Source organism: Anthonomus grandis, chromosome 8, assembly GCF_022605725.1.
Source record: "Anthonomus grandis grandis chromosome 8, icAntGran1.3, whole genome shotgun sequence".
NCBI classification, from domain to species: Eukaryota; Metazoa; Arthropoda; class Insecta; order Coleoptera; family Curculionidae; genus Anthonomus; species Anthonomus grandis.
In genome coordinates, this window is record NC_065553.1 from 8,396,277 (window position 1) to 9,549,709 (window position 1,153,433).

General features: G+C 29.1%; 53 protein-coding genes, 7 long non-coding RNA genes and 1 other non-coding gene across 99 annotated transcripts; 28 read left to right on the forward strand and 33 right to left on the reverse strand.

The window, feature by feature from the left end:
* Positions 1-558: 558 nt before the first annotated feature.
* On the reverse strand, positions 559-5,846 carry LOC126739607 (protein KTI12 homolog). Its single transcript, XM_050445363.1, has 2 exons — positions 5,304-5,846; positions 559-988 (listed from the first exon to the last, which is right to left on the reverse strand). Exons 1-2 carry the CDS (start codon positions 5,723-5,725, stop codon positions 577-579), a joined length of 834 nt encoding a protein of 277 aa, XP_050301320.1. The 5' UTR covers positions 5,726-5,846; the 3' UTR covers positions 559-576.
* Positions 5,847-13,285: 7,439 nt separating this feature from the next.
* Positions 13,286-25,673, forward strand: LOC126739236 (uncharacterized). 2 transcript variants are annotated; one of them, XM_050444812.1, is made up of 5 exons: positions 13,286-13,473; positions 16,324-16,542; positions 16,782-16,859; positions 17,486-17,615; positions 25,326-25,673. In XM_050444812.1, the coding sequence occupies exons 1-5, from the start codon at positions 13,416-13,418 to the stop codon at positions 25,477-25,479; spliced, it is 639 nt and encodes a 212-aa protein (XP_050300769.1). In that variant the 5' UTR covers positions 13,286-13,415; the 3' UTR covers positions 25,480-25,673. The 2 variants fall into 2 exon arrangements, with proteins under 2 accessions (XP_050300769.1, XP_050300770.1); XM_050444813.1 differs by lacking the exon at positions 16,782-16,859 and having other exon boundaries at positions 13,287-13,473.
* A 12,303-nt stretch (positions 25,674-37,976) lies between these two features.
* On the reverse strand, positions 37,977-61,780 carry LOC126739237 (uncharacterized). The gene is made up of 3 exons (XR_007661578.1): positions 61,631-61,780; positions 45,679-45,885; positions 37,977-38,106 (listed from the first exon to the last, which is right to left on the reverse strand). It is a non-coding gene; the product is annotated as an uncharacterized LOC126739237 (long non-coding RNA).
* LOC126739238 (uncharacterized) lies at positions 52,402-52,701 on the forward strand. Its single transcript, XR_007661579.1, has 3 exons — positions 52,402-52,445; positions 52,510-52,582; positions 52,639-52,701. It is a non-coding gene; the product is annotated as an uncharacterized LOC126739238 (long non-coding RNA).
* Positions 60,631-80,838, forward strand: LOC126739235 (uncharacterized). Of its 2 annotated transcripts, XM_050444810.1 has the most exons (13): positions 60,631-61,593; positions 61,653-61,835; positions 66,661-66,862; positions 67,024-67,119; positions 68,538-68,916; positions 68,976-69,248; positions 69,301-69,633; positions 69,719-69,872; positions 71,709-71,912; positions 71,983-72,198; positions 72,258-72,452; positions 72,517-72,720; positions 79,845-80,838. In XM_050444810.1, the coding sequence occupies exons 1-13, from the start codon at positions 61,228-61,230 to the stop codon at positions 80,406-80,408; spliced, it is 3,369 nt and encodes a 1,122-aa protein (XP_050300767.1). In that variant the 5' UTR covers positions 60,631-61,227; the 3' UTR covers positions 80,409-80,838. The 2 variants fall into 2 exon arrangements, with proteins under 2 accessions (XP_050300767.1, XP_050300768.1); XM_050444811.1 differs by lacking the exon at positions 67,024-67,119 and having other exon boundaries at positions 60,637-61,593.
* A 7,664-nt stretch (positions 80,839-88,502) lies between these two features.
* On the reverse strand, positions 88,503-93,289 carry LOC126739252 (ubiquitin-conjugating enzyme E2 J1-like). The gene is made up of 7 exons (XM_050444834.1): positions 93,124-93,289; positions 92,820-93,025; positions 89,433-89,562; positions 89,189-89,373; positions 89,031-89,132; positions 88,805-88,971; positions 88,503-88,743 (listed from the first exon to the last, which is right to left on the reverse strand). Exons 1-7 carry the CDS (start codon positions 93,158-93,160, stop codon positions 88,662-88,664), a joined length of 909 nt encoding a protein of 302 aa, XP_050300791.1. The 5' UTR covers positions 93,161-93,289; the 3' UTR covers positions 88,503-88,661.
* A 221-nt stretch (positions 93,290-93,510) lies between these two features.
* On the forward strand, positions 93,511-119,398 carry LOC126739250 (ubiquitin conjugation factor E4 A). Its single transcript, XM_050444833.1, has 15 exons — positions 93,511-93,639; positions 93,724-93,912; positions 98,143-98,841; positions 98,902-99,084; positions 99,136-99,300; positions 99,361-99,576; positions 99,629-99,735; positions 103,412-103,609; positions 103,664-103,949; positions 104,005-104,150; positions 109,928-110,077; positions 110,138-110,381; positions 110,440-110,611; positions 118,608-118,803; positions 118,865-119,398. The coding sequence occupies exons 1-15, from the start codon at positions 93,526-93,528 to the stop codon at positions 119,004-119,006; spliced, it is 3,207 nt and encodes a 1,068-aa protein (XP_050300790.1). The 5' UTR covers positions 93,511-93,525; the 3' UTR covers positions 119,007-119,398.
* A 13,236-nt stretch (positions 119,399-132,634) lies between these two features.
* Positions 132,635-254,445, forward strand: LOC126739150 (uncharacterized). Its single transcript, XM_050444691.1, has 6 exons — positions 132,635-132,889; positions 151,252-151,623; positions 200,173-200,301; positions 215,841-215,999; positions 248,661-248,865; positions 251,390-254,445. Exons 2-6 carry the CDS (start codon positions 151,316-151,318, stop codon positions 251,576-251,578), a joined length of 990 nt encoding a protein of 329 aa, XP_050300648.1. The 5' UTR covers positions 132,635-132,889; positions 151,252-151,315; the 3' UTR covers positions 251,579-254,445.
* Positions 230,592-232,810, reverse strand: LOC126739149 (uncharacterized). Its single transcript, XM_050444690.1, has 2 exons — positions 232,516-232,810; positions 230,592-232,465 (listed from the first exon to the last, which is right to left on the reverse strand). Exons 1-2 carry the CDS (start codon positions 232,749-232,751, stop codon positions 230,647-230,649), a joined length of 2,055 nt encoding a protein of 684 aa, XP_050300647.1. The 5' UTR covers positions 232,752-232,810; the 3' UTR covers positions 230,592-230,646.
* A 6,639-nt stretch (positions 254,446-261,084) lies between the features above and the next one.
* Positions 261,085-263,834, reverse strand: LOC126739800 (uncharacterized). Its single transcript, XM_050445618.1, has 2 exons — positions 263,670-263,834; positions 261,085-263,145 (listed from the first exon to the last, which is right to left on the reverse strand). The coding sequence occupies exons 1-2, from the start codon at positions 263,676-263,678 to the stop codon at positions 261,202-261,204; spliced, it is 1,953 nt and encodes a 650-aa protein (XP_050301575.1). The 5' UTR covers positions 263,679-263,834; the 3' UTR covers positions 261,085-261,201.
* A 3,545-nt stretch (positions 263,835-267,379) lies between these two features.
* On the forward strand, positions 267,380-275,803 carry LOC126739798 (pupal cuticle protein 20-like). Its single transcript, XM_050445614.1, has 4 exons — positions 267,380-267,469; positions 273,246-273,384; positions 273,443-273,671; positions 275,192-275,803. The coding sequence occupies exons 1-4, from the start codon at positions 267,458-267,460 to the stop codon at positions 275,724-275,726; spliced, it is 915 nt and encodes a 304-aa protein (XP_050301571.1). The 5' UTR covers positions 267,380-267,457; the 3' UTR covers positions 275,727-275,803.
* Positions 275,804-282,094: 6,291 nt separating this feature from the next.
* LOC126739325 (pupal cuticle protein 20-like) lies at positions 282,095-285,521 on the reverse strand. Its single transcript, XM_050444958.1, has 5 exons — positions 285,360-285,521; positions 283,104-283,224; positions 282,825-283,048; positions 282,340-282,559; positions 282,095-282,278 (listed from the first exon to the last, which is right to left on the reverse strand). The coding sequence occupies exons 1-5, from the start codon at positions 285,366-285,368 to the stop codon at positions 282,181-282,183; spliced, it is 672 nt and encodes a 223-aa protein (XP_050300915.1). The 5' UTR covers positions 285,369-285,521; the 3' UTR covers positions 282,095-282,180.
* A 7,393-nt stretch (positions 285,522-292,914) lies between these two features.
* On the reverse strand, positions 292,915-293,786 carry LOC126739625 (endocuticle structural glycoprotein SgAbd-2-like). Its single transcript, XM_050445380.1, has 3 exons — positions 293,730-293,786; positions 293,455-293,663; positions 292,915-293,401 (listed from the first exon to the last, which is right to left on the reverse strand). The coding sequence occupies exons 1-3, from the start codon at positions 293,736-293,738 to the stop codon at positions 293,014-293,016; spliced, it is 606 nt and encodes a 201-aa protein (XP_050301337.1). The 5' UTR covers positions 293,739-293,786; the 3' UTR covers positions 292,915-293,013.
* A 2,171-nt stretch (positions 293,787-295,957) lies between these two features.
* LOC126739578 (pupal cuticle protein 36a-like) lies at positions 295,958-297,375 on the forward strand. Its single transcript, XM_050445331.1, has 4 exons — positions 295,958-296,052; positions 296,114-296,799; positions 296,853-297,091; positions 297,147-297,375. Exons 1-4 carry the CDS (start codon positions 296,047-296,049, stop codon positions 297,305-297,307), a joined length of 1,092 nt encoding a protein of 363 aa, XP_050301288.1. The 5' UTR covers positions 295,958-296,046; the 3' UTR covers positions 297,308-297,375.
* A 3,555-nt stretch (positions 297,376-300,930) lies between these two features.
* On the reverse strand, positions 300,931-302,328 carry LOC126739579 (pupal cuticle protein 20-like). The gene is made up of 4 exons (XM_050445332.1): positions 302,215-302,328; positions 301,538-302,160; positions 301,238-301,476; positions 300,931-301,182 (listed from the first exon to the last, which is right to left on the reverse strand). The coding sequence occupies exons 1-4, from the start codon at positions 302,218-302,220 to the stop codon at positions 301,004-301,006; spliced, it is 1,047 nt and encodes a 348-aa protein (XP_050301289.1). The 5' UTR covers positions 302,221-302,328; the 3' UTR covers positions 300,931-301,003.
* A 2,588-nt stretch (positions 302,329-304,916) lies between these two features.
* On the forward strand, positions 304,917-307,262 carry LOC126739583 (pupal cuticle protein 20-like). The gene is made up of 3 exons (XM_050445335.1): positions 304,917-305,006; positions 306,454-306,746; positions 306,800-307,262. The coding sequence occupies exons 1-3, from the start codon at positions 305,001-305,003 to the stop codon at positions 307,164-307,166; spliced, it is 666 nt and encodes a 221-aa protein (XP_050301292.1). The 5' UTR covers positions 304,917-305,000; the 3' UTR covers positions 307,167-307,262.
* A 3,002-nt stretch (positions 307,263-310,264) lies between these two features.
* Positions 310,265-312,098, forward strand: LOC126739582 (pupal cuticle protein 20-like). Its single transcript, XM_050445334.1, has 3 exons — positions 310,265-310,374; positions 311,289-311,581; positions 311,635-312,098. Exons 1-3 carry the CDS (start codon positions 310,369-310,371, stop codon positions 311,999-312,001), a joined length of 666 nt encoding a protein of 221 aa, XP_050301291.1. The 5' UTR covers positions 310,265-310,368; the 3' UTR covers positions 312,002-312,098.
* A 1,978-nt stretch (positions 312,099-314,076) lies between these two features.
* LOC126739581 (pupal cuticle protein 20-like) lies at positions 314,077-315,101 on the reverse strand. Its single transcript, XM_050445333.1, has 4 exons — positions 315,026-315,101; positions 314,709-314,965; positions 314,413-314,651; positions 314,077-314,354 (listed from the first exon to the last, which is right to left on the reverse strand). The coding sequence occupies exons 1-4, from the start codon at positions 315,029-315,031 to the stop codon at positions 314,164-314,166; spliced, it is 693 nt and encodes a 230-aa protein (XP_050301290.1). The 5' UTR covers positions 315,032-315,101; the 3' UTR covers positions 314,077-314,163.
* Positions 315,102-320,093: 4,992 nt separating this feature from the next.
* On the reverse strand, positions 320,094-321,160 carry LOC126739493 (pupal cuticle protein 20-like). The gene is made up of 4 exons (XM_050445195.1): positions 321,087-321,160; positions 320,748-321,019; positions 320,449-320,687; positions 320,094-320,396 (listed from the first exon to the last, which is right to left on the reverse strand). Exons 1-4 carry the CDS (start codon positions 321,090-321,092, stop codon positions 320,176-320,178), a joined length of 738 nt encoding a protein of 245 aa, XP_050301152.1. The 5' UTR covers positions 321,093-321,160; the 3' UTR covers positions 320,094-320,175.
* Positions 321,161-324,685: 3,525 nt separating this feature from the next.
* Positions 324,686-334,186, reverse strand: LOC126739710 (pupal cuticle protein 36a-like). The gene is made up of 6 exons (XM_050445505.1): positions 334,043-334,186; positions 331,038-331,389; positions 326,364-326,525; positions 326,149-326,310; positions 325,845-326,009; positions 324,686-325,647 (listed from the first exon to the last, which is right to left on the reverse strand). Exons 1-6 carry the CDS (start codon positions 334,049-334,051, stop codon positions 325,487-325,489), a joined length of 1,011 nt encoding a protein of 336 aa, XP_050301462.1. The 5' UTR covers positions 334,052-334,186; the 3' UTR covers positions 324,686-325,486.
* A 10,167-nt stretch (positions 334,187-344,353) lies between these two features.
* LOC126739704 (pupal cuticle protein 20-like) lies at positions 344,354-345,786 on the reverse strand. Its single transcript, XM_050445498.1, has 3 exons — positions 345,635-345,786; positions 345,196-345,394; positions 344,354-344,760 (listed from the first exon to the last, which is right to left on the reverse strand). Exons 1-3 carry the CDS (start codon positions 345,647-345,649, stop codon positions 344,498-344,500), a joined length of 477 nt encoding a protein of 158 aa, XP_050301455.1. The 5' UTR covers positions 345,650-345,786; the 3' UTR covers positions 344,354-344,497.
* A 19,631-nt stretch (positions 345,787-365,417) lies between these two features.
* LOC126739703 (pupal cuticle protein 20-like) lies at positions 365,418-367,179 on the reverse strand. Its single transcript, XM_050445497.1, has 4 exons — positions 367,076-367,179; positions 366,801-366,952; positions 366,111-366,350; positions 365,418-365,739 (listed from the first exon to the last, which is right to left on the reverse strand). The coding sequence occupies exons 1-4, from the start codon at positions 367,082-367,084 to the stop codon at positions 365,649-365,651; spliced, it is 492 nt and encodes a 163-aa protein (XP_050301454.1). The 5' UTR covers positions 367,085-367,179; the 3' UTR covers positions 365,418-365,648.
* Positions 367,180-371,019: 3,840 nt separating this feature from the next.
* On the reverse strand, positions 371,020-372,515 carry LOC126739702 (pupal cuticle protein 20-like). The gene is made up of 4 exons (XM_050445496.1): positions 372,356-372,515; positions 372,059-372,213; positions 371,673-371,912; positions 371,020-371,282 (listed from the first exon to the last, which is right to left on the reverse strand). Exons 1-4 carry the CDS (start codon positions 372,362-372,364, stop codon positions 371,192-371,194), a joined length of 495 nt encoding a protein of 164 aa, XP_050301453.1. The 5' UTR covers positions 372,365-372,515; the 3' UTR covers positions 371,020-371,191.
* Positions 372,516-378,201: 5,686 nt separating this feature from the next.
* Positions 378,202-411,034, reverse strand: LOC126739300 (uncharacterized). Of its 4 annotated transcripts, none has more exons than XM_050444924.1 (45): positions 410,730-411,034; positions 407,050-407,302; positions 406,928-406,999; positions 406,804-406,875; positions 406,470-406,701; positions 406,214-406,418; positions 405,984-406,145; positions 405,785-405,919; positions 405,089-405,720; positions 403,296-403,528; positions 402,974-403,245; positions 402,100-402,216; positions 401,906-402,049; positions 401,568-401,690; positions 401,184-401,519; positions 400,989-401,101; positions 400,770-400,937; positions 400,357-400,702; positions 400,122-400,295; positions 399,899-400,057; positions 399,790-399,846; positions 399,632-399,696; positions 399,397-399,573; positions 399,154-399,337; positions 396,165-396,289; positions 395,837-396,017; positions 393,038-395,688; positions 392,519-392,968; positions 392,180-392,468; positions 391,820-392,122; positions 391,550-391,750; positions 391,347-391,493; positions 389,392-389,439; positions 389,194-389,327; positions 388,925-389,108; positions 388,709-388,837; positions 386,683-386,844; positions 386,459-386,620; positions 384,695-384,766; positions 384,543-384,611; positions 384,405-384,482; positions 384,096-384,314; positions 383,905-384,033; positions 382,960-383,853; positions 378,202-379,483 (listed from the first exon to the last, which is right to left on the reverse strand). In XM_050444924.1, the coding sequence occupies exons 1-45, from the start codon at positions 410,887-410,889 to the stop codon at positions 378,336-378,338; spliced, it is 12,366 nt and encodes a 4,121-aa protein (XP_050300881.1). In that variant the 5' UTR covers positions 410,890-411,034; the 3' UTR covers positions 378,202-378,335. The 4 variants fall into 4 exon arrangements, with proteins under 4 accessions (XP_050300881.1, XP_050300880.1, XP_050300883.1 ...); XM_050444923.1 differs by having other exon boundaries at positions 383,905-384,048; positions 405,984-406,142; positions 410,730-411,033; XM_050444926.1 differs by having other exon boundaries at positions 383,905-384,048; positions 401,586-401,690; positions 410,730-411,033.
* Positions 411,035-448,671: 37,637 nt separating this feature from the next.
* On the reverse strand, positions 448,672-694,749 carry LOC126740012 (glutamate receptor ionotropic, kainate 2). Of its 3 annotated transcripts, XM_050445866.1 has the most exons (21): positions 694,610-694,749; positions 677,327-677,762; positions 522,563-522,724; positions 506,774-506,860; positions 505,592-505,756; positions 502,251-502,426; positions 495,425-495,478; positions 494,460-494,624; positions 494,235-494,390; positions 484,941-485,144; positions 473,209-473,412; positions 471,213-471,317; positions 464,547-464,804; positions 461,666-461,957; positions 461,439-461,608; positions 458,148-458,345; positions 457,916-458,096; positions 457,647-457,856; positions 452,389-452,536; positions 452,209-452,314; positions 448,672-448,808 (listed from the first exon to the last, which is right to left on the reverse strand). In XM_050445866.1, exons 2-21 carry the CDS (start codon positions 677,397-677,399, stop codon positions 448,743-448,745), a joined length of 3,180 nt encoding a protein of 1,059 aa, XP_050301823.1. In that variant the 5' UTR covers positions 677,400-677,762; positions 694,610-694,749; the 3' UTR covers positions 448,672-448,742. The 3 variants fall into 3 exon arrangements, 2 of the variants coding, with proteins under 2 accessions (XP_050301823.1, XP_050301824.1); XM_050445867.1 differs by lacking the exons at positions 461,439-461,608; positions 461,666-461,957; XR_007661767.1 differs by lacking the exons at positions 448,672-448,808; positions 452,209-452,314; positions 452,389-452,536; positions 457,647-457,856 and having other exon boundaries at positions 457,948-458,096; positions 458,148-458,275; positions 458,328-458,345.
* On the forward strand, positions 644,066-791,402 carry LOC126740013 (glutamate receptor ionotropic, kainate 2-like). 17 transcript variants are annotated; one of them, XM_050445873.1, is made up of 19 exons: positions 730,877-731,073; positions 742,328-742,495; positions 750,922-751,083; positions 759,652-759,903; positions 759,958-760,133; positions 761,890-762,108; positions 766,737-766,889; positions 772,860-773,063; positions 773,237-773,470; positions 778,965-779,168; positions 781,582-781,686; positions 785,109-785,369; positions 789,006-789,203; positions 789,493-789,673; positions 790,248-790,374; positions 790,606-790,789; positions 790,843-790,969; positions 791,043-791,161; positions 791,222-791,402. In XM_050445873.1, the coding sequence occupies exons 2-19, from the start codon at positions 742,399-742,401 to the stop codon at positions 791,324-791,326; spliced, it is 3,108 nt and encodes a 1,035-aa protein (XP_050301830.1). In that variant the 5' UTR covers positions 730,877-731,073; positions 742,328-742,398; the 3' UTR covers positions 791,327-791,402. The 17 variants fall into 17 exon arrangements, with proteins under 17 accessions (XP_050301826.1, XP_050301832.1, XP_050301825.1 ...); XM_050445874.1 differs by having other exon boundaries at positions 773,267-773,470; XM_050445885.1 differs by lacking the exon at positions 785,109-785,369 and adding an exon at positions 785,546-785,803 and having other exon boundaries at positions 730,878-731,073; positions 773,267-773,470.
* Positions 791,403-795,552: 4,150 nt separating this feature from the next.
* LOC126740015 (heparan-alpha-glucosaminide N-acetyltransferase-like) lies at positions 795,553-800,324 on the forward strand. 3 transcript variants are annotated; one of them, XM_050445886.1, is made up of 11 exons: positions 795,553-795,806; positions 795,921-796,099; positions 796,153-796,378; positions 796,435-796,588; positions 796,638-796,842; positions 799,065-799,238; positions 799,287-799,396; positions 799,451-799,617; positions 799,677-799,863; positions 799,916-800,055; positions 800,113-800,324. In XM_050445886.1, the coding sequence occupies exons 2-11, from the start codon at positions 795,929-795,931 to the stop codon at positions 800,283-800,285; spliced, it is 1,707 nt and encodes a 568-aa protein (XP_050301843.1). In that variant the 5' UTR covers positions 795,553-795,806; positions 795,921-795,928; the 3' UTR covers positions 800,286-800,324. The 3 variants fall into 3 exon arrangements, with proteins under 3 accessions (XP_050301843.1, XP_050301844.1, XP_050301845.1); XM_050445887.1 differs by having other exon boundaries at positions 795,553-795,797; XM_050445888.1 differs by having other exon boundaries at positions 795,602-795,623.
* Positions 800,325-802,263: 1,939 nt separating this feature from the next.
* On the forward strand, positions 802,264-807,515 carry LOC126740018 (phytanoyl-CoA dioxygenase domain-containing protein 1 homolog). The gene is made up of 5 exons (XM_050445891.1): positions 802,264-802,551; positions 804,194-804,337; positions 804,474-804,738; positions 804,800-805,045; positions 807,238-807,515. Exons 1-5 carry the CDS (start codon positions 802,531-802,533, stop codon positions 807,414-807,416), a joined length of 855 nt encoding a protein of 284 aa, XP_050301848.1. The 5' UTR covers positions 802,264-802,530; the 3' UTR covers positions 807,417-807,515.
* Positions 807,516-807,569: 54 nt separating this feature from the next.
* LOC126740016 (translocating chain-associated membrane protein 1) lies at positions 807,570-813,936 on the reverse strand. 2 transcript variants are annotated; one of them, XM_050445890.1, is made up of 7 exons: positions 813,640-813,936; positions 813,167-813,337; positions 810,778-810,886; positions 810,425-810,644; positions 810,262-810,371; positions 809,898-810,201; positions 807,570-808,153 (listed from the first exon to the last, which is right to left on the reverse strand). In XM_050445890.1, coding segments are annotated over exons 1-7 (1,044 nt in total). In that variant the 5' UTR covers positions 813,769-813,936; the 3' UTR covers positions 807,570-808,152. The 2 variants fall into 2 exon arrangements, with proteins under 2 accessions (XP_050301847.1, XP_050301846.1); XM_050445889.1 differs by having other exon boundaries at positions 809,905-810,201; positions 813,640-813,935.
* Positions 813,937-816,311: 2,375 nt separating this feature from the next.
* On the reverse strand, positions 816,312-827,022 carry LOC126739759 (uncharacterized). The gene is made up of 12 exons (XM_050445559.1): positions 826,667-827,022; positions 824,980-825,239; positions 824,734-824,923; positions 824,493-824,676; positions 824,287-824,432; positions 823,986-824,222; positions 823,733-823,916; positions 823,536-823,667; positions 822,905-823,106; positions 822,569-822,820; positions 819,471-819,953; positions 816,312-816,923 (listed from the first exon to the last, which is right to left on the reverse strand). The coding sequence occupies exons 1-12, from the start codon at positions 826,925-826,927 to the stop codon at positions 816,581-816,583; spliced, it is 2,874 nt and encodes a 957-aa protein (XP_050301516.1). The 5' UTR covers positions 826,928-827,022; the 3' UTR covers positions 816,312-816,580.
* Positions 827,023-829,105: 2,083 nt separating this feature from the next.
* On the forward strand, positions 829,106-830,208 carry LOC126739298 (TP53-regulated inhibitor of apoptosis 1-like). Its single transcript, XM_050444920.1, has 2 exons — positions 829,106-829,331; positions 830,006-830,208. The coding sequence occupies exons 1-2, from the start codon at positions 829,185-829,187 to the stop codon at positions 830,096-830,098; spliced, it is 240 nt and encodes a 79-aa protein (XP_050300877.1). The 5' UTR covers positions 829,106-829,184; the 3' UTR covers positions 830,099-830,208.
* Positions 830,209-830,539: 331 nt separating this feature from the next.
* On the reverse strand, positions 830,540-833,570 carry LOC126739297 (UPF0046 protein T07D4.2). The gene is made up of 4 exons (XM_050444919.1): positions 833,021-833,570; positions 832,685-832,955; positions 830,886-831,112; positions 830,540-830,831 (listed from the first exon to the last, which is right to left on the reverse strand). Exons 1-4 carry the CDS (start codon positions 833,295-833,297, stop codon positions 830,707-830,709), a joined length of 900 nt encoding a protein of 299 aa, XP_050300876.1. The 5' UTR covers positions 833,298-833,570; the 3' UTR covers positions 830,540-830,706.
* Positions 833,571-834,548: 978 nt separating this feature from the next.
* LOC126739559 (cytochrome c oxidase assembly protein COX18, mitochondrial) lies at positions 834,549-840,351 on the reverse strand. Of its 3 annotated transcripts, none has more exons than XM_050445308.1 (6): positions 840,233-840,323; positions 839,856-840,013; positions 839,634-839,800; positions 835,131-835,403; positions 834,816-834,932; positions 834,549-834,750 (listed from the first exon to the last, which is right to left on the reverse strand). In XM_050445308.1, the coding sequence occupies exons 2-6, from the start codon at positions 839,911-839,913 to the stop codon at positions 834,583-834,585; spliced, it is 783 nt and encodes a 260-aa protein (XP_050301265.1). In that variant the 5' UTR covers positions 839,914-840,013; positions 840,233-840,323; the 3' UTR covers positions 834,549-834,582. The 3 variants fall into 3 exon arrangements, with proteins under 3 accessions (XP_050301265.1, XP_050301264.1, XP_050301263.1); XM_050445307.1 differs by having other exon boundaries at positions 839,634-839,805; XM_050445306.1 differs by having other exon boundaries at positions 839,634-839,805; positions 839,856-840,351.
* Positions 840,352-840,631: 280 nt separating this feature from the next.
* Positions 840,632-849,093, forward strand: LOC126739557 (protein germ cell-less). Of its 2 annotated transcripts, none has more exons than XM_050445305.1 (8): positions 840,632-840,952; positions 841,084-841,222; positions 843,636-843,856; positions 843,918-844,069; positions 844,154-844,445; positions 844,502-844,703; positions 844,758-844,976; positions 848,153-849,093. In XM_050445305.1, the coding sequence occupies exons 2-8, from the start codon at positions 841,089-841,091 to the stop codon at positions 848,397-848,399; spliced, it is 1,467 nt and encodes a 488-aa protein (XP_050301262.1). In that variant the 5' UTR covers positions 840,632-840,952; positions 841,084-841,088; the 3' UTR covers positions 848,400-849,093. The 2 variants fall into 2 exon arrangements, with proteins under 2 accessions (XP_050301262.1, XP_050301261.1); XM_050445304.1 differs by having other exon boundaries at positions 844,154-844,451; positions 848,153-849,090.
* Positions 849,094-851,051: 1,958 nt separating this feature from the next.
* Positions 851,052-852,580, forward strand: LOC126739715 (uncharacterized). The gene is made up of 2 exons (XR_007661688.1): positions 851,052-852,273; positions 852,333-852,580. It is a non-coding gene; the product is annotated as an uncharacterized LOC126739715 (long non-coding RNA).
* Positions 852,581-853,644: 1,064 nt separating this feature from the next.
* On the forward strand, positions 853,645-857,475 carry LOC126739351 (zinc finger CCCH domain-containing protein 15 homolog). Its single transcript, XM_050444996.1, has 6 exons — positions 853,645-853,859; positions 854,993-855,191; positions 855,248-855,492; positions 855,553-855,762; positions 856,579-856,854; positions 856,908-857,475. The coding sequence occupies exons 1-6, from the start codon at positions 853,788-853,790 to the stop codon at positions 857,079-857,081; spliced, it is 1,176 nt and encodes a 391-aa protein (XP_050300953.1). The 5' UTR covers positions 853,645-853,787; the 3' UTR covers positions 857,082-857,475.
* LOC126739353 (nicotinamide riboside kinase 1) lies at positions 857,412-863,969 on the reverse strand. The gene has a single exon (XM_050444997.1). It carries the CDS (start codon positions 863,776-863,778, stop codon positions 863,152-863,154), a length of 627 nt encoding a protein of 208 aa, XP_050300954.1. The 5' UTR covers positions 863,779-863,969; the 3' UTR covers positions 857,412-863,151.
* Positions 863,970-870,103: 6,134 nt separating this feature from the next.
* Positions 870,104-882,686, forward strand: LOC126739382 (protein Aster-B-like). The gene is made up of 4 exons (XM_050445038.1): positions 870,104-871,057; positions 873,106-873,392; positions 873,446-873,710; positions 876,209-882,686. The coding sequence occupies exons 1-4, from the start codon at positions 870,314-870,316 to the stop codon at positions 876,983-876,985; spliced, it is 2,073 nt and encodes a 690-aa protein (XP_050300995.1). The 5' UTR covers positions 870,104-870,313; the 3' UTR covers positions 876,986-882,686.
* On the forward strand, positions 880,541-880,678 carry LOC126740027 (U4 spliceosomal RNA). The gene has a single exon (XR_007661770.1). It is a non-coding gene; the product is annotated as a U4 spliceosomal RNA (small nuclear RNA).
* Positions 882,687-885,164: 2,478 nt separating the features above from the next.
* LOC126739847 (heparanase-like) lies at positions 885,165-887,437 on the reverse strand. Its single transcript, XM_050445663.1, has 10 exons — positions 887,273-887,437; positions 887,053-887,212; positions 886,858-886,997; positions 886,632-886,805; positions 886,352-886,577; positions 886,167-886,300; positions 885,802-885,980; positions 885,591-885,735; positions 885,420-885,537; positions 885,165-885,357 (listed from the first exon to the last, which is right to left on the reverse strand). Exons 1-10 carry the CDS (start codon positions 887,298-887,300, stop codon positions 885,198-885,200), a joined length of 1,464 nt encoding a protein of 487 aa, XP_050301620.1. The 5' UTR covers positions 887,301-887,437; the 3' UTR covers positions 885,165-885,197.
* A 785-nt stretch (positions 887,438-888,222) lies between these two features.
* Positions 888,223-898,779, reverse strand: LOC126739204 (uncharacterized). 2 transcript variants are annotated; one of them, XM_050444779.1, is made up of 17 exons: positions 898,361-898,779; positions 894,621-894,752; positions 894,179-894,374; positions 893,991-894,123; positions 893,657-893,933; positions 893,398-893,590; positions 893,170-893,344; positions 892,985-893,117; positions 892,700-892,928; positions 892,353-892,645; positions 892,099-892,301; positions 891,950-892,042; positions 891,626-891,893; positions 889,797-889,919; positions 889,589-889,744; positions 889,461-889,531; positions 888,223-889,127 (listed from the first exon to the last, which is right to left on the reverse strand). In XM_050444779.1, the coding sequence occupies exons 2-17, from the start codon at positions 894,720-894,722 to the stop codon at positions 889,112-889,114; spliced, it is 2,661 nt and encodes an 886-aa protein (XP_050300736.1). In that variant the 5' UTR covers positions 894,723-894,752; positions 898,361-898,779; the 3' UTR covers positions 888,223-889,111. The 2 variants fall into 2 exon arrangements, with proteins under 2 accessions (XP_050300736.1, XP_050300735.1); XM_050444778.1 differs by lacking the exon at positions 898,361-898,779 and adding an exon at positions 896,675-896,872.
* Positions 898,780-898,932: 153 nt separating this feature from the next.
* On the reverse strand, positions 898,933-903,389 carry LOC126739207 (zinc carboxypeptidase-like). The gene is made up of 7 exons (XM_050444782.1): positions 903,223-903,389; positions 901,863-902,242; positions 901,627-901,796; positions 901,388-901,529; positions 900,907-901,197; positions 900,761-900,845; positions 898,933-899,261 (listed from the first exon to the last, which is right to left on the reverse strand). Exons 2-7 carry the CDS (start codon positions 902,238-902,240, stop codon positions 899,065-899,067), a joined length of 1,263 nt encoding a protein of 420 aa, XP_050300739.1. The 5' UTR covers positions 902,241-902,242; positions 903,223-903,389; the 3' UTR covers positions 898,933-899,064.
* Positions 903,390-904,416: 1,027 nt separating this feature from the next.
* LOC126739206 (zinc carboxypeptidase-like) lies at positions 904,417-916,219 on the reverse strand. Its single transcript, XM_050444781.1, has 7 exons — positions 916,052-916,219; positions 907,978-908,357; positions 907,745-907,914; positions 907,512-907,653; positions 905,855-906,145; positions 905,712-905,796; positions 904,417-904,729 (listed from the first exon to the last, which is right to left on the reverse strand). Exons 2-7 carry the CDS (start codon positions 908,353-908,355, stop codon positions 904,521-904,523), a joined length of 1,275 nt encoding a protein of 424 aa, XP_050300738.1. The 5' UTR covers positions 908,356-908,357; positions 916,052-916,219; the 3' UTR covers positions 904,417-904,520.
* Positions 910,132-911,419, forward strand: LOC126739208 (alpha-ketoglutarate-dependent dioxygenase alkB homolog 4). The gene is made up of 2 exons (XM_050444783.1): positions 910,132-910,189; positions 910,253-911,419. The coding sequence occupies exon 2, from the start codon at positions 910,268-910,270 to the stop codon at positions 911,192-911,194; it is 927 nt and encodes a 308-aa protein (XP_050300740.1). The 5' UTR covers positions 910,132-910,189; positions 910,253-910,267; the 3' UTR covers positions 911,195-911,419.
* On the reverse strand, positions 912,696-914,297 carry LOC126739205 (NADH dehydrogenase [ubiquinone] flavoprotein 1, mitochondrial-like). The gene has a single exon (XM_050444780.1). It carries the CDS (start codon positions 914,188-914,190, stop codon positions 912,763-912,765), a length of 1,428 nt encoding a protein of 475 aa, XP_050300737.1. The 5' UTR covers positions 914,191-914,297; the 3' UTR covers positions 912,696-912,762.
* A 5,142-nt stretch (positions 916,220-921,361) lies between the features above and the next one.
* Positions 921,362-930,479, forward strand: LOC126739379 (alanine aminotransferase 1). Its single transcript, XM_050445035.1, has 7 exons — positions 921,362-922,081; positions 926,677-926,986; positions 927,075-927,265; positions 927,320-927,526; positions 927,586-927,693; positions 927,750-927,926; positions 929,747-930,479. The coding sequence occupies exons 1-7, from the start codon at positions 921,839-921,841 to the stop codon at positions 930,074-930,076; spliced, it is 1,566 nt and encodes a 521-aa protein (XP_050300992.1). The 5' UTR covers positions 921,362-921,838; the 3' UTR covers positions 930,077-930,479.
* Positions 930,480-936,222: 5,743 nt separating this feature from the next.
* Positions 936,223-941,610, reverse strand: LOC126739212 (protein angel). 2 transcript variants are annotated; one of them, XM_050444789.1, is made up of 9 exons: positions 941,387-941,610; positions 940,987-941,204; positions 939,167-939,403; positions 938,607-938,664; positions 938,294-938,553; positions 938,021-938,235; positions 937,678-937,947; positions 936,644-936,901; positions 936,223-936,590 (listed from the first exon to the last, which is right to left on the reverse strand). In XM_050444789.1, the coding sequence occupies exons 1-9, from the start codon at positions 941,417-941,419 to the stop codon at positions 936,382-936,384; spliced, it is 1,758 nt and encodes a 585-aa protein (XP_050300746.1). In that variant the 5' UTR covers positions 941,420-941,610; the 3' UTR covers positions 936,223-936,381. The 2 variants fall into 2 exon arrangements, with proteins under 2 accessions (XP_050300746.1, XP_050300747.1); XM_050444790.1 differs by having other exon boundaries at positions 941,500-941,599.
* A 1,938-nt stretch (positions 941,611-943,548) lies between these two features.
* On the reverse strand, positions 943,549-944,505 carry LOC126739216 (phosphomevalonate kinase). The gene has a single exon (XM_050444795.1). The coding sequence runs from the start codon at positions 944,229-944,231 to the stop codon at positions 943,659-943,661; it is 573 nt and encodes a 190-aa protein (XP_050300752.1). The 5' UTR covers positions 944,232-944,505; the 3' UTR covers positions 943,549-943,658.
* A 2,815-nt stretch (positions 944,506-947,320) lies between these two features.
* Positions 947,321-961,396, forward strand: LOC126739211 (probable RNA helicase armi). Its single transcript, XM_050444788.1, has 13 exons — positions 947,321-947,768; positions 947,828-948,186; positions 949,088-949,665; positions 949,718-949,880; positions 949,970-950,141; positions 950,199-950,354; positions 951,853-952,342; positions 955,437-955,660; positions 955,736-955,900; positions 957,337-957,776; positions 957,907-958,049; positions 958,106-958,211; positions 960,990-961,396. Exons 1-13 carry the CDS (start codon positions 947,447-947,449, stop codon positions 961,305-961,307), a joined length of 3,636 nt encoding a protein of 1,211 aa, XP_050300745.1. The 5' UTR covers positions 947,321-947,446; the 3' UTR covers positions 961,308-961,396.
* Positions 961,397-963,536: 2,140 nt separating this feature from the next.
* LOC126739215 (aquaporin-11) lies at positions 963,537-968,093 on the forward strand. The gene is made up of 5 exons (XM_050444794.1): positions 963,537-963,738; positions 963,795-963,985; positions 964,302-964,494; positions 967,387-967,607; positions 967,657-968,093. Exons 1-5 carry the CDS (start codon positions 963,662-963,664, stop codon positions 967,848-967,850), a joined length of 876 nt encoding a protein of 291 aa, XP_050300751.1. The 5' UTR covers positions 963,537-963,661; the 3' UTR covers positions 967,851-968,093.
* Positions 968,094-971,971: 3,878 nt separating this feature from the next.
* On the reverse strand, positions 971,972-974,746 carry LOC126739213 (leucine-rich repeat-containing protein 34-like). 2 transcript variants are annotated; one of them, XM_050444792.1, is made up of 7 exons: positions 974,605-974,746; positions 974,295-974,545; positions 973,894-974,185; positions 973,728-973,839; positions 972,616-972,758; positions 972,197-972,555; positions 971,972-972,001 (listed from the first exon to the last, which is right to left on the reverse strand). In XM_050444792.1, exons 1-7 carry the CDS (start codon positions 974,711-974,713, stop codon positions 971,987-971,989), a joined length of 1,281 nt encoding a protein of 426 aa, XP_050300749.1. In that variant the 5' UTR covers positions 974,714-974,746; the 3' UTR covers positions 971,972-971,986. The 2 variants fall into 2 exon arrangements, with proteins under 2 accessions (XP_050300749.1, XP_050300748.1); XM_050444791.1 differs by lacking the exon at positions 971,972-972,001 and having other exon boundaries at positions 972,092-972,555.
* Positions 974,699-977,902, reverse strand: LOC126739214 (EARP-interacting protein homolog). The gene is made up of 2 exons (XM_050444793.1): positions 977,001-977,902; positions 974,699-975,527 (listed from the first exon to the last, which is right to left on the reverse strand). The coding sequence occupies exons 1-2, from the start codon at positions 977,509-977,511 to the stop codon at positions 974,932-974,934; spliced, it is 1,107 nt and encodes a 368-aa protein (XP_050300750.1). The 5' UTR covers positions 977,512-977,902; the 3' UTR covers positions 974,699-974,931.
* A 2,517-nt stretch (positions 977,903-980,419) lies between these two features.
* Positions 980,420-982,914, forward strand: LOC126739307 (E3 ubiquitin-protein ligase RNF34). The gene is made up of 2 exons (XM_050444934.1): positions 980,420-981,270; positions 982,383-982,914. Exons 1-2 carry the CDS (start codon positions 980,532-980,534, stop codon positions 982,613-982,615), a joined length of 972 nt encoding a protein of 323 aa, XP_050300891.1. The 5' UTR covers positions 980,420-980,531; the 3' UTR covers positions 982,616-982,914.
* A 3,379-nt stretch (positions 982,915-986,293) lies between these two features.
* Positions 986,294-1,070,347, reverse strand: LOC126739719 (cyclic nucleotide-gated cation channel subunit A). Of its 2 annotated transcripts, XM_050445513.1 has the most exons (13): positions 1,070,103-1,070,347; positions 1,049,376-1,049,530; positions 1,046,835-1,047,024; positions 1,024,813-1,025,049; positions 1,014,382-1,014,544; positions 1,009,242-1,009,577; positions 1,007,170-1,007,370; positions 1,000,792-1,000,918; positions 996,182-996,368; positions 995,956-996,099; positions 995,746-995,877; positions 987,028-987,254; positions 986,294-986,970 (listed from the first exon to the last, which is right to left on the reverse strand). In XM_050445513.1, exons 2-13 carry the CDS (start codon positions 1,049,501-1,049,503, stop codon positions 986,835-986,837), a joined length of 2,208 nt encoding a protein of 735 aa, XP_050301470.1. In that variant the 5' UTR covers positions 1,049,504-1,049,530; positions 1,070,103-1,070,347; the 3' UTR covers positions 986,294-986,834. The 2 variants fall into 2 exon arrangements, with proteins under 2 accessions (XP_050301470.1, XP_050301471.1); XM_050445514.1 differs by lacking the exons at positions 1,046,835-1,047,024; positions 1,049,376-1,049,530; positions 1,070,103-1,070,347 and adding an exon at positions 1,030,434-1,030,586.
* Positions 993,754-1,007,368, forward strand: LOC126739721 (uncharacterized). The gene is made up of 3 exons (XR_007661692.1): positions 993,754-993,813; positions 995,713-995,879; positions 1,007,245-1,007,368. It is a non-coding gene; the product is annotated as an uncharacterized LOC126739721 (long non-coding RNA).
* On the forward strand, positions 1,061,512-1,062,072 carry LOC126739720 (uncharacterized). The gene is made up of 2 exons (XR_007661691.1): positions 1,061,512-1,061,603; positions 1,061,660-1,062,072. It is a non-coding gene; the product is annotated as an uncharacterized LOC126739720 (long non-coding RNA).
* Positions 1,070,348-1,073,189: 2,842 nt separating the features above from the next.
* On the reverse strand, positions 1,073,190-1,075,099 carry LOC126739322 (uncharacterized). The gene is made up of 4 exons (XM_050444950.1): positions 1,074,850-1,075,099; positions 1,074,204-1,074,375; positions 1,073,912-1,074,151; positions 1,073,190-1,073,447 (listed from the first exon to the last, which is right to left on the reverse strand). The coding sequence occupies exons 1-4, from the start codon at positions 1,075,042-1,075,044 to the stop codon at positions 1,073,209-1,073,211; spliced, it is 846 nt and encodes a 281-aa protein (XP_050300907.1). The 5' UTR covers positions 1,075,045-1,075,099; the 3' UTR covers positions 1,073,190-1,073,208.
* Positions 1,075,091-1,100,465, forward strand: LOC126739323 (cell death-inducing p53-target protein 1-like). 6 transcript variants are annotated; one of them, XM_050444952.1, is made up of 6 exons: positions 1,075,355-1,075,410; positions 1,076,671-1,076,763; positions 1,076,946-1,077,034; positions 1,096,304-1,096,501; positions 1,097,697-1,097,841; positions 1,100,008-1,100,465. In XM_050444952.1, the coding sequence occupies exons 3-6, from the start codon at positions 1,076,953-1,076,955 to the stop codon at positions 1,100,108-1,100,110; spliced, it is 528 nt and encodes a 175-aa protein (XP_050300909.1). In that variant the 5' UTR covers positions 1,075,355-1,075,410; positions 1,076,671-1,076,763; positions 1,076,946-1,076,952; the 3' UTR covers positions 1,100,111-1,100,465. The 6 variants fall into 6 exon arrangements, with proteins under 6 accessions (XP_050300910.1, XP_050300908.1, XP_050300909.1 ...); XM_050444953.1 differs by lacking the exons at positions 1,096,304-1,096,501; positions 1,097,697-1,097,841; positions 1,100,008-1,100,465 and adding exons at positions 1,077,150-1,077,273; positions 1,077,320-1,077,499 and having other exon boundaries at positions 1,075,091-1,075,410; XM_050444951.1 differs by lacking the exons at positions 1,096,304-1,096,501; positions 1,097,697-1,097,841; positions 1,100,008-1,100,465 and adding exons at positions 1,077,150-1,077,273; positions 1,077,330-1,077,499 and having other exon boundaries at positions 1,075,091-1,075,410.
* Positions 1,100,466-1,103,885: 3,420 nt separating this feature from the next.
* Positions 1,103,886-1,105,126, reverse strand: LOC126739860 (lipopolysaccharide-induced tumor necrosis factor-alpha factor homolog). The gene is made up of 3 exons (XM_050445676.1): positions 1,104,888-1,105,126; positions 1,104,175-1,104,313; positions 1,103,886-1,104,116 (listed from the first exon to the last, which is right to left on the reverse strand). The coding sequence occupies exons 1-3, from the start codon at positions 1,105,036-1,105,038 to the stop codon at positions 1,104,008-1,104,010; spliced, it is 399 nt and encodes a 132-aa protein (XP_050301633.1). The 5' UTR covers positions 1,105,039-1,105,126; the 3' UTR covers positions 1,103,886-1,104,007.
* Positions 1,105,127-1,108,253: 3,127 nt separating this feature from the next.
* LOC126739738 (uncharacterized) lies at positions 1,108,254-1,109,819 on the forward strand. Its single transcript, XR_007661697.1, has 3 exons — positions 1,108,254-1,108,376; positions 1,108,453-1,109,010; positions 1,109,088-1,109,819. It is a non-coding gene; the product is annotated as an uncharacterized LOC126739738 (long non-coding RNA).
* A 12,453-nt stretch (positions 1,109,820-1,122,272) lies between these two features.
* Positions 1,122,273-1,123,261, forward strand: LOC126739877 (uncharacterized). Its single transcript, XR_007661720.1, has 4 exons — positions 1,122,273-1,122,397; positions 1,122,543-1,122,704; positions 1,122,763-1,122,849; positions 1,123,104-1,123,261. It is a non-coding gene; the product is annotated as an uncharacterized LOC126739877 (long non-coding RNA).
* Positions 1,123,262-1,153,433: the final 30,172 nt, after the last annotated feature.

A 1,153,433-nucleotide genomic window follows, 5' to 3' on the forward strand; every position in this document is an offset into this window, starting at 1 on the left:
AACATGTCTGGGACCATCTAGGATGGCAAATTCAGCAACATCCAGCACTAATAAGAACACTAGATGATCTTCAAAATGTTCTTTTTGACTTCTGGGCAAACGTGCCGCAAGAATACCTCCAGAACCTGTTTAGAAGCCTTCGGAGACGAATGGAAGCTGTAATTAGAGCCAGGGGCGGTAACACACGCTATTAGAAATTCATTGGCTTAAATAAAGTTCTTCTACGTTCTTATCTTGTATGATTTTTTTCATTTTTGTATGTTTTGGTAAATCAAAATGTTTGTCCTCTGTAGATTGAACTAATTTAAAATAAATGTTTCAAAAGTCGTATTTTTGGTGATTTAATTATCAATATCAATAAAACTTTAAAAAACAGGCAAAAAATTTAAAAAATAATAAGTGATGCGATAATTTTTGTGGGGTGTGTATTAGAAGGAAATGTGTATCAACTATGGTTAAACTATATGGTATAATTTATGATTTTACTCTTTCAGACAAATCTTTGGTGTGGCGAAACAAGCAGTTCCATATCCAATAAGTTGATCAATAAACACATCATTATTTTTATTTGATATATTATTGTTTAAGACTAGTATTTAAATACTGTACAAATAAGTCAGGTATCTTTTCTACATCAGGAGTATGCATCTTAGAATAAGTGATATACTGCCTTCTCAACAACATTATTTGTGGAATGGTAACTTCTGAGATGTCTATGTGAATTTCTTTACCTCCTGGAGTTATTATTGGACCCTCCTTCCCGCTCTTTTTAGCATTGATAAGCTCATCTGTTATACCTTTTGTAATTCGATCTAAATCGTATAAAAAGTTGGTGGAACTAAGTGGAGGGTTTTGTGTAGATTGGTTTGGTTTAGGAGCTTTCTTTTTAAACAGACTTGAGTATATTGCTGAAGTGTCTAGAGTAGCTTCTGGATAGGTTGTGAACAAAGGACTATCCCATCTACTGTTGCAATGAGGATCTTCATACCTAGAAAAAATTAATTTATTTATTTCACTGGTTATACCATTTATACAAAATGAAATTTATAAAACTTAGCATTCCTAATACTATCAGGCTATAAACTTAATAAGCATGGCTTTGTTTCTCGTCGATCATGTACTACAAACCTAGCATTCTTCTCTCAGTTTGTGTGTGAAGCACTTAATGATAGAGTTACCTACACAGACTTTCAAAAGGCTTTTGACCAGATTGACCACTTCATCCTAAATAAGCTTGAACGCCAGTTTGGATTCTCCGATCGCTTGATAAAGCTCCTTAACTCCTATTTAGTTGACCACTCTCAGTTTGTAGTGGTCCAAGGCTTTAGATCCGCTTGTTTTTCATCTACTTCTGGAGTTCCTCAGGGCTCTAACTTGGGCCCCCTTCTCTTTAACGATTTCGCTAATGACTTGATCTCCCTCAATTGCTCTCTGTTAGCATATGCTTTTCCATAGGATTGACTCTATAGCAGATTGCGGTCAACTGCAAGAGAACATCAATACTGTACACCATTGGTGCACTTTGAATAGGCTTAACCTTAATGTTTCCAAGTGTAACGTGGCCAGGTACTTTCGAATCAAAAGTCCAGTTGTCTTTAATTACTCAGTTAATGGAGAGTCTCTGGCAAGGTTTTAAGGATCTTGGAGTCACCTTTGACCAAAAATTTTCTTTTATCCCTCACATCGAAGATACTGTGTCTAGTGTTACTCGCATGCTGGGCTTTATTAATAGAAATTGCAAACTTTTTTCGAACACTGCCACTGCCAAAACTCTCTACTATGCATTTGTTAGAACCAGGCTGGACTACAGCTCCATTTGGTCTCCCATTTACAACCAGCACATTCACCTATTAGAATCAGTCCAACGGCGATACCTTAAATGTTTGGCATTTAAGGATGATGGAGTCTATCCTCCAAGGGGTTTTGACCATAACCTGCTGCTCTCTAGATATACTGAACGGTCAATTGCGAAAAGGAGAGAAATGCATTCGGTGAAATTCTTGTTTAACTTACTTAACCATAAAATTGACTGCCCATCCCTTTGGCAAAGAATTTGCTTTCATATACCACGCCCAGGATCTGGACAGTGTCCAGCTTTTAACTGGGACACAGCCAGGTCCAACATTCTGTACCAGAGTCCTATTCACTTTATGTGTCAAAACACTATTGCTGATTCTTGTGACATTCACCATGACAATCTGGCACTTATTTTGAGTTGCCTACGTATGGTCAGTGGGGGAGGCTAGGTTATTTAGTTCATAGTTTTTTAGTTTGAACACATTTATTTACTCTTTTTTTTTCTGCTTTTTTTATTTAAATTAGTTCTTGATTCTTATCCTAATTTAGTGTTGATTTTTCATTATTTACTTTTTGTCAAACTCACTACTTTTTTTTATTATATAGCAATTCTTTTATAGTTTAGTTGCATGGATCTAATACAATTTATGCATTCGTACTTTATATATTTAATTGATTTTCCTGTAACTAGGTATATGTAACCTGTTGGAAATAAAGCCAATATTATTATTACTTATTAGGTATTCAAAAATAACCATTATAATAAAGAATTATATCAATTTGCGACTGTTTTACTAAAAGGTTCTTATAGTAAGATTTCTAAATTGCTTTATATGTTTTATTGGCATTTACTATACAAGCAACATCTGAGACAGAGGGTTGGGCAAACCATATTCTTAAGAGTGAGTAAAAACATGAAACAGATTAGTACTGCTGATTTAATGATCATTTATAAAAAAATTTGAATAAAATTAAATTCTTATGATTGATTTGATTGTGTACTTTAAGTAGGTCAGTTTTCAACAATAGACAAATGATATTACAAAATAACAACTTCAAATTTCAATTTTATTGTTTAATTGGTATAATCCAAAGTTGCTCTATTGGTTCAAGGGTTAATAACAAGTCCTATACTTTGTCTTTAAAGTTCCTATAAATGTATTTTCCTTTTTTTATTTATAAAGTTATTGTAGAAAAGTAAACATGCATAAAAAGGTAATTTATCAGCATTAAAGGTAATGTATGTATAGAATATTATAGTTGAGAGCCCTTGTGTTGAGATATTCATGTTGAGGAAAGTAATCCTGGATTTTATTTTTATATATTTATCTATTTATTCTGCTTTAAAGTAAAAAATAATTTGTAATTACACTAAAAGAGTGTTTATTACCAGCCTAACATCTGGCAACTAGAAATTCCTTTCAAAAGCCAATTTCATTTTGTTACAACAATATTACACTCTCCTTATATTTTGTTTATTAGGGAACAATCAGTTTTATCTAAGTCTTTGAATTAATATGATTTATAACATAATATATTAGATATCTAAGTTCCATAAACTCAAAAAATGGAAAACCAAGATCACTAGATCAGTTACAAAAGACAATTTCAATAATAAAGATTAAAAGTTTGCAAGATGAACTTATACTTTCAATATGTTTATAGACACATAAAATTTAGGACTTTTAGAGTATAATTTATTACTCAATTATTTAATCAGTTCCTATATAATGCTCACTCCCATCAGTAAATCCCTTTAGGTGTTTATATTTTATTTATTCATTAATGCATCCATACATGGTTGCATTTAATAATGTGTAATTTTATTTGATAATAGTGTAGGTCATGATATAATATAAAAATGAAAAGCTTAAAATAATAAAATCTAAAAAATTACAATTTTATTAATATCAGCCAGTTCTTAGAAGATTGACAGTACTAGCATTATTTAATAAGCAATTTTTATAAACAAGCTAATTTTTCTTTTCTATTTTTAAAAAGTTCTGCTGGCAGGTGGATAGGTTCTACAGTTCTGTTTTATGTATGTGAAATTAGGTCTATCAGAAATAAGCAAGTTTTCATGTATAGTCTTGTGCTCATGATCACACTAACTGCTCAAAGTGAGTGAAAACAAATTAAATCATATAAATATATGTCTTCATTTAAGTAGGGCCTATATTTACCACAGATTGGTTTTTATAAGAAAACCCAAGGTATAGTTCACCCAAAGATATAGGATTGACCTCTACTACCATAAATCAATTAAGCCCCATTGTGCAAGGTCCAACCATTTTGAAGAGGTGGTAAAAGGAACAGGGTCCGATGGAAATGATTCTAAATGAAACTTACTAATTAAAGAAAAAATAGTATTTTATTAGAAAAGGTTAATAAGTACACATAAGTAATATGTAGGTACTTACAGATGAATGGTAGGTATAATACTTACAGTCCTAACTTAACAAGTTTTAATTCGAACGAAACTTGAGTATAAATATATAGAGAAATTTACATTTTTTGGCATTACTTGTACCTACTTAATAATTTGCAATGCAGGTAAATATTAAATTTGTAATCCAGCTCTGACCACAAATCTGATCATTTTGGGTCTTTTTATGACCCAACAGATAATTAGGGTTTTATTGCAGTCAAAAGATCAAGGGTATATCTTTGAGTGAAGGATACCAATCTACTATTTACCCTTATTAACAAAATTACAACTTAAGGGAGCTTAAATATATTTATTAATATTAAGGGTTTTTCCTCTAAAAATGGTATTACCTGGTAATATAAATGTTCACTAAACTATCATTTCAATTAGAAAAGGTAGACATTTTATTGCTATTTAGTTATTGGGTATGTAATTCCTACCTGTATATGATTAAAATAAATGCATATTAATTGAAGGGAATAAGAAATTGAAATTTAAAGATATTTTAAAGATTTTATACTCAATTATTAATTAAGGACTAAAATTTAAAAAAATAGAACATAATAAATATTTGAAAAAGTTAAAAAATTTTAAGGAGTTTTATACTGATGGTAATTTAAGATTTTATGTTTTGAGTTGTGCCCAGTTTAGTGTACTTAAGTTTGAATTTAATTTTCCTTCATTTTGTAACACATCCATTTGATCAAATTAAGTAATTTAAACATATAAAAGGGATAATCCAAGACGGTAAAACTTGGTCTGTGGTTTACTGAACTTGTTTTGAGTCCTATGGTTGGAACCTTTGGTGTGACACTCAAATCACAAAAAAGTTTTACCATTAATCAAAATGCTTTATTTTATTCTCAAGAGGAAGTTTCACTAATGGAGGTTCTAATGTTAAGGAGAGACATAATGTATTAAGAATAAAATAAAGAGTTTTGGTATTTCAAGGTTTCATAATATAATAAGCAATAAAGTCTTAGTATACTGTTAGTAATTAAAACTTGTCTGTGTTTTTAATGGTTTTATTAAAAATTTATTGCTCTGATTTTGAAATCCTCATGAAAGGCTTACCTACCTCATTGTGAGAGCATCAAACATCTCTCGAGTATATTTCTCCTCATTTTCTCTATTTTCATTAAATTGCCAAGCTTGTTCTCTATTAATTTCGGTATGCACAGTACACTGAGTACACCTGTTAGACTTAGTACCACAAAACAGCTCATATCTGTAACCTTTAATGTAATTAAGGGCATCGAAAATAACAACATTGTTTGCAGTTATTAGTTTCAGCATCTCACTCTTCAAAAGGCCTCTAATATGTTTTTCTTTATTAGCGTCAGCGTAAAAGGCATTTTTTTCAAAACCAGCTTTTATTATTTGATCATATTCGCTAATAATGTGGACCTCTTTGCCTTGTTCTTCGAAGAATTTCTTAAGTTCCTGAGAGCGTGTCGTCTTGCCACTGCATGGTATACCAGTCATTACTATTAGGGGCATTATTGTTAATAAATTATTTTGTTTAAATCACTATTAATTCTTTATTTTAGACTATTTGAAAATTTATTAGGCAAGAAAAAATAAACAAAAAGAAAGTAAGGTTAGGTTTTTTACGGATGGCTGACAGTGACAAAGAATGACAATACTAGTGCGGGGACATATCGGGAGACCACATGACAATTCGCCGTGATCAAATCACTTGACTTAATAGTACGGTAGCAAAGGTAAATTTAATTGCTGTGGTTCAAGAAGATTTAAAAAATTGTAACTTTTTAACTATTTGTATTTTAGCGTGAAATTTGTATGATTTACAATATATTCCTTAGCTTATAGAACACAGATTGTTGAAGGAATTTACTAATAAGTCCAACCAATATTTGAATTTTTCGAATCTTGAAGAAACGTTCCTGGAATATTTAATTCAAAATGCTCAATGGAATATGTATATTCTCTATATATAGAATGTGCTCAATACAAATTTTATACCATATTTAGAAACTAGTAATACCTGGGTCGAATAAACTAAAAAAGAGCACATTGTCATTATGGGATTGAGCATACTATATCTGTATCTGCAGAACAGACAGTAACGACATTAAGTAAATTTTCCAGGATTATTGTAAATTCTCATAAAAGGCCTATCTAACTTATTGTATGGGCATTAAACTTCCATCCAGGATATACTAATTACTTTATTTTCTAATATAATTTATTTCATTGGAAAAATGATTTACTGTCCCCGATTTATCGTTTTTGATTTAATGTACATTTAAAGATGCTTGTAAATCAATTAATATTTCGCCATTAGACTAATATATAGGTTTTACTAATTGCTGGGAAAATATTGAGGTTCCTGTTTATCATAAGCAAATTAATTAAGTATATTAAAACAGTTTCTTCGCTTCAATTCATGCTGATTAGTGAATTATACTTTGGTCGCTTCTAGTCCGAGGCGTGCGGTTGGTTTTCTGAGAATCTGGGTTAAGAATATACTGATCTGAAGCTAATATTTATAATATTATAAGTGGGATAATAGAAGGGGGTATCCCACTTTCATTATTATTCCACTTTTATTATGATATTTCGTTATTAATCCAGGTGTAGGCCACATTAATAATGACTGGGGAGAATCTTTCTTTAGAGGCTGATACATTGAACTTATGTAACACACATTTAGTTATTAGCAGAAAGCAGAAGTAAGGGTAGAACCAATTTACGTTGCTTGCCAATACTTGTATTTGCCTATTATTTTGTAAAATTTAATTTTTTAAGCAGAGAGTTTTAATTAATAATTAATTAGCAAATTCGTTATTAACTCAGTATCCCAGGGTTCCCATTTGGATCCGATCCTTTTTCTTATTTATATCAATGATTTACGTATTTGTAGCCCATTACTTGTTCACTATTTGGAGAGGGCATAAACTTGGTTTGCCAGGGAAAGTTTAAGCTTGATTTGAATACTGCAATTTTATTAGGTACTCAGCAGGCCTTAAACTGGATTTCTGCAAAAAAACTTTAAACAATATTAAATATTTAAAACTTTAAAAATATTCTACTATTGATAGTGTTTCTGTTTTGGAAGTAAATATTGATTCTGGATAAAGCTGGAGCCCGCATATTGATGCTCTCTCTTAAAATCTCTCTTTTGTAATATTTGCTTTTACACTAGGACCTTTGAAAGAGACTTTGAATGTAGCAGCGTTGAAGGTGACTTATTTTGCGCTGTTTTACTCGAAATTGCTGTATGGTACCATTCTTTGGGATGGTGCTTTGAGCGTATTGAAATATGCATAAAAAGAATTACCACATACTTGGGGCCACTAGAGTCATGTCGCAACATCTTTCCCGTCTTGACAATAATGGCATTATCTTCAGCATTCATTTTTAATACAGTGATAGAGATTCATGCAAATCGTTTCTATTACACAACTAGTTCATGGTCTGGAATTTCCACTCGCGGATCTAACAACTTAAGAATTCCACATTATAGGTTACCTAAAAGCATTAAAAATAGCTTAAATATGGATATCTATAATAAATTGCCTTATGAGATAGGACTCTGAAAGTCCCAAATCATCAAAAGTACCATTAAGCGCATTTTAATTCATTTTATTCAAGAGTTTTTGAGACATAGTTTTTGATAAGCGTGTCGACATATTTATTGCATTACCTGTTTGAATATTGTTTGTCTTATAATATTTTATATTTGTTTAAGATAAATTTTTTTTTGTTATCTGTTTTTTTTTTCGGCTGTAACTACTTTGTAACCTGTAGTCAAATAAATAAACCTAAACCTAAACCTTAGTTTTTTTTTACGTAAAAGACCGTGTGTACCCTGATGCTTGACCTGCAGGAATTACAACGGCTTCGGAAGCTTTTCAAAGCTTAATTTCAGGAATATTAGATAAGGTTGCAGCAAACGTAATTCACAGAGCCAAAGAGTGTATTAGACAAGAATGTGGTCATTTCGAACAATACGATACGATACAATTGCGACAATAACAACAGTTTTATAATAGATAAAAATACACCTTATATTTTTTCTTCGCTTTATTTAGTCTTAAATTATTCAATAAATTGTATTGACGACATGTTTTGTCCTGTTTGTTTATCGCTTGTGTGAACCTGCGTTATGCTAGATAAATGTTAATAGCATGTATTATTTTTTATTTTAAATTTAATTTAAAAAAATATGTAGTATTAAAATATTGTCAAAAAAATTTTAATTTGCATATGTTAATATATAAGAAATAGAAACCACAAAAAAAACTTTATATAGAATGTTCAATACAATTTAATAATAATTTTGATTGCTTAATGGGTAATTCCACTTATTGTTAAGCCCGCATGGTGCCTAAGATTTAGTTTCTTTGAAGAAATCATTTACAAGGTATTAATAAGAAATGCTGTCTAATTCATTAGGTAACAAAGTGTACCTTTTTTTGTTTATTAATAACAATGGATTTACACGGATATGCTTGGAACATTTATTTATTAATAAAACTTTATTAAATCAATAGTTAGTTTTCAGTAAAATATTAATTATTTTATCTAGTATTATATTTTAGTTCAAAAAGGCTATTTTAAAAATAATCAATTAAAGCATTTTTTACAAAAGCCTCACATGTCATAAACTTCGGTTTAATTTAAGATATCGAGTATTTTATGGATCATTTGCTCAAAACATGAACGCAGGTTCTATTCCTGAAGCTGACTTAGACTCTATAGGACGATAATAAATAGCAGTTGAACGCAAAGCGTCTAATATACTTTAACTGTGGTATACCACAACTTTTCTAATAATAAATGAGTAAAATAAGTAATTCGCAAAATGACATTGCGGATAATGTGCTACAAATGTTTGGGATTTGTTAAAAGTACATATGCTTTATCAGGCATACCAGATACGAGTCAATGCTCTATCTTACATGTAGGTATACTGAGGGTTTCACGAGATTCTCGAAATTCGAGATTTCTCGTCTCGTCTTGATTTCGAGACGAGATCGAGACGAGACCGAGGTTGTTTTTTCGAGATGAGATCGAGAAAATCACTTCGAGATTTTTCGAGATCGAGAAATTTTTTCGAGATTTCGAAAGACTGTAGATGCTGCAATAACTCAACAGCCTTTAAAAGGTTAGAAGAATGAAAATGAAAAACTATATTGGGAAATAAATTTAATTCATTTTAAACATAAGAAAATTAACAAAGCAAAAGAAACATTAATACAAACAACAAAAGTAAAAACTCAAATAATTTTATATTTGTAAAGGAAAAACACTTCTAAACTAAAACATAAATTCTAAACATTTAAAAATGAACAAAACATAAAATAAAGATTAATAGAAATGCAAAAAGTATAGATAACAAAATTATTGCTTATGCACTCATAAATATATCTTTTTTGCATATCCAAGAATTTAAACATAGTAAAAACTGAGCCGATTCTCCAGTCAATTGGCTTCGTTCTTTTCTAATTGTCAGTGTTGCCCTTGAGAACAGTCTTTCTGCAGGAACTGAAGTGGCTTGTATACTTAAAAAATCACGAGCCATTTTCGATAAATTTGGATAAATGGCTTCGTTCTTTCTCCACCACTCTAAAATATCTTGATTGTCTTCAGCTCTCTTAGATAAACAATAATCATCAATTTCTTTTCTCCAGTTCTCTCTGTCGCCATTGCATTTTTTCAAACAAACTTTGCAAATTAAGTTCATCAGTATTGTCATCAATATCATCAGTGAAAGGTTGAGATGGTAAAGGAATATCAATATTAGACCTAACGTAATACATTTCTTTATACAAGTTTTCGAATTTAGTTATGGCTTCTTGTTCTAAGTTTTTTCCCCAGTTCGTAAAGTTAAATGTCTCAGTCTTATGTCGTGGATCCAATATTAATGCAACACAATATATCCAATTGGTTTTTGAATAGTGTTTGACGATTTTATCCCTTGCTGCTTGAAGAGCTTCTATAACTTTTTCCTCGGTTGTATTCCTGTTTTGACAATTATCCAGCCAAAAAACCCAGGTTTCCAATTTATCTAGAAGCATATTAATTCCTAAGACAACCAGGTAATGTGCAGTATTTTTCGCCTTGAAATGGATCAATAATGTTTTAAAAACTTTTAAATTGCCATACAAAGCGCGCTGCTGCGCCGTAAAAGACACAACGATAATTAAGAAAAGAGGCCCCGCTCAGTTCGAAAATCGCGTGAAAAACAGGGCATTTTGCGGACCTTCAAAGTCGGCTAATATGTAAAAATTTTTAAATGTAGAAACCATTTTGGATACATCAAGGATTACTCTTTATATTGGTTGTTTTAATTTTTTGAAATAAAAAAAAAATAATGAAAATATTACCTCCTAAAGATGATGAAAATTTGCCTTTTTTTATTGCCCTGTAGATGCCATTATGGGGTGTTTTTAAAAAAAATAAAACAACCGACATCATCATTTGTTCCTTTTCTTTAAGACCCATAAAAAACATGCTATTCTCTATAATTTAGTAGATCTTGTGTCCAAAAAAAAAAGAAGTTGTATCAATATGAGTATTTGGAAAGGTACGCACATAAATGTTTATTTCTGCACTAAACCAAAACGATCAGGGCAAAATACATTATTATAAATGAAAACCTAACCTCTTTATAAAAAATATTCAATTATCAAGCATGCTTGCTTGATAATTGATTATTTTTTAATCAATATCAAGCATAATCAATTAAAAGCGTTTTATTGTTTAATAGATTTAAGTGTTCTGTGACTAAAATGAATTTTTTTACCGCGCCTATTAAAATAATAATACCTACATTATATAATAAATACCTACATTAATAAAATAATAATTATCAAAGTCATGTCATGTTAATCAATGAAGAACAAGTAGCGCAGTGCGCAGTCTGTGTATTTAACCAACTAAATTTTAATTTTAAACAATTTTAAATCCATGGATAAAATATTATTATTAAAAAATAAACGATTCGAGACTCTCGAAATTTCGAGTATCTCGAATCGAGATCGAGAAAAACATCGAGACGAGAGTTTGTTAAAATCTCGTCTCGATGATCGAGACGAGAAATCACCTTTCATCGAGACGAGATTTCTCGTCTCGATGAAAACCTAGGTATACTCATTTAAGTAGTTTTAGTTTAGTTTAGTTAAAAACTTCCCAATTATGCTCTGAGTGCTTGTTTTGATTTTCTCTAACACAATTTAATGAGCATCTAGAGCAGTTAAGAAGAAAGGCATTTTGTAGTTTAAAAAATCCTTTTTGCACATAAACAATTTTTAAACATTGATTCGCTTCCTTTCAGTCTTTCACTATATTTTTCTATACTATACCTGCCTTAATATGCTTCATAAGAATATTATACAGATCATGCAGAATACTTGTACTTTTATTAGATTTTTAAATGAAAAAAACTCGATCATATACATCTCTCAAAAAATTATTGGCTTGAAATGTTTTCTTATAAAAAATAGAGCGAAATGTCATCTATGCAATTTCACATATAAATTTTTAGCTAATCCTAATCGCAATTTTAATATTTTGCGCAATATCTTTCAATCTCGTCGTTCCATACACTTTGTGAACATGTGACAAAGTATTCCATGCCTCGTTTCCAAGTTCTTAAGCTATAATGATATAATCTTACTCAACACACTTTTGGATGAATTTCGATTGCATAACCTTAATAAAATTAAATTTAAACACAAATCACACTTTTTTGACATACAAACCAAAATTTTTTATCCATTTTAAATTACCGTTTTATCGTTTACTATCCTTGTCTTGATAAAATAACCCAGCAGAAACTGCAACGAGTACAAAATGCGTGTTTTCTATTTGTGTGTAATTTAAAAAAATTTGATCATGTATCCATATATATTTATCGATTGCAGTGGCTAAAAATGTCATTTCTTTTTATGTTTCATTTTCTTACATTTATGTAACGGCTCTATAAAAACCAAAAGCCAAAATATCTGTTAGAGAAATTAATTCCAAGAAATGCGATTCATGATAGAGATATGAGACATAAGACTCTGCCACACCATAGCACAGCTCTTTTCTCACGTAGTTATACTTACATTGCCGTAACAATTTATAATCGATTTAGACCTAATTTTTTAATTCCAATATCTCGCTTTAAAAATGATTATAAAACTTTGTTCTTGGAGGAAAAATGCACAATTGCTAAATTGCACAATTAGTTTTTTGTTCTCTGCGGATTTACAAATGTCTTTCAAATTTCTCTCAATTTGTTATTTGATTAATTTTTATATTACCATTACTGCTTGTTTGTCAAAACATTTGTAATTATTATTATTAGGCTTAAGAGATAAAAGTAGCTTTAGCTAATCTTCGCCTTTTTTGGGTAAATGTAATGTAATGTACATTTGATACCAAAAAACTAAGTACCCATAGGCATGTGATCTGTGAAGTTATTTTAAAGTCAATATGTTTTACTATTGCTGCATGCTGCTCCAATAATAATTTTTTCTTAATCTCTCGCTTTTCTCATCTACTTTTTTTAAGGGTAATCACTAGACAAACAACTAGATTTTTTGCGATTGTGTGATTGTGACTAAGATAATTTTATCGCTATTTTTTACGTTTGTTGCAGGATTTCATTAATGATCGATCTTTTTTCTTTCGTCTTTTTTTTGGTTTGTCCCTTGTCTTACTTTCGCGACTACAACTAAAATCGTTCTAAAATGTTTTTTCTCTGATTCAGTAATACTCAATATAAACGACCACCATCACTTTTTTGAGAATAGAACTAGTGAATTTGTCATTTCACAATACTACCTTGCTTTATATATTTATTTATTTAAAAATATCAAATTAGATACAATATAATTGAAGAGCTGTTAATACAAGTAAATTTATATGTATATAACCCTGTACATTCAACATTCTACTTTTCCTGTATATCCTAATAAAAAAATCAACAATAACCCGGTATTTCCGTCTTAAATTCTATAACAATATGTAAACTTTAAATAATTCGTTTATAAATTGGTGAAAGAAGAGGGGGTCGCTCTTCGATTTCAAACCAGGTAAAACTTAGTCGCGTCTAGCTCATCACTTTATTTCAAGAACGGATTCATAAAGCAATTTGCAAACCGGTTATAACAATAATTCTGTTACTTGATAATTAACAACATTGTTTAGTTATCCATCATCTGCAGTCACGATGATTTTAGGAAAATTGTTTGTGTTTACTGTGGTTTTAGGTGTTAGCATAGCCTATGGTAAGTTATATTGGTAAAATGCAAGTATTAAATCATGTGAAATATTTCTGTATTGATGTTTATTTTTTTGTGTTTCTAAGTTTCTGTTCTTATTCTATATTTTTTTATGTAAATAACCATAGACAATTGTTATTTGTATGCAAAATATTGCGTAAAGAAAAAAATATGTTTCTCATTATAACTCATGTAAAATTAGGAAGATAGCTTTAACCACATCATCAACTGAATTATTTTCTTGATATTTGTAACAATGCTTGATTTATTTAACAAAACTAAAATAATAATTTAACAATTTTCTATCTTAAGGTCCTAGATCTATTGTATGATTGTGAATCATAAATCAGATAACATTTATTGTATAAGCCCTTATGCACAAATACGTAACCAAAAAATTTTTTTATATATTAGTATAAATTCAGATTTTTATACAATTATCTTTGTTTACCATTTAAATAATAATCCGGGAAAAACCTATGATATCATCAAAATTTAATAATGTTTAAATCCGCATCAGCTAATTTGAACCACAAAAACGCAGACGTTTACATTATGTTTAATTAGTTATGATTTTAACTAATTACGAGATCTCTAGTGAATAAGCTTTAATTGTTTTTGCTGAAAACTGTGGTAGGGTATCGTCAGGATATCCAAACTTTGATTGATGGGTGATTCTATATTTAAAAATAATTTTTTTTTAATGTCATATTTTAATTTTTTTGAGTCCTACCCAGTGGATAAGAGCTTGCTTGATATAATATATAGTTCGTAACATAATAAGACGCTACTTTTTCATTAATAAAAGGACTTTAATAATTAAAAAAAACGACTAAATTCAAGAAGGTATATTCCACTAAAAATTTCATAGGGTTTACCAAAAGGACCTTAAAAAACACCCTTTTATTTTAAACATTTTATATGTACACTTTCGCGAATCCAATAATTACAAAGAATCCTTTATAAATCCTCAAACCTGAAATGTATAATATAATCCATAACCAATAAACCGGTTATTATAAAAAGACATAATATTGAAAGTGCTAAGTGCCGTTATTATTCTGAGATTTTGTTTCTATTGACGTTATATTTTCTGAATATAAGAGCTCTCAGTAAATATACATACATGCCAAATTATGCAAAATATAGTTCCCGCCATCGATAATCTATTTTGCAGTTTCTTTCATTATCAAAAAAGATGCTGCGCTTTTCAGCAACACCTTTGACAAGTAAACTGCAAAATAGGTTATTGGTAGAGACAACTATATCTCGATATCAAACAAAAAAAAAACATTTTATAAAAGACAAATAAGTTGGATAAACAAGAAGTTAAGTTATACATGTCGAGACCGTAGGTGTCCATCAGAAAATAATTTCTTAACAGTAGTCTTAGTAACTGTTTATTTTTTTTTGAATGAATTTCTATAAAATATGAGCTTGGCCCACAGTAAAATGTTTTATATACAGGGTGTCTCAGAAAAGAGTGTCAAGGAGTGGCGCAGACGTACAGCATCCCTCGGGAATCCGAATCACCCCCTGTATATGATCCTTTTTTTAATGAAAAATGCCTTTAAATTTATTGGACTTTTTTCCCTCTTGTTTTTTAAAGCAATTTATTTTTATTTTTGAGCGCATGATTTTGATTGGTAGATTTAGTCGTTTTCATGTTAGTTAGGCCCAAGTTTTAACTAAATATTTAAATAAAAAATCAGGCATTATTTACCATGATTATAGAAAATTAGCTAAGAAGGTGAAAATACTGAAAAATCACAACAAAATCATAACTCCTAAACAAAACAAAAAAGATACGGTGTGATTCGGAATCCCCGAAGAGTGCTCTACCTCTGCGCCATCCCTTGACACTCTTTTCTTGGACACCCTGTATAATTCAGAAGGTGTCGGAGATAAAAAAGAAGAAGTATTTCTGTATATTAGTGAATTTGTTGAAAAATTTTTCATGATACGATTTTTTTACTTTTTTGATTAACTTTGTTCTTTCGTTTTATTATAAAGATATTGAGATAGAGATATGTAAATGAGAATTCGAGTTTTCCACCTTTTTCTATATCATCGTTTCATTCTCTTAATAGTGTCTGGATCGCCTGGAAATAGTATTTTTCTTCTTTAATTGGTCAAAATATACCCGAAAAACATCACTTTATTTCCATACTCTTCTAATTAAATTTTTAGACTGAGATGATATTATATAAATGAGAATTCGACTGCAAAATAAACTGCAGGTACCAAAAATGAAACAAAGTATTCATCAACGATGTTTTGGTCATATGGCCCAAAAGCTTTCAATTTACTTCATTGTGTTCTACAAGACAATATAAAAAAAATTAACATTATTTTCCATAAATTAATTAACAATCACAATTAATTTACCTTTGAAAGAATAAATGACATTTTTGAAGCTAAGACATAAATTACCAAACTGGAACATGAACAACCGAATTCTACCTTATAAATTGCCAAGCTATGACTTTAATGATAATTACCAAACAGTGACAACAGAAAATATTTTATTACCGCACTCATCTTATTTAGCTTTAAGGTTTCTATGTCTATTCAGTTTTTCTCTTAATTTAAGAAATTTGTATTTTTGGCTTAATAAACGCATATTCTGATTATTATTATCATTAGGTATAAAAAGTTCTTAGCTAAATCTCCGATCTATTTTTAAGCTACTACTTATCAAATATTTCATGAATAAAGGAGGTTTTTTCTTAGTCTTATTTCAAGATTTAATTTTTTCCTGAATAATTTCTTAATTTTCATATTTTAGATGGTCACTTATATACAAACATATTAACATACTAATAAAAAAATCATCAATTTTTTTCTTGATTTCAGCTAGCCCAGCTGACTATATCCCAAAATCCTTCTACCTTATTGACCAAGAAGGTCATCAGTCAGCCCCTGTTTCTGTACGAAATAGAAGGGACCTAATGGACAATCTCTCCAGAGTAAGAAGAGGGGGCGGCTATGCCTCTTCGGGGGCCAGTAGTCATGCTAGTGCTAGTGCCAGTAGCGGCTCCTTTGCCGGCACTGGTAGTGGAGGAAATTTCGGAGGTAAAGCACGTATCTTTATGCTTACAGTTTCAAAGTAAAAACATATCCTGTAAGATTGACGTTAGTTTTTCTTCTATTAATATTTAAAGCTTGTTACTTAAGCCTAAGACATTAAATTTGGACTGAATTTGAATAATTTATGTTTTATCTTAAACAGGGTTACTTTAAATCGAATTTACCTGATTAGTAAGCAAATATTATTAGCTTGAATAAAACTATTTTCAAAATTATTTTTATAGAGTATTTTCCTCAAGTGTTCCCAGATCCAGCAGTATTTTTTGGCGAACTACAAAATTTGGTAAACAACATCCCTAAAGGTGAGCTATAGAAAACTACAGTTTAAGATACACCACATAGAAACACTTAGTAGTGAATAGTTTTACTATCTTTCTAATGACACACTAAAATAGATAGCACCGTTTTTAATGAAACAAACCACACTTAGTAGATTTTCGCACCTTTATTTGAAACTCTCTTATTACACAATAGAAATAAAATAAAAGCTGATATTCTTTAAATGTATATTTAATTTTATTCTAGGGTAACCATATTTCTCTGAAGCAAAAGAAAATTGTTGCTAGACAAACATCAAATTTACTATAATAAAGGAATTTGAAACTCCTGTCACAAAACAATTCATAATAAAACAAGATTCTTCTTCTAGGAATATTAGAGAAATATACATTTCTTGAAAATATCTTCTTAGGAATATTCCCAAGATATATCCGAGCAAAGTCGTGCTTTCAGAAGAGACTTTCCTGTATCATCTTACCGAAATATTTGAAGAGCATCTCCAATAATAACCCCTTCAGTGTAGATTTTAATATAATTTACATATCTTATATACCCTTGGTAAAAACATGTCTATTAACCGGGAAATGCTAAACGTATTAAATTTGTACCGCAATACAAAAAACTAAACTATATTATTTTGTTGCAACAGGAGCGGGTGGATCTGGATCGGCCTTTGCTAGTTCCAGTTCTAGCTCTAACTCAGGCCTTGGAGGTGCTGGCACTGGTGCTGGTCAAAGCTATGGAGGATTAGGCTCAGGACAAGATGCTGGATACCATGGGTAATTTTTTTTAAATTTGATTTTATTTTTATTGCATACAATGTAATTATTATTTACATCTTTTAATACCTTATATATGACTCAACAAAAACACATTTTACATCGAATATTTTTTTTATTAACACAAAGTAACGAATATAGAAATATTAAAGGCATTTAAGTACGGTCCTGTGGCGATAACCAATATAATATGGAAGAAGTCATGGAACGGCGCGCGCATTTCTATATCGGGTGCAACGAATGATAATTTTGAAGAATTGTATAAAGCGGAACAGGACTGTAGTGGACATTTTTCTTTTGTATAATTCTTCGCAAAATTTTCGTTTTATCATTTTGTATTTCTTTCTTACAAATGTCTCTAAAATTTATTCTAATTTTGATTAGCCCACTTATAAGGAACAGGACATGACAAAGAAAAACTTAACTTGTATAACTGTTCTTGAACCAATATTGTTCCTGCTATATGTCGATGATATCTCTCAAATTCCAATTAAAGGCAAATTTATTATCTTTGCGGATGACACAACATTACTGTGGCATGACACTGACACCAAGAGGTTAAAGAAAATTCTTGATGAAGATTTAATTCTTGTAAAGTCATGGTGTGAATCTAATAGATTAACTTTTAATATTTCTAAAACTAATATTTTAACTTTTAAATGTAACCTTGGAACTGTCCCTTTGCAAAATGAAACAATAAATCCTTCTGAAACATGCAAATTTTTGGGTCTGACGAGTGATAAGCAATTAAAATTTGAAAATCATATCTCCTCTTTAATAGGGAAGTTATCATCCAACTGTTATGCTATTAGAGTAATAACACATTCTCTGGGACTTGATGTGGCTAAAATTGCCTACCATGCTCTTACTGAGTCTCATCTGAGATATGGTATTGTGTTTTGGTGTGTGGTCTCAGTAATTGTTCAGCTCTCTATTTATTTTGCTAAAAAGAGCCATACGCTACATTTGTGTAGCTCCCTTTTGTAGCCCCTGTAGGCCATTATTTTTAAAACACTCTGTCCTGACATTGCCATGCCTTTTTATTTTAGAGACTGTTTGTCTTATCCACAAAAAATATCGCCATCAGCTTGGCCTCCCCTCCTCGGGTTACAATCTCCGAACAACCTTCTCTTTGCCTCTGCCTATCCCAAAAAGTAAGCAGATTAAGTCCTCTATTGTGTACGGGGGCAGAAGGCTTTTTAACTATCTACCCCTTTATATAAGGCTAATAAATTGTGAAAAACGTTTTAGGAAAAATATAAAGAAACTTTTACTTGCTAAAGCATTTTATTCTCTAGACGAGTTTTTAAATACAATTTTTTGACAGTGAAGAGTTTTGCGTAGCGTGATGTGACTTCTTACTACCTTTTCTTTGGGTGTTATGTTTTATATTCTATGTATGTAAGAATTGTTAAAATTTTTATATTTTCTGCTGTTAAAATTTATGTCAACTATCTCTAAGGTTTTATAGAATGCTTTGTTAACAACATATTATGTTACGTAACAATAAAGCTATTTTTGACTTTGACTTATTAGGTCAAGTAACTAGATCTGTCGAATAATATATTCTTTAGCTTTTTTTGTGAAACTTATGTTGTTACTTTACCTATTTTTAGACATTCAGTACATTTAAACTTTAAAGAAATATAATCAATAATTAATAATTCCTTAGTTATGCGTTCATGCGTTTTGATTGCTGAGAAAAATAGTTTATTTGCTTTTTACGTAGACCTTACCACGAAAATGTAGTTTTTCTTTCAAAACTGTTAAAGTATAATAAATAATGTTCGTACGTATTTTTTAATATTTTTCTTAACTGCCTGTACAGGATGACCTACATAAAACTAAAAATTCTCTCATACATTTTACTTCCGTAAATTATCTAAGAATCCAGACTGGGTGAAGCAAGAAAGTAAGAGAAGACCAAAGCTATTCGATAGCACTTCTCTCTTCTGTTTGAATGTGTATCCAATAAAATATCTGAAATTCCATTGCACGGTGATGTGTAGCTGAAATTTAAAAGGCAAAGAGCTATTTTAAAGAAATATCGCAATATATTTTCCAACCTATTGAAAAACATAAGGATGTACGACACCGCGGCTTAGGGGTTGAAGTAATGGAGTTTAATGTAATCCCACTCTACTTTTTTATTTCTTTTAGTCGTTAAATGGAGTTTTTTTTTTAAATTCTTTGGTCCAGGCAGTTGATATTCCATATTTACTTCAAAAAGTCGTGGCCTCAACTGCTTGGAAGAATAATTTTTTTTCAGAATTGTATCTGGAAAAATAATTCTCAGTCGGTTTACGTAATTATTCATTATTTCCAGGCAGTTGAATCATGTTAAATACCTTCCAGAATAAAATAAGAAGTTTTTGTAGTTTGTATGGGGAAATATTTTTATTTTCTTCTCTTTGTATGAAGTTTTTTGCCAAATTATTTCGTCCAGGCAGTTGATGTCTCATATTTACTTCAAAAAGTGACCTCAATTGCCTGGAAGAATCTTGTTTTTTTCTAGAACTGTACAATTACCTGAAAAAATAATTCTCAGTGAGTTTATGTAATTATTCATTGCTTCCAGGCAGTTGAGTCATGTTAAATACCTTACAGGACATTTCTCGTGCCCTGTAAGAAAGAAGGGAGCTTTATATAGAGTTTTTTCCAAATTAGTTCATCCAGGCAGTTAAGATCCATTCATAAGATTAGAAAGAAAATATGTTAATAGCTTGTATTAACTATAGGAAGGCATTTAATACTATATCCCCTTTGACATTATAAATGTTTGTTCTCAAACTATAAACAAATGGCAAACAAGAATAAAACTACAATTGACAAAATGAAATCGAGACATTTTTCAAGGTTTTCTCCTCTTCTCTTCCGTATGAACCTAATATTACTTAGTCAAGAGCTGAATTTGACCTCATTTGGTGGATCACCCTGCATATTTGAGATTGTGATTTATTAAGAGATACATTTATTAAAAGGTAGAGATTTTTTTAAATCCTCGGACATATCGGCCATATTTTCATATCTAAGGTAAATAATATACAGTAACACAATAAATATATAATTTTCTGTATATTTTTGCATTTTCGGACTCAAAATTCTGAACATGTTTTACGTATAATCTCTAATTAATTGTTCACTTAATAATAATGTTTAAATAATAATTATTAAAACATAAATTCATAAATTACATTCCACATTGACATAGCCCCTAAAGAAGTTAGTCCAATGGATTAAGGTCGGGTGATCTAGGTGACCACTCTATTGAATCACGGTTGCTATCCATCGACTTGGAAAAACATTATCTAGACAGTTTCTCACAATCGCAGCATAACGGGTAGACGCCTCATCCTGTCGATACCATAACGCTTGTTTTGGCATATTTGAGGTATTTTCAGCGTTTTTCCCATTCGTTAAGTGAGAATTAAAACAATCGAAAATAGTCAACTAATGTATTTACACTCTTACACCACGAAACATGATCGCTTAATAACTACTCGAAATATTTATTATCACTGTATCTATTTATAACGATTTATGTCTGATTTAAAACTCGCGCCAATATTCCGAACTTTACTTTACTGAACTGACAACTGACTTCCATCGGCGATGCTGCTCTTTATATACTCGGCAGAACGCTGTTCCGGAAAATTCTCGCCAACCTAGTGTTATAAATATTTCCATTAACAATACAGTTGAAACTTTTAAATAATTCATACTTCTATGTCAAGTATCACAAACAGAGGTGTTGTAGTTAATTGAAGTGACTTGTTATAAGTGGTTGTAACTTGTTTGAAATGCTGTTAATGGATGCTACTTCCAGCATTTAATAAAATAAATTGCAAGAATGTGGAATGTTACTTGGAATCAATTTATGTTGCATTCAAGTATTATCATCATTGCTATAATTATATTTATTTTATATATTGGCTATACAATAATATGAGAAAATATAAAAAATAATGGAGCTGACGTATCGACGTCATCATATTAGATTAGAAAAGTACATATTTATATCTATTGTTAAGGATTAATTTTATGACCATGAGTCATTAAATATCTTGAACATATTTAAAATATATATAATTATTAATAGAAATTCTATAAAGATGAAGAAGTATAGGTAGATTATATTTATTCTGGCAAATGTAAACAGCTTTTTTAAAGCAAACAATACAAGAAAATTACGTATTACACGGTATGATGTTGTTGACCTTCCAACGCAGAGAGATGAGCAATGCGGTAATGGTTTAGGCAAAATATGATTATTACATACAATAAAATTAAATAAACAAGGTTTTTTATTATTAGAGTGAAAAATCATGTTACTAAGCTACATTTTAGATCCACAGCACCAACTTTTTTCGAAACACCTTTTTATATAGGTGTAACTTTTTTAGCGTATGTTTCCTCATTAATCTGGGAAAAAATATTTATTTCCTTTTTATTTCCATCACACTATTGCAAAACTAATTTTAACATGTTTGAAAAAGTGTCACACGACGACCAACACGATAGAGTAAGATATGTTTTCTAGCAGTCCTACAAAAGGATAAATGTATTTAATTTTAAAAGTAGCAAGATATCTCAAGGCAGAAAATATTAAATATATATATTTTTTCACTATTAAATATATATTATATATATATGTTCACATTATTTTCTTATACATTCTTTAATTGCCTCTATATATTATGAAATAATTAAATATTTAAATAAAGATTCAAAACATATACATAATAACACATTTGTAAATAATATTAAGAGAACAATGGTGCAGAAAATTATAGTAAATGAATTGGCGTTTTGCGACCCACTAGACCCGTTTAAAATAACTTGTTTTTAAAGTATGTGCTTTTCTAATTTATTTTAAATACATTTTAAGGAGGGACTTCCCCATGTTTTAAAAAGAATTCTTAAATAGCAATTAGGTTAATTATCAAATAGGATATAATTGCTAATAGTTTTGCTGTATATACAGGATGCTATTAAAATAAGTGATCAAACAAAGACGATTGTGTTTAAATATGGCAGTGCTATTTGTAATATAACGAGGCGAATTTAGTTTAGATTAGTATTTTTCCCGTTCGTTGGGTGTAAATTAAAACAATCAAAAGTAGTCAAATAATTTATTTACACACTACGAAAACATGATCACTGACGACTACTAAAGATATTTATTTTCACAGTATTTATGTGCTGTAATTATTTACATCTCGCGAGAATATTTCGAACTTTATTCCACCAAACTATTGGCGATGCGGCTCCTTATATACTCGGCAGGACGCTGTTCCGGAAGATTCTCGTTTACCCTTCAAGATGTCGTGCGGTGTACCGCTTGTGTCATTCCGAAGTGACGGAGAATCAGCTGGTTTCTCGGTGTGTTACAATATCGTTACAATATAATAGTTAAGTCAATGGGAAGCTTCTATATTTTTTTCTAATATTTTTAGTAAATAAATTTTTCGTACTTAATTTGACAAAAATATCAGTTTTACATCATTGCAGTTAGAATTAATTAAATCAAGAACAATATAGTTCTTTAGTAGAAAAAATAAAAGACAACCAATAAAAATAAATGCCAATCATCGTACTTTAAATAGTTTCAATGTCCAATTAAAAATGAACTAAATGACTAACTAAAAGTTTTAAAATGACTAAATCTTTTTTATTTTAACTTATTTTTTGATTAATGTTCCGAAAAAACAGGTGCAATGCCCTAGACAACTATCTCGTTGAAAGATTATTACCTTCCTCGTTTCAAGAGTCCAGTTCCACTAAATGATCGCGGATCTTATTTTGCAGGAACTTTGCAGAATTTTGTTTTTTCCAGTGCGTATTTACGTCCTTAGGAGCCCATTTATAGAGGCTGTGCAGGTTTAGCAATACCCTCTTTCAAAAATTTGGACTCATTTCTCCACACAATAATTAATAACATGGGTTCGACGTTTATGTTTAACAAAAAGCAACAACTTGTAACAGATCAACTGGATTCTTCTTTCCAGGCCTTTTTTGGTGGAATACTTCAATCTTTGTGCATAGTCGCCAACACTTTTCACCTAGAAAGGTCAAAGTTCTAGCTACTTTTTTAACGCTTGCCATAGTATCTACTGTAAAAACTTCCATTTGTCCGTAAATTTCTAAATCATGACCAGTGTTGACACCTTTAGGTCTAAATCTGAGAATTGGTCAGATACCGGAATGAATGATAACTTAAACTAAAGGGCACTAACTGGGCGTATTTTTAAAAAGGCTAAAACAAATAATCAAAGCAATTTTATTTCAAGTCTCGAACGAAGTATTTTATTTCAACACTACAATTATTTTTTACATTTCAACGTCTATAATTTTTCTCCCAGTTAAAACAGATGCTTGGAATTCAGATTTTTTAATTTAATAAACATTAGACAAGACAAAATAAAATCTTAGATATCAATTGTAACTTGCGCTGTATTACCGATTAAGTATGCCAAGTTTAGCATAAAATTTGTTGCGGTTTATCTTATTTTCACAGGGCCTTGTTCTTAGAAAAAAATAGTCAAATGTGTGGAGAATCTGCTTCATGATAGTCGTAAGGGCCTCTTTTAGGAATATTTTTGACAAGTATAATTTTCTTATAATGCCATATTTGTACATCCAGTTTATTGAATTTGTTACTAACAAAGATTGATATTTTATAAAAAAAATTGTAATTATTACACAAATTACAGTTGAAAAACCCAATGAGATTCTGTTATCTTACTTTAGGCTGACGGTAGGCCAATATTCTTCTAAATTTATGAGAACTAAGTACATAAGCCAAATTAGAATAATATTGTCAAATGTCGTTTGCTTGCAACACCTCTGATGCAATGATGCCAAATGCTTATGTAGAAATGGCAAAAAAACACTTTATAATATCATTTGCTACTTAATTTGACAGGCACAAAACGATTCTACTGTGCCCCTTTAATAAAATATTCTAAGATATTCTATAAAAAAATCAATATTTAAGGTTAAATAAATAGAGATAACGTATATTAGAGAAAAAGGTAACAACATCGCAACGCCGCTCTTTCGTATTATTGATTCCACCGACATTAGGGATCTTTACCAGTGGCGTCGTCAAAAAATATTTACATGATAAATATTTATTAATGGTAGATAATACTTTAAATTATAAGCAGTAGCGTAAGTTTCGTCTCCTTAAATTAACTTCTTTGCAAATGGCAGGACTTTATTCATTTTCTAACTTAAATAACATTTACTTCACATAAAATAGACACTGATTAATGAATTACAATAATTTGACAAAACGCACTCTTGCTTGGCAAACTGATAAAAGAGAATACCTACCCTACTATTTTTTTTTGCTTTTTTTTGGCACCCCTGTCCCCTTTCCTTGGCCCTGAGCATATGTTGAACTCAAACAAAGTTGTTGTTTACGAATTGTAGTTTTTCAATGTTATAAGCTAAATGTCAAGAATCCTAAGAAATTAAAAAAATGAAACTAAGAAACTTTGAATAAAGAAGAAGAACTTTGTTGAATATAAGTTGCCTGGATAGGTTCTTGTCTTTTACATGTCACTATAGTTTAGTTAATAATTTTGTACTAGCTAAAATAACTAGCTTCTAAGTTTGTGCATTTACTTTGTCCACCACTATACTAAGGCGAATCAATAATCGAAGTATTTAAAATATTTCATTAATTTTTTTTTTTGATTTTAGACCTGTATTATTCTCGAGAATGGGAGAAGCTGAAGGTACCGGCGTGCACGTATCGGGACAAGCTGCAGGACCCAACGCAGCATTCGCCTCAAGCAGTTCCAGTATTGACGACAAGGGCAAAATTAAATACTCTGTACAATCCGGAAAATACTAATATGTCTAAATTTATACTGTCTTATATCGACAATAATCATAATTTTATTTTTAGACTGACAATGATCAAAATTTATTAGTTAAGGTTTTTTTTATATGGTTACTTACAGGTCGTTTAATTATTTATGCGATTTTTTAAATATATATATGTAATATGGAATTTATTGTTTAAGAAAATATATAAAGTCTAACAAACTTTAAGTTTTTTTTTTTAAATTTTAAGTGATTAACAAAGGATATATTATCATGCATCAAAATTTACACTGTAGCATTTTTCCCGTTTGTTGAATGTGAATTAGAAGTTGAAAGAACTCGTCCATTATCTCAAAGAGACCTACGTAACTAGAGAAAAAATGAAAACTCTAAGTCTCAGTCTCAAAATGTCTTTTTATTTGTATTAATCAGGTAACATGTTTCGCTAATAAAGCATCATCAGACCTTATAGCTAGATGACCTGCTAAGTACTAAAGAAGAATAGAAAATAGTCAACTAAGTTATTGACACACCTACACTACAAAACGCGATCACTTGCAACTACTAGAAATATTTATTATTACTGTATATATTTACGTATTATTTTTTAATTTAAATTATTATAAGTGTTTCTGTCTGATTTAAATCTCGCGCTAATACTCCGAACTTTATATCACTGCATTGACAACTGACAACTATCGGCGATGTGGCTCCTTATATACTCGGCAGAACGCTGTTCCGGAAGATTCCCTAACCTTTGGGACGTCGTGCGGTGTACCACTTGTGTTATTCCAAAATGACGGAGAATCAGCTGGTTTCTCGGTGTTTACAATATCGTTATAATACAAATTGTCACGTATAATAAATGTAGACAAAAATTTTAAAAAAAGAATAGGATAAATTTCAAAAATAAGTGAAAATATTAACTTTTTTTTAGAAAATATATATAGATGTCTACATACTTACCTTCTAAGTAATTTTAACGAATTAAAAAAAAATTAAAAAAAATTGACATATGCTTGATTCTAGTGAGGCCTTTGATACCTTGGATCACAACCTCTTCAAAAACAAAGGTAAGGACACAAAGTCACGGTCTCATCCAATCTATATAATTTCTTAAAAAAGCTTAAAAGCTACACGTGTTTCGCTCCTGTCGGAGCATCATCAGGCCTAGACCTACACAGATCACATTACAACTAACAACAAACCCTAACTAACTGGTTTCTAAGGTCTAGGCCTGATGATGCTCCGACAGGAGCGAAACACGTGTAGCTTTTAAGCTTTTTTAAGAAATTATATAGATTGGATGAGACCGTGACTTTGTGTCCTTACCTTTGTTTTTGTTTTCGTTTGGTCTCCTAGAGAAAAATGGATGATACGTTTCTATCACAACCTCTTGCTGTCCAAGTTGCATTATATTTATTTATTTTATTTATTTGCATTGTATTGGCTTTTTCTTAAATTCCATTAAGTTCTTTCAAAATTAGTTAGATAACCGATGTTACTGCGTAGTTATTAAAAATAACACAATAAAATAGAATTTCACCAGAAGTACCCCAAGGCTCAATACTGTTACCACTTCTTTTTTCAATATATATGTCGCTCATCTGAAAAAATCTCTAATTTCTCAGACATTATGCAATATGCTAATGACTCACAACATTATTTATCTCTATTTTTAAATAACGTTCAACAATCGGAACATACACAAGAACGTAGTTTAAAAATTAATGTCTCAAAATGTCAAGTCTTAACGTTTCACTCAAATCATCAAATAAATGAAGTTATAAAAAGAAATATAAATATTAAGATTGAAGACGAGCGAGAAACTCGTTTTCAATGAAGTAAAAAACTTGGCAATTTTAATTTTCAGAAAAATATCAAATATGTATTATAGCAATTTTTTAATATTACACTTTTAATAATAAGAAGTTGTTCGAATTTATAACTTTTAATAGAAAAATATTCTACAGTTTAAATTGAAATTTTGAAGTCTACTTTCAATAAAAATATTCTGGAAATAAAATACAAATTAAGTATGTAATGGTGAATATAAAGACGGAGAAGCTAAAACAGGACACACCCATATTCAGAGCATTTTTATACAATCAACATGCACTAGATGGCAGTGCTGCTATTTCCTTCTAAAAATGGAATACAAGTCAGAACCCCTACTGCTCGTTTATTCTGTATTACCCTCTCACCTACTGAATGGTTGGGATTCTTACACAATTTAATTTATATAGCTCAGGCGATATTTAAGAAACCTGTATTAGGATATCAGAGATATACTCAACAATACCCAGATTTCCAGTAAAATAAAAATGATATGTAACGTTTTATATAGTTATTAACTTAGTGGGTAGCAGATCAAAGAAAATATCAGATTTTGTTTACATATATCACCATAAAAACATGCAAAATTGGCGCCCAACACGTTTTGGCTGTGGTGTTTATTTTGAGGCACCAATCAGTAACTGGGAGAGCCGGAGAAAGTTGTTATTACACTTGACCTTAAGTTAAAAGATGAAGGTCATTATATAAACTGAAACATTTCTTCGAATGAAAACCTGAAATGTTCACCATGGAAATGGGAAATGGGGAAATTTTCCTTCCAATATGACTTTGGTTTGAGTTTCAAACTTATGATGTAAGAATTAATGAATTGCAATTTAACTTGATCAAAAAAAACCAATCAGAACACGATAAATACATGTTAAATCACTCATAGATTTTTTCTAAACTTTAACTAATAAAATACAATTTTAGTTTTAACAGAAAAGTATACGATTATTACTATGGTCACTATAATAATAACAATAATGGCACAGAGGTAATAACGCTTAAATAGGTTATAGATGCTGCTGACGTGGCATTTAATATCACATGTAATGTTGTTGCGTAATCGTATAGCTGTTATTATAGGCTAGTATTATTCATTAACAAAGTACAACATTTTCATATGGTTTACAATAAGATATTCATGGGAGCCGATAAAAGAAAACATAAGATTTCGTGTATATCTACTCCATAAAAACATGTAAAATTGGCGCCCAACACGTATTAGTTTTAGTTGTGGTATTTATTTTGAGGCACCAATCTATTAACTGAGAGTGCCGGAGAAAGTTCTTATTAGACTTGACCTTAAGTTTAAATATGAAGAGTAAACTAAAACATTTCTTCGAATGAAAACCTGAAATGTTTGCCCCGGAAATAGGAAAACCTGAAAATTTTTCTTCCAATATGACTTTGGTTTGAGTTTCAAACTTGTGATGTAAGAATTAATTAATTGTATACTATTTACCAAATCATTCGAATCAAAAAAAAAACGAAACTAATGCTTTGATTTGCTTTTTTTATATTATGTTAAAAATTAATATAATATAATCAATATTAATACACCAAGTCTCTAGAATAAATGCTTCGACGTTTGTCATAACCCGCTTTCAGTTTCAGCTGTCTCGTTCAAGTTCATTGGATAACGTTATGATTTTGGATGAACTGGTTTTAACTACCTATATAAGTGCTTTTTAATATGTAATTGAGACATGATCTGCTACTCTGAATAACTATTAAAATAGCGCCAATTTTATATTTTTTGTTTCTCTCCCTTTGGTGCTCCTGATTGATTATATGGTTATTGTGATTATTATTATAGTGTTAATAGCTCCATCGAAATCTTGGTTATTTTCTTAACAATAATACCTTTACCTACAAATCATTGTCATGTATTTTGCTAAAAGAACGAAACGCTTCAAAATCCAACCTTTCCATCATAACCCACTTGACCCACCTACTTTACCAGCCGGTAAAAGCAAAAAAAAAACCTGCTCCTTTAATAACAGTCATTCTCCGAACTCCCTCTTTTTATTTCCCCAAGTCAGCGGCGAAAGGTCGGCTGTAGGAGCGGTTGGTAAAAACTTCCACTTGGGTCTTTTATCTTGGGTGCTTTTATCTGCTTTCTGTTCTCGGTCCCTTCTCTTTACGCTCGTATTCGCTACGAAGAAGGTCCTATTTTAAGAACGCGTTACTACGGGCCTTGGTGCTTCGCTTGGATGTAATTCTATCCTGACTGCTAGGGGCGTTTCAGGGTATCATATCGACTTTCGTGAAACGTTGGACGGGAATGGTAACAAACTAGTCGTATTAGGGGTTTCAGCTTGATAGAACATTGCTGAAGCAACTTCGAATTGATGCAGTTTTACAAGAAGAAGGTTGACAATCGATTACTGATAAATTATTCAAACCTTAACCATGAAATAAATATTATAAAGCACACTGTATTAGAATAAACTGCTATAAATTACAAAAGACAATGAAGTAAATGAAGAGACAACATAAAAGTCTTCTATCTAAGGGTCTTATAATTCTACATCTGTTTTCTTGACTCCATAATGGCATGAGGTTTAGAAGCAGGTATAAATAATGATATTTTTCCAATGAGTCATGTAACAACCAAAGTTATTTCAAAAGAGCATAATATTATATATAGGGAAGCAGCATTCTTAATTTATTTCAAATTGGTAGTAGGACGCATATGAGGCGCGCAGCAGTATACCGTAATGCAAACCTTCTGGCTGACCTCGTTCTCAACGTCATCTTTATTAGGATATAACAGCCAATTTTTAATTTGGCTTTATTATTGTTTAGGTTTTTAGTTATTCATCCTTAATTAATAAATAAAGTATTTCGGCTTAATTTTGGACTATTGTCAACTTCTGGTGTTCATGCTACTATTATTTTATATCAATAAAATCGAATGATAAAGCTAATCAAGCATAATTTATAATAATATATTGCTTTTAAAAATTTTCGATACATTGTAAGGGTATCTCAATAAAATGTTAATATACAAAGAATTTCAAATTAAGCCTGTACTGGCGATGTCGATACACACATTATGTTCTAAAAGTTATAATATTACTCTTATATCATACATTGGTATGCGTGGTCAAAGTATTATTGAATGTAAAAATGTGACAATAGGAAAGCTATTGACCACTATTACGAAATATATGTATTCAGACATATAGCTTTTTGTAAGGGAATAGCTTCATTTTGTAATCAGTACGAGAATAATTATTCTCTGCCTTGGTATGGTTTGAGTACTTGTGACGCCATCTAAAAGGTATGCTTCAAAACATAAATTAAGGTCAGAAGATCTGAAAATGTAAACTATTTAAACAGAAATCAATTGAATTGAAATTAAAGAAGAGATATTTTTTTAATAACTTAAAAACTATGTTTGATTATTCTTCGGTTTAGTATATTAAATTAATAATATGTTAAACTAAAAATAATACGAAAAAATGCAAGCAAAAAAACTGTTACCTAATTTAACCATACTAGGCTTCTCTGGCTCAGAGTTTAGGCCGGATAATAAAAGAAAAGAGAAAGGTTATTAACGCGATCATACCAATATCTTGAGTCGGATCTCATGCTGTTTTTATAAAAAATACCGGGTTGGGGTTTATTGATGTCATCTTACAAGTACATCATAACACAAAATTTGCGTAATTTGATGATTAACTTAAGCAGGTGCAGGTTGCTGAGACGCTATTATTATTATCATTATTATTTTTATTATTATATTTCTTCCTTTCTAGCGCACACTGATTTTCTTTTCTAGTTCCTCGGCAAATTAATGAGTACGTAGGTTTTTTTTTGCTAGGTATTTGATTCAATATTGTTTATTTTTTAGTTTTATAGGAATTTCATCAGCAGCACCAATACTTATTGAGACTACAGTTACTCGCTCTGCTTTCCACATTCTCTTAATCTCTTCGACCAAGGATAAGTACTTATTAATTTTTTTAGCAAACGTTTTATTTGTATCCTAAAGGGACGGTTATATCTATAATAAGACTTGTTTTTTTACTTTTAGATTCAAGACGATGTCAGGGATATTCTTTGTGATTGGTTTATCTGTAATTATCCTTCGGTTCCAATAAATATAGCAATAATGACTTCATTGGACTGGTTCGTAAGAGCTGTATGGCTCTTTTATTTTAGATGCAAGGTATTTTTTCGGATAATGCTTGATTGTAACGTTATTATACCTTTCTTTAAGATCTGTAAGTTCTTTGTGCGTTTTGGTATTTAGAAAAGGATTAAACTGTCTTTCAAATAAGTGTAGCTTGGAATATCCTGCCGATATTTAGATTTAGCTTGTCGGTCTAGTTTTATTGATAAAATATCTTATCAGATTGTCTATCTATACTGCATAATCATTCTATAAATCAGCTAAAGTATTTCACAGACATCCTTGTTTCTCGGTAGACGGAACCTTTCAATAGAACTCTGAGGATGATGGCAGCGGTGTTTTCGAAACCGTTTTCTTATTTGTCTATCTAAGTCTTCTAATTCCATTTGAGTGGAGATTGATTTGTAGTGGTCCATGTAAAAACACCAAAGGTGATAACCTGGAAGCAATATACGCAGTGATGGCTATTATTTTTATTATTATTATAATTATTATTGTTATTATTAATATAACACTATCGGTTTCCGCTCATAGCTCGATATGTCAGGATATAAACACGTTTTCATGCCTGTATTACTTACGCTGTGTTGCTCTATTGTAAGCTATTTGTATGCTTTTTGTACAGGCAAAACAATAATGTTTTCAATGCGTCCATTGGAATTTTAGGTCTTTTTTTAGGTTTCTTTTATTAATTTTGGACAAACGAGGTGCGATAAGAATAATGAAACATATGCATGGATGATATTAAATCCATGCATATGTTTCATTATTCTTATCGCACCTCGTTTGTCCAACCTGTACCCAAGACGCGTGTTATTAAGTAAAGTAGAGAAATGGGTTTAGGTTTAGTTTTTTTTTTGTTCTTTTTGGTAACACTAAAATTTATTATTATTAATATTTTCAATATAATTACTAGTATTATTAGTACCCAATAATTTATTATTACGATAACGCGATTTTTTGAATTTACCTATTTTATTAGACTAATTGTATTTTTCGCAGGTAATATTTTTTATTTATTTTACATTATTTTATTTACACCCCTCTATAGAACAAATTCTAATTATTGAGGGGGTCAAAAAAAGTCTTTTTATCCAGAAAATTCGTATTTATTGGCTACCAGTTTCGTGACTTCCACATGACACATCATCAGGCCAAAGACTAAAGTAAAAAGAAGACATTACAACTTTAAAATATAATAGAAAATACAATGTTTTTCTGGCGATACAAATTATGTTAGGTACTTACAATTATAAAACGAGTTTTTGAATTTTTTTTGACCCCTTCTTGTGCCCTAAAGAACTTCCAGAATATGGACAGGATTCTCCTTAATATCTAATTATTGAGTTGAACAAAAAAAATAAGTATTAATATTGTGAATATTCTTTTATATTTATATTTACGGTCTAATTTTTTCAATAGTAAATGCAATATATTGTCTTTAAAATCTAATTTTGATTCATCTATTTATATCACATGTAAGCTAGTTTTTTTTCTCCATAAAATTATGTTTTCCTGTACTGTTTAAATAAATTTAGATAACAGAGTTCACTCCTTAGAAGAGCTCATAGAGTAAATTTAATATTTGTATTAATAAAATTAATTATTTAGTAAAGTAAGTAGAACCCGAGAACAAACTATAGAAGTAAAAATAGAGAAAGTAATTGCAGAGTATCTCTGATATTTTTAAAGATTTGCAATGTCACTTTTTCATAAAACTAATAAATCTGCAAACAATTAAGTTAAAATTCATTAGCGAGTTTGAAAAAAAAATTAGACGTCGTTTAGGAGGTATGACCCTAACTTACACCCACAAGAGTTAGTGTAACACTAAGAACCTGACGTTTCCACACATACCCTAAAATAAAAACAACGGAATATTTATCTCAAAATTATATTAGTTGAACATGAAAATTAAGAAACTGTTTTTGCTAATAGTATATATTTCTTAACCTACTTTATAACCAACAAACCTGCAGACGCAACATTTTTAATTCCTATGAAACACAATTATTTTTTCTTTGAAAATATGCTAGGGGCCAAAAAAATTCTCTACATTATAAGAAAGAAAAGTATGGATTACCCAATATTGTTGCTTGAGCTCTTTATTTAGCCTAGAGAACTTCTGGTCAACTAAAAGGATAGCTTACTATTACCTATTTAGGCATGCCAAATACCTTTTTTGAACAAGCTTAGTGAATTTTGATAAATAGGAATTAATTCAGAAAACATAAATACAAGATGAAATCAAGATGTTAATGTAGGTTCTTTGTTTGTCGTTGTGTAATATTGCATAATTTGTACCATGCGCATTGCATTAACAAGTTTATTTGCTTAATGTAATATGAAGTAAGAAATATATTTTAAAAATAACGAATATATGTGATTGACTTTCGGTTTTTAGAGTAATGAAATCTTAGCCTTCAATCAAACCAAGTATCAATTTGGAAAGGATAAATAATACTTAGGCTAACCCGTTCTTTACCACGCATTAGTAAAAAGGCTTCGATGAAAGAATAAACATGATTCTAGATAAAATACTAAAATAGATAACAGTCTACTAAGCCCCGGTATTAAATGTACTTCAGAGCATTTCCCCTAGTTAGAAACCGGGTATTAAGGGTAGGAAATTGATCACAAAAGGGAGTAGCCAGGCGAGTCCCCAACGGGCTTTTACCCTTGTTATGTTCAGCAGTAGCAGCAGCAGCAGCAGCAGCAGAAACCCCTAACCGAGCGAACAACCCCTGTGCTAGAGAGAGGGTGGAGGCGTCCTTCGAAACCCCAGTTGAAAATCGATAGAGGCTCTCTCCCGTTCTAGGGAGAGAACTTGGCGTGATTCCCATCGTCCTGATAAAATTTCTTTGTTGGAACTGCGGAAATATCCTGGATGTCAAACTTGCAAAAGGTTTTGAGAAATAAACGCTGGTTTCGGAAATGTTCCTTTTTAGGAAGGAAGCCTAAATAATTCAACCTTTTGCTATAAGCCGTATATGTAGTTGGCTTTTGAAATTAGTAATTGCTTTGAGTAAGAAATTCGTCTTTTATTAGAGCTCTCAAAGTTCAATGCTATAAATAATTGATGAGAACATACAATGAAAATATATCCCCTTTCAATTCTAGCAACCGAGATTATAGTATGTACAAAGGTTTTATTAACCTTAGATAGATAATGCATATCGCACGTTGCTTTGATGATTATTGTGATGGTATTTTTATTAATTTACTCAGATAAACGCTATTTTGGTAATATTAGACGGAATAAAAATTTTGTAATAAAACAGGCCAAATTGACACATTTTTGATTTTTTATTAAAAATTACATAGGCATACAAAAAAAATACTAAAAAATTTCTGAAGAATTTTGTATTCAAGTATAACTATAAATACATTAATCTTTTAAGTTCAAAAATAAAACGATGATTATACTTAAAACTTTTGGTTGCCCTTTGTGGACACGAGTTTCTCAATATGTTAATTAGGTTTAATTAGGGCACCTGCTTGTCTAATTCGATCTTGTTCTGATAAAATTATATTAAATTTAAATAAACAGTGTTATTTAAATAAATATTGCATGTATATATTCTGCAAAAATATTGTTCTTCATCAAAACAAACCCTTACCCCCCCACCCACCCCAATCATTAACCCAATAAAAAAATTCTTTTGAAAAATCACTGTTTTTCATCCATAATATCCAATCTAATAACACTGTTTTTGTATTAAATCTTTATTAATATACATATATATAATTATATCAAATTTAAATAAACAAGCTGTGTTATTAGATTGGATATTAACGTCAAAAACAGCTGTTATTCATGAGTATTATTTTGGAAAACCACAATTTTTGGAAACAATTTCTTACTAGTAAGTTGTGTGGGGTGGGTGGGGGGGTAAGGGTAGTGTTAATGAAAAACCATTTTTTTTTCAGCAAATAATTACCTGGGAGAAAAATGCTGTTTAAGAAAATTATAGGTGATAAAAAAATCTATAGTTTTTATATCAATACTTTTCTTACATTATCTTCAGGTTTTCGAGTAAAACGTGAAAACACCCTATTTTATTTCTCAAAAGCAACGCTATGTATCGCTATGAAAGTTTCTGTAGTTGCGCCATTTTTCTCGCAAATAAGTATAAATTTAGATTTTTAAGTTAATTCAATAAGTGTTGAAAAAATTTCAGTTTTTTGATTCTTTTGTTGTTTGCTTTGAGTTTTTTGGTACGGTTTATGAAAAATGGATTTTTTGCAGAAACTAATTGCGTGAGTGAAAAATGCTTTATAAAAAAAATTATGGGTGATAAAAAAACTAGTTATTTGTATCTATATTTTTCTCACAAAACTTAGTAATAACCAAAATCGAACCTAAGTTGTTTTTGGTTTTATAGGCAATTTATAATTCGGACTGTGTCTAATGATGGTATTGTTAATTTTATTATTCAGATAAGAAGTAATGAATAGTAAATAAATGAATTTATTGTCTTTTTTAATAACAGGAAAAATTTGTTTTTTCAATTTAGTTATCTAGGATATATTGATTAAAGTAATAGTTTTGAAAGTTAGGAGGAGATATAGGAATTACTTAAAATACGATGAATGTAACGTTTGAAATTATTTGAAAAATTTTAATTATTTGGTAGTTTATATATAGTTAAATCTGAAAATTTGAAATTATTATTAGCATCTATTTCTAGTGTAACAGAAATTCTAGGATGAATTTGGTTTAATTTATGAGTGGCCTCCCAATATGTCACAATTAAAGAAGTAGTTACAATAGTCAACGCATCTATACCAATCTGGCTATTGGTAAAATTTATTATTGAAAAGGAAAAAATCTCGAGAAAAGCAATGCTTAAGTAATGTTACTAAGAAAATAAGATTATTGCTAGTAATTTTGTTCTTCAAGATGTTTTTATTAATATTTACACTTTCAGATTTAGGCACTCTTGAAAATAGATTAGTTACATGATAAGAAATCCACAGATAATTATTAGGCAATTGCAAGTTTGTTAGTTTACTTACAAGATCTGTAGAATTTTTTACAGCAAATTTAGGACAAAAAGCTACTAAATTAGTAATTAATTTAAGGATAAAAAGGAAATTAGAGTATTGGTAAAACTAACCACTGGTCTTATAGGAATGTTTATTTTATGTAAGGTTTATTTTATCTCGGGTAAACCGTAAAGAGGTGGTACAATCCCACCTCTTTATATGAGGGTTGCTGTATATGAGGATATACGGACTAGAGTGTTTTTCTAGAAATTGGTCACTGTTTTATAAGACTGGAAGTTTTTATGACAAAGTTGTTAAAACGACTGGAGCTTAATAGTGTAATATCATTTTCTGTCAAAAAAGTTTCAACTTTTAACATATCAAGCGCTTTTTCCATAATCACTAAGCAGTTTCCCTTATCTGCTTTAGAGATAACTAGATTATGATTTTTTATGTTGTTATTAATAGATTTTAGAACCTTGTTTGAAGAGTCTAGGTAAGACGTTGATTTTTTTAAATTCAATTTAAATTTATTTATTATACTAACCAAGTCGTTACGAAAGGACGTTTCTAAATTGATGTTATTAGAAATCTGCTCAATAACTACATATATATATCAAGTTCAACTGAAAATTGAAGTTTATCACTCTCGGAAATTTCTTTGTTAAAACAATATTTTATGCCGAGTTTGAGAAAGTCGATCAGTTTAGTTTTATCAAAATTAACGTTAGATAAGTTTTTAATCAGTTTCGTGTTTGTGATATTAATATGTAATATCTTTCTCTAATGTAATATATTTAATATTGCGTAGGTTTGTTGGGTGATTTAATCACAGAGATGAAACAAAATAATTTCAAGTACATAAAAAACATTATTAAAATAAATGTTCTTTACGTATCCAAAAATTAAAAAAACAAAAAAAAAAACAAAAACCGCGACACAATTAAAATTACATTCAAGTACAATCCGTTAATTTTTTTTATTTTTTTAACGGATTGTAGCTGAATGTAATTTTTATTTTGTCGTGGTTTTTGTTTTGTTGGAAAAAACATTATCCATTTCAGTGCCTTGAGGATGACTTAATATGAGTCGAAACGTCGACATTTAAGTAAACAGGTTTCTGTTTTATTTCTGACCCCACCCAACAACCCTCCGCAATATACAAGTTTTTAACCCTATCATAAAGAACAGATGCAGAGAATTGGTAAGTATTCTGTTCTTATAGGTCAAATACATCGTAATTTTCGTTTACAATTTATGAAGTCAAGTCTAGCATAATTCATTTGCAAACTTCAGATTTAATTAACTTAAGTTCTAGAGAGGATATATTTTTAATAGGGACATTTTTTGAAGTACTGACCTGGCAAAAACTGAAGTGACTTATTCTTTATTGTAGTTGTTGAAAAACCAAATATCTACACCTATGGTTGCTGTTTGGATAGAGAGCCCTCCTGTATATACTTAGCAGCCTGGACCGCCATACTGCGGTTAGTTAAGAAAAGGAAGTGGCTGTATTGCTCGCAGGATAGTACGAAATAATCAAACCAGATATATTCGGAGCAAAGTGTTTATTATTATCATAAGTTATTATATATATAAATAATTTTTTTTAAAACTGTGGGAAGAATTATAAGTTTCGCCGACGACACAGTTGTTGTCTACACAGGAGAGACCTCGCAAGCCCTAAAACAAACAGCCGAAAATGATTTTCAATTAATAGCAAATTGATTTAAGAAAAGCAAACTAACATTAAATGGGCAAAAAAACAAAATGTATTAGTTTTACTTCTTACACCAGAAATCGTCCCCTAATAGGTGCTTTAGAAATTAGTCAATCGTTGTCAATTCCTGCATCACCGTCCATAAAATATTTGGGTATTATTGTAGACCAACATCTTAAATAGGATTTACAATTAAAGCAGTTGACCAATAAAATTAGAGGTTTCGTTTCAACTTTTAAATATTTAAAACAATACCTGAGTATCAAGAACCTTACCATAATATACTATTCGCTGGTTCAATCTCATTTGACATATGGATTGATCGGGTGGGGTGGTGTCCTCATTCAAAAATGGATACTAAAAATTATATTTGAAAAAAATCGACTATTTCCAACCAATTTACTTTATAAGGAAACAAAAATAATGGACATGAGGAAACTTTACTGTTTCAATTTAAGTATGAATATATCTAGGAAAAAAATCACAGACATACTCCACAAGAAATAGGCTTAATCAAAATGCGCGTGTTGGTAGGAATAAAAAAAGTATCGGTCAGCGTCATTTCAAATATTTAGCACTGAAACTTGATAATATTATACCAAGACCCATGCAGGAAAAAATGTCTACAGCAACGTTTAAAGTTTATGTCAGGCTTCAGGTTTAGCTTGTTCTTATTATTTTTGTAATAACAGAGCGATAACTTTTATTAAACGTTTGATAATTCCAATATTCTTTTGTTGATTCCTATGTGCTACTGTGAGTATTTGAATTTAAATAATGTTGTCTTTTCTTATTGTATGTGTTGTGCAAGATGTGGTTGTCCTTATTTTTAATGTTGTTTTAAAACCGGCAATAAGAATAATTGAATATGGACAGATACAAATAAATTATGAGTGATGTATTGAAATACCATTGATGGGATAATTTCTCGGACTTGACAAGAAAAACCCGATATTGACCTTTAAACCCGAATTGGACTATATATATATATATATATATATATATATATATATATATATCCCTAAAGAAAAAGTACCAACAAGCTTCTAAATAGAGCAGCTTCGGTACTAATCGTTTATTTTTTCCTTGTACTTGTACGTAACGTAGAATAAGTATTTTGTATTTAAATCTTGGAAATAAACGTATTATTATTATTATAGTAGAGCGTTTTCGGCGTATGATCATTGCTAACTGAAGTGAGTTGAATGTGATTAGGCAATGAAGTGCTTGAATAATGCTTCGAATAATTTTTTTGGTAGTATAAATAGTTTTTGAGATATTTCAACTTCCAGCCCTCTAGTGCCACCGACATCGGTATTTTTACATAAATTTCTTAATACCTTATAGTGTTTTTAATTAAATGATTCTAGGACAATCAAACAATAAATATTTTGAAACTTAGGTTGTTAACAACAAATAATCTGAAGCGAAATCATTTGCCTACATCCAACATCGCCACGACAAGACGCCCTTGAAAAAAATCTTTTTAAACAAATTTAATCTCTAGAACCCACCATCACGTCATACTGCAGATGACAGGATTCTTTGAACGTAAAAGCATCGAGCATCACCCCGTCTCATTTCATTACATCCATCTATTATACCACGCCTGTCTTCTTCTATCTTTTATATTGTATTCATTCTCCTTATCCGGTTGCTCACAGAGAAATCCCAAGCGCTCGTCGCGTTTAGACTGTACCGAAAGGATATTGCGATCGATAAGCGGATCACAGTCTATCGTCGCACCGTGCCTGGCGGTCATAAGACCCTCACATGTCTGAAACACTTGGGGAGTACATCCAAAGCAGTCGGCCAACTGATGATTGTACCCGAACGTGCTTGGTAAGCGTTCTAACGAGCTGTGCGGCTGTGGCGATATTTAGAAACCACTCGGTCCTTCCTTGGAGATATATCTTTAAATTGCAGCTGTTTTCGCTGACGATGCTTCAAAATGCGAGGCCGCGTTATAGGAATCTTTGTTGGGTTTATCTGTTTTCGTTGAATGCAACCGCATGATGGCATCGTTATATTTCGCAGTTAAATAAGAATGTGAATCCATCAGATAGATTTCAGCAAATTAGTCATACTGAATTTTGACTAATAATAATAAAATATTTGTCAGAGCCTAAATTCTTAAGGGCGTATTATATTATTTCCAGTTATTTCTATTTGATTTTAATAAATGTACAACATCTTGTCAGGATGTATTACAATAATAAACTTTTAAGCAGTAGCACGATAAATGTACTTACATTAACTTGTGGTGTATGTTTTAATTGTGTAAGAAGACAGAATGAGAGATCTATTGCTTACGTCAGGATTTGAGATCATTAATATGAGATGATACGATACTACATACCTAAAAAGTAATTGTAAGCAAATATTTTACCCCAGTTATTGTGAATGTTCACTAAAGATAAAAGAGGCCATTTCAGGTTTATAGCAGCTGTACATAATACCATAAAACTAACAACAAGACTAACATCCTTCAAATTATAGACATCAGTAGAACTTGTTAAACAGTTGTTCACCAATCCAGGTAGAACAAAACTTGTCCAGCATTAGAAATCATGTGCTCGCAAACACTCCACAAACCAACACACTGATGTAATGACTGAGTTGCACTAGTGTCACGCACCTACTTACACTAGCTAGCGTTGTTTTACATACCAAGGTATCAGGTCACTACACTTAGTACGGAAGGATGCGCATTTAAATATTACTTTCTTTATACTGATAATGATTAAAATAATAACAAAAACATAAAATAAAGGTAAAATATTGCTCAGTGAAAACTCTCACCTTTGTAATTGATGGGTATAAATAGTTCAATAAAGGCCCTAACCACTACACTAGGAAAAAGTTCCGAGAGAACAAGTGGGCACTGCTGCGCGACTGTTTTCGAGTAAAATTACCGTCGAACTGAATTCTAAAAAGGATCATATTAAAAATATCCCTTACAAGAATCCTGGTAAATATCTGTCATCGCCTATGCGTTTGATATTCTACAGAGACCAACATTCCCACACATTATAACTTTCTCCGAAGTGACCTTTTTACCTACATAAGTGCTATTCCTGTTTATTTTGTCATCTCCGAAGAACCTCTTAAGACATAAAACTTAATGATTCTAACAGACAGCCCCCAACTTTACATGTCCACTCTTAACATTCTCAGCGTTTTTGAATCATTTTTGATGGTTGACAAAAATCAAATAAAATATAATAATTAAAATAAATTTACGTCTTATATATTTGAATATAATTTTACTATAGGTGCCTTCACTCAACTACTACTACTCAACCGCTCACTTCAATTATTATAATTTAGCATCTAGTGAATAATAATTTTAAGATATCGTGTGGGCCATGTTAATATATGGACCCAAATTGCTCCGAAAGTAAGCGAGATACAGAAAAATGTTTAAAACCTAAAAAGTTATTCAGGACAGAGGAGGACATGGATATGTGGAGGTCATTTTAACTTTGAGGTCGTCTTGCATAATTAATTCAAGGTCAGAATAATTTGTAGGGAGGTCGAAAAGAGCGAGAAATTTTAACCTCGAAAACGTCAAATCAAGGTTAAATTACAAAAAAGTGCTTTAAAGCTGTTTATTAATGTTTCTGATTGGATGAAACATTTAAAAAATACATTTAGCAAATAGTCAAGCAAAATTGTTTAAAAGCCATTTTGACCTTGAGGTCAATTATCAAGGCCATTTTCAGGTTCGAGTGATTTCATTCATTCGGAAACAACGACGTGGACGTAGTAAGTTCTATTTCTTTTAGGGTGCTTGATTAACATCAGTCCAATGTTATGATGTTACGATAACAAAGTTTGAAATATCATTATAAACGTAAAATGTCCCGCTCTTTTTGAATCCCCTTCACAAAATAGGGGTTTCTCAAGGTCAACATGACCTCCACAGATACATGTTCCCCTCTGTTATAAATAACTTCGGTGTCAAACATTTTTCTGCACCTCACTTACTTTTTGAGCAATTTGGGTGCATATATTAAAAACATTGAACCTTAAACACCCCCCATGGTTATGGTTTATGTACGTGCTCTTCACCTAGATAAGCCTATGCCTTGATACTGTTAGATGGTCATTTATAATTGAGCTAGCCATTTCCAGAAGTGGTTTTGTCGTCTTCTAGTCAATGTATCCGTCGCCTTTATCCACATGGTCAACTATACCCCAAATATAGGAAAAATGTTTATGTCTTTTTTAAAATTTGCTTTGATTTCTATTAGAACAAATTGATTTTTATAGACATATGCAAACAAGATAGGCTGAACTATAAATTTGAATTCGAATAATATACTGGAAATAAGTAATTATCTTTTTGCAGATTCAAGTTTTACCACCTATATTTTACAGCTGATTACCATGTAATGAAAAAATTAATTTTTTAACGTTATTTATGCGAAAAATACTCCATTTTTTCAGTATTATCGTAATAAATAGAGTATATTCTTTTAAAGAATATACAAGTAATGCGAAAAATATTAGTTTATTAAATATTCAATTTTTTTTTAAATTTCGGACATTTAGTTAAAATATAGCAACCTATTAACATTATAATAACTATATAAACTTGCATCTAAACTTAAATATAAATAAGTAAAACTTATTATAATTTTGTTTCAAATTCCACTACAAACCAGTATTATTTGAATTGAGATAATTAAATAATTGTTAATGAAAAGCAAATAGAGTAAAACCTATTTTCACCAGTTTATGCTTGCAGTCATAAGTGAAATAGGAATGTCATAAAAATCTACGAAAGTTGTGATTAAATGAAAATTATTAATCCCAAGAATCACTGATAGTCATAATGAAAAAAGCTCTGTTGAATCATAGTGACTTGTAAGTCATTCTCATGGATTTTAAATTAGTCTCTTTAAATCTTTAATTCGTTCTAAATATTGGTATGTATTTCCAAGTGATTCTAGTAATGGTTTATCACTTGATGAAATATAAAAAAAGGTGAATAAAATAAGTTTTTTATTTTGAGTTGAAAGGTTTTCTTTGGATTATAATTTATATATATAATATATGAAATAGTAGTATAGAACAAAAAGTATCGACCTCCCAAGTTTGTCAATCTTTTGTGGCAACTGTTCACCATACGATCCATGAATTTACCGAACCTAAGAATGATCCGGCATATTCATCATATCCTGGTGGAGCAAAGAGAACTCAAGAGTTTTAGTACTTGAGGGAGGGAGGCCGTAATCGCTCTGTATAAAGGGGCTTGGTGCCTAAAGATCTCCCTGATATTGAATCTTCTTTTGTTCTTTTAAGAGGTTATGTTTCAATCGTTTAGCAGTTACGGAAGTTTATTCGTTAAACTTCCTTCTTAGTCGAGTTTAATTTAAAGTGGATTTATTCGCTAAATTCAGATAAAAATAGTCTGAGGGAGAGATGTCTATAAGGGGGTTAAATTAAAAATTCAAGTTTTAAAAGAGCATATTTATGAAAATTTAAATATTACTTTATAGGGATATAGAGATATAATCTTATGCCAAAATTTCCAGTGAATTTATTCGCTAAATTCCCATTAAAACACTCTAAGGGGGTTAAATTAAAAATGCAAGTTTCAAAAGAGCAAATATGGAGATTCAATAAATAATTAATTAAGTATCAGTTGTTGTTGATTCTATGAATACATATCCAGTCGTCCAAAATTGTGCTAATAACCTATTTTATTCATTAAATATTTTTATACATATTGACACTTACTTTTTAATCTGTTTTAGTTTTTTTATTAGCTTTTAAGTTCGTATGTAATTGAGTTGATTTACTATTGGTAATGCATGTAACCAAAGGGCTTTATACCCCTGAAATATTGACAAAGCACGTAGCCAGTGCACCTTTTTCTTGAAAATTTGACTAAGTATGTACACAATGCGCCTACACCCCTTCAAATATTGACTAAGCCCGTAATCAGTGTGCTTTAACCCTGAAAACTTGACCAGAGAAATGGGTTTTCGTAGGTCGGGGCATGGCCAACTCCAACCCCACACTACCCTGGACGTTTGACAGGAATCACCCCTATCAAACGTCCAGGGTGTCTGTTTGCAAATTTCCTAAACTTAAAAAAAACTTGATGGGACAAAAAAAGATATAACAAATTAAGTTTTACTCTACTACAGGGCACCAACTCTTGAAAAAATAAAGAAATTTTACTATACAGATGTTAAACACTATTGTGAATAAAAGAATTTAATCATATAAAAGAATAATTAAAAATTTTATTCTAATTGCCTTATAATGAATATTGTTTTCTTATATGTATTTTTCTTTTATTTTCATACTTATACCATATCATGCCTAGTGCAAATTAACTCAATCATAATTCACTCTCACTAAATAAAAGAAAAATATTAATATGCTGACACTTAAAAAGGAATGCACTCGCAAATATTCCTGCAATATGAAAGTTTAGATTTTTTCTAAATAAATTAATATGACTATCTAAAGACAATATAATTAAGGTGTTCTTAATAGGACGTTACTGTGGTATGTTAAATCAAATTTGACTGCAACATGCTAAATAAAACAGATTATATTTTTATTTATTACAAGAACAAATTTCCGTATTAATATTAATACGGAACTAATTATTTTCGTTTTACTTCTTTATTACCTATTTATTCAGATTCTGATCAGCATCTAATCAGTATTTTTTTAATTTCCAAATTCCGAAATTGTGGAGAAAATGTAATAAATTTTTTTTGTTAATACAAGTTTCACTATTCCATACCACTTTTATAAGAAACATTCTTTCAAGGTTATATAGATCTTGGTAGAAAAATAATTTAAAAAACTCAGAAACTGTATTCTTAAGTAACTTTTAGTTCTTTTTTTACATGTCTGTCAAAAATGAAATCTTCTGGCATGGAACTTAAATTGATCAACGTTAATTGAGATGACCTGATTTATCTGTGTTCCATTCATTACACTCACAATGCAGTTACATTAATTTAACAATATAATTAGTAAAAAAATTAGTTGAACAGCGTAAAAACTCCAGTTGACTAATTCCAGATTGCAGTATTTAATTGATATAGAATAATTTTACCATTAGGTCCATGATACCTAATTTGCAAACATTTAAAACGCTTGATAATATTTTGACTTGGGTTGTAATTTTGTTCTTTTCGATCATATTTAAATACAATTTTAGCTTTAATCTGATTTTATTTAATGTTTATCAGCATACAAAGTAACCATTGTTCTAAATTGACTGAAGACCTAAAATAGTACCTAAAAATGTATCTACTTAGTAGTATGCAAATTCTACTAAACAATATTTTATTTTGAGTATAAAATTATGAGCCAAATTCCTCAGTGTTATTGCACGATTTCACAAATAACCTTATTTACATTGCTACCTGCTATTCCAAGTTAGAATACAAGATCCAAATAACTACGCTATACCTATAACGGTATGATTTACAGCAAGGCTTAGCCTCGTCTTTACACATTTGTATCAATCAATATTCTACACTGTAAAAGTTCCCTACCTGATTCGGTCACCGTCATTGACATGAAAACTTCGTCGAAGTGGTTTGCCACAGCGAACCACGTTCTGGTAGATAAGCATATCGTTCGTAATCGAGGTCAAAAGAAAATTCCCAAGTAAGTAAGTGTGTGCACTTTGTTCGTGCCAACAAGCTAACGATTGGTGCTGTTGTTGTTGCCAGAGATATTGTTCGTTGTATTAATGCCGGCTAAAAATAGAACATGAGAGATAGTAGTTGGTTTGCTGTTTTCAATTGCTTTCGGCTTGATGATGATACAATCTAATGTAAAATTACTCTTACTGCTGCTGCGTTAAGGTTATCGTTATTGCGAGATAATATCCACGCAAGCAATAGAGTTTTGTGTATTTAAATTGATGATTTAAATAGATATAGTCAATTGATTATTCATGCTAATTTAGGGCTTCTTCATATATATGCCATATCATAAAGATTAATAACCATTAATAAGCCGACTTTCAATAAATCAAGAGTTTAAACCGAGGCAAAAATAAACTTAGCTTTAATTTAAACCTCCAATTCCTGTAGATCAAAATATCTATAAAGGTAACAAATTTATCAATAAAAGAGCTCAAAGTCAAAAACGTCTAGGACATATGACTTTTTTGCTTGATTTCATTGAAGGATTACATTCCCGAATTTTTGGGTAATATTAAATACAACACCCCTTATATAGTGATATTAAAGTTACTTCCTATTATTTAATGAAGACTATTAATTTTATATACTGCTCGTAAGCACATTTTTTGCAATGAATGGGATTCTATAAACTGTACTTTATAAGCAGAATAGGCAAACAAAGCAAAATTTACATATTTACAGAGGATCTTTAATGCAACTAATTAACTGTATGTATCTTAAGAAAAAAGCCTAATTATCATTGCTGGAAAAAGAAGGCTAATCTATCACTGAAAACAACGGTCAGTTGCATTAGAAATAAGCATTTGTCCTTTTGGTCTAATAAAACGTAATCAAACGTAAAACCTAAGAAAACGTATTTTGATTAACACTTAACCCAATTGAGAGGATTAAAAACTTGTATACTTCAGTATCATCATCGTAAATATATTCAAACGATGATGACTGGCAATTTAATATAAATGATTTTATCTGATATTATTTATGTTCCAAACGATTTAGTAGGATTCCAAGATTATATGGTTTTACCAGATAATTTTCCATTCCTCAAATCAATGAATTTTTAAAGATTATTATTATGAAGATTTTTATTTCTTAAAACTATTATGGTCCTTTACAAAATACTTTCAAACATTTTACTTATGTTTAATTTAATTTATTGTCAGTTAGAAGCTTCCTCAAGCCTGTCGAGTCTTCAAAGCATTTCGAAAGAATTCCATGGAATGTTAAATTTAACTGTCCTAGGAGCAGTTGGATAAAAAAAAACTTCTATTTTATTCCAGATATTTAATTTTAGAGCTCCAAATAACAAGAGGAAAAGCAGTGCATGGAAGAAAAAATCCAATTGCCTGGACGAAAACTGAAATTTTCTTTCGTGTCTGAATACGTGATTTTTCACTTTATTATGGACATTGAAAGTAATTTTTGTCTTCCAGGAGTTCATTGAAGGAAAAATCTAATAAAGCTTCAAATAACAATATATAAAAAGTCCCTGATTTTGAACATTAAATGTTTTATAGGCAATAAATATCACCATGTACAAGTTTAAAGATGCACATTGCACCACAGACTTTGCTTACTATAAGATTGAGTTCAGGATATAGGTCTGACATGGGGAAAAATCTCGAGTGTTTGGCGATTTTTTCGAACATATCCCTTCTCAGTTTTTTATTATCCTAAGTAATAATTTAAAATTGTGTTCTTCTATTGTAGATTATCCAATCACGTACGAAAACAATAATTTTATTTCGATTCTTATGAGACGAGTCCATGATATAGGTCTGAAAAGGGAAAAATTCCGAGCTTTTCGCGACTTTTTCGGACATATCCCTTTCTAAGTTCTTTACTATCCCAAGTAATAATTTAAAATTGTGTTTTTCTATTATAGATTATCCAATTACGTACGAAAACAATCATTTTATTTAAAATGTTTGCTTATTAAGAGACTGAGTCAGTAATATAAGTCAAAAAAGGGGAAAAAAATCTCGAGCTTTTGGTCACTTTTTCGGACATGTCCTTTTCTCAGTTTTTTATTATTCTAAGTAATAATTTAAAATTGTGTTTTTCTATTATAGATTATCCAATTTCGTACTAAAACAATCATTTTATTTCGATCCTTTGCTTATTAAAAAACGGAGTCAATGATATAGGTCTGAAAAGGGGAAAAAGCTCGAGTTTTTCGCTACTTTTTTCGGACATATCTTTTTCCCAGTTCCTTACTATCCCAAGTAATAATTTCAAATTGTGTTTTCTATTATAGATTATCAAATTACCTACGAAAACAATCATTTTATTTCGATTCTTGGCTTATTAAGAAACTGAGTCAATAATATAGGTCTAAAAAGGGGAAAAATCTCGAGCTTTTGGCCATTTTTTCGGCCATATCTCTTCCTCGGTTCTTTACTATCCCAAGTAATAATTTAAAATTGTGTTTTTCTATTATAGATTATCCAATTTCGTACGAAAATAATCATTTCATTTCCATTGTTTGCTTATTAAGAGACTAAGTCAATGATATAGGTCTCAAAAGGGGAAAATCTCGATCTGAGGAGCAAGGTGGCTATAGATGTGGTCCGTTGTTGGCTAATCGTTGATCGTAAAACATATTTTGCAGCTGATTATTGACTCACTGGCCATTATGTGAAGATTTTCCAACATGTTGATAGAATATATTTCTATTATATATAGTTAATTGTAAAATTTGTACGATGTTAGGATACTACTCACCTAGAAATTATTAACTAACTTGTTCTGTAACTAGAAGAATTCAAAACTGTCTTCAATTACTATTTAAATCGTCTTCATACAATTCTAAGGCTGTCTTTTCTTATGACGCAATAAACATTAAATATCCAGGAATCTTGAAAATGTAGTTCTCTAAATCGGTGCACATTAGTGCCGCTCCAATAATGGGAATTTCGTCGATTAAAAATCACATTTTTCGTACACTTTGCTTCATCAATCCACATAATATTATCAAAAAGTAAAATTAACTCTCAGAACTCTACTTTTTGTGGGAATAGCTGTTTACAATATCAGTATCTTGAGGATGCTGAATGATGAAAAAGGCATTTAGATGCAATTTGTGTTCACGTAAAATTCTTATCATTAGTGACTGTTGTTCTAGGCTTTAAGGGGCTAAGATATAAGTCTTTTCGTTATTAAAGGTATGCCTACATGTTACATATGCTTACGGGTAGGAATACTTAAACGAAAAACACTGAAAGACAAAGTTTAGTCCACAGTTCTTTAAAATTTGGTTCTTAATTTTTCAGTTTCGATTGTGATTAAAGTCCCTCAAATAATAACATATTTATTGCTCAACTGCCTAGATATAAGATTAATTTCATTTGAACTTCATTAATAAATAAATTAATTAGTCCAGGCAGTTGAGGTACAATTTTAATTAATTTGCCTGAAATGTTAATAAGTCTATGGCTTAACTGCCTGGAATAATAAAATAATCTCTTAGATTAGATCATATTATTTCTAGTGCTTCTAGTGATTATGCTTAAGCTTTAAATATGCGATAATTTACTGTAAACCAAAGGGCAGTTTTGGGAACATTATTATCAAGAATTTTATTACTATGTCATAGAAGTGCGTAACTGCTGCATCGATATCTAAGACATCTAAGAAATCCCAATTTATCTTAAAGAAGTCCTCATATTGTAATCTTTTCAAATTGTAAAAAACATTATTAAACTTAAAATTTTTGCAACATTTTTAATTGGGTCTTCCTTAATTAAAAAGTCATTACATCTTTCAACTGTACAGTTTTCACGTGCAGATGATTGAAATAATCAATAATGCGTTCTCGTAGTTGCTCTTCAGTATTAATCGGCACTGAGTAAACAAAAGTTTTCAAGTGGTCCCAGAAGTAAAAATCCAGTGGATTAAGATCTAGAAGTAAAAATCCAGTGGATATTCAGTGCCTCTCAAAAACTTGGTTCAACTATATTCCATATCGCTTGCGGAAAATGAGCTGGTGCACCATCATCATGCATAAAATACATGATCTGCCTCTGTGTTATGGGAACTTCCTCTAAAAGTGCTGGCAGATTATGTATTATAAAATTAAAAAAACTTTGACCATCATCCAAACAGAATGGCGACTTACGGCCATCTTGCGGTGACTTGACATTAGGAAAATTTCACAGTAGTGATGTTAGTGACAGTTTTTACGTTGACTTTTTTTATTATTAGTTTTGGGAAAGCGTGGGCCCGAAAAAGCTTGTTGAAATTAAGGGCTTTCTATTTACCGTAATTTCTATTGACAAGTCCTAGTTTTTGTGGAAGTAGGACATTAAAAGGCATAGAATTCGAAATGGCGTACGTTTTCTACACATAGGGTTCTAGAAAAAACTAGGACAAAACTATCTTGTAAATATTGTTTAAGAATATCTGTTATTAATTGTTTTAGGACTTATAGAACTAAATGTTTTTTCACATTTCCTATAAACCCCATGTTAAAGAAATCATGGATGGAGGTATGCCAGATTCGTTCATTAAAGGATTGCAATAACTTTAAAGTTTGTTCCAACCATTTTAGTATCTCAAATTATAATAACCCTGATATTCCCTCTGAATCAAGACTTAAGTTTTGATGCAATTCCATAATCTCCGCTAAGACATCAGGTTCTGTTAGAACACCGTTATTCTTCATTTTTCCTGAAACCAAGAAAATCATTTCCAGATAACCAATTTGTTGGTAATAAAATTCAAGTTGCAAGTTCAGAGATTATAGACACTAGTGGTTACTTTTGAAAAATAAAAAAGCACATATTGCTTCCTAAAAGTCTCTTTATAATGATGAAAGATTCCAGTTTATAGAAGACAATATTGATGAAGCTACTAAGAATTCAATTGCTAAATTAAAATCGTCCACCTTCTGGTCACGAAAGACAAATCCTTTGCCCCCCCCAATTCCTAAATGCACTCCATGGCTTTACAAGTATTTAACTTTCTCCAAGCACTCTTCAAGCTATACTCTCCAATATACACCTTTAATTTCAGGTAAGGTCTATGAGTGAACTAGATCATTGTTGTACCTTGATGTTTGATAAAATATCTCTAAGTTCTGGACTTCTTTATGAAAATCCTGTTAAAGAATTTCAGGGTTTGAAGCCTTAGGTTTTCTGGATGAAAACTCCAATGAAGCAAATCATGCACTTGTATTCATGATTTCAGGCCTTAATAAAACCTTTAAAATGCCAGTGTCTAATTTTTTCAGACAACTTATAGTTAAGACAGAGGTTTTAAGAAACCCAATAATTAACTGCATTAAATACTTGCAGTTGATTGGGATAAAGGTCTGTATAACTATTTGTGATCAAGGTAGTACTAATATAGCCAGAAAGCAAGCCAACTAATGTCACTTTGTTGTCAATGGCCAATCTATTACTTTAAAATATAATGTTGTTAAACAACTAGTTGAACAATACATATTCCTATGTATGGTGTCTTTTACAGTTTTTATATTTCTTTTATGCAGACTCTATGTCAGTTATATAAATACTATAGTTTATTTATAGTGTTAAGATATATTGCAGTATATTTTGTTTTTAGAAAGTTTTAGGTTTTATATTATATTTTATATTATTAAACTACATTTCGCTTAATATTTTTTCTATGTTTAACTCAAGAGGAACAAGTTTAAATATGATACTATTAGCTTTCCAAATGCAGTTACTATCATATTGACATGTTTGTAGGATATTATAATTGCACACTTAAATGGGTTCCTCATACTCTTTACGTTCTATTTAAAACCTTACTATTTTCAAACATTTTTATTATTGAACTTATTTACTGTTATTTATTTATTGAAGTCTTTGGGATACAAACAGAACTTGTCCACCACTATTATTGTGTCATTACAGTTCGTATTGTATTATAAATTAAAAGTGTTAATTATATATTGTATTAGAATATATTTATTTTTCAGATGATTAAATAATATATTTTTGTTTACATAAAATCATACAGTTGTGTGTCTTTTATTTTTATACCTGTAATTTAAATAAATATTATTACTGATGAAATATTCTTTTTTGCATATGACGTATTTGTGTCAATATTATCGTACTACTACATTTTTTGAAGTAAAAAAGTGTTAATGGTACAAAGGGTTTTTAATAGCTTTGGTTCCAAAAGTTAAATTTACAATTAAATTCTATACATATTTGCCAAATTTAGGAAACTACATCAAATTGCACAATCAACCGGTGTTCTCCTTGGTGAAAATGTATTTTTTAACTTAAAAAAGTTAAAAAAGGAAATGTGTTGGTAAGAACATGTATCAATGACAAACTGTTTTAATCGAATGTGGAGTACACGTAGATTATGGCATTTAGTAATTTTCTCAAGTTACCGCGCTTAAGTGAATTCAAATTTAGCGCTGGATTTAGCGACGCCTTCTTTAAAATCTGATTGGTTAGATGGGTTCCCAATAGTTATGGCTTACAAATATCAAAATTAGTTCGAGTTATTGCACCTTCGTAGAGGGCCAAAATTTCTCCGCGTTAACAAGACAACTCGCATTTCTCCATATTTGTGTTCTGTGCAAATAAGTACGCATTTAAGAGGGAATTTTGGTATTAACTCCTGAAGTAAGTGCCTCTGGAAGAAAGTGGCTTAAATGATAGTTATCAATTAATTCTGTTTACATTTAAGTTAATTGCTGCAAAGCCCAACCAGGAGAAGCCAAGAAGTCTGTCGGACAGGGATAATGCCGATAATGGACTTGGTATTTTGATAATTAATTGTAATGCAAATGTAATTAAGCATGTTGCTAAAACCCAGGTTCCAAAATCGCCTAGTATTCGAATTGAAGACGACAATGACAAGATTAATTAAACCAATTCCAATTGTCATCATTGTCATCATCACTTTCGGCAATTGATGTTCCCCTCGGATGGACGCCATAACCGTCCGATTAGGCATCACGTAGGCTGCCGGAACAAAAGATACGCCCTTGTTCCATGTACCGAGCAACGTCATAGTTAGAAGAGCATAAAACGAATAAAACAAGGACAGAGAACCCCAGGCAGGCATCAGGTTCGATCTGCCGCTAACGCTCTCCACAGGCAAGAGAGTGTTTTACTCGTATTCTCCGTTTCATGTTTTTCGTGTTACATAAATCAGCGGAATTTCAGGCTGTTGGCGTCCGCTGTTGCTTGGCTGGCTTGCCTGCTGCATGACGACAACGTGCGGGTAGAGAGAGGTAAATTCTACTTTCCATGGAAGGTCGAAGCCCACTTGTTCATTTATATACTCCGGTTCAGCGGCGCAGGCTATTTTTTTATGGATTGAAACTGGTATTGAAGGTTTTTATTACCTATTAAATTTGAATGCGACTGTAGAACCGCTTTTGGAAGACTAAAACTGAGACCTGTTTGGAATTACACCTCTTGGTTCAACAACTATTTCCAGGAATATCTTTATTATAGAATAAATATATTCCTTTGTGGGAGATTATCTAATTCAAATGATGGTTCAACGAACAAAAACCAACGAAGTGGCAATGAAAGAAACTGAATTAGCATCAAGATAAACGGTCTTATCAGTTACTATTTGATTTTCCATACATCTATTTGATAATTTCGATATAATAAAATTAATGATTTTAGTTTTAGTATAATTAATTAGTTAAGTTTAATTAATGATTCTGTTCCCAAAGCTGATTTATGAAGAAAGAAATAAATATTCCAAGATTTATATTGTGGTCTACAAATTAATTTGCTAAATTTGGAGACCTGTAATTGGGTAAATTAAACTCCTCTAATGACCTAGATAGATATTGATCTAAATTCGTTGGCTCAAAGCCAACAACGTGTACTCAGTTCAAAGCTAGATTCAGTTCAGCTATTTCTGACATTAATTAATTTTCAAAAATTTATAAGATTTGGAATGTCAGTCATTCGAAACTTAATGGTGTTCAATTAAACTATATATGCTCCAAATTGCAATTAATTGTTTGTTTTTTTTTCGGAAAACTTTAGTATAGAATCAACCAGGTTTCTTGAGCTTTAAACAACTGATTTGCTAGCCAAGAACTATTTTAGGGATTTGCAACTGGCTTCTTAGTTAATTTCCAGTAGGTACATTATGTCTGCTAGACAGCACTCATCCTCCAATGGATATCCCGTATCTGTCCAAACTATTTCCAAATGTCCATTGATTAAAAATGGGCATCCTATGGATAATAATTAAGAGCCTTCAGAATAACTTTATCCAATAGAATTCCAGTGACGTTCCGAAAGACGCTTTTATTAAAAAGCTAAAGTTATAATTATGTTACTTGAATCCAGTGGATAGATTTTCTTGAGAAGCCATATCACCAAACACTCTGCTCGAAAAATTTGCCTTAAATTTACAGGAAATTTCATCCCTATAAACCAACAATTCTCGAGGAACTCAATGAGGAGGATGCAGATAGAAGAATTGAATTTTGTGAACAATTTATGGAATTAATGCAGAATAATAATCTTATTACAGAAAACATTCTCTTTTCCGATGAGTCGACATTTATGCTAAACGGAGAAGTAAATCGTCAAAATTGCCGTTATTGGGCACAAGAACACTCAACATCCAGAAAAAGTAAATGTTTGCTCAGGAATTCTAGGTGAGCAAGTTATAGGTCCAATTTTTTTCGAAGAAAATTTAAATGGAGCAATGTACTTACAGTTTTTACAAGAAGAACTAATTCGGTTCCAAATCTAGCTGTTCTATTCCCTGATACAATAGAAGCTGATATGCCAAATAGAAACATCTGATTTCAGCAAGATGATGCGCCTCCCCATTTTGCAAGACCTGTTCGAAACTATCTGGGTACTATTTTTCCAGGCAGATAGATTGGCAGGAGAGGACCTATTGAATCCAACCAAGATCGTCCGATTTGACTCCGCTGGTTTTTTTCCTATGGGGATATTTGAAATCCAAAGTTTATGTGACCAAGCCGGCAAATATTGAGGAGTTGAAAACTAGAATAAGGCAAGAGTGTCGAAACATTTCTCCAGAATGCATAAGAACGTTTAAAATGAACTTGTAGTACGTTTAGGGCATTGCCGAATAATAAATGGTTTACATTTTGATAACTTATTAAAAAAAAAAAAATAAAAGAATCCCCTTTAAGTTTATGAGGTGTCACTTTTATTTTTATAGATACATAAGATCTAGTAGAATGATAAAACTCTCTGGTCGAAAAAATTTGCCTTAATTTACAGGACGTATGATAGATTTATGATTTTCTTAATCCCATGGTTTAAGACAAAAAGAGAATCCGTTGAACAAATAAAAATTGGGCTGATATTCTTAAAAGTCCATAACGCGTTATTGACCGTCTTTATTAGCGAGAATTGGCCAATCGGCGATCATCATCATTACATCGACGAGTCGAGTAGAGCTGTTTGTGACGTGACTCTGTCGGCTTCATAGTTTCATTTAGATTTTAGAATGTTTATGATTATACGTTATTATCAGATGCCGAGTATGAAGTATTCTTGAAATGTGTCAATGTGAATAGCTATATGATCCTATATTAATTAGTTTGTAAAGAATGAAATGTTAACATTACATAGGAACCAGGAAGGAAACCATTTACAAAAAGTTAACCCACTATTTTAAACTTTAAATATGGAAAATTTAATAGAAACCTTTTCGCTGCTATCTTCGGCCACTTCCATTGATTCTACATAATCCGTATCAACTTTAGGTAAGCTAGTTGTAGGAATTTTTGCTTCCATTGCAATTTTTTTTTGCGTCTGTAATAAGTTGCAGAATATTTAAACTCTTTATATCTCATCATTTTTTAAAGCAAAACGAAAATAATAAATCCTAATAATTCCAAGCAGAAAATGTAACTAAGTACTAAGTAGGTTATGTTGAATTGAATATTTTTTCTTCCTTTTATTCTCTCTACCTTTGTTTTTCATCTTCTTCCTAAAACTCTTAACATGTCAAAAAGCTCCCTCCACAGCGAAAAAGGCTTAACACAGACGATCAGGTAATGTAATACCCATTCGCTAACGATGAGGTAACGTTGTTCTTACTGGGTTTTTAATTCGAAAAATTCTACACGTCCGCACGTCATTGTTTTAAGTGTAAATTACTACTGCTATCATCTATAGTAAAAAAATACGTTGTTAAAGTAGCAGTTTTACAACAGTTGTGATACAGGTGCAGTACGTCGAAGTTTGGTCGAAAATAAACGTCGTTGCAAAACCAACTAAATTTTCCACTGAAAACAACATTGCAACTAGTGAAAATACGAGTAATCTCAACTTAGGTAACTGCAAATTGTTACTTGCGTATGTTCTTCCTTTGAGCCAATTTTTATATGACGTATTTTCAGATCGGTGGGTTAGGAGAAGAGATCCAATGAAATGGCCAGCGAGATCACCAGATCTAACACCTTTCCACTTTTTTCTCTCAGGTCACTTAAAAACTGTTGTGTTCAAAACGCAACCAGCTTCACTGGATGATCTTCGGCAACGGATTACAGAATGAGCATCTACTCCAAGAGAAGTGTTTCAAAATGTGAGAAATTATTTTGAAAATAGAATATACTTTTGTTTAATAAAATAACACTTTCAAAAAACATAGTTTATTTTATTTAACTATGACCCTGTATAAAATTTAGGAAAAATTTTTCCAAAAGACCTTTAATTTAAAGTTCCATAATCGCATCAAGCAAGGTGCATCGGGTGCAAGGGATGAGTCATCTAATATCTATCCTATAACCAAAATACGGTGGTTATACTTTCCCCTACCTGTATAACATTTGTACTGAACTACGCTTTTCTAACTTTTTTAGTTTCCGAGATATTCGCATTGAAAGTTTTCAAATGGATACCCTTTAAATTTCTTTACATTTACAAATTGAGCGTCTAGTTTCAAAACCCGACAACTCCATTCTTGATTAATTTTCGGTTTTTAAGATTCATGAATTTACTGTCTTTGTCCTCTAGTACAATCTAGTACAATATGTAAATAAATAAATAAATTAGGTCTTTATTTTATACTCGGCGAAGGGCAGCAAATGCTGTTAACCGAGTACACATAAAATTACAATATTATTATAAAATTATAATAACTACTTTTAAAAAAGCAAATAAAACATGCAGAAAATATTTAACTAACTTAATATACAAAAAAAACAAACAAAAATTTAGACTTAAAAAAAGAAAAAAAAAACCTACCTAGCGCATGACCGACTTTACTTAACAATACAATTACTTAAAAAAAAATAAATGATATTCTACAATAATAGCAATATAAATAAAATAAAAGTAGAAGAACTTTCCAAAAACAAATAAATTGATGAAATAAAATTAAAATTATTCCTAAGTTAAACAGAGACATTAAGTATTTACTCTATTCTATTATTGACTTTCAACCAATACTGTTTTTAATCTATTTTTGAAGCTTTGACAAGACTTATTAACATAGTCACTAATATTATTATTTATTAGCTTTGATGCACAGAAAGAAAATGACCTTTGAAAAATTGCAGTGCTGTGACGAGGTATATCAAATTTTAAAACCGTGCGTGTTGTTCGGTTATATCTAGAGATTCCTGTTTTAAGTTTATTACGTAACTAGGCTGGATAATTGTTTTTTAAAAGTTTAAACAAGAAACAACAATAATGAAGTTTTTCTCTATTTTGCACATTGGGCCAGTTTAATTCTTTCAGCTTACAAGTTACGTGATCCCGTCTTCTTAACCCATAAACAAAGCGAATGCAAGAATTTTGTATTTTTTGCAGTTTGTACCTACTGGAAACATCAAGACATAGTCCATATTATACAAAATTAGAATAATTACAATGCGATAAGACGAGAGCTTCACAAAGTTGCCTCCTTAGAGTATAACACTTACGAGAGCCTTACTTTTGTACAAGTTTCTCAGAGACATATATGCTCTTTGAACTACTTTAGATACCTGCGTTTTAAATTTTGAATGTGTGTCAAAAACAATACCTACCAAGTTTTTATGTTCTTTTAAATTCGAAATGTTTTCACCATCTATCATGAGATCACAGTTCATACGACACCATGATGCTAAGGGGCCGATATAGATGACAGCCGATTTTTTAGGATTTAATTTTAAACCATTTTGTTTTGAATAATTATGTACTGCATCCAAGCACCGACCCAATGATTTCATGGATTCAAAAACATTATCTTTGGTAAACTGTATATAAATTTGTGTATCGTCACAGTATTGAGCAATACGACAGTTTCGAATTTTATTTTTTAGGCCATTTATATAAAGTATAAAAAGTAAAGGGCCTAGAATGGATCCTTGGGGAACACCTCTTGTTAAATCGGTTGGCGCAGAGAATGAGTTACCCACCCTTGTTATCTGTGATCTATTCGCCAGGTAATTACTGAAAAAACGCACAGCTTTCGGTAAGAAACCATAAGAAAAGAGCTTCGCCAAAAGCAAATTATGGTGAAGAGTGTCGAAGGCCTTGCTGAAATCTAACAAAACTAAAGCTGTTCTCTCGCCCTTATCGTAAGCGTCAATAATATCGTCCAAGACCCCAAGAAGAGCTGAGGCAGTACTAAAACCACGACGAAATCCTGACTGCGATTCCGAGAGCAAATTATTTTTATCAATGTATTCAATCACCTGCTTCTATATAATCTTCTCAAAAATCTTGGACAATACAAATGTATACAGGGTGTTTCTTAACCTATACGCATAAACTTGGGGAAATTATTGCTGACGGCAAATAATGACTAATAGTGAAAAAAAAATTAGTAAAATAGTTTTAGTTACGAAGATAAACGACTTATTAATTAAAATTAAAAAAAAAAACGTAAATTCTCCAAAATAAAAATTATTTAACTATTATAGTAACTGTTCGAAGTTATTTCCATGACTTTCAATACATAATTGAGCACGCCGAATCCAAGAGTTGCAGACAGCAGCTAACCCAGGTTGTAGTCGAATTTCCTCGGCGGCAGCAAATATCCGATTTCTTAATTCTTGTTCATTGTCAACTTCGGTTACATACACCAGAGATTTTAGGTGGCCCCAAAAATAAAAGTCAAGCGGATTAAGGTCGGGTGATCGAGGAGGCCATCCAATTGGACCACCTCGGCCTATCCATCGTTCGGGGCACATTCGATCCAAATGCCGTCGCACTGGTCGCGCAAAATGTGGTGGAGCACCATCGTGAAGAAACCACAAATTCTGCCTAATGTGAAGAGGGACTTCTTCAAGGAGTACCGGCAAATTTTGTCGCAAGAATTGTAAATAAAGAGCACCAGTTAGACGATTATCCAAAATGAAAGGGCCAATAAGTATTCCGTTTACAATTCCAGCTCACACATTTACTGAAAATCGTTGTTGAAAGTTTGTTCGCCGAGTGGCATGCGGATTTTCAACTGGCCAAAAATGCGTTTTGCGAAAATTGTGAATACCAGCATTGAAGCTTTGAAAATTGCTTCATCCGTAGCTAAAATGTTCCTGGTAAAGTTTGGGTTTAACTACTGCTGATGTAACAAACACTCGCAAAAGTTTACTCGAGGCGCTAGATCCCTTGGAAGTAAAGCTTGTACCCTTTGGACGTGAAATGGATACAGTAATTCATGCCTTAAAATTCGCCAAACTGTGACTGGTAATAATCCAAATTGCGTTGCAATTGTGCTAGTGCTTATATCAGGATGCTCTTCGATGATATCTAAAATCAAATTCTCCAGATTTAAAATGCGCTTAGGTCTAATGGCTCCACCATGTTGCTCTGGCCTCGGCCGCACATTTCCAGTTTCTCTACCCCGCTGAACCACACGCAAAAAAGCTTCACGCGACGGATGATACCTATGAGGAAACCTTTGTGCATAAAGATTAGCTGCAGCCACACTGTTTTGTCTTGATTCCCCGTATGCCAGTAACATGTCCATTAGTTCCTCATTTGAAAAATTATGCGGCATAATTTTAATAAAAAACGAAATACGACCACAACTGTATCAACTGATAGCAAAGTAGGTACTACTAAACATAATAAACATCATCCGGACTTGTTTACTTCTTAATTTTAAAACAAAATTCCACCTGATAAAGTTATTACATTTTTGTGAAAAAAAAAGAATCATCTCAGAAACTAAAAATATTTTACTTAAATTTTTTTTCACTATTAGTCATTATTTATCATTAGCAATAATTTTCCAAGTTCATGCGTATAGGTTAAGAAACACCCTGTATGTATAGTCAAAGCCCTCCAAATACGATCTAAAATTGTAACATCCTGACATTTGCATCATCCGATGGACATCCATTGGATTTTTTGAAGAAATTAATGGACTTCCGTTGGACCTTTATATTTCCAAAAAGAGGAAACCTTTGGAGATCCAAAGGACACATTTGCATTGTCCGGGTTTCTTATTTGCTTATATGCTTCCCAGTCCGCGAGTATGATATTAGGCAGCTCATCAACGGGGGGTGCTTGGTACTTCTAAAATGAGGAACAGGTACCCCCAGGTGCCCTCTCAGAGCGATCAATCGAGCGCCATCAGCACAATAATCTTCAATTTAAATAAACCAAAGTCCAAAGCACCTTGATCCATCCTTAATTATTCTAAATAAGTACATCCAGGATGACGGAAACAAAAGGGAACGGCCGATAATGTATGTGGCGCGTCATTTGGCAAACGAACAGAACAACAAACGACGTCGCCATCGCCAGCCGACCCAAGAGAGAATCAAGTAGGCGCTTATCAAAAAAGGTCACCCGCCTCGATCCGATCCGATCCTCACTTGTTTTCAATTCTAGCTAGCAACGTCATGGCGTGCTACGAATGCCGATCGATAGCTCAGTGAGCTTCGCAGACCAAAGCGATTTATTCGGTCGTTTCTATGTAGTCACAGTTCGGTCGCAGTTCGCCCTCCTACCGTCAGCAGCTTCGAGAGCTCAGACCTCCTTTCCAACAACGTTGTTTGCTCGTATTCATGCGCATGGAACACCGTGTATTGATCAATCTTCTCAGTTCAACTCAGTTGTAGGCTTCCAGTTTGGGTGATGGTACTACTACTCCGCGGACCATAGACACTTTTTTAAGACTCGCCAGTTTTATGGTTTCGATTGATCTAAAATTCAATACGTTTGTAGTGTTTTGTTTATTACTCGCGTTGATCGTCGGTTTTGATCAGTTTTACCTGAATTAAAACGGTTTAAATAGTTTTACGAAGGCGCCTTGCTCTGTCGGGCGGAATCGGGGCCACGGCGGCGAACGGATACACAAAACAAAGATGGCGGACTGGATCGGTCTGTGAGAAGTTCTCTGACGTATAGGTGCCGGTTAAATACGATTTTTACGATTGGTTTGACTTTGAAAATTCCTAATTCGTATTAAACTGACCTCGGATAAGTGCGGGATTAACATATGATGGATGAAACGGTCGATACTAGCCCGGTTTCGGAGAAAACCGGTGAAAACGACATGCTAATTAACGGGGTTGAGCGGGAAATGGAAGAAAATTATAATGAACATGAAGGGGAGGAAAATCCTGAGGAAAGTCATGCTGAACATGAGGAGAATCATGTTGATCAGGATGAAAATAATGGAGTCGAAAGTGACCCAGAGGGGGAAGATATGGAGGAGATGGAAATTACCACGGATTTGCCGGATATTGAAGTGGAGGCTTGCCGGCTGTGCGACGATGTCAGTGAAAAGATGTTTAATATTTTTGAGGACAATCCTGAAGGGTATCAGCTTATTGGGCTTATTAAGGAAAACTTGCCTATAGTGGTTAGTCATTATTTAAATTAAATTAGTCCTGATTTACCTGTTTAATCACCATTTTTTAGTTATACAAGACTGATCCTCTGTCCAAACAAGTATGTGAAAAATGTGTTCTTAACCTGCAAATTATCAGCAGTTTAAAGAAACGGAGCCGGCAAACTCAGGAAAAATATGTAGATAAACTAAAATCTGAATGTGACACTAATGACAAAAACGTTCTGCTTTTCCTTGGATGCACAGGAAGTAAGGTGAGTATCTTTTGTTTTTTTTTTGACAAATTTTATTGCAAAGTAATCATTGGTTTCTTAAAAGACAGATGATATGTTGTAAATCTTTTTTTGTTTATTTATATATTCATTGTTTTTTTTTTTTGGTGATGGAATTTAAAGACTTACTTAAAGAATAAAAAAAATATTTTTAAGGCTTATTGGTTAGGTATTAATAATAATAATAGTTTCCCAATTTCAGTTACATAATTTTTGTAGATATAAAAAAAGAAAAGAGTATAAATAGATAATAAAATATTTTGAACTATTGTACTATGATAAAGGCATTTGACAAAGTGACTTATGGAATATTCTGAAAGGTGTTCAAAAAAAGGCAATATCTTTATAGTGGTTATTGGCTAATCTACACAGTCTAGTTTATTTATTTATTAATGGTATCCACCAATTTTACAAAAAAAAAAAATACAAAACATACTAATATTAATACCTACAACTTAAGCTAGATAATAGTAAGACATAAATCAATGTTACAAATCAATTTAAAGAAACCTGTTAAAGTCACTAATTAATTCGAGAGAACTCCTAAAACTGCTAAAAGAAACATGCAAGTCAACACTATACCTATCGAAAGAACATTGCATTCTAGTTATAGGATTGTGCTGTCCATAAGAACTACTATCAAAATCTACATAGAAGAGTTTTTTCAGTCTAGTCAATTTTTGCACCCGAAAATTCAGCCTATTTGAAAGACAATCACAATCAGTCATGCCAGATGTTAATTAAAAAGTAAAAAAACAAGTCTAAATTATTAGATACTCCTTAACTCAAGTGGGTCCAAAGAGAGAACTGACATGACCGACTTGTAATCAGTATGACCATTAGCTAATGGAACCTTAAGTTTAAAAGAATAATTTCTTAAGATTAAGGTAAAATGAAAATCCTTCAGTCTGCCTATAGCTTAAAATTCCCTACATGTTTCAGACACAGTGGTGTCCATCATCAGGGGGTAAAAGGTTTAAAATTGGTAACAGGCACATGCCTCAGGGTTTGATTACATATCAAAAACCCTCTATTTAATACTATTGTTTTCAATTTTTAAGAAAATTAAATTTTTAAGAATGTCGGGAATTTTAAGCTAACTAAATGTTTAATAAATAAGCGGAGGAAGACTGAAGGATTTTCATTTTACCTTGACCTATGACTACATTGCAAGTATGGACTATTTCTTCACAATTTCTTAAGTTAAGAATTTATTTTGGGCTTTTCTATATTTTCAATATGCAATTCATAAAATGGAGACCATACGGAACTAGCATACTACAAACTAGAACAGACTAACAAATAGTACAGAACTTTATAGACAGAGCTATAAATCCTAGATTTCTATACACTTTCTAACTTTTCAGCATGAAACACAAATGTCAACTTAGAATCGAAAATTACTCCGAGATCCCTAACTTCCGCTACCCTTTTTAAAATAGTGAAACCTATACTATAATCACCACTATTGATTATTTCTGCAGTGATTTGGACGGTGTTACCTGTTCAGTGCACTCAGTGGGTATATCGGATCACGAGGGGGTGTATGTCCAATTCCCTGGTGACTTTAAAAACAAATTGGCCGCCGCACGGAGAGTATTTAGTGGGAACAATTTGAATTTCTTTTCTGAATCCATTTCGTCTGTTAACTGGAATACAATTCAGGCGGCTCCACAACCATTTTCTTCCTTTTATTATGCATTACGTGATAAAATAAATATCTGCTTTCCCTTGGTTAGACTTAAATCCAAGAGACGAAAACCGTGGATCACCGCGGGACTAAAAACATCTGCCTAAAATTTCGCAATCTATTGACAATCAATTCATCAGGTCTTATTTTCAGGATTATCGGAAAATTTATAGGCGTCTGATAAAAGTCAGAAAGGAACTGTATTACAATGAGCGCTTAGACTCGTCCGGTAACAAACAGAAGGAAAGCTGGTTAATCATTAACGAATGTAGGCAGTCTTCTCGTCGGCGGTTGGTTGAATCGGACTTGGGGCCCGATGATTTCAATGATTATTTTTCTAATATTGCTGAGAAGTTACTGGAAGCAGTTCCCAGTGACGGCGATCCATTGCAGTATCTTAATCGGAATGCTATCAACGAATCATTGTTTTTCCACCCTGTAGATGCCACCGACGTCCTTGAAACAATTAAGTGTTTGAAGAATCATAGGTCTTCGGGTTCCGATGGTATCTCTTCACGTCTGCTGTCACTTCTGCGCTGCGAGCGCTTTAGGTGCTTTGGTTTGGGCAATCAATCAGTCATTTCTTCAGGGCGAGTTCCCATCCTGTTTAAAGGAAGCTATGATTATCCCTCTTCATAAAAGTGGTAGCTTGGACTGACCCTCTAACTTCAGATTCTTGGAGAGTGTGTGTCTATCTATGAACTCCAGGGAGCAGCGGTGTTCTGTGATCTGTCCAAGGCCTTCGATTGTGTGGATCGTGGAATACTGCTGTCAAATCTTGATTTTTACGGATTTAGGGGAGTGGCTTTGGGGTGGTTGAAGTCATACCTGTCTGGTCGCACCCAGAGGGTGGTTGCATCTGGATTTTCGTCAGGGATAGCACACCTTAAATGTGGTGTACCTCAAGGGTTAATGTTAGGTCCTATTTTATTTTTATTATACGTTAATGACTTGAGCTCTCTATCACTGCATGGACTAGTGGTTCAGTTTGGTGTTGATACTACAATTCTGTGGCATAACAAAGATCAAAAAGTTGTCAGATCTCTCATAGTAGGGGACCTTCACAAAATTAAAGAGTGGTGTATCTGCATCAGCTTGTAAGTACGTAAGTCCAGCATCCTGCACCAGTCATAATACTCGTCAAGTAAACAACTTATCTCTTCCAATCCCCACCGCCTCACTTATGAGAAACTCTCTTATATTTATTAGTCGTAAAATATTTAATCATGTTCCTTTTTCGATTAGGACTGTTACAGACCCTAAAAAGTTTAGGAGAGGACTAAAGAAATTAATGTTACCAAAAGCTTACTACAGCATTAAAGAGTATTTTAATGACTCATTTTAATATTTAAAATTAATTATATATCTGTTGATCAAATTTTTTTTTATTATTCTTGTTTTATGTTGGTTCTTGCCTTTTCTTTTCTTCTTTTTTGGTTTTTTCTTTGATTATATAAAATATGCTTCTATGTACAATCAAAATCGATTCTGTATTCTGTTTTTTATCCTGTATCCTGTATAACCAAATAAATACTAGTATTATAAATTCTAGGATTAGGAAGCTTTTAGCACAAGCTTGTAAACTTATAAAAAGCAAATAAAGTATATTTTGACTTGACTTTGAAACAATGTAAGATTGCGAATTCTTCCAAAAGTTATTGAATAACACTTCGAAACATTCAAATCTAAACCATTAAGGTTGCATCATTCATAGAGATTATGCAAGCCATCCTGTAACAATTGACATTGAACATTAGAATCATAGACAAAAACAATTTTAAAATGATCAGCAAATAAAAAAAAATTCACAATTTCTTACAAATAATGCTATATCAGTAACAAAGATTGTAAAAAGCAGCGGACCCACATGTCACCCCTGAGGAATGCCAGATGGCACAGAAAAGCTGCTTGATAAGAAGTTATTAAGCCCTGTACATTGCCATCAATCCAGTAGATAGTCTCTTAGCCAACAAATAACATTTGATCCAAAACTCAAAGCTTGGAGCTTTGCCAGTAGAACTGCATGATTAACTCTGTCGAACGCCTTTGAAAAATCCGTATAAACAGCGTCAACTTGTGAACCCTTACCAAAAGCATTAAACAATAATCTTCATAACATGTTAAGTTAGTAACAGTGGAACGAAAAAAATAAAAAAGGAAATAGTTCATTGACTATTCATACTATAATTTGTTCTGTTATATTTAACCGAGAACAATTTTGGATCACAAGTAAGCCTTTGAGAGACATTAAGAGTGATGATATCTAACAATTTTGAACAATTCAATACATTAACAATTTTATATAAAATGGACAAAATCAAGTATTACACTATGATCTATCAAAAAATTTAGATTTAAGAGATTTCTCATATACCTAATTGTATTCAATGTCTTCTATAGATATGCCAAGTTTAAAAGCAAAAAGTCTGAATTTTCTTTGAATATTGTGGTGATCAAACTGGACTAGCATATTCTAATATAGATCACACATAGGAGCAATAATTAAAGGGCTCTAAAACATTGAATGTCATTAAAATCCTTTAAAGTTCTTTTAATAAAACCCAATAGCCTCATAGCTTTACTCTTAATATAATTTCTATGGTACCTAATCAAGTTTAAGACCACTATCAAAATACATACCCAGATTTTTAATTTCAATAATTTAATTTTTTTTGTTTATACTTTAATTTCTCTATCCAAGATATTATTAATGCAATAGTAAAAAAAAAAAAATTATATTTCTTTTTCGAAACTGTCAAAATTTTGCATTTTTCTACATTTAAGCTCAATCTATTCAGAAATTATATCTAAATCATGTGATCAAATTCATTAACATAAGTTTTAAATCATCTGCATAGAGAAGACTTTTACAGTATTCAATTTTTTTTCTCAGTTCATCAATAAATAAATCAAACATTAAAGTAGCTAGATGACCCCTCTGTGGAACACCAGAGTCGATCGAAATTTCTTTTGAAAAGGTGTTTTTTATCTTTAGAATTTGTGTTCTGTTGCTGAGTACTGAATGACAGCAATATTGAAAAAAAAAATCGAAAGATGTTGATTTCAACTCTTGGAAAGACAGTTTTCTCTATCATATTGAAATTTAAATGTTTGCAGCTAGTGGACAATGGAGATGATGAAGAGGAAGAGGAAGAAGAACTTAAAGACCAAGCTACTTCCACTGAAGACTTGACAATCTTATGTGCAAACTGTAAAACTTCAATACTGGATGCCAGTACTGTTAATGGAGAACTGGAACTTTCTAGTAATTTACATGAAATAATCAAAGATTCACTTAGGAGAAATAGAGTTATAACAGGTAAGAAAAATATTAAAAGATACCTATAAATATGCAAAAAGTTTGATTTGTCAGTTTTTATATTATGTTGACATTAAGCTATAAATTGTTTAGACGACTTCTAACATGTGCATTACTACTTTCCTCTAAAATTTTGAGTCCACACTAACTATTGGTTTCAGGTGAAAATGAAAAAGTTTTAAGGCAAAGAAAGGTTCAACCTTTATATAATGATGATTCATTATGTAGCAGTCTGACAGATACCCCTGCTCCAGGAGGTAACTCATGCTTTAATAGTCCAAGCTTGTTGTATTAATTACTTATTTAGTAATATTATATTTTTTATTTTGGAATGCTTTTACTCCTATGATTTGTAGAAAAGCTCTATAATTCTTTATTCACGAATTAAATGAAAATGCCAAACGTTATTTGTTTTCATATTTTGTATTCCATTTTGATGTTAACCGGTTTGCATGTATGTGATACTTTTTCCATATTTAGGCATGATAGGCATATTCTTAGAAGTTTTGATAGAAATGCCAAACATAAACCTAAAATTATTGGGAATATTTAAATATAAAATAAGCCAGAAACCTCAAATAAATACATACTAATATTCTTTTTTTTTCTTAGACAAACTTGGAATTATATTCACCAACTATTAGAGTGGAAATTCTGAAAATAGTTAAAGAATATTACATTATACAAAAGCCATAAAATAATTGATATTCTTTCTCACTTTTTAATCGCTCCTTCAACTGACACATATAAAATCAATTTATGTGTTACTTGAAGCATTTTTTTTTAAACTGCGCTATATAGTGTGTAACATATGCAATGACTTTAGTTTGCAGAGGTGATTCCTTGTAATTTTTTAAGTCAAAAAGTTCATATAAACGTATATCGAAAGATGCTTCATTTTCGAGATACAGGGTGTTACATTTTATTAATATGTGAACAACGGTTTTTTAATGTTTAATTGCTTAGTTTAATACAAATATCAAACGCAGAAAAAATGGTGGCGTACACACAAAACAAATAAATTTTAATCAGCTAACCATTTGCTACGCTATTGCAATTATTATTTAAAATTTAAACACCAAAAGTGGCATCCTATTAATTAGTTTATTGAAAGTTTTTTCAGTTTTTAAATGGTTATTTTGAAGCATTTTAGTTTTTTTATGGAGGTCAGAAACGTGCTGAAATATGAATGAAATTATATAAAAACAAAGAACAAGACACGCAAAAAGATCTTGATTCAAAATAATCATTTTATTACTCTCAAAGAGACCATCGTGTATCGTTATATTGACTAGTAGTAGTTGGTGCAAACGTATTTTATTTTAATTTTTTTATTTAGGTTTTTGTATTTCGATAGGTCTGATGATGCCCTAATGCGGCGAAACGCGTAACCTTTAATAGACGCTGATTTATGAGACTTGGACTTTGAGTTTACTTTTTTCCCTCCTTTGGTCAAAAAGATCTTGGGCTAAATGTGAGAATGCCTAGAGATGACTTATAAAAATAATTAATAAACTGTAAAAATTTCAACAAATTCGGTAAACGCGTTTTTTAGAAATTAATAAAAAATCAAAAATTACAAGGAATCATCTCTTAAAATAAAAGTCATCACTTATGTTACACCCTGTATAATTATGTTAGTCGAATCGTAATAACGATCGTATTCTTTTAACAGTTGACGATCTTTCTCCATCCGAAGGCGGCCCAAGCGATATAGAGTCTGAAGATAGCGAAGAGCGTCCAGCAAAACGTAGAAAAATCGACGAATCTTCCCGAGAAATTCAAGACGAAATTAACAGGGCTCTAGCAAAGAAAAATGACATGAACGGAGTAACTGACGAAGATAGTCTCGATAAAGAAGACGAAAGTTCAGAGAAAAACGATAGCGAGGAAGAATCTAAAAGGGAAGAGTACGAAAGAGCTAAGAAAGAACAAGAGGAGCAGTTAAAAAGGGAAAAGGAGGAACAAGAGACAAAAGACAAAGAAGAGATGGAGAGGATCGAACAGATTAAAGTTATTTGTGAGGAAATATTCAAAGAAGAACCTGACTTTACGTAAGTTGTCTGCTAACTTATTGTCATTTTATAAAATCTATTTTAAATTATTGTTACAGATTTGAACCTTTAACACTTCTTGAAGCAGCTCTAAATACCATAAACGCCCAAAATGTTCCAGATTTTCAACCCCAGCATTTTAAAACACAATCTACCGTATGCTTCTGTAAAATGTGCGGGGAGGAGTTTAAAAATGCTAAGCTATTGGCACTTCACGAACCCACACACATGGATGTGGACATGGAAGAAAAAATTGATAACCCTCAACAATGGCCCAAAAATCATCAGTTTGCTAAAATTAGAAATAAGTGGTTGACTCGATTTGATGAAACGTAAGTTCAAAATACTTTTTACAACATTTTTTCTCATTATAAACTATTACAGCTTCGATGAGTATGATGATATTGACGTTGAAGACAAGGAGGATGAACTGTTGGTAGAAGATACTGAAAAAACTATGGCAATGTCCAAAAAAGACGAAGTAGTACTCGTTGATATGAAACCAATGGTGAACGGTGTATACCTGGGAGATTATACCAAAGAAGAGCGCAAGGCGTTCTATCAATGTATGAGAATTGGCGGACAAACGAAAAGATTTTGTCCACTTTGTAGATATTGCTTTAAGGACAACTGGGCCATCGAAAGTCACTATTTTTCATTTGCTTGCTACTATACTTGCAGACATTGTGGTATGAGGTTTAATAAGCAAAGACACAGGTAAATTATGTGGTTTTAAAAAATATTTACTTAATTATAGAATCTGTATTGTTCTCTAATAATTAAATTTAATATTTTTTTCTAGATTTGATGATCATACCAAAGAGCATAAGAAAAAGAAGGATCCTATTTCCGATAAGATATATACCGCTAGTAAAGTGAATAATACATTGCCAAAAGTGATACAGCCTGATAAAGTGAAGAAGGTTGTACCTGGAGATCCGGAAAAACCAAGAGAGGTAATTACTTATTTACACTTCACTTTATTATGCCGATTTAAGTTATGAAGATTAAGAAATATTAAAAATTATTAAAAAAAACCATACAATAATAGTTAATCTCCTATGGATAATTGATATTTTAAATTCATCAATGAATCTGCAAAGACAATAAACGAGAAAAATAAAAAAAATTAGATAATAATTATGATTAAAAATAAATACAAGAAAAAGTTTGGCCAACGTATAAAAAGATATTCCCCGTTATCTGGCAAATCTAATGATACCTATTAATGACTTTTTAAGTTTTCTTTAAAATTCATGTGAATTGCCAGTGAGTTAGCCTAGCACTATTCAGTGCGTTTTTTTGTTTGTTTTAAATACTATAATTATGTTTGTACTATTGTGTTATTATATTGTATATTATGAAATAACACTAATTTGATTATCTCTTTAATAAGAGCAAAGTAATTTTCTCGTTTTTGGCAGTACAATTATTAAATACTGATCTATTTCATTTAATAAATAATAACTCCTTTTTAGTAATTTTGTACTAAATTTAAGTACAAATGTATTTTTGTATAAAACACTTTTTTATATTATGATGTTTTGGGTACTATGCATAATAAAAGCTAATATTATTGCTATTAAGAAAAAATCTTAATAGTAATTATTTTTTATTGAGTTTCTAAATCTCATAACAATTAATTCATTATTTACAAAAAAAAAAACATGAGTAAACAAGAAGTCATAAAAACAAAATTTTATATATGTAAAACAAATAACTTGTTAATGGGAGACATATCTTAAAAATATTGCTATACATAAAGCTTAATTATGGCTGAAATACAGGTTAATGATATCAATCTGACTTCATTGGATTTTCTTTTCACATTATAGAAGCGGACAAGATAAAATGCTTTTATCTCGAAATTTGATCACTATTAGGGGGCGTAATTAAAGGGTCAATAATTTAATTTTGATTTTCTGCGGAAAATGTCAGCTTAAGAGACCCGTGCATTTTCAAAGAGTGCGTGTTTTTTTAAGTAACAGCCAGATCACTGGATTGGAAGGGGTAGTTTGTTGGCCACCTAGATCTCCAGATCTAACTGTGTTAGACTATTATTTATGAGGACGAATTAAGGACATTGTGTACAAAACAACAAGATAAGATATGACCGAGTGTATTCAAAATGCTCTAAATTCCTTTCCTCAAGTAGAAATTGAGACAGCTGTTAATTACCTATAACTTTGCTATTTAAGTTTTGTACATACGTACTAGTAGTTTTGCCGGAAATTGAGATTAACTGATTTTTACCCTTAAAAACTCGCCCCCTTTCACTTTCCGACCTCGAATCGAGCGTAATTTACTTTTTCTTTTATTATTATTATTATATTCCCTTGTCTAATAAGTTTCATTCTACTATATTTTTTTTTTAATTTTTACGTTTTTTAAAGGCGTCATCACTTGTCTATACCCATATTAAGCGTCAACAATTTTTATTTCGGTAATAACTCAAAAAGTAAAAAAGATAGCCGACTGCGGTTTTTAGGATTTGCCTAGTAAATTTAATCTACTTTTCTTTATTGCATATATTAAATTTACAAATAATATAATTAAAACAATATTTAACAGTACTTACATCTCGCTTTTAAACAAACTCAAATTAATCAAAATCGGATAACTCTTTAATTCAAATGCTTCTAATTAAGTTAGTTAGTTAAAAAATAGTTTTAAAGTAGTTCGTAAAAAAAATACCAATGATGTTAGGTTGACAGCTTCAGGCTTAGTGAATAACCCTGTACATAAAAACTTATCCAAAAACCACCAAACAACTTTTTTTCAACTAATTTCAGATCAGGTTAGAGGATTATATGTCACCACCAATAATAACCAAAGGTGGTTTTGACCAAAGGGGTACGAGATATAGTAATAGTCCCGGACAATTCCCACCAAATTACCAAACCGTCAAGGTCAAAGAAGAACCCAAAGATCCCAACAATACATCTGTAAATAACAAATCTCAAAATCAGGCCTATTTCTGTCGAAAATGTTATAAGGTAAGTAACAGTTTAACCTGTAAGCTTTGGAATTTAATATATGCAAACACTTAACAAAACCGCGTTTTAGGTCTTTTTTAAACTTGACGAATTCAATGCGCACAGTCGCAATTGCGACTACAGCAGTTTCGCTCCTATGCAAAGAACCAACTCGCCTAACTCTTTACCAAAAATGGGGCCCATAAAAGTAAAACAAGAACAAGGAGTTGAAAGAGGTATGAACGGTAGCGTAAGTACTGGCGGACGACCTGTTAGAAATTGTGCAAAGGATATCGGGCCATATAAGGTAAACAAATATTCTTTTATAAAGATTTCAGATAATAAATTTCTTATTCTTACTTGTAGGACGAAGTTTATATACCAAAACAAATCCTCAACGACACTATACCTGGACCACCTCAAAGTTTCATCTGCCACATCTGTGGAACACCTTTCCCGACAATTTATTCTAGAAATAGCCATATGCGAATTCATAAAGGAGAACAAGCCGGAGCATCTCCCAGTAATAATGGACATAGTCCACAAATGATGGCGCAACAAGTAAGAACTCATAACTTTTCTAAAAGCTGAAAATGTATCTAATAATAAAAAATATTTCTTATAGAATATCTTAAGACAGCGTCTACAGCAACAGCAACAGAACCAGCAAAATTATACTGCGCAAAGGGTGCAAGGTCAGGGAATCAGTCAGCAACAAAGGCAGATGCTGATTCAGAGAAAGATACAACAGCAGAGGGCGTTGCAACAGCAACGACAACAGCAGCAGGAACAACAGAACAATTATCAACAACAGTTTGAGGAAATACGGGTAAGAAGAATCTTATATATAACGAGTTTCTCAGTAGAGATGAGATTTATTTATAAACTCGAAGAAATAGTCCATTTTTTCTCAAAAAGAGGGACGGCTTATATTAAAAACTTTTAAATAATATCCCATTAACTCACAGGTCTTAAATATATTTACTTATTTATTAATCACAGTATCAACAGCCAAGCTGCTTACATACGAACATGATACGAACCTAAAATAAATAAACAGAATACTAAGCTAATAGGGAAAAAACAACTAAAAACTTAAGTAAAATGTACCAACTAAGTCATATCGGGTATCTACATAACACACATATTAAAATAATAAGGTAGCAATGATTATAATTTCGAAATTAAGAGTATTAAGATTAAAACAAAAAATAGAAGAGGAAAAAAAATGTAAGAAAAACAGGAAGTTAGTTATGTTAATTTAAGTTTATTCTTGATGAGTTTCTTAATTTGATTGAGGATAAAAATGATATAAATTAAAATAATAACAGAGATTATATATTGGTGAGTTTTTGCAAAGCTTTATACGTGGGTACGTTAAATAAAATATTCTGGAATTACGAGAATTTAATTTGTTAATGGCAAGGGGAGTTGAGAAAGAATGTCAGGACGATCACTCATATATTAAATATAAGGTCAGAGATTACATGTGTTTCGTCTCTACCAGGTAACATCAGATCTCTTCTAAGGAAAAAACAGAAATAATAATCTTTATTAACACTTATTAATAACTAACTAAGGTATGAAGTCAGTTATTAATTCGTAATTTGAATGTAAGTGTTAGTAAAGCTTATTATTTCTGTTTCTTTGGAGTTTAATTTATTCACTATTAGATTAATTTATGTTGGGTGTTCGCGAAATAGTGCACAATGCTGACCAACAAATTTCTGGGCGAAAAATACATTGACGTAGACCAAATTGCCTATACCAAAGTTGCTTCGTTTGGCCGCAAGAGGCTGTCAAAGTTTTAAAATTAAAATATTTTTTTTCTTTTTAAGTAGCGTTTAAATAGGGAAAGTAGTGTTAGATGGTACCTTTTTACTTTAAATGATGAAAAAAAAAATCTAAGTAGGTTTTTCAGGCATGCCTCTAGTAACGACATGTAGAATACAGAAACGGCAACAAATTTTTTTCTGTACTTTATTACAATTTTGAAAAAGTTCTATTTTTCAGGGAATCGGAAATTGGAAATCGCATTAAGAATTAATTATTTCTGCAGATTATTATATTATGTTATAACGATTTTGAGCTTATAACGAACCTTGAATGTCCCAGTTACACAATCACACGTACCAATTTTGGCATGATTATGATATTTTCATTTTAATAGGATCGATTGCCAATTTTATTTGTGGAATGGACAATAATTACCATTTCACGCATTTAAATATTACCTTGTTACTATTTTAGTGTCCCTTTTCCGCTTTTATCTTCTTCTGTGGATTTCTCATTGTTTTTTCGAAAATAACTGCAGTTAAAATAATTAAGAAACTTCAACACATTTTGCAATCAGAAGCTCATTAAATTATGGTTTTATATAAAAAATTTTATTTGTAGTTTGTTAAAATGGTAATTTTTTTCGCAAAGTCCTATATATGCACGACATAAACATAATACTTCACAATAATTTTGACAACCATTAAAAAACGACCTGTTAAGAAAAGAAATCAAGTTCTTACCCGACATAATAGGCTTCCATTTTACCCGAAGTGTACTTTTTTCATTTTGCAACGAACTATTTGTAGATTATACCGATATTTACAATTTATACCGATTTGGTTGTCAAAAGTGCCTTTTTCGTATTTCTACCGCATCTCACCTTATAGTAACATGCTGGATCTCCAGGAAAAATAGTTTTTTGGGCGTGTCTGGACCAATTTCAGACGAGAGGTAACATTTCATAGCGATCCTCCATGATTTCTGGATCTCTGAGTGGCATATACCGATTTAAGGGTCAAAAATGCCTTTTTTGACTTTCTACCGCATCTCATCTTTCAGAAACATTCTGGATCTGTTGGAAAAATTATTTTTCGGACGTGACTAGACCAACTACAGACGGGAGACACCATTTCATAGCGATCGTCCGTGATTTCTGGATCTCTGAATGACATTTATACCGATTTTGGGGTCGAAAGTCCCTTTTTTGACTTTCTACCGCATCTCACCTTCCAGTAACATTCTGGATCTTCTGGAAAAATTATTTTTTGGACGTGACTAAACCAAATACAGACGGGAGACATTTCACAGTGGTCGTTTATGATTTCTGGATCTCTGAGTGACATTTATACTGATTCAGGGGTCAAAAGTGCCTTTTTCGAATTTCTACCGCATCTCACCTTTAAGTAACATTCTGGATCTTGCGGAAAAATTATTTTTTGAACGTAACTAGACCAACTACAAACGGGATACATCATTTCATGGTGATCTTTTATAATTTCTGGATCTCCTGAGTGACATTTATACCATCTTGGGGTTATTTTTTGGAGTCTTTTTTTGTCTCGTCTGTCCTCTCGCCTTGCGCTCGTCCGTTGTCGCACTGCCGCTGCCTGTCTTAAAATCTTAGGTTAATTAATTGTATATCTTACTTGGCATTCCTATATAAAAACGTTATTTTTATTTTTGTAAAATTGTTTTTGTAAATTGTAAAGGGCTTTTTCATCCCTTCTTTGCTTGTGCTTACTAGGGAAAACGGTTTTATAATCGAGAGAATAGTCCTATTTGTCAATGTATTTTTTTCCTTATAATTTTTATTGACCTATAAAACTGTAAATTTTGACAAATAAACCATTTTGATTTGATTTGAATTTGGAGGTCAAAAGTGCCTTTTTTGACTTTCTACCACATCTCACCTTATAGAACGTTCTTATTTATATTGTAACGAAATTCGGGAACACACTTTTATTGTCAACGTCAAAAACACTTAACCTTAACTCGCCTTGACTGTCGTTTAATTCTTTCCAAGGTAAAAACTGACTAAACAATTAAAACTGAATGAATTTTCACGAAGCGCGTCCTTTTTAAAACCCGATGGAACAGTTTCGAAATATTTAGAATTATCTTCATTGTTTTTGCTCAAAGAGACCAATAATTTTAGGAGAATACTGACAGTCAAAGCAAGCCTAAATAGCCTAAATTGGGGCCAAAATGAGGCTCTCGAACAAGATAAACTACTTAAAAACTAAACACTATAGAAAAAAATAATAAACCAAACGTAAGTAGAACCCTAAAGAAACCCTACGAATCAACTTTAACTACAGAATACTAATAAAATTGTACAAACACCAGGAGAATAATTAACGTATTTACATTTTTATAATAATATGTTGCCATTTTTGTTTGTCATTGTATAAATTGACAACATGTCACCCGAGGTTGTGGATCCGTGGGTAAAAATTTTGCACGTTTTGAATATTATATGGATGAAGTAATTGCTCCCGGAGAATATTTTTTTATGGTAGTTTTGGAAACCCCCAATTGGAATCATGTCTCTTTCATCATTAAGGATCATTCTTCGAGTTTGATGGTTTGGAACCCTGCGGTCTGGAGATTTATTGCGATATATTCTGACACTCTTACGCGTTCAGACCTATAAATTTATTTATACTTTTAATATTAATAAAAATTAAGCCTATATTTACGAATCGTCAAAATATTAATAGAGTCCAATAAAGAAGTTATTAACCCTTTTTGAAAAACTAAATTCCACTGTATATAAGAACCTGTGGTTTGTCGATCGAACCATCGGCAGCAGTTATCGATCGACAAACGTAATGTTTTATTTAAAATAGATCAAAAACTTAGGCATAGGGCAATATATATTAAATATGTCTAGAATAATTTATATTGTAAAAATATATTCCATTACAAAGACGTTGCCATATTTTAAAACTTCCCAAAATGCTACTTTTCGAAAAATCATTTGTGGCATTTTGTCAGAGAACACCCTATGTATTAGGGTATATTATGATAAATGAAAATTATAATTTTATTTGAAATAAAAGTAAAACAACTATATTAAGAGAAAAATATTAAAATTCTTTATTTTTTGCAACAGTTTAATATCATATGCATTTTGTTAAGACTTATTTTAATACAAAAATATTTGAAAAATAATAAAAAAAATGAAAATTAGTACCTACAGATGAAAAAGCTATTTTTTGGTATTTCTATCTGCAGCGGTGCTAGATAGGAGTTTTTTTTATCTAGCGTCCATGGTAGCCATGTCCTCGATGGTATCCTCCATGATAACCCCCATATCCTCCATGATATCCACCATAGCCTCCTCTATATCCTCCGTATCCACCATGCCATCCGTAGCCACCTCCACGTCCATGCCAAGCAGTTGGTTCAGCTTCAGGTGCCGCAAACACATATGGCAAAATAGCCTTTAAAGCAATAATGAAGCACAACAAGATTTTCATTTTAAAATTTTAAATGCATTAAATTGTTGTTTTTAAGATGATGTTTGAGCTTATGGTTGCTAAACGGTGGTACTTATACCCCGGTTTTGCATTTTTTACTGTCACAATCGGGATTTTTTGTGGTAAAATCTCTAATTTATTCGATATAAAGTCGAGATTGGATTAGGTTTAATTAGTAATAATTGTATAAATAAAATACATTTATGGATTTTCCTTTGCGGTTTCTTCGGCATCATAACAACTTATAGGAGAAAATATCTGTCATGTAAATAAAAAAAAAATATTGTTAAGAATTTAATAACTATAAGTACTTAATAATTTAAATTTTCTCGCGTTTTAATAAATAACAAACATAAACTTAATTATTTTTTATGAAGATTCAACAACAAATAATATTATGTTTCATTTTAAAAATTACAACATGGAATGATAAATGATAATATATGAATTATGTATCTCAATACCAGACAAATTAAATTTTAAGGTGGCTTCAGCTTCATATTAATTTCGTATCTCTTTTCTATTAAATAGTTTAAAAATTAATAAACAGAAGTGCTGAAGAATTTCTGAATATTAAAAATAGATATTCCTGAAAGATTGGTTGGTTAAATATCATATACCCAGTATGTGCCACAATAAATTGTGGAGATCGACTTCTCAAAAAGTAGGTTGTGGAAAATATCGAAACCTTTTCAAAATGTATTTAGTAATTAATGCTACTTAACAGCAAATTGTTTGTAATTCTTAATAAATTACTTTGTGTATTAAATTTTTATAGTCTACACAAAATTTTATATTACGTTTCAAAAATTTGTAGCGCAATAAAACCTTTTTAGATATGCAAAAAGACTATAGGGTGATCTACCAAAATAATTTAGACCGGTTTCGTTATTTGGCATTCGTTTCTTTCTATTCATCTGGTGCATATACACAGTATCACCTTGTTTTGGGTCAATTTATGACTTTTGCCTATTGTTATCCACTGATCAATCTTTTCAAAATATATTCGGTAATTAATTACGGTATTATAACTTATATACTATATAGATAAATGCCAGCAAGTTCTTTTTAATTCTAAATAAATTACCTTGTGTATTAAATTTTTATAGTCTACACAAAAATCTATACTACCTTTCAAAAATGTAGAGAGCAATAAAACCTCTTTAGATCAGTAAAAAGACTATAGGGTGATCTACCAAAATAATTTCTACCAGTTTCGTTGTTTGGCATTCATTTCATTGTAATATTCTTTCCATTCATGTAGTGCATATAGTATCACATCGTTTCGGATCAATTTATGAGTTTTGCCTATTGTTATCCACTGATAAATAGTGAAAATGGCTTGCAGGTGGGGTATTTTTTTTAAATAAACGACATTTTATTAAAAAACAAAAAAAAAATATCTACATGAAATATTGACTAAATATCTACACGCCATTCTGTTGATGTAATGCACGTTGCTTATGAAAATATTTAAAAGATGTGTGGGTCAGCGTTATTGCAGTCAGTAGATTGCCAGGGAATATTAAAAGTAAAAATAGCAATATAAAACATAAATCATAATTGGGTCTTATTAAAATGTAAATATTTTTTTTTAATGAATGGCTTTCTTTTTAATGGAGTGAAAGAGCAAATATTAACTTATTTAAAATATAATAATATTATATTTATAAAATCTCAGTAGTTAATTGGGTTTTAGAAGGATCAGTAATTTTAATAGAGATCATAAAGTTTTCCTCTGCCTAAGACCACAAAATTCTGCAAGACTTGTCTACATATTTCTGATATTCATTAAAGATTTATGTGTAATGTCCTATAAGTCTAACCGGATAGATTTATTTTTTCATATTATTTTTCATTAAGTTCTGTTATTAGGTCAGAAATTACCCTTTAAATATTTTGCGCGTTTGATTTAGTTTGCGTTTTATAATAAAGAATTAATGACTTAATAAGTATTAAACAAGGCTACATAGGCAACTTTACCTAACCTAGAAACTGTACTTATGATCTAAAAAAATTGAGAACGAAAAGAAAGGAAAAAAAAATATATTTAAAAGCCGACCAGTTAACCTATATAAATATATAACATAATCATAAAATTAAAAAAAATAGAAAGTAACACTACCAGTTAGTTGTACATTTAATTCAGTGTTAAAATAAAATTCTCTAAATTTTTCACGAAATCCACTTTCTGTCAAGAGCTTTATACTTGCAGAAATCTTGTTGTAAACAATGACAGCATTGTACGAAAAACTATACCTGAAATATGTTAAATAATACCAAGGAATGCTTGATGAATGAGTCAAAAATCTTACGTTGACATTACGTACTTTATCTCTACGTACTAATTTGTTAAGCAAAGAGAGGGTAGATGAAGATGTAAAATTAATTCTAAGGAAACAAACGTTAAACTGAAAATTTTCTATACAATATTAACACAACTCGCTAATTTTATATGATACTCTATTATATTTTCTAAGGTTAAATCTAAATCTGCAACGGGTATTTTGGAATTTTTGCAACCTATAAGCCGTAAACTTATGAGGCAAGAATAGGCAATACTAAAGGCTCACAAATATTTTTCTGTGCTTAAAATTTCTTATGCTTTTATTTTGAATAAATTAAACTTTTAATTTTTTTAATAGCAAAATTACATTCAACTTTTATTTTTAAAATCTGAATTCAATTTCAGGTTAAAGAGGAACCAGTGGACAGCTTCGAACCAATGGTAGAAATCCACGAAGGACACGAAAGTTCTCCTTCTCCACCGCCACCTCAAACACAGGTACCGCGAAATATCGGGGGCGGTGCGGTTTCTTTAACACCCATCGTCAAAAAACCGGCCCTAAATCCAAACATTCAAAAGTTAATAGCAAACAACCCCAATATCAGTTTGGCCCCCTCGAGAAAATCCACCCCTCCAGCACAGCGAAATGGCGAAAGAAATCTTATTAAAAACCAAGGAGGATACCAAGGCCCTTACGCACCCAGTACGCAGAATCAAGGCCAAAGTAGAGAGATGAATGTGACGCCACAAATGAGATATATTACGGTGTCTCCCAATTTGATGCCTAGCGATGATAATAAATCCTATAAATGTTCGAGTTGTTGGGAAGCGTTTTCGAATAAGTCTCATTTGTATTTCCATAAGAAGAATCAATGTGAAGGATCGAGGTTCCCATGCCCGTTTTGTAAGAAGAGGTTCGGAACGGAAGCCGCGTATAGTTCACATATTTTTTATTCACATCCAGAATAAACTGGTTAATAACAAAATCTATTAAGTGTAAAGATGTTTGTTGTATATATATTAAAAGATCAATTCTTTATTCTTAGATATGCGATTTTTGATGCAGTTTAATGTTTTGTTTTATTTTTTTTGATTTTACAAAAAGACTGAAAAATGTTCTTTATTTATTCAAACAAGAACAAACTCATATGTGTGACAGTACGGCATAAGTTAAGTTAAATTATTTATTAATTATCCAATAATATATAAATGTTTGCCTCAAGCCAAAAACCTGTTGTATTTTTCTAACGTTCTTGCGTAGCTTTGTAGGTTTATACATATATTTTTTAATTTCCTGTATATATTTATAAACTAGTTATATTATTATGACTTTCTCTAGTATATTATAAAGAATTAGATATTAATATTTCAATTAAATAAAATCAGGAAAACAATTCAACTTTAGCTGTTTTATTTCATTAACGTTAAAAACCACTATTCCGTATTCGCGCTTATTACAGCTTTGAATCGCAATAGGTACAGAATTAATTGTTTTAAATAAAGAACTTCATGATTTATTGAACATATATTAGATAATTATTGTTGTCATAAGATCTGTGTTGATGTTAAGTATAATAGGTTCATCGTTTCACCGATGTATCACTTACATTTTCTTTAAGTTGCTTGGGTATTTCTCGCATAATTATTAAATGTAATAAATATCAATTGACAATAAAATTATATTATTCTACTGGCAGTTCCAGCATATTTTAACTATCAGTTTTAATAACTAAGTTTTAACTAACAATAAGTAATGAACTATTTGTTTTAAATTTAGTTTAAGATTAAATTTCTCGTAAAAAAAAGAGAGTGGTTACAAGAAGTTATTGAAAGTTTATCCCCGAAAAAAGAACTCATTTTAAGTAGAAAACAATCAATGAATATTGAATAGATTAAGTATATTAAAGCTGGAAGAATTAAAAAAAAAATGTCTTAAATGTTTATATTTTCCGCTTTTCGTAGGAAATACGGCTTATTTTTTTACATTTCTGTTCGCGTATCTGCTAAGTCGTCTTTTTTTCAGTACGAGGTTAGTAAGCATCTGACTTTGATGGGGTACCTGATACCCGTATTACTTGCAATCAAAATATTACGCGAAAGTTCAGGCATTTCTAAAATGTTTTTCTGATGCAGGCTTTACATACAACAATCTACAAACCACATAGACTCTTAATCTCAAATTTATTATGCAATACACATTAAATGTCTATTATGATGTGTATTGCATAATGAAAATTAAAACTTAAAAATAAACTTGATAAAAATTAATTCTTTAAATAAAAGGCTCAAACAGACCTTAGATTGTGAAATGGAATTGGCACAATCAACAATTTTCTCTCGCAACTCCTCTAAATTTGTTCGCGTACTGAATTCGTGATTGCAAATGGTCTCCTTACATAACCCCAAAAATAAAAGTCACTTGGGGACAAATCTGGAGATATAGCAGGCCATTTAATATCGCCAGTCCTCCTAATAAGTCGGTTAGAAAAAGTATTAAAAATTATTTTTAATTTTTGAGTCCAAAAATAGGCTCTAAAAATGAAAGATCGCAGATAATATAAGAGCTACGATCTTGCAGATGGTCTCGTTGGATTCAGAAGAACGAAACTAAGTCAAAACCCTTGGGATTTCTCAATAAATAAAATAAAAAATACAAGTAAGTTATATTTCTTTTATTATATTTAAATAGGATGCATTAATTAGTTGAATTTTATAAATACAAAATCTTCTCCATAATCCATATGAAAATGATGCGTTTTTTTGAAACCAAAAAGTTGGATCACAAGTAGAAAGTCACCGTCCGTAAATAACTTGCTATAGTCAATAAAACATCAAAATAAATTGTTATATACAAAATAACAAAAAATACTATAGATTTTCTTCTTTAAAAATACTTCTTTTTCTTGAAAAATACTTTAGAACATTTTATAATACTTACTAAAAATTAATTGGCTATTACTTACAATATTAAATTTCTTTTTTCTCTTAAAATATATTCTGTTTTTTCATTCTTAGTGGGACATCCGGATGTCCTTGTATATTTTAATGTACTTATCTTGACATTGTAAAATGACTTGTGTCAGGTTATGACACGAGTTCGATCTTCGGGTTAGTAGTCATTTATATCAAATATTATATGACTGCTAACCTAAGTTATTTATTTGTTATTAACCCAAATACACAGTGCTGGTAACATTAATTTTTATGTTAAATTCTAAGAAGATAAACATTTCACTATAATAGTTTTTAAATACTTTTTGCCTGGTAAAAAATGTTGAAAATTAAATAACTCTGTAAGCAATGAAATTTTGCATATTACCACCTCAAATAGTTTGATTTAATAAAACACCTATCTACTTTTGATTTAATATGAAAATTTTACCGTATATCATGTATAAAATAAATGGAATATAAATAATAATAATGGTTTAATATAAATGGAAATGGTATAAGTTACAGCCATACAGTAATGGTTTCTTTTTTCTATCCATGTATAGCGTCTCATCAAATCTTCCTCCAGTTATAATCGAAGGCATATTCAAAGAGTTATTGCAAATATTTCTACAGTGACGGTGTTAATTAACCAGGCTTTACCTTCTGAAGCTCTGAGTCTTCATCAAGATATATACCCGATAATGAACAGCAGGCTGTACCTAATGAGCGTTCCTTACAGCATAGCCAACAAGATCCTGCTATTAACCAGACATTGCCAAAAAATAAATTTAGTTTCATTAATGCTGAACCTAACACATTTAGGCAAACCATATTTTGTCCTTGTACCACTACAAATTTTTGTTCGTTATTCTTAAGGTTCCTCAGTGCTGAACACACACTTGGCAAAAACAGACAACAGTGAGAATTCTTTGAAACTTCATGGGCTATAGAAACAAATTTGATATTTAAACTTAACGGCCCAAATTTAAAAGAAAAAGCTAAAGAAATAGCCATGAAAGAGAGACTAACGTAAGTCTGTTAATCAGTGATGTGAAGAAAGGCATTGCGATGGTAAAGTTTGTTCATCTTCAGGACTATAAAAGAGACTACACTTTTGTGCTTTCCCCAACAATAGCCTCTTTTGTAAAATTTGAGTAATTTAAATTATAAACAAATTTAAATAACGAGAGAATATAACAAAACCTTATTTTCTAATTAAAAAAAATAATTTTTTATAATATTTTATTTATATTTTATTTTTATAATAATTTTTTTTAGTATCAAGATGTTCATCTAATTATATTGAATGAATAATACTTCGTAAATCTAGCAATGTTATTCTTATAGTAACTAAATTCTAAAACTTTTAATTTAAAGATTTTTCAGTACTTTTCCGTAGCCAATAAAAAAAACCCAAAATTAAAAAAAAAGTAATAATTTTACCAATATAACGGATACTAGAAACTGATTCTTGTTTCGTTTAAAATAAAGAAATTACATGTTTCTCGTTATACACATGTGCTGGCATATTCATCTTTAAGATATAACATGCTTGTTATGTTTAACGAAGTTGCTTATTTTAACAAGTCTTACGTTTTTGAGACCTTTTCCAAATACAACAGACTCGTCCATTTATTAACATTGAAAGACAGTATAATAGTAAGTTGAAAGACATAACGTAAATATGATCTAACTAGCATGAATATGTGCCAAGTTTTACGACGTTACAATGTAATAAGAAAACAAAGTTTAACCGTTTTTTCCGATCTGTTTTTTTGCATAGTGGGCCGGTACTGCCTTCATCACACTTTATTTCGTGTTATTAAAAACATGTAAGGAAACATTAATAACTATAAAAGAAACACATTTTAACAGCTATAAACATAATTTATATATTATTGTATGGGCAAAAAAATAAATCTAATTAAAGTGATGTCCACACTAGGGACCACCTCGAATCGAACCAAAAATAGTAAACTAAAGCACGGCGCCCACTGAATCGGCATCGACCGTCTCGGCACGGTCGGTACAATCGGCCGGATTTGCTTCACACGTGCATATTTAAATGGGGCCGCGCCACGAACTTATAAATATATATAATATATATTTAATATTATATAAATAATATATATACTTATAAATATATATTTATAAGTTCTTGGGCCGCGCGCATTGAATCGGTTCGGTACGTTCGGTTTTCTCCGGTGACGATCTCATATTGTGAAGAGGGCAACTTTTGCCGATTGCACTGAAAGCCTGCGACTATTTTAGCATCAATTCGCATAGAGTGAGGAACTGTTTCAAAGAATTTTAAAAACCATTGATTTGATAAATATGTCAAACGAAATTTTAATCAAAGCTGTTCGCAGTTTTAGAATATTGTATGATAAACAAAACACATATTATCATGATAATTTAAGGAAAGAAAACGCTTGGGAGGAGGCATCCAAATTTACTGGATGTTCTGGTAAGTGTCATTTATTATATCTTAAATCGGTGTTTTCGTTTTGTTCTGTTTATTAAGTTGGCATCATCAGGAGATTTTAAAACTCAGTTTTATTTATCTGAGGATGTCAACTTGGTCGGCGAAATGTGCGAGTGTGAAAGTTCTCGTTTTGGTGTTAAGCGGTGTACAACTCTTGCTTTGACTATAATTTATGTTTTTACAAAAATACACAAAAAAGACAGCTTATTATATAGTTTCAAATGCACGTTGGAATGTTATGTTATAATTTATTTTATTTGACTCTATACAGGGTGTCTCACAACAAATGCCCGCTATATATATCTCGTAGTAAGTAGAGTTCAGAAATTTTTAAAATTTTACAGTATACCAACGTTGAGGCGTAATTCAGCTAAAATAATTTTGAGATGGCGCAAAAACCAGTTCTCTTAATGATACAACCTTTCTCTTTAAAATAATCTTCTTTAAATTATTTTCTAAATAATGGGATATAAAAAAATTAGGAAGGAGGAGGCATGACACTGTACAAAATCACCCTGAACATATTTTTGTAATTTTTACAAAACTATAAGGTAAAACTTGGTTTTAGATTTGGGTTAAATGTTGGTAACAATTAAGTGAAAATATCACTTTGTACCATTATGTCTTTTATATATATATGTATATGTTTCCCAAGTTTCAGAATTTCCAAAATTTCATAGAATTTGGACGCAGACATTCTAAAATATTTGAAAAACATTGCTTCGTCCTCCAGCAAATCATAAAATAGATGATGATATTCTTCGAAATCTCTTCTTTTCAAAAGAATATCATGCACCCAAAATCTCCTACGCTTTTCTACGGCTTCTAATTCAGCACAGGCTACTGCAATCATAACATCCTCTTCAGAATCTGAATAACTGCTAATTTTTTTTTATAAAACGCTTAAACGGGAGCTTAATTACAAAACTTCTATATGCTCGAATAGTCTAACCACTTTTAAACGTCGTCGTGTCTTCGTTCTGCCGATTGTATGAGCGCTAGTTACCGACTGAACGGACCAAACGTGCCGAACCGACCGATCCGATCCGATTTAGTGGGCGCCCTCCTTAATAAATTTAATTAGATATTTTGCGCTTATTTTTAGCATACAACTAACGAAAGTTAAAAGACCTTTAAATGGCCGATTATTAAATTAATTAACTTTTAACAGAAAAATTTAAAAGAAAAAATAATTTGAGGTTGAAACTTTTAGTTAGGACACACTGGAAACAAATCCAATTATCATAATCAAATACTGAAAGTATATTTAGTAAATAAAACAAAATTATATGTGGGTCTTAATAAAGCATCAATATAATCACATAAAATCTAATAAATTAAGTGAGACAATACAAGCAATAAATTTGCCGAATGGTTATTTAAATAATAAAATTTTGAAAAAAAATAACCAAAATTCTATCTTTAAATAAAATTATTGGTTTGTATTGCCATATTATTAATTTTTGTCTTGTTTTATAACTACATTTTTGGTCAACAGGAACTCAAGATAAACATTCATAAATTAACAACGAAATTACTCTAATATTGCCTAAAAATCTAACCTCACTAAGAACAACTAAATATAACAAAATATTCCTAGAAAAGATTTTACGAAATTAAGCTTTATTACAGTATACTGTTACTATATCCATGTATATAGTCCAACATTTGAAAATCGGCTCTGAGGATCACTTCTACATAAAGAGGAAGCAATTATCTAGGACATTTTAATCGAATTTTATGCATAACATTTTTGTATAATCATTATTTATTGGGTTTGCTCTGTGACAAAGAAAACTACAATTTTTTAGCATCGCATGAACATCTGATACAAAGTGTAAGCATAAACAAAAATTGCAGACATATCAATATAATGGTACAGTATTATCTATAAAATCAGAAGAACATGACACTGAGACTTGGCTAAATGAAAATATTTAGAGCTGTAAACTATTTGATACCCAGGACTATGGGTATTCAGAAGTGATAGAAACTATGCCCTTAATTGCGAACGAGGTGGTAGTGTCCTTATAGCTGTTTTTCTCACTACTCATCCAAAGCTTTACAGAGTAATACAAGTGCATTTAAGGATCTCTGGGTATATTGCTCTAATCAGGGTAATAATTTGCTGACTGGCTTTGTCAACTTTCCACCTCAATCTAATCTTGAAGTCTACCATGCCTTTTCTGAAACTGCAGAGTACGGAAAAATAATCAGAATGCAAGTACAATTATTTTTGGATGCTTCAACTTGGGTAACATACCATGGGAATTTGATGAAGGTGTAATATTTAAGAGATTTAATTCTGCAGATGATGAGGTGCTTTTGAACGCTATACTTTACTTAGAAACAACTCAGGTGGTCTCAGTTAAGAATCACACTTTTAGATCTGGACTTTAATGGTAGATATATCTGACAACATTACCTGCTACTTAAGTGCAAGCCTGATTTTTATCATCCAGCTTTGAAAATGCAGCTTATCAAAGTAGATGCTTATTAAAGTAGAACCATATATCTATTTGAGCATGCAAATTACCAACGAATTAAGAACTATTTTGCTTCAGTCAATTGGGACAAACATATTTATTAGGATAATGTGGTAAAGGATGAGTTTTATAGGAAATAAATTTCAACAACAATCAAGAATAGAACTAGTGTGGACCTAAAAAAGAAGATCCAATAATTACTATGTAGTTGGTATAGAGATGAAGTAGGTTTGTGCGGGATTCTCTTTATCAGAAACATATAATAAATGATGGCAAAAAATATGAAGTAGTTGTGGTAATATGTTAATATTACGCGTTTGAAACACCTGAATGTTACTTAAGAAGGTCTAAACCTTCAGCAAAAATCGTAAAGTCGTAGAACTAAAGGCAAACTGAATTTGAATGAGCACCTGTAGGCAGAACCCAAATAGCTATGTAAAGAACAGACTAAGAAAAGAAACCAAAAACATGTTTTGCTTACTCAGTTATTACTTAAATACGTCCAATAGCTCATCAAGCAGGTTTAAGCGACTGCTAGAGTCTGGAATTACCACTAGGTGATAGCTTCAATGTGGCCAAGATTTTCTTCAAGCTTATACAGAATTAAGAATATTTAAAGATTTTGAGAACTCTGATATTTGTTAAATCATTTTTTTTATCACCCTTCTCTCTGGGTCATAATTATGAAACAAAATTATCGGACTGCATTCCTTTGACTTACTGGTGATAAAGTGTCTGACACAGGAATTGGGTAATAAAAGGCTGAAATGTATTACTTAAACAAATCATGAACTATGTTTTAAGATGTTTATGCATTCTAATAAATTATACATTTCTCCCTTTTTCCTTCTGTATGAGTTCACAGAACTCTTCCTGTGAGTGCTTGTATTATTTATTTTCTTGCAAATTTTAGACATATTATTTTATGCCATAAAACAAAATTTGGGAAATTAAATTTGTATATGTTTAGACTCTTTTCTATTAGATAGAAAGCTACCAGCTTTTGTCATATCAAAAATGTAATATTAAACTTTTGAGAGATTAAGAAATATTATCGTAAATGGCTAAACTAACTTTAATGTAGAAATGCCCTCTGTACGTTACCTCAAATATCTCCCATATTAACAGTTCTTCGAATCAAATTTCAAAACTGAAAAACCAGTTTCATTCAAATATAATAATAAATCATATATAACAAACATATAAATGATATATTAACAAAGTACAAAAAGGTACTTTGGTTGTAGATCATTACTTATATATGCATGTATGTTGTATAAAGTTGTAATAGTACAAAAATTGTAGGGGTCGATAAAACTACATAAAAAACATCCTTCGCAAAATCAAAACAACTATTATGAATACTAGAAAGATTATTACACAGGTCCAGAATCTATCCCTAAAAATAAGATTGAATTGCTGCCAAAATTAACCGGGAAATATATTCAATTAGGTCTTACCGTTTGCTCCTCTGTATACTAGCCCTTAAAATTTCATCGGTAATAGTGTTTTGCATCTCAGTTACCTCAGAAGTATTTTGAAGATTTCTTTGTCTTAAACTGTCCTGTACATTTTGCTCTTCTTTATGCGCTTCGTTTTCATTAGGAAATATAGGCACTGCTCTTGGCTGAAAGATAAATGCATGAAAGAGTTTAATAATTAAATTTTAAAAAAAGTATGGGTTACAGTTTTTTTAAGACAAGTTGCTTCTGTTTTGTTTTCCTCAGAAGCATCAGTAAGATTTGATTCTTGCAGTGCCTCATTCCTTTCTGTTTGATCTTCTTCAGCCTAATAAGTTAAGTTGTTTCAATAAATAAAATAACTAAAAAGCAAAATAATTGAACCTTCAGTGCGACATTTTCCAAAATACTGCTCTCTTCTTTAGTTAAGATTGGACTAGCTGAGGTTCCCGGTTCTAACAGTTTATCTACTATTGTACCACATATTGAACATGACCAGTTTTTTGATTTTTTAGCTAAAGCTTGTCTCTCTTCTTTTGTATAATCCAATGCACCTATTGTGGCTGTAGCTATAAAAGACTCGGTTATCAAAATGCAATGTGCATTTCAATTATTATTTAATACTAACACTTTGTGGGCATAAACGCTATAAGGGCTAGGAGTGCAGTCCTGATGGACCAAGATGGCTGCCATGATTCTGGATGATATCCAGATATGGATAAACATATCTTTTTGTTGGTTTCAAACCTTCCATTAGGCTAAAAATATATTGGTTAATATATTAATATTTATTAATATTGTTCCAAAGGTTTATGTTTTTAAAATCTGGAGACCCTTATACAGGGTTATTCAGAACTATGGGATCAAACATCTAGGGGTTATTCAGTGCAACAGTAGAATCCATTTGAGTATAGGAACCCATGTCCGGAAATGTGTCACTACGCCACTACGGCCCTAAGACGCATTTAAATTTAGAAAAAATATTAATTACCTAAATAGGATCTGATGCATTTATTTTTACCTTTTGTATATGATACCATCACAACAATTGTTCAAAATGTCTTCCTCCAACCTCAATACACCGATTTAAACGCCGCACATGATTTCGGCGGACTACATTAAAAATTTGATCCTCGTTTCGAATGATTTCAAATGCTGCTGTTATTCGTCCAATTAAGTCTAGCTCTGATTCTACTGGAGTTTCGTAGACTAAAGACTTTACATGTCCCCACAAGAAAAAATCGAGCGACGTTAAATCGGGTGACCTAGGAGGCCAAGAAACTGCTCCACCTCTGGCAGTTCAACGGTGTCCAAACCGCTGAGCCAAATATTCGCGTACTTGTACAGCAAAGTGAGCCGGCGCTCCATCATGCTGAAACCACATTTGCTGCGATGAACCGCCAATAAACTTTTTGTATCCAGGATGCTGTCGTTCGGGATAACGTTCATGATACAATCGCGATGCTGCTTGTGCATTGCAGTTTGTTGCTCCGTATGCCAAATGCATATCCGCCAATTCTTGATTGGTAAAGTTTTCCATTAGCAATAAATGTTTAAAAATTGTAAGCTATAAAATGTTTAAACATGACATTGATAAGCGTTGATTTTAAACAATTGTTGTTATGGTATCATGTACAAAAGGTAAAAATAAATGCAGCAGATCCTATTTAGGTAATTAATGTTTTTTATAAATTTTAACGCGTCTTAGGGCCGTAGTGGCGTAGTGACGCATTTCCGGACATGGGTTCCTATACTCAAATGGATTCTTCTGTTGCACTGAATAACCCCCAGAAGTTTGATCCCATAGTTCTGAAACACCCTGTATATGCAAGTAGGTACAATTTTAAAAATGCTCTGTGTAGCTAACAAAAGAGATGAAATAAGCTTTATCGTGTAAAAACAAAATGTAGATTACATAAAAATTATAGAATTGCCATTGGCAATATTAAAGCTAAGGTCCACAATTAAAATACAAAAATATATCAATCTATTTAGACTTAACAGCAATACAATTTATTAGAAAGAGAACAATAGGTCTAAAAATTGTAAAAAAAATATTCCTCAGTACTGTAATAAGCATTTCCAATAGATAAGTTGTAAAATAAAGTCTTTCGAATTAACTTTGAGAGATTGTTAAAGCCATCCAATAAGATCTTTTTACATTTATATGAGATGGAATTTTGGGTTAAAGAAAATATGGGTAAAAGCATATTTAGATTGAGAGAAGAACAAGTATTATTTACATTTACTGTGTGAATTACTGAAGAAAACTTCTGAAGCATTAAACCAGTAGTTTTAGGTATAAACAAGAATTAATATTGCGAAATTTGAACTACAAAATTAGAAAATTCTGATTCAGTAGTGGCATCAGCAAAAGATGTGCACTGGCCATGTTTGACTAACAAGGGTAATTCATTTATGTAAATGGGAAATAAGAGAGAAGCAAGAACAGAACCCTTAAACCCTTGCTCTTAACTAAGTTAGGAGAAATTGTCAAATAAAAATAATGTACCATTTATATACTCCAAGTATATTCAATATTTCTTCAATATATTTTTTGACAATGTCTCAAAAATATGATTCAGAAGATGAAGTTGTACTTGGAATTTGATGTAGATATTTCTAGTGGATACTGAAGAAATTCATCACAAATTTAACTCCACCTAACCTGAATATTTAACTAACTAAATTATAGATTGTTGATAAAAAAAATATAAATTAATAAAAATAATTCCTAAAACATGACCTAAAATATGAAAAATATTTTTCTACTGAAAAAATTATTCAACAATATAATTTTAGTACTAGGTACTATATCTACTACTATTAACTACTGTATCTACCATGGGCTGATGGTTGATGATTTCTCACCATATATTAGGAATTATCCTACCTTTAAAATATTTTTAGCACTGTTAACATCGAAAACCTCAAAAACCAAACCGTCAAAAACCCTCTGTGTACACTCCATCACAATAGCATATAAATTTTCTTTGCATATTTTTATTTGGTATGGTTCTGGTAACGGGGAACCAGATCTGACACATATTCAAATATATATCTTATATCAGAGCCACATAAAAGATTGAAACTATATATATCACTGCAATTCTAAGGGTTACACATTATAAAACATTCTGTAGTGATATTTAACACTATCTGTTGTATGTTATGCAGAAGGTAGGATTCAACTCATTATGTTAACAGTATTTAGGAAACAGGTTTAAAAAATATTTGCAAGAGCTTACTATAGTATAGATGGTTACTTCTCATCTTTTTGATTATTATTTGTATAAATGCACATGTATTATATGCCCTTTTTGTGTAGATATTTTTCTTACAGTATGTAAAATGTTATGTGCTGTTGTTGGTTTGATACCTCCTTTACAGAATTTTATTTATACTATAAGGTAAATAAAAGTTTGTCTAGTTAATTTACATATTTAATTTTTTTGTGCTTTTGTAAGGTTTCTTTTTCAATTAATATAAACTTACTGAATTTTATATAGTGTATATTATAGTCCTAGGACCATTTTACTTATTCTGTTTAATATCTTTGTCAATAAGAAAACTTTGACTTTGACATGCCAATTTTATACAACATTAATTTAAATAAAATTTATATTATTCTGATGAATTTAAAATGACATACCTATTTTCTGCAGTATTATGTCACTATTTAAACAAATATCAATTATAAATATCTTTACCTACCATAATAATTCTATATATCAAAATAGAAAAATTGAGCATATGTTCTAAATCAATATTTAGTTAAACAATGTGATGATACCCAACAAATAGGTAACCAACATTAATTTGGTCATAAACACAATCATAGTGAAAATTATTCATAACCACAAAAATAATCTATTGGCCTTCAAGAAAATTTTAATATACTTATGCAGTGAGATTGTATGCTTTCATTATGTCTTGTAATATAGTTATGACTATGACAATAATTATGACCATTTTAATGTAATTTCCTATGCCCTAATTGTGATGTTATGCTTACTGTGAGTAGTATAATATTTGGAGGTTGCATAGGATACTGCGGAGGTAATAGAATTCTTCCATGATAGTAGCCTCCATCAAATTCAGTATCTGGTGGTCCTCGAACAGTAAAATGCCATTCAAACAAGTTGTCATCAAGTGGTGCTGCATAGTATTCCTCAGTGGGTGAGGCCAGTTCCATTGCCTCTCTCATTAAACGTTTCACACCTATGTTAAGTACATAATAAGTGGCAGCTTGAGGCATTTTTTTGATTGTTTTTAAATTCAATGGTTCAAAATTTAGTTTAGTTTTATAAAAAACTTACCAGGACTTCTGAGGTTATACTGAGTTTCAAGGGGCATTTTCAAGACTGATTTACTAGCAGATGAAAGAGTTTAGATTGTTTCTAAGTAGGTGGAAAATTAATTTTTACAGACACAACACTGACCGATTTAAATTGTTTGACAGTCAGCTGATAACTAAAGACACGTCAGTTTTTTCATATGACGTGAAGTTGGCCTCCAATTGTTATTGTTGGTTTTAACAATATTTAGCGTTGTCAAGTCATCCCTGTCTTTATACTAAACAATTTTATTAACATTTAAAAGGGAAACTGAAAACTAAAGAAAAATTATAAAAAAATTATGAAGGAATATAGATTTATAAATCTAAATATTTTAAAATAATGAAAAATCCATATTAGCCAAAATTAGAGTCAGTAACATTCATGGCCCATGAAACCAGAAATATGTTTCATCATTCATTCATTCACTCCTGTCTTAAGTCCATGCTTCCGAAACAGCTGATTTTGACAGGTAAACAGAACAAGATCAATAAAAAGGTTTGTTAAAACGTCATGAAAACATGAATAATTTTTCGGGATTATTTAAACGTTTCTAGTTCAAATATTTACTTGCTGTTGTAGTCTAAAGATCAAGATATCGCTAAAATGGATCGCAATTTACCACGACGAATGTCGAGTGCAAACCCTTTCGCTTCATTATTTAGGGGTACCAGCCAAGATCATTCTGACCCTCCTGAACCCACCCTGAATGATCAACTTGAGAAAATTTTTAGTTTTACCCTTAACGAAAAAGCAACATTAACCAAGGAGGTATGTATTTATATTTTTTCTTAATAATAGGGAAATGATTACTAAGATTTATTTATTTATTTACTTACGGAATCCATTTACAAAAGTGTTACATAGCATACCCATACAAACATATATATTCAGATACAAAACTATCTATAAATCAATGAAAGGTGTAGATGAGTTAATTAATTAAAGCCCCTATGAAATAATATTCTTTAACTGCCCCTTAAAAGATGTAATCCTAGAGTCAAAAAAGTTTATCTGTCTTCGAGCCATTCATGTAATTGGCTCATTAATGCCATAATTGGTGTGGTCGAATGGGACTGAAAATATTTCTGATTGTCTATTCAATCTGGAAGGCACCCTAAGTTTAAAAAGAGACAATAACTCAGGACAATCTATAGTAGCATTTAAAACATTATGCATAAAACATAAGTCGAGTAATGTTCTTCGTGACTCTAACGTGGGTAAGTTCAGGTTATCCCTGACCCACTGATAGTAATACTCCTGTCTCCTGTAACCACATCTAAAAGCCACCACCCTTAAAAATTTATTTTGCGTTTTTTCAATCTGCTCAATGTAGCAGTTATATGACGGGGACCACGCAATTGAGCCATACTCCAAGAGAGGCCTAACAAGAGAGCAATAAAGTAATCTAAAAGTAAACAAAGACAAATCAGTTGTAGACCTTTGGATAAAACCCAGCATTTTCATTGCCCTACCAGTCACCTGATTGATGTGACTTTTAAAAGACAACCTGGAGTCAATAAATATTTCTAAGTCAGAAACCTCTGTTTTGACACCAATTGCTACATTACTTATTTTATAATATTATTATATTTTATTTTATAAAGAAAAGCAATAGGGTTTCTTTGCTTAGAAAAAGTAATCTTATGGCACTTATTGATATTACGGGACATTCTATTCAAGTGGCACAAATCAAAGAACAAATTGAGGTCTTTTTGCAGGAGCACAGCATCAGAAAGGGATGTGATAAGCCTAAATAGCTTCACATCATCAGCAAACATTAGCACATGACAATTTTGAAGTTTCCAAACTAAATCAATCAAAAAGAGGCAAAACAAAACAGGGCCCGTATGAGAGCCCTGTGGCACCCCAGATGGCATCAAAATTTCAGAGGAACATGTACCTCCAAGATTAACAATCTGGGTTCTACCTCTGATGAATCCCGAGATCCACTGAAGAAGAGGCCCCACAATACCTAAAGCCCTAAGCTTCTGCAAGAGTACCCCATGGTTAACCCGATCAAAAGCCTTGGAAAAATCTGTATATATTGAGTCAACCTGAAGGCCTTTTATAAATCTAAATTGCTCAGGATTAAATAAAGATTTAAAACTCCAGGCAATCGTATGACTGACCTGGCAACTCAGATTGGTTACACACAGCCCGATAATTGGAAATTTCATTTCTACTACTAGATTTAAAGATGGGTTTTAGAAAACTTTTCTTCCAGAGAGTGGGATAAGAACCAGTACCTAGAGATTTGTTAAAAATGAACAGTATTGGTTTCATAAGAACACAAACACATTTCTTTAGGAAGAATGCCGGAATCCCATCTGGTCCAGCGCGGAGCTTATTCTTAGAGGAAGTAATAACCTCATAAACATCCTGCATTGACAGAGTTGAATTGCTCAAACAAATTGATTTATCAAAATCAAAAGATGGTATGTCATTGACTTGCTCATCCGAATAGACGGATGAAAAGTATTCTGCAAACATATCCGCAGTATCCGAGATATTCATACTAATCCTGTTATTGTATGTCATTCTGAAGGGAAGACTAAAACCAGTTCTTTTATTTTGAATATATGACCAGAAGTACCTTGGATTGCCAGCGAGATTCATTTCCACCTTATTAATGTATTGTTGATAGCACAACTCTCTTAAGTACTCACATTGTTGTCTCAACAATACAAATTCATCATAATCCTGCTGTTGACCACTAATTTTAAACTTTTTGTGAATTCAGATTAAAATTGAACAACTTTCATGTCATCAGGTTTTCAACCAAGAAGAAATATTAAATCATCCATGTCTATTCATTCTCAAAACTGCTTGCTTACTTGATCTATAAGATATTGATTATATCTTGATTTATATAAGTACCAATCGAAATTTACAATTCACAATCCCCGGTATCGAAGCGGGAAACAACAGCCTACCTCAATCTAAACAAAAAAGTCAATATTTTAGGACTGTATTAATATATATAATCATCTTCTGATCCTGATTAAAAACTCCCTATCCCTAAGAATGTTCAAAAGACAGTTGAGAAGGTTGTTGATTGCAAAGGCCTACTATTCTCTCAGGGAATTTTTTGGGGATTCCCTGTGATTTGGGATTGTGAATACGGTGCAGTGCAGCTTTTTAAATTTGTGGTTTGTAACTATGCACCTTTTAGAACTTTATTGTGATATGTCTAATATTAACATATTTTAATCTATTTACATGGTTTACTTTTCTGTGTTTTAGGCTTATTTTAATTAGTAAATTAGAGTAAATTAACTGTATTGTGTTTTTTGTTTAAGTGAAATTTAAAAAAAAAATAATTATAAACTGTATTTTATGCTTTGTTTATGACATTTTATGTATGTTAAAACAATAAAGCCATATTTGATTTGATTTAAAATTATTATCAGATGCAAAAAAGATTCAAACCTTTTAAAAAGATAATATTATTTTAAAATAAACAATAATTAGAAACTAACCTTATGGTAAAACTATTTAGATGCTAAAAAAACTTTCTTAACTTTCCTGTTATCCTATTTTTTAAAAAATAAAATAAAAATTGTATTACAAAAATAACATTTAACATATAATATTTTATTAAACAGTATTACATTGCATTTGCCCAGTATTACAAAATAGAATAAATACATCCATGTTAACCTAACCTAGTATCAAGAATTTATTGAGACCTTGCCCTGATGCAAGAACAAATCAATCAATCACCCTATAGCAAAAATGTAACAAGGTGTAGATATAAAATTTTAAATTTATAAAATTCACAGACTGTTATGAAGTTATCAGAAGTCTACAACTAACATTGACAAAGACAAGTGGGCCAGTGTCCCCTGGATAAATTATCTATAAAATATCAAATCTAATGTTTCTTCCAAAGTTGGAACTTCCAGTGAAGAAGTGAAGACCACAGATATACTGATTAGTCACCAGGTATACAACTTGCCACCCTAGAAAAAACATGTTAAAGGCACATTTAGTTCTTTGTGTTGAATTATAAAAAGAAAACAGACATGAATGCCAATCATACCTGTTTTCTTTCATGGGGACAATGACTGCAAGGGACTGAAATTTTTCAAGAGACAAAAAAGCTTCAAAATTAGATCAGCTAATATTGGAGATGAAATTTAAGTCATTTATAAAAGGTGGAACAAAATGAGGCCATAATTTTCAAATTTTTGGGGCAATAATCCAATTTAATGTCTATGTCAAAGTACGTCAATTTATGTAGTTATCCTTCACCCCAAATTTGATAATGTAAGGGTCTTGTGGACTTAAGAGTATCTATGGATCACTATACCACTTCTGTTAATAATCTTACACCTTATTTTGAAGAAATGACAATATTCTGTTGTTAACATTTTAAAGTTAGCAGTTTGAAAACCCTTAATATTAACTGTTAATATAACTTACACTTACCCTATTATAGTTCTCTATAATTAATCTAAGTGACTATCAACTAATCAAATTTAAAATAAAATAAAATTATGAGTCAGTTTTACCACTAACCAAAACTCTTTATTTTTAATCTGGACATGTGTTTCGCTAACGATGTTAGCATTTTCGGGAGAAGATTAAAACTAAACTAAAACAACTTACAGATCTCCTTATATACTAATGATGCTACTAATAGAGCCTATTAGTTACATAATATTAGTTACCTATTAGTTACATATATTACAAAAATAAAGATTTTTGGTTAGTGGTAAAACTGTCTCATAATTTGAGCATCACACCAAAGGTTCCAACCATAGGACTACCAAATTTAAAATAGCTTTAGTAGATATAAATTCTAATTTTATATCTACTCGCAATCAATAGGTTGGCAAATGCCGTCTCTGTTATTCTATAAAGGTATTTGTGAAACTGAAAATGCAGACTATAGTAAATAGTCTGCATTTTCAGTAAATAGTTTATAATGAATTAAGTCAATAAAGGTTGCTATTCGAAGGTTTTATTAATATTCATACTTTTTAAAAATTTTAGATTCTCTTTCTTGAAGAAACTCACAAAGAACTTGACACAACTATACTAAATATAGACAATTTAGATCAAGCATTATATGATCGTTTGTTCATGTGTCAAAATGATAATGAAGTCTTAAAAAAGAATAAGCGACTGGCCTTTAGAAATCCACATGCTATAGAAGTTCAACCCATCAAATACTTATATAAGAGTTATGTGCTGTTGCATGCCAATATCCACCTTAAAGCTGAGCACAGGCTGTTGTTAAAAGACAAAATCATTCAGAGTGTGGCAACTTCTATTTTCCAACCGGATATTTTTCCTGATCAAGATTTGGAGCAACAAATGATTGACTTGTTAAAAGAGGGTGGGGCACAACATGATACTTTCTTTGTTGAGGTTGCTAGAAGAATGTTAGATGAAGAAAACAATGATGATATAGTTTTAACATCATTTATTGATCAGATGAACAGAAAAGTAACAGCCGAGTTGCGCAAAAGCTCGTTAGTTAACATCGACTACTCCCTATTTAATTACTTTAATGTCTTCACTGCCAATGATTATTTAGCTGAGATATTTATGGATTGCTGTGTCCCATTTGAACTGCACAAGGGCTCAGAATATGCTAATACACCTATAGGTGCTTTATTTGACTTATCTGTTCTACCTAAAGATGTTAAAACACAACCTTATGAGCATTTCACAAGTCCTATGGATCAGGTGAGCTTAAGTTCACATTTTATAAAAAATATTAGATTTTATTAATTTTTTTCACATTAGGCTGGCAACCAAAGGGTAGAGGGTCTACTTTGGCAAAGCTTAGACAAACTGAATGAGCATGTTCATCAATTTTTGCTCACTTTACTAAAGCGCAATACTATCGTTAAAAATAAAGTGCTTACTTGGGTTGGCGGTTGCCTCAAGTATAATCTAGAGAGAGGAAAACTTTGGAATATGCATCAAGTAAGTTTAAATTCAAAATTGCTTTTTTAAATAAATATTGATTGATTTTAGCAATCACCACAAGCGACTTTCCCAAATGAAAGCAACAGTCCGGTTTCTGACGGGTTTATGCTTAACTTTTGCAGTATAATGTTAAGGTTATGTCGACCGTTTTGCTCTAACTTTAAAGATAATAAGATTTTAAAGGTCGATCCGACCTACCCAGCTGTGCCCACAGTAAGTGCCCAATTATAGCGAAAACGTTCTTTTAAAATTAATAATTTAATATTATTGTAGGTCAATGATGCATTGGCAGCAGCTTCGAAAGGCATCCACATGTACGGTCTTTCTTCGGAGACTTGTTTCATTCCTGTAGAGTCAATTGATGGTCTGGAAGAGACCCGGAAAACAGCAGAAAAATATAATTTTATCACCGAAAGTTTCTTTATGGCTCATAAATCGATCGATTTATCTTATAGGGTTGCCGTGGATCAGATGTTGAATTTAAATCATGTAAGTACACACAAGATTAACAAGAAGTTTTCTTTTATTAGCCAATTTGCAGGAAATTGGAAGGCTAGAGAAAGCGTATAAAGATGCCATGCAACAAGTCGGGTCCAATTCTGAGGTTGTTACTGCTCTTAATAAGAGACTTATGGCAGAATATACTAAGTAAGTTTTTGTAAGTTAGCTAGTTTTTTGTTTTTGGAACCTAATAAAAATAAAAATAAAATTGAAGGACAATTTAAAAGATTTTTTTTGCAATTTAGTTGAATATTAGGAAGCATCATAGTTTGGATAAAATTTGCAAGTAATATTCTGTTTATTTATTTTTTCGAAAAATATTCATGCAGTGCGAGTCGCTAACTTGGAATAAATTCACTAAATCAAAGGTGTTCTTTTTTCGGAAATATGATCGGACACGTCGATTAGTATTCTAAATTGCCTTTATTTTAATGTCAAAAAAAAAAATACATAGAGTGACTCAAATGTCAAGGCAACCCTATTTTTTTATTGACTATTATTAAAGGAGTTAACAAGTAACACATGCTTGTCAAATTTCAATTTTTTACTCCTTGTCTTTTAAAAGAGTTTTAACAAAACATTATTTAATTCGAAAAAATTAATTCAATTCAATCAACTTTTTGTACTAAGTGATCAATATGTTGTCCATTTATTACCTGATAATACCCTAGAAGGGATTGAACATTGCTTTGAACGTTTTTAATTACTTCACCGGAAACTAGCCTACACTCCTGTCTTATTCGTTCTTTCAGATCGTCAATATTTGCTGGTTTGGTCCTAAAAAGTTTGCTCTTCAAGTAACCCCCGTAAGAAAAAATCCAAAGGTGTTGAATCCGGAGATCTGGGTGGCGATCTATTCTAGTGTATTCGCTCATAAAAAGAAAAACAGAAAAACAACATTATATGTTACAAGCCTAGCTCAATTACTTTTTTTTAATATGTAATAACTAGTCTCCGTCCTATTTTATTAACCGGGACTTGTAACATTTTTACATTATTTTTCTGTTTTTTTTTCATTAGAGAATACACAAGAAAAATTGATGGCCACCCAGATCTCCGGATTTAACACCTTTGGACTTTTTCTTATGAGGTGGACTAGTTATCACATATTAAAAAAAAGTCTCCGTCCTATTTTATTAACTTTCATTTTTTACCCTGGACTTGTAACATGTAATGTGTATATAATGTGTAATATGTAAATGTGTTGTTTTTCTATTTTTCTTTTTATTAGTGAATACATAAGAAGATCTGATAATGCCTATTACAGGCAAAACATATGTCAACTCCTTTGGCCTTTTATTCAATATATTTGAGACCTGTGACTTGAAGTTTAATTTATTTGAGATATTCTTTAACTAATAAAATTTTAGGCAACAAAATTTAAAATAATTTAGTTGGAATAATATAACATTTCATTATTGTAAACAATAGGACTGTAACTAATTTAATCAATATTTTAATTAAAAATCATGTATACAATTTAAACTGTACTAGCTTGTGATTTTAATATTAAACTTCGTAGACTCGCCAACTCATTTCCAATATATTCTTTGGAATAAAAAAATACAATATATCGCCAATATTGGGTAAGACAGTTATAGTCATAGGGCTTATCGTAAAGTAATTTATTTATTAAAATTACATACAAAAAAACGCTTTTTCTACATAAAATCTTTGCACATACAAGTATATTAAAAATCCTTATTTCCTTAATTTATTTTATAATTAATATTGTATGAATAAAATTTCCAACAGAGTAAGAAAACTTATACCTAATTGGCCAAATATAGTAATTGTTAATACTGCGAATATACCGCTAACATTAGATAGAACATGAATATACAGGATGTCCCAAAAGTCAACGATAAACCGAAAAAGGGCAATAGACCAGGTGCTCACGGATTCAAAAAAAAATACTAAGAAAAATCTATCTTGAGTACTTTTAAAACTATAGGCATTCATAGAAAAACCGAAAAAAATTGACACCCCTGTTCATCTTTTTAGTACTGTGGCTACAAATTTTTGAATCTTATAACAATTTTTATTTTAATGTAACCCTGAATAACCCGCGATAAATTACAAAACTAAATTCAAACACAACTGTTCACATTTTTAAGAAATTATCAGATTTTTGCGCAACTTGTGTTGAAAATTGTGTCTTTTGACCATTATTTCCCAAATTTACTTAACTGTTCTGGGAAAAGAAAATTACCTCACTGTTTGGCAAGTGATTTCAAAAGTTGGCGTATCTAATCTAGATTTCAAAATGGTAAGATACTTGCTAGATTATTTTTTCAATAGGTGTGTATTTTTATTTTTTTTAGTACATAGTCAAGTACGCCACTGCTCTAAGCTAAGTTAATTTTATAGTCAAAATAAATAATGGAACAAAATCAAAGTAAATGAAACAAAACTTTATTAGAGTTACAACAAATTTTTTAAATTTGCCTACTTTACGGGAACAATAATTAACATAAAGTGAGAAATTAAAATTAAGAAAAAGTGTGCACTAATCCAATTTAAAACGTCGTATCAGGAGGCAGACAATTTGTTACGACATTTGTTGCGACTTAAATAATCTTTTATTTAATTTATTTTAACTGTAAAATTAACTTAGCTTAGAGTAGCGTAGTACATTTGTCTATGTACTAAAAAAAAATAAAAAAACACACCTATTGAAGCCACAATCTAGCAAGTATCTTACTATTTTGAAATCTAGATTAGATACGCCAACTTTTGAAATCACTTGCCAAGCAGTCAAGTAATTTTCTTTTCCAGGACAGTTATTTAAATTTGGGAAATGTTGGTCAAAAGACTGATAATTTCTTAAAAATGTGAACAGTTGTGTTTGAATTGAGTTTTGTAATTTATCGAAAAGTTATTTAGGGTTACATTAAAAAAAAAAAAATTGTTAAGAAATTCGAAAATTTGTAGCCACAGTACTAAAAAGATCCACAGAGGGTGTCAATTTTTTTCGGTTTTTCTATGAATGCCTATAATTTTAAAAGTACTCAAGATAGATTTTTTTTAGTATTTTTTTTTGAATCCCTGAGTATCTGGTCTATTCCCTTTATCGGCTTATCGTTGACTGTTGGGACACCCTGTATATATATTTTTATTGGCGAGATATGCCCAATATTCGGAGAATAAATATGCTCATATTGTTTGCTGCTATTTTAAACATTAAAATATATACCCATATCTACACAGAAAATATGCAATTAAAAATGTTCTTTGTCGGTTTATATTGCTTTTTTTAAGTTTAAAGATTGTTCGAGGTATATATTATGAATGTGACTAAGCGCATAGATATCCTGAAATAAAACGAAACGTTATCAAGTTTAAAAATATGCCTCATTAAGCTAAAATCTTTTTAAATAAAAAAAAACTATACAATTAAAATTGGCATTTCAAAAGTCATTAATAAAATATAATATATACATATATATAAAAAAAATTATACAAAAAAGAGTTTTGGCCAAAATACTTATAGCTAAGAAATTCTTAAAGTTAGAAATTATATAAATCTGTGGTATTATTAAGGGAAGTTACTTATCGGGTTTGCAATTTGTAATACTATTCTGCAGAATTCTTAAAAAATTTCTTTTGAGTGAAAAAATCTAAGTGTTATTATTAATGAAACTACATACAACTCGGTAGATTTTGTATACAAAAATATCTGCGATCTGTATTTGTATACTCAATAATGACATATTTAATACCTGGGATTGAAATTATCCATATCAGTAAAATCGACCGATATTTTCCTTTTTTTCTACTGACTTATCCTATTAATATAGCTAATAATTGCTTGAATTTACAGATTCTTTTCCTTAAAGTGCGTCTTGTCAGAACCAAATCTATTAAAGGACATGTTTGACTTTATGTCGGCCACATGTTATTGGTTATGTCAGCTGGTTATGAAAACCGAATTTCCAGAAAACGAAACCGCCACTTTCGCTCCACTGGAAGAAAGACCTATTGTATTTCCTTTGCCTACAAAAATTCCATTTACACTCAAGTAAGCCAATTTTAAAAAAAATGGGGCATCCTACTTATATTATTTCATTTATAGGTGCATTCCAGAATTTCTCGTTGAAAATATAGTATCTTATTTAGTATTTCTACGACGTTACTCCCTAAGAACTTTCGAAGAAGTGGGCTACGAGAAAATGGAACCCGTTTTAACATTTCTACTCGTTTTCATGGGCTCAAAGGACCATATGAAGAACCCTCATATAAGGGCGAGATTGGCGGAAGGGTTGGAGTCGTTGTTGCCACATCACAAAGATGAAATGATGCCGGATTGCGGAGGATATCAGAGGCAATTGATTTTTACCCACCATCCTCATAAGCTGGAAGTAAGATTAGTATTAAAAGAATAGTAACATAAAATAAAATGTTTAAACGTTTTAGATTGTGAAAATGCTTATGAACGTGTTTGTCGGCATTGAAATGACCGGGCAAAGTGTGGAATTTGAACAAAAGTTTAAATATAGGAGACCTATGTATGCGGTTTTTGATTACCTTTGGGAATTGCCTGATCATACCGAATGTTTTAAGTAAGTACTCGTTTTTTAAAAACATGTGATAACATTTTTTTTTTTGGGAAACTTGAAAGGAAGAAATAAGAAATTCTAAACACTACTATGCTGTTTTTTAGAGTATTTCAGAAGCAAGTCAAAGTCAGCATTTTTTATTAAACTATAATGACAAAACTTTAGTTCACTACTTTTTCTAGTTATTAATTTAATATATTTTATTATTAATTTAAATGGAAAATATTCTCGCTTATTACACTATATACTAAGATTAAAAAATATAGACAAAGGGCAAATAAAGTATTCTAAAATAAAGTAATTGGGGATTATTCACCCATAAATTCCTGTTTCCTGCATAATTTTTTATTTTACAAATTTTTTTAATGCGGTTTTCACTAATGAAATGTACATATTTTTTTCAAGAGTTGATAGGTGCTAGTTTTTTTTAATTTCTAAAATTTTGATTTTTTATTAAAAAACCAAAAAGATAAATAAAAAAATCTTTCCATACGTCTCTAGATACATCGATTTTAGAAACATTATATTAAAAAACCATTTCAAAAAAATTAATAATAAACCTTTGAGAATGGAAATACAAAATTCAGCCATTTTTCTTAGAATTTCTTGAACCGCCGATAAGTTTAGTATCATTTGGCAACAACACGCCGGGCTAGCGCGAATCACACCAAGAAACGCGCGACGCTTGTTCGGTCCGATCTGTGCAAACGGCGGTATCGGCTACTGGTCAACAGCAATTCAATATTAAGTTTTTTATGTTTATTTTTAAAAGAATAAAAAGGAAAAAGAAAAGACGGAAAGTCAAAAGTCTTATTCTAAACGAAAAAGTAGGAAGCCAAAGAAAGATCAGTTTAGGCCTAGAACGGCTGCAAATATAGAGTGCAAATAAGAATGCCACATTGCTTTTACTAATTATATATAAATGAAAATAAATGATTCAGTTTGGAAAGAAAAAATGATGAAAAATTAAAGATTTTTTATTTTAAATGTCTACTGCTGGAAATTATAAATCCTAGGCGTAATAGAGGCATGAAAATTCGAAACCCATCTAGAACTTGAGATATAAATGACAATTTTTGTATTACATTTGCTTGGTTTTTCTATTTTCATTAGAATATACCACTTCGTTATATTATAATTTTCATTTTTGTATACACACAACCAAACTTATATGGAATCACCCAGTAATTTCGCAAAATGGAATTTATTTAAAAAAATAGTCATTGAGGATTAAAGGGCACTTTTTCAAAACCAAGTTTATTAAAAAAAAAAATAAAACTGATTACAATTTTCACAATAATAGAACAAAAAACAAAAAGTGTAGCTTTCTATAAAAATGATTTTTCTGAATATAACAATTTAACAAGAAAGTTAATTTAAAATTAAATGTTAATAATCAGTATTGCCACCTCTAGCATCGATGCAAGCACGAATTCGACGAGGCATGCTATTTATCAAATTGTCAATGTCTTCTTGGGGAACATTTGTCCATTCCTCTAAAACCGCTTAAATAAGTTGCTCAGTGTTACCAGGAGCATTCTGGCGAGCTCTAATCTTTCTTTTTATCTTATCCCATAAGTGCTCTATAGGATTAAGATCCGGTGAGCAAGAAGGCCACTCTAAAACGGCAATACCTTCCGTTTCTAAGAAACATTTTGCAACTCTGCTGGTATGTGGAGGGGCATTATCTTGCATAAATAAAAAAAAATTGCCAAAACCACCTCGCCAGAGCCTAACTACAGGTTGCAATACCAAATCTACATACCTTTGACCTGTTAGGGTTTGTCGAATTGGAATTAAAGGAGTTCTTTCACCAATCATAATTCCACCCCAAAACATTACAGTACCTCCTTTGTATTTCGGGATAGGTTTGGCAGCACGAAGTCTAGCTTGTCTCCCTCTACCTCTTAAAATGCGAATTCGCCGGTCATCGGATCGTAGTCCTATTCTGGTTTCATCCGAACATAAGACATTTTTCCAATTTTCAATATCCCAATTTTCATGCTCCAAACACCAATTTAAACGGTCAATTTTATGTTGCCTTGAAAGTTCTGGAACCCTTAACTGTCTTCTGCTAAATAATTCCCGAGCGCGAAGTCTTCTTCTAATAGTTTCGACAGAAACACTCACACCCGTAGCTTGTAAAAGTTGCCTTTGAAGCTCTGGATGAGATGTTGTGGGATTTCTTCTTGCTATTTGAGCTAAAAAGCGATCCTACCCTTCAGTAGTTGCTCTTTCACGACTTCTCCTTGGTCTGTTTTTTAAGGTTCCCAATTCCAGAAATCTTGAATATGTTTTTGAAACAACACCTTGTGTAACCCCCACCGTTCTAGCTATCTGCCTTTGTGACATGCCTTGTTCTGCCAGAGCAATAATTCTTCACCTCTGAACTTCCGATAGTCCAATGTATGGCATTCTTGTTTAGTTTTCAAAAATAAATAAATTATAAATTTGATGCGACTTGCAAGTGAAACAGTAAAATCGACACTGCTAGGTAAAACATTATTATTTATTATTAATCTGCCTGTCCTTGAGAGTAAATACTTGTACTTTTTTATTGCTTGCAACAAAAAATATCTTACTAAAATATTTCATATTAATACAAGGTGATTCCATATAAGTTTGGTTGTGTGTACTTACTTACATAACTGTTTAATATTGTCTTATATTTTATACAGCTTGTTCTAAAACATGTATGCACCTACGTCATTACAAATTACAAATACACACAACATCCATAAACGCAGAAAAAAAGTAATCTAATGTAACGAATTAAAAATTATTATTATTATCTACGTCGTGTGGTGGAGAATATAAGTGATTTTGCATCCCATCATTCTAAAAAACATGACTCTGAGACATGTTAGTTTGTTTATTATTTTCTGTCTACACATCAATTTTCAAGTTATAACATGTTGAATTTGAAAGTGAGACACATTTTTTTAAAAATTAATTGAACTTCGGGGTTTATTTTATGCCCCTTTGATAAAGCTCACGCGTGTGTCTATAATTTATTTTTTGTATTCTGATTGCTAAGGACTGTTTAAGAAGACATATTTAAAGGTGATTAACATTAAAAAAAATTATTAAATTTAACAAAAATAGTTTTTTTTACGATATACTACTGATTCTATTTCTCTTTGACAAGAGCTGTATATACAGGGTGGCTAAACGAAAACGAAACGGCGGCCATGTCGGGCTCGTAAAGATTTTAAAAAGAAAACGCTCGGACACGTCAATTTAGATTACTAGGAGGAAACATTTTCAGAGAATAATTCCACCCCCATCCATCCCTTAGTGGTGGAACTAACCTCAAAAATTTTAAATGGAATAGTGGGTTGAGTTATATATATCTTGTTTAAAAGGTCTTTCGATTTTCTTTACGGCTACACCTAATTTAAAGGATTTTACTTTAGCGGTTCTCAAACTATTGACTATTTTAATATTTAATATAATTTTTTGGAAAACCTATATTAAATGTTGGGTGTTTGGAAAAACTGTATTAAATCGCAATTCTTTATCGAACTATTAATTTATAGCAATCATACATAAACACTAGTCCAACAAATACTGAAAATGCCCATCGTTATAAGCTCCATGCAATAATACAGATTTACATCGACATTTAGGAGGGAAAAAATAAGAATGTCAAAATACAAATAAATAGTAAGCAATACTGTCACTTAGAGGCCGGTTCGACATAATCAGAGTGAAATCGGATCATTGATTTTTAGTTTATCGTGTTAAACAAAGTAATAGTCAAAATGGTGTATACCCTACAAGAAATAATAGAAATAGTGGAATTATTTTTTGCTAACAATCAAAATACATTTCGAACAGCGGAACTATTCAATGAACGTAAAAAAACAGGAACGTACAAAAAAAAGTATGTTATAGAATTAATTAAAAAATTCAGGGAAACAGGGTCGGTGGTCAATAAAAAAAGGAATGTTGAGAAACCTGTAAGGAATGAAGCTGTAAAGGTTGCGATTTTAGGACATGTTAATATAAATCCTACACTAAGCACTCGACAGTTAGCTTCTGTATCTAGGATCAATCGGGGAAGTATACAAGGGATTCTAAATACACATGATTTCTACCCCTATAAAATAAAGAAATAAATGAAGACGATGAGGATCGGCGCTTGGATTTCTATGAAATAACTAGTGAAAGAGCATTAAATAATCCCAATTATTTGTTTAACGTTTATTTCTCAGATGAATCTTTGTTTTTCTTAAACGGCGCTGTAAACCGTCATAATTGCCGTTATAGGTCGGACCACAATCCACACATTTCTCACAAAGCACATACTCAACATCCCGAAAAATTAAATTTTTGATGTGGTTAAAAATTAAACCTCACACGAACACGAACATGATTGAAAATGACAATAACAATTAATACGTTGAAGACGAGTTGATGTTTCAGCAGGATGGTGCGCTCCCTCAATAGGTAATAGCTGTCCGCAATTATTTGATGAGAACTATCCTGATCGCTGGATTGGACGGAGAGGCTCTGTTGAATGGACCGCGCGGATGCCTGATCTTTTACCTCTGAATTTTTTTCTGTGGGGTCACCTAAAGAGTAAAATCTATGCTATCCAACCAGCTTCAATAGAGGAATTGGGCGAAAGGATAACTCCTGATATGCTACGAAATGTGCGACGTTGATTTGAACAAAATCTGTATTATTGCATAACGGTGGCCATTTTCAGCATTTGTTGGACTGGTGTTTATGTATGATTGTTATAAATTAATTGTTTGACAAAGAATTGCGATTATTTTCGAAAAAACTTTATTAAATGTTAAACAGTCAATAGTTTGAGAACCGCTAAAGTAAAGTCCTTTAAACTAGGTATAGCCGTAAAGAGAATCAAAAGACCTTTTAAACAAGGTATAACTCGACCCACTATTTCATTTAAAATTTTTGAGGTTAGTTCCACCCTGGCTAAGGAAAAACTGTTTTAGGTACATATACTTGAAAGTGAGACAAAATGATAAACATTTTTATATTTTATTCCTTCTCTCCCTAAATATGTGATCTAATACCCTCCTATATAAAAGCATTTTTTATGAATAAATTAAATCCGTCAATTTGAATAGTGAATAAACTGTATTATTAGAAGAACATGAGGATATTTTGATATTATGCGTTGTTGCCAAAGGCTCACCTTCCTGATAAAGCGCGTTAAATCCATTTCGGGCAAAGTCACGTGCTGATGATCGCTCTTAATACCTCTTGTTTAATTCGTCCACAGAATCTGTTATTAATAGTGTGTTTTTTTTGTGTTGAAGTTCCATTTACTCTCCTGTCTATTCAATAATACCTAAAGTTATTTTTTAACTGATTTTAGTTTAAAGGTGGACTGGAATAAAGGTCACTAAATATGGAAAATTCATTAAACGCCAAAGTTTTAATAAAGTTTTCACGTAAAGCCAATAAAAACAGATCCAATATATTTTTAAAAAATTATTTGGTAGAAATTTAAGATTATTAACTTAGTCCCAGTACTCAATTTTAAGTATCAAGAACAAGGGTACCATTATTTTTAGAATATCATTTTCTATTTCCATTTATACAAATATAGCGGGTACATCTTAAATTAGAAAACTAATCCAACTTCTCGTTAAACCGGAAGTGAGAGGAAAAAATTAATTGTGTCAAAAATGCGTAGTTTTAAATTAGAAAAACTAGAAGTTTTACAAGTATTAAATATAACTTTGTTTGTTTTATAGAATGCTTTTTACAAAACCTATTTCACATTACTGTTATGATTTTAGGACGTTAGCGGTTGAAGCTGAAGCTAACATGGAAGCAGTTCATCCACCGCTATTTCTCAGATTCGTAAATCTCTTGATAAACGATGCCATATTCCTTTTAGACGAGTCTCTAACCAATATGGCTAAATTAAAGGAAATGCAAACCGCCTAGTAGGTTTTTCTACTGTCGCTTTTTTGATAAATATTTCTAATAATGATCTTGAATTGTAGCGATAGTGGCGAATGGGACAAATTAGGATTTCAAGAACGGGCACAAAACATTAGCTATCTGCACCATATAGGACTGATGGCTAGATTCGACAATATTTTAGGTAGAGATACTATTTCTACTTTAGAGAAGCTTACCTCAAAAATTACTTCGGTTTTTACACATCCTACCATGGTTGATAGGGTGGCCTCGATGCTGAACTACTTTTTGCTTAATCTGGTTGGACCTAATAGAAAAAATTTTAAGGTGGAAAATGATGAAAGATTGTTTAAAAAAATATATATAACATATTTCGGTATTTTAGGCAAAAAATTTAGAAGAGTATGCATTTGATCCCAAGGGCACAGTACTCCAAATAATTAAAATATATATTAACCTTAAGGAAAATGATGAGTTTTGCCTCGCGATTTCTCAGGACGGTCGATCATATAGTCCCGAACTGTTCCAGTTGGCTGAAGATGTTCTTATTAAAGTTGGTAAGAAATATTAATTTTTAAGGTATTTTCTAAAATTTGAATCATTTAATTCATTTACAAAATATGTCAATACAAAACAATGTGAAAAGCAACTTCGAATTATAATTACATTAACTTAAGAAATATGATTTTTTAAGAAACTTCTTCAATTGGTAATTCTTTGAGGCTTACCTAAGTGGAGAAAAACAAAGAGTAATTTTTTTTTAAATATATGAGGTGCTAGCTATTAAAAAAAGATACTGAAGGCTTCCTAGATTGGCCAGGGTTGGATAAATAGATACGAGTAGTTAATTTACTTTATTACATAAGACACAAATCTCGTGTATAAGCTTTTTATAAACTTAACGATTAAGGGCCGGTATTATAAAACTATTTTGACAGATAGCTTAAAGTTAACTTGTGGAATAACGTCACATGTCACAGTTGACTTGACAAAATGTAGACGTTAACTTTATCGGGTGGATGCAGTATCAGTTAAAGTTGACTTTACAAAAAATCCTGCTAATAATTTTGAATATAACCTAACCGTGAAAAAGCTTGTATTCCTCGATATATAGATGGCGGTAAAAAAACGAATATATCTCCTGGAGACTACCGAACTGTCAAGCATCTGATATGTCATATAAAATGACACCATTTTTTATAGTTTTTAACTTGTAGAGGCTAAAAATTCATCTTTTGACAGTAGCACATGACGCTAATAATGTCTTAAAGACAAAGAAGAAAAAATGGGACGTTTATAAAACTGACATTTTATAACTAAGAGTAACTTAATGGTTGAAGTTAACTTTTGAAAAATATTTACAGTACCGGCCCTAAGTATTGAAACTTTATGATCACTACACATACAAAAGAATATACATATATGTTGGTAGTTACAAATAAAAAACAAAAATAAAATAGTTAACATACTTGAGATAACATAAAACACAACACTAGAAAACTATTACTGAAAAAAAAATCATTAAAAAACTCATCAAGGCTATAATATGCTTTAGGCAAAATTAGATTTTTTAAGTGCCTCTTAAATATTTTCAAGCTTGCTATATTTCTGATGAAAAGAGGGACATAGTTATAAATCTAGCGGTTTATATAAATAAGCGAGTTTTTAGTGGGAGATGATGTTGGTATAGCCAAAGGTAAATCATGAAATTGATGAGTAGCATTGATGAGTGCCGCTGTCTCCAATATAAATAGTGAGTGAATCGTTAAAACAAAGAGTGGTCTGCAGGAACGAACAGAACAAAGATATCTCACAAGCTTTTTTCTGAATCACAAAGATGATATTCAATATTCCTTTTATACACAAACCCCAAAAGTCGATGTCTGAGATGCGACTTAATCAGTGCAAAATACACTGAGCAACCACCTTTCCGAGTGGCTATACCTCCACTTTAGCTGCAAAACATCCCAAGAATAGTTTGGAAGCAAGAGATGATGTGGTCTTCAGAATTTAGATTTCCTCAATAATCGAATAATAAGAAATCCAAAACAAGAGTTTTTTCCACATTCAATATCAGACGATTAGACGCACACCACTCTCGAATCAGACAAAGATTCTCACTAATAACAGATCTAGGGTAATTTTTATTTTTGTGGTGCCCAAGAAGCATAGTATCATCCACAAATTGAACAATTAGACTCAGAAGTTATAAAGAGCTCAAGTCATTTACATACAACAAGAATAATAAAATAGACCTCAGTGCCGAACCTTATGGCACACCACAGTTAAGATGAATGAACTCCGGGTTAGAAACAACAACCCTCTGTTTACGATCTGACAAGGAAGATTGCAGCCATTCCAAAGCGAAACTCTGGAAACTACACTTTCTAAGCTTATTCAGCAATATTCCACGCTCTACACACTCAAAAGCTTTGGATAGATCGCGGAATATTACCGCCGCCGCCTCCCTATCACTCAGGTTGATAGGGATGCCCCCACATACATAAGGGTTAATCGTAGCGAAATTTTTGTAGTATACCTTTTTTAAGCAAAACTGTTTACGTAATACATAATTGAATCGTGAATTTCGAAAAGGACTCAACTCGGATTTTGATCAAATTTAACTTTTCCGCAAATTTTTCAGGTTCAATAGTAGGCCAACATTTTATGAAGGAAAAGGGCTCATTTCTGATTTTGTTCTTACAAATACGAACTCGTGAAACTTAAAACAACATTTCGAAAAGGACCCATCACATCAGCGAGTTGGGTCCTTTTCGTAATGCATTGCGACGCGTTTAGTAAATGAAGCGAACCAAAAAGGGGATTTCTTATTGTTATAAGACGTGAATTTTATTGGAGTATACTGTATAGGCATCGTAAAGTTTGCTTGTTTCAGTCGCTTTACGACAGTTGCTTGGTGTACGTCAAGTTTGTCATTTGAATTAGTAAACAATCACATATTTTGGGTACTGTTTTGTTCAACGTTACTAGTTTTTTTCTAAACAATGAGTGAGTCTAGTAATTCGGACGAGGCAGATACAGGAGTAGAGAAAAAGAAGCGAGGAGTAAGAAATAGTGAAATATATAAAAATGTAATTATCAAAAAAGCCAAAGTTAAGGGACTTGCACACACACCACGTGGGTAAAAATATTCCTTGTAGGAAATCTGGGCCTAGTTGTAGGTAAGTGTATACCTATGTTCTATTACATAATTAAAAAATAATAGATGTGGATAGAGGTAGATAAATAATGTTATTTATTTAGTAGGTAGATATTATATTCAATATATAATATATACAAAAATGGTTTTGTGAAAAAATAGTTTTATCTTTGTAGGTGCATTCAAAAATGTTTCGGTCTTTCCGATGATGCTAAAAAAGCAATATTGAATCGCATAAATGGTTTTAATACCAAAGATGAACAGGACATAATATATTCAAGGATTGATGGAGGCGTTCCCTGTGAAAGATACTTCTAAACGTCAAGAAGATAAAATTAGTAAGCCAAAGAGTTACTCTTATAAGTATTTTATCGAAGCAGATGGAAATAAAAAAGAAGTATGTAAAGTAGCCTTTCTAAACTTGCATGGTGTTACCGACAAGAGAATAAAGAGAATTCGACTACTAAAAATTGCAAATAAAAGCCCCCACGATATGCGAGGAAAATCTGCCGGGTCTAGAAGCAATGTAATGCCCGCAGAAACATGTGCTTTAATTCACAACTTTATCGAGTCAATTCCTGTTAAAGAAATTCACTATTCAAATAACATTCTAAAAAAATACTTATCATCTGTTTTAAATGTGACAATATTGCATGAGAGATTTTCGGCAAAATATCCTGAAAGCAAAGTAAATTATCAGTTTTTTAGAAATTATTTCAATGTAAATTTTGATTTGGCATTTGGTAGGCCACAAATTGATGTGTGCTCAAAATGTGAAGAAATTAGCGTTAAGCTGAAGAATCGCCATTTAAACGATAATGCCAAGAGGGTCGCCAGTGCGGAGCTAATCATACATAAGCGTCGGGCATCGAAGTTTTTTAATAAAGCCAAAGCTATTACAGAAAAATGTAGCGAGAACGGCAGTACCATTTTCGGACTGTCTTTCGATTATACGCAGAATCTATCAACGCCAGTACTTCCAGTCCAAGAAGTGTTCTATTACCGCCAACTTTGGGTATACGAATTCTGCGTACATAATATGAAAACGGGGAAGGCAACTTTGTATTCCTATCACGAGGGCCAAGCGTTGAAGGGACCAAACGAAGTAGATTCGTTTTTAAATGACTTTATATGTAAAAATGTTCCTAAATATATTACAGAATTACATTTATTCTGCGACGGATGTCCTGGGCAAAATAAAAATAATACCATAATAAAATATCTTATCGCTTTGTCACTTACTCGAAATTTAAAAGTTTTTCTTTATTTTCCCCAAAGAGGTCATTCCTTTAATGACTGTGAGAGAGATTTTGCAACCATAAGGCGTAAGATTAGAAGAGAAGATCGTTTATTTACTCACGAGCAGTATACGAATTTAATACTCAGTAGCACTAAAACAGACAATATTTGTGTAAAAACGATAACTTATACCGATATCATTGATTTCAAGGCATGGTGCAAAGTACACTTTAAAGCAAAACCGTTATCAGAAAGATGCTATGGAAAAAAAGTTGCTAAAGAAAACAAAGTATCTTTTCATGTTTCAACTTTTTATGAATTTGACTTTAATCCAGAAAAAACTGGAGAAGTTTTATGCCGCCCCTTCATTGACAGCGAAGTTAATACTGAAACTTTTAGCCTTTTAAAAACTAAAGGTATTTGTACTAATCTTCCTACCGTTGAAGACTTTCCATGCTACTCCTCAAAACTGCCAATAAATAACTTAAAAATGACTGACTTGAAAAAATTGAAGCAGTATATACCTGCAGATTATGAAGACTTTTACGATAGTATTTTGAGCTGGCCGACTACTGACAGAGAAGCAGGAGCTGACGTTGAACAAGACTTTTAGCAAAGTTACTATTTATTTGTTATTATTTTCCAAATAAATTAACAAAAAAAAATGTTGATCTTTAAGGATTTTTTTTAGTTTTTTGTATCTTTCTTTAAAAAATAAAGTTGAAGTTTCTTTATTAATGTTCTTGTGATTATATAACCTCTCAAGTGGTGCTTAAATTTCGAAAACGGCTCATCTCGGAGAATTCTAAAGTCCATTTTCTCCATGTATACTTAATTGAAAAGAAAAAAATTTGGCAAGGTTAAGATGTCAAACAAAGGTTGTGAATATTAGGAAAATTCATATTTTCGTAGTTCAAATCTGTCAGAAACAATTCAGTTTTTAGCTTTTCCTGGAAAATTACGTTTTTGCGAGATAAGCCCTTTTCGAAATTCACGATTCAATTTAAATAAAAAATAAAATTATGTCAAGCCTGAAAAAGTTACGTAGTTTAAAAAAAAAATCAAAATGTTGCTGGTGGCGCTTTCTATGCGGCAATTTAAAAAAAAGGTTAATTTTAAGATTTGCCATATAAAAGGAAAACCATATTCCAAATTTTGTTAAAAACGAACAATAAGTGTTAAATTTATCGCCAAAATTAAAAAAAAAATACAATAAGTTTATCACCCTGTATCTTGGTTAAACTAGGAAAATTTCACTTAACTAATTTTTTTTCAAAAGGAATCTGCTGTTGAATTATTTACCATTATTTATGGAACACCTTGTATAAATTATCATTAAATATTTGAAAGACCAATTATCCAGTTAGAAATTACTTTATTATGCTCAATTATTGCAAACAGGAATAAAACTGATTTATTTGGAACCTTTCATTACATTTAATTTTGTGTTCATTTCAGTTATTGAGCATATAATATATTATTTTCTAAATTTAATATTTATTTAAACAGTGACGTAAAAAACAATAGATTTTACTTAACAATTTTATATTCAAATTAGCTATTTCAATTCCAAAGCCTAGTTTTAAATCGAAACTATAAAGAAATAATGTCTTTCATCTCTTCAATAATGACTGAAACCTATATTTTTTTAATTGAGGGGGTCAGAATCCAAGGGGTTCAAGTAACAAATTAAGAGTTTTGAGAATGTTTGATTTAAAGTTTTAGGTCATTAAAAAATATTCGGTGATATTTTATATTTCTGTTTTTATTAAATATTATAATTTTAATGTTTCAAAATGCATTTCATAAATTCTAGACATCATTTTTTGGTTTATGTAAGGCTTTTTTGCGAGTTAAAACTCATAGGCCAGTCATTTAAACCCCTTTGCCTTAAAAATAAAATACATAACAATTTACCAAAATAAAGAAATGTTTATTCTAATGGAGAAATTAACATGAACTCAATATAAAGAAAAACATATTAATCATCATCAGATTCAAAATTTCTGTAAGTGTCTGTATCCTCTTCTGGGGTAACATTAATTTGTTGTTGTTAAAGCCTTGAGGTTTTTCCTTTACATAACAGATCCTTGTAAAATTTATGATGGACAGGCGGAACAAAAGGTAGTAGCTATAAGAGATTCTGATACTTGGCCAGTTTGATTTTTGGTGGGGTAACATGCAAATTTGGCAATGCTACAGTGGTTGGCTGATTCCTTGGGCGTCCAGTAGTATTTTTTTGTTTTAGGTCCATTATATTAAATGCGATTTCTTGGTTGCAGACTTCTTTATAAAACATCTTGTAAGGTTCGGCTTTTTCAAAATGCAACCATTGCATCTTACTAAGGCCAACAATGTTTGGTTTCATGTCGCTATCCATTGGAGATATTGACTTAAAGTCCTGAGGCTGCATTTTAACCACAATAGATTTGCGACTAACGCCTCCCACAAAATGGATCATCAGGAGTAAATATGTTTGTAAGCTTCCTTTTTGATTTTTCTATAAGGGCAAAATCCTGGTCGCACTCCATGCATTTTTTTGCAGGTCAAAACATATGGCACGACGAGTTTGGGGGGATTCTTTAGCTAAGGTAGTGGCCTGATTCTTCAAAGATTTAACAGAAGACACTTTCCTTAAATGAATCTTTTCTTCAGAAACTGGATCTAGGGCATTCATTTTGATTTTTAAATATCGCAGGTTGAGCAAGTGTCGGTGTAAGGCCGGTGAAAACTAAGGTTAAACTGAGTGTTAAAAATATCCCGGTATTTGCTGATTTTTACAGGATCTGTTCGTCGTTGTGAACAAAAGTCTTTATACAAACTGTACATTTTTGAAATATTTAATTCTGGAGATAGATATTTACGGTTTGGGTTATCCTTTCTTGTATGCTGCGTATATTGCTCTTTCACTAAATTGATAGTGTCCTCGCTTAGTTTATTTCCAGGAGTATGACGACCTCTTTGATCTGTATGGGCGATTCCTGTTTTCTTTATGTACTGACATCGTTATAGAACCTCTTCTGAGAAATATCCAACGTATACAAAAAAAAACTGCTTACAAACGCAATAATTTTTCAACGTTATGATTGTGCTGACGTTTTTTTGAAAAACTGCAAGTCGATTGGGTCGTTTTTACTTCTTCGGTAAAATGTTCATTACATTTGTATCTATCTACAAATGTGATTGTACGGTTTAACTGATTTTGCTTCATGAACTTCACCCCGCCGTCCAACGTACCTTTGGCCAGAGTTACGCTTTAGTTTTGCTTCCGATTGCTTCCACTGTGCTATTTTTCGTGTTCGTTTCTTGGATGTACTTGCTTGAGATTCTCTTTCTGCTATGCTAGGCTCTGAATCTGAAGAAGACTGTGAACTATTTTCATTTGGGACGTAGTCCATATCAACATCGGAATTATCACTAAACGGATCTAAAATTTAAAAAAAAAATAACGTCAAGGAAAACCTATTTCAATTAATTATATAGCACTTTGAGAACTTACCATTTTGGTCTTCATCAGAAGTAACCATTTTGACTTAAAAAAACTTCAAAATAACTTAAAAACTGTAAAAACTTGCAAAACTTAACCTCTTCCACGTCGCGCGTAATCTACTAAATGACTGATGCGGCAAAGGGGTGGCAAAGGGGATCAAGCGCATTTAGTTCCCTATGCCAATTAACAATACGGGCGACTGAATCTGCTGATTTTCTCAACAGTTCATAGAGAGCAGCACTAGTATTGAAACGCACTTAGTTCTTTTTGCCATGATATAAAATAATGTTTCACCATTAAGTTTTTACACTTAGATCGATTTTTGAAAAAATGTCACTTGGACCCCTTGGCTTCTGACCCCCTCAATTAAAATTTAATGTGTTAAACAATAAATATTACGCTTTAGATTAAAAAAAAAATAAACCAAGGGCATCATGAGACGACGGCTTTTAAAAAATACATTTTTAAAAAACAGCAATGTTAAGATTGATCTATCCGTAATGTGCACATCTAGGAGATAGGTTTTCTACATCTGGACTTCGCCTCTTTTCACAATAGTACATTTATGTTTAGGATAGAATTATTTGTAAATCTAACTTAAATTATGAAAATAAAAGCTTTTCTTACAATTTGTTCTTAATCATTAATAGAATTTCTTTCTCAGGTGGTGGTCCTCTTCTGGGTGAAATAAAAGACATCGCCGAAAAAGTAGCGAGAAAGGCCGAAGAGCACAAAGCAAACGAGGAAGCGATGGCAGAGGCACCGGAACACTTTTTAGATCCGATTATGTCAACTTTAATGACGGACCCTGTACAGTTACCTAGTTCCAAACAAATTGTGGATAGAACTACTATAGCGAGGTAAACTTTTTGAAAGCCTTAATTTAATTAGTTTTCTTATTTTTTGCTTTTTAATTTTTAGACATCTGTTAAGCGACCAGTCAGATCCTTTTAATAGGTCACCTTTGTCGATGGATCAAGTTATTCCGCAGACAGAATTAAAAGCCGAAATAGAAAAATGGGTTCAGGAGAGAAAGAGGAGAGTGATGACCGAAACGCAATAAATTTTTTTAATATTTTTTTTATTAATACAATATTTTGTCTGTGTTTGTGATAGATGTGGTGATGTGTCGTTTCATTGTTGACACTGTTTAGGGTATTTTAAGAAAAATTATTTGAGTTTTACGGGATAGCACTAAAAGTTATATTCTCCGTAAAGAATGCCACTTTTTAAAACTAAATTAATTAAATCGTTATTTTGAATTAGAGCACTTGGTAAAAACATAATCGTAGATCGTGTTTTTTTTGTACATTTCACTCTTCCATCTATATATATATATTAATAATAGTTCAAACGACTGTGTTTCGGTGCGTTGTTAAATCTATTTTATCATTTGTTATTTATTTTTAAATGATATCGTCAGATATTAAAAATATATAACTTAATATTATAAAATTTTGGTATTTTTATTTCAACCTAGTCTAAGTGTCGGGATATTCAGTATTGGGCAAAATTAAATATACTTTTCTAAAACCAATATTAACACAAAATTATAGTGATAATCAAAAAACTCCTTAAAGGGACAAAAATTGTTTTTTACTGATCTATAACGAAACATGTTGCTTAAATGTGTGCATAACTTTAATGTAAATGATTTTTTAAGGCATTAATTCCGTTTATGCTTATAGTGGTAATTTTTTGATAATAGAACTTAAAGGTAAAAATTCTTAAGCCAAAAAGAAATGCAATTGATGAATCTGTGAGCCCCATATACCGTAATAGTTGATTTATTAATAAAAATTTCGTTAATAAAAAAATGTTCCTTAATTTTTGGATCTATAATAAATAATATGTTAAGAAATTAATTAAACGGATGCATCAGTATAATGAATATGATACTCAAGTTCCTTTTAAATCCAATATATTAATTTTTTTAAATTTTGCAAACTTATGTTGTAAAATTTAATAAAAGAATTAAATATATGCCGGGGTTCTCGTTTTATATGATTTATACACTTATCCTAAGAAGAAATAGAAATACACTGCTTCAATAGAATAAAAAAAAGATCCTAAAACTAACAAACTTAAATAAAAAATTAAATTTTTTATAATCTATCATAAAACTAGATGATGTGTGGGCACAAGATTTGATTATTCTTAATTTTATTAATAAACTTTTTTTTGATGGTTTACTTCTAACAATTATGCAATCAACCAATGCTTTATTGTCAAGAAATTGTTACAATTTGTAGACAAAGCTGTAAAACAAAAAAGACACAAAAATACAAACAAAACACAATTAAAGAAAAGAAAAACAAAACAAAATCAAAAAAAGAAAAAAATAAGTAAGAATAGAATATCTACAATATATACAGATTAATACAATTTAAAAATTGTAAGTAGTCAAAAATATCATTATAAAATGTAAAATTTAATGTATACAATGTTAAAAAACATCATTAAAAAATCTCTCTATGTAAAAAATGTTTAAAAAAGTAAAAAATTATAAAAAATCCTAAAATAGCTACACAAAGCAGTATACCTAAACATGTACAGATAGTAAAAATACATAATCAGCTAGTGCGAAATTTCAAATCAATGATTACAAAAAAATCGTTAACTGTGTAAAAAGCTCGCTTTATCGTTAATATTTAGATTAGCAATGTCATTGATGAAAATAAGAAACAAAATAGGGCCAAGTACGGAACTTTGAGGCACTCCACTTTGTATTGGCTTGCAAGAAGACATAGTCGAATTCTCACAGCTTGACTTCTGTTATTGAGATACGACTTAAACTACTCAAAAGGCGCTCCTCTGAACCCGTAATATTGCAACTTTTTTAATAAGATGTCATGATTAACACAATCAAAGGCTTTAGAAAAATCACAGAAAATTGTTGCTGTAGGGTGTTGGTTGTTTAAGCTAGAGTATACATTATTAAAAAGAGAAAACATAGCATCATTTGTGCATTTGTTATTTAAAAATCCAAATTGATGGGAAGTAAGTATTTTATATTTTAGCAAAAATTATAGCAGTCTTTTTTTAATCAATCTTTTTCAATAATTTTTGAAAGTGTGGGAAGAAGAGCGATAGGGCGATAGTTGGAAGACAGATCTTTGTCTGCTCCTTTATGTAGTGGAATTATTATCGCCATCTTAAGGCAGAAAAACACCTTTTTGAAAAGACTGATAAATTAGAGTGATAAGATGACATAATGTACATTCGGGTATATTTGAAAACATTTTGAGAGTAAGTCCATCAATTCCAGAAGAGCCTTTGTTTTTTATTTCCCTAATTGAACTGCAAAGCTCTGGTAACACTACGGGCGTAAAGAAAAAACTGTGGAAATTCTCATTTGCAGTGGTAAGATATGAAAGTGAATCATGGGAAGGAGTTATGGTACTCATTAAATTATTTGCCACATTTACAAAATAATCATTAAGGTTCTCAGATGAAGTGGAGATAGTATTCGACAAAGAAGGCTTATTTCTCAAAGCATTAACAATCGACCATGTTTCCTTAGCCACATTTTTAGATGTAGCCAGTCTCCTATTATAGTAAATATCCTGGGCGGCTTTTAAAGTTCTCTGATAAATCTTTTTGTAAAGTCTTATGTATTCATGAAAAAACGCGCTGTCTGAAAATTTCTTAAGATGAGATAATAAGCGCATGTTCTTAGCAGATGTACGCAAGCCTTGAGTAGACCAGGGGTTATGTTGCTTTTTTTAAGAGATCTCAAAGGAAAGGATTTGTCAGAAAGACTAGATAGCGTTTTTACAAATCTAGAGAATTCTGAATCAACGTCGTCAGAGAGAATATTCCAGTCAGTTGATTGACAAAGGTGCCTAAAATATAAACAATTTTTATCCGAGAAAATACGGCCTAATTTGCGTGGAACATTTTTACTTTTAGATTCTCTGCATTAAAGTTACTTTGCAATGAGGTTGATTTAGAACAGCATTGGTATAATTATTCAGTATCCCTTAGTTCCTTTTATTTAAAGCTTCAACTGTTAAGGATTCTTTATCAATAATTAATTTGAAATTAAGAACTAGAGGTAAGTCATGGATTACTAATTTTCATTCAAGACCTATGATAACCTTACATTAAAAAATGGTGCAGTCGGCCACAAATAAGCAGAGAGAAATTTGGAGGATTGTTGATGATTTAATATGCTTCAATTCCAAGCAAACGAGTGTCAGTGAATATTTGAGATCATCTTTAACAATTAATAAAATAGGTGGTAGATCCTTTTTATTTTTTTCAATTAAAATAAAGTTTATTTTTGTATCCACATTCATTAAATGTTAAATTACATTTAATGAATAAAATTACTTTAACTTCAAGGTATCACTCGACTCCCATTCAAAAAAATTGAGATAGAGGCACTGCACTCAGAAAAATTTGATAGGTTGATTCAAACAAAAAATATTATTAAGTAACAAAACCACTTTTTTTTGTAAAAAAAACTACTATATTGTTTATTTTAACTAAAGGGTAATAGTTAATGTAATCATAAAAAAATTATTACCATACAAAATTAATTTATCTAATAATTTAGATAATTTTAACTTAAGTTTTGTTGCCTAACAACCTTTTTGTTATTAAAAAAGTTATTTTAACTATTTCTTTATTTGTTTTCCCACCGTTTAGTAAAATTTTGTTAATTCAAGCAAAAAAATTTTTAATTTATTTTTAACTATTATTTTATAATATATTTAACCCACATTCTTTGTTAAACTATTAATATATAGAAAAAAACACTATTTTTTGTTAAATCAGCCCACTAATTTATTTGGATAAACCAAATTATTGTTTGCAATAATATTTAATAAGTTAATTTTACTTATTAGGAATAGTTATTTTAAAAATAAGAAATTGCCAACTGTCTAATAAAATTTACTTAAGAAATACTATAATTTAACAATAGTTGGGTTACATAACCATGCTTTTTTTGTTAATTGAAACTAAAAAAATGTTCAATTTTAATTTTACCTATTCCGATGTGGTAAATTGAACCCAGTTTATTTGTAAAGCAACTAGTATTTAGTAAAGCAACAATTTTTTTTGTTAAATCAACCTACTACTTTGTTTGGATCATCCACAATGTTGTTTCAAATAACTATATTCATTGATTGATTTTACTACTTATTCCAGGTAAATTTACAACGTTTTTCGGTATTCCTGGAAATATAAGTAGCACACGATACATATTCTTTGCTTGCAGCCCGTTTCATTCTTTTCCACAATACGGCTCGCGTTGCACGTTGATAAAATTGCGCGCCAAATAATAGGAATAGGAACTAATTTTCTTCATTTTGTATTATACACTCAGTGTTTCGTGAGTTATTTTTTATATTTTATGAGCATGAGTAAACAATTGGTGTAGTAAAGATGGATGATAATTTTTCAGTAAGATATACAAATCAGTTTGTAAATTCTCTACTCAATTCAACTAAAGATAAGGGAGACGAAGGTGGTCTCAATTTATCCAGCCTGTCTAATCCTCTTGAAATTGGTTTAAACTATTCTGGGCTGACTTATCAAGCTGAGTCTGAATCAGAAATCGAGGAAACTTTAACATTAAAACGCCTTCTGCAAAGTTGGGGCTTTGAAAATTTATCCGAAATTTAAAAATGTAAGTAATTTTTCCATTATTACCAATTTCATTTTTTAAGTATATCCACTTATTCCTTGTGCAATACTTATGGATCCACATTAACCTCCACACAAAAAAATATACCTATATTAAAATCATTACATTTGCTGCCCAACAAACAAGTGTTTTGTTAATTTTCCAGTAACTAGGTTAATACATTTTCTACTTTTGTATTCGTATATTGTTATAGTTTCTTGCTATGAATTAATGAATATTTTACATTTAAATTTTGCGATAGATTATTCAATAAAATCAGCTTAAGTGATGAGCCAGAATTGGAGTATAAATCTAAGCATATCACTAAATCTACTTTAAAAGAAATGCCCTATTATGAAAGAATATAAAATTTGGATTTATTTAACGATGCAATTGTAAGCTCAGAATCGTTGATTTTTCTTAGGGAAGTAAAATATAAAAATACGCAATTATTTATATTTATATAATAAAATAATTATATAAATATAAATAATTTGTGTTCAGCATAAAATTAGTAAAATCGACAATCACTTTCAATCTTATAAAGTATTAAATAAAACCAACAATTTTTTTATATTTTTAACACAGCTTCATGAATTTCACTACGCTCCTATTCACGTATATAAATCACCAAATGGTTTTGAATATATAAGACCAAAATATTATTAAAAGCTTATAACTGATAATTGGTTATAAAAATAATGTAACAGATATAAAACAAAATTGGTATAATCATCAAAGGTGTAAAAGCAAAAAAAAATTAGATTTATTATTTTTTTAAAGTGCCTTTAAGTATATTTTAAATAAAGATAATTTTAAAAATATTTTTAAAGTTGACCAAATAATTTTAAGTTATTTATGGATTAATTTTAAGACATTTTGGATAAATACATTTTGGATAAAAATCTCGTGTTTTATTTAACCCAACCAAAATAATTAATATCTGACTAAAATTGCCGCTAAAAATTATTATTAATTTTATACTCGTTAATGGTCATGCTTAAAACAAATGTTATGAGAACTAATTTCTTCATATTAAAGGATTAATCCCTTTCGTTTTGATTTTTTTTGTTAAACTTGAATGAAAGTCAAAATTGAAGTTTAACCGGGGTGTTTCAGTGTATACATTATACATTTTCACGGCCGATGAAAAGACTGACCTTTAAACAGGTATTTGAAATCCCACAGTAAAGCATTAATAATGAAAAATTATACAAATGCTATTAATAAAGCCAAACCAAAAAATTTAAATAAATATTTAAAAAAAATATCGCTATACCACCTAATTGTATAACAACTAAAAAAAAGTACGGCAACTAAAAATAAATAGTCATTCAACTAAAAAAAATTGGTAGAAAACGAACATATTGATATCGGACAAATATTTTGTTTATACAAACAAAATAATAGTAATGTAACAAAAAAATTGTTAAAGTATGAAAAGAGATGTCAATCTTAATCTATCAATTCATCATTATTATTCAATTAGTCAATCTTATTCTAAATTGTTGCTGCAACAAAAATTTTGTTAAACGACTATTATTTAGTTAATTCGCTAAGACCACGTTAAAATCAACGAAAAAAATTGTAGCAAAACAAAATCAATTTAACCATTAAAATGTGGTTAATATAACTATGAAGGTAGTTTGACGCATTTTCATATGCTCTTTTTGGTTGATTTTACGTATGCTTTTTGTTGAGTGTGGAAGGTAAAGGAATGACGTCAGAGAAACGCATTTTCTAAATGTCCCCCGCAATATTAATTTTGACGTGACTTTCAGGATGGACTGTTTTGTTTTGGACACCCTGTATAGATGAGATATATACAAGATTTGGAATATATAAGTTATATATAAGTATTGAAGTCCTGTGCAGTTGAAGTATAAGAGTCATGGGCTTGAAGTTTATGACTTTGATGTTTTTTTAAATAAACCATGGCATAATATATAATAATGTTGAAATTAGGTAACTTGAAAAACACCTGATATCGGAAACATAAGAATTTACTGAAAAACACTTAAAAATATAAAAAGTCTACTAATAGAAACATGAAATAGCTTTAAATACCAGGAATAAAATTTAAAAATCGCTAACCTAAATAATATCACGCGCCTTATGTTCATACTTTTTGATAAATATGTAAATTAGCATGTAGATTTTGCATACATTTTAAACTTGCATATATTTTTAAATAATTTAATGAAAACGGTGTAAAAATAATGGTCAAAAAGGTCTGGTAGTATTATTATGCCCTTACTGAATAAACATTAACAAAAATCTGTCATATCGATTACAAAGTCAGTCAAATTGCAATTGGACAATTGCAAAATTATAAATTGGACTCTATATTAAAATAAGCTGGACTTATATCAACAGCTGAGATTAATGAGCAACTCAATATATTAACGTGTGCTATATGAGAATTCAAAATCGTCGTCTGGTCTCATAAGCTTCGTGTTCAATTAAATAAAAAGTCTTTGAAAAAATCCTATTATTCTGTTTTGATATATATAGTAAGAGAGGGAAAATAAACATTAAGTCTTAAAAAGTTAATAGTGTTATTCCTTCAGAAGCATAAAAAATGTTATCCATTATTTAAGTTCAATGAAAAGACTACAACTTTATGTCTATTTAATAAATGAAAATAAGCATAATAAATCCAAAGAACATAGCTACTTATTTTTTACATATATCCACTAAGCTTTCCGTTCTACTATAGTAAGAAAACTATATATTGGACCATGCTCTAACAATGAACGAATAAATCGACAAAGCTTACGAAATATTTCTATTTACTGAGGAAATCTATGAACGGTTATTAGAGAAACTCCAGCATCTTGTAAGACAAAATTATGTGCTAAATTGTTCAAAATAATCTGGTTTTAAATGTTAATTATTGATTTTTTTAAATAAGACAAGAAATACACACATCTAGTGAAAGGACCACCCGTATTTCAAATGTTGGGTACTAAATCTAATAAATATATTGAGAAAAGGAAGGACGTACTAGTTCACACTATTAAAATAATTGAATTAGATAACTATAACTCAATTCTCCAACCTGTTTTTCGTGTAGTACAAATCAGGAAATTGTTGACCCTGTCAGAGACTTTTGAAAAGCCAAATATACAGGATTTGCATTTCCCCCTTTACACTTTTATCAATTAATACTATATAGAAGATCTTTTTTTTTGAAAAAGAAAAAATCCATGGTGTTTCTTATTTAAGAAGCATTTATTCTAGGCTGATGTATTTTCACTGACACTAACCGAAATATATTAAACAGCGTTAGTAAGTGGGATAACCAAAGTATACTTAGTATATTGGCATTTTCTCTCTTTTTAGAAAAAAAATTCACAAGAACACTCTTCGGCTAGAAGAGAAGTTATGTAGCAAAAAACAAATGGCACTAAGAGGGATATAGTTACAGCTACTCTTCCATATTCGGTTCAACTTGCAGTGGAGTAAGTCGTTCTCCACTGGTTTATTATTCTTTAAATAATTGTCCTATTAGTTTACTATATGGATATGTCCATCCTCAGGGATTAATAATAATAATACTATTTTTTAAGATGATGAGTACAGCTTTTGTAAAAAAAGACGGAAGACACTTTAGCATAACCTAGTTTTTACTTAAGTATTCTTCAACTCAACTCTTATAACTAGCCTAACTAGCAATATTCCATTATAATAAATAATATTAAAATCAAAACAAATATTGTAAATTAATAAAACAAACTAATACGTATTACTAGACCTAGCAAAAATATGTTATGTTAAGAAAGGCAAAAAATTACTTGAAAAACTTATGATTATAAAATTTCGTGAATTAATTATGAGCATTAATTTATAAGAAGGCAAAATGATAAAGATTTTAGTACCCAAACTTACGATACTTTTTTGTAGGTTTCATCATTGAAAATTTCTTAATTATTGAAATTGTTATTGTTAAGTAGCAAAGTTTTGTTCCTTTTATAATTATGTCTATGATATGATAAATGAACTTATAAAAATTGATAATGTCTTTAGTTATCTAGGTAACAAAATTAATAATTTAAATAACGCTTGGCAACAACGCTTATGTAACCATCAAAAATCAGCATCATGCGAACGGGGCAAACCTTTCGGCAAGTCCGCACGCAACGCACGCGCCCCAACCGGCGCAAGGTGCATTTTTGGGGTGAAATAATTTATCATCCCCGTCGGAAAATAATGGTACGAATAAAGGAAGTTCTGATTTCCACCCTCGGTCTACAGTATTTATGAACCACGACGTTTAACTATTTAAATGCCTGCTATATGTGAGGGTTGGGGTCGGGGATGGTCGTATAAGTAGGGCAGATGTGTCACATTGGAATAAAGTTATAAGGATTTTCGGCAATAAAGGTGTTTGGTTTGGTCGTTTCTATATTAAAATGTCTATTTTTTCTAAGGTTATTTACATTATACACATTATAGCCTAATGGTTTATTTGTCGATATCTTTATAGGGATTTTTATTTTTATTATTATGTGTTTTGTATAATTTCTTACTTGTCGGTAATATTGCAGATCTGAGTTTGATTTTTGTTTTTGAAATTTTTTAAGCGCACGGGCTCTTAATGTCATGAAAAGTTTAATATTGTTGGTAATCCATGAGTAGAGTGGCTTATTTTTCTTTTTTTAGTTTTAACGGGACAGGAATATAATTGTCTTAGAGCATAGTTATGTTTTTATTGCAAAAATAGATTTTATCGTCTACACTTCTTAAATAATAAATAGGTTTCCATAAAATGGCTAATATATATATTATATAGATATTGTCTTTGAAAATGGAATTGATTGCAGTTTTTTGGTTATTAATTGTTTACTAAATATTATCTAGTCAGTAAGACTACCATTCTCGTTGGTTCAAAATTAAATCTATTACTATACAAATTTACTTTAAAAAAATTGGAATTAAAATCACTCCTGTATTATATATTCATAATATATAATCAAAGTTTGAAGCATGTTTTCTAAATCATTCAAAAGCGTTGGTATGCTTTTTGATGGAGGGCAATCAATTGAAACATAACGTTTTCTAATAAAATATTATTTATTGTTTATTTAGTTTTATTTAGGATCATTTTCAAGCCGACCCTTTTCCCTTATCACCTCTTAAAAACCTTGAACCTTGGAGTCAACGTGAACTATACTATCAAATATCACTACAGATTTTTTGGCAGATTCCGTATACCTAGTTTAGGGATCGACTATGGATATTATAACTCTGAACAACTTTTAGGTGCAAACAGAATCACTTGGGTCTTGGTACTATTAAGTTTAAGATTATGCTTAAATTGCTATACTCAAAAATACTTCGCAGATCCGCATTGATATTTGCCTCAACTTTGTTACAGAAATGTGAGTCAAAATTGAACAAAAGTTAAATGTCATCAGTATAGGAGTGTACTTGTGAAAATGAAGTAACTAAATTAAATAATTATTAATTAATCAAATATATACAGGGTCCTGCAAAAGTGCATCGGGTTTCCATAAAGGCTTAAAAAAAAGGTTAACATTTTCTAACTTCTTAAATTTTTGTTGAGACGTTAAAGCGCATGTCTGGTAAATATTTTGAAATATACAGGGTGCTTCAAAAAAAGTGTGGCGATGTAAGCGGCATCTTTTTAAATGGAGTTCCATTCTTTTTATTTAATTTTTGGGACTACCTTAGGCAATTATGCGCATGCGCAGTTGACTGCAATATTTTTTTTATAAAAAAGATTAAAAAATCACTACATCATTTAATTTCATCTTGACATCAGAAACGTTAATTTAGTGTCAATGTTAGGTTAAATTCGAATTTTAGATGAATGGAGGATTACTTTATGGTACTTAAATGGTTTCTTTCTGCCATCTACAGGGTGTTCGTAGTTATCATTCAAACTTTACGAATTTCAAAGCTTCATTTATCGCTTTTTTCAAATAGAACACCCTGTGTATTTTTTATGCATTTAATGAAGAATTAATAAATGAACATTTTTTATTATGTAAACCTATTAGCTATCTTTAGTCGTAATGGGAAATATTAATATATTATCTGTAGATATAAAGTTTTTAAATAAGAACTAAGAAATCTGCATTCTAAACAAAACAGATGTTTTAATAGTATTTTTTGTTAGCAAGCAAAATATTTAAACTGTTTTTTTAAATAAATTTGTTACATTTTCGATGACAATACCATTTTTGTGTTTTATATGATTTTATAAGTTATTTGAATTTGCGTAACTTTGTTTCTAAAGAAAGTCTTTTAAAATATTTCTAAACGAAAATTGCATGTAAAATGCATTTTAGCAAGGACGTACTTGTTGACATGACATTTGTGTTGAGTGAATGTAATAAGAATTGCCTTGTAGACAGTCGAATCATTATCCTGATAGAAGATGCCCAGATGAAAAATCTTTTAGAAAGTTATTAGCGAGGTTCCTGGAGACAGGGAATGTTTGTTACCCAAAGATAGAAAGAATGAGGCCCGTTTATATTCAGGAGCAAGAGCTAAATGTGTCATTAATGGTAACCGAAGATCCTCACTTAAGTCAAGCAAATATCGGCAGAGCACTTGGAATAAGTGAAAGATAAGTGCAACGAATTTAAAAAAAGAACCATTATCATCCATGAACAACAAGCACTTTTTGATAAGGATATACAAAACCGAATTGAATTTTGTATTTGGAGCAGAAATAAATTATAAAACGACCCCATGTTTTTTAACTATGTCCTATTTACAGATGAGGCAACATTTCATAAAAATAGAACAGTTAATAGACATAACTTTCACTAATATTCATCTGAAAACCCCCGTTTCATGCGGCACCAGCTACCAGCATAGATGGTCATTAAATGTGTGGGGTGGAATTACTGGAAGTACTGTTATCGGTTCCTATCTTTTAAAGGTCATCTTAATGGAGAAATGTACCCTTAATTCTTACGAAATGAACTGCCTATTACTTGCGAATGTTACATTAATTACTCGAAAAAGTCAATTTGAATATGACCTGTGAAGGAAAATGGATTGGAAGGAATGGACCTATTAATTGGCCAGCCAGATCGCCTGACTTAACAAACTTAGATTTTTTTTCATAGGGTTTTATAAAAAAAGTTGTTTGTAGAAATCTACCTACAACGGCAGTAGGAGACGCGTTTGCTCAAGTAACTCGACAAATGTTACATGAAGTAGAAAGAAGTTTTCAGGAACGTATTAATTTATGTTTTGAAACAAACGCAGAGCTTATAATAATAAAATGATTAATATTTTTAAATATGCTTTTTTATTTATTAGAGTAAATATTTTTAAAATGACTAAAGATGAATATGTTTCTAAAATATATTTACATAATAAGAAAAATGTTCATTTATTAATTCTTCATTAAATGCAGGGCGTTTCATTTAAAAAAAATCGCGAAATAAAGCTTTAGAATTGAATGTCAAGATGCAATTAAATGATTTAATGATTTTCTAATTTTGATAAGATGGAGGTCCTATAATAATAATAATAATAATAATAATAATATCCTTTATTTGCGAACAAAATCGTATACAGGACGACAAAGCAACGTCATACAAAGGAGGATCTAGCTCCCATAGGGTACATTAATTTTTCTTATCTAGAATTCATAGAGGAAATATACTTATATAAACAAAATAACAAAATTTAAAATAAATATTCTAAATATCTAACACAAGTTAAAATTATTATTCAAAAGTAAAATTATAAAAACATTTAATCTGCAACCAGTGGTAAACAGCTTTTTTAAATTAAACTGTAGATTCAATGCTTCTAATATCAGCAGGTAGCATTCTATAAGCCCTGATGGCCATATAATCAGAACCTCTTTCATAGTAAGCTGAATTATGCAATGGAATGCGGAGATCGCTTCTATGTCGTGTAATCATAGTCACATCCTCAGCGTACATTGCCCTATTCTCAACAAACAACAGGAAGTTCTGTAGGTCATGCCCAATAAACAACGAATGATACGCTTTTGCATTCTAAATATATCTAGAGCTCCTCTTGCAGATCCCCAGAAACAGATACCATATTGTAAGATCGACTGTACCTGTCCGAAATAAAATAGGCAAAGAGATACCTCAGACACTACATCCCTTAATCTTCTAATCAATCCGCACAAGCTAGCTAATCTGGCATAAAGGTTTTTAATATGTTTCTTCCAATTTAAATTGGGGTCAATGTGTATTCCTAAGAATTTAATACTATTGGCTACAGGGATTGACTGCCCACCAGACTACACAAGTAGAGATTCTGAGACAATATTGGCCTTCGAAAAATTAATCAACCCCGTTTTACCAGAGTTCAAAGACAACTTACTGTCCAGACACCAGGTCCTTACGCGCTCCACTGCGGATGAGCAGCCCCGTGAAAGATCTGCCACTGTCTTTCTGGCAACTATGACTGATGTGTCGTCGGCGAATTGAAAAATCATATCAGAAGGGAACAGCTCAGGCAAGCCATTGACATATAATAGGAAGAGCACAGATCCCAAGATTGACCCCTGAAGCACGCCTCTTCCTATAATTTGGGGGCGGGAAAACATTGGTGAGCCGGAATGTGTCACACAAACTATTTGTTCTCTTTGCTCTAGATATGAACTGAGTAATTTAGATGCTGCGCACCCCTGATGCCATACCGTTCCAGGATGTCCAGCAGTAAAGAATGGTTAACCGTGTCAAACGCCTTAGACAAATCGAAATACAGTCCAGCTACACTGGCTGAGGCACTCCTGAGGCACTCCTGAGGATACAACCTCCACACCAGACTCCTCAAAGCAGGTTCTTGCAAGTTGACGTCTGTCCATCAAAAACGTTAAAAAAAAGATGAACTATATGGACTTTAATGAGCTACTTTGCTTATAGTTCAGGTGGTAAGTATAGAAGGACTAAAAGCACATGGCGCCAGGCGCCACTCTAGGCAGTAATATTCCAAAACCTGGCAACTAAGCCAGGAATGAGGCATGAGGGGCTTCCTCATTTTACCGGCTCGGAAGCACCGGCAAAACTGAACGCGCATCGCGTTTACTGCCGGCAACGTAGTATGTTTTGTCGCCGATCCGATTTTGTTTCTCAGTCGACATAGTTCCCGGCCGACTACGATAATCGACCCGCTGTGTTGTCGTGTGCCGTGTTATCATTTGTTTTGCTAGAGAAATACGTCGTGTGTCTTTTGTTTTTACCGCCCCGGCCGGCTGGATTTTCCTATTTTTTTAAAATTTTTTTTGTATCCTTGGTGGCAGCTTTTTTTGGATTGGTAGGCAAGGAATCTTCTTAATCCAGGTAGGCTTGGCCGATCCTTTTAGGAAATTAGGTTTTTAGTTTCACTACTTCCAATTATCCTGATGAAGGACATCAAATTACCGAACATTACATTCTTTATATAAATAGCTTTTAGTAGAAATCTAGAAATACAAATTCATATTCTGAATAATTATAACAATTTAACTAAGCGAGATAAGTTAGTTGAAACTGAGTTACTTTAGATGAATGGCGGATTGTAAATTTTTATGCAATGCGATTCTATAAGTTTTGCTTAAAAAAATAAGTTTGTGAAAATTGCCAATAAGAATTACGGGATGCACAATGCACCAAACAACACAAAAAACTTGCTAATGGAATTTAAGAAAATATGAGTTACAGTTTAGCTGTATCCCATACTAAAAAAAGTTATATCAGAAATGTATCAAAATCCTCTTATTAAATAAATAAACATTCCTTAAATAAGTTAATATAAAGAGAATCTTCTTAGGCAACCTACGGTAAGATAAAAAAAAAACAATTAAAGCGTTTTCCTATTACTGCTTATTATTTATTATAATTTTAACATGTGCATAAATAAATGCAGCAAATAAACATAATTACATAAAGAGAATTCATAACATAATATATGTTTAGGCTTGCGAACATTTCCTATAGAATTTATAACATGCATAATTTAAATGGATATCACATGCAATTTTATAAATAAGAGGTTGTTTCACCTCTACCAATTAAACGAATTAATTAACCTTTACAGTGTCGTCCAGTTTTAAAAGCGAAAACTTAAATGGCAGATAGAAAACTCGAAAATAATATCAATTTGTAATGTAAACTATATTCGAAAAATGCCTCCTTACAAAGATAAATAAAATATTTATATTTTCAAAACTACTTTAGATATTTCAATGAAATTTGGCATATTTGGTTACATAATATAGATACATCTTCTTACGCAAAAATTATTATTTTACTTCCACCAGTGGCGTGCGTACGAAACCAACTTCGCGCAATTTTATTGAAAAAAGTCGTGTGTCACAACAAAAAGTGGCTAAAATTTTTTTTTTGTTTAATATGTTATTTGTTAAAAAAGCTAAATTCATTTGGCAATTGGACCTACGTTTTTTTTTCAAATTTTTGAGTAGGCATTTTTTCATGACATGATTTTATTATGACAGTTTCTTGAATGTTTGGTTATTTATTTTCAATATAATTATTAATAACATTACGATTAAAGTTATCTGTATTTAAGTGTTAATCTAAATTATGTTGTTTTCTAACAACGAATACGCAGATATTCATTGTTGCTACGGATTTTATGATAAAAATTAGAGAATGGCTAAATACAAATTATCTCCAATGATGAATTGACTGACTGGAAAGAAATGACTTAAATATTGAACTTATAACCAGTGGCATGGCCACCCAGGTCACCGGATCTTAATCCGCTGGACTATTACGTAAAGGGGTGTACTATTAAACATAAAGTTTACGCAAATCTTATATTTAGAAAAGAAGATTCAATTCTAAATATGCATTGAAGTGGGTGGACTACATTTTAAGCAATTTTTGTAATTTTACGTTTAATTTTTTTTTCATTTTGTTACCGTTGTTGAAAGCCACTTGTTTTAATAATTTTTTTATTTTCGTATTAGTTTCTTTTGAGTCAGTATATTTTTTTTGTGGCACAAGGGAAGTCAAACAAAAAAAACCTAAAGAAAATTTTCTATTGTAACCTTAATTCAAAAATATTCGACAAAACCTGTAAACACTGATCTAAGATTCAAGTGTCCAAAGCTAAGCACATGTTTTTCTATTTGCTTAAATACCATTTTGTATAAAGTATTAGTTTCCCTCTACTTAAATTGAATATTGTCTACTCTCTGATTAATGACCTCTAATAAATTTAACCTACATGGACTTACCTTTAAGTTGCCGCTTTTGAAACTGGCTCACCCTATATGACATCCAAATTCGTATTCTAACCATAATAATTTAACTAAGGGAGATACGTTAATTGAAACATAGTTTTTAATAAAGGGCGGATTGTTAATTTTTTTTCCAATGTAATAATCTATAAGCTTTTGATATCTGTTAATAAATTAAGAATGTTACAAAAAAAATAATAATTATAAAAACTGATAATAGAAACTACAATATGCATAATTCCTATAAGTATGATATGCAATTTAATAACTCTATGATGGTATTCATGAAAATATTTAAAGAAATACAATTATTTATATCAGAAATTTATCATAATTCTGGTATTAGATAAATAAAACTTGTATATAAATTTTACAAGATGCATAATTTAAATGGGTATCATATGCAATTTTATAAACAGGATGTTGTTTGACCTACACCAATTAAATGAACTAATTAGTCTATATTTGTAAGACCTATAAAGAATATATAAAAATCTCATTCATCAGTCATCTTAATTTAGCATTAATAAGTGTAGGCGATAAATATAGCCGTAAATTAAACTATTATTTTTATTTATAATTTTTATTGAAAATTTTTGGTTAAATAAGTTCTTCCAAATAAAAATGCAGTTAGATTGATGACGACAATCTTATATAACTGTTGAATATTTATCACGTATTAAGGATTTCAATGTGTCATTGGATTCCTAACTACTCTACGACGCTCATATAGAAAACATTGCTCAAAAAGTTTATATTTCAAATTACGATGCAGAGAGTTTCAGTAATTAAATATCATTAATATTGTTATACAATGAAATTGTTAAACCAACTATCGAATGGTTGGTTGTTGTTTTGAATCCGATGTATCACAAATTGACCAAATTGAACAGGTACAACGCAAGCTTGTAAATATACAAAATTCCGGTTAAGAAAAATTTAAAAAGAAGTAAAAGTCCTTTTGAAATTATAATATTCCAGATTAGAGACTAACTTCGATTTCTAAATTTATACAATATAATTTGTTAAATTGTTTTAAAGGTCCCAATTTTATCACGTTTTGTTTTATTTTCTCACTCTCTCTTTAGCTTAATTATTTATATTAAGTTTAATATATTCAAACAGTACATGATTCTAGTAAATAGAAACTTTGCTTATAAGGTTCGTAAATTTGCACTTTGAAGAGATTGCACTTTGCTATCTGTTTTTAATTGTTTGCGTATTCAGTTATTAGTTCTGCATTTAAATTATTTTAATACCCTGCGGTGCTTTTTTGATTATACTTATTTAATATTATTTATGTTAAGTAGATAGTTTAGGCAAATATTTCTAATCATGAATTCATTTTCTAATCTTGTTTTATTATTTTATCTAAATATAAAAAAATTAAAAGCTGTAGGTCTTGCAAACAATAAAAATGTTAAATGAAGAAGGCCTTATTGTTATAGAAGCCTAATTTGAATAAAGCAGTAATTACAGATATTTTATCTATATATTAAAAAGACGGTTTTCATAACTCTATTATAATATAAATAAGTTTTTTGCTTCTGTTATAAAACACCAGTAATTTTGCAATCTTATTAAAATATACCTAATAGGATTTACAAAAGCCGGATATCAATTTTCCCCTAGGTTTTGATAAAAATTAAATCTGTATTACTGTCACTGTTTATAAAGGGCAATTATTTCCTCTATATATTTGTTAAATGAAGCCGTCTAGAACAAACGAAGTTCGTAATAATGATTATATTACCTGTTTTATTAATGGATTTGTAAAGGAAAATTCTTATTATTGAGTTCATCCTTATGGCTATTTTAGTGTTATGGAAGGGCACAGGTGTAGACAGGATAAAAGTAATCTTAACAAGTATGTCATTAAAACTCGCATAAAAGACATATAAAGGATATGATCCAAATCAAGCATGTAATTTTTCTTCGAAAACATTAGCTGTACTTAATGCGTTTTAATTAGTGTGGAGTAGATTTTTTTTAATTGTTATTATAAGTAATTATTAGTTTTTATAGTTAGCATACCTCAGTTTGTCAACTTCGCTTAGCTTTCATTATGAGAAAATGGATGTTCATTAATTTTATTTAATAAGATCAAGACATTAATTAGTATTAAACGACAAACTAAAAAATGGTAGTTTGTTGACATTGAAAAAAAAACAAGAAATTTAATTATTAAATAAATAAAAAAATATTTTTATGCAAAATTAATAGTTTTTAATTTCATAGGTAACAAAAAAGTAATTCCTCCTAATGATGTTTTTGTACTTGAGTTTGTCGTAATGATAACACTTCTACATTTAAAATTAAAAAAAAATTAAACAATTGGTAGGGTAAAGACATCCCTCTGAAGGTGATTGCAAGGCCATAAATGGCATATCATTAAGATTATATTATTTCGTGAAAGCATTTTCCTTAAAATAAATAGATATAATTTAAATTGGTTAAGTAATGGAATTTAAATAAGTAAATTTCCTTTACTCTTCATTTTACGCTTAACAAAACAAAATACTGCAAAAGATGATCTTACCAGGATATCCTTAGAATATACGTGCCAACTATAATTCGAATGCACTAATGTTCTTTTTATTTCAATAAAAATCAAATGTTCTTCATAGGATGTGCATAAACCAAATAAACTACATAACCCAAAAACTAATAAGCATTTGTTAAAGTAAATTCTCGAACGTAGCAGGCAATAAATCTCATTTGTCAAGATCGAACCCGTTTCCTATTGCAGTATTTTTGGTGCTCGTAAAAGCGTGTAAAATGAAGTTTGTATTTCTAGGATGTAAACAATTAAAAGTCGCCTTAAACTGTGACGAGGAGTTATTAAAGGCCTCTGTCATTTTCCAACGAACAGTTATTACTAGAGATGATTTTTCGTGAATATAATTTAATACCATCATCATAATTTAGTACCATTCATCTATCTTGACAACAGAGTTTTAGGAAATAACTTAATTACAAACATGTCAATTATATCTTTAGAAAGTATTTGTGGCGCAAAAAAGGTAAAAATATAATTAGACAATATATGTATATATCCTACATTGGCATATGTCCATAATAGCAGTTCAAGATATAGAAATAGAATGGTTTAAAGATTATATATTATCAATTGTAATACTAATACTAATTATATTATTGAATTTCATAGCAATCTTGTCTATTTGATGAATTTATGCGATGAAGTTCTTTCTTTGACGTACCAATTGTTACAAAAAAATAGAATTACATTCAGATTTAGCATTTTAGGTAGATTCATAATAATAATAACCTCAAAATATTCCTTTGAAATCCTGAAGCTACTTAAGTTGCCAGAGCACAAGTTTTTAATAAACCACAAATCATTTAATGTTTTCTGATTTTATAAATACCGATTAAAAAATAAAAAATAAAAATAGACAAACATCTTCAAAACAAACAAAAAATTATTAACATTCTTACTATTAAAACTTAAAAAAAAAATAAAAAAATGGAATGGCAATACCGCCAGAAAAAGCTGATGTCATTTTGCGAAATGTCATCTTGTCAAACGGCTTTGTGTTTACGATTGGAATTTGTATAATTCTGTGTTTTTTCTTTAGTTTTTGATTAAAAAAGAAAAAAGATCCCATTTGAGTGTTTTTGTGGACTGTTTCGATGGTAAAAATTTTCTTTTTGTGACGTAAGTAAATACCGATACTGTCACATCAAGGAAGAACTATTATCATAAACGTAGAATAGGGGATCATAGAAATAAACCTACATAAAAACCAAGAAATGTATAATAATTATAAAATATTTAATTTCCATAAAAATGCGTTTTATTAGGCAGGTACCTTTACTCAAATGAAGTACGTTAAAAAAACACATAAAGAGTTGATAGACGGTAATATTGCTTATAATTTAAAACAAATGATTAATAAATATTTATCATATAAATATTTTTTGTCACTGGTAGATTCCTTGTGTCGGTGGAATTATCAACGCGATTGAGCGGCGTTGCGATGTTGTTGTCTTTTTCTTTACATACCTGATCTGCATTCATTTAACTTTAAATGATGACTTCTTTATAGAGTATCTTATGATATTTTATTAAAAAAAAATGTTCATACTTTATTAAACAGGAACAGTAGTACTGTTTTGTGCCTATTAATGAGGGTGACAAATTTTAATAATATTATACAGAATTTTTTTACCATTTCTACACAAGCATTTGTCCTCATTGCATCAGAGATGTTGCAAGCGAACAAACTGCCCATAGTTCACGGCTAATTCTAGCCTGTCAATATTCTAACATTATGTCATGAAAATAAAAATTTACAATGAATTAAGTGGTATGTCATTTTAGACTGGGTTTTCCTATTTATGCTCAGAACAATTTCAAAAATATGAAATTCCGTTATAGAGTAAGCCTGCAAAAATTGCAGACATCCGGATTAAAGCAAACGCTCTCAAAAAAGTTTTTCTCCCCTGCTTTTATTGAACCAAAGTGTATTAAACTGGAGTGCAAACAGGCTGTCAGACATGTCAAGAACATAAGACGATTCGTCAACATTTTCTTTCGATACGAGTATAGCTCTTTTGTAAATAAAACAGTTTGTGCTTAACTAAATAATCGTGGTAGGTTTAAATCCAATTTAATCTAATATTTTGATTTTTTTTAAATTAACGCCTATTTTCAGTTCTCATCTAAAAATAATTACTAACATGCATACTTTTTAAGTGCAAATTAATCATTTAACGCAGCATGGAGGTAAAATTAAAATCAAATTTTATCCGCAATCTATACACCACCTCACGTACACTAATTAATTGTATAAACAACATTTTTAATCATGTTGTAATTAGAGTTTTTTTATGACGGCCAGTTCGGTATTTATTTGGGTACCCACCTAATCCGATTCAGCCTTGAGTGACTATTTTGTTACGCGGTATTTTATGGGAGGAACCCAAATTTTCATTTTTGCTATTGTGAATGATTAGGTAGGTGTTAATAATCTAATGTAAAGAGAAATATATCAAACTTAGTATAAAGAGATTTCCCGTTAAGTATAAATTTTTTTTTTAATATCTAGCAATAGTAAATAAAGATATCAAAGAGATCACAGACGGTACATGTAAAGTGCAACTAGAGAACATATTCAGTAGTTAAAATTGATTTGAGTAAAATTTATGATATGTAAAGATACAGTTTGTGTTTTCATCAATCATAAAAATTATATAAAAGCAGTTGATTTTAGTACTTATTATTTTTTTAAGCTAATATTTAAATACATACTACGTGCAATTTTCGAATGGTTTTCAATTCGATTCTATGAATAATAAATAAAATTTTAAGAAAACTAAAAGAACACGCTTTTATTATTAATTGAACTAAAAAGTAGAAAATCATTTTTAATTACCAAGAGTTTCTATTACGCTTTTTACTTTGATTTGAATTATTCTGTTAATAACTTTAATTTTATTATGATTTTTATTTGAGGTAATTAATTATGATTGATTGATAAAAACTCTTTAAAATTAAAAATTATTTTCCACTTTTTAGTTCGATTAGCAATAAAAGCGTGTTTTTTCAGTTTTTTTTAACTATTATTTATTCTCTTGTTGAAAGCATCTCATAGTACCTGGATACTTTCAGGGGCGGCAGCATATTCAAACTTTTCATACTCTTATTATTAAAATCGATAAGACGAATGTTAACTGAAAAAGTATATTAATTTGATAAATAGAAAATACAATGAATTTAACGTACAATTAAGCGAAATTCTGCTAGCCGTCTGTGCAACTATAAACAGAGACATTTAAATGTCATTGATCACATATTGTTTTTGAACGTTAACCAAACTTGTGTGTCAGTTTAAATAAAAAATAATTTATTAATCCTGGCAGTCCCAATAAGGACAATGGGAAGCTGTTATCAAATTTTTGCATTGTCATCGGTCCTTAATACATGTGCAAGATTTCAAGGTGATCAGACTTTTAGAAACTAGTGAAAATTAAGCTCAAAGGTTCTGTTACATACATACATAAATACAACCCGAGCTAATAAAAGCGTGTTAATAATAAAAATGCTTGTGTTTTTCAGTTCGCAAAACGATTTGAATCTAAATGTAACAATATTGAATTCTAGTGTTGGAGATCGAGTCTGAACTGGATTTTCTTTATATCATGGAAACACGTTGGATTTGAACTTGTGGAAATTGGCTATATGTTTTCGTATATAAGGTCAAAAGTGTCAATTGTCATACATAAGATAGTCAAACTACTATACCCGAGCAATGTAAATTTTTAGTAGTAGAGTGTTTTCAAGCCCCATAGGTCATCTCATCAGTACCAACATTGTCAATGTTTCTTCGAACAAGATTCCAATGACATGAACAACCATACCTAAAATTGTGATGTAAACTTAAACTAACATTAGAAACACCTGCATGAAATTGTCCATGTTCACTTGTCAACTTCACTTGTTCAAAGACTGTAATTTTGTTTGCAGTAATTGACTTGTAATTTTGTAAGCAGTTGACGTCTTTTTAAAAGTTGTCCACTTTCTTAAAGAAACTTAAGAAGTATAAATAGATAATAAAATTCAAGGAAAAGTCACAAACAGAGAGTCTTATTCAGATTTGATAATGCGTTTGATTCAAAAAAATACGCAACATTTAAAGACTTTGACCACATTTCCTTACAAGTGACTCTAAGTTCTTTAAATAACTAAATAATAATTAGCCATACTAGGATGTCTATGTTTTGGAAAAATGGCAAGCAGTTTTATCTTAGAATAGCCAATACCTTTGTTCTTTACACGCTATATATATATGCTCTATTTGTCTTAATGTTATCCACTATGGTTGATCTATGTGCGACCGATATAACAGGGTGACAATTTGAAAACGAACAGCATTTAATATTGCTTCAACCAATGATTATAAAGTATGAAAATTAGGCGAAACACGTCAATTTACATGTCAAGGGAAACAATTTTTGAGGCATCAATTTGTTTTTTTGCCAATTTTTTGAAAACAAGATTTGCGTTTTGCTTATGCCTTCTATCAAATAATAAGAAGATATTTGTTCTTTATTCCGTACGACTTCTAGTGTTCATTATTTATTTCATGTACTTCTAGAGTCTGTGACAGTTAATTTGATAAATAATTTCAATAGTTTTCAATTATTGGTTTACACTATTGCTGAACGCGTAGAAATGATTTTCATTCAGGGAGCTCAAAATTGATGCTTTGCAAGTACCACGGTCATATTTAACGGAAGGCATCGTGAAAGAAATATTGAACACAAGTACATTCGTTAGTAGCTAAATTTGAAGAAAAAGGATCTGTTGGCAATAAGAGAAAAAATGAGCCAAGTCTGCTCAATGAGGTTCTTGGTGAAACTGCTATTCCTACTACGTTGCAGATCAAATTGGACTGTCGCGTGAGTCAGTGAGAAAAGTATTGAAGCTTCACGAATTTCATCCATGCAAACATGATGACCCAGACCGACTCATTGAGTTTTGCGAAATTATTACGGAAAAGATTATTACTCAGCCCACCTTAATAAAGAATATCTGCTTTGGTGACGAATGCACCTTTTACTTAAATGGGAAAAAATCTACAAACAAACCTGTCGTTATTGAAGCGACTTCAATCCTCACATTATTAGAGAGGGACATACGCACGCAAAACCCTCAAGAATTAAATGTTTGGGCAGGTATATTAGGCAATAGTATCATCGGTCCTCTCTTCATCAATGTAACTCTAAATGGTGAAATTTATGCAGAAATGTTTGGCAGAACTACAAAACCTCTTATAGTTTATGAGGTGGAAAATCACAGAGACGCCAATGGAAATCTTGCTCTAGATGAACATTTTCCAACAGGACGGAGCAGCTCTGCATTATGTACGCTCAGTAAGTCAGTAAGAGAGTGGTTGGATAATCATTACACAGAGCAGTGGATTGGTAGGAGAGAACGCATAGAATAGCCACCTAGGTCACTAGATCTGACACCGCTGGATCTTTTCTTATGGGTCACTTAAAATCCGTTATATTTAAACCAGATTTAATTTAACAATTACAACATAGAATTATACAGGAGTATAGAAATCCTTCACCTGAAACTCTTCCGAGAATAGTTTGAACAATTCATAAAGTAGTAAAGGTAATGTTTCCAGTATTTCATTAATATTATCATAATTTTTCATGGACTTGGATTTTTTAAATGTACATACTATTATTGGTAGAGCCAATATTAAATGATGTTCGTTTTCAGATTGTCACCCGGTATATATATTTACAATTGTATTTGATAAAATCAAAGTGTCAACGTTTTTTACCTACAAGAACGCATCCATACCCAAGTCACATTTTTAAGACAAGAAATGGGTATTTATGTTACAGGGGAAATATTCTTCATTAGGTTTTTTTGTTTTTGAGACAACATACTTAACAAATAGTAAGGAAACTTCTATCATATTAAAAATCTTATTAATAAAGCTACTAGCAAAAAAATATTTTATATTAAAATATATATCCATATACAATTTCCTTTATAAAAAATATTCTTAGCTTTATTAAGTAAAATTGACAGATTTGTAAGGTTTTATGAAACTTCTGTCAATTTTAGCAAAAGCATCATGAAATTTTTAGCAAAGTCTTTGTCTATATTATTATGTCAAAATAATAAATGAAAATATTAAACTTGATGCAGACCACCTAGATAGGCCAATAAATTAAATCGGGCTATAGTAAGTCCCTAGGGTTTGCACGTTAAAAAACCCTAAAAATTAAAAAAAATTAATTTACTTGTGTCACATATAAACTCTTTAGAAACAGACTCTTCTCTGGGTGTAAGCGCCAAAGTAATAAAATAAATTCATACATGTATTTTTAAGCCTTTAGTGCATGTAATTAATTTTACTTTTAATACTTCAAAAATCCCTGTATTCTATTGTTATTCTAAATAGAAAAACAATAAAAATAGTTTATAATTCCTTTGTAGAGACTATTTTAAGGTATTATTTATCAATTTGGGGTGGTCTTCACGAAACTGCATTGCAGATTTTAAAGGTATGCCAAATCAGAATCTTAAAGATGATACAAAAATAGTCAGTATCCTATAATTAATCTTTATTCTGAATAAATTGGTTTAAACCTAAGGGAAAGAACTCGTCCATTATCTCAAAGAGACTTACGTAACTAGAGAAAAAAATGAAAACTCCAAGTCTCAGTCTCAAAATGTCTATTTAATTATTCAGGTGACATGTTTCGCTAATGAAGCATCATCAGACCTATAATAAACAGAAAAACACACGTAACTACAATAAAACCTTACACTAAAACAAAATCAAATATTAAAAAAAAAATATTAAAAATTAGATAAAATTACCTTATAGCTAGCTATAAGGTAATTTTATCTAATAGCTATTATAGCTAGCTATAAGGTAATTTTATCTAATTTTTAATATTTGATTTTGTTTTAGTGTAAGGTTTTATTGTAGTTACGTGTGTTTTTCTGTTTATTATAGGTCTGATGATGCTTCATTAGCGAAACATGTCACCTGAATAATTAAATAGACATTTTGAGACTGAGACTTGGAGTTTTCATTTTTTTCTCTTAAACCTAAGGGGATTATTTTAAGTACAAGTCTTTATTTAAAAAATAAATCATATTTACACTGAGCTTGATCATCAATTTAATACTCGTTCTAACAAAAATAATGAATTACAATTACATTTTTTCAACAAATGTCATTTGCAAAGAAATATATTAATTTTACTGTAAACATTTTTTTAAAATTTTACCGCAAAATCTAAAAACAAAAGTTGAGAGAAATCATAACCAAAAAAATTAAATAACGAACTAGTTTTTGCAAACTAGTTTAAACAGTTTATTACACGAAACTATAATAGTTTTAAAAAGTTACTGATAAAGTAATTTAAAGTAGATTTGTTAGTTATTTTTGATTATCAGTTTACGTAGTTGCTATTTATCACAAAATTATAATCCCCTGATAGTCAAATCTCTTGTTTTGCATTTTTGTTTAAATTTTTAATTAGAAGAATTTAATTTTTTTTTCGTTTTTTGGCCTTGTGCTTGGCACATTTAGCCATGTGTGCCAATATAGGATCTCATTCATAATAGAACAGGTTGCTAATATAGTATTTAAATAATTATACTATTGGGTAGTATGACATTGTATCTAATAAAGAGAGTATTTATAGAAGAATAATATATTTATTTATTCACAAAACAAAAAACCTTTTTTTTGTCTCTGTTTCAATGTATGGTTAAAATTCAAAAAGTAACATGCAAGCAGAAGCTACTAAAAAAAATTAAAAAAATTTGAGCACATGCCTAATTTGTGATTTAGTAAAATTTTTTGTCACATTAATTATTATTTAAATTTTATATAACTTTTATGTTGTGTTTACAAATTGGATTATGTATTTGTAAAAAATTCCATAATATATTATATTGTATTGTAAATGTGACGTATAGAAAATAATTTTTTCTGTATTTTTCAACTAGTTGGGAGATATTGTTTATTGATATTCAAAAAAAAGTGAAATCTTAAATGAAAATATATTTTGTTATAAAATTGAGCAAACTCCGTAAATACTACAATTTGTCATTCATTTTCCGAAATTCTATCTATAAAACTTCTATCTTATCTGATATTTCCATTGCCCATCTTTTGTTTATGTCTGCCTAATTTATGATCAAACCGCTAATTATTCGTATTTTAATCTTGGAACGCAGCCATTGTACTGTTGCTCTGTTAAAATCAAAAAGCTAACGTTTTTGCCTTAAGATTTCTGATATAAAGACACTGTTATGCTCCGGTGTATTTTTGGGTGCTTTAATAAGAACAAAGTCATTCTGATATTTTGTTTAAGATAAATCAGGCATCGTAACAAAGAGTGTTTTTCGTTCTTTTTGTTACAGATTTATGGAAACAACGGTAAATTTGATGCAATTTTAGATTACAGTGAACGAATTCCAAGGTGTGCGTAATAAAGCCATATATTATAGGTACTTTAATCGGTCAAAGAGATAAATTGAAAATGATTTTTATGATTATTGCGCAATGGATGCAAAAAAAAATTAAATGAGAAAATTAAAACATAAGGGCGAGGCCACAGACCGGTATATAACGATGCCATCAGACACATTCGGTATTCACCATTCAATCCAAACAACAAAAGGTTAAAATGACATTCAGCAATCCACTTCAATGCTTTTCCCTTTGGCTTTTATGATGGCACGCCCTTAAACGCAATTTAAATCGTTTTGTGTTAGTTTTGTTTCGTTTACCTAAATTGAAACCGAACGATTGAATAGATCCGCACCTTTTTGATGTTACGTTTTTAACTAATCTGAAATATTGACGAATAAACAACTAAAGAACTGTAATATAGCGGATATTAGCTAGTTCGTTGTAATAATCCTTTATTTTTTAAAGAAGTAAATGGTAATATATGATATGCAAATTCAGCTTCAAAATTTAAAAAAACATAGTAGATTGAGATAGATTTCTAAATACTGTACTATCGTTCTTGAAATATAAATGTCTAACAAAATAAGCAAAAACTTACCGGTTATTCGACTCAAAGTTAAAAACTTATTGTCAAATCAGATGATTATGATTAAAATCATATGTTTGTTTTGTTCATTAATTTTTTTTGAGAATACTACATTGCACTTAGTCAGGATAGGGCAAAATTATCTTATCCTCCAAAATATTCAATTTATTCAAATTGAAATTGAAACACTCATATTTTAACAATATACACAATTTACATTGCAACAATTATCCCTTCTATATTAAAAATATTTGTCAGTGCAATAAAAAGAACGGCTATTAAATTACCAATTTCTGGTATAAACTTTATTAGCCATAAAATCAGGACCTTTCTCAAATGGTAAAATGTATGGAAATACATTTCGACTCATATCGCAATACTATTTGAGCTGATTGAATTATTTAAATTATTAAAATTTTTATAGACAAATCTACAAATACTGTAGCAATTCAAATGGCTATAAGATAAGATAGCAAAAGTAAAATGTAAAATTTTTAATTTGTGCAATTATGGTGCACAGTATTTCAAATACGTACCTCCACAAATTGATCTTATAACCCTCTTTTGTAGGGAAAACGCACAATGAGTGGTAAGATTATGTGCATAATAAACTGACATTATACGGTAATGGCTAGAATGTCCGTTTATATGATTCCTCTTGCTCAATTCAGTTAGTTTTCATGACCAACTGATATAAAGATAGAAATTTAGTACTTTTTGGTACTTGATATATAGGTTTATTTTGTAAATAAACAATTGAGTATCGGTTGGTATTGGAGCTGTTTTGAGAATGAAAAAACAAAGTTTTTCATTATTGGATTATTTACTATAGTTTTGCATCATTGCATCATTTTCTTAGTAGTGTCTGGATCGCCTGGAGATGTTTTTTTTCTTAATTTATCAGAATATACTCGAAAAACATCATTTTATTTCCATATCTTTCTAATTTTGAAACTGAGATAGGGATATGTAAATGAGAATTTGACTTTTCCACCTTTTTCTAAATCATTGCATCATTATCTTAATAGTGTAGCTAATAAAAAAAATATAGGAGAAAAGTATAATATATAACATGTTATTTATTAAAAGCCTCATCTAGAGGACCTTAACCTTGTTTAAGAGATATTCATAAATTTTCATATCATCATCATTTATAGTTTCAGCATTTAAACTCGAAAATAATTATAATATAAATTGTTTTATCCTTATGTAATAGTTAGGAACAGTGAGGATTAATGTAGAATGTACCTATATTTTTCTAAATCATTTATTTCTAAGAACGCTACAATTTCGTGTTTTCATCGCTCGTTCCTAACGCCTTAACATCATTCCTTCAACTCCTGCCTTCAATTTGTCTTGTAAGTTACGAACAGTAATCAAAAGGGGGATTGAAAAAGTGTTATGGCAACCAGAGGGATCGGTCTTTTCTTTTTGTGTAGCTTTATTCTTTTTGACGCTTTCAACATGATGTCTAAATTAGATTTTGTGCTAAATTTAGTCTAATAAAGAGGGCTCTTTATTGAATCATTTGACTTAAAAGTAGTTGTATCTAAACACTAAAATTTTATAATTTTTTTAGTGACAAACAAAAGTTAAATTGTTTAAAAGAGCTTTTTGAAAACAAAACTTTGAAGACTTTATTGGCAATTGGCTCAATTACTATTTACATCATCTAGATAAATCCAGTTTAAATACACATTCGTGTCTATTATATAATGAAACACTTCCTGAATTTGAACTAAACCCTTTCAGAATAATTAGTCTGACCTTTTTCCTGCTAATGCGTTATCGATTTCATGTCTTTCTTTAAAAATAGGTCAACTTTAATATACCAGAAATAAATCATGTGATATCTTGTGAACGTGTGAAGGAAGTCTCTGTTTATTTTACTAAAACGGCAAGTGTGAACATTATAATATAAATACAATTATTTATTAATGAAAATACATTTATATAACAAATAGATAATTTCTTGTAAATGTATTTTAAATTGTTTGTGTCTAAGAGATATTAAGGGTTACGGATGTCTTAAAAGTTGTATGTCATTAATTAACAAAGATATTTTTAGAAATAAATATGATTAATTTCTAGGATTAACGCATTGATCTGTGGCCTGACAATTTTAATTCTGTTTTATTAATTAAATTATCCACAACCTCTAAAATATAATAAAATATTTGGCAAAAACCTTTCTCTTTGAAATTTAAACTTATCCTCTGAACAATGTCAGTTTTAAGCCTGATTATTGGTTTTAAACATTCACATTTAGATCTAGAATTACTTTAAAAGATAAAATTTGCACTTAAATGTCTTTGAGAATTTTGGTTTTTACATGTCATTGATATACGAGTGATGATTTGATTGATTCAGTACTTTTGTGTGCTGCCCTAGCAATACTGTAATAATCCAATAATATTAAAGCACTGTCAAAAGTAGAACAACAAAAATACGAATCATAAATAAGTAATTAATAATTCCGTGACCAATTTTTTTTCAGTCTCTGCATCATGAAAATAAACTTTCAAAGGCTGTACTGGCAACACTGTAAAGCTCCATACGTCAAAGTCACTGTCAATATAATTAAAATGTCAATGTCAGATTGAAAGATCTAAGACACAAATAATATAGGACCGTAAGTAATTAGTATTTATTAGTGTGGTTTAAATAAAAAATTGCCGTGCCCAGTTTTTCAATTTGCGTACTTTTGGAGCATAACAGAAAATTTTTAAGGGTTGCACTGGTGACACTGTAATTAACCAAACGTCAAAGCCACTGTCAAATCACACAAGTTGAAATGTGAACGTCAAACTTGGAGAACAAAAACACGAATAAAATAAAACAGTAATTAATTAATATTTATTAGTGTCTTTTAAATTAATAATTGCTGTGCCTCATTTTCTTTTTATACATCAGTCTTTGCAGTTTTGCAACGTGAAAAAAAACTTTCAACGGCTGCTTTGGCAACACTGTAAAGCTCCAAACGCCAATGTCACTGTCAAAATAATTAGAATGTCAATGTCGGATCTAAAACACAAATAATATATATTTATAAGTGTGGTTTAAATAAATAATTGCCGTGCCTATTTTCTTCCTTTATTAATTAGTTCTTGTAATTTTGTAACATGAAACTTTTAAGGGTTGTACTGGCAACAGTGTAGCATCATCCAAACGTCAATGCCCCTGTCAAAACAGTTAAAATGTGGACGTCAAACTTGGAGACCTAAAACACGAATAAAATAAAACAGTAATTAATTAATATTTATTAGTATCTTTTAAATTAATAATTGCTGTGCCCCTTTTCTTTTTACACATGAGTCTTCACAGCTTTGCAACATGAAAAAAACTTTCAAAGGCTTCACTGGCAACACTGTAAAGCTTTAAACGTCAAAATAATTAAAACGTCAATGTTAAATTGAAGGATCTAAACCACAAATAATAGAAGACTAAATAATTAAATTTATTAGTGTGGTATAAATAAACAGTTACTGTGCCCAGTTTTTTCCTTTAGTCATGAATTTTCGTAATTTTGAAACATAACAGGAAACTTTTAAAGGTTGCACTGACAACACTGTAATTATCAACTGTATTGTTAATTAGGTTTTTTTTAAGGTTTTAAGAATATATTTTTTTCATAGAAAAATTTGGCCACTCGAATCATGTAGGCGCTGAATACTTTTTCAACGTTTTGTACTAGTTACATCTTATGTAACTGATAAATAAATATTTGAATTTGGTTTTTGTAGTAACTTATATTTAAAGTTATTTAATAGTCTTGCTCAATTCTTTATTATTTTGGAAATTTTGTTGTAGTATATATAAATTATATAAATAATTAATTATAAATAATTTTAACATTTATTTTGCATATTCAATGTGTGTTTAGTAAAGTGGATAAAACAAAACCAGTTAATTAACGGTAAATAATTCTTAATTTGTCTGATTGCAAGAACTGTATTTCTTTTATTGAATCACTTAAGAAAAAGGTGTTGACCTTTACCATTAATGACCTTTATTTAAAAAATTGTGAATGCAAATTTTAATATTATCCTATTACACATTATTTATTAAAGTGTCTCAAAATGTATGTAATATAAAATAAATTTTTAAATATCTTAAAATTAAAAAGTTCTTGAAAAGACTGTCTCTATTAAAACCGCTGAATCGTGAGCGAAAACTAGAGAATGTGAGAAAAGTGAAGCGCACTCGTAATTCATTAACATTTAATAAGCCATTAGGCGACATGCTTATGGTCCCATACAATGGCTTTAACCTAATTAGCTGTCCTGCCCAACTTTCGTAAACATTTTAAAGTTAATTTTCTAACCAATCTGTATTATTATGGCCCATAATTAATATTATTTATTATCTTTCTGCACAACACTTAAGAAGGATTTAATGTTTCTATAAAAGTTATTTTTTTTGTCTTTCTTTTCTTCAAAATGTCAATTCTAAGACGAATTTTTTTGCTTCAAAAATATAACCACAATGAAGGAAAGTAGTACTAAATGGCCACGCTATATATACGTATATAAAGAATTTATAGTAATGTAAAATAAAATAAAGAAACAAATGATGTTAGAGAATGAAGACAGACCATCGAGGGTACGAATCCTACACAAGATTGTTTTATAGCTTTGCAAGTTTGTAGACACCCTACTTTGTCGCATCTGTTTCGGTTAGGCAGCTCATGTGAGTGCATAGTGTAGTGATTTGGGGTTAAACTATAAAAAACTGTCTGCATGAGTTGATGCTAGAAGACCACTGAGTCATTTGGATTAATAGTTAGGTTATTTTAATGTGTCCACTATGTCCAAAGTGATCAACTCACTTATTCTCATTGATATCTACCCACTAAAACTTAATAGTATTTGTTTTACATTTCAGAACACCGTCTTAAAAATGCCCGAACTTTTAAACCCCTAAACCATCGATTTCCGCATTGACCACGATGCTCTCCTATATGCTGCCGGTGGAGGAGAAACCTCCACCGGGTCCCAAAGGTCACCTGCAACTCACACTCGCGCACCAAAGCCAGAACGGACACACCAGCAGTGGTAATCCCTCTAATCAGATACTTACTAATGGAAAGTCGCGGCCACCTTTAAATACTCCAATAAGTAAGGAGAGTAGCGTGAGTAGTTTTGTAAGTGACACCACGGCTACAGCGAGTCATAGCTCCATGACACCTACTAGTACGAGTACGGATCGGGGGAAGCCAAAATTCAGTATGAATGGAAAGCACCAATCGTTAAAAAGGTAAGTGGATTTGTGTGTTAAAGTATTAAGGAGAAAATGATTATAAGATGGTGACTTTTTAAGTGCGTCTGTTGTAATAAAATCTGGTTAAAATATTTAATTTCATGTTGCTACGTTATCAATTTATGTGAACTGTACAGAGGGAACTATTTTTATTGAAGCAATGTGCAGGGTAAATTAACGAGTGCGCCGAGTAGTTTATTACCCTGAATATACCCTGTAATAACTGGATATTTTTTATTTAGTGGTGTATTTATTTAATTATAATGGTGCTATTAAAAACCAGAGTGCTACAAAGGTAGATTTTTTTTAATGGAACACCCTTTATTTAAAGACATTTTTAATTTTACATGTAATTCTGCGTTTTCTGAGAATAATAGGGTAGCTCATGGTAGGTGGTTCAGCATGTTTTGAATGTAAATGTTATTAAACAAAAAAATAGTTTTTTTCCCTGAAAACAAAAGTATGCGAAGTATGGATTTATTAAAATTTTCACATCCTAAATTTTTTTGTGAATGCTTAACATGCAACAAACAAATGAGATCAGAGATTAGGTTTTTTTTTAAAATGTAGGACTATCACCACCTTTATAATGTTAAATTTTAAAGGGTAAATATTGGTTCTAGGCTTTATATTAGATATTATAAGCACAGTTAATGGCAAATAAGAATACCTGATTTCTGTCTTATTTAAATATATACATGGTTCGTTTTTTGTTGTGTCAAAGGTACAAAATTTATCTTGTATTAACTAAAACAACGTATATTTTTCTGCTATTATATCCTTTACCTCAACATGCTTTTGGAATATTCTAATTTGCATTGCTTTTTTATTTTTTTTTTAAAGGTTGCCTCAGCATACACTCTATAAAACCATATAAAACTTTTGAAAAGTATTATGTCACTTATGAAGTTTTTTATTGCTAAGTTTATTTTTTACTTTTCTTATTATTTTCAACATGTTTGAATGAATTGAAGAATATTGTTGGGATAAACGGAATAAATGGAACTAATATTATTACAATAACTGTTATATAAATCGATTGAACAAGTGCGTTGATTAATCCTAAATAATAATTTTATTAATACAACCTGGATTATTTCACTTTTGATCTAAATTGTAAATTTAAGGTAAATAAACGCAAATTAAGATCAATTTCGAAAATCGTTGGAAATAAGGAGGAGGTAAATTTTATAAAGGGAAATGCTAAAACTTAAATTAATCTTAATTTATCTCTGAATCTGTTAGTTTCTGGCATATTAAAAATATAATAAAAGAAGCGAATTGAAATTATATAGAAGCCTAGAACATTGAAATAATGGAATCAGTAAACGAAAATTTTGTTTGATTTCAACATGTGCTCAGGGGTAATGGGGTGCTTTGTTTACAAAAATATTTGTCGATTCTTCGTCGTCACACGTTTTTAAAAGAGGACACTTTCAGCTACATATTAGCATCTATCATAATGTTAATTTAATTTATTTGCCACAGATTTTGGATTAATTTAAAAAATAGAATTATATATAACCTATTCTAAGAGCAAAGATACATCTTTAAGTCAAGAAAAATTATTAATATTTTTATTCCTAAAACCGCTTTAAAAAAAAAATTGGAATGGCAACATCACAAGCAAAATCTCAGTGATAGGTGAAATGTCATCTTGCCAAACTGTCTTAACATTATATCTATAGACTATGGGATTATCGAAATAAACCTACATAAAAATTTGAATGTGCAGTGTGTGTTAAATACAAGAACCTTCATATTTTTTTATTCAAATATTTTTTTGAAAATTGGTTATGTTATGGCTGATTTTTTGTTTTTTGTGGTCCTGGCAGAAAAATGTAAAAATACCTTTGCTCTAATAAATTACGTTAAAAAAACCTATTAAGATTTCATAAACAGTAATATTGTTTATTTTTAATGTATAATTTATTATGAATAAATATTTATTATGTAAAATGTTTTTAACGACGCCACTGATAAAGATTCCTTGTGTCAATAGCATGACCAATGCGATCGAGCGGATTTGCGATATTGTTCCCTTTTCTTTAATATACGTTCTCTACATTCATTCAACTTTGAATATTGACTCCTTTATAGAGTTTATCTTATTATATTATTATAACAGTATTATTATTTTATGCCTGTCATAATAAGTAACAAATTTTTATGATATTATAAAGTTTTCTTTTGGAATTTGTCCACAAGCATTTGGCATCATTGCATCAGAGACGTTGCCAGCAAACAAACTGCTCATGGTTTCACGGCAATGCTAATTCTAGCCTAACAATTAAGTATTTTATTATTATTTAATATTCCAGGACCATGTTACGTAATAAAAAAAAATTCATGGTAATAAAGGACTTCATGTAAGAATTCCTGTGATCATTAGATGATGTCATTCGCATATTCCTTAATGATTCTATTTAATACTAGATCCTATTATGTATTGTTAGATTCACTTAATATGCAATACAATATACACTGTAAGTTAATCCTAAAGGCCTACTACATCTATTTATGATTTTACGATTCCTTGCTCTATTAACTCGCTTTAAAAAAAATCTTAAATAGTCAACCCAAAAACTCAACGACCGCAAAGACACACAATATGTTAATTATCGGCTTTTTAATGGCTCGCGTCCGCGTCGCGACAAAATCGCCATTTATTGTTTTCCATGGCTTGACCGAGTTTGCATGCCCCATAAATAACGCTCAGTCCCATAAAATACCCCATAAAACTAAACGCTATCCACGACAAGATCGTGTCTAATGGCTATAACTCCATGCATGTCACCATGGTGGTCCATAGAGTCGAAGGTGAATTGTGTGGGTTGTAGGGTTACAAAAAATAAGAATAAGTAGAGTTGGATATGCTCGAAGTTTCTTTGGTGCTTGGTTACAAAATGTATACATGCCTTACAAACATTGTTTTAAAATCCAGATACGCTAGGTTGTTTCATATGATCCTGTAGACAAACAAGAAGAAAGGATTACGGGTTTTGTCTCAGCTTTTATTCTTTAAACACATTTAAACTAACTTTTTGATCTTCTTCACAACATTTAGAATAATCCTAATATTATTTCAAATAATTGCTTGATACTATAGTTACATTCTTTTATAAAAAACTGTTGATGAATGTTTCTTAATGCTTATAGTATTATCTATTATTTGCTGCAGCTTTCCAACCACACAATCTTTTTGATATGCCAATTATCTTGATCTAATTAGCCAAAATGGGAATATTCATCTCAATATCACTCACACCCAGGAAACATACCCTATTAACATTTTTAAATGTATAGCATGGAGTTTCCCCATCATTTTTCGCATGTGTTATTTATTAAAACATCTTTAAAAATGTATTTTTTAATTTGTTTTTGGTTTTCCGTAAATTTCTATTATTTTGTCAAAGAAAGCAATTTTAAAACATCAGTACATAAATCAGGGGAAAATAAATAATACTATTGATTATAAATAACAACTATAGAGGTATCAATAGGCAATCTGCCATTTAAATATTTTTTAAAAGCCATAAATACCACGTCATTTCATAATAATAATACAATAAACAAAATTGAATACCACATTGGTAGCATCTATCTTGATTTATTAAAGGCATTTGATAACATAAATCACATATGCTCCATTTGTAGTTAACGAAGTTTACAAGCAGGAAAAAGTTGTGGATTGTAGTAGTGATCAGCAAAACGATCTGTTGCAGCAATTCCTTAAGTGCCTAATAGGAGACTTTGTTGTCTTCCAATTTATTGTTGAAATCAAGAGAAGTTGAGATTTTGGATCTCCTAAGACCTATATCCTGAACGCAGTTTAAAAATAAGCGAAGAATTATTATAAAATAAGTGTTTTTATACTTAATTGGATAAACTACAATAGAAAAATAGAATTTTAATTTCATACCTTGGATATTAAAAAACTGAGACAGGGATATGTCAGATAAACCGGCCAAAAAGTGGATATTTTGACTCTATTAAGACCTATATCCTGGACGCAGTTAAAAAATAAGCAAAGAATTAGTGCAAAATGATTGTTTTCATAGTCAATTGGATAAACTATATTAGAAAAACACAATTTTAAATTCACACCGAGGAAATTAATGAGCTGAGACAGGGATATATCCGATAAACCGGCCAAAAAGTCGAGATTTTGGCTCTCCTAAGACCTATATCCTGGACACAGTTTACCAATAAGCAAAGAATTATTACAAAATAAGTGGTTTAATAATCAACTGGATAAACTGTAATAGAAAAACAAAATTTTAAATTGATACCGAGGATATTAAAGAACTGACACAAGCATATGTCTGAAAAACTGGCCGAAGTCGAGATTTTGGCTCTCCTAAGACCTAGATCCTCGAGACAGTTCAAAATTAAGCGAAGAATTATGATTAAATGAGTGTTTTCATAAAAGAGTTGTTAAATATGACGTTGGCCCTTCATGACTTCTACCTCATTTTACTTGAAGCGACTTTAATATTTTTTAAAGTCTCGCATAATAATTTAAGGCCTGTTAGATTCCTTGTACGAAACTGTTTAATATACAACGACACTGTTAAAATACAACATCAATTTTCCAACTTGTTACAGCCTGTATACCTATTAAAATCATATTACACAATATAGAACCGTTTATGAAGATGTTTACTATTCATAACTCAAATTTATTGCCATTTGGCTGACCCAAAACAAAATTAAATTTCCAGACATAATACCCATAATAACAAAACCGCCCAACCCATGTGTTAACTCTATTTATAACTACGAAACAATTGCCTCACCATTTGCCATTATAAAAACAGAAATTAATGCGTTAGCGTTAAAGATTACATCCCAAAATTGACACCTACGTGTGCAGCAAGCGATTTTATTAAATGCCGCAACCACTCAAGATTCATTAACATTGGTCAAGAGAATGAGTCAACAGTCCTTCAACCATCAGGTTCACATAATAATCGTTACGTAACTGAATACGAAGTCCACTTTCCCAAGACAAGACTCATTTTACCATACTAGAATACAACCTGTCTGCTTGCCGTCGAGGTTGCCATATCGTATATCTTGTGATTTTTTAATGTTTATTTATAAGAAATAAATACATCGATTTAAAAATATTGATTAATTAGTACCTTTTTCTGATTTCAAATACAGAGTAAACTTATCAAAAATCCATAGTATACAAAGAACTACTCATCTTTTTTTAGATCAGAGACTTTTCACATACACTGAGACCGGAAATTTTATTTTAGTTAACCTGGTTTCTTTTAAAAAAGATGAAAATTGAAGGAGAAATTATTTGTTTGCTTATATATGGTTTTTTGAAAATTACCAATGCCTTCAGTAAACACATAAAAAAAATACATATTCCATCTATACCAGCATTGACTCAAATAAAAGCTGCTGTAAATATAAAATTTGTTTTTGTTCTTCTGGTCCTGATGATGAGGTTAAGCAAAGTTGATCTTATTTTACCATTATTATTTTTCAGGTATGTTACCAAAGGGTTCTTTTACACATCATCCCCTCTTTCTTATTTAGTAGACAATTCCTTTGAATTTATTACCAAGTCGCTGGATTAAAGGACTAGGAATCAATACTTACTTGACAGTAGAAGATTGATGAAAACCTAAATTCTAAGTAAAATAGTGTAAAATTGGTAATAAAAACCTCACTGTCATTCCTAATACTCAAACAAAAGAAAAAAAAATAGAGTGTCTTAATGGGAACGCCGTATCTCAAATGCCAAAAATTCCCTTACAAATACTGGAATTTAAATTTTCAAATAAACTTACTTAAGTTCTGTTATATATCATTAACATATATACAACTGTGTTGGAATGACTTAATGCAATGAAGAATGGATTGATGGGTTGAACGTCTTGCTAAAACTATAAGCTTAGCTAAATTATCTTCTCTAATTTAGATATTTACCACATTACCGTATTCATCAACCAGTACCACCCACTCATAATTCATTGAGGAATCCATGATTCTTGAGTAGAACTCATAGGTTTCATTGCGTATATACCTACTGCAATTGAGTTTCTTGATATAGCCACCGAGGTTAAAGTCTAATTTATCGTTAAATAAAGTTCTCTTCGTAAATTCAATATCTTCTTGCTGCCTTGTCTTTATTCTTTTTACCTTTTATGTCAATTAAATCTTGTAGAGTTGAAAATTAAGGTAAAATAGGTTGTAAACTGCTACTCAGAATAGAAACCCGTTGAGGATGATAATGACTCGAGGTTCCTAGATTTTCGGTCACACTTTCGCGTAAGCATTACTAGTATGAGGGCACTTAAGTACTTTTACAATCTTACCTTTTCTATTTTCCTCAAGTTTTATTGGTAAACTTTGCAATATTGTCTCATTTAAAATATTATCATAACCATTATACGAACTGTTTTTGCATACCATACCTTATTGTTGGAATGTATCTTGAGAAGAGTAACACGTTATTTAAGAGTGGTGACTGATAAAATCGGAATGTTCACGGTGAAGCAATTATATTCAGCACTTGATCCAAAATAGGAACGTGGAGAAATTTTTAATTTGGAGTTTCGATTGGAAATTCCTTTATATTAGGTTATTAACAAAGATGCTCTTTTTTATCCTTTTATACTTCTTTTTGTATTTTCTATAAATCTAGTATAAAATACTACGTTTATACAGGTGTCCCATAAATAATTTTACAGCAGATCGCCTAAAAAAATGAGTTTAAGATAAATTTCCTAGCTCGAAAGTCAAAGACAATAAAGATGCAGAGTAATAAACTGAATGTAATTTTTTTTAGACTTATAAAAAATTTAAAATTTTTGTTTTTAAAAAAAAATTAAATATGTTTTTTTATATGGCAAACCTTAAAATTAACCTTTTTTTAAATAAGGTCATATAGAGCGCCCCCAGATACTTTTAACTTCGGTAACTTTATTAAACTTGGCAAAATTTAATTTTTTCCTAATTTAATTATGTTTTTACTTAAAATATGCATGGTGCAAACATTTTGGCTTAAAAAAGCTATACTCTTAAAAGTTTCGCCACGATTTCGAAACGAACGCATTTCGAGATAGTTACATATAAAGTTTCCAATAAACTCCAAAAAAAAATTAAGAAACAATTTAAATGGCTTTAAATTAACTAATTTTCACGCAAGATATTGCTTATCCGCACTACACTGCCACTGTACGTACATTATTAAATGCAATCATTCCCAATCAGTGGATTGGATGGAGAGGACCCATCGAACGGCCTGCTAGGTCACCTGATCTAACACCAATACCTCAAGTCGACGGTTAATAGGCCAAATAATCTAGACGACTTGAAAGAAAGGATTTAATTAGCAGAGAAGTTCGTGCCGCAACTCGGGAAATCATTGAAAATTGAAAATGTGCAACGAGAGTTTATTTATCGCCTTCGATATTGTCAAGCCGTGAATGGCAACCATTTTGAACATTTACTTAAGTTTTTGTTCTCATTTTATTTGTTGAATTATGAATAGTTTTTTCCAAAAACTGTTGACTTTAGCTATAGGACATGATGCATGAGACATACGTAGAAGTCCTCACGAAATTCAAAAATTAAATAAAACAAAGGTGCCTTTCTTTGAAAAAATGAAGTTGATGGTAGAAATTTATTTTTGAGCAGCCCTGTACATAGACACTTTACGTACAAAAAAGCGCAACTTGAAATAAAAGTTGAGGGATCCGTTTTTTGCAAAAAACCCATCGTTTAATTTTAAATGAATTTAAACGCCCTGTATATAGAATATCAGATAATATTTTTCATCAGTTTTTATCCCTTTTTACATAGTGTGCATTTTTGTTATCTTCCGATAAAAGGAGAGTGCCAAGTTAACATCTTGTTCAAGTCTTATTCTTAGTATCATTGCTTTGATGATTTCCGAGCGCATATAGGAATTAAAACTTTAATATTCGTAGATTTAAAAAAAAATTAATTCGGTACATCAATTGAAATGTAACGAAAGGTCTTCACTTCCTCTTACAGACTTTAAATTAAAAAACAAAGAAAACACTAGCCTTCACCTCGGAACAACGTAACAGAAGTCTTACGGTCACAAACCGATGTTGCATAAAGTGCCATATATATTTTTTTGCTTTTTATGGTTTCTGTGGTAGCGCAGGTTTCCTCTCTATAGAACCGACAAAAAGAGAAATACTACACATTTCATGGTTGTTAACATGTTCGGTGTGGTTACGGTACTTGGCTGCTACAGTTTTGTCCGTAAACTTGACAAATTGACAGTAAGAAGTACAATACTTAAAGAAGAACAGATTTTAGTTTTCTGCAAATAGCTTAGACCATCCATATATTATAAGTGGATAATTTTTCATCCTTTATTCATATTACTTAAAAAGGCACTAAGTAACATACAAAACAAGGTAGCACTACTACTTTTATAAGTGAAACCTAGGGTAGTAGAAAGTCTTTAGATAGTCGTTATAACAGATTTAAATTATTTTTTTTATTTACTTTTCTTATTGTAAGTTAGTACTTACAGCCTACAGATCCTTTAAAGCAGCATTTTGTCGTCAACTTCTTATTTAGCAAAAAGTAAACAAACTAATTACTGGTAAAATATTGACTTATTTTTTTGCTTAATTAAAAATGACGATGTAACCTTTTCTCACCTTGAATCCCATATAAAGAAAATTACGTCTTAATTTTAAATAAAAACAAAACTAAATTTAAATTTGTTAAAATATTAAACTAGTAAACGATGTAGTGCAACGGTGTGACCTTGCCAGGCCGATCTAACAGTTTAATTCGCTTAATGAACCTCTACGAACCATATTATTTTTTTATTGTTTAATACACCGGGAAATATTATAATGTTTTACAATACGTAATATGGTTTTATTGATAATTATCAATATTCCGGCTTGTGGTTAATTACCCAATCTAACCTATCTATACACAATGTTACTCTTAAATTTAAATTAACTACAATAATTTATATTAAAATGAGTATGAAATTATCCCATTGAATATAAATCTAAAAAAGAACTAAGACTATCATTTTCTTAAGAGGAGTTGATGGCAACTTGTTTCTAAATTAATTATTTTACTTTTTCCTCAAAAAAAAACAACCAATGGACACTGCACAAAATATTTGCACTTGGAGTATAATTGATTAAAACAACCCAAAATAAATTAAGTTTAGCACTTATGCACCCAATATATTTTTTCTAAATATATACCTTTATACCTACGATACCTTTTTTTTCTTGTACTACCTAATTTATCAGATTTACCACATATTCTGGGACGCCATGCATGTATATAAGTTGTAACATATGTATTTTTATAAACCTCCGATTAAACACTTATCAAGCATGTAATTTTAATTTTAAACAGAAAATAAATCAATATAAACAATTTAAGTTATAACATTCATAAACAGGAAATTGCGCCTTCGTAAAATATAATTTCGTATATTAATAAATCAAATTAACTATCGCCAGATTTTAATAACGTTAATAAAATTTAATACAACAAACAAGTCGTGTTATCAAACGGCTTAATAAATTTAAGTGCAACTTTCTCATTCATTCCGCCACACACCTTGTTTAGTAAACATTACATGACCTCTGTCAACAATGTTATAGTTAGATATTAAAACCCTATTGCACTTTTGTTAAATAATTTGGGTCATATGCAAGTTGTATTGTGACAAAAGAGCAATGATTTTGTTTATATATGAACAGTACATGTGGGGTATAGTTATTAATTTAAGCTGTAAAAAAACATAATTTATTATTCACTTTATATTGGAGTAATACTAGATCAGTTATTTAACCAAATTAATAAAAAAAATTGTTTTTTTAGATTTTATTAAAATAATTTAACAACATGATTCGCTTGTAATATTAAGGTATTAAATTTTATTGTTAACGTTAATAGAAAGTGTCCAATTTACACGTGTAAGTTGTTATGTGATAAGAGTAATAAGTTATACATTTTTATGTAAAGAATAGTAATTGATTTTATATATATAGTAATTAAAAAAGCTACGAAAAAAAATCATAATTTAATAGTTTTTAAGATGGAAATTCAATAAAAAATCATTTATAGAAATTTAACATTTTCCCAAGCATTGCGGGACATACTTATTTCAAAAATACTATGCACAAAGGTCCATTGAATAAAATATTATAAACAATTGTTTATGCATATTATTTAAAACATGTTTAGGAAAAAACATAAACAAAACAGGTTGGATTACCGGTTGGTTAATCTATATTTTAGTTTTAAGAAAAAGATTATTTTTAATTATTTTTTGAAAATCAGAGTTTAGTCAAAAGTCGTTTCAAACCATCATTTGGCGGAAAAGGTAAAAGTTGCAATAAAAATATTTAAATTATTTCATCTTAAGTCATAAGAACACGTACTGTTGAAACCAAAGATTTACGATATTGTAGCGTTTTTTCAGTGCGTTAGTTATGAATTAAAACAATCTTAGGTAGTGTAAATATCATTTATTTACACACTTACACTACGAAAACTACTCAAGACTCCGAGACATAGTTATTTTTACTCTATTTATTTACAAATATTTAAATACCGGGCCAATATTTCCAAGTTTACTTTACTGAACTCACAACTGACTTCCATCGGCGATGCGGCTTCCATATACTCGGTAGTCGGGAGAACGCTGTTCTGGAAGATTTTCGCCAGCCTTCGAGTTGTCGTGCGGTGTACCACTTATGTCATTTCGGAATGACGGATAATCAGCTAGTTTCTCGATGTTGACAATATCGTTACAATATTCATCTTCTCGCTGCTGACTAGTTATGTCTCTAAACAAAAAGGTTTTTGGTTTGGTGTCGGCAACAGTCACCTTTTGAGGATACAATTTAGTTTCAACAATGTGTCTTACATTTTCCATTTCTATACATTCACAACATGAAGATTTTCCTGACTAATAAGAATTATATTTATTGAAGAAGAATTTACATCTTGTTTTCTTACTTATTTGAAGAAGAAATGGTGCTGTCGATTTTTAAATTTGAATTCCTGTGATATTGGAAGTCTGTAGGAGTATAATTGAAAAAAAAATCAAATTTATTTTTAGAAATAAAAAGACGGTAGTATGATATATCTAGAGGTCTTCTTGGAGGAAAAATATATATGAAAAAAAGTGCAAGTTCAATTTTTTAAATAAAATCAAGAATTTGATAATCAATTTTTAGGAATTAAAATATTTAATAACAAGAGCGCTGCACTTATCGACTAAATCATGGATAATGATATAATTGGATCGGATGTTGCAGGCACAACAGTTCTAAAAATCATTAAGAGCACAAACATGGATTAACTATTATTAAAAAATATAATTGAAAGTATTCCATTTTTTCTTTAAGAGACTTACTTTTTATAAAGAACTACAAGCTTGATCATACGATTAAAGATTAATTGGTAACGCATGTTTTGCCCCTCAAAACATCATTAGACCTGACCAACAGTTTACATAATTTACTTTCTTAAAGACCTAGATATTGAGTATCCGTAATCTATCGGTAGTGTGCACGTCATTTTAGAAACTGTTTATTAGGTCTGATGATGCCTTCAGGGGTGAAACACGTGTTAGCAATTAATCAATAATCGTAATATAGCTCAGAGACTTTGACTAAACTTGACACTACTTTATAAAAAATGTACGCTAGTGAACTATAAGGTTTGTAATTATAACTTAAGAAAATCTCTTGCAGAGATAATTTTGAGAAATGGTTTTTATAATCAATTATATTATACATACATTTGTTTTGTAATATTTTATATTAGCAAATAAAGCTTTTGGTTCGTCATCAAAAAAATCTTGTCATTTAAATACTGTTGTGAATGTATAATTTTTATTATATTAAGAATCGTATAATCAAAATTATTCTTAAAATGCTTAAATCATATAGTTTTATTAAAAATATTACCACTCAATTTCTTATTGGTGTAATACATAACTAAATGACTTTATTCGTTTAAATAAATGAACAATAACTTTTAAGAACTCATTTCCGTTAATAATCAAACAATTAGCTTGGAAAACCGATTCATTCATAATATTATGAATTAAGTAGTTAATCCATCAGCAAGTGTAATTTAGTAGCAGCATAATTAGGACCATAACAATATTATTTTTATGAAAATAAGAAAGGTATTAATGGCTATTATTCTCCTCAGCATTCTGTATAAAAATTACCGTAAATTATTAAATTCTGCAACTAAATTAGTCCAATATCCAGCAAATGCTAACAATAAAACGGTTAATAATTTATTCATAAAAATGATAACCTCCTCCATTTTATTTTCGCCATCTCCAAATTTAATTCTGACTCAGACCCTAATTAAAACGATCGAGATGAAACCTAATATTGACTAAAGCAGTAATCCTCGGCCTCCAATTAGGCCAAATCCAAACAATAATAAACTGATTGGATGCTTGCAATAATATTGAGTGCTCTTTAAAATAAAATGCGTCTGTATCTAATTTATTTTTCCAGAATGGAAGATGTATTTTATTTTTGGCTCTTAGCACTTTGACCCTGCACTTAACCTTTTGCAAATCAAACACTCGGGTGTTGATGTTTTGTTTCTGTTGGCGCGACTGCCAGAATTCGAACCAACGAGGTGTAAATTAAAGATTTTTTGCCTTATATAAATGAACATATGTTTAGCATGCAACGATCATGCATCTTTTATAATTTTTTTCCACATTATCTTGTGAAGAAACCTATTTTTTGCTTCAAGCAGTTTAAATTGTTCTAATAACCACTTTAACTTTTCTTTTTCTTACATTACTTAAGTCCCTATTTTACTACATCGTTGGCTCCTGGAATTCTACAGTATGTTAAGATTGGCATCTATTGATGGATGGCTTATAATAAGACAACCGAATGCGATTTATAATACTGATGTTGACTGATACTTATAGAGTTGGATGAAAGATTGCACTAATGAAAATAATCTTTGCGATGCGCAATTATGGTTGACTCCGTTGCATCGAAAATTGCGGTCCGGTCAAACTAAATGGTCGTAAATATACTTAGAAATTGCGTGGTAATGGATTTATTATTAATAAGTGTATGGTAGAGCGGAACGGGTCAAGGTATAAATCTACGATAAAAAAAGCATTTTCTAATTGCTTCGATTTACTTTTGTAATAAAAATATTTAGTTCCAAAAGAGGAGTGTTGTTTTCTTATTTTACATTACTCTCTTTTTTAATTTTCTATAAGTTTTGAAGTCATAAATGAAATAATATACAGAAAACTAATATGACCTACAATCTATGATCAATATTTCCGACACATTTAACAGTACTATACAAGAGACTAAATGATATCTGAGAAACTATAAAAGAACATATACTTTATTATAAAAAACATGTAAGTATAGCTTATAGGAAAACCTATTAAACATACAACTAAATGCATGATTTAATTTCATATTATTTAATATCGTATACAGGTTGGGGAATCAATCATTACGCATAGAGAGGTACTTAATTAAGCGCATGCGTGCATTTCACGATCTCTGCTACTCGCTTGCAACAACATTGTTTTTCAGTACGATTTAAGTAATCGTTTGACTTTGATGGGTAATAAGTCATTTAAGAAGGTTATTTTTCTTGCGTAGTTTCCGCTGGTGGTTTAATGAATTATCGTATTAAATGGTCAAAATATTTTTCTATTTTTATATGTTTTTTTTTTAATTTCTATCTTACCGTACTTTTAACTTTTTTTCGTTTTCAAATTTTTACTCAATTTTTTCTAATTTTCTTCAAACATGACACCAAGATCTGTTATTGATTTATATCTGGTAAATTGAGTAAGTAACTAAAAATGGTAACAGAAGACCTTTTTTCCATAAAACCCTGTTGGTCAATGAAATAAACGACTTAACATGAGAATAAATTTGATTATAGAGACATATTTCAAAAAGCTTGCATAAGATTAATATTGTTCTATAATAATGTAAAATAAATAATGTTAAATTAAAAAGAAAGTATAAAGATAAAACAAGGGGTTTTGAAGAGAAAACTGGGAATCTGCTCGATACCAGTTGTCAGTTTATGTTTTTTAGATGCAAAAATTATATAATTTTGATTAATCTCTGGGACATATGAGTTTTATTTGTCAATAATTAATTTTCATAGTTTGAGAAGTTGGTTGGGCTCATAAAGACATTTTCAAAAAAACTGGAAAAGCCTTTATCGTCTTGGAAGGGAGAAACCTTCAAATCTTCGTCCCCTATTATGACTAGCAGTTACGAAAAACCTCTTTTTTTCTGTATAAACCACCAGAATTCAAATTTTTCCTGCGTTTTGTATTTATGTATAATTAATCGAAAATAGTCAACTAATTTATTTACACTCTTCACTATGAAAACACGACCTCTCACGGCTACTAGAGATATTTATTTTTACTGTATTTATTTATAACTATTTAAATTTCGCGCCAATAATCCGACCTTTACTTCACTGAACTGACAACTATCGGCGATGCGGCACCTTATATACTCGGCAAAACGCTTTTCCGGAAGATTCCCGCTTAACCTTCGAGATGTCGTGCGGTGTGCCACTTGTTACAATATATTGCAGCCGCTCAGTGTGTAGAATTTGCTGGAGAAAAGTCTAATACTAATTATAAAATATTATTTTGCAAATATGATAATGAACGAAAATATATCGTATAATTAAAATGTCTATTATTATAAGTAGAACAAATATTAATATTAGTGTATCAAATAGTGTCCTTTTACATCTGTGGGCCAAGCATTAAGTTAAAAAGGTATAGATGTATATCGGGGTGAGCACAATAAGCCTTTAGGCTGAGATGTATTCGGGACATAATGGACGAATCCCCGGAGGAAAAAAAAAGAGAAATACAATATATTACATAAAAAAGACAGCAATGAAAAATAATACTTCGCCAACTACCTACTTACGACTTGTTATTGTGAATGAATATATATATTTCGCACCTAAAACCTTCGTTGACCGGCAGTGTATATATAGTGAGCATTGTTTTATAAGAGTTCTTTACGCTTTTATTTACGATTATTTTTAACCCTTTCTCTATTATTTTTTATGAGATACATTTAAAGGTATCTTAAATGTTAGCACGCAATATACTTTTTTAAAAATCTCTTTTTATTAGCTCACTCTTTCACTATTTTAGAATAATTGATTAATCAATTAGTATATAGAAATAGAAGAAGAAAAATAAATAACGATTTTTAACGGTATGCATATAAAGAGTAGTTTAAAATCAACCCAATATTTTGATCCATACCCTACCAGACATACTACATTTAAAATGTGCTTTAAAAAAAATCATTTGAAATTAATTTCAAACTCAAAAACTAAATTAGAAAATTATGTTAAATATAACTTCCACATATTTAGTTAAAAAAATTAAGTAATATTAAAAATACTAATAATAAAAAATATAAAAATTACACACCCAATTTGAACGTTGCGATAAAGACTACTAATTGAATACAATGTAACTATATATTTCATATGAATTAAATTGATAATCAATAGCCCTAAAAGTGTCTATCATACTTATGTATATATAAAAATAATGACATGATGTATGCTGTTATATTAAATTTAAATTAAATTAAAATCTATCACACTTCACTACGTACTCTACTTATCAATGTCACAACCTGTTTCCTTACCTATCAATTCCGTTTCATGATTGCAAAAATAATTTTCTAATTGAAACGAGGAATCCTCCACGTTATCCGTCAATTAAATAGTCGTTTATTATGACAATCACGCCTTTTATTTCTCAAAAAAATCACGACGTGATAATGACGAGTTTACCTCTACTGTAATTTTAATGTTTGCTTCGGTAATTTTATCTGAACAGAATTTACGGTGATTATTTTAGGACAGGTTCTCTTATGCAAGGATGACCAATAATTTGCAATAGTTTCGTCGAGATAGCGATCAGGAAATTATTAATATTTATAGAAATATGCTATCAGGAGAAATTGGTTTATTTGTATCCGTAATATGTTTATAAAGCGTATGTTTAGTTTACCCGTTATATAGAGTGTGGGAAGTGTAACTGGTATAAATTCTATATAGGAACGAAGGCTTTAAAAGTATTAAATATTACAATCAATGTTATTTTGTGTTTTCTTTTATCCTATGTATTTCTACTTTTTTTTAACTTTTATGCTAGAAAAACATCACTTTGTTCTAATACTCTTCTAATTTCCAAACTGAGATAAATATATATAAATGAGAATCCAGCTTTCCACCCTCTTCCTATATCATAATAGTGTTTGGATGGCCTGGAAATTGTGTTTTCCTAGCTTAGTTTATCTAACTATACTAGAAAAACAGCACTGTATTCCAATACTTTTCTAATTCCTAAATTGAGATAAAGATATAAATGAGAATCCAGCTTATCACCCATTTCTTAAATCATCGTTTCATTTATTAAATAATGTTTGGATCGCCTGGAAATAGTGTTTTTCTAGCTACTTTGCCAAATTATACTAGAAAAACATCACTTTGTTTCACTGCTCTTCTAATTCCTAAATTGAGATAAAGATATATAAATGAGAGTCCAGCTTTCCACCCATTTTCTATATGGTCGCTTCATTTCACAATGAATAGTTTACTTATAATAGATTTGGTGATTTCATCTGGATCCTAAGGTTACCGGATTGAACTTCTCCTAACTTCTTTTTAAAAAGATTTCTAAAAAATAGGGTTTAAGCGAATATGGCAAACTAGAATAACTAACAGTATTACGGAATCTATTTAATACAAAAAAAGATGAAAAAATATATTATATGTCTTTTCATTTTATATATATTTACAAATATTCAAGGGGCAAAACAGTCTGCTATATATTGGCCACCCTATATTAAGCATCTGAAAAGTTATTTCCCTAATTACTAAACATGCCGTTTTCCAGTTAGTAATAGTCGTATCACTTAATAAAACCATCCTGTATATTTTAAAATAGACCAATATTTCTTTTTTAAAATATGCACGTTTGAAGCATGCCTAGAATATAATTATACAACTTCCTTTAAATATATATATATCAATTAATTTAAAATTGATACCTAATCTCATGGAAATATTATTTGCAATTTCACGCATAAAATAACCCGATTTATCTATTATATTTTCCATCTCTATCTACAAATATAACCCGACTTCATATTTTAACTTTAATTAAAACTACTAGACCTTATTTAATAAGGCCTCAGCAAACACGTAATCATTAAAATTTATGACCTCTAAACCTTGTCGACCGGACTTAAATATGTTCCTAAAATACAATTACTGGGTGGTGTTATTAATCCTAAATCATCCAGGAAGTCACATCGGCTTGAACGTAGAAGAACAGAATTGTACTAAGGATTTTTTGACTTATACAGGGTGTCCCGAAATTACATCGCAATATTTTACCAGCCGTATTTTTGTCTAAAAATAAGACAAAAAGTCCATATACAGTATGGTTCAAAAGTGCATCGTTTTTAAGTTACAGGGTGTTTTATGAATCATGTTAAAGATAGTTTTTTGTTAATATATCCGGAACGCCTAGTTGTAATCTTTTGAAACTTTCAACATTTACTACTGGTTTTATTAAAAACTGATATTGCAACCATTTTTGCCAAAATGTATACAGGGTCGTGTAAAATAAGTGGTCGGTAAAGTTTAAATTGTTAAAACTTTTTTTCTAGCAACTCCGTGATAATTTTGGTATTAGAATTGAAAAGAACAAACATTTTTACATAAAAAAGGTGCTCTTGTCTAATTTCGATAGGAGCTTCCGTTTCCGAAAAAATCAATTATTAATAAATCATGAATTGGTATTTCAAAAAGTAACTACAAATAACATCTGGTAAAATAATAGTTGGCTGTGTTTGTTGACAATTAGTTTATTTGTTAAATTTTGTTTAAAGTTTTGTTGACATTGCACATTTTTTAAAATTGCTTTGGCAAAGTAAATTAGGTCTTTTTTGTGATTTTTGAGCCACACATATCCCTCGCTCTATAATAAGTAATTAAAAAAATTACTTATTGTTACGATAGTAATTTAATTTTTATTAGATTGGAAGAAGGCTAAGATCCCAAGGGTTACATCCGTTTTATTACCAGCGGGTCCAAGATTTAGAGCCAGACGATTTTCCGTTAAGGATCCAATTTTGTCAATGGGTAATTAATAATCCAAACTTAATTCCTTCCATTTTATGGACGGACGAAGCCACTTTCACACGAAATGGTTCATTTAACATGCATAATATGCATTTTTGGGCAGATCAAAATCCAAGAGCCATAAGGCGTAGTAATTTTCAAAGAAGGTTTTCGGTAAATTTGTGGGCGGGATTAATCGGGGACCAACTTATTGGCCCGATAGAATTACCCGATCGGCTAACTTCGGAGAATTATCTTCATATGCTGGAAAATAATCTTGTGGAGCTTCTGGAAGAAGTTCCTCTTATCTTACGCCAAAACATGATTTTTTCAACAAGACGGGAGCGCTGCTCATTTTGGTCGCAATGTGCGTGAGTGGATGAATAGCCATTTTCCTGAACGTTGGATTGGTCGAGGTGGTCCTATAAATTGGCCTCCTCGATCTCCAGATCTAACTTCGTTAGATTATTATTTATGGGGATATTTAAATGAGTTGGTATATGCCGTGGAGATAAATACCCGTGAACAACTGATGCAAAGGATTAATTGGGCTGTTAATGAAATAAAGAGAAATCCATTTTTTGTTTTAAGGGCTACTCGCGCAATAACGCGTAGGGTAAGATTGTGTCTTTAGCAAAATGGAAACCACTTTGAACATTTGTTGTAATTTGTGCTTTTTTGTTTGGCGTTTTTATGTTTTTTTTTACGTAATATTTTTTTACTTATTCCATTACATTAAAAAAAAACAATTGAACTCGAAAAACAATTTTTGATCTTAAATAAAGTGTTTGTGATAGTCTTTGGTCATGTTTATCCCCAACGGATTTTTAAGATGCTTTTTAATTTTATTAACTGTTACCAAAATAACTTACGCGTTCTCTTTGCAAAACATTTACATCTAATTTTTTCGAAAACGGAAGCTCCTATCGAAATTAGACAAGAGCACCTTTTTTATGTAAAAATGTTTGTTCTTTTCAATCCTAATACCAAAATTATCACGGAGTTGCTAGAAAAAAAGTTTTAACAATTTAAACTTTACCGACCACTTATTTTACACGACCCTGTATACATTTTGGCAAAAATGGTTGCAATATCAGTTTTTAATAAAACCAGTAGTAAATGTTGAAAATTTCAAAAGATTACAACTAGGCGTTCCGGATATATTAACAAACAACCATCTTTAACATGATTCATAAAACACCCTGTAACTTAAAAACGATGCACTTTTGAACCATACTGTATATGGACTTTTTGTCTTATTTTTAGACAAAGATGCGGCTGGTAAAATATTGCGATGTAATTTCGGGACACCCTGTATATATTGGGCATCAGAACTTTTAATATACGCTTTTGTATTCATATATGTTTATGTGGTGAGTAAAAAGTAAAAAAAATTTTCTCCTTTACAACTGTTTTGTCTCTTATAATCAATTATTAAACATACTGAAAATTCTAGTTCATATCTGTCTTAAATACTTAAATGTTCTTCATTATATTGTTATCTTGGTTTACTCTTTTTTTATTTTAGAGTTTTTGTTTAGTAGTTAATTATTACTTAAAGTCTAGGGCCTTATAGCTAAAATTGTTACAGAATTGCAAGCATAAATTAATCTAACAGCAGCATAACCATAAAAACATCAATATTTAATCATTTCATTAAACTTAGGCCTTTTAATTATTAATTACACAAACTAAAAATAAATAAAATAATGAAAGGATGTGCACATAAGACCTATTCCAAAAAATGATGCAAAATGCTTTTTGTACGCAAAAAAAATAAATATTACAAAAAAAATCAGAATCAGAAATTGAATTCATACACAGCTAAATAATCTGTTTTAAATGCTATTCATAGATCTAAAACTAATATTAATCCAGTTGATTTAATAAAGTGACTTCAAAAAGTTTTATAAATTATACCCTTCAATCTCATTTTCATCATGCTTATAAAATATTAAAAATAAAATTGGTTGATCAAATTCTTGAGTTACAATAGGCCAAATTAATTGTTATCTTGGAACCTATTTCAGTTTTTAAATATTAAATCAATGGTAGTGAAGCGGAACTAGTCAAAATATTTGAAAATCCCGCCTAATATAGCGTAGGTTTACTTAGCGCGGCATCTAGTAATAAACGATGTAAGCCATTACTTTATTTCAGACCGATAGATCGCTCTAGGTGCGACAAAGTACTGCTGACATATACACTAACAGTCCAGAGAGTCCATTCTATTTACGTCAATATCTATGATATCCACAGATCTCAATTCTATGTCATTTTAATTCCACATCGGCATATAATAAAGCGACTGGCTTATTTATTTTTCCAGGATCGTACTGAAAGTCGTTTTTGTTTTTTTATCTCCAAATCGTTAAGATCTGAAAGTATAGTTAATTTTAACACGTAAATCATCAGATCAGCATTTTGTTGCAAAATAAAATTCCGCCTTTATACATGAAAGGAGCTTCTAAAAATTAGCGTACACCAGAACAATCAAGATTTTAAAAAATATATTAAACAAAAAGAAATCTACACAAAGACTAAACAATCCAACTTTTGCTGCTTTATTTTAATATTTTATATATTTTTAAATAAAATATAATTTTTTTTATGTAATCTTATAATAAATTATTAGTTTTTTAAAAGTTTAACTACTGAAATTAGCTGAAAAACTGGATTTCTTTCATAAATAACGTGGTACCAAAAAAATTAAGACCGTTTAAATATTTTATGAAACCAGTGTCGTCTCAAGACTTTTTTTCTTAAATATATTGATAGTTATGCCTTTATAAGTAAAGTTATTTATGCTTAGGCAACTGATTTTTAATAAATGTTTAACTTCTTGAATCTCACTAACTTGCAGTAGTTAGCTTACGGTTACTTATTAAAGTTATCCAAAAAATCACAACTGAATTTTCCCTAATTTATTGATCCTGTAATAGTGGCGTAGTACCTAACAAAGTTCTCATATTTTAAGACGCACTTATAAGGAAGTAATTTCCTTCGCGGCATTTTTGGCCATATAGAAAATAATTCAATTAACAAACCTTCAGTTAATCCGAATAGGAATTAACATTGGTATATGCGATCTATTCAGATAAGCAGAAGCGGATTTGTTTTCCAACTAACGCGGTAAATTAAATTTATTTGAAGTGAAACAGATCCGATATAGGATAGGCAAAACGAGAACCGAAAATATATTACTCTCTAACTGTAAATAATTGCTCTAAAGCACGCGAGTATGATTACAGAAAATTTGTAGGAGATTTTTAGGCTCGACCGATTCACGCAAAAGTAGTTTTTTTTTAATACATGACTTAATTGAAGAAGAATTTGTGTATGGTGGAACATGGATAAGACCATCAAAATAATTGAAATTACAATTACAATTATAGAAATTACATTACATTATATTAAAGGATTCAATACACTTCAAAGACTTCGGAATCTCAATTAAAAAATAACTAAATAATCTTAGGATAATGCTTATGAAAAATAAATTAGGTATATATTAGGTTTATGAATAAATAGGAAAAAAACAGAATTTACTGTAATTTACAGATCATAAATAGTCACAAATACTGCTTTCTCAGCTTGTAGATATTACTTTGAACTCTTCACTTCCATTTTCAGATTTTCAGTTATTGTTTGCTGACCAGGAGCTAAGCTTTTTAAAATGATCTGAAAATCATCCTATAATAAAAAAGTTGCTTCACATCCACCACACTACTTATTAATATATCGTATACTATGTCCGATACTTATTTTTGTATTACTTTTAAACAATGAAGTGTGAATTTAACACTCCACCTCATTCAGTGATCTCATAAATTAGGTTCGTTGGAACTATTAAAAATATTGTGTTTTAAATAGTATAGAAACAGTCCATACTTGCAGTGGATTTGAAGATTAAGGTAAAATGAAAATCCCGCAGTGTCTCCCTCCGATTAGTTATTAAACACTCAACTTTTTAAAAATTATCGAAAAAAAAAATAAAAATTGAACGTTTAATAAATAAGTAAAGGGAGACTGCAGGATTTTCATTTTACCTTACATTATGTTTTTATTTAGTTCATTCATAGACAAGAAATCTTTAAAGAATTTAAATTTAGATAAAATATACCTCATTTATTAAATAATGTATTTGATCTACTTTAGAGAACCAACGAAGATTATTGTGTTTAATTATTTCCAGATATTTTATTATCTACTAGTGTATTGGATTTCTCAGAGAAAGATGTACAAGATACTTTTACATTTTATTTTATTATATATTTTTTTTAAGATTATATATGATAATAAAGAACCTTTGGTCGACACGTGTTTCACTAATGATCCTAGCATCTTCAGAAGAACATTAAAATTTAATTTTAACTCAAATTAAAGTAAGTTTCAATCTTCTCCCGAAAATGCTAACATCGTTAGCGAAACACGTGTCGAGAGTAAAATAAAAACTTTTGGTTAGTGGTAAAGCTGTTTGGTAATTTATGATCTTTTGGTTATACTAAAATGATAGCATCATCTGCAAATGCAACATTTTTAATAAGCTATTAATGCACAAAATAGAAAAAAATAATCCCTGGACAATTCCTTGATATGGAGCTTGCATTACAGGAATTCTTTGCCGAAAAAATCAGAAATATTTGTTTAGTTGCATAAATAATCAAAAAAAAAACAAATCCAAGCTTTCCACATTTTTTCTTTAATTGCCAACGTTTCGGCTTATATTAGGCCTTGTTTAGGGCAAACAGAAACATCAAAGCTCTTCATTTAAATGTAGTAAATAGAACATAGTGGTTTCATATGATTGTAATTGGTTTATTTGTTGTTGAGGAATATGTACCTGCTGGTGCGTAAGTAACAGTGTACTTAATAATAATTAATAATACACAGAATTATTTGGTTAATTCATTTTTAACCTTACAAGGTACTATATAACATCTAAAATGAATCAGCTGCATTGGCTAATTTTTTTAATATTGTTATATTTTATGGGTTTCCTAAAACTAATTAGCCAATTTATTAATTTAATACTAATATTAATATTTTATTGCCACGACATCATATTGCCACTATATCATAATTTAAAATTTTTAAACACACTACCAAATCATAGTTCTCGCTACCAGTAGTATCAATTATTAATTTTAATATCATATATTGATTTTATATTTGTAAATATATATTTTTGCAACTTGTTTGGATATATATTCACCAACTTCTTTAAGCAGGATCAAAGGTATCATAAGTTTGTATGATACTGATATCTTCAAATATATTCATACTTTTGTCACAGTTGATTTTTGTACTGAATGTATATATAGGCAATAATTTGTGGTTAAGTAATGCTACTTATGCCGGAAATATACAGTGCTTTCATTTCAAAACGATCCACCCTTAATAATCGCTAATAAATAAATCGCTAACTAGACATTTTCCCTAACTATTTGCTTACACATTTACCGATTTAATTTTTTTTGGTACCGTTGAATAGAGAATTTTATGCTCCTTACTATGATGTATCACACGATGGGGGTTCCCATTTGACATATTAAAGTGAGGTTAGCTGGAGGTGAGGAGGTGATTGACAGAACTTCAGTAAATGCATAATTAAACGTCCCCCTGTATATCTAATTTGACGTGTTCCTGAACTGTATTCGATAGATCATTCTGTAATCTATGCCTATAGCAACCCTTTTCAATTATTTTAGTGTAAAAATTTGAACTCAAGTTCAATTGCAAAGGCTATATTTACGAGTGGTTTAAATAAAAACCAAATTACACAGCAGTTAAAAAAATATACAGCCTCTAAAATTTCCCGAATATCTAACCGCTAAACCTACATATGAGGCTATGAGTGCAATATCGGACTAACCCACAAAAATTCAAAATCGACTTTATTGTAGAACAATGTTCTACGACTTTATTGTAGAACAATGTTCTACAATAAAGTCGATTTTGAATTTTTGTGGGTTAGTCCGATATTGCACTCATAGCCTCATATATACTTAGATTCCTCTTAAAGGTTATCGAGTTAAAACTTGGAACTGAGGAACTTGGCTGTTGGAAGCTACTAAAACGTTGGTGTGCTGGTGGAAGAACTCTTGTACTTACGTACAGAAATGTTCTTATGTTGGTCTTCTTTTATTCATGTTCCATTTGGCGAACTCTGATAATCATAGCGTAGGTCGGTTCTTTTCCTTATTAAATTAATAATACTCGAATTAAAGAAGTTGCTAGTAAAATTGTAGGCTTTACACTAGGATATGCAGGTCTGCACCTGTTATCTTTGAAAACGCGTTACAAATACTATATACTGCAGTGCTTTGGCCTATGCATAGTTTTCGCCTTGAAAAGGGTTCAATATACAAAATAATAAATATACAAGTGTAATCATTTTGGTTAAACAATCTTTTTTAAATATTCATACATTGAGAATTTGGAGCATATGGACTGATCCTTGTTCTGGTAATAAAATTTAAAAAGTACATATAAATAATACTAACTAAAAAAATATTAACACTATTTATATAGATAATTAGTTTGAGTTCCTCCCTGAGTATTACGAAATTTCTGCAGGAGCCACCGGGTCTCTATTTATAGAAGGAATTTCAAATAGAGCAAAACGCCAGGTTGTTTAAAATATGCCTACATGTGTAATGGGAAAAAGGAAATAAGCAGAAAATAAATTTACACGGGTAATAATATATTCTGATAGCTTTTAAAAAGACAAAATTCAGTCAGTATATCATTTTTGAGAGAGTGATAGAAAATGGTTAATAAGTGTCTTTTTTTTTAATATTTTTTTTTTAGGTCTGTGAAATCCAAACTCTTTGTCGATTTTGCAATTACTTGCTGTTCTAAATGCTTTAAAACTAATTAAATAACTATTTTTGTATATATCTTAAAACAAAATGTAAATAAAACGTAATAGAACATATCAGTTTTTAGTTTTAACCTCTCAAGAGTAAAAAAAAATAAGCCAACTTTTGACGTTAAGTTAAATGAATGTATTGGTTCTCGTGGTAATATTATTAAATGAATAATATTGTTTTTATACATTGTCTATGGATAAATTCTGATATTTGTGAGCAAACGTCCAGAAGAACCTCATTGCCTCATATAATTAATTACTATACCCAACTATAAATTCAAAAAACACACTTAAATAAACATTTAAAACGAAAAAATCTTTTGCATTAAAAATGTACTTTTCTGTAGAATTTCTATTTAGAAATTTAATATTTTCATTAGATAAATAAAGTTTATGACATAAAAAACATCGTACCTTATTTTTTACCTACTACTACTACATCTAGCTGTTTTAGCTCGAAGGAGTAGTGAATTGTGATTTTGTGACGGTTTATTCAAGAATTACTAATAAAAAATCTTTTGTTTTAAGTAATGTATATGTTACCCCTTTGAAATATCACCCCGGATTTTTGAAACACTGTGTATAGTATAAGCGTATAGTAACTAAAAGATCTCAAATTCTCAGTTTGGGGAAAAAATTAACCCAAATTAGAATCAAACATATTTTACGCGGATGACGCCCACACAAATATATTGTTTTTCCTTGGAAAAAGTTTGCGTCTTTATGATTTACCAAACTGGTGCAAAATAGGGTTACAAACAGACCCCTATTTTTTTAATATAATACGATGCCAACTTGCACTAAGGCTGTTTATTAAGTAATTAGAATTTCGTTAGTATATGCCTCAATGACCTTTATTGAAACTCTCATATGTCTGAAGTCGAGGACAGTTAAAAATTTAAAAAAATTAACTTTTAAGGGATATTTCTGATTCTGTTAAATTAACACTTTTTTTGGTTAAATTTTGACCGTTTTTTAAATTTTATTATATCTATTTTATGATGAACTAACAGCACTGGAGCAATTGTAGAATTGCTGAGTTGAGCTGTTGAGCAATTGCTTCTATTAATTACATTAACAGACATCTGTATTATTTTTTAAAAGTGAGGTGACCACTTTGTTAACCATTTTTTGGATTTTAATAGCAAGTTAAATAAAAATAAAATAATTAAAAAGTATATAAATAATTATGAATCGTGAAGATAACTACTTTATAGGATAATCTTGAAATTTTATTTTTTTATTAACCTTTTTCTAACAGCCTGAATTTTTTAGTACTTTTAAATCTAAAATTTGTAAATATAGTTTATTTTAAAATATACAGGGTATATAAACCAAGCACTTTTAAATACATATAATTTTCAGTTGAAGTATATATATTTGTTTTCCTTTAAAGGGTGCATGTCTATATTAAATAGTCTGGTGTCATTTGACCTGATATTTTTTGTGAGCTTCAATTTAACTTCATTATAGTTAGAAGAATATTTTAATCTGTAAACATTTAGAAGCATAATACGGATATTTTTTAATAGATAAAAATTTGATTTACCAAAGAAATAAAACGACATATGATAAATGGTCTCTTAAAGGCTCTGAAAACAGTTCAATATAGCCTATAATCGGGAATCTTGATATTTAAAGTCTAGAACCCAGCTACAAACTAAAAGATGTAAATATAATAATATATTGGAGTAAACTAATTCTGTGTCATTTTCGTCAAGTCAGTCAAGACAGTTAAAATTGGTAAAAAAAATTACGTTTCAAAAGTAATGTTTAAAATAGGGATCTACGATTTTGGTTAATTAATGAAATTATAAGAATGTGACAAATTTCTAAGCTCATTAGTCTATTAAAACCTTTATTTTCGACAATTTTCGCTACCATAAACAAAACATTAATACGTCAACGTGTCGTCCAAAAACCAACAAATTACTGCATTTGAACTCCAAAGCCTCATTTTCACAAAATAATATTTCCATAGCAGAGTTTGGAATTTTGGAGCAATTCCAAAGGCTCATTTTTTCATTATCCGCTAGCTTGACGCCACCGCAACGCATATACATTCGTAATATTTTTGGATATTGTGCATACATTATTTCATTTACTAAAAATCTATTCCTTTATCCATAAAAGAATTTTTGTTTTGCTTAATTAAATTGTGACAAAATTTACTGCTTATGAATAAAATATGAATATTTTATGGGTTTCTTAGAACAATTTAATCTTAACCAGTGTATTATCCTCCTCCACGCGATGCAGCAACTAACTATTATTTCTCCTTTCTAATGCTAAAACAGTTAGAGTTCGCCATATTAAATATCACTTAAGTAGATGGTTATATGCCATGTATCGTGCTAAGGCCATTTTTTTACTGCCCACATGACTAAATTTAGTTCAGTAAATATTACGAAGTCGAAACCTACATATATAGAAAATTAGTTGTGACTAAACTTTTATGCATAAACAATAATGCTGAGGAAGCGTATTTCAAAATAAGGAGTCAAACAAAAAATCTTTTTGATTTTTTTTTATTAAAAAGAGCATCTTCATAACTTCTTCATATTTTCTTTTATGGCAATACATGGGATGAAGAAAAGCAAATGGCAAAGACATATGTACAGAACATAAACTATAATAATTTTTTCCAATTAACGGATCTGAAGAGACCGATATTATTTAGGACTCATAATTGATTATTATCTAAAGTAGGTATATCATATTGTGATAAAAATAAAAAAGCTATTTTTTGTGAAATTTTAAATAATAAATGAAATACTAATATACAAAGATGAAGTAGGGTCGCTTAATTCCCTTGGCCATCTAGGTACCTCATTCTGATTGAAGAAAAAGAAACAAACACTCATGAATTCGTAGTTTATGTATGACGGTGCTCCATCTCATTTTAGTTTATTAGCTACTAAAGAGCATAAAAATAGAGTTTATCCAGATAGATCCAGGATAGGCCGATCAAAAAGTGTATAGTGGCCGGCTAGATCACCAAATCCTTCCTATGGATTTTTTCTTCTGGGATGATTTAAAACGACGCGTTTACGGTACGGTAAGTCAGTGGAAACTAAAAGTGATCTTCGACAAAGAGTTTTCCACCATAGTCAGGAATTTCCAAGATATTTCGGTCAGTTGTTGTATACAGGATAACACAATAAAGTTATGATAGGTTATTTACCGAAATAGTGCTCTAAGTGGCGCCCTCTAGAATTTTGGCCTAAAAAGGAAACAGAGCATTGTTTCTCATACTAGAAAATCTTCCTATACCGAAGTTTATGTCAAAATGTTAAATGCTTCTTAAGCATTAAGGAAAAATATAAAATAAAATTGAAACTTTGACACACCTATCTCGCAAACTATCAAATTTTGGACTAAAGTATATTTGGTTTATTTAACATATTTTGGTCTATAGTATTTTTAGCTTCGAGATTTCTCAACCTTTCGCAGACACCCTGTATAAGGATGAAATAATGAATGTTCAATAACTTATTTGTTTATATTTTGTCAAGAGAAGACAAATATATTCATATGTTTTTGTTATATTTAAAAATTTACTCCAGTACTTTTAAGAACAGATATATTAATTTGAGCATATTAATATTAATCTTGGTAAATAATTAAGCACAAATTGTAGTACAGCAAGCACAAAATTATTTACTAATAATTAAATGAAATGCAAATATTTACACCCGCATTTGTAATACTGCTTAGTTTCCTGTTGATTTATAATCAAGTTACATAACAAGTGTAATTGCACATCAATATTATGAAACCACTTAATTTAAATAAAGTTAAATTTATGAAAACTGCCTGCGATCGGCCCAATTATTTTATTACTTGTGTATATACTACTAAATTTTGTGGTCTGCTACTTCTGCATTTTTGAAATAGTTTGGTTCGAAAAGTAAACTAGCATTTCTAAAAGTTGGGAAATTCTAAACAAATAATTTCAAGAATCTACTAGCTTTTAAAATCCAGACACGTTCATTAGTTTAAGAAGCCTAGCGTAACAAAGACTAATTAAGTTAAAAATAACCTTATTAAGTGCTTTTATATAGACGCTTAATTTAACCGAGAACCAAAAAATAAAATTTTATGTAGCTTTCGGTCCTATCCACAACAAGAAACACAGGATACATAAACATTTTTTTAACCCACTTTTTAACTACCTGTACGGCATTACAGTCGTATGTCCAGTTAGTCAGCTCATTAGCAATTATTTCACCATAGTGCATAATGCACTTCCTCGAACAATTATTTCCCAATTTTTTAATTATGCAGATCATGTCATTGTAGGCACTTCATTAAAATAAATAGGCTGCTTGTACACGGAGAGCGGAACTATGAAGAACGGTACTTTGCGTATGGTACTTCTCATAATTATTAAAACATGAGGCCACTTCTTAAAATTACCTACTTGCTCAAGTGAATATTACAGTATAAAAAATATAGTGAATCATTAAACTTTCTTTACTATTAAAGCGTTTGTTATAAAAGACCCTAATAATAATTAAATAGAGTATTTATTCAACACCTATTAATATGTAGCGGAATAAGCGACTACGAATGATAAAATTACGCAGGAAAGACTCATTAAATCGAACAAAAATAGCTGGAAGGTCAAGCATGCAAGTTAGGTCAGTGCAGCACCCCTATAACTTCGAGGGGTGGCAAGAGGGTGCAGCAAATTTTGACGTAGGTGCAATATCGATTTTGGGCTAGCAGCTGGGGTAAAACTATCTCGCTGCTGAGACAAGCAGTCTGCTTTATTTTCTCACGGAATTGCAGCGATGTAAAAATATTTTTGAAGTTGTTTAGTTTTTGATGATAAGGATCTAGAAAATGTTAAGAACTTGTATATTTAATTGAATCGGTTAAATCAAAAACAGGATAAGTCTAAATTTGCAGGAAAGCAATAAAAAGTCATCGGTTTTAAAACTATTTTAGATAGAATTTTTGCTTGTGTAGGAAAGTTGTAGCCGTTGTTACGTTGAAATAAGATATATACTACTCAACCATATCCAAGTAGCCGATGAGATGCGCAGACCAAAGAGTCAGTATGTCACAGGGATAGAAAACGATAAACCTAATACAAACTTCTAAATTCCCATGTTTTGACAGAGTTTACACTTGACATATTTTAGCTGTGAAATTTACGAATTTGCCTAACTGTTATTAATATTTTAAAATAAATATATTAACTGTTATAGGAAATAAAATAAATTATTGAAGCCAATTATTTTTTTATTGCTCGGAATTAAATTTTTAATATAAAACATTCATAGTATACAGAGATGATGATCTATTTGTCATTTTAATGCTATATTGAAATAAACCATATATTTTATGATTTTATTCCTTTTTAAAAATTTTAAATTTTTCTTGATGTCAGAGAAAAACGATTTAAATATTAATATGAAAATATTTTTTTTATCAGTGCAACAAGATTTGCAAATGCTAACTCTACATACTAGTCACGACTTACTTGCATGGAGGTCGAACAGTGTTTGCCTTAACTCGCTTGCCTTTTTTTGTCAAATATGATCGACCCCTAAGCAAAATACTAGTAATTGTATAACGACGTAATGTGGTCAAAATATCAAACGTAAATTTAAAAAAATTCCGATGCATATTAAGTGAGTTGAATAACAGTATAAGTACGGACTTGTACATATTTGGAATGATACATTTTGGACTTATACTGTTTTATATCTCACCGATTCAATTACTTTTCTTTTTAATAGGATTAGATTATAAACAGCAATTCTTTTATAGGAACTAAGATTTTCTTAATTTCTTTTGAATATTTACTATTGCAAATTTATTAGGTAAATAAAAAAACAGGATTTTTGACTATTTTTTTAGATTATTTTAGATTTTTTTTTAAATCCAATTTTAAAAATATTTACAGAAATCGGAAAAATACAGTTAATTTTAAAGTACATTAAGTTTAAATAAGCATGTCAAAAAATAAACCGTTATTGTGCAACTTAATTTTTGAAGTTGAAAGGGTAGTTTATTTTTATAGTGAAGTTGCGGAATCTAGTAACTGCTTAGTGTAACATATTTATTAAGATAAACATTAAAAAATCTGTACCTAACATGATATAAACATATAAAGGGTGACAATTTAAAAACCTAAAATGGTCACATATTAGGAACGAAAAACTGAATAAAAAACACTGAAAACAGCTTATATAAAACGAAGGAGGAACAAAAACAACCATATTATCCCATCCTTGTCTGTAATCCCTTGCACAGAGCGAGATACACCACTAAAATCTTAAATACAGAGGTGTTTTACATCACTTTGGAAAATACTTTCTAATGATGCCATAGAAAACCACATTTTAGTAAATTCTTCTCTATTTATTACGCAAAACAATAAATAAAAACTCTATTTTGACATTTTTATTATTATTTTCATAAATGTTAAAAATGATTTTTGTTATTGCAATAATAAAATCTACTTTCAAATTTTTGAAGTACATCTACAAATGTTTCTATGGAAAAAGCAAAGCATTACTGAAAAAGAAGTCAAGAGGTGTTAGATCCGGAGATCTAGGTGGATAGGGCCTCTTCTTTTCATTCACTGGATAATTATAATCCAACTATTACCTTAAGGTAACTACGTAAAGAGAAGATGCTCCATCTTATTGAAAATATAGTAGGCGTTCTTCTAAAGATAAATTTTCATGTATGTTTCTCTGATTTTCTATTAATGGTTTCGTAGATCTCTGTAGCATTTCCATTAAATAAATCTGAGTACGAAAGAGGCCTTTGAATATCTGCAATAGAGAATTCACAAACACATTCTGAATATTTGATTTATTCACTGGTTATTTACGAAATAAATTATATGTTGAACAAAAAAATAGCTATAATTTTTGCTATAATTGGAAATGCATTGAAAGTCTTTAATTTGATTATTTTGATTTGCTTTAATGCAATGAAAAAAAATTTGTACGAGCAAAATATATACAGACAAATATACATGTGAGTTATTGATATAATTAATTAAACTTAAGGTAAAGGTTAGCAGCAATGAAGGTAAATCTCATTCAAATATAATTAAAGTGCATATTCAATTAAGTTATGCATTAAAAGTGATAAAATAGCGTTTCATTCACCTTTGCAATTTAATATTATTACGCGAGCAAACTTAATAATAACATTTTTATCATATAAATCTTGACACTCGAGCGTTGAGCTACAAAATTCCTGAAACAAAAGAAACTGCTATGAAGACAGGCCGACCTAATCGTAGCTACAAGCGACGAAAAGCCAACCATTTCACTCCCACTTAATATTTTATAGTAACTGTAAAGTGTTGGTACCCTCCGGGCTTAAGTAAGATATAATTGATGGTTATTAAAACAAAATAAATATGATCAGAGATAATCATTTTTCCGCTTGCACCCACTAATATAACAGACCGAACCGTTCGTTGCCATCGCTATGCGAGCGGGAAAGGGGTTTTTGCACTTGCTGCTGATTTGTTAATTATGCTTAGCAATTGAAAGGACTTTATTTTTTATGATAGTATAGAAATGTTGAAGGTATACATATTTTCTAGAGGCAATTTACTGCATATTACCTGTCAGCCTATATTGGTCGATCTGTAACAAGGTCGTGTTGCAAAAAAGCTATTTATTAAATTTCAACGCCAAGGCTTAATCCTTACAAAAAGAGAAAATTTATTAAACAGTGAAAAAAGACGATTTGAAATTAACTTAAAAGGATAAAGTTCATTTTTATCAAACCACATGAATGGAATCACCAGCTCTAATGAGATGTACTTAAATATATGAAAAAATTTCGTAGTGGATCTGGCGCCATTTAGTAAAAATATGAAGTATGCTCTAGAGATCGCGGTCCTTGAAGCTAATTCTGCCTTAAAAGAGTAAAACTATTAGGTTTCAAATTTTTAAGACAAATCAGTAATATGTTGTAATTTAAGAAATTGGCTTTATTACTGATATGTTATAAAATCTAATATGATGTAAGTAATAAATAGATTAGAAATAAATTAATACAAATTTAATTAATACATTTAATCCTATGACCTGGGAAACTTGATTTTAATGACTCAGAAAATTAATTGGTAGTAGTACAATTCATTAAGAGTAGCAGAGATAAAAGTGTAAGAAAATGTGGTGCAACATGACCTTTGGAAAAAACAAGTTGGTCAATTGCAAAAATTGAATTGCAGTTACAAGGTATATTAATTTTAAATTTCTTAAAAAAATACTTAGAGTGGAAAAGGATCATGATTATTAGGTTAGAGTTAAAGTTTGAATTTTTAAAAATTCATTATTTTGACAACTTTTTTCTGCTATTTTTTTTAAGAAAAAATAGAATAATGAGGATCTGTTTAAAATCCAATATTCTTTATCTAAGACGAGAGCAATAAAATGAAGAAATTAGTATGAATGAAGTGACTTAAATTATAAAAGAAAATAATTATTTTAAAATGAATAATACAATAGTAGAGAAATGGAACAATTATTAACTTGAACCCTTTTTTTTCAATTTAGTAATTAATTTAAGTCTTTATAAGAAGTATCATGGATTAAACAGAAATATACCTTCAGTCTCACGAAAAGATCGTTATTTCTAATTTATTGATATTAAGTATATAGGCGTTTTAAAACCTGAAGACGCTCTAAGCTTAGCAAAACACATGTCATTCTATTAAAATTATAAGACTGCCACTTTGTGCCCGTGTGATTAGTATATATTAGAAGAGTGTTGTCGATATGATAGTCTTTCACTACGACTCACTGGTCTATAACAACTCACATCTACTTAAATTTTTTTCATTAAATCCATTCTCATGAGGAGTTTTATTAGTTCATTCTAATTAATTATCAATGCACAGTCTGCACTTAGAATTGTCTATCTTTCTAATTTTTTATTTTTTTGCTTTGTACAATTTATAACCTAGAAATTATTGTTTGTTTATGTACTGTGAAGCGTGTGGATGGCTTCTAAAGGTTTTTTATTGTTTTATGTAAGATTTTAGTTTTGTTTAAGTAATATTTTTATTTTAGGCCTGATGATGCTCTAACTAGAGCGAAACACGTGTTGCCCGTTTATTACATGTTGTGAGATCGTGACTTTGTGTTTTTCTTTGTTTTCGTCAATCTCCAATATATTGAATATAAGGTCAAATGATTACACGTGTTTTGCCTGTACCAGGAATCAGCTTTTCATTTGTATTCACTAATAAGTAGAAAAATTGACAAACATTATGATAGAAAAATACTACATGCAGTATAAGTCCTGGGTAAAGATTAACAGTTAGAAAAATAAGACGGAGACTAGTTACCACATAATAAAATAATTTAAATATTATATTGTAGCATTGCTATTCATTTTACTAGTAAATATCTGATGATGCCTAGTACAAGCGAAACACGTGTAATCCTTTGACCTTATATTTTATATACTTGAAACCTGTGACTATTCCTTAGAGAACTCAATTTGTTTTCTTTTTTTAAAACACTGATTAATAGAATAATTCATCTTAGTTCCAAGTATCATGAAATGATATTTAACATATTATTCATGTAATAAATATACCAATTTGACATAATTATGGGAGAAGCATAAAAAATAAAATACAACAGGAATGAAAAAAATATTTCCTTCTCAAACCTCAGAATCGACTGTCATGAACGATAGTAATGCTACGAAATTGAATTAATTATGACTAACAGATAAAAAACTTAAACTTTTTTAAATAACAGAGTATGTACACTCTGTATGTATGTATGTAATGGTATAAAATTATAAACCTATGCACGTGATCACGTGGCCACCGTATCAAAAATCCAAAAAGTAAACTAGACTAACCCACGGATCGAAAGTTCTCACAAAGCTCTGGTTGGAGTGTCTGGTCACGTTTTCAGACACGGGGTCAGAAGAAAAACGTCGCATATACATGCGAGTCGTGTTATACCATTTTCAGACGTAAAAAAAATGATGAACGATAATACCTTTTGCTTATTGAAACTACAGATAGCCTTTAATAAACAAATAGTAATTAGATTAGAAATAATGAAAATAGAAAGTTCAATTAACTCTTAGGCTTAATGTAGTAGGTAGATTTTGCCTTTGATTAAACGTTTATAAGGAATCGTTCGCTTAATGGCACTTTGGGGGTAGAGTTATGGTTACAGCTTTGATAAGGAGGAACCTAGTTATTAATTTATTTTTTATCATTCGATGACCTATTTTATGACATGGTTTATTTCTAAACATTTTCAGATTTCTTTGGCGTCCATAATCTGTAAATTCTCTATCTAAAAATTATCTGGTTGCAACTTCTACCACATTATCTCAACAGTGCAACATTAAACTAGTCTATGTCGCCAAACAACTGAACTTCTTTTGGTCTAAATGGCTTCAAATTGCCTTTAACAACTTAAAACTATCCACATAAAGTTGATAATAAAACCTGGTTACTTACTCTATTGTGATTCCTAATAGAACATCTATACATGGTTGAATTTACGACCAGTCATCTTAAGGGTAGATTCATTCTTTCTTTCCACAGGCAGTTGAGTTATTAAAGCTCAACTTCTCTATATTTTGCTTTCTCTCTTCAAAGCCTATTGGAAGGTCGGGTGGAGGACTGAACGGTCCGTACATAAACGCGGGTGTCTTAAAATATTTAAATCTTTATCTGCCATGACGTTGATAAAACAACCAAGTAGGCTTAGTGGAATTTTTTGACAGTCTATTTTCCTTACTTATGCCTACTTGCAGGCAGTTAAGTTAGCGCATAGTTCTTCTTACTCTTCCACTTCTCCTTCTCTTTCTGTGGTAACTTCAACTGCCTAGAAGAAATCATTATCAGCATTGTGAATCAGTAGACTCGGAAAAGTTCCTTAAAATATTCCTCTGCTAATTGGACTTCTGTAAATCTAAAAGCCATTTATGTTATATACCTTTCTTAGCTGATTGCAGGTAATAAAGCTTATAATTAGTGGTTATTTGTAGTCCATAGTACCTTTGGTGGATCTCCTCTACTAAACTGTTCTAATTTTATTTTTGTTTCCGTTACAATGACGATATTTATTTACAAACACCTATTTTATAATTATTCTTTCCTTATTTTTAAACTTTATTTAGGATATATTCTTCTATAGCAGTTTATCCAATTACGTATGAAAACACTCATCTTATACTCTTGCTTATTTTTAAATTGTGTATCATTTCAAAATTGTGTTTTCCTATTGTAATTTGTTTAATTACGTATAAAAAAAACTCATTTTATAATAACTCTTTGCTTATTTTTAAATTGCCTCCAGGATATAGGTCTCCGGAGAGGCAAATCTCGACTATTTGGCCGGTTTTTCGGACATATCCATGTCTCAGTTGCTTAATATCCTCCGTATCATTTCAAAATTGTGTTTTTCTATTATAATTTATTTAATTACGTATGAAAACACTCATTTTATAATAATTCTTTGCTTATTTTTAAACTGCGTCTAGGATATAGGTCTTAAGACAGCGAAAATCTTGACTTTTTGCCGATTTTTCGGACATATCCGTGTCTCAGTACTTTAATATCCTCTGTATCATTTTAAAATTGTTTTTTTCTATTGCAGTTTATCCAGTTGCGTATGAAAACACTTATTTCATAATAATTCTTTTCTTATTTTTAAAATGCGTTCAGGATATAGGTCTTAGAACAGCCGAAATTTCGATTGCTTTTCCGGTTTTTGGGACATATCTGTGTCTCAGTTCTTTAATATCCTCTGTATCATTTTAAAATTGTGTTTTTATTGCAGTTTGTTCAATTACCTATGAAAACACTCATTTTATAATAACTCTTTGCGTATTTTTATACTGCGTCCACGATATAGGTCTTAGGAGAGCCAAAATCTCGACTTTTAGATTATTAGACTACGACTTTTAGGAGTACCACAAAGGCCAAATTGTCAAATTACTGATAAAAACAGAAACATCATCAGTTGTTAATAAGAACATAGAAAACTTGTTGAGCATACAACAAACGAGAACTTTATGAATTAAATTTGTAAAAATGGCGATTTCAATTAACATTTTTTTGTTGCAAAGTTATTTTAATTATAATTATGATATATGAATACCTATGCCTTTCCATTGCGAAATTAAACAAAAATAGGTAATATGAGTAATAATGTGACGTTGCAATTATTTCCTTTTAAGAACCAAACGTTTTCTTTCTTGAATAAGACTAAGTTTATCAATATCTGGTGAGTCAATCAAAATAATAAATACTTTTATCAATTGGCTCTCCCTCATGCCACCTTTAATACAATATCCTGTATAGACTTATTCACGCATATTTACTTTTAAAAAACTTTATTAATTTATCATTATATTTTTTTAACGAACTAACTCCTTAATTCAATTGTTCTATAACTTCTGAGGTCAACGTTCTCTTCATTCCTTCCCTGCAATAGAAAATAATCGCAGAAGAAACAAAAGAAGCTTCGACATTTAATAACAATAATCTTCCGCAAAAACAACTAAAAAAGTAAGGCCTCCTTTCAGTACAGCTAGGCAAATCAGTTATTTTCTAATAATAGTCGCTTAACTTTTTCCTTTACTTGACAATGAACAAGCTAAGTGCATTGATTCGGAAGCAACCGAGTGGAAAATTTTACACAACATTTAGCAAAATCAAGAGTCTGTCGGTGAGATCCTGTCAGATTTGGTTCCCATGACTTTTTTTGTTCTAATTACCATGGGACGGTTGTAGGCGACGTAAACCAGTTTAGTTCTTACGCATTTTTTCTTTGGCCAAATACAGACAAATTTTAACCGGTAATTGACACCAATAAAAAATAACCCCATCGATGATCTTTCAAGTATATAAATGCTATTTGGTTCAATTAAGTTGCCGAGAAATTAGATAACTCAGTTAATAGACGTTTAATTCAATTTAAAAAGCGATTTATCTTTTACCGTACATGTAAGAAGACAGTTGATGGGATATCGGGACATAAATGACAGAACAAATTTGTAATAGAAATGCTCGCAGTACTTGAGGATCCGTTATTTCTATTTCTGTACTTGAAATTGTTCTTGTTTAAGGCCGTTTAATGGAGCGATGTTATTGGAATTGGCATCATATTCGTTTTCTTTGAACTTACTGGTTCAAATAGTTAATTAATTTGAAATTTATGGTTATGCATCAAGTGTATTTTATCTTAAGTTCAACCATTTATTAACAAACTGTAAACTAAGTGATATTTTATTTATTAATTTTTAAGGAAACGAAGTAAATCCGCTTATTTGTTGTGCATTACATGGGTTTTTATCATAAGATCATAATTAAGTGGAATCAAACTAAAGGAACAAAATGAAAATTACACTTTTTTTTGCTTTACCAAGTGTTTCCAGATATATTGGTAATATTCGTGAATTTCCTCAAAAAGTCTTGGATTTTTGCGTATTGTGCATATTTTTCTTAAATATTTCCTCATTATTTTTAAATATACAATCAATCAAAGAAACATTATCAAAAATTCCTGTTTACTTAACTTTTATATAAATCATAAAAAATACTCCAATTACCTCGAATAAGGACATTTCAATTTTTTTAAATAATTGAGTATTTTCTTGGATATTTTTTTATAGAAAATTTGTTAAGAATAATAATAACAATGTAATATAAATAGGCTCAAGAAAAAAATCCAAGAAAACCCTAGAGAATATCCTGCTTAAAAAATACCCTGAGAAAAATCTGTTTTTTGAAATCGGGTTTATTAGGGAAAATTAGGGTTTCCTTAAAAATTTAAAATATTTCTTCGTTACTTTTGAAATAGAAAATTTAATAAGAATATTTAAATAATGTTTTTTTTAGGAAGCTAAGAAAATCCAAGAATTTCCAGACATTAAACTCTTAGACAAAAATCTCAAATTTCCATGAATGGTGTCTATAATTTGATTATAAAATAGAAAGAAAAATAAATTATTATACTTTTCCAAAATTATAATAAATACGCTATCCTAAAATATAATTATAATGCAAAAAAAAGCATTTTATTGATAAAAATTTATTATTAAACGTCCAATAATGTGAAAGGTACACATAAACTTGTTTTCCTTTACCAGTTTCATAATAATAAAATATTTATTTGGGCAGTGATTCTTAAGGTTTTGTTGACAAAAATATATAATGTGCTTTCACTATAGAAATACTATTTATCTTTTCTAAAAGAAAAGTACATTTTATGAAAACCTGTGTAACAGAAAAATTAGATCAAGTTAATACATAATTAACGGTATTCTAAAGTCGACGAATGTATCTTTCTAAAATTCTCCAGTAAGCATACTTTCAGAGAGAATAATTATTCCCATATTTTGTCTATATTGGTGATAATTAGATCAATTTTTACATAATTTTTCATCAAATGCTACTATGTAAGAAACGTATAGATACAAGAATTATAGATGTTTTATCACAATTTTTTATACATATTTATATATTTTATAAAAATTTTCATAAGTATCTTTCTCTAAGATAATTATTTTTTGCAAAAAGACAGTTTTTCATTAACCTTACCCTTAGCCCCCCACCCACCCCGCACCACTTACCAGTAAGAAATTGTTTTCAAGAATCATTGTTTTACAAAATAATACGTATGAATAAAAGTTGGTTTATTTTTGGTTGGTTGGTTGTGCCAGTTTGTTTAAATGTCGAAATGTTTTCCGTTTTTTAAACAGAATGGTATATGATATACATATATTCTTCAGTTTATTAAATATGCCTTGACCATATACGGTTAATAAATCTACCAAAACCGAAAATTTACTAAAAAATCGTTGAATAAATATATATATTTAATGATAATAATATATGATATGCTGCTTGGAATGAACTACTCAAAAACTAGACAATATAGGTAAAAATAATAAACTAAACGTAAGTGGATTAATTAAATAAACTTAATTAATCAACAATATAATACCTAACCTATGACATTGGGCACCCAAAATGCGTCTTCAATGCATTTCCTCGAAATCACCCTTTTTTTTAAAAATTACACAATTTTTATATACATAAATATTAACAAAATAAAAATTAACATATTGCAGGTTTTTGAAAATTGGCTCACGATTTCTATAGGTATAGTTGGGCTATTAAATTGAAAACGTTTATTAAATCATGTACTAAAAATAGCATAACCTTGCAGCTAATGTAAACCATAACAAATTACGTTTTTTATCCTATATTGGTTTAATATGCATTTCTTCTTTTATGAATATAAAGTGTCCAATAAAAGGATAATTTATTGATATATAATCAAATATTTATTATGTCTGAATTCAGGTCAAGATTTTATAATGTATGTTAAATAGTTACCGCCTCCATTAAAATAAATTTACTTTTGTATTATTTTAAAAAATTGCTTATTATTTAAATTAAAACAAATACTAAAATGGAAAGAGCAGAAGGAAATATTAAAACATAATTAAAGCCTGATTTACAATAATAGGCGACTATCAAAAGTAAGATATCAGTAGCTTCTGGAACTGGTAGATTTATTATTGCCGATTAAGTAAATAATTTATGTTTGAAATAGAGTGGTATTGTGAACTTAACGTTATTTTTTATGAAACTGTGACTACGAGATTTTAAATGTTATTCTTATCTAAAAAAATTATTAGGGACTATTATTAATTATTTTAAGAACGTATACATTATTAAAAGTAGTTTCTTTAATAATACCTCTTTTTTGATTTTAGGGAAGGTAATATATATGTAAATGACGTCGAAAATAAAAAAATATATATTCATTGCTGTAATTTTTAATAATATCGTGAAAATGTTATAATTAATGTATATTTCTGGTGCTATTAATAATGTAAGTGACAGTGCAACAGTGTTATGGAGAGTGATAATTCTTTTTAGATAGTTAGGATTCAATAAATGCCTTTTATTTTAACACATATTTATAATATACTTTTAAGGCAAAAATAAAAATTACTTAGTTTGTATGAATTTTGAAAGACGCTGAAATAGGTGTCTTACTAAATTATTTAGAGAATATTTTAATAATACAATAATTTTTTGAGTTATAGATATTTGGTCATATATTTAGAAAAAAAAAAAAATTTTTCTAAAAATATTTTCTTGCTCAAAATCTTGTACGAATTTTGGAAAACGCTTAAATACGTGTCCAACCAAATTATTCAGAGGATATGTGTACAAATTTTCAAAATTATATCCCATCAATTTGAGTTATGGACATTTTGTCGAATTAAAAAAAAAACAATTTTTTCCAAAATATTTTTTTTCAAATTTTTGTTTGAATTTTGAAAACGTTAACATCCGTGTCTAATCAAATTATTCAGAAGATATGTGTACACATTTTCAAAATTATCTCTGATTAATTTTTTGAGTTATGGACATTTTGTCAAACTTTTAGAAAAAAAAATAAATTTTTTACAAAAATATTGTTTTTCTCAATATCCTGTACGAATTTTCAAAAATCCTAAAATAGGCATCCAACCAAATTGTCCATTAAATATGTGTACGAATTTTCAAAATTATATTTGATTAATTTTTGGAGTTATGGACATTTTGTTAAATTTTTAGAAAAAAAAATCAATTTTTTCCAAAAATATTGTTTTATTCAATATCTTGTACGAATTTTTAAAAATCCTAAAATAGGTATCCAACCAAATTGTCCTTTGAATACGTGTACTAATTTTCAAAATTATATCTGATTAATTTTTCGAATTATGGATATTTTGTCGAATTTTTAGAAAAAAAAAGCAATTTTTTCCAAAAGATTTTTTTTTTTTTAAATCCTGTTTGAGTTTTTAAAAATTCTGAAATAGATATCCAACCAAATTGTCCATTGAATATGTCTACGAATTTTTAAAATTATATCTGATTAATTTTTTGAGTAATGGACATTTTGTCGAATTTTTACAATAAAAAACAATTTTTTCCAAAAAGATCTTTTTGTAGAATTCTTGTACGAATTTTTAAAAACGCTGAAATAGGTGTACAGCCAAATTATCCAGAGGATATGTGTACAAATTTTACAAAGTAATATCTCATAAATTTTTTGGGTTTTGGACATTTTGTCAAATCTTTATAAAAAAATAACCATTTTTTCCAAAAATATTTTTTTTCTCAAACCCTTGTACGAATTTTAAAAAACGCTGAAAATTGTGTCCAGCGAAATTATCCAGAGAATATGTGGACAAATTTTCAAAATTGTACCTGATACATTTTTTAAGTTATGGACATTTGGTCAAATTTTTAAAAAAAATATTTTTTTGTGCAAATTTTTGTTTGAATTTTAAAAAACGCTAAAATAGGTGTCCTACCAAATTAGCCACAGAATATGTGTACACATTTTCAAAATTATATCTGAATAATTTTTTGAGTTATCGACATTGTGTCAAATATTAAGAAAAAAACATTTTTTTTTTCAACAAATAATATGTTATTATCTATGAAATGTGCCTATGAAACAACACATTTCAAAAAACTAGAAATCATGCAAAAGTTGTATTTTACGATAATGTTTAATCAAAAATTCACTTACCCTAGACATAAATATTATATAAAGAAAATAAGTTGATGGATATTCCTCAGATATTTTGTTTGAAAGTGCTAACAATGCAGCGTAAAAAAGAATGAATTGTTGTACATGTTTAAATTTAGTTACAATTTTAACAACACATTAGTATGAGCTTAATCAAGTTTTTATTTAAACTTATCATGATCTTAAAAATGTATTATACTGAAAATAAATATCCTTAGACGATTTCTTCTTATTTATTTCTCCTTAAAATTGAACTTTAGCAATAGGAATCTTGAACGTAGAATATCTAAAATAAACAATTTAAATTGAACTACATTTATTTTATTTTAACAGTTTCTGTAGCTAATAAAAAAAAATTAATTAGTGTAGCCTTGCGATGGTTTGCATCGAATAAATTTAATTTTAATTTATTATAATGCAGTCATGTTTAACATAACGATATTACGTTCTGGATAATTAATTCATAATCGACAATTTCTTTAAGATTAACTTTTATTGACTGCTGCTGCTTTCACTTCTAATTTTTTTTAATACTCGGGATGTCAATTTAAATAATAAATGCGATAATAATAATAGCAATCCTGAAAAATTTAATAATTTGATCAAAATTTTAAACAAAATCACTTTACCAAAACACTTCATTTATTGTGAAAAATTAGCATCATAAAGCTTTATTTTAATAAAATATTTTGGTAAAGTAAAACATGTTTAATTAGTACTTCTTACATGTCAAATAGCTATACAAAATCTTTAATAAGGTTTCACGATATCGTAAACTAAAAGCAACGATACTTCTCTAATATTGTACCTGCAGCCATATATCAATCAGAGCACATTTTATGACGCCATTATCGAGATGCAATAGGAAGAGGAAAAAGATCAACAATCGGCGGGATGCATCCTTTCCACAAAGAACCATAAACGAAGAAATAAAATTCTTTTTCTGGAACTCATTTAGCCAAGTCTAGAAATAATAAACAAGATGTATTGAAAGGACTGTGGTTTCTTTTTTTTGAGGAAGAACGTTGTAAAGCTGTCGATACTTAGAGAGAATATGTGTTACTTTTGATTTAATGAGAGAACAATTATAGTTGTTACAAAGTAATTAATAACGCTGTGAAAGAAAATATTTTAGTAACTATGTATTTTCAATAACAAAATAAACTTGCGATCTTAAGATGTTTTTTTAATAGCTAATTAAAACAGAATACAAAATGAACGAAAAGCGTGAAAACTCAATTTTCCGAACGATTTTGTGTAAAAATTACTTTCCAAAAATAGATATGTAAATGTCAGCAATGTCATTTAAGAGAGGCACAGAAATACGAAATAATCTTGTGTAGGTGTTTCAATCAATATAAAATATAACCAGCAGCACAATACAAAAGTACAATATTTTTACCTTAGATAGAATGTAAAGAAAGGATTTTATTTGAATTTAAGCAGTTTAAGGCAATCGGGATATAGCCCCTTTGAAATGAAATTTGAATTTTCTTACATTGTTAAAATCAATGCAAGTATGTATTATTTTTTTTATATGGCCCACTCATCAGTAACTTTTTAAATTCAGTTTGATAAATAATTTTTAATTTTTTTGAGGAAGAAACATTATCCGGATAATCAGTATTTGAGATGATTTATGAATAAACCAAAAATTTACTATACTTTTGTTATTACACGTTGATAATTAAGGTTGAAAAAATTTTAAAATTACTAAAAGCTGCTACTAAGCTTGGAGTTAAGTGACGGTTTTAATATGATGGTGCAACCAGATATACTATAAAATGATTGATAGCTTCTAAAATTTTTGCGTTAGATATATGGAGGACTTATTTCTATTCTTATTTCAAGAAGAAACCAATAATACTTCCTCTTTTTCCCCAGAGTCTATTCGAAAAAACGATTTTTTTCTCAACAATCCAAACAATAAAAATATCCATTTAGTGAATAAAATGTGATATATTTCTATCAAAACTTCTTTAGCGAAGTCTTGATGATACGCCCGTAGTTGGTAATTTAAACTTTTCTGATGGTGTGTTTCCAAATATTGTGGCAAATAATTTTTTCTAAATACTTTGAATTAAACCAATGTCAAATGAAGTAAATCAATACCATAAATGCGGTATGATCAAAGAAATAATGTAATAGAAACATAGGGATTAATGGAAAGGCCATTGCTGGAAGCTGTTACTTTCGCCCTGTTACATACAACCTGTTATAAGCCTTGTTCCATAAAAATTCATGTTTTTAAATTTACCTCATTCTGCCTTTACCACCTTCAGGCAATTAACAATTCATTCGAGGAAGGAAGTTTCCTATCAGTATAAAAAAAAGCCTCTGCTATTCCTTTTTTCAAAAGAAGAGACAATGAAATCCCATTTCATTAGAGGCCCATTTCTCTTTTACCATCACTTATTAAAGATCGACTACATTTTTTTAAGGGCCATAATATGTTTGTGCTTCGCTGTTTTGCTTTCTAACATATAAAAGTACTAGTGACACTATTTTTCGGGTACTTGAGGAGCTGTATCTTAACATTGATGAGCGAGATTGTACTTCTGCGGTATTTTATGATATATCTAAAGCCTTTGATTATGATATTTTACTAAGAAACTTGGCTGTGAGACGTGTATGGCTTTAGAGGAAAATCTCTACCATGGGTTCATTTATATAGGCTTACAAACTATCCTGATGAATTTCCATGTGATAATGACTTAAATGTCAACAGTATATGCTTCAGAAATTTGTCTATGACTAGACATTAGAGCTTTGATGATAGAGAACTCGTTAATTTCTGTGAAAGGGTTATGCCTCTAACACTACCTTAGTAAGGTTAATCAGATCAATCATTTTTTAAAGGGTAGTTTTAGGAAGTGTATCTAGTTAAATTTATATAAAATCACACAGAAACCGTTTTTTGCTTCTCCAGATCTCTTAAATCCTTTGTGTTGTTCTTATTTTGAATAAGAAAACTATTTTTAAGGAATCTGGTAACAGCTTTCGAATTTCCACATCTGGTGCAGAAAAAATAAAGGAATTTTGTTGTTTTATGTTTGTATGAAAATATTTCATGGTCAATAGAACTATCTCAAAAGAGAAGATTAATTATCAGTCTTTTTATAAAACTATATATAAGGCTAATTAGTAATGTTCTTGATCTACTAAGGATTTCAAACTAAATTTAAGATTAAAATATTTCTTAATCTATTAAATCACTGCAATAAAAAAATGAATAACTTTTAAGCGAATAAAAAGTGTTAATAGATTTCACTCTTAAACCACTAAATTAAAAGCCTTAGGATTATTTTAGTGTTTTTTAGCGGAACGAACGTAATTACTTCTGACGTCTGTTCCCGGTTTGCTGTATTAAATTTTTTAAGGTATCCTATTTATTGAACTTCACGTTACCGTCTTTCAGTTATTGTGTCAAGTGCTTTTGTACAAAATTATTAAATTTCGCGAAAAACCTTTTTAGAAATTAAAATAAAAATAGGAGATATTATTCATATAATTATTAAGCATATAGTATTATAATAATTATGTTTTGAACTATAAATGTTAATTTTTAACCAAAATCAGTTGCACTTTTTTTTATTATGGTTTCGAAATAAGGCCATTGAAAGTATGCTTTAAATTTGTAGAGATTTTTTAATTATATATAAAGTACAAATGTTTATTTTAACTGAATGTTTATTCAAAGTTAAAGTTAATAAAATTTATTTATTCAAAGTTAATAATATTTGCTTACTATAATGGGAAACTTTATATTTAAAATCTAACCCAGAAATTAAATCCAGTATTAATGATTTGATAAATAAAACTAAAAGCGTTAATCATATTATTTTAAGGTAGTATGTTATCACTACTATGTTATTGCGAAAAAATTGTCCATATTAAAATTTTTTTTTCTTTAGTGGCTTCATTATCTATAATAACATTTTTTATATTCAGGGTATTTTCTTAATATTGCGACAAAATTCAAAAGTGTTTTTCTTAGATAAAATAATTCAAAAAATTTTCTATAAGTGTATGTCCTAAACATTATTATTTTGCATTACAGGGAAGTAAAGTTAAAAGAAAAAACTTTTCAATAAATTTGATACATATAAACATGTATAGATGTATTTGAGGCATGGATTCGATGTTTTACTGAAAAAATGAAAAAATGCTAAAAATAAAGTTATAAAAATAATTGATTAAGATAATCAGATTTAGGCGTTATAGCTATATATATTAATGGTTTAAACTTTTTAATGCAAAAATAATTACCTAATTTAAAAATATTTTTTATTGCAAAAAAAACGAGCGGCGTACTTTTTTAAAAAAAATATCCAGTTCGAAGTCTGTATGCACGCCAGTGCCGAATATAAAATTTAATTTGTACATAGGAAAAACTATATCCTGTAATGCTAGCTGAGGTTACTTCACAATCTTATCATGAATTATAAGCCATAAACCCTAATTAATAAAATTAAAGTGCTAAAAACCATTTATGTACTTTCTCCATAGAAGGCCTATTTTTGTAACTATTAGGTTAGCGGAAATGCGCTGCACCCTTCGTCATTCAGTTTCGATTTTTGAAGGCTTAAACACGTGAGTAAATGACAGCTTTCACGTATTCATGATTTAATATCTAATAAAATTAATGCACGTATTATGTGATATGGTGCCACCTGGGCAACTTAATTAATTAGGGAGTTTTTACGTGTCTGTTTATGTCGTAAACGTTATTGGCTACTACTGCTTAAATTAATTTTCTTATCATAGTCTTGAATTTTGCTGTGAGTTAAGTATTGATTGATTTCTTTCTTAAGAAGCCAAAATGTATTTCCTTTATTTAAAACATTTTAATTACTTAAATATAAATAAATTTGACTCCCTTACAAAGTAGACGTCGTGGAAAGAAAACTCTGCGTAATTTAAAATTACATTCAAAGCCCGTTGTTGTCATTACCATAATTTCCTTTTTCGCATGGCCAACCAAAAACTGTACTAAATATAATCTTTAAAGAAGGATTAGTGTCACGTAATCAATTTCCTGATTAATTTAAATTACTGTCGTTCTTTCGGCAAACAATCAAGAGCTGCCATAAGTCATAATAATTACTTGTTAGTAATAAAAAAGGTAGTAATTCCTAAATAAGAAACTAAAAAACTAGTAGTTATCATTTATAACTTTTAGGTTTATTCTTTGTGCTTTATTTATTGTATATATTTTTTTGCAATAATTTTTTTTCTGTTATTATTTTGTAAGGTTCTTATATTAGGCCCTAGTTATGATTTTTGCATATTTTCATTACCACTGGAAGAAAACCATATAAATATAAGCGCTTTAATAATTTATAGCTCTAAAGAAGATGGAACATCTGTAGTTAAAATAGTGCTATGGTTGGAAACTTTGGTGTGTTACTCAAATCACAAAACTGTTTTACTATTAGGCAAAACTCTTTAGTTTCTGAAACATAGATATAAGCAGATTGTCTAAGAAACGTTATTGCAAAGTAACCTGTAATTGTGTGACCCTATTCACAGATAATATTTATAGTTAAATACTTAGTTAGAGGCTAGGGTTTGAGTTAAATATTTTTTTTAAGTTTTTAGTAGAAATCCTTTTTTTTTTCACGTTTTGTTAATTAAAAATGTGCACTTATAACAAGAATCAACAATAATATATATGCTTCATTACTTTTAAGGTTCTATCAGCTTTAATGTTTATCTTTGTAACCGTTTTAATATTTATTTTAAATTACAATACATCTAGCAGCACTTATAGTCATGCTTTTCTTTATATGAATTAAAAAAAATATAAATCGTTGTTTTTGGTCGATTTAGTCGATGATGTTTGTTGATATAGTATGTAAAAATTATTGATGATAGTTTCTCCTATTACAGGGTATCGTTTGGTAGCTCAAAAGGCTCAATGGTGGAAACCCTAATATTCGAAAGCCCCCTGCAGGAAGAACCCGAACCAAGTCCTATTCCGGAAAATGGAATCTCACTTACAAACGGCTGTGATAAAGAGTAAGTCTTGTTAAGATTTATAAAAAATAGGAAATTTATTAAAAAAATAATTTACAGTATTATATTACTTATTTTCAAATTCTTCACTATTTTAAAAAGACAAAAAAGGGATATATACATGAAATTTCTAGGCATAACTTAAATGGGTATGATGCCATTTTCCCTAAAATGCTTGTTATTTTGTTTAAAGAGAGTCAAATTTGACGGTTTTTGGGCTAAAGTGTAGAAAAAAACAATTATTCCTAATCATCATGTTATACTATTACCCCAATTATCATCGCCCTTATATCTTTTTTATAAAACTTTAAAAAAATAGAACTGTAGATATATTATTGCATTGTCTAATATATTGTGCATCAATTGTTTTATATGAAATATATATCGTGTCCTGCAAAATAAATAATATATAATTGTTGCTAAATTTCAAGTTGAATTTGTTGAAATTTTCAAATTTCAACATCAAATCAAAGTGCAATAACGTAAACAAGTATTCATTAACTACAGCATCACGAAATGATATGATGCACTACGGATATACTTATTCGTACATGTTCAATTTAAAAATAAATACAATATTGACAATCCTCCATATTTTAAAAAACTAAAAAATTATGTTATATTTAATTAAAGGCGTCAAATTGGCCGTGAATAAAACAGATGTTAGTTTTAAGTCTTGCCTCTTCTCATAAAATGTCATTAAGAAATTTCTATATTTGTAAGATTAATTAACTCAATTTAAAGATCAAATTAAAAAAATATATTTATTTTTCCATCTATTAAAGGTTTCTTAAATATTTTTATCTAAACATGAAAATAAATTTTAAACTTTATAAAGCTGAGAAAACAAAAAATAGTAGAAGAGGTAAAAAGAATACATGGCGTCGATAACAACAAATGCTTACCATAAAAAAATTAAATGGCAAAATATGACAGTGAAGTTATTGAGATCGTAATGTTAATGCAATATAGATTAAGATTTATAGATCTGAGAATTCACCTTAAAACTAAGTATTATGCAATATAGTCATGAAGGGTAACACAAGCAAAAAGCATTATATCAATTTCGTATGAAAAATACAATTGTAAATTAATTCAGGAAGAAATAGAGAAATTTAATATAGAAGAATTAAGAGAAAGCAAACGGATGCAATATTTTTTCATATAATAAAGACTTGATAGGCTGTTATAATAATAATCGTAAAAAATATAATATAAAATGGTGCAATTAATATTTAGAAGTAAGATGAAAATAAAACCTTGTGTAAGAAATATCAGAGAAATAAAAGATGAAGAAGTAGAAAATCATTTTTATGTATCTCTAGTTATGATAACCGATCTTGGATCTATTTTTCTAATCGGATACTTATAAGATTAGGGTTAAATGTAAACAACAATCTGAATAAATTTCTTTAAAGACGATTGTGGGATAAACATTTTGCAAATTGATGGTAATAAATACATATTATCTTAGGTAAAAATATCAGTACAAAAAATTACGACATGGTACAACGTAAGTCCAAGAGAATTAAGCATCTTATTATTTAAAAATGAAGATTAATATTATATAATATCAAAATACTTTTATTATAAATTTCCACTTTAATATTGTGAAAATTCTTGTCATTTACAGATAAAGATCATTTATTCATTAGAATCCTTAACATTCTGCAATTCTAATCAGACCATTGATTTTGTAGACAGGTGATTTTTCCTTTTATTAGTCATCTCTTTATCAGATCATATTTTTTTGACTTTCTTACTTTAAATTGTCTTTGTATCTGCGTTTATTTGCTTGGACTAGTAAGTATTTATAAATTTATAGCAAAAATAGGATACCAAATTAATTTAACTCGATATGTTTGGTACAAGAATTTAAAGAATATGAATATTTAAAGAATAGAAAACTACCATATAAAGAGTGATCAGTAGGACGAATTTAAAAACATACTATCCTTAATTTGGTGTCCTCAAGTTCTTTAGAGCTACCGTATTGTGGGTATTTGGACAAATTTCTACAGAAAGTGTCTTGTTTTGTTTGACAAGTAAGAAATTAGCCAATTATTGGGATTTTATCTCCTAAGCTAACATTTTTCTATTACTCCCATATTCTCTTAGTAAATTATACTTTTTTTCCAAATCTAATATATTACCCCTAGTACATAATTTTGGAACAAACTCAATACCTAATAAGTCCTTCATTCGCTTTTAATTTATTACGTTCTGATTAGTCGAAATTACTTAATTCCGACTATTCAGCATATAAACGATAAAAGAACATAGCGATAACTGCCGCCCATTCTGAACCTCATTATCCTTATCAATACTATATTTTTAAATTTGTTCTCCAATCAATTTTGGACCGTCTTACCACCTCGCAGCTCCATCTATGATAAACTACTGCGAACCGTAATTTGGCGCCAAAATATCGAAGCCTGCACTAATGCAGAGCTCTACTTTTTCCACGTTGGACGCCACAAGCGGTTACCTTGGAAACTAAAATTACAATCGCGTCTAGAGGCGTGGCTTCTCTATATACAGCAACATGGTTGCCATGATCTAAAGAGCTGAAGGCCGGCAGAATTTCAACGTAGTAGTGTATATGATTTGACTTTTTTTGGTGTGTAAAATTCTAAGGTGTTGAGTATAACCAAATATGCTCAAAACAGGGTTCATTTGAAGGGCTTTTCTTTTGTTAGAGGTGTTTTGTTCGGTTTATTGGTGAGGTAAATATTGTCCGAGGTGACTTTTAGTGATATCTTTTAGTGGAACAGGGTTAGCTGACTGTTGGGCGCCAAAAGGGTGAGTTTTGGATAAAGATCCTTTCTATTGAATCAATAGTTTTGAGGTGATACATTTTTATAGACTGCTAATATGGTATCATTTAGAGTTTTTATTTTTATATGAATAAATATACAAATTTTACAACTTATTTAATTCTTTCATATTATATTAAGGTGACTCACAATAACACACATTAGCTCTAAATTTAATTTACATGTTTAATTCATGTTAGTAGTTCTTATATTCTACCCACGTTAATTAAGACTGTTTAAGCCTCCTCCTGTTTGATTATGTCATGGTTAAACAGATAAGGCAACATGTTATGCGAAAAAGATAATAACATTTTGTTGTTATGTTAAGTGGTATATTTAGTAGACTTGCCATGTATTGAAAATATTAAAATTTATCGTGAATTCGGTATCAATATTGTTATTATTAAATAAATAAATTATTTCTCAATAATAATATTTGAAATGAATATATTCCCTTGTATAAAATATTATACTAATTTACTGATTTACTCATATAAAAACATGAAATATGGTCTAGTGTAATATCATAATTTGGATTCATATCAGCATTTTTATTAAAATCATACCTAATAAAATATTTGGTTTCTCTTAAAAGTTAAAAAAGAGTATTCTATAAAAAATTTTGACAGAATAGATTTAAAGGATTTACTATAAATAATTATAGATAGAATTTCAGAATATAAAATTAAATATTCTAGAAAACCTTCAGTTTGTATTTTTATTTACATTTTCTTATGTAATAATAAAAATTGATAGTTTAATAATTATATCAATATTTAGATTTATTTCTATGTAAAATTAAATGTTAAATTATCAGATAATAATTAATAATTAATAAAAACTACTTATGAATATCACTGTTACATTATAAAATTTAAAATAAAAATATAAATTAAAAAAATAAAAACAAAGTCTTAGATACAAAAAAGTATGATGACTTTTTTGTATGACGATGACTTACTATTACTATGCCTATTTTTGATATCTTATTAAATTCTTAGTTAACTTGGGTTTGTTTGGTTGAATAAATGTTATATTACACTGTATTTTATTTTATTTTGTATTAGTTTCTTCATTAATGATTTTTTCAAATTAGAGATGAACTAAACGAGTTAAATCAAAACAATTCAAGAAATAATACAAAAACTTTAAAAATATTAAACTATAAAAAAAGTTAAATCTAGTTTCGCGTAATATGTAGTGTCAACTTAACAATTTTATAAGACATATGATATAAATATTTTATTTATTAATAATAATGATATCTGAAAGTAGGGTATTCACTTACAAAATGACCTTCTCTCATAAAAAAATGCTCGCCACATAGCAGGCATTTAATTTTGTTTATTGCATTTTTCTAATTGTTATTTTTCAAAATTATTGATATATTTAAAAAGTATACAAAGATTTGCAAAAAAGAACCAGGACCATATAGTATAAGGCCAGTATTTCTCAAAAACAACGTTTTTGCATTAAGTAACTCTTTATGGATTTTGTTTACTATAAATGTATAAAAAAGCAATGGTTAAAGATACGGTAACTGTGGGTCTATATGTAAATTCAGAGCTATTTAAGTCAGTGAACAGTTTTAAAGAATTTTTGAATAAAATAAAATATTATTAATGAAGATCAACAAGAATTTTATGTAAATCACTCACTTTCAAACAATAGCAGTTTAACGTAGCTATCATGATTATATTGGAGGCAGATTATGCTATGGATTTCGTGTATGTTTAAAGATTTCCCCAAGGCATTTGACAGGATATATCACAGATATTTGTTGTTATTTTAAAGGCTTCGGGTTTTATGATTGAATGTTGGAGTGAGTAGACCATATCTGCTTGATTGAACTTAAACTCTAAAGATTAATTATGTATTTTAAATTATGCATGTCGCCTCAGAAGTTCCACGGCGTGAACATCTCGTAACATGCATACATCAATGATCTATTAGTCTGTTTAAAACATTATATATTTAACTGTATGCAAATGACGTAAATAGTTTTATGTCCACTAGGACAGCGAACTGTATTAACTGGTTTTGGGATGACTTAATCCAGGAGTGTATTATTACTAAAATATAAAGCCAAAAATTATAGGTACACCTAATTTTAAAAATTAAATAATTTCAATACTACACTCTATTTTAAATAGGTGGAGAGTAATAAAATATAAATTTCCGAAATGTTTTGGTCATCCATGGGCGAAGGTAAACCTAGTACCTAGTCAATGAATAAAACGAGAGAAAAAGGTAAGATTCAAATGCAATAAAAAAGGATGCATATACTTAGAGACCTAAAATCACAAGTGTTAATTCGGACCTACTTAATATTTTGGAATGCAGGTAAATATTCAATTGGACTAAATACAGGTATAAATATATCCCTATATTTAAATTTTTTGCCATTGTTCATACCTACTTAAAATTTTGCAATGCATGATAATTTTGGGTGTTTTTATGACTGATCCAAGAGATAATTAGAATAAAAAGGGTTTTATTATGGTCAAAAGATCAACAGTATTTCTTTAAGCGGCATATATAGGTAGGTGCGATTTTAAAGGTAACACAGATTAGCATATAATTTAATATATTAATTTGACAGGTTATGTAAACTTCCCTGTGCCTCTTCTAAGTAATCTGAAACCTGCACCTCATGAAAAGAATTATTTCCGAAAAGCCAACTATAGGAGTGGCTTACATTACTGGAGGATGACCCTAAACCACTTTTGCATAATCAGATTTTATTACTCTCTACTTATTTTAAATAGACTATAAGCCGCTAATAATAAAGGTACCAATTCGTTGAGAGATCTGATCTTATTAAAGATTTGGAAATTTAGGTTTTTTAAAAAAAATTCGATCTACAAACATTTTGTTTACTCAAAGAAATTAATTGTGGATGCAAAAAAAACAACAAATTTTGATGCAGAGTGTTAAAAAAGCAAAAAGAAATATTTTTACTTTAATTTAAATGTTACAGCATCGATTAGTGTATTATAATTAAAGTATCTTATTGTATAAGAATATAATTTTCTGTTTTAAATCGAAATAAATTCTCAAGCCGTTACCACTCTACTGCCTGAAAAATGTAGTTTTGATTTAATTCAAACACAATACCCAAAAAACAGGTTTTATAAAAGGTGTTTTACATAAACGAATAAAGTACGCTTTTCCTCGATTTCGAACTTGAAACTTCTTGAATAATAAAAATGTATGTATTTCTACAGATTTATGTTTATTTGGCTTACATAATCCTTTTTTTTTTAAATTTTGTTTACGGTAATTTGATTTTTGAAGCCATCTTCTCTGATGAAGAAATGAATGATGAACACACTGAAATTATTTAAGGTCGTTTTAAAGAAATGTTTAAGATGTATCTATTTAATCTGAGTATCGGTTGTCCAGTCACTTTTGATTAGATCACTATCCCTTTGACGTCACTTGTTCTCAAAAGCATCTTTTTTGCTTTTCAAAAGAATAAACTTTTTTTAATTTAAAAATTTTACATTTCATTGTATAAAAACAAGGAAGTACATTAAGGAATTGAATGTATATTAAAATATATTTAAATGTTTATGTGCAATTTATAAATATTTTTGTAATTATTTAAAAAATTTGAATTTAAAGGTGTCCATGAAAATTAAGGGATAAATTGATTAAATAAGACCAAACTGTATTCTAAACTGCACTATCTTGAGATGTAAAAAAAGTTTTGGCTCCTTTGTTCTATTTTTATAGTGGTATTGAATGAATTACTGCAAAATTATGTAAAATCGACCTACAAACAAGATTCATTTATCAATACTCATTTGGCAAGCGATTTACTTTCAAACAGGTCCCACCTACAAACCGGCGTATTTTTAGCGATCTTCTTCAAAGTTTTTGTTTTGGTATCAACAGGCAACCAACGTTCGGATAAAGCATACGACGGCTTGCCAACTCTAAAAATAACACTGAAATGGATTTCTATTTAGATTTTCTAATAATAATATTCGCATTGGTGTTTCTTCTATTCAGTTTCGCGATGGTTTTATTCGTTAGACTGATTTTTGAAATATTTTTAATAAATAATAGTAAAATTTAAAACTGACCAAGAAAAATAAAAATTAAAGATTATGTGTTGCGGCTATAAAATTTTGCCGTTTTTAAATTTTATTTAGAATAGGATTTGATTAAAGAGAATAAAGATTTTCATTACAGGTCAGTTGCTTTATAATTTTTTTCAATATCAAGCTTCTAGATAGAGAAAAATAAATCAAAACTTAAAAATAATATTGACTTCGAATGTCTTTTTTTGAAAAAATTAAATTTTGAAATTTGTAAAAATTACATTTCGACTAAATAACTAATAATTCTAATTAAAATTTTTTTCCAAATCATTTAAATCAAGATTTAGGTTGTATGCGGTATTCCTATTTCTTTCAAGAAATTCAAGATAACTAATCAATGTATTTTAGGTAGGAGAATTTAAAAATCGTAATAAAAAAACAATTGCATAAAGAAAAAAAATTGTTAAATTTTAAGGACTTTATTGAAGAAAAATATATTATTATCCTGCCTGTAAGTAAAAATTTAAACGGTTATTTCTTATTTCGTTCAAAGAGCGATTTTTTCAAAAACTTTTTAGGCAAACCTACCTTTTATTTTTTTTTAGTAATTGTTTTTTATTTATTTATCAAAAAATACCTACAATATTTTTTGTTTTCATCGTCTAGCTAATGTCAGTTTTTCTTCTTTTTTCGATAATCTATAAGAGAAATAAATGCCACAACTTCCTTGCAAAAGCAAAAATTTAATCGTCTTCTTTTTTGGACACTTAAGTATTTTTTTCAGGAAATTTACTTAAGTTTTTACTCATTCCATATAATTACACATTTATAAACTTCTTAGTCTTGTAGAAAGTAGAATTAATTTGTATCAGGATATTAGGCTGTCTATTTAATGTGTTCTTTAGTTTCACTATGAAAAGTATAACTAATAATGCATAAATATAATTTGAATATGTCTAAAAATATCATATAATATAAAGTGATTGCAAGTAACAATAAAATAAAACAAGCCTTTTTTGTTAAATGCAACTTATATTTTTTTTGGAAGCGAAAATTTTTTTTTAATTTAACTTGAGCAATCAAAGAATAAAATAAAAATACTACAATTACTTATTTCCAATAAAATTCCAATAGAATATTCAAAAAGGATATACACAAGAATTATTTAAAATTATAATTCATTTATATTTATTTTGAGAAACAAAAGTTCTTATGCGTCCATATACCTTTATTTTATAAAATTATATTATAGTATTCTAACTAATTTTATTGCATAAAAAATATATACATGGCTATGTATATTTGATAGTGCTAAAACTGCAGATCTGAGAATTGTAAAGCGCGTTATGCTTTTACTGTTAGTGCTAACAAGCAGGGTATCAATACAAAACTAATTTTGTCCCCTTTCAAATATTGCGCCACTACACTCGAATTAAGGGGTGAGAGTTAACTTCTGCTAATAGGAAAGTGAGAAGAGTGGTATTGCCAATTGATTCTCTATTAAAACTAAAATTATTGTAATACTTTCCATAAAAAAAGTAATTGTTTATAGTGTCGACTATTCTATTAGATTTTCGACTAACTGTATAATTTGTGTGTGTATATTTAAGGGTATATTAAAATTGATTGCTTTTATTATCACTAAGAACCATCTAAGGATCGTTGATGTCCTTAAAATTGTGAACAGAAACCAAATAAGAATAAATAAATTTTGATGATAGTAAAGGCCCAGATAATACAGGACATGCCAGAAACATACCATTTAAATTCCATATATGACACAATGTTTTGGGTTTATCGTACATTCTAGCGATGACTTTTATAAAACATGGTATGATTCTCATACGATGTTCTAGAAATATTTTACTAATTCATTTTTGTACGCGTGTAAAAATTTTAGCTGTCATAAAATAAAAAATCAACATGTTTAACATTAAAGGTTTTTAAGGTACATTTGAAAAAATACAGGGAAAATTCGCGAGCCTCAACAATAATTACATATCTATTTTACGTATATAATATGCAACAAGTAGATAATTTTAAATATCCAGTTTCTGACTAAGTGTCACCAAAAAATTATGTAAACATGTAATATATTACCACTTCATCACATTATTTCAGTAACTTCTCTGCAGATCTTTTGCCAAACTATCCGAAAATTATCGAAATTATATAATTATATTAGCCGCCATAGAAATGTTACATTGGCAGCACTAGGCTGCAGTGACGCTATATGAACGGGTCGCAGGTGGTATTTTTTGACGTTTTCACCGGACTAATGGCCGCTTTTAGGTTTTTGTTAGTGTGGCGCAGTGTTGCCAACCGTACTATTATAATAGTATATGTATTATTATTAAACAAAAATGCATAATAATACGCAAAACATATTATTATTTGTACATGCGTAAAAAACTTTAAAATATACAATTTCTTTTGTTGTTCGTTGTTAGTTATTTCTAAATAATTAACAGCGAATGAATAATCATGCAGACCTTAATATACAGCCTTAAGCTTCATTCTGACTAGGCCGAATTTTGCGTATTTTTGACAGAGTGAAATCCAGATTTAAAAATATTCGCGGCGGGAAATTTCAACTTTTCTGCGATGTTGATGTTTATCATGGGAAATATCATAATCTAGATTTATTATTTGTTGATGTTTTGTGTTGTGTTACAACAGTTACTGTTAGCCGTTTGCACTTATAAAAAGATAAGTTAGGAATGAATGCTCATCTTTACTTTAATTATTTTTTACGGAGATATTATCAGGTAATTTTTTAAATTCATATATTTCGTAAAAACCGTAAACCTGCGACCTCCTGGAGTCTCATCCTCAGTCTGCTATACCTGAAACTGTTGGCACAGGGAGCTAGTCTTTCTTACAAATAAATAGTTAAGCATAACAGTTAAAATATTTGAATAAAAAACAACCGTTTATTGTTTTCTATTTAAAGGATAAAATAAACAAATCATAACATAACGAGGAAAAAACTAACAATTAACGACAACTGACAGAAGAAATTTGCAAAATAATTTAAATCGTTTTAACTTTTTTGCGTAGACGAATTTCGCTTTTATGTGCAAAATAAAAATCGCCTGTCAAAAAACCGCGAAATTCGCCCTACTCAGAATGAAGCTTTAGTGCTCATAACTATGTCGCTCTCGTTCTATTCTTATGCGATAAACAAAGACCAATATAAGCTTAGCGACTTAGTCGAATCATTCCATGATGTTTTAGTTTAGTGATACTGAAGAGAAGAGAGAAGAAAGTAAATAAAATAATGACATATCCAGTGTTTCCTTTTCCCGCTTAATTTGACGGAGACGATTTTAAATTTAAATAGATTTTTATATATTATAATCTTAATATATCAGTATGCATATGTAAATATGTAGGCGATTACAAGTCTTTTATTTTACCAAATACTTTTTGTTATTATATGATATAGGTAAGTAGTGAGGGTATATTCCGTTTGTATCTTTGATTACGGTAAATACATTTTTTTTGACACCGGTAAAACAAATTTTATTTTTGATGTTATTGGGTAAAAGCGTGTTATTTCTATTGTCACACATTCAATGTTTCTGACATGTTCCCAGCATGTTTCTGTGTTATTAGGGGGGGTATTGTGCGGTTAAATTATTAACGAAAAAATTCTTGAATATAAAATCTAGAAAAATTAAGAAAAAACAGAATATGCCTTAAAAAATACGATTTTTTAACCCCATGATTAAACAAACTATGCGCTACTACCGCTACTTGTCAAATGAATAGATTTCCAAGTACCCACGTAATAGAGATATTCTCCTTTCTTGTGTTTAATGTTCCTACCCTTTTAAAGACTATAAAACGACCTGTTATTTATAGCCTCTAATAACCATTAAATTGCAAAATTATCGTCCAGTTTCACCACAACTAAATCAAGATAGAGACTACTTATTACGACCGCGTAACTATATACATCTTTCGCATAATGACTACCTACATTTTCCGCGTGAATTAAGACGTTTTTGCGCCGTGACAAACTTTTTTTTAACCGGCAGAACAATCCGACGACCACGAGAAATTTGTTTCTAACATTTTTATGACCATTTTCAGTGTATTTTACTTAGTTGTTATTGTGAGTTACAACAAAAAGCATCCGACCGGTTTCGCGTATTTTAACAACAGCAATTGTCGGTGTTAGTACTTTCTAAATTTAAAATGTACTCGGGTGTCACTTCTTGGTATTGAATAATTGTTGTGTAAGCGGTGATTAACGATGTATAAAGGGATTTGATCACTTTAAGGGTATTAACTATGATAATAATTTTCTTAATTATGATAAATATCAATTCAATGGAATAATTTAAAAAGAATCTTGTGAATCTAGTGCGTAATTATTACTGTATAATAGTTAGACACATTATCTTTAATATCCTCATGATTTTTAAATATCCCACTATTTAATACTCTACACAAATGTATTCTTTATCTTAAAATATTTATGGCGTTATTTAGAAAAAATTTTTATGTTTTGGCTTACAATATATAAATACCTAAACAATTTCAAACTTACTGTATGAAATATTATTTGAAATGGAAATCTTAAAAATTTACAACTCTTGCCTTAACTTGCATCCTGTATAAGTATATTTCAATATTCCTCTTTTTTAATTGTGATTTTTACGTTATACAGTGCTTTCATTTCAAAACGATCCACCGTTAATTAAATTTCTTAAAAAAAAAAAAAAATAAAAAAACAGCAACCATGTAACAGGCTCTCATTTCATTTGGGTTTTAAATTTTTTTTTTCAATTCTTGATATGTATATAAGCCATGATTCTGCTTCATTTACTTTAAAAAATATTTTCTTTAACTTCTGGTTTAACTGGAACAAATTTTTCTTTTCAGTGACATTTTACAAGTTGACATTTATTTGACAAGTGACAGTTAAAAGTGATTTAATGTAAATCATCTAGATTGCTATGGACACCGCGTTAGCAATTTTTTTAGAAGTGTGCATATAAACATTTTTGACATGCATCTATTTACTACTTTTTGTTTTTGTTAATAAACACTAACTGTCTTTACTTGAATGCTTTTTTTTGCAATTAGCGACTTTTATTTCTTTAGATATTTTAAAAACTAGAATAGAAACTAAAACACTTTAAAACTATTTAATAAAATGTTTTAATATATTTCAAATTTGAAATACTTAATATATAACAATTTAATAAATTGTTCTAAAATTTGACCTAATGCAGCTCTTACACGTTTCTATGAGTCGTCTTTATCAGTTGGAGTCGTTTAAAAGACTTTTTCATTAACGTGTGCCTAAATAAAAAAATTTAGAGTTGTAAGATCGGTTGATCTGGCTGAACATCTGATTGGACCATTTGTACCAAACCAATTTTCTCCAAATTGTTCCCTTAAATAATTCGAGACTATCCTGGTGTTATGTGGCGGTGGAATATTATGGAATCCAAATTTAAGAGAAGTCCATCAAGAAAATTCTTAATTTTATTTTTCATTCAATCCAGCCTCAAATATAATAGGGCTAATTATTATTCTTTCAAGTACACTCAACAACACTAATCCAAACCGTCCTTAACAACCACTTTTTCTCATAATTCTAAGATTTTCTTTTGACCAATGTCGTGTTTCGATTAAATAATGTCAGGTTTGTAAATCTTGATTAGTCAGAAAGAAGACTATCAAAATAGAAATTATCATTTTTTAATAAAATGATCAAGAAACCAATTATAATAACTTAACCGTCTTTCATGAGCTGTCTCATGGTTCACTCCAATTTCACCTTGTATTTGTTTTAGCGAAATTGTTGGATGAATTTAAATAGGTGCCAAGACATTCACTTTGAAATTTTGCTTCACAGTTCAAATTTTGCCGCCATGTCGAAAAGGCTCTAAACCAACATAACTCCACATAATTTATTAGGCAACCTACCATACGAGATTCCTTAAGCTCGATTCATACGCTTGCGTAGTCAGAAACGCAAATTGCAGGTAATGCTTCTGTTGGGTGGTTTAGACGTTTTTGACAGTATTAAAAAAAAACAATTAAGAGCATTATCCGCAATTTATGTTTCCCAATTCCCAATCTTATAAACTGGCATTTGAAAATAAAATAAGAATTATTGCCCTATTTTTTAGGTGATAATTTTAAATTATTTTATATTTTTAATGTTATAACTTAGTACAACTAAATGCATTTTATGTAAATTAATTTGAATTATGGCTTTTATACAAATAAAAAATAAAAAACATAAAAATCCAAAATCCAAAGAAATGAGAGTCTGTCACATAAATCTACCATTTACATTATCCAGTTTTAGAAATTTTAATTTTCAGAGTTCGATTTTCAACAAATAACTAACAATTTTCAAGAACTAACAAGTGAGAAAAAAGAAATTGTCAAACTTAAGAACAAAGATGGTAATATCACGTTAATTTATATGCTAAAAGTTCAGAGGCATATATGTAGAGAAGGGTTCAAAATCGGAGCTCCGACGATCGTCTGGAGATCTATTTGGATGTAATTAACATTGCTTTGAAAAAGATAAAGAATAATAGAGCTCCAGGAGATGACGGTGTCCTCTTAGAAGTAATAAAAATAGGAGGACCAGTACGGATATACGACGGTACTGATTTATGCCTGTGAAATTAGAATATCTCAACAAGGTGGAACAATGCAATTACTATACTTTTGCACGAGAGGAAAGGTATAAAGGACCTGAAAATATATAGACCAGTTAGTTTTCTTAACCATCTGTACACAATAATTATAATAAGTAGATTGGAGAGAAATCTGGATTTCTATCAGGACTAAAGAAAGCTGATTTCCGCTCAAAGTATAGTAGAAACGATCAGCTGTAAAGCTTAAAAACCTTGATAGAAAAGATCCTAAAACTGCCACATAGCGTTGATATTTGTTCGACCTTTAAAAGGCTTTCGATACAGTAGAACTAGCGATAATATTAAGAGCATTACAAGACTGTATTAGAATGGGTAGAGCAGATTGCTAGAATGGAGGACAGGCGATAGGTCAAAAAGCTGGAATTGGAAAGAAGTTGAAAAAAAGTTGGAATGAAGATCAAGAGGTGATAAACGTAGTCTAGGCAGACTTTCTATTGAATTAGCGGATTATCTGAAAAAGATAGCGACAACATGGATTGCAACAGCCAAGAACAGAGAGAACTGGAGACGTTTGGAGAAGAAAGGGGCTGCATAATGAGGGTGATAATTTAAAAATTGCTACATCTAAGAATTCTATAATAAAATAAATAATCGCTGAAAGCAATTTCTATATTACAAAAGAGGAAACAAAAATATGTAGCTTAATTGTTTCCAATTACCTCTACATCCCCAACCTCTGCAACTTTACATGGAAACCTCCTCTCTGTGATAAGCCTGGTTGAATATTTCTTTTTAATTAAAATACTTGCCTTTAATATTGAATACCATAGAGACCCTACGTCTTTGTTGCATTAATAGCATCGTAATAAATATCGACAAATATTCACAAAAGAAATCATTACATTATCGAACCCAGTTTTTTTTATCGAATTTTAATAAAACCCACATATAATTTTTTTGTGCGTTCTTAAAATTACAGTAGAGTAGACACACATTTAGAAGTTTTTACTTGAACAATGTAAATAAATTATAGTGGTGGCTGCTTTTTTTCTAATAATCATTAAATAATAATTAGTCAGTCTGAGTATAAGCTTTTTTCGATGTTATATTTTATATATTTAGAAGCTAAATTGTCTTTCTGATCATGATGTTATTTCACTAACGTATAAAATACTCTTTTAAGCAAATGACAAATCTTTAACAAATATCCAGCCTATCAAATAATAAAAAATATTAAAGATATAAACTTTTTAAATAATTTAATCAACAATGATGACTAATTCAGTTCCTTTCAGACAACGTAATAGAACGGAGCTTTAGAAGCTTTAAATCTGATATCACTTTAAATGTTAATCATTAATAGGCACTGTTCCATTTTGCATATTAATTCTTTGATTTCTATTAAGGTAACTCACCGATGAAAGTCTATATCTGTGATTATTATTTTATAATGGTTTCTCCAGGTCCGTACAATTAAGAATGTTTAAAATGAACTCGGTGTCAGCGTTTTTGGCCTAATTCATATCACATAACATATACATCTATTAATTCATAGAAATATAGTTCCTACAAAAGTTCGACAATTTATTTCATTTTGTCAAAAAAGTGGTCAATTCTTATGACAATGATTTTTTTTTATAATATACCGATATGATCCGATTGCAAACGATTCATATTGTACATGCAACCTTCGAATTTTATTGTTTAAAAATGTTTTATACATAATGTATGTCTACACTCGCGGATTTACAGCAAATTATTAAATAAACGAGCAGAAAATCCACGAGAAACAAGTGCCGGTTTTGTTTGTTGAAAATGATGTAAGTAGAAAAATATTTACTTTGCCGCGTGGGACTTTTCAAACTTTTTAACATGTATATAATACATACCATATTAAAAATATAAAATTTCTTAACATCAATTAAAAAAGAACACTTTGTGTAAATAAAGTCTTATAACTTGCAACAGATGTTAACGATTATTTACCATTTCCCTTTTTTGAAATTAATTTGAAATAATGATTAATTCTTCTCTTATTTCAGAGACGAACGAGAGAAAGTACGAGTGACCTTTTTCCAACAATCGAAACCTCAAGAGGTCGACCTACCGGATGATCCGCCATTTTGTGACAGCGAGTTCATCATGTCGTCTCCGGTTATGAAAAACGATTCCAACCATGTCATTTACAATAGAACTGAAAGGTAAGCAATATTAAGTTATAACATATAACATATTGTTATAACATATTGTGTGTGACTATGATGGGTTTTTATGAGCGAAAAAAGCTATTTTTTAAGCTATGAATATTTTGATTCAAAGCTGATTCACTTATACAACGCGATAAGAAATACCTTTATTGATTCTAATAATGCAGGTCTTAGTTTAATGAAGTAATATTTGCTAGGTGGAATCGCCTATTTATTGATTCTTACTGTGATACAGTAGGTTTGAATCTTTATATTTTCTTCATAAATGAACGCAAATCAGTCAAAGATAAGACTAAAATTTCACAAATATTCTCCATTGTTATGTTTCTCAAACAGTAAATGTTTTCGCAGTTAAACCTAGTATTGGTAGAACAAATGAAGGAAGAAAAGTAAAAGTAAATTATATTCTTTGTTTAAATAGTAATAAATTAAACTCCAAGTAGGCTTAAGGCTGAGGTGTATTCGGGCATAATGACACAGAAGGTTACTCAACTAAGTTTTTTAAAAATAAAAAAAGATAATTTAATCTAGTATGTAAAGGAGCTTAAATTACTAGGTGCTTTCCATCCATAGCACCGAGTAATTTTGGAGGATCGATTTTCTGTGAAACTCTTTTTATATATTTGAGACCTGTGACTTGTAGTTCAATTTATTACTATCAACACCGTGAAACTAGATGAATCTCCGTCATTTTGGAATGACGAGTGGCACACTGTAGGACGTTTAGAACGTTGGCGAGAATTGTCCGAAACAACGTTCAGCCGAGTATATAAGGAACCGCATCGCCAAGAATAGTCAGTTCGGTAAAGTTCGAAATATTGGCGCGAGATTTAAATAGTAAATAAATACAGTAAAATTAAATATCTTTAGTAGTCGTGTTTTCGTAGTGAAGTGTGTAAATAATTTATAGTCGACTATTTTCGATTGTTTTAAATTACACCTAACGAGAAAAAACGCTACACTATTTAACTTAGGTCTCTATTGGTCTCTTTGGGTTTATTTGGTATTAATATTATTAAGTTTTTATATTTCCAGTAGCCTAAACTAGAAACATTAAATATTAGATTCTTGACGACCAGGATATTTTTGATTTATTTAGTCAATCCTCAACGCATTATTTAGGGTTATAAAATATTATTTTGGGTATATTTTAATTTTTTTAAAAACGTAAAATTTTTATTCTTTTAAAATTCAGGTCAAGTGGAACAGAATTTACTGGATATACATTTTTGTAATTTAGTGATCTTTGCTTTTGTACAACTTTATTGAGAGATGTATTATTGGGACAAAACGTTTCATCATGGCTACAAGAGCCTCTCAAGCAAAACTAAGGTGGAGGCTAATATTCTTATGCCTTTAAATAGAAAGTTGATGTACTCGTAAAATTTATATTGGATTAAGTAATATTTTTATAACATCATATTAGTCTACCGAAGAATTCTGTTTGTTTTTGGATTAAAATGACATACATTTTTTGTACAAATCATTTATTAAATATTATATATATCAAAATTATTGATATTTTCGTGGCATCGTGAGTCATTTTGTATGTGCCATTCAGAACTCACTATAGCACCTTTGCCTTTACGAGGTGAAGCAATTAAAATTTAATAAAACAAAATATATGATATATTTATAAATTGATGAATATGATATATTATATAAATATATGATACACTGTATATAAGCTGCCATAAATAAACTAACACATATTACATACATTTTTCTTTCTCTATTTTAACGCGAGGAGACTACAATTTGGAGTCCTAAAGATGAGTTAAATATAATTCAAAACGTTCGTAAGAAATAAATAGTTTCATTTAGTACCTGACCTGACCTGATTTACAAAACATGAAATTTTGGTCATTAACTCACACGAATAACAATAAAGACAATTTGAAAATCCTTAAATAGGATAACATTTTAGCCCAATTTTAAGTTAGAAATACGTATTACAGGTATAACTATGTAAATGTGAATGGCAACATTTGTTTTTTAAATTGAGAACATCAACTATTTCTACCAAACTTATAGCTCTTAACTAAAAAAATAATCAAATATTTTAAGGAGATTTGTAAAGAAATTTAATCAGAGAAATTTATTTTTATAAAAAAGTCTTTTATATAAAAAATAGGTCTTAAGAGAATATAAAAAAGACAAGTTGATTTACATAGGGTCTATAGATTGTAAAAAAGGAATTAGTCATAAATTAAGTGTTAGAGATACCCTGTATATGCAATAAAAAAAAAGAGAAAAGAAACGTATCCTGTTACCACATACCTCTTTAATAAACAACGAAATTTCTGATTAAATAAAATATATAATTTCCTTTAAAAGTCGCGTTTAAAATATCTTATGTTATGAACACTATGTATATAAATAAAAAAATAAATAAAAGTCACTCATTGCTTGTATTTAAATAGTTATAACATATTAGTAAAGAGAATCAAATTTTATCCTATTTTATCCTTAAGTAATATTAGAAATTAATCTTTAACGACATACACGTTGCTCGCCGATGTTTAAAATTAAAGCAGTTGAGAGGCTAATGTCATTTAAGACCGTCTGGTATTCGCATCCGCCATTTTTTAGGCGGCATGTCGTACTCAACATTCTTAAGTAGCCTTTTTAATTTTATTATGTTAGCGCATCGACCTCGGGTATTACATAAGACGATTAATTACATAATATAGGAGTGTCGCATTATAAACTTGTAGTATACAAGCTTTGACCTTGGAGATATCCAAACTTTTTTTTTTTGAAAAAAGTAAATTTTAATAAATGCTTTTATATAAATAAGTAATTTTTATTTTTAAAGTTTTTCGCTTAAATATAATAAATATTTTTATTGAATGTGCCATTTTCGCACGAATATCCTTATGAATATAAAATTCGGTGATCAGACTATAAATACTAAAAAGGCTCAAACGAAATGACCCTTTTAGGGTACTTTTTATTAGATTAAAAAGAGATTCCCGGTTACATTAAAATTCGGAAAACGAATTTCTGGAGGGTGCAATTTCAATTTCTCAGCAATTTGGACCCGACCGAAACTCTATTTTATGTCTGGATGAATTTGAAATTTCAAAAATAGATAACTTACGTACCCAATAAAAAACAAACTGTTTTAATAAAAGCTTAGTACAAAAAACCAATATGAATAAAATAGATCTCTTTTGAAAAAGTTTTAATTTCAAGTCGTCAGTTTTCTTTACTTCATTTTATCTCTTTTTATCCGGATATTTAATATGCATGAGTAAACAGATGAGAAAAGAATCTTGTACTAGTTTTATTCCGGCGAGGATGAAAGAGCATTTAGATTGGGCTTTAATATTAATAGTGGGTTGTAAGACGGAATAGTAGGTCACTATATTGTTTTTTCATAGATGCTAGGTCAGTAACACTTAGGTAGATATTAAGAAAGATTTCTTAAAATTTTTTTACATTTTAATTCAAATATTCGAATTTTTCATAAATTAAAAACTCAGTTCTAGTAATAAGTTCTGAAAGCAATAGGTTCAGTAAATATTTAATTAAAAAACTTCTCATGAATGAGAGTTCTTAGGGAATTTTGGATTGCTGGATTTTGGATGGACGTCTTCAATATGATCTAAGTTAATTTATAGTGTAAGTTTTCTGAGCCTGGAACTGAATACTATTTCAGATAGTACATATTAAATAATCGTGTAAATCATTATAATTTATGCTAAGAAGATTTGCAAATTTACAAAGTGTATTTTGGTTGTGTGGTACATATCGAAAAAAGATAAAAAAAGTTTCTTTATTAATTTTTGAAGATTCCTTCAATCATAATTATCTCAGATTTGTGAAATGTCTCTTTAGCATATTTTGACCACAAACAGTCTATTTTGTGGATCGTTTTTGTTTTAGTATTATAGAATTAAAAAAGTGAGAGTGTATGTTTCAGTAAACTTTTGAATAAAAAAGAACAATAGTTTTTTTTCGTTATTAATATCATAAAGAACTATGAAGTAAATTTTGAGGTCAGGTAATGTTCAAAAAATTATTAAATGAAGCGCTCTACGAGTATAGAATTTTGAATACCACACATTTTACAAACTTGTGTGATAAACTTTTTTATGACTACTAATTTAGTTATGTTTCAAATTTTTCCAATTTATCCTTGTTTAGATACTTTCACTCTTATTTTAAAGCAAGACTCTTAGATGGCTCCACGGGTACTCATTCCAAAACAAAATTCCGAAATAAGTGCGAAATTGCATATTCTTAAACTGATTTTAAAATGAAGCTTTCTAGAATGTATATCGGAATGCATATATTTTACGATAGTCATATAAAAATTACATATGTTTAGATTGAAGCCAGGTATAAATAACTTTTGTTTATATTTTTTTTGTGTTCTTTACAGAAATTCATCAAGAACTAAAAAAAAATATTTAGATGACTCTTATGAAAAGACAAGTGCAATCAATTTTTTTATAAGAGTGATACAAAACAAACGTTAAACATTTGTCTTTTTTAACGTTTAAATAAAAAAAGACTCGTTTTTTTGCACTGGCACTTTTTATTTATGTTGAGTTATTTTCGAAATATATTCTGTACTTTTTCATCTAATCTAAAGAATAACTCTTAAGCTTAATTTCGGAGTAATTAGACGAGATTCTAGTTAGCAGGAAGCCTTATATCGAAATTTCAATCCGGTAAAGGTCAACTGCCACGTATTTTGTTCTTATTTGCATTTCAAACTTTTAATGATTACTTATTATTATTGATATTACAGTTTTACAAACTTTTTCCTGTCGACTTTATTATAAAATAATTCTCATATTTTGGCTCTATAATTTAAAATAAAATCTATTATTATTCTATCTACTTCATAAACTTAATCTAATTAGTCTTTTGTGATTAATCCCTGTTTAGTTGATATTAAAAGATAGTTTAGGAATGAAAAAAACAAAAACTAGAATCATATTTTCTTTGGAAATTGCTCATAAGCGTTTTTGGTCGGATCGTTTTAATTATTACTTACGGTGTTAATTACAAGGATGCATAATTTTAGTTGCTATTACTATGTGAGAATGATTAAATTATACATTGTAATATCGACACCTAATTTTGGTATTTTTTTAATAAGCTTGTTTCAAAATATGACCAATTTATGTAAAATAATTTTATTTGATTCATACAATCTGCTTATTTTTATAGCTTTGTAAAATACATTAGTTTGAGATAAATTTTACCTCTTTTATTAGCTTTTTTTAGATTTTTCTCTAGAAAAAATATTTGTTAATATTTTTAGTTTTAATATTTTAATATTAAACGGTTTTTCTCATCTAATGTGTTAATTTTTTTTGAATTTTACTTCACAAATCTCCCTTTTTATAAAATAGAACTATAATATGAATTTAAAAACCTACTGTTTATATAGAAATGTTTGTAATATTATCTTTAACACTCCCTGATAAACCCATTTTAAATGTGTCATAATGGATCAAAAAAGGTTTTTATCATGACACTACATCATTTCAACGATAAAACGAGCGTTTGGCTGACCTTTTCGTGTAAAATTGGTAGGAAATAGCGACCTGCACCGGCAAATAACTAAAAACTAGGTTAATTTCCTGATGTATTGTTACCTTAGCCAGTTTTGTTATGTATAAAAGCTTTTGCATACGTTAAAAAAATATCTTATACATTTTTGCAAGTTACCGTAATAAACTTAAAAATTATTATAATTTTTGTGTAGGTTGTTTTGGAGTTTAAACGACAGTTCTCTTATTAGAATTTGAAATAGTTTTGAAAAATAGAGCAATAATTTTATTTTTAAATGCACATGTACACCGAATATTTAAATTAGGTCAAATAGGAAGGCATTTTAAAAATATATATTGAGAATAAATAATATTAATGTCACAACAAATTTGCATGGTAGCACATTTTACTCATATAAATACTTCACATAATACATAACTGCACATATGTTTGAGAAAAACTCCTTGGAAAAAATAAAACCGCAATTACCGCTTTAATACTTTCTTTAATAATAAGAAGTACCTATGCATTTTAAAGCATTCTACTGCCATGCATTTTTCCCATTTTTTTGTCGAGTTTTCGCTCTTTATTAACAATTTTTTTCCTCAACAAGGAAACAAGCTATTAAAAGTCAAAAAATAAATAATTTTAATTTTATGTCAGTGTTTCGGAATTAGAAAAAATAAAGTCCACAAAACCGACGATTTCCTTTCTGGTCCAAAAAAAATTAATTGCTTGCTGAATACATTCTTAAAAATTCCTTATAACATCTAATTTGTCCACTAAAACCGTAAAAAGAAGCATTTTACAGTTCTTAATAAAAAACTTTTTGCTTTAAACATAATCCTGTATCGTGAAACCGAAGTCTTTTTGAACCTAGGCTCAAAGAAACATTCTTCTTATTTTACTGAATATAAACCACAAATAAAAACCCTGCATAAACAAATTTACATAAAAAATTACTTAATACGATAAAAATAGAAATAAATAATCTCTTTTAATTGCCACTGACCTGATTACATTCGACAATCTGTGTCAATACGCGTAGGTATAAAAACCGTTATTAATACAGCATTCTTCTAATAAGTTAATTCTATTGTAATAAAATTAAATTTAAAATACTTGACCCCTACGATTAACATGACCCCGAAAGTCAAGTGATTTAACCGTCTTTAATTGGAATTGATAAATATTTTATAATGGAAATTCCGTAATAGGTATCGTAATTATTTTGTTTGGTTAGAAGAAAAATATAAATAGTGACAGAAAATAAAATATTATTATGAATATTTTTTTCCTGGAGTAAAATTTTGTAATTCAAGTACATTGTAAATTAATTGTTAAAAATACAAAAATTAATTTAGTAAATTATATTTTCCTATTATATCTTTAGCCTTTTGTTACCAAGCATCTTCTTCTTTTTCCTCACGAAGGTTGGCAATCCATATTCGCATTCATATATCCAAACATTATTCTGGATATAACAGCTCTAAAAATCTCAATCGAAGTATACCCGAATCATCAACCAGGATTTCCGATGTTTTCAACAAATCTTCTTTCCTGAATTTTTCCTTCAATTATTAGCCTCAGAAATTCGTATTTTTTGCTTTTTAATGATATGGTCTATGTTTTTCTTTGTTTCATAACTGGGAGAAGAGTTATTTTTTTGTTCTTGTAATACCTCTCCGATTCTTACTGCGGCGATATACATACATCTCAAATGACTCGACTTCACAACCGTAGAGTAACACACTGAAGATGTAGCACCTGACCATATGAATTCTGAGGTCCAAGCTTAAATCAAGATATCCAAACGTTATTTTGTTTTATATCTATAGTCTATTTCAAATACGCAGAGAGTACTTAAACTTTATTAAGTAAGCAAAACGGGTGCAAGGTAATCACTTAAAACTGTTCAATGTTTTTATTGAGTGTAAGTGGGGTAATAAAGGGATATTTATTGTCTTTTCTAAAATGCAAATCCCCTTTGTATCCTTTCTACCATATTACTGTAAACCTGTGCTAAGGTCCTCAAACAACAAAACAACAGATGCGTACCAAACCAACGCATTATAAAGACAAATAATAGATTTTATGTTTTTTATATATTTGATGTTTCTTATTAAAATACCCAAAGTTTGTAACCTTTATTACGATAATTTCATAATGCTGATTATACTTTAATTTTGACTACAATTGGACCTCAGGATCTCTAAATTCATTCTAACAAGCATTTCATTATTGATCCAATAATCAAATATAAAGCCATTTATTTTACGTGTAAAAGTAATTGTTAGACACCTATTTATATTTAGGACTATTTTATTCTTCTTATACCATTAAGCAACAGTATTTAAATCTAATTGTAAAAGATGATAGTCTTCAGACTTGAAATATATCTAAAAATTTTGAAATCATTGGAAGAAAGGAGACTTTTAAAATATTAATTGCAGCTAGGGAATTATTTGGAAAGATGACAAATAATAGAGGCCCCAGATTACTATCCTTTAGAAGACCAAATATTGAGACAAATATTTTTGAGATACTACTCCTAACCTTGACATACTGATTCCATTAACTTACAAGCATTTAGAGAAAAACCAAACTCGCCTAATTTATCGATAGGAATCCCATGATCCACCTTATCAAAAGCTTTTGTATAGTTTATCAAAATAACATCAAGATGCTGTTTATCATCAATGGCCTTTTTTAGAGTGCATAGATCGGTGATTATTGAAAGATCACGTAAAAACCCACGTTGTTCTTTAGCTATATTGTTGTGAATGCCATTAAAGTATATTTTCAAATCTTTTAGCAACTAAGTTAAGTACATTTATTGGTCTATAGTTTTTAGTGAGTTTTTATTATCTGATTTAAAGATGCAAGTTTTTTAATTGATCAGGAAATATGTTCTTTTTGATAGAAAAATGAAAAATTGTCACTAAATAAGAGGGAATATTATTACTACCAGTTGATTTCTTAGGTTTGAGTTTATTAATGCTAGCTTTAACCTGTTCTTCTGTATTAATAAAAGAATGAAAATGATCATGTGATTTGTGTAATTTAAAAAAGGAGACATTTGAAAAGTAGAATTGAGATGCTGAGTAGAGGCCTCAGGTATATCCTTAGGAGTGCTGACTTTTTTATTATTATAGGATAGCTGCTTGCAAATATTCCTTAAGCTGTTGGAATCAGTATGTACTAACATTATTTCGTGATATAACTTAAACTAGCAGTCTGCTATTTAACTAGAGTCCTCAGGTTTTTAAATTTTTTAGTTCCATCTGCGAGTAAAAACTATAACTTTTGAGACTAAGTCTTTGGTTTCTTTTTCGCCTGTTTAAAATTATTTTGGGGTCTCTTTAAGCAAAATGGACGAATTCTTTTCGACATCTACATTACCTTTTTGAGCAGTTTAAGAAGATAGTCTTTAGGCTTAAAGTTTTTGAAGTTTATTAAAGGAGAAAATTGGAAATTGAGGTAAGCGACTATTGTTATGAAACTTATCATATAATAAATTAATACATTTTATAACATCATAGACAAGTTCTACCAGCTCCATCCGACCAGCTCTCCTGTAATAATCAAATCTTACATATGCAGACCCGGAAAAAAATCACAACCTTTTGTATTTTGTACTGACAAGCAAGTGCTTGTACATTTATTTAGTTAATACACCTGCATTGGTTACTCAAAGATCTAGGTTTCTTTGCATCAGATTTGAGAGGTTAAAGACCTCAAGCAAAAGCAAGTATTCGACGTAAAATCGACATTTTACGTCGAATAAAAGTAAATATGCGACATATTGTAGTTTTCTTTGGGTTACTATAGAGTATGTAGACTGCCAATTTGATTTTATTCCACGTGAACTGAAACTTGGGGTATGCAATATATAATTGTCTTTTCTAAGGGAATAATTTTGAAATTTTTAATCTGGATCCCCCCCAAAAATATTTTCTAGATCCGTCCCTACTCCTGGAGGACACCAAACTCCGAAATTTACACTTTATTACTATCCACCTATTTGAAATAGAGTATAGTTACGTAGTTTTGCTATAGCTTAAGCTGCAATGTATCTTATGCAACATTTCCGAGATATCCATAGTAATATTCAAATTTGAGCATGTCATAAATTATTCTTAAGATAAAAGTGCAAGAATTTTATGAAATATATCTATAGTTTGCTTAAACAATAACGGTTAGTACATAGAACTATCTATGCTTGCACCACAGCTGAGCAGCTGAGTGCGCTTCCGCCTCCCCCACTACACCATACTTCCGCCCCCGTGAAGTTGGCTCCATTTCCACAATTTTCCGTGATGGCGGATCGATGGCCCAGTATTGTCTGTGGTTAGGAAAAGTGCGGGACTGTCGAGTTTTCTTCCTCTATGGGTTTTCCCACCAGTTTTCTTTGTTGCATTTCTAATTTCAATTATGTTTCATATTGTTTTTCCCGGGAATAAGCTTTGTGTAGTGAAAATGTTTTGGTTGTAGCTTGTTTTAAAATGAAAATATTACCTATAGACTGTATGTATATACTGATAATTTTTGAATAATTAAGATGCAACTGATGCAGATTCATTTATCTTTGAAAATTTTTTAAAATTAATTAAAAAAAAATAATTTTTCTATATATATCGAGTAATTAAACGTCCTTTTAATTAGAGCACAAGAATTTTTCTCGAAAAGCTCACACTACTGAAATACATCAGACCAGTGAAAAAAATTAAAAATAGGAAGTGACGCAATGAAACGCGCCATATGACCTCACTATAATATGTTGGCTATTTTGATGTTAGCATAGAATTTTTTACAGTTAAAATATATGTGGGTTTTTTAAAATTTTGTTAATTATAAATTCTATGGTGTTATAACTTATAAAGTTATTGATCTTCTATAACTGTTGTCTCCATGTTGTCCAGCTGGACGTCAATTATATAGACATTGGTTTATTATGTGAGGTAGATCTATTGCCTTTTCTCTTCGGGTTTATTACCCAACTTCGCTTTATTGAGGAAAAAATAAAGTTGTTAGAACTTTAGCGATTGGGCTAAATAGGCCAATAGGGTCTTAAAATGTTTAATTGGGTTTTACAAAGAAAATATACAAAATAAGGTTCTTTTGTTAAAATTTTACGATGTTCTTTTAACTAACGTTTTATCAAGATGTCAGCACTTCGAGTTTAAGAGAAAGTAATATTATCTTTTTAGATTACATAGTATTCTAGGGTATTTATATTTTATATTATTTAAGCATTATTGGGATCTAATAGTGGTTAAATAATTCTATTACTAAAATTATTAAAAAAGTGCTTACGTGACTATGTCTTGGAAATTGGTTTTAATTTTAATGTGTGCACCTATATTTAAGCAGAAACATCGCCATGTTGACATATTTTATATTTACACAATTTTTATTTATTATGTTATTTTGTACTAGAAAGTTTATGGGAATAGTTTTTAGAGTGTTAAGTTAAAATCTATAAGGCACATACTAATTACCACGATAATTTTTTATAGTTTGAATATACAAAATACTATAAATAAAAAAATCTCTTTGTTCATAAAGAGATTCAATAAAACTTCAGATAACTGGTAATTATTGCTTAGAAAATATTTTATTTAATTTTTCCAACCATAATAATTAAGCCATAATAAAATAAAAATTAAAACCTATTTTAATACTTTTCAAAAAAAAATATAATTCATAACAGGCTGCTCTGTTGAGTGCCTTGTATAGCAATTAAAATGAATAATAATAAAGCTAATAATATCAAGAATCACTTAATATTCATGGAATATACCAGCTATAGCTTTTAAAAAAATGTTTTTTAATATTTTTAGAATATCCTATAACTATTTTATATGCCAGTTGACTATTCCAGAGATATGAATAAATAGTTAGGTATATTGCAAGGTTTAAGTCTTTTAACCTCCGTAATAACTTTGTATTTTTAATGCAAAAGTGGTTTTTAAATTTTTGATACGATTGAAAATATCGAACGATTTTAAATTCTATAGAAGGTATTAATTAAATATGTTCAATAAATTTGACAGGCGAATTGGTAAGTAATTTTAAGATAAAAAGTTCAAATAAAATTACGTGTTTGCAACGGTTTTCTTACGTGTTTAACCTTAATAACAAAAATGTTTTTTCTTGAATCTCTTAAATATCCTTTATCAAATTTTGTTGTAATTTATATTGCAAGTGTTGATTTAGTTCTAGTTTAATTTTTTTTAAGTGGCATCCTTACTGGTACCTGAACGACTATTTTTAACTAGAAAAATGCATGTCACTATTTTTTATGGATTTTTAAAATTATTTTTATATAAACCCCTTAAAAGTACAACTCTTTGTCTCTTGATTTTTTTTTATCTTGCTTAGTTTCAGATAGCACTAGACCATATAAGAAGCATGAAAAAATGTGTCTTTGGGAAATTATTAACTTTTTTAACTTTTTCTATTAACAATTATGTAACAGCAGTTTAAAACTAACAGTTTTTTACTTAAATCAATAAAAGTAAATAAGTAAAAAACTTAGTAGATAATAATCAATAGTTGAAGATACTTGAAAAATAGTTACAGCATTTAGTACACAACTTGACAGTTTTTGTCAACCTGCTCTTATTGACAGTTATTTCTATTGGTATTTGTTGTTTACCTTGTTAATCTATTGTTAGTTTTTGGTGCTTATTTTTCGAGTTGTTTTTTTGGCCATTAAGGATATGAAATAAGGTGCATCTAATTTTTTTTTCTAGAAAACTAAGGAAGATACCAAAAAAACTGAAAAGAGAAAAATCTGTACTTTTAATTTTATTCAAAGAGAGTAAAAAATCCAGAAAAGTCAGTAGAGTGTAATTTTTTAGTCAAATATATTGGTTTAGCTATCGCTCAGCACACAACTGAACTTAAAAAATTTAATTAATTTAGGACGAAATCAACATCCTACTAGTATAAATTACAAAAAATTGTAATTAAATAATATTTAAAATGTTTAATTGGATAAATACCATGTGTCTCGTGAACGAAGCCATTGCGGATGCAACACTTTGTATAAATATCTAATATATGTTTGCGATTTAAATAACCAGACATACGCAATATAAAATATTATTAGAAGACATTCTATAGAATATATAATATCCTCAAAATCCATATTATATAAAAAATTATATATAGCTGTCAGATTTATGCTAATTCAATATTCTTAGTATTATATTGCGATGTATTAATGCCCTCTGAAGTCATAACTTGTAAATAAAAAAATAATATAATTTTGTATAATAACGATTACTAAAAAACAAATAAGATAAATAAAATAAGATGTATTTATACAAAGCTAAAATTTATTTGTAAAAATTAAAAAATTAAATAAAATAACTAAGTTTAAAAGTAATGATTTTATTGAATAAAGTATTTTTTAAAAAAGTCTTAAAATTTAATTTATTTTAAGGAAATATAAGTATAGAATAATTTTTTCTTATTTAAATATATTTTTTTATCTTAATTTTTCAAAAATGTTAAATTTATTTTGTGTGATTTTTGCCGATATGAGTGACCATTATTAAATGACTTATAATATTTTCTAGTAAGCAAATTATAAGTTCTTAGATAAAAGTACGCAAGACAAGAAGTTCTTATATAATTAGTAAACAAAGGTCAATAAGTTTTTCTCGCAATTTGTATTATCATTATTTTGTGGGTATTTTAATTTTTAATATTAATGAATTATATTCCTAATTTATTATTAACTTTTTGATTTACTCACTTTTAAAAGATTTTTTTTGGAGAATCTTAAATTTGAGTAAATGTCGAAGATTACATTGTTTTTGTCTCTAATAGATCTTAACAATTATTGTAGGTTAAAGTATCCATAAACAGGCTTTCAAACCAGTGATGCTTATTACCTTGTAAACTAGATAGTTTATAAAATATAAAAATCTTCCACGTAATTAGTGTAAAATATTCATATTTTTTGTAATTAACGTATAATTAAACATTATGCATACCTATTTTAATAAGACCGCTATAGACGATCAAGAAGTCTTAGGGCAGTTTTATTTGAAAAATTAGTACCAACCGACTGTACTATATTAAGTTTATTTCATCCAAATATCGACCAAACCTAGAACCCGCCAACTGCATTCCAGTATTTTTACAAAATTGATAAGCAGTAATTTTAGCCCAAACACACCTTTGTTTCACTAAGTTTCATTGCTATTTAAAATTGATTCCGACACGCGAGGTATATAGATAGCACCAATAAACTACTAACCTGGATTTTTTAAAGGGAAATTCGTTTAAAAAGAAAAGTTTAGTAAGTTGAATAAATAAAAATAACAACTAAAGCAAATCAAAATGATACTTCCAACACCAAGATCACCTCAATCATCAAATCAATCATTGAAGTACAAAAATCTCATCCACTATTCTCCAAGAGACCAACATACAAAATTGACGAAAACAAAGAAAAACACAAATTTACGGTCTCACAACATATAATCACAGGCTACACGTATTTTGCTCTAGTTAGAGCATCATCAGGCCTTTAAAAGCCATCTACACACTTCACAGTACATAAATAGATAATTTAAATAGTTTATTTATGTACTGTGAAGTGTGGATGGCTTTTAAAGGCCTGATGATGCTCTCTCTAACTAGAGCGAGACACGTGTAGCCTGTGATTATATATTGTGAGACCGTGACTTTGTGTTTTTCTTTGTTTTCGTCAATCATTGAAGTGTTACGTGCTGTATCTACATTTTATTCATATATTTGCCATGAGTTAAATTGGTCTGTAATCATGCTTTTATAATACGTTTAATTTTTTGCGCTTGTTTAAACTTTTCTATGATATGCATAACCCAAAAAGGCTACATTAATTCTAACCAACATCTTAAATGTCAATGACCGCGCTCTCTAAATATATTGATTTACTTAAGTTTTTAGGTATTGTTGTTTTACAATGCACCCATTAATTGCATATCTTCATCTATATCCGTTATATATTTTTACAGCATTTTCCTTTCCACTCTCCTTCCAATCTCTTATGTATCTTGAAAACAAGACCTATATATCAAATCGTTTATTATTCAATATACATTAATAAAAAAATACTGCAAAAAGTTTAGTGCAATATAGAAAACGATTCTTCCGGAATGATCCTGGGCTGACAAGACTTCCAGCTAGAAATAAAAACTTCATCTGGATTCCTGGCAATTTTCACAACATCGGGAAACTCTGGCAAAGCAAAAATGTACCCGGGAAACCAAGGTGGAGGATTAGTCCCTCTAAGTTGCACTCTGGACATGTACTGAACCGGATCTGCATCCACAAAGTATTCAATTCCGTGCGCCAATTCTGTTTCTACGTTTCCAGATTTTTCCAAGTCAGAAATATTTGCTGGGCCCAGAACAGCAACTGGTTCTGCACCAACTATGTTAACCAATGGTTCTATATCTTCATTTCCCCAAGGCATTTCTTCGTCCGCGATTGGTTTAAATGGCCTGGATTTTATTTCCTTCTTAGGAGATTTGGCTTCTGCATCCATTACAGTTGCGAAAATATCCACAGGTGGCCAATCTTTAGCATCTGTGACGTTTTTGTAGATGTTTGTTAAGTCTGTCAGGTCAGGAGTCATTGATTCCTTATGGATTTCTTTGGTTAAAACTTGAGGAACCATTACATCTTGAAGAGGTCCGGGCCCCACAGAACTAAGAATAACTGATTGTTCTGTTAATTTTTCTTCAAATAAAGTGTGAAATACTTGGTCGGGAGGACATGCGGGAGTAACACCACTTTCAACGGTATGCATTATATTTGCCAATGTTTCAGGCGGACTCTCGGCAATAGGTTCATCTGCAGTAGCTGGTGGATTTACTACTGACTCTTCAATAAGTATCATGGATTCTGTATTTAGTCTTAATTTTTGCAATCTCTTTTTAACCGATACTCTGTCTTCTTGAAGGGATAAATCTGGAGGCACCATTTTCAAAGTATTTTCCACATCTTCTATTTCCTCTTCTACTAATCGGGCTAGTTCATTAGGATCGATATCTATTTTTGGAGTTATTGTTTCATGTCGGACATCCTTTGCTGAAGTTTTATATGAAGGAGTCAAAGAAATAGTTTCCTTAACTGTAACAATATCTTTTCCTTCCGATGGTAGATTATAATCGGGATCTAATTGTTGCTCACTTATCGTTATTCTAGTTACTTTTCCTTCATCATCTGTGTCAGACACAACTAAATTTTTTATAATTTTTTCCGAATATTCATCTCTTTCAACTATTTTTTCTGTATAAGTTTCTTGGATGACAGGCTCCTTCCCTGCAGGAGTATCAATCATTCTCGGTTGACAGATATGTTGAACATTATGGGCCTTTGCATAAACTTGATCTTCTGGATCCAGCATCGACCTATTTAAAAGTTCTTGTCCTGCCTCATCTTCAGCTTGAGCAAGTAAAGGACTTGATAGATTAAATAGCTCAGCTGCCATTTCTTCATTCATCCGTTCATCAAGTTCATTATTTCCTGATAAATTCGCGTCCATGCCGCCCTGTCCACCATAGATGCTAAAGTTTCCGGCAAAAGTGTCACCCATTTTTGTTCCAGCCAAAGCTTTCACGTCCTTATTACCTGATGCAGGACAAGGCTTTACTCCAGAAAATTTAATCGATTTAGGAACTCGCGCTTCCATTTGTCCTCGAAGGGCTTGAGGGCTAGAATAGGTCATATCGCGACCTCCTCTGGATTGTGGACCATATGGGGCAGGAACGACATATTGCCCAGGTTGCATTGGTGTGGGCGCTTTGGCTACTGAAGCTGATGTTCGTTTGGCTCCTAAAGGTTTTGCTTTGGCTTGGACTGTTTGTGGTGCATCCAGTCGTGCCCTACCAGGGGTCGGAATACCTCTTGGTATTCCAGGAGTTGGTGCACCTCGAGTACTAAAAAGTTAATAATAAAATTATGTTACAAAAAGGAGCAAAGAACTTGCCTTGATGGCGGCGGTATTCCACTAGTTCCGGGTATTCTGGTAGACCTGGAGGCAGCACCAGCGACTGAAGGGCAAGGATTGCATCCCGAACCTCCTTGACCTCCAGCTGGCTCGACTGCGTTAAATTTGGTGTTGGTAATGATCCTAGTTCCGCCTGTAGCTGTTCTGGTACTCACAGTAGAAGTATTCTTATTTGGGCCTGGCCTGGCGAAGCCTGGACGAGGAATTTGAGACATATTTACAGACAATTTTTAAAATTTTACGTCATAAAAATAATTTAATATGCCAAATTGATTTTTAAAGCAAATAATTACAATTAAGAGTACGTTCATAAGTGTTTGATTGCGTTCATATTGATTTGTTTCCTCACTGGCTCTTTCTATGATTTTTATATAGACACTGAGCTAATAGAAAATATATAATGTTTCTCTACCTTCAAATCTGTTTTTATTTTAATATGCGTTACAATTTTTAGACTTTATTTAACTCTATTTTTTAACTTTCTACTATTTCTTTTCTAGTCTTACCCAAAGAAAAATATTTTAAAAAAAGTGATAAATGTTTTATATCTTTCTGGTTTAGGTTATGTTTTCACCGTATTTTTATTTGCATTATTGATGAAAAATAATAAAAAATATAGTATTTATATGTGCTTGTTTAGTGTTTATTTAGGAAAATTTTGCTAGTAATTAGCCTTAAATAAAACTTTTATTATCTGATAATACACATGTATATATCAACTAATATTATTTAAAATCAGTCATATCGAGTGATCGTGTCGTGTCGTAATATTCGAATCCCAATGATGTACTAAGATTCTAAAATCACGATTCGACACGATTACTCGATATGACTGATTCTAAATAAAATTTTCAATCGTGTCTGCCTAGTTTTTAACGATTTGTTGACACGCTCTGGTATATCGTATCCGTAATCATAATGTATATGTCGTATGCATAATGTGTCAGCATCCCTTTTTAAACGTATTTGTTTCATCGATTGCTTATTAATAGCCATACCAGGTTTTCATTTGTTTATCAAGAACCTTTCACTTTCACAAGACCCTATTTTCCATAAGCTCGTGTCAAGAATAGAGGCAGAAGAAGTAGAGTTACCATTAAATTGTCAGTTTTAGTATGTCAAGATTTTATGCCACAGGTGGTTTCCAAAGAAGCATTCGACAAGATTTTAATTTTGGAATAAGCAAAACTACTGCAAGTCGTTGAATTCATAAAGTTACTTAAATTATTGAAAATCACCTTGCTGACCGATTCCTTAAATTTCTAAATACAAGAGATGATATAACAACCTAATAAATTGATATTTATGGAGAGATTGCCACATTAAAACCAAAAGTGGATAAACACAACACTTTTTTGTGATTTTCCATGAATTCAATTATTATTCCCCTATGGGTAGTGGTGGTTTTCAACGAATAAAACGAGTTTAGCCCACGATTGAAATTTAGAATTACCCTTCTCGTTACGACAGAGTCGCGATCGAATTCGAAGTCGTGATCGTATCGAGATCGAGTCGTGATTTTAGAATCCCAGTGATCGCTTGAAACAACGTCAATAAACAAAAATTATTTAGTTCGTGACAGGTTACACGTCAAACGTCAACTTCATTACGGTTATTTAATAAATTTTTTGTTGGCAACACTGAAAATGTTCAGAGTGACCAACATCAAAAGGGACACAACCACTACAAAAATGGCGGCCACCAGGCAGCGGGCATTCTTGGGTATGGTGACCATATGCATTAGCAGTCCAGGTATATTTATTAAGTTCGTGATCTTGCCATGCGCATCATTTTGCAAACAGAGAGTGAATCGGTGCACACAAATTGATTATCAATTTAGGCTCGAACACTCTCCTCAAAACAAAAAATAACTAGGTATATATAGGTATTTAATCAGGTTTAATTAGCTTTAGTTATTGGGCAAAATATTGTTTATTGTACTTATTAGTTATAGTAATAACTAAGAACTTTTGAGGTATTATTGTATTGTAATTTCTAACTTATATGTAATATATTTGATTTCAGCCAGTCGGATGGAATTATACCGCTTTTATAAATCAGGTTAAAAAGCTTAACAAAAATCATTCAGGCAGACTCCTTGCATCAGCTTTAAAACCTCCGTGTAGACTTTGTCTTGCCCTACGGCTTTTCTATTTTTAGCTGAAGATATTGCATGCTGTACTGTTCTGTTGTTATATCTATACCTCCGTCAGAGAATTCTTCAGGGTGTTCAGATCGGTTATTGTTAAAAAGTCTTTCTATGTAGTTACACCATTCCTTAAAATTCCCATCCACCATTTCATCAAAGTTTGCCATTGATATCAGGTATGATTTTGTCCTGATCGTCTACGATTGCTGCTTGTCTTTTGTTAAATAATCCTGCTGATTCGTTTATGTAAATTAAAGGTATTGTGTTCAGAATCTAGATTTTCTATTTCTTGACATTGTTGTGCTAGCGATTCTTGTTTTAACAGTTTAATTTTATTCTTTATTTCTCTATAAAATTGTACTGAGCGCTGCTTTTTTTAACTTAGTCTTTAATCCATCAAATTCAAAATTTCATTGGTTATCCAAACTTTCTTTTTGTCTCTTGGTCTATCGTTACACAAAAGTGTTGTACTTTTAACAATATCGTTTTTCACCTTTGTCCAGACTCTTTCCACATTTTGCTCGGTAGAGTTATGTACGTTTTTAAGCCTTTTGTTTAATTCGACTTTGACTTTAGATGCTCCTAATTTTTTAAAATTTTTTCTCTATTTAATTTTGGCTACGACTGGATTATGATCTGAGTTTACGTCTGCACTAGAGTAAGTTTTTGCCAACTTAGAGGTATTTCTGTAATATTTACACTGGACTGATTTTCAATTACCCCATGATGTCATACAATTAACTTACCCGGCTTTGGTTTTTGAACGCATCTTAGTACCTTAAGTCCTTTATCATAGATCAAGAACACATCCTATTTTCTAATTTGCCTTATAAGGTGAATGTTTAGGCGAATATCAAAATAACATTTTTGTATCTGCATTTTGATACATATTGGGTTTAAAATTAGTTGAAAGTAAATAAAATCCTAATAATACGTTTTTAAATCACAAACACTCTCTCTATATCCATGGCCCTATCCCATAATAACATTTAGCATTAGTTTATTCGATTTACACCCATTATTAATTTTAGTTAGACATGACTGGACTTTTCGTTGTAAGTTTACCAAATCCGGATCAGAAATAACCGCTGTTGTGTCATCACAAAAAATGAAGATCTTCGCACTTTTAAATTCTGCTAAGTCATTTATAAAAACTGTAAAAATAAGCGGTCCAAGTACACTACCCTGCGGTGTACCCAGGTTTATCACAAAATCTGCAGATTGTTCATTTCCTATTTTTACATTAAACTGCCTATCGGTCAAAAAAGACCGAAACATTGAATTAATAGTCCCTCTAATCCCCACTCTCTCCGACTTCTCACTAACAAATGTTAGGTCCACTGAATCAAAGGCTCGCGAGATATCAAATAGCAATTCAACTATATGTTCATTTCTCTCAATGCAATCAAAAATGTGCTGTGTTAGTTCTACTCCAGCACTCTCTGTGGATAAGCCTCTGCAAAAGCCGTATTGATTAAAGCAAAAAACGCTATTTACATTAAGAAAATCAGTCGTTCTATCATGAATCACTTTTAAAAAAAAAATTGAGAATACACTGAGGAGATAAATAGGTCTATAATTTTGTATGTTGCTTTGTTCACCCTTTTTAAAGATTGGAACGACCACTGATCTTTTAACTGGTTGGAAAACAAGCCCTTTTCTACCGAGATATTGATAATTATAGACGGTATTATTGAAAGTTCATCAACACATGCTTTAACAAATGACACACTGGAACGTTGTCAGGCCCAGTGGACTTTTTGTTGGGTAGAGATTATATAATATTTGCGATTTCTAGAGCAGTAGTAGGCATAAAAAACATTGAGTTAGGGACATACTTCCTATAAGTACATGTGGCAGATTGATGAGCATCAAAATAAACCTGTAGTTCCTTTCCGTATCCTTTACATCTACAGAAAGATATTTACCAAATTCATCTGTAATCTCTTTATTATTTGTTAATGTTTTTTCCGATATTTTTATCTTATTTATTATACTATTTCTACTTTGTTTATTATTAAGCTTGTTAATAAGCTCCTAGCTTTAGTTTAATTTATAGCATCATTAATTTATTCCCCTCTATTTTTTCTCTCCTTATATTATGTCGAATTTTTGGTTTAAGTTTGTTGTATTTTGCATGAACGCTGATATTACTCGTTTTTTTTTCGTTTATTATAATTATAAATGCAATAATTGTTTTTCCGTTTATTAAAAGACGCAGTGCCTATACCACTGAACCATCTATTATACTAATTGGCAAAATTCTCCCACGCACAAAATATTGTAAAAGTAAACACACAAGAATCGCAAATGAATTGTTCATTCATCAGTATGATCTAATGAGATACACCCTGTACAAATCTTTTTTTGGATACACTCGACGCGAAATGCGCGGATAGCGATCGCGGTTGCTGAACATCATCATCATCGGAGGAGATCAGTGTTGGTGTTAGTCATCGAAATGAAAGTAAGAATAACCGTACTACATACCGGTGGTAGACGTAATTTTTTAATCGAAAGCATACGGTATTACAGTTGATGGTGTGCCGCTAATAAGTGGTTCTTTCGAATAATTCTGACGTTGGGTTGGTGCGTTTTTTTATTGTTATGTAAAAGAGTGATTGATAATGTTATATTTAAAACAAATAGTGGTTTGGAGTGATGCGCTAGAAATATTCGCGTGTGTTTATTAGGCTAATAAGGTCACGACATAATGTAAAATAATAGAGCCTATATTTAGGTTAAATGGAATTATTCGTGCCTGTTAGGCGTGCTGCGATTAATTTTTTTTTGAGTGCTTATTTTAGTTACTAAAAAGTGAAATAAAAGTTTCAGCCATATATTAAAATTTAATATCAGTAATATAAAAAAAAATTATATCTTGTATGATAATTTTTTATTTTCTTCATTTTGCTTAAGTTTTTCATAGAATTATAGAATTTATAATGCTGTTAAAAAACTGTAGTACATTTTCTAACATATCTTTAAAAAAGGCTAAATTAATAAACTTAAAATAATTTTACACAGAAAATTTAAATTTATAGGATGTGTTTATCTCATGATTTGTCGCGTCATTACTTGATATTTATAAACTTTGGATTTTTCAGTCTAAAAAAAAACTATCTACTGACCTCAAATATAGCGCAAAACTCTCTTCTATAACCTAACATCAACTCATACAGGGTAGTTGGAAACTCGATCCAGAGCTTTAACCAGATAATACACATTTGTCTAGAAAACTATAGTTTAAAATATAGTTTGACTAAGTGAAATATTTATTTATTATTCGTTTATGATAGGTCTCCCTTATCTTTTTAATTTTTTTAAATTTAAAACGTTGCTGCCTACAGTAACTATCGGCAAAATCTGTCAGTAAAAAAGTTCAAATATATCCTCTTTATTCTAGAGGTTTTTAATTAAATTTATTGTATTATTGAAAACTCAATAAAAGGAATGATGGAAGATACTATAAGTGATAAAAATACTATAGAATTAGTACAGTAGTTTAGTTTCCATTGAAATTCGTGGTTCATATTCTAGAAAAAATAGGAAACGTGCCCTTTTTAATGAAATTTTCATCGGTAAATTTAATGATTTAGAATGACATCTAACAACTTTTAACGTTCAAGTATCTTTTTTCATTTTACAATTTTTTACAATTCCCATGAATAAATCTAAAGCAGTTAATATTAGTTACATACAAAATTTGGTCTTATACCGCAAAAAATAAAAAAAGGATTTTTACTAGTGCATAAAAAATAACAAAGTATTAAATTGTAAGCAATATTATAAATTAATCATATACCCAAATTTCTTTTTTGCTTACAACTATACAACTTCCAAATTTCTTTTATTTTTTTTAGTCTAGTAAATTTGAAGTAGGGAAATTTTCCATATAAATTAGATCTTTACCGATTACGCCTGATATACTGATAAGAAAATTCTTAGAGCAGAATATGCAGGGTGACAATTTAAAAACCTGAAATTGCCATATATTAAAAACGAAATACTAAATGAAAAACGCTGAAAACAGTTTCTATAAAACGAAAGGGGTATAATAGCAAGCATATTAACTCTCCCTTATCTGCAACCCCTTGGACAGGGTGAGATACACCTAAAATTTTAAATAGGGAGGGGGTAGAGTACGTCATCTTGATGCTCTTGAAAAATGCTTTCCAATGATACTATAAAAGCGATATTTTAGAAATTTTCCTCTCTGTTTATCAAGGAAAACAATAAATGAAAACACAATTTTTAATATTATTCACATGTTCAAAATAATGCCTATCGTTATAGTGGTATGTCTCTGAAGAATTATAAACATGTCAAGCCCGTAGATATTTTGTATTGTTAACTTGCAATTCGCATTTTATTATCATAAAATTTACTTTAAGTAGTACTAGTTAGTTCAAGTTACTTTATACTAAAATTATTATTTTAAGAACAGTGAACTCGTTCAGTTTAAATAAGAAACAGCATTTTTTATCTTTAACAATGGGTATAGCATAGCTGAACTTGTAGACGTTATTTTCATTTATGATTCCCAGGATAAATGTTCCTTAAGGACAGCAAAATAAGTTTAGAGTCGTAAACTAATGGCTAAATTTAAAGGAACTGGTTTGTCGTAAACGCGTAACAGCGTAAAGTGTTTGCAATAAATTCCACTTTATCAACTCATCAAGCATCTGTAGCAACTGAATATTTTCGCGAATCAATAATAAATTTGCTTAAATTTTATAAGTTTTATCCCTATCAACTGCAAATACTGCCAGAATTTGGTGACCACGTTCCGGATAGAAGAATCCAGTTTTGTGAAATAATAACAGAGAGATTTACGGTAAAACCTCGACTAGTTAAAAATATTTTCTTCTCAGACTCATTACTGGAGTGACCAGAATCCACACGTACTAGTACCCCCAGAAAAATTAATGCTTGAGCTGGTATATTAGAAGATACTATTATCGGTCCAATATTTATACTAGGAAATTTAAATGGCCTCTACAAAGGTCTATATATATATATATATATATATATATATATATATATACAGGGTGTCTCACGACGAATAGACGCGATCGATATTTCGGAAACTAATTTTTCAAAAATTTTGAAAATTTGGCAACATGGCACAGTCGATGGGGGCTACACAACTAAAATATTTTGACAGTTGTGACGTTTCCGGTTATACCGGAAGTAGGTGTCAACTTCGTTATTTTAAATGGAACATCCTGTATATTTTTACTTTTTTGGCTTTTACGTGAAATTCTAAGTATATTTTGTGTATAATGTCCTATACCTAAGTGTAACCGTTTTTGACATATTTTTAATTTCATGTGAAAAACTATGTTTATAAGCCCTAACATAATTATCGATTACTCCCTTTTAGTAGCCTTTATTTATTCGTTAGTTTTGGTTTTATTTTAGAGGAAGGACCACTTTAAAAGACTATTTTAAAATTTGGCTAAAAAAAAGATACAGGGTGGTCAAAAACCTGCATTAAAAATTAAAATGAAAAAATCATTAAAAGTCAATTTTTTTAAATGGAAACCCCCTATTTTTATAATTTTTTCATAAAGATAATTAAAAATAAGGTTAACTTTGTATAAGGTTATCTAGTCCAAAAATCGATAGTTTCCGAAATATTGGCAGTTTAAATTTGGCCTAATATTAAAAGCCGTATAATAACACGGCTCAAGGATTGTTAATTAGTTGGGCATGACGGTTGTCATAGTAACCGCTAGAAGCGGCAGTAAGACAATAGATTATAGGCATTAAATTTATAAGTTACTTGCTATTTAAGTTTTCTTCGTAAAAGTGTAATTTAATTAAAAAGTGTACATTTCTGTTATAATCCATTATCTTACTGCCGCTTCTAGCGGTTACTATGACAACCGTCATGCCCAACTAATCAACAATCCTTGAGCCGTGTTATTATACGGCTTTTAATATTAGGCCAAATTTAAACTGCCAATATTTCGGAAACTATCGATTTTTGGACTAGATAACCTTATACAAAGTTAACCTTATTTTTAATTATCTTTATGAAAAAATTATAAAAATAGGGGGTTTCCATTTAAAAAAATTGACTTTTAATGATTTTTTCATTTTAATTTTTAATGCTAGTTTTTGACCACCCTGTATCTTTTTTTTAGCCAAATTTTAAAATAGTCTTTTAAAGTGGTCCTTCCTCTAAAATAAAACCAAAACTAACCAATAAATAAAGGCTACTAAAAGGGAGTAATCGGTAATTATGTTAGGGCTTATAAACATAGTTTTTCACATGAAATTAAAAATATGTCAAAAACGGTTACACTTAGGTATAGGACATTATACACAAAATATACTTAGAATTTCACGTAAAAGCCAAAAAAGTAAAAATATACAGGGTGTTCCATTTAAAATAACGAAGTTGACACCTACTTCCGGTATAACCGGAAACGTCACAACTGTCAAAATATTTTAGTTGTGTAGCCCCCCTCGACAGTGCCATGTTGCCAAATTTTCAAAATTTTTGAAAAATTAGTTTCCGAAATATCGATCGCGTCTATTCGTCGTGAGACACCCTGTATATATATATATATATATATATTATCCCAACCAGCGATTTAGATAATTGGAAAAAAAGTCCTATCGAATGGCCACCTAGATCCCCAGACTTAACACCTGTTGACTCTTTTTCATGTGGTCACCTAAAATCTGTGGTTTTGCTTGTTTTTGTTCCCTCTTCGTTTTATATAAACAGTTTTCAGCCTTTTTTTATTTGGTTTTTCATTCCTAACATATGGCTATTTCAAGTTCTTAAATCGTTAACCTGTATAGGGTCATTATTTAATGATGTTGAGTATGATTGCTACTTTCTGGATTTTTAAAAAATTTAATGATACTAAGTTTACTTTAAGTTGATGATGATCTATTTTATACGCATTAGTTCTTAAGGAAATCTTTTACACACATACTCTGTATAGGCCCTGGAGGGTGCGTAAAGGAAGTTTATTTTTAATATACTCACTTCATTGCATGCTGGTAGAGAAAAAAACGCTTTTATAATATATTAAAAGGAAAAAAAATTAAAGGATACAAGCCAAATTCACCATAATGACAATAATAAAATAAATGTTCCAATAAATCTTACTTTCGTGTACCTCATTATTACATTGATAAATGCATGGTCTCAAGAGTATTATAGTAAACCCGTTTAGGTTTCATCAGTCGTAACGAATTATCGAGCCAAATCGATTTTATTTGAAATTAATATCCTCTCTTAACAATTTTTTATTCGCATGCTCATCTTTATTTTTAATATTTAATTTATTAGTTTTAAAATATTACATGTTTTAAATTCGAATTGATAATCCCATCAATGTTTCATTTCACTTTTTAGAGCATAGACGTATATAGGACTTTTCTGAATAAGATCGTGTAAGATGAGATTTTTTCCCTCGATAAAAAGTCAAAATAGTACAAAATAATATTTACTAACCTAAAATGTACAAGGATTTTAAAGATAATTTTTAACTGTAAATAACAGTGGCGTACATAATATTAAAAAAGAAAACATCCAGTACACATCCTATACAGACTTGTTGAAAGATTAAAAAAATAATTACTATTGATGCTTAAAGGGCGCGTTTTTTAAAAAAATATTAAGGTTATAACGAAAAACAATTTTTTCTTTAAACTTTTAACACATTGTAGCTCAAAAGTAAAGTTAAAATCATCGAGGAAATTTACTCCCTTAGAGATAAGCATCTTATTCTGAAATACCCTGTATATCTAAATATTAACTTTATAGTCTGTGTATTTTTTCGCTTATACGTATAAAAAATATTTTATGCAACATTAAAGGTTAACAAGGTTTTTTTTGTCAACTTTTTAAAACATCCTTCAATAACTTAGTTTCAACATATGATTACTCTGTAATTGTACACTTAAGTTCGATGAACTCCATTATGCAAACTTATACAACCCATTACATCTGCAGGACACATTTACTGCTACATATTTTAAAAGACTTAACTAAAATATATATCATCATGAGCTTTTTACCATCAAAAATTCTACATTCACCACAAGTCAATTATTTGGAACGATTTCTCACAAGCCCCTATTTGAAAAAAAAGCTCCTACGCTAAATTAAAGATCTAGGTGACTTTTACTAACTTGAAAGCAACATAATTTCTAAAAATAATATCACTGGCGACCTATTATTATATTGTGTGCTTCAATTATTTTTATGACATTGCAGAGTTTAATTACATCATGCCTAATAGTGTTCGGAACGGAAAGATATGGATACGGGAAAAACAAATGCTAACAAATTTGTTTACATTACGTTATACTGTACATAATACCATTATTTGCAGCCTCTTGATATGCATAATGTAGCCACTCATTTACATATATGTTACATCTTCACGTGCGATATTACGCAGTGGGAATCTGATGGATATTTTATTTGTATTGTTTAGCCTTCTTTTTAAATAATTATCACTAAATCTACATTTTTATTGCATGTATTCATATTATAGTTTTTAGTTACTTTTTATAGTATAAATTCTAGGTTAGTCTTACTCGCCTTCATATACTTTCTAATATGAAAATATTTTATTACTAACTGTTGGTCTGCCATTTGGTTTTCGTGAGTTCATGTTATGATCTTTTGATGACAAAGGGTTTATAAATCTTTCAAATATTCATTGTTTTATTACATTTTTGTATGAATTATTAAAAAGTATAGTTAAAATCAAGAAATTACATTTATCTGGATGTTATATTTTAATTTAAAACTATACAAACATAAGTATTACATGCAAAAATAATTAATTAAATTAATAGAAAAATTAGTAAATTTATAGGTTTTGTTCCACTTTTGTTCTGAGTTGAAAATTATGTTATTCTGTATTTCTGGACTTTTGAGGTAAACTTATTTATTTTATTTTAATTTTAAATAATAATATTATTCCTAATAATCAATCAGTGTATAGAAATTAAGCCGCATTTTTGAGAATGCCATTGTTTTTACTACTTGTAAAAATGAAGCAATGTTATGAAGAAGTGTTTTTAGAAATACGCCATTTCTTAAATCTTGCTTTAGCCTTTTTATCAAAGTATAATTAAAATAATACAAATAGGCGATATAAAAAGAATTATATATATAAGGGAAAGAAAAAACAATGCAATATAAGAATCAAATTCAAATAAAAAGAAAAAACATCGAAAGCCAATAAATCCAATATTTTTTACCGAATTTATAGTGACTTACTTATTTGTTCTGAAAGTTCCATCAACCATGTATGTCAATAAATATATTCACAATATGATATGCCTATCTAGACAATTAAGAATTCTATTCACAAAAATTTTCATAGTAGAATATAATTAGAGTATGATCGTAATCTCGAGTCAAATATTAAGCCAAGATTCGTGGCTAAAGACGTACATACAGAAAGTCAAGAATTTTGAACGCAATGTTTTTTAAGCAATGTTAAAATTTTTTGAATATTTAATCAGTAAAAAGTATAATTTTTTAACATTCAGTGTCAGACTATAAGTATGTGAAAAATAATGTATTATATATAAATTTCAATTTATATTTAAGTTTGCTTGCCTGGGTTAAAAACTGTACCAAAATTGAATATCATCAGGATACTCATGTATCGAACATGAATAACGTAAGCTTACAGAACAAATTAAAAATAAATCTTATAAAGAATAAAGATCCTAGTATCGAACCCTGTACTACACCAGTAAAAATACGAGAACCAATTGATCATGTTGTTTAGAAACGACACTGATTTCATTGAAAAAAAAAACCCTAATTGGATTATCACTAAATGCAGTATATTTTAATTTAGAAGGAATTAGATTATGATTCACAGTATCAAAAGCCTTAGTCCACAAATGCTAATGCTGCAAGTTTCTTTGCACCAATTGTTCGGCTGATATTATTAATTAATTTTAATAAAACTGCTATGATACCGCGAGACTCACTAAAGCCCAACTGATGATCAGAAAATATATGATTTTTTGTAAGGAACATCAAAATCTATTTATATATTGTCTAATAAATTAAACATCACAAGTTATAAACTAATGGACCGAAGATTTCGAGAGTTCCGAGTAGGTTGTGAAATCAAATATCCACTATATGACAAATGTGTGATAATACATAAGGCATAGAGTGCCCTATCATTCGAACTGATAATGTGATAACCTGCAGCATTTGATTTAATTAATAAAAAGCATTCGTGCACGTCACTTATAGTGGCTAACTGAAACTTAAATTTGCTTAAATTGAAACACTGCACGTTTCTATACATTTCAGCAGTACGTGACGGTTTTTTTTTTAAATTTTAGGAAGAATCCAATGGGTTTGATATTTTAAAGTATTAATGAATCTACTGCAGATATCATATTGAAGAGAATTTTTTCTAATTTGTTAATTGTAGCGGTGAGAAACGATAGTGCATATTTGGCTTTAAAAGCCAAATCGTATTTTTTTGCTAAAATACTCATTTTAATGCCATCAACAAGCCCACAAATAAAATTACCCACAATTTGCATAATTTAATTTAATGATTATTAAGCATCGATCTTTTACGCTTGTTATCATTATATATAAATCGCTAGTAAATGCACTGGGATTATACTATAATAAATAACAACAATTACCGGCGGATTTCTGTCGCAAACAAAGTTGCATAACTGAACAAATAAACCAATTTTGTGAAATTCGCTATACCATTGACATTGAACTTTAATTAAGCAAATAGAAGAAAAACTTGATATATATGCAGGTTTTTTGCCATAAAATTAGAATCTATTAAGAATAAATGCAAAATTGACCATTAATTAATGTCCATTTATCATAACCGGTTATTTTTATTAGACTTAGAACGTCACCTTAGATTTTTATTTACACAAACAATTGGATTTTCAATGACTAACCACATAACAACGTAGCTTTTACAGTAATTTAACTATAATCTAGTGAAAGCACGAAAGAAAATAGTAATCGCAATTAAAAGTAATGTTTCCGCAACAAGAAAGAATAAATCATAATCGAATTAAGAAGTAATATTAGAAAAGTGAAATTAGTTGAACCCATCGACTGTGTTATTATGACTGTATAGTAAGTGACTATAAACGGACTGTGATATCGAGAGTGAATTTTAAAAATGGCTGCTACGGAAGTTAGTACCAACAATCCCTCGCATGGCGGAGTCTTATATTATGTTGTTAAAGTGCCTAAAGAAGATGACAGGTAAACTATTATAAGGATAATGTTATTCGGAATATTCTGTGTTAATTTAAGACTATAATACAGTCAATCTGCCTGAAATTTGGAAAAATCCATTGCGGTCTTTTGGTCAATCGTTAATTATCTATGAAACAAGTCTAAAAATGAAAATGTGTATTTCTCCTTTTTGTTATTTTTTACTATTTTTATAATTTTTTTTTGTAATTTTTTGTAAAGAAGCGAAGATTAAGACCTTAAAAACTAAATTCCATTCTTTTTAAATAAATTTACTAAATTAAAAAAATACTAAAAACATATTGATTGGTGATTCTGGCATCACATTACTTTGATCGGAAATATTTTTTTCCAAGGAGTAACGAGAAACAACGGCCGCCTAGATTTCTTAATTTTTAATTGACTGTAGTATTTGCTAAATTCGTGATTTTAAGGCTACCGAAAAAAAAGTGGTAGATCAATAGGTTACATACAAATTAAGTTTTAACTTCTATTTAGAAAAACACCCTCTTTTTTAATGATCACTAAAATAGACCTATAAATTTAAAAAAAAAACACCATATTTAAATTCAAAATGTGTAAGGTCCCTTTACTTGTATGAGCCTTTTACTCATATATATTTTAAAATGATTAATACGCTACATTTTTCATGTTCTCATTACTATTATCCATAAGTGTCATTACGTTAAAAGTTAAATAAATACTATATTTGTCTTTATTATCATTAACTAGCTCTAAAAGAGAAATATAGTTAAGAAGTATTTTTATATTTATAAAAAAAGGTTTATATAACTTAAATAAATCCGCGCATACGTATTAAATGTTTTTATGGACTGCAAACTAGTAAAGATATTACTAGTTTGATTAAAAACTTCGATTGAAAAAAAAATATATTACAGTTTTTAAAATTCCTAAGGCCAGATTAAAATTAATAAAGAAATTGTTAAGATAATAATGACCAGTTAACTTAGGACCCACTTTAAAATTGCAATATAAATTAGACTTGATTTAATTTTTTGCATAATATTTCAACTTAAACCCTAGTTTTCTATAAGCTTCTCTGAGAAAAAAATATGAAGAATTCGTTTATAGAATCTAAAATAAAATATATAAATTCGCCTGAAGTTAAGAATTTTTTTTTAGGAAACCTCAATCATAAAACTTGATTTGTGCAGGCTTAAAAAATGATATTTCAAGACGGGAAACAGTTTTAATGTAATCTTATTATACATAAAACATAAGTCAAAAAAAACCCGGAGGATACAGTACACTTATATGTCATTTATGTCAAAATTAACGCTGTGCCTTTCACATTCACGCGATTAAATCAAAGTCTTTTGAGATTCATATTGAATATATTTAACGGTTGTGCGAAGTCGCAACATTCATGAAGTTGATATTTTAAAATCAATTAAAAAATCTGTGCAATAGCATGTATCAGTGAAATAGGCCTATAATTGGAGAAGTCATTAAAATAATTTTTCTTGCTATAGCTTATATTTCATAGAGACAAGGAGACCATGAAAGCTTTGCTGAAAAGATTTATCATTTATTCTCGTGAAATTATATTTTTTTTAAATCAGTATCTGCGTACAGGGTCAATTAATTTAAATGGGAAGTTTCTTAAATCTTTATTAATATATAAAACTTATTATACCATTTTTTATGATTATATTTGTTTTTGCTTATAGGTTTTTTTAGAATTTAGTTAGAAAATTTGGTTGAAAATATATTTTTGGATAGTATTGTGGCAAAATGGGTCATATAAGCATTTTATATTTTGCAAAAAATTAATACATTTTCCTATAGTGTATTTTTGGATCTTCGATTTTTCATTCAACATTATTAAAATAAGGAGAAGGAAGGAACTAAAGGAATTAAATTACATAAAAATTAAATATTCAGTGATTGGTCTTTAAACAGGAAAAACACACTCATAAATTATTTTGTGAATGACTTTGTCAATTTTAATTTTAAAATAAATGGAAGATTTATTTTGCTAACCAAGTTACAAGTGTTTAGATTAACAACGGAATTTTTAAAACCTAATTACCAATAGTTTTAAAAACTAATTTTTCTACAGTAAGCTCTGAGATTAAGACACTAATAACCCATTAGGCTAATTAATTATAAATCTTTGGTTTTTAACATAATTATCAAAGAAGCCTAATCTTTTCGCTCGGTTGCAAGAATCTGACCCAAATTCAAACGGACCTGAACGACTATTTTTAAACCGTTTTTATTTCCAGACATTACCGAAACATTTTTCAGATTCCCTCGCTTTTCACATCTCTCAGATTTTCGTTACTTCCAGACAAACATATAGCATATGGTTTAATTATTTTGGTTAATGGTGTTTGTTCTATTTTTAAAACAGCGACAGTGTTTATAAGGAACCTTAATTCAGCGTGAGAATATTCGAAAGTAAGAAAATTATAGTAGCAAAGCTTACTGAATTAATAAATCATAAAGTTTTAATTCTTCTATGAAGGCCAAACGCTAATAAAACCAAAAGCATATACCTAATGTAATTCTTAAAAATAGCTTTTCTTGTCTCAGTACATCGAATCTATGCCACTTATTACTGTGTTGCAAAAATCAATATCTGTTATAATCAAGCCAGTGTGAAATTAGGTTACGCAAACAATAAAGGATAGGGGTACATAATCACTTAATATGTCAAATAATTAAGATATTAAACATTTATATTCTGATTTTCAGTACAGAAAGTGGCTGGGACAACCCTTTCCGACCTGGTGGCGATCTTTCACGAGAAGCCGACCAAATTGTAGAATTAATCAAAGGCGGTAAACCAATTACCCCCACTCCTGGTAGTGAAGCGCCGCCGCTGCCCTCTGGTGACGACTCGCTGGATCAAAACCATACGAGTCTTGGAGATTCAGTCGATGCTGTCAGTCCAAAAAAGGTACAGTAAGAATTATATAAATTAAGTTCTTTTTTGAGCGTTTTGGCTCAAGATATGCAAGATTCTCTTTTACTCGACCAAGAATTTTATTACTCTCACTAAACTCTTAATTCTATTGGTGGAACAGCATTAATCTGAAAAACAGTCGATGCTCTTTCATCGTATCCATGCTTTGTTCATTTTAACAGGAGTGAAAGGAGTGCTATAACTGTTTTTGCTAACACTGTTGTTAATAAACTTTTAGATCCAGCAGTATATATATTTAATTACAACGCATTTTTTTAAAATGTCCACACTATATGTAATATGTAATAATTTTGGGATACGTAGAAGCTGATCATATTGAGTGCTGTAATAAGAAATAAATTGGTAAGTTAAAAACATTGCTATCAGTAACAAAAAATCCATAGAAGAAACATTGCTAGTTACAATTGCAACAAATAGTCGGATAATGCTGGAAAAATATAATAAACTTGATCACAGCAGAATTTTTACTTTATTTTACAGTAACAGCTATAAGGAGACGAGAGCAAAATTGTAATCATTATTGTGATTTTCATAAATTCCCATAAATTATTATAAAAGTCTAGATTTACAATTTCAAGAACTTATAATTAATTAGTTATAAAGTAGCTCTATCATGTATTCCTTGAAGCATTTATGACCTGATCTTCTCGGACGGTATGTTTTTTAATGTTGTGATATTATAGTTGTGGAGGTATGTCTATTGAAAGACATATGGCTTGCCATCCATATTAATTGGAATACTTGATGTTATCTCTTTGCAGTATAATTGTACATAATTTTGTATTGTTTTAAGTTATCTTTTCAAAAGCACTTATTTTGTCTATAAATTTGACCAAATAATTTATAGCATTAATCAATATACTCACATATCAGCACTCTTATTAATTGAGCAAATATATAATTTGATGATCGTGTTTAGAGATTAATGCTGATAAATGAATATTATATTTTGCAGTAAAACAGTCGATATTTGTGATGTTTCTGTACTCCTTCGATTTTATTAGAAGATCAGATTCTAAATGATAATAATGACTGAAGACTATAAACTACAACTTATTAGCGAAAAGGGGATTTTAATAGATAAATTCATCATCTGCCTAGTTATGTTCACAGAATTGGTTACAAGATAATGTATCTATATCGTCCACCTATGAAATATCGGTCATATGTAATTTTTTTAAAATACCTATTATATTAAGATCCTAATTGTCACAAATTAATCTTAACAGTCAGTGAAAAGGCGAATCAATTTTTGTGCTCTCGAAAAAGTGGTGTCAGACAAATTGCATGGTGATTAATATTTTGGCGTAGAAAAACTAGTTACAGAGAAGCCGGATGAATGTTGAATACCTTTTTTTAATTAAAATCAGCATACTCTACATTAATATAATCTAAGATATTTTAATTAGCTTAATTTATTTATTTATATATTTATTGACTTTACAACTAATTTACAATTTACTAAAAACCATGCAAAAATGTTTGCCTCATTACTATTGCAAGTTTATATTTAGTTATTGTAACGCCTAGGTGTGAAATATACACCTGCGTGCGTTAGTTATCACTTATGATTATTAATATGAAATAAATCATTAAATTTAATAACACTTTTGATTTTAAGGTTGGTAGAATATTAGGTATAAGTAAATAAATGTTCTGAGGAGTAAAGTTTTGGCTTATTGTACATAGTTTTTTAAAATATACGTATGTACTATATATTTAATTTACACAATGCAATATTGTATAAGCCTCCCTATACCAAAAAGCCATATCTCAAATTTGACTCAGATAATGATCTATAAATGATAATAAGTTTTTTCAATCTAAAAATTTTCTGATTGTATAAATTAGCGAATTAACTATTTAAGTCTATTTGCTAGATATTCGGTATATACAATATGCCATTTAAGATTTTGATCAATAAATATTCCATGATAGTTAGTCTGTCAAACTTTTATTTAATAGTTATTTTTAATTTAAAAATATAAATAATCCGGTCTGTTTACCCCAGTTGCAAGCTTAATTTATAAATTTTTAATTAGTTTTTTATTTTATTCAGGCTTTGTTTTATTTAATTCCAACTCGAACCAATAGAAATTAATATTAATTTATACCTAAACCTAATTAATCATAACTAAATAATGATTACGAACTATGCGAACGTAGATGAAACAATGATAATTCTTATACTTAACATGAGATATTGTGTTAAAATATGGGATGCTCTGGTATCCTATTTTAAACTTTAAAAACATTATTTTATTCCACTATAACATTACGATAATAAATAGAATACCACCTTTGTGTATTATAAATGTCCTATATTAAAAATATATTGCCAACCAATGCAAAAGTAATCGGCTACAATAATTTAACTGAATAATTGTAAATTATATGATAAATAAATTTATTTTTAATAATATAGCATTTCTAATTACAATTTAAGTAACAATTTTGTTTTTGTTATAAAAACGCTAATTGTAATAATACTTTTCAGACAACATCGGCACTAAATGCCACGACCTCCAACAACCAGAGTAAAACTAACGGCACCACCGAAAAAACTCCCACTCCAGGACAAGTAGACGTGCAACGTAGTACGATAAAAGCCGAAGGAGATGGCGCGCAAGTCGAGCATGTGACCCTTAAGAAGAAAAAAGGGTGTCAATGTTGCGTGTTGTCCTAAAGTAGATATCAGCTAGAAGGAAACGCCGTGATAGACATTCTCTAATGTGTTGAATGCGCAGGCGTCATTTAAAAGGTGTTTTGAAAATGTGTGGGCTTGTAAAAATCAAAATTAATCAAGTTAGGTACATTTCAAATCAAAGTAAAATTAAGTGAACAATCTATATCGTAATACTACAGCTTTGCTAAATATGAACTTTTTATGGCTTGACTTCTTTTTATTAAAATCTCACCAAGGCTACGCATTTTCAAATTTCTGCACCTAATTTTTTATCCAGTGAAAATCAATTAGAGACTCGTCGAGGCCGAGTTAAAGAAAATTTGAAATTATTCTTAATTTCGGAAATGGTGGATATAATGTGCTAATATGTGATTATTTTTATAGTAGAATATATATTTAAATAGTGGTGTATTTCATATTATGTTATTTGTTATGTCTCGTTTTCCATTTGTAAAATAATAATTTACATTTGGAATGCACGACTATTATTTTGTTTATTTATATCACTGTTTTACAATTTTGACATGATTTCTTACAAAATATCATTATTTTGATCAAGACCTGAAGACGGTTCTTATAAATACGCGAAAATACTCAATATATTAAATTATATTCTCAAAAAACAAATAGAATTTGTAAAAAACTAGAAACAAATAAATATTTTTGAATCTTATGTTTGACAGCAAAATAGTGTACATACCAAGTACAAAAAAGGAGATAATATAAAAAAATACATGTTTATATATAATGATAATTTATTGTAACTTAATTTAAATTGGAGTTTCGATATTTACATAAAAAAAATATACTTTTTTGGTGTTTAGAAAAATTAGAATGTTAGTTTTTGAAAAATATGTGTAAGTACACTATTAAATAAAATGTATTTTTATGTATATGTGCCCAATGCTTGATACTTTTAAATTAATATTGACAATAAAAGTTAGCGTGATCCTTAGCAATGGTCATGGAAATTGGAATTTTTTATTAATAAACGTAGGAATTTAGTAGCAGCAATATCTGAATTACCCATATAGTTTTATGCAACTTTAGTATTTTACAATTTTATTGGAAACAAATGGGTCTACGTGTTAAATAATTAAAGCTATTTTTCTTGTATGTAAAATTAAGTACTTAATTCTGACAAGATAAATTTCTATTCACATATTTCGATTAAAATAATTCAAGCTTAACATCGAAAATATGTAGTAGAGGTTATTTAAATATATTGACAAGTAATCAGAAAATGCTGTAAATTTAATGCTATTCCTTACTTGATGTAAGTCATTGGGATAATGAAATATTAGATCTAATAAATTAAGTTAAAGAAAGTAAGAAATGGTTGAAATTATTAATATGCTACAAGCACTGGAAGATCAAGGGTTGCTCTAATTACTTCTTATTTAAAAAGATTTAATTCAGTAATTTGAGGTATTGGCACTTTTGTATAATCTGTGTTCTTACAGATTTGTTCATTAGATCTACCCTACTCTATAAAAGACTAAAAGACACTATTTTATAAATGCATTCGGATAGTATTTACTAATTTTTCAAGATAATTCTTCACTTATGTTCCTTAGTAATGGGATGTGAGATGGACTTTTCAGTCTAAACATTTTTTGAAATTTGTACCAGCAATAGCAGTCTCAGCATTTTTTAGCTAATCTATTGAATTCAAAGGGTAAAATTTACGTTCCTACTACTTAATTATGATCTTCAGTCATTCATAATATTTATCAAATGTTGATGCTATTTCCATTGATTAACGAATTAGCATTAAATAATAAATTTTTGTCAATCTTAACTTTAATAATAACTATTGGAAAGAACATTGTATCTCTTATATGATCTTAATATGATTCCCTATTCAGTTTTAATCTGCTTTTTAAGATGTTTTTCTCTCTTTTATTATTACTTTTTGATCATTTTGCTATTGATATATCATATTGTTGTATTAATTTTCTTAGTATCAAAGATTGGGACATCTTGTACAGTACAACTAATTTCTCAATATTTATTTTTGACTTTCCAAAATATTAAAAAATTACTTTTAAATTTCAAATTGCATTTACAAAATACTATATTAAATTGCCTCTCTAAAAAAAAAGTATGCATATAAATATACATTATGTTTTATATACGGTATTTATTTTTAGTTGTGTAAGTTATTTAAAAAAACGGCGACTTTTGAGATCTTGATTAGTATATTGAGTTTAATATTTAGTCAATGTGGGCAACTAGTCAAAATAAATAGGCTAATATTTTTCGTAACGATTGGCTAAATATTCATGTAATATTTAGAACAATAAAAAAATCTCGTTTTTCCTATTTATTTGCTTATATATTATATTATATAAAAAAAATGGGGCAGAACATCTTTAAAGCATTTCTCAAAAACAAAAATTTGGACGTGATTTTTAATATTTTGGAAGGCTTCTTTATACGATTATTTATTATTATTATTTTTTATTTACAAAAGTAGAAATAATGTAATGTTTTTAAAATCCAATCGAAGTATTTTAGAAAATAGAGCAAGATTTCTTTTTTATCTTGAGGTAGCTAAAGCGCAGCTTAGGAGCTTTTATATTGATCTATTTTTTCATTATTATTTTAAATACCTTATAAAGAGTTTATTTACAATTATAAAACTAGCGGCATAGTTTCAACCTTTTTCTTTTTGTTACAGTTTTTAATTTTATATAAATGAAACTACTAAGGAAGAATATATATTATTTTGCGGAACAAAATAATTTGTCTTTTTTTGTATAAGTTATTAGTTCTTATGTATTATATTGTAATATAAAGATATAAATTTAATTTGTATACCAAACGCTATTATAATAACGCATTAAAATTACTTGTGAAGTACAGTTTTATGTAGTTTTTTTGGCATTATAATTTCGTCTTACATACTACATATTTATTGATAATAATCGCATAATTTTTTTAAAAATTTTTGAAGGCTTTGTGATATAATTATAAAAAGTACTATACATAATACTAAAATAGTTCAAAAAAGAATAAATGTCCATCTACTTGCAAAAAGTAGTAGAGGAAAGTAGCCTTAAATGGCATAGCATGTAAAATGACATATTGCTTTTTATTTCGGAACTAATGGCTACATTTCAGTTTTAGAGAGTTTCAGAGAGTGCTGGTAAAAATCACATACTATGTCATTTTATCTACCGGCTTAAAATTAAATAAAATTTTTAATTTTATTATTTTTGTTATTTGTTTTTAGCTACATAATGGTAAGAAAATGAATAGAACATAACGAGATAATCATGGGATGAAGTTACACAGTTACACACCATTACATAAAAAGAGATTTTTATTGACATAAACTTAATAAAAACCTCCTGATATATGTAAATTGTGTCAATTTTAAGCTTTTTATTCCCTGATCATGGACACCGCTGTATACGAAACATGTTGAGAATTCTAAACCAGAATTATGTAAATAATGCAAGTGGAAGAAGACTCTGGGATTTTCATTTTACCTTCTTTTAATACGTTATAATACTGGAAAAAGAAAAAAAAATATGCCCATAGGATTTATAATATGGATGAGAGTGGCTAATCAACAGTGCAGATGCCTACAAACATTTTTGCTAAAACAGGAAGAAAGCAAGTTGGATCGCTGACCAGTGCTGATAGAGGACAAGTCACTGCAAGCATTAACATTTGAAGAAAAATTGAATAATCCTCCTATGTTTTGCTGGCCAGTGTACACACCATATGTAGCAATTAAATATTTGTTTCTATGGTCCCCTAAACGCATTTTATAATTAAAAATATGCATTATTATTAAAAAACCATCCGGGACGAGCAATTACTCAAAATCAAATTCAAGAATAAAAAATACTGCAAAAGGATTTTTAAACAACGACAACGACATCATACAATCCAAATTTTTTTCTACATGAGTTTTTTGAGCCAGAAGTGCAGAAGAAGAAGGATCTACTTAATCAGAACAAAGTAATATTATAGAAGTGTCCGTGCAGCAAAACCAATACGAAAGGTGTACTAAAAAAAAAAGAGTCTGAAGGTGATTAGAAAAAGAAACACAAAAGAGCAAATCTTTGAAAAAAAGAATCACTCTTCAGGAAATTTTTTCAGTGCCCAAAGCAAGTAAAAATAAAAAAATAAAGATAGGGCGAACTATAAGCGGAGTTTTAGCAACGACTCCTAATATAAAAAATCTGAAGGAAAAGGAGGAATGTTCGTCAATTTAAAAAGAACATTATTGAGCAAAAGTTTACAAAGAGAAGAGAGTGAAAAAGAAGAAGATTCGTTTTCAGCAGAAAATGAGAAGGATGGCGTGGCTTGCCTCTGTTGCAACGACTTGTTCTAAAATTCTCGGTCCAGGGAGCCTTGGGTTAACTGCATTAAATGTAATAGACGTATTGCAAATGTGCTGGTTCAAACAGTTATTTATTTGTGATATTTGCTAATACTAAGTTCTTATTTTATTAATATTATTAGTTATATTTTTATTGTGCTTCGAAATTATCAGTTTTTTAAGCATACGTTATTTTATACCCCATGGCTATGTCATTTTACATTATATTTGTTTGGAAAATGACATATGAGGTTTTAAAAAAATATTTTATCAACCGCTTTTTATAGAGATTAAATGTTTTTGTTTTAAAATACTAATAAAGATTAACTCAAAGAAGATAAAGCTTTTTTTTATTTAATATTTAAGATATTGACTGCAAAAACAAGGTAAGTAAATAAAAAGTATGTCATTATAGGATACCTTGCCCTACATGTACCATTTGCCAAAAGGAGTAAACTAAGTCAGCTTAGAATGCTCCTACTTAAAGGCAAAACTATCGCTTGTGTTAAAAGCTAATATCATGGATCACTAAACAAAATAAAGCTAAATTGAAACTCTTATTTTGCAAAATACTGTAGGGAAAATTTTATTAAGAAAAGAAGAAATACTGCTAAAGGATATATCCGGATCTGGATACTTAACCTTTAATTCATCCATCTATTGGACCTCTACAGAATTGGCTTCCGTAGGCTTATTGAGCGCCTCTATTGAGATAGGAAAGTTTGATCAGCAACGTTACTGATTAATTGTTCTGCTGCCAGGGTAATTTTATGTAATGTAGAGGAACACTTTACATAGTATCTAATACCTGCAATATGTTTAAGTGCAGGTCTCTGTATACTGGTTGTTTTGAAACATTTATGTATATATTAATAACACCTGCCACTTGATTAGTACCAACGCGTTTATTTTGTAGGATTTGTTGAAGGCAAAGTTTGACGAAGCCTAATTTACTGAAGCATCGTGTAAAGGATGCAAATCTGTTGCTTCATGTTTTTTCCAGTTGAGTGCAGCCCAATCTCTGTAGAATCTAACAGAGGTTTTAGTCAATTATTGTGTGCACGATAACCTCCTCGTTATTTATATTGTTCCTTAATATACTTGTAACTATCCAAGGACGACAGATACATCACTACTTATAAAACTGTGATTGATATATAATCGTCGAAATCATCCAATTTGTATCTTGAAGAAAATTTATCGATGATCAAGATCAAGATGGCAGGGGCGATTTAAATGAGTGATTTAGATTTTTGAAGTTGCTTTCTTAGTTCAAAAAATAACAAAAAGTTAAAGCGATGGTTTGTTCAAACATTTACTGTTTCTATTTGAATAAATTTTTATTAAAGTATAATTAAATCTTGGTCGGTAAAACACTTTTTACTAGATTTGTCGTTTTACTGTATCAAAGTAGAACATAAAAACTACTACTTTGTCTAGTTCCTTCACTTTTTTACAGCTCTTTAAGTATTTTCACCATTTTATTAAGATATTTAATTGACAACTTTTTAAACAAAAAAAAGTGAACTTTTCTTTGTACAAAGCTATTTAGTTTAGATGCTAGACCAGTAGTGAAACGAAATACAATGAGTGCAGTGAAAACTTTACATTTTTAACAAGGCAAAAGAATAGGTTGATTAGGACGTAAAGATGGTACCAGCCGATTTGTGTTTCTGCATTTTGGCTACTTCAGGTCAGGGCAAACAGGAAACCAAAGGAAAAAGGGCAAAAAAAATAAAAAATCTGGATCTCCCATAAGACTCCTTTCCTTTTCAATTTAAATAGAGCTCACCATAATTTCTTATTAGATAATAATACTACCGGAAGGCATGAAAAACTATATAACTTCTCTGGTCAAGATCATACAAAATAAATTACCTTACTATACAGGGTGTCCACTTTCAAATGGTTGAAAATGCTACAGTATGTACAGGAACCATAAAAATGTAGTTTGAGATAAGACATCGATGGTCGGAAGTGCCCGGTTTCTAAAATACAGAGTGTGGATTTTTTTCAAAAAAGACGTTCTTTTCCCTCGGTATTAAAAACACTTTAAGCGATTTAAATTAATTTTTTAGGTTTTAAATGATAGGTGATGAAGCAACTTTTTGAGGAATTGCAGGTAATTTGGTTTGTCCAGGGACGGACTTGCAGCACATGTATGTTAAATTTTTTATAAAAAGGGTACGGCAGTGTTTTTTTGAAAAAAAAAATTATCTGAATATTTCGTTTATTAAAAAAAAAAAAAAAAAAAACACGGCTCTTGCCTTTTTGTGCTCCAACGTCCCGTTTTAGTGCAAAAAAATAAAATCTCTACCAGGGTTCTTTATTTTGTTATTTTCATTTTATTAGTTTTTTTATTTTCTGAAAATTTTCTTCCTTCTTTTAGCCAGTTTTTCATGGTAATCTCTATAAAATAAATAATAATAATAATACAATACTTAATTGTAAATAATATCAAGGCGATAACATGAACAAGAGAAAAATGAGTGACAGTAATAAAACAAAAATCCCTTTTATTATTATCACTAATTTAATAGTAATTAAATTAATTAATTAATTTAATTACTATTACTAATTTTTTGTACGAAAACTGTGCGTCAAAACGCAAAAAGGCAACAAATGTGTTTAATAAAAATAAACTAAATTTTTGTTCAAAAAACCAGTGTCGTAGTTTTTTTTTTTAAATTAACATATATATGCTGCAAGTCCGTCCCTGGATAGGTGAAATCACTTGCAATAGCTCAAAAAGTTGCCTGATCACCTATCATTGAAGATCTAAAAATGTCATTGTATTTTAAATATAGAGGAAAAAAATTTTTTTTTGGAAAATTTCAACACTCTGTTTTTTGTAAACGTTTTTTGTTATGGCGCCTGTATATACTCTAGCATTTTTGACAATTTGAATGGAAACACCCTGTATAATAAATAAAAACACCTACAACTGTTTAAGTAGTACACTTACGACACGTCAAAATCATAATTAATTTTTTCTCACCAAAAATCAAAAAAAACTTTTCAGCGCAAAACAATTAGCGTTTCTTCACCGCATAATAATATGCTTGTTACATTATAAAAAACTTTGGCATCGCATCATTCTCATAATGTAAGCAATTTTTCTTCGAGGTTTTTATTATGTAATACGTGATGTGTTCTAGATACGTAAATTTAAACTAGATATCTCGCAAAGGTAAAACTATATGACTTTAGGGCTCCAACTTAGTGGGTTGTAAATTATTTATTATTTATTCATATCATAACAAAAAAACCGATTACCTAACCAGGTTGCATCTTTCAAATAACCAATTAGCGCTTTTAGGTTTACCTAAAATAGACTGAAGTTTGCGTTTTAAATAATAATATAGCGATCTACGATTGATTGATGTATAAGGTCAGACTGCTGATGCTGTTTGGAGATAATGATGAGTTTACCAGGCTTAGTAGAGCGAGAATGGTAGTCATGAATCTGTTGGTCAATTTTAATGCATTGTTCCTTGCTCACGATTAGCGGCACTTTTGGCTTATGTAAGTTGAATTGGCTAAGACGATGATATAGCACGAAATAACTAAAAAGAGGTGATGACTTTTTTATTATAAAAATCACTGAACTTTCTTGAAGCAAAGAAATGTTGAAAATTTCACTTTTTTTTTGCTGAAACCTATAAATCATCATTTATACCATTAATTCTCGTGTGCAATCTAATCAAAAAGTATTAGAAAATAGTTTGAAGGTTACCTAAAAGGAAAAAGTATATTATTTATAAAGAGGAGGTTTTAAAATTACGATAAATTGTACTACGTTTATCTCTATATTTTATAATCATAATCATAATAAAACAATAATAATAAACCTAATAAACTACTACTAAGGCAGCACAACTGCTAGCACGTAGCTCTTTAAATTAAATGTAAACATTTTTAAATTAAAATTGTTTACATAAATATCATGAAAAATTTTATATATCTAGAAACATACAAGAAAAATATTACTTATATTAAAGTAATTGAACAAACAAAGAATTATAATAATTTTACTCTTTTATAGAAATAGTAAAGATTATCTGCAATACAATTTTTTTTTCTTTAGCACAAGTTAATAGCAAATTTTTTATGAAAAGCAACTCTTAGGATAACTAAAATCAAGCGATTACATATTGATCTTACAAAGTTGTTTAAATTTTGATTTTTAATTAGTAATTGTGTGCTTATTTCGTATGGTAAGGTGTTGTACACTTTTGTGAAACTCTCTTTTTTTTTTGGATGACTTTTTTGTGATGATTTTGGGGTGTTTACATACGTATAGTAGTATTTTATAAACATATAATTGGCGCAACGTCATCAATGAAAAATGTCGATACAATTGATCTGTTGGATAGGGTGGGTCCTTGTTCAAAATTATCTTAATACAGCTATGATATATAACTGCAATCTCAGGCGATTATTCCATACTGCATTATAGATTTTTTATATTTTTATATCATTATATTTCTTTAATATTTATAGTTTTATTTTCTCACAAAATGAAGGTCAATAAATGATATAAGCAGGTACTTATGGTGACTTAGTAAATTAAAAGCAATGTGTAAAGATATATCAAGTGTCTTCAAAGTGATGTTTAAATGATCTAATATTAAATTCATCTACTCTCAATAAAATCTATGGACATCCGTGAATGCTTCATATATTTTTCTACTTGCTACCATATTGTCCTTTTAAACCTCCTTTGTCTAGTTTAATAATACTCAATATGACTATTATCCATTTCTTTGTCTCTTAAGCTGGTCTAGGATGCATATGTATCTTTAGTACAATTTTCTTTTTATCTCTCTTGCATTTTTTTCTTAGAAATAAAGCTGTTATGTTATGGATAAATTAAAAATAGAAAGATTAAGGTAAATAAGAAAGTAAAAAAAAATCAGAGAGCAGAAAATTAAAGACGGATTTCAAGAAAAAGATAAAAAAAACCTTAGATACCAACATCAATATTTGAAAAAAGGAATGACAAACCCTTATGATATAAAGAATCTACTTAAACCAGTGTCATAACATCTAATATCTTCATCCTTGTTGCTTCACTACTTCAGCCAAATTTCCAAAATGTTCTTTATGTTTGTTCTTAAAAATAATATAATTTACTCCCATTTTACCAGAATATTAAAACAAGATATTGAAAAAAAACATTTATTACAAGAAAGCATTACATTATAGGCTTTTCGGCAGTTACATTAATAATATACACCTATATAAATCAATTACAAATTATTACATATCCTGAAAAATAATTTTAGTATAAGTATCCACCATTTGCATCTTGTGCTTGAACACCGGGAGTATTTACTGGATTTACATGTCCTGCAGAAAATCCGGGACCGAATTCACCCGTTCCCTTGCCAGCTTGATTATAAGAATTTGGCTGACTGTTTCCAGTATTTCCAAAGGTTGAAGATCCACCAGTGTGGCCTAACGGTGCAGTGGAAGATCCAGCTGAAAAGCCTCCATTGTAGTTTAAGCTAGAAGCACCTGACGATGCAGATGATGCTCCTTGACCACCATTGCAGGGACTAGAAGAATCAGGTCCGCAATTGAAGGAAGACCCACTACAAGATCCTGAGGTACCACATCCAATAGAACCTGAACCGCTATAGCTATATCTAGTAGCACCTTGATTAGTAGCAGGTTGAATTTTAGAAGTTTGACCTACACTTCCATAGGACGCGGATGGTGTGCTATGTTGATATTTTGTTTGAGATGGTCCCTGGTTATATGATTGAGATGAAAAACCTGTGCCTTGAATTACAGGACTGCTTGAAGTGGCTTGGTTAGCATTGGATCCGGAAGAACTTTGACCAAAGCTAGGCTGGTATGTTGGTGAAGAAGATTTTCCAAATGCTCCTTGGCTAGCTGAAACAACAGAACCAGGGGTGAAACCAAAGGTTGGACCCTGACCACTAGCTTGATGAGGTTTCGACACTCCTGAAGCTCCATATGAAACAGAGGGAGAACTATACTGGTAACCCGATTGACTGGCTATGGTTGAACTTACAGGTTGAGAAGGTCGAGAGGTTTGGAAAGCTGAAGAACCCGAATATTGATTTTTTTGTGTCACTGAAGAGTGGCTTGAAGGAGATACCTGGCTGGAACTAAATTCATTTGATTCTTGTGGATTATCTTGAGGAACTTGCGATTGAATACCGGAATTATATGAACCACTTGGCTGTTGATTCTGACCAGCAAATGTAGAAGAAGCATATTGAGACGATGGTTGAGAAGAAGCGGTGAAAGTTCCAGAAGTCGATGTGCCGTAATTTAAGGCAGTTGAACTTCCAGATGGGTATTTAGAACTGGCAAAACCTGAACTTTGAAAAGATGAAGATGTAAACGATTTTTGATTTCCGGTTGGTTGTTGAGGAGCCAAATATTGGTTGGAACTTCCACGATATTGACCATTTCCACTGTAAGATCCAGCGTTATCTTCTTCTTCAGGATGAGCATTGTTATACTCAATGCTTTTTAAGATCGCATCAGGTACAGGAGGAGGAGTGGGAATATTGTCTCCTTGTGGATGATAGCCTGTTTCGTCTGCAGTATAGCTGACACCGATCTTTTCACCTTCGGGGGAGGTGTAAGAGAAGGATCCCTGTACTACTTCACCATTAGCTTGAGGTTGGCCTTGTTCCTGAGCTTGAATACCATTAGCAGTTTCATATTCAGTTTTGTAGCTCCCGTCGCCATTATTTTGAGTATCTAACTTAATAATTGGAATCTGATTTTGAGATGCCGATTGATACTTATATTGTGAGCTAGATGAAGGTTGTTGTGGAGCACCGTATGCACTAAAAGGCTGATTAGATCCAAAATTGCTTGAAGAAGGGCCGTTTTGTGCAAAGTTTGAAACGCTTGAAATGCTTCCGCTTGCTACAGGAGAACTTGGAGCTGAGCTAGCAAAGGGTTTTGAGGGACCACCAAAGGACTTAGAGGCAGCAGTTGAAGGTGATGGGTTTTGAATTCCCGAAGATCCGCTACAAGAGCTGCCTGAAGAAGATCCACATCCTCCAGTAGAGCTGTATCCGGTTACAATTTGATTTATTGTAGGTTGAATATTAGAGTTGGGAGCAGATAAGCCTTGGTCCTCCCTTGGAATGTTTGGTCGATTATCTGGAGGCAGATAACGTAAGTTATCGAGTTTGGCTGACTGGACACAGCCTATAAGAGCCACTGCGAGAATTAACTGTAAAAAAAATTGAGGATTACATCTACTTAAATACGAATGATACTGTTAATAAGTTAATAGTATGCAATGAAGCGTATTTTCTCGAGGAAGATATGTATGAGTAACTGGTATAAAAAAATTGAATTCTGGGAACTGGAACTGTTTTGTTTCTTGCATCATCTCTATTTAATAAACCGTTATGAAAAATAAATTTCAATTAATTGGAGGATGTTTATGTAAAACCTTATATATCATGGAAAAGGAATTTTTTAACTTGTATTCTAAGCTTTTTTGAGAAACATATATATTAGTCAAAATTTGTGAATAAATACATTTATAGAAAAGTTTTTGTAATTATACTAATAGTTATGCTATTAAAAACAGTTATCATTGCATCATAAGAGTTTTTTTAAAATCCTTAAAAGATTTGAATTTTTTGAGGCTCCTTTTGAATTTATGAATTCAGACAGAACTTATGAATTAACCTTTCAGACATGTTAAATGATATAGACAATAGTAGTAAATATTATAAAAATACTTACGCCCTTCATGCTGCTTCAGGCTTGTGTGAATTACTTAACTACTTCTTATCTGCTGGTAAACTATATTTCGATTATGGTAAACAAATCAATTTATACAAAATAAAACCAATATCCCTACCAGGATCCCCAATAAATATACATACGACAAAAGTCATCTTTTTTAATAAAATAGACACTAATTGGTCCTGGTCTTGAAGTGTTAATGAATAACTTCTAAACGCATTAAAAAAAATGCAAAAAAATCGTGACTATCCTATAACCTTTTATTGTCGGCATCAGAAGATCCGTGCTATATGGGTTTTTTGTTAGTGGCTGATGATCTCAAATATCTTTTGTGCATATTTTTAGAATCGATCTTGAGATATTGTATCTATTGTATATGTGCGTAATTACAGGATTGGAGTTAACTGTTGGTTTAATTAACCTCACCCTTATTTTTGGCATAATTTTACCTATAATACATGATTCCTGAGTATTATGATAAAAACGTTGCTGAAAATTACCGTCAATACATTTTGGTACTGTTTTTTTATTATTATTATTATTATTAAATATTTTTTTCGGTTTTTATTTATATTAATGAAAAGATTCGTTTACGAGTTTCAATAATTTTAGCTAACATTTATTTAGTTAAAGACTAGAAAATGTTTCGAATAATAGAATGATTTTACGTACGAAAAAATGAAAAATAGCGAAAAACAGGAAAACAAAAATTTAAAAAAATATATTAGGTCAATAACACAAATTTTTAGTGAAAATATGTTATTAACAAATAATGTTACCGTAATAAATAACCCTGTTCCTAAGAAATAAAACTAAAAACATAGACAATTTCAAATCGCAGTATACTTTTAAAGAAACTACTAGTAAATTGGTAATAGTCTATATCTTAAGTTTGTTAAATATAAACTGGTAATCTCTTTCCGATCGAAACCATGTCTGTATACTTCTTTTTACTTCTTATTAGATAGACGTGTTTTTATATAGTTCCTAAATTTAAAAATAAATATTCGAAATCTAGTTTATAAAACCATAAAAAATATTTTGACTAAAAATTACTTTCATATAATAATGAACAAAATGAAAACAATACCGTTAAATCCAAATAAATCTATGGATTTATGTCAAAGCTAAACGCATCTGTTTTAATCGAGTACTAAATATTTTGGTATATAGTGTTTTCAGTTTAAAACGAATCACCCTTAATAGCTTTCCTAAAAAATGCACACAGTAGAAATTTAAATTTTGTATTTATAATAAATCTCCATCAACCATCTCCTGCACATCACTGTAAGCAAAATAAAATTATTTATTCAACTGTATCAATAGAAATTAAATTAGTTGATACACAGTATAAATATTAAGAAAAAATGTGTGGTGTTAATGGACATTTTATCAACCATAAACTTTACTATGTCAAATATTATTTCATGCTTATAATGATTTGTCTCAGGATGGGGATTCCATTCGGCATATCGAGTTAAGGTTATTTTAACGTAAAAAGGTGATTGATAGCATTTATTTTTATTTTTGCAAGAAACTGCTAATGCCTTATTAGATTTAAAAAAAAAGCACTTTCCTATTCGTCGTACAATACATCGTATTTTCTCTGTACCAACAGTTTGAAACAACTCAGACTTATTCACAAAATAGATCAAAAGAATTACGTTACGTTTCAAAATACAAAATCCCTTAAGATACTGGTTTACAATTTTTTTTCCAAATATAAAAATAATACAATAACTTACCATATAATTAAATCATCACAACTCAATATCGTTTACGCGTGTTTCTAAAATGTGATAAATTAGACCACTAAATTTTGTTTACTTAACTTAAATTCTTTGATAGTTATTATTACATATTACATTATTGCTGGATTTCTGGCTAAATGATCTTAGTGGGTGTCAATCAGTGGTACTAAATCAGGCGAACACTTTTTCACCTTTCAGGGATTTTGTAACAAGCTCAACTTTCATACTAGTGACCTTAAACTCTGACTCTTTTACTGAATTTTATGATATGATACAAATAAATTAAACATGGATATTGACAATTGTCAATTATTATTTTTTACATTAAAAATGACAAATTTATTATGTAACTATACAATTTCTGTACAATTACTCTCTTCACTCTTAAGACTACTGTGATTGTCCATGTCAGATATGGATATATCATAATCAATCTCTGAGTTTATCTTCAGGCTAATATAACATAAAAATACCGAGAATTTTTTTAATACATAGATCCAAACTAAAGTATGTCTTTGTCGTTTAATTACAAGGAAATCCTAGAGGGTTACAGAAGGGTTGTTAAAGTATTTGGCTAAAAAATCATGCCATAACCTAACTCCTTGATAAAAGCTTGTAATGCTTGCATATTAATATATTCATCTTCTTCTTAAATAAAACTCTTTTTACCAATTTATTTTCATCTATTATCAAACTTTTGTTGAGATAAGTATAAATTCGTATTTTATGTTATTTTTCAATGTGTATAATAATACCAATCCTTTTAAATTTACAAAATCTAAGTTCGCCCCTGTTTAAATTAAAATCTTCTCAAAATAAACTGACAGATTATAAGCCAAAAAAAACCGTGAAGAGTAAAATAATTAACACCATACTAGGTAGTATATCGGAAAAAAACAAACAATATTGATTGAATGAAGCTCTTTAATTAGGTATTCAATCGTAATTGTTGGTTCCGCTTAAGTAAATAATGTATATAAAACCATGAAAAAGTTTTTGCCGCTTATATATATGAACACAGCACCTATATACCAGTATAATATACGAGATAAGCGTTGCTTTCTTACTTTATCACAAATTGTATTTTAGAACAGAAAAGAAATAACTTTTATTAGAACTTTTGAAAAATAAATTAGTTATTGAGTTTCCATGTACCACAATTATGAAACTGTGTCGTTATATTTTAAGCCAGCTATTCAAAAAAAATTAATTAAAGTTCAGAAGACAACAGCTCAATAGCTATGATTGGTGCTAAAAAGACAGGTACAGTGATATGACGGGTATTTATTATCATGCTGAAATATCAAGTCTTGACCATTATGAGAAACAAAGTAGGAATCACATCTATAGTGATTTGCTATTATTATAATGAAAGATTATTATTATGAACAATCAGAATTATCTTAAGCCGATCCTCAACTTTATATCCGAGATGCTTAGAAAGTTATATTAAGTATTTATTCTATTTCTGGCACTACAAGACCCTACACAAGTCTTTGGACAGGGACTCATAATTTCAGGTCTGCAGGTTATGATTAAAAAATATAAACATATACGAATCATACATACATCTTTTATTACTTATCATTATGTAATAACATACTTAGTTAAAATAAGTATAAAAAATTTAATAGTATGACCAAAAAATGATTTGCCTCTTTAATGTACACTAATTGGGTATATCCATTTAAATTAACGAGAAGACCTTCAATAAAAGATGGCATCCCAACAGACTATTAAACATCAAGCTCCATAATAAGATAACGCAATCAGATAAATGAACGTCTTATTTTCACTATATCGATCTTCATCTCATATGCCTAAAAAGATCAAGTTCATTTAAAAATCGTGAAATAAAAAAAAATTAGCTTGCAATTAGGTGTACTTCATCTGAATTGGTTCACATGGGTGGGAGAGATCCTCCATTTCTTCTTCGGTATATAAAGAATAGCCTAATTTTACTAAGCATCAGTTTTCGTTCCCACGAGTTGAACTAGAATTGGAGTAATTGTGACTTTAATTATTTTTATTGTGATGTATTGCAAAGTGAGTGTATATTTTATTATTTTAATTAAGTCATAAATTTATGCAATAAGGACTGTTTTGATGTGATGTGATTTTTTTTTGATGGATTTTGAGAAAAACCTATTTTAGAATTATTATTTTTATCTTAAAGGCTGCTCATAAATTTTGTTGGAACATTATTAAACGTTTTTTTCAAGAATAAATCGGAATTTTTAATTAATTAAATTACAAGTCAACGTTGCTTTATAGCAAGATTTTTAGATATGTTAATTTTAACCAAACAAGGTTTTTTATATTCCTGAATTTAGATTCTTTTTTAGAATCTTAAAAAAGATTAAAGAAATAATATTAAATTTAAAAATTTAGCATTCTAGAATTTGCTTTTGGTTTTCAATTCGAATAAAGAACGAACTTGCAAGATAATCAAAAAAGAAAATAATAATAGAGGGATTTAAGTAAAGAAAAATAATTCAAAAGAAAAGGTTAGAAAAAGGCCTAAAATTTAAATTTTACTTAGAGGTATTTTAATAATGATATTTTTTTCATCTGACATTGCATAATAATTTTTCTAGTGATATTAGATAAATTAAGTCAAAGAGAACCAAGTTAAAAAAAATGCTTCAACTGAAATAAGTTTTATTTTATAAAATATGTAATTATTAAACTTGAATAATTTTTTAGTAAAAACTGAGTATTGCATTTTCTTCCATATTTTGCCTTGTATATATTGTAATAATCTAATTAGAATGATTCTTATAATGCTATTGCAGTTTAAGACAAGTATGTATAGGGGTATAACAGATATTTATATACGATACTTCAAACTATTTTAATTTTAGCTTATTTATTAAAATCATATCCTGAGAATATTTAATAAAAAATTTCCAGATATTCAACTGATTCTCTTTTCAGAATATTTTAAAAATTGAGCTTAGTAAGATATTTGAACTATCAGATATATTTAAATTCTGTGAGAAGTCTGATTGATTTATAAATTAATTAGGAATTTATTTTTAAAAGTTTATTTAATTTATTTAATGCCTTCAGTTTGATATAATTAAATATGTATATTTTGCTTATACCTTTTAAAACTTTTATAATTAGACTTGAAAATTAACTCCAAGGGTGTACTTACAAGCAGAGAAGAGTCCTTTTGCGTAAAAAGTAATTTATAGTGAATTTATTGCGATTTAATTTTAGTTAATTTATTAAATTATTTAGTTCTTATCTATTTTTGTATTTTGCGTCTTTGTTTTTAAAAAAAATATTGCTTATTTGCAGACTAAGTTTCTGTTTTGTCTTTAAAATTGTGTTAATTTATTGTAGGTAAACTTTTCTTTATAAAATACGATGACACATTTGCTTGACCTTCTTAAATCTAAGAGAACGTAAAAATAGTCCCAGATTATTAATTTAAAATATAAGCTTTTGTTAAGAAAAATATAGAATAATTATATCGCAATATAGTTTACTAAATTACAATTTTTATCCTCGTCTTTAATTACTGTTATTTGACAACACTTCTAAAAATATTAGTTTGCTTTATTTTTCTTACTTTATTCAAATAATACTATTTTTAGTAGCTGAAGTAATTTAATTTTTTTAATAATTGGTGATATTGCAAAAAAATTACAAATCGGTTTAATGAAGAAATATACAATTCCTTTTTTCCAGGTTAACTAATTAAATATATTTAAAGAAGAATAAATCGTAACTTAAGATAATTTTGCATAGTAACGAGCTGATAAATAAATTGATTTTGTATCTACAAAAGTATTAACGACAGTTTTATAGGTATAAAACATTAAGAGAGCTATGTCGCTTAAGAAAAACCCTTCATTTTAATTTAAAAGTAGAACCAATGATTTTTAGAAATAATTAAGGGATATTTTATTCGTGACATCTTTATGAATATTTTAAGCTCGCGGATGCCCGTATTACAATAACATTGGATTTTTGATCTTGAAGGTAAACAAATATTTATTATCCAGTTAAATATATTTTTTCCATTTTTAGGCTCTGTTTCAATTTTATGCTTTAAATTAGCTGTAAAAACTGTATTATTAATTTGTTTAAACGTATTTTTTCCAAAATTTTTGTCACTAGTAGAACTATGTCGAAGCAATTAAGGATTTACATATTCTACCAGAAAAACAATTGTTTTAACTATTTTTAGTAGCAAAATATCGTACGTTTGAACTATTAATAAAGGTAGGTATATCGTATACTTATACCGTATTTATTTATTAAAAGTATTTATATTACATATGTTATTTAAACATTCAATTAAGAATGATTTTAGTTTATTCAGATAAAGTTCTGCACCATATCATTAAATCAGTATCCTGGCTATATTTACTGTTATTATATTTTTTTATACCTAAAAGTCACTAATTTTTTAAGCCTTTTTTTAAAAACGTTAAAATTGTTCTGTCATTTTGTAACCTTGAGGTTGCATTTTTTTGTATAATTTATACAGGGTGTCCGGAAAAAGGAGGCCAATTCGCCGGCCACATATAGGGTAGACCAAAATAATGCGACTTTCGTTATGTAATTTTCTAAATGGGCGCTCGGTATTCAATATACAGGGCGCCAAAGTGATAAATATAGAATCGTTTTTTTTAAATAAGTCGAGTGTTTCATAAGATATTAAATTAAAATTTGGTATGAGGGGGTTTTTTTGGAACAAGAAATTGAAATCCGTCCACGGCTTTGTTATACCTTGCAGAGGGCGCCACCTGCGGTATATTGCATTGTTGGCGTTATGCCAATTAAAAAATGGCATAACGAAAGTCGCATTATTTTGGTCTACCCTATATGTGACCGGCGGATTGGCCTCCTTTTTCCGGACACCCTGTATAGAGTTATCGCAGTAATTAAGGTTTTAATTGTAAGGTTTTATTTAATTGTATCCAAATTAAAATTCTAATTATTTACCTATTCTATCTTTTTCCTCTGCTTATGCTTTAAGTGAATCAAATAAAAAATTAAAAATGGGTATGTTATTTAAATTAAGCAAAAAATCATAATTAAAAAAAACTACTGGTTTTAACTAAACTCTAAAAAATGGTTTTTTAATATATTTACACACATATATTAACTGCGTTTAAATGCTCCCTTAAAAAATTCTTTTTATTTTTAATTGTGTTAACTACTTAAAAAAAAAAACTAGATTTAAACTCCTTAAATTAATTTAGCCATTCTAGAGAATATTTAGGCTTTTTAAATATTTAAAAAACAAAACTATTGGAAGTCAACTAAAACACATTTTTACATATAACATAAAAAATTAAAGTAAACTAGGGCGTGACTTTGCACGACCTAACCTTTTAACATGGCAAAAAAATAATTAAGTCGGATCTACTACTACTTTAGGGTAACCTTATCTAACTAAAAATGGCACATATATAATTACAACCCGATGAAATTAATACCACTATAATTCTTAAGAACATTATCATGATCAAATACCTACATTACACTAACTTAATCGACTCAAAAAAATTCGATAAAATCTTTTGCCATATTACATAAGAAGTATGTACACACTTCAACAATTTCACTAATAAATACGTCAATTAGAGAAAATCACGACTTCTCAAAGATGTTGTTTAATCGAAGATGTAAATACTCAACACGAAAATCTGATCAAGAGATAGCTTTATGAAAAATGTTACGTAAAATAGGCCTAGTTAGATCTTGGTTCAAGATATTTCCAACAATTTACAATTCAAACATAACTCTAAGGAAAATGCAATTTAAGTGTGATCATAAAAACAGAAAGTTATATGCGGTGATTATTACCTCAGTTCAATTTCATATGCCACTCGAAAGACTAATGAGCAAATAATAAAATGTAGAACGGTTGTCGAAAGATGTGGCAGATGAATTCATCATCTTAAAATATGAGTTACTAAATCAGTTCAGTTGTTAGCGTGGGAACTTTGCAACGTCTTGTTATGTAACGAGGTAAGTTACATACTTGCAAAAAATATATGGAAGAATAATTATTAGCAAAACGAACACGTTTGGATGTAAGATGTGTTAAATTGCTTCCTTAATGCATTTTATTGGTCTTCTAATTTTTTTAATTATATACATTTTTAAATATTGGTATAACATATTTGTAAGACGAATAAACTGAGTATGGAAAATTATTTATTTTTCTTATGAGTTTGAATAAGCCTTGAATAAGCCTTGAATTTATACAGGGAATTCTATTTGCTATATATGACTATTACTATTTCCGAAACTATAGGAGATACCAGAGCGGTTAAATTAGAAAAAAATTGGCAATTTTAATGCTTGTTCTAAATCCTTTTATAGCGTTGTAAAATGTTTAATAGTGCGTGAATTACAGGGTGATTTGTAAAAAACTCTAAATTTTATTTTAATGATTATTTCCAAAACTACTGGTTTTAGAAACTTACTTTTAATTTCAAAATTTTCTAATTTTTTGTGCTGAATAAAACTTCACCTTATTTTTTTATGACGTTTGGTATTTCAGAGACGGCTATCAACTTTTTTTTGATAATACGGACCTGCATTTTTCATAACTTACTTTGAAACAAATTTTTGTTCCCTTTAAAATGATGTATCCTATTCAGATATTTCCCAACGTATTAATAAGAATTTTCACTTTTTTTAATTGATTAAAAGCTTAATGTCTTTCAGATGATATTCCTCTTGATGCAATAAAAAACTTTGGGTATTTTTACATAACGGTGCACCTGCACATCGAAATCGGCATTCTATAAGGTTTCTGAACAATTTTAAACCACATCTTTGGATTGGTACTAACGGTTCTATAAATTGGCCCGCAAGAATACCTGATATAACATGGATTTTTCCATATAGGGTTTTATTAAGGACTAGGTTTTTTAACCTACGCCTCAAACAATATAGTTTTTTAATAACAATTTATTTCATAATTTTGTACTTGTATTTTGTTCTGGATTTATTATTGTTTATGATGATACTGTTTATTAAAATTAAATTTATTATAAGTTAGTCAGATAATTGTTGTAATATTTATTTTTTTAAATATCTCCTTTTAATATTGATATTTAATATTTAGTAGCAATAATGTTATTTAGCAGATGATTAGTAAATAAATAAATTGATGACAGCTAAGCAAATTGTACACTCTCTAAAAGTCATTTTGCGTCTAAAATGGAATTATTATTAATAATTCCACTTTTATATTATTTTAGCGCTTAGAAATATTTTTAAATAATAACCAAAAAGATGCAATTTTTACTGTATTAATAAGTAATTAATTTATAATTTTTAAAAAATCAGACCCGCATTAAGGAAAGATTCTTGATTATTGTTATTAATACGTCAAAACGTTGGGACAGGTATAAATGAGATATATTACTTTAAAAGGAATAAGAAATGCAGGTACGCATTTAAAAAAAAGAAATTGATAGCCGTTGCCAAAATACCAAACTTCAAAAAAAGAATTTTAGAAGTTTTGTAGAGCTCAAAAATTATAAAATTTTGAAATTAAAAGTAAGTTTCTAAAACCAAATATTTTTTATTAATCACCCTGTAATTCACGAACTAATAAACATTTTGCAACGCTGTAAGAGAATTTAGAATATGCATCAAGATTGGCAACTTTTTTCTAATTTAACTGCCCTCATATCTCCTATAGTTTTCGAAATAGCAATATTCAAACATGGCAAATAGGATACCCTGTGTATTAAGTGTTTTATTACTTCATACTTAAAATGTGTACATATCTAACTTTAAATGTATTCTTAATTATTAATGACAGTTTAATTATTATTAGGCTATCGTAGCGCTAGCCCTCTTTGGCTACGTATCAGCAGCCAAATTAGATCATTTGCAATATCTGCCTCCACAAGGAAATTCCATACAGGGATCCAATCAACCACAACCTTTTGCCCCTCCTAAGGTCAGCCAAGGAGGTAAGTCAAGTTAATTTATTTAAAAAATAAATCACTAAAACAAATACTTATCCCCAAGGATCTTCTTATCCTTCTCAAGGTTCATCGCAAGGACCACAAGGTTATTCCGGACCCCAGCAGCAATACGACGGACAGCCATCGAATCAATATGGTGCTCCTTCTAGCGGACCTTCTTCTCAAGGATCTCAACAGTTTGGAGGTCAGCAAGGCCCTCAACAGAGGTCGCCTTTAAATGATGTTCCGATTTTAAGGTTGGATACAGAAAATCCTGGAGATGGTACCTACAGGTATAAACTTAAATTTTTTTTCAACGATACATACATAACCAAACATAAGTCCAAGAAAAATTTTATTGTCAAACTTAGGAGGCCTTGTTTCGAAGATACGGGGCGAAAAATAAATTTTGAAAATAACAATTATTTATTATCAAAAGTTACGTGTCATGTTTCTTAATATACAAGAACTGTTTAAAACGCCTACCCGCTGCTCAGATGCAAGGATCCAATCTTCTACTCATCGACATCCGAACTGTTTCAAAAACATCAAGATCGTTTCTGATTGCGTTAAATCCAGCAATTATCCGATTTCACAAATCTTCTACATTTTCCACTCGAGTAGTATAAGCTAATGACTTTAGGTGTACCCATAGGAAAAAATCCAGGGGGTTAAAGTCCGGAGATCAAGCAGGCCGTACGTGAGGTCCACCTCGACCAATCTATAATACTGTTTAAGACTGTCGAGCTACAATGCCTAAATGCGCTGGTGCACTATTGTGCATAATTCACATTGCTTAGATCCTTATACCCAGTGGTCCATCCTACAGAAACTGAGGTAGCGTTTGTTCAAAAAAATTGCGGTATATCTGGCCGATAAGTCTTCCTGGCAGAAATACCGATCCAATTAGGAAGTCACCCACTGAGAACTGATGTTGAAAGCGATTTTCAAGTACCTCATGTGGATTTTATTTTTTTTTTCCAAACATGGTTATTGTGATAATTCCTGATTGCATTCCTGATTGCAAAGTTAGTGGTTAAGGGATTTGAACAAATGCGTACAAAATCCATTGTCAGCATGCAATACGTGGAAGAAAATCTGCAGAAAGAAGTGCCTGAACGCGTTGTATGCACTTAAAGTACCTCACTCATTACAGCACTTAAAGAATATGCAATTTTTTGATTAGATGTACCTGTAACTTCTTCTACCATGGCCAGCACATTTTCTTCTAGTTCTACCGTTCTGACTGTCATTGGCCTTCCTGGTCCTCTACTTCGCTTCAATGCTTATGTTTCACGAAGTCGTTAACGTATACTTTGGAAGGTTTTTCTATTAGCCAGATTACGATTAGGAAATCGTTCACAATACAACCGACTAGCTTATAATAAATTGTCGTTAGCAAGTCAATAAGTGCAGGTCAGCCATCTCGGCGTTTGTATTCATGATATACGACTTCACTAATAAGACTTTAAGTATTAAACACAGAAAATACACGTCTACATTTTTCCAAAATTTTGACACTGATTGACAAACTCAAGTTTTTTCGGCTACGTTATGCGGAATGTTTTGAAAACCAACAGAATTATTACATTTTTTATTACTTGATAGATCTAGTGTAGTATGCTATACTTTTATTTTGGCTACGTTAATAGTTTTAAAACTATCAAAATTGGATGGTTGAAATCCTTTTTCGCTTCGTATCTTCAAAACAAAGCGACTCATTTAAAATCATAAAGGAACAAAATATCTTCAGAATGGTCCAAGGAATACCCTGTATACTAATAACACAAATTATTAAATATTTTTTTTCTAGATATGCATACGAAACTGGGAATGAAATCCAAGCCGAAGAACAAGGAAGTGCCCAATCCGGCTGGAATAAAGCTCAAGGATCCTATCGTTTTGTCTCTCCCGAAGGTCAAAATTTCGAAATCACTTACACCGCTGATGAAAACGGTTATGTACCACAAGGCGCCCATCTCCCAACTCCTCCACCAATCCCAGAAGAAATCCTAAAATCTTTGGAATTAATCAGACAGGCCGAAGCATCTGGAAATATTATTGAAGGCGCTTATAAGCCTGAAGGTGATGATGGACAATACCACGAAGGTCACGATGAAGGACAATACAATCCTCAAAATCCCAATGGAGGATACCAGCAACAAGGAGGTTATCAACAAAATCAGGGAGGATATCAGCAGCCGAGTGGATTTCAACCACAACAGAGTAGCACAGGTTATCAACAAGGAGGAGTGCAAATAGCTAAGAATGTCCCACAAGGCTTCTCAAACCAAGGACAAAATGGAGGACAGCAATCGTTGGCTTCTAATGGAGGTTATAAATATTAAGATATAGGATCTAGGTTATAAGTAAAACATGTAAATATTTTTGTAGATAAAAAAAATAAAAATATTTTTTTATTATATATTGTAATTGCATGAGCCTTTTCTCATTCATATTAAGTGCCTTGTTAATCTCCTTTCTTTCCAGTTTTTTAACCTAACAATTATTGTTGCAGTTCAGTTGTTTTAGTGAGTGATTCTTTTATGAAATTTTAACTTATATCGAGTATTGCGATTTATTATAATACACAAAGTATGGGTTCGAGGGGAAAACGACTTTGTGCTCTGGCCTTTCATGAGGTGCAAACAGGTTAGCATTTTTTTGGTAAATAGGGCACAAGAAGTACCTTATGTAATAATTAGTTAAAGTTATTTTATTACCTATTTCTATGAATATATTATAAAAAAAACTGTTTCTAGCAAATCAATCCATCCAAAATAGTACATACGAACTTTTCTAAAAGTGGCAATAGTTTACTGCAAGATAATTTTCAAGAAACAGAAAATTTAGAAGAGCATAGCAAGGTCAACTTTGTTGCAAGTATTAACCTGTTTCTAATTACTAGTTTTGTTTTATTAGTGTTAAACCATATTAAATGTTAATAATTTAAAATTACGCAAAATAATTTAATTTTAGTAGATAGAGAACTTCTATCAATAGGCAAACTTATTTAGCAGCATTAGCGAATGAACTTATTATTATAAAGATGGAAAATGTTCAGTCTGAAGTTTTATCTGGTAAGTATAATACTTTTTACTGGAAAATTTACCGAGGAAGAGTGTTACACATTAACATATAAAGTTTTGGCTTGAATGGAGTAAGTTGAAGAACTCCAAAGGGCCTTTCCAGAGAATTTTGAATACCGAATTATCTGGAAAGGCTAATGGATGACATATTTTGAAGATATGTTTAGTGGTAGTCTTATGGTTTATACTATCTAAGGCAGTCATTCAGTTTTCCTTGAATTATTATAAACTTTTACTAAAATTTATCGAGGAGTTACATTATTTGAGTCTTGGTTTTAATAATCTAAGTTAGTGAACTCCAAATAGGCTTTCTAGTAAATTTTAAATACCTAAATATTTTAAAAGGATAAGGATGGCATATTTTAAAGATAGCCTTAATTGTAGGTCTATAGGGTAAGGTATTCAGACATTGCATTGGAAAATATTAGTGATTATTTATTAAGTAAGTTAAACGCAAGTTTAGTTTTGTTGAAATTGTTTTTATTTTTAATGCTTAATAGCCTGACTGGTAGGATATAGTCTATATTCTTAGTAGCTATATTAATTTAATATGCAATTATTTTAAAAGGTATATATTTTTTAAGCAGTGGAACAGTGTACCGAAAGCTTACGAGATGAAAACGATTAGGACAATTAAACTATGCAACTTTACAATATTTTGCAATAGAGCACAAAGTATCGGCTTTAGGAAACAGGATTCCAACAATAGAAGTAAATAATTAAATTTATCAGTATTCAATTTATATTAACAAAATTGGAAAATATGTATTTTTTTTAAAGAAAGATATTTTCTTGAGAGTCTTTTATTTAATTGATGTCCTTTATGATAACTAAAAATTAAATAAAAAAATTTTTAGTAATAGTAAGAATCACATAAAAACTAAAAAAAGAGTCTCAGAGCAATACTGAGATAATAATAATTATTTATATCCTACAGATTAAACATCTTAAGCAGTTTTATCAATGTTTACATAAAACTTAATAACTTTGGTGTAAAAATTGGGGTGTGATCAAGTCAGGAATTTGACAAAATATTTTGTATGCCCTGTAAAATGGTTTAATATATATATATGCATTAAAACCGAGACATATTATTTGTTCAAAATCTTCTTAAAAATAAAAATTGTTAATGAACCATTTTAACAATTTTGTTGTTTTTTGACATATTTCTATTCATTTTGAATTTTTTTTTAATTTTATTTTATATGAAAAATTTATGCTTATGTGAAAAAAAATAGAATTATCATTTTACTGCGATGGTCAATGACATTTCGATCTCTAATTAGTCATCTTGCTGAAACATGAAAAGAATCGTTTACTTTTAAGGTTTAAGATCTTTTATCATTTTATTTTTCAATTCTTACCTAACACTTTTTAAGTGTTTTCTAATATTGTTATATTTGTGTACTTTTATATTTTTGGTATAATATATAATACTCAATACTTTTATCATGACAAAATTTTTAAATTACTACCGTATTTTTGTTTTTATGTAGATACTTCTTTATAATTCCTAATAATAAGTTTTACATACATTTTGATTTTATTCAGCTTCTCTTATTGCAATGATGCCAGCAAGATCATAATAATTATATAGTAATTAGCATATCCTATTTAAAGAAGATTATATAATATATTTTATAATACTCTCGTAATATATTTAAAATATTTTAACTGTTTATCTTATAATATTTTCCAAGAATTTGATTTGCGAATTTATGATATTATTTGATATCTTTGTGGCACTACTTTATATTTCAGGAATTTTAATATTTATTACGTAAAAAAAAATTTGATTAATTTTTGATAAAAATAAATAAATTAATATATGGCAACTCAATATAGACTTAAAATGCTCAACTGACCTCCATACTGTTTAATGTAGTTCTAACCGAATTTAATATTGAGAAATACACCCTGCAACTATTTTGATAATTAATTTCAGAGCTGTTTTAAATGTGGATAGCATTGTATTATTATGTGTTATTTGTATTCTTAATTTAACTGAATTGGCACAATTATGCAAACATTTATCGGTCATTTATAAATAAATACCTATATAAAATTAATTAAACCAATTAACCTTCTGAATTTTTTTCGATCAATTTTAAAAAAAAGCGCATGTAGCTTCGCAATACTCACCTACCGCATAAGGTATTTGCAGATTCGGCATGATATGGCCAAAGTTATGTAAAACGGTTCTCTTGTTTTCTGCAGATCAGATAATAAATCTTCGGTCTTTGGGTCATTTCAATGAAAAATATCCACCTTTGTTCCTTTGTCCGTCTATAGGAAATTGAATGATGCAAGAGAAGAGTTATGAACACAATTTTTTTTTGGAGTTATTACTTTGCGATAAGGTTTTGCAAGACTTGCATCTCCATCGTGTGGAATTTTTTTGTTTTTGTAGCTAGTAGGAAGAAAGTGGAAAGAAGTTTCAAAATATGTAAATTATACTACTAATACCATTGATAAAACTTATTAATATTAAAATATCAATAATAAGAGATAAAGTTCTGATTAGTAACTCAGTATTAGTAAGTCACATTAGACCTGATCTTATTTTAATCAATATAGTTGGTATAAAAACAGTTTTTATTGATATTCGGAACAAAAACTTAAGAGTGAAATATAATGAAAAGATCATTAAATATACGAATCTGGAATATCAACATAACAAAACTGTCTAATTTTCTATTAAAAATATCATAATCAATCGTTAAAAATTATATATTTCTAGTGTTATGTGAATATGTTTATTAAACCATTAATAATAAAATATTTACAGTTTAAATTTCTTTAAGATGGGATCATTATATTCAAATTAAATATCTCGCGTTCTTAATAAAATAAAATAAATAATTTCGTAGTTCATAATAAAAATATTATTTAAACTAATTATGCTAAATTTCATTAGGAATTGTTTAACAAAACAGTTGTAGTCTCACCTTAGTTTGAATAGGGTGAAACTATTGTACACATTCAGAAATTGCATTGTTTTTCTTAATTTTCCTTAGTGTTTAAAGCTTGTTTTGGAAGCTATATTGCTTATTTTTACTAGTCTGTTTATTGAAATATGGTGTGTTTATACTCTCATTTTGCTATGTACTTCTACTTCTTTTATCTGGAAAGCCTTAAAAATCGTGTGTTAAAGTTGTTTTGAAGATTACCGATGGTTGCCGATATCTAATCTTATCTGACAACCGACTCCTTGGTCTTTACGTCTGTTGGGCCATTATAGATGTCGCTGATACATTGTCTTCGCATTTTTCCCGTGTACTAGGAGCGAGTATTTTTAATATGATTTTGTCCATATATATTTTCTGTATCGATTGATATTGGTATTTCATGCAAGTCCAATGATCAGAGTTAATCCTTATATTAAATTTCACTAATCATATTATATAATAAAGAAATGTGTATGCTGTATTTTACGGATTATTATTCACAGATTAAAATACAAAAAAAGTCTAATTAAAAGAATGTATGAAAACAACAAAAATGTATAAAAATAAACAAATTAAAATAACAATACAAGCAAAAAAAAATTAAAAAATAAGAAGTAAAACAGGCAACTTACAAACAAATCATTTGAAAATCCTCAAATGCAAAATATAAAGCTTAAACTGATAAATAGTAGTGAAAATTATTAAAGGACTAAATTATTTACAAGGGTATGTACTTAGAGCCTTCACGTTTGAAAAAACTTAATATTATAGTTGCGAACCAATTAAGTTATGCTTTTTGCTTCTAGTTTAATTTAAAAGCCATCGTTTTAACAGCGTCGTAAATCGATTTATAGAGATGAATTGCACATTAAACAATGTCGTGGAATTACAAAGATAAACAATAAATTTAAACTTAAAATGCCCAAACAGTGAAATTTCGGTTTTCTTTTATATGTGGTTGCAAATATGCAATTGAACTACTTCTCTATCCTTTTCATATATACATACATTTTAAAAGTTGGAAAGCAATAAAATCCGTCTGGAAGCCAAAAGAACTACCATATTGCGGAAAGTGAAACGAAATTAAATGGCTTATCGAATAAATATAAATAAAATAATATGAATAAATAAAAATTAAAAAAAAATCAAGATACATGTATTTATGGGAACTAATGAAAAACTTACGGACACTGATAGAGCACTATTGAACACTCAGTTGTGTTTCAATAGTGCCTCATCGATAGCATTAAGTAATTATTGGTACAGCATCAGTTAAATATGTACTGTTAGTACTATTAGAAGTAACTGTTCTTCAATGGTGTGCACTATTCATTCAACTATGTGCACTACTCAGCCTATTACTGTTAATAACTACGCTAAATCACATTAAATATGCATGATAAATCTTCTATTCTAAAATATTTTATAGTTATTTAGAACTTATCTTTAACGTAAGACATTTTCTTTAAATCTACATATTATGATTATATCTCCGTCATATTATGAATAACAGATTTTATATTTCATATATTCGGAAATTAGGAAAAAGTCACTAAATAAAATAAATAACTTTTTCCATTTAAATTTTTCTTAAATATTTGTGTAGAAATATATATTTACGATTACGTGATATGTAGAAATTAATTCCTACGGTATAGTAAGGTAATAGTTAAATTACATTAGTCTTTTTCTTAAGAATTAAGGAGTGTAGTAATGCAAACAATTTTTAGAGTGATAAAAAATCATTGGATGAAATCGACAATTTTCGTCCCAATAACTTTTCAGATATTTTTCCAAGGGTGATGTCTATCTACGTTTTTTATAGCTGCGATATAAACTCCCACAGATTCAATAACGGTTGTCAGTGTAACTACGCTATTGTTTGTTACAGATTTTCTATTTAAAAAACTAATTTTTGCAATGCTGTTTTGATTTGTTTGATTTGTCTATCTTGCAGTAACATGTGAACGAAGTTTACTAAAATAAGCCCATGTTTGAACTATGTTTTAGGCAATACGTCATTTAAGGAAACTGCAGAATAATACAGAAGGAAATGTCTCTACATGGCTGTAACGAAAATATTTTTTAATTATGCTCCTGTAATTTATTTCCCAAAAACCAAGGCTCTTCACAATACTTGGGTTCGAATAACGCCCAAATAATACTTTTTACTACTTCCAAAAGTACAGCAGGCATGTATTCTAATATGAATGATGATATAATAATAAAACCCAACAAAATGTGGAGAATAAGTCACCTATTCTCTTCTAAAGTAAGTACCTTTCACTTTATTAGTAGGACTTATTTATGCTGCCCTCTCGTACCTCAATAAACTACAGTGTATTTTGAATCGCAAATTTGTAACAGATCATTTTATATAAGTTTTCAGCTACACTTCGCAACTAAATACTTGTAATACAATATGCATTTGATTAATAAAACCAGTATTTGATACGAATGTTACATTATTTTCATTGATTTACTATTGGGAACTGACACTATTGACAAAAATATTCATAACAAAAATTAATAGTGCTCTATCAGTTTCAATTCCTCAAGGCATCAAGGCATCGTTTCGTATGGATAAATCTGAAAAGCACACCAATATATTGAATGTTAGATGCAAATTTAAAGCTTTGCTCACAGTGACACTTCATATTTTAATAAATAATTAAGAAGTTGAAAAACAAGACCTTTTTTTAATATCACATTTTATTATCACTTAGATCTAAAATATATATACAGAGTCTATTATTTTAAACAATCTAGTATTTGTATCCGGCATTACCAGCGGCATTGGGTGGAATGTATTGGTTACTTTGAGCAGCACCTCCTTGGTATTGATTCTTCTGTTGGATTCCACCTGTAGCAAATATCATAAAATTAAAGTACATTCTAAAAAGTTTTTGGGAACAGTTGTTTACCTTGGTAGTTTCCTTCGTTTTGGTACTCAGGTTTGTACTGTCCATCATCTACGATTCCCCTGGCTTCATCAGCCAAGTTTTGTTCGATGGCTTTAGCGATTTCCGCAGGTACTGGTGGAGCGGTGGGAATGTGAGATCCTTGAGCTTGGAAACCTCCTTCACCGGCACTGTAGTTGATCTGGATCTGTTCACCTTCGGGAGAGGTGTAGGAGTAAGATCCCTTAAAAAAACCACAAAATGTAAGAATAAACTAAGATTTCATTCTAAGTAAAGTAATCAGATTGGACAACATCTTTTGGTTAAACTTTTGATAATTCCTAATTAAGTCTTATTTTATTATTAAACATTATGATTAATCGAGGTCCTTAAATAAGTCGAGATAACCAATGGGAAATTATAACAGGAAATTACAAACGAAATAACAATTTAAAATTCTTTTAAAATGCATATCAAAAACTGTAAGCAACATATTTAATAAAAATTACCTGCGATTGAGTGCCAGCTCCTTCTTGAGCATTTCCTTGCTGTGTTGCCTGAATACCATTACCGGTTTCAAAAGCATACTGGAAGTTACCATCACCCTCGTTCTGTTGGTCCAACCTCAAAATTGGAATGTCAGCATTGGGTCCTCTTTCAAAACTCTTGCCACCGGCAGACTGGTACTGGTTTGCTCCTGAGTAGCCACCAGCAGGTCCAGCAGCAGCAGACCCTAGTAGAAGAGATGAATTAGTAGATATAATATTAATGTTGGGGCATGTTCTTACCTTGATATTGTCCTCCTGCATTTTGTCCTCCTTGGTTGTACTTTTGGTTAGGTGGAAGATATTGGGTGCTATCTAACCTGCCGCAGGCGACGAAGCCAAAAAGAGCTGCTACGAGTACAAACTAAAGAATATAAATACACGTTACTAATTGCCACTATTATTTTATTCTCAAGCTGTGTGTCTTTACGCAACCATCGTGTCTCGAGAAAAGATGATATTGGTAATTGCAGTTATATGAATATAATGCCTGACTATTAAAAGGATTTATTTACCTAAGATGCATCGTAATTAATATATTATTATTTAATAAGAATTCGTAACAGTTACAGGGAAAAGGAGAGTTTTTGTTGTTAGAAAGTTGGTTTGGGATTAGTTTGTGTGGGCTTAAGATATTAGTTTTAATGTATTTATGTATTTTGATTTATTGGGGTTTTAAGTTTATAAAAAATTGAATGAGTTTTTTGAGAGATCGTAATATATGAACTGAATTTTTCATTTTTTTAAGACGGATCTACTAAGAATAACTAAACCATCTTACAACTTTTGTATTTTTTTCGGTTTTCAATATTTTTGTATTTTTCATAATCTGCAGATTTCAGTAAATAAATAAATAATTTTTAATTATTAAAGAAAGTACCGATAAATATAAATACAAATTAGCATTGGAAAGATAACAAGGAACATTTAAAAAATTAACAATAAAATATAAGACTCAAAACTTGTTTGAAATTATATTATCAATTAATATTTTTTTTGTTTTAATTTAAATATGCAAAGTGTTCATAAAAGGCGTGGCAGTAGAAATTTATTTTTTTTTTAAAGGGAAGACTTTAAATATTATTTAATTTCTAAATTCGTCGTACATTTTTAAAAAATTTGTGCATGTTATGCATGTCACACACGCAGTTTTTGAATTAGAGACAGTTGAAAATTGTTTTTTTTTGCATTTTTAATAGGCTAAAGAGATATAATACTTGTCGCAGAATAAAATGATTTTTATATCTCTATCATAGCTTTTTAGGATGTGTTTAATAAAACAAAAAAATGCTACTGTCACTTGTACTTTTTTCTTTTAAAATGTTAAATAAATTTGACGGTAGGTTTTAAAAATGTTTGTCATAAGGTAGACCTTAAAAAGCTAAGATAAGAATATGAAAATCATTTTATCCTATAATGAATACTTATGGATCTATATCCTCCCAAAGTTGAGAAAAGTCGATTTTCTATCTCTAATTTAAAAACTACTTAATAGAAGTATAACACGTAATACATCAACTTGTTTAAATTTTAACGCAGAACCAAAATCGGCTACGTCTTTTGTAAACACCCTGTATATGTAAAAAATGGTTTTTTTTTTGCTTCAAAAATACAGACTCAATGGAGGAAGGGAGTACCTAATGGATACACTGTATAAAATAAAATGCCTAACTTTATCTCTAAGGTTAAATAGAGAAAAATTATATAATTAATTAAAAAATTTATAATAAAAATATTGTAAAGTATCAAATAGAGAGCAGTTGCAGCCTTACTTTGTAAAGTAAGTAGATACAGTTTTGTGTATTTAAGAAAAAAGGTTTAAATATTTAATATTTTATTTGTAGTAAACAAAGTAAAATTATTCTGTCAAATTAAAAAATTTGAAACAAAATAAAAAACGATAGAAATAGGTTAAAAAGTTTTGAAATAGGAGGCGTAAAAAATCCTTAATAAAATATTATTCCTGATAGAGGAATAATAGTTTATTTCTTATTCATTTTATGCATATGAAAAGACGCATTGATCATTATAAAAGGTCCAAATAAAATTTGCAGAAACAGTTTTTAATAAACTCTACACTGTAGTATTTGAAATGAACAAAAAAAGTCGTATAAATGGAACCAGTAAAAATCTATAATTTCCAATTTCCTCTTAAGTTGTGTTATGTTAATGACATTTTTTAAATTTTAACTCGAACTAAAGATACCAGCATGCAAATAGTAAACATATAAATACAATAATTCAATGAAAAAATTTTGTATCAAAATTCTTTAATTTTTAATAGATTTTAATTCTTGATTTGATCTTTTATCTTCCATAAATCATGTTTAAGAATTGAGTTTATTAGGTCTAAATCCCAAGTCCCAAGCTTAAATAACTATGATTAAAAAATAATTTAAATTAATAAATAATTGAAAAATTAAAATTAATATTTTATTATGGTAGTATTAGGTATATCATATTAATAAAAAAAAAATAAAAAAGTTTACTAGTGCTTACTTGATTCATCTTGTTACCAATATAAAACCACTGCACTGTGTGATGATACAAAATTTTGGCAATTGATTTTTATACTAAAAACACCCGCCCCCCTTACTAATAATTTCTTGCAACAGAACTGAAGATACAGCACATAACACCGATTTGCTGCTTCTTCTTCTTCTTCGTCTTCTCGCTCCCACATCTGCTCCAGATAGCATCTTTTCTTAGCGAAGCGCCATCGTATGGGAAAGAGAAAGGTATAGTCGGGGTGAGGTTATTTTATGTTGATTGCGTGCAATAACCAAATGGTCTCCTGCGGTTTTGTTTCTTATTGTACCGCTTATGGGCGATCCGATTTTCGTTTAATATCATTACGTTTATTATAAGTCAGTTTAGATCTACGGGGTCTCGTCAATATTTCTATTATCGTCATTAATTTTTATTGTTATTCCGATAGTACCTAAATTTTGTATTAGCAGTAAATATCACGTCTTGTTAAAACCTTTTACTAAGCCTTAAAACAATTAAAAAGTACCATGCGAATATTTTTAGTTTGCAAAAGAATCAGTATTGCATAATTTTTTGTATCTTTTTTATATACATTGTTCGGTTATATTAGATTTCACCATTATGACCAGTGTAATCAATTAAGACTTTAGAACATCGAATGCCTAGAATAACCCTAGCTACAAATCATAGGCGAGATGTTTGAGTTCACCAATTTTCCAATTTTTTATACAATACATATTTTTCTTAATCCACTGAATATTTTTTTAATCTGTTGTATTTTATAATATGGAAAAAATCTACTATTTAAAATTTTCTTTTATTTGCTTACTAATAATAATGCTTTGAAATTAATCAACAAACTTTTCGGACCAAAAAAAGATTCTTAACAAGAAAGAGAAAATAGATCTCAACAAACTAAAGTTTTTTTGTGAAAATTAATTAAAAAAGTCGAGGTAAGAGGGTTAAAGAAATGAAACATAATCTAAAGAATTCCTTATAGTCAATTAGTTTAAGCCATACTTTAATTAGTTTTTTGCTCTACTAGTTAGATCTTTAGTATAAAGTCACTTGTATGTATTATTAGTTTTTGTTAGTGATTTTGGAAAGAGTCTTGGTTACTGATAAAACTGTTGCGTGATTTAATGTAAATATGTATGATGATGTATGAAATATGTAAGATTTAAACTAATATTCTGATTCCTATCAAAAAGCTGTTAAAATAGCTAAATAGGGTTTAATATTTGTTATAAAAATATTAAGGAACTAAGATTTTTTTAATTGTAATAAAACTCGATTTATATACTTTGACTTATATACACATTTTGTATCTATTTATACCAATAATTTGTATGATTTCGGTAAGTCAGGAAAGTTGTTCATATGTATAGGAAAACGAAACGCGAAATTGTAAATTAATAAATAATATACAAATGAAAATGTCAAGCAAATGCATAAATATTTTAAAAATTAAGTTTTAAATAAGATAAATATAATTTTACTTTATTATTTTACTTAATTTTACATATTTTTTCTAAGCTAATAAATTCTCCTGCACCTTAAAATAATTAAAAAAAGAATCATTAAAATTTTCATAAATATTTTCAACTATTTTTAAAATCCTGGAACGATAATAAAAAATCATCTTATGCTTAAAAATCATAAAAAAAAATTATTTAATTTAACGTAGTTTCGGATGAAAATAACTAAAATGTTTAAAAATTGCTTCAAATTCCTAGGAACATCATTATATTTTCCATGTAAATTAAAATTCTTAAATTAAATTGCTGTAAATTTACATGCCTGAAGGTGCCTAACATTTCCTAATAATTTCAAATGCCAGGAATTATCTACAAATTAACTGGAATTTTATTATTTTTCATCATAATTTTTATCGTTATTAATTGTTTTAGTTAAATTTTGATGACTTAATTTTTTGACCACAAAATATAAATTGACAGCAAATACTTTTAATTTTACGTAAATTATAAACTGTAAATTTATACTATAAAAATATATATAAATATTATAAATATATAAATATTATAAATATATGGCATATAATGCATAAATAAATAAATTACCAAATCTTTAGGAACTCGTTTGACGCGTAGCATACATTTATTATCAGTATTTTTAGTTTTGTTACAGTTTAAATTATACAATAATATTTTATAAATCTTTATTTTTTTGACTTAAATTATAACATTTTTTTTAAATGCTAAATTAGTAATTATAAGGTTTATTATCGTAATATTATTTTTAAATAAATGTCATTAATAGTAGTCAATAGCTTAAACTTAATTCTTTCTGAATTATTTAATCACTAATTAAAAGAATTTGTTAGCCTATATATTAAGCCAATAACAAGCATGACATTACTTGTTATTGGTATACTATTCTGTTGGCATAATATATTTTGTATTAAATTAATACAAATCTTCCACTATAACTTATTGAATAATGACTTTAAGAACGGTTCTATAAATCGTTTGAATACAGAGTTATTTAGTACCAATTTTATAAATTTGTATACAATTAAATGAAAAGAACAAGTTAGGATAATATATTAAAAAATACGGATACACCTTTTGACATTTCGTCATATTATGACTGTAAAAAGGTGACCATTATATACAGATGGATCAAGAATCAGAATTTTCAATAAACTTTATGGGTAGACCTTCAACACACCCAAATATGATAAAGTTATTGCACTAACAATATGAGTAATTAATGAAAATAATACAATAATTAGATACATACAAATCTCTATTTACATAATATGTCGTTTATATGACAAACTAAAAATTTTTAATTTAAAATTTAATTTTTTTTTATGGTTTAATAGCAAAATGGAAAATATTGGTAAACTGGATAAAGCTGGTAACTGGATAAAACTGAAAAATAATTTACAGTTTTTAAAAATATAAATTTAGGGATGCTTTACATAAGAAGTAGCACTGCATGTGTCTTTTCATATATAATATGTAATAATATGGAAAAAAACAGTGATTTTTGTCCTGGCAAATAGAAATGTTGGAGTACAGCATTACATACATAACTTTTTCTAAATTTTCATCAATGGATTCGTTACAGAATTTGAATCTCATTATTTTTTCAATTTTACAAAGACAAGTATTGCTTGTGGATTATATAAGTGCAAAGTTTACTATGCATCAGTGACCCAATACAAAAAAAATAGTAAAACTTGATTTTCTCGAATTTTGCTTAAATGGAGCCACTTTTATGCTTTATACGGTGGACTAGCAGCAAGAGGATTAGGATTATTATATATAGGGATCGTGACAACCAGTCAAGTAAATACTTAAACTGCATTTTGTTTGAGTGTAAACATAATTTTGACGTAGTGACGTGCTTCTTGAATAATAAAATAAGGTTCATGTTTTCTAAAATATTTAAAATTGTGCAAAAGGAAAATAGAACTGAGCAGTATATTTAATTTAAAAAGAATATCTCTCAACCATAATTTATTTTAACTTTAAAAATAAAGTTAGCCTAAACTATTTAAAATAACTTGAAACAAATAAAAATCAACTTATGAAATAAAAGATGATAGTGCTTTAGCTCTTCTCTGCTGTTGTATTTTGATTCAACATTTGTTGTGAGAAAATTTAGATAAAATTATTACATCTATTCTAACCAAGATTTACTTAACTACTATAAAAAAAAATGTAACAATGTTTTTAAGCTCCTATTTCATCATCATCACCTCTTAAATTACCATTAATAAGATCCCATGAATCAGATTTGTAATTATTTTACAAACCGCATAAATCAAACGAGCCTAGCCTATTTTAATTAGCATCAAACATTTCATATCTTGACCTTTACAGATCGTACATATTAAAATATAAACCGTTTTTTATGGATGGTTCTCATATAATAAATGACCGATATAAATTACTTAATTTTATTGCAGGATTCTGCTTTACACCTACTCGCTCGCGTAATCTGCCTTACGTCTTATTATTAAATAAACTAGTCAAGTTAATGTCGAATACTTGCGTGCATGTTTTACTTTCTCATAGTTGTACCTACTCTTTTGCGATTTTAGATCAGAATATACCAGGAACGATCTAAAATATTTAATAATAATTAAATAGTTTTAAGTTATTCGTTATTACGTGCAAAAAATAAAATCAAATACTTTATTTTTAAAAATACTGCTTAAATTATACATGGAAAATATAGTATAGCGATTTTTATTAAAAGTTTTTTATTCTAAGTAACGACTAGGCTTAACATAACTAATTCATTCGTGTATGTAGGAAATATTAATTTTAGTTTCATGATTATTTTTTTTTCTCTCTATTAATCGTGATATTTGGAACATCTCTAGATACCACTTTCCATTTATGATATATGGGTGATTTAGATAGATGGGTACATATTTTTTCATGTTGTAGTGAATTTTATAAAACTCATTGATTTATGGTAAGGCTAGTTAAATAAAACCCTTAAGTAGTTAACTTCTAATAATAATAATATTTTTTATCATATCCTTACGTTTTTCCTTTACTAAAATTTAACCTAAATTCAAATGTCGAAATCTTAATTTATCCTATTATTAATTAAAAAAGTCTAAGCTGAAGTCTGCTTAGAGTCATCTGGTTTACATCATAGTTGCTAATTGTTAATATTATGATCATGCATATACAATGACAAATTTATATTTCTATTTATTCATTGCAAACTCTTGACGATAAAGTGGCATAAACGTATCAAATGTGTTTACGTAAATTATCAATTCTGTTATTTTACCACATCTTCTGATTAGGTCAAAATATGATGCAGCATATCTGAAGATTAACAAAAAGATACAGTCATACAAGCTTTCTCATAATTTTATGCAAATACAAATACCAATGGCACGTTCATGTAACGTACTTTGAACAAACGCGATTATATCAGATTATTGACAGCCAATCCCCTAAATTATTTCAGTACCATCCGAAAAGAAAGAAGAACCACCTTGGAGATCGCCCAAGGATGATCATACGATCTGATTTGGATGTAATAATATCTTCTTTATTGTTTGGCATTTAACAGGTACTACTTTTTAAAATGAAGGTCTCTTTAAGCGAACTGGGCTATTTTTTTCAGATAATTAATATCTAAGTATAAATTTTATTAGTATGTTAGTTGGATGTAAATTAATGGGTGGCACATCAATTAAGGCTTTATTGCTATAATTAAATAAATATTAAATTATGCTATGTACGTTGTATATTTTACTTTATATGATCGTTCTTAGATTAGGTGATTAAAAAAATAATTAAATAATTAGAGAAAATATTAAACTAATTAACTTGCAATTATTAAAGAGACCTTTTTTGAGTTGTTTAAAATTTATCTTAGAAATTAAAGCTTTTACCACAGTTTAAATATGTTAAATTAATAAACTTTATCGTGATGCGACATCTCTCAGGAGATTTTTAAGAAAGATATTTTTTCTGATTAAAAAAAAATAGGTGATTTGGTTATTAACATGTATACTGTATCCATTTTGGTTATGCATTATAAGCGTAAAATACATATTTAGCCTTAAAAGAGGGAAAAGAAGAAGGTAGTTCTGGTAAAGAGATTGTTGGTTATTTGAATAACTTGAATTCAAATGAACTTTATCTAAAATTACTTTTTGCTTAATAAAACCTTTGACAACACCCTAATTACTAAACGTAAACAAAAATTATGTAACGTTTTTATTTCAAAACCATATTAAGGAGAATTCCTGCAGTTGGTGAAGACCCATTGTAGCATTCGCTTTGGTCGTCGTTGGTCATTTACCTTTTCAACATGGCCATACCATTTTAGCCTTTTGCCCCCTTTAGTCAATGTATATACCCATACGCCTCTGATTTCAGTGTTTCTTATTCTTTATTTGTTGGTTAGTTGGTAGCATCTACGCCAACAGACTCATTTCCATTGCTTTTATTTTGGGGGTGTCTTTTTTACTTATTATCCAAAGCTTTAAACCATATATAGCAATACTTTCCTAGATACTTTTGTATATTTTAATTTTTGTATTTCGAGTGATGTGGTTATTCTAGAGTAAGCTAGTTAGTTGATGTTTTCCTGAATAACCTTGTCCAATTTTAATTGCGATTTCCTTTGTTTTCCGACATCATTTGTATAGCTTATACTGAGATTATATAGATTTATAGCCGTCAATATTTTCGATTTGTGTGTTAATACCTTTCTTTACTTCCCATCAATACATACTCTGTTTCTAATGCTTTGATATTTGCTAAGTTCTACTTGGTGTATTCTTTGTCTATTATTTTTCTTTGTAACTCTTCGTAGTCGATATTATCCTGATCTTCTAGCACTGGCCAAAACTTAGCTAATGGGACTCTATTATAAGATTATATGCTAGTTTTAAGAACCCTGTCATATCAATGTTCATTATGCTTTGAAAAAATAGAGTATATGTGACCAATTATGTAATAGTAAGCAAACATATTCATGATTTAATCGCCAGTACTTATTAAATAGTACAATTTTAGTCTGAACTTAAAATATATAATCTTAAACAAATATTCTTTTTTCTTACAAACTTACTAAAGTTCAAAATATAAAAATGCAAACTTTATATGTTTTAGAAAATTTTTGTTATATAAAAAATTTGTTATGTTAAAAAACGTAACTTATTGAAAAATGTTATTTACTAAAAAACTTACGTATTAATTCTTACATACAATCTTTAATAAAATGACATCTCACATCTTACCCTTATCAAAATTGTCAACACTAAGGTTGAGTCACGTTTGTTTTCCAACTTACTTTGGTTCTGCCTATTCAACTACATCTTCATAATAAAAATTATAAAGAAATATGTTAAAGTGTACTTATAAATTTCTTTTAAATTTTAAATTTTTTAATTTTAAGACAAAAATTTCTTACGGACATTTTAATTATATCAATAAAAAAACCTGAACTATTTTGAGAATTTAAGGTAAAGGTATAAAAGCAAACATTTCAATTTTGGAAAATTGAAATGTCCACAACATTGAATTATTTTTCATTTCACCAAAGTATTTCACTTACTCTTTTAAAAAAGGTTTAAATCTTTGAGGGAATTTTAAAAGATTTCGCTAATAAATGTTGAATATTTTATAAACTAAAATTAGATTTTTAGAAAGAAATTTTTAAATTTTGCAGAGTTTAATTATAGATTTTTGTGTTAAATTTAGTCGAATCCAATTTAAAATTTCTCGATTTTTATATTTTTGTCTAAGAATTTGATTTACTAAATTATAATATTTATTTAAGTTTCAAGAGGTTTTTACATTCTGATTATAAAAAAGTGCTCCGCATCCATTTTGTTTATGCATAATAAGCATGAAATAAGAATGTCTTAAGAATCATATCTATGTTTGAGATGACAATTTATAAATATAAGTTAAAGGTATTTTTATTAGTCGTTAAAAATAGGAGTTGCAAGATTTTTGTCTGTTCTGTTTTCTTCTATGCTTTTTTTATTAATATTTAGGATATTTTTAGTTCAATGCATTTTAAAACAATATAAATGAAAGCTATTAAATATGTTTAAAACTTTATTCAGATATATCAATATATTTATATTTAATTAACTAAATCATATACAATATTAGAAAATATATAAACATCTGTTATCATAGTCTTAGTATCTATATCCCTCATTACCATTCTGAATCTTGGCGCTTACAATACTGACGCTATCAACACTTTGTTGTTGATGTCCACCTGTTTCATCTCTATACTGTGACTCTTCCAAGCCTTCACCATGATACTGTCCATCATCAAAAATACCTCTAGCTTCAGCAGCGGCGTTTTCTTCTAAAGCCCTCAAGATAGCTTCAGGAACTGGTGGTGGGGTAGGAATATGAGATCCCTCAGCAACAAAGCCATTTTGATCAGCTGTGTAGGTAACCGAGACGTGTTCACCGTTTGGAAGGATAAAAGAATAGGAACCATGAGCTTTGGTACCATCTCCTCTAACATCACCCTGCTCTTGTGCAGTAATCGTGTTAGCGGATTCGTAATTGTAGCTGTAAAAGAATATATGTACATTTTTTAAATTGTTGGTTTAAAATTTAAATACCTATAAGTTCCTTCTCCTTCATTATCATTGGCAAACTTTAAAATAGGAATAAACTTGGTGGGTCCTGACGAAGGGCTGCTTTGAGCTGAAAAATCAGCTTGTTTAGCTGCAAAAATTCCTGCGGGTTGATTTGCACTTAACGGGGGCAGGTAGGAATTAGTAATTGGATTGCTTAACGCCAAAGAGGTTAAAGCTGAGAATAGTATTACCTAAAAGTAACAGGTATACAAAAAAGGTAATTTCTCCAACGTAATGAATAAACATGCTTATCTTACCCCAAACATCTTTGTACGTATTCCTCGCTTTGCTGGTGTTTCTATTGTTAGTAATACGATTACTATCAAATGATTGATATTTGTTGAACTACTCATCTTCTTTTTATACTGTTCCCATCCTAGCATATAATGGGGCAAGACGACAAACAAAAATACAATTTTTTGGGTTGGATCTTCCCATACATAAACAAGGTCAATATAAATGAACTTGATCTTCTTCATACCTTATTCTATTTGCATAGATTTTATTGTGACTTAAAAGTTTATCGTGATTTAAGATTTAGCGTTGTAATATGCTTTAAAAATTATTAGGAATAATGAACATATACTAGACGAATACAAGAAGCACTATTTAGCATTTTTTTAGCTTAAACTATTTTCTTATAAGATTAGTAAATGTATTTCAAGTTAAATATCAGTCTTTTAAAATAACATATAATAATTGATTTATGTACCATAACGCGTATGTTTTTGTCCCAAATTGTGCTCTATATTATCACACCTTTACTGCGGCAATGGATTTTTTTTAAATAAGAAGGCGAAATAGGTACACGAAATATGTTTTATTGTACAAAAAATATATTAAAACCTTTTAGAGTTTATGTTATTATTACAACCCCTTGAGATACGGTTTTTATAATCGAGATACATTCCTAGTTGCTAACTTCACTTACATATATTTTTATTGTAATTTTTGATTTTGTCAAATAAACGTTTTGGATTTGAATTCTATTTATTTACAAAACACTAAAAGGTGGCAATATAAACAATACAAAAGCAGAAAAAAAAATCCAAGAAAAACAAATATTAGTATTGAATCTATCACCAATTAAATGTGTTACCGAAAATAATATAAGACTAGACAATTTAAAAAAAAAATTAATATAGTTCATAAATATCATAAACAATAAAATACATCTAAGCTATAATATGTTGTTTAATATTTTCTTTTAACTAGTCTACTAAGCTGCTTATCATTACTCATATTCTTATATTCTAAAATAAAGTAAATATAAATTTTAGTGTCCTCATAAATTAATAAATGTTGGGGATGCATAGACCTGAGTTATTAGAATTTAATTTTGTTATATGTATGCATTTGTGTGAGATTCATTAATCCCTTTGTACTTCTTACGAACCAACTCTAAAGTCAATTAAATAAAAATACAAGTCAATGATTAAAATAAGTGGAAAATAACTTACAGCAGTCTTAAAAACCTGCGCCACATAAATATTGTGTAGTCCGCTTCTGGAATACAAAAATAGAGAACAGATTTTTAGATTATTTGGACGTGACTCAACTATTGCAAAAAAATGTTTTGCTAAATCTCTCTCTAGTTCATTATAAACCAAATTGAACTAAATTTCTAGTACGGCTTCTATCTAATCCTAAACTGATTTTTATTTACTAATTATGTTTTTCTAAAAAAAATACATCCGAATTTTAAATTTTTTTTTCAGCAATTTCTGAGTATTAGAAACATTGAGATGAGTCATAAACATGTTTACAAAAATCGTGCATAAGCTTTTAGGACAATATACCCTTATGAAATGAGATATAGATAATTTCACAGAGTTCTGCAATAAATACCATCAATACTTGCAGAATTTTTAATTCTTCTCAAAATACATTAAACCTATAAATACATAGACAAAAAGGAGTCCCGTATGGACATGCATAATATTACAACTTATATTTTATTCCAATTGTATAATAATAGTTATTAACAATATTTAATTTCATATCAGCTTAACCATACCTTTTATTACAGGTTCGCCTCAAATCGGAATAAACTAAACCTTGTTGTTCTAATAACTTATCGGTATTTAGATTTATATTTACCTTTATTCTGCATGATTTTTTCTTTTATATTTTTTTTTAACACTTTGATATTAAATTCATTATCATGATCGAAGGATTCCTTTATTAGTTGCCATTTAATTTTATTGCAATTTCTTTTAAATTTAGTAAATTCGACTTTAGTATATGTCATTCCCTTTTATATAAAATTCAATAAAACCAAATTACTTCAATAAAAACGAGCATCTTCGGTAGTTTGCGACATCAAAAACCAGCATATTAAGGCAATAAGGAAGTTCAAGGTCTCCGAAATTATTGCATCTGATGCATCATACTGTCCTTGCACATTTATGTATTTTTCTTAAATTAACCACTAACTTTACCTTTTATATGGTGTCATCTGGTCATTTCTTTATGTAAGAGGATGGCACTATAAAGTATAAAAGCCGTAGGATTTTAAGCAGATAGTATCACAAGCATTTTAAATCGTAGACATTACACTTCAAAAGCAATAATATGAGGGTAAGCATATATATTTATATTTATTAGTAACACTGATAATTGATTAACTATTTTTTTCTAGTTCTTGATCTTAGCTTCGATTCTAACTATTGTAAGCTGTGCAAGCCTAGATAATATTGCTTATTTACCACCCAATCAGAAATCTGCAAATTCTTTATCTAATCAATATCTACCTGCATCTAATCAATTATCAATTGGAGCGTTTGGCAACTCGCTTCATGGACGCTTAGAAAGTACTAGTGGTACATTTAGTCTTAATCAAAATGGAAAAGGGTTTTCTTCTAATGGTGCTATTGGAGGCTTTCCCAGTAAAAGTTTTGGAGCCTCTGAAGGATCATTAAACCTTAATAAAAATGGAGCATTTGGTAATACCAATAGTGGATTCAGACACTCTAGTGGTTCAGTTAATTTTAACCAACCAATCCAAGCCGGTTTTAGACAAAGTTCTAATCAGCAAGGATTATCGACATCATATGGTGGTTATTCTGGAGCTGGTAATGCCTTGGGTTCAAGTCAAACCGATTTTAAGAAGAATGCAAACCAAGTTATTAGTGGATTATCTTCTGGAGCTACATCTTTTAAAAACCAAGCTAGTTCTGGATATTCCGGTTACTCTTCTTCTTCTTCTTCTGCAAACTCTTTTGGAGGGAACTCATTAGCCGCAGGTCAAATAAGTTTAAAGAATAGTGAAAAATCTATTCCCATTCTAAAATTAGCTGCTGATAATAATGGAGACGGAACATACAAGTAATATTTCTAAAAAGAAAATTATTTAATATATAAACAACATTTACTATTAGGTACAACTATGAAACCGCAAACAGCATTTCAGCCGAGGAACAAGGGGATGCAAGGAATGGTGGTACCAGAGCTCAAGGCTCTTTTGGCTACTCTGCTCCTGATGGTCAACAAATTTCTATTTCATACACTGCTGACGAGAATGGATTTCTTCCTCAAGGATCTCATATTCCCACCCCACCTCCAATTCCTGAGGCAATCTTAAAATCCATTGAGGAAAATGCTGCAGCTGCAGCTCAGGGTATAGTAATAATATTCAAAGTCTTAGCTGTTTGTCTGAATAAAATTTTTTGTAGGAAATTATAATGAAGGTGCTTACAGAGGAGAAGGTTTAAATACAAGAGCCTATAACTCTGCTGGTACTTCAAGTTCTTCAAATTTTCAAGGATCTTTTGGTTCCAATACCAATGGTAACCTTCAAACTAATGCTGCCTATAATGGAGGATATAAATACTAACAGTATTATTTTTGTACATTAATTTTGTATATGTGAAACAGATTTTCTAAATAAATGCATTAAAAATACTTTTTTTTTTAAATGTAACCTTAGTTTACCCTTTTCACGAACCATTTCATTAAGTACGTGTCCAAACTACAGATTAAATATATATAAGTTAGATCTGTATCCAAACTTAATGGTAATTAGACAGTCCAATTATTATAAAGTATGTTCAAGTACAAGGAATATATTCATTGTATAGCTAATTTTGGATATCCAAAATGTCAATATCATGATGTTTAGTGTTTGGATTTTATTAATTTTTTTTTATTTGCTTGAAAAGCCTTTTGAGTATCCTAGAAATCAATGATTATAATATTTTAGACACTAGAAATTTAGATAGTTAGTTGGAAATAAGATACAAATTATTTTATTTCTTCCAGGCACTCGAGTGCGAAAAATGTCAATATCTTGAATTCTAGTGTATGGATTTCAATAATTTTCTCAGTGCTTGCTTGAAAAGCCCTTGGAGTATCCTATAAATCAATAATTATAATATTTTAGCTACTAGAAATCAAGATATTCAATTGCCAATAAGACACCAATTATTTTATTATTTCCAGGAACTTCACTGAGAAAAATATCAGTATCTTAATTTCTAGTATAAAGGTTTTAACAATTCTCTCAGTAGTTTTTTGAATAGCCCTGGGGTATCTTAAAAATTAATAATTAGAACATTTTAGTCACTAAAAATCAACCTATTCAATTGCCAATAAGAGACAACTTATTTTATTTTTTCCACGAACTTCACTGAGCAAAATATCAATATCTTAATTTCTAGTATATGGATTTAAACTATCCTTTTAGTAGTTGCTTAAAGAGCCTTGAAGATATTTAATTGCTAATAAGAGATAACTTATTTTATTTTTTCCAGGAACTTCACTGAGAAAAATCTCAATATCCTAATTTCTAGTATATGGATTTTAACAATTCTTTCAGTAGTTGCTTAAAGAGCTCTGGAGTAACTTAAAAATTATTAATTGCAACATTTTAACTATCAGAAATTAAGGTATTCAGTTAAAAATAAGAGTAAAATAATTTTATGTCTTTTATGCACTCCAGTCAGAAAAATGTCAATATCTCGATTTCTGTATATAGGACGTTTATTAAACAAATGTAAAATACAATTTTAATTCAATATTAATCTCTATATTAATACATATTTTACCATAAATTTACCGTAATAACCGTTCATAAGTATTGTCGAAAAAGCAAAAATCATTTTGCTTTTTGTGTGACACTTTCTTACACTTTATCACTTCAATATAAGTCTTTGGGTATATAATTTAATATTTGTTTTCTTTTTGGTTCACAAAACTGTTTAAATCCTCTCGCGATAGTACCCTCAGTAACCAGTCTGACACTTTTCTTTTAAAACTAATAAAACTTTCACAACATTTAATATCATCAGGGATTTTATTATATAGTCTTGGAGTTAGGTATAGCCAGCTTCTCTGTCCGCACATTATTGGCATTTTGGAATAATAACTTTATTTGAAGACCTTAAATTATAGTTTGTTTCGTTAGAAACTAAACTTTCTTGAGGTTTCTTAAACGATCTTAAGAGCATTCTATAACAGAAAAGCTGTAAATTCAAAAAAAAATAATAATAATTCTGGTGTGAATATTTTAATATTTTTTTTAGTAGTTGCTTAAAGAGCCTTGGAGTATCCTATAAATTAATAATTACAACATTTTAGTCACTAAAAATAAACTATATTCAATTGCCAATAAGAGACAAATTATTTTATTTTCTCCAGGAACTTCATTAAGAAAAATATCAGTATCTTAATGTCTAGTATAAGGATTTTCACAATTCTCTCAGCAGTTGCTTGAATAGCCCTGGAGTATTTTAAAAATTTAAAAATTAATAATTACGACATTTTACTTACTAAAAATTAAGTTATTCAGTTGCCAATAAGACTAAAATAATTTTATGTTTTTTATGCACTCCAGTCAAAAAAATGTCAATATCTCGATTTCTGGTGTGTGGATTTCAATATTTTTTTTAGTAGTTGCTTGAAGAATCTTGGAGTATCCTATAAATTAATAACTATAACATTTTAGTCACTAAAAATCAACCTATTTAATTACCAATAAGAGACAACTTATTTTATTTTTTCCAGGAACTTCACTGAGAAAAATATCAATATCTTAAATTCTAGTATATGGATTTTAACAATTCATCAGTAGTTGCTTAAAAAGCTCTGGAGTAACTTAAAAGTTAATAATTGTAATATTTTAGCTATTACAAATTAAGATATTCAGTTGACAATAAGAGTAAAATAATTTTATTTCCAGATTTTCTAGTAAGAGAAATATCAATATCTTAATTTCTAGTGTATGGTTTTCAATATTTTTTTCAGAGGATGCTTGAATAGCCCTTGGTGTATCCTACAAATTAATAATTATAACATTTTAGCCACTAGAAAAAAAGATATTTCAATTACCAATAAGAGGCAAATAATTTGCAAAGATGGTAAAATGGACATATATTAAAATATGCGACAAATCACTAACATAGATTGATAGTTTCACCACTGATCCTTGGGGTACACCTATACTAGATATCATTTCATTGGAGCTTGTAAGTAATGATATAGGTGTTACTTTTAAGTGGAAATACATATATGGAAATTAGCGTAAAAAATTTAATTCATTTAAAAAAAAAATTAATACAATCCTGTTAAATAAAGAAAATAATTTTTTATTAAAATATATCTTTCACAAATGAGGCCTCTAACATAAGACAATGGATTCTTCTTACTTTACTAGATACTTCTTTGAATAGTACATATAGACACATAAATATATCTAAGTATATCTGAACTAGAAACTTCGTAAACATTTTTTTTTGGATTAATTACAATTAAATTATTTCAACAATAAATAATTTAACATAAAAAATATACTTTTTTTGTACTGTTTTTTTTGTATAGAGATAAGCATGCATTTTACCAAAAACTTATTATATTAAACTAGTAAATAAATAGTATGCAAACTTATACTTTTCGTTTTCATCTCATTTGAAAACTAGAGCCATACATAAACAAATAAGTTTATGTTATTTTTTTTGTTTATTTTTCATAATTAACAAGTTGTTTTTACATAATGACATTTTCAAGTGCAAGGTTGTTATGTCTTGTATTAGTTATCAAGTCTTTACTAGTTAAAAATAATGAACCGCATAATACTTATGGATATCTAATGGTTTTCTTATAGGAATTCTCTTTTTACGCTTTTTATCTGATTTGTAGTTAAGTTATTTCATTTTTTGTATTGTAATTTTAGCTATTCATTTTGTGGCTGTTGAAGATGCTGCTTCTATAAATTGTTCTTTTGTTTTAATCACTTATATTACTTATAAGATATTTTGGTCTGGTGTTTGAGTTTATTAACTGTAGAATAATCGTATAATCTAACTTTTGATGGTATTTTAAGATCCACCTCAATAATTTTCTAGAATTTTGTTATTAAGACATTCTATTAAAAAGTATCGGTAAGAATTCAGCCTTAACCTAAGGTATAATATATATATTGAATGGATGAATGCAGGGTGGCAAATAAGTAAAATAAACGAATGCTTTTTAGTACCTTTATTAAGGAAATCTGCTTCAAAATCTTACAAAATTAATTATCACAATAATAATACTGTTAGTATTTATATCCTCCATTAATACCAGCATTAGCCTGGAGGTTGTTAATAGCACTGGAATCAAAAGATCCTTGGAAACTTTGAGAACTTGAAGTAGCATGAAAACCACTTCCAGCATTAGCATTATAAGATGCTTCATTTAATCCTTCTCCTCTATAGGCACCTTCGTTATAATTTCCTATAAAATTGATTATTTAGACCATCAGTTAGGAATCGAAATACTATTACTATACCCTTGGCGGCAGCTGCAGCATTTGCCTCAATGGATTTTAAGATTGCTTGAGGAATTGGAGGTGGAGTGGGGATATGTGATCCTTGAGGAAGAAATCCATTCTCGTCAGCAGTGTATGAAATAGAAATATGTTGACCGTCAGGAGCAGAGTAGCCAAAAGAGCCTTGAGCTCTGGTACCACCATTCCTTGCATCCCCTTGTTCTTCGGCTGAAATGCTGTTTGCAGTTTCATAGCTGTACCTAATAATAGTAATAAATATTGTTTAAATTTTATAAAATTTTAATTAAAAAAAAATATTACTTGTATGTACCGTCGCCATTATTATCATTAGCCAGTTTAAGAATAGGAATAAGGCTTTCACTACTTTTTAAACTTGTTTGACCTGAGGCTCCTGCATATCCTCCAAAAGAACTTCCTGAAGAAGCAGAAGACGAATATCCGGAGTATCCTGAACTACCTTGATTTTTAAAAGATGCTCCTATAGATGCTTCGCCAATAATTTGGTTTGAATTCTTTTTAAAATCGGTTTGACTTGAACCCAAACCATTACCAGCTCCAGAATAACCACCATATGAGGTTGATAGTCCTTGTGGGTTAAGAGTTGCTTGTCCTCTTTGGTTAGAATTAAATGATCCACCATAACTTTTATAACTACTATCGTAACTACCAAAGGATCCTCCAGATGCTCCAAAACTTCCAAATGCTGCGTTAGAAGCGAAGCCTCCTCTATTTTGGTTAAGACTAAGAGTATTTGTAGAACTTCCAGGAGAAGAGCTTCCAAATACTCCACTTGATAGGTGATTCGATGCAGGTAGATACTGATTAGACAAAGGATTCGGAGATGTTTGATTGGGTGGTAAATAAGCAAGATTATCTAGGCTTGCACAGTTAACAATAGTTAGAATAAAACCTAAGATAAGGAACTAAAAATAAAAATACTAAATAAGTTTTCATACTTAATATGAATATAAACTTACCTTCATAATGTTGCTTTACAGGTATATTGTTTAAAACGTAAAAGGCATGTGATACCATCTGCTTGTAATGATACGGCTTTTATATGTTACAGTGCCCTCTTACATAAAGGAAAGATGACACCAAAGAAATGTAAAGTTAATGCGAATTTAAGGAAAAAAACATGAATGTGCAAGGACAGTATGATGCACCAGATGTAATTTAATTTCGGAGACGATCTTGAACTTACTGATTACCTTAATGTCCTGGTTTTTGATATCGCAATTGCCGAAGATGCTCGTTTTTATTGTAGTAATTTAGTTTTATCGAGGTTCGAAGCTTTTTAAATATTAGTGGTTTAATATTGGTGAACTTTGATAAAAGGTAATATAAAATATCTTATAGGATTATCTTTAAAATTAACATTTCTGGAGTTACACATCTTGCTTATTTGATTATATTAAAATTGATATTGTTTGTTCTCGAATATATACGAGCACAGGTTAATAACTTTAATTATTAATTTTTCGTTAATTCTCGTAAGGTGTATAATAATAATAATAATAATAATAATAATAATAATCGTTTTTTATTGAAATAAAAGAAATTTAGATATATAGCTACTGCAATGCAATAGCTACTACTTAAAAAAAAATATTTTTAACATAAATTACAATTAAGAGGAAAATAAAGCAATAAATAAATTAAATTTAAAAAAAAATATATCAAAAGTCAATAAATTTTAAGTTATAAAACCAGCATTTTTCACCAAATCTTTGCTCTACAGCTTATGTGACTTCTCCGCCCTAATAGTTCCATCAACCATGCATGTCAATTATTATATTATATTCAACTAAACAGTTAAGAATTTTATTCACTTACTGTGAAAAAAAAAAGAAGAAAATATATCATGAGAAAAAAACAATGTTTCAGATTACCCAGGTTCCACACAGGTTAAATATTTTGCATATAATCAATTTATTTTAAAGAATTGAGTCAATTTAATTGATAATGCATTTGAAATTCACATTTTTGATTATCACTATACAAAAATTCCTTTAAAATCGTCAATTAGAAAGTCTTTGGATTAAGTATGGGTAATTACTTATCACCTTTTTGCTCCGATATCATTATGAGTTAACTTTAAAAAGTATGCATTAATCAGTTACCTTTTTTTCAAACGGTACGTTGATGACATTATTACTGACTAATTTGATGTTTCTTAAACCCATTTAATAGTTTTAAATCAAAACTGCAATTTACAATTAAAACAGCCTAACTAAATCCCTTTCCTTGACATTTTAGTTTAAGTAAATACGTATTTAATAATTATTCCTTATGTTATTATTTCGGTGTAGACTCTATTAATATGCGTGAATTGTATATCCATCGATCTACAATTAAATGTGAGTATTTGCAAATATTCCTATATTTCATAACGTGATGTCTTCTATTAAAAACGAAAAACCAGTCTTCTTTTCTACATGTGCCTTGTATTTCAATGTCTGTCATATGTCATACGTGACCGCCTTGCCAATTGCTATAGTTCAACCACGTTGCCGCGAATTATGGGAAACGTGGTTGGAGATTCCACTAGATCAATAATGCAACCCGTATTTCTCCAAGTTAAATCATTTGGATTTTATAACCTGATAAATTTTAAAAAAATTCAATTTTCAATTGTTGATATTTCAAAAACAGTTCAAGATTGCTATAGGATGTTATACATGAAATGTATTTAGAATTTAATATATAGAATCCAAAAATGTATTAATCAATGTGGTGTTCTATTTAAAATATTAAAGTTGACAGCTACCTAGTCTTCTTGACGTACCCATTTTTTTTGCAGAAATCTGAGAACATGCAAAAAAATAAAAGAGCATTGTGCAAGCGTTTTTCAATCAATTAACTCGTTAACCTGTAAAAGGTATTTTTACACACGTTTGGACACACTGTATGTAAATTTAAGTAGTTTATTTTATGTCTAAAGTGTTAACAGGAATGCGCTATGTAGTTAATGTAAGTCATGCATAATATTTTTATATTAATTACGTTAAGTATTGTGATCTATTTTCATCTTTTTTTAGTGCTGGAAATAGTCTTTATTTGCCCATGTACTCTTTTGCATTATGTGAATATAAAAATATTAATTTTTGAAAATAGTTAATAAAAATATGATTATTTACTAAATAAAAACGCCTATTAATTCTTAAGAGTAAATGCTCCAAACGCATTCAATTAAATATTCCAGTTACTAATCATTTGTGATCTAAGATTAATAATGAATTATTAAGATTAATAATATGAACTATTTAGAGCACATTTATAGCAAAAATAATTATCTATATAAATCAAGCGCCAAGTATCTCCAAAATTCCGCAATAAGCAATTCACTTAGCCCCAGCCAGATTAATAGCAACCAATAAATCAATACCACCGATACACAAGGACGTTGTCATTTCATCAAATTTTAATTTACGGAAAACAATACCATCCTTCAGGATATGCGTGCACGAAAATATATGTGTTTATTCACGTAGACAGAACAATGGTAGAAACAAAATTAATAAGATCAAGATCATTTTGCTGCAACCTTGATTGTTTTTTTGGTGGATCCTCAACGGTTATTTCGATATCTGACATTTTTGGAGATCTTCCTTATTTCTTGAGCAGGTGGGGTGATATGAGTAAAAGTATAAATCTTGCTCTGACGCAATGTGACTCCATCAAATCCTAACAAGTGCTCTTGTTTGAATTATCTACTTGGTTATCTAGTTGCTGGGTTTTGATATTATTTATCGAACTTAAAATGAAGGTAAAAACAGGTTTTGTTAAAGTATTTAGTTATTGTAGTAAAAATTCTAGAGGATTAATTATTACATTTAACTTCATTCACTTTTAGAAAAAATTTTACATGATTAAAAAAAAAATATATCACAATCAATTAAAGATCTAGTTGTCAAAATATCAATGAGCATAAAAAAACTGTTCAGAATTTTTAAAATAATTGTTAATTCCTTTAAAAGTTTGCATTTGCAGGGTCTTATTATATTGCCTCAAACTTTGATAATAAATAAAGCTATTTCATAAACAGTAAATTAAGCTATATTAAATACTATGAAACCCGCTTTTAAATAATTAGATGCATGATTTTTCAAATTAGGTAGCAGAGTTTGACTTAAATATACCTTCTTATATTTGATTTAATTTTTGTTAGGACTTAAATCTCAAGTAATTTTTAAATTTGATCAATGCCTTATTTTGTTAATAGAATAAAAGTTACAAATTTTGAATTTATATAATATAAAAGAAAATAATAAGAGTTGATATTATTAGATTCTAGCTGAAAATCGAATAACTATTTAAAACCTTTTGAAAATTACTAAAAGAGTAAGAAAAATTAATAAAATTGTCACTCAACATTTTTTTAAATATATTTCATTAAATGCCACTCTGCTGAGTTTTTTATATTATTTTTATTTAATTGCTTTAAGTATTATTTTATTTTCTAAAAAAAATATATAATAAAATAAAAAATTGAAAAATATATATAAGATAGAAAATATGTGTACATATGCGTATATATATTATAATTTAATAAAATTATTTTGTTTTGCAATAAGAAATTTCATTTATGTTTACTAATATTTATCGTATTTTCACTATTATTAAACTGTTTTATTTAGGAATTTAAATTTTTCACTAATTTCAAATTTTCCTAATTTATTTTTAATACAGAAATTCTAATTATTCAGCTAAAAAGATCATTATAAATAATCCGATATGGCACAATAAAAGAATATTAGGTCTTTGAAGTAAAACATACATATACATATATCAAAGTATATTGTTTTATAAGAATTTTCATATTTAAATAAATATTATTTCTGATGCTTAATATTTTAGATATATTAATATAATTTATAAAATATATACAGATATAGAACGAAATATTTTTCCAAAAAAAGAAATATATGATTGAATTCTTTTATTTGTTTGAAAATATTTACTTCTTTGTAATATTTAAAAAATATTCAACAATATTAGAAAAATTAGAAAATTACAGTTAATTTTAAATTTATAGACCTCAAGGTATATTTAGATTTCAGGTGTAAATTTCAATCATAATTTTGTTTGCTTAAAAATTCATTTATTTATCTAATATTTAAGGTACATATACTAAACTAACACATATACCTAATATTTTAATGTATATAAAATATTAATAGCATTTATTAAAATTAAATTAACTTCTGTCCTAGGTTTTCATCCTAGCTTCCCTCGTAAGCATCGCAGCATGCACACGTCTGGATCATTTGACCTACCTTCCACCCAACCAGCGATCGTCCAATACAAACGCTCCAACTAACACATACCTCCCTCCCTTCCAAAAAACTTCCTTCGCAAGTCAGTCTAGCTTTGGTAGTCATGCTAACGCTGGATCTAGCCAATCTGGTTCTAACTTCCAGTCTGGAGCTGCAAACTTTAGATCTAGCACTAACCAGATCCCAATTTTAAAGCTGGCTGCCGATAATAATGGAGATGGCACTTACAGGTAACAAGAATTATTCAAAAAATCAAGTCAAGTACTTACTTAGACTTTTCTAGATATCAGTACGAGACTGGTAATAGTATATCAGCTGAAGAACGAGGAGAAGCCAGAGGACAAGGCACTAGAGCTCAAGGTTCCTACTCTTACACCTCTCCTGAAGGTGAAGTGGTCTCAATTTCATACACTGCTGATGAAAATGGATATCATCCACAAGGATCTCATATTCCCACTCCACCACCAATTCCAGAAGCCATCTTAAAATCTCTGCAAGAAAATGCTGCTGCTGAAGCTAGAGGTGTATTCAATGAAGGATCTTATCATGGAGAAGGTTTGAACGAAGGACAATATCATGAAGGTAACAGTGTTAACTTTGCCAGACAGACTTCTGGAGGATATGCTGCTAATGGTGGATACAAATATTAGAAGCTTATGTTTAAGGATATGATTTTGAAATAATAGTAATTTTTGTACAGAGTCTAGTGGAATCACCAATGCCATAAATAAAGGACATACATTTTATTTTTGAGTTTTACTTAATTTTAATGATACTAACTATTTTCAGTATAAATAAATGCGATAAATGAAAAACTGCCATAAATTAATACAAGAAGTTTTAAAAATTGGAAATTTTTGGAAAAATAAAAGCAATATTTATCTAATAGACCCTGAATAAATAACTATATATCTAATTTTAATAAAACCTATCTATGGATTCGGTATTTGAAAACTATTATATATAAGACTTTTTTGCAGTGGTGCATAATTATAGAGAACATAAAATCGCCAATGACTTTATTTAACAAAACAAATGAACCTTCATTTGTTACGTAAGTTTTTATTTTTTGTCATATTTAAATTTTTCTGTTAACGGGATACTCAAATCAAAAGCTTTTTATGTGCTTAAAAAGAAAAAACTGTTACAAAGTGAAAAAAGTAATATAAAATGATACTTAGATAAATATAAGGAATATTCTACGATTATCAGGATTGATACACCAAATTATCATCAAGATAAATCGGTGCGAGATAACCGATGTACAACGGCGAAGAAACTAGCCGTCGATAAAAAAATTGCAATAAATTATCTTATCCAATGATTAGATAATGTCCAATAAATGTAAACACATGAGCTAGAAGCTGTTATAAATCTTCCACTAAAAAAAAGTTTACAGATTGATAACTTCTTGTTCCTTCATGTGAAGAGGAGGCAACGTGTGACATTGGATTTTCAAATTTAAACCTATCAAATACTCTTGATTCGTTTAAATTGGTTTAATTCTTGGGTTGTTTGATCTTAGCAGTTAAAATATTGAGTTTTTTATAGAACAAACTAGGGGTTTATACAAAAATTACTACTAGGTCATAAATTGAACACAATTCGAAATGTATAATGAAAGAAACTAGCGGTGCCTGATAAAAAAACTAGTAGGTTATCTTCGTAGTTAAAATGAAAACAGCTTATCATAAAATAACCTAGGGGTTTCTAAAAAAATTACTAGTGGGTTAAATTGAAAACAGTTCATCATGAAAAAAAACTAGTGGTTTTTAAAAACATGACTAGTAGGTCATCATATCGTGGATCTAATTCAAAGTGTATATAGAAATAAACTAGTGGCTTAAGCTAGTATATAACTAGACGTTTTTCGTATATTCAATATACAAGGTGTTCATTTGAAAACTTCCCACCACAGATTTATCGAAAACCACTGTTTAAAAAAAAACGCCGAAATACGTTAAAAGGTTTGTCAAGGGGGACAACTTTTTAACCTAAAATAACTTCACCCCCTTTCACCTAATGCCCCCCAGGGTCATCCCCTTACAAATTTTAAATGGCAAGGGGTATCAAGTGATAGCTTGTTTAAAAGGTCTTTCAAAGTCTTTTATTTTGACGATTTTTTTAAATCGGTCGATTCGTTTTCAAGAAAAATAGAAAAATCATTGCTCATCTTAATTTGTTCAGATAGAAAACAAAAACATGAAAATATCAGTTTTTATTTCAATAAGTGTTCAAAATGTTGCCCGTTTTTGGCCAAACAATGATATAGGCGATGTTCAAATTCCTGACGGACATTTTCAAAAACCTGTTGTGGGATATCATGGCAGCTGTCGATGATGCGTTGATGAATTCATCCAAACTTTCGAGTTGGGGAGTAAACAAAATAGATTTCAAATGACCCCATAGAAAAGAAAAGTCTAACGGCGTTATATCAGGAGATCTAGCAGGCCATTCTATAGGCCCCCTTCGCCCTATCCATTTATCTGAAAACTCGTCGTCTAGCCATTGCCGAACGGGAAGAACATAAAGGTTTTCGATAAATCCGCTGTGGGAAGTTTTCAAATGAACACCCTGGATAGGTAACTGTGTATCACCTACAGTTACCTAAACCTAACGCAAAAACTTGTTGGTAATTGTTCATTAAAATTTCTTCTGAAATAGAATATTCACGAGGTCTATAACTTCTTGCAAAGATAACGTACATCGGTCTTTATTAGGTCCCATTTTCTCATTAAAATTGCAATGACAAGGTGGGTTGGAATATTTGTAAACCAGAAAATAATATCCAATGATACTTTGGTAGTAATTAAAAATCTTGCAGTTGACGACTTTAAAATTATCCATAACTTTGCACAAAGCACCGTTTATAAAATATGTACAGAATAATATAATAATATTCTTAAACAATATTACTAATCTACTTACACAACTTGCTTAATAATAAATTAATATATAATTTATACCATTTAAGTACCTATACTACAAGTCGATGGTTTTTTGGTCCTGACCCTGATCACCGAACATAAACTAGAAATCACATCTTGAACATCTTGAAGAAACATCTTGTTCTTTATACTGTGCCCTGATAAACCAACTTTATTTGTTGTGTCCTAACAGCATGCTGAGAATTCCGATGCAGATTCTTTTTAACTTATTATACAGAAATATTAATTTTCTCAATTTTATACGTCATACCATTGACAAACAATTGAAGTATCATCTGCAAATTGTATTGTATTGTAGTAATTGTATATGTGACGGGGGAAGAAAATTACTTACAGTAGCCAAAAAATTACTTTAATTTTAAAATTAAATATAAAATTAATACCTAAAAAGCGCTGAAAATAATGATCTATTTTAATCAAACGTAAGTTATTAATATAATTCCGCAATTAACAACCTACCAAGCCCCAGACAAATTAGCATCAATCGATAAATCAATAAAACGGATACATCACCATGCATTAACAACTCCCATCAAATTTTAATTTACCAATAAATTATCATTCAGGATATTAAATGCGTACTACAAGAAAATTATTGTCAATTATTACATGTCATCTGCGTATACAGAACAATGGCAAAAACAAAATGAATAAGATCAAGATCATTTTGCAGTAACCTTGATTGCTTTTTGGTGGATCCTTTTCAACGATTATTTCGATATCTGACATTTTTTTAAGATCATCCTGGTTTCTTGAGCAGGTGGGGTGAAAGATGAATAAAAGTATAAAACTCGCACTGACGCAATGTGATGCCATCAAATCTGAACAAGTGCTCTTGTTATAAATACCTTAGTTGTTTATCTAGTTCTTCGGTTCTGATCTGATATTGTTTATTCTAATTAAAATGAAGGTAAAAATGGTTTATTTAAAGACTTAATAATTAGGCGGCTCTTAAAATAGGCGTTGTTTCGTACTATTTTTGTTTATGAAATGTTTTATATTTTCTTTACTTAATTTTAATAATTTTTGAGCAAATGATAAAAAAAATTTAACCAGCTTTTTAAAATACATTTATTGAAAACCGTAATATGTTCTATTTATATACTTTACATAAATGATTCCAATCTTTCCATCTTTAACATTTTTAGCATATAGCTAAAATTTTTATTGTAAAAAATAATATTTCTAATGTTAATTATATTTGTTTATCTTATTTCATTTTTCTAAGGAAACGTATAAGATCAGAACACAAGAAATTTTATTAAGCACTTTATCAGAAAATATACTTTTTTAAAATAAAATTTTCTACTCATATAATATTTTTAAGGTTTAAATTATGAAACTTTGTGGTCCGCTTTTTTCAATAAACCTTTGATCTTTGTAACAGGATTTGAAATATATTTATCAAAAAAAAAGAATTATTAATATTTTTTTAAATTTTAAATTATATTTTATTTTTAATAATAAATAATTTTTATGCATTAATATAAATGAGAAAATAATTACGGACACATTTTTCTACGGGATTGTCAAACTTTATAAACCCTGGGAAGTGTAAAGTGAGTGCTTTATGCACGAAAATTATTAAATTATTTTATTTGTTAAGCAATTCTTATTTCTTTATTATATTTTTAAAAAAAGTCATTCATAGTTGATTCTACATTAATAAACTTTCAGCTAGTTTTATGCTTTAGATCTAAATCGCATAATTACAATTTTTTTTTCAAAAAACTAATTTATTTTTATTGTAAGGCCTACTTCATATTTTGATCTATAAGACCTATAAGGGAATAATAATATTTATTCTTTTAATTTTTTTCCTAGGTGTTCATCCTAGCTTCCCTCATAAGCATTGCAGCATGCGCACGTCTGGATCACCTGACCTACCTTCCTCCCAACCAGCGATCGTCCAATACAAACGCTCCAACTAACACGTACCTCCCCCCCTTCCAAAGAACCTCTTTCACAAGCCAGTCTAACTTCGGAAGTCATTCTAATTCTGGATTTAGCCAGTCTGGTTCTAACTTCCAGTCTGGAGCTACCAACTCTAGATCTAGCGCTAACCAGATCCCAATTTTAAAGTTGGCTGCCGATAATAATGGAGATGGCACTTACAGGTAACAAGAATTATTAAAAAAATTAATTCAAATACTCATTTAAACTCTTTTAGATATCAATACGAGACTGGAAATAGTATATCAGCTGAAGAACAGGGAGAAGCCAGAGGACAAGGCACCAAGGCTCACGGTTCTTACTCCTACACCTCTCCTGAGGGTGAAGTGGTCTCAATTTCATACACTGCTGACGAAAACGGATATAATCCACAAGGATCTCATATTCCTACTCCACCACCAATTCCAGAAGCCATCTTAAAATCTCTGCAAGAAAATGCCGCTGCTGAAGCTAGAGGTGTATTAAATGAAGGATCTTATCGTGGAGAGGGTTTGAACGAAGGACAATATCATGAAGGTAACAGTGGTAACTTTGCCAGACAGACTTCTGGAGGATATGCTGCTAATGGTGGATACAAATATTAGAGGCACATGTTTTAAGGATATGATTTTTTGAATAATAGGATTTTTGTACAGAGTCTAATACAATAAGCAATGGCAAAAATAAAGGCCGTAAAATGAATTTTGGAGTTTGATTTTATTTTATTAATAACCACACATTTAACACATATTGAAAATTTAAAGTTTTAAAGCTTGTAAGATTACAAATGAAAATGCAGAAAAATTAGGCAGAAAAAGTCTAAGATTATAGCTATTTTCCAGGCGTTATTGTCAATTTATTAAATGATAACAAAAGTATTTTGGTTTAATATTAGATTTCACAAAAGCAATTAATTCCGTCACATTACTTCATGCGTTGGAATGATGAGGTCTGAAAGAGTAATAATAAGTCCACTTTTGTGAATTCTATATACAAACCCATGTTCATCTATGTTAAACTATGATATTGTCTCTATTTTTTTTGGATATTTAAATAAATATTAATTTAGAAATTACTCTATATGCTTTGGTAAATATGTGAAAAAGTCTATTTTCTTCTTCTTTTCACTAAATGAACTTGAAAAAGTATTCTCTAAATTAATGAAATATAAAATAACGACTTAATATCGGACAACATAGGTAACAAAATTCGCAACTTTTTATAAATATGTTTCAGTGACTAATTAAATCATACACTCATCACATGCATATTTTTTAAGAAATACCCAAATTTCAGATTTATTCAATAATACAGCGCACTTTACAATTGGTATCTAAGTTTCAAAGTTTATTTTGTGTTGTATAGTGATTACTCAATTAAGTACCACAAATTACAAGCATTTATATTAACTGGGAGAACAAGCAGAGATATTAAAATGCGAAATAAAGTACTGATGCTTAAATAAAATTTAATAAAATTGATTTGTCATATGGCTAAACTTTACATCCAATTTTCTATTGTTATTAACTAGTTCAAGTAATTTTAAGTTGTTCCTACAAAGTGACTAGTACTTAGAACATGTTCAGCCACACTTCACTTTTCAACTCTTCCATATTTCACATGAGCTATGTGTTCTTTATATCTGACATTAATTGATCTTCTGGTTTGTCCGGTGTACTTTCTATTACAATCATTGTAATTAATATCATATATCCCAGATTTTTCATTGGTCTTTTTGAATATTTAGCAACATTCAAAAAACAACAAAAACATTCTAACAGGGATTAAGGTCCAATCCCTTATAGTAAATTATATAGTTTAGTTATTGTTTTCTTTCCGCTCTGTTAGTTACATCATTAATATGTAAGGAGATTTGTGAGTAGTTTTAGTTCGGTTCATTAACTTGGTGTGAGGCCTTCTGCACCGTGGCTATGTGACTTCAAGGTTTTCTAGTCTGGAGACTGCTGTACCTGTACTATTTGAATGTGGTTCAATTCATTGACCACTATCTCTACCACACCTTGGTGGTATTACTTCATGCTGTACCAGTTTACCGTAAAGCAACTCATTGACCATGAGTCTGGCAAGTTCTACGTCACAGTAGATGGAATACAGTGAAATTTTAGTTTTTTTGGAAATATGCAAAACTTTCATCAAAAAATCTGAAAATGGATTTTAAGCTGCATATGTTTGGTTTGACTTATTCGAAATTAAATCACCAATCATCCCTTAAAAAGATTGCAACTACCTTCCGGACACCCTGTATAGTAAAATTGTGTTTTAATTCATTATAATTTATGTTACGACACAAATTTATCTTTTTTGGAATGATTACTTTAATATTGATATGGAATTTACCTAATGCAAAAGGTATTTAAAAACATTAAACAAATAGATTAAAAGAAATATCTTAAACAAAATTCTTACTATGATATTCCCGTATAAATAGAATATATATAAAAGCAAACATATAGGTATAAAAGCAACGTTTTTTTAATTAATAATCTTAGAAAAACTTTATTTTTCTGATGTTTCTTTTTTTCGTTGATAGATCTACTAAATACAATTTTTTAAGACTAATTTATTTTAAATTTTGGATTCTTAGTGTTAGATTCTCCGTTTATTAAATATAAATTAATATTCTCCTTACCTAATTTACTAAAAAAAGAGACAAAACGAGTTCATGATAAAAAATATTAAGCTTTTATTTGACAAAACGCTCTACAAATTCAATTTTACAAATTTATAATACAAAATCCACATAAATTTAGTATCGATATCCTCCATTAATAGCAGAATTTCCATTAATGGCACTTGTTCCAAAAGTGCGGGAAGAGGAAGACGCACCAGAACCAGTATCCAAACCCTCACCCCGGTATTGTCCTTCGTTAAGACCTTCTCCATGATACTGAGATTCCTCCAAACCTTCTCCATGGTAAAAACCATCATCAAGTATACCTACAAATGGAGTGTTAAGTTTATGCATGTATCTTATTAAGTGATAAGTGCTTCTGACCATTGGCTTCAGCAGCTGCACTTTCTTGAAGACCTTTTAGAATAGCTTCGGGAATTGCAGGTGGAGTCGGAATATGAGCACCTTGGGCTACAAAACCATTTTCATCAGCAGTATATGAAATTGAAACTTGTTGACCATCAACTCCAGTGTAACCAAAAGAACCTCGGGCCTTAGTTCCATCTCCTCTAGCATCACCTTGCTCTTCGGCAGAGATCTTGTTCTCTGTTTCGTAGTTTAATCTAAGATTTTTATTTTATAATAGTCGGTTTGAACTAAATTAATTTTAAAGATCTTACTTGTAGGTACCGTCTCCGTTATTATCAGAAGCAAGTTTTAAAATTGGAATTTGCTTAAAAGTTTCTGCACTAGCTCCAGTGGACGAGGAATGACCGGAAAAACTACCTGCAGCAAAACCTCCACTGGAATAACTATTAAGTCCAGCGGTGTTACGTTGATTAACAGAGAATTGAGATCCTTGATTAGGAGGAAGATAGGATAAATTATCTAGGCGCGCACAAGAAGCTACGCTTAGAAAGAATGCGACAATGTACACCTAGGACATTTTTAAAATTAATAGGCAATTACAAGTATATACTTAAAAAGTTGATCTTACCCTCATATTATTAGCTGTTATTTAATTTCTTTTCTTGGCAAACGCTAAATGTCTTCTGATATAAACTCGACTACATACAGTCCTTTTATATGCTAAAATGGTTGTCTGCAATAAAAAGATGACACCCAAAAAAAATAAAAATATCCGAACTTGCTCGCAATTATTGCTAAAAATCAAGGATAGTGGGTGCATCTCATGCGTGTTAATTCCAATAATGGTCTTAAACCTTTCTGTTACAGTTTATAGCAGTTTTTTTATTGTTTAACGAGCTTATGTATGCCGATTTAAATGGCAAGCATTTTTATTAATTGTAGCAAAGTGATTCGATCATAACTCTTCAGATCATTTTCAGTGTGAATGTCACTTAAAAATAAAAAACACAACAGAAATAAAATATCTCGGAATAGTTATTGACTCAAATCTGAATTGGTAGGCGCATATAGAATATGTGCCAGCGAAAATCAGATAATAAATATTAATATTTATATATTATTAATAATAATTACTCATTTATAAATTCTACCAACTAAGGCAGTTTCAGGCAAATTTTCCAAGTCATACATTTAACACTAAAGCAAACTGTAAAAAAGAAGCAGTAACTCAAAATATAAACCTTGGAAAATGTCAAAAAAGTATTTTTTATATAGTGCCAAAAAAATACAACATGCTTCCATTTGATATAAAAAATAAAAACTTTAATAAAATAAAACGCAAAATTAATACATAATTACTCGTAAATAATATAGTTTGGTTTACTAAATGACTTTGTTCGTGCTTATTTGCCACTCTATTTTCTGGTATAACTTATTCCTTTCATCATTTACGTATTTAAGTATTTAGTATAATATTATATTTACCATTACTTATAATTAGTTCTTTTTCTGTATTTCAATTAACCATGTGCACATACAGATTGTAATTCATGGTGCACTCAATAAGATTTTTATCATATTCAAATTCAAATTTAATATACAGGGTGTTTGGCGGAGGATTAACCAAACTTGGTGGACATATAGATAGGCTCAGATAGAAGATATTTTCTTAATAAACTTGTGTTCTAAAAGTCTCGGGTTTTTTTATATCATTGATTTTGTGTTATTTTCAGGATTTTCAAAAAATATGCCTTTTGACATTTTTACATTTTTTCAGCATATTTTTCACGTTTTGTTTATATTTGTATTTAGTCTGTAATGTATCCTGAATCTAAAAAAATCAATATCAAGTACAAATAATACCGAAATAATTCGTTTTGAGCTCAAAAAGTTAATACAAGTAGCAAAAAAAGTTATGAAAGGTAACTTTAACTTGACGCAAAAAAAACCAATATTGAACTATGTTTCTATTTAAAAACTTAAATTAAAAATAATACTTTAAACTAGAAAAATAGTTAAAACAATTGGTAAAAGTTTTTTTGTATTTTTCTTAACTGGTAAATGTTTCTATAACTTTTCATCTGGAAATTAAAAACTTTTTGGTTAATTTGGTGAAAGTGAAACTAGAAGTCACACATCCGAAAGACCTAATACATTTAAAAGTAATAATTTCTTTTCATGTATATTTTGTAAGTGAATAAATCCTAAATTTTATATTTAAACAAAATATAGGAATAATGTTCTGATGTGTGTTGAGTTGTAAAGAGTTTAAATGTGTTTTTATTATACTTTTTTATTTTCCAAGTTTGCTGTTTAGAAATTCTTAAATTACATCAACAACCAAAAGCACTTAAAATAAACCTTTGGAAATGACTTTAATTGTACTTAAAGAATATCTCTAATTTCATTGTTATTTGTGCAATTATTTGAAAATTTTTAGTGCTTTTTTTAGAATTTTTTTTTTATTACAAACTCAAAAACTAACCTAATATATCAAGAATTACAAGGATTACAAGAAGTCTTTTTGTAGAGATTTAGTACCGAGTTTCTAGCATAGTACTTTTATTGTACATGTACAAGGGTTATAACAAATTTCAGATTATAACTTTGAGGCAATCTTAATAACTGTTACCGTTATATATATTAGACAAGATTCGCAATATGAATTTGAAATCGTAGGAATGAACAAAAATAAATTTCTAAGTATAAAATAAAAATTAACATTCTTGCAACTTATTGCTCACCTTTCACTCTTATTAAAAACTTTATAGAGGCATTAGACACATTATTTTCTAGTTACAGTAAAGCCTTGCAAAGATATGACATTTGTGTATGGACTGCTGATATTAATATTAATGTTAAAATACTTTGAGTCAACATAGCATGCCGATAGTAATTCTTGTATTAATCACATCTTTGTAAAATACCTTTAAATAAATTTAAATCATTTATTGTGAAACAAAAAATTACCGACTATTTTCCACTTATACTCTAAGGTTGCAGCAGATTCTCATTTAAATATGCAAGAACAATTCAAAAAATATAAAAAAATTTACAAGGAATCTTCTTGAAAATAAAAGTTGGAATGTTGTGGAATGCTGGGCCCGTAATCTTGATATAGCAACTGAAAATTTTGCCTCATAACTTATTCCTCTAAAACCAATGATCGGAAAAAAGTCAATAAAAAACCATGAAACACTACATACATCGGGTCTTTCCATGTCAGTCTTTTACAATGTATTAACAAAAAACACGAAATTTATAAAAATATGCTAAAATATCACCAAATCTCTAATTTGGCAACAGAAATCAAAAAGTATCGTAATAATTTAATTGAAGTTCTTGGTCAAGCCTGCACTTTGGAAAAATGTCAAACAAGTCTTAAATCGAACCGAAAAGGTCCAAACGATCATTAAAATTAAGATTGTTATCAATTAAAAAGATCTAACAAAATTAAGCCTTATCAGGATGTGATAACTATAACAAAAAATTATACAGTCTATTTTTGGAGACAACTAGTGTAATAGAAATTATTAAAATATTAAATCTTAAGCCCTAAAATGGAAAACATTTTAAGCATCTTATTAAATAAAAAAGCACCTTATAAAACAGAGTTTATTTTATTTAAATTATTTAACTTAAATCAATTACACGAGCCTTTTATACACAAAGATCGTTGTTACTAAATTAAGAGGAGATGTTACCAAAACAAATTAAAAAAACCAAACTGGTTTACAATATTGCTAAAAATCAAGGATAGCACATCTCTCGTGTACCATACATAGTTATTTTGAAGATAATCTTAAAATTCTCTTTTACTTATTGCAGGTTCTTGTTTACTTTTTATTATTGTAAGTTCATGTAAGCAAATATAAAAGACAATCCTTTCTATTATAATTTGCGAAGTCTTGAAACAATGGTCGGAAATAAAAACAATTTTTGGTAATATATCAATTATATAAAGAAGGGGCATGTCAAATATTCAACCTCTTAAAATTCTTTGTTTCACTTGCAGGACTAGATTCATTAATTGATAGAGAAAATATAAATAATGTGTTTAATCGTCGTTTTCTCAGATATGCTGATAGTAGCTAAATTGCTAGCATATTTATAGCCGTACAATCGATTCAATATTGGAAATAGTGAATTTGTTTGCTTTTTAGTTCAGTTTTGAGATTGGGTGAATTCACTATTATAACTTATTATATTGACTTGGAATAAAAATTGGCCGTATTATTTTTTTACCAATTATTTAAAAGGAGATAACATGAGAAGCTATCATGCTGTCTTTATACAACTTTTTTATATATCTTTTATAATATTTATTTAGTTTTTAATTCATAATTTACAACTCATAAATGTTAACACAGTCAATTCTGTGGTATCAATTTTTTATATGCACAAATAATCTATGTATTAATAGAATTTAAAGTGCCTTAAAAATTATGAGTAATCACTATAGTATATAAACTAATTCTGATGTTATGAATAATGGTCAAATAATAATATAACTTTGTATTAAATTAAAACATACTAGTCCAAGAGTAGTGAATGCATAAACCCGTTATCAGATTCCGAATGATCATTTCCAGTAATCATATAAAGTTCAAGGAAACGTATACGTTAAATGAGATAAACTCTATTTTTAATAAAGTGCTATTTTATTTATTTAGATGTTCAAAATGCTTTTTATTTTGGACAAAATAAAAATAATAATATTTTTTTTAACTCATTTCTAACATTCTGACAGGAACCTGAACGAAGATTTATTACACTTTTAACAAGATAGAGCGCCACTAAGTTTTTCGTATGGGGCAATTTTTACATGATGCGTTTCCAGATCAGTGGACTGGGAGAAGAGGTCGAATGAAATGGCCGGCGAGATCACCAGATCTTACACCCCTCGACTTTTTTCTCTGAGGTTATTTAAAAACTGTTGTGTTTAAAATGCAACCAGTTCCACACTTCATAAAAACAGAGGTGATTTTATTTAACTTAAACCTTTGTTTGACTCTGTATAAAATTTAGGAAAAATTCTTGTGCAGGTGAATACTACACTAAAAGACCTTTGAATTAAGGTATCCCACAAGGGATGACCCCATTTAAAATTTTGGAATTGAGATGCATTGGGCCTAAGGGGTGACTCAAAATATGGTGATTGTAGTTATCTCTACCTGTATAATGTTTGTACCAAATTGCACTTTTTCAACTTATTTAAATTCAAAGATATTTACATTTCTAATATGACACTCTATATATATATATATATATATATATATATATATATATATATATATATATATATATATATATATATATATATATATATATATTGGGCAAAAAAATTAACCTTGAGTTGAATTTAAATATCGTCATGGTATTTAGCATATTTACTTGTCATTTCACTTCATTTTCCCAAATTTCCTAATCTCATCTTAAACATTTCAAAAATCTACGATACAGGGAAAAATATTGAATATATAAACCATGACAAAGATTTTAGTTAAAGCTTCTGTTGGCCATTTTTGTTTAAATCCTCTATATATATTTTTTTGACAGTCTGATACTAAATAAATTTCATGTCAAAATAGAAACGCATTTTGGCACAATGCCTAATTAAGTTTTTCCTTAACTCTATACTCAACTCATCAAATGCTTCAAATAAAAAATTATTTTACCGATTAAAATAAAACGAATTTTTGGCCTTTTGTTGGCAATATGCCGTACAATTTTTATTTTTCACAAAAATATGTGTCTAACAAAACATACTTCATAAATTTAATATCGATATCCTCCATTGTTAGCAGCTTTACCAGCAAATGCATTGGATCCAGATGAACTAAAAGAAGAGGAATCGAAGCTGGAACCAGAAGCACTTCCAGATTTGTAAGAGGCAGCATCCAAACCTTCACCTCTATATTGTCCTTCGCTAAGACCTTCTCCATGGAACTGGGATTCGGCTAATCCTTCTCCATGATAAGAACCGTCATCGAATATCCCTGGAAATTATATAATGTTGATAATATTACTTATTTAATTTATAAAACATACCTCTTGCTTCTGCAGCAGCACTTTCTTCAAGACCTTTTAAAATAGCTTCAGGAATTGCTGGTGGAGTTGGAATATGAGCACCTTGAGGTACAAAACCGTTTTCATCAGCAGTATATGAAATTGAAACTTGTTGACCGTCAGCGTCAGAGTAACTAAAAGAACCACGAGCCTTAGTACCATCTCCTCTAGCATCTCCTTGCTCTTCTGCTGAGATTCTATTTTCAGTTTCGTAGTTAAAACTACAAATTGGAACATTAGAATTTTTATTAGTAAGTACTTTACTGTGTTATAAATATTACTTATAAGAACCATCTCCATTATTATCAGAAGCGAATTTTAGAATAGGAATTTGTTTAGAAGTTGCTGCATGAGATTGACTTTGAGTAGCTCCAAAGGAAGAAGAATGACCAGAGAAACCTCCTGCAGCAAAACTTCCACTGGAATGGCTGTCAAAGCCAGCGGTGTTACGCTGGTTGATAGATAATTGAGATCCTTGGGTAGGAGGAAGATAGGATAGATTATCTAAGCGTGCACAAGAAGCTACACTTAAAAGTGATGCTAAAATGTAAACCTATAAAATACAAAACATGTTTTTTAATCATATTTGATCAATTTAAAGTTTTTTTATTAATTCTTACCCTCATGATGATTATTATAAAAATTGCTGCTGCTCCTTACAAGTGCTGGATGTGCTCTGATACCAAATTAATTAAAACATCCTTTTATATGCTGAGATCGTTGTTACCGAAAAAGGAAGAGATGACACCCAAAAAAATTAAAAGAACCAAACTGGTTCATAATATTGTGAAAAATCAAGGATAGTGGGTGCATCTCTTGCGTAGCATGCGTAGTTAATTCGCAGATCATCTTGAACTTTTCTCTTTTACTTATTACAATTTAGTTTTTTTTGTTTAAGAGGTTCATCCTTTCTATTGTTAATCGCTAAGTGATATTTTTTTTAATCATTAAATATTTGTCATAAGTTTGTCGTAAATATTCAATGATTAGTACTGAGCCTATAAATATTTTTAGATACAATATTTTCTGTTTTTTTTTGATACAATACAATACTTTCTGAAAAGTATTGTAACTACCGTTATTGTATATTTTAATAATGCTAGAATATATACAGGGTGTCATTGAAATGGTGTAAAAAAATTCGGGGGGTAATAGTACTCCTAAAAATTGTAAAAAAAGTTCCTATAACTATAGGGCGGAAAATGCATATTAAGGGAGTTAGGGGCACTGAAAGGGTAAATTTAAAAAACGATTTTTTGAAATTGTAGGCTTAAAAAACGAGATAAAATTTCGAAAAAAAATCCTCTGCCATAAATTTTGACTCAAAATCAAATGGTGATACTGAAAAATAATTTGGAAAATCGGAAAGGGTAGTTTTTGCAAGGGTAGGGGGTTAATTCGTGAATAACTTTTTTTAGGTTATTTTTTTCGCAACGTGGGTTCATTTTTTAAAAACTACATACTTTTTTCTACAAAAAAGGTACTCTTGTTGCACATCGCCCAGAACGATGGTTTTCGAGAAAATTGAAGGCAAAAAGTTTGCTCTGATGGGTTGCTAACTGGTTAAACAACATAAACCTATGAAAGTTATGGGGTTTCAAAAGTAAACACGTAGTTATTAAATAATTAATTGAAAAATCTAAATTTTATGATTTTTAAAACATCTTATTGCTTTAAAAAACGAAATAAACCAATTAGCAAAATTCCTTATTAAAATAATGCATTTCTTAATTCATTCATAGTAAATGTTCAAAGTGACCACCATTCATTTCAATGCAGACATCTGCTCTTCTTCTCCATGATCTGCGTACCCTGTGGAATATCCCTGGGGTTGTACGAATTTGATTGGAACAGTCGATAATGCGTTGACGTAGTTGCTCTTCAGTATTAATCGGCACTGAGTAAACCAAAGAAAAATTTTTTTAAAGCAATACGATGTTTTAAAAATCATGAAATTTAGATTTTTCAATTAATTATTTAATAACTACTTGTTTACTTTTGAAACCCCAAAACTTTCATAAGTTTATGTTGTTTAACCAGTTAGCAGCCTATCAGAGCAAACTTTTTGCCTTCAATTTTCTCGAAAACCATCGTTCTGGGCGATGTCCAACAAGAGTACCTTTTTTGTAGGAAAAAGTATGTAGTTTTTAAAAAATGAACCCACGTTGCGAAGAAAATAACCTAAAAAAAGTTACTCACGAATTAACCCTCTACCCTTGCAAAAACTACCCTTTCCGATTTTCCAAATTATTTTTCAGTATCACCATTTGATTTTGGGTCAAAATTTATGGCAGAGGATTTTTTTTCGAAATTTTATCTCGTTTTTTAAGCCTACAATTTCAAAAAACCGTTTTTAAATTTACCCTTTCAGTGCCCCTAACTCCCTTAATATGCATTTTCCACTCTATAGTTATAGGAACTTTTTTTAAAATTTTTAGGAGTACTATCACCCCCCGAATTTTTTTACACCATTTCAATGACACCCTGTATATTGTAAGTATAACTTCTTTTAAGGAATGTATAAGTAAACAGTCATATTACTAAAGAATTATGTATATTTTTGAGTATATTATAAATAAAACTATTTTTGTAATTTTCTTAAAAATGTATCAACACATTGACAAAATTATAATAATCGGATCATATGTTACTATATTTAATATACTTAATCTCTTTTAGTTTAGAACATGATCTAAGTAAATAGTAGTTCTAATGTCATAAATATTGAAAAAAAATCAAAGTAGGCAATATCTAGAATAATCAAGACGACAGAAACTTAAAGCAAATTTAAAATAAAACATAAATAAAATTTATATAAGGCTCAGAATTCAGTTGCTATTAGTTATTTGTAAATGTGATTAATATCTAATTTATTTTACCGATAAATTTACTGTTGTCAAGCTAAAAATATATTAAAACCAAATTTTTCTTTTTGCTTATGCTTATAAAATAGTATTTAAATTTAATTAATAGAGAGGTGCTTAAACCCAATAAAATATATAACTTTTTATAATCGTTAACAAGATGTTCCTTTATATTTAAGATAATGTTAATTTCTAAATAAGGCTCGAGAATTTATTTATTACTATGGATTATTTATGCGACTATTAAAAAAATTATTTTGTTTCGATATTTTATCACTCTATTAATAATAATTTTTGCAATTATTTCAAATAATATCCAAAATATAAAAAATAGCATAATAATAAGTATCTAATAAAAAATTAAAATTATGTTTTAAGCAATACAGAATAAAATATATCTACATTAAAATGTTTTAATTATAAGATATTGTCACAAGAATATCTTTCTCTAGTTATAAAATTATTACTATAAATGTGTGAATAATATTACTGGCAATCATCATGGCTTCATATGAGACCAAATTTGTGTTCTTGGTAATAATACTAATATTGCATGTTCTAATAACGAGCGATCTCTTCAAGAATTATAGAGCTAATTATTGGAATATAATAATTTTTACTATTTCTGATCACGCAATCTAGGAATTTGAAAATTGTTGTTACACTGACCCATCATACACAAATCTTTAATTTTTTAACATCTAGTTTTTTCTCAGATATATAGTTTATGTTAGTTATCATGAATTTTATTAACATCATTAATCAAAACTTTTGAAGGACTTTCACTTGTAGCTTTTTTGCGTATTCACAAAATTGGCCAAGCATAAAGTCCCTAAAATAATTTAAAATAATCTGCTTACAACAGAAATATTGTCTCAATGATACTACGGTACTCTAATAAATCTATTATATGAATAATAAATAATAAATAGTCTAATTTATTTATTAAATACCTAATTAGTTTATTTACTTCATGAGCGTATACAACATCAACATAATCATTCTTACCCATTGACTATTGTTAGGTAAATGTGGATATTAGAACATTAGAAATAGTCATATTGGATCACTCTTGTCTTATCTTCAACATTTTAATTTTTCCTACTTTTAAATATGGGAACCTCAACCAATTTTTTTAACCATTAAGAAACCTAGAAATTACAGCCTTCTCATGCAAAAGTATTACTATTTAATTATACTCACCTACATCTAAACGTTGATAAGATGTAGGGTCGTAGAATTTTAAATATATTTCATGTTTGCGAATTTTAGGCCATATAACCATTTTTTTTAATTGTAATTTAAACAGAAATTGTAGATAGCTATGTTTATAATGATAAGAGACCTCTAAAAATCCCTTAATTATATTATTTTTCTTTTTTGAAGTTATCATAAAAACACAAATATAATTTTTAAACTTTATCCTAAATACAAGTAAGCATAGTTATATCGTAAATTTTTTGCATAAATTTTGTTTCCATGTATTAATAATTAGCGGACACCGTATATGTGATTGAATTTCATTAGAACCGTCTGATTTCTTTGGTTTTCACTTTTTTACTCTTTCAGAAACATCAGTTATGCTTGTACTTGAAATCATTATACTATACAGTTTTGTTATCTATGTGAACAAAATAAGTTATTTAGAAATACATATTAAGTTACAAAAAAACGTTCATATATCTGTACAGTCAAGGCATATTAATGAAAAAAAACTATTTCATTATTGAAAAATAGCTTTAAGCTTTATTGTCACATAAAATAAAAAAATATCATACACACGTTTACCAACTATATACAAAGATAAGAAAGAACACAGCTTAGGTACATTTATAAAGTAATAATACTATTGGTACAGTAGCGGATTTGTGCAATAAACGGCACATATGGTAACTTATATTTATGGCAAATTAATACTAATATTTTTTTGTTGCTAATATTAAATACTACTGGCGAGTTCCGTAATATTATCTTGAGAAAAACTGATATGTAATTATTAATAACAAAAGTTTAAAAAAATCATAGTAAAATAGAAAATTGATAGTAAGTGCAAAAAATTATAAACAAATAGTAGTGAAAGTGCAATATAACATATCAGACTTCCTCAAATAATTTGCAAAATATTTCAATCAAACTGTTTTCCTTATTCGCATTATTTAATATTTATATCCGTCACCTCCAGCTGATTGTCCGGATCCGATACCTCCGATACCTCCCTGGGGTCTAAATCCTCCAGTACCTCCAGGTCTGTAGGCATTGGTACCTGGTGTACCATAGGAAGTTGAGGGTGCGCCACCCCCGAAGCCAGTTCCTCTACCTAAAGTTAAAAAAAATGAAAAATAGTTAAGATAATATAAGCTAAGTGAGCAACATTTTTGGTAAGTAATTAAATTGAACAAAATTTCAGATAATTCAAGGATAACTAAAAAAGTGAAGAAGGACTACAAATCGATCAACATGTTAATTATGGCACAAAATTTGTATTGTATAGTGAATTCTTAAAATAGTAATTACCTCCTACACCTCCTCTGTACCCTCCAGTACCTCCGGTATAACCTCCAGTACCTCCGGTATAGCCTCCAGTTCCGCCACTGTATCCACCTTCTCCGCCGCTGTATCCTCTAGCGCCTCCTCTACCTTCTTCCGGTCCTGGTCTGTAGGCACCATCATCTACGACTCCTAAGGGAATAATATTATTTAACCAAATTAATTTAAAATCTGCAAATTCTTATAAACTTATTAAATTTAAGTTCATTTAAAGAAAAAATTCAATATGAATTTATATGAAAATTGTTTATTTTTCTTAAATGTGGCATACCTCTAGCTTCGTCAGCCAAATTTTGTTCAATAGATCTCAAGATTTCTGGTGGAATTGGTGGTGGGGTAGGGATATGGGCACCTTGTGGATTAAATCCATTTTGATCGGCAGTATATTGAAGATTGATCTGTTGACCATCAGGGGCAGTGTAGGAGAATGAACCTTAAATTGAATTGTTTTAGCATGTATTTTTTGAAGTCATTTAACTGTCATACCTTGGGCTTGAGTACCATCTCCCCTGGCATCTCCTTGTTCTTGAGCGTTAATTCCATTTCCTGTTTCGTACAAATATTGATAGGTACCATCTCCATTATTAACATTCTCGTAGCGTATGATAGGGATTTCGGAACCAGCGCCTGGTCTACCACCACCACCACCTAAATTACATTGAACGTAAACAAATATTGCAAAATATAGAATAATAGCATAGTATAGATAGATATTCTTGTTTTACAATATTTTTTTTTGATTTTCTTAACTAAATTAAAATCCTAGGTAATGAGCATTTATGTTACCATACATTGTTTTATAGTAAATCTGTGGTATTGGTATAGACTTTGATAACAAAATAACATCAAATTATTTTTAACTATATAGAATGCGAAAGGATAATACATTAGTTAGACTTCCAAAAAGATCATTCTCTTTTTTCCTTTTATAAAACAGGATGCTACTATAAGCAATCGAAGAAATACTAATAGTTACTTTGATTACATTTGCCAGTCCTAAAAGAAGTATTCTAATAACAACATTCTTAAACGAATCAGTATTGTGTACCTAATCAGAAATGAGCTATTTAAAATATCAAAACATAAAATTAGGAAATGATCATATCAAAGATATTTTAGTGCAAAATTTGTAAATATGAAATTGGCAAGCAAAATAGATAACTGATGAGAAGTCTAAAATAAGTAAAGAAATATTGTCTAGTTTTCTAGGAAAAATTACTTAGGAAAAAAATCACTTTAAGGATAGTCATATTAGAGGAGAAGACTTGTTGCAAAAATATTCAAAACATTTATTTTATTACCTCTTATATCAGGCTACTATATATACCTAAACAATATTTATGAAGTGCAAGATAAGGCATATACATAAAAAGCAAATATTCAATTTTGAATTCTAGTGCTACTTCTGATAATTACGTGTAACTCTTATAATGATTATACAATTTTAATCCTGCATATGTAAGTGTTAATAAGTGCCTATCTAATAAATCTAATACATGTAAGAGAGACACCGTGAGATTACTATGGATCGCACATTGATATGATATTATGAATTCTAAGAAAGACTCACAATAAAATGTACCGTATCTTTCTATCATCTTTTTTCTCATTGTTGTTTTTTTTGCTTTTTTTTAATTTATGAAAAGACCTTATATGCAGGATAAATCCTAACAGATAAATTACGTTATTATTATTATTATTATTATTATTATTATTATTATTATTATTATTATTATTATTATTATTATTATTATTATTGCTTTGATAGGGTATAGATAAGAAATATCTTAACTGATCATGAGTGTCTTTTAAAATGTGTGTATTATATATTTTGTTCTAGCTATAGATATCACTTTTCCGATATTTTTCTAACGGAATTATTCAAATTCAAAATAATTTATTTGTCAAAATCAAAATTAAAATTTTACATTAAATATTGCTATTCTTAAACCGCTAGCAGATGTCTATACATGAATTAGCCGACTGTGACAAAATATATTTAGATTTATGTTATACCTCATTTACCAAATATCTATTCTTCATTTTAAAATCCCGATAAATGACATATTATATTCTATTATATCTAAAATTTCTGAAAAGGATATATACGTGTTGAATTATAATTATAATGTTCTCTGAATTTTTAAAGATATTATCTAAGACAGCACAACATTTTGAAGTTTGTCTAGTAACCCTCTCTGAGCTAGCTTTATTTATTTTATATCTTCCATTCAGTAGTAATTTGAAATATTATGGCAGATCTGACGTGTAAATAATAAAGAGAAGTGGACTAAGAATGGAACCCTGTGGAACTCTATGAAAAATCAATAAACAATCTGATTGCAATCCATCCACTTTCACAACCTGCTTCCTAAATCAAAGAGATTAAGAAAATCACCTACAGATACAAGCAGAGAACTCAAAATAATGCACCTTAACCAACAGCATCCCATGATTGATATGATTAAATGCCTGGTTGTAGTCTAGCAATACAAAATAAAAGATAAGTGAGGCATGTCCTTCGAGATGAACTGTAGGCAATATGTGCCTAGGTGCAACAAAGTCATTGATCATATCTGATACCAACAACTCGAGCATTTTCCCAAGGATTGGTATAATGCTTATGTTTTCTTTTGAGTTATTTCTAGTTTTATTAAATTTATGTAGAATAAGTTGGGCGCCACTAAACCGTATGAAAGAATTTACTTCATAAGTGATTTACAAATAGTTTGAATATTTATTCCTAGTAATCAATCTCTTATTTATTAAAACGTGTGGTATATTTTCCTAACTTATGTAAAAATATTTTGAATATGTGAATCCCATCTAAGGTGACGATCAAAGTAGACCTCAGGGATAAATTGCTATTTTTGATTCACTTTGATTCACGTGACATTGACAAATTCCATTCATGTATAAATTGAAAATATATTGAAAATCACAAAAAGCTTGATTTATCTATGTTTAATTTTAATGAGTTTACTTGCATCTTACTCATTTTTAACAAATATCATGACTCCGGTTTTCCATACACATTTTCCCAAAATTTGCCCTTAAATAATAGAACCGTATCAGCAGTGTAACTGACAATATTATTAGTGCCTACTTCTTCTATAAACGTATTAATATAGATCGTAAATAGTTGAAGACCAAACTATTTACTTTTAATTCTTTTATCCAAGCCACTTCTAAAATCATCAATCATTTCCAGCTATTCTCTTTCATCTTACACATGTATTTAATTGCTGCATGGAGATTGGTTATTTGCCAGATATTTGGAATTATTTGTCCGGTACCAAAAACTGGAAATCCTGTAAAAGTGACGGATTTGCGCCCAGTCAGTCTATTACCTGTTCTGTCCAAAGTACTGGAGAAGATGATTTACCAACAGGCTAGTAAATTTCTTGAAACAAGTTGCTTTATATCATATTCACCAGTCACCAGTCAGATTTTCGGAGTAATTATAGCACATCATCTGCTTTACTAAATGTAACCGATAATATAATCATAGCTCTTGACAAAAATTTTGACTATCCTTTCGGTTTCATTGAATCATTCTAAGGCCTTTGATCTTATATATCATGACCCATTTTATGTCAAGCTTCATTGTTTACGGGTTTACTCTGTAGCTAACATTTTTTTCGAGACTTATATCAAAAACAGAATTTAAACAATGCGTATCAATGATAAGAAGTTGTCTTATTCAGCTTCCATAATATCGGGTGCTCCCATGGATCTATTCTAGAATCAGTTTTATTAATTCTATACACCTTTGATATTTTTGAGACTCCTAGATCTTCCCACATTTAGTCTTGCGCTGATGGCACTCACTTACTTCATTATTTTAATCTTACTGAACCAGTAACTGCACTCTATTTATTGAATTCTGATCTAGCAGACATTTTGCATTATGCAAAAGATCTTATTGTTTTGCTCGAAGCGACAAAGAGCCACCTTAGAGCAGAACACTTACTTCAATATGGCTAGTCAGGAGCTGCATTTCTTAAAATATACACGGAATTTAGTTATTTAAGTTGATGCAAATCTCAAAGTTTAATTTTTTCTGCTCTATATCTATAGGTCTATTCTATATCTTAAAATAAGAAAAAAAATTACAGAATCCTTGGTCTTATAATCTTATAATTACGTCAACATAGTTTTTATCCATGTTTAGATACGGTATCGAAAAATAGGCTACAATATGTACAAAATGTATGCTATCGTTTTATTTTTAACTTGGGAAAGTATGATCAATGATTAACGTATCGGATGCTACAAATTTGCATTTTTATTGAAGCTAATTAAAATCTCTGAATCCGTTTATTTAAAAGAATACCTGGTCTTCCGTAGAACAATACATGATCGTGATGTGAAACATCGAAATTTGCTACCATGCACTATTTCAGAGTGTTTCATTTATATATAGCGGTTGGTACCTATAATTTTTTCTCAGATGACTAAAATATAAAAATTTTTTTCTAAATAGGCAAATATAAATAATATTTATGTATTCTTTAGTTTTTTTTAATATGTATGGATTGTATACTCATATATTTAAGTTTATTGACTTATTGTTAATATATAAATAATTGAACTGATTGTAGTAAATATAGAACTAGTTTATGTTTTTCTTAGACGTATTTTGGGATAACTTTTGCACATCTGTAGCAGGCTACAGTTAAGTGTATGAGTAACTTTTAAGTTAAAGTTCACCACAGGTATGGTGTCCATATGTCCATCAACAAAGACGTATATAATTATTATTATTATTATTTAAGTGATCGCCCCTTGAGGACCAATGAATTATACTAAATTTAATATGGTATTAACAAAGTTAAAAATTACAGATATATTATTTTAACGATGGGATTATCATTGACATTAGCAAAAACTACTGCAAATATCAAAAAATTACATATTGTTAATCAGATATCGATTTGCTTGTGTACGAATATGACATAACAGTTCAGACATTTTCGAGTGTAATATTAAGGCAAAGCTCACCTTTAAAGTAATTTATTAAAAGTTCAGAAGAAATGTGAAAACTATTATTTAAACCATCGTTAAAAATCAATTTTTATATGTTACTGAATTCTATAGGTTATAATGTAATTATGAATCTTACATCGATGATTATGATGAAAAAAAATCTTATTTTACCTGCTCCAAATCCACCACCTCCGCTGTATCCTCCGGCACCACCTCCGAATCCAGGGGCACCTCCACCAAAACCTCCGGCGGGTCTACCTCCAGCAAAACCTGGAGCTCCCGCTCCTCCACCAAATCCTGGAGCACCTCCACCGAAACCGGGAGCACCTGCTCCACCACTGTATCCTGGGGCTCCTCCTCCAAATCCGGGTGCTCCTCCTCCAAAACCAGGTGCACCTCCAGTGCCAAATCCTCCAGCTCCTGGCCTAATGCCTCCAGCTGGTCGTTGAGATGGTGGAAGGTACTGAATATTGTCGAGACGTGCGCAAGCGCAGAGGCCGACGACGGCCAAGGAGATTAAAAACTAGAAATGAGTAAATTATTACCTTATATAAGAAAGAAAAGTTTATATAATAAGTTTGGCGCCTAAAATAAATTTAGTAAAGTGACACGTGTTTCGCCGTCTTACACGGACATCCTCAGATCTAAGTAGAAATATAGTTTTAACCCAATAAACTTGTAAAAACAAGGATAGCCTATTAGAAACATCTAAATTCAAGTCAAATTAAATCAAATATTTTATTTGTCACAAAAAATTATATAAAACCGAAAAATTAAGAATTAAAGAAAAATAGTTACTAATTAATGATAAAGTAGGATCCTTTCGCTATAACAAAACCTAAAGCAGTAGATATACTTAAAAGTAAGACTAATGTGAAAGACGCCTGAAAATCAATATAATACTGACCTATATCCAAGAGAGATATTTTAGATAAAGATTATATTTAAAATATAGACTTCAGATACCAAAGTTAAACAAAAGAAACATTGTTATCTCTTTCTGAAAAAAAAATTGTATTTTAAAGGCATTATTAATATTTTTTGGAATGTATGATTGATTTTGAATGTAGGGTAACTTAAGTTTTGATGCTATATTCCAAAATGCTTTGCCTTTACTCAGGCCACAGATATAACTAGCTAACCCAAAAAAAATTGTGTTAGCTAGTTATATCTGTGCTCAGGCTTATTAAACTTTTCAAAAGGCGAAAATACAAATAGTTATATAGAAAATAAAGCAGGTTGGCATGCGCCTATATAAATATATGGTAGACAATTGTTTAGTTATAAAATTATAAGGAATTAGCTAAATAATGATTATTATTGTAATAAAATAAGATGTCATTTTAAAAATGTATTTCAAATCAAATTAAATCAAATTATTTTATTTGCCCAATATATACATATACAAATTATACACAATCAATTTTACAACTATATACTATATAACCCGAAGACAAAACGGACTACAGCGCGACCATAGTGGCCGATAACACAAAATACACAAATCCTGTGCATTTGTGCGCGGTAACCCTTTTTATCAAATTAATTATTTTTATAATATGATTTTTAGTTTTTTTTACTTATTATTATTTTGTAAATACTGTTTATTGTATTTTCACTTTTTTCTAATATATTCTTAAAAATGGTTTTAGCAGATTTTTTACATTTTTCAAAAACTTTAAATGTTTAGAAATCTTAAAACACTTTAAATATTTTACCTAAAATATCTATACTATTAAAACTCAATACAAAAAATCTCCTAGCCAATATAAAAGACTTTATATTTTAATATAAAAGAACTGTTTTTTATTTATTTATAAAATGTTTATTTTAAAAAAGATTTGAATTCCACTTCATAAGCATATATTTATAATATGCGTTTTTTGAACCTACAATCTTTAATCTCGAAGTATATTTATTTTTATTAAACATTAGAGAATAAAAAAAATATATGATTTCTTTAGGTTTACTTTGAAAACTTAAACTTAAAAAATGAATCACCACTTTTAAGAGATATTAATTAAAAATAAAATATTTACGATGTACACTTTTCTTAAAATCAGTAAGTTAAAAAATTCTACCTTTGTAGTTTAAATTATTTAAAAATATATTTTTGCTTAATTTTTTTTAAAATATATATCCATCAAATAGACTTTGTAATAAAATTTTTTTAGTAAATTTATTACAATTATTCTAATAAATATAAGCATAGATGAAGTTATGAGTTGATTAGAATACCAAGATATTTAACAAAACCTATAGGCAAATTCTTATATAGAAAAGAAGTAAAAATTATTGAAATAAGTTAAAGCTTTTCACTCAGCATTAATCTAATACTTTTAAAAAGTTAAAACATAAAAGGCTAAGCTATATTTCTTTATTTACAAATAGTACAGAAATGGTAAAATGCCTATTAATTATTTACTTAAATAACTTAAGACTAATAATTACATTTTAAAATATAAATAATATTTTTTTTAATTTATTTTAAAATATAGATAATAAAGTTTATTATCTTGCACTTTTTTATTTTAAAAAATAAGTGTTATTAGTTAAATTTATAAAGGATCAGATTTTTAAGTAAAAAAAAAAATATGTTTATTGTACAAAAAGTTTCTTGGTCCACAACGTCTAAAGCTCAATTAAAGTCCTCAAGTCACATTTTTCAATACATGGAAAACTAATAAAGAATAAAAGTGGAAAAGTATGAAACTTAGTGCTTAAACCTTTAATTCAGTGTTTTTTTTAAGTTTTTTATGTATGCAAATATGTGATTACAAAAAATTCACAAATCTAGGTAATCTTTTTTAGGTTAAAATGTCAATGGCCCAATACTTAAAGACCAAATAAGAAAACCAAGCATTTTAAATAATATTATATAAGTTTAATTTTTTAAATTAAAAATTTACATAATTTACTTTTTGCCAAAATATTTGCAATATTTGAAAAAACATTATAAAAAACAAAACAACTTATATAAAAATTAAATGGTAGTTAAATTAATTATATAGGGTAGTATTATGTTCCTTAAACTCCAATGGTACACTTGACCTTGACATCACCTGCACTAAAGATACATAAAATTTCTCAAAACTTGTACTAAAATATCTATTCACTAATATTTTAAAACACTACAATTTATTTTCAAAAATATTATTTCTCAAATAAAAACTTACTTGTCTCATATTTTTTTTTGCTAAAGTGCACTGAAGATGCACAAGCTGAGAGCACGATGATGCATCTTCAGCAAACTATTGTCTATATATATTATGGCAAGATGGCCGCCCCCACTTTAGGTGATGAATCTTCATCTATTCTGGTGATCTAGCTTAAAAGCACTTATTCGCAATCATATTTGCCCCGGGCGATTTATGATGTACGAAGGATAATATTATGTGCACTAATTATTTTTAGTTAGACCTCATTATGCCTCTCCAATTTTTCGTCATCTCGACTGTTTATGGTATGTAACCCATTGGCAGAAGATACCATACGTGACCTGGCTTGTCCTTTGATAAGTTAAGTGCTTTTTTGATGGACTAGTTGATTGTGAATTTGTGCGTTTTTATAGGATTATTTAAATTATTAATTATGGGATTAATATATTTGTTTATTTTTTTTTATTTTAAATAAAAATATGTCATATTTGCATATATACAGGTAGTCAGGACAAAGGGTAATTTATACTAAAAATAACCAAATATATTACATTTTATTTATTTACCCTTTAACGACAGTACTTATTTGTTGTGAAAATTATTAAAAAATAAGCATCCTTAAGAATAATCAAATATTTTGACGAATGTTTTTGCAAAAAATAATAGGATAATGTTGATAAGCATGTATTCTCTAAATCCTTTGGTGCTTAAACGAATAGTTTTTTTTTTTTAATTTGTATCTATAATTGACATTTTATGATTTTTAAATATCTGCTTTGTTATGAAATAATATTTATTTATTGAGCAATTTTATTTATTTTTAAATCCAGTGCATTCTTTTCTTTAAAAAAGGACAATATTTTTATGTTATATCACTAATTAAAAAATTAGTGAATTTTTAATAAATTATAAAATTTAAGTAGTATATTTCTATTTTCTAATAATAAATAAATTATTATATTACGTTTAGATTAAAAAAAAATAAATATCGTAAAATATGAAATTTAATGAACTCAAACATGATATTTTATTTAAAAAAACATTATCTATTTTATTTATAAAATATCTTTAAAAGAATAAAAGTGAAGTTAATAATTTATAGTTAATAATTTTTTTTTCTCTAAAAAAACCTTGGTCATTAATCAAAAACTATTTCTTAAAATTTGCTGATTAAGTGCCATTAAATTTAAAATAAAGACTAGTTTGTTCGATTTTAAAAATATTTCGAGTTATGCATAGAAACAGATTAAAAAGAAAAATTACATTACAGGGTTTTATAATTTGGAGCAATATGTCTTAACATTTTTAACAAAATAGAAATAAAGCAGTTACTTTACACTATTAAGATTAAAAACTAGGAATAAAACTATCCTTCAAAGATATGCTAACTTATTAGAAATTTACGAAGTATAAAATTTTTTGATTTATGTTGGGTTATATCATAAAAGAAATTTAATTTATTTTAGTCTATTGTTATATAGCTAATACGCAAATATTTGTATGAGCAATTTATTGTTATTATATATTTTTAAGAAAAAGTATTTTTTATACTTATAAGATAATTACGATTCACAGAAAACAGAAAATTTTATGTTTAAAAGAAAAATTTACAATTTTTTTATTTGGATAGTATTTTATTTAAATATATCGTTAAATATTTATTTGTAAACTTTTATTAAAATGTTTAATAATAATTCTATAAAATTGTTAAAACTAAATGCTGATTTAAGCACAAATTCTTTTTTTACGACTTTTTTAGTAGTTTTAAATTTTAAGTAAACATAACAATAGCAAATTTTAAAAGTAAATATGACACCTTCTTGTTCTTAAAATAATACCTATGATACTTTGATAAATTATTATTTTTTGTGAAAAACATTTTTTTATGCTATATTAAATAAAATATGATTATTTTATGTCAATTTTCAGCTCATAAACAGAATTTTAAAAAATTAGATGATAAAATTATGTTTAGCCTAATTATCAGAAGCACATCATAAAATCAATAACCCTAATATTGAAAGTAGATAAGATATTTTATAAAAAAAATAATTTAATTTTTTATTTATCTATGAATTATCATTAAAAAATAAAAAGTAAAGTTAAAGTTATATTAATTTTCTTTGTGAAAAAACTTTGTCCTAATAAAAAAAATGTTTTTTTAAAAATCATCTTTAACTTAAAACTAAACCTATTTTATTCGATCCTAAGAATATGTAGTTATACATGATGACAGATTTAAAAAAATTATATTGCAATTTCATAATTTAAAGCATTTTTTCAAAATATTTGACTGAAAAAATCTCTATATCCTAATTAATTAATTATTGTCTTTTTATTAATACAGAAATAACGCGGTTCCTTTAGAATGTTTACAAAATATGATTTAATTTATTATTCGAAGCCACGATAATTTTTAGAATGTCAAAATATGAAATTAAAAATCAAAAGCTATTTTGTTCTATGTTTATTAATATATTATTAAAATTTCGTATATCTATGTTATGCATTATATTTGTGTATGTGGGAACATAAAATAAAAAAATAAAATTAATTCTATAAAATCATTAAATACTAATTTTAATTCATGCACAAATTTCTTTTTTACAACAAGTTTTAGTAGTAATCATGCTACTTTAAATTGTTGTTTTTTGTAAATAAAATTTTTTTTATGCTTTTGCTAAGTTATTTGGATATAGGGTAAAGGTAAAACTTAAGTTATTAAATATTAATGTTGCCGACGGTTCAGCCTATATTAGGCCATCCTCAGGACGATAAAAATAAAAACCGAATGTCTATAAATATAACATATACAAACATAAAAATTCAGTGAACCATGAACAAAAAAAGTGTTTTTGGTTTTTAAATAGAAGTGGAACTTAATGTGTTGGATGGTTCAATATAGGCTGAAACATAGGCAATATTAAAAATTAAAAACTTAAGTTTCATTAGAATCTTACCTAAAGAAAAGGAACAGTTTTTATACCAGTTAAATTAAAATAGTAAATGTGCTATAAACAATTAAAAAAATGTTTTCTCATAAATAAGATACTTTACTAGAAATTGACAAATAGAGATATACTTATTTACTTATCTTTTTTTGCTTTTTTTGTAATAATTGAAAAGGTATTAAGTTTTACTATTAGTAAAAAAACTAAATCTACAAAATAATTAAAAAGTTAAAAAAAAGAAGAAATTTTGTTCTAGAAACAAAGCCAATATTTGGCCTTTAGTGAGAACATCTTTAGGGCTATTTCTGCTTAAAAATATAGTTTATGTAAAGTAGATAAAAAAAGCATATAAAGCCACTCATTACATCTATGCTTTTAAGAGATTTAAAATAAATAAACCATTTAAATATACATAGAGGCGACTTGTGTTGAAATCGATTGAATTCTGTACCAAAATTAAGGCCGACACATCGACATTTTGAAACAAAATCAGTTTTATTACAGATTCTAAACCTACACTACTGATTAAAACTACTAGGATGTTAGAAATACCCTAATATTTATAATCAAATTAGGGTAAATTTAAAAATAAAAATAGGATGTAAAATGTAGAGAAATAAATAATTTCCAGAGTTAGAGATATTCTTAGAAATAATTTTAATTTGAAAAACACTAAATGTTTTTTCCATTTGAAAATATTTAATACAAATACCTTATGAACTTTTCCTCTTGCAATTTTATTAAAAATTGGGTTGTAAAATTGGTATCTCAAGAAATGCCTTTACTATATTTATTAAAAAAAAATCAATTGTGTTACTATTTCCCATGTGAAAAATAAATAAATGTATAAAAACGGCAATTGCTTACACTGAAATACATATTTGTAATATGTATTTTTAAAATATCAAAAAACTCTTCAGTACAATTCTAAAAGTTACCTTAATACAAAGTTGCTTTAAAATGCATCAAAATAATAATTTTAAGATCAATTAATCCAAAAGTGCTCAGAATATTATCTCGAAATTTAGTACGATGACGTAGTTTTATGGGGCAAAAAACTCATGCCTTAATTATAAATATTATCAGTCCATAAACGTATAATCTGAGTTTTTTTAAATAATTTCTGCTTTTAGATTTTGATGTCTATGAAATAGGAAAAAGGGGTTTAAGTACAAATTTTAGATCAGTTAACTTATTTGCTGCAAAAACAATCCTCTTTATAAGACTGGAATTTTCTATTTCTCCAAAAAATTTGGATTATAATAATAATTGGGTATGGCTTTAAAATAAATCATTAATTCATGAATATATATCAAAATAATTATATCCAGCATTTTTAAGAAAACAAATATTTATGTGGTAAAGAAATTAAAACACACTATTTGCAGAACTCCAGAGTTGATCACCATAATGAATACATTTTTCGCGTTAAATATGTTGCTATAAGAAATAATCCAGTGGATGTAAATTTAGAGAACATGATGTCCAATGTAGATTTTTAGCACCCAAAGTAAGCAACTTTGTACTAAGGTAAGTCTACTGAAATTGGCTAACTTTTATCTAGATTTTGGCTAGTTTCATTGGCTAAGATTATGTGGTAAGTTTTCGTAAAGACCTTTTAAGAACACCCGGTACATAAATAAAGTTAAATATCAACGGAGATTAAATTATGCAATTACACGTTTTTCCTATGTTGCTTTTTGTACGTATGCTATGTTTCATTAGTTTTCTTAATTGAAAAATTATAAATTTCTGTGCAATAGTGTATCTCTCTTGTATGCTCATATATAAAAACCAAAGAGAAAAAATCATGGTATCCACATAGATTTTATGCATCCTAATTCTGCAACCACTACAAAAGTTATTAGCAAAAAAAATTGAAAAATTGTTCTTTGATAAAGAATTCGTTTTTTTTTATTAAATCAATTAATTAAAAAGAGACTTCAAAATTGGAAAAAATTATCCATAAAAGGAAATATCGTTAAATACAATAATATGCGTAGATAGATATATTCATTTCATTTTTAAAATTCAAAAAAAAATTATAAGCATAACCAATCATCTTAAGCCAATAATAAAAGTGTATATAAACGTAATAAAAGTAAATAATTTTTAAATAACTTAATTACTTTTAGTGTGTGCATATGATAAAAGTGGTTACAAATAATAAGTTTCTAATAATTTTACTTATCAATAAGACTGTATATATAAATTCATGCTCAGCAGAAAAGTAAAAATACATTCTTATACATAAAATAATATTTTGGTTACAAATTTGTTATTTCCATTTACAGTTTTAAAATTAAATTAAATTCTAACTTGACATTGCCGCATAGTAACTAAAGATAATATCTAGGTCATTGCAAATTTGCATTACTGCACCTGGACAAAAGATAATTAATAAATTGATTGATCAATAATCATCCGTCTACATTATACTATTTCAGACAATACCTGATCTCCTGGGACACATAAAAATTGACGCAAAGCAATAAAAGAGACGATAATTGATAACTTGACCTTTAAATTGTACCAACTATTTATTATTTTTGTCTTTCGTTTTATGAGGTCTAAAAATGTGCTCCTAAAGTACAAAGAATATTTAATGTAATTTAGCATCCTGCATTATCTTTTGTATTAATATAATTATTAATGCGTTAAAAAAAATTACGGAAACACTCAATAATAAAAAGACTAAGAATTCAATTATACGCAAAAGAATCTAATCTAAGACAAAAAATATTAATAATTCCAAATATTGTATGAAAGGCATGACATGTAAAATACAAGCAATTAATGTTTTTTTTTGCAAAAATAATCATTATAATAAAAACAGGTATGATATAGCAAATCTAATAAGAATTAAGGGATTACATAAACATTAGGCGAGTGGGCATAAATAGTATTTTAATTATTTATTTCTTCAATCACATCACTAAAACTAATCATTAATTATTATGATCCATCATAATTATTTTGTCTAGTTTTGTCAATATTTTGATCGATATTAATTGTTATTAAGCTTGTTATGAGTTAAACCGTACACTGATTAACAATTAGCTTAAAACTCAATAAAACTTTAATATTTAAGCAATTAAGATTAAAACAAAACTATTTTGTAATGTATAAGAATCTACATAGAAAATATATAGTTTTATGATGTTTTTTTCAAAAGATTCACACTGTGCAGAGTAATATTGTTATTAGCAGCAATATGCGAATTGATTCTATCAACAGATGCATTTGATTTGTTAAAAATGCATTTGAGGAAATTACTAATATCGCTAATATAACTTTGGCGTGGTTTTGACTAATTGGTTTTTCTAAAATTTAACTTATTCATGCCTTTTTTCTAGCTACTTGCTCTTGAAACAAATAATCTTTTGAAAGAAATCTATTCTAGAATAAGTCCACTTAAATTAAAAAAAACTCTAAAAAGCCAAAATCAAAGTTGGTAGTACTAAAAAGAATTTTTTTTTTATACTAACTTTATAATTTTATTAAATGGCAACTGTAAAAAATTTAATACCCACTCGATTTTTTCACTTGCTTAAAATATACCAACAAATTTAGCAATCAAGCGCATCACTTCATTAAGTGATACAATCTCATAATCTATAAAATCTGACCTATAGAAGCGGCTCAGATTTTTGCAGGCCAAGTAAAAAAGTTAAATGCACTTTTGCAATTTTGATGTAAATGTAATAATATTGTAGCATCATCATCGAAACTGAAAGTATCGTAAGCCTTTTATGTATGAAAGGCTTGCGCAAACACCTAAAGTGTGCTTATTAAAAAACTGATAATTCTTATGTATGAGTGCATTTCGCACACTTCGCGTCGTGTGTGAGCGATTTGCCGATTTTACGGTTCTTATTAAGGCTGGACTATCTGAAATATTAAAAAAAATTATATTCTATTGGGAAAATACTTATAAACCATTATACAAAACTTAATATAATTAAAAATATAAGCTATTCTGAAAATTAGAGGAAGTATTTAACAAAAGCTGTTGTAAACATATTTTCAAACATCTAAGAGTATCCACCCTTAAAAAAATAAATAATAGTGTGATAGAAACATAAAATATCTCCAAGCGTATTAATTTATTTGTTTTAATCAATTCTCTAATTGGGCAACCTGTCTAAACAATATTATTATAAAGTTTATTACAATATTAAATTAAAATATAGGAACCCAAGTATATATCTACCTATATATAGATACTGCCTGGGGATGGTGATATGCAAGAATTAATACTTTTAGAAGTTTTGAGCAATGGCAATTAAGTTAGTTATATTGTGATTGTGCTTATATAATATTTCATTATTTTTTTATAAATAATTTGATGCTACCTCGAAAACAATTTATAATTAAATATTTAATACTATATGACAGGCATCATCCTACGCGTATACTATGTTCAGAAAAACCATATCCTGTTATTTAATGAGTGTAAAAGATTAATTAAGGTGCCTTGAAAACAATAAAAGTTTCATAAAGTAGTATTTTCATGTCTGATGATATAGAATTGGCATAGAATAAATAAGAAACAGCTAATGGTAAAGGTATAAATTGATTTATAGACTTTTTTAAAATAAATATTTTCGATAAATGAACAAAGTTTAAAAGTAAGAGTTAATTGTTTGAGGTTTTAGTTTTATCAGTAAAGTTCTCTAATCTTTACGATAATTTTACACAGCGTGTCTACTTAAGTAGGCAACATATGGGAAACTCTTCTATTATTAGTCTCTAGGAAAAAAAAGTTACTCTTTATATGCACCTAAAATGCAATAATCAAATATTAAATTTGATCAGTCGTATACGAGATCTGTCAAAAAATGTCAATTTTGCTCAAGCGTAAGATACCTTTTCTTTTGACAATGTCGAAAATTGTTTTAAAACGAAGTTGTTTAGAACTAAAAACTACATTTAAATAATATGCATTTATATGGTAGCGAATGATATTGTAAAACCAATGTGTTATATTAATAATATAATAAGTTCTCAAGTAGAATTTTTCCTAACGTATTTAAAAAGACAATTGCTAACCCAGTTCAAAAACAAAGTTACGCAAAACAAGGTAAGTTACTTACAAGTTACTTGGATCATAAGGTTCAGAGGGTAAGAGTGAATGGAGTACTTGGTGATAGGCGTGTGTTATCTGTAGGTGTTACCCAGGGTACAATTTTAGGAGTTATCCTGTTTCAATTGCACATTAACGCAATGTTGGAAATTCCCATTGAAAAAGATTTATCAGTTGCATTTGTAGATGGTGGTGGTTTATCGTTGATGTCAGTACTTGGGAAAATACAAAATTAAGGGCACAGGAAGCTCTAAAGAAAATTTCAAATTGGCTTAGCTTAAACTATCTTACCCTAAATAAGGGCAAAACTAAATTTATGACTTTTTCTATTAATGTTACGTGTCAACCTGAAATTGATAGCCTGTATATTCACTCTTATGCAGATACTAAGAACTGCAATAGAAATTGTAATACAGCTATAGAAATAAATTCGAGTATTAAGTATCATTTAAAATGGGATATTTATATCGATATATTAGTAAACAAGATTCATAAATTGCTTTATAAATTTCATCAAGTAAGAACTTTTTTAAGTAAGAACACTTTAATACAAGTTTATCGCTCTTTAATCAAGTCACGATATAGTTTGCCTATCATTATTATATAAAATGATTATGTTATGATTGTTAACAACAGGTTGTCAATGATAGATGGAATTTGAAATATTGCTCTCAACAATCAAACATCCTAAAAAGTCCTTTTTTTATTTATTTATCCTTATTTATTTATTTATTTATCTATTATAAAAAAAAGGGCTTTTGACATAGACTCAAATACTGGTATGTGTAACTTATACCCATGCTAAATTTTTTATCTCATGATGGACTCGTCACGTGTCCGAAACATGTCGAGAATTATAAAACAGAATGATGTTTACTAAACAAATAGAGGGAAACTGTAGGATTTTCATTGTACTTTAGTCTACTACTTACTGCAAGTATGAACTCTTTCTTCACTTTTTGAAAATATTTTTCTAAGCGTTACTTCTTCAAATGGAATACGTGTGTCACTTATAGCTGGGCCAGTTTTTATACACCTTTACTGACAAAAAAAATTAATTTTTATTAAAATTCCAAAAATAAAGACCATGTATACCATAAGTGTAAATAAATTTTAATCACAGCTCATTTATAAACAGTTGTTAAGAAAAAAAATATTATTTTTACAGATAGTATAAGTCGGGATTCAATTCAACAATTTTAATTTCATTATTCTATAATTTATACACAATTATATACAAATTTTTTTTAAAATATTCTAATATATTTTACATAAAAAATTAAAGCAAAATAAACAAAAACAATAAAAGTAAGATTATCAAATTTCTCTAGAAAATTAAATAGTCAAATTTTTAGCCGCTATCGGTAACGACAAATTATGAATTAAGTTATATTTCGTAAGAGTCGAGGGTATTTTTGAAGAAATTGCAGTTGAGGGCATTCTTTTGACCAATTTTCCTATTAGGCAATTTTCAGGGCTTTAAGAAGCTGATCTAACATCATACAGGTCAAATAATTTACTTCGTATACTGTAGATATACTTTAAATCATAAGTTAAGTTTGGTTACTTTGTAAGGTGTACTTACAAAGTAAGTACTTTGAAGACTCTTAAATCAGGTATGTCTCATTCTTAAAATATTCCTAGCTTAGAATTATTTAGTACATTTTAGTACGTTTTAGCTGTTTATTTTATAAGATGGAGCTTGAAAGCCTTAAGAGTTCTTTATGGTCAACGTGTTATTACTAGGATATTAGATCAAATGCTATTATAAGCACATATTATATGACATATTGAATATATTAGATAGATAGGACCTTTTAATAAAACTAATATGGTACTTTCTTCTTAAAATTATCAAAGAATTTAAAGCCCAGATTATAAAGTTCTTAGTAACAAATTAATTATATAGTTTAAGAAAATTTGGTCCAAGTTTGTAGATTAGTATTAACTAAACGTATTTCGATGTCAATTTATAGGTATTTTTTGTTTTAAGTTAATGAATTTTTATTTAATAATGCATAACTAAAATGGACACGATTCCTTTTTATTTATAATAAACCATTTATCTCATGCTATCGATTTTCTTTTATTGGCTTTATTTAAAGTTTGTTTTTCATCAATTTTCTCCTTAGTGACGAATTTGTAAAACAACAAGTCAAATTGTAAATCTTGGTTCTGACTACATACACTTACAATTTTTCACTTCAAAGTAAGAAATTTGATAATATTAGGACTCGCATATGACCAAAAGTCTTGAAATATAACACATTTTGAAATTTAATGAAAACGAAGCGTTTTTAAAATATTTTATTTAGTTGAAATTGTTATATCAGAGTACATATAAATATCTATATAATAGAAACATAATCCTTAATACACCCATATTATATCTACAACATTAAAGGCCACAAAGTCATCAAAATATATCACATAACCTTAAACCCTGTATTGTACCGGTAAAGCAGGTGCAGGCAAATGAGCTTGCGTTTCGCGATATTGACCATCATCAATAATTCCTCTAGCTTCGTCAGCCAGGTTTTGTTCCACAGCACGTTTGATGAGTTCTGGCATTGGTGGAGCTACTGGCATATGGGAACCATGTGGGTGAAAGCCAGTAGCATCAGCCACATAGGACATAGAGACTTGTTGACCATCTGGAGCTACATATGCGTAAGAACCTTTTGCTTTTTGACCATCTCCTATAATATTTTGAAAATTTAATGTTGTCAACCAAGTTATCAAGCAAAGTGTTCTGTAATGTAATACGAAACAATTAAACCAGATATTTTAAGACCCAAATATTTATTAATAGTTTAGCAAGGCGCTTTAGGCGTATGAAACATCAGTGCCAATTGTCAGTTATGCACAAGAGTTTCATATAGTGGGAAAATTTTATCACAAATTAAAACAACTTATAAGAATTGACTAAATAGAGACGTTAGAACACTTTAGGTTTCTGTTTAAATTGTGTTATCCTTTATTAATGTAAGAACATAAAGTTACTTTGTAAAATTGTATTAAAAAACATTGTACATAAATATATTCCTTATGATTAACTTTTTAAGGAAGTAAAACGTCAAGGTTACTATATTTCTATGATTAATATTTCTTACTTCCTTGAAAAATTTGCTTACCAGATTCCTGCTGAGCAATCTTGTTTCCAGTTTCGTAAGCAAATTGGTAAGCGCCATCTCCATTATTTTTATTTTCCATATGCAATATAGGGATTTGACTAATCGGGTTTGGTTGGTAGTACTCTGAGTTAGCAAAACCTCTTTCGTACCTTTCAGGAAATGCATAAGCGAAGACGATACAAATAGATACAGCCAAAAACTAAAATAATACTTCATATATTAATTATATGCATAATTTAATAGGGCATAGTTCTACCTATTTAATCAAAACAAGAGTATGACATAAATCTAGGTACTAAATAAATGTTCTTGTACATTTATAATAGACAATTGCTGATCAGCCTAATTTTAAGTTTAGAAGTCAAGTAAGTACATAATTTATCTTTAAAATTTAGTATTATCTTGAATTAAATCATTTAACCAAAAAGCCGTTACTTACTTGTATAAAAGCCATTTTTTGATTCAAAATTATTTTGCAATTACCGTACCTAAACAATAAGAAATTGAAACTGATTGTTGGCTTGATCGTTGACGCCTATTATTGCCTTTTATATTAAAGTCCCTCCCTGTTACCCCTCTCGTGCTTAGGAATAGGTAATTTAAAAAAAATCAAATTTCAATAATTGTGTCACCACGAATTCTTTGGATACCGGGTGTATCCTTTGTGAATCTCATTAGAGGATGACAATAAATAAATTTCAACCACGCATTACAAGAACAATAACATTGTTATTATAAGAGCATACAAAATATTTTAATAGGATTAATACTAATTAATTAAAGGCTTACACAAAAATTATTAGGACAATAATTAAAACAGACCATTAGGCAAAGAAACAAACCAAAATGTCACAAGACGTAAATCATCGTTCAAACATAGGTAACAAAGATATATTTTCTGCTCTTGTAACTTTCATGTGAACATAAATCTGCGACAATTTAGGCTTGAGCAACCGTTTTAGCATAAGAAATCCTCGAGTACCAATTATTATGCATCAGTGAGTCGATGATCCGTAAAAATGTTGTGCATCTTTTAATTTGCCGTATTGTGGTTAGTTCGAGCGTGCAAAGATCAGGTTATTTATTAGTTTCTTGAGGTCAGATACGCTGAAGATATTTTGTTAAATATTTTATAATGATTGAACTACAAGTTTTTAAATTATATCAATTAAAAGGAATGTTGTTTCCTACAAGGACGAGAAATTTGATCTTTACAAGCATGAATCATAAAGAATAAAAAATAATATAAAATAAATTTCTTTAACACTTATTGACTTAAAAAATAATATTTCAACATAAAGGCTATATGAGAAGAGTATTAATACAAAAACTAGAGATTTTTTATCACCTATAACTTTCTTAAAAAGATTTTTAAAAAGAATTTCATCTAATATTTGAGGTGTAGTAAGCGAGTTTAAAAACTAGATATGTAAATCCGTTGTCAATTTTTTTTAATGCCGAAATCTTCTTCCTTGTAACTCTGTAAACAGAATAGTATATTATGTACGTATATTTTACAGTTTAATATATATACCTTAACCATAAACTGTTTATCAATATACCAAAAATTTACTAAAAAAACTTTAAATAAATATACATTTACCGATTATAACATATGATGTGGTGCTTGGGTAGGTATTTAATGTTTTAAACAAAATATAAGTATATAATAAATGTTATTTTGAAATATTAAATATATTTTGGTTTTCGCAACCGTTACCAATTTACGTATATTTTTATGAATTTGAAATAATCATCTCCTTGTATTTTTACCTGCTTAAGATTAAATGCTAATTTTTCTATTACATTGTATTTTATATCCTATTTAAATACCTATTGTACTATGACATTTTTTTATATTTACACTTAGTCTACTTACTGAGAAACTTAATAAGATAACAAAAATTGTTTCTTTTTTATATGTATATAGTTAGATTATTATGTTAAAAAAAAATTATTATCTAAAACAAATATATAATTTTAAGGAATAAGAACAATTAATAAACTATTTCTGCATACACATCTAAACTAATAAAACAAAACCACTTGATTACTTACTGCATAATTCTATTCTTTCATAATTTCAACAAAAAGTGTGTCATATAAATACCAATATTAATTCCAGTGAGCATAATATTCATTAAATAAGTAAATTAATACATAGACGAAGGGACTACAAGGAGAAAAAGTAATCTTTTGCTGAAGATGTCCTTCCTCAAAAAATATCTTTCATTTATTTATTGACCTAAAAAACGTTTAAACAAGCTCAATAAACCACAACATACTTTCCCATAAATCGTGCCTTTACTTATAAACCAAAATCCAGTTTTGAATTTACACAATTTGCGAGCCATATTTCAAATCTTTACTGACATTTAATGTACTGACTTTTAACCTCTTGAATTAATTAAATTATACTTAGTTGTTCTTACACATCTTTGCCAACATATAAATCATATTTAGGTAACTTTTTAATCAAACAGTTAAATGTATTTGAATTTTTTGATTGATTGTTAATTACGCACCTAGTCATTGAATTAAAATAACAAAATTTAGCTTACCTTGCCATGACTGTAAAATTTTAAAAATTAGTGCTAATTGAATCATTACTTTTAAGGATACCTGTTCTTGGCTAATTCCGTCACGAAGCATTTTTGGTGATCTGCTTATTAGACAGGATGTTATGAAAAGATTAGCCCATCATACAACCGTCAATGCAAAATTTTTTTCTCCTAAACGTGTTACTCCCCAGGCAACTTAATTTAAAATGATGTAACCAAAAATTAAAGAAAGAATAAAAACGCTTAACCTACAATTAATAAAATAAGTTCTATGAGCTTTAAAAGCAAATAACTGGTTTAATTGACAAGTTAGACGTTAATTATTAGGTTCGGCGCATGTTTTGTGATTCAGTAGTGATCTACAGTCGTGTGAGAAAATTATGGTTTATGCAAATATAATGTAAATACATAATTTATCGTGATTGTCTTAAAATATGAACAAGATAATTTATATTAAATACATTTTTTCCTTTGTAATTTTGGATTAATTGATTCAATTATCTTTTGAAAAATCAATTTAAGTTTTTTTTTTATTTTTATTCAATATAATAATATCAATATCCATTTTAATAATTTTTAAATATAAGAACACTATTGTCAAATGAACTGAAACTCTTTGTCTTATAAATATTATTATGTATAACTTAATAGCATATGCTAACAAAAAATAGATATATAAAGGGTCACTTCTTAAAGTAATAATATATGTGATTCATTAATAGGAATTTAATGTGATAATTAATATTGACTACCTAATTTGTTATAGAAAACTTGTTTATTTATTAAAAAGTAATAAACAAAAATAATACTCTATTAAGCTATTTGAATTAATACAAAATATAACTATTTTATAATCTTAATAAATATTATTAACTAAGGCTACGGAAGTAGAAAACTAGAAAAATTGGAAGTGGTACTCGTCAACACGTATTTCTGCTTATTGGGTTCTTCAAGGCTAGATTACGAAACTTGAACAACCAATTTGTGCATTCAGATCTAATACCTCTCGGGAAAATAAAACGTGTACTAAGTAAGCTACCTATGTCATGCAAGATTTACCTAGTTACTCATTATGATTTTAAAAAAGAAAGTTAATGAAGTAAGTTAAATGACAAAGAGACATATCCTTAGGGATAAGTTTAGTAAGAAGTGAAAGTTGCACATGGCGATACGTGTTTCTATTAATAGAAATTTTTACAGCTTATGAATAAAAACAAGTCACTATTACTAAAGGCTGTTTTGAGTACATCAAAGATCAAATTTTTCATTTAATCTGCTTGATTTATTTTAAAAACCCCTTGGTCTTTTATATTTTTCATAACTTTACAATTTCCTAGATTATTTATAAATAATCAATAATAACATTATTATTTTAAGTGATTTTTTGTGACCGCAATTAGTATTTTGTTTTTTTGTGTTGTTGGATTTCGGTCCAATACGAATAGTATGCTCCTAAATGTTCAACATTTATATTTTGTCAATGTTTCGATCCCTATGACATGATCTTCATTTTGCATCATTTCTACATCCTAAATTAATTCTGTATCATTTTTTTACTCATTATTTACTAAGTAGTATAAAAGCCAACAAACCTTTTTACTACAATTAAAAGTCAAAGTCAAATATTCTACAAAATGATTGATACAGGTGCATTAGCAATCGTAATATATAAGCTAATATATATTATCAGTCAACATCTTTTTGTCTAATGGATTACTGCAATATTACATATTTATGAATATATATTATTTATAAAAAAAATTAATTATCTAATCCTCTTCTCACCCTTCTCATTTTACGTTTCTATTAATATTCTCTTTCAATTTTAAATCATAGCAAATTGCGTAAAAGTGATGTAACATCTCCTTACCGAAGTCCGGTAATTCGTGGGAGAAACAACTGTAAACATGAACTAGATTTGATCGTGATAGTGGCCCGCCTGACCTTTAGGCCATATTAAGGTTAGTTACGCTATAGGCTTTTGGGTGAACTTTAATAAACTGATCAAGAGCAAGAATAATTGTAATGTAGCTTTTGAGAAAGCAGGCATACATACTATGTTTGGATACATAGAAAAATGTGATTAAATATATAATTAGGGTAGGTAGTACGTTTTTTTTTTTAAATTAAATTTTTACATTTACTTTCTCTAGCGTATTTCATTCTTTAAACCATTTTATAGTTGTGTTTTTCCTACATAATTTGATTCACTATATTTATTTACGACAACTTATATTATATAATTTAATATGATAATATTAACATATCCGAAAATAGAATCAGAAAGAATGTCTTAAATCACCTTTAGAGAAGCATGTTCTTTCAAAGTACAAATGTGCAAGGATCAAAAGGTTCATCTTTTTGGTAGATTGGTTCAGAATTTAAATTATGCTACGGTTTTTACGTTTGCGGATAGTATTAATTTGATCAGAGAGTTGAATCCTTCAATACCTTTCCAATTTAGGAGGATCTTGCTTTATCCTTCGAATGGTTTGAGTTAAACAAACATTGATTATATATTTCACTTTCTAAACATCTTTAGTCGTTGGCCTATGCCTAACGTCCACTTCCTTCTATTGTTTTAATGTTCCTCTCTCGGGTTTCTGATACTCATAGTTTTCTTTATGTCTTCTATCCAAGTTTTCTTCCTTGTTTTCTTCTATCCCTTGGGCATGTCCGTGCCATGTCAGCTGTCTTTGCTCTATGTTTCTCATTATCAAACCATCTATTTCCATTTTTTGTCATAGGTCATCGTTTCAGATTCTATCTCTCCTTTATATACCCAGTGATCTCACAAAAATATTAATTTTAGGCCCTTTAAATTTCTTTGATTTTGTTCCATGTTAATGAGTTGTTGTTTCATATATGTTTTTTTTACGTTGCTTCCCAATTTCGTTACTATATAGCGCACCATCCTATAATTCTTCTGGCTTGTGCTGTAGATATTGTAAATAAGGCTTAACAAACTGTATATATTGTGAATTAACCTTAACAAACTTGACAGCGTAGACAGTATAAACAAGGCAATTTAGAGACCTCAGAGAACCGCAGTCGATCTGTAAAAATAGATAAATTATACATTTGTTAATGGCCGACGTTTCTGTTTGCATCACGCATGCCCAGAATAAATAAATTATATAATGTTTTTTTAAAAAGCTTGCTACATGTGATGTTCTGATCAATAAATGCTAGAGCAAAAAAAAATCATTTGGAGTAACAATCAATCACCTACTAGAAAAAGGGCACGAGTGTAATTGTGTTCTTTCTCAATTGATTAATGCATTTTTTTAGAATAAGTCTATATTTTTATTGACTATTAAATTAATAATTGGCTAATAATGTATTGCAAATAAAATAGTGTTCTATTGTAGTAAAAAATCCAACGTATTATATTAATTTGTATAAAGTCAAATCCATCAAAAACATATTCTCAGGCTGATTTCGTCAGCATCTCACATAGACAAAAACTTGATTAAATAACGGTTTATTCTCGTCCAAATTACATAAGTCATTCATAACTCACTAGTCATAAAACATCAAAGATGATGCACACGAACCGCGAAATATATCTTTGCAAAATATTTCATACGATAATTTTTCTTTGGCACAAAAGGTGATGGTAAAAGTGCGACACCGACCTTAAGTCATTAAACACCGCCATCAGTTGATATTTAATTACGTCAAATTTGAATGCGCATTGTTTTCTGTGACAAAAATTCCGCGTTGCGCCCCCTTTGTTGTTTTGTGTCCCAGTTTATTGGTGTTAAACGCTTTAAAAAGGTCAACGAAAATATCTTCAAGTAGGTGTTTATGGAGAAGATTTGTTTTTATATCAAGTGCTCTCTGTTAATAAAATCATAGATTGTAATTAAACTGGTTTAATGTAGGTAAATTCAGATTAAAAGATCAAGGTGCGCACATTTGACTATTAAATTTGATTATTAACTATTTTATTTATTTTATCGTTTAATTCATAAAAAAAATATAAATGTTATCTTGTTTATTTATTGTGAGGTAAAATTTATGGAAAAGTCTTGGAACATTGAAAAGTTAAAATTTGTATTGCCATGAAAATTGGGTAGTTTGTTTGCTTTATAAATAACTGCAATGATGCTTTTGTAGAAATGGCATAAAAACACTTTATATTATAAAAATTTGTCAGTTATTTTGACACACCCAAAACAATTCCTCTTTAAAAAAATATGGAGCATTTTTTAAATAAAATTTGACAAGAAATTTTTTAACGAAGTCAATGTTCAAAGTTAAATGAATGTAGATAACGTATATAAGAGAAAGAGGCAACAACATGGCAATAGCGCTCGATCGCATTGTTCATTCCACTGACACAAGGAATCTTTTCCAGTGACGTCGTCAAAAAATACTTTTAAATAATAAATCATGTTTTAAATCTACACAATATTACCGTTTATTAACTCTTTATGCTCTTTTTCAACGTACTTTATTAGACTAAAGGTACTTACATAATAAACTGTTAAGTTTTTTGTATTTTTTATTTTTAAATATTTGTATTTTTTGTTTTGTCTTTGTGTATATTTTGTTTGTATGATTTATTTAAATAATAGCTTTGTCGACAAATTTTAAATTTTATGATAATAAAGCATTGATTAAAAGGCATTTTTAAGGAAATAAAATATTTTAAAATTATTCTTAAGAGAGATTTTTTTCTGAAAGATCATTATTCTTTAGATCTCTTAATAATTCATGTTTTAAGATACACATTTTTAGCACGCCATTTTTCTGCCAAGGCAACAAAACAACATAAAATCAGTCCTGTTAGTAAAACCATGGGTTCAGTCCAAGCAAGTCCGGCAAGCTTTTTATTCTTTATAGCATTTATTATTAATATATAAGATTATTATTTTCTTAGTTAAAGAAATTGATGTTATTATTTGACTACTTTTATTTAGAGCTAAGATATTTAAATTAAAAGAATAAAAAACCAAAAAAATATAAAGTAAATAAAAAGGTATGAAACTAACTAATTAAAAATGCAAACCTTTAATACAATAATTTCCTAATTTTATTTGATATCTAAAATTTTTTAGTGATTATGATAAAATATAGTAAAATTTAAATAATATGAAAGAAGAAACAAGCGACAGATAAAAATTTTACCCTCTGAGAAATGTAAAAAAAGAATATTTTATTCCTCGAGTAAATTATTGTAATTTTAAAGTTATTAGACTTAGAGTTATTAGTTTAAACTTTATATTTCTCTTAGTACGTACATAAGTCTATTTTCTTCTTCTTTTTAGTAATTAAAGTAGGTGCATTTCAATATCAGAATATTATTTCTAAATTTTATATTTTGTGACGAAAATTGCTAAGAAAAATAAAAAAAGTATGTTTGTTTAATAAAGATCTTTAAATCTGATTAAAAAAGTTGGGAGAGATAACTCTTCTAATAGTATATATTATCCATGATTTAAGATTTAAACATTTTGGTTTATGGCAGTTAATATAATAAAATATACAAAAGCACCAAATATTCATGTTGTGTGTTAAAATACAAAATCATCTAAGTGTGTATTACGTTTTTCTAAGATGTGGCCAACCAAGGTCCCTATTCTTCAACATACCTTTATTATATATAAATCTAGTAAAATCCATAAGAATCTAATAAACTAGATAAATTTAAGTTAGTTCTGTAAAACTAGCTTAAGTTGTATCTTTAACCTAAGGCCTTTTTGAATTTTGAATTTTAATTAATAGTTACGATTTTTTTTATAGAATAATTGTTTTTTACAAAGTAAAATAGAACTACTAAGAAAAACATGCTTAGAAAAAGTCTGTGTAAGCAAAATGTTAATATTTTTATTCATCTATCTTGATGATACTATATTGTGATGACACTATCTTGGTTTTAAAGATAATATAGCATTGATAATAAATATCATCTTACTACCAGTTAACTTTTTTTAACAAACAACCCATCAGCTGTAAGGAATTTAACTGTAATTGATTGCTTTTTGTAAGAATAAAAATTACACACGACTAATAAAAATAATAAACTTAAGGCGGTTATTTGCTTCTATTCATATGTTGGTCAATAAATATGTCTAACTATTAAAGCTCCTTTAATAAAATCCAATTATTAGTTTGCTTTTGTATGTGGTTTTCTAGAGAAATCATATACAAATTTTAGGAACATTACCAAATTTCTTTATATCATTAAAATGTCATATAATATACATAAAATATTATATTGTAAATGATAATATATGACAGCTAGCGTTGCGATAATGGTAATACTACAATTAGATATTTTTAAATTGTTATACAGAACTGTCCTGCACCTTTAGTCAATATTATACAAATAATAGAAGAAAAAAACTTTTTTTTATCATTGAATTATTTCAAAATAAAACCAAGTCTTGACCATAAAAACAAGTGCAACTAAATGAAGGCGAGTTCGGTAATTAAACTTAGTCCAAATTCAAGTGCGGATGACCTACCGATTGGAATTTATCTATTTGTGATGAGAAAATTATATTTTTAGTTGCGAAACACTTTGCTGGTTTACGGTCGAGATATTTGTAATGTCTATAAATTTCAAGAAGTCGTTTAAACTGCTTTGGCATTACGTCGGGTTAAGTATCATCTTTGAAAATGAAATAATGCGTAGATATGGTTGCAACATCTCAGTAGTTATAGTTTAATATTATTACCCCATTTTTTAACGCAATACATAATTACTTTTAAAGGTAATTAAGAAATACTGAGATTCGAAGTTGGTTATTACCAATTTTAAAAGTTCATTATTTTATTTTGGTGACGGGCTGGCAGATTTGTGATGGACAATAATACGACATATCTTTTAAGTAATTTCAGTGAAGTATGTTATTATTATAATGCACCTTGTATACACAATAAATAAAAATATCTAGATTATTTGGTCGTATTCCTATTTGTGTGCACACATCAATTTTTACCATTTACCCTTTTGATTTTTAAATAAGTGGTTTTCTTTTAATTTTTAGATTCTCATCAGTAGTTTAGTTCAGATCAATTACTAACTGTGAGTAATCTGCAACTTAATATCAGAATATAATATACTACTACGTGATATAATATCATTGCAATCCAATTTTTTTCCCTTAATAATCTATTTATTTTCCTTCTGATTTTCAATTGCTAGTGCTGGATCTCTTTTTATTCAGTGGGATTCTCATAAAACTCTCACTGGCATTAATTTTTAAAATAACCATTCAGCTGTTGCAACAGATTCAGGAATTGAGGGATATTTAAAATTGTAACAAGCCATTAAAATCTTAGTAAACTTACTGTAGGAACTAACATTATTAATGAAATTATATTCCATTAAGTCTTTATTTGTAGCTAAATTTCCAAAAATTCAGTAACATGAACTGATGACTCTCAGTCCTTGTAGTGTAACGGCAGCACAAGTTCCATTTTTTAAACACGGAACTTGAGAACCTTGTAACAGCTAGAAACTTACAAAATCAGCTGACAAAAACTAATCAGAAACAAATTATTGATGAGACAAGTAAAAACAGAGTTTTGGTCGACGAAATGTTATATGTTGGAGAGTAACAAACTTCGGTACTTGTATTGACCTTCAGGTATTATCATTATATTGTCATATATTATTCAATGTTATCCTATTATTCCTTTAGCCTTATTTCTTGATAACGATTTTATATTAATACATGATAATGCTTGACCATATGCAACGCACCTACTAAAGATGGTCTTGCAAGAAATGATTTATAATTAAATGGATAGCTAGGATGCCAGACTTTTTCAGCCAGGATTTGCTTTTTTTAAGAATATGTTTAGAATCTAAGTTTAAGTGTGAAAATACAGGCTGTCCAGTTTAAAATAATGTATTGGGTATATTGAAAACTGATACTCGAGAGTCGAGGAATTTATGAAGAGTTGCACAATCAAGTGTCTATAAAATAATCGTCTACTTCTTTCAACTCGCAATGGTTATATGAGCGCCATATTAAATGTTTGCAATTTCAAATCCCCTTTTAGAAATCCTCTTTAACCATGTATAATATATTTATATTAGATTAAGATTAATAATTAAAATTAACAAATCTAACATTTGGTAGTAGTAGGTTTTGTAAAGCACAATACACGTCGTGTCATTACTGCTTATTTGCAAGTCCTTTCTGCTAACAACTCTCTTTCTGTTAAACCTCGTGTAAAAAAAAACAAGTGTTGTTATGTCAGGGAATATCGTAGGCCATTTTACTGGTGCCTATCTACTTGTTGTTGGAAAATTGCTTATTTTAAAATCCTCTGAAAAAACGTTTATTATGTAGCAAAGCGGCGTCTTGTTGATAATACAAGTTTGCAGAGCAGCTACTCAAAGTTCCATAAGTACTTCCGCTGCGTTAATTTCAAATATTTCTCGTTATTTTTGTGAATAAACCACTGGAAAAATGCCATTCTTCTAATTGAATCGCCAGTCTGGAGTCTAGGTGCCTTAACCATTTTATTTTCGTCTGAAAGTTTATTTTTTTTCTTAGTTAAACTCCTGTAAGCTACAAGGTTGTCTTTCAGATGCCTTAACTCTATCAAGTGATCGACTTTCTGGATTTTTATTTTAATACATTCCTTCAGCTTCATTTTTACAACAGATAATAAAATACACACTTAACACTGACAATAAATTCTACTTTTATAGTTATTCAGGTAATTCAAACAGACAGCAAATATATATATAGGGAAATTGAAGGGAATTGAAGGCCTACTCTCATGAAATCTTAATTTTGTTAGTTTTAATTATTTATCTAGGCTGAATATAAATATGTCTGAAGAGCATTTCTAAAAGGTTATTTTATATCATATTTTTAGCTTACTCTCTCCTAATATTATAAGCTGGTTATTGAAGGTAAGCACAATAATTGAGGGGTTCCATTCCAAAACTTATCCTGTGCACATTAAATAAAATTTCACAAAGGCAAGAATTGTTTTATAAGAGCAATAATATGAATGCAAGCAATAGAATTACTATAATAATTATGGTAGTAATTTATGCATTTACCTAAATCCTTCTAATTTCATTTTGATAAAATTTAATAAAATAAAATGGATAATACATGTTTTGGCAGGACTGCATGGATAAGATAAGTTATGAGATGAAAAAATATAGCATTTCAAGCTTTTCAGCATTTCGAAAAAAATACATGTCAAATATACCTATAAAGGGAACCTGATATATCTCCCTCGATTTATAAAAAACCCAATTGCATTTGCATTTTTTTAACAGCCAATGCCTTGTTAATTTAATCTACCCCTTTTTGATTAACTTGCTTTCCGCATTTAAATTGACTTCGATCCTCCTCTCTACAGTGATCTACTATAGTTTTCCAGAAAGTGGAAAATGGAAAACTTATTTTGTTTTGATCTTGCTCTTGATGAAATCCAGATTTCATGATTTTTAAAATTATAGGGGCGATGAATGAGGCAAGTTTTGAAATCATACTTGATCTCCTATGCTTTTATTATAGGCCTAAACGAGTTTTGGCGTGTTTTAGTTCGTTTAATATTAACACATTTTATAAAAAAGACGAGTTTTCGAATGAAACTATTAAAATAGGCTGGAACATTTAAAATGTTGATCTATTACAGAATCTTGAAAGTATTATGGACAATAAAAAAAACCAACGAGGAAATTTTAAGGACGATAGTAAGAGAACGTGAACTGAAATGAAAAACGATAAAACGCAAAAAAATAGCGCACCTGGGATTTGCTAAAACTAATATTAGAAAGAAAAATTAAGGGAAAAAGAGTTTTAGGCAGAAAGAGGATGTCATGGGTCTGAAATAACAAAAATTGGACAGAAATATTAATCACAGAATAACTATTTCACATCACCAGAGGAAAAATGGTCAGAAGAGATCACAAATATGTATAAATGGATCTTATCGGAAAAAAAGTTTGCAAATACTTATCTACAGCTACATCATTTATATTTTTAAGTACTTTTGGTGAATAAGTCTACCATATAGCAAGCACGTTATTATTTTATGAGTTGTAATTTAAAATAAATCACTACATACGTATAAATGTCAACGTTTGTAGGATATTTGAGCATCACGCCTTAACCAGAGCACTAAATAACACAAAAAGGTGCATATTTCTGTTTTTTTGTCCAGAGAATACTATACTAGAGTACTATAGTAGTAAGGATTTTGCAGTAATAATAGAAAAATAAAAATAAATAAACCAAAGAATATAGAACAAAAGACAACATTTAATCCTAGATGACCTGGAACATTATTGATAAATTTATGGATATGGAGTCGAAACTGTTGATTGGTTCACTCTGAACTCTCTTCAAGGCAAATAAATTTTTCGCCTTTTATTAATGAGGTTAGCTGCCCACCATATTATAAAGAAGTCAACATAGTAATCCCTATATAAAGAATCATTAGATGAAAATTAATACACAGAAATAAAATTAAAAGAAATACAAGTATTGAACTTAACAATAATTAATATATAAAGCTATGTTCTTAAAATATCATGTAATCCTTGAATTGCCTAAAAATTACCTTTTTACTAATTTTTGTAATTTAAATTAATAAAATTGTTATTAGTTTGTAGTGTTAATTAATCTTTTCTCATAGCGATGTTCGTAATTTTCTCAGAAAAATCAAAAATTCTTGAACAATTTAGCAAATTCTGACATTCTATGCTTATCTATAAAAAAATTTAAAAACAAGACAAAAAAAGAAAAATGTTTAATGATATTAGTCATGAACAAATTTATCATTAAACTCCATTTTATCTAGCAATCCTAAATTCACTAATAAATATAAATAGGTATAAATTTTTATTTTAGTATATTTAAATAAACATGGAAAACCCATAAAAGCAAATTTAATTAGCACTTAAAATAAATATCAAGTACTCTATAAAAATTTCCTCATAGTCGACAACAAATTCCAGTCCACTAATAATGGTTAAAAAATCATTATGGGAGCACACCCATCTGACATTTTAATGGCTTATCTTCGTAGACGCCTCTAGTTGGTCTATTATTTTAGATATTGTAATATTCTACTCAACCCACGACCATGGGCAAGTTTTATGTGATTTTCATGAAGACCAGGACCCTGGGTGATCGTATAATTTTATTAGAATATCATTTAAATTGCGTTAATAACGTTATAAAAATAATTGGTTTTTAAAATGTATCACAATGTTACAAGAAGATCATACATATACATTAATGTATAAATTAAAAATAAATTTATGTGAGCTTTTCTTTAAAAAAATTCCAAGAAAAAGATATTTTTTAAATTACATAAAATAATAATTGCATTAAATAAGTTCGAGTTTCATCACTTTATATAACAGATACAAAATAAATAACCTTTTTTATGATGAGTTTCGTTTATTAACATTTACGAAAACGGACAAAAGCTGAAAAGTTACTGAAAGCATCTTAAAACGTTACCAATAACGATTATTATCGTCCGTGTCCATAAATAACCATATTTATAGATGGTATCTTTAGACAGAATGAACCTTAAAAGGAAAATTCGCTTACTTTAAATACATTTGCAATTCAAGGTTCACGGCCATCTCGGTACCGATAGTGAAAGTAATTATAATAAATAATTACAATGCGTTTTTGATCAAAGTAGGTTCTGGGTAGGTTTACTTTGGACAAAAATTAAACTGCAACTTAAAAAGTTAAGCGGTCACAGGTAAAGGTTAGCCTAATTAGTAATAATAAAATTACTTTATAGGTATTTATGGTAAAACTAAAACTAAGCATTAGAAATTTACTGTAAGTGACCTTTACTAACTTGATACCTCTTGTATATACAGGAGTGTGGTAGACTTTTTACTACCTATTTAATGTATAGAAAACTTGTGTCCTTTTTTGGAGTTAAATCTATTTATCTTAGTATTACATCCGACGTTTCACCGTTACTCAAGTATCGCATCTAGGTCTGCTTGAATTTACGAATATTAATAATTTATTGAGTAAATACTTAAAAATGTTACTACTTTAAACACAACTTTTTTTAATAAAAAAATATAAAAAGTACCATGTTAAAAAGATCAAACTTCTTTAAGTGTATCTTTGCAATTATTGTTCATAAAGCACATCTTTGATGTAATGTGTATATTATGACCAAGCAAATCTCAACCACTTACAGGCATGTGAAACTGACCCATTCCGAAGTACCTTAATAATTGCAATTCTGATGGTATGTTGTGAAAGAGCCTTCAGGAAGTATCTTTTAGAACTAGGGTTTTGCAAGCTTTTTATTAAAGAGAAATAAAGATGGATTTAACAATGAAGGCTGATTAGTTTCTATGGTGCAACTAATCTTATTTTAATTAACGTATAATAATTGTCTTTGAAATATTATTTGTCTTGTGGATTATGTCGGTATTACACATGAATATGAAATAATATTTATTTATTTGAAATATACTTCTTGCATATTTAATTCTGCATCTTATATTAAGATACATTTGCATATTGTTAAAGTTAATAAAATTATACAAATACTACTTCATGAGAGTTTAAGTGCAATTGGGTTTTTGAAGTATTATTATATTTTAACTAGAACTTTGTAATGATTAATGATCAGTTAGATCAGGTAATTGAAGGAATCTCCAGTCTCCCTAAATTCTTATAACGCAAAAGCTTCAGCTTATATTGGATCATTGTCAATATGCTATAATTTTAAATATTAGAGCACAATCATATACATATTTATACAGTATAAATTCAGTTAAAGATACAGGAATAAATGTAAAAAATATTAATAAAACGGCAAAATAATCAGAAAAAAATTAAAATACCATAATTGTCCTTAATACCTTACGCGTTTTACGTGTTTTATTAAATATAACACACGTACATTGTTCAATTTAAGCAGAATAAGCGGAATTTTATTTATGCATTTAATAAAGTTCTGTCAACCAACTCGTCACATGCCGCCAATTATACTTTTAATTGTCAAATGACAAACACAAGAAAAATAAAATTGCTGGATAGAAAGGGAATAGCAAAAAAAATGTATGGTATAGTAAGCTTTTTTTTATCAGCCTCAAACTTTGACAAATCACTTTTTAAATAATCAATAATTTCTGATAGAGTCTTACAAACTTTGCTTGTTAAATACCCCCCTAAAGCAAAAAGTCTAATGGAGTTAAGTCTGGTGACTGTGCGGGCCATTCAATGGCACCATTATTTTCATTTAGTACCATAATACCATTCTGATTCACTTAAATTTCTGAAGATTCTTTCTCGATGACTCCATTACCATACACCCCTATCCACATACGGTAATTTTTTTTGGGATATTGAGTAAGTCCTTCTGTGAAAACTATTATTGCCTCATTTTTTTATATATTAATTACTTCTACTTGCAATACTTCTACTTTAAATGATCAATATTTTATTATAGAGTTTTAAAAACTTAGAGACTAAATACCTCCCAAAGCAAAAAACCTAATGGAGTTAAATCTGGTGACTGCGCGGGCTACTCAATCACACCACGACCGTTAATTCACATCCCTGGAAAGCATTCATTGAGCAATTCTCGAACTGCCACAGCATAGTGCAGATTATTTTTATTTAGGACCATAATATCAACTCTGATTCATTTTTCTGGCCTTTCGTTCATATTTTTGGGATATTGAGTCCCTTTATGAAAAAAATTATTTGAACTCAATGAGCTCTTATAACCACACATTTTTACTTGTAAATTGCATTTACTTACATTAATTTTCTTGGTGAAGTAACGTGAAAAATTTTATGCCATTAAAAATGATATGCTAAAACATACACTTGTAAAAAGTTGAATGCTGCTCACTCTAATTTTAAATCGGAAAGAAATATAGAGACATTTATTGAAATGCAGAAAAATAATTGGAATTTTAATGGAAAGAAGATGGAATAAAAACAATACTATCAGGACCTACAGCACACAAGTAAAATCAAATCAATGCTTGGGTATTTTCATAAAATGTCTGGTTAAAACAAAATAAAACTTCTGAGGTAGAGTGATTTTAGATGTTTTTATTCTTCTAAAATGTCTAATGTGTCAACTACTTTGTACATTGTATATTACATAATACGGCAAAATTACATTTGATATTCTTTAACCCATACATTTTCAGAACTACATATTTTCATGTAGTTATTATTATTATCTTGTAGAATTCTATTTGAAATAAATCTAGCGATAAATTTAATTATAATCTGTCATTTGTTTATTTATTGCAAAGATGCATTATAATAAATTAACGGGATTGTGCTATGACTAAATAGATATTATTAAAAAAATTATTTATATTAAAGCCTATTTCATAAATGTTTATATAACTATAAATAGAACAAACCATTTCGCATGATCTTTAAAAGCGTGAGGTCCATCTTCACTTTATTTCGACACAATTTTATGCAATTATGCTAAAATATCAATTGTATGCCGTTTAATTGTAATTTTGTAGTTCTGACGTTTAATGCATGAAGAAGCCATTTACTTAGTTCGTTATAATTTTTTCAATCGGTTTTTATTCCGTAGATCATACAATAATGTTAAACGATATACTTAAATAGTAAAAATAATTTTAAACTCGATTTCCTTCATATTTTCATTTTTGTTTACTTCCCCATAGAAATTGTCTAACTTAAGGGAATCCGAAAATAGTTTGTGCATGTACCTTCTGTAACATAATTAGCATTTAAAATACTCATTAGCGCATGTTCCAAATGACTCATTTAGTTTATTTTTACCAGTTTACTGGACCTTATTAAATTAAATTCACTCCTAATTAAGACCCTCTCTCATGCTGTTTAAGGTGCTTCAATCAAAAAAATGTTTGTTTAAAGTCTAATAGGTAATATTTTATGAAAAGAGAGTATATTTTAATTATGTGATATAATGACAGACTAAAAATAGGCAGTGCAGAGGCAGTGATCCTATATGTGAGTAATTCATTTACAGGACATTGTCAAATCTATTAGAAGTAAATTTTCTTTAAACGTTTGTTATTTTTTTTCCTAGTTATTCATAGCAGGAGGATAATATGGAGCTAGTCATTTGACGAATTTTAACAAAGGACCTGAAATTTTGCTTTAAAAATATCATTTTACAAATATTGGTGTATTTAGTTTTTTTACCTCCCTGAATGACTATTTGTTTAATATAATGCAAAATACTACTACAGTCAATACCCTTCTATCAAACTCAAATTTAATTAACAAATCCGTCGTATAAAATAAAATTAAGATTCTTTGATGACTCGCAAATGTCAGTTTTGACATTAAATTTAAGATGGCTCAAAAACATGTAGGTTTTCTTATTGTACTAATATTTGAGTGTTAAATAAACGAAGCTTATATATACTTCTCGTATAACTAAAAGTACTAAAACTACCAAAATATTTTAATTGTGTGTGAATGAACCTGGTATGTTTTTTGCACTGACCTCTACAGATATGTTTTGATACACGAAAAAAATTAATGTAGACAAAAATGCACGATATCCACTGATATTAATAGTAAAAAATTAAGATCATTGTAGTAAAAGATTACTAAAAGACTTATATTTCTATATTGAAGAGCCCTTGCATGTAATTCCCATTTAAAGTTATTAATTCATTTGCTTAATGTTTGAATTTAAATTTTTATTTAACAATACTCTTTCAAGATAACAAAAATACTTTTGTTGTTGAATAGTTTTTTTACAAACTGTTAATATTAAGATTTTTAAAATAACTCTTATCTTACTATAGCCTACTGGCACCAAATAATTACACCTTATGCTGACGTAATAGTTTGTAATTGCAAAGATTTCCTGCTCATCGCATTGATGGGTATTTTATATTTCTGGGTGAGTGAGTAAATTTACATCGTGCTTAATTTTTCTTTATATTAAATCTGGTATATGTATTTAAGAAGAAAATTTTATATTAAAAATGTAAAAAATAGAAAAAAAATAATTTTCCTTATATAGTCTGTTGATTTTTGAACTTTTTAATATGTGTTTTCTAAAGAAATTAATATTTTGAAAAGTCTAAAATATTTAAAATAAAAAAACTAATTTAATCGCAGTTTTTACAGGCATACTAATTATGCAGCATATAGATTTTTATAATTTCCATGTGTTATGATATATTTTAAAAAGAGAATTAAAGCTTAACATTTGTTTTAAAGAAACACTATTTGAAAGAAAAAGTATATGTCAACATCAGCAGCAATAAATTTATTTAAGAAAGGAAATACTATACCTAATAGCAAAATCACAATAGTAATATTTAAACTTCAATAAGTAGAGAAAAATTAATTTGTAAAAAGTTAGATCTCTTATTGAAATAAGATATCACTATATACTGGCTTAGTATTATTTTGTGCATAAAGCAGTTTTTTCTTATATATTTAGTAAAATCAATATCTGGTGCATTTTTCATTTATTAATATTAATTAAATTAAAAGTACGACCGTTTTTAAAATTTATGTTGTGTCGAAAACAAGACTGCATTTTAATAAATATAAAGGAATCTAAAGTTATTTTAAGCCTTTAATATAGAGAGAGAGGTGAGGTAAAACAATTAACGACCCTCTACATTACATCAAATTGTAAAAATTCTATCCAAAAATCAACCTTTGTCTCTTCTACTTTTGATCTAAAGTAAATTATCGCATGAATTAATTTTTTAAAGACGTTTCATCTAGTGAAATTCAATTTTCAAGTAAATGTAACAACTCTTCTTACTGTAGTATATTTTAGTGTTGGCTTAAGGTCTAGTAAACTATTTATTAGTAAGCTTTGTTATTTTCACAAAAGTAATAAAATAAATATTCAAAAACAACAGTCTTGCAAACACATTTAATTAAATTTATGATTGCATGTTTCGCTTGAGAAGCGTATCACCAGACCTACATATAGTTCTTATTATATCAGAAAGCATAAATTTGTAGCAGAAGAACATTTTACTTTATATATAAATGAATATTTCAAATTGGTAAATGTTGTTTGTAACTGTAGCTAGCCATGGCGATTTGAATTAATGAGTATATTAACTTATCTTGACTAAGGACGGACTTGGACTTGGACAAACAATGAATGTGGCAACGTGGTTGGACCATAACATGTGGCAACGCGGTCACGTGTGACATATGACAGACATTGAAAAGAGCGTGCATATGTAAAGATAAAAATACATCATATTTTTGCTCTGTACTTAAATGTTAATTTTATATAGGAATGTTTGAAAAGAATCGAGTTTAATTTAGAGCGGAGGATACACAGTTTATACTTATAATAATATAGCCCACACCAAAGCCAGCTTTAAATATGTAGTACATTTTCTTATTAAGTCAAGCTAATTAGAAAAAAATAAATAAATTTAAATCAATTAAGAAAGCTACTGGAAACAAAATAGGACTATTTAGCTTGAATTTTAATCTATTTATCTAACAAAATTCTCTATTGGGTAAGAAACTATTAATGCAGTAATGTGCTACAGAATTTCATGTATTTAGACAAAGATTTAAAAATTAAAGAAGAGAACGACAATGGTTCTTCAAACTTCGCTTGCCTTTGCCATTAAGAGGGAAAATGCAACACTACGTCCAACTGTAGTTAAGAGTAGAAGTGTTTTTTTTTTATAAAAATATATCATATTCTTGTATAATATATTTGACTATAAAATTGTTCTAGCTCAATAAATAAGAAACTTTACTCACAATAAAATATCTATTATGAAATTTTTAATACATTGCAGGAACACGTTAAAATAATTAAAGGATAAACATAAAGTAAATCACAAATCTATACAAATATAATAAATGTAACTAGAAATATATATTTCACTATATGTCTTTTATTGTACCAATATGTTTATTTAGATTGTTAGTATCTGTAGCCTTGAGAGCTACCATCATCTTGACCAAACCTGTATTGGCCCTCTTCATTTGGGTGAGCTCTATTATATTCGATTGACCTAAAAAAAGAATCAATTAAAAAGCGTCACTTCCATTCTGTATTAAGTACATTCAATGTAAATTCTTGATTCCTAAAGTCTTTTCCTCTAACTTGAGGTTATGTTAAAATAAACCTAGTATTTCAAAATTAATAAATACCTATTTTAATATAAATAAGAACTAACTTGTTAGGGCTGAACTACAGCACAAAAATGCTAAATTACAGATTACTGGAAGTTTTGAAAAAATTTATTGATATCTAGTTATAGTGAAACTTGATGATATACAAGCAGCAATACCATATGTGCAAGCTTTGGGTGCCTGCTGCTTATATATAAACTTAGCGTTTTTATTGCGAGACAATTTTGGTAATATATAGTAAGTTTCCTACCTGAGAATCTCTTCTGGAATTGGTGGAGGTGTAGGCAAATGACTTCCCACAGGTCTAAAACCATTTTCGTCAGCAGTGTACTGTAGACTGATCTTCTGGCCATCTGGTGCAGTATAGGAAAACTGCCCCTGAGCTTTCGTTCCATCACCACGAGCATCACCACTTTCGTCAGCATTTATTCCATTGCCAGTCTCATAGAGCCAGTTGTAAGTTCCATCTCCGTTATTATTGTTTACATATCTTGCAAAAAAATATATTTTAAGGATTTCCATTAAAGATATACGGCTTCAATCCCAAGTAGACTTTGCTTATTTATGAGTTACTTATTATATTGGGTATTACGTCACTTATAGCAAAAATCAATTTAGAAATTTTTATCTCACACGCTCAACAATTATTGAAAAGAAGAAGAAAATAGACTTATTCACGTATTTAAAAGAAATATGAACTTAAATCTGTAACGATACCGTTCGATATACTTAATTTAATTTAAGTTCAATAAGTTTTAAAAATATTAGAAAAATATTTCAAAATAGAATTCATAATTAACTCATTATGAATTCGTCACAACAATACAGATTTTATTTGCTTATTTATGTTAAAAACTTATTTAAAAAAAAATTATTTTGTTCTAATTTACATATCTCCTTCTATCTATCCCTTATTGATTAAATTTTTGATAAGATTTACCTTAGAATTGGTATATTTGCACCTCCACCTCCTGCAAATCCGCTACCACCTCTAGCAGGAAAAGCAGGAGATCCACCCCCGGTGCCTGGTAATCTTGGGGGAAGATACCCCACATCAGCCAAGGCTACTCCAAGGAGGGCGGATAATACTATCTGAAAAAAAAATCATTTAAGCGTCAGCTTAAGAATTTATATAATAAAAGCAATAAATATAAGAACTAAGTCTAAACGAATAAATTAAGAAAAAGACTTAATTTTTTATTATAATGCACTTACAAATATCATCTTTGGCTTCTAAGGCTACTCTGATTCTACAACAGCGATTCGTCAAATATTTATATCGTTCGATCAATTAAAACACTCTTGCACTTTAATGCATCTTCTTTGCATTTCATTATTTTTGTCCCCACCGTGATATTACGATATTATTGAAATGGATCATCCCAAGTGAAGAATGCGATTCTCCTATAGTCGTGTCGAATGCTGACTAATTCGAAGCAGATGTTCGAAGGATAGGCCGTAAGATTCAGAATTTGTTTTAGTATAAGTATATTGAAGTAATTAAGGTTAATAAATATGTTATAATATAATTATAATATTAAGTTTTTTAACTAAATAGAGTATAATAAAGTTTAAAATTAAAATGGCTGAATTAATGAATGACCTTCAAAAGGTTGACCTTGTCAGAGGTTTATGAATAGACATAGTGATCAATTTAAACAAAGTACACTAGTAACGATATAAAGTACTTTTGCTATTTGAAATTTGAATGCTTAACTAGAACTAAAAAATATAAATAACAATTGCATGTCCAATTTTTAAATTTACTTATATTGTTAAATTTACCAGCTTTTAAAACTAATTTTACTCAAAAATTACTCAAAATAATAAGCGAAAAACTTTTGTTGAAAAGTGTGATAAAATGGTGCAAATTTTTTATTAACGTAAAAATCAAGCCCTTAACAAATCGTTTTTTATTCTAATTTATACGGAATAAACGATTCTAATAAATAACAAGAGTTTACGTAAATGGACTGGAAAAAACAAGTAAAAATTGACAAAAATAAAATCCCTATACCTATGCAGGTAACATTTCATTAGATAGTAAGGGAGAGGGATATTTTTATGATGAGGAGACGTAACTGCGACGAATAAGTATGCATTATGTGACATAAGAAAAAAAAATTATTACAAAAAAGTCTTTTATTAAAAAATTAAATTCAGAAAAATTGCTCAAAAAGGCCACCATTGTTCTGATGGAAAACTATTGCCCTGAACTTGCTGAGTAACTCTCATAATCATTTTTTGATCATTCTTAATCTCCTCAGCTGTAGCCATAATCCTTTGTAGAAGGTTTTTGGTTTCTGGAACACCCTAGTAAACTTTCTGTTTCATAGTTCCTTAAAAAAAGGAATCCAGAGGAGTTAAATCCCGAGAATGAGGGTAGTCAGGCGATTGTATCACTACGTCCAATCGATGGCACATAATTAGTATCATGATTACCTTATCTCTCCCTATTGTAAAAATACTCCTCTGCCTTATTATCTACTGAAATGTTACCTGTATAGGTTTAGGGATTTTATTTTTGTCAAATTTTACCCATTCTTGCAAGGCCAGATACGTAAACTATAATTATAACTAAAAAAATTGCACAAAATTTTACCACGCTTTTCATTAAAATTAAAGTTTTTTTGTTTCTTACTTTAAGTAAATTTCTTAGTAAAATTGGTTTTAGGTGCTGGTAGTATTAATGACCTTTAAAATAAGACCACTTTTATGCCTTTCATAGGCATGCTTATGAAAGGCATAAAAGTGACAGAAAGATGAGTTTTAGTAAACTCATAAACATTTGGGAAATAATATTTTGATATAGCTCTTATTCAGAGGGGTGAAGAGTGCGACTTTAATATGTTTTTTTGTCAATAAAATTGGACATAAAATACGTGGTTAAGGTATCAAAAATCGAACTCTTAACACACTGTATAGAATTAGTCCCAAAAAACTAGCAGAATTAATTTTTGGTTTCAGATACAAGTAAAAAAGCTGTCCTTATGTATATTGTTTGTTTGTATGTAGGTTATTTTTGGAAGAAAGCCAGTTAAGGGTTTGGAGGGAGTAGTGTAGAGGTGAAACTTTCCTCTTAAATTGTTTATAGCTACAGATTGGTAAAATAGTTACTTTAGGTCCACGATATTGGATTCTTTATCTAGTGCGTTCGAAGGAATAAAAACGTTTTTACCCAATATTATCCTCAATAACAATTTTGCACAATTTCTAGTGGCCTGATGTGCTTTTAAAGTATGAAAACTTTAAACTTATCTATACATAATAAAACCCTGTTCTTAACATGTTCAACATAAATATTCCATTTTCGGTGTGAATCAAGTACAGCTACTAGATATTTAATTTTTGTAGTGAAGTTATTGTTAATTTTATTTATCAGAAAGAATAACGCTAAGTGCTTACAAGTTTATCATTAATTTTAAAAAAAGTCAGTATGAAAAATTATTTGATAAAAAAATAGGTTGCTTTGCCTTAAAGAAGACTACTGATAAGGCAGAAACACAGGTCGAAAGGATCGATAACGTCGAAAGTGTCTTTTTTTATATCGAACATAGATTACATACATTATGTACTGACTCCTATAAGGAAGTGCCTCTTATAAAAAAAAATATTTTCATAATTTTTTTTTAGGTTGCAAAATAACGTTATTATTGACAAATTTATAAAGAAAAAAATGCATTTATATAAAAATCACATCTATCATCTATAAATATTTTTTGATTATTTTTAAGATTTATACATATAAATTATTTCCGATAGTAGGTTTTACATATTCTTGGGAAAACATATATTAATCAATGCCGACTGTTCAGTTTAAATATCAATTTGACTATGTATGAAAACTTTTTTAAACAAGCTTCTAAAAATTATTCTATTACATATTAAAAACTAAAAAAAAGGAATTTCAATAAAGGCAGTAATTAGTTTGAATTTTTAAGGTATTTTCTTATCTAGATGATTTATTAGCTTTTATCTATTTCAGTTTTTTTGCCAAAATTAATTAAAAATGTACATAACATGGAATAAAAATATTAGCATATGAATTTCTGTATACATTAAAACAATTACCTATAGGTTATTACGAGGAGCTTTAATTTCTGAATTTTTAGCCCTTTCTTTGAAAATTTTCAAAATGCCAATAATCATATTTAAAAACCATATTAATTAAAACGTTTACAATTTAGCTACTATTTTTGCTGTTTTTATAATATAATGTCCTAAGTCCTGGAGTAGGAATAATAAGAAATTTCTTATCTGTTTATATGCGTTTTTTTTATAAAAAAAAAATATCTCGCATAACAATTATTCTTTTGAAAAAAGCTCTTAGCTTTTTCTACTCTGATATTTTTGTATTTTGTATTATTATTCTTTGCAATAACTGAGAATAAATACAAACTCAGTTTTTGAATATTCATTTTTTCAATTTGTCTTTAATGGTTTAAATGTTTGCCGCGTAAGCAATTTTTACAGTATTACGGGATATATTAAAATAAACACTACGTCAGAAATTATTAACTTTGTTTGATAGTATTGTAGATGTTGATTTATTGTATCGGTAAGTACAATGGATCTTAGGGACAATAACTTTTTTTAAATTCTTCCTTTAATTTCTTTTAAATTGTAAATTTGAACTAGCCTACTTTTTCTTTGTATAAATATGTATTTTCTTTTTTTTTTGTATAAAACATTTAATTTTTATATTTTACTTTTCTTGAACTACTATTTATTTTCCTCATCAAATTATTTTATTTTAAAGTAAATTTATCAGCGCACTTATTAATATGAAGACTAAGCTTTTTATATTCTTGGCGTTAAAGTTAAAACAAATAAATACGTATATTTTTAAGGAACGGCACTATAAGATAATGCCTACGAGTTGAATTTTTATTCTTATGCAGTTTTTGTTCAATGCCTTTCACAAAATATTTTACTAGTTTTTTATGTCTTGGCAATTTTTTAGAACTTATTACAAAAAAATCAAAAATTAAAATAATTTTCGATTGAGAAAATATTTAAATGAAGCAAAATATTTAAAAATTATATTTAATATTTATTAAAACCTATTAATTACTATTATTCTTTAAACTTGCATTTTCTTTATTTTAATTTGAGATAATATAACGTTCTTCTCGGTCAATATCAATAAAAGACATCACTCACAATAAAATATTTATTATGAAAAAAAATCTCGATACCTTACAGGTACACATTGCAATAATTATAAAATAAACATAAAATTATTAACAAATACAATAAATTTAACCAAATATGTATTTCACTAGATGTCTTTTCTTGTACTAATATGTCCAATCTAGCTTGTATAGATCTTTAATATCTGTAGCCTCCGAAGCCACCATCATCTTGACCAGGTCTGTATTGGCCATCTTCATTAGGGTGGGCTCTATTGTATTCGATCGACCTAAAAGCATAACAAATAATTACATAGAAAAATAATACATTTTTGTTTTATTTAGATGTTTTCAGAACTAATAATTTGCTAGCATATCTTGTATAAACCCTTTCTTTTATTAGTATTTGAAGAGGCCTTTTTACTATGATTTAGAAATATTATTTAGAAAAACATAATTTTTGTTATTCATTAGAAAAGAAGTTGTGGAGGTATTTAAAAATAATGTAAAATACCTTTTGTTAGGCATTTATTGCAAATAGAAATTAACTCTTTATTACATTTTTCCGCAAAATCTTATTGTGCTTATCTGTACTAGTAAAGATTTTTTATAGATGAAGATGCTTTATAAAAACATATATGCTAGGGAATAGTTATAGTAATACAAAATAAGTTTGCTACCTGAGAATAGCTTCTGGAATTGGTGGTGGTGTAGGCAAATGACTTCCCACAGGCCTAAAACCATTTTCATCAGCAGTATACTGAAGACTGATCCTTTGGCCATCTGGAGCAGTATAGGAAAACTGTCCTCGAGCTTTTGTTCCATCACCACGAGCATCACCACTTTCGTCAGCATTTATTCCATTACCAGTTTCATAGAGCCAGTTATAAGTTCCATCTCCATTGTTATTATTTACGTATCTTGTTAAAAAATAAACATATTTTATTTAACTATAAGAGTTACGTCTTTAAGGAGTTCCCTTTCTAACACTTCTAATCTATGCCCCCCGTTCTCTATGTTTTTATTTTATATAATTTTTATTAATTTAATACGCAGTTAGAATTACCTTAGAATTGGTATATTTGCTCCTCCACCATAGCCTACTCCAAATCCGCTACCTCCAGCAGGAAAAGCAGAATATCCACCTCCGGTTCCTGGTAATCTTGGGGGAAGGTACCCCACATCAGCCAAGGCTACTCCAAGGAGGGCGGATAATACGATCTAAAGTTAAAGATGTCACTTTAAAATCAACTTAAGGATTTCTAAATATTCTCAAGACTATATCTTTTTAATAATAATTATAATAATTTAAATTCAACGAATCACACTGAATCTGTTATAGTAGAGCTTATGAAGTACTTACAAATTTCATCTTTGGCTTCTAAGGCTACTCTGATTCCACAACAGCAAACCGTCAATTATTTATATTGATCGGTCAATTAAAACACCCTTGCACTTTAATGCATCTTCTTTGCATTTCATTATTTTTGCCCCCTCCGTGGTATTACGATATTATTGAAATGGATCATCCCAAGTGAAGAATGCGATCCTCCTATAGTCGTGTCTATTGCTAACTAATTCAGGGCAGATCTACGAGGGCTAGTCCGTAAGTTAAAAAACTTGCGTGGGTATATAATATGTATATTACAATAATATAAGCTATTAATTATTTATGTAAGAGTAATAATAATAATAGTAAGTTAACCTAGAAATGTAATTATTGCCATACGAATTAATTTGCAGTTATTAAATTTAAATTTTTATCAGAAGAATGGGATTGGGTTGCATTATGGAAGAGTAAAAAATATTTTTTTTTAAGAATTAATTAAATTGAAATAGGTGAACTCTTCTTATTTATTTACAATGCACTTGTAAGTGGATCAACCTATAATAGAGTACAGTAGACAATTTTATGCTGTTTAGAACGATGTAATACATGACTGAGGTTCCCTTTTGATATATCGTCATCGTCATATGAAAACTGGGTAAGTCCACTTTTTTCAGAAATCGAAATATGAGCGCCATCTTTATAAGCACTTAAATATGTATAATTTGGTGTCAATGATTTGAGCTTACGTTGAAAGGTGAAGCCACAATACTCACAAATGAAATGTACACAAGTCCACCGGTTTCCACGTTAACAAGAATATAATATTGCCTAAGTTCGCGCTTTCCATGTTTATATCAATTATTTATGATTTTTAAGCACACACATTTTGCCTACTCTTGATAGAGCTAATAAACCTCATATAATTCTTTATAGAATTATCTGTAATTTATTTATTTATTTAATTATTTAATCACAGTATTAAGAGCCAAAAGCTATTTACAGATACCAACCTAAATACCAATTCATATAAAGTATACTTAGTTAATAGGAGAAAAAATAACTAAACACTAAAATAAAATGTACCAACTAAGTCATATTCATTCACATAACACACTTATTAAAATAAAAAGGTAATAATGATTAGAATTGCATATTTAAGAGTATTTAAAATTAATACTAAAACAAAAAAAACGTAAGATAAACAGGATGTTACGTCAATTTAAATTCATTCATGATGAGTGTCCTAAATTGGTTGAGGCTAGTCGAGTCAATATCTATATATGAAGTATATACATTAAAATAATAGCTAAAATAGAGTTTATATATGGGTGAGTTTTTGTAAAGGTTTGTACGTGGATATGCTAAGTAAAATATTCTGGAATTACGCGAATTTAATCTGTCAATGGTAAAGGAGAGATGACGAAGAATGTCAGGACAATCAATATTGTTTTTCAATATTTTATAAGTAGTTAACAAGAATATCTTAATTCTCCTCTTACTCAAAGAGAGCCTGTCAAACACCGTCAATAAGTGTTCATTGTCGCAACCTCTAAGGGGAAAACACCAAATTTTCTGTAATACATACACTTCAGAAAAAATATAATGAATTTACATCCATAGACATCATTTTCAAAAAATATATCTGATTTAGGTCCCTTATAGATTTAGTTTAATAAGAAGGCATTTAGAAATTTTCTTTACAGAATACCAACTTTCTAAATTACAAGAAATAAACAGTTTAATATATGGCCATAGCTAAGCATTTCAGGCAAAAACTAAAAACATGATAGGAAACTAGTCTAATCGAAATATCAACATATTCACGTATAAATATAGCCATAGATAATATGGAACTGTTGTATCCTTAGCAGTCCAAAGTCGAGTGAGTAATGTTGGTATGGGTTCATAAATTCGGCAGATATGAAAACTAAACTTCTAAGGCGTAAATCTAATTATTAGTTAGTCACGCTCTTGAAAGACATAACTATTAAATTCTAAAATCAATAATAAATCAAGAGCATTGGAAATTGATTAATAAACTGTATACTGTACACCGAGGAAATATTTATCTATATTATAAATATGCCATGATGCGATATAATTACTACTTAATCAGAATCAATTTATCAGTTATAACATCAGAATCTATGTTAGAACTAAACCAATAAATTTGTCAATCAATGCTCATCAGAAACAATAAACGATACATAGTGTTTATTAGTTAGGTCGTCTTAAATCTAGTTTTATAACTATTCTAATAATTTTCCAAAGCACATTAGTTATATTAAATTAAATATATATATGGACCTACCATAAACTACAATTTTATTTTTTTTTTTTGCTTAAAGCTGCTACATAGATCAGCATAGTTTTAAATAAATCTATCTAGATCTACATAGTTTTAAATAGACCCCTGTAAGTTAGGAACATTTGGCTTAAGGTAGCTCAAGGTTAGTTAAAGATGAGCCCCAGTACCATTTTGCCGTTATTGCAAATCAATAGGTAATCTCTTTTAATTACTTATCATTGGGCGAGTTTTGTAATTTGCATGACGACGCACAATTAGCTGGTAGGTGGTAAGGCATTAGAATCCAATATATTATGTCGATATTACTTTATAAAACCAAATGGGTTCTATATTATCCTTAGAAATTGTTCAGTTATACTAATATTTAGTCTTATATTAGTTTTTATAATGTACGACCTTTTTATTGCTGTAAGACAATATAATTAAAATTATAAACCTTACAGTATTTAAATGGAAGTAACGGAAAGTCGCAAAAAAATTAGACGCTCATCAAGGTTTTATTTTACACGAAAATGGGCTCTTCAGTTAATAGATACACGAAAAAATGATCGATTGGTATTTTAAAATTTATTACAGGATTTATAATTTGTTAATAAACTTAAAAGATTTATTTAGACATGATTTAATAGTATAATTACATCAACATGGTTTAGGGGACAAGGAAAAAAAATCGTTTTATTTGAAAACACATTTTTAAATAAAACGGCTTAAATTTACTTAAATTTATTCGTTAAAATTAAATTTCATTAAACTTTTTAGTTACGTGTGATATTCCTTTGAAAAATTTAAATTAATTAAAATTTTTAATTAAAATTTAATAAAACTAAAGGTCATCAAGTCAAAAGAGTTTAATAGGATTTACTTAAATGTTATTTCTCCGTTCAGTCCTTCATTCGCTTCATAGAATTTATTGGTCTTATATTGAAATTTCCCATGAATCTTAGTGTCATTTTTATTTAGACCAAAATAGAAAAATTAATGGTCAAACTATTTGACCATTAATTCTTCGTTCAGTCCTCCATTCGCTGCATATAATTTATGCATTTTATATTGAAATTCCCCATGTATTTTAATGTCAATTAATCCAAAATAAATTAATTACCATTTCCAGGCTTGACGAAGATAGTAAGTAAAAAAAGGTTCGTCTTCAGATAGTACGAAACGCCAATATATTGGCAAAAGAGTGAATGGGCATGCATCCTTTTTATTCTTGAATTAAAGTTTGAGTCACGTCCTGATTTAAAAGAATAAAAATGGATCAAACATCTGACAACGCGTCTCCCTTGCAAACCATTCGAAGGTACCAAGGTACAACTTTGATTATTTAGGATAGAGTTTCAAACTAATCTGCTTTTCATTGAAGGGTTTTTAATATTGAACGAATATCAAAAATAAATTCTGGAACCGATTGTTTGAGAATACGCTGCAAAAATCAGTAAAAATTCTGACCTTCTGCTTAACAATGCATGTCCATATATGTTGCAAGACCTTTAGAAACTTTATAGTGCAGCACAACATTCAGCTATTGCCATGGCCTGCGCTATTCTCCAACATAAATCCTATCGAGTACCTTTAGGATATATTGAAAATGTGTATATCCAGGTATAGTATTTCAAACAAGGAAAGAGTTGCTGAACAGTATGCAAGAGCAAGGGCCATACATTGAGCAAAATGACATTGACAATTAAATTAGAAACATGGCAAACACACTCTTAATAAGGCCATTTTTTTAAAACTTTCTATCGAAAGTATTCTTCAGTTTTTAAATATCATACTTTTTTAAATCGTCATACCTTAATAATCCCCCGATATTTTGTTCAGGAATTTTATTCAGCAATTTTTTCAAAATAAATTCAGCTGTGTCTATATTTATTATTTTTCAAAAATTTCCATTTAACTGTCCTTTAATACATTTTGACGAAATATATAAAATAGATTACTATGATTATAATTTTATACCAAAGCCTCTAATCATCCTCTACATACTTAGACATGTGCACATCAGGGATTAAAATATTTAAATTACAGACGACAGGGCCTTGAACTATATATTAAAGAAAACAAGGCGATGGTTTACAGTAATGATCGTCTACTAATTGAAATGTTATCATTGTAAATGTCAGAAACAATTTTTAGTTTTAAGATGAAATATATTAATTATGTACGTTGAACTATTAAATAAGTCGTGGTTGGTAAACATAAAAGTAGCGCATAGCTTGGCTAGGGTGAGGTAAGGTGAGGCTAATAGTAATATTTTATTTTGTTACAGTCATCTTCAAGTGTTATTTTATCTAAAATATATTATATTTCATACATTTTTTACTCTACTGCTGAGGAAATAAGTAGGGATCTACCGTTTAAGATTTATTTAGGTTCTATTCATATTTATACAAGTTTTAGAAAATTAATTTTATTAGTAAAAATTACGAAATATATTTTTGACTGCTGACCAGTTTAAAAAAAAAAGGAAATTTTTTTAAAAAAGGGTAAAGCTAAGATGAAAAATGATCTGTTATTAAAAGTTTGAAGTTAAAAAACAATAATTAATTGATATATAATTAATTGGCATTTGATTGACATAAGAAGAATAACACAACAACAAAACCAAAGGCTACGTTATAAAGTTTAAGATAACAAGGAAATAATAGCAAATACAAAATCAAAGTAAGAAGAAGCAACTAAAGATAATCTGAACGAACATAAGAAAATAATAGCAAATACAAAATCAAAGTAAGAAGAAGCAACTAAAGATAATCTGAACGAACATAAAAATACACATATATTATGGATAAGATACTGGGACAAAAATTAAAATAAACTTGGAGCACTTTCTATTTTTTATAGATTTATCTTATTTAAAGTCTTTGAACAGCACTGAAAACAAATAAAACTAAATAAAAAATATAATAGAATACAAACAAAGAAAACAAAAAAAAACAACGGGACACGTAAGTATCGAATATGAATGTCTACCCACAGCGGATTCTCCGCCATTCTAGAATGACACAAATGGTACATCGCACGACATCTCGAAATTTCAAATCATGTATAATAAACAAAATAACAAATTTACAATTAGAAGATAGAAAAAGCAAAAAATAAAAAGATTCAGACCAATAGGAAGAATATTCAAGACCTATTTAAAAGTAAAATTATTCTGAGGAAAAAAAGACCGGCGCAAAGTACTAAAGCAGAGAATAATCAAAAATTAGGAGCTAATAAAAAATTTCTAAAAAAAAACGGCAATAAAAAATAAATTTATCAAAATAAAAACATTTTCGAATGAATCTTTAAAGGCACCCAAATAATTTAGTCATTTTAAATTTAAGAGTTTTCCTAGAAATGTTTCTCAACTTTATACTGCACCTCATTTCTTTTGAATTAACCATTCTTCAAACATTTCATTTGCATACTCTATATTAGCGTAATTTATTAGAAATTAATTCATTGTAACTAACAATATATTTCACTGAAAATATTTGCACCTCTAATAACGTGTGCGGTAAATTGATTATAATACCCGAGCATATAATTATTAATCTGTTGCAAAAGTGCAATATTAAACACCAAAGCATTTTAGGTTTTTTATTTTTTAGAATAAATTATTTAAGTTTTTTTTACATTTTTTTATTTACAGATTACAACAGTACAGTCATGTCAAATGTAGCAGGTACAAAATATTGGTTCTTAAATTTAGTCGCATATCTAGCTTTTGATTTCATATATGGCAATAGCAGGAGGCTCTATTCTACCACATTTAGTTACAGCATAAATAGTTATTTGTATACTCTTTGACAAGTCTAAAGAGTGGATCATGGCGCTAGTTCGTGTACCACTCATAACCTTTGATGCTACTGAGCCATTTACAAAAATATCATAACCTTGTACATCTTGGTTTTTAGGTACATTCCATTTAACTATTAAGCTATCTTCTGTGATCCTTCTTATATCGATAACTTCAAAACCAACCAGGTCAATCATTTGACAATCTTTTTCTTCCCTCTGCACAATTTGGGGATGTAAACATTCACAGTCATCTACAGCAACAGTCTTTTTTTCTTTTCTATCCTTTTTCTTATGTTTATGTGTTCTTACTTCGACACCTTTTGAAGCAACTTGTCTTAAGTCTTCAGCACATGTACATTCATCTTTTTTATGTGTGGGAGCATAAAGAACAGCTAACTTTTCATGCTCTAATTTGTCTAAAGATCGTACATCTTCAGCCTGATCATAATCCAGAGCCTGTGGAATTCTGACAGACATATCTAAAACCCTATCAAACACTTCCGGAGTACCCCTTTGAGCCAGTTCTGTTGTCATTGCCTCGATCATCTTATCTTTAGCTTTACATTTCGATTGTAAATTATTTAAAGCCATTTTTAAACCTGACATGGTCTGACCAAACGCAGACGCCTGCTTGACAAATGGACGTGCACTACTTTGACGCATATCTTTCCCCATACTCTGACCCACATTATGCGTACTGTGATATTCTGCTTCACTACATGCGCATCTGATTTTTTCCAGTGTCTTTTTAATTTCTTCAATTTGTTCCTTACACTCACAGCTTTCCTTATTGGCTTTCTGAAGACTCTGGACCAACGTAGCATTATCCATACGTTTAACAGACTGAGGTTTACCTACAGCTTTACCTGAAGCCTGCTGACCAATTCTTGGCATTCCTTCTGACTGAGTTACATTAGGAGGATACATATCACGTATGTTAGGTTTCGGTAGGATTAAGGTGTCGGCACTTTGCTCGACTTGTGCTCTTTGACTTCTGGAGGGTGTGCTGCTTGGTGGTTTACTAAATTTGCCTTGTGATACGTCAAGATTTGTATTGTGTATTTCGCCTGAAAGTAATAAAAGAACATAGGTTAATTATATATTAATAAAAAATATTGGCTATTGAGAAGTTTAAAATGTGGTGGTGCTTATATGTATGTAACATATTCGCATAATATGGCTTTTTACAATAATCCAGTAAAAATAATGTTCCGCAAATATTCTTAATGGATATTCAGACATTTAACGTTTATTTGCTGGCCATACAAATAAAGTTCTGGAAAGAGGTATTACGCGGTAACATGTAAAGTTGGGCAAGATCTACTTGTTGTTCCAGCTAAGTATGCTCTGGCACATTGTATGAGTAAAGATTTGAACAAAGTCTAGAGGGATAGTTAAGGTTTTTCGCAGAAAGTTCGGAAAAATTTCAGAGTTGCATCAGCCTAACCTCAGATTTGGGCAAGCAGTCGTGATAATAGATGAAGACACTGGTCAAAAAATTTCTCACTTAGTTACCAGGAAGTTGTTACGTCTGACGTATTGGACGTTTGGGATGTTTCGTATTTTCTAAATGTGGAGTTGCTCGTCTAGCAATTCCCAAGTTGGCGTGCGAACAATTTAACTTAAATATTACAATCCTAATCTAATTAGAATTATGTGATGTAGCAATGGAAAATCATAGAGATAAACAAATGAAATTGTAATTTGTTTATTTTTGACAGTTGACCCTTTTAATTAGTTGTGCATTATTCTGATGTAAATAAATTATTTTAGCTCACTTTCGTTGTTGTATTTTTGGGAGGTGTTTTTATTGGTAAAATGACTTACACTAGTGCCAAGGTTTATGATATGCTCATCGTATATTTTTAGTTTTTTAAGAATGGTCCTATTGCAGTACATGAATATGCTGCAAATTATCCTAAGCGAAGGCGTTATAGCTGAAAAATGTTTTCACAACTAGCAATTTGCTAGCGTTTAAGCACATCGCGAGATATAGATCCCGTTCATGTTCCAATTAGAAGGGGTCTGGTACGAAACCATGAAATAATGTTATAAACGTTCTTGCATGCTTTGAAGCTGTACGGTATTTAGGCAACAGAGAAATTTCTCTACATCTAGGAATTATTCATCTTTCAGTGTTTCGAATTTTGAAACAATTTAAATTTTATCTATATTATGTATCCTTGCATCAAGCTCTTTCAAAAAATAATTAAGGCAAATGACTCGACACTAATAAATTTGCCAGACATTCAACATTACACCCGAGAGCCTGGAAGAATAGAGCTATTTTTTTTATAATTTCTGAAAGACGTAAAGGTGACCTCGGAAGCCTGGAAAATTTAAAAAAAAATTCCCATACCTGGAAAAACCAAAGAATATACGTCACATATAAAAAAAAAACCTTCTCAAAAGTCTGAAAGAATTTTTTTTTTCTAATTTCTAACGTAAGAATTAGGGTAAGAACCTGAAAGATTTCTTTTTTATGACTGCTGGAAGATATAGGAAATAATGTTAAGAGTCTGGAGAAATAAAAAAACTTGCTGTAAAAACCTCTATAAAATCAAAAAAAAAATTCCAATACCTGGAAAGAATAGAAAATTACGTCATGGAATTCGCGCTAAAAGACTGCAAAACGAGAAAAACAATTCCAATTTTTTGGAAACCATAAAAAATACGGAAGAATTGGAAAAATGTCTTTAAACACTTGGAATAAAAGTGAAATGTGAAAAACGTGAAAAACGAAAAAAAAAACATCAATGGCGTTAAGAAATGGCTCTCGAGAGCCTGAAGGAATTATAATTTTTTTTTCTAATATCTGAGATAGCATTTATATACTTAAAAATGTCAAGAATCTGGAAAAAAACGGAAAGAAATTAAATTCCTGGAGGGTGTAAAGAAGTTAGAAAAAAATTTTTTTCGATTTTTGGAAGACGTAAGAATTATGACAAAAGTCCAAAAACAAAAAAAAATATTTTCAATTCTCGGTAAACGTAAAACATTATATTAAATACTTTCTCTCTTGGGTCCAAAATAGATCACATTTTAAATTGAAATTAAATTGAAAAAAAAAAAAAATTAATTTTAAAATTTTATTTTAAAATTAAATTGAAAAAAAAAAATCTTTTCTAAATTTAGAAAATTTAACAAACAAATTGCAGACCAGTTCGGACGTTTCACTATTACGACGCTCCGTCATACACTTCCATCCTTGTTTCGCACATAACAAAGAGAGACGGCGAGGTAGCCTATAGAAAGTTGACGCGTGCCAACTGTTCCCGAATTAAGGTCATTGATAATTTATGATACTGTTTAAGAGAATTTTGAAAAAGCTGCCTAAAATTGTTGTGATAAAAAAAATGGCATTTATGGTAAAGGATCTGTACTTATTTTATATATATAAATATGTATAACATCGATAAAAAAACCAATTTTATAGCATAAAATAACGTTTAAATATAGTTAATTTTTCGTTAATATTTTCGCGGATAAAGTGGTGTTGCTGTGACTACCATTAATCGCCTTTCGACACCTGTAGGCAAAAATAAAATACTTAAAAGTACGTAAGAATTCTAATTTTATTATAGAATTAACATTAAAATAATAATTGAAGATAAGGATCATCCTATCACATAAAACTGCAACAACTGTTAGCGTTTGTAGAGAAAACATTGAGAACTGAATTTTGCAAAATGGTGGATACTTTAAAAAGTTTTTGTTCATGTTCTTTAATTAAAAACCATTAGCCTTAAAACATGCTTTAAATTTTTTAGTATTATGATATTTAAATTAAATTATTTTTTATTAAAAAACTTTCAGAATTTTTCGATTTTTATTTTTACGTCATTAGGTTAAGTCCTATGGCTAGATAATTATGAAGTGAAGTGCCAAATAAATAAAAGAAAATTAATAAAGATGCATTTGCAACTTTCTCTTAGTACATTTAATCTACTTTGCGATTCTACTATCAAAAATTGACGGTGCCATTTAAATTCTTGTAAAACAATCAAAGTAACAGTTTTTAATTCAAATGATGCCTCCTACCAACTTTAATAAAAATTTTCGCGTACTACTGGATAAAATGTTTAAAAGTGTAAGTTAAATTGAACAAAATCGTATGTCTTTTCAGAATTATAGCTATTTCAGCATTAACGCTTTCACTACCCTCCCCTACTTTTTGATGGTCGAAACATCAGATTCTTTGACTAAAATTATAAAAAATATCCCAAAGATTCTAATTATATTAAAAAAAGTTACCTTGAGCTCACATTTATCGGATAAAATTAGAATTGAATTATTGATCTTCCAATTACACCCCCTAATGGTCAAATTTCGAACCTAAACGTAATTGCCAACATTTTCTTTTACTCACGTTTATAATGTCAAAAAAATTTCTAATGAGGTCAGATTAACGGTTTCTGAGATATAGCCCTAATCCACGATAAGTGAAACACTGTATTAGAAGGTTCTACACCCCCGAATTATTGCAGCTTTAGATCAAAGAAAATAGATTATCGTTGATGACAAACTAGATGTAAATACTCACCCTCCCCACAGGTGCAAGTTGGACAGATACAATGCAATTGTCCCTCAATATGCACAGATGCGTCTTTTCCTGCTGTCGGCTGTAACTTGCTACCAGGTAGTACTGAGCTTGGAGGTGCCGTAAGAGATTTAGCAGCCGCCTCTTCATTAAACTTGCACGGCGAGCAAACGCATTTCTCGCATTCACAGTTAAATCCATGAACTCCTGTTCCTTTACCATGCTGAGATGCACCTGGAGCAATGCTTGGTCCTTGTCCATGTTGCGAGGCACCTGGACCTGATGCTTCTTTAAATTTGCATGGTGAGCAGACGCATTTCTCACATTCACAATTAAATCCATGAACTCCTGTTTCTCCACCATGCTGAGATGCACCTGGAGCAATGCTTGGTCCTTGTCCATGTTGCGAGGCAGCTGGACCTATGGTTTCTTTAAATTTGCATGGTGAGCAGACGCATTTTTCACATTCACAATTAAATCCCTGAACTCCTGTTCCTCCACCATGCTGAGATGCACCTGGAGCAACGCCGACTCCTTGTCCATGTTGCGAAGTACTTGGAGGTATTGCATTGTTGTCAAATTTGCAGGGAGAACAAAAACATCTTTGACAGGTGCAACCTGGCGGATGTTGTACTGGACCCATAAATCTGCATGGATTGCAGTCACATCTTTGGCATGTACACTTATCTGCGTGTTGACTGGGTGCTCCAAGATCGCCCGGAGTTTGGTTATGTTTTTCTTCAATACAAGTACAAGCTTGACAGGTGCAGTTTTTGGGGTGGGTGCTTATGCTTTTCTGTATTTGAGACTGTTGTGCACTCACGTCTTTACCAAATGTAACGTCTTTAATGCCTATTCCAACGGAAGGTTGAGCGGCAACATCGCGTTGTGGGGGTGCTAATAAAAACACATCAATACTCTAATTTATAAATAATTCAAATATTATACCATCTTTGTTGCAGAAAGTGCAACTACATCTCTTGCATATGCATTCGATTCTTACAGGAATTTCAAACGGTGGGGGAACATAGTCGTCAGGTAATCCCGGATGATCTGGAGGACAAGATCCTGATTCCTCTGGTTTTAGGTTACCTAAATGGTTAATTATATATTTTTAAAATTTTTAAAACAAGCTTTACCTTTGTGGGAAGAACAGATCACGCAATCACATTTTTCTTTACAGTTACAGTCTATTCTTTGAGGAGGTTCAAAAGGTGGAGGATCCATAAGAGCGGCATCACCTCCTGGTTTACCATCAGGTTTTCCAACTTGGTCGGAAGGTGAACAAGTGCAAACTTTACATATACATAGTGGGGAATGTGTCTCTTGATCTTGAGCGGCCGGTTCTGCTAAATTAACTTTAAAAAAATATTATGCTATAATTGGTTATTAATTACATATTATAAATTTATAGTATTTGAAATAAGGCAAGTTGAAATTTATTATACCCGGAGGCTTTGAAGGTCCGCATGCACAAACTTGACATATGCAAATGGGTGTACCTGCTGGACCGGATGCTTTACTCTCTACAAAAAAAAGTTTATAAGTAATTTCCTGTTATAATTAATTTGTCATACCAGCTTTACCATCTTCGGCTTTTCTGCTACACACATCACAACCACAGACCTCACATTTGCATCCAACTGGGTGATCTTCTGTAAGAATTTTACACATATGCATAGAATCAAAAATTTAAAAAAAAATGTTTTTTAAAGAGCGTTGTTTATTTTAATCTCACCGGGTTTATCTGCATGTGCGTCACAGTCTTCACAGTGGCAAGTACTACAATGACATCCAGGTAGATGAGCTCCTATAAGAAGGTTATCTGTTTTGAACATTAGTTTTTCAACAAAAAAAAAATTAATTAGTAAAAATTAAGAAGGTTTTTGTCTTTTGTCTACTATACAAACTTTTGGTTTCATATAGTTCCAGATATATTTTGTCTAAATGTTCTGTTTATTAAACGCTATTTAATTTTAATAAAACAGGAACATTAAACTAAAAAGGGAGCACTAGAATATAAGTAGTATAGTAAGAAGAAAATAGATAACAATGTCATCTTTATACAAATATCGTAATAAAAAATGCATAACTTAAAAGGATATAGTTTAGCCTTATTCATTATTATAATACAAACTATTTTCGATGTAAAATATTTGTTTTTTTAGTAAGTGATTGTATCCATTTTGAATTTATGCCCAAAATTTAGTAATCTAGAATTACGTGAATGAAAATTTTCCGAAAATTTGGATACTAAGGTCACAGACCTCCATGAAAAAATCGATTTAACAATCTAACCTTTGGTATTTTAAATAATGCAACTTTGAGTTCAACTATTGGTTCAAACTTTGATTACCATAGAGAGCCCTTTATATTATAAAAAAAATTTCAGTTACTTAATTCCGAATATTTTTGCTTTATAATCTACAAACAACCATTGCACACTTATGAAATAAAAATAAAATGTCTTTTGACCCTTCGTTTAGGTGCCTAATATCAGTCACTGGCCTGCGAGATCATCCGATGTGGCACTTTTATTTGTGGAAAAAAGAAAACAAAAAAGCTATAGATACAAGAAAAGCTTAATTAAGGAAATGATGCGATGATATAGAAGATAAAGAAGAAGGTGGAGAGCTCAAATTTTTATTAAATTTTCATATTCCTCTCTCAGTCAGAAAGGTAGAAGAGAATGGGAATAAAGTGATGTTTTTTGGGAATAATCTGACAAATTAAGGGAGAAAAACACTATTTCCAAGCGATTCAGAAAATGATGCGGTGATATAAAAAAAGGTTGAAAGTAGAATCCATATATTATTAAAATCAACCGAAGAAGTTGCTATATAAATGCACTTTTTTTAATTTGCGTAATATTAAATAAAAAACTTTTAATATATTGGAGTTATATGATATTTTTTCAATATATGACCATAATGAAGTAAACTCTATAATTTTTTTGAGTTTACATTAACTCTAAAAAGTCTAAAGGAAGTTGATGGTACACTTAATACCATCAATTGGCCGTGTGGTAAAAAGTTTATACGATTGCAAACATTATTTATAATAATTAAAATTTGACAACTGAAGCAGATTTTATTAGAAGATCTAAATACAAAAGAATTATTCAAAAGAAATATTAGAATTGATTATTAATAAAGTTACTACTATTGTTTTAAAGAGATTGCTAATTCACGTATAAAATTAAATCAACCAGTTTTTTACCACAGATCTTATTTTCCCATTTATTCCTAATTTTTCTGATAAAGTTAAAAGAAAAGGTCAATAATTTAATTTAAGAACTATTTTTAAATCATAAAACCTTAGGATATCTAATTAACAAAAATAAACCTTTTAATGAAAATGAATTGAGCTAAAAATGTAAACAAAAACATAAAATTGAAAACGTGATTATTTTTAGTATAGGAACTAGTACCTTTTCCATATAACTCTAACTTAAATAACATTAACTACTAATCGCCATGCATATTAAACGAAATTTAATTACCATCAGGTTTATCACCAGATGCGGGTTTGTCCCCAGATCCGGGTTTCGTACTACATATGTCACATCGGCAAATAGCACAAGTGCATCCAGCTTCGTGGTTTCCAGGTGCTAACTCCGAAGTTTCTTTTGGTTCCGAAGGTTTAGTTACGCCTGCTGAAGCTCCTACATATGTAAAGATGATAATGTATTAAATAAGCAATTTCGACTATAAATGCATTTAGTACCTTTACAGTCAATACATATACAATTATCACAAGTACAATTTGCTCCTTTTAATATTGAACTTGGCTTAGCCGAATCTCCAGATGGTGGTATAACTTTAATTTCTTTCTCGCTTTGCTTCATGACGCAGTCGACGCAAAGACATTCTGGCACGCATAAACAAACTGAAAAATAATAAAGACTAAAGTAAATATAGATTGAGGAAATATATTTTGTGGTAATCGAGTTGTTAATGATTATTTAGTATTTTATCTTAGAAAATTGAAAATTGCTTGCCACATGTCTGATGCAATTATGCCAAATGCTTGTGTAGAAATTGAAAAAAAGCACTATATAATATCATAAAAGTTTATCATTTAAGTCGATGAAATCAGGGATACCATGATGCTTAGTTTAGGAATAAATGTATTTCCAAAAAATAACAAAATAAATCACGCTTTCTTGAACATTGCATATATATTTACAGGGTTATCAAGTTCACAAAAATTATAATAATTTAGTATTGAATTTTTAAGTATGTATTGCTTGTGGGCTTTCTTTTTCAGCAAGATATTAGATTTAAGCTCACTGCTATACAGCACTGGAAAATTATAGCTCCTATTTTTTATAAAAATTTTTGGTACATAGAGTTTTGTACAATTTGATAAAAAACACAGCATTATTAATATCACTTACAAGGATATCATCCCACCTAACATGAAATAATCTTCTATAGAATCAAAATCTGCAATTTTAAAATTATAAATACACTGGTCATATTCTAATTGTTTAAATTTCATATTTGCATTAAAACTTAGCTCGAAGGAAGGATGATAAAAAGCACATGGAATAAAACTATTCTAATAATTATATAGTCAGGATACAATCACCTACGAAAAAACCAAATAAATATTTTACCTCGAAAATGGTTTTTATTATAAATAATGGAAGCAAGCTAAACAATATCCTTTTAAGTTATGCATTTTTTATTACCATATTTAAGTAAAGGCAACATTTTTATGGACTTTCTTCTTACTATACTTATATTCTAGCGGTCTTTTTTTAGTTTAATGTACCCTTCTTATTTAAATTTAATAGCATTCAATAAATAGAACATTTAGATAAAATATATCAACCTATACATACATATATAGCTTTTTACTAACATAATTCTTAATGCTAATAAGACAAAAACCTGATTAGCATTAAAATGTTTATTTATCTGTCGAAAGTTTAAATAAATAAATATCATACGGTATTCTATTTGCCGGAAGTTCCATCCTTATCTAATCCCAAGGAATTATCTTTTCATCATTTTCTTTTTCTGTCATTTCTAAAAAACCATTTATTTTCAAAGGTGTCCGATCTCCATCAAATCTTTTTGGTTCTAAATAACCATCTGGGAATCAGTCATAATTTTCCAGGTTTAATTTTAAATAGCATGTTTTAATAGCTTGTAATTAAATTATTCATTTTAAAACTGGTATCTATTAAAATCGTACGGAAGAGTAATTACTACTATCAACTTATCTGAATGAACGCGCTCTCCAAGTAATAGAACCAGAAAAAAGTTAGAAACTGAGGTGTCGCATATTGTGTATATTATACAATTTTAATTGGAGTTTGTTTTGCTTAATAGGATAATTTTTAATAATTTTAATTTATTATAACTATGACAATTTTTTTAAGGGTTGCATTATCAAATTATGTTCGAAAACTTATTTCATTGAATAACGTAGCATTTTCATCTGATTGACATATCAGTGAAGGGTAATTTTTTTTTTAGATCCTCCTTTATTATTTGTTATAATCTGTACGTATAACTTAAAAAGCTGATACATGCAAGAACTCCATTAGGAGAAAATACAGCCTGGTAAACGCAGAAATTACTCTAACACACAGTGTATGCGAACATAGATGAAATAATGATATTATTCGCACTTAACATGAGATTGTGTGCTAAAATATGAGATGCTCTGTAAGTCAAAGTTTGTGACTCAGGGAAAGAGGAATTGGTGTTAAAATAAAAAAATAAAAAGGTGTGCTTACCCTTACTTTCTCGGGGATTAATACATTCGACTTCTGATGGACAGATACATTTTGAGCACACACAACGAACAGGGTGCGTAGATACATCTTTTGTTGAAGGCTTTTCTGTAGGCTTACCATCACCAACACCTAAAATAAGATGTACGTGATTTTGTGACGTTATGTGACATTATATTAAATGATATGGATGGGACAAGTAAATCAACAAAATTATACCTGGTGATGCACCAGGAGTAGTCTGCATACTTCGATCTTGAAGAATTTCATCATAGCATCGACACTCATCACAATCGCAGTCCGCCGGGTGTTCGTCTTTTGGTGGTAAATCAGAAGGCTCTGGATTTGTGCCTGTATCTACCACGCAAATGCATTCTGGACAATCACATTCCTCTGGATGTTCCTACAATAGATTCAATCAATCAATGTAAGTTTTTTGTTATAAACGCGTTTATGTATTATAGAAGAGGTTCACTATAAGTTCTTACTTTTGGGACTTCGTCTGAACACTCACAAGGAGTGCAGGTGCAAGGCTCATCTTCACCTTTATTTGGATCTGCACAAGGCTGACATTGGCACGGGCTGCAGTCACATGAAGGTATATTGGCCAAAGGTGATTTTCCTAAAGAAAAAAGCTCAATAAGTTAAATTAAGTCTTCAACAATTTGACTTAAAAAGATATTTACCCGCTTGGCTTTCAGTTGGGGGTACTCCGGTACCTGAAGGCGGTTGTTCTAATAAAACATAAAAAAATAAGCGTATTTTAAATGTAAAGCAAAAGATCAATAAAAATAATTCATAAACATGAAGCGTCATCATATCAAAAGCAATAATCTCCACCTTTTATAAGTATTGAGTTTTGGGCAGAAATAATTATTGCTAAAGCTCAGTCGGACTTAAAAGCTTTTTATGAAAATATTTATTCTACTCACAGTAAGTTAAAATAAGATGCCTTAATACTGAAGTAAACACAAGTGTTATAAAAATATAAAAAAAAACGCTCAAAAATAAAACGCACTCACAGAAGCAATTCCATACAAAACATTTTATTAGCAGCTTTGAACGTACTTTGATTCCTGTGTGTCAGAAGAAGTTTCTGAATTCTTTAAATATTGAGAATTAGCATGCTATTGAACATTTTATACAAACTGATACTGCATCTGAGCAAAATAAAGGTGATGAAAAAAAAATTCAAACAAACGCTTGACTGTAATACATTTTTTAAAAACACTAAAATGTGACGGCTCACACTACCGTCGGTCTTTCTCTATGCGGTAGTACCTAAGCTCTTATTTAAATAATATTAAACTAATTAAATTGCATAATTACCAGGTGCCCCTGAGGTCACCCTATTACCGACGCATACATGTTTTACGTGCATACAATAATTAAGTTTATAAATTAAGATTGAAACAGATGTAAATAAAAAGTTGAAGCTTATGGCTGACAAGTTCAGAATAGCGATGACCTTATTACCTTTTGCTTTGATGATGAAAAAAATTCGCCCTTTGCAAAATTGTTACTACAGCTGTCAGTTATACTATTATAATTTTACAATCACACAGAAAAATTTAAAAGACACATTTTTAAAAAAATAATACGTTTTAATACGTATGGACCAAAGATGTCAAAAAAGGCTTAAACAAGATCATCTTGGCCCTGTACCACAGATTACAAAATACTGATTTTCATAATAAAAAAGTATTCCAAAAGTACACCAGGTTTTCGGCAATATCGAGAACAAGTTCAGAACCTTTGAAAATATTGTAAATCCAGATCAGTATCAAGACATTATATCTAAACATAGAACTATCATAGAGTTTGGTAGTGACTTCGTAGATTTTAAGGCATAAACTGTTTTAAAGTCTGCAAATTTTTTACACTTTAAGATAACAGACATTAGGCAAACATCAGGACGCAAAATATTTTTTATACGAAAAAGCACAAGAAGAAATTAGTAACAGGAGAACCTATGTATAGGCATAACATGGGTTTATTTAAATTAATAGCAAAAAAGAACGGACTTTTGGAAAGTTTTCAACCAGCCGTAATACGAAGAAGTAAAAGTCAAAAAGAAAAAGACTATTGATGTCAAAAAGTTATCACTAAAGCACTTTGGAAAACAGTGGGACCTGAATTTTGAATCAGTTTATTTCAAGACATGTTTTGAACGGAATACTCAGAAGACAATGAATCCGATCTGTGTGGATCATTTGAAAACTTTCCCGAATTCGTCATTTGAACTTTAATTTTAATTAATAATATTCCTAATTAATTAATATTGATGTTCAACAAATAGAAAAGTCATAAATATCCTCAGTATTTAGAATACTGTATTCCGTAGCAAAATCAGTAATCTCCGTAATATTTCACAACAAAACTAATAATATTCAAATGTTTATGTTAAAGCCAACAATATCTAATTTTTATTATCAAATTAAGGTGATATTATTGATCCTAAGATGTTTTCAGAATATATTTATACTAAAAAGCACATTTACTAACAAACTTATATTTTTAAAAAATACGCTTTTGTATCGCATTTTTTACCGATTACTCGACTTATGGGAGCTTATTGCTTATGTTATGACACACCTCACATAGTCATAAATAAAGTAAAAACGATTACTATGACACTTACCTGCTGATTTAAATGCACATTTACAATCAATACAAAGGCACTCCTCATCGTTCGGTGGACCTCCTGCTCCTGGTGCCGATGATTTCGGTGTTTCTGGACTGGATTCCGTCGGTGGAGGCTTGGTTTCTGAAGGAGGTACCTTAACTCCTAAAACCATACATACCTAGTAGCTGAATATATTACTTGATTTTAATAAAGCTTACCCGGCATATTGTCTCGTCCAGGGCACTCACATTCTTCGCATTCGCACTTCTCTTCTGAAGAATCATTCACTTCAGTAGGAAGAGATTCGTTAGGAGGTGCTTCGATAGGAGTTTCTGCTGTAGTGGGCGTTGCATGTTCTGTACCATCATCCGTCGGTGGGGCAGGTTCAGAAGGGCCTTCGTGTGGGTATTTTCGATAGGCTGAGAGCATAAATTGTTTAAAAAGGTAAATTATATAAAATTAAAGAAAATATTTTATTGACGTTATACCATCAATAGCTGGACAAGTGCAATCTCCGCACTCACAATCTGGAGGATGATCTGCAGTACTAGGTTTATGTTGTTCACTTGGAGGTTGTATGTCGCCACTAGGAGGCTGCTCTTGATGTGATGGGGACTTTTCAGCTTCTGCTGTAACTTCTTTAGGTTCGCCTTTAAGGTTTTTTAGGCAACATCCACAGCATGAGCACTCAACACAGGTACATGCTTCACCTCCTCCTCCTCCTCCAGCACCAGCAACTGACTCTGATGTGGGAGGAAGTTTTCCTGCTATATCTTTTTGTTTTCCTAGGACTATTGAAATATTTTTAAAATTAAATATAATTTTAATAATGTGCTTGTGTAATATACCTCCATCACCCTTAATCAAATCTGACCGTGGACAAGAACAAACGTCACATGTACATGGGACATCATCCCCTTTTTGCTTGTCTCCAGGTGTCACGGTAACAGATGGCTCCGGTTTGTTAATTTGTTCGCTGGGCTTGACTGTAACAGGAGGCACTATTTTATTATTACCAGGTTTTCTTTTAGTGTCATCTGGACACTCAGAGCATATACAATCTGTACATTCGCAAGGCGGTAATCCATTATGGGATTGTGGAAGTGCAGATGGTTCAGGCTGAGTTAATTGCCGGGCCTAAAATTTAAGATAAATTAAGTTATCAACCATTTTTTATAAAAAGTTACTTGAGAAGGTCCGCTATTAACCCTGCTTGCACTCAGTCTTGATGTCGGTATTGGTATTCTAGATCGTTGCTCAAGATACCGCCTGGCTGCCTTGGCATTGGTACAAGTATCACACTTTACTTTTACTTGAAAAACTTGCTTAGAATCATAAACCACAGGATACTCCTTTGTTCTTGCAAGTGCTTTAACCTTGGGCATGCAAAGGCAATCAACACATTCACAAGACGATGGGTGGTTTGCTAGTTTCTTGCCACGACGGTCATTTTCATCCATTGTGGGGGGTGATTCGGTTTGAAGCATTCTGGACTCGCCTTGTGGTCGCGTGGACACTTCTCTCCTGGGTGGTAAAGACTGCTCCATATCATTAGAGAGACAGGCGTTGCATCTGCAATTTGTTGCATGCCCTGTTGGTGGCATGCTATAAGACATTTGGATTGGCGGCACCACCATCTACAAAATACGATATACGAAATAGGGACGCGAATACTCAAACTATTTTTAAAATTCCAAAAGTCTTACCATAGGTGAAATCATCATCATATTTCCCGGGGAGGGACAATCGCAAGAGCGTACAGGCCTACCCATTCCTGCCCTTATATCGCGATTACGATGCGGCGAGCATACGTTACACATACAAGAATCTTGACAGCTACATTTGGCACTTTTTAAACAGTCCCATACTTTTCTACGCTTTTTTCTGCTAGACTTCGGTCTCTTCGTAGAATCGACTGGTGGCCTTTCTTTATCAGAGAGCTCAGACACAATAGAGGGAACTTCGCCAGGAGGATTTTTTTCTTTTTGTTTCTTTTCTGATTTGAGTCTACCATCGGATGAAGATGAGGTAGTATTGGATTCGGTCCTAGCCGGAACTAGTTCTTTAACTTCCTTATGCTTTGTTTTAGAACTTTGCAATGAAATAGATCTACAGCTTGTCCTACAGCATGTAGAATCGTCGCGTGAAGAAGGCCTTTGTTGTAAAGAAATACTGCGTGATTTTGATGCTTGAGAAGCAGCAGAAGCATCACCAATAACACCAATGTCTTTTTTACTTATTGAAGGAGTTTGTGTATAATTAATAGTAGCAGCTGATCTACATGAACTTTTACATATACTTTTACAAGAAGCTTGTTTATCAACAGATGGTTTAGTTGATGTTGGTATACTATCAGTCGCAGTGGTACGACAACACACCTTACAACATATAGACACATCTCTTGAAGAAGGTTCTGGTGTAATAAACTTTAAACCTGACGATTTAGACTCGGATTGTTCAAGCGGTGTTGATTTAACTTGACTGGTGCTAGGTTTTGGTGATGTTTTTGAGGGTTTTCGGCTACATGGAGCTTTGCAAATTTTAATTTCTTTAGATGATACTCGGGGAGTAGAATATGTCGACTCTGCAGCAACTTGTACTATACTACATGGAGCCTTGCACGGAGGTTTCTTTTTAGGTTCAACTTCCTCGGAAAGACGTTGATGTTGATCAACACGTTCAAGCACTTCGTCTAAGATATAACCCATATCTTCCAAAAGCTGCATTTGTTCCTCCAAAGATTTGCCAATAAGGCTTGGATGTTTTTTTAGAATCTCTGGGTTCACAGCTATACTGGGCCTATTACCTAGAGATTTAAGATACTCTTGTTGCTCTTTTGAGGTTTTTCCAATTAATTCTGGATACTTTTCTAACAAATCTTCGCCCACTGGAATATGTATTAGGGATTGGTCCAATGCCAATGCTGTAGAAACCTCCGGCACATCAAACCCTAGACTTTTTAGTATTTCTCTTTGTTCTTCTGCTGTTTTTCCTTCTAATTCAGGATGACTCATTAAGAAATCTTTGCTTATAATGCCACCCATTATTAGGTTGTTAACAAAATCTTTAGATTGTTCTTTAATGGACTGGACAGCAGATTCGCGATCTTGAAGTAGTTGTGGCTGTTCTTTTGAATCTGTAAAATCGTAACCTAATTCTTTAAGTTTTAGTTGCTGTTCTTCGCGACTTAAACCTACTAATTCTGGGTGTTTTTGTAACAAACTACTATCAACTGCTACTATTCTAGAAGGTACTAATTCTTGTACTAACTGATCAGATTCTGCTTTCGATGGTTTATAACCCAAGCTCTTGAGTATTGCTTGTTGTTCGGAAAGACGCTTACCAAGCAGCTCTGGATGCTTTTGCAGTATGTCATCATTGATTTGAATTTCAGACATTTTTTCTAGGCTTGGGGTATATGCTTTATATCCAAGACTTCTAAGTAATGCCTGTTGCTGAGAATGTGTTTTTCCAACAAGTTCTGGATGCTTTCGTAGCATATCTTCATTAACTTCTATTATCTGCGGTGATTCTTCAATTAAATCCTTCTGTACCGCTTCGGTGCTTCCTTTTTGTGCCTTATAACCAAGGCTTCTAAGCAATGCTTGTTGTTGGGAAGGAGACTTGCCGACAAGCTCTGGATGCTTTTCTAGTATATCTTCATTAATTTCTATTATTTGATCTGATTCTTTCATCGATTCTTTTTGTATAGCTTCGGTGCTTATTTTTGGTGCTTTATACCCAAGGCTCCTAAGCAATGCTTGTTGCTGTGAAGGAGTTTTGCCGACAAGCTCTGGATGCTTTTCTAGTATATCTTCATCGATTTCTATTATTTCACTTATTCCTTCAATTAATTCCTTTCCTACTGCTTCGGTACTTGCTTTTTGCGTTTTATAGCCAAGACTCTGAAGCAATTCCTGTTGCTCAGATGGGGTCTTACCAATAAGTTCAGGATGTTCTAGTAGCATATCATCAGTGACGGCAATTAACTGGGGTTCTCCAACTGACTCTAAGCCTATTTGGTCTGCCTCGGTTGGTTTACTTTCATAAACAATTTCTTGCTGAACTTGCTCGGATATTTCAACCGCCAAGTCAGATGGCTTCTCTACTTCTTTTGTATCTAAACCGCTAAGTTTTTTATCTAGATCTTTAGAGAGTAACTGAGCGATTTCAGAATGCAGTTTAGCATCTTCTCCACTGGCTTTTGATTTAACCTCTTCAAGTAGCACTTGCTCTTCTTCCGCTAACTCAGGTTGCTCTGCTTCAAAAGCTTCTTTTGTTTCTATTTCATATTCTTCTCCTTCTTTTTCTGCAGTTGCAGTTGCTGGAATAGTTGTTACGTCATCTGTAGTATCTCCTAGAAATTAAAAAAGTACACTTAGAAGTAGCAATATAAAGCGCTATATAGGTCATTGGTGACGATTAAAAAATGAAAGACTAAAAGCCCAAGAAGGTTCGAAACAGATTATTTTTAATACCTTAGAAAGCAAATATATATCACTAACCTTGTTTCTTAATGCTAGATGTCTGAGCTAATGCGTGTTCAGTATTGTCGCTTATGGTCACAAACTCTGAATCTGTATCGGTCCTAGTTCCTTCAATATGATCATCTTGGACAATCCTGCCCATTGCTTCGTCAGTTTCTGTGATGGTTTCTTTATCGCCGGATGTTGACACACCGATGGTCTAAAACAAACAAAGTATCTTAGCTAATTATCATAGAATGCCACTCAGCGATTTCTCTAAATATTCCGGTAATAATATATTGCAATAGCAATAAGCTTTTTACTAACAAAACATATTGTGTTGGTAGTTTTCATAATAAATACGTACTTTACACTCGCAACATTGACATGACTGATCTGTTTGATTTTTTGACTGACAGGAGCGGTCACAAATTGTCCTTGCACCTGTGGGAACCGACTCAGGTTTGCCGGTCTCTCCTGAATAAGCATCACCTGAAGATCATATTTATTAATTATTTAGGAAAATAGCTTAAGAATATCGAGGGTTAAAACGCAGGACTTCGTAACTACTAACACTTTTGACGAAATTCGTTTTATTATAAACTTTTTCCCTAAAATAGATGGTGTCATCTGTTGATCAAGTTATAGGTTAATCAGTTTTCAATTTAATACGTGATAAACATAACCTCGTATTTGTCAGTTGGCTGCATATCGACCGTTAATATTGTAGCTCGTGAAAGTGCGTTGTGTTTCTCGCTGATAAGATGTTTAAAATAACTTTAGCTATAAAAGAGTTGTTCTTTATATTATTAGATATTTTTCTAAAATAGATTATACGATACATATAAAATTCTTTGCTCAAAAAATCATTTTTTTTTAGGTGAGACTTACGAGCTCTTGCATTCTTTAAAGTTCAATTCGCCTTACCGCTTATAAGAAACTGTATTTTTTTATAAATAAACAACTTCAAATACTAAGTATATTGGTTTCTTTGTAGAGCATTTCTGTAGAGTATAAATGATCTTTATAGAACATTATTCTAATAATTGTATTTTGACACGTTTTAAGACAAGAAACGGCACCATCTTAAGAGCCTTCTCACACCACAATATAATATCGCAACACAGATAACCAATTTATATTAACTCTATTACTCCTATACATAAGAGTGGCAAAAGTAGTAAGTAGACAAAACACATGTGGAAAACTAAAGGGGTATTTCTAAGTTGTCTATCTTTGGTAAAATTGTTGGGTCCGGTAAAGTTAAAGGGTCGTCTAAAAACCAATTTTTTTTTGTAAATTTTTACATAGAATGTTGAGTGTGTTCAAAATATTGATAAAAAAGTGAGGATGATTGGAAAAAATACAAAACTTTGGACATCATGAAGATTTTTCTACATACGTTAAATACGTAATTATTGCCGGCTTGCACAAGGTTTTTTAGCTCTTGATTTTGCTATAATTAAAAAATATATATATTGGGGCAATTTTGGAATTTTTTGGGGGCAAAAATTGTAAATTTATAGGATTCTTTATCGCTTTGTACCCCTATAATTACATATTTTGTGATTATACACACAAAAAATAACGAGGCTGCCTCGTGTATGTGCCTATAATTCCCATTTCCTAACTATTATCCCATACCTAAATAGGGCTCAAACCTACCACCTAACCCTCTATTTAGCGCCAATCCAAGGTTCAAATCGCTTTTTGCAATCCCAACCCGCAATCCTGATTTGCGTGTGGAAATTTGTGTTTACGACCTAAAGAAATGATTTAAATCCTTCTAAGTTACAGAATTTGATTACTTAAAGCTTTAAATTTAAATTAATAGCTTGATTGATTATTATATATGGCTAGGCTAGTCGCAAATAGAGTGTAGTTAAGCCGGATGTAATTGTGAACTATACGTAAGTAGAAAATCCTTTATAATTTTTCAAATTTTGCATTTTTTTACTTCATCCTCACTTTTTTATCAATAACTGTGTACAATGTACAAACTCAACATTCTATGAACATTTTTTCAAAAAATAAATCGGTTTTTAGACGTCCAACTTTACCGGACCCAAATTGTTTACCAGAGAACATATCCGACTTTTAGCAATATTTTTTCTACAGCCTAATATGGATTTATTCCTGGTCGCTCTACTGTTACCAACCCTCTAGCATATGAACAGGTCTTGTTAAGGGCCTTGGAGAGACGATATCAGGTAGATGCAGTATATACGGACTTCTCCAGGGCTTTTGACAGGGTTATCATCTGTTTTTGGGTAAACTTGAAGGCTTGGGAGTTCATGCACCTCTTCTTTAATAGATGGATTGATAGCTTTTTGTCAAATCGTACTCCAAGAAAATGAAGATTTGGGAATTTGAGTCGTATAGCATATAATTTGCATTTGGAGTGCCCCAGGGCTCCAGAGGTTTAATTTGTCGCCTTTTCTGTTTAATTTGTTTTGTAAATGACATATTGTAAGCCAGTTACTTTTATTTACCGATGACTTAAAGATTTTCAAAGAGGACTGTGCAGCTTTGCAGAAGGATCTGGATAGTTTTGCTATAGTGATAGTGTGATGCGAATTATATGCAACTTAATCTTGCTAAATGTTCTACAATCAGCTTTTCAAAAACTAATCCTATGTATGATTACATATTAAATAACACAACAATTGGACCATACAAAAGACCTTGGTTTTGACCAAAGTCTTCGTCTTGACCTGCACTTTAATCACATATCTGGCTGTGCTATGAAGCTTATTGGTTTTGTTAAACGCATACTTGCGTATTTTAATAATATACCATGCCTTAAATGTGTTCATACTTCCATTGTATGATCAGTGTTCTATACTAAGGGTCTTTGGTCTGGTCTCCAACCTATGAGGTCTATAAAGGCAAAATTGAAAAAGTTTCAAAATATTTTTTACATTTTGTTGCCTTAAAGGTTGATTCTTCATTGAACTTGATAAATGACAAAACATGCATTTATTAACGTTAACAACTAGACGTATCTATTTAGATCTCGTTCTGTTCTATACAATTGTAAATTCTTTAACTAATACGCCATTTTTGGATTCTCTGTACCTCAGAGAGTGCTTCGCGTTCGCGGTCTTTTTTATGAGTCACATTTCAGAACAAATTATAAAATTAATTTTCTATTAGCCAAAATGTGTAGGGAAGTGAATTTACTGCTAGAGCGTCTTGGCGTTTGCTTGATTCATGTTTTTATTCTAAATATCTTTGACTAATCTGTGACTCTGTGATTGCTCAATTTTTTTTTAAATTGTCAGTATTTTTTTATAGAAATGGTTGTATCTTATGATCCTTAATAAACTATTATTATTATTATTAAAACATCTTACCTGTAAGTTCAGATGAAATCTCCTTTTTAGTTGATTCCTTATCTACAGCTGATATTTCTCCCTCTTCGCCAGTATCACCAGGTACCTGTAAAACTTCTGTAATCTCACCTTCAACTTTAGTACCCTCAGCTATTTGGATCGTGGGTATTGTTGATTCGTCTATTGCAGCTAATTCAGAAGCATCCTAAATTAAAAAAAAAAAATAATAAAAACAGGCACACGATCAAATTAGTAATTTTTTACCGGTTGAGCAGCTTGATCTCCTTGATCCATACCTAAATCAGAAATCACCTGATCTGGGGTAAATACTTCACCACTTGGAAGCTGACCTATGGTAGAAGTTATGCCTTCAAGCTCTGAAAGTGGCATTTTGGCCTCTGATTCTTTTCCGGAGCTCTGCATATCACCGTCAATAGGAGCCTTATAAAAACAAACTATTAAAAATCGTAACTGATGGTAAAAAGTCACCCTTTCTTACATCATTAGTAAGTTCCTCATCCTTGGAACTTATTTTGAATTCACTGGAGACGCTTACTTCAGGTCCTAAAAAAAGGATTAGGAACAATTAAAACAAAAAATAATCAAACAATAAATCAAACGTAATGAGAATAAATAAAAGACGAAAAAAGTATTAACCTGCTTTGGACTGTTGTTTTTCTGCAATTGCAGTAATAGGCACAGCTTGAGATGATCCTATAAGACGGACATGAAATTAGATTAAAAAAGTGTGTGTTTAGTGTATTACCTTGAGGTCGAGCACCTGCCTCAGAGGACGCATTAAAGCCAGATGTCAGATCCGGGGATCCAATAGCCTGTGCTTTAATCCCGGATGAACTCGACGCTATATTACTAGTCAGAGCCGAAGTTTCTGAATACGGCGTGTCCATGTCTGGCACAGAGGGACCTGTAATTACTTAGTATATATATATCTGGACAAATTTATTTAAAATTGTTTATTCGTTGATTACCTGACATAATACTGGAAGCGACACCTATTGGATGCATTTTTGTTGGCTTATTGGTATACCTTTCCAAAGCATCGGCTAAAGGTTGTTCTCTTTCTTCTGCCATTTGAGGATGGTCTTCTGCCATTTGAGTCTCAACTTCAATATTGCCATCTTTTGTGTACGTCATTGTTGTTGCTAAAAATAGAAACTGAAGCATGGTATCATATAAATATGTATACTTCAGGATAATGTTTACCAATTAATCCTGCTGGTCCTTCAGTAATTACTTCTAAAGTACCAGAGGAAGTTATTGTTGTTGTAATATGAAGATCTTTAGGTATATCTCCCAAAATCTCATAAGCTTTATTCTGCACATCATAGGGAAATTCTGGCCCCCACCTTTTTTCTTCAAAAGGTATCTCTCTTGGTACAATATTCCGTTGGTCTGGAAGACTTTTTGCAAATTGAACGTGATCATCGTCTTTAGGAAGTTCCGACATATCTTTCTTAGAACTCTCCACTCCTGATTGGGTAGCTTCAATTCTGCTAGTGAAATCGTTAGGTGTAGTATCAACACGGGGTGTAGAAGTCGTATTTGGAATCTAAAAATAAAATATATTTTTGTTATAATTATAAAAATAATTTTTTTTTGTAAGTAATGATATTTACTACACTCATTTTGGAGTCCTTGCATATCTCTGCACGTAGACAAGATTCACATGAACAATCTCCTGATAAATCTTTTGCATCTTTCCAAGGACATTGACGGCTTAAAAGATTTGCTGGCTTTGATAATTTTGGAGTAGCATTAACAAATTCTCTCTCTGCTATTGCCTTCTATAATTATTAGTAAGTAAACTTTAAATACATTATTTGCAAGAAACTTACACTTTGCACCATTTGAGGCTTTGGTTCGCTTTGACAAGAAGTAAGTGAGTACTTCTCTTCAAAAGAGCTAGTAGGTATTTGACCCTCAGTAAGACTTCCTGTTGTAGGTTCATCTAAGTAATATAAATATGTTAATTAAATCTGGTCTTCTATATGTGATTAAACGTATTAGTGTATATATTTTAGTAGGCTTACCTGTACTTTTCGGCTGGTCCTCATGCAATTCAAGTTTCAAAAATGTTTCATCTTTTACTTCCTTGGGTTCTGTAAAGTATTCAATATCCAAGGTTGGTATTTGTTCAGGCCCTTCTTTTAATTCTAGTGACATTTTTTGATACAAGTCTTTTTCTTCGGCTGGTAATTTTTTGCATTCTTCTTTTTTTTCGCCTTTAAGTTCTTCATATCCCTTTTTTTCTTCTATTGGTTCTTGTTTAGATTCCTTTCTCTCTTCAACTACTATTTCTGCAGATTTTTTTTTGTCTACTGATGTTTCTTCATATCCATCTTCATCTTCTACTAATTTTTCAGAAGCTACAAATTATTTATTAGGAATTCACTTTAACTACGATTACTCTTTACGTTTAGCATCTCCCTTGCCTAATGCTTTGTCATCTTTAACAGGTTCTATCATTCCCGAGCAAGGAGCATAACACTCTTGGTTCAATCTTGATGGAACTTGTATTGGAGGCCCTTGAGATTTTCCTAAATATTACATATATAGGGTGTAAATAAATAGATGCGAAAAAATTCGGGGGCTGATTTTTGGGTAAATTTTAAGAAAAATACTTTATATGGACGTATGTCCTAAAAGTCCTAACTTTTGAAATACCGGGTGGTAATCATACCCTGAATATTTTCGCATCTATTTACTTACACCCTGTAAATTGCTTCTAAGTAAAAAATGCAAAAATTTTTACCTTTTTGGCAGGGTTGTCCTATATCTGAGCATGGTAGCACCTTATCTTTTACAGGGGTTTCTTCCTTAATTGTATCTTCTCTTGTACCTGTTCCCTTATTATTAGCACATGGATGGCCTATGTTAGCACAAGGAATCTCCATATCTAGAGCAGAAGAGCGTTTTACACAGTTTTCAAACCGAATAATATTATACCTTTTGCACTATAGTAACTTGACTGTACTCCTCCAACATTAAACTTACTGCTTACGTCTTTCGTAACACCTTTATCAGGAGACAAGAGGGTCTTTACATCTTTTCGGCCTTCTCCCTCTGTAAATAAAATTTCTATGTATATATAATATAATATACTTATTATATATATGTATGAAACATAAATACATAAATCTAGTTTTTGTATCAAATAAAAGCAGGATTTAAAACTGACAAACATCATTAATGCCACTCTCCTCTTTAAGCGTAGAAGACGCAACAGTAACTCTGTTGGAAAACCTTGCCTGGTTCAACCTAGAAGTTACCTTCACTCAGTTTTAACTGAGTTCCCAATACCGTAACAAAAATCATCAAAGCCAAAGGCCAACTCTACATCATTTACTTTTTCTCCAACTCTGATATCTAACTTTTTCAAAAAACAGTACAAAGTACAGGATCCACCAGACCTTTGTTGTCAATTGTTGTTGACCTGTTGTTGTCTTTTCTTATGCCTTCCTTAGCTGGACCAATATCCTATCCACCCATTTACAATTTTCTCAAGATATAATCGAAAAGTTCTCTGGTAGTCATAGTTATCCTCTGAGACCTACACCCTTTCAAGACTTTATAGGATTATCCAGAGACACGGGATAAATACCTAGCCAGAGCCCTTAACCATGTAAATCGGCTCATGCGAAGAAGTCAACATCTTCCAACACCCCTTATTAGCTCCTCGGGGACTTCCTCTGCAATTGTAGAATAGCAAGAAAGTGTAGAATCATAGCTAGGTCAGGAGATATAAGATATAACTTTATTAATTATAATCGGCATAAATAAATTCACTTTGAAGGTAGTAGTCTATAAAATGGTAATTTACCCCCTTCTCGAGGTCCGCAACACGTACAGCAATCTTCAGATAAATCTCTACTGGGTAGTTCTGATGGTGGCCTGGACTGGCAACAATTACATCCGCCAGCATTTGTGGTGGAGCTCTTGACTTTTCTTTTTCTGACCATATCGGTAAGTTCCTTAATACACCTTGCCGCCCCGGCTAACTCTGCCGGAAGTTTGGAACATTCATCGCAAGGAGCCAACTCCTTAATTGTTTTACTTAGTTTTCTTGCAATTACATCGAGATTTGACTCACATCTTAAATTAAAACCATTATAAAGAACAAAAATAAAAATATTAGTTATTACCTGAACTCCTCAGATATGGCGTTATTATTAAATTTACGGTTGGTTAGGCGCTTAATGGTTTCTGCTTCATCCACTTTTTGTTTTATTAGGTCGTCTTCTAGCTTCTGACACAGGCAGTCAAGTTGATTCATATCATTTTTTAGTCTTTGGTTCATTTCATTTAGCTCAGTTATATTCGTGCAAGCGCAACAGAGTTGAAGTTTTAGTTGGTTCATCTCTTTTTCATATGTCGTCTAAAAAAATTAACTTAATATACAAGAAATATATGGTATTATGGAACATGGAACCAACCCACAAAGCAAAAATTTATTTGATGAATACATTTTCAATATAAAAACTCGGCATTTGATTGTACCTTCTTTCTGATATTACTTTATGACTTTTTAAGAATCTAAAACCATGATTTCTGAAACCAAAATAAAGATCCATACGGATTGGATCATTATAGTTAATATAATGTCAATCTAATGCCAGTATTTTTTGAGATTATGTCCCATGGACGATACAATAAGACCTAATAACGATTATTTTGATTTGGAAAATATGGATGATATTTTTTGCGTTAATAATATTGATTCAGTATTTTGTACAAGGAGAGCAAACGTTCAACGTTAGAATATATTATGGTATACCTGATTCTCTTTCAGTAAAAGATTTTAATACTAGTTTGAAGTAGCTCAACCTAGAAGTAAAACTACTGCTTGCTCTTAGTAATACTGAAGAAACTGAGGCACAATATAACACTGAGTCTCAAAAAAGATATATATCTTACAAAATATAATAATCAATGAACAAAATATAGAAATAAATGCACTGGAAAATAATGTTTGTAATGTTACTTGTTCTACTTCATTTACCAAATTCTTAATAGAGGAACCTGATTACTTTAAAGGAACGCAAGAATATGAACAACTTAACAGTTTTAATAGCAGTATTGGCAATAGTTCACATCCCATATGACAAATGATGATATTCAGTCAAAGAATAACTCTAAATATAAACCTGAGAGTAAACTGGAAAGTAATAGTGATTGTTATATCGAAAATATTAACACCACCGGGTTGAGCCCCTTGATATTATATGTAGCCGTGAGGGGTGACCTGGTAAAGGCAGGAAACGGAAGGTTAAAACACAAAAACTGTAACAAATCTTAGATAACTTTTAGAGCGGAAAAAGTCGCTGCTAAAGAATATACTAATTTTTATAATTATCTCCAAAACGCATAAATACAGCTTTAGTAAAACTGGCGTTCAATCTCTCTTCCAGACAAAAGAGGAAAACATGAGATTTACCAAAAACTTGACAATTTTGTCTATTTAATACAAATTAAAAAATGACCAAGTACCCTTCCCACTATTTTAGGGAATCTACCATAAAGGAAAGGGAATATTTATCTTCAGATGCAAATTTGAAGAAGATATACGAACTATTTAAATGAAAAGATCCCACCGTTACAGTTTCTTTAACACAATATAAAAAAAAATTATTATGAGTTTTACCTTCATTTTAAGCCTCTCAAAAAGGGTACATGTAATGTGTCATGAAAAAAATAGAAAATTAAAGAATAAAAGTAACGAAGATAAATATTTTGGATTCAAAACAGCAACTTGAAGAGCATCAATATGTTTAAAAAAAAAATAAAAATATTTTGTTATTACTAACAAAAAACAAAAAAAATAATCAAATTATAGTAGTAGCGGAACCACACATAATTTAAGGCCTATAAATGTCATTTCTATATCATTGAGGGTTGGTTCCATGTTGCATAACATTGATCATTAATCAATACTAACTTTATTAATCATCATATTGTTTGAGGCATCTTGTAACTCGTTTTGCAAACACTCGCACTTTTGCTTTTCCACTTGCAACTTCATTTTCATAGGTCCCTCAACTTTTTCTATACAATGCTTGAGCTCCAACTTCATATCCTCCAGTTCATTTTTTAATATTTGATTCTCTAAACGTAACTCCTTACTAATTTTATTAATTTCTGAACCAACGTCTCCTCCATTTTTGCTTTGACAACAGCAACAGGAAGGATTAGCGGTTTTTGTCATTAAGGATTCAACATTTTTCGAAGCCTCTTGATACTGTTTCTCTCTTCTCTGAAGCTCACTGATTTGACGCTTCATTTGCTTTTCTCTTGTAGCTAACTCAGCTATGTTTTTCATTTCCGTTATATCATTAGAAGTAAGTGAAAACTGACTTAAGTCGCATATATTCTTAGGACCTTGGGGAGTATTGCAGTCACAGGGAACGTTTGAGGCACTAATGGCTCTGTTTTGGATACTTGCTTTGTTTTGTACAGCTGCATCTCCGAAATCTTTCTTGTTGAGAAGTGGAGAGCCGACTAATGCGCACTGATTTTGAGCGGACCGATTATCTGGTTCGTTCTTTTGATTAGTCAAGGCTGATTTACAAACTAGAATGAGATAAAGTTTATAAATGGAATATATTAGTTATAGGAACCAAAAAATTAAACTGACTTTGACTTTGAGTACTTGGACAAGTTGGGATGTTACAGCAGAGGACTCCAACGTTATATCCTGGTTTGGGTATTTCGATATTAACACTTTTGTTTTGAGTCTCGCTGGCAACTTGTACGCCTGCACTAGAAAGAGCTAGAAATACGTTTGTAAATGCAAGCATTACCTTAACGATGTTCGTAATCTTATAGTAAATTACCATTAAACCTCAAAGGACAATTTGTATTTCTACAGCAAGTACATGCTTTGCTTGCAGTATCCTTTGTTGGTTCATAAGAGGATAATTGCTTGTTGGAAACTGGGGCTTTTACTTGAATTCCTGCATTTCCTAATGGACACTCGCACTTAGCATCAGGAGCTGCTATTATTAAAGAGAGTTTTATGAGAATTTAATAGTAGAAAAATTATTATATTTTATAGGTGCTTTACTTGAGTCGAACTTGAATTTAACTGCATTATCAGTACCAGCATCTTTCATTTCTGGTGATTCTCCCAAAGTATTGAGAGATTCACAGGCACAATCTTCACATGAGCATTCCTCAGATACCAATTCTGAGGAAAACGTCATTTTTCCTGAAGATTTAGGTTTGGTTTTGGTTATCGAGGTGGCAGCATCAACCTCTGTTCCTGTTCGCTAAAATGTGTTCTTATTTGTTAATGAATCTATATTTTCACTTTTCATTACCTTTCCTGTAGTAGAAGTAGTTGCATTTAAAGATGTTTGCTGTTGAGCAAATCTGGAATCAATAAGATTACAAGAACAAGATATTTCTTGTAAAGTACTTGGTTCACTTAAATCACAACTGCAATTACTAGTGTGGGAAGATTTATTTGTCAAAGAGATATCATAATCAACTACTTTTTCCTGTAGTGAGTGGTCGTGTTCTCTTGTAGGTACTTCATTGGACGTAGTACCACTAAAAAGAAAATCATGGTATCATTACTAGTAGAAGCATTTCTTAATTATCTAAATTATGATTTTGGTAAAGAATTTTAATTATAATGTCAGGAATTCTTACTCTATATTTTGGGTTGAAGTCAATGTGGTTGAGCATGTACATTTTCCAAATACCCCGTCTTTAGTATTTTCCCTAAAAAGTGTTTTTCTTAAATAAATTTTATTAATAACTTAAAACTGCTTACTCGGTATTATAAGGAGAAGTTGACGTACTAGAGCATGTACATTTTCTAAAAGCATTATCTTTCATGCTTGTCCTAAAAAGCGTTTTTCTTAAAAAAATTTTAATACCTTAAAGACTACTTACTCAGTAGTTGGTGGTGAAGTCGGTGTACTAGGACATGTACATTTTAAAGATAACATGTTCTTAGCATTTTCCATCATTTTTTGAAAAAAACTGCACTGTTGTGTAACTTGTTTTTGATTTTTGATAACATCGGTGTTAATAGTGGGCTTTTGTAAATCACGCACTGGAGTTTCTGGAAATACCTTGGGAATTCCGGTGTCACAGGGACATGTTTCTCTAGCGTCATTAGGAAGGTCTAGTGTGTTTTTATTGCCTAAAATTTATTAATTTCATTAAGATATTTCTAAAACTTTTATAATCAGTCAATATTAGAATTAAAGAAGTATTATGCAATGGCCAAGTTGTTATACACTTCTAAGAAGTTCTCTTAGAACATTGGAGAGCAAAAGAACACTTTATAATATCATAAAAAATTATCACTTATTTTGAGAGGCACAGAACAATATTACTTATCCTCCTATTTTAAATAAAATACTTTATAAAGAAGTCAATTTTCAAAGTTAAAGGAATGCAGATAACGTATACTAAAGAAAAAGGTAACAACATCGCAACGCCGCTTGATTGCATTGTTGATTCCACCGACATCAGGAATCTTTACCAGTGGCGTCATCAAAAAATATTTCCATGATAAATATTTATTAAAGAAGAACATTTAAAAACATATACCAAGAAAAAAAAATATTCAAGTAAATAATAAGTAAACTAATATATTTTACATAAATATATCGTTAAATAAGGTGAAAGTAATTGAAGTAGCAAATTAATATTTAACTCGAAAGTCGAAGAATCCTAAGCCTCAATACGTCTTTACAAATAAAATTAAAATAGGTTTATTGCCAAAGATAAAATCGAACGATACTAGTAAGTATAAAAACTGTTTTAAAGCTATTCGAGTGCTAACAAAATACTTTGAAACATTTTTAGATTATTTCAATTTATATAATAAATATGTTTAATGTAAATTAACTCACTAATGTAAAATAAAGATGAAGAGTTTCATTTTAATTCTGATTCCGCCTTTTTACCAAACTGTCAAGTTAGTTACAACAGTTTCCGTTGGCAATGGAGAGGACGCTAGCTGATATTTATCGAAAGTATATATTATATATTTCGATTGTACCAGATTTGTGCGCAATATTTTGACTTTGATAGTTAAAAAGACTTTTTAACCACAGTGCTTTAGGAAATGTAGTTAGATTTGCCAATTACAAATAATTTCGATATCTATCTTAGCGAAGTGCATATCTCTTGAGACAAGATTGGAATGTTATTTGGTAGAGAAAAGACCTCCTCCAAATGGACCAAAGAGCTCTTTTTTGGATAGTGAATGTGGAGTTAGAATTTATAATAGAAAACTAAATAACTTCAGAATACTTATAAGCGACTTGTGGCTTAATCAAAGAACAAAATGCAGTTCTCAAATCTGGAATTTCTAACTAGATTGGGAGTGATCACAAAGCATAATAGCTAAAGCATAATTTTATGAGAAAACCAGCACCTAATTAAATGTTATTCTATCTGTACTTTTTATTTCTATATATATAGATTGCAGTAAAATGATGAACTTTAGTATTTTCTAATTCTTTCACGCATTAAAGTGTAGTTTTCTCTCTTTAAGGAGAAATTTAATTTCTACTTACTGTTATTTTAGTAAGTAAAAAAAGGCATATAAAATAAAATAGGCATTTAAAAATAAATAATATAAGATATATAATATAATGATGCAAAAAAAGGTGAAAATTGATGAGAGATTGACAAAAGAAAGTTATTAGTTATTATTTGTGCAGCCTGCAGCAACAGTCAAGCATATTAAGTTTAAATAACTTTGCAGAATATGGTTTGAGTTTAAATTTAAATTTATTAAGGTTTTGCAACTGAAATTCATCTAGAGGTGAATTGAGTAACTTTATTGTGTATTAAGCAAAGGATCCAGTATAAAAATATAAAATATTGTATAAAAATCAGGCATAGAATACTTTGTCTTATGTCTCATGTTTTCTGAATATATGGAACGACGTGTTTTAAAGATATTGCGCAAGATATTAAAATTGCGATTATGATTAGCTAAATCTTTATGAATGAAATTGTATAAATGATATTTCCATATAAGGCCATTTCAAATCAATATTATTATGAAACATACAGAGTGTTCCCTAAAGACGTGCTAACATTTAAGGGGGTAATTCCTGAACCCATTTTAAGAAAAAAAGTTTTTATCAACATATGTTTTAAACGTCTTAACTTTAGAGATACAGGGTGTCAAAGTTTAAAAAAAAAATCAATTTTTTAATAATAACTTAAACAATAATGTAGATATTTTTATGAAATTTGGTACATCTATTCCATGCATTAAGACACATTTTTTGATGTGCAAAAAGAAATATTTTGTCTGCCTGTAGCGTCTCTACAGGTCTTCAATAGAATATTTTTAATGAAAAAATACGCCACTGCTTTTTCTTAAAATAAAAATTATTTAAAAAAAAACAGTCACTTTTTAGCAAATTTGATTTACTGGTTTTTTTTTGTGCGACGCATGGTATTAGCTTAAAAAAATAAAAACAATTTTACTAACTAAATTGTTTTTTTTTCATTCACCGATGAAATATCGCGGTTATCGATATATCGCCGAACACTAATAGATTATTCATTTTTATTTTTTTTTTAACAGTGATTTGGCTGCAAAATATTGTCTCCTAATAGACTGTCTTATGTTTAAATTGGGAGATTACAGCTTGGGCACCACCAATTATCCTGACGATTATTATAAAAGAAAGTGAAATAATAACGTGTTATTATTTTTTTAAGCAAAAACCATACGTCGGACAAAAAAAAAACCAAGAGATCAAATTTGCTAAAAAATGATTGGGGATCTTAAAAATAATTTTTATTTTAGGAAAAAGCAGTAGCGTAGTTTTTTTCACTCAAAATATTGAATAGAAGACCTGTAGGGACAATACATGTACTAAAATTCATAAAAATGTCTACAATATTGTTTAAGTTATTATTAAAACATGTTTTTTTTTGAAAACTTTAACACCCTGTATCTCAAAAGTTAAGACGTTTAAAACACATGTTCATAAAAACTTTTTTTCTTATTATGGGAAGAAATCACACCCTTAAATGTTGACAGGTCTTTAAAGAACACCCTGTATGATCATGTTTTTATAAGTCAAAAATTAAATGAGCACAGGCATTCTGCATGACCTGTACTATATTTCTATGAACCACATCAAGGCAAGGATAGTATACAAAATTACAGTAGTTTAAGAATGAAAGAACAAAGGAATCTGTTAATATTTTTCTAAGTCTTTATTCTCGCTAAATCGTAGTTGTGAATCAATAAAAACACCCAGATTGCCAGCGAATTCGATAAATTTCAGCTTAGTATTATATATGTAAATGTTCATGTTTGATTTTTTTGGCCAATAATTTCGATATTTTTGAAATTTAAATTGTCTTTATGAGATAAGTCGCATACTAGCATGAGGTTCATCATTTACAGAATTTGGTTTAAAAGATATATACAGTTAAGTGTCATCAGCATCAGCCATGACTTGGCATTTATTTAGAGGACTTTAGAAGTTTAAATTATAAGAAGTAATCGCCCCAATATCGACCACTGTAGTACACCGGATGAAATATCGAGTTTTTTAAAAAATTTACATAAATTCTGTATTTACCAATAAATGATTCCATTTTCATGATCTTTCGCTCCAGTTCCCTTTGCTGAGCCTGTAGCTTAGCCGTCCGATCTACATATTTTTGCTTCAGCTTTTCCAGGTACTCCGTAGGATCCGTCGGATCCACGGAGTCGCATAAACATGAAGTCGCAGATTCCATCTTTTATATTTCAGTGGTTTTCCATTTTATTCCATACCTCATATTTTATCTTCATGTTTCAGTCTCGCCCTGTGGTGCAGATTAACGTCGAATTTTGGACAAAAATAATTTTTGATAAATTTCTACACCTAATTAGTAGAGAGTTGACGTAGAAAACTGTCAGTTTAACATCAGGTGAAATTTAGGTAAAATAAAAAATGCCCTAAATATTTCATTTAATAAATTTAAACCTCTATAAACTAGTCTAATGTGTTTACTTTAAACATTTGTTAAGCCTTTGTCTTCCGTTTTAATTACTCAGTAAAATTATTAAAAGATTTCAAAATATACAATAATATCTTTTAATTAACACCAGAACAATCTAGGATATTTCTGATAAGGTTAGTGTTTTATGTCAAATAACTATTATTTGTTTTATAATATATTTTTTTATTAATGTTTTTAATACTTAAAATGAAATCAAAATATAAATTTACATAATGGTTAAATCGCTGCCAAAAGTGATATTTCATGCTACCAAGATTCTTATTACTTCGCTAAGAAAGTCTATTCGTCAAGAAATCGATTTAAGTAAGGAGCTTGCCAGACTAAGATATCAAGACCAAATTAAGAAAAATGATAATAATCAATCTGGAAATAATATGTCTTTGGATGAAGCTCAAAAAATTTTAAATATTACTACTTTAGGTAAGTTCTATATTATAATCAGAGGATAATACATTTTTTTTACTAAAAATTTCAGATCCAGATGTTATCCAAAAGCAATATAATTATTTATTTAATGCGAATAAAAATTATAAATATCTTCAGTCAAAGATTTATAGAGCGAGGGAGGCAATAGACTATAACCTGAAAAATAATAATGAAAATGGCGTTATTGCAGAAAATAATATTTTCAAAAGATCTTTAAAAAAGCAAGGAAATTATTTATTTTTTACGTATGTTCTTGCAAATGATTTTAAAAATTGAAAAATAAAAAAATATAAGTATTTTTAAAATCCAGCATTAATACTGTGTTTTCTTTTGTAAATAATTCGCAAAATATTTAGACGATTGTTTACGAAGTATAGGTAAAATTAAGAAATTAGATAAAATTGTAAAAACTCACTACTTTATTATTTACAAAATATAGTTCAAAATAAGTTAATTTTTAAATTATAGAAATTTGCATAAAGATTTTAGAGCTTGAAGTTAAATACCTTATCCATTTCCTGTATTGGATAAGACAACTACCCAACACCCTTTAAAAAAAAACCCAAATTGTATACTTTTAATTTAGTAATATTTTAGGTTAAGTTAATTAAAATAGTTTATTTCTTATTGATAAAAAAAAATCACCTAATTATTCTATATTTAGCTTAAAAATCATACCTAATATCTGATTTAAAATATTACAATTTTGCTTTATTTCAGATCTTACTATATTTCTGACTAATACTTTTTATTAATTTCTTTATGAATAAAAGACGTTTGTTTTATATTTTTATAATTATTAAATTAAAAATAAAATAAAATGTTAGTTAATGACAAATAACACTGAAATTTTATTCTGATGAATTTGTGAAACATTTTTAAGGAATAACTTTAAAATTCTTTAAAATATAGCGGTCAGTTTAGCTATAAGTGCTAAGTTAGGGATAATTATTATTATTATTGTTCTTCTTAATAATATGTAATTACGCCAAGAATACGAAAATATACAGAGCGTTTTATTTAGGCCGATAATCAACCATATTTTAGATAATATAAAGTGTAAAAATGTATGCACAGAAAATGTATGATTAAGTATTTGACCAACAAAAACCTAATTAGAAATTAGCCAATAGTGACTTACTATATTTCCCCCAAAACTCAAGTATAAGTTTTAGCAATATCTTTAAAAATCTTAATAATAAAAATGTATGTAATTTCTGTTAATAGTTTAATATTTAATAAGAGTGGAAGACTCCGATTTTGATAATATATGTATTGATTGTCATTAACAGATTAGTACTAAAATTCGCCGTTTCTATTGGTGCATTATAGTTCTTAATAATAATAGTATTTGAGAAGGCAATTAGTAATAATATCAGCTTCCTTCAATTTCACTCCAAGAATGTAGTGCATGTTATGCAATATTTTTGCATTATGTCATATATTTGTAACTATTTTTTTTAAGATGGCGTTGATATCGCATAAAAAATGATAACCAAAATATGTTTTGAACATATTATTTTTCAAAATTTTATGTTTTTTTTATAAATACACGTATTAAAGTACACTGTCTTAATGTCTTTTAAAAAATATATAAAATTTATAACATTATTTTATTAACGAGACTGCTTTGAATGGGTTACAAGGATAATTACTTTTTATTCCTATGTAGTTTCAGCACTACTATTTTTGAATAGATATTTTATATTCTGTATTTTTTATTACTGCTTCTTTCTCAATATTAAATAATATACTTTGGTACTAAAGGTTTCCTGTTTTAATTCCTGAAAAAAATCAATAGGGCTTAATTAATTTTTTTTTGAATTTTCATAAATATTTCTAAAAAGCGTGCTTGAACAAGTGCTGCCATCTAAATAAAGCTAAAAAGTCAGAACATCTTGCATGCTGTTCGATTGTCTTGTAATAATAGGCAAAGTATAACAACGATCTGTAAAGTGAACGCTTTTCGATTAGGCATGTATGGTCGATACCAGCATTTATCAGTCAGAAATCATGATTTCTTAGTTCCCTATTTAAGACAAAGATGTCGTACTATTTTTTGAATGGACATGCTTAAATAAGAAATTTTAAGAAAGTTGCTTTAAAATAAAACATCTATATTATTATTGTAAAGCTATTCAGGAAGGAATAAAATGAAATAAAAAATATGTAGTTAAGTTTTTTTTACTTAAAATATTATTTTAGTGCTAATACTACAGTCACACATTTTAAAGATTTACTTAAAATTGATTAATAAATTAATTTTAAAACGCTCTTGACAGTTTAAATAAACTTTTTCTGACTTGGTTAAATATTTACCAAACTGTTAGACCAATAAAGTGTTATCTAGAATTTCCAGGGATGTATCTATTAAACAAGGAGTTTGTTTTTTGTAGATCTTGTTTCTCTGCGTCTTAAAAAATTATTTTTTCTGGACAAAACTTGTGTAATTTAAGCTAATCTTTGCTCTCCGAATATTAAACTTTTTTACTCTATAAATACATTTCTATCGATAAATGTAGAAATATAATAAAGAGAGGTTCCCGTTAAACCAGTGGTGATAAAGAAACTAATGAATAAATGAAAAAAAATCGCAGTAATTTTCATAACAGGCACAAATATCATTTGCTTTAATCAAAAAGCAATAATGTTATAGAGTCGATTAAAAAAAGGGGAAAAAATTACCTATTTTCCAATCAACGACTAAAGAGTGGTATTAAAGGCTACAGTATATAGAAATTTAAAGTCGATTCCTGGAATAAAAAATATTATAGCATTTGTTATTTCTTTTTTTTTTCGATGCAATTGATCACAATATTTAGATAGGATAATATTTGAATATTATGAGTTCTGAAAATATACACTATATACACCTTATATTAATTAAATAAAAAATTGTCGAAAATTACTCGCTTTAAGGATGTTCATTAGATACATTTTTGATGAAATACTTTTACTGTAGAAAGACTTTCTCTAAATATATTTTTTTGATTATAATTGCTCCTTACTTATTTTGTAAGTAGTTTTTTAATAATTTAAACACTTTAATTTTATTGCCCCTGGTATAAAATTAAATTACACTTTTAAGCTAATTAAATTTAGTTTTTAGGCTGCATGAGTTAAAATTAATATTTAATAGGTAGCTGTATTGCTTGTTCAATAAAGAAATGGGTCAGCCATCAACTATAATATTATATTTTCAGGTGAGAATTCCTTCAAATTCTGACAACTCTGGCTAGTAAAAGATATAACGGTTGATTATATTTCATATCTTTTATTTTTTTATATCACGTTTCTAATTTAAAATTTTGGCCAGGTTTCAAGCAATAGCCTTAATCTACAAGACAATTTAATATAAATATTATCATAAACCTGTGCAATTATCATCTACTTCATGAAGTTTATTTCTTGTATTTATATTTATAAAAAAAATTTCATAAAATATTTTATATAAGAAATAACCGGTTGTTTAAGTTTACTTCGTTATGCAAATATATTATAAAATATCAGACCGAAGATAAAAATTCAGCACTGACACTGCATTAAAGAAAATTATTTCAACTAAAAGATTTTAATCCAATTTTCCTCATTCCACTAAGTTAAAAGAAAATACATATTTTATGAAATAATTAGTAATTTTATCACATTTAACAAGTTAATTAAAAAAAAGAGCATTTTAATATTTTCATTTTGCATTTTAATGCCGCAAGCTAAATTAATATAAACATAAAATATTTTTTATAAAAAGATTTATTTGACCATGAATATCGTACGATTTAAAAATGTGCTATCTTTTAAAAATAAATAAAGGGAATAAAATTCATTAATTAAATAAAAATTAAAAATAAATTATTTAAGTTTTTATTTAATCTTACTCTTATACTTCTTGTATTAAACTATAGAAGAAAACTTTTCAGTTTGCTTCACTTGCATCCTTCTCTACTGAAGATTATCTGGAGAAAGTCGCCTTTAGTGATCTTCAGAATTTTGTGAGATAGGGATATATAAATGAGAACTCGACTTTTCCACCTTTTTCTATAATATCACATCAAAAATAGGCCCTAAAAATGCGATATCTCGGCAAATATAAGAGCTAGAAATTTGTGAATAATCTCGTTGGATTCAGAAAGACCAAGATTTGATTTTTTTCGAAATCGAACTAACTACCTATATCAACGGCTTGCTTCCATCACCTACATCACGAAAATACCGGGTTATAACGAGCTTTGAGCAGAACTAAGGAAATTAGTGCACTTTCACTCAAATTCGGAAAAAGTAATTTTTTTGAACTCATTTTTGAGCCCAAAAATGCGCTCTAACAATGCAATATCTCGTTTAATATAAATGCGACGACTTGGTGGATAGTCTCGTTGGATTCAGATGAAACTAAGACAAAACTGAATTTTTCAAATAGTGTCTATAGAAGCCGAGATATCGATCTTCAAACTTTGTGATTTTTCATTTTTTCTGTATCGAATTTGATCCCTAAAAATTTATTTTTTCTAAATCAAAGTAACTTTACCAACGGGTTGCTCCCATCACGTACATCACGAAAACAGCGGTTTATAAAGGGATTCGAGCAGAACTAAGAGAATAAGAGCACTTTAAAAATTCGGCAAAAAGCCATTTTTGGACCTCATTTTTGAGCCTAAAACTAGGTCCTAAAATGCGTTGTCTCAGCATCAATATGAGAGCTACGACTTTGCGAATGATTTCGTTGCTAGGTCATTTGGTAATGTCTAAAAATCTGGATTGTTTTAAGTAAAACTTGTATCGTCTACAAACAGACATACTTTAGTACAGAAATCGATTAGTACAATCCAGCAAATAGGGTCTAATGCTAAACATTGAGGCACTCTACATTCTATCTGTTTTGACGATCAGCATTAATTTATACTTGAATAAATTAAAAAATCTACTTGCCTCTTTAAACCAGAAAAAAACTTTTGGTACAACACCATCAAAATATTTTTAAAACCTTATATATAGTCTCCTGTTACTCATCCGCAAGATAAAACTTTTCAACAAAAAAAAACATGATTATTTGAATCGATTTATTTGGTATTCCGCCCTTAACTGCGTTCAAACTGCCCACGTATCGAGAACTTTGTCCGCCTATAAATGTCCTGAACTATCGAAGTAAAAATGCTGCTACATTTTCCAGCCCATTTAACAATATGTAGGTCGGGACTCTACACCGCACGTTTCAAACGAAATTCAGAGGTTCATATTTATTCCGAGCGCACATTTCTCATATAATCAGGGCCAAATAGCTTTGGTAAAAAGGACTTACATGAAAGGCCCCTGACAAAAAGTTCTAGATAAGATATATAATATAATTTTTAATATACATAGTAAGGAGAAGCTGCATTTTCATTTCAGGTCAGACAAGGAAATAAGGATGAACTTAGGAACTCTAAAGAGTCTGCCTTAAATTGTTTATCATTTGGAGAATTAAATTTTAAGAATTATATATTTTATTAATGGCAAATAAATATCTTGACATTTTAGTCTACCTGCGCCTAAAGCCTATTTATGGCAACCCCATTTTCTGCCTTTTGCATATTGTTACAGTTTTGAATATATTTGTCAAAGTAATCAGTATCAAAATTATATAATAGTAATATTACAACTCAAATCCTTTCACCATTTGAATTTATTCAATAATCAAAAGGCCAAAATAGAACTAAAAAACCAACAATATACAGGCAGATTGAGAATGAGAATTTTCAATATTATTTATACTCAAACAAACTTTTATTTAATACCGTAGGTATACAGGGTAAAGTAGAACCAATGAATATAATTTGTACTTTAACAAAAATAATAACTACCCCTACAACTTAATATTATGTTACCAAATTTTGTTTAATTTATTTACTATAAATATTTAAACATTCAACAATAATTTAGATAAATTAAGCAGACAGGGTTAAGAAACGGAGAAAAATGGTACATATGAGAAATATGATATATCTTTTAAAATTATATGAATAAATAATATAACAGCTAAATATTATTAAAATAAAATGAAAAGCAGACACCTATAAAAAAAATGTATGAATTTACCAAGAAGTAGAAATCACATGCAGATAAACAGATAGATCGTGGAGACGAAGTTTTCAACAATAATAACTTTATCTACCAACATACTAGGTTAATTATATTATAATTAATAATATTTAATAGCGATAATAAACGAACTACTTCAAAACAAAGGTAAAAACATAAGTCACGGTCTCATCAAATCTATATAATTTTTTAAATGCTACACGTGTTTCGCTCCTATCGGAGCATCATCAGGCCTAAAAAATACATTAAGATATTTTTCACAAAAACAACGCCTATAAAACTCATTACCTAGACCTACACAGGTCACATTACAACTAACAACAAAAGAAAAGCTAGGTTAAGTTAACAATTCCCACCATAGATAAAAATATTTGCTTAAAAAAATAAAAAACTACTTCAGATAATATTATAAACTTAATTATTAAGTCATAATCATTTACCCTAAGAATACACCTAAGATTTAATAGTTTTAAAATACCCATAATAAATGGCCGCAAACCAAGACGATTTTCTCACAGAAATGTAAATCAGATTTACATATCTGCAAACGTAATTCAGTCGTGGCATAAATCAAGCTTTTCTACTCATGATGACTCTTATTCATACCCGGGCAAGATATATGCTGAAGACTTTTCTTAAGAACGCCGTTCCGTTATACAAGACTCGTACAAATTTATAGTTGCCACCCCTATTTATTTACGTTAATATTTTAAAATTTATTTCTACTAGACGGATTTACTTTTGGAAAATTTTTACGTTTATAATATATACACTTTGTTAACCATTACCAGCTTTACTCTTGAAAGTATTAATTTTCGGTATATTGGAAAGATTTAAATGATATACAGGGTGTTTTAAATTCGACCCTCAACATGGAGATCTCGGAATCTATAAGAGATACCAAAATGGTCAAATTGGGTGTAAAAATTAAAAATTCCAAAGATATCCTAAAAATTACAAAATTTTTGAAAAATCGTGGAAATTTGATTTTTTTTTGAGCTTATTTCTTATGCGACTATGCAATCAATTTTTTTGTCATCCAGGAGCTTCAAATGTTTATAATTTTTCCAGGCATTTTGAGTAATTTTTTTAGATTCTCCAAGCATTTGAGGTCATTTCTATTTTATTTTACAAAATTACGTTAAATGCCTGGAAAACAGAAAATCCGCAAATATTCTAAAAAATATTAAGAAAAATTTTGAAATCCCTGAAAGGCGTAAAATTTTTTATCAAATGTCTGAAATAAAATAGAAAATTTATCCAGTTTTCCGGAAAATTTAGAGAGACCGTTATGTCTTTAAATGTCTGGAATTCATAACAAATCACTCCAAGCCTCTGTATAATAAAAAAACTGATTCTAAAAGCCTGGGATGAAACAGAACTTTATTTTGAATACCTAAAATAATTGAAAAATTACTCCATTAACTTGAAAAACTTTAATAAAATTCACAAACATGCGTATTTCCCAAATTGGAAAAAATCTTAGAAACGCAATAGCTGCCCTAAAAACTTAAAATTAAATAAAAACAGTATATTGTAATATTACATATTGCAAATACCTGCAAGAGGTGGAAAAATTGCCTCAAAATTCTGGAATAAAACAAAATTTTATTTAAAATGCCTAGAATAATATAAAAATACTTAAAAAGTGTGGAAAATGTTCAATTCAAAAATGTTAAAATTTAAAGTCGAAATCCAAAACCTAATTTAAAATATTAATATTAAAAGAAAAAAATATTTTAAATACTTTGAAGACCTGAAAATTGATTCCAAAGTCGTACAATAAAACTAGATTTTATTTAAAACTAATTTAAAAATTTAGAAATTAAAAATTGATAACAAAAACTTATCCTAAATTATTAAAATTAAAAGAAAAGTCATTTGAAGTCCTAAAATAAAACTGCCTTTTATTCAAATTTTATTCAAATGCCTGAAATATCATAAACATATTCAAAAAATCACGAAAATGTTAAAAAATTCTGAAATTAAAATTTAAAAACAAAAAAATATTTTAGTAGAATTAAAATTTAAATTATTAACAATACTTGGAAGAGGTGAAAAATGACTTTAAGGTCTAGGAACAAAATTATATTGTACTCCAAATGCCTGAAATACTGTAAGCATGTTTGAAAGATCTGGAGAATGTCAAACATATTTTTTTATAGAAAAATGTAACAGATACCTATCCTAGCTCTACTCAAAAAATATTTAAATATCATTTTAAGAATCTATTGTTTTCTCTCGGTTAAAATAAAACGAAAAATTATTTGAAATATTTGCAAGACATTGAAAATGATTCTAAACATTAGGAATAAGACAAAATTTTATTCCAAATGCCTGGAATAATATAAAAATATTAATCCATAAAAAAATTTACAGTACTGTTTGGTCCTTGTCAACAACAAAATGTAAATAAATAAAATTAAAAATAATAAAATTAAAAAAAAAAACAATAATAACAAATAGAGGGTTTTTTGACATGGAATCAAACCCTGGGGCGTAAATTCAATACCAATTTTAAAACTTTTATCCACTGATGATGGACACCACTATGTCCGAAATATGTAGGGAATTTTAAATAACCAAATGTTTAATAATTAAGTGGAGGAAGACCACAGGATTTTCGTTTTACCTTAAATATACAAATATTGAAAACGTATTATATTTATGACAGTTTATATATTGTCTTGTTGGTTTACTACAGCCAACTGCGGCAAATTTAGTTTTTTCCAAAAATTCGGGTTTTAACAAAAAATAAATATAATATATAATACATCCTTAAAAAAGTAACTTTGCATAGATTTCAAAAAATAAAAATGTAATATAGCGCCCGTAAGAAAAAACAGCGAGTTGATGATGGTTGGCAAAAGACGAAACGTCGTTGTAAAAATCTAATAACACCATCATGTTGCACGAAAAAAGTGGCAATACAAAACTGTAAATTATTTTAAAATTGGATAAGAATCAAGCTAAGAAAAAAAAGTTGATTATCTAAATTCTCGGATTTTTTCAAATATATTTGGAACCATTTGGAATTTTTTAATTTTTTTAAACATCATATTGTTATGCTCAAAAATTTTCAACTTTGCCGCAATTTAATCCTTTTCGTATTTTTTATAGATTCCAAGATCTCCATGTTAAGGGTCGAATTTAAAACAAATTGTATAATTACATATTGATATATGTATATTATATTGTTTGGATCAGTTCCACCTTTATATTTTTAAACTTTAGGGTTCAAAATAATTGAATTGTTCGGTTTCGCATCTTTTTTAAAGAACTATGTACTAATTCTTCCCTTGATTCAAATTCCATTGAAATACACTAAATAGTTACTTTTTAAACTAGGACGTATCATTCAGGAAATATAAAGTAAAGTAATGAGCATTTTTTACTCACAAAATTTGATATAAGAATATTTTTTTTATCTCAAAATCTTTTTTGGAAAAACAGTTTTGCCAATCAAAAGCTACTAAATTGATTTTCGAAGGCACAGTATAACACTAAGATTTTAATTTATTAGCAGACATTTATGAACATAATTAAGGCGCCACTAAGAATATTCTATTATTTTTTTTTACAGTATTATAGAGAAGTTGCTGAAGATCGTTTGATTGATAATTGTCTAAGGAATTTTTGACCCATAATTTGCTAATGGTACGTGGATTCTCTTTTAACCAAATGTGGCAGTTTGTTTTTTGCTTGTGACACTTATTTTAGTACTATTAAACACTTCTTTGCTTTAAATCAACTAAATATACGAAATAACTTTAAATTATTTGTTAAGTAAAAGCTACAAGTTTAAAGGAGAATAAACATCCTATACAACAATAAATCCACCAATACCGGAATATTTAAAACTCCTAATACAAAAAATCGATAATTGCTGAAAAATAAACGATTTAATCGGTTGGCGATTTATTGTATCGTAAGCGACTAGCAAACCAAAGGCCAGATCGTCAGTGATAAAATTGCTAGCAATTAACTCGCACAGTACGATAAAAAACATTCTCGGCCAATTAATTGTTAGGGTTGTAAAATTTGTTTTATTCAAACACTACAGAAATATATTTAAAAAGTGGAATAATTATAAAGTACAGGAATAAAAAGAAATAAAATTAAATTAAAAAAAAAACAATGTAAAAATTATGCACAAATGTGGCACAAATGTGGCAATTTAATCATAAATAAATGTTTTTATTAGCTGTTGTATTAAAATATATATTACAGAAGAAAAGTAATGGCTTAGATATTCCAGCGTTTTTTAAAAGTCCTAAAATTAACTAAAAATAAAATGGCTTCGGTAACTTGTTTCCGTTAGTTGATATCTTGTTTGTCCATCTCTTTAGAGTTGGCTTACTAAAATGAAAAAAAAAATAAGCAAATGTCCTTATTTTCTTAGATATTTTTTCAACTATTAAAAACCACTTATTTTATATTCTGCAGATTAATTAGAGCGTTTAATTCAAGAATTTATTAGAAAAGTTTCCGTGCTCGACAGTTGTAACAGATGCCCTAAAACTTTCACAAGAAAAGAATGAAGCAATAAAATATTTAATCTCATTTTGGAAAATAAGGCGGCTCATCCCTTTAATGTTCCAGAACGTGTTCCCTTGGATAAATTTGCATAGGATGCGGTATCGGTCGATGGCTCCGTATATTATTAAATTATGTAAATTCGCTGTAAAGTAAGCAACGCATCTTATTCGCCCGATTTAAATTTTTATTGTCTGAGTTATTGATCTTTTTTTTTTTGTAAAAAACTACGCGCCTTTATCAAAATAAAAATCATAAATAATAAATATATCGTATTTAAATTTTATGTTAATTTATATTCCTATTTCTCTATAAGCTTTTGTAAAATATTATTTTTTTTCATAAAAAAAGGTATATAATTTTTTCTTAAATAATTTATTAACTTGATTTTATTATTCATCTTATTTACATATTTTAACCAAAAAGTTTAGACAAAATTTACGCGAATTTTTAGTGTTATCACACTTTAGTTATAGTGACTTTAACTGTGTTTAGATATGAATAAAAAAAATTAAATTCAGAAAGTACAGAATTATTGTGCTAGGCTCATTTTTGATCTTATAAAAATGATAAAGAAGTCTGAAATTCAAATAGTTCCTTTCACATGCGAGCTAAAAGTCATCCTTATTGGTTATAATATTATAAAAGACGACATATTGGTAAAGTATGTGTTGAGCATAGGCTATCAAAATGAAGCTATTTCCCTTAATTTTTTTAAAGAAAAATATTAATAAAAATGTAATTAAGTATATTATTATAATCTGGTAAATACTTGGCTTATTTAAATCAGTAAACGCCACAAATATAATGTTTGTCAAGCTAGTGTCCGGTCGATATCCAGCGATCGAAATCCAGAACGCACCATATGTCGTTTGCTAGCAACCTATTTATAGTCCGCGCTTGATGTTATGTAATATTAACAATAAATAACTAAGTCGATTTATGGTGATTACAAACCTTAAATAGCTAAGGTTTTTTTGAGAAAATTAATTAAAAAGTTAAATGTTAAAGACATGAAAGAGGCTTCCAAAGGATTTAGATAACTTTTTCTATAGTATGTAATAAATATCGAAACGGACTTGAGATGGTTGCAAACCTCTACAAACGAAAGTTTTTGATTCAAAACTTTTGAGTTGTTAGATGCTAAAAAATACTTTTCCTTTTAGTTAGTTGAGTTATGATATATAGTTATTGAGTTATAGCTATTTATATTTTTAACATCTAGTAATTCAATAATTTTTTAATAAAAAACTCTCGTTTATAAAGGTTTGCAATTATATCAAAACGGTATTATAGAACAAAATCGTTTGGGAGTTAGAGCCATTTTTATTTCTTTAATATTTGTTTTTCTAATTAATTTATACAAAAAAACCATAATTTGTATCGATTTAGTTATTCATTGTTAATAATTGAACAAAAAATTATTAAAATTTCTTGGATACTAAATACATTATTTCGATTAAATAACAGCGGTTGCGGATTAATGATAGGTCTAAAATAGTAATTAGGTGGCGTTCAAACGATATGCTGCGTTCTTGACTTAATAGCTGGATATCAATCGGACGCTAGCACCTTTTCATTAGTTTTTTTGTTAAGAATATGTTTTTATTTTGAAAAAATTTTTGATTAGTCTCAACGTATATATTATTATAACAACTAAAAAAAAAATTAAAGAGTAAAGTTTTTCGTTGTTTTTAAAACACAACACATTAAAAAAATACTTAGTGGGTCATTTATTGTCTGAGAGCTGGTTAAGGTTATATTATTTATATTTTATCAAAAAATAATTGAGACAAAGATTTTGTTTTATTTTTTTTAATATAATTTAAATTTATTATAGTACTTTTTGATAAATGAGTATAAATAGCTACGGTAGCTAGACTTCGCCCCTATAAAAATGAATGCCAATTGCCTGTTTATACTTATGTATCAACACACTTATTATCTCTATTAATTTATGCGGTATTCATAAGTAATAAAAGACGTTTCTTTAAAATTTTAGGCTGCAAATATTAAGAAAATGAACACTCATGCAGTGTTTTAAGTGAAAAATTACAACATTTTTTTTTATACTTCAGGAGTGTTAAATTAATAAATAGAAAGAGAGTTAAATAAAAATGTGCTTTAAATATATTTTTTTCTAAACCTTATAAGAGCCAGCTTTATTATGTTCTTGCCACAATATTTTGAAAAGAGGTTGTTAGTGATAAGAGATATGCAAATTTTAAGATCAGTTTTTAAGTTATTTCTGTACTAAATTTTGACTTTTATAATATATTTCCAAGTTCATATTTTCTTACAACAATAAGGTAGTTAAAAGGAAAATAGTCAATAAATGCTTATGCCAATTCACTAATATATTGGATGGATATCATACGATTCTCTAGACAAATTGTAATATATGAAACCACTTTTAATTTAAGGTTATTGACATTACAAATTAACCCTTAACAACAGACGTCCGATTATATAAACGTTATAACAAACCTCCGGTATTTTTTACCAATTATATTATTATTATATAAATGAATGTGTATAAATGATATAAAAAAACATGATTATTTTTTAATAAAAAAAACTTAAGGTATAATAATTCTAGATAAAAAATACAGTAATCATTTCTGGCTTTCCAGTATGAATATCATTGTTTTCTTTTAATGATGCATTGACGAAGCAAGCAGTACAGCTTTGTTTTTCTTTTTGGTATATATGACAATAAAGTCATGTCTCTTATAAATCCATAAAGAGATAGGTCAATTAGTTTTTGTCTTATTTTCATAATTTTTGCATTAGTTGAATGAAGAATAACAACGATCTTATATTCAGGTATGTTTAGGTACTGCAGGATCTTTTTAATATTTGAACAGATTCCTGTCATATAAATAGCTGGTGCTTTTAACGTCATCGTAGGCTTATCATCGGCATTATTTTAAATTTCTTCCGATAGTGCAAAATCGTCCTCTAAATCTCTTCTGCCTATTTTTTCAAAGTTTCTTCGAAATCTTTGTTTTTAAATTTTACCCTCTTTAAAGGACCAGGAAGGTCCAATCCTGTTTTTACTTACGTAAACACCTTTAATCAACACCGTTGGTAATTTTTGTCGATTGTGATGATATTGATAAAACATCAAGATTTCACAAAAGACAGTTGACACTTTGGCACAGAAAACTCCCATTCCCAAGGGTGATTTTTTGTGACTAAGCGCCAAGAAGGTGCATGGACGTATGAAATTAGTACCGCCTACTGGTAAAAAATACCGGACAACTATAGTAGTTAAGGGCTAAAACGCCAAATTTTAAACCAACCAATTTTCTCAGTGTGGAAAGACAAAAATAATTTATGCCAATTAACTGCAAACCGAAACTCCTTTAAATCTGCTAATAAGGTAAAAAGTAAAGAGTAATTTTTCGATGACCTAATTCGAGAAAAATACTTTCATCCAGAAAATCGGTAAAAATATATTCTATTACCTATAAGTGGGTAATCCGCGTCACCCGGTATAATAAACACTTAATTCGCTTACATCCAGACGAACCATTAAAGCGGAGAGCGAAGGCCGTCTCCAGTCACATTCCAGGAATATTTTCAGCGTCACAGAAAGCCATTTGCACTTTAGCGATCCGAGCGTAAAATTTCTGGATCCAAAGGCCATACCGGTGAACAAGGGAGCTTGGGATGCGATTTCGCAGTTAATAAATTTGACAGAACCTTCTGGCAAAAATTACTTAATGAGAATCGGAGAAATGGACTATGGGGGGAAAAAAAGGAATGAATTCTGGTCTAGTGGGTATTGGCAATTGATTGATGAGGCTCTTTTTCTGTGATCGCGAATTACGTAGTGTCTGGTTTCAATTGATGTATTTATTATCACAGATATGTTATTTATGGAATATTTTATAAAAATATTTCAAAATATTGGGCCTTTTTAAGAAAGATAGTAAAATAAATTTTAATTAAACTGAGCGTAAATCAGCGCAGAAAGCTTCTGCTTGGGCGTTGAAATTTTCAAATTTTTCCTACAAAATTCCATATCTCGCTCTTCCTGGCTGGACATGGCGAGCATTAAATTATTTTTTTACGTTTTTACGGCTTATCCCGAATTTTGGCCGGGAAAATATCCTTTAAATTAAGCGGTGACGTGAGGGACGACGATGATCATCTTTTTTCCCCTTTTTTTTCAGAACTTTTGGGGGACGGCTAAAATGAATTACGTTGATAAGATTCTGCCCGACGGTCGGGATTTATTTCTGGTTCGAAAAAATTGTGTGCAGGGTAGTGAACGTATAGCTACATCCAGAAAAATGCTTTAACAGTATTTTCCGATTGGATTTGTTCTTTATGACAACTAAATTTCTAATTAGACCAACATACTTAACTAGATTAAGATAGCGAAAATGATCTAAATAAAAATACAATATTGTCAAACCATGATTCAAATATTGCAACAATCGAATACGTTTATTCCATTTACTGTTAACAACATTATTCTATTGGGGTAATAAAATATAAACGATTAACTCTTAACTGGTAATCCAATATTTAATTAGTTCGTCAGTTCGTCAGACTCCCAGCTCAAAAAAGCTGATTAAAAAAACTTGTAATATAATGTTATATTTTAACAAAACACTAATGCTAATTTGCATGTATTATTTATTCAAAAAAAAATGATTTATAAAGGTTGAAATACGTACATACAAAAAATGTATTTTTTTTTGTATTTAATATGAATTCTATAACAAAATAAGCTTTAGTTAATTCAAAATAACACTTTGTAAATTTAAAACAATATATATTTGATATATTAAGTATAAAAAAACATAAATTTTACAAAAAATCTGCAAATAAACAACGGTAAAAATAATTTATTCTCGTTCTTTCTTAGTACAATTTACACACAATTCTTGGGAACATTCCAAGCAAACTGGTTTCTAACAATAAGTACATAAATATGAAGTCTTTTCTTAATTTTCATGGATATACTATGCATATTTTCGCATTTTGAGTTTTTCTTCATGTTCAACAAATATTTCTGCGGGTAGATTAAGAATGCTGCCTATTAATTCTTTAATTTGCTTTTGTAGCGTAAGGATTTTGATGTAAACGTAAAAAAATGAATTCATCTGCTAAATGTTTAATAAATTAAAATCGGAATAATTGGAGATATAAAAGTAAAATTTTAAAATTTTTCGGAAAAAAAGTAATTTCTTAAATTTTTTCTCTTTACTCTATAAATTTTTTGGAAAACGCTGAAACACATATCCAGTCAAATTATTTCAGAAATATGGGCATTATTTTAAAAATAAATTTTTTGGCTAATTTTTGAATTATGGAAAATTTGTAAAATTATTAGAAAAAAATTACTTTCCTCGAAAAAACTTCATTAGTTTATCTAGTTTTCAAAAAAATTATTTATGAAATATGTGTATTATTCTTCAAAATTTTATTTTGGGTAATTTTTGAGTTATGAGCCTTTTTGTTAAGTTTTCAGAATAAAATATTACTTTCCAAAATTTTTTTTTATTACTGTATATATTTTTGGAAAATCTCTAAAATAGGAATCCAGTCAAATTATTCCAGAAATATGTGCACCAATTTTCAAAATTTAATTTTTGCTACTTTTTAAATTATGTCCATTTTGTAAAATCTTTAGAAAAATACATTAATTTCCTCAATTTTTTTTTCTCATTACTCTATATATTTTTTGTAAAACAGGTATTTGGTCAAATTTTTTCAGGTGTTTCAATATGTGTATCAATTTTCAAAATTTTATTTTCAGTTATTCTATAAGTTATAGAATTTTTGTAAAATTTATAGGAATTAAAAATTACCTTCCAGAGAAATAATTTTTTTTAATATCCTGTAAATTTTTTAAAAAATGCTGATATAGGTGTAAAAATAAAATCATGCCAGAAATACATATAAAAATTTTTAAAATTAAATTCTGACTAGATTTTGCGTTATGAGCATTTTGTTCAATTTAAAAAAAAAATTACGTTCTTCCAAAATCGTTTTTTCTGACATCTACATATTCCGAAATTAAATCAGGTGTCTATTTAAACCATTTAAAGATATATGTATATGTATATACAAACTTCTAAAATTTAATTTCTTATAATTCTTTTTTAAAATAATAAGTTTTTTTTATATTTTTTCCAAAAAAAGAATTACTCATAAGAAAACGGTTCATTCTAAAAAGTGCGCTAAAGATAATATTGACTAGTAAGCAACTAACAAACAAAAACGTAACACTTCAGAAGTTTTATTTTACGTTTTTAAAAGTATAAAAATATGATGATGATGACCTATAAAATCCATGATCTATAAAGTGGCCCTTATATGAGATTTTTGCTAATTTTTTCTCATATGGCTCTAAAACCGCTAAGATAAAGGTTTTTTAAAAAAAAAATCAAATGGCTTTAATAGTCTAAAAAATATGCAAAAATACCTTCAGTTGTTTGAAAAAAGCCTAAAAATTGTCTTGGAAATATGTATATAAAATGACTCCCTAGCACTTTAACTATCTATATCTATTTTTCTATCTAATAGTCTTTGCCTTGATCTGGAATTTAAGCCTAATTAACGAGATTTGGTTGTTCATGATTCTAAGATGAACTACTCGTTGTTGAGCTTTTTGCTGTTCCAATTTGCTTATATACCTGTTTATTGTCCTTTGTGAAACTAAATTTAAGAAAAGTGACGATTTTGATAATTCACATCTCGTTACTTGTTGTAATTTAATTGACGTATATGTGACACGTATACTTCACAATTTTAAACAAAACGATCTTACTGCAAAGTTTGACTTAGCTATGTTCGATGTCAAATTTATTTATTTGGAATTTCTTTAACAATAAATAATGGATTATAAGTGACTTACTTGGTACCCACTATACTCTATAGATGCGAACTACCAACTAAATAAAGGTGTAAATAGATCTATAAAACCTTATTAATATTTTTATGTTCTCAGACCAAATACCGTCCCGATGAGTGTATTAATTAAAATATATCCAAATAATATATATTGAACTTTAGTGGCTATTAATGGCATGAGTTCAGGAAAAAGAGAAAAATAAGAGAGAGCGGAAGAGAGAGATAACCCAAATGACTTACTCAGATGGATAATGATGTCGACCTTAAAAAAAAAGTAGCTAACGCTAAATCTATCGAACTAAACTACTATTTTGGAAGTAAATAAATTTTTTTAAACATTTTTGGGGTATTTCTATTCATAATAAAATGGTAATTAATACTATTACAAACTTTGGTAAATATAACTGCTAATTTTAAAATAAAAGTACGAAAGAATAACTATATAATATGATAATGTCTCGTTTAATGGAAATAGATCAATTCACGAGTGGCATTGTACGAAGATAGAAATTATTATATTGGACACTAAATATAATTTACGAAATAAAATCAAGGATAAGTCTAACATTATTTATTAATTTTCGATGTTTGTTTAATTAAATTCTGAACTTTAAAAACTCTAAAAGTATAATTAATTAATACCGTCCTTTCATTCTTAAAAATTATGTCAGTGACATCTATATTATCTCCCTGTTTAACTCATAGATGATTCTATACATTTACAATAGGCTGATTACCATTATGCTTGGATGTGTTTAGCTATGTTTAGATAATTAGCCGTAACAATAACGCAAATTACTCCAAATAACCACATACCATCATTATACATAAAGCATTATCCATATTATTATTATCTAATTAAACACCGCAATTTGACATTATTCTTAATAAAAAGTAGTTCTCTTTTTTAAAAATAAAAATAAGTAGACCGTATTTTTCTTTACAGAGTTAAACTGGATTTCATTTGGAGTACATTAATTACATTAAAGAGCTTTGTTTTCGGTTTCGAGACCTCGCTAGCTAAAATGGTGTTTTTTTTTTGGTAAAAATGTAAAGGTTTTGGGGAGAATTTATTTTGTTTCCACTTATTTGGGACTTTCGAAATTCCATTTAATGCTTTAAATTAAATAAAGCTACTAAGAAAACAGGAACAGAAATTAGAGTTTTATTTTAAATTTCATTTAATTCCTAATTATTTCAAATGTAAATTACATTTTCTTATAGGACAGTTTTAAATTTAAAGAAGACTAATTATTAATAAATGCTAAATACTACTGAATTTTAGGAGAGTTTTAAGCTCTGGAAAAGTAGATGATACATTGGTTACTTAGTTATATGGAAATTAACTTCATTTATCCAAAGATCCAGTTACCATTTAAATAGAGAAATTAAATCAAGAAATCAACTACATTAAATTTTTTTGATGTTTTTTTTGGAGGTTTGGTACTTCTTTCTTTAGAGTTTTCTTTTCAGCAATTCAAGTATTTGTATCAGAATTATTAAGATATTTTATTTACAATTTATAATACTGCGACGAATTTTTAAAGCTATATCAACAAAAAGACTGAAAAGCAGAAAATACCGTATAACCAGTATATATACTTTATAATTTTATTTGGTTTTACGTCTCTAGATTTAAGCTCAGAATGGACCGAAATAGAAGTTAATAGGTTGTTACAAAAATAAAATCGTTGATGATATTTTTTGAAGTTCTAATATCTACAAAAGTATTTACAAATTTAAAATCAACAATTCTACTGCCTTATATTCATCTACCATTTTAGTGATTAGTATTTGAGCCTTAATACGACCCGAACCACTGAATATATTCTGTATATATTCCAGTCAAAAATTTATAATAAATATCACAGTGAATTAGATTTTCTTAAATGAGTTTTATTGGGATCTTCTACCTTTCAATTATCAACACCGTGATTCTGAGCTGGTGGAGCTCTATCTATAAACTTCTTATTTAAAAAAGTGTACAAGGGCCTTATTTTGCAAATGTAGCATTAGGAGTATAATTTGCATTATCGTAGTAATGTAGTTTTTATATTGAGTAAAAACCCTAACGCTGAGCATTTTTCAAAAACTATTAAAAATCAGTTACAGATATCTCAGGTATCTCAGGTATCTTTATTAACATTATTCGATATTCTGGCTGCAGTTCGAGTGCATCTGCACATAGTAATAGTACGCAATACAAGTTTTATTATACATAGAATAATTATAAAATAATATGTTGAAATTACAAAAAAAAACTAACTAAAATACGTTTAAGAAACCCTACATGCAGATTATGAAATCCTTAGGGTTAATTTTTTTTTTGATAATTTTATGCCAATTATCAAGAGTATGTAATAAAGTAGTACGTTTCGCTTTTAAACAGAAATCTTTTATTTATCTCATTAAAAAGACATCACTAATTTTTAAGGTTTTTTTCTTAGAACATTGAAAAGCTAGAATTAGCATTGCCGTGAAACTATGGGCAATTTGTTTGCTTGCAACATCTCTGATGCAAAGATGCCAATTGCTTATGTGGAAATAGCAAAAAAAAACACTTTATAATAACATAAAAATTTGTTACTTATTTTGACTGTTTAAATAAATATTAAGTATTTTTTTGATAAAATATGATAAAATATTCTATAAGAAATCAATATTTAAAGTTACATGAATGCAGATAACGCATATTAGAGAAAAAGGCAACAACATCGCAACGCCGCTCGATCGCATTGTTGATTCCACCAACATAAAGAATCTTTACCAGTGAAGTCGTCAAAAAATACATGATACATGATAAATATTTATTAATATTAGAATATGCTAAATATAAATAATATTACTGTTTATAAACTCTTCATGCTTTTTTTTAAGGAACTTCATCAGACTTAAGGTACCTATCTAATAAAAAGCATTTTTATAAAAATTAAATATTTATGTTTTTATTTAAATGTATTTCTATAAACCCTATTCTACGTTTATGACGACGGTTCTCCTTTGATATAAGGTTATGACAGTATCGTTATTTATTTAAACATAAATGGCACAAATTTTTAACATCGTAGCAGTTCACAAAAACACCCAAAAAAGAGGATATCAGTTTTAACTTGCGGTGTTGCAATTCTAAATTTTTAAAAGCGGTTTTCGGAATAAGAATGTTAATATTTTTTTGTTTTGAAGATGTTATAAGATATATCTGTTCCTTTTTATTCCAAAATCTAACACCAATAAGTTAAATTAACATTATTAGATGTAAGTAAAAGCTGTACTGTTGTGGCGAATTCATAATAAAATTTCATAATATTATTGGATATTACGTCACTTAAAACTAGAAAATACTATCTCACACACTCACAAATTTAAGTTCAATAGACTTTAAATACAATAATTTACTTTAAGTAAGTATAATAAATTTATTTATATACCCAGGAACTGAGATTTAATCTATTAATCTCTAAACTCGTTTCTTTTTTTCAATATCCGACCTAATTTTGTTATTGAAATTGAAAACGATGAGAAAACCTACTTATTTAATTAAAATACTTAATTTGAACCAACGGTTCGGTAGTTATATTTACTACCGGTATCAAGGTAAATAAATTTAAATTAAAAATATCAAATAAATATATTTAACTTTTCACTCTTTCGTCTATATTCCCTTTAAAATTCTTTTTTAACTCGACAATAGTTAAAATACTTTTTTATAATTTGACGCTTAATTAATAGTTTGATAAACTGTCTACTTCCTTTAAAATTAAAGAAGTGTGATCCTTATATAATTTAATGATAGGAGATATATGAATATAATATATTTTAAATTATTAAGTAATTTTGAGAATGGCCTGTTCTAGAAGTTCTTAAATTTTAAGTTTTTTTTAACTCATGTGTTCTTCTTCTTTTCAGTTTGTGAGCGTATGGAATGTAAGTTTTTTTTAAGTTGTTTTTTACTATAAGTGACGTAATACCCAATAAAATAAGTAACTCATTATTACATGTGGTAATATAGAGCTGAATATTTCCTGTTTTAAAAATGTGTGTAAACTTTATAATAGAGAATCGGTTAACACGTTTGTAAACAAAACACTCCTCTTGCTTTTAAGCACATGTAAAACTCTAACAAAGTTGTTGTTTACTAATTCTAGTCTCTCAATGTTCCAAGGGTTTTCTCGAATATCTTATGATTTTTAAGAGTTAATTCAAATTTTTATAAATTCAGAAATAATTTAAAGCTACAAAGCATTTTGGTAAATAAAATAAAATAAATTAAGGCTTGCTTACATATAATTTCTCCAAACTACATACATCCTCTGAAAACTTTATTCTCAATCCCTCATATACCAAAGACCCAAAGCCTTGGAGAACTTTTTTCTCGATCTATTTACTATGCACTCGGCATAGTTTCTCGCGGCATAGCGTCGCGGCTTCCAAGTCTAGGATAAATGGTCTATGCAAATCAGTGCGAGACTCTCATATTTTAGGAACTTTTTTCACTTTGGCAACTCGGAACTTCTAATCGCTTGTTTTACGAAAAGAACGGAGAGGGATCCCCTATTGATTTTGATCAGCGCGCGTTTAATTGAATTTTATGGTACGTGGTTAGTTAAGAGATATTGTTTGGATAAGATTCAAGTTGATTGAATGAAAGCTCAAAAATATCAAGTTACATAAAACTGTATTAGGCTGGTTATGTAAAATTAGATAGCAGAATTTTAAATACTGCACTGGTATCTATATACCCAAAAAATTAAGCTTTTTATTAATTAAATACAACTATCTCAGAAATTCGAAAACGCATTTATAGTAATCCTATTTGTTCTACATCTCTATTTACGTGGCTACGATTTATGTTAATAGTGTAATGTCTAAAAGAGGTGAGATAATGTAAAAATTACTGAATTACTTAAACATTAGTTCTTTCAAGAGGAGGAGCTGATCTCCAAACATATTCCTCTTTTGAGAGAATTTTTTTGTAATAGGAGCTACAGCAGTTTATAATTTTTAAAGTATAATAATTATTAATAAATATATTCATTGTTTTTTCAAAAATAAAATGTTGCAAAGAACAACAGTACATATACAAATAATTTAAAGAAGAATAGAAAGCCGTATTCTTGCAGACGTCGAGACCCTGCTTAGGTCATGTATTCATGTTTTCTGTTTTAAAACCATAATAATTATAATGTCTTAATCTAGGTAGTTCTTATAAACATGTGTTTACTACATAGGTATCTAAAAGAAACATCAGATTGTACAAAAAAACGAATATAAAGAAAAAAATAAATAATATATAAAGGTGAGATAATGAATGAGACATAAAATAAATAAAATTGTTCTTGATTCAAGAGCAGTCTTTCTATTCCAAGATTCCTTTTAGCCGCAGGGTTCATATTTCTCTTTCTAATTATGTTTTTGGTTGCATATGAACCTTAGAGCGCAGTATACTATTTTTAGTCTTTCTGTTACAGCTTAACGAAAATATAGATCAGAATTCATTATCTAGGTCAGAGATCTGGAGGATTTATTATAGTAATTTTTTTTAAAGGATTACATGCCACCGATTTCTGATGTTCGCTATCGAAAATTGTACCAGATAATTTTGCAGAGTTAATTTTTTTGATATGACCCTCAAAAAGTTCAACAAAATTTGATTACACAGATTTAGTTAAATTAGTTTTTGCTAGAATGTCTTCTAGAGAATATAAACAATAAATTTGTATATTATCTGCATATAAATAATACTGGTAAAAGTTGAGGTAATAATTAAGAAAATATTCCCCCATAAATAGAAGAGGTCCTAGGATACTTACTACATTAAGTACCCTCAGACGTCTATACGATTGGTCTACTGTAGAAGTCACTCCTCAAGGTATTGTAAAATGCTTACCTTCACCTATGATCGGTAACTTTATCTTTATTTCGGAGCTAACTCACCGGTCTGTAGGACTAAAGGTTTAATAGATTAGAATTGGGTTCAAAGTCTTCTTGGCATACCATACTTCTTAATATAAGCCTGATACCTTTACTTATTCGAACACTTAATAATTTTCTCTTTTGCAATATTGATAAAAATGTGAAACGTACAATAATTTTAACTAATTGTAGAAATTTTTTGATCTGTAATGACTTCCATTTTTTTCTTCAGTTTTAAAGTCCTAGGATCCCTTGGGACTTTAGGAAAATTGGTAAGAAAGCTGATTGTAGTGACTGTAAGGGGTGAAAAATATATTTTGTATAAGTATTGCGAAGAACATATATTTCAATAATATTTACTTTTTGATAAAGTTATAACCTCATCTTACTATCGCTGCAGGAATATTCATTACTTAACTTGTTTAGGAGCTAGTATCTGTAACGCCATCTAAAAATGATACCTTTAAATATAAATAAACGTCACTGAATTGAAAAAGGTAAATTTATGTATGGCTCGCATTTACATTTGATATCATTTGGTATCAGTCATATTTTAAAGTATGAAATAAGGTATTTGCAGCTGAAACATAAATAATTCAAATACATATAAAATAATTTATCTACAATATCTATATTAATAAATATGATACAAAATAATTATAATACAAATTTATGCTACTGAATACGCTCTGGAAATAGTTATGGTTGGGAGTAAGGATGTTATTAGGTTTCTATTTCCTGAACTATATCTCAAACAAATCAATCTTTTCAGTAGGGTTACTTAGGGGATTTTGGCAAATGAAATATCGATGACGTATTTTAGTCAACCCTCATCATTGTTACAAAAATAGTAAAATGGTTTGATTGAGACACAAAAAAACTCAAATTATGAAAAAGTTGCATATGTAATGATATTTTAAAAATGATGAATTATATACATTGGATATATATTGGTGGATCTGATAATAACCGCTCTTTCGGTCAACATGGTTAGCATAACATTAGGTCAAAGATTCTATCCATTCAAACTAAAACCTTTAACCTATAACATTATTTTTAAAACCGAAATTGTACCTAGTCAGTATAAAACCTCCATCATTTGTCCTATGCATAAGTCAGCCTTTAAATCACTAATGGAAAATAATAGACCAAAGCTTACTGAATATTAAATAGAAAATATTTAAAAAATGGTTCAAGGAATGACCTGTACTTGTGCCAATGACTTGTACTTGTGTCCAAGTTTTTTTTGACATATTTAAAGCATTTGACACCATGCCTTACAGTAAGCTTTTCAAAATCTTCAAGCACAATGGTATAGAGACAAACTACTAAACTGGTTTAAAAATTATTTTACTAAATCATCTAAATAAACAAAAGTTAATAAAGTACTTAGTCAAGTAAAGATGGTCAATATGGGTGTACCGCAGAGTACGGTTCTGGGGCCAGTTCTGTTCAAGGTCTATGTGAACTTACTCTTCAGCCTGGAAATGGAGGGAGATATTGTATCTTTTGCAGATGACCTTGATTGAATTTTTACTGCAGATACCTGAGATGCGCAAAATTACTGGATTTCTTAAAGTTATCGTTATCACAAAAACTAAATATGTGGCCTATTCAATTAACAACAATAACAGGCCCAAATATGAAAAAATTGAAACTGACACATTGGATAAACCAATAAAAATAGTTACAAGCAAAAAATATCTAAACATTATAATATTTAAGACGGGACTTGCATGTTCAATACTCGACAAAGAAAATGCAAGGTCTATTAAATAAATTCTACCTGCTAAGAGAAATTTTGTCAAGAAAGCTTCTTACTGTTCAATAGAACCCTAGTAGAGCCTCTATTAGGTACGGAATTTAGTACTTTTAAAAGGTTAACTAGTATGAGAGAATTTCAATTTTTTATTTTAATTACTTTTATTATTTTTTTATTGGATATATCTGCGCTTGAATGTTGATTCTTTAGTGTTATACAAGTAGAAAGAAAAAACAAAGAGGTATACTTATTTATATAATATTTCAAAATTCTATAAATGTATATTATATATTCCTTCCGATTTTTGTATGTGATGTTATATTATGTAGATAATAGTAGTAGAGTGTAGGCACACATAGGAATTTGTATATTTGGCTGCTTTTAAAATCAAGATTAATGTACATAATCTATAAGTCTGTTTGAAAATAAATAAACGAATTTAAAAAAATATATCTTAATAACTTATGAAATTTGATATTTATTTTTTTTTTAATTAGGATTTTCATTTTCATTTTTTATTGCATTATGTTGCTTTAATTAATCTTTACAGTTCTTATTCAGTAATTTCTGACTATAAGTCAATATAACACCTTTGCAGAAAAGCCGGATATAGAAAATAATTTAATGCAAAACTCCGGAGTGGTAGTTGCATTTATTCAGCACAATAGAGCGATAGGGAGAACTGTAACGCGGACTCTCAAATCCTTCGTTTTAGATTAAACTTAAATAATTGCACCCTAAAGTGAAAACTCCGATTCTGTGTGTATCTATTTCGTAATTGATAGTCCGGAAGGCCGGGTTTTACAGTTGAAAATGAAATTTATTTTGTTAGTTAGCGGATTATCTTGTTTTTGAAAAACGATCGGGAACGCGACGGCCCTTTTGTTGTAATTTAAGGGCCAATGATTATCCTATTTGTGGCTTAAGTAGTGCTGAATTAAAGTAGAATTTGAAATGAAAAAAGAGCGTATATTTAGTGAGAATGAAATAGAAAAAATCCAACATAGAGAATAAGTCGTATAAATTAAAAAATATATTGATAATTTATCAAAAATAGTTATTTTTAATTATCAAAAATAATACATTTTTTGAATTGTTAATATTTTTTTGCATTATATTTGCAGTACAGGTATATTTTTTAAATATGTTATATTATACATACACTTTTTTACACAGCAATTTATAACTTTAGCTTATAACTTTGTTTTATAATCGCGACGTATATTCTTATTAAGTCTATACAGCTTCTTAACCAAGTTTTTCGTCCTTCTTATTTAGAAAGTAGAAGCCTACTAATATATAAGAGTTTTTTACCATTCACGTCAAACTAGTTATTATTCAAGCGGCGAACTTTCTGAAAGTTGTAAGACAAATGATCAATGTTAGAGAGATCATATTTCAGAAACTTTTTTAGTAAAATAATCTCCCAGGCTTTTTTATCGATTGGCCTTAAATTATGGCGCTGGTTTATCTGCAAACGCTTATTTTCTTATTAGTTTAAAGGATCGCATTAAATAAATAGGCCAAAGATTTCAATAAGCGCATAAAATATCTAAAAAGCATGAAACTGCATTGGACTTTTTTTAAATTAATTAGAATTATTTTTTTTATCTTTAGTAGTGGAATTTTGGCAACAATCATATCGGTTTTTCCATTTTATTCAAAAATACTAAAAAGTTGAGAAGTCGGATGCAATAATGAAATGTGTGATTTTTATAGTTAGTACTTAAAAAAAAAGAAAAAACCTTTTACCTCTAAACATTCGAATTAATTATTATACAAACTCACATATAGAAATTAAACCAGTACTTTCAAATTATCTATAGAGTACACCACTTTCTTATTACTATTTCTAATTATATAGAAGTAATAAAATTTAATCTTATGAGGATCCCCTATATCTCGTTAACTATACCAAAAAACTTTTTATTTAGTTTCCATTTTTATTTCAAATAAAACTTCTTGGTTTATTTTATAACTTCGCCTCAATTATATACCTATATATTTTTGATATCTCTACCATAGCAGTTTCTTAAACATTTTCGACTAACACCCTTTTTGAATATGCGTTTAAATCATGTAGTTTTGTTACTGTATTTTAATAATTTGATCTGTACATTTTTAAATAGGGTTATTACTTTTTTATTTTTATTCATAATTTTGTTAGTAATAAATTTATCTTTGAAAGACACAACACGCAACAACTTTTTTGATCGAGATTTTATTATATAACTTCCTAAGAATGATAAATTCTGATTTCGAATATTTTATTATGATTCAAATTGATCATAAAATAGGCAAAAAGGACCCGACATTTCGAGATGCAATACCAATACAAGAAAGATTTGTGCTTACGTTCTAAATCTCTTTGTTAATTCAATTTTAAATATAAAAATCACCATGTTTATAAATTCAGGATTTGTATAAATTTTAATTCATCCTCACTCATGTTTTCTGCGCCTGCGCCTGATTGAGTATCAATATTTATTTGAATTAATACAGTAGCGGATTTATTTGTAACGGACGACATGGTAGATGACCCAGGTCTATTGTATGATTGAGTGCATGTTGTAACTTGTGGTAGTAGAGTAGATGCAGGTGTTTCGGATGCCGGAAGAGTGGATAAATCAGGTTTATTTGATAGTATTTTTTATTTGATATTTTGCATAGGCAGATATTGCCTTGCTTTATGATTGATTTGCCTTTGGCTAAGATTTCACAAGATTTCGGCTTCATATTCATCGTACAAATCAAGTCATATCGTTATTTTAAGTTACTTGATAGTTGTTCCATTTTTTTTCCTTTAAAAATAAAAGCATTTTGAAAAAAGTCTTCTTTGTTTTATACATACGGATCCCATGCGTTGGGTTTTTTATTTACGGTTTTAAAATCTATGAAGGTAGGATCTAACAATACTTATCTTATAAGGATAAAGATAGATAACTTGCTTTGATCTTTACCGACACACAATGGGTAACATAAAATACGCTATACAGTAACAAAATTATTAACATTGTGTCATATAATTTATTTTTTTATTGAATTTCAAGTTACGTATATACGTAAACATAACTTGCTAATCTTGACAGGTAAAGAAATCTGTTCAAACCTGCCTGTTAAACAGTAGATGGCAGGATAGTTGTGATAGATAAAAAAAAGATATTTTTACTCATAATCAATTATATCTAAGGCTGACTATGCTAAAGGATTCATTCGAAAAACCCCAGCTGAGGATCTTTAGACATTATCGAGCTATCTGCTCCTGGAAGTTATTACTCAAGGCCATAAAGACTGCTTATACAGATACTAAGTTATAAATTGATTAGAATGGCCACTCAGAAATCTGATTGCAGGTCTGCGCTCTAATATATTCTTCTTCTGTAGGGGCTTGGATATACGGCCTCTGCGATATTAGGCAGGAAAGAATAACATCACTTAAAGAGTTGACTGGCTAAGGGACCAAAGCTCTATAATTAATAAGTAGACTATCGTAGTCTTTTGTAAAATGTCTTCGAAAAGATTAAAAAGATATGGCTGCAAGTTACAACTGATCTTTTACAGCTTAGACAATTATCCGCAAACCAAAGCTTGATTATCTTTTTTTTACGTTTTTTACGGACGGATCATTTATGCAATCACCGACATATGGCTCACTGCATCTTCGTTTAATTTTCAATTAAAAATATATACTTTCCAATATAGTTCCCTATAGCTCTAATAAAATTGGGCGAATTAATAATATTTTCGATTTTTTAATACGGTCAGCTTAAGATTATAGGGATTAATTGACCTGTTAAAACTTGCTCACCTTATATTTCTATAGAAAGATTAAATTCGAAAAGAGCAATTAAGACGTTTAGTTTTATAGATAAAATAAAAATCGATTTTTAAAATATGTTGATGATATATTTAAATTTGAAATAAATTTAAATAAATCTGTACAATAGAATATAACTAAGTTAATAACAAATACATAATACTATTAAATAAAATAGTACATATGAAAATGGTAATATTATTTAAAACATTAAATTGCCTACAACAGTACTGAATTTAAGTACGTAAATAATTCAAATTATTATTACACCACTAAGTGCCCAAACAATATTTAAAATGCTAATATTAAGGGAACATAGTTTGTAATATTATAGAATACAATTAAATTATGCTATTGTATTGTGTTTATTTATTTTAATTTAATTCTGAAAGCACATCCAATCCTATTGTATGCAATAACGTTCGTTTAAGTAGCAGTAAATAAATGTTTAATTATTATAAAATATTTGACTAAACATAAAAACAATTTATTACAATATATGGTAACATTTACTAAATTGACCTAAAATTCTTGCTAATAAGTAGGTTAGCTAAGTAAAAAATCTAATTTTATTAAAAAATATATAAATAACATAACAAGTAAAAATTAATCATAAAAATTCTTAATGTTAACATTAGCTACACATTTTGATTTTGGTTTACCCAATATTACGTATAAACAATTACAAATTTTATATTTGGCTTTAAATATATTTACAATTTTTACAGTACAACAAATAATTCACTAACCCATTTAAATACTTATATCGGGTGTCAATTTGAAAACTTTCCACCCTTACTATCCTTGCAGTTAAAAAAAATGTGTTTGTAAGGGGGACACTATAACTAAATATCTTTAGACTTCTCATTTCAACCCTCTAGGAGGGGCAGATATCACCCTTAAAATTTTAAATGAGAATAGAGGCCAAGTGGTACATTGTTTTGAAGGGTGTTCAATTCTCTTTCTAGTGGTATTTTACTTTGTTGCTTTTTGTCTAGAGGTTTTCTAATAATCGCGTCTCAAAAAATTAAGTTTGCCTGCATTTAGATTTTGTTTTTAGGTGAGTGTTTATATAAACACTATATCATAGGGTCTGAAAATACCTTGTTTTCAAGCAAACTTAGTAAATAAATTAAAAAAAAAGTAGCTAAAACAGGAACATATTTGGTAATTGGCTTTTGCTTGTTGCAAATTATTACTAGATGCAAGATAGTTTATTCTCTTTGAGAAGGGACTGAATTAACTTTCATTTATAGAGAGGTTGGAAAGTGCACACATTGGGTAGTTGATAAATTATGTTTAGTAGGTACTTTTTAATCATTTAATTTAATCCATAAAATTAAATAGGATGTTTTTTATATGAAAGTAATTTTTTTATAATTTAAAAAAAATGGAAACACTCGGCCTAAATTTGTGTTATTGCATGGTTAAATTATTAGTAATTATTAAATATTTCCTCTTTATTTCATGGATTTTCTTATTTAAATTAAAAAAGTACTGCCGTGTCATCCTTTGGATTCTATTAAATATTTTTACTGATAAAATGTGACCTTGATTGTGATTTTTTTCAAATTTCATTTTTAAAATCGCAATTCTTTTTTAGTCAAGATGACGTCTTAACTGTTGCGATGAAACAATAATAAAAAATTATCTGGTAAGATTTTGGGTTTTGGGATCAGTCAAATAAAAATCCAGTTTAACTTAAAATGACCGACGTTTCGTAAAATATATTTGCTTCCTCAGGGCGATTTTAAAATTTCTAATCTAGTTGAAAAAATAAATATAAACATAGACGAAAAAAACATTGAGGTATGACTGACAATACGTGAATATTTCGTACGAATTAAAATGTTTTTTTTAAGAATAAAACCCATTACATGCCTATATTATTACATGCCTTTGACTTCTTTAAGAGCGTGTTTGATACCCTGAAGGATCAGGATCGTAATATTTTTGACAAATAATATGCCTAATACTGCAACTTATCTGACAAATTTTAATTACAGCTGTCCATTTCTCAACAGTAGAAAAAAAGTCCATGCCCATAAGGTTACAAGAAGCCATGGTTTAAATTTGAAGAAAAAAAAAAGCAAATGGTACATAAAGTACAACTATACCCTAATAACATCCACAAAGTCTAGGCCTTGCTATATATCGATTTTCTTTTAAGACTAAGATTTTGTGCATGGCTGTTGCACGAAAATATCTAAAATTCCTTGGTTACAGCCCATATTTGCGACACCAAGGTATGTTCGCTTGTAATAGTGTAAATAGTTTTCTTAACGTACCAATTTGCCTTTCTGGAAAACCTCTTTAAAATATGTTTTTTTTTAATATAGCGGGTATTGGTAATAAACCTCTAATTAGACTGTTTATGTTCTCAATTTAAATGCATCTAGTCATCAGTATTGATAAATCCTTAGGCGTGCTTTGCCAATGCATTTTACTTAGAGGTTTATAGTCGAAAGTCAAAGTATTAAGTACTTGACTTAATTAGTTACCAGAATTACATCGAGCTTTTATGGTACAGGTTTTATAGTCAAAGAATATTAATTTTGTTTTAGTTATTTGATACACTTTAAAATATTACTTACACTGTTAAATTTTTTTGCTGAATATCGACTTTTTGTATACCGGCGCCTAAAGTTAAATATTATTATAAAAAAGTTGTAAAACATCAAAGGAATCATTAGAATAATAGAAGTTCTGGAGGGCAATTTAATGATTTATATGTATATATCCAAAATACCATTGAAATAACATATTTATACATAGTTAAAATTTAATACTTATTTTGCAAGAATTAGCTTTACAATTTTACAAGAAAAAACAATAAATTAATTTTCAAGAAAATAGTAAAAAAAGAATTGAACTGTCCATGCTTAAAAAGATTGTTTCGGATATCACGCCCGGAAAACAAAAACCCAAAAACTAAATCCCGAAAAAATTTACGACTTTAAATTTAAAAGGCGTCCACATTTTTGGCAAAGTATTTCGGACGTAAATCATTTTGAAAATCCCGGGCAAAATAAGTGTCACTCGGGTTTCTTTGCCAAGACTTACCAGAAAACCGAGCTATGTTAGTAGCGGCATTAGATTTTGGAGCCTAGTCAATATTTGTTAAGTGGTCTAGTGGACTAATCGCTGATTTATGCTAGCTTTCAAATGAGAGTTTAAGCACCCATAAAATAAAAATAATGGGTTTTAAAATTAGTGCATTTGAAGTTCAAGTCTCATTCATTTCATTCTCTTCTATAAATGTTTAAGTTTTTTATATAGTAGTAATTTCATACACAATAACATTCTAAATCAGTTTTCATGTCAAAATTATACTGTTACCTACTATTTTTATTTTAGTTTAAGTTAAGATGCCAGAAAAAAAACGATAAACTAAAAGTTCTAATCTAAATCAATGTTCTGAAAGTTCCTTAACATTTTTTATTATTTTTAGCTTTCTTGGCAAGAGCATTTTCATCGACACTTTGTTAAATTTTACTATTGAATTATATTCGAGGATACTTTGCCAAAATTGAAGGAGCGGATGTAATTTAAATCTGACGGTTTTATTTAGCTTCAGTTTTTATGGTTTGACGAAACTAGTTTGTCTTATTAATTACCACAAACACGTTTTTTGAAAATATTAAAGACAATATTTAAAAAATATCTTTTTTAGGAAATAATCATAAGTCTAGACAAAAACACATTTTTTATCACACCACATCAATATTAGTAAACACATGGGACAATTGCGTATTATGACACATGACAGATATTCCGAAAAATTATTATTTACATGTAGGGTTATTTCTATCTATAAATAAGTTTACAACATAAGGGGTATTTCTAAAACTGTTTTTGAATATAAAGTTACATTCAGCGTGTAAATGTGATAATGCTCAAGATAACATACGCGTTGTTATTAGTATATTACAGCGAGTTAAAAAAAAGAAATAATGAAAATGTCTTGCGAGATTAACGCGTCTTTTATATGGATATTTCAACGCTTTACTTGTTAGACTACAGCTGTCATACTTGTTGGTGCTTATTCTTAAATTTAAATTAAATTGTACAAGTCTGAATTTCGTAAATTAATTATTTTATCGCAGGCGGATAATGTGATTTTGATCATTTTGAAATGTCTAAGATGGATTAGGTTTGTAATTCTTTATAATATAGCAAAATTTTCTTATATATTTAAAAAAGAAGTTAAGTAGGAAAAAAATTATAACGTAAAGCATTTAATAAACTTTTATCGTGTTTCAATTGTTTAATTGTTGATACTTAGGAAAATATTTATTTGACATTAACATTATTTTAAAAGAGTGAAAATTACTTTTAGGGGCTCTTTGCGACAATTATTTTAATTTCTTTAAATTGCTGAATAATGCCATAATGTATATTGTATATTTGTTATCGCAATAAAAAAAGCTTCAAATCAACATCTCACAGGTGAAGTACAGGAAAGTTAAGTCAGCTTACACGTGTTTTGCCCAAGTGGCTATCATTAGATCTGTTAAAATATAACAACCTCAGCAATTATATTTCAAATTTGAATACCGCTTTTTTTAGGTTTTAATAGATGTGACAGTTCTTTGATTTAAAAATAGGTTAAATTTATTGGTAAATCCAAATTACTTGCGAGTTACACGCAGATATGGTTCTTTATTGTTACTATTAAAACGTAGGTCGCTTTTGGAATTAGGAAATCCAAATTTATAACCGAAGGGCAATTGTGCCCTTTTAAGTTATGCACAAAAGAAAATCGTAAGCGCAAATTATATTTTTTTATACATGTGAATGCTTATTTATGTTTTTTTCAGTACATTTTTTTTTTATAAAATAACATTTACTCAATATTTTATTGGAAAAGAAATATTTACTTTCAAAGCAAATGACATTTATGCTAAATTTTATTAGACTGTTAATATCATACCAGGTAGAAGGTGAAGTAGCAAATAAAATTTTTTCTTGAAAAGATTTTACCTCATTTATAATATTTATAAGTTCATTTAGGACATCAATTTCTTTTATATTTTTCTCCCAATACTTAAAATGATATGATTTCGCTTTTAGTAAAAAAACCTAAAGCGTTCATAATAGCAGAAATCCAAGATAAAATAGATTTCAGCATTTATTTCAATACTGCCACATATTCGAGCTAGAAACAGTGGTTTGTATATATATAATGGAAGAAGTTACTCCAACCATATTAAGCGACTACGGTATACACGCCTGCGTGATGCAAAATGTACCAATGCAGTAGCACTTAATTACACACTGAAATCATTCCAGATACTGAAAAGTGCCTGGAAGTGTCTGAACAGTGCATAGTTATTGACCCTGTTAAGATTAAATTTTATTATTCTCTCCTTCTTTTTCACCTTAGTGCATCTTTGAGATTGCTATATTACAAGATAATGTAATTGAGACTACTAAGCAATAATGGGTATTTCTTCCTCTGACCATTTATAACGGCTTGACAACGATCCCTTAAACTGATAATTAGGGTCCTTATTTGAATCTGGTCTATCTCACCGCAATTTTCAACCATTCTCAAATAAAGGCCGCTCAAGTTGTTTTGCGGGTTTTGTCAACTGTCGCAGTCGTCTCCCCATGATATCTCACATGTGCTCTATTGGATTCATCTCCGGGCTTCTGACTGGCCCATCTATGGTAGCGATTTAGACTTCTTCAAGGTACTCATTAGATCTCCTGTACCACCCTTGTCACATGTGGTCGCACATAATTCTGCATTAGCAGGAAATTTTCTGCAACATATAGGGCGAATGGGACCACATGATGTTCTAAAATGTCTGTAATGTACCTTTGTTCAGTAAACCGTCCTCTAGCTACAAATACTAATTATGTGTGGCCCTTTTTATTAATCCCGCCCAACGTCATTACCGACCCGCCACCAAAATTAACCGTTCCCATTCATTCTCCTGCCCTTCTGTACCCTCTATGACGTCTATCGTCAGAAAAAAGTCAGTATCTGGATTCGCCGCTAAACATAGCCTGTATTCAATCTTCATTATCACAACTTGTTCACGAGGCAAATGTAGTCTTCGTCTCCTATGTTTTCTGGTAAGTAATGGATCAGTAGCTGCTCTAGCAGGCGTTATATTGATCTCCATAAGTCTTCTGCGGTTTGTATTTTGACTTATTCTGAAATTTTAGGCTCTAGGAACTCATTTTCTAAAGGAGTGTTTATCACAAACCGTTGCCGCAAGGCACCAAGATGGTTGACTAGTTGACATTAAATCTTTGAGTAAGCTGAATTTGGGTATACCCTTCTTCGTGAAGAGTAAAAACTCTAACACAATCAGCTTCTGACAAATTGCGGTTTTCTCGTTGCGACGGATTCGGTTTCCATATGTTTGGATAAGTAAAGCTAAAATCACGCCGAATATCAAAACTCTACGGAAGTAAAACGTATTGAATTCTGGATAGAGAAATATCAACATAGACACTTCTTATCTTTGTTCGTTCTTTTTGCCTCTAAAGAGGTACCTGTGAATTTGTTTACAATTCATCGAAAATTCAACCGTCAATAGTTCAGTTTAAGCAGTACATGTTCTATGACTTAAAAATATTTGAAATAAAACAATTTATAAGATTATGCATTAATTTTGGAGCGCAGTGTATTCTGTGCATACTGTATCATTACCAGTTAGCTAAAATTAAAAAAATCATATTTAAGATCAACTATAAGTTAAGAGAAGAAACTGTCAAATTTGGCAATCTTTTTTACAAAAAACGAGAGTTTTTTTCCCGCCACTACAATGGTATTACTCTGAACTAAGCGATATTTACCAAAATTAAAAAAAAAATTTAGCTATCCTGTGTAATTCTATTAGTTCAATAATACTTACGTTGTGTCAACAAAACTTTTGAATTTTTAATTATAAATAGGAAAATTACACTCCTAATCGTAATATAAAAAGCGGCAAAAGTAGGTAGTCCTTAACACCAATAACCGGTGCCCTGACAGTGTTTTTTCTAAGATTTTAATTTCTAATGAATCTAGCTTTAAAACAAAATGTGCGTTTTAATTTTGTTAAAACTTGTTTTGCTAGAATGAAAAGTTCATACTTACAATCTGAATATTTCCGATTATTTAACTACATAGACAATTATGCTCTAAAAAAGAAATACGAGTATGAGTTATAGTAGAGAATGTAGAATTGTAAACAAACTGATATTGAGTTTATAACCAAACTCAAAGTATTACAAATAAAGCATTTAAGGCGAAACAAGTAACCAAACTAATAGAGTTCGATTCCTTTGGTTGGCTTTCCTCCGTGTTACATGTTATTAAAGTCTTTAAGAAAAAGAGATCAATAGTAGAGGATTATCATATTTACACATTGTATAAGCACATCTATTTTGCTATATTATAGATTTAATTCAAAATAATTAAACAAATATTTTTTGAAAAATTACACTAGCTTGTGTTAAATAAATCGTAAAACATAAAGAACAGTGAAGAATATTTCTTAAATAAATAAATATACCTGACATTGCAAAAATTATTAAAACGAACACCTGAATCTTAAAAAACCTTAAATTTTATACATTGAACATTTTGTTTACAACATTCATTAATCTATCACAAAATTTTTACAATTATTATAGTTTTAGAACTTAAACAAACAAATCAAACCTGGATACCTACTAATTTATTATTTTTGCCTTTTTTTTTCAAATGCAATTTTAAAATTTCCCCAAATGATGACCTTAATCTACATATTATCACAATGTAGTCGTACGATTAACAACCGCGTCGGGCAAGTTCGAACTTCCACTACTAACAACATCGGGATTATTCCCATTACTTCCGCTTATAATATCATCGAATTTCCACAGTATTTTATCGGGCACGTCCGTCCCTGATACTAAAATCCTACCGCCTGCATCACGTGTCACCACCACGTCACATTGTTGCACGTAATCGGATTGGCGATAAGTGTCGTCAGTCGGATCGGAGCGATAGTTAACGCCGCCTACAGATACGAACCGACGAATCGACGCGCACTTCATCGTATCGATACTAACGTCAGGTCTGGACTGGCTCGTGTGATAATTTAACGTTGCAGATTTTTGGGAGGTGGAGGGACCTCCACAACAGTCTCGTATCGAATTAGGTGCGCAGGCGAAAGTTGAGTATCCGCCCGAGGCGAGTCGTCGCTAAGTGTCTACATCGTAGGTCACAGGAGATTTTTTCAGGTCCATCATGGGAAGAATTACGCCTTCCTGTAATATAAAATAATATTTTGTTATTAATTTAAATTGTTTTTCTTTATTTGAAAAAAACAAAGTTTATAAGATCACACCTGAAAATATTGTTGATTTAAATGATCGAATTGCTCGGGAAAGCTTTGCTTACTTGTTTTTGCATTTGTTTTGCAATAAGTTATTTAAAACAGTTTAAGTCCGGAAATTGATCCTATATCTGTTATATACCGGCATACCTGTTTCGTTTTTTTTACTAATGAGGTACGTCCTTACCGAGCCCACGCCATCTTCTCGACTTGGTGTGTACGTGGCAACCGATTGTGTCGATCGACAAAATTAATCAAAGTAGTAAACATCAAAGAGGAGTCGATCGAATTTACGTGTTAACATTTGACAAACTGAAATTGTAGTACTCAGAGACGTCTTATCCTGTTGACATAGTAACTCGTCGCTGTATGTTTTGGTTGGATCAATGGAATAGGAACAAGATAAAGTCACAGCTTTTAATGGAGCATATAAACTAAAAAGAAATCTATGGGACTCTAAAACTAAAAACCATAAGAACAGAAACTTGAGGCACGATGCCCTTTTCGAAATTGCTAAAGAATTTAACGCTGAGAAGCAAGTGGTAGAGCAAAAAATTAGAAATCTGGCTCTGGAACGGGGAATATGTATGAAAGTATAAAATTCTTACAAGACCGAAATAGGCCCAGATGGATGTTGGATTCAGAGGTACGTACATATACCTCGGAACTAGCTATGTTTTTAGGTTTGAAAACGAATTTTTGTACATAAGCGAGACATATTGGTAATCTAAGCCGAAGGCATCATCCTCGTTAGACATGTTGATACTGACTGTTCGATAAAAATTCTATTAAATCTGGTGTGGACAGATGCATCTTTTATCAATCAATACTGACTCACATAGATTCTCTTGATTGACAGTGTCGACTCGGTGGGGACGTAGCTTAATATTATACAAGGTGTCTACTATAAAAACCGCCAAATTTTAAGAAGTGATTAAACAAGTCATTTGCAACAAAAAAGTCGTATAACATTTTTTCGAAAAGTTGTTAGTTCTTCTGGTATTTAAATTTTTTTTGATTTTATCAAATTTCTTTGTTTTTTTTTTCATATAGTCATAACTTAGATGACTTGGTATAAAGTTGACCAATCTACAAACTGGAAATAACTATACATATACGAAAAAAATACGGAAAAATATGTCGTTTTTTCAAATAAATCCTCCTAAGTTTTATGGGTCTATGATTTTGGATACAACAAAAGTTATACATGAAAACCACATTTTTGAAATTTTATTATGGTGTTACAACATAATTCGTATATTTAGAATATGTTTAGTGTTTTAAGGTATTCATTACAACTCTTATAGCAGCGGCTGTATTCAGTCTAAATAAACGAAATATTTATTGTAGTTAGTCTACGGTATCAGCTTTACCTTTCGATAAAGTCTGAAATTTTTATTTACAGAATCACTTATATAAATTTACCAATTTACTTGAATAAAATGCGCAACATTTTTATATTTTTTAAATAGAATATCCTAATTTATTTCTTTTATGAAATGTGTTAACTCGCTTTTTTGGAAATATATTACTTTCTTTAAAAAATGATGCGAGTAAAAGCGCATAACTGTGTATTTGTTAAAATTCTATTAGGATTCCATAGAAAAATTTGTTTGCATTGTTGTTAGATTATCGGCAAAAATACATTTTTAGATATTTCGCATTAAAGTTGAAATATATAATATAAGGGTTACATATGAAAAACATAACAGCTATAAATGAAGTAAATAAAATGAGAGAAACTGGTTGGTATTAATGAAGTTTCATTACATGAATGCTTCGAAGTGACCATGTTCATCCTTTCCATATTCAGCTATTTTAGGAATTATAGCCGCAAGTTTATAAAACACAACTTACTTTTTATCAATGGACACAAAATATGGTGTATTAACTATGTATGAATTTATACTAACAAACATGAATTAAAACATTAAACTTTAGTTAAAAATAAAATTGTAACTACACTACAAACAATTTTTAAAATTACCCCCTAAGTCATGTGCGCAAGCATCAATTCTTTTTAAAAATGAATCCATCCATGTCCCTCAAAAAAACGCGGTCCAATGACATATATCCCAATAATCCCTGCTTAACCACTAATAGACCAACTATTTTTCCGCATAAAAAAGGACTAGTGATAGCATAATAATGATAATTGGGCCTGTTAACGCTTCCATTATTAGGAAAAGTTGCTCATCAACGTATCATTTAAAAATCCAGATTGATGCATCATATTTCGTCCATTAATAAAAAGCAAGTCATCTTTCATAATCTTGCTACTGCAATTCATGCAATATCTAAATATGGTAAAGATAAAAATATTCACTGCGAAGCATTCGTGTAATGGAACTTACACTAACTAATATCGGTAATTCTCTAACTAGTTGTCTAGTACTTTTTTAGGGGCACACAACACTTTCTATCCTTTCAAATATTTCTTGTCCTATTTTTTTTACTAATTAAGAGGTCAAAAGTTATATCATAACCGTTATTATATTTTTTTAAGTACTGAAAAAAAAGTTATAGAATTTTAAATTAAATAAACTTTAAAATGCTTTTAGCATACCTAGGAAGTAATATGTGGTACCAATATTAAAAAAAAAGATATATAATTTAAATAAAAATAATATCCTTTAAAGGAAAACCATTTTATTTTTATCAAAGCTTAAATATTAAGGCTAATATGTCTTTTAGACAATCTGCATATATAATGTAAACATTATAGGTTTACATTCATTTCCTTAAAAAAAAATTCGTACGAGTACACATAACATTTGTCAATAAAATCCCAAAAATGACTGTGTTATCAAGTTTCAATACACTCAAGAAAATCACGTTTTAAATATTTAAAGCCACCCCCGCCTTACGTACTGATTTTTAAATCCCAGGCAACCCTTCTTATATTAAATTATTTACAAAAGAGTCAGGGACATAGACAGAAGCAATAAAAAACTCAGGAAGCCTGAAGAGACTAAATAAATTATTCTAAGCTCCATAAATTTAAACTGAAGCCCGACGGGTGGGGATTTTCATATTTCCCTTATGATAGGATTTAAATCAAATGCGCTTATAAGTGGGTATTGCAGAAAAATGTATTACGCTCGCTGCATTTTTATTGTTTCTGTTACCCTACAAATCTAATATATTCATATATAAGTTTTCTCGAGTTTTTAATTAAATTTTTCATGCAAAAAGATTAATTAATTTAATAATTTATTTATTTTATTATTATTTATTTATTATTAATTTAATAATTTATTAAATAATTTAATAAATAATTAACCAGAATAAAGAAATTCCTCTTTTTAAGAAAAAAAATATATTTAGCTTACCCCATTGAGGTGCGGTAAATCTAAAGCTGCTGGTACATAGGTTGTAGCGGGACTACACCTTGTGCAACTTCTTCTTAAAGCAGGTCTTTGCCTTGAACCGTGACACCTATAATAAAAAATTATACAAAATAATTTTTTCATATATTTAGATAAATAGGATAATTTAAAAATGGTAACTACCTCATAGCAAATCGTAGCTCTTCGGCCATTTCAGAACATAATGATTGCCTGTCGGTCTGAGCATTTTTCTTGCTATTCCAGCAAAACTCGAGTATAGCTACTAGAATGGCTAGGGCTAGGCCGCAGAGCAGAACCACAAAAACACCACCTAATAAATCAAAAATAAAATTAAATAAAACAAATATCAAAAAAATATTTGCATATACTCGTTAATTTATCGGAGCCATTATATTTCAAATTTCAAATGGGTAACATTAATATTCTCTGCAAAACAGTGAATTGCATTTTATGAAGTACATAAAGTTGCATTTTAATAAAATATAATTTAGTCAATTTAAGTTCCATGTTGTATATTTACAATTTTATTTGGCATTTTTATTAAAATCCTTAACAAACATACAATTTTTTTTAGGATATTAAGTGAAAATATGGTTTTTATAAAATAGTATGTCCTCATAATAATTTCTATTTAAGCATATTAAGACATTAGCTACAAAATATTGACTATTGATGTAAGAAAATTTAGGGCGCAAAGTAAATCATTATTTCTGTATTTAATTTGCTTTTTTATAAATTAACATAAAGAGGCAAATTTGTTAAGAAAATATTTAGAAAAATAGTGTAGTTAATTAAATTATATTTAAGTACCTTACACCACGTCATAAATAATAATAAGAAGAAAGGAATAAAAGCTTTATCAAAAATAACTAATAATGTTTAATCTACGAACTTCCTAACTAGTTTGATTTCACAAATGTATTATACATGACTAAAATTCGTTAAAAAAATACATAACTTAATTGTCTATGATTAGTATTAGATTTTTTACTCACAGACTCGTAAAGAATGATGTTCGTAATGGAATAATATAGTTCGTAATAATAAAATAATGTAGTATTCCCTTTTAAAAGTTTCATTCAAAACTAATAAACTGTTTGTTTTTGAAGATGGTAGACAATGGTACAGTGAAAACATCTTGTGAAACTTGCATTGTCTTATTTATTTAATGTAACACGACGTTTCGGTTGGTAAGTATCTCCAACCGTTATCAAGTGTAAACTACATTCAGTTTTATCTATATGAATGGTATAAATAAGACAGAGTTGTATAGCAAGAAGTAAGGTCAAGGTTCATCAGCATATAAATTAAAAAAAAACTTAGAGCATAATACATAAGTTTAAATTGTTAGGGAAATTTTAACTTCATTACAATAAGCAAACATTTATCAATTATCATCATCAAACTAGGGACAATTAAAATAAAAATATATTCATATCTAAAGTAAACCGAACTCTAGGCCAGCAAACAGTATTCTCTTTCGGTTCAAAATTTTATAACCCGATGCCAAATTAAATAAAGCAAATTAAATCCATAAAAAAAGGTAATGCCTTAGTTGCTCAATATGTTAAAACCTAAATTTTAAGCTACAAATTCTTCTTTTTAATCATTTCATTTAACACAGGGTACTTTTATTTGTGTTCTTTTAATTACTATGATCGTAAGATAACAACTTAACCTATTGTGATAACTTCGTTTAAGCATAGATGAAAACATTGCGATATTATCTAATAACTAGATGTTACACACACACACAAATACCCTTATATCTGGGTGTCATTTACCGTATTACCATTATTCTGTAATGTTATTTTGCCTTAACTAATTTGAATTTGAGTCACAGTTTTATCATTTGATTTTGTTCTTTTACAAATGTATCTTTATGCCTGACTAAAATTCATTATAAATGCATAACTTAAATGTATATGATCAGTATTAGATCCTTTACTCATAGGACCATTTAAGACATAGTTTTCTTTTAAAATTTGTAATTTACTTAGGTTAATAGGTGTCACTTAATGTATTACCATTATTTATGTAATGTTATTTTGCCTAGAAAATATATTTTATTTTGGAGTGCTCTTCTCTGCTCAAAACTTTTTAAAACATAAAAAGAAACACAAAGTCTAAACAGTTTTAAAATTGGTAAAACATGCAAAAGTTTATAGCACTAGTACGAAGCCCCAAGTGATTTAAGGATCCCACACTACCGTAACCGGTGACAAACTTTCAATAAAGTTAGACTTTTTAAACGATTTCGCTACGGGCCATAATTTTAAAATTCACCAAAGTATTGAAAAGTTAGGAAAACATTGCTGTCAAGAGGCCATTCGATGTAACGCGGATTCAACAGGTAACAAACCTCTAAGAGTTATATTTTATTTTTAAGGCTGAATTTCGGAACACTTTTTATAGGTTTTCGAGTATATGAATTGGCTGCATTTTTTAAGAAAATATAATTTTGCAATTTTTCTTTAGAAAAAAGTGGTATTAAAAAAACTTTTTCAGTATTTTGGTAAAAAATATTCGTTACATCCCTTTCAGCAATCGAATTGCAACGTCCCGCAAAAGTTTAGTCACGTAGAAGATAACTCACTTGGACACAATCGAATTCCACGCTCAATATTGTTTGATTCTGTTTTCAACTTTTAGTGGTGAAGTAGAATATTATTAAGTGTTCTATCTGGCAAACAATGAGAATACTATTTATTTAATTATCAAATAATGCATATGGTGAAAAAAATTGTTTATTAATTTATTTTGGAAACGCAGTAGATTATATAAGTTATATAAGAATTTATTATAATTTTGTGTAATTGAAATAAGCGTGTGTAAAATGCAACTTATAAGCCTATATTCAAAATTTTAAACACTTATTACCGAGGAAAGTTCAAAGTCAGTAAGTATTTATGATATAGCCAACTGACTAAGAAAATATCTAAAAAGCAAGTTATTAGTCTTAAATATTCCGGAGTCAACATTAGAACCTGTTGGACGTAGTAAAAGCATACACATTGCAACGGAAAAAGAAATAAGTACATAAGAGGAATACGCAACCAGAGATATCGTAAGATTAGACAGATAGATACAGAGGTTGCAGATACCATGTTGACAAGAAGGGTAAAAAAATCCAAAAAGTTTAACTCCCATTAAAGACTAAAAAAATAGATAAATGAAGAAGAAAAAAATTATAATGTTAAAAATGCTAAAAAATGTTAAATCATTTAGTATTACTTACATAATAAAATTTTTTCTTTAATTCTAGATACATTATTGTAAGCAAACTTGTGAAGATGTATATTTTATGTAATATGAACTACTTAAGAACTAGACACAAGTGTTGAAAATATTAAACTTAACGTAAGCAGAACTCTAAATAAATCGTACAAATCAACTTAAACTACAAAATACGAATAAAATAGTAGAAAGAATAGAAGAATAATTAACGTATTTACATTTTCATAATACTATAAAAAATCTTTTTGACATTGATTGTTAATTTTAGCTCCCAGTCAAGCAATAAGTTTTTTATATAATCTGATACCACTCAGTTTTACTATATTTAGTATATTAAAATTTTAGTTGATTAAATGATTAATCTCTGATTTTCTTTTCATATTATGTAATTTCATTTTAGAACTAATGATGAATATCTCCTATATTCTGAACACGTCGGATATTGTCTGGCAATCCAATCTGCGGCTATGGGACGTCCGTAAGGGGGATATACTTGTAAATAATGCACATAATGTAAAAAAATACATATAAAATACCCAGTAGTATGTGGTTTTTTATATAGTGATGCTCATAGATACTAAAGATAAAAACTTACAAGAATACTAAACGAAACAGAATTCCTCGCTACTAAATACTTTATAATTCAGCCTCCAAAAATTAACACTCCATTCACATTTAACGATTTGCATCTAATGAGTATTTTATCTGCAATTACTAAGATTTTTGAGCAAATACTTTACAATCAAATATATGAATAGTATTCACTGAACCCTATAAAATCCCTATCACACAAAACAGTTTTAGAAAAAATCTTAATAGTTCTGTCGCATTGTCTAATATTACAGATGACCTAATTAGAGTTTGAAATAAGAATATGAGTATTATTCTGGTATTATCAGATTTTTTTAGGAGTTCGATACCATCAATCATAATTTGTAGATACTTAGATCAAATAAATATTACTTGTAAGATTATTAACATATGTCGTCAGCAAAATGCATGCATTTGCTGACGACATTCAAATTTACTTTATTTTAGATTTTCCAATGAGGTTACATTTCGGCGTTTTTATAATAAAAATTATTAAAGATCCATCTTCCTCCTGGCATCCTTCAAGAAGGACTGATCTTTCGTAGACATATTCATAACTCAAATTTTAGATGTTTTAACGGTTCCACACTATCGGATTGCTATTTTAAAGATTAATTTATTAATTAGATTTTACCAATTTTTCTATTTTATGCATATCATTGCAGGAATGTACTTTTAAAAATATGGTCTTTTGCCACATTTCAGACGAATCGTAAATGACTTTCGGAATTAGAATATTCCAAATATCTGCATAGGCAAAAGTAGTCATTTTCAATGTCCTTCTCGATCACCCGATTTTAATCCTGTCGACTTTATAATCCTTTGGAAACATCTTAAGTTTGTAGTTTATAGCATAGATTTTGTTGAGTATGAAGTAGCTTTTTAACAGAGTAAAGAATATTTGTATCGAATTGTGAAGTAACCCATAGGTTTTAGGAAAGTTAATAAACAAACTATTTTGAGAGCCAAGATTTGCTTAGAGTAAATATGGCTAAAAACATTATTAAAAAAATATTTAACAAAGTAAAGCGTTAATAGTTGATCCACATAACCTTAATCCTAAATATATTTTTTTAGATGATTTTAATAATATACCATTATTGAAATAATTTTTCATACATTTTTTACCAAGAAATTTAAAATTATTATCCGAAAACAAGCTATAAATGTACATACATATATGACATATAAACGCATACATCCCCCTTAATTTAAAGTCGGTATTTTCATTTTAGTAAAATTCTCGGAATGCGGATCTCACTGGCTTATTTTACGCCCCAATATTTTTAAACTTATTAACTCAATTTTAAATATTTATATGAAAAACTTTCTGCGAAAAAATAAATCATATATTTTTAAGTAGTTTATTTCATTCCTATTTCTCTAATTAAAAAAGTTGAAAATTCAATCAAGCAGGGTAAGTTATCAGATAACATTTCACTCAAAATATATTACTATTTCCATTTAAAATATGGAAATAACTACAATAATTTCAAATTAACTTGTCTGATTTTTCGTAGTTAAAATTATTATTTAAAAGTAAATTAAGGATGTTTAAAAAAAATTGCAAATTATGACTTTAATTAATTTACCTATATTTTCTACTCCTAATGCATTAGCTTTAGATTCTTTACTTTTATCGTCCCTCGTACAAACATCCCCAGTATTCTTCCACCATTTATCATATAAAATTTGAATAACTCCCTTTTCCTGTAACTCTAAAATAGCCAATGAGATTTTATCCCTCCAGGGGCTCCCTTTTGGAGTAGCTATGCCGTAACCTTTTGAATCCAGAAGACCACCTAAAATAAATTAAGATATTTAAATAACGAACTTTTTAAGTGGCAAATAAAAATTATACCAATTTGTGTGAGGTTACAATCTCTTTGCACGGCATAGTCTAACATTGTGGATTCCATTAGGAAGGCATAATTTCCCTGTAAAACTCTGGCTATTCCATCCTCGTATGATTTTACGAAAACCGGTGGCCTCCGATTTTCCATGAAACGCCACATTTTTTGATAAATGCCTATTTTTGAATCCTATAAAAATAAATAAAAAAATATTTAAGTAATTAACTTTTTTTTACGTACTCTGAAAAACGTCATGGTGCTTCCACCTTCCAATGTTCCATAAGATATTTCAGTCTGATCAGCCAAATCTTGAGCATTTTCGATAGGAGTTATCATCCTTTCTACTGTTAAAAATGCTGCCAAATTGGCTGTATATGAAGATATAATTATTAACGTAAAAAACCACCATATACCACCTACAATTCTCGTTGAAGTAGCCTAAAAAAGACGCTAATTTATATGAGTAATGATTATTTTGTATATATTTATTCATTTGCAAAATAAGCAGTTTTTGCTAATAGTGCTAGCTACATACAAAAAAACCGATTTTTACAAACAATGTATGTCTACACTAGCGAAAAATTAATGATGTTGCGCTCGGTTGTTCATTATAAAACCGAGATAGCAATGCTATATCATTTTAAAGCAAATTTTAAACAAAACGTTGGTAATTTCTCTGGCGTAATTGCTTTATACTCAGCGATATTGCTTTGTGTTATTACTTTCAGGTATAAATACATTTGCTAAATAACATTTAATTAGGAAAAGGAGAAACAGTTCTTGTTTCATGTTCATTTTGATCCAAATGTTTATTTGCTTTAATTAAGCGATAATATTAAAGTAATTATTATAAGTTTATTCGCACTAAATTATAAAGAAAAGATATAATAAAAATTTAAATAAAATAAAGTTGTCTACTCATTATAAAGAACGAGAATATTGAAAAAGGCAAGAAAAAAAGATGCTGTATGCTATTTACTTGCTAGTTCAATTATTTTTTATTTTAAGACTTGACTTTTTTAATATTGTTTCTATTTGCTTTCAGGTTATTTAATAATTTATTACACTGTATCTGATTACTTTTAGCATTATGCACAGTAAAACTTTTTATACTTTCCTACCTCCATTAAATTTTTTGTTTCACCTTGTATAAAACAACAAACGAGTATAGAAAGAATAAAATCTTAAGCAAAAAAACAAATATGTATTTTATAAAGTTTAAGTTATACAATGAGCTAAAATATTAAGGGTAATAAGTTAACATAATAATTTTCTGATATACAATATTGCCTATTTAAAAGGTTTAATTAAAATTCCAAACAAAATATTTATTAGAAGTTAATATACAAAGCAAGCAAAATTTATTTAAATTGTACAAATTTATATTAGATTTTGAGTTTATATGAAAAAAAACTAACTATAAAAAAAAGAATTAAATTAAAAATTAATGTATTGATCCCTGATACCCTATATTGATTGTTTATAGGCTAAAAGATATTTTATTTTATTTACATATTTTTAAATTTAAAGGTATGCTGTTAGCTTAAGTTACTTTTTCACATAGTCCTTGTTTATTCCATGTCTATTATATTTTTCGTCCAGATATAAATATTAATGTTTTGTTTTTAGTATATATAAATAGTTTTGGAATCCGAGTTAGGTAAAGTTCCTTGTTATGGAAATAAAAAAATGATAAATTAGTTTAACTAAATATAAATGAATATTAATTATTAATGATATAACAAATAACCAGGGGTACTAGAAATTTTAGATAACCATGACTATCTAAAATTTCTAAATATTACCGTCCAATGCTTCAAAGCTATATGAGATAAATGTAAAAACCTAAAAAAAATCAATTTCTATCAGTTACAAGAATAACATAAGTAATAGTAATATAATATGTTAAAGAAATTTACTGAATGTTTAAAAAAATATTTTGAAACCTACATGGAAAATGTGAAATTTTATAATGTAAATTTTTCCAAATGTTAAAAGGCGACATGTAATAATATTTTAAGAAAACGTGGATCGCATCCATTTTGGTTATGCATTAAAGAAAAATATTTAAAAAAGTGTTGGAACGGCCCTTGGAGTATCGCAGAAATTAATAACTACATCATTTTAGCCACTAAAAATTAAGATATTCAGTTGCCATTAAGAGACAGATTATTTTATTTTTTCCAGGCACTCCAGTGAGAAAAATATTAATATCTAAATTTTTAGTTTATAAATTTTAGTAATTTTGCAAAACGAGCCATTGTGGTATCCCAAAAATCAATATTTATCAAATTTAGCCCCTAGAAATCAAAATATTCAATTGCTATTAACAGACGAATTATTTCATTTCTTCCAGGCGCAGTAGTGAGAAAAATATCAATATTTTCATCTTTAGTGTATAAATTTTGATAATTGATCATAAATGCTAGAAAGAGCATTGGAGTATCTCAGAAATCAATAACTATATCATTTTAGCTACTAGAAATCAAGTTATTCAGTTGCCAATAGGAATCGAATTATTTTATTTAGGTTTTAAGTAAAAATGTTTATGTAATTTTGAGTATATATGAATAAGAACTAATTATAAAAAAGAATAAAATTAAAAGATAATTCACTCAAATATAATTGATCCCTGGTTTAGATATTGATGGTTTGTAGAATAAAAGATATTTTATCATTTAAATTAACTCATCTAAGTATTTTTAATTTTAAAGTCATACAGTCAGCTTAAGTTAATTTTTCCTATAGCCTTTCATTATTCTATATCTATGTTATTTTTCTTTCAAAGTTAGAAACATTAAGACATATTATATTTTAACTAAAGTGAAAAGGTGTAATTCAATAACTCCCAATATTACTTTATAACTTTCAAGGTAAAAATTAAATTTTCATTTGTTTAAATCACAACTGAGCAATTTCACTCCTTACTTAATTTTAAATAACCACATCATGTTATCTTTATATCTAAATTATTAATGATATAATAATCATTAGCTAAACTTTAATTACTATTTACAAAAATATGAATAAAGGTATTTGTATTCCTAATTTTCATTTAAGTGTTAATAAAGCCAAATAATATTAAAAATAGACAGCGTAGAGCCCGAAATGATAATCGTAATCATATAACTTAATTTCCTAATTATTATGCATATGTTATATTTCCTAATTAAATATTACTATTATTAAATAATTTAAAATTTTCTCCATATATCCTCCATAATGCTTTATCTACATATTTTTACTATTATGAATACATCTTAATTAATGGAAAATTATTTTCAATAACTCAACTGCATTTAATTAATTTCAGTTAAACAGCCCATAATCCACAGCACTTCCGAGCGGTAGTTGTAATTAAAGATCGTGACATCTGCTTTTGCTTACGAATTAATTTATTATGCTTTATGGACCATGTTTTGTGTAAAATCTTTAATAGCATAATACTAAGGTACAAGTCTGTTTGCTAGATGTTTCTCTAGCTCCATTTATCTACAATTTTTTTATTTCTAGCATGATCTACTTGTCTACCTTGGGATTTAAATCAGAACCTTGCTGCATTAGACTTCCAATAGCAAACCAAAAACTATTTCCTATAGTAAATCCATTTTCCAATACGTCAAGTGTAGATATTTCCTCATGGTAGTGGTCATCGGGAAGGAACGTCCTGGTTTCTTGATACTTTAAATCCAAATCATCCTCTTGAATATAAAAGTTGTATTCAAAGTAATTTTAGACATATTTAGTACAGTAACAACCTGTTTCAGTTTCATCTTCATCTCTGTCACTACCTATTCCGGAAGATAAATCACTACCGCTAGCAGTTAGCATAAGTGTATGTTCACAATGTTCTTTTTGATGTAAATCTTTATATTTTTTTAGTAGACAGTCATCGCATAATTCCATTTCTTTCCATTCCATTGGTGAAAAACGGGCTACTATCCATATAGTTAAGGATACAAGAATATACGCTGCTACCATGAAAATCCATATTTCGATTGCCAAGGGAGTTAGAAATGAAAAGAGATTTGATGGGACTCTTTTGTAAACCTTGGAATAAAAAATAGGTTTTGTTATTTAACTGAAGTGAACATACGAAATAAAATCCAAGATGTAAACAAACACAATTTGATAAACTTAAAATAAGTATTATCAGTTGCTAAATTAATAGGTTCGTGGTGGTAGGTAAATGAAGTATTTTGATGATTTGGTAGTATGTTTTGTTTAGAGCTATTTAACTTGTCATATTAAATAAATTCTATTACTAATAATTACTACTAAAAAAGGAAAAAATAAGTATTCACTCACATTAAAATTACTTCTTTGATAGAAATTTATTATTAAATCTAAGATCATTTTAAAGCAAATATTAAAAACGCCCTTAAAGACAATATCCTAAGCCGCTACTTCTAAAAAATCCTTAACTTTCTATATCAATCATTTATAGCTGAGTCTCTTGATTTGGATTAAACTAATACCCGTGTCCATTTAAGTTATGCTATTATTATTATATTTTTTAATAGTTCTACCGACTAATTCTTAGTATGTAACTATTGTATTAAACCTAACTAAACTTTCTACACAAAAGCTCATAGACAATTAGAATAGGACTCAGTGGTAGAGAAAAGGGTATTGCCTAAACTTTAAACTAAGATTTGTATCCTCTTAGACGATATGGAAAAACATAATATTGTAAAAGTCGAATAAAATAGAAAGAAGACGTAAGATATCAAATATAAAAAATCAAAAGAAAAAAAGACAATGATAAAATAATAATAATTAAAAATATAAAATAAAAATGCGGTGAGAGTTATATATAATTAACAATAATTATATTTGCCTTATTTTGCGTATTTTATCAAGATATTATATAAAGGTGATCCCAGTTGACGGCGGTTATTTACCATATCAGAAAAGTGAAACGTAAGGGGGTATAAGGTGTATTATAATCTGTACAAATTAAATAGTAAGCATGAATAGTAGCTGTAAAAATAGTATGTATTTAATTAAGGTGCATATATACTAATACTAGGGATGGTAGATGTTCTCCAAAAAAAGACACTTAATGGACATCTTTCATTGAGACAACATTGTTTTCTTTCAAGCTTTGCAAGGAATTAGGGTAATTTATTATTGTCATCCTAAAGAAGGCTTATTATAAGTCAAAACTATAAAAGGAAAAAAATAAACAAAGAAATGAAAAATTTTAAGGCTCAGAGCTTTATTTGGATCAATATGCAATTAAACTTGAAAACGAAAAACAATTGAGTAGGTCACTAAAAAAACGTATTAAATTAAATAGTAATTTGCTTGAAGGGTCATTAATATGCCCAATCTTCCTATGTTTATTCAATGAATATAGTTCATAACTCTCACAGATTAAGGACGATGGCGTTTTAAAATCGCAAATATCTGTTAAGTGGTAATAATTATACTGCACTATCCTAGTTTGTACCCTTTTAAGGAGATATTTATAGCATTCATAGTGAGAAGGTACAAATATTATTTATATATTCCAGGCTATTCTTTACGAATCCTAAATAGAGTTGTTTTATACAATGTATAAGCTTTAAATCTTTGGAATTTCGCACAATATATCCATAAATCCTACATGCTCTATACACAACATCTTCTATAGACTCCTAGATAATCCATGCAAAATATTATTTTGCTTAGTATACATGTAACTGATTAAAGTTCGATTCCTTATATACATAAATACTGTGCATTTGTTGCTATTAAAATAATGCTCATTATACAGAGACCATTAAAAAATATTAGTTATCTGAATTTATAATGTTGTTATTGCATAACATTATGTTATTTGTACTGACATTGGAATAAAAATGTAAAAGTTTTAAATGATTTTGCTTAAAATTTTGTCAAGTTGTATTTCTTTTAGGTAAATATTAAAAGAAACGAAATTCTAAGCCAAGACTTCAAAAAATCCTTAATTTTCGATCTCTATCGGCATTAAAGTCTTTTAATTTGGAATAAACTAATAACCGTGTTTATTTAAGTTATGCTTTTTTTAGTTAATTAATTGGAGTAAAAATTACAAAAATTATTAGGAAAAATAGAATTTACCTCTACCCTTAGTTTATTTTAAATTTTCCACTCACCCTAATATTTTTACAAGACTAAATTGGAATTAAATTATACTATATTAGGCGTTATTTAATAGCATTTATTATGTTTTTAATTTAAGAATCTCTCATGTGTCGCCAGTACCACCGGAATTAAAAAATATTAGGATATAGTAGTAAAGTTATTTAATAGTAAACATTTAAAACTATTAACTATAAAACACTAACGAATTGAAGTTATTATGGAATAAAGGATAATTTATTTCTATTTAAATAATAAAATGATCCTATTAAGTATCCAAAAATATTTCACAGAAGAAATAGCTTAAAAGATGAAATCGTAAGATATCAAAAGTAATTGGGTCTATAACTTATAAGTAAATTAACAACAAAATTTTAGCTATTTGCAAACTTTTATTAGTTAACTTTCTTGTTATACCAACGTTTTGTCTTTAGTAAACCTACTAAATTAACATGCATCTAACTCTGTTTACCCATTTGCATCATGCACTTTATATGGAAATTTCTATATAAAATTGGGTCGAAAGCAAACCTTTGGATTTAATCCAGAGCCCTGTCTCAAAAACGTGCCAGTGATAAACCAAAAACTGTTCGACACCGAAAACTGGTTTTCCACTATATCGGAGTCCTGGTGACATGGGTGCGGGTTATTCCATTCGTACGGTGAAAATCGTGCCATTACGAACAGGGTAAAAGAAACTAACAGATACGCGGCTAATACGTAAATCCAGATTTCTACTGCCAGGGGGTTCATGAAACTGAATAATCGGGTAGGTTGGCTTGTGGGAACCTGAAAAATAGGTCCAAAAAAAATATTGTTATAAAATATAAAAATAAATTAAGTGATTTTAACACCAACTTTTATTTTATGCAGAAACTAAAGCCCATAAAAGATCGCTAATTGAAATTTATAAAAAAATTCATGCGCCTCTAACATACCTTAAACTCTCCTTATTTCATTACAAAGTGGAAATTAATCCGCAACAAGGAAATATCTTATTTTAATTAGAACACCTTAATATTTTCATTAATTTTATTACTAATATTATATAAGATAACTTCATTTTTTAGAAAGAAAACATCTGGTTAATAAGCGCCTTAATTTCCTTTTTATATTTTAAAGGCATATTTATTTAATTTTTTAGTACTAGCATTAAAGACTATCATAATAGTCTATTAAATACTATCAAAGTAGACTATAATAATAAAGAGATAAAGCTAAGTCGTTATATATTCACTATTGAGCTGAAAAAAGGCGCTAGATTAAGGTTTAATATTTAATATAAATAAAACGATAATAAATGCATCTGTATCAAAAAAATGGTATCGTAGGGTTTTGTTTTAATAACTATTTATGACCTATAAACCTTAAAAATTTAAAACACGTTTGCTACATCAATACAGTTAAAATCATCGAAAATATACGTATACAAACATATACCGACATACAAACCTGATTTTAAATTTAAGCTAGAAATTTATTAGTACACATATAATTTTATTAAAAAGATTTTCCTTTTCTGATGAAGACATACCAATAGCATCTTATGTTAGCATTTATTACCTTTAAATCTTAAGTGAAATGGAAATCCGCATTAGTCGTTGCAAATTTAAATAATTGGAAAATTGTGTAAAGGTTTTTTGTGGTTTTAAATAAATGGTTCGGTTTTAGAAAGAAATAAAATCATTTACGTTAAAATTTTGTTTTGGTTTAATAACATTTTATCAGGAAAATAAAATAAATTATTATTTATAAGGATTAAACCTTTTTGAAAACAATTGTTGGGGTACGAAGACATGTAATGGAACTATTTGATTTCTACTTAAAAAACACCATTCAGATAGTTGTAACGATTTTTTTAATTAAAGAATAAGTTTTTTTCATTACACTTATTAATATACCCAAAAGTACTTTCAGAGATACTTCTAATGGTAGCCAGAAGTTTTATTTTTAATTTAAATAAATAACTTTGGAATTCAAGTTCTTGTTAAGTAAATATACCGAATAAAAAAAATATTTTGAAACTAACCTAAGAAATTTTAAATGTTATAATGTCAATCTTTCCAACTATTTATTTATTTGAAAAGCGATATGCGAGAATATTTTAAGCATAACTGCATCATGTCCATTTTGATTATGCATTAAATGAAAATAATTGAATGAATGTGTATGAATTTTAGTAATTTTATCAAAAAGAGCTATTGGAGTATCGCAGAAATTAATATCACAATACATTAGTCACTAGAAATTAAGAGATTCAGTTGCGATTAAAAGATAAATTATTTTATTTCTTCCAGGCACTCTAACGAGAAAAATATCAGTAATATTCAATAATATTTAAAGATGAAAGTTGGAATTTTGTTGATGTTTGTAAGGAACACAACAATTTTAAGAAATTATTAATCCAGGACCTCGAAAGCTCAAAACTGACTACTACGCAAACAATAGCCTCAAAATATTGTGAGTGGTCAAACTCGAAGGACATTTAATAATCAACTTTAAAAAAATTATGCACAAATCTATTTGCTTTATAAGAATAATGTATCTGTGTTGATTTTCATATCTATAAAGTAGGTACAATTGTTAATTTTTTAGGTTCTAGTATCACTTTTATGACTGCTGAATGATCAGTAAGAAAATAGTAAAAAAAAAAATTTCTAGCATTAGGAGTTTTTAGTGTAGTGTAGTATTATATAATAGGTTAAAGAACTTTAAAAATTAATAATAGAAATGATGCCATAGCTTACTATTTCTTTGGAAAATTATAAAGGAAATAATTACTTAATGTAAGTATGTATGGTTATTACCACTAGCTGTAATTAGGTTAATTTATTATGATAGTGTAAGCAAGTTAGCTATCGAGAAAAAGGTTATTATACTTTACTTTAATTTATTATAATTTGAGTGATTAAATGTGTTTCATTTGAATATATTTCAATGTAAACCTAATTATTAAACATCACAAAAACTAAGAATATTCAAATAGGATATATATACCTTATTAAATTATTTATCTATAGATAGGTTTAACTCGTGAGAATCTCTATTCTTAGTATAATTGTTATTATATAGATTTGACATTTTACAATTTATTATGTTTTATTAGAAAAAAAAAACATACATATTTCATATTAGGCTTATCTTAGTATTTCTTTCACAAAAAAATTTAAGCCTCGTGATTTATAAAATATAACCTAAAGTCTTTCAATTAACGAGATCCATAACGTCGTTTAACCTGTTCATAACTTATCTAAAATACAACGCGAATTAATCCGCAACAGGGGAATATTTAATTTAAACCAAAAAAGCAATAAATTCAACGACATTGCGACGCGCTCCACTCGCAACAATCTAATAACCCTTGCCCGTTATTATTTGGCGAGGTTATAATAAATATCATCCCGCAGGGATAAACGAGAATTAAAAACTTAGCACCTTTAATATTTAGTAGTTAAAAATTCTTTTAATTTTAAGGTCATTTATTATTCTATATTTACAAAAAAAAACATAGAGTTATAACGAAAGAGGTGCCACCAAGGATTTACGAACATACCAGCGATGAAAATTGCCTGGTGTGACTTGGCAGCCATTCATTTCCGACGTATATCCGGTCAGAAATACAGAGCCCGCAAATTAACGAAGCAGGTATCGCAATAAATAACTTTGGGAAAAATTGAAACCCGTTCTATGGGGAGCTGTGTTTTTTTTTAATTTGCCTCTTTTCTCCCACGGGAACAATATTTACCATAAAGCTAAACTATAATGTTAACTACTAGACTATTTGTTACCTCTCTTAATTTGTTGATTTATTTTTTTTTTAATTTAGTTTGTAAGTTAGATTTTAAAAAGTTTATATATCAGTGTATGGTTATCCCTTTTTTGTATTATTACGATGGATTACAGCCCATTCTTTGAGTTTAACTTATAGTAAATTAAGTGAAAATAAGAGACGCAATTAGAGGCCTGAGTTATATACCTCTTTGTAAAGTTAATATTATTGTTCCAGCATATTGTTATCTTTGGCTTAGGTTAGTATTTGTTTCATATTATAACTTTTATTTATATATAAGGCAGTTGGCTTTTAAAAAAAAGTAACGTATTGTACTCATAGACAAAGGCTTTTGTTCTATTAATGTAAGTGCATATTTGTATTAAAATTATTATTTCTTCAATGTCGATTGATGAACTAAGTAATTCTTTGAATAAACTGAATATTGAACCTTCAGCTTGCTCAAATTTACTTTAAATGGAGAAGTGTTAAAATTAAGTTCTATTTTGATTTATTAATAAGAATAGAAAATTTAAAACTAGATAAGATAGAATAAAAGAAATTTTCAGTTATGTTAAAGAAATTATGATTAATTATAAAACATCTAAATTTAGAAAAAAATTATTTGTTTTAATTCTAGGATGGCACAATTCGGCTAGAATATTTAAATAACGTACCATTATTTGATGGAAAGCCATCTGAGCTTAATAGATATCTCGCTGTTTGCAAATCTATCATCAATATTTTTTACGATGCAAATAAGATTCAAAACTTTTAAATTTTAAATAGTCTGATAGATAAACTATTGAGAAGTGCCTCTCAGCAACTTTAACTGCCTGTAAGTGTCTTTTAGCTACTCATTAATTTATTTCAGGCACTTGATGTTAATCTGAGGATTTATTCGATGAATTTGAACCACGATGACTGCATGTAAGAGTCATCTAAGTACTCATAAACTTATTACAGATACTTGAAAGTAATTTGAAGGTCTATTCCAGGCATTTAAGTCACTTTGACTGGCTACAATATTTCTAATTATTACAGACACTCAAAGATAATCTGAGAGCCCATTTAAGGAATCTAAGTTACTTTGACTGCCTGTAAGTGTATTCTACATACTTATAAACTTATTTCAGCTATTCCAGTAATCTGAGGTTCTCTTCGCTTAATTTGAATCACTTCAAGTACCTGTCAAAGTGAAAAATGCTAAGTTTATATTAATAATGATATTGAAAATTAAACAAACGTTTTTGAAAGAAGAAGATATTCAAATTTTAAAATCCAGTCAGATAAAAGTCAAATTTTTAGAGGTGAATTAGTAGTGTTTATGTCACACAGTGACACAAGAAGTCCAGAGTCAAACCTAACCCAGACAAGATAATCGTAGTCAAAAAATTACCTATTCCTAAAACCACGAAATCGAAATCGATTTTTAATTTGTGAGCTTATAGCTGCAATCAAAATGAAGAACACATGAATTTGAGTCCAAAATATTCAAAATCAGACTTGACTAGTCTGTCAGACTAGACTAGACTCAGACCTAAGTGCAATGGTATTCGCACCATCTTCTACAACTTATAGATAAGTCCCTAATATTTACGTTTAAATATAGGCATATAAGAAAAGAGCGATCCTGTACACTTATAAATCGCCACCTGATTCGTTATCCATAATTACCCATTCAGACTATGAATCACCAATTATATTTCCAGATGATGCACCTACTTCACACTGACCAAGTCTAAAATTTTTTTTAAAAGTCTTTACCTCTTAGTCCAATTCTAAAAATCATTGTTTTGTTGAACGACGAATATGATAAATGCCTTGGAAAAAGGCGAGATTTATATAAAAGCAATTCTTTTTGAATAAAACATTATTATATTTTTTTGAGCGAGAAAATGTGTTTCCAGATAAAAAAGTGCGGTATTTCCATATTTTGTAAAGAGACACAAAAGTGAATGCAAACACCATAGTGGTTTTTTTAAGGGTTTACCTAAAGAATTTTTCTTTATTTGTTGAAAGTTTGGAAAATAATATTGAAAAATCTGTTAAGAATTTAGTAATTTCTAAAGCATACAAGGTTAGGTTCAAAATATTTAGGTTCATTTAATCTTTATTAAATGACATTTTTTATTTTCCTTTTAAACGAAATTTAATTTAAATTTGCTTGAAAGTTATATATTATAAATGTTTTACTAATTAATATGTGAATCTAAAATTCAAATAGTCTTATTTTACAAAATTAATTATACCTTAATATATAAATCTATCAACCTAGAAATGACTATAAAATATATCCTTGAATAGAAGTAAACCAATTGTTTAGGATATCTAGGATCCTGTATTTTATTTCCTTTTTCATAGTTAAATTTGTAATATATTTTTTACTAAAATATCAAAATGACGCAAAGTAATTATATATCTACGTTTACATAAACCTAAGGTTTAGTAAAGCAAGTAAATGAGCAAAAAGATAAAAACTGTGTTAGCCTTAATATAGTAATTAAGAGCTAGAACAGAATCTGGACTGAAAATTTCGAAAAAGATAAAAATTAATCGATTTCGAAAGGAATCACTGGGAAACACTAAGTTCTTTAGATGTAGTTGATAGATGTTCTATACTTAGCAAAAGGATATTATAGTATTTTAGGACAAAGTAGAGTATATCATTAACAAATCTGTAAATATGATATTTTTGAAGAAAGGAAGTTCTTGTCTCTTTATTGGACACTGGCCTGATCACATGTTGTAGAAGTATCATGTAGTATTTATTTTGGCTTCGTAAAGAGTATTAAATAATTGTACATTAATGTTAATTTAATATTGCAAGGGTATTTTGCTAAAGTTAATTTAGAATAAATTCTAAAACTCAATATCTTCTAAAAGTTTATTATTTTTTTTTACTGCATCGATCCATTACATGTGAAATAGATAAATGTGTAAAACCTATGGTTAAGTTATTTTTTTCTGAAAATTGAGTCAAATTAACTAAATTCGGATATTTGGTTTAATTAAAAAGTTAATTTAAATATTTATTCATGAACAGATGCACTGTGATTTGAAATAAATGCATGTGATATGCCAATAATAAATAAAGCCTAAACAATATTATTTAAAAATAAAAGTTTCACAAATTTTATCTCACATAAGTCAATAGACTATACTACTAATTCAGGTAAATACATTACATGGTTAAATCATTCGATAGTTTGAGTTAAAAAACTTTTTTTAGTACAGTATAAAAGTCTTAATATATTAGATTAAATTAAAAAAGAAAAATTAAGCTTAATATTATTAAATAATATAGTTTGAAAAAACTGCCAACTTACCTAGTTGAAAATGTATAGTATATTATTTAGATGCAGTTCACAATAATAATATTACTAAATAATTAATTATAAAATAAAAATTTATTAGTCACTGCTTACCTTAAATAATATTCCAATTCCTAGATTCATAAATGGCTTAGTAAAATCAATGACACTTTCCCTAGCGTAGTTTATTGTCATCGATGCAACCGCTAGGTCAGCTCTCTAAAATTTTAATTTTAAATTAAATACCAAACAACTTAAAAATCTTTCTTGGAAATATTTTAATATTCAACTTTAAATGCCGCTTTAAATGGTTGACATTTTAAGATTAATTTGTGCATAGTTGAGTTGAAAAGCGGTGCTAATATAAAGTTAATAAAAATACTAAAAATAATTAATTACAATCTTTAAATACCTTTTTTGTTTTGTTGGATTTTACGTCTCTATTTACATAAATGTTAATTTAGAAAAGAATGTTTTATATGCTTGATTATTAAAAACAATAAAAATAGATTTATTGACGTATTTGAGGGAAATATAGACTTAAAGCGTTGATTGAGAATATGGGAGAGTATGAGAATATACCTATTATTCAAACAACGCTTAAAGTTTTTAACGATTTCTTAAGGCCCAATATTTCGTAAATACAATAACTCACTTAAGGCATTATAGATTTTTTTAGATATCCAGGGTAAGATTTTATCTTTCGACCTCTAAGCTGATTTTGTCTATTGAGTATCCTATCTTACTTTTTTTTACTGAAAGAAAGAAAAAGTAGTTTATTGAATAACAGATCCTTTAACCAACGGTTTGGATAAAATATATTATTAGTATCAAGGTAAAAAAAAATTGAATAAAATATCTAATAATAAAAATAAAACTTATCTTTTTTGTATTTCTTTAATTTTTCCAAATAAAGTCAATCGAACACTAAAAGTTAAAGAAATAAACTTATTACAAACCTAAAATTATATGTTATTTTTAATTTAATTCTTTAATTTTTAAAACAACTTTTTAAAGTCGAGAGCAATATAAGGAAGCTAAAAGATATTTATCTAAGGATGATGTAATACCAAACAATACAGATAACTAACTCAAAATATTATTTCATTAAAGTAGAGAAAATTAAATTATTAGGAATTTTTAATTTGTTTTTTTAATTAAATTACTTAAAGTATATAGATCATTTTATTAAATTCTGTAAAAATTATAAGTATAACAGATTAAGATATTTTATATCTTTTTTGTCTCTTTCAATTTCATACTAGAATTTATATATTTAATGCATAACATAATTAAGTACGAAGCCTAAATACCCAGAACAAAATATAAATAATTAAAACGGCATTATATAGATATACATAATGATCAAGGAAACAGTTTTATATAGTCAGAATGTAAGAATAGTATAAAAACACATATATATTTTTTAATGAAACAACTGAAAGGAAGTTACTTGTAGTAAATTTTAAAAATTTAGAGTTTTTCATTATTTTGCCTTAAATAAAATGAAAAAATATTAAAAATTAAATTAATTTAAATGAAAAAAAATGTTTTTATCTAATTATTTTGTATAATCAAGCGATTCCGTTAGACTATTTAGATATATATGAACATTAAAATATAATTTTAAATAATGCATAACATAATTGGGCATGAAGCCTTAATAACCAGATTATAAAATATAAATAAGCATTGTGTCAGAATTAGGCGTTTTAAATTATTTGTTTCAGTGGATTGTTTTTTTCTAATTATTATTATACCATTAAGCTTTTAAGTAGATTATTAAAATCTGATTTGATTTCTTTCACATGGATTCATCTACAAAACGTAGATATTATATGATTCTATACTCGCAAACCATAATCGCTTAAAACCCTTTTAACGCTGACATTCACAAAAAAACAAAACTAACAGTTTTCACGATCATAAAAATATAAATTTAGAACCTTACATAATTAATTAATTACTACAGATAAGACTATCATCAACCCTTAAGAAATATAAAAAAAGTTTATAAATGTACTCAACAATGCCTGAAAAATTCAAGTGCTGAATATAGATGTTTAAATATGATGATGGTCTAACAGTATTAGGAAGCATATCAGGATACCTTTTCCATTAGTTCCCTAACAATTCCATTCCACTGCTTAGTATCTGGATTATAAACACCATACATATTATCAGGCACTAATCGAATGCTATATTGAAAACCAACTTGCCCTGCGATCCATTTTAATAGGTCTATACAAAAACCTTCATAACGTGCATTACCAGTTAAGTTCTGATCTTCTTTTAACATAACGTATGGTTTTTCCTAAAACAAAATTCTTTATTACAGATATGACAATTTATTTAAAGGTAATAAATATTACGCGGACATAAATTTGCATTTAAATTCTAATACAATATGGTTTGACACCCAATTTTCCAAACAATTTTATTAATAAATGATGTAAATTTTATGCAATAACGCATTGGATTTCTTGTAATTGTGGTGCATTATCGTGTGTCAGTAGCAATAAACAGAGTCAATAATAATAATATTTATTGTGCTGCAACGGAAATAGATATTATTGAAAATTGTTTTGAAATTATTCATTTGTAGTGCTTATACATTATTTTGAACAAACGCTGTTTTAATATTAAATTAATTTTTTACAGCATCACCTAGTTTTAAATGTTTGAACATTTTAAAACTAGTAATAATTATAGTAGACTATTTTAACTGAAAATATATATTATATAGCAAGTTTGCAACGCTGATTGTATTTAAAAGTATAAAATTAAAACAAAAGGTAATTTGGTAGGTTTGATTTGTTCAGTATTAGTTTAAAGTGGTTTTAGAGCTATGATGGTAATTTTTAAAGTAGATTCTTCTGTTTTTTGTTTTGGAAATACAGGGTCTACAGTTAAGAAATATAATTTTTAAAGTCAATAATAGACATTGCATCGTCGCACTTATATATACATTTATTTCCTTATATACAAAAAAATCTTATAAAAGAAGTGCAATTAATGAAAAATTATATCGGTAATTAAACAGTAAGAATTGAAAATTGCCAAATCACAAGTTTATATTGCTGACGAAACATCAAAGCGTTTTTTATTATTTAAAATAATTGTACTTTTTATTATAGTTCTTCTAGTATTTTCTATTTAATAAAATATATGAATTTACTTGATATGAATTTTTACCCAGTTAATGTGGAAAATATTTAAACATGTGGATCAAAACACCCAGTTTATTTTTTATACAACGTGGTATTTTTTACAAATTGCAATCGTTTAATTTCATATTTCTATAAAAATGCCCTCAGGATTTTTCGTAAGAAAAAATATTTAATTAAAGAAAAAACAATTTTTCTTTTTTAAATTATGGATTTTGATGTACTTATGCAATTATGTCTATTTTTTTTTAAAGGCATACAACATATACATATATTTTTTGGGTCAATTACAAAGAAAATACATAGCCATGTAATAAATAATACACCTTTCAATCACGATTTAATTCTTTCTACCCAAATTACATCAAATAATTTCTGTTAGTTGTAATAATCTAAATTTAATGGAAGTAAACTAATCACCTGCGTACTTATAATATTACATTGATAAAGTCAAGACCCTGGATTCAAGTAGTACATTCAGACTTAAAATAAATTTTAATTTGTTCATATCAAAACACTAAAATATACCCTGTAATAGCGCATAGTAATAGTTAAAACTGCACTTCTACCAAGAGCAAAATTATTTTTCGTATGCAAAAAGCGATGAAGGCAGATATCGATATTTATTTAATATTGCTATAGATACTTCAACTGCCAGAAACTTAAAATTATGCTTTAGTGAGTTTTAAGGATTAAGTAAAATTAATTTTTTTTTAAATCTCTTTTCTCTTTATTTTCAACGTTTCTGTTCACCTTGAAAAAATCCTAATATAAGTCGAAACGTTGGCAGTAAAGAAAAAAAAAATGATTTAAATGGCTTGGACTTTACTTGACTTCAAATGTTTTCTGTAATCCATGGTTTTGTTATTTTTAAGTTAACATTTATTGTTTTAGTCCTTGTAGATTTTATTGCAAAGTATTTAATTTTATTGATAACTTTTAAAGCCGCAAATTTAGGATTAGTATTAAAATAACTGTCAGTCCAGGATTTATTTTTAACCAGATTAACAAACACATTTGCCTAAAAACACTCATTTTTTACAAGTTACAATTTTTTGTTTAGTTGTTTTCAAATAAATTAAAGTTGAATAGAGATCCGATCGTTAACCAGCTATCTTGAATTTCTTCAAACATGTAAAGTATTAAATTAAAAGTAAAAAAAAATTTAATCTAAAATGTCAATCATATCAATGTTAAATCAAGCACGAAGCTTTTTCATTATACATGTTCTTATCGATATTTGCCGCAGTTTTCAATTAGGGTGTAATACAAGAGCACCTCAAAATTGCTGAATCATTAGATTCAGTTTGTAAATTGTAATTAAAACTCATCGCGAAGCTGACACGAAGGAATTTCTTTTCGTAAATTAACAAGGTTTTAGATTTCAATTTTAATTTAAAATTTTTACAAATTTAGCAAGGTTTGTATAAAAACCTAACGACGTGAATAATTAAGATTTTTGTAAAAACGTGATTAGACATGCCTTTATAGTAATATAAGTTAAACATAAAATTTATATCTAGCATTTTTTTATTTAAAGCATGGAAACCGCCAGCTCGTAACAAAATAAGTATGTCAGACAAGAATTTTCTCCGCAAAACAAATTGACACTGGCGTGAAAACCAATTTCGAACCGATTTCCTCCCGTTTAAAATAAGATATTTGCAAGTAGATTTTCATTTCCTTTGTGCAGTTCCCATTTTAGAGATGTTCCTTTTTAACTTTCATATATAAGAAATTTTATTTTTACATACTTTTATGTACCTAATTGGCAAAATGAATATATATGAATATGAATTTAAAAAAGAAGACAAAAAAGATTCTCAACACTTTTTTTTAAATAAAATTTAAAATATTTTAAAAGTATTTTTCTATTATTAGTATATTAAATATTAATAAATGTTGGATAACACGCTCCTTGAGAGGGATTTTAACTAGGTGTTAGACAAGCAGTCCATATTTGTTGATGAATGTTATTTTTAGCTTTAGTTATTGTTGAATTAACTCTTTAGTTTAAATGAAAATATGATCTTTTTATTAAGGAATATTCTTATCATTAACAAAACAAAAGTGAAAACTTGAAGTCAGGATCTCATTAAACATATTTATATATATAAATTATATAGTGATGCCACGAAACTTGTTTTTTAAAAAAACTTTATTCAAATAGAAAACGACTAATCTAGTATAGAGTTCATTCAGAACTGACAAAACAATTAATATAAAAAGGTTAAATCTGGTAAAATGCTGAAATGTTAAATATAAAATAATGAAATGGTAATATAATATGATTACTATTTAGATTTATAAAGAATATGATATATAACTCCTCCCCTCTTAGAATGAAGCATCTTCTGGAAGGTTTACTCTCTGACATCTTGGTTGGAGAGGAACATCTTGAAAGGAAGGATCTTCGTCCTTGGTTTTGTACCAGTTTCTGTACACCTTTCTTTTCTTTATGAGGAAAAGCAATACTGCCACTAGTAGGCCTATATACAGGGTGATTGTCCATTGGGATGTAATATTTGCCTAAATATGAGGTTTCTTACACTAGGATTATTGGATTAAGCATTGGCGTATCCAGATGCAAGTTTTCTAGTTGAATGTGAAGCTTCGGGAGATTTTCTGGTTTGAACTCTAAGTTCGGGGCGTCGAGGACTAGAGGGCTACCGTAGCTTTTGCAAAATCCCTTCTTAATTAGAAAGACTCCTTTAAGATTCTTCACGGTCGTTTGAGTTTTGCATTGAACTTCGAGGTTTTCAGGTTCGAGGAAAACTGCCAAAAATTGGATTAATTCTGATATCATTTCTATATGATTCTCTGGGATCTGAAGTTTATGAAAACGACATGATTATGTTGTTTGTTCAACTAAAATATTGATTTCACAAGGTACATTAGACGTGGATTGCAACGTTTTTGGACAATGGTGCGGTCTACCTTCGACACATTTATCATTCAGAGGTCTAATCTCTTCATCATTTTCGAATTTCAGAAGATATATAATTTTTGGACTTATTATTAGGAAATCTGAATTATGTTAAGTTGGAATAGGAAGTAAATAATAGAGTTTAAAATCATTTGTGTGTTCAAATGGAAGTGATAAAAACTATATTATATTGTTAAGATTAATTTGATAAGAAACTTATATGGTATTTTTAAAGTTTAGTATATTTTCGGGTTTCACATCGAAAAGGGGTAGATTTTGATAATGTTTCTCAATTTTTTGTAATTCTAAAAATAGTTCTTTAGGTTTAATTATGCTGGGATGCATTATGCCAAGTTTGCAAAAGGTTACTGAGTTCGATATCTTGTAAGGTATTTAATATGGAGTTATATAAGATTATAAGTTGATTGAATATATCTTTGGCAAATAAAATATCTCTAAAATTACTATTTTCTTTAATTATTTGATTAAGTTGCAATATTCTTGATTTTAAAAGATTTTCATTGTGCAATATGCTTTGAAATATATTATTAAAGTTTTCTATTATTTGCTTATTGATTGAGTATTGCATTTTAATTGCATTTTAATTAATTGCGGCTTCGCCTTTTATTTCAGATATTATACTAGACATCAGATATTCATTTTGAAAATTATTTATATTTATTGCATTGTATAACATATTCACGAGTTTTTCTGAAATACTTAAAAATCTAGGAAGAAGTTCGGTTTCGACGTGAAACTCGGGAACCATAATTAAATATTCCTGTTTTAAAAAAGTAACATTGTAAGCTAAAGCTCCTTGGTTAATACCTTCGTTGGGCATGTTTAAATCAATTTCTTTAGTTAATTTAAAATAATCTCTTAAATTCTTACGATGTCTCTTCGATTTAGATTTTAAAGGAGATCTTGAGCGATACAAGTTTTTAAATCTTAAAGAAATTTGTAAGCCTCAATTAAAATTCTCTGTATTTGAAAATGATGAACTTTCATATGAGCTATCACTATCAAGATTAGATTCTCTAAATGACATATGTACTTACAGCAGAACCAGTATTTTGTCCATGTGCCGTGTCCTCCAATATCCCTTTGAAGTCTTTGACTTTGGAAACCCTGAACTGGTTGCTGTCACGACGCTAATGTGCTTCAGCGGTGCTGTACTGTTCCTGGATCTTCTCGTTGAGCTACTCAGTTCATTCAACTGGTTAGAAGCATGAAACGACTTAAAGTCTTTAAATCCGCACTTCCGAAATTAAGGTTCACCTCTCAATAAACCGTTAAAACGAACCATATTTTATTCCTAAATACGTTAGAGATTCCTAAAAACCGACTGCGCCAATTATATAGTGATGCCACGAAACTTATCTTTTAAAAAAACTTTATTTAAATAGAAAACGACTAATGTACAGAGTTAATTCAGAACTGACTTTTTAAAACAATTATTATAAAAAGGTTAAATCGGGTAAAATGCTGAAATGTTAAATATAAAATAATGATGTGGTAATATAATATGATTACTATTTAGATTTATAAAGAATATGATATATAAATAACTTATATATAATTTTTTTTTATGAGAATTTGACTTTTTTCTTGATTTCTGGAGAAAGATGAATATGTTTTTATTTTTATCATGAAGTTGATTTTTTATTCTTGATTGACCTTTTTTATTATTTTCGTTTTCTGTTGATTGGAGAAATACCTTTTTATTAAAGGACTAATTGGATTTTACTTATTTTATGACTGCACATTTTTCTTTAGTTATTAATAATCGTGTTGTGTTTTCGAATTACCGAAAATAAGAATAGAGTCTACAATTTATTTACAAACTTCCAAAGGGATGATTATATTGCATTTGCTTATTAAAAATTATTGAGGCTAAACCATAACGTCTCTTAATAAGGAATTATATAGTTGCTATGCATTTTAATCAGTGGGGGTCACATAGTACCAATAAAAGTAAATAATATCAAACATGATAATATTTATGAAGTTGAAAGTGACCTGCATATCTTAAAGTCTACATGAAATCATTTTTGACATGTCTAGTTTAGTGGGTCATCATTTTTCTTCTGGGAGTAAATCATCAATAAATTGTCTCTAGTATACACTCTAGCATGACCTATTTTTTTGTTATTAGTATATAATAATTAAGCTATAAGGGAAGCATTGTTGTCTCAGATTAATAAAATGTAGGACTTGGACGTTACTTTTAATATTCAACCTTATTTTAGACTTATATCTAAGCAATCATAAAAAGAGCTTCGGAGATGTAAGTTTTTATTGTTAGAAGTTGTAAAAGTTTTATGAATATACAATGTGTTACAACACTTTATGTGACTTATATAATGATTGACATTTTAGAGCATAATTTTGTGGAACTTCTATTATCACATACACGAAAGTTTATAAAAATGAAAAAGTATTAAACGTACATATACATTATAAAAAGAGAGGTAAAAATAATATATTCATTATTTCTAGACATTTTCACTAACTATTTGCTTACACATTTACCGATTTCATTTTTTTTGGTACCGTGAATAGAGAATTTTACTCTCCTTACTATGATGTATCACACGACGGGGGTTCCCATTTGACATATTAAAGTGAGGTTAGCTAGAGGTAAGGAGGTGATTGACAGAACTTCAGTAAATGCATAATTAAACGTCCCCCTGTATAAATTTGACGTGTTTTTTTTTTTTTTTTTTTTTTTTAAGAAAGTTATTAAGGGTGGATCGTTTTGAAATGAAAGCACTGTACATATAATTTTTTACTTCATATATATGCAAAATTATACAAAAATCTTTATAAGGATCAGAGCATATTTAAAAAGCATGGAACCTATTTAAAGTTCAATAGCTATGGTAATTCAAAATAAAGAGGCAAAATTGAGCCTCTTAAACCTTTAGCCTTATACGTTCTCTCTAACGCAAATTGCATCTGGAAACTACTTTATCGCTTAATTTTAAATATCCTATAAAAACAAACTTTAGAGTATCTTCTACGCTCTTAACTTTTCCACAAAGTAAATAAGAACAGGGTATTTTCTAACTTTTGAGAGAGCGCTCGAAAAATTTTGGAGCTTCACTTTGGGACGTAAATAGCGCGGGAACTTTTAATATTGGACGGTTATTAAATGAAATGTGACTTTTTAAGATTTTTTTAGCATTATGCTTGTTTTTTGGTATAAAATTATACAAGTAGGCCATGTATACGAAAAAATTCTTGCCATAAAGCCTTATAAATGAAAATATATTTTTTTGTTTTAAATTATCCCACTTTTTTATACTAAAATTTATTATACGAAACTTGTTTCTTACTTTTATATAATGCTTACAAATTGCATTCTTCTTCTTTTTGTTTGGGAAAATCACTATAAAATCAATTTTTTAAATTTATATCCCTAATTTGGTTCTTTAAATTTGAGTTTGAACTGGTGGATCTCTGGCTATTATTTAATAAGACAAATTATTATTAGGACTGTAAAACTTTTGGTTATATATTTTACTTAGTAAAAGAAAAATACCCTGTAGAGAGACACTAGAACACTTTTCTTTTAACTATTCTTGTCTCATTTTCGCTACTATTTAGACTCTACTAGATTCCTAGATTCCTTGTTCCAGTCAACCTCATTGTGGACTGGCATTTCTTTGTGCACAATGCACATGTTACTTCTAATTGACTATTTATTGACTATCAAGAGTTGTTGTCGTAACAAGGTTTTCTTACAATATAAATTTCTGTATCAGATATGAAAATTCCAACTCTATATGTATGTTTATTCTCCGTCGGCTAGACACCACTATTAAGAGGTACTAAAATATTCTATATTTTAGCACGCGATAAGTTCAATAGGATAATTTTCATTACTTTCTTGTTAAGTCTGCAAAGACGATGCGCTTAAATTTCAATTTATTTGATATCTATTGACTATTTCAGCTAATATTTAGCTTAACTTAGATTAATTTGGTGTAGTAGTCTCTATAACTGGTTTTATAACCGAAATATATTAATCAATTTCTTAAAACTGAAAACAGATAGAATGTCCTTATAAATGTCTAAGAATAATCTGTTTACAATAAATTAAGAAAAACCCTATCTCGTCATATGTTATCTTCTTTTAAGCATAAATGCTCCTGGTGCAACCATTGGCGTTAGTATATATTTTAACTTGTTCGCTGTGTATTTTTTCTGTGTTTTATTCTAGAAAATATAGTTCAATATATACATTTATTTATTTGTTTTGTGTAAAAATGCGTAGGCGATAGAAAAAAAAACTTCATGGCCAGTTACTTAGACTAACTAAAAATTGAGTAATAATTCAATCTGCAAAGAAGCTAAAAATAATTTGGAATATTGACATCTTGTTGATGAAAAACACAAACATGCATATTGCAACTCAACTCAAGAAAGCTTATGTGTAAGAAAATAAAAGACAACAAATATTTTTGTAATGAAATGAATTTGATTTTTCGGTAAATTTTATTCGTAAAAATATTTTTTGCATGCCAATACTACAAAAAAAGGACACCTTAATAATAAATTGTGTTGAAATACTCGGTTTCAAACAATGATAGTTAATTTTAACATAGAGTGTTACGGTAACTAGATTACATGTATAACAAAGAATATAGAATATTGGCGCAGTCAGTAGGATTATATCCGTTGAATAGTAATCGTTTGTGTATACAAGCCAAAATTAATAAACTTCATAAATAAACACTAGTCATTTTTAAATATTTAAAATTACCCATAACATAATATAATATAATTATAGAAAATTATCCAAACCTTACAGTTGCGCCCTATTTCTAGACGTTCGTACCTAGGTAAGAGTTTCATAACTTTCTTAATCTTTCATATTCTCTAAAGATATGTCACAAGAGTTACCTAAACCTCTTGGGGTAATAATTGTGTGACATATTTAGTAGAGTAAGTTAAAGAATTATTGTATGTGGTAGTTTTCATTGTAATAGGACAAATTATTTTAAAAAGTATAATAATCCAATAAATGCTTGTCATAAATTTAACTATTCTAATATAATTAAAGATCCAACAAGATCCAACTACCTTAACCTCATCGATTATTGATTATAAATATCTATATTTTTGCCATTGTAGTAAGCGACTATAAATGGATTTATGTTGATTTGAATGTAAGGTGAATAGAAAAATGTAATTCATATTATTGTCGAAAATTTAATATCGAGTCAATAAGTTAATTTAGAATCGCAATGAGCAGGCAAAATTGGTCTCTTATTGGAGATAATAATAACACAGTCTCACAGTCAAACTAGTTGAAATCTATATACTTTATTAATAAGGAATTCTGCTGTTTCTTTAATATATTTAGGCATTACTTTGGTTTAAAAAAAAAGTTAAATATTTAAATATATTGCGTAAGTTCGGGGTGCTTAAACTTTAGTAGCATTCTTTTGAAATATTGTTTTAAATACTTAAAATAAATATAAATCATATTAAAAACTAAACCAAAAGCATGCACGCTGATGATTTAATTTAAAAACCACGTTAATTAAAACCCAAATTATCCAGGTTTCAAATTTTCCACTTTGAATTACGTTTAATGGACATGCAAAAAATTGCCTGCAATAGTATTGCAAGTGACAAATTTGTGGCATTGCATCGGTTGACGTGTCACCAAAAAAATACAAAAAATCATCGTTTTTTAATCCGGTACAAAGCCCCAATTAAAAAAATTGTAATAGTTTTTAGCCAGCTGGAAAACTGAAATATGCAAAGCACTAAATGTATTTTGCATACCTACTTTTAACTCGCGGTTCATGTTTTTAAATATGCAATAGCGTAACGGTTATTACCCATTGAAAATTTAAAAACAAATAAAAAAATGTTGACAAGCCGTAAGGTATTTTACCTTTAAAGCTATTTAGATATTTAAATTTTTATTTTAAATGTGTTTTTGTTTTTATTTATTAAGTAGTAAAAAATTTTAAAGCATGAATTTTTAAGGGGTGCTTTTACGTTTTGTCAAATGCTGCGTTAAAAATAGGCCTTAAAATAAAGATCTTACGAATAATATGCCATACAGACTATTTATCGTACTTAAATATTTTATTTGTTATTTTTAACAAACATAAGAGACAATTTTAAAATATTTTTCTTGGATTTAAAAATTTATTAATCGCAAATTTTTAGGTAGTGCTTTTTTGTTTTGTTTAATGTTGCTTTAAATATATATGTAAAAATAAAGAGCCAACGAATTATATGTCATACAGAGTATTTTTATTTCTAAAATATTTTACAAAACAGGTAATACTTAAAGTGATATTTAGGTTTCAACTCTTAACAAGGTACTGCCAAAACTAAATTAATTTCGTTTTTTTTTGTCTTAGAATCATACATGCTGTATTCTTTTTTTACTCAAAGTACCCGCATTATTTAAATTTTTTCAGAATTTTTTTTCAATTTATTGGCAAAAATTAATTTTATACGAGAATCTAATGAAATGTTTTTGAAAGTTAAAAAGAGTAATAAAAATCATGCTAAACTTCATTAAAAAAAATTAAATAGCATTTGCGAGGTCATTTCCTCAAAAAAGTGTACATTAATTTTGAAAGTCTTTTAATACAAAGGATTATAGTTCAAGTTGCTGTGACTATGAAAACAGTTTATATGAAAATGTTTTGTCAATAAATGATTCTCGTTAATTTATGTAGCAAAAATAATTTTATATATTATTATGAGCAATTTTTTTTTTTTGGTTGTTGTTTTTATAAAATTCACCCCAAAAAGCTCGTATCACAAAGTATTTTATTAATAGGGTGAATTACAAAATTAGATACAAAAAAACATAATATAAAATTAAAGATAATAGGTGTAAAGTTTTTACTTTCCGAAAATTAAATTTACTAAAAATGAATAATCCATAGCTATAAAAGATGAAAGAAAAAAACGTTTTAATTTTCAACAAGACTCGTACTTATGAAAAGTGTCTATTAAGCTTTGGTTTTCAAATTAAATATCGCTATGAGTTTTTTGCAAACTCTCAAAGTTTCTATCTAACTACAAGTTGCTAAATCTAAAGCACGAATTAGTGCCTAAGCGCTGGATTTATGCATCAAAGTTTAAATAAAATGTCAATAAAAGCAGTTAAGACTCTGTTTGCAATAAAATTATTAGATAAGCAAATTATCCAAAATTAATGTCATCATCACAAAAGAGCCTAAGCAACTTACCTCATATTGCAAATGTACTTTGTTAAAATAAATATTTTATTATATTAATGATTTTGTGACAAATCCTATAGTATAAAAAAGTTTTAGACAAATTTATATAAAAATTGAACAATTAGAGAGTATTTCAAAGTGAAGAAGTTTTTTCGAAGATCTGAAAAGTAAGAGAAGCGTATTTAATAAATTATAGCCAACTGTACTTATTTTACTAATTTTGTTTACACACCATATTTAATTAATAGAAGAACTTTAAATAGCGGTTTGATTTTAACTGAAAACAAAACAATTTTTCAATATAAAATTGCATATTTAGTTTATACTAAATGAACTTTAATGCACGTCACTTGGGATGTAATTTAGTTGCCAACCGTATGAAATTTTGATTTTTTTTGGTAGTATTTATGTAAATATTATATTTATTTTAATCTTGAATTTCTTAATTTGCAAATGAAAATTGTTGTTTTATCTAATAATTGTTTAACGTAAATATGTATTCAGTATGTATAACAATAAAACTTACCTCTCGTGTCATAACTATTAATGTAATATTAGGAGCATTTTGATCATAAAAAGCATTTGGATCTGTAATATTTATTCCATCGGCCATGCTCCAGGTTCCAACTTTCTTAATATCCTCTTTCTTTAGTTTTAAAAGATCTACTTTAAAATTTGATCTTTTACCCTCTTGGAATTCCAAGTTGCCGGTCAATCCATGCAGTTTTGACTAGAAAGAAGGTGTAAGTTAGAAAATTAAAAATAAAGTTTAAAAAACACAACTGAAAAAAGAATTATCAAACCTAAAGCTGGAATAAAAATTTTAGCATTTCTTAAATTTTTAACTATAATAATAAGACATTATAACTGAGACAGTATTTCAAATCTCTATAATGAATCATAGCAATACACAATTAATAACTACTAAAGACAATTGATATAATTATATAGTTTTGGGTTTATTAATAAATATAAACTAATATCAAATTTTAAGAGAACAAAACGATATATTTCAACAATATTTACTCCAGATTAATTGAAATATTCTGTATAATTTAAAAGCCATTAATGCCAACGTAGATTTTTTAGCTTCATTTTTTTATCATGCGCTGTTAAAAAATATCAAGAGTAAAAAAACGGTAAGTACCTTGGATAACTTTTTACATCCGTCTTATGGTATGCTTCATAATAAGGCTCTAAATAGATTAAGGCACAGAAAATCCATGGATCATTGACTGCACTATAAAAATTATATAACAGCAGCAATAGAAGCTGAAAAAACAGCCAAAAGAAAAGTGGAATTTATTTTAAAAAATTTGAGTTTCTAAGCTTAATTAGGCTTTTCTAACTTTTAATAACCCTTTAGATATTTTGTAAATAAAATAAAATTTTTGACAAATATTTCGTATTAACGAAACGACATATGAGAAAAAAAATAGCGTCAATTGCCCAAAAATTTCGTGCCTGACTGCATGCTGTTGTGTAACGAGGTTTGATGCGAATGGCACTTCAAACAGTTTTTCTCGATGAAGTGTTACTACTCCACTCAACTTTTTAAAATCACGTTTTCACATTTTCAGGCATGACATGTCGGATGAATTACTCTACGCCATATCAGTGTTTAAAAGAAACAACGTGGAAAATATTAAATGCAATAAAGTTAATTTTTTTTCCTTTGAGTTTTGTGGTAATCTTAGTTGTTTTGCAATATTTTTGTCTAAAACTATATTTGTTCTTTAACAGTTATTGCTGCTTAAAGATTTTGTCATTTTGTATAGCTAAATAAGTCATTCAACTTTTTTTTTAAAATAGTAATTTTTATACAATTACGTTTTTATAGTGATGTCAATATAACAATAGTACGGTAATAAGTTTTTTCTAATTAAGAAGCGAATAATAGTTTAGAACATTTAAAGGTCTTTTAATATTCTAAGGTTACTCATAAAACACAAGAATACGAATTTATTTCTAAAAGCCAAATATACCTCAAACTAGTAGTACTATAGATATAACGAGTATTATCAGAATATATTCTGATTACAAAAAAATTAAATAACTGGCTAAAGCAATATAATTGTTGTTTATGTTGGAAATAAATAACAACTAACATGAGTTATTAAAAGATTTGTAATCTAAGATATAACAAATCCAAGGGTTTTAAGTTAACGTGCTGTATTCGATTACTTAAGTAGGAAGTCAAAGTATCAAGTCAAGGAATCAATAATATCTTGAGCAACTAACTAACCTTAGAATATTAAAGGTCTTTTAATATTCTAAAGTTACTCGTAAAACACAAGAATACGAATTTATTTCTAAAAGCCAAATATACCTCAAACTAGTAGTACTATAGATATAACGAGTATTATCAGAATATATTCTGATTACAAAAAAATTAAATAATTGGCTAAAGCAATATAATTGTTGTTTATGTTGGAAATAAATAACAACTAACATGAGTTATTAAAAGATTTGTAATCTAAGATATAACAAATCCAAGGGTTTTAAGTTAACGTGCTGTATTCGATTACTTAAGTAGGAAGTCAAAGTATCAAGTCAAGGAATCAATAATATCGTTAGAAAACTCGACAAACTGAAAAACTGACTTTAAAATTTTATGACTCAATCAAAAACCTTCGAGTAATCCAACAAGACCAATGTCGTAATTCTACTGTTATCACGCGCTCTTAATATATCATCAATTATATTAGACATTGCAGAGGCACAACTATAATTTTTTCTAAACCCTGATTGTTTGAATGATGAAATGAATATTTGCTTATTGCTTACTTTATTATTATGCACAAATTTAATCTATGCTATTAAATTCATTTTTCTAAGTAAGTTAGATAACTAAAAAATATTATATTGCTTTTTTTTTAAATATATAAATTTTTTTAAATTTATTGGTGACCTTTTAACTTTTAATTTTTAACAATATATAAACATAAATATTTTGTAGTAGTGTAACTAATTGAAGATAGCAATACAAACATATGTTAAATGCGACTCAAAATGCATTTAACAGAATCCGTTAGCAAAAAAACCTTTTTTCAAAAATGTATTACTTTGTTGGCTGTGAAGCCTTGACAAATCGTTTTAAAAGCGGCGGCCCTCTGGCAAATGAACTCGAGGGATTTCTGTATGGAAATAAAGTCTTTTCCAGGCCCACGTGTAGACTTTGAAGATGTTTTATTGGCTACGCCCTGGATAATTTATGGTGTTTCGTCGAAGTCCGTTGGGTATATTTGAATATATTTTTTTAAATAAAGCAAGTTTCTGTGAAGAAAAATTATGCTGTTATTTTTTTTTAAATTGTGGTTTGCTTCAAATAGTAACAAATTCATTTAATAAGCTTGACTATATAACAGCAGATCTCAGTGGCAGCGTTTTAGTTTTTGATTATGCAGACTACTGAATTTACATAAAAAGGCAATTTGAGAAATGTTGCATTTTGAGACTCGCCTTATATCTTCGTTATTCTTCAACTTGTCGAAGAGGTAAACTATAATTATTATAGATTTTTTTCCATACAATGTAGTTATGTAGATAATTTTCGTGGCATATTTACGATTTTCGAGTTATAAACCAAACTTCTGTTTTTTAAATGGAACACCCTGTACATATATTCATAGGCAAAAAATCAATAATAATATGCACTTTCTTTTAATAAATACGCAATTTAATTGCAATTTTCTAAAATTCGATGCATAAATTAATAGTACGTCATAAATAATAATAATTAATAATAAATAGATAGTATATACTACTAAGGAAGAATTCCATGCCTTGAAAAAAAAAGTTTTTTATAAAGTTTTGTAGTGTAAAGTAACAATATAACAAACATAAGAAAATAACTTTATTAAAAAAGAAAAAACAAATTTTTAAAGCTCAAAATAGCGACCATTTTCTCTAATGCAAAATTGGCACGTCTTTAAAATTTATTGAATAGCATTTAAAAGAATCATTAGTCTCATTCTCAGATTTTGAAAGGCTAAATGAATTGCCTCTGACTATATAAATAAAATTAGAATTCAGAAATTTGGAGATCGTACAGACTAACAGACATGTCCGTTGGTACCTATCCATCTTTCAGGTAAGTTATCCTCAAGAAAAGCCCTTAATTGCCTAGAGTTTTGTCTTGCTATAGGTAAACAGTATTATTGGGCTAATGGAATAATTTCGAGCAGTGCTGGAACAACTTCTTCAAGGATTCATATAGTTGCACTATATGAAATTAGTATGGATGATACTTATATTTCTTCAAGATTCTCTGAGCCTCAGTTTTTGACAATTCAATTTCCTTCTCAATTTTTCTACATGATGACAAAGGTTTTTTTTCTTAGTATCTTTTTTGTATGTTTTAGGATGTAGCAAAGAATCAGTGCTAAACTAAATTTACTTTTAAATGAGCAAATGTCTACAAAAACGATGTTCTTCTCATAAGCATCAGATTATAATGATACTAAAAATCTTTCCAGTCATAATAGCTCACTTACCTTTGGAAATATAATCCCGATGCTTTTTTAGAATATTTTGCGTAAGTTTCATACTAATAATATAAAGTAAAAATTAACTAACAAGTTTAAAAAAATTTCCACATAAGATATTTTTATAGAAACTCTATTTAATTCTTTATGACGCTCCTATAAAAAATGAAAACTTATTTATCGTTGCCTATTCATACTGTGTAAATAGATAATATAATTTCATGTATCCTTTTAAATAATGCATTAACTTAATTAAACCTTTAAAACTCTGATTTCGATCCTTTGTTTGTGGTTGCCGATTGTTCTCTGATTTGGTGTAAGCTCAATTTATTTATTAGAAAGCCCAAACCATTTTCTGTATCCTATAAAGATTTCAAAAACTTTGACACTGATACATTCTACCAAAGTTTCTAAGTACTCTATCTTACAATATTATTTATCTACTTTCCATTGATAAAAGTTAAACATTATTATCCTTCTTCTTATAGTTCCTATCCGTTTCAGATATTATTTGAAGAATTCATTAATTATCAATTTAATAAAAATATCAAAAGAAAAAAAATTAAGTGGTTCTGGAAAATAGTTTTAATTCTTGTCATAAACATTAGCCATCCTATACTTTTTGCATTCGCATTACAATCCTTACCATGTTTTCTCAAATTCTCTTTATATTAAATAATTTTTAGAATTCAATATTCTGGATTTTATTGCATATGTATTTCAAAGAATTCATAACGCTTTATTCTCCAGAGTTTTTTTATATGATATAGTAAAATTTTCTCTCTATCAATTATCCTTAATTGTAGCCAGCTGCTCGTTATATTGTTGTATGAATATTACAAAATATGAGTTCTCCAATATATGTATGTTTTGACAAAGGAATAGCTTTATAGCTATATAACTTTTCGTAATCAGCGAATCAGTATGTGAATATTCATTTTAACGAATATATTATTACTGTTGCGCTTCCCATTCATTAAATAAAATATTTTATTTAATGAAAGTATATTACAATGAAATAGTATCGTAGTCATCCAAAATTCTTATTTATATTTATTATTCTCACTAACCAGATATTTGGCAAACAAAAACTAAACTTTATAATAAGTTCTTCTTAATTACTTTAACTTTATAATAAAATATGTAACGTTCTAGTAATTTTGCCTCTAATTACTTTTCACTAAAATAAATTAGGCTTAATAGGCACCCTAACAAGTGGTGCTAAAGATTGTCTATCAGCTAATGCTGCTTAATCATCAAACTATACGAAAATGTATGGAAAAGGGAGCACATGATAATTTTATATAGCTTAGTAAAGTATTTAGCTCTGAGCCGTCTGTAAGTATTATATTTAACCTATTTAATTAAAAACCTCGTTTGAAAATTATTATTATAAATTGATAATTTAGACCCTTTTGAATAATGAGAATACTGCTAACTTTGACAACTTATTACTGCCTAATTAAACCTCGATAATTCGATGTGCGCTTCTCCAAATTTATTTACTTGAACTACTTGATATTGAAATTTATTATTATTTGTCATCATTTTTAATATTGCACAATAAAAAAATCTATATGTTTTACATCCAATTATACAAACTCGGATGCATACATAATTAAAAACGAATTAACTAATAAAGTAGAAAAATTTTAAAATGTTGTTAGTTGATGTTGAAATGATAAATTATTTCATACATTTATGAATATTTCAATATTTTACTATATTTTTTTATAGCTTGAATTACATATTTTTACCGACTACTACATTGATTTTTCATTTCGCCAATTTGTTAGGCTGCTATTTATTTGACCAGCTTTTTGCCTCGTCTAAACATTAATTTAAAAAAAAAGGTCAGCACGAAAAGTCAAATAAAAAAAGTACTAAGCAAATGATACTAAGAATATATCTTATTTAAAAATAATGAGTATTTTATTATTTTTAATAAGAGTAGGAATTTTCTAGTGTGTTATTTACATTATATTATTTTATTGTTTAGTGCTTGATTCACCTTTGTGCCTAATTAAATAAACGTTTTATTTATTTTAAGAGATTTAATTCCCCTTTTTTATTTTTCTACTCAGAAAAATTAGATTCTTGAAAGTTTCTTAGAAAACAGCAAAACACGACCCTTAACACGGCGCAATATCATTGAATAGGGTTATAACAATTTAATTTAATAACCGAACTTTACTCGTGTAATTGCATTAGGAGCTTTTGCTGAGCAGTTGGTAGGGAAAATAGTATTTAAGAAACCTTTTATAGTTCAGTTTTAGGAATATTTGGTAGGAAAGCTATTTAAAATTTAAATAAAATTAACATAGTTAAGTTAAATAAATATTATAAGATGTTTCCAGATATGCAATTCAAACAAAAAAAGGTAAATTATCGTTTATCTACTAATTATTACCATTTTTAATTAAACTTTTTCTAAAATATCACTGTGTCTTATTTTATATTAGGCTCATAAGAAATTAAAATCTTTCGTTAAAAAATGCTGATTAATAATAAAATTTTGAAGGATCGTAGACTTGAGTAAATTATTGTTCAATACATTTATCTTAGAAACTCAAATCACTACTTAAATTTATTATTTTTCACGTTAATATTGATCAATTTTCAACAGTTGACAACACAGTCAGTTATATTCGTTCATCCATTGTTTGTAATATGATCAAACGTAGACGTTTTTTATTGGAACTTAAGAACAGACTTTTATGTCAGGAAGATCCTTTTTTATTACCAAAATTGGATAACAAAACCTATATTTGCACTGACTAAATAAAATTTCAGGAAATGTTTTTTTTTTGTTTGTCTCTCGTTATCTCCTCACACTGATCCTGGCTTGTACTACCTACATCGACAAAAAATTCTGGTTGATGTTTTAATTTCTCTTAAAGACAACTTTAAACTATTTTAATGCAACATTTTCTGGACAAAGCTGTATGTCCGCTTTTCCTATTTTATTGTAAAGTTATCACTGGTAGCGAACTTGCCGACCTTGCTTCAGAGTTTTTAAATTAGAACAGCTGCAACCATAGTCCTAAGAATAAATGATTGGAAAACTCTAAATGTAAAGTGCTTTTACTACTGTTAACAGTTTCTGTTTAGTCATAGTTTTTGTCTTATTTAAATAGCATTTTTATAATATAAATAAAGCATATAATTCGGCATGTATCACTCGCTTGCTATATTAAATGTTGTAGGAGGAAACATCCTATTTAAACATTGTTGGCAACTATCTCTATAGAAAATAAATGTGTCCATGAACCGAGTAGATTAAGTTTGGATTTATGCAATATACTAATTTTAGTCGTACTTCATTTTGAACGAGCAAATATTTGTAAGGACTTATTTGAGGAGGCCTTTCGCAGCTTAGCAAAAACTTATGCATGTTCTTCAAATATTCTTTAGATCATTTTAACGATATCACTAAGTTAAACTAGGCATATTTTTTAATCATTCTACGTCACACAGTTTCCATAAGCCTTTCAAAGGTAGCTGGCGCATTAGGGAATTCACTCTTCACATCCAGTATTAAAAATCGCTGTGGACCTAATAGCGTGTTTAGGGTATCTTCAGCTCAAAAAAGGGAGTAGCCGTCTTTTCTAGTAGGACTATTCAGTTATCACACAAAATCTTGTAAATCTATACTTTTTTTTACTAATAGAACTGGAGATGTCCAAGGGCTCAAATATGATTCTACAGCTCCTTGTGTTCCCATTTCTTGGAGCATTAAAGAAACGTTTCCTGATTTAGCTACCGGAATGCTATGAGGTGCTTATTCATTATCATTTTTAAGCATTATCTCTAGTGTTTGTCACAGCAAATCAGTAATTAACTTGGTTTTCTTTAATATAAGACCCAAAGCTTACATTCTCGTCAACAGTTATATTGGCAAAAGATTCTTCAGACTACCAGTTTTTGTAAACAGGAGGTAAAGGGTATTTTACATATCATAGTTTCATTTTCTAGATAGTATTTGGATCGCCTGTAAATAGTGTTTTTTTCTCGTAATGTGTCTAAAGAAACGAGAAAAGCATCATTTTATTACCATCATTTTCTAATTTTTAAATTGAAATAGGGATATATAAATAATAAAGCGATTTTTCACCTATTATACATATCATCGTTTCATTTTCAAGATAGTGTATAGGTCGTCTGCAAATAGTGTTTTTCTCTCCTAATATATCTAACTAAACCCAAAAAACATCTTAATTTTTCAACCTATTTTATGTACCATTTTTATCCAGATTATATTAATTATTTACCAAGCTTAAGTAGACTCAACTGTAAATAATTGGAGTGTAATATGATATTTAAATGCTAAAAATTATTTTTTTTAAAAATACCTTTAAAACGTTTTAATTAAATTCAAGTTTTAATAATTAAACAGCTTTATATAACAATTATAGAAAATACTTCTACTGACAAGATTAAAATTAATTTTGTATTTCATGGCCTAAACATAAAAGTATAATTTAATAATTTGGCTAGTATTGTAAAGGTTAATCATTCTGTTGTACAATAAAGCATAATCGTTGAGGCCTAATAATTTAATTTACTTCCCAAAGCTATAAGCAAACTTTTTCATGAAATGGAATAAAAATTCATATCCTAGTTGATACATGTTTTTGCTTAGAAATATAAATTAGTAGGATTGCTTTTGTATATATTACTAAGGCAACTATATTTCTGATTTCCTTTAAATACCTACATTTACTAAGTAAGATGGATACGTTATTTACGTCTTTTACATTATACATACACTTGTTTAGTTACAGTTACTTGAACACATTCGAGGATGATCATTAAATCAGTTAAATTAGGGTAAAATCGCATAAAATGATGCTTAATAAAATTCCGTTTGAAACTTTTAAAAAATACAAAATTATTTTCAGAGCTATCCGAAGGAAAAAATAAAAATTCTATAAAACTTTTTTTATTTTTTCTAACTTTTTTTTTATTCATAAAGCAAAATTAATAAATTCTCATTTTTCGTGCAAAAATTTGCCTTTTATTATGGTAATCCAAGATTGATGATCCCATGTTTCGTTTTTCAGGAATCATCGTACATTTTTTTTCCTTATGAATGTAATTGATTATGAATATACTAGATATAAGTCGGTCTCTTATTCACTGTTCTAACGAGATATATTATCATACTTGCATATCAAACAAATATTTCAAGTATTTTCTAGAAGACCTTCGTGAAAAAGTCTTATATATTTAGCTCTACGACTTCAAATAACGACAAAAAAAAATTAAAATATTTTTAAAATTTTCGGCTAGTGGGTTTTTTTATTAATATAAGATGAGAACATAAAACTTACCACAGAATCTAAATAATTATAAAGGGAAAGCCCATCATCCCAAGGTTTCTCAATATCGCAAGACAAATTTGTTGGCCTTATAGAGTGCCCTGAGTCTAGGGTAGCTAAACCTTTTGCAAACACGTAAACACTGTCGTACATTAACGCTGGTTCGGCCTAGAAAAGATTAGAGAATTTTTTTGTGCTTTACATTAAATTCCAAATTAAAATTTAATATAAATTTACCTGTATAATTCCTGTTCCATTTAAAATAGCATGTCCTATAGGCTGAAACTTTTGCATAGCAGCTAATATCTCTTTCACTTTAGGGTGATCTACATCCACCAATCGGAATGCAGTAATGTTAACAGAATTGTACTTAAAGTCTTCAAGATCAAATGTCTCTAAATCCTAAATAATAAAGAAACTTACTTTTTCTCTATTAACTGAACATATCAAATCCCCCAAGAAATAAAGTTTTCAAGTTGCTTCAACCGTTGCAACTCAAACAATTTAAGTAGAAACATATCAAGAGAAAACTTCGTATAGTTGGACATAAAATATTACAACATATTTTCCCAAGAGAATAGTGTCAAGTAGGTAATCTTGTTTCCATCATACTGTCGTTAAAAAGTTTAGTGGGAATAAAGCGGGCTGGGATTAATCAAAAACAGATAAATTTTAAATATGGCAAAGTTTGAAACTGATTTGTGCCTTGCATGGTTGGGATACATGTTTTATGAGATGTATGACCTCTAGCTTTAATTAAAATTCCAAATAAAGTTTTACGTTGTAAAATATTAAACGCCAAATTTTAAAATGCTTATGCAGTTATTTTAAAATTTAAATTTAATACAGGAGGAAGCAAAATTAAAATTTTCAGGTGAATATTAGCAAAATTCTTTTTTAGAAGTGTTAAGTTTCATTTATGGTTAATTATATGAAGATTATAAAATAGAAATTAAATGGTAAGTAAAGCCTTATTATTTAAAAAAAACTGTATAATATACCGTGTTCGCAGTTTTTATGTAAAATTAAATAATCAAGGAAGATTTTATTTCAAATATGCATGAAATTTTTCAGGGTATTTAGTGTTTTCTTCTAAAAACATTTTCTAAAAAAGGCTATTTTTTCTTAAAAAAGTTTACAATATAAAAACTTTTATCAATTAAACTCATATATAATTAGCTATATATAAAATATATACTTACAAATGTTGTGAACATGTAGTGATATCGGTAGTCATTCATTTGTAGCTGCAAAATCTGAAAATAAAACAAATTTTATTGTTATTTATATTTTGATTTAATGAAGGCATATTAATTTATTTATTATATTACTGATTTGTTATACTGGATATAACAGAATGAAACGATGACGATATTGCTGCTAAATAATTTCAATAACAATATGATATATTATTAATACATACGAGGAAAGAAGAATTATTAATAATAGAGGTATTAAGTTAAACCCAGATTAATAATAAAAACCTTTGTATAGGACATTATACATAAAATGTGTATTAGATCTATTGAACTAACCTTAGTAGCGGTATACAACTGTTATCACAATTATCCCTAAGAATTTTTTTATATATTTTTTTTACATGTCATATTTATTTATTTTATATATCCACATAAATTCGACATTTTTAAATTATGCAGCTAGATGACTAAACATCTGCATGTGCTCTTAATAGTTTTTACCAAAAAAAATATATATATGTTAACCATTCTAAAAAAAAAAGAATCACAATAACAAAATATACAAAGGAATACATATCATCTTACCCCTAGCCCTAATTCACTTACCCAAAAATCCAGCCTAGAGAAAGAGTTTTTGAATTAACTGGGTGTTTGCTTACGCAATTTGAAGTACCGAGTATTCAGTTTTTCTCTTTTAAATATGTTAATAATATGTCTTTAAGGTACTGTTTAATGATCTTGGCATAATTATTTATTACGGTTTAATTAATTATGTAATAGGGCAATTGCTGACAGAAGCTTTGTCTCCTGATTTAAAAATGGACGAAACAACTAAGGTTAGGTTATAATTACTTAGGTTAATAATGTGAACCAGGAGACGAGTTAATTAATAACGAATCTAGATGTAAAATTATTAATACCAGGAGAACTATCATTTTTAAGACTATTTGTTTAAGTACTTTGTTTTCATTACCAGGATTTAAAAATAATGAATCTACCAATTGAATAAAATCCCTTAATATCATATTTTAGGTAGGCCTAATTTTTCTAAACACGTATTCTATGTTAATAAAATATTTACTGCAATAATTTGCTACTTTTCTGGGGTCATTAAAAGGGTTTCTGATCTTTTTTAAAATTAGTAGAGAATTTGTTTGCTTTTGATCAGTAGTTGCTAATTTTATTTTTTTAAATCTGTTTCAGATTGCTGCTAGAATTTTCAATTTTATTTTTATAATAGATTTATGTTTAGCTTTACTTATAATGTTTAGCTTTACTGATCAGTTTATTTAAGAAATTTCTATATGTTTTGTATATTTCAAATTCAACTGCATTACAATTTTGCAAAAGCTGTTGTTTCATTTTGTCTTTTTTTATATTTACTCTTATACCATTTATTATCCAAGGTTTTCGTTTGTGGAATTCTTTTGCATAAATAGATTTAGTGTAGGTGGCCTGATCATAATAGTAGCTTTTAAGAGTCTAATAAGCATTACCAGTGACTTTTCGCACCTCTGTTTCAATCAGGAGAAAACACCAATCTTACAAATTATCCTTATTCAACCTAGTTGCAGTTTTTTTTTGAATTGGCGTTAATTACATTTCATAATATTCTGTTAAATTTGCCTGTAGCACATACGATTTGATTTGTAAAGCATTAGTTTTTTTCTTATTTACAAAAATATGGTCAAGACACGTATTGGTATCCAATGCTATCCTTGTGGGTTGACTTATATAAGATAGATAACCGAAATCACCAAAAAGGAATAAATACAAATTTTTCAAATTATCTTCTATACTTAATAGATTAATATTGATATCTCACAAAAAGATATATAAATCAAAGTTTGTACCCTGCGATAAAAACTCTTAAAAAAAAAGTTGTTTGTCTCTATTAGGAGGTCTCTACTTGCACTACGTAATTAATTTAACAATAACCACGTCATTGTTGACTAGCTGAATTATTGTCTGCAAGCTTAAGAAATTGCCATGTTGCTAAATTTTCAATATTTTCCTATGTAGTTTCCGAAGAATCACCCTATATTATTTAACTTATTGATGCTCTCAATTCACTTAAGCTTACCTATCGGAATTTCCCTTGGTAACGCATATTATACCTGTTGTCTTGTCAATTTATCTTTACTCAATAATCTCCTAGTACAATATTCTATTCCCCCTAAAGGGTCTTGCTCTCCAGCTATATTTTAGTCAGTTCCTTGGACGCTAATAGGATTTTCGACAATTCATGTTGTAGCTATATTAAACTATATGCTATCTCGCCTCGCCATATTGAAACGATCTAGGAAAACGTGGCATATAGAACTTCTATATTATTTTTATAAAATATGGCCGTGTCTTGCTTAAACATATTAAAATTTTACTAATAAATACCATAATCTGAGACATTTAAGATCTACTTTAACATTTAATTACCTATTATTACCCATGCAAATTACTAACTAAACTGTGTTCCATTGTTATTCTGACAGTTGTGAAACTTTCAAGTGGTGTTACTTAATTTACTGCAAGTCTAACTTGGTAACATCAGTTTCAGGCTGAACTCTTCAGAGGTTCGGGTTAGCCAAAGGCTAAAGTGAATGTTAAATAAGATTTTCGACTAGCTGTGCTAAATAATAATGAGGTTTGTTTTGCCTGAAGTTTTATAGCTAATTGGGAATTTAGGTGAGGTGTTTAAGCTAACGAAGGTTAAAAGGAACAAAATGTTTTAATTATATGAATTTTTAATTATTTAATTATGAATATTTAATTATTAAAAACTGATAAATATATTTTTGCTTTAGTAGTTCCACAAGTCAATTACAATAATTTATGAGTAATGATATTAGGTATATAAATAACAGCAATATTCTCTTTTTAGGACAGCACTATTTTGAAGATACAAATACGACTACAAGATACAAATCGACTTTGCTCAAATTTTTAAACTAAATGCTGTAAATAAAATATCAGTCAAATAAAAGTTATTTCAGGTGTATGAAATATTTTTGAAGTAGCTTACAATTATTTACATTTTTTTCAGTCGTCTTCGTATGATTGTTTTATTTGAGATTAGATTAGGTTAGGATAAAGTTTAATTGATAAATCCGGTGAAGCTATAAAAACTAGTATGTTTAAAATGGACATTTAATTTATGTGAAGCTTTTTTGAACAAATTTGCTTACTACTTATTAGTGTTTTAGAAATTTTCAAGTAAATGTTAGTAAGATATTATGATTTTATACGATATAACTAAAGCTATTAAGAAAATTCAGTTGCGTTTAAAATTTTTTTATAGGATTTTCGTTTAGTGATGTTCTATATGCATTATTATAGGCTTGTATTATTATCTTATATACTCATATCAAACGGTTCGATATTCACGGTAAGTAAGAATTTAAATAATCAAATTAAACAAGTATTCGAAAATGGTACAATGTGTTTATTTGTTTGTTTTTTTTTCTCTAAAAAATAGTTTTATTTTAAACGATAAATAATTTTTACTTAATTTATGCATAACATAATTGGACTTGAAAAAGTCAACCTAGAATACTCAAGTTTTCTTTAAGTTACTTAATCCGTTAGGCTAATGCTTAGAGTTTATGACAAGAAAATCAAATTAACCAAAAATTCAACATCTGATAAGTAATAAAAACATGTTATTTAATATAATCCTTCAATAACATTAATTCACTTATACGTTAATTCTATTAAAACGCCTATCAATATTAAAGCGGACAATGCTTAAATTAGATTAAACTGGGCTTCATTTTAATTCTATTATAAAGCGTTACGATTATGTGTAGAAATCAACTTACTATCCTTTTTAAATACAACTAATTCAATTAGCAACTTTATGTAACAGTAGGAACTAAATTATAAAAGTTTTTTTTTTATAAAAAATATACATTATTCTTGTATAGCTTTGTTAATTCTATTAGTATTATTTATTATATTCTATAGTATATTAATATATGTAACAAAAGTTTTATTTTCTTAACTCAGTTTTTATTTAACAAAAAATTTACCCAAATTCTTAATGGATATAAAAGCACTATTCAACTAAAGAATGTTTTAAAACATTAATTCACTTATACGTTAATTCTATTAAAATGCCTATCAATATTAAAGCGGACAATGCTTAAATTAGATTAAACTGGGCTTTATTTTAATTCTATTATAAAGCGTTACGATTATGTGTAGAAATCAACTTACTATCCTTTTTAAATACAACTAATTGAATTAGCAACTTTATGTAACAGTAGGAACTAAATTATAAAAGTTTTTTTTTATAAAAAATATACATTATTCTTGTATATCTTTGTTAATTCTATTAGTATTATTTATTATATTCTATAGTATATTAATATATGTAACAAAAGTTTTATTTTCTTAACTCAGTTTTTATTTAACAAAAAATTTACCCAAATTCTTAATGGATATAAGAGCACTATTCAACTAAAGAATGTTTTAAAACATTCTAAAGTTCAAGGTATTCTAAATTGCTAGGCATTCTAAATTTATTAAAGAAAATTGAAGCCTAATGAAGTTTTTATTTTATTTGGTAAAGTAGTGATGAAGTTTATCCATGATATCATATGTTGATGTATTAGTATGAACAAAAAATCAGTGAATTATGTAAGTATTGCGATAGTTAGAAAATCCAAATCTTTTAGCAAAAATTTAAAATCATTCCTATAATGTACACCCTTGCAACAACGCAAATTGCCCTTCTCTATAGGAAAACTTGTTTAGTTATTTCTGCATAATGTTCCGATAGTTTAATACATATTCACTTATATCATAGCTTGATACATATACATATGTATATATTATTATTTTGTACTCTGATACGTTTAAAAAAGCCCATTTAAATTCGTGATTGTGAGCAGAGTTAAAAAACTAAACATTAAAAATTAACTTATTAATTAGCCTTTAAAATGAAATTTTGTTCCTTCGTAAATAATGTCATTAGACAGTCAGGTTATATTGTAATATTGTTTATATATAGGATATTACTTAATAGGTTTAAGAAGGTATTTCTGGATGGATTTTAAGATGAAAAGTTTATATAAACGTGGATTATAAAATGCTAATTTTTCAAGATAGAGTGTATTAAAATCTTATTTTATGTTTAGGTCTTAATAGTTTTTTTAAGACGGTTTGAGATATTGAACTAAATTTTGGCATAGTATATTATAATATAAAAATACAACAATTAGATGTTCGCCTACTTTTTTTTCAGCCAGAAATATTTCTCATAAATGTAGGTAAAAAAGCTCTTACGCAACATATTTCAACTCTCTACATTTTAATTATTAACATAATAAACGGTCTACCTATGTGTTTTATATTTTACCTGTATTTTACTTGTGTAAATACTATATATATTTATATTAATAAACTAAATAAAATTTATATTTCAGACCGGTTTTTCTAAAATATATAATAATAAAGTAAGACTTTATTTATTTAAGTATATATACATTAGTAATATATTTCAAAACATAAATCTTATGAGCTATTACAATATTAAATTTTAACATATATTTTAATATAAATACCGAAGATAGTGCTATTACCTTGAAGTTTAGAGTACTTTAATTAACATGTATAAAAATTTAAATAGATTTTTCGGTATCCAATTATAACTAAAGTCAATTATAGAGAGTAATTATGATATATGTATAAATATATTGCATTTAAATGTAACTAAATAGATTTCAATTTTTTAATTTTCCCATCAATTGCTAAATTTAAATTATTTTTAAAAAATTGCAAATTAAATGCAAATAAAGTTACGTGGCAGACATGTATATTGTACGATATATGTATGTCAAAGTTTTAGGGTAAAAGCTGGGACCTCTAATAGTTAAGTGGCCCTATTTAAATTTCTTCTGTCTAAAAATTGGAAAATGTTATCTTTTTGTTATTATATCTTTTCCTAACTAACAGTTCAATGTTAAATATTTTTTATAGCTGTAATATGCCTATATAATCAACATAAAATTTTAGTTAAGCAGGAATTTATTTTAGTTTAAGATTACAACTATTTAAAAGTGTGTAGCTTTAGGTTCTCATTATATTTGTATTTTATTATATTTTCTTCTTTAATCGGATAAAAATAATACAGTATTTAAAATTTTCGCCTATTGCTAGTTTAAACGAATTTAGAAACGAATAAAAAATAAAGAAAACTATAAAACTTGGCACAAGAAGAAAAATAAATAACTATGTAACAGTTCATAAGTCATGCGTATTATCAAAGAATAATATATGGATATGGATTCGGTAACATAGAAAAGCATATTAAAATTGAGGAAGAAAAAACTAATTCAGGAATGGTTATTCACAAAGAAGAACAAGAAGAAAGCAAAATGGTAATGTGTAGAGAAAATTGAAAAAAAGAGAGATAGGGGAGCTAAGCGAAAGAAAAAATCAGGTATTAAAAACACTATAAAAATAATGACAAGAAGTGACAACCGTGTTTGTTATGCACAGAAGTAGAAAGAGATTAGCTGCATCTGACAATACAACGAATGGTAAAAGACGATTAAACTGAAAATTTTGATAGAAGCCCAGCAGTAAGTTCTTATTCTGACTCAATGATAAAATTATCCTTAAACTTTACTACCGTAAAATGTAATTAAACTTATAGAATTTAAATGTTTACTATTTTATGAATCTTTTCTTATGATTGTTGGTTTGCCATTGTTTTATTACGCCTGACAAAACCAAAATCTTTACCACAGCACAACTACAGAAAATGAAAAATTCTGCTGTGAAGAAAAACAACTAATGCTTACTTAATGATTTGTATTTAAATACTTACCGCTCTAAAAAATTTTTGAATATTTTTCGGATTCGTATCCACGATTAGCTTGAAAATTTCCTTTTGCCTAACCTCACGTAACACCTGCCTGTAACTGGAGGGACTTGCTTGTCTTATATACATCTCCGTCTTTACTATTCCTGGTGCCTTTACCAGTTCTTGAAGTTTAAAAAGGCCTGCAACAAACAGTTAAAATAAAGTTATATGAATAAAGAGCTTAACCTCTTATGAAAAAATATGTAAAAAAAAAACCGGTGCATCCTCGACATGAGAATGTCATATTTCCTGACCTTTGATTTTTGAACCTTGAATTTTTCGTGGCTATATAACATTGTTGGCAATTTTTATTTAGACCGTAAAATATGTCGCTTCATATAAATAGTATTAAGTTAATAAATATTTTAACAAATTTGTTTAAAACGATTGAAATTCTGTAGGGCTTAAATGCTTAGCATGCATGCTTAGAATATATCGACTGATCACTCAAAGGCTGCGCTTGGTAAATATGGACCTTTAATGTTCCCTCACCCTTAACGCTGTTTAACAAGGCGAGGGTATTTGGAACTTTCTGTATTGATGACGTGAAGGGCAAACAAATTGCGAAACTTTCGCATAACATGGGAATGTTTAATTAACGTATTATTAGTTATGGAGCTAAATGTATCTTTTATAAAGAATAATTTAGCTCAGTCAGCCTTTGGTTTTTATTAGTTGTTTATAATGTATAAGGAAAGGAAAAAAAATGTATATATCAATTTCTTACTATTTTTTAGAAAGATAAATGTAATTTTTTAGTAATATAAAAAATACGATTAAGAAAACTTATTTGTGAGTAACTTGCTGCAAAATAAAATTTTAAAATAATTCGTACCGAATTTTTCTACCAAAAATTGATTTTTTTCTAAATCAAACTAACTATACCAGCGGCTTGCTCCCAATACCTACATCACAAGAATACTGGGTTATAATGGGATTCGAATGGAACTAAAGGATTGAGAGCACTTTTAAAATTAAATTTTGACTTTTATGATAATTTTACCTGCTTTTGCAGTTAATAAAAGCATAAATATTTTTATATCTTCTTATTTTTATATATTTTAGAACTATTATTCGATAAGTTTTAAAATATCACCGATGTAAACAAGACAGTTTAAAAAATTTCCATCCATATTGAAAAACAAATGTTACGAAAAAAAATATTTTTTTAAATTCATTCCTTTCATAAACATCCATTTTAAAATCATTTTAACATTCAACCCGGATTTCGATAATTATAAAAACCATCACAAAGAACGTTTATTATTTCTGGCAATAGAGCCCCTAAATACTCTTCCAGCTGTTTCGTTTTTTATCTGCCAATTTCCGAACAAAAAACGGTCATATCTACACGGGACCACACTTCCGAAATTCCACATTTCTGAACACTAAAAATGAAATTTTAGTATGGTCGACGAATTTTGCACGGATTCCCCAAAAACAAGATTCATTCCACAGTCGATTAGCCCCCATGTATTTTGCCATTTTGCATGATAAATTATCCGGTACAAATTAGGTCTACCCACGGTGGCTCTGATTTTTCGATTTATTATTTGGTTGCGATTTTATCATCTCTGAGCCAGTGGGTAACCGGGTTTTTAGGCTTATGTAAAAAGTTAATATGATTTCATTTTGTTGAAAAAAAAACAATATATAAGGTCTAAAAGGGGCAAACGAGTAGACCTTAATATTGGAAACAAATTACATTTGATTTATTGTCTTTAATTATACCTTAAAATGATTTTAAAAACTCATGATGATTGGTTTTAGAGCCCAAGTGCATGATGTTTTGACTGAGTGGCTACCAAGGTCACCGGATTTAATCCTATTAGATTTTTTCTTATGGGCCTATTTGAAGTTTATATAAGTAGAGCAAATGCTGTTAAAGATTTAAAACAGAAAACTCGATAAAAAATTAAACTAATTGATCTGCAATTGATTGAAAATGTGAAATTTGAAGGTATTTAACTATGTAAGAAAGTTGTTTATTTCAATATTCTGATAAGTAGGCTTAATACAACATATTTACAAAATATGTATACATATTTTCAAAATATATTGGTATGTAAACGACTGATGAGTTCTAACGCTATTTTAATTTGGATATGCTAGTAAGCCTTGGAAACTCATATCTATTAAAATGTAATACCTCACTCTTCACTGCATATTTAAAATGTTAAGGTTCTTACATATAAGGTTCTTACATATACATACAATTTGTCTTATACTTTGATATTGTACATTTTATCCAAAATGTGTTTTTAGTCTTAGCGTTGAATTTACAATAAAGCTTATAAGTTTACATTCTCATTTATATTAAACTTTTGTTTCTTTAACTATATGATACAACTATATTTATATTTCATTGTGGAGTACTATAGCTGTGCTCTATGTGGGTAATGCGCTGCTTCCCAGTAAATTGCATATTTATAGAGTATATCATTTTATATGTTAAAATTAAATTAAACTAATTATCTCGTTAGCAATAAGTCAAAAGCCGCATTTCAACTGTCTGAAATGCTCAGCCAACCGTGTGTCTATCGCTGATGTAATATCAATTACAATTAATATCATCGTATATGCATTAAACAGCAATTTACAACTTTAAATTATCTATTACTATCTGCATTATATTACACAGCATTGTAATGCACTCTATAACTATTTACACTTTACCATTTCGACGTTCAATTGACGATAATCGATGCCTAAGCCACAAAACTAAAGCACAATCCTGTTATCGAAATTATATTATAAAATCATGTATAATTTGAATGGGTGTCATACAGAAGCTAATCAAAATTTTAATGTTAAACCTTTTTAATCATCCTATTAATTATTATCATTGTGATTTATAAGTGTTATTACGAAGTAACTAACCAGTATACTGAGTGTCTAGGAACTCTATCGACAAACGTTACAGGATGATTTTCCACCAAAAAAACTCCTTACTTTCAAATCTCAATTGTGTTAAAAATTAAAAAAATTAAGATTTTTTGGTAAATAACTTTACTACCAATGTAGTTATTTTTTTTTAATTTGCAGATGTGTCTTAAGCATTAGGGGACTATATTATATGACAAATTGCTAAATCGATTTGACACCACCGTCTAAAATGTTGAACTTAAGTTTTATGGTTTTATTTTAATGTTTTTTGCTGATTTCTGACACTGATTTACAAGATAATTACTAATTAAAAATAACGAAAAATAAACAAATGATATTGCCATAAAAATTATGCTCTAAACTTATCTTCTATTTTTTTAGTTTATAAAAGAAATATTTACTTAAATTGTTATTCTTACCATAATCCTCTTCATAGATAATAGCTACTTTGGTCCAATTAAGAAAGGCCATAAGATCCTTAAATGCTTTATTCATATTTTCCTGGCTAGGATGCAGATTAATGCTCAGCTGTTTTGATACTGGCTCAAAATCTACCCTTGCTTCTATATGGGGAACATCTAATGCTAAAAAAAATAACAAACCTTAATTTCGTATTATTAAAGAACCCTTTGTTGATATAAAGTCATAATAAAACCAGGAGTTAGGCAAAAAATCACCAATTTAAATTGTAAAAAAGAATAATGAACTAAATTAGCTTTAGAGTAAATTAAATAAAAACAACATCCTTGTAAATTATTTAATCACAATTTTAATCATTTGGATTGTTTTATCGTATTAGTTAGTGTGAACCAAATTCTCTACAGTAACATTAAACTTTAGGAAATTGCCGTTAATTTTCCTATTTTAAATAGGATACCCCGTTAATTTTTATAAATTTCAATTAAAACTCAATAATTAAATGCACGTTTCTAATCGTATAGTTATTGTGTGTAAATGTATGAAAATATAACTAATTTTATATTACTAATAAAGTTACTATGTCAAACTAAACTAAGGAAATCACCACTTTTAATGTAAAGTTTTGTTTTCAAGCATATGCTTTTTAAAAAAATAATAAATAATTTAATCAGATATTTTCAAACATTTATCATAAACTAAGGAATTGCAATTGCTGTTATTTTCATTTAATTTTATTGAAAATGTAAATATAAAGGATAATATCCAATTCTGGAATAAAACAAAATTCACTATGTCAAAATAAACTGAAAAAAGAAACATCGAATACATCCAAGCTATCTTTGTTTATTGAGCGCCAAAAAGCACCTGAAAAGGAAGCATTAATACATTTATTAGAATTGATCTTGGTTATGATGGTTTTGACGTATGCTCTATATGCAAAAAAAAATACTTTTGTTATTTTACACATCTTAGTTGCATTTTCTATACGGCAAGATATTATTACCTAAAGCATTGATGTTTATGCAGGATATTTATCAAGGCATAACTTGTTCATTAAAATTGGAACAGTTAAACAGAACAAAAAATAACAGTTTTTGTTTTTTTTTATTCCTATACTTATACTATGGTTAAAATAAAATAGGTTTTGTAATATTTTAAAAATACTACGTTCTAATTATTACCTTCACAAATACTTTGAATGTGAGCTCCTAATATTGGATCTGATGGACCAAAGATGGCCTGCACCCCAAACTCCATTTGTCTACATGCTAAAAGGAAATTTAAAACATTAAAATTAACATAATAAAAAAATTATACTTTTATATTAATTATTTCTCTTCAAAAACATAAAGTTTGATTTAAAAATAATAAATACTAAAAATATTTTAATGTTTCTCGTTATGTTTTCGAAAGCATTCGAGCAGTAAAATTATTCTTACTTTAAGTTCAGCGTATTAGGTTCATTAAAGGACATTTAAAAATATTAACTTTAAGTAATATGTATTGGCATAAGGGGCTTTTTTATATATTTTGCCTTTGTTGTAAGACCCGATTATAAACATTTAGGGAAAAATCATGATAGGAGGGAATATTCCACTAAAAAAAAATATGTGTTTAATATTTGGTGGCATCATTACAATGCCTACATAGGTAATTTTTTTATGAATCTATTTGCTCTAAACCAGTATAACGTAGGACGAACGATGGAAAGAATTTTAAAGCATATATTTTAAATATTTATTAAAAATATATACTCATGTAACAACGTTACCATATACTTAAAATATAATTATAGCATAAAATATATTTCCTTTCGCACTTTTTTTATTCTATAGAAAATATTTACCAAATTTATTATTTGTTCAAATATATTAATGTGTACCCTGAAATATTTAAATGAAAAATTATGCAGACCTATAGCTTTAACCCATTTATGGCCAGTGATGCGTATACGCAACACTGCACTAATGATTTATTTACAAAAAAATAGTGCTTTTTTCGCCTGAAATATGGGCTGGTACCAATGACGCAAGGTTGAACAAAAGTGACAGAATTAAATTTGAACCATTTTTTTCATTTGCTTTCTTGTACGAATTTTTTAAAAAGCCGGATTTTTTCTTATATATGGCCGCACATTTTTAAAAATCATATACTCCTATTTAATGTTTTTATTTTCAAAGTTTTGTATTTTTTAACACTAATTACATTCCAAACTACACCATAAAATTGACCTATTGAACCAGGGTTTTTCTAATTAGGTCATAAATTATGCTGTTGCGTTCTCGCATCACCGGCCGAATAACTGAAATTGCCTGTCAGAAGTGTGTCTAAACAAGTCTAGCAATTAGTACCCATTATCATGTAGAACCTCTTATTTCTGCTAAAAGATATAATAGAAAATCGAAAAAAGAAGTGTCAATCCCACAACCAGCTGTAATTTCAAGATATAATAAATACATGGGAGGAGTAGATTTGCATGATAATGGCGTGGCTAATTATAGAATCGGTATGATGGGTAAGAAATGGTGGTGGCCACTATTTAAAAATACAATAGGCAGTACTCTTGTCAATTCCTGGAAACTCTACAACACGATGAATCACAATAAAATGTCACAACTGAATTTTAAATCATTCATCGCCGTACACTTATTAAAAACAAAGAACTTTGTCGCTAGACCACTTCCATTAGAACCACCCAGTGAAGTGAGGGTTGATCACTCTGGACATGTAATCAGTAGGACTGACTCCCGAAGAAGATGTCGTGTATGTAGAAGTGAAACAATTTATATTTGTGAGCGTTGCACTATTTATTTACACGCTGACTGTTTTCGGCAATATCACTTAACACTATAGGCCATTGATGCGTTTACGTAACACCACTTATTTTAGAAAGAAGCAGATTTATTTCTTTTTTGATTTCACATATGTGTTTCTGTAATGTGTTTTCATAATTAAAATATATAATTTAAAAATTTTAAGTTTTATTTCTATCCTTGGCCGTAAATCGGTTAACACAGATACCACAATTAGTAAACGCCAATATGCATATGAACCTCTGCAATAAATCACTTTCTTAATGACCTAAATAGACTTTTGTCAATGTTATGATAACACACATAGAGAAATAGCATTAGATTGTGACTTTGACAATGTTCCGATTACATCACTTTTCAATATTTAAATGAAAATTCCATGCACCCTCTGCAATCGGATTGAGGCCAGCATAAGACAACGCACAGTCACTTCAACCTTGCAAAAGATACAGTAATAGCATAAGTTGACAAGACCGATTACAAAAAGAGGTTTTACCTCCATTATACTGGTGAGTTTTCGTAGAAGATCTACTTATAAATATAATAGTATAAAATATATGAGAGACAGAATACAAGATTTTCCAAATATAATTGAAACTTGGGACGAAGATGAAAGGTTGTCGGTATACTTGCTTAAGACTCCAATAATTCTTTTTATAAAGAAACGAGTCTTGGAAGGACTAAAGGAAGCAAAATTAAATGATATATAAATACTATTTTTGAAAAAGGTTTAATATGTAGGAGTCATTTTTATTCAAACAATGACCTGGATGCCACGTAAATTAAAGCTTAAAAGAATAAAATTTTATTTTTTAAACTATGATATGTAAATATAGAAACATATAACTAAGAAAATCAGTAACTAGTAAACATTGATTTTGGGTTACTATTGAAAAAATTCCTTAAATTAGCAAATTGTATATTGAATAACCAAATACACAATTCAAATAGGATTTTCCATAATTTTTTTAAAACCGTTCTTTATTCGAATAATCGTAAAACTCATTAGTCTGTTTCTTCGCGCCTGGCCTCCCCCCTATCTCGAAAGGCGAAATAAAGAATTAAATATTAATTAAATTCCTAAAATGCTCCGTGAAAAAATTCTAAAGCGATCCTTTTATTTGAAATTATTTTACGGCTTTCTAAAAGGGCGAGAGTGCAACAATTTGAATTTCTCTCTCTTAAAGTCCGATTCGAAGCGAGTCTGGGATATAATAAGCTTTTGCATTTATTCAAAATTAAGATATTTCACGAAAACACATTAGCTTCTTTTGAAATATTTATTTTTGCATAAAAGTTAAATATGTCTAAGGTTCAAAGACTTGTGTCCTGAGTCATTATTATTCTAACCGGCTCGGAATTAATTATTAAATGTAATCCTGAAACTGGCAAGTTAACTTAATCTGAATAAAAGTTAAAATGACCAGCATCATTGTTTTACCACATTATATATGCGAATGTTTTAAACAGATATAACTGGGCTTATTGCGAGTATTTTTGATAAATAAATGGTTTTAAATTAGCTTTCTGTGTGAATTATAAAATTATTTTATTAAAAAACCAAGCTTTGTCTAATCTTATATAATTTAAAAATGCTAAAATGGTAACTTTAAAATTAAAAAATTATAAACAAAACATTTTATATAAAAACAGATTTTATTTAAATGTTAAAAAAGCTATGGGATTATCTAATTTTAACCTGGTAAAATACATTACAAAAATAAGTAGTAATATTTATACAATTGGGCTTAGACATATTGTAAAAACACCAGTCAGAATAGTCTTTAGAAACCAAACAATGATCTATTGTATAGTGATTGGTAATAAACAACTTTAATTTAAACTTCTTAATGACTTTTAAAACGAGTGCTATTTTCAATTTGTAAATTAGTTTAAAATAACAACCAAATTTAATTGATTATTTAATATTTTAGAAAGATCCTATCTAAGCTGAGAAAATAATATACTTATGAGTACAAATTATTCAAAAACAAAACTATTTAGGTAAGAAGAGTATTGTGATGATATGTTATGAAAGTAATAAGTTTATAAAGTTTTTGTCATCTGTTACTCTTTTTGATGCTAAATTTTTGAAGGATGGTCGAGCCTTTATAGAGTTTGATATGCCGGTAGCAATTTAACATTTATACAACATTTGGTTATGTTTTTATAGAAAAATGTTATGCTAAAATAGCTTTTTTTTATTTTCCAATGAAATAAACACGTTGTCACTTAATAAGTCTATAAAACACTTTTGGAAGGAATTCCAAAGTCAAAATTTTATTTATCCGATAAAATACGATGTGAAAATATATTTTAAAACACACATTTAAGTAAATGATCAATATATAGTTCAATTACTATTTATTTATTTATAAACGGGCAAAGCACAATTACATTTCAATTGAACTTTTAATTCACAACAATAACACATAATTTAAATTATTAAGTAATAATTAATAATTATTAGGTAATAATCAATAATTTCAAACCAGAGCTTACTTTGCTTACTAAAATTTGATCCATGAATTTGTTATAAGTTTCTAAAATATCAATATCATGATGTTAATTTGCTATTCTGATTAGTCTAGTCAGGAAATTATTAAAACGGTAGTTAGGGAAAATCATATAAGGCTTATCCAAAAATGAAAAATCCTAGTCAAATTGATCCAAAAACATTATAAGGATTCAAGCTTATAGTATACATTTTTTATATTTTGGACCTATCCATCCTCTTCTAATTTTCAGACTGAGATATTTGTATATAAATGGGAATTCAATAATTTTTCCTCCATTTTTTATTATCATGGTTTATTTTACTGATAGTATCTGGATTGTCTGAAAATAGTGTTTTTTAAGTTAAGTTGGTCTAATTATACCAGATAAATATCACTTTATTTCCATCCTTCTTTAATTTTTAGACTGAGATAGGGATATATAAAAGAGAATTTAATTTTTTTATGTATTTTTTATATCATAGTTTCATTTTATTGATGATGTCTGGATCACCTGGAAATTTCGATGATATCCTGTTTAAACTTTATTAAGTATTTATTTTTAAATAAGAAGTCACATTCTGATATACCAAATTTCATTCAATATATTCGTATAACTCTTTGAACTTTTTTATAATCCTTTATTGTTTCTAAAAGACTTATTAAAAATATAGACACACAAGAATTTGCAAAATCGTTTACAAAATATTTTAGACTAATTATATAGCTCCTTAAGTTGTGTGTGAAACCACAGCTAATAGCACACCTATAGTTAATTTGCCCGGCTTCTGTTACACTAGGTGCAACTTCCTAGTTTGTGGACGAATCGATAAACACATACACTGGAAAACTTGTTGACGATAAAGCCAATGTCCAACATATTGCCCAACATGCTTTCTAGTGAGTGGCCTAGACATATATCGAGTGGAACGCCTCACATTCTTCTCCTTAAGTACTAAAAAAGTGCACATAGTAGTCATAAATATAATATTTTATTTTAGTAGCTTTAGATTTTAAAGTTAAAATAAGACAAAATCGCATAACTTGCAAATGCACATAAAAATTTTATTGAAATAATATAAAGCAGACTTCAGCTTAAAGCGCTATTTTCATGGCATTTTCCGTTTTACGAGGGGAAATAAAAGGGTTTACTGACACAACACTAAATTGATGAGTTTATATACGTTTGATTAGCAATATCACATTAGACAGAGTAGCTTTTTGAAAATATATAGTAAGAAATTGGAAGTCTTTACAAGAATGCCTATGTGGTATTCTTTTCACGGTCTTACAATGCAAACTGTAACTTATATTAAATCCTAACTTACGAATATTCAGCATCTAATAATTCTGAGCTCCGTCTGTAATTGTTATGTACAATTTAAATTAGTACGAAACTACTCAACTTAAGAATTTTGTTTAAAAGAACATAAAAAAATGTTAGAGCCAAAGTCTATATATCTCAAATTGAAATTTATAGATTTTATTAGAGCTTTTCACCTGAGACATTAGATGATCTATGAGCACGCTGCACGTGTTATTAAATTTCATGCCAAGAGACACTGTGGATGCTCGAGACTTTACAACCGAATTTTAAAGAAAAGTTTTATATATTTTATATATAATTGTTTTTCTTTTTTGTGTCAAAAATTGTACCCTTAAGATTACGCATCATAAAAATTACATTAAAAAAACAGCTTTATATTTAGCCAATTCGCGCAAGAAAGTATAAACTGAATTGAGTAAATAAATGTGGGCGTTGATAAGCGAAGCTATTCAACAGCTGCGCTTTTATTTAGGAAAAATGTTTGATTTGACACCAAGATATGTGAGAAAAAAGGAAGCGTCGAAAGTATAATGCATAAAATTTGAATAAATTGAGATTAAAATTGATAGGACCCAATGCGCTTTTATTTATTTAATAGTAGGGTTCATGTTACTTTCTGACAGTTTTGTATGTGTTTATACATATGTGTTTATACTTAATAAATATCATAATAAAAAAATAATATTAATTTGAAGTTTTGAAGCTGTGATGTTTACGTAGATTAATGCAAATGTACATATACATGTATTTAAGAGAAAACAAAATACTTGCAATAAAACAAAATAAAAAGGAATATTAACTTCGGAACAACAATGTTTGAAAAGTTAAAAATAAGATAATGCAAATTAAAAAAAATATATATTTTGATAACGTTTTATAAAATCTAGTAATAAATTAATAGAAAAGTACAGAAATGTAATGTTTTAATTTTACGAGCTAATTTAGTAAAATTCAAGGTAAAATAATTTTGAGCTCTATCGATCTAAAATAATTGAGTATAGTAGGTACATTAACCCACAACTTTCTTTAACATTTCTGGTATATTTTCGAAAAATACTTGACCTGCTAAATTTTTAGTTTGGTTTTTTTTTGTGCAATTTTTTACCCTATATGATTTACTTACCTTATAAGCTCAGAATATTTTACAGAATTAAATAAATGACGAATAAGACTTGGATCAGCTCTTCTTTTGAATAAATAAGAGGCGAATCTTTAAAGTTTCTGGTTCTAAGGATAGCGCTACTTAAAAAGGATAAATGGAGGTGGCCAGGGAATTTTTTACAAAAATGTTGTTGACTCGAGGCACATTTCAATAAACTGTGACCATAGACATTATACAAAGTGATAATGGGTTAATTACTATAATTACAGGCATTACAAAACATATTACAAATCATAGTGGCAAGATCGTTTAGGGAGTTCAGTTGTTAGATATTTAAGAAATGACCTAGATCACTCTTATAAGGTTATCGAAGTTTTATTTAATTAGAAGTGCTATTTTGTGGGTAGATTGGTACGTTGCTGAAGAAAACTATTTTTATATATATTATATTTAATTAATCTTAAGGGCTCTACAATAAATAATCAAAAATGATTTTCTGTATTTTTTGTTTTATTATTTTAATAATACCACCATAATTAAATGCACCCAAATCATTTACTCCATTACTATCTAAATTACGTAAGATATATCTGCACATTCTGTGTTTAGTTTTAAGGTCTAATCTTTTTGTCTACATAATTTTGATTGCTGCCATTTTTTATGCATAGTTTACATGTAGAACATTAAAGTTTACATGTAAAATCCCATTACTGCAATAAAACAGTGTCCGGTTCTATTCGGTACGAATAGGACGAAAATATCTTTTTTCTGTTTATCCAATCAATTGCTTAAAAGAATTGGTTATAGATTATTAATTCAGAAGAGGCCTTTAAATTGGTTACTTGGATTACTTGATTTAAAAACCTATATTTTATATGATAGTATATTAAGGATAATACCATTATCTACTGTTGAATAAATTAGGTCAGTATACTTTCCCAGTTGCGTAATATTTGGTTATGTATTTGGCCGAGTATAAAGGGTTTAAATTGAAATATTTCATTGCTATCTTAGGTGTACCACAGAGTTCGGGTACTCATTAATGACTAAATTTCATCATAAATTGGTCTTTGTTGATGACCTAATAATTACTAAAAATTGCCTAATTTTTCTGGAGGTTTGTTGTGCTGACCATAGACTAGGAATAAATTCTGCTACCTATAGTAGAGCTAGTCATTGCAAAACAAAGATTACCTCCTTACCTACAATTGTTTCATTGACAATACCATATTAAGTAAGCTTAATTGAATTACTGATCTTGGTATACTGACTTTCCACCTTAGCATCATACCAAAATAAAAAATTGCTTTATTGAGATTGATTACGACTTACCCAATGTAATATTATTTATTGTAAAAAATGCGTCCCAAAAAATTTAAAGTGACAGAAGCGAGTTATTTTAAAAAGTATACAGAGTGGCGAAGAAAACTTTAATATTGTATACATTGAAGAAATTTAACATACAACCTGACAAAAATTGCAGAAATATTGCAAACCAGCCCCAAAATAAGAATTTTACACATGCATTGCAGATGTAATAAATAAACAAAAACCATTTGTTATAAATAATATAAATTCCTACTGTATAATATATAATTAAAAAAAAAACTCATTTAGAGAGATTTTGAAAATGTTCAGTTGATTGAAACCTATGCTACATAACCTCTACCTAATCTTATTAATCTAACATTATAAAAATTGTCATTTAAGTTACAGTATTAGTGTTAAATTGGAGCCTCCCAGCTAGTTTTTTACTGTTTACTACGCTGTGATGGCCTTAGGAATTTAAAGCTAAATTGTTTTATTTTAGGCATAATAGGTTAGAGATAATATTAATAAGATTATTTAAAAGAAATAATAGAAGCGTAAAATTGCAGTTTGATGATCTGTCATATATTTTTTAGATTTTTTGAAAAAATAGAGATCCAACTTTTAAAAAATCATATCAAAATCGTGTATTTTTTCTTTCGATCCTTTTCTCATAATGATGTCAAGGATGCTGCCTGGTCAGCCTAGGTCAGCCTCGTCTTTTTTGCAAGATATAAATGACCCTTTCTGTCCTTTGAATATAAAATTTATATTATACTTTATAAGTAGTTTTTGAGTACATTTATAAAAGCTCAAAATGTTATTCATAAAAAAAGATCGAAAGGTATGAAAATTTAGTTTTGGCACGACGTATATATTATATATGCGTTCCGATGTATTTTTTGATAAATAAATAAATTAATTTGTATCTGTGGCGCCATTTAGACATGTTTCAAAACTTGAATTAATATAATTAAATTTAAAAAAACTACCTAAAAGAAATAACATTAAAAATGCATTTTCTTTACTTTTCCAGACATTAAATTAATAAAGCAAAATAATATATAGGTTGGGGCATCGATTATTATGCATAGAAAGGTGCGCACACGTGCTCAACTCTCTGCCACTAGCCTTCGACGATGTTGTAAGTACGACTTTAATAGAGGTAATTGAATAACTTGCTATAAAATTTTGTATATACATCAGTGTATGAGCAATTCACATGGAAACGTAATGGAAAAACAGAAAATAAAATCGTAAAATGGCCTTATCAAGATAACCACAAAACTAAAAGTTTATTTAGGGACAAATCTAAAGATCTAAAAGGGCAGTTAATATCGCCGGTATATAGATAATAATGGAAAAGAAAATTCATCTAAAAATAGAATACATCGTAAACAATTTTAATTTGCTTTTCCCATCATGGTTTTAGAAATTCCATTCTTCGCCACTGGTCTTCAGGAAATATTTTATTGGTTTTAAAATATTTGAAATAATTGTATCTATATATTTTCTGCAAATACTGGTCACAGTTTTAGGTTCCATATTCATTCTATAACAGTTGATCGTATTGAGTCCACTCCTACGGCACTACAGATCATTTCTTATAAACGTTCTTGCTCCTGGGCTTTTTCGATAGAAGATTCTTTCACTTTATTGGATCATTTATGACAATCTTGCAGAAAAGAGTGTGTCTTTCGCAAAGTATTGATCTATTTCTAAATGTTATTGAAAACAATGCCGATATTATTATTGTTTTTCTGTAATAAAAACAAAATGTGTTAGAGATTAATTTGGTCAAAAAAAAATTATATGAAAGCAACGTAATATAGAAATGACAGATCTTGTTTCTCACAAAACACACCGCATTACGGCAATTTCAGACACAAATAAAAGGAGCTTGATATTAAATGCCTGCACGTTGGTCGCAAAATACGTGCAAGAGGGCGCAATATATTTGCTTCTGATATAAGCAGCTCAAACAAGCCTGGCCTGCGAAAATTTTCAATTAAATTTTAAATTTTCCTGTTAGAAAGGTTCCTCCTGTGTCGCCTCGTTTTTACCGGCGCATGGTAGGAAATTTTGCCGCTTGTATTTATTTTAATTAAAAAACAATTTAATTTTATGCTACAATGGTCAAGTTATGCAAACTTATTTAAAACAATTCTGTTATTTAATCAGACACGGTTTGGTTTAGTTAAGCGTAATTTAATATTTTATTAAAACTGAACGCGTTTAAATGAATATTGAATCTATTTAATATTAAATTCTTTTATGTAAAATAAATATTGGTAGTTTAATATTTAACATATTACTTTGATGGACATTAAGCTACATTTTCTAACTGTCTGTTATTTTGCTATAAAAAATATTTCTATCATATAGGAAATCGATTGTATCCAGGCTTAACCAACACATATGTGATGTTACACTAAATACAGTATTTCTAAAATTTCTGTTAGTCAACTTCAGTGATAATAAGGGTTCTTTCAACAGGCGAAATACTAAAAAGTAAGAATTATTCAGACAAGTTGTAAACATTTATTTTTAGTGCTCTCTTCGGGCGTATTTGAGCGTTGGTATTTTTGGAAAAATGTAGAGATAATATAAAAACTGCATTTCTACGAAAAGAAGCAAATGAATATAATAAAACGAACACAAGATGCGATAGCAAAGCATTTTGAGCTAGAGGATGAAGTTGAGTAAATTATGAAATATTTTTGTTTTCATTTAAAGTTTTTGAGGATAAGTTTAGAGTTATAGATACAGAAGAATTAACCAGTTTAAAAATAATTTAATAAGCCATACTACCTAGGCACTTCCTCATTGGACGTATTTTCCAGAATTGCATTTTTTTCCGAAAATCAGCACATGCTCGTAAAGTCTAGGGTTTCTAAAGTCACCCATAAATTTAAAAAATACGGAAATTTACAAGATGGTCGTAAATATGTAGACATAGATCAACATAGTCAAGAATTCACAGAACTCCAATATTTTATTAATTTAATATTTTTAACGATTAAATATAAACTTTTATTCATATTAAAATTATAATTAATTTTATTTAAAAAATATATTTATATGTCAGTTTATTTATAATAGTTTTATTTAACTCAGTCCGCATTCAAGAACTTATAATTTGACACTTAATTTATCTTAACCCCTCATTGTTTCCAGATGTTAACAATTGTATTTCCTATAGTTGGCATCTTTATTTCCATATTAAAATAAGCTACATAAAAGTCTAAATTATACTCTATTTAAATAACAAGTATTGCTTAGGGACTTTGACTGTAAAGCTCCAAACGCAGGTTTTAAAATACTAAGATAGAAGCATTAATTAAAGGATCAATCAACAGCCAATACTTAAAAATAGATAAAAATTAAAAAGAGATTTGATAGAAAAGCCTCAAAGCTTAATAGCAATAGACTAATTCCCAGTAGCAGGAACTACTTTAAAGTCTAGAGGATCTAAGGCATCATTGGAGCAAAAAACAAAAAAACCTGGAAGAATAATAGAATTATTTTAAACTTGTATCAAAATATTTCAACCTTCTTAGTAAAAGTTTGTTTAAGCAACAAGCAATATTTAGAAGGATTCTAAACAATCACCTTATTGAAAGAATAGAAATTAAAATCGATAGAGTTAAAGCAGAATTAGTTGACAATGATTTGTTATAAAAACATTAGAAATTTACTGGTTTCAGTTGCCAAAAATAACAATGTATAATTTAAATATTAGGGTCATATCATGTTGCTATCCATAACTTAAAATATTAGGTTATGGTCTGGGGATGTTTTAGGGTAGTGAGATAAATTAAATACTATTAATAGCTAGTCTTGTAAGCAAAGATTTCTTATAAATACTTCGAATTAGTAAGTAAAATCTAAAAGGAGAAAAAGAAATACTAAAGAAAAATAACTTAAGTATTCAGAGTTCTACATATGTTTATTGTATATGAACTTATACAGGCATTATTTAAGATTATTGCTAATGAATAAAATAATTTACTAAGTTAATTTTGGGCTTAACAACGTTAAAAGCAAAAAAATATATGATATAATAATTATTATTAGTTTTAGCACTTTAAAATACAAAACTGTAAGATCATTCATTTATACTATAAATTTAAATAATTAAATTATTATTATTTAATGTATACTTGCAAGTACTAGATGAATTTTAATATAGAATTTTTATATAACAAATTATATAAAAAAATGCAAGTAAAATGCTCATTTTAAAATCATTCTTTTTATATATCAGAGCAATGCTTATATTTTGAGCCGGCCTTAATGGAAAGTTTCAATTAATTCACAGTTTGGTAAAAAAAAGTTATACCCTAAGTACTATAATTATAGCTAGCTTTTATTTACTTCCTTCTTCGGATACTTACTGTTTCTCTTTAATATTAAAGGTAATAGAAAGGAGCACATCAATTGATTATTTGCTTTTATGCATGATGCCTTAATTTTTTTTTTGATTTCTTTGTAAACTTATTTTTAAGAAACCTAATACTTGAAACACATATCAGCAAGTATTAATGTTAAATTTTATTTATAACAAGTAAATATGTTACTTTAACCTGAGTCACTACACTGTATGTGCTATAAGTATTTATAAGCTATTAGTTTACGTTTGCTATAATTGTTTGACTGCGTATTAGTTTGAGTTACAAATAATATAACTGGGCCTACTCTTAAAATAATTGTAAAATTAAACTTGCAAAAATACATAATGATTTATATACCAATATAACACATTCAAGGAAAAAAAGCCAATATCTATAATTTAAAAACGATTTTGTATTCTGGGTTCGACTACATCATTCATGAGATATATTCTTTTACGGTCTAAGTTGGATAACAAAGTTATGAAAGTCTTTACAGTCAATAAAAAGGTTTCTTTCCCTTTTCTACTCTAAAAAACCATTGCTTTTAAGGGACGTCCTATTATTCACGAGATCGTCTTGATTCAACTCGAGGTCACATGTTATTTACCGAGATGAGGATTGATGACTTGTAAAAAAATATGGCTAGAGGAAACGCACAAGTATATTATAAAATTTTTCGTGTTTATTTATTATAGACGTTTTTTTATATTTCGTAAAAAGGTTTATGTATTTTAAAAGTTCACCCTAGCACACAAAAAAGTCCAGAAATGTACAAGCCATTTCACCCAAATAACATTTTTGCATTTACATTCGTGACCACTTTGCATCCTGGTTCAATAATGGCTTTTTAAAATATTGGATTTTTAGGTTCGAACAAACTTTTAAAAATATAGTTTCGAGTGCTTTTAAACAAATTGAACGCTTTTTATTCGCAATGTTCCGCTAAAATGGAAAGGTCTAAAGAGAGTTGTATTGTATTGTGAGAAAGGCATCTTCTTTAAAAGTTTTTCTCTATAAGAAAATACAAATCAATAATAATAAGCATCACTATATAAAATGATAGAAATATATTTTAAAATTACTTTTTACTTTTCTTGGACTTCTTTTATATTATTGCGTATTGTACTTTTTTAAAAGTTATTAAAAAATTCTTTTTAATATAATTATCGTATGTGCATTATCCAAGTTTAAAAAAAGATGTTACGCGACGTTTCAGTTTATAAGTATTTTCAATGACTTTTAAGCTTAAAGTTAAAATTTTTATCAGGTTATTGCAGGTTTATATTATATATGTATACTTTATAGATATTTATTAATAGGTATGTTGAAGTCAGTGTAAAAAATATAGTCAGGCAATTACCTAAAAAGAGTTTATGAGCGTCGAAAGATAAATGAAATACTAATCTTTTATTTAACTGTACCATATGATTTTTATCTATTACTTTCAGGACCATTTTGAAATAGCAAGATTTTTTATGGTACTTGAATCTAAAACGAATTATCAAGTTTACATCTCTTTTTTTTATTTATTTGTTTTTTTTCTATTACTATCTAAACCATTTCATTAAATAAATCTATTTTTAATTTTATTTAGAGAAAAATAATAAGTTATTCTTTTTTAAGATCCTTTATAATTTATGAATTTCATATAATTCTTACTTCCCTATTAGTAATTAAAAAAATACCCTTTTAATTAGATTTAGTCGAAGCAAAAATATACACAGCCTTTTAGTAAAGAAGCAAATTGAAAAGTTTTGGAGTTTTCTTGACGATATTGCTTGACTAAGTTATAAAACACGTTCTACGTATATGCATATAATTTAAGTAAGAATTCTCATATTAAAATTTATTTTTTTTACTAACCTATTCTATAATCCAATATGTTGTATCATTAGTATTAAAAATTTTAAATTAATTATATCTACTAAAATTATTGTAAATAATTAAAAAAAAATTGTATGTATTTATTACCTATTTAGTTCTGCTGTTATATTTCGGTAAATACAAAATATAAACTTTTTTTAATTATTGTGAAACGTAAAAAATTATAGGATTAATTTAACTTTAAAAATCTTTAAAAATAAACCTTCTTCTTTATACAGTGCATAACTTTATGCTGATATTGCAAGAGGTTAATTTATGCGTGATCTTAGAGGAAGAAGTTTATTTCATAAAAAAAATAATAATAATATTAAACTTGACAAAGTTCAGCATAGCTGTTTGGCTTAACCATGTATTCAATTCAAAAAACTACAATGATAATAAAAATGGTGCACCCAACTTATTAACTGAACACAGTTAAACTTAAACACCCTACATGTATAAATAGTATTTAACAAGTTCTCAACAATGTTGTCAGCCTACAAACATAATTTTTATAAGAATGTAAGTTTAAACTATGAATATTCCCGCATAAGCATATTTTTACATATTTTTTTAAATGTCTGTAAAGGCACGTTATCAAATCTGCTAAACAAATTTGGACCTAAATAGGACAATGTGCGATGGAACAAAGCGGTCTGGTGTTAAAAAATTTGAAACTATTAGAAATATAATAATATATTATATTATATACATTTAAGAATATATAGAAATATAATTCATAACTTTTGGTTTGCTCCTAAAAACACTTAAATTCAGCACACAGTAAACTTAATATTAACTTGTTCAAGCAACTTATTATTTGACAAAACTATAACACCAAGAAGGCTGATTTTATCTGATATATAACTAGTGGGTTCTTTAACAATTTGGTATAAATTCAGTGGCTTCAAGGAATCATCAAACATGTTAGTTTAACTTAAATCATCCATATAGTTAGATATATTTCATCACTAATAGGGATAGCATTAGAAGAGTATTTAGAAAACCTTTTTCTATTAATTATTTGTCAGTGTTTAAGCCAATTTTAATAAAATTTGGAATTTAGATACATACAATTACATAATTAACGATTAAGGAGCTAAATTTGAAATAAGATGGCAATTGCCAATAAGAAGCAAATTTTTCCAACGGTTTTGAGATATAGGTTTAAATCATTTTAATAAATCTAATTTTTTGTAATCCTAATATCCTCATTTTTCGGATAAGCTATATTATATATTTATGCGAGGACATTTTTTATTTTTTTAAGACAACACTTACAAAAGAACGGATAAAATTCTTTAAATAAATACTTTGCATGATAAACTGTTTGAGAAACATTTCCAAGAATGTATAATCACAATCATATAATTCTATTTTTATCAAAATAACATACTTGATCTTTAAGTCTATCAATCATCTAAGAACTAAACAAAACTTAAGTAAGTTTCAAAGAAATTTCCTCATTTGGCTCGGATTTTGTGCCTCGTCTTTTTCACTATTCAGGTCATTCCTCTTAATTTTGTTTGCCGCCCCCTGACAAAAATAACATCAATCATCCCCAGTATTTTTTCAGTGAGATATTACGCTTTTATACATGTATACGTGTATAAAGCCTATTTTATTTTTATAATAAAAATGTTCTTAAATTTCTAATATTAAAATTACCTTTTTTCGAAGTTCTAAAGCTGTCATCTCTGGGCACGTACTGGATGTCATAAACCAACGTGGTATTTGGAAGCATTTCTCTCTCCTTGTTTATTTTATATACCGCATATTTAAATGCTAGTTCCACGCTGCTATTTTTCTGATCCTCAGTAAAAATTGCGCCTGAAAATAAAAAAACAACTAATTTATGTTTTATTCCTTAATCGTTTGCATTTTAATTAGATACTTTATAACCTTTTAGCTAAAAGCGTCTCTTGGCTTATTAAAACTGTTTTGGAACTGAAGCTTTTATTAATTGCTTTGCTCAGTTTTATCTTAAAAACGACTTAACAAAGTTGAGTTGAATTGGTGTTCTCGTCGAGAATTCTTTACTGGAAATGTCAATTTTCTTACAGATAATAGTTATTAAAGCTCTGCCATTGTGCTAGACGATTCAAATTTTTAGTATTTCAGCATATTCTCTAGAAATTTGAATGGATTTAAGAGTCAATAAAACTCCTCGCTAATTTAAATCCTTTTAAACTTACTAAAAAATAAATAAGTTATGAGTACTGCTTCTTATTTCGAAAACTCTTTGTTTTTGCTACACTTTGCAGAAAAATTTTTTATAAGATTTTGTTTTTCGCTTATGAAAAATTGAATTTAGCAAATACTATTGCTATCAAATATAACTGTCTTATTTTAATAATAAATTATTCTTGAAGTTCCAGTCTCAATACTAATTCTTGTATATTAAGCTCTTGAGAAGCAAATAAGACTTTTTAAACCCATCCATTACGCTTTGGGGTTCAATATTCACGCCGCGCAATAATTGCCTAAATCAGACCTTTGGTAAATAAATAACTAATATAAAACTGGGCATAAATTCAAAATGAAATTCCGAAACGTAAGTTGAACTTTTAAAAGTTATCAACCATATAACGCGAATGCCTTTTAAGTAGGGAAAAGCTCGAAATAAAATGAGTCGATCTTTTGCTTAAATCGAGCCATATATTTAACCCCAATTTTATATAATGGTCCGACGACTCTCTCTTTAATTTCAAAAAGGCCTCTGGGTCTGGTAATGAATATTTTGGGATTCTGACAATTAGATGTTATGGCGCATAATACCAAAGAGTTCTAAAGGACCAGTATTTAAATAGAGAAAAAAATTATACATGGGCTTTGCTTCGGGCTTTTTATGTGCATAACTTAAATGAACTCGATGGTATATTTTATTATTTTTTTCTTTATTTTATTATCCGCTAACAGAAAAGAATTGAATATAACAATTTTCCAACGTATCGTCATAATATTGTTAGAGAATTTTATTATCTGACTTAATGAGAAGGGATCTAAGTCTATAAACTGTCTTTTGTAAAAAAAAATTAAAAAATTAATATTAAAGTTTATTTTACATTTTACATTATTTAAAAAAGTAAGAATTTTGCTAAACGTTACCAATAAAATTGTAAAATTTAAATAATTATTATTTATTAGTTCCTTATAAATAATAACGTGATCTGGATAGGAAGGGATCAATCGCACTTCTCCTGAAGATGCCAACGTATAAACAATTTGAATAAGAAATATTGGTGTAAAATTATTTATGCTTGAATAAATTTTCTGTATTTTTCTGCAATTTTTAAATAGTTTATTTTAATTTTAAATTACTAACCTTAGTTGAAATAACTATCTAATTAGGTAAATGATTGTTATTGTTGATTGGGATGCTTTTTTGGCGATGTGTTTTGTTTTTACTCTATTATGTATAATTATAATTTTTCAATTTGTTGGAAACTAATGGTTTATTTGCCTCTTTAATGATTTTTGAGATTTGGGACTTAAAATAAACTTTGTCTACTTCTTCAAAACTATGTAAATGTGTAAGTATAAAGATAATAAAAGGAGAAGGTTAACAAAGGTACTGTTTCTGCCAAATAAATAAATAAATAATTGTTTAATCAAAAGTTTAAATATTCAATATATTTGTTCCACATTTATACAATTCTTAATTGCTTTGAATTCAGAATGAATGTGTTTTTGTGTTTAACAATTTATTTATTAATATAACAATAGAAGAAAAAAGTATTGTTCTATTTCTAGCAATACTTATTATGATTAAAAATTAGTAAAAAACTACAAAGTGACTTATTTAGTAAAAATAATGTTATGCTAAGTATTTAACTTAGTTTCTTAATAAACAAAACAAGAATTATCAAGAAAAAATATAAAAATAGAAAAAATAATAATAAAAATGAAAGTATTGTTTTTTGTGCATCTAATTTAAATGAATATAAATAAATTTCAGAAATACTTTTTAAACTAGATCTAAGATGTAAAAAAGTACCTAACTATATGTTACATAAAATAATGGACTTTTATAAAATGCAGAATACCCTTTGTCATTAATTTTTTTACTAAATATATACATATATTATTAAATTAGACATTAAACGACGATTTTTTATTAACCAAATAAAAAACCAATAACAGATATTTATTTTAAATCCTTATCAATCGGAAACAAAATTGTTTTTCATTATTTGCTTATATCTTAGAATACCTAAAATCCAATTTATATTTAAATTGATTTAAAGAGAAAATAACAAAAGATTTCAACGTTAACAATAGGTATACAATCTCAAAGTTACCCTTTAATAATTTCTAATATTAAATTCTGAATAAGAATTTAATTTTTTGTTTGTATTTTAATAAATAAGAGTTTATTTTAGTTTGACCTACATTGCAAAAGAAAAAAGTATATATCTTTCACAAAATTATATGTGGCTTTAAAATTTTTAGGATATCATACTATTTAAATATTCTTATATGATTAACTAAAATGTTTTTTATATTTTTACCTTACTCAACAAATATAGGGACCTTTTTATTAATAAAACTAAAATATTAAAAAGAAAATGTTTGTTTGAAATTTATATTATAAGCTAAGGATTAAAATAAAAAATACGCTAATTCTGTTGCTGTCTGAGATGCTTTTATAAAATGGGCCTCGAGCTTCGTCGCTTATGCTAAAATAATGGATTGCTATGTTCCCTTATTTTTCTCTTATTTTTTTAAGACAAAGTTAAGAGTTGGGAGATTTTGTTTTTATGGTAGAGCATTATTGGTAGCTTAAAATAGTACAAACAGTTACAATAGTACATCATTGTTAGGCTGTAGCTTGAAAATTAGTCTATAGGGCCTTTGAATAAAAGTCTGGATTACAAATTTCATACCACACATTATATCTCTGGGGACTTTTGTGGAAAACTCCGGTTATACTTAAGATATTAACGAAGATAATCTAAACAAGCCTTTTGAATTTCCAACGAAAAAATCTGGGACAACAAACTTATTTCTTTATGTAAAATTTTGCAGTCATGGATACAATAATCCCAGAAACTAATTCTATTTGGTATATGGCTTATATTATATGTATAGATCGGCATTTATGGTGGGACGTACATACAGCGGAGCATACGAATAAAATACGTTATCTTATTTTTAAATTTAAATATCACTTAATACGGAATCCGAGTCTGAGGAACTACCAGGGACTGCTGTATCTTTTAAAGTTTTAAAGAGGTAAATCCTAAAAATGGTTAATTCAAAAAATAGATTATAGTTAATAGATTAAGTTATAACAGATTCCAACATACTTGGCTTGAAGCAGTTATATCATTTTAACTTTAAAATTAATGTTAAAAAAATTATTGAGTTCGAGCATCCATTTTACCATATATTCGATTAAAGAAAGGCTATGCATTTTACCGAAAATGGAAATATCTGCGGGTCAGAGAAATTTCGAAAAATATGCTCCAAAGATTTATAATATACCAACTAAAGCAATAAAACATGATTTACACTTAAAGTCTTTTAAAATAAATTGGCTCCGATAGACATAAATTTCATAACGTGTTAAAAAAATAATTAGTAAGCAAATAGGCAATAAAGGAAAAAATAACAATGTAAAAAAGAAAATCTGATTTGCGTTTACTCTGACGTGCGATTTACTCTCGATTTGCGTCTATTACATTTCATAAATGAAGAAAGATAAAAATTTTATACAGATTACACTGAAAATAGCTTCCAATTGGAAATATTATACTTTATACTTCAGTATGTAACCTTATAGTTCATGTATTAAAATCATCAAATGTAAATAGTATTCTGCTACTTCTGTATTATAAAAATTATTTTTTTTAGAGTTTAACTTTGCTTTTAAATATTTGATATCTAATGTTTATTTGTTGTATAATAAATTGTGAACTTGTATACCTGATATGAATTTTGCATATTTTAGTTGCATGAGATACTATCTGTATAATTTATGCACTAAATTAAAAAAACATAATACACTTTCAGAAAATATGAAAAAATTGGTCATTAAAATGAGTAAATCAAATAAATTATTTAATTAAATTATATGTAAAATCAAACCTTTTAAATAGCTTTTATATATTTCATCGGACTTTTACGTATAATTATAATAATTACCAAACTGCATAATATATAATTGCCAATGTACCAATTTGTTTAATTAGTTTGGCTGGAGATTCGTAAAATTTAACATTTATCACTAATTTATATAAATCATGTAGCAGGTTAAAATAATAAATATTTAAACAGGTGTTAAAACTGTGTATTAATTTTAAATTAGAATAAAACAGTTATTTGCCTGTTGATTTCCAGTTGGGTACAAGAAAGCGAGTGCTGCTGTTATTAGTATTTTTCTTTTTTTTATTATTAAATTATTCCTTACTTAAGAATGACTCCACAAAATTAAAATAAAATGATTCGCTAATGGCTAAAACGAATGTAAAAAAGCCTTTTGCTAAAGACCATATTAAGAAAATATGGGCGAATGTAAAAGTAGCCCGATATAGCATCCATTAGAGTTTACTGCAGCTATTTGGGTTTTATGTTATGACGTTTGATATCAAGAATCTTAAAATTCGCCATAAAATGCTGTTTTAGATGCATCTGTGTAACTTAAAATGCTCTCAGTTAAAGAAATTTGCATAGGAACGTTTTTCGAGCAATAAAGCTATTTAAGTATAAACAGACAAACTTATAATTATTAAAGAGGAACTTAACATAGAAATAAGCATTTTTATATATATTTATTAATTAAAACATAAAATTAAGTGTGTATAATATAGTTTATGAATTCTACAGCTATACATTAGAAACAGATACAAAAAAAGCAAAAAATCTACTAATTTGCAAATATAATAACTTCAAATCTTTGCTTAAATCCGGCTACTGACGTGCCTTGAGAATTTGCGTAAATATTAAAATTTAATAGTTTAAGAGTTATGAAAAATGACCGTCAAAATATAGCAGTTCCGTGTTTTGAAGTATTGAAGGTTTAACTATTGTTTATGACATTATTATGTAGTGCAATAACCCAGAAAATATGCAAATTATATCAAAAATTATACAGATTATATAATAGACACAAAATTCAAAATCGTCTACGAGCGAAATTTTAAAGGCAGCCATAAAATATTAAAAAAATATATTTGACTTTTTTTTTAAATTTTACCTAAAATATATATAATTTTAAGGCCTACGTTATAGCTAAATAATGTAAAATTTAAAAAAAAAAATACTATTTTTTAGAGTTAATTTTATTAAGTACTCAATGATGTAACGCTACTGCACCTGTTGGAATTTATGTATGCATGATTTGACTTATTGAATATAAAGGGAATATATACATTTTATAGAAATTCCCTATATTAGACATATAGTTGGCTCATAAGGGAATAATTTGTGTCTCTAGTATATATACATTTTAGCAGAGGTATTACTACCAATCTTAAACGTTAATTAGATAGCACTATTGTAATTATGTACATAGGCTTGATAAATTGAATTAGTTAACAAGAATTTACAATACAAGGCTTGGAAATAATTTTACTAAATAAATCATAATTGAAACAAATGGTTTGTTTGATTTAATGCAATAAGCAATTAACACTTGAAGAGAATCTCCTATTCTAGGTCGAACTTTCGTATCCCATAAATAATTTATTTAATCCAATCGGTCTTTCGGATTAGGACCGGTGTATGATCCAGTAATTTCTATTTAAGCTTTTAATTGATAACGAATTAGTTTGTGAGGTTATTGTTTAAAAATTATTTGATATAAATAGGTGGAAATTTGTTTAAAACAATATTGTTTTTAAAAGTGTTTTGTTTTTAAACTCTATTATTTTTAAAACAAAGGATATGTAAAAATAGTTTGCAAAAATCAAATAAAATACTTATAAATACAAGAAAAAAATTATTATTTATTAAAGACAAAAAAATAATGTTTAAATCAAAATGGATTATTAATTATTTAAAAACGAGTAAATTTAAATTATGCAATATGATACAATTTATGAAGGAGGGTAAGTTAGACTAAAAACATAATTATAATGGTTAAATTATTCATTTATTTTCAAATTAATTGAAAAAATATTTTATTAAAGAAATTTGCTAATATAGCTAAATTTAAGCACAACCTATTTCAACGCTTGTTTTTAGGATATAAAAGTTAAATTATTAGTAGTTTGATTTTCTGTGTTTAAAAAATAAACTAACTGTTAAATGATATCATGACAATCGTCATCATGATTATAATTGATTAAGTTCTGATAATTAAAGATAAAAACATTGTTTGTTAAAATGCAGAAAGCAACAATTTTACATGGAATTGGTTATACAGATAACATAGACATAAATGTAAGTTTTTTGCTTATTCAATAAAAAAATTTCAATTTGCCGCCCCTATCCCAAGGGACAATAAATAGGATTGAAAATCAGTTTTTCTAGCTTGGACATGTTAGGCAGAAAAAGGGAACTGTCATTATAACTAGTGATGAAAGAAAATTGGATATTATGCTTCAGTTAAAAGTAAACTCATCTTATCCATTCTATTCATAGAACGAATAAAATATTCGATGTTACTTATTCATTAATTTATATGATTAACAACTTCTTTTTGAATTATATTATTAGAAATTATTGCAGGATGCGTTAAATATTTTCAAATATCATTTAATGGGTATATGATTCTTTCCTTAGCTGTTTCGAAAACAATGGCAAAGCAGGGTATATGAAACGCATGCCTTATTCTGCCTTAATTCCGTTGATAAATATTGTAAAGTGTTGCCAAGGCAAAGTAATGTATGAGCACATACATTCTTTTGCCTTAATACGACAAAAAAAAATTAATTTAATTTACAATATTTTGTAATGTAAGAGCTTATACATTATTTGGTACAAATTCCAAAAAAATGTCCAGTAGATTCTTTTGCCTTGGGACAGTACCAAAAAAGTGCATATACATTAATTTGACAGAGCGATTGTCTCCCTTATTTTTAAGGCTATAAAAATTCTAAAAATTATCACTTATGTAGGAAAAAAATCCGATTCCAAATTATCAAAAAACTCATTTTCGCATATTTTGCGATTATATCCTTTTGCCTTGGCACGGCAGAGCTATTAAAATTATTTAAAATATTTATTAGCTATTAAAATTATTAAAATTATTTTATTTAAATAAAATTCTATTTATACATTTCTTTATATATTAGCTCATCTTCAATAAAATGCGCGTCTCCTTTAGTAAAAAAACCTTAATCTTGTCCCACTATTTTTATGATGTCTTATCCCATAGGGTAAAACTTTTTAAAGATTAAACTAGGTTGTAAAAGTTTATAAGCACGCATATAATGGGTAGGTCGGAGCCACATAAAAGATATAAAGCACTTCAGATAATTCCCTATTTTGAAAATTGATGTGCAGACCAATATCATAAAAATATCCTAAAGTATTAATCTATTTCTACTTTATAGCTTGTAATATTCCTTCAAGCGATCTCTTTGGTGTAGTCTAAGAACGATTACGTCAGTAAAGAATATTGCTTTTTTTTTGTTATTATTATTTAATAAAAAGAGCAACACACTAAAATAGTAATTAAAAATATATGCTAATTGCGACTAGTTACTTACGTGTTATAGCAAAGGTTAATAAACATTTGAACCTCTGAAAAATTTTAAATATTTATTTTAAGAGAAAACTAGTAGTCACAGCAGTCTTATAAGAGTGTAAGTGAAAAACTGAAAGTTTAAGAATTTCAAAATTATGCGCAATATTTTAAACAAGTCTTTTTTATGATAACTTTTTATAAAAAGAAGTCTAAATATGTGAAGTGCTTTTAAGGAGAGAATAAAATTTAATGCCTTTATGTTTTTATAAGAACTAGGAAGCTACTTAACGACTAATAACCAGTCAAATCAATAAATAAAATAAAACGCTCTTCGTATCCAATTAAGTTATGTCTTATAAGCGTTTTAGTTTATTCAGAAAATCTCTGTTAGCCTAAACATATTCAATCATTAGATGTACATAAATTTAAGAACAAAAATTATTATTTAATAGTGCGGGATAACAGTCGTCATTAAATAATGATTTATTTAAAACTATTTTGTTTTATGTGGCAAATTTTTAAGTTTTATATTATAGTTCATATAAAATTAAAAGAAAATGATTTCCTAGCTAACTATAACTTGTTAATATTACTAAATTTATCAATAATAGATAATTTTGCGCTATCTACAGTTGAAATTATTCAAGTAACAAAAACAAAAATATAGGTTGAATACCACCAGGGTTTTTTTAATTCATAAAGTTACCTCACGCTTTCTCTACATTTCCTATCATTCAATCAGTGACATTGCCATTTTTCTTATGTATTTTAGATCAATTGATCAAACAACTCTCAATATGTTTATTTGATAAATTTTTAAAAATGTGAATAAATTAATAAATAGACATGAACCTTAGTATTTATTCATGAATATTTATCATGTTATTTTTTTTAGTGTCGTAGCAATAGTATACCGTAAAGTTGATGATGGATAGTGCCTGCGTAATAACCAATAAAATAATTATATATTAATGATGTATTGGCCGGATAGGCATGACATGAATAATTGCCCACATAATGCTGCACCAGTGGCCTGGCCACCTAAGTCACCGTATCTTAACCCTTCAGACAGCGCTAATTTTATATCAAGAAGAAAAGATTTGTGTCAGGTTTACACAACATTCACTAATACATAATTAAATTAATACATAAGTATAAGCTTAATTCACAATTTCTAACTTTGGCTATGTGTTAAGAAAACCAGCATTAATTGTGAGAAACATTCCAAATTTCATTTAAATAATTAAGGTTGTTTAAAAAAGTTATTAATTTATAAATTCTAATTAAAACTGATATTATTTCATGATTTTCTGTCTGCCTCTAAAAAGTCTGTCTGTCTCTGTAGCTCGACCATCATTAACCATAATGTTTTGACTTAGTTGTATTTAATATCACGTTAACAGTACTAATTACTGTAAGCATTGCTCTAAACGCGTTAAGTTATTAGTACCTTAAACTTAATTAAAAATATTATTACAATATATTATAACAATACTACAGTCCATTCACATCTAGTAAGCAAGAACAAACCTGTATTGCTTTAAATAAAGATTTACGCGTAATAACATTTCTAGTAAATCAATAACTGCAGCTAAAAAATCTTATATATTTCTTCATAACGGCCTCTTATATACAATAGTTTATGAATACTATTATGTACATTTCTTTCGGGAGAATACGCAGCAATAAAATACTGATCGCCGACGAATAACAATGTATAAAGGCCCTAAGTTAAAATATTAGAAAATGCAACAAGCAATCGGAGGGTGCATCGGCATTTCAAACCGCGCAACTGCTGTCTCTATCACCCCATAATTTTCCTATAACGGCTATGTTATGGTCGTTTGTAGTCCAACAGGGACAAATCGACAATCCTCAATGGCCAATCGAACAGACTTTGTGACAAACCACTGACAGGGGATCTCCACAGAGTTAGGAGAGAAATTGCCACGGTAGACATGAACGTATATTTCACAGATTAGCCCTAAACTTTCGGGCTTGCCTCGGATTAATGTTTGGGGGTTTTCGTGCCAATAAAAGGATTAAATAAGTTGGCTGATTAAAAACTCAATTAAAATTGATAGAAGAGGGTAGATATTTTTCTTTTTAAATATTAAATTAAAGAATTTTTGGGAGCAATAATCAGTTTCAAAATATATAAATTTTGGATAAAATTTATATATTTGAATTAAATAGACATAAAATAAACATTCTGCAAAAATAATATTCTTTTTTTTTTTTGTAAAGTTGTTCCAGATTGTGTTTAGACAAATCAAAAAGTGTGAAATCAACTTTTGACTCTACTTAGCTTTTATTAAAATTTTTCATTAATTTTTAATATTTTTTTTTTAACTAAAGATTTAAATTTAAAAAAAATTAGCCTAGATTTGATTAGCCTAATTTAACATCTTCCTAAGATATAGGCACAAAGTGCAATAATTAGACCTATTGCAACTCTTATATTGCGCGGAAAAAATTCAACAAGACACCTCTAAGATTATTGTGGGTTTTTTATGAAATTAATGAAATTTGCGTGACTCATATATTTATGAAAATCAGAAAGGGAATAAGAAAAATTGTGTATAAAACGTGTATAAGGTCCAATTAAGTTATGTGCTAATGCGCAATTTTCCAAAATGAATTTTGGGTTTTATAGATTTCATTTTAAAAGTAAATACCTAATTTAATATATCACAAATGCTCAGTTATTATATTTTGTAGAAATCAAGCTAATATTCAGTAAGTATTTTTTATATAGGTTTTTATCAAATTTAAAAATATGGCAACAACTATGTCTCATTTTTTAGACAAATAGTTCTTGTTTAATTTATTTTCTTTATATATAGCTAATAATAAATAAAATAAGCACATTACTAACATAAGATACAGACTCCTTAGAGATTTTTTATAAACGGCTTTATTAATATTTAACGTTTTAACAAAATTTATTTTTTGTACATAAGCCAATAATTTCTACCGTAATTATAAATTAATTGAAGTTTGATATATTGTACCTTTCACGAGTAATAATAATAATACCTTCCATGACAAAATAAATTTGTACATTTAATAAATTAATTAGATCTGACACAGGACTCAACAATTTGTTATTGCCGTAAAAATAATTTTAAATTTTGGTATACAGAATGCTGATTAAAATTTTATAAAATTAATGCAGCTCTTCATTTACCCACGGAGCTTTATTTTATAATACTCTTGCATATGAAATATTACTTGTATTTTTTATTTTTAAAAAAATAATTTAATTGAAGTTTTTTAAAAGAATACTAAACAATATAATATGACTTTAAAAGCAACTTAATTATAAGATACTACTTTAAAAATAACAGAGATTACAATAAAGTGCACAATTTTACTTTTTAGTCTTTAACTATTGAACAAAGAGATGGTTGGAAGGTTTATCAATTCAAAATATTAATATAATAACAAATCAAATAACAAAAATAGTAATAAACTAACCATTGGAAAAATATATTCTGCTATGGTGAATAATTTTTTTTTTGAAATAATTATATCAACGAGAAAAAATTTATCAGTATCAGTAATTAGTTTAAAAAAATGTAACACTAAATAAATAAAAATATTAAAAATATTATATAAATAAAATCAATCGTTTTTTTAGCTAGTACCTGCAAGTATATTTCACCTTATCTATATTTATTAAACTGATTTACTAATATCCAGTTGCTATGAGCTAACTTTATCTAGCTAAATGAACTTGAGGCATACTATGCTCAAGTTTACCCTTTAAATAATTTCAAACTACGTTTATCCGTAAATATAAATATGAATGTACCCTTTAGCTCTTTACCCATGTAGCATGTTTGTTAGCAATTCTCTGTATGATAAGGATTTTACTCTAATAACGTATTTCATAACGATCTTTAATTTTAATAAGCTCTACTATAGTTTATTAGACTGGTTTTAAATAATACAAATATTATAAAAATCGATTCCTATGCAAACATGGAATGAAATTTCCAAAGGTCATTTGTTAGATTGTTTTAAGCAAACAAGTTTGGTTAAAAGATTAGAGTAGTATATCAGGTAATAAGAAGCTTATCCGGCTCTAACTAGATTGAAATTGTAAAAAACAGTGGTGATTTAGTCTGCACGTTATCCATATTATTGAAATAAGTATATGCAAATTATATTTTTATCTAGTTTTTATTTATTTTTTATTAAGGATTATAGAAGATGCACGGATAATATACCAGGATATAATATATCGTAAAAGAGTATAGTTTTTAGCATTTTTTTAGTAGCATGATTGAATTTTAGCTCATCTGACTATTTTTGCTTATCAGACATATTTTAATGGATTAGATATGCAAAATCACACAATTTGTCCGCTCACAGTCCTGATATGAATCCCCTAAATTTTTGTCGATATGGTTATCTAAAGAATCTAGTATCCAACTATACTCTTATACTTTGAAATAGTTGCTTTTTAACTTTAGTCTTCAATTCAATATAGCTAATTTTTTGATAATTATTTTTCTCAGAAATGAAGCTGCACATAAAATAACTATTTCAAATATTCAAAAATAGTTATTAAATATTCTAATAGTTTGTTTATAATTTTTAACTTTGTTTATGATTGCTTTTTACCATGATTTTTAATTTGTAGCGCCCTGGTTCAGGCCGAAACGTAGGCATTAAAGGCAAAAAAGGAAGTTTTAAACAGCTCGGATTTTATTGACCTCATATCCAACTTAACCCATAAAAGTTAAAAAACACAATTAAAGACTAAAACACCATAATAAATTATATTATTATTTAAATTATATAACTAAACAGAAGTAATATAATTATTTTTTAGAGAGTAATAATTATTTTTCATAATGAAAAAACACACGAAGCATAAATTCGTTAAAAATAAACAAACAAGCAAATGAACGTAAATTATTTTCGCATAGAGATCTGTTAATGTATGCAGGACAACAAAATAAACGATTGTAAATGGAAATTATGTTTGTTTAGAATTTCTTTTCCATTATCAATTTGTTATGCTATTGCAAACTAGTTGGTAATTTGTGTTCCTTTCTGGGAGCATATTATAGTAAAATTATATTTTGTTACTATTTTGTTAGAGTATTATAAGATATACATATTAATTTATATTAGAACTTGTGGCATCAGTTGTTTTTAAAATCTTCTAAATACATATTTTTTTCATTTAAATATAAAAAAAACCTAAAAGTTCGTTTTCAAGTTCTTGGTTTAATACTAACATTGTCATCAGAATCACAATTTTTATTTATTAAATAAAAGAATATATAATGTATACTGACAAATCTTAGATATTTTTATTATTTAAATATTTCTTTTGATTGAGGTTAAATCATTTTCTTGTTTTTACTAAGGAAGTATTTTGAAATGCAAATATTCTTTTAGCTGTACGTTTGCTAATATTTTAATTTCAAATAATATAATAATTTATTTTTTAATATAAAAGTTTGTGCAGAATGGTTTTTCTTAGAGAAACTTAATTACTAAATTATTTAGGAAGCGGATAAATGCTCACTCAAAATTTCATTTAAAGTTTATTTCAATCTACTTTTTTTTGCTTATTATTCTACAATTCATGTAGTTATGCTCTTAGAATATTTTTCACATCTCATGTCATAATCATGTAAATTTATGAAGCAAAAGCTAGAATTTAATGCTATTTTTTATATTTAATTATAGAAGCTTGATTACTAAATTGTCCCTCTAAGCTGCTTTAGATCATCTAAGTGTATTATAATTTTAATAGTGCCTTACTAATATCATAAATATGTAAGCTGAAAGTGTTATTTCGCTAGCTGTACTACTATATATGACAAAAACAAAATTACATTAAGAAATTGTTATTTTTTTAGACAGGGAGTTGCTGGGGTATAGCTTAAAGTTCTATTATCGACTGCTAGCCGCCACTTATAGTGAAAAATATATATACAAATATACCAATTTTGTAAAAAATTAAACCATTTTTAGTGGATTTAATGGATGTGTAGATCTCTTTCTAAATATTTCTAATTTACTAGAACTAAAGCAAGAATAAAAGCACAAAATGTTAATATAAATCTTATAACTGTTTATATTTAATGCTTAATTCATCATATATGCGAAGTTTAAAGATCAATTCTAAGTATTACCCGAGCACATTTTACGATAACGCTTTGTTTTGCTTTGATTGGTGATGCGCAAATAAATGCTAAGCAATCCTTGAAGCGAAGAGATTTGCTCGTTAGTCAAATGACTGACATTCATTATCTATGCTCTGGGCTTAACTAATTTTCAAATAATCGATGAAAATCATACATAGTATACACAATCCTATTATCATCAAACGTCATCCATTAGTGTTGTGCAGCACATCAAGTAGACTATAAAGTCACATATAATTTTAGGCTTAACGGAATCGGATTATGTGATTCAAATAACGGGTTTTTAATTGAGTAAGTACCTATAAAATTCAATATTGCAAACTCCGTCAGGTTTAATAAGCCTAAAAAACTTGTTAATTCCAACCACCAATATAGCGGGGCTAATGTGTAAATAACGACCTTAAGTTATGCAGTCCTCATCATTAGTTTGCAAGTGTGCGTACAGTTTGGGGTTAATTAATTTTGAACAATCTGGTAACGGCACGGTCCTGCTGCCCTTCGGATTATTATTATTGTAGCGCTTTTGCGGTCACTTGCACAAGGTTCTTATCAAACAGCTACATTTGAAATTCCTAGTTTTGGAATTGTCCTGGTTAGTTTGTTTTTAAGCTGATGAATGAAATGTACATTTAGTTTCAGAAACAGTATATTCATATATAGTCTATTTTCTATTATAATGAAATAGACAACCAGAAAATCGAACGTGGCAAAATGAATATTAGCTTTTTTTGGTGAATAAAGTATTTAATGTGTTTAATTTATTTTTGTTTTTTTCTTTTTTATTTTAATAATTTAATTTCGGAACTGATGAAACTTTATTACAAGATAATAACTTTTGTTGGTGTAATTGATATAGCGTAATATTTATACATATAATCGGTAGTTTCTAGATTAACATTCATACTTCTTGCTTTATTGCAATTTATTTATAATAGTTATTTTCTTATCTCAATTTTATTTTTAAAGGATACATTGCTTTATAAAATTATTATAATTTTTTACAACAAAAATTTTATTGCAGAAGTAAATTTTAAAAGTGTAATGAATAAAATCTTAAAAAAGTACTTTTTTAAAAGGAATTTGTTCTCCACAAAAAGGTCAGCTAGATTTTGTAAAGTGAAAATTTTGTAAATAAAGGCTTGTTTTGCTTTATAGTTACATAGTGACATAAATTTGTAGCAGAATTATGTTTTTTATAAAAAATTAAATAAATGGCTTTATTGTTGTCTTTTTTTAATATAGAACATATATTACTTCTTAATATATTGGTAAATTGTGATGACGATCTCTGCTCTCACTATTTAGACAAACAGCACTCGTTTTCTTTATATTAAATATATACAAACATGCAATTTTTTAAATAAAACTGCTTTTTTTTCACAAGCTCATATTAAGTAATAAAGCGATAATAGTTTTGTGATAATATTACTGGACTAGACTTTTGTTAGATCAGACTATAGTTAGCTTAATCCTAATCCAAGGTTAATTATCTATCCTCACAGTGCAAATAATAAATTTTTATTCTTGAATCCACTGGAAACAACTTGTTTCGGTTTATTTTTAATAGGGCTCTCATGTGCTTAAGATTCTCAATATTAGGTTAGATCTTAAAAGTTTTGTAAAAGATGTATTCTTTTAATTAATTGACACAGGTTAAAGTATTTAAAATATGAACTGTAGTTTTCCACTTTTATAAGGTCTGCAAGTATATTTCATATCAGCCTTTAAACATACAAATTTATTGCTATTCTTGCAATATACATATTTTTAATCCTTCGAATTTTTAAAAAAATTTTAAAATCTTCTTTTAAGGAAATTGCTTGTTTATTTGTGAGAAATTTTAAGGTTCCAATTTGATCAAATCCGTTGGTGATATTTACTATAGCTCCTAATATATTTTTAGGATCAATTGGCCCCCCATTTACTTTAGAAACTTCTACTGTATAAGTATCGATGTTACCAAGTGGCTTTAATCTTTTTTTAAATGAGAGAAAAGATTTGTGTATCGTGCATATTTTTTTTTATATTTTTAAACATATACATGATATACATATCTCCTTTTGCAGTTTATTGAATTAACGTTTACAGAGTCACTCTTGCAAGTTTTTTTATTTTTTATTGCTGTATTCCAACATTTTTCGTATAACTTGTTTTTTATCCATTGTTCGCCATAACTTTGATGTCCCACCAGTATAAAATACGAGGGATTTATTGTAGTCAGACTCAAAAACAATAGTGGAATAGGCTCATTTTAACAACGAACGTAACAAGATAATACGCCTGGAATTATTAACCTTATTGTGAGGTTATTCATTTTTACATTACGAGATTTTACAATACGCCTAGTTCTGTTGAATATCTCTGGATATACTATGTTCCTGAATGATAATTTCCAAATGAAAAAACTTCCGTACATTAACTCAACATAATGCAAATTGATCCAAAACATTTTGCTTAAAATAAAAATTGTGGATAATTATTAATCAGAGAATTAGAATTTGAGAGTTTTATTTTCATTATCTTCTTCAAAAAACTATTTATGTGGTAATATCGTAACGGAGCAATCAGAAAATCATGAAAATGAGGCTGCCAAGCGATGTTTGTTTACCTTTTAAGAGTATTTTTTTTAGGATTTAATTTATTTTTTTATACTTTAAGGTGACTTCGCCGTAAAGTTTATTTTTTAATCTATAATAGAAGCTACTCTATGTAACTGTAAAATCGTAAAACCTGTTGTAGCGGCCCGACCTCTACCTTTAACTTACTTTATTCTATTAGCTTATTCTATTATTGGGTGCCTCAAATATATTGTGTAGATATCCTTTTAATTTTTTTTAAATAAAAACTTGCTATTAAGGCATTATGATTCATTTTAATAATAAGGTAGTTAGATATTAGATTTATATGAAAAATTCCAGTATCCTTAAAAATCTGTTACTTACCCTAATTTGTCTCACATATAAGACTATAACAGAATATACTACTGCAAATGTAGATAGAAGTAAAAACATTTTTTTTGGCATTTATTATATTTATTACGTTAAAAACTGAGATAACCATCTCTTAAATTCAGATGACCTGACAGAAAGCAAGGGATTTTAAAAAAATAACCCTACTTTTATCCTAGGTTAATAAATATGAATCGAATCTTTAAAACTGATTATATTTTTTAATCAATTTTTCTACCGCGGTAATAAATTTAATTTTACAAAATTTACATGTATTAAAATAAACATGATAAATAAAGTTATATTTTACAATAATAAACCTTTGTTAAGGGTTAATGTGATAAAAAAAAAGATAACCTCTTACGGCTGAAACTCAATTTTCTTTACGTACTTAAAACCTTTGATTTTTCTTGTTAGCCTTACTGCGTACCCTTTGCCCTATTAAGGGAATTCAGAACTTTGTCGTTAACTTCGATGGTATCTTTTTTATTCAAGGTTTATGTTCAACAACGTATTTTTGAAATTACCCGCTGTTGGTTGATTTTTTTAATAATACATCGTTCAATAAAACGAAAAAATAAAAAGTAACTAAGTATATTAAAAATAGATTTACTGAATCAATTATGAAAATTTAATTTTTTTTTCCAACTAATTGTCCTTTCGTGGTTCAATCGTGAAGCTCCAGACATCTTCAATAGGAAATTTAAGATAAACTTATGTGACGCTAAAAATTAATAACATACTTTTCTGTTCACAATGGACAGCTGTTACGATATACGAAAATACAATATAGAAAATAAGATAAAAAAGCTTTTAACAAAGGGTTTTCTTGGAAAAGGAATGCGTCACGTTTTCTATACCAATCAGTTGACAATCCGGATTCTTTTTATATTACGTATTGTATTTTAGAGGTAAAATTTTCAATATTAATAAGATGTTTTACGAAACCTTTAATAAAATTTAGTAACATAAGTTTACTGTATAACATTAAAATATTTAAATGCATGCTTAGTATGCATATATGCCTTAGTTTGTTATCAGCTATAGCCGACAGACTTGCTAGCAATAGGAAAAAACTTTAATTTAACTTAACTTTAATAATTTAACTAATTTAACTTAACTTTAGTTTTTTTAACTCTTCGATACTACCAGATTTCGAGAAATTCGATACACTTGCAATATTAGGTTTTTATGAATAATTAACTGCGGTTTATCTAAATCAATTTTTTAAGTCTAATATTTGTGCTTATTGATAGAGCTTTATCTATTTTCATATTTATTTTTACCATGGTTCAATTTCCAAAAGATTACTATATAATACGCTGCTTTGTTTATATCTATTGTTTCAGTAAGATTTTAATTTATAACAAATTGTCTTTCAATTAATTTTACCGTTTTATTTCATCGCCTTTTTTTTCAAATATTTTTACTAGAGACTGCAACTAAAGACAATAATTAATCTCAATAACTTCGCGCCTTTTTCGACCTACAAATTGCAACAAAATCCGTAACAAAACCAAAATTAAAAAAAAAACCGATCGGCGAACGATGTTCAATTAGTTCGCAAGGCACACCCTTTCTGTGTTACCATTTATTACCCTTTTAAGTATCTGTCGGTGAAGGACCAAAAAAAAGTAAAACAGAAAGCGGGAACTCGACAAAAAATTTGCAAAGAATCCCAAGATAAATGGTGATTTAGTTTCGATACTTTTGGGAAATTTCCGCAATAATTTAGCTAAAGAAAGTGTCACTTTTTGTTTGTATATGTGTGGATTTTGTGTTGGATAATATAAAAAAATTTTATCGTTTATTGTTCCGATAGCTAGATTAGTAAAAAAGAGTTTTATATAGAGATATAAAAAAATAAGTCAAGTACCGTATTATAAATATACCCCATTTGTAATTTCAAATACACTTAAAAAATTTTAGGAGTTCGGGCATTAAATTTGAATTTATAATTTAACTTTTATTAAAAGTTATATACCTAAATTAAATCTTATTTAGTTAAATGGTTTTGAAAAACTTTGTTTCATCTAATTTTTAATATCTGCTTGACAAAAAAGTAGGTTATCAGGATAAAAAATTATTCGTAATAAGAAAAGATAACAAATTGGTTTCATAACTTTTCCGACAAAAGTTGAATTTAATTTTTTAATATAAAGTTAAAAATTGCCGACCCCTCTAATTTGCCGGGTCCGATTAGCCCGTTGAAAAATTAAATTAATTTGAAGACTCACTTTGAATTCTGAACGCGAAGACAAAATTTATGATTAAAATTAGTTCGGGAGAAAATTTTCTAAGTACGATTTAATATAATTTTCTTTTACAGCATATAAATGACTATTATTGTTTGAAAGTTCTGAAATTTCAAAGAAACTACAAAAGAAACTTTTAGCCTAATAGAGAAATCTATCACTGCTCACGTATTGAATGGTAAATTTTACTTTTCTATTTAACTTTGCGCTAGTATATATTTTTGCAACTTTTGCGAGTTCTGTTCTAAAAGTTTTTCGATTGTGTGGGTAAGTAAAAGGTAGGTAATACCTAGTAGTTTGAAACTTTTAAAATGCAAAGTTTTTTTTATAATATATTATGGATGTGTCATTATGGATTGTCCCATATTAATATCTCTTTTATATTATTGTAAGAGCTACTTCACACATGCTTATAAATACATACACGAGTCTTGTGGATTGGTTATATAATTGCGTTCTAAGAATTCTGATTTGTGGTAGTACATATTTTTCATTAACTCAAACGCTGTATTTAAAAGACAAATATTTTTTTTTATTTTAAATTTACTACAAAACCTGTAAAGAGTAAAAATAATATTTAAAATTGAAAAATTATTATAAAATCTGTTTCGAGAGGTTCCACAACAAAAACCTCTCTGATATGCCTACCACTATTCTATTTTGCGGTTTATTTGAAGATAAATGAAACCGCAAAATAGACTGTTGCTGGAGAAAACTATAATAAATATCAGGATATATGATAATATATTGATCAGTGTTAATACGGTGCACCAGATTAAAATAGTGCATAACTAAAATGGATATGACTTTAAAAGCAGTTCTTATAATTTGATGCTGCTCCAAGTTTATGGGAGTTTCTTATCTGAAAATGAAGTAACTATTAGAGAAACCACTAGTATATATTATACAAAATAACTATGTAGTTTGCTATTTAAACTATATAATTAGTTAATTTGGTTTTCTTTAATTTATTTCCTTGTAAAACGGTAGGGTTTATCGGAACTTAGTAGAGGAGTAGACATAAAACAATATTTACTTAGTGCGAACTTGATTTATGAGTCCGTTATTGAAGGGAGGGTTACATATACACGATATAGTAATAATGCTTCGTTTTTGGCATGCAACTCAATGAATGGGGTTCATAACATGAAGAGTGATACAATTTACAAATAGTACACAATGTTGCGCTACCTATTACAACTTTCCCAGCGAAATGATCCAAGTAATAAAATTATGTTAGTCGTGTCAGTCATTTTCTATTTAATTTATAGTGTAAGAATTCCATTTAACATGTTGGATCGAAACCATTTTTTGTGATAAAATTTTATGGAAAAAACGTAATAAAAAAGTAAAAAGTGAAGCACGAGTTAGTCGCGAGGAAAATTGTATCGTAAGTTAAAGTAGAAAATAAATTCCTACAAAGCACCAACATTTATATATTAGGGAAAACTTGTAGTACTAAAATCAGGTGGTACTATCGCTAGTATGAAGGTTGATAGTATCAAGATATCCTGACTTCTCATCCAACTGTCAAAGCATTAAGTGCGTCTAAACAAAGCAATATCCTTCAACAATGCTAGTTTTTTAATAATCACGATATTTGCAAATAGTTGATCTTACTAGTTTTATAATGAAGTACACATTTACTATATCGAGGTTGCAAGGACTGTACTGACCTTATTTTTTCTCCTTACTATTTTTTACTTCCGTTCTTTATTTCTCTTAATATCTTTTTCGTTATTTAGAATATTGAGGTGGTATGATTAATATAAGATAGACTTAAATCATTTTGTTTTGCTACATTATAACTATGTTAAATAACAGAATCTAACTTCTTATTTTAATCAAAATATGCTACTATTAGTTTTATTATTTCATAAGAAATTTATTATAGAAAAAAGAAAAAGGGCGGTAATTTGCTTTTTATATGAAATATGATTTTTGTACTAAAGTCGTATTGCCTTGCCGCTCCTTATACGAAACATAAACATCAAGTAATCTTAAACTCATCGTTAGTTGTTTAAAATTGTATAGGGTGAACATCTTATTAAAGGCCTATATCTTTTCTTTACATATCCTAAACAAGAGCAAAAGCTTGTTATTAATTTATTTACAAATAATACTTTGATTAAAGAGTACAATGCAAAATTCATATAATAATATATAGTATATTGTTAAAAATAATAAAGTTGGTATCCATTTACAGCAAACAAAATATTCTACATAACATGCAAAATTATAATGTAATAAAACTTCTATTGAGGCTAAAAGACTTGGCACTTAAGTTTATTTAAAGAAACACTCTATCTGAGAACGTCTCCTAATTAATTAAAATTATAATAAAAATAATGAAGCTCTGTTAAACGAGTTAGAACGAGTTATAAAAAATTAATATAATAAAGCTGAAAAAGGTCTTTAAAGAAACTGGAGAATTAATAATGGGGAATTGAACGGCAACGATACTATCAAATAAAACAAACTATCATAGACGAAAATAACTTATTTCAGTCTAATAAAGGTAATCTGTCAAATATTTTTAATGATTTATTTTAAAATTGTACGGAATACAATGTCAAGTAAATTAACATATAGTAAAAATAATAGCTTATGTCGCTTAAATTGTCTTACTTTGTTTCTATCGTTCATACTTGAATGTGAAGGTATTAAACATATTTAAGGGAAATGATTTATGCAATTGTTTATGTAGTATAACAATTTAAAATTTAGAATGACTGTACTAAGCAAAGAAAAAAAATCGCTGAAAACAATTTCTATATTAGCAAAAGTAATGAAATAATCTCAACAGTTGCAAAGGTGCAGAAAAATAAAAAGTGATGCCGAATAATTTGATTTTTTGTTACTAAATTTTCTTTTTAATTTAATATATTATTTTATTAATCCAGCTTAATTGTTTTGAATTTTAAGGTTTAAGTTGGATGTAAGGTCAAATAAGTTTTTAAGATACTTATGGCAAAATTCTAAACCTTTTCGTGATTACTTCTTTCATGTAGGTTTTCGATAATTGAAAAATTTAATAAATTAAGGAATTAACATATACATTTTTAGATATATTTCTCTAAATAAATTTGCGCTATCCCGATTAGTAACGAAACTTTCATTTAAAGTAGTTACATGTAAATCTTAGAACATGGAAAGGCTAGAAGAAGCATATATGGAACTATCTACATATAACTATATAAACACTTTATATAATCATAAAAATTAGTCCCTTAATTTCAGAGACACAAAAGAATAGTACTATTCCTACTCAATGAAATGTCAAAAAAAAAATTAAATAAACTATTATAAAATGCTCTTTAATGAAGTCAATATTTAACTATGATTTGAATATTGTTATTTAGGCTGATATCTAAGATCCCCTATTCTATGTTTATGAAGACGGTTCCCCCATGATGTGATGTTATGAAAAAATCGCTATTTGCTTGTGAAAGATGACATTTCGCCTATGCTTGCAGTGTTGCCATCTCACATTTTTCAGAAGCGTTAAAAATAGGAATGTTAATAATTTCTTGTTAACTATTTTTATGTTTTCGTTAATATATATTGTTTATGTTAATATATAGCTGGAAATTTTCTCTTTGGAAATATGTGTAAACTTGACAACAGAAAATTGGTCAACACGATTATAAACAAAAGACTCCCTTGTCCCCGGGCACATGTTAAACTCAAACAAAGTTATTACTTACTGATTCTAGTTTTTCAATGTTCTAAGATGGAAATAAATTATATAAAGGCAAAGTTAATAAAATATATAATTTATTAAAAACAAAACAAGGACTAGCCTTAATAATATATACAGTATTTCTAAAGATTCTCTTAAACCCCAGTAGTGCTATTTGAATACCATCCCTTTATTCAAGTGATTAGGCGGCTCAAAATTAACTGATTGCACATTAGCACAGGAACCAATTAAGCTAAATTAAGGGTCACAGCTACATTCAGTAGTCGATTTATCTCCCTCTTCAATTCAATATTCGACCATAGCCAAAATTAACGATGAATTGCAAACAGTCTTGTGAAGCTTAAAATCTTAAGCAGTATAAAACGCTTACTTAATCAGATATAATTGGTTATGCTTACAAAAACAAATTCAGGAACAATATATATTGTTCAATAAAAACTTTTTAAAGAATAATGCATCTTCCCGCAGACTTTGCAATAAAATTTGTCGGTAAGATAAATGTAAAAACTGGTAAAGTCGTTTAGTAGATACAAGCAATCTCTGACGAAAACGTACGAAAAATATAGTGCCCAGTTTTCGATCCATATTGCCCCCGGAGCTAGATAAAAATGAAATATGGACCATACGAAATGCAAGACTAAGATAAATGCCTTTTATACGTGAATCAGTAAAAACGACCTGTGTCTCCTTTACTAGGTGCGCTTCACTACTTAGTTATTTGTCAAACGATGACACTTAATTACTAAAATTTAAGATTAATTTTTAAATATATTTCCAATACGTATTTATATTTATTTTTATTATATAGGGTATTGCAAATAAATGTACAGAATAAACTATTTATATAATCATAGTTTTTGCGCAAAAATGTATATATTTCATCAAATTTAATAATATAAAATATAGAATTTAACAATAAAAAAAAAACAAAATTTTCTGATAATAATTTTATTTTAATTTCGAGTATAAGGACTTACTGCTTTTTTGATAAACTGGAAACGTCTTTATTATTTCAAATTATTATTCCATGTATACTTTCCTATTATTATCATTATTTATATATTTTAAGCTCAGAAAATCTACGAAAGTATTTTTGTTATAAATATCTAAAAATAAAGTCATATGATAGTAAACTTTATTATACCGAGTATTTTTAGAGAGCAAACCCAAACAACACATCATATATTACTATCGTTAAATATATATTTATTCAACGATTTTTAAATAAATTAAGTAAATTTTAAATATTTTGGTCTAAGAAATTAGCAGTCTACGGTTTTTTTTTCATTATGCATGAAATAATGAAAATCCTGTATAAGTTTCTTGTACGTGAAGAATTTTCTCAGGGATAATTTTGTCAAAGTGAGAATTTTGACATTGAATAAAAAGTGTTTTTTAGACTTTTTTATCTTTCTGGTCTTTGGGGATTATTTAGGTACTTTGCCCTGAAGAAGCCGTTAAGCAGAAACACATGTCGGTAAGTACCATCCTTCTTTTTTCTACATTTGTGAATGTTTTAAACCTTTATAAGTCCAGAATTCATACTAAGTAAAATTGCTCAGAAATCCCTGACATCCTTCTATAATTCTTAATTAGGTCCGTAATTAGTATTAGGAATTATCTTACAACCTACTTAAATTTCCCTCATAACATATTAAATTACCTTCAGTTGTTATTGCGTAAATCTCAAGCAGGTAATTCGTAATACAATAAAAGCAATTTAGTTTAAAATCAAGCATTAGAGCTGTTCTTGTTACAAACTGTTATGTTTAAGTGCTGCAATAGGAGAACTAAAACAAAGATAAATTGCAAAAGAATATGGAAGCTCACTTTAAAGTAGGGAGTGAATAATTTACCACAATGTATACATATTCGTTGAGCTTTTATACCGTAAAAGGCAGCCGTTTATTGTGGCTTGTGTCGTAAAATGTTTGTGTAGATATTTTGTATCACAGTATGTTAAAATATAGCAAAATAAAGTAGGATTTTCTTGTGTCTTATATATTAATAATGCTGGATTACTGAAAAATCTATGGGAAAAATAAAAGAATTCTAAAAGTTTATAAATATGTTTATTGACTGTTATATACAATAATTTTTTATGTTTACGTGTAGTTTTGTATTGTTGGGTATTTGATTAAGGTTACTGATTGTATATGGAAGAGTTTTACTGAATGATCTAGGTTAAGTTGATGAAGCTTGTAATTAGTTACTATTAATTGGGATGAAAAAAAATACATCTAAAAAAAATTCAGGAAAAGCAAAATAAAAAAAAGCTTAAATTACAGCAGGTAGGTAAAGAAGAAAGATATAGGGTTAAACTTAAAGACTACGCATACGCAAATGACTTTCTTATTGAAAGTATTAGGCCATAAAGTATAAAAAAAAAACATTAGTTATGAAAGTAACTAAGGGAAATTGCTAATCACTTATGCTCGTCAATAATAAATTTTGATGTCAGAAACTCACTTTTTTTAATTTTTAACCGTTATTGTTTATTACACTTTGATTACGCGTTGACTGTTTTTTCAAGATAAACAAATTGAATCCTTTAAAAATCTCAAAGGTATTTCAAAGACCCATCAATGAATCATTTTTTTAGTCGAGAAAAAGCAATAATTTCAAAAAACCACTTATAGTCAAATCAAAGAAATACATACATCTGCAATTCTCAATCTTCAGAAATTTAGAAAAAAATAACCGAAATAATCTAAATTGGGAATCCTTTTTATAGGTAAAACTAAAGTTAAATTACCACAATTAAGGTCTTCACAATTGTAAAACAATTTTTATAATTAGGGAGGTGATTGACAGAATTTTGTCATATATAAAATTAAACATCCTGCTCTATATCTAGATTGATGTGCTTTTTTAAGAAGTTATTAAGGGTGGTTTGGTTTGACATGAAGGTACTATATAATTCTCTGAAAGCTCTCAAGCTAATATAAATGTAATTAGGCAGCATTTGACATTTTAATTAAAAAATTAACAAGTAGGCAATAAAGATTATTTTTTAACAGACGGTAAACATACTTTAACAGGAGCCTTAACATCGTCAGAACAGGAATACGATTTAATTAAAGGATCACTCTCATTGCTCTATTTCAGTTTTATTGTAGACTGTAGAGCACTAAGTTAGAAAGTGTTCTTCTAAAAATATTCAAATTAGAAAATTATGTGATCAACGAATTTCAATAATCAATGAAACTAAATATAAGATCGAGCAAATTAAACCAAATCAATGTAATTGTTTGCCGAAGAAAATTCGTTTAAATTATATAAAAAAGTGATAATTGCGGCATTATCAGAATTGGAAAGAAAGTGTTGTAGCTTTAAGACTTTAAATAACACTAATTTTATTTTAAATGAAATGCCAACGTTTCGGCCTTTATTGAGGACATCTTCAGGGATTGAAGTAACACGTTTACAATGAAATTAACAAATAAGTTAAAACATTAATTAAAAAATACTGTGAATGGGGCAGCTTTATTTTCTTACGTTTACAATAATTTGTACAGTATAGGGTGTTGTTAAGATGCACAAATCCGTTTCTCTTTAAAAAATCAGGTCTGTCCAGTGATAAAATAAGCAAACATTATAAAGTGTTGCGCTTTACATTTACGTTATTAAATTTAAAAAAAATTACAATTTAGGGGACAAAACAAAACAACTCGTAAATACACTTGACACCGATTGCTCGAGCAACCCATTTTATTATATTATTATTAGTAAATATATAAATATTCAACCATTTTAAGTAAATCTTTGGTTTTGGTATATTTATCAACCCTATATGGTCAAAGTATATTTGACCATATATTTGACCATATATTCAAATAAACTTTTGAATATACGTATATCATTTACTTTTCTGTTTATTAATGTAAGAATATTTTGGCATTTAAAAAAATTGACACGGGATTGACATATTTAGTTTTTAAACTCGATTATTACACCTTAAATGTTTGATAAAATTCTTCTAAAAAATCACTGTTTTTCGTCCATAATATTCAACCTAACAGCACTGTTTTTGTATTAAATATTTAATATACATATATATAATTATATAAAATTTAAATAAACAAAATGTGGTATTAGATTGGATATTAATAACAAAACTGTTCTATTTCATATCTAATTCATTCATAACTAATTCATGCGTATTAATTTATAAACCAATGATTTTTGAAAATAATTTCTAACTGGTAAGTTTTGTGGGGTGGGTGGGGGGGGGGTAAGGGTACGATTAATGAAAAACGTTTTTTTTTTCAGAAAATAGTTACCTGAGAGAAAAATTCTTTTTACAAAAATTATAGGTTAGAATATACGTATATAATATACGATTCTGTTTACAAATCGGAGAAAATTTCGGCATTTAAAAAAATTAACAATTTTTTTTTAATTGGTCAAATTTATTAAATTGAATTTTTTTAATTGGTTATGTTTTTTTAAATTGGTCAGATTTTATAGGTTTGTAAGTTGTGGAGTCTTTTGACATTTTTTCCATTTCAGCGATATATTCATCCCTAAACATGACAACCATATAGAGTTGCGCTTTTCTGATCTCATGGCTATGTATAGAAATAAATGTCTCTTTTTTCTTCGATTAGGTAGGAAGCGAGCTTTACTTTGATAGAACATTTATTAAATTTGCATTGTGCGTTTAATTTGCATTAATTTTTCTGTGTTGGTTAAATTACGAAAAAAATAGACTTTGTCATTAAAATGGCTGTTAAAATCATTCACGATGATAGTATTTAACCATTAACTGTACATCAATAATGTTTAATTTTTTTTTTATTAATCTTAGTAGAAATTTTACAAATACGTCTTCAATGTTCACCTTAGACAAAGGGTAAGAAATTTTAAAAAGTAAATGGTATAAGATTACTAAAAAATTAACGTATTTTACGTATAAATTTAATAACGTAAAAATATACCGGTAATTTCATTTAAAAACTCTGTGATATTGCGTATATAATTTTGGTAAGTTCGAATTATTTTAACAAATACTCTGTGATATAAAATTACATAATATTAATACCAGTCTTTATAAAGTATTTTACACTACTTATTATAATTTTTAAAACAAACCTACACTGCATGCTAAATTTTTATATATTATATCAAAGTAAAGCTCTCTTTATACCTAACCATTTTGTGAAATAATATACACGACGTTCCACTTAAAACAAAATACATATTTTATTACACGTGTTTTGTGATTGTTACTGTATATATAAAATGATTTTTGTTTCGTAGATCTTTAAAATCCCTACAATTTTGCTGCAAATTTTTTTGCTCTATATCGTATAGATTAAGCGCAATCTTTATCGTACACCTTGATGATGCACCCTGAATTTCATTTGTAAAAAAGTCAGGATTAAAACTAAGTTAGATCCTTTCATTGTATTGTAACGAGCACAACACTCTTTTTTTTTTTAGAAAAAAAAAAGAAAAATAAGCACGTCGAGTTAAACTATTGTCTGCGGACGGTAAACGAACCGTTTTATGAGTTGCCGCAAAAAGTTTGAAAAAGTTGGAAACTGGAGCAGTTTTGTAAGATAATGCCCAAATGGCCTGCCCGTCTCCCTTTTACGAATATTAAATGGATCGCCAGGAAAGTTTCGCAGTTAAACTATAGACCAAACGATTACTTTCATTTCATGTTTTTTACGTATTTACAATTGTAGTAACTTTTTGTTAATAAGCTCATTTAGTCATAATTTTATCATTTAGATTTTTGACAAAATAAATAAAAAATTATGGTCACTTTATTCAATTTTCGCATACCGTTTACCGTTTTTTACTGTTTCTCCTAGGTAAGAGTATGTGAAGGAAAAGATTATAAAAACGAAATAGTTACTTGTCTATATACAAATAATGTAATAATATAAATAATATAATTGACCCGATGGTACAAAATACCAACGATGTAGGTATGAAAGTGAGATAACGAAGTTTATTCAGAATATAACCGGAGGATGACAAACTTTTGCACTAAAGAAATATAAAGAAGGTAATCTCGTTGCAAAGATCAAAAGCTCTTATCAGCAACCAATGTACTATATTATAACTAAAAGCCGGAGCCAGTTCTTAAAATAAGCAACACAAATTGTATTAGGAGCGCACTGTACTTCAGCCCAACGAGTAAGTAGTATTAGACCTGACCAAATACTAATCGATAAAATTTTTAGGAAGACAGCCCTTATTAATGTAGCTATGTCTAATATTAACAACCTAAGAGCGAAACAATAAAAAGTTTGTTAAGTACAGGAATCTAACACCAGATACAAAGACAATGGGAAATCAGAGAAGTGCGGACAGTTCCAATTATTGTGTTAACAACAAAAGTGATACCAAAGAGTCTGATCGAAAACTTAAAACTGCTTAACCTTAAGGAACGCATCTATAAGCTAATGCAGAACTCGAAGCTATTATCCACATCTCAAATCGTCAGAAAGTTAATTTGACACGCAGGTAAGAGTCCGATAACGATTGTTCTTTGCCATGAAATCTATAATAAAAATAATAAATGTGATAAAATTTTACATAGCTGGCTTATAGAAACACTGTATGTACCGAGTATCACCAATTGTAATGGACTTCAAAGCAAACACAATTAACATAAATAGAAAACGGACTTAAACCTAGACACCAAAACATCGAGCATAACAATTAAAGACGTTCACATGAAGAATTATATTCACGCCTTGCTCTCATGATCACACTGTAGTACATCATACGCTGGAACGGCGCACGAACCGGTATCAAAGCCAAAATCGATAACCCCCCGCTAATAACCCACACACTACGCCGGCAACCCTCAGTTTTTATTTTCGTGCGCTTGAATACGGTCGTATCGTCCGGTTCCCGGTTCTATTTGTTCGTAATAAGTGAAAATGCCTAATCGACGCCATCGTCATAATTCTTCATCATTTTCAGGCAGTGAGTCCCCCGACAGCTTTCGTAAGAAACGCAGAATTAGAAGATTAAAAAGGAAAATACATGAACTGGAAAAGGAAAATATATCTCCGATCGTCATAAAACACAGTAAACGTCGTGGCCGCCGCTCACCCTCGAGTTCGACCCCTTCTTCTACCTGCTCGAGGCAAGGAAATTCTAAAAATAGAAAGGATCGAGGACGAGGTCGGTTTCGTGACTGGGTGTCTTTATCACAATCTTGCTTCGATTCCGAAGCGGAAAAATCCAGCTTGCCCAACGAATTGGTGAAGGAATCGGTAAAGAAATTTCGACGCTTGAAAAAAGTGATATCTGACACTTCATCAGAGGATGAACGTAAATCTTGAATAAGGGAGGCACTTCTTATATCCCTAGCAATTTTGAATAAAATTGACTAGAAGATCATGAATATGATACTGCACAATCATGACCATCTGACACTTCATCAGAGGATGAACGTAAATGGCTACTCTTTAATAAGGAACGCATTTCTTATATCCCTAGCAATTTTGATTAAAATTGACTAGAAGATCATGAATATGATACTGCACAATCATGACCATCTGACACTTCATCAGAGGATGAACGTAAATGGGTACTCTTGAATAAGGGAGGCATTTTTTATATCCCTAGCAATTTTGATTAAAATTGACTAGAGGACCATGAATATGATACTGCACAATCATGACCATGATTACTGTTAAAATTCTGTATTATTTACCTTATTTTGGTTTTTCAGATTCTCCTGCAAGCAGACGTAGCACAGCAATGGGAGCTTTTGTTAAGAAAAGGTCTTAATGAAGTTGACCTGAAAATTCCTTGGAACTGTACTGCTGCCATTCCTCCTAAATTAAACCCGGAAGTTAAAGCAGCTGTGAATGACACGGCGTTAAAACGTGACCTTAGTTTGGAAAAGGTTCAATCCCAGATGGGATTTGGCTTAGCTGCTCATTCCAAGGCTATTGCTTCTCTCATGTCAGTGGAAGGTAAATGAATCTAGAGGCCATAGAGGCAATTTGTGATGGGGCTAAACTTTTAGCTGATATTCACCATGACCAGTCTGTTTCTAGGCAGAATGTAATCTGTACATCTTTAGACAAATATTTGAAATCAGTTATTGAAGATGTTGACCTAGATGGATGGTTGTTTGGTGCTAATATAAATGACCGAACTCGAAACAGATTGAAAAATCCGGACAGGAATTAAAGGCGAAGTCATCTTCATTTAAAAGGCATATTAGAATGGATACAAAAAACTTGACGCAGCCTCGCAGAAGGCACACAACTCTGGGAGGATATTATCAGACCCCTCGGAGCAACCACAAAGGAAAGATGTCTTATTGTTCGAATAAAAGCTGGTCTGCTTCAGATAGACAACATATTCGACTAGAATTATTTAGGCTGCTAAAAATCGGAGTTGTTAGAAAGCGTAAGCCTTGTAAAGACCAGTTTCTATACAGAATTTTTCTAAACTCTCAACACAATGGTAAAAAACGTTTAATTTTAAGTTTAAAAAATTTAAATAGCTTTGTGATGACTCAGCATTTTAAAATGGAAAATCACAGATGTGTGCCAAAATTTTTGTATTCCAATTCATATATGGCATCTATAGATTTAAAAGACGCATATCATCTCATAAAGGAAGCGAAATGCCATAGAAAGTATTTAAGGTTTAAATTTGAAAATCATAATTATGAGTATACATGTTTACCTTTATAGTCTTTAGGTCTTTATAGTGCCCCTATGGCTTTTACAAAGCTGTTAAAACCCGTAGTCCGTTTATTAAGATCAAAAAATCTACTATCAGTAGTCTATTTATATGATTTTTTATTAATTGGTGATTCATACGATGACTGTTTATATAATGTTAAAACGTCTCGACAAGTATTGGAAAAATTGGGGTTTATAGTCAATATCGAAAAGTCTAGTTTTACACCTAGTAAATCATGTAGATTTTGGATTTTGTATATAATACCTCTAAAATGACCATTGAACTTCCTTTAGATAAACGCCAAGAATTATAGCCTAGATATTAAAAGTTGTTCTATTTAATACTTTTCTAGATTTGTAGACAAAATAGTTGCAGCCTCTCCAGCACTTAAATATGGGAAAATGTACTACACAAATATTGAGCGTGTAAAGTATTTAGCCTTAGAAAGATCCGAAGAGTCATATAAAAGTATGATGCAAATTCCTAAGTTCCTTCTAAATGACCTGATGTGGTGGAACTCTCATGTTCTTTCTGCTAGCAACTCTATTAAACCTGTCCAAAATTATGTAATGGAAATATATTCAGATGCTTCTCAAAAAGGGTGGGGGGCATATTGTGAAGGTAAAAGATCCAATGGCCAGTGGAGTACTGTGGAGAAACATTGGCATATTAACAGTTTAGAACTGTTAGCAGCCTTCTACAGCTTGAATTGTTTTGCGCGTGAAGTGAAAAATAGCAATATTTTATTACATATTGATAATAAAATAGCTTTATCATGTGTTAATCGTATAAGGAGCATTAGATTTCCAAGGCTTAATGAAGTTGCACAAAAAATTTGAATGTGGTGTGAACAATCGAATAATTTTGTAGTAGCAATCTATATACAATCAAAACCTAATAAAGAGGCAGATTCTGAATCAAGAAAAGATAATACGGACATAGAATATGAACTATCTTCACCAGCCTTTAATCTAATTTGTAAAAACTTAGGAATTCCGTCTCTTGATCTTTTCGCTAGTGGACTTAATGCAAAATATAATTCATTTATCTCTTGGCATTGGGATCCCGATGCTTTAACATATGACGCGTTTACCCTTTCTTGGGACAATCAGTCTGGTTGTTATGCGTTTCCTCCATTTGCGTTAGTTCCGAAAGTATTAGAAAAATTAATATGTGGTAGGGCGACAGCTATCATAGTCGTACCTTTTTGGCCGACTCAACCTTGGTTTCCGCTTTTCACTAAGTTGATTAAAGGGAAACCACTATACCTTAATCCTGATAAGCACTTATTAATTTCTATTGATAGGAAATCGCACCCCCTATGGAAGAAGCTTTTCCTGGTGGGAGCCATATTATCGGGTGCGCCCTTAGAAGGAGAGGATTGACAAAGGAAACCATACAGATTATGATGCCATCAATCTCCCGAGCAACCATGGCACAGTATAGCAGTAGTTTGAAGCTTTGGTGAAAATTCTGCTTTACTAATAACACCAGTGTATATTCTAACTGTACAAAACTTATCTTAAGGTTCTTATCTGAAATGTTCCAAGAAGGAGCATTACACGGCTCTCTAAATTGTGCCAGGTTCGCTTTATCCTTAATTATATCATCAGAAATAGGCTCAGACCCTGAGATTAAGAGGTTCTTTAAGGGTGTTAAAAATTTGAGACCAGGCAAACCAAGATATAACTGGACTTGGAATCCATCTGTTGTGCTAACGTACTTAAGAAGCCTCTATCCAAACAAAAGTTTAACTCGACAGAACCTCACATTTAAACTTTCTACCTTATTAGCCCTAATTACTGCCCATCGGGTGCAAACATTTCCTTGACTGAACTGGAAAATATTTATAGAAATCAATCAGGTTTTCAAATTTTAATTAAAGACCGAATTAAAACTAGCGGTAGGAATAAGTTACAACCAGTTTTACGTATTTCATATTATTTAAAAGATTTAAATATATGCGCCGCTACCACCTTGGATGATTATTTAGAAAAAACTTCTGTTCTGAGAGGGAATGTGTCAAAACTATTTATAACCTTCAAAAGATCGTACAGAGCGGCCAAAAGTCAGTCTATTAGTCGTTGGATTAAGGTCACTCTTACAAAAAGCGGAACTAACACCGAAATATTGTCGGCACATAGTACTAGACATTCTGCTATGTCGCTAGCGAAAAGTAAAGGGTTGAGTTTAGACTTAATTAAAAATACTGCAGGTTGAACTTCGAAATCAAATTCTTTTGCTAACTTTTACAACTTAACTGTTGTAAATAAAGAGGATTTTTTTCCCTTCAGTCCTAGAAAGCAATGATCGCTAGGCTGCTTGTATCCTAGTATATTTACATACTTAGTTCGATTTTGTATAATAATTACTTAGGATTTGATTCCTAAGTAAAATAGTATAATATTTATATACTGTTATTATAGGTTAGAGACCCTTGTCTTTTTTTCCTAATTTATAAGCTATTTACTTATATTTTGTTAATCTGGTTTGATTTTTTTTCAGAGGAAGTAATATAATATGTTTTCAACTCTTGTGTATAGAACTATTTATCCCTATGGCAGTGTAAGTATATAGATAATAAAAAAGAGAGATCTCAAATCGCTCTAAACATCTACAGTGTGATCATGAGAGCAAGGCGTGAATATAATTATAAGATTAAACGAACTTACCTAAGTGAAGTTCAATCTTAATTATGTTCACGCCTTGCTTGAGTGATCACATCCCGCCTCACCCAAATTATATTACGCTCGTGATATCCTCGCAACCCTTGTGATGACCGATTTGAGATAAAACCTCAAATAAAAACTGAGGGTTGCCGGCGTAGTGTGTGGGTTATTAGCGGGGGGTTATCGATTTTGGCTTTGATACCGGTTCGTGCGCCGTTCCAGCGTATGATGTACTACAGTGTGATCACTCAAGCAAGGCGTGAACATAATTAAGATTGAACTTCACTTAGGTAAGTTCGTTTAATCTTATAATTATAGATACCAGGGAGAATCTCTCCATTAATGTTTTTATGGCCCTATTCTCTCTGGGTATTATTCTTAACAAGTCTGGCATTGATTATACTCGCGAAAATAATGATGAAAAAATCAGTCACCTATGGAGTTTTTGCTGGGTAAGTGCGCGAAAGAAACGTTTAAAAAAAAGAAAACATAGAACTAAAAAACAATATTTTAAAAAAAACATTAGAATATCATAGAACCAACCAATACCTGCGCATTGAACAACATGATGGAAGCCAACAGAAAAATATGGTCACAAGATTAGAACGAGTACTACTTATTAAAAGTAAACTTAGAGTATGAAAATCTGAGCTAAAAGCAAAGAACAAATTTCTCGCCGCAATATCATTGGCAGTACGTATACTGCTGTAGTAACGTTTGTATATATTGTTAATTTTGCATATTTCGGCTATTTTGATATGTTTGTATGTTTTATACTCATATTAATATTTTATTATTAATTTTTAATTTAATTATTATTTATTGTATGTAAGTATGTTTTAATCATAATACTTTTTGCAAGAAAGCTGTGAATCTTATATGTAGCATAAATTAGCGGACATTTGTATTTATTTAATTTAAGTCTAAAAAAAATTTTGGAAAGAAATATGAGGAAAAACATTCACTAAAATTGGAAAAATAAGCAAATTTAAAGACCGTAAACAAGTTTATCAGTAAATCGTTATCGTATTTTCCTGCGAAAAAGTAACGTGCAATAAATATTTGCACATATAACATATTATAGAAAAATTATACATCAATTTGTTGTTTTAGAAATATATTTAAAAATATTACCTGACGTTACAGCTTTACAACTTAGAAGTAGAGAGTAATAATGGTATACATAATAAAATTTTAATAAAATGCATAAATATGAAAAATTAAATTAAACATTTAATTTAGATAATTTAATTATTTTCGAATTAACTATAGAAAATACAGTAAATGCAATTTAGAAATATAAGCCATCCGGAGATATAAGCCATTTAAGCTGATGGGTTTAGATATCGAACAAGGGATAATATAGTAGCTCACTGTGATTACTTTGTTATATGCGTATGATACAAAATTATATTATGGCTGCAATAGTATTTTATAATGAGTTACTTATTTTTAATTGAATTCGTCACATCAATACAGATTTCACTTAGTATTTTGTAGGTGCAATAATAACAACCTGCTTTTTAATGTTGCCAATTGTAATGTTGTTTTTTATTCTCTAAAGAAAAACGTAAAATACTATAGAAAACGAGGGTATGTTGAGAGCAATGGAACTCCGAGATTTAGAGGTGACGCTTGATAGTACTATTTTTTTTATGTGAGATCAACGTTGGAGCACATTTCTAGAACGTGGTCATCATACTATAATAATCAGGTAAATAAACAAGAAAATATTCGGCTTATATTTTTAAAGTTTCTTTCGTAGAAACGTGACAGAGTATATCTAAAAATTGGTTTTCTATTCCAGCGTCTTTTAGAAAGCTTTTTTTGTAGTCTTGAAAATCTGCTGATTTGTAATTTTTATTCAAAATTTTAATAATAAAATTGAATAACCCAATTAGTTGCGATATTTTAATCTTTACGTGCCCCAAATTTTATCCGGAGATTCTGGAACTTTTTACCCAGAACGAATATTTAGAAATTATTCTCTCTAATGTGTAGATCCAGGATTTTTTATTCTATTTAGGACCAATACGATCTATTTAACTGCAGTTTATCTAAAATTAAACGAGTGCACTTTTCCTAAATAGTAACCCTAACATTTATTAATTTTTTCTTATTTAACTGTTATTATTGATAATGTATTATTTTGTTTATCTTAAGAATATAGTTGGTGTAGTGCTTTTTTTTTTCTCCCACTTAATAATTTTAATATTTCTGTGAAGTGGTATAAATTAAATAAAATAAATAAAAAAGATTATTATACACTAATTTAAAACTAATATAACCAATGATTAACACATTCTTTTTTCCTATTTTAAAACTTTTGTTTGCAAGAGAGCATACGCATACGCAAATAATATTTTTTCAGTAGCATGCAGTAACATGATAATTTTTGAAATATTTTATCTTTATTCACTAGATCCTTCATTTTATAGATTAATTTGTCAATTATATAGCTTGAGGATCAGAGAAATGAGTAATTTGAGTATCATCAGCGTAAAGGTTTTTCAGAGCTGGTTGCTATGTTTAGTAAATCAAATGTGCGTAAATTAGATATATGAAATAATGAAAACACTTAAAACTTTTTAGTTCCCTTTTTATGAAGGTCTAAAATCTAAAGCCCATTAGACTGATATTAAGAAAAACTTATATATTATGCTTCCTTATAAAAAAAACAAGTTACTTGATTTAGTTTATTATTATTTTTATACGTTTACCAAACTATACATACTGTTCCCTTTTAAAAACTTATCGCTAACTTACTTGCAAAAGATATCATTTAAAAATCCCCTGAAACTTAATAATAATTACCTTTGGGAAATGTCTAAGTTAACTATTAAACTTTGCGAAGTTTTTCATTTTACCCAAGGGAGCTTCTTAACTTGCTAATAAAGTGACATGGTTTTTAACTGCTAAAGTTAGAGTGTAAAGTGTGTTAGATAGTCTTATTAAAAAAGTTATGAATTTTTAGTTAACGGTAAGATGTGTTTCCGAAGAGCAACATTGTGTTTATGTGTGTTTAAAGGGTTTATCTGAAGTTCTTTAAATAATTAAAAAACCTTTGAAAATAAGTCTTATTTAATAAAAAATCTATTTTTTCATTAAATTAAGGATACTAGTGTTTTTGGCTATTGTGGAATATTTCTTCACTATAAAAATAAGAAATTTTGGATAGGACATTTTACTAATTTTGATTGCCACATTTCTATTCTGGTAATTACAAAATTAAATAAACTATTAAATGGTAATTTTTTTATTATATTTTTCATATTACCTTTGATGTAAATGGACTGCCAACTATATAAATATTCTGGCGACCATGTTACTTTATCAATTTAAAATTCATACTTATTATACTTTTATGTTTACCAAGTTTAATTTATTTATTTGCCTATTTCGACTTTAATAAATTTTATGCTTGTTCAAGTTTTAAACTCTTGTAATCGAAAATTACTCTTTTCGTAAAATGTTTAACGTAAATAATTATGTATTTAATAAGTCGCTATTAACACTATTTTTTTAATTTGTAGTATATTTTGACGACTTCCATAGAAGTTTATTGGGTACGGACTACACTTTACTTAACATTAAATTGTTTGGAAGTTTTAATTTGGTTTTTCGAGAATGCACTAGTTGACAACTGTTTTTATCGAGAATGAAAGCATGCTGCAAAATTTTTCAACAAATTTAATATTTCTTAAAATCCATTAAAATATCTATATTTGAAGTTCCCACAAATAAAATGAGGCCATAAGATACTTCTACAATCAAATATGCAAAATATTTAAAGCCATAGAAAATCAAATTTAAATTAGTAATAAGTTAATTAATTAACTAACTTTAAACAAGTTAAGGGAAAATTGAGGCAAACGAATGCCAAACGAGATAAAAGCATAAATTGTCTTGTGAATTTTCAAACTTATTTTCATTAAAACTGTTTTATTATAGTTAGTCACTATTATACCTTGGCGTGATGCCTTAGAAAGTTCTCGTAACAAGAAATATTATAATTTTAACCGCTATAAAGTTTGAGTAAAACTCGAGTAAGCTTGCTTTTAAACTTAAGATGTTAATTAGGATAATTTAAATTTAAAAGGTAAATATTCAAATATATTTTCCAAAAGCCAAATAATTATTATAAATAAATTTTAATTTTTTTACAGGTTATATAACCTGGTAAGTAAAGTATAGTTTGGTTAAAACCTAATAATTTATATATAATATAAGAATATCTTGTTATACAAATATAAGCTTATGTATGCATTATATTTTTGAATAGTTTTGTTTTAAATTTGATTATTAATTTTACATTACACATTATAATTGGCCCCGTCCTAGATTTTCACAACAACAACATTTTTACATTGTAAATCTGTGATATAAATAAATAAATAAATAAATCAATTGGGATTACATTTTTATATGTTATAAATTAAATTGGTAACTAAGTTTAAATATAACGGTAAAAAATACATACATATTAAAGAATTGAGGTTTGACGGGGATTTTTCTATATCTTCTATGCAAATGTATCTCTACATCATCAGAGGTTTTTTCTATAAAGATAATTTATTGCGGTTACTATAATGTTTTTCTAAACTACATGGTGATTTCCTATTATTTTCTGACGCCTGATTCTTTAGACTTGCTTTATACCCAAGCACTTTAAACTTCTCGAGCTTATTTCCACTCAATTCTATTTTTATACATAATAGTGGTCCTAGTTTTCATATATAAATAGGATTTTATAATAAAATGTGCGCTAATATCTACCTTAAATTTATCTTGATCAGTTGCTCTAAGTAGTAAAAATGGCATATAAAGAACATGTCTAATTTTGTTCTCTTGTTTTAAGTTCAAGTTATCTCAGTAAGTACCGCTTGCCAAATATCTACTCCAAATTTTTCTTTCTTACTGGTTTTAAAAAACAGAACAAGTTAGTTGAATATTAAATCTGTTCAGTTCAAGATAATTAACTAACTAAAAAGGGTCAAGGGATCTCATTTTAAAAAAATTATTAAAATCTTAATGATCTGAAAGGGCGTTCTTATGCTCACCTAAAATAAAAATCCAACTACTTCTTATTATAAATGACTACAATATTTAATGCTACTTAGTGGTAAGTTTCTTATGTCCGAAATTTTACCAGTTTATATAAATCGAACGAATCAATGATCCAAAAAGTTAATTATGAAAGGAAAAATTTCCTTATTAGTTGTTGATAGTGCATAAAGTCAAATGCCTTTAATATTCAGTGTAGAAGGTTTCTTTTTACTTTTCAGTTTAAGAATTAAGGAATTAGGTGTCAAATTAAATACCGTAAACCAGATTCCAATTAACAAAGAATATTTTTTAAAAACAAATATTATTAAAATACTATTATTTTTTTCACATTCTTTATCTCGCAAACAAAACCTTAATCTATGAATTTTTTTCTGATACTTGCTATTTGCTTTTATTTCACATACTATAATTATTGTATACAGAAATACATTAATCCGCTGCTTCAGACTATGCTTTACTAATCACTATGGCCAAGTACTAGAGCATACTCAAGCCAATAATTCAAAAGGCATGTATGCTAACAAATGGTTTACAAGACGCATAATTATAGTTATTTGCATAAACATGAGATGTGTTGCCTACGAATGGAACCAACCATAGGGTTATAAATGCAAGTTTAATATTTATGCTAGGAGACTCCTTTAAACAATGTTACTTGGCCTAATCAAATGTAAAAAATTATAAAAAAACGCAATTTATATCCAATTAAGTTATGCAGCTAAAAAATATTTAGAAAAATCAATAGCTTCTTAAAATCCCTCTATAAATGTTAATTAAAAAAATTAATTATTGACTATATTAAAATGCTTTAATGAACATTCGAATTAAACTGCTATTATTTAAATGACTAAAACTGGTAAAGCGTCATTAATAATGCTATTTGTAAAACCGGGACACAAAACACACTCGTTATAAAACCCTGTCGGAGGCGCAAATGAGCAAAAGGCCAAAAATATACTCACTTTAACATATTTATACCCTTTATGTTTTTGTCGACAACAAAAGCAGGCTACATATTTATTTAAAAATTCTCCCCATGGGCATGTCGGCTAATAAATTTCGGAAAAGTCCTCATTTACTGTAATTAATTTGTAGCCGTTCTGCGAGTACCGAGAATAATGAGCGTTTTTAAATAAACCCCGCATAAATTTTAGACGTGCGAGCCGCGTTGACGCGATGAAAAGAGCGACGCCGGTACAAATTGGGGATTATTTGTTTCTGTCGGAGAGTTTTCCTAATTCGTTTTAATTTTTATTTTTGCTAACACTAATCTACCAGACAAATCTCTAGTTAGGTTTGTAAATTTTTTTTTTAAGTAAATAAGCTGCTTGTTTACTAATTCAATTGACATTGTAGGTAAAAGGTTTTTTGTTAAAAATCTACTTTATTTTCTTCAAGTAATAATCTAATAAAGGAGAAAGAGGGAAAGGTGACATTAACATACAGTTCAATACTGGATGTTATGAGGCAGCTCTTTTCTTAGTCTTAAAAAAACTTATTCCTGACATGTACAAATACTAGTTGCAGCTGTTTCGCTGATATGCATCTAAGTTAATCAATGCAAGGATTTTGTTCAGTTATTGGCAGTTTTAATGAAAATTAAAAAGTACATTATTTTATGGATGGTATAAAGATCGAAACGTTGTTTGTTTGAAATCTTACGAGAAGCGGTAGTTTTTATGAAAACCGATGAGGAAAGCGAATTGTCAAAAATGTATTAAATAAATCCCTCTTTTTTTTAAATAAATATCGTACAGAAGTCGTTAATTTTCTATATTATATCTCCACAATTTTCTGAAATTAAGTTAGGCCTAGAATCTGCTATATAACGCACACTAAAATCCATTAATATATGAGTATTTCGGCAAAAATTGACAAATGCTGCGGATTTATTATTTTGTTTCAAAACTAAACAAATCTCATAATATTCAAGCAATAGCAATTATTGATTCGTTTAAAGCACAACCCAACAAGTCCAATATAAATTAAACTATTTTTTAAAATAAATTATTTATAAGAAACAAAAATGACCCAATTTACGATCATATTTAATTTTTTTTACGATTTTTAGGTAGTTTAACGTAATTCTAGCAATCCAATATCATTTTGTTTTGATATGCAATAGGTGCAGCTCTTACCAACGACTACAATAAATAAATCCTTTTATTTTCAAATTAGCTATTACACCTTTTGCTGTGAGACAAATTCTGCTCAGTCGGTATTTGATACCTGGACTAAAGATTAAGCAGAAAGGCGCTGCATAAAATTAGATTCTGCTATTCTTGAATATACTACAGGTCTTGAGGTAAGCCTTGATAGTGACACGCTTGCTATGGTGGCCAAAATAGGAACTCGCATATAGTTCTTACTTCATTATTTTGGTTACTTACTGAAACTACAAAAATTTATATCTGCAATTCAAACAAACATTCACATTTCAGTAGATGGAGTTCGCAGGCTTAGGATCAAGAAATCAAAAAGTTCCTTTTTTAAAAAGGTGCCGACGTTTCGACGTTTATTTACGTCTTTTTCAAGGCTTTTTACTGTGAAGAAGCTTTTTTGTTAATATGGCAACAGAACAATAAATGTAGATGGGCACATATATGATTATACTTTGAACAAATATAACATAAATCACACATAAAAGACAATAATTTTTCTTTTTTTTTCATCACATATGTGCCCATCTACATATATTGTTTTGTTGCTATTACTATATATACGAGTACAATCGACAAAAAAGCGTCTTCACAGTAAACAGCCTTGAAAAAGACGTAAAGAAATGTCAAAACCGGCAACTTATCAAAAAAGTAAGTTTTTGATTTCTTGGTTCTAGACCTGCAAACTTCATTTACGCTTTATAGAATTATTAGAATTATTAGAATTTCGCAATCGAAAAAAAATTTTTCAATTGCCTGAAATGCCTTTCTACAAAAAATGAATCTTAGAACTCTACTTTGTATACATTTTGAAAAAAATTGGGAGGAAGATCTGAACTTATGAATCTTGAACTGATTGGTACAAATCTATAAAAAAAGTAATTTTTTTATTCCCTCGTGAATTTAAGTTTTTCAACAAGATGGGGCACTGCCTGACTTTAGTAGAATTGTAGAATTGTGAATCTATCTTCGATCTACATCAAAGAATATTTGATGCATGTCGCAATATAGATGTTGCCACTTTCCAAGTGTTCGTGAAAAGTTCTCCAATATATTATTCTGCGATCTTAAAGTTAATTGTGCACATTTTCAACACCTTTTGAAGTGAAATAGTTACATTTTTGTGTTTCCTAAAGTTTCACTATTTTAAATGGAAATAAAAGTGCGAAAAACAAAATTTTCTGCCATTTTGCTATGAGTTGAAATAATTACTTAATATTTTAAAATCATAAAGCATTCAGTGGGAGCTAACAATGTATTGTATGACCCCATTTTCAATTTTATTCTTTTTTAAATGACGTGCCACCGCCATAACAAAATTACATTAATTAAAATATTTAAAAATATTAGATCAAACTCTTCTAAAAATCAAGAAGTTGTGATCGCGGTACAACCAAGTTAAGTGCACTTGACTCTTAAGTAGATTTAACTTGGTTTTTCTGCTTGTTTTCCTCTTGAATCAATATAAAATTGTTAAATAATTAGGAAAATATAAGTATAAAAATTATTATTTTTCAAGTGCTACTTTCTTATAATTAACACTAAAAATAAACTGTCGTTTTATCTCTATTTTGCATCTATAATATCTAATTTATAGTTAAATGTAATTGCCAGCGTAGCAACCAATAAATTTATGTATAGATAAGCCTTATCAGTTAATTTATCTGGGTTATTGATTGACATAAAGCCTCCACACCAATTAATAAGTCCTTTATATTAAATTTTATGAGCCAGATATAGAGCTCAGAAACTTTCTACCATAAACTGTCTATTTTGGTTACACACAGCATTGAGTACCGTTAATATTGCGGATAACGCGATAAATATAATAAGCGTTGTGTGCATTTTAGTGCTGAACTTGACCGCAGAACAATTTGATAATAAAAGTATTATTTTGGCTTGTTACACCGGCCTTTCTGCGAGGGAGAGAGAGAGACCCTTATATCAAAAAGCTTTATTTAAGTAGGTACGATTCATAGTGATTAAGATTATGCTTTAATTTAATTATTGACACAATTAGTGCTGAGTAATAAAAGTGAAATAGTTAAAATCAAACATTTCAACGTTGTTAGTTTAAAATCTTACAAACAGCAATAGTTTTTATGCAAACCGATGAGGAAAACGAATTCTTCAATAAATTAGTAAATAAATCCTTTTTATTTAAATATTTCTCGTACAGAAGACGTTAATTTATGTTAGTTTTAGCTAAAATAAACTGTTTTCTATTTAGCTGATTTAAAAACAAAATCATTTGCTTTTTACTAGAAAATATTCAAGCAGAATAGGTCAAGAGTTTGTTGGCAGGTACTTGATGTAAGTGGACCGCATATTGGATTTGTTCTTATAGGAAAACAATCGACTTTTCCCTGGATATTCTAGTGGTAAAGTTTGCCATACAGTCTTGTTATGGTGTCACACTTTGATATTGAATTTTTATTTGATTTTACTGAAATATATTTGAATTATTTCTAAGAAAATTTAAAAAATTACCCGATGGATGCTGGGGTGGATACTATTGCTCAAGATATTAACAAAGTGCTCTCACTATTATTATTGCATAATAAATTATTTACTTACGAACCCGTTAATTACAAATACATAAAATAAAAACCACTTTAAAGGAAACTTTATGTTTCTTATATATTTATTTACTATAACATATCTCTTTTCTTAAAAAAAAAATAAGGGTAAATATCATCGCTAGTAATATTGGAATTAATATATCATTATGGTCCTTTTTTTTTAAATTGTATAAATGCGAGGACTTTTTTGTGCTTTTTGCAGATTGTATTTGACTTTATATGAAGGATAATCTTATAGATATTTATTTAAAAAATAGCAATTCCATTATAAAAAATGTTTTAGAATATAATATACAGATTTTATAAAATTAACTATACTTGAAAAATAAAAATTCAATTTCAAAAAATTCGTTAAATATCAAACACGTTTTGCAATAATAAAATACATATCCACCAATAGCATAGAAATTGCCACGTCATCTAATCACTTGAATTATTTATATATAGTAATTTTTTATATATATATGTAATATATATATATATATATGTATATATATATATATATAGTGTATATATATATATATATATATATATATATATATATATATATATATATATTCTTTACTTATATATATATATACTTTACTTTATTTAGTCCCAACAAATAGGTTATTTAAAAATATTTAGTAATTATTATGATTCTATGAACAAAAAAAAAGTATTATATTATATATATATAAATTTGAATTTTACAATGCAGCTTTTTAGTGCTAGTTTTAAAATTATCTTAAATTTTTAGTCTTTTCTGAAATATTAAAGGTAATACCGCTCGGCTAGCATAGATACTCTCTTAATAGCTTATCCGAAATTATTGTATAGAAATTAACATATTTATTAACATCAACATACCAGCATTATTATAATAACATTTTAGTATTATTATTGTAAACCTGATCATTCATAATTTATTAATGTTTTATATATTCAACATCGTAAATTTTATAATTCGTGATTTTTTTAAATTTATAATATTTAAAGAGTTTTTGATAATAGAATTATTAAGTTTTAGGTCAATTCTATAGTATACCTTATCTTACTTACGGTCATTTAAAATGCTCTTATCTTATAATTACATAGGAGAACACCAAGTGGTATACAATCAAGCTGAATATTCTCAAAATCGCTTGCCAAACTATTAACTGGCTTTGTATACGCTACTAAAATTAAACAAAAGCTCTTATCTTCCCTTTAGCTATACAAGTTTAGCGTAAATTGTACAATAGATAACTTCTGTATATTTGGTTGGCATACATTATTAAATAAGCAGTAAAATAAATTACATTTTAATACTTGAAAACAAAAAAGAAAGATTTTAAGAATCAAAACATAAAACAAAATTAACTATAAAAATAATTACAGCTATATAATATACTTACACTACTTTCCGACTAACAAGCTCTAAGTAGAAAAAGCACTCTAAATAATAAGAAGTATTGTTGCTGCCGCAAGCTTAAAAGATACCCTTGCATGTTGTAAAAAATTACTACTTTTATTGTAGCTGTAAACAACTAGTCTACTTAACGTAGTTTAATGCCATTGGTACTTATTATTATAATTTATTTGCACATATATTTTTAATAAAATAAGAAATAAGTTACTTTTTAATCAGCTCATTTCGGATTGAGAATAAAGTTTATTATGATGATATATAAAAAAATTAACTAGTTTTACACAACATATATTTTAAAATGTAAAATAATAAATAAGTTTTTACGAGTAGCTGATTCAACCGATGATTTATTATGTCTTTTAAAATGTTTTCAGTCAATAGTCTAAAATAACTTGCCTGAACGCAGATCACATTATTACCTTCCTATCTTTTAAGAAAATACTCTTTAAGGGCTGTTGTCTCTAAACAATTAGGGCTTGAAGTAAACTCTCTACTAAATAAAAGGTTTATACTAAATGTTGTTAACAATTTGGATAAAGGTTTTAAATTTGGTATAGTTGGCAAACATGCTTCTGGTCAACGAAGGAAATTATTTTGTGATTCGTCGTTTTTCTTTATTTTACCGGGTTTTACTAACCATAGAGGAGTATATCTCTTTGGCTCATAGGTTTGTCATTATCTATAATAGACAAATCACAATAGCATTTACAAACACGTTGTTAAATAGAGAGATCAGGTTAATTAGCGAGTTACACTCCTTACAAGTTAATACCTTTACGTGTCATATAGGAGCAAATAAATCAGACCGATTTGATATACAAATTTTATTTATCCACTGAAATCGCATCGCTTAATAGTGTCGTCTAGTAGTTTTACTTTGATCTTAATTTTTATCAAAAAATGGATTTAAACTAAAAAGGAGCTACAATTTATGCTATAAGTTTCAATAGTTCATTAAGAGACAATTGTGTATTTCTATAAAAAGTCGAATGGTTCTTTCAGTAGAACTTTAACAGAATAATTTATAATTTAGGCAGTTGTCGAATATAATCGAACTTCATTAGGAAAAGATCTTCTTTGACCTCGTGCATTTCTACATCTTTAAACTCTTAGATCTGGGAAATAGGTAATTTTTATAAGTTTTTTTTTGCTGTCGGATGGGTTTTTACTTTAATTGTTAACTCAATATTTCAATAAGTAAATCTTCTTAAAAGTCCAAAAATTGTCCTCAAAAAATGCAATTTTTTACATGGAAGCTATAACAGCTATTAAAAGCTGCGTGTAAAACACCGAGCTTTGAGGTATTTAAATAAATCTTAAAATATATACGTTTGTTGCAACAAATAAGCAAAATAAATTTTATCCCGTAGAAGTTTGTATAGAAACTTTACGGACTGGGGTGTTCTCAGAGTTAAAGAAACTTCAATTGCCACATTGGAAAAACAATTTCTCAATATAAAACCCAATGATCTAGGTGCATTTTTCACCATCTATCAAATACTATTAAGTACCATTTATATAATAGTCAAAGAGAATTGGGTTTTTTTAGCAGACCATAAGAAAAACGTTACACTTAAGGGTGGTTCATTTGGAAATGAAAGCATAATATGTATTGCACGCTCTACATAGTGTGAGAAAATTTATTGATGTTTAGGTCCTAGAACTTTTGTGGGTGTCTGGCTGATATGCGAGGCAAATGAAAATTAAGCGGTTCAGGTAAATCAATCAAGGTATTTACCAATGTATATAAAAACGTAAATCAGCAAATTTATACCTTTTCTCTAAGGTAAGAAATGGTAATCTTTTAAACAGTTGCGTGTGTTGAAAGCCAATTTCCGGTTACACTCACTCCCACTTCAACCATAGAAATTTGAAAAATGTTCTTTGGAGATTTTCAATATCATTAATATGGTTTGGCTATCGGGTGTTAAAGATCTACTGGTGTTCATAAAGAATATCTTCGCCAACAAAAAAAAAAAATTTATTTGGTTAATGGTGGAACTACACTTATATTACTGTAGGAGCAAGAGAGAGTCGTGGGCGCACACATTTTCTCTCTTCGTCTTATAGCCATGAAATATAAATATATATTAGTCAGTCGTTCATTTGCGAGTTTGCTAGCGTTACGCGAACGGTGATTTCGTTTTTGAACAATTTTATAAATTAATTTATGTTGTTCAATATATTAACCATTTTACGTGTGAAGTGAATAAAATTATTAATTCATTTTTAAGTTCATATTTTGTGAACTTTCGGGTAAATAATAAGAAATTATGGCAGGAAGTGATACAGACTCTAATGAATATAAAGGTGTTTCTCCAAGACCATCAACTAAGAAGCAGTTACGTATATAAATTTGGCATAAATATACATACGAACGTAGCTAAAGTAGTTTTACTTCAGTCCTGTGTGCAATAATTTCTTTTGTTGTAAATCTACTTTTCACAAAGGTATAGTTATCTAGTTATTGGTCCAACAATTGCTTTTGGCCTAATTGTCTTAAGTCCAAAGACTAGACTAAAGAAAATCAGACAACAGTGTTCCCTGTTGCTCGGTGATGTATTGACGTAACAAATTATGGTTTTGTGAACTCTATGTAAGCTTCTAAAAATTATTAAGTTCAGAAAAAAAAGTTGAATTACATATTACCAATTTAAATGATATTGAATACAGCTTAATATAAAGAGTATTCATTTATGTTAAGATCGCGTCCTTTAAAAGTCAGTTTGAAAAGCGGGTGGTAGTACGACTTATGATTTAGTCTACGTGGCACGTGCAATTTACAGATTAGTGCGAGACGGGCGGGAAATGCTCATACCGCAGGTTTTGTAGGGTAAACTATAATTAAACTCATGTTTAAAAGCTTTTGTGGTATTATTGAAGAAGTGCAAAGAGACAAATCCCTAATAGTTTTGAGTTTTCAACAAAAACAGCCTAAAATTTCGTAAAGCACGACCACCAACGCTTTCCTTCGTCAGAATAAATTATTGGACTCGTATTCCAGCAAGGAAATAAAAACTGGTACAGTGTTCCATCTCTCGGGTAACCGACCGAAAATTTTTGTGTATTCCCGGGACGTCAAATGAATTTGTGGCGACACTCGGGCTAGCGTCAGCCCCAAATTCCAGTAACCGTCCCTGCACACACCAAATTCGGGCCACACAGAAAATTATCGACGGAGTTTAGCAACCGCTTTATATTGTAATATACGGATCCATCGATGTTTTGTCTACTATTTAATACCAACTTAATTAAATTAAAATGCATAAGCATTTATATATTTTTTCATTATTTCGAAATTATTAAAGTTAGTCATGTATAAACCTTAAATTAAAATAAAAAGACTTTGTCTCTCCTTACATTGTCAACTTAATCCTAATTCTAACTTTCCAGATATAAAATATCTTAAAGTGTATTAATATTTATTTTGCTGCTCATGCATAATTATCATTTTAGATACATTATTATTTTCAAACCTAGATATATTAAGGGCTGATCAAGCTAGTATCTTGAAATTTTAAAATGGAAAATATGTAAAAAATATTCTTGTTTGAATACGTAGAGATTCCATATTTGAATGTTTTGGAAAACTAATCATTTGCAAACCTATGTTTGCATAATAAGCTGTTAGTATTTTCTCAAGCAAAATAACCCACAGCAGTTGGCCGAACCCCATTAATTTTTGCAGTCCCAGTGATTTATTTTTAATGATTGAACCCTAAATAATATTTACACAATTTAGTTTTGCACTTTCACGTATCAAAAGATATTTTATGTGAAAATAGAAATTCAATTATTTTTACAAAGAAAAGCTTGAATAGACGTTCATGTAAGATCGAAACACTTCCGGAGTGCTGACCTCTTTAGCTATCCTTTGTGCGCAAACTTACAGGAAGATTTACACAACTCAAACTGGGGGATTTAAAAAAGGGATTTCTAGCACTTTCAATATTTGAAAATTGACATTGGTTTACTTAGTTTTATGCAAATTGATCTTGAACAGAATCTCTTACGGATTTAGTTACATAGCTAGAGACTAGAAAAAGGAACTTTGGAAATATAACAATATAGTTGATATAACACTCGGTAGCAACCTGAAAAACACCTGATTTAATTACAAGTTTTATTTTAACTGCTTGTGTTCGATCACTAAGAAAGCCACAAATCACTCCAATAAATCACTACAAATTTTTAATATCACAAGTTTGGAGAGTCAAAATCAACCTTGTCAAAGACTTTGGAGATATCGGTAAATTGAATCAAACTGCCACCTATTCTTTAAAGCCTGTCCATAAGACAAAAGGTTGATAACGGTGGATCGACCTCTCTGGTCTTGCTTCTAAAGGGAAGCAACCAATTCGCTTCTTTTGCTATATTATAAATCAAATTTTGCTTTGTGTATTTCAAAACCCCTACTTAGTCTATAAAAGAAGCATTGGTACCGATCGACTAGTAGGCATCACTATCACCTACTTAGACAGCTGCAAAAGTAAGACAAGCTTGGGTTGTGGCATACACTCCAGGTGGCTTCTTTCCTCTTTCAATAGAGGCACACAATGGGCTAACTGAGACTTAAGTGCATGTTATAAGTATAACAAATTGAACATGGGATAAATATAGAAAGATATATATACACATAGAAATATACATTAGATAAATTGAACATAGAACAATAGATTTGACTACTCATTAGTAATGTCAGCATATAAATATATGTTAAATCACTCATGTCTAAGTTTTTATGGATGTACTAGCCGGCAGATTTCTCCGTAAGTGGATTGCAAAATACCCATGACTGACATACCCATTAACCTGTATTAGATATCTATTAGGATGCGTTAAAGCAAGCAAGACAATGCTTCACCGACTGTTGTCTGGTAGGTTAATGTGTCGGCTATATTTACGTTGTATATAGATCAGACTATGATTATCAAAGTAATTAGTAAATTAAATGCTATAGTTTTTGTTTTAGTTTGCTTGTGGCTTAGATCACAAGTAAATACAGTAATTTCCGTCAAAAACCAAGACTTTAGTTGGCTTTTAGGCCAAGGTAATCTATTTAATAACATTGATTGAAGAGTCTGATTAAAGAGTGTACTGTTCCGTAGTGTAGTATTATGGATTTATTACATTTAGATACCTATACATTTAATTTTGTAGATTTTTGTAAGTATAATAAACGCGTATAGATAATTTCTTGCTGTATTATTCTTTTTACTAAACGAAAAAATAAACCAAAACCTGGCAAGCATTTTTAGGCTATCAGAAACTTATCCTTTAAAAATAAACTTAAATAAATCTAACTTAATCGAAAAAAAGTATAATACTAATTATATGTTATTATATTATTCGACGGCTTTTATATGGTTACCATTTTTTTTTTCATAAAAAATATTAAATTGCTAATTTGCGACTAGTTAACCTAAAAATTAATTTAGTACTTGCAATGCTGTTCATGGACCTTGACTTAATTTGTTTGAAGGAGAGATTAAAATAACTGAAGATTTTTATTTACGTTACACCTATGGAATATAGATATTCCATATACAAAAACAAATGTCACTCTTCCTGCAGAAATCAAAAGACAATTAATTCAATTCATAAATCGCTTATAAAGTTATTCATAAATAATTATTTAGGTAAACAATAAATGCAGTGTAAAAAATATATTACTATATATTTTTTTATTCGTTTCTCTTTTCCTTTCGTTTTTTTGATACAGGAATAATGAAAGTATATTTAAATAAGTTTTATATAAGCTTCTGCTAATACTACATTTTATGATTATAATGTCCTTAATATAGAAACATCAACATTATTATTCTGAAACCGAATAATCAAGACAAGAATACAAGTTTAACAAGCTAGAAAAACGACTTACGAAGTTACAAAAGGCGTCGCTTAATGAAAGAAAAGTTATGCAAATTTATTTAAATGGCCCACAGCGAGATCCGACTCGCTTTTCTTAAGAACTTTAGGAAAAGAACAGCAACTTTGGTTACAGTAAGCCAGGTCAAATAGCATTTAAATCTTAAAGTCGTTTTATTTCTAATTTAAGGAATTTTTTAAGTTAAGCCTTTTTTTGGGAACCTCATGCAGAACCGAAATAAATTGCTGATTTTGATTTTCTTTTCTAGCATTATTTATTTTATTGCTTTACCATAACATAAAAATCATTCTGAATGGCATCGGGTTATTTCGACTTTAACTACTTTTTTTGACTAGCTTTGTTCCGCAGTTTCTCGATTATTTGCGGCTTCTTCTATAAATTGGAAACTAAATGCTGGGGAGGAAAACTCATTCCTGCACAGGATTTATTGAGTCAATTTTTAACGCCGACACGGAAACTGGGTTACAGATAAGGATAAAAGAATCCTGATAGTCTGGACACAAGGAGAGGGTTTACTCAAAAATAATTAGTGCGTTTTCATATTGCTTTAGTGGCGAAGTTTAATTAAAGGTTTGTAGAATAAAATCAGTTAAATAGGATTTTGATAAAAATTGAGTTTAGATTTCCTTACATCATAGTATGGATTATACGACGGTAAACCTTTTTATAAAGTTAGCTTTGCTAATATTAATAATACAATGTCAGATGCTGGCCACAAATAGAAATTTAGATTAATTAAGAAATTTTCTAGAAATAAGATAATGCATACATTTTCTAAATATAAATTAAAATTTATAAATATAGTTTGACACCTGTGCAATTTAGTCACAGCAATATATGGATTTGATTTAGATCAAAAGTAGATTCACTTTGTAATAATTGATGTTTCTTTATACCTTCTTCTTTCTGAGCATAGATCCTGGAGTTTTTATGTAAGTTTCTTTAGGTTTAAGATTCGATTAGTCTTTGATCAATTTTTTAGTTAAAGTTTAACTAAGTACTGAATTCGAGTTAAAGAGAAGATTAAGGTAAAGTATATTATATATATTTTTAGAAAGAACATGACAATATAGGTAGTATTAATTATTTCAGATTTCCATGTCAATGGTAAGTATTTTTTGGGTACTTTTATTTTTATTAAGTTTTTTTTAGGGTTTTAGTATACAAGCGGTACCACCTGCATATTTTCAATTTTTGACAGCTATTTAATTTCTCGACCTAGCGGTCAGTATTTATTTATTTATTTCTTATTTATTTATTTAGTCTTTCTAATGGAGTTTATAGTATATATATAAACATTATTATTCTTAATATGAATTTAAAAAATTAATAAACACTATATTGGGAAATAACCCAACAACACCCTTTTCTGTCATCAAGATGTATTTATTTTTTAATTGGTCTATGTTCATAATTTTAAGAACATCATCGATTTCGAGAAATTTCCCATAGGTCAGAAAATAATCAATTTGAAGTGGTTACTTTTAAACGTTTCAAACTTTTAAAGAAAATAAACATAACCCATAAATTGCCATATATCTGTTAGACTTTTAGGTCTTAAGCCTGTTTTCACATCCCTTGTTGATGAAAGATGCACTTATTGAACATCTTTACACCCACTAAGTAAAACAACCTGGTAAAAAGGTCGCACGGTCAAAAGTCACATAGTCGATCTCAGTTGGTGTAGAAGTCAGGTTGGGTGACTGTCGTCGAAATGTAGTGTATGAGTCGAGTCACGAGTCGTAGTCGCGATCAAAGTGAGAAGTTGCTTACGAGTTACCCGTCAAAGTGAGAAGTTGCTTACGAGTCACCCGTATTCCCTTTAAATTTTAATATGAGCTTTTCTTTCCAGACTCTTGATGGCCAAATACTGGTCCAAGAGTTGCAGTGTACAGTCGAGTTGAGGCACTGTCATCGAGAAGTAGTGTGTGAGTCGAGTCGCGAGTCGTAGTCGCGATCGGAGTGAGAAGTTGCTCACGGAATATTTCCCTATTATCTCTATTACCCCTAATACCCAAGACGGGTTTTTCTCTTTTCTATCTCTCTCTCTCTCTCTCTCTTTCTCTCTTTACATTTTTAGTGACCTAGGAAGGTGCGTAAGCACCCTTATACTTTAAACCCAGTTAAAACTACTTGTATTACTGTCGTTAGTTATGAGTTCAGTCGTCGTGTGTTGATACAATAGGTTAAAGTAATTAACCCATTATAATTAGAGTATAAGCACCATTATTAGTACTTAGTAAGAAGTAAGTGTAAACAAGGGAAAACTACTTTAATGAATAACTGTTCCATTTTCCTGTCTTCGGATCTAATAAATAAGCATATTTTGTTTTGGTAAAGTTTTGTTTCATTTATTAAGTTAATTGGTTCAGCGCCATATAACCTGTGGTCCTTCGATAAACATACAAAATAAACAAGTACAGTCCACTAGTACTCTCCAGCAGCACAATTAAACAATTGTGTCCCCCCTCTATTTAGGAAAGAAGCCAAGCAGCAGTTCCCCCCGAATACACTACTTTTTTATTAAATTATCATCAGCATATTTATCTCATTACGATTATATCTGATTTTTGGTTTAAAAAGTTCCTTTAAAGTTGAAAAACACGTTGTACACCGTAGAGACAACGTTTTGTATATCAAGTAATAATATGTACGCTTTGGACATATTAGACTATTTTTAGAGCTGCTTTGTCAAAGAGTACACAGTTAAACACACCACGTAAAGAAAGTAGGGTAAAATTCATTTATTTTGTATGGAACCAAAAGTGCAATAAAAGTGCTTATCATTACATTTTTACATTTACTCTAATTTTCCAATAATCGATTAATGCAGCATTCACTGTTCTGTGTTAATATAATTTTGTTTATGGCCGCATATTCTCGTATTTGCATGAATGATCAAATGAGTGTCGAATACGGTCTTATTAGCAGGATCATTATTTTTCGTTGATAACTTTCTGCAAGGTGAAAACTATAGCTAACGGAGAGAAAGATTATAATTATAGCCATATAAAACTGAGATGAAAAAATTTAATAGTCTTATAGTTTGGCGGTAGATATAGTTTCAATAAATTTAGTTTTTTTGAACAAGAAACAGAATGATAGTGCAAAAAGGTTGGCACACTCTAGCTTTCATAGCCACTACTGAACCAGGCATAATACCTTGAAATCTGATACAAAGAAATAAATACAGGTAAATGATCTTAAATAAAAAATAGATCTTATAAAATATAATTATGTTTGCACTAAGTAAACATCAAAAGCGCCATTAATTTGTAAATTGGCATATATTTTCTAAATTAATTCCTAAAGTTTTAACCTGGTAAGTCGATCAGACTTACTGGCAGTCTCTTAATAAACTTAGCGGCATTATGAGAAAAGTATCTTTGAAATATGACACTCCGGTGAAGAAACCTTAATCTATTATAAGGCCTGAACTGTGTATACTACTTCGAAAAATTACTTATGCTTTAAGAGAAGCAGGGACTGCGTCTTTAATTATTCTAATTAAGAAAGCAGTAAAATAAAACTGTTTACGCATATCCATCATAAGCCAACCAATACAGCGTTAAAAAAGGAAACCTGATTAAACATTTTAATATTATATTATATAAATCGCATATCGTATAATTGGATTGAATTGAATTGTCAAATTATAAGGCAGGGGGGTGAACCTACAAAATTTTGTTATAATATCTATTTTCTAGCATTGTTTCTAAAGATTATGTTGTAATTTAAAAATAATTAAATGTATCTTATACCCATCATAAAATAGAGCCTTGGGGAATACTAGAAGGAACACTAAGTTAAACAGAAAATCTGTTAATATCGAATGTCATCTGTCAGATACATGCATAATTTATATAAAGAATTTATTTTAAAGCCATAGAACTTAACCTTTATTAAGAATAAATTCTGGTTTATGCTATTGAATGCCTTGGAGAAATCCAATAATACCGATTTTATGAAGAGATTTTAGAATCTTCAGGTATAATACTTATATTTAGATATAATTTGATATTACTAATGCGATAGAAACTTTGGACACTTTTTCCATTCATTAGGAAAGTAGCTAGCTGCAATACAGTAATTTATGTTGTGCGATAAATATATTTAGTGTTAGTATTAAAAGCAACATTTGAGATTTGTACCATGTATGTCATTTAAAATTTATTATTTTATAATACTTATATTATCAAAGCTATACAAAAATAATTCTTACTTACTCGTACGATAAATGTAGTATGGGTTAAAATGGGAACCATGTAAACTCTTTAAACAACCAACTCTCCCTCAACCACCTAATAATTTGCTTATGTCTGAAAAGTTCTTGAAACCATGGTTGATCTTATAAATAAAGTTTTAATTTTTATGTACCATTTATATTAAATAAATGAACAATAGCAATAGCCATTTAAATTTGCTTTATTTCTAACAGTTTAAGTTAAAAAAAAGATACAATATAAAACCTAGCTAAACAAAACCATTTATGGTTTAGCTTTTGACCTAATTGATCCAGAAATCACCTGCATTTTAACCAACTTGGCTGGTTTCAGAACCTCGTCAGCTTTATTCAGTAGTTCCGCGGCCTTTTTAACAGTTTGTGCAGCGGTAAGTTTCAAAGTGGTATCTCGAATTAATGGCAATTTTGGTAAAATAGTTTTATTATTATCCGAAATAGACAATTTTTTTTGACGAAATACATTTTGACACGTATTTTCTGATTTTAAGCAGCTTTTAACTTCGCAAACTTTTTCTTGTATAGGAAATACATTTATAATCTTCGAATCTTTTGATGACTTAGTAACTGGTTTTTTGATAATTTTTGGGTCTTTTGAAACAGGTTTTGTTTTAGATATAATTTTTTTTTGTTCACTTGAAGCAGGTATTTTCTCTACCGTCTTTTTAGGTGAAACTGTGCTAGGCTTGGCCGTCGTTTTGGAAGGTAAAAAGTCTTTTTTTTGACTCCGAGCTGAATGATTTAATTCCATTTGGGTTGTAAGAGGTCTTCTTGAGTTAACATCCTTTTCCTGTTTCTTATTTTGACGATTTACAATATTCTTTAATACATAATCTTTTTGCAAATCTGTCGCAGGTCTTTTACTTTCTTTTTTTGTAAGGTTATTGGCATTCCGTTTTTTTTGGTCACTTTCCCTAGACTTGAGATTTTTAGACATTTTTGGTTTATGAATTTGAGGGACAACCTTGGATCTTAATTCAGATAAATTAGCATCCAAATTTTCTAGTTTTTTAAGCAACTTAGAATAAGAGTTTTTATGACTTGCAGTCGTATTTTTTATATTGTCATCAAAATATAAGATTTTGTCCATTTGATCAAAGACAATCTTAGACAACATTTGTTCTATCATTTTATCGTTTGCATTTTTTTTATGCAATCTTGACATTTCTTCTTGTTCTTGCAATTCTCCTGCAATAATCTCTTTGTTTTGATTTAAATCTGCTTCACTATAAACATCTTTACTACCACTGTAAGTTCCTGATTTTTCATTCAACACTATTTGATCTTTATTTTTATTGTCTTGTGCTTCATCTTTATTACTAATATTAACTTCAGAAGACAGCTCTGGTAGAAAAGGCTTTTCTTTACTAACGTCACACTCTAAAACTAAATTATCTTTACCAACGAACTCAGAACTATCAAATAAATCAGTTTTTAACATAGCGCAGTCTCCATCTGGGCAATGATTAAACTTTTCCTGGAAATTATCTGAATCCAAACTTTGTTCTGAATCATCATAATCCTCAAAATAACACTCATTATTCGCATCTAAAGGATGTTCAGTGGGTGGTCCACTGCTTTGAACAGAACTTAAATAGTCTGAAGTTACATTGTGGAAACCATTGATCGAATTAGTATCGGCGTCACCAAAGTCTCTGGTACTCATAAGGGTTATAGTGGTGGCTTCATTATTAGGTTCACCATACATTTCGTTTGAAAGAGGATACTGTAACATGGGAGCTGTTGGGGTTATTTGAACTGGTGAACAAGTAGGTTGAATGAGTAAATCTGATTTTTGATCTAATACTTTGCTTGAAGTATCCATCATATTTGATGATTGTTTGCTTACATTTTCTTTAATCTGTGACTGATTAGGAAAACAACATTTGCTACTTCTAAGAGTACATGCAAGTTGTGTGGACGCTGTTACAAATCCAACTATTGAGTTGATCATTTCTGACCATCCTGGATAATCAGCTTGGGCAATAGTGTCAAAAGGTGGTGGAGGATTGGAAGACATTTTACTGTAATTTTGAAATCTTTGAATGATGTTTTAAGATGAGCTTATATGGCTGGTTTTCTACCAGAACTTAAAATTTTGACAAACAAATGATTGACATTGTGAATTAACATTTAATGGACAGATTAGGTTAAAAAAATATTATTATTCGTATACGGTATCACCCATAAATTTCAAAATAAAAAAACGTGTTCGAAAAAACTTAAAAAAGAAAAAAGTAATGAAAATGTATTTTGAACTTAGGTTCATAAGAATTGTTAAGTGAATGTAAGTAGACTGACTATCTGTAGGATACATTTTAAAAATAATTTTAATACTGCCATAAAATGTTTTTTTTAGGTAGAGTTTAAAGGCAAAATATTATCTAGCTGTACTAAGAATAATAAAGCTTAAAAGACGTAGAAGCATATTTTATATTATTCTTCAGAGTTATATATGTTTCTTCTTTTATCTTAAGATGTAATGATATTTTCTGCAAGTCTTTGTGCTTTATTTTTACTGTTTTTAAGAAGAACTATTTTACAGGCTTATATACTAGAGGTGTGTGATGTCCAGTCATGTGTGAGGCACATTAGATCTTACAGTATCCTGAGCAAAGTAGGGGTTTCCAGATGTTGGTAATAATGACCCTGAACTGACTGAAGTTTAACGTGATGTAAGTTTTAAAGAAATCTTTTTATTCCAGAATCTTCTTCATTTGATTTAATCGAGATTTGAGATGGGAATAGAGCATAATCGATTTCCTCTATTCCGTATCCTTCTCCTCTTTTTCCGTTTTTGTATGTATTTAAAAAATGTGTGTACATACAATTAATAAAATAAATTAAAGTAGTACCAAATTAGTTTCATTCATCTTTTAGTCAAAAGATCATGCATTGTCGTTCCTGGAATTCAATATAACTGCAAAACAAGAAACAGGAATTACCAGATATTTGCAATTCTGATGTAAAATTAATTTGCAAAAGAAAAGATAATGCAGGAATATAGTGAAAATGGGACGTCAACCATTTTTCTTACATTTGACTTGCAGCAGCTACACCAGTAATTTACTAGCCAAAGATAACATAGATAAACACAATATTGCAGCTGATGAAAAATTATAATAAAAGAAAATAGAAATAATAGAAAGCATGCATATCTTAAGTAGATTTATTTAAATTTACTGAAGTTTATGCATTTGGTGTTTCTACTTATAAACGAATAACGTTTAGATTCAAAAGGTATCACAATACATTCATTCATTCACATTTTATTCAGTTATTCTCAAGAAGGTATTTTTTTAGGCATTTAGTAATGCTAACTGCTCCTTAGTGGTTACCTGTAATTTAATTACATTAGTTTGCAAAAAGTACACCTCAACGTAATATGTAAATAAATGGGTTAAATATTGTACAGTCTGTAGAGAGTTGGCTTTATCTAGGTTTAATACGTTAAAAGCGCATCAATTAAAATAATCCATATAAATTATAATGCATAACTTAAATTACTACGATTCCATATTTTCTAAACTTTCTGCTGTTTTTAAATTATCTGTTGCTACATCTAAACTACTGATTTATACGATTGTAGGGAGAATGACTGACGTTTTGACTAGTACGTAAATCATCTTCAGGAAAACATTCCTGAACAATTATTCCAGACATTACTTCATTAAGAAAGTTTACTAGAAAGATATTCTTAAACTATAAAGAATAGCTGAACGATTCTCAGTTAAAAATAAAATACAGAGTTTTTCTCAAGATTATAAGTTTTTTTGTAAATGGAGAGATATGTGATTAAGATGTAATATGTGATTAAATTACTGACCACAGAGTTGATATCATTATTATAGAAAAAAAATTACACAGAATGTAGAGTTAACCATTAAATATCTCTTGGATGTTCCGTCTTTTATCTTTAAAGGATATAATGATGTTTTTTTAATAGCTTTTGTGCTATATTTTAACTTTCTTTCTCTAACAACACCTATTATGCATACTTAAAAGAGCATTAATTACATCTATTTTCATATCTAATTTTAAAACTAAAGACTAATTTTTGAACTTTCATTGGCTTTATTTTAACTTTATCTTGACGTTTTGGTTGGAGTTGCAGCACTAACAGCAGCCATAGTAGTAAGTTGTTAGTCAAAAACATTAATAAAGAACTCTTTCTACGACTTTATGCAGACATCGGAATTTGAAAAGCTAATTTAAGGCTAATGCAAAGTTTACGGTAATATGAGAAATTTAAATAGAAAGAAATAAAAGCAATAAAAATATTGAAATTAAAAAGAAAATATTAATTCAGCAAAAGACTGGTTAAAATTAAGCCTGCCTGTTAAATTTACAAAAGTCTTGATAACTAATTTTTTACATTCAGGATGTAGTAGAAAATTCTCTGATAAATAGCGCGATCTTGTATACAAGTACGTAATCGGTTTATCGGATATAAGTGAACTATAGAGTCTTAAATAATTTAAGTTCAACAAAGATATTTTTGATGCCTTAAAAATAGTTGAGACTAGCAAAATATCAGAAAACAACATAAAAACAGAAACACAATGAAGTGTCAAAGTTAGCTTTACAAGTTTTAAAAATCCCTTGTTTTTCAATCCAATTATCTCCGAAATTCTTTGAATTCAGTAAAATGTATGAGCACTTGTATAAATCAAACAATTTTATATTTTGGTATTACAATTCAAATTAGAGGTTGTTATTGGAAATGATAATAACTGCTGTTATTTACAATAATATTTATTATTATTTGGAAAATTAATTATTTCATTGGATATTACCATAGCTGCAGAATTTGAGAAAAGTCTGAAGTGTTTTTGTTTGTATATTATTTTTATGATATTCTCTCAAAATGTATATATTGATAATAATAATAATACGTTTATTGAAAAAATCCTACATTTACTGCCACTATTATTAAATAATGAGCACTGCTTAATCCTATTGCAATGACAAAAAAATCTAAATATTAGAACCATTAATCCCGGTAATAAATCAGTTCAGAAATAAAATTTACTGCGAAAAAAACGGGAAAATGGGAATGTCGCGTTCCCCAATTTTTCAAATAAGTCTAACAAATTGAGGGTTATTCGTCATTGTGGTAATTAACTAAAGCGAATCAGTTTTTGTCTCTTTCATCGTTAACCATAAAAACTCAAATTTTTTAGTAGTCATTATTATAACCGTTGGTTTTCTGTTGGCTTATAAGCTTTGTAAATAGACTTTAATAACAAAAAATCTGTATGTTTGTTATGTTTCAAATTTTCCAAATTATCTATTTTAGCACAATGTACTTTAATTCAGATGTGAAAATCCAGAAAGGAAAAAATGCCAATCAATTTCTGTGACCTCGTAAACGTGGTCCAACACAAACCATGCGGTTTGATTAGCCTACATTAATGTTATTCTTGTAGTAGTAAAAATCCTCTAATTTGTCTTCACTTAAACCCAATCAATCTAAACTAAGTAACGAATTAAGTAATAAATAGCATCGAAAATTAGAAATAGTTATTCTTTAAGCTTTTCCGGATTTCCAGGTAGTTGAAAATATCAGTTTCCATTAACATGAATTAAAAAGCTGCAAGGCTTTAGAAAGTAATGTTATATGTAACTAGAATTTCAGGTAAATTATAATATTGGATACTTTATTCTCAAAAGCTTCAATAAAATTAAATTCGCCATGCTGTTATGAACTAATAGTTTTAATTTTGGAGACAAACTAGAATAATTTGTACTGAAAAAAATATTAATTAATTAAATCTATTTTACTTTTTATATTAAAAATATACTTATTTTAAATTTTGTTTTAAGCTACAAGAAAAAGGTTAATAAATAAATGCTTCTACCAAGTCATAGCTTTAAGCTCTTTGTATATTAAATTGTAAATATTTTGTTAGGTATAATGTCACTATTTTCTTTTATGCTCAGCTCCTATAATCGAGTATAATCTATAATCCTGAGTAAATAATAAAATACCTTAGGTAAATTATTATGTTTAGGAATTATCGGATTTATTATGATGTAATACGCAACAAAATAAGTAACTAATTATGAATTTGTCACAACAATATAGATTTTAAATAGATGTGAAACAAGTATATATAGAATAATCGTAAAATGTCAGAACTATATGAGTCAAAGAAGTTTATATTACAAGATGACAGGTATTAAAAGCAACACGGCCTAAGACAATACAAGACGTTGAAAAATTCAACACGTTTTGGTGATACCGTTGGGTTTCGGAGTTTTCCTGTCGCTCAGTTTACGACCTTTATGAAGTTAAAATCCCTATAGCGCACGGTAAACTTTTGTTCACTGAAAAGTTTACTAAAAGTTTTACGCCTCCGCTACTTTCGAATCTTAACGATAAAATATACATGCCTCCTAATATAAAATTATATTAGGTAGTGCTTTTTTAACGCTCTAAATTTTTAAGGAAGTTAGTGTACAGCCCTATTCCTATATATTAGAAATAAATATTTATAGAACTTTTACAGTACTTAGGTTTTTAGGTATAAAAATCATAATACTAATTTTATAATTATTAATATTAAAATAATTATTAACTACAATAATTTTATTTACCTTTTTTGCAAATACATGTAGTAAGATAAGAAAAATTTACACGGCATAAATCTTCCTTTTTCCAATTCGACCCTCCACAATATGATCGCTAATGGAAAAACCAAGTATAGGAAGTAGGAGAGGCAGTATAGATAAGTTGGTCGAGGATATTACGTTAAGCAACAACGTAAACATGTAAACAACATTGAAAATTCAAATAAAAAATTTATTTTATGGACCTGTACTAAGTATTAAAAATATTACATACTTTAAATATAAAATAATAATAACTAATTATAAAAACATTTTAATAAAGGAAATACCATCTTGTTGGCTCCTCTCAAAGCAATAATTCTTCTGTTTCTGTCTGCCTGGTAGTTTTAAACCCTGAAACTATCAAAAAGCCTGATGTTACTCTTCATTGTTGCTATAAAAGGTATTTTATTTGTTGCTTCTCTTGCATCCCTAGCACCATCAACGCAAATGATTGTTTTATGCTAGTGTCTGCTAATTCTTTAATTCTTAGCTGAAAAAATATTTAATTTTTTCAGCTAAATATTATCCTTTTCTAATTAATTCTGACTAACAGTAACAAGCAAAGTAAGATTTTTTTTTATTTTGCTAACATTTTTTGAAGTGGTTTGGTAAGCATAATCTTTTTCTTTGTTAATAATTTTTTAGTAAACATATCTTTTTTTCTAAAAGGCAATTTTCGATTTTCGCGATACATTGCTCGCGTTACCAACTTTTATCTCTAAATCAAATTAACTTAAGTCAAACTCAGTTACATCTGGTCTTAATTAGATCTCTGGTCACCCAATTATTTTTTTTAATTTCCTGTGATTTAATTGAGCAAGAAATAATTTTCTAATAGAGGTTTGTTACCGTTAAATATAATTTTATCTAAACAAAGGGTAAGGGTTTCTTAAGTGACGCAATAATTTGCAAATATTTTTCGGTATTATGATGCGGTGTCATAAATATAAGCGAATCACTAGGCGGAGGTTTGAAAATAATTACCGCCTAAAAAAATCGGCTATTATCACACCAAATATGAATAAAAGAAGACCATGTGAATAAAAAATATTGCCGTTTACGTTTTTTATACGTTTTCATATTTAGTGAGAGTAAAAGCGCTTAAATTCACGCTTTCGTTCCAAAAAAAAATATGCGTGAAAAATTTTGATTTTGCAGATTATCGATAAAGTGCTAAAAAAAAGCTTACAAAAAATATTACAAATCCCTTAGATATACAAAAAAAAATTTAAACGTATATTGAAAGAAGTCTTTTATTTCTTTACATCTTTAAAAATAAACCTTCTTATTTTTATATTGTATGTACAATTTTACTTTTTCGTTTTGGCTTCTTTGGGTAGGGCCAGGGTAATGCATAGAATAATCTTACAGTTAACTATAACTTATTGTTTTATCATTTAACTTTCCATGCTATATTTCTTTAAAACTATTTTGACCATGGTTAAAATTGTATCAGACAAGTAGATATTGTTAATATCACTTAGTGTAGGACACCCCAGATCCAGAATATACCTCAGAGTTAGAATACACGTCAGTATTCCATTACCACATTATTATCTTCTCCGTGTGATCATCAACCGAACAAGTTTTTACAATCCACGATCAATTATTGACAACAATTTATATTACACAGTACCAGTAAGATTATTAGATATGCCCCAACAACCTTAATTATTTAACCAAGGAGACGAAAATGCACCAAGTTTTTTCACACTTTGAAATAATTGTTATAATTATTATGTAAAAGCATAGCTTAATTTTATAAATAAATTAGTTTACTTACCAAAGGGTGACAGTTACATTTGTTGAATATTCCATGAAGAATGTATTCCATAAAAAAACTCATAGAATTTTTGTGATTTTCCCTTTAGCTCTTTGAAAAGCCTTACATACTTCCCGTCCTAGTCTCCTTTTAAGTATATCTCTCTAACCCAATACTTTTTTATAAAGGGTGTCCCAATAAGAGCGCACGTTTTAATTGATAAATAAAAGTCGTAATTTATTTTAAACCGAGTGTTATTTATATTTTAATGTAAAGCTAATACACTGCGATTAAACGTGAAAAATAATATCTGGCAAATGGCCGCCTCGACTTTCGTGACAGGCTCTTATTAGTTTTGAGAAGTTTTCAATTACATTTTCACATATTGGCGGCCCAATTTCGCTAATAATACGTCTAATTTCGTTTTTTACCTGTGGAATTGTTGTTGGGTTATTAGCGTATACGAGGGATTTTAAAAAACCCCAAAGAAAAAAGTCACAAGGCGTTAAATCGCATGATCTTGCGGGCCAGTTCTGGTCCCCATTCCGTGAAATGACACGACCGGGAAATTTTTTTTGCAACAATTGAATTGCTTCACGTGTAGTGTGACATGTCGCACCATCCTGTTGGTACCACATACCGCCCGTATCCATACCATCCAATTGAGGCCATAAAAACTCAGTGAGCATATAACGATAGCGTTCGCTGTTTACGGTAACTGCATTTTCAGCCTCGTCCTCTAAGAAGTACGGTCCAATTACTCCACCTGTCCAAAGTCCGCACCAAACAGTGACTCTTAATGGATGCATTTTCTTCTCGTGAAAGACTCTAGGATTTTCTTCGCCCCAAATTCGGCAATTTTGTTCAATATTAACAAGGCCATTAAGGTGAAAGTGTGCCTCATCGGTAAACAATTTTTTTTTCGAAAAATCGACATAATCGGCATCCATTTGTTGTTTTTGCAATACCTAAGAAAAAAATGTACGGCGCGTCGCATGGTCCACTGGCTTTAATTCTTGGGTCAATTGAATCTTATAGGCGTGTAAATAAAGATCTTTTGTTAGAATTCGGTGGGTAGTGCTCTTCGAAATGTGCATCTGCTGTGCACGATGACGGAAAGATGTTCCCGGATTATCGCCAACACTTTCACGCACTGCGGCAATATTTTCAACAGAACGGCTAGTACGGTGACGCACTGGTGTTTTTACATCCACGACCAACCATTTGTTTAAATTTATCAATTAGTCTTTGGATGGTCGTGTGATTTGGTGCATCATGTCTTTCTAATCTTTCCCAAATGCTGGCCATCTGATTCTAATAATAATAAAATGATGTTTAAAGTTACGTGGACCTTATCCAAAACCGTTAACCGATTATTTTACAATACCTTTTATAGTCAATCATTATTTTGTTATGAGTAATTAACCTTTAATGTAGTTCAATGTAATTAATATTTTAGTATCTATTGATCATGGCCGAATACATGAAAATATCTATACTGTACTTTAAATAGGTAGAGAGTAATAAGATGTGAGTTTCACAATTTTCGCATTTTGTCGTAAGGATTAAGCCATTAAGGCAGTGACTCCAGAAAACTGGCGAAAGGAGCATGTCATTAAAGAGGGGGAGAAAACGTGGGATCTGGACAAGCTGATCGATCAATGGGTTGCTCAAATCAGGTGCTTATCCGATGGACAACAATAGAAAAATCTCATAAGCCGACCCAAAATGAAGCAACCAACCCATGCTCTCTGTAAAAGTAGTACTTCTGCCCTCCGTAAAAAGAATTAATTTCCCAATACAACCTATGGAAGTGGTCTACATTATTGAAGTCAGGCTGTATCCCTTTTACATACTTAATAAAGTTTTAAAAATCTCTACCTAATTGAAATAGACTATAGTTTAGTCATATGTTATAAAAATCATTAACGATTACATCATATTTAAAGTTTTTATTGGCAATATCCTAAATAAGCTGGTTAAAAAATATTCATTAAGAAGTTTATTCTTTTATTGGCTCAAAACTCCTCTATAAAATATCACGAATTTTTCACGTAAAATCGAGTAAAGCCGTGATGCCGTCAGCATTTCGGCGCAACAACTCATCACACTTGATGTATTAAATTGATAACAAATTCATATTAGCGACGTTAGTGAAATCAGCGTAACACAGTGGGAATATAAACAGCATTTAGGGCCCAAGCACCGGGACAATTTATGGCCAACTAGGACCATAACCGAAGTAAATCAAGAGGTCCGGGTGATAACGTCGATGATACGGGTTATACTGATACGGGTGTATGTGGAGGCTCAGCACTGAGTCAGATGTGAGATGTGTAGCAGTTATCTTGGCTTAAAAGTGTTAGTTATGTTAATTAATTTTTTACTGTTTTAATGGATTTTGATCATGAAATATATAATACATTTACATTAGATAATAAGGGTTAAGAAGATGAATAACAACGAATAGTATTATGGTAAGCGCGTACCAATTTAGAACTCGTGTCTCAGATATACTTAAGTCGAAATAATTGATATTTAATGATTCGAAAAATTTTCAGAGCATTGGAAGTAACTGAACACAATAGAGCCTTTAATTTGGCGTAATAGAGCTTGGCAGCATATATTGAATATAAAGTATATATTACATTTCTTTAATTCCCTTCTAAAACATGCCTACAAATTATCGCCTAAACCAGAAAATCTATATGCTTTTCCATTATCTTATCATCAGCATTTTGATACTTATAGGTGCTGGATTCTTTATAGTGGTACCTTTTTAATTAACGAATTCATTTTTTTATAAGAATATTTTTTGTGTAAGTATAATTATTTGTAGGCTTTAAATTGATATTAAACAGTTTGGTATTTAATGAATATTGATTTCATAGAACTTACTTCCTTTCAAAAAACATATATATAGTAATTCCGGTTGTAGTTTTTTTTAAGTCATTAAATTTATTCTTAGAGTGAATTCCGAGCAAATATGATGGTATTAGTTATATTTCATCCTACATTCATATGTTTGCATCAGATCTAAAACTTATTTTTCTAGTCGAAATATTATCACAGTTTCTTATATAAATACTATTTAATGATTTTAAACCTATTAGAATTTAGTATATTAAATGTTGAAATTAATCCATGATTAAGTGTATTATCGTTCGGAACTGTAAGAAAAAATGCACGCTATGTGTGATATAATTTAGTTGCCAATTGCATGAATTTTGGCAACGGCCAATAGAGACTATATAAATTTAATTTTCTACCTCTCAATTCTATTGGTAACAAGTGTTTTCAAATAATTTTGTAATTAATTTAAAATTACTATCAGTCTAAATAAATAAAATAAAATCCAAATAAAAGCTTCTTATTTACCAAGCTCCTAAATAGGATAAGCGAAGCAATGGTCGTAGTAATATATACTATCCAAAAATAATACTTACTGTTGACCCGCTCAATACCTTTTCCATTTAAATAAGTTATACTTAAATATCAAAATAGACCCAATTCTCCTTATATTTTTATAAACACATATTTTGTATATCTAAGTAAACTAATCCCAAACCGAAAAGTTTTGACAATCAATAAACATAAACACAAATAAACAAAGGGGTCAAAATTGGATGCAAACACAATTTAGGATAATAAGAAGGGAAAACAAAGGATCAACAGGGTACTACAATAAATATGGATATTCAAATAAAGCAAAATCACCAGGCACATATAACGGCAAAAGTCGAACAAAACGGACCCGAGAAGCTTTTACTTCCAAATAGGGATCGTGCTAATAGGGTAGTTCTTGGAGAAAGGCATTTTTTATAGAAGTAGGGGTTTTTCATATAAAATAGTATTTTAACAAATTTTCTAAAACTCTTTCGATCTTACTAAAACCTATAAAATCAAATTAGCAGTGTCAAATATCTTATTAATTTATGCTAAATAATACATGTTTGTGTGAAAATTTACTAATAATAAAAAATATGTCTGTTTAAGTCCATTTATATTAGTAAGAACTCATAAATTATTATAATAAGAAATAACTATAAAAATAATAAGAAAATATTTTCAAAAAGCTCATTCAAAGTTAATTTGTTTAGAGTCTGACAGAATCTGGCAGTTGTTGAGGTAATTCTTACAATATAATATTATCTGAACCTCCAAAATCACTTAACTTATATAAATATAGCTGAGCTAGATATTTATCAGCATAAGAGCCTGAAATTTCACTAGGATTTTCTTAAGAACGGAAGGCGTTAAGTGCACATACGTTAGACAAATAAAACGACTCTTCTTAATAACATCTACTGGCTTTTTAAATATCAAAATAGGTTACTATATCAGTTGTTTATACGAGCGGTTATTTATTAGCTTTAAGAAAAAAGTACATACTAGAAGACAGAAATATGTGAAAACTTTAAAAAATAATGTAGTTTTTCGCATCTTAATAATTTTTTCTTACAAGACTTAATTAAGACTTAATTAGATCAATGATTGGTAAGGCCTGAAAATAATCTATGATTTTATGAAACTTTAAGAAGGTTAAATTGAAATATATAATACTTCCTGCAATTTTCGTGTTAAAAGCACATAATTTCGAGAATAGACCTTTTAAAATTTTACAATAGCAAATAAAAGAAATTGTGCCAGACCTCGCCTTTGTGTAAATCCAGAAGAATCCGGTGTGATGTGACAATTTGGCGCCCCTTTGTTTCCTCGTTTTACCGGCAACGCCGCTTAGATGGATTTATAGGCCAGATTTTCGGATTTTTTCTCGCTTACATCCAAATTTGCACAATCCCCCAAAATTCTGTTTAGGATAATGTCCGTGATTTGCTTAACAAATTCTTTCTTTTATATTGTAACATTTTTGTGAATGAATTCGAGTTTAAGCAAAATTAATTTGTTTGGTTTTAGTGTAATTAAAAAACATTTTAATTAAGTTTACTCGATATTTATACGGTATAAAATCATTGAAAATTAAAAAATGATTTTAGAGGTAAACGAAAGCACCTAATTCAAAAAAAAAATTAAAATACAAATAATCGTAGTAACCAAGATGTCAGACCGTAAACCATTACCAAATATTTGAATTCAAAGAAGTAACTGTAGTAAGCTGTAGACTGTATAATTGTAGAAATAACAGTAATTTTTTGAAACACTGACAATGGTTTTTAATTTTTTTTATAAAATTCGGGGCATTTTTTAAAAAATAATTATATCTTTCTAAATCTCTTTATCCAAAAATATATTTCAAAGAGTTTATATAAATGTTTAATCCATCCCATTTCGGCCTAAAACTTATTATTAGCTTCACAAAGTAATTTGTGAAGCATTCTGTACGTAATGTGTATATTTAAATGAAGTCTAATTTAAACGCAAACCGAGTACCAGGATTGCAAAACTAACTGCAACCTATAGGGTAATGTCATTAATAAATAAAGATCTCTTGATTATACAAGTTTCAAAGCTAAAATGCAAACAGTTTTGGGATTTGGCACAAATTCAGTTCTTGCGTTTATTTTATGTTATTTACCAGTTAATTTATTTATAACTTCGTGTTTGTTCACGTGAAAACCAGGATAATCGTTATTAAGTTAATTGAGATTCTTAATATTTCTATTATGTTTATTAATTATTTATGCAGATAGATTATTCATTTATGAATAGAATTTCAATTTAACCTTTTTAGTTAGTAGATATTTTTGAACAAACATATATTTTGAGGCAAACTTACCTTGTTCAAAAAAATCATGCATAGTTCACGAAGACGAAGGTTATGATTGTTTAAGTTATAGCAAAACACAAAATTCGCAGTATTACACAAAATTTGATTAAATGGTAACATGCTTTGTATTAAAGGATCTATGGATATTTGAAAAGAAAAACCTTACTGAACAGTAACACAACGAAAATTTATTACTTTTAAAATTTGTAAATAAAAATATATATTTAAATTTAAACCAACGGTATTATTAGTGACATCTATAAATAAATACATAAACAGTGCAGAAAGCTTAACGAAACTACATGATACTAACACTATACCTTACACGATAGGCAGTATCTATCAAATCAAACTAAATAATTTATTTGCTACAAAAAAGAATATATTACAAAAAAATTAAAAAATGGTTATTCATTAATGATAAACTAGGATTCTGTCACGTTTATAAAACCAATATCAGTAGACTTACTTTAATGCAAGTCTATCGTCAAAGATTCTTTTAATTTAAAATAATACTAACTTATACTAAAAATCTTTAATTTATCCAAGAGGAACCCTTTAAAATAAATTAAAAGACAACAACACAAAGCCTCGGTCTCAAAATATTTATATTGTTAGTCAAAGTGTTTGTCAAACACGTATTTCGCTCCTAAGAGCATCATTAGACACGACCGACTGGGTCAATAATACACACATACTGAACGGTTAGAAGGTTCTGGACTGAACCGATAAAAAAAACGCAAAAGCCAATAAATAGGAAAAGAAGAGAGAACTATAATAAATACGAACCCAAAGAAAGAAAGGAACGAGATAAATGTACAAATTCCTAATTGAGGTTATATATATTCATTATATAGCTATTGTACAAGATACAATCATGTGTTATGATAATCGCATTTGTCACTTAAGTAACATAATTTTAATATATTTCTTAAATTTAAAATTTTTTTAATTTTGGACATTTTGTATATATAGGCGTTATGTAAAGAGATATGGAAAAATAAAAGACATTTTCTTATGGCCACTTTTTAAGATCTAAAAAATAACATTGCGAGATTTTTCGTACGACGTTTCGTTTTGAAGAAAACATCATCAACTTAATTTTTTTGTATGGCGCGTAAAAAACGTACACCCTGTATAAAATAGCATATTTTTTTACCATTACAACGATATATGACACAATATGTTTCTACAATATTTAAATTGTAAAAAATTATTTTTTATTAAATTCCCATGGTTTTGATGTAGTAGGCGGTGAAATGATGACGCTGAGTATGGTGTAGTAGGCTGCTATTACTCATATTCTGAAATACTAAATAAAAATCACGTTAAGTTGTACGTTAAACTTTATTACACCGTCACGTAGCTAGGTCACGTGATTATTTTAAAGAATTAAACATATTAGTAAATTAAAAAACTACCTACTAGAAACCCAAAAATACTAATTTAAATCATAGTTACCATTATTCTCCAAAGACAGATAACACCTTTTAACAGTCGAGTTGAAAACACTTCTTATCATATCAGGTGTAATGTTCTCAAATGCTTCAAGAACTATTTATATTATTTCCATAATATAATGATAATCTTTAAATAACGCCATAAAAAAATAAAAACGAAATCGGTAAATTTCGGTTTTTCTCAAATATCTCCGGAACTACTCAAATTTTAAAACTTTCTAAACAACGTATTGTTAGGCTCTAAAATGCGCAACTTTTCTCTAATTTAATCAACCTTGTATCTCCTATAGGTGCCGAGATCCTCATGACAGACATCCTTATCTTGGACACACTGTATAAGTATTATCGTTTTCTCGTCCATACTGCGACACAAGTAGTTTGGTTATTCTTGGGAATCGGTCTGTTTAAATTTATAAATAAAAATATTATATTTCATTATCCTTATATTAAACCTCTATATTTCGCTGCTAAGTTATGACATTTTTGTCTTTGCTAACCACTAATTTTAATCGACCCTGTATACATTTTAAGATTAAATGTTATAAACTCAGTTAGTTACAATAACAGTAGTATACGATAAAAATTTCGAAAAATAGAGACCAGGCGTTTCGAAAATATTAACAAAAAACCATCTTCAATAGGAATTATGAAACACTAAGACAAATATGCAGCTGGTAAAATATTGCGATGAAATTTCGGGACACCCTGTATATGATTATGTACCATATTATTGGCAAAGCCTAATACATAATTTTAAAAATCAGTTTATTTTTAACAATAGCATGGCTAAAATACTAAAATTAAATATAAACCTTTAGTCATTTTTACTTAATTTTCTTTAATACTATTATTTATTATCTTATTTGAAGTTGGCAAAATTCGCTATCATCTAGGATGCTTCAAGAAATAATCTTGTAGCTTTACGAGAACTTACGGGGCTTAACTAAAGTAAAAGGTAAAGCTTTTTTAATATCTTTAATTCTTTTGCTTAAGATCTTTTGCAACTATTCTTTTATTAAAAAAAGTGCATAATACATTGACTAACTACAATATTTTTTTTATTTATTCTGGTTTGGTCTAGTGAAAAAAGTATTTAAACTTATTTCAGGTATTTTTTTATTAACAAAAGCAACTAATATTTTGTTATTTAGTAAGATATATAATTAACAATACAATATTTTTGATACTTCATGGTGTTTCAATAAAATCCCGCCTTTCAGTCTGTAAGCCGGCCACAAAGTCAGCATAACTATCCTCTTCCTGCTTTTCCGTTTCATCTAAACTACTAGAGAGATTTTGCCAAATTCTATTTCTCGGTATATCCCAGTCGGCATTTCTTGGAGCAGTAGTTAAATTCAATTCTTCAGCATCATAAACACTTATATTACTAGGAGCTTCTGCTAGTGCTGATATTTCTGCAGCTTTTGCATCAGACGAGTCTGCTTCATCTTCACATTGACAACCGCCAGAGTAATCAAAGGGAGGTGTTTCATCTGAAACATTTAAAAATGGAAAACTTTCATCGGCAATTTGGGATTGGTACAAATCGGGCTCGACATCATCAAGGCCTTCATAACTTTCATCTCCACCCTCTATATAATCATTAAGAGACATGGCACTAGCTTCATTCCAGACATCTCCTTCGCCAACATCATCCATCACGCTCTCAGCCAAATCATCTCTACCAGGCAATGGTCTATCTATAGTATATGTTTGGTTGGGATTAGGTATAGTAAAGGTTTGATTTTCAATTTGCGGTCTGCCACGCTGGCCCTTTATAGAACTAAATTTTTGTTGCCATTCACCAGGCATAGGGCTCGAGTTACCACCTCTGTAAGGAGATGCTGGTGCCGGAGCAGGAGAACGGGCAACACGTTGAGGTCGAGGATTCTGGAATTTGGATCTCCATTCATCACCTGGTGGATATCCTCCTATCGGAGCGCGACCTGGGATCGTGTATGTGGCATTTAAGGCACCTCCTGGTGAGCATCCGCCTGGGCAAGCCATAATATTTTGGTAAATTCACAATAATTTTGAGAAAATCAAATCAAAAAATATTTTTTTAGTTTTTTTCACTTATAATTTTGACAACCCGTAGTGACGTTTAAATGATTTTGATTAAAATGTATGAATTGACATGTAAATGAGTATGGAGTGCTGGTATTTAAAACCAAAAAAAGAAGGTATACACTATACAGTAAATAACAAATAAATAATAACATAAGTTTTTTAAATGCTGGGTAGAATTAAGTTAAAGCAATAATCAAAACAAATTATACTTTACTCAAAAGTTAATTCTACAAAAAGTACAATAAATTCATTCAACAAAACTACAGGTAGGGATTAAAGGCAAAAAGAGAACACGGTTTTTTACAAGCATAATTTATTAAAATCATTTAATATTTAGTCTTAAAGATTGTTCTAAGTACTTGTATAATTATTGGCAAAATGTATATGCTTAATATTTAAATTAAATATTTTATTATTATAACTCTAAATAAATATGGAAACTAAATAATATTTCTCTACTCTGCCCTTACAATTCTAAACTAAGAGTCAGTTTAGTCCTTTAAAAGTATCGTCACCTACAAAAAAGGGTAGTTATGATATGTCATTTCTACAACCTGGCTAAACTGTTTCCGCCAAATAATTATATATTTCAAAAACACGTTATGTTAGGAATAAAAAAAATTACATTTTAATTGAAAACAAAACTCGAGTCGTGGCAAAATTATTTGTTGAAAATTTCAACCTTTTATGTTAAATAAATAAATTTCAAAGACCAGTCAAAGGACATTTTTCCTACCATATTTAAGAAAATAACATCATAAGCTTAAATGATTCATTTGATTATACAAAACAATGTCTTCACTTGCAACTGCATCAGTCATTCAGTATTATCATCACTCCATCATTAGTATTCCTTTTTATAAGGTACATACATCTATGCCATGAGATTTTTCTTAATATGAAGGTCAAAAAAGTTAACAATGTTAACCGCAGTAATTTTTGAGATACAAGTGGGCCATCCCATTAGAATTTTTTGTTTAATTTGCCATAGACCTACTTTTTCAGATCATTCTGTAATCCAATCTTTCTGGAAATGTTTTTCAAATTTCTCTGAGTTGTTCCATAAATACTTTACAAGACAGTTTAAGGTTCAAGAAGACGCCTTTTCAGGAGTTCTGCATTTTCTTAATATAAGTTTCTTTCTCAAGTTAATCCAAATAGGGAGTATCATTACGATCTCTTAATAATTCTGTATTCCAATCTTTCTGAAAATGCTTCTTGAATTTCTCTGAGTTGTTCCATAAATACTTTACGAGTCAGTTTCAGATTCAAGAAGACGTCCTTTTAGGAGTTCTTTGTTCCTTAATATTAGTTTTCTCCCCAGTGGAATCAAATAGTGAGTATCATTACCATCCCATAAAAATATTTTGTTCAATTCATTATAGAACTGTTTTTCCAGATCAAATCGCATTTCAGATTATCTGGAAATGATCTTTAAGTTGCCTTGATTTATTATATGTATATACGTAGAGATTTAAGTGTTAATGGATTGTGACAAGGGTTATATTTAAAGATATATTTATTCGTTAATGATGTAATATAGCCAAGGTTGTTTTAATTTTAACAGATTAGGCGATGCCTTTAATTGCTTTTTAAATTAACATTAAAGCTTTAAAAATATATCGAAAAATTGAACTCGCAAAAGTTAATTATTGTTCTAAATAATATTTTCTAGTATAAAAAAAGTTATTTTATGATTAAAATGATAAATATTAGTCTTTTTATTTAGATCGATAACTTTTTTCATAATAAATCAATAATTAAATACATAATTTTGATAAAACTGTTTTTTTTTTCATTTGCTATTAAAGCATTTTTCCTTCCAAATATTAAGCTAATTTTTTCTTGCAAATCATAAAAGTTGTAATTTAATGAGGTTATTTTTTAATTATTTTGCTTAAATTTGGGTTGCTTATCTGAGAAGTATATTCTTAGTGGTACAAGGTCAAAGAAATTTACAAATTTTAGTTGCGTAGTTTGCACGTGGCAGCGAGGGAGCCACATAAGTAGTATCAACTCTTCTGTATTGTTGTGTTTATTGATTTTTACTATTTTTATTATTTAATTGCAAAACGGAGATTTTTTATGAACAAAACCATACTTATAATAATTTTGAGGACAAAAAAGAGAAATATGCACATTTACGCGTTATTTAGTTCTGTAAGTTAGGCGTAATGCTCGAACACCCTACCGGCATTTGCAGCAGTTTTTTTAAAAATTTATATAGTTTTTCGACTTTTTTGTAGTTTTACACTTTTTGCTTCATTTAGATATAACGCTTTATAAAATGTATATAAATTACGTCAGATATTAATATTTTGATTTAATTTCAATATTTAATTAAAAACAATCACTCAAACCTTATAATCAAATAGATCCGTCCAACCTATTTCTCCAGCTTAGATTTGATTGCAACCAATGCATACATATCAGCAGTTAGGTTGCATTTAATGTGACACCACTACAGATTGGAAACACGAGTAGGAAAGTGTACTGACCAACGTATCCGATGCTGCACATACGTGGCTCTAAATTATTAAATGCAAATACCAAGCTCTATACGAATGAAGAGCATGAGCTCGAGTATTTGCTTTCCAAATTACAGGATTTCATGAATAGAGAAAAGTGTATAATGCTCTCGCACGGTACGAAATTGAGGGATTTAAGTGGCTATCGGTTGACAGGAAGTATAAATGGTAATCTGTTGAAGTGAGTCCGATTGTTCTCTAATACTACATTCCTTTATTAGAGATGATGTAGAGGTAAAAACTAAGCAATTTATAAAACAGAATAAGAGTAGAAATTAGCAAGAGCAGTGCTTATATGAAAACCAGTTAAAAAACTATATGCATTTGCGAAATAAAGGCTTGGCCACTTGATGCTAATTAATTGGAACTACGGCATTTATGGCATTTACTTGGATTTAACATTCTAAAGTTTATTTTATTTTGTTATACAAGTTACTGGAAAAATATCTTATTAAAGAATTCTTATATATTTTATAATTTACCAACTTCTATAGTTAAATTCAGAAACAAGAAAATTATCAAAAGTTATACGAAACTATAAGCAATTTTGTTTCTGAACAGATGCGTAGAATATTTCTACTTCATAGTATTTTCTAGAGTTGGGTTGGTATTTGGTTAGAACAACGGACAAGGTATCTTTGTTTTTAATGTGGGTCAATTAAGTTAAAAAATCAACACACGCATTTCTGATCAGATTTAGTTTAATAAATATAAAACCACTGCCATAAAGATCATCTTGTTCAATTGACATTTGCAACAAGCATTGTGAGCACAACTTTCTACCAAAGCGTAGAATTAAACTTATTCACACCTCATTACAGCATCTACAAAGGTCTTATAACTCTTGTATATTTCATCGAAGTTGCTTTTAGTCGATATTATCCATATTTTAATTATCTGTTATTGTTCTTGTTCTGTTTCAGTGATGTTAAGGTAAGCTTAAAAGATTTGCAACTTTTTATATCCCAAGCAACATACGATAGTTAAATAAACGTTAATTTTTGGTTTATACCAGGTGTATTTTTTTGGCTGAACTTCAACCATAAATATCGGATAAAAAGCCGGAGTGATATACGTTGTAAAATTTAATATTAGGCTTATGTTATTTACGGTTTAAAAACAAGTTTTAGTAATAATATACCATTATTATTTTATAAAAGTTAAACGTTTAAGTATGGAATATTGTATACTATTTAGAGATGTTTACAAAATGCATTTAATAAGATCAGCTTCTAAACAAATATAGTAACTATCAATAAAATGTTAAATTTTAGTTATAGAAAACCGTTATATATTTTTTTTAAATACATTCGTAAATATTTTTTAATAAAAAAAAGTATACCACTGCATTTTTCTAAAATAATTTTTTTTTTGAGCAAATTTGTGTTCTTAAGTTTTTTTTAATTCGTATACCTTATTTGGTATAATTATTGTGTTTCATACTAATGCATTTCCTACTTTTTCTTAATTTCCCTATGTATGATATTCCATTATTAGACTATAAGATATACACGTGTATGAAAAAGTATATCGTATGCTACACAACTCAAATATTATAAAATATTTAAGGTATAGTAATCGAGTTTAAAAACTAGATATGTAAATCCCGTGTCAATTTTTTTCAGTGCCGATATCTTCCTCCTTTTATAAATAGAAGAGTATATGATATAAATTCATTCAGTTTAATAAATATACGTTGACCATATACAGATAAATATATAAAAACAAAAATTTACTATGTGTTACTTGGGATCTTTTACTACCAATTTTGTATCAATCAAATAAATCAATGAAACAAAAACAAAATACTTATTTCAGCAATTATTGAAAGTTTAGCTCAAGATTTTTAGAGCCTATTTTATAAAATAAGATAATTGGCTATTAACAAATCAAGCGGTAAAAAAGACAGTAATCATCTATCAAAATATCGGCACAATTAAAGTCTAGTTGAATTGAGGTTTGCTCGAAAAGAACGTATGAGTTTCACTAACATTTTAAAAATTAACTTTACATTTTGTAATCTTTCTAGCAAAGATTTACACCTTTAGCTCCTCAAATTTACACAGTGCAACGAGAATAGCATAAATAGAGGTAAACTTTCACACTTTCATGTTTAAGCTGAAAGTTAAGCCCCCTTTAAAATGAAAAGTACATACTCGACACTGAAAACTCGCGAAAGGCCGACAAACGATTTTGAAAACTGCTAGTTCAAGAGAAAATGGAAACCGGGATATTATAATATATGCAGTTGCAAACTCGCCAAAAGCTAAATAAAATGCAAAATGGTGGAGATGACTTTAAATATTTAAATGAAACATATTATGTGAAATAGGGAGAGAGCGGCGCAGACTTTTATTTTATAATATAAACTATGGTGCGAATAATATGTGGTGTAAAATATGTATTTAATTCTTTAATAAAAATTAAATTAAAATAGATTGTTTTTTTCACTAATACTAGTTTAGGCATATTTTTTGTTTAAACCTAAGGTAACTTTTAAGTGAGAATTTACATAAAGAGTATGATAACATTTTTCTTGCAGTGCATGTGAAGATATATAAGTAGATTTTGAAATAAAAATATATTTACTTTTCTGCTTGAAGTATCTATGCACCTTTCTATAAATAATAATATTATGACTTTTAATGAACTTGAATATATTCTAACAAAGAAATGTGCAAATTTAAATAAGGTTTTGCAAACGCATTTTGGTTATGCATAGAGCAATATGAAGGGTGAGGTCACCTGCAACTAAATCGATATTTATTAATCGTAAACGTTCTCTAGTCATATTTTCACGACAAATTCCTAATTTTATTTTAGTAATTTGTTGTTAAACTTGTGATTTAAAATATGAAAATAGGCTTGCTTAGATATTATGTAGAAGGCAAATTAAAAAATAATTTAAGTTTTTTCTTTTTTTTTTAACGATATACAAGAAACCGTACCAATTTCATTTCATAAAATGTAATGGTGAAATAAATAAGTCAATAGGATCAAACTTCCTTTTTACATGATAAGTTAATACATGGTAATCTTATAAATAATATAAAAAAATAGCAAGTGAAAGAATAACAAAATTATTAGGCTTTAAAATGGTAATTTATTACACGTAAATAACAGACTGATAGAACATGTTATATATAATCAGTTTACGAAAGTTTTAAGCCATATTATAATATTTCGTCTGTTTAAGCATTTTCAAATATAATTTAAAAGCAAAATTTAAAAAAAGCATTATTAAATTTTTGCATTTAGTATACAACAATTATTCTCAGTTTTAAAATAATTCAACAAATTTAGGTTTTAAATCAAATAAGTCGCCAGAAAATTATTTAAATCATTATCAGCGTACTCCCCAATCATCAAAGCCAAGCTAACTTTTGACGTCATGGCAATTAGGCGCACGTAGAAATTTAAATTTTAAATTATGGTTTATATATACAACCTGAGGTAGAGCGTGATAAATTTAGGTTTATTTAATTTATTATGTAAAGTTAAAAAACGTACATTTATAATTTTATTGAAAGATAAATACTATTTCTTCGGTTAGTTTTTAATTTAATTTTTTTCTTTTAAAACAGTAGTAAATTTGACTGTCGAAACATTGATTTAAGCAACATTTTTTTTTCTTATTTTTTAATTTAATAAAATAAAATATTGAAATAAAATTAACTCAGAAGTTGTAAGGTAAAAACCTTAGCTGCAATTGTTTGCCTTACTTAGCAGGAAATGATTGTATTTAAGAATCATCAGCAATTTTTTTAAATAAATGTTTCTTACAAAAAACATTAGAAAGCAGTTTTATTATTGAGTACGATCCATATATTAGTCTACGAATTAGTGTTAGCATATGTATAAATAACCATATTTAAACATTATAATGATTTTAAAAAAAACTCAGGTCTTTTACCTGAATGTTTTTCCAAACTAGTGTTTAAGTAGATTCCAGAATAACATTTATTAGGAAAATATTTATGATATATCAGTAGCTGAAATGAAAATTGTCTTGTTTAACAATATCTTACTAGACATATATATAACCTCTTTAAAATTGTATTAAAATAAACTTATAATGGAGTAAGTAATTAAAAAAGGTTGTTAAAATTGTCTGTTGATAAAATATAAATATAAACTTGCTTTCTATTTAAAATTTTAAATTTTTCTAAAACATGTGTTAACTATTCATACTTTTCATATAAATAGTTAAAATATTATATAATTTTGGTGCCAGGTAATAAAAACTTCGTTTCGCACTTATTTTAGCAGGTCTCGGAACGAGAGTTTGTGCCACGTTATTTCGCTTTTCTCTAGTATTTTCAGCTTTATTTTTATTTTTAGAAAAATGTAATTTTTTTATAACTGGAAAACAAAAGAGATACTTAACATCAAAGGGTTTACATTCTTCAAAGAGTTGGTCAGTGGAATAGAGTAATAGTATAATTTTTATCATACATTATTGTTTCTGCCTATTCTTACCCCTCCCCATACGCCAATACCAGGTAAAAAATAAAACACAAGAAAAAATTTTCCGAACCTTTTTGAATTTCCCAGACACCCAACGTATCTTTCCTATGACACAAAAAATTTAAACATTCCAATGCAACTGCGAATTAAGATACACGCCCAGATATCTAATTTTATCAACCCCTTGTATTTGAACACCCCTACACATGACATGTTAAGTGTAAGCTCTTCAAATTTAGGGAGGTTCAAAGCTAAAGATGTAAAGGGCAAATAATTAATTTTGGTGCTGTTCATCGTTATTACCTTTTCTTGAAAAAATGATAAATTATTTGCAGTTTCCCCTCACATTTGCGCTTTAAGTATCAAGCATACCAAGTTTTATCTTTAAAGAAAATTGTCATATCATCAGCAAAACTAATAATGTTTCCATCAATATCGAGATCAAACAAATCGTTTATATTGAACAGCCGAGGTTCTAGCACTATTCCTTGAGGGACTTTACAGCTCATAATTCTTTGGTAGCTTTTAGTGTTTTTTACTTGAACTTGAAGCCGATCTTGGCCCGCACGATGGCCAGACTTTAACCCATTAAGTTTTTCTACATAAGGATACATGAAATCAATTATTACCGAAAACACAATAAATACAAGAAAGAAATTAACGTAAATATTAACTGCTGCTCATGAGTCATTTGGATATGAGCAATTATTTTTTTAATTTCGACCATTTTTCAGTAAAAGAATTTTAAAATGTATTGAGACAAATGGAGGTCATGTCGAAGATTTACTGGCAAATATTTATTACTTTTAATTCATCTTTTGGATCTTATCATTTATTTAATGTAAAATAAAGCAATTTAAATAGTTCACGAATGCCATTTTTTTTGAGTGCATTGAAATCTTTAAATTTAAATATCTCGAAAAGGGTGAATCGTAGCAAAATTTTTGACGTATGCCTTTTTTAAGTAACACTATTTGCGCAATGCATATTTTAGGTAACAAATTAAATTTTACTAAAATTTAAAAGTTACGGAATTTAAAAAAAAATTAAATGTTGCTGGTGGCACCCTCTGTGACCTTATTTAAAACAAGGTTAATTTTAAGATTTGTCATATAAAAAACATACTTTAAATTTTATTAAAAATAAAGAATAAATGCTCAATTTATGGCCAAAATTCAAAAACATTTAACTTAAACACATTTTTGTAAACGAATCTGCTGCTAAATTATTAGGCATTATTTTTTAAATACCCCGTACATCTTATACATTATATTGTAAAACTTAAAATATAATATAATTAAGATTAAACTTTCACAAACATTTTAAAGAAAAAATAATATATCTACTCCAGTACACTTGAATTAAATCGCACTCAAATGCCGGGTCTTAATGTCGTAAAACAGGTTTCAATGTCTCCAACAAACGAAAGAGAGATTTTCAATTCTCACTTCTTTAGCCCAACGAAATTAACGACCAAAAACGGTTGCTACTCGTACGAGTAATGCTGACCTAACTGTATTTGATATGTGGCCATTTTCGGGTTATTTCTAAAAGGGTTTCAACTGATTTTGTGGGCTGGACATGGCTCGAAAGTTTATTTTACTGTCTGTAAGTCCCAATGCGGGCTTTAAACCGCATTTCAAGGGTCAATAGTAAATTTAAAAAGTTGTTTTTTTTTTTAATTTAATCGCTGAAGAATAAAATTTAGAGTAGCGATATTTTTACTGATTCATAAATACCACAAATTTGCACGTTGGATTTCACGTTTTTCCCTTCTACTTCATTCGCATACATTCGTTTTCAGGATGAATATCGCTGTCGTTATGCGAGCTTATCTTCAGCCACTTCTCTTTCGTTAACAGTCTATTCTGATTACATATAGAATCGGAAATATCGTCTAGCAAATCATCCCTTTTGGGACAGGGCCGTAAGAAGGGTCTTGGAAGATTTTCGAGATAAAAAATATATTTATGACCGCGTAGATTTTTTAACATATTATTTTGAGGTAAATAGTGCTTTTGATAAGTTTATTGTTATAAAAATATCTGTTATGGAGAAAATAATATGCACATTTTGTTATGAAATAGTAGGTAAAGAAAATGTGTACGACACTTTTAAGAAGAGGCTGGTGATAAGTTTATTTTTTAAAGTTTTTAGTTATTCAATAGACCTTGTTTTAGCACCACTTGTTTTAGCAATAATGGATAAGATAATCTCGATGAATATCAAAACTGCAATAAACCTATAAACCTGAAATAAAATCTAACAAGGAAACACAGACAAGGGAAATTTATGAACACAATATTATATTTTGAGCTAAAATTGTAATATGTTCAACTGTTATGATAAAATTAATAACGTACTTAAATAAAATAAGTTAACAATAACATAAATAATAACTCTTACTTTAATACAATATTAAATTTTAATGCGACGTTTCGCTGGTTTAATTTCAGCTCTCTCGGGCTCTGAAATAAAGAGATGGATTTTTATAACAAAATAGGAAGAAATGCCTTTCCTTAGAATAAAAAAGAATTAACAGCTTAGCTTAAGACAACGCATTAAAGAATTAGAAACTTACTAATAAAAACCTACAGTTCATAAACAAAAAACAAAACAAAAAAACATTTACTTTACACTAACTTATTCAAGTTAGAAAATCAGTAAAGTATCTCTATTAACACTGATTGTTAAGGTAAATAATTAGTTTCTTTTTTTAACTATTTTTTGTTCGTTCAAATCTTCCAAAATTTATTAAAGAAGGAACTAATGAAATGAACTAGCTGATTTTTGTTTCGTTTTTTGTTTATGAACTCTAAGTTTTTATTAGTAATTTTCTAATTCTTTTCCCCGCGTTGTTTTTTAGTATTTATGTTTAAGCAAAGGCTGTTAATTCTTGCCTATTTAAAGGAAAGGGATTTCTTCCTATTTTATTACATAAATCCTTGTCTTTATTTCAGTGCCTGAGGAAGCTGGAATTAAACCGGCAAAACCTCGCACTAAACTAATAGTGTTTTATTCCTACTCCTAAGTTCCGACGAATCCTGCCATTTGCAAAGAAGTTAATTTAAGGAGAAGAAACTTACAATAATTAAATTTTAAAGTTTTGATGTAAAAGCACTTTAAGACTCATGGATTTACCAATCAACCAAAAGTCTCCTATCATTAACCTAACTTTCGAAGTTATGACAAGGGGCTTTACGTTATCTTAGGATTAGCCTATCTTTAAAAACTTAAAACAAGAAAATAACCTAGTTTTAAGAGAAATTTAAGTGAATCTATTTTAAAACAAAGGTCAATAATCAAACGAATTATTTTAAAAATAAATTATGCTATATTTTAAATCTTGTATCTGTTTCAATAATAAACTCTCACATTGAGCCTAAAAAGCCGAGTGAGTACTTTCGAAATAGACCTATTTTACCCAGTTTATAGATGCGTCTGCATGGTGCAGCATATAGTACGCACTGTCACTTTTTTGTGCTGTCAAAATTACGCACGAATGTGTTGTAAATGGAATAGTATTTTTTAGCCCTGACTAAAAATTGTCCTATTTTTACTCTTTTGGTCAGGGTTAAGTTCATTTGCCAAATAATTTATAGGCATTTTCCCAGAGAAGATGCGTGAAAACAGGCACTCGGTGTTATATTACATGCACTAGTTTTCAAGGAAAAAGGTAAACGCGGTAAGGAAATAACTAGTTCAAACTCAATTATGAGAGAACTGCACACAACAAATAGTGTAATAGTAGTATTTAAAAATGAGGGTGATAAACGTTTTTATAATGGTAATATTGAGTTTCTATAATAAACTACAGTAAAGCTTCCAAACGACAGATCTATAGTTTACAAATTGTTCAGTATATCTCAAAATTCTGAAGGACTGAGATAAATGACCAGGATGGATCTGCCTAATAAATGGAAGAAGTCTATGTAAATGACGTAGTAGTAGTTATCAAACAAAGAAAAAATACAGCTACTTCAGTACACTTGAATTAAATCGCTTTCAAATTCCAGATCTTAATGTGGTAAAACAGGATTCAATGTCTCCAATAAATGAAAGACACATTTTTAATTCTCAGGTTTTTAGTCCAACGAAATTAACGGTTAAAAGTAATGCTGACCTAACTGTTTTTGATTTGCGGTTATCTCCAAAAGAGTTTTTACTGATTTTGTGGGCTGGACATGGCCCCAAAGTTTATTTTACTGTTTGTAAGTCTCAATGCGGGCTTTAGACCAAATTTAAAAGGTCAGTAGTAAACTCAAAAAGTTCTTTTTTTATTTAATCACAATTAAGAGTAGTAATATTTCTACTAATTTCGAATTTCACGATTTTCTTTTCTACTCAATTAGCATACATTCATTTTTAGAATAATATCGCTGTTGTTAGACGAGCTTGTCTTCAGCTACTTTTCTCTCGTTAAGAGTCTATTTTGATGAAATCTAAAATCAAAAAATATAATCTAGGAAATCATCCTTTTTGGAACAGGACCGTAAGATGGTTTTTGTAAAATTTTCGGGAAAAAAAATTATTTATGGAAGCATTTTATTTACTTAGATTTTCTAATATAATATTTTTAGATATATATTACGTTTAATATATTTAATTTAATAAATTAACACCTGTAATAATGAAAAATTGTCTTTTAAAATAGTAGTACTTTTGAAAACAATTTTTAGAGGAGGTTTGTGGGAAGTTGGCTTATTTAAAAAGCCTTTCTTTATTAATTTATACATTCAATTATTATATTTAACCTATATGGTATATTGTTACATTATTACGTACTTAATCTGAAAAATGTTTATTTTTTAAAATAACGGTAAAAAAGACTTTTGGTAATAAGCATATTAATATATTCTCTATTAATTAATAATTTTTACATTTTACTAGTAACTACTGTTTATTTATAACTTATATATTAAAAAACAATTATATAATTATTATGTTTACACGAGAGACAAAAAATATGTACCGTAAAATATTCCCACTATTTTTATTACTTCATCTAATTCATCGCTAATCAGCCTAATTATCCAATTTTGAACTCTAAAGGTAATTCGTTGAAAACTACTTTAGTTATTATTAGTTATAAAAGTAATTTTTAGCTTATTCCAGAAATGTGTTATTTAAATTATTGCACTAATCATATAAAATAAAATAGTATATTTAAAAGTTTTCTGTAAATAGTAAAATAAAAAAGTCCGTAAAACGACTGAAAAGGGGCGTAGTTTTATTATCTAAAGTAAAACAAATGTAATAATATGATTCGGCGTTCAGGATGTTCTTAAAATTCTAATATTACAAAAATTATAATAATTATAATAGTATTAATGATCTTTGATACATAATAATTAATCAATATATCAAAGGTCATATTTAGCACAACAAGATAGAACAGCAGAGGCAGCTAGATGCCTCTTCTTCTTCCTAACCTATTTAACTATAAAAATATGGTGTAAAAAAACAAGTCCCTCAAAAAATCCAAAACTAGCTTTGTCTTTCTACTATACTAAACTTCTATTTTATTTACATATGAAACTAAATTCATAAATTTATTATAAATCGCAAAGTTAATTAATTAGAATGTAAAGCTTATAAAAAATCATTACCTAAACAAGCCACTGGTGAACAATAGCCATGTATGAACAGATTGACCTGATATAAAAATACTATTTCTCTTGATATGTACATTGTAGTTAATTTTTCATAAGAGTCCACTTTAAGTAATATTTAATCTTGTTGGAAGTTTGCTTAAAGAGCAAAGATCGGTTAATATTTGCAAGTTGAAAGATTTTGAGAGAAGCTCTACTTAAGCTTTTTACAGTCTGAAAAAATATAGCATGCGTTTTACATTAATTTATTTTACAATAAAAGAATCAAAGTTTGATCAAATCAAATCAAAATGGTATGACAAATTACCTTATTATACATTTTCTAATCTCTAACAAGTTTACAGCGGCAAATTTGATTAAAAGTATGGATAAGAAAAATCAACAATCATTTAATGGTCCCACAGTTTCTTCCCGACAATTTAAATGAAAAATCTTACGAGATTTTTTTAAGGGAATATTTGTTTGAGCTTCTTAAAGATGTTCCTCTAGCAATAAGACAGAATATGCAATTTCAGCCATTTCATGACGGGAGTCTTACAGATTTCAGAATTACAATAAGTGGTTAGATACTCAATTTCCTGATCGATAGATTGGAAGAGGTGAACAAATTTCTTGGTCAGCAAAAAGTCCAGACTTCTAGTGTATGGTTTGGCGCCTATGCTAAATGTTGAAGACCTAAGAAATTGCATAATAAATGATGCAAACGTTATATAAGGTTAACTTAACTTAATAACTGACTAGCAGTGTTGTAAAAACCCACTTAAGGAATAGAACGCGACTTTGTATAAGAAGTAAATATTCTTATATCAAACACCATGTATAAATTGTAATTCCTAAATGCAAATAGACCATAACTAACCAAATTATTAAAACTGTAAAAAATAAAACGTTTATATTTAACCAAACCAATATCTGTTTTTCGGCCTAAAATAAATATATCAAGCTTTCCTTGAAACTTAATTCTATATTGTTAGTTTTTCTTAATCTTAATTAAGAATCAAAGTTTGATCAAATCAAATTTAAAAAATTTGATTTTAAAATTATTATTTTAAAAATTTACCGGATTTCTTCAGTAGTTCATTTTCCAGAAATTGGATAAATAATACGTTAAAATTTTCCTGCAAAATATTTTTTTTTCTTACATATAGTTTTATATGTATGCAATACACAGTATATAAGTTGGATAACCAAATATAAATGTGATAAATTCACCTTTTATATGTTTTAGCCTATTAAAAATCTTAGTTAGGCCCTGGAATGCATTAAAGATGACGATAACAAGATCCATTCCATTTACTCCGATCCAAGCATAAGTATATAAAATAGGGAGAGAAATGCTGTTTGTGTCAGTGTCAGTGCTGCTTGCTCCTTAGTGAGAGAATTTTAAAGAAAATATAAGTTTTTCTGGTAGAAGTAAGCTAATGGACTTGCGACAAATGTATATTTATATACAAGTATACTATTTCGAATAAAGCTAAATTTAGCTTCAGTATTTTAAAATCTTATAGAACATCTTTTGCTAATTTAATATTAGAATTCTAGATATCGTTAATAAATTATATTTTTTGTAAGTTATATCTTGAGTATAACCACAAATAATAAATAAAAACTCCCCATGCTCATAAAATAGTAAGCTTATATTTTAAGGTTTCGAAAACATGAAATGAGGCGAAACATCTAAAAATTGCTCACGACTTTCATGCTTTTATCCACGATAACCGCGCTGGAACAGTCTACTGAAAATTGCACTTAACTTTTATTTATATCTCCTTTAACTCACATTCTTCCCGTTTGGTCCGGCACAAATTTAATTTGTGCAGTTATTACGGAGTCGCCGTTCGAAATCTAGGACTGATTTTAAACAAGAGAATGGACCCTGACAAATAAAGAAGTATGTTACATAAAATACATGTTTTTGTCTTAAGAATATAAACTTTATTCTTGTAAACATTGAAGTCATTTAACTGAAACTGAATTGGATTTGTTTGTAACTAGAAAGTTAAAAAAATCATCTATATTTTTAAAATCTAGTTAATTAATTGAGCATTCATTTTTATTGATTATTTAACATCTTAGATTTAAGAAAATATAAAAAACTAATTAGACTCTCTTATTTGCACACTATATAACTGTATTTTTATTAAGTGATATAAAGTGGTGATTAAGATTCATTTATGTTATGCCTTGAAACTTAACGGAAATGTTTTTTTCTAAATATGTAGGATATAGGATTTCGAAGCCCAGTTAATGGTAGGTAGTGCAAAACAAATAAATACAGTATTTGTTAAAAATTTTTAATAGTTCCATAATGTTTTATGTCATTATGTTACACAATATACATATTTTTGTTTTAAAAATTTTAACTTAGTTCTTGTAAAAACAGAAGTTAAAACTAAATTGAATTTATTTGTAACTAGAAATTTTAAATTTATCACTTTTATTTTTTATGAAATTAAGCATTAATTTTTATTGGACATTGCTCACCTTAGAGTTTTAAACAAAAATATAAAGAAAAACTATTACCACTTTCTCATTTACAAGCTTTATTACTGTATTTTTATTTAATAATATAAAGTGGTGATTTATATCCATTTATATTATGCCTCAAAAGTCAACGTAAATGTTTTTTTAAATATTTATCTTTATTATCTGTGTTTCATAAAATATGAGTTTTTGTAGAGAATAATAGATTGCTTTTTCTCCTATATTTTCCTTTTAACTAACCAAAACACATATCAGCTGTAGGGTCGCAGGATTCTAATATGAATATCTTTTTTAAATAAAAATAATTTTGAAATGTTTTTTAAACTAATTTTTAATAACTTTGTAACATATTGCGTAAATAAGGTTTCGTTCTCCTTTTAACAACTTATTGATAATTTGCCTAAGTAGCCGTATGTACACATATATGACAATGAATTTAAATAAAAGAAACACGCTCATTATTCAAGAAAATGTAGCCTTATTTGAGTAAAATTATTCAAATATAAAACCATTTAAAATATAATTATTAGTTTTGAAATTCCTGCATTTATCCATAAATCATTTTTAAATTTATGCCTTTCTTTCCCTTTTAATTTAGAAGAGAAATATATTTCTAAGAGATTTATTTTAGATTCATTTTTCAGGTTGCTTTGTACGTTTAAATTATCGATGTGCGGCGTCCCTACATTTTTGCATTTTTTTAACTGTCGCGGTTATTCACACTTGAATTATTCTTTATAAAAAAAAATTCTGAAACGCTAATGATAATAAAAATAGTTGACTTAAGATCCCTCTGACAGAAATGGTGAGGAAAATCACAGTAAGTTACACCAATACTAACAATGTTATCAAAGTAAGTAATAGCTGCAAAGTAAGAACAATAGCTGCAAAGTTGATATTTGTTATGTGGCTAAATAACTTAGAATATTACAGGACAGACATAACACCTTCTAATATTATGTTATATTATTTATCTTTTAAGTAGTCGCCTATATGACAAAGAGACATTGTTTAAATCTAGGGATTTTATGTCTCCATGTAGACATAGAACAACTGGTTCTGTAATTAGAGACAGAACACATAACTCGTGAAATTGCTGCTTGTAATATCACCAAAGTTAACTTTCCTAATATAATGAGTACATTTCTAAATATTTTATTATGTAGCCTATGTAGAATAATATTCTGAGCAAATCAGGGACTTCTTAAAATGCTGTCCGTTTTATTATTCATATAAATTTGAGAAAGTCTTGTAGATCAGACTTAATTCCTATATTTCTATTTGTAGAAACTCTTTTTCTTGTTTTTAAATGAGGCCAGAAAAATATTTGACCATTTACTAAGCAGCCAGTCTGAAAATACTGAATTTATTGAAGCCACTTACACAAGTCTTTACTACTGATTAACGCTTATTATAAAATGGAATGATTGTACTGGGACATAATTTCAAATTTGACTCTAATTCTTTGGTGATATCGCTGTAAAATTATTTTAAACATTTTAAGTTTTTATATTTAAACCATTACTTTATTTATTTTTCCTAAGTTTAATATTAAATGTTGTTTGTTCACTTGTACCAATCTTGCGTTGTCAATAAAATTTTTAATTTTTATTTTTTGCATTATTAAATTTAAAGAGTTGAAAAAGTATTTTGATATTCCGTTTCTTAAGCATTTGTATACTTCGTTTATTCAGCCATATCTAACATATCGCACCCTCGTTTGGAAAGGAAATTTAATAACGCATAATAGACCGCAAGAAATCATGCAAAAGTGGATATTAAAAATAATTTAAGGGTAAAATCTAATATTAAGGCAGTTCATACATTTAATACCATAGCCCATACACATGCAACTTTTTTTATACATTTATGTTCGCAAACTGCTCTATAAACTGGAATTCCCCCAATACACATAAACCCGATGTAAATCTACCGTAACTGTCTTCGGAAGCTGATGTAAGATCGAATAGCGACCTGACGACGGGAAGCAGCAGTTGGATCCACGGATTTGCATTGATTCCGCATGATTTTGTTGAGGTTGCTCCCGAATATTCCCGAACGCAGGTAACCCAAATACGCTTAAATGGATTTGGTACGGTTAAAATAAGAGCTGGAAATTCAATTGGTTGGAACTCAAAGAGCACATTTGCATATATCGGATAGTCATATTTTGATAGGAACAGGTATGGTGAAAATAGTGCAGTATGCTATTTTTAAATTTGAATATTGAAGTTTTGTTTTTATATTTAATTTATAATTAAATATTACATGGAAAAAGCAGTTATTTTCCTGTTTAGTCTCTAGTAGCTTCAGTTCTGAAGGAAAAATAAAACATTTACCCTTTGGAAACATAGGATACCATTATTCACCTTCCATACTAACCTTCTTATTTAAAATATTATTCACTGTAGCTAGGTTGTATCTCATAACAGAGTAAATGCTTAATTTTTTTCCTTAATCGAAGGTAATAAAGCTGATTACACAAATTATTTGTTCGCTCCTGTTGCTGATCAAGTAGTTTGTTTTTTTTGCCTTTTGACGGACAAAATACCTGATAAACCAATAGTTTTGCTAAAAATATTAATGTTTCTAATGTTAATGGAATAAATTAATTTTTTTTTGATTGCGAGTGAATTAAATTTAAATTAAAATTCTTCTATGAATACATATTTGCGGATAATAATTTTGCATTTCCCGGTAACTCAGCAATCAACAAATTTCTGCGTAAATTGATGTTATGCAATATAAAACATTACACAGCTTTGCTCTATTTTATAAATTATTATTTTTGAGCTATAAATTTTAAAATAAACAGCGTAGTGGATCATTGAAAGTTAAAAAAAATAAGAACCCTGTGGTGTCCTGTATTCCCATTTAAAACGTAAACTATAACATCGATCGTGAGCTTAAGAGATAATGCAACTGATGTATATTGTAAATATCATTTAAAATAGATTTTTTTTTAAATTAAATTTATTTATATTAATTATAGTTGATAGATTTATTATTATATTTGCCTCATTTTTTATCATTTGAATTTAGTATAAAAATTCTTATGAACAATTTTTTAAATTTGAACTCTGTTCTAACAGTTTCACAATCTGTATTATTATTATTATTTATATAACCTGAGCTCTTTACCTTTCTTTCGCAAATTCAACAGTAACAAAATACAAATATATTAATCTTTTATAAGCCCTTTGGGAGACAAATCGGGGATTTCCTCCATAAAATCAGATTGAAATTGATGCACAAGTCGTTACGATGAATGTGCAGCTCGGATTACTCGGGATTTTACATCCTTTTTATCCCGAAATCGTCCACAGTTTCTCATATGCGGGTCTCAAACTGTGAATTCATTTTAAATTTGAGAATTGTTCTTATGTTAGTTTTTGGCCGTTTTCGCGTTATGGATTTACGGTGAGAGTGGTTTTATTTTAAATTAATATTATTTTTTGATGTTTTAGTTTTTAGCCTTTACAAAATATTCGCCAATAAAAACTTTGTCGACGAACTCGCGGTGTCACAAAAGTCGTAAAAAGTTAACAGGCCAGAAAAGCGACTTTAGGTAGGAACGATGCTACTGAATGGTTATGCAAATATATATAAATACATTTCCAGTTGCAACTTGAGAATCGCTATTTACGTCAACTATTAAGCCAGGTTAATGTTACGCTTTTAGCCTACTTTAAATATGAAAAGAAGCAGAATATATTTTACAGTACTTCTCATCTCGCTATATTTCACTTCTTATAAAGGGTAGTTTTAGTTCAAATTTAGCACCAACTAAAAATTCTTGATACTTGGTTTTTATTTTTACTTATTTACTTAGCCACAGTGGCTCAGAACCCTGTTAAAAATAACCAATAATTTGTTTATGTATTTGTTGTAGTATGTTTAATGTAGAGATATGTTTATTCATAATTGTTTTATGTATAATAGTTTAGCTAAGCAATTTTGGGTTTTTTGTACTAAAATGTTAAGTTAAAAGATAGACTTATTTAAGAGATAAGAGAAACAAGTTGTTTTATTAAAATATAATTAATGGTTGACAGAAGTTTGTCAAATATAAAATTAAACGTCCCCCTGTACCTTAATAATTTCTTAAAAAAAAAACACGTCAAGTTTTTACAAAATTTTCAAAACTTGACGTGTTTTTTTTTTTAAAGAAATTATTAAGGATGTTTTGTTTTGAAATAAAAGCACTGTATATTATATCCGAATGGTCATTTTAACTTTTGTGCATATGTGCTGCATTCGATAAGTTAGGTGTTCTGACTCGGTGTTGTTTAGTATTTATTAGTGCCCATGTCTTGCGTTTGCTGCGTTAGGTTATACTTTTATACACGCCTCTACAAATCGTAGAAATACAATTCAAATTATTTGCATTTTTTTATTGTTAGAGAAAAACTTTTCTGGTCCATATATCCAAGGGTAAATATAACGTTTCTGTTTTCGATCAGGGGCCTATAAATAAAACTCAAAGCCGTCGATGCCCACTAAAATCACAGAAAAGATCCGCAAATATGAATGATACTTTTACTTTCGAGGTCACTTTCATTGGAAATAAACTACTGCTTGGAAAGGTAATGAATATGACTGGAAAACCCCAGGAAGAACACTATAAATATAATCGAAAATGTCTTTAAAAAAAGTCCAGACCCTACACCTACTAGGCGACATATAATGGATGAGAACATAACAAGGTCATCACGGCTGCTCCTTTCTGAGGCAATCTTAAAACAAATTAAATTTTGCACTAAATCTGAAGTTCAATGAATTAATAAACAAAACTGGACTCTTCCGTTGAAAGGACCCAAAGCATTTATTGCGTTGTTATACATTCGCGGATCATACAAATGTAGGGGTATGGACTATAATGTCTTTTGGTTCAAAGACTGGGGATCTTTTGGAAATACGATGATCCGTAATAGAATTCGAATTATTATGCGATATTTGCGATTTGTCAAAAAATTTCCAGATACAAACGCCTAAAATCTAACAAATTTCCAATACCTTTTGTGTGGGACAAATTTATTAACAGCATCTTATATTGTAAGCCCAGTGATTTTGTTACAGTTGATGAGCAGCTTTTTCCAACAAAAGTGCACTGCCAATTTGCGCAATAGGTATATGGCCAATAACCCGGATTAAATTTGGTATAAATTCTGGATGCTTAATCAAAATATATGTGTAACGCATTCCATATATGCATGGGAAATGTGATGACCATCTTCCAATAGATGAGAGTCTCTTGGAGAATGTTGTATGGTCTAATGATACTTTTTCTTTGTAGAGGTGGGAATAATTTTGTTACATGTGCCAAATTGTCGAATCTAAAGGCTACTAATACAATTGTTATGGGAACATTGGATAAAGAGATTCCCGTGGAAGCAAAATATCGAAGAACACTACTTGATGATTGAAAATTATTACAATATGAAAACTGCACTTTGACAGTCAAGGTAAATACGAAAATAATGTATTTATTTTAAGCACTATGCATTCCAACATTGACATATGCTTCACTGAAAAGAAATAATCAGTAAGTGTAGACATTTATAATATTACCAAACATGGTATTGATTGTTGTTCTTGATTTAATGGCTGGATTTTATACAAAAAAACCATAAGGAGGAAACTTAGAAGTCATACATATTTGAGAAAAGTTTTCGAAGAACGCAATATTGTAAAAAGAAAAAGTTCACAAGGATTGTAGAGGAACATGCTGGAAGCTACTCTAAAGATAGGAACAATTCTCAAAAATTTTTTAAAATGCACAGACAAGATTATTGATAAATTCAAATTTATTCCAAGTTCACTTGCTGGAAATATACTTAAAAAACTTGCAAATTTGTAACATATTCTAATTCCTAACACTGTCAAAATATTTAGCTTATAATGTACATGTACACGATGTATATTTAGATGTAATAATAATACTTACAATTAAGAGAAACTTACAATTAAAATCTTTATTTAAAAAAAAGGCAATAACAAGTGAAAGCTTGCAATCTCATGTACTTGTTTTGAAACAAAGGCGAAAATGAATATTCTAACATTTATTATATTTTTGACGATTTGCTTTGATGGAAACATTGTAAATAAAATATCTTTTTCACGTAGAATCTAAAACTTTACCAATATTTATTATTTTATTTAAAATAACGAAGTTGACATCTACTACTAGTATAACCGCAAAAACTGTCGAAATATTTTAATTCTGTGCATTTCTATAGTGAGTGCATCGACATCAGTTTGGTAACAAGTATCTCCAAACCTATTAACATACTTATTTATTTGCTTTCAAGTATATTATCTTTATTCTCTATTGAGAAATAAACTTAAAAAATATTGTCGTAAATCGATAAATCAATTACCGATAGTTATTCGGACGGTAAACCCGTCCAATCGTTTGTCCAGCGACGCGATGTCTGCTACAAGAATCGACAGGCTGATCTCATCGCCGAAATGAATTCACTTTTACATTTCCGGTGTAACGAGATCAGTCTGGACGCCTCTTGGATTAATCGCTGAGAAAATGCGTTATTAAATAATCAAGATGTATAATATTTATGTAATGTATATATTGCAAGATGGGGATTTTCTTCTAAAGGGATATTCTAGGGATGAAATAAAGCTTATCCAAAATAAACCACAGAATTTGTACCACGAAAGTATCTTAGCAGCGTGTGTAATTTAATTGAAATAATGAATATCTAATGAACACTAACCATACAATCTAAAATAAAAACAGTAATAGAAACTAAGAAACCTTGCAATTTTAATATTAATGAATACTTTCTGACACAATCAATTATTATAAAGGGGCGCTCGAAATTTTGACCCAATTGTAAGTCAAATTTCTCCATAGCAATGAGAACAGCAAGCAATTAGGTGCGATTGAACTATATCGATACACCCCTTAGCGAGGTGTTAACAGTTTAACCGGTAATTAAAAGTGACGATTTTAGCGTTGAAGTGTTGGCAAATGAAATGGTCTTTTTATGAATAATCAATATTATATTGGTAAAATATATTTTTTGTTTGTTTAAACGTATTGTTATATTTTGGTGTTTTTAATAAATTACAAATATTCAATTATACACATCTTGTTTTTAATACAAAAAGAGTAAGAAAAAGCCTTCACAGGATCAAAAAGTAATTAAACTTATCTTCCTTCAGTCAAGGTTATTGGTTGTCCTTGTGAGTGTTAAAATACCTAATTTCGTGAAAATCCAATTAAGTTATGCACAAAATTCTAGATAATTATACTCTATTTCAGAAGTGTATAGAGCAATAAACTGGGGAATTCCGTTCTGTTTGGCTACATTTCGTGGTAGTTCATAGGCGCAGGTACTTATAATATTTATGAATTTAATTTTCACGGATTAAATGCCTTTATTTTGAAAGAGATTAAATACTAAATAAATACTTTTAATCCTTTTGTATAGGTACCTATCTTTTAACGCTTTGTAACATGCAAAAATGGGGTCAGGTAATATATACAGACTATAAATACTTTTAAATCATATTTTAAACGTTAGTAGTCACTGCTACGCTGTAGTGTAATCACAATATTATTATCCCAATATTTAAAAAATGGAGGTATTCAGTCCAACGAAAAGATGTACTAAAAATTCTCCACTATCGCTGAGTGAAAAAGTTAATATTTTAAATGTACATGATTGCATAAAACACGATTACCTTAGTTTTACTGTGCAAGAAATTGTTGAAAAATGTTCTCGAATGAGTGGAATTGGAAAGTCCACCATTTTCAAATTGTTGCGGGAAAGAAAAGTAGCAGGTCAAGTGGAATCTCCCAAGCAAAAGCCAGGACGACCTACAAAAGTCCTTGATGAAAATGCTAAATGTATAATTCGAAGAAAAGTTCACTCTTTTCATTTTAAAAAGGAAATACCCACCCTAGACAAAATTTTAATGGAGCTTGGCCGAGATGACAGTATTCCGTTGATAAGTAGAAAACTTTTATGGAAAACTTTAAAAAATATGGATTTTGCCTGGGAAAAGCATAACCGCAAAGCACTTTTACTGGAGAGCGACGAAATTGTTTGTTGGAGACGACAATACTTGAGAAGTATCAAGCAGTACCGCAGGGAGCAAAAGAAAGTTTTTTATCTTGATGAGACGTGGATTAACGAAGGTTATATAGTCCAAAAATGTGGCAAGACAAAAATATAACCAGTGCTCGCCAAGCTTTCATAGAAGGCCTGTCTACGGGTATTAAAGTACCTTCGGGAAGAGGAAAAAGACTTATAATCACACATATTGGAAGCGAAGAGGGATTTTTAAAAGAAGGTCTGCTAACCTTTGAGTCGACTCGCACAGGAGATTACCATGAAGACATGAACTCAGACGTTTTCGAGGACTATTTTGGTGAAATGATAAAATTTCTTCCGGCTAATTCGGTGGTGGTTATGGATAACGCAAGCTATCATTCACGGCGAATAGAGAAGACGTCAAATTCAAGTTGGAGAAAGCAAGAAATTATCGATTGGCTGACTGCAAAAGGTATTGCGTTTCAAGCAAATTTGATAAAAAAAGAACTGCTGGCAATAGCAAACTTACACAAAACTCGTTTCATGAAATACGCCGTGGAAGATATAGCCGAAAAATATAATATAACTGTACTGCGCTTACCGCCATATCATTGCGAACTAAATCCTATAGAACTGATATGGGCGCAGGTAAAAGGATTTGTAACAAGACAAAACACGACTTTTAAAATGAAAGATGTTAAGCTACTGTCTGATCAAGCCATTACGGAAGCGACAGATTTGAGAAGAGAATTGGCGAAAAGCAGTCCAGCATGTAATTAAGCAAGAGGACAAAATGTGGGATCTTGACAACCTCATCGATCAGACAGTCGATCCTTTAATTATAATGTCAAGAGGTGATGACAGTTCGTCAGATGACGAAGAAGACTACAATCTATTATAATTTAAAATTGTTATACACTGTTCAAAAAGTGCCAGATCCAAAAGTGACATTTTCAACTGTTTTACTCTACATATTATGTTCAATAAATTTGTGAAAAAAATATATTATTCCATTTAAACAAAAGTAACTTTCTAAAATAAAATAGCATTTAAGTACATTAATTATAAGGTAAAAAACAAGTCCCAGTTGCACGCCTTTGGCGAACCGTTTTCAATGTTTATCAGTGGGTAACAATGGGCAAAACTCATAAATTGACCCAAAACCGGGTGGCACTACCTGCAATCAACGAAAAGAAAGAATTTTACATTGAAACTAATACCCAACTAAGGTAGTGGTATAAAATATTGGTGGATCACCAGGTACCACTTTTGCATACCTAATGAGGTTTTATTGCTCTACACACTTCTGAAATAGAGTTAATTAGACATTAGCACGCAGAAAGTTAATAAGTCTCTCTTTTACCAATTAAAAATGCATCATTAAACTGATTAGCATATTTTTTCAAATTTTGTCACAGTTTTAAATACCTTCCTTATATTTAACACAGAAATTTAAAAATAGAAATTATTATTATATAATGTAGGTTTTTTGTCTGTATACCGTAATAACCAGAGAAACAATAAGATTTAAGTTAATGTGTTTTTTTAATTAATTAAAGTATATAAAACACTCCAAAATATTAGATTAAGTTGCTACTAAAAAAAAACTAATATGTTTTTTCAATTTTTCTTTTGAAGTAAGATTCTTTGTTTTTCCTATTGCTAATACGGTTCTGCAAACATCCGTAAAGTAATTTCTATAAAAAGAAATACCCCGACTAGCTTTGAAATGACATGAACAAAGAATTTTACCCGATTTTATTTTTCCTCGTTACCTTTATTTTTACAGGATTAAGCCCTTTTGTGACGAGTTTACATAAAAGAATTTTGTTGGCCCAAATAAGATAAAGAGTAAGGTCTTCCTCGAACCTTAATTAAATTTGGATTTAGGTAAAATGTCCCATAAAATATTAATTATATAAAATAACAAATGAAATGAACAAGAAATCTTCTTGTACAAAATTTATAATAAAAAAGTGATATAAAATGATTTCAAAAACTTTTTAAAACATAGTGACCCGAGGAAAATAGTCTTATTTGTGGGAGATTTAAGCAATAAACCAATAAAAAAGCAAGAAGGGGAAGTAGCGAGAGAATAACAGAATTTTCCCATTTCCCGTAACATATTATTATCTTGGACTTTTATTACTTTATTCATACTCTTATATCTTTGACAAATTGTTATTTATAAAGCAATACTTCGTAATTAAAAATCGACATATTATAAGAAAACGTCAGAATAATTTAAAACTTGCAGTAAGCTCTTTTGAACTTCCAAAAACAAAGAATCCTTAACGAAGCCTTTAAATTTAATGAAGCTCAAACAAGTGCCTGAATTTTTTCGGAATGCCTTCGTTTCTTTTTAATGGCTTCAATAAAAATACGTAATGAAAAGTCTATAAAATTTCGCAATAAAAAGTTAATTTAGTTTTTGCTCGCAAATTAGTGTGAATAATATAGTGTATAATTGTTGTGAATTATATAGTAAGATTCAGTTTAAATTAACCATTATATAAAGTTTCTATGCTCATAAAAAAATCATAAAAGAAGATATATTTAGAAAAATTCATTTTAGAAATCGGCATATATTGAATCTCAAAATCGGCAAAATTTGATCCAATAGCGCTATGAATTATAAAGAATAGAAAAGATAATTTTAAACTTACAAATATTATTTTAAAAAATAGATCTCACTTACTTTTAACAAAATGAAACTTACTCTTTTAAATAATGTCTTATTAAGTCAGACAATGTTTAAACCTTTGGGAGGATTTAAAGGCAGAAATAAAATCAGTATATCAAGATATTTAAGAAAAAGATATTCGAAATTCATTTATGTTATTCATATCGTTTTCGAATTCCTTTTTATTGAGGAGGCTATAAATATTATTATTTACCTCTAAATTTATTTTCCATTGTTACATAAAAATTAACATGTTGTAGCATTAAAAAAAAAATTTCATTTTCAAAAAAGCGTAAATATTTGCTCCTAGATATTTTAACATGAACCAATTTAGTTATAACAAGATCACAAAAATAACTAAGCATGTTGTCCTTCTGTCAAAGTTGTTGATTGGTTTGTAATTTTCCTTGTAAATGTTAACGCCGTGAGAACCCAATTAAGTTATGCACAAAATTCTAGATCATTAGTTAGACACAAGCACATAGAAAGTTAATTAATCTTTATTTTACCAACAATTTATTATGATACTAATTAGCATGTTTTTTTCAAATTTGGTCACTGTTTTAAATATACTCTTTATATTTAAAATATAAATTTTTATTGTTTGAAGTGGGTTTTTTGTCTGTATTCCGTAATAGCCAAAGGAACAATATTGTTTAAGGTAATTTATGTGCCTAATTAACTAAATTGTAAAAAACATCGTTAACATAAAATAACAATCATAAATCTTTGTCTGACAAAGGTTAATTAGATCTAATCTCTTGGAGTGTATAAAACAACATGTTTCGAATTTCTTTTTATTGAGGAGGCTATAAATAATGTTCATTACCCATAAATATGTCTTTCATTATTTTACGAAAATTAACATATAACATATAGTGGTAATAAGACATTTAATTACATTTTCAAAAAGGCGTAAATATTTGCACTTACATATTTTAACATGAACCTATTTAGTTATAACTATATTGCAGTGTACCATTATTGGGGCATAAAATATGCATTTCTATTCTATAAATAGATGTATGACCATGATTTAAATTTCAGGACCCCTTTTAAATAAACATCTATGCAAAGCATTCTGAATATAAAGGTAAATTTTATAAATATTTTTAATATATACACACTTTTAATATAGAAATGTTGATCGTGTTTAAATATTCTCGATTATTCTACCAAATGCTAAAATTGGTCCTGGATATTATTTCATATTTGCTTTTTGAATAATTATTCGTACTAAAAAATACTTACTGCCATCATAATCCATGTAGTTTCCTAGAAATGCTTAACTAAAATCAAAAAATAAAATAATAATATAGACGGTAATAAATTTATTAGTAAAAAATATGCACCTAAGTAACAATAGAATATTTTTCATATTATGTTTTTTTTTTACTTCTTAATAAATTGCGAACGATTTCTAATTTTTGTTCACAATTTTATTAAATTCTCATTTTTCACGGTGCTATTCTTCTTTTGCCTCCCACGGCAAACATAATAAAGAAAAAGTACCGATAAATCAAATGAAAAGTTATAAAAGCGTCGAAAGGATGTGGCATAAGGTGAACTTACAAGAATATGATGATAAATCTCAAGTGTACACCGAGAAGTGCTTTGAACTCCAATTTAGTTTTCGCGATATAATAGTATTTATTTATTTCACTCTCATATAAGGTGAATTTCTTTTATATTTTACTCACTCATTATAAAAGATCAAAAATATAATATAAATAGTTTTGACATACTTTTAGTTAGAGCTAAATTATCAGTTACAGTAATTTTTTTCTGTTATAACCTAAAAATATAAAACTTTTGTGTGTAATCAAGAACTAGAGGTATCATAAAATATATTATTATCATCTAAAACTCTTCAACTGTCTACTTAAAACTTTCTGAGTTTCTTAGCACATCTTACACATATATTAGGGTTACGAGATCCTAAATTGAATTTGTCGTACAAAAATAAAATTAAATGAAAGCTTTAAAAAAGTTCTTTTATGAAATTTTTATTCGACTTTTGGTGCCAGTTACTGCACTATTGGCGCTAAAGTAGTAAATTCAAAATTTATTAATAGAAATTTTAAAGGGCACATCGCAAAGGTTGATTTAATAAAAAGACGATACCCAAATAGTTTCCTAACAATTTCTTCTTTCAATACAACATTCCGAGCTATTCAGGCTGATTTATTGGATATGTGGTCACTCCTAAATACCAACAATTAATTTATAGTATGCATTCTACTTAACCTAAACGTATTTTTTAGGTAAAAAGACAAGTTGTATGAATGTCATCAAATGTGTCGCACGACTTTAATTTATAAAGGAATACAATACAAAAGCTTTAAGTTATAATTAATTAAATATAAGATATTTTAAATGATATCTACTTATTTAAGACGATTGAAGATTAATTATACATAAATTCTAAAATTGTTTAATTATGCAATTATTATTATATTATATTTGTTAATGTAAATGAATGTTTAGGTGCTACTTGATGAGGTTATTAGGGATGCAGAAAAATTTAATTGTGTTTTATATTATATATAGAAAAGTTAATTGTTAGTGTACTAAAATTTGTACAAAACTACACTGAAAAAGTGTGATTGTTTATATTATATATTGTTTTGGCAGAAAAACTTTTTTTAAATATCTTCTGATATTGCTAACAATTGTTTTTTAAACTATTATAACGTTATAAATGTAATATTACTTATATGTTTATTGTTACTTAGTGATCTAGGTTAAAATAAGAAATAAAAGTCTTAAATATGAATTGTCACTATATTGAAGAAAACATAATAAATCTTAAATTCTTGTATGTTCCAATATTTTTATTGCAAAAAATTGCGATCATATCTCTGATATGCAATTAAGCAAAAACTGCCACTCTTTAAAATTACGGTTTAACTAAACAAACACTTTCTTATCCTAAACCTTGTTCGCTACTCATTTATTAAAGTATTGAATTATCCATATTCTAAATACGTTTTATAATGGATTTCTAACGGGCAAGTGTAAACAGGTGTTTTATTAGAGGGACATAAAGGCATTTTATTACCTCGTTAGCGGTCGCTCTAAGCCAGAAAACTCGTTTAGCGAAAATTATTTTTTAAATTCTGATAGCCTTTTTCGAAGCTTTAACTTTGCTTTATTCGTCCATTGCTGCAAAAATGGGATATTGGGGCTTCGTTTATGAATTATTAGTTTCGATCCCTAAAGAGATATTTTTTTAAAATGCCATAAAATTATTTTTAAAGTCCTCAAGGAATGAATTATATAAATGTTTTCATGCAGAAGAAAACAGATTAAATACATTATAATTATTATTCATTCATTATATAATTTTTAATGTCATTAATTTGTGCGTTTTTTGGACGAAAAAATAAGGCATTTTCTGGACCTAATTCATTATCTGCTGACTTTATTTATGCAAAAAACAAACCACTTAAATGTTGGTTCGAAAACGCATTATTTTCAAGATAGAGACTGTTGAATTTCCTATGAGAAAACCTTTTCCATTAAGATCTTTCCCATGTTATTTGCACTAGATATAAATTATGAAGTCCAGTGGCGGCTCTGAACAGAGTTTAGTTGACATAATTTATTAAAAAATTTACGCCACTGGCATTAATCTATTTTGTTTTTAAATTATTTATTATCTTGCTTTATTTTGCAAACAAAAAAAAAAGTTTCGCAGATTTTTGGATACCCCATTAATGTGGTTAAGCTATTTTTTTATAGCCCTCATAATTAGTCATTGACGAATATATACCATTATTAAAGGAAAATAAATGAAGAAAATTAAATATATAATTAGAAAATTTCAAACATCAGTAATAAATATATGAGACGATGCAAGTTAAATAAAAAGATACCGCTAGCAATATTCCTTCTACAGCTTAAATAAGCTATAACCAAAATACTCTTTATTTATAAAGTAATTTCTTAAATTCAGGTAACTTCTACTAGCACTTATATACGAGGTGAAAAAAACATTTAAATACAAAGTTGAACAGCGATGAGATTAATTCAAAACCTAATAAATCTTTAATGGAACATCCTGTATACTAACACAATTTATAGTTCTTACCTCATAACGCTTGCTACGATTTAACTAAAAAAACAGAATCTAAAAAACAGATCTGCTCCAATGTCGTCACTGATTAAAATATATTAGTTTAAAAGATTTATTTTTCTATTTATAAGATGGGTTTCGAATAATATTGTAATGCGGGACAATAATATTGTTTGAGTACAACACTCTTAATATATAACAAGTCAAAATATATAAGAGTTAAGATAAAAGATACAAAGAGTTAATAAAAATGGCAAAAAAATGTTGCTCGAATAAAATGGTCGTATCTTAAAAATATTGAGTAACTCATAAAGTTGTGGTATTACGTAAAATATAACTAAAGAATAAGTAGAACATGCTGAAGGTTAATTAAAATATTTTTTAGAATATAAAAACACAATTAAACATTCTAAGAGTTTTTTTAACAAAAGATCAAAAGGGTTTTACTCTTGTTTTACTGTAAAATAAAGATTTTTTAAATTTATTAATTTATGGCAAATATGATACGCTAAATATATACATATATGATCTTCTTTCAAGAGGTAAAAAACGTTTCCTAAAAACCCAATTTTTAACAGATCAGAACATTTCACGAACATGTACTCTATGTTAATATTTATCCGGCCTAATGGCTTCTTTACCTTACATGCATGCATCTCGTGATTATTAAAGATTTGTTGAATAGAGGAATAAATTATATGTTAGTTCTTTTTAAAGTTCTAATAGACTATTAAGTTGTAATAAAAGTTTGATATAAAGAAAGATATAAAAATAAGCTTTGATATTATTTATTAAAAATTGCAGGCTTTGTTTTTGGTAACTGTTACTTTGATATCAGTTTTAAAAAATAATTTATATAATTCTGTCCTTGACTGATTATCTATTTAGAAACAGTCAGTATCTATGATAAATAATTCCAATTTTTAAAGCCATATGCTTTTTTTCCGAAAACTAAGTATTTAGGTATAGAAACGTTATATTATTTAAATGAGATTTTGATGGTCTCCACATTATTTGAAAATATACAGGCAATTGGGTATGCATCGGAAAAATAAATAGGAATTGCAATGTGATATCTCTGATCTCTACACATCATTCCATCTCTAGCAATTAACTTTGTTACTTAATTTTCAAGAAAATCTAACTTTTTAATTTCCATTCATTTTTTATAGACGTCTGATCTACCATACGCCGTAATATACTTTGTATAAAACTAATATTTTCCTTAGTATATGAATATTTATCCAATAAGTCTCGAATTATCTTTTATTTAAGCGAAATTTAACAACTAAAACATATTCCCATTCATTATTATGATATTTAGACGGTAGTGTGCCAAGTTATTGTTATTGGATTGAAATGTACTATTTCATTAACTCACTGGCTATTCACTCAATATGAGCTATTCAGCTTTATACACTGAAGTCTTTTGAATAACTCTACGTATCTTTAACTATCCGAGGTTTCAATTAATTTGCACTACACAGCATAAGCGTAGATTCTATAAAGTTAAATATTAATAATCAACCTTATGTTCAAAAAGTCAGTATTGTTTAGTTCACTGAAAGTTTAAAATATAACAGGGTGGCAAAGGTAATAATATTGATATTTTATGACTAAGAACGCCTGTTATATATGTTGAGTATATTATTATTCTTTTTTATATATAAACAAGTATTTATTCTTAAAATTGTTCAATTTATTTCAACGGTATTACAATACGGTTCAAAAAGAAAAAAAAACATAATTATTGCCAGGAAAAATGACAATTATTTAAAAAAAAATTTATAAATTTTTTTTTCTATCTGTAATTCTCCCATTTCCTTAAAGTGAAAAAAATACTTATTATAAAATATAGAACAAACCCTGTATAATAATCTTAAGACTCTTGATATATACTATAACCAATATGCCTAAAAATACTAGATATCTGATTTAGTTCTTTTCGAATTCGAACTACGAAGTAGTTCACTATGTCAAAAGCCTTCGACAATCTAAGAAAAATTAAAGCATAAGGATTCCTTAAATCTAAATAGGTTTTCTGTTTTGCTAGATAATATATATCTTACATTGCTAGTAAGGCCACTTTCGTAAAATTTACTCTAGTTATTAAACTTACATGTTACTTCATATTAACACTTGCTGATGTAAACCATAATGATACTAATTAATAGAACAATTAACAATGTTTAACATTAAAATTTTGGTTAGTTTCTATATCGTACCCACTTAAATTATGCATAATTATACAATATAATTTCAATAACAGAATTGTGTTTTAGTTTTGTGGTTTAGGCATCAATTATAGTCAATCGAACGGCTAAATAGCAGAGTGCTAATAATGATAAAGGGCATTACATTGCTGTGTAATATAATGCAGATAGTAATAGATAATTTAAAGTTGTAGATTGCTGTTTAATACATATACGATGATATTAATCGTAATTGATATTACATCAGCGATACACACACGGTTGGCTGAGCATTTTAGACAGTTGAAATGCGGCTTGTGACTTATTGCTAACGAGATAATTAGTTTAATTAAATTTTAACCTATAAAATCTCTAAAATTATAAACTCTATACATATGCTTTATACTGGAGCCGCAAAGCTCTTTCTATAATAGAATGCAAATATAGTTGTATCATATATTAAAAAAAAAACAAAAGTTTATTATTAATTCTTATGTAAATTTATAACTTCGAATATAAATTTAACTCTAAAGTATTAGACAAATTCTACAAAGAATCATAAAATTTTAAATAGGCAGTGGGGTATTTAGTTATTTTAATACATTCGAGTTTCCAGTGCTCACTAAAACATCCAAAATTAATTAGTGTTAGAACTTAGACTTAATTAGTGTTAGTTTCCCTTAAGTTTGTGATGATTTCTCTATTTACAAGGAAACTAAATACTGAGTTCTTGGTCAAACGATGTGTCAAAGCAAAGTTTCGAGGAATCGGTCTAGAAGTCATTGTTAGTGTAAATTAAACAACCAGAAAATACTTTAAGCCGTTTTACTAATTAAAATTGAATATAACATTCAGCTTTAAATAATACTTCTCAAAGAATAGATGCGTCATATGCCATTAGATTATGTTATCGCACAAAATAAAAGTAATTTACGTAAAAAATAGTTGAAGGTAATTAATTTTAATTTTTTTTAAAGTTTGTTTATAGTCCTAGAAAGTGCGCTTTTAATTAAATGGTTTGTTGTATTTGGTAAAGTATATAACTCTTTAGATTGGATATGTCCTGAAACACTAAAAGATGTTTTAAATTTTAAGTTATTTGACTAATTTTGCATATCCATAATTCTCCGGATATTTTAAAAATTAAGAAAATAAAACAATTTTTTAATAGTGGATCTTAGGTAGATATAGGCAATTACAGACCAATTTCTTTTAACTAAGACTTGGTCATTTCTTGTAAAAACAAAATTTAATTTCAGAAAGAATACACTGACATCGCAATAACGCCTATAATTAAGATACTATGAAGAAAAAATCTTGAACTAAGGTCATTCATATAAATAAAACGAAAATAAGAGTGATTCTAAAGATTGACTCCTGAAGAACACATTTCTGGACATGCAAATAATAAGCTTTTAATACAAGATAAACTCTTTGGATCCTCCTACTTATTAGACAATTTCGAATAATTGAACCGCATTGTCACACTAAAATATTTAAGCTTGTTGCAAAGAATAGTTCTATCTAAAATGTCGAATGCTTTATTATAATCTAAGAGTATCAATACTGTTGGACGACTTTTATCCATAGCTCTAAAAATGTCATCATGTATAAACAAAAAAGCAGTTAAACCTAAGCAAACTGATTGTGATTTTATTTGACTAGATAAAATTCTTTAAAGACACTTGAAAGACTTCTCACTAGTCGGTAATGGCAAGACTTAGTTGGATTATTAACCCTAGAAATAGGCATTTTGTCAGCCAATTTCCAAAAGGGTTAGGGAATTTGCATTAAAGGTTTTTTTTTCCGATCTTACCGCTGTGGTAACTATATTTTTTAAATCCCGCTGTTTCTTTAAGGTAGATTTCGTTTTAAATTTTTTTAACTTTAATAAAGCTTTTTGAAGTAACTTCCTAACCATAATGGTTAACCAGGGGATAGGAGCTTAAGTCAACCATAATATATTCTACGACTCCTTATTATTTCAAAAACGTTATTATGAAAACATTAAAACATCCTACAAATCTCATAATACGTCTCTCATCAAATCTCATCCTACAAATTTCATAAGATGCCAGTCAATAGCAGCCAAGACCCTTTGGTCTTTGTGTACAGATTTTAGAAAACTAAAATTTTAATAATATCTATATGTTTGATATGAGATTCTTTAGCCTTAAAAAATTCTAGTTCAATTACCACCAAGCAATGATCTGATGTATAAGACATATCCATAACGTGTATATTTAAACAAATAGTAGAATCAAATGTAATGATAACTTCAATTAAACTAGTAGATGTTTATGTGAGCTTAGTAGGTTCCTTAACTAGTTAATAAATAATAAAGGTTATATTTTTTTATAAATAAATAGTATACAATATTAATTAAAGTACCGATGAGTATCGCCACGACTCTCTAGGTACTTCTTATATTAGAAATTTTTTTACTTAAAAATTCTTTTTAAAGAAGTTTTGCTGCTGATAAGGTAGGTTTTTAAGTTTTGCTGTGAAGGTAAAAATGGGTCGGAATGAGAATAAAATATTATATCTTAGTGGATTAAAACAAACAAACTTACCTTAATAAATCCGAGATCTAGTTGGTCTGAAACAATTCTAAATTGCCTACTTTTACGTAATTTGTTTAAGGTTTAGTCGAGGCATACTTAATTCAGAAGTAATATTTCTAATTTTTTTTTACTTCTATTTCATAATATGAAGCATGCTAAATGGGATGTATTTATTTGATATTGAAACCTATTTTATTTAAAATATTCATGAATTCATGTTATGTTGTACGTTAATGAATTAAGCTTACATTACATATTTTTATGTACTTTCGTAATGTCAATACCAGAGTACTCCAACAACCAAAGTGCCATTAAATCTAGAAACTCTATACTGCTTACTTCATTAACTAATTAACCAAGGTTAAAAGGTGAATAAAAAAATGTCCGTCCTTTAATAATTATTAATTGAAGCTACGCTCCCTAGCTGACGCGGAAAGCATACCGGAAAGAGTCGTTTCACTTTCATACTCCCTGCACAACATCCCGGAACATTTATTCTTGTGATGATGAATCCCGCGCAAACCCACTAAAGGATTTCGGAACTTTATTATATATTTATGATATTTCCGCCATATTGTGCTTAATGTTAATGTGCAGCAGTTTACCACAATATGGCGTTATATTGAGTTCATTTTGGGTTTATAGGAGGGACGGATTATCTGGTATTTGAGATTTGCTTTTATTGTATTTTTTATTAGGTTATATATCTATAAATATATAAAAAAATCGTAAAACAAGGACAAAACATTAAAAACTTCAAACCTTAAAAACTTTAAAAGGCTACATTCATTTTTAACGTTAATTAAATCGAAATTATTTAGTAGGATTAACCTGTTTATTAAAAATTTAAAAGAAAAGAATACAAATTTATTTTAACATAATCATTTTTTATTGCTTTATTCCTCTAACTAGTCGAATAAATTTCGTAAGGTAAAAATATATAGAATATCTGAGAAACCAAAAAAATCAAAAATCGCTGAAAGATGTTTCTATATTCGGGAGTTTAACAGAATAAAACATCTGCATATACATATAAATGATTAAATTAACGATAGAGGTTCGATGTGAAAGTTTTGTTGATTTTTAGATCTTTTCATTTTTTGTTAATGACCTGCAAATAGTTTTGGATTTTTATTATCTTTTATATCAAATTTAAATAGAGAAAGTCTAATATATCTTTCAGCTAAACCCACATGAAAATCATCTTCTTCACCAAACTTAAATGCATTATGACCTTCTCGTTGAAAACTTTAAATTTTATCTTTTCAAATAATATCATGGACCACGTTGTTTAACTATTTAATGTGCATAGTTGCATCAATTTATTAAAATATTGCTGGCATAATTTAGCTTTGTATCATTGTCATGAAAATCTCTAAACCGAGTGAAGAAATGTAAGGTATCAACATGATGAGAAGAAATTTTATACTTACAATTTAAGCATTGAAACTAGAAGTGTGAACATTGATATTAAATAGTCTGCAACACAAGTGCGATCGATGTTTTTAAATAGTTTCAAAAAGGTTTTTCTTTAATAATTCTTGGTTAAAAGAACACATTATATGTGTTTTTTATCGTTCTTAGTAGATTTACACTAAAGTCAAAGTTCATTTCGTTTTATGACAATTCTAAACATGTAAATCAATGAGTTGGTCTAAAAATCTTATTAAGGTTGTTTATAGGATTAATTATAGGGCATTAAGTGATTTACAGAAAAGATCACATGCTATGTTGGTTAAAAATTCATTAAAACTATCTGCTGTTGAATTTGAACGAATGTTATTTGTGGTAACTAAATTTCTATTTTAATTTTTTATATACCACATTGTTTTTGTTAGATTAATTGCAGATTTAATTGCTTTGTCATTTGTTGCTGCTTTGTCATCTTTTATTGCCTTTCTATACTTGTTTTTAAATACTTTATAGTCTATGTAGTTTACAGATTTATGAGACTTCTTATTGAGTGTACTTAATAAGCACAAATCTTCGCTCATTTGTTTTAAATCATTGTTAAAATAAGCAATACTACTGATGTGATCAGAGCGAATGAGTGGTTTTTCAGGAAAAGCTTCTAAATATGCCCATTCGAATATTTTAATAGATACAGCGAATTTTTCATGTATATCATGAGTGTGGTTTAATACATTTTCAAATGATATGGACTCTATCAAGTTATAAAACGCAAACTTGCGCTTTTGAGTGGAAGGTCTATGAAATATTTTTTCAATTTTATAATTTAGTTTTTGCAGCAAATTCTTAGAATTAATCAGCTCTATATTATGATCACAGAACTCAGGTTCTAGGATGTTTACAAAAAAGTCTTCAAATGGAAAAATTAGCGAAAACCTATTAGGTAGACGTTAAGCCTTATCGCTACACAGATATCGGTATGCATTGAAGTTCTCAACCATGATTAAGTTTTTATTACTCCCCCATTTGGAAAAAATCTTGTTGAATCTAGTTGAAATATTTTTCCCATACGACCAACATTTTGCAATTTCGACCTGCTCAAATTCAATTCCGCATCTTAAGCATTTTTTATATTTTTTAATAAATGAGATCATATATCATACAAATATAAAGCCAAAATAGTTTGGATTAGTTTATACATTAGTGTTATATTATACATAGAAGATTCTCTTAACAATAATTGAATTAAATATTTTCCCGCTCAGATTGTAATATACGAGTATATATTACTATTTACATGTCAATTGTTGGTTTAATATTATGTATTAGCTACATACAGTTGATCTCGAAAAGAATGATTGATGTAATAAGTTAGACCCAGTGGACTTTAAAAAGCCTATATAGGTGCAAAAAATGTGATTGATGAAAGACCTTATAAATATAAGTAAAATCGAAAATAATAAAAAAATACACTGCTTATTACATAATAAGGCAAACTGTACATCATTTACCTATTATCCTACATATTTTATCTCCTATTTAAGCTTTACATTGTTAAATTAGATGATAAAGACACCCTAACAAGAACTTTTTGGCACGTTAAATGCTACTTTAAAATGCGTCTAAAATGCATGTAACTTTTAATCGTATTTTTTTAATTGCTTCGTCTGCAAAACTAAAAACTAAAACTCCACGTCGAGCTGAACTGTATTAAGAAAAGAGTTGGCTCCATTTAGACTCGACTTTAATATTTTAGTGCTGCTTTTTAACGAACACCCTCGTTCAGAAGAGGTCAACAACGTGGAAGGAAGGATAAGGTAATTTAAGCGAAAGCGGATTGGCAAAAAATAAATGATAATGACAAGATAACTGTGCGTTATTTTTACAAAATCAATAATCAATTAAGCTGAATTTATGCTAAATTAAAAATTTGTTCAATGGACTTTTAATTAAATGTAAACACTAATTAGTTAGCATTTTATATAAAACAAACGAACTATCTTCCCTCAGTTCACTGTGCCCTGCTGGTTACTTTAAAATTAAGTTTTACCCAGTTTGATAACAATTGGTTAAGCTACTGTTTGTATTTAAACATTTTGCTATAAATAAAGTACACGCCAAAAGTACTTGCTTATACTAAAGATAAAATAATAAAGGAAGCCACCCCAACAACGATCCCTTTTAAAATTAAATTAAGTAAAAACGAAGCCACACACATTCAGTAATAACTCAAAAGAAAGACGCGCTCAAAATATACACCTCGTGCCATTATAATCAAGGAAACTACGAAACAGGTCAGAAAAGTTTCAAGGTGTTAAAACAATACATTACTTCGAGTAAATTATTTCGTTGTCATAACAGCGTGAAAATGAGTGGGAACGAATTTGTCAACTGGGTTTATGCTTGATAAATTTGGGAATGGGATATTAATTTGTGAAGCTTCAGTTATTCTCCTACAAAGATGTTTATGTACGTGACTTATAAACAGTTATAGTCTTAATACTTAAATCCAGAAATGGTTTTAAACTTGTATTTCTAAATTACCCTAACTGAGATACTCGATTTTGTTTTAAAAATTATAAATTATGGAAGTACAAGATTAAAGGACAAGATGTAAGAGCATTATGGGTAAGAAAATGTCTATGTGTTTACATGTCGTTTGCGTTCTGTATATTTACATGCGTTGCTTTTTAAAGAACCTTCGTTATTTTAATTACTTTCACTGCATAATATAATATTCACCTTCTTGAAAAGAAGAAAGGTATCTATAGGATTGGAAAAAATATTTTTCATGTATTTTAGCTAATATTTTGTGACTTGTTGGAGACCTCTATTTTTCCTCATCCTTATATGTACCCTTCCCTCTTCTACCCCTTTCCAAATATCATATAACATGTATAATAAAAATACTACGAAGTAAGAAAATACTGTAATACTATAATATAGTAATCGTAGTGTTAAAACTTGTGCCTCATCAAACATAATTTGAGAGGATTATCTAGGGTAATTCTTGAAAGTACTTTAAAGAATTAAATACTAGAAGAGATTTGTCTTGTATTTTAAATATCCATTATTTTCTTATATGTATCGCCCCATATTGGCAGACTATGTTGAATTATATGCTAATCTCATGTAATATATATTATTTGTTGGAAAGTATTAAAAGTTGGAATACTGTTGGTAATTTAATACATTTTATCGATATATTCACGAAGTTTCGCATTTGTACTTCAAATACTAAAATCAAATACTATGCGGAAATGTCTAATATATTTCACTCCACTGATGGAATCATAGATAGACGTAATTTATTAATTAACTTTAAGTAGATTTGTGTTTAAAATATGCAATATTATCTTAACTATATTAAACTATAGACTCAACTCATGTAATATAGAGCATTCATCAGTTAGCATATTGCTTTTAATTTGATATGTATTATAGATAAGTTTACGAAGTCTCGCATTTCTGCTTTCTATGTGTTTATCGAATTTGATATTTTGTTTAAATACAATGCCAAAATATCTAAGATGTTCCACTCTACTAATTATATAGTATAAATACTTTAAGTACTTTTGTAATATTACTGATTTATAGATACCTAACTGAAGCTATTAATTCATGAAGGTATTAACTAACTTTTTTTGAAGACGGTTTTAACTGTTCTTCTATCACTTAATAATGACTTTAAATTATAGATGTCGCTACATACCTTAAAAAGAGAAATTTAAAATAAGTCAAGACAAGTTTTGTCTAAAGTATTTTGAGTAAGAAGGTACAACTGTCGATAGTCGTGTAAGAAGGGGTCGACTGCTGAGTTAGCGCCTTCTTCCTGTATAATCTATTATACTATCTATATGTGAATTTTTATATTTATTATGATCAGCAAAAACACTAAGTCCTTCTTTTACCTTCTTAATAGAATATTATCACTGAATTAAACTAAACTGACTAATAAGACACATCAATCTTAAAATAGAAAAGCATATGTAAATATTGTTTGAATTTTAAATTTTAGTTAATATTCTTAGTTAGTTAGTGTAGTAGTAAATTTTAGTAGAAAAAACCAAGAACTAGCTTGATTATTAAGCTATCATTAGGTGCTGCGAAAATAGGTTAGGCATACGATGAGCATCCATTTTTAGATTCTTGTTCAGACTACATCTTAGAATGTGATTTAACCTCAGATTTTACGGATGAAGAAATATATACCTGATGAAGAAAATAACAGATTGGTGATAAGCTTTTACACAATAAAAACTTTTGTTATGATGCGTGATAATAAAGCTAAGAAAATATAGGTGCGCCTGTGGTTGTAGATGAAGTCAATCCACGACAAGTAAGTAAAAGAAATCAATAAAATATTAAGCTAAACCACAAAATTAAAAAATAAACATAATTATGCTAAAGGGATCAAAAGAAGAAGCCTATATTGACTATAAAAACAAAACGTGTTCCACAAAAACCATCAGCAGTTGGAATACCACTTTGTAAAGAAAAATGTAGGCTAAGCTGCTACAACAACTTTGCTGTTGTCGTAATACTTTATTTAATAAGTACTCTTCAATGCCTACCTCTGATGGAAAAAGCATTTACCTCTTTGATTGTCTCAAGCCAATTGATGTTAAGCAATGAGGCTCTATCTTTATATGGAAAATCAACAGAAGTATACAAAAGCGCAATTTTAATTATATTTAATATCATATGAAAAAAATTAGCGGTAATCCGTAACCAAATTGCTGAGGGGCAAGTTAGTACAAGTAAAATTAAAATAAGTGTCTATCCGACTTACAAGAATCAAACAGCCATCGAGCAGCTTAACATAGTTGGTCAACATATTAAATCATTCCCTTCAGAAATACCACGTTATTATCGCCTGTATTTATTGTTGATGTATACATTTCTTAGATCTGTCATATTTCTACAGCTAGTAATGTGTAAACGTGCCTTTAACCTTCTGTCAATAATGTCAATATCAGACTTGTCATTCATAGATGTTCTTGTTTTGGGGTTAGAATCTTAAATGTGATCTACCATGTTTTTTGATACCAGCACACGCGTAGGTATAAGTTGTGTATTAAAATAAAATAATCCTCTAAAATCGAAGTGTATAGTGTAGTGTATTCGTGATAAATACTCTTTGATCTACGTAACTGTAGGCTTATCGCCTATGTAATCAATAAAAAAAAATTGTAAACTCTACAAGACCCAGTGTTCTGAGCAAGACTTGAAAACTTTCGAAATATATAGCAATTTATAAGGAATCTTTTAACATAATTATCAAGACAGTTATATACTACGAAGGCTATTTATAGCTCTATATCTTCTTGTGTTCATTATTTTTCAGAGCTTTTCACATTTTCCATTTCCAAACAATGCGTCAGATTGTTGCCATCGTGGGCTATCAAGTTAATAGAACAATAAATTTTAGCTCGACATCGTCTGCTAATTTTAATATTTTCATGAAAATAATGCATTTATATTTCATTGATCAAAAATTGCTTAATATTATCAAATATATAATAGAAAAATAAATTAGGTCTAAGTCTGAAATCATTTTAGAGTCAAATTTATTCTACTCTTAATAATATATATTTATAATTTTTATGATGAAGTCAAAATAGCTTTAATGATTTTATGTAAGTTTCAGTTTAATTTTTTTAAATACATGTTTATAATGTTAATATAAAACATGCTTTTCAGTTCAAGAATATTGCGTTTACCTAGGATTTTAAATAAAATGGTGGCATATCAAATATGTTAACTAGAAAAAGGGCAATTAAGTAATAAAATCGTTCACTAAGTCAAAAATCCATTTTCTTTTGTTAAACTTTATTACAAACGATGAATATGTTATGGATAAAGATAACAATGCATAGCCTTTAGTGTTAATTAAAACTATCGGTAACAGTCTATTTCAAAGCATTGTAGAGCTTTGTGTTCATTTACTTTTCGCTTCAGGAACTGAAAAATGATTGCAACGCAAAAATTAAAAAGGGGAATGCTAGAATCGATTTCAAAAATTAGAATGGGTGTTTTGTTTTTGTTTGTTTATGTAGCTTTAGGTATTTTAAAGGTAGTGGTTTTTACTTTTCTTTGTTGGCTAGTAATGCACTGGAGTATACCTTTTACGTTATTTTAACAACAATAGCACGCTTCCTTTATGTTTATTGACTTAGTGTTAAAATGCTATATATATGATAGTTGTTGAGGTATTTTAAAGGCCTTATTACAAAAACTTCTCTTTAAAAGATCTGGAATAATATCGTTCAGGAGACTTTCAAGCAAGTTTATTAGAAATATTCAGTGATTATTTAGAAGGACTAGGTAATCAATGATTAGATTTGTTAAGAGACAGTTTTATTTCCTTTCCTGTGTTATTTTTTAAAATATTTTTTTGTATTTTAATTGGTACTAGGATGTGTCGAGTTTGTAAAACTTTATATAGATATATTTCCTATGTAGCTTAAAGTTATTTTGTACTTATTGTTAATGAAAAAATTGTTTATTTCATAACGCTAATATAAATCCAAAAACGCGAAGTGTATTTTTAATGTTGCAATTAAATTTAGGGACGTATATCTTGGCTGAAATCTACGAAAAATTGTATTTCTTTTTCTAAATTTATTACGTCTATAATTTTTGTTAAGAGGCTATCGCACCAGATATGTAATACAGAAAATTAGGAATTTACAAATATTTTATTTATTACAAGAAAAAACAGCAAATTTAAATTGTGTTTCGGAAAAGGGCTCTGGATGCACAGAAACTGCATTCCAATGTCCAGAGTAATATATACAGTTATCAAATTTAATTTTTTTCTGACAACTTTACACACTCTACTTTAGAAATCTCAAACGTTTGGAAAATCTATTGATAGGAGCTTTCTTGTTTGATTTAATCCAAGAAATACGTACTCTCTAATAAATTGAAAAAAACCAAGAACGTGAAACTGGTTTAAATTAACCTGTTCCTTCTAACTAAGTAATAAAATTATCTTACTAAATACACCATTGCCTACTATTCTTAAAATTACCTAAAACAAAAAATCCTAATTTTTAGTGGAAGGAAACGCTCGGTAGCAATTTAGAGAAAATCGTGCCCTGCATAGGAAGTAAAGCTATTTCACTTTGTTAAAAATTATATACGACGAGGAAAATAGCAAGCATCGCTAAGACTTAAATTGGCTTAGTCTTATGATTATCAGTCCCTTTGTGGGACGCTGTAGTGGAACTACATGAATATTAAATACTAAAATTACTGGATCTTAAAATTTTGATCTAGGCTTGCGCTTAGTTACCTCAAAAGTAAGTTTGTCCATAGCCACTTTTTAAGAGATACATATATATCGCGTATAAAATCTTGATACTAATTAATTTCAGATGATATTTCTAAGATGATTAAGTTTTACCAACAATATGAAACGAACCTTAGAACATTGAATACACTAGAATAAACATTGGCTGCTTTGGATTGAGCGCAACATCTATACAGGGGACAGAGGGGATATTTTGTTGATAAACATGCTTGGGATTCAATGTCGCCAGTGATTACACAACTTTAACAAAAGAAAATAAAGTGATATAGTAAATTATTACAATTTGCAAAAACTGAATTGCATTCTTTATTATAAAGCAACAGAAAGAGTAAAATTCGTTTAATAATCAAAATTATTTTGTACTGTATTTACACGAAACAACTCCCTTTTTGCTGAAAAATAATAAAGAAATCTGAAGTGGGTCACATAATATATTGGAAAAAAGGAAATTCAAATATTTCCTTTTACTAAAATAAATGAAGGAAAAAAAGCTTAAGTTTGGTATATAATACTCAATAGATACTTTCACAAATATGTCGTCTTTTATAATATTAGAACCTAGAAAGATCACACCATTGATACCTAATGGTGTGATCTTTCTAGGTTCTAATATTATAAAAGACGGCATATTTGTGAAAGTATCTATTGAGTATTACTTACCAAACTTAAGCCTTTTTTCCTTCATTTATTTTAGGGAAATATTAATAAAAATGTTTAATAAGTAATTTTAATTAAGTGTATTATTATAATCTAGCAAATTTATTGCTTATTAGAACCTGAAATGCCGCAAAAATTAAGGTAGTGTCTGATCGATATCCAGCAATCAAATAGAGAATGCAGCATAAGTCGTTTGCCAGCAACATATTTATAGTCCTCGCCCATTATTATTTAATCTATATAATGCCCGTTAATCCTGGAATTCCCAAGAAGTTTTAATAATTTTTTGTCTAGATATTAACAATGAATAAATAAATTGGTTTATAGTGGAAATAAACCTCGACAAACTAAGGTTTTTTTGTGAAAATGTTGTTTTGTTTTGAATTATGGTTTTTTCTGTAATGTATAATAAATATCTAAACGGATTTGAAATAGTTGCAAACCCCTACAAATGATAGTTTTTTGATAAAATCTTATTGAGTTAGATGTTATAAAAGTTTATAATTGCCAAAGGATATGGATAAAACTTTTCCTTATAGCCGTTTAAATAACAGCGGGCGCAGACTATAAAAAAGTTTCTGGCAAACGACATACGCTGCGTTGTAGATTGTTGATTGCTGGATATCGATCGGACGCTAGCTTCACACTTGAAAAAATATTTAACAAAAAAATAAAGTGGCAACATTGGATACTTGCATTGTAAACATAAAGGTATTCTACGTTGCCAAGTTATTTTTTTTTTCATCAAATTTTTAGTTAGGAATCTTTTTTTTGATCTGAAAAACATATTGATTACTCTCAAAATATATATTATTAGTCAGCAAATGAGTGAAACATTTAAAGAGTACACCTTTTTTTTAAAATAGAACACATTAAAAATTAAGAAAAATATTTAATAAATGAAAAATTGAAAAGTCGATTTGACATTATTATCTGAGAAATGGTAAACTCAAACAACCTCGCCTATTGCAGCTAAGCTCATTCTAGGCATTCAATATTCTAAGAAGAGAAAATTTTTCTTTAAGATGCTGTATCTTAGAACAACAGTTCCAAAGAACATGATTTAAATTTTTAGCTGTTAAAACGAAGTTCATGCTATTTTGAACAAGGAGAGTAGATATTCACTTTTTAATAACACTAGTATCTCACCACAAGATTTTGAGTTTTATAGATATGGGTTTTTGGATTTACAATTTAAAAGCTGGCTAGTAACCGACCAATAATATAATTCCTTACAGGCCAACTATAATCCTAATACAACCACAACTTATTATACTTCCCGGAAAACATCATCCATTTATTAAATTTAACGTTTGTGGGATTTATTTATTTTTTCCGATTAAGAGGGGTAAAACAGAAGTCAGTAGTAGCTCTTGGCATTTCATAATAATTGGATCACGTCTCTCGTTCTTATTGTTTATTCTTAATAAAATCGGTTGACTCTCGATCTCCGTTATTTTTCGTAAATATTTAAGTATTAATATAATTTGTGAATATTTTAATTGGAAAAGTATTTTATTGGTCCTTCGTTGAGAAAAAATAAGATTTAATTGAGATGTTTCATCTTCCCTTAATCTAAAAATAATCACCAATTGCTTCTTTAAGTCATATCTCATTATCGTTACTAAATTTTATTTTTTTTAATGATACCTAAGTAATTGTTTTTTGAATAAAACTAACGGAATATCGATATTCTAATTTGAATTTTTAAAAAATCTGTTTTGTATTGGCTTCATTAATAAGTGAAATTGAAATGACAAGGAAAACTCTTGTTTTGCAGTTTGTCACAAATTCTATCGACGACTTTGCGATCTGGCTTCACTACTTTTAGGTTGTTATCTTAACAAAAAGTGCAAAAAGTTAAACTAGGTGTTTATATTTTAGTATATTAATATTTTAAAAAATCCTAAAAGGAGGTTATAGCTTCAACTTTTTGTATCATTTACTTACGTAGTTGTCATTAAATAATATAATATATTTACCGCCTAATATAAGAATCGATAATGTGTTAAATGAGATAATAAAAATTACCCTGGAGCTTAGGGAGTGTATGACACGTCATTTATCTATAGGGTTTATCTTTGATTACTACTGAAGTTATGAGCATAATATTAAACTTATTGAACTCTTTCTTTAGCTTATAGCATTATTTCCAAGATTTAGTTTTCTATTTTATAAAATTTTTCTTTTTCTTTTTCTTTGAGTGCCATGTAAATTCCATGAAAGTTTCACGATCTTCTAATTGTACTTTTCGAAGGGCTTCTTTATTTCACAATCTCAGCATTCTTCTTAGACACCACATCTCGAATGCTTCCACTGTACTTGTGGTACTTAAAAACGAAAGTTGAAATACTTTCGACACTTTTTCAAACATGAAAAATCTGAACTCAATTAATAATATAAGGTCTAATCTCAAAAAGAGGATCCGCGTGTCAGAGAGATAAAGAATTTGCGACAATGGTATGGTAAGACTGTCAGGTATTTTTAAAAAAGCCATTCACAAAGTACAGATAGCGCTAGTGATTGCTAATATTCGTAAAGGACAAGGTATTTAAAGAAAAAGAAGTTGGCATTCTCAAAGAATCATTTTCTTGAATTAGGTTCGCTGTCTAGTATTTATTTTTTTTTGAAAATTGAAGGTTGTGTTCTTCTGAAAAGTGGTGTAGGTTTTCACTTTTTTGTTTAATGTAAAAGGGGTTACAGTTGGAAAGAGAGTTCTTATCCGTTTGTGGTATATTTACATATTGCTCTTTCATGATTTCCTTTACAAAATAAAATAACTGTAATTAGCTTACATTCTGCTTAGTTTGATTCCCATTTAGGTAATATAGCTTGTTCTGCATATAATTTTTGCTAAGATCTGTTTCGAATTAAATAACAAGTTAACTTAGTTCGCTGCCAAAAACTCTTTTAAGCAGAAACACGGTTCCCTGTGCTCGTGCCAAATTGATTCTTGTATCTTCTTCTTCTTCTTTTTCTCTCTCGTGGATCGCTCTGTTTAAACCCGCCACGCTGACACCCGTTACAAAGGATAAAGGAATTAGTCAGCGTGTCTGAAAATCATTTTGCCGCAATTTAAGTTTTCTTCGGGATTTAAACTGCAGAAAATGGAGCGGACGGAAATCTTTTTATTTTTACATGCAAACTTTTCAAGGAGTTAAAAAGAAAGCGAACTGAATCCAAATGTCTTTAGCAAGGGACTTAAAATAATTCTTTCAAAAAAGATAGTCTATTTAACAATTTTGTATTATACATTATAATGAGATGAGTACCACTAGTATAGTACGTATATCTGGCATCCAAAAAAAACTAAAATTTAGACTTTATTTTATTTTTATTAATTATTTGACTAGGCTGTGAATCGTACAAAAAATGTATGAAATGAAAAATAAAGATATACAAACTTCCTCTAACTTACGCTTTAAGAGTGAAGCTGTCCAACCAAGGTTGGAGAAACCCAAAGTCATCAAAATATTTTTTTCTATTTATAGCTTAGGTAATTTTTTTTAATTTCAATTGAATGTACAGCATTAGTCTATGCCAGTTTTAACCTTATTCGAATACAATGCACTTTTTCTGTTACTATATTAATTTTTTTGATATTAGAAAGCTGTTTTCCTCAGACTATCATCAAGATGTTTCATTGCAAAATAATATTATTAATTAGTAACTTACAAGTGTATAAAATCTTATATTCTAGGAATTTTTAGCTTTTTCAATTTTAGGACATTTCTTTATTTCATTAATATAAAGTAGCGCCCTATCGAATACTGTTCAGTTCAAAAAATAGGTAGGAGACACTAACTCAAGTTATAGTTGTAAATTTAGTCATGCATTATATGATTATCCCTTCTTGAAGTTCATTTCAAGTCTGAAGTGTTAATTAAATTATTTAATAATAAATTATTTAAAAATATAAATTATAATACTTAAAATTTTTTCATTCCTATGCTTCTTCTATGAAATTCGATAATAAGAAATCGATTAGCACGATACAGTATTTTTGACACTTAGCAGCTTCTAATTGCTAGAAGAGGCGGCGTTACCGACACTAAAACAGCTGATATTGATATTGTCGTAATTGACAGCTATACCTGTAAACGTCGTCAGTATTTTGTTATAACTTTTCCATGATTCACCACTTTATATTTATCCCCATTTTCAAAGGTTTTCTAGTTTTCTAAGGAACTCATTGTTTAAAAATTCAAACTGTAATATATTCAGTCTAGTATTACATTTTTCTTGCTAGTAACTTAATTAGTCCAAATGTAGTAGTCGGTTTTCCATGAAAAACTTGAGAGCATCAGGAAAAATCTACAGGTAAGTATACCTTAAATTTTTATTTAATTTATTATTATTTTATATTAATTTTTACTTGTAATGGTGAAAAACACACTTCAAGAGGCAAATGTGTTATTTTTTATTGTTTTTATTTATATTTTTCAATGTCGACAACCCAAAACATAATATCTAAATGTTTTGGGTTGACATGGAAAATGATTGCTAAATAGAAATATAACGTTTATAAAAATCTATGTTCGCAAATTTTATGTTTGAAATTTTAGGCCAACATTTGCTTGTACACGTAATGCCATCTGGTATACATGTGATTACCTTCACTTCTTATTTTCCTTTCTCTGTGATCTATACCGAGCAGTACACATCTTTACTTCGAACGTTCATTTTTTCTCTAACCTATGTTTCCAAAATTTTTTATCTTAACCAAGTTGTCGCATTATAAATTTACATTTAAATTGTTGTCCGTTGGACCTATACTCTTACCATTGCTGCCTCATGTTCTATATTTTTTAATACCTTTTCCGTCATCAGATTTTGATCCACCAGGTATCACATAAATCCATAAATATGACTGTTGAAGAGACTGTTTTCTAATTATCTAATTTTAAGGAAGCTTATTGTACGCTTGTTTTTTATTTTGCAATTCTTAACTCATAATTCAGCTGTTAAATATATAGTAAATAACTCATCCTCCATTGATTTTTGATTCACGTTTTTAGCTAAAGTTTCTACATTTAAAGATATAATCTATTCTAATTTGATCTAAAGTAGTAAATTAATTTCCAATATTTGATCTCTAATATGCTTGTACAGCGATTTTTCTAAGAGATCTGGTTCTAAATGCGTTCACTTGCAAATCACTATTTAGTTAGAGCCTCTAGTGTGTACTGCTTAATTTTTAATAATGTTTATATATTTGTTTGGTTTCTGACAAGAACGACAATTTTCAAAACCATAGATATTTGCAATATATAATATCCAACTTTCCTGCTTAACAAGCTACTTAATAAATTGCATCCAAATCATAATATTATCGTAAAACAAGTTTAGTCCTTAGACTGTACGAACTTAAACATAAAACAGCAACGGCTCCGGAAGCACTAAAAGCACCATAAAGTACCAGCAAATTTAATTCAACTAATTTTAAACTGCTCCCAGTATCTCAGTTAGTTTAATGTGTTTTATACGACTGCCGAAAAACACATGAGGTATATGGGATTGCTTGAAAATAACAGGGCGTGACATCAGAATCTAGTGGGTTCGTTGCAATCTCTTTTATAACTGCTATAAGCTATACAGCTTAATAATTAAATAAAAGGGAGATAGAGTTTAAAGCTACGTATATTCTAGGGACTGAATAAATGTATATAGTGTCCCGATCAGGTACTGCAAAACTTCGAGAGTAGGAAAAAACAAAACAAACATTTTTGTTTATTAGCAATATGTATATATTTAAATATTTCCCATATTAAATATTATTGTTTTATTTAGTTGCCGCCAGCACGATCGGCTAGTATTTTTTCTTGCATTTTTTTGTTTATTTTTTAAGAGTAAAAACACTTTTGTCATCAATATTCCGAATTCGCTATTATTGTAAAATAATTTGTAATTTTAGTTTATTTGAATGATTGAGTTATTTAGGATTGAGTCGATTCCAGGAAATAGCTTGCTTATATGAAGAGAGACATTTAATCTGTCCATTTATTGCTGCCTTCATATTAACATTCATATTTTGTATAATGACATTTTTCTGTTATTATGAGGACTGCTTTTCTTAGAGAACATTAGTTGTTATTTCTACGTTGAAGATTTTCCAAAGGGTTCACTGTAAATATATAATCCATTCTTTGTATTGAAGCAAATGGTAAATATTTTTAACAAATATTATAAATCATAATTAATTTGCCAATATGCAGTTATTTAAATAATGCGCTAAATAATAAATACCAAATAGCTTTTTTGCTCTACAGCCTAAACCAGTCATTTGTGGTCATATATATTTGATATAGAATTCCAATGGTGAGCTGTTTTGTATTGTAATTCAATTCAATTAACGTTTTTCATTTCACCATGGACTATGTAAAAAATTATATTGATATTAATTTAAAATTAGAATTCATATTTGTTTGATTTAATTGGTGCAAAATGCTTTCATTTGATAATCGAAAATAACGATCGAAAATGTTATTTTAATATTGTATCGAAACATGCTTATTCCTGGAAAATAATTTTAAGGCAGGAACACACTTATTATCAACGTCAGATTAACCTAACTCAGGTGAACTATATGCCTTTAATTGTTCCTTAGATGAAAAACAAAACTAACTAAAATGTTACGAAGCTTAGTTCCTTTTAAAGGTCATAGATTAACCTAAATAGTCATTAATACAATAAAATAAACCAAATAGCCTAAATTAGGATCCAAATGGGGCTTTCAATCAAGATAAACTAATAAAAAATACACCCTAAATACGTACGCAGCCTAAATAAACTTAACTAATCAACCTAAGCTACAAACTAGGAGCTATCTATTAAAGCTGTTTGTATACTTTTGTATAAATAACATGATAACTTAAGTGCTAAAAGAAAGCTGTTGCAGCTTATTAAAAGTCTGAAATTTTTTGTATTCCTTGTATATCACACTGCTACCCTTTAGCACTGATTTTTTGTACTTAATAAGTTATAACTCCTTTTATATATAAACCCGCTGTAACTAATTAAAATCTAGTCCAGTTTTTCAGTCAAAGTTCTCCACATTCGTTTTAAGTGCAAGCAGAAAATATTTTTTTCCTATTTCATCGATTATTATCAAGATATTTTATGGAACATGTTTAGAAAAGAGCTATTTATTTACTAATTTCACTTTCAAACTTAAAGCTATAAAAGCAATACATTAAGTATTATGTCATTTGACGGTATGAACATTCTACATTCTAGAACATTTTTATGAATTAATTAAACGATTTCATTAATGAGCTTCCAGGTGAAGAATAACAGAAAATGTTGGCATTTTTGCATATAAATTAACATTGGGCTACTTATTCACTTAATAAAAAAACCACTACAATTGGACCAGTGCCCTAATTGCTTTGACGACTACGTTTCATATATAAAGTACCTATTTAATTAACCAAGTGATCCAAAAGATCTAAGCTAGAAGTGATAAATGTAATGCGTAATGTTATTATTTTAATTTATTTCGAAATGAGCACTTGTAGTGACATCTATGACAGTGATACTTTAAATCATAAATTAAGATATGTGTAACCAAAATAATTTAGAAATCTAAAATGATCCTCTCGCCTAAAGGATCAGGTAAGCATCTAAATTATATGTCAAGGACAAAAAGCAGTGAAAACAGTATTAAATTTTCAATTGTTTTTGTAAGACGTCCTAGTTAAAGATTATCTACAAGAATTAGGAAACCATAATATTCAGTGAGGCTTAAGATAATAACCCTTTAAGTTGGTAATTTCAGTTTCCTTTGATGAGTATAGGAACCTTTATCTACTTCGAATAATAGTAATTTTTTTTTTAATTTAATATATTTACATTTGACTTGTATACATATTTAATGCAGTATAAACAAAAACGCAAAATATTATAATGTCACAGTATGTAAAACATATGTTACAAAGTTATCGGATCCCGATCATATTGTGAAAAACGAAACACATAATAACAATGAAAATATTATAAAAGGATTTTTAGCAAATAATATTCCTATAAGAAAATAATTGGCACCAAGGACTAAACGTAATAAAGACTGTAATTTATTTTTAATTTTTTTTTTGATTTAGCATATTTATTTGTCTTTATGTATAATTTGCCCTATAAGAATTAATAAAAATAGGTATATATTTAATATCATGTTTTAAATGTATTTATTTATTGGTTAATATAGCATATATTTATTTATGTTGTATTTATTTTTTTAGTTTTAGACAACTACATATTTTTTTCGGGCAGATTGATTTTAAAAAATTCTGGTATTATAATTATGGACTTTATTATTTTTCAACATATAGTGACTATTAAAAATAATATTGTTTAAAATAGTGCTATATTTTATTTAGGCTTTTTAATTTTTTTTTAATTTAGTAAATCACACATTTTGTATTTTTTTCAGTTGCTGTTTATGCATTTAATAAGAAGATAAATATTTGTGTTATCCTAATATTAAACTAGATAAATTTGATTCAATAAAACTGTTATATCGCATATGTTTAGCGCTTCAATTTAATTCATGTTACACATTATTTATATGTTTATTTAGTTTAATATCTAGGTTTATGTTCCGCTTTCTTATTTCAGTACATATCATTTGTACTGTTTTTTTAGTATTTTTATTTAGTTTTTATAGCACAATCACTCAACGTATTCAACAGCTAAGGTCATCAATTTTCAAGCTGTTTCTACATTTTCAGCAGAATATAAAACCAACACAGTGTTGTCAGTACAGTTTTTCTTGGAGTAGCTTAAGGTTCACGGTATCGAAGGCTTTTTGCAAATCAAGATACACCTTTACATTAAACTAATGTTTGTCTAGGTATATATTAAATAATAAACTATTTTAATAAGTTCAAATTTTAAATATATTCGTTAAAAGACTTTTTATTAGTTTTAATGGAAGTTATTAATTTATGATATAAATATTATCAAATATTCTAGAATTTATAAATGACTCTAACTCTTTATGCCTTCAGTACATTGATAATGCGACTAACATAGTTTGTAACAAACCATAACAGTAAATTCTCATAAACTTGGTGTCATAGTATCTTAATATTTATTGCATTCTATTTTCTTTGTTGTCATTAGCATTTTTGTAGTACCATCTAGTGAACCAGTAAGCAAAAATTAAAAAACCAATTTCTTTATGTATTATTAGAGAAGACACTACGAAGCACTGAAATCCAGAGAGAATCGTAGAAAAATGTCTATAATATTCCTACATTTTATTGAAAATTAAACCAATGTCAAAATCAAAGTCTTTTGTTATACGTATGAAAGACGTATTGAATACTACTGGCAATAACCAAGCTTATACATATTTTATTTAGCTTTGATGAGTGACATTCACTATTCTACACATATTCAGACCTAATCAGTACATGTCAATGCCGCAAATTTGCTCGAATTACTTCCGGACGCGTAGTCCTACGGGCTGATACGTATAATACTTGCGATATTCCCCGTTCAAAATATGTAAACCTGCCACGCAGAACCGAGCTTTAAGCTGGAGACCCCCAATTCGGTAGAGTAAAAATCGTTCGATTACGTATTCTAGGCACGATCTAACGAAAATTGTTACAGAGCGTTCTCATAAAAATTCAGATTTTTAACTTTAAGTAACAAATTTGCCCCTCGAGAACACTATTTTGATTTGATACAGGTAGTATTTTGCCTGGTTCGTTCGTTCGTATTTTATATATTATGGAACAATTTTTGAAGACATTTTTATGCAACTTTTATAATTCGTGCATGCCAACCTTATGAAATCCTCTGTTTGTCTCAGGCTGTTTTGATTTCGCTTCCAATTAAACAAAGTTTAATTACAGCTATGGGCAAGACACTTATATTAAAACAAGTATGTTGAACATAGTACAGAAACGTGATACAAACAGTAGGATTTATACCGTTTAGACTAGTAATATAAGTCGTAGTTAGTTATTTTATTACAGTAGTTATATTTAAAACCATTATTACTCGCTCTATTTCAGTATTATCACTAATTAGGTCAGAGCATTTTCTAGAGTAGCCACAATACATAAAAAGGAGGTGAGAAGGTGCTAAACATTTCCCTGTATATCTATACTTTTTGTTTTTTTAAATATTTTAAAGGGTTGTTTATTTTAAAATGAACATACTGTATAATAAAAATTCCAAGCATTTACTTACACAGACGCTTAATTGGATAAAAAGGTCTTAAATTTTCTTGACTGGATTCAAGAAAGATTTCTTGAGGGATTGACTAATTTATTGAAAAATTTTTAAGTGACGCAAAGAGCGTTTAAAAATTATAACTAACTTAAAAATATAATGAAATGTAAATATAATAAATATAAAAATAAAACTAACCCAAGCATAAAAATTAGAAGCCAGAGTCAAAGAAATTAGTAAAATGGTAAAGTTTATAGAAAACTAAGAAAGAAACAATAGAAAGCAAATGTGAAAATCATTTCCGCTACAATTATTTAAAAACCTCAGTATTTACACTTTTGACCCAAGAAAACGTGACAGATTTTACAACAGAAGAAAAGCTAGAGAGACAAGGTAAAAATATTTCATCCAACTAGAATTTGGCTCAAAAACAGATAATGATTTAAAATATTTCTATAATCAAACAATAAAAAACTTTTAAAATCATTAGTTTGGTGTAATTAAATTAAAAACATAAATGTTAGAAATGTTAATAATTTGTAAATTAAATTCATAATGATTGTGCTAATCAAAGTTAATTGGTGTCCATGACGAACATGGTTTTTATATTATAATTCTTCCTAAAGTTACTAGAGGGTTAACTTCGCCCTATAATAAAACAGGTATATTCGCGCCTTTTGTGCATATTTTTCAGACTTTGACTAGCTACCCTTATATTTTACTAGTTCTTTTTTAGCAAAATAAATAATAATTTTTTAGCTAGTTAATTAGAAATAAAATTTTAAGCATGCAGCTTTTTATTAAGGTCGATATACATTTTCACAGTACCCATTTTAATTGAGTTAGATAGGATTCATTACATAATAGTTTTTTATTATTTTTAAAATAAATTGTAATAAATTCGTACCTATATGTTACAGTTCTCGCTATCAATTATTCAAAATTCCCTACACGACTATCCAAAACTCATTAATTTTGCACTTTTTGAAACTCAATTTTTTATGCTGTAATTTTGCGGAATTTAATTTTCAATGGTTCTTTTACAGTCATTAATTAAATACCAAAAGCTGTGGCAAAAATTTATTTGATATCCCGATTTTTGATGTCGAATTAATTGCACACCATGGGATTTTAGTTAAGGGTTCGTCGCTTTTAATTTACGCCAAGCTTAATCGAAAATAAATTTGACTGAGAAATTGAGACGGTTTAAATCCGATAACCGACATTGGTACGACAGTAATTTCCATTCAATCGTCTCTTGAAAAAGGACATTTAGAATTGGCTATTTTTATTTTCTTTATGACATAAGGTTTTTGAAATTAAAGAAAAATAGTAAATAAGCAATTATTTATATAGCGTTGTACAAGTAAATAGTATCTAACCCCACACCACCATTTATGAAATATTTAATAATATGACCTATAGCTATCAAAATATAATGGTGCTCATCAAAGTTCATGCTGTTGAAATTAGCCTCTATATCAATAATTTTCGATGTGCTTTCACAAGCTAATATTTATGTTTCAAAATATAAGCTATTAAAGTGGGTTATTATTAAATATTTGACTTTCTGTGATTATTGATAAATTAACATAAAATACTGGGACATTAAGAGCTATTTACAGATTTACCAGTAGTCATAATTTTTTATATTTTGGCATCATTTTTTTAATATTAACTGGATTGCCTGTAAATAGAGTTTTTCTCTTTTAATTTGTGAGGTTATACCCGAAAAAAAACACTTTATTCCCATACTTTTCTAATTTTCCGACTGAAGTAGGGATAAATAAATGAGAATTCGAATTTTCCACCTTTTTCTATATCATCGCGCCACTTTCTTAATAGTATCTGGTTTGCCTGGAAATAATGTTTTTCTTTTTTAATTTCTCAGATAATACCCAATTAATATTACTTTTTTGCCATACTTTTCTAATTCTTATCATTTTCGAGTAGTTTTTAATGCAACTTTTCTTAACAGATGGATTCGATGATTGAGTGGCCGCCAAGTTAACCTGATATAACTCCATTAGATTTTTTCTTATAAGGCTCTTTAAAGTCCAAAGTTTATGTAAATATTGAAAGTAAAAAATTCTATAAGAAATTAGAGTAATTGATTTACAAGCGGTTGAAAAAAATGGATTAAAGTAAATGAACAACCAATAGAACATCAGTTGCAATAAATATTGTATAAATTTTTATTATTTAATGTATGGTTTAATAATCTATAGTATCAAGTTTGACCAACCACTGACTTTAGGCTTATGGTATGCCTTACAAAAATTATTTAGAGTATATCGTAGAATTGTAAAATATCATGATATATCATTTAAACAAATTAATGTTTACGGCGTAGTTTCTACTTGAGGTATCCTATATAGAAAAATTTTATTGCAAAAAACCCGCAAGTGACAACGAAACTCGAATGTACTGTATAATATTTGCCACCTATAAAAAGAAATCAGTTTTCCTGAAAATTTTAAATATTCAATACCAATAGTTCAATGATTAAGACTCCTTATTTAATTAACTCGTTCCATTAATCCGTTCAAATTTAGAAGCGACTTAATTTAGTCGACCCGCAGTTAATTACAAAATTTTATTACATCTCTGAAATAAGGTAAGGTCTGATTGGATTTTTTTGAAGTCTTTTTAATTTCAAGGTTTTTTATCTGTAATTTTTTTCAAAAGAAAAATAAATTTTCGTTTTGAGAAATGTATAAACAATTCAGGATCTTTAATATAATCCTGGAGGAGTGCACCAGGAAATTTACCTCGATACAGGAATATTTTCTTATATATTTTGACACGGATACTATACTTACGATGATAACATTTTCCGATGTTGCTAAAATATTAACGCGACATACACGGAATATCATCCTTCGGAATTGAGATGGATGTTCCCAGATCCTCCCGTAACTGATATCGCTGTAGTAGATGAAAAATATTTTTTAAAACTGCTTTTTGATTTTTACTCTTAAGTTTTAAAGACCATCTCTATTGGAAATCGTTTTTTATTAGAAGATTTGATTAAACTAAATTTGGTTTATAGGTTTTACTTTTATATATTTTCAATTAGTTGATTGTATTGACATAATAATAAATAAATAATATAACTATATATGTAGATATTAATAGAAGGAAAAGGCTCACGCTATAAGGATTTAAAGGCGACAAGTCGTTAGGAGGATCGTACTTCCCATTCTGCCATAAATTGTGGATTTTTTACTATTAATTTTTTTTTTGTTTAAACTTTTAAATTTGTTACCTAACAACAGGACATTTTCAAAATTTTAATTAGAGTACTTTTACTGTATAAACTGGTTTGCAATTTTCACCAGTTTCATCTTCCCTTTGTTTTATCTTTGAAAGCGTTTTGAATAAATCTTAGAATGAGATATTTTGATATTGTTCATGTTACTGTTACACCTTTGATATATTTTTTGCAAAATCTTAGTCTTTTTACAAGGGTCGACATATGGTTAGTAGTACGTTTTTAAATCGATACCCAATTCTAATAAATTTTCAAATTTCTAAAAAATGGGTCAAAATTTCTAACCCTCGAATGACTCGGTTCCCGTTTTACTAAAAACATCGTTCCAATTCCGCTTGCGTCTTGTATTACGGCGTCGATTTGTTGGGCATTAAATTTTCCGTTTTCAACGGCAAAACAAGAAATCAAGAACAAAACACGAAGTTGGTCTGGTTTATTGGAATTGTTTCGTGTAAGCCATTGTCAGAAAAACGCTGTTCGACGTCAAGTAATGCAGAGTACAGTTTATGCGCTATTTGGAAGTTTTCTGAAATGGTTTATTACCAAACTTCAGTTGAGCTGAATAAGCAACTGTATGTAAGGTGGCCATATCTATAGGGTATTATTATAAAAAATGTATATAAAGGAACTCATATGCTGTTTATCAGAGTTAATATAATTTTTGAATTCAATAACATACTTATACTAAATATACTTATCATAATGAATAAATATACTTTTATTCCATTCCTAATTTACTAAGCAAAAATATACAGGGTGTCCGGAAAAAGGAGGCCAATCCTTTCGTTATGCCATGCATGTGTTAAAAATTCCAAAACTTTTTTGTACCTCTATATAATAAAGTTCTAGTAAATAATTCTAATTATCCAATCTTTTCTTGTAAAAAAAGTATTCTTAGTAAATGCCGGCCTGAGAATCCGTTTATTAAATAAAAAAAAAGTTAACAAAATAAACCTAAATAATTTTTTCTAAATTAATGCTAAATTACTTATTATAATAAAAATCATAGAATAATCACCCTAAATTATTTGTTCGACGTGACCTCCATTCATTTGTGTACACATACAAGCCGCCTTTATTAATGAAAATCTAAGGCTTAGAAAAATATTAGGTTTCAACTTGAAATACTCTCCAGCTACAATGATTCTTTCCCTTAAATGATCCTTGTTTAAAATCGGAACCATATACACAAAGTCTTTCATACATCCCGAGACTGAAAAATCCAAAGGTCGGGCAAACGGGGTGGCTACGGAACAAGAGCATCTCGACCCATACCAATCCAACGATTAGAAAATACTTGCTGTAAATAGTTCCTAACATTTATACCAAAATGAGCCGGAGCCTTAAATTTAGAGGCAAATCATCAAGCAAATCGGGCAGTATCAAATTGTAGAATATGTTAATCACCAGCCAAATTACCTGATAAAATGGCAGGTCCTAAAATAAAGTTATCCAGAACGCCTGCCCACTTGATGACGTGTCTCGACTATGGCTCTACGATTCTCTTCAGCCCATAGTCTCGGTTTTCTCAATTCTCACTTGTTCAGTCAAAATCCTAGTACTAATGTTTGGTGATTCTTCACCAATTCTTAAAATTTCTTCGTCTTGCCCTGATTCGTCTATCGCTGAAACTTCTAGTCTCCTTTAGGCAGTTAATCAAATTTTAAAAATATTTTCTTTTGGGATGAAATCGGTTTCGAAACGTCCGGGTATAGCGTCTAGCGGCTAAACTAGCATTGAAATTACATTTTCCTAGTTGAGAATTGACAGGACCATTTACAATAATATTTAAAACTTGCCAAACATCAAAAACATATCCGCCATTTCGGAAAAGGATACATTTCTTGGTCTATGAGCCATTATAGTTTTATAAGTCGTAAGAAAACACACCAAATACAAATATGTAATTAAAAAATGTAGATTTATTTTAGGAGTAATTGAGAAGCTTGTAAAGAGCGTCAGCCGAGTTTTAGTTTGTTACTTTGACAGTTCGTAAAGACTTACTGGATCCCGAGGTCAGCTAATTTGTTTAGTATCTAGATTTTAAAATTAAGATATCTAATAAACGGATTCTCAGGCCCAAATTTACTAAGAATACTTTTTTTACAAGAAAAGATTGGATAATTAGAATTTTTTACTTGAACTTTATTATACAAGGGTACAAAAAAGTTTTGGTATTTTTAACACATGCATACTGCAGATGGCGCCCTCTGCAAAATATAGCAAATCCGTGAACGGATTTCAATTTGTCGGTCTAAAAAATCCCCTCATACCAAATTTTAATTTGATATCTTATCACTCGACTTATTTAAAAAAAACGATTCCATATTTCTCAATTTGACGCTCTGTATATTGAATACCGAGCGCCCAATTAAAAAATGACATAATGAAAGTCACATTATTTTGGTCCACTCTACATGTGGCCTAATTAATTATCCTACCTACTCTTTTGCGAGCCATAATTTATTTGTTGATTTAAACATCAATATACTTGATAAACATCAATTTATTTCCATACTCGTTTAACTTTGAGACTAAGATAGGGATATATAAATTAGAATTCGACCTTTCTATATATCCACCTTTTTCTATATCATGGCGTCATTCGCTTAATAGTGTCTGGTTCGCCTATAGAATACATACATATAAAATACAAAATACTGGACTGGAAACGAACTAATCTCTTTTTTTAGAGATAACATAAAAACCTCCTGTACAAAAAAATCATATTAGGGACGTAGGTCTATATTGACTTCTGGTAAATTAATAACACAAAATTACGATTTTTTTTAGGGCATCATCTAAAAGATTCAACTTATGCGTAAAAATAAGAGTCTAACTCCTTAAACATAAGTAACTAGGAATTTTAAAAAATTAAAATTAATGTGTGAAATATGTCAACAATTATACAACTAAAAGTGTTCTCTCGGTTGTTACAGGTCAAATCGATATACATTATATCGTAAGCTAATAGGGTTCTATATATTCATTTAACAACATTTACGACGTACAAACATTTCATCAACTCAAAATCAATTCTGCTAAACTACAAACCACCGACCGAACATGTCAATCAGATCGAAATACGTCAGCTGTAAAAATTGCATCTATTTATAACGCGTTTACTCGATTCAACGACTATTACGGTGATTAGAGTAAATGTAACAAAAGCCAAAACTGAAATTTTAGCAAAATTTAATTTGTTTTAGTAAATACGAATGAATTATGTATGTCATATATTAATTGCTTTCGAGGTGGCTTGCGAAACATTTTGAAACTTCCTTAAAATATTTAATTTATGCTTGCAGTTTACCTGTATAACTATTAAAGTAACTATCTACTTTTAGGTATTTCATGTACAACTTTTTAGTTTTAAATCAACCTTGAACTTAATTTTAGATGCTATATTAGTAACTATATTAAGTAATTAAGTAATATGCAGTTTTTGTAATATTTGGTAATTAAAATGGTGAAATATAAATTGTGAATTTTCATACAAAATGAGCCCCTAAAGTTTGTCGCTTTTATTTACTAATAAACTACCATTTCTTTTTGACGTCGACTATTTAACTGTTAATGACTGCGACACAGGGCAAATATTATACATTTAATTTGCCCTACTTTTACCCTTCTAGTATACAATGCTACAAAAATAAAAAATAAATTCAATTTGCTACTAAAATACTTTTTATATATGAAACAATTAACTAATCCATCGATTTTATTTTGGTACTGCATATATATTTAGAAAAAAAATAAAATACGAGCATATATCGTAATACGATCTAACAAATCTATGTTTTTATAGGTACATACATTAAAAAAAATGGAGATAATATTACAATATAATATTATTATATGTTTTTAATATGTAAATTTCTTTTATTTCATTGAAATAGCAAGCGGGACATGCTACTTAGTACTAATATAGTATTAAAAAGTTATCGAATTAATTTAAATTGTTAAATAAGTGTTATATATTCTTGAAAATGTTACTTAAATAATCTTTCAATTTTCAGGATGTTTCATTAAAAATACAGATTTTAATGTACATTTTTTTAAAGATTTACTACGTATTATTTTATTTTGAAACTAGTTTTTACGCATATTATTTATTGAAACCATATCATGGAATGAAAAGTAGTACAATACTAAAAACTTAAAGAAAAGTATGAAGACACTCCATACACTGTTAAAAGCTTCATTTCTCACTTTTAATTTTGGACATGGTTAAAATTTTTTTTAAAAATTAGTTATTTATAAAAAGCTTAATTATAAAGGCAAAAATAGATTCGATCTATTAAATCCCACCTGATAAAGCATACTGGCATTTCTTGTAAATTAGATCCTGGCTTAGTCATCTCCAGACTTCAGAATGTTTAATATTTAGATATAAAAGAAACTGAGACTCATTATAAAAATTATATTAATTTATCAAATGGCCTCTGGTATTATTGATTCTTCTTCAAATAACACTCTTACTCTAAAATTTGCATATCTAAAATTTCCCTCCCTCTCTAGCCATCCTTTGTGTATTAAAACTAAAATCAAATTTTAGGAAGTTTTTAAAAGTTATTTATATACATCCATTTAATGTAATGTTAAAGAAATGAAAGACAGAAATTCTAAAAAGTTAACCAAAACTTAACAAAGAAAAAACTATTTAAAATGACCCAATGAATTTTCGAAGTTTTATTGTTCTATTTTTTTCTTGCTTTTTTAAAAGGGTGAACAGACAACTGGGCTCCACTGCCCTAGATAGTAAATCTAGAAGAAATATACATCAGAGCTCGAATAAGAGGGTTAAGCCGCTGTGGAATAAAATATAGCCAAAACTAGGAGGATTATGTTTCTTACAATAACATCGTATTTGGCATAGAAAATGCTGCAAGAAGAACTTTAAAATATTTTTTTAAATAAATGTTCTGTTAAAGGGTAATATACTATTATAAGTTAGCGCTACTATATTTTTAAAGATAATTAACGACAATTAAGACTCTTTGCCTATGTTTAAACGTAAGGGAGCATCCAGCTTTTTTTGGCTAAATTAATTTCCTTAGGTTTTGGATGAATACATACAAAGTAAATTTGAGCAAAATAAAGAGAAAACCGAAACCTTTTTTATCTAAATATCTTTGCAAGGATTTATCAAAATCCCGGAGCTTCAAATAATATTTGGGCTCCTTAATTGGAAAGTTTCGCAAAGGTAATCATCGTCCAGCTTTTCGCGAAATTTTCAGTTTGTCTTACGGATTTTAATATAGAAACCTTAATATTCTGAAAGCAATGGATTACAGAATAATAATGTTGAACCAAAAATTTTTTTATAATGTATTTGCAGAAATTTATAATACCCATTATATTTATTATACCTTTATTACATAATATATATATTAAAAATATAGAGGAATTATATATAAGTTAGGTTTTAGGCATTAATATTTAGAAAGATTGAGAATTATACGAAAGAGTAGGTCGGTCTTTTTAATTGGATTTTGAACTATTATCTCGAAAGTTAGCTCCAAAATGTTATAGGGTATATAGAAAAAACTGTTTTAAAAATGATAAACGTTGTTTATCTTATCCTATTTTCAGTCTGATTCAAAATCAAAATTTAGTTTAATAAAATAAATATACTTTAATTATTATTCAATTGTAATTATGATGTAGTATTGAGTTATATAATTATTAATAAAATTGAATTATAAAAATTACAATTTTTAGTAACCGAGGTAGGAATAAAGGAAAGTTTTATAAAAAGTTAGTGTTACACTATATTCCTAGATATGAATTACGAGCAAAAGAAAGCAAAATGAAAATGTCCAATTTGTATTAAATTTTTCGAATAATTATGAGGCATATCGAGTTTGACAGGACAAGTAGCTTGGGATTTAGATGTATGTCACAAAACAGTTTTAAAAATTTTTAAGTCAGCAGGAGAAGAGTAGCAGGGAAGAGTCATGGATTAATTTAAATTTATTCCAGTTAGTCTTTACCCTGTACAAATTTAGTTCTTTTCACTTATATGTAACTTTACTTGTCAATTAATGAAATCAACATAAATTTAAAACCCGCCGTATCGCAAATAGCTCTAGGAAACGTCTTAGTTGGTGATAACTATTTTGAGCGTGGCGAAATATTGAATTGCTAAGTTAATTGGGTACGTTTAGCCTAATAATTCTCCTTTGCTCAGCTGATAACAAACAAATACCTGTATGCTCTAAAATTTAATAAAAAGAACGTCAGACATCCAAAATCAAAATGCATATTGGTTTAACAGTTTAATCCTGTATCTAGTAGGCGCAATTTTTTATAAAAACATGAGACCATAAGGTTTGTGGTAACAATTTTGATTCAAATTTATTTAACGCTATTAAGTAAATTTAACTTAGTCATTACTAAGATGGTATCGAAGCTTTGTGCAGAAAAGAGTTGATACGCAGTCATTTAAAAAAATTTATAGGTTCTAAATTAGTAACATGCTTTGGAAAATAATGCTTATATTTATAACTCATATATATTTATCTTGCTATTTTCATCAAGTTATTTCAATAAATAAAGTATTTTTTTTTATAATTAGGTAATTCATTCTTTATATTTATGTTTTCTTAAATTTAATTAAATAAGTCAAGTTATTATATCCTTTTAAATATTTCAACAATTTAATAAAATTAAACTTTATAGATCAAATAAAAGAACACATGTTACTATTGAATATAACAAAAGAACTGAATACTAAACTCCTCAAATTCAGAACTGTATAATTTCCTTATATGAGGAAGTAAAATATAATAATGGAAGTAAAAGTCCAGTTACTAAAAGTCAAACATTACCCAGATTAAATATAATGACTAGCCTGTGTATCCTTCTCCCATACCACTACACTTAGTGATTCTGATAGGAACAACATTTGAATATATGCAGATGCAGTGCTAATTGAGTTTGATATGGTAAAAAAACTGTAGCTAGGGATAAGTAATGATGAAACAATATAAATTATGTTGAATTGCCTAATTTCCAAGTACTTGCCTATACGAGTTAAACTTCTTATCTAATAGTACAGTGGAGAATCGAATTGCTTAATATCAAGAAAAACGAAAGAAATAAAAAAAATAATTCCAGTAAAGGAGGAAACCAAAGAAGCGCCTACGCTAACAAGGGGATAGTAATAACATTGGAGAGCTAGGCACTAGGCAGCCCTAAAAGCATTTAGGACCCCTAAAGTACTAATTAAGCTGGTATGGGCTGGAATCTCTAGAATTTAAAAAGGTGCGAATAATATTTACTACACCTGCTGCTGTCGAGATTGTGGATGTTAATAAAAAGAAATTAAAATGTTTGGCTTATGTATTTAAAAGTAAAAAATATTTATTCCGTTTATTTATTAGCATTTTTTAACAGAAAGATCTTTTGAGGTTAATTTGTCCTTTAACAAAAGAGAAAATATAGTTTTATTTAATTATTTATAAAGATCTCCAAAAACTGTTAAATTTCATATCAAAATTCTGTCCTGTTAATATTAATAATTATTATAGTATTTATTTTCATCACTCAATTAAATATATACATAATCAACATAAGAGTGAAAATTTGTTTACGGAAATAAAGGGAAGACCCAGGCCTATACGGACATATTCTGTTTTAAATGGAGACATGACTCAAATAATTAATAAACTCAATTATATTATAAAGAATGATCCTTTAAAGTATGTATTACAATATTATTAAACATAAAAATTATGAATAGTAAAATATTACATGTAGTATCTGCATCCATTTCGTACGGTCTGCTGTTCATTGGTACGACGTTAGTTAGCGTCTGATTTTAATAGGCTTTGCATACATCAGCGTACAAACCACATAGAATAGTAGTTTTCTTGATAAAAACTAGTGCTGGTTTTTCTGTTCCGTAATTTTCATAAGTTGTCTCAAAATTTTGATAATCCTCCGGCGTTAAATCTCGGCACACAAAAAATTTTATTCTTTAGGCGCTCTTTGGAGTTTTTTGAGATTATCTGATTTAAGAGTAAAACATACACATTCGATTCATAAACTTATTTAATACGTCTGCTGTTATCAATGCGTAGAGTCTTCTAGTCAGTTTCCCTTGTCTGCAATTTTTTAGACTTCCTTCAATACTTTAATGCTGGATTACCTTATCCTTATCTTTATTCTTTACCTTACCCTCTCTGAATCTAAATTTTTCATCATGTTTACTTTTATCTTCCCGAGAATCCTGTTTTGCTCATTCATTCCTCATTCATCACCTTTCATATTTTCTTTATCAGGGATGAGAATATTTTCAAATATACTTTTTATTTACTGAAATCCTCATTTACTGACTTAGGTGAGGGTGATTAAAGTTTTTTATTATATCCTTACATAACATCTCACAATTTAATAATACACTTTACAAATGCAGTTTTCTTATGACTACTTATAATCCCATAAGACTTTATATCTCCTAAAACTCTAATAGTGCCTTAAAATAACAACTAATCTCTTAATAAAGTAAATATTATTTTTTAATTGAAAACACTACGTAAGTCCCTTATTTTTCCGTAAAGAAACAAAGAAGATTACACCCCCTGGCAAGATTATCTATTATTCAGAGCGCAGCATGTAATTCAGTTAAAGGTACATTAAACGTAAACGAGTTTTTAATTCATATTTCTTTTAAAAGTGAAAAACAGTACAGGTTGTTTTAGTCCATTATTATAACAGGGTTTCCATTTTTTTATGCTTATTCTATGACATCGTTGGAAAATGCTTTTATTAGGGTAAAATGCAAATTAATAAAATAATATATTTATTATTAGTAGAAACCTATGTGATTGTAGAAATGATTAAATATTGTCTTATTTTGTAAATGTAAAGCTTAATTGTTAAATTTAAATGTAATTCAGCCACACACTCCTTTCTGGAAACACTAATACTCTTTTATGTCAGGAGCACACTTTTTATTAACAACGTCAAAACTTTAACCTGAATCACGTTCGTCATCAACTGTCGTTTTATTGTTTCTTTAACTGTTAAACTTATTTACATGTTCATGACAGTATTATATTACAACTTCATAAATAATTATTTAGATAAAAGCCTTTAAGGATAAAAACTTCTATTTTTTGTCTAGTTATTCTTTTGTTGAAAAACTTGAGAAAGCAATTAAACTCCGACAGATATTCTTGCAAAAGTTTCTAACCCGCTAATTGGAGTTTTCGACAGCGGAATTATTCAGAGATCCCCCTGGATCTCGTTTCAAAACTCTACTCGTATAGAGTTATAGATTTCTTAATAAGATAGTTTATTTAGATTATTTAATAAGGTAATTATTAGGAAAAGATGATCATTTTAAAAAAATGCAAGAGTTTTATATTATTAATTTTTCTAGGTTATACTTATTTCAATAATAATTAATATGATTTTATGTTATGTTAGAAATTATTTGTATGTATTATCTCATATAGAATATTTATCTATAAATCCAAATTAGGAGTTTCATTTTGTTGAGTTGAATTTAACTCTGCTTAATCCAAATGAAAGATAAAAGCCAACTCTGTCTGGAAGAAGAAAACTCTGTAAGTCTTGCAAACCTAACTTAAAAGTTTCAGTTATCGTAATCTGGCAGTCTAATAATAGTAATTAGTATAATTGTAGATATTGTAATTGCATAAAAGCATTATTCTTTAGGTTTCTTTTGAAATGAAGGTAGCTAAGTACCTTCAATTCTTAGGTTAGTGAACCTAGATATGTTTCCTTTATTTTTACTCAAAAAGTGTTTCCATCCCGTCGAGTGGTCATAATAAAAATATTTTGTTTATTAGCAGAGGCTGTAATGGTCCCTAAAAAAGTTAACCGGAAGAGGGACTTCTGCTAATTGTGAAAGCACTAAAACTCTGACAGAAGAAATAAAAATCATAATACTTCTAGTAAAAGTAATATTTTTTTTGCAAAAGAGTTGCATGCAATTTTTTAAGTATTATTACCTAAGTTATTATAGGTTAACAAGACGACATTTATTTTATACATACATTTTATAGTTGACAAAATTCTGTCCACCACCTCCTCACCTCTAGCTAACCTCGCTTTATATTAATTTTTCTTCTTCACAAAGATTGCAAATTCCTTTACTTTCATCACAGGATAAGTACAGTTTTTGTTTTGCCCTATTTTCTTTATTAAACACTGATTTTATTATACAGTTGATAACGTTAAAGATACTGATTCTGACTCATTTGGAATATTATTTGCAATAGCCTATAATATCGCTTTACTGAATTGTGTGTTTGATAATCTGGCCGTTTGACTGATAACTAGGCGTTTGATCAAACGCCTAGTCTGGCTACAACATATATATAAATAAAATACTATTAGCTCATATAAAAATGTTATAGCGACAGCGATATTGATACTTAAACGGTCTAGTAAACTGTCACCGATTTTATCGGCAATAAGCTTTCTTAACAATCTAAAATGGCACGTCGACATGCTCTACCAATAGCTTTCTGGACGATTTAACTTTTCTCTTACGACACATTTAACGGGTCATTTAGTAAAAGCTCCTACATATTTCTCATTTTAAACCTATATATTTAAAATAAATGCAAGAATGTTAGTTTTATATTCCAAATAAAAAATAAATAAATTAATATGCCTAATATAATTTACCTTTTTTAATTACCTATTTTAAAATATATACAGGGTGTTTCATTAGAACCAGGTCTATTTTAAACGTTAATATAAATTAGATAGATTGTTAATAGGGGAATGGAAATACAGGATGGTTTAGCAAAAATTTAATTTGCTTATTTTGTTTAACTGTTCGTTCTTTATTAAAATTATGAACAACCTGTTTTTTCTTATATTTGATATATTTACTTACAAAAAAACGTAAAACTACCAAATCCTAGCCAGGCTTTGATATTTTGTATTTTAAAATATATTTTGAAGGTTATTGATATTTGATATTTTGAAAATTTTCAGTATGAAATAATTCCCTAAAAACTCACCCTGTATATTTAAAATTTTATTATAATATTATGTAATGACTTAAGTAGTTAATTTTCTAATCAACAATGTAATGATTATTTTTGCATTTTATTAACCAGAATCTTAGGTATCAGTTGTCAGTTGCCAATATTTCTGAAAAACTCAGGATCACTCTTTTTAAAAGTAGGACATTAGATTACATTACATTTTATTATTTGACATTATTTATTAATAAGTTAACATGAAACTTTTAACATTTTTCATAATGTGAATTAGTTTATATTTAAGTATTTTAAAATTATGAAAAGTGTATGAGTTTTGTAATAGTAGTACTTGTACTGCAAGAGTAACATATGAAATAAACAAACTTTGAAATGTTTTTTACATACTTGAAAAAAACACGGTACATATTTCGCAGTAAAATTAAAAAGAACATCACAAAAACACGTCACTTAGATGTTGAAGTAAATATCATGGTCAATAATCTAGGCGTTGTCACTAAAAGAGTGAAAAATACCTTAAAAATGCCCCATTTTACGGTTACAGAAACATAGATTTTATTCATCATGTAACATCCAATAAATGTAAACGTTAGAAGCTATTGACAGAATTCGGGCTTGGAGATGGGTCATTCAAAATATATGTCAGAATGGAAGAACAGAAGTAGAGCCAAGATCAAAAAAACTATGCCAAGTTTGATCAAATGTCAAGACTTTAGTCACTGTTTTCTTTGACTACTATGGCGTGAAGTTTTCACACAGAGATCTATAAAAAATAATACCATGTTGCCCAATACGAAACAAAATGTCTGGAATTGTAAAAACACATTCATGGCTTTTGCATCTTCTCACTTATAAAATAGGTCTCGTGCAACTTTTTCTCAAAATTGATGAAAGTTGATGGAAGTACGGAGAGTTACAATGGTTAAGGAGATAAAAATTATATCACTGGAACAGGTCAAGGCTATATGAAAAAGTGCTTATTAAAACGATTGTGAGGATTGAAAAGAACGTTAGCATAAGTATATTATATCTGAAGTGTATGACTTTAAAGGGGACAACGTAAATACTGATCAATAAATAAATATTTTTTCATAAAAATACTAAATCTCCTCACCTTTTGAACACACCTCGTAAAGTAAGATAAGTAAAATTATTAGATGTTATGTAGAGCTAATACTGCGAGATGTAGAACTCCAGCTCTTTTAATAATTCAGGTATGAAAAAACCATGAATAACCAATGTCTAAACTACATATTAAATTACCATGCGGTTAACATTTAGGAATTTCTGGTGGGATTCATCTTACTGCAATTCTGCATATTCTATTTATTAAAATTAAACAGCCAAGGCAAAAATAGTAGTAGAAAATGGATTTTTACTAGAGGGTTCACTAAGCCATTTAAACTATGTAAAAACTATATGCTTTTTCTCAACACATTCCACTCTTTATCTTTCAAGGCCGCTGGGAACAAAATAATACTCTATACAAATGACATATTTTCTGAATGCATAATAAATACATACTTGTATTTTATATTTCTGATATTATTTGTTCCTGTATGGGTAAAACCCATAACATTTAACTTTCAAAAATGTTATTTGCTATCGTTTGCTAAATTAACTCGTATTACTTTATTAATAGGCCAAAATAAAGGATGAAACATGTTACCAAACTGATAGAGATTACAAGCATTCATCAGACTGATGGAAAAAAATTGCGTCGAACAAATTATGTCAAAGTGGCGGTATATATAATCGAAAATGCCAATCAAGTCATTTTGTATTTAAAAATAGATAACGAAACAATCAGCTAAAATGTTTAGTTTTTTTCCATTAATTCCACCGTATCCGGTTTAAAGCCATATGGAATTGAAGTATATACAGGAATTTAATACGTGGAATTATATATAAATATATGTATTAATGTGAAATACATAATTAAAAATAATATAATTATTAAAGCATTTTAATTAAATTCTAAAATAGTACCTAAAAGAATTCGCTTATTCTCTGGATTCGATCAAGGATATTATTTATTCGTTGATAGGATTAGCCCTTAAAAATAGTCAGAGTAACAGCATTGTAACACAAGAATCACTGTAACAGCACTAAAATTGAACATCCAAAAAATTCACAACCCTGAGATTTCAAGTGCTACAATTCGGATAGGATTTTTAGCTGCTCGTTACTATTTCAATTTTGTAAAACTAATAAGTTACCGAGTGCGTAAGAATTCATTAAAATATTTATATATTTTTTTAAACAAGTCAAATTAAAAATAATTTTGGGGCAAATTGATTTTGTTTTTTTGTTATTTCTTATATGTACTTGCAAAAAAAAAACAGTTTTACGTGTCTCCGACTAGTTTCCCCGTTCATCTGCATTTCTCTGCATGCCGGTCCCCCTTCTCGCTTTCTCGCATCAGCGCTGCCTCCCTATCTAAGCTGGTATCACCATTCCCCATTGAGGGTATATAACTTCATGAGTGTGCATGTCTTTTTTTTTATTAATATTTTTCTTAGTGGTTTTTCTTGATTTTTTTAATGTTTTTACATTTCTGTTCAAATATAGGTTATTTTAATGTTGACTCATAAATATTTAAAATGTTTTACAACTGGAATGTAAATAATTGTTTAAGGTGTTTAAAAGGGTTGTCTCTCTTGTACTATAGTTTACTGATGGTGCAGGCAAACGGTTGTTTTAATCGAGAGACACTCCTATTTGTCATAATAAAATAAGTGAACACAAAAATGTTACTTGATTATAAAACTGACAAATAAAATCTTTTTGTATTTGTATTTGTATTTGTTATGACAGGATTCCAGCAAAACAAATGAAATAAGAGCGCTTTAAAAATTCAAAGAAAGTAATTTTTCGACGCCATTTTTGAGCTTAAAAATTGGCCTTAAAAATGCGAGATCTTCGCCTATATAAGAGCTACGAGTTTGCAGAGTTCTGATAAACTCAGAAGGACAAAAATAAGTCAAAACCGTTGGAATTTTCCCAATAGTGCAAATAGAAACCGAGATATCGACCTCCAAAGTTTAAAATTTTTCATTTTTCGGGTATACCCTCCGTATCAATTTTTTTTGATTGATTGATATTTTTCGAATTCGACATAACTGTACCAGCGGCTTATATCCACTACCTACAATACGAAAACACCGGATTATAACGGGATACGAGCAAAAATATGGGAATGAGAGCACTTTAAAAATTTGGAAAAAGTCATTTTTTATTTCGTTTTTTAGCCTAAAAATGGGCCCTTAAAATGCGAGATCTCCGCTAATATGAAAGTTATGAATTTGCAGATAGACTTGTTGGATTCAGAAGGACCAAACTATGTTAAGATCGATAGAATTTTCTAATAGTGCAAATAGGAACCGAGATATCGACCTCGAAAGTTTGGGATTTTTCATTTTTCGAGTATACCACTCCGTATCGAATTTTTTCACCAAAAGTTGTTTTTATTCAAATTCGAACTAACTATACCAGCGGCTTATTCCCACCACCTACATCCGGAAAACACAGAGTTATAATGGGATTCGAGAGCACTTTGAAAATTCTACAAAATGTTTCAATATTGGTATTATATATCGTGACTTAAACTGTAATTCTTGCACAACAAGAAATAGCATACTTTTCCAAAAAGCATTTTGAGGACTTATATGTTAGAGACATTTTATTTCAGATTTGTTATCTTTTATGATTATAGAGGCATAAGAATCATGTAAGCCCATATTGCTGCTACTACTTTTAAACGTTTTATTTGTACCTTCCATCTAATTTCGTAACAGTCTCAGTTTCTTTTTTTCCACTCGTTACCAACATTTATTGAATTTACAGAGTGTACGACAATCCATTACACGAACGGCTGGCCAAGCCACTTAAACATCTCATTTCCTGTCAAATTGTCCGTTGCAAACTGACTTTATTGGCGTTGCAAAGACGGCCGACGCTCCAGTACGATCCTGCTTGAACAAACGACTAAATGACTGGGCATCGTACAATGTGCGTCGTAACTGACGGCAGCAGTAATTATAATCTTTCTCTAGCTAGCGGAATTTCTCAAGAGATTTGAAAAATACGCTTTATTATTGTACTAGACGCCTGCAATTCTTGGATTTTGATAGGTTTATAGCAAAGGCGCTATTTTAAAATTAATTAAAGTGTAAAAGTAAAATGAAAAATAATCTAGTTGTTGAACGTATCGATTTGAAAACTTCTTTTTAAACAGGAAGTCAGTCAGGGGAGTTTGAGTTAACTGATGCACTGAACATTAAGACAGGGCTATCGTGTTTTCATATGTATCGCTAGGGAAATATGCTGGAACAATAAAAAAGCATCTCTGCATATATTTTAAAACATGGTTGAATAGGCAGCTCTATTTTATAAACATATAATTTACTAATATTATCTTTCAATTATTAAATTGAAAGGGATAATATTATCATAATTATAATAATATATCGTATAATTATTTAATTTTACTAAAATAATTGTTTTAACCATTTTAATAAAATATATACTGCCTGAAAATATAACATGCTTTTTTTAGACAGAGAATAAAATTATATTACTTACATAAAATAACTTGGTTTTACTACGTTCAATTGTATTGTAGTAGAAAATTCAATTTATTTGACATGAAAACAAAATGTTTGTTTTTTGTTTTTGTGTCAGGAATTACTCTTTGGATTTCCTAACATTTGAAACATTTTACTGTTAGACCGGAAGGACTAGGAGTGGATTACGACTAATATTTAATAAGTATTGAGTATGTCGGATTTGGAATAAAGCCTTATGGGACCTTTTTCTCTATTTGATTTAGCAGATAAAATAATTCTGTTAGTAAATCCCAAGGCATTTTTTTGAGTTTTGTCTCTTTCATTCGATAAAAAGTAAATTGTTTTTTCTCTTTTTCGAGGCAATTATTTCAAATTGGTTTGATAAAGAAGGCTTTAGGTTCCGTTTTATACTTTATTAATAGGCCAAAATAAAGGATGAAACATGTTACCAAACTGATAGAGATTACAAGCATTCATCAGACTGATGGAAAAATATTGCGTCGGACAAATTATGTCAAAGTGGCGGTATATATAATCGAAAATGCCAATCAAGCCATTTTGTATTTAAAAATAGATAACGAAACAATCAGCTAAAATGTTTAGTTTTTTTCCATTAATTCCACCGTATCCGGTTTAAAGCCATATGGAATTTAAGTATATACAGGAACTTAATACGTGGAATTATATCTGAATATATGTATTAATGTGAAATACATAATTAAAAATATTATAATTATTAAAGCATTTAAATTAAATTCTAAAATAGCACCTGAAGGAATTCGCTTATTCTCTGGATTCATTTATTCATTGTTCAAGGATATTATTTACGCATTGATAGGATTCAAGCCTTTCAATCGCCTCGGTTACCGAGCGATGCCGAATATTCGTATCGAAAAAGGAAAGTCATTACAGCTCTTTGTCTATTAAACTATATATTATTTGAAACAGGCCGACTAACTTGTATGAAAAGTTAAAATGTAAAAAAGTATATTTAATAATTAGCTCTTAAAAATTGTCACTGTAACAGCACTAAAATCGAACATCCAAAAAATTCACAACCCTGAGATTTCAAGTGCTACATTTCAATTTTGTAAAACTAATAAATTACCGAGTGCATAAGAATTCATAAAAATATGTATATTTTTTTAAGCAAGTCAAATTAAAAATACTTTTGGGTCAAATTGATTTTGTTTTTTTTCTTATATGTACTTGCAAAAAAAAATTAGTGGTTTTACTTGATTTTTTTTTATGTTTTTGCATTCCTATTCAAATATAGGTTATTTTAATTTTAACTTATAAATATTTAAAATGTATTACAACTGGAATGTAAATAGTTGTTTAAGGTCTTTAAAAGGGTTGTCTCACTTGTACTACAAGGCAAACGATTGTTTTAATCGAGAGACACTCCTATTTGTCATAATAAAATAAGTGAACACAAAAATGTTACTTGATTATAAAACTGACAAATAAAATCTTTTTGTATTTGTATTTGTTATGACAGGATTTCAGCAAAACAAATGAAATAAGAGCATTTTAAAAATTCAAAGAAAGTAATTTTTCGACGCCATTTTTGAGCTTAAAAATTGGCCTTAAAAATGAGATCTTCGCGCATATATATATAAGAGCTACGAGTTTGCAGAGTTCTGATAAACTCAGAAGGACAAAAATAAGTCAAAACCGTTGGAATTTTCCCAATAGCGCAAATAGAAACCGAGATATCGACCTCCAAAGCTTAAAATTTTTCATTTTTCGGGTATACCCTCCGTATCAATTTTTTTTACCAAAAATTTATTTTTTTCGAATTCGACATAACTGTACCAGCGGCTTATATCAACACCCACTCAAAGACAGTAGAGGTGTTTGTAGAGGTGTTATTGCTTATATTCACCACCTACAATACGAAAACACTGGATTATAACGGGATACGAGCAAAACTATGGGAACGAGAGCATTTTAAAAATTTGTAAAAAGTCATTTTTTATTTCGTTTTTTAACCTAAAAATGGTCCCTTAAAATGTGAGATCTCCGCTAATATGAAAGTTATGAATTTTCAGATAGTCTTGTTGGATTCAGAAGGACCAAACTAAGTTAAGATTGATAGAATTTTTCTAATAGTGCAAATAGGAACCGAGATATCGACCTCGAAAGTTTGGGATTTTTCATTTTTCGAGTATACCCCTCCGTATCGAATTTTTTCACCAAAAGTTGTTTTTATTCAAATTCGAACTAACTATACCAGCGGCTTATTCCCACCACCTACATCCGGAAAACACAGCGTTATAATGGGATTCGAGAGCACTTTGAAAATTCTACAAAATGTTTCAATATTGGTATTATATATCGTGACTTAAACTGTAATTCTTGCACAACAAGAAATAGCATACTTTTCCAAAAAGCATTTTGAGGACTTATATGTTAGAGACATTTTATTTCAGATTTGTTATCTTTTATGAATATAGAGGCATAAGAATCATGTTAGCCCATATTGCTGCTACTACTTTTAAACGTTTTATTTGTACCTTCCATCTAATTTCGTAACACTCTCAGTTTCTTTTTTCCACTCGTTACCGACATTTATTGAATTTACAGAGTGTACGACAATCCATTACACGAACGGCTGGCCAAGCCACTTAAACATCTCATTTCCTGTCAAATTGTCCGTTGCAAACTGACTTTATTGGCGTTGCAAAGACGGCCGACGCTCCAGTACGATCCTGCTTGAACAAACGACTAAATGACTGGGCATCATACAATGTACGTCGTAACTGACGGCAGCAGTAATTATAATCTTTCTCTAGCTAGCGGAATTTCTCAAGAGATTTGAAAAATACGCTTTATTATTGTACTAGACGCCTGCAATTCTTGGATTTTGATAGGTTTATAGCAAAGGCGCTATTTTAAAATTAATTAAAGTGTAAAAGTAAAATGAAAAATAATCTAGTTGTTGAACGTATCGATTTGAAAACTTCTTTTTAAACAGGAAGTCAGTCAGGGGAGTTTGAGTTAACTGATGCACTGAACATTAAGACAGGGCTATCGTGTTTTCATATGTATCGCTAGGGAAATATGCTGGAACAATAAAAAAGCATCTCTGCATATATTTTAAAACATGGTTGAATAGGCAGCTCTATTTTATAAACATATAATTTACTAATATTATCCCCTTTCAATTATTAAATTGAAAGGGATAATATTATCATAATTATAATAATATATCGTATAATTATTTAATTTTACTAAAATAATTGTTTTAACCATTTTAATAAAATATATACTGCCTGAAAATATAACATGCTTTTTTTAGACAGAGAATAAAATTATATTACTTACATAAAATAACTTGGTTTTACTACGTTCAATTGTATTGTAGTAGAAAATTCAATTTATTTGACATGAAAACAAAATGTTTGTTTTTTGTTTTTGTGTCAGGAATTACTCTTTGGATTTCCTAACATTTGAAACATTTTACTGTTAGACCGGAGGGACTAGGAGTGGATTACGACTAATATTTAATAAGTATTGAGTATGTCGGATTTGGAATAAAGCCTTATGGGACCTTTTTCTCTATTTGATTTAGCAGATAAAATAATTCTGTTAGTAAATCCCAAGGCATTTTTTTGAGTTTTGTCTCTTTCATTCGATAAAAAGTAAATTGTTTTTTCTCTTTTTCGAGGCAATTATTTCAAATTGGTTTGATAAAGAAGGCTTTAGGTTCCGTTTTATACGCTTACCAGAAAGAATGTTTTTTTTTTGTTATATCTTATAATTAAAAGATTCTAATCGACCTCGAACATAAGCTTGACCACTAAATTATAAACTAAAAAAATAAACGAAATAATTACATATAAAATGATATATTTCATTTCTCAATCAAATCTATAAAATAAATAATAAAATTTCGAACACTTTTGGCATCATTCGTAAATTGAATTTACCTTTTCTATTTTCTTTTGTCTTCTATCAATTATAAACATAAACAACTCTTAATTAGCTTAAAATTACTTAATATTTATCCTCAAATACCCAACAACCTAAAACGTTTACCCCAACAATTTTAAGAGCACATATTTGGGAAACAGGTAATCTTAACCAACGCTAAAGACTAACGAGGAGAATTTTGCACGTCACTGAATATCTCGTTAGGAGGATGTTAAGGATGATTTTTTTTGTTTTTAGATGAAAATAAAATTGAATTTGTTACGTGTTGGAAGATTGTGATTTTATTTTGTCTAGCAATTTTGTTTTTGGTTCGTGAACTAAAATCAAGTAAGTTCAACTAGTATGTTTTATAATTTTCCTTAATTATTTTAGATATCTGGGAAATACATAATTGTATAATGTAAGATGGAATTTTAGGATGAAAATAAGTTGTTGTGAAAAATAAGTTGTGTAAAATAAGTTGTGAAAAATAAATGGCATTTTTCTAGTATTTTATTCCTAATCTTATTTTTTGTATTCCTGTTTTTATTTTTAGAGATAAAATGTTGCTGTTATTAGAATAATTACTTTTGATTTTTATTTCGATACTATTTGCATGAACAATAGTATGTAAGGCATCTGAAGAAAAACCAACTAGTGGAAAACTCAAAGAAACTGTACCATTGTAAATAAAAAAGGGAAGATTTATGGACAAAGCAATGGAAAATTAATTATTCGGACAGTTTGCAATAATTTCTACTTTATCTTCTATCTTTATTGCCGTTATGAAAAACAGTGGGGGTCATACACTCCATTAACAAAGACTTTGTTCCATATTTGTCCCCTAGGCCATATTCATATGTTTATTATTTCTCAGGAACACTTTTAAATTGGTCTTATAACAAATAAGAAAGTATTAAGTTCTAAGATAGCTGATTGGTTTCTGAAGTAATTTTTAATGAACTACATAGGAATGTTTCAAAAATATTTAGTACAAAGCTCCTTTTCATTAAGTAAAGAAATAAAAATAAAAGAGTAGTAAGAAAAATATAAATATATTTCTAAATTTTTATTTTCATAGAAAAAAAATTATCACTTTAGTTTTTATTGCAGAAATTAAAATTAGCTTAATTTTGATATCGAGAATATTCATTGTCACCCATATTTCAAATCGAGTATCTGTGGCGCTATCTAAAAGCCATCCCTTAAAACATGAATTAAGGTATCTGAGCTAAGAAGGTAAATAATCTAATAAATAAGAATTAAAAACAAAATTCACAGTCGTACAAAAAATATAGTCTATTGCATATTCTAAATCTAAAATTCTACACACTCGCAAAGCCGTTTCTTCAACCTTACTACTCGTGCAATGATTATACTATAGCATATATTTACTCCGGTTTGTAGAACATCGCCTAAAAGTAAAAAATATTTGAATATACAATTTATCTAAAATTAAGTATTATGTTTTATCATCTCCACCTGTAGCGAAGACTCAGACAGTTTTACTAGAGTCTTCGCTGGATCTGACCTTTTTCAACAGACCTTCTAAGTGTATTCGACATGTACTCTATTGGTTTATAGCGGTTTAATCAATTTCATTTATATACGTCTTGCAAGAACATGCATTGATATGAAAATATTATCCACAAATGGGGTTCAAGAGTCTGCCATACTATTACTGAGGTAATTATATAGCTAAGTAATTATAAAGCATTTAAAGTACTTTGTTAAAGCATATGGGTATATAAACCTCCTTTTTTATTCCTCTACAAACTATAAGACCTTCTTTAGCAAAGAAGCTAACTGCCGGGTAAATAAATCTTGATTCAACAGTAGTACTTTAGTAGTTTAGTTATTAGCGGTCCAGTTGATGTGCTCTTCAGCAAACGCTAGTCTTGCGTTACTATCTCGCATCATTAGTCGTGGACTAGTTATTGCTTTTCTCGATTATATTTTCTCTAAAGATGTTCTAGAATATTCCTAGATCTGTAGAATATCTAAGATTTTTTAAGTTATTAATATTTCGGTAGATTTTTTTTATAAGATCTTGTTGACAGAATACAAAAAAAGGAATAAATATTAAATATTAAAATTAATTTTTTTGCTTGCTGTTGAAAATTTTGCCAGGGGGGTGGTAATTACTGATTTCCAATCTATCTCATTTTTTTTTGTAAACATAACTTAATCTAAAAGCAAATATTATATTTTCTGCCAATAACTTTATCACCGCGAATGTCAACCAACCTTCTATTACTTTACAACGACGTTACCGTAACTTTTAAGCACACTTCCTTAGTGGGCAATTGTAGGGCTCCAGTAATAGCTTTCCACCCGATTAAATGTTACCCCAGTGACAATTTTTTAAAACTAATTTACTGAATCGTTCTCTCTGTGAATTAGTTTTAAAAGGGCCAATCTCAACCCTGCTCTTTAACGGCATGACATTGTAAGACTTAGACACCGTAGTTAATACACATTTTCATATACATGTTATAAACCGAACATGGTTTCGCTCTAATTGACAGCAGCTGTAATTAAAATTTATTATACTAGAATTTCATGCCGACGCTGCACCTAAAGGTATTAATACGTAAGCTAGCGACAAATTATAATTTTCATTCGACAGAAAATTATAATTATGAATGTGTAATATTGAAAAGACGTTCAGTTAAACATATTTTTTTTATTAAATGTAGCTTTTTGCTAAATAAACACAATATTTAAATCGTAATTTGTTTTCCACACATTTTATAAAATGCTTATAACTCAAAATCCCAATAACTCAGACAAATAAAAATTCGTATACGGATTCTTTAATTCATTTAATTAAACCTCTATTTGGCTATTTTTCAAAATACGGACAATTTGAGAAAAAATTTAAAAAATATATTTTTTTATGAAAAATGTTACAAAATAAGAAGACAGTATAAAAGTTATTAAAGAATATTATTAAAACATTTTCTTTATCAGAACTTATAAAGTATATAACAAGAATATATAAAATACTTTAATTAGTCTGGGAAACTTAGTTTATAGAATAAAACTTACGTGAGATTTAAAAATGCTAGATATCAACATATTTATAGCAATAAATTTGTTCATTTTAATATATTACTTTATAGAAAAATATCAAAGCATGCTCCTTCATAGATCTATAACTACAAAACTTTTTATATTATTTTTAATATTTTTACAGTCAGTTGCAAAAATAATAGATAATAAATAACAACTTGACACATTCATTCTGCATACAATAACAATGTTCCTACAACTTTAATCCTATTATAAACTTTATACGCTTTCTGATTGTAAGCAACTTCTTTAACGTTTTTTGATTCAATTTTTTTTCCTGTAAACATTGATCTCAAGACTTTGAATCCCCTTTAAGTGCGCTCTTGCCGTAGAAACTCACTTTATAAACCTAATTTCGTTTTCCTTTGGGCCAATTTTCTTAAGGCGCACTTTTTGGTAATTCCATTGAAGGGATGTTATCTGGTTATTATTTCTGTTGGTTTATCTAAGTCTTGATCAAAAATACATTTTTACCGGTATTTATGTTAATTCGGGTGTTTTTTTCTCTCGGAAATACTTGAAGCAGATTGAGTTTTCTGTAGAATGACTCAATCATTTCAAACTACGCAAGGGGAAATGTTTTTAAATAGGTATCGATGGAAAGAATAATTCTCTTTTATAGTCTTAAGAAAGTTAATAGGATTTTAAAGGACAAGGTTATGTAAAAGTACTGAGTCTACTAGAAGAAAAAAAATAACGTAGCCATTTAAGTTATGCTTAATTACCAAGAAAGATTTCTAGACTGTTTTTTACTAATCATTTTATCAACTATAATATCTTTAAATTCTAATTAGTTATAGTAATTTAGGTATTTAGATTAAGGAAACTTTCTAAACAAGTTACAAAACCCTAAACCGCTTTCGGGTAGTGCCAGTATAACATAATTAAAACTAACAGAAACCGTTTGCAGAGCTATTTTCTTTTGCGTATAACTCCGTGCTTGCTTCGGGCCAGGTTTTAATTGGTGGCGTTGTTCTAAAAAGTTTTCAGCGATGTCAAGCCTAACAACTTGCCCTGGATAATCACCGCAACAATAATAACACAACGTTTACAAAAACGGCTGCATTGAAAAACTTTTCTTTTTGACTTTTTAGCTTAAATTTTTTCCTTTATAGCTTTGTAGAACATTTAGAAAATTAATCAGTTAATTCAAGATTTTAGAGGTGAATTATTTGACATAATATTGAAAGTATTATGATTACCAGCATGCCCACTTATGCAACACATTTTTTTAAATATAGAAAACATTTACCATTAATAAATATTACGACTAATGCAGACATTACCGAGAAAAAATAAATATATCAAATTTTTTCTTAAAGCATCAAGACATACAGGAACTGAAAAACTTACCTATTCTAATAACGGGAGGTAAACCTCCTGAAACTGCAGCAACCCAGACACTGATTAACACAAGAAGTACCATTGTATCAGTTCACTATTTTACCAACGTAGCAAGTTGTCTAAACATGTCTACAACATACACACACACTTCAACATCTTGACCTATTCAAACTTGTATGGTTCTACCACAAACTTAGATAATGTATAACATTCGGGTAAATCTGACCCATTCAATATTGACTCAGGACAGCGATACGGAGTCCCTTATACTGCTTCGGGAATGAACCAGTATTGTTTGCTTAACACCGGTGTGTTAAGTCCGGAGTTTGCATTAAAATGGATATACACCCCAGTTCTTGAATGCAGATTTGGATTAAATTAATTTGAATTTAATTTAAAGGACGTGCACCTTGCTCCGTGGTTCGGTTGGTGTCATTTCGAGATCCTACAACAAGAAATAAAATTATAAATTAAAATCACTGTTATTATATATTTCTGTATTATTGTTCATTTAATTTTTTTTTATTTCAAGTAAATCTAATTAAAATTGACAAAAAATGAAGAATGATGTATTTTAAGTAATTATTAAATAGCAAAATTAAATTCTTTTTACTTATGGAATAAGGGTAATTAGATAATTATGGCAATTTAAGTAATAAATTAGCTAGTTACTTCTAAATTTAAGTAATTTTTTATTACAAGTATATACAGTGTGTTAATTAGGTATGGACAATAAATTTTACAGACGGGTCTTTGTAATTTTAAGATAAAAGTTTAAATTTTCTTTTCCGTGAATATCTTCAAATTTAAATTGGATTATTTTATATTGATAATATTTACGATGAATAATATAAGTGTCCTTTAATTATGAACGAAACCGTTAGTGTGTACCCGTAAACACACGGCACATATGAGGCAACCCTCGTACAGTGCCAAAGATATAAATAAGAGAAAAACTCTATAAGTATATCTAAGAACTAAAACAATAATATCTTAAATATCCTTTATCCAATTTTTTTGTAATTTGGCAGTGTAATTTATACTAGGAAGTTTAAAAAAAATTATACAGTACCCCGAGCGATTCCTAAAGCAATATTTTTTACTAGAAAAATACACGCCACTGACTTATATGGATTTTTTACTTTCTTAGTAGTGTAAGTAAATTTATCAAAACAACAGCTTTTTTGAGGAATTTAGTCGTTTCTTAATTTAGTAATTTGAAGAAATTTTTCATTTCTTCCAGGCACATATAAGACAGATTTCCCATTTATTTTGAGTAGTTGAGACAATTTCTCATTTCTTCAAGGCCTTTAAAAAAAATTATTTGTGTTTCCAGACAGTTATCAAATATCCGTTTATGAACGGAAAGTTGAAAAACTTCCTAATTTTTTTAAACACTTGAGAAAAAATTTTCTCCAGGCACTTACTTAAGGAAATTTATAATTTTTTCTAGGTGCTTGAGAAAATATATTATTTCTTAGGTAGATGAAGATACTGATGAAGAAAATTGTTGTTTATTCAAAGTAGTCAAAGAAATCTTATTCCTCCTATTCTAGTTTTATTCTTTTTAGACCCTTAAAAAATGTTCAGATTTTCTCTAGCCACTATTGAGAATATTTCTCATTTCTTTTAGGCATTTTTGGCATTTTAGCATTTCATTTCTTCCAGGCACATATAAGACAGATTTCCCGTTTTTTCCAAGTAGTTCAAGGCATTTAAAAAAAAAACAATATTATTTTCCAGGCAATTGAGGACATTTTCCGTTTTTTTAGGTACTTAGGAACTATTCCCAGTAGTTTAACAAATTTCTCATTTCTTTAGGCACTTAAGAAAAAAAATTAATTTCTTCCAGGCGCTTTCAATTTCTTTTTTGAAATTTTTAATTTTTTCCAGGCATTTGAGAAATTTTTTTACATCCAACCAAGAAGAAAATTCTTGGTAACTCAAGAAATCTTTTATTTTTTCATTAAAAAAAAACGTGATTTTTTTGCCACTTGAAAAAAATTTTAATTGAAGATTTTTTTCATTGCCTTAAGGCAGTTATGCTAATTCCTTATTTTTTTCACGCACTTAAGATAACTTATCACTTTTTTAGAAATTTAAAGTCTATATTATTACCATAAAATATAAAGTAAAAGATTTTAAATGTATAGGATTTTTTTTAACATACAACAAACGATGCATGGTATAAACGTCCTACATTTGCCAGTAGGTAGTAAGGTTGTAAAAAAAAACATTTTTTTAATATAAAATTTAATTATTAAAAAAAAAATACGTCGCTCATTTAAAAATTTAAAAATTCAAAACAATTTTGAAGAATTAAAACATGCAATATATATTTGAATTATTTTTATATATCTGATCTTTTTTCGCTTGATGCACGTTATTTGCATAAAAAAATAAAAGCTTGGAGATCAAGTATTACCATATTTATTTCTGTTTATAATGGAACTGGAAATTTACAATTTCGAAATAAAAAATATTCATAAAATAATGCAGTTAATAATGTGATAAAGTATAATCACTTTTCATGAATTATTAATTCAAGTAGCTACTAATGAGTAAATAGCAGTATCCACCTTCAGCAGTAATACATTCATAAGAACATTATTATTTACGTTCCAATTTCTAGAAATATCCCAGAAGTATGAAATTTATAAAAAAAATCAATTTCACGATATACTTCAAAATTTTTGTTCCTTCGGGACATAATATAGGAACTCATTTTACTAAATTTCTTGCAAGAAATAAGCCTCTCAATATTAGAAAACCACCTTGCATATTATACTAAAACCTGACCAAAATTATTTCTTGAAACATACAGTAACCCCTTATCACAAAAAATAATAATAATTAATATTAAGGAGACTCCTTTCAGTTAAATCCACTTATAATAATCCTTTAGAAATTCACTGAAATAATATCCTTATTCGCACAGCGTGGCTTCAAGCTAATGATCTATAATTTTTTTTCTACGTTATTCTCTCTTCGTTTTCCATTTCTTAAATGGAATTATAAGCGACCCAATTCGTAACCCAAAGGAAAAACAAAAAACTCAGATACCGAGAGAAATTCTAATTTGCATATTCAAGCCCTGGAATTGATGTTTTATTCCGTTATTTAAGTACTCCAAACAATGACTTCTCAAGCAGCTCTAAAAAGGAGATTTATTAAAAGTTTATTTTCATCTAGAGTCAATTGGTAATGAAATTGAGAAAATCATATTATAGATTTAGTGGAGGAGTTTTGATAACTCAGTTTTTAATTGCTTGATTCGGTTAAGCTATTGGGCTACTTAATTTATTGAATAATGCAAACTAAATTGCATGAGCTATAAAAGCCGCATAAAATTTTGAAAAGTTTGATATTTTAGTATTTAAAATTTTTCCTTAAAAAACAGCACATTTTCCATATTTGCTCTTCAATATATTACTTAATACTTGGCGTGTACAAAACTTTGACGTATGTTTTTACATAAAGTACACCTATGATCAACTTTTTTAAAGACGTACTTATAGTGACTTCTAGCATGTCTAATATACATATTCAAACTAAGTATAATATACATATAGAAAAATATACACTTCATATAGATTTACAGTAATAGCTTTTTGGGAAATGCATCAATAAGCGATATAGAAGTCATAAATAGGAAAATGTTGAAAATTTGGAAAAAGAGGAGGGACAGGTTTCGGTTATACTGAAAGTACATGTCAACTTCGTTAATTAAAATAGAACATCCTATATAAAATATATTTTAAGATTCTGCTTGAACATGCGTATTATATGTCTTAAACTTATGTCAAATAATTTTTTACATATTCTGAATCTTGTAGATCAATTAAGTTATTATGTAAATAATAGGAAACACAAATTTAATAATGAAACCCCACGTATAGAGAAAAAGGTATGATCTGATATTATGAAAATTATTTTTTAAAGAAATCGTATCAATTTAATATGAAATGAAGCTGCTGAACATGATACAAATTAGTGCCGAAACGTTGACGTTATAGCAATAAAGCGTATTTTTACATTTTAGAAATTAGTCATTAGTACACCAATTATTAATTTTTATAATTAAGTTTTGTCATAACATAAAGTTATTTCTATTTTTATATTATTTTATTTTAACATAAAATTAGACAATATATAATTCTTCTTTCATGTTTCTAAAAATAAGACCCTTAAGCATCGATTTCCGTATAGGAAACTTAATACTAATAAAAATTTTTCTCATTTCAAAGCAATTATTTAAGGACATTGTTTTTTGCGCGCACCCTTATGATGTTGACGCGCTATATCTTTAGTCACTTGTATTGTAATTCTACCTTTGACACAGAAATTGCTGCTTTTTAATAAAAACAGAAAGGGCGTGTTAAAGAGTCTTGAGCAAGAGGCATGTGAAAATCACAATCATCAGGCCGTGAAATTCGATTCATTTTGACAGAAATCTGATAAAAATTGCGTTAAAAGCTATTATCTGATATCAGCAACCAAAAGAGAGAGACTTTTTTTCTCAATTACTGAAATACGGTTAGTTTTAACACTGTTATCGATTTTCTAATAACTATTTAATATTAAATAGTGATAATTTATTACAGAAATAGATTTATTGTTTATTTCATTGTCTCTAGAAATTATATTTTATTTTTAATATTTTTTCCAATTTCCATGACTACTTTTTCATTTTTTTTCAAGAAAGCGTTGAAACAAGTGTACAATTACATTATTAGAAGAAGCTGTGGTCCAAATTTCACAACTCTAACTTGCTTGGTTTTAGAGATATGAACATTTTATCTCTACAAATTGTATTTTTTTTTATTTTTTACTTCCTTAAACAATTTTTCAATTTTAATTTTTTTTAAATACAGTGGAATAGGTATCCAATAATTTTAATAAAAGAGACTGTATTCTAAATAAAACATCTCTAACTTTCAATATTCCAAAAATTTTGGTTTTAAGCATTTGTCAAAATGTTGATTTTATAACCCGATTCGAAAATTGGCTTTAGAAACTGTGGCCTGAAGAAAGATGATATGGTATGGAACCTATGATACTAAGCCCCCTCAGTTAGAGAAAAACTATAGTTGGTTATATCAGCCTTTTTTACAAGATCAGTATTAAAAAATACTATGAATAATAGTTTGAGAAAGGACAGTGTAGAAAAAAAAAACAAAAAAGTTTATCATTTTAGTAGTATTTTCACTTACACGCGAGGGAATACTTTAGTTATTCTTTTGATCCTGTACAAATGGCAAGAACTTTCTAGAATCCAATAAATTAATATTAGTCATTATTATTGGTGAAATTGTGATAACATTGGCTTCGACAGTTACTAAGTTCTTTCAAGAGTAAGATATTGCGGTTGTAGAGTGGCCAGCCAACTCTTGATGACCTTGATCCTGATGAATACCTGTAAGATCATTAAATTAAGAATACAGAATGACCAACTCTACAAAATTTTTATATTAATAATTTTTTTGTTACTATTCTGTTAATTTTCAAAATAAATAATTATTTAAAAGTACTTCATTTTGACTGGTTTAATTTAATTATTATTGAAGTAAGATTGATTGGATTTAAACGACAGGTAAGTATAATTTTCCACACCTGACACATTAGTGAATTTGTCAAACGCAACATACAAGCAATATGCAATCGGTGAAATATACTCGTAACGGTATTAATCGAGTAAAATAATTTGCAAATGCATACGACGTTCTGAAGACCGCACATATTAAAGTTTCACCATAGAATTTAAATTGTCAGAATTGCTTTAGTACGTGCGCAAAATGTAATATTTTAGAAGTTCAAAATAATAATTTCCCTCCGAGAAGGTAAAATTTAGTTAAATGGTCCGCGGGCTTATAAAATATTATATCGGTTAAATTTAAATGGCTATTCTGGAATTTTTGGCGTAAAAGAGAAAAATGATACGAGATTGTTTCGCTGAAATTACATGGTTTATATATTATAGTTTTTGACTTTTTAAATTATGGTACAATATAATTAACTTTCGAAAGATTAAAAAAATGCATTAAATAACATATTTTGTGTCCTTGATTCGTAAATAAAATATTTTTAACTTTGTAGAATTGTACAATAAATTGTAAATAAATTAATTAATAAATAAATACGATAATTGTGAATAAATTGTATCAAATCGGACCTAAAATAAAACTGGTTTTGTTTCAGAAGAAACAATGTTTCAGCTTTTATTTAGACCATATTCAGGTCTACAAATAAAACATTAATTTATTATAAATAAATTAAATAAGAAACAAAACTTTTAAACTTTATATAAAATGTTTCTATGTCACAGGATTATGTCCTTGTTTCTCTAGGCGTAGTACTTGTTTACTAATATATAGAAAATCCAGCTAGCACAAATTTTTTTTAAGCAAAATAATTTTTCTTCTTTGCTTGTTAATGAAAATCTTACCAATTTTAATAAAAATACACATACTCTTTCTTCTTTTTCCATAGAACATGATCTAGTAAAATTACTTATACAAACATTTTTACTAATAAGAATGGTAATATTTCATTCGCATAATCCTATCTATATAATTTCCTTTTTAATAGATATATACAAAACTAGGAATAAAATATAAGAATATTGAATAATTTTCTATTAAATAATTTATTGATTTGGTTCATCAAAATTTAGTTATTAATATTTATACATATAATAATAATAATTAAAAGTAATGACAATGCAATAACATTCAAATATGTATTTAATAAAGCGCAACCTAACAATATCACTGAATAATAAACTTTGAATTTACAATTATGTAAAATAAGCCATTATTTTTAAATATTTAAAATAATAATAGTTATTTCTATTTATAAATAATAAATATTATTGCACCATAATCATTTAAATTATGCATAACCTAAAATTGAAATAAACTATAATTACACACATAATTTATTAAAGTTGATTTTTTATAGAGTATAAATATATAGCTTTAATATAATTTAGGAATACTCATCTTCTCTTTCAGACTTTGGAGTATTCTAACCTTTTTTTGTTATAGTATAATGGTCCCAAAACTAATCTCGTAATAGAAAATACATGGAATTCTTACCATACTTTCTATCTTATATTTTTTGTATATTTTTCTTTTCATAAACATATTCTGAAATATTTCTTTACCTAAAATAAAGAATGAGTAAAGGCTCTAGTATGATCCTGGACTGAAATCTATTTTTATTATAACAGCTACCTTGTTTAATTTTTATTCATTTATTTCTCCTAATTATAAAGGAAATCCTAAAAATTAATAAGCAATTTACTTGTTGAGATTAAAATTACCATATTTTTGATATTTAATAATATTCTGGCTTGCTTCGTGCTGTTGCATACTGAATTTACAAACGTAGCATAAAAATGTAATAATTGTTGCCAGAATTTCATCAATTTATTACATTATTACCAGAAAAATATAAGACCATCTACACCTATCTATTTTATTCCATTATATATACTACATATTCTTATTTAGTAATTATAGATTTATTAATATTTAATATAAAGGACTTCTTTATTCTTTATATAATCAAGTTTCCTTATATTAAAAATCAGTCATCTTAGTTTATTTAAATAAACAATTATTTTATTACATAAAAATAGTAAAGGCAAACAAAATATAGGCAATCAAAATATTTTTTTAAACACCAATTTGTAAAATAACCTTTTTATTTAATAAATTCTCTTTATATATATATATCATAAGCATTAATTTTGAGACATCAAAATCAGTTATTTATAATTTGTCCTGATGAAAAAATAACTTTTATAAATACTGTTGTACCAAGCACTTACATTATGCGTTATTTAAGACGTAATTATAAGCTAATTATAATTATTGACAACTGTAGAGGCATCTTCTTAAGTATTTTGGTTTAGCATAATTTAAGTAAAAAATCCTGTTTATTTAGTCAAAATTTTATATAAGGCCTTAATTGAACATATCTTATAAATCAATTAATTTTTTTCCTAGTAGATATTTCAGAATGACCGTCATGACACATGTTATAATATTATATGCGCAAATGCCAGGGAAATAAATCAAAAAACAAGTTGTTAGGAAAAGATGAGGCATGAAAATGCAACAAAAAAAAACATTATTCAGTTGTGAAGTTTTTGGCTAGAGTAATCGACTCTTTTTAAGTGTTAACCAGGTTTTCTTTTATACATAATAATCAAACGTATTATTATTGTTATAGAATAAAGGGAGCTATTACTAATGCGATTGAAAAACTGCACAACATTAGTATAAATATTGTCTAACCCCGTTTAAAAGTTCGATAATCCCACAAAAAATTAAACCATCACGGTCTCGTGTTGTTTCATCTTCTTGCTTTTAATTTAAACATTTACACTTGCTGCGTGTACTCTGTTGATCGGAAAAAATCAAATTAGTTTGTTTTTATTGCCAATCCCTTTTTTTGTCATTTTGCATTCTCCCTGCTTTATAGTGGAAACTTCGACGAACTGTGCAAATGTTATTTTAAGCGAATACGTTTTAATCGTTTAGTTTTCGTGCATTTCGTCAAACAATTAAATTATAGTAAGCAGTGTAGAAAATAGTGTTAAAATTATTTATTTACTGCAGAAGAATTGAATAAAAAAACTGTGTCTTGTATATAATTTTTGCTTGGATCCTATTGGAGTAAACATATTATTCTGTGACCCGATTTAAAAGATCAATAATCTAACAAAAAAATAATCAGCTTCTGGCTTTGTGTAATTTTTTGTGCTTGTAGTTTAACCATTTACATACGTAAGCTTTGCTTATAGTAAAAAGCTGAATTAATTAATAACTTTTTATTTCCGACTGCTTTTTTATCATTATGTATACTTTTTGCTTTATTGTGAAAATATTGGTTTACTGTGCAAGTATTGTTTTAAGCAGAAGTTATAATCAATAACTAAGCAATAATAAAACAATATTTAAAATGTATTAGATAATTTCTACAGATAAATTTATCCGAATGATAGTAACTAAAGTAAAGCGTATCCAGTATATAATTAGATAAATAGATAAATATTAATTTACAATAGTTATTTAGTACGGTTTATTTTCTTTCCATAATCAAAAATTAAACATAACTACACATAAGTAATAAAAATAAACTACTAAATGGCTAATTATGTCTTAACAGAAAACCAGATAGAGCTTTAAGGTTTTGGAGGATATAACCTTTAGACAAAACTTGCTCTAAAAAACCCAAACTAAAAATGGTTCCTATTAAAAGCAACTATTCTTCTTTCTGTTTTCTTTACCTGTAAGATAACTCAAACGACCTTTCTTTTTCAGTTTACTATCCACACTATTTGTTCATTTTCGACTACATACATCCACTGTCCGCCTCTTAAAAGTGGTTTATTTACAAAGATTTGATTAAAACAAAATGGCCTTGCTTAATTTGGTGAAGCAAGAGAATGAAGCAACTTTAGAGCTTCTAGAAAATAGCTTGCTACAAAATAAAATACTTAAAGCGTAAATTCTTTAGGGGGGCTTTGAACATTAACGAGGTTTAGCTTGGCGGCTTTTAGAGTGTCATGGAATTTTACTGCACAAAACAGGATGTATAGCTTTTTTCTGCAATGTAAGTTTAAAGTGTTTTTTTAAGATCATTAAAATACATTTTATCATTTTGGTTTCGAATTTTTAATTTAATGGCTCCTTCGTTAATGAAACAAATATGCATAACTTAAATGGATATGGTACTTATGATTATAAAAAAGAACTTCGCTGTGTATTACTTGTATTTAGTTAAGGCGGTTAAAGTTTTCAGAAAAAAAGCTTTATATTATTTGTATAGTTCCTTTATCCTCAATAATTTAAGGACTATATTATACAGGGTGTTATAGAATAAGATGCTGATCCTTAAAGAAGTAAATCCTTAGATAATATTAAGAAGAAAATTTTAAATAAAGCTATGTCCTAAATTCCTTAACTTTTGCAAAGCTTGTTCAATCATATTTACAAAATCGATGCATGGGAGTACTATCGCTACTGACAAAGAGCTGTATGAAAAAAAAGGTTTTACGAGGATTTAACTTTAGGTCATAGTTTAATATTATATACACTCATGAGCTTTATTACATTATAATTAAATACACAATACTTTAAACCGCTGGCACATCAACAATATTTAATGAGGAAAATCATTAAAATGATCTTGTCTTATGTACAGGGATTATGAGTCCAACAGCCTAAGTTAATTGGAATTTAAAAAAGCATACAAGGACAGAAAATTGGAAGAAATTCTTTTTAACCAAAAAAGACTGTTATATCTAAACTAAGTTTCGAAGCGATCATGTTTATTTTTAATAACAAGAATCTAGTTGAGGAAGCTTTAAAGGAAAGTGTAAAGAAAACCTTATTTCAGGGTATTATAATTTTAGTTACATTTTAAAATGTGATTGATCGATCCGTAAGTTGCTATAAAATTTGTCAATAGATTTTCATTAAATTTTCACACAAACACAAACAAAACTTGACAAAATCAATTTCAGTTACTTAATATTTAGGATATTCTATTCCATAATTTTTTTTAAATCTATGATTAAATTTTTAGAAACAATATTAAGTTTAAAATTTTATAAGATTAACAAAAATTAATATTTTTATTAATTTTAAAATAAATTTGTATGGAGTTTTTAAAAATAAAATAAATTTTTATTAGTATAAAAATAATTCAAATAAGACATCAAAATAACAATTTAAAAAAAATATAAAAAAAACAGAAAAAGATTGAAGGACTTTTTTAATGTGAAAATCCTATTTAACTTTTCAGCCTACAGATCAAATACTTCGTAACTTTGTTACTTTCAATTTCATGATTGGCATGGTTTTTTAAATTTTTTGTTTGCTTATATCATTTTTTGTTAAAATGGTGTTTTTAAAATTTCATAACGATAAAACATATATATAAATAAAAATAATAATCAGTAAATAATAATGACTTATTTTGCTTCTCTTATTTGAAATTGCTGTAAGATGTCACACGTATCTAAGAAAAGCCTATATCTGGAATACCTTGCTAATCAAGACTGATAAAGAATAAACATTTTTAAAGTACTAATAAGTGCATTTTATCTGGTAACTTATTTTATTCAACTAAGGATTATCCTTATATGTTCTAATAATTTATTATTAATTTTCTTTTGTTTCTTGTTTTTTTTCTTACTTCTTGCTACTTACTTGCCACAAATAGGATGCAGTAAAAAACGTTAGTTTTTAGGCAGATAGTCAAATAAAGTTTAAAAAACTATGTACAAAAAAAACGTTCTTTAATCTGAAATTAATATATAATTCGAAATCTTTATTAAACCTAAATATTAAAAAGATAATATGTAGTTCCCTTGTCCTATCAGTCTTTGACTACGCGGATGTTGTTTATGATCGTTTCTTTACAGGAACTCTCTAGCTTAACCTATCCAGAAAATACAAAATGGTTGTCTTAGGTTTATTTATAGGCGTTTACTAACAATTTTGAAGACACCAATTTTTGTTGGAAGAAATTAAAAAATAGTAACCTAAAAAAAACCTAACCTATACATATACTATAAAAATATTACCCTATTTAGTTTCTCTCTACTTCAACAGCAATATCGTAATTTATTAGTAATTAGTAGAAACATGATAAAACGAGCAGATTTTAGTAAAGATATGTGGTGGTGTATTTTATTTAACATAGCAAACACCACACGCTGCTTTATAAGACTGAATTATACAGAGATAAAAGAGATCAAATCAGAATGTTTGATTTGATGTGCCTCGTTCTAGCTTGGCTCTCATGTTCCACTTTTCATACAGATCGATTTATATTTTTTTTATGCTTTTGTATACGAAGGTAGCAAAAGAGGAAAAGATTTTTTCTAGTGATTAAAATGGTGAAACCAGAAAAAATTATACATCGCGTTTTCGATAAAATATGAAAAATGTACTTTTGCTAAATAGAATCCCTTACATGTTTTCATAAAAATCAAGAGAAAATAATTTTCTTAATAAAAAAGTTTATTTACTCTTATAGCCTAAACTTAAAAATCACAAAGTTATAGCGATGTCAATAATTCTGCCAAATTTAGATGAGTTGGCTTTAAACTTTTTGAGATCAAAACAAATAAATTATTGTTTAAATAATAAAATGATAGTAGCCATAGATTTAATAAAATAAATAAATACTGACAGTTACACGTTAGAAAAGTTTGTGATTTTTGTAAAAGGTAAATAAGTGAAATGACTTTCATGCATATTGAAAATTGTGATATGTTACAAGGTTACCTTCCTTGTATGCTAAAAAAAAAGTGACAAAGCACTTAAAGAGTACCGTCAGCGACTCCAAACTTGTAACTTCCCAAACTCTACAGAAAATTAAGAAATAACGAGAACGTTTTTAAAAGGACTATAAAAAGGAATTAATTTGTAGTAAGCGAGGATGTTGAATATTCTATTTTGGCATATTTTAAAGCCCATATTGAAAACTAGAGATTTAGCAAGAGCTTACTCTCAAAATCATTTAATATAAACGATTGGTGCGGCTTAAGAGGAAGCCAAATTATAGGACCTCTCCATCAATTAAATTATAACGATTATTGGATTGCGACATGTGGCCCGATTTATTGGCCACCTAGATCACCAGACCTAATTTTTGAGACTACATAAAAAATTAAGTGAACAAAAAAAATAGATGAAAGATGAAGATGAATCTAAAAACCTACAAGACGCGTGATTAACTGTGCTCAGAAATGTATTGACGAAGATGGCGATGTTTGTGCTCATTTATTCTAAACTAAGTAGGTTTACTTGATGTTATTTTTATATTTCAAAGCAACTTGCATAAATTTGGTAAAATGATTAATATTGATATAACTTTGTTACTTTTAGGTTTAGGCTATTAGTGTAAATAAAATTTTTTATTAAAAAAAATATTTTTTTTTTGATTTATGTAAAAATATACATAGAATTTCATCTAAATAAAGTAAAATCTTGTGTGAATATCTTGTAATTAAAGAAAAAAATTTATATTTTCTCGAAAATGCAATGTCCAATTTTTTGTCTGTTTTCACCACTTTAATCAGCAAAAAAAATTTACTAATTTGCTAGTTTACCCAGCCCTGCATCTTAAATATTAACAAAGATACCAATAGTATCAACTTAATCAGAGGCACCCTGTATATGTAACTATATTTTTTCTAGGGATATTTTGTTTTTGAAATTTCAGATTATTGCGGTTACTTAATATAAATAATTTACTTTAATGAATCAATACCACATTAAATTTTCAATTTCTCATTCAAATCTTAAATCAAAAAAGTGCTTTATATTCTCTATTATTTTGTTTTATTCTGTGGCCGATTTGGCAGGTTCATCAGGTTAATTGAAAAACATTACCGAGCCTTATAAAAATCATTTTCTTCTCTAGCTTATGCCCATTAATCATTAGAATCCCAGACAGCACACATCCTCCACTTGAACTCAAACAAAGTCGAAATGTCCATGGATTTATAATGGACAACCTATGAATAGTGATTACGAACAATCCAATGTAACTTCAAAATAACTTTGTACTATGGAATTCCATTGACTTTCCACAAGATATAGATAGTTAGATATTAGAGTTATTTATCTCATATAGACTTTAGAGCGTTTATGATTATATTTTATTGTCGATGTCGCATCTGAATTATTGTCCAACTGTGCCAGTATAAATAGCTAGAATTCTGTATTAATTAGTTTGTATATGCATATTCTTTTCACATATCCGGAATTTTATGGTAGAATCGAAATAATAGAATCTTTTTATTAGACTCTTTAAGTAAGTACAATATATTTCTTCGTATATGTACTTGTTTTTTATCACCAAAGTGATTTTAATAATAAAAATGCCAATATAAAAGCAATCACTTTTTATGCTTATACCGGCAAAGCATTCACGGATACTACATATTTCTGAATCAAAGCACTTATAATGTACATATATTATACAAAATCCATATTGTAAATGCTTGGAAACATAATGTAATTTTCTTTTTTGTAGGTAAAGACTTGAAAACCTCATAGAATAATATATTAACAATTTAGTTCATATATTATTGTATTTAGTAACTAAAACAAAAGTTAAACTGAAGAATTGAAGCAAGGACTATCAAAAAAATATATTGCAGCTTACCAAAGTTTTTTATATCAGTGAAGATTTAGAAGATCCAGCAAATTTCAATAAACCAGTAAATATAAGGAATATTGTTGGGTAAACTTTTCTATAAAAAGATGTTTATAGTCTGATTATTTTTTTCAGTTCGAAACTTAGGAACAAGCAAAATTTAGCCTAAAGCTTTATGCCTTTTGTACAAGAGTTGCAAAATTAATTAGCTTAAATAAATAAACTTTAAAGTAAAGCTGGTTGGAGCAAAACAATTATGGAGTTCACAAGTTTTGTGGAAGTCACTTTTCTAAATTTAAGTTGTTGATTATTAGAGCTTCTAAAAACTTCAAACTTATGGATAAGAAGAGCTGCTGGGAGAAAAACATTTATTTACATAACAAATTTTTAGGTACAGATCCTTTTATTAAATATCTTGTAATTTAAGCTTTACTTAAAAAAAATTAAAATTTTAAAACATAATTTAATTAAAGAAACCTTTATTCATGTTACAAGTGGTATTTTGTAATTATTTTCTGTTCACATTTCGTTAATTATGTATGAATAAATATCAAGTATATATTATAACTAAAGATAATAGATCTTGTATTCTCAGATATTTATTAAAGTTACAAAAATCATGTTTGTCATATCTTCTTTTGTATTAAACAGTTAAAGCAATAATTGCAATGTTAAAATAAATACTTTATTAACGCCTGAATAATGTATTTTATTTCAAAAAAGTCTTTAAGATTTTACTGTTGAGAATAAGATGTCTTTAAGAGTTTTTAAAAGTATATCTGTGCTATGTGAGGTACCTCCTTTCATTTTTTGTCTTATAATTATTTGAATATTCAAAATAAATTTGCCGAATATTCTGCATTATGTAAATAAAACAAAGTTTGCCTTATCCAATGGATGATTTCATCCAGAAGGTCGTTCGACCTTCTATTTTATATATCCCTTTGCATTGACAAATTATTCGTCCGGTGGAAACTTTATTTAGTGATTCTATGGCCGACTATTTTGTGACATTTGTATCATCCTATGGGACATCCATTAGATTTTTTAAGAAATTAATGAATCTCTATTGGATCTTTATACTTTTAAAAAAAGTGACATATTTGTGCTACCTGGGATGTGCTAGTCTGGTGGTTCCTATTTTTTACTTCCGTACTTGTACTTTAAGATGAATATTTTTTTAATTGATGAATTATTTTTTTACAATATTTTAATAGTTGAATTTTTTTGTTAAAATAATATTAAAAGAGCAACTCTCAAATTACTGTAACGAAACCTTGATAATTATTTAAAATCAGTCTGGTTTTCGTGAGTGTTACTTATGAGTCTGTTGTCGTTAATATATGTGATAATTTTCTCAGAGCCATTAATAATAATAAATATGTTTTAGCAATATTCTTAGATTTTAAGTGAGCATTCGAAACGATAGACAGAGAAATTCTGCTATATAAATTAAACCAATTGGGAATTAGAGGTGATGGGTTGAACTGGTTTGAATCTTATTTGCGTAATAGAGTCCAACGTGTGAAGTATGGGAATAATCTTAGCATTATCTCAAGTTCTTAATGTTGTATTTGGTGTTTCCCAGGGAACAGTTTTGGGTCGATTATCATTATTATTATATATAAATGATATGGTAAAAGTTTTACAAAAGTGAGTTAAAACTGTGTTATTTGCAGATGACATAATGATTTATATTATAGGGAACAACATTGATCAGATAGTAACTAATATAAATAGTGATTTAGCCAACATTTTCAGCTAACTTTGTATAAACAAATTTTGTTTCAATACAAGTAAATCTAAATTTTGCCTTTTTACAAAAAAATCGAAAAATAATCAAATAAATATTGACAATGTGAACATCAGTGTCGGTGGGGAGAGTATTTTTTATGAAACAGAAATAAAGTATTTGAGTACAATTTTGGATTAAGTTTTATCGCACATGGAGATTACGTTTTGAGAAAATTTTCCAAGAAAGTTGGGTTTACTAATAGAGTTAAAAAAAACTTATCGATGCATACAAAGCTCCTGCTATATAATGCCATTGCTGTTCCCCATTTGCAGTTTTGCTCCACATTATTGTTCAACCTACCTAAATACAAGGTGAAACAGTTTGAGGTAATTCAAAACAGAGCAATGACTAATCCCAAAATGCAATCGATACACTCCTATTATTGTTATGTCAAGTGTGCTAGGTGTGATGTCTGTCAGGCAAAGGATTGTGTTTAGTGTGTATGTATTTATTTTTAAATTAAAATAACTTCTACTACCCACATATATCTGTGATAAAATAAGAGTGTTCGGAGACGTCCACCATCACTGCACCAGAAATAATATAGACTTTGTCCTTTTGATTGAATTTAATAAGTTGTCAACTTAAATCAAAATCTGTGATAATTTAAACCAGTTTAGGAGGCTATTGAGAAAATTTATCAGTGTGTGAATGTCTCACTTTATTTTTATACATGTTAACATTTTATTCTTAGTTTTAGTTGTTTCATTTTATTTATACATTTTTAAACAGTAATTCTAACTCATACTTGTTTTATTTTGATAATTTATTTAAGACTCATATTTATTTATACTTTTTCTATAAGTTTTATTGGTACATACTTTCGTTTTACCTTTATTGATGTAATTGTAGTTTGTATGTATATTTATTTTATTTTTGTTTTAATTTTTTTTTGGCTATTTTATTTTAGGCTTAAATTTTATTTATAAATTTTCTGTATGTGAGACTTTTAGTGTTTTTATATATGTATGCCATTTTGTACAAGTACACATTTTTTTTTCAATTTATTTGCATTTTTTTTCTTTTATTGATTTAAATTTTTAAGTTATTTTTTTTAAGTATGTATTATACTATCTATATTATGTATTACCTATTTAGCTCAAACTAAATAAATGCATTATTATTATTATTATTATTAAAGATGAATTGAAGAAAATTAAATGAAAATTTCATTAAAAAATTGCATATCTAGTTGAATACCCATATTTAATAAATCTGAAATAAAATTAAAAGAATATTTTAAAATATACCTTATAAGGTAAATTGAGTAAAAAGAAATTTTAATATTAAAATTATAAAAAAAAGAACACCTTTGACTTAACACAAAGAGCTAAAATCTTAATCCAGTTATTTGGAAACTGACCAACCACTTCAACATCCCTTCACAAAACTTTCAAATGGGCATTACGCGCGAACCTCCCGTTCCGTTTCCGCAATTCGTTTGACGGCGTCCGGCGTAAAATGCGTCGCGACGCCAGCGAGTTGACTGACTGGGGGCTTTTGCAAAAGGACCGTCGTCGGCGGCGTCTACCGACGGCGGCGCCGGCATCCAGGCCATCCCGACGTACCGCCGGGATAGACGCCTCACACATTTTTCAGAGACAGATGTGTGACGAGGGCACTGGGCCACTGATTGATATGTTCACCCTGATACGTACTTGTTTTTGCACGTACGGGTTTTTTTTTTTTTGGTTTGATATGGGTATGGTATGGACACTATTAAAAGGTATAAGAAAACTGTGTTTTTTAAGAGTTGATTTAGTATGAATCCTCATATTCATAGATTTTAATAATAATCTTAGGAGCTGATAACATATTGGATCTTCCTTTTGAAATTTTCTTTGATGCTCGGATTATTGTCGGGTAAAGGACAAACAGTAAGGAGATAGAAAGAAGAAGAGTAAGGACAAAGTAAAGTATACCTAAGCGAAAGTATTTAGTATATTTTTAAAATAAATTATCATTTGTTATATTTTGAATTCACTTCCTATGCTTAGTATTTATAATATATCATCCGGCATGATAGCAGTTGGTGGAAAGTAATATCTTTAATAAAAGGCGAAAGATTTATTTGCTTTGAAGAGGGTCCAGGATGAACAACATAGATACCATAGAACAAATACTAATAGAAAGATATCCATTTTCTCCAAGACACCAAACAAAAAACCGAACAAAGGTAAAAACTCTAAGTCACAGTCTCATTAAATATACATTGCTTTAATTTTAAAACAAACCACCCTTAATAACTTCTTAAAAAAAAACTTTAATCTAAATCTACGAGGCGGCGTTTAATTTTATATTTGACTAAGCTCTGTCAATCACTTTCCTCCAACACACCTTTAGCTAACCTTACTTTGATATGTATATCAAATGCGAACCTCCATTGTGTGACACATCATTGTAAGCAGCTTTAAAATGTCCATTTAACACAAAAAAATTAAATCGGTTGACGTACAAGCGAATAGTGAGCTAAATTGTCTGGTAATAATGAATATTTTATCAACGTCATACTTTGGTATATCAAATGGTTTTACGATAGTAGTGTGATACATCACTTTAAAGGTCATACAATCTACCACCCAACGGTTTATAAAAACTGTTATAAAGTATGATGAAAAAATGTTAAAAGTTTATAGACTTCTATAAACTTTTAACATGTTAAAAGTTATAGACTTCTATAAACTTTTAACATGGGTGTAGGAGTGTGCTCCGTTATTCGCGGGACAATAATAAAGGCTGTTTTAAAATTTCTCACGATAAGTGTCTGTTTGCCAATACCTCTAGATTCGCGGGTAATTCGATCCTTTAAATCATTAATATTTTCAGATAGAGTTTTAGAAACCTTGCTTTTTAAATACCCCCAAAAAAAAAAATCTAGAGGTGTTAAGTCTGGCGACCGTGCGGGCCTTTCAACTGCACCACGCCTGCCAATCCACATTCCTGGAAACCATTCATTAGGTATATGGAACAGTTTATTCATGTTTATTACCATACATTTTTACTGGTAAGTCGCTTCAACTTTCATCACTTTTTTGAAAAGTAAGCTAAAAAATTATTAGCCTTTTAAAATAATGTATGACACTATGAGACAACCATTTGATCTACCAAAGTTTAAGTTAGTAAAATATCTTTTATGACGACACATTTTTGCTTATTATTCGCTTAGACGTCAACCGATTTTGTTTTTTTTTTGTTAGATAGAAGATTGTATGCATTTTAAAATCATGTATTACAAGCTGACCATTGGGGTACCATTTGAAATACAAAAATTTAAGGTAGATAAAATATCCACTATCCCAAGACATTTTTGGTCACTATTCGCTGGAACGTCGGTTTCTGTTTAACGCTAATTTAAACGCTATACGTGTTTCGCTCCTATTTACTTTACGTACTTTGGCCTACCTTTACCTACACCTACACGGATTACATCAAAACTAATAACAAATCAAAAGCTAGGTTAGGTCAACAATATCCACCGTACATAAAAATGAACATATATAAAATAAAAACGTAACAAGTGACATAAGATTCACAGACGCGCGTTTAACACGTAGAACACCAAGTCATACAACAAAAGCAGGAAAATAATCTTAACCAAAGTATATATATTTCAACTGAAATATATAGACTTTTGAATTGTTGAAATATAAATATAATGTTGAAATATATAGACTTTATCCTAACTATCTAACTATATCAATAAGAGTATACGAGTTTAATATTTTCACAATAAAAATTAAATAAAAAGGACTTAAAAATTAAATCAGAGAGGTTGTTATAAATGAGGTGAGGTCCATATGTGAAAAACGTCGTTAACACACACAAAGACGGGACTTTCTCTAACAAGTCCAGTGTATTGCCTTTTAAGCATTCATGTAAAAGAGCAACACCGTGGGTTAAAGAAAAACAATGTAAAGAAGCTAATAAATCATTGGCAAACGTTGACTTGATTTCGATCAGTGAATATCCCTATACTTGTCCATGATATTCTTTGATTCTGGTAAAAATTGTAGTGAAAATTAAGTGATCTATAATGCACTCCTAATTTTGAAAAGAAATCAGCATTATCTATTACCCTAGTTGCCTTTTAAATTGTTCGTTGTTTTGAAAGCAGTTGTGAGATTTATAGACTTAAAAAACTTTTCAAGCTAAAAAGAAATATTTTTAGAAAAGTTTATGTATTTTTCTTATTAAGATGAATTAAGCTATAGGTAAGTTTCTATTTATTATAAAATGTAAAGGTGATTAATTATATTAAGTGGAAAACCATTATTAAAAGACGACATTATATGTTCAATTATGGTTAGTTATTACAGCAAGAAAAGCTTCTATCCTGGAAAGGAGAAAATTAAAAAAGCCATAAAAAAAGGAATTATAAAAGGAAAATTTGTAGGAATTTGGAAAGTTCGAGGAGTATTGGATGACTTTGCCTATAGTGGTGATAGATCTTAAATTTAAGTTTGTTGATATTATATGAAATAATCACATAAAGAAAAGAAAACCTCTCATCTTTTTCTTGTTTATAGAATATCATTCACATATCTCCTATATACCGTGAGAAAAGCAGCAAACCTACTATTGACAATCTTTTTTACCGAATCCTTCATTTCAATCTCACTCAAGAGAAGAGAGGCAAGACTTTATTGCTAGTCCACTAACTTATCTAAAAAAGCTGTTGTTAAAAACAAAAAAATGCTAATCATTCAGACTTTGTAGCGTTGTGACTTTCTACTTTATCAATTATCGAATACTTGGAAAGAAAAATTATTTGTTTTATAGGGATTAGTTAAAAACCTTTCTTATTCCCGGCCCTGTTAATTCCCTTTAAGGGTCTTATGAAAGGCGATTCATGCAGTCAGACTACCGAAAATGATGGAGCTGCTTAGACCGGAATGTATAAATAATAAGCCATTGTTGTCGAAGTTGGTTTAATATGGAAATTTTAGTTACTAAGTTTAGTGCTCTTGGTTGCTCAACATTTCTATTTGGGCTATATGAACGCTCAAAATAAGGGTATATCTAAAAGTGTATAAAGTTAAAAATAACATAAAAAATATTTCTATTATAATAAGGTATGTAAGATAAATTATCTGTGGTTAATATTGTAGTTTTGATCCGGATTAAATAGATTAATTTAGACAACGTAGATGGCACAATTCATTTCACGATCGCCTGATAATACGTCTTCACATAAGGATCTCCCCCTTAAGATTTATTGTTATAAATCGTGAGTATTAGGCATTGTAATGCTTTGGTAAATGGGCTACTTAAGTGGATTCAATATATTCGGCGTTGTAGACTTAATAGATAAGGTTTAGTTTCAGTGGCATGCATTGTCTTAGATAATATACCTTCTCTAAGGAGACCTGACAGTATTACCCACTATTAATTAGGTTCATCGATTAAGATTTTATTTATGAAATATTTTTAGATATTTAAAATTTGAAATGTATTCAAGGTTTGCTTATTTTAACAAAATATAACTTATGTTACGAATAGTTCTGTAAACAAACTGCAATTTCAATTTAACCTATTTCAGCATCCATTTTATTTACATAGTCTACTCAAATATTTCGTTTGATACGTGCCCGTTTTATTAGATTCAACATTCTTGTTTAGAGTCAGAATCCGTTCTTTGAATAAAACGAATACGATTTCAGTTCTTTTGTGCATTAGATACCGGATATTTTATTTGATAAGATATATACTAACTGTCATATTACTATGAGCGGACATATTTTTATTTAACTGAGTTTATTATGGAGAGAAAATAGGAAGAAAATAAAGAAGGCTTCAAGATTCATATATCTGAAGCGTTTTAAAATTTCACCTGCAATAGACCTTATTTAATTAGTAAATTTCACGAAAAGTAGTCATTGTTTACTAAATTCATGCTCGATGTATTAAAATTTAAAAAAATTTAATTAACTGTTCTTCAAGCTTTATCTATATTTATATTGATGTTTGAAGCTACATCTAATAAATTATTTTTATTAGATTCCGATTTTTGAATTAGCCTTCTTAAGACTTAAATTATCTTAATTTTTTCTTTTGTGATTTTTTCTACAGAATTTACGGGTTAAACAAAAAATCTTTAATATTGATTATTTGAGTCAACTTTATTATGATATAGTTTATATCATACTTACAATTATAATTGATGTAAATCTGCGACATGCTAGTGATTCACCCTTAAACCTTATTAAGGGAAGGATACGCAGCTTCAATTTTTAAGAATTTCTGCTACACTCTTTCAATGTTATTTATATTGGATACAAAATTAGAGATGCATCCTAAGGTTTGATCTTAATTAGGAATTTGATTACAATGACTAATAGTAATCAAGTAATTGATCCATTAATATAACATTGAAGTCTCAAATAGAACTTAAAACTTTGCATTTGGTTCACACCTGGCTCATTTAATATGCACCAGTTTTGTATAGTAGTGAAACTCAAGTCGAAATACACTTCCAAATAATTATTTTTATCTGACAAAGCAATATAAATATTAAGTATAATCAAATTCCAAACTATAAATATACAGTTTATAAACTTTTAAAATTTTCATAAAATAAAATAAAACTAAAATACTTACTTACAGCAAAACAACTTGCAATCTTCTTTGATCAACAATATATTCTTTTAACTAAATAATAATAGCATTTGAAATATCTGTTTTTAAGATTACTTTTTACTATAAGTTTTCCTAAGATAAAGATTTATTGTTTCATTTTTATTTTAATGATAACAAAAGTCTGTTTGAGCATTATAGACTTCTTTTACCTTAATGAAAATCTCCATTGTATATTAAAGCTTGTTAAACTATTGATCTAAAAGAGAAAAAGTACAGTACCCGAGGCAGAAACCCGTGAATTTTCCCAAACTACCTAATTATGCTCAGAGCGTTTGAGTTCTTTTTATATTGACAATCAGTTAATTAACCAAACTATTAAATATATTAAGAATAAAAACAAAATATTTTAATTGGACTCAAAAATATCATTAAAGAATAGCTATTCAACTCGGTCAAAAATAAGTTAAATCAAATCCTTAGAATTTTAGAATAAAGTGTCACATTGCTTGTCAAAAACCTTTAATATATCCGAATATCCCTCTATACATTTGTATATAGCAGGGATATATAGTAAAACATCAGTCAATAAAACTATAATTACAAGTCGAAGTCCAGGTTCTCCATTCTTAGAAGGACACAAAATTAATATTTAATAAGAACAAAAACAGAAAAAAATAAATATATCTTTACTGAGTTCTAGAACTGTCAAACCTCTTAGAAATGTATCTTCAATTTGTGGGTTAAAGAAATAGTTAAAAATGCAAAAAAAAATCTGCTTATTTAATTATAATTTCATTTTAACAGTAGATTTTGTTGGCAAATCCTATTAACTCGAATGGAATTATTATATTTTATATTATATAATTTTAGATATACGATTTTTGATTTTTGAATCGTATTAATATTCTAAGCAATTTTTTTTGAGTTAATTCCATTTAATTCGTGCATATTCTAAAATTCCCTTTATTCAGACAAAGCACATAGTTACATTAAGTTGATTTACTGATTAATCGAAAGTCTTACAGACATAATTTCTTCTAAAGGACTATTTAATTATACAAGCCTATAATTTTTTAGGTATTTAGATAAAAAAAAGTGGTAAATGTCCTTAAATTATTTCGTCGTATCTTAAAAATTTAAACGTCTTAGTATTACTAATTATTTATATTTTATCAATAGCATTTATGAACGATTTTTACTAACTATTCTTTGTTCTTACTAAGGAAATCTGAAAAAACAATCGTTCAAAAATTATTCCTAAATATGCTAAAAGATATGCAGAGAAGATTATACATTATAAAATTAAATATCCAGTATTTAATGCACATAAAATTTTTTTACCATAGTCAAATGTCAATTAATTAACAGCATATATGTAGTATAAGTAAGGTGGAAGAAAAATCATATTTAAACTTTTTTTTAACCTTACTTTGCTTTAGTGATAGTATTCAATAAAAACCTATTATTATTAATATATACACTAGATATACCCTTAAATAAAAAAAATAATATTTTTAAAGTCGATTATTATTGTTATATATTATACATAAAAAATTGTATGTAACATTTTGCTGCTTTTAATCTTATTAAAAACTTAACGAGTAGCCTATATAACACCAATACAATCTTAAATTACTTAAGATGGCTTTACGCTCACCACTTTAGGCACTTAATTATCTTTCAAAACATTTTATAAAGGCGATTTATGGAGGAAAATATTCGAGACACTCAGGTCCCTTATATTGAAGCAGCTGAATGTATAAATAATCAGTCCTGGTCGCAATTTATAAATAATTCCACCCAATGAGTAGCTAAGCCTGAAAATCCTTAATTTCGTGCTTTAGGCTTGGCATAAAAATTAATGCCGAGCTTATGTAACTTTTTATAATACATAACTCTTATCTTATAATACATAACTTATAAATTTAATTACCGTTGCATAAACATATTGGATAATTTACAAGTTTGATAAATTTCAACTAGAAAAAAAATTAAACTTCGTAAGTGCTGGCTGTAACATATGATCACGAAATTTATTAATTATTAATTGTGATACAAATGAACGTATAATAGAATTTTCAAAAAGCCGGTTTGCTTGGAGACTTAATGATAAAAGGATGGGTTAGTCTGAGGGTATTAGCTTTTGATATAAGCATAATTTTGGATTGTTATTTTCGTTAGCTTAGGACTAATTCAAAATGGCAATGCAAATTTAAAAAATAGCTAATTGTGAATTTTATAGAAAGTGGTATTACATTTTTTGATATCTGAACTTTTTACTATTAATATTGTCGTAGTCATAAAAACTCTGAAATAATACATACAATTTTCAGCTGAAAATAATGACTTATTTTGGTCAATGCCTCAAACATAATAAATTGACCGTAGTTTGTAAGTAGTTAATTTGTCATTCTTAAAAGCAAATCTGATATTCACCAAATACCTCAACAGAACCTGGGTTCATCTTTATAATTGCTGCCAATTACCAGTTATATGCAGAATATACCAAGAAGGTAACATAAGCCATTTCACACTTGATAGTCATACTTAGAATTAAGAGACTTTCATTATTCAATGATTAATCGACTCACCTGAAGGAAGAGTAATCGTAATTTTCCAAAATTGTCCAAAGATATAATTATTATGAATTTTTCAGTAAACCTACTCATTAGCATGAACTATAATTATAAGAAACACTCGGAAAACTCGTGAACGGATGCTAAACCATATGTAATTTCTTTGGAGGGCCTAAAAAATTGTCTATGTTCCGAGATATGAAGGGAAGGTTGGATAATTATATTGTCGCACATGCTTGGAAAATAACGATTTATCTATATTCAAGTATTATTTAGTCAAATAATAATTAAATTTATGTGCCCTTATCCATAATATAATTACTGAGTAAATGTTTAAACTGAAAGGCAGTATTTTCAATTTAGCAATTTTTTGTTAATACAGGTACATATAATATAATTACTGAGTAAATGTTTAAACTGAAAGGCAGTATTTTCAATTTAGCAATTATTTTTTGTTAATACAGGTACATTTACATTAATATTTTGATGTAGAAGATTCGTCGTCTTAATCGGTGTATAGAATGTGTAGTAGATATTCCTCAGGACTTACATGCCACTACTTTTTCTTAAAATAATAATTGTATGCAAGGGCCTCATTCAACTTACGTGCCCTTCCTTCAATTTAATATGATATTATATTACTGTTTTTACCCTAAGTAACCTCCGAGCTTGAGATACAGCGTATTGCTATTTCCCTCTTTCTAAATTTAGTAGTATTTTAATTTTAGAAGTATTTCTCCTAAATATCTTGGATTATAATAAGAATAAAGAAATACCTTTATTGTAGGGTTAGGTATTAATTAACTAACCAAATTATTTTATGTTTTTTTTCTTTTCAAATGATCTGTAGCTATGATACCGAAAAACTTCTTACTTTAATCTTCTTATCAGTATCAATAAGCGGCTAGAATTAAATTCATTCATATCTCAGAGTCTCAGTGATGATTATTAACTCTAACTATAATATACTACTTATTACAAACAGAACGCCCACATAATAGGCCTATTGTACGAACCCAGTCTAGTAATATAACGAAAATTAACATAAACTTATCGTATAAATAATGATGCTTTGTTGATGCTTGTTCTCATGAAACTTTCCATATAGAGGGTGACCCATCGAAAAGGTTGCATCCCTATTCATTATTTTCCTGATGTTTTGGGAAAAAACGCTTAGACACGTCATCAAACTCCATATAATATAGGGTGATATAATATAGATTAAATTTTAGATTTTTAAATAGAAGTTTAAATTTATTTCTACATTCTTCAAGTTTTTAGTAACTTTTGTATAATAATGCTTATACCCATATTCAATCCTGGTGAAGCTATTTGATTTAATAAAAATATTCTAGAAATGTGATAATAAGGGTTTATATCCTAAAAATAATAATCAATATTTTCCCCATAGTAACATAACTTTACTTTAAATGAAACAACTTAACGTTTAATAAAAAATTGGAAACAATTTAAAGTTTACACGTACGTTAAAGAAAAATTTGATTTGCCATAAAGTGACAATATCGTAATAAGTGCTAAAAGTGGTATATATTGCCTCCATGTGTCTTCGCACTAAAAAATTGTTATTCAAATATCCCCAAAGAAAGTCATCTAAAAGACTTAAGTCTTTTAGATGACTTAATCCACTGATTCGATAAATGGGTCGTCTATCACCTATCATGCTAGAGCTATATAGTGCTGATGCATCATCTCGTTGATTATAAATGTAGTTTTCATTATAATTAACGTCTCTTTACTTTCTATTCTTTCGCTAAATCGTGGCTTTTGTTATATTTTCTAACATGTTTATATTCCAGAAATAACGATAAGCATAAGATCCTACAAGATGTTTTCCGAAAATGGCTGCCCACACGTTTGTTTTTTAGATAATGCGAGTGTGCCTCTTGAAACAAATGCGGATTCGAGTCATTCCAAAACCGGCAATTATGTCTGTTTACAGCACCATCTAAATAGAATGTAGACTAATCTGAGAAATAAATATTATATAACAGATTTACGTGGTTAATTATCGTTAGGATATTACTTCGCAAAACTGCAACATTCACACAAAAAGCTCATGAACACATTTTGTCTAGAACAGGCGAAATTTATTGTCTTACAAAATTCTTTGTACTGTTGAGCTTGTAAATCTTGAAGAAATAGCCAGTATACAAGTGCTTTGGGTGTTGTCAAGTGACACGTATTCCAAAACTATTATGGTTCCAGCTTAATTTCTAACTGGTTGATTTTCCTCCAGGCCAATATTAGATACAGATCCAGTTTCTTCAAGTTTTCTTACCAACTTAGCAATATACTTATCGCTATTATTTTTTTCTAAAGTGTTACAGTTCTTTTTCTAATTTCTAAAGTTATTTTCGGATCACCTGATATTTTACGTTTATAGAAAAAAACGTCCCCCTAAAAATCAAATTTGACGCGTCCGAGCGTTTTTTCTGAAAATATACCATGGTGTCACAAATAGGAGTGTAACCATTCTGTTGTACCACCCTGTATATAATAACTACCACTTAGTAACATCTTGACAAAAAAAAGAATATAAGTAGGTGTAAAAACGATCTGCTGGGACCTCTAAAAAATTAACTCAATTCGTACGAATATATGGCTGCCGCCGCAGCCATTAAATGATGTGTCGCAGCTGTTTCATGACTGTTCTCGGGACGAAGTTTTTTTTATTGCCTTCGTTCATCCATTTTGTCAATTTGACCCCAGAGACGTCAGTCCTAACAAACCAACGGGCTGTTTTAAAAAGCCGTTTCTTCTTTTAGAAACAAACTAATCGTCAGAAATACTTTTTTTAGAGACTTAATTACCTACTTTACTTCGCTTAATACCTTTGTGGTTTTGGTAGTAACCCCAAATAAATTAAAATACTCACGTTATAATCACATGAAATAATTATATATACATATGATTAATATATAACAAAGACAAAAGTCAACACTAATTAAATTATAAGTTTACCTTAGAATATAAAAAATATCGTAAATATATTTAAAAAGAAAGCTATGATTTTATCGATTTTCCTGCTTGGCGATTAGATCTTGCATATTTAAATTCTCTACTATCTTTTAAGTTTGGACTATAACTTATGGGAAATTATGTACCCTGTAGATTTGGCAATACAACAAATGAGGAACGATCAAGCCAAAACAACTTTTAACAAATGATCCATGAGTTTATCATGGATTCCTACATCATTTCACCAGATCAATGCAATGGTGTACTCAGATTTAAGCAAAACCCGCTAAATCCCTTTTAAAATCGACCTCAAAATTAAGAAAATAAAGCAAAACTAGATAAATCCACAAAATTAAATTGGGATTTATGTTTTTCTTTTTGTAGTATTAAGAAAATAAAGAATAAACGTGTAACCATAATAATAATTAGGTTTTTAATTTACTTCTTTATGAAGGAATGTAATTTAAAAGAAATATATTTTTCAACTCTTTTTTGATTTACTATTAATTGCTTAAACAATTTCATTAATGGTCTGAGGTTTGCCGCTTTTATTTAAAAAAATGCTTAACATTTTTTCAAAGAATGTTTGAAGACATATGAATATTTGCTTCGTTTTTTATTTGTAATCATTGCTATAAGCCTGATAAGCCTTGAAAACACTCAAAATTGATTGCTTAAACATAAAATCAAGAGAACAGTTGCAAAATCTATATCAGGTACATCCAAATCGAGACTTCAATTTTCCGTTATAAAGCAGATTTAAATTTGCGTTTGTTCTACATATTGAATTAAAATTTTATTTTTATAAGATTATTTATTCATGTGCCTTAGTTATTTTTGTAATAGTCGTAAACGTTCTAAAAAAAGTTTTCAATTATTAATAAAATAACAAGAGAATTAAGTCCCAATTTGCTACAAAAATAATCTACAAATGTAATGAGACGCAAGATTTACACTTAACCATGCAAGGCCCTCGAAACCAAATTTCTCAATTAAGTTAGGACCGCAAAGTCTGGATAACCATGTTCCGACATTATAATCTATTTATACGGTGCGCCGGACGGCCCGTTTTCGGAATCTTAATTTTGGTCAGCCTTCGGTTTTCTGTCCAGTTATAAAATATTTCATAATTCCTTTTTAATATTTACCCTTAAAGTTGTACACTTATTAATAAAGTTTTTTAGTTTATTTACGGAACCCTTAGTGTTTAGAGAAGATCCATGGACTTCCTAGAACAACGCATCCACTTAACTATTCTCAGATGAGTCAAGAATTGCAATATTAAATATATGATGCAATACTCGTTAATTACATACAAGAAGTGTCATGGTTTGGGGAAGAATAAGCATTAGTGCTGGCCTCCATATCTGTCAATGATACGTAGTATTTTAAAACATTTTTCCTTATTACTATGTAGAATAACCCAAATTAAACATAGAGATAATGAAAACGTGCGACATATTGTTGAATCGCTTGGCGTATATGGGAATCAATGAAACATTAACGATCTTTATAAAACATAACGCTTCGTCTATAAATTTCTGATGCATGTTAATACATAGGTATTTAAAGACCTATTAAAAATTTGCCAGGCTGCTGTAGTACGCATAATAAAGCCGTTGACTATTCAAGTATCTTACGACTACTACAAGTAGAAACTTTTTGTATTTTAAGTTAATACTAATTAAAATGTTACTTACAAAAAATACAGGTAATAATGGTGTGCCTATAAATTATTATGAGCATTAACGGGTCCACATTTACTGGGTAGAACGTGATCTATGATTTGGTGGTTTGTTACTCGCTTAGTTATGTCCTCATTAATTCGATTTATTACTTAAATTACAAAATTATCGCAATTTAAGTAAAACGAAAATGTTTATTTAATATATTTATAAACTTGTATCCAATTATCATAACTTTGTAAGATACTTGCAAAGTAGGTAAATTATAATATAAGGAACATAAGGCAATATTGTTTTGGTAATTTATTAATTACTAAGTACGTAGATCGAAATATTCTTTAGGACTATAATTCATTTTGTAATTAATTTAAGCACACAGTAAATATTTAACTATTCTTGCATATATTTTCTGTTAATTTATTCGCGTTTATTCTAATGTCTTAGCTGTTTTATTCATTGAATATATTTCAACTAAATTGTACATTATGATGAATTGGAAGCAAGCAGTTTTGTAGTTTGCAATCGTTTGCTAAACGTTTTACTTAAACCAGCTTTTTATTTTTTCGATAAAAATTATACTCAGCTATCGGAATATAAAGTTTTATTAATTATAATTCCGAAGAAGTTTCTATTTTAGTCAGAACACTCGTGCAATGCCGCTTTTAGGTGGTTAAATATTGCCTTTAGGAGCAATTGTAATAATTTGTTACAAAAGACCCAAGTTTATTAACTATACTATTATTTACACAAAAAACGTCTACGGGATCACAATGGGCTGCATGTGTACTTGCTTTATCTTCAAGGTAGGTGCAAAAGCTCCCTAAGCATGACATAATAATAATCACTACTTATAGGTTCCTAAAAATGCGTACCTATAATTTTTATTTTGAGATATACATAACGATTTGTATATTCTCTTATGATATGTAAAATATCATAAAATACGCCGATTTATTAGTTGTAACCTATTTATGATTTTACTATCTATTTTATTCTATCCATTTAGGTATTTAAATAAAATAAAATAAAAATAATTATAATACAGAAAATTGTCATCCAATTTTTTAATTTTAAATTTATTATTAAGAATATATTTAATATATTTAATTTGTATTTTATGCGCTTGATGAGTGGAAAATTTTGTGTGATTCTACAAAAACATTGGAGATAGATAAGACTACATCGTATACTATTTTTTTTGTCTATGTATAAACTTAAATAGCTATTGAAGAATTAACTATTTTTTTTACAACTGGTTATAAAATATATAATTAGTGAGGTTAAGATACTCATATTTAATAGGCTTGATCTTTTAGAGACTAAGAATCTAAAATAATTAAATGAGAGAAAATCCTTACGTCAGACTATGGCAAGGAGCTGTTATAAATCTTTTGTTTTTATGGATAACGCCCAACCTTACCATATCAGAGCTGTAAATGAGTATCTGGAATCGGAAGGCATCGTTTGGATTGGCCAGCACTATCGCCAGACATGAATCTCAGAACATGCTTAAGACATACTTTCCAGGGCAATGGCAGCTTATAATTATAAGTAAAGTTCAAAACATCGATCGAAAATAAATTTAAATATATTTATGTTTAAATTTTTAAGGTCCTCTAATCAGAAATTCGATTTTTTTAAAAAAATCTGTGTATTAATATAGTATTTGTTGTGATTAATCTGATATGTGTGTGTAAGGTGTAATATGGCATGTGGTGTCATCACAACTCAGAATTTTTGAATTCTGTAAGTCGTAACGTATTTTGGAACATTTTTATAATAACTGACCAGAAACTTAAAAAGTATTGTTAGTAAGACTCCACTATATAATTAGACTTAACAAAAATTTGACTTTACCATCGCATTTATCTCAAAGACTTTTTATTTTATTGATTTTTGAATATAATTGACTTGAGATTAAAATAAAATTGAAGTATTGCATTAAATGTTTCGTTTTAAGTAAAGCATTATTAGACCTAAATTGTGTATTACAACTATAAGTAAAAAATTACTCAATTACTATTTTTATATACAATTACTCTCTTTTAGTTGTATTATACAGTTTAAATCTGATGATGCTTTGTTCAAAGCGTAACATAACCTACACATTTAAATTTTTTCCTTTTTATTATAACTTTCTGACAACAAGATTTCGTGTTTTATTTTTATTTTAATAAGGTCTCTATGGAGTTAAACGAAGGACTCTTGCTTTGAACTAAGTAAACAAATCATCAATATTCCTATTAAAACGTACGTATTAGAATTTTGTGTATATAGAGTTTGGTAATTGACTTTAATTTAAATTAAGTAGTTCAGTTAATTTGTTGTATTGTATAGTGTGTTTTCTTTGCAGTCTATCAGAATATATAATTGTTGCTTCTGACCAGTTGCGGCACTCCTTTTTTTATGACGCAGAATTATTGATTTCAGATTTCTTCTCTCTTTCATAAGTATCAATATTTTACTTTTCGGTTTTTCCTTTTTTTAGGTATCAGTTATTACACCTTAATAAACTGATATTAATATGTCTTTCATTTGACAAAATTTTCAGTTGCCTACGTTAGAACCGACGTCAAATAATTTAGGGTGAAATTTTAGTGTATATGCGATTCGTACTTAATCAAGCTTGTTTCGGAATTCTATACAAAATCAATATAGACAGCGACTCAAAATATAAAATTAGATAGTTAAAACAAACACTGCGTACTAATTTTAATAGTATTAAACAGCAACAAGTAATCGTAAAAATCTCTTTTGCATTTAAAACTCGAAAACAGACTTAGCTATCGGTGTCCTAAACTTTTAAAAACAAATATTTCTTCTCTTAGCAGATGATTTATATAGACAATTTAAACTTGTTATATGTCCAAAGCTGAAGGCATATAATTTAAAGTTTTCTGCTATGATTCGGTAATTAAAAATGACACGGCGGCTTCATAAAGTCGCTTTTATTAAACATTCGTAACAAATGCATCTAAATTGAAACATACAATTCCGACAGAAATATTCATCTAAAATTAAATGGTAAGCTCTTGTTTCTTGCGTAAGGGATTTATTTTCCGTTTCCCGCAATATTTGGGGAAATGATTGGAAATAAAATAAACACGATGTTTACGTTTGCAGACTCAGTTCTCTACCGGTTTGATCTATTTTCATGCTTTAGGATTTTAAAATTGCGGAGGGTCAAATTACACTCCTTTAGAAACTTTCAAATTAGTTTTTTTTTACGGAAAGCGATCAGTATTTTTTTATAAGTTCTACAAAAAGACTTTGGTTTAAATTGAAATATTTTTATTAAAATGCTCCTTTGTGGTAGCAATACTATTACCTTTTAAGTATTTGATAGAGCGAACGTTTAAGGTTTTAAAATGAGAGCTTGGAAATCATTTTCGATATTAAGTAAGCAATATGTACAAGCTTATTATTATATCTGATTTATATCAAATATATATTAAATTTAATTCTTTTTATATTTATCTTTATAATTATTTTAACAAATATTCTTTGATTTATGCATTTACACTATTTTTTTGTTAGTTATCAATTTTTAAAATGTTATTCTTTGTCTAATTATTATGATTTTTATAGCGTTTTTCTTTATTAAAAAGCAATTTTTACTTTTCAATGCTTACTTTGCATATACATATATGTTTATACGTATTATAGTAGTGTAATCAAGTCTACAGTATCAAGTAGTGTAATATTCTTCGAATTAAATCATTTGTTCAGTTTACATTGAAAGCATAAGCTATTAATATAAATAAAGAATGCTATTTTTAGATTATATTATACCATCGACCATTTTTCATAAGGTTTTTTTAAAAAATGAAATAAAAATACCTACAAACATTCATTATAAACTATATATTAGAAGATCCTCCCATGACTATCTGACTTCAGATTTAATATGATTTAAACATTGCGATTGGTGTTCAAGAAATAACATCTATCTTAATTCTGATAAGTCTAAAGTAATTACATTTTCTTTTTCTCCCTACTAAGGACGATCTGTTAAAGAGTTGGGTATAATTTTATGTAAAACCCACAAGCTTAGAAAATGAATAGTTTACGTATTAAGAATCCTAAATAATTACAATTAAATATTTACCATTATCATCTATTACAAATTGCTGACGAAATAGATAGAAAGGAGAGTAGCAACGTGTTTCAATAATTTTCTAAACTTCCCCATATAATGCCATATAAACCCGGTCAATAGACATTTTTGCACCTTATAAAATATTTTTGAGCCAAGTTCTTCACTGTAATAATTTATGATATAAGGTTACTAAAACAGAATTTTTATTTAATATAAGCCATGTTATTTATGTATTTGGTTCAGTAATTTACATCTATTTTTTATTAGGCGCTTTAATGTATTATTTATATTTTTGTTAATTTTTTGGTTTATTTATTTTAAAGCAAAATGCAAATTTTATTTATTATGTAAACGCCAATTGAGGTCTGCTCGTTAAAAGATAAAGTAAATAATTAATTAAAACTTTATATGCTTTTTTGATGATGGAGCCTTATCGAGATATACTTGCAGTGCTTGCATTTTAAAACGAACACATTAATTAAAAAAACAAAACACAATAAAAACACAATAAATTAGATACACACTAGTTATTCCATTAAATGCCTTCCAGCTTTGGCGTACCTTAAGCATCTTTCATGAATAAACAAATATTAACACTGAAAAATTCTAAAAAGTATAAAACTAATTTTACATAATTATTACATAATTATATGTTATACAAGACTAGAAAATACGCATATTAAATTTATATTAAAGTATCTTCATTATTTTAACAAAACACTTATTTTAACGTAAAAAACATTTATCATATCTGAGAACGTATTGTCTCACCAATTTTGCATTTGTAATAAACGCGACTAAATTGAAGCCAACATTCCTATACAGAAATATTCATTTCACACTAAATTCTAGGCGTTTGTTGCGAATTATATTTTTAATAATTTAATTAAATTTCTGTCGTTAGAAAAAATTATAAGAACTAAAAAATCATTCACGACTACTAGAAATTCTATTACGTATAATTTTACGCGTAATTTTGTCTTTATATTGTCCAATGACCAAGATCTTTTTTCCATTTTTATTTGTTGGAGTCTGAAATCAATTTGATGATACATTAGTGATATTCTACTTCCTTTGGTGATATTCTGCAATGCTGCCTTACCCTACTCTCTTCAGTATATGGCAGTCGCTTTAATTTGATACCTACGATTTTTTTACTTAGCACCCAGGAAGTTTGCAATTCATAAAGTGGATTTTCCTTGATTTTTTCTGATCTGCCTTAGTCTTAAGCATTGGCGTTTAAGAAGTCCTTTTTCGTTTTACTTATTTATAGTAGCAGAATGGCTTTTCAGGTCTTTTGACCAAAAACTACTTCAGCTTCTTAAAGCGGTCTTTAAAGTCAATCACTGTTTTCTAGTTTTTTAAAGAACGGCCCTATTCATGGGTCGATACTTGAATAGGGCCGTTCTTGGGCCTGATCATACATAAACATCACAGCTATGTAGTGTAAAAGTCTGATGATAATGAATTAACTCATCGAAATGCGTAACTCATGACAATCAATTGTAGAAAAAAGTCTTCTCGCCTCTCCTAACCACTATATTATAGCGACCCTCCTTTAAGAATGGATTCTACTTCTTTCCAGGTATTTCATATATGGATTCATTTTTGGGCCTTTTTATCTAGATAGATAGACACTTTCCCATTCCATGTAATTTTCATCACCGATATTGTCAAAATCTTCTCTAAATTCTTGGTTTGAGCCCCATTGAACACACTTGATCTACTTCTGACATCATCAGTCATAGTGCTTAATACTAGCTTACCATATTGCCCAGCCACCACTGAAGATAAGGTGAGTCCCATGTCTAATTATCAGGCCACACACATGATGTTCTCAATTTAATACTAATTTAGGTATTAGGCACGTAATACTATTTTAGATAATAATACTAATTTAGATATTAGACACTAATTTAGGTATTGGTAAATTAGGCACATCTATTTACTGGTTTTATTTAGTTGTTTATGCAACTTGTTGCTATAAATTTTTAGTGGGAACTGAATATATTCGAGGTATATTATAAATTGATTATATTTATTTAAGCATAAACCACCGTTTTTCATCATTTCAACTTTTAGAACTTGATTTAATTCTAGTAAACTTGTTAAAAAATTTCACATACTAGTAGTTATTGTTCCTTTCTTTATTTAGCCATTGACACATTGAAGTTTAAACTTTAATAATTAGAGATTAGATTATGACATTTTCCCTTGTCAATATACTAAAGCTGAGTTCACAGATTATTTTTTTATATATACAGGGTGTTCATTTGAAAACTTCCCACCACCGATTTATCGAAAACCACTGTTTAAAAAAAAACGCCGAAATATGTTAAAAGGTTTGTCAAAGGGGACAACTTTCTAACCTAAAATTACTTCACCCTCTGCCCCCCAGGGTCATCCCCTTAAAAATTTTAAAAGGCAAGGGGTATCGAGTAATAGCTTGTTTAAAAGGTCTTTCGAAGTCTTTTATTTTGCCGTTTGATTTTTTTTAAATCGGTCGATTCGTTTTCGAGAAAATTAGAAAAAATGTTTGTTTACCTTTATTTGTTCAGATAGAAAACAAAAACATAAAAATATCAGTTATCTCAATAAGTGTTTAAAATATTGCCCGTTTTTGGCCAAACAATGATATAGGCGATGTTCAAATTCCTGACGGACATTTTCAGTAAAATCAATAAAATAAAATAAATTTCAGAAGTAAAATCTTATCAAAAATTGACTTTTCTAATATAAATATTTAATATGTAAGAATATAATAAAACTACTTAATGATCCATAAAAACAAAATATCTCAAAATACCCATCCTAAACAAATGGCACCTTTCTCAAAGCTTTTTCCAGCAATAAAAACACTTATCGCCCCTCTTAAATGATTTTACCTGCAATAAAGTTCATAAATTCAGTAAAGATCTCACACAATAATCAATCATCGCCGATGTTCTGTATTCTGAAACATCTGTCTTTAATTAAGTCCTGACGCGGTAGTTAAGGTAATAAATTGAAACCTGTCCGTTGTCCCTTATCGACCTTTTTCTCTTTTCCAGTTCTTGCCGCCGGGCACTAATTTATAATGAATAATTTATCTGTAATTTTAAAGGTAAATAAACGAAAGTTTGAAGGAATGTAAGGGGTTTTCAGGACATAAATTAGTAGTGCCACGTAAGCAATTTAAAATTTATTTATAATTATATAAAATAAGTAAGTTTTAACCTACCTAAGTAAAAAAATACAGAGGTTTTGAGCAATCTAGTTGGTCATGAGTTTGGTATAAATTGTTTAACTGAGATGCTTACCTTGTGGGTGCCATCCAGTTTTGTTGAAGTATATTTAGATTCATCAGAACCTTATAACTGTCAAAAGTTGACTGTGAATAAAGGGTCAAAAGAAATATAACACTTAGTTAAATACAAAATTAGCTTCCATCAGTTTTAATAGTAAGTAGTCATTTACTTTAAATATTTACACATAACTGTTATAAAAATAAACAATCAGCAATATACTTATTAAAAAAGCAAATAGTTTTATTATTCCACTACGTATCTATGTAGGGTAGAGAACCTTAGGGATTCTAAAATAAGCACGTGGAACCAAATGAAAAAAATTAAAAGGTGTTATCTCAATATCTTAGGAAGGCTAAGCATTAGTTAGTGTATATGGTAGACAGAATGTCTTAAAGACTAGAAGAAACTAAACGCGTAACCTCAAAATATGGCTGACTTTCGGCTTTTAAGGAAGATGTTTCACTCATCAGAGTGCTCCCAAAAAAGAACCAAGATGGTCGGTAGTTGAATCTGCTAGGTTACAATTTCAGGAGATAATCCCACTACCAAAAGACTTTATTTCCAAGTAAAAAGTACATGTTAAGAAGACCACCGGCAATAAAGCTGGGTCACTATAAATTGAGAAAACACTTACGTTTACCCTTTTAATGCAAAAAGGAAGATAGATCGTTTACGGTCTGGAATTATGACCTAGTGTCAACGGTCAATTCGATCTAGAGCCAGCTCGTGACAAGAGTGGTAACCTATTTCTAAAACCGCTTCAGCTTTGTTGTGCTATATGCTGGCAACTAGTAATACAGTAAGCCTATCGAAAGATGTGTAGATTTGTGTTATTCGGATATAATTTGCTTTATTTATTTTATACTAAAATATTAAATAGATGTTAAGAATCTAAAGCTTATTTAAACTCATAAAAGTAAACCCGCTACAATATTCTACCACACAATAGTTGTTGCTTAAGTTTTTAACATAAGTACCTTAGTAATTTTAATAAATCATTCTTTTGGCAAGCCCACCACTAAAACACAATACCTAAAATTATAATAGGAGGCAATATAACCGGAAACGTAGAGTGTAAGTGACCCAGTGATGTCACGTCAGCCGGAAACGGAACAACGTCACTATTGCGAGAGCCTAGCAGGAGGAAAATGTGTGGCAGGAATACGCGACAGCCTCCCGTAAATTAAACTCGAAATGTGTGCTACAAATGTGTACCGCGACTGTCGCAGGATGTGGCCATTTTTTGAGAAGCATGTTCGCTGGTTTTAGTGGTTTCGTACAATGTGTTCGGATGCAACAAATTTTATTTTATGAACAACCGCAAATGAGATCTCACATTGTAGATTTTATATTCGTCAGCGTTAAGAATAAAATATTAAAAATATGTTGCGAGTTGCATTATGATACTCATTTTTCATCTTACGCTTACAGTTATACATGAATTAAGTTCCAAGAGTTTAATGTAATTTCTAAAAATATATTGAAATCATTCATACTAGTAATGTTAAAATCATTAGTTATTGTTTAAAAAAAAATGGTATTTATGAGATTTAATATAGACGTGGCAAATATTTAAGATAAAATACTTTTGGATTAATCCTCTGGAGATTGCTACTTGTAGTTACAAAATCCATGGCCAAATGGCTGAAGCATACTTGTAACATTTTCATATTTTTGGCTCAAGTTTAATTCATTAATGGCTATCTTTTCAAAGCATTAAATATGTTGGCTATAGAAGGAGAAAGAGGAAAACTCGTTAAAATATACATCGTGCTCAAGATTAACAGGGCCAGCATAGGCATCTCCGTAATCATGAGAGATCAAAAATTGGTTAAATAAAAAGAATTTAGCAGCTTTAGGTGCTAAATAACATTCCGCTATAAAATCTAAAAAAATTTAAGTAGTTATTATGGAGATTCGAAAAAAAATATTTTCTGCTGAGTTTATTACATACTTATTAAAAATATACCTATAAATTTATGGGATTAATTTTAATTAGAATAATATGCAATTTAAAAAATCAACACGTCTATAGACGGAGCTCCAATCTCAGGTTTTTGGAATTTTTATATGTTCATAACTTTCTAAATTAATAGATTACATTTTTCTCTTTATGATATTCTATGCAACTGCTGATGTTAGTTGATCTTAAATGAACTGATTTTTTACTCTTCCTTTATATATTATATTACATGTTCACAAGGGAAAAAATTAGTAAAAAGAGGTGAATTTTATAATTATTGTATTTTAATATAGTCTTTTAAGTAGAAAACTTAGAAATTTAAAGAATCATATCGTATTGTTTTGATGTGCACTTAAGTGAAAAATAATGTCTATTTATTCTTCAAAGGGAAGCAGAAAATGAGTTTTTAGATACATGATCATATTGAGCAAATCCTTAAAAATAATAATTTAATAACAAATTTTATGGAGAATCTTGACGAAGTAGAGGTTTTTTTGATATAAGGTATTTTCATCTTTAATCGGTTCTCTTCAGCAGTAAACTCAATACAACATATACAATTATATAAATAAAATATACCTATTATGATTGTTTTCATTATTATCATTTTAATCGTACGTTAATATGACGTTACGCTCTCTTAACTTTCGATATAGGTGCAATTTTCTCTTTATTTGCAGGTAATTTGTCACAAATTCAATTTTCTCTAACAGACACGGTTTAACTTTAGAAAATTAACCGCATTCGGAGACCTGAATAATGCCAAATGCCCAAAGTTTAATCCTTCTATTGGAGTGCAGAATTCATAAGTGGTTTAATTAAACAGAATAAGGTATTCATTTCGTTATTTACCACAACCGTCCAAAGCTTTCGTGAGTCTTACCTTTACCATCTGTTCAGTAATCCTGAGTTATAACTTCCACATATTTTAGATTTTCTTATTAATCTACATATTATTAATAATAAAATTGTTGCATACGTTAATATGGCATTAGACTCCTTTGAGAATTTGCAGGTAATTATCTGCTTTGTAATTAAATCATAATCCGATTAAATCCTGTGTGATGTAGATATATCTTATAATTCAATAAACTAAAATAATTTGTATTAGATGTATATAGTACAAGCGATGCACATGTATTATTTGTATATTTTATATTATTTCTTCATGTAGAAACGTATCATGCATTTTTTCTCTAAGAGACCAAACGAAAACAAAACAAAGGTAAAAACAGAAAGTCACGGTCTCAAATCCATATAATTTTTTAAAAGCTACACGGGTTTCGCTCCTATCAAGTTGTAATGTGATCACACAGTAATGTGATCTGTGTAGGTTTAGGCCTGATGATGCTCCGATAGGAGCGAAACACGTGTAGCTTAAAAAAAAAATTATATGGATTTGATGAGACCGTGACTTTGTGTTTTTACCTTTGTTTTGATTTCTTCATGTGTTGGCTTCATGTTAAAAAACTTCAGAAATAGTGGGAGTCATAGAAAAATATTTATATAATAGCTTGACGTTTTTGTTGCAGTTTCTTAATATAACGCAATTTATTTCATAATGTTCTATTAAATAGTTCTCAAGTTATGGGATTTCACTATTTTGTTGAAAAATTGGTGAATACGGCACGTCTGTGAGATAATTCCATTGCATAAGTTACCTGAGGCATCTGACGTATGGTACGAGATCTTATGTTTGAAAACAGCAATATTAGTATGCGATCTTGGTTCTAAAATATAAATCGGATGCATAGCTGTAAATTGTCCGAATAAGATAAAAAAAAGGATTCTGTTTTAAGTAGATATTTTTACCTAGAATTCAACAATGAACTTTAAAAATCAGAGACGTCATTTATGAGTTCTAACACTAGCTTAGTCTTTTTGTACACAAAGTGCCTGGTATTTCACTCAAAATTAATATTTGGCCATGAAAATTTTAAATAAAAACCGTTTAGGGCAGTGAAGTATTTTTTTTAAATTAGATTTTTTCACTTATTTTTTAAAAAAAAACCTTCAGGCATTATGTTTTTAAAACTCATAATTGCAAATATAATAAATATAAAAAAGCTAAACAGTTTAGAGTTTAATTTTTTTTTCTTCACATATGCACATAGTGGTAATCCTGAATTTAAAATTGGTAGTGGTTATCCAGAATTTAAAACTGCAATCGGCTTATGTATGTTAAAAAAAATTTTAACTCACTAATTGTGGCAGTTTTAAGTTCCTGCTGACTATTAGCAGGATTCTAAATTTATTTATACAATATTATTAAAAATATCTTAATAATTATTGTATATAATTTATATATTATTATTATATATATATATTTATATTGTATTATATATAATATTATTAAAATTATCCTAAATATTAAACTTATGAATAATTAAAATGTTAAATGTAATGTACAGCGGCACTTAAATGTATGTAAAAATGGTGATGTAAAATGTTTGTAAACTTCCATGATAGTTTAAAACGATCTGATATTGACATATTTGCCAACTCGAATAAAATTCTGCAATACTATATTTTATGGATCCGTTTATTTTGCAAAACTTCTTTCAAATTGTAGTAGAGAATTTGAAGAGGATAATAAATCATATACTAATAAAGCAAATTTGTAATATAATTTATTTATACTGAGATTCGTTGAATATATTTTTTTTAAATATACATCTTTAAATATCAATTTCTAACCATATATTAACTATTTAGTTATTACCCTATCTAATTATTTTACTTTATGTAAAAGTGTTCGATTAGAATGCAGATCTAGAGCAGTATAATTACAGATTTTTTTTATACTTTCATCAATTTTTTATACCTTTAATACAGCACACTCGACTTTTACGTATAAAAATATTACTATTTACAATTTTATTTTCAGGATATCAATTTTACAAAATGTATCTCGATAGCTTCTACTTTGTACAACCCTTGAATCTCCGTTAAACGTTTAAATTGTAATATCCAGAAAATGTTCGGCAAAAATTTCTGGAGCTTGGACGAAAGCTTTGTCTCAAGATATTTTATGAAAGAGAGACTTTCTTTTGCTAAAATACTCTAGTGTAGTTTTTAAGGACATTTTATCCTATAATACAGGAATGTTGCGTCAGAATTTTACAATTTTTATTAATAGGCAAAGAACTGTAATGTGGAATTTTTCTTTTTCTTCTAATATATTGAATGTAATATAGGAGTCTAATATTTACATTATCTGCACACTTTACGCTTCTTAAATCAACGCGATAATTTATGTGAAAATTGCAATTGGAAATTGCCAACTTGAAGCAAATTATGCTTATATCATAATATGTAACCGTTTATTTTGCACAATGTCTTCTAATTAGTTAGTCTCTGATTAAGGTTTATATTTCCATAGTGTAGTTGTTTTTATTTTCCTCTAAAACTGGCACGAAACATACACAACTTGGATATTTGCTGCTGTTAGTTATCTCTTATAATTTTTTTCTTTTTGTTTTTCTTTCATGTTTTTATCCTAAAGATGCTAATAAACAGAAACGCGTATCGATAAGTACCGCCCTAACTATTTTTGATTGCCTACTTACTATGTTTACTAGAGAACCAACCTTTTTGTCATTTAACTAAGCGTAATTACTAATTAGCGATAGAGAGAAATAAAACAAACACGTTTGATTGTGCAATATAGTTTTAAATTACTTTGAGTTATCGCAGACTTGGTGGTTGCTTCCTAATTTTTAGACTTTACAGTTTCAAAGCATCATTACTGAATAATGTTGTGCTATATTTCTATGACTTGATTTTGAAATTGCTTAACTTACTAATTTTATTAAGATACTCTTCTGTATTATGAAGCACTTTTCTATTAAGCATTTAAACTCTGATTTTTAATAAAAATTCAGAAAAATTGTTAAAACTTTTAGGAGTTTTGTAAAAGTATATTAAGAGATGAAGAGTATTATGATTAGAAAAGAGTCCAAAAGAGTAACGTCATAATTATGAATGAAGGCCATGAAGAAGTCTTGGACCAATTAAGCTAGAAAACTTCATTGATTTTCATTCTAGAACAGACTGTTATTAAGCAAAAAAAGATTAATTTATATTCCTACCTATAGTAGATCAAGAGTTATGAACGAAAGCTCTCAGTTTGACGCTTGGAACTCTTGGTGGTGTGCAGCAAACTTTGGGTTAATGAATCTCATTAACTATTCATCTGGCCAAAATGATTTAATAGGTTTTTACTAGACATTAACGAAAATAATAAAGAGTTTAAATGGCAACAATGCTCGCGTTCACTAAATTTACATACTCTTCACACACACCGCTCATAAAAGAAAATATTTAGTTATTAATTATTACCTTTATTAGTGTCAGATTTTTTATCTCTATTCATGTGTCCATTTACAGAAAATATTCAGCTAAAATAGTCGAAAAGAGCTTAACCTTTTCTATTTATCCTAATAAAATCAGATGACGAAAAAAAGGCGTGGCTACTAAATTCATAAAACCTTTTTATACTTAATCCAACATAAATAATCGCTGCGCCTACTAACGTCTTTATATCAATACTTTTCTATAATAATAAAGAAGAGACTTATTATCCCTTTATATAAAAAAATATTAACATGAGTTTCAATGTTATATAAAATCTATCTCAATAGCTTCTGCTTCGTATATCCCTTATGTGAACCTGTGTTAAGCGTTTAAGCTCCAGAAAATATTCAGAAAAATTGTTGAAGCTTGGACAAAAGGCTTTGTAAGAAACTTTGCGTCACAAAGAATTGCTTTGGCTAAAATTGTATAGCGTACTTCTTTAAAAAATGATAATCCTTATTGCATAAGATAAAGGTAATTACGGAACTTTAACTTCATGGAATTTAACTATTTGGAAATATTCAGTAAGTAAACATAGATATAAGGATTATAAGCTATACATACTTTTTTACTAAATTCCCATGACAATTAATCGCGTTGAAACATATATAAATAAGATATTTTACTTTTATACTACGGATTTATTCTAGAATTATTCTCTTTAACAACACAATAATTATTTAATGCTGTCATATTTGTATAGTCTTTGGCAATTGAATAGTTCAAATCGATAATTAAAATGTTATTAAAGAAATCAGTTTTGTGATCATAATGAAGGCTCCGCATTACACTAGTTGTGGGTTTTCGAGCAATTCCTTTAATTTTTTTAATTATTGATCTTTTTTTTATTTATATAAATTACTATATATATTTTTGAGTTTTAATCAATCTGCTATTAGGTTGGTTTCTAGGTGAAACATATTTTATTAACTTCTGATCTAATCTTAGGTCGGTCCGTTTCTTGAGCTTTAAGTGAAAAGAGGTCTCCAGCTACTGTCGCTAATTTCGGCTACTATTTACATCCTTCAAAATGAATAAAACTCAATTTACATTTACATTCTCTGCATTTAAAGTCCCTTAAAAGCACAACAACGCTTAGAATTCAAGTGGAACTTAGTAATTCAAATGCTTTATCACGTATTGCTCTAAAACCAACTGAATAACACACACGATAGTAGAAAATGCTCGATAACGCTATTGAAGGTTTCCAATTCGAAAAAAGCTATGCTTTTGTAACGGTTTATTTCATGCAATTTTTCTGTTAAATTATCCATAAATATAAAGTAATTCCTATCGTAATTTATTAATACTAAGAATAATGTTTATCATATAAATAAGTTAATAATCCATTCTTGCAATTTTTGTTTCTTTTAAATTTCTACCTATGTCGAAAATATTTAAATCAATCACATTTTTCTTGTGAAATAATAAAATATTCAATAAATTGCTTAAAGACACATTTCCACTCCTAAAAATAGACAAGCGACTAAATAAATTTAACGTGTAAAATAAAACAAAGCCATCAGTGGAAGGAATCCAACTTTAAATGGATTATTATGCAAATATATCTATAAAACTTGTTGGCAGACTTTGTGGACCCTACCTAATTATTTGCCTTTCTTTGAAAGCATTCGGCTAAGACGCAGATTGTAAGTCTTCGTCCATAGTCGTACTGTAAAGTCATTATTAGGTTGAGATTTCTCATTATATTTGTATTCTAAATTATAAGCTTTATTATAGAGTAGCTTGTAACAGTGATCCATCAAAGGAATTCTGGAGTTATCTTTAACAAATTCTGGCCGTTTTTAGTCACATAATAATTATTCCAATACACAAAAATGTAAATTTGACGGCAGCCTTCATCTCTTTGGCAGTGTCGTTTTATTAATATTACAAAATCATTTGGTCCCATTATTTCCATTATTTCGATTGAGATTCCTGAAGTGCCTCCATTACAGACAATTTATTCTACAGATGGTTAGTTAAATACCAAATTTTGTTTTTGAAAAAGACATGAAAAAATCTGTTCTATTTTTTTCAAATAAATATTACAAATTATATTTTCATAATAATTAGTAAATTTGATTTATCTTGTTTAAATCATTTGCTCTCTCTGCTAAAATAAAGTGGTGGGAAAAGGTTAAGTATCAGTTGAGCTAGGTCTGGTTTAAAAGAGCTTAGGTAGCACCTAATGTCAGCTGTATTTATATGATTATTAAGGTTTAAGGAATTTATAAGGAGTAAGGAATAAGGTATAAGATATAGTAAATAGCGCTCTTTCAAATAAGACATAGCTCGTTAGACTTCAGCGTTTAAATGAAATCTGATCTAACTAAAAAAGCATTTTAGTTGACTTTTCTTATAGTCAATTACAGCATACAACTAATGAAATCTATTATTTGTTTTTACCTTAGGACCATAACAAATTTACTTATAAATTTATTTTCTGTAAAATATTTACTCATCTATTATTTGCATTCCTCTGAATATTTAAAAGTGTCCTTTAAAGCATAACAACTTCTCACTTTGTACGAAAACTGTAATTTAAAGTCCTTGTCACGTATTGCTCTAAAACCGACCGAATAAATCAACATCAGCTGGTTTAAAACGCTCGGTGATATTGAAGTTTGCCAACTCAAACTAAACTGCGCTTATATTTATTGTCTTAGGTATTCATTTATTTTGCACAATTCCTTTTAAATTGCATGATTAAGTTTGAAAGAGATGATAAATGATATGGGAATAAAGCAAATTTGTATTGTGATTTATCGATATTAGGATTTAATGAAAACCATTGCTATAAATAGGCCATACTACTTAGTTTGCCGATTATCAATCATAACAGTCTAATAGAGTACTAGAAATATCTTTGTTAGTATAGAGCGACTCAGTTTAGCGAGAATTGGATTTCATAAAATATAATTGAATCTATACAGGGTGGCCCAAGTAGAAAACCTAAAGAAACCACAATTTTTTTTAATGTTTAGTTTTCCCAAGAAATTTGTATTAACCTTTATTGAATAAAGTGTATACCTACTTTTTATGAAGATATTGGGTTAAATACTGATAATGGATTTAAAAAATAATAATCATAGATACCAGCAAGAACGTTTAGCATCAGTCAGTGTTATCGTATGTAGTTTTGATAAATATTTAATAATAATTTATTAAATTCAAGAAAGGGTAGAAATAACAAAAGTGATTATTAAAATAGGAGCATTGAAAGAGCTACTGCCCGGTTTTTTAATATGTTACATCAAGCCAATAATAAAAACGATAAGTATGTGGCTATGGTGATAAGAGAACCTAAAGAAACTAGATCTTTGTCTTATACTCACCATAATTGCCATCTGAGTTTTGGGACACGTATACTTGGCAACGCCCAAAGCATTGAACAGACTCTTTAGTTTTGAAGTTTTGTAAACTAATGTCGCAATATATAATCAACAATGCATATTTATTTTTTAATATTTATTGCTAGGATCAGTGTACGTTCTATTTACATGGTGCTGTAAATAGACATAACTGTCAATATTGGAGTGATTCGATTTCACATTTCTTTTGAGAGGTACACTCGCAATATCCCGAAAAAGTAAATATGTGGCATTTATTTCTGGAAACTAGATGGGCGAGACGTATTTGGATATGTTAGCAAATACAATAGAGCCACGAGCTACCAAAATAATATAAAAATTACGAAAATTTATATTAAGATGGTGCACCATTACACTATGTGCCACAGTACGACAGTTTTTGGACACCCATTTCATAAATCGGTGTATTGGCAGACAAGGCTCTATTGAGTGGCCGTCGAGATCTCCTGATTTAGGTCCCTTAGATTACTTTTTTTGGGAACATTTGAAAAGTGAAGTTTTAAATACGAATCTAGATTCCATTTTAGATATTTGGTACAGAATTAAGGCAGAATGTAGACAAAAATAACTCAAGACATCCTTGAAAATATAAAAAATTGATTCGAACAAGATTTTTACTATTACTTAAATTAAAGAGTCACCACTTTCAGCACTTATTACCACATTGACTCAACTCTTTATAGTAAATTAATGTCTAAAGTAAATATTTAATGTATGTGTAAACTTCTAAGTTTTTTTTTCGTTTTTTTAATATTCAGAGAGTTGCTTAATTTTAGAGTAGTCTTTTTAATAAAGGAACTATATTGATTATTATTTTTATATTTTCAACATATAATCCTATATTATCTTTTTTCTAGAATTTTATTATAAAATAAAATAGCTCCTAAATGATTGAGGATATGTATAGGCATTATTATACAAAAGGGTTAAAAGACTTCCAAAAATCAAAAAAGGCGGTTTCTATTTAAAACTCTGAAGTGTAAGATAATATCTTATTTTTGGATAACTCTGTAATATATGGCTTTAGATTTCTCAGATGTTGCAATAATAAAACAAAGATAGAAACGTTCCTAGCTTTACCCTTATAGCCTAATTCATTTTTATTTACACAATAATTCCTGCCAATATTACCATAACTTACTAATTAGATTTATGGCTTTATTTTTTTTTTAATAATCTTATCTTATAAATGTTAATTCTGAAAGTTACTTTTTTGTTTTTAATTATTTTGATAATGAGCCATATAACTTGGCTATAAATAACTGTGCGATACTATAAGAATATACTTCATCTACAAGTTACCAAAATCAACAACTAATTACCATAAAGCAACATACAAATATTATTTTAGTTAATTTTGAGATGAAATCACTATTTACAAAAATTGCAAATTTCGGATACGCCCAGAATCCTTCTAAATATTTGTTAGTATGAAGATCTATTTTTAGATCTATTATGATGAATGTAGAAATGCCTTTTGTGCCGCTTATTTGCACTTCAATTTTCCATTGAAGTGCAAATATTCCATCATTCCATCTATGATGATTGAATCATTGAAATATAAATGAATGATAATTAACTAATTATTCACATTTTAATTTCAGTTATTTTACAATGCCAGGCATTTGAGCTATAAATACTTTAATTAAAATGGTCTTTTAACTGTGTGAAATAATTAAATATTAAGTGATTAATGACGTTTAAATGAAAATTCTAAGTAATTGACTAAAATATTTTTTTGAACTTTCAGGCATTGCAATTATTAATAATTGGCCCTTAATTATTTTAGAATTTTTTATTCTAAAATGTCAACTTCATGTTCAACTTGTGCTTCAACTGTCTGAATGAATTATTAAATATTTTAATAATAATTATATGCAATTGAGTTGTAGATTTTTTTAGAAATATCTTTAATTAAAATTGTGTCTCAACTGCTTGGAATAGTTAATTAATTTTTTAATGGCGTTTACATGAAAATTCAGAATAGTCTGAAATAGTAAAAAATTTATAGTTTGACTGCCTGGAATTGCAAAATAGTTTTACCTTCAACGTTAGCTATAAGTTAATTAATTAAATATTCCAGGTAGTCATTACATGATTTTAATTAAAAGTATCTGAAATTTACAAAATATCTATAATGTAACTTTCTGGAACTGCAAAATAATGTTACTTAATAAACGTTAACCATAAATTAACAATTTAGTTAGCTGTAATATTAAGTTTTCTAGTCAGTTGAAATTAGTTAAAAAAAATACAATAATGCTTGAGTTGAATGTCCTCTTTGTCTGGAAATTCATATATTGCTCAATAGTTATTATATATATAGAAAAATTGTCATAAATGTTCTTAACTGACAAAAAAGGAGCCTTAGAATTGTAGCATAATTAAAGTGCTTGAAACGATAAGAAATCTACAGCTGGACTGCCCTAATGCACAATTTTAATTAATGTGTCTAAAACTTTTTTTTAACTTTTTTTTATTTCAAGTGCTTAAAATAGGGAAATCATGCCTTGACTACCTAGATATAAATTCTTTTATTCATCTTTTCGTAGCCAATATCTTTATGGAAGACTTTGAGAAGAAAACCATTGATCAGTGTCACAAAGCAAAAAATCCTAAAGAAGTTGATTCTTTTAGGTCTGAGTTGTATTTACCCTAATATTCTAATAACAAAAACTAGAGTGATTCAAATCAATTGTCTATCATACTTGTTAGTAATAACAAATGCATACCTTGAGCTGGACCGCTGAGTGGACAGAAAAATATACTCTTATACAGCGGATATATTAACGTATTATAGCAACAGCAGTAAAAAATGTCAAGTTGTTAACTCATTTGTGAACATAAAATTTAAAAAGAATAAACTTTTGATAATTTTCAATTTATTGTACTATTCACATTTACTTAGATATGGTATAGTTTTGGCACTAAAATTTGTAAAATAAAATTAAACCATTGTATGACTTTATTAGAATAGTTGCAGGGTATTAGGTTTATATATTTTATTAACATTATTTGTTTTTCTATAAAAAAGTACAAAAAAGTACTGGATACACCACTAAAAATTATGAAAATTATATCTCCTTAGTTTAAAATGATGAGGATTTCAAACTCTTTTTTTCTAAATAATTTTACTGTATTTAGAAACTTTTTCGTACGCATTCCTATAAACATTTTATGTATTTTGATGAGCGTAATTTTAGTGAGGCTTTATTCAGTTTAATTTTAAAATAATCTACATCCCAATTGAATTACAAATGTATTGCAAATATTACTATTAATTCTTGCACTGAATTTTACTAAAATAAAATAAAACTTTTAGGATCCGTGTAAAACTAACTTAAACTAAACTAAACAAGATTTATATCTTATAATACCCTGAAACAAGCCATTTCCTAAACGACTAATTAAACTTTCAAATCGTTAAGAAACTTTTACCTGATTATATTCTATGACAAGTTTTTCGCAACTTAATATTCTTAAATACAAAGTTATACTTATTTTAATTTTTAATTAAAATACTCGACTAAATAAAGATAATTTTTATAGGCATTAAAGTGACATAGTAAATTAAAACACAAATCAATAATATTATAATTTTTAAATGCTTAATTAAGGTGAAAATTTCCCATCATTAGATCCCAATAGGAACTTCAAATTTAAAATTAAAATAATGAGTTTTAATTATCCCTAGGGTAACAGATGTTCTATCCTAAAATTTATCAAAATGTATAAGGGATACATTTTGATAGCAAATTTTCTAATATTCAACGAAACATTTTCTAAGGGTTTTGTTAGGGGCACGAAACTTGTACTTTAAACTAATTTTGCCTGAAAATCTATAGTAAAATACAGGACAAAGGCAGCTCTAATATCATACTAAGGCTGTAAAGTTCACTTATTATCATATTAAATAGGGGATGAAAGAGCAAATTTAATATACATATTTTAGGGGATATATTATATTCAAAATCTAATTTAGCTGTTTACGTTCTAAACTGGTTCATTTTTTTTCAACATTTTTTTTGTTTTAAATTTATATTCAAACATTTCCCTTTTATTTGCATCTAAATTATTTTTATATAGTAACTATATAACACTTGATGGTAAAATAAAATGCTTAAAAGGTCTCCTTGCTTGGAAAAAAATCTTTAAAATATACTCTTGCGACATCTGTTGCTAAATAATGTAAGTTTCAGGTTAATATTGCTTGTATTGACTAAAGGAGAAATCAATTTAGAGCGGGTCTGTAATCGTTTTTGTAGGGCTATCGTCTAGAGATCTGGTTGTAGGTATTTAGAAGTCCCCCTTTGATGTACATTCTCTTCTTCGTGCCACGAGTAGAAATAGGTTAGTCTTATTAAGTTCGTGAAGAGTAAAACCAAGAAGAAATAATGTTATAAAACGTTATCTTTAGACAATTTTTTATGCATTTTAATTTTTTTATAATATGTCTCTTTTTATACATACTCAGAATTTTTTTCACATTTTCTGAATTTATCGAGTATATGTACAAAATTATGAGCTGTTTGTTTTTAATGCAGATTTTTTTTCTTATGGTTCCTAATGTATTTAAAATGATGAACGTAATATTTTGTCTCATGTAGTAATATATGTACTTTTTAAAATGATCCGCACGTTAACTGCTAATTTGCATACTATTAAATTAATAGTTTATCTTCAAAGTGATGGTTATATTTCAGAATTATATATTTTAATTATTAATAGGAATTCTAGAAATTCTAAACATTAATATCTTTGAAAAATTTTAGCTTTTATTGCTTATACTATGTAAATATATAAAATTACTGTAAATAAAATATTGAATAGGTGCGATGAATACCAGTCACAGGAGTAATTCCGGTCGACATTAAAAAAACTATTTTTAAACACTAGGATTTGAACTCAGAAGTTGTAATAAACAAAAATGTTGAAATATTTTGTTGGTTAAAATTATACAGGTTCGAAAATCGTACTCACATTGAATCGTAATCTCTAAATATTTATTATGCTGTGTCTTACATATTTAAAGTTAAAGTGTTACTTTAATAAAAATGAAATTAAAACTCTGATAAAAGTAAAAAAAATTAAATACTATACAAAAATAAATATAAAAATCAATAAAAATAAACTAAACAAATTAATTCATTAAATAAAAACTCAAACCTCTATCTTTGGCTAAACGATAAGTTATCATAAAAACCATTTCGTACTTTCAAATGGGTTTTTGGTGAAATTTCTCTTAATTTCTGGCCTTCTAAATTCGTGTTTATAGATAGGTTCTTAAGATAACTCTGAAAATAAAAGTCAATAAGGGACAAATCTGGAGATCTAGTTGGCCATTTAATATAGCCATTCCCACTAATTCAATTATTTGCCACTGGTCTTCGGGTTGTATCTCCTGAGTTTGGGTATATTTGAAACACTTATACCAATCTTTTTTTCAAAAACTGGTAATAGTTTTATAATGCATACCAAATCCCTTTTCAAACCTCAATTCCCCAACCTGTATAGGTAAGCAAATAATTTATAAAACTAAATTTCGTCAGCAAAGTATATCTAAAAAGTAGATGTTCGCACCTAAAAGTTGTTCAGAGTTTTTAAAGGAATACCGTGTATTTAATATCCATGGTCAAGCCCTAGACTATATGGAATCTGCCCAAAAACCTGAGAGTAATATTTGATAGTAACCATAGCAAGACATATCCAACACTTAAAGTTCTGTATGTGAATAAGCATATCTCAAACTAAAAGAAAAAATGTATGTGAAGCCTATGTTATCTCTTTTTTATTTTATTGTCTTGTTTAATTTATACCACAGGTTGCAAATGATTCTACAAAATGTTAACTGAAAAATAGTATAATTAAAGGAATATATCCCGATTCGTAAGTCTAAAGAGCAAGCTACTACAAAACTAAATGTTTCGGCATTATTGACAGCTCTTATACGACTTACACAGAATGTCGTCTGTCACTATATAAGAAACGAGTGAAAATTAAAATTGCGACATTGTCATGTTTGATCAGTCATCGACTTTGAGTTTTACGTTAATGAGTTATAACATCCAGTATAAGGAAATCGAATTGGCTCAAAGTTAGTAATGTATTTTAATATTTAATATTAGTGTTTATTTTCTAATTATTAAAATATGTCTCGGAGAATATATAAAATTAAAATAAATTTTTAAAGCTGATATATGGGTGATTCTTAAAAAAAATAACCTTTTTTGAAATGCCTCGATATCTGACCTTAATCTTTATACGAAGCTTCACTTATAATGCTGTAAAATGTTATAATAAGGTTGTGAATATTTTCTCAAAAGAGGCGAATATAGAAAACTTTAAAAAAATGGCAAAATCCAACCTATTGTCCATCCAGTGGAGCTGAATGTTAAATGCAATTTTTTTGTATCTTTACTCTAAAGAAAATAATTAAGCTATCGTTGATTATATTCATAGTTTTTTTTTGGTATGTAGTTATGGTTAAGTTGAATAGCTAGTAAAGCTAGACTTCACCATTTAGGCGCTTACTTTGCCTTTTTGTATTTATGAATATTATTTCTACATATTATTGGAATTTCTTAATAAGAACTTTATTTATTTATTAGAAAATTTAATGTTAAAATATGACATAACATAAAAACTGATTCGACTAGAGAAAACCACGTGTTCCAGTTTCGCAAAAGTATAGAGCGCATGCGCATAAGATGGCGCCATGGCAATTTGAAACTGATGCGAAATTGTTGGCGGAAAACTTTTCAGTTTGGACTCGAACGCGACCTTAACGCTTCGCTGCCGGAAAATCAAGAAAATTCGAAAAATTATATGCCGAACCGCGCGACCTGCTGGCGACGACTGACTACGCATTTTACTTGGGAAGTAAGTTTTTTACCCTACAGTAGATAGAAGTTCCTCAATGTATTTTTATATGGCAACATTTTTTATCATCTTAATCACCTTGTTTGTTTTCTAGTATTATTTTATATTAATATTTATTTTTTTATAACTTTATTATTCAAGTATTTATTTATGAGACAAATATAATAAAATTAATATAGAAAGAGCTCCTAAATAGAAGCGTAGGGTTTTTTCTTGAATTGCCATTAAACTAATTATTCAATTGTAATTTATTTGATTCTTTAAACAAATTGTTAAAGTAATAATGTATAACAAAATGTATGTTTCCAAATGCTAATAGCTATGATACTATTATGCTTTATTGACTATTTATATAAGTGAACCAACTTATAGGTCTTCTGGATATAGATTTATTTTCCAGTGCAGTGAATAGAATACAAATCTATTGTGCTGACCCTAATTTGTAGTTATTTGAAAAATAATAATTAATTGAGTCCAATAAACATCCGAGAGCTAGTCAGGATCGATTATAATATCCATTGATGACAATTTTATTTATTCTTAAATATTTGTTATCAAAAATAGGCCTTACAGGATGAGTTAATAAAATTACATAGGAATGAAAAGATATTTTTTTTAATAGTTCAAAAACATTATTTGCATTTTGCAACAAATATGAAAATTCAAAGTGTTTTGGATTAAGCGTGAATGTAAGTGTGAGTCTGTCTTTTTTTTCTAAAAAAAAATCATCGGACCGGTTTATTAATATTTTAAATTTTGCTTTTTTTTGTTAAAAACAAAGATACACAGTGTGTCCGAAAAATAAGATATAACGTCATCATCGATTTTTTTTAAATAGTAACCCAAATTTTTTATTCCATATTTTTAAAACGAGCTCTTTTCTGATAAATTAATGTTGATGCTGAACGGAGAAGCAAATCAACAAATTTGCATACTCAACATCCAGAGAAAATAAATGTTGGGCAGGAATTGTAGGCCCAATTTTCTTTGAGCAAAATCTAAATAGAACAAGATATTTACAGTTTTTATAAGAGGAACTAATTCCAAATCCAGCTGCTCTGTGTCCGGATCAAATAAAAGCTTATATGGCAAAGAGGAATATCTTGTTACAACAAGATGGTGCCTCCTCATTGGCACGTCCTCTTCGAAACTATCTTGATACTATATTTCCAGGCAGGTGGATGGATAGAAGAGGATCTTTTGAATGATCATCAAGATCTCCTGATCTAACTCCTTTAAATTTTTTTCTATGGGAATATTTGAAATCCAAAGTTTATGTGTTCAAGCCTGCATATATAGAGGAGTTGAAAACCAGAATAAGGCAAGGTAGATTAATTTCTCCAGAAGTTATAAATAACATTCAAAACGTATTTCAAGTACATTTAGGACATTACCAAATAGTAAAGGGGCTACATTTTCAACACATATAAAAGGAAAAAATGTTGAGTAAATTTTTGGTTTTTCTCAAAAACAAGGTATTTTAATTATTTTGGTACTTGTAAGTCATAAAAAAAAATTTCAGTTTTGTATAATCATCGCTAACAACATAATATGTATTTTAATTTTCGGACACATCTTATTTTTAGGACACATTGTATAACTTTTAACAAAAAAGTTTTTTTAAAAGCGACTTTAATTTTTTTTTGTAAAATTAAATACTTTACGTTTTAATATTTTTTTAAATGCGTTCAAAATATTATATTTTCTAAATTATATGGCGGGTCATAAAAAATTGACTTAATGAGGAATGGTATTTGTCATTTGTTCTTGTAAATATACCTCACAAAATAAAAACCCGCGTTTTCTACTACTTTTTATTTGTGCATATTTCTACTTAGCCATGTTTTTTTCACAAGTGTTTTCAGGAAGCAATTTAATTTTAATTTTAAATATGAAAATACAGCATAAGTGTTAAAATGGCATTTTTTGTTTCACAAACATAATTTAGCATTGTGTCAATTTGCATATATCTATTGCATCTTAAAATAAGTCATTGCTCTATTCTACATGAATTGTAACCTGTCAGTTTTGTAGTTTGGAATGCTAAACAAAGGTGCTGAGCAAAAATTTAGAACTTATATAATAATACTATTATATATAAGCAATATTATAAATTATTTTTTCATAATTCTTGCAATAAAATTATTTTTTCTAAAAACTTCAAGGGTTATAAAAATATGAATAAAAACTGAGGTTTAACCACAAATAATACCTAAATATTTAATATTTTATTTGTAGTGAGTACTTCCAATATTTAAAAATACATATATCCATTAAATCATATTACAACACTTATCCTATTCTTACTTACTTACTTACTTCTTACTACCAAGAATACATAATTTTGATTTAGCGGCATTAATACTAAAATTTTTATTGCATACATATATATATTTTCTATTTAAATCAACGTTTAGGTCTTGTTCCATTCTACCCCAATCTTTTCCCACATCATACATCATTTTATCATTCGTTTTACCCTTTTTTGCTACTTTAGTAATACATATTATATATGTACAATAAAAAAAGCAAAGAACCCAACATAATTCTTAAAGGGACATTGTGGTTGACAAGTTTAGCAGCTGATAAAGTGTTTTAATATTTTATAATTTGCCTTTTTTTTATATAAATATGACTTGATTCACTTTACAACTGTAACCCCAATACCTTTGGTATTTTTTTATTAAATGATTCTATTTATTCTCTCGATAGCTCTACTAAGGCCAAAAATGTAGCCAAAATAAAATTATCCTTTTTACGATTTTTTTTAACGATTTTCCTATCGTCACTAATGTTTGCATTAACAGATTTACATAATATTTGTTATTATAACGGTGACTTTTTCAATTAATTCAAGTAGGTTTTCATAAATTGGGCCTCAGGAAGAATAAAAGTACCTAATTATCTAATGCTAAAATGGCAGAATTAGGAGTTGCCTACCTAAATATTATTAAATCAGAAAATTGAAGCAAATGCAAGAAAATTGTACGAAAATTAGGTACTGATATACCAGCAAAAGGTTTAAGCTCTTTTATAAAAAAATCAAAGCTTCGTAGTTAAGATATATTTTTCCCAATTATTTTACCGAATTTCTACAATCATTTTTTTTATGTAATTCATTTATTCTCTTTAAGAATGTAGTTTGTTTTTCAAAAGATGCAATTAAAAACGTTTCATTTATATGCGAAATTAATTAAATCTTTTATAAGGCACCTGTTTCTAAGAGACCTAAATCACCTCTGGGATACACAAACTAAAATCCTAATGCATGATTGTGTCTGGGCTATATTTAACAGAGTTAGTTATATTTAATCCTGTAAAGTGAAAATATTAGTTTTAAAATGTAATTATTTATAAAAAAATTAAGACAAAAATTAGGCTAATTGATTTATTTTATTTTACCGTGTCTTCCTTATTTACCTTAATGATCTGAAACGAAAAGTTAATTAAACGAGTTCATTTACTTTCCATTAGCTTTAATGTTACTCGCTTTTCAAATCAGTCGGAATATTAAGTTAAAACGGTAACCTTTGGGTCCAAAGTATAATTGAGTTTCAACTTACTTCATTTTACTAATAATCATTTAGAACCCTTGCTCTCATCACCAGAAGGAAACTTCTGGCATCCAAGTTCTAAAGAAATAACTGAGGACTGAACTTAATTTTTAAATTAATATTATAATTTGTTCCATGACTAGTTTAAAACTTATTTTGTTAAACGAGGTGTTTATATGTTTTTTTACCACAATTAAGCCAGAACTCATAGGGCAAGGAGACCTTTTTAAGAACTTGTTAGTATAAGCTAGGAATTATAAGCCCTACTTACATACTTAAGTGTTTCATTCGGCTTACAAATGAGGAAAAAGTTGTTAGTCGGGTAATTACAAACATTGTAGCACTAGGTCATAATTCTTGTTCGTAAATAGGTCTAGCAGCATTAAACTACCGGTCACAACTCAATAAACCTAATTTATAGAGCATTAATTGTCCGTTTGATACAATTTATTCTTGTATATGTCCTCTTATCAATGAAAAGGCGCAAAAGTTACTACGAACATAAATAAGGTCGAAAAGAGAGTTGAAATCTATATTTATTCTTTGCAGCTTCATTTGTTGAGATTTATTGACACTAATAAAAAAAACAAAACAACATTTTCGAAACGGTAAGGTTGTTTTCTGAGATTTTTGAAATATAATACCGTAAATCCGTCTTGTTCCTGTGACAGATAATTGATTGATATTGTGGAGAATTGACTACCGTATATTCTTTAAGAGATTTATGAAGTCTGATATTTATTATGAATTATATGAATCTTGTAAATAGTTAAGTGAGAATAAATGCATAAAGAAGCACAATGAAGAATTTATGGGATTGTATAAAGAGTTGGTTAGAACCGTGATATCTATTGCTTCGTTTTATTTTTAGTAAGTCGATTTATTGTAAGCTTTTATAACTTGCTTAGATTCCAATTTTTATCAGTATACTTTAACGTAATTAGGAAAAGGATTCTCCACTTAAAAAGGATGTTAAAGGTAGTAATTAAATATTTAAAAAATAATAAGATTAAACTAGAGTAGTATGTTTTAAAAAACTAGCTTTCATTGTCCTTATTTATCAACATTTTTGACTTATGCTTATGATTTTTGACTATGCTGCTAATATGTTAATTGCAAAAGATATATTTGAAAATTGGACCTAATCATAATAAATTAACTGTAAACAGCAAGGAGAATTTATTTATTAAAAATGACGTTATTCGTTTAAGCTACCTCGCAAAATTTATTATACCACATATTTTAGGGCAAATAATGAAAATGCTTGTTTACTTTCTTGGACACATTTTTCCTGGATATGAAACCCATTTCGCATAAAGAAAATTATGCCTTGTCGGTCTAAGGTATACGGCAGCCAAAACACATGTGGATGTAACCCACATTGTTTCATGCCAAGAATTTTACGCTCTTGAATTATACAGAATTGAATGGTCGCCTCACATTTTATTTGACTGAATTGTTTAATTTAAAATTTGTTATAAATATCACTACATAAATTATTGTTGCTAAACTGTTTAGTTTAAAAGATATAAAGAAATTTAATATAAAAATAAGACTATGCCAAGGCTATTTGTCATATAAGACTGTTTTTTTTTTGATATTGTTTTTTAATTGAATTTTACGATTTTTTCATTTTTTTTTAATGTGCTTTAAAATTAGTTAAACAATATTATTATTTAATATCCTGATAGTGAACAAAAAATTAACATCGGAACTAATAGGATATATCTGCAGGTTAATTTGAAATAATTTTTATTTTCGCTTTCTTGATCGGTCTGCATGTAAAAAATAAAATACTAAAGTTTATATCATTTTATCAAATATAATAAAGATTTATAGATTCCAATATTATTTTGAAAAAATACGCATTAATCACCTGATTACATATAGTACACTGGATTTGGTATGCGTCTAGAGAACTGAACCTTTGTATGTGCATAAACAAAATAACAAGTTGGTAAATACATTATCAAATTACTATTCGCTATACTTATAAGCCAATCAATAAATAAAAACTAGAACAATATATCAAATTTTTTATAGTTACTTAAGATGAACAGTTTACATCTATTCAAAATATTGTAAGTTTGTTATGTTCTTTGTATGTGGTAAAATATTATACATTTTTGGGCAAAAATAAATTATTCTTTTGTATTATTTATGTATTTATTTATATTTTTAATTATTTTTGCATATATATAACTTCTAAGATACAGTCATGACCTATTAGAGGCTTTACTAGAACCTTATATAATGTAGAATAGGAAACATCATGTATATAAATTCCATTAAATTGAGGACTACCTACTAGTAGCAGTAAGAGAAAAGGAAGGAAAAGAGAAAAGATTATATAATTTATTTAGAAATAATTTAAAAGTTAAGCTATCTGAAACTAGCTTTTACTAATATTGTCATGATTGATAGTTCCCGATCTCACTTTAGCGCATGTGTCTCCAAAAAGTGACTAAAAAAAATTATATTTGTAATGCTTAATACAACTGATTTTTAATAAATCTATTTAAAAATTTCTTTACAATCTTAATTTCCAAAACGTGTTTTTTTGAAACTTTGGTCAGATTCAGTCACGTTTTAACCTTAAAATTTAAAGCTCCATAAAAGACCAATAATCAATTCGTTATAGAGGGCGGATGATTTTAATTATGAATCAGTTACTTTTAAAACATAGAAGCTAAAGGCTTCTACTTTTCGATACTTTAGATCTCTAAAAAAAGGACAATTTTTAGTAAAGGAAATTTTTATATATATTTTATAACATAAAAAAATCATTAAAATCTTTACAATAAGCGTCTATATAACCTACCAAATTTCAATAATGGATTATTAAACACAAAATTTAAATCCATTTTCTTCCTTTTAAGTAATTTATAATAATTACCAGAAATATTAACCAGCCCGACTGATTTGGCTTTTTACAACCTAAAAGAAAATTTCCTAGAGCCATTTGTCAAAATTCATAAAAGCCTTTGTGTTGGTATTTAAGCGAATATTTTAGATAGCAGTTAAGGAAGGGGTTTCTTTTCTCAAAGAATTTTTGGTAATTAAAATTGCTATTAAACGAGCGAAACATAAAAAAGTACCTTAATCATTTTTAATGAATGAATATTACAACCTTTAGTGTAAATAGATTTGTTAATAATAACAATAAAATTAATAAAAAATTAGTATATTCACGATTGACGATTGAAAACTGGTGGCATATAGAAGTAGTAAATATATTATATTATATTATATGTGTTGTCTAAATGGCGACTTTAATAACTTCTTGAACAAAACTAACGTTTTTGTAAATATATTTATTCTCTCTCTATTTAATTTTTTCCAAATTAAGTGATGACTGTGTTTTTTGCATCATGTGGTAAACGGGTCCTTGATCAGAGGGACCTTAATCTCTAATAATCAATGGTGTAAGATATCCCATATACAAGAACTTATTTTCTTTACTGCTGACTGTTGTTTATATTGCTTCTATCTGACATTTATTTCTTGAATACTAAACTTGATTTTTTTGCACAGTTTCGAATATTTTTGTTCCTTTTTTAACAAAATATATTGTTAAATAAACACTAAGAAAATTGACCAGATACCATTTTGAAAATTTGTAGATATTTTTTGGACGATTTCGTTGCACACCTATTTCAGAGTTTTTTTAAACTCTTATAAGATTATGAAAAATAAAATATTTTTTGAAAATATTAATTTTTTTTCTAATTAAACAACACAGTATTTATCTTAAAAAATTAACCAGATACCATTTTGAAAATGTGTACCCTGGATAATTTGGTTGGGTACTTATTTCAGCGTTTTTCCAAATTTATGCAAGATTTTGAGAAAAAAAATATTTTTGAAAATATAGGTTTCTTTTCTACCTTCATAACACAATGTTCACAAATCAAAAAATTGACCAGACGTTTTTTTGAAAATTTGTATATATATTCCACAGACAATTTGATTGGACACTTATTTTAGTGTTTTTTCAAATTCGTACAAGAATTTGAGTAAAAAAAATATTTTTTGAAAATAATGATTTTTCTTTTTTAATTAAACGACACAATATTCATAAATTGCCCAGACGCAACTTTGAAAATTCATACACCTATTTCCTAAATAATTTGGTTCGGTTGGGTTGGGTTGGGTCAGCGTTTTTCAAAATTTGTACAAGATTTTAAGAAATAAAATATTTTTTGGAAATATTGATTTTTTTTTCTAATTAATTATACGACACAATGTTCGTAACTCAAAAAATTGACCCAAATTTGTACACATATTATCTGGATAATTTTCTTATTTATTAACTTTTCATGTTACTTACGTTATTTGTTAACCATTACCATATGTATTTCGTAAATTTAATTAAAGTGGTATTTTTGCGGCTAAATATTCTATGTCATGTTTATAACCTCGCTGCCTTTATTAAAGGTTTAGAGTAATGTATAAGGTAATTAATATGCTGAAAGAGAACTACATAAATGGGTCATAATTAAAGTGTAAAATGGGTAATAACACTAGATTTATTTAAGACATTCACTGCGACTATTAAAAGTTTTGGTTTTAATTTTAATGTTAAAGCTGCATTTAATTAAATTTATAAGTTAAATAATTAAATATATACATACTTAGAATCGTATCCAAAATGCAAATGTGTTAAAAAATTAAAACTGCACATTAAAAGAGACTTAAGCTATGCAATTTAAAATTATGTACATGGGGATATTGGAAACTGGTAAAGATATAGGGTAGACAATCTATCATCTACTTCTTTATACCCGGAATAGCAATGGATAGAGGGAAAGAAAGAAAAAAGTGCGTTTTATATATTCCTTAATATCCTTTGTTTATTATAAAGGATACAATATGGAAATTTTTAGAATGAGGGTAAGAAATGAACGAGAATTGATCAAAATAAAATAAAAAATAATGTAGGTCTACTATGTTAAATAAAACCGAAGTTAAATTTTTTATTTCTTATGTGCGCCATATTGAATTTTTGAATTGTCAAATTTATATTTCTCTTCACTTTTTCCATAGGGATATTTGGTGTCTATGCTACTTACCTAGATAACTGTCAAAGTAAAATTTATTGTCAGTTTTAAGGTTTTAAAGTGAGTTTCAACATGAATATTTTCATTTAAAATAGTCGGCCCAGATTATTTTTTACTTTATTGTCAAATTCACCCTCATTTCTTACACCCACCCTGAAAATTTCGTTATTTTATCTTTTATAATAAACAAGATTTAAAGGATTTTATAAAACGTACTTTTTTTTCTCTATTTATCTGGCAATGACAGATTATTTATCGGCACTTGAATATACAATTTTTTTCTTATTTGGTTCATCCTATATCTTTAATCGTTTCCATTATCCATGTGTACATAATTTTAAACAAACCCTCTATAATTCTTTTAAAAAACGTTCATTTTTTTTTGATTATTGAACACATCTTTATAAAAAATGCTTTTATTGTATATTTTTTGTATCTTACTGCAAAATATATAAGATATACTTTTTTAGTAATATATCACGGAATATGAAAACACATTGAAAGAGCACTTAACCTTAATCGAATTCAATTCAACTGATACAAGCCTATAGAACGCATTTTTATTTAAATATAAGACATGATGAATTTTAGTCGATATAGAATTAATAAAAAGACATGCTGTCTATTAGCACGTAATTTATTACTGTTTGTTATGGCTGCTACTCTGTGTAATTTTTAACACTTGACTTTTTATGAATTTAAATGTCAGATTTGCTTTTTAAATACCAGTACTGTAAAAGTATAAACCTTGGACAGTGTGTAAAATGAGTAATTTACACATGATAGTAGGAAAAAATATGTAGCTATCACGATGAACTAACTATATACATATATTTATCTCATTTTAAAAAGATATTACAAATTATCAAAATAAAAATAATATTATAAAAACTTATCTTTATTTGTAATCTTTAGTATGATAAAATTTCTCAAAAAAATGTCATTTAAGAAAAATTACTTGGCAATTTTTCAATTCGATTCTATGTATTCGCTATTCATTCAGTATTATGTAAATATTAATAAAGCCAATAATTTTAATGATATGCAAACACCACTTTTTACATACTTAAAATAAAAATTAAAAAAATAACAAGACACATATAATAACAATCATAATTACAATATTTAACTTACCATTCCATGTATTCGTTCTATATATCTTGACATATCCTGCTTTTCAAATATTTATCTTGAGTTTAGATTATTTATCGATGAGGAATGGCAGTAAGATTCGCTGTTCAAATACTATAGAATACAAAATTATTATAAATTATCTAAAAACTGAATTGTGTCTCACTTTGTAAAAAAATGTAAAGGTACTACTAGTACTGTTCGATTAAGAGTAATAGACCCGAATAATACAAGACCTACACGGGTCATTAAGGGACATGTGATCAGTTTAAGTGCTGGCAAATATTTAAAACTAAACTAAATCATATATTTCCTACTAATGCTACCATTTATTTAACACATGTCACGCTAATAAGCTTAAAAAATATTAATAATACATTCATTATGGAATACCCTGTTCCCAAAACTTACATAGAACAGAAATGTTTAACAAATAAGTCGGTACACGTCCTCCTTTAACATAAATCTAAAGTTAATGTCCCGTTACGAAACTTACATAATGGACGTGTCCAATTTGTCAGGTACAGTTTAACACTTAAATTGATAGAGAGTGATTGCACAAAAAACAACAATGATTGATTATCGCATACTTTGGATAAAGAACATTGTTTTAATGCGTAATATTAACGAGTACAGTTATACCTTTTAATATGACAGTCAGCTGGAATATTATGCCTCATTTAAGTGGCTTCAATAATACTTTAATCAGCATTTAATATAATTTAGAATATGTAAATTAAATGTTGCCTACCAAATATTTCTTCTTTACCTGTGCCCTAGGAACTTCTCTTTAAATTAGTCAATTTCCCTTGAAATATCGATTTACTCTAAACTTAGTTAAGCAATTTGATATCGCAATTAACAGGAAATTACCTTTGCGGCTGGATTAGAAACCCAAAATATATTTATTCTAGTTATTAATAAGAGTTACGAGTTTTATTTGGTGTTTACTGGTGATTAAAGTATAAATTAAAGGGTGATTTAATTTTTCACTTAATTTGAAGTATCTAAAAGTTTTTGTAAAAATTAACGTCCATAGTTTTTATCAGGTATAAGCACGATTTTAGGCTCCTAACGTTTTTGTTTTATTTTATGATAAATTTTTGTAAATCGCTAAAAAAACACTATAAAAGATTAATATGTTGCCTTTAAATGTATAGAAAGTTCAATCTGCTATGATCTCTAATATTACGATATTCTGTAACAAAATAAATAAGCCTAACTGATACTAAGTGTAGTAGTATTAGTATGTACTTAAATATATAAAAAACACTAATACTTTAATATAGGATATTATACACAAGAATTTTTAGAGTGTATACTAGAATCCAGAAATGCCTTAATATATTAGTGCCTCCACCTTGAAAATATTCTAGCCGACTTACTTTACCTAGAGTTTCACCCTGCATAAGTTGTATACAATCACAAATAAGTTAATTGGAACTAGCGTTGCAGTACATATAATCGTTAAAAATTATGACATCTTATAATATATTAATTTTTTTTCAGACATAATTCAACTTGTAACTATGCTTTTTAAAAGTCAAAGGAAAGAGAGCAGAGATCTATCATCATGAAACATGACCTTGAAAACTCTTCTTGGCAGTCGTTTCTTTTGTCTAACTCTACTTATGTTTCCCAGTACCATATTTGGATTGCCATCTGTAGTACGAATAGGTAAGTTCTTCATTCTGATTTTATATTATCAAAATTTGGCGCTAAATTTAGGTAAAATAAGCATTTAATTAAAATCTAGATTCATAATTATTCTTGTATTGAAATTATCATAAATTGGATGTTTGGTTTATTTTTAATGTTTTTCTTAGCGACTATTATAATAATGATCTGAAAATATTTTCTTTTTTAAGTTTAGTTTTTTGGCACGAAAATATACAGGAACAATTGAATAAATGAAATTTAAAAAATCGGTATTATGTAAAGTGGATAATTTATTATAATAATTAACAAAAAAGTTTAAAAAATATGTTTTATTGCTTAATAACACCAAATTTTTTTCTTTATATTTTTACATAACCTATTATTCGAACAGTTAATCCGGCATTCAAAAAGGTCTTTGAGGAAAGCTTAAAAACGAAAACGTGTATCCAGCCCCTTTGCCGATTCTGGATTAGATTTTCTGGGTGAACCGTAACATGGTACAGAAAAATTTATAAAACAAAAAATGGAGATAATTCAATTCTTTAAAATTCTCTTTGCGGGAGTGAAACTGTACATCTAATGAAAACAAAATTACAAAGCACCAAATTATTTATTTTTTTTTGTAACTTTGGCTTTAATGTTTTATGCCTCATGGTTTAGCCAGTAAATTAAATTCAAAGTTCGTTAAAAAACGGCAAAAGGTAGAGAACTACTGTTTTTTAACATTTACTTATAGACCACGGACAAAAAGCAAAACCTCCATGTTCTTTTCGAATTTTAAATCCAGATTAATTATATTATGTAAGGTATCTATATATCCCAAAAGGTCTTTAAAAAATCTTACTACTTGTTCCTTATTAAAATAGTCCGACTTAGAGCAACTTATCTTACTCCGAAATTGCTCCGATTTTAGCGGATTTAATAAAAAAATTTAAAATGTTCCTCATTTCCACGAATACAAATATTTACACGCCTAAGATTAATATTTTATACATTTTAAAAGTAGTCGCATTTTACATCCACTTAAAAAAATATTATTTCAAGTATTGTTTAGTAATTTTCATAGCTTCATAAATCACACTATTAATAAAGTTTAACAACATTAAAATTTTATTTCTTTTTCCATTGGCTGTACAATGTACCAATAAAGAATATACCGCTATGTTACTAACAGTTCACAGTTATTGTTCACTCTTGCAGTAATAAAAATTAAGTGTAGTTTCAACCTAAAAATAACAAAAGTTATTTATTATACTTTAGACTGCAAATAGATCAACATTTCAGATGTTGGGATTGTTAAAATTTGTTAAAACTACTTCGAACAAATTAAGCCGCAATATTTACAAATTTAAACAACTCAAAGGCTTTCTTAGTATTATTGACTGTACAGGCATCAATATCTTCAATTTGCTACCACCGAAAGTTAAAAACATAAATCATTTTAATATCTTTAAGTATAAAGTTAGGGAATATATAGCGGATAAAATAGTAGCATTGAAAAACGTGTGAAATAATTAACGCAGTTATAGAGTGAGAAAGAAGAAAAACTAATGTTTAGGAACGGCTTTGCTTTTATTTTTCGTTAGTTGCCGGTGATGTGTCATTTATTTGGATATCAAGCTCCTAAGAGCTTTTGTGCTTTAGTTCTATGGAAGAATTTCTAAATTGGGAATTTTTGAATTTAATAATAAAAGTTAAGAGTTATTATATTGTATTGTAAGGTTGGGTTATTATCAAGTCATGTCGGGAGTGTATAAGGGTGTACTCTGAAAGATTTGCAAATAGGTGTGTTTTAAGACATTTACCGTTTGCTGTCTTCAGGAACTGATCACTTAACTCCCAATACCACGAAATTATGGAATTATAGAACGTATTGAAGAGATTTCGGGACTAAGCACCGGGCGAATAGGTATGAAAATGAGAGTATCCAAAAATGTCGTTAATAAAGTGAACAGAGAATAGTTGTTATATCCGTACCTTAAAACGCCAATTCAAGATCTCTTAACCAAAGATAATTTGTAATTTCATTCATGTACGAAGAGAAAGAAACTTAAACCAATTTGTTTTTTTACCAATGAAGCTTGTTTTACGAAGAGAGGTACATAATTTTTATATGAACACGTATATGCTCAAGAGAATTCACATGAAGTAAGAAGATACCACTTTCAATACAAATATAATATTAATGTATAATTAGCAATTTCAATATTGGTCTTGAAATTCATCTATTCAAGATTAATGGGTGAAATTTATCAACATCATCTACAAAACACTTTACCCAATTTATTGGAAGATTTATTTCTTTAACTTTGCAGATGATTTATACATGATGGTGCACCATTACATTTTTAATAAATGTCAAAAATTATTTGAATAGTCGAACTAAATAAGTGGATAGGTCAAGGTGATGATGCCCCTGTAAATTGGCTCTCACGTTCTCCAGAATTAATTTCTAGCAAGAGGAGCTATGGCAACGCATTCAAGATGCAACAAATAATCTTCGAGCTAACACAGAAGTTACGCAGAGAGTTAATTTTAATTTTCTTAGACCTGTAAGTCTAGAAATTTTTATAAAATCCATATTGTTTGAAAAATTAATTTCGTGATCAAATAAAACAACTACATTTTTTATTTAAGATATTTGAATATATCTTTGTGACATCAAATATCTACAAATCAAATTGTCGCTAAGTTAGGCTAAATTAGGCGGGTTTTAATATAAGAGCCTTCTTTATTTAATTTTGATGAGGAAATTGTTTATTTCTAGCAAAAAAGTCCGAAACTATCCTGAGAAAAAAATTACGGACATTTAAAACCATTAGAAGTGCAGTGTAAATCGCCTTTCGATGGCCACATTAAAAGTCGACTTTTAAGTTTACCGTCCTGTCGGAATTGGAGCACTTTTGGACTAAGGTCAGTTGCTTTTATAAAGATATTTGGGGGTACCCTGTATATAGATCAACTGTATTAGGCATATTTCTTACCAAGGTTTAACAGAAAAAAAGTCAGGTCTATTTGGAGCATAATTTTTATATATATAAGGCCTCAGTGCTAATTTTCAAGTGCACAGAATTGAGATTTTTATAATCGAAACCCTTGTAACAGCGATATACATGGTAATTTAGAAGAAAATCTATTACAGGTTCAACATAATGGGGCATCCTTGTTATGTTATTCTAGTTAGGTGCTAGTTAGAAAACAATTATCCCATTGCGTGGACTAAGAGGTAAGGTCCTGTTGAAGGTCCTTTCGTCTCTATATTTCTTTTTCTAGAGCGTCTTAAAATCTGCATTTAAGCCGCCACCTGACTAAGCAACTAATGAATTTTTAAGAATGTCGAGCTATTTTCAGAGGAACATTTGTAAATGACTGCTGTACATTGAAAAAATAGACTAATATAATATTGGTTTCAATATAATGGCAATTATTTCCAATATTTCTAAAATTAACAATTAAAACTACATTCTTATTTTAAGTAAATAAGCTAAACCATTTTTAAGAGCTTTCAGAGAATGGCTTATAAGCAGAGGGTTGTTAGTAGAGATAATAAAGTTGAAGTGGCTGTGCATAAACTCTTATTAATAATTTAGTTTATATTTTAAATAAACATCGGTTAATTTATTTCATTATTGGTTATATTACTCTACGAGTATTTAAACAATAAAATCAATATTATTTTTGCTCTTAATGGGCCCTAGTGTTTTTGTACGCATTCTTATAAAAACACGTTTTTCTCCTTAATACTGTTCTCATACCACATTAAACCCAAGAACTTTTGCCACTGTCACATGCCGGGAATTTTCACAACCGGGAACATTCTCCAAAAAAGAAAATATTGGGTGCCCCTACTTTTAGTAGTAGTGCTTTCCAATTCGCAAGTAAAGCTCGTAAAGAGCGGATAAAGTTTGCGAGGTAAATAGAGATTTTGGGAACGACACCGAAGTTTTAGATAGTTTTACGATAATACTGTATAAAGTTTATGTAAAATTAGTTTTAGGTCGGCATGTTGTCTGACCTTTTTTTGACCAAGAGAGAATTGGTCGCATTACAATTATATAAGTCAACAATGGGAAATTTATTTAGATTTTAATCAGAAAAACTTACTTGAAATGAGGGATTAAAGTTGCAAATTATTGTACGCTCGAGAAGTTTTATACAACGAAGTTATGAATTTAAAAGTACTTTTCTAATTAGTTATTTTAGCGTGAGATTCGCCTTTGAAATTTTAAGTGGCATTTCTCATTAACCCTTCTTGTTATTTTTTAGTTAACCAGAATTATTTTTCACGCATTTATAATTTGAATTTAAATAAAGGCTACCTTAGAGTATTCTATAATTAGTCTATTAAACAACTAATATATGGTGAGTACTCGTATTTTAGTATTTCTAGTTATAGTTTTTTATTTTATATATGGTATAAGGATGACTTATGGATTTAAATATTTCACACGAGATTGCAAGATACATGCACACAGTATTTTATGTTTACTTAAAATTTAAATAAAGTATATGAAGCATATTAAAGTTTTAAGATCAAAGTAAGGTACTAATAATTTGTAATATAGAATCGAGGAAGATTCGTGCTAGTTTTTTTCTTTCGAAGTACTCGCTGATTGATTGGCTTTTTTGCAATTTGGTACTATGTAGATAAGTGTGTATCGAAGCAATATAAGTTATGCGTAATTTTACAAGCAACATGTTTAATAATAATATATATTTTTTTTATATAATATTTAGTATTTATAAAATAGTATTTATCTTGTTATTTCACAGCTTACAGAATACAACCTAGGCGTAAAACTTACAAAATATATACAGTGTGTCCGAGGATGATCAAATTTATACGTAAAAATTACAAAAAATTTTGGGGTTAAAATTTAACCGTTTAGCATCCTGCTCTGCTTGATTAAAAAATAAAATTTAGTATATTTTTATTTTTTTTTTAAATCAAGCATGCCTTGATACGAGCATTTTTTAAATTTTATTAGTAGGCAAAGTAGTATTTCTAGGTAAGATCTAAAAAAAGTTTATAAGAAAAAGTTATTTAGAATGCAAAATTATGCCCGAATATCGAGTTTCATAATCATAGGCCTACTTTGATTTTACGTAAAAGGCATGCTTGATTTAAAATAAAAATGTGAAAATATAAAAAAAATAAAAATATGCTAAATTTTATTTTTTGATCAAGCAGGGCTGGATGCTAAACGGTTAAATTTCAAATACAATTTTTTAATCATTTTTACGTATAAATTCGCTCATCCTGGGACACACTGTATATTTATTTAAAAAACTTTTTTCTTAATTTAAGAGATTAGTTCTATAGTTAAGACAATACAAAAAATTAAAAGTGTCTTATAATAGAAGCTACATTTTATAATAATAGAGTTTCAATAAATTATAATTAATTGCTTTATAGTAATTTATGTGGTATAACATTTTTGGTATAAATGGAAAATATATTAACATTTTAAATTAGTTCTGTTACATTAAGTTTTATTAACTAAATAATTAGTCAATATTCTACAATTTTTTTAAAAATTAACTTTTGAATTATAAAAGAAAGTTGCTTACTTAATTTTTTTAAATGGTTCATCAAATTTGATCGTTGGTTAGAACCATTTTTGAGACAGTATATAGGTGACTGCATATATACCTGTATTTTAAAAAAACGATTAGATAATTTTCTATCTCTAATAGTAATCTTCTGATATTATAATTTACACCTAAAAGTATCTTCCTATTCACACAAACTGCAACTTTTAAGATATATATTTAATGAAACTAAACGAGAACAATAAAATGATGTACAAAATTGTTAATAGGGAATCTAAACATAATAAAAATAAATTACATTTTAGATATAAAAATATCTAAAATGTAATATAATTTTTATATATATCGGAAAAATAATGTCAAGTTATATGTAGTACAAGTAACAGTGTTTTTCGCGCTAATATGTTTTTAAGGTCAAAACCACAATATGAAATTAAAAAATTGTTCTAGTTACCAGATCACTAGAAAATATTAAAAGAGGAGAAATCATATACCCATTTTTTGTAAACAGTTTTTAAATTATCAATATATCTTTAAAAATCCAAAATATTATTGGCCAATTAAAAAGGAGAAAGATAAACTTATATACTAATTTTTATATTAAAGAATTAGATTCTTTTAAAACTCCTTTACAAATGCTTTTTATGTAGCAAAGCTATTTAATAAGACACCATATATCAGAGGTCTAGAAAAGACTGTATATTTTATTCAGATTTACATCAAGGTGTATTTTATCCCAAAAAAAAAAATATATATATATACATATTTTTGTTGAATCCCAAAGACAGCTTAATAAAGGTTGCAGTATGGACACCTAGACATCAGATTCGTATTCTGAGTTTATTTTAAATTTTCATGCAACAAAACTTATCAACCAAGGCGCCAACCTTTTTTAGAATATAAAGTAAAGTTAACCAATTAAGTTATGCATAATTTTACAAGCAAAATGTGTATTTGCAACTGGGAACAGATATTTATTAGTTTAATATTTTTTGGTTCTTAAATTATTTCTTAAATTAATTTAATAATAAAATTGGTTCTTAAATTAATTAATATGCATTTATGCTCTAAGGTATGTAGAAAAGAAATATATGATTTTTAAAAAAGGTTTTTTTCTATACTGCTTTTTAGTTTGATGTCTTTGATAACTTTTTCTGTCAAAGGAATAGTCTAGAAAGCGGAGTAGTTACCTCTAGGCGTTTTAATCTCCGGCTTAAAAGATAGTTGTTGTAAAAACCTCAAGCTTTACTGTATATTTAGCCTCACGTATAATGTAACCATGTCGCAAAATGTAAAGCCTTACATGGATACATTTTTAAGGAAACAACTTATTTCTTATATATTAGTATAAAGTTTTTTAAACTTACCCCAAGACGAGTCAGATATTTATCAAATAAATTTGCTTTCCAAACATTTCTAAACTGTTTAGCTTAAATCAAAAATACACCATAATTAATTTTTTCTTTAAAACTTAGAGACTGAAACTTCCAAAAAACTTTTTTTCATTCTACATTAATAAATTCATAAATACAGTAAATAGTTCTAATTTAAAATATAAAATAAAGCATTATTTTTAAAAGGAAATAAATTTCTTCTCTGTTAAATAATACAGGGAATTAATTAACTTTAAATCATAAACTTCGTAACGTAAGGTTTCATAATATAATACAAATTACGTTACTATACATACTTAATTAATGTTGTTTTTCGAAATAACTTTAACAGACCTGAATTAGTGTCCCATGCGAATAATAAATTGTTAAATAGATCGCTAGTAAAATTAAATTTTCCCCAGGGGAAAAGCAAAGAGTTTGAAATACCAACAAGTAGCAGATTCCAGATCCTAAGACAACATTTTGGCGGTCGTAATCTCTCTCCCTTAATTATTAATTTTATGCAAATAGGAACGGATTCGTCGCCTTCTTTAATATTCATGAGGTTTGTATCTTTATTGCAGCACAAGATTCAATTTTATTTGAAAATAGCCAGGTTGGGAATTGTCGTTTTCATTTGATTTGGGCTTTTTCAACCTCTTCCTTTAGTTCATTATCTAAATTTGTTTCGTTTTGTGAATACTAAGCTTATATGCTTTCTATGTTAAAACAGAATTTTATTTTTTGTCTATTTACGTAGAATCACGTAAAAGTAAGCAATTCTGGTATCATTTAAGAGGATAGATGGAAAATATTTATTTTTTTTTACCAAATTCATTTAATTATTAATATTATCTTTCGAGATCATTTTTAAGTAACTTATTTTAATTTTTAACATCACAGGAGTCTTACTTTGGAGTCTCTCATATTTTTTACAATTATATTTCTTTAACGTTACAAATAACACAAGTTTAACATTTGAAATATAAATATAACATTACAAATGCACGATATCCTGCTTAAAACAAATTTTCGCAAGACACAATTGAACTGTTATATCGCATCAAAATTAGCATTCATGTTTTTAAATTTTATAAACAGCTTAACACACAACTAATATAAAAATAAATAAATATTTTTAAGGACATACTAATACTACCCTAATATTGCATATGACTACAACCATTTCTGACCCTAAATGTTTCTGATTTTTGCTTGTATGGTTTCATTAATTTTAAAAATAATACAATACTAAAACAAGTGAAATAAATGTTTATTATAGTGCCTTGAAGCATGGATAAACCTATTTTAAAAACTCAGCAAAGCGTAAATAGCTTTGCTATTTTCGAAAAACATTTACCAAGATGCTTGGATTTCTTATATTTTCTTTAAGGATAAAAACAATATGTTTTCTCCATAAAATATATTTTTATTATACACATTTTGAAAGGCATAAAGTTCTTACCTTGTTGAATGGTTCCCTAGTTTATCGTAAAGTCTGTTCCTTTTTTATTTCAGGAGCGATATTTACAGAAAATCAAAAAGGAAGTGCCGCAGAAATAGCATTCCGATATGCCGTATACAAAATCAACAGGGACAAGACCTTACTACCTCACACCTCCCTTCTCTATGATATACAGTACGTTCCGGCTGATGATAGTTTTCATGCAAGTAAAAAAGGTAAAAAATAGTACTAGCTTTATAACATTATATAATTTAATAACATTGTCCAAACATCTTCTGTATTTACTGAATTTATATTTAGAATAAACTTAAATAAATTAGGCCGTTAGAGATTAATTAAGGGTGCTTAAAGAGGATTTTACAAAACAAAAGCGAAATTAGAAAACATACATTAAATATATCATTTCAACAACTGTGGGATAAGAATGTTATACTATACTTTAATGCTAGAAGTGCAATGCTTTAATCACTTCTATATTTCTGATATTTTATTAGTCATCAATTATATAAAAACGTGTCTAAGATACTATAAAGTTTAATCTTTATACTACTAAAATACAATTACAGAAACATAGTATTATAATATTTTTTATAATATTGTCACTTCTGATTTAGGTTGCAAAAAGTACTTCCAACTGGTTTTGAGCCATTAAGATACGAAAAGTAACACTGTAATAATAATATCTCCTAAAATATCAGGACACACATTATTTTTTAAGGGTACTGTATACCCGCCTTTTTAAACTAATAAGGATTTTTCTCAGATTAACAACGAAAATATTTTCTATAAACTTTTCGGATAAATTTTGTCAAAAAAATTCCTATAAATGTCGCTCAATAAATTTTTGAACTACATTTATGGCAAAAGATGTAATAATTTTTAACTCGAATTTTAGTTCTCTGCATTATTTCAAGAGATATAATTCAAATATAAAATGAAATGTATAATTTGATTTTTGCCTATGAAGATCTCCTACCTAATGAATAATGCTTTGCATAACATATACTAAATATAAGGACCATATACAATCTCGGTTAACTCGCTTGTCTATAAATAATTGTAACTTGCTTGATTGATGACTTGCTGTTTCATATGTTAAGGATTTTTTTTTCTTTTTATGGAATCATTTTTTTCAGAAGAATTTCATACAAGGTGACCCATTTAAAACAGTCTAGCAAGATATGTGGCTTATATGTGACATATTAAAAAATTCTCGGACTCGTATAGGTTTGTTTTTGGGAGGTCATATTTACATGTACATTTATCACTTGAAAAGGGAGTTATATTGTGATGCATAAAATAATTGATGTGGATAGTTCCTTATTTCTATGGTTTTATTATATTTTTTTCGATTCCATAAAAAATACTATTGCTAAGAATGTGGAAATTATTAAATTGTATTATTAAGCCATATAAATAATTTAAATAAAAGGGACGCGGATGGACATATACATCATAAATGCATCCGAAAATTAGTGGCTAAATTTCGGTAAACTGGTTCAGTCAAAAATAGAAACGGAATATTGAAAATATGATGAGAAGTCAGTTAGTAGAAATAGCTGTTCTGGATTATGATTACATTAAGCAGCAAAAAACTTTCTGATGTAAGAATTTCGCAGATCACTCTACAAAAATTTCTTAAACATAAATGGCACCTATATCCAGTTCGACTTCTTCAAGATTTAAATGATGATATTGACCACTATTTATTATTTTATGAATTAATATCTGAAATATTTCTAAATAATCCCGATTACCTTTTTAATGGTTGCTTCTCACGCGAATGCTTTTATTTTCTGAATGGCATTGTTAATAGGCATAGTTGTCATACAGACAGATTAGGAGAAGAAGTGCTATCAAATGACCCACGAGATTACTCGATTTGTCTTTCTTTGATTTCTTTTTATGAGGACAATCGAGAGTTTGTATTACCCAGCCTTAAACCCTTATTATAAACCCACCTCACTATTGAATGTTATCAAATTGCCGCTGATATTCTTTATAATATCCGAAAACACTGTGAACTGTTGCTGCAAGTATGGAGGTGAACGGGAATTATAAGTATTAACTTAACTTCTAATAAACAAAATGTAATCATCTTACCGAAAATTTAGTGTCCTTTCAACACAAAAATAAACGAGTTTAAGGTTTTTTTCAATTTTCAAATTTAAAGTCGTTAACCTTGCTGAGCTTTTCGATGAGCTTCCCAATATTTCTACTATGACATTTTAAACTCATGAAAATTTAATTTAAAATTTTGCAAGGCTTTGTCCACTCATTGCCACTGGCTATAAATAATATAAATACCCTATTTTTTGATGCTTGTATGCATTTATAATATTTTTAACGTATTAACTTTTTATCTGTTTTAATGATGACTGCGTTATTAATGTCCCGAAGATCCAATTTATAGATAAGTATATTATTTTTTATGCTTATATTAATTTTTTGTCACAAAGAAAATATTTAAATTAATACATCAACTTCGCCATTTATGAAATTCGAAACAAGTTACGATATAAAATCTTTTTACAAGACTTGAATTGCTTTTATTCAAATATCGACATTTAGATCCTAATGCTTTCCGATTGCGTATAACCGAATCCAAATAGAAGTCACGTTCAATTCTAGAGAAGTTATGCCTTCGGGAACATAGGTGAATAATCTTTTCGTAATATCTTGCGAGAATATATAACCAAAAGCAGATGTTCTTATTTAATTTTCCTAAAGAAATTACTAGTAGTTTATTTAGAGAATCATATTATACAACCATTACACAAACTCAATATTGGTTATTTTAATTACTAGAATACTATATAGGTAGGTCCAGTTTCGAGAGCGGAACATGTTTTTTAACAACGAATACGCAGATATTCATTTTTAATATATTAGTTATTCATAATATCCATATTTGCACACACCAGTATTCTCCAGAAATTCAGCCAAGATCATATGAATTTTCCATAAATGTTTGATTGGGTGTGGCTGATGTAATGTTTGCCCTCTACATATCCTGCTCTCAAAGCTACAATCAGGACTATTTGTAACGTTTTTTAATAATTATCTGCAGGATTACCTAGAGGATTCACCCTAATCAATCTAAAGCATGAGAATTAGATACAACTGAATGGCGCTCTACCTCATTTTCGAGTAGCTGTAAGCGTAAGTAAGCTGTAATACAATAATCCTTAATGATAGGAATGGCACAAATATTGACGTAGAGAATCACCTGCTCTTAATCCGCTACACTTTTAACATACTTTCTAAATCACTATTAATAGCTTGTACAAAAACAATGATATTAAATAAAAAATGTTAAAAAATAAATTGTTTTGGTGATTTTGGAGCCTTTTATGTTCCTGTTAGTTGTTTGTTCCCTTTAGAGTCGAGAATTTAATTATCTGAGTTTTTGTATTATACATTTTTCTGTACTGATGATTTAGCCCGAAATTCTAATTCAAACTTGGCAAAAAGGGAATGATATGCATTTTCGTTTTTAAGTTTTCCTCTAGACAACTCTGACACAAAACAATGATTGCATTAATTTTTCAAACTACTATAAATTATAAAGTACTAGGTGTTTAAATTTAAATATGTGAACAGATACAAACATCGAGTTTTAAAAAAATCATACGAAAAAAGATTCTAAAATGTTCAGTCGCGAGAAATCAATATTAAAACCGATCAGACCAAAAAACATGCCTATGAATAAGTTAAGCTTTTTGGCCAATAATAATGCATTCATATATAAAGTCATTTATTATAATAAATAGAAAGCTTATGCATCAAAAATATTATAAAAGCATATTTTATAAACACCGAAAAATATGGTACAGATTCGTTGTTATACGGTTGGAAAATGTGCAATATTTTAAATTAATTTTTGATGAGCATGAAATGCCGTGTTCAATAAAATGCTTTTAAATTGCGTTACTTGCGTCTAATAATAATATATAAGTAATGCATTTAAAAATAAAAATTATTTCAAAAAAATTATATGTTATAAATGATATAGAATTTTAACTTATAAAAATAATATCTGGTATTATGAAGATGACATATTCACTTTAAAAAAACTTTTAATAATAAATTAAAAAACGTAATTTTGTTGAGGTAATAATCTTATATAAGAAAAATAATATATTTTTTTATATATAATAAATAGACATTTTTTAGCATAATTCTATTCTACGTATAGACTTTTTTCCCATTTTTTACATACCTCTTAAATCTCTGATCTTTTACTTTCTTTTGAATGAATTTCCAATATCTAAACATCTTGTTAAGCTTTAGGCTGACCACTATTTGGTATTATAGTCACCGTGTTAGGTCATTTGTCTCAATGTTAAGATAAATCCTATTTTAAACGATGAGTAGTAGTAGTATATTTAAGAGCCGGGTTGCTTTATGTTATTTTATGATTTATAACATCGTCACATAAAAATAAAATTACAACTCAAAAATCCAAAACAATCGAAATTAGTAAGACTTATTTAATTAACTAAATTAAACTAAATTAGTAAACCTTGTTATAATAATATTTATACACAAAGAATAACTTAATTACACTATTTGTCGTAAATATTTTATGGGTAATATGTAGCACTAGAAGTATTTTTAAAAGTATTTAGAACAAAATTACATTTTTAAAAATAATCTGATTATAGAAATGAAATTACATTCAAATTATATTATAGAAAATATACTTCTTTGTTTGTAAAAGAAAACATATTAAAAAATGATATGCCTATCATATCCATTTTTATTATGCATAACATAAAATAATACTTTATAAAACTTATTGTCTAGAAAAACTTATAGAAGATAATAGATTTCTTAATAATATTTAATATATTTATTGAATGTTTATGAAAGCCAAGAATAAAATATTTCTTTTTGTAAAACAAGCCTTTAATTAGTTAAAAAACTTCTAAAACAGATACATGCACTGGCTAAATTTAGATCTTATTTTTTCAAAAACTAATAACAATAGATGCAAACAAATCTTATAATAGACATAATGAGAGTAGGCCTTAATAGTATAAAAACATGGTATTACTTTAATCTGTTGATATTAAACAATGGATAAAACCTAATTTATTTCAATAAATGTAATTTTGTTGGCTATACTGTTCTCTTATATTACCGTACTTATCAATAAACTCTAAGTGTGAGCTTAAATCAAAATTATTAAAAGTTGACTCTGTTAATATTTGTATAAATACCATAACTTAATTAAGTTATCCCAATAACTTAAAAACATCGTAAAAATGTATAAAACTCTTAAAACTCTTTTTTACTCTATAAAGAAAGAAAATTTAATAACAAAATATTTATTTTTTCATTATTTTCTATAAACAAATAAATGAAAATCCTAGTTTATTTTTTGATAAAATTCATAATACATATATAATAATAAATTTTTCAGCCTCTGTAATAAAAAATCATAGTTAACTATAGGCAGTTTTTTCTAAGCTCGTCACGTCTTTTTCGTATCTGTTTTATTTACCACTTTTAAAGTTACCACACCATAGATTATAAATCTCTTTTTTTTTTCGAATAAATCTGTAGCTAGATGTCATGTTAAGCTTTAGGCTCAACATTATACCGCTATTCGGTATTATAGCCACGTCGTTGGGTCATTTGTAACCTGTCACTCTACGTAATCAAATTTTCAAGCTATATTAAATGTTAAGCAGCTAGGAATTCTCTAATCCAAAAATATTTTGTTATTTTACGGAATACTAATGTTTTATAACAACAAACATAAAAGTAAAATAACAACTCAAAAATCCATTAGCGTAGATGTTTCACGGACGAAATTTCCAGTCCCAGTTAGGCCGAGTTAATTTTCCCCTCGGTTGCTATTTCGCGACGATGAAACCTAACTACATTTTAATGGGTTTAATTAACTGCTTATCAATGAAGATGCCGCCTATGGAAATATCCGATATATTAATTATTTTTTAAGAGAAAATTACTGACGAGGAAAGTGATTAGACATTTTTCGGTTTATCGACGGGCGTCATAGATCATTATACGCTTTATTGCGATAAGGGATAGTCCGACAAAAGATAATTGCTTTTTTTCTGTTTGATGAACGGTTGATCTACCAAAGGAGTCATTACGGAGAGTTGATAAATTTGAGCCTTACTTGCTTTTTTTTAATACAATATGTTGCCGTGAAATTTATTTTATTAAATATTTTTCTTTAGTTACTGGTTTTTTAACTTTAGTGAAAGCAGTATTTGGATTAGTAGGATAATTTTAAAAGATTTATTAAAATAATAAAAATCAATTTAAATTTCATTAATTATTTTAAAATCAAGCAATTAATAGAAATAAAATCAGAATAAATAATATTAATTAAATGTTAATCAACAAATTTGTAGGTATGTCGAGGATTTTAATAAGATTTGTAAAAGAAACAACTAATTGTTAAAGGTGATAGTATTATCCATGGATTATAATAGAAACGTCATATAAAGTAAAGAAAAATGTTTTTTTTCTTTTTAATCCTTTAAAGGGTGCCTCTCAAAAGACAGAGATATACGTGTATTTATGCTCTAACTTTCGACATGTATTTTAGTTATAGGATATTTAGGTACAATTCTTTTTATTCTTTTATGCTTTGAGATTTATCCTTCTAATTTTTAAAAATATGTGATATTTCGACTTGCTTATTTTAACCCATAGAATCAAAAATGCTTAACAGTTAACATTCCTCAGACATTTCAATCTCTATAAACACTTGGTAATAATTTACTTATAATTTAAAATGAAAGAATCCTATGATTAAATGGTAAGAGAAACTTTATTGGACATCAAATATAGTAAAATGTTATGTAGTTAATTTCAGGTATAGTACATTGGATCCTTTATTCCTGTAAAATATTCTTATGAAATTGAGATCTATCTAGAACTTTTTAACGCAATAGGATTGGCTATACAACAACATAGAAGATATTATTCATATTTTTATAAGAGTAATTAAAGTTGAAGTTAATTTGATAAATGATTTGATGATGAAGAAGAGTTTAAGCTATTAGAGAATTCACTTAACTAGTTATTAACAAATTAGCTTTCTAATCCTATTTTATCTAGTACATTTGAATAACCACAATAGAAATAGAAAAACTAACTTCTTTCTTTATATATGGTATATTTTTTTTATTTTATGTTCCATGCGTTCAGTGTTTTGTTTGTTTCAATCATTATTGGAAAATGATCCGTAATTTCGTAATTTATTATATAAAAAAAGATTATTATTAAAAAGTAATCCAAACAGCTTATTATTAAAAACTGTGTGAATCCAATGTAACATAATTTATTACATTTAGAGTACCATTATTTAAAAATGTTGATATTTATATCTGCGACTAAAATTTCAATATCATAAGAGTTATGTTTATAGTAACATTTTTATGTTCTAGAGCATTAAAATGTGCATTATTTAAGTAAAATCAAGTTTATAATATATTAGTTTTTTGCATTTAAGTCTGTCCTTATAAAGGCAATCTCATTTCTAGTAATGTTTCCATTGCCATTATAATTGGTAAGTAAATCCCTGAATTGAGAATTTAGCAAAGGAGTCAAGTTGAAAGCATTCACTTAAAACTAGGATATAACAGAATTTGATTTTACCAGTTTATTTATTTCTTCCAGGCAATTGAGAAGAAAAATTGAGGTAGATACACACATACACAGAGGACTGTGTCTAAAGACATAAAGCCTGTTTGGTTTTTCTATTTCCCTATTTCCCCCTAGAAATTGGTTAAAAATTGGTTTAAATATTAACATATGTTAGATATTAATGCATAACTTAAATGGATATGATGCTCAAATTTTATAGTGAAGTATATTAAGAATATTCTTATTACTAGTTTAGGATATTTAAATGGATTTAAATTTTCTTCAAATCATAAAACTTAAATTTTCCTAATCTAAATATTTAAATAGACAAAATTTTTTATGGTGATTTATGAAGCAAATAATGATAATAAAAAAGATACAATCTTTAAATAAGTAGATAAAAATTTCAAATTATAAGAAATTAATTTTTAATAAGAAAGAAATTTAAAAACTTTTGAAGTATCCAAAGCTTATTATTTTTTTAATATGCCAATATTTGAAATCTCCGAAATGCCAATTAAAGCAGGGTAAAAATTTATATATTAAAGACTAAATATTATAATAAAGATAAGGAAATACAACATAAAATTTATATTTTTAGATCCTTTATGTGCTTTTCTTGTCATCATTGCCTTATCCCGAGGATACCAATAAGAAAAAACCCGTTTAATATTTGAATTGTTTTCGAACAAGATTTTTTTTTCTATTAAAAGCATATTATTTTCTATTATAAATACATATTGCTTATAAATAATTATTGCTTGCTACCTAAAAGTCTTCTTTTTACAAGGACGGGATCTTTAAGTCTATATTTGAAGAATATCTTATCTAATTATTGAAAAAAATAGAATAAAATAATTCCTTTTATTCCAGACTGCAGGTATATGTAACACCTATCTAAATGCAGTGGTAATTTAATATTAACTTATACAAAATAGAAGAAAATTATTTTAGACGCTTAAACAATTGGCATGTCATCACAAATGTCAATTAAATCAAAAAGTCATTAGAATGAAAATTCACGCATCGTATCCTTTTTTGTTATGCGAATTTTCACCTATAATCAGATATTGATTTTAGGTGAAAATAAAATGAAATTTTTTTTGCTTTGAATTGATTTGCTACTGCACTAATAAAATATTTTCTTTTAGCTTGTGGCCAGGTTAAAAATGGTGTTTACGCAGTATTCGGACCATCAGACCCACTTTTAGGAGCTCATATTCACTCTATATGCGACGCTTTAGACATTCCCCACTTAGAAGCTAGGATCGACATTGACAGCGACCTCAAAGAGTTCTCGATTAATTTATACCCAGCTCAAAATTTGCTCAACACAGCTTTCGAAGACATCATGGGGTTTCTTAATTGGACTAAAGTCGCTATTATTTATGAGGAGGATTATGGTATTAAACTAAACATATTTCATATAATATTTATTATTTTAATACGGTTTCTAGGCTTAATAAAGCTGCGCGAACTTGTTAGGGCGCCGCATAATAAGAATTTAGAAATTCATCTGAGACAAGCCGATCCTGAATCGTACAGAACCGTGTTAAAAGAAATTAAAACGAAGGAGATAAATAATATTGTTATTGATACAAAGCCAAGTAATATGCAGTTGTTTCTTAAAGGGGTGAGTAGGTTTTTACTTAATTTTCATTTAGAAATTATATCGGGTTTGCACAACAAAATAACAAAGTTTATAGCAATTCACTTACATTTTTCTATAAAAGGTGTTTGGGAGCATTATCTCCATTGACTTATTGCAAGTTTGGGTTTATCAAATCCAATTTCGATGGATTAATATTAAATGAAATACTCCTTCTTTCTGTCGTATTTGACATGTTTTACTCAGTTTAATATTTTGAACTGGGGTATCGATTTTAAAAAATTTCCATTAAAAGAAATCGAGAGGATTCAAATCTAGAGACTTTAGAAGCTAAGCTATTGATATATTGGTTTTGATATAGCCTGTGTTTCACTATCATAAGTTGACCACTAAGAATACTTCTTCTAGAAGGATTGGAATTCCTTTCCTGTAAACGCTTGATCTGGCAATGCAAATAGCCCAATTAAATGTTCATCAGTAATATATTGTGATCGTGAGTCTGTTTTTATAACCAAATGTGTGTACTTGCTTGTACATTGCTAAAGCTACAAAAAATATCATTATCCGTGATAAATATATCTGCTGAAAAACGAACATTTCAAGCATTTTGCTTTAATACTCATTTACCACTTAATCTTCAATTTAAGAGATAATCTGTATGTTGCAATGTCTATACTTTTTATATGCATCCATCTCATTCGCTCCATTTCCGGGGGGGGCAAATCTCCATTACGTGCACGTAAAACAATTTAAAGTAAATGTTTCGTAATACCTATTCTGAAATCGGTGAGCATGTTAACGAGAAACCGCTCATGAGTTTTCCCTGTTCCGTACATTAAAACAATGTCCATTAGTTTCTCATTAATATACAAATGTTTTCCATTTTTATTCATAAATAACTAAAAACCTAAAACTCGCAGAGCACTTTTTAATTTACAAAAATTATCCATTTAGCCTATATACAATAAAAATTAACTTATACTGACTTACAATTACATTAGCAACAATTTCATTTTTTGTCATTTCTATTATTATTTTTAACTAAATCGACTTATTTTGTAACAATTCATAAATTCGTTAGCATTAAAGTTTGCCGATCAAGTTATGAAATACTCCTATTAAATTACCTTAAAATATGTAAGATATATTAGAACAAAGATTCTTTCTATTTTTTAAAAAACTTTTACGAATATAAGGTAAAAAGAGTACCGAGATATAAGTCATCTTTTAATATTCGAATATCTTTTACCCACTTCCCTTTTGTATGGCTTTTCACGGTTTCCATCTATTCCCTGCATTTAGAATATGCAAGACTAATAAGGGCTTACAAGAACCCTATATGTCACACAATAGGCGTATCTTCAGAAAACACTTTTTGCACCTCTGATCCGCTTATAAGGGAATATTCAATAATAAGGCGGCTTGTGGAGCTCAAGTGAATCGAGGGTTATAATCCAGGCATAATTCAAAAAGATTACACTATTCAATAATTTAGAAGCTATTTAAAATAATAGGGGATTAATTTTTTTTATATTTATTAGCAATACTAATTACGTTTTTTGATTAAATTAAAATTTTTAAACATGTTAAATACTTACTTTAAAAAATAAATAAATATTTAAAGCAATTAATAGTACAAAAGTCAATTAAAGTGTAATGAAATATAATAAATATATCGTCTGTAAATGTAATATTATTATTATTATAGAATAGGGAACAGGTAATTTTTTTCAAGCATATATTTTATTTACGATTCATAAATTTGGTTTAATTATTTCAGATCCTTCAACTTCAGATGAATGACTACAAGTACCACTATATATTCACTACTTTCGATATAGAGACTTTTGACTTAGAAGACTTTAAGTACAACTTCGTTAACATGACGGCTTTTAGGATTGTCGATATTGATCAACTTTATGTTAGAGAAGTTTTAAGAGATATGGCCAAGTTTCAAGCTAATCAAGAATTGGCTCCCATAAATGGAAGCTATATTCAGGTATGATAATAAATAAGAAATATATTAAAATTATTATCAATAACAATATAGAAGTTGGAAAAATAGAAAAGGCTCAAGCGTCATTATTAGTCTTAATTGGTTAATTAGATACTATTAGACGTCTTGGTCTTCCGTTACATTGTATTTAATAGTTTCTTATAATTGACTAGGGTTGACTAAGGTGTTACATATTACGCTAGAAGAACCTTTGAATTACTCGAGGTTGGGCATGAATTAGCGTCCTGTGTAATAATTTTGTTAATTGAAAGGAAATTAATTTTTTCTTGTGGATTATTGATTCAGGTTGAAACTTTTTTAGCCTATCAATAAAAAGGTAGCAAAAGCCTTATTCTTCCATACTGTTATCCTAATATAGAAGAATATTTGAAAAAGGCTTATACTGACCAATTTTATAATGAAGAATATCACAGGTTTTTACCAAATGTTAATTTTTAGATAATCCAAGTTATCCAGCTTATATTAAAAAACACAAGTATAAACATCATAAATATAAAATTAAAGAGACAGATAAAAACGTCACCACTATCTTGACAGTTTCATGCAGGTAAATCTTATAGCAAAAAATAACTAGTATACTGATATTGGTTAGATCTATGATTAAAAAACTCGAATTCAGCAAAAGTGACAAACCACTGGAACTATTCCAAATCGTATCTGGTTCGCCATTGTTCTTGTTCGAACAAAAATCCGGTAATTTATTAACATAAATTTTCCTTGTGCTTTAGAAATAACTTTTATTTAATAAAATAAAAGTTTTTTTTTCAAGAACTTGAAATTATTACTTTCGCGTCCCTTAACGAGTTTTCAATGGAGAAAAATAATTAGAGTGAGACGAAAGTATGATTTTCTGTAATAATTCAGCCATTACGAAAAACTTTCCAGACTGATAGTAAAACTTTAAAGTTTTCAAATTGTAAGAAAGTTCGGGTCATATAGAGAGACGAACGAGGAACGAACTTGTTTATTTTTCCGCAAACTTTCGTATATTATGCCGAGTCACCAAGCTATCATTTTTCTATTTTGCACGAAGGTGCATTTAAAAAATTGTTAAATATACTTAGATGAGTTAATATATTTTTACTATCATAAATCAAATTCTATGCATTAACATTTAAAGTTTAAATAATTAAACATCATTTTGAACATAAGAGGCATTTAACTAAAGCATCTTTCTTAACTAAATACCTTCATTGTAAATATCATCATTTTTATGAATTTGACTTAGATATTGAAGTTGGTGGGAACGAAATATTTGTTTTAACTTGATTAAAACAAAGCTATAAACATTACCTATTTATTGTCTTAAAAGAGTTAAATAACTTGTTAAAAAAATTATAATAATATTTAAGTATTTTATTGTTCCAAGAGAAGAGTAAAATTACAAATTTAAAAAAATACAAAATATTTGGGAACAAAAGGCTTTGTTTTCAGCTTCCTTTCAGAAAGAGGGTCTGGTAAAGCCCGTTTAATATAACAAATATTTAAGCCTGTTTATATAATATTCATGATACATTAGTAATATAGAAGTCACCTTAATATAGGTTAATTTCAAAAACCAATTTGGATAAATAAAATAATGTAACTTATATCTAAAGAAACCAATATTTATTTGTGCTGAAAAAGTTGTTTTCTAATCTTGCTTCTAAAAGTTGGCAAAGAGATATTAAATCAGAAAATTTCCCACTTATTAATTTTAGTTGCTATACTGCTATACTATACTGTGCTTACTCCGGTTCTTCAAATTACAATGTACATCAGTACGGTAAACTTTATTTCTAGTGAGATATATGGAATATTGGTTCTTAATACTTAACACTATAACGATATTGTAAAAACCTGCTGATTCTCCGTCATTCCGAAATAACGCAAGTGGTACGCCGCACGACATCTCGAGGGTTAAGCGTGAATCTTTCGGAACAGTGGTGTGCCGAGTATATAAGAAGCCGCATCGCCGATAAGTAGTAAGTAAAGTAAATTTCCAAATATTGGCGCGAAATTTAAATAATTGTAATAGAAAACTAACCTAACCTAAACCCGCAGCTCCGTTTTCGTGGTGGGAACCTAATCTTCAGTAAAAGGTAAAAGATTTAGACGCTTTGAAGAGAGTGTAGACCAATCTGCAGAATCCACTCCAAATACATGGATTTGTCAGTAATATAAAGTTGATATGGTGGCTATATGTTTTCCACTTTACCGATTTCTTGCATAATTCGCACGTGGCAGCAAAGGCGCCACGTGAGCAGAATCAGCTGTTTTGTATAATTGAAGAGTCAGTTGCTCTTGCAAAATAGTAACCAAGTTTTCAAATAAAATCATGCCTATAACATTCCAAGGGCAAAAACGAATGCAAACTGCGCCCATTTTCACGCAATTCTGTATTGCGTATGGTTCTTAAGGTATAATGAACGTAGCCACAAGACATTTACATTTATTTATATAGATAAATACGAAGTCTGAACTCACTTTTAGAAATATACTTATATCTCTTAAGCTGATTAAACTAATTTCTAAATTGGCAAAATTTATTTTTATTTCTCTGGGCAATAAACTGACTTTACTCTCGGCGTCAAAATATTTACAAGACAAACAACTCCGCTCAGTTTTTGCCGTTTTGGTAAATTGGCAACGGCTAGCGATATTCGACCAACCGTCCTAGTACAGAAAAAGCGAGAAGCAAAAAAGGCACGTCAAGGTATTTTTCTGGGTCCATCAGATAGATCGCTTAAGAGTGCATACTTGGAAAAAGGAAATAATTGGATCACGGCCAAATTAAATGGGATTTTCCCTTCGGTTCAGTTGCGATATTTAAATTAATTAAGTTTATGTGAATAAATACTTATTAGCTAGGTTGCTTTTAATTCGCTACCGGTTATTGAATTATAAATTAAGTTTAAATAAATAATATAAGAAAGATGTTGTTTTTTAATAACTTGATATTCCAATTAGATCAAGCACATTTTACAATTGCGTTCTAATGAAGACAAAAATAGAAAGAAAATTTAATTGTCTGCAATTATTCAGTTAATTTTTATACTCAGTTATTATAGGCAATTAAAATCGCACAAATTAGAAAAATTGTGAAGATAAGTTGTGCTTTGGGACAATGTATCCAACTTAGAATAAGAATATACAATTATAATTCACACAAGTACAATTTTAATCAAAATTAATTAAGCAATATGTATATTGTAGTGATATTGTAAACACCGAGAAGCCATCTGATTCTCCGTTATTCTGAAATGATACAAGTGGTACAACGCACGACATCTCGAAGGTAATGCGGGAATCTGTAATGTCTCTCAGGGTATCAGTCGACAGTGAAAAAAATATATATGAATTCAAAGACCGGTGGTTGTACAATACATTTTAACATGTTATGTTTGTTTGACTGCATCAAGATCGGAATTTATATTGTTTATGGTTAGGTATTCAGACCCTAAAAAGGTATAACACAGCTGTATATGATCTGTGTATTTAAGGTATTGAAACAAGCATGATCAATACTAAGAAAAAATAACCAAAAAATAACAAAAGGTTCCTTAAAATTTAAATTCTAATTCACATATAACAAAGTTTCAAAAGGTTTTTAAGTGGTGAAAATATAATACCGAATTCGGTGTTAGATTGACACAAACTATTTAGCCTCTGGATAATATTTGTGCATTCTATTACAATAACTATAAAAAACACTAAGAACAAATCCAATTCAGGACTATTACTATTAATTCAGGACTGTTTTTTTTACTTTTAATAATAACATGTTATTAGTTTACTTAGTAACAATACTTTTGAAATAGTCAGATTGAAGACTTGATGACAAAATGATGAACCAATATTGATCTTACAAAAGCAGGATTTGGTCTCATTATCAGAGATTTGGTATGCTAATATTAAATCACGTGTAAAGTATAATATTGCTCTTTGGGAATTTGGAACTCGGGACGTATTTTCCTCCATATTTATGTTTTAAAAGAGATTCATTAGAGATCTAAGTTATGCTAAAAGTAGATCGTATAAAGTAGATAATATCCTAGAAACCTTTGCATTTATTGATAAGAATCGTTATAATATCAATAACATTAATAACTTAAGGGTAAACCCCATAATAATATTTTTATTAGTAATTTAACCCCAATTTAATATTTTTTAAAGTAACAGCTGTTGTTTTGCAATTTTTAAAATAAAAACCATTTTTACTATTAACGCGGATAGTGTAACTTAGTAACCTTTAACTATTAATTAAAAAAATTAAAAACTTTCAATTGTATAAATATACGTATATATAGTTCAACCACTCAACTATTTTCATTAAATCTCTAGATCCATTATAACGCTGATATATTAACAAATAATTCATCGGTTTTTCCTCCCAACCTTGGCATTATCCCCGATTATCCTCATAAACCTTTCAACTAAAAGTTTCCTAAATACGAAATACGGATCAGGAAAGCAGCCGTGTTTTTCTTTTCGTAAATCAGATAAGTTTTAGCTTGTCCCTGGATAGAGAAGTTAATAAATAACTTAAGTAACTTAAATAGTTAATTAAAATGGAAATTTTTTGTGCTTCTTAAAACTAAAAGATTTTATTAAAAGTCTCTATTTTTTAGGCGGAGGCAGCTTTAATTTATGATTCTGTATTCGTGTTTGCTATTGGACTTCAAACTTTAGAGCAGAGCCATAGCATTAAGCTATCAAATGTGTCTTGTGATAAAGAGCAACCTTGGGATGGTGGGCTAAGTTTAATTAATTATATTAATACGGTAAGTAGTATTTTAGTTCAAAAATCATTAATTACACTTCTATTAACACGTCTAACGAGAACCGTTATAACATTTTTACATTTTTGGAATTTTGGAAGCATAAAAAGTGTATCCAACTAAAATTTGAAAAATTAGGGACACAGCAAATGTATATTTCTTTTTATTCCAAAACATTTACATTTAAATGCTAAGTTGCGAAGATTGATTAGAAAAAAATAAGGTATATGCGGGGTATTGTTAGTCTTAGGACTAATATTTAATTTTGAGGCGAATAAATATCTGAATAGTTTCATAATACTAATAATAGCATAATACTAAGAATTTCAGGTATTAATATTAGAGCTTTTTCCATGAAACAATGTAGCCATTTCTTATTTTGGCTATGCTATTTCTAATTATTGTTAAAAGACTATTAAGCTACCTGTCACGTAGTAGTTTTTATTGATTTATTAAATAAAATATTACCTAATTCAATTAAATTTAATTCTTTTTTTTTTTGTAAATCAGGCTGCGTCTAAAAACTATATTTTAGATGTCCCTAAAGAATAAATCATTTTATAACACGCTTTTATTAGCTCTGGTTGTATCTATGTATGTATGTAATGGAATTTTTTAGCTTAATTTTCACTGGTTTTTAAAAGTCTGATCAACTTAAGACTGCACACGTATCAAGGACCGATGACAGTGCAATAATTTGGTACCAGTTTCCCATTATCCTTATTAGCAGAATTAATAAATTCTTTTTTATTTATACTAACACACAAGTGGTTAATGTTCAAAAACAACAGTATGTGATCAATGACATTTAAATGGATCTGTCTACAGTTTCACGGACGACCAGCAATTTTTGCTTAATTGTGCGTTAGATTCATTGTATTTTCTATTTATCAAATTAGTATACTTTTTAGTTAACATTTATTTTATCGACTTTAATAATAAGAGTATGAAAAGTTTGAACATGCTGTTGCCGCTAAAAGTATCCAGGTAATATGAGATGCTTTCAAGAACATAATAAATAATATTTAAAAAAAACTAAAAAACACGCTTTTATTGCTAATCGAACTAAAAAGTAGAAAATAATTTTTAATTACAAAGAATTTTTATTACAGTAGTAGAAAGTCGGACAATCAATCATAATTAATACTATATTACCTCAAATAAAAATCATAATAAAATTGAAGTTATTAATAGAAGAATTTAAATATGACAATTATTGTATTGGCAACTACCTATGAGATAAAAATTATGAAAATGAAGTAAATCGCACCCCACGCTTTTTACTTTGATTTGAATTATTCTATTAATAACTTACATTTTATTATGATTTTTATTTTTGGTAATTAATTATGATTGATTGTCCGACTTTTTACTACTGTAATAAAAACTCTTTGTAATTAAAAATTATTTTCTACTTTTTAGTTCGATTAGCAATAAAAGCATGTTCTTTTAGTTTTTTTAAACTAATATTTATTTTCGAATCCATTGACTAGGATAATTATTTTCTAACTGCTGCGTAACTAAAACTACATAATGAGAAGATGTTAAAAACGTAATAAATCTTCTGATTTTCTTGTTCATAAATTATTGAAACTTCGATAGCATACATAATACATATTATCGCTATTTAAATTTCCTTTCACATATAACAGACCAATAATTGCATCTGCCAAAATATCAGTTCAAATTGTAACTTTTTTTATTTGCGTATGTCCTTCCCGAAATTCTTATACTTTCTCTTAACTCCAGTAACGATTTATTTATTTACGCACTTAATTAAATAGAAAGGCTACTCTATTACTAAAGGTAATATTTTTGATGAGTCAAGGTTCTGCAATAATTCTAGATCTCAACAATTTCACCAAATTAAATGTCTCTATCGGAGTCGTTAGCACGAAGTTCTTGAATAATTTGTATGTAATTCAAGTATTACAGATTTAGGTATTGATACCTATTTCTTGAAATTTAACATTTGTTGGCCAATATACGCAGGATTTAAATTTTTTCTTCACAGGCCTTTGGATATTTGGCCCCAAGTATTTGAGCTGTTCTTAACAAACAGTAATTTTCTTTACCATACATAAAAATAATCACCATTGTTGCAGATAAATGCTATTTCTCGTGGAAATAGTTTCGAAATAAAACTCAAATGTAACAATTCTAATAACAGTAATGTTTCGGCTCCTAAAGTTAACATTAGAATACAAAAACACAAGTTCAAACATTTTTTTTGTGATCCTTAGATGTAGCCATTGTAAGACGAAAGTTTAATATACAATATCTCGATTCACACCAATGGATAAAGAAAGCTTGAATGATTACAAATTTTATTTGTGTTGTCCGGCTGTTTTTAATAAAATAAAAACTTAAATGTTAAAGCATTATGAAATAAAATAGAAAAGGTGCTGAAACATTCTAGCCGGAAAAATCATTTTATAAACAATTTTTTTTAAATATTTTCAACTTATTAATTATTATTTCATTAGTGTAACGAGCGCCAGTGTTTCGTTACATTGAAATCAACAGGTGCTGCAAAAGGTAATTTTTTTAATGGCATTTTTTCCAAAAAGCCATTTACCACTCACCTCACAACTTCTATATTTTTAATAGTGATTTTACTAACATCGAGATTTAAATCAGCCCATAATAGTTATTTCTATGGTTAAAAATAAGATCCCAAAAAGTAGTAGATTAAACTAAAAAGTACTTTAACTTCGGCATAGCTAAAAGTGCCGCTATCTTGAAAATATTGTTAGTATATTGTTAAATTTTCAGATTTCTCCAGAATCTATCGATGCGCTTCCTTGAGAGTCACCCTAAAATTACCAGAACATAAGTGGAAAGCTGTGAAACTTTGAACTTTATTACATTAGCATAACATATATGCAGAAGTTTTTATGATAAAATTCCTATAATCCAATTACAATTTATTTGAGCATCCAAAATTCAAAGTGTTCAAATCTTATACTAATAACTAATCTCAACTAACTCAAACAGGGATATTAATAGAGTCCATTAAAACTTTTTTATTGATAGAAAAAATAAAGGAAATATAGATGGACAAAAAATATTGTTCCATAGAGGCTCAAACTTACTTAACAGAAAAGTTTTAATTAGGTTTCAACTCGAATTGGAGCTGTCATTAAATTAACGAAATCGGATTATCTATATTTCTAACATTATTAGGGGATTATAATTTCATTAAAATAGATTTCAAGGGTTGTCTTCCATATCCAGGATATTATTAATAACCTCTATATAAGGCAAGTATTACTGAAATAATTCTGAATGATGTTATGAAATGAATGGCATATCAATTTTTTTCAAATAGCTGGTTGTTGCCATATTACATAATCACATGCTATGAAAATAAAATATATCATAAAATACTAAAAGATATGAAAATAATTTTAATAATGTTGAAAGTACGAATATTTTGGAATAATCATTAAAATCATCGCCAAGGACTAAGGAGTCATAATAGATCTAAATAGTTTAGGAGCAGAAAAAAAATTAATAGCATACATAATATTTTTCTAAAAATATCCATATAAATTACCAAGATGTAGATTTGAAAACTTCTCATCTTAAAAAGAGGTCACAATATTTGAACCTTAAACTTCATGTTCAACATCATTAACGGAACAACTCACGTGTCTGTCGATATTTTAAGTGCCCTCAAAACTAAGTAGGGTGCAAGTACACGTAACTATAATAATAGTTGTCCATTTACTGCCGTCCTAGGATTATGGTTATCTTTGTGAGCAGCCAAATGCGCTCGTGAGAATCTTGTTAGTGATTACAGCGTCTCCCATTTTCATTTGTTACGTGAGTTCAGGTGTTGGAAGTAAAATTATGTAGCTGAAATTATGGAGTGCTTAGTTGGATAATAATCCTTCTTGGATTAGGATTTATGAGTTTGATATCTTTTGGAGTAAAAGCAGAACATAATTACAATTAAAATGATTTAAAAAGTAACATTTTGTTTGTTCATAGTTGTATGTCAACATTTATATGTAAACTATCTATAATTGAAATATAAATTGTTATTTTTTTATGCTGCTTGTCTAGTTTGATTTGAACAAAAAAAATCAAAAGGTTTTATTTTAAATTCTTTATTTACATATTGGATAGACTAATCCCTGTACCCATTTTCATTATGAAGATAAAAATACAATTTTTTACTACGGATTAGAAATAAATTGATACGATTTATTATTTATTTACCTTTTTTCAGGGAACAATACATTTGTGAAAATGTCTTGATTAAAATACTATTTAACATATTGAATTATTCGATTAATTAATATTAACAGTCAATGTTTATTAATGTTTGAAAAAACTAATTACTCGACTAATCAAAGGATATTTTTTCGATGAGGTTTTCCTAAAGTGCTATCATATAGTTAAAATACAGTGTTTTTTGCTGAGAAAGGTAAATTTTCTATAATTTTTAGAATTATGCTCCGACTTCGATTTGGTTGAATAGCGCGGCGAATTTTATGAGGGCAGTAATTCATTATATCGCTGTAGCCTGTAGCATCTAAGGGGCTAATCGGATTTTATTCAGGTTAGGCTTAATTATAAACAAACAGAAATTTCCATAATAGGCAAATTCGCAACAGTACTTAATTTGCAATATTTATCTTTTTGTCCACATTTTAATTTTTTTTAAAAGAATATCTATTTCTGTACAGCTATTGGGTAACATACTAATACATATACATTCAGATAAAGTTTTTGATAACAGAATATGAATTAAGGTATCTGGAGTTGAAAATGTAAACTACTCAAACGTCGATAGTCGTGCAAAAGTTATGGTCTATAACATATACCAAATTTTACGATGTTTGTGTAAAATTTTACTTAGTTCATACTTGTTATAGAATAATAGTTAGGAGAAGGTGCTGAAAATAAATCTGAAGAATTTGAAAACTTTATTTTTATAAAATTAATCTATGTAGTGTGCGAACCCAAGCTCAGAATAGGCGCCACGTGAGGATTTTAAGATATTTGTTTTTTATGCTACTTCTTGTCAATTTTTCTTCCTTTCACAGTTAAATACATATTGACATTTACCAGCATTTAAGGATGAGCAAAATCTTACTAATAAGCGAAATATTTATTTATTTATTTACATTTCATAGATGGAAGGGATTTAGAATTAAATAATGAGCTTTATATTGTTTCTGAAAAGCTTGGAAAATTCAACTTCAGTTAAAGATCTCTTATCCTAGCGGCTTTTATAAGGGTGAGGATTTTACCTTTTTAAAATATAAGTGTTCAATTTAGTATAGCTATTAAATAACTTTTCTGATTTTACTAAGCCTAATTTAAGAAAGGCAAAAGTGCTGAATTGTCTCTTTATTCAGCATTTTTGCCTTTCTTACCCAATGAAGACCAATTTAATAAAAGCGTGCTTTGAAATTTGATTAATTAACTATAACTTAATAATAAAAATTTGTGTAAAAAATTGCATTTAAAAACAGGAGCTAAAAACATTTTCTGTGCTCTGTATAGGCAATTAAAAAATCCATTTTTGGAGTAGATATCCTTAATTATCCTAAAATCTTCGCACAACAAAATCTTCGCTAAACAGTTCTAGATTATAATCTAGGAAAAATTTAAAAAAAATTGATTTAGAGTGAAAAAAAATCGAATATAATAAATAAGTAACAATTAGCAGTAACATAACTTTACAAGTATTTAAAATAATGTAGACACGGCTACTTTATTTTTTTATGTATGACATTCTTATACCATATATACCGTAGTTTTTTATAACCACTTTAATAACATATTTGTTTCGTTCTACGATAGCTACAGTTATTTAACCTTCCTTATCACTTTTAAAGTCTGATATTTAATTTATATTTACAGTCATACAAAATAATTACTTTGCAGTTGTATAAAATAATTGCTTTGATTCAATTTTGTCTGGGTTTTAATGTCTTTTTTTCTTATATTTTATAGGTAGATGTGAAAGGGCTTAGTGGACCAATAGAGTTCAAAGAAGGCAAAAGAATTCGTTTTAAACTAGATCTTTTGAAACTAAAACAACACGCCTTAGTGAAAGTGGGCGAATGGCATCCAGGGATGGGTGTAAATATTACAGACAGAAACGCCTTTTTTGATCATGGATCGATGAATGTTACATTGGTTGTTACAACAATATTAGTGAGTTAACAGTTTTTAATATCAGCATTAATATAATCTAATTTTAATTGGTAAATAATAGTTAAATAACGATATCTCCGAAATAAATATTTCGAACGGAATTTTACATTTATGCACAATTTTAAATTCTATTCAGCAAAATTTGTTAATGATATGTATATAAATAAATATAGCATGTTTTGCATGCGCTATCCGATAACCAGGAAACACCTTATGTGATGATGCATGGCAGCAAAAACTATACAGGCAACACAAGATTTTATGGATTTTGCATAGATATACTAGAACGCGTATCTCAAGAAGTTGGTTTTGACTATTTGCTGGACTTAGTGCCTGATAGGAAGTATGGGGCATGCGATCCAGAAACTGGACTTTGGAATGGCATGGTTAGGGAACTAATGATGCATGTATGTATAAAAATAATGGTATAAGTAGTTTTAGGGTAAATGCTTTCTTTAACGGATAATGTAGACGTCTTCTATTGCGCAACATAAGGTTGGATGTGTTACTACTGCGTGCATTGTAGTCGCATAGTAGTAATAATTTTGTGAGAATTATAGTAGACTTTATTTTAAAACATACGTATCTTTTTATTTTATTACTTATAAAAGTTATTTAAATGATTTTTCCTAAAAGTGGATCAGTTTTAGTAGATTATATTTTATTTTATTCAAAAACACGTCTTAAACCGAGTGTTTGGAACTGCTAAGATGATTGCATTTTCTTGCTTATTAAAACTAAAACTTAGTAAAGAACTCTAAACTTAATTATTTAAACCTTCTTTAAGCTTCTTGACGCTTAAAATATAATTTTATTATTTTACTTATGGCATGTATGCTGAAAAGACTCGCTCTTAAGTCTACTTAGGGTAATAAATTAAAAATAGCTTATTCTCTTGTCTGGGCTACTGCTTTTTAATCCCGTAGTCCCTTTCCTGCACCTTTGCAAATCCATTAAAGTGTAAAACACCCAAGCTTATAGAGACATTTTATCTTCTTTAAAATCTTTTACTTTAAAATAAAAAAAAATATATATATAGTACGTTTTAATTGTTTAGTGATTTAAGCCAAAAAGAAGCGAAGTAGTTAGTCATATTCATGTGCACAAATTGCAAAAACATGAATTTGAAAGTTATCTGAAATTTTAGAAACAATGTGTGTTAAATCAGGATGTGTTTTAAATACGGCAATATATTGTTAATATTTTTTATTGAAAATGTTAGCATTTATTTTAATTAAAGGATTAACAGAAACTAAACATTTTTTAATGTACTTATAGTAGGTGTGGGATTTGGCGTCCTGCGCACCACCCACCAATATTTCTGTCCTTTTTTTGATTCACCATGGTAGAGGGTGTTTTGGCATAATCGTTCATGCTGACAGGGTGGCTTCATGGATTTTGGAGAAGGTCTAAACCGCCAACGGAAAAACTACAAATTTCAACGTATAATATTGTGTGTTATAACTGTGTTAACTGAGACTACCAGGTAAAAACTGTTACACATTACAATCTAGAGATGTACTATACAGTAGAAACTTAGACCAGCCACTTGGAGGAGTGGCAGTCCTCAATAATAAAAAAAGACAACTACAGCAGAAGTACTGTACTTGTACAGCGGAACACCTCGTGGAAGAATTCTTCGAAAACATTACAACTGCTAAAAGAGCAGAAAAAGCGGAGCCCGTAATGCATAATTAGGTACAAAAATAGACAACATTGAAGACTTAAACGTAAAATAAAAAATGCAATTGATTTAATCACATCAAATAATAAAATCATATTTACAGCCATCTCAGTCTTAAATTGAGTAAATTCCAGTAGTCACCACACTACTTAATTTAAATGCAATTCATCTTGAAAAACTTATTCAAAGGAAACTCTTTCCAATAGCGGATGCAATCAGAACAAAAATAGAGATATACCAACAGAAACTAAAACACAAAATTACTCCAATGAACGCCCAAAGTCTAAAGATAGACCATCTATCTGAGAAGATCACAAATGATATACAATCAGCACTACAAAAACTTGCTACCTGAATAAAACCAAAGAAAGAAAATAATAATCTGTTGAATATAGACACGTTACCAGACCATAAAACGAGAAATCAGAAAAGACAGTAGAAATCTCAATACAAGAATAATAAATAATATAATTGAAAATAATAAAAATATGAACGTACGAAGAAGAATACTATCAAGAGAACAAACAAAATGAAAAACTGAACACAAACATCATCAAAAATTATAAATATACTGAGCTGCATGAGTCAAAAATGCAAAACTAAATATATCCGAAATAAAAATATAAAATGTCAACATGACATGCACCTATGAAAAATGGTCGTTGCCTAGTAGAAGACCGACTAACAGCAGAAATATACGCACAAATAGACTTTCTAACAAATTAGACTGTTACCAACTGGTGGAACAAGCAAGATTTAAAAAGGGCTTTAGTACTATCGACCACTTACAGATCTTACGAATATTGATCGAAAAATGTGAAAAATACAACATACATTACATTACAGCTGAGCAATTCGTACACATTCGTACAAAAATGCTTTCTATTTAATATAAGCGAAGTAATATCGACAAGAAAAATAATACAAGAAAGAGTTGTAAGACAACGTAATACCACCTCTTTCAAACTTTTTACATTAGCACTAGAAAACGAATTTAAAACGCTGAATTGGAAAAAAGTGAATAAATATAGGTGGCATATAGCTTAACTATCCGCACTTTGCAGATGGCATAGTCATAATAAGTGGAAGCGAAATTGAACTCGAACAAATGCTGACCATTTGTTTACGATTTTGTGTTCTGAAATTTCAAAAAGTACATACTTTCAAAAATAAGATACTTTCTCCGTAATAGATTGGTTTTATCTCTTTTGGACTATAGTGATGCTGTTTATGGCGGATCCTTGATAGTAGAATTGCCAAAATCAATTAAAAAATTACAAAGCGCTCTTTTATGTTTTTTATTAGACAATAGATGATTTTGCCTCGGACTTTTGACGTTAATTTTTATTAATACAAAAAAAAAACTCAGGTATACCACCATATTTGTCTGAATTATTTTCTCATAATCAGCATACTCCTTTCTAGTACTTTTGAATTTCAATTCTGTCAATAGCTTGTAAATTTTATACTTTCTTTTAAAAAATCCCAAGTTTATATAGTTATCTAATTAAAATAGGAGGAGAAATATGTTAATCAGTAATGTATATGTATATTGTATATAGATGTTTTTCTAACTATATTATTATGTGTATTTAATTACCCATAAAGCAACAATATTAACTGGAAATAATTAAAACTCCATTAGTACCATTAGTTTTTATAAACCATTGATTTTTATGTTCTAAAACTTTTCAATTACATGCTTCCAAGGATTTCCAGTTACTCCCTGTCGGGTTCTTAAAGAAAGTGGACCGCATGAACATAAAAATCCACAGTAAAAGAGCTGAAAATCGTGTGTTCAATAGACTTAGAACAAGGGTCAGAAATATCGATTGAAGCAAGGGAGTTGTTTATATAAAAACATTAGTAAATTAAATTGCTTGTTTTTTTTTCAGATTCATGTATTGTTTAAAAAGGTTTTAACAAATTGGTTGGAGTTGATTATATTTTAAATGATTATATCCACGTATTATTACCGCCGGTATAGTAATAAGTTGAGTTCCTTTGTTAAGCAACTTTTCCAAAGAATATCCGAAAGAGCATGAGCTATCTCAAAACTTCTTCTATTCGTCAAATTCTTATTCAGTAATAATTTTTTATGTTTATACTCTATTTCACAATTCTTTAGTTTCTACATAACATTATTCTGCTTACAGTTCTCAGAAAATTTAGTAAATTGGTTAGATGAGGCCATTTCTGGTTCCATTAAAGAATAAATATTTTATTGTCTTTTTGTCTAATTGTAAACAACTGAGAAGATACGGAGGAGTGGAACTTTTGAAAATATATTCGTTTCAGTGTAGAATCGTCAAATCAATATGGTATAATATGTCGTCATCGTAAATTGACAAAAATAAAAATATGTTCAATTACCTTTTTCAATTAGCTTACAAAGGATTTAACGTCGATATTTCAATTAAAACTAACGGTCAGTGTTCATATATCGCTTACCCTCAGCAAATTTTGCTACAAAGCTATGAACTTTATTCCCTACAACATAGTTGAAAAATTACGTATTTTAGGTTTCTGTAAAAGATGTTTCATAATATTATGGATTGCCCCAATATATTGGAACAGGTTTCATTTGACAGTCATAAACAAATTTTAATACCACTCTGAGGACCAATGTTTGTAAAAATTCATCTTTACTAAGAATTTGTAATCGAAATCAACATCAAAAGAAATTTGATACATTTACTGCAAACTGTCGCAAATTAATATATCATGAGGTATTTTTTTTATTCAACTAGGTTTATGCATCAGCTGTCATTTTTCAATAACTCTTTGTCATTTTTATATACTCATGCTCTGTTATATTTTTTAGCACTTGTTGACTCCTTTGGTTATTGGTTTTGTATTGTGATTTGAGTTTAAATAAATAAATATTATATAAAGAAACTTTCGTCAGAAGTAAAAAGTATTGGGATTCTTCCTATAATTAAGGGCCATAAAATTCCTATCCCTATAAACTGCTTTAATTAATTTTATTAAAATTGGACAATATTTTTTTAAGAATTTATTTGGACAGTGCATGGAGGCAAAAGTTAGTAAAAAGATATTCAATTGTGGAACTTTAACACCATTTTTAAGAAAACAAAAGTGTCTCGTACTATCTTGCATAAAACATCTATTTAAATAAATTTTATTTATTTGCTTAGACTATATACCAAAATATAATAATAAAAAGTATGTACCTTAGCATAGAAATCTACAAAATACAGTAAAAGAAGTTAATGTAAAAAATGGGACATTTCCTTTTTCCGGTCTCGCATTGTGCCGAAGTACGCTCAATAGACCAATTGGCTATTGGCGCCTGCTAAGAGCTTTTTCTTTGAAATGTCGCCTGTTTGGAAGATGAAAAAATTGCAACCAATAGGGCATTTGAGTCTTATAATTTTTCGTTACAGAGTTCTATTTTACCAGTGGAAAAAGGTTAGCATATAGATTTCCTCTGAAGAACCTTTGTGAAATAGTTATCAAAGTAATACTAGTTTAAATTAAAAGTAATACTAGTTTTCCAGCCGATCAAACTACTATTAAGAGAATGAAATGATGATCTAGAAAACTGAAATGTGACTAGATGTGGAAAAATCGAATTCTCATTTATACATATATCCTTATCTTAATCTGAAAATAAGAGGAAAGTGGGAATTAAATGATATTTTTCGGGTATAATTCGACACATTACGAGAGAAAAACGCCATTTTGAAATAATGACATGGAAAATAGGTGAAAAAATCAAATTCTAATTTATATATCCTTAACTCAATTTGAAAATATGAAGAAAGTGAAAATGAAATGATATTTTTCGGATATAATTAGATACATTACAGGAAAAAACACCATTTCTAGCCGATCCAAATACTTTTTATAGAAAACGAGACGATTATATAGAAAATTGGTGAAAAAATCGAACTCTCATTTATATATCCTTATCTCAATTTGAAAATAAGAGGAAATTGGGAATTAAATGATGTTTTTCGGATATAATTAGACACATTACAGGACAAAAACACTATTTCTAGACGATCTTATCATATTCAAAATCCCTTGTATATCTAAATTACCTTTTTGAGAAAGTTATTAATGGTAATTTGGTTTGAAACGAAAGCACTCAAATCTCCTACTGTTCCACCCTATTTTCAATCAATTATAAAGGCTTATGAATATTTTACACCTAAGTATTCGCTAGTTTACACAAAGCTTAACCCTTGTAGGAGCAACCTTATGTAATGCTTAAAAGCTCACCGTCCCCAATTCCTCATGACCGCTACGAAGGTTTCTGCATAGATCTTCTTAAGGAGCTAGCGATTATGGTAGGCTTTGAATATAGAATTGAATTGGTTCCGGATGGAAAGTATGGAGCCATCGATCTCGAAACTGGCGAGTGGAACGGGATTGTGAGACAGCTAATGGAAAAGGTAAGATGGCTGTTGACACATTTATAATTTTTGTTTACTTTCTATTCTTTTAATAATTTATTAAAATTTCACGCGAAAATTTATTATAAATCTCCTCGGGCGGGCACAGCATGCATGAACAAAAAGTGACTTGTGTCTGAGAGTAATATAAGACTGACACTTAGTTATGTATAATTCTATAAATAATATAGGGATTTCTCAATATAGTACAGTCGTAAAGTGGTGGTGAAGGCTCAATTGTATTGAGTAGCATAGTGCAATGGAGCAAGTCAATCTTTACTTTTAATCCAGTAATTAAATTTCTAATTCGGGTGTTACGTACATTTACATGTTCATAAAAGTTGTGTTTGTTTTTATTTTTAGGTATAATTTAAGTTTATGAGACCTAACTTTTTTAGTGGAAAAAATATTTTGCCAATTTATTAAGTGCAAATTCATATTTATTTTGCTTTGGAAATATGACGGGCTCACTCAATATTCTAATTAGCGAAAACGTGATAAAAACCGACACCAATTTTATCCAGATTCACGCTGATGCATTAATTAAAGAAAAAAATTATTAAACTCCATTAACCTAATTTGGTGCGTAATTTGGATATAATGTATTTTTCAGTTACGTTGATACCAAATTGACTATGTAACAAGGAATTATATTTTAATATAAAATCAATACTTTTTTATTGCCAAAATATCTGAACTTGAAGAAGCTATATTTTTTCCCTCATTTTATAAGGCATCATAAAATTGTTTGCATCTAGTTGGTTTATAACATCGAGATAAAATAAATTATTTTTATTATCTTTATTAAATCTTTTTATTGAAATAAATTATTTTTAGTATATCTCTGTAGATTTTAGAGAAAGCTGAGAGGTACTTTAAAGATATTTTTTCCATTCGTAAGATGTAAGTTAAAACAATCGAAAATAGTCAACTCATTTATTTACACACTTCACTACGAAAACACGATCGCTCATGACTAGTTAACTGTTTAAATTTCGCGCCAATTTTCCGAACGTTACTTTAGTGAACTGACAACTGACAAGTGACTTCCATCGACGATGCGGCTCCTTATATACTCGGCAAAACGCTGTTCAGGATGATTTTCAACATTCGAGACGTCAATCAAGAATCATCAAGTTCGAGACTCTAAACCCGTAAATGTACAACGTCGGTTAGGCAAGGCGCGTCGATTAGGTCTTATAGTAGCGAGTTATTATTGTACTGAGCTAAAGTGTACTGTGGAAAGTCAGTCTCTAAAACCCTTTGTTTTATCCCTAATCTAAATTTATATCACAATAATAAATAACAGCAGGATTAGTTAGGATTCAATTGTTTCAGTTTCGTTGTTCAGTTGCCTCAAGCAAATCGATGGCGTAGACTTCTTTTTAGTTTAGGAGTTCTCAATTTCAAGGCACGGTAGTCTGCTTCTCTCACGATGCATCCGGCTTCATCCGGCCTGGTTACTTGCGTGAATATGTCCTGCTAGCCTAACCAGTAGACTGTAGAATGGCTTGGAGAGGTACCGTAGAATAGTCTGCTAAATCTCCTGATCCCTACATCTTTAAGTTTTTTTCATGTGGTGTTCTAAAAGCCAAAGTCTTTCCCACAAAGCCTGACTCCCTTGAAGATCTTCGAAATAGAATTGTTAACGAATATCAGTTAAAAACACCCGAAATGTTCGCTAATGTGCGCAAACGTTTTGAACACCAATTGTTTTTGTATAGAGGTCAACGGAGATCATTTTCATCATTTAATAAAATCGGTGATAGATACTTTTAATTTTTTTTCTTTTAGAAATATGTTTATTTTTTTATACACTTTTATTCATATCTCTTGAGAACGAAATGATAGAAAAAAATAAAAATAGGGGTATGTAGAGAATAAAATTATATTTAATCCAAGTTATCACTCGACCCCTATCCCTATTTAAAAAAATTGAGATGAGGACTTTGGAGGGTTAGAGAATGACGTCAGAGACACGCAATTTCTGTCAATAAATGTCCCCCTCAATATATATAAAATTGACGTGTTCGGTCGTTTTTGGCTAAACAATTTATTTTTTAAGATTTTCAGGGTGGGCTGTTTTGTCTCGGATATAGCTGTATATAGCTATGGTATGCAACTTGTTCTTCATCCAAATCTAGAATTATTGGATAATTATTGGATAATATTCTAACGTAATCGCCTGTTCAAAATCTTTCATCCTCGCCTCATATTTTTCGATTTTTCAATAAATGAACTCCAGAACAAGCTTTTCTTAACAATTTTTCCATCAAATATTTACAGATGAATTATCTAAATGAAAACCGCTCTCATAAATAATGAATTATAGTCGGCAGCCGATGGCATTTTCTTTTTTTGCAATCTTCTTTTCGCTTCTCTATTGATTATCCCTTTTATTTTATTTTCACAGAAAGCCGACTTAGCCGTCGGATCGATGACAATAAACTATGCCAGGGAAAGTGTCATAGATTTCACCAAGCCCTTCATGAATTTGGGAATCAGCATTTTATTTAAGGTAAGTTACACTAAATTCATTTTGTTTTTGATTCCGTTTTAAATATACTCGCATACTGAGCAACAAACTACGACCCTTATAATAGCGGAACGTAGATTAAGGACCTCTCTACCTAGTTTATTTTGTGAAATATGAGAGGTTCATTTGGGAAACCGCACAATGTTTTTCTTCTCAGACGACATGTCATCAACTTATGTAAATTTATTCTCTTGATAGCTGGTGCTCCATTATCCATTTAAATGTTCGCTTTGGACAAGAGTAATATTCGCTTAGCGGGGCAATTTGCTAAGAAAATTAATTGAGGTAATACGTGTTGTAATAAAGGATGTTTTTATAAATTTAAAAAACTATTTAAGAATGTGTTATAAACCAGGTCAAATAAACGACATTATTTTATTGTTCGTGAAGGTATTTTATGAGCGCTTATTAAATATAAAATTGTTTGTACGAAATGAGTTAGCTACGAAGGAATTAGGATTAGCAATTTGGTTAGTACCATATAAGTTACACATTACATATTAGTATATACCATTACGCCTTTTTACCATATCTATTTAACTTCAGGCAGGCTCATATGATAGATATGTTAACTTGCGTAAAGCATGGGCATACGCACATTCAGCAACGTACTCTCTCTACTCTATCAAATCTTAAAGATATGTCAATAATTAGATCCAAAATTTTGCTACTATTTGAATAGGAAATAGCAATATTATTTAGTTTTATTCAAATAGACTTCAATGGTTGAATGAGTTGATTGGGAGACAGTAGCCTACAGTCTTTTAGGGTCAAAAAGATTGCTACAACTATACTGTATATCCACAATTTAAAATTTCCTGCTTAAATCTTAGTACAGCAAAAACAAAACTTCAGCCTAGAAGACACTGGCGTTCTCTATCAACTAGTATGCTCTGCTGGTATATCGGACCGCACAAAGATGCATCAGCTCTATCTAGTAGAGTGGCCTATTAGAATCTTGCCACTTCTCTATGCCTGTCATGTGGATCACAAGTCCTTATTAGGAAAAAAGGACATTCCTATAAGGAATCCAATATCCAGTTCTTCTCGAATTTTTATTTGCTCGATACAGGGACACCAAAGTCTCGTATTTAAGATGTTTGACTATAGATAAATAAGTCGAGAGAGATGACGGACTGATCCCAGGTGCTACCAAAAGCACTAATGCAAACGCAAAGTAGGCAGATGGTTCCCTAATTATAATATCTGTGTGATCGTACCAGGAGAGTTTGGAATCTAGTCTGTACTGTAATTCAGACATATTTCAGTTGCATGCCTCCTAAAGATACAACGGCTTGTATGTCGAAGTTACTCAAAGAACACAAAAGTAGACTTCAATGTTTCGACATTGGAATACATCTAGCAAAAAGTAGAAGTTTGGTCTCATTAATCTCGCAAATTGTGTTTCTTCGAAAATTACAATATATAAACTAAATCAGAATTTTGAAACATTATTTAGCAATTTTCAAAACTTGTAGATGGAATAAGTAACCAAGTCGTGCGTTATCGACATATAAGGAAAGGTTGGCAAGTTCTGCCATATTTGGGAAACCAAAGGAATAAAAAACTAGAAAAAGAAGAGCTGCGTGCATTTTGGAAAAAGGTTTCTAGTAATATTCATTTGATACGGTTTTCAATTAAACTTGTTAAATGTTTGCTTTGCTCTCTTATTCTTTAAATGTTTCTTTCATTAGTTTATCTGAATACAGTATGCTTGGAGATCTTCTCTTCTCAATTCTACATACTTGTTTCACTATCACTTTTCTATATGGCATCATTTGTATGTGGTTGATAGACAAAATGATAGTTTACTTCAACAAATCGAAAACTTCTTAGAACCAACTAAACTCTTATTTATTAAATATTGTTAAAGTAAAATTGAAAAATTATCCGCGTAAAATCTTCTGTCTTTCGTTTTTTTTCTTCAGCTCAAATTAACATTTGAAACAAAGCGTGTCGTTCTAAGAGTTATAGACAACTAAAGGCTTCATTTATCTGAACTAGCAAGTGAAATTACAATTCTACAAAAAAATTCAATAATTTAATTATATATACAAGCATTGTTTTAATTTTTCCTGTACTCAAAGATATTCGCTGGTTAAATATGAGCTGATGTAATATGTAGAAGAAAACTCTTCTTAACCTATATGAATTAATTTTAATACTCTATAAATATTTAATAAAAGGAGCGAGAAAAGCTTCTTTTCCCTCTTCAGCCTTTCGGTGGAATACTGATAACTAGAAGCTTTAGGTGAGCAGGGCTTTAGAACTTTAAAATCCTAAGTAGATTCCATTATTTTTATTGAGGTCATTGGTAGTTTTAATTAGTCGGTATAACCAAAAATAATCTGATGTCTCATGTCATAATATAATCTTTTGCATTTGTCAATGCTTTTTCCTGAGTTTTCTCTAAAAAAACTGCAAAATTTAGTTATTCTGATTTAAGCTTTGAACATTTAAACTTTTAATTTGAAAAGAGCTAGAAAAACAAAAGTAAATTATTTTAAAAAATACATGAATTTTTAGTTTTTTAAGCGGAAAAACCCGTGTAAATAAAAATATCTAATCGAACAAATCTTCGGTAATTATAATAATATAACAAATATAAAGGTCTAAACTTCTGAAGCCTTCAAAAAATCTTTAAAAAATAATTCCATCTAAATAGCATGAAGAAGAGGTTTGTTAATTTTTATTATTAAAGAGTTTTAGGGAACATTTTAGAGACTATTATATTTAAAGGAGTTAACCTTGTATATCTTCACTCAATATAATGTTATAGTCGGTACCACAAATACTAGTCAGAATAAAAAATAAACAAAAATTATACTTAGAATGTAGATGAATAAAACGAACGATATCGTTTAAGGAAAAAGATAAAAAATATCCAAGCTGCAACTTAAAACTACAAGAGTAATAGAACTCTCTAAAGAATAAATTTATAAGCTAAACTACTTGTCTGCAATTATGGATACACTTATAATTTTAAATATTTGCCTTTTTAAAATATGACTTAATTTGAGAATTATAAGTTTAATTTTTTTCTTTCTAAACTTTTTATTCCAAAAAATATGAAAAAGCTTTTTTCGTTTTTTATTTCTATTGATCTTTACTTTCTTATAGAGTGAGACTTAGTAAATCTCGGTTGTTTCACATTTCTGCAGGATTTGGTTCAGAGAATTAATAATTATACTTTTTAATAATTAAATCTTTATTACCAAATTTTATACTCATTAGAGTTGTTGCATCGAGCAAGTCGTAGCAACCAACAAGAATAGTAAGCATCGATTATTATCAACCAATCGAAATTCAGCTTTTCTTTGGATTATAATTTGCCTAATTTGTAAACTATGAAATGCAAATTTCGTTTTTAAAACCATACTTCTATAACAGTTTCTTACAAACAGGTACCTACAGACAAAGAATCCGCCTTCTTCACGTTCCTAGATCCCCTGGGAGTCCAAATATGGTTTTCAACCTTGGGGGCATTTTTTATGTCAGGATTCATGATATATTTTTTAGCCATGTTTACGCCTTGCGAATGGGTGAATCCTCACCCATGGAAAAAGAAAATAAATCCGGAACTAGTTAACCGGATGAACATGTCCAACGCTTTCTGGTTTGTTACCGGAACTTTATTGAGGCAAGAAAGTGGAGTATCTCCGCAGGTAGTTAAAGTTATAATAAGGAACAATAAAACGAGTAGGACAGTATATCATATAACTTGAATATTACTTTAGAGTCAATAGAACTGGATATGGTTGGTATGGTTAAAATCTCCCCACTTAAAAGGCTTGAAAACCGAAATATCATAAGTAATTTTAAGCTCTAATATTTGTTTAAGGTACCGTCCAGTCCGCAAACGCGCCTATTCTCCTTCATGAACCCTCTCGCCCCAGATATCTGGATGTACGTATTGTCAGCCTACATACTGGTATCCATAACCATGTTTGTGGTTGCCAGATTTTCACCATATGAGTGGCAGAGTCCTCATCCATGTGACCTTGAAAATGAACAATTGAAAAACCAGTTTTCATTGGCTAATTCTTTCTGGTTTACCATCGGCACTCTTATGCAGCAAGGCTCGGATCTGAATCCAAAGGTATATTTTTTTGGGTTTTATAGTGCAGGTTCTTTAAACAAATATTATAAAACTAATAAATTTTTCTATATGTAAAGATACATATTTTTGAGGTTCTATTAATGAATAATTAATATTGCTTTAGTGGCCTAAATACTTGAATAACGTAAATTATGATTTTAACTAGGCAGATGAATAAATATTTGACATACTAGTGTAAGACTAATAATTTCATAACAACCAAACCTCCATGTTTATATCTAACATATTTTTGAATATTTTATTTTTAGAGAACCTGCATCTTTTAAAGCACCTGTATTTTATTTTTGTTTGCTTTTTAGTATTTAGCTTAAACAACTTTCTACTTACCATATTATAGACCTTAGCACCTTTCATTCTTCTACTATTTGGAGTGCTTTTTATTAGCTGCTTTTTTCACACTATCGCAGTTTAATTATAAATATATATAGGTGCTTTAATTAAGCCTAAAAATATACTGAAGGTTGCTAAGGCCCTATTGTATATTTTAAGTTTTAAGTTATTTTTTAAATAAATTAATTTATCTGATTTGAATTTGTATAATAACTTATTTATGAGATCCTTATTTTTGTTTTAAATAAATCTAGCTAAACTACGAAAAAAAAATAATACGCATAATCTTTATGCAAAAATGATTTCACCTATATTATCTGAAACTTGAGACCGTAATAAGTCATGAAATTAAATATAGTAATTTATTAATTAGAAAAGATTGTTCATGTTCTACTCAGGTCAGTAATTTCATTTTCAAGTTCTAAAATTACGATTGAGGCTTAATAAATGTCACTGTCTCCCATGAACGACTATTGTTTAAATCTTCAATTTGTCATACTGGCTTTTAATTCAGTTTTAAATATATAGTTTAAAATTGCTTAATATCAATATGAAGAAATTGTGCGATTCTCGATAAAGGTAGTAATAAGTCTTTTATAAAGTATATACTTCATCTTTTAAATTATCTATATAGTGATACATTCTATGCTTTTAATAAGCAATATTTTTCTCTATAAAAGTCTTTACAGCCTCGTTTGATGTTGCGTACTTCAAAATGAATACTAGCTAAATGAGGAGCAAATGCAATCAACGCGTATTATATATTCCTTTTTCTGTTGAATATGAAACAAATTTTCTATTTTTAAAGCTCTCTTTAGATAAAAGGATTATGGATTTAGTATTTTAATAGTAATATGAACTTTCATATTTAAATTAAACGTATTTAGTAATAAAATACTAAATACTAATGATTTTTTAATAGTTGCTTTTTAAATAATTATAAATAGCTTAACTTTTCTACCTCTCTTATAAGAGTTGGGTCTCTTAATTACTTGAATTTAGAACTAAATCATTATTTAAATTCCAGGTTCTTATTATTTCCATTCTTTCAATTTTTATTTCTAAAAGCATTGCTTAGTACCTCACAGAATTCGAAATTCGAATTGACAGGAATAATATTTGTTTTTTTCTCATTCATTGAAAAACTTTGCCTCAGTAATTAAAATCAAAACAAAGAAAATAATTATTGATATAACCAGTGTGAAAATCGTAAAAATTACGAATTTTTATTAAAATTTTTACCATAAGTTTTTTGAAAAATTTAAAATTTTACTATATATTTGGCCGAAAATGGCATCATCAGAGGTAGTAAAAAGTAGAGAAAAACTGATACACCAGCAAAAAACTTCATTGGAACAAAGATTGTTTAAGTAAAATATCAAAATCTATAAAATTACTAAAACAATGAAAACACCAACGGAATTCTAACATCAATAGTTTTAAATCTCTATGAAATCTAGAAATGTTAGTAATAAAATTAAGTCTGAACTTAAAACCCTTGGCAACAGATAACTAATTGTGTTTAATTCAGAACAAGCGTTCTTATTCAAATCAGTTATTCAATAAAGAATTTTCCATAATTAACAAAACAGCTATTAATAATTCATTACCCTTAAAAATAATTAATAAAATATATTCTAAATGTGTTTATAACTATAAATATTGCTATAATTTAATTAACATTAGTTCTGACACTGTTGGTAGACCTTTCAGATGTTTTAAATATTTTGATAACACTTCAGCTCCATTCACATTTTTTTCTTCACACAATTTAAGGGATGTAAATACTTTAAAAAGTCATCTAGTCAAAATTAATGCTCAGTCCTTATAAAGGCAAAAAACTTGATTGGTTGAAAATCCTAAAAATAAGCAGAAAGGCCAGACGTTAGATGAATGGTCGGTCTATTTGTTATCGTCATCTTATTTTCTTTGGTTCTGGGTAACTCTTAATAAAGTTTCAGTAATGTATCACTCCCTTTAATGCAATGTTATATGACCTTGGAATACTTTGTGGTATAGTTAAGTAGATGATGAAGTTCTCATACCTGTGACACGTTTTTCTTCGTTTAAAATTATTATTTATTCACTATTTTTTACCGTATTTATTAACAACTATTTGTTTGATTCAAATCTCGCGCCAATATTCCGAACTTTACTTTTTTGAACTGACAACTGAACTATCAACTGCCTCCCAGCGTCGTCGCGGCTCCTTATAGGTATATTCGACTGACCATAATTCCGGAAGATTCTCTTATCTTCGAGACGTCGTAGGGTGTGCCACTTGTCATACTGAAATGATGGACAATCAGCTGGTTTCCCAGCGTTTCCAATATATACATGTAATCGAAAGAAACATGCCTATAATGTCATGAGTGCCTTTGACAGTAATAATTTCTCGCAAATTTCTTTTTCCGACGTTTTAATAGTTGAGTTGGATTGGATTGGGATGGGTTAAATTGGAATTACACACGTTTTAAGCCTTTTTCCATAAATTCAATAATTAAAGACGATTTCCAGAAAAGTGCTAAAGACCTTTACCAATTAAAAAAATACAGAAAATCAGTAGAATGTATTTTTTTTCTCTGTCAGGACGTTGAAATTGAGATAAATAAAATGCCATTAATTAACTTTTTTTAGTTAAACAAAAATGTTATTATATTAATTTTTTCTGGGTAAAATTTAAAACATCCCGTATGTATAGATTTGGAACAATAAAACGTTTGCAGATTATAGTATGAATCTATTTACAATCAAACCAACCATATCCTAGTAATCTAAAATACATGTGTGATATATAGAACATAATTTTAACAAAAAACATAAAAATACAGTTATATAATTTTTTCTTAAGGCAACATCAACCAGAATAGTAGGAGGCATTTGGTGGTTTTTTACCCTTATAATTATATCGTCGTATACAGCCAACTTGGCTGCATTTTTAACAGTAGAAAGAATGATTACACCAATAGAAAATGCAGAGGATCTTGCCAGTCAAACGGAAATTCCTTATGGAACATTAGAGAGTGGAAGCACCATGACCTTTTTTAGGGTAAGAATTAATTTGGATTAACTTGTTTATATTATATTTATGTCTATGTTTTCTTTTTATGACGAAATAAATTTTTGGGATATAATAAAAGACGCTTGAGATATACAATGAAAAATATTTTATTTCTAGCTAAAATGATCATCTTGCTCGACAAGATTATGTATGTTTTAGTATCTCTTTTTATGACGTTTTTAGTGTCGCGCAACGTTGCTGAATTATTTATCACATTCTACCTAAATTGTATGTTTTTATGTGTTTAGATCCAATTGGATAAATGAATATATTCTAGGATTCCATGATAGAGACTTATAAGAAAATGTGGCGCTTTATGGAAAACAAGAAACCATCAGTATTTGTACCGACTTACGAAGAAGGTATTAAGAAAGTACTGGAAGGAAATTACGCTTTCCTTATGGAGTCTACCATGTTAGACTATATTGTCCAGAGGGACTGTAATTTGACTCAAATTGGTATGTTTTTATGTTAAAAGAGTTTAAATCATTTAGTTTAAGATGACACTTATACAATAAACTTTCTAATCCCTTAAAAAGATTAGGACAATCCTTAAATGTTCTTCTTCTAAAGACAATCCAAGAAAGGAAAATGAAATAGTAAATAAAACACGTTAAACTCTTTATGTCCTTTAATAACTTCACTTTAAATTAAAGCAATATCAGATAAAAAAAAACATTCAATTTTTTATATTATCTGCCTCATGTTGAAGATCTCAATTTTTGCTTGGAAAAAAATACATTTACAAGAACCTTATTCTTATAAAGGTTTCTTTCTCCAATTTATTGTTGGTGAATTGTGATAAACTATTGTATCCAGAGTATAAAAGACCAAGGTAATTTCAAGAAAGAAAAGAGGAAATTTCAATATTCTCAAAGAACGTTAAAGTTAAGATAAAGAACTTAATAGAATTCGAGGCTAATAAAGTTTTCAAAGCCGAATAACTTACTCAGTTTCTTTTCATCATAATTAACATTGACTCCTAATCTAATTTATTTGGTCTTGTTTACTTTAGACCGAATTAAATTTTAGGTGGATTACTCGACTCAAAAGGATACGGCATCGCAACCCCAATGGGTAGTCCTTGGAGAGATAAGATATCTTTGGCTATATTGGAATTGCAAGAAAAAGGAGAGATTCAAATGTTATATGATAAATGGTAACAGAAAATACAAACTACGTAATTAATTACCTATTTTTGTTGGGTATTACTTTACACTAGAAAATATAAATTTAGAAAATCGATTTTGCAATAATTGAGCATATGAGATAGTATTTTTTAAATTAATATTTATTTACCTCATACTGTACGAGATACCTTACTAATTACGAATTTGTGACAACAATATAAGTTTTACACCAATTGAGTAATTTATATACTATTTTTTAGGTGGAAAAATACAGGAGAGACATGCACAAGAAACGACAAATCAAAGGAATCCAAAGCAAATAGCTTAGGAGTAGATAATATAGGCGGCGTCTTCGTCGTGTTACTATGTGGTTTAGCGTTTGCTGTTATTATTGCCATAATTGAATTTTGCTATAATTCCAAGAAAAATGCTATCGCTGAAAAGGTAACAATTAAATCGTACTGTTGGGACTAGTTTTTGAATGTTTAACTCTTCAGAGATCTCCCAGTGCCCCTCATCAATCGATATGTTCGGAGATGGGAGGAGAATTATGTTTTGCAATAAGATGTCGTGGCTCGAGGCAAAGACCAGCATTAAGAAGACAATGCTCTAAATGTATTTCAGGTAGATTTACACTACTGATATAACCTTTAAAAGCAACTGTTTACTATAATAATTTAATTAATTTTATTTTCAGGCATTACGTATGTGTCTTCTCCTTTAGACATTCCTCCACATCCTCCACAGCCACCGGCAAGGGCGGCCCCTGGTTCGAACGGTTTTAGCCCCAGAGTCTGTCCGTCTCATATACAGTTTGTACGTTATACAAAGAAAATTCCAATAAAGCCCTTGATAAACCTATTTATTTGGTTACAGAAGGAAGACCTCCCTCCATTTCAAATTGAAAAGCAAAAAGCACCTGCCAATCAAGGAAGTAACCGGAATATTTCGCAAATACACCGTAGCGATTTTTCGAACTAATTACTGTTTTCTGGCATAAAAGCGCACAGAGAAAAGAAATCGTTTATTAAAATAAAAAAAACTGTATTGTCCTATGGCTGAATAGTTTTATGTTTACCACAATCTTTAGCTATAAGAGTACAGGGACAATCAGCGTAAATGTTTATTGTTCTGAAACAAATTACTTTTATACGCATTACTTTTTACTCTTTATTGTAGAGTTCAACCTTATAAATTTTAGCTAAATATAAAAGTTAGTGCCAAAATATTAGGAGTATACCTTATAAGCACCTTGTTGTACAGTTAGTCAAAGTGAAACTCAATTTTTAGATTAGTTGTTTCCAGAAGCTAATTTACCATAGCAACCCGATTATACTATAACAAAAAATGGCCAAAATGTTTCAGATGATGAACTGAAGCTGGGTGTAACATCAAGTATAGTTAGTTGAATAATTAAGCAGAAAATTGTAGGTTATACCTTCGTATATTTTATTCATTTATTCAATTTTCAAGTTAGAATTTTCCCTTTAGGAATAATACGCGAGCACACATTGCCTTATTGAAAATTACCTAAACAAGACATACTAAGTTTGACTAAAAAATACATAATAAAGTATGCATTACTTATTTATTGAGACAGTAATTATGTTACTAAGGACTACACTTGGAAACAGAAATTACTAAGAAAAGAAAGACTTATCCAAATATGTTGATCCAAATATATCAGAGCTACTCTTACTGCTCTAACTCAAACTAAGTATAAAAATAATGGAGGGAAAAAGGAACATTTTTTCTATACGAGGATGTAGATCAAGTTTTTGTTCATACTCGAAGTCAGATACAATTTACATAAAAAATGGGTGCCACGCCCATTTAAATTATGCATAATTTAGTATCCAAATATTTTTATTTTGGCATTTCGGACCTTAAAGGATGATATTGTAAGAATTGAAAAAAATTAAGTGGTGGTATATACTATACTAAAATAAAATAAAATCTAAACTAGCGAAATTATCTGTATTATATTATTAAATTATTTATATTTATCTGTTATAAATTGTTTATAATTATCTGTATTATATTATATAATTAAAAATAATGTTATCTGGAGAACCCTTCAGGTCAAGGCCGTCTTTGATTGCGGTATATAAAGAAAATAGTGAAAGAATGAATACCTACTGGAAAAATAATTATATAAATTAAATATAAATTGAAAACAATATCTAAAAACCATCAGTAAACAACTGCTAAGTAGGGAATTCAGCCCTACTTCTAACTTAAAATTTCAGGTTTGTCAAAAGCCTTTAAATCCCTCTTTTTCCTGACGTAATCCTTAGTAAATTTAAACTGATCAGAAGGGTGCCTCAGTTTAAGTCCTAATCTAGAAATTTTTAATTTTTTTCCCATGAATTTTTATGTAAAATACCAAAAATTAGCACAGATTTTCACATAAAACTATTCTAAGCGTAATCGAGTCTTTGTAATTTAACGCTTATCCTAGCAATCTATGATATTGAGTTGTGTTTAAACAATAACTGTTTTAAAAATGTTTATTATTGAGTGCTTTCGATGTTATTTTTAGCTGCAGCTAAACGTTTTTTTTATTAAATTATAAACACTAAATATTTTATTTTTTTCTCTCTTAGTCAATAGGTTTTCTTTTAAATTTTTTAAAATGCATTACTTTTACTTTATCTTTTAATAGCACCGATTTATTTTGTTGGTTTTATTATTTAGTAGTTCAGTTATATTTACGAATATTAACTTTTACATATATCGTAAAAAATATATGTATACATACATACCAGTTAACAGTTTTATTTTGACTGACTGTATATGTATTATAGATTCACAAATCTTTTATAGATATGCATGAAATACTAATTGTTTAAATTATATTAGATCTACATAAATAATGTAGAATATAAGGTAATTGTAGGTAACAATAATATCCCTTACTTTTACTTATTTTGTAAATATGTTCACTTTTATCCCTTTTAATAATTAAACTAGGTCTACGAAAATCGTTTATAAAAAAATAAGTTCGAATAAGAATTGATCAAGATCTCGTGAAAATATTGTTGTTTTATTTTCTCGAATAACCCAGTAATATTTAAGGTAATGAAATTTAAATTGCAGATCGACTTGGCGACCCTGTCACAATTTCACCGAAAAAAACGTGTTATTGCACAGTGTAAATTGACATACACCACACTGGTTTTTTGTAAATAAATAAGATACGAGTATTCGATATATTAGTAATCGATGCAGGAAAGAGGTCTCAAAATTGAAAAAATTTATTTCCCCTACGATATTACAAAGTTATAATTGTTTAAAAGGTTTTTTTGCTAGATAGGAACGATCTAATATTATTGTTATATATTTTTTATTTTTTTTGCAGCTTTTGGTTTACAAACTTCACACAAATTTTAATTACTTTCACATTCAAATTCGTTATTAGATATTTTAAAATCGTGATAATTTCCAGCGATCTTCTTATAAATTGCTATAAAAAAATAAAAACTGTTTGTCTATCGTTTTTCAAAACGCCTAAAGTAATGCTAAAATATTTTTTTAAATTCCATTAAGGTCAAGTTTGTACTGAACTAGTGATACAGAGAATAAGATAAATAAGCACAAAAGAACAACAAATATTTTCCTTGTCTGAAAGTAGTTCTGACTGAAGTATCTATTTGACTATTACAAAGTCTAAATAGACGCACCAGAAATAAAATAAAAGTGTATTGATTTTCTAAGCAACTACTAACTTGATCTTCTTTTAGGGCAGACATTATCGATAAACCATATTTTGATAAACCATTTAAGCTTAGAAATAGCACTCAACAGTTTAAAAACAACAGTAAAAAAGCACACAATAGTCTTGATTTTACTAAAAAATTAAAGAAAATTGTGATGTTTGGGTGTATTTTGTGGAGTAAGCTCAAATGATTTCAAAAGTTACTTTATAATTAAAAGACCATAGGTATTATAACAGTAGTGACCCTTATATCATAAACAGAATTATAGTTTGAAAGTCTGATCTCCCACGAACTTCTGATTTTTTTCAACATACTTTAAAACAACAAAACTTTTACTTGTGTGGTAATATAGCTCAAATAATATGATAGGGTAATAAATAAAACCGCAATTTTTGGAGTGCTACAGGGTGCCCAAGATAAGAATCCTATGCATGGGTATTTCGGTATCTGTTGGAGATACAGCTTAAGTAAAATTGGAAAAAAATTTCTAAGCATGCAGATATAGCTCAGATTAAACTAAGAAAAAGTTGCATTAAAAGTACTACATAATGGTTTTTAAATTTAAAAAAATGGACATATGACAACAAAAGAATGGCATCGGATACATTTTTATTTCGAGGCCTATTAAAAAACTAATGTTGATGGCAATTTTTTGCGAACGAAACATCAGATATATGTATAATTTACCACCGTAGTACACGATGGTATTTTTAAATTAGTTAAATTGTCTTATAGTCTTAAAAGTCAATGAATTAGTTTGTTATTGTCAAAATTTCAAAAAAACAAAAGAGCTATTGGTCAAAAACATATTAAATAGATCGCACCGAAACTCTTTATTATTTAACCTAAAACCCTAGAAGATAATAGGAAACATAAGTATTTTCAAAAAGATCAATATTCCATAACTTTAACTTCAATATCAGAGTTATCAAGTTTTAAATAAAATTTTAGGCTTATTTATTGTATTAGTGTTACTATTAAATAGTCAAAAAAATGTCAATAAGGAAACAAAAGACTTTCAAATGTGACTACAATATTGAAAAGTGTCCTATTCCCAAATGTAACTGTTTTACCGAATGTGACTTTTACTACCGTAAGGTGACTTTATACTCAAATATGACTCTTATATTTTTTTGGACTTCAATCAAGAATTTCGGAAACAAGTAGAAAATTAGTGCAGCTTATATTACCCACTTAATTGCCCTTTTATGTTGATGTAGTTTCTAGATATCTTTATATTGGCAAATAAACGTATATGTATTTATTAGCTTAAATGAATTTTAAACTTCGAAACAAACGTTTCGTTTCGTTTCGTTTAAACTTAAAACGATTCACTGTATCTTTCAAAACCAACATTCAAAATCGTCATTCTTATATGTAAGGTTTTGCATAAGTAATTAAATCGGCACTGTATTACTCAACAATCTCGCCATACCAAATAATATATACCTACAGTTCTTGTTGGTATGATGGGTTCATAAAATGTAAACCAGTCTTTAGTTTGGCATGCGTACTCAGAGACACCTGATCGCGCTTTTCGCGGTTTTTAACTTTATAGTGTATGTACGTTGTCAGTATTTAAATATCGTATGTGAAGTATCTCCTTTCTGTTTTCTCCTAGTGGTATTACTGCAACCACTCTCGAGTACCCGGAATTACGTGACTCTTATCAGACAAAACAAATTATTTTTATATTGTCTCTTGAGATAAATGTTTCGTGTTTATATTGTTTGGTAATGTCAGTAAGATTATTATTTTAAATTAAAAAATACCTTTATGAAGTTTATGAATGTTTTTATCCTCTCTAAATCATTTCATAAAAGTTTGTGGTTTTCATTCTCTTTTAAATATTGTAGACGTAAAAATGAACTTTATAGACGACTATACAGGGGACAGGTATGTCGAGTTTAAGGGACAAACTTTTGATATGGATAAACTAAAAATGGACCAGCATTACTTCACAGTTAGTACTGAAAACCCGGATATTGATATTTCAAAGGTTTATTTGTATACTTTAAATAAAGAATGTGTGGAAGTAAGTTTAAGAGATTATTAATTTTATAAATGTTTTAAATGATTTTCTTGTAGTGTCCATACCTATTTATCGATAAGTCAGAAAATAACATCTCGGACACAAACAAATTATTTCGTTTAGCCACAGTTTATAAAGAATATTTTCCACAAGATGAAGTCAGCAACGTTATTTGTGATTTAAATCCCAAATTTGGGCAGTTTGGAGTTTACAGTATCAAAGTGAATGATTATAATGCATGTAGTATCGAAGTTCTTAAAGAACCTGTCAATATTTATACACGTAAGTAATCACGACCAAAATTTATTATAATGTGTAAGAGTTTTGTTATAATCCAGCTATTTTCACTGTCTTTCTCATACATTTGCTCGTTTTTGGTGGCATCTATGCACTCGTTTTGCTATGGGAAAAATGGAAAGGAACAGAAGAAAATGATGATGGAGCAAACAAGTCTAAGAAAGAAAGAGTAATGTCCATAGATGCTTTTAGAGGGTAAGTACAGGATATTAAATATGACGAAATTATTATTTGTTATTTTTAGGATAAGTATAGTAATTATGATCTTTGCCAATTTTGGAAACGGAGGCTACGAATTCATACATCACGCGATTTGGAATGGATTGCATGTAGCAGATTTAGTGTTTCCATGGTTTATGTGGATAATGGGAGCGTGTATTCCCATAACTTTACTTTCCAGTTTTAAGAAGGGTATTAACAATAAAGATCTGATGTTAAATGTATTTAAGGTGAGTTTTTATTTCGAGTTTGTAACATTAATTTGATTGGAAAGAGTAAGTTATAAGGAGAACTATCCACTAGATATTCGACAAGTGAATAATGAGCTTCTTTAAGATAATTCAATGATTGGATTAGAAAATAAGCCATCAATATCAAATTATTTAAAGCGTATTCAATCCTACATTGTCGTTCTGCATTTTTTATTTAAGACTTACTTATGCCTTTGACTAGTAGAGATTCTGTTATCCAGACTATCAAGCTATTTATCTTTTGAGCCTTTCCACGTTTTTCGCTCGACGTTTCCATTTGAATGTCTTTAACCCTTTCCTTTTTTCAGAACATTTTTTAATTGAGCATAACTTACTATTTACAGGGAATTTCGACTTAAGACTACTCGAAGATAGTAGTTTATAGATCAACTTGCTTACTTCTCATACTTACATTATAAATTTTTATCATCTCAATATAAACGCTGGTCGTTATTGCCATCACAATCGCTGTTCGCTCAGTGACGAAAGATGAGTAAGTCATAGATCAAAAAACATAGATCCTGAGCAAGAACTAATAAAATATTGCAAGAAATAATAACTGACCGTGACATGAACTAATGAGGTGGGAAAAAAAATCCCGTTAGATAATAACATAATTGAACAAAATCGCAAAAAGACAGTCGTATCAATAATGCTCAAGAAATGCAATCGCAGAATATGAAATGCTGTGTATAACTTGTGACCAGAGTCTTCCAAGACATGCCATATCTGACAAAAGTAATTTGTGTGTGGAGCACCTCGAAGGAAATAATTGCCTGAATCTTCGGAATAATTGTAGAACGGTGAATTTTGAATAGTACTAGAGAATTAGTCTGCCAGAATAATCGTTCTTTATCATAAGAATGCAAGTTCTCACACATCAGCTCAAAAAAACATTAAGAAGAAAATGCGGGGCCCATGTTTTTCGCTTTAAGGGCCAATCGGAAACAGTTTTAAATGCATCAAAAACCATATTTTGAAAAACACCATATAAATACGAAAAACGTCTTGTCATGTCAGTATTAGGCTCGAAATATAAATAGCATCCTTCGCGCATCATCCGTTTTTCCCAACGGTAAAAAAAAATTATAAACACAAGGTAAACACAGAATTTCATTTTAGACATCTAGTATAATAAAAAAAATTTACATGTGTTTCGTGCTTTGGATGCCTTAATGATAGGCCTAATGAAGCATCGTTAATTTATGTATTCTTTTTTTTACTTTTAGGCCTGATGATGCTCTGTTAGGGGTAAAACATGTTTAGCTTTAATAATTTTATTATATAGGTTTGATATCCTTGTTTTTATTAACATCAAATCTTAATAATCCGATATTTTAATACAGTTATGAGAACCATCAATCAATTATGATCTAGTTTATTATAGGTTGTTATACACATCTATACACCATGGGGCTTCCATGATTACTAATTTGCATTTAAGTTACTGGTCTAGCGAAATCTCTGATATCCGCTATTTACTAATGGTGGGTCCAGTTTATATAATATTATGTGTCATATATAAAACCTGATACAATTTTAGAATTAAAGTAAAAGTAATGAACCTGCGCTTAAATACAATGCAGATTCATCTCAGTTCTGTTTAAATAACATTAGATTTTAGACCATTTCTGTAATATGGGTTTTGAGCCCCCACTATTATTGGATGATCGAATTATCTAGCAAAATTTTGCGATGGCTTAAGGAAAATTGATCATGTATCTAAATGCTACATTAATTCGGTCTCCATACACGCACTTATTACTGTAGGAAGTTTGTCGTAGTACAAAAACTTTCTTTTCCTTCTTCCTATTTGAGAAATCTTTAAAAAATAACGAATCTAAATATTTTGATAGTGTACTTAAGTAATGTTGGTGGGTCAGCAGCTTAAGGAGGCATTTTAAAACTATTCTTATTTCGTAAAAGCATGTTTTCCTTTATTGGTTTTATGTTATTTTTAAATTATCATTGCTTCATAATGATCTTCTTCTGGCTTACCTCTTTTTTCTTCCGCACTAATATAGTATTCTGAAAATCTCATATTTACTAGTTCTCCTTTCTAATCTCCTTTTTCTATTCAAATAATTTATTTTAATTTATTATTTAAATAGACATACTAGAAGAAACCTGATCATTCTATAAATTAAATCTGATACGATTTTGCTACACAATATTTGTTGAATAAACATTTTTCTTTTTAGAGATCGGTTAAGCTATTCTTTCTAGGTATATTCTTAAATTCAGGAAGCGACTTATACTACATAAGAATATTTGGAGTTCTCCAACGCTTTGGACTTTGCTACTTTATCGTTACCACCATTTGCATCTTTACAATGAACAGAGACTTTAGTTTGAGATACGCCGATTCTATTTTGGTAAGTAATGAAAACTTTTGAGACGCCTTAATAATTTAATTAATTTAGAGGTATTTGGAAGACATCTTCAAAGTTTGGAAAGCTTGGCTGGTGTGCCTGGTAATCTTAGCCATACATACAATACTCATATTTACTGTAGCAGCACCTGGATGTCCTATGTAAGATTATGATTTTAAATTGCGGCACATTATTTATTCAGTACTTATTTAAAGGGGCTACATGGGTCCAGGAGGTTTACATAAAAATAGATCTTATGAAAGCTGCATAGGTGGCGCAACTGGTTATATAGACAGACTCATACTTGGTAATCATGTTTACCAGAGACCGACAATCTATAATGTTTATGAGGCTAAACCATTTGATCCTGAAGGATTAGTTGGTAAAAATCTACTCCTCTATGAGTCACAACATACTACTGAAAAATATCACTTGTTTTAGGGTGCTTAACAACAATTTTTCACGTAATGTTGGGTGTCCAAGCAGGTGTAACCTTATTGGTATTTAAAAAACACTATCAAAGAATAATCAGGTGGCTTATATGGTCAGTAGTTTTGGGAGTTATAGGTGGATTACTTTGCGGTTTTTCTAAAGAAAATGGAATTATACCTGTCAATAAAAATTTATGGTAAGGCCAACTTACGATTTGGGATTCCAAATGAAAAACCTCTTATTTACAGGTCTCTTTCCTTTGTATGTGTTACAAGCTGTTTCGCATTTTTCTTATTATCAGTCTGTTACTTTCTAATCGACGTTCAAAAATGGTGGTCTGGAAAACCTTTAACTTTTGCCGGAATGAATGCCATAATTCTTTATATTGGTAGATATATTATGAATAATGTCAAAAGTAAAGTTGATTGGGATGATTAATTTTTAGGGCATGAAATGACAGATAATCATTTTCCGGTCAGATGGTACTTTTCTCAAGACCTTGAGGATGACGGAAGAAGAATTCATTTCCTGGCGTTGCTGTCTGATACGTGGGCAGCTGATTTTTGGGTCATTGTTAGCTATTATTTGTATAAAATTCAATATTTTTTTACTGTGTAACACTTTTTAAATTATTTTTAAATAAATTAAAGATAGTAAGTAACTCTTTACTCTCTAAAAATCATGCATGGAAGCATGGGATATTTACATCCTTTCTGTTCCCAATTGATAAAATAGACTCGCCAAGTAATATTTATTAAAAAATAAAAGTCTAAAATGAATTCCAAATAAAATCCATAGCAAGTATTTGGAAACTTTAATGTAAATCTTAATTTTATCCTGAAGATTCTGGTATTGTCAGTAAAAAACGTTTTGAATTTAAATAAGGTGTTTTAGTGAACTGGTAAGACTATTTTGGAGATAATATATTTTGCAGATTTTTGCTTATGAAAAAGCAAGGAAAGGAAACTGAATTATGTACACAATTTCTAAAATCTATTTACCAAATCATCAAATAAAACAAGATTTACTTATTTTCCATAGGTTCAAAGTTTTTGCGCATTTAAAGTTATTCTATTATTAACTTTAATTATTTAAATCTGACTCATTCGAACACCTGAGTTTGGCACCTGTTTCAGATATGCCAATGTTTGAAAATATCTCAAAATAGCTAAGCCATTCATAAGGCATAATTCCTAATTATAGTGTCGAGTCGTATAATAAACATCCGCACGATTCACAAAATTTTATAAATACATTGTTACCCACGTAAGAAATAACAGAGGAGATTAAAAAGTTGTCATAAGAATTTACAAAATGCCAGAAATTTTTTATTTATCTAAAGCTTTTAACAAAATAGGTATATTAACCTTTAAACAGCCTTTTAAATCATGGATGAGATTAATGCTTTATTGCTTTTTAAGACAAGTTCCAATCATTAGTTCCAGTCTACAAACCTTTAAATAAAAGTCGATATCAATATTTTAACGCATCCAAATCAAAAAAAGTCTTTCTTACTGAAACGATGAATCTTTAAATAAATACATTCTTGTTTAATAATAATTTTTTAAAACAACAAAATGTATGATCTCTTTAAAATTTTTATCGATTTCCTGTGAAAGGAATGGTTTCATTTTGTAGTCAGTGAGTACCTGTAACGCCATCTAAAAGTCATGCTTTTGAAATATGAATAAAAATATCTGAAGCCAAAAAGGTAAATCATGCAAACTAAAATTAATTAAAGTACCAACCAATTAATAGTGCTACCAACATAAATCTGGTATCTTTCAGTTTCAAACCAATAATTAAAAGACAACTATGTAATTTTTAAATTCTTGGTTACTATGTCATTTCTATGGCGGTTAATTTAAATATATAATTTTGAGATAGTTTTGCAAAATATAATATATTTATCTGTAGAGACTTAAACAAAATTTTGCGTTGAAGTAGAAGTATATTATATTTTTATTTATTATTCTTAAACGACTATTAGTCAGAAGCTGGATATTTTAAATTATTTATTTGCTGTATATTACATAGGTACATATTAGATATACAATTATTGTTTACACTCGCGGATTTTTCCTGTTTTTTTTTAAATTTACCTTAACAGCATTTGATGGAAACATTTTGATTTTTTATATTATAACAGCTAAAACTTTAACACCCGTGCAAAAATGAATTATTAGTAAAATGTTTCTAGAACATCGTATGAGAATCATACCTGCAATGTTTTACAAAAATCATCGCTATAATGTACGATAAATGTCCGAAAAATGTAGTCATAAATGGTACTTAAATGGTATGTTTCTGGCATGTCCTGTGTTATCTGGTAATAAGAGCGTCTAGCCTAATGCTTTATTTTAAAAATATTTGCTTATAGTTTTGTGACAATTGTTGACTTATTTATAACAATTACTTAACAATGTTTTCATTGCAATGCGACTTATGCGCTACAACTTTCACAAATTCCCCCGTATTTAAATTAAGCGTCTACTGAACCGCTTTATGATAAAAACCTTATTAAAATAAAATGATCCAGTAAATTAACTACTTAACCAGTAGATAGTAAGAACTAATCTGGTACACAAATTTTATTTTTCTAAAAATAAATCGACCAAAATATACAAGTTCAGGGCAAACAACGTGATTTCTTAATCTGTAGGTTTGTTACCACATGCTGTGATATCTCCGAGCTGTTCACATACTCCGGTTTTGTTTTATTAAACTGTTTAAATTTATTAGGCTTGGAATGTTGTGTTATTGAAATATTCTCATTTATTTAGTACGAGTAGTGATTTTAGTGAGAATTAGAGACGAGTTACTACTCATAGTTTTTTAATTCCTCTGTGCATACAAATTAGAAATGAAACATATTAAAAATACGGTAAGTGAATTATAATTATTTTTGTTGATTGAATGTCTCTCAGCAATTGTTTTAAATTTTATGTAAGAAAATAATCAATTAAGTAAAGTAGAGGAGCGTTGAAGTATCATAATATAAATGTTTCTGACTTTGTTTAAATGTTGAGTAATATTTCATTAATTTGGTCATGTTAAAATGGTTTATTAAATTATGGTTATACGTACATATTTTGCTATTACTGACATCATTAGATCTACGTAAAAATATAAAACTTGTGTAGGTGTTTAGTGCATTTGAAGTAATTTTTTATTTTGTTCTACGCATTTAACTTTCATTTTTATTACATATATTTGAATGATTTTTTATGGATTTGAATTAATTTCTTGAACTACTTTTGAAAACATTACTTAGGTCTTTCAAGTGCTTGTAATTTTTTAAGTCTTTAATTAAATTTATTTAAGTTAAGTGTAATTTTTTTTGGTATATGTGGATTTGGAAATTTTTGATTTCCTATTCAGTCGTGACGTTTTACAAGCATCTAAACTATTTAAAGTAATTTTTCATTGTATTCCCATCCCTTGACATTATATTTGTCTTCCATCAGACATTGAAAATATTTCTTCCATCTTTTTTTCTTTTTCTATTATTACCATTTTCTATGCCTTTCGCACAGAAAATTATTTTCATATTTGAAGATTTCATTTCATTTAAAATATTTTTTTTTTAAATGAGATTAACGCTGGTAGTTTAATAGCAAAAGGATGGATTAGTCGGTATGTTCCGTGAATCAAGAAGTAGAAAAAACAAGGATGGTACTTGCCACACTGTTTTTACTTATTTATACCTTCTTCAGGACAGGGAAACCTGGAAACCCAGGGAAAGGAAAAAAATTGTAAAATACGGAGGGATTAGAAACAGAAGCGGAAGTATAAGTTTCCTGTGCGTTTCTTTTTCGTCGGTGTTCTAGTTACCTTGCCCTGAAGAAGCCAATAAGCAGAAACACATTTAGAGATAGATTTTTCAAGTTCTCCAGGTTTTTGAATATATTTTTTTAGGCTTATAGGCGGCAGTCAAACTCATTTTATTTCAAGAATTTGATGTGATTTTTGTAGACTTTCAAGATATTTAAAAAGTTATTTTTAGTTTTCTCTTATAATTTTACAGTACATGCAATTTTAAAAGACATTTCTTGGATGTTGTGTTGTTGATCCAATACATAATACAAGAGACGCTATTGCTGTCTTAGTATTCCATTACAGCTGGATATATCCGAGAAATTGATAGGAAAAAATATATCTTTTCAAATCCATTGACCTTTTATAAACAACCATTGATATTAAAAATTTTAATAAAATATATGGAATCGCTTCACTAATAAAATGTAAAGATTATCACGTTACAATGAAAATGATTGTATTTATTTTTAATGTGTTATAAATAAACATTATGCCAATTGGAATATCTGTAATATAAATTAAATATGTTTATTTTGTTCGGAAAACTGAGTTAACACTAAGCTTCTTATGTTGCGATTTAAAAAAATGCACTTATATTGAAAATAAACTTTTATTTTGAATTGTCTATAAAAAGATTTTTTTTTACATTTAAATAATCAACAACCCAGTTGAATATTAGATTGATTGTAGTGTTTTTTAATTCTTAGTTGGAATCTGATGGGTATGTCATCCTAGAAGGTTTCTTAACTGAAAAGGAAATAGAAGAATTAAAACAAGAGACCAACAAATTAATACAGGAAATGCCAGAACAGTCGCAAAGAACGGTTTTTAATACGATAACTGCCCAACAGGTAAGTGAAAAAAAATTAGACTCCTAACTTTTTCGGTATTAAGCTATAATACATGCAATCCTCTTTTTCCGAAAAATCAAATCGTCTACTAAGATGGTTTTTATTAATAAATAAAAAACGCTTCTTTTGTTTGCAGAATAGAGACAAATACTTTCTGGAAAGTTCGGATAAAATCAGATATTTTTACGAAACAGGGGCACTTGATCCTGAGGGAAAACTTCTGGTAGATCCCAATATAGCCTTAAATAAAATAGGGCATGCACTTCACGAGCTTAATCCCGTATTTAGGAAACTCAGTTTCAGTGAGAAAGTCAAAGAGATTGCTTTTCAGTTAGGTTTTGAAGACCCAGCCATACCACAGAGCATGTATATTTTTAAAAATCCTGGAATCGGAGGTGAAGGTAATTAATTGATCAATATGAGCTTTGTAATAGTTGTTTATTAAAAATCTTTTTTTTTTAGTCATTCCGCATCAGGACGCTTGGTACCTTTATACAGAGCCCAAACATGTCGTGGGTTTTTGGTTCGCCTTAGAAGATGCCACAATCGAAAACGGTTGCCTTTGGTTTTCGAAAGGATCACATAAAGGAGGAGTTCATAGACGTTGCATTAGAAATCCAGATAAGTCTTCTGATGAGCTATTGATTTACACTGCGCCCGCGCCTACTTATCAGAAGAGTCATTTCACTGCTGCACCGGTTCCGAAAGGTAAATATTAAAAAGTATAATTATATTGTATCTATTTACTACCCAACCATATCCAAGTGGCCGATGAAATTTAGATGCACAGTGGCAAAACCTTTTGTCGAAGGGTTTTGCTCATTTAAAGAACTCCGCTCGTAGAGGCCTGTTAGTTCACATCGCAATGTTATTGCAGAGTATTATAATCGAAATCAAATAAGTGATACTATTCTTAACCATAATGCGAAGGCAAAGGTGGTTGCTATATTAAGAACAATTCACAAAAAAATTGTCAAAGATACCGGCTATCAAGGATTTAAAGGTTTGGTTGGAGAAAATTTCGAAACAATCGAAAAATGCTAATGGAACATCAAACCATCAGATCGCTAAGGATTAAATTTCTAAGAAAAATACATTCACTAAATCATCATCACATAAATCACTAAATCACATCATTCACTAAAGGATGAAGTAACGAGAGCTTGGTAGGTATTAAAAAGATGATAGGCAAAGCACTACGCCTTAATATAGTGCATGCAGGTGGTAAAAACGAGTTTGTTCCTAAGCATATGTAATAATAAAACTTTACAAACCAAAGTAATAAAAGTGACGTGTTACCATTGCCACTATATCATCCAGAAGTAAATGCAATTTAGTTTGTTTAGGCTACCAAAAAATGTTATACATTTTTATAAAATGAAAATCGCTATTTTTATTTAAGACAAAAAAAATATGTAATATCGCCGATTTTTTTGAAAAAAGCATTTTATATAAAACTTTTTATTTTTAGTATATCTTGTATCTATTGGGTAATTATTACTGGTTTCGTTTTCTTTAAAAAATTAAGTCATCAATATGCCTAGTGTAAATTCAGTCAAAATTTATTAAAATTTTGTGTTAAGTTTATCCTGGTCTGTCCCTGTTGCATACTAACTCTTTCACTCTTTCGTCTGCGTATTTTATCGGCCACTTAGATATGGTTTAGTTGTAGTTTTTTTACTGTCTTTTTTAATTTGAGTTAAAATTATACAGTATAAACCCATTAAAATTTACATAAATTCCAGAAAAATATCATTCACATAAAAATACTAATCGCCTTATACTTGTTATATAAATATTTTAAATAAAGTAACTTAGAGTATAATTTTCTTGTCTCGTCATATTGTGTCATCATTTTTTTTTGTAATTTTCAATAAAAAAAACACTTTATTTTGCAATTGCAGAAATCAGCAAGTTTTCAAAAAAAAAAGAGATGAACAGTGTTATCAAATTATACATCATTCATTATAGATATACAAGAACTGTTCAAAGTTACTACCTCTCGCTCCAAGGCCAGAATCTAATCGTGCTTGTTTGTTCTTCAGTTACACCAGGCACAGCTATCCGATTTCTTAAATCTTCTAGTATCAAGTCATCCTGATTAGAAAAATTATTTTTCATCAATAATAGGTTGCTCCTATAGAAAATAAATCAGTGGGATTAGGTCTGGTCATCGAGCCGGCCATATGTGGGATCCGACCAATCGATTTCCGTTGCTGTGAGAATTCTCGAACAACCACACCCAAATACGCTTATGTGACTTCCTGCATAAACCACAAAAATATTTATGGACTTATACCATTATTAAAATTGTATTTCAATTCATTAGTACAACCGGTGTAACCAAACTTTTTATTTAAAGTCACGATAAGTCTTAAACATAGGGACTTCGGTTTTTGCGGGACTATTTTAAGGTGATCCGAAATATTTTTGATTTCGAATATTTTTTAGTTAAATGGTTTCATTAACCTAAACCTGAAAATAGATACTAAAACATCCTGTAATGTGTTATAGCAGTAACTAATACGATTGTGGCATTTTACCTGTTGTTTGAAATGGCATTTTTTTAAATATTAAAGAAGATTTAAACTAGATCCTAGAATGTCCAGCAAATCAATATTTGGATCACATCCAAAACAAAAAAAGTTAAATTTGGGCAAATTTCCACCATTTCCAAACAGCTGTGTATACAATGAAAGCTCAGCTTTGCTCTCCCTCAAGCCCAACAGAATTTCATACGAGTTTGAAAAAGTTGACTATTATTAAATCTATTTCCAAATTCCAGAACCGAAAATGTAAATATTTTAATGTTTTAATTTTTAATAAAATAAGTGAAATTATATTTTCTTATGAAATTTTTAGATAAATAACGAAATTTTAAACATTTTGTGATTTTTTAGGAACTCTAATACTTATACACGGCCAAGTGGTGCATTTCAGTGAAGTTAACAAATCTGAGAAGCCTCGACCGGCCTATACTTTCCACGTAATAGAACAAAAAGATAACAAATACTCTGAAGAGAATTGGCTTCAGCTTCCAGAAGGTCGTCAGTTTTTAAGTCTTTATAAAACCAACTGATATTCAGCAAACATTCATGAAACATGTACCTTTAAAAGAATTTATTTTATTTACAGGATTTTCGAACGTTATAAAATATATTTTTTTATCAGAAAACTATATAGATATTTTATTAAACAAAAATCTTCAATCCTCAAAATAAAACACTAAAAGAAAATTTTAAACAATATATTTTTAAAAAATTGGATGGAATAGATGCGAACCGACTGTATATTAAAAATTGTGTAGCGCGCAAAAATAAATTACAACATAAAATAAATTTTACAATTACAGTGCAACAATTTATAATACAGTCTAAACTTATTTAGTACACAGGCGTACGTAAAGCATGTTGTAATCAAAAATAATCATAAAAATAAATTATTTTAATGAATAGAGAGAATAAACTACATTAAAGAAGAACTATAACAGACGCTAATCAAATATAAAAAAGAAACTATTTAAATATTATAACGGACAGAAAAGAATTATTTTCTAAAAACTGTCGTTTTCTACAAGAAAAATATATGCAGTCTTTCGGAGTAATAAAAAAATGAACATTTGATGTCCTAAATAAACTTATCAGCAGTGTATACATTACTAAATTTTTTGAACAAAAATCTTCATCGATTCTTATTGCAAGGTTGATGTTATTCAAAGTAAACATATCAGAAAAACCTATTTAACTTTCTGTTTCCTAAGAGTTTTGTTGGTGTTTTGGTCGACTTCTGGCAAGTCGGATTCTTCATTTTTCTTACCTAAAAAAAAAAAAAGTTCTTAGCTAAGGAATTTGGTTTATTTTAATATATTCGTAAGGAGCATAGTTTTAGCCTTTCCAATGATATCATCACACTTATGCAAAAAAATTGAATTGTGTTAAAAATTCAAAAGCTATTATTGTTATTTTATTGCATATTATATATATCATATATATGTATTTTTTTAAACTAGCAAAAAAAAGGAAAACGATATGTCCCAGAACGTGAATAAGTAACGATTACACAAAAACTTCAATTTATTAGTTTAATAAGTCTAATTAATAATTTCGGTACAAATAATTTAAGTCGAAATCGATTACGTTAAAAGCTATGTAGTTATTAGATTTTAAATTCCTTGTGTATTGGTTTTATTATTAATTTTCTCCAATTCTAGTATTACGTATTCTAGTAATGCGACGTCGCTTACAATTTATTGTTTCAATTTTTTTAAACATGAATAGGTGCATATTGTTTAAATAAATATGCATGCCAAATTTTTATTGTGTGACATAGATCTATCAATATTAAAATAAAATTTTTCTATGGTAAGTGTAATACATTAATGGAAAGGCAAAAATCGGAAATTTTCATATGTAAAAATCCAATCTGGCGTTTCAAAAAAGCAAACCGTAAATAAATTTTAAGCACAAAATCGTTTTATCTATAAGAATTTGAATTAAAAAATTTTTTACTAAATAACTCATATAATTTAATAACAAATACTCCATGAAATATGTACTCATTAATGACTATTGAAAAATTCTCCCAAGAACTAAAATTAACATGGTAATAGCTATTTCAAAATCAAATAAATAATCCGATCGAGACAAACGTTTGAAACCAATTAAAACACTAATTTAATGGAAACAATTAAGGAACCGTTAAAGTTATAAGCACTTATAGAAATCAGTCAATCAATACGTGTATAAACTGGAAAAAACTAGATATTGGCGAAATATGAATTGCTGTTTTTGTGGACCGAGCTTTTGATATAAATGACAAATTATCATTAAAAATTTGGTTCATATAAAATTAGAATTAGTGGCATTAGACCCTACGATTATAATTTAAATGGCTGTAGATTCTAAAATTCCCATATGAGATACACATTCATTTAAAAAAATGAATGTGTATCTAAAATGAATATGTTATTCGATTTCTAGGGGTTCGTTACAGAAGTTGATTAATATGTTTCTTCTTTTCTTGCGAAATCAAGATGCTTCAATGGCGTATAGGACCAATGGAAATAATTTAATTGGTTGTCAGGATAACTTGGCACTGCTAAACAAAAAAAAATATTGAAATGTAGTAAATATACAGTGCTTTCTTACTGTGCTTTAATACCTTGTATCAAGTCTTTTTAAACTATAAATGAAAACTTTAAAACTTGTAAAATATAGATTTTCCGCCATGTTTATATAAACTTTATCAGAAAACCTTCCTTTCTTCCCTTTTTTTGAACTGTGGAATTCAAACAAAACAAAATATGGAAAAAATGATTGGTGATAAAGTTAGTTAAATGGATAGTCGGGCATAATTATTATATTAAATGAATTTTATGAAAAAAAATGCTTTGACAAAGACAAAATAATGAAAGAAACTCAGATTCCTCAATTTAAGAGAATTCCGCTAGTAATTCTACTTTGCAATATGAGGTTTAATAGAAGTGAAAAGGTTAAGGTTTTACATATTATCAAAAACTGAGATTAAAAATCTATAAAAAATACATTACAACTAAACTTACTACTTACTCTTCTTTGGTTTGTCCTTCTTTGGCGCCTTGACTTTAGTTATCGGTTGCACAACTGCGGCGTTCTCCTTACTCCTGCTAATTTCCAGGCTAATGACCCTAAAGATCAAGTACATCTGCAGCAGGATAATTCCGGACAATACCGCAAATCTGATGGTGGGTGTGTTAAAATTGCCAGACTTAATGTCAAGACCCTGATTTTCTTGAAGGGCCAGACCGTACCACAGAGTGAGTACTGCTAATATGATACTACCTAAACGTGCGATAATTTGAAGGGCTGTAGAGGAAAGTCTAGTCACTGAAATTCAAGTAAATGTTAGTTCTATATTGTGTATAAAGGAGTTAATAAATGGCATACCTTTGGAGAACTTTTCTTCCTTATCAACAGTTTGTAACAGCTGAGCTAGATGGTACATCCATTCAGCACTGTGGTGGAGAATCAAAAGAAGGACCAACAATCTGTTCAGACTGAAAAAAAATTATGTCTTAAGAGTTCAAAACTAAATTGATTGCTTTCTTACTTTAAGATGTAAGGAATTGCCACCAGGACCAAACTAGCCATACTATAAAGAGCTTTGTTAAACCATTCTTCCCTTTTCACCCTTTGGAAATACAACTCTGGCAGTTCGTGCAAACTGTATGCCAACTGAACAAGCAGGTACATTTTGAACATAAAGTACATTGGAGCTGGATATTCTGACCATATTCTTGCTATATCTGGTACCAGGTGTTCTTTAAGAACTAAAAGAGAAGTGTTTAGTCAAACATTTGCGAGTATACCAACTAATTATTTGACACATAAAAGAAGCTAATGAAATATGAGTTAAAAAAGATTATTCTTGCAAATAGAATTTCATCATTTTTTGTAACTTACCAATATCTAAACCCCAAATAGTTGATACAGTGTAGAATGCAAATAATTGACCACTAGTTGAAAACACAGCTAATTTTGATTTTGAAAGATGCAGCCTCTTTGAAACTTTCTGAAAGAGAAAATGAGTGTTTTCGAAAATGTGATTTTTTTTTAGCGAATATAATATGAATAAGTTTGTGGAAACATAAGTGGCATATACACTATTATTCATATGTAAAGCAACAAAATTAAAAATCAAATTTTGTAAAAGTTGAAACCAGCAACTAAAAAATTGTACTATTAAACATTTATATTTGGTCTAGGCTATAAATTCTTTACAACATCATCTTATCTTACAAATTTTTCTCTGGGAAGTTCATAAGTAGAGCAACAATTTTTTAAATCTAGTTTATAATTAGATTTTGATCAGTCCAGTTCAACTATGGCTCTTATCAGATACAAAATACCAAGAGGTATTCATTTATCCATAATAATAAAATCAAAAAGTCTTAGAAAAGTTTAGGCAGGGAGATTAAAATTTTAAATTTTAGTCCACGAAAAAGCCCTTTATATTTAGAAAAAATAGAGAGGCTGGACTTCACTTTGCTAGAGAACATGTGAATTGGTCTTTTCAAAAATAAAAAATGGTATTATTTTCTGATGAAAGCCTTTTTAAATCTGATGTAATTTCTTGGGTGAGGCGACCGATCAACCAAAGTTTCAACCCCAAATGTACAAAAGCTACTGAGATGCATGGAGGAGGTGTAATTATGCTTTAGGGGTGTTTTTTGGGGTTTGGCATAAGTTCACTAGTGAAAATACAGGATAGGGATAATGGACCGTTTTGTATATTGTGGCATTGTGGCTTCCATTTGCTGAGGATAACATGAGTTTAAGATGGATATTTTAGCAACAAACACACCCCCAAATTAATAAAATATTGTTTTCTTGCCAATATTTTAAGTTCCGATTACGTCCCAATCTTAATCAGATAGAGTGTGATGAAATTGACAGGGCCATTCATAAGAAAAAACTATCAAACTTGACCAAACTGTCTGAAGAAATTCAAAACCAGTGGAACTCTCTATCTCAAGTAACTTTTACATTCTATGAAAAATCGATGTCTAGAAGTTATTAAGAATAAAAGATATGCCACCAGATATTAAATAAAATTACCAAATTATGAATAAGTTAGTTGCTCTATATTTGACCTTACAAGTTTGTAATAATTAACATAAATCTTGTAAGAATTAAATTATATGTTTACTGTATGTATTATTACTAGATAATAAAACCCCAAATAAAAATCTGATGTCTGACTTTCAATGTTTTATAAAAATTTAAAATAACGAAAGTTGCTAGAAATCCGAATGTATCTTAAATTATTATCTAAAAATCTGTTTTTTCAGTAGTTTCATCTTGGTATATTTTTTTTTTGTAATTCTAGTATTATATTTATATTTGTATTGTAATATTATATAATCTAGTATTTTGTATTATCTATTATGGTTTTTGTGAACTGGCTCTGGCATATATTAAAATAAATAAATAAATTCAACAACTTCAAATTCTGAAAAAAGGGTTTTATCAGTTTAAAAAATATAAAATATTTTAGTTTTGGTTGACAAAGCTTGTTCTTCTTTTAGCTTGTTTTGCTTTTTCAATCTTTAAATTAAATAAAAACAATAGTATTTAACAAATCAACTATGTTGTACTATTAAATAAAAATAATCATACAACATAGTACTTAATGCAGTCAATTTTATATTTTGTGATAATTTATCAGTTGTGAGATTAGAAAGGTCTTAGCTAGCTTTATTTCTGTACTTAATATAATGTAATATAATGTGAAAATAATGTTTTTTTCATGACTCATTATTTCAATCTATATACATTACAATTGGTCTCTTTAATCAATATATTAGTATTTTCTTGTCTTTTGTTTTGTCTTGTCTTGTTGAATTGCTGCTTACAAATTTATAATTACCAAATATTAATTTTTTCTTTACAAACTGTTATTGCACTTACTTAGAATGATTATATCTTGGGATGATTTAATTTGTAAACTGAGGTTTCTTGTAAAATTGACAGATAAACAATACCATTAAGCAGAATTACGTAAAATAGATATTAGAGCTTGGCTTAAAATTACAAAAAATTCAACACATAATGAAAGACTATCAAATTTCTTACTATTATAATTAAACTCTCTCAAGAATATCTTGAGACATCTTTACAAGTTATTTTATACAAGAAAAGATTACCTCAAATTAACTTATGTACAACACAATATATTGCCATGGGAAAGGGCTCTAGTGAAAGTAAAAGTTGCTCACTTATTCAAATATTGTTGAACAGTTGGTTTCAACTTTTGCCTTAATAGAAAATACCCAAATAAAAAAATACTTACATCCAAAATGTATTCTTGAATGATTGCATGTACAATAATGCAAATCAAGCTGTAGAAAAATACAACGGCTCCATCTTTAAATCCTGGCAGGTATGTTGGTAATTCACCAGGTTGCTCTCCGGTAACATTATGATGTAGGGTAATGAAAATTGATGCTATCGGCAATGTAGGCTAAAAAAAAATGAGACAATACTGATTTAAGGTAGTGAATTTGGAAACATATGTTTTAGCTAAGTAGGGTACCTATGGTTACACAGGTGGTTCAGGACATTAAGTTAGAAGAAATAATTAGATTTTTTTATAAATTATAACACTAAATAAGTTTAAGAATTACAAAGTGGATAAAATAACAGAAAATAAAAGATTCAAAACAACTTAAAACATAACCTAACATACAATAAATCCAGTTTTTTAATAATACATATAATTTGAAAGGAAAAAAATAAAATAAAAGGACAAACATATGTTAGTACCTGTGTCATAAGGCCTATGACGAAGGCCATAGCCACACAAGAAACGATATCTGCATGATTCTGAAGAACAAATTCGTGACTTAAGATGGGTGGATTTTTGTTGGTAGTTTTTCTCGGTGGCTTCACCATTGTTTTCTTTTAAATATTTATAGTACAACAGATCGATGTTCACTTAACACAACCGAATACGCTAATGAAAATTCTACAGATAAGGGGGACACATCAACACAAATTTCGTGAAAGGAACTTGAAAAACACGAAAACACCGCAGGCCCCGAGTTGTGCCACGAAGAGGACACGTCAACCAAATCGCGACGTTGTTGCACAGTTTGACGTTTGTTTACTAGTTTCTCTTTAGGTTTTTGGATAATGAGTGGTAGTTGGCAACGTTGGAGGAGTTTTTGCAGAGAAAACTGTTCAAGACAGGTAAACCAAGGAAGAGAAGAGGCAAATGGATCACAAACATTTTGATAAGTATGACTAAGAAGTTGGAAACCCTACTCTCACGACTTTCACCTAATTCTAAGATTTTAATAATGAGGGTCTTGAATATTGATTGTTTTGATGAGAATTCAGGGCATACCCAGAGTCTAATGGATCTGTTCAAGTCATTTAAATTTAAACTTCTCATTAATAGTGCCACCCATATTACTCTTACTTCTAGCACTTTGATTAATTATTTTTGCCTAGCTAATGCAGTGCCTTCGAGCTTATCAGATCATGAACCTATAATTGCACAGGTAGCACTAAAAATGAAAGAAAGGAAAAAATATTGTTTTACTAAATGGGTTTTTATTGAAGAAAATTTTAATAGATTTGTATATCAATGCCAAGAAACAAAGTGGGAATCTCATTCCAGAACTCAGTAGAACTTTAACATCTGACCTTCTTGACTTTTTACAGGAAGCTGGTTCACCTTTTTTGAGAAAACCTTTTCATTAAAAACCATTAAACTTAAAAATAGAAAGCCATGGGTAACCAATAAAGGTTTAAAAGTATCTTTAAAGAACATTTTATCCTACTACATTCCTGAGTGCACATTTTAATAGGTATAAACTAATAATATGTCGCAATGTAATAAAAAATGCAAAAGGGAACAGGGAACTATTATAATAGAAGAATAAATCAAAAACCCCTAGAACATTGAAAGGCCTTTCGATGTTCTAAGCAAATACCAAATCAAGGAAAATTTGACTCATAGTCAATGAGTTGAAAGGCACCAATATTGGTCAGATTGATGGCCCTGAGATAGATGTGAATGCTTTTAATAATTTTTATTGCTCAATTGAAGACATCTAAGATTTCCCCTGGTGTTGATCCCTTCAGTTACCTGAAAAACATCTCTGTCATGAATTCCTTTAGCCTATTATATATCCCTCACCCAGAGATAGATGAAATAAAAAATATATTGAGACAAATAAAACTTCATCAGTTCTTGATAGTATTTCACTAGAAATATTAAGCCGGTTGCCTGATTGTGTCCTAAAAAAACCTCACTTTTAATAGAGGTATTTTTCCAGATAGCTCTAAGGCTACCCTATAGTGGAGCCTTACTTTAAAAAGGAATATAATATAGAAGATCCTTTATGTTTCGCCCTATTTTCCGTTTCCCCACGTTATTAAAAATAGTCGTAAAGATATTTTAGTCAAGGATAGTTCTTCATCCTTGATCTTCATTCTTTCGAGACTTGTTGAATATTGCAGTTTGGTTTTCAAAATAACAAAAGTATGTACATGTGATGTAATATTTAACTTTCTTAAAGAACTGTTCTAAAATTTTTAAAAATCATTTAACTACTGGAGAATACTGCTGCGGATGCTCGCCTTTAGAGGTGTCAGTTTAAACTAGCCTCAATCCTACTTAAGCAATAGGAAGCAATTTGTTAAGGGCCTAAATGATTCCTCAGCAGGTTAGAGTCTTGAGGATGGAGTCCTTCAAGGCTTGATATTTCTTATTTACATTGATGACCTATAGCGACCTTCAGCATAAGTGGATTATTAAGACTATTTGCTGATGATACATCCATACTATGGCTAGAAACAGACAATAATATTTTAAGGAATCGTGATACTGGGATGATAATGGAGTGGTGCAATAGCAAGAAACTAGTATTTAATATTTTAAAATCCAGCATGTTGGGTAAATAATATAACATTAAACAATGTCAATTTAAATAGTAAAAATTGTCATAAGTTGCTTGGTTTGTTTCATATCGCCTTAAATTATTAATTATCAGGCCATATTCTTGGATAAAATAGTTAGGTTTGGACAATCAAAACTTCCCTTCTTTCGTTTTCAACTCTGTATATTACAATATACGTAAAAAAAATTAGGTATTACCAGAATTTTCAACCTTTATCATATTGGAATGGAACGTATTTTCTTTTTAAAAACAAGAACAGAAGTATTTTGAAAAGCATATGATATAAAGCGAAAATATACTTATTAGAATAACTTCCTTTTAAGAAATTTACGGAGAATTCGTAAAATGTATATTTTTCTATTTAGTGAGGTTAACACAATAAACCTAAATTGAATGCAAATTTTGCACATTAGAAATATTTAAAAATTCTACGGTATTATGCACATTCATAGAATATAATGAGAGGTTCTAGAAATGAATACATACCTTGTCTATTCATTGTGTTTCGAGTATTAAAAATAAAAAATGTTTCAATGTTAACAAATTTAATTATTCGTATATTAAAATACATAATACAATATTTTGATATTTAACATAATTTATTTACTAGCGGGCACGATGTCCTATAGGACAAACATAAATGCTAAGCCCCTCAGCACTTAGACGACTGATGTGAAAAAAAAGTAAATAAATATTTTGATAACAATATTAATAGGAAAAAATTTATTTACGTTTAAGAATACTATGATAAGTGTCCATAAATATTTACACAAATATACAATTATATTACAATAAATCTAAACATATTTCTTTAACAGTCTGTCTCTCATTTTTACATGTTTCTTTTTTATGTCCATCCCACGTTGTTTATAAAAGCTCATGGACAAACATCTTTCAAATATTTTCTCGATATCTCCAGCCAATTGTTCCCTGTAGTCGAGTTTGAACAGGGTCTTAAACATTTTGTATTTTTCTCGTTCGTTTACTGGCGCTACTAAGGCGTAGCACACTGCTTCTCCACGGAGTAGATTTGTTCCAGACTCTATGCTCCATTTGTAAATTGTCGGTACTGTGTCAACTTCAATGTGGAACTTTTCGACACATTCGGTCAGTGAAACACAGAGTTCATCGAGTAAATACCTAAAAATTATATTTTAGAAGATGTGCGTTTTTTTTTTAATGTTTTGATATTTGTGTCAAGATTATACGCTTTTTTATCGATGTGGGTGTTTGAGTATGTTTTATGGCTCTGGTAAAAACCAGCTGACCAGCATCTTTTTTTTATCGATAAAATAACTATAAGTTAAAATCTTAAAAGGATAGTTTAATTAAATATTGGAGAAAAAACAAAAGTTTTGAGCCAGAAACTTAAAGTGTTGTTGTCTATCCTAAAATATGTAAAACTTTATGTATGAGTTCCGTAAGGAAACAGATAAATTTATTTTGGAAAGATATTTATTTATTTATTTGTTGGCCATATAGGGATACAAATGGGTTAATTTATCTTAACCCAAAATCCAAAATTAGCATTTATTCTGTCACGTCTAATATTTATTTTCGTATATTATAATAAATATTATTAATATTATACAATTATTTCCAACTAATTAAGATGGCTACTCTCAAAGTATGACAACTATCTCTAGAATCTGAGAAGTTCTTTTTACTTTCAATGAATACAGCAGTATTTCTTTTTAATATGCGTAGACTATATATATATAAATAATATTCGTAGTATATTTACATGGACAAAATCAACGATTTGTTAAAATGATTTATAGATAGTTTTTACATAGTTTTACTCATTTTAGATCAGTATGTTTTTATTAATTGTTGTTTATAACTGATGTTAATAATTATTGTGATATAATTTTTTTATATTTTTAATCTTTTGACGTTTTGTATTTTGAGATTTTGTTGGCCATAAAGAAATTTTTATTATTTTTATTATTATATGCCTATTTATCTAAAACTAGATTATACATTAATGTAGACCCTATTTTACCCAGTATTTTTAAAAGTGGTATAGTCAAAGTATGTCAATATCTTGGTAATTAATCATTCTTGCTTTAAAGATTATTTTAAAAATTATTCTAAACAAAAAATGTTTATATCTAGAATTCCATCTGACACTATCAAAATTCAATCGATCTAACATAAAAATCTATTGAATAGTGAAATTTTATTGCTCGAAATATAACGCTGAAGGAAGTTAGTTGGCCCAAAAACAAGAACCCATTGATTAGGTTGTCTTGAGTAGACTAATTTATTTTTATAAATTTTAGTTTCGTATATTATTGGAATGACGAATTTCAAAAGTCCAGGTCAGAGATAAAATCAAATCAAAAAACGTTATTTACCAAGATATATAAAAAAAAAATTATTTCTCACATTATATAACATTTTAGAGGACTATAGAGTCTGTATGTCCATCTTACAGAAATATTACTGGGAAGGAAAAGTGTAAATAATAAAACATTACATAATAGGGAAAAATTTTTAAAATACACAGATCCGAGCATATGTTCCTAAAACTTCTTATCAGCCATCAGAATAAGGGAATAAGTGACTTTGAAAATCTGACCACTTTGACAGGTAACTTGGAGTGAAAGAAGTTGGGAAAACAGTATGGCGAAATTTAAGATAAAAACATGGTGAAAATTTTAACACAGATTAAACCATAGAGTTTTTTAGAAGAAAAAAGCATGTTGAAGTTCACTTTTTAATGATAGACTTTTTGTTCGTGTAGCACTAAATATGACTGGGTCAAAGAGATTAAAACTTGTGTAAAGCAACTCGATGTTTAAATCCTTACCTCGAATCGAATATAAAAATAGGTCAAGTGCAGTGAGGCATTCAACTTATTCGGCCAAAAAATAAAATCTTATTGATTTGGAATAGCTTTGCAGCTCACCAGAATATTAAAAATGTAACAGCAATGAAACTGATCTTTTCTTTTTGTAAAACATATCAACGACAAAGATGTCTGTGAGATTTTGTGATTTAACATTTTTTCTAAATTCAAAATTGTTTGGCATATGCTAGATTTAATTTAAAAGCAATATAAAACTCGTTCGGGAAAGATTATTTACTACCCTTAACAGAATGACTTCGATTGCCATAAAATACAACGTTCTTAAAATTACTTACCTTTGGTGGAATAGGTCTATACTTTGCCTATAAGTAATTTAAGCGACATAAGAAAGTTGGACAACCTTATCAAAAGTTAATATAGAACTTGAAACCGTGAAAGATACAATGCTACCCAAGTTCAAAATTTTGGAATCCTTAAATCCAAATTCAGATTCAAACAACAAAAAGATGAAGACGAAATCGGCGTGTATCTCGCTTTTCAACCACCCACTTCAAAAGGATTCCTTTTTAAGAAATTCAAACAGTACAATATTCTAAACAAATTCTGCTAATATGGCAGATGTTTTTGTCATAAATGGTAATGAAAATTTCATATCTCTGTTAAGTTGTTTGTAAAACATTTTAGATATTTTATATATCAATTTTGTACTCATCATTAAATGTTTTTCTAATAAAATAAAACATGTATTCATGTATGATTTAATGTAGTGAGTGTATGATAACGGTCCTTTAAATGTTGTTATAAACAATAGACTGTAATTTGTAAATCTATTAAAAAGTACAAACAAACATATTTTACTCAAAAAATCTTACCTATCACATAATAAAATAACATCTAGCAAAGTCTCCAATTCCAAGTCAATAGCACTGCCCACAATAACTTTTTTATCCACCTCCAATAAGACCAACATGCATCTAAAACTGTCGGCCTTGGCACACGCTAATGTCACTTGATTTTGGCCACTTTCCTTAAAATGCCCACTCAATAAAACTTTAAAAAAGTCAGATTTCTCCATCAAATAATCTCTATCGGCATCGACCAACTCCCCGTTATCAAACAGGAAAGTTACCACCTGATCAGTACCGCTGGGCACCTCGTATGTCTTTGCGGTAATATTTAGTTTATTACAATTTGTACTTGTTTTTGTAGGATTTGGTATTAGGCAGTTGGAAGCCATTAGAGATAGGCCAAAGAGACTTTTTCTTTGATGTTCCGCATTGTCTTTTTGTAGTAGATTGACTAGCAATTTTAGGCCGCCGCATTGCAGCATTAAGAATCGGATCGTTGCTCCTTCTCTGGAATAAAAAAAAATTGGTTATTGTTCTATTGTGATAATGATTGTATAGCCCTTTATTGGAATTAAATTAAAAAAATTACATCGATTTCACAGACATAATTGTAATAAACTAGCAATTTCTATCATATAAATCAATTGTTAGGAACTTCAGTAATGTAACTCAAAGAATTTCGGATGTATTGAACATACATGGCCAAGTAGGGGTTATTTACCGACTTGGAAAAAAAGTCTGATAAAGTTTCATTGACAATATTACAACTTCAGAAAAATTTGTTGCTGCTGATCAAATTATATTCGAATAACAGTAAGCAGATGGTAAAATTCTAGGAAGTAGCCTTTGCGAAAGCCTTTTTATGTGGGATAGAAGATATAACTCTGGATTTACTTTTCTCTTTTCTGCTTACTACATAAATAGTATACAAGGTGTTACAGAATAGGATGCTGATCCTGAAGAGTGATAATCCTTGGGTAATTTTAAGAAGAAAACCTTAGATAAAGCTATGTCCTAAACCCCTTAACTTTTGAGCTACAGTGTGTTAAAATGTTAAGAAAAAAATCGTTTCTTCATAATAACTTTAATAAATTCCTAGATATGTTTATGAAATTTAACATACACCCTCTGAGTATTATCAGCCATTTTTGGATGTAGATTTAACATCCAATTTATTTTTTTAACCAGTGGCGTCCGTATAGGAACGTAGACCAAGCGTTAAGACTAAATGTACGCCAATGCTTTTACGTAAAACAAAAACTGTTTTTAAGTCCCTATTCATTTTAGGGCAAATTTGGTTTATTGACTTTTTTTCGTCCGATATGCAATTACCGCAGAAAAAAAATAAAAACATTTTTATGCCTGGTCAATTTATTAGTAAAAACAAATTAATATTTATTTATTTTATAAACATATGTATATATTTGCCATTTTACCATTAAATTAAAAGAACAATACATGAATAAAAATGAAAATAGTTTAGACTAGCTGTTGAATGTGGCTACCACAACACTTAACACTCTGTAGCTCTGTAGTTTTTTTTAACACTCTGTAGCTCAAAATTAAGGAATTTAGAACATGCTTTATTTGAACTTTTCTTCTTAAGGATTAACACCCTTAAAAATCAGCATTTTATTCTGTAACACCCTGTATACAAAGTTTTCAAAAATTACTTTCTTTTACTTTGATCGAATGACTTAAATTATATAGAAGTGTAGAAATAAAATAAAGATTGATGACTCTCAATCACACCTTGACAATTTAGTTAAATGGTCCCAGGATAATAAGCTATACTTAAATATTAGTAAAAAAGTGTTGTCTTGACATATTGCCATAATACATAAGAAGACATTGAGAGTATTGCCTAGAGTACTACCTAAAAAAATCATAACTTTCGATCCGGAGTTAACATTTGATAATCGTATTCGTGAAATGAAGGTGTACAGAATAAAATATTAAAGTGTTTTAGAGAAACCGTTTTTTCCAGTACATAATTTCAAGCTTAGAGCTCTCTTTAAGCCTGAAATTATTCTTCTATACTGAATAGAGTCTCTACTTTACTGATTTATTAGATAAGCTTATAAAATCCATTATTATTCAGTATATCCATAACTTAGACAGTCAATATTGGTTAATGACTCAATGGTTTTAAATTCTTTTTTTAATCCTTCAGCTCATAATACCAGAGATACTTCAACTTTTTACTTGCGAGATGTCTAGATTTAATAAAGTTTTGATAATCACCTTATCTCCAGCTAACCTTACTATATGTCAAATAGCTACCCTATAGTGTATTATAACGATTTAAAGGACATAAAATCTGCGGTATCAAAAAATAGAATTACTATTGATGAGTTATTGCTTATAAGTCTATTAACTTAAATTAATTTAGATTTACTTCTATATATTTCAATTAAGATGTAGAAAAACTGTACATAAATTGACTGGATGCACACAGCTCAACATTCAGAAAAAGAAATATCATGGGTGGAATCCCAAATAAATACAAACCTTTAAAAACTGTAGCCATGGAAAAAGGTAAGAGACAGTATTTCAAACTTACTTCTTTTACGATATTTAACGATTATGATGCCACCATATAGGTTTACAAATTAAGTTTGTTCTTTTTTCCATATATCCCATATGATTTTCTCTATTACTTTAGAAATTATGTTTCTCTCAAATATTGTAGCAAATTACAAGCAAAACTATTTTCATTACCATTTTTTGATACGAGAAACTTAGGTAAATTATTAGATCTGTTGGAGTTGCTTTTTCCCATAACTATTCACATATTTCTATTGCTGTCCAAATTTTCTTGAATTCTAATAGATATCTAGAGATTACTGAAATTTTCTAGAAACTATTTTTCTTTAATAATTTTAACTATTTGTATACCAAGAGTATTATTTTAATGTATAATTCATGATACTTCCAACTGTGATGGGTTATTAGGCTTTTCTCCTTTTTTTCACCATTATATCATTTGATATCTCTTATTACTGCTGGAATCTTTTAACAATGTGTAGTTTTCTTATATAATTTCAGTATTTTATATCCAAAAAACATATCATCCTTATAACAGTAAATGTATGGATTGAAAAACAGTTTTTTCAACTTACCTAATCAGATATGGAATGGCCCACACTAACATCTCTTTAGTTTCTGTATCACCCTTCACCAACTGATGTGCAATATCGCCCTTTCCCGCTCCAGTCTCAGCTATATCAACAAACGTCGTTAAAATATTGTAGGAAACGCGCTGGTGAAGGTTGCACGTAAAGCATGTATCGTGATCTTGAGGGTACTGTCTCATCGCGAACAAACTTTGGATATAGTTTGTTTTCATTATTGGTATGATGTAATAGTGAGAGCTGTAAATATCAGCAAAGAATATAAAAAGGAAATACAATGTCAATTACAATATTAAAACAATACAGAAAAAAAAGAATTCTTACTTTATAATATGCGTAATAATGTTAGAATAGTTAAAGTCTTCGGAAATAGCACACTTCGTAAGTTGCATCAGTAGGTCTTCATTGGCTAGTTGCAGCTGTGGCCCTAATTTTGCATAAGATTTCAATAGTTTCAAAATTTCCTTTCCTAAGGTGCGTTTTAGAGAAGATAGGATAACTGTATGCGGTTCAGCCTCAGCAATCCCTGAAAAAAAGTATATATTCTTCGCACATTTATACAGGGTGTATTGAACAGAAACATATTACTAAACAGTTCCTAGTAAACTGTAAAGACCGAAGAACTAAAGAAGAGTAACTGGAAAGGATACCATGAAAAATATTACCCAGAAATACTGGCCTTAATATTGAATATAACACATTCTCAGAAAACTACTCAAATAAGATCAATCTTTTCTTTGCTATAGTATGGGAGGGAAACTTAAAAAGATTGGACAGAACCAGGATATATAAAAAAATTAAATTATTGATTCTTCTTACACTCATTAAAATAAAAAAATCTAAGTAACTAAACTAATTTTAAGATAAAATAAGAGGTAGAACTCACTGTAATGATCTATTTAAATCTATGGCTTGATTAGTTTCCTTAAAACACCAAATTACAGTATGTACTTACGTTCTTCTTCCTCATCAACATCTGCAATCGACGGCAATGGGTCTGAGTTATAACTCCCTTGAGTAATATCTTCAAGAGGAAATTCGGCTTCATCTACCTCACTGCATACTGGAGAATAATCAGAATCCGAATCTATCAAGTGTTAAAATATTATTTCCAGTTTCATATTAAATAAGCAAAAAACCAAGAATACCAACCATGTCCACTGCTCACATTTCTTTGAGGACTAGAACCAGCGTCACTCCAGGACATATTAGCGCTTTCACTATCGGAACTGGACATTGGACTGGGACTCCTTGCAGTCAAACTCACGACGAAACTATTCAAATCATCATCACTCGAATTAGGGCTACTAGGCCTACCAACACTTGTTTGAATGTTCTGCAATAAAATATTTTAAGACCCAAAAAGTTAATTAATAATGTGATCTCAAATTATTAATTTACTTACATTATCATGAAGTAATGACCTTTTATTTGGCTCTTGATTATTGCAGCATGGTCCAAATGTGTACTTTCTCTTCTTTTCAGTAGCATGTTTTAAATTCAGAACTTCAGGAGAACCTACTACCCATGTAAGTTTCTCAACAATAACCTCAACAATCCCATGTTTTAACTGCTCTAACATTAAAGAATCCTCATATTTAAATTTGTTTAAAGTATTAAAAAGAAGTATACAATTTTGTACCTAAAAGTTTATTTATTATCAATAGATTTTTAAGATTTCATATTTTATGCATTATTTAACTAACCACTTTGTCAGAAGCTTGTTGAAAATCTTTTAATACTTTAATTAGTAAAGGAACAGCTTTGCCACATCGTTCTTGGTTTCTGTTAGCAGGGTGGTCCAAGAGATAACACAGACATTGTAAGTATTCACTATAATGACCATGCAACTCTAGAATATGCAATAATTTATTAAAACAAATTTTAAAACATAAAGAAATGTTATATATACCATCTACAATTGAATGCTTCTCTAAGACATCAATAAATTTGGCACAAATTTCAGGAATGGGTATTTCTGATTGTAGCTGACAACTTTTTATAAAATTCATAACTATTTTTACAATCCTCCTTGGAGCTAACATAAGGACATTTGCTAAGTGTACCAATGAATCACCTCTTTCTGTGTTGCGCATCTAAAAGTTGTCATAAATTATCTCCATAAATATATTTACCTATAAGACCTCTTATACCTCTATGATTGAGTGGTACAACTGAAACTTGGAATATTCCTGAATAACCCTGACAATATCAATGAGCATTTTTTCTTGTTCTTTGTTTTCTTGCCATATTAAACTGTACTTGATAAAAAGGGCACCTATTGCTTTTAAAGCTCCAAACTGTTTTACCAATGCATCTACTGTATTGCCATTCACCAATTCCCTGTAATATAATTAAGATAAAAATTATCAAAAATATTAAACAAGCAGAAAGTTAACCTTAATGCCCTTAAACTGGTCATTATAGTAGCATCAGTAATTTTCAATTCACCATCAGCAACGTCTTTAGATGCGCTTTTAATTATTTCAACTAAATGAGTTATAATGTAGGGTTTTTTATCTATGAGAACTGAAGACCACTGATCACGGTGCTGGCACATATTACCTATTATTCTAAATACTCTCCCATTAATACTATCTTCTTTTGGGTGTTTTTTTAGCAGTTGGTTCAGTATAGACATAATATTGTACTGGGTGACCTGAAAATAAACAACATATATTCCAATATGAATGTATTATATAATTTTTCTTTTGCTGTTCTGTTACCTGCACATTTGTGCAAATTAATCACATTAAAAAAATAGCTTAAATTGTTATCTACAATAAAGATTCTTTCAATGATGTATTGTCCAATTATTTAGATCAAATATGTTTTAAAAGAAGCCCTCTGTAACCAAAAAATAAAACTCTTAAGGAAATACTGCTGCTCATTAAGAGATTCCTTTCTGATTACCTTTCAGGCTAATTTCTTTGCAAGTGAGAGGACCTGTCCCCAGAAAGAACTATAATAGGATGATTTTGACCTTTGCTAGCAATATTTTTAAAAAAATTAATAAGTTAAGAATTGTTAAATCCAGACTTTGATAAAAGGCAAGTATACATATAGCATTTAATTCAACTAATAGCTAATTCAATAAATCTTCCAGAAGGTGTCTCAATAACATATAATAAAACTTGTATGTATCATTGTGAATATTATGATTAATAATGCTAAGTGGGCCAATGGGAATATATAAAATACTGGTTTAATATTTGTAGATTTATTTGATATATTGTTTTGTATTTATTAAAGCATATAATTGTTTTTGTTTAAGTTTCTCTAATCAATTTTCAGATTTTTCAGTTTAATTTGGAACTTGATTCCCTTAAAGTCTGAAATATTTACTCTAAAACTTTTGGGTAGAACATTCCAGGGATTTTCATTTTGGTGGTATTCCTTTGAATAGCTCAGGACTGTTTTTTTGTAGTTTTTGATAAAACTTGGACAAGTGTGATGTGTTTTAATGATCACCAGTGTCCAAGTATATTTCTTTGATGCATGCATTTTCCACATACATTCAATAATATATTTATTGAAAATCCTTTTTCAATATCTCATCCAAAAAAATTAAAGTAATTTTCTGTAGGTTTTATTAGTATTTAGACAGTAATACTTTAAACTATATCAGAATAAAGCTTGATGTTGTCTACTTGGTTTTTCATTAGTCTCATTTTTTCTCCCAATTTAAACAAATGCTAGTAAACAAAATACAAATTAAATGTAAGAATGGAGAAGAGTACACAAGAAATAGAAATAAAAATGTAAAAACTAGAAATAAGGCCTTCTTTTACAGCTTTTTAATAGGCAGATCTAAGATATCATAATTAAGTGCCTTCCTAATTGGATAAGAAGTTGATTGAATTTAATTATGGGGTCTTATAAGGAAGAAAAAAAATCTAAACTGGTTTACTTATAAAGGAAAAATTACTAAAAAATACAATAAAAACTATAAATTCAAACAAAAAAAGGAAATGACAGACACTGAATTTGAAACACTTATTGATTACCCCCGGTATCAAACTACAAAATGCGGTATTGCCACATGGTTACACAAATTTCCATATGGACGCAACTTAGTAAACTTACCACTTCGCTAGTACAAATTCTATCCATTAAACAGTTTCCAAGAATACTTAGAGCTAAATCTATGTGATGTTTGTGCTTGCTGTTTAAAAGAATACCAGTGATTTGTTTGAGACATCCTCTCTCTCGAAGTCTGACAACGTTGGCTTTGTTCCTCGGCCAATCGACCTCGCTTCGAATACAAATTAGGGCTTTCAGAGCCTTTTTCGAGCTTCCGGGTTGTTGTAAAACGGTAATTGCGTTTTCGAAGTCAACGTTGGACATGGTGGCACTGCACAAATAACTATTCTATAAAATAAATTCTCATTTTCTCCAAAAAAATTCTGACATGTTTACTTTTTCAACTGTCAACCCTTGACTGTCAACACAAGTTGCGACCAGCATCACATTCGACCATGAAGTAACCTTAAGGAGTGGAAGTTCTGACGCGTCCAAAAATCGCGTGAAGTGTTAATAGTATCTGAATTTGTCGTATAGGCAACATTTATATTAAAACATATTAAAGTTTGCTTTAGTTGTTCAACACTGAGATCCGCCTTACATAATAAGGGGCATATCCTGAACGTGAATTACGGCGATAGTAGTGACTTTCAAAAACTACCCTTAAAGGGCTAAAGACCCCTTTCATACATAACCCGCTTTCTATATTTTGGAGTTAATTCTTCACTTATTCCAAGCATTTGACGTCGTTTTCCAGGCTTTGTGAAGGGCTTATTTATTTTCCTATTTGAGGTAATTTTCAAATTCTTGGATTCCTTGTCGAGTCCTTTGTAATTGAAATTAGAAAAACATACATGAAAGCACTTTACATAATTTTTCATATTTCCTGGCTTTTGGAGTTGATTTATCTCTTACAGGCATGTCCTACTACAGACATTTGACGTGGTTTTCTAGGATCTGGGTGGGACTTAATATTCATTCTCTTTGAGTTCAGTTTGGGATTCCTTGGCAAGTCATTTGTATTTGATTCTATAAAAAATGCCTGCATTTTAATCCAGAAACTTTCTGGAAAAAAATGTTTTAATTAATTCTCATTAAAGGTCAATCAATATTAGGATTAAAATTCTAATTGATTTTCTTATTAATTGTTCCTTGTTACGTTCCATATGGGGAAAAACTGGATGTATGCAACTCCCAAAAATTACCATTGAAAAATCACGTTTCTATCATTCCATGCAGTCCCTGATTTACATCAACTGCCCACAACTCCAAAAAAAATCACTTTTTATTTATCCACATAATTGAGAGCCAAATGATTTGGCTCTCAATGCTCTCAATTATGATATATTGCATCACATAGCTGATTAGCACAATCGATTGGAATAATTTATGAAAATGGTAGACATTGGTAAAGTATTAAAATCTAATTTTCGAACTTCCATTGTCTTTATTTTACAATTTTCATGACGTTTCAGTTGAGAATTATCTTTAACCATAATCAAGTGTAAACTTATACCAATAACTAACTATTCTTAGATTATTCTACTTAACAGGCTTATACTACTTATACTAGAGGTGTGTGTAGAGGTATATGACGTCTTGTCGTGGGTGAAGCGCATGAGTTCTTGCTGTGTCCTTGTTCTGGGATTATCAACACTGGCCTGGTTGAAGATTCCCTGGTTTTGCATGATGTAAGTTCCTGCTAGGAATCTTTATTTCTTACAATGTTACTCCTTGTAAAAAATCTTTGCTTCGGTCCAATGTATGTTGTGGCCATTGTACCAAGCGTGATCTGTGGCCATTCCTAATCTGAAAACGTGAAAACTCCTCCTGTTCGAGTCCACTTTTGAAGTTATGATGTGCTGACTTCCAGTGGTTGTTTTGTCTCGCTCATGTATGACTCTCCACATTCATAGAGCATTTGGTATACATTGTTCTTGGTGTCTAGCACGTAGGCTGACTTGGTGACGCATAACCAGACATCATACATCTCTACCCACACCTCTGGTACTTGTTAGTTTATACTTGCACAACTCACAACGTTACACTTTTATTTATTACACTAATTTATTAATTATATCCGATGCATAGGCAAGATGCATATGCGAGAAGGAACAAAATTTATTTTTGATTTGGGCACTATACATTTTTTTTAAATTTTCTTAACCTTCTTAAGTTTCAATAACCATTTTTTTTCGATTCCTTGTATAATTTTGCCTTGCCACCAATAGATTTTAAAGCGGTGCCAATTTTTAATTTTGTTCAAAGGATACGTAGTCAATTCATTAGAATATATCATTTTTTTCTCTGATTAAATGTATATTTATATTGTATGAAAGGTATTCCCGATTTTAAGAGCACGGAGATTGTAGGGATTAAGTAAATTGTAACCTGCAGATTGCCATTGAATTCGGGTCGTGTGTAGGGGCCCTAGCAGCTATGCAATGCTGACATTTTCCATTTGCTGATAGTATGACGTTGACAGAAATATTTGACATAACCTTTAAGTAACATATAATTTGTATTTTTTTTTTGTTTTTCTTGTCGCAGGCAGAAATTAAAGGACTGAATATACTTAAAAATGAATAGTATAGGCGAAGCATGCAACGACCTTAAGAAAGAATATGATGACTGTTTCAACTCCTGGTTTTCCGACCATTTTTTAAAAGGGCGCACCAATGATTCAATGTGCGCTCCTTTATTTAAAGTTTACCAAGAATGTGTGAAAGTAAGTTTCTTAACAAACAAATCCTGTATATAAACAGGTCTACATATACAGTAAATCTCACTTTATGCCTGTATGGCACCTCTATCAAACAAAACTACCTTTTTCTCATATCACTGTGAATATGGGCTTGGGAATTTCAATCATATTTATTTACCTCCACAGGACAATGAAACTTGTTAACATCTTTTTATATGTATTCTTTGCCTAAGCAAGCACTAAAATTTAAGACTTACATAAGTAATATATTGCTTTGAAGTGTCTTAATATGCCCATTATTGAAATCACATGTATTTTAGAACAAACAATACATTTTATCCCTAAATCTATAAGTTGTTATAATTTTAAGGCATAACATAAAGCAATGCTTTTTCTCATGTTCACTAAATTGATATCATTAGAATAAGGTCCATAATGCTTCTATTTTTAGCATTTTGTCCTCAGTATGTGTCAGAAAATGATTAAAAAGTGCTCTAAGAATTTTATTTTGCATATATTTAATAAGAGAGTGTTTTGTCAGTGTAATAATTTTTAATTAAAATCACTTTTGGTCTGTTAGACCACCTTTAGAGCCACTTTGTTAAAGCATTTACTACATCGATTACTTCTTCAACATTAAACTTTAGATTTTTCTGGTTCATCATTTTTAAGTCCAGAATGATTTTTCATTTCCACAGAAAGCCATGAAAGAACAGAAACTGGACTTTGAGGAGGTCAAGAAGGATCTTCTAGGAACACCTGAAGAAAAGAAGGCACCTCAGAATTCATGACAGGCAGCTAACTTTGAACAAAATGCAGAGTTGGAGTAACATCAAAGGTTGTGTTCTGAAGGCATTGTCTTAGGTAGCTAATACCTAATAATAAAGTCATTTATATTTTTTGCTTGCATTTATTCTTACTTTTTAAAAGATCAAAAGTTTTAGAACAATAAGTTCACAAGTTTAATCACTACTTATTGTTAATTCAGCTTTGCACTATTAGAGCATCTTAGTCAAAAATACAAGTGAACTTTATGTGTATGGACCAAGAATTGACTATACATCATCTAGTAAGTTAATTTAATCATGTTACTTAATTTAGAATTTTTTTAATTTTGTATATAAATGTTACGACTGAACTCATTTATAAAAGCCTATTTTATATTGCCATTGCTTTTGTTATGTAGGTTATTTTTCTATTAAGGAAAAAAGTAGGATAATTAAAATACACACTTTTATCACTGTTACAAACTGTTTTATTTTTGTAATCCTATTATTGAACAAAATAATTCCTTAACAAGGTAAAAAAATAAAAAATATAAATAAGCATAATTGATTAAACATGAGTGGTAAAAGTAAATAAAATCACTGGGTTGGATGACTAGAATTTTTTTTTGTTTCTATTTAGATTGTCCTGGTTTTAATGGTATATCAAACACCATTGGCAAATTACTAGGAATATAATTTATATCACAAGTTGATGCATTTATAAAAATTATTTTTCCATCAGAAGAAACACCATAACCTGGAAATGTATAATTTGTTTTTAATGAGACAGGCAAAAAGGACAATGGCATACCTTCATGTATATGTCCAAAAATATGGTATTTAGGTTTTACCCTTTTTTGGACTGTAGTCAAGAGTTCAACACATCCCGCTCTCACTCCAGAACAAACAAGATCACCATGTCCTAGTGGTGGTGAGTGGGTTAATAGGACATCTGTGTCGTCTGGTATTAAATTCCATTTTGATAAACATTCTTTACCTCTTTTTAAATTGAAAGCCCAATGTCCAAATTCTGGTTGCCTGGAAGCAGATTATTAATCAAGTGTTGATTTAAAGGTACCTTAACATTACAGGATGAATTTCCAGAAGTTTCAGATAGGCTTTGAGAAAAAAAATTATAAAAGTAAATTCTTAAAAAAAAAAACTGTTTCTTGGGAAATTCACTAGAATATGTCTATGAATAAATGAAGAGCCACAGAGCAATATAATTCAAGTGGAAAAAATCAAGCTTTTCAGGAGAAGCAAAAATGTTACTACAACTAACACACAAAAAAAGTCCTCAGAATTTTCCTTATATTTCATCCAATATTAAAATAGTATCTTTCAAAAAATTTTGCTGCTCTATACATTACAAGTAAGGTTATTAAATGAAATAAAAGTAAATAAAAAATAGTAAGGAGAAAACATAAATCCATTTAGGTAAGTACAGTACATTACTTGCATTTGAGATTTACTCCCAAGCTTCAAATCACTGTACTGTTGCACTTTCTTATTCTTTAATTATTTAATTTCATTGAGAAAATGCTCCTAACTCATTTTCCTACATAATAATCTATCTGCTTATAGAGGGAAAAATAATTGAAATGATGAACACAATTTTGGTACTACTTTGATTGAAAAAGTGTGGATGGACATATAGCTACATTCAACCTGATGTGCTGTTTTTAATTTAAATCTCATGGTACTTAAATCATATAGCATGCTAAGGGAGAATGGTACATAGATCACATTATGGGGAAGAAAAATTTAGCATTTTTGGGACTAAGATCTTACTAACAAGTATTTGTAAAAGAGTTTTTTATTTCTTTATTATATATGAAATTTTGATTTATACCAGCAAAAAAAAAACAAAAATGTAAGCTATTTACCCAATCCTCTCTATTTTTATGTATCAGGAATTATGTATTATTATATATTTATTTTTTTAATATCCAAATGAATACATTTTTCACAATTAAATGATATTTTAAGTTATTTATTAGAGAGAAAATTAAGTGCTTTTTAGTATCGTTTCATATTTTCTTTTAGCTTGTTATTATTTAATGATTATGGGACAATAATTATAGCAAAAACTCGGATATACAGGGTGTCCCAGAAAAGACTGGAGCAGAGGTACAGCATCCCTCGGGAATCTGAATCACCCCCTGTATATGATCCTTTTTTAATGAAAAATGCCTTTAAATTTATTGGACTTTTTTCCCTCTTGTTTTTTAAAGCAATTTATTTTTATTTTTGAGCGCATTATTTTGATTGGTGGATTTAGTCGTTTTCATGTTAGTTAGGCCCAAGTTTTAACTAAATATTTAAATAAAAAATCAGGCATTATTTACCATGATTATAGAAAATTAGCTAAGAAGGTGAAAATACTGAAAAATCACAACAAAATCATAACTCCTAAACAAAACAAAAAAGATATGGTGTGATTCGGATTCCCCAAGGAGTGCTCTACCTCTGCTCCACCCCTTGACACTCTTTTCTGGGACACCCTGTATAAAGGGTTATATTAACATTAGTAGAGATCAAAACAAAACTGATTTTTTATTTATTAAATTTTTTCTGTTGGAAAAAAGTCTAAAAAACTTTAATGCTTACCAAGGGCTTCCCCAAATTTTCACACCACATATCTCTATTCCACTATCTTCTAAATAAGTGCAATTTGTCAAATATTGCCTAATATTATCTGTATTAACAGCATCAGCAATATTATCCTTGGTTCTGCCATAGTGAGGAACATGGTCCTCATTCTCTCCTGCATCAGACTGAAATCTCTGATTTTTCATTTTAAAATCATCAGCAAACTTTTGGTCAAAACTCAGCTCATGGTTTCCTGCAATGACTACTTTGTGCTTATGTGGCAGGGAACCTTTAAAAATATTAATATAAAATAACTCTTAGACAATTTGAAAAGGACAAAATGTATTAACTTACCTATCCAATTATTAAAAAATATAACCTCCTCCTTTTCTCCACACTTTGTAAAATCTCCAGCGTGTAAAAAAACATCCCCATCAGGTATATCAAAGGAAAGATTTCTTACCAAAGAATGTGTGTCACTCATACAAACAAACCTGAGCTTATCTGGTTGGACCTCTGTATGTGGCGGCTTGTAGTTTATTTTAATAATTTTCTGTGTTTTGCTTATTTCCTTCCATGCCGCTGTAGGGCTCTCAGTTAAAGGATGAATGGGTATTAACTCGCTTTGCATAATGGGTGTTATTTTTTAATATTTCTTGTTAAATCTGCTGGCAGAATGAGAGATAATGGAAATATGATCATGTCATTGTTTAGTTATCACTTATATAAACAGAAACAAGTGGTTGGGATTTTCTTTATTAAGTGGTCAGGTTTTGTAATTATCAGTACAAACCATTTAAAGCCTATTTAAATAAACGTTCCTATTTATAAAGTGAAATATATTCAGCTTACACATTGCAAGATGAATATTTTTTTGGTTTTGAAGTTTGACGTTTTGAGTTTTGAAATTTGAGGTTATGTTTACTGAAAGACATAAGAGTAGAGGATAGATTAAATACTTCTTAGATAGGAAACTCGCATAAGAGCCAATAGAACACTGAACGTCGATGGACTGTTGCGCCCTCTGAATGTCGAGATGTAATACTAGCCAGAAGTAAAAATTAGTTTGTGACAAAAAAAACGGTTTTTTGATAAAAGCGGATAATTTAAAAATTGATTATGGCGCCAAATTTAAATTTCGCTCTACTATACCGTGCACTCAAAATTAGTGGTAAATGTATGGTTCTTTCGGAATTTATAGTAGGCAGATTGAAAAAAAGTGAAATTGTAACTTTTTTTGTCTCCATTTCAAATAAAGTATTCAATTTGTCACTTTGTCTATTTTTTCACACTATAATTTCTGAAAGATTAATACATTTCCTGCTAGATACATAGGTCTGGGTTTCAGAAATTAAACAAGAAATATTCACAAATATTTAAATACTCCAGTCCGACCCTGGACAAACATTTTACATTTAAAGCCAGCAAAATTAGAGAAAAAACCACTGAAAAAGCTACAGGAGTTTAGCTTTATTTATGTAAAAATAACAAAACCACCCTGTATATTCGCAATAAAGTCGTATTGACCAATTTAAGCCCTTAATTGTTGAGCACCGAGGTGTCCCCTATCACCACCTAAAGTATGTAGAGTGAGTCCTTCCCAACACCCTCTATAATACTCTTAACTCCCAAAGAATTTTAATGAAAATTTGTAGGGATGCTTATCAATTTATAGTTTTAAACGTTCAGAGACGAGTTTTTTCGTTTTAGGTCAAATTTGAAGCTCTGGTGCCATAACTCTGGAAACTTCCAAAAAAATATTTAGAAAAGATTTTGAAAAAACTTTGTCCAATCGACATCAAAAATAAACAAATAATACGAATCGATTTAAGGAGGACCTTTACGACCGATAGAACGCTACATATTTATGAAAGAAACACAGTTCTATATTAAAGAATTTTATTCCATATAAACTCTCACATCTTTAACTTAGATTTAAAATTTGTAACAATCATTTTGTAAGGTTCTTTAACTTCAACTGCAGTTTTAGGTATTCCAAACAGTCTTTTTACTTTGGGAGACAATAAAATTAGATTTTGGCACATTCCAAAAGCACTGGATGTTGTCCAATATAACACTAAGCACTACAAAAAAATTGCTAATAAAGTCTGCTGATATCTTATCAGATTATGTTAGTATATTCACTTACCGAAGGTACTGATGCAGCAATAGGCACAAGACAAACACTCAAAACCCGAAAAACATTGGTAAATATTTTCTGGACTCTGCTGGGTTTGATATCAGGATTTCTTGATAGCAGTTGCAGCTGGAATGTAAATATCATTGATTCTGGTTTTAAAGCAATTTAGTACATTTATTAATTGATATTGCTATATTGGAGCTAGAATAGGCTAACCAACCACACCTCAGCACTAAACTAATAATATGGAAATAAGTACACGTACATGACTTAATGGTGGTAATAACGGGAGGAGGAATAATCCAACTAATTATAAAATCTTACCTCAATAATTACCAAATTTAAAAGTCCCAAGCCGATTGGGAATATCCAAGAAGCATCTGGTATGGTTAGATTTGGTATAAAAGCAAAACCTCCACCCATTAATTCGGCGAACGTAAGTTGGGCATTTAGGTCTCTGTGCGGTAGCATATATACCAGATTTCGATAACTAATAGATAAACATAGCCATAAGGGAAGTTGAACCCATAACAACACGGTAGTTTTTAGAGGATGACAATTATCTCGCACTACTAAGTGGTTCCATTGTTTCCTAATCTGTAAACAAATTTAATAGATTTTTGGTTTAATGTGAACTCAATAATTTTCTTTAAATTACACAGTAAAGGACAACCGCGTACCGACGTCGGCACGGGCCTGTTTTCAAAATTTTCGTCGGGCCCCTATTTCTGATAGGAAAACGCCGAAAATAAAATAAATATTTTTTTTGTATGACATTTATTTATATTACTATATTAAAACACGTTAACGTATGTCTTAGTACCTACCTACACCTATCCTATCTAATCTAAAACAAGCATTTAATATTTAAAAAAATACCATCTAAAACGTTTTATTTTCTTGCTTTGGAATTTGCAAAAGTTGAGATAATATTATCAATATTAAGCTCTCGAGATATCTCACTTTCAATAGAAATAATTGCCAAAGCAGACAACCTTTCTTGGCCCATTGCACTTCTTAAGTAATTTTTAATAATTTTTAATTTTGAAAACGATCTTTCTGAAGAAGCTACTGAAACATGAATTGTAAGAAAAATATTGCATGCGGTTACAATTTCGCTAAAACTACAGCAAGATGAAAAATTTTGAATCAAAATAAATTCGAGTAGTTCTAAAATCGTATTGATGTCATTTATTTTTCCCTAAAAGCATTTTCTAAAAGATATTAATTGGGAAGCAATTGAATCGGATAGATCGTCTGGATATTTAATATAAAGCCTTTCGCCCATTTCATATAATGTCTTATCCGAAATGGATGAATTACGTATAGTTTTTGGTAAAATTACCCTAAAAGTGTCGTAAATTTCGTTCAATGCGCCACTCCTGCTTTTTATTTGAGCAATAACAATGTCGATTGTTTTATAAAAAACATTAATTTTAAACCATTCATCAACGCTTTCAATGTGGTGGTGGTTTCTGCTCTAGTCAAAAAATATCTTGGAGCGAACTATTCTTTTTTGCACGAACTGAGTAGAAGTACCCCATTCTCCTGTTAATTCAATAGCTTCCTGCATTAATAAGTGAAAATTATTCCTCATTTCTTTCATATTTTCATATAAAGTATTAAATAATGTGACAGATTGATCAATATTTTGGTCTTTATTTTGTAAGAGCCTAGAAACGGTATCTACTTGTTTTAAGACATTTGTTTCAATTATAATTAAAAGAACTGTTTCAAATTTCTCTAACTGCCTTTTGAAAGATATCGTGGCCACACCCAAACCGACCATAGCGCAAGTCCGCAAGTTAGGACCAAAGCAAAGACCAAAGCATAAGGAGAACCAGCAGGCGCACTCCGTTCGAGTTCGAAATTCTAAGTGAACAAATAGCATTCTGCGGCCACGTTCTCCGGATGCAGAATCTCAGTTTAAATTGAACTACGTGGAACTACGCTCGCATGCGGCTTGGGACTTTAGACCCGTACTCGGGGAATATTAAGCTAATTTCTATTTCAAACAAATTCTGATAACTTTTCACTCAAAAATATGTTGTGCTAACATTACTGTATTAAAGGCTTAGAATATATTGCAATTTAAAACACACAAATACGCAATTTAAATTCCAAATCGAAAATACTCTGAAAGTATTTTCGTGTTTGATTTTTTTTAAGTCCATCTCTAGCCAACCCAACTACAGCACGACCCTTCATGGCACTCCCACTCTCAATACGTATGCCGGCCTAACGTTAGTAACATGCACCGATCTCACTTACTCAAATTAATGTATTTTTATCATTTTATATTTTAATTAAAATTTAAAGTGTGCAGTAAAATTTTTTGTCATCTGCACGAAAAAACTAACAAGATGCTGAGATCGCCACTTTAGACCCATGGTGGGTACCTGCCGGTAAAGGAAACAGAATTGATAGAGGTTGTAGTCATAAATATGAATGGACCTAGAATAAATACTCTCTGGAAGAGGTCCTACAAAAATTCTCTTGAATGTAAGACAAACGGATTTTTGAATGGTGCTATTTTAAGATTATATATTTTTGGCCATTTAATCGCCGTTTTTAAATTTACTTTTTATTTTTGTTTCTACTGAATATAGGATTTTATATAGGGTTTTATATTTTTAACAAAAAATTGCCTCCAGGTGTTACATGTACATTACACCTAAATAATACTGGTATTATTATTATTATTGGCAAGAAACTTCAAACCATAAGAGAACTTCATATATGAATTTAGAAATAAAATTAAAAAAAATAACCTCTAATAAACTTACTGTTCCTTAAGAGAAGAACACATTTTTTCAGTGTACTTAAGCTTGACTTTTAATTCAGTATAATTCAATTTTCATCTTATGATTTCATTTTATTGTACATATGAATTTATTTTACATGTGCTTTTCATTCTATTGAATTATTTTTAAAGTTTTCATACACGTTTTAGAGAATATGCAATTACTATAAAAACCTTATATGTATACCAACTAACTTAATATTGTTATAAAAAGTTTTAGGATGCTATTATTCATTTGGTGAATCTGCAATAATGGGATTTGATAGAGCCATAAGGTTTTTGTACAACTATTTAGCATAGTGTTTTATAATATAATTGATATGGTCTAATAAGTCATCTAATATTGTACATAGTAATTTAGTAATTGTAAGCTTTGCAAATTTTTGTCTGATTCTGGAAGTGAAAAGAAAATTCAAAGCTGACACATTTTTTGTTTAAACTATTAAATGGTACTAGCATCAGTGGCGAAGCGTACGAGTAGACAAGGTAGACACTGTCTACCCAAAATTATCAAGTTATTTGTCATTAATTTATCACGTAATTATTTCATGTAATTGTTGAATTAAAATTTAAAAAAATAACACAGAACGTAGTCGTAGTCGCTATCCTTACTATTATTATATAGTATCTAAACATGATTAATCCGAAGGCGCGCCCCGCCTGCCGCACCGATTAAGATAAAAATACAGGGCTGACACCCAATTGATGTATACGAGCCCCAGGAAGACACATTGATATTTGTCTTCCGAAATTTGGAGCATATCGAACCAAATACGCATCAAGCAGGCTACAGAGGTCCGGCCGCATTCAGCCTATTACGTATGCAAAATTTACTCGCGGGGACGACATTTGAGCTTTTGTCTATAGAAGTCGACCAGCTATTTTATTATGCTATTGAGGGTTACTGTTTATGGACACGCTTGATCTGGTCGGCCGCAATACATCTTCAGTTTTGTCTGCATTTGGTGGGGGCGCGTGCTATAGTAATTTAATAATTAGTATTTTTATTTTTGGGTATATAGAAAAGGTTTTTTTTAGTGGTTATTTATGAACGACTGTTCGATATGGCAATTGTATTTTAGTTGTGTTTTTTTGTAAGTAGTATTTATTTTTATCTATCTATCTTTTTATGCTAGTAGTAATTATTTATTTCTTTTTTATATCACTACATAATTTTCCTCTTTGAGTTAATATTTCATGCGCTTTCATTCTGTATTTCATTAAAGTGCATAATATTGAATACACATTTTTTTCTAATTAACGATTTTTATTGTTTGTCTACCCGAAAAAAAAGTTCACGCTTCGCCACTGACTAGCATATCTCTTAAATATTATTAAGAAAAAAATTAAATGGAGTATAGTCTGGCTACTTCTCTAATATAGGATATGGTAGGATAGGTGTAGAATTATTACTGTTAGTATAGATATATTTTTTTTGTTTTAAAGTATAGAGTTTTAAATATTTGTTGTGGTTTAGGTAATAGTCACTCCCTTTACATCTAATTGCCTAATACAAGGTGTTTTAAAAATAATAATAAATAATTTAGTAGTAAAGTCTCTACAAATTTATAAAAAACTTAATGATCTACAAAGGTCAAGATGATTTATAAGCTTTTCCAATGTTGCAGATAATATTATTAGTTGTATTAATTAATGTTCAATAAATAAGTCATTTGTCTTAAAAATTAATATTGCTTGAATAGTAATAAAGCTTTTTCTGATTATTTTGTTCACTTTTGTTACAGGAAAAAATATTTTGTTATTGTCATATAGTCACTATAGACAAGATCTGTCTATATAGTTTCAGATTTATATTATGCCTAACAATTTTAAGTTATGGACAGAAGGTTAAGCATGGCTTTGTGAATGACTTCATATTCTGAGAACAAAAGTTGATTCCGATGTAGACTTGTATATTTTTCAAAAAATTAAAGTCTAAATTATATGTTTTATGTGGGCATATGTGAGATCCCTCACGCAGCCATGTAAAAACTATTGAGGTTTAATAATACACAAAAACTTACTGATCTGTTGTAGTTAATTCGAGCAGTCCTTTCGTCCCAATTATACAGTCTTACAGCAATCCCAATTTCTTTTTTAAGCTCATTTGCAATATCTGGCATTTCTAGCTTTAAATTTTCAAGTCTTGCTGCTATACTTTGCTGGTAAATTGCTAAGGGTACTGTTACAACTGACCTGAAATCATCTGAGATATTCAAACTAATAAATCAAGGGACAGTTGTTACCTAATAAGAATAGTTGATAAAATAATAGTAGCCCACCATGGTAGTCCTGTGTAGGCATGAAAATTAACTAAAAAGTCTTGACAGTACTCAACGGGGGTACTTTCAGAGAGGGTTTTAAATATTCCTGCCTGATTGGCAGCAAGTGACTGCACAGAAGACTGAAAGGAAAAGTGTCTTTTTTGTTGGAGCAAAGTGATTTGGTTTGGTCTTAGTTTATTGTGAATACTAAATACAGAATAAGGCTTGTCTAAATTTACACAACTAGAAACTGCTGAGGAGAAGTGTTTAGTCCTTAAATGGTGTTCTCTATAAATATATGGTACTATTTTTATATTGGTTTTTAAAAAAATATTGCCTGATTCCAGCTCATGTTTTACCAGTGAGCTTTGCCGGATAGATATTTTAAACATTTTAATAAATTAATTTAGGCCTGAAGAATTACAACATTCTTAAGTAGGACATTCGATTTTCTTTATTTTGGTCGATTACGCAAAGGTTATGTTTACAAATTTAATCTTGTAGGTGGGCTACGTTGCCGGATCTTGTCTCAAAATCATCAACTTCAAGAAACAGTTAATATATGCCTCGGTTAAGTTTTGTCATAAGCTACAATATTAATCCAAATTTATTAAAATACAAAGATTTTAATTATAGAAGACACCAACAAAATATTCCGTTTTTTTCGTAAATTATACTCAAATTAAAAATATTCACACATATGTAAGTACGGATTTTTAATGAGATGTGGCAACGTTACGCAGTATGACCTACTTTTTGACAGCTGTTGAAAACTCTTATTTGTGGTTCTGGTTCCCGAAGGAAAAGTTTGATGTCTGATCAATGTTCTTCGGAACTGTGTGTTTTTTATAAAAGATCTATGTTTTAATGGTTTCATTAAAAAAATTGGCTCATTTTCATTGCCTGAATTAATTTTTTCCCAGCGTATCGAACAAGATGAAACGTGAATAACATCAATGTCTTCAACAATTTGTGGGTAAACACAAAGAAAACATCGTTTTCCAAAAAACAGGGGCTTTTCCTTTAAAAAACATTATATTAGATAATATTGCTGCTGCTTGACCGACTGCCATAATAGTGTATGTATTCATTATTGTACATTTATTCCTTGGAGATAATTAGGTATACAGATTCCTTGTCCTTTGGAGTCTATACCTAATTGTATACTTCGTACATGTACAATTGCATTACAACTTTTTTGATGTTTTAGCCATTATGGGTGGAACTTTTTCAACCTTAGGGGTTGTTGAAAATGTAAAAAGCTTTGTCACTGGAAGGAAGAGGAAACTTTCAGAGACTGACGATGAAACCAGTAAAGTCATTGAAATTGCATTACATACACCAAAAAAGTAAGTTAACAATATTTCCTAACTCTACTTACTGTATTTCTTCTTCCTCCTCATATTTAAAATTTTATATTTCAAGCATTGATACTCAAGCATGATGTTGATGTTTGATTGAGTTCTAATACATAAGCAGTGAGAAAGAAGCACTCTTTCAATCATTCAAAGTTTATAATCTAAAACATCCTTTCATTGACAAAGCCAAAACAAATTTAATAAAAATTATTCTAAAATAGTTAATTAAAATTTTAACAAATGACAAACTAAAATATAAAATTAAAATAGTAAAACAAAGTACTTAATAAATCTAAATGAAAAGTGTCAAAAAAACATAACATCATTCAAAGCAGTGGCGAAAGTATTCCTCCAGGGTGTAAAATTCACAAGGTTTCTAGGTATAAGGACCACTTATTTAAACTCGCAGGATCTTTCAATATTCTTTACAGATAGTGACAGATGAGGTGTGTACTTTTTTGCCAATATATCTAAAGATCCCTCTATTAATTTAGAATGTATGAAGAAGTAAAGGAATAATTCCCTAATCTGATGTTGTATGTTTGAGCATTAGACACTAACAAATTGTTTTTATTTATGAGTGAAACAAACAGATTTCAGAACTATAGCTTCATTGCATTTTTTGACATTATTTCCAAATTAAATTAAGGAATAGAAATACCCTTCCTTTGCTGACAATAATTATTTGTTCTTAATAATTGAGTCTGTTTGAATAGAAATTAACTTGAAAAAACTAAATTTATGTTTATTCAAAAAGCAATGTGGAGAGACTTGAGGGTCTAATTTGATGTTATCTTTTCTAAATAGATTAGATTCAATTCATTCATATATTTCCCTCTATCATAGAAGAAATTACTTTGAGGTGTATTTTGCTTTTGAAGGCCTTAATGGTATTATAAGGAGTTCTGAATGTTTAGCTTATTTTTCTAATAAATTTCAGCAATGGTTAATAATTATCAATAATTTGCTGTATGTAGTCTTAAGTTGGGTTTAATCACATCTGCTGTCTTTTTTATGTTTAATATTAATTTACCTTATAAATTACATTACATTACATTGTATTACTAAAAATGTTTTGTGAAACATTTATTATGAATAAATAAAAAAATATATAAGGTGTAAAACAATATTTAAAAACAAATATTTTACTAATAGGGATTTTATTAAAATTTTGTCATTATATTGCTCCACCTCTCTAATGTTTGAAAAGCATTTATTATTCCCTTATTTATTCCAAACTAATATTTAATGTCTAATGGAGCTAATATCTTTAGCAAAAAAAACCTCTTGAAAAATTCTGAGTTTATTACAAAAGCTTTTTTCTTCTGCCATTATTAGGAATGACAACTACTCTATATGGATGAAAGAATTAAATTCATTTAGAATAATAACAAAGACATGTGTAGATAAAATCAGAAATTTTGATTCTGCTGTTTTTGTTATTTTAATTTATGCAAAGTAAAAAAGCAAAATGTAATAAAATATGTACTTTTATTTATTTAGTTAAGGTAACAAAAACTGCTGTATCAAAAGTTCTAATTTTATACTAGTCCAGGATTAGTATACAATAACTTCTTCCTTGATTCTCTCTTATGTTAAATTACATTAATTAATAATATTGTTAGATATATGTATACTATCAAAGTGTACTCATATCTTAATAATTGTTACTAGTTTCCCAAGTTATGAATGCATCACCAAGCAGAGGGAACTAATAGTACTTGTGATAATATGATATGCATTAATAACATGGATAGCATGAAAAATCTATTTAGTTAAATACATAATACAATAATATACAATACAGAAAAAACATAGTATTTCTGCAGAGTTTATATATATATTTTTTATTTATTTATTTCCACTTTATACAATACCATAAAAAATAAGTTTAAACCATCTCACATTGTATACAAAATAAGAAAGGAAGATCTAAGGAATAATTAGCTTTAAAATCAAATGCATTGTTATAGCCCTGTTTTAAAATCAGTCGGTCTTAAATAGAAGAAATCAATATGATAGAGGGTCTGGTTATAATTTTTTATGATTCTATAAATAAAAATCTTAATAGATTTTTAGATATTTTTAACTACTAGTATTTTCACTTTTTTTAATACTAATAATTTCGAATAGTAATTGATGCTTTTTAAATTGACATATCATTGCTTATTGCAGAAAATAATGAAAAGAATAAAAATGAAACATATTTAAATCATAGGGAGTTTCATTCAGCAAATAAATACATACATTAGGGTATCCTAAAACTCTAAAAGGTCTCAGATGTAAAAATCAATATTTACATACATATTTAAAAAAATATATCAATCATTGATTTGTTAACTACCTAGCAATTTATTAAAAAACACTATATTAACGTTAAGGTAATAAAAAAAAATTCTTACAGAAAAAAGTTGCTATGTACAGCAAAATACATCTACCAAGCACTATTTGTTGAAGGAAAAAACTCTGATGTTACAGTGTGTGCCCTGGGCAAAGAGCACTACTTGCACAGAGTCTATTTGTGCCAAAGTCCATATTTTGCGAGTATGTTTGGGGGATCTTGGCTAGAAACAACACAGAAATATATTACTATTGATGTGGTTGATCCTCAGATCACTCTAGAGTGTAAGAGTCTTTAACCTCTTTTAAATACACATTAAACTCTTTCAACGAACTCTAATTTTAGCTCTGCAAGTTGTCTTTGGTTCTCTATACCTGTCAGACATTGCTCTAAATCCTTTAGAAATAGTACCTATTTTAGCTACAGCAACAATGTTTCAATTGGACGGCCTTATTGAGCAATGTACAGAGGTTATGCTGGAAACTATTAATCCAAAAGTAAGCCTCTTTTACTTTCTTGCCCTAAATTATATTCTACACATATTACTAATAATATTACTTATATCGTGCACTATTTTATAGACTTCGTTGGACTACTATAATGCAGCCTGTCAGTACGGAGATCGAAAACTTCAAGAAGCATGCATTCGCTGGTTTCTTGTAAACCTTATGTCATATTATTATAGTAATTCTGAGACTGAAATAAGAACGATACCAATATCCCTTATGACAAAACTCGTTGGTCATCCAGATTTGTTTACAATACAAACAGAATATTCAATTTATGTTATGCTTAAATTTTGGATATATGCCATTAAACATCCTGAAGTAGAAAGAATACAAACCAGTGCTATAAATAACTTTTTTGCAAACCGTACTAGTATGATATTTGGTATTAAGTCTGAGTTTATTCTATCGTGAGTTTTTCAGATAAAACCCCTTTTCTGTACACATCGGAGGGAAAGAAATATATTCCAGTATTTCAGGAGTTGAGATTACAGAATCTCATTTCCCATCAGCTTGATATTGTGTTCATTCTTAAGGATAACATTATTCCAAAATCTTGGATGAATCCTGTTGTTCTTCAGCAATGGAAGAACGTGTTACGGGTCAATCAAAATGAAGAAAAAGGGTATATTTATTTTAATTGTTTGATAGATACCTAAATTTATAGTCTTATTTTTAGACCAGTTAACGTACCAGATGATTTTTTCTTAAGAGAAAGCCTTCGGTGTGGACGGATTATTACGTCAAAAGAAAGGCATGTGTGGAGGTGGACAGGATTTCATTTCGGTTTAGATTTATTGATGATAACTCATGACAATACTGTATCAGTGAAGAGAAACCATAGATCTGAATTTGAGCAGCTTTTGAGTTTTCAAACTAACAGATATGTAGCTCTAAGGTAAGATGTTTTTAAACGTAAATATTTTAATTGATAATAAAAAGACATAAAACTATCAATAATATATTTATCTTAAATGAGGGATTTAAACCAATTTTTGAAAAACAACAACACAGGTGTTGGGTATTGGCTACTTGGTAATGCTGGTATTTATAGCAATACAGAGAGTCAGAAGTTTTCTCATTTTTTATTTCTGATTTTCTTTTATAGCTTTTGAACTTATTTATACAATTTAATATGTGGGTATTTACACTCTCTTACTCCCTCCTTCAAAAACTTTTGCCTGTTTTGTACTTTCATGTACTATTTTAATGTAAAATAGGATTTCTCAATCATTCTCCAATATTATCATTGTTTGCTTTGCATGAAGGATGGAAGGAAGGTCGTGGAATACGCACCAAGTTACACAAAAAAAAATTGATTTGATTTACTTGTAAGAAATATGAAATCTTTCAAGAAGTGGTATCTGATCCATAACTTGTACTTGAAAAATTCATTTTTTGCATTTAGCATACAAAAAATTTAGAAACAGTTTTTTCGAATGTTCTTTAGCTGATTGGTATATGTAGCATAAACAGGAGATTACATACTTGTAATTATTGAAGTTTTTATCTTACTTAACTAAAGTATGACGCTGAGTGCGTTAAGAAAAATAAACCTTTAAATTCTTATCTCTTCTGAGCAGACCTTAAATGGTAGTTTAGGATTGAATGTGATGCCAAGGTCTTTAAACGTAATGCACCATTAATTGACACATAATTCAAAATGTATTTAAAATGCATTGAAACTTTTGTTGCGAATTACATAATGAACCATTTGTATTTAAGGAAAGGTTCTTTATTTACTAAGACCAAAATATGTGGTTGACCCAAACATACCTTAGTCCAAAAGTTGATAGTTTGTGAGCATTTCAAATTATGGCATAAGACTCGATATAGGTTAGTCAGATATAGTTTATCGGTAGTCCGTTATGTTTTATGGCCAAACTTCTAGAGGGTGCCATTTACAGCATTATTTCCAAAAATAACTTTTTTGTGCTACCCTGTATACAATAACTGACCCAAAAATCTTATTTACTCGTATTTCCACAACAAAAAAGGTCCACTTGTTAGAAGTGTCTAAAATGAATAGTTTTAGAGATATTTAAGTCACTGTGGTAAAGTGAGAAACAATATTAAGGTTCCAAAATAATTTTCTTTAACTCGGTTATATCCAGACAGCCTTAAAAATAAATTCTCCTAAACACACAAACCTCTTGGATTTATGTATAACTTGCAAATCGAAATTAAAACGAGTGATTTTATATTAAGTTATCAATTGCCTCAACCTAATTGCAGGTTTTGTTCCTAAAGCTGACTTGGACTCTTTCGAGAATATAATAGCAGTGGATATGCAATACTTAATCTACTTTAACTTATGGTTACATCTACCGTTTTTCCTAAAATATTTTATTCAACTTAATAAATAAGTAAACTATTAGATTTTGTTATTTTATTGCAGAAGCTACTCTAGTCAAAACATTTTTTTGCAAAAAAACGTTATGTGAAGCATGGACATGTTTTACCTAGAAAAAAAAACAGGAAGACCAAGAAAAACCGATAAATATCAAGATAAACAAATTTTGAAAATATCTCAGAGTGATCCATTTTTGGGTTCAAGTAAAATAAAGCAGCGTTTATCAGAAGAATTAGGCGTTCAGGTATCTTCAAGGACAATAAGAAGTAGATTATGCGAGGCCAAATTATTTGCAAGACGTCCAGCAAAAAAGCCCTTATTATCTGCAAAAAACAGACGATCCCGTCTTCTTTTTGCTCGATCTCATTTGCACTGGACAATTAATGACTGGAAAAAGATAATATTCAGCGACGAATCAAAGTTTAATTTGTTTCAAAGTGATGGAATAGCAGATGTTCGACGTCCTGCAAACCAAAGGTTAAATCCCAGATACACTTGTCGAACAGTAAAACATGGTGGTGGATCAGTTATGGTGTGGGGCTGCTTTTCCGGTTTCGGAATGGGGCCACTTCATAAAATTGATGGGATAATGGATAGATTTATGTACAAAGATATTCTGGAAAATGAAATGGTTCCATATGCAGACAAGAAAATGCCCCTTAGGCACATTTTTCAGCAGGACAATGATCCAAAGCATTCTTCTAAATATGTAAAGGCTTGGTTTAGACAGCAATATATTCAAGTAATGGACTGGCCAAGTCAATCACCAGAACCCCATCGAGAACCTATGGGAAATTTTGGATAGGAAAATAAGGGGGAAAACTTACAAAAATAAGGACGAATTGTTCAATGCATTGCACGAAGCTTGGATTAATATGGACCCAGTAATAATTTCTAGGTTACTGCAATCTATGCGCCACCGTTGTGAGGAAGTTATCAAAAATGATGGATATTTTACAAAATACTAAAATTGTAATTGTATTTCAGTTTTTAATAAAAGAAAAACATCAATTCTTAAAAAGTTGCTCTACTTTTTTCCGCCCCAGAATTAATTTTTGTACATAAAAAATATAAACAAAAAATATTAAGTTAAGTTGTTGATAGATTTATAATGCTTAGATCTTACTGGTATTATATTTCCAATATGATTGTATTTTCTTACTAAATAAAATAGATGTGTTTAAAATAAAGAAGTTGCTCTACTTTCTGGCACTACTGTAAATTGCTTTGTTTAATAGCTACAATGACGTCAACTTCTGTTTCTGTAGAAAGACATTTTTCCGCGTTAAAAAAAATCAAAAGTTATTTAAGAAATAGTATTAAACAGGAATATTACTTACTTCAGATTTTTATGATAATATTATTGAAAGTTTCATAGCTAAATCAAATAGAAGAATTGATTTAAAATATAAAACATAATGCCATTATATTTTATGTGTTACCTTATACCTGTTTATAAAATAAACATTTCTAAAAATTGTTGGTCACTATGATTTCTTGACAACTTTACAAACTCTAGGAAAAAGGGCGTGGCGCGCCAAAATTTTTGTCTGCGGCGATTTTTACACGTCATTTATTTATAGTAACGGACTTTGCCTCACCAGTTTTGTTGACCAGGGATCGCCACTGTGTTATTCTACCAAAAAAAAATCTTTGACAACGTCTATTTTTATATAAAACGCTTCAATTCGTACCTGCTATTAAATATCTAACTGTTTTAGGATAACAGTAGCGCAGCTTAACGAACAAAGACAAATAACCTATATAAAACAATCGGACATTCAAAAGATAAATCTGACGAAAGGAGAAGAGGTTACAGTGATGACGTTTAAAATGGATGTGGTGTATCCGTTAATAATCTCCGCGAATATCTTGTATGTTACGCCGGAACCATTACAGAACAAAAGCGATCAATTGTCCACATGGAATGAGCTGCCGTCATGCAACGCGGGTAGTGTGTCCGATTGATAATTAGTCTGCAGGTGTATGTCATAATTAAGTTAAATATGTCTTTAAGAGTATCTCCAATTAGATTTACAAGTATTTGTATTTGCTTCGGTTGTGGGTTAAATTGAGTTATCTTTAGACCTGTGTATGGCAAGTACGTGCCATTATATCTGTTATGGAACCCTTTAAATCACTTACTTAAAGGCTTAATCGAAGTTTGTTGGCTGTTTTTCTAGGTAGGTATAAGGGACGTAAATGGTTACCTTTAGAAATAATTTATATGAGTTTAAGCAGCAAATAATAATAATATGGATTATTATTTCAGTAAGTAATGAAAAGACATATTATTTTGCTAGTTAAGGGTAGTTACGCAAAAAGGACGCAATAGAAAAAATAAAATTTAAAGGAAATATATTTAAAGTTAAATGTTATGTAAAATTCAGAACATTATAGGTGTAATATTATTATATGGGGATATATGGTAATGTTTCTATAAATAGATAAATATTGAAAAAGTTGTTTTTCATCTTAATTTAACAGATGTTGGCCTGTATTTGGAAACCTAGATTTACCCGAAAACAAGAAAAAAAGGTAATTTTCACATAAAAAAAAACGCTTTAATAGTTTTATTGTAAAATCATTAGTATTATTGGAAAACAAACCTGAAATAACATATTAATATCCCACTTTTTCTTCTTTTATGTCTTTATCTTTGCTACAAATCTTTTAATATGAGTTACCTCTAATGTTCATTTTAACTCATTATTATTAAGTCTACGATTGGCAGGCTTTCAGTGAATATTCTCTTATAAATGTCAATTTCTAAGAGATGAATTTTATGAGCTTTTTCCTTTAACATTATGTCATTGACTCATTTTCATCTTTTGATCCTTTTTTCGACAAGATTTCATTAATTGGTAATGTTAACCCAGAAATTGAAGAAAAAAAGATGAAGAAAACTTTTGTTATTTTTTGTCTAATGTTCGAAATCGCACTTTTATAACAATTTTGGCTCTACTCAGCAAAATGCTTAAAAGGATTAATTGTAAAATTCAGTCAAAGAATTACTCATGTTTCTTTATTTAGTTAGAGATCGAAGAGAGAGAATTAAAATTTTATCTGGTTCGTTTCTGCACAACGTTAAACTGAAACTTATGTTTAATTTAACTCAAACATTGAATTTTTAATATATTGCCGCTTAATTTCTTTCTGCGTAATTACGTCCAATTATAAATTATCGATAAGTAATGATATTTGTCAAATGTTTCATAATCATAATATAATAAAAAAAATTCTACGTACGTAAAAAATAACGAGGGATGAAAATCGGTAATTTCTGACGAGTGTAAAGTGATCAGGATTTTAGGTTGGCCATTAAATAATCATCAGATTATTCAAAATGTTAGACTTAGTAGTTTCAACCCTAAACTTACTATTCCAGTTTTAATATTTCCGTACAAGTAAAAAAATAGATTTTTTTAATATTTCAAAATTCATTTGCCATTATGACTATTATTTTGTAAATATCTTAATACTTTTTCTTATTTGCTGATTAAACCCACTTCTACAAGTTATTTTTATTTCAGTATTTCTACTGCTGCTTTTGTTTTAATTGTTAAATTTATGCATTAATTTTATACTGTAATTTTGAAATAAGTGGAAACTTATACATTTAAGAGTAAGAAGTAAAAATTATGTTTTTATAACCTGTAGGCTACACGGACTTGTATCGTAAAGTAAAATGTTTTTTTTTCTAGTCATTTGTGTGTACATATTTAGAATATCGTGTCGCACTACATCCACTGATAAATATTACATAAGGGTATTTCTTTTATTTTCAGTTAAAAAAACATAATTTTTTACAAGTACATGCTGACTTTTATATTAGATGTGTATCATAATAAACATATATCATATATTAGAATGTATTACTCTAATATAATGTATTTAGATATTCTAAATTTAAAGAACTAATTTATCGAATGAAAATTATCCATATAATATAAATGACATTAATTTAACCTGAAGTTTGTATATAAATATTGTTTAGTGTAGTACATATTATTTTTTCCAAAAACGAATTATATTTTTCTAATTATTAGTTGCTATATTATGTAACATAAGTGCTCTTACTAGTCCTTTACTGAATTTTTATAATAACATTACCAAATGTTGTGTACCATTAAAAAACTGAACTAATTACTGTTGTTTTTTTTAACAATACAATATACAATACAATATATTAATTCAATTTTACAAAATATAAATCATTCAATAGCAAATAGACAGCAATACAATAGTCTATATTGGTACAATATCCCATTAACAAAATTACCTTAAAGTATTTATAATTAAAATGTATAAATAATTAAAATGAAACCATATCATAACATTAAAATAATCTATATAATACATGCTAATATGCCCTAAATAGTTAATTCCATCTATATACAAAAGAAATAATTCGAAAATATATTATAATTATAAAAAATTAAAATTTATAAAGAGAGGAGACAAAACAACCCGGAATGAAGCAGTAGAAACAAGAGAAGCATTGGAAGAAGAGTCTTTCTGTTCTTCTAATATTATTTTTATAGTATAATACACATTTATCTACTACGTTTCGTTCTTTTTTTTTACATTAACCTTATAAAGTGTTCGTAATGGTAAATGACGAAGTTTTTTATCTCAAAATTTAAACCTTTTCTATGCTTATTTACTTCGACTTTAGACCTTAGGCCTGTGGGCAGAAGCTTAAGAAATTTGGGAAGTAGAAACAGCATATTTCTTTGCAAGTGTGATTTGCTGAAAAAGTGCGATTGCAAATCCTTGTTTGTTTTAGAACGAGTATAATACTGATGGTCTAGTTCCCTAAAAATATCTTTAACCTTTCTGTAGTAACAAAGCCATGCACTCACAAATAATCCTCTTAAATTTAGTACATTTAGTTCCGAATAAAGGTTGATTGTAGGATATTGATTGCTTTTGCTTAGGATAATCTTAAGTATTTTATTTTGGCATACTTTTAACATTTGCATGGCATTATCATTCAGACCACCCCAAATTACTAAGCAATATCTTAAAATTGATTCTACTAGTGAAGTATATACTATTTTTAGTGTTTTCTTATCTAAAATATTACGAATCTGATAAAATTTATAATAAAGTTTTTTAAAGTTTTTTGGACGTTTCAAAAGCATGTTCATTCCAGCGTAGATACTGGTCAATATATAAACCTAGGTATTTAATTTTACTAATTTTTTGTATGCAAGGACAAGGACAGTTATTATTTAATAAATTACAAGTTGGGTTGTGAATTTTAATATTACTTTTTTTAGGTTGATCACTAGTTGTCAAAGAGAAAGCTATAAATTTGGTCTTTGTTACATTTAGGGTGATTTTGTTTTCATTTATCCTTTTAGTTTTGAATTACATAAAGGCCTTGCTCTGCTTTCGAGTATACACCATCCCAGCTGTTGTCTGTGAATGTGACTGCAGTATCATCGGCGTAACAAATAACCGAACTATCTTGTAGTAATTTTCCCAAATCGTTAATATAGATCAAGAATAAAATTGGACCCAGGACTGTCCCTTGAGGAACTCCAGTATTTACGACCATCTCACTACTTAGGATATCATTACATCGCACTCTTTGCACTCGATTTTCCAAGTAGAATCTAAAAAGCTCCAGAGTTTGACCCCTTACTCCAACATTTTCTAATTTATTTAACAGCATTTAACACTTGAACATACGCCAAAAAAATTGTTTTTTCATTTAAAAGTCACAAAATCTTACCGTTGTCAGAGTGACATTCTTCTTTATGTAAAATTATATTATACGTATTAAAAAAAAACAGGATTGAGATGGTTTCAGCAAAAGATGTAGGCCAGAAATGTGAGTTAGGATAAGCTCCAAAACGTGTATAAATTTGTTTTTTTTTTTTTAAACTATAGGTGAATATGATATATTCGACCAAGGTTCCACTTATTTAAATTTGCCAAAACATGATTGGAAAAGGGAACAACGGCATCACTATCCTGATTTATTTAACTGGTCGCAGATCGTGTTTCGTCCATGTCCACCTCCAAAAAGAGTAACTCAATTGGATTCTCATCATAGAATGGAGAAGAGACATTTTCCCAAACTAACCAATTGGTCTTATTTGAATGATTATTTTTAACAATATAAAATTTAAAGAGAATTCTCGTTTTTTCTTTTCATTTAAAACGCCCTCCGTTAAGGGACAGTACCTCTCAATACATTTTATGTGATTGTGAGAAATGCTGTAAATTCGGATTTTCTGATGCGTATTTACTGTACTATGTGTAAATTTTTTGAGATTTAAAAAATCTTTTTTTAAGTGCCTCATGTCCGACAGTTTCTTGTATTCCAATATGTAATATTTGTTTTCGATTTGTATATTTTTTCGCACTAGTGAGCTATAAATGACCTTTGACTGCAGGAGCATACTTTACATTTAAAGAAATTAAACGTAATAGTGTGTGTGATAATCATCAAGATGTAAAATTTCGAATATGACCTAAATGCTCAATTTTTTGTTGTGATAATAGCACATTTCTGTAATCACTTTTTCCAGTAGGACAAATTTTGTAAAGTCCTTATAGTAAAGTGATTATTTTATAAATAATAAGCATGAGAAGAAAACCTAGTACAAAGATCTTGAAGCGCTTTTTCAGGTAAAATTAATTTTTTTCTATTAATAGTTATTTTCTTTTTGCTTTTATTCTTTGGCAACAATCACAAATATTGACTATACTTTTGTATTTTGCGGTTTTTATACTATTGGCTGATTTCTTCATAGGAATTAAAAGATTTTATAATATGTCGGCTATTATACTAACGACTATATTATATGAATATCTTTTTTGTGTATTAGCAAATTTATATATAATTTAGTTTGTAATCGTATGGTACCGATAGGGGTTATCTCTATATATTGGGCTGATTATATTTCAGAATAATCTTCATATAACAATGGTCTGAAAAATATTTAGATGCTTCTAATAATTCGGATGGAACTTCACAGGTAAGTTCGTTAAATCCCTAAATGTTTAATAATTTTTTTTATTATATATATGACAATACGCTTCGATAAATTAAAATAAGCAACAATCTCATTAAAATACACGTATTAAATTCCGTTACGCTAAATTATTCGGCGGAATATGTCTCTTTTAGTGCAATCTCATCTTTATTTTCAGCAATCATTCTGACATTTGTACTCAGCAATGTACCATTGTCACCTGTCATTATTGACAGTTCCGGTATTTGCCGAAAATTGTTCTCACGTTTCATGTGGATTCAGCGGATTGAAAATCCAAGAATTTCTATTTTTAAGCTCAAAACATATTTTCTCTCATCGTAAATTTTAAACATATTAAACAATCATGCCTCCCAAAAAGTCTTCCGCAGCCCCCAGTAAGAAGACAGAACAAAAGAAAAAGGAGAAAGTTATTGAGGTTTGTATCCCAGTTTTGTTTTCATTATGGCACAAAAATCAGATTTTTAAGTAAAAACAAATTTTACATGTGCCTCATTACTATATGAAAAAACTAGATTATATCCTATTCAGTGAACCTCATTGTGTTTAGGTTAAATTACCCATTGTAATTTAAAAAGGGTGAAATAAATACTCTGTGAAAACCACAAAAGAATATACAATATGTGATATGAAGATAATAAGAATAGATTTATAAAATATACAAGGGACAAATGGCCCACAAATCTAATATGTTACTACCAAGTCATTAACTTATAATATCCAATTTATAATAAATAATTTAGCATCCTTTAAGAAGAAAGAAAGGACCAGGCTTATTATATCAGGCCAAATTAATAATATATTTGGTTGAGTCCTTTCTTTTCTGCTAATCTTTGTTCATTAAAATAGCCAATATTTAATCAAATTTTTTACATCTTCATTTTTTTAGTATGAATCAGGTTTATTTTCCTTATATTTAATGTAAATTTTCACTCTGGTTACAGTGCAGAAAATCTAAAATTGCTCATCATCTCCTGTCTTCTCTTTTAACTCACTCTCCATTTGTTTTTTTCCTATCTACATACCAACATTAGAAAATTATTTTAATAGTTTCTAGCACTGAGTATGATGTATTAGTTGGTGTCAAAAAGTTGTAGCCATAATTTAATATGGAAGAGGGAAGTGGCTGTGTTGCTCGAAGGACAATACAAATCAATCAAACCGAAAAGCGCTCTGCTAAGCTTTTAAAATAAAAAATTGCTCTGAATAGATCTGGTTTGATTAATTTGTATAATTTAATATATCTAAATTCAATCTTTAAATACATCGAAAATAATTGTATGTATAGTATGCAATTATTGATAAGATGTATTTGAACGAAATTAATTCAAGTTTTAAAAAATATGTCATTATTTAATTTAATCTTTGCTAATAATTGTTAAGTATAGTAATTTACTTGAGCTATTATAGACTTTTTAATATTCCAAGAATCTTATCTATCATCTTGTGAGCTTGCTTTTTTATATCTATTATTTTATATTTATTATTTTAAATTATTACTCTTTAATACATTTTCCAATTGTTTCTTTAATATTCACACACACTTTACAGGACAAGACATTTGGTATAAAGAACAAAAAGGGGGCAAAACAACAGAAATTTATCCAGCAAGTTGAAAAACAAGTTAAATCTGGAGGTATTCACCCACTAAAAGAAGCAACTAAGAAAACTGAGAAGGAACAGAAACTAAAGGAACAGAAAGAACTAGCAGCACTTTTTAAACCAGTGCAAACACAAAAAATAGAAAAAGGCACTACTCTTTTTTTTTTGTACATTTCATGTAATAAACTACTGTTTTTTTTTCAGGGGCTGACCCAAAATCTGTTATTTGTGCTTTCTTTAAACAAGGGCAATGCAGCAAAGGTGATAGATGTAAATTCTCACATGACTTAACTATTGAAAGAAAAGCAGAAAAAAGATCTTTGTACTTTGATATGAGAGATGATGATGATGAGAATGACACTATGGAAAATTGGGATGAAGAAAAATTGAAGGAAGTGGTTGAAAAGAAACATGGAAAAGGAACTGGAAAAATGCCCACCACTGAAATTGTAATTTTTTTTTAATGTAATTTACCTCAAACTTTTAACTAATAATTATTATTATTATAGATTTGTAAGCATTTCCTAGAAGCTGTAGAGAAATCTAAGTATGGATGGTTCTGGCAATGCCCAACAGGTGAAAACTGCATCTACAGACATGCTTTGCCCCCAGGTTTTGTTTTAAAGAGGGACAAAAAGAAGGAAGATAGAAAAGATGAAATTACATTGGAAGAACTTATTGAGAAAGAGAGAGCTGCACTTGGACCGTCTCAAACAAAAGTAAATTAACTTTTTTTATAACAAAGAATTGTCAATTTTTGGAGGGTATATACTTCCAGAAGTATTGTTTTTTATGAACAATTAATTCATTCTAATTGAATTGGGCTATATTAGAAATAGCCTCTACATTGAATTTAATGTAATCTCTTAACTTTGCCATTACATTGTTCTTCATTTCCTTACTTTAAAATATTTTACTCTTCATAAAATTATTTAGGTATTACTCCTTCATCTTCAGGAAAAAAAGGTTTCATCAAGTTAGTTTCGCTTCAAACTTTTTTTATTTTTAAATAAATGAATAATAAATAGAATACTTTAATGTTGTTAACATTGGTTAATAAGAATCAACTGATGTCTTGTTGTCATGTCATCTTACAAGTTTAATTCTTTACATCTGTAAATTGTCATTAATAAAACATAAAACTTACAACAAAAATATTACAACTAATCACAAAACAGTTTCACCACTAACCAAAACTCTTTATTTTACTCTTGACAAAAAAAATATATATTACAGAACTAACAAATATTGCTTAAACTTCAGCTTAATAGTTTTCGGATCAAATTTTGGTAGTTCAGTAGGTTAGTTAGTTGTATAGTTTAATGGCATTAAAAGTAAATGAATGATCAAACCAGTATTCTGAAAAATACAAATGTTTGTTCAAATTGCATAATCCTGATAATGCTCTAAAGTGAGAGCAACACATGTATTCACACAAATTAAGGCTTTTGATGTTTTGTTTGTTTGTCTCTATGATGTATCTTTTGACTTCCTCACAATTTCATAAAGCTGTACTAATCAATTACTACATATAGGTCACATTAGAAACCTTCCTGGCCTGGAAAAAGCGAAAAATTCAAGAAAAGAAAGATGCTGCTAAGAAAGATGAGGACAAGAAACGCACCGATTTTAAGGCAGGTAGACAGGTCGGTTTATCAGGAAGGGAAATGTTTAGCTTTAATCCAGAAATGGCCATTCAAAATGACCTTGAGGATGGAGATGAAACCTTTGATTCTTCAGTATATAAAAACGAAGATGATGATAATATTGAATATAAGGAAATTAATTTGGATTTAATAGATTCTTCAGATGTAAGTACGTTTTTTTGTGATTTTAACAAATATTTGACAATAGCTTTTTCTAGGTTGATGGTAGTGGTACTGTTGCCGGCGAAGATAGATTTAAACAAGCAGAACCTTCGAGTAGTACGTCTAATACTGAGGATAATGCTGCAGTGCCTATAAATGAGAATCTATTCTTGGAGGAAGATTTGGAAGACTTAGATAAAGAACTGGAGGACTTAGATCTAGAGGAGTAACTAAATGTGGCCTTTTTTCAAGGCCAATCGGATATTTTACTTAGAGCTTAAGTTGTACACCAGTTTTTGAGAAAACAATAGAATAACATTGCTTTGCCATAAGCGAAGGTTAGATTCTCTAAATGGTTGACTTTTTACCTAGGGTGTCGCAAAATTATCTTACGATATTATAGTGATGGCTTCTTTTACTAAAAATAAGGCAAAAAATACTGTAATGATACATTTTCTTAACATATCTAATGTTTGTTTATTTTTAGTCAAAGGGCCTGGTAAAATATCGCGAGGTAATTTCAGAACAATCCATAATGATTGTAAATAAAACTTGTAGAATTACTGTATTAAATCCCAGATTTATTAACATCTTTTATTTAAATAAAAAAACACAAAAGTTTCATCTGGGTTTTTTTTTCAACCAACTGCTGGGTTTACATATCAAAAAGTAAACTAGTGACCATTTATTACTTAAGATATTTATTGGTATGTTTTGTACTGAAGTTATAAAGGGTTATAAATGCACACCGTAAGATAAATTCACGCTACTGCATACTAATCTTAATATAAATAAAAACATTCAATAAATAATAGTATGGTTTGTCCTTTAGAATAGTAAAACACCTTTAAATACAAACTCTAAATTAATCACTGGTCTTAACGCGTTGACTGCCACACTCCAAAAAAAACACAAAACCTGGAGCCATTGCGACTTTTTAATAAATAAATAATAAATGACTGTTACATATTTACTTTAAAAGGGGTAATTTAGGGCCGTGAATTAAATATAATTCACGAGGCCCTAGAAGCAATACCTCTTCTCACGGCCATGTGTATCAGATGTAATTCATGCAGAATTTTGGCAACCTTGCGCTGTGCGCCGTGTTTCTTGGCCGATTCGATGATTTTCGTTATGCGTCCATTTGCCGTTAGCGTTAGTAGCACAGCATATAAAGCACCGTATACAGTGGCGGCCAGCTAATTAAAAACGACACAAAATTTAACTTTTTTGGAAAACCATTTTATGCAGTTTTACGAATGATATTTATTTATAAGGGTTAGACATATTAAACACATTCTACCATAAATCAATAGTAATCTATTCAAAAATCTAGGGAAAAAAAATGTTTACAAAATTAATGGACAACAAATTAAAAACGAATTCAATATTTTAATTTTACACCAAAAAAAATCAGTATTTGGTAGGATATCCTTTAGCTTCTTTTATTGCTAGACATCTTCTTTGCATAGATTCTATTAAAGTTTGACAGCGAGTAATTGGGATGGAATACCAAGCTTCTTGAACACCTTTCACTAGTTCGTCCATGTTTTTAAATTGCTTTGGCTGAATTATTCTTTTAAGATCATTCCACAGATTCTCTATCGGGTTGAGGTCTGGACTACACGAGGGCCATTCAATTACATCAACGACGTTTTGTTCAAACCACCTTTTTACTGAACGTGCTGTATGCTTGGGGTCATTATCCTGTTGAAATTTCCAGGTAATAGGTAATTTTTCTTCTGCATATGGAAGCATCACATTTTCTAATATAGATTTGTATTTCTCCTGATCCATAATTCCATCTATTTTATAAATTGGTCCAACTCCATACCATGACATGCAGCCCCACATCATGATTGAACCACCCCCATGTTTAACAGTTAATTTTGTGAATCTTGGATTTAATTCCTCACCAGGTGGTCTTCGTACGTAAGTACGACCATCCGATCCGATGCGATTAAGTTTTGTTTCATCCGACCAAAGTATATTTTTCCATTGGGTAAGGGTCCAACTCAAATGATCGCGTGCGAACTGCAATCGGAGTTTACGATTCTTCTTTGAGACAAGTGGCTTCTTTCGGGAAACTCTTCCAAATAGTTGAAACTCATTAAGTCGGCGGCGAATTGTTCTTACTGATGGCTTCGGATCGTTTTGTGCATACATTTCACGTCTGATATCTACTGCTGTTAAATGGGGCGACTTTTTTGCTAAACGTACCATAATTTTATCCTCTCTTGCGGTTGTTATTCTAGGCCTTTTCTTCCTAGGTACATCTCTAACCTTGCCGTGAGTTTTATAATGTTTAATAGCATTATGAACCATAAATTTGGAACATTTTAGCATTGCTGCAACTTTACTCATAAATGCCCTTCTTGAATCAAATTTAAAATTACTTGTCTTTTTTCAGGATCACAACTCTTTTTTTTACCCATAACGTTTGTTTTATATTGACCTTGTATTACTTAAGTGAGACACCAACTAAATGATAAATAAATGCTACACATTCATATTCGACAAAAATTGATAAAAAAAACAAAAGATGAATCGTTTTTATTTAGCTGTCCAAGGTATTTCTAAATTGTTAAAATATCAGATTTCAAACCTGTTTCAAATCCAAATATTTATGCATGTGCAAGCTTAACATGAAGTGATAAAAACATTTATGTGCAAATAGAAAATATACCGTCTGATTTTAGCATAAAATATTAAAAATTGTATCGTTTTTAATTTGCTGGCCGCCACTGTATGTTATTGTATGCTGTGTTCGTAGTGTTATTGTATGCTGTGTTAACCCCTATAAATTGTTTATCTATGGTTCGTAGTATTAGTACTTCTTTGGTTGTGTAGAGAAGTGTGCAAACGCGTGCGAGCATAATAATGGCGCGGAATATTTACGAAAATGAACAAAAAAGGCTTCAAATGCTAATGGATGAAGCTTTAGCTGAGAATAATAGTGCTCAATTTCAAGAGGAGGTGTTAGATATGAGCGATGAAGACGTACCTGAGCCCTTTGGAGATTATTCCGAAGATGACTATTTACCTAGTGATTTTTCGTCTACAGATTCGGAAGATTATGAACCAGTTCGCAAAAAAAGAAAAAAACAAGTTGAAAGGTAAATACCTAAAGTTTTAAATGTATATTTTTTTAAACGAATATGGCTTTTTTTAGAACAGATATTTTGAAAAAGAAACAACCTAACACCAATCAACAAATAGGGTCAATATCACTCGATATGACATCCACTTCAACGGTTGATCAAACTATAGAGGAAGTAGTAAATCAAGCACATCAAAACCCAGAATTATCTGACCATTCGGAGCCTGATGAGGATTCTTCTGATGTTCCTGGGGAGTTTATGGAGCTCCGTTACTGGAATAAACCTAAAACAATTTCAATTTTCTGAAGTAAACCCTGGAATTCCTGCAGAGATTATCAATGAATTAATTGACAAAAGTCCGTATGAATATTACAAGTTCTTTTTGACTGAAGGCATCATTCAGCACATGGTGACAGAGACAAACAGGTATGCACAACAAACGCTGGAAAATAAAAACCTCTCACGACACTCTCGGCTTACAAAATGGAAAGATTTATCTACAAAGGAATTTGAGACTTTTCTGGGCATTATTTTTTGGATGGGTCTCAATAAAAAACCAAAACTATCTGATTACTGGTCACAAAAATTTATTTATAAGAATAAAGTAAAAAATTTAATGTTCAGAAATCGTTTTGAGCTTATTCTACGCATGTGGCATTTATCAGATAATAAAGCATGCCCCGAAGGTGATCGACTCTTTAAGATAAAACACCTTATAGATTTATTATTGGCACGCTTTCAGGCAGCAAATATATCCAAAAAAGAAATTTGCATAGACGAAACTTTGGTACCTTTTCGAGGAAAACTTGCCTTTAAGCAATCTATAAAAAATAAAAATTTGACATAGAGGTAATATAAATTATGCACTGAAAATGGTTATACTTATAACATGAAAGTATATTGCGGTAGAGATGTCCAGCCAGGAGCACCAGCAGCTTTATCTGTAGTAATGGAGTTCGGGAAAAATACTTTACACAGACAATTTTTACACCAGTGTCCATGTTGCCCATCAATTATTAGAACATTCTATGCTCATCTTGTTGGCACTCTAAGAAGTAATAGGAAACTAAACCCGCAAGAAGTTATACAGGCCAAATTGAACAAGAATGATACCATTTCTTGAGAAAGCAATACTGGAGTAGTAGTCCTTAAGTGGAAAGACAAAAGAGACGTACTGACATTGAGCACTATTCATGTACAACAGAATGGTCGATATTCCTAAGAACGGCACAGTTACTCAAAAACCTCAAATTGTGGTGGATTACAATCATAGTAAAGGTTTCATTAATATATCAGACCAAATGAGAGCCTATTCAGCTGCACTCAGGAGAGGGGTAAAATGGTACCGTAAACTCGCAATCGAATTGATAACAGGGTCGGCTCTTGTAAATGCACACATTCTTTACAAAATAATTAAAAAGAAAAACATAAAAATAACCAGTTTTAAAGAAGAGGTTACAATGGCTCTATTACAGTCTGAAATTTCCAAAACAGAAAATTTACCAACAGTTCTCAATTCTTTAAAACATATGGATGCAAGAAGAAGATGTACAGTTTGTTATGAGAGCTTGAAGTTGCAATTTGGAAGAAAACATGCAGCTTTAAAAGCAAAACAAACTCCGTATAAGTGCGAAAAATGTAAATCTTATTTTTGTGTAGAATGTTTTTTTGTTAAACACAAATCATTTAAATTATAAGTACTATATAAAATATCCATTAAATTAACCATTATTGTGTTCTATAAACTTAAAAACATGTGTTTATTTTGTCTATAATAAAGGTTACATTAGTTATAACATATGTGTATTTTTATGCCTCCTTTAATTAAAAAAATAAACTAAAACTACAGGCCAATTATATTAGTTTGCTCCTGGGGCCATGGTCAATATCACTCCATAAGCAAAGTATTAAAACGTGAAACGTACAGAAGTCACACGGCGTTATAGGTAAGGATTTGATGGAGTTAAATAAAATTCACATGGCGCAGAGTGCCCAACGCCGTGTGAATTATATTTACTTCATATGGCAGTCAAAGTGTTAATATATAATAACTCAGGGTCATGAAATATTAGTTTGAAATCTGGTGGAACCTGAATACGTGTACTGTTTTTTTTGGCTAGAAAATTAAATTCATGGTTGAAGATACAATTTTTTCTTAACTTTCCTCATAGACCCCTAACAGCTGACAAGATAGATATAGCATGTTTGATTAAGTAGATCAAAAAAAGGATAGACTTTCGAACATTTTACAACTAACTAATTAAATAGGGTAGAAGTCCATACTTCTTGTAAAAGTATTATAAAATATAAGTTTTTTTATAACCTATATAAGTAACTAAAATACACATAAAGTAACTTTTCTGTAAAGTTGTATATGTAATTTTCAAATAAAATTAAACATTTTGTGTGGGAATGCTTCTGGTATTTATCTATTAATAATACATTATGTGTGTACCATATAATTTATACTGTCAGAGTCTAAATGGCATTTAGGTACATTATTTTCATCAATTAATATTTTAGGTGTTTATTACATACAAGGTAAAGTTGACTTGTAAAAGACAAATTTATAATTAAGTAAATTTGGTTTGTCAGTTAATTCATAATGTGATTTAAAATCAAGTAACATGAATTAAATCTTATTTTTTCATTTCATTACTCAATATTTTCACTTTTTTTTTGGTGTACATTTTATGAATAAGGCCAACTTAAAAACATGACTTTAAGAGACATCCTGTGTCTTAAAATGTACTTGTCAAGTGCATACAGACTTTGAATTAACCTATCTATTTATATAAAAGCATAGCGAGTAATATTTTACAATTTTATTTTCTTAGATGGCAAAAAAATTTTGCATAATGATTTTTGATATTTTAAATTTTCCTTATAATGAAAAAGTTGAATCATTGGCTGTAAACCTAAAACCTCACCTTTTATGAAATAAAGTTACACCAGACTATAATTTCTGTTAAAAAATTGATACCCTCTAATTAAAGACAAAGCTTTTAAAACCTAAAATTACATACACCTACTTTATTTAAATAATTCTTAGAATGGTATGGAAAGTTACGTGCTCTATACAATGAGCCAACTTTTGTACCTATATTAATTTTCCTATTAAACACAATTGTTTATGAAGTGTGCACTTCCCTTTATTTTAAAAATCTAGCGACTAAAGGAACATAAGATACTATGTTACCTAAGTAGTACAAAGTATACTACAAATATCCCTAATTATAGCTTCAGATTGTTTTGAATTATTTCCATCAAAATAAACCACATCATTAAATTCTCTCTTGACTTCTTCTTTTTGTTTTAAATGCTCTGGCCATGCACATTTATCAAAATATCCAGGGCAATCTGGAGGCTCATAAACCCTTTTCTCTCGCCTTCTGTGGCACTCTTCAAAATCCAGTGTAAAAAAGTACTTTAGGTCACACAATTCAGCTAAGGGTCTATAATTAAATATGCAGAAGCCCTCAACTATAACAACATGACAGTCATTAATTTGCAATAAGTTTCTCTGTTTATCATATTCTGGCATAGGAGTTTCAGTGATGGTATTGTTTGTTTTACTTTTCATGTGTTGTTTAACGTCCAAAACCATCTTTTCCATGTCTAGGGAGCTAATAATATCAAAATTTATGTGATCCAATTCTGGAATCCATGTGTGCCTTGAGTCATCCACTGGAAAGAAATAATCATCTTGGCAAAAAATCTTACTGTTCGGTAATAGTTTATTTAGTTCTTTTGCAACTGTCGTTTTTCCACTACACGTTGCCCCACTAATGCCTACAACGATAATTTTCTTTCTTTGGGGGCTCATTTCATTAATTGGTACTGTACGAGGGCCAATACGCAATACAAATGAGAGATTAAGGCTTTTGCATGTCAAGGTCTTTATTATGTTGTAACATTATCTTAGTATTATGAAATCATATATTTTTTAAAATTTAAAAACGGCTTTTTTTTTCGAATATTATAAGATCAGGTTAATAAATAACAGCTGTTTTTAAAAGGTGAGTTCGAGTCGACGCAAAGAGGTTCGGAACAAGAAGACTGGATGAAGGAGAGTTATTTCGTATGTTGCCTTAAGGTCCGTTCAGAGTGGAAGCGTCGCGTCGCGTCCAGCGTTGTGCCGCGTTTTGCGTCGCGCAGCGTTTCCTCGCGTCAGTACATTCATAGTACCGTCAGCGAGAGCGTCAGAACAAGCGGTTTAAAATTTAGAATTCAGTCTACAAAATGGCTCCAAAAAAGACAGTTCGTTTATGTGCGTTAATGTTCTTGTTAGAAACACCATTATATAGATATAAGAGAAAAAAAGTTGAAATTCACCCCATAAACAGGAGAAGACATGTATTTGGTGAATTTCACCATTTGTATAGTGAGCTAAGATTGTATCCTGATCGGTTTTTTAATTACCTAAGAATGTCCGTCAAAACTTTTGACTATTTGTTGGAAAAGGTTAGCCATCGTCCGGAAAAAACTGTAACCAATTTTGTAAAAAGGAGATTTATTTCACCTGTTGAACGAGTTGTTATCACAATAAGGTAAGAAAAGATATTGATTTTTTTTTATTGAAAAATTGTTTTTTTATTGCAAGAAACAAAACTAAATGATACATAAATACATATTATAAAAAATACATAGGTATAATATGGTTGTTTCCTCGAATATAATATTATGAGTACAACTTTAGTACTGGAAAGTTTGTTGTCCTAGAAAGGCTGCTGAACTCTGTTGGGTATTGGACTCGGAAAAGGGCGTAGTCAATGTAGCAGAATTCGAGGACACAGTAGGGTGAAGAGGGATAGGGTTTTGTGATGACGAACCAAAGATGAAGCAAGATGGCTGGGATTTTCAGGAGGTAGCAAGTTATGAAGGGTAGAGTTTTGTGTTGTTAACAAGTGATGATTACTAGGACTTTGCGGAGGTAACATTTGAACCGTTGTTGCTTGAGATGTCGTTGATTTCTTTCTTTCTGCTGATTCCATTTCATCCAAGATAACGTTTTGGATTTTGTTTCTAATTTTTGAATTGAATTAAATGTTATCATATACGGTATTAGGCTTTTAAAAAATAATAACTCTTCACTGTCTGATGCCTCTTCTGCATCATTTTTTAGATGTTGAGATAATAGGTTCAATTTCTATGAATTTCTCGTCTCTAACGTCACTTATCCTTTTTCAACTTTTTCCTCTTCCGTGTTGCACCATTGACGATGAAGTACATGCAGATGATAGTCGTTCGTCATCTGATGCTGACACAGATGTCTGACGGTTTAGAAATGTCGTGTCCATGTCTGATTGTACATCCGTTTCGTCATCCTTTTCAGCTTCTAGATCATATGTACTACTGTCATCGTCTTGAGAATCATTCAACCTTGGCAGATTTCCAGACTTGACAGCAGGTATTAACAAATGTTTCGTAAAACCCATTATATCAAAATATGGCCAAATAGATTTGTAATTGTCAGCAGGAGCTCCCGAGGGCAGAACTGGAACCTTTTTGAGTTCTCGCCGATATTTGTCCTTTTTGTTTTTCCACCGAGTTGCAACTGCTTCCTCTGAAACAGAAATGCTTTTTAAAAGACTGTAAAGAAATCTTTTTTTTATTTTATTTAAATCGGTTCTAAGTAACGAATATCTTTTCTTTTTTCAGGTTTCTTGCAACTGGAACTACTTATAAACATTTGGCACATGAATTTAGGATTGGATATTCAACAGTCTCGATAATAATAAAAGAAACTTGTTCAATTATTTAAGAAGAACTTGTAGAAACTCACATGCCAATTTGCACTCAACAGCAATTGGAGAAAATCATTGACGAATATAATACCCTGTGGAACTTCCCAAATTGTTTCAGATCGATTGACAGGAAGCATTGTCGTATTAGATGTCCACCTAATAGTGGCACAACCTATTTTAACTATTTAAAATACTATTCAATCGGATTGCAAGGGGTTGCAGATGCTAACAAAAAATGTATTACTATTGAAGTGGGTTCACGTGGATCAGAAAGTGATGGGGGAGTATTTCAATCCTCGCCACTTTACAGTTTGTTGGACACCAATCGATTCAATGTACCTCCAGATCAAGCTCTGCCGAATTCCAATAGTGTGCTACCAAATGTTCTGATAGGAGATGAGGCATATCCTTTAAAGAAATATTTGATGAGGCCTTATCCGCGCCCAAGAAATACAGTGTTAGAAAATGATAAGCAAGTCTTTAACGATCGCTTATCACGAGCAACTAGAAAATGGCCTGTTACCTGAAGATGGAGTTATTGTTGGAGATGCAGCAGTTCCGCTTAAGACATATTTATTAAAGCCATTTCCAGGCGTTAACCTCAGTGCAGAAGAAAAAATATTTCATTACAGGCTATCACGTGCCAGACGTATAGTCGAAAACGCTTTTGGGATTTTAGTCAGTAGGTTTCGTATTTTTGAAAAGGCAATACCGATTAACTTGAATACGGTAGATGCAATCATTTTTGCAACTTGTGCACTACATAACTGGCTAAAAAAAAAATCAATATCCTATATCACTGCAACTTGTGTAGATAGGGAAGATCAAGATGGAAATATTATACCAGGCTTATGGAGGCATGAAATAACTCCCTTAAAAAGTATCTCGAATCAAGGAAGTAATCATTCAGCAAATATTACTAGAGAAAAAAGAGATAAATATAAGAATTTTTTTATGTTCTTCGTCTTACTGCCACATTTTTGATAAAGGAATTTAATTCCTCAAACCATGTTACTCTCGGTATATAGACATTTCCTCCAGCCCCAGATCTAGTAGATTTCTCGATTTTATCGGCTGCTAAATAGTAAGTATTTCTAATACTTTTTATCTTATTTTTTATGTCCTCAATCATAATACCTTCGATACCAATTTCGGTCCGAATTTGTTAAAGAGCCGATGTTCGGTTTTGTTTGTTTTTATATTCCTGGCATCGAATATTCCATAGGCATTCATGCTCTCTATACAGTTGAACAAGCTTTAAAGTTCTATCTGCACTAAACTTACGGGCCATTTTTTCAAAAACACCCAGAAATAATTACAAAAAATAAACTAAATAATTCAACTTTCAAGACAGCCTTCCTAAGTATGCTACTGACAAGCGGCAACGTGTTTAGACGCTGCCTAAGCACTGGCGCGGGTGTTGCGGAGCATGGAGGTGAAATAACAGTTTTTGAAAACACCACTATCAGATGCATTGCCACTTTCGCCATCGCTTATGTATGAAAAACAGTAGTTGTGATCAACAATAGCTAACAATATGATGCTGCTTGTTTTTTTATAGTTAAGAAATTCACTTTCACTATTAGAGAAATCTCTGATTTCTATATGTTTTCCATCTATTAGGCCATAACACGTTGGAAAATTCCATTTTGTATTAAAGCCCGCCTCAATGGTTTTCCATTCCTCTTCTGTATTTGGCATCTAAAAAATGAAATAACATAATTAGATATTTTTTCTTTTTGTAACCTATTGAAATTACAGTTTTATTAATATATTTTGTTCTTTTATTTGCAGGATAACATGAAATGTCGAAGAAAACCCTATCAACGACATGGAACGTTTAGTTTCACCAAGCTCGGAAAATAGGTGTCAGGTTGGTCCGGCAGTAACATCACCCGCGGAGAATGAATCAAGCGCAGAAAAACGGCCTCTTACTACAGCATCACTAAAATCTAAGCGCAGCAAACTCTCACAAATGTCTTTATTAATTAACGATTTAAAAAATATAGATAAAAATATGGAAGAAACAGAACATGACGTATTTGGAAAGAGTGTATCAGCTCAATTAAAGAAATTATCCGAAGAACAAGCAATCATTGCTCAAGAAAAAATACAGATCATATTAACTCAATGCAGACTTACTGATAAGCCAAGAAACCTAATTCCGCATATTTTAATATTCAGCAACCGGTGCAATCAAACATGCCCTCTCAAGCGTATACCAGCGTCCAATATCAGCAGTCGAGCTACCAGCCAGCATTATTCTGTCCCCTACCAGAAATCAGTCCAACAGGCACTACAAGTTCTTCTTCGGCTTCTCACTACAACGATGATTTTTCCCCAATTTCATATCACAATGATAGCCTGGACGAATAGCGACTGCTTTGAGAAATATGTAATGTAAATTATTCCGAATATATTAAACATAATTTACCTTAATAAATTGTAAAAATTGCCCGACACACTTCTGGTATTAACTGTGATATAGCAGATTTGGAAACACGATAAAAGTGATAGTGACTTATGCTTCGGTAAGACATTCCTGTAGCTAAATATGTCAACGTTATTTCTAACTTTATTTTTGCGGGTAGTGCATCTCTCATTATGGAGTCTTGACTCTGAATAGGGTGTTCTATGAGAAAAAGTAACTCGTCAAAATTTTCGGCTGTAAGTCGTAACGCCAATCTGTACTCAGAGGGATCTTATCTAGGCTGTTTTAACAGCAAAGCCGAACCTCCTGTTATTGACCTCTCACTGATTCATTTTCTCACCCATAGTCGCTTCTTTTTTTTCAATTCTTCATCTGACATATTACTCAATTCATCTTTTAGTAACATAATCACGGTTCTTATTGTTCTTTTTGTGAATACTTCAATTTTTCTCGAATTAATTTTTAAAAACAACACAGTACAAATTCACAACTGACTTGAACTTACTGACATCGTGTAAACAACTTTAGGTACAACACTTGGCCAGTAAAAAACTGGCTTGCCAGTGATACTGGCGCCAGTTACTGGCATCGTGTAAATCGGCCTTAATGCTTTGGCCATAGGTATGTATTTTTTCATTTGCATAATGATTTATTACATTCACGTCAGCAAAAAGGCATGTAACAAAAAATGGTTTTAAAAAAAATTGCTTCAAATTCTTTATTATCTAAAACCTATTATCTAGAAATGTAAGTGTAAAATAATTATTTAGTTTTACAATCAAAAATGTACGAGCATATAATTTATATTTTTAAATGATTATAAATCACTAGATAATATAATTTAATTCTCATAATTGAAAAAAACTATCATTTTCTTTACATATAGTTTTTTATAATAATCACTTTTATTACCTTATACTCTTTACTCCCAATAGTATTGTATTTACACAATACGATATCGATCTAATACGTCAATACGAAAATACAATTACGAATTTCGATCATCGATTCAACAAAGACACAGTTGGTAAGACTGTTGCGTGTGATACGAACTTATACGATACGAACTATAATACGATCCATCTCTATGTGTGTGAAGCTGGTGTCCGATCGATATCCAGCAACCAAATCGAGAACGCAGCATAATTATGTCTGTTACCAGCAAGCTATTTATAGTCCGCGCTTGCTGTTATTTAATCAATATAATGCCCGTATCTCCTGAGATTCTCAATGGATTTTAATAATTTTTTGTCCAAATATTAACTACGTAATGAATACGTACTACGTATCGAATTAAGAACTCCCAAAATTGTCAAAGGATTTGGATAAAACTTTTTCCTATAATAGATAATAAATATCAAAGTCGATTTTAGATGGTTGCAAATCTCTACATACAAAATTTTTTTGGTATATGTAAAATTATAATTCAATAATTTTTTACATAAAGTTTTACTCAAATGCTTTGGGATTTTTGGAAGTTAAAGCCGTTTATATTTTTTAACAATTCAATAATTTTTTACGAAACAAATTTATTTATAGAGATTTGCAACCATCTGAAATCGGTTTAGATATTTATTGTTTGTTACATAAAAAAGTTTTGTCCAAATCCTTCAAGAGTTATAGCGATTAAATTTTTTTACGTCTAACGATTCAATAATTTTTGCTTGTTTCTGGAAAAAACTTTCTAGAAATCTTGGTTTCTAGAGGTTTGGGTCCACCATAATTCGATGCAGGTATTCATTGTTTAATATCTGGACAAAAAATCATTAAAATCGCTTGGGAATTAAATTTCAGAAGATACGGGCATTATATTGATTAAATAACAGCGAGCGCGGGCTATAAAGTATAAATAGATCACTGGCTGACATATGCTGCGTTCTCGATTTGGTCGCTGGATATCGATCGAACGCTAGCTTCACATATATCCCATCTCTAGTTTTTTTTCAGTCAGCTGCTTGCTGTCAACTTTGTCACTGTCAACATAATACAAATATTTTAAAAAAAATGGTCTTTTTTTTGCAAGGATCAGTCCCCGCTTGCGCCAGTAATTTATCAATAAAAAGATGAAAGTTCGGCTCGCTTAAAAGCGCGATCCAGTTCGAAATTTCCCAATCAATTTTATTTTGTCGCACTGCTAAATAAACAATGTTTATCGGCATGATTGCGATCGAATTTCCATCAGTATGATGCCCTCCTCTTCCACAAGCATTAATGACAAAGTAACAACGAATAACGACAGCAAATCATCATCAATCAGTCCATCTTCTAGCCCTAGGAGTAGCCCTAGACCGAGTCCGCAGCCCGAATCGAAAGAGGACCATTCAAAGATTGATACTACCCCAAATTTGGAACTTAAAGAGACATTTAAGCATGAAAGTACTCCATCAAGTCAGGACAGTTCTACAAGTAGATTAAGCACAACAAGCAGTCCTGATCCTTCACCTCAGGGGGAATCAAAATTATCTGATTTATCAAATAAAGATAGGAAAGATCTTCGCCCCAAAAAGAAATCATCATGGTTCAACTCACTTTACCCAACATATAAAAGTCGCTCTGAAGATTTTAAAAAACTTTTTGATGTACCTGCTGATGAACGCCTGGTAGTTGATTACTACTGTGCTCTACAAAAGGATATTTTAATACAAGGCCATTTGTACACTACCCAGAATTATTTATGCTTTTATGCAAACATTTTTGGCTGGGAAACAAATCTTACACTAAAATGGAAAGACGTTGCAGCTATAACAAAGGAAAAAACTGCCTTAGTTATTCCCAATGCTGTTCTAATATGTACCAAAACAGAGAAGTACTTCTTTACCAGTTTAATGCAAAGAGACAAAGCTTATTTAATGCTTTTTCGAATATGGCAAAATGCATTGATGGATCAGCCTATGACACAACAAGAGATGTGGACTTTAGTTCACCAAGTAAGTGCAATATTTATTTATTAAAGAGAGAATACTATTATTACATTAAATACGAAATTGAATATGAAATTAGTTTATTACTTATTTTAGCCTTTTGTAAATCTAATCACTTAATAGATGTATTTAAATCATTAAGTTTACCTTATCTACCTTGTTTATTTTTTTCAATCAGTCTTGTGTTTCATCTGGCTAAAGGTTAGCAAAATATTACTTTAAAAAAAAATTGTTATCAGTGAATATCATAAAATATGTTCTTAACAAAAATGATATGTGAAAATTAATAAGAATTTATATTTTAATGCTTTTGGTGATTTAATTTATAGGTAAGCAGTATAGATTTTTATGATAGTTCAATACTATGTGAGTAGTTTAAATAAATTTTGTTCACAATGTAAGTATAAAAAAATTTTGAACATTAATGATGTTCAGCAAATTATTTTCAGTTTGCTATTCAAAATGGCTGCTCAAATAATTTATGTAATGTGATACAATAAGATACATAATAAATGAACATTGTAATTGTAAATATACAAGTTTTGTTTGCAAAAAACTTGTATATTATTCACGAAAAAGACCTAGATTTGCTTTAGGATGATCTTGATTGTTTAGCAAATTAATGCACTTAAAATTCGTTGGCTCTGATTCTCTTATTTAAATTTTAATAATTAACCTATTAATAGCAAAGTCTAATAGAATATTGAGTTTTACAACGAAGGCAGCTTACAGAGGGTTGGGCAGGGTGCAGTTGGAACATGGCCTCAGACAGTGTTTATACACTTTATTTATATTATTATAAATGTTTTTGCAAATATATATTTTAATTCAATTGCTTAACTAATCATTAGAATTCCCATTGAAGTTTTTATTAGGAATATTTATTGAGAAAAATTTTGCTTTGAATTTTTAATTTGATGTAGCATTTACATTTATCATTTGTTGTTAAAATTATGGTGAAGGTCCTAAGTTGGAAACCATAAGCATGATTTGGGATGCTTTAAAGCTTTTAGGGTATTTTGCTATAGGGAACTAAGAAGACTTGTCTCTTTTCTAGTTTAATACAACATTGAATCACTATTAAATGGCAATAGTAATCAAGTAACATTAAAATTTCACTAATATCTTCAAAGTGTTTCTTTATTTTATTGGAAACTTGATTCGACCAGCTCCAGACCTTTTTGAAAGTTAAAATGCAACTGCTTTCTATGAAGGTCAAAGAATTCTTTCTGAAATTCTACAAATTATATAAAGCATTACTTAGACTTACACCTTTTTTTCTAAGTTAAATTCAATACAAGAACCTCACAAAAATTGTAAAAAGCTAAAAGTCAGTTATTATATTATTTGATAGCGAGAAATTGTGTCAAATTATAGTATATTGCCAGTGTTTACAGTGTAATAATAAAAATATTGGAAACAATGAAATGAAATGGTTATATTGATTTTATTAAAGTATGTGCTCTGGTTCAATTCTGTTTGCACATTCGTTAAAATTGTTAGAAAATTCTCCATTGGAAATCAGCACAGAGGGCACTTCCTTTCTCAATTTAAAAAAGCTGTACTTACACTTCTTATTTAATGTATTTATTTGAATGACAATTTACATGATATTAAATGTAGTGAAGCCTCTTCAATATTTTTTTGTGAATCTAACATTACATATTGCATAGGGAGTTCTTATAAATATTAGGCTTCTTGAAAAATGTATATGAAAGAAGTCTTTCATATTTCCAATATTTAAAAAGAATGGAGGCATTGCAAGATCAGATATCAATTTTCTTTGTTAAAATCTTTTAGATCTAATACGCCGATTTCCCAATAACAATCTCATAAATTTTTTTAAAAGCAAATTAAAGCTGTTAAAAATAAAATTTAAATTTTAAGTATTGGGTTAGGTTAGACTCAATAAATTGGACAAATCAGGACACTACAAAAATAGGAAAGCTTATTGTTTATCTATATTGGTCATTAAAATACTAAAAATAAACTAATACATGCTTTTTAAGACTTTCATTTTGTTAATTCTAATTACTTTTATTTTATATATTTAGTGTTATGGCAGTGAACTTGGTCTAACAAGCGACGACGAAGACTACATCTCCCCCACCCAATACGAGGAGAAATTTTCGTCCGTACTCTCAGTGGTCTCTTTTCGCGACTCTTTTAGCGAAGTAGAATCGAGCCAAATTAGCGAATCAATAACCAGCGATCAAATGGTCTCCGACGATAAAATGGACGATTTGGGCAGATCCAACTCACGCGAATCCAGTGAAACAAAAGTGATCGGAGGACAAACCCACATTGAAAATTCAGATTCCGAAAGTGACAAACCGATAAGGTAGTTTATGGTAAAAGTCTTGAGTTGTTTGAAAAAGTAAGAATTTGTTTTAGTATGAAAACTGAGCCATCTACAATTGAATGCCCAGCCTCTCATGAAGGCAGAGTTCTACTCAATGAGATTTATCCTATTCACATTGATCAGCTTTTCACACTATTGTTCACCTCTTCTAAATTCTATATTGATTTCCATGCATCTCAGAAAACTTCTGATCTTACTCAGACTCCTTGGACTCACAACCCATTAGACAATAGTAAAAGTCGAGTTGTTAACTTGACAATGTCTTTGGGGCAAACTATGGGTCCAAAAACTTGCCAGGTAAGTTTTAGTCAAAGTATTCAGAATTTTAAATATCTCTATCATGTTCATAATTTAATGCATTTAATAAAAATGCATAGCTCAGCCACAGTACAAAATTAAATATTAGGCTAATAAATAATAAATCAGAGGATAATAAATACTAATATGTTTTATAAGTTATATCATTATAAGTCAGATTGAATTATCAAAGTTCTAGATTTGATAAAAATCAATAAATGTAATAGAACTAACCATAGGTATCTTAATCTTAATTAAAATTGGAAATAATCTCAGTTGATTTATGGGTGTAAAAACCATTTTTAATATCATTCTGTAAAACATCAATTTTAAATCAACTTTATAATCATAGATGTACCTAAATATTTAATGAAATAAATTTTTGGTTCTTAATTGTGATAATTAACTACATATTGTAGAGTTGGAAAAAGTAAACATTTTAAAAAGCTGGTTTTAATTTTGGACTGCCTTCGAGCAGTCTTTTTTAGCTTCTTGTAATTGTAAAATACTAATATTATTAAAAAGGAGTTAACTTAACATCAATAATGTCCACTAATAATACAATAAAAAGTACTTTATCCATTACTCAAACCACCAATGTTGAAATTATATATCTAGGCATTATAGATAATAAATTGTTCCATGATAAGTTACTAATAAATTATAGAAAAATGAAAGTTACTGAAAATATGGCTTTTAACCTAATGAGATATAATTGGCTTGGCTATATTTTTAATATAAGTAAAAACAGAAGATTATTAATGAATTATTGATTATTAAAATAAATTATGTTCTTAATTAAGTATCCCTGTGAGTTTTAATAGTTTGAATACTAAAATTTATAAAGAAGCTACCAAATCAGGGGAATTAAAAACATAAATATATATTTTGACACAAGGTGTAGGTGAGGTGCTAAACTTCAGTTAATTTCTATTCTAATGAAATCTAAAAATAAATAATTGTTAAAGGTAAATAAAGTTGCTAGTTTAATAATGTTGTAATTGTCTATTGATAAATATATATTTAAGGTTATTCCGTTATGATTACAGCAGTCTTGTAAGATTTTCAAGTTTCTTTTTTTAGGGAACAATTATTATTTTATATATTTATGTTTCAAAAATAGTTCTCAAATAGCCCATATTTTATGTGTACAAATTTACGTATGATCTAAATATAATTATACGTATTTTCATATATTAATGAAAACTTTTTATTTAGCTGAATTATTTAATTAGATCAATAATTGTGCGTACAAGCATCTATAAATATTTCTTACAAATTAATTGAGAAAGTGAATCTAGCAGGATATTTCATTTGTTTCTTGATTACTTTTAAATAGAATATTTAGTTTATTTTTCGCGGTCTTTTAATTCGTTTATTCTCGTTTGTCAGTTAAAAAGCAATAAATGATATTTAATAAATAAATAAATATATTGCACTGTACTAACTATTTTGTACTGAATCATAGCTCATTTGTCACTTCTTTTGTATTAGAATCTGTCAGTTATTTTGCAGAAAGCTGTTAATCCAAAAATAGTAGGTTCTTGACCGTAAAAATGAATATACAAAAACAAAATGAAATGACAAAACATCACACAACAGTCATACTTTCTCCGTTAAGAAATGCCTAGCTTTGGTTTGTTGAAAAATGTGTTAATGAGGAAATATGTCTCATCCGAATCATTCACAAGCTAAATTTTGAACAATTTTAAAAACTTTATTGAGAGCTTTGTATAACCAATAAAATGAAGTTTAAGACGATAATAAGGTATCGAGTTTTGCGAATTTAACTAAAATATATCTTGGAGTGAAGGTCCCATGCCGAGGGTATAGTTTTAATAAATAAAAGGTTTCAAAAAATACAGACTCATGTTCTCTTTACTTGTTTTATTTGTTATAGCATGACGTTTCGTCTCGGATTTAAGATGGCTAGGAAGTTCTGTAATTATGTAACTGTTGCTTTGTTTGCGTGTTTGTTTGTATCCTAGCCCTCTGAAGAAGTCAGAAAGGGAAAGTGCGGCTGTATTTAGAATACTCAGACTCAAAAAAATTCAGGAATCTCCAAAACACGTTTGTTTAAAATTTCTCAAAACCCAACAGCTCTCGCTCCACATCATGGCCGCCTGTAGACTGTCATACCACACGGTAAAATAAATATTAGCAATCTAGCAGCGCAGCGCCAAGGCATGATTCACCAAAATATGTACAAAGGTGGTAAATACAACATATTAAAGAAATATGGATTTATATGGGTTATAAATCTTCAAATCTAATAAAGAAAACAAAAGGAATGTAAACAGGCTGTATTTTTGGAAACCTTTTATTTATAAAATGTTTCTAGTAATAATATCACTTTTTATATTTAAAGTTGAAAAGTTTAATGTGTATAAATAATTTGTTTATTAAAATTTAAAAAAAAAATCTAAGTTGAGTTATGCAAAGTTATGTTCAATTTAAATTTAACAAATTATTATAATGAAAAATTATATATAATTTAGGTAACCGAACGACACACTATGCTACCCTGTAGCAAATCGGGAAGCCTTTACTCGGTAGACGTAGAAAGCGTCAACGCGGGAATCCCATACGCCGACAGTTTCTACGTAACTGCCCACTACTGCCTTAAAAAAGTCTCAGAAACGCACACTTCGATCCACGTAACTGGCCAGTTAAAATTTAAAAAGAACGTGTGGGGTCTCGTTAAGGGAATGATTGAAAGAAACGTTTGGTCCGGTTTAGAAGACTTTTTTGGCAAACTAAAGGATGCTTTACAAGTCGAATGCGAAGAAAACGTACCGGAACAACGAAAGTCCAGACGAAAACGTCGTTTGCATTCCATGCCAAAGTACAGCACGGAAGACCTAAGGCTAAACGTTCCGCGCAAAAAACTGGCCCAAACAGGCAGTATTTTCACCACAGAAGTCTGCACGATAATCGTTTTTGTAGTCCTACTAATCCTTCTAGTCTTAAATGTACTACTATATTACAAACTGTGGTATCTGGAAGAAACCTCGCCCGCTATGAAGATAATGGATCTTAGCAGCTTGAAGCTTCCGCCTAAGTCTCACGAGGAGTGGATTCAACTATTGCAGCAACAAGAATATACGCGGACAATCGAGGCGCAAAAGTGGCAAAAGACGCTGACGCACGTGGTCAGTTTATTGAGGAAAGCGGAGGACGCTTTGGAGGAATTGAGGAGGTCCATCCATCCGAATTATATGGACAAGGTGGTCGATGAAGTGCTAGAGAAGAAGGCAGGTAAAGCGGAGTTGTAGAGTAAGAATTTTAGAAAATATGTAGGGTCTCTTGAAAAATCGCTAAGTTTTTTTTTTTTTTATAGTTCTCAGCTTGTCTTCAGTTTGAACGTATTGGAAATTAATAAAATTGCTGGATTTATATTTATGCATCTTGTAGCTGGGGGCTGATGGGCTTTACCAATATTTAGCCGAACAAGTTACTATTTTGATGTAATAACATGTTATCTCTGGTTTGATTAAATTAAAAGGAAAGTTGATTATTTTGAGCACCTGTCGAGGTTATGAAAAACGTGCTGCGATGGTTACATATAAAATACCTTTTTAACTCACTCTGACTAATCTCCCATATGAAATGTTTTTATTCACGTTTAAATGTATATTACATCGTGTATTAAACAAATTATATTTTGCGACATCGTACCTAACTAAATGCATATTGGTTTTTATCGAACAATGTATTAACATGGTGACTACAAAATTATTTATTGTATTTTAGCAATGATTTCGGATTTTTATTTTTTTAAAGCATGTTGTTAGGATGTCTTCCAACCCGGGTTCATGTATTTCATGCACTTGCTCTACGGAATATCTTAACTTTATTTATTGTTATTGTTATTATTGCTACTGAACTCTAGACTCCCACAAAAGGAAATCTGGAGGAGTCAACTGAGGGTATCTTGTACCCAAGGTACGTGCTATACATAGCACGATGATCCATTGAAATTTTCATTTTTTACCAATCAGCTACCATCCTCAAACTAAAGAAAACTGAAACAAGCCGCATTATACAACTAGCCAAATCGGCGCTCTCTATTTATAAGGAGCAAAAAATTATCGATATATGATATAAAAATGGATTATTTTTATTAGTTATAGAGTAATATATGATGGGTTTGTTAGATTGCATGGTTGCACATTTTTTTCTATTATTTCAGTGCTTGATCATCATATAAAAATGTTGATCTTTTAGATCTTAGTATGTTTACCAAGTCAAAAACTTAAAAATTGCAGTAATAACATTCAAATCTATGACATCTTAAGTTTATCTTTTTTTTTAATAGAATTTAAAGAGTAAAAAAATAAGTGCCGATAGATCTATAGCATTATTAGAAATTGCAAGAATTCTGATGATTTAGTTATTGGTACACAAATGATGCAATAGACAGGAGGGCCTAGGAAAAAATGACACATCAACGATTTTAATAAAATCAATAGGTGAAAACACTAGTAAAAGAAGTTTGTGGGCAAAAAAACTTACACCTGTGAGTTGAGATATAAGGATCAATACGAAACATGGATAGCTTTTTGAAGAACGAAGGAATTGAGTTAAATCTGATTAATCGGGTAATAGACCAATGTTGATCAGATGGTATATTAATAAAGACCAATTTGAAAGAATTCAGGGTTTTCAGAAGAACATTTGTTACAAACAATGGTTGAAGATATTTTCTACAACTACAAAATATCGTTTGAAAATGATAGGTGAGCAAAACTAGTAGTCTAGTACTAGAAAACTTAATATTAACTAAAGTAATATACATATACGGTAATAAGTATTAGCAGTTCAGAAGGACGTTAAGGCTTCCAGAAAAAGATGCCTGACCTTGAAGAATCGTCTTTATTTTTTTAGTGTAATCAGTTGTACCCTATTGTTGACAATCCTGAAATAAATATAAAAGTAGTATTCTTTGTCTACTATCTGTTTAAGTCTTTTTTAGGTCACTCATAAGTTCTTCATAAGGTTTGAATTCCAGCGAGGGCATTGGCCTCTACCAATAGTATATTTTGCGATTTATTTGTCAAAGGTGCGCCTCTGAAAGCCTCCGCTAGCCCCACTTTTAATAATAAAGGACACCGTAAAATTGTACGTCCGATTTAGATTATAAATTAACACATTTATTAAAAAAATATATATGAAAATTGCTTTGTTTATCAGGCTTTATAGTTGATGGTTAATCTGTCGATTGTCTACTACCCAAAGAGCTAAGCAAATAGTTACCAAATATAAGAGGCCATTTTCTTATACCAGTAGTGAAAAAATTTCCCTAACTTTAAAATCGCCCTGAGTTTGTAATACAGTAGAGTCTCAATAACGTAAACTAATTGGGGATGACTGTGTTCATACTTTCGAGAGTTTATAGTATTGGATAAAGGAAAAACAGAATGCATTTTTTTAATGGAATCTTAAACATGATGTTTTAAGGGAAAATTAAACAAACAGTTAGTAGGTATGAATACTTATGTATATTATGCAAGTGAAATAGTATTAACATAGGTACTTAAATTTATGCATTCATAGTTAATCTTGGGTTTTAAAGAAACAGTTATCCAATTTTGTTTGACGAAAACGTGGTTTGTTTAAAAGAATAGTTGCCGATTCACGTAATTTGTGTAAAGCCTGAATATCCTCGAAGTTAGCACTGTTTTGTTCTGCCCATTCGAGTTCCGTGTTAAATACACGAACTGCCTCTTCATAAGTGATTTTATCCCAAACCTGAGTAACCCCTGGATTTTGATCCAGGCTTCCGCATTTGAATCATCAAAAATTATAGTAAAGTTTTCGAAGTCATCTTTATTCCATCCTTCGATATCCGAACGTTTGAATCCTTGCCCCGGATTAATTTCTGCTAACAAATTGAGGTTAGTCTCTACCACGCTATTCAGACCTAACAAACAGTATTGCGAGGTATATGATGATACGACACTTCTTAATAATTACTGGTTCCAGTTTATTCCATGCGCGTGACAGATTCAAAATATCATCTCTAAAGTTGTCTTGTTTGATAATGCGATTTCTATCCTTTGACTTGATAACTACAACCATTGCTAAAAACAGGGATTGATAAAGCAGTTTGGTCAACCTAATAACGTTTTGGTCCATAGGTTGAATTAAAGGTGTCATGTTGGGTGGCATGTACATACCTTGATAGTTGATAGCTTGATCATCTGATAAAAGTTCTTGTACCGGGGGGTGACTAGGAGCATTATCGCAACTCAAGCTCAGAATCGCTCGGGGTGCTAATCAGAATGCATTAGTACCCTGAAGTAGACAAACTATTGGTTTCACAAATCTTCAACTTAATAAAATAATAAAATTTTAAAATGTACGTTAGAGATTGGATACATCAGATGGGCAGAGAAAGATTTAATAATTTAATAAATAATACATAGGATAACTAAACTAAGAAATTACAGATCTCGGAAATTGAATTATTACAAAAAAAAAACACTGAAGAAGACAACACTCAAGAAGACATATACAGACATGACCCAAATCCTAAAAAAAAGACATTTAATACTGAACTCGTCAAGATCTAAATTACCCGTAGCTACGACCTAAGTCCGGGAACAAATTGTTATTATTATTCTTTATTTTTATCTGCGTTTTATTATTGTTATTATTATGTATAGGTGTAATAAGTTATCACGTACAAGTAGTATACCACTACTTCTGTGATTATTGTTTATTTACTGGTAAATTGAATTCATTATTTTGTAATATTTTTTTTCATTATTGTAAATAAACTGATTTATTTTCCAATAGAAGAAGTGCTTTCCCTGGAAGACCTTCTTTACTTTGCGCAGTGGCATTATCGTAACCAATGAGGTTTATCCGAGGTGCGATTATTGCGAGTTGAAAACTATGAAAAAAACTATAAACCTTGCTTTCTTTCGCAATTAAAATTAATTTAAAATTTTAGTTTTTAAAATTATAGATGTGTTACGTCAGGAATAAAAATTTAATTCTTGCCGTCATCGGCTGTTTTTGTAGTGTACAGGAATGTGAAGGTTTTTGAAATTTCGTGGTTTTTTTAGCTTTTCCTATTACCGAAGGAGTTAACTTATGTAGTCCAGTTGCATTTGTACATGCTAAAAACGTTATTCTTGATTTAGCTGTTTTTTTCCAGGGGCAGTTTTTTCTTCACTGGATGTGTGTTTTTCCGGGTAAAAGCTTCCGATATAAACCGGTTTCATCGGCGTTATACATATTACCAAAAAGCGTATGCCATATTTTTTCTTGAATTTTTGGAGCCACCCTGAACTTGCAGAAAAAGTAGAGATTTCGTACAATTTTAAGTGAAAATATTTGGGTTTCTTTATTAAAATTAATCCACTTATTGGTGCATCCCTTTCTCGTTGTGGCAAAAACTTTTTATATAGGGCTTTTTCCATTAGCGGATATTCAGAGGGGCTAAGAGATTTTCGTTTACCTGGTCCGTAAAATGTTAAGGCAACTGCTGAGCTAATATGTTTTTCTTCCTTCTTAATTGCACACACTGTGGATTTGGTTATGTCATACTTTTTTGCCAAAAAGGTAACTCCGCAACCTTTACTTACATCCTTAATAAGTTAATTTTTTTTTGGACATTATCGTGCTCGTTCCTTATTGATTGGCGAATAAGCACTGAATGAGGCGCGATATCTGGTCCAAACATTGGCCGCATTACAAAAAGACACTAAAGTTATGGCTTAAATAAAAAACCGAAAATAATGCCGCCGTAAAATGTCTACTGGTTTTTTTTGTTCGCGTTTTAGAATGCGCTAAACCATTTTGGCTATTCACGTTATGGGACGTTTACGTTATCTAACTGTATTTTCATTCCTTATAATAACGCTATCTGACATATTAGTAAAACAAATATCAGGTCAGTAATTGTCATAAATCTGTTGGAAAACCGTAATAATTTGTATTATGCTTGTTGACTGCCAAAGGCCCTTCCATTTCGTATAATAACCAGGCAGGCGCATATAATTATTTATATGCAGTATATAGGACGACTAAAATTAATGCATTTAGTATACTTATGTATTATTTGGTATATTGGTAGTACTAAAGTCAAATTATTTGGCGTAAACAATTTAAACAACTTTTTAAAATATCTTTCGTGCAATATTTTAGGAAACTATCAAGCACTTATCTTTAAACTATAAAAAAACTTAGTGGTTTTTCTTAACGTTATTTATTTACGATCAGATTATTTCCAAACCAAAAATTAAATATGTAATTTGATATTTCTAAACACCTATGAATGTAAGTTTTCCTTGATAACTAATGTAATTTAGTGTAGTTGTAAGTGGTAGTTTAGCTATAATTTAGTTAGAAATAATTATTAAGAGCAATTTTAGAAGAAATCTATACATTATTTAATTAAAAATGTGATATTTTATGGGTATTTTTTGGTTTAGGTTCGATAAAAGTGAATTCCCATGGTGTCTGCTAACATGTTGAAATAGATTAGGTAGTTCTTAATTATTGCACTTCTTTATAGTGATTTTTTTTGTGATGTAAAAAGTAGATTATTGTTGAACACTCAGTCGAAAGTAGCCTATTATTTATTTTTAACGCACCAAATAGTATTTTACTAGTTGTATCCTGGGACCCAAAAACTACCATTTTATTTATATTTCTACTTTTACAGTTTTAGGTGCTTTTATTTTTAAATTATTTGCTCTGTTTCAACCTTGTTTTTACTTTATCTAAGTTATATAAACTTGTATTATGGCTTAATAAATGAATTTTTAGTAAATCTGAAAGGCTGAAAATGTTTTGTAGCGTCTCATACGACGTCACATATTGTTGATGATTATAGAAGGCAATCCAAATCTTGAAGAGATTAAGTACTAAACAATATAACATTTATATTTTATCGTACTTGAGTATTATTGTTATTATTTGGCACGTATTTTCCAAATTTACGTAGAGGGAGAGTGGAAAGTTTCAATAAAAAATATTTAATTTAAATAATAATTGATTAATCAAGCTTTGGAATGTTGTCTATAAATTTGATCGAAAAATAAGTGTAAGGATGTTGATAGTTGTTTTATTCTTATTGTTATCCTAGAAATGGCTGTTGTTTAAAATAATTAGTCAATATATTTTTTCCCAATTAAAGACGTCGGATAAATGTTAAACGTTTGAATTATTTTCCTTGTATTCCTTTATAATTTGTTGTTTCAGATGTTCATTTATTTTTAAAATTCCAAATCCGGCTGATGAAGAGTATTAAATTGAATTCTGGCGGAATCACTGGCTTTGTCCAAATAAATAACTAAATTTCTGATCAATTTAGGCTCGAGTTTTTATTTTTTAATTTTTTTTTAAACCACTTTACTTTCTCCACTCTTTTCTTTCTACATTAAAGCAGTAGCAAATTCAAAGCAAACATTAAATTTCTTTTCATTCTTATTAACAATGAATATACATTAACGCAATCACTCGAGGATTCGCCTCGATTTCATAGATTTTGAAATGAACACTGCAAGGGTCTTTAATTAACGTTGCTAAAAAGTTATATTAGGAATTATTGCCAAGGTTTTGACTTTTGACAATTTAAATAAAACCCTATACTTATTTACAAGCATCTATATGTTTGTTTTAGTAAACACTAAGGCGCTATTAAATAGTCTCCAGGGTTTTCAATTACCTTTGGTGTTTAATTGGGAGATTTACTTTTATATTTTTAGTTAATCTGAAAGGTTGAAAATGTTTTGTGGCGACACATAATTAATGAAGATTTTATAAGACAAACCATCTCATTAGTTCATGTTTTATCATACTTGGGTATTATTGTATGGAATTTATTTTAAAAATTAAGTAGATGAAGGATGGGAACTTCGATAAAACATATTTCATTTAAATAATTGTCCAATCAAGGTTTGAAGTGTTTTATATAAATGAGGTCGAAAGATAGGTGGAAGAGTGTTGCTAGTTGTTTTAACGTTATTGTTATACTAGAAAAGGTTTTTTTTAAATTAATTAGATACATTTAAAGACGTCGGATAAACGTTTGAATAAATCCATAAGATTGTAAGACTCCTATATTTGTGGGCTTCCATTTCCAACTATTTTAAACAGCATGTATGCTGGAAAATACTCGATAATTGCTTGAACATGAAGATCTGTAAGTGACGTACGACTATCAAAAAGTCGGAAAAGAATAATAGTTTAATAATAATTGAAACATTATATGATAGTCAGGTGGTGAAAAAATATTCAGAGGAAGTAGGAGAACTATTTGTGTCTCGCCAAGAATATCATTTAAGTAATTTACCTACAAAATACTACATCTGATATATAATTTTAGTCACTAATCCAAAAAAATAGTTATTATATATACAATAATATTATTCTAAGAGAAAATCGCATTTAAATATGTAAATAGATTAAAAATACTTATTTATACGTGATCACGGCGGGTTTGTTAGAATAATCAGGCATGTGAGGGGACAATGTTATAAAAAACTGGCATTTTGTTTTAATCAATACGGTAATAACATTTAAATGTTTCGGCCATGTTTTGGGAAAATGTGTTTTTTTGTAATAAGAATTCATGTTTGATAGTCCAGTTTACATACTTCCGCGAAAATATCAGAGATTTCCAATAATTCTATGATATTTCAAATTCTATATCAGAAAACTATGTAGAAAAATATATATAGAGAACCCGAGCAACACATCATATATTATTTTCGTTAAATATATATTTATTCAACTATTTTTTAGTAAATTTTTGGTTTTGGTACATTTATCAACCGTATATTGTCAAGCTATACCTATTAAACTATAGAATATACGTATGTCAAATACTATTTTGTTTACAAAGGGGAGAAAATTTCGGCAGTTAAAAAATTGACACGGGATTTACATATCTAGTTTTTAAACTTGATAACTACACTTCAAATATTTGATGAAATTCTTCTGAAAAAACACTGTTTTTCGTCCATATTATCCAATCTAATAACGCTGTTTTTATACTAAATATTTTTATATATAAAATTATATTAAATTTAAATAATTGCATATATATTTTAACCCAACCCAACCCAAACGTTTGCCCAATAAGAAATTCCTTTGAAAAATTGCAGTAGTTGTGCCATTTTTTATCGCAAATAAGTGGAAATTTGTTTTTTAAGATAAGCCAATAAATTTTAAAGAAATTTCAGTTTTTCATATTATACGATTCTGTTTACAAAAGGGAGAAAATTGATATCGAGCACATTTGTCTTCGGCGGAATACATTCAAAAAAATTAAAATAATTTCAACCCGTTTGCACCATTGTGTTAAACCACATAGTCAATCTAGTAAAAACTGTTCCAAATTTTCTGTTTATACAACAACTTAAACCAATTAAATCCTTCGTTAAATCGAGTTTAATTTCTTTCAAGTATTTCAGCGGTATTTAAGAAAAAACAACATTTCTATTTTATATATTTATTAAACTCTTACACTTATATACAAGCGTCTATATCTGTTTTAGTAAACACTAAAAATATTAAGGACTGAGGCGGCATCAAATAGTTTTCCAGGTCCTCATTTACTTTGGGTGTTAAATCTGGGAGATCTCCATTAGGTGAAACTGACAGAACTTGGTCGTTCAACTTGATATTCCTTTAAAATAAATAGTTGTAATTTTTTTATGGTTAGAGACCCAAAGCAGGTTTAATACTCACTGAGAATAAAGTGACCCATCAAAAGTCAATTCATATGAATAGACATTTGTTTTATCGTATTCAAATCCAGACCAGGTGAAGATTGAATTAGACGTGCCGTTTACATTCAGCCCAAAAACTGAAAAGTATTATTTTAATTTACATCCTAAGATCAATATATAAATTACTTACGTACAACCGCAGAAGTGTCCCACAGATCAGTTTTTTTGGCGCAATGCGCGTACATCCTTACCGGACTCTCAGAATTCTCGCTAGATGTTAGTGATAATACAGTTGAACTTACCAATTGCTTGTACAAAACGCTTACCCACCAGTCCTATAACAACAAAAACAATAGTTAACTGACAAGTCAGGATTGTATAGTAACGTATTTTAAACTTACCGGGTTGGGAACATAATTATTGTCAATCAAAGCATAATTATCATGAAATATAGTTTGTCTAATAATGACATCAAGACCCAATTTGGCACCCAGGCCCAATTTATCCAACCATAAAAACGTGGCTATAAATTTATCTGACATGCCCTTAGCTCCTCCATTATAAGCTGAGGATGTCTCTCCTTAAGGAAAAATTGATATATATTACCTAAATCCTAGTAGAAATAATTAGAGGAGTCTGAGCAATATGAATTGAGAGGTAAGTCTCTTGCTTAGAAATGACTTTAATTTCATAAACGCGCTTTTTTCAGGTTTAGGGAAACAGTATTTTTTAAATACATATAAATCAACTATTATTAAAATAATACCTAGCCATATTTTATTTCCCGATCCTGATTTGCTGACAACATTCTTAACAACTCCTATCCTTTGTTCCAAATAGTTATAAGTGCTTGGGCTCAAAAATAATTCCTCAGTAGCTGATTTACCAGGAAAATAATACCTATAAACATCAGTATAAACGGCAAAAATATTTATTTATTTAGTTACTTACTGATGCCACGTGACAGCATGGACAACATCAGAAGCCCCACTCAAAAAATTACTTAAATACTCTTGATTTGCTTGACTACCGCCAACATCAAACATATCAATTCCCACCAAATAGCTTGAATTATATATTTCGTATTGGTTTAACATGTTCCTTAAGATCTTGTAGTCTTTTGCCAGTTGCGTTGCATCAACGTGTGTTTTATAAATACTCTTATAAAGGTCCGGTTCTAAAGTGTTCACAATAATATAACATACATATGATTATTTATAATATTTAATACCATTTCCCAGTTCCCAAACGACGTTCATCTGATGATCACTAGAAAACTTAATCATTTCAGCTGCGTTTGAGGAGTTCCATGTTCCATCCTCGTTTCTCAATAAAGAGTTAAGGTCGTATATTAGCTGAACCTCTGCGTTTTGAGTAAATTGGTAAAGCTTCAAATAGTCAGACGCTAAAATATTAATGTTAGACATATAATTCTTTTAAAACGTGTGTTTTTGAACCTAAGAAAGTTATATCAGCCAATCCGACTTTTCCAAATGAACTGACATCATCAGAAAATACAATTCGGTCAGCATAAGTACCACCTACTCTAAAGTACATAGGGGAAAGATGCTTTACGAGCGAGGTTAAATAAGGATCACTAAAAAAATTATAAAGTAAGCTTAATGACTGAATTATTTTGATATTTTACTCACCTTAAATTAAAATCCGAAAACCTCCCTTCAATATTGCTACAATCTAAGGCTACGCTTAAAAAGTTCTCGCTGACGATGTTTAAAGGCTCTTCGTTAATTAAATTAAAGTTGGGGTAGTAGGATGAGTACGAAAGGCATGTAAATGTCAGCAGCAGAAATACTAAATATACATTTTAGGTATGTTAATTTCCTTTTTAAAAATTTTATGATAAATGCGTACCTGTTCGAAATATCCTGGAACGGATCATTTTTAGTATTTATTTACAACTTTTTGAGCCGTTTAAACTAAAATGTGAATTTTACACTAATTTTTTTAAATTTATACTCCTACTAGTAAAATCTATTATTTTGATAAGGATATCGACACTTGATCATGTTTTTTTTCCCATATTTTAAAAAACAATGTATTCAAGTATCTTCTGATACGATTTAACTATGTTTGTTTTTCACTCAAATGAAGAGGGAGATAATAACTTGATAAAATTGGATGAATGTGATATACAAATAATTTACGTATGTTTACATTTCCGTGCTTAAGAAAATATTAAGTATTACTCAAATATTCATCAATATTTAATTAATTTGGGATTTCGACTATCCATGAGTAGTCACCTGAAAATTCGATATCCTAACAGACGTAAAATGCTGATTAATAAACTACCATAAACGTTTTCTTATTTTTTTTGGAGTATTAAAATGTATACAGGGCGTTAGATAGAGACGTCAGGAATAATAGGCGTAGTATACAGGGTAAAAGTTTGTAAGTAAGTTCGGCAATTTATATTTATTGATTTAGCAAAATATTCCTTAGTGCAAGTTTATCCCATTATTAAACACTTATCCCCCTGTATACCATGGCTTTATTAATAAGTTAATTATTGAAACTATGTTACATAAAAATAGATGCAATATGGTATTTTAATGCCTAAAAGAAATTTTAGAAATCAGACATAAATATATAAATGAAAATACAATGAAAAAGTAAAGGGCCTGGAAAAAATAACAACTATTTTTGAACCAATTATTTAACTTTTGTGATAACTGGGCATAAAATTTCCGCATTTTGTTCTAATTTATTAATATTTTGTAACCCTCTCACTATGGTTTATTTAAGTGAAAAACCTTTATCTTTTAGGAGAGTTAATAGGGAGGAACAAATAAAAGCAACTATATTTTCTAAGTATTCTATTTATATAACAAGTATAATACCAGCCGTGAATTAAATTTACTTGAAGACCAAATATTTTTTTAAAATTTCTACAAAGAAAATATGGCGATACAGAGTGATTCAGTATTCAAAAACGTATCTAAATACAGAATGACTCTAAAGTTTCGTCATTTATTTTTACAGCATATACAGTAAAACTAAACAAAAAATATACCCAAAGAATAGCAAAAGAATGCAGATAAAGCCCTCTCTAGTTTTAAGCAGGGTTCTGTCGGAAACAGCTCGGTATCGTAATTGGTGATAATAAGGAGTACCTAATTATCGTAAAGCAAAGTGACTGGACAGAAGCTTATGGATATTTGTTTAACGATATTTTTTGAAAAGAGCGTGAATTTTGTTTTAAAAGGATGATTTAACTTTAAAGTATAAATTGGATATTTCGCATTTGCCAAAAAAACACCTCATAAATTAAATTTTAAATAATGTACATTAAAACACGGCGGAATGAAACCGAAGTCTAGAGGGACGAATTAATTGTTTATTTATTTTTAAAATAAAAATTCTCTGTATTCCTATAGCTTTAAAAATACCTTCAAAAACAATATGACAAAAAAATTGAAAAAAAGGCCATTTGTGCATTACAGATCTGATTCATGTCCCTTTTAAAATAATCAATTTAAAAAACTATATTAGGATAATACCTAAAGAGGAACAATTAGAAATATTATTTTTAAGTACATATATCTTAACTATATCAGAACGTCTGTTCTAAATACTTATAACATCTATTATAATAAATTATATGAGACATTTACTAAAAACTCTAATCTTGCTTCTTCTTCCCTCGTCTCAGTCCATTCTAACTCTCCTTATCTGGTTATCACATTCCTCCTACTTGACGATCAATCTATAATTTATAAAAAAAAATAATTCTTATCTTCCTTTAATTTCTATACTCAAGAAGCTTAAAATTCTATAAGTTGTGCTGTACATTAAAATTTAGAGTTATTATTGGACATTTGGCAGCCAGTGCACGAGAATAACAAATGAATAAGGCACAACGAATTAATTGCGCAAAGAAGTATGACTGCCATAGCTATATCGGTCAGTACTACCTTGCTACTATGTATTTCCAAGATTAGCAGCACAAAAAGAAATATTTTTTCATTACGCTCATTTTTTTAACGTTATTTTGGTGCCCACCCTGTAGAAAACTTGCAGTTTTAAGTTTAGTTTTTACCTGAGTATGGGGTTGTTATCTTCCATTGGTGAGGAAGTTGACGAAAAGAGACCTGTAGAAAGAGGTCTTAGCTGAAACAACAATTTTATGTTAGTAGTGAAAATATTTATTGAATTTTACGTAAATACCCTTTCCGTTTGAGTAGCTGCATTACAAGAACCATTTTGAGTATCTACAGTAAGTACAGTTGCGTTATCTAAACTGTTATGATTACTTTGGGTTGCCAGGTCGATAATCTGTTTTTGTAGGGTTGACACTGTTTTTTCTTTATCTTCCAGTTGGCCCTAAATATGTTTCTATGAGATTTAATTTATATTACATACAATATATGATTACCTGCAGAAACAATATTTGACGTCTTAAATCGGCCATTTCAAGGCTGAATTCACTGTGGTTATTGTTGTTGATTTTATGATCTGGGATGTCATTGATGCAGGGTCTTAAAGAGTGACTTTCAGACTAGAATAAATAATATTGCATGATATAAAAATATTGTATATAGGAAAAGCATAACAGGTCCGACCCAACCGGTACATTTATAGATAATAGATTATGTAGCTTGAACCAAAAAAATATATAATTTATTATTAAATTCATTCCATTGCGTGTACCAAATATTGCTTTACCTAAACAAATACCAACAAAACAAACTCAAGAAATGACTCCAAACCCACAGGAAAACGCCATATACCAAAAACAGAAAAATGTTTTAAATATTGAAAAGACTAATAATAAGAAATAATTAATATTTCCTGAAATATACGATGGAACAAACATTGGAGACAAGAGAAATATTACTTTTAGAAACCCGGATATCTCGAAAATGTATTTTATGTCCTTAAAGATATTAGCATGATTTTTTTAACTAATCTTCGTAGAAGAAACTTAAAGTACTTGGAATAAAATTAAAAAAATAGTCTAGAAGCCTGGAACATATAAAAAATTACGTTAAATCGGTGAAAGATGCAAACAATAATTACTTTAAAATGAATAAATTATAATTTAAATTTCTTTGTCCTCCCAATCAAACAAACTACGAGTTACCACTGAGCAATAACCGAAGTGTCGGCCAATGAAATAATGCATATAGTGAGTTTTCCGATGGAATATCAATTACTAAGTTTACACATGGCATTAATGCGAATTAGCGGCTAACGCGAATTAGAGCAAAAAGGCTTTGGCATGTGTTTACAAAACAGTTTAAGGTTGACGTTAACCAGCTGTTTTTCAACTTTAATAATTTATTGATAAATGACTTATGTTGAGTAGTTGTGTAGTGTAAGAATATAATTCTTTAAATTTTGCGAATACACGACAATAAAATCAAAGTGAAATTTGTTTCACCGTCTCGGTTTTCAAATTTTTGTTAGTTGGCATCACTGAAAATTAATGCGAATTTGGATCTTCTCCAGTATACACATAACCTTAATGCGCATTACAGCCAGATCATCCACATATTTGAAACATTTTAAATTAATGCGAATTAGGAACGCGAAAACGGTTTACGGGTGTTTACACATGCGTTTTATCTTAATTCGCCTTTCGCTAATGCGCATTAGCGGTTGCGTGTAAACGTGGTAAATGACAGACAGGGTCAGCCAGTGAAGAAGGTAGCGGATCTTTCGTAGGAATATGCTTTACAAGTGTAATGCTCTTAATATCACAAATAATGATAATTTTTTTTCGGTACATGGAGTATTGAGTTGCGCATTATTTTCAATTGAAGTTCATGTTTTGTTTTTTTTTTTTTTAATTTTCTTAATTTTTTTTCAAGTTCTATTGTCTAAAATTACAATATTTTTTTATTATACTTTTTTGACGGCATATTTTTTACATAATGATCGAAATACGCCACGGGTAACAAAATCACACAAAATATAGTAATTATCAAACGAATAATCTACGTTGCCGAGAAGCAACAAATAGGTATATCTGGTGCTCTCTTATTCAATTATTCCTCTTCATTATAATCGTATGCACATGAACCGGATGTATCTTCAAATTAATAAGTGTGATTACCACCAAACCTTCAAATATTCTTTTTTTAGTATTATATGTTGTTTAAAAATTAAAATAGATAATGGAACACTGTTACCATATTTCAGCGTTGCTAAGTTATTACTTAACATCAAACAGACAATTGATAATTCTTAAGAAAAACTTACGTCATTCAACACTCTCTTCAAAGTGACCAACATTGTTTTAATGCCAATAATATCCTGCTGTATAGCCGAGTGATTTGTTCTCGTTAAAGTGACAGATTCGGACGCTGGATCGTATGTCATAGATTGATATCCAGAGAAATTGATTGGATGCTTCCTTGGACTCTTGCATTCTGTAGAAGGCCTGCGATTTAATCTTCTTACAGATCTTGGGGAGTTCGTTTGGCTCGTGGGTGTACCATTACTTATAATGGAATTTCTAGATGACAGGCTGTAAAAATATCTATGTAGTTCTCAGAGAACCACAAATTATATTAAATTAGGTACCTTTTTAAAAAATTTTTGTTATTAAAAGTGTTTTCGTCTGGCCTTGACTTATACTTTGGAATTCCATCTGTTGATGTTACAGAAGTACTTTGCCTATAAGAAATAAACCTGATAACTATCAATAAGACTTATGACCAAATAAATACTACCTTTCCCATACATCAGTATCATTAGATTGACTGACATCAAAATCCATCATTAAATCTTCGCTGCCGATGCTGTCGCAAGGAGATAAACTGTCAAAGCTGCCTTGATCTGTACTTTGCGGTAAATTTCGCCTTCGTCTTGTAGGTAACGGACTGAATTCTGAGTTAGATGATGTACGTCTTGGGTTAGAAACGGATAGTAACTCCTATAGAGTGGGTAAGTTACTTTTTAAATATATTTGCAAGTGATACTATACCTGCTCTATTGCATGGGAAAGAGCAACTCGATCTATGTGATGTCCGTCCTCAAATAATAGTTCTGGCTGATCAGCTATTTCATCATCAATGAGAAAATCTTCCTTATCATCTGAAAGTGACAGGGAATACGTACGAGTGGGAGAACGAGGCGGGGAAGGTGTTGCTTTTTCATTAACATCTTTAGAATGGGAAGAATAAGAACTTGCAGGTCTTTTCTTGGAAATATCGTCAGCTTCTGAAGAACTTAATAGGCTTTCAACTGGTGAGAGTATTTCGTCATCCAGCAGAATAGCTAAAACCGAGTTTTCTGGTTTACAAGCTTGACAAGTAACTATTAATATGTTACCTGTATATTTGTTGGTATCGCCGAAATTTCCATCATAGGACACCGAAAGGTGCAGACTATCTTTAAGACTGTCGATCATCTCAAGAGATAAAGTCGGCTGTAAATTTTGAGTACATACTTCTGCTATAGCTTCACTTTTAAATTCTACTACTGGACTGACTTCGGGTACTTTACGTTTAGGGCTTGGCGTAAATGTGATTTCTTCTGCCATAGCCTCACCGCCATTAAGCTACAAATAACGCGTTTAATAGTTTATTTGTATTGTGGTTCTATTATTAATATTACCCATTCAGGATCACTGGAACTCGGACTATCAAGAAGATTTCTATTACGACTTTTCAAAAAGGTGCATGTTCTGTTGCCTTGAAAAAGCGCATTTCTGGAATTGTATTCGATGTTTTCATCATCTGGATTTGTGCTTAAAACATGAAAAATTAGAAAATCGCAAAAACTAAAATTAATAGGCTTACTTATACGAATTGTCAAACCCAAAGGCAGAAGGTAGCTCTGGTAATGGGGGAGGAGTACACGCTTCACTAAAACTGTCACTGCTTTCAAGGCGACTAAATCTTATTGAATTTTTAAGTCTATCTTCAGATTTATTATTAGTTAGGGCAATATTAGATGGACCACTTTCCATCTCAGCTACAAATCATAGCAAATATATTAAAGTTTTCAATTATACTTGGTTTTCTCACCTTGTACGCCACTGGAATTGCTTCCGAAACCAGAATCGTCTTGATAATTCTTACAGTGTTCTTCTTCATATCGCCTAAATAATCGAGCAGATTTTCTGTTATTGTTAGCAATAGTTTTTGCTGCTTTTGTTTCAACTACTCTAACGGACTCTGGCTGTGGCAACTTTGTCGTTTGAAACGTAAATTTACCGGTCTAAAATAAAATAACATAACAGAAATATAAAAAAAGCACATTGGAATTTCTTCGAGCATTATATACCTTCAATGGTTGGATATTTTGGATACCCGCGGGATCTCTAACTAATTCATCTTTTTCAGTGACATGTGATTGGGTAACTACAGTGACGGTTCTAGTAAAAGTTCGACAACACGCAGGATCAGATGGCGGTGTAGGCACCATGTCCGTGGTCGGCGACATTCTGGAAAGTCCTTGAATGAGAGCGGGGGTGGCGATCTTAATAGGCGTCGCTGTATATTTAATATCGCTTGATGACATCGATCGGTGATCCGGATTGGATGGAGGAAAATTATGCAATCTGAAATATGGCTTATTTGAAAATCTTACTATGTTTAAGATATATTAAAGTTGGTACCTAGGGGGCTTTGAAGGGATAATACTGCTTGTAGCTGGTTTTTGGGAAGACGCCATTTTGTGCATATTTTTCTCTAATATTTGGTGACGTGATATTTGTTGAGGGGGTGCCTCTTCTCTGTTTCCATTTGCATCTGAAATAGTACCTTGAGTTTAACAAATCCGAAATAAGGTTTAAGTTAAGCTTACCAGGTTTGGATGGTTCGGCTTCCCACGCTACTGAAGTATGACTAGTCATAGGCGTAGGGCGCTTTTTAAACCCAAATGACATAGCGACCCCTTTTGTGTATTTCTGTGTGGGTTTTTTATTGGGGTCTATTAGTCTTCCATTCTCTTGACCTCCGAGTGCTGCTGGTTTGGTTTTATTTGTCTCGTTTCTCACCTCCTTTTTTAAATATTAAATAATAAAGTAAAAAGGGAGTAAAATAGGTCTTAATTATAATCGATATATTTATTTAGAAGGTCGAAAGGTCATAGCGGCATCACTCTTGCATGCAACATTATGCATTTAATTGTTTGAATTTGCGGTTTAATTTTTGGCATATTGCATGACTAAGTAGAAAACTTGAATCGATAATTTCATTTTATACGTTCAAATGCGTTTTTAGCGATGATAGAAGGGTATCCTTACCTTTAAATGTTTGTGCTTTTCCATCTTTTTGGCTTTTTTATGCGACAAGATTTTTTTAACACTTAGGTTTCCCTTTGCTTTATTCGAAGCGCATTGCCCCATGAATCCTTACTAAACTATTCTTTTTCGATCCTGTAAATTAATTTAATTTATTGGTGGTTATGGGGGTTTAATAAATTAATTGGGAATTTATAAATTTTAATATTATTGCGATATTATTGTAGAACAATTATAAGCCACTATACCGGTTATATCGATAACAGTTCAAATATGGACCGCATTATTATTTTTATCATATATTATAATTCCACAACATTTTATAAAATAATAAAAAAACTCGATAACGACATATTTTCAGATACAAATACATGGGGCACCATCTATAAATATTTTCCCCTTTTCAAACATGTATCACTTTTTTATAAGGATTTTTCTACCAGTCACACGTACCATACCAAAGTACCTAGAAACTCCAACAAATGATGAGTATATGCAAAGGCTACACTAAGGAGGCGAGTCTTTAATAATAATAAGTTAAAGCTGCTGACAAGAATATATACATATAGAATATAGGCCCCCATGAGACGTTTTATGCAGAATTAGAAAGAGATCTAGTTGAACACGTTAAATTTTTAGAATAGGTTCATTTCACTGAGATTGGTTCTTTGATGTACCAACTTGCAGAGGAAATTGGTATTACACAGGAGTTTAACTCAACAACTAAGATGGTGGATTGAGTGCATGGATTAAAATCCAGAAACCATGATACAGCCTGAAGCTATTGAGCTATTAGAACACAAGCGACAAAAACTTTACAAGCAGCGATTGAAAAAGAGTATATTGTTACTACTCGCTACATATGTACTACCGGAAACAGGGTATACTACGGGAAACAGTAATAATTATCTGTTGTGATTCACCTCAACAGATAATTATAGTCTATCAATATTAACTTTTCATGAAAGTAATTGGCAAAGGATTTTTCTCACCAAGATTACTTTATAATGGGTGAATCATTCAAAAAATATTCGAATTTCTACATTCAAATTTAAGGTTTACTTCTTACCGACGGACGTGCTGGCCATAACACCCTAGATTTTATATATTTTCTTAAGAAAAAATTAAATAGAGATAATCTGGTTTTGTAAGCATGCTTCTTTTGACACGAAATGATCATCCGACATTAACGACTGGTTTGCTACAGAATATAGATAACATTTACCAACCAAAAGGCTGTGAAGTTCTTTAATTAGGTATGCAGGTATCTAGCCAAATACGAAAGACGGAATGAACGAATGTGCTCACTAAAGTATCAGTTTTAGATGAATTTAAAGATGTTGGACGATTGTTGATGACATGAAGCTGCAAACAGAGTACAAAAAAGCATTTCCTCGATTACAGGATAATATTTATTTGCAACAAATTTTTTAGACAAGCATTTAAATCTCATTAAAACATAAAATATCAAAGGAGCTAGTGTGGCTACGTTCAGTTCCATATTAGAAAAGACAATAACCAAAGAAGTTAAAATGCACACCATTAGGTAACGTACATCAACAATACTAGCAACTAAAAACTTTTGAAATTGAAAACTTTCTATGAAAGATTATGAAACTGAAGAGATTAGACGTCAAAAGTGATTTAAAAAATGCTAAAGAAAAACATATTTTATTGGTACACTTTTTTAAAGGAAGACTTAAGTTATCCCTATCTAATAACCCTATCAATCTCCTTATGTGGGTGTGTTTCAAATATATTTAGTTACTAGCCTTTTGTTTATACTTGACTATGGCTTAATTTTACGCTGTTTTTGTGTTTTGTTTTCGATCTGCCTAGGTCTGGTTTCACTTTTTTCGTATTTTCACACTTTTCTAACGTAGGAAATAAACTAATTCAATCACGGCATGTTATGACGTTAAGAAAGTGCTTATTTCTGCAGAAAATAATTTAAAAGGACTCTGAAGTATAGAATAAGTAGGTTTGATAAAAAAAATATATATTATAAAATCTTTCTGAAAAATATTTAAAGGTCAACTATGAAGTGCATTACCTACCTACTATTTCTTTTTCAATACTCTTTCCGAACATCCAATGCATATTCCCGAATCTTTTGCACATCAACACTTAAACATATTCACTGAAAGTTAATTGATGATTTAATATTAGCGAACTTTGAAGAGATTCAAGAAAATTCATGATGGAAAATCATCTCGTTAAGTCGCAATATACATTGCTCCCTTCGTTATCCGATTTATCCATTGCGCATGGAAAATCGTGGAAAATCGATAGAAATCATGAACACGCCCGATCAATGACTGAAGGAGGAGACGTCCGTCGTCGCGACGCCGACAATGGGAAACCCGACGACAAAAAGTAGGGAGAGTTTTAGAAGATTATTTTATTCCCTTTTTAATGTATGACTCATATCTATAATAGATAATCCATGCATGTTTAATCTTTATTCCGTTTTTTTTATACGATGGTGAAAACTGAAAAATAGAAAAAGAATTGATTGCCGCTATTGGCTGAAAGCAGAAAAATATATTTTCTGCGTTTCGGGGAAAAAACGGTATTTTCTGCTACATTAAGTATTAACTACATTAATGATTCTTTTATTTCTCTCTCCAGGTTCCTAATCGAAGGTTTTTGAAAGCTTTCTCTACGTATGTGATTTAATGTATGTTTAGTAATAAAAATTCGGAAACCAGCTGATTTAAAAAGGTTTGATTTGGGAATAGAAGCTTTTTTGTGAGCTCTATCTAGAAGTAGAAATGTTTTATTTTTGTTCAAGTAGATGCTAGTTGAAAATAAAAGGGATTTGTTAAACGTACGTATAAGTTATTGGGGAATGTAAATTTTAACTTAAAATAGCTGCTGAATAAACTATTCTACGCTATGTACATATGGTGGTATATAGATTTCTCTACAATATCAACTGGCATCTGTCAAATTTTAATATTTTAAAATTGAACTGCAATTTCTTGCCGATTTGGAGTTTGAGTACAGTTCCCCGAATTACCTATATTAAAAATTCTAAGAACTAGCCTTGCATCTTTAAAAAACTACGCTATATCTTTCTTTATTGTTTCTTATCTTTCAAAATTTGGATTCATAATTCTTTATTCTAAACTTATTGACCAATTACTTGAAACGAGCAGCTATTTCCAGGCTGTTTCGATCGTTGACATCGCGAAGAGATGGCTTGATAAAATGACCACATAGCTTTAAACGGAGTCGAGTTTACCCGATTAAATTTGCATTATGCGATTGTGGTTTAATTGCAAGGGGTTGGGTTAACAACAGGGCAGATGTTTTTGTTTGTTTTCAACTTTTTGTAGGTAGGGTGATGTAATATGAACATCAATTCTGATGCCTAAACTGTTGTTTGTAAATAATAAAAGTAGCAGAATTTATTTTTTAGGTATGGAGAAAATATGCAAAAATTAAGGCGGTTTTCAATTTGTATGTTTTTATTTAGTGCTTTTTTACAATTTCATATTGCCTGTATCTGTACTTTTCAACTTTAAACAGGGAGGTGAGCAGCTGCATCTTACGATTACGGCAAGGCATTTTTATTGAGATTGAAAATAATAAAAACCCTATTTATTGAATTGAACCTAATGAAATTAGGTTTTCTTATTTTAAAAAAATTGACTTTGTCTGTACCTAATATATGTATTTATAGTAGGCCTACATTTTTGTCTTTTAATTAATACAGACAGATTCTAATACAAACCCACCTGCGCAATCTACTCTAGTATCAACATGCATCATCTATGTATACCATCTGCATATATATTATTTCACATTATCTTATCCTGGACTGAGAGAGTAAAGTGAATCAGCCAAATCTACTATTATAATAAAAGTACCTGTTCTCTAGTACTCATCACAAACTAGAAAATTCCACTAAAAACTTCCCAAGTAAGATTGTTCTAAACACATTGAATAATAATAACCTATCAAACGTATAAATAAACAATGACAAAAATAGTTGCTGCATGTGGTGACCCCTATCAATTAATAAATAAACTCATCTTTAAACAAATAAACTTTGTAAAGTAAAAGTTGTAGGGTCCTGCAATCAATCAAGTATTGTCGATTTAAATATAATAATATTTATTAACAGATAACGATAAACGTTAAAAAAATGCTTTTTTGTGTTTTTAATAGTGCCTAAAACGCATTTTTTAATGGAGATAAGCTATGAATGTGCTAAACGCAAAAACGAACTTAAAAGTAGCTATAATTATTACTTATAACTGACAATTAGATCTGATTGTCACTTGTAAACTTTAAATCAAACCACATATTGCTATCCAGAGAGAAGGAGATTTATTGCTTGAAAATATTGTAATCTGTTTAATACTACATAACCACATATTAATTAATATAATACGTTAAGCGTACATTAATTATTTCATAAGACTGTATAGGATACTAGCTAGGGTGTGGGATGTAGCTTTTCATATTCTTCAAATATAGAAACAACCGAAACGAGAGTTTCTTCAGCGGTTGGCAAGATTTGTTCCGCGGGTAACAGAAAACCGAACTGTCCCCGATCTCTCAGTTCGTAGGTATACGCAATTGGAACTTTAAATTCTCCTTTTACCCAGTCCATACTACTACCAGCAGCAATATCTGCAAAAAAAATTGTATAAAATTACATTAGCATTCTAGCTTAATTTATCCTTATACTTCAAGGTAAATATATCAACACGAATCTATAAAAATTATGCAGGTAGTTACACATTTATAAGTTATATTAGCAACGTTAACTAATTTTTTTTTACATAAATTATTTCATCGTAAACAAATTGAATTCCGTTCGTGTCTGATCTCATAAATTAATTTCTGTCACCGATGCTGCTGAGAGAACGAGATATTATTATTATTATTATTATTATTATTATTTTATTAGATAAAAGGCAAGAATTTACATTCAGTATAGCTCTATGAACTAAGTAGGCATTACAATATATTTTAATAAATCTTCAAATGTCAGCCTCCAAATTTAAACACTAAATATGTCCAATTTGTCCAGACGATTCTTAAAACAGTTTACAGAAGGAGCAGGTATGACATCTACGGGTAACGAATTCCCAATTTTATATATGTTTGATGTTATACATGTACAATTTTCTTTAGAGCCTGTATAACCAGATTAGTAACGGTAAAACCAGAGTAGGGAAGTTTCGGCAGCGGTCTTTTGTCAATGGGGCAAATCTTGTTAAGAAAACTTTAACTCAACGGTTTTAGGGTATCCTCGGAGTATGGTTTAATGGCTTAGGTAACGCCATAAGGTTTTCTCTTGCGTACTTTTTCTGTATAAAGACAAACGTTTTAGTCATATGTCTTGTATCTAAATAGATACGCTAAAACTTTCGTTTTTAGATTTAAATTAAGTCTTTTTTTTCTGATTTCCAACAAACCAAGTGTGTGTTTTAAAGGTCATATGAACAATTTTACTATCTTTTTTTATCTATTTTACTTCCGTGCTGGCTTTCTTTCTTTTAAACTATATTCACTCGGATTAAGATTGTATTACACAGGCAGCTTATGATTCATTAGTGTAGATGTTGTATTTTTCCTCCAAAACCGGAGCTACTAGAGCTGAATATACAAACTGGTGGTTCGCTCCTGTTGTTGATCCCTTATATTTTTTTCTTCCTTTTTTCTTTTTGTTTTCTGGTCGCCCTAGCCTGGAAAAGTCAAAAAGCAGAAACACGTGTCGGCAGGTACCACATTTACTTCTTCTGCTACCCGTCTTATGAAATATCCTCATAAATCTATCCTTTTTAAGATATCTCAGGGTTATTTTGCTGTAGTTGTTCATGGATCGCATTTCCCTTCAAAAATCCAGCGACCATACAAAAGACGCTTCAGATGTAAATTCTAAATATCAAAACTATAACGTGGGTGACATTATATCCCAAATACAAGCCGTAATTGGTAGCCTAATTGGCGTTTTAATACACACCTATTTTTTTAATGCTTCACTTGTAGTAAAATATAATAATCTTCAATATATCTTTCAAAACTTTTCATAATAGTAAAGTAGTACCTTGACTTTATATTCTAGTCACGATGAACTTCAATTATTTCAAGTCGCATATAGATACAGATTTTCATTTACTTACAAATAGTTTCGGCAACATTTCCAAAAATATAACTAGTTCGATGCACAGCCTCGAGTTTTGCCATTGCAACTTCTGCAATTTTCATCTAAAAATCCGTCAATGGAAATTTCGCATTATTTCTTACAAAGAGATGGTATTATACTAACCATTTCATCATAATTGTCCAGGGGATCGGTCGTATGCCCGTAAGGTAGAAGCAACATTTGGGAAAAGGAATGGAAGTCTAAATAGGCGATCATATTGTCGGTGATATTGGCGATAAAACCGCGCATAACTTCAACAGACTCTTCAGAAAAGGGGCGTGGACCCGCGTAGATGTCTGAGCAGGGATTCTGAGACGCTCCGCCGTTCATCCATTGGTAGCCCCAGTTGCGGTTTGGATCTGCGCCGTAGCAGAACAAGTTGTATCGGGTACGTGTTTTACGCCACATACGATTCTATAAAGGAAAATAGCATGTCAGAAATATGACCTGCGCAATGAAAACTTTAACACCTGGTTATTAAAGCTGCAAGTAACCAAATTATGTGTCTAAGTATATAAACTAAGTCAAAGTATAACCTTTAGTACTGACATAATATTTAGAAATACCCTGTATAGTCTATTTAAAGTCTATATATAATACCTACTTCAGTATGGGAAAACACAAAACCATCAGGGTTCATCACTGGAAAGAAATACCAAGTGTATTTCTGAGCTAATGCCCTTATATCGGTCTGGGTGCTTCTCAGAAATTGATCCAAAATGTAGGTGTTTACAGCAGAAGTTATCCTTAAAAATAGAATTATTACTTTGGAATGTGAAAAATGTATAAAAAATTATAGTGTTTGTATGAACATTTATTGCAAAAATATGTTTTTATACTTACCATTCTCTTGCATGTATATTAGATTCCATAAAAACCACTTGTTTTTGTATTAATGGACTAAAATCTAGTTTTACTCCGACAATATCTCTTCCTTGGTGTGTTTTCCCTGGTTTCAAAATGGTGATGTAAGAGGGAAATTCGATAGCAAGACTTTCCAACCAGTTGTTTATCTAGAAAAAAAAATGATCGTATACATGAAGGTGAAAAAGGACAGTTTAGTTAAATCTATGAATTACCTCATCTAAGGTATTATATACCGTCCAATTAACAGGGTTCACAACATCACTTCTCCACAGTCTATTTTCGTTGTTGATCTTTTCTTCAACATCATCCATCATTATTCTACTATCAAAATCCGAGTTGTTCAACATGTTTTTGATATTTTGTTGAATTTCAGGCCCTACCATAAGAGTTACTTCGTGGCCTACTTTGGTCGGACCATGCCAAAATTGGAATGGGGAAAACTCCATTGCTTCAGTTTCCAGATCTATGAGAGTCTTTAGAGCATGTTCACTTTTCGGTGTAATTGAGTAAACTTTGTAATTTTTGTAGCTTACTTTCGCTAGGGTGACCTGGCCCAGTATGGCCAGGAGAAGAAAACAAATTTTTTTCATGCCTGTAGATAAAAATTAGTTATACAACTTATAATATTAAATTTTAATATTGTATTTTAATCATTACTACATAGAATATATCAATATATAAAGTTTAACAGATCAGAAGCGATGTTGTCGTTTTTTTTTTGGAATGTTTTGAGTTTTCGTGTTAGCGCTTTTTAGATTGCACAGTTCAAGTAAGTCCCTAAGTCATTAAAAAACTTAGTGAATACTATGGTATTCTTGTAAGTAAAACTCTTAAAGCTCAGTTTCCATTTTGATGAGCATATTTTCGGAAATGTTAAAACCTCTCAAAAAAGTTATTATTATAATACAGAGATAAGATCCTTTATACGCATCATAAAGGCTTCTAGTTTTAGTAAGTATGTCTCTATTTTGCATAGGCATTGGATAGCAAATTACGAGAAAACATTTAATGTGATGGTGTGTAGAGTATATGGTATTTTTCTATTGATTGATGTGGACTTAATTATTTGTAGAGCTGAAATCTATCCAGATATCATTTTCAATATTACTTTCGAGGTACATTAGGGTAGTGCTTTTATTTAGTTCAATACTAAATTTGGCAATGCTAAATGCGGATGAAGACACGTAGATATTTGACGAGTACTGTGTGTAAAAATAAGGTTCGTAGGTTCATTACTGGGGCTTTTCGTCGATTTGTCATTTATAGTTTGAACTAGGTAACATGTGATCTCAATAATTTAAATCAGGTCGAAATGGATCTGTAAAGGATCCAATTGTATAGGATATAATATGAAACAGGACGTATGTAAAGTAGAATATGCTGTGAATCGTATTACTGAGATATTCAAAGTACTTAATTCACCCAAGACCCTGGATTAGACGCCTTTTTGTATATTGTAGTAGATAATATTAAAGTACTATTATAACTTGTACAAATATTTATTATAATAAAAAGATTATCATTAATTCTTGTGTTGAAAAAATAAAAGTATGTAATAAAGGAATAACTTACCTTATTAAATCGGTAGTCGTTTATTGATACTCTCCGAAGCAAAAATAATGTATCATTAAACCAATAATTGTTTCAATTTATTATAAACGTGATAATTGATCTTAAAACGGATATAAAAAGTAAATCCCTTTATAAAAATAATTATTCTGTAAAATGATAAAGTATATACGGTGCTTATAAAGTGTCTGTTAGAATATTTAATCTTTTTTTTAATACTTAGATTGTCACAAATTCGTAGGGAACTATGGATATTTCGGTATCAATAAAATATACAGGGCTACTTTGAACAAAATAAGGAAAACTTATTTTTATTTTCGCCTGCGTGTAATTGAATAATTATTTTAAATCAATCAAAATAATAATATTTTGCCATTCCCATATTTTCTTCTAAAACTAGAAACGTATTATGACTTACGGTTATGGAGTATATCATACTTCGCTATGAATCTGCAACACCCTGTCTATAAAGTGCAGACAATCCTTATTAATTTATTACATATATAGATATAGTTCATATGGGAATTAAAGTATAAATTCAGTCAGCTAAGTGCGTATTATTTGTTTCCTTGCCATAAATTAAGATACCAAGAGAATGTACGTTTTTATTAGTACAATCTATTTTTAATAATGTTAATATATTTTATAGAGTTTTTTTTAATAAAGTAATTACATATATTTGATGTCTGGTTTTGAACGGATTTTTTAGACTCTCTATATAAATAAACAATGATAGGCTTAATAAAGAGAACTCCAGACGTCCTACGATCTTTGAAAATCGATTTAATTACAATAATGATTAATTACTTATTATAAGTATTGTTACAAATTACGTGGCTTTAAAAAGTAAAACTCTAACGAAAACAACAAATTAACGCAAACTATTTTTTACTATTTTGCATTTTTTACCAAATTTGTTGTTGTTGCAAGTTACGAAATTCATATATGAGGAAGACAAACATTTTAAATAAGTAACCTTGAGCGAAAATGTTGAACACATTTCAGATTAGCATTGATTCGAAAACGCTTCCTTTCTTCCAGATCTAGAAAGCTTCTACATCTACTTAGCAAAAAGTATAAATAATTTTAAACTTTTAATGTTTTCGTTCTATTTTTCCCTAAAGGAAAATAGTTTGATAAAATTGGGTTTTTCGCAACAACGTAATAAACTTGTAGAATTAAAATGAAATTACATGGTATTTATGTGGAAGATTTATTGCTTGTAAAGACTGTAATTTTTTTTAGGTAAAAAATGCATAAACTTAAATACTTTAAACGTATATTATTTAAATCTCTAAAGCTTAGGTACTAGGGTGTAACTTCTCATATTCTTCAAATATAGGTATTAGCGAAACAAGAGTTTCTTCTCCAGTTGGCAAGATTTGCTCCGAAGGTAATATGAAACCGGATTCGCCGGGTTTCTCAAATTGAGGTCTCAATTCGTAGGTACATACAATTGGAATGTGGAAATTTCCTTTTACCCAGTCCATACTAGTGCCAGTAGCAATATCTGAAAAAAAAGTGTATAAAGGGCTTATTTTTCCCTTATATTTTAGAAAACGGATTAAAAATATCAACTGAATCCTAAACATAAAAATTATGCTAATAGCAAATTAGTATTTCTAGAATATTTCAATTTTTTAATTTCCTGATATCCTGTGTATCGATATTTATTATTATTGGAGGAAACTATAAATTTTTATTTGTGAAAAGACTAATTATATTATAGATTACCTTTTTTTAATATTCAGAGAAAAATCAATTTTAAAAAGAAAGTTAGCACGGAAAGTCACAGAAATTGACAAAAGAATAGGATTAATTCCGTAAGTAGAGGCCTTTGTAATATTCACGTAATTTTACAACATATTCCATATAATTCCTGCTTTGGAAAAAGATTTATTAGTAATATCTCTAAAATATTTGAAATCATTTATCCTAAAATAACTTCATATTGCTGATTAATCAATGAATATTCGTTACCATTCGCCGTATCTACGGCGGCGGTAAATTTGTATACAGGCTTAAGACATCAGCATTTTAAATTTAAGGTTTCTACAGATGATTTTCTTTTATATTAAAGGCCTATTTTAATCTTAGTAAATATTTTTAATTTTTGTGAAAAGAGAACTATGATTTTGGGGTATGTTCGTAATATCTACTGAACATTTGAGGGTCGTCCAAGTATTCAGAATACATCCTTTTCAACTTTTCAAGATTTCAGAAATCTTTGAAATATTTTTAAAATGACATTAAAAAATGTAATATCACTGACTGAGGTGAAATTTGGTAGGCTGAATTTTCATGTAGCGGATGTCAAGTAATACTAAATCTGTTATTAGTGAGAATATGGAAATAACGAATTTTTGTTAGTCAAGAGAAATGGTATTATAAATTATAATTAAGGCATATTATGTATTACAATTATGTATTCAAATTGAGATTCTTATTTGGCTCAATCGCAGACCTAAACAAATAGTTTTTTGTTTACTTACACATTTCTTCACCAACATTTCCAAAAGTATATTTAGTGTTATGCACAGCCTCCAGTTTTGCCATTGCCACTTTTGCAATACCCATCTAAAAATCAGTAAAGGTAAATGTTACCTAATTTTTTTGAACGCGATTTTATACTAACCATCTCATTATAATTGTCCAGCGGCTCTTTTGTATGGCCATAAGGCAGTAGCAATACTTGGGAAAACGAGTGGAAGGCAATATAGGCGATCATATTGCTGGTGATGCTGGCGATAAACTCACTCATCACTTTGACAGACTTTTCAGAAAAGGGATGTGGGCCGGCGTAGTTAATTTCTCCAGGATAGAGGGATGCTCCGTTGTTGGTCATCCACTTATAGTCCCAGTTACGGTTAGGATCAGCGCCGTAATGTAATCCATAACTAGTACGTGTTTTACGCCAGAGACGGTCCTATCCACAATTAAAAAACATTTTTAAAAATAGGTTAGTTGTTCCGTTTAAGGTCATATATTGTACTACTACTATTAGAGTAGTATTTTTTAATCAGGGTGGCTGCATATAATAATATCTGACTGCCATTCATAAATAATGAAAAATAGATTAGTTCCCTTAGTTCCTAACCACGAGTCGTCTACATCAGTCGACTCTATACATATAGTCGATATACATATTGACCAACGCCCATTTATGTTTGTTAATTTGACTTTTTATATACACCAAATATAACAACCTAATGCTAATCCAGGATTCCAACCTATATAAGATTACAAGATCACATGATCCACATCTAATCCATCCGTAAAAAAATAGCCTTTTGTTCCTTATATAATAGAAAAGAAAGTTTTTCGAAAAAGTTTCATTTAATCAAGCCTTCTGTGATTCTATTCTTCGAATAATATTCATTTATTATAGTAGCCAGATATCCAAGAACTGTAATCCAATGAATTAGGGTCAAGGAAACAGAGTGGTACTTCAAAAAATAATATTTAGTTGTGCAACTGAAGAATTTTCTTACTATAACAATTTGATGTGGAACAAAAAGATAAACTGTTGTCGTAACCTGTTCCGTCATTCTGAAATAACGCAAGCGGCACACCGCACGACATCTCGAAGGTTAAGCGGGAATCCTCTGGAATAGCGATTTGGAACTGCCGAGTATATTCGGAACCGCATCTCCCGGATTCAGTTCAATGAAGTAAAGTTCGGAATTTTGGCGCGAGATTTAAATAGTTGTAAGTAAATGCAGTAAAAATAACTATCTCTAGTAGTCGTGATTGATCGTGTTCTTGTAATGTAATTGTATATATAAATTACCTATTTTCGATTGTTTTAATTCACATTCATAGAGAAAGTGAAATAAGCATAATATAACTATTTTACTTTCTCTATGTCATATAGTTATATTATGCTTATTTCACTTTCTCTATGTCACTAAAACGTCAAACATCCTGGGATAGACCATACAAAGTTCTCGAACCATCAACGATGTTCTTTACTAAATACAAAAGCTGCCGAGGGGTAAAGTTTGAGCCATTGAGTTCAACGCATGGAATGTTCGAATCTTCGAGAACCAGCATGGTCTGCAGAGTATATAAGAACCTGCGCCGCCGGTCTTTTGAAGTCGGAATTTTGGCGCGATTTTTAAATCGAAATAAATAGTATTAAATAAATATTTCTAGCGGTCTTAAGTAATCGTCTTTCTCCTATAGTATTGATCATCTTCATATGATACATATATATATATAATATAATAATCTTATCCTAATTGTATAACATATTTATTGTATAACACACAAAAAAATATAGCAATACCTACATCAGTATGGGAAAAAACAAAGCCGTCAGGGTTCATTACTGGAAAGAAATACCAAGTAAATTTCTGAGCTAATGCCCTTATATCCGTCTGTGTGTTTCTCAGAAATTGATCCAAAATATAGGTGTTTACAGCAGAACTAATCCTTAAAACGAAAAAACATGATACTTTGCGCAACAATGTAGTAAAACAACTATGAAGAAATTGATTACAAAAATATATATTATGATACTTACCACTCTCTTGCATGTATGTTAGATTCCATAAAAACAACTTTTTTTTGTGTTCCCGGATTAAAATCGAGTTTAACTCCGACAATATCTCTTCCTTCGTATGTTTTTCCTGGTTTTAAAATAGTGATGTAAGAGGGAAATTCAGTTGCAAGACTTTCCAACCAGTTATTGATCTGGAAAAAAAATCGGTTACAATAATAGATATAATTCAATACGCCTTAAAATATATAACATGCCTCATCTAAGGTATTATATACCGTCCAATTAACCGAATTCTTAACGTTGCTCTTCCAGAACCTATTTTCATTGTCGATGGCTTTTTGAACATCTTTCATCAGAACTCTTCTATCAAAATATGAGTCATTCAACATTTGTTCGAAGTTCTGTTGGATTTCAGGTCCTATCATAAGGGCTACATCGTGACCTACTTTAATTGGCTTTTTCCAAAATTGGAAAGCAGAGAAATCCTTTTCCTCCTTTTTCAAATCCTTGAGAATCTTTAGGGCATCTTTACTTTTCGGAGTAATTTTGTAAACCTTGTAATTTTTGTAGCTTGGTTTGGCTGATATATCCTGGGACAGTATAGCCAGGAAAATTAGGTAAAACAGCTTCATACCTATAAAAGAATTAAAAATTCTAATTGATTCTATTGTAATATTGAAGATCTGTTTTAGATTAGGTAGAGGCGTGTTGTAATCATAATTTTTTTTGTGTAATTATTATACGTTTTTTCTTAATTTCGTACTTGGAAGGTCATGTAGAGTATACAGGAAGTTCAAGGGTAGTGCCTCCATTTCAAGAAGGAAACTTAAATTGTAGTAATGAAGTTTTCAATTCTCGTTGTGCGATAAATAGAGACTAGATTGAGCATGCATTTTTTAAAATTATTAGAAGACTACAGTATCCACGCCAAGTAGGTATAATTAAACAGGTTTACCTAAAGGTCGGTGGTATCGGGATAGGTCAAAGAGTTTTTCGAACTCAATAAATTGTTGGTACAAGAATAGGTACTTAAGCTGTAACTACTTCATGAATATATCTATATTAAATGCAAAAAACCCTCTCTCTAATATATATATTCTAGGTTGGATGATGTTTTTAATTAAGTGGTTTTTAGTTATATTTTTTACATCATTCAATTTTTTATTGAATTGAAAATGTATCGTTTGCAGGTCTTTGTTCATTTTGTTTTTAAAGCGCAATGCAATTTGATGATATCTATAAGGATACTGACTGCAGATGTCATAGATTTGGGCATTCCTGCATCGAATTCAGGATTGGTTTTCTATGGTTTAAAATTATGTATTTATTGTTACGTTGTCTAACAGGTAATCCAATAAAAAGCAAGCTGGATATAAAAATATTAAAATTTCTTAAGTACGTGCAAAGTAATTTAGAGCTTATATAAACAAAACAGGTAAAAAATTCCACGGTTTTAACCAGTAATCACCTTTACGAATATGCATAAGAACACTCAGTTTTTTTTATGATTTGATAGCCATCGCGTTGTTATAACCGATTTGTAATCGCGTAATATTTTTAAAAAAATTTCTTTCAGGATTTTTTTTCAAAACAAGCATTTTTAACCAATACAAATTTTTACGCCCCTCTATACATAGTGCTCAAAAAAATATTTGTAGTTAATTAATTTTTATGTTTTGACTTTTCTTTCTTTTTTTTAGATAATTCGTCGGAATTTAATTTATAACGAAAAAAACGGTGCTTTTAAGAATTTGCTATTTTAAATGAGAACCAGCAAATTCCAAGTGATTGTAATATTCCTTCCTAGTTCTTGAATCTAAGGTAAATGTTTTTAACACTTATGGAATCAATGTTTTTAACACTTATTGAAACGGAAAAAAGCAGGTAATTTTTTATGAGCTCAGAAATGATTAGGATTTTCAGTTAAAATATGCTTTATACCTACAACAATTCCATAATCATAAATAAAAGGTTTTATTAATACCATGCTTACAGTTTACAGTATTCAATTTAGAATGCATTGTAACTATGGTACTAATTTATAATTAAAGGCAAGCATATATATCTAAAATTTCAAATTTCAAATTCCAGACTTAAACGTCCCAAATAAGCAATTTCTTGAGAAGTTAAATCAAATAATAGTTTAGTTGATGTATTAATTTTTGAAGGAATTGGTAAGGGATGTCTGAAATATGCAATATTTAACCTCCTATCCTCCTTTCCTCTTAACTTTAGTTAACCCATCAACTTCTATAATTCTGTGAATGACTTCAAATATCGCGTAACATTTGAAGCGCAATAAATCAGATTTAAATTTCCCGCCACACGCCATCCAAGTTGCTCGCCCTTGTCTTGTCATCAACGTCAATAGAGCTGTCGATAGAAGTTCTCTCTGATCATTAGGCAATACGCATTTCTTTATATTCTCGTTCTGTGCAGGCGATACCTAACCACACTTAGATTATTGTATGTTTTGATTCATTCCTTTCAAAAAGTAAATGACTGAATTTATTTAAAGTTTTGTTATAGTAAAAATTCGAAACTATGAATACTACACGTCCATGTGGCTGCAAAGGATACCGAACATGTCTTCATTGCGAATCATCCTTTAACATTCTTCTAATTGAGCCTGAGCAGTTCAAAATAAAAGAAGATGCTCCCACATTTGTGTACTGCCCTTTTTGCAATTTGTGTTATCCGGCGACAGATGCAGAAGCCTACAAACAACATCCTAATCATATAGGAAAACCTAAAAGACTAGAAGGTTTTTATATTGAACTAGATTTTTTAACAGACAAAGAACATAACATGCTACTGGCTGGAATTGACTCAATGCCATGGGACCCATCACAGAGTGGTCGTAGAAAGCAAAATTTTGGCCCGAAATGCAACTTTAAGGGTCGAAAAATGAAACTAGGAGATTTCCAAGGGTTTCCTAGCTTCTCCAAGTTTGTACAAGATAAGTTTAAACGAGTGCCTATTTTAAAAGACTTCCAAACAATTGAGCAATGTTCCTTAGAATATGACCCTGAGCGAGGAGCTTCTATAGATCCCCATGTTGATGACTGTTGGGTCTGGGGTGAGAGAATTGTAACTGTTAACTTACTAAGTGATTCAGTACTTATAATGACAAAGAATCAAAACCCAAAAAAATATAATCTGGATTTAGTAAGTACATATCCAAAAGTTGTGGGTAATACCATAAAAACTAATTTAGAGAAACTTAATAATGTTGAAGAGTGCAATAATGAAGATGTTATTTTAGTACCAATGCCAAACAAATCTTTGTTAGTAATGTATGGTAAGGCTAGGTATGTTTATGAGCATAGGATTTTAAGAAAAGATATTACAAGTCGAAGGGTTTGTTTAGCATATAGAGAGTTTACACCCATTTTTTTGGAAAATGGTGAATGTTATAAGGAAGGACAGATCATTACTGAACAAGCTAAACAATTTTTTTCAGTCAATTAAACTCGATTTTCTTTTTTTATTAAGCTCCGGTGAAACATTATTTATTTTTATATGGCTGTTAACTAGTTTTAAGTTTAAAAAAATGCAATGCAATGCTTTGCAAACTAAACATACAAGGTTTTGTTTGAATAAGTAATTATTACAAAAATAATTGTTTTAATTTAAATACTATAAAAAATGTACTGGAATACCTAAAAATCATGAATAAAAATGCTTAAGTCTGTGCTTCTTGTCTTTGAATGCTGTTCCATACCTCAGATATGGATTAGCACAAAATGTTGAAACAATTTACTTATTCACATATATAATATATAGAAACATAATGTTAATAAAGGGTATATTCTACACTTCAATACAAGGAAATTAAGAATGATCTCATTTTTCTAAGTACAGCTGATCAACAAATTGTTGGAAAGAACATTTATTATACTGCCCCCAATATAATTAATATACAACCAACAGATTTAGAATATTGGTCAATTAAATGTAAATTGCAAGACTAGATGTTAGAATTTAATATAATCTGGTATGCGAGTTAATAAAGTAAGGTTTTTGTTGCTATTAACTTAGAATATTATAATAACTAATAAAATTATTATAACTTTTTAATAATTTGTTTACCTATAAATATTGAGTTTCTATTTTCTCATGTCCATTATGCAATCACAATACATTGATTTAAAATCAATAAATTAATTTAGTAATCTGACCATCCTAATTAAAACATCTAACAATTTACCCAAAAGATCTATTAAGAACTAGAAAATGAATCTGAGAAAAATAAGATTTATTGAGACTAAATTTAGATTATTGGTGGAAGGAACTATACTTCTTGTTAATATTTATAGAGAATTAAAATATAGAGGTAGAGAAATTAAAATAACTCAGAATATTTTTTTAACACTAGATATGGGTGTGGTATATTTCTGAAGTAACTCATTTTTTGAATTTCAAGCTGCCTATATCTATTGACATATTGGTAAACATATCCTATTTGGCAGGTGTTTTTATGAACTTCTCTATGCACATACTCTTAGATACTTAAGATTCTTCAGGATGTATGTTATTGAAATAACTCTGAGTGGATGTAAATGTTTACTAATTACTAGCAAAAAACCTGACTATATCTATCCTGTCAGAGTTTTAAGAACATGACCCTGTATTGTAATTTCTAAAGTAAATAAGACTATACATAACAATATATTAAATTTTAATATAAAGTAAATAATAATATTATTTTTTCAGTCAATATTATTTATTCAATATTAATTGTTATAAATCTTAATTGCAGATAAAGTGCTCTAAAAGGTTGTTCATATATAGGTATATCCATTGTTTTTTGGGAAAAGTTAATTTATTCATAAATAAAATACATCAATTTAAAATCAAAACAATTTAGTGATCTCATCATCCCGATTTAAACTCTTAACAATTTTAAATCTAGTATAAATTCAAAAGTGAACCTAATTAAGGAAAAAAAGATTTTTTGAAATAGAACATATCCAACTTATCTAACATTTTTATTTACATCATAAATATGTTAATACACATTTAATAACCCCCAATATTTAGCATACAGCCCTTTGTTTACTATGCTCCCTCTCGAAACTAAGCATCCTCTTCTCCAGTTCAGGTCTAAAGTGTCTTATAAGTCCTTGAACAGGCCAAGCAGCACCATCAGCCAAAGCACAAATTGAGTGCCCTTCTACTTGCTTACTGATTTCCCATAGCATATCAATTTCATCAACCTTGGCATTACCATCAACAAATCTGTGTATAATCTTGTTCATCCAATGGACACCTTCTCGGCATGGAGTGCACTGACCACAAGACTCATGCTTGTAAAACATAAGTAATCTAGCAATGGCTTTAACAATATCAGTTTGCTTATTCATGACAATAATTGCTGCAGTTCCCAAACTGGTTTGAGCTGCAACCAAACCATCAAAGTCCATAAGGACATCTTCACACACTTTTTTTGGTATAAGTGGTGTTGAAGAACCACCTGGAATGATGGCCAGCAAGTTGTCCCAACCACCTTGAACACCCCCAGCATGAATTTCAATTAATTCCTTTAATGGTATGCTCATTTCTTCCTCAACTGTGCATGGTGTATTAACATGCCCAGAAATGTTAAATAATTTTGTTCCAGAGTTTCTGGTCCTTCCAAAAGAGGCAAACCAAGCACCTCCTCTACGGCAAATTGTTGGAGAAACAGCAATAGTTTCAACATTGTTCACAGTAGTTGGACAACCAAAAACACCAACATCAGCAGGGAATGGAGGCTTTAGACGAGGTTTGCCTTGTTTACCTTCAATTGACTCAATCAGAGCAGTTTCTTCTCCACAAATATATGCCCCAGCACCCCTGTGCATAAAGACATCAAAATCATAGCCAGATCCACAAGCATTTTTACCAAGAAAGCCTGCTTGGTATGCCTCTGCAATAGCCACTTGCATATTAGAAGCTTCATTATAGAATTCACCCCTGATGTAGATATATGCAGCTTTAGCTCCAATGGCTCTTCCAGCAATAAGACAACCCTCAACAAGTTTATGTGGGTCATGTCTCATGATTTCTCTGTCTTTGCAAGTGCCTGGTTCACCTTCATCAGCATTGACAACAAGATATTTTGGACGACCATCGCCGGGCTTGTTCATAAAGGACCATTTCATACCGCTAGGAAACCCGGCACCTCCTCTGCCTCTCAGCCCTGAGGTTTTTACTTCATTGATGATCCAATCTGCTCCTTTCACCAATATTTCCTTTGTCTTATACCAATCGCCTCGTTTCATGGCTCCTTTAAGGCGCCAGTCGTGTTTGCCATACAAGTTTGTGAATACTCGGTCTTCATCAGCTAAGGGCCCGAATTTTGTTTTGGTCTGTGGTGGTGGAGTACCCGGAGGTGGGCCAGCAGAAAGCGCTCTGAGGCAGACAGCTGTTGACGAGTATCCATTTTTGGCTACGGCAATTTTTGAGAATATTCGGTTTGCCATCGAAAAGCGACTACCAATTCCTACCAATTTGGGGGAAAAATTAAATTAATTCACCACCAGAACCATATAAAAGGTATTTTGTTATGTAATGTCAACTGTCATTACTGCCGTCCGTGCAGTGTCGTGTCAGATGTCAACTTTTGTCAGCAATATCGGTTGCTATAATAAGCATTATAGTAGATCCCGATGGTGATCAAAAGCGGAACGGAACGAAAAAATTACATAAATTGGTTAAATTCGTTGCAATCTTGTCAAATTATTTGGTGCGCTTCTGTGCCGTCCAATGTTCGGATTTGTTAAACTTTTGGCAGAAACCGCATAAATTATCTAACCTAGTAACTAAAAATAACACATTTTTTGTTCATTTAGCTTTAAAATTTCATCGTTCATCCGCTTCTTCGTTCCGTTGCAGCTTTTTATTGCCATCGGAATCCACCATTTTTAAGCGGACAACTAGCATGCCAAGGCAAGAAGACTGGAGGGAGGAGATATATTTCCTATACTTGCCCCACCATCGCGCTAAGGCCAGTATCATTACTATCATCTTTGTCTAAAATTAAGAAGTAACTAAATAATAGAATTTTCCACATGCAAAGAAAAAAAAACTCTTCCTGGGTCCTATAATGATGATGAACATGTAGCAGAGGTTCTTTTGCGATTTGGCAAAAGCTTTCGACTATGTCTTGCATGAAATTCTACTGTAGAAATTTGAATTTTATGTTTTTTCAGATATTTTGTACTAAAATTGATAAGGATTCTTTTTATCTTTATTAATAGGTGTCAAATCGTGTGTTTTGCTTCGTTTAACTTAGAATTTAACTTACTGCGGTGTTCTGAGCTTGGTGCACTTTTGTTTTCGGTATATATGAATGATCACCCATTGGTACTGAAGCGTGGGCGGTACACATCATTTGGTGATGACACTACGCTTCTTTGGGGTTGCACAGATTCGCATGACCTCAAGCAATGACCTTTAGCAAGTGTTAAAGCATGGTGCAATAATAATCATTTGGTTTTTATTATCTCAAAGACAATTTATAGGATTTGCTTCTGGACACCTCATCTCTTTCTTCATTTACTTGATTACTGTTACTAAGTTACGTAATACTAGGTCATCCATACCTACTTAGAGTTTAACATCAACTTTAATTTTCGGATATGGTTAAAAACAAAATTGTCATTTGCAGATAGAGTTATAAACTGGAGGATATCACAAAACATAACTCTGTCTGACTATAGGATGATTGAAATAGGTTAGGTTCCGATTCGATAAGGTTAAAAAAGGCTTTCGGATGAAAATGTCGATAAAGGAATAATGATCAACGAACCAAATCAAAGAGCTAAGTGGTTTCTAGGCTTGGTACACAGATGAGTCAAGACGGAAACTGGAAGAAGGAAAGGAGAAGAAGGAAACCGAAATGTACAAGAGGGAAACGAACCTTTTCGGTAGTACGACACTCCAACGGAAAGATCTTAAAGATCGATCTGAACTATGACAACGGAGTGGAGGCATAAGAACAGTTGATTCTGGGGTTGGAAAAAAGCGACTTACTTATAGTTCTTAATAGGCGAAACGCGAATTGCGTAGTATCTTAGAATAATTTTTAATATTAAGTAATTCCACGGGCTGACGATTTTTTTGAGAAGATTAAAATTGTACCTGTATTCTTAACACATATCTAATAGCACAGCCATTAAGAGTTTTACGTAATTAAGACGTTTTTTTGAGTAAATTTTTTAGTAAAGGTTTTTTCTTAATATTTCGATATATTATTTAAATCATTACATCTATTCACCTAATACACTCCTTATATAGTTATATTTAGTTTATCCGTTTTATATTTATAATATTACTACATACCTGCTCTTAACTATTTTTATTATCCTGAATACTAAATAAATATTTTTTTTATAATAATAATTTTCTTAACACAACAACAGTCATCACGGAAATACAACCTAAAGAAGAAATACAGCTACCAAAATTATTAATACATAAAAAGCCATAAAAAGTTATGACATTACATGAAGTCGTGATTTGCGAATTGAGGATCGCGAGTTTGATAAGGGCAGTTTTTTTTCACGAATATACGATTCGAATGAAATTTTATACTAGATTCGTGAAAAAATGCGGCTTTATCGAATTTGTGAACCTGATGTCATAAATTTGTAAAGCGACAATAATTTTGATAGCCGCCTTTGTTCTTTATGTGGTATCTCCGCGTTGTCTGCTGTGTTATCAGAATTGATATTTTAAAGGCTAATTAAAATTAATATTTAAATGTATTACTTATTGTGAACAGTAAAAATACAGAATAACAGTTTTGTAAGATCTAATATTGTAAATATAAAACGTATATTAATATAGTAAAATTTAGGTATGCCATATACGTAAATTTGCACCGGAGGGTGCACTGGATAATAAAAATGCTAATCTTAGGGCGTTACTTGATATCAAGGGAAATTTGACAATCGTTGTTTCACAGTAATTTGCCGAGCAGTGACGCAGAACCTTATGTGGTCAGATGGATAGAGGTATTGCTCTTGCACTCTATGCATCTGCGTTCTAACTAGAAATACCCGCAAGCAACAGTTTTGTCCTTAATTCTATGATGTTCATATGTGGTTCAAAATAACAACTGAAAGATCCACAAAGTATTTAAAAGAAAACGAAGTAATTCTTCTTTCTCTACATATCACCCAGCGAAACACACTCTTCAAAAGGCTTTTCACTGACCTTCGATTAAATTGATGATCTGAAAACAAACCATCCAAGTAAAGAAGTTCTTATTATGAGAGACTTTAACGTCCATGGTCTACTGGTTGAGGTATTCTAATAGGACTGAAGGCCAAAAATTTCACAATTAACTAAGAAAGATGGTTCCACTGCAATGACCACAATGGAAAAGACAGACTTGCTGAATCAGATATACGTATCAAATTCTACCTTAGACCTTCAAGGCAAAACACTACCGACTTTGCTAAGAAAGACTTCTTCGATGCCAGAGATTGTCTTCCCTTACAGAGATCTTGAAAGAGTTCTCAGAAACTTAAACACTGACAAGGCCTCTGACCCTGATGGAATACCGCCAATAGTATTAAAAAAGTATGTATGGTCGTGCTGCAGTTTGTACAAGGGTAGTGTCACCGTTGTGTAAAGTGTTTTCTTTTTCATACAGAAAAGATCTCTTTCCTGGAGACTTAAATCTTGCGTCTATTCAAGCGATCAGTCCGATTGCTTGAGTCCAGAAATGGAGAAATTTCTTAACCAGCAAAATTTGAAATACTTGGAGTCCACCAACATCATTAGCGATCGTCAGTATGGCTTTCGAAAACACAGGTCTACTGGCGGTCTGTTGGCCATTGGTCGCGCATATTTGGAACGAGGTTATCGAGAAATGTGGTGACTCCCGTGCAATAGGTGTGTATATTTCAAAGGCATTCAATAGGGTCTGGCATGAAAGCGTCTTAAACAAACTGTATTCTTATGGTTTGCCAATAACTCTCGTTGCTTAGTTTGGAAGCTTCCACGAGAACCGATCCATTTAGGTTGTCATTGATGCACACACCGGTATACCTCAGGGAAGCATCGTGTCCCCTAACTTCTTCCTGTTATATATCAACCTTCTTGGTGGCAAGACTTCTAAGTAGTCCAATTTGCAGCTCTGCTGATGAAAGTACATTGGTGTCTTCCTTCAAGTCACCCAACCAAATCATCTGACTCCCAGTGCGATAGGCGTCGCCAGGTAATAACTATTAATGACGACCTTAACATCATTTTGAAACCTGAGAGAAAAGCAATTTCAGCAGTTTAAATGCATGAGCAATTTTGGAGAAATTCTATACAATTCTTGGACCCTATTGCCTCTTTGATTGCTTATTTGTTGATACTTATTTTATTTTAAACGAACATTATTAGTGAATAGGGTAGAGGGTAATTCCTTGGTGATTTAATTAAATTTTTATTGCCTTTATACATTTACTATAACCTTTTGCAATACTCTGTATTACATAAGGTATAATATTAATCTTAATTAATTTAAAGTAAAAGTAATATTTTTTTAATAAATGAAACTCAGACCTATGTATCTAGTAGGAAATGTATGGAAGTATTAAGTATTTAGTATAGAAGAATATATGTTTGTATCTTTCAGAAATTATAATACGCAAATAGAGAAAGTGATAAATGGAAGATTGTTTAATATGAAGATAAAACAGTCCCAATTTAACACTTTTTTCAATCTGCCTCAACTATGTCAACTATGGTTTCCGAAAGGAGTACTCATTTCCCACTAATTTTTACGGTATATAAGTCGACGCCATAATCTAAAAAAAAAAATTTAATTTCCTGCTATTATGAGGTCATAAACTTATGTTCGTTTCCAGTTAATAATACTCCTCGACCTTCAGAGGGCGCAACATTCAATCTACGGTTCAGTGGTCTATTGGCTCTTATGAGAGTTTCCTATCTACGAAATATTAATCCATGCTAAGAGAAACCGGGGGACACGAATCAATCCAATTCAAATTAGTTATAACAGCGAGACGAGAGAGGGCGCTATCAGATCTGTCATAAGAATTTCGATCAGTTTAGATGAAACTATAGTTGCCTCCACTAATATTCTGTTTTATGGTTTACTTGTCAAAGGTGTCATTGAAAAGTTTCGCCAGCACCATAGAGTAATTAAAAGTATGAGAGGGTTCAATCCCATAGTGACAAGTAGGCATTATCTTTACCCTAAACTCGATTGCAGCGTGCGGTTGCGGTCTAACCGAACTAAAATAATTGACATTTGTCACAGTCGGCAAAATAGTCTACTGTAATACCGATCCGTCATAGAAATCTGCCTGTCATTTCTATGACGGATCGGCATTACAGCAGACTATTTTACCGACTGTGACAATTATTTTAGTTCGTCTATTCAAAATTTTAGAATGGCGCGAAATTTAAAATTATTGACCCATTAAATCAATTTTTAACAGCGTAAAGGCTGTGAATCTCGATCACAAACTCTAAAAAATTATGAAATAGTGCAAGTGTATTAATTTAATTTTTGAAGAGGCTAAGAGTGATAGTGTTTGTAATTTAAGTTTATTTTATACATTTTTTAATTGAATATGTTAGTGTTTTGACATTAAATTTATCAAATCTACTTTTAAGCTGTTAAGTTAATGCATTTAGGCCCTTCAAAAAAATAAATCGTTAATTGCACTTTTTCACTGATTTTTAGAGAATGTGAAAGAGATTTTACAGCCCAATACGCTATCAAAAAAAGATTTAATGGGTCAATTATGTAAGACAATATTTTAGAGATTAAGTATAATATATTTAGTCCTATTTTGAGAATTAAATGCTCGATACTAACAATGTTAATTTCACTGTTATCAACAAATTAACAAGGGTAGGGGTAGAATTTAAGTCAATTGTAAAGTAAGTTTATAATTTATTGTCTTAAAAGGGACCCTGATAAAATTTGTTTTTGTGCTGCTTTAGCACAACACTCCATGGTATGTATTTTGCTTTTTACATTTTACATTTTGAGGATATGATACAAAAATTACAATTTATCAAATTTATAAATTAATTATTTACAGACATAAGACCTATATTTCTCAAAAATATGCCCTAAAAATTGTACGTTTACTACCTACTTTTTTGTACAGAGGGTACCCAAAAATGTTAGGGGAGTGGTAATATATAAAAACTAATCCTGTAATTAAAATATTCTTTATGGAGAGTATGATATTAAAAATTGGTTGACACTGATGTATACCCTTAATTCTAGATGTCATCGGTCCTTTTTCTTAAATATTCAAAAAGCATCCCTGGATCTTACTCCCACCTTATCGAGGTGAGGTACCTCCTTGAGTAGTGACCTGGTAGAATGGAAGTTGTTTCACTTATTGTGCTTTTGGTACTTCCTAGCAGCAAAGCACTGATGATACCTTTCGTCAGACCTAGTAAAAAGTGGTCTAGCATAATTATGTTCATTCTGAACATTATATTGAGATTGCTGGATTATGATAGCAGGTAATAAAGTCAATGTATCTTCCCAAGGTACTTGTGCCTCAACCAGTACTGGGGCATTTTGAATAATACTTGGGCCAGCAATTGGGAGAGCACATTTTCTTTAATGAGTATGTATAGTACTAGTAAATGAAATATCCTCAAAATGGTCTTGACATAAATAACACCTTGTTGAGGTTGGGTTTAAACCAAGTATTTTAAACCATTGGGACCTCCTAATAATGTCACTTTCAGGAAATTTAAAGAAAATTTTATTTTTGTATGAATCTTCAATAGGACAATAGTATGTATTAGAACAAGTGGGTTCCTTGCATTTAAAAATTAATTTTCCTGGTGATGACATTATTAGGGCAGTTTTAAAATGGTAAACAACAATTTTAGGTGACCTACAACATGGTGAAAACTATTTGATAAAAAAAATTGCACTTACCCCATTCTAGGGATCTGAAACCACACAATAAAACAACAAAAAAGCTTCTGCCTATATGATGAAATTACACTTTAATGACTTTAAGCTACATTTTTAACTATTTTTTGTTGAGAAAAAAACAAAAGAACACACCCAATGGACGCCCAAATAAAAAGGAATAAGCAATGGCGACGATCGATGATGCGAAGGTGGGTGATGGCAAGGAAGGAAAGAAAATCGATAATAATAATGACAATTATGACAGAAGTTGGCCCTCGATGCCGTCTAACCGAACTAAATATCTTAGGTTAAGGTTTAAAACTTGATGATCAATTTAGGCTACCTTTCAAACACTCTTTTAATATTCATTTCTCTATGGCCAGCACTCCAGCAGCACCTTTGACGATAAATGAAAAAGCGATATTTGGAAATTTGGAATATAACATTTCTCTTTATTTTTATGATTATATTATTGGTATTTTCTGTTACACCCAGACAGGAAAAAAATAATGAGTTTAGAAATATCATATCGCAAATATTGGCAACGCTGCCTCGATACTGGTTGTCTCACTTTTACTTATGGGCCTTTAAAATGTGCATCTCCTCGTTTATTGTTAATTGTTTTTTTTAAATTTCAGGTCAGAATATCGCAAAAATGTGGCATTGCTCTTTTACCTAAAGAAAATAATCTCAATATACGAATAAATCTGAAATACGAGATAACATTTTGACACGGACTCGATCTCAGTTCCATAGTTTAATGTCGTAATAAATAAACTGATCTCGGGCCACCCGGCACACTTTAAAAATAATTTTAAGTCAAAGTCAAAATTGACCAGTAGCGCAATTACAATTAGAGTTTTGGTAAAATTTGCAGTGCAGTGAGTGCAACAGTGATCGAATCAACAACACAAGGTTGACCGCATCCCAATCAGATTATTACATAACGGGTCGTCCGGTTATATAACCAAACCAATCGAAAAATTAATAGGTGTGATTTATCGCGCATGTAGTTTACCGGCCTTGTGCGACTTTCAAAAAAAAAAAAAAAAATTGGATCCACACAAAATTTCCACAATCGCTTATCCCGCTAATGTGATTGGTCAAATTTTTAAACAATTAGCGGCATCTGTTAAATTCCACCAATACCGGGTCGTTTTTTTTCCTCCCATTAATTTTTTAATTTGTCCTTTGTTTGGAAACCTTTTGACATGAGTATGAGAGGGAACTTCACGTCAGTCCGACAGATCAAGTCGGCCGTGGGTGAATTTCGTGAGTTTCTTTCGAATACCCAAAGGAAGGGCCTCGCGGGAACCCTAAAATACAGAAATATGGCGGGCGCTGCACCTTCCCTTACTCTGGACAACATGAACCCCAACATTAAAGCCTTGGAATATGCTGTCAGAGGACCCTTGGTCATAAGGGCTGGAGAAATTGAAAAGGAATTGGAGAAAGTAAGTAGTAAGTACTTAACAACTAATGTTGTCAGGACAGGTGAAGGAAGTTTGTTAATATGACATTGATTTGTCCCTTTATCCTTTATGCAATGCTTCTACTCAAAGGGCTGATGCCTTTCCTATTTTGATTGATTGCAAGATGACTGTAGGAAACTACAGAAAATAACAATTTATTAATATTGCATCACCTAAAAACAGCTGACATTTAAAGTAACAATAAATACTTATTGCTAAGTGAGAATAAAATGCAGGAATTCTTTATTTTCAATCCTAAGCATCCATTAACAATAATCCATAAATACACCTTTGTAATGTTTCTGCTTACTATTTTATTTATTAGCCTATTTAAACACTAAGTAGGTCAAAGCTGACTTTATAACTGAAACAGATTCTTCTCAATGGGTGCTTGTCTTTTGAGGGCTTCCATAAGGATCACATGTCTTTTTATTTAAAAACAAATGTGTTTCATGATTTGACCTCTCTATGCTACTATAGAGTATTTATATTATTATTATTAGGCATGTGATAACATTATATAATAATAATATTTATTAAGCATATGACATCTTAAGTTAAACTTTTTAATAGATCATTTACAGATAATTATACAAAGTCAGATCTTGGTAACTTGATTTTCAAGTTCAAAAAATGTTTTATTATCATAGAAAATTACAATTCTGACAACAAAGCAATACAGGAATTTAAATATTACCTAAAATGCAGATGAAACACTAGGAAAAAAAGTTTAAAAAACAAGTTACAAAACAAAAAAAAATAAATAATTGGCTCACAGTATAGTGGGATTTGCTTAAGAGAATATTTTTAAGTTCACTCTTAAAAATTGTAAAACACTTGGATTCCTTCAATGTTTTTGGCAGATGATTATAGATCTTCCTGGTATTGTATAAAATGGAATTTTTGATAAGGGCTAAGTGAGAAATGGGTGTTAGTAAACAGCCTCTCTGCCTTGTATTGTTTACAGTGGGTGCTAGATGTCTGGTTTTCTGTATAATGAAATCAAATAGTTAATTTCCATCGACATCATAACAATGTATAGGAATTGTTAATAAAAAACTATAATGCTAATAAAAATAGTATAAAATTAGTAGCACTCTCCCAATACTGGAGGAATTACCCCAAGCTAATAAGGCATAGGATAGAGTGGAATGCACTGAGGCATAATAAAAGCTTTTAAGTGTATATGCATCTACATAGTCTCAAAGCTGGAAGATGGCATAATTGCTGCGGGACAATCTACTGCACACAGATTCCACCTGAGGATCCCACAATAGATGTCTATCAATTACAATTCCCAAGAACTTTGAGAAGTATTGTTGGATGATGCTACTTGATGACTCCTCTCTAAGGAGTAAGCTCCGGTCCTGAATAGCTTGAATCAACTAGTGGCTTTTGAGTGGATAAACTGATAGTCAGTACCCGAGACAACTGCTGATGTATCGTCGGCAAAAAGTGTTATGCAGTTGTCATTAACCAGGAGACGCAAGTCATTTATAAAAAGTGAAAACAAAATGGGCCCAAGAACACTAGCCTGTGGAACCCCAGTTATGACAGTTGCCCAATCACATATGGTCCCTCCTGACCACTAACTTTCAATCTAACAGCCTGGGTTCTACCTGTCAAATATGATTAAAGTAATAAACAGGATTGTTCAAGAAAAAAAACAGAATGTAATGTCAGCATTTTGTGTTTTAGAAATAGGGGTTTGAGGGATTCCCAGCACATTCTCCTGGCAGCTCTCTTTGGCAAAGCATGCCCTGAAAAAGAAGCTGAGAAATAAGCCCTGATAAGCACATCCCCAAAAAACTATACCATACCACAAGTGACACTTGATTAAAGCAAAGTAAGCCATGCGGGAGGTTTCAAAATCCAGGTTCTTAGAGATGATACTCAATGACAGCCTGATGATAATTTACCTAATAGATTTGTTATGTGGTCATGTTGTTATGTGTCTTTTGAAAGTTAAGTTTTTTTCTATTAGGATACCAAGAATTTTAGAAACTTTACTACAAGTGATTTCATTATCGCTTGTAGTTTGTTTTAGAAACATTATATAAAGGATAATAGGTGACAGTCACACCAGTTCTTAATATATTGAATATCAGAGTTTGTGGTATGCATTAAGATGTCTCTGTTAGGATATGTCTATAAAATGGTTGTGTCATCTGCAAATAAAGTTACAAGTCACAAAACCTGATGGGTCCTAAAACTGATCCTTGCAGAACACCAGATAAATTGTGTTTCAATTTTGATCAAAATTTCCAAGCTTTATAGTTTGCTGCCTATATGATAAATATGATTCAATCCAGAGAAAAGAATTACCTCTAAAGCCATAATGATGATTTATCAACTGGAATAAAGTACAATTATACATACTAAAATTGTACTTTATTTCATTGTGAATATTTGATTTGCACTTTTGAATATATGAGAGTTGGTTTATTTATTGTGCATCAGGGAGCTAAAACATCAAAGATTTTTACAGTAAAACCCAAGACATCTGCAAATTAAAAAAAACTCACACATAACAGTTCTAGTGATTATATTTATTCACAAATATGAAAAAAAATTGCTCTCTGTGTTGCACCACTCGATAACAATTGAACTTAAAGCCATTGAATTCAACAAACTGGGCACAATTTTTTAATTAAAATGTTTTCATTGCATCAATCATCATTAAGAAAAGAAGTGTCCCTAGGTCTAAAATTAATAATAATTTCATTAATTACTGTTAGTCAGTAATCAACATTATCAACAAGTAATGACTGTTCTAAAATAATTTAAATTACTTTGAATCAACATTCAAACATTTTACACAATCACTAGCAACGGGTCAACATTATTAAAATGCAATTGAAAATACATAATATAATGAATTAAAAGTTTGAAATACCTGATTTTTTTTTCAATTTTCAATGTTTTTGTATTTTTTTTTTAATTTTCTGGTTTTTCATTGATATTAATTATAATAAAATATTACATATATATTATCACAAGAATAATTGGTATCTTATCCTAACCAGCAAAGGCTGCTGGTATCAGAGAACAATTACATTAAATATGTATTTATCATTATCTTACATTATAATAATAATACATAGTGATTTTACTACACTTAACAGCTTTTTGAATCAAATAAGAAAACTGTAACTTTCGTACAAACCTAAACAAAAAAGAAAGAAGCAACATTTAGTATAGGACATAAATTACATATGTCAAAAGAAACAATACTTTGCTAGTGTAAATAGAGTATATATGCATAATTTATGTTGTAAGAAATGCAGTTGCGAGGTTAAAAAAATATTTACTATAGTAACTCGTTTAAAATTTAGATCTATTTAAGGTGATAATAAGCTGCAATATAATTCTATTGCAAATGAGAACCATCTTGTATATTACAAGTCAGTTTAATCTAATTGTAATTAAATCGTAATGTAAATGAGTCTCCAAGTAAAGAGTTCAACTATCTATATGTTAATTAAAATTATATTTGTTATGTGGCATTAAAGAATAAGATTGGGTGATTTTAACCTTTGGCATTTACTATTTTGTTTTCTCAGCATTATCTGTTTATATTTATGTATCTCTTCTGATAATGTTGTTCATTGTTATTAGGCATATGGTAATTTTTCTTAATTTTATAAATTAAAAAATACTGATTTCGGTACTTTTAAAACAAATCATAATATCATGTTTAATTTAATACAGGGTTTGAGTTCATTCAGTGTTAAGGTCAATTCTAAAAAACCTCTCATATACATATAATTCATTTTAAAATGAGTTAGTTGCCAAGCAAACAGCATGGAAAGTTTATCTGTCATACCTACTGGCTACACACAAAAATCTATTTATAGATTATCAATCATATTCCAAAGCTAGATTCCATTTTATAAATTATGCCTATTATTATTTTTTGTTACTGTTAATTGGCTCATAACAGCTTCAGATTACATTGAATTTATTGAGGTTTTCCTAAAACTACAGAAAGTTTTATGTAAAGATGAGATATCTGACAATAATTTTTACTATAAATATATTTTTTGTGAGCATTTTTATCATTATGGTCATATACTTTGCAATATCTAATCAAAATTCTGTTATAAACCAATCACTTAACAAATAATATTCCATGTCATGATAAGATTGTTGAAATAATCTAAAGCAGTTGAGGTTCTGATTGTAATAAAATATATTACTATCTATAATATTACTTCACAGTAAAGGATATTGAATTTTTTTATGATGTAAAGATCATATGAAACTCTTATTTTCAGACAAGGCTTTTAATAGGCATCACAAATGTACAGTTGATCCATGAATTGAATTGATGACAAAAATGTTAAAAAAAAATTACTTCAAATATTTTTATCCCTATAAAATTTTAACAAGTTGCATAGTTTCTCAGCTCAAGCAAGTTCTATTTTTACACAAAGAATTTTGCTACATACATTTTTTAAACCTGTATAACATTTGTTATGTAGTTATAATTCGATTGAATAAATTATTTAAAAGTTTGAGAAGAAACCAGATTTTGAAACAAACCAAATGAAACCCAAATTCTCGTTTTCTGCCAGGGTGTCAACAAACCATTCAAAGAAGTTTTAAAGGCAAACATTGGCGACTGTCATGCCATGGGACAACAACCAATCACGTTTATCAGAGAAGTGTTGGCGTTGGTTTCTTTGCCGAAACTTTTAGACGACCCTAGGTTTCCGGAAGATGCTAAAGAACGGGCCAGAACAATTCTGAAAGGCTGTAGAGGCCACTCTGTTGGATCATATACAGACTCTCCTGGAATAGAAGTCATTAGAAAACATGTTGCCGAGTATATTGAGAGGAGGGATGGACATCCTTCTGATTGGCAAAATGTTTTTATAAGTGCAGGTAAAAAAAAACTTTTTTCTTAGCATTCAGGGTGGTGCATAAAACCTTAAATTTTTAAAAATATAAATAAAACTCGTTTCGATTTTAGGAGCTAGTGATTCAATCAAGAACGTTTTGAAACTTTTAATTTGCCCAGTTAATGGCAAGCCCCCTGGTGGCTTGATCCCCATCCCCCAATATCCTTTGTATTCAGCCACATTCGCCGAGTTTGGCATCAATCAAATAGGTTATTATTTGGACGAATCTAGAAATTGGGGACTAGATATTGCTGAACTTCAGGTGTGTGATTGATTTATTTTTGTTTTGTGCTAATTGAAACATTATCACAATTAGAGGGCAATTACCGAGGCAAGAAAAGTTTGCAATCCCAGAGCCCTGGTGGTCATCAATCCAGGCAACCCCACTGGCAGCGTCTTGTCCAGAGAAAATATTGAGGAAGTTATCAAATTTGCTTATAAGGAAAAACTGTTCTTATTAGCCGATGAAGTATATCAAGATAATGTGTATGCTGAAGGATGCAAGTTCCATTCATTCAAAAAGGTTTGACTTTGTTATTTAAAACAAAATAAAATTTTAGTAATTTAAGGTTTTGATTCTAGGTTTTAGTTGAAATGGGAGAACCTTATAGCAGCATGGAGCTGGCCAGTTTTATGTCATGCTCCAAGGGGTACATGGGAGAATGTGGATTGAGAGGAGGTTATGCTGAGGTACAGATCATTTTGTAAAACGGTTTACAAAAATGTGATTTTTTCTGATTTTCCAGGTAATCAATATGGATCCTGAAGTTAAAAAAATGTATATGAAAGCTATGAGTGCTATGTTGTGCCCGACTGTATTAGGTCAGGCTTGCTTGGATACTGTTGTCAAACCACCACAGCCTGGAGAACCTAGTTATGAACGTTTTATTAAGGAAAAGCAAGGTGTCTTAGATGATCTTAAGGTAAAAAATAAAAAAGGTTTATTATATAATACAAAAATTTGTAGATAACTTCGTAGCAGCGATTTCAACGTCAAAAATAGTTTTATTATGATAACATAGATATTATTGACAAAGCCGTTAGCTAAACAAAAATTTAGTATCAATATTATTTAGATAGATATAGAAACAAATTCCTCTGAGTTTTAAAATCTTTTATTTATTAAATTTACAATAATAATGAAGTTAACATGTTATAACAAATTATATGGCAAGAATTATTAATTCAGAGGGAAAGTTAGTGACCCAAAAGTACAGGTTTAGAGTAGTTGGATGAAAATAAATCACAGATGTCGATTTTTGTGTTTTCATCGATGTTTCGACAACTTATATTATTTTGAGGATGCTAAAAATGTTTCAAAACAACAATGAGGTACAGTTACAAAAAAGTACTAATATGTAAAATGCAGTTACAAAAGCAATAATTAGAAAAATTTTAAAATAATATTAAATAAAAAACCGAAATCTCAATTATTTATTGAAAAAAGAAACAAAAAAACCAAGTAGTAAGGATGAAGCAAAAATATTTTTCTATCCCTGTCGGTTCATAGCTATCTGATCTGGTAATTTTTTGGATATTATCACTCCATCTCTTTCAAGGCATGCCAACACAGGAAAGATATCTCTCGGTTCTGTTATATCTTCCAATATGGATACTTATGTACTCTGAATATCTCTATTTTTGCTGCCCTACTAGTTTGCTCACATCTAATAGTTTTATTCTTTTTGTGAATTCTGCTTTTCGAACTCTATCTCATAAACTAATTCCCACCATCGCCTTTTCCATTGTTTATTGAAGCAGCATTAATAAGTGCTACTGAATTTAAGAATGAATTCGAGTTTACCAAAAGCTGCTCAGTTAAGGCTTATTCTTCTAGAAATTTGTTGAATAATTTGCATTTTAGGACCTAAATATGTGTATGCTCCCTAAGTTTTCTATTATTTTGTTTTAATTTGTATTCTAGACTCTATTTCTGACAAGTTCATTTCAAATCGCGTCTGAGATGATGAAGTTCTTGTATCGTACATTGGTTATTGAGTTCTCATTAATAACTGATTATCCTAATATCGTCCGCAAATATTAGTTATGTTGCGACTCATGATAATATCCGATATATGATCATATCCGAAGTTAAAAATATTAAATTTCTGTCTAATCATCCTGAAAAAAAAGATTTTTATCGTATTATTTTTCTTTGTGCGCTCTAAATGAATATTTAAAGTAGGTAAACATGTATTTTGGGCGTTTAATTATTTTTTTCGCATGGGAATTTTGGGGTAACCGTTATTAGAATCCGGAAAAAAAAACACCTTCATAAAAAGAAAATTAGTAAATCAAGTGAATATTTATTTTTTCCGCCTTTAATATAAGGCGCTTATATAAAATAATTCTGTGTTTATTCAAATCTAACTTCTCTTGAAAAGTTATTTATTGATATAGAGACTAAAAAGAGGTAATTAGCGTTAAAGTACATTTAAACTAGCATAAAAATAATATATAGAACAAATAATTTGACACCCTTGGTTTTTTGCTAGAAGTTTGAAAATACGAAAACTGTATTAAATACTCTACGGTTTTTTTATTCATTGGAACGTTTTCAAATTATTGGATATTATTACATGGTTTTTAAAGGAAACCTATTTAATTAATTAGTCAATAAGCGTTACTAAACTTTTTTTAATGATGTGAGGGATACAATGTTAATCAGAATTCTGAAATTGTCGGCCTTTTATTTGCATGCTTTTCATTACTACTGTAAAATAATGTTTATTATTTTTTTCAGCTCAGAGCTAAAATGGTTGCAGACACATTCAATTCAATGGAAGGGTTCAGCTGTAACACCGTTCAAGGCGCAATGTACGCCTTTCCCAGAATAACTCTACCCCCCAAAGCTATCGAACAAGCGAAGAAAGAAGGAAAACACGCCGACGTGTTCTACGCTTTTGAATTATTAGAAAATACCGGTATTTGTATAGTACCCGGTTCCGGTTTCGGACAACAACCCGGTACTTATCACTTTAGGACCACTATTTTACCACAAACCGAAAAACTGAAAGCCATGCTTGCCAAGTTCGAGGAATTCCAGGCTTCTTTTATGAAAAAGTATTCGTAACTTTAAAATGTCGCCGTTAGTCGGGTTCTAGTAATAACATGTTGGTCTGTCGCAAAGCAATTATTATTATTATTATTCGAGTAATTCATTTGTAAATTAATTGAATATTTCCGCTGTGTTGGGATGTTTCACATTTTTATAGATCCTGCTAAAATTGTGGATCAAATTGGCTTTTATTATATAATACTGTTTATATGTGTGCATGACCCACTTTTTTTGACTTTAAAGATTTTCTTTTTGATTGTTTTTAATAAATATTAAGCTCGATGTATACTCTCTTCCTTTTGTTTAAAATGTTTACTGCGATTTTGTTGGTGGTTATATTTTGTTTTTAAGTTAATTATTGAAAATATTACTGTATTGTGAAAAAGTGATTGTATGACATTAAAAATGTATTGTTGCACGAATTTTTTTTATTTTTTTTAGACAAAATTTCTTTGTATGCTTTTTGCAAAATCTTTTGCCCGGGACATAACAAAAGTTGTTTATTTATCATATAATTAAAGATAATGCGATTTTATTAAAATTCCGATCAGTCTTGTTTTAGTGTTATACCGGATGTCAACAATATTACTAGCCAAAGCGGTAACATCAAAACATTTTGGCTAATTTTAAGGTTGCGTGATGTTTTCCCAACTAGCAATTTTAGTTACGGCTACAACATTGTTTGACTATATTACTTTATTCAAGTAATAAATCGGTAACTGGTACCAAAAAAATATCTTATTAGTTTAAATAACTGCCAAGTAAAAAATAGTAGTAAGAAATACGTAATATTACAGTAATTATTACTTTGCGGTAACTCTGATGGTAGCTGATACCGCTTAGCGAACTGACCTAATTACCTTTACAACGTCGTTACTATAAGGTAGGAAATATTGGTCGGTGGGACGATTAAATGTGAACTTTTAAGTAAGCGCGATTACAAAGCTAAATTTCAAGTTCTTGCGACTACATAGGAACATCAAAATATTACCACGCAGTAATACACTTTGAAGTAATATTATCAGTAACAAGACCGAAATAGTTACCCTTATTTCTTCTTTAAAGTAATATTTACCACCTTGGCTATTAAAGCAAATTACCTTTAAGTAATTATTTCTACTATGCAGTAAAATATACTTTATAGTAGCATTTTTTTTAAATAATTTACTTATTCGTAAGTCATTTTTACTTTGAAGTAACAAAAGAAACTTCTTGGTAACTCTAACAACAATTCGCCATATTTTTTTTAATTATTTGACTCCATTTTGTGAAAAGGTATTGCACGATTTTATGAATTTGCTAAAATCGGAATACTTTTACATTTTATGGAATTTTTATTAAATTATAGACTTCTTATATTCATAGGAGTAAAGAGGAGTGAAAAGAGTTATCTACCTTCTTTAAAAAATTAAATTTAAATATTTAGACTTGGTATATTTTTTTGTTAAAAGTCATTATTTAAATGAGGCGTTCTTTATTTTCGTCCTATATTGCCTATGTTTAACAGTAAAATTTGCTTCGTTTACATTTTTCCACTCCGGTAAGCGATAATATCAGCTATATTAAATACAATATGAAGTAGATTAACCCCGATACAACGCCATCACTTAGAATAAAGACGGACATATAAAATTTTTTTGTGTTGACAAAGAAAATCAAAATGTTTGCATAATATTGTCTCAGTAACTTCTTAGTAACTAGCACTGCACAATTACTACTTTATGACATCCCGAAAACCACTATGGGACGTTAAAAAGAAGTTCCCGGGACGATAGAATTACGTATTTGCTACAGCAAAATCATTCCCAATTTTGGTAAAAAAGTGGTAACAGAACGGTGCCTAAACGGTTCCCGCGACTAGTAACCACAACTTTAAAGTATTCTTTATAGTCGCGATTATGTAGCTGTTGCCAAAAATGCTATATTTTATAGTTGGGTTTATCGTTAAGAAATATATTTTGCTCTATGAAGTAATTAATAACAACTGATATTAATAAGAAAATCTCATCCATTTTTCACAAAGAGACCGACGTATACAACAGACGAAAAACAATGAAAAACAAAAAGTCACGGTCTCACAACATTTACTTAAAGCTAAACGTGTTTCGCTCTATTCAGAGCATCATCAGGCCTTAAAAAGCCACTAACGTTGGCATAAACATGTTTATTTACTGTAAATGTGTATGTTTATTTAGTAAATAAACATGTTTATTTACTGTTTTGCCAACGTTAGTGGCTTTTTAAGGACTGATGATGCTCTGAATAGAGCGAAACACGTGTAGCTTTAAGTAAATGTTGTGAGACCGTGACTTTGTGTTTTTCATTGTTTTTCGTCAAGTGATATTAACTTGCTTTTTTTTAATGAAATGTCCTGCATATATTGAGCGTTTTGAAATTCCTGAACAAATCTACTTTGGAATAACTGCAATAATTTCAAATTTTACTTCACTGAAGAAAAAAATATATTTTGGATTAAAAAATAAAACGAAAGAAATTTTTTTCTCAAGAATCTTACTTCCGCTATAACCGGAAATACATTGAAGGTCGATATTTAAAGTTCTTCTCTTCAACCTTTTAATACAAACTAGTGCAGAACTTGCTGAAAAGTACTGATCTTTTCCCTAAGAGATACACTATACAGGGTGTCCGCTAATTAATGGTACATGGAGAAACCACAGACTCCTGATGTAAAAATATTACGATTTAACTATATTTACGTATATCCAAAAGTTGATATTAACTGAGATACAGGGTGTTAAACTTAAAACTTTTTTTTTGTTTTTTCCCAATAACTTTAACAAAAGTTAACTTTTTTTCACAAAAATTTGTAGTTAGGGGTTTTTTAGGTCGAGAAATTCATTTTTTTAACAAATTGAGTGTACAATGTAGGGGGCGCTGTCTGCGACATCTTTTTCTCTTTCATAAGGTCATAACTTTTTTGTGCTTAACTGTATTTAAGTTTTTATTGAAAATAATATTTTTTTCATATTTTTTACGTCTTTTCTACTTTCGGGTCGCTTAGAGTCGCCGTTTTCGAGATATCTGCCTTCAAATTATTTAGTACAGCAGCTCAAGCAAGCAATAATGTCTTGTTACTCTTTACCAATAATTTTTTACATCATAAATAATGTTTTAGTATAAGTCATTGAGAATAATGCAGACAAAAATTGGATTATCATTTAATTAACTTTATTTAAAATAACTATGACACTAGAAAATCTATTGAAAGAAAATAACATTAACGAAAACAAACTTAACTATACGACTGATAACTTTTCCATTTTGAAACTGTGACGAGATTTAGTAAAAAAATAGATCTGCTTTTGACAAAAACTGTTCAAAATGTCTACCATTCACTTCAATACATTTAACAGTTCTTTTGCTGAAAGATCTCCTAATTCTAAAAAATAATTGTTCGTTTCGTAGCTTTTGTGCAGTATATAAAATTCTCTGCCATAGTTCTTCTCTGGAATTCACTATTTCTTTGTAAACGAGCGACTTCATATAGCCCCATACACAAAAATCCAGCGGGTTAAAATCGGGACTTCGCGCCGGCCATGGCCTCTGGCTCCCACGACCTATCCAGCGATTAGGAAAACGGTTGTTCAGGTACTCTCTGACAGCTCTAGAGAAGTGTGCTGGCGCTCCGTCTTGCATGAAATACATATGTTGCCTTATGTCCAGCGGAATATCATCGAGAAAATCTGGTAAATGTGTTTCTAGGAACTCAAGGTAGAGTTCCCCGTTTAAATTGGGCGGTAGTTCGGAAGGGCTCAATAAATAATTATCGATTATACCACACCAATTTTGAATTCATGTTGGAAATGACGTTCGTGTACTGAATGTGAATTTTGTAATGCCCATGAGTGTTTATTTCTAAAATTGAAAATGCCTCTACGTGTAAACGTTGCTTCATCAGTAAATAGTATCTTATTCAGAAACATGGGGTCGGCATTTATTTGGGCACGGCAAAAACGGGCAAATTCTATCCTGGGCGCAAAATCATTTTCTAATAAATTTTGCACAGGAGTGAAATGATACGGATAAAGACCCTCTTCGTGAAATATTTTACAAATGGATGACTTGCCTACTCCAGTTGCCGCAGCAGCATGTCTTGCACTTATTTCCGGATTTTCAGCCACGCGGACCAGAATTTCTTCTTCTTGTTCTGGAGTTATAACCTTCGGGCGCCCTGCGGAATTCCGTTTAGGACGAAATGATCCGATTTTTGAAGATCTTGAAATCAGGTTGTCTTCGATTTGGATAGAGTTCTGAATATCGTCTATAGGCTTCGCGTCCATTAAAATTTGCCTGCGCATATACACACAACATATCCCTCATTTCGGCATTTGAAAAAAGATTGTGCCTCGGCATTGTTTTTAAAAATTCAACAAAACAGTAAACTGGATGCAAAATCACAGAAAACACTAATTAAATATTTTCTGACAACTTTAAACTAATCAACAAACAACAACAACATGGCGGTTTCCTAACAACTGCGTCTCTAAAGTTCATTTGCTTTCTCATAGCTTACTTTAAAAAAGCGAATTATTTCCCGATTATATTAATTATTCAGCCGGGGTCGAGTGCATGGTGCACTAAATAATTTAAATACAAATATCTCCAAAACGGTAACTCTGAGCGACTTCAACTTAGTATACCTTTTTTACGTAAAAAATATGAAAAAAGTATTATTTTCAATAAAAACTTCAATACAGTTAAGCACAAAAAAGTTATGATCTTATGAAAGAGAAAAAGATGTCGCAGACAGCGTCCCCTACATTGTACACTCAATTTGTTAAAAAAATGAATTTCTCGACCTAAAAAACCCCTAACTACAATTTTTTGTGAAAAAAAGTTAACTTTTGTTAAAGTTATTGGGGAAAAACAAAAAAAAAGTTCTAAGTTTAACACCCTGTAACTCAGTTAATATCAACTTTTGGATATAGGTAAATATAGTTAAATCGTAATATTTTTACATCAGGAGTCTGTGGTTTTTCCATGTACCATTAATTAGCGGACAACCTGTATACTTTTTGTTCGAAAATTATATAATGTGTATGTCTATCAGATTATAAAACAAACCGTTCACAATAAACTTGAACAAATACTTACAAGAGGAAAATTATTTTAGAATACTATTACATTAAAAATGTGCAGAATATTTTGTTCACAACAAAAAGGGAAATTCGCGAAATTGCTGTTTACGGTTTCGTCAAAGGTAACATTAAATCGAGAAATTCATCAATTTTCCCAAAGATGCTGGTCATACGTTTTATAAGAAGCAACAACACAAAACTTACACCAGCACATAAACATTTAATAAAAAGTCGAAAGATACATGTTTCGCACAACTAGCGCATCATCAGACCTACAATAATGATGATATAACATGAAGAAATGATACATGAGAGTGTCACTTTATTGTAAGCTTTGTTTATTTATATGTTAGGTGTTATGGTACATCATCATAATTATTGTAGGTCTGATGATGAAACATGTAATCTTCGCCATTTTTATTAAATGTTTCTGATGCTGTAGATTTTTAATTGTTGCTTTTTATAAAAAGGTAACATTGCCATAATGTAACAAAACTTTCTGAAATTCTTGATATTTAGCTCTGGACAGGAATATTTTGAACCCCAATACATTTTTTAGAAGACGAACCGAAGGTCGAACAGGGATTCATAGAAAATATTTCATTCACTGACGAGTAATCGTTTTCATGGACTCACATTCCATCTGTAAGTCACTCTACAGAAAAAAAAATTAAATATTGCAGTCAAAAATGCAGTACCCTCAAAAAATTAATGTATAGGTCAACATTTTAGAAAAATTCTACTTTTCAACGGCTAAATATAAATTTGGAACCATGGAAGCCAATAATGCCAACATGTTTTTTACAACTAGCTTCATCTCATTGTTAGCATAATGGGCACGATTAAATGGCCTCCGAGACCTCCCGATTTATCTCCAACTGATTTTCACTTTTGGGGATATATTATGGATAAAAATTATAGGCGCCATCATGAACATGCTTTTAATTTAGATAAACTTTTGAAAGCGTCAGACCAAAACTTCAATTTAATACAGAAATTACTTTATTTACAAAAATCCGTTGCAATTCCAAAAAAAAAAACATCTATTCTTCAAAACGGAGCAAAGGTTTAAAAAGAATCTATTTTACGCCTGTTACAATAGTTATCAAAACCACAGGATAAGGTACCAATTAACTTGCTTTGTTAATATACAACATATGAACATTTTAAGGTTAAGTTATCACAGAGTTTGAAATAGCAACAAAAAAACATTCGAGAATATCAAAGTCTTAACCTAAACTTTCCTACTAAACACAAATGGTCCGAACCCATTAAACTGTTTGGTATTTTCATATTTCCCAGTTCACTTCTTAGTGGTAACCTATATCGAGATAACAATATTAACTTATGGTCTTCTATTACGTTTTCTTGTTTCTTTCCGCTGTAGAAAATATAGTCCACCGTCACCCATTCATTTTGAAACGTTGTACCTAAAAATTGCTTAAAATAACGTGGCAAATTCACTTTTATTTCGCAAATAAACCTTCTGGATTTTCAGAACTTCCATGATTGTATACTGATTTAAATGCAAAAGGATGTTTTAACGTGCCAGAACAAAATTTCGCTATATTTTTAACTTCTTTTGGAATCACAGAGTCCGAACCTTGTGGCAATTTTTTATCAGTGTTACGGATACTTATAAGAGCATATTCTTCGAGTCTGCTTATATCTTTTTTCGTGGCTCTTTTTTCTATCAGACGTTCGTGTTGACATTCATCCGTTATTTGAAGGTCCGTAGGAACTATAAAGAAAGGAAATGGTTAACGTGACTTAATTTGATATTAACTTTATTGGTCAAACAAACAGACAAAATTTACCCATATGAAGGATTTTACGAACAGCTGATATATTCGCGGCTGTTAGGATCCTTAATTACAAAGTGTGATTTTTATTTACGTTATTATCAATAAAAAAAGGGTTTACAATTTAAACAAATTTAATGTTCTTAATAATGCCAACAAAATTAGATATTATTTTCTCTCAATTTAGTCGAATTGCTGACGAAAGTCAGTTATTTCAAATCAATTTTTAGAAAATCAGTTATGTTTATTACTGGTATGTATACAAATACAAATCATTTTGATTCCAAAAATCCATAAAAAAAAACAAAAGGTTTTTTAATATCTAGAAAACCAAGAATTTGAGAAATTATTTAAGACGTGACCCAAAAAACTACTATTTTAATATTACTACACTATTTAGCGATAAACTTTTAATAATACAAACCAACAAAAAATGTAGGTAGTTTTGAAAAAAAAGTCTTAAAAATCCTATTTATTCTTAACATCCTGTACACCTATATTTGATATAGATAGTATAAATTATAAGAAAAACAGATTTCAAAAGCAGATAATAACCTTTCAATGATTTTTATCCATATAAGGTCAACTCAACAATTAAACTATAGGTGTAAGAGATTACAGAAATCTTATCGATTTAATATCGAAATCGACCATTGTTACAGAAACAATTACAATGTTTTATTACTTGGAAATGTTATTTGAAAAAAATACTTACCTAACACCTTTCCATGCGCTGGACTTTGTACTTTCTGTAATTTCCTCGCTTCTAAATGGTCAAATTTTAAAATTCCTTTGGTAATAAATTCATAGACGGCAGAATCAGGAGTAGAATTAAAATCGCCCGTTAATATAATTGGCCAATACCGTTCTTTTCCTTTTGAATTCCAACGGAAACTCAATCTTTCAACTTCGGCCAATAAAAGCTGCATCTGGGCTAATCTGACGTCTTGTCTTTTTGGATTGTATAGCAAATGTGTAGTTACAACTAGAAATATTGCCTTATCAATTTAATAACGTAAACAACCAAACTATTCTAAATGTATAAAATAAAATCTTACCTATAAAGGGCTTATTTGGATTATCTTTGGGGCAAAATTTTGCGATAATAGCTATATTATCCCGATCTAAAACAGATATATTTGGCTGGTAGAACTCCACTGTCTCATATTCAAGTAACGTTAATTTATTAGCCCTATAATATACGGCACATCCATCACATCTAACCCCAGTTCGTTTTTTATAAAGTTCTTTGTAACCTATTTCACCCATTTTTCTGTAAATCGAGTAGTTATCGAACAAAGTAACAATACATTTAAAGATTACAGCTATACCTGTAATGGGTGTTTAAATGTGACTGTTGAACTTCTTGCAGGCATAAAATGTCCGGATTTAAAGTTTTAATTTCGTTAAACAGGTTAAGCCATCTAGTTTCCCACTTTTTGCAGTTGCGATTGTGCTTTTTATATAAATACTCATGATCTTCTAGAAGTTTTTGTGCCAGCATATTGTATGACATCAATGAAAAGTCAAAATGTGGTTTATCTGAAGATGTTATTGCTTTTACGTTCTCCCAGCGCCTCTTAGATTGAACCTGAATACATTAATGATTTATGGGTGGTTCTATGGTTCTTTGGTCTTACTTACATTTAGGACTGTAGATATTTCATTTCGGCTTTTAGAGATAGTTCGTCTCATATAATAGCTATTTGAAATAAAAAAATTTATGTTTTAATAAAAAATTTTAGTCAACATATATTTATTAACAAGATGTTAAACTTAAAAAATAATATTGCAATTTCAACAAAAAAAAAGAAATTTTCCCAGATTCAACTAATTTCAAAAGCCCTACAATAACAAATTCTGTGTGACAAGGAAAAACCGTGGAAGGTTGACAACTTTTGTTAATCTATTTTGAGCTGATAATGCTTTGATGATAGAAAATCCAACATTTATGTAAAGTGTTTAGTAAGGACAGACTGTAGAATTTAATATATATAATAATGTACAAGATCTATTAGAGAAATATAATTAAATCTACCACTTTTAAATTTATTTATTAGTGAACCACATTCTGTCATGGAAATAGATCCCTAATTTAAGAGATGGTATAAAAAGCGCCATTTAAAAATTATTTTTTATAATAAATAATGATAACAAAATATATTTTTTTCATATTTTTAATTATATAAAATTCACATACATACCAATGATTTTGTCTTCGGAGGTCAGGTACTATTGGGCCCATATTACCATTTGAAAAGAAGATTCCTTGATTTACATTAGAGGGTGCAGGTATCAAAGGTGTCAAAGGAATGTCAAGGTAATAAGGGCTAGATGGTTCCAATGGCAAGTCGATTGAACTGTTATTAACCTGCATCAATCCTTGAGATTCATTGTGAAAATACTGAGATGGCGGTAATCCGAATTGGTTAAATGATGAACTGAAAGAATTACAAACAATATATGATCCACCTTTAATTTTTTTCTACAAACATTTAATTAAAACAGAAACATAATATGTATTAAGGTTTTTACATAGAATTTAAAAATATGGTAGTATATGGTATGCCATTTAAAATAATGAAGTCTCTATTTTATCTATTTTTGGTATAAGTGAAAATTCCAAAGCTCTCAAGCAAATTTTAGTACTGTTTATGTTTAGTATATACAGCTAAGATTCAAGAAAGTTAATGGTGCTGATTAAAACACAGAGTAATTTAAAAAGAAATGGTTTTGAAATAAAATTGAAGGTAACCTTCAAGGTTTGGGTTGTTCTCTATAGATTTTTGCACATTAACTTTAACATACAGTCCTAGAATACAATGAAAATATAATGAGTTAAATGTAGAATAAACATAAATATAATGAGTTGAACTGTTTCAGACTAAATTAATATAAAAGCATTTTGACTAACATATTTACGAAAAACTTACAACTATTGTTTTACGAAATCTGACAGTATCCAACATTTAAAAAAATTAAACCTTTGAGTTTGTAATACTGGGATCACTGGTACTTTGAATATTTCTTAATTAAATATTTTTAAATAGACTCAGGGAAAACTGCTCCATTTTAATAGTGTTTTTGATGTAGTAATTAAATCTTTTCTATGTCAGAATATGTAGTATGTGATTTTTGAGATTTGTGTGGATGAAAAACCACCCATTGGTTCTATATAATAATAGTCTGTGGATGTCTATCTATTTCAGCACACCGAAATTAATGTGAACATCAACATTATTTTTATTTTGTATGTATTTATTTTTGTTTTAACTTGAATGTTTGTGGTGTTAATCCAATAGCTTTACCGATCTGACGATGCCTTAGGGCGAAACACGTGTAATAATTTTTTTTTAAATAAACATCTTTTGAGACCATTGACTTTGTGTCCCTCTAATCTCTGAATTTTTATTATCACGAGGTCTCTTTGAGAAAAATGGACTACTTTTTTGAATAGTCTGTGGAGCCTATTACCTGATACCTTAATAAAAATAAGAAACCATGAGGGTAATCCCTTCATATTGCTTTATATATTGCAAGTTTACAATAATTAGACAAAGGCTGAAAAAAATAAGTCCTTTCATTAGCATTAATTATCTGCGGAATATCATTTCATAAGGGGCTCTTTGTAACTGTTTGTAAAGGCAAAATTGTTTGGAACAAAAATATATATATTAAAGTTTCATTTTCTTTTGAAAAATCAGCCTAAAAAATATTTCTCATCAATTCAGAGGGGGTGGTGTACTATATGTATAACTGGATTAAAAATCACTGACATATCTATAGGTGAGTCAAGAAACAAACTGTACCTATACAATGTAAAATCAAGTTAAACAAAAAAAAAAAAGTCAAATCGGAATGATTCATTTTTATCTGGATTTAACTTGCTGCTCTGCCTTTATTTGGCCTTGCACATTACCGTTCCTCCTATATGCTATAGTTGAGTGGTGATTATAATTAAAAACTCAAGAAATAGTTCCTAATAACATAACCTATTATTAAAGCAGAATAAATATGTACTAACCTCACATATAAATTTTCTTCGCTTCTAGATTTCCAGCCATAAAAATGATTTCCATAAAAATAACAATTTTGTCGAGGGATCCCAGAATACTCTTCTTCATAAGAATTAAACATACTCCTTTGAAATGACTTAATCCAATTATAAAGCTGCTTTTTAAGGTTCTGCCTTAGTGGCGGTTCTAGGTCAAGTAAGATAAAGATGCCACTGCTCTCCTTAGTCTGTGGATTAAACAAATAAAATGGGCTTAAATACAAGTTTCTATCAACAAATATTTTTATCAAAATATTTCCAGAAAGAGAAATGACACATTTAAGGTGATAAATAACATATAGGACGTCAAAATATATTTCGAAGAAGTACTTAGGTTTTACAGAGAAAATATTAAAATATATTTTCCTACCAGAAGATTTTTCCAAGGAACTATCCATTTCATTTCCCGTTTAAACGGGAAGAAGGTCAGATAGTATTTGAAATGTTGGTTGAAACACTGGGAATTTAAATATCGTTAGTTACCTAATGCATATTAACTTAAGGCCTTTCCATGAGTGGTGACCTTATTTGCCTTTTTCTTTTTTTTTTAATTATTTTTTCCAACGTTTTCTAAACATATGTAATTGACAGACGTGAAATTGTGGCAATAAAGCCACAAAAAACAAAAATATAGATAAAACTATGCTATGTCATTTTTGTGGTATTTTGATATTGAATACTAGTAGAGCCACCAACTTGTGTCGTCAGAGCGGAACTAAAATGCAGGTCGTTGGTTTTGGCAGGAAATTTGAATTTTGGATAAGAGTATACATAGTCATCCACATAAGAGTCAGGAAATCAGAAATTATAATTATAAAGATAATTACAAAGAAAACATAATTATACAGATAGAGGCCATGACAAAACCAACAGGAAGTGGAATTCCGTTTTGTTTGTTTCTTAAAAGGGCTGATTGAAAAGGAGTCGGATATGGAATCTATGGATCTAGATAGAAAATGTCTTGCACTTTTTAAAGAATCGGTAGCATGTCCTTCCTTGGGCATTTTTTATTATTAATTTAAAATGTTTCACATACTCTGGAACTGGAAATGCAAAGCTGCGATATCAAAAATAATACCTATTATAATTAATAGCATAGATATAGCTAGATAATTGTTGTTATATCTATTACAAATTATTAATATCTAATAGAATTTATTTCGTTTAATGTATGAAAAATTTCGATATTTCCCCATAAGTTCTCTGTCTATATTTTCAGTTTTATTTCAAATATTTTTAGACTGCTCTCGTTTTCGCGAAGTCTTAATTTTCCTTAAATACAAAAGGCAATATTATTGTTTTTGTATATGGTGACTTTGTTTATAAAAAATCAATAAAAGCAAAACATTGAAATCGAAATTTTGTTTGCCAATAAAAGTTAAGTTACATATAGTATTTAAATATTAATCAATATATATTCAATAAACAAAGTATTTATTTTCTTACGTCCAAGCTTCACGTGTGGATTTATTGCAATGTTAATAAAGGCTGGAAGAAAGTTCTAGAAAATAAACACTAATTTTCAATGGTCATAAAAGCAACTGACCCTACGTTTTTCCAATAAAAGACTTCCAAGTTAAGAAGGTGCTTTTCTTGTAGTTGTTTTTTTGCTGTCTTCACATAAATACCAACGCTCATAGGATAAGATGCATTTATTGTTTAGCTATATAAATATATATATTCAGAATATTTCATATATAGATATATTGCAAAAAAGATTTGTGGCTAATTCACAAAAAAAATATTTGATTTTAATAAATTACCTTCAATTTTTAAGAAGCCTGTGTGAAATACTCTGATTAACAGCTGCCAATGCAAATTTTTTTCCAAAGAATTTAAAGCAGAAATTTCCCAATTCTAGCCATTGTAAGTGAAAGTTGCCAGAAACCAAGTGGAAAAATCTGGTTATTAGGAGTGAAGTAATGAATGAAATTATGTTTAAACATAATTTTTTGGAACCAATTTTGTAGAAATATGTTTTTAATACAAATTTTAGAGTTTCTACAAAAAGTCTAGTAGGTATTAAGGTTCTGAATATAAAGATTCTTTATAATGGGTATAAAAGCATAAACATAGAACAGAGAGAATAAATAATATTGTATTTTGAAAGAGAATATAAAAAGTACCTAGTTGTATGAGAAAAATTTAGAAATTCACATTTTTGTCTTCATACCTATATATTTGTATTCCTTCATTTTTTATTTTGGTATAGTATTATTAAAAATATTTTGTTGAAGCCACAATTGATTATGTAATATCCTGTATGTGTTTGCTTCTTGTTTTAACTACATATTTATGTACCATGTTTCTTATCTATATTTACAAATTTTGTGTCTAATAAAAATGTATAAAATAGCTTACATTTATCCAAGTGTCTTTATACTAAAGGTATTTATACTTTAAGTGGATCAATTGACTTAATAAAATCTATATTATTAGGATATTGACCTCCATTTCAATTAAAATAAGACATGTTTGCACCTTTTGCAAATTAATGTTAAATAAAAATTTATAAGTAATAAAACAACTAAATAACTATATATTCATATTTATTAAAAAAAAAATCATATTATTAAAAAAAAATGTATTACCTATTTAACTAATTTATAGAAACTAGGTTGACTCTATTTAATTATTTTATTCTAGTCTTTTAACTTATTTTGGGATATTAGCATTTGAATACTTTGAATAATCCTTTCACTATCCTGATTACTGTCATTAACAAATTCTACATCCCAAGGTCCAAAATCATCCAATCCACACTCCGATTCTACATCATCTACTCCTTTTGTAAAAATCCATCCTCTTTGCTTTCTAATATCTAAATCAGCAGATATTCTAATTGTGCTTAAATTTGTATAGTTTTCCTTAAACCACTTGATATCACTTTTCCGTCTAATATCACTAATAATCCAAACATCCTTATTTGGAGCTAAACTGCATGCTACCTTACAGAAAAATCCAGGGTCCTTTTTTCTCACTTCCTCACTCCAATTTATCATGTCTAGCCTATACGTTTCTTTATATGGGCTATCACTTAATAGTTCATTAAAATCCAAGTTGTGGTTCTCTGCATAAGATTTCTTTATGGGTGCCGAAATTCTTATGACACAGCACTTGTTTTCGCCCAGCACTGATTTCAGCTTTTCACAAATATAGTCCTTGCCAGATTTTCTTTTACCACTAAATAACAAGATGTGGGGCTTAGAACTCATTTTCTACTTTGTTTTATTGTTAACAGTAAAATCTATTGTGGTATGATTTTCTTTTCTACCTACTTTTATATGCTGGTCGTAATTGTGATGGTAATACGCAAGTGCTGGCGTCGATTTTAATATTTTTATATGATTTATTGTATTGCAAATTATGGTAATGCATTTAAACACGTCCTACGAATTTATATTCCCAGTAAAATACAAGGAATTTTAATTTTTACGAAAACATGAACAGTTAATTTAGAGGTTAGATTTTATGATGTATAAATGTAACAGCTGATAACATACGACCATTATCTGGTAATTGCCTTGTAGTAGCGCCATCAAGTGAACAAGAACAGAAACATACGACCAGATTTTAAGTCGAGTTCACAGGATGGCCAAATACGAATTGCAATTAGTCTTAATATTTCTTAGAATTGAATTTTTTAAATGGCAGGCAAACTGCTTCAATATTTTTACGAATCGCAAACTTCGTGGCAGGAAAATTGACTTTTCCGAAAATCGATAAGAAATAATAACATTTTTGACAACATATTTGAAAGGAAAAGTCAATATTTCCCTCCAACTTGATTGTTGCCTGGCAAGCGAAAATAACAGTAAGGAAATATTCATTTCTGTACTGTAACGAAATGTTATTTCTATACAGTAAACTTTAGAACATAAATGCAAACAGATTTTTTCCTAAACAATTTTATTTTTAAAATATATTACTTATTATTTGTTATATTTACTGTTATTTAACAATTGGTACAAGTATTGGAAACTGAGAGAACTTGGGAACTAATAGCATTATTTTGTTGAATATTTTCCAAACTAATAATTTTATTTGTATGACAATAACTAATATTGGGCGTTACTGCAGTATTAGAAATATTAGATTTGCTTTCTTGATTTTTTTCTGCTGTGAAAATTTTATTTGCCACTTCTTCCTTATTAGTAAGAGACTCTTCTATATATCCTTCAGCGACGTTTGTTGATTTCCATCCACCCAGTCTCTTTAAACTAGTAATATCTCCACCAGAATCAACAAGCATTGTGGCAGAAGACCGACAAAAACAAAACCAAACGTGGCCGGCATATTCTTTCGAGTTTGGCAAATTCAAATAACTGGCCACTATTTTAGGCATGTTTCTAAATTGATGAATTCCTACTACTTGTCTACAACCTTTTTCATTTTGGTACTTAAAAAAAAAACCGAGTGGTATTCATGTCTCTTGGTCTTAAAGAGACATACTTGCGGTATAGATTTAAGTACATTTCGTTTACTATAAATGATCTTGATGTATTGGTTTTTGAATCCGGTATGGTAACTAAAAGTTTAGATAGTAGGTCGTGAATATCTTGTACAGTCATTTTAACCAGCTCGTCTATTCTGCAAGCTCCGGAAATTCCAAATATTACCATAAATATAACAAATACAACAATAAATAAGCATGTAAAGAATCCAAATATAATATGAAGTTTTGTAAGTTACCTTAATCATTAAATATTCCTTATCTGGCGCTTCCTGAATAAATTTGTTTATTTCTTCTTTAGTTAAAATCTTGGATTTTTTTGGCTTATAGGCATGTGCTTTCCATTTCAGGAATGCCCGAAGTTTTGAATATTTATTTAGATATATCCACATCATGTCTAATTGCATGGGTTGCCTTCAGCATTAAATAATTGGCCCATAAAGTTGAAGATTTCATCTTGGAACCAAGCTCCAAGAAGTATGCCTGCATTACAACATTTTCCGAGAAAGAAGTTACATTTTTATTCGTACGGTAGTCCATGAAGCGGTTGTATGCATAGTTATACTTATTTCTAGATTTTACTGATAACAATTCCAATGATGCAGCATTCACTGCCTCCGTGAGTTCTGGGGGGCTTCCAGAAATGGAACAGTCATCATCACTCATCATTTTACACGTTACTTTGGCTTTTTAAAACGTTAAAAAATCAACACTTTGGAAAGATGCCACAAATAAACTTTTCACTCGTCAAGTTTGACAATTTAAAATTATGTACTTCGTTTCCGTAGTTACGAAACAATGTTTCATGGCTTCTTCTATTTAAGGGAAAAATAATAATGTTGATTTGAAATTTTTAACATGATTAGTAATAATTTACCTTAATTTTAATGATTCCCGATTTTCGAAAAAATAGTATGTAGACCTCGTAGGAAAAGCCACATTCCCGGACTCCGTATTGGCAATTTTTACGATCGCCCGGGAATGTTAAGCTTTTCCTACTAGGTATACAATATACTATTTCTTATGTTTATGATGTTTTAGCATCATTATAGTAATTATCTAAAGTTTCTGTTGTGAAAATATTAGTTCTGTAGTAGAAAGTAGAGACCTGTGTTAAATACAATTCCCTCTATCCTAACTTTAATAAGAATTTTAAGTTAATTAAGTTCAAGAATTTAAAACTTCTATAGCTATAGTGAAAACAGTGAGACAAATAGTAGCTTGCATGAACTCTTTAAGGCGTTTACTGAAAAATACAAGTACAATCCTCTTTTATTATAATTATCACATTTCCTATTAATTTAAGAATTCGTAAATTAATATCTCTCCTACACTTTTAACATTATTGAAAAAACCCATTATATGATTTTACTTATTTGCTTGAACGGCATTGTTAAAAACATATAATATTCTAATACAATAGAGATTTACATGCATTGATAATAATATTAAATGTGTCGATAGATGGTATTACCAAATTTATAACAATAAATTGCAGACGCAATAATATAGGCGAAAGTAAGTTACAAGTAATAAGAGTCGTTATTGCTCGAATGAGAAATTGGAAAAGTGTATGTTTGAAACCTTTTATTATCATATTATTTTAAAGCCTAAAGTAAACAATTTAACAAATAAGTGAAATTTGAATTTTCCCGCGCTAATTTGGCCACGCTTTTCTACTATTTTGATTGGTCTAATTACATACGTCAAACTGTCAAGTTAGTTACAATAGTTTCCGTTGCCAAGCGAGAGGACGCTAGCAGATTCGTCAGAAAAATTTCGATCAGTTTGTATGCAACCCCCACTTCTCTATATATTCAGAGAAATGACATTCTCTGATATATTTCTGTTTTGTGATTGATGTGTTTATGACTTATGTTCATAATATTTATTTTAATGACAATTCTTGTGTAAAATTTATAATGATTTCAGTGTAAAAGTAAAAGATTTTTAACTTAAAAACCTTATTTAACCATAATGAATATATTCAGATATATTCTCTCATTCTTTCAAACCTCTGAGCCTGAGTTGTCATTGGAGGAAGTTACAGAAATCTTATTAGAAAATGCAGCTTGTACAGAGGATCCCTTTAAAAGTGGTCTTCTGGAAACCCAACAACAATATGCGGATATGAAAAAAAATTTGTTTAATGTAGACTATAATTTCTCTACAGAAACTGGTACGATTTCTAGAAAAAATGGTGAAAACTATATTATTGATGATAAGTACGAATTTAAGGCAGATGGCATGGAGTGGCAAATAGGACAAAATGTATCCTATCACAAACTTGTGTCTGAAGGTAGGTACACATTTTTATTTGTTCATATATGTTTCCATTAAATAACTTCTCTTTTATAGGCAATATTGTAATTTACAACATAAATCCAATAGAAAATGGTTGGGATACAGTTGTACAAAAAGATTCTATTCTCTCTACTCGAATAATGATTTCTAAAGTTCAAACCAGAGATAAGAGGCTGCTCTTTTTAACTCCTGGTGATATTACAGTGGATTTAGATAAGGTTTCAACAGATTTTGTACCGTATGTTGGCGATTGGCTTCAATTGGATGTAAAATATCAAGTTAATGAGCAGAGCTTAGATCTAAGTGGCCAAGTCATTGAAGTGAATAAATTATCACCCATAAGACCTCACATTGAATCTGGCAAAATTTTGTCATGGGATGTGTCAAGCTGTACTGGATCTATAAGCAGTAAAGTAAGTTGGAATTACATATTAAAAGATATCAAAGTGTTACAAAATATTTGTAGTATAGGAGTTTATAAGCATTACAACAATTATTGCTGAGAATTTTCAAATCAAACAAAATATTAACATAACTCTAAAATCTATAGTAGAGTCAGAAATCAAAGATTTATGAAGAAGTCTAAATGTACAATGTTGTGGTGAAAATATGTATAACTATTTATTTGGGTGCTATATTTATATATATTTAAATAAATCCAATAATTTGGGAAATTTGGGATCATAATGCATTATGTCATAAAAATCAGATAAAAAATATGTAAAGTCTTTTTTTGTGTTTTTTAAAATATATATTCGTAAAAGATTTTTCTGCCAAGCTTAAAACATCAAAATATTGTGATATATTAAGATTGAAATCAATTTGTCTATTCTTCACCTTGCTTCTTGACAACTATAGTTTTTTGCTCAAGCAGTCATAATTTTTTCATAAGCTTAGAGTAAAAACAACAAACTTGCATTTTGTCAAGTACTTTATATGCAACTAATTTAAAAAAATGGTTGTTACTGACAATGTTTTATATTAGGCATACCTTTTTAAAAATGCTTTCCAAGAAAATCAAAAATTAAACTATGACACATTGGATACCTCTTATTACTACTTTAAGGAAAAGACAAATTTGTGTCTATCCCAATAATTTGACATTACATATAATCATCTCTTAAAGTTTGGTAGCATATTTTTGATATACCCTGTATATAGTGCTAACATCCAATTAGGTGGGTAACTGAACATTAAAAATACTATGTCTTATACACTCTATTACCAAGTATTACTTATAACATTTCTTCAGTTTTTTTATGTATCACTAAATATTTTTGATATACCTATATGGTATATTTTTCTTATTTATAGATCTTTTTTGATAAACAATCCTTGAGTTGTGGTTATTCCCCAGTAGTAGGAGATAAAGTTGTTACTGAAATCATTGAATCAGACCAAGGAAAGTGCACTTGGAGAGCTCTAAAGGTCATTCCTGATACTATGATGAAAAAAATGGAAAATATAAATGGACCAGAGAGTGTTAAGCTGAAGGAAAATCATCCAGGACTGGACATCTCAACATGCCAGATTACTTTTAATAAATTAGGAGAAACTCAAAAGCTTATTATCAGTATAACAAATACATCTGAGGATCTTTTTAAGCTTTTAAATGTGCAAATAAGCAGAGAGTGCAGTCAGTTAAGCTTTGTGAAAGAAAGTCCTAAAGACATTAATATTTTGCCTCAGGGAAACTTTGACCTGGTATTAAGTTGTACAGCAAAAACTATGGGATGCTCAAATGAACTTCTGGAGCTTCACTTTGATGGATTTACTATTGGAAGATATGTAAATATGGTAGTTAACCCATATAGGGTAGGAGAATACTATCAAAAAAATAATTCAAATATTAATTATAACAATTCTTATAAAAGTGATAAATTAATTGTAAGGTATTACTTGTTAATTTGATGTTTTGGTATAGCAGTAAAAAAATCTTTTTAGAGCTCCATACAACTCTGTTGTAAGATTTAAAGCTGTCAGAATGCCATCCTATGCTGTCCCTAAGAAACTATTAGAGCTACTTATAAAATATGATGGAACTAATGATATGACAGAACTTAGAGAAGAACTAAAAATATTTAAAAGATGTTTGTTTACTGACTTGGTAAGTGCAAAAATAGTATATATAGGAGGAAATAAAGATTGCCTTATATTATTTTCTTTTCTTCCTTGTAATCAACAAAATATTTTTAGACACCTATGAATTATGAAGACAAATTTCACACTCTTTTACATTTAGATGAGATATCAAATCTGTTATCTATTAGACAGTTTGACCAAGAAAGAGCATGTTTTATTAAAAATGGGGAGTTTTTAATGTTGGAAATTAATAATTTAGCAGAGAGAAGACCAAGTATAGTATTAGGTAAGCTGTGTGGCAAATTTTTAATTTTCAGGCATTAGGTAAGGATTTGTATTACAGGTGACAAAATTGTGGCAAGGGATCCTCTAGGAAAATCAAGTCATGAATATGAAGGCAATGTTTTGAAAGTCGGTGGTAAACATATTTATTTGAAATTTTCTTCAATGTTTCATGATGGTTATAATGGGGAGGATTATTCGGTAAGGGTAATTCCAGGTAAGATTCTAATTAATTGACTACTAATATATATGTTAAAAATATTCCTGTTATTTCATGAAGGTTATAGCAGGCCTAAGTACTACAAGCCTACAAGCTTTGACTAATTTTTTAGTTTTCTTATGAAAATGTAAATATCAAAAGGAGCAAACCAAAAAATACATATACTGTATTTACTGTTGCTACTAAAAAATACAAAACTATATGAAAATATCTACTAGATAATGTATAATTTAAAAAGTTGACAGCAGTATTCTATTAGAAAACTGAAGCAGGTTTTCACCATCACGGGTCTTTTTTTTTAAAGCGCCGCCTTATAACAGATCCAGAATCTTTCAGTAATATTTGAATGGAAAAAAATATTTTTCTGATTTTGCCATTTAGTATATCAAGTCTGTAAGTTTAAAATTATTTTGTATAACAATTTCACTTAAGAGTTGCTTGATCTGCAGATTTAGTGGTAAAAGTCATAAAAGTTTTTATTCAAATTAAGGCTAAATAAGCTGCTGCTTAGCCAAACACACGTTTTTCTAATATCTATTCCTTAAATACACAACTTCTAACAATATCAGTATATGAGATGACGATGCAATTTTGTGTGATACAGACTATATCAAAGGACTATGAGAAGTTCATAAAAACGGTTTAACTCTTTTTTCTTTCATTTTGTCAATTATTGTTGATATTAGAAATCAATTTATTTACTGCATCCTCGGAACTTCTCCGGTTTCAAAATCTCGTTTTTTACCAAAAAAAAATTCCAGTACTTTCAAGAAATCCTTCCCTCCTTTAGGTTTATTTGCCATTACTTTTTAATTTAATGCCTTTTCTATTTTTTAATTTTAAAAGCAACCGTTACCGAGTTTACACTTGATAACGGTTGGAGATACTTACCAACCGAAACGTCGTGTTACATTAAATAAATAAGACAATGCAAGTCCGACAAGATGTTTTCATTAAGCAGCTAGTTGTCTTTTTAACTATATTTTATAAAATATTTATATTAAGGCACCAGTAGATCTTTTTTACACATTCTTCTCATTTAAAAAATCCTTGACTCTCTTTTTAAAATTTGTATAATATAATTTGATATTATTTTAATAATGCCCCACTTGTACTATCGAGTCCGAAATAATTCGTGCGTTGCACCTTTTCGTATAACTTGTGATAATGGATGAATTTTTCGGTATCCTTTGTTCTTATTTCTTTGTCTTACTACTTTAACTACTATTAAATGTGTCATATAGAAGAGAGTTACGGGTAGTATTTTTATGTCATATAAAAAGTAAATAAACATTTTTATTTTCCACTGTAGATTGTTTTAACGAAAAAATGTAAAAAAATTTGAAATAAGTGGTTTTACAAATCAATAAAAAAAAAAAAATTAAATAAAATAATACACATCCGAAGGAGGCTTGCAATCTTACACTGAAAATACAAAACAAAACTGGTTCAAAATATCAGCTGTAGATTAAATTTTTCTTAATTTTTTCCCAAGGTCGCAGCTCCTATCGAAGGAAACATCACGCGATATTTCTCGCAGCAAGAAATCTGGGAAAAGAACTAATATTTCCCAACAAAATAGTAGAAAAAGAACCTCAAGTAAATTTCATCTACCAATGTTACTCAAAACACGCAGAAAATAATCGCAGAATTTTAATCAATAATCCCACTAGCCCTTTAACTCAAACGCCCGACAATCGCAATGTAACAAACACCGAAAATCTTACCAATAATGTTACTCCTATTACGCCGGAAAATTCAATGATTGAAAGTCTTTCAAGTTCAAAGACGATGAGTGCTTCTCAATTGATTCGAAAAGCCAGGGAAGCGAAGATGCGCAGTATTAGAGAAAGAAATAGCAGGAAAAGTACTAGCGGAAGCGAGACATCAGAATCGGATTCGGTTAATGGTAATGGAAGTAGATTTGTTCATGAAGACGGCAGGCTTGTTCAGGATATGCTTGACAAACATTTAAAATTAGAATGGTAAGGCACTTTAGTAAGGTCATTTTATTAAATGTCTGAAGTGACGTTTCAATGTGTACAATTTTTATAACGGAAAAACAAACAACAGGCCCTCTTTTGTAGTAGTGTTAATTTCATTTATTTGAAAGGGATTTAACTGTATAATGTGTATTCTAATTGACTAAAATTGAAATAAATATTTCTGAATACATTTTGTTTGCACCTAGATATAAAATACCTGTGTTGCATTATTTATTATTTTGTTTAAGTATATGCATATATTCATTCTTTAAAAATATTTATTACGTACGTATACTAAACTCAAACATAAAACGGTTGTTGAATTGATATGTAGCCCTTACAACTTACATAACGAACAAGTGAAAACTTTCTAGCAATTCCAGAAATTTTTAAAATGTATTTAGATTGATGCAAGCTATATGTTGTTTGTAAAGTGAAATATAATTTATGTGTTATATTCCTTTTATATTTTAAATTCTAAAATTTGGGCGCCAAATAAGGAAAAAATTGAAGTTATTTTTTTAGCTATTATATTTATTTTAACAAAAAATAAGTAGTTATTTTACTTTTTACTTATATATCTTGTATTTTCTATGTCCATATTTGTTTTCAAAGTATCAGCGCAAAATGCAGAATAGGTACAGAAATATGTCACAAATAAGGTGACTGATCTGAATGATCCATAAGTAATTAATGATTCATTGAATGCTCGAGACATTATAATGATTTGGCCATGGGATCATGTCATTTTCCTCTTCTAGAGAAAATAGTCAAGGGTACAGTTAAAAGGCTCTTAGGAGTTACATTACATACTTTGATAGTATCTTTTTAGTGTGGAAAGGAAGTGAGCAAAAGATATGTGCGCTGCCTTTTCTGGATCTTATAAGTAAACCTAACAATAAGTTTTCCTTTGAAATCTTTCGTAAACACACTAACACAAATAATTCCATCCAGTATTCTTCAGTGTGTCCTCGTGCAGCAAGTTTACAGCTTCCAATTCCCGTTTCTGCGGATTATTCAATTTTCCTCTATCAAAAGAAGCCTTATTTAAAGAAATCAGGCATACTGCTTTAAACAACGGTTTTCTTGTTTCACGTTAATAAATTATATTTCATATACAAGCTTAGATATACATAATCTAATTCATTAAGAAAGCAGATACCCGCATAATTGTTTAGATCTTTTTTAAATTTTGCAAATTTTTAATTTTTCACTAATTTGACAATAATATTTAAAAGCTTAATAATTTGAAAAAACAGTTGGTATAATAGAAAAAGCTTATCCTTTATTGAAATATTTACTTGATATATGAAATACTTCTATTATTCTTAGGCTTGATGATGCTCTAAATTGAGTGAAATTATGATTTGTGGTTTTGTCAAAAAACATACTTGAAAATTTACTTTATTAAATTTCTTTTATTTATTTATCATATAGCGGATATACCAGGTAAAAAAACCCAAAATGGTATCCACAATATAAACTAACATTAATCTAAATTTAAATAAATATTTACAATTGTTTTATTTTAAGTCGCAATATATACAAAGTCCTGTAACTAACAAATTTAAGTAACTTAACTTTAAAAAGGAAACGATTCTAGTTTCCTTTTTAAGAGTTGGAGATATACTAATGTATACAAAGGAATCTAAATTTTTATAATATTTACTGCTGCTTTTTGCTATTCTACATAATGGAGAATTTTGAAAGGAATTTGTCCTTTTAAAAGAAATTAAAAATAGTTTATTAATTCTTAGTTAGCTTAAGGAATGTTATAATTAAAAAGCGTTCAGATCACATTTAATAGCTTTATACAAAAATAAAAATCTGCTTATTAAAAAGTGTAATTATGTTAGAATTCGAATTAGATGTTCATCTAATTGATTATTACTAAATTTGGTTTTAATAGAAAGAAATTATAAAAATAGGTTTTGAATGCTGTCCAATTAATCAATGTAAACTGCAATAATGACAATATTGAAGTAATTAAAAAAATCCAATGATGCCACCATAATGTTATCTTCCAAGACTAAATCATCAAATTCAATGGCTTGAGAACTTGAAAATTTTTTACACACATGAATATTTCATAGATACAAATATTACAAAAATATGGTATCTATAGACTTTCGTTTATAAATATTGTTCTGTTCAAAACCTATTATTTCTTTTGACAAATTAAAGAAATAGTCATATACGATCTTTAAAAAAAAATCTACTATAGAAAAATTGTCAATTTGGTCTATAGTTTTTGACATCCTTTTTTGTTCCCCCTTTGGGTATTGGGATAATTATGGCATTTTTTCATTGCGTGGGAAACTCCACAATTTAAAGAATAATTATAGATATAAGTTACGGATTCAGAACTTCAATGCGATCGAGTCGCTCCCTCTTTTTCACCTGTAAAGATTTTAAAACATTTAAAACTTGAAAATGATTTTCAATATTACTATAAAAATGATCATTATTACATAAAAATGTTTATTTTTTCCTATTATTATTCTATTCCATTAGCTTTTAATAACGTTTTAAAACTTATTACTAATCATCAATATTTCAGAGAATTTCAGTTTTCCTTCTTAATTTTTCTTTAAATTCTTTTCCTCCATCAAAGTTTCTGTTGTTGTATAATACAAGGATTCAAACCCGGTCATCAGAATATAAAAGATAGAATCCCAGATAAAAAAGTAGGTACTTAAATGGATTCGGATAACAGAGTCATCGAATACTACATAATTCTGGATTGATTATGATTATGCCAATGTATCTAATAGTCTAATACAGTTAAAATATATCAAAATAGTCCTTTTCAAATCCATGCCCTAATATTTAGTTTTACATTTTTGGCATTTGGTATTTTAAGTTGACACAAAGAAATTATCTCTATTGTATTAAATAAGGTTGGGACATATATTATTTATTGTTTTCTACTAATTTAATATCTCTATGTTGTGTTCTTTCTTTATTGTACATTAAACATGTGGGCCAACAAAACGTTTATTGCTTTATTGTTTTCATCTATCTCTTTTATTATTATTTTATTGTAAATGTTTTGTGATAAACGGCATCTATTTACTGTTTCCAATTCTTTTAGGTATAATCGCCATCTAAACTGCAAACAAAAAGACGCAGTAATCAATATTTTAAAAGGAATATCACGACCATTACCGTATATTATTTTTGGGCCACCTGGCACAGGAAAAACTGTTACTGTAATTGAGGCTATTTTACAAATTATCAGGTTAATTCCTAATTGTAGATTACTGGTAACTGCGCCGTCTAATAGCGCTGCCGATCTATTAGCCTTAAGACTTATTGGTGAGTTTTTAAAAATATATTTTTGGTTCGTTTTAACAAAGTAAGTCAGGTTCATTTGAAAAATATTTTTATTAGATTTTGGTGTATTAAAACCAGGAGATTTGGTACGGTTAGTATCGATAAATTACGCGATCGGTGATAGGATTCCACCAAAGTTAGTACCTTATTGTGCTACTGGAAGTATTGCAAAAGAAAGCACTGCTGACGAAAACATTATTGGACAAAACGGAATGACTTTTGGTAAGTAATAACTTTGAAATATTTAATTAAGTTATTTAATTTAAAGTTGTCGAGGGATCGATTAACTTCTAAGTGGGCATCGTTTTATCAAAGTTGAGCTATGTATTTCTTCCTGATATTTATAAGTAACTGTTTAGCTCTTTTAGGTACTTAAAGTAATTTTTATCTTGAAAAGTTAGTAGGGTAAAAAGTACGTACAGAGTGACATAATTTATGTCACCTGTCAAGAAAAAAAATGTTGTATATGTTTTTGAACTGTTTGAATATTATATTTTAGAGTCTGATGATGGCAAGAACACTTGCCGAAATGCATCACTCCTGAAATTAGAGGATTAGCGTTTTATTTGTGGAGAAAAGACTTCCCCTACTAACTTTTTAATTTTATATTGACTCCACTTCAGAATGGACTTCTTCCTTAATATAATTTTTATCTGTTCCAGACGTTTTTACTAATTTTCGATTTTGTTTCACGTATTTGTCACATTTATTTTCATTTGCTAAGCTAATTCAATTTCGAACTTCGAATTTCGACTATTACGAAATTTATTGAATCTGAATATAGTAAAGAGAAATAATAATGAGTTTTAAATTAATTTAGTTTTTTAATTCTCCTTATTGCTTTAGTTGTGTGGAAGTGGAATATTGCAACTGAACATAATAATAGTAATTAGTCATTGAACAATATTTGATGGTGAAATATTGTGTACTAAATGACATATTTATGGTTATCAAATTTTTAATTTTTCTTTGTAATTTCGGTGTAGCATTTTAAATTTAATAAATAAATAGATAACTTTTATAATGCCTAATTTAAAAACTTTCATTCCATCTTGTTGTATGACATTGTTTCTTTTTGTTTGGGCTTCTTAGGTAAATTTATAGAAAGGTATTCTTCAGGGTGGAGTCAAAACCATCTTATACTCCACTGTAGGTTTTTTTTTCTAAAAGAAAATATCTAAAAAGATTATAAAATAAGATTAAAAATAAAAATAAAAGATAAAGGACAAAACTTACGTCACTCTCATTACATTACAAGAGACAATAGGGGCACTAATATCTAATTAAATTACACACAATCTATCACACATATGTGATGTTATCATTAAGTGTTTTAATTAGATATTAGTGCCCCTATTCTCTTTTGTAATGTAATGAGAGTGACGTAAGTTTTGTCCTTTGTTATCTTTTATTTTTAACCCTATTTTATAATCTTTTTAGATATTTACAAGACTGCTCTTTCAAAAAAAAAAAATCAGTAGAGATTTGGTTTTTTTTTATTTTCTTACCCTTAATAAACGTATGGAAGCTTACATACCATAGTTTATTTAACACTCTATTAGCATAATTCCCAGTTAGAGATTTAAAAAAAAATCTAGTGATTGGTAATTTATTTTACTGACTATAGTTAACGCATGTTTTAAAACAATATCTCTTAGATTGCAGCAGGGCAGTATTGGGTCGTCACAAGATCACCGTCTCAACCTGTAACAGTGTTGGAGTGCTCCATATGATGAACTTTCCACGTGGACATTTCACGCACATTTTCGTAGACGAAGCGGGCCAGGGCTCCGAACCGGAAGTAATAATTCCTCTGTCTTTCTTGGATAAAGTTAACGGTCAAGTGGTTTTGGCTGGCGATCCTATGCAGTTAGGCCCAGTAATATGTTCTAAAATCTCATTGGAAACTGGCCTTAGCGAGTCGCTACTTGAAAGGCTAACAAATCGGTTTCCGTATGCTAGGGATGTGCAAGGGTTTCCCGATAGTGAGGGTTACGATCCGAGGCTTGTGACTAAACTACTTCACAACTATAGAAGTTTGGGACTTATTTTGAGTTTGTTTAGCGAGATGTTTTACCACGGAGAACTCATTCCTACTGTAAGTTAATAAAATTAAGCTAAAGAATTAGAACATCTAGAATAGGCTTTTTATTAGTATTAAAATTAGGCAAAATATTTACTTTTGAATGTTTGAACATTTAAAATTAAGCTTACTTATTCTTTTTCAGATATCGAGCACTCACAGTCCAGAATCACTTCTACTTAAATCTTTAGCGTCAATTTTGCCTAAAACAAAAGACGGTTCTGTGCCCTCAATTGTTTTTCATGGTATTGAGGGAGAAAACTATCAGACCGCCGATTCGCCTTCTTGGTAAAAATTACTGAAATAAACCTTGAAGGTCAAAAATTAATTAACTTTCCCTATAGGTACAACCCCCATGAAGCTGCTCAAGTATTTTACTATATTAATGAGTGTTACAGGCTTGGATTGAATGCTAGTAACATCGGTATTATTACCCCTTACACAAAACAGGTATGTAAGATTATTTTAAAATTTAAGGTGAAAATATCGTCTAGATAATACGTCTATCTTCTATGTGATTAGGAGGCACAAAGTTAGTTCGTTCGAACAATTCCAAAAATTTGGAATTGGTACGACTGTAGTTTGCTTTCTTTAAATAATAATAAAATTTAATTTTTTGCCTCAATTTAAAATATCCAAAATATTACGGTTTACAAAATAATAGTATGTAAAAATAATAAAAAGAAAATACGTTTTGTTGAAATTTTTATTGACAAAAATATGACGTAAAAAGCGTGTAATCTTTATCATAAAAAAATAAGAAAATCGATTTTATGGGTTAATAAAAATCCATGGAAATTACTATGTTAATAATGGTGTATTTATCGTTGGTCAAATCGATGGTAAGTTATGTTTTAGTTATATCAGAAAACCCGTGTACAAATTTCATGAAATCCTTATGTGTAGCTCAAAAATATATCCTCAAAATCATGTATTTTAAAAACAGAAGGCATCCAATAGAATTATTATTTAAAGAAACCAAAATACTCTTTATAGAAAAAATTGGATAAAAAAAACAGTGATAACTATTATCTTAATATTATAATTGAAAAAAATAATCTTATAGTATTTATCCGTAGCGTAGTATTATTATCTTTGTAGTTTTACATATGTGATGTCATTGAATAATGGGAGCATATACAGACATTTAATGTCCATTGCTTTATAACTGTATTATAGAACCAAATAGTGTGGAAAAATAATAAAAATAAAAGAAAGCGTTAAATATGAGTCACACGAAGGATTTCGAAATGTTACCCCGTTGAAACAAATAAACTCGGTTACACACTAATTCATTCATAAGGAAAATATATAGTAATAAGGTGATGCAACCCATTGATAAGATTGCATGCAACCTTTTGGCTCATTGAGTCATACCCAGACAGCACAATTCTATCAAAAGATTTCCTCTTTTTTGAAATACGATCAAAATCCATGCATCAGAACTTTTTATCCAGGATTTTCGAAATCATGTCGAAGGGGAGAGTCTCAGATAACTTGGGTCAGAATTCCACTTCTAGTACTCAGATGGATTTGATTTTTATTTTAAAAGATTCTTTGAAGTATTCTAGGCTTGAGCTAAGTCGTGAATTTGAATTCACAGGTGTAACTGTTAACGCGATTTTCTATTCACTGTGAATACAACCTGTGAACGTGAATTCACGATTGAGCGCCGGTGGGCGAGTTTGCTTATCGTGTAGCTTAATATCATGGCAGTGAATTCGCATAATAATAAGAAAAGTATTACTATTCTGTGTTTATTGTTTAAAGGATAGTTCATACCCAGATACAAATATTAAGGAGGCTAAAAGTAAATAAAAATTGGAGACAATATCATTGACAATGACAACAATGATTCGTTGTTCTCACATTTGAAAAAATATATATTTTCATAGACATGAAATATCCTAATAAGAAATAATTGTCTTTAAAAGTTTAATTATTATATATAATATAATATATAAGTTTAATTATTATATATAAGTTATTAAATAATGATAAAATACAAACATATTTTAATATTCGACCTTCCTCAGAAATAGATAAATTAAAATATTCTATCATAATAAGAATCCAGTAAAAAAAAACTAAATAAGCATGACAATATAAAATATAATATATGTACAATAAAAATTATATATAAAAAATTATTTTTCTCTCGTTTTTCCCCACAAACGAGAGAGACGGATAGACGATCGGAGTAGGATAGTCTGTTTAACGACGGCCAATCGCTGATGAATGAATTACTTCTTTCGATTAATTTCAACGCGCATTCGTTTGTCTGAAATTTTAACATTTCACAGTTTATTTTTAAGTTGTTATTAAATCGTCAATGTGATTTTTTATTCACAGTGAATGATTCACAGGTAGTGAAATTTTGCTCAACCCTAGAGTATTCTGAAGCTTTCATTGAATTGAAAAATTCATAAAAATGTATTTTTACATTTTATAAAAAATTGATTGTATGTATGGATTTTTATGAATTAATCATAACGTATACTTTTGATGTACTATTGTTGGGGAGTTTAGTCCAATGGTTCCAATTTAGTGTGACACTCAACAAAATAGTTTTATCACTAACCAAAAATCTTTAATTTAATACTCGACACGTGTTTCGCAATATAGAGTGAAAATGCCCATGAAACATACTTCTTCGGAGAAAAATACTTTACATTCATAGACATTGAACTGCATTTTTTAAGTGATATTTCTTTTACAATTTGCAATAAACAAATATTTACTTAGATACTCTTAGAAATATTTACTTAAATATTTAGTTAGATACTCTCATTATTTTTGGTTGTTTGAATTTAAGAAGAGGGACTAGTTTTTTTACTTTTAATTTTTCAATTAATTAATAAATTTTAATTGTGTACATTGAACATATACGTATCAACGATGGTTGGTCAATATTGTCTACTATTGAAGTTGTATATATTTTTAATAAATAAAGAAAATTTTCAACAATCAACTTTTCAAAGGTTTCCAATACTTTTTATAGGTACACGCAAGTCACATAGGTGCTTGTACTATACGACAATAGATTTTTAAATTATAATGACTTTTTGGAGATATATTCATTCTTACTATTATACGTTTAAATCCAGGTATCCAAACTTTTAACATATTTTATCGTATTGAAAGGATTCCTAAACCCATATTCATAATTTTTTACATAAATAAAACTCATTTGTTTAAATGAGTTCTTATTCAATATTTTTTCCCTAGGTCATGGAGATAAGATCACTGTTACGCGAAGCAGAATTGGACATTCCGAAATGTGGAACTGTAGAAGAGTTCCAAGGGCAAGAGTTTGACATTATTTTCCTATCAACAGTCAGATCATCAAGTGACTATGTAGCTCATGACCTGACGCACAGTTTGGGGTTCGTGTCAAGTCCGCACAGGCTTAACGTAGCAATATCGCGTCCAAAGGCTTTATTAATAATAATTGGCAATCCCGCTTTATTGTGTCAGGATACTTACTGGAGAACGGTGATCAACTATTGTGTGGATAAGGGTGCGTACATGGGATGTAACTTTTAAGAATTAAAATAAATTTTAAGTGTAAGTGTTTAAAGTGTTTTGTTGATATTTAGTTTTTTATGAAATATAAATGATCTAATTTAAGCAGACATATACAACTTTTTTTTTAAATGTAACTGTGTGATGAGTACAAGGTGGTGGTTCATTTAATTTCAGACAGTTTTATAATTAGAAAAACAGATGGTGAAATTAATTTTTGACCTAGACTACAATTTTATTAGAAATCAAATATTTACTTTATCCCATAACTTAATTTAATTAACTCTTAAACTACTATTTAAACAAACCATGTATGAAATAAAACAGAAGTATTCAGAAGGTATTTGAAAGCAATATATTTTAATTTCATAAAAAATAAAAATAAGAAAGTTATATAAGATAAAATAGCGTTTTCTTAATATTAAGTCAAGTTACATATATAGTTAGTATAAGTGTATTACAGTTATTTAAACAATATAGAATAAAGTAATGATAGTGTAGGTTTTGGTAAACATTAATCTACTATAATAAATTTGCAATGTTAGAACAAAGACTAACTTTGCAAAACGGTTTTAAATATTTTTAATTTCATCTGATAATTTGGCAAAAAGACGAAGTGCCAGAAAGTAAAATCTATCTCGAAATCTCTTCTTTAGTTGACACCTGCGCATTAAATTGTACCATAAAACAAGTATGGTCAAATCATATTGAAGTAAAGACTGTATTAATCCAAAATATATTATTCTTAATAAATCCTTGTTTCAAATATTTTTAAGATGTTTAAGTTTAAACATTTTTGCTGTGTAAATTTCTCTTACATGCCAGAGGCGGTCGAGTGGTATACGGTATCGAATGGCTTAGTTAGATCTAGAAATATTCCCAAAGCTCGTTTTTTTAAAACAATAAGCGTATTTTCTGAAGTCCTTGTCTAAAATAAGATTGCCTATTTGAATGAATTACGCAAACTGTCATAAAAATTATATTTTATGACAATGAAGGACAACGAATTATAAATAAATGCACCTCTACAACCATTTATGACGAGCGATTCTAGAATAATAACTACTAGGGTCATCATGTTGAGATCGTTTATTTGTTTTTTTTTTAAGTAGTCATTTCTGGTTTGCGAAGAATTAGTAATTTTGGGTTAAAAACAGTAACATTTTTTGGTGCGTCAATGTTCTTTCTAAGAAAAGAAGGTTCAAATTAAGATGTGCCCAATAATTCTTTACCCTACATTTATCGACCATGGGTGCTGATATTTTACATTTTTTTACTATCATGAATTTTTTGCACTCCCTTACTTGACTTGTGAAACCACATTTGTCGCAAAACCACACATTTAAAGAGTTTCTATTTATTCAATTTAAAAAAATACTATATATATTGGATTATTAAAATCATCTCAGGCAATGTTCCTTAAATGATTCTTTAGAAATGTTCCTGGAATTTTTACTCTAAATTAATATACTTTGAATAAGCCAGAAATGTTTAAATACATAATTTATATATGAGTTCAGAAAATTTGAGGGAATATGTTATATGAATAACAATGTTGAATGAAGCTGTAAACAAATCAAGCAATATATTAAACTGTGAGAACAAATTAATGTCAAGAAATTAGTTATCAGTAAAATGTGTGCCGTTTCAAAATCGTAAACCTTTAATGCTTATCATAATCATTACCTGCTAAAACAAGCACTCACTGTACTTTTACAGTTAAAATGAGTGAGCTGTTGAGAAAGTGGTCAAGGTCAGAAATGGTCACCATTTCTTTACCTCTTAAACACCAAGTAACTAAAAACTTTTTTTAAATGCTGCCAGATATTCCATTTCTGGTTTCCATCATTTACTTTCTCATTGCTATTCTTGTACTTTTGTTTACATTCCTATTCTTGTCATTGTTTGTTTTATCTTCCTACCTCTTCTGTATAAGATATTTTTATATGTAATTACACTAAATGCTTAATGTACTTATTTTACTTTTCTGGGATAAATTGTAATTAACTGAATAATCAATAATATGTTACAGGAAACTTCTGTTTTCCTTAATAAAGACTACTTCCAATAAATTGTTGTTTTTTACTATTTCTTGCCTCCGCGTAGAATTTGAATACCCCTTGTATTTAACTAGCCACTTAACATAACAAACGCTTTATTTTCCAAAAATATTTTTATCGACGCGAGTATAAACGTACCCCCCAAAAACTACATTTTAAAAATAACTCGAAACACTTAACAGTGCAGGCAATAGGTATCTATAAATAAAACTATGGGTCGTTTTCGAAGTCCGTAGCATCGCACACATAACTCGGGGAATAAAATTTAATAAAAAAATAATAGTTTAAAAAAAAATTTGACCAAAAATAAGCGGAATGAAGACGGCTCCAAACGCAGGATTTCCGAAATTAGTTGTCCGGACCTTAAAGGACATTGGCGTTTTGGGATTCAAGTAAGTATATTTTATTAAAAAATATTTTTGGTTCATATATATTTTTTTAATTTCAGTAAAAGACGTAATATTTTTGGTATGAACCCACTTTTGATATCTGTGGGGTTAATTTTATTCACCTTATATTTGGCTTCAAAATTGCGAAAGGTGGTCTGGTCCTACATAGAGGATTCTTTAGCCAAACAGCTTCTTTTGGAATTCATAGCCACTTTAGAGTTATGTGCCGCATGCTACGAACTAATAATAGGTAATTAATAATTTACTCTAAATAAGTGTTTCCTATTAGTAAAAATACAGAATTATTTAATTTTTTGTATGGCTCTTTACTAGCTATATATTTACTCAAGAGCCCTTTTTGTATTATCCCTATATGTTTAATTTTAAAGATAATAAAGTAGACGGGGAAAATGTAGACCTAAAAAAATACTTAAAATGTCATGTTGAGATCTCACATTTGCCCTTTCTTAAAGTGGTGTCTTCAAGAAAAATTTGGTAATTAATTGTTGGTTTATAGAGACTTAAAATTAATTAAAATTAAATATTTTTAATATAGTATATTGTAGTTGCCGATAATTGGGGTGTAGGCGCTTACGCTCTATTTCTACTTTTATTAACGATATGGTGGTCAAACATATGGGGCGATGCTTCCGCGTGTCCCTACTCTCCCATGGAGGAGGCTTTTTTGGGGCTCAGGACTTGGAAATCGACACTTAACGTTATTGGGGTCCAATTGCTTGCTGCCATTTTAACTTTTAGGTAAGAAGCATTAACTGATTATTTTTTTAATATTTTAAGTTATAAATAGAGTAAATCCAAATACATAAAAAAATTTACATATTGCAAAAAAATCGTTTATCTTGTTCGCACATTCTTATTAATATCTGATGCATATGATCAAGGATGTGAGGTACATCATTTCATCCAATGTGATAATGCCTTTTCTTTTAACATCCTACCTCTAGGGGATTAAACATTTGACGTCAAACGTAGTGATTTTATTCTCACATCAAGCGTTACCAAAATTACAACATAATTTAGTAATTTTAGTCAAATTTTAAATTTGTATTTTTATTTTGTAATTTATATTACAATTGCTGTTCTCTTAGCTTAAAGCCAAGCTTCGCCATAGTTCACCTCTCTCATTTGATATAAAAAATTATAATTCAGCCATTATCTTCTTCGGTTAAATTGGTTTTTATTGCAGTTCTTTTATTTTATAAAAGATGTCTCTTATTTATTGGTGACCCTCCTGAAAGCAATATAGCATGTTATAATAATTATAGGCAAGAATCCTTAGTTAATTAGTTTTAATAACTTAATTGTGTATAATAAGTCTCAGGTTCCCTGCAAAATTAGTCTTAATATAAGATATCTAGGATTTTTTAAGATGACTCGACGTATTGTAATATTACGTTAATAATTAAGACTCACAAATTAAATAATAATTTCAGTGTTATGATGCAGCATATTGTTAGGATTATTATAAAAATTAACATGTATACGATATTTTTTGAGTTCGACTACATTATATGCGTTATATTATAATTCTACTGATGGTAAATCATGTGAAGTGTAAATTGTGAGTCAAAAAGAAGCTGCAGAAAAAATGCTGGAAATTAGCAATAAAAAGTTGAAGCTCGATGTCGGCCAGAATATTGCAATTGAAGTTGCTAAAGTAGATAGAGAGAGGGTGATACTAAATACCACCAACGGAGTTTATCAAATTGGTACTACCGCACATGGCTTGTTAAATCGATGGTTTCCCAGGTTGCAGAGATAAAATTTCTCACTACCAAACCAATAGAATAATTATAATTCCAGAAGCAAAAAAAAATTCCTTAGGATCAGCTTCAAGATTATTTTAAAAATTCAAAGGACACAGATTTAAAAAGTTCACAGCAATAAACGTTTATGCCTTAAGGGCCAAATTATGGACCGGCTGGTAAAGTGTCTGGAAAAGTTATCCTGCTGGTAACATTAAAAATTTAATTATGAACTTCTTGTTTGTCTTACCAGCGGGATAACTCTTGCTTACCAGTAGAATAAGTTAACAACAGGAAAAAGCAGCGTATAAAAGGTTTACCAGGAAATTTATAACCTCAAATTTTTCAAAAAGTTGGAGCTTGCATAGTTTTGCAAGAAGTTTGGGTATAATATTCTAAATTTTGTTCTTAATCTGTATGAGTATTTTGTTATTTTTCATCTGGTTAAATGTCTCTTTATTTAATATGATAATGCCTGACTTAAGGTTACACCCTTCCTACACCTATCCCTCTTCGCTGGTTATGCCACTGTTATATGACTGAGAAATGAAAAGAAAACACACATCTAATTGTTGAGCTAAAATTTGAGCCACCATATTTTGTCACTTACTATAATCATCATATCTTGAAGGCAGTCCCTCAACACTCAGTGTTATTAAATTATAAATTATTTCCTCATAGGTGGTAAGAGGTGTTATGGTTGCACCGCCACTAGTTTTAAATATTTCCTGTTTGTTCTTGGCTACTTTTTTCTTAGATCTCTTTTTATACCTTCATACTTTGTTCGAAGATTATTCAGGGTTCGAACCAACCCTGACAAAGGGTTTTTTACATTAAACTCTGCTGTAAAATTTTCCCAGGCCTGATCTTTTTCTTTCCAAGATGTTGCATCAGTCTTTTTTTTATTCAATTGTACCTGCATATTGACTTACTAAATTACAGAGCAAAATAACTTCTTTTTCAGAAAAGTTTACCGACCTCTTTTTTTATCAGGTTATTGAGATATCCTCTAAAAAAATAATTTATTAAAATTCTACCAAATTCACAGCACAGTATACAGTTTCTAAAAAGCTGTGTACTGTGATTCACTGGCAAATGCCTGGTATAGCAAAAATGCAAATACGTATTAATACTACTAGTACTAACAGAAAGAATATCGGATTTGGCACAAAACAAGTATACAAGTACCTTTAACTATTATCACAAATTCAAAACCAAACACTTCCATTATTTTTGTTTATTTTATTTATCTTCTCAGGACCGGATATTCATAACCCTAATCTTTATTTTTTTCTTAAGATTGTTATACCGGCCACAACAATTATGTTGTTGCCAAACTGTTAACCTTCTGCTACTTAACAGGTTAAAATTTGGTTCATAATTCCTCCTACAGCTATTGGTAGGTTTACCGAGAGGATAGAATTTATCTGCTTGATAACACACAGGAACTTTACCAGCTGGTCCGTAATTTTGCTCTAAAGCAAATAAAAATTCATATTATGTCAAAATAAATAAGTGTAAGATCTAAAGTTTGTGAATTGAATGGTTTAACCCTTGATATGGTTAGATTTTCTTGCCCATTTATTGTGCCATTTTTAGTACATATTTTCAATTTTTGTCTAGAAGAATCAATTTTTCCACCTCAATGGAAAAAAGCTATTGTAAATGCAGTTATGTTAAAAAATTCGAGAACTGGGTAATTTTCACAATATGCCTAACAAAATTCAGGCATATCATTAAATTGGCTGAAATTATTAGTCAAATTGTGAGATTCTTAATTATTACTGTCGATGAACAATAGACCTAGTCACATTGAAAGAGCCTAGACGCATTAATAAGACAAGTTACATTGAGCTCGCATATCCATAATATGTCAAATTTCCAGGTACGTACAACTTCTTTGGGCAGTAGAACTAGCAGAAACCCACCAAGATAAAGCATACGAAGATTGTTCGGCGGATTTGCAAATTGACATGGTGCTTGGCGCGATAGTCGAATGTGCGCTCACGTGCATGTGTAGGGTCGTTTCAAAAATTCTAGCTGAAAAATCATTTAGGTTCAGCTGGTTCGTTGACGCTTTCTTTTCCACCGCTATGGTTGTCTTAGGTAAGTTATTCGATTTCAAAAATTATCAATTAAAACGATTATCTTTCAGCTTTTAACTTAACTGGAGGTTATTTTAATCCAGCACTGGCGACTTCGCTCAAGTTTGGTTGCGCTGGCAACACCGTTCTAGAGCATATAGTGGTCTACTGGGTGGGCGCATGCACTGGAGCTTTGCTGTCTTGCATTATTTTTGAATCGAATGCTGTTCAGAATTTTATTAAAAGGGAGGTTAAGGAAGAATGAATTGAAAAAATATATAAAAATAATGTGTTCAATTAAATTAAAGAACCTTGACAGTGTTCGACTTTTTGGTTTTTTATACTGTTACAACAGGTGTTTATAACATTGTGTTCATATTAATAAAAAATTCAAAATGTTTTAACGAAGTGTATGTAATTAAGGATAGTTGTTATTTTTTGCTTCCGATATGTTGTTGATTCGAGAATTGTTATCGAAATTATTAAATTCATGATTTATTTTTTTAAATACGTGTATTATTTTCCGACCAAAATCGTCAAAAATTTCCATTGTTGCATCCACAGAAAATGGCTGGTAAACCTACAGGCTGAAGAACTCAATAGTTTTCAATTTTTTTTTTGTCTTGTTTTGTTTATTTTTCAATTAATTTTTTGTGGAGGTAATGGTATCATGTAAAAAAATTAACTTTCCAGAGGGTAATTGGTAAATAAAATAAAACCACCAAAAAAATTATAAAAAAAATTTACTTTTTGATCATTTTTATTAAGCTTATCAATAATCGTAATAAAACTGGAAATATTCATCTGAAATTTTCATGACTGCATATGAAGATTTTAAGCTAATGCAGGAGAGTAATTGTTAACAAATTAAACGTGGTAGAACCTTCAAAAATTGCAAAAGAAATTTACTTTTAGGTAATTTTTTTCATGTTTATCAAGTTTAGATTCAGAAGGTAAATGATGATTGAAACGCTTCTTTAAACCTGAAAATTGCAACAAATCAACTTTAAAGTAATTTTTCTTCCCATACTTTTTCGTACATTTTGATCGTCCTATTATTAAGTTTTTTTATATATTTAAAATATAAAATCAACAAAAAATTGATTATGATCATTCAATTTTTAAATAAATATGCACATTGTTGTTTTAATATGATTATTCTTAATTTTATTTAAAAGTGCCCCATCTCTGCACTTTTTAATTTTCACTTCACTTTCATATTTCACCAAATAAGTTTAAGTTTGTCCAGTTAAATTTGTATGCTGTCCCACTGGACGTGTACTACATTATGACGTCACGGCATTGGTTGCTAGCAACCAACTTGCTGACAGTGGCCCAGTCCTTCGAATATGCGGGACAAAAACAGATTTTTTTCATGGTATGATACTTTGATTTTTTTTAAATTTAATTTTCAAAGTTTATAAAGAATACTTTTATTTTTACTAAAAAAAAAAATTTTTTTTTTATATTACTACCCCACTGCACTAACACCAGGGCATTGGTTAATAGGCTTATAAGCATTACAGGATATTTCTTACATGGTATGATATTTTAAATAATTTCTTAAGAATTCTTCTAACTGTTTATAGTAAGTTAAGTCATTATTGAGATATGTGTCGTTTCTACCATCCAGTTTACATTGATGTGTTTTCTTGACAAACTTCAGAATTCTATGATTAACTTCATCATCATTATTTTTTCCATTTACTCTTAAGCATTTAACTTTCATTTCATAACCTCCACTCCCTTTTTCCATCTCTTCTTCACTTTTCATCCTTAATTTTCTACATATCACCCAACACTTCTTTTAATCGTACTTTGTACTCATTGGATATAAATTCCACTGATTGAAAGTGGAAAGGAGCTAATGTTGTGCTAACTACAAAAGTTAGTAATCCAAACGACTTTGGGCAATTACTTTTAATTTCTTTATTACCAACTCTTTCTAAAGTTTTAGGAAAAATTATTGAAACCCATATTTTCGAATATTTAAATAGCTTAGTGCCTGAAAAACATATACGGCGTTATAAACTATAACGGCGTTATTGGTTTGATGATATCCTTAAGGGTCTGAACGAAAGTTTCATAAATGTATTGGTTGGATTATACTAAGGCGTTTGATATGGTAAATCATGAAATCTATTTTACACTATTTTGGTGTTAGTGAGGGATCCATCAAATTGATTACTTCGTTTCTTCCTAATAGAACACAACAGGTTTCTGTGGATATTATAGTATCTGGCAGCCTTGATGTGATTGCAGGTGTACCTTAGGGGAGTTTGCTCTATATGTTATATACCTCGCAGTTCTTTAAATCGTTAAAATACTGTAACCTTATTTACGCAGACGATACTCATTTCCAAGCAGCCACTAAGCATATGCTAAAAATGAATCCAGCAAAATCGGTTGCATTAGTATTCTGTAGTGAAGGCATAAGAAATAATGTTTTTGAAAACCTTAACATAGAACCTAATTCTAATTTATTACCAATAAAAAGCTCTGCTAAAAATATTTAGGCTTGATTATTGACAGCAAAATGAGGTATAAAGTACATGTAACGTAGAAATTATCTAAATCAAGATACAAAACAAATGTGATAATGATAATATCTATGGATTCTGTTTGGGCTTTTCGGATATTCAAAGAATACAAAAGTTTACAAGACTTATATTTGGAATACGGCATAGAGAGCGAATTTCCTAAAAACAGAAAAAAATAAATTGGCTTAATATGCGAAACAGAAAAATTCTACACTCGTTATGTTTTTTGTTTCAAATTTTTAAAATACAAAATGCTACCTTACTTGGCGAATAAAATTGTTTATAGAACAGATGTACACAATATAAATATACGTAGAAAACATACTGTAACCACTCCTATTCTAAGTATCTAAGAAACGAATTACTTTGCAGTTAGTAGTGTTAATAGATACTTATTGGTTTTAAATCTGCATATATTCCAATACTAAAGGTTACCCCAAAGATTCCTGCAGATGGACTGATGATTCCTGTGACCAATAAATTTATTGCCTGTCAGTGATAATATTATAGAGATAATTGTATGCCAGCAATTGAGACAATACTTTGAACAACATAAACTGTTATACATATATTAGTTAGTCAGGGTTTAGGAATAATCACTTTTGTGAATCTGCTTTTCAGTATGTGTGTGGGACAGGGCGAAAAGACATTAACGAAGACAAATTAGTTATTAGTATCTTTGTGGATCTTCAACGTGCTTTTGAGACAATAGATCGTAATATTTTCCTTAAAAATCTTATGGTGTGTGTAATAGAGCTTTGGGCTGGATTAAAAATTACCTGGATAAGAGGTATAATAGAGTATGTATAGGACAAAAGTTTTAAAATAAAATAGAAAGTATTATAGGCGTACCACAAGGTAGTGTTCTTGGACCGCTGTTATTCGTTATTTATATAAGCGATATCTATATTTGCAGACGATGCAGTAATTTGTGTGTCAGGTAAAAATTACAGAGAAGCCACAATTATTTTAAATTTGGAATTGAATATTTTATATCAGTGGCTTTATAAAAATAAATTAAAACTAAACGAATCAAAGACAAAGTGTATGCAATACACTGTACTGTGTATGTAGTGTAAGGTACCAAAACAAATTGTAAAAAATTCAAGGTTTAAATATTGAAATTAATAAATCAAAAATTCAAGTTGTCAGTAAAATAAAATATTTAGGAGTACTCTTAGATCAACAATTAAATTTCCATGGTCATGTAAATTATATTTGTAATTTACAAGAAGATTGCCAAGAAAGTTGGGTTTTTTAGGAGAATTTCTAGCTACTTGTCTCAATGGACTAAAATGTTAGTATACAATACAATTATTTTGCCGCACTTTAATTACTTATATCTTGTTACTTATAAATAAATCAATTACAACTTCACCAAAATAAAGTAATGGGAATTGTTCTTAATTGTAATAAATATACACCTATCAATGAATGCTTCAAATATTAAACTAGCTTCCTGTGAAGCATATTCTTAAGGCAATTTTAATTTTAATTTATAAAATAGAGCACGGATTTAAGCCATCATATCTGCGACATTTTTTGGAGAAAAGATCCAACTTTCAACAATATAAGGTCAAGAAATGATTATCATATTTCAAGAGTTAGATCAACTTTCTTGCAGAAATCATTGTTTTTTGAAGGGTTGCAAGTTTTTAACTCTCTTCCATTAGAAATCGAAAACGCAAGTAATGTAAGGCTATTTAATAAGAATTTTAAAAATCATTATTTAGAAATAGCGTTATGTGATGGACAGCTTATGTATTAATATAGGTTTTACTTATTTTTCATACTACTAAATTTAGCAAATTGAATTATTTATGTAATTCTGATATTCCTTTCTCATCTTCTTTCCTCACGCTTAATGCTTCAATCCCTATAATTTTTATCCTAATTAGAGTAAGTTGAGTCCTATAGATAGGCTGTTTATTATTATTATTATTATTATATGTGAAAATTAAGTCACTTAAGATTTACGATAATATATTATTTTAAATATATTGAAAAAATATGTACAGCTTATAAAAATCGCCTAGTTACAGCATTATCTTTATCCAACCTTATTTTTCACCTTTAATCCCAAACTCTCATCAACAGGGGGATATCTATCAATAAACTCGAAATTTAGCAAAGCTCGTGGCAACGCATCCGGATGTGCCTTTTTGTTCCTAATTATTTTCAATTCTGGTGCCACCCCATACAGTTGAATCGAGTATTTTTTTAACGCCAACTGGTTAATTGGATTAAAAGCGGCACACCGGACACCGTCGACGTAATAAATTTTCACGTCGACGTTTTCGGGTACTAAACACCCCGAGTCAAAACATCGTTCTAATTTCGCTAGCGCGACGTTACCCAAGTCGTTACCCCATATGTAGAGCACGCGCATCTGGGTTGATTTTTTTAGACTGTCGAACAGGTCGGCTAGACCTTAAAAAAGATATCTATTAGGAAAATTGCATACACAAAACGGGAATTAAGTTAAAATACCTTGATCTCCGATTTTATTGTTTTGTAAATCCAGAAGTCGTATACGGGAAAACGGCAAATGTATGCTAAGGGCTTTGGCACCGCGAGTGGTAATGCCGTTTGAAGCGATTCTTAGAGCCGTAAGTTTGGGTCTTGTTCGTAACCTAAATATTGTAATTAGCAAAATCGGAATAGTCTTAAATACGTTTATAATTAATAAAACCCAAAAGCCTTTGAATGGTAAATATAAAAAGAACAGCTATCTTCATGTAAAGAACATTGAATTAGGTAACTCTAAGCATCTTTTATTTTGGGTAATCTATCCTAAAATGTATACATCACGATCCCTAGTTGAGAAGGAGACCCGTGTTATTTTGTAACGTTGTATTCCTTTTCTACTTTTCTATTATATTATCTTTTACATTATAAAATTACTATTAAAGTTCTTGGGATGACAATATTTTAGTCCTAAGGACCTTTCAAGCATTGCTGCAAGTCGAACACTTCGATATTTGTAATTTAAAAAAAAAATCTATTTAAACTTCCGAAATCATAAAAATATAAATAGATTTAACATATATTTTTGTCAGGTATAAATACTTAAAGTAAGTCTAGGTACATATCTCAATCTTGCTATTTGTTCTCTATTAAAATGATTGCAACAAAGGTAAACAATCTTATTAAAAATATTTACACTCTTACTTCTAAAATAATTTGCTTGTAAACTAATTCTTGAATCCAGCCGATATATAATCTCTTTCTAGTTTTAAGGCCCCACCCTAGAAGTAAAAATTTGTTTTTGCAATTAGATAGCTACCGATAAGCCTTCATACTTGGCTCTCATCTTTTGTTTGAAAAACTAATGCACTATAAATAAAAACTAATACGGATGTTCCCTAAAGAATCGCATAAAACTTTGCCTTGTACTGACATATTTGATATTCCATGGAACTATGATGGTTTAAGTTAATGCCTATCACGATCCATTATAAAGGTAAGTAAATATTTATTGCGGTATAATAGACTTTAGTGGTAAATTATGTCATTAATCAAATTAACCAGTTTGTAACTTATCTTCATAATCTATTGAATGGACAAGTCAATTAAACCAAAACGTTTCAATGTTTACTTACCATTGAGTTAATATTTCTACGCCATGATTACCAATTCTATTAGCAGCTAAATCCAGCAGACTTAAATTGGTATGTACTCGTAACCCGCCCAATAACATCTCCATATCATGTCCTACAAAACTCGGATTAAAGCATCAGTTTTGCCATGTACCAACCTAACATTTACCATCAAATTCACATTTTTGAGCCCTTAAAACCTCCAGAGAAGTGTTCAGTTTTAAAAGAATACCTAAATCATCAGCCAAAGTGCTATCGTCGTATTTTGAATAATAAGAGTTCGGAACTATTCTTGACATATTTAAAGATTTTAATAAACTCTTTTCTATCACCATTAGTAGGCATTCGACGCTTTCAAGAGTTAAGTCGGTTTCTCCTATGTCAAGGGTTTCAAGGGTACGGAAATTTTCTATTAGACGACCAATATAACGCGCGCCCTCTGGTCCTAGTTTATTCCCAAGCTAGAACATCTTATATTATTTATCATATAATATTTAGCAAGAATGAGGAATACTGCATGGAAATATTTTTTTTTTATTTTTATAAACTACAATTTGCCCTACTACTTACCAGTCTGATCATTTTAAGTTTTAAATGCTTCAAAGAAGACAAATAAGCTAATCCGTTTGGTCCTAAGTCACAGTGTAACAGATTTAAATATTGCAAGTTTGCACCTTTTGGATGTGCAAAGTACTCTTTAGCAAGTATTGTAATACCTTCATCACCAATGTTATTGTAGCAAAGGTCTAGTGAAATTATTTCTTCATGTTTTTTCAAAAAATCTGCCAGAGGATACATGTCATCTTGGGTTAGTCTTCTTCCTTCGTGAATGAAATGGATTTCGTAGAAATATATGTTTATATTTTATTAAAATACATACCGAATCTCTGAAAAAGTTCTTTGCCTTTCAGCCTTAAATGTTTAGTCCCATCAGAATTTTTTTCACAAAATAAAAGGAAGAACAGATCATCAACTTTCTTCTTTGTCATTTTTATTAATGTAAAATAAAAAGCTCACTTTTTATAAATTAAAATATGAAGAATTGTAAAAAATTGTTGTATAACATTGACACATAAATCAATTAATAAGCATGTTCAGATAATCCAACAAAAAACAGTAAATAGCAAATAAATTACGTAACCTTAAGACATAACATTACTAAAATAAATTATATGTTGGAATGAACAAATGACCTGGAAGATCATTTCTATAACATAATTTGATATTTTAAAGACTTTTTAACTCTAGATATCAACAATCGTCCGTCATAACTCAAAGAAGCAAATATCCAAGGATCTGAAGGAGACCACTCAGCACAATACACACTATCTTCATGGTCACACCATTGCAACGGACCATCCAACAACGGCTTTTTTGTCTCTCCCTTTGCATCTTCTGTGGCACAAATATCTATGCTATTTTCACTACTAACACTAGCAGCACTAGAGAGTAAAACCCTAGAATCGGAGCTTGCAGTCAATAGGAGCTGATCATGGTAGTGGTTAAATCTCACTGACCAGACCCAATGCGAGTGGTCGTGTTTTGCATATACTGGAGCGTTAGGTTGGCGAAAATCCCAGATTTTCACGAAAGTATCATCTCCGCACGTAGCCACATAGTATTGCTTGTTCATGTTAAAATCAAGATCGCGAATAAGTTGTTGATGTGCACCATCAATCTGCCAGGCAATGTCCCCAGTTCGAATGTCATAAGTTTTTAAGTGGGTCTCTGTAGCAGTTGAGAATTGGTTGGAATTTTGATGAGGGTACCATTTACCTGTGGTGAATTTTGGGCTGTGCTTACCTGAAATGTTAACATTCTGAATCAGACACTTAGTTTAGTGTGTAATTTTGTAGTAGATATCAATTTTATTCTATTTTTAGACATTTCCTAAGATACAAATAAAGGTACTATTGTGGCATTGGTCACAAACTGGATAAGTAGTTTTGCCATGACCCTACTTGCCATCTTCACACTCTATATTACTGTTTTATTAAAATTTGTAGTTTTTCCTTCAATGAACATTTACTACATGAAATATAAGAGCTTCTCTTTTCTTTCAATTGACATATATTGTATTGAAAAGTCCATTTTGGAAGGAGACTGAACGATTAAAAATGAACATACTTTCAGCTGAAACTCTTTTCTCCATAAAATAAAATGTCAATCTTCTTTCAAAAGTGATGCATTTCAATCAGATAGCTCATCATTATTGGACTTAACACTTTGTTTAGCTAATACAAATGATGAAAAATATGAATATTAAAAATGTTTTGAAAAATTTACATAAATAATAACTTTACACCCAATTTTAATTTATGCAATTCTTGACTAACATATGTAGATGAAACTTCAATAAACAAGCATAGATCAATTACTTTCAGTTTAGTTGGTAGAATTATGGAGAAGTGTCTTAAAAGGAACACAACTACACTTCTTAGAAAAAAAAAATTACAAATCCATTTACTTTCAGTTGCTGTTAGACTTACAGTCAAATGAGAGTCACAAGAACGCAGACCAAGAAAAAATGATGGTAGGAGTCTTTTTAAGCCTTAGGAAATGCTGAAAACCTGTGGCACATTATGGTGTTTCAAATACTCTTATACAGTTGTATTCAATCAATTCAATCAATTTGAGGTGTCGCATGGTAGATACAGTTCTGTGAACTGTATTGTTCAAAATTTACAAAAATGAATTAATACCACTATTTAATAATGGAGAGAATTAAGAGTCTAAGAAACTAAATTCAAAAAGTCAAGAATATCTTATAGTCATCTGGTTTATAAATTTGGTGTTTGTATTCATATACATGTAAAATAAGTGAATTGATTGTTTTAGAGGAGTATTTAGTATAATAAAATGTATAATCAAGTTCTTAACAGACAAAAAGTTCTTCCCAAAGTGAAATGTTTTTTAGAAAAAAATTCAAATACTGCTGGTTAGGGTTGTTGTGGCCTCAATGAGTATTGCAATAATGGTTTTTTTCTTATTGTTTGCATATTTACGCAACAATCTGAATTTAAATAAATTTTAGTGTAATCAAAAAAGCACTTAGCATACCTAGTGCATTTCGCAAAGAAATGACTGACTACATGCTAATGTTCTACAGCCATTTTCAAGTAAATGACTTTCTTGATATTACTTTTGCATTTGATTTTTAATACACAAAAGGAATTATTATATTCTGATATTATAGTTGCATTTTACATGTCTCCTGTATTCTCTTTAATATATCCTAATTTCTACTGTGATTTAGAAATAAAAAGCAAATATTACCATCCAGTTGAAATGTTTTTATTGCTTTTCCATCTTGTTCAGCTACATCCCACAAAACTACATTATTATCAATAACAGAAGCTACTATAGAAGGATCACTTGGATGAAATTCGGTAGTCTTTATTTCAGTACCATAACTTTCAGTATGAAACTTAGTAAGAACCTCCAAATTTTCAATATTATCAGGGTTTTCGGATTCAGGAAGCTTTAAAATGGATGTTTTAAAGCTGCATCCATTATCACTATTTACAACATTATAACAGGTTGCTACCTTTGACGCGTCTAACGGACTAGTAGTTATTTTCCAAATTTCACCCTCAGAGTGGTGAAAAACTGTCGTTTTTACTGTGGAAATTTCTTCATTGAACTCCACTAAATGTATTTGATTATTGGATTGTTTTAGTGATTGGGTGCCAATGAGAAACCGGATTTTTTCGGCTTCTGCTAATTGAGGAGCTAACGCTCTTGCTTGAAATTCTAACCCATAAATTACAGAATTTTCGCTGCTCATTTTGAATTGGGTTGGACCAGCTAGTACCCAAAATTCAATTTTTTCCCAAGAAAAACAAAAACAAATTATTCCTATTTATTTTGTGGTTGAGGTTATGGAAACTGTCTTCTTCTTCTTATAACCCACCAATGGTGGGCCACCGATGGTCTAAGCGACTGAGGCTATTCTGACCAGTTTTTTCGGTTGGGGTTTGCACTTCACTGAGAAACTTCTTTAGCTTTAAAACTTGTTTTATTTGCTTGCTCCCTTCCAAATCGACATGTGAAGATCTTTCCAGGAGACTTTCTATTTTTATTCTCGCTATATAGGGTCGGGTTGAGTTAAGTAGGTTTTTTTGTTTCGGGGCACAGCCGTACTAAAGTTACCTCTCCAGACTGGTGGAAACTGTCTTATATTATCAATCTGTCAATTATATATGTATTGGATGTGTGAAGCTAGCGTCAGTTTGGTTGTCATCAATTGGATCGAGAACGCAGCATATGACGTTTGCACTTTGTCACCAACAAATTTATAGTCCGTGCCCGGTGATATTTCATCATTATTGAATGAGTACTATTCGCCCGAAATTCCCAATTTTTTGTCCAGATATTAACAACTACATAACCATCATTTTTGCCTATGTGTTTATGTGAATGGAGTCCATAGTAACTTATATTAAAATTAGCCCTTATGATTTTTTGTCTAGTGCTTATGAGTGATATAATCACTTGTAAGATAATATACTCCGGATATATACTCCGGATGTATCTCCTTTGTTGAAAACACTTGGAAAGCGCTTAATGATATACGGCGAATCTGTTGTATGACATATAAAGTTTTTAAAATCTATGTATATAATGATATATGATAAGAAAAAATATAACACGGTATATATCACCATATCTCTCTAGATATGGCATACGGATATTGCAATACGATATACGTGTGAACTTCTATGATTGCAGGTGTCAGAGTCATTGCGATCCACGTTAAAAAAGGAAAAAAAATATTAATAGATCGCGTCTCCACAAAGATTTTACTCATCTGTGGTCAAAGCACGTACCAGGATGATGCCTTTTATTTTTATCTTAAACGTGAAATGATGTAAATCGCAACGGCTTATTGTTATTAAGTTATTACTGAAAAGACATGATGTTTTTTATTGCCTCATTTCTCTGCTTTAACTCAATTGATGGAAAGTCAGGTTATAATAGCATGACATGAAAAGAAAGGTCTCAGTTGCAATACACAATCTTGGATTGATTTAAAACAATCAATTTTTTTAAAGCGATAGGTGGTTCAATAAATGCGAAATTAAAATATGCGCGGAAAAAGATATACGGCTTTCTGTTCTAAAGACTACAATCTAGTTTACTAAATTTTTAGGCAACCGAAACTTTAGGAGTTTTAGGGGTAAAAATAACAATATACGAGCTTTAGGAACAATAAAATAAATATATGCGAACATATTAAGAGGATTCCATCAAATTTTGGTCATTTTTGAGGTGTTCATATTCAAAACGAATTAATTTCCCTTCTGGGACAGAAAATAAGTATTAAAATTGTATCTATGGTAAAGGCTACTAAATAGTTACTGCTTTAGCGACTGCCTTAACCTATCATAAAAACCATATGGTACTTCCCCAAAGATTTTCTGGTTAAATGGAATTGGCACAATCAAACAATTTTCTCGCGCAACTCTTCTAAACTTGTTGGCCTACCAAATTTGTGTTTGTAAATGGTCTGCTTAAGTTAACCTCAAAAATAAAAGCGCTTTAGGGACAAGTCTGAATATCAGGTCTTCGGGATATATCTCCAGAGTTTTGGAATATATATTTGGTTCATAGCCAGTTCCTCTCCAACAATTCTCTTGATCGTATTGAATCCACTTCTAGGGTACTCCGAGCCATTTCTTCCAGTCGTTCTTGATCCTAAATAATTTCGATAGACAATTCTTGCACTTTAGTGTGGAAATCACATCTAAAATTGTTTTTCGCAAGGAATCGGTCTGATTTTCAAATGCAATTGAAATCAAATCTCTACAGTGTACTGCCGAATTTCCTAAACTATTTAATAATTTGAATTCTTTTGGAAAGAATATAAACAGCTAGGAAACGGTGTTGCCATTAATTTGGACAAAGCGTACTTTTCAATTCTCCAACTTGTATAAATCACATTACAAAAGTCCCTTTGTTTCTTTTTCTTTAACCGATTCCAAGCGATCTATCGGTTTTAACCGCGGTTAAGCCCTTGGTTCACCTTGAACAGTCCCTTTATAACATAACCAATCGTGTCCGCTTGGACGTGTTTGGTTGAAGTAACTTCGTAATTTGTTAGCTGTCACTATCATAATTTTGTTTATTTTTAAATACCCCAGACGCCAGTAATATTATATGTAATTAGTTTTTAAACATAAATATCAAAAAAAACTTATTAGTCATAATAAATGTTGTGTCATGTTTAAAAAAGAAATAATTTGTTTGTTTATATTTTTTCCCGCACCCATTTCAATATCGTTGACATTTGACTTTTAGAAAACACCGGACGTGGTTAATTGCTGTTCCAAATTGATGACGTATAAATAGGGCTAATTGGTGACGTCACGTATCTCCAAGTCCAAGCGGTTATAGTTATAACCGCTTGGACGTGTTTGGTTAATACCATTTAGGAACGGTAATTACCGATAGACCGCTTGGAATCGATTTTTGTCTATCAACTCTAGAATCTCAGGACGTTCAACGAATACGTTTGAGGCTGACATTTCTGCTTATTACTGGTTACATAAGCGCAAGAGAGACAGAACGTGCGACAGAGCGACTGGTGGGAAAACGTTCGTACACAGCACAGCAGGCGTTGAACATCCTGAGATTCTAGGCTTCATAACTTTGTCTAAGCTGTCATATGTCATCAAATGCCAATGTTGTCTTTATTGACAATTCTCTGGACCCACCCACCTGACCTATCTAATATCTTTACGTATAAATGTTTGTTTTTCCTAGTTTTCATTTTTATTATACAATGATAAGAAATTGAAGTGAAAAATGCCTTGCACCAAATGTAGCTCAGACTTTACTCTTTTCAATTGGAAAATTAAGTGCGGAGAATGCGAAAACAAATATTGTAACAAGTGTTTAAAACGCAAAGAAGGGGTATTGTTTTGCGAAGTGTGTCTGGTTTTAATTAAACGGCCCCCCGATCGTGTAAAACTTATGGAATTGAAGGTAAAAGACCTAAGAACCTATTTAAACAAAAACGACATTTCTACCTATGGCTTAGTTGAAAAAAATGAGTTGGTAGATTTGTTTTGTAATAAGTACATTCCTGAAAAGCAACATAAGGGAGTTGATAAACTTACAGCTAACTTCGGAGATCCTCTCAAACCCATAAACGGCTTTTTTAATAATTTAGAATCAGTCATAACTGAATCTCGACCTGGGGCTCGCCCTAGTACAGTTTACGCTACTGCCCCTCCAACAAGAGTGCCTGAAAATCAATCTGTGCCTGATAGTCCTCAGCAGAGTGCTGGTGCTTCAGCTTCTTCTGCACCCACTGGGGGATCGACACATTCAGCTCCTAGAGTAGTTCCTGAAGAAAGACCTACCACATCACAATTTACAGAGCAATTTACTGATTTTACTCCAGATTCCAGCCCTCTACCACAAAGATATCCTCGTCTAGATGATTTTAAAAGTGTGGAAGAGTTAAGTGAGCTGAGCCCTAAACTACTAAAGATTTTATTGAGGATTAATAGAGTGGAATATAGAGGGTGTATTGAGAAAGGTATGTGGGTGTGTATATGCTTATTTTAAATTCAGGTCAAATTGATGTTTTGATGCAGGGTTTATGCAACTTCATAGTGGTAACTTATGATTTTTTTTAATGGCTATCTTTAAAAATGTTTATGACTATTTTGAGCTGTCAAGCTCTATTAAAGCAATTTGTTTGAAACACATTATTTATATAACCATCAAATAAACTAAAAATCCAAAATTATACACATATTGTCACAAAGCAAAACAAATAAACCTTGTGATCAGCTATTATGTCCATACAGAGATTGGCATTGAGGTGCAGTTTAATTTTTTGCATAAACATTGAAATTTGTCAACTTGATAAGTTATCCATTATGATTATACAATATAACTTATAAAAACTATGTTAGAGTACTGAATTCCAAGATAAAAATCATGACTATGTATTAATAAAAGCTGTGTAAACCTGACATGAGTGTTCAAGTCAAAGTTACACTTATATTAACTCCAAATCCTGATAGACTTTTACTGAAACTCCAACTTCAAAGTAATGAAATTTATTTAGGTATTAACCCTTAGATTTGTCAGAACTTTGCATAAAAAATAACTCAAAATATGTTCTCCCCTTCTCTCTCTTTCCAACATATCAGTTTAAAAATATTGCAGCTTATGTGTAAATAGTTAACATTAGTAGGCTAGGGAGGAAAATAAAAGAATTCTTAAGATTACTAGGAATAAGCATTATGTCTTCCATGCACTTGTAGAACACATAAAAAATAAATAGCATTGTAGTTTTTTCCTCTACATAGTAACACATGACAATGCAGAAACTACACATATAAAAGGAAAGTGAAAAAGATCCTTTTTATCATATAAATTCAACTTAAGCAATTACTAACTGAGTCACTACTCCAGAGTTAGAGTTACTGAAGTTATCTTATTTCAAGAGAAACTCAATCTCAGCGAACTTGCTTGTCATGCAAACAATGACATTATTGTCAAGTATAACATTTTGAAAGTACCACTACACTTCTTTTAATAATACATTCCTAAATATTGTTCACCAATTAATATTGTTTTAACCCATGATTTTTACAATAGCAGTATTACTTCAAATTAAACCTTTTTATTTATTAACAGGTGAACTACTAGAAAGAGCCGAGGCTCTCTGGCTTGACAATAATAAAAACAAAGACCTTCCAGACGATGTACCCATAGATGAGATCTGCAAACTTTGTATGGATGCACCTTTAGACTGTGTTTTATTAGAATGTGGTCACATTGCAACTTGTATTGAATGTGGTAAAAAGTTGGCAGAATGTCCTATCTGTCGAAAGTATGTAGTGAGAGTAGTTAGAACATTCAAGGCATAAAATTGTATAAATAATGCAGGTGTTTTAAAACAGAGCAAAGTATTTTTTCAAGAATTAATTTATTGTCTTTTTTATTTGTAATTTTAATGTGAATTTTATATTGTTATATTTCAAATCAATAACTTTTAGATAATGATGTCCTGCAAAGTTATCTTAATACATTTTCTTGTTCAAAACTAACTATTTGTTAAGGATTTAAAATGAATTCTTTGTGATGAAAAATTTTTTGGTGATAGATACACATATTTATGTCCTTATTGTTAGGAAAATATAGGCATTGATAATGTTGTTTCCTTAGACTTATTTTTTTTGTCTTTAAGACCCAATTTATTTTGTTCGTGTTTCTATTTAATATTATTAAGTCTCAATAAATTTTTATATGATTTTAGTGCATGTAGTCTTATCCCTAAAAGTTCCAACATTTTCCTTGGGCAGCTCTTAATGATGACCCTTATGAAATGTTTGTTATGTTATTTAAAATAAAATTTGTGTAATACATAATAAGAATATGTTTCATTTTAGCACCATCGTCATCTAATTTTCGATTTTCTTATAGCTTATAGCAGAGAATGTAGGTTTTTAAATTCTTCAATCATATGTTTCATAGTATAAAGGACCAATTTGTAGGTATACCTTGCATATTTGGACTTTTTATTATAGGGAGAAATTTTGTAAAAATGCATATATTCAGATGCTATTCATTAAGTCCAAACTAAAAAAGAAAGTGAAAAAAGTATGCCTTAGTTAAATAGGTTAGAAAAAACATTTTACAGTAAAACATGTTTATTTCCTGGCATATATATTTTAAAAAATTCGTTGAATTAAAAAACAACAAAAATATACGGAACGAACAAAAATAGAGTACAATCAAATGTTAATCTAAAAAAAATTACATTTTGCTCTATTTATCTTACAAAATATGTTCTCTTATCTATGTGTCTTTTTAATTTTTAAACGACAGGTTAAAATATAAATATATTATGTTATCTCTAGAACATACAATATTATTTACAAAAATCGACCATTATATCACACATTTATTTAAGGCTTTAATTTAATAAAACTTTAGTGGAATCCGAGCATGAATAAAGAGAGAAATAAATCAATATGTATATTATCAATATGTGTCAAATGGACAATTGACTTATTGATTATGACTTATAATCATTTGGTATCTTTACTGTCTATTAGTTGTTACTAAATTTCGTAAACTAAAATCGATCGGAAATAGAACTCAGTTGAAAAACATCAGGAAAAGTGACATTCAACAATAAGTCATTTGACAATTACCTATTCAACCTTGATAATTAATGAGTTAATTAAAATTGTTTTATAATAAATTGTTCTACTAAACTACCCAACGTCCCGCTGAATAATTTTTGGTCTCATGATGTCTTTAAGAAATATTTAAAAGTAAAGATCTTATTTTTACACGGGTTTGATAAGTTTTTACAATGTTCTCGAAACGCTTTTGGATTCGTTCATTAATATTCTACTGTGGCCAATTTAGAATATTTAATAAACACTTCGGAAACATTTTGTGTCGTATTATATTTAAAAAATTTAAATATTTATTTAATATCCTTGAGACAGACTTCGCATCTATTGAAATATTTGCTCTTCGGTAACCTAAATGAAGTTGATTTGTCCTTTATTCACCATCAGTACTTGTGTAGTTAGTATTAAGAGTGAGTTAAGAAATATAAAATTAATTCCTCTTTATAAGAGATCTTTTATTTTATCATTTTGCTTATATGCATTAGGCCTGGGAGGCTTTGAATATATTGTGCTAATTAATATATCGGACATAATTGTGCAGTTCCGGTAATAAGTAATTAAAATTTAATTAATTTCCTATTTTAAATGTAATTTCATTCATACTGTTATAAAAAAGCAACGTGAAAAATAAATAAGACTGTTACCACAGATGTAAATAGCTCCGCACGGAGCTATTTACATATGTGCTTTACTTCATATTCACATAACATTAACTTATTACAAACTATTTCACCCTATACATTTTTTAGCCATATATTCAACATTTTGTATGGACTTAAACCTAAATTGGTACAACATGATTATATTTATATATAGTAAACAAAAATATAGATATGTATAAATATACCATTTATTTTAAGATAATTTGTTGTGATTACGCACAATTTCCTTCAACTATGTTTGAAACATAAACATTTTAGGCTGATGATCATAATCCTTTTATATACACAAAAAGTTTAAACACGTATTTGCTATATATATATATGAAAATATGACCACAATATGTTTATTTAAATTGTGTTTTAATTGTCAAAATTATTGCGGCACAAAAGATTAGGTATTTTTAAATCGTGGCAATAATCGCTTGAAATTAATTTTCGAATGATAATAAGAAAGGTTTGTTTCAACTCGCGTTTGATAAAATTAAAGTAATTATCTTATTCCAGAAATAATATAGATTAAAATCTAAAATGAAAAAATACTTAAGTTTTGGCCTAAAAAGTACCTATACTTAATACGTATTTACTTATAGATTCCTATATGTGTCAATTATAATAAGCGGTTTACGATGATGACTCAATAACATATACCGAATACGCAGTATTGACAAAATTTGGCAAAAACATGGCAAGTTAAAGGCAGTTAAATTTTTTTCCAAAATTGATTTAGTAATTTTAAGAATTTAGGTGTCTTTTATCTTACAAAATCGGATGTTTGAAATTTGTATAGATACATTTTTTCTTACATATTAGTTAAGTATTTTTTACATTTGAATATACAGTAAAATTTATGTTTTCCTAAATTCTTGACTCACTTAAAAAAATATGACCTTGACATTATAATTTTTCACGCAAAAAATCAACACTAAACTTTGTCGTGAGAAACTAAAGGAAAATTATTTCTTACCAATACCAACTCTCGAAAAGAGGCTTAATAAATACAAATAATTTAGTTTTGATCTTTGACAAAACTCATTTTATATCTTGCCATATTGGGCTTATTTACATCGGCGAAATAAAATGCTCTAAAGGATTAAGTTATCAGTTGTAATTCAAAAAAACAATATCTTAGTGATGGGTGAGCATTTTTGAGATCAAGACTTCTTTTTGATTTCGTTTCTAAAGTTTTTGTTAATAACCTCTATTGACTATTTTTCACTTCATTCTAGGGGTCTAAATACACGCATCTTTTTAAATAAGATAATTGTTCCAGACAATTCCAATAAAAATCTGCGTTTTTAATATTATGAGAAAATCTATAAATCTAAAATCTAAAATCTTTCATTTAGGAAGTTAAATCATTCTTACATTCAAGCAGTAAAAGCTATATTTTATTCTTTATAGACATCTAAAGCAAATTATATATTTCTTATTGAATTTTTTTGGTTTAGAAAAAAATTTGCTGTTCACTTTTAGTTATTGAAACTAATTTTAAATTTCCCTTTTTTATTTATTTTTCTAAATTTTCTATAATTATTATAACCCATGATTTTTTTATTGTAGACAGTTATTTTTTAACTTCATTTAGATTCGTAGCTAAAGGAAATAAATACACACTGATTTCAGCTTATTGTTATTTTTATATGTTTCTTTCAGGCTAAAAAAGGAACTTAGCTATTTTATCATTCCTTCACAAATACTAATTGTTCACTGAATTCACAACTAAAAAAAATGTTTGAACTCCTTTTTAAATATTATAATTAAATATTATTCTTTATCAGTTTAAACATTAATTATTATTTTAGTTAAGTTTAGTCATTATAATATTCATCAAGCAAATTTATCAAATTACCTTTGATAAATAGAACTGAACTAACTGTAATGTATAAACTATATTTTAAATTTTTGTTCCAAATAATTTTGTGTATTACTTAATTCTATTAATATTATAAAATTTAAATTTACGTAGCCTTCCCTTCCCCCTGTTTCTTCCGATTGTTTTATCAATCAATTAGTCAATTGCTTCCAAATGATACTAAAATAGCGGTAAAGTCGTTCTTTCTTTTTTGCACCAACCAAAAATTACTTACAAAAAAACACATGTATATTATATCATATTTTTAGGCTTATTTTAACAATAAGCGCAAAATATTCCCCTATAAACACCTATACTAACATATAAAAACAACGATTATTATTACGGTTTTCTTTTGCATAAATAATAAACATGAAAAAGCACCCATAATTTTGCGTTAAAAAAATCCAAGTGATGTCCGTATTATTTACATAGTTTTATGCCTTGCGTAAGTAGAAAAATCCTCTTTTCTCATGTCGTAGGATCTCAGTCGTTTCCGTACAGTTGCTGGAACTCTTAAGTTATCCGATATGTCTTTTGATGGATCACCTTCTTTGTCAGTTCTAACAAAAAAACAATTTACTAACCATATTTTAATTGTTAAAATAAGCAAAACAAACCTGCTTTCAACTCTGCTTAATCTTTGTTTAAGTTTAGCTTGGCTAGCAGTGAATTCAGCCATTAGCCGAGCAACCCTGCTCTGGATATTTTCCATGGTGGACTCCAATTTTTTTATGCTATCTTCCATGGAGTGCTGGGTCTCCTTTGCTCTTTTGAAAATATCCTCGTCTAACAGACCGTCTTTACGTAGAAGTTGGCATCCGCGTTCTATTAGGGTTGCTTTAGCCTGAAATCAGAAATTTAGTGTTTAATATATTTGTTTGTAATAAAAAGAAAAAGTTTATAAACGAGAGATTTCTAATTTTGTAGGAACGCGTAAAGATAATGCGTAAAAGCAACGAGTACTGTGATAACCGTACATGAAAACAAACCGTACATGTTGGATTCTTCACGCCAAAGAAAATAATACGTTGTTTGTTTTTGTTTTATGAATGTGTATACGATAATATTTTTTTCGAGTACTGACGATGAATTCATAGGGATCGAAACGTCATCAAACTAAATATAATTATTCTAATTTATCGCCGAATTTGCCAAGTTGCATGTTCTAGAACTTGAAGCATGTATTTCAAAATTAGTTCTACATTAAAGGCGGGCATTGCGGTTCGTTAGTTACCTGCCGTGCAGTCGAGAGGTCTTTGATTGCAATTCCACCCTTGGCGTAATTCTTTTTATAGATTAGAGACATATGAACAAATAAGACTAAATGCTAAGTAGATCAGGGTCATTTAAGATATTATTAATACAACTATATCCACTGGGATTTATATAAAGAATAAAAAATTTAAGGGAAATTTCCGTGGTGTTTCCCAACTGTTTTTATAAACAGAATAGAAAGAAAGAACAATATTGAATTATTCAAAATTAATCTCCCTAGTATATATAAAATGTATGTATTGTCAATATGCGAACAAAATATACATGCAACATTCCTGAACCAGAACTTGTCCTTTAAGCTGAAACGGAGCCAAATTAAAGATAGTGTAACGATATTCTAAACGCCGAGAAACCTGATTCTCCGTCCATTCCAGAATCACACAAGTGGCACACCGCACGACGTCTCGAAGGTCAGCGGATCTTGTTGATCTGCACTGAACTGTCAGTTCAGTGCAGTAAAGTTCGGCGCGAGATTTAAATCAGATATAAATAGTTTTAAATAAATATAGGGAACATAAATATTCTAATAGTTGTAAGTGATCGTGTTTCAAAGTGTAAATGTGTTAATAAATTAGTTGACTATTTTTGAGTGTTTTAATTCACGCCTAACGAACGGGAAAAACTCTACAATATATACAGTGTACAGTGTGTATAAGCCAAATAGAATGAATTCCATAAAGCGTAAATAAAGTACTGGTTAGCAAAAATGCTCGGACACGTACAACTTAACAAAAAGAACACCTTGATGATTCTAGACATCTTTTATACATAATGTCCTATACTTATCTTAAATAAGCATTTCTGCTAGATTACTACCTCACTATCTCAGAGAAGACCTAATTGCAAGCGTTATTCGGCTTCGTAGGTTAGCTAAGTTAATCGATCCTTCCCTTCCTAACCACCGCGATTTGGAAATATTCGGTTGACATCAATTTAGTAATGGGGTGCTTCATCTTAATAAAACCATATTATATTCATTACAGCTTGAGGATTTCTTGGATCCGGATTTGAAGTTATCAAAGTTGACACTTTGTTAAATAATTATCGCCATTCCCTACTTTCCCTGAACCAGTAGCGACAATTTTGTCCATTACCTTGACATAGTCTGCTAAGGCCATGCGTTCTAAACATACTATTCTAATCCTAAAATATTATTAAAATTACAGCTGGCTTATTAGAAGCTTTTTATGTAAGTCCTCAAAATTATGTTTCAGTATGATATATTATTATACTTTGTATACTATACTGTTCAAATTTTTTCTTCATATTCCTTTACGAGCTTTTTCGTCCCTGCTTTATTTTATTAATGTTTGTTTCATGAAAACCAAATGAAAATTCAAATAATCTTTCTATATAGAATATTGAGCAAGCACCCCGCAGACACACTGTATAAATCTGTTCCACCTCAACGGAACTAAATCAGAATGCGATGTTCAATTAGATGCAATACTCAGGTTTAATTAGTTTGAACCGGAGGAAGAGGTTACAAATCAACGTCCTAAAATGTATTCCAGTCTACCTCCTATTCGAATACCCTCGCTCATTTTCGAGGCAAATCAAATCCGGGAGCCGTTGTTGTTTATTCACCACCGCAACAATTCGTTGTTGCGGTCGATTTGAGAAAAGCCATTTGTACATCTAACCAGTGACATCGATTATACCTTTGGGTTGAATTTAATAGGCAGCACGTGAAAGCTGTGGCGGAGACACCAAAATATAGTTTAGTTTAAAAATTACTTTTTAAAAGTTTCTTTTTATTTAACAATTTAAATTGCACGATTCAAAATGGTCAAATTATACAGTAAAGCTGCTCACAAAAAAATGTGTGGAATACATTAAACAATTGCAAAATTTAATCGTTAAAATCATGAAAATGGACTATGAATATCATATAAAGGACAGGACTATAAATGTCAACAAGATTAAGCAATATTTGTCATAAATTCTGAAGAAAATACCTTTGAACGTTTTTTCCCAGTGTTACTAATGAAATTTAAATGCATTGCAATGGCCACAATCAAAGTCGAATTTTGACGTTATTCCGAACAAAAGAAGATTTACTAAATTTAAAAAATTTCTTCATTCCCAAAGAAACTAGAAATATACAGGATATTTCGTAGTAAAATGGATATGACAATCTAAATAACTAAATCTAATAAACTAAACCTGTCTTTTTTTTTCTTAAAAAAATTTGTGACTTGAAACCAGCTATCTATATATATCAACTAATCAATATATATCAAAATTTCGAAAATTCATGTAAACTTTTGAAAACCGTATGAAAAACAGTAATTTCGGTATACAAAATATAGAACAACTAAAAATAATAACTTTAATTTAACAAAATAAAACAGTAGAAAGAAAATATATCTTATTGTTAAAATAAGTTTTTAACTAGTGGTGCTTCTAAAACCAAAAGAAGTAGTCACGCTAAAAGAAACAGTCGTTTAAATCAAATTGTCAAAATGTACGAAAAAAAAAAAATAAAAATAATAAAATTACATTTTATTTAAGCCTTTTTATAAAAATAATAATTCTTAGTTAGTCCAGTTGATGCCATCACTGTACATGCATATACTACTGGTACTATATTCTTTCAAGAAAATGCTGTATGAATTCTGGATGGAAAAGGGTTGGTAGAAAAATGTAATAATTAGTACCAAAAGTTATCTAACTATAAAAAGAGACAAAACTTATGTCAGACAACCTTAATAAGACATTTTATAAAAATTACAGAAATATGCACATAGATCTCAGGAATATCCTATAGTCATTTCTAGGATATTCAAGGAAAATAATTAAATATTTTTGAGATGTCTTTTCGAAATACTTACAGAATATCTTGAATAATCCTTAATTGTGTTCAATTCTATATCTTGTTAAGATACAATATTGATTTTTACAGTGATATACCATAAATTTTTTTTTAAATTCTATATTATTAATAAAAACTATTGAAAAATATACAATTTTTTAATATCTTTTTTTTCAATTTTTAATTTTTTTTCCTATTTAAAGCTAAAGGTGTTGTTCATTATTTTATTTTCTGATTATATTTAATTAAAACTTAAAAAAAACATTAAAATAATAAACAATTAAAAATAATAGGGACCGAACTAGAATTGTGCCCAGAAAGAGTTTAATTTCTTTATGTTTAGCGTTATTGTATACTATCACTTATTAATTTCTTGTTCAGCTTAAGTATAAAACACCCTAGATAATTATTCTAATTTCATTCCAAAATTCGCTAATTTAACTTGGTTCTTAACTCGCCATTACTAGTCAGGACCTAAAAACCTTTTAAAGTTCTGTAAAGTTTAGTAGCGAAATAACGCTACAAGAGCGTGACGAAAACTGATCCCCCATTTTAAGCTTCCTAAACTGGGAAATAACTTAATTTTAAACCCATGCGCCCTGTACGAGCAGGAATGTCTAATATTTAAGACCGTCAACGAATTTGCATTTTTGCAAGTTCACTTAGCAGTTTATGCCTTACTAAGTCATAGTCTTCGTAACTGAACTATGTCAAGAGTTTAGGTCAAAGAAATTTCTTTGTAGCTAACTTTTGAACTTTAAAGTTTATACTCTATAAATTATTATAAGATTCATAATTAACCCTATAATATATATTCAGGTGTTCACCTTACAATTGACCCTGTATTAAATTTTTGAAATTTATAAATAGGGAAATACAAGGAAAATGTAACAAAATAATTAATAGGAAATAAATAAGTGATAAATGTTTACCTAAAAGAAAATCATGAAAAGAAAACTAGAACTATTACCCGAATAACTTTTGTAACATTTACATTTATCTAATACTTCTTATCTCGAAGGGATATTACATCCTTATTCCATACATTATTTTCATCGATAACCATTATTTATCTCTTTCAGTATATATATTTTTTTTTCTATTTAAATTAAAATATGATACATTTTGAAATAGAATGATACACAATATAACTAAATACAATATTAGGAAATATAATTATTTATATTATTGCCAAAATATAAGTTCTTAATGTAATGAAATATATAATACGTGGAGTTTTTAATATTTCAATTCAATATTATATTGTTGTAGCTATGTAAATTTAATTCTAACCACATAAATTATTTTTAATAGGTTTAACACATGAAGCATATAAATGCGAAACTAGACATTTGACATTTTCTAAAAAATAAGATAAAGATGTATTACATAAGCAAAGGTTACTGGGAATTTGATTTTTAGCCTCAGGTGCATAAGTAGTAATTTTCAGACTTTTATTAATAATATAAAACTAGCTTCGGATTCAAAAGCAGACATTTGCCTTTTAGTCAATCAAAGTGCGACTTCGAAAATTTTTGTTTAGTGCATTGTCAGGCAGTAACAATTTCCTCAATAATTAAATTAAATGTTATTTAATTTAATATTTTAATACAACTCAAACAACTTAACGGTCTTCCAACATTTGCCCCAATTTCTCGGATATTACAGTTTAAACCAAAATAGCCTCCGGCATTATCACTTTATTTACCCAATATCCCCATCACCAAAGACACACAAAAACTATTAAATTAAAGTAAAATCAAAACTGACGAGGGATTTAAAACCGCAACACACGACCCCAAAAACCCCCAGACAAGCTAACAAAGCTAGAGAAATTGCTCTAGGCTCCGCTCAAAGAAATGTAATAAACAGCACGATATTTGGCCATTGACGATAAGGAAAAAAAGTCGGGACTTTCGTGAGACATTTGTTTGAAGGAAAATTGAATCTGGGATTATTTTCAATTTAAGTGTTGTCTAGAATTTACAAAAAAACGTGGGGTCAATGTATCTAAAAGATTAAAAAATAAGTGTCAATTAGGTGTTTTAAAGAAGAGTTGTTTGGAAAGATTAAGTGTAAAAATAAACTAGAGCATCTCAAAAACATTTTTCTTCCTAAATATAGAGTGCTGAAATAGTAAAAAATTCTGCTTTATCCTTCGAAAAATATTTCGTTTCAGAGTAACTGGACTTGACAAATAAAGTTATTTATTGACCTAGCATAGAGCATCATTTTTGAGAGCAAAAGTATGAATTCCTTAAAAACATGAATCAAATAAACAAAAATGCTTTAAGTACATTTTTATATAAGGATAAATCATTGCAAGATCTGATTATAGATAATTTATTATGACAGATAAAAGATCATTTTAACTTAAACTTATTTAAATTACGATTAATTAAATAAAACTGCTTTTCAGTATAATGCGCTTATTTCATTAAATAAGCGTGTTAATTTTGTAAACTTCAACGACTTTTATTGAAACTTATTTTTGTTTATTAATTCAAACAATAAAAATTTCGCGTTTTAATTTTCATAAAAATTAATTAAATATTTTTTTTTCAAACTTTAACATTTTATGTTTTGGAAACAAAACTAAATTCCGAAATTTTCTATGTTTTCTACTCTATTTGACTTAATTTATTTACTTTTAGATGTTTAACACCGTAGGTCGTGATTTTGTAGTAATTATATGCAAAAATTACCGTTCTAGCGGGCTTCCATACTTAATAGCCATGGACAAGGCTAAAACTAGTAGTCATAGAAATTTTAAATTAATTTTTGAAAACAAGCTAATGGTGAAGAAGTCTAGGGCCTTACGTGTCGAGAGAAAAGAAGTACATATTAAAATATACTAATATGAGACTTAATATTTTTAGCTTTGTTAAGTTTAGTTATATTATTAATTTTGGGTTGGTAATTTTTTTTTCACATGTTATTAATTTTACACCTATCAACTATCTTTTCTGGATTAATTATTTAAGCCCCACTATTAATTCTATGTACGCTTAAAGCAAAGAAATTTTTGATCCTATTTTTTATTGAGAAACATAAAAAACTATACATTTAAGATCACGCTATCTACTTCAAGGTATTTAATTTGATCGCATTATTTTATAATCATTTCTCCCTACTAATATTTAATTTAAATTGTTTTATATTGCGAAGGATTGTTGGGTGGGGTCAGAAATAAAACAGAAACCTGTTTACCTAAATGTCGACGTTTCGACTTAAATTGTTTTACAATTAGATATTTCAAATCATATTTTAGTTAGTGTTAATTTATTCTCTACATTTGGTTTTATACTTTCCGGTGAGTAGCCTTCACAGTATCATCTGCAAATAGAGAAATAGGTCCGATATTTCTCATTTCTAGAGCGTCACTTTGTATCTTTCCCATGCTTACTACCTTCAATTTCAAATTCGTTTTATTTGCCAAATATCAAATTATACAATAATTTAGTTTAATAGTATTACAATTGTCTGCAGTCTATTTGAAAAATAAATTTTAAATAAATTTTGGACTTTCTCTAAAATCAAGGTGGCTTAAAATATTCATTAATTTTTATTTAAATTTAATATTGGCAAAGTCAAAAAATGCGTTTTTTTATGTGGAAATTCATTTACACCTGATCCAGTTTTTCCTGGAAGCTGTATTATTTTTCTAATAGCAGATTACATTTCTTGATGAATTTTATTACTATAACTAAAAAATTATTGTTTCTAATAATTTTACTTTTTAACAAATTAGTGACAAGTAATTTTCTATTTTGACTTTTCTTCCTTAAATAGTTTCTACTTTTGAATCATATGATTTAATATCTTTAAAGATTTTTTTAATAAAACTAATCTGTCGGATTAAAGTTTATCTATACTTAACAATATTAATTAATTTATCTACATTAATTAAATAGAAATGAAATAAACTCTAAGTCAAATCTTAAATTTAAAGTCTCTCTCTAAACTCAAATTTAATTACTACAAATTGTAATTAAATTTGAGACCTGTGATTTTTAATTTTATTTGTTTACATTCCGTTAAAAAAATGAAAATAAAATAAAAAAACAATAATAATAAATCGAGGGCAAATGCCGAACAAACGACATCCAAACCCTGGGGCGTATATCTGATACCTATTTTAAACCTTTTAGCCCCTGATGATGGACACCACTTTGTCCGAAACATGTCGGGAATTTTCAAAAACTGAATGTTTAATAAATAAGTGGAGGGAGACGTGCAGGATTTTCATTTTACCTTAATTCAAAGAGTGTTAAATTTATATTATTTTTGTTTTTTATTGTAAAAGCCATTTTTCCTTCCTTACTGTACCGAACTACCTGTAGTTATTACGTTTTCGCCTATATCTGACAATTCATTATTTATCTTTATTTTCAATATTTCAGATTTTCCTTTTCTGTTGCTATTGACATATAAATTATCAATTTATTAATTTAATTGTTAAAATATTCTCATTTTCTTATATTTAATTTTTTGACTTTTATAACAGTTTAGTTTAGTTTCCTTCATTCAGTACGTTTGTATGTACATTATCTGTATTGGCACGGCTTATTGTTTTAATTGGAAATCATTTAAGAATAAAAGATCATTTTTACAAAAAACTTCTTAAAATGTATTGAAAAAAAATCATTTGAATCCACAGAGTGACCCATTTGATTCTATGGACCCCAACTTCTCCCAAAATACTTAACCTGCAAAAAATGGCTTACACAAGATATTTAAAAGTGGTTGAAAATTGTACGTTCGAAATGATTTTTTAAAATGTGTGTAACGACCTAGATGAAGCCCAAAGGTCTAAAAAGGTAATCAGAGCCCATTAATTCAAACTTTAATAATTCCAAGCTAAGTAAGTGCTGCACGTATTTTGATCAAATCAATTAACAGCAAAGCTGTGTGTGCAACCTTGTACTTTTTCCTCTGGGCAGTTTAAATGGAATATCCGCTAATATATTGTAACATGAACCAATAGGCTCTTGCATATTTTCTTTTCGAGTGGCAAAGTATTCACTTTTTGAAACCACATTCTTACAAGCTGATCTTTACTCTTAATCAAATACCCTGTATAAAATCTATTAAGCAAACAATAGGTCTAATCAGTTTAAATCCTTAAATACTTCACGACAGGATGAAAAATTATTTAAAGTAATTAAGACATATGAACTGTATGTGTTTTTTTTATGTTAAAAAATTCCAGAAGTCCATATATTTCTAAATTGTTGACGCTTACCTCGGGATAGTCGGCCAAAGCCACTAAGAGATCGTCTTTGGCCAAACAAAATAAATCCGAATAGCCAAGGGACCTCACGTTGGCAGTTCGTCGATTCCCAGTCCGGTTGCCGGCGATATCCAAGACGCTGACCTGTAGGTATTTTTTTAAATTTTAATCTTAAGCAGACTTATAAAAAGTTAATGAATATAAAATATCAAAATAACGAACCTCGCCAAAAACACTGCCAGCTCCCAGTGTGGCCAAAACAGTGTAACCATCATCGGCTACAACTTGTAACCTTCCTCTTTTGACTATATACATTTCTTTTCCAACATCACCTTTCCGACAGATATAATCTCCCGGAGAAAACACCTAAGAGCAAAATAAAAGTCCATTATTACCAAAAAAGAAATTGCTGAATTAAGCATGATCTCTGACGGTTTGCTACAATTACCTGCAATCGCAGCTTAAGTACAAGCGCCTCCAGAAGTCCCGGTTCGCAGTCCTGAAATATCCGGACTTTTCTCAGAGTGTCCAGATGCACCCTAATAGCAATTTCCGCTTTCAGTTTGTCCGGAAGGGCGGAAAGCACCCTTTCTTCGTCGAGAGCGCCGCTTTCTTGCCATGTGTAGGCAAACCACCTTCAGGCAAAAAAAAGTTATAATAAATTTTATTTCTAAAACTTTTATTGTCCAGAAATTTGGAGTAATATGAATTCGAATGAAATTGGAAAAATTCTCTAGAATTTAATTAATATAATATGAAAAGCCATATTTACTATAAAAATTTATTAAGTATAATTTAGGCATACGAAATAAATTTACCTTAAACAAATAAATGTTTATAGGAACCACAATTTTTGAATAAATCATTTATAAAAATCAAGAGCAGTGTTAATTATAATTTAAAACTAGAAGTAAATGTCGGGTTCACAATGCTGTAGTAAGAAATCTTAAAAATTACTTATTTTTACAAATTACTTTTCTATAATAAGAAAAACTAAAGGAAAAATAGGCATAATACATATATACATAAATAAATTAAATAAGAAAAATGCTATGATTACTGGATTAGTCGTGTACAGAGAGTCTGTGATTTAGTAGTCCAGATCGGGAATTTTTCATACGTTTCTTACGCATCTATTACTAATTTTTAAATATACACAAATTATTTTCTCAAAAATATATTTACACTTAAAAATTAATAAATAAATCGTGAATTGTCTGTGTCTGCTGACCCCATTTATATATTTTTTAACCCTCCGTTCTAGTTGACTCTGGCAGGCTTTTGGGGTAAAGAGTAGAAAATTTCTTTTTGTACTTTACTTTTTCCAATTATAACTTTTAGGATGTGAAATATTTTTAGTGATTTTTAAAAGTTATTTGTGAAGTCCCGTGTGACACTCTATCCAATAAGCCTAGGCCCAGTCGTAAGCTAATGACAAAATTATTATTAAATCTTCTTCGTCTAAGTATTCTTTAAAGCTCTCAACATAAAATTACTATTCAAACTCAATCTTAAATATTTTATAAAAGCTACGGTTAAAAAGTCTAAAAGTGGAAGTTTTAAACTCTTAGTAATATGAATTCGAATGAAATTGGAAAAATTCTCTAGAATTTAATTAATATAATATGAAAAGCCATATTTACTATAAAAATTTATTAAGTATAATTTAGGCATACGAAATAAATTTACCTTAAACAAATAAATGTTTATAGGAACCACAATTTTTGAATAAATCATTTATAAAAATCAAGAGCAGTGTTAATTATAATTTAAAACTAGAAGTAAATGTCGGGTTCACAATGCTGTAGTAAGAAATCTTAAAAATTACTTATTTTTACAAATTACTTTTCTATAATAAGAAAAACTAAAGGAAAAATAGGCATAATACATATATACATAAATAAATTAAATAAGAAAAATGCTATGATTACTGGATTAGTCGTGTACAGAGAGTCTGTGATTTAGTAGTCCAGATCGGGAATTTTTCATACGTTTCTTACGCATCTATTACTAATTTTTAAATATACACAAATTATTTTCTCAAAAATATATTTACACTTAAAAATTAATAAATAAATCGCGAATTGTCTGTGTCTGCTGACCCCATTTATATATTTTTTAACCCTCCGTTCTAGTTGACTCTGGCAGGCTTTTGGGGTGAAGAGTAGAAAATTTCTTTTTGTACTTTACTTTTTCCAATTATAACTTTTAGGATGTGAAATATTTTTAGTGATTTTTAAAAGTTATTTGTGAAGTCCCGTGTGACACTCTATCCAATAAGCCTAGGCCCAGTCGTAAGCTAATGACAAAATTATTATTAAATCTTCTTCGTCTAAGTATTCTTTAAAGCTCTCAACATAAAATTACTATTCAAACTCAATCTTAAATATTTTATAAAAGCTACGGTTAAAAAGTCTAAAAGTGGAAGTTTTAAACTCTTAAGTAATTAATGGTGGGATGGTTAATTTTATAGAATCATTACAGGTAACTAATTTAGCTAAAGATGTTTTGGAACAAACTTTTGAATGGGACATATTGTATAGTATTAATTAAATTTTCTGAGAATATAAACAGGATGCGCAGAGATTTCTTTAATTAATTTATGCGACGTTTTTTCAACAAAAAAGAAGGAATTTGTTATAAGCTTATGGTAGAAGAAAAATTAAATATCTGAAATTCCAAGAACATAAATTTAACTTTTTTTGCGAAATTTGTACCAAAGATAATCAATAATTATTAATGAAACTTAATATTTATGATTTTAGGGGTATAATGTTAATATAGTTTAGAAAAATTTGATGTGATTATTTTGAAAGTTGAACAGGATTTTAGTGATTGAATTGTTATTCCTCATTTATTTATCATTAAATCTTCTGTCATATTGAACATAAACATTTTATATAAACACAAGGATTCTATTGTTCTTTATAGCATGACATACTATGAGATGACATTCGCTGTGTCTTATTAAGAAAAAGTATGTTATTATGTAGTAGACACTATTTAAAATAGGGCAGCTCTTTATTATCCAAAGGAAGGCAAAAAAAAAGAAACACACATATTATTTACTACTCTGGTAGTAATTAATGTTTTAGATATTTTAACTCATTCACAGGTAGCCTTTAGTTTATCTCGAGTTGGTGTTTTTACTAATAATGAGGCATATATCTTCAATATACTTATTATTATGTCACAAATCCGCTGTTTTCTTTGGCATTCTGTAGGAAAGATGACTATCAACTAAAATTTTAATTGAAACCAACAACAATTACGAAAAAGTTAATTAAAATTTTAGTGTTAATATATATTTGATATTTCCAGTAACTTTGGATGCAGTGTTATGTGCCTTTAGTTGCAGTTTTTATCCTTTTTTTAGCGTTATTAATAGCACTAATTTCTGAGCAATGAAGTAATCATTGAATAAAAAAAAATTATAAGAAAAGCAATTTTTTTTAATGTGTCCCTATTTTTCTATCAAGCCATCTTGAAAATACGAAATATTTTAGAAAAAAAACATATTTTGCCAAAAAAAAACTTTTTTTTGGCAAAATGTACTTCAAGCACCCTATAAGAGCAAAAGTATGGACAAATTTAATTGTTTTGGCTTAAACTTAAAATTTGTAATTATATTATTATTTTTGTAATTTATATATTATTTAATTGTAAAATTTGTATTTAAAGACAAATTTGTAATTTTAATTCTACGTAACTTATTATCATCAAATCTAGAATCTATTTTTGTTTCACTCCTTATATTGTAATGGTAGCATAGAGGTAAATGTTAATTAACTTTTTCTTCGAACTAAATTAGAAAATAAAATAAGTTTAGATTTTTCTATGCTTTTAATTAAAAGTATTTAGAATATTTTTACATAATCTTCACAAAAAATAAAACTTAAAAAATAATCATGCCTCAATTGCCTGGAAGTCAATAATCCATAAAGTTAATCTAAGCCTTTAATTATCTAAAATTCAAATCAAAAGTATATGGTTTAACTACCTAGAATATAAAAGAAATTGCGCCTATTTGGCTGAAAATAAGTGTTACAGATCAAAAAACATTACACATAGTGAACAACCTAAAAAAATCTTAACTGCTTAATGAAAATGCACTAAAAAGGCACCGACGTTGAAAAAAAGTGATTGCTATAATCCTTAGTTATCTCTCTATATTTGGAACGTGATTTTCTATACAAGGTGATAAAAAGACACCATAAAATCACATTTTATGTACTTTAATATTGATTTATACTATATTAAAAACTCTTACATGCTTTAGTGTGTATTTTTTTATGTAAGATGCTTTATTACTTTGTTCAAATAAGTATTTGGAAATCCAGAAAAAAATTATATAGTTCATCAATGAAGACTTTGAAGAAAAGGCTATGCATTTGATCGATGAAAATTCCAAAGTATATTAGAAAAAATATAAATCATTTAAATATCACGCATATATTAGGATAATTTACAGCTAGCTGTACATCCGCGAGATTTTAAAGAAATAATTCTTAATGTGATCGATAAGAATTTGGAGTAAATGAAAAAAAATCCTCATATTCCAGTTAAGTTAAACACTTATTTGTATTAAATTTAATGTTTTTTACTAAGTTTTTTTATTTACTAGCCTTTTTCCAAAACATTCTAATTTATAAGAAATTATTCAAAAATAATATAAATAATAATACTTTTTAAATAAAATGTAATGGTCGTAAACTGTTCATCAAAAATAAGGAAAACTTCAAATGTGTATCTTTTACAGTTACGAAGATCGTTAAAGCTGGCGAACATAAAATGTTTGAAAAAAAAACATATAAAATCTTATTATAAATTGTCCAAAATATGCAAGTTTTTAAAAGTAGACATTTAAAAAAAAACAATAAATTAAAACCCAATATTATCCTCGAACAATACCATTAAATTCGAAACCCCATTTCACAACATAACCATTTCTGGTTTTATTTTCCACCTGAAACGCTAGCCATAAACCGCACTAAACTGTAACTTTACAGGGCCATATACCCCAATATAAATCTTAACTAAATAAGGAAGGATACTCACCGGATGACCCTAGCTTCCAGTTCTCTGCCAACTTTCCTGAAAGCCATGTACTGTTTCACTCCGTCCATACGATTTTGGAAGTCGACCCTTGCGACGTTCATATTGGAGATCATCGACCCGATGTTTCCTAGTATACAAAATAAGACCGTCAGTTGAAATTGCAATGCATAAATAAAGATACGGAAATGCGATTTAGAGAGTGTTGAATTTAAAAGAAGATTTTTATGCATAACTTTATTCGATACGATGGGTAGATTTCTTTTATATCTGCCGCGTTTGGGTTTTAAATTAGTAGGAATTGGTTGAGAGTATTTGTAAACAATTGCTATATAAATCTTATTATCGTAGAAGTTTAGGTTTTGATATAAGATGTTTTTGAATTATTTAAATGCAAGTGAAACACACCTAAAGCCAGAAAGTGGTTTGACATTTATAATAAGATGTAATCTTCATGATTTTTCTATTAATACCCTTCAAGTTAAAACTAAGGCTGATCAAATCGTAGAAGCTAGGTGCTTTATAGTGAAAAATACTGTTAGCATTTTGAAAGTTGTTATATCTCTTTGGATCTCAGTTTCGGTATGGCATTGCAATTTGGACAAATACTAGTTTGAGTTACATTATTTAAAGGTTATTTTTTATTAAGAAAAGTATCTGTCTAGATTTTTATTAAGAAACTGCCACGGACACGGCAAAATACATTTTTGAGAAAAGAAACTCTGGAGAAAGCGAATATTAACAGACTTAATTTTATAAACCTGCTTTAATTGGTTGTAATAACACAAACATTATTATTTATAATTTTGGAACATTTTATTTATTAGAGAGCTAAATTAGAAGGCATATTTAGCCATATTTGGCATTTTACATCAAGTAAATATGAATTTAGTTTAAGGCATGAAAAATTGGAATTATTTAACTGTATAAGAGTGATACAATACACAGAGAGGATATTAGACCATAATAAAGAAAATTTCAATATAAGAGAAAGACAAAATGCAGATAAAAAATTGATATCAATAGACAATTTCAACAGCAGGTGTCCATTTAGACAAATTCGAATAATTGAAATATGATACAGAATACAAGATAAATTAAATAACTTAAATAATCCGTTTGGACCTAAAGATATTCCTCCAATACTTCCTTAAAATACAACAGTATAAATCGGAAATCGATTTTTTCTATTTAATTATTTTCTTATTTATTTCACATTTTTAGTAAAATTTTGAAAGAATTAAATGCTTACTGTTTCTTTTCTTACAGCCACCATATCGTATTGATTCAGATACCACAAAATATAATAAAAAATAGTAAGTCATGGATATATTATACGTCGAATGTTTGTATGTATGTAGAATGTTTTACTTGTAATGTAAAAGAGCGTCGTTCTGAGGTCATTTATGCACTTCTAAGTCCTACTGTCTACATGCACCAGACGCCTTCTGTCTATAGTGTAGTATTTTTTAATCCATATGCTAAAGAAACATTGTTATATTCAATTATTTCGAATAAGTTAGAATTCAGACTCGGAAAAAATCGTAGTTTAATTCATACAAGTCAGGTCCGTCACACAGTATATATGAACTTTTTTTTCAAACACCTTATTAGATCAAAGAGGAGAATAAAGACAAAAATAGACAAAGATTGACGAAAAAAAATTAAGATGATAAGTTATTTTTTAACGGTATCGAAATTTGAAGAAAAATAATAATAATAATAAAAAGAAAACTAAAAGATAAACATGAAGAACTAGTCGACAATGTAAGAGTCCCCAATTGTTACAGCGCGTAAGATTAAAAAAAACATATTTTTAATGCACGTATGTTTTTTTTACAAGAGCAACAAACCAAAAGTCAATAATGGTTTTTCTATAGCATTATGGTCTGAACTAATAGTAAATTTAAGACTATTAGGAAAACTAATAAGTATATTATAAAATGAAGATTTAGTAGAAAACAATAGATAAATACATCCAAACTCCTATTTTTATTTGTAGGCATTGTTTCAAATAAATCAAACCAACATTCCATCATTTTCACCTTAAGGCCACTTGCACCGAGAGGCTGAATTATATCTTATTTCACGTTAAAGTACACTTATTACAGAGCTTCTCTCTAAGAGTAAAATATATCCCTTTCCGCTTTTATGTTCTCAATAGTTTAAATAACAGTTTCGTCTTCCTAAATTTTGATTTAAAATAGAACAAACATATTTTACTTCTACGAGGCTATTTGTCTTACCTACCTACATTTTAAGGCATTTATTTTAGCTCTAGAGTAAGCACTCTATCCTGAGAAGGAATATATCCTGCAGAAATTGGTCATAATTTATTTAAATATATAGGGATGAAATTGTATGTTACTTAAATAGATATTTTATTCGATATAAAAACACCCAGCTTGATTAGCTCTGTTTTAGTCATGTTAAATTTTTTTTTTCAACAGCCAAAAAAACTTGCTTCAAAACATTTTTTAACTCACTTTTCGTTACAGTTTTCAGTTTTTTTGCGTAATTCTATTATTATCATATCAATGATTCAACTTGATTAAGTAGCTTGCCTGAAATGTCTATGTGATGTTACATCTATATGACAGAAATCCATCTATATTTGATCGAGCTTGTCTTCTTAATTTTTAAAAAGTTTCGTTTCTCGTTTTTTGCAATAGTGTTAAAATTTTATGTAAAAATCCAATTTAGCTATTTCGCAAATTGAACGGCACCTGAGGAATACATTATTACTCTTAGCATAAATCCGGCGAGACTAAATCTATTTAACCTCGACATTTTAGCTCAAATATCGACCCAACGAGTAAACTAAGATACTGAAATGAATAAGGTAGGTAGTAGAAGCTAATATGAGCCTAACAGCAATGACGGCCCAATTCAGTTTCAATCCCGTAGGTGCGGATAAATTTCTCAAATAAAAGGAATCCGCATTTACAGAGAAATGCACGCCAAATTGGGTCGGGAAGCGTGTGAACATTCGCCATTATCATTTCATTAGCACACGTACGTTTAATTTCATACAGAATATCCTGTCTGTATCAGCAAAACGTGTTTTATTTTAATTATGTTATTATCACTGTTAGTAGTAGTAGTAAAAAAAAGTGAGTAATGAATGCGCCTGTAGTAAATCTGCTATTTTTGCACACAAATAATAAAAAAAACGGGTTGCTTTATTTTAAAATCTTACAAACAATTTTTTCCCTTAAACCATAGTGCTTTGTAATAAATTTAAAAGCCATTTTAAATATTGAAAATAAATTGGAACAAGCCTGATCATTGTGGACAAAATTAAGACCGAATATTGCTTGTCAAAAGGGTAGTCTTTACAAGGCCATAGTAGGGATGTCATAAACAAAACAATACTTTGGAAAAGACTCTTCCTATAGAGAGCTCTTTCTATAGCACTGCGACACATAGAGTCAAATAAAGACAAACTTATTAGTGTTAAAAAGCTTACATAGTAATCCGACAATTGGGATACTGCAATAGAAATGCATCGTATAGTGAAAATCGTGGTAAATACACGTGAGCCTCAGTCGGATCGGATTGAAAAGACCTCGGTTTCCTCATTAGTACTTTACAAAAATTGAATACTTACATGAAGGTTCTATCCATAAAAGATCACGAACATAAGAAGCATATAGGCTACGGAGTTATAACTTTTGACATAATTTTATTAAAAATAAAGCTGGCCAACATATAACTTTACTGGAAAAAATTAAGCAAAACACGCGCCAATTTTAGAAAATCAAATATAACTATCTATTAGTTGTTACGCGTTCGTTAGGTGTAAATTAAAAAACTCAAAAAAAATTGTCTACTAATTTATTTACACACTTACACTACGAAACACGTTCACTTACTACTACTCGAAATCTTTATTTTCGCCGTATTTATTTACACGATTTATGTCTGATTAAAATCTCGCACCAATATTCGGAACTTTATTTCACTGAACTGACAACAGCGGCTGCTTATATACTTGGCAGAATGGTGTTCCGGAAGGTTCTCGCCAACTTTCGAGACGTCGTGCGGTGTGTCACTTGTGTTATTCCGGAATGATGGAGTATTAGCTGGTTTCTCGGTATTGACAATATCGTTACAGTAAGAAATAAAGAACTAGTATATCGTAATTTTTGTGCTTAATAAAAACTATCGAAACTTACTAAAATTTTTACTATTGTAAATATGACGTAGCCAGTAACTACAGAAATTAATAAAAAAAACAAGAAAGAATACATGAAAATAAGGAAGACGTAGATAGAGAACAAAACAGACAAAAGTATTACACCGAAATAGAAAACTGGAAATCGATGCAAATTTATAAAGAAAAAGAAAGAGGGAGAGCAGTCCGATGACGTTAAAACTAAGACAAGATCTAGTACATACCAAAGTTTCAAAAATTACTATCATTAAGGTAAAACCAACCCAAACTTGTAGGATACTACTAAAAGTTTTATCTAATACTTTGAATATAGTTTATCACCTAGCAAATTACAAAATAAATATAAAGTGCCAATTCGCTTTGAATTTATTAAAAACAGCACGAGATTCTGCCTTAAACGGACTTTATTAAACTGCCTATTGCCTTACATGGATCATAATGCGGATGCATTCCAGAGAGATAAGTATCCAGTATGTAGGCAATATAAAAAGAAAAAAAAGATTAAAACAATGTTTTGCACGTTCTTAAGGTAAATTGCATTTAGATTTAGTACTTAGATATATTTCAAATACTTAATAAAAACATAAATCCCTATTCTGCAAATGTTTTATTTTAGATAAATTATTGATTAAACTAATTTTTTTAGATTAATTTTAATTCAAAGAAACAATATTAACAGAATCTTTCTTGCCATTTTCTCATATCTGATCAGCATTCAAAGCATACTATTCACTTAACCCCAATACTCATCTAGTTATTTTTTATTGTCTAGTCACTTACATAAATTCGCTCCAATGGTCACTCCGGTATTATTAAACGAGAAATAAAACAGAAATGGAAATAAAAGATAATAAAACAACCCCTGGCATTATGATTTAATCAATACGTTGATAGCAGATGGATTTTAAATGTTTCGACCTTTTTTGCTCAATTTAGCAAAATTTATTTTTTACGTAACAATTTATGTTATTTTATTTATTGTAATATTATGTGGGCGACTAAATGTATTATGGGAGAATGAAAAAGGAAATAATAAATCTAGTGTCAATTTTAATGGAAAATGATAAAACACTAATGAGGCAGTTCTACTTCTCCTTAAGGGATAATTAATTATTACTAACCAGTTAAATTTACATAGTTCTGTAAAAATATTTGAATTTTAAATATTAAAAAATGAGTATAATATAAAATAAGTAAAAAAATAATTATACTTTTGATCAAATAAACAAAACGAATTTTTATTAGTTCTATGGTTGCAATCTTTGGTGAGACGATGATTTAAATCACGAAACAGTTATTTCGCCAATGATGTTAGCATCTTCGGGAGAAGATTAAAACTGTTTCAATTTTCAAAAATATCAGGGCGTTACCCATTTATGTTCGAAAATTAACTGTGTGTATATAGTATACAATGCAGTTATAGACATTGATTCGATTTAAAACATGATAGTTTATTTTAAACAAATATAAATATATAGCAAACATATCAAAAGACGGCGGTTTTTAAAATAAGCTATTCTGGCTAAATACCAAGTAATTTTGGAAAAAAAATTCAAAGATGCTAGTGTATGCATAACTTTTAAAGACAAAATTTAGTTTTTAGTATTAACACTATTAGGGCAATATTTAGGAATAATTAAACAAGTAGGATATAGCAACCATTTAAGTTATGATAATTAAAAGTTGTTTTGTAATTTTAGTTGCAAGGAGAAAGTCAATAAATAAATCTAAAACTTCGTAGATATCTCACATTGAACCAAAATTAGGCATATAAGTAAGAAAAACCTATTCATTTCACCATAATTTAATTATATATATTTTTAATGAGTATATATACTATAAATTACGTTTTCCTTGTTGCAATAAAGTATATTCTTAACGTAGTTTAATTCATTGAAATATTTTTTGTTTACCTATTAATTTATCTCTATCTACCTCCAAATACATAGGCTAACAAGATATGCTTACTCGGTTAAAGTGAAATGCGATTATAGAATTTAAATTGTTCGCAGAAATCTACTATTCAGCGAGACAAAGAAAAATTAGATAAGCGGATAAATTAATTTAGATGAAAGAGCAGTTCGTATTGTCTTAAACATGGAATTATGCTATAGCTATTTCTACTTATACGCGATTAATTTTACGATTATCTGTGCTGTTTTTTTTTAAATTAATTGTTCTAAAGATCCTAAAAATTAACTTACCTACAATAGTAGCAAAAATAAGTACTCCAGCTAAAAAGTCAGCGACGACAAAAAGATATTCGGCATCATTTTCAGGTACTGGCGTTTCTCCTATGGTGGTTAACGTGAGTGTGGACCAGTAGAAGCTGTAGATGTACTGGCGGGCTAGCGTTGAATTTTTTGGTCCATCCAGGTTATACACCCAATTGTCACTTCCGAAACCTACCAGGAATTAACCTTTTGTATATTTTTAAACTTATACCAAATAAATAATCAATTTTGTTGCGTTAATGTCATGAATAAAATATGGTTTTTTCTAATTATTATTAGTTTTTAAACCATTAGCGTTCTTTTAGGTAATTAAAAAAAATTAAATACATTTTGGATGATTTTTTTTCAACATTACCATAGAACTTGGATTTGATCGAAGAGAATATTTCACGAAGCTAAAGTTTGAGAGAAGCACAAGTTTGAAGCTAATATCATTTTTCGGAAGTAGTTTTAAAGAAATTATACCACTTTTACTAGTAGTGATAACTCTAAATATATGTAACAAAACATATAATTTATTTATACATTATACAGGATACCAAAAATAAATTAATTAAACAATCGGTTTGATTTCGAATTTGTAGATTTGGCGGTTTGGCGAAGACTCATCGGAAGTCCGATCTTTCCTAAGATAAAAAATTGCGTATAGCGCTATTAACGCTTCAGAAAATCTATGGGTTATATTTTTTAACTCAAGATGAATATTTTCATCGTTTATACATTTTCAAGGTAATAACATTATCACCTCTTTTAAGAATACAAATGTACAAGAAACTCTTCTTTATAATTTTTGGGAAAAACGTCTCCAGTTTTATGTGCTCTTTATCTTACTGTATAATCAAATTATATTTTTTTTGTCCAATATAATATATAAAGATGACGCTAAATTTTTATTAAGCGGCAAATGGTGGATGGACAGTTAAATTAAATATAAGAACTTTTTGAGCGTTTTTTTTTTAAAGGTAACCTAAATGCTGATTCCAATTTACATCATTTAATTTATTTTTATTAAAATTTATTTTATAAGATGGCAATATCTTGATGAAGTATTTTAAAGCAAGTGGATTGTGTTATTCGTATGATACCTGTAAATAATTTTGTAGTTATCATATAAAACAATTGAAGACATGAATAAGAACCGTTGCAAGGCGTATATCGCCAGTTATATATAATCAACTTCAATATACTCGACGTTTAATACTATATGACAAACATGGCTTTTATCACGTCGTTTATAGTCGTAAAATTCAGGGCTTTGAGTTCTTTTTTTTTTAAATTACAGAGTGGTGTAGAAAATCAACCAAAAATGGGCTCTAAAAATGCGATATCTTGGCTAATATGGGATTTTTAATTTTTTGGGTATACCCCCACGTATCGAGTTTTTTCACTAAAATTGTTTTCTTTCGAAATCGAACTATCTATACCAGCGACTCGCTTCCATCACTTACATTATGAAAACACCGAATTATAATGGGATTTGAGCAAAACTAAAGGAATGAGAGGCCTTTAAAAATTCGGAAAAATTAATTTTTTGACCTCGTTTTTAAGCCCAAAATTCTTTTTTGGCGATTTGTAGTCCTATTTTTTGCAGCAAAGATTCAAAGTCTGTGAGTGACATTCAGGTAAAATTTTATACTGTCCACTGATCTGAGAAACTTTACATCTTGCATAGTTAAAGCGAAGTTCAAAACAGTTCAAAACTTTTTTTATATTACTCAATACACCACCATCGGCATCGACGAGAAATTCGTTTTTTTTTAGTAAACTTTCTGCAATTACTATGCAATAACTACCCAGGGTTATTAATTGTGCAATTTCTTCGTTGTCAGACATAGTCAGGAAATACCCTATACTATTACTCAAATGCTAAAGTAAACTAAAGCTTGTTTGCACTTTCAAATAAAAATTGATAACATAATGTAATATGCAATAAAATTATTTTTAAAATCAGAGCTGATTACTTTTTTCTCCAAATCTGTTTTTTTAATCAATGCTAAATCATTTATCCTATATTTTAAAGGTTTATCAAAAAATATACAAACCTATTGCATAACTAATAGCAAAATAAAGGCAAGCGTTCCAATGTATCAGCACCAAAATTGCTAAGACCACTTTACAAATTCTAAAGACGTTAGGATAGTTCGTATCAGTCTCTGTCCGTTCGAACCACTCCCACAATCTCGGCAATTTAAATAATCTGTTTATTCGCACTATTACACTACATGGCACTTTTGCTAAACAGTCAAACGGAGCCCACCAAATATAAGTTATGTCTGTGGGGAGTACCGCGAGCAAGTCAGTTTTCCATGATTTTGACTGGAGGTAATGGGCTCGCAGTTTTTCTGGATCGGTTACTAGGAGACCTTGTTCCAAGTAGCCTGAAAAAAAGATATAGTTAACATAAGGTATAATAAATCCTGGTATTAGAAATGGGTTTCTTTTTTGTGCTTATACTTAATTTTACTTAGAACAGTGAAAAATATAAAATTAGAAAAAGTGTAGAACGAAGGAAACCATATTAAATGTTCTCGTGATATAAATTAGCAAGGAAAATAACATACTACGTTATTCCAACAAAGGTTTGGCCTTTCTAAACCTTCCGCTAACTACAATTTCAACGTGTTTGCGAATAACACGTCATGGAAATTGGAAACGACATTTTTTTCCAACATCGCTAAAGAAAAATTATCATTCATAACTTTTCCCAGGGAAAATTAGTTTACGCTCTTATCCCGGCCGCAAATATTTGTTTTTGTTTGGCGTCAGTTTTGCGATTTATTTTGCATATTATGGGGCAAAGGTGTGTCTATTCCGGAGTTTTCTCTATGTAATAAAAATATTACAGTAAAAATAGTAGATATATAAAATATAATTAGCTTTTTAAAACTAAGACTTTTCAAAAATAGAAAACCTAATAAAAGATTTAGTAATTATGTGATTCTACCTATTCAATGAAAATTACACAAAAATTATTTTTATGTATTTTAGTTGATTTTTTGATAAAATAGGATTCAGTAGTATATTTATAATTTAAACGATAAATAAAATATGCCATATCCATTTATGTTATGCTTTCCTTACAAAAAATATACTCTTAAATATTCTTACATAATAATCTTTGTAACTGTTTTAACATTCACGGTGATGTATGATTTTTTCACCACTCCGAAAATAAAGTAAGGCTAGAAGACTATAATAATTATATATATAATAATTTTTAACTTAAATTAATTTAAAAAATGTGATTAAAATTTATCAAAAGAAAAACGCTAAAAGAGAAACCTTTGAAATGATTGCTGAGATAAACATAATATTTTCTCATTCTCAGAAAAAAAAGTTTTTTTTTAAATCAATATAAAATAATTAGTCTATTTTTTCCCACAGCTTAAAAATTAAAAAATATTTATCAGTAGGGATTTTAAAGGTTAATAATTATATATATATCCAAGATGAAATTAAAAACATATTTTGAAACAATCATAGAATATTATCTGTTTAATCACAATTTTTATTCAGGGGTGTTTAGTTTCTCTCTGTAATGAAATGAAATGAAACTTAAATATATTTTTTGCAAAATTATTTAACTTTTAAATCTGTCTTTTGAATACCTTGTATAATATTTATTCTGCTTCATTCTAATGAAATGAATGTGAAAAGGCAAAATCGATAATAACTTAAATTACTTTTTCATTTCTCATTACTGAAGTCTAAAAGATGACCAAATCTGTGAAAAAAAAAGTAGAAAATATGAAAACATACATATATATGTAATGATAAAAAAATTTTAAAAGATTTGATTTTACTAGTCGAAAATGGAGAGACAAAAAATCAGAAATATAAAAAAATAAGCTAGTAATTAACGTTGTACGTGCAAATAATTAATAATTAAAAAGCTTTATTTAGCGTATATTTTCTACATATTTATCGGTTTTTACCAAGAGTGTAGTTAATAAATAACCTCAGAATAACATTGACATTTATTTACTTATGGAACACACTCATGATCCACTTAAGCCTCAAGTCTTTATTCATTAAAAAAACTAAACTAATGTGTTTATTGATAAGATAGGCGCTAATATATAAGCAAATTACCATTATCATCAGACCATAAAAGAATTAAACCTTTCCACCTTTAATTTCAATAATAACGGTTAGAACAGAAAAAAACGAAAAAAAGGAAAATAATCATGAAAAAAGGTACATTAAGGAAATTAGCACGAATTAATCAACCCCCGTTCAATTAAGTCATTTGAACAGTCGTATAGCGTGCAGGTCAGACTCCACTGGTTGTTTGTCCGCAAATATCGTTTAACTACGGTAAATAGGCAGTAATTAAGACCCATTTGCTTTTTCCCAGACGGAGAGCCGTAATTCTTAGTAGGTTTGACACTTATAGACCTCCCTGGCCCCACCGTTAATAGTTTTCCGAGTTTTAATCGATAATCTTTGTACACGAATTTGTCATTTGCCATGTTTGCTTGCTGTTTGGAAACGTTTGTTGTACGTCAGGACTCAAGGGATAATTTGTTTTTATAGTATCCGATTATTTTTTAAATTATGTTTTTTTTTTCCTATTTCTTTTCTTGATAAACACAAATTCGACTATTAATGTTAGTACTATTTAAATTTTTCTTTGATATTATAAAATTCAAAACGTTAGATATCGAAAAAAATTATTCTTGGAAAAATTAAAACTAAGACTTTTTAAAAAGATAAAACCTAATATAAAATTCAATTACCAATTCAAGCGTAATTAGTTAAAAATTATAAAAACATAGTGGTTTTTGGTAAAAAATTAGCCAAGAATTATTATTATGTATTTAAATCTATTTTTAATAAAATAGTATTAAGTAGTATACTTATAATCTGAATGTAAAATACAATATACCATATCCATTTATGTTATGCTTTCCTTAAAAAAAGAGTTCTGAGTGCAAATAAACACTTTTTGGGCTTTTTATATTGAACAATTCTCCTATATAATTATGTTTGTGATTGTTACATGCAATTAAGATGATGTATGATTTCTTTACCTCTTCAAAATTAAAGTAAGATTAGAAGATTAATAAAAAATGTGATTAAAATCACTAAAAGACAAACGTCAAATGAGGAATTATTTTAATTTTTCACTTTTACCGTTGATTTCTAAATACAATATTAGTTAGCATATTAGCTATTATCATCATATATACATCAGTCATATATACATTATAGTATATTAGTAGCTAGGATAATGCGGATCAATACTATGAAGTGCAAAATAAATTCTAAAACCTCCTGGAAAATTATCAAAATAAATATTCTATCAAAAGTCTTACTTTGCAATTAATTAAATTCAAGTGAAGTTTTTGATAAGACGGCAGGAGGATTGGCTAAACGCCAGCATCTGTAATCACATATAAGTAGCGGTCTAACAGAGGATCAAAAACTTTGAACTCTAAAAATTTTTTTTAAGCATAAAGACTTACTAACTTTTTAAATACGTCTCGTATCTATATAACCCAAATCTTGTGACTAATAAAAGAATCAATAACATCGTTCTCTATGAATGGTACTTGATATGCAACAAATTGGATAATTTATCAAATTTTAAATACTTTCTTTGATTTAAATTTAAATTAAAGATATATTTTTTAAAAAAATTGAACTTTTCAATGCAGTATTGGGTATCACTAAAATCAATTACCCTTAAAATTATAGGTACTTGGTTACCGCTAAATATTCCTCAGAATCTTTGTTCGCTAGTAGTAAAAATAAAAAATTACAACTTGAGTCTAATAAGTTATATCCGGAAAGTAATATAACACCGACGAGTTTTGTAATTAATTAAATTTGATTAAAAAGAATCGATCGAAGAGATCAAATTAATGTAATATACTTGGCATAATTGCATCGGCTTCAGTGTAAACCATCCTGCAGCAAATATAAACCTTTTCCCTCTTTCAATTTAATTATGTCAGTCATTTCAGATATATTAAAAATTGAAGGCAAAGGGCGTATAATGGAACAAAAAATTAAATACTTCTGATTAAGAAGCGACTTAAAACAACTTAGGTTTTGTTGGTTTAAGTGAAGTGATATTTTTCGATTTACATAATCTAATTCAAGAAAATGTTGTTTTGAAATTTAAAATGAAATTCTCGCAAAAGGTCATCATAAAAAGAGTCCACAGAGCCGAATTTTTCTAATATAATTTTTTTTCTGGAGTTATTTGAAAATGACGCGCAATTTTAGCCTAGAATTCTTTTAAAAAATACGGTAGATAACTCAATAAGGTAATTTTTATATTAAAAATGTATTTCTACTTTCATTTAATAAAATGTGTCGCATACAAGAAAATTCACAAAAGAAATTCTGTGATTTTTATTTTTTAATTAAAATCTGAAATCTAAATTACATTTTATTTAATAAAAAAAAATGCTTCATAACACCTCGTTCAAGTTCTATAAATAAAGTAAAAGCGTATTTTTTTGTTGTAAAAAATCCTTGATTTTCTGAATATGTTCCAACTTATTGAAGTATGCATGTTTTTAAACTAATACTTGAATCCAATAATGAAAATGTTTTACATAAGACAAAACAAATTTTTTATGTGGAGTGAAAAATTTACTAGAAGAAGTTACGACTACTACTTTTTAGAAGTTAATAAATTTAAAGAATACATTTTACAAAAATCATTAAATTCTTCTTCGTTATCACCCTTGTCCGTACCTTGTGAATCATTATCTTAGAAAATTATTTCTACATTGTCCAGTAGGTCAAGATTATGATTATATTAAAAGGCTATCTAGTTGAGTATGGCATGACTGAATGACTTAAAGTAGCTCATTACTAATATTTGATGCACTGCAGCAAGACTAAGAACTGTTAGAAATCACTGGGACAATCCATTAACAGCCTTTTTTCCGTATTAAAATATAACATCTTTCTTCGTGTAATTTTTCATTTTGATGCTTTTTTTTCCAGAATATCAAAGTAAAATTTAAAAAAAAATAATTTTAATTATTTTTTCGACATCCTTTAAGATCATGCTGAAATCATTTGACCCTGTTTCATTTTTCATTATAAATTTATATAAAATTAACCAAGCAAATATTTTTCGCAAATAATTAGTTTATTTATAAAAACGCTTAATTTATAAAACGTACAAAATTGTTAAATAATATATTAGGTTTAATTTACCTTCATGCGCATGTACAAGAGTATCTAAAATATATATCACATCACACAGGTAGTCCAATGTCCACCAGAGAGCTGGAACACTGTTGTTTAATTCCCAAAACACTGCTCGTCCTAGGACAAAGATCACGTTGTATAGTACTGCTAATGATACTACCATTAACCACTAAAATAAAAAAAAACTATTTAGAATAAGTTTTATTGAGTTAAATTAGGTAGAATTACATGTTTTATATACGCCACAAAGTATTTAGTAGTAACAAATTCACAAAAGTTTATAAAACACGTCATTGTCAGAAACGGGCATAGCAAATTTTGTTTGTATTCCTTTTAACCCGTTTAAGTACTTAATATTTAAATACTATAGGCAGGTGAAAGATGTGGGTTTCCAAATTATTATCTGTTTTTAAATGTGCTTGTTCTGTTTCTATTTTCTTATCAGTTTTTATACTCATATATGTATTTACTTTAAATTATGAAAATTATGTTTTAATTAATATGCTGATTTTATTGTATTACCAAGCTATCAATGAGAACCAGACAAAATAGTCATAATAAGGATAACTAGGAAGAATCTCTTTTTCTTCCTTACTTGCATATGCGGCTTAAGCTTCTTACTTTTTATTGCTTCGAGTGCAATAGTCAGACTAATGACACCTTAGGGGTAGGAACGCATTGCTGAAGGTCCCATCCTATGAATTCATCGAAATTTTGGAATCCCCAAAGCGTATTCAGTGTGCTCACTACGTAACTACGCAATGAGTATTGTGCAGATATACAATATATATGCAATCAATTAATGCCATTTTAAAATAAGAAATATTTAGAACAGCTGATTTCTTGGAAAATTCTCACATACATAAACTCTGATGTTTCAGTGTATAATAAACTTCGTTTATTGCTGCCTTTAAGATAAATTCAAAATCGCATTTCCTCAGATGGTAGAAAATCTCCTCGTAAATTAAAGAAAACAATTTTTTTTTGGCCGGCATTACTTATTTTCCAATTGAACTAATTTTATGGATCTCACAGTTTTCATATTATCTATCTGTTTTCATCATTGCTACCTATATAATTTACTATATTTTTTTGTACTTGTAATTGTAGGTTAAGTTGATGTGTTGTTGAGGTAAGATAAATATCTTATTAACTTAATTATAAAGGCGATAGCAGTTAGTAAAATTTTACTATTCTGTTTAAGGAATCTTGTTTTTTTTTTAAATTTATCCGTATCAAATATCATAGTTCAGGTTTCGGACTTTCCGACTTTTTCTAAATAAAAATTGATTTTTTTTCACAATGGTACAAAAAAAGGGGAGAGATTCTTTCTGAGACTACCAATTATAAAAACGGAAGTTATACTTGCACTTAATATAAATTCTTGCCAGGCAAATTTGATACGGAAGCCATTATGCAAAAAACTTAAAGAATTAACAAGAATAATTATGAAATTTATTAGGATATAGGATTCAGTTTTAGTTTGATAGAAAAATTGTATTAAATTATGTTTAATCGTTTACAGAGCAATCATTAATGTCAATTCCAAGACTATCCGCGTCTTTAAAAAATACGAAAAAAAATCGGTGTTTCTCCAGTAATGTTAAGAAACAAGCATTCCATAATTTCTCATGCTCACCTGGTTACAGCTCTGATTTGTAGTGAATAGTCTAAACTATAGTGGAATAGGTAAAACCCATATGCCGATGTATTTGGATTTTCGAACTAAACTCTGATCAATGCTATTAAAAACAAGAAACTTGAGCTGCCTATACTGTTATAATTATTAAGACTAAGAACATGTATTAACCACTGCGAATGATAATTAATATAAATTCTCTCTTCCTTAAACACAACTTTCATTGAATTTGCCATCACGTAAATTATTAGAATTGCTGCAAGTTTCAGAGGTATACATTGCAATAATAATCAAATTAAGAACAACTTCATATGATATGACAAATTAGAGTTTATTTATAACATTTTATCATGTTTATATCCTGGTTCTTAGGGATGAGCTTCAAAATAATAGGAAACTCTCTCACTACTTCCTGTTGCGATAAACGCGGATGGGAAAAGGATAAAATCCTCTTGGCAGCAACGAGTAAATTAATTTGTATGATGTCTTAAAACCCACATAATGGAATGCGTGGGTTTTTCAAAAGGTCTAACCGTATAAACGTGAATGAATGCCATAAAATAAAATGTTTAACAAGAAATAATATTAATATAGAACAGTGCTGAAAGGGAAAAACTATTAGTTTCAAGATCTTTGCTTCACGTTTAAGTCAATCGTAAAAATAAAAAAACTATAGATGCTTAACTTTGGCTCTATAAGGTCTTTTCATCATACATCTATTTTACTTATTACTCTTTCCCGACATACTGGGTGGATACTATTTTAATAAAAGAGTATCTCAGAAACAGTTCAAAGTCATTTAAATTTAAATGAAAGGTTAACCATTTCAAGAATATGTGTCAATTGTTGTCCAAAAGTGTATATGAAAAATAATGAAAATGTAAAAATATTTAAACCAGTAATATGATAAACAACCAATAAAAGACAATAAAAAGTATTTACAAGATATATGACCGTCGATGGAATTTGATTATTTAAGATTTTTTTTCTTGCAAACCATTAATTTAATTATTATTATTGGAAAGTTTATGATAACTATTGACTGTATTGCATGAAAAAAATGCTATATCTAGGACAATTTGGGGCGATTCGACGTTCAGGTATTAAGCAATAATCGTCAATATCACTCATTTAAATATGTAACTTTTTTTATTTGACTTTAAAAGGTTTCTTGTTATGTGTTTCTATCAAGAAAAAATAAACTTTAGAGTCTATTGATGATCAATAAATTCATCGAAATGCATTACTCTTGATAAAAAGATTGGCATTTTTATAACGGTTTGTCACGCATTTGTGAGTATAATTGTCATATAAGTTGTCATTTCACCCGTCATTTTTTAATAAAATACATTTATTTGGGAAAGAACGAATTGAAATACTCATAAAGATATAGTTTCAACAAGATCTCCTTACTTTGTCATCGCCGTTTGATAATTTCTTGATGCAATTTTTTCCTAATAAAATCATTTTCAGATGTATTGGACGAAGAGGACCAATTAAGGGGCCACCAAGGTCACCCGATATAACCCCATTAGATTTTTATGGGGCTAGTTTAAGCCCAAAGTTTAAGCGAATAGACCAAATAATCAACATTCAAAGCAAAAAATTCGACAAGAAATTATACAAACCAATCTGCAAGTGATTGAAAATGTGTAATTAGAAGTTATTTACAGACTTCAAAAATGCATTAAAGTAAATGGACAACAAATTAAACATCAATTATGTTGTACAAATTTTAATTTTAATGCCGTATGTTTCATTAGTCTACTAAGTCAAATTTAATAAAATGACTTTAGGCATATGGTTCGCTATACAAAAAGTATTCAGAATATATAGTAGAATTGTAAAATGTCCTAATATACAGGGTGTTCCGTTTAAAAAAATTAATGTTGACGCCGTAGTTTTTACTTGAGGTTTCCTGTATAGAAAATTTTTATTGCAAAAAACGCACAAGTGACACTGCTAATCGACGTATCTGAAAAATAAAATACAAAAAAAACACCGGAATTTTAAAAGAATTTGTTTCTTTTATCCTGAATGCACTGTTAAATGTATATTTAAAAATAAAAGCGTATTATAATTTAATTTAGGTGAAACTCAAATAAAATACAAAGAATCTTTAAATAATCTAGAAAGAAGTTTAAGTAATAATCAATCTCTAAATATTTAGTGATGCACATTAGGTCCTCGTTTCCTCCTCTATTATTATAAGGCGAAAAATATTGTATACCTATCTAAAACTTTTCTTGAATATGGGAGAGAGCATTTGTGCTATTATTAATAAAAATTACCATTTTTTAAGCAAAAGATACTAGTAATAATAGAAAATCTATCAAATACATCAACCTTAAACCTATAAAACAACTCTCTTGAGAAAACCTTTAATTTTGCCGTGTCTTTTACATTTACGGGGGTAAGACGTGCCATAAACCGTAAACATATTTACGATATTCCAGATCATAACAGTCGATTTTAAAATTAATTATTGAAAAACCATACTTGAACTTTAACTCTGGTGCATTCACGTAGGCATTCTCAAATTGTATGTACGTTATTTACCTCATTAATGTTCTTGTTTGCCACATTCACTAACATTGACTCGGATTTAATTAACCCCGGGAATAACACATCATAATAGATTCCACAAAAATAAATTTTTAAACAATTTTCCATTTTTAGATACGTTAGAGGAAGTTACTTCCCAAATTGTTTCAGCTTAAATACATCACATCATTGCCTAATATAAAAGAGACATTAAATAATACGTATTTTATTAAAAGCAAATATAGTAGATAAACTCTTCATTGCCGACGAGAGGGATAAAATTTATTAATATTTTATCATGACAAATATTCAAATAAAGGACATATTTAAGCAATGATTAGATAGAAATAAAATCCTATTGTCGATATATAAATAATAGAAATAAATTCAAATTCAAAATGTTATATTTCAAAAATGAAAACCCCATTGAATTTAAACTTTTGATTATAATTTACAATTTTAAGTATGTATATTATATGAATTCTTTCTTTAGCGAAAATAATTTGTAAGTTCGTCGTAGTTTTGCATCTTTATCGGCACATCCTGTATAATTCCATGCTTGGCGAGACACCTATAGACTTTTGAGAGAAAGTAAATTTCTCGATGTTCCAGTAAATGGTTTAATAATTCATCTGCATAAAAAGGGTAACATTTCAAAACCCTTTTGAGAACTTTTTGAACCTTTGACTGTGTTAACTTTAAAGGTATATGGCTTCTGCGATAATTTTTAACTTAAAACTCACAGGACACTCAGGACATATCGGTAGTCAGGATATCGGGTATAGGCATTTTGGACTGTTTGTTATTTTTCCTTAAAATTATAATTGTTTCTCCTAACACATTTAGGGCTTCTCGTTAATATTTTAATGATGTTATAAACGGAAAGGGACGGGCGCAGAACATGAACTGGATAGCCCTTACTTAAAAGGACTGTAACCCAGTTATTCCGAGGACCAATTAATTTCAGAGAGATTTTACTCGTTAAACGTTGTGACTTTAGTTTTTATCGTTTTGTTTTTGTAAAAGTATTTGAAACTGGACCAAAAGGGAAAACACTAGGATAATTAGTTTCTAAAACATGGTAAATTAAAAATATGTGGAACAGAAACGTACGTACACGTAAAGGATTTTTCAGATAGCCTGTGTTAGTATTAGACTGACATTTTTTTTTTGCGAATTAAATTACGAAATCTTACAAAGAAGTTTAAGCATTTCCGCTCCTATCGACTCAAACAATCGTGTGATTGATTTGTCTGAGTTGTCTTCCCTTGTGTTTTTTATGCAAATTCTTAAAGGTTCTTGGAATGTAATTTTCACTTCTTGTTAAAAAGTTTCTTGTATAAAGGAATAGGGCTTAGTATTACAATTTTATAAGTGAGGTTTCTTATAATATTTTAATTAAACTATAAACTATAAATTCTAAGTGCTTCTATATGCTATCTTTTGATGTTCTACATTTATGAAATATGCGACAGAATGGACCGGAAACCACAATTTGAAAATTATTAAAAAAACATCTTCACTGTAAAAGAAAATTGTTTGTTTAAAAGTATATTACTTGAAGTTGTTGAATATCACTAAAATCTTATATAGTTAGTTGTTTTTTTAGGTTAAGATAGTGCATGGAAAATAAGTCTAAGAGACATTAGTGTTAACGAAGCTTAATAAATAATATGAGGTGCGTTTGACAGTAGCTAAGCATATATAACAACAAGTGAAAATTGAAGTTGACAGAGTAATTATGACGGGTAGAAAAGGTTATGTTAAAAAAACTAACTATCCAAGAAACAAAGTAAAAGTTGTAATCTTTCCTCTTTTCATCTTTAATCAAATTTTCAAAAATTTGATTAGGAATGTCTTCCTAATGCATGAATATCCTTCACTCTTCCACCAGAAATGAAGCAAATATCATAGAAAATACTAACATGATTGAAACTCCATTAAGAAATATCTATAATATGGGTCTAGGTGTATTAGTATCTAGGTAAGTAAAAGTTAGCCAAACTAGACGGAATATTTAAAGAGAAATTATCAAATATCTTGCTCTACAATCAGTAATGGAAACTAGATCGAGAACTTTGCTTAATGCCACTGTTTATAATTTAGTTGCAGCAGTTTGCGCGTCAGCTTCTGTTAAATACATTTCATTTTCCTATATTGGAAATGTAACAATCCATTACAAACTTTGTTACTGTAGTATAGCCCGTACCCAATAAACGAATTCGATGCACGTCATGTATGGTGTAATTTAGTTGCCAATCGTAAAAAAAAAACGTAAATAAGTATGTATTTAAGTAGAGTTACTATTGACATACGTTAATGTTTTTTCGGCGAAGCTGTATATGCTAGGATTGATGATATGGATCGAGTTTATTTGGGACAGGCTATAGCTAAACCGGTTCCAATTTTTTTGAGAATCTTCGGTTTAGCTTAACATATGATGTATGTAGGTTAGGTTTAATTTGAGAATCTTGAGCTTATTGACCAGTAAAATGATGTTCTGTTCAGTTATTACCCATTATTTGTTTGAAAATGTGATCTATCTATTCTGCATTGAATAATTCGTAAAGCATATAGTTGTAAAAAATAACAAAGAATTTTGCCGCCGCCAGGCGCGTACCATGTCCGTGATCAAATTCATTACACTAATTTAATAAAACATAAATTCCTACTTTGTTAATGAAATAGTTTTTTTTAAGGTTTTCTATTACCTAATTTTAAAATAGTACAAAAACTTGATATATACTTACAATAAGGGATTTTTTTATACAAGCAAAAACAAAGTAACCGCAAAGGAAATAAAGCCTTTATTAAAATAGGCGACAGCAATACTAATTTGCTACGAGTAAAAAAAACGCTTTTTTGAAATTACATTTTAGTGCTTAAATACCAAACCTAAAAAATATCTGTATTTAATGGTTAAACCTTATCTTTCAGAAAATTCTATATAGACCTCTACTGTATTTAAAATATTCTAAAGACAAATAAAACAAAATTAATTTAAGCAGTGATTTTCAATAACGAGAAGATTTATCGGTACTAAAGCAAGGCCTTTATTTTCTTTCTTATTGGCTTGGAACGAAATTAATAACTTACCTCGCCATTGGTTTTAAAGGGTTTTAAAACTTAAACCTGTATGCAATATTTTCTTTCTAAAAGGGTAAAATTGATAATATAAAATCCTCATCCATTTTTTCTTCAACAGACCACACAAAATGTAAACAAACAAACAAACCGTGACATTGTTTTTTGTTTATATAATTTATAATTTAAATTGTAATTTTAGTTGTCTAACAACTATAAACCACAAAAATGTTTCTGTCTTGTGTTTTTATGTTTCTTTCTTCTGAAAAGAAAGATTTCATAGATAGATAGTTTTTATACGGTAAACATTTCAATTTTTTACGTTTTAACTAATAAATATATTTTTTTGATCTTAAAAATTGTTCAATGATCTTAAAAAACATGAAATATTTGTCTTGGTAGTAATTTGTATTTTTCATCGGCTAGTAAGAAACGATTAAAAATTAATTGGGTAGAGTGAATTATGCAAATAAAAAATATTAAAAAATAAATAATGCAATAAACTACTTATATAAAATAAAAGTGACCTTTTAAAAAAATCGAATAAAAGTAAGATCGGGGGTACTAATAAACTTTAAGCAATATTGTTAATTTGTAATAATTTTTAAATGTTTTATTAAGTCTCTTGGCATAATATACGTGACAAAAATACAAAGAGTTTTTTATTTTTTTCCATTTATTTTTCAGGGTCTTAGAGGGCCTTCATTCATAAAACTAAAGCATAAAAAAACCATTTAAGATCTTAAAAGGCTCCAAAATTAATTAATCCGGACATTAATTGGGCTACGGACCTTTTTAAGTAATGAGCAAAGCTATCAAGTCTATCGTTTGCAGTTATACTCGATGTCTTCTCATTAAAAAAATTAAAAGAATTTTACTTGTGTTCTAGTCAAGAAAATTTAAATATTATAAAAATAAATTAACAGAATAAGTAATTTTGTTATAGAACTAAACTATCTTAGACAAGCAGATCATAAACAACAGTCCGCATAAATTAGACCTGCTTTCAGCAGTAGCCAAAAGAGTTTGTTTGACCTTATAAAACATAGAGACTGGGCGTCCGGGATAACCCCATTTATCAGTTTGTGAGCGATAGGTTATATAGGGCGCATTACTCAAAGTGTCACGTAACATCCCATCACGTTTATAATCTTGGTTCCAAATTAATTTGAGGACATATGAGTACATCAGATTTATAATAGAGTATTAGGGTTGGCTGTATTTTATTGAAGTTTTGTATGGTACATATGTACGATGGAGCCTAAGGTTTTTACGGGCGTTTAATTTGTTTGGACTAACACAGTTCGTTTATACTAAAGTAGTGTTTTTCAGAAATGTGTAAAATAATAAAATTAACAATTTTATTTAAAAGTGTAGATAAACTTTATGATCGTTATTAAAAATCCTAAAGAATTAGGACGTTTCCATTTTTTAAATTTTTTCTTAATTTAGGTATAGTTCTATAAAATATAAAAAAATTAGTTTTTGATTTTTTTAATTATCTTTAAAAATTAAAAAAAGTGATTACTTTCTAAAGTTTGAGATGCTGCGGTGGGCCGATGACGTCACAATACACAACTCATTTGACCACGAGACAGGAGCCCATTTAATTCAATTCTTAATTGATTTTTGAAAATCATATCCTAATCATAGCTCCATTTGTAGTGCTCAGATCAGCTCTAGTGATCAATGCAAAAAATCACGAAATCCACGAATAAAAAAAAATTAAAAAAAAATCTATGAAATAAATTATTTATGCATAGATCTGCTTCATTTTTATTTTAACGATTTCCCTCGATTGTTCCTTAGCTTTCCTTAAAAAAAAAGAAGAAAATCCATCCATTAGAATATTTTCAATCCACATTTTAATGAGATTCAAACATGATTTACATTTTAAGTCTTAATACTTTCGAACAATTTAACAATGACGGTTTAACTCGTGGTGAGTTTTTTATTATATTCAGGAACAGGATTTTGTTCCTAAATACTGTCTTTGCATATCTAATAAGTTTTTATTGTTGTATATATTTTTGAAGCGTAATATAGACAAAATAAGATATCTTTAAAATCTTCTATTTGTGTACTTAGTTAAAGTCCTTCAATATAAATCAACAAAATGAGACTATTTAATCACAAATCTACCAAGTTAGGAAATAGATATGTATCAGCTTTTTCTTAAGAATTTATTTACTAAATAATGATAACTACTATAATTTTTTTACAAAAACCGCTAGACGGGTAGTTCAGATATGACCTATTTTATTTTAAGACATATTCTGGAAAGCTTCTAATAAGATTCCCAATACATAAGCATGTATAAAGCTTTAGTAGAAAGTTCCATGAACTTGAATAATCGGTGCTCTTTGTGCAAACCTAAATTGACTACATTGATTCTAATGGAATTTCTTTTTTTGTAGATGTAAGTATCTAAAAATTCTTAGGGATCTATCTCTATATTTCACCTATTTATTTGGTAACTTTTATCAGAATGGAATAATATATAATTTTATGATTCAGTGCTTTCATTTCAAAACAAATCAACCTTAATACCTTTCTTAAAAAAAAAACTCAGTTTAGGAGAGACGTTTAATTTTATATTTAACACTAACCTCACTTATATGTCAAATGGGAACTCCCATCGTGTGACACATTTTTTGTTAAAGAGTTTTTAAGGGAGGTCCGTTTTGAAAAGAAAGAACTGCATATGTCCAATCATGTGATACCTAGACAAATCTTTTAGATCGCTTTTATTATAATATAATTAGAGTAAAAAAGAATAAAATGAAAAGTGGAAACCTCATAGTGATTTTTTATACTAGAAACCAAAACCGCTTATTTATCAGCGGTTTTACCTCGAATGAATATTTTAATTTTTTGCAGATAACACCATAGCTAAGCGATCTACGTAAAGCCAGTATAAAAATGAGAAACTTCCAATGTCTAGAATTATATTTATTATAAACACAAAGCAGTTTATTACTTTACAGGGTTATAATTTATCCCTGTTTCACTTTTTAAAATAACTCGCTGACAACATATGTTAAGCCAAAATCTCTTTTTAGTATTGTTAAATTGTATAAAGCTTCATAATATTCTAACTAATAATTATTGGGTTTAAATATTAGCTTCAGTACAATTATTTTAAAAAAATATCATAACATATTACTTACCTTATAATAAATAGACAAGGCAGGGTCAAACACAACCCTATACCCCCAACAGCCATGGGTAACATTAATGGTCGTCTCTCCATTTTCTTCTTGATGACTCTTATCTACAAACCAGTCAGGTGCAGTGGTCCCTCTACGGGAAAACCTACGAATCCTAACCGCTGCTTGGAGAGATGCTGCTACTTGCCTTAAGCGACCCCTTACTGCTGATAGTAAACGGTTTTGCCGAGAGTTATCCTAGGAAAAAGAGAGAAATGTGTGAAAATAAGCGTGGAAAACAATAAAATACTAGAACTTAGTTTTAAATTAAAATTGAGTGGTAACTTAAACAGAATTTTTGAACAAACAAAATACGTTTTTTTTTAACTTTATCTATCGATATCAGTTAATTTATTTCAAAGAAATACAGTATGAGAGACAGAATAGGATGATATATGTATAAGCTGTTTTATGACTATTTATTTATTTATACACATAAGTATTTCATGAGATCCCAATAATCTTTTTAGCCTTTACCTATTTATTATATTGTATGTTTTTCTAAAAAAAATAATAACAAATCTTATAAATATTATACGGATCGATGAGAAAAACAAATTCTCAAACAAAATCTTCGTTTTTTTTTGGAAAAGATTTATACCATTAAGCTATTTTATAATAATCTTATGGAAAAATGACTAATAGTATCAAAGTTGGGGCAAATTAAATTCTATGCAACAAATTTATAGGCGGATCAATATTATATTCCGCGAAACTGTCTTCAACGCCTACGAATCAAATCTCCCAAATGTTTGGGGTTTGCGAGTAGACCCAGAACTCTATTAATTACTTGGTGGTTTTATAGAAAAAAAACTCTTTTTATCACTCAGAAGATTCGTCTCAGCTAGAGAGAACGTTGATGTCGAGTCGGGAATAGATGTAGATTCTCGCTGCTGGCATACCATCTAACTCTCATTTAAGATCACTTCCTTCTGGTCTTTTACTGAATGAAAATTTAATTTTAGAAACCAAGGACCAGTATTGGTTTAAAAAACTAAAAAGAATGGTTCCACTTTATTAAAAAAAGTTTTTCACACTTTTATATATACTTCACTTTCAAAATGATCTTTTCTCGGTCGTAATTGGTACCTTGTCGGTCTTCTACGCGGTATGACAGTTAACTGAACTAATCTTGCTATATTTTCTGACTTTAGAGGTCGTATTTTTATCAAACATCAAAATACCAATAATTTATTAGCCAATACGGTAGTTACATCCCAAAAAACAGCTAGCACTAGTTAAGTATTTTTTCGTTTAATGTAGTTTTAAGGGGAAGCATTGATAACAAGTAATTTTAGCGAATGTCGCTTAAAGTATTGGTTACACATAAAAGTAAATTTAGCTTATAAAGTTTCCTACAACGTATAATATTAAATAAGTTTTTCGTAGTAGAAGGTATAATTTCCAAGTAAAATCTCTATTGACGAGAAATGGGATGTTTTTAGACTCGAAGGTCAATGAAAGTTTTCATCGAATAAGGTGTTAATCCATGATAGGAGAAAATAAGATGCCATAACATGCCTCTCTTGACAGAAAATAAATAGGAGAAGCCTCGCTCTTTTTATTCGTCTTAATATAAACATCTAGACATTTAACAGAATGTGCTTGCTTCATTTTAGTTGGACTATTATATACATTTAAATGGAAATAAGGATTTATAGAGTAAAAAAAAATATTTTTAGCATTCCTCCGGAATTCATAGAAGAATCAGCAAATAGTGTCGTAGCTGTATTACGTTAAATAAAAATTCGTTTACATCTATTGTAAGATGTAAGTTTTTTTTTCCTTTGAAAAAAATATTCAACTAGACTAAACACTTCGTCCCATTTCTTTTAACGCCGCAATAACTATTAAGATTAAGAAAGAATTTATGGACAAGCCATACAAGAGTAATTCGATACTTGAGGTTCGATCTTATAAACATCCAGTCTAAGAGCCCTGAGATCCAAACTTTGCTTAAAAGATCTTTTTAAAACGTACTCGACTTTTGAAGTGAAAGTAGCGTGCGTGAATATTATTTGTTTTAAGTGCTTGTGCCTTATTTTGGATTATTTTTATACTGGTGAGTTTTCTCACGGAGCATATCCAATTTTCATTATTTTTTATTTCCTATTTTTATTGTTGTTGCTATTTACATTTCAACATTTTATTTTAAATATATATGTTTAACAAGATAATAATAATATTTGACATAAAACATTTAATACCTGTTTAATCTACATAAAATATTTACAGATAATTCATTTAATAAAAGCAGAGTGCTAGAGCTAGAGCATATCATCTTTTTCCTTTTACGTAAAATGGCCATATAACGTAGATTTATTTACTAACAAGTTGCTTATTGTGAAGTGATTGAGCCACAGAGCAATCTTTCTGTATTGTGGAGTGCTTGAGCCACTTACAGATTTGTATGTTGCAAACTACGTTTTCCTGTACTATTTATAGTATGAAACTATACCTTTCCAAATATCCTATTTTACTATCTGTTTAAGCAGTTAATAGCACATTTATATTGCGCTAGTGGGTGACAGACACAATGCGTAATAATATTCCAAATATAATAAATAGCCGTTAAATAATAATTTAACTAGTTACAAATGTTTAAATCTTTTAATAATCAAAATATCTAAATACTAAATAAAATAACCTAATTAGGAAATTGGTTGCTCAACACATTTATTTTTTCCAGGTACGTACGTTATGTCATCTTACACTTGACTACATGTATCAACATATTTATCAACATAATCAACAAGTAATTTAAGTATCATGGTTTTTAAATATATAATGTAAGTAATTATCACTAAGATTAGTATTTGATTTATTTGATTAATATTGTTTTTATAATAAAAATTGGTAAACGCCCCATATATTAAAATTAAAATATTTATTTACCGCCACCGGATTTGAATTTAACATTTTTGGCCTGACACTATTCAGCGCTTTCTTTAATGTATTGATTTTTTTGTTTGTTCAAAAGCCAAAGGTCAAGTAAGTAACATATATGATAATGTAAGTAATATATATGATATTAATTAACTTTTCACGATCTGTCATCCATAGGTTTTTATATTTACTTTTTTGGTTGCTACAGAATTGACTGTACTAAGTCCAAAACTACTTCAAAAAATTAACTGGTCTTAATTTAATTCACCTATTAACCATCTTATTTAATATAGAATTTAATTGTTTTTATTTTACACTCTAAATAAGATTTTTGTGTAAGAACTTTTTTGTGTGTGAACATCAAAGTTGTCAAATTACAAATATGAAACAAATACTTTAAAAAAATGAAAAGCAAAATTTTTTCTTGTCGGTAATTACGATGAATATTAACAATAAATATGAAAGAAGAATTTGCCAAGAATGATTATGCGGGATATTTAGTTAGGCACGTTATTGAAGAATGTGAAGAGTGTAAGTTGAATTTTCTAACTAATCCAAATATCACAGATCTTCCTTAACTCCTTTCCTTCCATAACAGGGAACAGATTAAACCGGGTCTGATTATATTTTGTCGAAAGTAATAAGCGTTGAGAGCTTTCGGCAACGAAAATAAAAAATAAAGCTATATCGACATTCGAAATTAAATCTATATGGGGAAAAAAAACAACGATTGTTATGACTATAAATTGCTTTTTAAATAGGCTTGTTTGAAATAGGGTAATTTCAATCCATCAAATTGTCAAGAAAAGTTCAAAAAAATTATAACTAAAGAATTTAAGGTTAATTTGTTTAATGCCCACCATAAATTCGACAAGGTAAAATTTCTACTATAAGTTATTCACGTTTATAATTTATTTCGAGAATAAAATTTAAATAGATAAAGGCTAACGGACTATAAAGGTAATAGAATATTAGAAAAAATTTCTCTTCTAAATCGTCAAATTCATTATTAATGGTTTTCAAATGCCCGATTTCCTAAAAATATCTTTTTCTTCTCCTTTTTTTATCTTTCATTTGAAGGCATTGCAATTGTACATTTAAAAAATAATATAATTAAATAATTATGGTGTCAGGTAAATATTTTAAGTTAATTAGAACCGTATGGGTGGGTTATACCTTGCAGTGTCAAAGTGACAATTCACTAGTTTTTTTGACGAGTTCGTTACATAATATACGCTTTTTTATGGTTTATTTCTATATCACAATTATATTTATTACTTAAATTTCAAGAGCGGTTTTTTACAATTATGTCAGAAAGAGCATCAACAAATTAGAACCGAATTAAAGCGCGAGATCAGATTGTACAAAGACATTTATGGATAACATGAAATATTTTGAAAATAATAAAAGGAAAGCTTAAAAAAAAAGTCGGGAAGCAGAAGAAATATGTTACGTACCAAAAAACCAAAAAAAGTTGTTGATGTAACGTTAGTACATCACATACCTCTAATCACTTTTTAACGTAGGGTAAATTTGGTAAAGTCTGAATATTTCATAAATAATGTCAAGCGGGAGTAGAAAACCCAGTACAAAGATCTTGAAGTGCTTTTCTAGCCAAACTTTAATAGTCATTTTAAGTAAGGCGACATTTAGAGTACGCTTTTGTAATATGGTCTCTTTAAGCTGAATCTAGAAAAAACTTTATCGGAAAATTATTGAAAATATTTTTCCATAGATATTTGTCCATATAAAAAAATAATTTGTAACCTATATTAAGTAAATTCCTCTAAGAAACTTACGTGAAACTCTTGTGTTATCTAATTTTACATACTGTAACGATGTTTATGCCTTTTCTTTAGATTTGGAGAACAAAAATCGCATACAGAAGATGCAGAATGCTTGCTTGAGGTTTATGTGTGTTTGCGTTGAAATTTGATCATATTTCAGAGAATCATGCGTTTTTTTGTTATTTTTCTTATAAATTTTATTCAGGTTTCTTTAAGCATAATGGACAAATTCTTTTCACTTTAGAAATAGATGATTTTAGAAAATTGCGTAATTTGGTAGAGGTAATATTAGCTACTCTTTCAAGCAAATTAAGATAAACATCCTCTTAGTCATTGTGCAAAATGATTGTACCTAAATTTTATATTATTTTTGTTCGTATATCAAACTTAAAAGAATCTCAAACTTAAAAGAATTAAAAAAATATCACTTATGAGCACCTCATAGTTCTTAGAACTTTGTTAGGTATACCATTATTTTAAATTATGTTTTCCAGTATTTCTAGAAGATCAAAGAGTGATTTTAAAAGACTTCTTAAAATATTAAGAACCAAAAGTAATGCCAATAAAGTATTCTTTATTGGAAATCTGTGTTTCAATAACTCTAAAAAATACTTCTTGAAATATCTATACTTCACTTTTATTATCATGCTATTAGAGTAATATTTCTATACAGCTTTCTCTTCACAATTGGCTTTAATTGGGGTACAGAGTATCCAAAGAAAGCTCAATTGACCCAAATAAAATGCTAAATTTAAATCTCAGGTATCTAAGCCTGCTTAAAAAGATGCGATAACGACTAGAAGTTTGTTGCATAAGAAAGTAAAAATCGGATTATTAAAAGGAAACTTTTCCCTAAAAAAATCTGTGTTTACGTAATTCAATTTTCAGTTACTAAACTAAGAATTATACCTGTTGAATGTCGGTTATTTTAATCTTGACATGAACCATTTTTAACAATTAAACTTTAGTTTATTGATATATACACTATTTTTCACATTTTATCAAACCCTCACACAAAAACACCAACTTAAACTTCAAATTTCTGCTCCACTTATTACAATACTAATCTTTACTAATACCCGACAACAAAAAAACTGTATGGCAACATTAAACCTATTTTAATAAAATGTCCCAAATATGGCTTAAAAACAATCTATTTACCATTAGATCTGCATAAGGTTTCCAACGGTCATAACGGAAATCATAAATAAAATACATCAAAGGTTGTAATATGGTAGATATCTTGTAGGTTCGGATTATGATTTCTTAAAAGCTTAGTTATTTGAATATTTTTTTTTAAATAGATCTCATTTATAGAAGATGCATATTAGTAGCGATATTTTTGTCTTTTTCTTTTAATTTGGTGACAACATAAATAGCGGCTAAAATTTAATATATAAGGTATTTTGAATTCAATGTATTTGAGGGGATGATAAGGTAAAGTTTTCAGAAAAAAGTAAATTTTCATTAAAAACTCTAATATACTATACAAACTAAACTATTGCTTTAGTATATTATATGGTATATCCTAAGATAGATTTTTAATGAACCCCATTTCTTTTTATTTTTACTAGTGGCGTTCATGCAGAAGCTTAGCCTAAAAATTTTGATCAGTATTAATGGTACGATATTAATTTATTTCAAAATAACAACAATTTTTAATATACTTAATATAATAATATCAGTTCCGAGTACATACATTTAATAACTTGTTTGATATTTGATATTCTTACAGTTTTCGCTTAAATAAACGAAACCGAATTCTCTTTATGGGTATAACAATATCGTTCATTATGAGAATAGCACTAGCACATAAATAAATGAAATCTGATCCACTCATAAATAAATAAGGATTTTTAGACATATTTTTTATGGTAAGAAAAGTAAGTGCTTGTCTGTAAAAATATTTAAGACAAAGTTATTTGGCTTGTTGCTGACTAAAATTAACCTATTTTTTTCCCATAAAAGATGTCTTCAAATATTTCTGAACACCACATTCTTTGAGAGCAACATAAAAAATATTAAAGGAAACTTGAGTTAGTAATCTTAACAAAACCATAATCATCTTATAAAAAGTTAAAAACAACTTTGTGGAACTAAATAACTCTTTTAATATATACTTTTCTTCATATATTCCACAATCTTTGACATTTTTCTTCAGTGTTTCTTATTATATTGCAGGAAAGTCCTATTATATGCCCTATACCCCTTAGCTCTTAATAGCTCTAATAAAATTCTGTTTAAATATAATTCATTTAACTCTTAAATGATTATATATTAATATTTATATAATCATTTAAAAGTTAAATAAACCATAATACGACTTTAATAGAAAACCTTGTAGAACTTCGGGATTTTCGTCAATGAAATTTAACGTTGTTTCTGTACTCTTGTAGCCTGAGGGAACCCCATTTATTTCATTGTTTCGCTTTCAAAAATTTCATGTTTTTAAATGGTGCTATTGTCATAATAATCGATATTAATTTGAGAGATGTTCTGATGTTTTTTTACCAAAAAACTGTGCATCGAACCGAACACCGAACAATTGTGCAATCGAACTTAATTATAATTGTTTTTATTTTAATGGAAATCAGTGGCGTATTATCGAAGTCTTTTTTTAATGAAATATCTAGAATAGAGTTATTTTTTTCCTTAAAACTTTACCATTTTATATCTCAAAAGTTAGTTAAAAGTACTTATATGTTGATACGAAATTTCCTGTTTAAAATTAACCCAACAATCACCTCCTTAATAATTGATATTTCGTTATAAAATAGAATGTATAAAACAATTAATTTTTTTCTCAAAACCTTTAAGAATTTTGGAAAAATCAGTGAAATAACTAAAATTTTGCTATGCTAAATCGTGCAACATCATTTTCTGATCTGTAGAGACCCATTATTATGTTTTATCTATGGGTAAATATAAATAAAAAAAAAAGTGAAAAAAGTATTTTAATTTTTTAAGTATTTTTGTAGAGATTAAAATCTCATTTTTTAAAAATGCACAGATTAATATGACAAGGCGGCCACTGAGATAACTGAATTAATTTTTTTTTTATTAAGCAGAATGTTTTTATACTTGTTTTCTTAGTATTTAAAAAAAACAAAATTTGATCGCTTTTAAATCACATATTTATTATGTTTTAAATGATGAAATGTTAGTCTGAATCAGTCATGAAATTTCTGGATTTATTGCAAGATAATGAACTTATGATAATGTAACTGTAAATCTGAACTTATGACTTCTATAAGTTCAGATTTACCACATTTATTTTTTAATTTGCCCACAAAACAAATTCTCTTATATGAGATTTTAAGGAAAATATATTGTGTTCTATTTTATTATGCATTAAGTCATTATTTCAAATATTTTTAAAATTTTAATATATAGTTAATTATTAAAAAGGAATACATTATTCTTGAATTTGTAACCTTTTGGTACTTAATTCAATCTCGAATCAAGGAAGTTCCATATTTCTCAAATACTATAATTTACTTGAGGTATTTTTTATATACCTAGCAGCTAAGACCTATATCTATCTACATTATCTATTGACTCCTAAGTTCGTTCCTTTTTTTCAATATCCTACCTTATCCGTACTTTATTTTTAGAATGTGAAAAAAGGGGAGCGTTAAAATTTATTGAATAAAACTTGAATCTAACTTGAACTAACGCTTCGACAGGTAAATCTACAATTTTTGAGTTTAAGAAAATCAGTTTAAAGAATAACATTTTGAAACATATGTAGATTTTTTTTAGATTTCTTCGTATGTTCTCGAACATTTAATAAAAGATTTTCTAAATTAATATTCGTTTAACTTAACGTTAAAGAGTATAATCACGAGAAGAAATTTGTAGATATATCTTAAGGAAAAGGGTTTTTTGTTATATTTTGACTCGTAAGTTTAATAATTTTCGTCAATTTTTAAAATTATATTCTTTATACCTTTTAGGGAGCAGTGATAATGGCTATTTATTGTCGGAAAGCGCTCTATTAGTTTATGAAAAATATATAAACGATACACAAATTCCTTCTCCCATTTTATAAAAACTACGTGGACACAGTCATTCTTGCAACAAAAAATATATTCTTATTTTTAAATTTATTTGGTGCAAGTGCAATTATGTTCATTTTACATAACTCAGTTACAAATTTCAAAAAGTGGCTTATCTTGAAAAGTTTACAACTTCATCCTCTATACCCATATTTTTAACTTAAGTATATTTGTCATGAGCAGTTTTATGCCTATGTTGCAAAAGCCTAATTTATTCTCCTTTCCTTCTTTAAATATAGACTATATACAGATCTTAAATCCTAGACTAATTTAATTACATATTTCTTCTTTTCAATGAAATTAACCTCACACTGAAAAACATCAACTGGAAAAAATCCATCATCTTGTACCGAAGCGAGATTAAGTGCTCAAACAGATGGCCGAGCTATTACTATCTAGCAAAATGCTCCTATTCTGTTTTATTAAAAAACACGGTATTTCCTCAGCAGCTTGGCTTAAAAGACTTAAAAACTAAAGAACGGAACGTAAACAGACAGAATTAATTAAATACGTTTCAGCATTTCTCAACAAGAAAGAATTTTATAGCGTATAAACTTATTATTCTTGCGGAAGAATGGAGGTTTGTGGAACTTTAGAGTCTGTACAAGGTTTTAACTGATTAGCTAGAGAGATATTTAGTAGTAAAAGTGTGCCAAGGAAATAGAATTTTTATTTCTTTATAATTTAAGTTTTGATAAGTTGGCTTTTTTTAAGCATAAAAATTCAATAATAGTTTAATATTTATTTTTAGGTTTATTCAACGTACAATTGTAATTCGTTAAAACGATAGCTCAACTTATTATGGCTTTTTATACGTTCTTCTGAAAAGGTTTTATGGAGGCAATTCGGCAATAAAATGTAGGAATTTCTTTCAATTATATTTGAAACTAGACCGATTCCTTGTGAAAAAACCATTTTAAATATAGGTTCAAATTTCAAAACGATGTCTCAGTTTTTCGTCAAAATTGTCATAAATATTACAATACAGTGCAAGAATCTTTTATCGAAAGAGTCCAGCAGAAAGAACAACTGGAATATGGTTTATAGTGCTTTAGAAGTAAATTCAACACGTTAAAAGTATTGAGGACAGGAACGCCTTTTATTTAAAGATTTTTTTAAAGTTTATTTTTAAGAGTTGTAATTTAATTTTTGTATAGTATTTCAATTTTTCTAACCTTTATCAGAGTTTATATTATATTTTTATTAGAATAACGCTTTAATTTTCATAATGCAATATACAGCATATTAAACATTTTGAGATTACAATTTTATGTGGTTGGTATGTAAAGCCTGCATCAGAAAAATATTTCATAAATACCTGACCTTTCGGCGTAATATTTTGAAAAATTTTATAGAAGTCAGAAATTTACTAACATCGTTCTGAAATACAACGATGTCGCAGTCGAATATTAATGCATATTTGGCATTTAAGCACCTTTTTATGGGTAATGATCGATTCCCCAACCTGTATTTATTGAACTCGTGTATAAAATATAAAAAAAATCCTATAGGATTAAAGTGATCAATTAAAAAAATATAATACTTTATAAACATACACACTGATAAAGCATAAATATGTACAGGGTGCCCCAAACTCGATGGTGAACATTGGGATATCAGAAACCGTGAAAGAAAGATTACTGTTTAAATTTGAGGATTTTAGAGTTACTAATAATGATTAACTGTATTTTTTTTATTCCTGTCATATTACCACTAAGTAATTTTGTACTTATTGGACTTTCTGCTACTAAACTTCAACTTTCTATCCGAGGCCCTTTTAAAAAACTGTCTTATCTCCATTAAAAATAATTATTGTCATATCTATTGCTCGTCTCAAGCCACTTAGTGATGGTTTCAATAAAAATACTGCCTGATTTGCATGTATATTTTTGCTTACTGGCATTGGCATATTATTTTATTAATTTTTATGTTTATTCTTTTGCTTTTGCTATCTTGCAACCATCCTAAATATGTTTTTATTCAGCGAAATCCTATTTATTTCGTTTTGAAACGTTCTACAAAGTTTACAATTACGAATTTTATTTTCGAACATAAGAAATTTAACTTGATGAAATGCAACTTCACCAAAATAAAATCTATGTGTTAAAATTGTCATGGAAGAAAAATGATTCGTTATAAACAAGCTAATCTGTGTAAATTTGCCCTTAAAAATGTCTGTTGATAGCAATTATTCCCTATAAGTGTGTTCGTAATATCCAAGCAATAAACTCGTTTTTATTAAATAGATTGCAAAAGTTGTTCGTTACTGTATATACGTCGTTACGTCGTTACAATCTGGCATTCGAAAAAGTCAATGTAAATTTTTAAAATCTATGCCCTTGTTGTTTGTCAGTCACTATTGCATTTAGTTTTTAGTCTTTTTTTGTAATTTTGGACTCATTTGCGATGAACTTGGTTTAACACTTTTTTATAATTTTTTAAATTTTAATTTTTTTTTGTAAATTTGGCTCCCTTTAACTTTGTCTACACTTATTCTACGAAAAATGGTAGAACGTAAGTACGGGGTTACATGTTCTAATTATTGCTTATAGACCACTATAGCGACTGACAAATGGAGGGCTGCATGAATTTTTTAACATTTCAAATTACAATTTATTGTAGTAATATAATAATGTTTTAATTAAATTTCATATATTTGATGGATTTAATATTTCTCAAAGAATCGAAATAGATACGAATGAAGACAAAAATGTAAGTTACTAATTCATGTCATATCAAATGTAAATATTTTATTATAAATGAATATATTGCAGAATGGAACAGGATATGTTGGAAAGACGAGTCAATGCAGTTGTTTGCAAAAAATATAAAAATAATAGTAAAACTCATTTAAATATTATTTATTATCTAGTATAATCCTTCCGCATTATATAATATCTTCTTGTATTGTCTTCATTTGTATCTGTCTATAATTGCCTTCTTTCTTTGTTCTTTTCTAATCTAACATTTCTACATTTCTAACATAACGATTAAGGTTCTGATTAGATATTCGTAATAAGTTGTATATATTAAATTTTTTTTATTTTTTTTAACATATATAGTTGATTCGTCGGGTTTAGGAATACATAATACAATTACAGATTTATTTAAACAGCTAAATATATTGGCTTCTTTAAAGCACTATTACACTTTAAAAATCGAAAAAATCATTAAAATTCGTTAAAAATAAAAAAAATAAAACTGTACAAACTAAAACAAACATTCAAAGTAAAATTATTTATCAAATAATTAAATAAATAAATAATTTTAATTGACAAAGTTTTCTAACTCTAATACCCGTCTATTTATTACAGTCGGAATACCTCCAGTAAAAAAATATTTGTTATGAGTTCAAAGAATCTGCAGTTTACCTTTTGCTAACTTAACAGTTTAGCATCCGAGAAGTATATGCTCTTAGAGCACATATTTGATTTCTTATTGATTCTCTTAGAATAACGAACAGGTGTTTTCATTTTAAAATATGAAGATAAATTATTTGTGTTGCCCCTATTATTGTGGATGGCCCTAAAGGTGTTTTTAAACATCATATGATTACATTTTAATTTCCAAATCATTGTATCACAAACTTTTTCATTAAATCCAAAGGGTTTTTAATTTTAATATATAACAACTTCTAATAATCGATCACATAACCGAAAAATCAAAGAAAACGCATTCGCTCTTCGACTCTGATTAAAAAGCTAAAGCAATATAATGGCAATAAGAGTCAAGTCGAGATAAAGCGTGTGAAACGTCAGGTGCTTTTCCACTGCCGATCGAAAATACTCCTTGTTTCCTGGAAAAGCTGAACTGTGAACCTTTTTTCTAAGCAACTTTTCCCTTGTAAATTTAATGGAATACTGAGGAAACCGACTAATTTCTAATCGACCGATTCTAAATCATCAATTAATGAGAAAAATATGCTTTATAATCTTTTAATCCTAATTTACAATTTTAATTTTGTATATTATATTTATAACTATAATTCATGTGAAATGTGGTAAATGATACAGTTTTTTTCTTAGTAAATATATATCTTATCAAAATTAATCTCTTCCATATAATTTTTTAAATTTATATTTCAATTTTATCTGATTAATAACCTGCCTGTTCGTAGAGCTTGGTAAAAATAATTAAAATCTTAATAATTCATCATAATATATTTTTATCTATTGTTGTTTCCTGGTTTTTATTATATTTAATTGATTTTGTGATACTTAAAAGACTTCATACAAACTCAAGCCTCCCTTTTCTTAAGTTTTAAAGGAAAATATAGTCTGATAAAGGTTAAATTACAAAAAGGTCAGATAAAATTGATTAATTTTAAAAAAGTTGATAATATTGTTTTATAAAGTTGATTATAACAGAAAAAGACAAAAAAGGCAAAGAAAGAACAAGATGTAACTGTTGTAAAAGTCAATTTAGAATTATATAAAGAAAAAGAGGCGAGATTCGACTAACGGTAACTTTAAAAACCCAAAATATAATGAAAAACTTACATAGTGGTTCTACTCAGACTAATCTAAACAGTAGTTGCAAAGGCAATTATTAAAGACAACAAAAAGAAAAAAAAAGTGCTTATTCTTCATATTATATTGTCAAATTTTGTCTAAAAGATAAAGTCTCAAATTGATGACCTTAGATATGATATTCATCATAAAAATGAACAACGTTAAAACTCTATTTTAAAGCTCATTTATATTATCAGGAGGTACTAACTAAATGAGAATATTTAATAGTTCGACGTTAATGTTACTTATGATGGAGAAAACTTAGGTTGATCATCACCGGCGACAGAACTTTGCATATCACTGTAAATAGCTTCAAAGTTTTAGAACCCTCATGTGACGTACATGAGGAATATAGACCTATTTTATTTTCATCATGTCACATTTTTATACAACATACCTTCAGATAAAATATTCATTGTTGCGCAGTTGATAGGTTTATTATTACCTTCTGTATTTATTTATTTCTAACCCTAATATATTTTCGTACAGCTACATGATATATTTTTTTATTTAATTGATTTTTTCACTAATTACATCTTAGATTAGATATAAGAGTAGCAGTATTCTAAATCTCCCTAGAGGTCTAGCCATTAATGGCTATAATTTAGAATCAATAACATGCATTAAATGGTAATTAAAATGTTTACTTAAAGTGATAAATTTTTTGTGTTTACTTTTAATGAATAGTTCTTCGCCAACTAATTAAAACATCGTATAAGAGAAAGAATTATTTATTTTCGCGATTAAGCGTTACCTCCAAGCGGACACCCTGCAAATGAACTTGAGAAGACATTATGGACAAACACAAATTGGCAAATACGATAGAAAAATCATTTTATCATTTGCCTAAGTAGTTGAGTTTACGTTCTACTTAAGCTTTATATCTTACTACTAGTTTTTATATAGATAAGTAATTTTAATGTTGTTATTGAAGCTTAATAGGTTAGGATATACAAATATTTGAAGGGTTGATTATGTCTTATTAAGATTATTTGTCAGTAGTCAATCACTTAATGTTCTAAAGGTCTTTATGGGCAATCAGTTACTTTAATATAAGACGACGTTTTTTTTAATTAAACGGAAAAAAAATAAAAATATATTTGAATAAAAAAAGAAAATAAATATTGTAAATGCTTTCAAAAAACATCAGAAATTATCTATGCCGTCCAAAGATAAACTTTAATGTAACAATTTCGAAAAAAATCCTGAAAAAATATAATGTAACAGCTGTCGCTTAATATAATATGAAAAGAAGCATTTTAATAAACCATTTAGCTATCCTTCAACGAAAAAAAAACCCTTATAGAACGAAACCACAAGGATGAAAAATGACGTGTACTAAAATATGAGCAACTTATTCGGCCTGCTCTAATCCGGGTTCTGCAAGAGAGATAAATGCTTAAGCCGTAAATTATTACTCTGGTCTCCCCTAAAATGTAGTTCAACTTTAAAAGTTTGTTAAATGGAACGTACAACGCTTGGCATTTTGGGTTTGGTGCCGAGTTGATGTATCCTAGGGAATCGAACAAAAGAGCATTTTGATGTTTGATTGATCGATCTAGATAGGATTCAACTTAAATTTGTATTTGTAAAAAGTATTCAAGGTTCCCTAAAATTAACTATAATATGTATGTATGTTTTCAGGTACTTAAAAATAAATAAATATATTAAGGTGTGCCTTCTATGTTTCCAAATGCTAGGGCTAGTAATATAGATCTTCCATTCTGAGGGATATAAATAGATTTTAGAAAACATTTAAAATATAATAATTATTATAACATCAGACAAGAATTTACACTTTTCCTTAGATAATTTTGGATTGACTTCATTTTGTTTCTACTGCAATATTAACTATAATATTCTAAATCTGTACAAGGAAATCATAAAATGAAGAGAACAGCATTTTATATATTGTACGCACCTATCATAAATATAGTTACTCTTATGTCAAAAAAAAATTACAATAGACCTACAATACATCACACAAATTTTAAATTTCAATAGGATAATAGGAAATATAGTAATTTTACTAAATAAATCTTATTAAATAGATAATTAACTTTAGTTTAAAAGTAAGACATACATTTGTAATAAAAAAAAAAGAAAGAGAGACTTCTTTTTTTTTGTTGTAAGTTTTTCTAAAATATTATCTTAGTACTTGCAACTTTGTCCTCTCAAAGATGCAGTCCATTTGATTACTTAAGACTTTATATCATACCTTTATACCACTTCTAAAAATTCCTTATAAGATTCCAATCGTTACAACTCTACTATTGATGCGTATTTTAGTTTGGATTTTACATTTCATAAACGTAAAATAACCAGTTGTTTAAATTGCTTCCTCCTCAGTTTAGGAAATTGCTCATTTCATGTGTAAAAGAAGCTGTACACGATAATCCTATATTTAGTTAGCATACCAGAGAGAATGCTCACGATGGAGCTAACCTTGTTTATTATTGCTCTCTCTGGAATATTACGGGGTATATTATCAAAGTACTTACTCAATTATATCGCTCAGTTGAAATTGAGTTTATTCAGCTCTGGTAATTTAATTTTATTAAGGAAAATCCGGAAAAAAATTATAGAGATCAAAATCCAACAAACGCCATCTTCACCTTAAAGAATATTTGGAAGCATACCTTCACGCATTTCCTTACGTTTCTAAAAAAACACATAGAAGGTTCTTAAAACCCTAGCTTAGATTAAGCCTTAATCACAAGGAAAATAGGTCAGACTAGGCAAAAAATATATGAAGATTAAAAACAGTTGCTAGGATTAAAAAAATCTTTTTAAGTGGTAAATACCAATATGCTACAAAATCACTAGTTAATCTTTCGATCTCTATCCACTACTTTTAAATAGTAAGATTCCATTGTTGAGACCAAACATAGCTAGTTTCAGGATTTCAAATTAAGCATGTCAGCTGGAAAAATGTCACATACCAATTAATACGATTTTTTAAATTACCTTTAAAAAAGTTACAAAAAGTTATTGCCTTTCAAAGTTGAGATACCACGGTGGTTCGATAACGTCACAATATACAATTACTTTGACCTCGAGATAGGCGTCCGTTTAATTCAGTGCAATTCTTCTAGTTGCGGGACGATATTTGTTGCGCTTTGTGTACTGTGACGTCACGCGGCGATTTCAGTTTGCGCACAGAAAATTGATTAAGTTTGTCACTTTTGAAGATAACGAATTTTTTTTTTATATCAAATATTAAGTTAAAGAGTATTAAATAGTGTCGAAATTATACGATATTTCTGACATAGGAAACTAATACATAAAATAGAGCGCAACAACAAATATTATATAACTGTGTAATTTTACGTATACACGATCAAAAGAGAAGAGCTAGCTGAGAAATTCTAAAATTTAGCAAGTTGGAGAAACTCACGCAAGAGAACCAATTAATTAAAAGATTAAGACGCAATTTAATCAAATTCAGGAAGCCACCCAGACGCTTTCAGACCTCCGTGAGGCAAGGGGATATTATATCATTGGATGTATTCATAATTTGAGAAATCAGAAACGACGTGGTCACTTCTCGGAAGCAAATTACTCTTTTTAACCGGATAACTTTCTTAACTAGATTGTTATTTTCAAAATAGTGTATAAAAGAATAATTAGATATATTAAAACTTTTACTCTGGTGGAAACCATTTCGAATCATCGCTTTTTTATTTATAACGATTAAACATATAAAGGTTCATTTATAAAGATTAGCGGCATATAAATACTCCAGAATATTAAGAAATGGAAGTTAATGCAGAGTCCGGTAAAATTATTTTACGAAGAAAAACTCGTACAGAGAAAGATCCGGTGAACACGCAGGCCACCAATGTCTCCACGTAAAGAAATTGACCATTAGGCCAAAGAGGAAAGAAGGCAAATCGTTGTACTTAAAAGTCGGATTTCGGAGTGATAAAGGAAATCTATGTCTATATCTAAATCTATCAAAAGTGACAAAGACCCTGGAAAAAGTGAAAGACTCTGGGTGAAAATAATTTACTGGGTCAATGGCAACGCAGAGGTGAAGGACTGGTGCAGGAAATGCGTTGTATGTACGGCAAGTAATGGGTCACAGAAAAAGCACAAGACTCTGATGCGTCAGTACAATGTAAAAAGTCCCTTTGAAAGGATTACTATTACTATTGACGTTACTGGTCCGTTTTCCGAATTACAATCAGGGAATAAGTACATCGTGATGGTGATGGACTGCTTCGGCAAATGGATTAAGGCGTGCCTTATATCAAACCAAACTAACGCGGCCAGGAAACATTTGCCTGAAAACGTCAATTGTCTTTCTTGCCGTATGAGCAGTAGCTCTATCCTGTTGAAACTACACATCCGGATGTTCAACTTCTCTAAGTCTTGGTTCCAAAAAACTCCGTAGCACGTCGATCGGAAGGTACGGTAACCGTCACGCTAAAAGACCCAAGAGCACACAAATGGTAATACGTGAGTAGTAAGTGGCTTCGTCACTCGTATTACAAGAGCATTTTGTGAAATATTTTCAAGAATATCCTTGGAACATGCTCTGCGATTTTCCCAGCCCCATTCACTAAGTTCTTGAACGATCATAATTTTTTATGGGTAGAACTTCAAATCAGCGTGTGAAATTCTTCTCATAGAACGATCTGACAAACGCAAAGCAGAGGCATGTTTAAACGCTGAATGACTAGGAGATCGTTCAACTGTTCTCTTATAGCTGCAACATTGTCAGGTCCAAACACTGCAAGATCTACCAGTTGATTTTCTTTTTAAGGCTAAACCTGTAGCTGTAAAATTTGAAACCCACAACAGTATTGTTTTCGATTTGAAACTGGAGTATATCCAACAAGTGCGAAGTGAATACGAAAAGTTCTTTGAGTCGCAATCACCGATTTGTTACTTTTCATAAATGTTTGGAAAACGAAGGTACGATGCTTACTCGTCTAATTCATGACATAACATTCATGCTAAGCTCCCCCTGTCCGCAATGATTCGGACACAGCCTGCAAAATATGGGATATCATTTTGCCGGACCCTGTATAAACGATAACAAATGTTACCACAGATTCTCTCTCTCCATCAATCCAAATTTATCCCTTGGCATATGAAAAAAAAATTCGATCCTTCATACTGATATTTCATCTAAGTTTGGCTTTTACTTTATATGGTTTCCGGTATATCAAGCAGAAATTTAGTCAATTTATCTTGGTAGAGATTGTAGATGTTGCTGTAATGCATCAGAAAAACTAAAAAAGCATGTATTTTTAGCATTTATTTAGAAATTTGTAGAGCAGGTCATAATAACACAAAGAATGAAACTAAAGTTGGCAATTTTTCAGTTTTAAGCCGTCGTAATCTAACTCATAAATTTTCCTTAAAAACTTCAGTTATTTAAAAATCAATTGGGGAAAGCTAAACCGGGCGGTCTCCCCAAGACCATAAAATAATAATCCTTCCACGCCATATCGACTCTAATGTATTCAAATAAAGTTAGCTCACGTTGCGAATCGTTTAATTGGCATTTTTAGTGGCGAAAATCGACACTTGCTGAATAATAATGCCGGTTAAATCGCTTTTGCAAACTTTGACTCTTTTTTTCCTGGTCATGCGGGACTAGTACAGGGTCGTATTTAAAAAATTTGTTGGCCTTGCATAAGTTTTTAAAAATACACCAATTATATAATCAACAAATTTAATGTAGAGTTCTGTGGGGACTATATAAAACTAGCGTGTAATTTACGTAATGTACTTACCTGACAGGTGGATTAATATAATATCCAATTCTAAAGCCTCCAACAAACCAAATTTGCTAGAGCACTTTCACGGATTTGGAACTTTGCGCTGATTATTCTAACTTTTTAATTAAAAAGTCTAACTTCGCGGAAATTATTTTTCGCGCGAAAATGCTTTTGAACTATGGAAATTGAGCGGGCGAAACCAGCTACTAGAGATAATTAATCAACAATTTTCCATTAGTCAAATTATTTTAGAGTAAAACAAAAAAGTTTCTCCTTCTCTGCTTAAACGGTATTTTTAATTATAGTAAATTGGTGTCTTAGGAATGGATACTTCAAATGGGTTTTATTAATTCTATAGTATAAGAAACGAAGAAAACAAATGTATATTAATTTTTCATAAATAAAATTGCCTATTAAAGAATTAGAAAACTTGCTTATCAATGGTAGGATATTCTAGAATATAAAAATATTATGTTCTTTCTATAAAAATTTTTTTTGAAAATACCCTAAATCTATCAGCTCCCACTGAAAATCACCAAATACCCAAAGAGACATGTCAACTTGATTTTTATGAGGGATGTTTTGTATAGTGGTTTTTAATTGAATTATACTGGGCGATTATACTGTAAATTACACTGGGTAAAATATCAATATTTACGCAGGTTAAATCAATGCATCATTTTAATACAAAAAGTTTGTCTTAGTAATGTGTTATTTTTTTAAAATATCCTCACCTTAATAACCTAAAAGTATTTCAGAAAATGTTAAGCAAACTTTCGCATTTATTGATAATTCACATTCTATTCATTGCTAAAAGTGGCACATCTTCTGTATAGGCAAATCCTCATTTAAAAACTTAAAATAAGCTTGGTTCGGTTAGTTTCAATAATTCCTGGGGAGAATTATTCTTGGTGGTTAGGTTCTATAATTGGATGTGGGTGTTTTTTCACCTCAACACGATTGCTTTGTAATTGCACATTTTGAATTATAATTCGTGAGAAATCAGCCTCACCTATGGATATTATTTAATAGTCAGATAACGGATTTTCTGGATCTGGCGAATATATGGAGTTTTCGTGAGATTATGTATAAGCTATTTTTCAGCCCTAAGGTTTAACAAAATTAAAAATTAAATAGAATATGAGTAATACTAATCAACAAAGTAAAATTAAGAATTTAAGTTAAAAATAAAGAATTTCCAGTTTTTCTTAAAAACTTGTTAATAAAATGGAAAGTAGACACTTTAATTACTAGACGAACTAGTTAAATTTAACTAAGGAAATCCTATACTCAAAAGACAACCAAACTTTTAACCATACTGAATTATCCAATTAGTACTTTATCAAAGGAAATACAGGGCAAAATCTGCACGAGAATACAAATTTAACCCAAAAAGCTTACGTTATATTTTGTATATAATAGATCCCCAAAACTAGTAAAAGTCTCAATTGAGTAATAAAGGTTTTTATAAAATTTGGGAACAAGCTTCGTATGACTTCTCGTGTAAAACTAGATGGAAAATAGAGTATCATCTATAATAATCTCATTTATACCGATTACAAAAATCAAGGAAAAATGTTGAGAAAGACTATATATGATTACATTTTCTAAGAAAAGGAATGTTTGGGACTCATTGAACCAGATATCGACATAAAAAATCGTAAAAAATTCTCCAAATAAAGACATTTGAGATATTCGAAATATTATCAATTTTTTTGTACAAAATTTATAAACTTCAGAATTTTCATTAATAACAAATTCACTCAAAACTTCATCTTCAATTTTGAAGCTACTTATAGAAAATTGAGATATATTTAAAAAAAAACACTGTGAATAATCCAAAATGTTAGACTCTTTAAAAAAGTGTGCAATCTACTAGATAGGGGTAAAAGACGCAAAAATCATCGGAAATTTTATAAACAATTACACGTCCTCTGCAAAAAAAATATGTATCGAAACATATTAAGAGAGAAGAACACTATTTCCCGGAAATCCACACACTATTTAGAAAATGAAACGATGATATAGAAAATAGGTGGAAAAGTCGAATTTTCATTTATATATCAAAATAAATATATGAGATATTTTATATTATTTTAAAACTACTCCATGTACATGAAAAGTTAAAGTAATTTGCAATTTGAAATTTATTATATAATTATATATAGATAGGTCCTCGCCAAAGCAATTAAAAACTGTTTATTAAAACTATATGTCCGTGGAAAAACGATTATTGCTAATTAATTGCATAATTTTAGTTATTTTCACAAATAAATTGCTGTTTAATTTTAAGTTCGATTAACATTTTATATAATACGTAACTTTTAATTAATGAGACTGGGTAAAAACTAATTTATTTGGATCGAATTTCATACCTCATAACTAAAGTTACGAGGTCGGTTAAATTGGAGAAAAGTTTGCCATTTTAATGCCCATCAAAATATTTTTCTTTTATATATATTCCTTGGTGCCAAATTTTTGAGAAAAAGTTTTTGAGCTACATTAATTATGGTGAATTATCAAAAATGTCAAAATCTAGTTCTTAGTTTAACTGAATTTGTATGGCCGTAAATCAAGGTCTTATTTTTTTAAACAATGTCTGCTAGAGGTCTCAGGGCACTCCATTAAACTTTCACGAACTCTCTAGATAATTTACGGAGTACAAATAGTTTGGACACGGTCTGATCTTGGCAAGTCTTAACTACACCCGTTTTGTTCAAATTTCCGTAAACCTGAGGAGTAGTGTTGATAATGGGCACATTTTTTTATCCGAAATTCTATCACAGAATACAAATAATTGCAATCATGGACACATGACTTAAATAAAAAGTTTTAATAGTAGAGACGCCGTTGGGAGTTGTACGACGCTATCTACGAAAATATATGTATTAAAAATGGCGCAATATTTAAATCAGTCATATCTGCATATAGACTGATTTTATAAATTAAAACAAAATGCATTTTTCAAGACATATCTAATTTATTTTGATAACTAATACAATGGCTTACCTGCGAAGGATTATCCAAAGTGGTCTCTGAAAAGCACCGGTCATCGAACGGAGTTTGTACGCGCACTTCGGCCAGTACATCCCGGGACCCATCACGTGACAGTGCGTTGAAATCGGTTCTTGAAAAACTGCGCAAAATCTGTTCTGCGTGATTTGGTGGTGGCGGTTTAAAACGACCGCTCGATTGTAGTCTATAAAAAATTTACAATTTATTAAAATTATGTAAAATCTTTTATGTAAATTAGAAATGAAAGGGCTGAGAAGGCAAGGGGTATAAAAGTAACGAATTCAGTTTTGAGAAAATTCAAACTAAAGTTAATTTGTTACAATTAAATGCAGACGAAGTTATGGTGATTGAAACCAGTATATCTCTAATGCATGCGTTTTAGACTAATATAATAAAAAAAAGACTAATATGATTTTTATATTTTTCATACTGATTATGAGGCAATATTTGATGAAAGTCGTCACTTGTACCCCTTGGCTTCTAACAGAAATAAAGAGTTATGTAGTAAAATAAATTTATGCAAAGTAGAATTAAGCATTTCAACTAATAGATGTAACATTTAAATTAAAGTAAAGATATTAATTTTTGCTTTTTTAACACCCTGCATGAAATTGATGGAATGAAACTGCATGTTGATAGTAAGCTTAGTCGAAATGCTGTTTTATTAGCTCTATAAAGGGTTCAGAAAACACACTACTTCCCATCTTATTGATGGGGAACAGTTAAAATATGTAACAAAAGTAAGAGATTTGGGGGTCATTTATCAAGAGAATCTTTCATCAACATCAGAACGAAATTACAGTTGAATCATCAAAAATGCTTGAATTTGTTCTCATGCATTGTAAGAATTTTTCATTGGATACTATAAAGAGTGTCTATGGCTCGCTGGTTCACTCTAAGCTTAAATATGCCTCCATAGTTTGGTCACCTTAACCACAACTTGACTGTGGAAAGAGTTTAAATTTTTAAGATTTTGTGCATTGAGGATGGGTTTGTTTATTGTTGATCCTGATTATGTATTAATTGAGAGTCGCTTACATCTGGTTACGTTGAAACGTAGGCGGAATATGTCGGGTATGATGTTCGTACATAAGCTAATTAATGGTTACGTAGATTATACTTAGATTTACCAGCTAGGATTAGAAGGTGTGTCTTTCAATCTTTCCGTATTCCGTTTCACTGTAAACTCTTAAATAGTTGCAAAATTGAAGTATTTGGCTTATCAGTGAATTTATTTAAGAAGCAATTGGTCAATTCTGCTATTTATTGATTTGTTTTTTTTAGTACATATGATTAATTTTGGGTTTTTGGATTACTAGTTTTGATGCTGATCTTGGATAACTTTAAGTTAGCTTTAGAGTGCTGTTATTTTATTGTTAACATATATAATGGGGTGTCCCGTTATTAATAAATACATAAATAAATAAAGTTTGTTAAAAACTCTGTCAAATACACTCTATCAAACACACACGCACACCATTTTGTTGTGCCAACACAAAGTCAGAACAACAAAATGGACTTAACACTCGGTACCTACAGCTTTTGTGATAAGTAGTGGTAAACTATTTAAAACTTTTTAATTACGCTATAATTTAAAAAAAATGATAATCGAATAAGAACATATGAGTTTTTTTAAATTATTTTCACCTGCACCATACTCAGCATTTGTATAGAAATAATAAATCTCAAAATAACGGAGAAAAAGATCTTCCTAGTTAAGTACAGTCCTGTCGCGTCTTAGTTCGTGAGAAACCAATCGCTTATTACCTACAATTCATGTTAAATAAGTTTAATATGGAACGCTGTATGCTCATGATTTTTGACTTAGTTTCTTATAGGTAATAAGCGACTGCTTTCTTATAAACTAAGATGCGGCAGGGCTGTACTTAAAATTACAATATTTATCTCCATTATTTCCAGTTAAATAAGATATTGTCTTCAAAAAAGTTCTTTTTTAAAGAGTTATCCAATTTGAATATCCGCATTAAAAAGGAGGAAAGGTACGTCAAACATTTCCTTTGACGAGGCATTTGTGCTTCAAAAAACCTTAAAATTTTTCCAGTACTCAAATATTACCATAACTGGAAAACTTGTCCCGTCGCTAGAAATTATTTTCATAGAAAATTAAAACCTTTTGTTGTCGTATTTCTTCGAAAAACACATGGCGCTGCTGGGGTTTATGTAACTACAAATATGTTGTTGAAATCCGCTGTTTAGTGAAATGGGTAAGGTTCAATTAATTGTGGCGATTGATGATATATCGATGTTTGTTCACGCTTTCCTCAACAATAGCAATTCCGAACGACCACTACAAGTTTGCCAAGGGATTATGATGTTAAATGCGGATGCAGTTTGCAGGAGTTTTTGAATCAAAGTGTCCTTTCATGTTGGAAAATTCCCTCGAATATAGGTTTTCTTACCAGGCTTGGATATCTTTAACTTGTTGTTAGGTCGTATATCAATTTTTTTGTTTATAGTTTGAGTTCAGAAAATTTTAGCTTAGGTAAGAAACTTTATGTTTTTAGGATGGCTTACCTGCATAAATTAAGACCGTCTCTGCATGGGCCAGGAGCTCCGCAATTATTCCCTGATTGTACTGTGAAGACTGATCCTGCCCTTTGGTTCACATTACCTCGTGAAGCAGCCATAACATAACTCCACATCGCCACAATGCATGGCAATATTCCTTTCTGAAAAAATAAAACATAATTAAACAAATTATAAAACAAAAAAAAACAATAAAAGCCGATCTTTTCACAAGTAAATACCAATACTTTCATAACCGCAATATGGGAGAACCGTCTTCATAAACGTAGAATAGGGGATCTTAGAAATAAGCCTAAATAAAAACTTGAATGTGAATGTATGTGTGTGAAATATGAGTATAAGTGAAATAAGAATATATTTTTCAGTCTAAATATTTTTTTGAAAATACTTTTGTCCATGATTTTACTAACCGGACTTATTTAATGTTTTGTTGTTATCTTGTCAGAAACATGGCATATTGCCTATGTACATGATGTGATGTAAAACTGATATTTGTTTATTACTATAAAATTATATAAGATGTTAAAATTGTGTGTCTTAAAACATTAACGATTGAGGATTATATTTAGTTCTTATAAAAATGCTTCTTTCCTCTTTTGAAGTGCGTTAAAAAAACACCTAAATAGTTCATAAATGGTAATATTACTTATATTTAAAGCATTAACTCTATTATTAATAACGTCACTGGTAGTGAAATGGGATCGAGCGGCGTTACCATGTCATTACCTTTTTCTCCAAATCCAAAATAGTAATAATAAATATGTTGTAATTTTACTATAGAAAGTAAAATACTGGGATTGACTATGATACTTAGTAGCTGACAGCAATTACCAAATCAGTACAATATCGATAGCCACCACCAGCCAGTATTAGATTGATCAAAGTAATACAGAACTATTGATTTGACGATTTATTTTAAGTGGTAGTGGCAATCATCCTTTCAGCATAGTGTCCAGAGCAAGCTTTATACAGTCAGGCAGAGTTTTAGTTAAACGGCCGACTTAAAATTTTGTTTATTGCAATTAATAACAAACATATTTGGAGTAAATAACAAACTATACAAAACTACCAAACCTTCCTCAGATATATTATATTAACCATAAAAAAAAACAATTTTATTTTTATCTAAAAGAAGCTTCTTTATAAGTAAAAAGTTGTCGGAGGAGTCAAAATTCTATCAGGACTCAATTTCCATTTTTATTTCCTGTTCGAAATCCATTTTCTAGCACAAGTTAATTTCAAATGGGAACATATAAAACACTTGTTGGAAATGATTTCCGCATGTTCGATCCACTTTGTACCCTTTATGCGTTTGCTTTCATTACCCATAGTTCAATCAGCGAATTAGTGTTTAATTTGTTTGTGCTCGTGATTTGTCAACGCAAACGACAAGTGATGTAGATAATCGGAAACTTACTGCCTTATCGAATTACATTTGGATTTTGTTGGTAGTTTTAATGGTGAAGCTTATTTATTTTTGTTTGTTTTTGAGGGCTTAATATAAATAAACAAAATTATAAATTATCAAAACAAATATTTGCAGTATTCCTTTATAAACTAAGCAGTAGCAAAAATCTTTAGAGTTTATGGATTAGCGCTTAAGGGAAATAAATTTAGGGTCTTAAATGAAATGCAAATCATGCCTTTCTGTCTAACAAGATAAAAGTTCACATATAACAGATGGCTATCCAGAAAAACATAAAATTTCTTGATGGCATTTTCTACACCTGGAATACCCAGGCCAGGCAAACTAACCAGTATTACAATTATAAACAATTGACAAATCATTCCATCGTAGAACTAGACTCAACATTAATAGAAAAATAAGCATACACTACATGAATAAGACCTATCCTATTGTATCGGGCTGGTCTCTGAGCTGAATCCGGTGCACTTAGCAAGAATTCTTTAAATAGTAGCAAGGGGGTGTTTTAAATATTAATATACTGCAAAAAAAACACTGGAGGTTTGTCCATAGTTTTACTAACAGGGCCTATTTCATGTTTTGTTGGCAGAAAAATGGTATAATACCTATGAATACCTATCTATAGTTACTATGTATTTTCAATAAATACATTAGGTAGATTAGTTTCCGGTATAGCAATATTGTCCTTTTGAAGAAGTCAGCACCCTGTATATATTTATTATCTGACGTGACATAAATAATGTCTGATGTGACATAAGTGATGTAAAACAGATATTTGTTAAATACAATAACATTATACTAAATGTTAAAAATTTGTTTCTTAAAACATGAACTATTAAGAAATCTATTAAATATTTAATTTACATAAAAATGCTTTTTATTAGGTAGGTAGCTTTATTCTAATGCAGTGCGTTAAAAAACAAATAAATAGTTTACAAACGGTAATCTTACTTATATTTAAAGCATATATATTTTTTGACGACGTCACTGGTAGTGATTCCTCGTGTCGGTGGCATCAACAATAGATTCAAGCGGCGGTGCCATGTCTACACCTTTTTCTTTAAAGATCATTATCTTCATTAAAGAGTATCTTATCATAGTTTATTAAAAATTTTATGTTTGATATTTAATTGAAGAGGAACACTAGTATTGTTTTGTGTCTATCATGTTAAATGACAAATTTTTATGATACTATAAAGTGTTTTTTTTGCAATTTCTACACAAGCATTTGGCATCATTGCATCAGAGATGTTGCAAGCAAACAAACTGCCCATAGTTCCACGGCATGCTACTTCTAGCCTTTCAATGTTTTACGAAAAAAGGTTCTCTCTAGCTTTTCAGAAATACGATCACATTTTCAGAGGCACAGAAGATAATAATTCTATGGTTTTTTGAAACTGGCCAGAAGCTATTTAAACCATGTACCTCATTAAAACAAAAATTGTATTTAAAATTGCAATTGATCTTAAATTTTCAGAAGATATTCTTACTACTTACTTTCTTCCTTGCTCTGTTGTCCATACGTAGATTAAATTATAGAGTAAAGATAATATTTTAATTAGCCTAGATTGGTAAACGGTTCGCAAGTTTTGCTCAAAATTATTTTTAATCCGAGAAATAATCGTTGTTTATATTGGTTAGTGATTAAAAAATAAGCATTTAAATATTTTTATTTTGCCATGTTTTATTAAAAACGCTGTCAAAATATAAAAATTTATTTAATATAACTAAGAACATTTTAATTTTTGACTTGACCAACCCAACCCAACCCAACAATCATTTGGGCAAGTATGTATAGGCAAAGGTCACGAAGACTATTGACGAAATTTCTATAGAAACTATAGAAAACACCATAGAAACAGATAATGTGCTCAGAGAAAAAATAGATTTAAAGATCTTAGACACATAAAAGACATATATATAAAAATAATTGCTAATATTCGAGTTGATATACAGGGTGGTACAACAAAAGTACATGATGTCCAAGGACTTTTTTAAACATGTAAATATTTAAAGCAATAGCTTTGTTGGGCTATTTTCCGATGGCTCAACTTAAATATGTACTTGACTCCATACAATATACGTTAACCACTAATGTTTTTTTTTGTTTTGGAGTTACTGGCATAAGTTTTAAGTAAAGAAAACTCTGTATAAGTTAATGCATTCAATTAAATACGACCTAAGAAATCCTTATCTAGATTGTAAGCAAAATTTATTCATCCATAGCTTTTCCCTGATTGAAGTTAATAGGTAATTAAACATCATTTTACTTATAAAAATGGAAAGAATTGAAGAATGAATTTGAATAATTTATCTTACATTAAGAAGATTTTTAGTTTTTTTCAGAGAGAAGTCAAGATCAAAATCTCCTGTGCAACAAGCATATTATTTCGTGAATAAGAATGCAAGGGCAAATCTATATTTTCTATGTAATAAAGTATGACTTGCAAGATTCTCTATGTCTAATATTATATACACATCTTGCACTTATTTTTATAAAATAATGACACAAATGGTGAAAAACAACAGAAATATTCAAACCCCAAAAGCTTGTTCGATACCGTAAGTGGGAATATATAAAGGCATAGAAAGCACTTTTAGCTACTTCCTTATTTAATTTAGCAAAGATTCCTGCTGATAGCTGTAAGGACAACTGATTGCCATATCAATATCAAATTATCATCTCTTAGCTAATCCGAAAAATTTGTTAAAACCACATGGTTAATTCTTCATTTAAGATTTGATATATGTATAGGAAAGTAATAGAAACACTTAAAAGTGATTAAATAGGTATTATCAGCAAAAGATCTAAGTCACCTTTACACAAGATGTATTTAAAATAATTTTATTAGCTTCCAAGAAGCACCATTTATTTTTTATTTCAGAAGTTTTTCTGTATTTTTTGTTAATGTTGGCAGTAGTGATATAAGTCTTTAATAAATAATAAACAATATAGGGTTGAGTGCCAGCGCCTTCTACCAAATATAAATATTATCGGAGTAAGTTATTGATAAATAGATAAATCATAATTGGTATCGGAAATTATAAACGTTTCGCTAAGTAAATTACGGCATCAGATACTGGATGTTAAATCTATTGCTTATTAGAACATAGTATATAGATGTATTACAGATAGAAAGGAATAAATATATCTTTCTAATAAAAATTATAATTATAATTATAGAATTATTGTTAAATAAAATATTAATTGTAATAGGAGAAAAGTTTAGAGCAGCACTACAAATATTAAAAGATTTAAAAAAATTATGTGCCTATTAAATATGTTGGTGATGTATTTGTAACAAAAAAAAAATAAAAAATATATAAATTATATAAAAAAAAACTCATAAAAAACCTGAGCGGTTTAAAGTCTTTGTTGGCATGTCGGGGATTTAGAAAATCCGATAAATTATAAAAAGCTGTCACCGTAATAACGCTACCAACACACACTTATATAAAACGGGATATAAAATAGAGTTTTAAATTGCTTTTTAAATTACCTTGCCTATTAAGTATGTTTGAGGCGTATAATATATTAACGCGACGACATATCTATCCTCTATAAGTAATATAACATATTTAATATATTTATGCAACATTTGTTAGTAATATTGCCAATATATTTTTTTATTTTTTTTAATAATTTGCTTTAAGCTTCTGCTAGTTTACTACGCGTAATAATAAATTCTCCAACCTGTAGATCTGTAGTCTATGTAGATAAAGTATGTATGCACTAACAGATTAAGCCAATTTTTAATAATATATAGACTTTTTAATTTCTTAATTTAAGACTTAATATCTTTTATATTTTCCATTAATAATTCAATGATTAATTAGGTTTTTTCTATTTCTTAATAATTTGAAGAAATAATGAACAATTATTACTAAAAATGGATGTAACAACAATAATTTTCTGTTTAATTGCATTTTTTTGCATATGTTTAAATCGTGAAATATCACTGATTCGGAAATGTATTTATGTTTTAATCTCGAATAATTATATATATGAAAATATAATAATTATATATATATAATTATATATATAATATATACGTATAATAAAAGGTATTTAGAACATAAGTAGGGTTTATTTTTGCTTGATTTAGATTTGATTAATATTGGATAATTTTTCAGGAGATATAGAACAAGAAAGAAAAACTGAACTAGGCGTTTTTTATTTTTACGTCAATTTTCGCTGGGAATTAAAATAGTATGAATTTTCATAGATTAGCTATTGTATAACAGTTTTTTTATTCAAAAGTGTAACAAGCCTGGACTAAAAGATAATTTTTAATATAACTATTTTTATAATTACTATAAACAGATGATATTTTATTACAGATTTTTTATGATAAAAAAATTTCAAAATAAATTTGTTAAACTTGGCTGTTGACTTGGGATAGTCAATCTATTAACCGCTTATCGTATGTTATTAGATATCAACTAAAATTAGATGCAACGTTCTTATTTTTTCTGAAATTTTTCTAGGTAAAATTTTGTCTACTAAAAACTACAAAAGTCATATTGCAAAATTTAAAAATAATTTATAATTTTATTTAAATCATTTGAACTCTTTGAACCTTTTTTTTCTATAATAAATTAGTTTTTTATATTCTAGACCTTTCATCCATTTGAATAATTTTGTTACTTTTTAAATTAAAACTCGTTTTCCTCTGAGCCGTTAGGGACACTTTTAATATTCAGAGTACTTTAGCTTAATCCTACTAAATTATTTCGATCTATTATTATATCCACTGAACGCTTTATATTTTCAGCTAAATTAAAATTTAAACTTAAAAGTTATTAAACTAAAATTATATGTTTACCAAATAGAACTATTTTTTGCCTTCCGGACCAAATATTCGTTATACGTTTATCAAAAATAACTTTTTCATCTCTTGCTATATTTAATTAATTATACTACTTTAGACAGATTCGGCGCTAGGGTTTTATGATGCTTTAGATAAAACATACGTCAATAAAGATAGTTTTAAACAAAATGTGCTTTACTGAATATGAATGAATTTTATTTACATAGTATCACTAATAAAACTATTTAAAACGCTATTCCAAATTGGTTATACTTATTTAAACGGTAGACATGGACTCTGTGTACTTCGCATAAAAGATCCTGATTTTGCATTAATCACTGGCAGTTTTATAAGCTAGTAAAAACATTTTTTTTATTTATTTTCTTAGAAAATCAATCCAGAGATATCAGATCAGGGACTGTAAGGGTCAAAAAACTGGAGCAGGTTTAGTAGGGGCCAATCACGCGTTGTTTGAAGTCTTCATTCAAATATTGATAAAACTACAAAAAAGTGTTAGAACAATCCATTATCCTGCAACCAAATTTGCTATATAACGTTCAATATGACATTTTCTAATAATTCCGGTCAGACTCTAAAAAACGCCCTTAAAAAACTCATCATAAACGACTTATAAGGATAACAAAAAAAGAATAAACCCTATCAAAAGAAGGTTGACTTCATAAATCATATTTATTTTCATTTTTTTTTTACTACAATATGGGCAATTCTGCAGTTTAGCAAGTAGTTTAAAATTAACTTATTTCAGATATTTTGACAAAACACAATTCCAATTCTAACAAGACCCAACCCAATCAAATTTTTTTAAATAGGTTTAGGGTCTGTCAAAAATTGGACTGTCATTTAAAACCGTCAACGTTAAAAAAATTAGTAAGAAAAATTGTTAAACTGTATAAAAACTCATATATTATTATGTATTTACTTTTGTTTATAAGTACAGCATCAGTGTATGATACTAAAATGATAAGTTTGACAAAAAAATTCAACTGAAACAAGTTGGTTTCAACAAAAATTGTTAATAGAATTACCACTATATGTAATAAAATTAACCTACCCATTACGATATCGTAGACTCTACGTAAGATAAAATCAGCATAATAGGAAGTTTTCAAGTTTTCAAACATCACGAAATTAACTTCCTTGAGTGAAATCGCGTATTTGTACCCGCCATGCAGAAGCCTTTTGTTTATGCGTTCATTAAGACAGCGAAACGGCACTAGTCTTCTCATGTTTGTTAAATAGAATTATAAAACTCGCTGTTCGCATGTTATTATTTTGTAATACAACACTTTTACCTAAATCTTCTTAAAATGCTGCATAATTTAATAGGATACGGTTACCGTAACATTATAAAAAAAGATTTATGTCATAATTTGGCATAAGACATAATAATTCGATAACATCAAAAGTAAAATAGACAGCTATTCGATATAGCTGGTAGGTTCCAGCAAAATAAACGTGGATGTTTAACTGCCAAATGTTTTATCCGATTTTTCTTTTGTCACATCTCCTAACCGGATTATGCAATGTAAGCGTTTACGAAAACTATCAAAAACGATGATCTAGATTAAAAGAGTACATTGATTTATTTTACATTTTTAGCATACGTACGGTATATTTTGGAGCGTCGTTTCAATCTAGCGCCATGAGAAATGGTCCTGACCTAAACTCGCATGCCAGAGGAAATTTAGATCATGTTATGTAGGTCAGTGTAGATTTAAGTGAAAAATGGTTAGATTTAGTAAAAAACTAGCTAAATAAGGGTAATACTTTAGAGTGGTCTTTTGCAATAGGTCAGCTGCTATGTCACGAGATTTTAAATAAATATGTTAATCTCTAAGAATTTAATACAATTTCCTCATCAATCATAAAACTTCTCATTAAATATTACTAATTATTTATACATAATTTAATTATAAAATATTACCAGTTGGTGCCTTCTAATGCCTAAGAGTTTATTAGATAAGAGGATTATGAAGATCGAGGCCTCCTTGTTGTATATATATTTCGCCCTTCATTAGTCCATATTTCTATATATAAATTCTGTACTTTAAATACTTATAAATCTCCTTTTGGGATTCAAGGATTAAGGCAAATTAATTAATTTTAGAATGATTCCGTCGGGTAACCGAAGGCCTTGTTTAAACAAGTGGTCAAAATCAACAGGATTTCATCATATAATTACGGCCATGTTGGAGTATGTTTGACCTTTTGTTTTGATTTAATCCAATCAAATTTTGAATATTTTTGGCTGTTGTCCTATATATCTTGAACCTCTCGGTTCTATATCAAACATCTCATTAAACAGTTAAGTATATAATTTCAAATAAGTACAAACATGCTGGTATGAGAGCAATCTATAAATTACGAGGAGATATAACAAAAGATTTTTATATGTTTCTATAATAGATTGTCTACGGCGAAGAGGTTAACGTCCATTTTTTGTAAAAATATTTCTGATTTCCTAATAAAATATATAAACATTATTGTAACGTTAAGAATCTTTATAGATTGGATTATTATAAAAAATTATAATAATTTCATAAAAAAAATAAAAATCATTTAAAAGAAAGCACACTAATCTAAATGTAAAACTCTTTACAATATCAGTTATAGAACTAATAAAAAATCAACACCATGAACAACAGCTCTTAGGTATATTCTAATTGCAAGGAAAAAATGTAGGGTGTATTCATGAGCTAATTTTATTTAAAAAAAACAGATTTTCATGTAAAAATAGGTTGGAAAATGCATTATTTTTATAATGCAGGGTTTTAAACTTGAGTGTTAAAAAATCGTTTTTTTATTATTGTTTTGAATATTCCTTATCCGATTTTGGTAAAATAGAGTATCGTTATTTGCAGTGATAAGAGGTGCATTTGGCTTTAATTACATATTCAATGTTTATTTTCGAATTTACACTTAAGTTTGATTTAATTATCCATAGAGGACGGTATCGTATACATACATATTATGTCTGTACACTAAATGTCCAGAGGTCTAAAACGGCGAAAAACAAACCGAATTTAAAGAGCAAATAAGAAACAGACCTTATGAACAAAAGATAATTGGCAAATAAGGCAATCTCGAGCAATTTTGATTGTTCTAGGATAAAAGAGGAAATACATTTAGTATTTTATTGGTTCGTAGTAATTATATTTAATCATAAATATACCAATTTGTTTTGTTATGTCTTTGATATATTTGGATATCTTTGATATCCATCGTAGTCAAAAATATAAGGATATCCACCGTATATACCGGTGGATATCTTAATCTTAAGTTATTCTATAGCGTGCATATGAAAATAATAACAATAATATGGCTCTAAAATTTTTTGGGATTCATCACTAGATCTTCGGTTAATTTTTATAAATTATGCTGTTTGAATGTTATTTATAATTTTCATATTCGATCTATCATTAAATATACTAGCGTAGACTCATCTATAATATAAATTACTCAAAGTAAATTTCAGGATCAACGGAAATTTTTTAGTATTGTTAAAGCATTGTTAATTGTAAGCTGAGAATTGTCTGCGTACTTTTACAGAGGCTACATTAATATTTTTAGTCCTGTCTGATGATGTGGATTATCTGTGCTTAAGAAGATTTTAATTTTGATGCCGCAAAAACTCGTTATCAGGAATTATGTTAAACCCTCACAGCGCCCATTAACACAAAGGCTCTATACACAAAATCATTGTTATTTCATTTCTTTGACAGTGTGATGTATTGGTAATTTATAATTTAAAATAGTATTTATATTTTATATAATTTAATATTATGTTAATGCATATTGAGGTGTAAATAGTAATGCCGCACATTTAAAAACGAATAAATTAGAAGTATATTGATTTCAAAAGGAAATAAGTGGTTATGGAAACAGCAGAAAATGGAAGCAGTAGTGTGAATTGCACAGAAATGGAATCAAGGCTCCTAAAATGCAGACGTGATTTGAATCGGTCTTATTTACTCGCTTAAGTGGCAGTTTAAACATTTCAGGAGATCGTGAAAAACAGGAGTTTAACCGTCAAGTATAAAAAGGGTTTAACCCTATCATCAAAATGGCAAACTGGAAAGTCGAATTGTGATGGAAAAAAATACCTACTGGCATTATTCCCTTGATATTGCTTTAATAAATAGTATTTATATTACTTTAGAAAACTATCCAATACACAAAATTATGTATTTTATTTATTTTATGAAGAAAAAATCTATAATGAAAATCATCAATCAAAGAACCAGAAAAAGCCACAGTCAATCTGTACAACTTAGTAGACGCCAAATATATTTGCTCACAACGTTTTTTTACTCATTTCCTAACAGTTTTTAAATCTGTAGATCTCGATTTCATATTTTTCAGACTATTATACTGTAACGATATTGTACACATCCAGAAACCAGCTTATTCTTCATGATTCCAAAATGACACAAGTGGTACATAAGGAGTCGCATCGCTAAAAGTTGTCAGTTCAGTGAATTAAAGTTCAGACTATTGGCTTGAAATTTAAATAATTGTAAATAAATACAATAAAAATAAATATCTCTAGTAATCGTAAGTGCTCGCGTTTTTATAGTGAAGTGTGTAAATAAATTAATTGACTATTTTCGATTGTTTCAATTCACACCTAACGAACGTGAAAAACGCTACAATACCTAGAACACCTTGGATCGTGGATATAAATAAATAATGATATTAGTGAAAATAAAATTAAAGTTATACCTGTAAGATAAAAAAATAAAAATTTCCCCGGTTGACAATACATTTTTTATTTAAATTACACAGATTTTTTTAAAAGCTTTATTCGGCTGAAACGATTTCTAGAGGCATTTAGAAATGTCTAGTTTTAAAAAGTAAAAATTACAAAAATCTTTTTATTTTAAATAGTTGGTTGTTTCAATGAATAGTCTCTAAAATCTAAAAAGTGTGATGTTACAATTAAATATGATGAAAAATTTAATTAAACTTTGAAAGGTTTCCTTCTTGAACTTAACACTATCCAGCCACTGGTATCATTCTTTAATAAAATAAGATCAAATTTATGGTATTTTAAGAAACACATTTCAATTAGCTGATTTTTTATGATGAAGTTTATTTATTAACTTCGATTAATGAAATCCATAAGAAGATATAGCAAGTGATTTGTTCCTTTCTAGTCCTAAATCTAAAAGTTTAATTTATGCAAAGCAAACATAAGTCAAAATTTGACTGTGCGGAATATTTTATCTTTTTGGCTCTAAATTTTATCAAAATCCAGATTTAATTTGTTGCTGTTGATAAACATTCACTTGAAAAAACTATGGGTAATAAAAAAGTATTTCCGTCTAAGCCTTTATATTGCTTTAAAGTACTCTGTGATCTTTTTTAGATATCTCTAGTGCTCTTATATATTTCATGACTCTTGCTAATGTTTCTCACAGTACAAGGAAAATATTATCTATTGGAATGGACATTTTTTGGAAGAATTTATACATAATAATCTTTATTTTGTAGTGTAACTTATTTTACGGTCCATTCTTATTTAATACCTAGTACTGGCAAACAGGACTATCGTCTTATAAAGTGCCGATTATGAAAATCCTTGATCAGATAAATTTGTGGCAAAATATGTATATTTATTTCGATTGGTAATTTATTAATCTGTGACGTACTAATAGACAATAGGTATTTTATACTAGAATTTTTATGCATTTTAAATCAGTAGTCGCTTTTTTGTTACAGTTTTATACTCAGATAAGTTAAATAAGGTAAGTTAAATTTACGCAAAAATAAGGAGGAAAACAACTTTGCACTACAACTATTAATCAGCACTGTCCGATACTATACAGGAAGCATAATTCTGTTTTGCATTTTTTTTTAGCTACAACTAAATCATATGACACTGCTTAAAAGAACTGTCATACAAAAATGTCACTCGTATATTTTAAATACTTGTATTGACGATAATTGCACACGATGGTAATTCTAGAATAACACCATAGCTAAATATTTTTATGCAAAATTTGTTCTTTTAGATATTTCAAAATTCACAATGTAAAAAAAGCTGATACTTAAAATGTGGAATATGACAAGAGAGGAAAAAATCGTCACGTGCCCAAACTGCCTCACCCCAGCTAGGACGAAGGTCGTGTACGTATCGAAAAAAGTAACCTACCCTAACTGTTTGATTTCGATTTTGCAATTTTGCCTGTTTCCCGTTTGTATGAAGAAAATTTGCAAAGCTAAACACGTCTGTAGGGCCTGCGGCGCTCTTTTGGCCATCGTATCCTACTGAGATATGGAAATGGACTTGAGCCATTTTAATACAACGAAGAAGAATGGAAGCTAAAAAGCACATATATTTTCTAAGTAGGTTGAAATGTTTATCTAAGCTGGACTGAAGTTTATTTATGTAAGAGAAAATATCAAGGAAATATTTAATAATAAATTGTTTTTGTATATACAAATTATTCTAGGCTTTCTTCCCCTTGTAAAAAAATATTTTTTATTTCTTGATGGTGGAAGAAGTAGATGAACAAACGCAACAAAAAGTAGGCTGCGATGAATCCGAGTAAAATTTAGACTACCGTATTTATTTACTATTATTTAAATTTCGCGCCAATATTCCAAACTTTACTTCACTGAACTGACAACTTTCTGCGATACGGCTCCTCATATACTCGGCAGCGCGCTGTTCTGGAAGATTCCCGCTAACATTCGAGATATCGTGTACCACTTGTGTCATTCCGGAATGACGGAAAATCAGCTGGTTTTTTGGTATTTACAGAATAAATAACTATTGAAAAATAAGGGAATAACTAAAAAGACGTTTGCAACTTCAATCGTTATTTATTTAGCTGATATATGAAACTTTATAATTCTCAAATCAGCTCGATTCAAAGGTTTTGATGTAGAAATCCACATTATCATCCAGGTTTTTGCCTGGTATCATAGTAATTAGTATAATGCAGCATGTAGATAATTGTAAATGTATATCGGTTTGACCGTCTCTTAAATAAAATTCCAAGATTGCAAATTGCTTTTGTTTCTCCGTTATCATGAACATGTCATCGAGATATTAAATTCATATTAAAGGTTTGCAAGCAGATGAAATATATTTAAAAAGACAAATGTTTCTTTTTCGAAAAAATCTATATATTATAAATATTATTTTGTAAAACTTAACTAATGAAAGAGGCTTTTAATATAAATACCTCGACCACTTTCTTACTAAAACCATATACGCCTTTGATTATTTAAGGATCATCCAATATGTAGAAAAAAACTTTTTAATAAAATACATTTTAAAATGACGAAATAAAGATTAAACGACCCTTTTTCCAACAGGTTGATAAAAGGTAAGTTTATGCTTTTGATCTTTACGTAGCAAAAAAACCTGCTTTCAACGTTTTCCAACTTTTCCTCTTATGTCCGTCCTGTTTTTTCGGATAATCGCCCTTCCGTCACGTTACGATCAATTTTCCAGATAAGGCACTTTTCGCTCGTTTCCCTGGTTTAAGATTGGTAATAAAGTTTAAGGTTTGGGACCTTCTCGATCTTTTATGAAAAATAACTAAAAAAAAAATTGCCGGTGATGCTGCTGCAGCTGGTTGTTAAACTTGAGAGTTGTTGTTGAGGTCACTGACAGGAAATATGATGCTAAAAGTATAAAAATAAAATTTTTATTAAAATAATTTATTATACGCAACAAATTCTGTGTAGTTATTTCTAAGATACTTATTAATACTGTAAAAGCTTTTAGCTGCAATATATAATTTTTATATTGAAACCTCTCTGCCCTTTTCTTCTTGGGATTCAAACTTGCTCGTTGTTAGCACCATTGCCTCAAGAACCCCTAGTTTTTTTCAAGAAGTGTGATCTGTTATATCTAGTCTAGTTTCACAAATTGTCGTATCATACAAAATATATACCAGATGCCATCTTAAGGCATCTCTATAATATTAATATATCTAATCAATACGTACATCTCGCAAAAACTTAAGGTCAATTTTAATATCAAACAAAATGGATCATTCAAAATATCTGACAAATGTTACTAGTAGAAAGACAGAATTACTAATTTTTAACCGACGTCAAGTTAATTTTTTGTGAGTCGTTCGTTATATCTCCAGCAGACCTATTGACATTATAATAACATTAAGTATATTATAATTAAATAGATCATTAAGTATACTGGCTACTTTCATGAATGTTTAGTTACCTGCAAAAGATTCATGCCTGATCACCACTCTCAAAATGATTAATAAAAAAGCAACTGATCCCTAAGGGATTCCAAACTTCAATTTAGTAAAGTCAGACATTTTTAGTTCTCAATTAGTTAATGTTGAATAACATGCATATCCTTCTTTTTAAAAGATCTGATTTGCATACTAGAGCCACTGGCAAATATCAAACATATTTTTTTATTAATCTTTCCCTTATAGCATAATCCAAATATTTTATTGTTCTACCTGTAATAGTCTTGAAAAATGTTCACGACGACCACAAAATCAAAGGAGGAAAAATAAATACATAAGGTATTGCATTCATATTTAGTGTTTTGTTTTCGTTTAACTATTTTTTAAGACACAATTACATCCTAACTTCTTTTAACAGTCGTATATGACCGCTTATTAGTCAGGTAACATAAACTGCGAATAATGAACCTACATTATCTGGTTCAGTAGAGTAACTTTCAGCTAGACTACTCAGCAACAAATGTCTATATATTATTTAACAATTGTATTTCTTTTAAAATAAAAGCAAAAATTATTATTATTTTTTTAATCTGGTTGGTTCAGTACAGAAGTTGCTACAAGCTAATGATGTATTTAATTTTAAACAACAAATTTATGTTTTATAGCAGTTATTCGTACATTTAAAAAAGTATATTATTTCCTATTTTATTGAGTTCACAAATCCTTAATTTATAACTTATTTTTAGTTACAAATAATACATTGTTTCCAAATGCCAATTACTCGAAATTACAATTGCCTAAATATCGCACAATTTCCGTAAGCCAAAGCAATAATTATAAAGTCATGAATGAATTATATATTGATTAAAACGTACACAAACAACGTTATCAGTAACCAATATGACAACCCTAGTAAATTAGTTTCAACTGAAACGTGTCTCGTTTAACATTATGTTATTAATGCTTCTTATCTTGATTTCATTTGGCACCTTAACAAAAGAAAATTGTATGATAAAATATTGTATTTATTTTTATTATGATTCATTATAGCGATTGAAGGTAAAAATTGTATATTTCCATAACCTGCGTATGGTATACATTATCGTAACAGAACACACTCTTTTTGTTGTCAACGTTAGATTAAAGAAATTTCACCTGAACTGACTCATGTTGATTATCTACCTTAAATTGTTACCAAGATAAATAAAAAAACTGATTAAAATATCATAAAGCTTCGACCCTTTTAAGGACCCATGGAATAATTTGGAAATGCTTGGAACATTTTCATTGTTTTGGCTAATGGGGCACAAAGGCTCAAAGGACTTTTAAGCCGGATACTATAAAAGTACTGAACTAAATGTAAATAGAACCCGAAATAAACTAACTAACCTAAACCTACATCATAGCAAAACAGTACAAAAACTATGACAATTTACATTTTCGTAACATTATACCGTTGCTCATTTCTGTATCGTTTTCTCTGAAGTTATATTACATAAAAGTCATTTTATTTTCTAACGAAGTTTTCCATTATAACGCAAATATTATCACAGCTATGTATTTTAATAAGGAATTTTTACAAGCTTTGATAGAATTACGAGTGAACAACACAGCTACTAATTGAAATGAAGCAGCTAAAGCTTCTAAAATGCATAAATTCAGTTGAGCATAAACAGTGTTAAAATTTTGCTATTTAAAACGGGGGTCTTGTCTGTTTGTCTATTCAAATTTATAAAAAAGTTATTTTAATAGAGGCCGAGTTGATAATAATGCAGTTTTAAGCGTAGGAATTAAATTTAAATTAAAATAGATTAATTCAAGTAAATGCACGATATATCAGTCTATCTAGGTATGAATTTAATATTTTAGGAAAACACATTTCTATAAATTACTAGTAATAGGTGTTATTCTTATGTATTAACTTTATTATGACATTTTTTATCCAAAAAGGCCTAGATACATTGACACAATGGACCATATAGAGAAATAATACATTAATTAAAGGACGTATCCGTCCTTATCCTCAGCATTTTGTCTTATGACATCTGAAAAATAAACTTGACTGCAAAATCTGAACCTCTTGATAATTTAAGAAATATACTTGTTAACCTATGGTCAGAGAATTGTTAGTAAATGTATGCACTGGTATAAGCAAGTGTATTTTTGCATATCAAAGGAAACTGCAATAATTAATGGCCTAATCAAGATATCACTTCACTACTTAATAAAATTCAGATGGTAGCTCTAAAGGGTAGAACGCTGGTGTATATACTCTTCTTTTAAAAGTTTTAACAACAACCTAAAGCCTCTAAAGCCCTTGGAGGCAAATAAAAATGGGATTTTTTTAAAAAGGCACTTTTATTTCAGCCTCAGAAAATCATGCTGAGAACCTCTTAAAAAAGGAGCCGTAGCGAAATGACGTGATAGAGAATGTTTACCATTCAACACTAAACAAATTGCAACCACTAAACAAGCGTCTAGCAAAGAGGCCAGGAAAGTAATTGCTCCTGATTTTCATAAATTCCCCGTTTACATTTATTATTCTTTGTTTTACGTTTTACTGTGTACGCAGGAGAGCGTTTTTTCGCCCTTGCTCACATTTGATTTTGACTTTTTGAACTTTTTATTTGTGAGACTATTTTTGTATTTTTAGCAGCGGCTATAAGTAATCTCCAAGAATACATTTTCTCAGTCATTGAGAAGGTAGAACTTCATTTTACCAGTTACCAAAAGGAGGTGTTATATTTATTTTTTTTTTTTAATTTGAACTTTTATGTTGTAGAATACATTTATAATAGATACATATTACAAACCTCCGAACTCAAAAACCAATGATTTTTTTAAATGTTTCTCAAGAAAATATACTTAGTATGTTGCGAGATTTTAATATTGATTTGATAGCGAATAATAGGAAAATGCTACAAAATTGTGTCAGAAAATTGTTAATCTGCAAAGCTTAGGCAAGTTGTAACAAAGGAAGCCTGTATTACAAATATCTTATCAACAATCAAATTATGAGTATTGATTTGTAAATAAATTAAACTTCTACGTAAAAAAAAATGAAACAATAAACAGAAAATAGACAAAAAAACGGGAATTTAAATGACTGAAATTATACATCAATATAGACACAAATGTCTCACAAATGTCAAACAAAGCTTAAAAGGCTTGCTTATATAAAAGTCTCTTCACAAAACATAATGAAGATTAGGCTAACTATAAATAAGAAAAAAATAAAGTAACTTTAAAGATAAGAAATGAAAGAAAACATATTTTAAATAACAAATTGATTACTTCATTGGAAATAGTACTAGGTTAGATGGCGAAAAGAAAAAAATCTTTTCTCAGAAGTTTATTGTTAAAGTTCATGAAATGGTAAAATTGAAGTTAAATTCAATCATTTCTTTTTTAATAGCTTTAAAGAAGTTAATAGAAAACATGGAGTAAGTAAACTGGAATGATGAACATCTTGAAGAAAATACTGATTATAAAGAAACAAGTTTCTTAACATTTAGTGCAAATAATTTAATTAAACTTAGTTAAAAAAATAGTATTAAAATTTATATATAGTATTTAAACTTAAGAATAAAAGAACTTACTTAAATTAAAAACTTTTAAAATATTGTTTGTTTGTTACCGGTTACCATTCCCAATGAATTGAAAACTAGTAAGTATAGTTGTTCCAATATCAAAAGTGACGAAACCAAGTGTTACGGGAGACTAGAGACTAATTATCGTATTACCGACCATTGAGAAAATTGTACAAACATTAATGTGTGCTCAATTAGGATCCTACTTTCGATTAAGACAGTAGTACCTGGTAGTCCTCTTTCCAGCATGTGATTGCACCTAGGAGAGATAATATTAAACGGGGTAAACTCATACTTAGTATAACTGTAAGTGGAGTTAAAAGTTATTTTTGAAATTTATTTTGTTTGCTAATTTGATCGATATCATAGAGTACAGCACGAGATGTTTTGTAGAGTAGCGTGCTATTTATAATCTATTTACCTCCTTATTGATAATCTACTAAGAACTATTAAAAAACAGTTTAATTAGTCCTTTGGTTAAGATAGTCCTATTTAGGTGTATGTGTTTAAGTTTAAAGAAATTGTAGCAATATTAAATGAAGAGGTATATAAAGGGTGTTTCAATAGGAGCGCAGGATGTCAATGTTCAAAACATGGTTTTCTGTAGCAAAATATTGAAATATTTATTGATTTAGAAAATATACATTTGGGATTATCAATAAAACAAAATATCTTGTGTAAATGACCGGCACGGTTTTGCCGCACATGCGTACCCTTTTGATGAAATTTTTAATAACGTTATTGTATATATGAGGTGGTATTTTATTAATACAGCGTCTACTTTAGGCTTATTGGTATAAGCCTGTGACCTCAGATAACCCCACAGCATTCTTGCTTCTGTCTAAACTTCTGTCTAAAGGCGCTAAATTGCAAGAGCGTGGGAACCAATTCTAGACACCAATTCACAGGCCGAATGACGTGTTGAAACCACATGTCGTCAAGATCTCTAGCTGCTAGATGAGGCATAAGAATCTGTGTTATCATAGCACGATAACGTTATCGATTCACCATTACTGAATTAACTTCGTTTTTGAAGAAAAACGGTCCAATTAATCCTCCAGACCATAATACACAACATAGAGTGACACGTTTTAGATGGATTGCTTTCTTTCTTGTGCCCGATGCTTCAATTCTTGTGCCCGATGACGAATTGACGTCTCTGGCCTTTCTGTCATACTTTCACGAACTGCCGCGATGTTTTGTTTTGAACTACTTCAATACGAACTCGTATCGTGTATTTTACATCACTTACTGAACCAGCACTTTCAAATCTTTTGATTATTCTTTTCACAGTAGTTGAATTAGGTACATTATTTCGACCGAAAATTAGAGGCACTTTACGACTAGTGGCAATTAAACTGTCACCTTTTTGATAATAATTTTTGATAATTAAGACGCGTTGTTCTACCGTATAATGTTCCATATATCATCTTTCGATCTGTCACGTCATAATCATGTGACAATATGACTGTCAAAAAGGAGAGCAATTCAAATCTTCCATTTTATATTAAAACACCCTTTATAATATATAAATAGTTGCGCATATTGCTGATTATACAAATTAGTTATTTGCTTTTGTTCGTAATGCCTCTGTAATTAATTTTTTTAACTTTAGTTGTCTGGTTAGCTTGCCCTGAAAAAGCCAATGAGTTGAAACACGTGTTGGCATATACCATCCTCGTTCTTTCTGGTCACGAGTATTCTGATAAAACTTTTTCTTGCCATTTACTTTTCGCGCTATCCTTCTTTTTTTAGTATTCAGTAATGTACAAATAAAATGTATGTTTCGTTTTGAAAACAATTGAAACAATCACGCTCATTTTCCAGAAATGTGGTGGTATTTTTCATCAGATATTGAATATCGCATACAAGAATCCTGAGCTTATCCAGTCCAATGGTGACAATATTGCCGATTTAGTAAGTTTAACCTTATTATATGATCATATCTTAGTCTACCGTAAATGTACGATATTAGTAATATGAGCTCAGAATTCCATCTAGAAAAAGGGTATAAGTGGTATTATTTTAATTAGTTGTCTTTTCGAACCTACAAGAAGAGAAAGTATTTTTCTTGGGTTCAATAGGAGTCTATATTTCTTAGACCAGATAGTTACTTTTTATAAATTTTCATTAACACTCGACACTCAAGGAGTTTTATCAATTTTGTCCAACAGGACTTCTCCTTGCCTAATTAAAATCAATAAAAATCCAGTTAGGACATGGCTGTTGTACATAAAATATGGAGTAACCCTGACAAAAATCCGAAAAATCATGTTATACGGTCAATGGCAGACCAACCTATTAGAAAGAATTACAAAAGCTCTTAAAAGCGTAATCATTTAAATGAAAGTAAATTCTAAACGACTTGTTCAAATAAACCTAATGCTTATTTAGAAAGGAATAATGTTTCACTAAAACTCCTCTGTTAATTTTAGCAATTAATTTATACAAAATAGCTCCTAATAAAAGTACTAGAGGGCGCAACTCGTAATAATAACAGTTCTTGTTATTTTAAACGGAAAACTGTAATACTATTAACATTTTTCTTAAATCCACTTTAACTATGAATTTTTCGCAGGATTTCGACCGCATGTAGATTCCGAGATGTAACTCGTAACAAACAGTAATAAACCACAGTACATTTGTAGTATTTTATAGTTATATTTTTAAATACTTAATCCCATATTTACCTGTTTATCTAGTAAACGTTTTTTCCTACTACATAAAAACTACACAAAACTTCACGTAACTACTGTATTAAAGCTAGTAAAATAAAATCCATATCACCATTCAGGATAAATGGTTACCGTAAAAAAATCGCAAATTTACGCGAAAACTCGCGACGACCATCGGCCTGATGCTGGGAGAACTGCTGGATTTACACGACCCACGGGACGCCACTTTTCTGACTGACACACCGGCGGCGTCTTCTCGTAAAGGCGACGCGACGCCGGCATCACGGATGCTCAAGAGATGCGAATTAACATGAAGGGAATTAACCACCAGTACACTGGAAGAAATGGAGGTTTAAAAGTAAACCAAAAAAAAGTTTCTTCTTTAAGGTTAATATATAATTGAGGCATAATTTCATAAAATAAATGTCCTTTTACCAATGATTTATATAAAAACAATTACTTTATTTGACTTTTATTTTACCCTGATATCACAGATCATTTACGGAACATACAACCAAAATTCTACTAAGTATAGATAAGAAGATTTGGTAATGTTATTTTATCGCAACTATGAATGTTTGGCTGGGAATTGTTTTATTAAATTATCTGTCACCGTATACCATTTGGTAAATATGCAGCAGTGATGAACGGTGAGCCACGTGCTTTTGTGATTAAATTATACTACAAATGTAATAACTGTATAGTAGCTGTATAGTATGGGTACGTAAATTTCAAATCACAGATTAAGCTGTCAATGTCAAACATAAGACACCAAGAAAGTGTAAGAACGCCTGAGAACGTCGATAGCGTTAGAGAATCTGTAGAGCACAGTCCAAAACGTTTAATCAGAAAGCGAGCTTAGGCATTAAACAAATAGTCCAAGCACTAAAAACAACAGACATTCCAAATTGTCTACGTTTTGCTGAAACTTTCCTTGAGAATCGATATTCACAATTTGTGGATGTCTGACGAGGCGGACTTTTATTTGTTTGGCTACACCAACAAACAAAATTTCCGTGACTCTATTTCAGAAAATCCGCAGAAGCTCCACGAACAACCGTTATATAACCCGAAGGTTTCCATGGAAATTATCGGTCTCTTTTTAAAAATGTGAATTATTACACTGATGCGGTCAATTCCGAGCCTTATACTAATATGAATAATCATCTTTTGAGTCAGCAATTGAACAAATTTACATAGAACAACCAATCGTGGTTTCAGCAAGATGGCGCTTCTTCACACATCACAAGGGAGGCCTTAAACGTTTTGCAAAGATTGTTTCCGACACACGTTATTTTTAGACGAGGAGATATTAACTGGCCTGCAAGGTCGCCAGACCTAACGGCTTGCGATTCCTTTTTGTAGAGCTACCCAAAGCAAAATGTCTTCATTATTAAACTAAGAACCATTCAGTAGCTTAAAACGATAATTATTGAATAAATTGCTAATATTCTCGTAGATATGTTGCATATAGAGAATTTACACGAAATACTTTAAGAGGCCATTTAACTGGAATTATTTTTAAGAAATAAGAATGACATATGCTTTTTAGTTTTTTACTGTATTTTATTTAAATTAAATTAGCGTTGAGATCTTAAAGTAATCAAAACTGTCCCCAAGGACCACCTTCTGAATTCATTACTCGTGAAACGGCAGCAACTGCGACGGAGAGCAACTTAACACAGGATGAATACCGTGGTAAATTATCAAAAACTTCAATTACTTTTAGTTTTCTATCAAAACTAATTAAAACTAAAATTAAAGTAAGCTCATAAAAAGTAGAAAAGAAACAGAGGTTCACAGGTCAACTGTCTAAGAAGGGTAATAAAACAACAATCATAATAATTTTTGAGAAAGATGGTAACACAATAAATACCTTTTACTGTTCGATTATATCTTAGCATGCGCAAACCATACCAGTATTAACTGACACTGTGGGTACAGAAAGTGTTAATGGTATCTTTGACAGTAGACTTTGTATTGTAGCGTTTTTGTCGGTTCGTCAGATGTGAATTAAAACAATGAAAAATAGTCAACTAATTTATTTGCACACTTACACTAAACACGATTACTTACTACGAATCGAAATATTTATTTTCACCGTATTTATTTACAACTATTTTTTAAGTCTGAATTAAATCTCGCGCCGATATTCCAAATTTTACTTCACTGAACTGATTTTTCGTAAAATTTTATTAATGAAAATTCGTTTTTCGGCAGCATTAAAAAGAAAGCTTCTGCAAGTTAAAGAACTGTGAGAAATAGCCGCATTTTATATGACATATCAGATGCTTGACAGTCCGTGTAGTCTCGAGGAGGGAATTTCGTTTTCGTACTGCCATCTATATCACAAAAAATAACCTTCAAGAAGGTTATTTTTGAAGGTTATTTTTTGTGATCTATATGTCGAGGAATAGAAGCTTTTTCAGTGTTCTGTCAATCGCCCAAGTTTTCAAAGCCCTGCAACTGATGACTTCCAGCAACGTCGCGGCTCCTTATATAGGCGGCTGAATCATTCCGGATGATTTGCTGTCTTTCGAGACGTCGCGTCGTGCGGTATGCCACTTCCGTCACAGTGGATCACATAGCAGGTGCGTCATAGAGCTCTGTTCTTGGCCATGTTGTATTTCTTAACTACATAAATGATTTTCCATTAATAGGCAAGCATGACCACATCATTTGCTGATGACACTACTATCCTTTGATATTGCATTGATGTAGTTGACCTCAAGGAAATGGTGAACTACGATCTGTCAAGGTCCAGATAGTGCGTAAAAGCCACTTTACAAAGGTTTTACATTTTAAATGTACCTTAGATGCTATTCCTTTAGGTTCTTGGATTATTGCTGAGTTAGGCTTAGTTATTTGGCCTAGCATTGGTTGTTTTATTATATGAAAACAAACTAGAATATACTATATCGATTATCAATTTACAAACTCATTTTTTAACAATTATGAACCCTTTGTTCTCTCCATAAATAATCTCTTTTTCGATTTCTTTCATCATCAAAAGTGCCACTTATTATTATTGAATTATTATATTTATATTATTTCTATTGCAAAAAAAATTACAAATCGTTTATCGTTAACAAAAAACAATCATAAAACTGCAAATTTTTATTTAGCAAGGCCGATAAACGCCTAAATAGTAATTGCAGGTTGGACAAAAGTGGTAAGTATTTCTACAAGACTTTAGGCATAAAGGTAATACAGCACAAGGCCAGCATAAACAAAGACACATCACTATGGCTAAGATGTATGAAACGTGGGTTCTTTCCGTGTGGATATCTGATACCACTACTGTTCTACATCGAGGACATGAGATGTAGAGTGGGTTGGGTCCCAGTGAATAGGATTCAGCTAAAAAAAAATTGAAATTACATCTTAATTGATAATACAAGGTATGGTGCTGGAAAGTGAATACGAGAAAATTCGAAAATAATTTTTTTAATTCGTTTCTTGATCCCTCATTTTGAAAAATAACTTCAAAATAAATCGTTAGCTTAATTTGCGTACACACGATTTCAATTCTCAAATGCGAATTACTTGATGCTTTTTAAGTATCTTTTTTTTATTCTTTTGATGATTTTTTTATTCTTTATTGTACTTGTAAAAAGAATTGTCTTTGAGAAAAATAAACACTTTTTCCTTCCTTTGATGTATACCTTTATCTACAGTAACGTCATTTTGAACAAAATATACATATCTTTAATTTAAGAACAATACTGTAGTTTCTCTATTTCGATTATTTTTCTATTTAACACTGCTATATTGATGACTTTATCAATTATTATCATACAATAAACTATAGAAAAGATTCTCACCAGATATTATACTGGGATTATCATCCCACCCATGTACTTCCGCATAAGAAGGAGGAGGCTGTCTGGTAATAAATGGTATCGATGGGTAAGTGCTAGAATCAAAGTGTGTAATTGGAGGTCCTAATTTTAAAACCGTGGAGTAAGAGGGTGGTATTCTATTCAAGCTCCTCTTAGATGTTGTTCTTTTAGTTGTGTTATCGCTTTGGGAGCTTTGTATCGCATGGATTTTTGCAGCACCGCCTAAAAATAAACTTTGTACCTGTTGGTAGACCCTCTCCTATGCACAACTTACCTGCATTGGTTCTCATTACTTGAAAATCAGTGTCATTGGGACCTCTTAGGTTGGGCTGTGATGTGGTTAAGCGATAAGTTCTTCGATCTTCTGATGAGGCTTGGTCCAATAGTTCGGAAGTCGTTGGTCTTTGAATGGCATCATTTAAGGCTACTTCAAAAAGATCTGTGGCCTTAGTAAGAAAATATTATACTTATTTCAAACAACGTGCACAAAAAAAGGGTGAATTATACATATTATATTAAAACATATGATGTTTTTTTTTTAATTGTTAAGCTACTGCTGAATAAATTTATATTTTTGTCTCTGTTGCCTTCACTTAAAAAATCTTAAATGAAATGTCCGTCCATTTTTACGTTAAGTCAACGATTTTCGTATTATTTAGAATTCTCCTTTCCTCAAATTCAAAACATTTAAATTTTATGAGAATCTCTGTTGCCATAAAACTTTATATCGCATAACGTTAATTTCCCGTATATTGTGTGCTGAATTTAAGCTACGAATTGTGTATTATAGATTTTAGTCGAGGAGTTTTACTTAAAATTAAGTTGTAAACTATAGGGGTATAGAACATCGGATAAAGAGGCAACAGCTATCATCTATATATCAGAGATAATTGAATTTAAAATTAACCTCTTAGACTTACAATTTTATCTGCATTATTAGAATTTATATCTCTTAAACTATAACTCGAATTACTTGATCCTGAAGGTCTTGTAAGCAACAGATGTGGTTCAATTGATGCTGTAGGAAGTAAAGTTAAATCGATACTCTCAACGACTTCCGAAGTACTTGAGCTAGACCTTTGTACTTTTTCTTTGCTTTCTTTACCATTTTTCATAATTTCTCATCGTTTACAAATGCCATGTTGATAAACGTCAACGCGTTTATTTTGACTTGTGTCAGCGAATTGAAAGTCCGCGTCAAAATTTTCAGTTTCTAAAAGAAATGACTCGATATTAGGTAAACAAATCTCGCCCCAAGATGCGTCAGTTTATGACGCGCAAAAAACGGAAATTCTGTTGAATGGACGCGAGCCCTTTAATTTGCCAAATATGTGGTGAGAAATTTAAGTTCAACCCAGAATGCCCTTGCACCTTAGGTGAGCATCTGATTCAAAAACACCCCAACTTGGCAATGACCCATTTTTCAGGCAACGATTTTTGTTGCTGTGGCAGTACTTCTTCGTCTAAAAAATTTCCAGTGTGTAAGTATAAATAAAATACACTAAACTATTTATAAGAGTGATTTATTAATTTATCAATAAACATACATATCTGAAAATAAATAATGGGCGCAAGGAGTATATGTATACGCAATATGTACTGCTTGCGTGTAATACTATTGTGCTAAGGCAATAAGGAGTCCAGGTAACTGTGTAGAAAGTAGAAGTTCTATAATTTCGTGTGGGTTACTAGAAAATGTACTATTCTCCTTCAGTATTAACCTTCGGCAGGTGGTTATCTGCTGCAGAATGATGGGAGTCTAGAGTTATTCTGCTCTGAAGTGGAGGTTGGCTACATATTTTTGCCAGGATTAAGGCAGCAAGCTGGTAGAAAACTGAGTGAGATTATTTGCTTGCTCACATTAAATAATGTTTTCTTGGTCGGATTTAATAGTTGAAACATGACTGGTTGGGCTAATGGCTTATAACTTATTTCAATATATTGAAGTGTTTCCTGATGTTTCACTAAAGGCTCTTTGATATAAATACTTCGAACACTTAAAGCAGACTAGTAATATAAACTGAATGCGTTTTCGAATGGAGGTAATATATATATTCAAACTATCCTTATGAAAGGTCAGGGTAGGTGAAGTAACTGCAGTGGCGCAGAAGGAAGAGAATTAAATTAAACTCTCTATTTTACTTAGCGTATATTCTACTATAGGCGGCTTATCCATTTATCTAGCTCAATTAACAATTCTTTCAGTATTCTTTTATCCAATAATCCGTGCTCTTATAGACTCTATGTATTATTTACACGAATACTTGCGATGATTGACTGATCATAGAGAACTTTTGATCTTTTTTATTAGGATGAAAATTGTTTTTTCAAACATTTTCTGACATATAGAGTGTGAGAATCTTCTGTCCTACCTCCTATCAGATTAATCTCAGATATTCGACATATATGTGTGTGTGGAAGATCTGAAATTGGTTCCTGTTCACAAATCTTATGGACATGTTTTCCAAGCGTCCTTGATGAAAATATTTATTCTCTTTTGCTCGGGTGGATAATTCAAAAAAGCATAAAGATTCGAGATCTTAGAACTTAATTTGTATTTGTATTCTTGATGAACCTCTACCATAATGTTGATATTTTGACTAAATCGACAATATTTTCAAAAATTGAAAGAAATTAATTAAATCTTCTTTTTTTCAATTATGACTTTGTTATTGTCGTTGATTTCTGCACAATTGGCCGGATCTGTGTACTGTATTTTATTTATTTACTTCCTATTTTAGGTCCTAAAACTGGCCTACGCTGTAGCTGTCCGGACGTTCGAGCAAAATCTCAAGATAAGTTTGGCAAGTCTAAATGTATTTTTAAAACTTCAGGTAAAAAAATTAATCTGATATAAAAGTTCCTATGTTATCAGTAATTGTATTTATATGCCAAAGTCATACATAAAACTTTTTTGCAGCTAATCACATTAAAGAAAAGAATTTAGAATAAACAGACTTTTAAGGCATGTTAAATAATATTTTATATAATAATAATTTTTACTATTTGCTTTTAGTTGAAACATGGAGACCAGGACCCTTAAGAGTTACATGCCCTCACTGCTCCGCCATAGACAGACCGTGTATTCGAAGGCAGAGAAACAGAGTAAGTTAATGTAAGTCTATCAGCTCGTAACAAAAATTGCCTTTTTGCAGCCGGTTAAACACATATTTTTTAATTTAATATTTTAAATGGTTGCAACATATTTATAAACATTTAGGTAGCATATTCCCCACTTGGTGCTCTTTGTCTTTTGGTGTGCTGGCCTGTATGTTTTTTGCCATTTCTGATGCCTGAAAGTAGCCAGATTCAGTTGTTTTGTAAAAAATGCGGAGCATTTTTGGGTAAATTTACCTGTTCACAGTAAATTACATCAACTAAATACATAAGATTATTTTAGGTGAGTACGATAGAAAAACAGGACGAATGAAATGCCCTCCATGTCCAGCAAGTGATGAATATAACTTAAATGACCCACCTCCAATTTGCTAACGAACTTTAGTATATGGCGTACCGTAATTCTTTGTTTAGTATTTTTAATTTATATAATAAAATAAGTCTTGTTTGGTTCTTCATAGTTATTAATTTCTTCAAAGTCATCATAATGCAATCGTAAAAAATAAATAAAATTAGAAACTGAATACCAAAAAAAACAAGAATAAACACATATTGTAACGATATTGTAAAGACCGAGAAAGCAGCTGAATCTGTCATTTTAGAATTTTGAATGTCATTTTAGAATGACACAAGTAGCACACCGCACGACGTCTCGAAGGTAAGCGAATCTGCCGGAATGTTCAATCGAGTATATAGGGGATATAAAAAATTTTTAAGCAAGGTAACAATATTTAAAAAATAAAACAGGAATGTTTTATAGGAATGTCGTGATCTCTACATGGCTTTGCATAATAATTTTAAAAATTTTCAAATGATGTATATAAACATACTTACTCAGTATAGTGTTAACCACCTTTAGAACTGCAACATTGAAATATAGATTAAATAAGTTTATAAGTTTATTCTTAAGATATTATTTATGTATGCATATTTATTTTTTAAGCTAAAAATACTTTGAAATAGCAGATTCCTGTAATCTTCCTCAACCTTTGTGGAGCCCCTTCTCGTCCTTTAATCAATGATTTTTCCATTATCCGTTAGAATCATTTTAATAATGCTTATTCCTAGAAACCAGTTGATTGATGAAGCTGGACGGTGAGAACTGAAATCGCTCTCTTTTTCTCTTTTTAATGAGTGAAACTTGCATAATGTGCCTAGAATAATTGAAGACTCTAATAACTCCTACTTTATAATTATTTTATTTATTTAGGTCTATATTCCCCAATTCTTCATAATTTAAAACTTCTATCTAGTTAGAGTTTCTTTACTTCATCTAAGCAGTCTAATGATTTTTTTCAGAAACATACAATATTTTTTTCTAAAATATTCAAAAATAATCCTACTAGCAATAATTATTAAAAAACATCGCTGGACGAGTCTGAAACAATGGTATATTTCTAGCATTTCTACAATTAAAATATTTTTTTTTTTTGAAACAGATGCTAAATTAATCAAGTATCTTAGTAACTCTGGAATATGCTGTATAGCAAACCTTAATAAAAAAACCTCAATAAATATGATAAATCCAGCATATCCTGCGACATCTAGGAATTAATGATGGCATTATTGTCCCGTTCTAAAATAGACTTCTTCCTACTGCTGATCGAATATTTCACAAAGGTGAATGTGCCAAATAAGATTAAATTTTAATTAATTATACTGGATATTTAAATTCAATATTTACTATTCCAAAAGGACGTGCAATACTATACTGAGTGTTTTTTTTTCGGTTTATGGTAATATAAAGTAGTTAATTACCGTGCTAACCTTAATACGAATGATATTACGAGTACTTATCAACTATTTGTTGATAAATAATAAGTTTAATAAACCAATATCTTGTCTGCATAAACAGTATATAAGTACATTTTACCCGTCACGGAAGAAGAAGAGATATTCAGTTCTCCATATCAGGTTCGAAAAATTAAAATAGTGGTAAAAATTATGTTGCAAATAGAATTACTATTTTTCCTAAACAATTTGTTCTATCATGGTAATGAAAATTATGTTACACCTAATAAAGATATTAGTCTTCTCTATAAGAATCAATACCACAGAGGTGTTTATGAGAGAACTTGGAGAGCGAATCATTAAGAGGAAGTAACGAAGTAACTTTTCATTAAGTAAATCATTAGTCTAATATTCGTTTCTATTATAACTATAATGGCAACGCCGCGGATGTTAGCTGTTATTCGTCATTCCGGAATCTTCACGTGGAAAGTTCGCGAACCTTCCGGAACCATAGTCAGCTCAGTATGTAAGGAGCCGCGTCGCCGCTGAGAGGCCAGTTAACGCGACTGATTGATTGATAAATTTTGTGCATCAAGTGTCTTAATGAACCTTAACGATCGCTAAAAAACTGGATTGGACAAAGCGGTTCAATAGAATGGCCGGCGAGATCTCCCGACCTAACATCTCATGACTTTTTAGTATATATTGTATAGTCAGTCATAGATCATAGATGAATAGCGTTTCGCTCTAATGTTTTTTTAGCTGAGAAGAACTGCGTTTTCTTAATAAAATTGTGTAAAGGGAGATTTGAGAAAATTTACCCTAAATGTACAATGCCTTAAGTAATCGTAGTAAATTTGAGGAAATTTGTCAAAGAGGATACGAATTCAATCTTTAATGAATATATTTACATTATACGTATTAGTTCTGAACGCACAAGCATATTTTAAGAAAGCCTGAAAGAGCTGGATTAAAAGTGCTCTTAATTTTTTGTGTGTGATTTTTTGGTTCTAAGAGACACTATTTCTTTTTAACAAATATATGCTAGTTTAAGTAGGAGAAAAACATATCATAAAATTTTACAAGCTTTAATCTTATGTTCAACTAGACTTGAATAAATTCTTTGAAGATATGAATCTAAATCCAGTTTGTCACAAATATTTTATTTAAAGAATTTTTTTCTATTATATTCTATAACACGATACACTGAAATATTTTAAAATATTTTTATCACGCCTTTAACACGTTCTAATTGTGCAGAATTACTAAATATAATATTTTTGTTTTACAAAATTGATGTCATACAAACTGTTATTCACAATGATAATGTAATTCCTAGTAAAAATATAATATTTTAATAAAAAATCCGGTTTATTTCAGGCTGTATGTGTTTTAAGTAGACTTGTACCTAAAAACTAATATATAATTTTTCATAAGCCTTGTAGATTGACATAAAATTCCGAAAAAATTATTTTTTTTTACATGGTGTAGTTTCATAATAAGAGAACTAAAATTTTTAGAGAATTTTCTTATATAACAATTAAAATTTGGTCATCTTATTTAATTTATCAACAAATTAAAGGAGACCTAAATTACGTAATTTCTTAAATTAAGCCTAATTAAAATTTATTTTCGTTAGTCACATGCAACCCAAAACTGCCATATTTTTATATTTGTTAACAAATAAATAGATTAGATTGCCAGACGTGCTTTTTATAAGCAGAATTGTTATTTTTAGGTTTATATTTTTTTAAATTTTGATGTATATTCTAGTTACTGAGTCAGTTTTTCAATTGGAAAACAAGCTAAATATAAACAGAACTTAAGTAAAAAAAATTAAAACAAAATTAACTGTTTTTTGTAATTTCAGTTAGTGTTACAGTTAAGGTAAAAATATCAAGGCAGAGCGCACCATATAACGTAAATAACTTCATAATTTTCGGAAATAATTTATGAAAAATACCATGCATACAAATATCTGAATATGAAAGTTTTTTGTTTTGAATGCAAATATATATTTATTAGTATTTACATTTTTTTAATTAATCTTTATAATATAAAAAATAATTAAAACTTATCACATACATAATTGCGTGAAAAAAAATTCTGCTATCTTGCGCCATTCTCAAGATCATCTCAACTCTTTAATTTAGTCGAATAGGTTAACTTCGGCTAGTCAAACATAAGGAGACCCATTTAGTGTAAGCTAATGGGGCCCAAAATGATTACCTAGATGGTCCCAAGCCTAAAGAAGAAGGAAAAGACTCTCACATAGACTGGGAGAGGTCGTGCCGCTGTTCGATATAGTCTATAAAGAAACAGGCCTTAGATAGAGCCAACCAGAGAGGTAGCAACATAACTGCCAATATGTCACGCACTTCTTTGGGCCGTCGGTTAGTATAGAGGCCCAACTTTGTCTAACCAGCGTAGATCAGCTGTCCTTTCAATTGGTTGGAAACCTCGATGGATTGGTGGTACCTGTGGTACGACGCTGCATTCATCGGGGGATAATGTTGCGACCACAGAACACAAATATATAGAGAAGTGGTGTTTACATACAAACTGATGAAGAAATTCTTCTGACAAATCAGCGAGCGTCCTCTCACTTGGCAACAAAAACTGTTGAAACTAACTTGACAGTTTGACGTGCCTAATTGGACCAATCAAAATGATGAAAGGCGTCGCCAAATTAAGGCGGGAAATCAAATTTCATTTAATCTGATAATCTTATCATTTAATCGTAATATCTAAAGCAAACGCCTACTCAAAAAGGTTACTCATAGAGAAAAGGGCCTTTTTGATCAGGTGTTAGCATCAGATATTGATGTGAACAAAAATAAAACTTTTCAGCTTTATTTTACGTATTTAAATGAGTTAATTTACTGCAATAATCTACGACAGTGTACTAACAATAGTGTACGACATATCACCAATTGGACACATGGAAATAAAACAATGTTTTTCTTTAATACATTTATTATTTAATTTTCCTGAAAAAAAAATTACTTAAAATACATAATATAAAATAATTTATTATAACAGACATTATATAAATTATAATTAATCTAAAAATGTTTAAAAGTATTTTGTTAGCACTGAACTACCCTAATTTTAAAAAGATTAGAAAAGGTTGTCAAAATGTTTGTGCTATTTTCTCATCATACATCTAAAGGCATTCTTATTAGGTTAATAATATCCTCATTTTATTAACACATTCAATTTTGATCCATTCTGGATGCTTAGGTCTCTTAGTCTCTATACCTATGTCTCGTCTCGACACAGAAAGTGGTATGATACGAGCATGAAATAAAATAAAAAAATATGCAGTGCAAACCTTATAAACCGATTTACTAAACGATTTATGTGAAAAAAAGACAAAATAAATGTTTAAATAAATATGTATTGTAGGGTAAAGCCAGCAGTATCAGCATTATTAAAATTTGTAGAGAGAACTGATCAGAAGAAATTTTATAGCTCAAAGTCTTAATAAAATTTACATTCCATATCGCTCTTCATGTTTTTATTGTAATGGGAACTGAAGGAAATTAAAAAAATCTTTTATTACTATGTTTCTCAGAACCCTTTAAAATATACATACTCTTACATCAAGAAAATTTTCAGGAAAATTTTAATCAATTTTTAATTTTGAATAGGAAATGAGAGGCCAGACATTTTGTAATAATATCTATTTATAATAATCAAGTTTAAAATTAAATATTTGAAAAGTGAAACTTCTTCATTGAAATCAGTTGAATTTGATTTTATTAAAGACTAAAGTTTGACAATACAAAAACATAATAGTAATAAATAAAATCAGATTTTCTTACCAGAAACCTGGAATTGCTTGCTGCAAATCACTTAAAATATTACTCCCAATATTGAAAGAGAACTTTTTAGAAAAGAAGTCATGAATTTAAAATAACATCATTCAAATGAAAAACAAACTCTAATGGTATGACAATAACGAATGATGTTCTATCAGTCAATTTCAACAACTGTCTGTCAATTTTGCCAAGCAAGATGGCCGACAAACGATTCGGATTTTCACCATACAAGCTTCATACATGTGATTGCGACTGGCGGATCCTCTTGAAAGGAAAAGTCTTGACCACGTTAACTCGTGGGAGCGTCGCCCTAAGACGATGAAAGATAGCAGAGAATGGAGCACTGTTCAGTTAGGACAAGGCCATATGACGATCGCTCTCAGGATGTGTAAGAGGATAACCATTCTGACATAAAGATGTTCTAAAGCGAGTGGCAAACTAAAGTTAAAGAAATGCGTTTGGCTGGGAATCCCGATAAGGGAAGAATGGCCAAACCAAGGAGCTAAACAGTTTTCGGGCCTAGTGCACACATTGTCGGAAAGCACCATGTCAGCCGGAGCTGGAGTGTACAGAATATAAACGAACACAGGAGAATCCTTTCCGCTAGGAAAACACAGAACAGTCTTCCAAGCAGAGATGTTTGCTATACCTGTAGTAGTAAACAAACGGGAAGCATTGGAAGGTAAGGGGGGGGGGATTTTTATTTACTCTAATAATCAATCTGCCATCAAGGTGATCGAGAAACCCAGGAACAGATTAGCGCTAGTTTAGGAGTGCAGAGATGCATTGGAAATATTGATAGCACAGAAGGAAATTATACCGAGGTGGGATCGACGACACCAGAACAGAAAGATGTTGCCAAGGAGATGATACCAGATCATGACGACTCTAAAGTAAGGCGACTCATAACAAAGAGCAGATATAGGATCAAAGACTATATGAGAATTCTAACTGCCTAAACAGGCATCTACACTTTTTAGTATAAGAGAAAGTTCGCTCTGTCGGAATTTCGGTACAGGGAAGGAATCGCCTGAGAAAGAAAATTTTTGGATCTATGGCACTTCAAGGGAAAGATCTGGATTGGGACCTCGTGCAAGCTTTTATAAGGAGGACGGGACGACTCAGTAAAGAACTGAAGCCTACGGACCATGCTCTAGCTTATTACTATACTACTACTACTACTACTACTACTAATAAAATAGGTAAGGCTTTAAATAGTGTTATGGATCAATATTTTTGGATTTTCGATCACTCTTTCGCCACTATAAACAATCTTACGAGTGCCATGCTATGAGTTACCATGCCAAGCATTTTTGACATTACCTTCGATGCAGGCTTGCTAAAACTTTGGCACCATATTTCAAATTGTACTCTCAGTTTCATATTATACATAAATCCACTTTCCAAAACTGATTTAACAATAAAATAAAAAGTTTTGCCTTAAATAATAAAGGATAGCAAAGGGTAGTACTTCTCCTTTACTTCTTCGAAATAAATTACCTAACAATTTAATCTCAATTAATCTGTTTTTACATGATAACCCAAATAGATATTTATTTTGGTGTTAGTCATTCAGACGTGGAATAACATTGAGATACAAGAAGGGCTAGTTTGTCAACTATTTGACCTATACCCATTAAGGCCGAAAATAACAAGAGTCTAGCTGGCGCCACATCGTTCAATATTTTCCGCCATCCGCAAGCGCCGCTGGTTTTTGATTTTTTTAAAATCATTTTGGTCGCAGCCGTAGTCTGACAACGTTGCCTTTTCGGTTTGCCGGTTCCACGCAACTCAATATAATTTTGTGAATGAGTACTAATAATAATTAGTTTTTTCATCGAAGATCCTTGTTTTTTTAGTTTTTGTACCAGTTGCGCATTTGCACTGCAAGGTCGCAGTATATCGCTTGCTAGTGTGACACGGTTGACTACTGTTCAAGTTTTTTTTTAAAGCGGTAAGTTCAAATATTTTTAAGGTTTAAAAGGTTAAAGAATTTTAAAATAATAACCTATACACTGTAACTGATTATTAACTTATACCTGCAACATAATTAATAAACGGAAAGAGATTTTTTTTAATATATTTCATGATTTAAAAATGGTTTTTAAAATAACTTTTAAATATAACTTGTAATAAATACAAGCTTTTGTCTAAGAATAGACTTGGACTTGACATTTTCTCAAATGAATTTCTGCTGCAGTTATTTAATTTTTTAAATGTAATAGAACTTTTTTTGTGTGGAAAATACACAAAAATATAAAAGATGAATATCTTTTTAATTTTTATTCTAAAAAGGCCTTGCCTTTATCAATAATATATATTTTAATTAATTAAGGCAACAAACTTTAGTCTTAGAAAACATTTGCTTTTTTTTCTCAAGGTTATGGCGGCTGTAAACTCTAACTAAAATTTTACATTCTTATTTGACAGGGCTAACTAGTTTTTTTAAACGTTGAGTGAGTTGAAAATGAAATGTATTAACATTAAGTTTAATAAACAACATTTTAGTACGACCTGAAAATTATTAAGAAAAGTGTTTTCATATTAAGGTAGAAGTTGAAAGTGAGTGAAAAAAAGTTTTCCGCTTGGAACGATTTTTTCTTTAATTTCTGAAATAAAAAAATATTGCTCTTAATAGTCCTCCCTTCACTCTTATCTTTTGAATGCGTTTATATACAAATTTGAAATTTGGCACACCCTTTAAGCTCATTTTGCAAAAATTAAATTAAATAGAAAGGGAGAATACATCGTTTGGCTTTAGGATCCTAGAATATAAGTCATTCCTTCAGTTTGTAAAATTTGAATTGAAATTTGACAGAATACCTTTACTTAAACATGTTGGAAAATGCAGTAGAACTACTGATAGGAGAAATGTTAGATAATATTTGGCTAATAATTACCCTAATCGGTAGATTGGTAGTCGAGGACCTACCGAGTGGCCAGCCAGGTCGCCCGATCTTACACCTCTGGATTTTTTCTTAGGGGGCTACTTGAAAAAAAAAGTCTACGTCACCCAGCCAGAATCTATTTTCGATCTACATCAAAGAATAATTGCAATATTGATGTTGCCATTTTCCAAAATATTCGTGAAGAGTTCTCCAGTAGATAGAGCAGTAGTAGAGTCTTGAAGTAAATGGTGCACATTTTCAACATGTTTTATAGTGATATAGTTACATTTCTGTCTTAACTAAACCCTAATTATTTTAAATGAAAATAAAAATGCGAAAAATAAAATTTTGAAAGGCTGACATTTTGCTATGTATAGAAGAAATGACTTATTATTCTAGGACCATAAATGATTCCGTGGAAGCTTTCAAACGATGTACTACATGACCCCTCTTTCTATTTTATTTTATTTTTCAAAATGGCGTCCCGCCGCCATTTTAAGTTTTACAAAATGAGCTAGGGACCAAAATATAGTATTTAGGTGCCAAATTTCAAATTTTTATATAAATGCGTTCAAAAGATAAGAGGAAGAGGGGACAATTAATAGCCACACTGTATAATAATTTACAGTGTTTGAATTTTCTAAAATGTCTTAAATTCAATAAGGCAAAATATGCAAAACGAATATATTTTTTTACCACTCATAATGAAAGAAAAGCTTTTTTTTCCATTATATTCAGAATTAAAAATGCTATTTGAAAAAAAAATTAGGGGCGGTTTTTCCGACATGAATTAGTTAGGAGTAGTTTTGAAAATATTTTTGAAAGAAGCATTGTCTCTCGTAAAAAACGTATTTCGAAAGTTTTTGCTTTATCTTCAAAAATGCAAAAGTTCTATGCTGTTAAATGCATTTTGGGACACCCGGTATGTAGTTGAAATAATCGTAACTAATCTTTAATTAAATATTCATTTAAGTTAATTCGATTTTTTTGGAAAATCGCATCGGAAAAAAAAAATTCTATCCAAAATTTATATACAGACAGTTGCAAAGAAATATTTATGAACCGCTGGTTATATATAGTTTAACAACCAAGGCCAGACGTAAACAAAATCTCTCAGCTGAAAGCACACTTGGCATTTTACACACGTTGACCAATCAGAAGCGATCCTAAATTGTTTATGTCTGGCCTGTTAAAGCCTAGCTTTAAAGGTTAAATAAAATAGTTAATAATTTTGAATTTCTGGTATCAAAAAATCCAAAATTTCAAAATTCATGAAATTAAAACATATGATCGAAAAGTCAAGGCTAAGTTAGTTAATTTAACAGTCTGTATATACTGGACGATTATAACAAATATTTTTATTCTAAGTTTTCATATGCTAGAGAGATTTTATTTAAAAAAAGAGGATATTGTTTGGATGAGTATTTATAGAGGTGAAGTTAAAGGGCGATATGGAGGAGTTTGCAAATGATGTGATAATTATTTTGAGTATTGTAATTATTGTATACATATATCTGGAAATGTAAAGCTACCTTCTTAAATTATTATGTTGAAATTGATTTTGATGTAATAAATACACAAAAAAAAAACATTTTTTTCTTTAAAATAAGCCTTATCTTGTATAAATTTTTCCAAAAAATATGCTTGTTATTCGCTTTTATAATTTTCAAGTAAAAGATGATAAGTTATTGCATACATTTAGATAAGCCTATTTAAGTGCCTGCTAATAAATACACGTAAGCAAGATGATTCATTTTATTCTAAAAAAAAATTACCGGAATATATATACTATAATACAATGGTATTGCACAAAATATTACTAGCTATAATTGATTCCCCAGTTCACATTATAATTGGTAATGTTTTCTCACTGGGAAAAATTTGTTTTTAATCGTACGTATAATCGACAGATCACGAGTTGACGGTCTATTTTCATTACTGGCTTAGTATTTTATTTATATACATGAAAAATAGAATCTATGATATAATAATAATAACAATATATATAATTTCATTTTATTTTGTTGTAACTTATTACAATGCTTTTATAATAAAAGAACACAAATTCGTCGACTATTATTGTTCAAGAAAATAAAGTTAAAATATAGCATTTTATTCAAATATGCATAATTTTTTAAATATCATAAAAATTTGAGGGGTAAATTTAAGATTACTTAGAAGGCCATGATTATTGCTCGAAAAAATGAGCACTCCCCTATAGAATATTTTCATAAAAAAACTCGACAAATATTTACAAGGATGGATACACCTGGATAACGTGGACACACTATGTAGGTCAGTATTATACAAGTTGTTATAAATGCCAATAAAATCAATCATGGTTTCGAATTAACACACCCATAATTGTTTTTAAACGCGCCTGTAAAATGACAATAGACGTGACCGAGGATTTTCCAGAGTATAAAAATTGGAAATATAAATGAATTTGTACCTTTCCTTATTAAACCACTGTATATAATGCTGTTGCATATATGCATGCAAATATTTAAGTTATTATATGAATAATTTATTATATGCGGTTTTTTGCTAGTAATTCTCTGCTATTTTAAAAAGCAGGATGCAAGGGAAAGCCGTAATCATAAATATGCAGCATTAATTTAGCTTACATAAATGTGTTTTATAATCAGTTTTTAAACCAATTTGATGTAATTTGTATATATTTTTTATTAAACTGTTTTTATTCAGTACTATTAATATTAACTAACAGATTTAAATAAGTGTATTACTAAGTATATTTAGCTGCTTCCTCTAAAGTTCCTCTTGTTTATTTGTTTTCCGCGTTATTTCAAGATATATTTAAAAAAAAATAAGGCAGTATTATAAAATCTACAGACCTGATGTTAAATCTTTTGTATGGAACTAATTTAAAAAAGAAAAAAAACATCTGGACTGAATTTATCTGAACTCGACCATAGTTTTTATTTTCTAATTTTTTATGTAATTAAAACTTAATTTGTATTGCAATTTTAATTATTTATTCCATTAGTCTGGCCTTGATATTTAAGTAAGTAAATATAAGATTAGATACTAAATTAGTTTGTTAATTAATTAAATCAAAACGTATCATTCATATAGATAACTACAAAAAAAATTATAAGTATTATCTAAAATTGTATCAATTTGTTTGAAATTGTTCAAATAAGGTCGTGAAAAGGCATACTTTTCAATATTTTTTTAACTCTATTGAACGCTTTTTAAATAGCTTGATCTGACTATTAAAAATAATTTACTTATGGAAATTTCTAGTTACTCTCTCAGCATTAGAATTTGTAAAATTTAAATAAAAGAAATACATAATTTAAATAAATTCATTTTTATAGCTGATGAGAGCAGATTTAAAAAGGAACTTTACCCGATGATAAAATGTCATTTGTTTACAAATATTAATCGATAAAATAAAACAGCCAATTATTTTTTTTTAATTTAATAATAATTTTTTGATTTGCAAAGTTCATAACTTTGTACATAATTAACCGAGTAAAACTGTATTTTATACCTACACCCCATATGAGTATTAAAGGACCTAAGGTTTTGTCAAAATGTACAGGATTTGAAAAAATTATATAATGAGCAATTTCATATATTTATATTATTTCTTATAAAGTTTCTCTTACTCTTTCAAAGTCCTAGATGTTTATAAAATATTGTTTTTAATTTTGAAATGAGTCATGCATGATAGTGGCCAAGCAAGTCTATATAGAATCATTAATATTAGTTGAACATGTCAATGGCTAATGACATGTTCAATTAGTTAATCATTAAATACATTTTAAAGTAGAACAGCTTAAAAGAATTGGAGGTTGGTAAATGAGGTTTTTAAATTTTGTCATTACTTATTTCTAGTAAATCCCTTACATGTTAAAAATTTTAGTCATAAGGAAATAATAGAATGAACTACTAGTAGTAGATCCTATAGGGAATACTTTCAAGTATTTTAAGGCACTATTTTTTTCTAAAAATTTGTTTAAATAAACCTCATCTTATCAAACTTGATTGCTATATAGTATATAAGATATAACAAAATTTAAAATATCAAATTTTTCTAATAGCAGTAATTGGAGCTATAGTCGTATTACATATTCTATCGGTACTACTAAATACTCTCCTTAATAGTTTCGTGCAAACAATAATTATTTAGAAATAATAACAGATTAAGGTTTCAAGGGGAAAAACAAAAAATAATCTTTCAGTAACGTATTCCATCCAGATTATCTAAAATATATTGATAATAGGTATATAAGTTAAGATAAAATTCTAGCTTATGTTTTTTTGTATTTATTATTTAAATTATTAATGCAAATCGCAGGTATTAGGAGTGGATCAAACTCCAAGGTTTTAGTCAAAAATTGCCAACATTTTGACTTTTAAGTCTTTTTCAAGTTCAAGGTGATAATATAAAACTTGCAAATTGCAAAAAATATAAGTGCAAATATACCTTCAAAGGTAGAAAGTGTCACGTCATGTGTTTATTCTCTTTTCAATAGGAAATGTTTACTTTGAAAGTCTTGTATAACCCTCTTTTTTGTGCAGCTTTCCAAAGGATTTAAATTAAAGTCGAAACGTCTGAATTATGTAAATAAAATGTTGGAATTTTATTCAGTCCTAATTCCTGTAATTATCTAATATACTTAAACTGAAAATGTTTCAGGTTTAAGTATATATCATTTACAAAAAAAGGGACTCACTAAGGTAAATTTTTGAATTTACCTATACTACTAACAAAAACCTTTATCTTAATCAGTTCTTAAACTACAAATTAATTACGCCCTAAAAGGGACTAAAATAAGGTTAGTAACCCTGTTATTACAATTTTTATGTCTGAAGGTCGAAAGTAAATAGGTGCAGTCACACAATCAGCACATTCGTGTGAAACTGGAGCAAACAGGGTTAGCCAGTATGTCACTTTTATATTAATTGTCACGAACATTTATTATTCTTTTTAATGTGAACTGCTTTTAAAAGAAATTTGTTGCACGAGAACAACTTTATTGTTGTAACATTTTTTTTAAACTTTGGCTAAGATAATATTATGAAAATATTTAAATACATGTCTATTGCTTGAGGCATTTTACATACACTTTTATATTATAAGATTAAAATACAAATAAATCTTTAATGCATGTGGTTTTGCACTTGTTATTGACAGAGTTTCTTTAAATTCGAGAAACCAATTAAACTATTCTTCGTATTTGTAAAATTTATAATGATAATTAATCAGTATGGAAAATACATTTACAGGGTGAAACAACAAGAATTGAATAATGACCTTACATGATCTAATTTAGAATTTTTCACTTGGTTTGGTTTTTACTTAGTCAACATGCAAGGACTGTCTAGGAATATTATTAAATTTAAAAGTAATTAGGATCTTCAATTAATAAAAGTAGTTAACATAATATCTTCATTATACTTATATTGCATATATTAATATAATTTTTTTAAAGTGTTCAGGATAGTTTAGGCTAAATATGGATACATTAGAGGCTTGTTTGTATATTTTAATCTAATCCATCAATCTTAATTAAACTATCCTACTCTAAATTAAGGTTTCACTAGAAAAATATAGTGTACGTATTTTCTATGGAAAGTTTTCAAAATTTGTGAAAGTGAAATCCATAAACAATTAAAAAATAAATATACAAACAGCGTGTAGAAAATTAAAGTATAGTTGACTATTGACTGATAACATTGAAAAACATCCTTTTTTCGATATTGTTAATGTTCCTTTTTAAGGTTGTTACCACAATTTAAGTTTGTAATTGATTTTTCAGCGTGACTTACTTAAAAATTAATTATAAGGGGAGGTTAGGAATGAGTTAGACAACTTTTAATTTGTTTTTCTTTCTAAGCAACCCTTTAGGCGTTTTTCAAGCTAACCCCTTTTCAAGACAGACCAACTTGTCAGTCAATTAGTTAATCGGTTAACCGAGATTTCGAACTTAATTAAGAATTTATAAAAATAAAGGGTATTTTTAGGTTTTAAATCCGATCGCCGTAAATAATTAGTCATGAAAATAAGTAGTTTTATATATAACTGTTCTTCCATAAATTTTATTCTAAACTTTTAAAGAGATAAGGTCCTTTTCCTCGAAACATCAATTTTTGGAATGCCAACTTTAGAAGAACAATATCAGCAAAATATGTAATTTACGGTAAATCATACGCGAACCACCTTTATATCGGAGCTATATTATATTTATATTAAATCAGATTTTCTTTGTACAGATGCGGAGCGTATATATCACCCTGAAGTTTTAAAGGGTTGCTTGAATCAGTGCTACACCACATTTTTTTAAATTGAGAGCTGATGTAATATTTAAAATTTGAAGAAATGGGGTATATCTTCATAAGTTATGCACTTTTTTTATGGGCTTCCAATACAGCACGATTTATTTTACCGCATTCTATATAACCAAAGCTAACTCAAATAGATAAAGAAATATTTAAATACTGATATACCTAATATACCTGATGACTAACCTAAATTTTTCCTATTTCTGCGATTGAATAATGTTATCTGTAAGTCTAGTTCTGAGTTTGTCTAAGAGGTTTCCATCCACACACTTTTTTGACCCAAATGCCATTTGGGGTCAGTACACGTTGATAATTATTTGTCTGTTAATATTGTCACTCATATGCCATTGAGGTTTCGTTTCAAGAATAGTCAAGAATGATGATATTTTCAAGTTTTCACCAAAAACTCCACTGTATATATATTGGCTTTGAGTGATAAATCCATTGTTCTTTCAAAAATTATGAATTGTCTTTAAAGATATATGGTGTGAACCACAACTTGATTTAGCAAACCTCCTGTATTTTACTGCCAAAGCAAGTATACTAGCCATGGCTCTCAAATATTTGTTTCTTGACATGATTTAGTTTGTTATGTTTAATCGAATTTGGTAGAAATCGAAAAACTCAAAATTTAAATTAACAAACAATAATTATAAAATTAATGAACCCCTCCATTGAAGATCATTTTTAGAAATTGGATAAAATTTGACTATTATTTTTATAGTTAATATTTTTACAAATAGCTACATAGAGTATATATTATCTTATATATTTAACTCAATAACTCTTATTTCTCTAAATAAACAATTTATATTTTATTGCCAGCTTCTAAAAACTTGGTGAGAATGAATCAAATTTCACCAAGCTTGTAGTGTTTATAACTGAAAGAAACATTATACGTTTATCAATTTGTTCATATGACAAAAATAAATATATCTGATAAGAGCTATTAATTCCTTTTATCTTTATAGCGTTAATTCGAGGATTACAAAATGAGAATTGTGCTTTTGCACTCAGTACTACCGCAATCTCCTACCGTTGCAGTATAAATTGATTTGTGTTTACACTTTACAGAGAAAAAAAAATAGTTAAAGTAAGTAGTTTGTGAATTTTTAAATGTTAAAGATCATTAATTGTGCTTAAAATTGTTTCAACAACGACGTTTGCAAATGTGCGTAATTTTAAATAATGTAAACTAAGGTGAATTTGTAATCATTCTCCCTAATTTTTCTAAGAACATCTATGTTTTCGTGGTCACACGTTCTTAATATAAAGAAATTGTCATTAATTTTGGTATGTCATGATGTTTAGCAACGAAAGAAAGTTACATGTTATAGAAACATTTTGCAGATATCTTGTTTAAATAACCCTTAATAAAATCTTGTAATTATCCACAAACGCTGTCTAAATGAGGATTTTAAAATAACAGTATAGTGGTAGTTTTTTAATGAGCTGCCTTTTTAATACTAACCCGATAACCAATAAATGTGTAAAGAATGGAAATGTGTAAACCAAGAAATATAATTTGTGCTAACCAAATAATACTCCTCAATCCGCGTATCAGTCACTTTTATAGCCCTTATTGTCTACTATTTTTCTAAATCTACCCTTATTTATGTGCATTGAAACTGTGTTATATGCTTTAATTAGAAATTATTTGTTTTTAAAGGCTCTTTCATAACACTTGCTTTATGTCAACCTCTTCTTATACAGGGTGTCCCAAAATTAGTGGACGAAACGCGAACCCTGTATTCTTTGGTCAAAAATAACCTCACTTTTTCCTACAAACATATATCGGCAAACGCCCCCCAAGGGAGTTACGCCCCTTTTAAAGGGGGCACCTGAAGATGATTTTTTCCATTTATTTTCGAAACGGGTAAATATAAAAATTTTAAATTTTGGTATTCTCCCAATTTTGATATGCTGAATTTAGTTGTCATTTCATAATTTTCATTATTTAGTCAGGTGCGTATCATTTAGGGGGTGAGCCTAAAAAAATACCTAAAAAAAATTGTGTGCAAAGTGTTTGTTTTTTTTTCTTTAAATTTTAAAAATTTGAAGCTTTTTACGTAAAAAAGTGCCTCTTGGTCGATAACGCTAGGAATTACCATTTTCGAGAAAAACGCATTTAAAAATAACGCTGCATAGTATTATTAATAAAAATTTTTATTAAAACTCAATAGCACGCTTCAAAAGTAAATTGACAAATAAAATTGCAAACAGATAAAAATACTAATTTATTTGAGGCAAATCTTCAAACAAGTTTCCGTTTTCCTGAATGCATAACCTGGATCTTTTTTGAATGTTTTGGGTCGACCTAAGAATTTCAAATTGGTTTTCTCTTATTTGGCCTGCAGCTGCGAGAATTCGCCTCTGAAGCTCTTCTGGAGTATCAATTTCGGTGGCATAAATAATATTGCACATATTACCCCAAAGTTAATAATCTAGAGGATTAAGGTCGGGCGATCGTGCAGGCCAGTTTATTGGACTACCTCGGCCTATCCATCTGCCTGTAAAATTATTGTCCAGCCAGTTTCTCACCTGTCCGCTGTAGTGAGCTGGTGCCCCATCGTGCTGAAAAATCATTTCCAGCCGAGTTTCTATGGGAACATCGTCCAGTAAATCTCTGAGATTATTTTGAAGAAAATTTAAATAATGACGACCAGTTAACCTGTGTGGCAAAATAATTGGGCCTATCAATTTATCTCCTACCAAACCCGCTCATACGTTAAAGGAAAATCTATGCTGAAAGTTAGTTCGTCGAACTACTCTCGGATTCTCGATGCTCCAAAAATGAGTATTACGGCTGTTAAAGCCCTTACTCGTAGAAAAAGTTGCTTCATCTGACCACAAAATTTTTTGAGGAAGATTTGGGTGATTTAAAATCCAATGACAAAAGTCTACTCGAGCTGAAAAATCTTCTTCTTCTAACTCCTGAACCCTTTTATAATGGAAAGTATGGTATTCTAACATCTTAGTCATTCTTCCAATCTGAAATTATTTTTAAATATTTTAAATTGCATAGGAAATAAGCCTAAACCTTAGTAAGCCACGAAACATTCCAGTTAGTCGTCAAAGGATTAGGATTTGTTTTGGGGTGTTTGATGTTTGTGATAAGACTTATCCAAGTAAATAAAGTAAATAATAATAATAATAGTAATTAGAGTATTTTGAAATGAATTTAATGCGATCCGACGATAATAATTAATAACAACACTATTTATACCAATCTCAATTTTCAGTTATAAGTACCTTAATTTAATTTTTTGGATAACAAATTAGGTACTTAATTATTTATTTATCATACTTAATTTTACTTACAATTGAGTTTGGAATATTGGTAATCTCTTCTAAGGTCCTCAATGATATTTGAAGGTTTTCTTCAATTAAATTCAGTACTTCCCCATAACCATCATTTGCAATTGGTCTTCCTTGCCCTCGAGCACGTTCGAAGGATCCATATTCAAGTAAATTTCTATGAATTCTAACAAAAACTTTCCAATGTGGAGGTCTTCTTGCAGGAAACCTCCACCGATACTCTCGTGCAGCGGCATGTGCGTTTCCATTGCAAAACCCATACATAAAATGAATATCTACTTTTTCACGGGTCGAAAAGTCTTCCATAGTTAAAAAGATATTAACAATTTGAATGCAAAATGACAACTAATCAATTACAACAAATGTTAATGTCATTATGCAGTGTGTCAATTTTTTCCAAAGCCTGCTACTAAGTGTTCATAAAAATTGGTAGTGAAAATAATACTATGCAGCGTTATTTTTAAATGCGTTTTTCTCGAAAATGGTAATTCCTAGCGTTATCGACCAAGAGGCACTTTTTTACGTAAAAAGCTTCAAATTTTTAAAATTTAAAGAAAAAAAAACAAACACTTTGCACACAATTTTTTTTAGGTATTTTTTTAGGCTCACCCCCTAAATGATACGCACCTGACTAAATAATGAAAATTATGAAATGACAACTAAATTCAGCATATCAAAATTGGGAGAATACCAAAATTTAAAATTTTTATATTTACCCGTTTCGAAAATAAGTGGAAAAAACCATCTTCAGGTGCCCCCTTTAAAAGGGGCGTAGCTCCCTTGAGGGGCGTTTGCCGATATATGTTTATAGGAAAAAGTGAGGTTATTTTTGACCAAAGAATACAGGGTTCGCGTTTCGTCCACTAATTTTGGGACACCCTGTATTTGGAAACTTGATTACGATTTTTCCAGAGATATAACACATCTAGACATGTTACATACATACACTTTTTTAATAAAATGGTAAAAAAGTATTAGAATTTAATTAACAACACATACAATGTATTAATCCAATAAACGTATCATTGAGACTTAAATTGCCATTAATGTTACTAATCCCTTATCAGTTCGATAAGATTATACTGAAAAAAATAGTTCAGCAAACAATAATTAGAAGTTGACTTAGGTGTACAAACTTATCGACCTTTTATTAATTTATAATAAATATTTTTTTATTATAGAGTATATTTTTAAAATGTCAAAAGACGGACCACCACCCTACGACGGCGCACCAGCACCAGGTTTTCAACAACCCCATGGTCAGTACCCCCCTGGTCAGTACCCTTCTGGTCAGTACCCCCCTGGCCAGTACCCTTCTGGTCAGTACCCCCCTGGCCAGTATCCTCCACCTCCCCAGGCATCAAATATACAACATACAGGTAAAAAATATATCAAAACATAGCTTTATTGTAATAATTATGAAAAATTCATTTGTTAAATAAACGGAATATTACTTTAATCTATGCAGTCATCAATTACTACAGATAAAATACAATAATCTGCGTCAGTCTGGGCTAGTCTATGTCAATATGTCGGAAATTGCTTATCTACGAAATCCTTTACTTTATTTGCTTATTAATGAGTGAGTAGAGTACCTTGAAGCGCAGAGCCAAACATATTTTATTTATATAATATGTTCATGAAAAAAAATACAATGTTATTTTAATATGCTTTCATGAAAGATTTTTTTAATTTTACTTATGTTTATATTAACAGGAATATACTATATAAAAAACTAGTTACTTAAAGTACTACGTTTCTACTTCCTAATGACTCTTTTGATTTATATTTAAGTGACAAATAAACAAACATTCTTAATTAAAAATGGTTTTACTACGTCACCAAAACACTTACACACACACACACTTACTCACCTCTACATATGTTTAGGTAATAATATTAGCATTACCTTTACCTTAACGAGATCAAATCTAAACTATAGAGCATCGATAATTCTAAAATGCTAAGTGAATAAATATTATAAACAAAATTATATAAATATTAGTAGTTATTAACTAGCTTATATTCCTTGCTATATCTTATCTTTGATATTTGAGTTATTTGAAAATTATTACATTTTGGATTTCCCTAAAAAAAAAATTAATTTAGATATATTTGTATATATGACTCGCAGATCTAAATCTTTAAATACGCTATCGACGCCAATCTTAACCTAGATTGTAGTTTATAGTTAATTTTATGTAATTATTTGGAAGAATTTTGTGTATATCAATAGCATAGCAATCATATTTCCTGGATTAAAAGTAGGACAACGTAAAGTAAAAAGATCAGACCAGAAAAACGAAATACCGACCTTCTCATTTTGTAATAACTCCTTCGTTTTAATAATTATTTACAAGATAACATATATTTTTGTTAAAGAAACTTTTACGTTTTTTGGTTTATTTAAAATAATCTCATGATTTTTGAAACTTATAAAAAACAACTTTGACATTTTTTTTGGATGTACAATAAAATAAATAATAATAGATATCGTTAACGTTTTAAGTTTATATTTTATTTAATTGTAAATAAGTTTATTTTCTTATAATAATTTCGTATATTTTTTATTAGTTATAGTAGGAGGCCCACCACTAACCCTAGGAGGAGAGCCAATGAGGACTCAGTGTCCACACTGTCATGCTAATATTACCACATCCATAGAGACTGAAGCAAATACCAAAACTCACTTGTTCGCTCTACTTTTGTGTGTTTTTGGGTAAGAAAATATTAAATAATTCCTTAGTCAAGTTTATTTTAAAGGAAATAATCGTAGCTTACCTGATGAAGTCTTAACGTCATATGTATAAATCGTGAGTTTAATGACATTCAATTTAAAACGATTTGTATTCTTTTTGTTTTTTCTTTAATACTTTAATTCAACAAAAAACAAATACTTATGTCCATTGCACCGACAATCTGTTAAGAGTCCAAAAATATAATTGACCATTAAGGGCTATTGAAATGAATATTCTCTTAAACATTATTTTATTAAATGAAAAAATTTGCTGAATTAAAAAAAATCCTTTAAATTTACTAGAGAAGTTTTTTTTATAAGATCCATGGTATAAAGTCGTGCAATAAGGTACATAAGCCACAATCAGTAATTTTTCAGAAAAGCGACTTTAAAAGTGGTATGTCTTTTTCATAGCTTTTTCAAGTTTAAAAATGTTATTTAGCACCTTTTTAATAGTCTTTAAAAATACTTCCCGTGGCGAACAAAGGTATGGAAACATTTTTAAAATAGATATAATCAAAAAAACCTCGCATATGCATTCAATTTTTTTTTTGCAAAACTAGCCATAGAACTTTTTGGTTTTTGATTTTTGTGATGTTGCAGGCCAAAGATTCTCTATAGGGTTCAAATCGGGTGAACCGAAAGGCTAATCCAATACTCGAATTATTTTTCTTATAGCGACAAGTTTCTTTTCAATATGTATGTAACTGATAGCTTCTCCTAACTCAAGTTTTTCTATTTTTATACAAATTGGACACCCAAAAAAATTTCTTTTTAACATTTTTTAGAACACATGCCTACCTAAAAATATGTCCAAAAAAGGTACAAGCCACAATTTTATTTACTTACCATTAATTTAGATTCAGATAGTCATTCATCACTCACTATCAGTTGGACAGTAATCTCTGTCTGCTATACTCATTTGAATTAAAGTCACTTCTCTGACCTCTTGGTTGTTGACTGAAAATATCCAATATATTCTGCACAGATAGTAAAATAATAATGTAAAGTCTAGTTAAATAATAAAGAAATCTCGATTTTCAGTAAAATGAGACTTATGTACATATCTTGTTGCCCCAAGATCCCTTCATATGATATCTGTATTTTTTTCTTGAACATAAAAGGCAAGTATAAATGATATATCATTGAATATTTAATAATTTAATTTGATTATGATAATGACAAAATTATTGATGATTTAGAAGTAGTCATTTTCCATGAGCGAAGTTTGGCTATTAAAAATATATCATATTCATATCATAAGAATTTTGTTTAGAAAGAACTGAACTTTTTGGGTTGGGTTGGGTTGGGTTGGGGTGCCATGAATGCGTTGAAAGCTTTAATTTTGTAATAATCAAGTAAAATTTCCAACAGTATTTTTGGCATTTATTTTATTTATTTTTTCAGAAATACATTCAATAGGAATTTCAAATATGAGTAAACACTAAAATTCATCAGACAAATCATAATTGCACTTGATAAGATGTCATGTATTATGTCAATTAAAAAATAATTCAAGAACCCGTGTTTCTATTAAAATATCTATAAGAAATCAAAGCGTTCTATTCTTCTGCTATTAATTAAATACATTTATTTATATGATTTAATTTTTTTATGGGTTTATTTATTAACCGATTTAAAAAATAATCATATCAAATTATTGGGAAAAAAAATGTTTTAAAAGTGGTTGTTCCCAATCACGTGCTATTTAAAAAAAATAAGTAAATGCCAAAATTACTGATTTGGACATTTTAAATAGGCGTGTTAAAGTCATAACATGCAATGCAAACAATTTTTTTGTGATTACTTGATTAAAAATTAAAACTTTCAATGCATGCATGGCACCCTATTTTAAAATTAAAAAAATGATTTTTTTTATAAGTATATAACAAAAAGTAGCAAAGTGTTCCCTTTTTTCTATGTCATATAATAGTAAAAGAAATCGTGTACGTACATATTTTTAATGCAAATTAGAGATCGAGATAATAGGTTTGAATTAAGTTGTTAGCTACTGAAAAATTATTGAATCAACAGATTAAAAGTTAAGAGTAAATTAAAATATACTAGTTAAGGTCTCAAGTTGCATTAGAGTCATAAGAAGGAAGTCTGTTAATTAGTTTGGTTTAACAAATTTTTATATTTTTTCAGATGCTGGCTATGCTGCTGCATTCCATATTGCATGGATTCTTGCCAAAGCAAGAAGCATTATTGTCCCAACTGCAAAGCTTTCTTGGGAGCCTATTCTGACTAGCCTAGAACCTAGAGCCTATTATATATGGTATATTTCCTAACTTAAGCTGTTAAAGTTATACAACTGAGAATTTATTTTAAAGCATTTGTTAATAATTATCATCCCTGATGATAAATAAAAAATATTAAAAGCGGTTGCATATTTGTGATTATATAATATTAGCTTTTTATGAATATTGTTTAATTATAAAAATATTTAAGGTACTTACATTTTTATAATGCCTTTTATTTGTATACCAATGTTTGTAGATACCAATAATTCTTATTGGTATCTAGTTCTATATTATATTTTCAAACTGTTATCATTGCTTAAAACCATATTTTACTATAAAATATAGGAATTTAAATTTTCCGTATTTCACGATTTTTTTGTTCTCTGCAGTGAATAAATCCCAAAAAAAATAGAAATAATAGATCTCAAGCTATTATTACGATAAATTCAGTTTAAATTTATATACAGGGTCTATCTTTAGGTACTCAAACTTAACAATACGACTTACAAACTGAAAACACCATTTCAGTTACTAAGAAGATAAAAATTAAAATAATATCGACATAACAAACAGACACAAGGTACTAGCTTATAAATTAGCTTCTCCCACTTTTAATATTTTTTTATATTAGTGTTTAAAGGTATGACAACCGAATATCAAGGGGTATGGTGCTTTATATGTCTACAACAGTAAATGAGAAGGAGCATTGGAACAGCGCCTTGCGGTATGCCTAAGTAGAATACTTATGGTAATAGTTTTTTGTCTAAATATTGTGGTTCTTCTACATTACTAAATTTATATTGTAACGGAACTTAGGAACACTCTTGTGTCTGGAATACACTTACGCCAGAAATATAATTTTATGTCAAGAACACAATATTTCTATTGACAACACCAGATTTCAACTTTCACTTGATTCACGTTTACTGTCATTAAACAAAAATACTGATTAAAATATCACGAAAGGCGATCTCTTCCTTATAAAGACCTATGGAATCATTTGAAAATGGTTAGAAGTTTCTACATAATGTTTACCCATGGAGACCAATCATTTCAAAAAAACACTGACAGTCGAAGCAAGTATACAAATTATAGAAAATTCAAACTACCAGGACTTACAATAAAAGCCAGTCTGAGTTATAAAGGGCAGGAGATACTTGTATAATGATCAAATTGCCTAAAATGATCCTAACGAATGTGCTTATGCTCAGAAGTAACCCCAAATTCTGATTTTCATAATATCATAATATACCAGAAAAGTAGAGAAATATTCATGTAAAGTCAGAAACTGTAAGTAAAGTATTTCATTATCTCTGATGAGAAAAAAGTACAGCTACATATCATCGGCTTCCTACTGAGATGAACAGGTTTTAAGTTTTTTTGATTAATCATGGGAACTCTCAGTTGCATCATTACATATTGTGCTATACCAGATATATGTATATTCATTTTATTAACAAAAACACGTTGTTTTATCACTGTCTATGACTAAAAAAAGTTTACTTTTTCTGTTTGTGCGAATATAGACGTGCAAATTTTAGACCACTGAGTGAATTTAAAAAAAGGCCGATTTTGTTGATTACGAGTAATTAGTAAAACCCTTCCAGATATCGGTAAAAGGGAGCAAAAAAATGTTTTCACTGTGAATTGTTTGAATATTCACACACTCGCACATTCTTAGTATTTGACGTGAGTGCCCACTAAATGCCAAGAGTGCGGCGTGCATCTCTATCCTTATTTATCGAATGCAAATATCGAGAAAAACTATCGAGTCATTTTGGAATCGTACGAGTTTTTATCTAAATACATTTCAAAAATCAAATCATTTAAAGTCAAAATTATGAATTAAAATAATTATATCTTAAATAAACGCACCCTGTTTACTAAATCCATGTAAAAAATGCTTAAAAAGATTTAATATGGTGGATTTTCTTAACATAATAAATTTTCAAAAAAAAACACAATAGTTCACCTTTGTCAATTCAAATTTAGACTTTTAATTAAATTTTTCATTGTTTAATTTGATCTAATAAAGTAAAACGATTCTTAAATAAAATTCACGTTCACTGAATGTTTACTGGAACATATTTTTAATTTTTAAAATAAAATAGATACTAAAGAATACATATGCATCTACAGATCTGGCTAATTCATCCCTTGGATACGGATAAATTATGGCTGTACTATAATGTATATAAATAATAGAATGTTAGTGTTTTTTGGAAGATTCATTTTGACATTTTTAACTAAATGTGTAATGTAGGTCGTAAATATCATCTAAAAATTTTCCTAAAACAGTCTCACAGACTCAATCCGTCTTTACTTGTGATTTTCTATTTAATATTATTCAGAAGGTATTTCGGCAATGTATTAATATAGTATGTGGGTGAAAATATATTAGGATCGCACTCTTTTATATTAAAAAACATAACCATGATACCTTTTTTATGACTTTTAAAATAATTTATAAGTCAAACAACTATCTTTAATTAAGTGTAACCTAGTCATGGCTACATTTATTTTAAAAAAATATATTAAACTTACCGCAAGATAATGTGTTAAGCAACTTTTGTTAAAATCAGTTTATGTCTGTTGAAGTTTTTAAAACAATTCATTGACACTAAGTCAAACTTAATTTAATGCTGGCGGAAGAGACATTTTGCAAATAATGAGAGGTATTGTTAATACTTTTTAGATTCTAATTATTTTAAATATGCGAATAAGTATATTTTTTTCTCCTTTTATTTAATTAATTTAAATAGTGACCAAATTCGCAATAATATAAGTGACTTTTACATATATATTTTTTTTTTTGGTTTCAATAGTAGGCCCGCCAACCTTAGGAGGAGAACCAGTGAGCATTCGTTGTCCATATTGCAATGCTCACATTATCACAACCATAGAAACTACAGCCAATACTCACTTGTTCGCTTTACTTTTGTGTCTTTTAGGGTAAGATAAACATTGGATAATTTTTTATTTATGTTAAATATTCATTAAAGAGCTAACTATAACTTACATGGCAGAGTACCAAAGGGAAAAACGAGTAATGAATAGCAGAAAGGAAAGCCTCAAATAATACAAGATGATTTATATTCTTGATTATATTCTTTGATTATCTTATATTTTCTGAAATTTTAAAAATATTTGTTTCGTTTTTTTTTTTTTTTTTGAAAATATTAAGTGTAGTATTTACAAAATCGTTAAATTCGCGCAAGATAATTTTTATTGGTTAACTTGGGACCTAAAATGATTTGATTTTATAAAGAAGAATAATGTGATTGTATAGCAGATATTATATTATGTTTATAGAGCAACAAATTATTAATCTTTGCGAAACTAAAAAAGTCAGAACATAGTAGTATTTTGAACTTATATTGCCAGATTTACATAAATTTTTACCAGATAAATACAATGAAAAAAAAACATTAGGAAAGAATTAGTGCTTTTGCTAATTTTTTATTAATTAATAGTAAGAGTAATACTTCACATAAATAACTATTTAAAGTTTTGACTTTGAGTAGTTCGAAAGTGTTCCCGAAAAAGACATTTCGTTTAATGTTTTTTGATCTCAGTAAACAAGATCAAGATCAGAGTTATTTCAAGCTATGTAATGATAAAACTATACTCAATCCTAATGAACACCCAGTATTAGATGTTACCATGGTAAAAAAGTTTCTGTTTTATTTCTGACCCCACGCAACAACCCTCCGCAAAATTGAAGATATTGGGTCACAAACACGAAACTGAAAATAAAATATCATATTAAGAACTAATTAACTATTTCATTTAGACTAATGTATTTACTTGTTACTATATTTCAATCGATAAAATTAGTAAAAATAAATACCATTATACATAGTCCACAAATCCTACTTTAATATAAAAAATAAAAAAGTAACATATTAAGGTGCTGCAGGATAACACCCCAGGAAGGTTTTGCAATTCGGACAGTAATGGTTCGTAGTTTGACACTGAGGGAGGCAATATGGTATCGTGCAGCATATAATACCCCTAAAAATTCAAAGTGATGTAGTTATACCTTAAGACACCCTGTGGATGATTTATTTACCCAATAAGACAAAGCAAAAACCCATATAAATGTGTTTTCGAGTTAGATTTGTGTTTAATTTTAGTTTTAACATTTGTCAGACAATATGGACAAATAACATTTGTTGATTTATGTTTCAAATGTGTCGTTGATGTTATTACTAAAAGAGAAAAAGTAGTTAGTTACTTAAAATCATAATAAAATGAATTTTCAAGCATTTATTTTTTGAAGTTTAATAGTTTAATAGTGCTTTTTTAGGTATGTCGTAGAGCAATAATAATAATAGATTGTGTGTATTAAAAAAATAACCTGTGATATCCTCTAATATTAAAGGATCCTTAAAAACTATAAATATCTATTATTTTGCTATAAATTTTCTATTAACTATAAATAATAAATAGCAAACTAATTTATCAATTCTAATTAATTTGTTATTTTGTTTTATTAATATCATCCTAATCTAATTCTTGATACGAACAGAAAGTACCGCAATTTAATTTTTAGATAAAAATCTCAGTAATTCACATTGAAAACTTTGGTGAATTCCAGTTGTTTATTTTTACCACTACATTATTTTTTATATAAATATAAAAATCTAACTTTAAGATTTATAGCCATTTTTTTCAGATTTATGGAGCTTTCCAAGATTACTTTTAGAAAAACTTTTTTTTAAACAAGACTTATAACTAAATTCTAAATATTCTAAGAAATTATACAATATTTAAAAGGCTTACCTATAATTTCTTCTTTCTGATTTCCTTCAGATTTAACATTCATATCATCCAATTTTGGTACATCTTCGTTGGACAATGGAGGAGCGCTTACTGCAGGGGAAATACCAGCATATGCTGGAGGAGCCTCTAAGGTTGAGCCATCCTTTGACATTTTTGATATTTTTTAAATTCTTATAACGGCTATAACAATGTATAATGGCTTTGCCTAATTGAATCTTTATTTGCTAATTCGTTTGTTATATACGATATGTTATATTTTTTTTCATTTCGGATATTATTGATTGACGATTTATCTTATCAGTTCTAAATTTTAAGTGATATGAACTGATTATTATTACATTATTTATTTTTTTATTAGTAACTAAAAATACTTGGAATACAATTTGCGGTAATTTTTTAGCATTTGTTTATTTTGCGTAATGCAAAAAAATTGCATTACCTTAAATCCGTCAGCATAAAATGTCTTAAATAAAAAAAAAATTTATATCGACGAAATATAATAATTTTTTCAAATAACTACGTTAGAAGTGTCGTATAGAAAACCATAAATTTGCAAAAATTCTTTATATCAAAGGTTTGTCTGAAAGGCTAGCGGGAGTGGTTTCTGATGATGAAGTCAAAATAGCGATCAAAAATGAAAATAGCGACAACAAATACTTGGCATGGTTTATAAAATGCCCTGTTCTGATTGTCAAGGTCTGTATGTGGGTCAAACTTAAAAACCAGAATTAGCGAACACGAAAGAAGCGTAAAACCAACGAACTATGCAGCATCTGGGAAGACTGCTCTAGCAGAACACTCCTTCAATCAACAACACAAATTTGATTTTAACAGCACTGGCATCAGATCATTGGCAGAGAATCAAATTACAAAAAAAAAGAATTTTTGCTAGAAATGGTTAATATAAAAAAGTACAAAGAAAGTATTAACAAAAAACAAGACACCGATGATCTGAGTGCAAGTTACTATAATTTAATTAGTTTATTACCATAAAGATCCAACTAAAACACAAAATTTTATTTTTGTCAAAGCGTGTATATCCCAAATTTAGATCTCACAGTGTATTAAAAAATTAAGTTTCTGGTTTTGAACGTATACAGGTAGATACATCTTCTTTATCTACTAATCCTTAACTTATCAACATAACATTGAGTCATAAAAATCAAATAAATAAACGCTCAGAAGAATAAAAACATTTGTTTCTTTGCTTATTGTTGATTCTAGTTTGCCCACAATAACACCTACAATTTAACCCATGTTAAAAATAATTCTACGCTCCTATTATAAATGTGGTTTAATTATAACTAAAGAAACCTAGACTTAGGTATATATTAGGTTAGTATTATAAGAGGTGTAATGTATAATACTTAGGTATGTATTATAAGAGGTGTAATGTATAAAAAATTAATGTTATATATATTTTTTATATAATTTTTTTTTTAACGGATTGTTCCTGAATGTAATTTTAATTGTGTCGTGGTTTTTGTTTTTTGTTGTTTTAATTTTTGTACACGTAAAGAACATTTATTTTAATAGTGTTTTTTTTCTATGTACATGAAATTACTTTGTTTTATCTCTGTGATTACTTGAATCCATTTCAGTGTCCTGAGGATGAACTAATATAAGTCGAAACGTCGACATTTAGGTAAACAGGTTTCTGTTTTATTTCTGACCCCACCCAACAACCCTCCGCAATATTGATTATATTTTATTATAGGAATTTTTCTTTAAATTATTACTTCTACACTATTCTATTATTACTACTACACTTTATAAGTTGTTACCTACCTTTTATTTTTTATATTTAAATAGGATTTGTGTAATATGTATAATGGTATTTATTTTTATTAATTTTATCAATTAAAATATAGTAACAAGTAAATACATTAGTCTAAATGAAAAAGTTATTGTAAATTATTAGTTTTCATGAAAGAAAGCTTCCCAGTATAGGTTTCTTTCTGGCAGTTATTGAGCAAAATTGGAGTTAATCTTTAATTTTCATTTTTTCCCACAAACCCGTGTTTTCGTAACAACTCCCTTATTTTTTTTTATTTCTATTAATACAATGCAACGAATGTACTTGATATAAATAGAGGGAGAAATCTCCCTTAAATTTTAAATTTTCTTCAATTGTTACAGAGCTCATATCTTGATATTAAAATTGTAGCTCTAGGAACAATTGTTAATTATATTGTTTGCCATTTATCCATCTCTAAATAATTTAACAAACCCTCATTGGCAAAATCATGATTTTCTGTTGTACAACTTTAAATATTGTTTGATTAGATTGTATGTGTTTCTTTAAAAAGAGGAATTTTTACGATGTCTTTTTGCTATATACTTATTTATCTTCGAATTTTTAGGATTCATCGATTTCTCATTTTAAATGTGGTATTCGCTGTGTTAAAATGCGTACAGGAACTCCAAACTTCTACTGGAGCGTATAAAGTACTTGAGGAACTGGTGAACCCTAGAGTTTTATTTCAGAGAGGTACTATTTCAATCTTTTACACCCCCGCCTCATTATGTAGGGAGGTTAGAGGTTCTCAGTTTCTGCTTCTACAGTATGATCTATGACAAAATTTTGGTAGAAATCTTGCTTTAATATGTTTCATCGAAATTTAATTTAAGAACTTTCACCAAAGTATCCAGATGTATGAGTATATTAATATTTGTATGGAGCTCTATGTGTTGCTTTTTCTAGTTAATTTCACAAAAAAAAACTGATAATGAATTGCAGATTATATTACTTGTATTATGTTTTTTTGTATTTAAACAATCATAATCATATTATTCTCTAGTATCAAGTGTCTTTACTTTTTGAACCAACAATCTATACAAAGGTGAAATAGAAAAATAAACAAATTACTCGAAATGTCAAAATAAAAGATAAAATATATGGTATTTTTAAATATAAAAGGCTCAAATGATTCTTCCATAATTTCAAGTTTACCAATATATTTTATTCCTCAAAAGTCGAAAGTTTTAATACCAAGTTATCCAAAAGTGATATTAATATGTACAACATAATGATTCATATCTGAAACAAAATCAATATATCACAGCTGTAAAATTATTAAGAAACCTTAACTAAAATGAAATGAGAGGTATATTCGTTATATAAACGGAGTTTACTTTAAATTTAGTTACACCAGTGCCATCTATTAGATTTTTACTTATTTCGATGCCTCGATGGTAATGCAGGTTCTGTTATATGATTTTATAGCCAAGAGGTGAAAGTTAGTTAGCCTAATAAAAAGCAGATGGAGCAATATATTTCAGGTAAAGTCCTCTAAGCGTAGTTTGATTAATCCACATGAAACGTTTGATTATTTTTGGGTCCTTAATTTTTATAGCGGTAATGTTTAGGCATTTGGTAACATTCCTTAATTTTATTTAGCATTAGCAATTAAATAATAATGTTCTAATCCACCGAGCTATATATACATAGGATGAATCGGGAAGAACGCACCAGCCACCAAACACCAGGTGAGTAATATGCGTGCAAATTATTTTAAAAAACCCATATGTTCTTATGTAATTCTTATTTGTTTTGAAAATATAGCGTAAGTCCAGTCGTTATCCACTATGTTCAAGTACAAAAAATAGATATCCAATGGATAGCCGATTTTGGACATCCACGTGTATTACTATTACACAGACCTTAGAACATTGAAAGGACACAGGCTGTTGGATTCAAAAGGACGAAACTAAGTCAAAACCGTTGGAATTATAATAGTCGAGAAGCCGAGATATCGACCTGCAAAGTTTAGGATTTTTCATTTTTCAGGTATACGGTATCAAATTTTTCCACCAAACATTGATTTAAAAATTTAATTTTGGCTTAATCTTATCACCTACATCACGAAAACACCGGGTTATAACGGGATTCGATCAGAACTAAGGGAATGAGAGCACTTTGAACATTACGAAAAAATCATTTTTTGACCACGTTTTTGAGCTCAAAATGCGATATCTCGGTTAATATGAGAGCTACGACCTTGCAGATAATCTGGTTGGAATCAGAAGGACGAAACTAAGTAAAAACTGTTGGAATTTTCCCAATAGTGCAAATAGAAGCCAAGATATCGACCTCCAAAATTTGGGATTTTTTATTTTTCAGGTATACTTCCCCTCCTATGTCGATATTTCAATATTAATCAAATCAATCGTAATCAATATTCCAAGTTTTTTTTGCAGCTGCTTCCGAACACCAAAGTGGGGCAGTCAGAAAGGTTAATGGAGACAACCATCAGAAAATATCTTCGACGTGCGAATAAATTTATTTTGGCTATATGTTCTTTAATACGAAAACCCACTTAAGAGAATTTTATCACTTTAGGATCCATGAAGAAAACGTGTCCAAAACTGGTCCAAATAAGTGTCCATTATGGGATAAATAATGGATTCTAAAAGGACGTCCAAGAGTGTGTCGTTCGACTGTCTATTGGATATCCATTGGACACCATTTGGATCATTTTTAAATGTCCATAGGATAGACAGTAAATTTAAAAGGGAACAGCATGATCAGAAATTAAACATGGCCTATTTTTAAAATTTTTAACTAATCGAACTTCGATTATTTCTCAGATACTTAAAATAATTTTGAAGCCACTGGTATTGATAAAACATTCTAACGACAGTAGGGGGAGGACTGAAATGAGAAAATGGGAAATGAAAGTTGGGTCTGTCAGGGAGAAAAGAAAAAACTAGGACAATTAGGTGTTTTATGACCTAGGACGCAACTATATTCCCACTGACTCACTAGCTGCAAAGCTCCGGTTTGACCTGCATAATTTCTTGTCAAGTGGAATAACGATTTTAATTTGGAAATAGCTTAATTGTCGTAACTGCAGCAAATTAAGGTGTGTTTAGTTTCCTCCTGTATTTGATTGTACTAAGATCTAATTATTATTTAAAACTAAGATTTGATCTGAGGCAAATTCGTCATATTTAATGTTAAAGAAACTTGTATTAAAAAAAAAATAAAAATGATAATGACTGGAGAATGAGCTATTCGTTGATGGCTTGATATCATCAGATATGACATTAAAAAGAATATTATTAATAACATTTAAGTACAGAATATGTTACATTTCTGCACAATTATCTACGAATATATTGCTAATACCTATATGAATTTTTAAGTATTACTTGCATATTACTAATATAGTTTCCCTATTGTTTACCTACCTAACCGAGCTTCCCTATGTTGTCTTTTAAAAAATGTCCTGCATTTGCTCCAGGACGAGAAGCGTGTGACCCTGTCTAAGATCCCTAGTATTAATCTCTCTTGCACTATTCCTTTTTTTCTTCTCTTTTTATTAGATACAATGAGAATACAATGGCATTCTACCCAATAGAATAATTTTTAAATACTATATTAGCAACCTGTTCTATTATGAATGACTTCCTAGATTGGAACATGTAGCGCCAAGCAAAAGGCCAAAAAACGAAAAAAATAATAAAATTTTATCAAAAAATAAAATCATAAAAATACCTTCAGTAGTGTTCGTAGCCCCATCAGTGCCAGAACTAAATAATGAAGATGCATGTTCATGGAAGATCATTCTTCTGGATCGTTTCTTATCAACAGACCGCTACATTAGAAATATTCTAAACCTATTACTGTTCCATAAGTCCAAAATAATGGTGCAAATGTTCATTTAATGTATGATAATGCCACTCCACACACAGAAGAATCACACGAAATTTTTTGAAAGAACAGAACATTCGTGTTTTAAGCTTAATCACCTGATCCAAATCCTATAAAGCATGCCTGGGATATGCTTCAGTGAAGAGTTCTTTAGGACTAGAATCAGTTTCAAAACCGAAATCAGCTGATTTAAGCTCATCAACAGTGTTGGATAGTAATTTCCTAAGAAGATCTGAATAACTTAATCCTTAGCATGAAGAGACGTTGTAGAGCCACAATCCATATTAATTTTGTTCTTTTCTATTTTTTTTTTAAATTTTGATTACAAATCTATGGTTGTTCTGCATATTATATTGTAAATAAATTTCAATTTTTCTTAGGAAAATCAGTTATTTGATATCACGTCATAATTAATTTGTTATTGGGGTATCTCCACTTATAATGCCTACCCAATATATAACCTACAAAAAAAATATTTTGAAAATTTAAAATCACTTTGTAATTAAAATAATTGAATATCCCAACATTTTGAGCATGTGTGTACATGATTTGACTCTATCCTATATTCGTCTCGCTATCATCGCCTGGCCCTATATACAAGCAGAAACAGGTTTGAGTTCGAATCTCCCCCAATCTACTGCCCCTTTCGCGCCGCACCGCTAAAATCCCTCTCTTGGGACCGAAAACGATGTCGATCCTCAAGTTTCCCCCCATGCTATAACAAAGTGGCCCCCCTTTGGTTTAACCTCTTTCCCCCCGGTACCCTGTTTCTGCCCTCGTTTGTCCCGTCGAGCCGGATCAATAATGCCGGGAAACGAAATTTAGGCCGAACGGCCGGTTGCCATGACGACCCTTTCACTCACGTGACACACTGACACCCAAAAAGGGGGGATGTCGCCGTCGCGTCCCCTTTCGGTGCTGCCCTCTCCCCTTGCGCACTTCCCAGCCCCTCTAACCTGGATACGTACGCCGATGGAAGTTAAATTATTTAGGGATTTTGGGGAGGCAAAATGGATTGGCGATTTTTTTGAGCGGCTTTTGGAAGGAGCAAGAGGTTTGAGTTGAATTGCCGTTTGAGGAGATACTATTATAAGTGAAGTATAGAACTGGCATCCTTCGTTGTTATGAATTTCAAAAGAATTAAAAGTTCATCCATATTATCTATCCTTGCACCCATTGTGCAAAGGTCCGGTGTAGAGTGATGGAAAATAGAATTATTGCCAAATATGTATGCCTAGCACATTATTTTTAAAGAACACGTGATTTTTTAAGTAACAGTTACCCAGATCGCTGAATTAGAAGGGTTGGTTTGTTCTCATAGCCACCTAGATCTCCCGATCTGCCGCGTTAGACTACTACTTTGTTATTTTCTGCTATCAAAATTATACCGTACGATTGAAGTTTCTGAGAAAAAATCAAAGTAACTATTTTTCATTCAAATGATGCCTCCTACCAATTTTACTAAAGACTTTCGCGTACTACTTGATACAGTATTTAAAAGCACTTACGTTTCCTTTAAAACAAGCGAGTTGAACAAAGTCGAATAATTCTTTTAAAAGTTGTAGCCATTTAAACAATTACACTTTTACTACCTTCCCCTACTTTATAAAAGTCGGTACGCCAATGAGTCTTTTACCAAAATAATGGAAAATATTCCAAGGTTTCTAATTATGTTAAAAAAAAGGATACCTTAAGCTGACATTTTCCGGAGAAAATTAAAATCGAAATATTTACCTTTTAATTACTCCCTCTAGTTGCCAAATTTCGAACTTAAAAATCATTTTCAGCAGTTTCTGTTGACCACTTTTATAATGTGAAAAAAATTTCAGTGATGTTAGATTGATAGTTCCCGAGATACAGCCGCTATCCAGACTTAGTGAAACACCCTGTATATGTAGTTTTCAGTTTCTATAGTCGATTCGATAAGTTAATTATAAAACAATTTTGGAGTTTAAGTTCACTTTTATGAACTTGTTTCTACTCCTTAGGTATGATTTTCTTCTAAAGTAGGTTAGAGTGGACCAAAAACGCTAAATAGCTGGAAGATATAGCTACATAGTCAACCAGCATTGATGAGTCAGCTTAAGCAAGAATTTTGTTCGACAAAGCTTTTATAAAATAGGCCATACTCTAAAATCAAAACTACTAGCATTGACTCTTTCAGAAAACAATAAAAACTATACTGGTAAGTGAATAAATAAATAAGGCCTTTTATTAGATGAAACAAACCAGTACTTACACCTAATAATGCATCAATGGCGAAGTCTAGGAAGCAAATTGTATTCTACTCTATCATACATACATATATACTAAACAAAAATCAAAAGAATGTAAATGAATACACTGAACTATCGGAGTAAAAAAAACAAAAACAAAGACACATGTATCAACCTTTGTATGGGGGAAAAAGCAATACAAAACAATTTAAAAAATATAATAAGGCAGCAAAGTAATGTGTACCATAATATATCTACAAAATAAATACCCTGTATGAAAAAACAGCAGTTTTGTTTTTCTAGTAACTATTTTTTTATTTAGACCCAAATTTGTTGAAATTAAAGAGGCGAAATTCATCAAGAGGTGAGTTGGTCAAGTTTTTGCTTTGTAAGAAAAGGATCTAATATAAAAAGTTCGCAATTGGGGCAAAAACTTCGTAATATTTCTATAATAGTTTCTGTGTAAAATTCCATAAGTGTAATATTTCCAAATATATTCCATTTTGAGCCATTTTAAATCAATATTTTGATGAGAAATGTGATCGAGTTACTTTAGATCAAAAATTAGACGAGCATAAGTGTTTTGCATTACTTGTATCATGTTTTTGTAAAGAATACCAAGGCAAAGAAAATAAATAAATAAAAAGAACGAGTGATTCGGTTAACATTTTTTTACAATTTAAAAAGTATCTATTAGTAAAAAGAATCTTTAGCCTGGAAAACGCCTTAACATTTCTACATGTAAAATAAAAAGTAATTACGAGTCACTAAGAATACCATGTTTGCGCGCTAGTTCTACAAAAGGCAATTTACAAAAATATTCATATTTAATTTCACTAATTCCATTGCCTGACAATTCTTTAAAGACGACAAAATATCAGCAGTGTAAAAAATAAAATGCAAGAGCCCAAGTATGGATACTTGCGGTACGCCAGATAGCATAGCTAGTTTCTAAGGAATATAAGTTATGCTGGATAAGGAATATAAGTCATCGGATTTTTATAGAATCTAAGGAATATAAGTTATCGGATTTTTTGATATCTACTTGGTAAAATATTAATTAGTTAAAGAAGATGATTCTTCAGAAACCCCAAAATATTAAAGTTTAAGTACTAGAACCCTATGGTACTGTATACTGTACCATAGTCACGATCCATGTTATCCATTTTCAAAAATGTTATTAGCAACATTAGCATTGTATGAGTACTTATTACTTAATGAGGTCCTAAATCCGCATTGATTATTTGGTATTAAATTTTTAGATAGGGAATAGTCATAAAATTGCTTAGTAGGTAGAATACTTATTATAGGCATAAAAATCATTTGGATTTGCAAATTTTGAAAGTAGTGGAAGTCCGATCGCACTTTTCCAAGCAAGTCAATGTAAATAAAAATATATCAATATGCGGACTATAATACTTAAGGATTGTAAGAGAAATATCCTCATTGTCCGTCTTTATGTACATCTAAATTTTGAAGTGTTGACCAAGTTTTATGACTATTATTTTGAGAAGCAATAAAATTTAAATAGTTTTGTTTTTCTCGGCGAATTATTGTAACATATAGGTTTCTAAGCTGTTTATAACGATTCCAGTCAAATATATTTAAATTATGTGACTTAACATCATATTAGGCCAAGAATAGTTGGTTGTAAAATTTATACTGTCTAATTCTCTTACTTTACAGTGGTGATCTTCTAATAATTGCCAGAAATTCTGACTAGGAAGCATACACTTTATTTTTGTAGATGAGTCAACAAATTTATGAAGCAGAATTAAATATGGAATTGGGATTTATGAGACTTTTGCGAATGCTATTTTTCTCTTTAGGTATTATCTCCTACAGAATTACTCTAAAATGAACCAGCAGAGTCCTACAAGTGCAAGTATACATGGTCACAGCTTCAACTTTCAAAGTACGCGATCTGTCTAAAAAATGTTTTTTCACAGAAATTAACGAAGTTAGATAGGTAGAAGTTAAATTGTTACTTTTTTAGCAGCTGGTTTCTTTATTCAATAATTTTGGTGAATGATTAAATTTTATTATTTATATCCAATGAAAAATAGAGATAGAAACTCAGTTAAGTGACCATGCCTAAACTGATAGCAATAATAAGCAGTTAAAATATTTTAAAGCAGTTAAAAACTGTGTCTATATTATAAATACCTTCTTTAAAAAATTAAGAACATAGCATTTATGTCCATAAACATTCTTTATATTTTATGCTTTTTTTTTAAGTTTTTTATTTGACGCTCAATGTTTTATGGAATTTTAAAACCCTGGTAAAGGGAATCATTTTAAAATTTGTAATTTGCAAATATAATAATGAAATATAATTTTTTTTATTAATAATGCAAAAATATAAACTGGTCCATCATAAAACTATACTTTCTTTCATTTAGTAAACTTTCCAATACTAATAACTTTCTCATAGTCTCATACTCTAACTCTCTATCTAATAAATTATACAAAAAACCATTTGAATGAATCATAAAGCAAAAAAGGAATATGGTTTTTAATGTTGCACTTATTTGAAAATTTTATGGAATTAGAAACATCAATATAAAAAAAAATTATTGGGTCTTTAGGATACAGTTATTATAATATTATAGCTATCATAGTTAAGGTATAACCACTGGTGTATATAGTCTTTTCCAAAAAATATAGAACCGAACATACACAAGCGAGAGGTTTTTCCGCTTCATGCATGTCGCGCAGCACCTCTGTTAAATTTTTTGTGAAATTATCGGTATGACCACATGGTTTTATTTTTAATTATTGCTAACAAGCTTCTAAATTAGTCAAATACACCAGAGTTTATTATTTCCATTCTGGCCTGCATAACTTCAATTTTCCTGTTTTCTTTGTTACGTATTTTCGTTTAAGTACATCATAACGAATTTATTATTGAGAAATGAACCTGGTCGTGGAAAAACAAATGAAAAATTCATGTTTTTTTTCTGTTACAAAAACTGACAGAGATATATTGCTTTAGGAATTTCTTCATTCATTTATGTATTTATATGCTTTTGCCAAAATCAATATTTAACATGGATGAGCTTGTGAATAAACCTTATATGCAATATTATATGAAAACTGATAAAGCGGCACTTGATTAATGATCAAAGCAAAATTTTCGACGTTTATCTAAAATGTAGCTAATATAAAGGGATCGCTTATCTTATTTATAAAATATCAGTAAACGCTAAGGCCAGATGAAGAGTGCCCAGTTACAGTATGTAGTTTATTACTTCAGATCATATGCTTTTACTTCAAATTTTTATACCAGAAGTGTATCAATAACATTTGTTTTCATCATTTACTTGTTTCATAAAAAATAAACTACTTTAGCATTAAACGAACTTGGATCAATTATTTAACTAAATACTAATGCCACTTCGTTCATGAAAATTAAAAGGTCTTCCTAAATTGTGGTGCATTGCGTCAATCCGACTTTTTGGTATTACATATTGTTACGAAACTTAATAGAGATTCGTATAATTTTAAGTTGATTGGGTAGTTAAATAATACACAGGAATGAGCGCGACTTTGAGCTCTTTTTAGTAGAGATCGTTTTGATTTTTCTGATATTGTGGTATGATGTACTTACAACGATGTACTTGGACAACATAAACGAAAATAAAGTAAAGTAGTTTGAGGTAAAATCATAAGAATCTCGGTCATAAAATATAATATTGATTTTTTAAAGTAACAATGATTTATTTAATAAATTGCATTCTTTGGAAAATGAATAAGCGGGTAATTGCTCTGTAATAATGTTTTTGTTTATTCTATTTAATACTGGAACTTCGGAATCAGGTATCTTAATAAATAATACCTAGACCCAAGAGATAGAATAAAGTAATCTTGTTTATTGCTTTCTTCTATTTCCTGAATTTCATTATCTTAGATACTCCAGAAATATAATTTTTTTAAATAATTTAATTTATGGGATAGAAAAGTGAAATGCAGTATATAAAATAAAAATTGATATAAAAGTTCATTTTTTCTTAATCTTATCAACCAAAAAACCTAAATTGTCAACAATAAAATAAAACATAACATGAAAAAACATTATTATCGCAAAGCCTTTCCACAACACCTGTAGTTGACTTGTACCATCCGAAAAAATAATTTTAAATAATATGTATAAGGCCGTCTCTAAAGGAGCTACGTAGATTTTTTAAATTTATCAGACTCAGAATAACGAGTATATAATGGTTTTATTCAATTTAAATATTTTAGATAAAATACCTCCTTAATACTACAATTAAAGAGTCTTACTTCATTGAAGCTCAGGAAACGAAAAGGAGTTACCAACCCAATTTTGTAATTTCAGGTATTGATTGAAGGGAATAGGTGGCAAGATTAATGTAGATACCAAGTTTTTCTTGCTTCTAGGTGCAATTTTTTTATGAGTCAGTCTGTCAATGTCACTTTTATTTTAGCATTTTATAATTCTATTCTAGTATATTTTCCACTAAATTTGGATTCTCCAAACACATATTTTCGAAAAGCTCACAAAATTCAAGGCGCCTCTCGAAGTCTCCTTCCAAGAGTTCATAGTTCAATTTACATCTTATAAGGGTGGTATTTATTCGTATGTAGTATTTCAGGAACACTTGGTTTTCACCTGCCTTTTTTACCTGCCTAGATGCTACCTGCTGATTATCTTGAACCGCCAATAAACGGTAAAAATCGACGAGTCCGAGCGAATTTAAAAAAAAAAACGAGATATTGAATTTATTCCTTACTTTACTACCACTCTGTATACATATCCAAAAATATACAATAATTCGTATACATAGAAATATATAGAACCTAGGATTTTTATTTTAACATTTAAAGCCTTAAATCTTGTTATAGACTATAATCGATTGCGCACCCTTTATAATTGTAAATAAATATAATGTTTTCGGTCAAAAAAACAATAAATATAGGAGAAATATATGTACAAGATCAAAGTGAAAGAAACCATTGTGAATTCGACAAATGCTCCTATCTTTTAGATGACTATGTATGTATGTACTACATACCCCCTTGTCCACTCTTCTTTTCAATTTATTTTTTTTATTAAAAAATACCATACAAATTGGCCTAAAAACATTCTATAGATGATGGTTTCCTAAGTAATATTTATTTTTCCAAGCTTTCTAGGAGTAAATGATATTGAATTAGCCCTAAAAGCATGATAAACATAAATGTTATTTATGAAAGACAAACTAAAACATATATAGTTAACTTGAGGTAAAGAGAAATGATTAAGAGTATACTATATAGCACAGACATACAGTGGATCATATCTAACTAGTGAATATATTCGTTTTTTAATTGCAGGAAAGATAAAATATATTTGACCAGTGGTGAAAATAGATTCTATTTAAACGCTTCTCAATACAAAATTTTATAATTTAGCTCGCAGAACCGTTCACAGTGACGTAATTTCGTGGAACAGGACCTTGAGAACCCAGTTTGCCGTTTCCCGCCAAAATTAACGCTTAAAATACGTTTGAGAGTCGCAGTATTTGTAGGTATTTTAAAAACAAACGAACGCTTTGCTTTTCTGTAAAGGATAAAGAACTATTGTTGAAAATAAAGGTAAAATATTGTTTTAAAATATGTATTTTCTCTTGTAAAAATAAAATGTGACACATTTAAATTATAAATTATTTTCCAATATTTCTGAGAATGTAGGGTGACTCAGAGTGTCGTTATGGCTGGTGCATACAACTATTCTCAAAATAAACTATAATCACTTTAAAATATAACTGAGTCAGAAAGAATAAATATGTTCGTTGAATTATTTATTATGAAAAAAATTGTTTTCGCTATTTAATAATCAAATAAAACTAACATTTCTTACAAATGTAAAAGTTTAAAATAGCAATAAACATTTTTATAATTAAATTGCCAATTTTAAGAGCTAATAAAGTTAATTACTGAAAAATTTGTCCTTTTAATGCCAATATAGGTACAGGATCTTTTTACGGCCATCATCACTATTAATAATTCTACAAAGTGAAAAAGAAGTTCTTTAATGACGTAGGGAGCTATAAATGTTTTTTTTCCTAATTATAGAAGTCGTAAAAATGTTCATGGAGTAATTACAGATACATTTAATCAAAGCTACGGGTTAGTTGAAACGTAAAAAAAATTATATAAAATCCGAAACGAAACGTAAAATCAACATTGATCTAACAACGGAGCTGCTGCCGAGTCGAGAACAAAGAAAACTGGGAAAAATTTAACCGTGGTGACGTCACGCACGGTGACCTCATTGGCAAAGCCTGCTGAGCTTAGATAACTGCTAAGTGGACGTACGTCAATTCGACTAGCTACCTGCTGGACATAAAATAGGAAAACAGGTAATCTAAGGCCAGTCTAAAAAGCCCTAAAAACCAGTCAATTTTTTTAAGTGGAAAGACACAAAAGTACGTGTTCCGTGGACACAAGACAAAATAATTTTGTATTAAAATATGATTAGTATAGAGATAGAATTAGAGTGTAGGATCACATATTTATTTCAATTGCATTCCTGTCGGTATTTCTGTAAAAGTTTAAAGAATTAATAACTTTTAATTTGTGGAAAGCTATTAATTCTTAAGCATAGAGTATATCTTCCAAAGATTTTAGTTGCTAGGACACTAACTCTGATTCAAGGATATTTCAGACAACATATTGCAGAAATATTAAACGGTAATCGTGCTTTGATAAATAGAGCCTGTATCATACGTCGTACAAGAGATATTAGTCAGAAAAGATTGACTTCTCGAGATTTAAGCGATTATTGAACGTCAAAGTGATATTCGAACCTTACAAAATAAGTATGGAAGCTATGAAACTCAGTGACAAGAGCTTGTAGAAGATTTTACGTTTTTTAGGAAGTTTGGAAAAACGATTCTTCTTATGTTTAGGAGTCATCAGATTGTATGCCAATTGGGGTTCCAACCCGCCTAATTTATACATATATTAGACTAACCTATGAAATTCTTGTATGGACAGGCTCACGTCAGCCTGACACAATTTTAGGATTATAAAGAAAAACCATATGAAATGTTACAGAATTGGCTTATAACGAAGATTCTAAAGAATTCATTATGTTCATTTCCATGTCTTGACATTGCCTCTTATTCATATTTTGAAAATCATATGATAAAAAAAACTATTCAGAGTGATTTCAACCCTTTTAATGATACATGCCTTAGACTAAACTTGCCCTTAGACTTAACATGTAAATAAAAGCCTAGTATTGTCACTAATAAATGTATTTGTTTTCGACCAACTAATAGTTCCATAACTTGCTCATCAAAAATTATCGGCAGTTTTTAGAAGATTTTAATCAGCCTTAATTCGTTAAACTTATGGGTATTTATGAAATTATAATCAATGAAAGATTAATTTATCGTCTTGATTTATTTAACTTAAGTTTTTTTACGGATGATGTAAGTCGACCAGCGAGCCAAACATGCTATAGAACCAGACGATTGATTGATTGTAAAAGACTACAAATATTGAACTATATATAACAATGGTACAATGAAATGGTTACAGAAAAGTCTAGATTTTTAAACAACCATATTGTTCTTTGGTAGATATTTTTAATTTCTGGTTAGAAAAATCTCTCTTTCTTTAAGGTCTAGCTTTGGTACTACAGCACTCTTGTCTAAGCCTTTTTTACCACTTGTCCTCGTTGATGTCAGAGGGCTTAAGTAGGTAGAACTTAAACTACGTAAAGTAAAATTAAATGCTTCCTTTGAACTTTCTAAAAAGTCAATTTTGAGTCCCGTTCTTTTTGTGATCTAACCTTAGATATGCACAAATATGTAATGAATTACACACTTATGTAGATTATAAACGTTAATTCTAATAAATTGCAATTATAATGATTTCAGTCATAATAAATTAGGGTGCATGTTTAAAGAAAAAGGATAGAATAAGATTTTCTATATAACCTATGTAGAGAAACATTCCTACTAATATCTATGAGAAATTACAAATAAGGCATACTATACATAGTCAATTGAACATTAGAATGTTTGAAAATTTTAACATCACATTTTTTATATAAAAATGATGCTCTAGGTGAACAAATTATTAAAACAATATTTATAAAAACATACTAATACTAACTAATAACTACTGCATCACCAGTTTACTTAAAGCTCTCATACGGGATATGAGTATGATGAGTATGTATCTTGCGCAACGCGTATGGTGTTCCGTGATTTTTAATGATCTTCTAGAACTACATATGAATAAATATTTATTAATAATTTCTCAAGTTGGTAATAGTGGTTACCTACTAGTTTTTAGTTTTACTTCAGGCTATTATTTAATTAAATCGTATTCGGTTAACTGCTTAGAACATTGAAAGGCTAGAATTAGTAAACAACAATTTTGTTTGAGTCCAACATGTGCACAGGGGCAAGAGGGGTGTTTTGTTTACAAACATATTTGCCGATTCTCTGTTGTCAAGTCGACGCAAATTTCCAACGGAGGAAATTTTTAGCTATATTTTAACAACCATTATAACGTTAATTTAACTTATTTGTGTTGTATTTTATAGGAAAATTTAAAATAAAAAGTATAAATACTACAATTAACCTATTTTAGCAATAAATATAATATCCTTAAGCAAAAAATAAACAAAATTATTAACATTCTTATCCCTAAAACTGCTTCTAAAAAATTTGAAGCGACAACACCGGAGCTTTAGCGCCTGAGCCATACGCGTAGTGTCATCTGTCAAACGGCTTTTTGTTTATTTTGGGGACTCGTGTATTTTCTTTAATTTTTAGTTTAAAAGGGAAAAAGGCCACATTTTAGTGTTTTTTTAAATTGCTAAGATGGCAAAAACTTGTGTCGTTTGTGCCGCATCATGATAAAAAGGTAATTCAAGCCGATCCTCTCACAAGTAAGTACCGATACTTTCATAACATCACATCATGGGGTAACCATCATCATAAACGTAGAATAGGGGATCTTATAGATATAAACCTAATAAAAACTTGAATGTGAAAGTGTGCGTAAAATACCAAAATATTTATATTTTTAAATCTAAATATTTTTTTGAACATATTCATCTATCAATAGGCTATAAAAAATATAAAACTAGAATTTTGTCCCTGGTTTTATTACAGGATTTTATGTTTTTTTTGTTGTTTTGGCAGAAAGAAGGCATAATACCCATGTACCTATCTATATATAGTTATGTTTTTTTAATATAGACATTAGGTAAATAGATGAAATTACTAATTTTTATTGCCTTTAAAGAATTTTGAAATTTATTTAGATATTGATATCTATGTATAAAGTTAATTTTGTCTTTACCTAAAATTTGGTCGATAATTTTTTTTTGTTTTACCATATTGCAATTTACAATAATATATATAGTAATTGGCACCACATAATAATTTATTACTGTAATTTTTTTGCTTTTTGATTAAATATCAAATACTTATTATAGATTGCCTAATATATGCCCAAAGGGAACAATGGATTTCATTAATGGAAATCAACACAATTGAAAAGAACATATTTGTTTGTTCAGATCACATCCTTAGAAGTGATTTCTTATATAAGGGAGATAATATTATCAGTAGCCAGACTTTATTAAAAAAATCAGCTCTACCTTAAAGGTAATTTTTTTTTAAATATATTTTCCTAGTATAAAAAAATCGTCACAAAAAATATTAGTGTAACTCATATAAGCTTTATTTATACCTAATACTTATTAAATTAGGTATGTGTGTAAAATTTTTATATTTTATATTTTTTTACTAGGATTTCTGATGCACTGGTTAAAAACACAGCAGCCGATAATTCAGTTAATTTACCAAGTGATTTACCCTTCAAAGCTGCAGGGGTAGTTTTCTTGAAGAGTGCAAAAACTTTTTTAGATTCCAAAATGGTATATAGTACAAATAGTGAAGCTAATATACACAAGTATGGATAATTAAAATAGATTAATATTCTTGATACACCAAATTTTGTATAATTACAGATCTGATCATTCATCAACAATTACTATTTCTCATCCAAGCCGTTTTTGTTTAACTGCTACACATTCCCTGACTCTGCCAAGGAAAAGGTAAAAATACACTCAAAATAGACTACTAGTTTTATGCCATGTATCATCCTATTCTATATATCTTATTTAAAAGTGATATAGTATTTTATTGTGTTATATTTGTTTAATTAAATGGAATTAATCAAATGTATGATATTACAAAGATTCTTTATAATAACATACATTTTATTGATCAATTGGATTATCATAATACATTTTTTAATTTTTTTCTTTTTAATTTTGGTAATACTATATTTTCATGTATATTATTCCAGGGTAAAATCAAAATGATATCCTGAGGACCTAAGCACTGATGATTCCACCGTTTCAAAAGCTAAATCACTTGTCACCAAATTATGGAAAAAAAAAAGAACAAAAAATTAAAATTCGACGATTGCAGCAAATTTGCGCCAAAGAAATTGAATTAGATGTCTCAAGTCATTATTAAAATACTTAAGAAATAATAACATGATTTTCGAAAAAGCCCAACATACTACATATTTTATTTGACTTGTAAAAGTACTTGTTTGTATATTACTACTAATAAACTATCAAATCTAATCTATTGTACATAGTCTTTATTCTTAGGTAAGCTTTGTTTTTTAGTATAAATTAATATGATATGATAATTGGTATTAGGTATTATATAGGTCACTGTTAAATGTCTCAAAACCATTGTACAGGCTAAATACTCATAATAAAAATCTTATAACCTATAAAGAACCTGCAACTCCTTCACAATTTGAACATCCTTGTAGTTTTAACTCTTTCCGCTGAAGCAATACTGTCCCTTTGAAAAAGTCAGCACCATAGAAGTATATATTATGTGATATAAAGTAAGTGATGTAAAACTGAGTTTTGTTCAATATAACAATAACAATGAAATTTTGCAAAATGTTAAAAATGTATGTCTTAAAACATGATTTATTAAGAAATCTATAATATTATATTAATTAAATATTTAATTTCCATAAAAAAGCTTTGACAAAAATACTGCCTTTTATTAGGACTTTCCTCTAACGAAGTCCGTTAAAAAAATACATAAATAGCTCATAAATGGTAATATTACTTATACTCAAACTCTATAATAATTAATAAAAATTTAACAGGTAAATATTTGTTGACGACGTCACTGGTAGAGAGTGCTTGTATCGGTGGCATAAACAATGGGATCGAGCGGCGTTGCGATGGCATTACCGTTTTCTCGTTTCTTCGTACTTTATTTTCATTTATTTATCGTACATTGACTTCGATATAGAGTATCTTATCAAATTTATTTAAAAAAAATGCTTGATATTTTATTAAAGGAGAGCAATAGTATTGTTTTGAGCCTTCGGAAACAACTGAAAATTTTTATGATATTATAAAGTGATTTTTGCCATTTCTCTATAAGCATTTGGCATCATTGTATCAGAGATGTTGCAAGCAAACAAACCTGCCCATAGTTCCACGGCATGCTACTTCTAGCCTTTCAATGTTCTAAGGTTAACTGCACTTGATGTTGACAAACTAATTTTGCACAGTAGTATTAAGGTGTTATTTTAGAATAATATATGTAGAAAACTTACATCAAGGAGTCCGTAGGTTCCGTAAACAAAATTAGGGGACTGCATAGAACCTGAGGGGATACTAGTAGGCTTTACTTTGTAATATTATTTAGTTATGGTAGAATCCTTGGATCTAGTTGTAGAGTATTGTCAAGGATATTGCCGATGTTTTACAGGCGTGCCTAATAAGAAGTTCGATGCAGCTTGAATGTGTAGCAATGCCTAGCCCACTGAATCTGGTAATAGCCCGGTAGTATTTTTAGACAGTTTTGAGAAAAAAGCACTGCCTATAATTTTTCAGTAGTTTGTTCTGTAGATGACACGTTTGTAGTGTTGGAAACATAGAAACAAGAAGGATCGATTCTTGGATAGGTCCGAATGCACAACATTCCAGTAATCAGTTTCAGCATGGAAACCAAAAATAATCTTTGACTTAGGGAAAGAAAGTGATACTTACTTAATTCCTACACAACACCGAAAATCTACCATCACGGACCGATCTTCGCACATTTTTCAACAATAAGTTGAGACATAAGAAAACTAACAGAATATGAATGTAAGATTGTCCCCTAACACATGGACCAAAAAAATGAATCAGTTCAAAAAATCCTTTAGTCTAATGAATATTAGCTTTTAGAAACAGAGGCCTAGAACTTTCACACGTCAAGAACAATCAGTCAAAGACAGCAGATAGTTTTACTTCAAATAATTAACAAATAAAATGAAAATGCTAATCCTTTAAAATATCCATCTTTTCGCACCAAATAAAGGTATACTATCTATATTCTAATAGACTTATAGCCTTTTCATGTATAATAAATAAATTGAATGCACGTCCCCTATAATAGTCATAACCTACTTGAAAACCCGATATATAAAGCCATACAATTTTCATGAAAAGATCTAGGTTGGCATAAATATTCTAGATAAATTTTATTATTGGGTTATTTATTTAGGACCTATGCATATTTTACAAAATGCTTATTATTTCATTTAAATTTTATGTGTGGGACGCAGAAGTTTCCCTTAATCTTGCTTTATTTATATTTATTGTAAGTACCTAAAACATCGTTAACAAGAGTTAAATATTAACTCCTCCAAACTATGCAGAACAAAAACTTAAACATGTACTCAAACTTTAGTTAGTTTCTGGTTTTTAAACTGGGTTTAGGATATAGGTAAATATCCTCGGTACCAATCTAAAATTACGTTTTTCTTTTGCAGTTTATCCAATTAAGATCGAAAATACTCATTTTATAATAATTCTTTGCTTATTTTTAATCTGCATCCAAAATATAGGTGTCAGAAGAGGCAGAATATCGTCTTTTTCGGATATATCCCTGTCTCAGTTCTTTAATATCCTCGGTATCATTCTAAAATTGTCTTTTTCTATTGCAGTTTATCAAATCAGTTAATCTTGGCTTAATTTTAAATACATACATATTAATTTAGTACCTAATTGAAATAAAGCATCTTCTATACCATATAACGCCTAATGTTTATTTTTTTTAAAATAAGAAACCTGAAGTCTATATTTTATATAGGGTGTATTAGATTTCTTTTGAAATATGTGTGGATGCATTTTAAAAGTAAATTAATTCATTTAATTATAAAATTGTGCTGTTACCTAGCAATAATTTTTGTAAAATTATTTTGCAGTAATTTTGAACAAGCTTAACTCAAATATTTTTATGCTGCCTGGCTATATTTTACTAAAGAGAACACCATAAATTGAAATAATATAAATCTGTCAAAATATGTATGCTGTTTGAAATCTACAAATATGGGTTTATTTAAAAAACATTAAAGTAACTAATAAGCTATGAAAGTGTCTACTATGATGTAAATGTAATGTATACACGTTACACTTTCTTTGATTTAATTGTATTAAAAGGGGCAAATTTTCTTGTGCCACTAATGGCTTTGACACATTTTTGAACATACTTTAGATTACCATTGTAACTAAGTCGATTTCGTTTCGAATATTTTAATTTGACGTTGTCCATATTTATTTCTTCTATTTCACCCTCTTGTGCAGAGTATAAGCAGAACAAAGACTCATCAAATGCATTTTTTAGTAAGTGATAGATTAGTGTTTTTTTTTTAATTTTCACTAACAGATCATTTTCAACCTCTCAAGAACATCCAGACATTTGCCCAAATACTATTTATTTAAATCCTGATGCAAATGAATAAATGCACCATATCCATTAGAATTATTTTTCAAGATAAGTATTTTCATAATTTTTTGATAATGATATTCATCATCTTGACATTCGAGCTTTTGAATTATCATAAATTTTTCTATAGCAAACTTCAACCGTATTTAAATAAATTTTTAATACGAAAAACGGTAATACCAGTAATAACGCGTATATAAAAAACCAGTTAGTCGTTGGCATCAAGAGTAGGAGTGCCGTTACACGGCGGACCAGATTACACGTCATTTATTACACATTATGCCGTGGCGCGTGAAAGAATTTTCAGAAGTCATCATGCCTTCTGAAACTACCTGTAACATTTGGAACTTAATGAATATTAGAAGAATTGAATTTGTTATAGTTTTACCGATATTCGAAGAATCTTTCAATCTACTGCTCTGCAGATATACCAGCTAGCTTAAAACCTCTCTAGACCTAATGTTACAAAAGTGTTTCCATGTTTTGATATTCTATTAAGCTTTGTTCTTTTTAAGCTGGATTGTGTGTGATTCTTACAGCCGTTTTGAAAAAATCTGAATATGTGAGCACTGAGTTTTTGGTGAACATGTTAAACCCAACAACCATAACTGTATTTTGTAGCAATATGTAGACATTAAAGGGTACATCCTTTTATGGTTGTAATGTCCTAAATGTGGTTTTGTCAACCTAATTTTACCAATAAGACCTTTATTTCAGGATTTGTTTTGTCTTGTCTCCATTGGAATAATTGACTGACGGTTTTTTTTTATTTTTTAAAAATTCATTTTCATGGTGACGTAAAACAAACGCTCTGCTAAGCTATTAATAATTTATTGGCTCAACAATTAATTTGTTTTCATTAAATATTAATAATGGTATCTTATTAAACCTGGAAACCTGCAGAACTAGTACCAAGTATTTAAAAAACAATTACAAAGAGCTTAAGTGTTTTCAATTATTACAAAAAAACTTAAATAGAAAAGTTCTTAATGCTCTTTACAGGTTTTATACGCAATAGGTCATCACACACTAGTATAAAAGGTAATCTGTGTATGATTGTATTTTTACTTCCAATAACACAAGGCCTAACATATGGGGTCCAAGAAATAAGCATCATGTAAATCCTATAGCCTCTGTAGATTAATTGATACAAGTTAACTATTAAATTACCCCGGTATCCAAACTATATACAAGATACAAAAATGATAAAGCCGTTTCAAAATGCCTAATCACAGCAGAGTCGAAAGTTAAGTGAAAGGTCGTTGACACCAAATAGTGGCTTTAACTAATGGGCCTATATAGGAAAAATTAGAAACGAACAATTCACCGAGTTGGTTGTTGCCCCAATATTATTGTTTATACTTAATTATTTTAAAATGTTTATCGAGTCACTGTTAATGTACTTTACGGATGGGACGGTTGATCCACGTTGAATTATTCTTGCTTGGTGAATAGATGATATAAAGTACTATTGTTTATATTTTTAGATAAATAAATCCAGCTAAATTGAGAATAATAACACTAGTTACCTACCAATTTGATTGCGATTGCGTCAGTGTTTAATAAAATTATAGATTCAGACAATTTCATATTTTTCTCAACAATTAAAAAGAAAAAAAGACTTATTTAGAATAATTATCAACAGATATACTTTAATGATACCTTTTTAGTTATTAAAGCTCAATAATTCTTACAATACAATAATGAATCTAAAGTATAATAGATTACACCCATATATACCATATATCCGGGATCTAAAGTTTTATTTTTAGACCACTGAGCTCGTTTCTTCTTCTCATTAACCTACATTTAACTTATTTAATAAATATGAAAAGAATGAAATATAAAATAACATTTTTACTTCAAACAACGTTTTGGTAGTTAAATCTACTACGTTCTCAAGGTAGAATATCACAAAATTATTATATTTAAAAATTATTGGTCTAAGGTGAAGAACAGAACAAGAACAGTGACGTTATACCCAATAAAGAAGGTAACTAATATGTATTTGAATATTAAACATAATACGAATATATGTATAAACGGAATTTGATTGTGTTTTGTTCATTAATAACTCTTACCGTTAAACTACCATACTATCTGGTTATAATTGTATATTTTGTATAATGCAGGCTGCACAAGCATCGGAGGAAATGTCACAAAGTTCACAAATCTTTTTATAATATTAATAATATAAAAAAATTAAATAATATTTTAACTTAACTTAAATATCTAATTACTTAAAGAACTGGATTCTGTGAAGCCAATGAAGATAGTTCTATAACAATAATAATTATAATGATTCTGGAAAATTTAAAAAAACCATTGATTTTTTCGCTTTGTTTCGAATTAATATAAATAATTCCTCTATCTCAAATTTCTTAGCAGTTTTATTTATATTTCGTTGTAAAAGATCCAAATTGATGTTATATTCTATATGTATTATAGTGCAAATGTGTTGACACTAGCATACGAACCTTAAAACAGGTTTTCACCATGTTTTGCTAAATGTATTAAAGGTTTGTTTTCACTGTAAATTTCTAACAAGTTTGAAATTGTTTCCAAACAATTCTTGATGCGCATGCGTAAAATATTACACCTTCTGATCGATTTGAAACGGTCTGTGCGAACATCAAACACGGGTTAAGTGAAGTCCAATTTGAAAAAAGAAGATCAAGAAAAATAACAATTTACAATACAACTTTAAATTGGGGGATTATAATTAACAGAGTTTAACATTCTGTATTTATTTGCTACTACATGACTTACTCTAAAATAGTCGAGAAATTCTATTCTAATAAATTGGGACACAGTTTCATGTAAATAGTTTTGATTTTTGGTCCTTATCCTAAGCTTAAAGCAAGAGATCCTAAAAAACTTGAGCCTAAGTCATTCATTTCCTTAATATGTATTTAGACTATTCCAACAATTTTAAAACGGATATCAGGAATTATACAAAACGACAAAACAATTAAATTACATTAAACTTAACTAGGAAGGGAAGAATTAAAAAGGAATTACACAAACAACAATTTAAAGATTATGTTCATATTCAGAAGAGCGGCGTTGAATGGCTACACGAATTCTCCGACACTTTGCTTGAAATCAAAATAAAAAATGAAAACAAGTCTGACTATCAGAAATTTGTGTAAGAACATCAAACTTTTGATTTGCAACCGATCAGAAGTTTCTGTGCGAACGCATTCTACTCTATTGCGCATGTTTATTTGTCAAAAACTTGTTTCTTACTGCTGTGTGATCTTAAGTCATATCTATCTCCCATGTTGCATTAACATGTACAAAAAACATAAACTTACGTCATAAAATCACAACCTTCAAAACCTCAATATTTTTGTCTTCATATTTTTTTAGAAAATTGTGCAAATTTTTTTGTTTATCAGCTATCCTAATTGATGATTTTTTTCTAGCTACTCTGCTGGTTAACTTATGTATTCCGAATAAGTTTTGAATTTAGTGTTGATAGAAAAGTCCCACAGGCAACTAAGTCTTGAATAAAATACTTCTGGATTCATCTTGCTACTTGTAAGTAAGTGCAACTTACTGACTTTTTTTTTGCTATCTAAAGGTCTCGTAATTTAGATAGTTTAGATAGTTTAAGATAGTTTAGTGTCATTCGTTACAAGCAGTATCGAGGAGCGGGAAACTTAAATGTATATAGTATATAAGAGCGTGTTCACAATTTATATGGTTGGCAACTAAATTACGTCACTTGTGTAGTCTATTTGGTACGGTCTATACACGCTTTTCAATAAAGATTTGTTTGTAGATTATGCTACTGATTAGTTATTATTTCTTCCAGGAAGTAAAGAGACACTTGCAAAATTACTTTTCGTTAATACTTTTAATTTTTTGATTGGAAATGGTTTTTCAAATAAAAAAAAGTCTATTGTTACTGAATAATCAAGCGTGCTCTATTTTTTAAAATCAGTTCAGTACGATTTTTATCGATTGAAATACCTACGTGAGTGAGTGATTTAATTTACTTATAATTTGACTACATGTATACCTTTTTTGATACCTATACATTTTTGAAAAAAAGTTAAAAAAAAACAATTTGTACTAAAATTAACAAATCTCAGAAAAACCAGCGGCGTACATAGTATTTTCCATGAAATATCTAGTATATATTTTGTACAGACGCCACTGGTTGCAGCTCTAAAAAAATTTTCTACACTTGAAAGTATGCTCGTATGTATTCATTAAAATATGTTGGGCGTATTTAAAATTAAAAAAAGAAAACTATTTTTTCTTATACGTAAAATGTGAATTTTTCTTTTTAAAATCACCCAAGAACTCACACTCAAGACAATCTTATTCCAAAATTCTGAAACATCTTGGAATGGAATCTATTTATAGAGAACTAAAAGAAAGTTGATAATTAATTTATTGCCAAAGCAGTGTTTTCATTACGCGGTGACTATATTTCTATCTCATATACTATAAATTTGATAGCATTAGTTACCAAGTTAAACAACATATTGAACAATATTTGACAGCTTCAGTCACTGTTTTATAGATTTAATGTAAAACCGCCTTTACCTTCATCAACCTTAAAATATTTAAAGAAAAACAGCTAAATAACCTAATTTGGGCAAAACTAAACCTCAAAAACGTGTATCTAGTAGAATATACACAAATTTCCTAATTCCAACCTAAGTGTAATAATTTATGTAGTATGCTTAAAATTATTCAATTTTTTTTTATGCTTTTTTTAATTCTTCTCATTCTGATTCTATTCACTACATTATTTTAGATAATACCCTTATCATTAATTTTATAACCTTAACTCTAGGTACTTTCTTACATGCAACATACACTCATACACTGTAGTACAGCAAAACTGTAATTTATTAACTGCAAAATAAAACAATATATAAACAATGATTATTTTTAAAAAGGCTTTTGTTACGACATTAAATGCATCAATATATTTATAATTTATTCAACTACATGGCGTACTATAATTACATAAAAGATCATAAAAGGTTTTATGTTATTTTTTACAACAATATTATTTAACACGCAATAACTATATTTACATGCTTATCGAGACTAAAAAAAGTACGTATGTATATAATGCCATGCATTTCAAAGCATTCTCCCGGCGTTATCAACATAAATGTTAATTAAATCCTATTTTAGAAATAATAAAGGAAGAAATAAAAGCGATACATGTACAATCACATAACTTATCTTAAAATATGTGAGCACACAACGATGTGGTAATAGGTCAAAGAACAGTATTTCATGATTATACGATATATGATAGGTAGAGCTGAACTAAATGTAAATAGTGTTCTTGTCTTTATTTCATGAAAAAGTTAACAAAATCTTTTTGATATCGCTATCCCATTATTATTTTCATAAAGAGCAGCTGTTTAAAATACCTAAGGTGAAGTAATTGTGGCTAAACCATGAAAATTTGCTTTTTAGAAGTAATATGGCGTCTTATGGATATCATCATTAATACAGTAATTAAGACAATTAAAGAGACTACCTAAAACTGTGATTTTCTTATTTTATTATTACTTTCTCTATTTGTGACTTTCTTTCTAATCCGATTTTAAATTTGCTGACTAAAGGGTTATGATACGTTATGGCGGATGTACAGTTATTGCGGAATCTTTTATTTATCAAATTAAAATCTATTTGATTCCTTATAATGTCCCATTTAGCGCCATATGTGTTATTAGTATCAGTGTAGAATTATTCATTGGTCCTAACATTTCGATGAAATTTACATATTTTTTGTAAATTCGCTTTTTTAAATAGAAAACAACACGACAACACGACTTTGCAAATAGAATTAGATGCGAAGTTACAAAATGTAGTTTATTATAAATGTACATTTACATTAACGTTAAGCTTTCATCTGATCAAAATGTCAAGCATTAGTCCGGTATAGAAAATACATGTTTCAGTTTTTATTTGGGTCGGCTTAATTATATCATTATTATTTTGTACATGTTCGGGCCAAATTGTTACTTTGTAATTCCGGGTTCATTTTTTGTTTGACTGATTTACTCGAGGATTATAATTATTAAATAAACTGTAAAAATATATAAAACTATAATGGGGATTTCTTAAAAAAATCTAATAAATTATAAGCAATGCTATGAATGTTACAAGAAAAAAAAAACGTGATTTTCTCGTGCTTCGCCTTATGCCCACCTTTAAGATTTTAAATGCCAACCAGATTTTGAATAGGCTCTCACTAATTTATCTTTTATATTTGACTAACCTACTTTTGAAACTAACGCAACGTTTTCATTATGAAAAGCTGAAAAGTTGTAACCCGATTGCGTTAGTAACATTTAACGATTAGGAATTTTCAATTGAGAGGTCTAGAATAAGAGTATGGTACTTATGGCGATTAAATAGAATGATTTAAGGTTCATTTTTATGTGTTAAGATGCACTTCTATAACCCCCGTAGTCTTGAAAGTTCCAATTTTTCTTGCCATAATTGCTTTATATTTTTTTAAACAATTTATCCAGGTATTTTAGCAAATTTACTATTTTAGCAATGTTAAATTCAACATTTTGCACTTTTTTTTTAGTGTTATACGTTAGAATAATACAAAAATAAGTAAGGTAGCATTAAATTCGTTGTGAAAAGACTACAGTTACCTTTTAAACTTAGTAAGCTAACTTCGTGCCGTTAATATCAATGTCATTTTTTTTTCAGGTTCCTTCAACCTTTATCAGTTGGAATATTGAATAGCTAGGCAGGCTAGAAGGCTAGCTGCATAGCTAAGTTAATCACAATAATTTTTAGAAATGAGCTATATGTTTCTATTGACATTTGCATATATAGTAAATATTTTACAGCAATATATATTTATTAATTATTTAGGTTAAAAGTGATTAAATTATTTCTGCAACATATGTGCAATTATTTTATTTTATTTAAAACGGCATTCTCCAATACCGGATCTAAGTATGTACAAGATATATAGTAAATTTTGGCCATTTGACCCCAATAGCTATTTTTAAATGAACGCATAAAACTGAAATTACAGAACACTATTTGGCCACGTTTTAGACTTTTGCCACGTTCTTATCAAGCTGTTTCAAACCCCAAATGCTCTAATTTAATCGAAATGATAAAAAATATCAGCAGAATAGCAGTAGAAATAATCATAATTTATTTTTTTAATTTTTACTGAATACAAATATATTTTTACTATCTACACTTCACGTGTTTTTGCCAGCATCTTATCGTACTGATATCTTAGGTTATATAATGGGTTTAGATGTAATAGAAAATTAATCTTAAAAGTTGATTAGTAATTCTTAAGTAAATTTTGAAAATTGGTTCTAAAGCTCAAGGTTTTAGTCGCTATAACTACGTTTAATTATCGGAAAATGAATTTCCAGGAAATTAAACATCTTAATTTTTCCATAATTAATTATTAAAAATTTTTTTTCACGCAATATTTTCCACTTTTGCTTATATTGTTTAGATCTTAAAAGACAAAATTACTTTTGATTTTAATTTGGATCAGTATTTTGGTTTTAGACCTTAAAACTGAATCTTAAACTTTAGAGATATTTTGATAAGAAATTTGAAATTTTAATTGTTTACAAGCATGCGCATACCATTGCACCTATTTTTATTTTTCCTCTTAATTTTCTAAGTTTAATGAAGAAAAATAAATTTAAATCGATTATTTTTTTTAAATAAATGTTTATGTGAAATAAAACCTAATATTTTAGGCAATATTAAATAATTATATTCTATTGTAACAATGGAAAATTTAAGAAGTTATTAGTAGTTTACTAAAACTGACGAAAAAATTCAGATCTAAAGTAAAAGAAAAATTACGTAATAAAATGTCACATCTTTAGAAAGTTACTTTATTTTATTTTCAACATAAACAACGTCATGAAATGCCATGAAAAAGCCAAAGAATGGTACTAAAAATTCCGAATTTTTTAAGCTATTTTACTTTTACGTTTATAATAGTTTATTTTAGTCATTTTATATATAGAACACTGATATATAGAATCAAACCATTTGAGCCTAAGTTAAAAATTATGTTAATACCCGTAACTTGATAAAATTTTCAACTGAAGGAACATTTAATATAAAACCAATTCAAAATCCTTACTGCTTGGTTCTTTCCTCCATATTTTCTTCGTTTTTAAGTTTAAATTCATACAATCAAGACAGACCAAATAGCAAACTCTGATGATTTTTTAATTACGTTTTTACTTAAATTTCGTACTTTATTACAAAAATTTAATTTAAGGAGTTTTAATGTTTTGTGCAATATTAAAAAATAATTATATTTCCAATAAGTTACAAGTCGTTGATTTTAATGCATTACAAGAAAACTGAAATAAGTCTGAGTATTGACCTAACTATTTTATCCATTAGACAATTTCAATGTAAATATTCCCTACCTTTTTCTGTATACCTTTTTTCACTCCCTCAACACCGTATAAATATTCAAAATTAATGCGTAAGATCCATTAATATGGATTTAAGTTTTATAAATAATATATATATTTAAAAACAACGAAAAGAAAAATCATTTCTTCTGTAGAAGCTTTTCGTATGTACATATCCATATTTATTTCCTTATGTTCAATGTTTCGGCGATACCAAATTTGTCTTTTATAACAAAACCTCGTGTAGGCTTATTAAAAAGAATCCTACAAAAAATTTTAACAAATTTATGCGAATATTTTTTTACAGAACTTTTACAAATCAGTTCCTCCACCCACTCATCCCGCCAAATTCTTTACCAACGGCTTAGTAACAAAATTTTATTATAGGCGAAGAGATCCGAACTCTCTAAACGAGGAAGTCGCGACCTTGTAAGCTCGTTTTATATAATGCCTGAATCGGCGTTTTTGTTTTTTCATTTTTGCATCTCTATACCTATGGTCCGTGGTATTTGTGAACATAAACTATACGTGGGTTTTTGCACTGGAGTATGAGACACCGCTAGAGCAAAGAAACCTTAATGCATTTTTCAATTTTTGGTTTTTTAAATGCGGCATTACTAGATCAGGTCCCTGAAAAAAGCACGTGAGACTTTTGAAGGTAAAGAAAACCCAGAAGTTAAATAACTATACCATATGAGAACTTAAGTAATCAGATGCAAACACTTCCTTATAGTTTGCCTTCATTCAATGCATATTCTTCTTTAAGAGTCTTGTGCCTTTCACTTTAATTACTTTCAACCAAATGTCAGTTTTTATTTAAAGCAATAAAGACTGCAAAAAATACTAATAAAAAACAGACTATAAAAATAGTTTCATAGCCTCAATCCCAGAGTCAAAGTTGAATAAGATTGCATTCACCTTTTGCACATTACATGTTTATCCTGAATTTTTCAGGATGAATATGGGGTGGTATGTACATACAACGTATTTCTTAGGTCCTGCAAAGAAATGAAGAGAGACTGCTTCATGTGAATAATCAATAAATGCGAAGAATCCAATTCTATTTACATTCTATTGACATCCCTAACAAACTAGAAGGTTCCTATGAAGGTTGGATGATAAATTAATTTATACCAAATATTTAAAATAATGTAGCCATTCATGGAATTATTAAAAGTTTCTTTAAAGGGTTAATTCATCCTATCTGCTACTATACAAGTTCTTCCTTCAAAGACGCTTCTTAATAGTGTAAGAATTGAAATGCGCATTAAAGACTAGTAGATCTAGAATTTACCGGATCATTCTTTTCATGCTGTTAAATATTTCTGCCTATAGAGGGTAATGGAAAATTTAGATGCCTCCGCCAAAACTCTATATATTTATATCCATTAGTTTGTCAAAGAAATGACGAAATTGAATATTGATGGAGGAACTATATTTTTTATTGGAGTTACAGGAAATAAATAAATAAAAAAATTATTTGCGTTAATGCAATCGGTTTCGAATTATCCCAATTAATAAATTATTAGGAAAGTAATAGAGGAAGAAAGAAGAAAAAAAAATTAGTCAAGGAATTACGAATACTTCTATACTAAGTTGTTTGTATGTTCTCTAAATATATACCCTTAATGGACATCTTAGAGTTGTTTTAATGTTCAGTTTCATAATTTAAAATAAAATGCCTCAACGTATTTCTGTATTTTATTTGCTCCAACTAAATCTAAAAAACTAAAAACAATTAACTGGGTCACTAAAATAACATATTAAATTAATAATGATGATATAATTGCTATGCTTTTCGTGATAATTGTATTTAGAACTATGCATTCTCATGCCTTTTATTTTTAATCTAAACTTGAATAAATGACGAGTTCCCTTTAGAGAGTTAATAACACTTCTTTGCAAAGCACCCGATGATAGTGCCCTGTCTCATTACACTCTTGGTTGTTCCATGAAGAGGGTTTTAAAACTATAGAGCGAATTTCTTGAAAATAAAAATTTCAAATGGAAAATTTACCATTTTCAATTTATCATGAGTAACTGAATCAACCGCCTGTTGAAAATCGATGGCAATGGCAATTACAATCAAATGACTGAGTTATATATTATTATAACAAAACAAGAGCTATTTCTCAAGAGTATTAAATTTATTACAACAAGGATACTTAATGAGTAATAGGGTCAAATAATCTGGTTAAAGATTTTACAATATACAAAAATCAAATCAAATATATTACATGATTAAAATTACATGTTTTTTTTACATTATTGAGTTAAAATTATCTTCGCCATATTTTTTTAATAGATGCCTAGATGACCAACATCTATATGCACCCAATTTATCTAAATAATCTATAATATTCTTTAAGATTAATTAATATTTAGAGACTTAACTGTAAACATAAATCTAAATTACCTAATCACTTATAATAAATATACATTACATACCCATACAATATATACTTAATACATTACCTAATCACAACCACCCGCTTGAAGTATTTCACCCCAAGTACCTAACAAAAATTAACTTAAAAAAAGTAATACTGAGTTATTTTAAGAGAAAAAAAAAAGAAGATTCCTAAAGAAAAACCTTAAATCTGTCTATATTTGTAAAAATATAACACCTACATTTAACAAATGCTTTTATATTTTTTTACGTTCTTTATGTTTCTATGCAACAGATTCAAGAACTTGGGTGCGAGGTAAGTTAAAGATTTTAAATGTATATGTATATTAAATGTATTAAGTACACTGTTGTTCCTAATCTTGAAACCTGTAATTTGTTGTATTAAATATTTGACCTGATTTATGTAATGGAACTGTAATGGAACAAGTTGAACCAACCAATGTATAGTCATTACGCCTACCAAAGTGCAATAGCCTTAGTTCGACCTTAAAAATATCACCCTTACTCTTAACATAATCTATCGATAGTCGATTATGACCCCTAATATTATGCAGAAAAACGACAATGGCGTTTCTGAATTTGATCACAAGGAACCATAAGTAAAGGTTAAAAAAAGAATTTTAGCCAACAGGATCAAGTATAGTAAAAAACTAAGGGTTTTTTCAAAGGGTTTTTTAAGTATTCGTATAGTAAGAGAAAAAATAAAATTTGTAGGATCGTTAAAAGTATATTTAGGATGACGATGAGATTTTATAGCGGTTTAAAAAAAAATCAGTCACCAACAATACTTCTTTGATGACATTTTATGACATCACTACATGACTATAAGAACATGTCTTTTAATATATTATTTATGCAAACAATTCTGGTAGCTTTTCTATAACATTTAATAGTCGATAGCATTCAGGTCCATTGTTCAAAAACTGGACTTGCTTTAAAGCGCGGAAAACCTGTTCTGATGGTGGCTTACGTAACCTCATGGGATGTAGATGGGTCGAGTTGACACAAGAAGGTCACATTGAACAATTTAAATCACCAAAGCACTTGAATAGGCTCTATTTAGACATGATTTGTTTGATTATTTAACATGTAGTGATTCTCGAGCTGGCGAGTTTATACAGTTGTTTTAAAAAAGTAAAACTATAGTATGAATCTCAAGATCTTTTTAAATAAACATCCTGTGCGTATTTGATAAATTGCCTCACCACTATATGCGTAAAAATCTCACTGGCGCAAAAAAAAACGTAATTAACGAAAAGGCGTTTTATTTTTAGAAACTAAAGTTTTAAAATAAAGCGTTATTTCATGGACTCTGTTTCCTTGTCATCGTATCTAGGAATGCTAAAGTCTAGACTTAGTTTTAATAGCTCGTATGGAAAATTTGGCGAGGCTATTTATTTTCATCGTGACTCATTTCTATATGTTGAGCATTGAAAAATTTTAGGTTCGATGATCATTGCATCTGGATAAAAATGTTCTTAGATTCTTAAAGAATGAATGTCACATAAATGTTACAAAAGATCATCCATAGCATAGCTAGAAAAAATCTTAAAGAATTATGCAACCAGAGGAAATATCTAATCAATCAGCATGATAAATCTGCTTCACATTCTGGTATTATAAGATCAATTGTATTTTTGGTTACTTCTAAGTCGTCAATTATAGTTTTTTAAATTTTTTGTTTATCTACACTAAACGTAAAGATCGTTGTTAGCAAAGTTTACTGAATAAAATACTCACTATTTTACTGAATAAACTTTGTTGTTAGTAAAATCATATTCGTATTGACTTACTTACTAAAATAATCTTGTTAAAAATACTCCACAAAAAGATGCATAAATAGTGAATTATAAAATGCATTATGACATTAACGGTATTGCATTTTATAGTTTAACATTTATGGATCTTGCAAAAAATTGTTATTTTTAATTATTACTAAAATAGTTAGATTTTGTCTATATTTATGTCTAGTCTTCAGTAAAATCCCATTTTTGTCCTTTGAAAATTAAAATTTTTCTTTAATTCATTCCAAAAACCATAGTAGTTCTTATTGGTATCTGGAACAAATAATATCCGGATTATGAAGAAATGCGATGATTGGTGATAACATCATGTTCAATCTGATTGCAATTAAAACACTGAATAAAATTTGTGTGATTGCGCTATGCTCCAAGATAATTTAATTAACCGCAGAAATTTTATGAAATACACAAATGGAAATTAAAATACGTATATACATTTTATTTGTGCAGATTTTCAAGGATGTAAACGAATTGTAACTTTAAAATTCAAAATGGAACAAGAATCTACTCACAAGCGTCACTCAAATACAAATTAGGCAGATCTCAGAACAATACTAGAGACTTATAAATTAGTAACCAAATTTTCACACAAATGCTATGTTCGGTTTTTCATAGATGGTTAACGTACCGTCGCGTCGGTCATCAGTCGCTCTGAATATAAATGGCTAATAATATAATGGAAACTTAACATCGGAGGAAATTATTCAATTACTTAAATATATATTTAGTTTCCTTAAAAGGCATATTTTGCATATCTTAATCTATATTACCTATAGAGGCAGGTGTCTCAGCAATGAAATTCGCAGGCCCCTCTTTAACATTTACCATCAATAAAAGTTTTAAAGGTTGCGTATACATGAATTTATACACAAGACCAACATTTTCCACTTACAATTCATGCTGTTTGGCCGTTACATGTGCCCGGTTGCAGCATACACATGAAATTTTCGTAATGTTACAAAATTTCTGCGCACCTACGAAACCGTTCCATTTTGTAGGATACTTTTACTGTTTTTATTGCCTCCTTCCGTTCACTTAATACGACTCGTAATAATTTTGCTGCCGTTCATTTTTAAAAGGAAACTATGCTAAACTAAAATGTGTGTCAATTTGCTACCGGGGTTATTTAAGAATTTACCATAGGGACTATAATAAAATTCATTTTAACATAAATGATTGGACAAATTAAATTGGTCTCTTAATATTTACCCACAAAGTAATGACGTAAGGGAATCCAAACAAGTACTTATAAAGTAATTAGGAGCACTCAGCGAGGACATTATTAGCACAGAAACCATTTCCAAATAGGCCCCTCTTATGATTATTTTTGTTGGGCTCACCGATCACACCGATTTTCTCTGCTGTGACCTCAATTTCCTAGTTATTTCCGGAAGTCTATTTTTATACGGAATCCAATGGCGTCGTACAAATAAAAAAGTAAATTTTTTAATAGAAACTTTTAGTATATTTACCTTATATTACTGATTACATATTTATTTATTATATTGATTTAACCTGGTTTTCTTTTCTTTTTTACAAATATTTTAAGCCACTATTCCAATCTTATATCCTTATCTAATGATTTTTTACACAGGGCGAGTTGTTTTAGAGGTTAGAAAATAATAGGGTGTTACAAACTGGTTCTGGAGTTTGAGAGACAGGTTTAAGGTGCATATTTTAGTGCTTAACCAATTGCTGATGAAAATTTCCAAAACTTCCAAAGTTGTACAGAACAAAACGAAATTTTACAAAATCCACTTCATTTTTTCGTCAACTTGTTTGTGAAGGTGTTTTAAAATAACCAATACATTTTCTACTGAAAGTTATATTTTTATTAAATCCAAAGTTTCGGACTTAAGTGGCCATCAGCACTTTTATTTCTTTAAATATATTCCGACGTATTGATTTGAAGTTTAACTTTTGCGATTCCGTAAAACAACTATTATAATTATATTAAAATTATTGGTTTGTTTTACATTAGCTTTCGCAAAGAACTATAAAAATCAATTTTGATATCTTTTGCCTAAATATAACAATGGCAAAGTGTCAATTATACCTATCTAAATATCATTTTGAATAATCGTATAAAAAAAAGTAAGAACCTATTTTGCAAAATCTCTGCCTGAATATACAAAACTCAAGTAAGTATAGTTTTTTTTCTAAGGTTTACGTGGACAAAGAATTGTATCGTTTTATAAGCTACACTCTAAATTAATTTTAGTTGCACAAAATTGGACGGCTGTCAATATGTGTTTCAAAAAAAATAGCTAATTTTTGGGTAAGTTTTTATTTACGTCTGACATCTGATTTTTGATTTATCACATTTTTTGTTAAATAGTTTTTGTATGATTTTTTATGATTCACGTTATTTCTTTAGATAATTTTTCTAGGTACCTACGGAATATTTGCCAAAATATTATCATTTTTTGCTATTTGGTAACAGTAATATAATTTATTTATTCAATCTGATGACTATGAGATGTATGTCATCAGCCATAGAAAAAATTAAATTTATATGTCAAGTTTAATATAATGCACTAATTACATTTTAGGCAAACTAAGTGTTCATTGAGCAAATGTTTAATTAAACAGTTATTTACAGTACTCACTGTCTAAAAACTCGGGATAATATTTTAATAGTAGACGCTCCATAAAAGTGAAATTTTTCGGGATATATTAATTTATTTATTAATATTTTTTGTTTGGTTCAACTTGAGATAAGACGATAAAACAAAATTTATTTTTAAAAATATCATTAAAATCTTTAAAATATAAATTTCTAATATTTTAATTGATCCTACATTAAAAATTACAGGTGTCACGAACACTGAATTGGTGAAATTTTTTATGAATAAAATGTTTAAATACTTTCTGATATGATCTTCTCAAATTGATATTTGCAGGACTTAAAACCTTTTTGAGGAATTACAAGAGACCAGTTCTTTTAGTATGTTGAAATCCTTGTACTGAAAACAGAAAACTCACTATTACTCAATAGTGAAATAATTTTTTCAATAATCTAGTATAACAAATTTAAAACAAAACTAACCAAAGAAACTGAAAATATGGAGGAATAGTCCTATTGTATTACTTATTAATCAAATATTATTATTGCACCGTCAATAAATTTGTCAAAAATAAATTGTTTCATGGTCATTTACCCTGATGCCAGAATCCACACCCCATCTGCATTTCTCGCCAATTAGAAGGCAAAGCTTTGTTGTGATGTCTCGTGTCGATAAAATTCGAAAACATTTATAGAGGGTGTGGTATCTGAACTATCATGAAGCCCTCCCTATAAGGCAAACAGTTAATATTTCTAAATTTCAAAGGTTATATGAGGGATTGCTATAATGTTAAAACTATTCCATTAAAAATCTGATACCTAATTATCATATTTTTTGAAAAGCTATTACTTTTATAAAACATCATGCAGGGAAGCCACCTAAAAAGAGGTTAAAGAGGGACGACTCTACAAACACTTCTTTATACCTTCCTAGTCCAATGAGATGTGAATAAAAAATACAAAATCTTATCGTTGAAACATTGAACTTGAATCGTTGTTTATAGCGGCCATATAAATTTTTTTAGTCAGCAAATCAGAAGGACCCAGAAATAAGTAAAAAATTTCAACTATGACTCATATTCATATTTCATGTTATTGTGTACTTATACAGGGTTGTTTCAGAATTGTGGTGAAGCCTAAAGCTTGAAGAAGGCTCCACTTACAAAATTGGAAAAAAATTTACTATGCATGGCTCCAATAAGGCTTTGCCTCCAGGATGTTAAAGTTAAAATTTAAAAAAAAAAGTTTTTTTATTGTTAACTTACAAAAAAAAATAACTTTAATGAAATTTAAGATTTAAAATATAAAAAAACCTTTAAAATATAGGTTTCGAGTATTAACCATTAAACTAAATTGATAAAGGGGCCACTTTAACCAAACCTGCTCATATAAAGCCTCTTCTAAGGTCAACAGTTTGATGAAGATCATAATTTTTTAAAACAAATGTTCTAACCAGAGTATTTAAAGAATTGAATAAGTTTAAAACATTTTCTGGAAAATATATTAAATGCATGTTGGAAATTTTTTATTCGAAAAGAATTTCGTGGTGCTCACTTCACACATTAAATGTTTAAAATAAAATTATTTAATTGTTTTTTGCACTTTTATCCAAAGATTTAATTATTGAGAACATATCACAAATTGATGTCTTTTTAGTGTTAATTTTCAACAGGATACAAAAATAACTCAAAATCTGTCTTTTCATCAGACCAGTAATAATACAAAAAATTAATCGACAAGCTATTTAAAAAAAAAACTTTTTAAATATTTTAGACAAAACAGTTTGAAGGAAAATACAATATAAGCTTTTGAAAATATTAGAGGATCCATACTTAGTAAGATGAAAGTTAAAGTGCTCAACCATTAAGAAAAATTAATAAGCTTGCCATATCCACTCAAAGCAAGCAATATAACCCCCTTCCAAGATCATTGGGTTGATAAACATCATAATGTCAAGAACTGAACTTTTTAGATTTCAAACTAATAAAGGGGTTAAATTAGTATAAAACATAAGGTGTCTCTTTGTATTCCTCTCTAAAAAATATGAGATATTTAAACAAATTAGATTAAAACATAAAATATGTCTCTAATCTTTTCTCAAAAATATATTAGATATAGGATGTATAAAATTTTTATTTATTTCAAATTTGCCTTCTTAAATAATTTTTTAGTGCTCACTGCACACCTTAATAAGTTTAATTTAAAATTATTTTATTGTTCTTTGCATTTTTCCAAAAGATTTAATTATTGAAAAAATATCACTAATTAAAATTCTTTTTTTAATGCTAATTTTATTTCCAACTTCTCCAGATACCGCTTTATTCCTTTCTCTGGAACTTCAAAGCAGAAAGATTTTTTAAACTTTTTCACATTCATACAAGGTATGGGGATATTGATGACTGGAAGTTAATATGGTACTTTTAATAATGTTAATGGAATGACATTGTTACAGATTGTTAGTAATAATAATTATGTAAGATTAAGAATATGGGTATTTTTCAAAAGTTTCCTGCTCGCCTCCCCCTAAAGCTTATCTAGTTTTAAGCCTTAAAAGTAAATTGAGGCATATTCTATCACGTTTCATAAATATGTTAAAACATTGAATTTAAGGAAGCTTGGAAAAATATATTTGATGTTTTATGAGCCTTTCCTTACTACATTAATAGTTGATGGTCGATGGAGTTGGCAAAAAGCATTTAATCAATGTTTTCCCGTCACATAGCTGATATTCTCAGCTAAGTCAATGGCAAAAAATCTAAAAAGTATAGTATAGTTCTCCAGCTTAAACATTTACTTGATTTTAAATTATAATAAGAAGGCAAAGAGTTAAAAGTGAACAAGATATGGTGAAATCTATTTAAGAAACATACCTATTGTGGCAGCAAGTATACACAGCCACAATACCAGGAATAGAAATAACTTCTGAATCAACATAAATTAAGAAGAAATTGAACAAATCCGGAAATAAAATTGGTTAATGCTTTACTCGGGTACATACATCAAAATTTTAAAGAACTTTTAAAGTGAAAACTTATAAGTTTTTAATCAAGAAATATGAGTCATGGCCTAATATACTTGTTTTATAAAAGCTCGAGTAATGCAAGTAAATATTTTTAATGTATTTTAAATCTATGGCTTTTTATGGCACATTTTTAATTTGACATTTTTTTAAATATTATCAAGTCTCATTGATTAAAACTGCTTTAACATGGACTATGACAGCTATGACCATACATTTAAAAATTTAAGATTTGTAGTTTAAATTCTGTCAAACAGAAGTCACAGAATATTTTTATGAATATACATCTTTTAATATATATTTCCTTTGATATCAACCAGCCAAATTTGATTTTCTTAACAAAAAAGTTTTTGGAGAAATACCCAGTACATTTCTGAAAGTAAAAAATCAATGTCCTTAGTTGTAATACATGGTATAAAAAATACTAAAAAAATGTATAGTACCTACTTAGCCCTAGTTTAAAAAATAATGCCAAGAGAAGTTGAAATGTTGAATTTCAAATTTAAAAGTATCAACTTGTTTAAGAGAAAATAACTGACATAAATGTGTCATTAATTCCAATTAATTTTTTTAAATAAACCAAAAAACACTAGGAGTATATGAAAATATTACAAGAAAAAAGTTTTATTCAAATCTTTGTGAAATGTAACCATTTTACATGAAGTAAATTTTCCAGAATAAAAAGGGAAACTCGAGACAATGTGATTTTATTGCTGTAACATCAGATGTTGAAAAAATATGACAGACATTCTTTACAAAGATCTATTCAATTTTTGATTAAGGAAATTAAACCTGAAAAAATGTGAAAATTTATAAATAGAAAAAGAATTATCAAACAGCATAACATATTGGTTCTAATAAAAATTCCCCACATATTTAACACTCCATATCCTCACCCTTGGTTTGCTTAAAATGAACCTTTAATGTTTAATTTTTATTTAAAAAAAATCATATATTTTATCATTCATATCAATCATTTATATTTTAAAATCTGCAAAACTAAGCATCTAAGTATCAAACCACCCCAAAAAAAAAGGGAAAATTCAATTAGAAATAAAACAATCAAGGGAAAAAACTAGGTTGGACCAATTCGCCATTGTCCGCTGTTGCTATGCTCAGTGCCGCGCGTTCCTATTGGTCGAAATTCGCTCCCTAAATAACCAACTGCCATGTATCCACCGCGTGCAAAATTTCAACCTTGAAACCAGAACTCGCGTGCGGGCCTGTTACATCACCACGTCCAAACCCCCTTTTTTTGTCCTTTTCATAGTTTAACGCTTGAAACTGGTTTTTTTTTTAAGAAGTAGAGGGTCCAGCACCATATCGACGATAAAAAACGGGCTAAATAGGAGAGAGAAAAAGACTGACCGTTAAAAATAAGAGTAAGCCTGAATCACTCTCCTACTCTCCCATTAAAACTGTAAAATGCCATTGTAAGTCTGCCCTAAAAGAAAACCTGTAAACGAAAAATAATTTATTAACACCACCTACCTATGCTCTTGGGGAATTTACAGTAGCAGGCCTCGAGGTTTCTATTGCATCAGAGCAAAATGGCTGCCGCATTACGACGCGGAAGTGCTAAAGTAGGTCGCAAATATTGACTTCAAAAATTAAAAAAAAAAAAAAAAGCCGAGATTGGATTAATTTAATTAAAGGCTTCTATAACATCCGCGCGACCGAAGAAGCCACTGAAATGCAAGACCGGAACTAAGAAAAGTATAAAATAAAAAAAATTAAGTGAAACGTGGCGGACCTAACCAACCACGTTTTCAAATATCATCTAATACCACTGTTCAGTTAAATTATTTGAGGGAATAAAATTGACGAAACACGCGAACACGCCGACACTCGATGAACGAATGAGAAAATTTTCTGAGCGCCAAAGTAAAACGGTGCGCGCGGGGTGGAGGGGGAACGGTGCGGCCACGCGATTGGTCACAATTCCACCGGCACGCTGTGACGCAATGCGATAGCCTCATTCCTTTGACGCGTGCGTCGTCGTTTCTGGGACAAACATGGCGGACGGAGTTTGTCCGTCTCGCTCGCACCCGTTCCGAGTAGATTTCGTATGTGTCCCTATGCGGAGTAGGTTGAATGACCTCGATGATGATGATGATGGCAAAGTGGCACGTGTGAGATTTTCTTTGTGCCGAGGACGCGGAATGTTGAAATAACGGTTAAATTTATACAGTTAAAAGAGATATTGGGATAGTTAGGAATGGTTTATATTAATTTCCACCTGTAGTAATTCCCTATTTAAAAATATTTTACTGAGCAAGATAACAATAAGATAATATAGTAGTTTGCTCCAACACCACAGAAAATTAATCATCAAAAAACAAACAAAGCTTACCAGCAAGTATCCGCATAAAACCGCTGCAATCAAACGTAAAAACCAACAAACCGCATTCACATTATGTTGAACAAAAAATTCTATGTGATTTAACCGGAATTAAATACAAAGAAAAGGCGTAACGCGCGTTAAATGAAAGAACGTTGTAGGCAAGTCGCTTGGGTTGCCCGCGTACGTTTACGCTCGAAATTCGAACAGTGAAATGAAATAACCGAAATATTTTTTGTGGGAAATCGCGGTTGCCTTCAAGCCGTGTGAGATCATGCGCGCGACGTTGCCGTTGTGTGATTATTTGAAGGGAGTATCAGTAATAAATTTTAAAGTGTTAAAATATGGGAGGATCTGAAAGAGTGCTGAGATAATATAAATATTTGGGCTCTAGTTCTTCTGAGGGCCTATTTATTTTTTGAGGGGGCTCAAACCACTTTTGAGCAAAGTTTAAATCTACTAGTCAATTGCTGCTATCTGGAAAAATATTCTTGGATGGGTTAACTTTACCGACATGATCTCATTATGGGCTCTCTTAGTTGACACCTACTTTTGCAGTGCAAACGATTGCGATATTTTTTGGGTAGGTACTTATTTATTTCAGCTATTTTGAGGTATGAGATTTTTGAATTTAACTTAAATTTTGTATTTACATAGAAATACTTTGACGTAAAAATCTTAAAAAAAAGTTTTTTTGTTTTACTGACGTGGTAACGTACTTTACACACTTTCCAGATTATAGTTCTTATGCAATAATAATACCTACTTAAAAACTAAATTTAACTTATTTTTGTTTTTTTTTTGAAGTTGCGCTTTTTCAAGCCTAAAAATATGACGAGGAGCGGTGCACTGAAGGAAGTCTTGTAGTACGTTTTTAAGGAAGTCCGTGGACATCTTGGCTTATATCTGTAAGCGCAATTGCGCGCGGAGTGTATACTCACCCTAATATTGAGGCGATTATAACCTTACATTTTTTCTAACTTTATATAGTTGTAAGAAGATAAGAAAGAAACCCAATGGATCCTGACAATTATAGACCAACTGTATTGTCATCATGTGGTGCTAAAGTTTTAGAAATTATGCTCAAGAATCGTCTGGATTGGCAACTGGAACATGATCTGAAATTTTCAAATAGACAGACAGGTTTCCGTAAGGGAAAGGGCATATATGACAATATTGCATTTATCACATCTTATATTAATGATGCATTTCTTTCCACTGAATCAGTTGTAGCAGTCTTTTTAGACATAAAAGCTGCATATGATAATGTAAACATCTATAAAATGTATAATACTCTACAAAACATGGAAGTGCCCAGTCATATGTGTAATATAATCTACAAACTTTTTACAGACCGACTTCTGTATTGTAGGAGCAATAATGGGTCATTCTTGGGTCCAGTGCTGACAACTATGGGTCTTCCACAAGGCTCCCCTTTGAGTACCATCCTATTTAATATTTATATAAAAAACATTTTTGACTTAAACCTGGGGGATGCATTTGTAATAGGATATGCCGATGACTTGACAGTAATAATTAAGGGCAAAAACGTAGCTACAATGATTAATAAAATTAACATTGCCCTGGAACGCATAGATTTATATCTCCGGGAACACAACCTATCCTTATCGATTAATAAGTGTGAAGCAATGTGGTTCCACTAGAGGGAGAAAAAGTGTCACCCCACCTCCCATACAAATTCAGTCATCCCCTTTAAACAAAATGTCAAATATTTGGGAATAGTATTGCAAGAGAATCTAAAGTGGCCACCGCACATCTTAAAAATTAAAAATAAGGCAAAAAAGTCACTGAACGTCCTAAGAGCATTGTGTAGAGTATGATGGGGTGCAGACCCAAATACCCTTTTGACTGCCTTTTTTGCTTTGGTACAATCTCATCTAGATTTCGGTTCGAAATTTTTAAAACCATGTGCAGGAACGGCTCTGAATGGATTGGACGTGGTGTTTTACGAGGGCTTACGGATATGTATGGGATGTATGCGCTCTACGCCCAGAGTGGCATTGTTAGCGGAAGCATCTATGATAGACCTAGAATACAGGAGAAAACTACTGGCTTTCAAACTAATTTCGAAATTTTTATTAATTACAAATCACCCTATTATTCAAATCATAAGTAATATTAGATCTAAAATAATACATAGACCTGAGTTTTGGAATAACAATAAAACTCCATATTTAGTGACTGCATTTCAAAGCTACAGACCATACATAACCCTACTCTATAGAGGAGAAAAATTTCTATGTTACGAAATCCCCTTAAACATTCTAAGTGGGTCTCTAAAAATTATAAAATGTAACTTAAAAAAGGGAGATATCATGACAGGAAATAAATTTATAGACGAAACCAACAACTTAAAAATCCGCTATACATTTATTTATTCTGATGCTTCAAAAAAGGGCAACAGGGTGAGATTTGACATATCTATCCCATCCTTGAACTATAGATTCTCGTCACGTTTGCCGAATAACCTTAATATTTATAAGGCCGAAATAATTGCTATTCATGATGCTGTAGAAACCGCTATCAATCAACAAATCAAGAGAGCAATAATATTTTCAGACTCAAAAGGTGCAATTACAAAGCTCAGTGGCTCTTTTTTTACAGCAAATTCTGAATATTGGGTTCTTAAAACTAAAAGATTAATTGCCATGACTAACAACAATGGCTATGATATTAGACTGTCTTGGATCACAGGTCATTCAGATATACCAGGCAATGATGAGGCAGATATAATAAATACATTTAGGGACAAGTGGAAAATTTTAGTGTTAAACCATCATCGCAGATATGCTAGGGTACAACCCACATTTACCAACAAAAAATGGTTTGCTAACTTGAACTATAAAGACAGAAGACATATCACAACAATTATTAGAATGCGTACAGGACATTTATATTGTTTTTTGTATTTCCTTATCAAAGAGTTACAGTGCAGCAAAGTATCCTGAGACTCCTACATGGTCCAGAGCCAGATAAAGTAGGATCTCACACAAATCGGGCTGGCAATTGCCTTGCAGCAGAGCCATCAAGTCAACAAGACAAGATAAGAAAGTTAACTGGCGGCTTTTGATTAAGTCCAAAGTGTAATTAAGTATTAAGTTAATTAATGATTTAATAATTATTAGTGTTGTGAGTTGTGTTGTTGTGTACAGGTTTTTTATGTTAAGATAAGTTGGTATCATCTTTTATAACATTAGCGTTTAATTAATCAGTGTTGGCTTTAATATATAATTGCGAAAATGTTGAGTTAGATTAAAATAATAAATTGGTTAATAATTTATTTTCGTAATATTTTACAAAATACTTGGAAATTTAGTGCAAAAGTTCTAGAGCATTTAAAATTTTTGCCAGTTATAAAAAAAAATTATTATAAAGAGCTTTTTGTAGGTTTCTTTCATTTTAAGTTGATTGTCATACAGTTGTATTTGACTTACGATCTATTAAAAATTGAGCTTCGCATTTCTTTTATTTATTTCTTTTTTAAGGTCATAACCTTCACAGCTTGTAGTCATATACATATAAGGAATAATCCACCTAAACGATTGCTCATTCCCATAACACGTTTTTTTGCCGCTCCCGTGTATAGTGACGTCACCTGTAGACCTCTAAGGATTTTTAAATTCTCTTATAGGCTCTGGTCTGGCTGTGAGTTTAGATAGATAGATAATGCAGAATAATATTGTGTCATACATTATTAGATTCATAATGAAACATGCTATTCAATACAGGTTATACTCTTTTTACGCGCTATATAAAAATGTCGTAATAAAATTGTCGTACGTTTTTATGAGAATTAAATTCGTTTTGAATCCGATACAAGATATAATGACAATCGAATTTAACAGCTTCAACGACTATTTTAACGTAATTGTTTTTAACATAGACAACGATTTTGAGGCGAATTAAATGCTCCTCATGAAAAGGTAGCAATTATATATTTGGCACTGGCTTAAATGAACTATTTCTATAATCGGTTGAAGTCTTGTAGTTTTTTACAAGTATTGCTTAAGATTTAAAAACATAGTGTTTAGAAAAAAAAGAACTTCTGCTCCCATCTCATTAAGTTTTAATAATACTAAAAGTTTCAACCATAATTAAGTATGCATTGCATTAAAAAATTTGGAGAAAGTTTTTATAAGCATCGCTTTGTAGCCGTTTTTCAAAATTATTAAAATAAACTAAATGTTTATATTTTGCAATGTTTAAATCTATAGTATTTTGTTGTTCAATTATGATCTGAAATTTCTCGTAATATGTTTTGGAAAAATCATTATTGGTATTTTCTATAATTCTTGAGGTTTGGATTGATAATCAAATTAAAGGATATGCTTTAAATTTCTTTTTTTTACAACATTCAATTCTTTACTTATAATCTGAATTGTCTTGAAATATAATTTTTCTTACAGCAATTTATTGTTATTCTCGACAATTGTTGGGGTCTAAGATATCGTCATGTCTATAACCGGGTTTAATGTCCATTATTTAAGGCTCTACTGTATTTTTTAATTGCGCTTCGATTAGGCCTAAATTCGTCTTTAAGAAATTCTATCCACGGCAGACGACAAAGTAAAGTTTATTGCAATTTGAGTCTCACATCGGGAATTCTTTAAAAAAAATGTTGAGTATCTAAAACATTAAATAACCTTTTTGACGGTCTTTAATTTATAGCTTTTTTAATCTTTAAAATGCCTCAATCGTATTGAAATGTAATTTTCTTACAAAGTTAGGATTGTCAAAGTTTGGATTTTCTTACAAAGCTTGGATTATTAAGGGTGTAGTAGCTTAAATTGTTGGAAAAATATCTGTAATATAAGTAAGAGCTGTATATTTACGTTATCGTTTTTTTACAAAAACTTGGGAATAAATTTAATGGCCTCAAAAAGCTGCCTAAAGTTGCCCTAAGAATTAGATCAACTTTAAGTTAACCAATATGAAAAATTAACCCAAATTGCTATAGGCAGCTCGTAGATTATATTTTTTTAAACTTTTGCTATGTGAAATTTGTATTTTTGACAAAAATCATCTAAAAATTGATAAGAAAACTTACAAATAAACATACATAATAACTTGATTTTCAAAGCAAGTTGGAAAATAAAACATTTTGGCATGTGAGTTGACGAAAAATTGTATGTAGACTGATGCAACCGTCTATAGGATTTTAACTATTCCTTTTTGTATAACTTTTAACAATTTAATTCAATTAGCTTTACTACATATTTAAAATTGTTCTATATAAACGTGGCAACATGGCCCCTTTCACCGAACAAAGGAAACCCAAGCGGCCTCATACCCTTTCCAGGCCTATTGATCGTTTCGGTTCGGTCAACCTCGCGGATTTCCGTTAGATTAGAAAATGGGTCAGTAGAATTGTACACTCTACACGTGCGGAGATCGAGGTTGGCCTTGACTTGGTCTAGGACAGAGGGGAGGGGGGGGAGGGGAGAGGGCCGTGAGGGAGCTAAATTACTATAATTATCCTACTACGATATTATTCAATGTTCAATGTATGTACCGGAAAATATACGAAAACAAGTGGATTCGTGGCAGATCCCAATAGTTATCTTGACATGTGATTTTTTAGTTTGAGAGAGTTTTAATGATGAAATCTGACGAAATATTTTTTTATAACACGCATATCGAAGGTGGGATATAAAATAGCTGCTATATGTTGGATTCATCATAATGAAAATCAATAGATATGAAAATCAAGGACATCCTATCTCGTGTTCAAAGGTTTGATATCTGATTCGTGTAAGCTTTTATATTGCTACTTTAAATAGCCTTCACAAATTAGTCCTTTGGCATGTGTGTTGTACCCTATACCTACTATTTGTAATGAATCCAATGCAAATAAGGAAAACAAGGGAATAATTGGGAAAACAAAAATTCCTATCATCAAAACGAAGTTCGGGAATAATCGGGAAGACATCAGAAGACATGCCGAAAAAATGTTATTTGTAGAGTTTCTAGCTAAAATTACTTTACGTATTATTACACTGTTTAAAGGAGCGAACATTCAGGTTATAAAAACGCACAGTATGGATTTATCCATTAATTTCTAGTAATTATTCAATGAGATTAAAAAAAAAACATTTTGTTATTTTAAATAAATTAAATTTGTTAAATCATATTGCTCATTTTCATTATGTGAACTTTTTTTCTTAATTTCGTGTGCCTATTTATTAATTTAAATTTATTAGGCTTAAGAGATTTACAGTTCTTTTCAGTACACAGAATTTTTTTAAAAATATTTATTTATTCATTAAAGGTTCATGATTTTAACGCTAAAATATTTTTACAGT

Bases quoted from the DNA above. Each gene is read 5' to 3' on its own strand.
- LOC126739607 (XM_050445363.1), bottom strand. From the start codon at position 5,725: ATGCCCCTAATAGTAATGACTGGTATACCATGCAGTGGCAAGACGACA. The intron at 989-5,303 runs GTAGGTAAGCCT...AATTTTTTCTAG, and splicing joins TTTGATGCTCTCACAATGAG to GTATGAAGATCCTCATTGCA.
- LOC126739236 (XM_050444812.1), top strand. From the start codon at position 13,416: ATGATTTTAGGAAAATTGTTTGTGTTTACTGTGGTTTTAGGTGTTAGC. The intron at 13,474-16,323 runs GTAAGTTATATT...TCTTGATTTCAG, and splicing joins AGGTGTTAGCATAGCCTATG to CTAGCCCAGCTGACTATATC. The intron at 16,860-17,485 runs GTGAGCTATAGA...TTGTTGCAACAG, and splicing joins GGTAAACAACATCCCTAAAG to GAGCGGGTGGATCTGGATCG.
- LOC126739235 (XM_050444810.1), top strand. From the start codon at position 61,228: ATGATGGATGAAACGGTCGATACTAGCCCGGTTTCGGAGAAAACCGGT. The intron at 61,836-66,660 runs GTGAGTATCTTT...AAATGTTTGCAG, and splicing joins TTGGATGCACAGGAAGTAAG to CTAGTGGACAATGGAGATGA. The intron at 72,199-72,257 runs GTAAACAAATAT...TCTTACTTGTAG, and splicing joins AGGATATCGGGCCATATAAG to GACGAAGTTTATATACCAAA.
- LOC126739252 (XM_050444834.1), bottom strand. From the start codon at position 93,160: ATGCCCCTTGAAACTCAGTATAACCTCAGAAGTCCTG. The intron at 89,563-92,819 runs GTAAGCATAACA...ATATATTTTTAG, and splicing joins CAAATATTATACTACTCACA to CCTAATGGAAGGTTTGAAAC. The intron at 88,972-89,030 runs GTAACCCATACT...TTTATCTTTCAG, and splicing joins CAACTTGTCTTAAAAAAACT to CCAAGAGCAGTGCCTATATT.
- LOC126739250 (XM_050444833.1), top strand. From the start codon at position 93,526: ATGGCCCATGAAACCAGAAATATGTTTCATCATTCATTCATTCACTCC. The intron at 99,301-99,360 runs GTAAGTGCCCAA...ATATTATTGTAG, and splicing joins CCTACCCAGCTGTGCCCACA to GTCAATGATGCATTGGCAGC. The intron at 104,151-109,927 runs GTAAGTACTCGT...TTATGATTTTAG, and splicing joins GATCATACCGAATGTTTTAA to GACGTTAGCGGTTGAAGCTG.
- LOC126739150 (XM_050444691.1), top strand. From the start codon at position 151,316: ATGCTCTCCTATATGCTGCCGGTGGAGGAGAAACCTCCACCGGGTCCC. The intron at 151,624-200,172 runs GTAAGTGGATTT...CTCCTATTACAG, and splicing joins AAGCACCAATCGTTAAAAAG to GGTATCGTTTGGTAGCTCAA. The intron at 216,000-248,660 runs GTAAGCAATATT...TCTGATTTTCAG, and splicing joins ATTTACAATAGAACTGAAAG to TACAGAAAGTGGCTGGGACA.
- LOC126739149 (XM_050444690.1), bottom strand. From the start codon at position 232,751: ATGTCTCAAATTCCTCGTCCAGGCTTCGCCAGGCCAGGCCCAAATAAG. The intron at 232,466-232,515 runs GCAAGTTCTTTG...TTAACTTTTTAG, and splicing joins GGAATACCGCCGCCATCAAG to TACTCGAGGTGCACCAACTC.
- LOC126739798 (XM_050445614.1), top strand. The intron at 273,385-273,442 runs GTAAGTCAAGTT...CTTATCCCCAAG, and splicing joins TCCTAAGGTCAGCCAAGGAG to GATCTTCTTATCCTTCTCAA. The intron at 273,672-275,191 runs GTATAAACTTAA...TTTTTTTTCTAG, and splicing joins CCTGGAGATGGTACCTACAG to ATATGCATACGAAACTGGGA.
- LOC126739325 (XM_050444958.1), bottom strand. The intron at 283,049-283,103 runs GTAAGAACATGC...CTCTTCTACTAG, and splicing joins TGCAGGAGGACAATATCAAG to GGTCTGCTGCTGCTGGACCT. The intron at 282,279-282,339 runs GTAAACAACTGT...TATTTGCTACAG, and splicing joins AAACGAAGGAAACTACCAAG to GTGGAATCCAACAGAAGAAT.
- LOC126739625 (XM_050445380.1), bottom strand. The intron at 293,402-293,454 runs GTATTTAAATTT...ATTCTTTTACAG, and splicing joins GAAGGAGAAGGAACTTATAG to CTACAATTACGAATCCGCTA.
- LOC126739578 (XM_050445331.1), top strand. The intron at 296,800-296,852 runs GTAATATTTCTA...ATTTACTATTAG, and splicing joins AATGGAGACGGAACATACAA to GTACAACTATGAAACCGCAA. The intron at 297,092-297,146 runs GTATAGTAATAA...AATTTTTTGTAG, and splicing joins TGCTGCAGCTGCAGCTCAGG to GAAATTATAATGAAGGTGCT.
- LOC126739579 (XM_050445332.1), bottom strand. The intron at 301,477-301,537 runs GTAATATTTTTT...TACTATTATTAG, and splicing joins AATGGCGACGGTACATACAA to GTACAGCTATGAAACTGCAA. The intron at 301,183-301,237 runs GTATAGTAATAG...TCAATTTTATAG, and splicing joins TGCTGCAGCTGCCGCCAAGG to GAAATTATAACGAAGGTGCC.
- LOC126739583 (XM_050445335.1), top strand. The intron at 306,747-306,799 runs GTAACAAGAATT...AGACTTTTCTAG, and splicing joins AATGGAGATGGCACTTACAG to ATATCAGTACGAGACTGGTA.
- LOC126739582 (XM_050445334.1), top strand. The intron at 311,582-311,634 runs GTAACAAGAATT...AAACTCTTTTAG, and splicing joins AATGGAGATGGCACTTACAG to ATATCAATACGAGACTGGAA.
- LOC126739581 (XM_050445333.1), bottom strand. The intron at 314,652-314,708 runs GTAAGATCTTTA...TAAAAATCTTAG, and splicing joins AACGGAGACGGTACCTACAA to ATTAAACTACGAAACAGAGA. The intron at 314,355-314,412 runs GTCAGAAGCACT...CTCCATTTGTAG, and splicing joins TGCAGCTGCTGAAGCCAATG to GTATACTTGATGATGGTTTT.
- LOC126739493 (XM_050445195.1), bottom strand. The intron at 320,688-320,747 runs GTAATATTTATA...TCCAATTTGTAG, and splicing joins AATGGAGATGGTTCTTATAA to TTTTAACTACGAAACTGAAA. The intron at 320,397-320,448 runs GTATGTTTTATA...TATAATTTCCAG, and splicing joins TGCTGCTGCAGAAGCAAGAG to GGATATTCGATGACGGTTCT.
- LOC126739710 (XM_050445505.1), bottom strand. The intron at 326,526-331,037 runs GTAAAATAAGAT...AATGTAATTTAG, and splicing joins AGGTGGTGGATTTGGAGCAG to GTGGTGGTGGTGGTAGACCA. The intron at 326,010-326,148 runs GTATGCCACATT...TTATTCCCTTAG, and splicing joins TTTGGCTGACGAAGCTAGAG to GAGTCGTAGATGATGGTGCC.
- LOC126739704 (XM_050445498.1), bottom strand. The intron at 344,761-345,195 runs GTAAGCAAATTT...AAAATATTATAG, and splicing joins GATTGCTCAGCAGGAATCTG to GAGATGGTCAAAAAGCAAAA.
- LOC126739703 (XM_050445497.1), bottom strand. The intron at 366,351-366,800 runs GTAAATCTTATC...TTTTTTTGCAAG, and splicing joins GCAAATATACCAATTCTAAG to ATATGTAAACAATAATAACG. The intron at 365,740-366,110 runs GTAGGAAACTTA...TTCTTTTTTTAG, and splicing joins ATTCCAGAAGAGATTCTCAG to GTCAATCGAATATAATAGAG.
- LOC126739702 (XM_050445496.1), bottom strand. The intron at 371,913-372,058 runs GTAATTCTAACT...TTTTTTAACAAG, and splicing joins GCAAATATACCAATTCTAAG to ATACGTAAATAATAACAATG. The intron at 371,283-371,672 runs GTAGCAAACTTA...TTATGCTTTTAG, and splicing joins ATTCCAGAAGCTATTCTCAG to GTCGATCGAATACAATAGAG.
- LOC126739300 (XM_050444922.1), bottom strand. From the start codon at position 410,889: ATGGAATCTGCGACTTCATGTTTATGCGACTCCGTGGATCCGACGGAT. The intron at 406,876-406,927 runs GTAAGCAGTTTT...AACACTTTTTAG, and splicing joins ACTTCTCCTTATAATACCGA to GGAAAATACTAAAGACGGGG. The intron at 399,847-399,898 runs GTAATACACTAA...TCCGTCTTATAG, and splicing joins GGCAGGTGCTCGACCTCAAG to GATCATCTCAAGCTGTGCCT.
- LOC126740012 (XM_050445866.1), bottom strand. From the start codon at position 677,399: ATGGTACTTCTTGTGTTAATCAGTGTCTGGGTTGCTGCAGTTTCAGGA. The intron at 494,625-495,424 runs GTAAGTATATAT...TTTATTATTTAG, and splicing joins ACTACATGTTCACAACATTT to GATTTAGAGACATTTGATCT. The intron at 457,857-457,915 runs GTATAATTTTTA...AATTTATTTTAG, and splicing joins TTGTAACCTCACACAAATTG to GTGGTCTTCTGGATTCAAAA.
- LOC126740013 (XM_050445869.1), top strand. From the start codon at position 742,399: ATGACCTTGAAAACTCTTCTTGGCAGTCGTTTCTTTTGTCTAACTCTA. The intron at 785,370-789,005 runs GTAGTTAAAGTT...TTTTTTCTTAAG, and splicing joins AAAGTGGAGTATCTCCGCAG to GCAACATCAACCAGAATAGT. The intron at 790,790-790,842 runs GTAACAATTAAA...TTAACTCTTCAG, and splicing joins AAAATGCTATCGCTGAAAAG to AGATCTCCCAGTGCCCCTCA.
- LOC126740015 (XM_050445886.1), top strand. From the start codon at position 795,929: ATGAACTTTATAGACGACTATACAGGGGACAGGTATGTCGAGTTTAAG. The intron at 796,100-796,152 runs GTAAGTTTAAGA...ATTTTCTTGTAG, and splicing joins TAAATAAAGAATGTGTGGAA to TGTCCATACCTATTTATCGA. The intron at 799,239-799,286 runs GTAAGTAATGAA...TAATTAATTTAG, and splicing joins GATACGCCGATTCTATTTTG to AGGTATTTGGAAGACATCTT.
- LOC126740018 (XM_050445891.1), top strand. From the start codon at position 802,531: ATGAAACATATTAAAAATACG. The intron at 804,338-804,473 runs GTAAGTGAAAAA...TTTTGTTTGCAG, and splicing joins ATACGATAACTGCCCAACAG to AATAGAGACAAATACTTTCT. The intron at 804,739-804,799 runs GTAATTAATTGA...TTTTTTTTTTAG, and splicing joins TCCTGGAATCGGAGGTGAAG to TCATTCCGCATCAGGACGCT.
- LOC126740016 (XM_050445889.1), bottom strand. From the start codon at position 813,768: ATGGTGAAGCCACCGAGAAAAACTACCAACAAAAATCCACCCATCTTA. The intron at 813,338-813,639 runs GTACTAACATAT...ATTTTTTTTTAG, and splicing joins TCATAGGCCTTATGACACAG to CCTACATTGCCGATAGCATC. The intron at 810,645-810,777 runs GTAAGTTACAAA...CTTCTCTTTTAG, and splicing joins TATTTGGGGTTTAGATATTG to TTCTTAAAGAACACCTGGTA.
- LOC126739759 (XM_050445559.1), bottom strand. From the start codon at position 826,927: ATGTCCAACGTTGACTTCGAAAACGCAATTACCGTTTTACAACAACCC. The intron at 824,924-824,979 runs GTTAACTTTCTG...ATTATATTACAG, and splicing joins ACCAGTTTAAGGGCATTAAG to GGAATTGGTGAATGGCAATA. The intron at 824,433-824,492 runs GTATATATAACA...TGCATATTCTAG, and splicing joins GAAGCATTCAATTGTAGATG to AGTTGCATGGTCATTATAGT.
- LOC126739298 (XM_050444920.1), top strand. From the start codon at position 829,185: ATGAATAGTATAGGCGAAGCATGCAACGACCTTAAGAAAGAATATGAT. The intron at 829,332-830,005 runs GTAAGTTTCTTA...TCATTTCCACAG, and splicing joins TTTACCAAGAATGTGTGAAA to AAAGCCATGAAAGAACAGAA.
- LOC126739297 (XM_050444919.1), bottom strand. From the start codon at position 833,297: ATGCAAAGCGAGTTAATACCCATTCATCCTTTAACTGAGAGCCCTACA. The intron at 832,956-833,020 runs GTAAGTTAATAC...ATATTTTTAAAG, and splicing joins ATTTTTTAATAATTGGATAG to GTTCCCTGCCACATAAGCAC. The intron at 831,113-832,684 runs GTAAGCATTAAA...ATCTGCTTCCAG, and splicing joins AAAATTTGGGGAAGCCCTTG to GCAACCAGAATTTGGACATT.
- LOC126739559 (XM_050445306.1), bottom strand. From the start codon at position 840,265: ATGTTTAAAATATCTATCCGGCAAAGCTCACTGGTAAAACATGAGCTG. The intron at 839,806-839,855 runs GTAACAACTGTC...AGATGATTTCAG, and splicing joins TTATCAACTATTCTTATTAG to GTCAGTTGTAACAGTACCCT. The intron at 835,404-839,633 runs GTAAGTTTTTGT...ATTTGTTTACAG, and splicing joins GAATTAACTACAACAGATCA to ATTAGGAAACAATGGAACCA.
- LOC126739557 (XM_050445304.1), top strand. From the start codon at position 841,089: ATGGGTGGAACTTTTTCAACCTTAGGGGTTGTTGAAAATGTAAAAAGC. The intron at 841,223-843,635 runs GTAAGTTAACAA...AAATTCTTACAG, and splicing joins GCATTACATACACCAAAAAA to AAAAAAGTTGCTATGTACAG. The intron at 844,070-844,153 runs GTAAGCCTCTTT...ACTATTTTATAG, and splicing joins TGGAAACTATTAATCCAAAA to ACTTCGTTGGACTACTATAA.
- LOC126739351 (XM_050444996.1), top strand. From the start codon at position 853,788: ATGCCTCCCAAAAAGTCTTCCGCAGCCCCCAGTAAGAAGACAGAACAA. The intron at 855,192-855,247 runs GCACTACTCTTT...TTTTTTTTTCAG, and splicing joins AACACAAAAAATAGAAAAAG to GGGCTGACCCAAAATCTGTT. The intron at 856,855-856,907 runs GTAAGTACGTTT...AGCTTTTTCTAG, and splicing joins ATTTAATAGATTCTTCAGAT to GTTGATGGTAGTGGTACTGT.
- LOC126739353 (XM_050444997.1), bottom strand. From the start codon at position 863,778: ATGAGCCCCCAAAGAAAGAAAATTATCGTTGTAGGCATTAGTGGGGCA.
- LOC126739382 (XM_050445038.1), top strand. From the start codon at position 870,314: ATGATGCCCTCCTCTTCCACAAGCATTAATGACAAAGTAACAACGAAT. The intron at 871,058-873,105 runs GTAAGTGCAATA...TTATATATTTAG, and splicing joins TGTGGACTTTAGTTCACCAA to TGTTATGGCAGTGAACTTGG. The intron at 873,393-873,445 runs GTAGTTTATGGT...AATTTGTTTTAG, and splicing joins GAAAGTGACAAACCGATAAG to TATGAAAACTGAGCCATCTA.
- LOC126739847 (XM_050445663.1), bottom strand. From the start codon at position 887,300: ATGATCCGTTCCAGGATATTTCGAACAG. The intron at 887,213-887,272 runs GTACGCATTTAT...ATGTATATTTAG, and splicing joins TTCCAGGATATTTCGAACAG to TATTTCTGCTGCTGACATTT. The intron at 886,301-886,351 runs GTAAGTAACTAA...TGATGTTTATAG, and splicing joins CATGCTGTCACGTGGCATCA to GTATTATTTTCCTGGTAAAT.
- LOC126739204 (XM_050444779.1), bottom strand. From the start codon at position 894,722: ATGGGGCAATGCGCTTCGAATAAAGCAAAGGGAAACCTAAGTGTTAAA. The intron at 892,302-892,352 runs GTATAGTATCAC...CCCACTCTATAG, and splicing joins TTTCCCATGCAATAGAGCAG to GAGTTACTATCCGTTTCTAA. The intron at 891,894-891,949 runs GTACCTAATTTA...ATATTTTTACAG, and splicing joins AACAAAAATTTTTTAAAAAG to CCTGTCATCTAGAAATTCCA.
- LOC126739207 (XM_050444782.1), bottom strand. From the start codon at position 902,240: ATGAAAAAAATTTGTTTTCTTCTCCTGGCCATACTGGGCCAGGTCACC. The intron at 901,530-901,626 runs GTAAGTATAAAA...TCTATTTTTAAG, and splicing joins AATATACATGCAAGAGAATG to GATAACTTCTGCTGTAAACA. The intron at 900,846-900,906 runs GTTAGTATAATA...ACGGATTTTTAG, and splicing joins TGGACAATTATGATGAAATG to ATGAAAATTGCAGAAGTTGC.
- LOC126739206 (XM_050444781.1), bottom strand. From the start codon at position 908,355: ATGAAGCTGTTTTACCTAATTTTCCTGGCTATACTGTCCCAGGATATA. The intron at 907,915-907,977 runs GCATGTTATATA...TTTTTTTTCCAG, and splicing joins TATATAATACCTTAGATGAG to ATCAATAACTGGTTGGAAAG. The intron at 904,730-905,711 runs GTAAGTAAACAA...CTTTTTTTTCAG, and splicing joins AAATGTTGGTGAAGAAATGT to ATATTGCTACTGGCACTAGT.
- LOC126739208 (XM_050444783.1), top strand. From the start codon at position 910,268: ATGAATACTACACGTCCATGTGGCTGCAAAGGATACCGAACATGTCTT.
- LOC126739205 (XM_050444780.1), bottom strand. From the start codon at position 914,190: ATGGCAAACCGAATATTCTCAAAAATTGCCGTAGCCAAAAATGGATAC.
- LOC126739379 (XM_050445035.1), top strand. From the start codon at position 921,839: ATGAGTATGAGAGGGAACTTCACGTCAGTCCGACAGATCAAGTCGGCC. The intron at 922,082-926,676 runs GTAAGTAGTAAG...GTTTTCTGCCAG, and splicing joins TTGAAAAGGAATTGGAGAAA to GGTGTCAACAAACCATTCAA. The intron at 927,266-927,319 runs GTGTGTGATTGA...TATCACAATTAG, and splicing joins TAGATATTGCTGAACTTCAG to AGGGCAATTACCGAGGCAAG.
- LOC126739212 (XM_050444789.1), bottom strand. From the start codon at position 941,419: ATGAAATGGATAGTTCCTTGGAAAAATCTTCTG. The intron at 938,554-938,606 runs GTAAGTAAGACC...TAATGTATTCAG, and splicing joins AAATATCTACAGTCCTAAAT to GTTCAATCTAAGAGGCGCTG. The intron at 937,948-938,020 runs GTAAGATTTTAT...CAATATTTCTAG, and splicing joins TCCAAATAAGCCCTTTATAG to TTGTAACTACACATTTGCTA.
- LOC126739216 (XM_050444795.1), bottom strand. From the start codon at position 944,231: ATGAGTTCTAAGCCCCACATCTTGTTATTTAGTGGTAAAAGAAAATCT.
- LOC126739211 (XM_050444788.1), top strand. From the start codon at position 947,447: ATGAATATATTCAGATATATTCTCTCATTCTTTCAAACCTCTGAGCCT. The intron at 948,187-949,087 runs GTAAGTTGGAAT...TCTTATTTATAG, and splicing joins CTGGATCTATAAGCAGTAAA to ATCTTTTTTGATAAACAATC. The intron at 958,050-958,105 runs GTAAAAATTACT...CTTTCCCTATAG, and splicing joins ACCGCCGATTCGCCTTCTTG to GTACAACCCCCATGAAGCTG.
- LOC126739215 (XM_050444794.1), top strand. From the start codon at position 963,662: ATGAAGACGGCTCCAAACGCAGGATTTCCGAAATTAGTTGTCCGGACC. The intron at 963,986-964,301 runs GTAATTAATAAT...AGTATATTGTAG, and splicing joins ATGCTACGAACTAATAATAG to TTGCCGATAATTGGGGTGTA. The intron at 964,495-967,386 runs GTAAGAAGCATT...TCAAATTTCCAG, and splicing joins GCTGCCATTTTAACTTTTAG to GTACGTACAACTTCTTTGGG.
- LOC126739213 (XM_050444791.1), bottom strand. From the start codon at position 974,713: ATGACAAAGAAGAAAGTTGATGATCTGTTCTTCCTTTTATTTTGTGAA. The intron at 972,759-973,727 runs GTAAGTAAACAT...TACAATATTTAG, and splicing joins GTAGAAATATTAACTCAATG to GTTACGAACAAGACCCAAAC. The intron at 972,556-972,615 runs GTATTTTAACTT...ATCTTTTTTAAG, and splicing joins CAATAAAATCGGAGATCAAG to GTCTAGCCGACCTGTTCGAC.
- LOC126739214 (XM_050444793.1), bottom strand. From the start codon at position 977,511: ATGAGCAGCGAAAATTCTGTAATTTATGGGTTAGAATTTCAAGCAAGA. The intron at 975,528-977,000 runs GTAATATTTGCT...TTAACATTTCAG, and splicing joins AAAAACATTTCAACTGGATG to GTAAGCACAGCCCAAAATTC.
- LOC126739307 (XM_050444934.1), top strand. From the start codon at position 980,532: ATGCCTTGCACCAAATGTAGCTCAGACTTTACTCTTTTCAATTGGAAA. The intron at 981,271-982,382 runs GTATGTGGGTGT...ATTTATTAACAG, and splicing joins TAGAGGGTGTATTGAGAAAG to GTGAACTACTAGAAAGAGCC.
- LOC126739719 (XM_050445513.1), bottom strand. From the start codon at position 1,049,503: ATGTGGAGTTATGTTATGGCTGCTTCACGAGGTAATGTGAACCAAAGG. The intron at 1,025,050-1,046,834 runs GTAAGCCATTGT...TCTTTTTCCTAG, and splicing joins CTTTGGATAATCCTTCGCAG to GATAACTCTCGGCAAAACCG. The intron at 996,369-1,000,791 runs GTGAGTATCCTT...TTTTGCCTGAAG, and splicing joins CTGGAAGCTAGGGTCATCCG to GTGGTTTGCCTACACATGGC.
- LOC126739322 (XM_050444950.1), bottom strand. From the start codon at position 1,075,044: ATGAAAAATGGTAAAGAAAGCAAAGAAAAAGTACAAAGGTCTAGCTCA. The intron at 1,074,152-1,074,203 runs GTAAGTTGTGCA...GTTTATTTTTAG, and splicing joins AGTAATGAGAACCAATGCAG to GCGGTGCTGCAAAAATCCAT. The intron at 1,073,448-1,073,911 runs GTGAGAATCTTT...ATTTTTTTTTAG, and splicing joins TAATCCCAGTATAATATCTG to CTGAATCCTATTCACTGGGA.
- LOC126739323 (XM_050444951.1), top strand. From the start codon at position 1,075,230: ATGGACGCGAGCCCTTTAATTTGCCAAATATGTGGTGAGAAATTTAAG. The intron at 1,077,035-1,077,149 runs GTAAGTTAATGT...ATAAACATTTAG, and splicing joins TTCGAAGGCAGAGAAACAGA to GTAGCATATTCCCCACTTGG. The intron at 1,077,274-1,077,329 runs GTAAATTTACCT...AGATTATTTTAG, and splicing joins AAAATGCGGAGCATTTTTGG to GTGAGTACGATAGAAAAACA.
- LOC126739860 (XM_050445676.1), bottom strand. From the start codon at position 1,105,038: ATGTCAAAGGATGGCTCAACCTTAGAGGCTCCTCCAGCATATGCTGGT. The intron at 1,104,314-1,104,887 runs GTAAGCCTTTTA...TTTCTCTTTTAG, and splicing joins TCAGAAAGAAGAAATTATAG to TAATAACATCAACGACACAT. The intron at 1,104,117-1,104,174 runs GTAAATAAATCA...TTGAATTTTTAG, and splicing joins TTTTTGCTTTGTCTTATTGG to GGGTATTATATGCTGCACGA.